At 38.7% G+C, this 1,153,433-nt stretch overlaps 5 protein-coding genes, 4 long non-coding RNA genes, 1 other non-coding gene and 1 pseudogene across 31 annotated transcripts; 5 read left to right on the forward strand and 6 right to left on the reverse strand.

Moving 5' to 3' along the window:
• The first annotated feature begins 33,810 nt into the window (after positions 1 to 33,810).
• Socs16D (Suppressor of Cytokine Signaling at 16D) lies at positions 33,811 to 721,365 on the forward strand. 10 transcript variants are annotated; one of them, XR_010952689.1, is made up of 11 exons: positions 33,812 to 34,017; positions 67,164 to 67,457; positions 67,526 to 68,276; positions 207,343 to 208,392; positions 292,598 to 292,680; positions 292,744 to 292,912; positions 302,486 to 302,576; positions 302,731 to 302,838; positions 302,894 to 303,026; positions 425,439 to 425,595; positions 425,766 to 425,891. XR_010952689.1 is itself a non-coding variant. In XM_067782188.1 (10 exons), exons 2-10 carry the CDS (start codon positions 67,182 to 67,184, stop codon positions 371,902 to 371,904), a joined length of 2,841 nt encoding a protein of 946 aa, XP_067638289.1. In that variant the 5' UTR covers positions 33,811 to 34,017; positions 67,164 to 67,181; the 3' UTR covers positions 371,905 to 371,907. The 10 variants fall into 10 exon arrangements, 8 of the variants coding, with proteins under 8 accessions (XP_067638289.1, XP_067638291.1, XP_067638294.1 ...); XM_067782188.1 differs by lacking the exons at positions 425,439 to 425,595; positions 425,766 to 425,891 and adding an exon at positions 371,725 to 371,907 and having other exon boundaries at positions 33,811 to 34,017; XM_067782190.1 differs by lacking the exons at positions 425,439 to 425,595; positions 425,766 to 425,891 and adding an exon at positions 721,147 to 721,365.
• On the forward strand, positions 50,712 to 51,493 carry LOC137248032 (uncharacterized). Of its 2 annotated transcripts, none has more exons than XR_010952014.1 (2): positions 50,712 to 50,991; positions 51,035 to 51,493. It is a non-coding gene; the product is annotated as an uncharacterized lncRNA (long non-coding RNA). The 2 variants fall into 2 exon arrangements; XR_010952013.1 differs by having other exon boundaries at positions 51,046 to 51,493.
• Positions 490,100 to 493,908, reverse strand: LOC137248033 (gastrula zinc finger protein XlCGF49.1-like). Its single transcript, XM_067778926.1, has 4 exons — positions 493,555 to 493,908; positions 493,394 to 493,493; positions 490,762 to 491,124; positions 490,100 to 490,702 (listed from the first exon to the last, which is right to left on the reverse strand). Exons 1-3 carry the CDS (start codon positions 493,661 to 493,663, stop codon positions 491,067 to 491,069), a joined length of 267 nt encoding a protein of 88 aa, XP_067635027.1. The 5' UTR covers positions 493,664 to 493,908; the 3' UTR covers positions 490,100 to 490,702; positions 490,762 to 491,066.
• LOC137248034 (uncharacterized) lies at positions 496,296 to 497,234 on the reverse strand. Its single transcript, XR_010952015.1, has 3 exons — positions 497,125 to 497,234; positions 496,628 to 497,068; positions 496,296 to 496,559 (listed from the first exon to the last, which is right to left on the reverse strand). It is a non-coding gene; the product is annotated as an uncharacterized lncRNA (long non-coding RNA).
• On the reverse strand, positions 637,625 to 642,932 carry LOC137248035 (mediator of RNA polymerase II transcription subunit 29-like; annotated as a pseudogene).
• Positions 660,776 to 660,883, reverse strand: LOC137251538 (U6 spliceosomal RNA). The gene has a single exon (XR_010953283.1). It is a non-coding gene; the product is annotated as a U6 spliceosomal RNA (small nuclear RNA).
• LOC137249953 (uncharacterized) lies at positions 683,682 to 684,208 on the forward strand. The gene is made up of 3 exons (XR_010952644.1): positions 683,682 to 683,791; positions 683,852 to 684,008; positions 684,068 to 684,208. It is a non-coding gene; the product is annotated as an uncharacterized lncRNA (long non-coding RNA).
• Positions 721,366 to 749,468: 28,103 nt separating the features above from the next.
• Positions 749,469 to 756,199, reverse strand: LOC137250014 (uncharacterized). Of its 6 annotated transcripts, none has more exons than XM_067782197.1 (5): positions 754,498 to 754,551; positions 753,630 to 754,274; positions 753,026 to 753,579; positions 752,702 to 752,957; positions 749,469 to 752,647 (listed from the first exon to the last, which is right to left on the reverse strand). In XM_067782197.1, exon 5 carries the CDS (start codon positions 751,518 to 751,520, stop codon positions 750,552 to 750,554), a length of 969 nt encoding a protein of 322 aa, XP_067638298.1. In that variant the 5' UTR covers positions 751,521 to 752,647; positions 752,702 to 752,957; positions 753,026 to 753,579; positions 753,630 to 754,274; positions 754,498 to 754,551; the 3' UTR covers positions 749,469 to 750,551. The 6 variants fall into 6 exon arrangements, with proteins under 6 accessions (XP_067638298.1, XP_067638299.1, XP_067638301.1 ...); XM_067782198.1 differs by lacking the exon at positions 754,498 to 754,551 and having other exon boundaries at positions 753,026 to 753,207; positions 753,332 to 753,579; positions 753,630 to 754,326; XM_067782200.1 differs by lacking the exon at positions 753,630 to 754,274 and having other exon boundaries at positions 753,026 to 753,431; positions 754,498 to 754,542.
• LOC137250015 (uncharacterized) lies at positions 756,197 to 794,232 on the forward strand. Of its 3 annotated transcripts, XM_067782205.1 has the most exons (10): positions 756,197 to 756,371; positions 756,444 to 757,126; positions 757,188 to 757,280; positions 757,364 to 757,480; positions 767,911 to 769,067; positions 769,128 to 769,532; positions 769,590 to 770,059; positions 792,869 to 793,016; positions 793,080 to 793,314; positions 793,385 to 794,232. In XM_067782205.1, the coding sequence occupies exons 8-10, from the start codon at positions 792,903 to 792,905 to the stop codon at positions 793,558 to 793,560; spliced, it is 525 nt and encodes a 174-aa protein (XP_067638306.1). In that variant the 5' UTR covers positions 756,197 to 756,371; positions 756,444 to 757,126; positions 757,188 to 757,280; positions 757,364 to 757,480; positions 767,911 to 769,067; positions 769,128 to 769,532; positions 769,590 to 770,059; positions 792,869 to 792,902; the 3' UTR covers positions 793,561 to 794,232. The 3 variants fall into 3 exon arrangements, with proteins under 3 accessions (XP_067638306.1, XP_067638307.1, XP_067638305.1); XM_067782206.1 differs by lacking the exons at positions 756,197 to 756,371; positions 756,444 to 757,126; positions 757,188 to 757,280; positions 757,364 to 757,480 and adding an exon at positions 767,377 to 767,812; XM_067782204.1 differs by lacking the exons at positions 756,197 to 756,371; positions 756,444 to 757,126; positions 757,188 to 757,280; ... (2 more) ...; positions 769,128 to 769,532; positions 769,590 to 770,059 and adding an exon at positions 792,775 to 792,803.
• Positions 794,233 to 794,977: 745 nt separating this feature from the next.
• LOC137250017 (uncharacterized) lies at positions 794,978 to 798,809 on the reverse strand. Of its 2 annotated transcripts, none has more exons than XR_010952692.1 (3): positions 798,414 to 798,809; positions 798,108 to 798,326; positions 794,978 to 795,249 (listed from the first exon to the last, which is right to left on the reverse strand). It is a non-coding gene; the product is annotated as an uncharacterized lncRNA (long non-coding RNA). The 2 variants fall into 2 exon arrangements; XR_010952691.1 differs by lacking the exon at positions 794,978 to 795,249 and adding an exon at positions 797,835 to 798,040.
• An 18,343-nt stretch (positions 798,810 to 817,152) lies between these two features.
• On the forward strand, positions 817,153 to 1,024,066 carry ND-13B (NADH dehydrogenase (ubiquinone) subunit ND-13B). 4 transcript variants are annotated; one of them, XM_067782210.1, is made up of 4 exons: positions 817,153 to 817,312; positions 993,329 to 993,490; positions 1,019,419 to 1,019,610; positions 1,023,001 to 1,024,066. In XM_067782210.1, the coding sequence occupies exons 1-3, from the start codon at positions 817,298 to 817,300 to the stop codon at positions 1,019,608 to 1,019,610; spliced, it is 369 nt and encodes a 122-aa protein (XP_067638311.1). In that variant the 5' UTR covers positions 817,153 to 817,297; the 3' UTR covers positions 1,023,001 to 1,024,066. The 4 variants fall into 4 exon arrangements, with proteins under 4 accessions (XP_067638311.1, XP_067638309.1, XP_067638310.1 ...); XM_067782208.1 differs by lacking the exon at positions 1,023,001 to 1,024,066 and adding an exon at positions 1,015,995 to 1,016,186 and having other exon boundaries at positions 1,019,419 to 1,019,557; XM_067782209.1 differs by lacking the exon at positions 1,023,001 to 1,024,066 and having other exon boundaries at positions 1,019,419 to 1,019,718.
• The last annotated feature ends 129,367 nt before the right edge of the window (positions 1,024,067 to 1,153,433 follow it).

A 1,153,433-nucleotide genomic window follows, 5' to 3' on the forward strand; every position in this document is an offset into this window, starting at 1 on the left:
GGAAAATATTGTTGATAAATCGTTGAAATACCGCGGGGCATTTTTCGGCCCATACGGCATTTTCAAATATGCGAACTGTCCGTGAGGGGTTAGGTTAGGTTAAAGGGGTTGGGGTTAAAATCGATATTTCGTACCTTAATGGTTCACTTTTCATATTAGGGTTAAATAAGTTGCATTTACAATTTTCTTCAGTTTAGTATTTTGCTTATTCATAAGTATGCCATTTATATCCAGTTCAAGTTCATTAACAGGGTTTGGCTGCACCATGATAGAGTGTGCTTTAGAGCCAGCCACGGATTGGGGAACTTCGGAAATATTTAATTTGCTTTTGTGTCTTAGATTCAACAATTCCATACATTTTTTCTTTACACTCGTCAACCTAATATTAGCTGTGTTTTTTTTTAACTATATACATATACGCTTAAACTTTATATGGACTGCTAAGCGTTTAACTTTGTCTACTCTTCTGAAATTGCTGCGCAGAAAGTTAGTAATCCTAAATTTCAATACGCATTATATTCAGATGCAACTGAAATATGTGTCTATGTTTCACCTCTATGTATTACCTCTACATATGGTGTGTGTCTTCTATTCACCGCAACCGATTCAGCTATAGAATATATGTATACTATCGCCAACAGAGGTGTGTGTCTCCGCTTTTTGGTACAACATTTTATATAGCTAGTTGCCGCTAGATGGGTCTCCTAAACATTATCTAAGTGAGGATAAGCGTTTTTTTATACTCGCAAACGTAGACGTATAGACGTGTAAAAAAACATGGCTATTAAATGTACTGAGAAAATCACGTCCCAAAATAATGGTATACTATTCAATTAAATTTTATTTATTTGTTTATTAAAGTTTACATAACAAAATGTTTTCTTTATGATATTAATATTTTTTCCTCCGATGCCTTTAAATTTTTAGGGATATTTTGTTACTAGATTCTTCATCAATTATTTTGGAACGTATGTTTCTCGAATAAAACTGACTAACTACCGGTATCAAACAAAGAGAAAAATTTGTCAGATATGGACTTACTATCTAACATGAAGGTAATACTTACGAAAATGAATGCGTTTACTACTTCACTAAATGAATAGTTATTATCAACCTCACCAACTTCTGCAATCTCGTTGCGAGGTTTAAGAATTTTCGCCGGATCCATGTGGTTTGATATGTCCGTATTTGGAGCAGTTGAAGCACTTTGGCTTATTGTCGCTCACTGTTTTCGCCGCAGTAGCTTGCTTCGTCAAGCCTGCCGATTCCATTGGGAAATATTTTCGTTGGAAGCGGTTCACCTACGTCTTCAGTTCATTCAACGTCCTAGCCGGCAAAAGTATGTAGGCATTTGGCACAGCGTTGCCTATGCCGTCAATGATAAAACCGACGACCTCTGTCTCCCCTATGTTTGCCTGTTTGGTTATGGCCTTCATTGAAAGGATATGGCAGTGCAGTGACTCTTTCTTCTTGTCCCACTTACGCTTTGGTAACATTTTATATATTTCGTGCCTCTGCACCGGCACGTCGAATTCGGTTAACGGAGCTTTTTTCTAATTCGTTGTAACTCAATGCCCTTGTTGTTAATAGAAAAGCCCTTGCTGTTCCCGAAAGGCAGCAGCGAAGGATCAGCAATTTAAATCGCTCGTCTACACCTAACGACTCCATTACTTCCTCGAAATCTTGTATAAAATGGTCTACCATAACCGACACGTCATCTCCACTTAATTTCGGAATGGCCTGCTCAATGTCAGCCAAATCTATTCTACGCTGTTGTTGTATGACGCCACTAACTTTAATATCGTCTATCTCCAAAGATTATCGAAAATAAAGATGTTGCAGGCGCAAACTTCCGTGGAAAGCAGCGGAGCGTAACAAAATTCTAGTAGGTCACTTTCACCACACCAATAACTTAACACAATTTTTAACATAATTTAAGCACAGAAATACACTGATTGGAGTTTTAGAGAGTAAAAGCTGAATAAAAAGTGTACAAATAATTGTTAAATAACAAATACAGACAGTGGTAGTTTAACAAATTCTGCTAAGGTGTGGTGAATTTGACCTACTAGAATTTTGTGAATCTTGCTTCACACGATTTTTCGTCCCTGCAACATCTTTATTTTCGATAATCTTTGCTATCTCCTTCATCAGCTATAGCATTTTAACTCTTTTCTGTAAAGCCGCCAATTTAGATGCATATACTCATATGTACATATTTGTATGTACTCAGCTCTTCGGTCAATGCAACTATTTGACAAACGTAAACAAATATGAATCATATATGCAAGTATGCATAAATACATATTGAACTGGAGTGGATCACACTCTTTATTTTGGACAATGGTATTCGCTTACATGTATGTATAAGGCAATTGAATATTGTGTAAGCATAATAGGGGGACTCATGAGAGCATATAAACTTATAGGGTGTAAAATTATATTCATTTACACACACTGTTATATAAACGGACCTAGTAATACTCTTAATAAACTTGATTGTTTATCAGCTGTATTATTGCCAAACAAAATGTTTGTGTTTGTTATACAAATTAAAAAATGCCAAGATTAAGTGAAAATCAAAACTAATGCTACGTTTCCACCAAACCCAAACTCCGTGTTTGCCAACTCTTTTATGCAAAATATCTCTTGGCAGAAATTCGACTTTTGATTTTTGCTTTCGCATTATTGATACCGAAGTTAAAACGCGTTTTTCGATAGCTTTCGCGATATTTTTAGGCATGTTTTACCGGTCTTACGTAACTGGCAAACACGGAGTTTGGGTTTAGTGGAAACGTAGTATAAAACGCCTTTACTTGCTGATGTTGGAGATTTCTGATAAAAATGCCTGCTGTAATGTCTGCAAGGTTGCATTCCGTTGAGTTTACCGCGTTTACACAATGAAATGTGCGCGTAAATTTATACAAATTGTGTAAATGATTTTTCATACAAAATTTGACAGATCGTTTACGCACGAGATAAATTTATACGTTTACACACTTTATAAGGCATTTATACAGTTACATGAGCCCCACTAATGAATTTCAAGTCATACTACACCATCCGCCTTTGAAATAATAGCCATATATATTGGTAATTATGTGTGGCTATACAAGTGACATAATTAAATTTTAAGTGTTTCTATTTTGTGTTATTTTACTTTATGACCCACTTAAATTTGCTTATGTTTACAAAATTTCAATGGTTCATTCACATTCAATTGTTGTGTGGTCGTAATTTATGATATAACTAGCTTTACCCGGCGTGCGTTGTTACGCCCGAGATCGAATGCATGTTGCGTTATTTTTTCTGTTTTGTTTCTTGATAATTTTATTTATTGTTCTGTAAATTGAATTTTGTACGCATATTTGGTGAAATGTTTGTTAAAACATTTTATTCTTGTATCTTATTGTAATGCATGTGGGTACACAATCGTTTTGGTTTATTCGTTCTGTGCAAAGATAAACAAATTTTGTGGTGTTCCAACTCTAGAGCAAGCAACATATAGCTGGCCATGGGAAAAGCACGGACTCTCTAAATTTAAGCCTGCAACAGTAAGCGATTGTCCTTGTGCTCTGTTAATTGCAAAATCAAGGCGTACAGGAAACTGTAAACGCTTAAAATTGAATTGCAAATCTGTAGGAATCATTGGGATCCGTGGTATGAGCATATCTTCACCTTTGCTTTTACCGCTGATGATTGTTGTTTCTATTACATTCGGCATTCTAAACGCAAAGTCTGGTTCCATTGCACAATTTTGGTGGGATTAAATTCCGAAGAAGCATGATTGGTGATCCAATTTTCATAGTTGATATACGCCAGTTTAAAAATTCAATTGGGTAATTCACAATTTTATCTTCATCTGTAACTGTGTCGATTGATTTATATTTCGTCACTTCACCAGGAAATTGGGTTTGAATGCGATCATTGATTTTGTTAACATGATCATTTTTAGGAGCTAAGATAGTTCGTTCGCATAGCCAAAAAGCAAAAACATTTAAATTTCAAATTCTTAATTCTGAAATGAAAAACTTTCGTCTTGATCGGCCAAAATTTGGTGATGATTGAAGTATGGGAAACACATTTTCATAGGGAACACACCCATAGAATTTGATTTTTGTAGCAGACTAGCATATTCCCGTGGGTTCCACCCCACGTTTTTATAAAAATATGCAAAATAATTAACACAAATTTTAAAGTTATTTTAAGATGTGTATTTGCGAATTTAGGTACTGCTGAAACCATAGGATATACAATATTTTTTGTAAATTATTTGGAGTATAAATAAAAAGATTTTTTGATGAGCCAACTCTGGAGTAGGCTACCTATAATTGGCCATGGGTGAAACATGAGTTGGTAAGATTGACTCCTACTACAGTTAACGACTGTCCTTGAGCTTTATTGATAGAGATTGCGAAAGCCAACCTAATAGGAAATTTGAGGCGTTTGAAGTTTAAAGGCATATCTGTCGGTATTGATTGCATCCTTGGTATGAAAGCTTTGTTGTTTTTGAAATTTCCCGATCAAATCATTGCTTCAATGACATTGGAAGTTTTGTGATGATAAGCGCGGAGGATCCAAATTACGAAGCATAATATTATGGACCCTTTTTTTAAGGATCAATCGATGAGGAGGAATTCCTGGTGGCTCCAAGGAGTTAAGAAACTCAACCGGACAATGCACAGCTGTGTCAATGGATTGATAAGTAGTATCGTTTGTTTGAATTTTATATAGATATAGAAGATGTAGACAGACTGAAATTAACAAAAAAATTTAACGGCGGCAGATCACTAAACGTCCAAACGGAATAACAGCCAAACTCACATCCGTAGTTAAACTTTAGCTGTTAAAATAACCTAAGTTTATACGGCAGCCATAGTTCTCAAAATCCCATTTTTAGGGAAGGTGCCACGCTTGCTTTTCCCCAATTCCATGTTTTATTGGAGGTGTTAGGACTTAACGTCATATAGCTCCTTATCAATTTTTATTATTTTATTATCCTACAATTCCATTTGTATTGGAGGTGCCACGGCCCTTCTCCCTCACCCCACATTTTATTTGTGGTGTTATATAACTCCTTACTGAATTCCAATGTTCTAGCATGAATACCTTCAGAGTTATGCAGTATCGAAGATTCCATTTGTATGGCAGGTGCCACGCCCTTTTATATATCGAAATTATTATTTCAGCCTATGACCATCCCTGGAAGGTTTCAAGTGGGTTGTGCAAATTTGGTTGTGATCGGTTGATCCGTTTAGGACGCAACCCGATCTATACCTTCATACATACATACATATATAATCTGAGTTTTACATATATAGATGTAGACAGACTGAAACACAAATTTTTTTTTTTAACTGCGGCAGATTACTAACGTGTAAAAAGCATAACAGCCAAACTCAAGAATGCAGTCAACTTTAGGTGTTAAAATAGCTTAAGTTTGTACGACAGCCATAGTTCTGAAAAATCCCATTTGTAGGGAAGGTGCCACGCCCCTTTTGATAGTTCGTTTGCATAGCCAAAAAACAAAAACATTTAAATTTGAAATTCTTAATTCTGAAATATGAAAAACTTTCGTTTTGATCGAAAGAACCTACAGCCAAAATTTGGTGATGATTGAAGTATGGGAAACACGTTTTCATAGAGAACACACACACAGAATTTGATTTTTATAGAAGACTTAATCCTTTTATTCACTCCTTCCTCCATATTTTTCGCTTCATCTATCTCTATCTTCGTCACACTCTATCTCAGTCTCCTTCCCTTTCCATCTTTTCTCTTCTCTCAAGTTCTTTTCATTCTTCTTCATCCCTTATTGCCAGTCCCAGAGGGTGGTATGTATTTTGTTCCAGTCCCATTCCGAGTCCCAGTCCCACTCTGAGCCTCAGTCCCAGTCCGTCTCTGGTCTACTTCCCGGAAAAAAGGATCGTAAATACTAATATAGCAAATTTATGTACAAAATTTCAGGCAAATCGAATAGGACGTATGTAAATAGGTATGTGGGTATTATTAATTCATGTCTTTATTTCGGCTTCGCATGCAGGTTGATTCGACTAAATTGAATATCACAATGAAAATTACTTTAAAGCTCAGCAACAGCTTTTATTTGATATTCATATTACACACACATTCTAGGGGTATCAGGGTCCACGTTTTGGCCTATATCTCGAGACCTTAGTCACCCAGCGATATAAAAATACTCTGTACTAAATCACACATAAACAGCTTTAGTTTATAAAAACTAATCCTAGTGTTACCCTGATCCACGTTTTGGCCTATGTCTCGAGACCCTAGTCACAAATAGGTATTAAAATTACCCTGTACTGAAGCACTCATCAACAGCTTCATTTGTTATCCATATTTTATAAACACATTCTAGGAGTACACGAGTCCCCAGCGGGTTAGGGGGTTAGAATATACTCGCGGTAGGTATGCCTGTCGTAAGAGGCGACTAAAATACCGGATTCAAGGGGTCTGTGTAGCGCAGCCATTTCAGGTTGCCAGCGCAATACATAACTTCTCCAGACCCAATTGTCAACCTCACCTATCCGTGGGGAATCCTGTTTCATTAACAGCCGAGGCTCTGGCGACCCCGAACTCCTTGTGGATCTAGAGGTGGGAGGGCGGGCTGGCCTATAAGGTCGCATGTGGTCATAACAAATCGTTCCTGAGATGGTCGGGCTTGGTACAGGAACGTACCAGATCTTCATCCGGCAAAGGACCATCAACTCGATAACACTCCCCAAGGCATTCGGGGAGTGCCCTTATCGCTATAACAACAACAACAACAACAGAGGTACCCGGGTCCACGTTTTGGACTATCTCTCGAGACCCTAGTCAACCAGCGGTATAAAAAATACTCTGTACTAAATCACACATCAACAGCTTCAATTTGATACCCATAATGTAAAAACGCATCCTAGTATTACCCAGATCCACGTTTTGGCCTATATCTCGAGACCCTAGTCACCCAGGGAGATGAAAATTACCCTCTAATAAAGCACTCATCAACAGCTTTCTTTTGTTATTCATGTTCTATAAACACATTCTAAGGGTACCCGGGTCCACATTTTGGCCTATATCTCGAGACCCTAGTCACCCAGGGATACGAAAATTACCCTCTAATAAAGCACTATTCAACAGCTTTCATTTGTTATCCATATTCTATAAACACATTCTAAGGGTACCCGGGTCCACGTTTTGGCCTATATCTCGAGACCCTAGTTACCCAGGGGTATCAAAGTACTCATAAACAGCTTCCATTTGATAGCCATATGGTACAAACACATCCCAGGATTACCCAGATCCACGTTTTTATCTTAAGACCGTGGCCAGAACGGGATAAAAGTATCCTATGTCCGTCTCCTGGTTCTAAGCTACCTCCCCACCAATCTTCAGCCAAATAGTTTCAGCCGTTCTTGAGTTATAAATAGTGTAACTAACACCACTTTCTTTTATATATATAGATAAAATATTAAGCATACGCAGTGGTGCACCTCTCTTCAGTTGGTATAGATATGTTTATGAACGTGCTTATTCAACTTTAAATACATATATAAAATATAACCTATCCTATATTTCAAGTTGGACCAAACTACACACAGCGTGCAAAACAAATTCAAAATCAGTTTAGTAGTTTAGGAGTCCATAGCGGACAAACATAGTGACACGTGATTTTTATATATAAAGACTAGCTGTACCCGGCGTACGTTGTAACGCCCGAGATCGAATGAATGTTGCGTTATATTTTCTGTTTTGTTTGTTGATAATTTAATTTATTGTTCTGTATATTGAATTGAATTTTGTACGCATATTTGGTGAAATTTTCTGTTAAAATATTTTATTCTTGGATCTTATTGTAATGCATGTGGGTACACAATAGTTTTGGTTTATTCGTTCGGTGCAAAGATAAACAAATTTTTTGGTGTTCCAACTCTAGAGCAAGCAACGTACATATAGCTGGCCATGGGAACAGCACGGACTCTCTAAATTTAAGCCTGCAACAGTAAGCGATTGTCCTTGTGCTTTGTTGATTGTAATTGCAAAAGCAAGGCGAACAGGAAACTGTAAGCGCTAAAAATTGAATGGCAAATCTGTAGGAATCATTGGGATCCGTGGTATGAGCACGTCTTCACCTTTGCTTTTACCGCTGATGATTGTTGCTTCGATTACATTCGGCATTAATTTCTAAACGCAAAGTCTGGTTCCATTGCACAATTTTGTGGGTTTAAATTCCGAAGAAGCATGATTGGTGAGCCAATTTTCAAATTTGATATATGCCCAGGCATTCCTTTCGGTTTTAAGGAGTTTAAAAATTCAATTGGATAATTCACAATTTTATCTTCATCTGTAACTGTGTCGATCGATTTATATTTCGTCACTTCACCACGAAATTGGTTTTGTATGCGATCATTGATTTTGTTAACATGATCATTTTTAGGAGCTAAGATAGTTCGTTCGCATAGCCAAAAAGCAAAAACATTTAAACTTAACATTCTTAATTCTGAAATGTGAAAAACTTTCGTCTTTATCGAAGGAACCTACAGCCAAAATTTGGTGATGATTGAAGTATGGGAAACACATTTTCATAGGGAACACACACAGAATTTGATTTTTATAGAAGATGTAGATAGACTGAAACAAAAATTTTTTTTTTGTATACCTTCAAAGTTATGCAGTACCAAAGATTCTATTTGTGTGGGAGGTGCCACGCCCCTTTTATATATCGAAATTATTTTTAGCTTAAAACCTTCCCGTTGATCGAAGGAACCTATAACCAAGATTGGGAAATACTCTAACGATTTTAGTGGAATTCCACTTATTTCAAATATTCTGCTAACGTTCGAATCACTAAACTGTTGAATAAATAACTTCACTATTCAACAATGCAAAATGGCCTTTATTAAAGCACTTCGCAATAACACTTATACTTCGCAACTGATAGCTTGCTTAATCAAACTGATTGATTGTGCCTCAACTGTTGCTGCTTTTATATTGTCTCGTTTCCTCGTTGCGTATTTCTAGGCTGTTCTATTCTAGAATTTACTAATTAGTTATCAGCTATAAAATTACCAGCTATAACTACGTTTATAGCTTCTCATATGCGCGTGTATATGTTTTATTTTATTATATTTAAATTATTGCCTTCTTTTGTGAGCATCTCAGATAAGATATATGCATGTGTTTGTGCGTTTTCTCTCCGCTGCGTGTACGTACATATGTGTAGACATAATAATTGATTCGTTTGTGTAGATACAAGTGACTGCTTGCTTTATTGTTGTTGTGCCTATCACTGTGAGTATCACTTAGTGTCACTAATATTCGTCACACTGCCCTCCACCTAAGCCTGATCGTCCCGATCAGACAAATTTCCCGATCTAAACGCCGCCAGCCTTTTCATATGAACCACTTTCATTTTGGTTCGTGGTTTACCAATGGTTTGTATGCGGTAAACTACATCGTTGATCCGTTTTACAACTTTGTATGGGCCTTCCCAGTTACACTGCAATTTCGGGGTCAAACCTTTTTCCGTTGAGGGTTGTATAACAGCACCAAATCTCCTCCATTTTCATTCCATTGGTACACCATACCTTGCAACCCAATTGTTTATAAACACTTCTGCTACTGTTTCCGCTTCTTGATTTGGGATTGGGTATACCTCTGGCCATTTGCTGAAATAATCCATAACTACCAGTATATATTTGTTTCCGCAGTTGCTAGTAGGAAATGGACCTGCGATATCCATAGCGATTCTTTCAAATGGTGCACCTGAGTTATATTGCTTCATCTGGCTATGACTTCGGGTTTTGGGCCCTTTCGCTCTGCTGCAAACCTCGCAGTTCGCAATCCACTCAGTGACCGACTGACGGCAACCAACCCAATAGAATCTCTGTTTAATCTTCTCGAGCGTCTTCGTGATTCCAAGATGACCTACGCTTTGACCGTTTTGTAGCTCGATGAGCACGTCAGGAATCCTCTTTCTGGGAACAACTATCAGTTTCTTCTTGCATTGACCATCCTCACTCTCCCATACTCAATGCAAGCAACCGGATTTGCCCAATATGACTTAGCAATGGGACTCTCTGCTGACATCTCCTCTCTGTTTGGTCTTTCGTTTCGTTCGAGCTCTTGCAAAACATGTGACAGATATGTATCTTCTAGCTGACACTTTCTTAGTTGCTCCTTGTCCCATTCATCCGTACACGTTAGAACCATTAGCCGGACATCTATAATGTCTTCTTTAGCCTCGGCCTTTGAACAGTGCTTGCATTCCAAACTACATGGTCTTCGTGACATTGCATCGGCATTCCCATGGGTACTACCTTTCCGATGCTCAATGGAAAAGTCATAGCTTCGTAGCAGCTCGATCCATCGTGCCAATTGTCCTTCTGGATTACGGAACTGCAGAAGCCATTTCAACGCTGCGTGATCTGTCCTGACGCGGAATCGCTGCCCATAGAGGTATTTGTGAAAATGTTTAATACACTCTACCAATGCCAACAGCTCCCTCCGTGTAACGCAGTAGTTCATCTCTGGTTTCCCAATTGAACGGCTGTAATATGCAACTACCATCTCCTGTCCATCAACCAGTTGTGACGAAACGCCTCCTATAGCATATCCACTGGCATCTGTATCTAGAATAAATGTAGCTCCTGGAATCGGATATGCCAACATTGGGGCAGTGCACAAACGCTCCTTCAATATTTGGAACGCCAAATCTTGTTCCTTTTTCCATTCAAAAGCTTAATTTTTTCTTGTAAGCTCATGGAGGCTATGGGCTACGCTGGAAAAGTTTGGTACAAATCGGCGGTAATATGTGCACAGCCCAAGGAAACTTCTCAATTCATGCAGGTTCAGTGGTATTGGCCAATCCTTTACTGCCTCTATCTTTTCATTCGCAGTACAGATGTCTTCTGTCGTTACCTTGTGACCCAAATAATTTACTTCCTTTTTAAACAGCGAACACTTTTTGGGACTTAGTTTCAGACTAGCGCCAGCTATTCTCTAGAAAACTTCCTCTAAGTTTTTAAGATGTTCATCAAAGTTCTTGCCCAATACGATGATGTCGTTCAGGTACACCAAGCATGTTTTCCAATGTAGTCTTTTCAATACCTGATCCATGAGTCTCTCGAAAGTAGCTGGTGCATTACATATTCCAAAGGGCATTACTGTAAATTGCCAAAGACCATCTCCGACGCTGAAGGCTGTTTTCTCTTTGTCTTCCTCTTTCACATGCACCAATAGCCACCTTTCAAGTCCAGTGTGGAAAACCATTTCGTACCAGAGAGTGAGTCCAGAGTGTCGCCAATTCTTGGCAATGGGTAGCTATCCTTTTTCGTGACGTCATTCAACTTGCGGTAGTCCACGCAAAACCTCATTTTCCCATCCTTCTTATTCACAAGTACCACAGGTGAGCTCCATGGACTAGCTGATGGTTCGATTACGCCGCTTTCGCTCATTTCTTGTACGATTTGACTCACAACTTCCCGTTTCGCCAGTGGAACACTACAAGGAGCTTGATGTATCGGCCTCGCATCTCCAGTGTCAATTTTATGTTTCACAACATTGGTGCTGCCTGGTTTGGAACCATCCTGGTCAAATATGTTTGCGTACTTTAGGAGCAGTTGCTTTGCCTTACTCTAATAATCTTCCTCTAGCCCCTCCGTCCATTCCGTGGTGTCATTTGAAAGATCAGTATTACTATATGAAACGTGTTCCTGGAGCTGTTCACAGTTAATAACTAATTCAGCCTCTTGGCATCTTCCCAAAATTGCTCCTTTGGTCAGTTTGAGTGGTGACTTGAACTCATTGAGTACTCTTACCGGAATACGTCCATCTTGTTTTGTCATAGCCAGGGTTTTTCCTACAAGTATGTTCGATGCTGATTTGTTTGCTGCTTCGAAAACCCACAATTTGTTTGTCCCACAACCTCCATCAACCTGTGGCAAGAGTGCAGCAACTTTATCTTCAGCATTCCAGTGGTTCACTGTTGCGGTCTTCTCAAATTGTAGCTTAAAGACCTGGAAAGGAGCAGAACCGTCAAAGGATGGATTTTACCTTTGGATTACTCGTTGAAACTTCTGGGCGATTTAGTTGCAACTTCTCGCTACGGCCTCTCAAAGCATCCACTTCGGCCTCGATTTTTTCCTCAAACTGTAAAATTTGTGTATCCTGGGCCTCCAGCTTCGATGATGCCCTTATCTCCTGTGCCTCCAGCTGCGAGGATATGCGGACCTCCTGTGCTTTCAACTGCTCAGCCAACTGAGATGTCAAATATGTCTTCTGTTCTTCCAGTTGGGATGATATATATGTCTTCTGTTCTTCCAGTTGAGATGACGTTTGTCTTTCCTGGGCTTCAATTTTGGATGTTATACGTGTTTCCTGCGATTCCAGTTGCGATGTTATCTTTGTCTTTTGTTCTACCAGTTGAGATGTTATATATTTCATTTGTACTACGAGTTGTGCTGACATATTTGTGGATATTTGTGATGACATATCTGACATTTGTGCCGATATTGCAGCGAATATCATGTTCAAGTCTGTACTGGTAACTGTCTGCGGTGTTTCGTTTTTTTCTCTTAAATTTTTGTTGTTGATTCTTCCACATCAGGATAAAAGACATTCCTTCCAACTCCAATACCTCTCGTAGCCGTGCTTGAAGTTCGATTTTATTGCCGGTTGTATTCAATCCACGGCTCTCTAACTCCTTCTTCAGTTGCTGGATCCTCAATTCACTCAACTTTGCCATGTGCAAGTTGTATTCGGAATCTTCGGAATTTATTCAACAATTCCTCTTCTGACACCAATTGTAACGATTTTAGTTCAATTTCGCTTATTCCAAATCTTCTACTGACGTTCGAATCACTAAACTGTTGAATAAATAACTCAACTATTCAATAATGCAAAATGGCCTTTATTAAAGTACATCACAATAACACTTATACTTCGCAACTGATAGCTTGCTTAATCAAACTGATTGTTTGTGCCTCAACTGTTGCTGCTTTTATACTGTCTGGTTTCCTCGTTGCATATTTCTAGGCTGTCCTATTCTAGAATTTACTAGTTAGTTATCAGCTATAAAATTGCCAGCTATAACTACATTTATAGCTTCTCATATGCGCGTGTATATGTGAGCGATACTTGCACAAATTATTGCCTTCTTTTGTAAGCATCTCAGATAGGATATATGCATGTGTTCGTGCGTTTTCTCTCCGCTGCGTGTACGTACATATGTGTAGACATAATGATTGATTCGTTTATGTAGATATAAGTGACTGCTTGCTTGGTTGTGGCTTTATTTACTTAGTATCAGTTTAGTGATGTGAGTATCTTTTAGTGTTACTAATATTCGTCACAATACGTTTCCATAGCGAACATACACATTTTATTTATATATATATATATATATATATATATATAGATGTAGATAGACTGAACTAAAAAATTTGTTTAACTGCGGCAGATTATTAAACGTCCAAAAAGCATAACAGCTAAACTCAACAATGCAGTCAAACTTTAGGTGTTAAAATAACTTAAGTTTGTACGGCAGCCACAGTTCTGAAAAATCCCATTTGTAGGGAAGGTGCCACGTCCCTTTTTTCCCCATTCCACATTTTACGGGAGGTGTTAGGACTTAACATCATATAACTCCTTACCAATTTTCATTATCCTACCATTACTACATCCAGAGATATGCAGTATAATATATTCCATTTGCATGGGAGGTGCCACGCCAGCTTTTTCCCAATTCCACATTTTCTTGGTGGTGTTAGGGATTGACCTCATGTAACTCCTTACTTAATTTCAATGTTCTGGCATGTATACCTTCAAAATTATGCAGTACCAAAGATTCCATTTGTATGGGAGTTGCCACGCCCCTTTTATATATCGAAATTATTTTTAGCTTAAAACCTTCCCGATGATCGAAGGAACCTATAACCAAACTTTGGTGATGATTGAAGTGTGGGAAATACGTTTCCATAGCGAACATACACACAGAATTTGATTTATATATATATATATCTATATATAGTTGGAGATAGACTGAACTAAAAAATTTTTTTCACTGCGGCAGATTACTAAACGTCCAAAAAGCATAACAGCCAAACTCAACAATGCAGTCAAACTTTAGGTGTTAAAATAACTAACAGCCATAGTTCTGAAAAATCCCATTTCTAGGGAAGTTGCCACGCCCCTTTTTCCCCATTCCACATTTTACTGTGGGTGTAGGACTTAACGTCATTTAGCTTCTTACCAATTTTCATTATTCTACCATTACTACATACAGAGATATGCAGTATAATATATTCCATTTGTATAGGAGATGCCACGCTTCCTTTTTCACAATTTCACATTTTCTTGGTGGTGTTAGGAATTGACCTCATATAACTCCTTACTGAATTTCAATGTTCTGGCATGTATACCTTTAAAGTTATACAGTACCAAAGATTCCATTTGTATGGGAGGTGCCACGCCCCTTACATATATCGAAATTATTTTTAGCCTAAACCTTCCCGTTGATCGAAGGAACCTATAAACAAAAATTTGGTGATGATTGAAGTGTGGGAAATACGTCTCCATAGCAAACATACACACAGAATTTGATTTATATATATATAGAGATAGATGGTAATTTCATGCCAAAAAAAATAAATTTATTTGTTTATGTAGTTTTTATGTTATTTCACTTTGATTTGTTTACATTTGTTTTTTACATGTGTACATATTATGTTACGAGCACTTAACGAATATTATGGGTAAAGTGGAATGCTTTTATTTATTTAAGTGTAGAGTTGTGCTTTTTCGTTCATTTCAGAGATTCGGTTCTTTCGTTCTTTTTCTGATGAACGTACAAGTTTTTCTTTTTGTGCACCTGTTCCTTTTTTTCAAGCAAATTTGTTCACTGCTGCTCACACCCACGAAAAAAGTCAACAAGTATAGATGGGGGTGTGTATGCAGCAATGCTTTGTGTAGGTATATTTAAATGTGTTATGCATAAATAAGTTAATATATATACAAATGTATAATTCACTTCAAAAAAAGTTACAAATTTCGGAAGATCCAGGAAGTTGAAAGAGTACAGACACAAATTGTAAATATTAACTTTTCAAGTTTCTTACAAAAGATGTTTTTCACTAATAGTCCACACTTATCTTTTTGTAGCAGTGCCATACATACATACATATCTTTAGTGTAAGTGGCATCATCGACATTGGTGTTCACTGTGAAATTCTACGTACATATATATATAAAATGTTCGCGAACGAGAAGAGAGAAAGAACTGAAAGAACAAATAGAACCGAAATCGAAGATCTAACAACGTAAAATTGTTATTTTTTATCAATATTTTTCACTCAAAGGGAAATTAAAGTGTAATTATTTTTCTTATCGATACTTTCTACTCTATAGGGCCCTTTACAACTACAAGCATACATAGTGAGCAAAATTAAATTATAAAACATGTACATATATTTCTAAACCAGTTTTCGGGATGGACTGTGATGCCGAACAACGGAGTTGATTAAGAGTTCTGTCGGAATGGACGTCATTTCGAGCAGCTGATGTATATTTCACACCCAATAAATAGGTCTGCGATGTGTGGGAGGTAGGAGAGGACGTGAATCCAAGCTACCCGCCCAAAGTAACTATTGATTATTAGTGTTGTAGGATTGGGCGTGATTTCGAGCAGCTGATGAACATTTAGCACACAATTAGTAGGGCTGCGATGTGTGCGAGGTTGGAAAGGACGTAATTTAAAGCCACCGGCCAAAGTAACTGGAGCTGATGATATGATTGGGAGGTTGGAAAGGACCTGATTCCAAGCCACCCACCGGAATCAATTCGTATTTATTTATTTATTCATTAATCTAAAGATTGACAAATCTTATGCTTATCAATCTAAGTACAAAAGAATTTGCAAAACAAAGGAAATAACAGACTTAGTTTAACATGCAAATTTTGAAACAGTTATGAGTTCAAGGCAGTGAGTGTATGTTTCTTTATACTGTAAAGTGTGTCACAAGTATCAATATTAATGAAATCTTGACACAGACAACGATTAGGTTCATGCAGCAAATTAAATGGGGTTACATCGAAACATAATAACCAAGAAGAATTAAACAAGGGGTGCCACAGGGTGGTGTCCTATCCCCACTTGTGTTTAACTTCTACATATCAAAGCTAAATTCGCCACCAGAAGGAGTTACTATCGTTACCTACGCCGATGACTGCACAATAATGGCCACTGGCCCACAGATCGATGAGCTTTGCAACATAACAAACGGCTACCTTCCTGATTTCTCAAGTTTTTTCGCCTAGCGAAACCTGGTATTATGACCGACTAAATCTTCCGCGACCTTATTTACAACATGGACGTCCCAAATGTCGACCATTTTGAACATCCACGTGGATGGCACTACGCTGCCGACTGCCCTACACCCCAAAATCTTGGGTGTGACATTTGATCAGGATTTACATTTTAGTGAGCATGCAGCCGCAATTGTACCGAAAATCCAGAACCGTAAAAAAGTCCTCAAATTTCTTATTGGCAGTACTTGGGGAAAAGAAAACGAAACGCCCATTATGGTCGTCAAGCCTAAAAACTCCTCATTGGAAGAAACTACAGGTCTGCCAAAATACTGCTCTCAGAACCGCCACGGGCTGTCCCCTTATGTCTCCAGAACACCATCTACATAATGAGGCGAAAATACTCCCCATCAGGGAGAGAACTGAAATGCTAACCAAACAGTTCCCGTTAAATACTCAGAAACCTGGGCATCCCAACAGACATCTGATTAATGAGCTAACAGCGCCCAGGGACTTAAGGAGTAATCTCCGTAAGCATTATGAGGAAATACGGCACCTGAGAACTCAGCCGTATGAAGCAAAAAAACACCAGCAGGTACTCAGTGAACTCCACAAACAGGCGTCGGACCTTTATGCCAGGAATTGCCCGGTGAACCCAGTACTCAAAGAACAGTACCCAAAAACTTGCAGAGGAGGAACGCACGATCCTCAGGGAAACGCGAGTCACTCTAGCTCGACTTCGACCTGGATACTGTAATGGGGTTAAACTATTACCTATCCAGAATCAACCCCGACATACGAAATGTATGTCCTGCTTGCAATGTGTCCCCACATGTCACCAACCATCTCTTAAATTGTAATGTGGAACCAACGCCTCTAACACCCTTCACATGTATCTACATGTAATTAAATATAGCGGTTGGAAGCGAGAGAGCCTAAAAGGGACATTAAACATAACCTCGCCAAGCAAAAATTGACTGTTTGTCATTCCTCTTAATAGTTTTACCATGAATAAATCACCAAGCATCTCCCTACGGCTCTGTAGCGAAGGCAGCTGTAAAACTTTTAACCGGCTGCAGTAGGGCGGTAGATTCCTTGATGGATCCCAGCGCAAATGATTTAAAGCAAAAATTTCTTTTGCACCGATTCCAATTTTTCGCTGTGAATCTGATAACGCGAGTTCCAGATAATGGAAGCATATTCCAATATAGGTCTTACTAACGATACAAAAAGAGTTTTAGTGACATAGGGGTCATTCAATTCGTTTGATCATCTTTTTACGAAAGCCAAAGTCCCGCTAGCCCTATTCACACAGGATTCGATATGTAATTTGAAGTCGAGTTTAGGGTCCATTATATCTCCAAGATCAGTAAAGTTTGTGACTTGCTTAATGATATAATCGCCTATCAAGTACTGATGGGATTTAAAAGATTTCCTCGTAAAACACATAAACTTGCACTTCGGTAAGTTTAGTGACGTGACGTTCACATTACACCACTCAACTAGGTTATTCACATCCCATTGGAGAAGTGCCCTATCTTCAGGTGAGCGAATGGGCATAACCAGTTTGACATCATCAGCGTGCATCAGCGGCATGCAGCGCTTCGAAACATTTGGGAGGTCATTAATGAAGGGCAGGAACAACACTGAACCAAGGTGACTTCCCTGGGGAACTCCAGAAGATACATTGATGAATTCAGACAAGCAATTGTTAAACACAACGGTTGCTTTCTTCCTTCCAAATACGAAGAAACTCAAGAGAGAAGAAGTGATGGAAAACCCAATCGATTGAGTTTTAGCAGGAGTATGGAATGGGAAACTTTATCAAACGCCTCACTGAAATCAGTGTAAATGACATCAACTTCGCAGTTCGTCCTGAAGGTATTGGATAGGGTTGTGAACTCCTGCAAGTTAGACACAGTAGACTTACCCTTGCAAAAGCCATGTTGTGAAAGGTCCACTGCTGAAGATACTGTAAAAGCGAGTTGCTTTGTGAGAATTGATTAAAATAATTTTGGAATTTTTAATACAAGTTAATAGCCTTGAATATTGTAAATTGTTAGATTTATTGAGCTAAAAGGCTTCAAGATGAATAAAACTTATTTTTTTGTTTATATTCATTTATAATTTATTTGGTCGATATTTCAACTTCAATCTGAAGTCATCATCAGGACTGGGGACAAAACAAAACAATAATAATAATTAATTTAATACATACTTAAGTACATATTCAAAACAAAGTCACCACTTACACATATGGATATGTATGATCGACTGATTGGAGGAATCACAGAAAAATAACAAATAAGGTAAAAATGCAAAGAGATTAAAAAATAAACAATTTGGAAAAATCCCGTAAGTATAAACAATTTTCATGAACCGCAAGTATAAAAAGAAATACAATAACAACATATATAACAACATGACTTAGTTTAACAATTATGTGTGTGTGCATGTTTGGATTGCTGTGCTGCTATCAAATTACCACCTTATGATGTTGTTGTTTTAAAACCAAATCCCTGTAGGCTTGTGCACAATTTTCTGTGTCGATTTTAAAGTTCATTCTTTGTTCATTAGGGGTGTTCAAAATATGTAGCATTTCTAAAGTGAATCGTTTATTATAATGTTTTTCATTCTCTAGAATGGCTACGTTTTCAAAGTCAGGGTAGTGTCCTGTGGCCTTGCAATGGGAAGTTAAAGCCGTCTTGTTGTCCGAAGCATTATTCCTTAATTTTATATTGAACTTATGAGTGGAAATCCTTGTCTTGAGTTTGAGTTTTGTTGTCCCTACATATACTTTGTCGCATACGTAGGACCCGTCACCATTGCACGGGATTCTGTAAACAACGTCAGATTTCTCCTGACTTGGAATTTTGTCCTTCGTTTTGCTGAAAATGATTTTCAACGTGTTATTGTACGTGAAAGCCAACTGATACTTTTCTTTGTCGAACATATCGGATATCCTAATCCTTTCCGATAATCCTGGAATATAAGCCATACATTTGTATATTTTAGAGTATTTATCCTTTTTCAAAATTGGAAATATATTTTTTCCGGATGGCAGAACGTATTTAGGACCGAGGGATAAAAGCCACTGAACTTCTTCAGGAATATCTAAAGATGTGGTGTTGTGAAACAATTTCGGTACCACCCTAATGTTGAGGTTCTTTTTTTGTTTCTATTTTAAGCTTTGGAACTTGTTAATTTGTTTTCTTCTAATATTTTTGGCAAGATTGTTTCTGAGAAAATTCTCACTATCGAAGAATGCCGAAGAGTGTTGAGAGTCGAGGCTTTGTAAAATATCTATTTTCAAGTTGCTTTTCTCTTTTTCTTTTTGTCTTTTAAGTTCATGCTTGATACATATAATGTGCTCTAGGGACAATCAAGAAAACTTTGGAAAATAATGATTTTCCTAAGAACTTGATCAACAAGTTAATCCTAAATCATCAATTAACGAGCGCCAAAGAACCGGTGAAAAAGGATAAAGACTCTAAAATATACAAATCTATGGCTTATATTCCAGGAGTATCGGAAAGGATTAGGAGATCCGATATGTTCGACAAAGAAAAGTATCAGTTGGCATTCACGTACAATAACACGTTGAAAACCATTTTCAGCAAAACGAAGGACAAAATTCCAAGTCAGGAGAAATCTGATGTAGTTTACAGAATCCCGTGCAATGGTGACGGGTCCTACGTATGCGACAAAGTATATGTTGGGACAACATAACAAAAAACTCAAGACAAGGATTTCCGCTCATAGGTCCATGTCATGGAACTTGGGGGTGGGGAGGGACGGAATGGCCTGAAGGTTTAATGTGGCCACATAAATCGTTCCCGAGATGGTTGGGCTAGCACCTTAATGGTGCTATGGTACCGGAGCGTACCGGATCTGTATCCGGCCAAGGACCATCACATCGATAACACTCCCCAAAGCCTTCGGGGAGCAAACTTATCGCTACAACAACAAGAACAACATAGGGCCAGGAAGGCCGCGGTTGCCTTGTACTGCTGCAGGGGGGCTATCGGAAAGAGATGGGGGCTCTTTCCAGGAGTAGTACACTGGCTTTATGAGATGGTGGTCAAACCGATTCTGCTCTATGGGGTGCTGGTCTGGTGGAAAGCACTGGACACGGCGAGCACCTCCAAAATGTTAGTGTCAGTGCAACGGACGGCGCTGATTGGTATCAGTGGCGCTCTGAGAACAACACCTACCTTGGCACTGAATGTCATGCTGAATATACAGCCAGTAGATATTGCGGGAAAGGCAGCCGCGGCCCGGTTGCTGGTCAGGCTTCGTGATGTGGGTTATATGCTTTCTTATTTCGGACACTCTAGCCTTCTTACTAGTTTCGACTTTATCCCGGACAGGACGGACCTATGCAACCTTCACTCCAGTCATTCCCTATGCAACCTTCACCCCAGTCAGAGGAATTATCTGGGCATGGGACCGGTTAACTCGTTCACAGATGGGTCGAAGATGGACGGGAAGGTTGGCGGGGAGATCTTTTGTCAAGAGCTAAATGTAAGCCGCAAGTTTAAGTTGGCTGATCGCTACAGTGTATTCCAAGCGGAAGTTGCTGCGGTTAAGGTTGCGATGGATGAATGCTATTCAGTGCTACTACGGTTGGGGAATGTAACATCTACTCTGATAGCCAAGCGGGGTGTCTTTGATGGGGATGTCTCGCCTTGCACACACCGGCGTTATCCCAAAACGTCGACTCGTAGGTGCTTGCACCCTCCCCCCACATTGACACCTGGTAACGCTTCGGCAGCGAATGCGAGCGGCGACGCGTTTCTCCTCCCTTCAACCAGATTTCCCTTCTTCTCCCATCTCCCATCCGCACTCCGTTTCCCCTGGGCCAAGTTTTCCTATAAACAGGTGCTATTTTTAGCTCAAGACCAGCCATACGTGGCGAAGAGTCACACCCTGAATAAGGTACCCAAGCTTTGCTAACAAATATGGCGGATCTAGAGAGGAAAACTCGATAAAACCCGAAATTCCGTTAGTGTGTCTTATAACGGTGGCCTTCAGATACCTGACGCCCTCTGGTTGTAATTAGTCTTGCTGGGATACTGGGGGCTATATCGCAGCTGACCTACCTTCCCCCATACTCGTGGGTATTTTTATGGATAAAAATAATATAAAAAAAACAACCACAATGGAGCTAAATAGCTCCCAATGGATCAGGTCTATTGAGACCTTTCGGTGCAAGCCGAATCAGCTGTCGCCACAGACTGGCCGGGCCGAATAGTCCCTGCACGACGAGGAGATTGCAGTCACGATCCACAGTCTCGCTGGAGGATGAAGAGAGGCTGCTTGCCTCTCCGGCGAAAAGCGATAAGCCTGGCGATTATTGGCCAGGGGGATTAGCTACAATGAAGCCAGGGGACTTGCCAAAGAACCCTTGTGATCGGTCCGAGGTGAGGGGTCAGCCAAGAGAGGCCGCTAAGATAGCTCGACTCCGCCAGAGAGAGAGCCCAAAAAGATGTCGCTGCCCACAGCTGGCAATACAAAAATATTGTCAAAACCTGTGGAAAGCTGTGCATCAAATGTCGAGGCGACCATGCCTCCCCATCGTGATGCAACAGCCAAGCAGTCGCCAACTAACCGTGCTGTTCGAATAACCAGAAGGTATCTAGTAGGCATTTACCGACTGAACAGCAGGATTTGTCGAGTCAATCGTACACCCCCCAAAAACCTTCTCAAGAAGATACCAGGCCTTCTGGGTCTAGTGTTGGCCCACAGAGGCCAAAAGAGGCAGCGACAGTCCGCTAGCCTGTCCCCCAAAACCCGGCAACAAGGCAACCACCTTGTGGGAGCCCCAATGTCAGGAAAGGGAACAAAAAAGGACGCGGACGAACGGTTGAAGTAGCCGTAATGTGGCTTAACAATAGGGCAAGGAAGGTGGCTACACGTGGCCGCAAAGACCATAAATAGTGTCTCCCTCCCTATCAAAGCCCAAAAGCAAAGACGTCTGAAATGCCTTCAGGTGAATCTTCACCATGCCAAGGCAGCTTCAGACGTCCTAATTAAAAAATTTGCAGAAGAAGGTCTGGGAATAGCCTTCATCCAGGAACCCTGGATTCCACACGGTACCGTAAAAGGCCTGAGCAGTACTGATGGTAAGTTAATTTATGCCACCAGTTCTCGCCCAAGAGCGGCGATGCTTTTAAGCAACAAACTAATGTGTCTACAGTTTATGATGGCTGATCTCGTAGCAGTTTGGGCTAAAATTCCAACCCCAGGAAGCGAACAAGGGGCAATCCTGGCCTCTGCCTACTTTCCGGGGGAGGAAGAAACGGCCCCAACAACCGAAACAATAGCCCTCATCAAATACTGTCAGCAGAGTGGCACGCCATGGATCCTCTGCTGTGACGCAGGTAGTACGAACATCAACAACAGGGGTGAGTACCTCCTTGAGTTTATCAGTACTAATAATATAAGCATTATCAATCGGGGCAATGAACCCACCTTTGTAAATGCTATTAGAGGGGAAGTTTTAGATCTTACTATGTGCAGCCATAATATGGCCAGCACCGTCACTAATTGGCATGTTTCAGGAGACGAATCAATGTCGGACCACAAACACATTGTATTCGACATTGATCACTTTCCGGAACACATGCCAGCTTTTAGAAATCCCAGGAAAACGAACTGGGAGCTTTTCCGTTTTATTATTGAGAAAGCTGGTAACAGCTTACAGCGACCTATAACCACCTTGCAGGAGCTTGAGAAGGAAGCTGAACAACTCCACTCAGACATTAAAACAGCTTTCAATGAGAGTTGCCCCCAAGGAAAGATACGTACACAACGTGATGTGCCTTGGTGGAAGAAAAAGCTTGGGCAGCTAAGATGCCAGGCTAGGAAGCTGTTCAATAAAGCAAGAGCTACGGGCGACTGGGATTCATACAAAGTCGCTCTAACAACTTACAATAAATAACTTAGGAAATCTAAAAGGGCTACCTGGAGAGAACACTGTGAAAAGATTAATGATTCTGATGAGCAGCGGTTCGATTAAAAAAGCCCTTTCTAGAGATCACAGAAATGTAATTGGCACGTTGAAAAAAACAGATGGAAGCTACACAACACGGCCGGAAGAGACGAGCAAACTATTACTCGAAACACACTTTCCTGACTGCACAGAATATCAGGGAATTCAATCTAAATAAACTCCCTCTGTGTAGGAATCAGTTCGCTTACCAGACAGGGAAATCCACGGAGACGGCTATTCATAGTCTCACGGTAAAAATCGAAAAGGCTCTAGAGTTAAAAAATATAGCCCTCTGCGCTTTTATTGATATATCAGGGTCTTTCGATAACACAACACATCAAGCTATCGAACAAGCTATGATTGACAAGGGCATAAGCCCTATAATAATACGATGGGTGCTGTCTATGTTAAAGAGTAGAAAAATCCATTTGGAACTGGGAGGGACATCTGAATCAATTGCGGCCACAAGAGGCTGCCCACAAGGAGGTGTGCTCTCCCCTCTCCTGTGGACCCTGGTCATTGATGACCTTCTTCAGTTAATGAAAACCAAGGCATTTGACACACAAGGATATGTAGATAACCTAGTTATTTGCATCACAGGGATGCACGAAGATACAATATCAGATCGCATGCAACAAGCCCTTTGCATCAGAGAGACGTGGTGCGATACCAAAGGATTATCTATAAATCCTAACAAAACTGTTATAGTGCCTTTCACCCGGAGAAGCAAAGTATCTATCCCAGAACCATCCCTGGGTGGTACAAAGATACAATTCTCAATGGAGGCTAAATATCTAGGGGTCACACTGGATAGAACCCTCACGTGGAATGCTCATTTGGTTGCTATCCTAAACAAGGCAACAAGAGCTTTCTTCGCCTGTACTCGTCTCTACGGCAAAACATGGGGGATTTGTCCAAAAATGGTATATTGGACATTTAATACTGTCGTAAGGCCAATAGTCACCTATGCTTCTCTAGTTTGGTGGCAGAAGGCCACGCAAAGAAAGGAAACGGCTAAACTAAGCAAACTGCATCGATTAGTTTGCGTTGGAATAACGGGTGCGATGATAACCGCCCCTGCTGACGCACTTAGTGCTTTAGTGGGAATACCTCCCTTCCCTATCCTGATAGAGAAATAAGCAACACTATGTGCACTAAGACTTCCAAATATTTCTGAGTTGAAGGAAGGAAATATGATAGGGCATATGAAAGTAATAAGAAAATTCATTGTAAATCCCTCATTACAACTGCGTGACGTAATGTCCCCTAAGCTCAGAATCTCACGGAACTTTGTAGTGTCCATTGTGGACAGGACCCATTGGGAAATAGGGAATCCTTTTAACGACCCTGACTCAGAGGTCTGGTACACGAATGGATCGAAATTCGATGAAGGAAGAACGGGAGCTGGCATCTATGGGCCAAACATCAAAAAATCGATACCAATGGGATGTTACCCCACCGTATTTCAGGCAGAAATTCATGCAATAGAGGTCTGTAGTAGAGAATGTCTGCGGAGAGGCTCAACATCGAAGAACATCTACATTATCACGGACATCCAGGCGGTACTTCGTGCCTTGCAATCCTACATAGTTACATCTAAGCTGGTGGATGAATGCACTGAAATCCTTAATGCCCTGGGAGCCAAAAACAAGGTTTTGTTGGGATGGGTTCCCGGACATCAGGGACATGAAGGTAATGAACATGCAGATTACCTAGCAAAGCAGGGTGCTACATCAGCATTTTATGGTCCAGAGCCCTTTTGTGGACTCACAAAAGCACACACGAGGGAAACTATAAGTAACTTGGAAACTATACAATTCAGACGTCACTGGATTGATTGCCCAGGGCAAAGGCAGGCCAAACTGTTTATACTTCCGGCAACGAAAGTATCAGCCAAACTCATTAACCTAAGCAGGGAGGACCTAAGAACTCTTACTGGGTACTACACGGGACACTGCGGTCTACGATATTACCTAAGTAAATTAAATCTATCTGATACTCAAATTTGTCGTTTATGTGAGCTGGGTGATGAAACGCCGGTTCACATTCTCAGCGAATGCGTCGCTCTAGCTAGGCAGAGACTATCCCATCTAGGTGGTGGGATTCTTAATCCCTATATGATATGGAGTAAAAAGCCTGAAGAGGTACTTAGATACATCAAGAGCTTCCAGATGCAAAATTAGGCTGAAAGGTCTTGCACAATAGAACTGCACAAAGGTCGCAGTGCTTCCAGACCAATTAATAATAATAATAATAATAATAATAATAATAATAATGATTATAATAATAATAATAATAGCCAAGCGGCTATAAAGGCCTTGATCTCAACTACAGTGCGATCGAGGGTGGTCTGGGAGTGCCTGACCTCACTTGCGATTGCATCGCCTTATTTTACAATTAAGATTATCTGGGTCCCGGGCCATAGTGATATTCCGGGTAACTGTCAAGCGGATCTCTTAGTCCGAATCGGTACAACTGAACCGGATGAAGATGGCTGTAGGGATTTCGGGATTCCGCAAGCCACCTGTGGATTGCTCTTCCATAGCTGGGCCTCGAGTCAGCTCAGCAAACGTTGGGCGGACACTACGTCTTGCAGGGTAGCAAGATCTTTCTGGCCGAAAATGGATGGCAGGAAATCTGCTGAAATAATTGGGTTCACTAAGGCTCACCTATCAATGGTCATTGGGGTTTTGACAGGGCACTGTCCCATGGGTATCCATGCGGTACGTTTCAATATATTGGAAACTACATCCTGCTGCAGCTGTATGGAGGATGATGAGGTGGAATCACCAAATCACTTTATGCTTGATTGCCCAGCTTTTTCCAGAACTAGGCGAAAGTATTTCGGTCGCGACTCACTTGGATCTCCCGAGGAGCTATCCAAGGTTGATATCGGGATAATTCGGAACTTTATCGTTGCTACCCAACGATTCTCTAAGTAGTTATATCTACGTCACCGTTATTTCAGTTTATTATATGTAGTATCACAACGGACCTTCATGTTGTCCAAGTGATCTTCCCCTATCAGGGAAGCTACCACGAAACCTAACCTAATCATCTGTTTGTCGACCCATTTAGTAGAACCAACTCGATGAATGAGCCCATTAAAGGATATGTTCGTCTTTGTAACAAATATTCCGAAGTGATAGATTTAAATGTGAGTTTTTATATGTTCAACCTATTTACAATATTTAATTGAGAATGTTAGACACATAAATTCATAAGAAGCTAAAATATTATTAGACAAATAGTTATCCTAGTCTGTAAGATGTGTAGTCAGTAGACTGAATAAATAAATAAATAAATATAAAATTTAGCATCTGGTATGGTGCCCGAGAACATTCTGCGTACAGTTTTTCTGGAGCGAATGCCATAGAACGTTCGTGGGATTTTGGCCGTCAGCGCCACTAACGATCTTGACAGCCTCGCCTTACAATCAAACAAAATTTATGAGGTGCAAAATAGAATAATGTCAGTGACTACCAAAGTGGGGCCCCCAATAGCTGACGGGGCAGTAGCATACAACGAAGCAAAAAAATCCTTTGCACATCAAATCGAAGAATTAACTGCTCAGGTACAAGCGCTCACGACAGCGGTAAAAAAGGGATTCAAGGGGTTGTGTAGCGCAACATATAGCTTCTCCAACCCAATTGTCAACCTCACCTTCGAGCGGTGAATCCCGTTTCACTAACAGACGAGGCTCTTGCGGCCCCAAGCTCCTCATGGAACTTGGGGGTGGGGAGGGAGGGATGGCCTGAAGGTTCAATGTGGCCATATAAATCGTTCCCGAGATGGTCGGACCAGCACCTTAATGGTGCTGTGTTACCGGAACGTATCGGATCTGTATCCGACAAAGGACCATCACATCGAAAACACTCCCCAAAGCCTTCGGGGAGTAACCTAATCGCTACAACAACAACAACAACAACGGCGGTAAAAACAACAAAAGATGAAAAGGCGAATGAGATGGGAAAGGCCATGTGCTATTATGACACATGTTTCGGTGCTCAAGCAAAGAAGTGTCGACAACCCTGTAATTTCCGCACAAGCAATTTAAACTAACAAGGCCGTCGGTCCTCCTCGTAAGCACAGGTGTCGGCCCGTTCAATACGCGTCTACAAATAACCAATTTAAAAAGTCGTCTCAAATTCTTGATCGACACCGGCGCCGACATTTCGGTGCTACCCAGGGGAGTTCTCAATAATATTCCAACGAATTTAAAGAAAACTGATTTCACTCTCTTTACAGCAAACAAACTTTCAAGTGGCTATTCACAGTCACAGACGTTGCGCATCCCTTAAAAGATGCCGACTTCATCAAACATAACAACCTGCTCGTCGATCTATGCCATCGGAGGCTGGTGCACTCTAACTCAAGCGTTACTAGGTCACAGTCTCCACGACCTCAAGCATTAATATAAGAAATGACGGCCGCACAAGTTACAACCGCCACTTATAACAGTTATGTGGAACGCCTCCTCCAGGAGTTAGAGGGAAATACCAAACCGACTACGCCCCTCACGCCTAAGCATAGCGTAAGGCGCCACATAACTACGCAGGTTACACCCGCCGCAGAGAGGGCGCTTCGGCTCGCTGGAGAAAAATTAGCAGCAGCAAAAAAGAATTCGGCAGTATGTTTAAACAAGATATTTCCGTTCCGTGGAAGAGCGAATGGGCCAGCCCACTACATCTCGTTCGAAAAAAAGATGGAAATTGGCTCACTTGTGGTGACTACCGACGACTAAACAGAGTCACATTGCCCGACAGGTATTCCATTCCGCATCTCCGAGACTTCACATACTTAATACATGGCGAAAAAGACCGACAAACGTCCGGTTTGATGGAATGAAACAACATCAAAAGCCTTTGATGACTGTAAAATGGCATTGATAGATGCCGTTCAGCTGGTATACCCAGCAATGGAGGGTGCTTTAACTCTTCGCTGCGATGCATCTTACCAGGCAATAGGGGCGGCACTGGACCAAGCTATCAACGGTATGATACAAACTTTAGGGTTCTATACGGGTAAACTCAGTAACACTGAACGAAACTACAGCGCCTACGATCGCGAACTATTAGCTATCTTCAAAGGCATACGATTCGTTAAATCTGTTAGAGGGCCGAAACGTCACAGTTATTACCGACCATCGCCCACTCTCATTTGCTTTAGATCAAAACTCTAATAAGGCTTCGCCCCGGCAACAGCGGCAACTTCAGTATATAAGTCAGTTTACCAGCACGATAGTACATACACCGGGACATAAAAACACGGCAGCTGATGCGCTGTCTCGAATTAATATCATAAACCTCCCTGTGAGCATATCAGCTGGAGAGATCGAAGACGAACAACATTACGATCAGGAACTACACCATCTTCTACGTTCAAGTTCAACATCTCTGAAACTACGCAAACTCAAAATTGGCGATTCAAATGCCGAGTTTTACTGTAACGTATCGACGGGCACGGTAAGGACATACATACCCTCGTCACTACGACGAAAGGTGTTCGACCTAATTCACAACATCTCGCCCCCAATGGGCGAGCCACACAAAAGCTCGTAAGTCAACAATGCGCGTGGCCGCATATGAATCGTGACAGTATCCGGTGGGTCCGTACATGTTTGTCATGCCAACGTAGTAAGGTACGCCGTCAGCAAAGGAACATTCCGCAACACATCGAGGTACCGAGTGAGCGTTTCAAACACGTTCACGTCAACATCATAATCATGCAATTTTGCGACGGATACAGATACTGCCTGACGATAACCGACCGCTTCACCCGTTGGCCCGAAGCAATACCGCTAAAAGACATCTATACCGATACAGTAGCAAAAGCATTTTTCGCCGGGTGGTTAATCCGCTTCGGAGCACTAGCTACTGTTACCAGTGATCGAGGATCTCAATTCAAGTCAAAATTCTTCGAAGCATTCACGCAACTCATAGGATGCAACCTAACTCGAACGACAGCTTTTCACCCAGCATCGAATGGTATGGTCGAGCGTTGGCATAGGTCCCTCAAAGCGGCAATACGGCGACACGCCTCATCAAACTGGGTAAATATACTGTCAGTGTTGTTGCTCGGTTTTCGCACCAGTTTCAAAGACGACATTAAAACCAGCACAGCAGAAATGCTTTACGGAACAACACCCCCGTTACGAGGGGCATTCTTCATCGACGTTGAAATGGGGCCTGAGCCACAATATTTTGTCTAAGAATTACGAAACTTCATGCTACAGTCCGCTCGTTACCTACCGCGCATCACAATAGATCTCGAACATTCGAACATTCTAGTCTTCATAGTTGTACTCATGTGTTCGTACGAGTAGACGAAGTAAAAAATCCACTTGAACAACCGTATCGAGGTCCATATGAAGTGTTCGAGCGCATATCGGACTATATATTCAAGATTGACGTCGATGGTAATGCAACCACAATATCAACAGAAAGGCTTAAGCCTGCACTTATTGAAGCAGAAAATTAGAATACGAATGGCACAAGTAACTCAACCGTAGTGCCATCAACGAGCAACTCCAGGAGTCCAAATATACCGCGCACATACTCCAGAAGTCGGCAGTGCAACGATCCGTGACTTCTAAGGTGCATCGAAATCACTCCTGGGGAGCTACTGTGGCAACATGCTCACTTTTCTGCATGAGGCAACCCGTTCTGGGCTAATGACAGATTCTTAAACGCAACGAACGACGCGCAACACGTTTCAGCAAGAACATCTCAATTTGCACTAAATTTCTTTTATTTGTTGTAAGGGTATTATTTATGTAATAAATTTTCGTTGGATCTATAAACGCATAATCTAACGTGACTGCAGTAGAATCAATACAATCAAGTACACTACATACTTATGCCCCTATTACCGTTTACAACTCAAATCTGGTTCGGTAGAAATTTCGCAATTTCGTATTACAGACTACAACTCAACCTGACAAAAAAAATGTTGGTTGAGTTGTCTAGTCTAACAAATTTTTGTGGCATTACTGTTTACAGCCTGGTGTTGGTTTAGTTGTCAAAGCAGTCAAAATCTTACAACTGCTTACTAGCAGTTGTCTCATACAATTTTGCAGTTGTTTTGACAAAATGTAACGTTTTACAAGACGGTTCACCACCTAATTTTTAACAAAAATTTTCAAAGTTGGTATCAAAAGACACGTTTCGACCTCCAATTTAAGAATCCGAAAACAAAAATTAAAATTTTAATTTCTGTCATATCACTTCGGTTCAAATTTGTATGTGGTTGTTGTATTTTGCAAGATTTTTTGTACACACTAATGCAGAAAGGCGTTGGAACCACCCAGGGTTATTTTTACAAATTGCGGCCAAAGGCCGCCAACGCAGAAAGATATTCTGTGGAAAAAAAAACTGTGGATTGGGCCTCATATATCGGACCCTCTCTGGGCCATTTTGTGGGTTTCTGTAAATACCTTTCGACAGAAATAAAATTTGTATTTTCCGCTTTCGAATCCTAAAAACAGAAATCGAAACGCGTCTTTTGATACCACCTTTAATAAGAGTTAGATGGTGCACGGTCTCATAAATCGTTGCAAAATAAAAACTAAAAATTGAAATCCGGTAGTTAAAACTTTTTTAATCAAATAATAATCAACAATTTTGTACACATTTATAGAAAAAACGTTTAAACGAAGGATGACATTGAATAACGTTTTGACTTTATGGAGCGACATTCGGACGAGGCTGGCCGTAGTTCGGATGCAGCGAAAATAGGCGAAATTATGCGAACGTGAGTCCCATTGATACTAATCTCTACTCCTGCGAATCCTGTTTTGGAGTAAAATAAAATTTTTGCTGTTTGGGTTCTAATCCACTTCGCACAAATATGCTCTTCAATAATATCCAAAAGTCCAAAACTAAAATCATTTCCACAGCATATTTGATAGCTGCCGTCAACAAGGAATCGGAGTGCGGCGCATAATTTTAAAATACGAACACGTATGCGGAAATGGTCGTTAATTTTCTTTAGTCATGAGCAAAATGCTTCCTTTCAAATCTGCAAAATAACTTCATTTGAAGCTCATCATTTGTCACTTAAACATTTTCTTACTTGGTGCTAGGTAGTTCCAAGCGATTGGAATGATCACGGGTAATAGTCTAGTTGAGGGGTCCACTACTAATACGCTACCAAAAATATCGAGAGAGGTGTCAAAAGACGCGAATTAATCTCGAGAACACTAATCCGATGGCGGAAAAGAAAAATTTTATTTATGTCCGGAGATATTTGCATTTGAAGTTGGCGATTTTCATGTGGTTGTTGTTGTGTTGTACCCACAAAAAAAATTGCGCATCACCGTGGCGGTAGCCACGGTTATACCACACACCCGGACTTGGCATGGCGTAGCCCAGGGTTATTTTTTATAAGCGATGCCAAGGGCCGCCAACTCAGAAAGGTGTTCTGCGCAAAAATACTATGGATCCCACCCCCGGTTTCGGAGGTACCCGCGGGTCTTTTTTCGGTTTTTCGTTAATATCTTTTGAACGAGTTAAAACTTTTCTTTTCCGCCTTCGGATTATTGTTCTCAGATTAATACGCGTCTTTTGACACCTCTCTCGATATTTTTGACGCGTATTAGCAGTCGACCCCTCAACTAGACTATTACCTGATCACGCGAATGTTTTCCGTATTGACGACTTGTACCAACATTTCGCCATTATGAAATAGATTTCCTATAATAAAATCACTTTTGTAAATGCTTAAATTTGCGTCACAAATTAATCAGCTCTTCATTTATCTGCGAAATCATCACCCTCTAAAGTTGGCAACTCAATTCAACTTCAACTGAATTAAGTTGTAATTCGTAATACCAAACAGGAGTTGAGTTGTCTTAAAGTTGAGTTGTTTTAATTACAACCCAACCATGGCGGAACGACACAAGGTGGCAGCATGGAACAGCTCATTATAAACTTTTTTTATTTGATTTGATACATCAACTTCCGGCGCAGTTTGATTTTGACATTTGTCCATCGAATTTACAAAAACAGGTAACAGTGCAGTTTACGGTACCCACCGAATTTGGGCCAAAGTGTAGGAGTGAGGTATCAAAAGACGCGTATTCACGCCTAGATCTAGAATCCGAAAGCGGAAGTTAACGTTTTTTACCCGTTCAAAAGATATTAACGAAAAACCGAAAAAGACCCGCGGTCCCTTCGAAACCGGGGGTGAGATCCATAGAATTTTTGCGCAGAACGCCTTTCTGTGTTGGCGGCCTTCGGCCGCGCTTATAAAAAATAACCCTGGGCTACACCATGCCAAGTCCGGGTGTGTGGTATAACCGTGGCTACCGCCACGGTGATGCACAATTTTTTTTGTGGGTACAACACAACAACAACCACATTAAAATCGCCAATTTCCACTGCAAATATCTCCGGACAGAGATAAAATTTTTCTTTTCCGCCTTCGGATTATTGTTCTCGAGATTAATACGCGTCTTTTGATACCTCACTCGAAAATCTTGGCCCAACTTTAGGGTGGGTACCGTAAACTGCACTACTACTATGGGTTGAAAAGACTTGACCACGTCTCTCAACATGCTTACAGGTTGCTAAACATTTCTTTCGATAACCTTATTAAACTTAAAACGCTCACCACGCTACATAAATTAATATATATGAAGAAACCTGACTATCTGTATCGGAGGCTAAATTTTCTCCAGTCGTCTAGATCTGTTCTCCTTACCCACTTCAGACATCGTATGCTAATATCTGATCGCCAGTTCTTCATTAATTCCATACGTCTTTGGAACTCGCTCCCTTCTAGACTTAGGCTTATAAGCAATGCTCTGCTCTTCAATAAAGAATTAACAAGTTTCTATAATAACCTAGACAATTAAAATACTGATTCCTTCTAAGCAAATGTACTCTATCATTCCTTTATTTATTTATTTATCTATTTACTATTTATTAAATATATTATTTGTTGTAACCTTTTCTTAGCCATAGTCATTAGCTTTAAGTTTCAAGATTAGATTGTTCCTATTTTATGCCTTTTACCGACTAGCACTGTAAAATAATTTTTGTCAAATTGTTGTGCTGGGATGAATTGCCTAATAAATACAAATACAAATACAAATACCCAAAAACAAAGTAGATGGGATTTTTTTTATGTTTGCAGGTATGTCACCATGCTGCCTCCTTGTATCATTCTGCCATGAACCCAACCATTGTGAATGATGACTAAGTGTGTTATCTTATCTGTCAACTGCCTGACTACTTTTCAGCGTTTTGACAGGCTGTTCAATATGGCGGCGCCTATCTTCAGCGGGTGATAGAAAGAGATACAGAATGAGAGAGCGATAGTCATTTACAAATCAGGTGATCTAATCACTTTGGAATTTTGACGTTTATGCAGAAGATATCACACTTAGTCATCATTCACAATGAACCCAACTAAGGTGAGTTGTTAACCGTAATTGGGGCATTAATTGAAATACGCATCTAATGATTTCTCTCGCAGGGCGTACAGAAAACTATCAGGTGCTTGAAACATTGATTGTTTTGTACCATCTCCTTTACTTGTTTACTGATGTTAATAGTTTGACAAAGGACAAATATTGCTGTCATTAGTAATTTACTGCTGCATTGGACTCCCTGGCAATTTCATTGCCGATGCTCCTGAGCTAAGGACCAGTATCGTAGAAAAACTTATAAAGAGATGAAACTTAGTACCGGCACGAAAATTTCATCTTAGTGCATGTATGTATATACATGGGATATATAAAATTTCATAGAATAAATGTGTCGGTAAATGTTATGTCGAATGAAAGGGTTAAACGTTCCAGTAAGATCCGTGATTTTCGTGGTAACGTTTGATAATTTTCGATAAAAATTAGGGGGTGCACCGTCTTGTAAACCGTTAGCATTTCCGTTAATGGTAACGGTTTGCAAGACGATGCACCACCTAATTTTAATCAAAAATTGTCAAAGGTAGTATCAAAAGTGCAGTTTAGAGGCCCCACCCTAAAGTTGGGCCAAGATTTTCGAGTGAGGTATCAAAAGACGCTTCTTGGCATCAGTATTAATAATCCGAAAGCGGAAAATAAAAATATTAACACGTTCAAAAGATATTAACGAAAAACAGAAAAAAGACCCGTTGGTACCTCCGAACCGGGGGTGGGATGTTGTTGTTGTTGTTGTAGCAATGCTCGCCCCACCTAATAGCCGCGACCGATCACAAATTGTCATCAATATCCTCTAACGGGAGTCCAAGGAAACTTGCCGATTCAACAGGGGGGGACCATAAGGAAAGGGGTGTTAGAGGCGTTGGTTCCACATTACAATTAAAGAGATGGTTGGTGTCATGTTGGGACACATTGCAAGCGGGGCATAGATTTTGTATGTCGGGGTTGATTCTGGATAGGTAAGAGTTTAACCTGTTACAGTATCCAGAACGAAGTTGAGCAAGAGTGAAACGCGTTTCCGCGGGTTTGGATAATTTTCGATAAGTACTGCATTCACCGGGCAATTCCCGGCATAAAGGTCCGACACCTGTTTATAGAGTTTACCAAGGACCTCCTTGTGTTTTTTCACTTCATACGGCTGGGTTCTCAGGTGCCGTATTTCCTCAAAATGCTTACGGAGATGACTCCTTAAGCGCCTAGGCGGTGCTAGTTCATCAATCAGATGTCTGTTGGGATGCTCAGGTTTCTGGGTATTCAACAGGAACTGTTTGGTCAGCATCTCATTTCTCTCCCTGAAGGGGAGTATTCTCGCCTCATTATGCAGATGGTGTTTTGGGGACATAAGAAGACAGCCCGTGGCGATTCTGAGAGCAGTATTTTGGCAGGCCTGTAGTTTCTTCCAGTGGGTGATTTTTAGGCTTGGCGACCATATGGGTGACGCGTAGCATGTAATCGGCTGGCTAATTGCTTTGTATGTAGTCATGAGCGTTTCTTTATCTTTTCCCCAAGTACTGCCAGCGAGGGATTTGAGGATTTTGTTACGGCTCTGAATTCTCGGAACAATTGCGGCTGCGTGCTCACCAAAATGTAGATCCTGATCAAACGTCACACCCAAGTTTTTGGGTTGTAGGACAGTCGGTAGCGTAGTGCCATCGACGTGGATATTCAAAATGGTCGACATTTGGGACGTCCATATTGTAAATAAATTCGCGGAAGATTTAGTCGGTGATAATGCCAGGTTTCGCGAGGTGAAAATCTGGAGAGATCTGGGAGGTAGCCTTTTATTTTATTGCATAGCGCATCGATCTTTGGGCCTTGGCCTGTGGCCATTATTGTGCAGTCATCGGCGTAGGAAACGATTGTGACTCCTTCCGGTGGTGAAGGTAGATTAGATATGTAGAAATTAAACAAAAGTGGGGATAGGACACCACCCTGTGGCACCCCTTGTTTAATTCTCCTTGGTTTTGATGTTTCGTTTCTAAATTGCACCGATGCCTGCCGACCACCCAGGTAATTTGCGGTCCACCTTTTAAGACATGGGGGAAGGGTAGACCCTTCCAGGTCTTGCAGTAACGAGCCACGGTTGACCGTATTAAGAGCTTTTGATAGGTCTAGCGCTACGAGTACTGTTCTATGGTGGGGGTATTGATTTAAACCGCAATTTATCTGGGTGCTAATGGCATTTAGCGCGGTGGTAGTGCTATGGAGTTTTCTGAAGCCATGCTGATGAGGGGCTAGCTGCAAATTTGCTTGGAAATAAGGGAGCAAAATGGCTTCAAGCGTCTTTGCCACTGGCGATAGGAGAGATATCGGACGATACAACTCACCTATGTTAGCTGGTTTCCCAGGCTTTAGTAGCGGGACCACCTTGGCCATTTTCCATTTCTCAGGTATGACAAAGGTGGAAAGAGACAGGTTGAAGACATGCGCTAAATATTTGAAACCCTCTTTCCCTAGGCTTTTAGGCATCGGCATGGCTATGCCGTCTGGGCCCACTGCTTTGGATGGTTTAGCACGACCAATGGCGTCCCCAACCTCTTTAGCGGTGATGGTGATTGGTGACGCGCTGAATTTGTGGTTATGTCCGTGTCTATTGGCTCTCCGTCTATCTCTGTCGACCGTAGGATGCATTATATATTGTCGGCAGAAAGCGCTCGCGCATTTTTTCGAGTCCGACAGCACTTTGTCGCCAAAGGGGATGGAAACTTTGCCTTTGCGCTTAGTCGGATTCGATAGGGACTTTACGGTGGACCAAAGTTTACCCACACCGGTAGAGAGGTTACAACCTCTTAGGTGCTCCTTCCATTTCGCCCGCTTGTGTTCATCTACAAGCAATCTGATGCGTTGGTTTATATCCCTTATTTGGGGGTCGCCTGGATCAAGCTGTCTTATAAGGTCACGTTCTCTCGCTAAGTTTGCGGCCTCCGCCGGGAAGTGGGGCCGGATTTCGGGAATTCTCCCGGCGGGAATGAAATGTGCCGCGGCGGATTTAATGACCTTACGGAAGGCACGCTCCCCTTGGCGGGCATCAGTCGGGATAGGGAGGGCAGCAAAGCGGCTGTCTGTAAAGGATTTATATTCTTCCCACTTTCCTTTTTTGAAGTTTATGAAAGTGCGTTTTTCAGTGACGATGAAGTCGGCGGTACACTCAAGCGAAATAAGTATGGGCAGGTGGTCGGATGCCAATGTTACCATCGGCTCCAGTTGACGCAGTTTACGAGTTCTGCGCTCACGATTGAGATATCTGGCGAGTTGTGACAGCTTCCTACCATACGTGTGGGGGCGTCTCCGTTTATTGTGCAGAACGTCGTTTCTTCTATTTGATCCGCCAACATCTCACCCCTACTGTCCGCCCGCAAGTTTGAATGCCATAGATCATGATGGGCATTGAAATCGCCTAAGATAATGCGATAGTTGCAAGTGAGTAAGGCCCTGATATTAGGGCGGTATCCACTGGGGCAACAGGTGGCAGGAGGGATGTAGATGTTGATGATTTCTAGGTTTGCATCGCCTGACCGGACAGATATGCCTTGACGTTCTAAGACATTGTCCCTGCGGTCGATGCCAGGATCAAATATATAATATTGCACAGAGTGGTGTAAGTTGAGGGGTCGACTGCTAATACGCTACCAAAAATATCGAGTGAGGTGTCAAAAGACGCGTATTAATCTCGAGAACAATAATCCGAAGGCGGAAAAGAAAAATTTTATTTCTGTCCGGAGATATTTGCAGTTGAAGTTGGCGATTTCCATGTGGTGTTGTTGTGTTCGTACCCACAAAAAAAATTGTGCATCACCGTGGCGGTAGCCACGGTTATACCACACACCCGGACTTGGCATGGCGTAGCCCAGGGTTATTTTTTATAAGCGCGGCCGAAGGTCGCCAACGCAGAAAGGTGTTCTGCGCAAAAATACTATGGATCCGACCCCCGGTTTCGGAGTTACCCGCGGGTGTTTTTTCGGTTTTTCGTTAATATCTTTTGAACGCTTTAAAATTTTTATTTTCCGACTTCTTAATACTGACTTATTAATACTGATGTCAAGACGCGTCGTTTGACACCTCTTTCGATATTTTTGGTAGCGTATTAGCAGTCGACCCCTCAACTAGACTATTACCATAATTTTGGTAGTAGTGCAGTTTAAGGGCCCCACCCTAAAGTTCGGCCAATATTTTCGGGTGAGGTATCAAAAGAGGCGTATTAATCTCGAGAACAATAATCCGAAGGCGGAAAAAAAAATTATATTTCTGTCCGGAGATATTTGCAGTTGAAGTTGGCGATTTTCATGTGTTGGTACCCACAAAAAAAATTGTCCAACACCGTGGCTATAGCCGATATTTTTAGTAGCGTATTAGCAGTCGACCCCTCAACTAGACTATTACCATTACTTCTTTTTAGGTTGGCAACGCGGCCTTTAATAAACCTACTTTTTCAAAAATAGATGTCGCTGCTTAGCCTTTCCTCGTATGAGTTAAATGAGAAACAGCGGCGACATCTGCCTATCACAATTCACGTGTGCGAAAATTTCACGGCATCTGCTTTTCAAGTCTCTCAATGATCCAGAGCATTCCCGTGAAAATTGAGCGTGAGCCGGAGCTGTAAAACTAACTGGAAGACGGCAATTGTTCCCGCATGTTTGAAGTCTTTTAAGCGCACACATCACTTTACTTTTTATACTTGGTATATTAACATAATCTAACTTGCACGAATGAAAGGAAAAAGTTATGTTAAACTTCACTAATTTACTTATAAAATACTAGCAGACCCGTCAGACGTTGTTCTGCCCTAAATTTGGTCTATCTCCATACATTTTAATAAGCTTTTTCCGTCTAACTCTCTAGTCACCCAGCGGCATAAAACTTACTCTGTACTAAAGCACACATCAACAGCTTCAATTTGATATCCATAATTTAAAAACACATCCTAGTGTTTCCCTTATCCACGTTTCTGCCTATATCTCGAGACCCTAATCACCAATATGTATGAAAACTACCCTGTACTAAAGCACTCATCAAGAGCTTTTATTTATTTTATTTATTTATTTATTTATTTATTTAAAGTCGACGCAAACACAAAGCGGTCGACTAATTATTGTAATAGACAGATATATATGTAAAATACAGAGCCATTCTTAAAATTAAAAAATTCAAAAAAGGTACATAGAAAATTTGTATGTTATAAACATTTGACATCGCATTGTATAAGAAAAAATAAAATTAAAATATCAGGCTAAACATAAGAGTATAGCAGTATGTAAAGCAGCAAACGAACATTCAAAGCCAATGCAGTTATACAAATCATTGTACCGCGAGCACCAATGGCGCAGGGGACTGTTTCTAGCAAAATTTTGCCGGCATAGAGGTAAATGAAAAGGCACAAAATGCCTGGACGCCCTAGCAGGAACCGCAAAATTTAGTTGACTGATTAGGTCAGGGGAGTCAATCACACCAATGATGAGCTTGTGAATGAACATAACGCCAAGTAATACTCTACGATTCTCTAGAGATGGCAAATTAATTAGAAGAAGTCTATTCCTGTATGGTGGAAGATGAGTACTTGATTCCCAGTTGAGACCTCGTAATGCAAAAATTAAAAACCGTCTCTGGACCGACTCAATCCGATCAACATGGATTTGATAGATCGGAGACCAGACACATGAACAGTACTCGAGAATAGGACGTACCAGCGAGGTATAAAGGATCTTTGTGAAATAAGGGTCATCAAACTCTTTAGCCCAACGTTTGATAAAACCTAATACACCAGTTGCTTTGTTTATAGCGGTTGAAATATGTGTGGTAAAACTTAATTTCGGATCAAAAATAACTCCTAGATCAGTAACAATAGATATCCGCTCCAAGGGGTCGCCGTTAAGTGTATAAGATGATAGGACCGGCTTCACACGGTGAAAAGTCATTTGCTTACATTTAGAGTAATTCAAAAAAAGTAAATTTGCAGTACACCAGCTTTGAAATGAGTCCAGATCGGCCTGAAGCTGATTAAAACAAAACAAGTTCGAAGGCAGATATGTGTAACAAAGTTTTACATCATCTGCATACATAAAAACTCTAGAATGTAATATAACCTTTGGTAAGTCGTTTATGAACAGGTTAAAGAGTAATGGACCCAAATGGCTACCCTGGGGCACGCCAGAAGTTACATCAAACGACTTTGAAAGATTGTTGTTAAAGAAAACTCGCTGAGTCCTATTTTCAAGATAACTTGAAATCCAACTTAATAAAGGCGCTGGAAAACCCAGAAGATCAAGTTTGGTAACTAAGAGCTCGTGATTAACAGAGTCAAATGCTTTACTAAAGTCGGTGTAAATTACATCTGTTTGTTTGCAAACTAAAAAACCATTCATAACAAAAGACGTAAATTCAAGCAAGTTGGTAGTAGTTGATCTCCGATGAACAAAACCATGTTGACAAGGTGATATTAAAGAGCTACACAAGTATTGAAGCTGGTATGTAATTATCTGCTCAAAAGTTTTAGGGATAGCTGAGAGCTTAGCTATGCCTCTGTAGTTCTCAATATTAGACCTACTACCTTTTTTATGCAAAGGTATAATAAACGATTGTTTCCAAATAGATGGGAATGATGCGGATTCCAGAGACAGTTTAAATAATTTAAAGATAGGCTCTGATAAGCTGACAGCACAGTACTTAAGTACACAACTAGGAACACCATCCGGACCCGGCGAAGATATCGGTTTCAATGCAAGAAGTTTATTAAGAACAGTATCTTTATCAATAAATGGGTTTAAAATATTATTAGAACTTTCCAAGCAATATGGGTAAAGATTAGACTGGACACATTGGGATGAATAGGTTGATTTAAAGAATTCAGCAAATAAATCAGCGATTTCGTGATCAGAATTTGCGTTTTTGCACCCATAAATAAAAGTAGATGGGAAACCAGAAATTTTCCTTTTGGAATTAACAAATCTGTAGAAACGTTTCGGATTATTAGTAAATTGGAATTTGCAACATGATAAGTAATCTTTATAACACTGCTGGTTAAGACGATGAAAATTGGACCGCGCCACTAAATATTTAGATAAATCAATAGCTTTACCAGATCTTTTGAAACGCTTATAGAGTCTAGATTTAATATTATCAAGTCTTAATAGTTGCTTTGAGAACCAAGGTGGTTTACCCGTGGTGGTACTGGAATAACGAAGGGGGACACAGCTTTCAAACAAAGCATCAAGAGAACTATAAAACAAGGAAGTCGCTGTTTCAACGTCTGTACACGCATAAAGACTCGACCAGTCATGGGCAGAGATCAAATTATTGAGCTCACTAAAATTCGTCTTTGAAAAACATCTCAACCGGGGTCGGGAATTGGGCTTAGAAACATCGAGCATCACAGGTTGAACAACATCCAGTACTATCTCAAGCGTAGGATGAAGAGGGTCTTCAGGAAGGGATAATGGGGGAGTTCGGGTTAGAGTAATACCCGCAGAGTCATCTGTAAAAACTAAGTCTAAGATTTTCCTTTTGGAATTTAAAACATTATTAATTTGGAGAAGAGATGTATCTAGCAGGCTGTTTAAAAACTCGTGCTGAGTAGTGGGAGTCATGAAATTTGAGTCGATGGTATTGATCCAATTTACTGATGATAAATTGAAATCACCAAGAACTACTAGGCGGTCTTTGTCTCGCAATTGCGAGTACAAACTGCAAATAACAGTGCTATGACATGTATAAACGTGTATATCCGATCGTGGCGGTATATACGAGCAGCAGATAAACAAACTAAAATTGTGCAAGGCAAGCTTTACTGCTATAAATTCAATGTCATTTGTGGTGTCCAATAGCAGCAACTCAGATGGAAGCGTCGAGTCAACAGCAATAAGGACACCACCTGCTCTAGATTCACGATCACGCCGATAAACTACATATTTACGTGAAAAGAGTTCAGAGTTAAAATTGTCAGCTTTTAACCAGGTTTCAGTAAAAGCTATAACTTGAGAAGTAAAAATAAAACTATTCAGATAAAAGGTACTTAATTTCGATCTTAGGCCACGAACATTTTGGTACGTGATGGTTATTTTTTCACTGTTTCCGCAGGGATTTTTGAGTTTTTTGAAGCTCCTGCGGCGTTAGGTTTTTTTGTAAACAAATGCACAACTGAATGTTCCGGCCAGAATGTATGTTCAAGAACTCTATCAAAATAAGCGTCTGGCACTGATATTTTAAATGATGAAATATCCCTATCATATCTAAAATTAAATTTATAAACGCCTATTTTAATAGGTTGTGAAAGGTCTAGCTTATCTTCTATATACTTAATAATATCATTTTCCATAAGCGAAGAATGAAGACGAGATACAAAAATTGTCCTGCGAGGTGGCACGGCAGTCACCTGCCTCGGTTGCGCATTGTCAACATTTGGCAAACGCACAGCGGCGGAGGTAGAATCACCACCAGTGTAGGTGGAGCTGGAAGCAGCATTGTCATTATTAATGGTTGTTATATCATTAACAGCAGTAATTTGAACTTGAGCCAAGGGTGTAGGTTTAGCATTCGTGTTTACCTTATCAGCGGCTATGTGTTCAGCAGCAGCGTGGGCATGTGCAGTTTTTGCAGTTTTATTGGTAACGTTATTAGCATTAAGGTTAACAGAAATGTTATTGGCAGTCGAAGGCTTAACATTGGTATTTACAGCATAAGAGGTACTTGAGGTGTCGACGGCATCATTATTAGTCTGTGGGACGACAGTATGTACTTTATCGGCGGCGGTGAAATTGTTTGAATTAGCGGCGCCAGAATTTTCAACAGTAGACAGCTTGGCGTCACTGCAGACAGCGGACGGTGACAAAACAATTGACGAAAACGAAGGTGGGATAGGCACAGAGAGGGGTGTAGGTGTGAGCATAGCCGATGCATTATCAGCTATATGTAGCTGTGAACCTTCTAGAGGAGTGTTTCGAGGGGGACCCGTACACTGCGAATGCGAGCCAGAAGGCACCGGCGAGAAAGTGCATAGATCCATTGCATATGCAACCATAGCATCGTTGTTGTGTTTTTGGGGCAAAGTACACGAACTCACTGCAGCTTTGAGCGCACCGATTTCGGCAGCCAACACACCAATGCTATCACGATTGTTCTTATTGTTTTTATTCTTATTTTTAGCACTGCGCTTATTTGAACGTGCTTTTTCCTTCGCTTTGTCTTTGTTGCTGCTTTTTTCATCCTCCATGTTAACAGCTTGGTTACAACAAATTAAGTTTTTTATGCCATCTATTTGGGTAGACAAATCCCTGAATTTTACTTCAAAAGCAGTCATTATGGCTTCTAGCCCCAGTTTTTGAGAGGCTAGGACGGAGTCAAATGCCTTCGAAACTTTAATAGGCGCATTTACACACTCCGCACACATGTAGCGTATATGATAATTTGATTTTATTAGTCTAACGTCATATTCAGTGATGGCGCCCTCACAGCACGCGCGATGGAAGCGCTTTTTACAAAAGCCATTACACGGCACACATGTATTGTCAGTACGACCAAAACCCTTATCACATTTTCCGCAAAAGTCATCCATAATTAAGTTGAGATCAAAAACTCATTCGTTATCCATATATATAAACACATTCTAGGGGTACCCGCGTCCACGTTTTCGCTTATATCTCGAGACCCTAGTTACCCGCGGGTACGAAAAATACCCCGTATCAAAGTACTCATAAACAGCTTACATTCGATACCCATATTGTACAAACATATCCCAGGATTACCCAGGTCCATGTTTTGATCTCAAGACCCTATCCAGAACGGGATAAAAATTAACCTATGTCTGTCTCCTGGTTCTAAGCTACCCCTCCACCAATTTTCAGCCAAATATGTTCATCCGTTACTTCCTCTTCAATTACTCTTTATCTATTAAAAAAAGCGCATCAAAATCCGTTGCGTATTTTTAAAGGTTTAAGCATTCAAAGGGACATAGGGACAGAAAAAGCGACTTTGTTTTATACTATGTAGTGATGTATATACATCCATGCATACCTATAAACCTACGCCCGAAGTTAAATAACGCAGCGAATGATATATGTACGTATGTATGTGTCGCATCAAGCCTCACTCAAAAGCAATTAGCGCGGACAGTTCACAGCGAACAAACACACATACGCATTTTTTGATAAAAATGTTACTTTTGTTTAAACAATTTGGCTGATATAAGAAAGGAATCAAGTATTTTTTTTGATGCAGATCGAAGGTAAATATTTCAAAGTTTTACTGAAAAGTAGAATTTTTTAAATCCATCCATCCCTTTATGAGTTATCGCTGTGTAAACAAAAATGTTATGATTTGTTTACTACATTTTGGCAATTTGCCACGCCCCTATAATATATACCTTCAAATTATATTAACTGTACCATCTCACTTAGCTAAGCTTTCAAATGCAAAAAACCGTTTTAATCGGAGCATTCTGTGTGAAGTTATGTGCATACATGGCATTTAGCGACTTTATTTTATAAGATTTATAGATTAACACAAAAAAAAATGTCTGTCCAAATGAAAACATATGAAAGTGAACAGTGTTGCCAGCTCAGCAGGTAATAAATCAAGGTTTTTTTTGATGTATAAAACATCTATATTTAGAAGAAATTTCTATAATAAAATTATGTTTTTATGGGAAAATGATTGCTATCTTATCATAAATCGAATAATCAGTGGAAAAAATGTGTTATTGTCAAAATACTTTAATTTTATTTTTTTCAAAAAAGGCTTAATTAAACATGCACAGTAATTCTGCGTAGAACACCCTTAGCCGATCCAACACCGGCTGCGCCATGCACAGTAATTCTGCGTAGAACACCTTTCTGCATAGGCGGCCTTCGGCCGCGCTTATAAAAAATAACCCTGGGCCCGCCATGCCAGGCCCGGGTGTGGTGTAACCGTGGCTACCGCCACGATAATGTCCTTCTGCGTATAAGGACAGCACCGTGGCGGTAGCCACCGTTATACCACACACCCGGACCTGGCATGGCGTAGCCCAGGGTTATTTTTGATAAGCGCGGCGGGTTGGATTTTATATAAGGTGCCACGATTTTCAAACTTTTGTTGATTAGTAGGGGTAGAGGGGGTCCTAAAAATCACAAAACTGGAATCCGCAGGTCTAGGAAACTCTTAGTTTAAGAAATATAAGCTTTTTAATTTCCAAATTTAGTAAAATTTCAACTTAAGTCCTGCATTTAAAATTCGGGTCGCACATGTCGATAGCGGTATCAAAAGACGCGTATTTCGCTTGAGACTAACATAAAAGCCAACCCGAAGTCTTTTTGGGTTTTTGTTAACTCAAAACGAAAATATAACGGTATGCCGAAATCAATGGAGTTTGGAGGCAAAGTTGCTTGCTCAACTCAGGAAGCATGTGAGCTCTTTGCCGACTTCTTCGGGTCGGTATTTAACAGGTTCCGGACAGTTAGTACGTCATGTGATACATCTGCCATAGTGGAGTCTGTAAATATTGGTCAGTTCACGGTTACAGAGGAAGAAGTCCTGGAGTCCCTTATGAACCTTGATGTATCTAAGGGAGCTGGATACGATCTTCTGCCACCCTTGTTCTTAAAGAATTGTGCGGTTTCACTCTATCCGCCTCTTACTAAAATCTTTAACAAGTCCCTTGAATGTGGTAATTTCCTTGACGAATGGAAAGTGGCATTCTTATCGCCAATTTATAAGTCTGGCCCTCGAAACAAGGTAGAAACAAGGCTTCCCAAGGCAGTCGGTTCCATGTACCGGAGCGACTCGGGATTTTTCCCGACCAAGGACTGTCATTTCAGTGTGACCCCATTTAATTTGTTGCGTCCCTCCCACAAATTGTCATTCTCCCAGCAGCTCCTTGCGGCAGGACTGCTCCATATTCTCTTACTCCGGGAAGGCATCGAATCCAATCCGGGTCCGTCTCCTGACCCCGGTCCTGAGAAATGATTTTACTGCATCTGCCGGAAAAGAATCTTTTTAGGACGGTCATACTCTGTTCAGTGTGTCTCGTGTAAGGTATGGTTGCATCAGACAGGTTGTTCTGGGCTTGATCCCAAAACCCGACGTCCACGTAACTTTTATAAATCTTTTGTGGCTCCTTGCTGTTCACGCCCAAGGGCGTCCCGTAGTCTATGCCTAAGCGCCCCTCCACTACCTTCCAGCAGCCCCGCTGCTCAGCAAGCCACAACAAGTACCCGCTGCTGCTCGCGCCCCACGGCGCCAACAACTCAAACAGCTGCTACCACTCATAACTACTACCTTCGTAGTAGAGTCGGTAGCAATGCTGAGCATCAGCCCCTGCCCCCGTCTTCTCTCCCCCCGGGTTTCATCGCGCCATGTTGCCAGGTCGCAAACCCAAATCATCCGGGTACCCCAATGCTTGCCCAAGGACGCCCAGTCCCAGGGCCACAACAGCAATTGCGTCCTGGCCTTCCACAACCCAGGCGTAGTCACCCGTCACTTACCCCCAGAGTGGCGGCGTCTCCCCTTATGCACTTCAGAATTCTGCAGTTAAACTCTAATGGACTAACTGGGAAGATTACGGAGATAGTCGATTTCATGAAGCGGCACAACATCCACATTGCTGCGATTCAAGAGACTAAACTCACAGCAAGATCTGCATTGCAGACCTGCTCTGGGTATAATGTCAACAGGAAACACCGCGAGAGCGGAGATGGAGGCGGCCTCGCGTTTATCATACACCACTCTGTGCAATATTATATATTTGATTCTGGTATCGACCGCAGGGACAATGTCTTAGAACGTCAAGGCCTATCTGTCCGGTCAGGCGATGCAAACCTAGAAATCATCAACATATACATCCCTCCTGCCACCTGTTGCCCCAGTGGATACCGCCCTAATATCAGAGCCTTACGCTATGGCAACAATCGCATTATCTGAGGCGATTTCAATGCCCATCACGATCTATGGCACTCAAACTCGCGGGCGGACAGTAGGGGTGAGATGTTGGCGGATCAAATAGAAGAAACGACGTTCTACACAATAAACGGAGACGCCCCCACACGTATGGTAGGAAGCTGTCACAGTTCGCCAGATATCTCAATCGTGAGCGCAGAACTCGTAAACTGGCAGCCGATGGTAACATTGGCATCCGACCACCTGCCCATACTTATTTCGCTCGAGCGTACCGCCGACTTCATCGCCACCGAAAAACGCACTTTCATAAACTTCAAAAAAAGGAAAGTGGGAAGAATATAAATCTTTTACAGAAACCGCTTTGCTGCCCTCCCTATCCCGACTGGACCCGCCAATGGGAGGAGCGTGCCTTCCGTAAGGTCATTGAATCCGCCTCGGCACGTTTCATTCCCGCCGGGAGAGTTCCCGAAATCCGGCCCACTTCCCGGCGGAGGCCGCAAACCTAGCGAGAGAACGTGACCTTATAAGACAGCTTGATCCAGGCGACCCCCAAATAAGGGATATAAACCAACGCATCAGATTGCTTGTTTACGAACACAAGCGGGCGAAATGGGAGGAGCACCTAAGAGGTTGTAACCTCTCTACCGGTGTGGGTAAACTTTGGTCCACCGTAAAGTCCCTATCGAATCCGACTAAGACAAAGTTTCCATCGCCTTTGGCGACAAAGTGCTGTCGGATGCGAAAAAATGCGCGAGCGCTTTCTGCCGACAATATATAATGCATCCTACGGTCGACAAAGATAGACGGAAAGCCAATAGACGCAGAGCGTCACCAATCACCATCACCGCTAAAGATGTTGAGGACGACATTGGTCGCGCTAAACCATCCAAAGCAGTGGGCCCAGACGGCATAGCCATGCCGATGCTTAAAAGCCTAGGGATAGAGGGTTTCAAATATTTTGCGCATGTCTTCAACCTGTCTCTTTCCATCTTTTTCATACCCGAGAAATGGAAAATGGCCAAGGTGGTCCCGCTACTAAAGCCTGGGAAACCAGCTAACATAGGAGAGTCGTATCGCCCGATATCTCTCCTATCGCCAGTAGCAAAGACGCTTGAATCCATTTTGTTCCCTTATTTCCAAGCAAATTTGCAGCTAGCCTCTCATCAGCATGGCTTCAGAAAACTCTATAGCACCACCACCGCGCTAAATGCCATTAGCACCCAGATAAATTTCGGTTTAAATCAATACCCCCACCATAGAACAGTACTCGTAGCGCTACACCTATCAAAAGCTTTTGATACGGTCAACCATGGCTCGTTACTGCAAGACCTGGAAGGGTCTACCCTTCCCCCATGTCTTAAAAGGTGGACCGCAAATTACCTGGGTGGTCGGCAGGCATCGGTGCAATTTAGAAACGAAACATCAAAACCAAGGAGAATTAAACAAGGGGTGCCACAGGGTGGTGTCCTATCCCCAATTTTGTTTAATTTCTACATATCTAAGCTACCTTCACCACCGGAAGGAGTCACAATCGTTTCCTACGCCGATGACTGCACAATAATGGCCACAGGCCCAGGCCCAAAGATCGATGAGCTATGCAATAAAATAAACGGCTACCTCCCTGATATCTCCAGTTTTTTCGCCTCGCGAAACCTGGCATTATCACCGACTAAATCTTCCGCGACTTTATTTACAACATGGACGTCCCAAATGTCGACCATTTTGAACATCCACGTCGATGGCACTACGCTACCGACTGTCCTACACCCCAAAATCTTGGGTGTGACGTTTGATCAGGATCTACATTTTGGTGAGCACGCAGCCGCAATTGTTCCGAGAATTCAGAGCCGTAACAAAATCCTCAAATCCCTCGCTGGCAGTACCTGGGGAAAAGATAAAGAAACGCTCATGACTACATACAAAGCAATTAGCCAGCCGATTACGTGCTACGCGTCACCCATTTGGTCGCCAAGCCTAAAAATTACACACTGGAAGAAGCTGTAGGTCTGCCAAAATACTGCTCTCAGAATTTCCACGTGCTGTCTTCTTATGTCCCCAGAACACCATCTACATAATGAGGCGAGAATACTCCCCATCAGGGAGAGAAATGAGATGCTGACCAAACAGTTCCTGTTGAATACCCAGAAACCTGAGCATCCCAACAGACATCTGATTGAAGAACCAGCACCGCCTAGGGGCTTAAGGAGTCATCTCCGTAAGCATTTTGAGGAAATACGGCACCTGAGAACCCAGCCGTATGAAGCGAAAAAACACAAGCAGGTCCTTGGTGAACTCCATAAACAGGCGTCGGACCTTTATGCCGGGATTTGCCCGGTGAATCCAGTACTTGAAGAAAAGTATCCAAAACTCGCGGAAGAGGAACGCATACTCCCCAGGGAAACGCGTGTCACTCTAGCTCAACTTCGTTCTGGATACTGTTACAGGTTAAACTCTTACCTATCCAGAATCAACCCCGACATACAAAATGTATGCCCCGCTTGCAATGTGTCCCCACATGACACCAACCATCTCTTAAATTGTAATGTGGAACCAACATCTCTAACACCCCTCTCATTATGGTCCACCCCTGTTAAAACAGCAAGTTTCCTTGGACTCCCGTTAGAGGATATTGATGACAATTTGTGATCGGTCGCGGCTGTTAGGTGGGGCGAAGCATTGCTACAACAACAACAACAAACAAGGTACACAACTATCGACCCATTGCTAAGCTATCCATCATCCCAAAGCTGCTGGACAAAATTTTAAATGACCAGCTATTTGCAGTTTTTAAAAACTATATTGTCCCTCAACAGGTTTTTATCCAGGGATATCCATCAGCACAACTCTCACAATATTTGTTACTTTTGTGGTTAATGCGATTGAGGACGGCGAACAAGTGGACACTCTGTACACTGATTTCGTAAAAGCTTTCGACAGTCTCAATCATAATCTTTTACTTAATAAACTCGAGAAACTCGGAATCCACTCCAACGCTCTAAGTTGGCTTGAGTCGTATCTCCAAAACAGGAAATTAATAGTAAAGATTGGCAGCAATCTCTCCAAGCCTATAATCGTTACATCAGGAGTACCACAAGGTATTCATCTGGGCCCTTTACTTTTTTCTTTATTTATAAATGACATTTGCCAATGTTATAAATTTTGTAGTTGCTTGATGTACGCTGATGATCTAAAACTAAGACTAAAACTAAGACTAAGACTAAGACTAAGACATCTTGGAATTGATAAAATGGTGTAATAGTAACGGTCTTTTCTTGAACTTCTCCAAGTGTAATATTATCACAGTCACTCGGAGAAACGCATGCATAATGAACAGCTATTACTTTAACGCTAGCGACTCATTCAATCGTACAACTACTGTTAAGGATTTGGGAGTATACTTAGACTCGAAGCTTAGATTCGACTTTCATAGGGAGTACATAATCAGTGCTGCCAATTCAAAACGGCTTTCTCAAACGTAATTCCAAAGACTTTTTTGATCCGCTAACGCTGAAAAGTCTTTACATTAGCCTTGTAAGATCCATTTTGGAATATGCCTGCATCATTTGGGACTCAGACTTTGTCACACATTCCAGCCGGTTAGAAAGAGTTCAAAGGATATTCACTAAATTCGCCCTTCGACGAATGTTCACTTTTGAATCAATGCCATCTTATGAACTAAGATGTAGAATTTTAAATATTCAGTGCCTTAATATTCGAAGGAAAATATGTGGTATTTTCTTTATCAAAGACATTTACGACAACAAAATCGATTCTCCGGAACTACTTTTTCTTCTCCCCTTCTATGCACCTGAAAGGTGTCTAAAGCGGCATTTATGCGGCAGTTACCCACCGACGTGTGCCGTACGTAAGGACGTTTGTCGTACGAAGCACGTTTGACCGAACTCTCAAGCCCGTAGTAATCAATGTGTGCGTCTGTGTACATGTACATAAGATATTTGTGTGTGTATTGTTTACAGATAAGCACTGTTGCCATTGACCATTTTGCATGTATGCTTATGGAAACATCAACTTTTTCCAATTTAATTTTTGATATTGTAAAAGACCGGAATACTATTAAGGGCCTATTACGGTACACAACTCAACTTGGTTGGATTGTAATTAAAACAACTCAACTTTCAGACAACTCAACTCCTGTTTGGTATTACGAATTACAACTTATTTCAGTTGAAGTTGAATTGGTGCTGCCAAGCTAAGAAAGTGATGATTTGACAGATAAATGAACAGCTGATCAATTTGTGGCAGAAATTTAAGCATTTTCAAATGTGATTTTTTTATTAATGTTATATGAAATCTATTTTATAATGGCGAAAATGTTGGTGATTGACATGTCGCGATTACGGAAACATTCGCGTGATCATTCCAATCCCTTGGAACTACCAAGCACCAAGTAAGAAAATGTTTAAGTGACAAATAATGAGCTTCATATGAAGTTATTTTGCAGATTGGAAAGGAAGCATTTTACTCAGTACTAAACAAAATTAAGAACCATTTCCGCATACGCGTTCGTATTTTAAAATTATGCGTCACACTCCGATTCCTTGCTGACGGCAGCTATCAAATATGCTATGGAAATGATTTTGGTGTTGGACTGGTATTAGATATAATTGAGGAGCGTATTTGTGCGAAGTAGATTAAAACCCTAACATAAAAAACTGTATTTTACTCAAATAGGATTCCCAGGAGTAGTGATTAGTATCAATGGGACTCGCATAATTTCACCTATTTTGGCTGCATCCAAACTGCGACCAGCCTCGTCCAACTATGGAATGTCACTACATAAAGTCAAAAAGTTATTCAATGTAATTCGTTTAAACGTTGGTTTTTCTAGAAATGTGTACAAAATTGTTGATTATTGTTTGATTAAAAAAGGTTTAACTACCGGCTTTAAATTTTTTGTTTTTTTTTGGTAACGTTTTATAAGCCCGTGCACCATCTAACTCTTATCAAAGGTGGTATCAAAAGACGGGTTTCCATCTCTGTTTTTAGGATTCGAAAGCGAAAATTAAAAATTTTATTTCTTTCGAAAGATATTTACAAAGACCCACAAAATGGCCCGAGAGGGTCCGAAATATGAGGCCCGGTCCACAGTTTTTTTGCACAGAACATCTTTCTGCGTTGGCGGCCTTTGGCCGCGATTCGTAAAAATAATCCTGGTTGGGTCCAACACCTTTCTGCATTGCTGTATACAAAAAATCTGGCAAAATACAACAACCACATGAAATTAGATTTTATTAGAATTAATTTTTGTGGTAATTCTTTACAACAGCATGATACTGCTAATACGTGTCCAAAAATATCGAGAGAGGTATTAAACGACGCGTCTTGACATCAGTATTAATAATCCGAAGGCGGAAAATACAAATTTTAACTCGTTCAAAAGATATTAAACACAAACCGAAAAAAGACAACAACATTGCAACAACCACATGAAAATCGCCAACTTCAACTGAAAATATCTCCGGACAGAGATAAAATGTTTATTTTCCGCTTTCGGATTATTGTTCTCGAGATTAATAGCGTCTTTTGGCACCTCTCTCGATATTTTTGGACGCGTTTTAGCAGTGTCATGCTGTCGTAAAGAATTACAATTTTAATTTTCGGATTCTTAAATCGGAGGTCGAAACGTGTCTTTTGATACCAACTTTGAACATTTTTGTTAAAAATTAGGTGGTGAACCGTCTTCTAAAACGTAACATTTTTTCAAAACAACTACAAAATTGTATGAGACAACTGCTAGTAAGCAGTTGTAAGATTTTGACGTCTTTGACAACTACACCAACACAAGGTTGTAAACGGCAATGCCACAAAAAGTTGTAAGGCTAGACAACTCAACCGAAATTTTTTTTGACAGGTTGAGTTGTAATCTGTAATACCAAATTGCGAAACTTCAACCCAACCAGAGTTGAGTTGTAAACGGTAATAGGGGCATTAAATAAGTATAAATAGATTAAATATTTATAATCAGCACTTTTACATAATTATTTCGAATTATTTTCACAATTTTTCAAACTTTAATTAGGCGTTTTTGCATAAAATTGCAAACGGTCAAAAATTAGCGCACAAAAGTTTACTAGGCAACTCTGTCTAGTGAGAGAGCGATCAGCTGACACGTTCTTACGGAAAAAATCAAACTTGTTTTGATTTCTACGTTCCGGGCTACGTACGTACGGGCGTTGCACGTCGGTGAGTTTTCGTTTACATTGCACACTCATAAGATAGGTCGTGTCAGCTGACACGTTTTTTCTACGTACGTTCGTGAGTAACCACGGTTTACGTTTGCGCGTGAAAAAAAACGCCTATCCTCGCTTAGATAATGCTTAGGAGACCCATCTAGCGGCAGTGGTTAAATAACTAGCTACAGCCACAGGGTGTACCGAAAAGCGGAGACACAACTCTCTGATGGCCATAGGGTATAACATATAGCTAAATCAGTTGCGATGAATTGTAGACACACATAGAATACATAGAATTAGTGTAGAGGGTGAAACCAAAACCACATATTTCAGTTACATCTGAGTATAATGCGTATTGAAATTTAGTAGTACACATTTTATGCGCAGCAATTTCAGAGGTGTATTTAAAGTTTGACGCTTAGATAATGCTTAGGAGACCAATCTAGCGGCAGTGGTTAAATAACTAGCTACAGCCACAGGGTGTACCGAAAAGCGGAGGCACAACCCTCTGATGGCCATAGGGTATAACATATAGCTAAATCAGTTGCGATGAATTGTGGACACACATAGAATACATAGAATTAGTGTAGAGGGTGAAACAAAAACACATATTTCAGTTACATCTGAGTATAATGCGTATTGAAATTTAGTAGTACACATTTTATGCGCAGCAATTTCAGAGGTGTATGTAAAGTTTGACGCTTATCAGTCCATATAAAGCTTAAGCGTATAGACGTTTACGTGTGAAAAAAAAAACACGGCTAGTGTATGTTTGTTTGCATTTATGTCGACGTGCCACCACCTTATAATGTTCGACCAAGATAAAAAGATATTGTTGCGGAGCTGGCAACACTATTCACCACCTTCATATGTTTTCGTTTGTTTAATTGTAACAACAAAAAAGCGACAATAGTATCGACGGGTTTTCCGCGAAAAACTTTTAAACGAGATAAAAAATATAGTTTCTGCTTTCGGATTCTGAATTTGGACGCAAATACGCGGCTTTTGATACCGCTATCGACATGTGCGACCCGAATTTTAAGTGCAGGACTTAAGTTGAAATTTTACTAAATTTTGAAATTAAAAAGCTTATATTTCATAAACTAAGAGTTTCCAAGAGTTGCGGATGATAATTTTGTGATTTTTAGGACCACCTCCACCCCTCGAAAAAAAAAGTTGGAAAATCGTGGCACCTTATTCAAAATATTCCCCAGCGCGGCCGAAGGCCGCCTATGCAGTAAGGTTTTCTACGCAGAATTACTGTGCATGGCGCAGCCGGTGTTGGATCGGCTAAGGGTGTTCTACGCAGATGACTTGGGAAAAGCAAGAGTAATTTCTTGCTCAGTTAATTTCTATTATTGCTCATATGGCAACACTCTTCACCATCAGGTGTTTTTCTTCAACAACGAATCAAGTGATTAGAGTGTATTTTCTGTATTTTTATTACCTAATTGCATATTAATTAGAGAAATTAGACAAATCTTTTCACTAATTAGGTGATATAAAATTGTATTAATCCATCGAAAAACAAAACAGGATGTGATTTGTGCGCTTAAAAAATTGTAAATACGCGGGAACAATATGTACAAGACGAACCAGTTAAAACTTTTAAACGGGAAAAAAAGTTAACTTCCGCTTTCGGATTCTTGATCTAGACGTGAATACGCGTCTTTTGATACCTCACTAAAAAAGAAAGGCCCAATTTTAGGGTGGGCCCCTGAACTGCACAATTACCAAAATTAAATTTCAGTCGAAGTAATTCTTTACGACAGCATGACACTGCTAATACGCGTCTAAAAATATCGAAAGAGGTGTTAAAAGACGTGTATTGACATCAGTATTAATAATCCGAGGTAAAACTCTAGTTGAGGGGTCGACTGCTAATACGTTACCACAAATACCGAGAGATATATCAAACGACGCGTCTTGACATCAGTATTAATAATCCGAAGGCGGAAAATAAAAATTTTAACTCGTTCAAAAGATATTAACGAAAAACCGAAATATTACCCGCGGGTACCTCCGAAAACGGGGGGTGGAATCCATAGTATTTTTGCGCAGAACACCTTCCTGCGTTGGCGGCCTTCGACCGCGCTTATAGAAAATTACCCTGGGTGGGTCCAACGCCGGTTCGGAGACCAAACTATATCCGCGCAAAACACTTATGTTCACAATTTTTTTTGTGGGTAAACAACATTACAACAACCACATGAAAATCGCCAACTTCAACTGCAAATATCTCCGGACAGAGATAAAATTTTTATTTTCCGCCTTCGGAAAATTGTTCTCGAGATTAATACGCGTCTTTTGACACCTCTCTCGATTTTTGACGCGTATTAGCATGTGGTTGTGTTGTGTTGTGTACCCACAAAAAAAAAATAGTGAACATAAGTGTTTTGTGCGGATATAGTTTTGGTCTCCAAACCGGTGTTGGACCCACCCAGGGTAATTTTTTATAAGCACGGCCGAAGGCCGCCAACGCAGAAAGCAGTGCTTCGCCCCATCCATTAGGTGCGACCGATCACAAATTGTCATCAATATCCTCTAACGGGAGACCAAGGAAACTTGCTGTTTCAACAGGGGTGGACCATAATGTGACGGGTTTTAGAGGCGTTGGTTCCACATTACAATTGAAGAGATGGTTAATGTCATGTGGGGACACATTGCAAACAGGGCATACATTTTGTATGTCGGGGTTGATTCTGGATAGGTAAGAGTTTAACCTGTTACAGTATCCAGATCGAAGTTGAGCTAGGGTGACACGCGTTTCCCTAGGGAGTGTGCGTTCCCCTTCTGCAAGTTTAGGGTATTGTTCTTTGAGTACAGGATTCACCGGGCAATTCCCGACATAGAGGTACGACGCCTGTTTGTGGAGTTCACTGAGGACCTGCTTGTGTTTTTTGGCTTCATACGGCTGTGTTCTCAGGTGCCGTATTTCCTCATAATGCTTACGGAGATGACTCCTTAAACCCCTTGGCGGTGTTGGCTCATCAATCAGATGTCTGTCAAGAATTCAGGTCATTTTTATACTCAGTTGAGCAGAGCTCACAGAGTATATTAAGTTTGATTGGATAACGGTTGGTTGTACATATATAAAGGAATCGAGATAGATATAGACTTCCATATATCAAAATAATCAGGATCGAAAAAAAATTTGATTGAGCCATGTCCGTCCGTCCGTCCGTCCGTCCGTCCGTCCGTCCGTCCGTTAACACGATAACTTGAGTAAATTTTGAGGTATCTTGATGAAATTTGGTATGCAGGTTCCTGAGCACTCATCTCAGATCGCTATTTAAAATGAACGATATCGAACTATAACCACGCCCACTTTTTCGATATCGAAAATTTCGAAAAACCGAAAAAGTGCGATAACTCATTACAAAAGACAGATAAAGCGACGAAACTTGGTAGATGGGTTGACGTTATGACGCAGAATAGAAAATTAGTAAGATTTTGGACAATGGGCGTGGCACCGCCCACTTTTACAAGAAGGTAATTTAAAAGTTTTGCAAGCTGTAATTTGGCAGTCGTTGAAGATATCATGATGAAATTTGGCAGGAACGTTACCACTATTACTCTATATGTGCTAAATAAAAATTAGCAAAATTGGATGAAGAACACGCCCACTTTTTAAAAAAAAAATTTTTTAAATTCAAATTTTAACAAAAAATTTAATATCTTTACTGTATATAAGTAAATTAAGTCAAAATTCAACTCCAGTAATGATATGATGCAACAAAATACAAAAATAAAAGAAAATTTCAAAATGGGCGTGGCTCCGCCCATTTTCATTTAGTTTGTCTAGAATACTTTTATTGCCATAAGTCGAACAAAAATTTACCAATCCTTCTCAAATTTGGTAGGAGCCTAGACTCTATGACGGTAACTGTTCTCTGTGAAAATGGGCGAAATCGGTGGAAGCCACGCCCAGTTTTTATACACAGTCCACCGTCTGTCCTTCCGCTCGGCCATTAACACAATAACTTGAGCAAAATCCGATATATCTTCACTAAACTTAGCCCACGTACTTACCTGAGCTCACTTTTTCTTGGTATAAAAAATGGGCGAAATCTGACCATAACCACGCCCACTTTATCGATATCGAAAATTACGAAAAATGAAAAAAATGCCATAATTCTATACCAAATACGAAAAAAGTGATGAAACATGGTAACTGGATTGGTTTATTGACGCAAAATATAACTTTGGAAAAAACTTTGTAAAATGGGTGTGACACCTACCATATTAAGTAGAAGAAAATGAAAAAGTTCTACAAGGCGAAATCAACAGCCCTTGGAATCTTGGCAGGAATACTGTTAGTGGTATTGCATGTATAAATAAATTAGCAGTACCCGACAGATGATTTTCTGGATCACCTGGTCCACATTTTGGTCGATATCGCGAGAACGCCTTCACATATACATCTAAGGGCCACTCGCTTTTAAAACCCTCATTAATACCTTTAATTTGATATCCATATCGTACAAAAACATACCAGAGTCACCCCTGTCCCACCCTAGTGGCGATATCTCGAAAAGGCGTCCACCTATAGACCTAGTGTCCACTCCCTCTTAAAATGCTCAGTAACACCTTTCGTTTGATACCCATATCGTACAAACATTCTAGAGTCACCCCTGGCCCACCCTAATGGCGATATCTCGAAAAGGCGTCCACCTATAGACCTAATGCCCACTCCCTCTTAAAATGCTCAGTAACAGCTTTCGTTTGATACCCATATCGTACAAACATTCTAGAGTCACCCCTGGCCCACCCTAATGGCGATATCTCGAAAAGGCGTCCACCTATAGACCTAGTGTCCACTCCCTCTTAAAATGCTCAGTAACACCTTTCGTTTGATACCCATATCGTACAAACACATTCTAGAGTCACCCTGGCCCACCCTAATGGCGATATCTCGAAAAGGCGTCCACCTATAGACCTAATGTCCACTCCCTCTTAAAATGCTCAGTAACACCTTTAGTTTGATACCCATATCGTACAAACATTCTAGAGTCACCCCTGGCCCACTCTAATGGCGATATCTCGAAAAGGCGTCCACCTATAGACCTAATGTCCACTCCCTCTTAAAATGCTCAGTAACACTTTTCGTTTGATACCCATATCGTACAAACATTCTAGAGTCACCCCTGTCCCACCCTAATGGCGATATCTCGAAAAGGCGTCCACCTATAGACCTAATGCCCACTCCCTCTTAAAATGCTCAATAACACCTTTCGTTTGATACCCATATCGTACAAACATTCTAGAGTCACACCTGGCCCACCCTAATGGCGATATCTCGAAAAGGCGTCCACCTATAGAACTAAGGATTACTTCCTTTTAAAATACTCATTACCACCTTTCATTTGATACCCATATCGTACAAACACATTCTAGAGTCACCCTGGCCCACCCTAATGGTGATATCTCAAAAAGGCGTCCACCTATAGACCTAATTCCCACTCCCTCTTAAAATGCTCAGTAACACCTTTCGTTTGATACCCATACCGTACAAACATTCTAGAGTCACCCTTGGTCCAGCTTTATGGCGATATCTCGAAAAGGCGTCCACCTATAGAACTAAGGATTACTCCCTTTTAAAATACTCTTTACCACCTTTCATTTGATACCCATATCGTACAAACACATTCTAGAGTCACCCTGGCCCACCCTAATGGCGATATCTCGAAAAGGCGTCCACCTATAGACCTAATGCCCACTCCCTCTTAAAATGCTCAGTAACACCTTTCGTTTGATACCCATATCGTACAAACATTCTAGAGTCACCCCTGGCCCACCCTAATGGCGATATCTCGAAAGGGCGTCCACCTATAGACCTAATGCCCACTCCCTCTTAAAATGCTCAGTAACACCTTTCGTTTGATGCACATATCGTACAAACACATTCTAGAGTCACCCCTGGCCCACCCTAATGACGATATCTCGAAAAGGCGTCCACCTATAGACCTCATGCCCACTCCCTCTTAAAATGCTCAGTAACACCTTTCGTTTGATACCCATACCGTACAAACATTCTAGAGTCACCCCTGGCCCACCCTAATGGCGATATCTCGAAAAGGCGTCCACCTATAGACCTAATGCCCACTCCCTCTTAAAATGCTCAGTAATACCTTTCATTTGATTCCCATATCGTACAAACACATTCTAGAGACACCCCTGGTCCACCTTTATGGCGATATCTCGAAACGGCGTCCACCTATGGAACTAAGGATCACTCCTTTTCAAAATACTCATTAACAGCTTTCATTTGATACCCATATCGTACAAACACATTATAGAATCACCCCTGGTCCACCTTAATGGGGACATCTCGAAAAGGCGTCTACCGATAGACCTAAGGCCCACTCCCTCTTAAAATGCTCAGTAACACCTTTCATTTGATACCCATAACGTACAAACAAATTCTAGAGTCAGCCCTGGTCTACCTTTATGGCGATATCCATAAATGGCGTTCATCCATAGAACTATGGCCTACTCTCTCTTAAAATACTCTTTAATACCTTTCATTTGATACACATGTTATACAACCACATTCCAAGGTTACCCCAGATTGATTTTCCTTATTTTGTCTCCATAGCTCTCAACTGAGTATGTTATGTTCGGTTACACCCGAACTTAGCCTTCCTTACTTGTTTTTTTGTATTTTTAATGTATTTTGTGCTCTTAGTTAAAGTATTTTTTTTTTGTTTATAACGTTTAAAGTATTTTAACTTAAAATATACACCCCTATTATGAACTCATACGATACACGATAAACGCTTGCAATCTGTTATACCATATTATGAAATAAATTCTAGCGTGTGAAACCCGATCGTTAGCGTTTATCGTTTATCGTGGTATTGCCATACGCTAACTATCGCATCAACTGTTCAATTTTCTACGCTAGCTATCTTGATAAATTTTTCCACGATACGCTGGGAGCTTTTTAAATAAAAGTAAATATAAAATTATTACAAAATCCAAAGGACCCAACTAAAGCCTCATTCCCAACACTCTGTTGCAACACCCTGGGCAAGAAGCCTTAAAGTGGCACAAACCTTCAAAATATTTGGAATGGATGACCTATTTTTATGGGCGCGCAAACTGCCTTCTACCTCTGTTAAGACATACACTGAAATCTATTTTGTTTATTAAACTTTTTTTACAAGTACTTACAGTGTAGAGTTCATTTCAAGAAGATTGGAAGCATCTCTCAATTTTCTTTTTTCTATGGCTCTATGCAAGTTTCGTCAATTTGTTCATTTGAGTTTATATAAAAGGCAACATACATAGGTAGCAGAAAATATTTTATTATTACAACTTTTAAAAATTTTTGCCACTTTTACGTACAAGACAATTGAATTGTTAGTATTTACGTTTTGTTTTGCTATCTGTTTCGTATAGATTCACAAAAATTTGTAAACAAAACTCTGCCGTCATTCACAATAGTACATCTATCGGGCGTGTGGAAATCGCAATATGAAAGCTGATTTTTTACGATACGATAGGAAGCGTTTATCGTCTATCGTATGAAAATTCATAATAGAGGTGATAGTCTTTTTTTCGTTTGGTTACAATTTCATTTATCTTAAATGTATAGTTTAACATATTTATCTTATGTTTTTGAAACTAGGGGGTTTTTGTTATGCCAATTGGCATATTTTAAAATAAGTATATAAGTGTAAGAATTTTTTTTGTGTTTAAATTTAAAGTTGTATGATTTTTGTTCTGCCTTCTTGGCTGTTTGTAAAGGAACAATTTTTTTGTATATAAGAGTATATTATAAAGAAGTAGTTATTGATTTACTTTATTAATTCTATTTTTGTGTACAATCTTTTCTTTTCTTTTAACTTCATCACAAATAGTTACATTAGGTTCGTTAATTTTAGTTATAGTAAACGGACTTCGATAAATATTCTCACGTTTGTGATGGGGTTCTTTCCGTAAAAGTACTTTATCTCCGATTTTGACAATTAACGGCGAGCCGTTTTATCTTAAAGATTTTTGCTTTGTAACTTATTTTTATTTATTAGGTTTTGTGCCATTTTGTGTGCTTTCTGCATTCTAAACCTAACTTCTTTGGCATAGTTTTCGACATTATAGATTGGGTAAATTTTTTCTTTACTTAAATTATTAGGCAAAGTTGCCTTTTTTCCAAAAACTAACTCGAAAGGCGAAAATTGATTGTCGAAAACTGTGTTGCTCGTAGTATTGTGTAGGAAAGTAAAGTATTTTAAATAAACATCCCAATCAGAAAAGTATCTTTCAAATATGCACGTAAGTATTCATTAAAAACTCTATGATTACGTTCAATTGTGCCAACAGTTTCGTGATGGTATGCAGTTGAAAAATTATGTTTAATATGTAAATGTGTAGTTAATTCTTCGAATAATTCATTTTTAAATTCTGTACCTAAATCTGATTTTATGGCATTCATTGTGCCGTATGTTAAAATTAATCCTTCAAAAATTGCTGAAGCAATTGTTTTTGCTGATTTGTCTGGCACAACGACTGTTACCAGGTATTTAGTCATGTCGCAAATCATGGTAAGTGCGAACTTGTTACCATATTTGGACTCAGGTAGGGGTCCTATTGTATCAATTACTAGTATATCGAATGGTTTACAAGAAGTTGGTGTTAAAACAAGTTTTCTTTTGTTTTAGGTTTAACCTTGTTTAAAAGACAACCATTACAATTTTTGATATATTTCGATATATCACGATTCATATCTTTCCAATAAAATTTGCTTCGTTATTTTGCGCAAAGTTTTTTCATTCCGCAATGTCCACCAGAAATGAGATCATTGTGGTAAATTTTCATTAGCTTAAATTTTGTATCCTCATCTATTACTGTCTCCACTGGATCTGTTAGTATAATTTCTAATGATTTTAAAATCTTATTTCCAATATCTTTGAAATTTGTAATAGTATAATGTTCGAATAAAATATCGTTTTTAGGTCATTCAATCTGCTTAATTTTGCGTTTGCCGGCTTCTGATTCAAGCCTCGAAAGTAATTTCTCTAAAGTCATTATTTCGTTAGCAATCTCAAAACTAAGTAACTCGAGTTTTTTGTGTATAATATGCGCAAAAATTCTTAAACTTGTTTTATTATTTTTATTGTACGTAATTTCAGATCTTATCCGTGGAACTTTTTTCGAAAAATTAAATGAGAATTTGCGTTGACGTGTAAAGTAAGTTGTTTTCGTCGTTTTGTCAGTTTTCCTATGTAAATTTTTGTCGTTTGCCTGTTTTGTCATTGCCCTTGTCTGTACTGCCAAATTGTTTGTTAGCTTCTTTAATCTCATCCATTGTAATGCGCGATAGTGCATCAGCGCCAACGTTTGGTTTACCCTTTATATAAACTATAGTAAAGTTGTATTCTGCTAATTCTAGCTTAATTCTCGAAAGTTTTGAAGAGGGGTCTTTCATGTTGAATAGGTATACTACCACTGAGTGGTCTGACCTTACGATGAAATTTGTGCCATATACGTATGGCCGAAACTGCTTTATTGCGAAATAGATAGCTAAGAGCTCCAATTATATAATTGGTTTTTTCTGCTCTGCTTTATTAAATGCTTTAGAAGCGAAACAAATTGTAAATCACTACCTTGCTGTTCTTGACTCAAAATAGCGCTACATCCAGTTGTGGAAGCATCAACCGTAATAGTGAATTGTTTTGTAAAATCTAGACATTGAAGTAGTTTTGGTGAAATTAATGCTGCTTTCAAAGATAAAAATGCCCTTTCGCACTCAACATCCCATACAAATTCAACTCTTTTTCTGCTTAATCGATTTGGAGGCGCTGCCAGAGACGCAAAATTAGGTATAAACCGTCTGTAATAGTTTACAAACGCGACGAATCGTCGTACCGCGTCTTTATCAGTCGGTATTGTATACTTTTTATTTGCGTTTATTGTGGAGTCGTCTGGCAACAAACCTTTGGCTGAACATTTGAGACCTAAAATGTAACTCCTGGTCGTAAAAAGTTGCATTTATTTGGCTTGAGATTGAAAGACCTACAAGTATCGAAGACTTTTGAAAGATTTTTAATATGGTGTGCTTCGCTACAACCTATGACGACAATATCGTCGACGTACAAAAATGCGACATTGGGTGGTATACGCGAAAAAGCTATTGTCATCATTCGTGAGAATGAATTTGGTGCTATATTTAAGCCGAATGGAAGCACTTTCCATCTAAATGCACCTCTGTCAGTGCTGAAAGAAGTAATGTTCCGTGAGTCAGGATGCAAGGGGATTTGATGAAATCCCGAAAAAAGATCTAATGTGGAAAAATATTTTGCTCTACCGAGATTATCTAAAATATCGTCAACTCTAGCTAGTGGAAATTTATCAGCACTGAGTTTTTTGTTTACCGCGCGGAAATCTACGCACATACGATAAGCTTTTTGACCATTAGTATCCTTCTTTGGGACTACAATCAAAGGACTATTGTAATTGGAGTAACTGGGTTCAATTAAATCGTTGTCTAACAGTTTATTTACTTGGCGATTTATTTCTTCGAGTTGAGAGTATGGCAATCGATAGTTTTTAACATATACCGGCTCGTTGTCTGTCAATCTTAATTTTTGCTCCTAGAAGTTGTTTGAAGTCATTTTGTCCGTGTCAAGAGCGAAAATGTCGGCATAATCTATGAAAAGGTCAATTAATTTACTTGGAGCATGTTGAGGTATTTGATTTTTTAAAATTGAAATCAGTTTTTTCGTACGTTTGTCTTCTGTTTCTTAATTGTATAAACATTATAATTAGAAAGTTTTTCTGTCCGAATACTGTTTCTTTTCACATACTTGACATCATCCGTGGTGTTTATGACTTTAATTATTGGGTTACCGGAATTAATAATGCACCTAGCTGTGAAAACACCTTTTTCAATTTACTGCGAGTCCACGAAAAGTGGCTCGGGTGAATTTCCTAAATCAAAAAGTCTAAAAATTTCACATCTTGCAGGAATGATACAACTGTCGCTTTCTGTTCCATGTAGGATTGGTACCGCGACTTTTTCATTACCTACCCAAAAGGAAATTCTGTTTTTTCATAATTAATAATGCATTTTTTAATTTTTAGAAAATCTTTACCCAATATGCCATCGGATGGAATATTAAAATCTTCATTTACTACATGTAAAGTATGTTTAAGAGAAAAGTTTGAAAAATTTAAATTTACGGTAATTGTACCTAAAGTCGAAACTGAATTTGAAGTGACACCGGTAATGTTAATAATGTCGTTGTTCATTTTTAATGAAATATTACTGTCTAGACATGATATGTTTATTAAAGAAATGTCTGCTTGAGTGTCTACTAGGAAAGAATAAAATTTTTGTGACCCGTTAAGTTGTAATTCTATGAAATCTGAATAATTAAAATTTAAACAGTAGATGCCTACTGGTGGAGGAAATTCGCTTACTCGCTTAGTTCGTCCTCCAAAAGGAATATAAAACAAAAAGGAAACTCTTAGAGACCAATTGTACAGCGAACAACGGGACATTCATATGGCTTAGCAGCTAAAGGCTTGCACTGATATGAATGTTGGAGATTCGAGTTCAACGCTCAGCTCCCGAAAAGCTAGCTGATGAAGAAGTGAAATTCAGAAACATGTCCTAGTAACCATCGCCGTTTGTAAACTTACAATTTTTCTCTAATATCAATTACAAAACCCATTGTATAAAGCAATATGAGCAAAGCTCGCTAATTAAATACATATGATCACTTTAACTTTAACTTTCGCTTTAACTTTAACATTCATTTAACTTTAACTTTAATTTTAACTTTAACTTTAACCTTAACTTTAACTTTATTTTTAACTTTAACTTTTGCTTTAACTTTAACATTCACTTTAACTTTAACATTAACTGTAACTTTAACTTTAAATTTAACTTTAACTTTAACCTTAACCTTAACTTTGACTTTAACTTTAACTTTAACTTTAACCTTAACTTTAACTTTGACTTTAACTTTAACTTTAACTTAACTTTATTTTTAACTTTAACTTTAGCTTTCTCTTTAACTTTAACATTCACTTTAACTTTAACTTTAGCTTTAACCTTAACTTCCACTTTAACTTTAACTTTATTTTTAACTTTAACTTTAACTTTAAATTTCGCTTTAACTTTAACATTCACTTTAACTTTAACTTTAGCTTTAACTTTAACTTTAACTTCAACTTTAACTTTAACTTTAACTTTAATTTTAACTTTAACTTTAACCTTAACTTTAACTTTAACTTTGGCATTAACTTTAACTTTAACTTCAACTTTAAGTTTAACTTTAACCTTAACTTTAACTTTGACTTTAACTTTAACCTTAACTTCCACTTTAACTTTAACTTTATTTTTAACTTTAACTTTAAAATTCGCTTTAACTTTAACATTCACTTTAACTTCAACTTTATCTTTAAATTTAACTTTAACTTTAACATTAACATTAACTTTAACCTTAACTTTAACTTTACCTTTAACTTTAACCTTAACTTTAACTTTAACCTTATTTTTAACTTTAACTTTCGCTTTACCTTTAACATTCACTTTAACTTTAGCTTTAACTTTAATTTTAACTTTAACTTTAACTTAGACTTTAACTTTAACTTCAATTTTAACTTTAACTTTCGCTTTAACTTTAACTTTAACTTCAACTTTAACTTTAACTTTCACTTTAACTTTAACTTTATTTTTAACTTTAACTTTCGCTTTAACTTTAACATTCACTATAACTTTAACTTTGACTTTAACTTTAACTTTCACTTTAACTTTAACTTTATTTTTAACTTTAACTTTCGCTTTAACTTGAACAATCACTTTAACGTTACCTTTAACTTTAACTTTAACTTTGACATTAACTTTAACTTTAACTTTAACTTTCACTTTAACTTTATTTTTAACTTTAACTTTCGCTTTAACTTGAACATTCACTTTAACTTTACCTTTAACTTTAACTTTAAATTTTACTTTAACTTTAACTTTAACCTTAACTTTAACTTTAATTTTAACTTTAAATTTAACTTTCACTTTAACTTTAACTTTATTTTTAAGTTTAACTTTAACTTTAACTTTCGCTTTAACTTTAACATTCACTTTAACTTTAACTTTAACTTTAACTTTAGCTTTAACTTTCACTTTAACTTTAACTTTAACTTTCGCTTTAACTTGAACATTCACTTTAACTTTACCTTTAACTTTAACTTTAACTTTAACTTTAACTTTAACCTTATTTTTAACTTTAACTTTCGCTTTAACTTGAACATTCACTTTAACTTTACCTTTAAATTTAACTTTAACTTTAAATTTAGCCTTAACTTTAACTTTCACTTTAACTTTAACTTTATTTTTAACTTTAACTTTAACTTTCGCTTTAACTTTAACATTCACTTTAACTTTAACTTTATTTTTAACTTTAACTTTAACTTTCGCTTTAACTTTAACATTCACTTTAACTTTAACTTTAACTTCAACCTTAACTTTAACTTTCACTTTAACTTTATTTTTAACTTTAACTTTTGCTTTAACTTGAACATTCACTTTAACTTTACCTTTAACTTTAACTTTAACTTTAGGATCCGGGGTGGGCGTGAGCTTAGCACCTGCTAATAAGCCAATCTAATATAAACGCACGCAAGTCATTTTCTGTCAAAAATGTCTCATGCACATACAACTTGTATGAGAGCAACTCAAATTGAATTTGCTGCGTGAAAACCTAACTCGATTTCCAATTTTTGTTCTGCGTGACATTAAATTTGACATTTGCACACATGCTTTACATTGTCGCAACGCATGCTTATTTGGGGTAGGGCAAAAAACGCCGGTTGTTTGCGTGCGCTAAAAAAACGCAGTGCGGTTTTATTAGGTTGGCTTTTAAGCGACCATATATGTATACGATAAGCCATAGCACAATGGCTACTTCGTGAAAATCAACGACAGCTCTTAGTTTGATTTCGATGGTCGTACGGTGAGGAAGTGTCGCACGCGCGCTTAAAACAGTACCAAACAGTGCGTGTGACACATGTTCACCGTTCAAGCATTGAAATCAAACTAAATAAATAATTGATTTTGCTTTCGTGCTCGCTACGCGTTCGTGTTTACTAACACATTCTCAATTTGGTAACCTGCCCACCGCTGATTATGATAGAGATCCAATATTATGTATTTGGCCTGTTGCTAACACCGAACCTTTACGAATGTTTTCGAATCTTTTCGAACCTTTTCGATCCTTTTCGGATCTTTTTTGACAAATATCCGTTACGGTTTTTTTTGATTTAGTCGCCAAGCCCGCGATAAAATCTATACAATAACTTAATAAATAAAAAGTTCTATCTCTACATGTTATTATTATATGATAAGTCATTATCATCATCATTTTTCTGATGTATTTTTTAGTTCTACAACTTCTCGGAAATGGAAACACCAATAAAAGCTGAGGATTCAATTTCGAGTATTCCGGCATCATTTACATTCAGTAATAGCTCTACTGTTTTTACTATTTTGCAAATGTGCCAATCCAGTAGCAATGAATACGTTGGAGTCCCGCCTCCACCGCATCATGATATGACAAGCGTGGCGAGTGTAGAAATAAATGCAGTAACGTCGTTAAGTGATGATTCTGGTGTCCCACTTACCACTAACAGTTCAATATCAAGTGGGGATTCATATCGCATTGGTCTATGCAAACAGGTAAACAAATCCGATTTTACAAAACTAAAATTAAGATAACAACATTTTTCAATTTTTTTCTATTTCAGATTGTTGAAAGTGATGGCGAAGTATCCCAGTTTGATTCTCTAGATAATTGCTCCGAAGGTGGTATGAGTGCGGAAAATTTCAACACATTAAAAAAAGGGCCTTTAGCTCCAATTGAACCCCCACTTGAATTCCAGGACTCACCCAGTATAAAAATTGGACGTTGTAATATGCCAAGGCTTAAACGCTTATCTTCTTCTCATTCCTCCCTAGAAAATATAAAGGACACTGGACGTTGTGATATTCATATGAAGGAAACTTTAAGTAAAAACGTAGATATCAACGCCGTGTCACAGTATTTTGAAAAAGGAAATAAGGATTTTTACCTGACAAAGAAGCCAATACACTCAAGTGATTCTATTCTCAGTAATAATACAGAAAATGTATACGACGAGCCCAATAATGTGATAAGCAGTTATGTTTTCTACAATAATCATATATCTGAATCGAAAACGTCTATGATTTCAGCATCTTTGCCACCAACATCAAGCCCCTCTGTGGGAATTAAAAGAAGCATTTGCCCTTATTATCGTGATCATACTAAATACTTTAAAGCTATACCGTCAGAACAAGACAGTGTAATGAATGCTACACAGAAATTCAATACATTTGGACTTTCAGAAATCCGTGATTATGATCTATACTACAGTATGAAGCGAAACACGCTTCAATGCGAAAATAGTATGCAAGAAAAAGTGTTATATAGTCCTCGAAATATAAATAATTATTGCCACAGTCATCACACCTACCAAGGTAAATTGAATGAATGTTGAAAATTTAAATATGGTTTTTTTTTTTTTGCAATAACCGCTTAAGTTTTATACTCAGCCCAATTCTAAGCAAAACTTCCTTGCGAGTTATTTCCCTTCTCCCATTCCTCGTATTCTAAATAAATAATGCTTGTGAGTTTTTCACTTCTCTTAAAAGCCGGTTAAGGAAGAAAAGTAGGTATTATGAATGATTTTGAAATGGAAATTTCTCTGCCATTTTTAAGGAATTTCTTCACTTTTTAAATTAAAGGGGACTCACAAAATAGTAAAGTAAACTGTTCCTTTTACAAAAAAACCCTTAGTTGTACAAACTTGTGGTGAAATACATTCATATTCTACCATAATACTCTTTACTTTAAGTCGAAAAGTATATAAATAAGCAACGGAAGAGCTCTTAGTAAATTTGATGATTTTTTAAGAAGGTTTAAAACAATTTGGCGTATGACGGCAGAGCAGTTGAACTCGACATGGCCGCCAGAAAATTGCTTTGCTGAAGGTAAGAAGGCAACTCCGGCAATAGCATATGAAATGCAATACTGTGCTTTGTTTATATTTCATTCACAGTTTTAAACAATTTGGCCACAATCATTAAACTTTTTAGTGCCTTTAACCAAAATAAAAATTTGTAACAAAATGTCATTTGGCTTCGAAAATTTTAAATTCCTATTCCCCAATTATTGTCTCTAGGAGAAAAGGATTTGAGGAATTTTTCCGCGGGAATAAAAAAAACCGCGAGAACAAAATTCCGAGGGAATATTTAGAATTTGGTATTATATTCCGCCGCAAATTTAAATTTAACATTAAAATTCATATCTGTACAAAGATAAACCTGCTTTAATGGACGCTTTCAGCGAATAACATTTTTATAAGTTTCCGTCACTTGGCTGAATGAAGAGTACTTCTTAAATTTTTTTATACTTTACTATAATGTAAAGAAAAAATGCCAAGCAAAAAATTTTAACCTTATATAGCGTATTTTATGGTTCATCAGGTTTTAATTCTGTAAAGCTTGTATTCAATACCCTCCATCAGAAATTTTTACGAAAATGAGTTTTAAATGGTAAAATTATCCCTAACTCACTTTTCATGACATATAATCTATGACATTAATGCCAAATTTAAAACTTAGCTCAAATGGTATTAATTCTCATTTTGAAAATTTCTCTATCAGAAGAATTTTTTTTTTCAAAAGCAAACCCTCTATCGGCTACTTTTTTCATACCCAGTTACACTTAAGCATAGAAAGTTATAGCTTTATGCGAATTTCACACAGATGCTTAATGAAATAATTAGTCATGGTTTCTACATTAAAGCCCTAATTGAACTCAATTTTCCATACGAAATACAAATTATTAATTATCTCATTATTGCTTTATTGAATGCCTAATCGAGTGAAAAATCCAGTCGGTTTTGCGTGTTGCTTCGAATTTTCTTGTCAATGTAACTAATGACAATCAAAAATAAATTATTTTCAATAATTTATGAAAAATAGAAAATAGGCACATATTTGGTTAGGTGCAACATCTATGGGTAGTTGCGCATACAGTTTATTTTGATTGTATTTATAGTTAAGAAGGAAACGGCTGCTTTCCACTTTAACTACTTTTTTAAAAACGAAATATTTTTTTGGGGCTGCTCACAAATGTTCGCTTAATGAAGCAAAAGGCGCTGTATGATAAGGGAAACTTAATTATTTCATTAAATAGAATTGTGATTCGATTAAGTTTCTGTGTGAAAACGGTGTTATCTCATAGCGTTGGGGCGCAACTGTATAATAGGGTTGAGATAGGCATACATTTCCGTATATCAATATCATCAGTGTCGAATAATGTTTTGATTGCGCCAGGTTCGTCGGTCCGTCCGTCCGAGGTTCACGTTTTTGATAATACCTACCTTGAGAACCAACACCATGCTCTTCGATATGAAACTCTAGTTCCATACCCACAATTACAAGGCATAATTCGGTTCGATATAAACCTTACATCCAAAAAACTAATATTTACTATGCACTGCAATAACCTCTATCAACAATATTTTTTAATGAAACAAATTCAAATCGAAATTTCCAAACCCCCATCTGACTTTTAAACTAAGCTGAGCTTAGAATAAAAAAACTGAGTTGAATACAAAACGGGATGGTACTTCATATGCTGCCACAACGGTTTTTTTTTTGCTCTACTGAAAAACTGTATTTTTGCTGATAGATGCTACGATTCCCAAGGCAGCTGGTTCTATGTACCGGAGCGACTCGGGATTTTTCCCGTTGTTGTTGTTGTTGTAGCAATGCTCGCCCACCTAATAGCCGCGACCGATCACAAATTGTCATCAATATCCTCTAACGGGAGTCCAAGGAAACTTGCCGTTTCAACAGGGGGGACCATTAGGAAAGGGGTGTTAGAGGCGTTGGTTCCACAATACAATTAAAGAGATGGTTGGTGTCATGTGGGGACACATTGCAAGCGGGGCATACATTTTGTATGTCGGGGTTGATTCTGGATAGGTAAGAGTTTAACCTGTTACAGTATCCAGAACGAAGTTGAGCAAGAGTGACACGCATTTCCCTGGGGAGTATGCGTTCCTCTTCCGCGAGTTTTGGATACTTTTCTTTAAGTACTGGATTCACCGGACAATTCCCGGCATAAAGGTCCGACGCCTGTTTATGGAGTTCACCAAGGACCTGCTTGTGTTTTTTCACTTCATACGGCTGAGTTCTCAGGTGCCGTATTTCCTCAAAATGCTTACGGAGATGACTCCTTCAGCCCCTAGGCGGCGCTGGTTCATCAATCAGATGTCTGTTGGGATGCCCAGGTTTCTGGGTATTCAACAGGAACTGTTTGGTCAGCATCTCATTTCTCTCCCTGATGGGGAGTATTCTCGCCTCATTATGCAGATGGTGTTCTGGGAAATAAGAAGAGAGCCCGTGGCGATTCTAAGAGCAGTACTTTGGCAGGCCTGTAGATTCTTCCAGTGGGTAATTTTTAGGCTTGGCGACCATATGGGTGACGCGTAGCACGTAATCGGCTGGCTAATTGCTTTGTATGTAGTCATGAGCGTTTCTTTATCTTTTCCCCAGGTACTGGCAGCGAGGGATTTGAGGATTTTTGTTACGGCTCTGAATTCTCGGAACAATTGCGGTTACGTGCTCACTAAAATGTAGATCCTGATCAAACGTCACACCCAAGATTTTGGGGTGTAAGACAGTCGGTAGCGTGGTGCCATCGACGTGGATGTTCAAAATTGTCGACATTTGGGACGTCCATGTTGTAAATAAGGTCGCGGAAGATTTAGGTCGGTGATAATGCCAGGTTTCGCGGGGTGAAAAAACTGGAGAGATCAGGGAGGTAGCCGTTTATTTTATTGCATAGCGCATTGATCTTTGGGCCTGGACCTGTGGCCATTATTGTGCAGTCATCGGCGTAGGAAACGATTGTGACTCCTTCCGGTTATGAAGGTAGGTTAGATATGTTGAAATTAAACAAAAGTGGGGATAGGACACCACCCTGTGGCACCCCTTGTTTAATTCTCCTTGGTTTTGATGTTTCGTTTCTAAATTGCACCGATGCCTGCCGACCACCCAGATAATTTGCGGTCCACCTTTTAAGACATGAGGGAAGGGTAGACCCTTCCAGGTCTTGCAGTAGCGAGCCATGGTCGACCGTATCAAAAGCTTTTGATAGGTCTAGCGCTACGAGTACTGTTTTATGGTGGGGGTATTGATTTAAACCGCAATTTATCTGGGTGCTAATGGCATTTAGCGCGGTGGTAGTGCTATGGAGTTTTCTGAGGCCATGCTGATGAGGGGCTAGCTGCAAATTTGCTTGGAAATAAGGGAGCAAAATGGCTTCAAGCGTCTTTGCCACTGGCGATAGGAGAGATATCGGACGATACGACTCACCTATGTTAGCTGGTTTCCCAGGCTTTAGTAGCGGGACCACCTTGGCCATTTTCCATTTCTCAGGTATGACAAAGGTGGAAAGAGACAGGTTGAAGACATGCGCTAAATATTTGAAACCCTCTTTCCCTAGGCTTTTAAGCATCGGCATGGCTATGCCGTCTGGGCCCACTGCTTTGGATGGTTTAGCACGACCAATGGCGTCCTCAACCTCTTTAGCGGTTATGGTGATTGGTGACGCGCTGAATTTGCGTTTATGTGCGTGTCTATTGGCTCTCCGTCTATCTTTGTCGACCGTAGGATGCATTATATATTGTCGGCAGAAAGCGCTCGCGCATTTTTTCGCATCCGACAGCACTTTGCCGCCAAAGGCGATGGAAACTTTGTCTTTGTGCTTAGTCGGATTCGATAGGGACTTTACGGTGGACCAAAGTTTACCCACACCGGTAGAGAGGTTACAACCTCTTAGGTGCTCCTCTCATTTCGCCCGCTTGTGTTCATCCACAAGCAATCTGATGCGTTGGTTTATATCCCTTATTTTGGGGTCGCCTGGATCAGGCTGTCTTATAAGGTCACGTTCTCTCGCTAAGTTTGCGGCCTCCGCCGGGAAGTGGGGCCGGATTTCGGGAATTCTCCCGGCGGGAATGAAACCTGCCGAGGCGGATTCAATGACCTTACGGAAGGGACGCTCTCCTTGGCGGGCATGAGTCGGGAGGGAGGGCAGCAAAGCGGTTGTCTGTAAAGGATTTATATTTTTCCCACTTTCCTTTTTTGAAGTTTATGAAAGTGCGTTTTTCAGTGACGATGAAGTCGGCGGTACGCTCGAGTGAAATAAGTATGGGCAGGTGGTCGGATGCCAATGTTACCATCGGCTGCCAGTTGACGCAGTTTACGAGTTCTGCGCTCACGATTGAGATATCTGGCGAGCTGTGACAGCTTCATACCATACGTGTGGGGGCGTCTCCGTTTATCGTGCAGAACGTCGTTTCTTCTATTTGATCCGCCAACATCTCACCCCTACTGTCCGCCCGCAAGTTTGAATGCCATAGATCATGATGGGCATTGAAATCGCCTAAGATAATGGGATTGTTGCCAGTGAGTAAGGCCCTGATATTAGGGCGGTATCCACTGGGGCAACAGGTGGCAGGAGGGATGTAGATGTTGATGATTTCTAGGTTTGCATCGCCTGACCGGACAGATAGGCCTTGACGTTCTAAGACATTGTCCCTGCGGTCGATGCCAGGATCAAATATATAATATTGCACAGAGTCGTGTATGATAAACGCGAGGCCGCCTCCATTTCCGCTCATGCGGTCTTTCCTGTGGACATTATACCCAGAGCAGGTCTGCAATGCAGATCTTGCTGTGAGTTTAGTCTCTTGAATCGCAGCAATGCGGATGTGCCGCTTCATGAAATCGACTATCTCCGTAATCTTCCCAGTTAGTCCATTACAGTTTAACTGCAGAATTCTGAAGTGCATAAGGGGAGACGCTGCCACTCTGGGGGTAAGTGACGGCTGACTACGCCTGGGTTGTGGAAGGCCAGGACGCAATTGATGTTGTGGTCCTGGGACTGGGCGTCCTTGGGCAAGCATTGGGGTACCCGGATGATTTGGGTTTGTGACCTGAAAACATGGCGCGATGAAACCCGTCAGGGGTTGCCGTCGCGGAGACCAGAACATCTAGGAAAGTGGCACCACCCAAGGCAGGAGCTGCATTGGGCGGATGTCGCAAACCTATATATTCTGTGCTGGCAGACGGTGCCAACGGAGGTAGGGACTAAGAGTCTGTTTCCCTGACCTGCACGATTGCTGCCGGAAAATAGGGGGGAGAAGACGGGGGCAGGGGCTGATGCTCAGCATTGCTACCAACTCTACTACGAAGGTAGTAGTTATGAGTGGTATCAGCTGTTTGAGTTGTTGGCGCCGTGGGGCGCGAGCAGCAGGGGGTACTTGTTGTGGCTTGCTGAGCAGCGGGGCTGCTGGAAGGTAGTGGGGGCGCTTAGGCGTAGACTACGGGACGCTCTTGGGCGTGAACAGCAAGGAGCCACAAAAGATTTATAAAAGTTACGTGGACGTCGGGTTTTGGGATCAAGCCCAGAACAACCTGTCCGATGCAACCATCCCTTGCACGAGACACACTGAACAGAGTATGACCGTCCGAAAAAGATTCTTTTCCGGCAGACGCAGCAAAACCATTTCTCAGGACCGGGGTCAGGAGACGGACCCGATTGGATTCGATGCCTTCCCGGAGTAAGAGAGTATGGAACAGTCCTGCTGCAAGGAGCTGCTGGGAGGATGACAATTTGTGGGAGGGACGAAAAAAAATAAATGGGGTCACACTGAAATGACAGTCCTTGGTCGAGAAAAATCCCGAGTCGCTCCGGTACATAGAACCGACTGCCTTGGGAAGCGTCAAAGGGCTATCATTTCAGTGTCACCCCATTTAATTTGCAGTTCCTTGCAGCGGGACTGCGCCATATTCTCCTGCTCCGGGACGGTATCGAACCCAATCCGGGACCTGTACCTGATCCCGGTCAAGAGAAATGGTTTTGCTGCGTTTGCCGAAAAAGAATCTTTTTAGGATGGTCAAACTCTTGTCGGTGTGTCACGTGCAATGGAAGGTTGGACCGAATGGGAGGTTCTGGGTTAGACCCCAAAACCCGACGACCTCGTAACTTTTATAAACCTTGAAATCAACAACATCTACATCCCTCCTGACACCTGTTGCCCCAGTGGATAACTACCGCCCTAATATCAGCGCCTTACTCACTGGCAATAATGGCATTATCTTAGGCGATTTCAATGCCCATCACGATCTATGGCATTCAAACTTGCAGGAAGACAGTAGGGGTGAGATGTTGGCGGATCAAATAGAAGAAACGACGTTCTGCACAATAAACGGAGACGCCCCAACACGTATGGTAGGAAGCTGTCACAGTTCGCCGGATATATCAATCGTGAGCGCAGGACTCGTAAACTGCGTCAATTGGCAGCCGATGGTAACATTGGCATCCGACCACCTGCCTATACTTATTTCGCTCGAGCGTACCGCCGACTTGATCGTCACAGAAAAACGCATTTTCATAAACTTTAAAAAAGGAAAGTGGGATGAATAGAAATCCTTTACAGACAACCGCTTTGCTGCCCTCCTTATCCCGACTGATGCTCGCCAAGGGGAGCTTGCTTTCCGCAATGTCATTGAATCCGCCTCGGCTCGCTTCATTCCCGCCGGTAGAACTCCCGAACTTCGGCCTAACTTTCCGGCGGAGGCCGGAAATTTAGAGAGAGAACGTGACCTCATAAGACAGCTCGATCCCGGCGACCCCCAAATAAGAGATATAAACCAACGCATCAGGTTGCTTGTGGATGAACACAAGCGGGCGAAATGGGAGGAGCACCTAAGCGGTTGTAACCTCTCTGCCGGTGTAGGTAAGCTTTGGCCCACCGTAAAGTCCCTATCTAATCCGTCTAAGAACAATGACAAAACTTCGATCGCCTTTGGCGACAAAGTGCTGTCGGATGCGAAAAAAATGCGCGAGCGCTTTTTGCCGATGATATATAATGCATTCTACGGTCGAAAAAGTTAGACGGAGAGCCAACAGACGCCCATAAACATAAATTCAACGCGCCTCCAATTACCATCACCGCCAAAGAGGTTGAGGATGCCATCGGCCATGCTAAACCATCCAAAGCAGTGGGCCCAGACGGCATAGCTATGCCGATGCTTAAAAGCCTAGTGTTTGAGCGACTGTCGTAGTCGCCAACAGCCAACCCTTCTATTTAATAGAACTTAGGCTTAAGAAAACCTAAACATGAATTTAAATGAATTTAGCTGAATTTTATATTGAAGTTTTTACATATGTACCTTTTACGTATAAGTATGCATCGTGAATTATTTGCATGTACAAATACGTATATTCTATATTACGTACATATTCCTTATTAACGTTAAGTATTTGAGACGTTTGTGTTGTACGCTAACACGCCAGCGTATTTCACCTCTCTGGCAACCCCAACAATGGGTTGACAGATGTGACTATGTACGTACATACATACATTTATTATTGCTTTGACATTTCCTTTTATATTTTTATCATTCGGAATTCTTTAACCATCGCGGTGTGATACCAAATTTTAAGAAATTGTAATTAAGATTGAAAATCCCTCTCTAAATTAAAGAAATTAGCTTTTTTAAAAAATTTATAAAGTGCCACTCTTTATTTATTTCGGTTCGGAGTCGTTATAAAGGAATATCGTGAATTACCAGTATCGTTTCCGCAGTCAATAGTGCCAGATTAAGTGCGATTATCGGCTTACCTTTTCGCTGTTCATTTACAACTTTAACGCAATTCTTGCCCAACCCGCTGCGGAAAAACTGACCTCTATATTATACATCAGAGGAGCCATTCGCCACCAGCAAATCACCGTCACCATCGTGTCCAGCAGCTACCGTACAACCAACTGCAAGGAGTCATCCATCCCTCAAACAGTGCACAGCGCCACCGTAACCAACCTTGCCACCACAACAGCTATATCCCGCCAGGAGAGGAAGGTAAATTTTATACTACCACCCCCTTAACCAGTGGTCCTTCGACGCCACTAAGGAACCAGCGACAATAAATACCCATTTGCCAAAAAACCGTGAGTATTAAATGACATTTTAATACACCCTAAACACGGAAAAATATACATAAAAGAGAAAAATCAAGGCAATTTTCATTTTCGAGGATTAGAATTTCCCGCCAATAATCCTCATTTCCCGCCAAATTTTCTCAAGTTCCCACTAAAATTGCACATACCATTTCGTATATATATATATATATATACATATAGCAATAACCCCATATTGCAAAACTCAGTACGGTATATGTGCAAAGCAAAATAAGAAAAACTCAGTAGTTAGCTACAGTGGGCACACTTGCTAAAAGCACCCCTTATATTTTAATGCGACAAATCTCTTAATAATTTAAAATTTCCTCATTTTAAATTAAAATATCTCTTGTCGTTAATTAAATATATTGCACAACCTCTGCTAACTTCTGATTTTTCCCAATTTAAATTAATACGAAACGCAAAAAATATTTTCAAATCTCCATACTTGCGTATACATACATACGGATATACAAAAGAAAGAAAACGACATAAGCGGTGAAATAAAATATCGTGCACAGTGGTACAAGAGTGGTGCAGTGCGTATTATAGCACTTTTCTCGCATTAAATTTGCACGCTACAAATTCTCAATCCCCATTAAGAATTTCGATAAGCTACTAATTTCTCTCTCCTCAAAGCCCCTACAGTCCAACAAATCGAAGCTAAATAAAACTCCTCTAAGTCACACAAAAAAAAAAATAAATAAAAATACACATTTTTAGATAATCTCATACGTATCAAAATTATAATAATTTACCCCCGAGATACTTTTAATACGTATATATACATATATCTCACATAATTTTTCCCACGTATATTTAAACCACCCTCATATACATATATTAAATATAGTGCAAACGCAGCACAGTGGTAAAATTTTCTCAGTCTCACCCTCAAATAAATTTAACTTAAAAACTTTTTTTGGTTTTGAAAAGTATTCTCTCTTGCTATTTAACGTGAATATTTTAACGTAACTCCCTCACATAGTTAAAAGCAAATACTCTCTCTTCAAAAAAAAAAAAAAAGTTTTCTCTCTGAAGTTAAATTTTTTGTTGATTCTCAACTCTAAGCGACATAAAACAAAGCTCAAAAATGAGTGACGATGAAACCAAAAAAGGTGGCTCCAAAACTCAAGGAGTTAAAAAATTTAAAATCTCGTCTGCCCCCAAAAAATTTACATCCGAAACGGACAATTTTTTGGAATATTGTGCTCGGTTTAGGTCGACGTCGCTCCAAGACAACACGGAGTCCTCACTCAAAATAAAAAACGCCAATATAGACAAATTTTGGAATAGAGTCCAAGCAGTCTTCGATAAGATTGTCGAAACCCCAGATCAGGACCTGCCCGAAGATTTTCCAACATCTGCTAATAGCATATACAGGTCCTGTCTCATAGCATACGAAGACACAAAAGCCCAGATCGAAGACCAGCTTCAGTTGCTTAAACAAGCAAATGCCCCCGCTCCCCCTACCGTCACAACAGGTCCACCCGATAACTCCGGTATTTCGCTAAAAATCCCTCCCTGCGATACCGAAATATTTTATGGTGGTTATGAAAAATGGCCCTCATTTCGTGACATGTTCACAGCCGTTTATATTAACCACCCGAAACTCTCCCAAGCGCAAAAATTGTATCACCTCAGATACAAAACCCAAGGAAAGGCAGCTCAAATAGTCAACCAATTTCCCTTGACTGACGACAACTTTGCCTTAGCGTGGGAAGCCCTAAAGGCCCGATACGAGAACAGACGAGTTCTCGTAGATAACCAAATACGGGCCCTGATGAACTTAAAAACTATCACTACCGAAAACAGTGAAGACATTCAAAGGTTGCAATCGTCGGTAAAAAATTGCCTTCAAATTCTCGCCACGCAACAAGTCTCCACAGATAACTGGGACCCCATACTTATTTATCTGGTTACCTCTAAACTCCCAAAAAATACAGTCACGTTGTGGGAGCAATCTCTAACCTCAAGAAGAGAACTTCCCAACTGGTCCCAAATGGACCAGTTCCTCACAACGCGATACGAAGTGGTAGAAAGAGTTGATCAATGGCGCCCAAGTAAAAGTAAATTCACTCCTCCTCAAACTAGGCCGCCATTTAAACCCCAACAGTTGCATCCCTTTCAAAATAGATCGACCTCCCACACCCAATCTCATATGACAGAGCAGCGAACAATGTACAAGTGCGCTATGTGTAAAACCTCATCTCACCCCCTTATAAGTTGCTTCAAATTTAAGAAGCTGTCGACCTCTAATCGCAGAAGGTTTGTGAGAGAAAACAATATGTGTTTCAATTGCCTCTCTCAGTCACACATATTGAAAGACTGTTCCAGTACTCAAACTTGCAATCAATGTCAAGATCGGCACAACTCAGTTCTTCACGAAGACACATCTCAAGTGCCGAAAAGACAACCCTCACGATTGCAAAGGACAGCCTCACAAGCCACCACCACGAATTCCACAGTCTCACCCGGTAATACTCCCGATCAAGCCAATGCTCTGGATGAAAGCCCTTCAGGCTCGCAGAAAAGCCAAGTGCAATCGTTTTATTCCGAAAACGATTGTGAAATAATTTTACCCACGGCTATCGTTCCCGTAGAGCATAAAGGAGAAATTTTTAAACTACGAGCTCTTGTGGATCAGGGATCTGAACGAACCTTTATCTCTACCAGAGCCCAAGATAGACTCAAACTCCCATTCAAACCCTCTAGATTTGAAATATCAGGGATGGGCGGCAAGGTAGTTCAGACCTCAAACAAATTGTGCTCTCTGACTTTGGTATCCCCTGATTTCAAAACCAGAATAAGTGCAGAGGCAATAGTATTACCCCGGCTAACTAAAATGCTCCCCTCGCTTAAGCTCACTAGCGAGCTTCAAGCAAAATGGGCACACCTCAACCTCGCAGACTCGAACTGTCACTCCCCCTCGCAAATAGATCTCGTCCTAGGCAGTGATGTAATACCGCAAATCATCCAAAATGGCGTTGAGAAACTTTCCCCCCATCTTCTAGCGCAGAAAACCATTTTTGGATGGATTCTGAGCGGTAGAGCTCCTGTGATGGTAAACGCTTTCTGCATACAAGTGTCAGAAGTGTCCAACGAAGATCTTAACTCTTTATTGCGTAAATTCTGGGAATTGGAGGAAGTTCCCACCAAACCCCAAATAATCCCAGAAGACGAGTTTTGCGAAAATTTCTATGCAGCCACAACCTCACGCGATGATAACGGTCGTTATATCGTAAGGCTACCGTTTAAACCCAGCTTCCCAGAGTCAATCTCATTATCCCACTCTCGGTCTTCAGCTCTAAGCCAGTTTCTTGGAATGGAGAGAAGTCTGCAGAAGAAAGGGGATTTAAAGACTCAATATGATAGTGTTCTAGAAGAATACCTCACCCTCGATCATATGGAGGAAACCGGCTCCTATGAAAAATTTGACGGAGGAAAATGCCTCTCATTTTATCTTCCTCATCACGCAGTTGTCAAACCCGAGAAAAAGACATCAAAGGTGCGGGTCGTGTTTAACGCCTCAAAGAAGTCGGCATCTGGACATGCGCTCAACGACGTTCTTTATACCGGCCCTACCCTCCAGCCCGATCTGATGCTTCTGATTCTCAAGTGGCGTACCTACCAATTTGTTTTTAACGGAGACGTAGAAAAAATGTATCGTCAAATCATAATACATGAAGACGACAGAGACTATCAGAGGATCGTCTTTCGCTCATCTCCGAGCGACCCCATAAAAGACTATCGTCTGAAAACAGTCACATTTGGTGTGAACTGTGCCCCCTACCTCGCCATACGTACTCTTCACCAACTGGCCAAAGATGTAGAGGAAACTTTCCCCAAAGCCGTCCCTGTTTTGACGAAAGAAACATATGTAGATGACATTCTCTCTGGCAGCCATGAAATTCTCTCTGCTGAAACATCTCTCTCCCAAGTCATCCAAGTGTTAGCGTCAGCAGGATTTCCATTACGGAAAATAACGGCCAATCACCCCAGTATAATAAAAAACATCAAAGAAGAGGACTTGCTAGATACCAATCTTTTGGAATTCGAGAAAGCAAGCAACACCAAAACTCTCGGCATACAGTGGAACGCTCTGACCGACACGTTTTCGTATACAGTGGACTCAATACCCCTCTCGTCCGCTAGTACAAAACGACAAATTCTCTCCTCGGTCGCAAAACTTTTTGACCCCGCAGGGTGGCTTACGCCGATTATGATTCAGGCCAAGATTTTACTCCAAGAGCTATGGATAGACGGAACTGGCTGGGACGAACCAGTGAAGCCCCTCCGCTTCATTAAATGGACGCAGTTCGCAAAAAATTTACCCAACATCTCAGAGATAAAGATACCTCGATGGGTTGACTACATGCCGAACCAGCAGGTTGAACTGCATGGTTTCTGCGATGCGTCAGAAAAGGCATATTGCGCCACTATATATCTGCGAACAACCCACGGTGCCACCACTTCGTCCCACCTTCTGGTCGCTAAAGGCAAGGTTGCCCCTCTTCGCACTACCAGTCTTCCAAGACTAGAACTATGTGCAGCTCTACTCCTTGCCCGACTAATCGCCGTCGTACAATCCCATCCATGAGACTGTGGAATTCGTTGTGGCGGCGTCATTTTCTTAAATATAGCACAATTTCGGAGGGCGTGCTGACGTGTGCAAATCCGGCATCGTCTATAGTCCACTAGCAGTGGCGAGATTCGGGACTCGCCGGCGTGGTTCGGAACGATGATCTCCGATCTCAATGACCTCCGGGATGCCGGTTGAGCGCGATCCATAGCGATCTGGAAGTACAGTTATAAATGCCTTTTAGGTGAGAGAAATGCTAAGGCAGGGAGTTTCGGTTTGCAAGAGCGAAAATACGCATGGAATTTTTCCGCGATCATGATAATTAATAAAAAACGTTTAATAAAGTACAAAAATGAAAATAATTGCGAGTGACTGTTAAATAAGAAAATGTAGATTATAGAAACAGAAATGTGTTAGATTATAGAAACAGAAAAAAAACAAGTGAAAAAGGAAGGTGTCACAAAAATGGTTGAAGTTTAAAATGAACATTGTGTTATGAGTATTGGATCTGTGGATTTTATCCATCACAACAGTTAATATAAATATTTTAAACACTGGAGAGGTTGCCAAATTTATCGCCTATTTTTTCCATCGCTGTTTTTTGAAATATATCTGAGGATTTTATCCATCACAACAGTTAATATAAATATTATAAACACTGGAGACGTTGCCAAATTTGTCGGCTATTTTTTCCATCGCTATTTTTTGAAAGGGGGGGGGGGGGGGGGGGGAAAGGGGGTTTCAAATATTTAGCGCATGTCTTCAAACTGTCTCTTTGCACCTTTGTCATACCCGAAAAATGGAAAATGGCCAAGGTGGTCTCGCTACTAAAGCCTGGGAAACCAGCTAACATAAGAGAGTCATATCTCTCCTATCGCCAGTAACCAAGACGCTTGAAGCCATTTTGCTCCCCTACTTCAAAGCAAATTTGCAGCTAGCCTGTCATCAGCATGGCTTAAGAAAACTTCATAGCACCACCACAACGCGAAATGCCATTAGCATCCAGATAAATTGCGGTTTAAATCAAAACCCTCACCGTAGAACAGTACTGAAAAGCATTTGATATGGTCCACCATGGCACGTTACTGCAAGACCTGGAAGGGTCTACCCTTCCCCCATGTCTTAAAAGGTGGACTGTAAATTATCTGGGTGGTGCAATTTAGAAACGAAACATCAAAACCAAGAGGAATTGAGGGGTGCCACAGGGTGGTGTCCTATCCCCACTTTTGTTTATCTTCTACATATCAAAGCTACCTTCGCCACCAGAAGGAGTTACTATCGTTTCCTACGCCGATGACTGCACAATAATGGCCACAGGCCCAGGCCCACAGATCGATGAGCTTTGCAACAGAATAAACGGCTACCTCCCTGATCTCTCCAATTTTTTCGCCCCGCGAAACCTGGCATCACTGACTAAATCCTCCGCGACCTTATTTACAACATGGACGTCCGAAATGTCGACCATTTTGAACATCCATGTCGATGGCACTACGCTACCGACTGTCCTACACCCCAAAATCTTGGGCGTGACAGGATCAGGATCTACATTTTGTGGAGCAGGCAGCCGCAATTGTACCGAAAATCCAGAGCCGTAATAAAATCCTCTAATCTCTTGCTGGCAGTACTTGGGGAAAAGACAAAGAAACGCTCATTTCCACTTACAAAGCAATTGGGCAGCCGATTGCATGCTACGCGTCCCCTATATGGTCGCTTTTTGAGCGACGCACTATGCCGGCTCTGCCCGAAAAGCCTGGCAAAAACCAAAATTTCATGAAAGCGTTCGATAAACCTAATACATGTATTTAATAGAGAATTTTCCAGGTATTACAAATATACATATAACTCTTATTAAACAGAAAATGATATTTTAGGAGGCAGCGCCGCTCAAAGTTGATTAATTTTTAACACTTAGACAAATTTGTGTTTTTTGTTCTTTTTTGTTGTATGAAAAATTGTTTTGTCTCTAAACAAAACGGCCTGCTACTGCTTTCTTGTATTATAACGAAAGGATATTTAATTCTAGGTTGAAGCAAAACATAAAATTTGTTTTTTTTTTTTTAAAGTTGTCAGATCTACCTATTTTTCTAAAAGCCTATTTTTAGGACCTTTTTCGAACTATGATGGAAAATAAAAAAAAGGACAAAAAGGGTCTACGTGAAATTTACAGTAGGTATTTGCTAAATATTCAGTTACCTGAATTCATAAGGTCTACCTGCGTCCAGCTGCGATTTCATTTTTTAAATCAAATAAAGTGAAGCAATCTTGGGTATAAATACGCGCCTGAGCAGGTATAGGTAAGAAGGAGGCGAATTTAGTACGCTCACTTTTGTTGTTGGAATTTGTTAATAAAACCAAATTTGTCTGTTACAAGCTGCATAATATACCTGGAAATCATCTCCATAATTTGAGTATATAAAATAATAGTTAATACAACGCCCAAAATCAGTCGTTTTTTGGAGTCTATAGAATAAAGTATTCTGTTTATTTAAATAAACATAAATATAGCTCTCATATTTTTTTATTAAGATATATTCGATGGCAAATTCTAATATGTCTTTAGAAAACTCCAAACTATTTGAGGTGTTCAAACCTTCAAAGACAAAAGCGGAGTTCGCTGAGGCTATTATGACAGAAATACCAAATGAAGCATACAATAAAGAAGACGAAGACTTGAAAGAAAAAATTGGCTTCCTCTACATTCCAATACAAAGAAAATGGCAAGCAGTCGGTCGTTCTACTTCAAGGTTTATAAGTAAGCATGAAAGCTGGCTAGCTGGTAAAAGTTTTTTGGACGAATAAATGCCTAGCACATCAACGAATCGAAATAGAGGAAGACCAACAAAACCCATAGAAGAATGTTCGACCTACACAAGGAAAATGAACTGCCCGATTATACTAGAACTATCGCCACGACTCGTCTTTCAGAAGCATTGGCTATTAAATGTACAAAGGACAAAGAAAACACCAAGTCTCATATCACAGGAGCAGTTGCGTTAGCAAGTCCAGTGCGACTGGGAAGGATCAAAAACAGCATTCCCACACCCCCAAAGGCGCTACCTAGGAGATACACTCCTGAAGAGCCTTTGGCGCTGTTTATCGATCTCGGGATATCGAAGGATAAATATAATATATTGCGTGAGTCATTATGCAACATAATACCGATCTTTTCCCTGAACACAAACAAATCACTCAAGCCAAGAAAGAAGCAGTTCCTCCAAGAGCCAAAATAACCGAAGTATCAGCTGAAGTTGAGCTCCAAATCTTAATGGATCATATGTCTATGCGACTCTTGAAAAGTTTTTCTGAAGAAAAGTTGAAATCACTGCCAAAAAGGCTAACATTGATAAATAAATGGGGCTGGATCATCAGGACAAAGCGCATATAAACAAAGAATAAATGTAGACGATGGAACAATTATAGATGGTAATATGTTATGGCTTCTATTGTTCCCCTCCGTTTAAAAGATGAAGCTTCAGAATATTGGAAAAATCCGCGGCCGTCATCAGTTAAATTGTGCCGGCCGATATTATTTAAATATGAGAAGGAGCCTTCGGAACTCATAAAAGCTACAGAGAGTGATATAAAAAATCAAATCGCAAAATTAGAACCAACAATAATTGAAATAAATCGAAAACGGGATGTTATTACCATAAAGCATGATTTTTTTCTAACAATGAAAAGTTTTAAACTTACTAACAAAAACATCATCTACATTGAAATGTCCAATATGTAAGAAGAGTCAAAAAGACTTTGAAACACAAATGATGGAAACTCCTCAAGAAGATTTTTTGAACACGATGAAATGACTGCTCGCATTACTGGAGTCGATAGAGAAATTTTTAAACGAATGGGAGTAATTTTAAATATTTTAAATTGCCATGAAAAAGTTAATGGACCTTAATTTGGAGAATATGCATCGAAAACTGCAGAGCTGCTGCTTCAAAAGTATCCTAAGAAAAAGCTCACACCAACGGTACATAACATTTTAACCCATGGGAAAGATTTAATAGAATACCAGTGTTTACCATTAGGAGAATTGTCTGAAGAAGCTCGAGAATCTAAAAACACGGACTACAAAAGATATAGAAGTACTAACGCTTACAAAATCTTACGAGTTAGGCAAAAAGAAGACCTTTTCAACATGTTGGCCATCTCTTCTGATCCAGTCATATCATCCATGAGGCATGTAAGATCACCAAAAGATCTTACAGACTCCTATAGCTCAGAAATAGTTTCCTTGTTAGATATGTTTAAGATTAAATAAATGATACACCTTTTTCTATCACAAAAAATTATTTAGTACTTAGTTTTGTTATTTTATTGAAAAAAAAGAAATCAAGATATACAAGTTTATTATTTATTATAAATAAAAATAATAATTCAAGATAATTTATTATAAGTAATAAATAATAAACTTGTATTTATTGATTTCTTTTTTTTCAATAAAATAACAAAACTAAGGACTAAATAATTTTTTGTTATAAATAACCAGAATATCACGGAACTTTGAAATGTCCATTGTGGACAGGACCAACTGGGAAATAGGGAATCCTTATAACGACCCTGACTCAGAGGTCTGGTGCACGGATGGATCGAAATTCGATGACGGAAGAACGGGAGCTGGCATCTATGGGCCAAACTTAAAAAAATCGATACCAATGGGATGTTACCCCACCATATTTCAGACAGAAATTCATGCAATAGAAGTCTGTGGTAGAGAATGTCTGCGGAGAGGCTCAACATCGAAGAGCATCTACATTATGTCGGACAGCCAGGCGGCACTGCGTGCCTTGCAATCCTACACAGTTACATCTAAGCTAGTGGATGAATGCACTGAAATCCTTAATGCCCTGGGAGCCAAAAACAAGGTTTTGTTGGGATGGGTTCCCGGACATCAGGGACATGAAGGTAATGAACATGCAGACTACCTAGCAAAGCAGGATGCTACATCAGCATTCTATGGTCCAGAGCCCTTTTGTGGACTCACAAAAGCACACACCAGGGAAACTATAAGTAACTGGGAAACTAAACAATTCAGAAATTTCGTCTTATTTATACTAAAATATTCTTATGTATTAAAGTTCCTATATACTAATCATACGTACATACATATTGCATGAGCGATGTAAACGTTTGTGCATAGTAACCGTTCGCATGGTCGCAGTTGCCTAAGCGTGGCTCATATATCGCACTCGCTTCGCGTGCTTGCTGCCTGTGGGAACGTAATTATGTTGACGTTGCTTATTATAAACCAGGCATGGTTAAGCATGCCTGTTTTAAACTTATTCATACTTACGACATAAGCAGAGTGTCGAAAGCAATGCAGCGTGAGAAACGTTTAGAACGCATGCAAGATATATGTATGTAAAACCACCAATTTTTAGAGCATGACTTTACATTGAGTGTTTTTTATTATTTTATTTTTATTACAGTGAACGCATTTTTTGATATATTTTCTGGTATCGTTTTTCATTCCTTTCCAGTAGAATTTTTGTTTTATTTTATTTGTCATGCGATTTATTCCTGGGTGGCCACCAAAAACAGGATCGTCATGAAATTTGTGAAGAATTTCTTTAATTTTTTCGTTATTTGTCACATGCATAACTTCTGGAGTTAATGCTGTAATTAAGTTTTTGAGAACTTTTGTACCAATTTCTTTAAATGTGTCTACCCGGGTATAATTATCTTTAAACAATTTGTATCCTAAGGACAACTGTATTTTTCTAATTCCTAAATTGCCGGCTTCTTTCATAAGCATTGACCTAAGTCAATCTTCGCCTCAACAATTAGGTTTTTTATATTAATTTCGCTACAAATTTTCTTTCCTTTTTTGAAACATAATTTCGGAGGATTTAAAACAAGCTGGACTCTTTACTTCATATTTATTTAGCGCTTCAAATATTATTTGGTTCTCTTTGTGACTTTTTATTTCTTCATTTTTACTACTGGAATATTTATTGTTATAATTTTTGTTAGTTTCCAATCTAGTCGTAACTTTTAATATTTTACACGCTTCTACCGATATTTGTTTTAGGTCTTTAATATCTATGCGTGATAATGCGTCGGCTACATACAGTGGCTCACAGCTTATTCCGTGCAGCTACAGAAAAAAACTGTAGAGCTATATAGAAAGGAAACTAGTGACGGTGTCAAATAAATTCAAATGCATAGTTTTAATAAAAATATGCTTCTATTTGAACAAATACTTAATTTTCATGTGTTTACACGTTTGTACTAATTATTTAATAAAAACTAAAATTATCTCAAAAACTAAGGTCACAGCTTATTTCGTGCACTGCGCCCTGCCTTAGAAAAAACTACTTTTTATTTAGTTTAGTACCTCGTATGACCGCCTTTTTGTTAAATAACATCTTCAAGATGATTTTTCATAGATGCAATAGGTTTTTGAGCCGTTTCGTGTGGTACCTTATGCCTTTCTTCGACAAGAGTAGTTTTTAAATCGCTAATCATACTAATCTGTCTTTGCCGTGTAGCCGATTCCAAAACTGGCCACAAATTTTCAATGGCATTTAAGGCGAGAGATTGTGGAAGTGGATTCATGAGGTGTGGACAGTTCCATGTTACCCATGCCTGCACAATCCCGGATTTGTGTTAAAGGTGTTTGTCTTGGTTATTGCGAAATCGATCACGTACACCTAAATTAGGGGCAATTTGCAACAAATTGCCTTTCGTAAGGTTAAATAAAAATTTTTGTGCATTGTACCATCAAAGAAAGTTATTTTGCCAACTCCAGAGGCAGCCTAGTAGGCCCAAACCCATCACACTTCCACCGCCATACCATACAGTTGTCCTCAAAATTTTATTTTTGAGGTCTAAATTTGCACGTATCATCTCTTAATCGATATTTTTATATATTTGGCTTATATGGCATGATTAAAGTGAGGTGTAATAAAGCAAATACAGAGCTCAAAAATAAAAAAAGGCACAAAAATTTTTATTTAACCTTACGAGAAGACAACTTGTTGCAAATTGTCCCTAATTTAGTTGTACGTGATCGATTTTGCAATAACAAAGACAAATACTCTTAACACAAATCTGGAGTTGTGCCAGGAATGTGCAGGCATGGGTAACATGGAACTGTCCACATGATTCCATTTCCACAATGTCCCGCCTTAAATGTCATTGAAAATTTGTGGTCAATTTTGGAATCGGCTACACGACAAAGGCAGATTAGTAAGATTAGCGATTTAAAAACTACTCTTGTCGAAGAAAGGCATAAGGTACCACACGAAGCCGCTCAGAAACTAATTGCATCTAGGAAAAATCATCTTGAAGACTTTATTTAACAAAAGGGTGGTCATACGAGGTACTAAACTAAATAATAAGTAGTTTTTTCTAAGGCAGAGCGCAGTGCTCGAAATAAGCTGTGATCCTAGTTTTTGAGATAATTTTGGTTTTTATTAAATAATTAGCACAAACGTGTAAACAAATGAAAATTAAGTATTTGTTCAAAAAAAGCGTATTTTTATTAAAACTGTGCATTTGAATTTTTTTGACACCAGCACTAGTTTCCTTTCTATATAGCTCAACAGTTTTGTTCTATAGCTGCACGAAATAAGCTGTGAGCCACTGTAGTTTTCTTCACCTGCCATATTCTCCACCTCGAAATCATATTCTTCCAAATCTAATCTGATTCTAGTTAATTTTGATGACTGATTTTTCATCGAAGATAGGAATGTTAAGGGTCTGTGGTCTGTTTTGACCAAAAAATTTCTACTGTAAATGTATGGTCTAAAGTATGTTATAGCCCAATGAATGACCGCTAATTGTTTCTCAATTGTTGTTGCTTTATTAATTTTTCTTTTAGTAAATGATCTTGATGCATAGGCAATTGGCAATTGTTTTCCTTCATACTCTTGGCTTAATACTGCTCCGCAAGCATATCCACTGCGTCAGTTGTTATACAAAATTGTTTATTGAAATCGGGATATTGTAGGATATTAGGGCTTATTAACGCAGCTTTCAAATGGTCAAAGGATTTTTTACAATCCTCTGTCCAGTCGAAAACTACATTTTTCTTGCAAAGTCTTGTTATTATTGTAGAATATTCTGCAAAATTTGGGATAATTCTTCTGTAATAATTGTAAAATGCGACGAATCTTTTCGCCTCATCCGCATTTTTAGGGGTTGGGAAATTTTTAACAATTTCGAATTTATTGGGGTTTGGCAAAATTCCTTTGCTTGTGCATTTATGACCAAGGTAAGTTACTTCTTGGTTGAAAAATAAACATCCGGATATAATTTTAAATTATATTTTCTACAAGTTGCGGAAACATCTCGTAAATTTTTAATCATATGATTTTCGGAGCATCCCAATACGACTAAATCGTCCATGTATAGGAATGCTTGTGAAGGTTTTAAGCCTGCAAATGCTAATGTCATCATTCTTTGGAATGAGTTCGGTGCTACTTTTAGGCCATACGGTTATCTTTTAAAACGATAAGTACCATTATGTGCTGTAAAAGATGTGATATCTCTCGATTCCTCGCTGAGTTCAATCTGGTGAAATCCATACATTAAATCTAAGCATGAAAAATATTTAGCTCTTCCTAATTGATCTAGTGTGTCATCAATTCTTGGTAAAGGGAATTTATATGCGGTTAATTTTTTATTTACCTGTCTGTAATCTACAACCATTCTCCATCTTTTTTCTTGGTTATTCGGTAGTGATTTTTTCGGTACTAATAAAATTGGACTATTAAATTCTGAGATTGAAGGTTCTATTATGTCATCCTTAATTAATTTATTTACTTGTTTGTTAATTTCACTCTTATGAGCTTCTGGTATTCTATAATTTTTTACGTAGACTGGGTTATTGTCTTTCATATGAAGTTTTTGTTTTTAAAAAATTTTAGTGGTAATTGGTTCTGTTTCCAATGAAAAAATATCAATGAATTCTGCACATAATGCATTAAGTAATTTATTTGCAAATTTTGGAAAATTTTTATTTAATCTTTGTAATTTTTCGTTATTGTTGGCCTCATTTTCGAGTTTATTATTTTTAACTATTGTATAATCATTCAAATTTTATGTACGTATATTAAAATCTTGCAGTGTTGCATTTTTATTTGTGGTATTTATAATTTTAACAAATGTTTGTTGTGAATTTGCTAGTGTGTTTGCAATAAAAATACCTTCAGACAATTCTTGTTGTGGAATTAGTAAATCTGAATTGTTATTTTTAATTTGAATTTGTCTAAGTACTTCTGATCGTGCGGGAATTGAAAAACTATTGATTGTTGGTTTGTTAGTCATCTGGATTATTATGTTTTCTGGGTTGTCATATTGTCCCAATATCAGAGTGTCTCCTTCTGTTTGGTAATCCAAAATGCAATTATATTTTTTAATGAAATCTAATCCTAATATTCCATCGCATGGGATTGGGAAATTGTCTTCTACTACGTCATATTTGTGTCTAATTAATAGATAATCATATTTTAAGTCCGCTTTAACCGTGCCAACACACACACACAATAATAATCAATATTTTTATATATTTGGCTTATATGGCATGATTAAAGTGAGGTGTAAAGCAAATACAGAGCTCAAAAATAACAAGTAAGAACGGGACTGTCTTCGGCTGTGCCGAAGACTTCATACCTTTCATGAATGGGGCTGAACAATAATCTTATCCCGTTCGTAATCTCCGAATAATCGGATGTATAAGATAAGAAATATATAGTGAACAGATCTACATACCTAAACGATTTTTAAGATAAATATAAAATAAAAAACAGGTAGGTTCTTTGTGTGAGGATGCAAAGTTTCAGGTTTTTTGTGGTCTGCGTGTAAAAACTATGACTACGAATCACGTATTTCAACAATATATGACGTAAACGTAACTATTTGATGAAATTTGATGAATTTTTAAGCTTCTAGCCGTAAAAAAGGGGCAAAAATGACAGTTTATATGGGGTATACAATATATATACCACCGATCTCTATGATTTTTTCAGACAACAATATATGCTATATACGTAAGCATTTGGTGAAATTTGAAGCTTCTAGCTGTTAAAATGGGGCAGAAACTGCGCAAAGTTTCTTATCTGAACAATCGGTTGTATGAGATGTATACTATATATACTACCGATCTCAATGATTTTTTTCAGACAACAATATACGCTATACACGTAAGCATTTGGCGAAATTTTAAGCTTCTAGCTGTTAAAATGGGGAAGAAATTGCGCAAAATGTCTTATCTGAACAATCGGTTGTATGAGATATATACTATATATACCACCGGTCTCTATGATTTTTTCAGACAACAATATATGCTATACACGTAAGCATTTGGTGAAATTTGAACATATCTAAACGATTTTTAAGATAAATATAAAATAAAAAATAGGTAGGTACTTTGTGTGAGGATGCAAAACTTCACGTTTTTTGTGGTCTGCATGTAAAAACTATGACTACGAATCACGCATTTCAAAAATATATGACGTAAAAGTAACTATTTGATGACATTTGATGAATTTTGAAGCTTCAAGCCGTAAAAAAGAGGCAAAAATGACAGTTTATATGGGGTATATAATATATATACCACCGATCTCTATGAATTTTTCAGACAACAATATATGCTATATACGTAAGCATTTGATGAAATTTGAAGCTTATAGCTGTTAAAATGGGGTAGAAATTGCGAAAGGTTTCTTATCTGAACAATCGGTTGTATGAGATATATACTATATATACAACCGATCTCTATGATTTTTTCAGACAACAATATATGCTATATACGTAAGCATTCGGTGAAATTTGAAGCTTCTAACTGTTAAAATGGGGCTAAAATTGCGAAAATATATATATATACTATATATATACTATATATACCATCATATATATATTATATAAATCATCTATCTCTATGATTTTTTGACACAACAATATATACTATATACGTAAGCAATCGGTGAAATTTGAAGTTTATAGCTGTTAAAATGTGGTAGAAATTGCGAAAAGTTTCTTATCTGAACAATCGCTTGTATGAGATATATACTGTATATACAACCGATCTCTATGATTTTTTCAGACAACAATGTATGCTATATACGTAAGCATTCGGTGAAATTTGGAGCTTCTAGCTGTTAAAATGGGGCTAAAATTGCGAAAATATATATATATACTATATATATATACTATATATACCACCATATATATACTATATATACCACCGATCTTTATGATTTTTTCAGACAACAATATATGCTATATACGTAGGCATTCGTTGAAATTTGAAGCCTCTAGCTCTTAAAATAGGGCAGTAATTACGAAAAGTTTCTTATCTGAACAATCGGTTGTCTGGGATATATACTATATACACGACCGATCTCATCAATTTTTTCAGAAAACAATATGTGCAATATACGAAAGTATATGGTGAAGTTTGAAGCTTCAATCTGTTAAATTGAGGAAGATATGACAAAAATCCTCTTTTTCTGAAAAATCGGTTGTATGAAGGATATATGCTATAGTGGTCCGATCCGGCCGGTTCCGACAAATGTCTAATCGGACACCCAAATACACCCGCTCACAAAATTTTATCAAGATATCTCAAAAATTGAGGGACTAGTTTGCATACAGACGGACAAACGGACATGGCTAAATCAACTTAGCTCTTCATCCTGATTATTTATTTATTTATTTATTTATTTGAACATATTTGTACAAGTAAGACTATGTCTTTTAGATAGTACATCAATCCGATCTTACAACTACAAATTACATATAAAGAGGAGTTTTCTTGAAGAATAAAAGGTAAAGTAGATAATAACATTTAAAAAAGAAAATCTATTAATTTTTATAAGTACATTGTGTGAAAGGAGCATCCTTGGCCCATTAGTTGAATAATCAATGATAGAATTATATAATTTAAAGTAAGTTGATAGAATTATATAATTAAGATAAGTTATGGATTAAGAAAGGATATTACTGCTAGTTTGAAACATCTGGCTTTTCTGATTGCTTTCGTCTTGGAGGGTAGTGAGTTCCAAAGACGGATTGTACTGACAAAGAACATTCTGGAGGATGTCACGTACTTAAAGTTAGTGATCAATAGATTCAGAGTCCGAGTAGACTGACACAAAGTTAGTTTATTAAATAAGTAAGGCGGATATTGAAAATTTAGTAGTTTGTGTAAGAAACATAAATTTCTAATTTTTAGGAAAGTACAAACGTCGCTTCCGAGAATTTGGGCAGCGTACGAAGATATATGGTCAAATTTCCTCTTAGAAAATACGAAACGAGCAGTATTGTTTATGGCTAGCTGCAATTTATTAAGCGACAGCGAATCAAGGCTACCATAAATAAGTTCTCCATAAGAAATGTGAGGTTTGACTAGCTTCATTTTAGCGTCTCGCGGTAATAAATAGGCAGTTCTGTATAAGTTACGAAGGATATTATAGATTTTACCAACCACAAAGTTGATATGGTCAGTGCAGATCAGATTTGAATTGATTTTGAATCCTAAATTGGTGACAGCATCGTGAAAAAATATTTTATCGCCATTAAGCATAATTTCAGGAAGGCTGCTTAAATCATATGTTATGTTCGATATTTCCATCGCCTTAGATTTTGTAGCATTCAGAGAGAAGTTATTTAAAAGAGCCCAGTTCCCTATGCGTCTTAAATCATCATTCAGCCTAATAAATAAATCTTCCGAAAGCCCGATCGGACGAGATATGTAAATTTGGGTATCGTCAGCATAAAGATGAATAGACACATTATGGCAGCAAGTGACTATATCGTTAATAAACAGAGTAAACAATATTGGGCCTAGGATAGATCCTTGCGGAACACCAGACATTATGGGCTTCAAATCAGATAACTTATCATCACACTGAACTTGCTGAAAGCGGCCAGTGAGATAGCTTTGCATTAACTTAATTGCGAAAGGGCTGAAGTTATATGCTGTTTCAAGCTTGCGAAGTAATATTTTATAATCAACCATGTCAAAAGCTCTTGAGAAATCTAGAAGAACTAGAACTGTGAGTTCATTATGGTCGTAGGCTGGACGTATGTCCTCAAGAATTTTTAACATAGATGTAGCACAACTATGCCCTCTTCTAAATCCAGATTGAGCCTCAGATAGTAAACGGTTATTATAAACATATTCAGTTATCTGCTTTGATAGTAATTTCTCGTATACTTTGGATAGCGCAGGTAGCAAGCTTATTGATCTAAAGTCTTTGCATGAAACCGGAGTCTTTGATTTAGGAACCGGAATGACATTAGCCCTTTTCCACTGAGTAGGAAACCCACAGAATGTGATGGAAAAATTAAATATATGCGTTATCGAGGAGATTACATAAGGAAGAAGAAGCTTGATAAAACGTACGCTAATGCCATCGATTCCTACTGCATTGGACCTAATAGCCAAGATAGCATCCACCACATCATCCTCTGTTACTACTGTGAAATCAAAAATATTGGTATTCGGTCTATTCTTTACCGCAATCATATCTTCGTTATCCTTATTGACATTAGCATTAGGTGTACTATGATTTGTATGATCACGTAAGAAATGTGCATTCAAAACATTGGGGTCTACGTTGCATTGCAGATGATTATTTTTAGATATGCCGAAACAGCGAAGATTTTTCCAGAGAATTTTGGAAGGAAGTTTGGAATCAAATCTAATGCTGAAGTAAGCTACCTTAGCATTTCGGATGCAGAGGTTGGTTTGGTTCCGTAAGAGACGGTAGGCTTCCCAGTGATAATCATTCTGGCATCGCTTCCACACCCTGTAAGCTCTCTCACGTTTTTTTATTAATTTCAAGATCTCTGATGTAAACCACGGTTTTTTATGGCTCTGGATTTTTACGGTCTTTAGCGGGACGTATGTATTAAACAGGTAATTAACGTGGTTATTAAAATATTGTAATTTTTCGTCTAACTTAGAAAATGACAAACATCCACTCCAGTCAAGACGAGAAGCCTCTTCACTAAGGGCTCCTAAGTCTACACCATTGTAATTCCTATACGTTATTTCAAAGCCGGGTTCTTTTACATTGAATTGCAAATCATATGATAAGAACAGCATTTCATGGTCAGATATACCTTCCATAGGGAGTTGGTCAAAATGATTTACGTAATTGGCATTGTTAACACAAATTAGGTCAAGCAAGGTAGGCTTACTGTTATTAGCAAAGCGAGTTGCTAATGGATTTATAATATTTAAATCACACGCTATAAAGTTATTTATAAGGGACTTACTACGGGAGTCATTATTAAGAATATCTATATTAAAATCCCCGCATATAATCACATGCTCATAATATATAGAAAATTCCGACAATTTCTGAAATAGGACTGTCAGGTCATTGGACCTATTAGGGTTGTAGACACAAGCAACAAAACATTTTACCCGAGCGTCACCTATCTCAATAAAGATGCTCTCAACTTCACTTTCATGCTCTGATCGATACAATATTTTTGGATGTAAGGAAGCTTTACAGTATATAGCAACACCTCCACCTCGAACGTTGTGTTTCCTGTCGTTTCTCAATAACACATAATTACCCATTTTGTATGCGTGATCATCAACATTGGATCTAAACCAAGTCTCCGTAATACAAATCAAGTCAATGTTGTGGCCATCAAATAAATACGAAAGGTAGTCCAGTTTATGTGCCGTAAGACTACGAGTATTCAAATGGCACATATTAAATGTTTTATGACTTTTGCAAATTTGTCCCAAAATACACCTCACATGCCCACTGTCAGCACAATCATTATTCAAATTACCTATAAACATAACAAATAAGCGAGATGTTGTCAACAAAGCAGTATGAGATAATAAAGAGTTTTGGAGAGAGGAAGAATACGGTAAGAAGAATAAATAAAGAAAAATTACCAATAACATAAATTGAAAATAATCTATTTACTACAGAGAAAACCATTATATTAGAATGCATGTACAAGTGAAAATATTGCATCAAATATCATCGCTGATGTTACTGCAATTCGGTCAGCCCTCTCCTGTCACTAATTTTTATTGCTTCGCCTTGCTGTTGACTACGCACATACACATCTCCGCGCAAAGAGAAGACAGAAAAAAGCCGCTTCTGTTTTTTTAGTTGCAGTGCATGCTGTAATATCTCGCGGTTGTGCTTGGTAAGGCATTCATGCACAAAGATTTTACCACTTTCAGCGTGCCCAATATCATTAAGAGCAATTTGTCTCTTGCTTGATTTACAAAACCTTGCAATTGATCTTAAAAGCAAAGAGCGGTCAGTGGGAGAATTTAATTTTATTATTATGGGCGAGTAACCAGTTTTGCTCTTACGAATGCGAAAGGCAGAGCGTATTGGCGGTGTATTTAATTGGACAGTGCGACATATTCTATCAAACACTTCACTTAAATTTTCATTAGGGATTTGGGGAACTCCACTTATTAATACGTTTGAAAGCAAAGCATTATTTTGGCATTCATTTATTTGAATTTTTAGAGTGTTTATCTCCGCTCTAAGCTGCCTGCACTCGCTTTCCGCTGACTCAACCCTAGTTTCCATACATGAGTAATTATTTTTAAATTCGCGATCTCTGCCGCTAACTCACCAACTCTCTGAAGAACTCGCTGCTCTGATTCTCTTAAGTTTTCCTTTATACGCTCCGTCAATTCCTCTAATATGCTCTACTTCCATATAATCATTTTTGCTTCAAGGCGGGAAATTTCACTTGAGACTGGCGGTGGGCTCTCAAGTTTAGAAGGTTTTGCGAATGTTGGAGTGCGATGAGGGGAAGAGGAAGCCGTTTGCCGTGTAACTTTTGGTTTTGCTGGAGCCATATTAATTAAAATTTTTAAATATGATTACTAATTTGTGATAAATATTACAGCGAAACTTCACAGAAGAATTCCAATTACTAGTTGCAAGCCACTTTACAAAAGAATTGTCCGCGTATTTACAAAATTAAAGTGACAGATTATTTAAATAAATGCTATTTTATTGCAGCGAAACGAATCACACGTCTACTCTCTTTGCATATTTTATTATGCAGTCAGTTATTTCGGTATACTTAATGGTGGGTCTATCTATTTTCCTTTAAGGACTTACAATTTCTGGTTTCGTGACGAAATTATTATACCATTTCATTTTCATGAAAGGTATAAAAACAGGTAGGTACTTTGTGTGAGGATGCAAAGTTTCAGGCTTTTTGTGGTCTGCGTGTAAAAACTATGACTACGAATCACGTATTTCAACAATATATGACGTAAACGTAACTATTTGATGAAATTTGATGAATTTTTAAGCTTCTAGCCGTAAAAAAGGGGCAAAAATAACAGTTTATATGGGGTATATAATATATATACCACCGATCTCTATGATTTTTTCAGACAACAATATATGCTATATACGTAAGCACTCGGTGAAATTTGAAGCTTCTAGCTGTTAAAATGGGGCTAAAATTGCGAAAATATATATATATATACTATATATAAGTTAAAGGACTATAGTCCCTGTTTTATAAAAAAATTAATTTGTTGGGCCAACTCGCCCAACCAACAACACTAAACAACACAAGTTCAAATAGTTTTTACAAGTATATTTTAATTCAATTAATTCACAATTACAACTAAGATTAATTTACTGTTAACACTAATCCGTCCCGAACTCGACTGCCGGGTCTGCCGCAACTGCTCCCATATATAGCCAATCAACAAGCCGCGACGCGCCTCTTGCGTAACTTGTTGACAGCCCGCTGTGTGAGAATGTTGAAGTCGGTTTCTTCCCACAGGTGCTGTATGTGTGCATTTCACAATCATGTGTAATAGAATTAGCTGACTGTGCGTCTGGAGTAGTTCCGTAGCATGAGTGTTAATTGCCGTCACTAACCATGGCCTTGAATTAAGGTGTTAGGTTGCCATGCGCAGCCGTATGTAGTGAGAACCATAATTTGCAGGTGTTAGTTGCCGTCACTAACCATGACCTTGAATTAAGGTGTTAGGTTGCCATTCGCAGCCGTATGTTGTGTGAAATATAATTTGCTGGCTCGGCGCGCGTGTACTGGCCATACGTGGGAATGTTGCGATAATGGCAACTGGCGCGTGTTAACTCTTCCCCCTTTAAAGATCTGCGTCCCGAAGATTAGGATTTGGACAAGTGTCCTCTTTATGTTGTCTTCTAATGGGTAGTCGCAATTACGGGAATTTTGGCCCCGTTGTTTATTTCCTCCAAATTATCCAAATCATGAGTAGGAGCAGAAGTAGCCCCAAAGTTTCCGACGCCGTGAACCAATTTGTTTTGTCCCTCAGGTGCCTCAAGAGCTTAACATTGCCGATTGTCATCTCGTGTACAAGATTGAGATTAACTGCAAGGCTTTTATTTGCAATAGTAGATAGCAGAGGGGGGAGTATTTGAACTCCTGAACTACTCATACTCCAGTAGGTTCTGTCACCAATGCGGATCGTTTCATTGTCCAGTTGAAGGATGTAAGAGCCGCTCTTGTGAAAGCTTTATGAGATGATTCTGGCCAATGATGTCATTTGTGTTGGTTACGATGCCGTTGACAACGTGCAATAACTCATGAGTTTTCTTAAATATTTCAGAGTTTACCTTGTATTGTTGGTTATTGTTAGATACTAGCGTGTCTTGGGCTCGTAGGAGCTCATCCCAATCGGAAGCGTCGGGGGAACCGGCTATCCATTCCAGTTGATTGATCGCTTGATTCTCTTGTTCTTTGGGTCTTATAACTCGTCGAGCTGCGTTTGGATTTTTCTCAAGTGGAAAGAAATGACGTCTGTGAGGTCGTTCGTTTCATCCAGTTTCTTGACTTCAATTTCCAGGCGGTTTGCTATTTCCTCATAACGGGCTAGGTTGATTACATGAATTAATTTGAAGTAGCCATTGATTATCCAGCCGTACCCATCACGTACGGTTACCACGGGCGAGTCGAGATCGAATACCACATATGCTTGTGCGGATGCACAGAGGCAGATTCTAGGAGTCGGAGTACACATAATTCTAATAACTAGTGAAATACATAGTCAACTATTGCTATTAAAAAATTTACATTTCAAAGTTTAAGTACTAGTCTAAGTAAATTTCAAATTTCATTTTAATTTAGGTAGATTTTAGATTTTAAATTGTAATTAACATTTCAAGTATAAAGTAGACTATTTTTAAATCCTACTGCTATACCTAATGAGTGGAGTTCGGGTCGGCAAGGGTTTGACAGGATTTTACGAGGACCCAGGAGTGATGTTAAAAGTGGAATTTTTCTGAGAGTTAGTTTTCAGTAATTAATTTAGTAAGTTAGTTGTTAGTTTTTGTTAGATTTATTTTTTTTCTTTTTTTGTAAGTTAGTTAGTTAGCTTTAGTTTTTTGTTAGTATTAGTATTTTTCGAGGAATGTTTCCCCTTTTTTTCTTTTTTTTTCTTTTGTGGCTTTTAGCGCCTTTTATTTGTGAGATCATGTTTCTCTCTCAAATAATTCTTTAACTTTTGTTCTTTTGTTTTTCTGTTTTTTTTTTTGTTTTCTTTTGCGGCTTTTAGCGCCTTTTATTTGTGAGATCATGTTTCTCTCTCAAATAATTATTTAACTTTTGTTTTTCTTTTTTTTGTTTTGTATTGGAATGCAGGCATAAACTCAGATGACATGACGAAGGCTCGTGAGTACCCCATTTGAAAGTGAACAACATAAGTTTTTGTAAGTGAAAATTTTCCCGCCCATCGAACGAGTGACTTCTCATGTCAATTAAAGCCAATATTCCCATGGAGGAATTGAACCACTTCGATTGATATCGCTCGGACCACCGAGTTAACTGGAATTGAACCAATACGACAGATCGAATACAAAAGTGAATTTGTACCCGGACCACCGGGGCTTAGGGATCTATGCATGAGTTTTCTACCTCTTGACCAACATTGTTAATTCTTCGGCCTTGCCGAGCTTTTGAGGGCTTGAATTTCGACCAGAGGAGCCAACATTTCTCGAACCAGCTATGGGGGATCGTGTGTATCCGTTTTGGAGGTCGCATTGCCATTTGTCATGTTCGCTGGCGCCACCTCCTACTAAGGCACGATTTGTCCTACTTAAAAGCCCGCTCTTGTTTTGAAGTTCCCTTTTAGTGCCGAATCTCGCCTCTTATGTTTTTTGTAAGTTTTTAATGTGTCCTTGGACATTTTGTCTGTTTATAGACATTTTTGTTTTCGTTAGATATTTTTAATATCCGATTTGTGGAATTTTTTCCCACCTTGCGTGGTTATAGTGGAATTTCTATTTTCCGCTACAGCTTCTTTCTTATAAAGCGGCTTTTGCTTGCTTTTTATTTGTTTATTAGCTATGAATAATTCATCGCCACTGTCAAAATTGCGGGGGGGCGAACGAGTTTTATTATTTCTTAAGTTCCTACTTTCCTGTTCGTGTAGAAGAGCCTTTATGTCCTCGTTAGTGCGCTCCCTGAAGTTTGCTAAATCCTGGTAATTTATCCTAGCTGTCCTATTCAGAAACACATCAGCCGGTTTGAGCTTTATTACGGAATGTATCGAGTTATTATACCTATCCACAGTTATTGCGACGCGTTCTTCAGGTGTTAATCTAGGAAATTCAACGGAAAGGCAGCGGTATATTTCGATCAAAGTAGAGTGTAGCCTCTCTACCTGACCATTGGCCTCGCTTCGCTGCGTTGGTGTTTGGTATATTTCTATCCCTAAGGACTTGATATAATTTAATACAAGTGGTGACAAGAATCCGTGTTCGTTGTCCACGACCAAGGCTCGTGGCACTGTGAAATAATGCAGCGCGATCGTTAGATTCATTCGCAAATGAGGAGATGACTTATTTTTGATTGGGAAGAGCTTAGCAAATTTGGTAAATTTGTCGATACAACTCAAATATTTTTGTCGTTCAATTTCGAAAATGTCGATGTGCACGATTTACGGATAACTAGGAATGGGAGTTGGTTGCTCATATGGTATAGAAGGGTGCCTATCGTATTTGTTCAATTTACATGTTTCGCATTGGCTAACGTATTCCCTAATCTGTTTGGACATTGCGGGAAAATAAAATTTTTCCAGTACCTGTTCCCTATTCTCACGAGCATTTCTACCACGCGCTGCGTGATCCTAATTTTATATCTGCTGAAATTGTTAACGTATACAGCCTGCAAACTATGGAGGTCATCTTCCGGAATTTTAATGCCATTTATAACATTTGGGTTGAGGTAATTTTTGAGGACTGGTGACAAAGCTTCGACGCTTAATACAGGCATTGTGACAAAGTACCTCTTGTACCCCCTATGAGGCTCTTCTGTACACTCGCAACTCGCCCCCCGCCTAAAAATTATTTGATTTCTAAACACATTTATGGGTGCCTCTACGTGAGGTATGAGGTCAGAGCTGTCCTGCTCTGCGGAGTGCATAGTACCCTCTGAAGCAGTGTCAGTTTCAGACACCGCGTCAGCTATAGTGCTCGATGGTTGTACAGCTATGGAGTCAGTGAGTGCGTTCACTCCCGTCTTGAGACGGGAGAGTGCATCAGCGACTACATTTGTCTTCGGCTTTGTTTAGGGACCGCGATATGTAAGCTATCGGTTTATCGTCGCCTATTGATCCTCGTGATAGTACCGCGCCTATGGCGTAGTTTGATGCGTCCGTTGTCAAATTAAATGGTTTGGAAAAATCTGGAAATGCTAATACGTCCGCTGACATCAATAGTTGTTTCAGCTCGCAGAAGGCCTCTAAGGCATCCTTGTTAAGCATAATCGCTACATTTTTGGACGCGTTCGCTTTTACCTGTGCATTTTTCCCCCGAGTGAGGTTGGTGAGTGGCTTTGCGACCTTGGCGTAATCCTTAATGAATTTCCTATAGTATGAGGTCATACCAAGGAAACTTTTTAAATTCTTCAAATTTTCCGGGGGTGAAATCGTTTTAATAGCTTCTACCTTTTTTGGGTCAGCGCGTACTCTATCGGGAGTAATAACTTAGCCTAGAAATTCGACTTCTTTTTCAAAGAAGCATGTCTTTTCCAAATTAACCTTAAGATTCGCCTCCCAAAGCGTTGCAAAAACCTTCTCAACATTAACGAGGTGTTCCTCTGCATCCTTGCCAAATACGATGATGTCGTCGATATAGACGTAACAAATTTTCCCGATGTACTGCTTGAGGACATCGTCTATCATCCTTTGGAAAATCGCAGGCGCATTTTTCAACCCGAATGGCAACCGAAGAAATTCGTATTTGCCATTCATTGTGGAGAAGGCTGTCTTTGGGATGTCCGAATCCTTCATGGGAATTTGGTGAAATCCGGAAGTCAAATCAATTGTAGTATAGAAGTTGGCTTGGCCAAGGCTGCAAAGAGTAGCGTTTATATCGGGAATTGGGTAAGTATCGGCGATAGTTACAGCGTTCAACCGTTTATAGTCTATAAGCATACGATACTGTTTGTCCCCATTCGCCTTAGGCTTTTTAGGGACTACCCAAATTGGAGAATTGTATGGGCTTTTCGACGGCCGGATGACACCTTCGTCTAGGAACTCATTTACCTGTTTTTCGACTTCATCTCTCATACATGCTGGGTAGGGGTAGGATTTACTATACACCGGTTCGTCAGTTGATGTTTTTATTTCTGCACGGACATTCGTGTTTGCCAGCTCATAACCGTTAAGTGGTTTGGAAAGACCAGAGTATTTTTCCAATAGTGAATTGACCTTTCCATGGATATCAAGAGGTAGGTCCTTTCCTAATGTGAAGTTTACATCGAGAGATCTTCTGGCTTTCAAGGGGATTTTGTAATTGTCTATACTAAAGAGGTTATTCTTCCTATCTATTATCGCGCCTAATTTCCTCAGGGTATCGTCCCCAATGATTCCGCAGAATTTACTAAGAGTCGGTAAAACGAAGAAATCAAATTCGGTGGAGTTACCCACACTTTCGTAAAATTTTAGTTTTACTTTATCCTTTATTGGCACGCTACCCCCCACCGAAGCTACATTGAATAATTTCTTTACAGGAGTTGTTTTCGTTGCAATATTATTTTTTATGAAATTCTTATTTGCGCCGGTATCCACTAGGAAATCCAGCACACGACCGTCAGGCAAGGTATATTCTAAGTATGGTACGCTAGATGACCGGAAGACAGAAAATCCTCCGAGTTGTTTTCACTTGGCGATTCCTTCAGGTCCACATCTCTCTCTTCGCTCTCCTCGGGTGTAGTATGGAACACCCTTTGCTGCTTCCGTGGTAGATTTTCTGAACTTGCGCTTCTTTTAAACGGATTTGGGCGATTCATGTAATTAAAATTGCGTGTCTGTACCGAGGGGTCTACGTCCATTTTCTCTACCGGCGAATGTAGTGTGGTGCTGGCATTTCCAAATCGACCTGACGGGCGGTCACTCCTTACATATGAGAGCTTTTCCTGGTTGCGCCAAGTAGGTTTAGTGGGTAACTGGGGAGGCTTGATCATATTCCTAAATGAGGAGGTACCTGGCAAATTGTTAACAGGGACAGTCACACGGTTATTGGAATTGTTCGTATGAACGGAAAAATTGCGGAAATCCACATTTTGGATTTCCAAACAGGCTGAATATGCCTCTGGCAATGTTTTAGGGCGTCGTATAAGGAGCATTCGCGACATTTCGCCGTTAAGCCCACGTATAAAAACGTCCAGGGCACGATTTCGGTAGGTTTCTACCAGAACTTTAACGGCATCTTCCGTGTAGGATTCGGCTTTTATTTTATTAATAATACAGGAGAATTGATGATTCACCCTGACGTAGAATTCATCAATTCTCATTCCCTTTTGCTGTAGCTGGTGCAGTTGGTGTTCGAGTGTACCAACATCCCTCTTATCTGCGTAGTGCAGGGAGAGGCATTCCTTAATTTTTCCCCAATTGCTATCGAATATATTGTAGGAAATTAGTGCAGAATCAGCTGTTCCCCGCACTTTCTGCCTAATATGTTGGAGAATCGCTCGGTAAAGGGGCTTTCCCTTCATTACCGCAAAGTCTGAAAGGATCACTTCCACAGAGTGAATCCATGAGATGTACTGGACAGGGTTACCGTCAAACACTTGTAGCTCCTTAACACAATCAGGGAGCCTACAGATATCTCTGATCTCAGCCTCAGAGGTGAGTGGCTGAGCCACCACTTCTTCAACCATTGGAGTAGTGGTCGCTGTAGATGAAGAGCTAGCTGAATCAACGCGAGCCACCCGCCTTTCTAGCAAATTTATTTTTTCAAGAAGGGCGTTGACGGCCCCAGTCAAATTTGTCATTGTGGCTCTTATATCGTCCATTTTTTGTGCGTACAGGAGCTCTCAGGAATTTTCACTAGTGACCACTATTACGTTGCAATGCGTCCAGGCAATTCAGGAACTTCCACTAGTAGGTAATGCCGGCAGTATGTAATGCTGATGATCTTGCCAGAAATTCTCCTTTAGTTTTTTCCACGGTTTCCTTCTTTCAACAAATTCTTTAGGTAGCTCTTTCTTTTTTGCAAGGACAGTTTTTCCTTTTTAGCACTTTTTTTTCCACAGTTCCTTCTTTCTTTTTTTTTGAACAAATTCTTTTTTGAATTTTTTTTCACAGTTCCCTTCACTTCCTGGGGCTCTGCTCGGGCGCCAGTTAAAGGACTATAGTCCTTGTTTTATAAAAAAATTAATTTGTTGGGCCAACTCGCCCAACCAACAACACTAAACAACACAAGTTCAAATAGTCTTTTACAAGTATAATTCACAATTACAACTAAGATTAATTTACTGTTAACACTAATCCGTCCCGAACTCGACTGCCGGGTCAGCCGCAACTGCTCCCATATATAGCCAATCAACAAGCCGCGACGAGCCTCTTGCGTAACTTGTTGACAGCCCGCTGTGTGAGAATGTTGAAGTCGGTTTCTTCCCACAGGTGCTGTATGTGTGCATTTCACAATCATGTGTAATAGAATTAGCTGACTGTGCGTCTGGAGTAGTTCCGTAGCATGAGTGTTAATTGCCGTCACTAACCATGGCCTTGAATTAAGGTGTTAGGTTGCCATGCGCGGCCGTATGTAGTGAGAACCATAATTTGCAGGTGTTAGTTGCCGTCACTAACCATGGCCTTGAATTAAGGTGTTAGGTTGCCATGCGCAGCCGTATGTTGTGTGAAATATAATTTGCTGACTCGGCGCGCGTGTACTGGCCATACGTGGGAATGTTGCGATAAGGCCAACTGGCGCGTGTTAACTTATATATACTATATATACCATCATATATATATTATATATATCATCGATCTCTATGCTTTTTTGACACAACAATATATACTATATGCGTAAGCAATCGGTGAAATTTGAAGCTCTTAAGCTGTTAAAATGGGGCTAAAATTGCGAAAATATATATATATATACTATATATACATATATACTATATATACCACCATATATATACCATATATACCACCGATCTTTATGATTTTTTCAGACAACAATATATGCTATATACGTAAGTATTCGTTGAAATTTGAAGCCTCTAGCTCTTAAAATAGGGCAGTAATTACGAAAAGTTTCTTATCTGAACAATCGGTTGTGGGGGATATAGTATACTATATACACGACCGATCTCATCAATTTTTTCAGACCACAATATGTGCAATATACGAAAGTATATGGTGAAGTTTGAAGCTTCAATCTGTTAAAATGAGGAAGATATGACAAAAATCCTCTTCGGAAAAATCGGTTGTATGGAGGATATATGCTATAGTGGTCCGATCCGGCCGGTTCAGACAAATGTCTAATCGGACACCCAAATACACCCGCTCACCAAATTTTATCAAGATATCTCAAAAATTGAGGGACTAGTTTGCATACAAATAGACAGACGGACATGGCTAAATCAACTCAGCTCTTCATCCTGATTATTTCGGTATACATAATGGTGGGTCTATCTATTTTCCTTTAAGGACTTACAATTTTGGGTTTCGTGACGAAATTAATATACCATTTCATTTTCATGAAAGGTATAAAAAATTGAAGGCACCTGTATGGTATGGCGGTGGAAGTGTAATGGGTTTGGGCCTACTTGGCTGCCTCTGGAGTTGGAAAAATAACTTTCTTTGATGGTACAATGCACAAAAATTTTTATTTAACCTTACGAGAAGACAACTTGTTGCAAATTGTCCCTAATTTAGTTGTACGTGATCGATTTCGCAATAACAGAGACAAATACTCTTAACACAAATTGTGCCAGGAATGTGCAGGCATGGGTAACATGGAATTGTCCACACCTCATGAATCCATTTCCACAATGTCCTGCCTTAAATGTCATTGAAAGTTTGTGGTCAATTTTCGAATCGGCTACCCGGCAAAGACAGATTAGTAAGATTAGCGATTTAAAAACTACTATTGTCAAAGAAAGGCATAAGGTACCACACGAAGTCGCTCAAAAACTAATTGCATCTAGGAAAAATCATCTTGAGGTTATTTAACAAAAGGGTGGTCATACGAGGTACTAAACTAAAAAGTAGTTTTTTCTAAGGCAGGACGCAGTGCACGAAATAAGCTGTGATCCTAGTTTTTGAGATAATTTTAGTTTTAATTAAATAATTAGCGCAAACGTGTAAACAAATGAAAATTAAGTATTTGTTCAAAAAAACGTATTTTTATTAAAACTGTGCATTTGAATTTTTTTTAAACCATCACTAGTTTGCTTTCTATATAGCTCAACAGTTTTGTTCTATAGCTGCACGAAATAAGCTGTGAGCCACTGTAGTTTTCTTTACCTGCGATATACTCCACCTCGAAATCATATTCTTCCAAATCTAATCTGATTCTAGTTAACTTTGATGACGGATTTTTCATCGAAGATAGGAATGTTAAGGGTCTGTGGTCTGTTTTGACCAATAATTTTCTACCGTAAATGTATGGTCTAAAGTATGTTATGGCCCAATGAATGGCCTTCTGGCAATTCTTGTTGCTTTATTAATTTTTCCTTTAGTAAATGATCTTGATGCATAGGCAATTCGCAATTGTTTTCCTTCATACTCTTGGCTTAATACTGCTCCGCAAGCATATCCACTGCGTCAGTTGTTATACAAAATTGTTTATTGAAATCGGGATATTGTAGGATATTAGGGCTTATTAACGCAGCTTTCAAATAGTCAAAGGATTTTTTACAATCCTCTGTCCAGTCGAAAACTACATTTTTCTTGCAAAGTCTTGTTATTATTGTAGAATAATTGCAAAATGCGACGAATCTTTTCGCCTCATCCGCATTTTTAGGTGTTGGGAAATTTTTAACAATTTCGAATTTATTGGGGTCTGGCAAAATTCGTTTGCTTGTGCATTTATGACCAAGGTAAGTTACTTCTTGGTTGAAAAATAAACATTTATCCGGATTTAATTTTAAATTATATTTTCTACAATTTGCGAAAACATCTCGTAAATTTTTAATCATATGATTTTCGGAGCATCCCAATACGACTAAATCGTCCATGTATAGGAATGCTTGTGAAGGTTTTAAGCCTGCAAATGCTAATGTCATCATTCTTTGGAATGAGTTCGGTGCTACTTTAAGGCCATACGGTAATCTTTTAAAACGATAAGCACCATTATCTGCTGTAAAGGATGTGATATCTCTCGATTCCTCGCTGAGTTCAATCTGGTGAAATCCAGACATTAAATCTAAGCATGAAAAATATTTAGCTGTTCCTATTTGATCTAGTATGTCATCAATTCTTGGTAAAGGGAATTTATCTGCGGTTAATTTTTTACTTACCTGTCTGTAATCTACAACCATTCTCCATCTTTTTTCTTGGTTATTCGGTACTGATTTTTTCGGTACTAATAACATTGGACTATTAAATTCTGAGATTGAAGGTTCTATTATGTCATCCTTAATTAATTTATTTACTTGTTTATTAATTTCACTCTTATGAGCTTCTGGTATTCTATAATTTTTTACGTAGACTGGGATATTGTCTTTCATATGAAGTTTTTGTTTTTAAAAAATTTTAGTGGTAATTGGTTCTGTTTCCAATGAAAAAATGTCAATGAATTCTGCACACAATGCATTAAGTAATTTATTTGCAAAGTTTGGAAAATTTTTATTTAATCTTTGTAATTTTTCCTTATTGTTGGCATCATTTTCGAGTTTATTATTTTTAACTATTGTATAATCATTCAAATTTTCTGTACGTATATTAAAATCTTGCAGTGTTGCATTTTTATTTGTGGTATTTATAATTCTAACAAATGTTTGTTGTGAATTTGCTAGTGTGTTTGCAATAAAAACACCTTCAGACAATTCTTGTTGTGGAATTAGTAAATCTGAATTGTTATTTTTAATTTGAATTTGTCTAAGTACTTCTGATCGTGCGGGAATTGAAATACTATTGATTGTTGTTTTGTTAGTCATATGGATTATTATGTTTTCTGGTCCCAGTATTAGAGTGTCTCCTTCTGTTTGATAATCTAAAATGCAATTATATTTTTTAATGAAATCTAATCCTAATACTCCATCATCTTCTAAGTCCGCTTTAACCATGCCAATAGTGCTGGTTATACCTTGACCAATTCCTCTTACATTTTTTTATTATTGAAATATCCGCTCCCGTATCGATTAGGAGGGTTGATATGGAATCATTCGAAGTTGTTCTGGAAGATATGTGGCTATTAAGGTGTAAATTGAAAATATATAATTTTTTATTTATTGAGGTGGAGTTTGTTGGTTTTCCTGTTGTGTAACATTTCGAGCATTTCTGGTGTTATTGCGGGTATTTCCCCGCGATCCGAAATTTCGACCAGATGTTTAGTTATTTTGTCTGTTATTATTATTATTGTTATAGGTATTGAAAGAACGTGTATAATTTCCTCTATAATTATTGTTTTGGTAACTCCTGCGGAAGTTACCTCGGAACTGATTTTGTTGGCGAATATGTACTATTGAATTTGGATTTCCAGTTACTTCTGTGCAACTGTTAATAAATTTTGATATGGCTTCGTTCATTTTTGTGAACGTTCCAGCTTGCATAATTGTTTTTACTTTGTCGTTGGAGCAGGTTTTACACATAGGTTTCACAGCTGTTTGCTACACAAACTTGGTTGCCAATTCTGGTGTTAGTCCGTCAGATATGTAAGCGCCTTCCAACGATTTTGTGAGCCTTTCAATTTCAGCAGTGTATTGGTTTGCTGTTTTACTGCGTTGTTGGATGTTCAGCAGCTTTGCTGATAAAACTTCAACTGATTCACATTTAATTGCTGTTTTTAAATTTTGTTTTATTGCTTCAATTGAGCTTTCAGTGCTTAACAGGTTTCTGGCTGTTCCTTTCAGCTTGGTTTTTATCATCGAAACCGCTACAGCTTCAAGGGTATCCTTAATTTGTTCTAGTATATCCAAAGCATACAAGAAGCTATTCAAGTTCTTAGCTTTACCACCGAATTCTGGCAGAGCTGACGAAGCAGTCTTTAAAAATTCGACTGTTTGTATCTTTGGTGATACACTTATAAGATTTTTCCGCCAAGGTCTTCTCTTCCACAAGCTTGTTCAGAATGGTCTCCCATTTGTCCATTGGGGTATATATTTGTCCCTTAGACTTTGTCTAGACCATCTGCTCGGTTCATGTATTTTTTCTTAAAAAATTTATTGTGAGTTGAGTATAATTTGAGAAACAAATTGAGGCAAGTGGAAACTGTTAATATTATTAACAAGATTTTGATAAATTCTAATGCCTCACTATGGTCAACGACCTGAATGGAATTAATTACATTTGCATTAAACATTTTCTTATATTTATTTATATTGATATGAGTCGGTACGTCCCATAAATTTAACTTCGTACCTCCACCTTTCTTCGCCTGTGGTTAGTATTGGTACTAGTACATTTTCTAAGGTGGGTTCCCTAGGCATGTCAATCAGTTTCCACCATTTTTAAGCGATACTAATGACTTCTCTGCTTCTTGTAATTTCCTTAATGATACAATACCTTTCTTAAAACTCCTACTCTCGGATTCTAAATTATCAACAGTGGGGTTGATAGCCTCGTAATCAAGGTCATTAGGCAATGCACTCTCCATCGAAAAAACTTACTTTATATGCTTTTGATTTTTCTTATTTCGGTTTTCAAACGAATTTTTCCTCCGTCTTTTTAGATAAATTAATTTTCTGATACAAAATTGCTACTGCTTTTCTAAGGTTGAATTTTTTACCTCCTCTCTTTCTTTTGATTTTGGTTGGTTTTGAAATCTTTGTTTCCTCTATTTTTTTGTTGCTGATTTCTACGCCTATATTCTCCTATGGTGGTTTTTTCTAATGTTTTTACATCTACTGCTTTTTCTAATACTTTTTCTAGTTTGTTTTCTTCTTCCTCAATTAATTTGCTACAATGCAAGAATACTGCATCAAATTCTTCCTGACTAATATCATTCATTTAAAAAATTAAGAGGGGGAAAAAAAATTCTTAAATTTATTGGCAAAAATCTACTTTTTGCCCGTATACTGGCAGCCGTTAGGTGGCCAAATGCTGCTAAAAAGTATTAAAAATTCTTAAATAAAAAATAACTTAACTAATGCCAAATTTTTTCTTAGCTGGTCCTCGTTATCCTTGTTTCTTATGCCACAATCTTATTTTATTCCACTCCGTTTTTTGCGGTTTCTCGGTTGTCCGCGATGTCTTTAGCTCTGTTCACAGTTTTCAATTCTTATTCATTCGTTTTGGCTTCCTCCGTGTTCTCCTTGTTTGCAGGATCCTGTTTTTATTCCACTTCGCTATGCGTCGGTGGTGGTCGTTTTGGTGGCGGTCTTGCAGTATCCGAAAAAAAATATTTTTCCTTCTTTCCTTTGTGGTATTCAGGAATTTTTAAAATTTGTCCTGCACCCTTGTCGCTGTCGCTGTGATCCGTCCCTTTGCATTGACTATACCATTCGCCGTTGCAAAGTTGATGCCTTGAACTCCTTTGCAGAAAGTATCCTGCTTGGTATAAAAATGAAATCAGTCCTGCTAAATTAAGGAGAGCTGGCAGGATCGCTGGTAGGATTCCAATTTAATTCAGGTAGCAGGATGCCAATTTAATTCAGGCAGTGGGATGCCAATTTAGTTCAGGCAGTAGGATGCCAATTTAATTCAGGCAGTAGGATGCCAATTTAGTTCAGGCAGTAGGATGCCAATTTAGGCAGGATCGCCATGATGTAATATGGTAATTGAAAGAACTGAATTCTGAGTAGTGCCATTTAAGCGGCACCAAGATTGAATTGACTTTATTCAGTAAATTTCGGCTTATTTGTACTAAAATATTCTAAACAAATACTTATGTATTAAAGTTCCTATATACTAATCATACGTACATACATATTGCATGAGCGATGTAAACGTTTGTACATAGCAACCGTTCGCATGGTCGTTGTTGCATAAGCGTGGCTCATATATCGCACACGCTTCGCTTGCTTGCCTGCCTGTGGGAACGTAATTATGTTGACGTTGCTTATTATAAACACATTCATACTTACGACATAAGCAGAGTGCCGAATGCAATGCAGCGTGAGAAACGTTTAGAACGCATGCAAGATATATGTTTGTAACACTATTAATAATAATATTATAAATAATACAGTTATTTCTTTAAGTAATTATAATCATATGATTTTCGTTTTTACACCTTTTTAAAATTTATCAAATTTTATGATTGGTTTTGAAGCACCCTTTATGTATATTTATTTTAAAGCTTAGGCTTTGACTATCAGAAGAGTAATCCATTTTTACAGAAATCAATAAAATTGGTAAAGCGGTTATTAAGATAAAACTGTTTATCATAAGTGGGAAAGGCTCAAAAATTTATTAGTTGTCCATCTTTGGCTCAAATACAATAATATTGAACAACTTTTAATAATTTTTCCTAGTTAAGTATTAATAAAATCTTTGGTTTTTGAATTTTTCTAAATAATGAAGTAAATTTATTCAATGAATTTTCAAGTAATGTTTATATACGATATCCCCTAGCGTACACATTTCACTTTTATAAGAATATAGCATCTTAAAAGAAGTAATGCGTCCATCAAGTTTGATGGAGATTGATAACCTTGCTACTAAGACACAACTTTTAATCATAAGTGGGTAGAGCCACACTCCTTCATACAAATCATAAGTTTATCTGATTTCATGTTCAAATACATCCTCATAAAAAAAATTTCAAAGTTTGTCCTTCAGTTTTTAACAATTTTTTTTTTTTTTGTATTTTTCTACAATTTTTCAACTTTGACGAAGTATTGTAAAGCACCCTGTTGCTCTGGCACCATGTATTTTGAACTGTCTAAAGTTTAAATAATTAGCTTTCAGGTGCACTATAAATCTTTAAAACATTTTCATTATCACTCCGGGATTAGTGGGGATGATTGCAGAATTGATTGAAGTTTTTTATGAATAAAAAAAAAAAATGGCGAAATTCGAAAAATCTCGAAAAACTGAAAAATTAAAAAAAAACTTTAAAAATTTTTTTGTATTTTTTCCGAAAAGTACATTTAAAAACAAATTTAAAAAAAAAAGATCCCAAACGGTAAATTTTTGAAAAAGTTATAGCATTTTGAAAACAAAAACGGCGTTTTTTAAAAATTCATAACTTTTTTTGAGTTGGATGAAAAAATTTGAAAAAATTCTGAAAAACGTCTTTCGTAAGCTAGAAAAAGAAGAAAAACTTTCAGCCAATTCTAAAGGGGTCGGGTTCAAAATTGGTCGAAATGGGATGGAATACCCCTTATATATAAATATATATATACATATATATACAGCAATAACCCCATATTGCCAAACTCAGTACGGTATATACATATGTGCAAAGCATAATAAGAAAAAACTATATTAGTTAGCTACAGTGGGCACGCTTGCTAAAATTACCCCTCAAATTTTATTGTGTCAAAACTCAACATATTTTAAAATTTTCTCAAGTTCTAAAATATCTGTTGTCAATTGAATATATTGAAAAACCTCTGCAAGTTTCTGATTTGTCCCCATCTGAACAACTATTGAACACAAATTTTGTCTTACTTGCGTTCGCACATTTATGCACACGCATACACAAAATTAATTACACAAATAAGCGTTAATATAAAATCTCGTGCACAGTGGTACAAGAATGGTTCGGTGCCTACACTAGCGTTTTTAAAAAATATAGGTTTCTCTCTTTAAAAGCTAAACTTTCCCCGAGTTAGTTAGTATTTCACTCTGTATCCCTATTTATACAGTCCATAAAAATATCGATAGTGAAATTAGGAAATAATTACTCATTATATTTACATATATACATATTGTATTTTTTCCACGTATTTTCAACCCTCCCGCATATATACGCATTGAATACAGTGCAAACGCGGCACAGTGGTCAAACTCGATCCGTCACCCCCTCAAATAAAATTTAAATCAAAAACTTGCTTTTGAAAATTATTCTCGCTTTCTATTTAACGTGAAGCTAAACGTAACTCGTCCAAACAGTTCAAAACAAACACTCTCTCTTCAAAAAAGGAAGAGTTTTCTCTCTATAAGTTAAATTTCGTTTAATTCTCAACCGTAAGAGGAAACAAAAGTAAAAATGAGTGATGATGAAAACAGACAAAGTGACTCCAATAGTAAGGGAGTTAAAAGATTGAAATTCTCGTCTGCCCCTAAAAAGTTTATTACCGACACGGATATTTTCATGGACTTTTGTGATCGGTTTAAGTTAACGTCCCTCCAAAACAATACTGAGTCGTCCCTTAACGTCAAAAACTGGAATATCGACAAGTTTTGGAATAGGGTCCAAAAAACATTCGATAAAGTGAGTGAACCGACGATCAGGACATGCCCGACGAATTTGCAAAATCTGCCCATAGCAAATATATTACTTGCCTCGTAACTTGTGAGGAAACGAAGGCTCAGATTGAGGACCAACTTCAGTTGATAAACCAAGTGAAAACCCCAGCGCCCTCTACCGTCATAACAGTTCCATCTGACAACTCCGCTATTTCGTTAAAAGTCCCCCCTTGCGATACCGAAATATTTTATGGTGGTTATGAAAAATGGCTCTCGTTTCGTGACATGTTCACAGCGCTCTACATTTACCACCCCAAACTCTCCCAAGCGCAAAAATTGTATCACCTCAGATACAAAACCCAAGGAAAGGCCGCTCAAATAATCAACCAATTTCCCTTAACTGATGACAACTTTGCCTTAGCGTGGGAAGCCTTAAAAGCTCGATATGAAAACAGACGTGTTTTCGTAGATAATCAAATACGGACACCGATTAACTTAAAGCTCGTTATATCTGAGAACAGTGAGACATACAAAGGATGCAATCGTTTGTAAAAAATTGCTTACAAATTCTCGACACGCAACAAGTCTCCACAGATAACTGAGACCCTTACTTATTTATCTGGTTACCTCTAAACTCCCTGAAAATACAGTCACGTTGTGGGAGCTATAGCTTAGACTCAGTCTCACGTAACAGAGCATCGAACAATGTACAAATGCTCAATGTGCAAAACCTCCTCACATCCCTTAATAAATTGTTTCAAATTTAAGAAATTGTCTACCTCTGACCGCAGGAAGTTTGTCAAAGAAAACAATACGTGTTTCAATTGCCTCTCCCAGTCACACATGTTGAAAGATTTTCCTAGTACTCAAACCAGCAACCAATGTCGAGATTGGCACAACTCAGTGCTTCATGAAGACACTTCACCCACGCCGAAGAGACAAAACTCCCGAGCGCAAAGGACAACCTCCCAAACCCCAACGACAAACCCCATTGACTCATCCGATAAAACCCCGGATCAAGCAGATCTTATGGATGAAGAGCGTTCCTTCGCAGAAAAGCCAAGTTCAATCGTTCTGCGCACAAACCGATTGTAAAATAATTTTACCCACGACTATCGTCTCGGTAGAACATAGAGGGGAGATTTTCAAACTTAGAGCTCTCGTAGATCAGGGATCTGAAAGAAGCTTTATCTCCACAAGAGCCCAAGGCAGGATCAGGCTCCCTTATAAACCCTCTAAGTTTGAAATCTCTGGCATGGCAGGGAAACTAGTTCAAGCCTCAAACAAACTGTGTTCCCTGACCCTAGTTTCCGCCAAAATGCAGACAAAAATAAATGCGGAAGCAATAGTATTACCTTAGCTGACGAAAATGCCCCAACTTTCAACTTACCAACGAACTCCAAACGAAATGGGCGAACCTTAACCTCGCGGTTTCGAATTGTCACTCTCCATACTTTATGATAGTGTATTAGAAGAATACATCACCCTAGATCATATGGAAGAAACTGGCTCCTATGAAAAATTCAACGGAGGCAAATGCGCTTCGTTTTATCTCCCCCATCAGGTAAGGGTCGTATTTAAAAATCGGCATCAGGATATTCTCTTAATGATATTCTCTATACCGGACCTACCCTCCAACCGGATCTGGTGCTCCTTATTCTCAAATGTTTTGTGTTCAACGGAGATGTGGAAAAAATGTATCGTCAAATCGCAATGCACGAAGACGACAGAGACTATCAGAGGATCGTCTTTCGCTCGTCTCCGAGCGACGCCATAAAGATTATCATCTGAAAACAGTTAAATTTGGTGTGTACTGTGCCCCCCAACTTGCCATAGGTACCCTTCACCAACTGGCGAAAGATGTAGAAGAAACTTTCCCCACAGCCGTCCCTTGACCAAAGAAACGTATGTAGATGACATTCTCTCTGGTAGCCAAGATATTCTCCCGGCTGAAAAGTCTCTCTCTCAAGTCATCCAAGCGCTGGGTTCAGCAGGATTTCCATTACGAAAAATAACGGCAAACAATCCTAATATTCCGAAGGATATCGACAAAGAGGACTTGCTCGACACAAATCTCTTAGAATTCGAAGAAACGAGTAACGCCAAATCTCTCGGGATTCAATGGAACGCTCTCACCGACACCTCTTATACAGTCGACTCTATACCCCTTTCGTCTGCTAGGACAAAGCATCAGATCCTCTCCTCTGTCGCTAAACTTTTTGATCCCGCAGGGTGGACTAAGCCGATAATAATTCAGGCAAAGAGTCCCCTCCAAGAGTTGTGGATAGACGGAACCGACTGGGGCGGAGAAGTTAAACCCCTCCGTCTCATAAAGTGGTCTCAATTCACGAAAAATTTGTACGGTATCTCGAACATTAAGATATCCCGATTGGTCAACTATAACCCCCACCAGCAAGTAAAACTTCATGGATTCTGTGACGCATCGGAAAAGGCATACTGCGCTAGTATATATGTTAGGACGACTCACGATACCAGTACCTCCTCTCATCTCTTGGTTTCCAAGGGTAAAGTTGCACCCCTTCGCACTTCCAGCCTGCCAAGGCTAGAACTATGCGCGGCGCTTCTTTTGGCACGTCTAGTCGCTGTCGTCCAGTCAAATCTCAACCTCTCTATTACAAAAGTAATACTGTGGTCGGACTCGGAAATAATTCTAGCATGGCTGGAAAAAATCCCCCATACTTCGAAGACATTTGTCTCTAACCGCACCGCTGAAATAATGGATCTCGTCGGAAATGCGTCATGGAAACATGTCGGCAATCGCGACAACCCAGCGGACATGGGCACTAGAGGATGTAAATCCATTGACTTAGCTAGTTCTCCGTTATGGTGGAATGGCCCTGAGTGGCTGACTTTGCCCCTGGAAGCCTGGCCAAAACGCATTATACGAAACACCAACCGAGTCGAAGCTTTACTCACTACGGAAGATGAACCTGATTTTCTGTACCGATTCTCCTCTTTTTCACGGGCCTTTAGGGTAATGGCATATGTCCTAAAATTTATCCGCAACCTGAGTTATCGAACGGAGGCACACGTTCCGTGTGCTCCACTATCTCTTACGATAATCTCCATAAAGCAAAATGTAAAATTATAGCTTTGACGCAAACCCACTCCTTTGCCCACCTCTTTGGCAACAATGGGTTGACAGATGTATTTATATATGTATCTTTGTTTACATTTTTCATTCGAATTATATTCTCTATCCCGGTGTGACAATAAAATTGTGAATTCATGCGTAAATTGAAAACAAGTTAAAATTTTATAATTATATTGAAAAATTCAAGCTTTATTTGGTAGAGTTAAAGTCGAAAGAAATACCAGCTGACAAGAACTCTTCGGAAAACGAAACAGGGTTATAAGATCGTCCTGCCACTATCCCATTACCACCAGCTCCATTCGCAACCGCCACCACATCATCGCCATCACCGCCTCAGCAGCCGTATACAGGGAAAAGAAGGTGAATCGTGTCCCAGCACAGCCAGGTAAAGGAAATACTCCCCTTCACAGTCGCCAAGCCTAAAAACTACTCACTGGAAGAAGCTACAGGCCTGCCAAAATACTGCTCAGAACCGTCATGGGCTGTCTTCCTATGTCCCCAGAACACCATCTACATAATGAGGCGAGAATACTCCCCATCAGGAAGAGAAATGAGATGCTAACTAAACAGTTCCTGTTGAGCACCCAGAAACCTGGGCATCCCAACAGACATCTGATTGATGAGCCAACACCGCCCAGGGGCTTAAGGAGTCATCTCCGTAAGCGTTATGGGGAAATACGGCACCTGAGAACTCAGCCGTATGAAGCCGAAAAACACAAGCAGGTCCTCAGTGAACTCCACAAACAGGCGTCGGACCTTTATGCCAGGAATTTCCCGGTGAATCCAGTACTCGAAGAACAATACCCAAAACTTGCGGAACAGGAACGCACACTCCCCAGGGAAACGCGAGTCACTCTAGCTCAACTTCGATCTGGATACTGTAACAGGTTCAACTCTTACCTATCCAGAATCAACCCCCAATTTCCAAAATGTATGCCCTGCTTGCAATGTGTCCCCACATGACACCAACCATCTCTTAAATTGTAATGTGGAACCAACATCTCTAACACCCCTCTCATTATGGTCCACCCCTGTTAAAACAGCAAGTTTCCTTGGACTCCCGTTAGAGGATATTGATGACAATTTGTGATCGGTCGCATTTATTGGATGGGGCGAAGCACTGCTACGACAACAACTCCATTAAGGGGAGAAATGAAATGCTGAACAAACAGTTTCTGTTGAATATCCCGAAAACAGGGCATCCCAACAGACATCTGATTGAAGAAACCACACCTCCTAAGGGCTTAATAAGTCATCTCCGTAAGCATTGTGAGGAAATATGACAACTGAGAACACAGCCGTATGAAGTAAAAACACAAACAAGGCCTTAGTTTGTAACGAAAACCTGTCTCCATACTGGCTTGAATGAATGGCAGCGTGTATATGTGTCTATGTGTGTTGTGTCCAGGTCCGTGCCTTAGCCGCAATGTTGCCACTATACTAACAACATCGCGTAATGACAACATCGCGTGATGACAACATCGTACCCATAGCGAACACAATGATGCAGCGGAAGTAAAAAGTCGCTTGGACATCACTTAATGTATTAGCAACAATGTAAAAAGTGCGAAGTAAATTAAACCAAAATGGATTCGAAGAGCGCTTAAGTCCAGCGCAGAAATTAGATTGATTGTTTTATTGATGAAATTCATTCCTATTTATACAAAAGTTCTTAACCTATACATATGTACATACTTACATACTAGAGGTGCATGACTCAATAGTGAGAAATGGTTTGTCAGCAAATTATTATATTGACCTACATATTTGTCAATATGATTCCCGCTTGAGTAGTTTGGTATGACGCATCAATATATTGGGCGATTTGGCAAATGCGAATGAACTCATTGTGGTTATCTGGGTCAATTAGATATGAACGTTTGTTTGTAAGTATATTTGTAACGTTAAGCGTGCTTGAAGTGAGGTGAATTACATGCAATACTACAACAACCATGTTGCCAAAGGCATATAATCATTGCGGCCAAGACACGAACTAAGTGTATCTCTGTGTTGGTTTGCGTAAGCATTTAATTGTGCGAATGTATGAGTGTGTGGATGGGTAAATGAAAATACGGGAATTGTTGAATAAATTCCAGAGGAAAACAAGGACATGGCAAATTTAAGTGAATTGAAGATCCAGCAACTGAAGAAGGAGTTGGAGACCCGTGGATTGAATACAACCGGCACTAAACTCGAACTTCAGGCACGACTACGAGAGGTAATGGAATTAGAAGGAATTGACGTGGAAGAGTATGTCTTTCATCTTGATGGCGATGAGACAACAAAATTGGAGGAGAAAGATGAAACACCGCAGACAATGGCGAACACGGAACCGAAAATGATATTGGCTGCAATATCGGCACAAATGTCAGAAATGTCATCACAAATATCCACCAACATGTCATCGCAACTGGAAGAACAGAAGACATATATGACATCCCAACTGGAAGAACAGAAGACATATATGACATCTCAGTTGGCTGAGCAGTTGAAAGCACAAGAAACGCGTATTTCAGGAATGTCGACACAGATTACATCCAAGATGGAAGCACAAGAGGAGCGCTTATTATTGCAGCTGGCAAAAATGTCTTCGCAGTTAGAAGCACAGAATACAAAAATTGTACAGTTCGAGGACAAAATGGATGCCGCGATAGAAGCTTTGAGAGGTCGTATACAGGAGTTGCAAATAAATCGCCCGTTTCAGCGAGTAATCCAAAGGTAAAGAGACCATCCTTTGACGGTTCTTTTCCTTTCCAGGTCTTTAAGCTACAGTTTGAGAAGACCGCAGCAGTGAACAACTGGAATGCTGAAGATAAAGTTGCTGCACTGTTCATGGCATTGAAAGGGCCTGCAGCTGAGGATATACAAACCATTCCAGAGGGCGAACGGAACCATTATGAAGCATTGATGGGCGCTCTAGAGAGATGATACGATATATGAGACAGATATACCAAATGGAGTTACTGAACCGCTTACAGGGGCCTCGTGAAACATTGCAAGATTTTGCGTCGGATGTTGAAAGGCTGGCACATTTAGCGAACGCGGACGCACCCGTGGAATACACTGAAAGGGCAAAGATTTAGAGCTTTATAAATGGCATACGGGACGTTGATACAAAGCGAGGTACATACGCAAACCCAAAGCCAACATTCGCAGAAACGGTATCACATGCTCTGATTCAGGAAACAGCGTCGCTTCTGTGTAAGCCAGTTTTCAAAGCACGCCGTGTGGAAGTAGAAAGGACAGAGTGGGCAGACGCAATTTTAGAAGCTTTAAAAGGAACGCAACAGAAGAATAATGGTGCAATCAAATGTTTTGTACTATCGTACCTGCATTAATAGGAATATGCACTAAATTTCTCATATAATTTAATGTCTTGCTTTCGGGTATATTTTTCCTTCAATCATACTGAAAAGCAACTCACCCTACCTCTGTCCGAACACTTCCTTTTACACCACTTAGGAAACAGCTGATTAATCGACTGTCAAAAAAAAAAAAAGGAGGAGAGAAAACCTCAGCTAAGTTTCCGGAAAAATCCTCCTTTTCTTTCTTTTTGGAACGAGCTTCGAACGTGGTAAGACCAGCAGAGATTTTTTTTTGGCTTTACGTGAAAATTCGTCCACCAATTTTTTTAAACGTGCGAATATTTCAGCATATATACGTGGTTATTTCCGTAAATTTAAGAGTAATTAAAAGTAATGTGCAACAAAGTAGTGTACAGGAAAACACAACAACTTTATATACCTATTTCTTGTTCGCGCTTATAATCTCTGCTGGCTCACAAATAAAAGTACCTTAAACATCAATCAAGTCCACATCGAAACGAGACGCATGCATCCTGACCAGCGGAATACTCAGCGCATCGGATATGGTGGTTATTTCCTCCCATCCAGGCGGCAATCAGTTTGGTGAAGTTTTCTTTTTACAAAATTTTTATATTTGTCTGTTTTTATAAAAAGTTTTGTTAAGCTAAGCGGAAAATATAACCTCACATTTACCCTTTTATTGAGACCACCAAAAGAAGTTAAAACCCAATACATGCAGCATTGCATAATTTTAACACAGAAAACCATTTTGCTTCCACTAATAAATTCTTTTTCATTAGTATGCACAAAAATAATAATTCGTGCATTTCAATTTTTAAGAGAAAAATATCTTAAATAGGCATAATACTTAATGCAAGTATATATGTACATACTTATATGTGCAAACCAACATATAAGAAATAACATTCAAATACTTTCCCTAAATAAAATGTAAAGGGAATAATTCAATTCGAATTCGTATCGAAGTACCCTTTAGTCACATATTGATAATGTATCTTTTTAAAGAAAACCTAAGTAGGTTGATTATCAAAAAAAATGAAAATGAAAACAAATTCTAATTAGAATAATGTTATTGTGTTTCATAATAAGAGTACATGTTAACTAGCCTCCCTCAACATGCGGTCTCTTCATTTTGTTTTCTCTTAAGTTAATTTCAAGTTTTATTTTTTTTTGGATCGACTGCATTTCCAATATGCATGTCTCCATATAGTTATTTACATACATACATATATGCCTAAATTGCGGGAGCTTGCGAGATCAAAGCTTTTACCTTTTTCATTTAACAAACTTGTTTTTTTTTGTTGCTTTGGTTTCTCGCATAAGTTTAATTTTATTTTCTTTTCGCGCTCACTTAAATAAGTGCATACAGTGCCGGACACCAGTATAGCCTGCCAAAATCAATGCTTATAAAGCGATAAACTTGATTTTTTCTTACTTTCGAAATCGTATAAAAACTAAAGGGAAGGTGGAAAATATCGGAAATATAAATGTTAATAGGAAAATGGGCGTTATTAACAAATTCTTTACAGCATAACTACACGGCGAGGAGGCCTCAACGCTACGTGGGATTATGGTATGAAACTGTAAGTGAAGATGTTTTATTTTGCTTTATTTGTATTATCATAATTTAAATATTTTTTTTTGGGTCTGTCATCCATATGCACATATCTATACGCGGTTGTGCACCTGAGATATGTGTGCTTAGATTTTCTTTTTGGCCACCTGATCCTTTCGTTGGGATGACCAGCGTTTGCATATGCCTATATATGTACATATGAATGTGCTGGACACCTTCTATCTTGTTTGAAGATATTTTCTTTGCCTCTTTAAATTCGATTGAGACGTGGTTCTCTCACTCCCTTTCCTTACCTTTGTTTTCTTCTGGTGCCTGTCATTATAATGTATATATGAATGTATGAACTTGCATATGGAACAATTTATGTACATACATTAAAATATATGCCAATGACCCTTTTTCAAATCAGCTGTTGAGGTAGGGCAGGAATTTAATATTTAAATACCTACCAGAAAATATTGTTAGCACTTAGATACATGAGACTTGAATTTGAATTGTTATACATAAGTATTATTATCAATCATTACACTTATACTAGGATCATGCTTTGAATTATATAAATATACCTTTCGTAATGTTCTCCTAAATTAAATTTGTTTGGTCTGATCGAAGGTAGTGAGGGTGGTTTATTGGGGCCTTTTTACCATCTTAAGGCCATGGTAGGGTGGGTGAAGAGCAGCCAAAATACATGCGTGCGCTGCCAGGTGATCAGGGTTGGATTCCGGAACAGTAAGTACCTTAGTACCTTCATCTTTGGGTAAGTTGCTAGGTGTTTGGTGTAGTGTGCAAGTGTAAAGATTTCTTGTTAGGACTATGGATTAGGGAGAGGGAATCTTGGTCCTGCAGTTGCTTAATTACCCCGCCCCAGGCTGAAGCTCCGGGAACAAGCCAGTGCACACGCAGCAGCTGTAGGACATCTCTCACAAGACCTTCTGAACGACTCTCAATCGTTTCATACGACCCCTTTCCATAGGGCCCATAACAGAAAATGGCGTCCAAGTGTGGGGCCCGAGAGGAGAATGTCTATAACAAACTTTGGCCTCTGCTCGTTATTCCGTCTTGGAATGTTTTAATGTCCATCCGTTTTGCTAAATTCTGATAGATCTTATAGTTTTTTTTCGTAAGTGAAGAAATTCTCTGGAATTCAAGCCTAGTAGCTACATGCTTACGACTCTGACCAGTTTTATTCACGATAAGATATTTAAATTTTATACTTTTGTTGAAAAGTTATTTTAGTACTTTTGTTAATATACATCTATAGTCGCTGGAATTGCTATTCCTTTAGGTTGAATACCTTGCGAATTGACCGCGATTGTTAGAGAATTTATACAAAAGTGCAACGCCAATTTTTTTTCCTTATAGCATTTTGTGCATTTTCATATTGTATAGTTGTTAGGACTTGAGCTGCAGTATAGCTAAATGCTAGCTGGCTTACCAACAATTGTTGAACGATGTGAATATGTGGAAATAAGCTCAATAATCCATAATTCTATATACTTTGATATTGATTCGAATTTTAAAATATCTGTTCTTTCCTTTTAATTTTTTTGTTGAGGTTTCTACAACCTAGTAACCAATGCCCAGGGACACGTACCAACACTACCCCGAAGCCATCCGACACCAATTCTGACACTCTCACGACCGGAGTATCAGACCAAAACTTTTGAAGAAGACCTTTTTATATTTTGATTTTGCTTTCTGTTTTTTTTATTTGATGTTATGCTGTGAATCTCGCGTACATGCATCGTAATATATGCTTAAATTTATTTCAATTTGATAGATTTTTCATCCTTTTTGATGTATTTTTGAATAACCATATACATTCTTTTTGGAAATCGATTTTGAGCAAGTTTTGATACTAGTTTTAATGCTGGTTTTAACTGCTGGAAGCTAGTTGAACCATATCAGACGCTTGATGAAGGAAGCCCCACTTTGGTGGGAAAGATATATTTTTTTGTGCGACTGAACGAAGTTGGTCTAATTTTTTTTTGATAATTTTTTTTGTCTTGGTTTACGAAAATGGCTATGCGTTATAGCAACGAAAATATGCCTGCACAAGGACAAGGTAATGGATGTACGATTTGTAGATCGATTTTCCGTGAGCATGATGAACTCTTAACGACAGCTTGTTCCCATACTTTCCATCGAACATGCTTGTTGACGTGGCTTAAAAAGAAGAGTTCGTGTCCTCAATGCAATGCGAATTGCAGCAGTAAAGAATTTAACAAGAAACCAGGTACGAGAAGTCAAACAACATATCAGACAGGAAATCATCCCAATGGCAGACAACAAGGTCAGAATGCTAGTCTCCAACGTCAGGAATCGCAAGAGGAGGGCGCAGTAAGTGTACCAGCAGCCCCATCACAAGGAGCAACTAACAACAATATTGAGGTGGATAACCGAGTCCAAAACATTGTTTCGGCTGTTATATCTGCAAGGCATGCAGCTCTTTTTGGCGATCTGGAAACACGCGTTTCACAAATTTTAGACCAAAGGCTTGACAACATCGTTTCGAATTTAATAGAGAGGTTGAATATCAATGCACAGCCACCACAACCTGTTACGCATACCAGTCCTGCAAATGCAAGCCAAACTCGCAATACGCAACCAAACATGTCCACTCCTTCTTGGCCCAGGGCAATTCCCCAGCTAGGATATGACTCTAATCAGAACTTTCACAGAAATATTGATCAATTAAGATTTAGTGACATTTCTAATATCCCTAATGCAGGAAGAATAGCCCAACTTATTTCCAACTGGGATATTAAATTTGATGGTTCATCTCGTCTTTCGGTTGATAGTTTTATATACCGAATTGAATGCCAAGTAGTCGACACTCTCGGCAGTAATTATAGTTTGTTGTGTGAGCATGTCCAAAGCCTTTTTATCAATGAAGCGAAGGATTGGTATTGGCGATACCGCCGGTCGGTTGATAGGGTTACTTGGCCTTCTCTTTGTCAGGCACTGCGAACCAATTTCCAACAGCACAAAAGTGATTTTGAAATCAAGGAATCGATACGTAGTAGAAAACAGGGACAAAACGAAACGTTCGACGATTATCGTAACGCAGTTCTGAAAATTGCAGAATCGCTACAAACACCATTGCCTGAACCTGAATTAGTGGAAATACTGCAGCACAACTTAAGACCGCGCGTGCGGCAACAACTGCTGTACTTGCCAATCGGTTCATTAGCGGAGTTGAGAAGACTTTGCCTAAAAGGTGAAAGTCTTCTGAACGAAATTGCCAAATTCAGCACTGCGGTACCTGTTACCAACCAACGACCACCTCATCGACGTTTTGTTAACGAACTAATCCCCGAAGAGGATTCAGTAGGAATTACGGAGTATGAAATAGATGGAATCTCCACGCATCCGGACAAACCAAAACTGATTTGCTGGAACTGCAAAGCTGAGGGGCATCGTTACTTCGATTGCCTGGAAGAAAGAAGCGTGTTCTGTTACGGCTGTGGTGCCAGTAACGTTTATCGACCTACATGCAAAAATTGCAATCAGGGAAACGCGAAAATGAGCGAGGTTTCGAAACCGACTCCTCGCAACGACCCAAAGAAAACCTAACGCATTCACCCCTAATCCCTGATCAGTCGAACAGCGAAGACTGCATAAAATTACTAAAACGACAGAACCATTTTAATAATATCAGTGATGATTCGTTGCCATCCAACACCAATACTCGAAATCCACCACTCGGTCATACAATTATACCCTATGATATACGCATGCAAAACTACAAAAAGATAAGAGAAAATATATTTAATTCTAGTCGGAAAGCAAATCCCCTCTTTAGTCGTTCATCAGCACGCGCTGTAGAGTTCTGGAAGAAAGTTAGGCAAACCCGTAAACAGCTAAACAATATCGTCTGTTCGATCGAACAAAAGAGATTCGACTTGAGACCTTATGCGAAAATCCGTATACTTGACGTAGAATATTTAGCGCTACTAGATAGTGGAGCCCAAGTCTCTTGTCTAGGTTCAGAATTAGCAGAAGAGATTTGCACGAAAACTAAGTTGCGTAAACATACAACGTCAGTTTGTACCGCAGATGGCAAGGTGCAAGTTGTTTTTGGTACAGTAGATTTAGATGTCCAATTTGAAAACAAAAATGAAAGAATACAGTTTTTTGTGATACCTAGTCTTTCGCAAAAAGTAATTTTAGGAATAGATTTTTGGATTAAGTTCCAAATAGCACCCCACATAGTATCCGAGATATCAAATTCTTCACTGAAAGAAGAGGAAAATAGTCTCCCCTTAAGTATTGAGGAACACCAACGTCTGGAAGTAACCAAAAATCGTTTCCCAAGTTTCGAGAAGGAAGGCTTGGGAAAAACTTCGTTAATGGAGTACGTTATTGAACTCCAACCGAATGTCCGTCCGATTAAGCAAAGATATTTCCCTATATCTCCTGCAGTGGAAAAGCTTGTCCATGCAGAGATTGATGAGATGCTTAAGTTAGGTGTAATTGAGGAGTCTCCAAATAGTCCATGGTCCAGTCCGGTTGTCCTAGTGAAAAAGCCTAACAAAGTCCGTCTGTGTCTAGATTCTAGGAAAGTAAATAGTGTTACCGTTAAGGACGCTTACCCCCTTCCTCATATAGATGGTATATTGAGTAGAATACCTAAGGCTAAATTCATTAGTTCTCTTGATCTGCGACGTGCCTTTTGGCAAATTCCCTTAGCAGAAAACTCCAGAGATTACACCTGTTTTACAGTCCCTAATCGTCCGCTCTACCGATACCGTGTAATGCCTTTCGGTCTATGCAACGCCCCACAAGCACTCTGTCGCTTGATGGATCGCGTAATCCCTCCCCAACTAAAGAACCAAGTGTTTGTCTACTTAGATGACCTTTTGATCGTGTCGGAAGATTTCGACACGCACATGTCCGTTTTGGCCGATGTTGCTCATAGTTTAAGGAAAGCCGGTTTGACAATTAATGTCGAAAAAAGTAAATTTTGTATAAAGGAGGTAAGATATCTCGGTTACATTGTTGGTGATGGCACACTCAGAACCGATCCCGATAAAATATCTGCTGTTACTAACTATCCTGCACCCACTAACGTAAAACAGTTAAGGCGTTTTCTAGGTATGGCTGGATGGTACAGACGTTTTGTTGATAACTTTGCCACAATTACCACCCCTCTTACAAATTTGTTAAAGAAAAATAAAAGCTTTGAGTGGAATGATGAAGCCCAAACAGCGTTTGAAACCCTTAAGGGAAAACTATGTAGTGCTCCAGTTTTGACAAGCCCTGATTACGAAAAACCTTTTATTATTCAATGTGATGCCTGTAAGCTTGGTGTTGGTGCGGTTCTATCGCAGAAGAACTACGATGGCGTCGAAGTCCCAATCGCTTACTTCTCACAAAAGCTCAATAAGGCTCAAAGTAATTACAGTGTTACCGAACTAGAGTGCCTTGCGGCAATGCTTAGCCTAAAGAAGTTTCGAGCTTATGTGGAGGGCCAAGACTTCACCATCGTCACAGACCATGCAAGCTTGCAATGGCTCATGCGCCAGTCAGATCTGTCTAGCCGATTAGCTCGATGGTCTCTTAAGCTCCAGAGATACAGATTTAATATCGAACATCGGAAAGGTTCGCAAAATGTGGTACCCGATAGTTTGTCACGACAGAATTTTGAAGATATTAATGAATTGCAAGTCCGTCCGTTGGTTGATCTTAATTCGTCCGAGTTTTCGTCCAAGGAATATAAAAAGCTATTAAGTCAAGTCCGTGATAATGAAAGCCGTTTTCCGGACCTTCAGATAGTAGATGATCGTGTATACAAACGTACTGAACATCCTGATGGAAACCCTTCACGGGAAGCCTTTAATTGGAAACTATGGATTCCAAAAACGTTAGTAGATAAAGTTACGCAAGATGCTCATTCTCCACCTAATAAATGTCATGGAGGCATAGCAAAAACGTTAGAGCGACTTAGATTGAATCTTTATTGGCCGAACATGGTTTCAAACGTAAAAGATCACGTCAACAAGTGCGATATTTGTCGCCAAAGTAAATCACCTAATGTTACGCTACGACCTCCAATGACCACTCAATACACCGTCCAACGTCCATTTCAAAAGTTGTATATAGATTTACTTGGCCCATATCCTCGCTCTAGGCAAGGCAATATCGGCATCTTGATTGTCCTTGACCATTTAACGAAATTCCCTTTATTGAAACCTGTAAGAAATTTTAATTCGTCCGCTATTTGTAATTTTATGAGAGAAAATGTCTTCAGTGTTTTCGGAACTCCCGAAATAATTTTGAGTGATAACGGAAAACAGTTTAAGTCGTCGCAATTCAATGGCTTACTTGACGAAAGGGGAATAAAACACAGATATACTGCGTTGTACAGCCCTCAAGCTAACGCTAGTGAACGTGTAAATCGATCGATAATACAAGGTATTCGTGCTTATCTGAAAGAGGATCAAACGCATTGGGATAAGCATCTCCCTGATATAAGTGAAGCTTTAAGGAGTGCTTATCACCAATCAATAGGATGCTCACCATATTATGCTCTTTTCGGCCAGCAAATGCTTTCGCATGGTGAAGAGTACCCTCTTTTGCGAACACTTGAGGCGCTAGATGACCAGAACTTAGATCGAACGGACAACCTAAAGCTCATTCGAGAATCGGTAATGAATAAAATCAAACAGGCATTTGAAAACTCGGCTAAGCGTTATAATTTGCGTAGCTCGACTAAAAGATTTCAAGTCGGAGACATAGTTTACAGAAGAAACTTTATACAAAGCGATGCAACGAAGAAAGTTTGTGCGAAGTTCGCACCAAAGTTTCTTAAAGCGAAGGTAGTGTCGATCAATGGAAATTGCATGTACGAGCTGGAAGACTACGCGAGTGGAAAAAGAGGGATGTACCATCGAAAAGATATTATAGAAGACAAAAACCACGAACCAACACTCTAGGTGGGGGGGTGTGTACTATCGTACCTGCATTAATAGGAATATGCACTAAATTTCTCATATAATTTAATGTCTTGCTTTCGGGTATATTTTTCCTTCAATCATATTGAAAAGCAACTCACCCTACCTCTGTCCGAACACTTCCTTTTACACCACTTAGGAAACAGCTGATTAATCGACTGTCAAAAAAAAAAAAGGAGGAGAGAAAACCTCAGCTAAGTTTCCGGAAAAATCCTCCTTTTCTTTCTTTTTGGAACGAGCTTCGAACGTGGTAAGACCAGCAGAGATTTTTTTTTGGCTTTACGTGAAAATTCGTCCACCAATTTTTTTAAACGTGCGAATATTTCAGCATATATACGTGGTTATTTCCGTAAATTTAAGAGTAATTAAAAGTAATGTGCAACAAAGTAGTGTACAGGAAAACACAACAACTTTATATACCTATTTCTTGTTCGCGCTTATAATCTCTGCTGGCTCACAAATAAAAGTACCTTAAACATCAATCAAGTCCACATCGAAACGAGACGCATGCATCCTGACCAGCGGAATACTCAGCGCATCGGATATGGTGGTTATTTCCTCCCATCCAGGCGGCAATCAGTTTGGTGAAGTTTTCTTTTTACAAAATTTTTATATTTGTCTGTTTTTATAAAAAGTTTTGTTAAGCTAAGCGGAAAATATAACCTCACATTTACCCTTTTATTGAGACCACCAAAAGAAGTTAAAACCCAATACATGCAGCATTGCATAATTTTAACACAGAAAACCATTTTGCTTCCACTAATAAATTCTTTTTCATTAGTATGCACAAAAATAATAATTCGTGCATTTCAATTTTTAAGAGAAAAATATCTTAAATAGGCATAATACTTAATGCAAGTATATATGTACATACTTATATGTGCAAACCAACATATAAGAAATAACATTCAAATACTTTCCCTAAATAAAATGTAAAGGGAATAATTCAATTCGAATTCGTATCGAAGTACCCTTTAGTCACATATTGATAATGTATCTTTTTAAAGAAAACCTAAGTAGGTTGATTATCAAAAAAAAATGAAAATGAAAACAAATTCTAATTAGAATAATGTTATTGTGTTTCATAATAAGAGTACATGTTAACTAGCCTCCCTCAACATGCGGTCTCTTCATTTTGTTTTCTCTTAAGTTAATTTCAAGTTTTATTTTTTTTTGGATCGACTGCATTTCCAATATGCATGTCTCCATATAGTTATTTACATACATACATATATGCCTAAATTGCGGGAGCTTGCGAGATCAAAGCTTTTACCTTTTTCATTTAACAAACTTGTTTTTTTTTGTTGCTTTGGTTTCTCGCATAAGTTTAATTTTATTTTCTTTTCGCGCTCACTTAAATAAGTGCATACAGTGCCGGACACCAGTATAGCCTGCCAAAATCAATGCTTATAAAGCGATAAACTTGATTTTTTCTTACTTTCGAAATCGTATAAAAACTAAAGGGAAGGTGGAAAATATCGGAAATATAAATGTTAATAGGAAAATGGGCGTTATTAACAAATTCTTTACAGCATAACTACACGGCGAGGAGGCCTCAACGCTACGTGGGATTATGGTATGAAACTGTAAGTGAAGATGTTTTATTTTGCTTTATTTGTATTATCATAATTTAAATATTTTTTTTTGGGTCTGTCATCCATATGCACATATCTATACGCGGTTGTGCACCTGAGATATGTGTGCTTAGATTTTCTTTTTGGCCACCTGATCCTTTCGTTGGGATGACCAGCGTTTGCATATGCCTATATATGTACATATGAATGTGCTGGACACCTTCTATCTTGTTTGAAGATATTTTCTTTGCCTCTTTAAATTCGATTGAGACGTGGTTCTCTCACTCCCTTTCCTTACCTTTGTTTTCTTCTGGTGCCTGTCATTATAATGTATATATGAATGTATGAACTTGCATATGGAATAATTTATGTACATACATTAAAATATATGCCAATGACCCTTTTTCAAATCAGCTGTTGAGGTAGGGCAGGAATTTAATATTTAAATACCTACCAGAAAATATTGTTAGCACTTAGATACATGAGACTTGAATTTGAATTGTTATACATAAGTATTATTATCAATCATTACACTTATACTAGGATCATGCTTTGAATTATATAAATATACCTTTCGTAATGTTCTCCTAAATTAAATTTGTTTGGTCTGATCGAAGGTAGTGAGGGTGGTTTATTGGGGCCTTTTTACCATCTTAAGGCCATGGTAGGGTGGGTGAAGAGCAGCCAAAATACATGCGTGCGCTGCCAGGTGATCAGGGTTGGATTCCGGAACAGTAAGTACCTTAGTACCTTCATCTTTGGGTAAGTTGCTAGGTGTTTGGTGTAGTGTGCAAGTGTAAAGATTTCTTGTTAGGACTATGGATTAGGGAGAGGGAATCTTGGTCCTGCAGTTGCTTAATTACCCCGCCCCAGGCTGAAGCTCCGGGAACAAGCCAGTGCACACGCAGCAGCTGTAGGACATCTCTCACAAGACCTTCTGAACGACTCTCAATCGTTTCATACGACCCCTTTCCATAGGGCCCATAACAGTTTCAAGTGCGGTAACCCAGGTCACATTGCTCGTCATTGCAGCACCGGTCCTGGTAGTTCCAACTTGGGTGGCCATAAACGCAAAGCTGGAGGAGATAAGCAAGAGCGAGTCAGATGTAAAGATCGAAACCTTGTCCCAGCTATTGAATGTCCTGTGATATCTGTGTCGCAAATTGGAAGGAAATCAAGCAATCTTACCGTCAGAGGGAATGTGGATGGCAAAGAACGTGTACTGACTGTATATATGGCCGCATCTCATTCCTTGATTCGATCTGATTTGGTCTACAGGAGACTAAATCCATTACCTCGAGCAAGGTTGCGAACGGTCACTGGCGAGTATAACCAAGTGCTGGGAGAAGGGATCTGTGAAGTCTTAATTGGGAAGGTGATGGTTCTACACAAATTCGTTGTGGCGGAGATCGTTGATGAAGTCATATTGGGAGTGGACTTCTTAGTTAGTTGACCATGACATCAGGATCGATATGCGAAGAAAGATTATGCGCTATAAAACAAGGATATGCCACTTAACTTCAGTTTGGAGAAAGGGTTCAGCAGTAAGCGAGTGCTGGTGGAGGAGATTCGACAGAGACCACAAAAGTCAAGGAAAGTAGATCGGGCAAAGGTTGATGGAACGAATGGGTCAAACAAATCAAAACCGAAGGTACCTGCGAGAGAAGCACTAGCATTGAAAAACCCTAATGGACGCACTAAAACGAACGAAAGAATTTCCCAGAAAGAATGCGAGTGTGGTTTCAAGCCAGGGCGCACCACTGTTGGGAAACGCCGGAACGATACTGATTATGTGAAGCCAATCCGTCAAGAGCAAGCTCAACAAAGTAGTTCACTGGCCAAACAACAGAGCGTGAGGGAACGGCCCAGGGTAATGAGTAGTAAGATGAAACACAGGTACTACAAAAAAATAATTCGGAAGGTTTCCGGGAGGGAGATTTGGTACTGCTATACAACCCTCACCGGAAGAAAGGTGTTCCATCCGAATTTTGGTGCAGTTGGGAAGGCCCGTACAGAGTTGTGAAGAGGATCAGTGATGTCATATACCGCATACAGACAATTGGGAAACCATGAAACAGAAGGGTGGTTCATTTGGAGAGGCTAGCAGCGGTTAGATCGAGAGATTTGTCTGATCGGGACGATCAGACTTAGGTGGAGGGCAGTGTGACAAATATTAGTGATACTCACATCACGAGGCTGATGCTAAGTAAATGAAGTCACAACAACAATAAAGCAGTCACTTGTATCTACATAAACGAATCAATCATTATATCTACACATATGTACGTACACGCTGCGGAGAAGAGACGCACAAACGCATGCATATATCTTATCTGAGATGCTCCCAAAAGTAGGCAATTATCTGTGGAAGTGTCACTCACATATACACGCGCATATGAGAAGCTATACACGTGTATCTGTAGTTATAATATTATAGCAGTAACTAAGTTAATTCTGGAAACGCCTGGAATGAGGCAATCGAAGAGTATAAAAGCGGCAACAGTTGAGGCACGACAATCAGTTTGATTTAACCACGCTATTGGTTGCGAAGTATAAGTGTTATTGTGAAATACTTTAATAAAGACCACTTCGCATTATTGAATATTGGAGTTATTTATTCAACAGTTTAGAGATACGAACGCTAGCATAAGGTTGCAAATAAGAGGATATGCAGTAAATTCGTTACAATATACTGTATACTGTAAAGATATTAAATTTTTTGTTAAAATTTTACTTAAAAAAATTGTCTTTAAAGTGGGCGTGTTCGTCATCCGATCTTGCTAATTTTATTTAGAACACATATACTAATAGGAGTAAAGTTCCTGTCAAATTTCATCATGATATCTTCAACGACTGCCCAATTACAGCAAAACCCTTAAATTACCTTCTCTTAAAAGTGAGCGGTGCCACGCCCATTGTCCAAAATTTTACTAATTTTCTATTCTGCGTCATAAGGTCAACCCACCTACCAAGTTTCATGGCTTTATCCGTCTTTGGTAATGAATTATCGCACTTTTTCGGTTTTTCGATATCGAAAAAGTGGGCGTGGTTATAGCCCGATTTCGTTCAATTTCATTAAGATACCTCAAAATTTACTCAAGTTATCGTGTTTACGGACAGACGGACGGACGGGCATGGCTAAATGAATATCTTATTCTTGCCCAGATCATTTTGATATAATATATGTGAACAAAATTAATATACTCTGTGAGCTCTGCTCAGCTGAGTATAATAAAATTATGTCTACAATTGTAACTGTGAAAGGAGATAATAGGCCAAAACTACGATAGGAGGTTATGAGGTCCTGGCTCTCTTGGATTCAGGGGCGAGTGCCAGCTGCTTGTGTAGGGACTCAGCGGCACTCCTGTGCGGTAAAGAGGACCTGATCATGCCAATCAAGGGCCAAACTATCCGGACCCTGAACGGGGGGGGGGGGGGGGGGGGGGGGGGGGGTGATAAAGTTACCCGTGGTGTTGGACAACACCACTAGGGAGTTGGAATTTCTCATTGTACCCGACCTTCAGCAAGAAGTATACTTGGGAATAGACTTGGTAGGCCTTTGGTATGAATGTTGTAAGTAGAGGTGTAAATGGGAGTGTGATTGCTGCCAGTGAGCAGGCAGAGCTCGTACCCGCCAAGGGTGATCTTTCGTTTGATGCCGTGCAACAGGTTCTGACAACGGAACAACGCATCATTTTGGAGCGTGCAAAGGCCCAATTCCCCTCCTTCGCGGTGTTGGGGTTAGGCCAGACCGACAAGGAAGCATGTCATCGAGGTTGTGGAGGAGAATCTGCCAGTGAAGCCGCGCCATAACCCCATTTCACCTGCTGTTCAAAAACTTATTTATGCCGAGTTGGATCGTATGTTAAGCTTGAAAGTGATCGAGGAGTCCAACAGCAGCTGGAATTCGCCGGTATCACTGGTAATTAAAGGAACAAAAAACCGCCTGTTCCTCGACGCTCGCAAAGTCAACGAACGCTGCCTACCCCTTACCCCGATACTTAGCCGATTGCAGAATACAAGATTTATCTCCGTCATCGATTTAAAGGACGCGTTGTGGCAGATTCCTCTGGAGAAGAAGTCAAGGGAAAACACTGCTTTCACTGTCCCTGGCCGACCCCTATACCAGTTTACTGTAATGCCTTTCGGGTTCTGCAATGCAGCGCAACGAATGTGTTGTCTTATGGACAAGGTCATTCCGGCCGCTTTACGTGAATGTGTTTTTGTTTACCTTGACGATTTGTTATTGTGTTCAGAAGAATTTCTGTCTCATATGTCTTTATTGGAAAAGGTCGCTCGGTGTCTTCGCGAGGCTAAGCTAACCATAAAAGCAAGTTTTGCTTAAAGAGGTTCGTTATTTAGGAGACTGTCCTGTACCAAAACCCCGAAGCAACTACAACGGTTCCTGGGTATTTCGGGCTGGTACCGCCGTTTCATCCAGGACTATGCGACGATTGCAGCTCCGCTTCTCGACTGCCTCAAGAAAGACGAAATTAAAAAATTTACCCTGAAGGACGAAGCGATGAAGTCTTTTTTGAAATTTTAAAGCAAAGTTTGATTTCTGCACCGGTGCTTAGTTGAAGCACGAAGGTCAAAAAAGCAAAAATTATTAAGCCAACCAAACGTGAGAAGTAGCCTACAGCTGCGCCGAGATATCGCGATTCTATCTATTCAAGGAAATTAAAAGACGAGCGAGAGCAGATAAGAGAGCATATTATGAAAGATTAGCTCGTGAGGCTAAGGTTGCTGCATCTAAAGGAAACTTTAAAGAAGAAGTTTTTGATATCATTCGGAAACTTTGCAACGATAAATCTAATCGAAGCATGCCCGTGAGGGATCGCGACGGGAACATGGTTACTATGGATGAAGAGCAACTCAAAATATGGCAAGACCACTTCGATAAAACATTTAATGTAATAGCTCACAATCCCGATATGCCCAGCATTAGTCGACAAACGAGACCCCTGCGTAATATATGCACACAACCACCAAGTAAGGAAGAAATCGCCGCTGCTATTCGTCCGTTGAAAAATACCAAATCAGCTGGAATTGACGATATCCCAGCGGAATTCCTGAAAGCTGGTGTTGACAGTACAAACGATATGCTTTATCCCCTATTTAGAGTCATCTGGAACTCAGAACATACAAAAATACCAAAGAAAGGCGATTTAACTGATAGCAAAATTGGAGAGGCATTGTGCTTGACCCTGTGGCGAACAAAGTCTTCAACAAGACTATATTGGAGCGCATTGTTCAGCCTCTAAACGAACGCCTACGAAAGCAACAGTCTGGTTTTTGTCCTAATCACTCCTGTACTGACAACATTAACGCTATGCGAGCTATCATAGAACAATGCATTTAGTACAACAGCACGTTGTATGCAATTTTCGTAGACTATGAGAAGGATTTCGATTCTATTAAAAGGGACTGCATCTGGCTGGCCTTGCAGAGAATTGGAGTTCCTCAAAAAATTATTAACATTATAAGGAAAAGCTATGAAAACTCAAAATGCGGAGTGTTGCATAATGGGAAACTAAGCAATGCATTTGAATCGACTACAGGTGTCAAGCAGGGGTGTATATTATCACCACTGTTGTTTATTGTGGTCTTGGACTAGGTGCTTGAAATATTTGACTCGCAAAATAGGGACATAAAATGTAGACTTAACTCCAGTCTTGAGGATTTGGATTACGCAGATGACATTGTCCTACTATCACACACACACCAGCACATGCAGGCAAAACTTGACCACCTGCAGCACCAGTCGTCAAAGTTTGGGTTGAAAATAAATATAAGAAAAACCGAATCTATGCGCATTAAAGGTAAGAACTCCGCAAATTTCACAATTGATGGCCTAAATGTTGTAGATACCGAAAGCTTTACATACTTGGGAAGTATTCTCGCCATAGATGGTGGTGCAAAAAGAGATATAAACGCTCGAATCCAAAAATCCCGGGGAGCTTTTGCCAGACTTCGTGGTGTATGGTACGCTAACAACCTTCGAACTGAAACAAAAATAAAATTTTTAACGCATGTGTGAAGTCTGTTTTGTTGTACGGCTGGGAAACTTGGCTCGTACCTGCTGAAACTAAAGCCAAGCTACAGTCCTTCATTAACCGCTGCTAGAGAAATATAATGCAGATGGTGGCCTAGAACGATATCGAACGAAGAGTTATGGAGGCTGATCACCCAAACCAGTGTACATATTGAAATACGGAAGCGTAAATATGGCTGGATAGGCCACACATTACGAAAGCCATACGATGACGATGCGCATGCTGCCTTAACCTGGAATCCTCAAGGGACACGATGCAGGGGCCGACCAAAGATGACTTGGAGGAGAACGGTTCTTCAGGAAACTGGCAAATCGTTTAACGAATTAAGACAAATAGCATGAAATAGAGATAATTGGAAAACTTTTGTTGAATCCTTAAGCTTCTAATGGAGTATGGAATAAATAATATAATAATGTCTATCGGACGGATACGTTTACAAACCGACGCAATTGGACGGGGTGATCTTCTGGTGGACCAGATCTGGAAGCTCTGTGTTCCGTCGGAATTGGGCCCGGGGCTGGTAGAGTCGTCTCACAGCTGACCGTCGGCTGGACATGGCTGTATCATCAAAACACTATCTCGATTACGTCAGAAATATTACTGGCCAGACATGGTTTCAGATGTTTGCACATATATTAAAGAGTGTGAAACTTGTCAAATTAACAAAACTCAAAACGTTTTCCAACAACCCATGATGGGAAAACAAAAGCTCACGGAGGGACCTTTCCAACGCCTGTTCATAGATTTTATGGGCCCGTATCCTCGTTCTAGTGATGGTAACGTGTATGTCTTTGTTTGTTTAGATTACTTTACTAAGTTTGTGTTTTTAAAATCGATGAGAAGGGCCACTTCATAAAATTAGAGAAAGAAGTCTTTCACGTGTTCGGCGTGCCCGAGTATGTCCATTCGGAAAACGGCAAACAATTCGTCTCTGAAATGTTCAAAGAGTTTTTTGAGAAGTACGGCACGACACACGCGAAAACTGCATTTTATTCACCTCAGGTAACGCTGCGGAGAGAGCCAACCGAACTGTGTTGCAGATAATTAGGTCCTTCATAAAGGGTAATCAAAAGAAATGGGACAAATGCGTCAGCGATACCGCATTTGCACTACGCAGCGTTACTCATTCAGCCATCAACATGTCAACATACTATGCCACTTTCGGTATGCCTATGATACAGCATGCTGCATCATATGAGATATAACGAAAGTTTGCTGCATTGAAGGATTTTGACGTTGAGATGGATACGGCTGGTGATAGAATGCAGATCATAAGAAACAAAATTGTGAGGGAGCTGAAGTTGGCCCATGATAGAAGTCAAAAGGTATACGACACCAGGAGTAAAGATATAAAGTTTCAGATTGGACAAGTGGTATATCGCCGAAACTTTAAACAAAGTTCCCAAGCTGATAATTACAACGCCAAGTTAGCTCTCAAACAAATTAAGCATATAGTTTTAAAGGTTATCGGGAACTCGATGTATGAGCTTGGCGACACCAATGGGAAAAGGATCGTCGTATATCACGCTATAGAAATTTTCGCAAATAGTTATATGTTTTTTTTTTTTTTGTAATATTAGTACCGTTGATCAATGTTCTGCATGTGTTCTATGTTATTTATTTATTAATTGTCGTAGTTTATTTATTTATTTGTTGACATATTTTATTTATTAACTTATTGACGTATATAATATTTTATTAAATTTATTTTCTTTATAATTGCCGTATGTAATTATTTTATTAAATTAATTTTTATTTTTACTTTTTTATTTATTTGATTATTTTTGCATTTATTAAATTTTTTTTACTTATATTTAAGAATTCATGAGCTTAACACCGGCTTATAATAATTGAATTTCAATTATTATGTTTTCTAAGAGAAACTGAAAAGAAAGAAACATTTACTGGCATATTGCGATGGACCCATTTCGAAAACCGCCAACGTAATCATCATCAGGCAATTTTGTAATGTTATCAAAGGTTTCACCGGGATTCGAACCGTGAATCACATGGTGAAACTGCAGTAGTCTTTAACCACTAGGCCATCTTGCTGGTATTTGTTTTCATGCTTAATTCAGTTTTTCTCATTTCTACACTAACAACACAATTGAGACATTTTGTCTATGTTGATTTGTGTGCCATGTAGATTTGTTTTTGTAAAGTTCTTCTTCGTTGCGAATGAGAAGCTTTGTAAACTCGGGCTCAGTTGTACATATTTATGTATGTTTGTTTAATGGTGTGTTCAGTTTATACTTATATAAATTGGTTTTATGTGTACCGGCTCGAGGTCAATATATTTAGTAATATAAACACCAGTTTTTATTTTTTATTCCGATATATTTCGGTTACACATCGGTAACCGTCTTCAAGGGACTATACAAAACAATGTAAAAACAAATTTTCATACATGTAATATGTCATATTTTATAAACATACATACATTTTTGAGTTAAACGTCCGTTCGCGTTGGCGTGGAGTTTTGTACTGTCGATTTTGTTGTGAGTAAGTGTCTGTACAAGTGAGCAACGTTGATCGTGTCTGTTTTGAAGTTTAGTCGTATGTCTGGTGGTGTATGTATTATGTGTAACATTTCCAGTGTTAATCTCTTTCTATAGTGATTTTGTTGTTGTAATACCGACGCTTTCTCAAAGTTCGGGCCGTGGCCACTAGATGCACAGTGGGCATGGAAAAAAGCAACGTCATTTACAAAATTCCGTGCAATGGCAATAACTACGAAGCATGCAGAAGTATTTACGTAGGCACCACCAAATCGAAGTTAAAAACGAGAATAGCACAGCACAAATCGGACATGAAACATTGTCATAATTTAAATAACCAAAAAACTGCACTAACAGCCCACTGTGCATCTAGTGGCCACGGCCCGAACTTTGAGAAAGCGTCGGTATTACAACAACAAAACCACTATAGAAAGAGATTAACACTGGAAATGTTACACATAATACATACACCACCAGACATACGACTAAACTTCAAAACAGACACGATCAACGTCGCTCACTTGTACAGACACTTACTCACAACAAAATCGACAGTACAAAACTCCACGCCAACGCGAACGGACGTTTAACTCAAAAATGTATGTATGTTTATAAAATATGACATATTACATGTATGAAAATTTGTTTTTACATTGTTTTTTATAGTCCCTTGAAGACGGTTACCGATGTGTAACCGAAATATATCGGAATAAAAAATAAAAACTGGTGTTTTATTACTAAATATATTGACCTCGAGCCGGTACACATAAAACCAATTTCTATAAGTATAAACTGAACACACCATTAAACAAACATACATAAATATGTACAACTGAGCCCGAGTTTACAAAGCTTCTCATTCGCAACGAAGAAGAATTTTACAAAAACAAATCTACATGGCACACAAATCAATATAGAGACAAAATGTCTCAATTGTGTTCGAATCCCGGTTCGAATCCCGGTGAAACCTTTGATAACATTACAAAATTGCAACATCGCAATATGCCAGTAAATGTTTCTTTCTTTTCAGTTTCTCTTAGAAAACATAATAATTGAAATTCAATTATTATAAGCCGGTGTTAAGCTCATGAATTCTTAAATATAAGTATAAACTGAACACACACCATTAAACAAACATACATAAATATGTACAACTGAGCCCGAGTTTACAAAGCTTCTCATTCGCAACGAAGAAGAACTTTACAAAAAGAAATCTACATGGCACACAAATCAATATAGAGACAAAATGTCTCAATTGTGTTGTTAGTGTAGAAATGAGAAAAACTGAATTAAGCATGAAAACAAATACCAGCAGGATGGCCTAGTGGTTAAAGGCTACTGCAGTTTAACCATGTGATTCACGGTTCGAATCCCGGTGAAACCTTTGATAACATTACAAAATTGCCTGATGATGATTACGTTCGCGGTTTTCGAAATGGGTCCATCGCAATATGCCAGTAAATGTTTCTTTCTTTTCAGTTTCTCTTAGAAAACATTATAATTGAAATTCAATTATTATAAGCCAGTGTTAAGCTCATGAATTCTTAAATATAAGTATAAACTAAACACACCATTAAACAAACATACTTAAATTTTTTTATTTATTTACAATTTTTGTACCTACTTGACTATATGACCTGTGATATTTTATTTAATATTTTTATTTCATCAGTGTATTGTGTTACCTGTGATATTTAATTTAATTTTATTTTTATTAGTTTTATTATCTGTGATATTTTCTTTACTATTAGATACGTCGGTATAGGTTTAAGTAGTTTAAGCAGTAGCATTAGCCAAGTGATTCAGTTTGTAGGTAAACAGTAGTTCAGAAGCGTCAAGAAAATTAGGCCAGCATTGAGTCGGGGGTCGAGGCCACACGTTGGACGCGGGAAAATAATACTCAACAGGCTGCGTTGAAAACTTTTTCTACGCACACGCTCCATAGTGCAGGCACCATCGGCGGTTGCGGGCCTGTAACGACAACCTGTCTCCATACTGGCTTGAATGAACGGCAGCGTGTATATGTGTCTATGTGTGTTGTGTTCAGGTCCGTGCCTTAGCCGCAATGTTGCCACTATACTAACAACATCGCGTAATGACAACATTGTACCCATAGTGAACAGAGAAGAGCGGTTGGTATATTCATCGTTTTCGGCGGCACCGCTTTGTTGAAAATACGAACAGTTACGGCAGACGATTCGAAAAATTTAATTTTGTATTTTTGCAGGTTCTTTTTTGTTTTTTTAATTATTCATTTTTTTACAACCGTGCTAGAAAAAATTTTAATTCAAAAGTGTTGTTTATTTTATGATAATAAATACTTATTTGCCAAAGTGTTCACAGCTTTGACAATAGCGGTGGGGAAAATGCGATGAACAAGTTTCTACCGTCATGACGGCCGCAATATTTTATACCCTGCCGTTATATTACGTTACGGTGTACTTCACCGTCTTCTTAGTTTCCACATAATTACTTTTATATTGCAGCATTTTACGGTATAAAACGGCACCGCTTTCGAGGAAACCAAACCTTTAGTGTATTAGCAACAACCATGTTGCCAAAGGCGTAGCAGCATTGCGGTCAAGACATGAACTAAATGTATCTGTGTAAGCGTTGGTTTGCGTAAGCATTTAAGTGTGTGAATGTATGAATGTGTGGATGGGTAAATGAAAATACGGGAAAGCCGAAAGATAGTTTTGCACGTATAGGTAAAAATTTTCCGTTCTAAGTAACATTCTCTGCCACGGCGGTAGCTATAAAAGGGCACAACTTTAGGCAACGGATAAAGTTTTATTCTGTTGTTGTTGTTGTTGTTGTAGCAATGCTCGCCCCACCTAATAGCCGCGACCGATCACAAATTGTCATCAATATCCTCTAACGGGAGTCCAAGGAAACTTGCCGTTTCAACAGGGGTGGACCATAAGGAAAGGGGTATTAGAGGCGTTGGTTCCACATTACAATTAAAGAGATGGTTGGTGTCATGTGGGGACACATTGCAAGCGGGGCATACATTTTGTATGTCGGGGTGATTCTGGATAGGTAAGAGTTTAACCTGTTACAGTATCCAGAACGAAGTTGAGCAAGAGTGACAAGCGTTTCCCTGGGGAGTATGCGTTCCTCTTCCGCGAGTTCTGGATATTTTTCTTCAAGTAATGGATTCACCGGGCAATTCCCGACATAAAGGTCCGACGCCTGTCTATGGAGTTCACCAAGGACCTGCTTGTGTTTTTTCGCTTCATACGGCTGGGTTCTCAGGTGCCGTATTTCCTCAAAATGCTTACGGAGATGACTCCTTAGGCCCCTAGGCGGTGCTGGTTCGTCAATCAGATGTCTGTTGGGATGCCCAGGTTTCTGGGTATTCAACAGAAACTGGTCAGCATCTTATTTCTCTCCCTGATGGGGAGTATTCTCGCCTCATTATGCAGATGGTGTTCTGGGGACATAAGAAGACAGCCCGTGGCGATTCTGAGAGCAGTATTTTGGCAGGCCTGTAGTTTCTTCAAGTGGGTAGTTTTTAGGCTTGGCGACCATATGGGTGACGCGTAGCACGTAATCGGCTGGCTAATTGCTTTGTATGTGGTCAAGAGCGTTTCTTTATCTTTTCCCCAGGTACTGCCAGCAAGGGATTTGAGGATTTTATTACGGCTCTGAATTCTTGGAACAATTGCGGTTGCGTGCGCACCAAAATGTAGATCCTGATCAAACGTCACACCCAAGATTTTGGGGTGTAGGACAGTCGGTAGCGTAGTGCCATCGACGTGGATGTTCAATATGGTCGACATTTGGGGCGTCCATGTTGTAAATAAGGTCGCGGAAGATTTAGTCGGTGACAATGCCAGGTTTCGCGAGGCGAAAAAACTGGAGAGATCAGGGAGATAGCCGTTTATTTTATTGCATAGCTCATCGATCTCTGGGCCTGGGCCTGTGGCCATTATTGTGCAGTCATCGGCGTAGGAAACGATTGTGACTCCTTCCGGTGGTGAAGGTAGCTTAGATATGTAGAAATTAAACAAAAGCGGGGATAGGACACCACCCTGTGGCACCCCTTGTTTAATTCTCCATTGTTTTGATGTTTCGTTTCTGAATTGCACAGATGCCTGCCGACCACCCAGATAATTTGCGGTCCACCTTTTAAGACATGGGGGAAGGGTAGACCCTTCCAGGTCTTGCAGTAACGAGCCATGGTTGACCGTATCAAAAGCTTTTGATAGGTCTAGCGCTACGAGTACTGTTCTATGGTGGGGGTATTGATTCAAATCGCAATTTATCTGGGTGCTAATGACATTTAGCGCGGAGGTAGAGCTATGGAGTTTTCTGAAGCCATGCTGATGAGGGGCTAGCTGCAAATGTGCTTGGAAATAAGGGAGCAAAATGGCTTCAAGCGTCTTTGCCACTGGCGATAGGAGAGATATCGGACGATATGACTCACCTACGTTAGCTGGTTTCCCAGGCTTTAGTAGCGGGACCACCTTGGCCATTTTCCATTTCTCGGGTATGACAAAGGTGGAAAGAGACAGGTTGAAGACATACGCTAAATATTTGAAACCCTCTTTCCCTAGGTTTTTAAGCATCGGCATGGCTATGCCGTCTGGGCCCACTGCTTTGGATGGTTTGCGCGACCAATGGCGTCCTCAACCTCTCTAGCGTTGATGGTAATTGGTGACGCGCTGAATTTGTGTTTATATGCGTGTCTATTGGCTCTCCGTCTATCTTTGTCGACCGTAGGATGCATTATATATTGTCGGCAGAAAGCGCCGACGCATTTTTTCGCATCCGACAACACCTTATCGCCAAAGGCGATGGAAACTTTGTCTTTGTGCTTAGTCGGATTCGATAGGGATTTTACGGTGGACCAAAGTTTACCTACACCGGTAGAGAGGTTACAACCTCTTAGGTGCTCTTCCCATTTCGCCCGCTTGTGTTCGTCCACAAGAAATCTGATGCGTTGGTTTATATCCCTTATTTGGGGGTCGCCTGGATCAAGCTGTCTTATAAGGTCGCGTTCCCTCGCTAAGCTCGCGGCCTCCGCCGGGAAGTGGGGCCGGATTTCGGGAATTCTCCCGGCGGGAATGAAATGTGCCGAGGCGGATTCAATGACCTTACGGAAGGCACGCTCCCCTTGGCGGGCATCAGTCGGGATAGGGAGGGCAGCAAAGCTGCTGTCTGTTGAAGATTTATATTCTTCCCACTTTCCTTTTTTGAAGTTTATGAAAGTGCGTTTTTCGGTGACGATGAATTCGGCGGTACGCTCGAACGAAATAAGTATGGGCAGGTGGTCGGATGCCAATGTTACCATCGGCTGCCAGTTGACGCAGTTTACGAGTTCTGCGCTCACGATTGAGATATCTGGCGAGCTATGACAGCTTCCTACCATACGTGTGGGGGCGTCTCCGTTTATTGTGCAGAACGTCGTTTCGTCTATTTGATCCGCCAACATCTCACCCATACTGTCCGCCCGCAAGTTTGAATGCCATAGGTCGTGATGGGCATTGAAATCGCCTAAGATAATGCGATTGTTGCCAGTGAGTAAGGCCTCGATATTAGGGCGGTATCCACTGGGGCAACAGGTGACAGGAGGGATGTAGATGTTAATGATTTCTAGATTTGCATCGCCTGACCGGACAGATAGGCCTTGACGTTCTAAGACATTGTCCCTGCGGTCGATGCCAGGATCAAATATATAATATTGCACAGAGTGGTGTATAATAAACGCGAGGCCGCCTCCATTTCCGCTCTCGCGGTCTTTCCTGTGGACATTATAACCAGAGCAGGTCTGCAATGCAGATCTTGCTGTGAGTTTAGTCTCTTGAATCGCAGCAATGCGGATGTTGTGCCGCTTCATGAAATCGACTATCTCCGTAATCTTCCCAGTTAGTCCATTACAGTTTAACTGCAGAATTCTGAAGTGTATGAGGGGTGACGCCGCCACTCTAGGGGTAAGTGACGGGTGACTACGCCTAGGTTGTGGAAGGCCAGGACGCAATTGCTGTTGTGGCCTTGGGACTGGGCGCCCTTGGGCAAGCATTGGGGTACCCGGATGATTTGGGTTTGCGACCTGGCAACATGGCGAGATGAAACCCGTCGAGGGGTTGCCGTCTTTAAACAAAGTTCCCAAGCTGATAATTACAACGCCAAGTTAGCTCTCAAACAAATTAAGCATATAGTTTTAAAGGTTATCGGGAACTCGATGTATGAGCTTGGCGACACCAATGGGAAAAGGATCGGCGTATATCACGCTATAGAAATTTTCGCAAATAGTTATGTTTTTTTTTTTTGTGTAATATTAGTACCTTTGATCAATGTTCTGCATGTGTTCTATGTTATTTATTTATTAATTGACGTAGTTTATTTATTTATTTGTTGACATATTTTATTTATTAACTTATTGACGTATATAATATTTTATTAAATTTATTTTCTTTCTAATTGCCGTATGTAATTATTTTATTAAATTAATTTTTATTTTTACTTTTTTATTTATTTGATTATTTTTGCATTTATTAAATTTTTTTACTTATATTTAAGAATTCATGAGCTTAACACCGGCTTATAATAATTGAATTTCAATTATTATGTTTTCTAAGAGAAACTGAAAAGAAAGAAACATTTACTGGCATATTGCGATGGACCCATTTCGAAAACCGCCAACGTAATCATCATCAGGCAATTTTTAATGTTATCAAAGGTTTCACCGGGATTCGAACCGTGAATCACATGGTGAAACTGCAGTAGTCTTTAACCACTAGGCCATCTTGCTGGTATTTGTTTTCATGCTTAATTCAGTTTTTCTCATTTCTACACTAACAACACAAATGAGACATTTTGTCTATATTGATTTGTGTGCCATGTAGATTTGTTTTTGTAAAGTTCTTCTTCGTTGCGAATGAGAAGCTTTGTAAACTCGGGCTCAGTTGTACATATTTATGTATGTTTGTTTAATGGTGTGTTCAGTTTATACTTATAGAAATTGGTTTTATGTGTACCGGCTCGAGGTCAATATATTTAGTAATAAAAACACCAGTTTTTATTTTTTATTCCGATATATTTCGGTTACACATCGGTAACCGTCTTCAAGGGACTATACAAAACAATGTAAAAACAAATTTTCATACATGTAATATGTCATATTTTATAAACATACATACATTTTTGAGTTAAACGACCGTTCGCGTTGGCGTGGAGTTTTGTACTGTCGATTTTGGTGTGAGTAAGTGTCTGTACAAGTGAGCGACGTTGATCGTGTCTGTTTTGAAGAGTAGTCGTATGTCTGGTGGTGTATGTATTATGTGTAACATTTCCAGTGTTAATCTCTTTCTATAGTGATTTTGTTGTTGTAATACCGACGCTTTCTCAAAGTTCGGGCCGTGGCCACTAGATGCACAGTGGGCATGGAAAAAAGCAACGTCATTTACAAAATTCCGTGCCATGGCAATAACTACGAAGCATGCAGAAGTATTTACGTAGGCACCACCAAATCGAAGTTAAAAACGAGAATAGCACAGCACAAATCGGACATGAAACATTGGCATAATTTAAATAACCAAAAAACTACACTAACAGCCCACTGTGCATCTAGTGGTCACGGCCCGAACTTTGAGAAAGCGTCGGTATTACAACAACAAAATCACTATAGAAAGAGATTAACACTGGAAATGTTACACATAATACATACACCACCAGACATACGACTAAACTTCAAAACAGACACGATCAACGTCGCTCACTTGTACAGACACTTACTCACAACAAAATCGACAGTACAAAACTCCACGCCAACGCGAACGGACGTTTAACTCAAAAATGTATGTATGTTTATAAAATATGACATATTACATGTATGAAAATTTGTTTTTACATTGTTTTGTATAGTCCCTTGAAGACGGTTACCGATGTGTAACCGAAATATATCGGAATAAAAAATAAAAACTGGTGTTTTATTACTAAATATATTGACCTCGAGCCGGTACACATAAAACCAATTTCTATAAGTATAAACTGAACACACCATTAAACAAACATACATAAATATGTACAACTGAGCCCGAGTTTACAAAGCTTCTCATTCGCAACGAAGAAGAATTTTACAAAAACAAATCTACATGGCACACAAATCAATATAGAGACAAAATGTCTCAATTGTGTTGTTAGTGTAGAAATGAGAAAAACTGAATTAAGCATGAAAACAAATACCAGCAGGATGGCCTAGTGGTTAAAGGCTACTGCAGTTTAACCATGTGATTCACGGTTCGAATCTTGGTGAAACCTTTGATAACATTACAAAATTGCCTGATGATGATTACGTTCGCGGTTTTCGAAATGGGTCCATCGCAATATGCCAGTAAATGTTTCTTTCTTTTCAGTTTCTCTTAGAAAACATTATAATTGAAATTCAATTATTATAAGCCAGTGTTAAGCTCATGAATTCTTAAATATAAGTATAAACTGAACACACCATTAAACAAACATACTTAAATTTTTTTATTTATTTACAATTTTTGTACCTACTTGACTATATGACCTGTGATATTTTATTTAATATTTTTATTTCATCAGTGTATTGTGTTACCTGTGATATTTAATTTAATTTTATTTTTATTAGTTTTATTATCTGTGATATTTTCTTTACTATTAGATACGTCGGTATAGGTTTAAGTAGTTTAAGCAGTAGCATTAGCCAAGTGATTCAGTTTGTAGGTAAACAGTAGTTCAGAAGCGTCAAGAAAATTAGGCCAGCATTGAGTCGGGGGTCGAGGCCACACGTTGGACGCGGGAAAATAATACTCAACAGGCTGCGTTGAAAACTTTTTCTACGCACACGCTCCATAGTGCAGGCACCATCGGCGGTTGCGGGCCTGTAACGACAACCTGTCTCCATACTGGCTTGAATGAACGGCAGCGTGTATATGTGTCTATGTGTGTTGTGTTCAGGTCCGTGCCTTAGCCGCAATGTTGCCACTATACTAACAACATCGCGTAATGACAACATTGTACCCATAGTGAACAGAGAAGAGCGGTTGGTATATTCATCGTTTTCGGCGGCACCGCTTTGTTGAAAATACGAACAGTTACGGCAGACGATTCGAAAAATTTAATTTTGTATTTTTGCAGGTTCTTTTTTGTTTTTTTAATTATTCATTTTTTTACAACCGTGCTAGAAAAAATTTTAATTCAAAAGTGTTGTTTATTTTATAATAATAAATACTTATTTGCCAAAGTGTTCACAGCTTTGACAATAGCGGTGGGGAAAATGCGATGAACAAGTTTCTACCGTCATGACGGCCGCAATATTTTATACCCTGCCGTTATATTACGTTACGGTGTACTTCACCGTCTTCTTAGTTTCCACATAATTACTTTTATATTGCAGCATTTTACGGTATAAAACGGCACCGCTTTCGAGGAAACCAAACCTTTAGTGTAGTAGCAACAACCATGTTGCCAAAGGCGTAGCAGCATTGCGGTCAAGACATGAACTAAATGTATCTGTGTAAGCGTTGGTTTGCGTAAGCATTTAAGTGTGTGAATGTATGAATGTGTGGATGGGTAAATGAAAATACGGGAAAACCGAAAGATAGTTTTGCACGTATAGGTAAAAATTTTCCGTTCTAAGTAACATTCTCTGCCACGGCGGTAGCTATAAAAGGGCACAACTTTAGGCAACGGATAAAGTTTTATTCTGTTGTTGTTGTTGTTGTTGTAGCAATGCTCGCCCCACCTAATAGCCGCGACCGATCACAAATTGTCATCAATATCCTCTAACGGGAGTCCAAGGAAACTTGCCGTTTCAACAGGGGTGGACCATAAGGAAAGGGGTATTAGAGGCGTTGGTTCCACATTACAATTAAAGAGATGGTTGGTGTCATATGGGGACACATTGCAAGCGGGGCATACATTTTGTATGTCGGGTTGATTCTGGATAGGTAAGAGTTTAACCTGTTACAGTATCCAGAACGAAGTTGAGCAAAAGTGACAAGCGTTTCCCTGGGGAGTATGCATTCCTCTTCCGCGAGTTCTGGATATTTTTCTTCAAGTACTGGATTCACCAGGCAATTCCCGACATAAAGGTCCGACGCCTGTCTATGGAGTTCACCAAGGACCTGCTTGTGTTTTTTCGCTTCATACGGCTGGGTTCTCAGGTGCCGTATTTCCTCAAAATGCTTACGGAGATGACTCCTTAGGCCCCTAGGCGGTGCTGGTTCGTCAATCAGATGTCTGTTGGGATGCCCAGGTTTCTGGGTATTCAACAGAAACTGGTCAGCATCTCATTTCTCTCCCTGATGGGGAGTATTCTCGCCTCATTATGCAGATGGTGTTCTGGGGACATAAGAAGACAGCCCGTGGCGATTCTGAGAGCAGTATTTTGGCAGGCCTGTAGTTTCTTCAAGTGGGTAGTTTTTAGGCTTGGCGACCATATGGGTGACGCGTAGCACGTAATCGGCTGGCTAATTGCTTTGTATGTGGTCAAGAGCGTTTCTTTATCTTTTCCCCAGGTACTGCCAGCAAGGGATTTGAGGATTTTTTTACGGCTCTGAATTCTTGGAACAATTGCGGTTGCGTGCGCACCAAAATGTAGATCCTGATCAAACGTCACACCCAAGATTTTGGGGTGTAGGACAGTCGGTAGCGTAGTGCAATCGACGTGGATGTTCAATATGGTCGACATTTGGGGCGTCCATGTTGTAAATAAGGTCGCGGAAGATTTAGTCGGTGACAATGCCAGGTTTCGCGAGGCGAAAAAACTGGAGAGATCAGGGAGATAGCCGTTTATTTTATTGCATAGCTCATCGATCTCTGGGCCTGGGCCTGTGGCCATTATTGTGCAGTCATCGGCGTAGGAAACGATTGTGACTCCTTCCGGTGGTGAAGGTAGCTTAGATATGTAGAAATTAAACAAAAGCGGGGATAGGACACCACCCTGTGGCACCCCTTGTTTAATTCTCCTTTGTTTTGATGTTTCGTTTCTGAATTGCACAGATGCCTGCCGACCACCCAGATAATTTGCGGTCCACCTTTTAAGACATGGGGGAAGGGTAGACCCTTACAGGTCTTGCAGTAACGAGCCATGGTTGACCGTATCAAAAGCTTTTGATAGGTCTAGCGCTACGAGTACTGTTCTATGGTGCGGGTATTGATTCAAACCGCAATTTATCTGGGTGCTAATGACATTTAGCGCGGAGGTAGAGCTATGGAGTTTTCTGAAGCCATGCTGATGAGGGGCTAGCTGCAAATGTGCTTGGAAATAAGGGAGCAAAATGGCTTCAAGCGTCTTTGCCACTGGCGATAGGAGAGATATCGGACGATATGACTCACCTACGTTAACTGGTTTCCCAGGCTTTAGTAACGGGACCACCTTGGCCATTTTCCATTTCTCGGGTATGACAAAGGTGGAAAGAGACAGGTTGAAGACATACGCTAAATATTTGAAACCCTCTTTCCCTAGGTTTTTAAGCATCGGCATGGCTATGCCGTCTGGGCCCACTGCTTTGGATGGTTTAGCGCGACCAATGGCGTCCTCAACCTCTCTAGCGTTGATGGTAATTGGTGACGCGCTGAATTTGTGTTTATATGCGTGTCTATTGGCTCTCCGTCTATCTTTGTCGACCGTAGGATGCATTATATATTGTCGGCAGAAAGCGCTCGCGCATTTTTTTCGCATCCGACAGCACCTTATCGCCAAAGGCGATGGAAACTTTGTCTTTGTGCTTAGTCGGATTCGATAGGGATTTTACGGTGGACCAAAGTTTACCTACATCGGTAGAGAGGTTACAACCTCTTAGGTGCTCTTCCCATTTCGCCCGCTTGTGTTCGTCCACAAGAAATCTGATGCGTTGGTTTATATCACTTATTTGGGGGTCGCCTGGATCAAGCTGTCTTATAAGGTCGCGTTCCCTCGCTAAGCTCGCGGCCTCCGCCGGGAAGTGGGGCCGGATTTCGGGAATTCTCCGGGCGGGAATGAAATGTGCCGAGGCGGATTCAATGACCTTACGGAAGGCACGCTCCCCTTGGCGGGCATCAGTCGGGATAGGGAGGGCAGCAAAGCTGCTGTCTGTTGAAGATTTATATTCTTCCCACTTTCCTTTTTTGAAGTTTATGAAAGTGCGTTTTTCGGTGACGATGAATATGGCGGTACGCTCGAACGAAATAAGTATGGGCAGGTGGTCGGATGCCAATGTTACCATCGGCTGCCAGTTGACGCAGTTTACGAGTTCTGCGCTCACGATTGAGATATCTGGCGAGCTATGACAGCTTCCTACCATACGTGTGGGGGCGTCTCCGTTTATTGTGCAGAACGTCGTTTCGTCTATTTGATCCGCCAACATCTCACCCATACTGTCCGCCCGCAAGTTTGAATGCCATAGGTCGTGATGGGCATTGAAATCGCCTAAGATGATGCGATTGTTGCCAGTGAGTAAGGCCTCGATATTAGGGCGGTATCCACTGGGGCAACAGGTGACAGGAGGGATGTAGATGTTGATGATTTCTAGATTTGCATCGCCTGACCGGACAGATAGGCCTTGACGTTCTAAGACATTGTCCCTGCGGTCGATGCCAGGATCAAATATATAATATTGCACAGAGTGGTGTATAATAAACGCGAGGCCGCCTCCATTTCCGCTCTCGCGGTCTTTCCTGTGGACATTATAACCAGAGCAGGTCTGCAATGCAGATCTTGCTGTGAGTTTAGTCTCTTGAATCGCAGCAATGCGGATGTTGTGCCGCTTCATGAAATCGACTATCTCCGTAATCTTCCCAGTTAGTCCATTACAGTTTAACTGCAGAATTCTGAAGTGTATGAGGGGTGACGCCGCCACTCTAGGGGTAAGTGACGGGTGACTACGCCTAGGTTGTGGAAGGCCAGGACGCAATTGCTGTTGTGGCCTTGGGGCTGGGCGCCCTTGGGCAAGCATTGGGGTACCCGGATGATTTGGGTTTGCGACCTGGCAACATGGCGAGATGAAACCCGTCGAGGGGTTGCCGTCGCGGAGACCAGAACATCTAGGAAAGTGGCATCACCCAAGGCAGGAGCTGCATTGAGCGGATGTCGCAAACCTATATATTCTGTGCTGGCAGACGGTGCAAACGGAGGCAGGGACTAAGAGTCTGTTTCCCTGACCTACACGATTGCTGCCAGAAAAGAGGGGGGGAGAAGAAGACGGGGGCAGGGGCTGATGCTCAGCATTGCTGCCAGCTCTACTACGAAGGTAGTAGTTATGAGTGGTATCAGCTGTTTGAGTTGTTGGCGCCGTGGGGCGCGAGCAGCAGCGGGTACTTGTTGTGGCTTGCTGAGCAGCGAAGCTGCTGGAAGGTAGTGGGGATACGCTTAGGCGTAGACTACGGGACGCCCTTGGGCGTGAGCAGCAAGGTGCCACAAAATATTTATAAAAGTTACGTGGACGTCGGGTTTTGGGATCAAGCCCAGAACAACCTGTCCGATGCAACCATCCCTTGCACGAGACACACTGAACAGAGTATGACCGTCCTTAAAAGATTCTTTTCTGGCAAATGCAGCAAAACCATTTCTCAGGACCGGGGTCAGGAGACGGACCCGGATTGGGTTCGATACCTTCCCGGAGTAAGAGAATATGTAGCAGTCCTGCTGCAAGGAGCTGCTGGGAGGATGACAATTTGTGGGAGGGACGAAACAAATTAAATGGGGTCACACTGAAATGACAGTCTTTGGTCGGGAAAAATCCCGAGTCGCTCCGGTACATAGAACCGACTGCCTTGGGAAGCGAAAAAAAAGTTTTATTCTATCAGTGTCCAGTGCAAGTCCCAAAAATGCCAAAGTAAAGTGAAGTGCACGACTTTAACACCGAACAGAAAGGAAAAAAAGTTCCAAAGTAAAGTGAGTGCGCGGCTCCAAATCCGAACAAAAAAAAGTTTTCGTGTACCACTTTACCACTGTCAGCCGAGGACCACGAAACCAGGAAACCTGCCCATAAAATATAGAGTCGAAGTAAGTCAAAATAATCTGCTACCTGGCGTACATACAGGTAAGCAAGCCAAATAGAAAAACTGCATTAATGTAGATGCATATATACGTAGATGTGTGTATATGCGTCTGCAGCCATGCAAACACAAAAGCCCCATGTACATTTTCACTAAGTGTTTTGAGCTAAATTCAGTAGTTTTAACTAATCCCCACCATTTTTATTCCAGGCCACCTCGACAGCGCAAGGACCCACTGGGCACAACATTTCGACGGCACACGACGCCTACAACAACACCACATATTTTTTCATCGGCGGTGCAACGCTAACAACAATTACGACACATTTCTATTGCTGGCAGTTACAACTACCACCTGCGACGCAACGGCAACAACAAGACTTTTTTTATTGGCGGCCACCCTTTTTGGCATTGGCGGCACATCGCCACAACAACAACAATCACAACATCATCTTCATCCACCGACCAGCTCCACATAATTTGTTTGTACCAGCTATTCAGCCTCCAAAAGCCAACAACAACATCACCCAGAATAAGGCAAGATTATAAGAATCTATGCTATACACACATGAGGATTTGGCAAAAACAACACGGCCAACAAGAAAAGCAGCCTAAAGGCGGTATTGGTGGAGGTCTCTCTCAACGACTAAAACACACCACAACGGCAGCAAAAAAAAACATCACCGAACTTCAACTTCAGAATTTTTGTTGTTGCCGACGATTGTACCTTTTTGTTTTTTTTTTCCTATTTTTATATATTTACTCATATTGTATATTTTTTTTAAACATAAGTTTTTGGTAGGAAAAGGTGGGGAAAAAGATAAGGGCTTTGACCTTTATTTGCATGGTTTTTCTAGGTAGAAAATTTTTCTAAGTAATTTTTTTTTTGCAAAGTAATTTCACTTCGCTTTTTAAATTTTTGTTGGTAATTTTAAATTTTTTTTTTGAGTAATTTCATTTCGCTTTTTAAGTCTTTGTTGGTAATTTTTCATTTGCACATTTCCCTATTTTTGACACTTATTTGATTTTCTTTGTGCGGTTAGTTACTATATTCAGAGTACACCGATCTTTATCAGTGTGCTCTGCCCATTTGAACATTCAAGATTTTTTTTTGTTGCCCAGATTGCACATACATATATTTGCCAGAAGGTCCCGGCAAACTTACCCTTGTCCTTCGGCATTTAGCATTAAGCGCTTGCTTTTAAGCACCAGCATTAAATCATTTTTTCATCTTTTTCATATTTTTAAGTTTTTTTAACACACGTTTTTTTTTTAGTATATTGTCACCACGGCTATAAAATTATTACTACCTATCCACTCATTATCCAAGATCGTAAGCGATCGATCTGGATCAGCGATTGAGTGTGGTCATATGTACATTTGTATGTTTGAGTTTTTCTGTTTCAGCTACTCAACTGCAGCGGCGCCGTTGGAGAAGACGAGTAATTTGGTGAGTGCTTCGAGAGAGCCATCATAAATACACCTGTTTACATATATGTATGTATGTACATTCAAATTAAGAAAAAGACTAATAGACTGCAACGAACATATCACGCACTAACTACAAAAGAGTCACAGCTTGAAAAATGTAATTGTTCAGGAGAGAAGAAAAACGGTTTATGTGAAAACGTCTGTAATCTTATACTGAAATCCAGTTATACAAAGAAGGAGACCGTCATTATAAAATGAATTGACGAAATTTTGTTGTAGTTATTTGTTTACGGACAAAATATATAGCAATTGTGAATTATGACTATTTATGACAATTATATATGACAATTATTTCATCAAAAAAGGCACATTTCACAATAATACAAGAAAATTTACTTACACTTTTTTCAACAAGATAGTCAGAATTTAAAATAATACGCTTTATGCGTAAAAAAACAGTTCACTTGTTGTTAAGCACATTGACACAACTAAAAATAGTACTCATTAGTTGATACAGCGCAAAAACAGCGAAAAGCGTGCAATTACTGGCATATGCTGATGACATTGATATCATCGGCCTAAATACCCGCGATGTTAGTTCTGCTTACTCCAAACTGGAAAAAGAAGCGATAAAGATGGGTTTGATGGTGAATGAGGACAAAACGAAGCAAAGAGTAAGCGCATACGCGTCTTGGCAACCACGCTACTGTTGGCAGCCATAATTTCGAAGTAGTAAAAGACTTCGTTTATTTGGGAACCAGCATCAACACTAGCAACAACTTCAGCACTGAAATCCAGCGAAGAATCAATCTTGCCAATAATCGCTACTTTGGACTAGGTAGGCAATTGAAAAGTAAAGTCCTCTCTCGACGAACGACAATCATACTCTACAAGTCACTTATCGTACCCGTCCTGCTATATGGGGCAGAAGCATGGACCATGACAACAGCAGATGAAGTGGCTTTGGGAGTGTTCGAGAGAAAAGTTCTTCGAAAAATTTATGGACCTCTACGCGTTGGCGATGGCGAGTACCGAAGAAGATTTAATGATGAGCTGTACGAGCTATACGCTGACATCAAAATAGTCCAGCGAATTAAAACGCAGCGGCTGCGCTGGCTCGGCCATGTTATGCGAATGAAAGATGATGCTCCGGCCAAGAAAGTGTTTCTATCGGATCCCGCATATGGAAGCAGAGGTAGAGGGCGGCCCCCACTCCGTTGGAAGGACCAGGTGGAAACCGATTTAAACTCCCTTGGTGTGACCAATTGGCGCCGGTTGGCGGAGCGAAGGAGCGACTGGCGCGCCTTGTTGGACGGCCATAACCGTCCAGACGGTTAAGCGCCAATTAAGTAAGTAAGTAAGTTGATACAGCGCAAGCGATGCAATCAACACCAAAACTGGCATAACGGTAATTTTCCGATTTTGAAAAATTCTAAGTTATGACTCTTTTGTAGTTAGTGTGTGATATGTACATACATAAAAATTTTACAAACATACCTTTGTAGTTACATGCTTTTTTTTATATACATATAAATTTCTTTTTCTTTGGTGACCTACTTTTGCCATATACAAAATTGATTTTGGATTTACTTGTGCATTTGCGGTAGGTCAGGGATTAGGGTTTCGAATTTTTTGTTTGCCTTTTTATTGTATTTTGCTACCCCAAGGAGATTTGCTTGAATTTTGTGTCTGTTTATTTTAAGATAGGTGTTGGTAGGATAATACATTAGGGTGGCTTTTTTATTGTTATAAGGAACCTCACCCCTTTTTTTTTTTACTTTTTTGTTTACAAAGAATTGAATTGAAATCGTATGTTATTATTTTCCTTGCTTTTTGAAATTTAATTTTAATCGATTTTCTTACTGTTACAACAATCTCTGTTTTGCATTAGATAGGATGGATAACTTTAGGGTATAGATTTAAGAAAGATTAAATTGTTAATAAAATTGTATAATATATGGATGAAAACACATATTTTCAATAATGCAGGGCTAGTTTTTTAACTTTTGGTGGTGTGGGTGCTGCACTTGTGCGCACCAAGAAAGTGAAGGTGAGTGTTTAGGGAAAATGACTGAGTGACAGGACCAATGTCAGGTAAATAGGAGTCAGCACAGTGACGGTGCAGTTCAAGTTGCACTGCAGAGGGTGGGAAGGCTCCACCTGACAGGACAGTCCTTCACCTTTTTCTCTACTTATGCTTTCCCCGTTCTAACTTTGCCCCTCACGTGTGTTTCCATCTTATTCAACCTTTTCCTTGTTTTTCTTCTCTAGACATGCAGGTGTGAACCCTTTTTGTTCATGTGGCTGCGGGTGAGGACGGTGGTGTAATGCCCCGCCCAAGACGACGACCTAGCCTGGGATGCAATCATATCTGCTTTCCGCCGCTCCCCACCAACCCAAACAGTCAGCCACGTAACAATGGCGCCCAACGATAATAGCCCGATCAATTTTTCATTTCCCAAGACGACGACCTAGCCTGGGATGCAAGCATACCTGCTTTCCGCCGCTCCCCACCACCCCAAACAGCCAGCCACGTAACAATGGCGCCCAACGATAATAGCCCGACCAATTTTTCATTTCCCAGTTAATTAATTATTTCTTATTTTAAGTTTCCCATTTTTCTTTTGATTAATTATTTCTTATTGGTTACTTGTAAATTTCTTAAATTTTTTTCCTACCTTTCCTTCCTTAGGTTTATTTTCTTAATTTCGATCCCAATACTTATTTCCATCTTCAGACTGGCCAGGGACCGTCATGATGCCAACGCCGATTGTGTTCGCCTGGTCGACAAGTGTCATCATGACAATATAATAGGGAGAGCTGAGTGTGCATGCCAGGGTTCCTTCTTCGGGTTCCTGCAGTTTGGTTAAGTGGTACCTGGTATGACACTTAGCTAGAAGACTGACGTTAACAAGACGTCGTGCCGAGTTGTTTAAGCTACCTTACCGGGAGTCCAGCACTGCTGGTAGGTGAGGTTTGCAGTCGTCGCCACGATAGTTACGAGAGGAGGTGTGGCATCCACTCTTAGGGACTAGCTCATAAGCGTGATGTGACACTTCCACCAAGCAACGTCAATTTTTATTTTTTTTTTTTTTTATATCTTGTATTTATACATTGGATCATTTAGTTTTGTTTATTAATAGAGCACGTTCTTCTTTTTTTTTTTTTTTTGTATTTAATATTTTTTTGGGTTTTGAACATTCTTATTATTAAACACACAAACAAGGAGCCTGAATTCAAGTGAATTAATATTTAATTGTAATATTTTAATTGGTGCGGGTTTATAGTTGGCGTAGTACCCTTGTGTTTTTTTTTTTTTGATTCTGGAGCTTTTTCCCTGTCGAATATTTTTTACAACTTTTTTTTGATACATTTACATTTTATCACTAACTTCAATTTCAATATTTTTTTGTTTCAATTACGTATACCCTCTACGATATTTTTTGGATTTCGGGTTAATTTTTATAAGTTCTTTTACTAGACGTTTAAGGCATAAATTTAATGCTTTTATACATATACACTACTCCAATTTCCACATACACACAAACATATTTCTTTTATACAGATATACTGTGTTTTTTTATTGGTTTCTTTATATTACTTATTATTTTTATATTTTTTATTGGGTTTTGCGTGAATTTGGATCATATTACCTCTTGTTGTTTTATATTTCCATTTTGCCTATTCCGATCTGCAAATACATACAGATTGTTTTTATTGAAATTCTTTCTTTGGATCTTATTTTATTTATAATTTCCATTTTTACCATTTGGGGTGTACTTCGGTGAATGCTCGCGGTTGCGATATCGTGTCCTTGGATACATTAGAGTGTCTGCCTAAATAGATTTTTTTTCCCTCTTCATTTTGACATAAATTTGTTGTTCAGACTGTGCGGGGTTGGGTATCCTTAACCCTAATAGGCGCTTAACTAGGAGCCGCGTGCGGGCCCTAGAAAACCAAATTGCTGGTTCGGTGCTCAACCAGATTGACACAGGTATAACGAGCCCGTTGACTTTGTCCCTACGGACTATTTTAATAGGTACGCCTCGCGGATCTTCGGATATCTTGGCCCTGAACGTCCGCTGCGTGCCTCGGACGCAAACGGGCTGTCCTTTAACGAGTCCGAAAATAGTTTGTTTTTTCCCAGAAAATAAATTTGGTGTGCCAGATGCCTGACATCGAGGACGTGGGTGCCCAGGGGGCAATGTTCAGGCGGTGCACGCACCAAGTTTCCAGCGGTCTTAATGCCCTTCCCATTGAAGCCACAACCCGTCGAACAGGTGAGCCGAATGATGGCGTAACAACAAGACTTAGTAGTGCAAATGGCAGGTGAGGAGAGGAGTATTATGACCCATGTTGGAAACCTTGGAGTACGAGTGGCGAAGATGGAGGAGTCTGGGCAAACGCAGGGACACCGAACTGCCCTGTTGTCATCCACGCCCGAGTTGCAAAACCGTAGGGGGAAACTGCCGGACGCGACAGTTTGCCGATGGACAATCGGACTACTGTGATAGATGGAGGTGACCCTCCCAAGTGGAGGGATCCCTCAGAGGAAGTTTGTTGGCATCATCAGGGGAAACCTCAAGCCGTGCCTAGCCAACGGACTGTATAATGTAGATCGGGAGAACATTTTGGAGAAGTGTGACAAAAGATCGACCTGCCATTCATTATTCACAACATGGACACGGCAAATGTCGACCATATTAGACATCCATGTCGATGGCATTACGCTACCGACTTTTTTACACCCAAAAATACTGGGTGTGACGTTCGATCAGGATCTATATTTTGGCGATCAAGCAACCGCAATTGTACCGAAAATCCAGAGCCGTAATAAAATCCTCAAATCTCTTGCCGGCAGCACTTGGAGTAAAGACAAAGAAACGCTCATTACCACTTACAAAAGAAATTGGCCGGCCGATTACATGCTACGCGTCCCCGATATGGTCACTAAGCCTAAAGGTTGGGTTAGGGTGGCCACCGGTGCGAGCACCAGTGCACTTGGCCGGAAAGGTCCCATTGTGATACCACGTGGATCTCTCCCCTACTCGAACCAACAGGTCGATTCAGCAAATGTCAGGGATTTCTTAGGTTCCTACTTAGCCAGATCACAAAGATCGTCAAAGAAGGGAGATACCAGAGATTCCTTCCTTTTGCGCCAAAGCGCAGGACAGTCGCACAGAAAATGCTTGACTGTTTCTATCTCCTCTTCGTCTTTGCGGCTCCTGCAGTAGTCATTATAAGGAGCACCCAGCCGTTGTGCATGCTTCCCGATTGCTATGTGGCCGGTTACAAGCCCAACAACCAGAGATATGTGAGACATGTAAATACAAATTTTATTATAGCCGTGCACAGCATTCCTCAGGTGATCAACGGCCTCATTTATAGCAGCCACCTCCGCCTGGAAGACGCTGCAATGATCGGGTGGGCGAAAGGATATGTTCCACCCTAGTTGGGGTGCAAAGACCCCGCTGCCCAACTTATTCTCCATTTTTGAGCCGTCAGTATAAATCTGCAGCCTATCGCTCAGGTCCGGCGGCTCCTTCGACCAATAATCCCTATCCGGGATAACAACCTCGTACTTCATATCGAAAAATGCAGTCGGAGCGCAATAGTCCGACGAAGGCGAATCCAAATTCTTAAGGATGGCTGCATGGCCAACCACATTATCTCTCCAGCCGGATAACTCCCGCAGCCGTAGAGCAGAAAAGGCTGCACATTGCTTGGCAATTAAATCTATTGGCAATACATTAAAAAGAGTATCCAGTGCCTCCGCAGGGGTGATGCGTCCCGTCACGCAGACTAGAGGACTTCTTTGTACCTTCTGGAATACTCGTAGGTTCGATTTTGTATCTAAGCTCGTCCACCAGACCAAAGCCCCGTATAGAAGGATTGGTCTAACCACAGCAGTGTAGAGCCACAGGGTAATATACGGCGATAGTCCCCGTCTTCGTGCAACAGCTTTCCCCTCAGCTATACAGTGCCACCGTTGCTTTCCTCACACGCTCCTGAGCGTTTTCCCTCCAGTATAGTTTCCTATCCAAAATTACTCCTAGATATTTGGCATAGTCCTTAAGCGTCAGGGTCGTACCCGCTAGCACTGGCAGCTGCAACACAGGAATCTTATATTTCCTAGTAAACAAAACCAGTTCAGTTTTGGCTGAATTGACCGATAGACCTTTACTCCTGGTCCAGTCCTCCACCAGTCTCGGCTTAGTTTGCATTAGAGTGCATAGTGTCTGCGGAAACTTCCAGCTAACTAACAGCGCGAGGTTATCTGCATATGCGATTAGCTTGCTGCATCCGTCCTCAAGAAGAACCAAGAGCTCTTAAGCCGCGAAAAGATCCTTTCCGTGGTATACCCCGATTGCTTTGCCGCTAGTATCTCCTAACTCGTACATCGAGTTGCCAATGACCCTAAGTACAGTGCACTTAACTTGCTTTGATGCAAGTTTTGCGTTGAAATTATCTACTTTTGAACTTTGTTTAAAAATGCGGCGGTATACTGTTTGCCCTACTTTAAAAGCTACTTCTCTGCTTCTGAGGTCGTACGTCTTCTTACTCTTCTCATGTGCCAATTTAAGTTCCTTGATGATCTTTTCCCTGAGTATGTGCATCTTATATTCTGTTGTCTCTACTTCGACGTCAGTATCTTTCAGGGCACTCAATTCCTGCATAATTCGTATGACGCGCCGTGTTGCATCATCGGGATTCCATACACAGCTGCATATGGCGACGTACTTATTGCCGTATGTACGACACTGCGAAGGGCAAATGCTGCGTCGCTTACAGCTCTATCCCAATTCTTTTGGTTTCCTTTAATGTATGACCGGATGATTTGCAACACGGAGCGGTTAACCCTCTCTGCGGCATTCCCTTGTGGCGAGTAAAATGCGGTCTTTGTGTGCGTCGTACCATACTTCTTCAAGAAGGAGGTAAATATATCTGACGTAAATTGCTTTCCGTTGTCTGAATGCACATACTCAGGTACTCCGAAAATATGGAACACGTCTCTCTCTAGATATTTCACGACTTCGGCAGAGGTGGCTTTTCGCATTGGCTTGAGAAAGACAAATTTTGAAAAATGATCTAAACATACAAATATATAAACGTTACCATCACAAGTACGTGGGTATGGACCCATGAAATCGACGAACAGACGTTGAAAAGGGCGTTCGGTGAGGTGCTGATTTCCCATTGTTGGTTTGTGGAAGGCGTTTTGAGTTTTGTTTCCTTTGCATATTTCACATGCTTTTACATGTGCATGCACATCTGCAACCATACCGGGCCAATAATATCTTTCTCGGACACGTGATAGGGTCTTATGGATTCCACCGTGTCCAGCTGAAGGCGATCCATGTGCTGTTTCTACCAAACTCCTTCGCAGCTCAGTTGGAACCCAGAGTTTCCAGGTATGGTCTTCCTGTAGTTCGTCTCCCCTGTTAAATTGTGTTCGTCTGTACACGTAGCCGTCTGAAACGCAAAGCTCTGGTAGTCTGTCTTTATTCTCCGTTATTGTCTTCTGTAGCTCGACGTTTCAATCGACTTAAAGGCTTCCGAGTTAATGTCTATGTCCAGTCTTCTGTCATTGACGTCGATTTCATCCATGTCCATTCGTGAAAGAGCATCAGGCACTACGTTTTGGGTCCCCTTACGGTGTTCTATCTTGAAATCATATGACTGTAGTTTTAGGCTCCATCTAGCCAATCGACCTGAAAGATCCTTTTGCCCCATGAGCCACTTCAAGCTAGCGTGATCTGTTATCACCGTAAAAGGTAGATCCTCCACGTATGGCCTGAACCTCTTTATGCTGATTACTGCAGCGTAACATTCCAGTTCCGTAATACTGTAGTTGCGTTGCGCTTTATTTAGTTTAGCTGACACATACGCTATCGGTCGTTCGTTGTTTTCGTCGTCCAGTTGGAATAGTACTCCACCCACCCCGTCTGTCGATGCGTCACACTGTATGTAAAAATGTCTGTTGAAGTCCGGGTGAGTCAGCACTGGTGCCGATATCAGGCTCTGTTTTAGGCTGTTAAACGCCGCCTTTGCATCCTCCGTCATTGAAAACTTTTTTATGTTTTCTTTCGTCAGTCTATCGTGTAGTGGTGCAGCAATCGTGGCATAGTCCTGTATAAATCGTCTATACCATCCCGTCATTCCCAGGAACCTTCTAAGCTGTTTCGGAGTTCGTGGCTCCGGAAAGTCTCGCATCGCCGCTATTTTACTATCGTCTGTACGGATGCATCCGTCCCCGACCACGTATCCGAGATAGCGCACTTCTTTGTAACAAAATTTGCTCTTCTCAACGTTGATCGTCAATTTCGCATCACGAAGACACTTAGCTACAACAGATAACAAATATAAATGAGACGAAAAATCTTCTGAACAAACAAGTAAATCGTCTAGATACACAAACACTGATTCACGAAGGGAAGCGGGTATCACCTTGTCCATTAGTCGGCACATGCGCTGTGCAGCGTTGCACAGTCCAAACGGCATTACCGTGAAATGGTACAAAGGTCTACCAGGCACTGTGAAAGCCGTCTTTTCTCTTGATTTCTTCTCTAATGGTATCTGCCAAAACGCGTCTTTTAGGTCGATGGCAGATATATAGCGGGTATTTTGTAGTCGGCTTAAAATACCATCAATATGTGGGAGTGGATAGGCATCTTTAATGGTGCGTGCATTAACTTTTCGGGCATCGAGGCACAGTCTGTTTTTGGTTCCTTTGATTACGAGGGACACAGGTGAGTTCCAGCAGCTGTTGCTCTCTTCTATTACTCCCATCCCTAGCATGCGATCGAGCTCGTTGTATATTAATTTCTGTATTGCGGGTGAAATAGGATAATGCCTTTGCTTCACGGGTAGGTGTTCATCAGTGACTTCAATAATGTGTTCCTCCATGTCGGTTTTTCCCAGTCCCAGAACAGCAAGCGACGGAAACTGCGCCTTGATGCCCTCTAACGCTTTGTTTTCTTCCGGGCTTAACACGTGTTGCACCGCATCAAAACACAGATCACCCTCGGCGGGCGCAAGTTCTGATACGACAGCACTTTTAGACGTGTCACTTCGTCCCCTACTAACAACACTAAGTTCAAAAGCCTGCCAAAAATCAACACCCAGGTAGACCTCCTGCTGTAGGCCAGGGACAATCAAGAATTCCAGATCCCGGGTCATACCATCCCACACAACTGGCAATGTAATAACCCCTTGCACGGGTGTTTCGCCCCCATTAGCCGTTCTTATGTTTTGACCCTTGACTGGCAATATCAAATGCTCCTTACCATTTAAGATTATATCTGCGTTTTTGCCTAAGCAACAAGCTCCTGCACCTGAGTCTAACAAAGCTAATGCCTCTTGACCTCCTATCACAGTCCTTGCAAAAAATCGATTATCTCCTTTAACTGTCACTATGGTTGCTATTATCTTATTCCTGATCCTCTTAAATTGTTTTTCTTTTCTCTCATCTTCTGTATTCTGGTGAAATTCCTATTCGTTATTCTATTATTCCGCTTTGATAACTCCTCGCAAAATATGCGCCTACGGGCTTCTTCATACCTTAATTTCCTGATGTGCAAACTATCTTTTTCTATCCATGGTTTCTTTTCTTTTCCTACTTTATCCTGTTCTCCTACTATTTCTTCACGTTTCAAAATCTTGATTGCTTCTTTATCTAATTTATCTCTCGGCCTTCCGGGTGATCTCTCTTCTGGACAGAGTGCCCGGACATCTCTTCCAGACCCCGGTTTCCCGCCTCTGGTTTGAACACACAGAAGGACGAGTCACTACCACAGGCAAAACACTTCATCAGGTGGAAAGAGGACTTACATTTACTGTCCTTTGCTGCTTCAGCCGGGTTTCTAATATAGTAGTCCACCGGCATTCCACAAGCAAAGCACAACATAAGGTGAAATGGTGACGAACAAAAAGTTTGGTTCTGGACACTACTAACACTTTTACTATTATTATCGGACGATCCACACACATTTAGATTGTGGTTGTACGACGAAGGATTGCAGGAAGGAGGGTTGGGTTTCGACAGATCACGCGAAGAGGCGGGACCGGGCTTCATTTTATTTGACCCTGTCATGTCCCTAGTGTTCCTATTGAAAGCTTCTACTTCTGCCCCTGTTTCCCCATAATCGACCCCCACTTCGCTTACTGCTTTAAACCTGGCCCTATTTTCTTTCATGAGCTTCTCTGCTCGCTTGCACTCATGTTTCAATTCAGCTAGAGTCGTCAACTTGGAGCCAAACGTTAAATTGTCCAAAAATGGTTTAAGGTTTCCTTTTATTATATTCACCAGCTCGGGCTCTGGGATTCTTGTTCTCAGGCGGAAGGTGAGATCGTGGATATCGGCGTAAAACTCGTCGAAACTCTCTAGCGGGAGTTGCTTCCTCTCCATGATCTCGCGGATCACCTCATAATCGGAGTCTGCCTATTTGAATTGGGCCAAAAGTTCCGTTTTCAGGCGAGAGTAGTCGAAGTGTGGATCATCTGCATTATCTTCTAAGATCTGCCAGTACCATTTGAGGGCCGAGCCAGTCACTAAACAGTGAAAATCTGCAAGTATCTGCTCGTAACTCAACCGGTACTGCAATCTCATCCTCTCTACCCTAAAAACAAAACTTTCGACCGTCATCCCCTTCGGCGACCCATCGAACTTAAGGTTCCACTTATGAAGATCGATCCGCTTTCCGCCGTAATTGTCCCTAATTCTATCTTCCCTTAGCCGTGCGTTGCCGCTAGTTTCCCTACTTGCCCTTTCGTTGTTGTGCCCTGGTGTTGAGGTAGACGCTGGAGGAGGTGCTGCTGCTGGCGCTTGCATCGATGACTCCACGTCTGCTACTCGATTACTTAGACGTGACACGTCGGCTCTCATCTTACGGAACTCGTCCATTGCCTCTAGTACGATTTGGTTTTACTGTGAGATAGTTTCCATAATCGCATTCAAATTGTCCATGCGATCTGCAGGCGGTGCAGTATTTCGTTGTCCCTCCTGCTCTTCATTTCCAGGTGGTCTCCGTGGTCTAGCTCCCCCGAATGCTCCTCCCGCCAGCTGATCCTCTCCCTGTTCGGACATCTCCAGCATAGACAACTTTCGCGAAAAACTAAGAGACCTTTCGGTGTCTTCTACTACTAGAGTGTTGGTCACAGCGAACTCTTTCCTCCCCCTGTCAATCTGCTCAAAATTTCCAAAAACTCTGGCAGAGCAACGGTTAAGGAAATCGGTTGGCAGGAAGTCTACCGGAATCTCAATACCCGTGTCTATCTGTGTGAATACAGACCCAACTACCTGGTTCTCGAGTGCTCTAGAGATGCTTCGAGTGACCGGCCTTCGTCTGTTGCTATTAAAAATCCCTAATCCTGGCCTTCGTATTTCTTCTTCCTCTTGTTGCCTATCCATGTACCACTGAGATGAGGTACACAAAAAGATATCTAAAGAAAATTTTTGCCGAGGATGGTCTAAAGCTATTATTCAAACTTTTGCTTTCAACGAGAAAAAAGGTTATTAATAGGATTGAAAATTCCCGAAAAAAAAATATAATTCTTTATATCAAACAACGAAATTCGTGATGTAAAAAATCCAAAAATTTGAAAATTAACGCCGAAAAAACAAGCTGTAAATTAAAACTTCTAAGGATTTATATTTGACAGTTGTTATTTATAGAAATGTACGTGTGTGTAAAAAAAATATGTGTAAATAAAAAAATTCAAAAATTTACATATAGGAATCAGTTCAGTATCAAAATATAAAATGAATTACTATATGTATGTGTGTTCCGATAGAATTCGAATATAAATATGTATGCGCAAGTGTATGTGTCGATTTCTTAAACGTATGGACTATTAAAATTTAGCGAGGGTGAAAATTCAGTATCCTCTACAGAATTCAAAACGTGGTAGGAAAAATAAAACAAAAAACTAGATTTATACAAGAAAGAAAAAAAAATAATAATAACAATTAAAATTCAGTACTGGCTCTAAAACTCTATATTTGTTTCGCTTAGTTCTATTGGTATTAGACTCGATTATTATGATTAAGAAATTTTATAAAAAAGTAGTAAAGAGAATTAATGAGGAAATCAACACTAAATATCCACCTTTAACTCCAATTCGGTGGCTTATAGTTTCCTAGAAACTAACTTATTGGAATAATGTAAAAAAAAACTGGAAAAGCAATGCTATAAAAATTCAAATTGTGTTTTTTTTTTTTTCAAATGTTGATCTTAGCCTAAATGTATTTTGACATTTAACTCAAAAACTTATATTTCCTTTTTCCACAAAAAATTTATAAGTAGACTTTCCACAATTTTGGATTTGTTTTCCCCTTTTTTTCTGTTATTTTTAGTAGATTAAAATTTAAATAAAAAGCTACAATGCAAAAAGAAACTGGTGTTTTCTTCTTCTTAAAACTTAATCAAATTCAGATTTAAATCTAAATTTAAGCTGCTCTCTGAATCTTTAAATTAATGCAAAGAAATATATAAATTGAATATGTATGTGTTAGTGGTTAGTGTGTTTTGGTGTTGACCTTGCGAAGGAATCGAAATTTAGGTCGGTGTTGCTAACGTCCGTCTGTTCCCTGTCCGAGGTCATGTCAGCTAATTCCCCTTTAATGATCCTGTTTGGCACATCTACGGTCAGAGCACCTGCTCCAGCCGTGGTTGCAAAACATCATTCTTTCTTAAAACCCTATGCTACCCCCAGTGGTCAAAAGCTGCAAACCTCACATGTAGGTGTTGCTGGAACATCTACATGGCAGCTTGAGCAGCTTTGCCACAAACAAAAAACGTCTTGGACTGTGCTAGTCTCGACTTCGAATACCACCTTATCAAGACGTTGAAATCGAAGAAAGGGAACTTCGAAGTCGGACTAACACTACCCCCCGTCTATCTAAATGTCACTTAGGCACAAATCACTTCACCGACTTTGAAAGTGATGCTACCTTCGTAACCCTAACCTGTACGAAAGAAGGAAAATTCATTAGAAAGAAAACCACCTGGAAAATTAACAAAATAGCCATAGAAACAAATTAATTAAGATTAAGGTAGTAGATTGTAAACGGAGATTGAAATTAATGTGGAATTTGATGAATTAAGAGAGACAAAAAGTAGGACGAAAGCAACTGGTAAGCAAGAAGTAAAGTTACTTACAATAGCTATTTCGTTGGATATTTGAAGGATAGTCAGAAGAATTTAAAAAAATTTCGGAAAATGAGAGGCATAGTAGAAATGAAAGGATATGGGAAATAAAAGGTGATCGGGCTATTTCCGTTGGGCGCCATTGTAATGTAACTGCTTGGTCCGGGGCGAGAAGGGTGGCGGTTAGGCATGGTGGTAGCCCGGCTGAGGCTCGTCGGCGTTGAGGCGAGGTTCTTGCCACCTAACTCGACCCACAGTCACAAAAAAAAAAATTAGGAGTTCATGCCTAGGTTAGGAAAATACAGAGACTAGAAAAAGTTAGCGACACAAGAGAAAAGAAAAGGAAAGCGGGAGAAGACTGTCCGTGTCAGGTGGAGTCATCCCACCCCTCTTGTTCATGAGGCATGAACAACCTTGAACTCCACTTTGACTCCGATAACCGAGTGGAGTTCCCTTATCCTGACATAGTCCGTCCGTGAAAGTCACAGGTCGGGCCTAATCCATAGTCTGTCAGTCTAGTCGCAACACCTCACTCATTCCTCGTGTGCCGCAAGGGCAACACCCACACTAACACCAAAGGGACTTAAAGGGCCGACATTTTTCCTACAGTCACTTCAACTAAAAATTCCAAAAGATACCATTACCTTTTCTTACAATGTTTTATTTCAAAATTTCAGTATTAACTTACGTACTAGGGACCCCAATTCTGTAAAGCGATATGACTTATATCAGCTTATTAAAATCTACCCTTATCAAAAAAGGAATATTGAAATTCAAATAACAAAATCAAAGAAAAAAAGGAATGGCGAAACTAAAATACACTTAACCTAGACTTATTTCAAGAACTCTCTTCACCAAAAAAGGAAACAAGAAATCAAGTCAAAAAGCAATTCAAATCAATAAAAACAATTAAAATTCTAAATATATATAGAAATATAATAAAACTTCCTAAGGGAACACCCTTTTACCCAAAACCTATCAATTCATTATATATCTGCTAATGTTCTGAACAATGAAAGAAAAACAGGAGTAGAGAGCTTAAGACAGTATGTATATTACCATTCATTGGATTCGCCGCGCTCATCTGCAGACTAGGTACCAAGGCTGGAGTGATGCGAGCTGAAAATAAAGAGAAAAAGAAAAAAAACAAAAAAAAAAGATCCCACTAATTTTCTATGTGCTTTCATACCATTATGTATTGCCACCGCGTGGAACCTTTTAGTTCCGGTTTATACAAATGAAAGTACACAAGTATATATTTTCGCGGTCGTGGCAATTCACAAAAAGAATATTTAATAACACAAAAAAATTTAGTAGAAATTATCGCGAGTTGTGCGCGAACATGATAAGTTGAACAAAAGGAAAGTGATGAAATTAAAGCACACCAAAAATAGAAAAAAACCAAAATGGTCAAATATTGGTGAATGAATGGAATGGGTGCACTGTAAAAAAATGTGTTTTAATTTTTCTTTTATTGTAGCGACGTTATTGTGAAAAAAAAGAAGAAAATAAAGAATTAAGCAAACAAAAGGAAAATTCCGAGAAGTAAGAGCAAGTAGTAATGTGAAAAACAAAATGATGCGAAAAGGAACTTAGAAATTAGAAAATGCGATTTTGCTGCAACATAGAATTCAAAAGTTCAAAGAAAGAAATATAAAAATTTTTCCATCAAAAAAAAAGGAAATCATAATTAACAATTCTTTCAAACTAAGATGTTTACCGAAAAAAAACGTTGATAGAAGTGGGGTGAATTATTGCAGTAAGTATTGGGTAAGTGGGGTACAAAAAAAAAAAAAAAATACAATATGTCGGATAATATCGGCACTTAAAAATAGTATACATTCGAACAGGAATCCATGCGTAGGGTTTACAGGAAAACTAACGAAAGCATAATAGAATGATCATAAATAGAAAAGGTTTTGTAAAAAAAAGTGTAAACGTATTGATCGGTCGCCGCCGTGCTGTATCACATTCGGGTTGGTGGTCCGGTACCGGCGTTATTATGGCGAATTCGGAGCCGTGATGCGCACGCTCTCTGCCTGGGCGATCTTCTCACCACTTCGCCCGCTGTTTCTTGCCGTTTGAAGCAACAATCCGCCCCAGTGACCGACTAATTTTACTCACCCTCACAACTTATTTGATGTTGTTTGCAGAGATTTAGTGTAATGCGATAAAATGTGATATGTTCTGGTATATGCTTGTGATTAGACGTGATGCGGTTTGGTGTGATGTGTCGTGATGTGGTATCAAGTGATGTTCGCGATGTGATATGTTGCTGTGATTTGATGTGATGTGATATGATGCCCTCTCTTTGTATGCGTTTAGAGTTGAGTCTCTTTCACCTGTTAATAGCGTTGGTTATGTTTGCGCTTACCGTGTATTGATTTTTTGGACGTTGCTTTTACTGTTTCTGTGTTTGAATGTTTCGTATCAGGAAGTATGTAGAAATGTGGTCGTGGTATTTTTGAGTGTTGCGTGGTTATTGTTGGTGTGGTTGTGTGGTGGTCGCCGGTGTGTTTGTGATCGGCAGGTGTGGTTGCTGGTTGGATGTTTCGTGGTTAAGGTTATGCGTGTATTTCTGAGGTTGTGGTTTTGAATGTGGATCTGCGGTGTAGTAGCTTATCTATGTTTCGGTGGTTGGTTGCAAATGCGTGTGGTTGTGAATATGGATGTATGCAATCTTTTGGTGTGGATGCGATTTTTCTTACTTTTTCCTTTTTTTTTTTTTTGTGGTTTGGACGAGTGAGCGTGTTTTATGTTGTACTGGTGGCTTACGTGTTCGGTGTGGGTTGTTGTAGCTATTGGTGTTTGTGACTCGGTGTGGTGTCTGTTGGTGGCTGTGACGCGGTGTGGTTTGTAGTTGGTGGTTCGGGTGCCTCGCACCGTTGCTTTAAGCGAGTCTCCTTGTGGTAATTCTAAGAAAAGGAAAACCAAACAACAAAAATATGAAGCTGGGCATAACAATGTCATGTATAGCATTTATAGGCCATTTCTCCGGCGAACTTTAATGTTTATCTGCCCAAACATAAATCAATTTTCTTTCAAAATCATTTTCTTTGCGGAGCAGACAAACTATGAAGTTCACTTGAGAAAATGGCACTAAATTCAATATCACTTTTGGGCTAGTCACTAAGGTAGATGTGTTTACTTACCGTTGGTGGATTTTGGTGCCTAGCACCGACGGTGGTGATTGCTTTCCTTTGGGGATTCCTTCAACGTAAACTATGGATGACAAGAGGGGAATGAGATAAATTATGCGGGCGTTAATGGAGGGTTATAGGCATGGGACTACTGTACTACTGTAGGGGATTTGGATACACGGGAATGGTGGTGGTACTTACCGTTGCTGGTGGTGCTGGATCTGGTGTTGGCAGGAATACTATTTCTCTCTTGGATGCAGCACTTTTCACCGAACCGGTAGCTTACGGTTTCGCACTTTGAAACTTTATCACTTTATACACTTTTAATTAAATTTTTTTTTTTTTTTCACTTTCACTGCAATCGCGTTGTGGGCACCGTATTCAAGACTTTGTGATAGAGAAGAACGGGATGTTGGCCCTTTTATAGACAAATTTTTCCTGTTGCCACTACCGTTTTCGGTTTACTGTCAACCCACTTTATCCCAAAGTCACTCAAAGTTCCTGGAAGGCTTCCAGCATGTTAGCTACAACGATTGGTTCTATATTCACACACATACACACATAATACGGAGTTGCTCTGCAGACAATTGGCATTGTTATTTGCAGAGACAGTGGTGCGCGTGCGTGTAGGCGCACAGGGGCGTAGGTTGTTAAAAGGCTGTCGTTACAGCTGTCTCCGTGGACTTCCCTTTCATATACGCACGCTGGGATGTAGACAACTTTCCCTCCAAGGATTCCCTTAATGTGGAGTCCATTAACCTCGAGTGTCTTCAGCTGGAAGGATGTCAGCAATATCGGTCTGAAGTCTTTAGGGGTCGCGTGATCAGTCCTTCCAGCTTTTCGTATAAAGGTGACCCTTGAATCGTTCCTACCCCGTGGAATATGGTTAAGAGCACAAACTCCTTTGAAGATGTTATACAACCACAAAGAGCTCAGCTCAATTGCTCATCTACGGTCAGAGCACCTGCTCCAGCCGTGGTTGCAAAACATCATTCTTTCTTAAAACCCTATGCTACCCCCAGTGGTCAAAAGCTGCAAACCTCACATGTAGGTGTTGCTGGAACATCTACATGGCAGCTTGAGCAGCTTTGCCACAAACAAAAAACGTCTTGTGCTAGTCTCGACTTCGAATACCACCTTATCAAGACGTTGAAATCGAAGAAAGGGAACTTCGAAGTCGGACTAACACTACCCCCCGTCTATCTAAATGTCACTTAGGCACAAATCACTTCACCGACTTTGAAAGTGATGCTACCTTCGTAACCCTAACCTGTACGAAAGAAGGAAAATTCATTAGAAAGAAAACCACCCGGAAAATTAACAAAATAGCCATAGAAACAAATTAATTAAGATTAAGGTAGTAGACTGTAAACGGAGATTGAAATTAATGTGGAATTTGATGAATTAAGAGAGACAAAAAGTAGGACGAAAGCAACTGGTAAGCAAGAAGTAAAGTTACTTACAATAGCTATTTCGTTGGATATTTGAAGGATAGTCAGAAGAATTTAAAAAAATTTCGGAAAATGAGAGGCATAGTGGAAATGAAAGGATATGGGAAATAAAAGGTGATCGGGCTATTTCCGTTGGGCGCAATTGTAATGTAACTGCTTGGTCCGGGGCGAGAAGGGTGGCGGTTAGGCATGGTGGTAGCCCGGCTGAGGCTCGTCGGCGTTGAGGCGAGGTTCTTGCCACCTAACTCGACCCACAGTCACAAAAACAAAATTAGGAGTTCATGCCTAGGTTAGGAAAATACAGAGACTAGAAAAAGTTAGCGACACAAGAGAAAAGAAAAGGAAAGCGGGAGAAGACTGTCCGTGTCAGGTGGAGTCATCCCACCCCTCTTGTTCATGAGGCATGAACAACCTTGAACTCCACTTTGACTCCGATAACCGAGTGGAGTTCCCTTATCCTGACAGTCCGTCCGTGAAAGTCACAGGTCGGGCCTAATCCATAGTCTGTCAGTCTAGTCGCAACACCTCACTCATTCCTCGTGTGCCGCAAGGGCAACACCCACACTAACACCAAAGGGACTTAAAGGGCCGACATTTTTCCTACAGTCACTTCAAATAAAAATTCCAAAAGATACCATTACCTTTTCTTACAATGTTTTATTTCAAAATTTCAGTATTAACTTACGTACTAGGGACCCCAATTCTGTAAAGCGATATAACTTATATCAGCTTATTAAAATCTACCCTTATCAAAAAAGGAATATTGAAATTCAAATAACAAAATCAAAGAAAAAAAGGAATGGCGAAACTAAAATACACTTAACCTAGACTTATTTCAAGAACTCTCTTCACCAAAAAAGGAAACAAGAAATCAAGTCAAAAAGCAATTCAAATCAATAAAAACAATTAAAATTCTAAATATATATAGAAATATAATAAAACTTCCTAAGGGAACACCCTTTTACCCAAAACCTATCAATTCATTATATATCTACTAATGTTCTGAACAATGAAAGAAAAACAGGAGTAGAGAGCTTAAGACAGTATGTATATTACCATTCATTGGATTCGCCGCGCTCATCTGCAGACTAGGTACCAAGGCTGGAGTGATGCGAGCTGAAAATAAAGAGAAAAAGAGAAAAAAAAAAAGATCCCACTAATTTTCTATGTGCTTTCATACCATTATGTATTGCCACCGCGTGGAACCTTTTAGTTCCGGTTTATACAAATGAAAGTACACAAGTATATATTTTCGCGGTCGTGGCAATTCACAAAAAGAATATTTAATAACACAAAAAAATTTTGTAAAAATTATCGCGAGCTGTGCGCGAACATGATAAGTTGAACAAAAGGAAAGTGATGAAATTAAAGCACACCAAAAATAGAAAAAAACCAAAATGGTCAAATATTGGTGAATGAATGTAATGGGTGCACTGTAAAAAAATGTGTTTTAATTTTTCTTTTATTGTAGCGACGTTATTGTGAAAAAAAAGAAGAAAATAAAGAATTAAGCAAACAAAAGGAAAATTCCGAGGAGTAAGAGCAAGTAGTAATGTGAAAAACAAAATGATGCGAAAAGGAACTTAGAAATTAGAAAATGCGATTTTGCTGCAACATAGAATTCAAAAGTTCAAAGAAAGAAATATAAAAATTTTTCCATCAAAAAAAAAGGAAATCATAATTAACAATTCTTTCAAACTAAGATGTTTACCAAAAAAAACGTTGATAGAAGTGGGGTGAATTATTGCAGTAAGTATTGGGTAAGTGGGGTACAAAAAAAAAAAAAAATACAATATGTCGGATAATATCGGCACTTAAAAATAGTATACATTCGAACAGGAATCCATGCGTAGGGTTTACAGGAAAACTAACGAAAGCATAATAGAATGATCATAAATAGAAAAGGTTTTGTAAAAAAAAGTGTAAACGTATTGATCGGTCGCCGCCGTGCTGTATCACATTCGGGTTGGTGGTCCGGTACCGGCGTTATTATGGCGAATTCGGAGCCGTGATGCGCACGCTCTCTGCCTGGGCGATCTTCTCACCACTTCGCCCGCTGTTTCTTGCCGTTTGAAGCAACAATCCGCCCCAGTGACCGACTAATTTTACTCACCCTCACAACTTATTTGATGTTGTTTGCAGAGATTTAGTGTAATGCGATAAAATGTGATATGTTCTGGTATATGCTTGTGATTAGACGTGATGCGGTTTGGTGTGATGTGGCGTGATGTGGTATCAAGTGATGTTCGCGATGTGATATGTTGCTGTGATTTGATGTGATGTGATATGATGCCCTCTCTTTGTATGCGTTTAGAGTTGAGTCTCTTTCACCTGTTAATAGCGTTGGTTATGTTTGCGCTTACCGTGTATTGATTTTTTGGACGTTGCTTTTACTGTTTCTGTGTTTGAATGTTTCGTATCAGGAAGTATGTAGAAATGTGGTCGTGGTATTTTTGAGTGTTGCGTGGTTATTGTTGGTGTGGTTGTGTGGTGGTCGCCGGTGTGTTTGTGATCGGCAGGTGTGGTTGCTGGTTGGATGTTTCGTGGTTAAGGTTATGCGTGTATTTCTGAGGTTGTGGTTTTGAATGTGGATCTGCGGTGTAGTAGCTTATCTATGTTTCGGTGGTTGGTTGCAAATGCGTGTGGTTGTGAATATGGATGTATGCAATCTTTTGGTGTGGATGCGATTTTTCTTACTTTTTCCTTTTTTTTTTTTTGTGGTTTGGACGAGTGAGCGTGTTTTATGTTGTACTGGTGGCTTACGTGTTCGGTGTGGGTTGTTGTAGCTATTGGTGTTTGTGACTCGGTGTGGTGTCTGTTGGTGGCTGTGACGCGGTGTGGTTTGTAGTTGGTGGTTCGGGTGCCTCGCACCGTTGCTTTAAGCGAGTCTCCTTGTGGTGATTCTAAGAAAAGGAAAACCAAACAACAAAAATATGAAGCTGGGCATAACAATGTCATGTATAGCATTTATAGGCCATTTCTCCGGCGAACTTTAATGTTTATCTGCCCAAACATAAATCAATTTTCTTTCAAAATCATTTTCTTTGCGGAGCAGACAAACTATGAAGTTCACTTGAGAAAATGGCACTAAATTCAATATCACTTTTGGGCTAGTCACTAAGGTAGATGTGTTTACTTACCGTTGGTGGATTTTGGTGCCTAGCACCGACGGTGGTGATTGCTTTCCTTTGGGGATTCCTTCAACGTAAACTATGGATGACAAGAGGGGAATGAGATAAATTATGCGGGCGTTAATGGAGGGTTATAGGCATGGGACTACTGTACTACTGTAGGGGATTTGGATACACGGGAATGGTGGTGGTACTTACCGTTGCTGGTGGTGCTGGATCTGGTGTTGGCAGGAATACTATTTCTCTCTTGGATGCGGCACTTTTCACCGAACCGGTAGCTTACGGTTTCGCACTTTGAAACTTTATCACTTTATACACTTTTAATTAAATTTTTTTTTTTCACTTTCACTGCACTCGCGTTGTGGGCACCGTATTCAAGACTTTGTGATAGAGAAGAACGGGATGTTGGCCCTTTTATAGACAAATTTTTCCTGTTGCCACTACCGTTTTTGGTTTACTGTCAACCCACTTTATCCCAAAGTCACTCAAAGTTCCTGGAAGGCTTCCAGCATGTTAGCTACAACGATTGGTTCTATATTCACACACATACACACATAATACGGAGTTGCTCTGCAGACAATTGGCATTGTTATTTGCAGAGACAGTGGTGCGCGTGCGTGCAGGCGCACAGGGGCGTAGGTTGTTAAAAGGCTGTCGTTACAGCTGTCTCCGTGGACTTCCCTTTCATATACGCACGCTGGGATGTAGACAACTTTCCCTCCAAGGATTCCCTTAATGCGGAGTCCATTAACCTCGAGTGTCTTCAGCTGGAAGGATGTCAGCAATATCGGTCTGAAGTCTTTAGGGGTCGCGTGACCAGTCCTTCCAGCTTTTCGTATAAAGGTGACCCTTGAATCGTTCCTACCCCGTGGAATATGGTTAAGAGCACAAACTCCTTTGAAGATGTTATACAACCACAAAGAGCTCAGCTCAATTGTTTGCTGGAGTTGTACCAGGGCCAATCCATCCGGCCCTGGTGCTTTGAAGGGCTTGAACGACATTATAGCCCATTTAACTTTACCCATAGTAATGAACTTCCCCTCAAACGGTTCGCCAGTATGAGTTTCCCTCCAGTTCATTTCTTCATCACTAGCGCCCGGAAAGTGCGTACTCAGGAGCAGGCGTAGGGTGCTCTCTGCCGAATCCGTCCATGTCCCATGATCCTTGCAGGCATCCAGGGACACTTTGGAGCACCTTTCTGAGCCTGGATCCCTCAGACACCGTCTCCATTTCGCTACAAAACTTCCGCCAGGAGGTCCTCTTCGAGCAGTTTCTTATAAACCCAGAGCATCATTTTGTATGCATCCTATTTTTCAACCTCCTTGGAGGCTTTAGCAAGATTGAATGCTTTCCGACAAGCCTTGCGTAAATTGTCTAGGTCCGCGTTCCACCATGTTAGTTTGGTTTTACCCCTAGATTTCTTATTTAGAGCCTCCCCGCAAGCCTTCGTATACAAGTGAACCATATTATCCAGCTCTTTAGAGTGCTGGGGAATATGAACACTAGAACTCGAGAGCCTCTTTTGAAGCTCCTCACTATAGATACGCCAATTGGCGTTTTTTAGGTTTCTGTGCCAGCCAGTTCTGAGCGCCAGACCGCCAAGGTCGAAGCGAACAAATCTATGATCCGAAAAGGAGTGGTGTTCAAGCACCATCCAGTTTTTTATCAAGGATTCCCCGCTGCCCGAGATCAGGGTGACGTCCAGAACCTCCTGTCTGCTCCTAGTAACAAACATGGGTACCGAACACATATTGCAAATCTTAAAGTTATGATAAATAACAAAATCAAAGAGTGACTCACCCCTCTCGTTCGTGCCTCCGCTGCCCCACGCTTCGTGGTGCGCGTTGGCATCTCCCGCTAGTAATAGTGGGTCCTTCGCCTTCCGAGCTATCCTGCAGACTAGCTCCGTCGGAGCCGACACCTCATGGGGGAGGTAGAAAGACGTCAGTGTAACATCCGTACCACCGACCGTCAACATCAAAGTTGTAGCATCCTCGTCGCTAAACTGGGGAAGAAAAAGAAAATTTATATTAGATCTTACCAAGATGCAAGCTGTCGGTTTCCCACGGGTGGCACCACTTACCAACCTCAATCCTGCTGCTTTCAGCCCGCATATCTTGTGCCCTACTACCCAAGGCTCCTGGATAAGGGCTATGTCAGCCGCCCCACTGGAAAACTGGAGCAGCAGCGCAGCAGATGCTGCTTTACAGTGGTGGAGGTTTATTTGTAGGACTCGCACTAAGCCGAGCACCGACCACCTCCACCACTGTCGAATCACCGTCTTCATCAGACATTGGCTTCCAGTGTAACCCATTTAATGTTTTGCGTCCCTCTCACAAATTGTCATCCTCATAGCAGATAATTGCAGCGGGACTGCGCGATATTCTCCTGCTCCGCGAAGGTATCAAACCCAATCTGGGACCTGTACCTAACACCGGTTCAGAGAAATGGTTTTGTTCCGTTTGCCGGAAAATAATCTTTTTAGGACGGTCACATTCTTGTCAGTGTGTCACGTGCAAAGGATGGTTGCATCGGACAGGATGTTCTGGGCTAGACCCCAAAACCCTTGTATCTTTTATATATCTTTTGTGTCTCTTTGCTGTTCCCGCCTAAAGGCGTCCTGTAGTCTGCGCCTTAGCGCCTCCCACTACCTTCAAGCAGCGCCGCTGCTCAGCAAGCCAAAACAATTATCCGCTGCTGCTCGTGCCCCCACCGCCGTTCCTACTCATAACTGCAATCTCCGTATTAGGGTCGGTAGCAATGCAGCCCCCGCCCCTCTTCTTCTCCCACTCTTTCCAGCACTAGCATTCGAATAGGTCAGGGAAACGGACTTTTGTTGTTGTTGTAGCAATGCTTCGCCCCATCTAATAGCTGCGACCGATCACAAATTGTTATCAACATCCTCTAACGGGAGTCCAAGGAAACTTGCTGTTTCAACAGGGGCGGACCATAATGAAAGGGGTGTTAGAGGCGTTGGTTCCACATTACAATTAAAGAGATGGTTGGTGTCATGTGGGGACACACTGCAAGCGGGGCATACATTTTGTATGGCGGGGTTGATTCTGGATATGTAAGAGTTTAACCTGTTACAGTATCCAGAACGAAGTTGAGCCAGAGTGACTCGCGTTTCCCTGGGGAGTATGTGTTCCTCTTCCGCAAGTTTTGGGTACTGTTCCCCGAGTAATGGATTCACCGGGCAATTCCCGGCATAAAGGTCCGACGCCTGTTTGTGGAGTTTACCAAGGACTTGCTTGTGTTTTTTTCCTTCATACGGCTGAGTTCTCAGGTGCCGTATTTCCTCAAAATGCTTACGGAGATGAATCCTTAAGTCCCTAGGCGGTGCTGGCTCATCAATCAGATGTCTGTTGGGATGCCCAGGTTTCTGGGTATTCAACAGGAACTGTTTGGTTAGCATCTCATTTCTTTCCCTGATGGGGACATAAGAAGACAGCCCGTGGCGGTTCTAAGCGCAGTATTTTGGCAGGCCTGTAGCTTCTTCCAGTGGGTAGTTTTTAGGCTTGGCGACCATATAGGGGACGCGTAACACGCAAAGGGCTGGCCAATTGCTTTGTATGTGGTAATGAGCGTTTTTTTGTCTTTTCCCCAAGTACTGCCAGCAAGGGATTTGAGGATTTTATTACGGCTCTGGATTTTCGGAACAATTGCGGCTGCGTGCTCACCAAAATGTAGATCCTGATCAAACATCACACCCAAGATTTTGGGGTGTAGGACAGTCGGTAGCGTAGTGCCATCGACATGGATGTTCAAAATGGTCGACATTTGGGACGTCCAAGTTGTAAATAGGGTCGCGGATGATTTAGTCGGTGATAATGCCAGGTTTCGCGAGGCGAAAAAACTGGAGAGTTCAGGGAGGTAGCCGTTTATTCTGTTGCAAAGCTCGTCGATCTTTGGACCCGAGCCTGTGGTCATTATTGTGCAGTCATCGGCGTAAGAAATGATAGTAACTCCTTCTGGTGGCGAAGGTAGTTTTGATATGTAAAAATTAAACAAAAGTGGGGATAGGACACCACCCTGAAGCACCCCTTGTTTAATTCTTCTTGGCTTTGATATTTCGTTTCTGAATTGCACCGATGCCTGCTTTGAAGTGAGGGAGCAAAATGGCTTCAAGCGTCTTGGCTACTGGCGATAGGAGAGATATCGGGCGATATGACTCTCCTATGTTAGCTGGTTTCCCAGGCTTTAGCAGCAGGACCACCTTGGCCATTTTCCATTTGGAAAGAGACAGGTTGAAGACATGCGCTAAATATTTGAAACCCTCCTTCCGTAGGCTTTTAAGCAACGGCATGGCTATGCCGTCTGGGCCCACTGCCTTGGATGGTTTGGCATTACCGATGGCATCCTCAACCTCTTTGGCGGTGATGGTAATTGGTGACGCGCTGAATTTATGTTTATGTGCGTGTCTGTTGGCCCTCCGTCTATCTTTGTCGACCGTAGAATGCATTATATATTGTCGGCAGAAAGCGCTCGCGCATTTGTTCGCATCCGACAGCACTTTATCGCCAAAGGCGATGGAAACTTTGTCATTGTGCCTGGACGGATTCGATAGGGACTTTACGGTGGACCAAAGTTTACCTACAAGAGCAGAAAGGCTACAACCGCTAAGGTGCTTCTCCCATTTCGGCCGCTTGTGTTCATCAACAAGCAATCTGATGCGTTGGTTTATATCCCTTATTTGGGGGTCGCCATGATCGTGCTGTCTTATAAGGTCACGTACTCTCGCTAATCTTGCGGCCTCCGCCGGGAAGTGGGCCGAATTTCGGGAATTCTACCGGTGGGAATCAAACGAGCCGAGGCGGATTCAATGACCTCGCGGAAAGCACGCTCCCCTTGAGGGGCATCAGTTGGGATAGGGAGGGCAGCAAAGCGGTTGTCTGTAAAGGATTTGTATTCGTCCCACTTTCCTTTTTTAAAGTTAATGAAAGTGCGCTTTTCTGCGACGATGAAGTCGGCGGAACGCTCGAGCGAAATAAGTATAGGCAGGTGGTCGGATGCCAATGTTACCATCGGCTGCAAGTTGACGCAGTTTACGAGGTCTGCGCTCACGATTGAAATATCCGGCGAACTGTGATAGCTTCCTATCACACATGTGGGGGCGTTTCCGTTTATTGTGCAGAACGTCGTTTCTTCTATTTGATCCGCCAACATCTCACCCCTACTGTCCACCCGAAAGTTTGAATGCCATAGATCGTGATGGGCATTGAAGTCGCCTAAGATAATGCGACCTCAAAGCCAACATTTGCTGAAATGATATCCCATGCACTAACTCAGGAAACTGCCTCACTTTTGTTTAAGCCAGCGTGCAAAGCTCATCGTGTGGAAGTGGAAAGACCAGATTGGGTAGACACAATTTTGGAAGCACTGAAGGGATCACAACCGAAAAATGCCGGAGTTATGAAATGTGTCAAGCAGACCTGTTAAATTTCCATTAACATTAATAATCATTAATTTCGTTTCCCTTTTTAATTTTAATGATTAATTAATTTTTTCTACAGCACCTAGCAATTAATAATTAATTAATTAAAAAAATAATTAAAAATAATCCTGATTATTGGCCATTAAAAAAATAATCAAAAATAATTAAAAAATGTACCCATTGTTTTAAATTAAAGACAATCTTCTGATTAAGAACAATTAAGTAATTAAAAATAATCAAATAATTAAAATAAATCAAAAAATTAACATTAATCAAACAACTAATTAAATTTAACTATTTGATTAATTTCAATTACTTAATTATTTTTAATTATCTAATTGTTTCCAATTATATGATTATATTGAATTATTAGCATGAAAGAAAAAATGTTTAAAGTAAGTAATAAGTGGCTGAAACCAAATGTACTATGGTATGTATATACTTGTGTTAACTCAAGAAATGTAAGATACATATGAATTTTTACTGACATTGTCAAGTGTCGCTGCTTTTTGTGAAAAATTTTAAAAAGCAAATTGGAGAGCGTACATTTTGGCTTATTACACTACAGACGTAAGTATATATGGGGTATTCCATCCCATTTCGACCAATTTTGAACCCGACCCCTTTAGAATTGGCTGAAATTTTTTCTTCTTTTTGTAGCTTACGAGAGACGTTTTTCAGAAGTTTTTCAAATTTTTTCATCCAACTCAAAAAAGTTATGAATTCTTAAAAAAATACCGTTTTTGTTTTCAAAATGCTATAACTTTTTCAAAAATTTACCGTTTGGGATCTTTTTTTAAATTTTTTTTAAATGTACTTTTCGGAAAAAATTCAAAAAAATTTTTAAAGTTTTTTTTTGTAATTTTTCAGTTTTTCGAGATTTTTCGAATTTCGCCCTTTTTTTCTCATAAAAAACTTGAATCAATTCTGAAATCATCCCCACTAATCCCGGTTGGGCCGAGAATTTTTTTTTTTTATTTAATTGAAAAAAACTTAAAAATTTTTTTTGTATTTTTTCCGAAAAGTACATTTAAAAACATATAAAAAAAAAAAATTATCCCAAACGGTCAATTTTTGAAAAAGATAGCATTTTGAAAACAAAAACGGTGTTTTTTTAAAAATTCATAGCTTTTTTTGAGTTGGACGAAAAAATTTGAAAAACTTCTGAAAAACGTCTTTCGTAAGCTAGAAAAAGAAGAAAACTTTCAAAAACACCGTTTTTTTTTCAAAATATTTAAAACTTATTTTGAGTTGGAAAACGGTTTTTTTTTCAAAATGCTATAACTTTTTCAAAAATTGACCATTTGGGATCATTTTTTTTTTTTTTGATATGTTTTTAAATGTACTTTTCGGAAAAAATACAAAAAAAAATTTTAAGTTTTTTTTCAATTAAATAAAAAAAAAAATTCTCGGCCCACTCCGGGATTAGTGGGGATGATTGCAGAATTGATTGAAGTTTTTTATGAGAAAAAAGGGCGAAATTCGAAAAATCTCGAAAAACTGAAAAATTACAAAAAAAAAACTTTAAAAATTTTTTTGAATTTTTTCCGAAAAGTACATTTGAAAACAAATTTAAAAAAAAGATCCCAAACGGTCAATTTTTGAAAGAATTATAGCATTTTGAAAACAAAAACGGTGTTTTTTTTAAATTCATAACTTTTTTTGAGTTGGATGAAAAAATTTGAAAAACGTCTGTCGTAAGCTAGAAAAAGAAGAACAACTTTCAGCCAATTCTAAAGGGGTCGGGTTCAAAATTGGTCGAAATGGGATGGAATACCCCATATGTATCTGTATAAATTTGATAACCATTCAATAAGCTTACACATTATGAACTATTTGCAGAATTTTTGTCGATAACATGCTTGGGGAAGAAAATATGGCGGATATCTCTGCGGATGACGATGTTCGTGATCCAACTTATGTATATACCAAAATGGATCAAAAGAAAAGCAAGCTCGAAAGCTCCACATCAACTTCAAACAAATCTTCCTCTAATTTGATATTCCGCTCAGAATTTTAAACGGATGTTAAAAAATTGAGTGCCATTACTATGATCAGGGCCATAGTTCGATGCTCAAGTTGGTGAATAAGTTTTGTATGGTGATTAACGTGCGATTTCAATCCTATTCCAATATTGGTATGTATATAGCGATTGTATCGTAACAGCCATACAAATTATTGTTTGTATGCAAATATCTCGTTTATCGCTCGTTTTATTGTATAGAACGCGAAATTTAAGTTTTTCGAGATATTATTTATATTTTAATAACTGACTAAAGATATAGTCTAAAATATATGCGCAATAACATAAAATTGGCAGAAATAGAAAACGCTTAATACAATATGGTCTGTGAGCAGCCAAAGTGTCAAAATTCTTTTCAAGTAAAATCGGAATTTAAAATTTTTTCTATGACATTTTGGTTTACCTATAACTTCCTTTAGGAGGAGCCTGACTTGCATGGACTTACATAGATGGCCCCGTTTTTCAGAAATTTCTGTATTCCAATCAATAAATAATGAATTTTTTTAACAATTAAAGGACTATATTGATAACAAGTCAGTTACAAGGGCTAGGTGCACAAGTTGTGATCGCATAATAAAGGGTGATGTCAATATATCATCTAATTTTATAACACATCTCAAAATAAAACATAGTGAAGCTTTCGAAAGATACAAGATGCGCAAAGAATCGTCTTTTCAGCATCCTACTTCTCAAGAGGATTTCAACCAAAAGTTGTTGCGCGCTATTGTGGATTGTGCATTACCACTTGCGATTGTGGACAAAAAGTCATTTATTGATTTATTTGAAGGGACTGGGTTTAAAGTTTTAAGTAGGCAAACAGCGTCAAAGCAGTTGGAGGTCATGTATAATGAAATGTTGGCTAAATTAAGTCATCAATTTCTGAATCGAAATTCTTTTGTACGACGACTGACATTTGGTCTGGAAACCACTGAACCTTCTTGGGTTATATGTGCTATTGGATTTCGGACCATTTTGAACGCAAATCAGTAGCTTTAGCTTGCAGAAGGATTATGGAAGTTCATTCGGAAGACAAAATTTATCAAATGATTAAAGAAATTAACATGTTTGGTCTCAACGCAAATATTATCATGACAGTAACTATTTGTTGAGAAATATTAAGGTTTATCTGCAGCTCCAATCAAATACAAATTTTCCATTTTTTATTTATGTAAGTTTTCGAAAAATGTAACGATATTTGGAAAAAATGCAAATGTCCAAAATCCTTTGAAATAGAAGAGGTTTTGAATTCGTCTTTGGTTGTACCAGTGCCAACACGTTGGAATTCTTTGTATGATGCAGTGTCAAAGCTCATTTTGTTCAAAGACAAGTTACAAGAGCTTAACGAAAGACTAAGTCTCCCACTATTTTCTTCCGAAGATATCGAGTATGTACAATTATATGTCTGTATAATGCAGCCCATAGCAGAAGCTCTTAATTTTTTGCAAAGGGAAGAGAACTTTGTGTATGGATATTTGCTTCCAGTGCTCATGACACTAAGCAACAAACTAAAGAAACTTAGTAGAAGAAGCGACAAATTTTTAAGCTTTATTTCGGAAAAATTAGAAGCGCAGTTGAGGCAAAGATTCAATATTTTCTTTTCTTTAGCTCCCGAAGCAAATATTGCAATATCTGCTTCAGTTTTAACACCAGATGTTAAAGTCAACTGGCTCAAGGTGTTGCAGAAGACAAACAGTGATTTGGTGGAAGATGTTATATACGAAAGAGTTGTATCAACCATATGCTTGTATCATCAACAAGGCAAACTTTCATTTGAAGTCGACGTTACGCAGAGTAACCAAACGTCATCGCGATCTAAATTCTTCAATTTCTAGGATGATGGTAAGTAACTGTGTTTACATACATTATTCAAAAAATAATGAAATTTTACTGTAGATAATGAAGATGGCCCAAGTGTTGTGCAAATATCGCCTTCTAAAGAAACTTTGAGGAGCCTTGTTCAGAGTCAACTTTACAGATACATACACCATAGTTCCACAGATGCGGTAATTTGGAAAAACCACCAAATACTGAAGGAAGCGTCAATATTATTTAACACTCCACTGACGTCGTCTGTCGCAGTTGAGAGGCTGTTCTCCTTCGCAGGCATTATAAATTCTCCAAGGCGTCAATCTTTGATGGATTTTTCATTTGAAAAACTCGTTTTATTAAAAGCAAATGTAAACAGCACTTAATTTTTTTCACACATGTTTGTATATATGTAATTCCCTTCCTTGTACATACCTAATAGTTAAAAAAAAGTGGTACGGATAAGTCGTGTAATTAGTTGGTATTTAATGCAACAATGTGCTTTTTTCGTTGTTTGTTATTCTTATGTATCCATGTATTTCTTTTACGTTACTATACTGCCCGGTTTAGAGATAAATATCTTTGTAGTTTCTTCTTTGTATTAATTATGTAATTAAAATAATCAAAACTAATTGATATTAATCAAAAAATTATATTAATTATTTAATTAAAAATAATCACAATTAATTAAAACAATCAAATAAATATATTAATCATGCCATAATTCAAACGAAAAAATAATTAAAAATAGTCAACATTTTTTCGTATCAATTATGCAATTAAAATTAATTAATTAATTTTCTTTTTGGAAATAATTAATTAATAATCATTAAAAGACCATACCTACTGGCACTTAATCATTAAACAATTGGCTGAAGAAAACTTATTATAATTAACAATCATTAAAATTTTTAATCATTATTTAACGGGTCTGGTTTCAAGTGCGGCAACCCAGGTCACATTGCACGACATTGCAGCACCGGTGCCAATAGTTACAACAATGTGGGTGGCCGTAAACGCAGAGCTGAAGGAGATGAGCAAATCTCGTATCTCGCAAATTGGAAGAAGGTCAAGCAATCTTACTGTCGGAGGACATGTCGATGGAAAGGAACGTTTACTGATTGTAGATACGGGTGCATCTCATTCCATCATTAGATCAGATTTAGTCAACAAGAAGATAAGACCATTGCTGGGAGCAAGATTACGTACAGCCACGGGAGAAGACACCCAAGTAATTGGAGATGTAGCATGTGCAGTAGCAAGTTTATAGTGGCAGAGATTGTGGAGGAAATCATAATTGGAGTGGACTTCTTAATCGACCAAGGCATCAAGATCGATATGCAGAGCAAGACGATGCGATATAAGAACATGGATGTGCCACTTAATTTCGGCTACGAGAGAGACTACAGCTGTAAACGAGTGCTGGTGGAAGAAAGTCAGCAAATACCAGCAAAATCAGAAGCAGTAATCTGGGCAAAGGTTGATGGAGATTGTGGGACAAGCAAATTGTGGGTTGTCGAAGCAGCAAACAAATCAGCACCGAACGTACTTGTAGGAAAAACCCTGGCTATGACAAAACAAGATGGACATATTCCGGTAAGAGTACTCAATGAGTTCAAGTCACCAAGCAAATTTGCAGCTAGCCCCTCATCAGCATGGCTTCAGAAAACTCCATAGCACTACCACCGCGCTAAATGTCATTAGCACCCAGATAAATTGCGGTTTAAATCAATACCCCCACCATAGAACAGTACTCGTAGCGCTAGACCTATCAAAAGCTTTTGATACGGTCAACAATGGCTCGTTACTGCAAGACCTGGAAGGGTTTACCCTTCCCCCATGTCCTAAAAGGTGGACCGCAAATTATCTGGGTGGTCGGCAGGCATCGGTGCAATTTAGAAACGAAACATCCAAACCAAGGAGAATTAAACAAGGGGTGCCACAGGGTGGTGTCCTATCCCCACTTTTGTTTAATTTCCACATATCTAAGCTACCTTCACCACCGGAAGGAGTCACAATCGTTTCCTACGCCGATGACTGCACAATAATGGCCACAGGCCCAGGCCCAAAGATCGATGCGCTATGCAATAAAATAAACGGCTACCTCCCTGATCTCTCCAGTTTTTTCGCCTCGCGAAACCTGGCACTATCACCGACTAAATCTTCCGCGATCTTATTTACAACATGGACGTCCCAAATGTCGACCATTTTGAACATCCACGTCGATGGCACTACGCTACCGACTGTCCTACACCCCAAAATCTTGGGTGTGGCGTTTGATCAGGATCTACATTTTGGTGAGCACGCAGCTGCAATTGTTCCGAGAATTCAGAGCCGTAACAAAATCCTCAAATCCCTCGCTGGCAGTACCTGGGGAAAAGATAAAGAAACGCTCATGACTACATACAAAGCAATTAGCCAGCCGATTACGTGCTACGCGTCACCCATATGGTCGCCAAGCCTAAAAATTACCCACTGGAAGAAACTACAGGCCTGCCAAAATACTGCTCTCAGAATCGCCACGGGCTGTCTTCTTATGTCCCCAGAACACCATCTGCATAATGAGGCGAGAATACTCCCCATCAGGGAGAGAAATGAGTTGCTGACCAAACAGTTCCTGTTGAATACCCAGAAACCTGGGCATCCCAACAGACATGAACCAGCACCGCCTAGGGGCTTAAGGAGTCATCTCCGTAAGCATGTTGAGGAAATACGGCACCTGAGAACCCAGCCGTATGAAGCGAAAAAACACAAGCAGGTCCTTGGTGAACTCCATAAACAGGCGTCGGACCTTTATGCCGGGAATTGCCCGGTGAATCCAGTACTTAAAGAAAAGTATCCAAAACTCGCGGAAGAGGAACGCATACTCCCCAGGGAAACGCGTGTCACTCTTGCTCAAATTCGTTCTGGATACTGTAACAGGTTAAACTCTTATCTATCCAGAATCAACCCCGAAAATGTATGCCCCGCTTGCAATGTGTCCCCACATGACACCAACCATCTCTTTAATTGTAATGTGGAACCAACGCCTCTAACACCCCTTTCCTTATGGTCCACCCCTGCTGAAACGGCAAGTTTCCTTGGACTCCCGTTAGAGGATATTGATGACAATATGTGATCGGTCGCGGCTATTAGGTGGGGCGAGCATTGCTACAACAACAACAACAGTTCAAGTCACCACTCAAACTGACCAAAGGAGTTATATTGGGAAGATGCCAAGAGGCTGAAGTAGTTATTAACTGTGAACAGCTCCAGGAACACTTTTCAACTATCAAGACTGATCTTTCAAATGACATCACGGCATGGACGGAGAGGCTAGAAGAAGATTATCAGAGTAAGGCAAAACAACTGCTCCTAAAGTACGTAAACATCTTTGACCAGGATGGCTCCAAACAGGCCGCACCAATGTTGTGAAACATAAAATTGACACTGGAGATGCGAGGCCGATACGGCAAGCTCCTCGTAGTGTTCCACTGGTGAAGCGGGAAGATGTGAGTTAAATCGTACAAGAAATGAGCGACAGCGGCGTCATCGAACCATCAGCTAGTCCATGGAGCTCACCGGTGGTACTTGTGAAGAATTACCACATTTATTAATGGGCATGTTCTCCTTGCAGTTTTCTACCCCATGTTCTCCCAGACATTTACTACATTTCTGTTTCAAAGTGCAATTGGCAGCTATGTGGTTAAACCCTAAACATTTGTAGCACCTTTTTACAGTTTCACCGTCATAAACTGGGCAGCGATCCCATCCAACATTAATTTTCTTATGTCTCAGGATGGCCTCATAATATCTATATTCTATTTCTATAACTGCATTAATATGTTGTCCTCTATTTTCTTTCTTAGCGCGTTTAATTGTAATACATTTCATTTTAGCTTCCCTCAGTGTATCATTCTGCGCAACGATCCGGCTAACTATTTCGCTCTCGGTATGCTCTGCACTAATATTAGCTACTCTAGGAAAATACACTTTTGGCTCAGCTATATTATACACATTTTTATCCAAATTTTCTGTTAGCGTATTTCTGATTTTGTCCTTATCGCCTGCTCTATTAGCGCTTATAATTATCGTGCCATTATTTTTGTTTTGTACCTTTCCTATATTTAAATGGGATGGATCTATTTTGTTTAACTCCGTTTTTGTTTTCTCAATGGCTTGTTTCACTTTGGGCTTAATAACAATTGGAGGGATGCCTTTTGTGACAGTGGCATATGTGGAAACATTTCCACCGTCAAAACCTTTATTATGATTAGCAGCCTTCTTAACCTCTTTTATAATTTCCTCTTTCTGTTTATTAAACGCCTTATTAGGGATGTTAGCAACCTTTTTAACTTCTTTAATAATTTCATCCTTTTGCTTAGTGAACGCGTCATTCGGTATACTAACTTTACTTAGTTCATCCATATTTTCCAAGCGCAAGAAAATTTTTTTTTTCATTAACTCTAGTTTTTCTGAGTTCACCTTATAGATTTTTTTTTACTATTATTTTCATCTCTCTTTCGTTGTGAGTTATGGAAGCGCTTATTTCCAAGCGCAAGAAAATTTTTTTTTTCATTAACTCTAGTTTTTCTGAGTTCACCTTATAGATTTTTTTTTTACTATTATTTTCATCTCTCTTTCGTTGTGAGTTATGGAAGCGCTTATTTCCCTTTTATGCTCACTCAACGTTTTTTCAATTTCGCTTTTTTGCTCTTTCGAATTTACTATGTTTACCTCTGAAATAGCCAAGATTTGCCTCATCAACATTGGAAACATAAGTCAGGCAATAATCACAAATAAATCATAAAAGTTTACAACCTTGCAAACAATTAAGGCCATAATCATCGATAGATGCAGCAATGTCTTTATGGTAAACCTTACCACACACACCCTCACATCTTACACCTGTTTCCCCTCTTATTTTTTTGCGACATTTTCCGCACTCTTCCATTTTCTGCTTAAAAGTTACACAAAACTGCACAAGCAAAATATATTTTCACAACCTTTTTATTTAAATTAAATATAATTAAAGTTCAAAAGAAAGGCACTTTATTAATGCTGGTACATCACCTCTCACTACTTTGCTAAGTTTCACCAATTTTAGTGCTTATCAAATCACACAGACTTAATAATGTTTATTCTATTTACTCCAAATTTAAGTATATTGGTAATCTATCATCCAAAATTCATTCTCGGTTCCTGCGTTCAAGTTACATAAAAAATACTTTATGGAAGTTTTTCTAAACGTGATTACTCATCGGCAGTGGTTTTATCAGCCTAGAAAGTGTATATCAGCCATGAAAATAATCTCTTCAGAAATTCATTTCCCAGATGTCGTTTTTAATTGGTATAAAACACTAACTATTAATACGTAGATTTACTTAATGAACCTAGTTTTATCGGCGTTCTAATTCCTCAAAAATATTACGAAAATTTATCCACTATAGTTAGGTTTTATTTACCAAGTATCCCAATTAAGTGTAGGCAACGCTTATTTTTATTTTTTATAGTTTTATTATTATATAAAGTCAACACAATGGAGCAACATTAATGGCCTCGTCGGAATCTATTTTCTGATGTACATGAGATGTTGCATTTGTACATATGAACAGAACTTCAGACTTAGCAGTTGAAACTTATTTTTACTTGCCCATTCACATAAAAAAATTCGCGAAGCACTGTTATGCATATTTTCACTATACAAGAAAATACTAACTAATATATTTTGTTTCCTATTCATTTGTTAAAATGCAGTTTTTAATTCAAAAACGTTGGTACCGACGAATGGGAAAAATAGTTCCACTTGCAAAGTCTGAAATCACTAATATTAAAAACAGTGTCAAATTCTACTTCTTATGCTTTACATATAGCAAAAGTTGAAGATTGCCAACTTTTGTATGTCAGGTGGCACCAGTGTCGCTCGATTTGCCGTTCCCCATAAAAATACATGCAATCTACTCATCTGTCAGCGCCCGATGCTACATCAAATATCTTATATGTCGGGCCTATTAGATGGTAAACATGTATGGTTAAACAAATTTCCATTCAATGATAAGCGGCTGGCCAATTGATTTATAGATAAGTATCTATGATCGTTTCTTTGTCTTTGCCCCAATTGCTACCAGCGAGCGAATTGAGGATTTTGTTACGTCTCTGAACTTAAGCTCAAACAATTCTGACTCCTTTGATGTTACGTTTCTAAACTGAAACGATGGCAGCCGACCACACAAGTTTCGACTGTCGTCAAGAGTAGACGTGTTTTCAGTGTGTGTGGGGTGCGCGCATTTGAAATTTCTTTTTTACACTATTACAATCAAGTTTTATTAAAATTTACGCTACGTCTTCATTTCAAATAATGAATTGTAAAATATGCAATCAAAAAGTCGACCGCGCGGCCGGTGGTAAAGTCACCTATGCCGACTGCAAACATATTTTTCATTGTGTGTGCGTTAATTTAAACAATTCCGACGTCGATTTTATGAGAAGCAACAACACCACGCAACAAATCCGGTACTTTCCGGTAACAAGCATCATTAAGGTACAAGCCCGCAAACATCGATAACACTGCCCAAAACCTATGAGTAGTGTTTTTATCGCTATTGTCTGATGCGTAAGTTTATATCCCCGCTTTGAGAGTCACCAGGGTCTTGCTGTCTCACAAGGTCACGCTCTCTCGCCAAGGTTGCGGCCTCCGTTGGGAATGTAAATGTTTATGATGCCCATGGGAAAGTGCCGTAGCGCCCTGTATTGTTGGGTGCTCGGTTTGACAGCACGGTGAGACAAAAACACCCGTCAAGAGACTATCGTTGCTTAATTTAGAATATATAGGAAAGTTGCATCGATCGAGACCGGAGCTGCATTGGGCAGATGTCGCAAGCGTATATATTCTATATTGGAAAACGGTACACAAGGTGACAGAGGCTAGGAGTCTGTTTTCCTGACCAACGCACGTTCTGGTGCCGGAAAGGTAATGAGAAGACGAGGCTGGTGCTCGGCATTACTCCCAGATAAGCTACGTAGATATTAGCTAAGGGGGCGGCCGTAAGAGCTGTAGCCGCAGTTGGGCGCAGCAGCGAATATTTGTTGTGGCTGGATGTTGCTGTTGCAGTGATAAGGACACTCCCCGAAGGTTTTGGGGAGATTTTTCGATGTTGATGGTCCTTTGCCAGTTATAGATCAGGCAAGTTCCGGCAACAAGCACCCATAAGGAACTAGCCCAACTATCTCGGGAACAATTTAATATGACCACATTTAACTATACATAGTATGGCCAGAAGGTTCAAATCAGTTCGCTCTTGGCAAATACCGATGGCATTGCTTTGTTTTTGTAATATGAAACGCAAACAGTTAATTGCTTACAAAGCAACACGTATGCATGTACGTAGCTTAAGAAAATAATAAACGCGCTCTTTCTGTCTCTTCTCCCTTTACCTTATTTTCAATTTTAATATTTATTAGTGAAGTGACGCTTTTTGGAACAAAGGGTAGAGTTGAACAAGTGCATTTGCACTAAGCCGCGTACTTTTTTGCTACACAGCGAGCTGATGTATGTAAGTACATTAGACTGGGTCGATTTATTAACCGATATCGCGCCATCGATTTTTCGATAGGATTTGTGATCAGGAAAAAAAGTTCCACTACGCATACTCAAAAAAATAATTTTCGAGCCTGCGCAATTTCATCGATTTTTTATGCATTTCTTTTTTCATTTTCAAGGCTCCAAATCATTTTTTATGTATTTTTATCGTGTCAATTGGCAAATGCAAAATTGGTAAATGCAGTTTTTAAAAAAAAAAAAAAAAATCTTTTATGGATATTTAGAAGAATGTTGGTCGAAAAATCGACTTGTTTTTCGCAGGCTCGAAAATTATTTTTTTGGGTATGCGTAGTGGAACTTTTTTTCCTCAGCCCAAATCCTATCGAAAAATCGATGGCGCGATATCGGTTAAGTTTCGTCCATACAAATCGACCCAACCGAATATGAATGTTAGCGCGCGCAAATCAAAGAACGTATAAATCTCTTTTTCAAACTTCATTGTATTTATGACTGTATGCAGCAAAATATTGTATAGAAGTTACTGAATATTGTTCTTAAATTTAATTAAATTAAAAGGTAAAGTTTTAAATTATCATTTTGTAAAATAATCCTTTAGACATGCCAAAAGCAAAATCCCAGCTAAAAATGTCTTCTGTAAATAGGCGGACCATTAGGTTTCGCAGAAATGAAACAGCCAATGAGCGTGCAAGGCCTGTTGAAAAAGAAAGGTATTGAACAACAGACAAAGAGCGATTGGTCCGAAGTCGGCATTTAACTACAGACCACATCTGAATTATAGGAAAATTCTCTACTTTTCATCCGCATGAGTGAAATTTGTATTTTTTGGAAGACTAGGAAGTGGCCAAATGAAACACCAGGTATGTGCTGTAGTAAGGGTCATGTCAAATTAAGTGATATCGACGAGCCTCCGCCAGCAATCAAAGCGCTGCTTACAGGAGAGCATACGTCGTCCAGTCATTTTAAACAAAATATAAGAAAATACAATGGTTGTTTCGCTATGACTTCGTTTGGCGGTAATGAAATTAATGGTAATTTCATGCCAACTTTCAAAATACATGGACAAGTGAACCATATTCTTGGAGGTGTATTACCACCGCAGAACATGATTCCAAAATTTTTACAAATATATTTTTCTTCCCAAGAAGAGCAGCTGTCGTTGCGCCAAAATGCTGCACCAACTCTTCAAAGATATATTTTGAAATTAATTCAAGAAATTCTGCTTGAAAATAATGTGTATGTTCGAAGTTTTATGACTTCTATGGAGCGTATGCCATCTAATTCTAATAACTATAAGGTTGTAATCCATGCCGACAAACACCCTGTTAATGATCACCGTCGTCGCTATAATGCCCCGACTACAGGCGGGGTCGCAGTATTGATAGTTGGCAAAGAATGTTATATTCCCGGAAGTTTTTAATTAATGAAAAAAATTTACCTTATTTTATGTATTAATTTTTTACGTTCTACAATCCAATTTCGACTGCTGAGTGGAATAGCACCCTATTCAAAATTCTTTTCAAAAACGCACTACCTCAAAGTTCTTTTCAAAAACGTCCTACCTGACAATTTTACTCAAAAATGCCCTACCGCAAAATTTGATTGAAGAACGCCCTATTTCAAAATTTGCTTCATCTCGGTATAAATTCAATACATTTTGAGCTGAGATAAATTCTGAAATGGGGCGGTCTTCAGTCAAATTGTGAGATAGAGCGTTTTCGAAAAAAAATTCTGATGTAGGGTGTTTTTGAAAAGCGTTTTGAAATAGAGTGATATTAGACTCAGCGGTCGATTTAATTAAGTACCTAATGTTATTTGAATTGTTATCTTTTTGAGTTTTGTTTTCTTTCAAAGTTGTTCATTAATAAATCGTTTATAAAGTTATCAAATTTCAAAGAGTTTGCATTTCATACAACAGAGGGTATTACACGATTACCTTCGTATCAGAAAAGTACATGACATATGTATGCGTATCTCTTCTTTTAAACTATACCCAAATAGCAAAAACTCAAAAGATTTACTTTTTGCGGCGTAACGAAGTAAGCCGGGTATTTGCTACACTCAAAAAAAAAAAAAAAAGTATCACTATCATTTTAATACACGATGTGCAAGAATGAAACTATAAACGGTATCATTTTCGTGGTATAAATGCAACGATAAATATTATAAAAAGTATAATTAAAAGTATCAATTTTGTATCTCGACTATTGATTTGCCCATGGAAAATATTTGTTTTGCCTTTAAAATGTTTCAAAATGATAACTGTATAAATTTCCTAGTTTCATTATGATAACATTTAATACTAGATTGATTATAAAATGATGCCTAGATGGCATCGCCTTGATGATAACTTTTTTTTTTGAGTGTAGTTGCTTTATGCAATTGTTTTTGTTATTGATATTAGATAAAAATTACAAAGTTTACAAACTGCGATGGTGACTAGGAGATGTTTCGGAATTTCACTTCTTCATCAGCTAGCAAGAGCAAGTACATAGTAAATTTTACCAAGTAGCGCAACTAACAGCTGATCGGTGAAATTCGCACATTCACACGCACATTTCTCGACTCAGTTTCAAAAAAAAAAAAAACTTTAGATTATTTAGCTTAAATTTTAAAGTGAGATAATCCTTACCAATTGATATATATATATAATATATAAGGCGTTTTTGTTATTAAAGGAATCTTTTTATTTATATTAAATTTTTTATCATTTATTTTTGAACTTTATTTTAACAATTTTATGCGTTTTTAAAGCATTTTCGTGCATATAAATACAACCATGTGCATATACGTTTTGACATTACATTTCATACACGTTCGTATTTGCCATTCTCATTGTTTCTAAATTCGTAAACAATGACTGCGGATATTCTGTGTGATTTTTCGAAAATTTTATGTTTTTGTGAAATTTTATACTTAATCTGTGGTGGTCAAAAAGCTTTTATGCAAAAATACTTAGCCTCACAACGCGACAATGTATTTCGTAATGTCGAAGTACTTATATGGATTTGCATTTGATGTGGAAGCTTGAATTTGAGAACATGGTTGCCACTTCAGTCCATTTGGACCAAAAAAGGTCCCTTCCACCCCTATATGGTCCGCTGGTCCCTTTTTGTCAATTTTGGTTCTTTTTCGGCACGGTTTGGTACTTTTATTTCTTTTTCAGTGAAACAAAAATTCAAAACACTGCTAAAAAAATTGCCGCAAATCTATTACCCACATATAATTTTCAATTTACTCCAATGGAATTCTTACCACGAAAATTGCTCTATCAATAAAATGTAGCAGAACAATGACATTCACTTGGGAGATAATTTAGGCGAGGCATTAAAATTGAAGTGTTGAATGTTCGGACAAACACATTGTCATTAATTTTTGACGAAACAACGCACTTATCAGAAAAAGACTTGTTTTAGTGTTTAGATATTTCGATCGGTATTCAATTATGATATAGTTGAAACTTTTAAGACGCTTAATTTTTAGTCTGAGTTCAAAACTCACACTTACTGAATCTAGGCTCTGGTATGAAGTTTAAACTGTGAGTGAAAATGAAAGCATCTATAAAAATAGCATTAACACAATTGCTTAGTTTCATTTACGATTTATTGAGTTTGCCACAACGCAAATTTTTTAACCGTTCCTTACTAAAACCTAACTGCGCTATACATTTTATTTCATTGCAATCAAGCAAAACTAGGTTCACAACGTTAGATTGGTGAAAGACATAGTCTTATCCTAAAAATTTTAAAATGTGTTCCCTAAGGTTTGTGCAGTTTAAACTAAAGCCAAGTATCTCCTTTATTAAAATTTTATATAGGACACACCTGAAACATCCTGAAATTTTCGCTTTTTTCAACAAATACGATACTATAGTAACTTGCCGAATTGTTTGTATACCAATAAAATAAAACTAAAATTTGGTCCTTTTTTCTTGAGGTCTGGTCCTTTTTTCGATAAATTTTGGTCCCAAATGACAACATTGTGTGGCAATCGTGTTTGGGAATGCACGTGATAAGGTTGCATTTTTCCGAACTTAATTTTTTTTAAATAATGAAATAGTAGTATGCAAGCGACTGCCATAGTAGTAGACATGTACATGAATATTATGAACAAAGTTTAAAGCTAAAAAAAATGTCTTTGAAATATAATCTAAGAGAAGATGGACACGAGGCGTAGCTTCATAGACGCGTATTAGGCACAGCATAAGCAATCTTGAGGTGTAGAGAGATCTTAGCTGCATGCAATATTTTGAAGGCGTCTACGAAACTACGCCTCTTGTGTATCTTGCCTAAGTTCAACCGTTTAGGAGATCTAATATTTTTAATTAATATTGATAAATAACACCTAAAGCAAATACGCTTAAGGTGGCTTTTGCATCGTTTTGGCACTTGTGTTGCGTCTACATCTGACTTTGAACACACGTGCTTTAATTGCTTCAATCCATAAGCAACGCAACGCCAACGTCAAAGCAACACACAAATAATTAAAAACTTAGGGTTCTTCTTGAAGTTTCTTGCATTTTAGAAAAAAAAAACGATTTTCAATCGCCGTTCAACTAAATAAAAAACATAATATTGTATTCATGTCGATTTCGTGATCGATCAGGAGAGACGGTGGAACATATCCTCCTGGAACGAGACGCAATCTGATGAGGGCACAATAGATCAACTGTCGCAGTGCAATCCCCAATAAATTTTCTATCTATCTTCATGTTATAAAAATAGTTGTATTTAATTTTTCCTCATGTGACAGGGGAACTTTTAACGTCCGTTAGTTTAAAGTAACCCTTATTTGACGAATCACTGAACGATTTCTTTCAAATAAAGTGTGAACGCTAACACCGAAGATGGTGAAAACGGCCCTGGAATTGTTATCTTATATAGCCAAAGAAAATTATACATAAGCAAAATTTAGTCAGCACAAAACGAATAGTTAGAGAAAATTTAAAATATAATGCATATGTATAAAATGCATGCAATTTATGAAATCATTTTTATTATATACAATTTGTTTGACATATCAGATTTGTCAATGTTATTTTAGTCCTGCTATTGTTAACACATTTATAATATTTAAGAAGAACATTTAAGAAGTAAGAAACATGATTAATGCTTACATTAATACGTGTTTCATTTATTTTCATTGAGGAATAAGTTCGTAAAAATAAAAAGCACGTTTTTATAAAGTGCATGTGAAGCTCCATAGATAAAATGAGTAATAGAAGGAACATTGGTTTATATATTACATTTTTAAAATGAAAACCTCCTGCTAAAAAAGTAATAGAATGAACATTGGTTTGTACATTACATTTTTAAAATGAAAATCTCCTGCTAAATAAGGAGCAAAACCTAACTACATTTTTTCATTTTCGTACTTAACTACACTCCCTTTTGTGATTCAGGATTTCGGGAAAATTTTGAAAAAACTCTGAACATCAATTCCTTCATTATATGACATTCGACTGCCTAGTCCACTGCCTTTCACTCTTTTCGCAACATAAGCTCTATTTAAGCTGCCAAACTATATAGTAAACAATGAGCAAGTATTTTGCCTTAATTTTGATGTAATATAAAAGCTTAATCAACTCCAGATCATATATGTAACTTCATGCAATCAACAAATCGGTTCAAAATGTCAAAGTTATAGCAATTTTGGTGAGATGATATACATAGCTGCATTAATCTTATTGATCAGTGCTGCTCAAAATTTTTTATATTGAAGTGCAAATCACAATACATGTACAAAATTGTATATACACTGACATATTTCTCTTTATATTTAAAAAATAAAATTTTTAAATGTTCGAACGCTAAAAATGTTTGACATATCGATATCCTCAAAACATTCCGTAAATCGCTATATCATCACAATACTCAAAAGCAATTAAACTTAATTCTCAAAATCCAGCACAAGGGCGGAGCTCTGCCAATTTCTTAAAATTTTGAATCAATGTTGCTGGCAACCCAAATGTTAGTCCAAATACAATATTTGAACGAGTTCGCCTCATTAATATCTAATCTGGGTGGATGAAAAGTTTCAGCAACTGCTCGATCCTAAACTCAGCAATGGTTGAGACCATGAAAAAGTACTTCTGTGGCGAGTTTCATGATGTTCAACTTCGAACTGAGCACGAAACTCTAGCAAGACATAGGAAGCGAAATATTTGCGAAGTACTCAATTTTGCGAAACCGGATCTCGAATGTCTCAAGGCGCTCACATGCGACTTATCATGACTTAATACCATTAACTTAATGCCAAAATAAAGCCGTATGCAAGTTTCCAAGTCTAATCTCAAGTTGCGAGGTCAAACCCTTTAATAGCTGGGGTAATTTTAATTTTCTTAAGATTTGACTACCAAGGTTTTTCAGTACCATAATATTTTTGAATAATTTTTTGTTGTAAATTTGCTTTTTATACCGAAATGCTCGTTCAATATATGAAAGTACCTTTGCTTTGCACTCACATATGAAAATCATAAACTGCCATAAGAATTTTACTGTTCCTTTGGTTGATGGCAAAGCAAAAACAAAAGTGCTATAAGTGTATAGGGGTTAAGCACCTCCGTCTCCATATTCAACGGAAACTGATTGTTCAGCATTTCGGTCTCTTAGCGTGTACAGACCTGCAGTTTCTTCTAGTGAGTTATCGAAGACGCGTAGCATTCAAGCGGCTGGGCACAAGTGATTCGATCGAGGGACTTGAGGATTTTGTTACGGCTCTAAGCTTTAGGTATAATTGCTGCTGCGTCCTTGCCAAAATGCAGATCATGATCCAACGATACTCCCAGTATTTTTGGGTGTAGGGCAGTCGGTAGCGTAATGGCATTGATGTTGATGCCCAATCATTCATCAATCAAACAAATAGTCAACTTCGCGTGGTGAATAAACTAGAAGAACTAGGGAGATAGTTGTTGATTTTACAGCAAACCATACCAATGGGAGCGCTAGAACCTTTTGGTATTATCGCGCAGTCATCGGAGTAGGAAACACTGGTAACTCCTTCTGTCGGGGAAGGGAGCTTTGATATGTAAAAGATAAACAAAAGTGGTTGTCACGTTCCTGAACTTGGCCGAAGACTGCCAAACACATAGATAAATTGCAGTCCTCTTTTTGAGAGTATTCGGGTGAGGAGACCCTTCTATGCCCTGCTGTGATTGAACATGCCAAAAGTTTTGACAAGTCTGGCGCTACGAGTGTTGTTCTTTAGTGGTATTCTTGGTTCAAATCGCAAGTGTTGATAGCGTTTAGCGTAGAAGAGTTGCTAGGGTGTCGCAGGTTCGCGGTGAAATAGGAGAGGAGGATGGCTTGAAGTGTCTTGGCTGCTGGCGGTAGAAGAGCAACGAACGATACGAGTCCCCTACATTAGCTGGTTTCGTAGGCTTTAGTAGCGGTATCACCTTCGCAATTTTCCATTTTTCAGGGATGACAAAACTGGACAGAGACAGGTTGAAAATAAGCGCCAGGTACTTAAATCTCTCATTGCCAAGGTTTTTTAGCATCGGCATGGCAATCTCGTCGGGGTCTTGAGCAGGTTTAGCAAGTGTGGTAGCTTCTTAAACCTCTGTAGGGAAGTATCGATACCGGTACTCGTATAAAATACTCGGATCAAAGTATCGGTTCTAGTACTCATACTTAGTAAAAGGTATCGAGTATACTCGATCCAAGTGAGTACTTCGGAATTTTTACCAAAAGTGAAGAAACTTTTTTTAAAATGAGATCGTATGTTTTTAATTTAATAGAAACCAATTAAGGGAGTTTAATTTTGGACGAAACCAAACATTATTTACCCATTTGTGTGCTCTTACAAATATTTTAAGGATACATTTAAAGGGAACATTAAATGATTTAAAAGATTTTTGATCCAATTATTATTGTTACGTAGCAAATGTATATATATTGAAAATTTTTTAAGATTAAAACTGTAAGCCCCTTGTTTTCAAAGTAGGCGTGGTCCTTATCCGCTTTTGATCGGATCTATATATAATACCAAGGACAACATTTCCGCCAAATTGCAAAAAGATATCAATAGATTTGGATTTACGGCTTTCAAGACTTTTAAATTTTAAATAAATGATCAAACGAAATCTACTTAAAGCTAATTTGAATAAATTTGGAGCACTCAAAAATGACGCCATTTAGCAATTTTTATGATAATTTACGGGCTTTATAATCGAACTGATGCAGGAGTAGTGGATATGACCAATTTGGAGCACTCAAAAATGACACCATTTAGCAATTTTTAAGATAATTTACGGGCTTTATAATCGAAATGATGCAGGAGCAGTGGATATAACCAGTAAAACTATTGATATTACCTTGGAAGGAACAAAAGAACCACTTTCGGAATAAACAACAAGTCTGGCAGCATAATAAGTATAAATATAATAAATATAATTACCTTAATTTTGAAATAATTTTAACATTTTAGACATAATTTCTAAGCAGGAAAAATATTCGGGCAACCTAACGGCTGCCTATTGACAAGCAAAAATTAAAATTTCTGCTGTAAAAACCTTTTTGCTAAATTTTGAGATATGTTACAAGAAGAGGACATACAAAGTCAAAGCCAATTTGATAAAATTTTTGAAAGATTAGTTAAACTAAATCTGAAGTTCCAAGAAGGTGAAAACAAAACACCTGAAATACCCAAGCAAGGCCCCAAGCCAATAACAATCGAGGAATATAGACAGACAAATAAGATAAAAAAAAAAAAATAAATTGAGGAACCTAAAGTTCCAAAACCGGTAAAATTGAAAAGAAAAAGAGGAGGAAAGCAAATTGCCATTCGAAAAACAATAGCCAAGATTTATGAAAAAATTTATTTAAGCACAAATCAGGCAGAAAAAATTAAACTAAAACAAGAAATCAAGGAATTAAGGAAAAATAATTATCAAAATAAAAACCAAACCCAGCAATGTAAAGATTAGGGTGTTGAAAAAATAAAATAAAAATAAAATACAATTATGTAAAACTAGTGATTTTAAAATTATGGAAAGATCAAGAAAAATTAAAAGTTATGTAAAAGGCCCACTTGAGGACCTTAAAAATGAAATTAAAATTGTAGATGAGGAAAAAACTCTAGTATGCTTGAAAAAATGGTGGAAACTTATTGATATGCCTGGGGAACCAACGATATAGAATGTAAGAAACCCACCAGCAACAACACCCGAAGAATTATATAGGTACGAAGTCAAATTTATGGGAAGAACAGATTAATATATTGAAAAAAAAGAAAAATTTTTTTAATAAAAGAAAAAAAAAAACAAAAAAAAATTTTTTTGTCTTCATATTTTTTTACGATGGGAAGCCAAGAATCAAAAATAGAAAAACCAACGGCAAACGTTGTAAACTCAGTCCAAGTAGTAGATCATACTGAGGCACTAGATACTATTAAAATCATGCTTCTAATAATCTGCGTAGTCAGTTGCATCAGTTTGTTTCTGAAACTCTACTCATAATAAATTCCTAAAAACGCGATATACCAGCCGCGCAGACGGTTTAGATAAGGTTTAACTAAATTTTAACTACCATCCGCAATGGGCAAATGGGAAGATATCGTTAAACTACTTATAGAAGAAAAACGATAGGAGAAAAATCTTACAAATGTATTAATAAAAATACAAAAGTAAAGGCAGAAACAGTAGTAAAGCATCTTAAAATAATAGTTGAAGTATTTAACAAAATAGGAAAAACACTTCAACAGTTGAATGGTAAACTAGACGGCAATCGAAAGGACCAATCATATCAAATTTTTTCTAGCGTTAGAGACAAATTGCTGTCCTCACTGGCAAGATATGATATAGAATTCAAAGTACCAACGAGTTTCAAGAAGGAAATAGAAATAGACTTTAGCACATTCCTTCTGGAGTCAGCCTCCGATTTAGAAGAGGAACCAGAAATAGAACCAAAAGAAGAAAAACAGGAAATTAAAGGTGAATCAGTTAAAGTTTTGACAGCAAAACTCCTGAATATCCAACAGCGCAGTAAAACTGCAAATCAATACACTGCTGACATTGAAAAGCTCACAAAATCGGTGGAAGGAGCATACATATCCGACGGACTAACACCAGAGTTAACAACCAAGTATGCTACACAATCAGCTGTGAAAGCTATATGTAAAAACTGCTCCAGCGATAAAGTAAAAACAATTATGCAAGCTGGAACGTTCACAACAATGAACAAAGCCATATCAAAATTTACTAACAGTTGAACAGAAGTAACTGGAAATACAAATTCACTACTACATATTCACCAACAAAATTCCAATTTCCGAGGAAACTTCCGCAGGAGTTACCAAAAAAATAATTATAGAGGAAATTATAGACGTTCTTTCAATACGTATAATAATAATAATAATAATAATAATAATAACAGACAAAATAACCAAAGACCTGGTCGAAATTTCGGATCGCGAGGAAATACCCGCAATAACACCAGAAATGTCCGAAATGTTACACAACAGGAAAACCAACAAACTCCACCTCAATAAATAACAAATTATATATTTTCAATTTACATCTTAATAGCTACATATCTTCCAGAACAACTCTGAATGATTCCACATCAACCCTCCTAATCGATACGGGAGCGGATATTACAATAATAAAAAAGGGGCAGATTGACAGTAATGTCACGATAAATAATTCTCAAAAAACAGATCTAAGAGGAATTGGTCAAGGAATAACAAGCACTATTGGCACGGTTAAAGCAGATTTAAAAGATGATTACCTATTACTTAGACACAAATTTCACGAAGTAGAAGACAATTTCCCAATCCCATGTGATGGAATATTAGGATTAGATTTCATTAAAAAATATAATTGCATTTTGGATTATCAAACAGAAGGTGACACTCTAATACCGAGACCATATGACTACCCAGAAAACATAATAATTCAGATGACTAACAAACCAACAATCAATAGTATTTCAATTCCCGCACGATCAGAATGATTCCATATCAACCCTCCTAATCGATACGGGAGCGGATATTTCAATAATAAAAAAGGGTCAGATTGACAGTAATGTCACGATAAATAATTCTCAAAAAACAGATCTAAGAGGAATTGGTCAAGGAATAACAAGCACTATTGGCACGGTTAAAGCAGATTTAAAAGATGATTACCTATTACTTAGACACAAATTTCACGTAGTAGAAGACAATTTCCCAATCCCATGTGATGGAATATTAGGATTAGATTTCATTAAAAAATATAATTGCATTTTGGATTATCAAACAGAAGGTGACACTCTAATACCGAGACCATATGACTACCCAGAAAACATAATAATTCAGATGACTAACAAACCAACAATCAATAGTATTTCAATTCCCGCACGACAGTAGTTCGACAAATTTACATAGAAAATAAAAATTCAGATTTACTAATCCCACAACAAGAATTGTCTGAAGGTATTTTTATTGCAAACACACTAGCAAAATCACAACAAACATTTGTTAGAATTATAAATACAACAAATAAAAATGCAACACTGCAGGATTTTAATATACGTACAGAAAACTTGAATGATTATACAATAATTGAAAATAAAAAACTCGAAAATGAGGCCAACAATAAGGAAAAATTAGAAAGATTAAATAAAAATTTTCCAAAATTTGCAAAAAAATCACTTAATACATTATGTGCAGAATTCATTGACATTTTTATTGGAAACAGAACCAATTACTACTAATAATTTTTACAAACAAAAACTTCATATCAAAGAAAACAAACCAGTCTACGTAAAAAAATATAGAATACCAGAAGCTCACAAGAGTGAAATTAATAAACAAGTAAACAAATTAGTTAAAGATGACATAATAGAACTTTCAATTTCAGAATTCAATAGTCCAATTTTATTAGTACCGAAAAAATCACTACCGAATAACTAAGGAAAAAGATGGAGAATGGTTGTAGATTACAGACAGGTAAATAAAAAATTAACCGCGGATAAATTCCCTTTACCAAGAATTGATGACATACTAGATCAATTAGGAAGAGCTAAATATTTTTCATGCTTAGATTTAATGTCTGGATTTCACCAGATTGAACTCAGCGAAGAGTCAAGAGATATAACATCCTTTACAGCGGATAATGGTACTTATCGTTTTAAAAGACTACCGTATGCCTTAAAGTAGCACCGAACTCATTCCAAAGAATGATGACATTGGCATTTGCAGGCTTAAAACCTTCACAAGCATTCCTATACATTTAATCGTATTAGAATGCAACGAAAATCATATGATTAAAAATTTACGAGATGTTTTCGCAACTTGTAGAAAATATAATTTAAAATTATATCGGGATAAATGCTTATTTTTCAACCAAGAAGTAACTTACCTTGGTCATAAATGCACAGGCAAAGGAATTTTGCCAGACCCCAATAAATTCGAAATTGTTAAAAATTTCCCAACACCTAAAAATGCAGAATTAGCAGCCATTCATTGGGCCATAACATATTTTAGACCATACGTTTACGGTAGAAAATTTTTGGTCAAAACAGATCACAGACCCCTAACATTCCTATTTTCGATGAAAAATCCGTCATCAAAATTAACTCGAATCAGATTAGATCTGGAAGAATATGATTTCGAGGTGGAGTATATCGCAGGCAAAGAAAATTATGCAGCCGACGCATTATCACGCATAGATATTAAAGACCTAAAACAAATATCGGTAGAAGCGTGTAAAATATTAAAAGTTACGACTAGATCGGAAACTAAGAAAAATTATTATAATAAAGATTCCAGTAGTAAAACTGAAGAAATAAAAAGTCACAAAGAGAACCCAATAATATTTGAAGAGCTAAATAAATGTGAAGTAAAGAGACTAGTCCAGCTCGTTTTCGATCCTCCGAAATTACGTTTTAAAAAAAAAAGAAAGTTTGTAGCGAAATTAATATACAAAATCTAATTGTTGAGGCGAAGATTGATTTAGGTAAATTCTTTGCCAGGTTTATAAAAGAAGCCGGCAATTTAGGAATTAGAAAAATACAGTTGTCCTTAGGAGACAAATTGTTTAAAGATAATTATGCCCGGGTAGACACATTTAAAAAATTTGGTACCAAAGTTCTCAAAAATATAATTATAGCATTAACTCCAGAAGTTATGCACGTGACAAATAATGAAAGAATTAAAGAAATTCTTCACAGATTTCATGACGATCCTGTTTTTGGTGGCCACCCAGGAATAAATCGCATGACAAATAAAAAAAAAACAAAAATTTTGTTAGAAAGGAATGAAAAACGACATCTCAAAAAATGCACTCATTGCAATAAAAATAAAATAATAAAAAACTTGAAAGAACCTATGATTATAACCGAAACGCACACAAAAGCGTTCGACACAGTACAAATAGATACGATAGGCATTCTTCCCAGGTCGGAAAATGAAAATGAATATGCAGTTACTATAGTATGTGACTTAACTAAGTATTTAGATGCAATACCAATACCCAGCGAACACGCAAAAACAAAAGCCAAAGCGATATTCGAAAATTTTATCCTAGTTTATGGTTGCATGAAGACAATTATAACAGATATGGGAAGCGAATATAAAAATGGCTTATTTGAAGAATTATGCAAACTTCTAAAAATAAACCATAAAACGTCACACCTTACCACATTCAAACTTTAGGCACAGTTGAACGTAGCCATAGAACATTCAATGAATACGTACGTTCCTACATATCCATTGACAAAAATGATTGGGATGAATATCTTAAATATTTTGCGTATTGTTACAATACTACCCCATCTACGGTTCATAATTATTGTCCATACGAATTAATATTTGCCAAAAAACCCCAGACTTACGATTTTTTAAGAGAAAACACAGTAAGCCCATTATACAATTATGAGGCTTACGACAAAGAAATTAAGTATAGGTTACAAATAGCGCAAGATAGAGCATATAAATTAGTAAAACAGGCTAAAGAAAAGATTATGATAAAAATATTCACTATAAGGAAATAAATATAGGAGATGTAGTGTTAGTAAAAAATGAATCAGGACATAAGTTAGATAATAGATATAAAGGCCCCTTTAGAGTAGAAAAGATCGACAGAAACAATAATTTTACTCTAATTCCATGTAAAGTAGAAAATATCGATAGTAAAAATAATAACACTTTAATCCCATCTAGAATAGGAAATGAGGATAAGCAAAAATTTCTCAGTAACATAGAGAATAGCAATATCATAAATAATAAGAAAATAATAATTCACAAAAATAGACTTAAATTAATAGAATAAGTAAATTTTCAACCTACAAACATAAAATACAAAATATAGTATTAAAGTTATACTAGAATGCCCATGCATTCTCCAAATGCATAAGCAAAAAAGGGGAGATGTAGTGTAAACAGCCAACAATTTAAGGTAAAATATTTAAATCAGCTACCCTGTAACAAAAATAGTCTAAATGTTCATCAACACATAAACAACATTTTCAATTCTTGCTGACATTCACACGATTTAATACAGGTGTGTACAACACACAACCAAACAAATTTGCATTCAAGCAAATTTGCGAACGTTGCATTTCCCACAGAAGTTACAACTCAACACAGGTGTGTAGGTACATATTTTGTATCAAGTTGTATGTAGGTATGTAAGTATGTATGGTTAAGGTAAATATGTATGTAAGTATGTATGCTTAAACGTAAATATGTATGTAAGAATATGTTAGAATAATTTTGTATAAATAAGCTGACAACATTTGAATAAAAGAGCAATTAAGCATTGAGCTTTGATCACTCACAACGCAGTCTATTTTATTTCAAACCTTTTACAGTAGGCCAAACGCTAGACAGATCCCTCATCTAACCGACTGGGCAGTTGATTGATGACCAGCGCCTACAGCAGTGGTCATAACACCCCGCCCAACGTCTTGCCCTTGTCCACTGATTCGTGGCCTCATACAACCCCCATTGGGAAGTAATTTTCCTGCTATTTAGCATGCAGCTGATCAGTCTGGTCATGGCTGGATGTACTTCAAAGTAGTTAAGGTCATATATAAGATATCTACGTATATATATATATTTTCTTAATTTTATGTTATAGGGCCAAATGGATGCGTTAATAGACCGAACTCCCGGAATTCTTTAAATAGTCGTCTGTCAAGCTCCCATAATTCTCTAAGCACATCATCTACTAATAAGCCGGACGATTCAATTTTCATTACTCAGGCAATGTCTCATGACGCATTACTAACTCGGGAGATATCTGATTTTTATAATGTACCGATAGATTCAGATATATATGCTTTACCTATTGACATGGTAAAATCTGACAAATGCAGCAGAGTGGAGCACAAAGAGGACACACAGAAGGATTTAAATAAAATAAAAAATGTAACTCTTTCGGACTGGGATAGTTCTAGGCATTCTAAATTTAGTCATAAAACTAATCGAAACAAAAGAAATAAACGTAGCAGTGACATTTTCGAAAATGGTACAAAGTGTAGTAGTTACAAGTTAGATTCTACCGTAATTAAAGTAAAGGGTAGAAGATCTGATATTTTGAATACGGCGGAGGACCACATTGCTGAAAGTCAAGACCATTCGAACACACCTCAAGAAGGACTTCATAAGACTTTACGCGAGGTAAAAAAGTATTACCAAACACTTTACTTTAATACCGGCAACGAATCAATGGAAAATGACGAAGCCGTTAAGGATGCTGTACTAAAAATCTCGAATGAAACACTATGGTGCGAGAAGACGCCACATCTACGAAACAATATTTTTTCTAATGAGCGTAGTATTACCTCGAATTGCAACCCCAGAAAAAAGACTTCCAAAACCTGCAATGAAAATAATGACAAAATTAACAATAACATAAACAATTTGACTTTGGTTCATAACTATAGCAGTTCTCAAAGCAAAATTATCAGGGCGGATGATACATGCTGTCAAGTTATACGTAGCGAAAAGAAACAATTCTCACTTAATTTAAAACAAAAATTTTGTAGTATATTTCGTATTCGTCGATCGCAACATCAATATCAAAGGAGTCCGTCAATTATTGAGGCAAATACAAAAGATCGTAGAAGCACTGCCGAAAAACAAAAAAAATTTCAATCAAGAGCTTTGCCTCCATTACCTAACAAGAGTAAGTATATATAATTAGATTAAGTGAAATATGTAGTTGAATAATACGATAAATATCTTTGTCCACTTACTTATATGAGGAGTTCCTAACTAAAACGAAAGCACATTTTTAAATTATACTTATTGTATTAAGGTGGCTGTGGCTATAAGAGAGCACACAATCAGCCAAAAAATCACATTTACCGGACAACTTGATTCGAAGTTAAGACAGAAAGTTGTTTGTAGTTATTACGTTTTGGTCTGAAAAAGTTTATATTGCGTTTTGGTTTGGAAGTTATTGGAATTTCAGAGTTTTGGTGTGAATAAAAATTGCTTTTTATAGAATATAAAGTTTCGTGACATTACTTCAACTACCCTGGAAAAAATAGTTGGCTCATGTCCATAATTTTTGTCATTTTAGTACTTCAATATGAAGTTATGACCCAGATATAGATTTGCTTGTGATAATTCCATTAAGTTATTATTTGGAATTTGTTGGAAAGTTCTCGTCCATAAGTGTTTTATGGAGTACTCTGAAGGAGTATTCCGAGCTGAAGTAGGTGATCCTAGTCACTGACCTCGCAACTCGAATTGGGTCACAATTTTTATTCGTATAAGGCTCAGTTATGGCGCACTCGTACACTCCTTAATACTCGTATATTACTTCTTAAATCGTCCTTAAGCAGTATACCAGTACTCCACAACTTATCCTCATTCATATAAACATAACAAAATTTTTAACTCGAGAAGTGTTGAAATTGTATGAAATTATTGCGATTTACTATGGCACGTATTTGTTTTTGTATTGTATTGTCAACCTCACCTAACCGTGGTGAATCCTGTTACTTTAACAACCGAGGCTCTGGCGACCCCAAGTTCCTCTTGGATGTACGGGGTGGAGCGTTGCGGCCTAGAAGGTTTTATGTAGTGTGACTCGTTACCGAGATGGTCGGGCTGGGGCCTTACTGGAGCTTTGTTACCGGAACGTACCGGATCTGCATCCGGCAAAAGGCCATCAACATCGATTGGCCTTCGGGGAGTGTCCTTATCATTACAACAACAACAACCTAGTTGACCATCAGGCCATAAGGCTAACTTTTTTATATGCAGCCTGATACCGAATTTATCCGGATACATACATATATCGCACACCTAGATGAAAAATCTGAAATTTTAAAGTTATGGCTACCGCCAGGCATACAATTCCTACCAAACTGTATTCGTTTTACATCCACTAATCAGCTAGAAATTACTTTGAAAAAATTAAAAATTGCTTTGGCGCATACGGGAGAGGCTGTAAGTTTTTCGCGTTTTCTGAAAAAATTTTTTGAGTTGATCGCTGTTTTGATATGTGTAAAAGCATTAGGTATACCTAATTAAAGTTTCAAAGTGATTATCTTTATAAGCACGTAACCTTATATGTAAATAACTAGCATACCCGATAGATGTTGCCCTGCTAGAAAATAGGCTTTCCTATATTTGAAAAGTGTCCCTTCCTCCCATACATATAACTTTCTTATAATTCAATCACTAAGTTCAATCACTCGCAAATTGTCATCGATATCCTCTAGCGGGAGTCCTGGAAACTTGCAGTAAAAACAAGGTTGGGAGGCGATGGTAACTTAGAGGCGTTGTTCCACATTGCAACTGAAAAGATGGTTGGTGTCATGTTGGGACACAAATTGTGTATGTCAGTTTTTGTTCTGGACAAGTAAGGGTTTACCTATTGCCGTAACCAGGTCAAAGTGATGCCAGAGTTAACCGCGTCTCCTTGTGAAGCCTGCTTTTCTCTACTGCTAGTTTCCCTCTCCATATAGCCCATCCACACTTACGCCGACTTCAATTCCCATTCCCAGTCCCAACCCCCATTTTTCGTCCAGTTCCACTCCCTCTACCTATCCCACCATCATTTCCTCGTGGATAGACTGTAATGAACCATCTGCATCATGCCTCCTTCTGCCACCACATGGTGCGACATTGGGATCTTGCTCCTGCATTGACTTTTAACTTGGATTCTCATAAAAAACTCAGAGATTTACAAAAAAAATTAAATTTTGAGGCTCATCGAAATCAAACAATAAAAAAACAGTATATCATATCTACTACCGCGTAAAGAAAGAAGAAAAAGGTTAACTACTTAACGCGTTGCATTGTTTGGGTTCTTCCGGCAGTTACAGAGGTGGAAGGCTAAGCTGTCGGTGCACTTCCGTCTACACCAACCCAACCTACTAAAAGAATAGTAAAATTTGTTCTCTTAGCCCAAACATACTTACCATTGCCCCTACCACCAAAAGAATTTAAACCTTCATTTTATTTTTTTTTACAAATCCTTAAACTTTAATCAATATCAAATATAACTATTTCTATCCTAAACTTCAGTTTTTTATTATGTATATGTATATTTTTTTTCAAACGTATTTCCAAATGATTTTTAATTTTTTCGTTCGTACGTACATGTGCATTATGTATTTATGTATGGTTATGAGTAAACATACCTAAACTGTTCTTTACATTATGTATTATTCTACATTCGAACATGTTTGTCGAAATCAAATTCTCAATATTTCATTTTATTTCGAAGTCTCTTAATTCAAATTAAATTCACAAAGTCAATTTACAAAAGTTTCGCATATTGAAGTTAATTCTCTTAAACAAAAGACATTTCTCAGTTTTCTTTGATTTATTACACCTCGTAATTCTTATCTCTTTATAACTAGTCGAAAATGTTAATTTGAGATTTTCTCATTAAGCACAATTGAAAAGTTCCCTCATTAAATGTATTCTCTTACTACACTAATAAGAAATACAGACATTCTCTCCATTATTTGAAACTCAAAATTTATAGTAGTTAATTCAGACATTCTCATTATGTACAAACGTTTGAGTAGATTTCTCATTAAGCTATTTTTGCTATAGATACTGCCATAATAAAAATATTACCAGGTAAAACCGGTGAGAGGCAAACCACCTTTAAAAAAAATTTTAAAATTATCACTGTTCTCACATTTTTATTTTTTATTTTGTATTTTTTTTTTTTTCATAACAAAAACAAAAAAAAATTTATGATATTTTTTGTTACATAAACATTTTGCAATTTTATGCAGACCAGAATTTTCAGTCGTTAGAGGAAAGTTTTTTCGGTGGGCAAGGAATGAAACAGCCAGCCTCATTCGAGACTTTCAAGCTCACACATAATATTCTAATTTCCGGCATCATAGGACGATCATCTCCTGATGGTTTTTCTTCAACACATTCTTTAGAAATTTATATCTCTGAAGAGATCAAGGCCAAGCTTTCCTTCCAATATGGAGTATTCGTTTATCTACAAATTGGCGGACCTAAATACATGTTTTATGCCCACGCAAAACTTAATCTGCTAAGGCGGACGACTCTCACTAGGGTAGGCACCTTGCCGTTGGTGTGAGGGCTTAGCCGAACTCCATAGCGCCGGACTATGAGGCGGACCTGTTTAGGACTGGCATCTACGCCGTTTTGCCTCATAGAGGGGCGGCGGGATATCGGTGACCAAGAACTGCCAACCCCCTATTCCAGGGTGTTATGCGGAACGTGCCTATTGGACAATTTGCAGCCAGTGGATAAATTAGGCTGTATTCGAACGGAGCCTTTCTGATACCGGGCCACCTCGGGAAGTATTGATGCCCTTACCACAGTAAGGGGTGCTGCTGTGGCGGAGGGTTCTTTCCCCGTATATAATACTGTACCGCTGAGTCCGCCTTGTTGGGCAGGTGGTCGTACGACGAAGATGAACGACTCATTACCTAGTTGTAATAAGGACGATGATAAGAGGAGGACTAAGTCACAAGCCAAGGACGACAAATACGCATTAAGCGATGCGTGGGACTCGGGGAGCGAGAGTAGTGCTGATTGAACTCTGTGTTGGAAAAGCATACAAATGAAAACGGAGTAGCAGAGTGGAGAAGGGTACGGAGCAGAGGAAGTAAGAGAGCTCTCTCTCAGTACTGTGCAGCACTATGAATTGTCCAACACCTGGGAGAAGTGGTCGATCCAACAGAAGTGGAGATCGAGTGCTTGGAATAGGCTCATGACACAGGATTGGAAGGTACTTACTGTATCTCGGCCTACGGAGGAAGGTCAAACAATAAACAAGCAGGTGGAGGATATATTGTACACGCAGCTTGGCAAAATGTCCTTTGGTACAGGCAAAATTTACATGCGGCTCAGGAAAAGAAGTCCCGAGGATAAAAATCCTAACACGCTAGAAGTAGGTGAAGTCGAAAAGGACCTCAAAAGCCTAAGAGAAAAAGGACATGTGGAGGTAGCCGACGTCCCCACGAAGGTGTTAGAAGAGGGCCTACAGCCAAATGGTGCTGCGAGTCGCACAGAGGAACACCCGGCACCGCATTTACGAGAGGATGAAGGGGGCCTCGAATACTCTAAACCAAAAGTTCAAGGGGAGGAGGACGACGTCACGACGAAGGTGCTGGAGGGGGACAAACAGCCTGCGAGTCTGACAGATAAACCTCCAACACAGTAAAGTGGCGTCGAGCGAACTCCTCCTAACCCTTGAGGATGGTTCGTTTGACGTGGCGCTGATCCAGGAGCCGTGGCTCTCATCGGGAGGAAAGGTTTCTGGACTTAGCGCGCGCGGATTTGGCGTTTACTACGCGCAAATGGAAGGACGGGTGCGAGCTGTAGTAATGGTAAGGAAACAGCTGCATTCATATATGCTGCTCAATTACACTACTGACCTCTTAGTCATAGCCGTTGAGCAAAAGAATAAGCAGGCATTTATCCTGGCATCCTGCTACATTGCCCATGCTGCCGAGGTTTCACCTATGGAGTGCAAGAGGCTAGTACAGGACGAAGGGCGCATCCTGCAAACCAATTTGCAGATAGCCAACAGGGGAAATGTCCCTACATACATTGGTCCAACATCCAGCAATGTTCTGGATATTACATTGAGCTCCGAACGATATATCAAGGTATGATTGTACGGTTCTTGATAGACCATCCTTCTCAGACTATGCGTATATCAGCTTCAGCATCCCCCCAAAAGAGGGACGTTAGAAACCCTAGGTCAAGGAACTGGACTAAATTCCAGAAACAGGTAGAAACAAAACTGGGACAACCAAAAGAGGTTGCCAATGTGGAGGAACTGGAGGAGCCTAATGAATTCCTAACAAGGAAGCTTATGACTGCGTATACCAAAGCTTGCCCTCTAAGAAGATTCAGAGGAAAAGCGAAGCCGCCATGGTGGAGTAATGAGCTGAGTCTTCTAAGAAGACAGGTAAAAGAGATGTTTAAGCTAGCAAGGACCGCGGAAAGGGAAGCGTGTCGAGACGAGTACAGGGATCTACTGAGGATCTACAAGCGTGAAATTTCCGAGGCGAGGAGAATCGCATGGAAAAGTTTCTGTACGGACATAGAGTGCTACAGCAAAACAGCACGGCTGAAAAAAAGTCCTAGATAGTGGAAACATAGTCCAGGGACTAATAAAGAAAGAGAACGGGAAATGGTTACGTAATAGTGAGGAGTCCCTTGAGGTGCTTTTCGATACACCTTTCCTATCGGGAGTTGGTTTATAAGAGCCAGCAGACAGCACTTACACTTTGATCAAGGAGCTGGTAGTGCCGGGATTGGTGACCGATGTACCGCACTCTTGGAGAGCTGCTAGCTTTCCTACCAAAGGCGGGGAAGATCGGTCACGTGATCCCAAAGACTATAGACCCCTTAGCTTAACATCATTTCTGCTCAAAACCTTTGAGAGGCTGATAGATGTGTACATAAAGTTCAATGTGGATGAATAGCTGCTCTCCACAACACGGCATGTGTACACTAAAGGCAAGTCGGTAGACACCGCATTGCATAGGGTGGTAAAAAGCATAGAGAAAGCCCTGGATTATGAGCAATATGCTCTAGGAGTCTTCTTAGACATTGCCGGGGCTTTCAACAATGTTTCTAAATGGGCGATTATGGATGGTTTTAATTACATTAAAGTACATCCAGCCTTAACCAGAGGATCGGCTGCATGTTAAATTGCAGGAAGATTACATCACAATGGGGATTGTACGAGGCCACGAAATCAGTGGACAGGGAGAGGTGCTATCACCTCTGCTGTATACGCTGGTCATCAACCAACTGCTCAGGCGAACCAATGAGGGACCCGTAAAACTTACGGCTTACGCAGATGACGTTGTCATAATTGGAAACTGCCTTCCATCGATTAGGTCTTTGATGGATGGGGCGCTTCGGGATATTCATACCTGGGCATCTAATGTCGGGTTGACAATCAACGCAGAGAAAACGGATTCGGTTTTGTTTACTAAGAGGCACAAGGTCACCAATTTGACAAGGCCCAAGTTAGGAAGGGTGATCCTACAGGAGAAACCTTGCACAAAATATATAGGAATCATCCTAGACAGTAAGCTGTCGTGGAAGCTCAACGTGGAGGAGAGAGTGAAGAACCCCTCAACGCCACTTGATACATGTAAAAGAATGCTGGGGTGTACGTGGGGCTTATCGCCCTCTCTTTCTCATTGGGTTTTTACAGCGATTGTAAGCCCTATTCTATACTATGGAGTTCTTGTTTGGTGGAAAGCCACACAAAAAATAACCTACCTCAAAAAATTGGAGGGGGTATGCAGACTATCAATGCTTAGCATTGCGGGAGCCCTGAAAACAACACCGAGAGTCTGCATTGTATTCCATTCTGCACCTTCCACTTGTAGACGGTTGGCGCAAGGGTGCTCAAATGGAGGACGAGGCGATACATGTGTACACAGATGGTTCCAAAGTAGTGGAAGGAGAAGGGCTGCGGTATACTGTGCTTATCCGGAAATACAACAGATCCCACTAGCCGTAACCAAAGCAGTAGAAACACTAAAAGAGAATAGCTTAAGATGCAACCGTGTTAACTTTTATATTGAGAGTCAAGCAGCAATTAAGGCAATAATCTCGCAGAGCACAGCATCTAAATGCGTGTTAGATGTGTAAGCTGTCTGGAGAGAATCGGGACAGAGAGAAGCATACATCTGTATAGGGTCCGAGGGCATATGGGAATGAAAAAGCAGATGAACTAGCTAAATAGGGCGCATCCCTTGAAGCTTGCTCCGTAGACGTCCCAATTAGACTGGGCGAGATTAGTCGAAGGCGAGCACATGGTCGAACAAGCGGGAAAGGCGTGGGTTCAAGCGCGGGGCTGTAAAGTGTAGAAGATTATGTGTAGGTCTTACAACCTTAGACTAAGAAAGTTGCTTCTATCATTAAAAAGAGAGGACTGTAGACTCATGACGGGTATTCTGACTGGACACTGCCTTCTGGCGTCACATACCTTTAAATTAGGCTTGGTCAGTGGTAGCAGATGTAGGAAGTGTGGGTTGGAGGAGGAAACGATCGAGCACGTTCTGTGATCGTGCCCTGCGCTTGGCAGGCAAAGATTCCAGCTATTAGGAATGATACAGCTGTCAAATCTAGAAGCAGCAAGTGACTTAAATCCTAGGAAGCTTCTAGTATTTGCCAAGAGGACGGAGTTATTTTATAACATAGGTCCTGATTTTTGATGGGGTTTTTCAGTTTGGTCGTTAAAACAAACTTCTGGTAACACTACGGACTCATTCAGTCTATGTGAGGTCCTCATGGACCGGCCAGTTGAACCTCACCTAACCTAAGGCGGACGAACTTTTGGTGCCAAGGCAATGCGGACGGACAATCGATCCAATTTTTTGAGGGATGGGCCAGCACACTACTTCTATACCATGACGACGGGATTTGGCCCTACATCTGGTGATCTCAGCCTCCACAAATTAACATAGTTCAATTGGACGATGATGTTCAGCTAAGCTGCAAGGAGCTACAGCGTCTTTGCTGACGTGGGCAAGTTATGGGAGATTATCTCTGAGTTGAGGTTAGCAGGTGGAGGAAGACTTGATCTTCTTTTTGCTCCAAAAGTGCGCCAGTTATCGCGAAACACAAAAATCGATTTTAAAACAATTCCTTACAATTTTCCATTAATAGCTTACATTTTAGTTTATTTGGCGTTTAAAAAAAGTGAAAAGTTACAAACCAACACATATTCACCCTTTTCGCGAGTTTTATTTTCACTCGAAAATCTTCACAGTTTTTGTTCACCCTATCGCAGAGGGTGGCGAAAAAATGTTTCGTGTTCGAAAAAGATTTCACCTTATCGGCAACTCTTTGTTCGGGCGAAATGAACACCCAAATTTGTTCACTTATATTTTACAGGCGAACGAGAGGAAAACAAAATTTAAGTAATTTTTTGTTTTGAAATTTCATACTCTTATAATTATATGTTATTTTATTATTAGAAATAAATCAATAAATAATGCGGAAGCTGAGGGAAGAAGTGAAATTCCTGTATTGCTGTAAATTCTATTTTTTATGACAACGTATCAGTTGGCCAAGTTATCCATTGTGGACAAAGCAACGGTTCCAAAATGTTGAGCACCTCACTAAAACAAGATTGGCTAAGACCCACTTCATGGTCCTTTCCGACGCCTTTTCCCTATGCGAAAAAACGAAGACATGTACACAATTTTACTCCAAATTTTTGCTTCAATGGTGGCAAGGAGTGGTAAGAATAACTAGCAAATATTAGAATGCCGACTTGTTTAGCCTGTAATATTGGCGAAAACTAGTTGAAAAAAATTAACTTGTTATTCAAAAATAGTAATTTTTAGCTTACAGTGAATCATTTAGCTCCAAAGGGTTAGAACTTTCCCTTAATTGCCTCCGAACCGCTTTCACATTTATGTATATTCTCTTCACGCTCAATCAATACCAACATTATTGAAAAAAATTAACTTGTTATTCAAAAATAGTAATTTTTAGCTTACAGTGAATCATTTAGCTCCAAAGGGTTAGAACTTTCCCTTAATTGCCTGCGAACCGCTTTCACATTTATGTATATTATCCTCACGCTCAATCAATACTAAACATTATTTTATACATTTTTTATTTCTATTTTTGTTGTATTTTAAGGAAATATATGCTTGGTTACAAAATTTACACAATTGTAAGTAAATTATTTCTTCACTGCCAATTCGCAAGAGAACATCAGCTGTTTCGAAGTGAACTTTTGTTCGCCCGAAATTGCCGATAGGCGGAAAAAGTTCACCCGAACGAAAGAAGTGAAGGCGAACACTTTTCCGCGTGAACTTCGCGATAAGGGTGATTTTGATTGTGTTTCCTTTGGTTTGGCATTTCCACAAAGTTCAAGAGAGTGATTTAAATTTTTTTTTAAAAATCAAAAAACCATTATGACCGCCGAGAAGAGAGAATGGTTTTATCTTCTTATAGTTTTCATAGATGAATGGATTTGCGACTATTTGTTTCGAGAGAGCGCCGTCATGCGCACATTTTTTATAACAGGTGTCAATGATGCCACTCCAAACCAAAATAAATAGATCTGAATATGGGGATCTTTGACAAACATTTCGGTGATTTTATAGTTTCAATCATTTAATAAAGTGATTGTCGAAAAATATTAATTTCTTTAAACTTTTTTTACAATAATACGACTAGTTAGAGTTAAACATAAAAAATCTAAGTGAAATTTACATTTTATTAAACTAATTAGTCAAACATTGTAATGCATTTAACTTACAGAGAAAACCAAATCTTCGGACCTTCTGTCTGACATTCCAGGTTCTGTGATCAAAATCGACTAGTTGCATCGGGACTTCATATTTACAAAACCTGTTTTTAGTGATAACTTTTGGATGGGAAATAATATTTACCCTCCGCCTTCGAACTAAATATATTTACACTAAAACAAGAATTTGTATCTATTTCCCCATAATTTTTGAACGCATTTCTACAGTTATAGGTCAAACTAAAGTTTACCCAGATTTTTGGTCCGTTTTTCGTTTTAGCATTTTAACATTTTTTGTCCTGGCACCCGCTTCAGCTGGCGCAAGGGATTTATCTGTGATTCTTGCCAGAACACATTTGAGATAAATCCCTAATGAGAGCGAAAAAAATTAGATCGTAAACAAATGTTTCGTATCAAGTCATCTTTGCATACTACAAAAGAAAGTTATCTCTCAGTTCTATTTCTGTCGCATTTAACATAATTCATATCTCTGGAGGTCTCCCTAAGGTGGTATTTTAAGTTAACATAGCTTTAAACATATTTATACATCGCTCTCAGTTCTCACCGCTTGCACTTAATATATAGAACGTTCACTCTATATGTTGCGCTCTCATATACTTACTGCACATAGAACCCATTGGCATTGGTGCATGGAGAATGAGCCGACAACGAAAAGAAAATTTAAATTAATGAGCAGCTGAGCATAAGAAGTTAGGCAAACATATTTACGTTAAGTGGTCTAGTTCGAATTCTCTTGCAAATTAATATAATAATAATAATTTATTTATTTACGGTCTTTAAGACCTAGTTCAAGGTAAAAAAAAAAAAAAAAATATATATATATATATATATATAAATAAATTGTATACATTACATGCTTAATGACTTACAGTATAAAAATAATTTTGCTTTAAACTTATTAATATTTTCACAGTCTTTTATCGCATTTGGTAATTCATTGTACATTTTATAACCTATATATTCTAAAGTCTTCTTCGCGAACTCCGTTCTTACTCTAGGCAGTCTTATATTTCCGCTGCTTCTAGTTCCATAGTTATGTATTTCATGATTAAAATGTATTCTCCCGTTCAGATAATTCGGTGTTATTCCTAATTTCATATGATGTATAAATTTCAATGTGAAATAATATATCGACTGTTTTACACTGAGCCAGTTTAACATATTTAGCATTGTAGTTTTTGGTGTTCTAAGCGAACATTTTAAAATTAATCGCATTGCCTTGTTTTGTTGTATCTGCAGTTTTTTTATTTGTGTGTCATTTGCTAATAGCAGGATTGTTGGACAATAGATAAAGTGCGGTTCAATAATTGATCGATACACTAATAATTTGTGTCGTTGACTAATATATTTACAAGTTCTGTACATAAAACCAATTTTTTTTGCAATTTTGTTTTCTAAATAATTTATGTGTTCTCCAAATCTAAGGTTTTTGTCGATCCAGACTCCTAGGTATTTGATCTTGTCTACTTGCTGAATTTCAACATTTCTTATCTTCAGAGTAATATTGCTAAGGGTATTGGCACCCATAATGCTTTGATTTTTGCAAAATATCATACTTTTGGTTTTATCCACGTTCACTTTCAACTTTCTATGGCATAGCCATTTGTAAAGGGAGTCTAAGTCTTCTTGCATTTTCGATACCGCAAAGCCCTCACTTCTTTCACTAATGGTTATCAATGCATCATCCGCAAATAGTCGAATATTGCAATATTTCAAGCATTCTTTAATATCGTTAATATATATTGTAAACAATAGCGGTGCCAATACTGAACCTTGCGGTAGCCCAATATGTACAAGAAACCCAATACGTAAGAAACAAATCTTTAGCCGAAAATCGAAATTACGTGAGTACGGTAACAGAGCCTTCTTGCAACATGTTCAGTGTTAATGTTGCTACATGCCCCAATTCCACAGAGCGCGAACAAAGATAAAAGAAATGTAAAAGCTCATGTCGCAAAGGGTTATTAATGTTTAAAAAAAAAAATTTTTTTGTTCCTATTTTTAACGCAAATTTTTAGCAGAATTTATGATGACACAACCTCCAAATTGGTGCACATAAAATATGAGTTGAAATGTATAGATATGAATAAAAACATACTGTTCATGCATGAACATAAGTAAAAAAAAAATAACACTCAAATATTTATGATAAAGGTTCCTTATCTAGCAGCCTGAACATTAAATTACAAATATACAGTCCACATATGCATACATATTGTGACGAATATTAGTGACACTAAGTGATACTCCCATCACTAATCTGATACTAAGTAAATAAAGCCACAATAATAATAAACCAAGCTGTTACACTTGTATGTACGTAAAAAAAACTAATCATTGTCTGCAGCCATACGTGCGGGATAACAGAGAGAGATACTCACAAGCGCATGTCATCATCAGCCGCTCACACATACACACGCATATGGATACAAATTGCAAAAATACATGTATATAGCTAGTAAACAAGCATCAGGTTCACGAAATTACTAGACCTTAGGAGAAATGGGTGAACGAGGAAACCGAAGAATATAAAAAAGCGGCACAGGCTGAGGCATCACAATTCAGTTTCATTTAAGCAATCAGTGTTATTGTGAAGTACTTTAATAAAGGCCCTTTTGCATTATTAAATATTGGAGTTATTTATTCAACAGTTTAGCGATACGAACGTCAGTAGAAGGTTGCGAATAAGAGGATTTGCAGTAAATTCGTTACAATTGGTGTCAGAAGAGAAATTGTTGAATAAATTCCAGAGTTGCAGAGCACAACAAGGACATGGCGAAGTTAAGTGAATTAAGGATCCAGCAACTGAAAAAGGAGTTGGAAGCCCGTGGATTGAATACAACCGGCAATAAGATCGAACTTCAAGCACGTCTATGGAGTTGGAAGGAATTAATGTGGACGATAATGTCTTCCATCCTGTTGGGGACGAGACAACAACAAAAATTTAAGAGAAAAACGAAACATCGCAGGCAGTTACCAGCACAGACTTCAACGTGATATTAGCTGCAATATCTGCACAAACGTCGACAGTAACATCCAAGATGGAAACTCAACTGGAAGAACATAAGACATATATGACATCTAAGATGGAAACTCAACTGGAAGAACAGAAAACATATATGGCATCCCAACTGGAAGAGCAAAAGACATATATGACATCTCAGTTGGCTGAGCAGTTGAAAGCACAGGAGGCCCGCATATCCTCGCAGTTGGAGGCACAGGAGATAAGGGTAACATCAAAGCAGCTCGAGGACAAGATTTATGCCGAGATAGAAGCTTTGAGAGGTCGTATACAGGAGTTGGAAATGAATCGCCCAGCAGTTTCGGCGAGTATTACGAAGGTAAAAACTCCATCGTTTGACGGTTCTGTTCCTTTCCAGCTCTTTAAGCTACAGTTCGAGAAGACCGCAGCAGTGAACAACTGGAATGCTGAAGATAAAGTTGATGCACTGTTCGTGGCATTGAAAGGGCCTGCAGCTGAAATATTGCAGACAATTCCAGAGTACGAACGGAACAACTATGAAACATTGATGAGCGCTATAGAGGGGCGATAAGGCAGCGAGCATAGAAAACAGATATACCAAATTGAGTTGCAAAACCATTACCAAAAAGCAAATGAGACATTGCAGGAGTTTGCTTCGGATGTTGAAAGGTTGGCTCATCTTGCAAATGCGGATGCATGCACCCGTGGAATATACTGAAAGGGTAAAAATCCAGAGCTTTATTAATGGAATACGGGATATCGAAACGAAGCGAGCAACATACGCAATTCCAAAACCTACATTCGCAGAAACGGTATCACATGCTCTGATTCAAGAAACGGCGTCGGTTCTGTGTAAGCCAGTTTTCAAAGCACGCCGTGTGGAAGTAGAAAGGCCAGAGTGGGTAGACGCAATTTTAGAAGCTTTAAAAGGAACGCAACAGAAGAATAATGGTGCAATCAAATGTGCGGGAAGCCCGGTCAAATTGCACGTCATTGCTATCTTGATCCTAGTGGTTTCAACAGCATGGGTGGTCTTAATAACAAAGCTGGAAGTGATGAGCAAGAGCGAATAAGATTTAGAGATCGAGAGCTATTGAATGTCCTGTGCTATCTGTATCGCAAATTGGTAGAAAATCGAGCAGTCTTACCGTCAAAAGAAATGTGGATGGCAAGGAGCGTGTACTGACTGTAGATACGGACGCATGTCATTCCTTAATCCTATCTGACTCTGTCCACAGGAGAGTAAAGCCATTACCTGGAGAAATGTTGCGTACGGTCACTGGCGATTATAACCAAGTCCAGGGAGAAGTGATCTGTGAAGTCTTAATTGGGAATGTCATGGTTCTACACAAATTCGTTGTGGCGGAGATCGTTGATGAAGTCATATTGGGAGTGGACTTCTTGGTTTACCATGACATCAAGATCGATATGCAGAGAAGGGTGATGCGTTATGAGAACCAGGATGTGTCATTTAACTTCATTTTGGAAAAATGGCTTAGCAGTAATCAGTACTGGTGGAGAAGAGTCGACAAAGACCACGAAAGTCAAAGATAAAGGCTGATGGAACGAATGGGCCAAACAAAGCAAAATCGAAGGTACCTGCGAGAAATACATTGGCATTGACAAAACCTAATGGACGCACTAAAACGACTGAAGGAATTTTCCAGAAAGAATGCAAGGGTGGTTTCATGCCAGCGCGCACTACTGTTGTGAAACGTCAAGACGATACTGATGATGCAAAGTCAATCCGTCAAGATCAAGCTCTGCGAAGTAGTTCTTCATTGGCCAAAAAACAGAGTGCGAGGGAACGACCCAGGGTAATGAGTGGTAAGATGAAACGCAGGTACGATGAGAACAATAATTCGGAAGGTTTCTTGGAGGGAGATTTGGTACTGCTATACAACCCCCACCGGCGGAAAGGTGTGCCATCCAAATTTTGGTGCAGTTGGGAAGGCCCGTGCAGAGTTGTGAAGAGGATCAGTGATGTCATCTACCGCATAAAAACAATTGGGAAACCACGAAATATAAGGGTGGTTCATTTGGAGAGGCTAACAACGGTTAGATCGAGAGATTTGTCTGATCGGGACGATCAGACTTAGGTGTAGGGCTGTGTGACGAATATTAGTGACACTACGTGATACTCCAATCACTAATCTGATACTAAGTAAATAAAGCCACAATAACAATAAACCAAGCTGCTACACTTGTATGTACGTAAACAAATTAATCATTGTCTGCACACATACGTGCGGGGCAACAGAGAGAGATACTAACAAGCGCATGTCAACATCAGCCGCTCACACATACATACGCATATGGATACAAATTGCAAAAATACGTGTATATAGCTAGTAAACAAGCATCAGGTTCACGAAATTACTAGACCTTAGGAGAAACGGGTGAACGAGGAAACCGAAAAGTATAAAAGCGGCATCACAATTCAGTTTCATTTAAGCAAGCTACTTGTTTGAAGTATCAGTGTTATTGTGAAGTACTTTAATAAAGGCCCTTTTGCATTATTAAATATTTGAGTTATTTATTCAACAGTTTAGCGATACGAACGTTAGTAGAAGGTTGCGAATAAGAGGATGTGCAGTAAATTCGTTACAATATGTACATACATTTGACAGATATGGGCTTCGAAAGTTCGATCAGTAAAAGCCAAATGAAATATTTGGAAAATTTATATAGTAACATCCCTAATGCATATACAAATGGGTTCGCACAGTATTATAATAATGTCGTTGAAGAATCATATGAAAATGTATCTGCTGAATACATTGAGTATTTAGAAAGATGTTCAGTGAAAGATGAACCCAAAATAGCTTACCGTCCTAATCTGGAATTGGAAAAATTAAAAATTTCAGCATTTTATGGCGAAATAAAAGAATGGGCTAATTTTTACAATGTGTTCCAAGATATGGTTCACAAAAATGAGCAATTATCAAGCTCAGAAAAAATGTTACGCCTTCGCCTTTGTTTAAAAGGCGAGGCTGCGCGGTTGATACAACATCTGCAAATATCAACTGAAAACTATCAGGCGGCATGGGGTATGCTTAAACAAAGATACGACAATAAACGTATTCTATTCAACACAGTGGGATAGAAAAATGGATCAACCGGTTATAAATAGTGAGAATGCTGAAAGCGTAAGGCAATTACTTGATGCCACAAATGGGTGTCTTAATGCCATTTTTTCATTAGGAATAACAGCTGCATATGCTGATCCATTCATTGCTCGAGTCATAGTTCGCAAATTGCATAAGGAAGGACTCAAATTGTATGAGCCAACTGTTAAGAAGACCAGAGAAGTTCAAAAATTATCTGACATCGCACTTCCAGACGTTAAAAGCCGTAGCCGAAAAGGAGCAAGGTTATAAAACCCGAAAGCAGCAAGTGTTCAAGTCAAATCACACGTTGACTAACTCTCGGCAGCCTTTTGAGCAGTGCACTCACCAGGTCATATAATTAATGACTGCAGAAACTTCAAAAGCATATCAATTGATGAAAGATATAAATATGCCAAAGACAGTAAAATCTGCTACAGGTGCCTAAGTCACAAATTCAGCGAAACCAGTAACAGCAATGCCAGATGTAAAATATGCAACAAAACTATCATCATGAGCTTTTGCATTTCGAAAATACACCAAAAAAATCGGCAATGTCCACAAAAGCAGGATCAACTACAGTGATTCTGGCCACAGCTCAAGTAAGAGCACAAGCTGCAAATGGTGGTGATGTACTACTAAGGGCTCTGATTGATCAAGGGTCACAAATAACTTCAATTTCCGAAGAAGCAGCACAGATACCAGGCGTGCCAAGAACAAAAGTCGAGACAAAACTTCCTGGACTTGGGGATGTTGTAGTTGGTGAATCGAAATCTAGGATTCAAATACAAATCCGACCGCGGTTCTTAAGCCAGCACGTTGAAAAAGTAGATGCCATAGTTCTACCAACTCTTACAACTGCCCAACCTGATCAATCTTTTAAATTCAATTTTAAAAAATGGGAAAATCACACTCTTGCCGATCCACTTTTTAATAAAGCAGATAGGATTGCCATGGTGATTGGTGGTGATATATTCGGCAGAATCATCGAGAAAGGCATTAAAAAGTGTAATGGAATTCTTGCACAAGCTACTAAGTTTGGTTGGATTGTATCTGGTATAATCAAACAAAAACAACCAGGCAAAGTAACATCAGCAATAAGGGTCTGGTACGATATGTCGAAACTAAAAACGCCGAAAAAAATGTCGAAAAAGAAAATGTCGAAAACCAAAAATGGCCGAAAATTCAAATATCGAAAAATAAAATGCCGAAGAAAAAAATGTCGAAACAATGTAATGAATGATGTGTCGAATTCGCGCGAATTTTACACATCATTCATTACATCGTTTCGAAATGTTTTGTATACATTTACTCTTTCGTAGGAAGTATTTTTCTTTCTGCTTGGCACAGGGTTATTCCTGTAAATGCGCCAACTTAATATATGCGGGCTAACGGTCAAATCATCATGTTTTCTCAATAAAAGTAAATAGTAATATACTCTTCCAGCTGGTGAGAGAATGTATGATTTACAACTCCAAGAAAACCATCGATCAATACATAGGCGGTTTTTCTCGATGAATAAATGTTCCATATATCGATCGAAATCGCTACTTATCAATGTGCAAAAACGAGTAGTAAATTTGACAAACATGCTTTAATTTCACAAAAAACGCAGTTAAGCGTTGGCTTACTCATAGTTATTGTTTAAAAGGATTTTAGAACTTTGTGTTAAAGTGTGTCTTGTGAAAATTGGTATGCAAGTTGATGTATCGAATCGAGTTATTTTGGCAAGTGATGTCTCTGCCGTGGTTTAGCTCTCCGAGACAACTGTAAATTTCTTGAAATCAACAAAGCTGAGTGGTTAATTCTATGGTTTTATTAAATCTAAATTATTAGTTGGTCTTTCTTTATCGTTGAGCGTTCCATTTATAATCGTGTAATAACGTCTATAAATATTGTTTCTGTTACCTCTAATAAAGGAAAAAATAAGCTAGTTTTAAATGGATTCGTTTTGGAAAAACAAAATAACGATGTGTTTTATTGGAGGTGCGAAAAAAAAAAAATAAATTGAATTGCAAGGCACGAGCAATTACGGAGTTATACAATAGCAACCACCAAATAAAAAGTCATCTTTTCAACACTCTCATGATCCGCTTGCATTTGCGCATTAAATTTATAAAACAAATGCAAATCTGAAAGCGCGCGCAAAACACACTAATGATACACCATCACAAATAATTAATTCCGCAATAGTCCAGTGTCACCCTGAGTGTAGAATATATTTGCCAAAACATAGGAATTGCTTGCAAAAGATTAAAAGAGTGAGAAATAATATGTTAAAGAACCTAAAAGCTTACATGAAATAACTATACCAGAAATGCTTCAAAATGTTGAATGTGAAAGATTTTTGTTATCTGATAAAAGTTTTGAAAATAAACAGATTTTAATCTTTGGAAGTGTATCAAACTTAAAACTACTAGAAAAATCACGCGTTTGGCTTATGGACGGTACATTTAAAGTGGTACCGACAATAATGCGGCAGCTTTTCACCATTCATGCATTTATAAATGAACAAGTCGTACCTGTCATTTTTTGTATAATGAGCAGGAAGACAAAAAAGTGCTACAATGAGGTGTTTTACGAAATTCATCGACTGGCCTGTGACCAAAATGTAAACCTCAATCCGGATATTATTATTAGCGATTTAGAAAAGGCTATAATATCGGTTACCAAATCATATTTTCCTAGTACAGCCAATAAAGGATGTTTCTTCCATTTCGGGCAGATCTTGTGGCGTAAGACTCAAAATCAGAAACTTGCCTCGAAATATGGCACAGACGAAAACTTTTCCTTACAACTGCGTATATTAAAAAGTTTAGCATATTTGAATCGAGATGAAATATCAGACTATTACAATGAACTCAAGCCACACATGGATAAGGACTGCTCGGAAAGTTTAAAATGGTTCGAAAAGAACTATATTATAGGAACTTCAAGAAACCGAAAATCATCTGGAGTAAACGCAACAAGTAACCGAAGCTATCCACCTACGTTTTGGTCAATATCTTATCAAATAAATACTAATATTCCAACGACTCAGAATTCAGTGGAAGCATGACATAGAAGGCTACAAATATTAATTGATAAGTCTCATGTGGGAGTATATAAATTAATAACTTATTTCAGAGATGAATATATAGTTGCCAAAAATAAAATCAGCTTAATTAGTACTGAAGATGGAACGAACAAAACCTAGAAAAGTATATCAAAAGAGAAAACAACGTATCCGAAATATTCTTAATAAAAAGACAGAGTGTACAAAAATTGAAGTTTTGAGAAATTTAGCATATTCTACTTCGCTATGCTAAAGCGTCCGTAATTTATTTGTAACTCTAGATACGTCCATATATTTATGGTTGTTAAAATGGAACTTTGAAATAAATTTAGTTTGTTTAGAAAATCCGAAATTATGTTAATTTATAATAAAATAATAAATTTGTGTCTTTAATTTGAAATTAATTAAAGCAATTTTCTGTTGTAACCGAAAATTCAACGTGCCAGTAATGTGCATGTATGTATGAATATGCAACCATAATAATAAAACACTGCCGAAAATTTTATTTTTGGAGTTTTGCTTTAAGTATACCAATTTCGACATTTTTCGGCCATTTTCGGTCATTTTCCTTTTTTCGGCATTTTTTAATTCGATAAAAAAGTTTTCCGTATAATGAGGTTTTTAACAATTCGGCATTTTGTGATTCGACATTTTATTTTTCGACATATCGTATGGATCCCCAGCAATAACCAACCTTGAAAGGTTTTGGGAGCTTGAGGAAGAAAAAGTGGATGATCAAATATGTTTCAAAAAATTTGAAGAAACCACTAAACAGGATGCAGAGGGGCGATTCATTGTGGAAGTTCCATTTAAAGATGATATGGAGCTGGGTGACTCACGAAAACAGGTAGTGGCGCGGCTATTATCATTGGAAGCTAAATTTAGTAAGAATGAAACGATTAGAAATGACTACATATAAGGAATTTATTCACGAATACATAAAGCTTGAATACATACATAAAGCTATGAAAAAGGCAAACGAAGAAGTAAATGGAAAATACTATTTACCACATCAGGCTGTTATAATCGAAAATAAGATAACTACCAAACTTCGGGTCGTTTTCGATGCATCGGCCAAAACATCAAATGGCAAATGTCTAAACGACATCATATACGCAGGGCCCAAGCTTCAAAAGGACGTCTTTGATATTATTCTCAAGTGGAGACTTTGGAAGGTAGTGATAACAGCTGACGTTGAGAAAATGTTCCGACAAATTAAAATTTCGGAAATAGATCAACCATATTATAGAATTTTATGGTGAGATCATCCTTTAAATAAAATAGAGGAATATGAGTTGACGACAGTAACATATGGTACAGCTTCAGCACCATATTTGGCAGTGCGCACATTATTTGAAATTGCAAACAAGTGCTCAAATGAAACAAATCATAAAGGAAGATTTTTATATGGGTGATCTCATGTCTGGTGGAGATTCCATTAATCAGTGTATTGTGATTCAAAAAGAAATCAGCTAACATCTTCGGACATTCGGGTTCCATTTAAGGAAATGGCTATCAAATTGCGACAGCATTACTGATAATATCACCACGCTTGAAGAAAATGAAATAATACAAATCAAGGAGAATGAAGCAGTCAAAAATTTAGGGCTATATTGGAATCCAAAAGAAGATCAGTTCCAGTACAGGATTAATTTGGAAGACTCGAAGAAAATTACAAAAAGAAGAGTTCTGTCACAAATTGCTCAAATATTTGATCCATTGGGCTGACTATCGCCGATTACTGTGGTTGCTAAATTGTACATGTAAACCTTGGGTTGAAAAGATTGGATGGGACGAACAACTTCCAGATGAACTACAAAAGGAATGGAACCAGTTTATTTCAACTATAGGTATGCTAGAAGAAGTGCGTATCCCACGCTGGATAGAAACTGTTAAGCAATCAGAAGTAGAAATTCACGGTATCGGTGATGCTTCCGAAACGGCGTATGCTGCAGTAATATATACCAAAGTTGGCGATTTTGTAAAGCAATTAACTGCCAAACCAAAAGTTAATCCTCTTAAAAATCGGAAAACTTTACCTAGGTTGGAGCTCTGTGCTGCTCATTTACTCGCAAAATTAATGAACAAAGTTTGCACAATCATTTCAATAAATCATAAAGCTTATGCATGGAGCGACACAACTATTACATTGGGCTGGACTAACAACTACAAAACAAAGATAAATTCATACGGAGTCGCGTAGAAGAAATTCAAAAGCTTGTGCCACATGTAAAATGGGGATACGTGAATACGAAAGATAATCCAGCAGATGTGGCCTCAAGAGGTATTCCATCTCCTAAATTATTAAATATGGATATTTGGTGGAACGGATCAAGATGGTTTTCAGCTTCAAAAGAACAAAAGCTATCAACAACAGACGAGATTTACACGGCAGCGGTATTATTTACATCGAAAAGTCAAGACAGATTTATAGATAATTTGTTGAACCGATATTCAAGTTGGCTAAAACTGCGAAGGTTAGTAGCATATATTTTACGTTTCAGTACAAAGAAGAATAATCGTCATTCTTCACACATAACAGCTGAAGAACTTCAAACAGCAACACTGACGATCATTCCACAAGCACAAAGGCAAAACTATAAAGAAGAGATTAACAAGCTTTTGAATGGAAAGCCACTTAATAACTTCAGCAATATATCAAACCTCAATACACTCTTAGATAAAAATGGTATAATTAGAGTGGAAGGAAAGATTACCAATTCGGAGCTACCGTATAATGCCAAGCACACGGTAATTTTACCAAAATCTAATTTAACGGCATTAATTATTAATTATTAAAGATGCTCACCATGCGACAATACACGGTGGTAATCGATTGACAGAAGCAGTATCAGGCGACAATACTGGATAATTGGACTAAGAAATGAAGTGAAATATTTTATACGTAACTGTGGCAAATGCATACGATATAAACAAGTTACTGCGACACAAGTAATGGGTGATCTTCCGTTAGCCAGGGTATCAACATCAAGTCCATTTACTTTCACTGGAGTGGACTATTCTGGACCTTTTTCAATGAAGTGCTCTAAAGGTCGAGGACAAAAATCCTTCAAAGGATATGTCGCTGTGTTTGTTTGTCTTTCAACCAAAGCCATTCACCTAGAAGCAGTCAGTGACTTATCAACAGACGCATTTTTGGCAGCACTAAGAAGATTTTTCGGTAGGCGAGGAAAATCACAACACATTTATTCCGACAATGGAACTAATTTTGTGGGTGCAAGCAGATGGCTCGACAGTGACTTCAAAAAGGCGATAAAACAAAATTCGGAAATTGCACAAATTTTAGCCAATGAACAAATTACCTGGCACTTTATCCCCCCGGCAGGGCCACATTTTGGCGGAATGTGGGAGGCTGGTGTGAAAGGCGTGAAATTTCATTTAAAGAGGGCAATCGGTGATACGAAGTTAACGTTTAAGGAAATGTCAACAGTTCTGACACAAATTGAGGCATTACTAAACTCTCGTTCATTATATGCCATAAATGACGAAAACGGAGTGAACGCTTTAACTCCAGGGCATTTTCTTATCGGTAGACCACTGATATCAATACCAACTACAGAATCAGATATCAGTATAACAACGCTAAACAAATGGAAAATCGTTCAGAAAATTCTACGGGATTTTTGGAATCGGTGGAAAAATGAATATCTTCATACTCTTCAACAGAGAAACAAGTGGAAAGCACCTCAAGAAAATTTAAAAGGAGACTTAGTAATTTTAAAAGACGAAAATACTCAACCAGCTAAATGGCAACTTGCAAGAATAATGGAGTGTCATTCAGGAGTTAATGGCAGAGTTCGTGTAGTCACGCTCAAATTACAAAATAGTGTACTTAAACGACCGATCCATAAATTATGTCCACTGCATATTTCAACAAGCAATAATGAAGAGAAACAAACAGATGAAGCAAAATCACGAGTATTGACTACATTTCGGACAACTAAACCTCCAAAATTTAGATCAAATACAAACATATCCGCGCTTATATTCATGCTTCTGATATTCGTTTCATCAAAAAATGTAGTCAAAGCAGCCGATGATCAAAAATTAAATAATGGATCAGTTAGACAACTTCCAGTGAATACAGAAATATATATTGAGATTCACTGGGAAAAATGGACGTCATAACTTCTAATTGGAATCTAGTGATATCCTATGATCTTCATTCTTACTTTGAGCAGATGAACATGATGCCAAGCTGTCTACATCGAATAAAAAACCATTGCAACTTATTATCGGAGTTCAAAGAAGCGTGTGCAGTTATATCTATGTCACTAGGAAGGCGTTATGAAAAGGTAAAAAATAATCATGACTTGATTGTGCATAGTAAAAGACAGCGACGAGCACCTTTCGAATGGATTGGCTCTATTTATAACATGCTACTTGGATTAATGGATGCTGACAGTAAGAAGAAATGGAGTTTAATCTTAAATATTGCTGAAAACCCGGGGTAACATCAAAGAAAGACTGAAAATGCAAGTTTCATTAATCAATTTTACTGAAAATATAATTAATAAAAAAATTCATGAAAATAAATACCCAAATTAATAGATTTCAGTCAGAAATAATAAAAAATATCAACAGGGATAAAATGGTCATCCAGTTTCAAATTTTATTAAACGAATGCGAGAATATTCAAAAATCCATAATTGAGCTGTTAATAGATCTGAATCATGGACGAATTAATCCAGCACTTATAACTCCCACACAATGAAGCAAGGAGTTAATACTCATAAGGGAGAAGCTACCATCAAAACTACAAATACCTGGCCAACAATACAAGACTCAACTGCGTGATGTGTACAACTTAATGACAGTACATGGACTTGTAATCGACAAAAATTTGGTATTTAAAGCAGAAATACCACTTATGCAAAGTGAAGCATCACATATATACAAGGTGATACCCATTCCATTTGAGCATAAAGAAAAGTCATAAAAATTAAACTTAAAAGCAATTTTTTGGTCTGCAATTTTTTGTTGCACTCATACTTTTTAATATCACAATCTCAACTAAATAAATGCTCCAGAAGTATAAACAATCATCTAATATGCAAAGGAAAAACACCATGGCAACCATGCAAACTGACACCACTCTTTAAAAATAGTCAGGCGGATTGCAATTATGAAGAAGCAAAGAAAGTTCCATTATGGGTAGAACTATTCCAAGACAATAAATGGATTTACAAAATATTCCATAATTCTTCTATTCATTTGGATTGTGGAAATGGTAAAACAGAAATAATGGATTTTAATAATTTTTGGGCCAATTGTTGAAATTTAAATATTTTGATTTTCAGAGCTTTAAGGCCATCAATGTAAGACAAAAACTAAGTTTTTCCTTGTTCTCCTACGCGTTTCGATGTTTTTACATCTTCTTCAGGGAGGCTGGTTTATATAACATAAAACAAAAATGACAATTATTAATATTTTCACAACAAACAACATTCATCAATATTTCACTTACATTAATTTGTATAATTACACACATTAAAATATAATTTAATTGTGACTACAACAGTAACAATAATAATAAATAACACCACATTCTGCACATTTAAAAAGAGCCACTGCGTCCATTGCCGGCGCAGTTTATGTTATCCACATCTTCTTTGAAATTCATCGTTTTGTTTACTTTTTGTTGTATGCGCAGCCCTTCTAATGTTAATCTCGTTTTCTCTCTTCTCTCAATATCTATAATTTTCGTGTTTTCAAAATCTGCTGTATGGCCTGTGCTAGTCAGGTGCTCAGCAAGCGCTGTAGTGGTTTTTTTGTTTTTCGCGTCGGTTTTATGCTCATTTATTCTTACGTTTAACGATCTCTTCGTGGTTCCAATATATATTTTATCACATTCTTCTCCTATTGCTCCATTGCACTTTATTTCATACACTACGTCGTGTTGTTGATATTTGCTTATCTTGTCCTTTGTTTGTGTAAATATTGTGCTAAGTGTTTGGTTTGGTTTGTGTGCAATTTTTATGTTGTTGTTCTTTGTAAAGCTTTGCATTGATTTGTTGTCTGTTAGGCCTGGTATGTATTTGATGCCTGTGTATATTTTCTTTTCGTTTTCAGTTCTTAAGCTTACATTATTTCCCGCATTGTTAGGTATGTTTGCCTTGGTTGTTGTAATCCATGCGTCTATGAGTTTATTAGGGTAGGCATTTTTGTATAAAATGTTTTTAATTCGTCGTTCGTTTTCTTTCATGAACTCCTGTTCGCTTAAGTTTAGAACTTTCTTAATAAAGTTAATTGCCGTCTGCACCCATGGGTGGTTGGAGTGATAATTTATCATGCTTGATGATGCTACGGCCTTGGAGTACCAATTAATTTTAAGTTTATTGTTTGATTTTATTATTTCAACGTCTAGGAAGGCTATTGTGTTTTATTTCTCTTTTTCTATTGTAAATTGGATTTTATTATGTTGTCTGTTTAGAGTTTTTAGTATTTCCTCCGCGTCCTTGGTTTTTATTATTGCGAATATCTCATCTACATACTTATTGATGTATTTGATATATATGTCCTTAGTTTTTAATTCGGCAATGCTGTCGTCAAGAATCTTATCCAGCACTATATCAGCTACAGTTGGTGACAGTGTGTTGCCCATTGGCATTCCGTAAACCTGTTGGTAGAATTTTCCATCGTATGTAAAGTAATTATTATCCCTCAAACAAAATTCCAAGCAGGTTTGAAATTTTTTGTTTGTTAACGTCGTATGATCCTTTAACGTTGCCCATTGTCTCATAATTGTGCAAATAGCAACCTACAGTTGGTGACAGTGGGTTGCCCATTGGCATTCCGTAAACCTGTTGGTAGAATTTTCCATCGTATGTAAAGTAATTATTATCCCTCAATCAAAATTCCAAGCAGGTTTTAAATTGTTTGTTTGTTAACGTCGTATGATCTTTTAACGTTGCCTATTGTCTCATAATTGTGCAAGTAGCCAATTACCGGAATGTTGGTAAAGAGGGATGTTACATCGAACGATATTAGCATTTCGTCATCTTCCACCGTCACATCTGTAAGGTTGTTCTTTAGTTGTAGAGAATTACTTATGTTTAGGGTATCACTAATTATATTTTTCATTATTAGTCCTATGTGTCTAGAGAGTTTAGAGCATGGCACACCTACGGAAGATGATATTGTTCTCAGAGGGCTGTTCTCTTTATGGATCTTTGGAAGTCCATATAGCCTTGGTGCAGTGGCCGCTGTGCAAGTGAGCTGTTTTTTAATTTTAAGATTTATATTTTTCTGTTTATAGATGTTGTTTATTATATTATTGTTTTTCCTTAACAACTGTTGCGTGGAATCATTTCTTATTGTTTTGTATGTGTTTTTGTCATTGAGTAATTGTTCCATTTTTTGTTCATGATCCATTTTGTACATCATTACGTTTTTGTTTCCTTTGTCTGCGTTTGTAACGATTATTGTATCTTTATGTTTTTTAACAAAGTTTCTGGTGTTTTCAAATATTTTTAAAATAAATTTCTCTTTTGGATTGTTGGGTATTTTGTTTTTATATGTGTTTATTTTCGTTGCTAGATTACATCTCAGTATATCTTTTTGTCTCTCATCTTCTATTGTTTGAATGCCTTGTTCTAAGTATGCAATCAAATGAATGGGTGAAAAGGTTTTCTTCGAAACTAGTAACGCAAATTTTGTCCCCATTGATAGTAGCCAACGGTTCTCTGGTGATACTGGTATATTGGTTTCGTTTATAAACCACTCTCGTTCGTCCTTAGACCAAACATTTCAAAATTTTTTCTGACATGCACTTGTAGTTTTGAGTTTAAGTGTTCCTCTGTGGCAGTGTGTATTTTGTTTATAAATTGTTTTTCACTTACCAACACCGAAGTAAAATCATCCTCATATAGTCGCTTTTTTAGGTCATCCCTAATGTGTCTTATATTGGTACTGATGATTTTAATTTGAATATTGGCTTCCTTTATTTCTAGGTTTAAAATTTTCAATAGAAATTGTTTTTGTATTTTCTCCATCTTTTTCTTTGTTTTCTCCAATTTAAACCCGTTTTTGATTTTGATTCAATGGGGAACAGCGTTGCCAGTTTCGAAGAAAACCTTTTCACCCATTCATTTGATTGCAGACTTAGAACAAGGCATTCAAACAATAGAAGATGAGAGACAAAAAGATATACTGAGATGTAATTTAGCAACGAAAATAAACACATATAAAAACAAAATACCCAACAATCCAAAAGAGAAATTTATTTTGAAAATATTTGAAAACATCAGAAACTTTGTTAAAAAACATAAAGATAAAATAATCGATACAAACGCAGACAAAGGAAATAAAACCGTAATGATGTACAAAAGGGATTATGAACAAAAAATGGAACAATTACTCAATGACAAAAACACATACAAAACAATAAGAAATGATCCCACGCAACAGTTGTTAAGGAAAAACGATAATATAATAAACAATATCTATAAACAGAAAAATATTAATCTTAAAATTAAAAAACTTCCAAAGGACTTCCAAAGATCCATAAAAAAAACAGCCATCTGCGACCAATATCATCTTCCGTAGGTGTGCCCTGCTATAAACTCTCTAGACACATAGGACTAATAATGAAAAATATAATTAGTGATACCCTAAACATAAGTAATTCTCTACAACTAAATAACAACCTTAGAGATGTGACGGTGGAAGAGACGAAATGCTAATATCGTTCGATGTAACATCCCTCTTTACCAACATTCAGGTAATTGGCTATTTGCACAATTAAGAGACAATGGGCAACGTTAAAAGATCATACGACGTTAACAAACAAACAATTTAAAACCTGCTTGGAATTTTTTTGAGGGATAGTAATTACTTTACATACGATGGAAAATTCTACCAACAGGTTTACGGAATGCCAATGGGCAACCCACTGTCACCAACTATAGCTGATATAAACCTTAGAGTCTCAAACTGTAACTTCTGAAATTGTAACTTCTGAAACTGTAACTTCTCAATCTGTGACTTCTTATTCAGAAGCACCGGCTAAGAAGGTGGTTGTAGTCCCGCTCAAAAAATCGATCGATCGTTGAGGATAACAAGTCTTATGTGACTTCGAAAATTAAGGCTGACGGCATGACGTTAAAAAAATTTAAATTTAATTACGAAAGAAACATTTCATCATTTAGAATTGATGTCTACTCAAAAGATTTTGATAAACTTTTGGACAGCGCATTTTGGCCCCCAGGGGCTTTTGTTCGCGAATTTGTGCATAAGACTATTGAGATTACTCAAAATGTAGCAAAAATTCCTCCTCAAAGTTCCGATCCAAAAAACTTAATTTAACATCTTGCTTAAGCATTTACTATCAAAACGTTAGAGGCTTAAATACTAAATTAACTGACTTATATTTGAAAACCATTCACTGTAACTATAATATTATTGCTTCTACCGAAACATGGATGAAACCCAATGTTTTAAATTCCGAAATTTTTTGCGGTGAGTATCAGACCTATAGAAATGATCGCTTAAATAGGACCGGAGGTGGTGTCTTGCTAGCTGTACATTCTTCAATTCCATCTGAAGATGTTAATTTAGCCGAAGTTGATTCCATCGAGTTTAAATGCATCCGAATCTTACTAGGCCGGGGTCATATTTACTTAGCCGTTTGCTATATTCCACCGTCTTCTGATCTATCAGTGTATATGCACCATATTTCACTGTTACAATCAGTCAATTCGATGATAAAGCCCACGGACTCAATGATTGTTTTAGGCGACTTTAACCTGCCACATATATCTTGGAATACCGTTGATCACAATATTGTCCCCGTATCATCCAAGATACATAACAATGACTTTTTGGATGGAATTACTGATCTTTGCCTTAATCAGATCAACTTCTTTCCGAATAAGTATGGAAAATTCTTAGACTTAGCATTTGTTGACGACATATCTAAATTCTTTATAAGTCGGTGTGAACCTCTTGTTTTGCCAGAAGACGTTTACCATCCTTCTCTTGAAATAACTTACGAAATCATAAGCAACGAAGTCGGCTGCACTAACAAAACACGTGTCTCTACCAGATGCTTTGATTTTTCCAAACAACAACAACAATTTAAATAAAGAGCTTTCTGAGATAACGTGGCCGCGAAATAAAGAGGATGTAGAGGAAAACGTTTTAATTTTAATAAAACCATTTATACTTTATTTGAAAAACATGTGCCCAAACGCACATGCTCGTACATTGAACCAGTGCAAGCCTGGTTTACTAAAGATTTAAAAGCTTTAAAAAATAAGAAATCACGTTTATTCAAATTATATAAGAGAACCGGTTTACATTCTCATTATGCACAGTACGCTATTTTCCGTCATAAATATTTTGAACTTAATAAAAAGTGTTATAAAGCTTACATATGTAAAATTAAAAGAAACATTATTTGCCACCCGAAGTCTTTTTATGATTTCGTAAATTCTAAACGCAGAACTAACGGGTTTCCTTCTGCCATGATGTTTAGAAATAGCATTTCCAGCGACGATCAAGAGATTGCAAACTTCTTCGCTCAATTCTTTCACTTTAATTACTCTGCTGTGGTTGATTCATCACCTACAAATTATCCGTATGAGCTCCATTCTAGTAACTCAATATATGCCCCACATTTGCTGCCTGAAGATGTTCTACTACATCTAAAGACCCTAAAAGAATCCTTCAAATACGGTCCCGATTTGATCCCAACATGTTTTCTTAAAAAATGTGCGGAATACATTTACCAGCCCCTTACTGATCTGTTTAACCTCTCTTTAAAAAATGGCATTTTCCCGACGGCTTGGAAGAAATCTTTTCTTATCCCACTCCATAAAAAAGGAAGCAAGTCGTCTATTGAAAACTATCGTGGAATAGCAAAGCTCTCCGCTATCCCTAAGCTTTTCGAAGCAATCGTTACTAATCACCTTACATTTTCGATTTCTACATTGATAGATAGTTCTCAGCATGGCTTTTGTAGAGCCAAATCAACCACAACCAATTTGCTTGAATTTACAACTCACATCTTTAATGGGTTTAGAAGCAATCATCATACCGACGTTATATACACTGATTTCAGCAAAGCATTCGACAAAGTACGCCACTCATTACGTCTTTATAAACTCGAATTGCTTGGTTTTCAACCTGGCCTAACTCGCTGCATCTCCTCCTATCTTTGCGGTAGAACTCAAAGAGTCATTTTTAAAAACATTTGTTCGAATGTCATCGATGTTCCCTCCGGTGTGCCTCAGGGCAGCCATCTCGGCCCTATTCTGTTTTTGAACTTTATAAACGATGTTTCCACAACTATAAAATATTCTAAAATTTTAATGTATGCCGACGACGTATAACTTTTTAAGTCATACGCGTCGGTTGAAGAACGTTCTGTACTCCAGGCGGATTTAAATCGTTTAGTTACTTGGTGTAATGCGAATTGTATGCCTCTCAACATAGAAAAATGTAAATCCATGTGTTTTTCATGTGGGAACATACATCCAGCTTCCTACACAATTAATGGCCAAACTCTGGAAAGCGTTGATGTTTTGGTCGACTTGGGAGTTACAATGAATTGCAAACTTAGTTTCAACCCTCATATTAATGCCACAGTAAATAAAGCGAGAGGAGTTTTAGCATTTGTGAAAAGATGGGCAAAGGAGTTTAGTGATCCTTACGTTACAAAAACCCTTTTTACATCATTGGCGAGGCCGATATTAGAATATGGATCGATAATTTGGAATCCACGTTATCAAATTCATGTGGATAGACTAGAATCAATTCAAAAACAGTTTTTACTTTTCCCCTTGAGAAATCTTCAATGGGACTCTCCGTACAATCTTCATCCTTACACTAATCGATTAAAACTAATAAATCTTCTTACACCTGCAAGTCGTAGAGAAATGCTAAGTGTACTATTTATGGCTAGACTTTTAAATGGATCGATTTCAAGCCCATTTCTTTTGAACGAAGTAAACTTGAATGTTCCATGCCGAGTTTCAAGGCATTATAAACCTATAATTCTTAAACAATGCAGAAGCAATTTCCAACTACACGAACCTTTTCTATGTTTGTGTGAGAGTTATACTCACTCGAGAATAATTGATGTTTCGGACTCGCTCTTTGCCATAAAAAAGACGGTTCTATCTTCTCTTAATAATTAAAAAAATATATTTATACTTTTAGTCTATTGTATTTTGTGAATCTATATTTCTCAGCTGATGAGTTTCTCTGTAGCTGAGCGGTTTTAGATCTCGGCGCTTAAGAAGCCACTGCCTCTCAAAGACTCGGTAACAAAAAAATATAAATAACACATAAATAAAAATTAGGATACAAAAAAAAAACAAAAAAAAAAGTATGTATGAATTAAAAATAAAAAAACAAACCGGATTAGCCTGGTTTCATCGGGCCACTTGAGGACAGTGCGCTGCCACAACGTTCGAGAAAAAAATAGTGCTGGATAAGATTCTTGACGACAGCATTGCCGAATTAAAAACTAAGGAAATATATATCAAATACATCAATAAGTATGTAGATGAGATATTCGCAATAATAAAAACCAAGGACGCGGAAGAAATACTAAAAACTCTAAACAGACAACATAATAAAATCCAATTTACAATAGAAAAAGAGAAAGAAAACATAATAGCCTTCCTAGACGTTGAAATAATAAAATCAAACAATAAACTTAAAATTAATTGGTACTCCAAGGCCGTAGCATCATCAAGGATGATAAACTATCACTCCAACCACCCATGGGTGCAGAAGAAAAATACGGCAAATAACTTTATTAAGAAAGTTCTAAACTTAAGCGAACAGGAGTTCATGAAAGAAAACGAACGACGAATTAAAAACATTTTATACAAAAATGCCTACCCTAATAAACTCATAGACGCATGGATTACAACAACCAAGGCAAACATACCTAACAATGCGCGAAATAATGTAAGCTTAAGAACTGAAAACGAAAAGAAAATATACACAGGCGTCAAATACATACCAGGCCTAACAGACAACAAATCAATGCAAAGCTTTACAAAGAACAACGACATAAAAATTGCACACAAACCAAACCAAACACTTAGCACAATATTTACGCAAACAAAGGACAAGATAAGCAAATACCAACAATACGACGTAGTGTATGAAATAAAGTGCAATGGAACAATAGGAGAAGAATGTGATAAAATATATATTGGAACCACGAAGAGATCGTTAAACATAAGAATAAATGAGCATAAAACCGACGGGAAAAACAAAAAAAACCACTACAGCGCTTGCTGAGCACCTGACTAGCACAGGCCATACAGCAGATTTTGAAAACACGAAAATTATAGATATTGAGAGAAGAGAGAAAACGAGATTAACATTAGAAGGGCTGCGCATACAACAAAAAGTAAACAAAACGATGAATTTCAAAGAAGATGTGGATAACATAAACTGCGCCTACGCGACTGCAATCAATTACAGTGTACGAGGCAATGGACGCAGTGGCTCTTTTTAAATGTGCAGAATGTGGTGTTATTTATTATTATTGTTATTGTTGTAGTCACAATTAAATTATATTTTAATGTGTGTAATTATACAAATTAATGTAAGTGAAATATTGATGAATGTTGTTTGTTGTGAAAATATTAATAATTGTCATTTTCGTTTTATGTTTTATGTTAAATAAACCAGGCTCCCTGAAGAAGATGTAAAAACATCGAAACGCGTAGGAGAACAAGGAAAAACTTAGTTTTTGTCTTACGTTAATGGCCTTAAAGCTCTGAAAATCAAAATAAGAAATAATGGATATTCCAGCTCAAGGTATTCTTTCCATCAAATTCGGTTGCACAGCCAGGCATGAAGGTATCACGTTATCAGGTCTTCAAATATTCAAGATGCAACATACAATTAGCTTAGCACAAGATCCAGTAGCCACAGCCATTCACGAAATTTCTGAGGACAAGATCATTCCCCTACAAACCAGCAATATAAGTAACAGCAAGGAATTGGAGAAACTTAGAAGGGATGTTGAAAAAATAACAAATAACGAGTTAGAGATAAGTAATTTAAATTTAAAAAATCATAGCGGGCACTTGTCCTTAATATAATCGTTTTACTAGCAATATGCATTTTAATATTCTATGTCATACACAAATGTAAATCAAAAGATAAAATTACTATAAAACTTTCTGGCCGCCCTTATGTTCATGCATGAAAATAAGTAAATAAAATTACACCCAAATATTTATGTTAAAGGTTCGTTATCTAGCAGCGTGAACATTAAATTACAAATATTCAGTCCACATATGCATACATATGTACATACATACATTTGTACGCACATATGTATGTACCTATTATTGGACTGTGAAGACACAGCAAACATTTAAAGATAAAGCGCATTTAATTATCACAAATATGTATATGCACACACTCATGCATGAATATAAATATAAACAATAAAGATCAATACGGCTGGTCTTCTCTCCCTGATTAGGATTCAACGATAGATCAAGTGCCTAAAAATGCATTGCTATCTAATGTATACAATAGAAATGGGAATATTTAAACATGTGTACAAACACACCCAAACATACATACATAATTAGAATAGGAACATAGTTGTAAGAAATTGTTTATAAACCCTTTTTATTTTTAAATAAAATTAGAATTAAACGAATTCTCAAGAGGAAAAATCATCCACTTCTTTTTCAATATTTTTCTTGCTTCCCCCACCAGTGGTAAGGGGCAAGAATAAATAATTGTACACATACAGATCGGTTAACTTTCTATTAACAATTACTTCTTTTAAATTTACATAATTATTTTAATTAACTTTCAAAAAAAAAAAAAAAAAACTATATGCCAAATACTAATCAAACTAACAAAACTTCAATTGTTAGCAATCAGAATTCTTCGACAATTATGGAATAATTTATAATTAGTGAAGACAATCAAAGGATTGGAATGAAAGGATAAATGAAACGAATTTAATTATTATATTCATCGGACAAAAAAATGTAAAGATTTAGAAATCATAAGAAAGATTTAACAAAAAAAGAAATTAAACCAACTAAAAGGATTAGTAAATTTTTCAATTTTAATTTCCATTAATAAATAATCCAAATTAAAACAAATGAATCAGGAGTCATTATTTTTGGTGAATCAATATTTTTACATATTGTGACGAATATTAGCATCACTAACCTGGGCCCGTATTACGTGTTACGATCAGTGACTGAAAACCATTTTCACTCAAGCCATAACTATGCAACTGTCAAACTTTTTTTTAAAAATTATAATAAACAATGGATCTGACGAGAACTATTTGTCGCTAGTTCAAATATGCCATTAATCCGATCCACCTTTCAAGAGCTATTGTGATTTAAAAAATGAGTTTCGATCACGGATCGTAACACGTAATACGGGCCCAGATACTAGTATCACTAAGCTGATACTAACCAGCCACTCGTATGTACGTACACAAATCAATCATCATTTACACACATATGTACATAATAGATAACGAAGGAATACTCGCAAACACGTAACACTGGTCGACGGGCAAATTTTACCAGAGATGCCGTTATGAAATTCCTATGTAAAACCACCCCCTGATTTCGAAAATCGAGTTCATTTTTGATTCTATGGTACCGTTTTTGAGATATTTGCAATTTACCGTTATTCGAAAAAACCAAAAAGATGGCTCCCTTTAATTACGTATATCTCACGAACGGGTCAAGCAATTGCAAAAAAGTCGGAAAGACGATAAAATTTGCTATAAATGCATCATACATTGTTTTTTTTTGCTCAACCAGATAGTTTTCGAGATATTAGCTTATCATTTCAGATTTTTTTTTTTATGAAAAAATATGAAAAAAATTACTCTTTGCGAGGGCAGCATTCCAAAACCACAGCTTTTTTTCCAGATATTTTTTCTTTACGTAAAGCTCTGTTTAATTAGAAAAAAGATAAGCTATCATCGAAGAAAATCGATGCAAAACTACGCAAGTTTTAAGCGATCAAATGAAAATACCCAGGTTGCGCAATTTCAACGTATACCCCAAAACGTATGTATGGTATAAAGAAGAGTGAAATATCTAGCTATGCTCTGTTTCTATTTAGTTAAAAGTTCAATTTATGAATGAAATTACCCATATTTTTAACTTTTTTTAATTTATTTATGTTTATACTATATTCTAACAATCTTTATCTTAATTTGATTTTACTATATAGTCGAAATAATTATGTGTTCTACTTTGACGTTTATTCAGTTTAGGATCGGTTTCTCTTATGAGAAACCAGCAGTAATCACCCATCATTGCGACGTCCCAGAATCCTTGATATCGATTCTCAATTAATTTCATTTGCTGATGAAACCTTTCGCCATGTTCGTCACTTTCGTCGCCAAGATTTGCCGGAAAAAAGCTCAAATATGAGTGCAGAAAGTGAATTTTTAAAGACATATTTATGCCTGGAAAGAAAATATTAGTTAGGTAAACAAGTTATAAAATTTTGGGAAATTAATTTTAATAAGCCTTTAATATTTACCTATTTTCGCATAATTATTGATTAAGTCGTTCACTATCTGCTCGTAGTTAGGGCTTTTGTGTCTACCGAGAAAAGAAGCAACGACCTTTTCAAACGATTCCCACGCTGCTGCCTCAACTGATGAGAGTAGTTCTTTGAATTGATTATTGTTCATCAACTTTTTTATTTGTGATCCAACAAAAATACCTTCCTTTATCTTGGCTTGAGGAATATCTGAAAAAATTGTTTTCAAATAGTCGAATGCTTCGCCTTCTTTGTCCAAAGCCTTAACAAAGTTTTTAATGAGACCGAGCTTGATGTGTAAGGGTGGAAGTATGATTTTCTCTTTCTTGACGAGAGGGGTGTATTTGATGTTATCCACACCAACGGGAAACTCGACTCTTTCCGGCCAATCCTTTCTGACGTAGTGGTCCTTACGAGCTAGGCTATCCCACTTGCAGAGGAAGCAGCAGTGCTTGGTGTAGCCACTTTGTAGACCGCATATCATTGCAACGACTTTGAGATCAGAACATATTTTCCAATCATGCTCTTCATATTTGATAAATTTGAGTAGTTTTTGCATTTCCTCGTAGGTTTCCTTTGAATTTACTGCATGTGCGATCGGGATAGAAGGCTTTTTGTTACCAATATGCAATAATACAGCCTTCAAACTAAGTTTGTTGCTGTCTATGAACAATCGCCACTCTTTTGAATCATATGTTTGACCAAACTCTTTGAATAAACCAGGCATGTTGTTGCAATAGCATATACTGTCTTTCTTGGTATAGTGTTTGGAAAATGGTTCGTGACAAGTTCTACAATATATCACCTTAACATCGGATGACACAAATTTAAATTGTTGCATACGAGAAGTGTGTATCTCGGCCTTTTCCTTGGATAGTTGCAAATCTCTTATCCAATCATTTAGTTGTGCTTGTGACAGAACGTTTCTCTCGTTTCCCATGCGAAATTCAGTACAACTTGATTCCCCGCTCTCAGATATTACTGTTGACAATTGAACTGGATCCGCAACTGCCGTTGAATGTAGTACTGGTAATGTCACTGTAGGTACGCTGGCATAGGTTACTCTTCTTGATCTTCCAACGCCAAGTACTTTTGTTTGACAAATATAACACTCTATTGAATGGCAAGTAGGTTCTCTCCACATCATTGGTTTGTTGTCCTGATTCCGACTGAATCAATTCTACTCGACACGATGTACACAAAGTGTTCGGCGTCCATGGTTTTTCAATGCCAAAATACTTGGAGTATAAAGTTTTTATATGATCTGAGAACACTCGTCGTCGCCTCATGAAACAGAACATATCTGGATTGTTATTACACTCAAATTCTCGCGTCCTTTTACTCATTTTATTTTTTTTAATAAATCACGGTTTTGAAATTTGTCTTATGAACTGCACTATCTCCGGCGAGCCTTGCAGATGTTATGAAGTTTCAAGGCGCATTAACTCATATTTATACTCGGACCAAGAATAAAATTGAAAAAATCAAATCTTAACTAGACAGAAAGGTTCCCTTTTATACGAAGCCGAGAAAAGAAAATACTACCTTCTTTAGATGTAGGCTTTAAAAATTTTCTGTGTCTTATAATTTTGAAAATCTACCTGCATACTTACCCATAAGTGACGGAAATACATGTTTATAACTACATGCCTACAGCAGGTTTCGAACCCAACCACTCTTCCTTTCGATGCAACGACTCTACCTACTATAAAACAATTCGAGTATTAAAAGTACTATTTGATTTATTTAAAGAAAAAGTTTATCATTGTTATGGTGTTATTCGTTTATCCGGATAATATCCCATTTGCACTTTATACCTTCAATATACATATGTATGTATACATACATTGAAGTTGCGCAACCTGGGTATTTTTATTTGATCGCTTATAACTTACGTAGTTTTGCAGAGATTTTCTTCGATGATATCTTATCTTTTTTCTAATTAAACAGAGCTTTACGCAAAGAAAAAATATCTGGAAAAAAGTTGTGGTTTCGGAATGCTGCCCTCGCAAAGAGTAATTTTTTTCATAATTTTTCATAAAAAAAAACAAAAATCTGAAATGATAAGCTAATATCTCGAAAACTATCTGTTTGAGCAAAAAACAATGTATGATGAATTTATAGCAAATTTTATCGCCTTTCCGGTTCTGTAAACTGGAATTGCTTGACCCGTTTGTGAGATATACGTAATTGGTTTTTTCGAATAACGGTAAATTGCAAATATCTCAAAAACGGTACCATAGAATCAAAAATGAACTCAATTTTCGAAATCAGGGGGTGATTTTACATACGAATTTCATAACGGCGTTTCTGGTAAAGAGAAAAAGCTGAAGTTCGTGGTCCAGTGTAATCATCAGCCGAAGTAGTACTCACGCATACACCCGCATATGGCTATAAGAGAAACATGAAACTGCAAATAGGTATACGTGTATATAGCTAATAACTAAGTAAGAGATACAGTTGTTCTGGAATACAGTTTCGAGAAATGACTAGACCTTAGGAGAAAGGGATGAAAGAGAAAACTGAGAGTATAAAAGCAACGCAAGCTGAGGAATAAGTAATCAGTTTGATTTAAACACGCTATCAGTTGCGAAGTGAAGTATAATTGTACTACTCCCCAGCATTCTAATAAAGACCATTTTGCAATACAGAATATTGGAGTGATTTATTCAACAGTTTATCGATTCGAACGTTAGCAGAAGGTTTCAAATAAGCAGAATTTGCCGAAATTCGTTACTGTATGTATGTATAAATATATCAAAAAAAATTGGCACTCTTTTCAAGTGGTATAATATTCTGGGGCTTTTTGAATCGCTCACTGCGACCTTACATCAATTTATGTTTCTTTTTTTCTTTTTTTTCTTTTTGTTAATGATATCTATATATCTCTGCTTTCTTTTGTTGTGGTGATTTTTCTTCGACTTTATAAATTTTAAATTTTTTTATAAGGTTTCACTCACTAAGTCTTTAAACTTATTTTTTGTTTGTGTTTTATATCTATATCTATCTATACTTAATATATATTTTGAAAGCCTTTTTTTCTGGAACGCAAAGCTCGAAAACGGCTGAACCGATTGAGATGAAATTTTGAGCATAGATTTGGTGGTGGCTCGACATGATTATAGCCTAAAAAAACTCAGAGATTTAGGAACGTTTTTGAGATATCGGCCAAAATGTGGACCAGGGTAACCCTAAAATGTGGTCATGCGATATGGGTATCAAACGGTAGGTATCAACGACGGTTTTAATGTAGAGTTGATTTCATTTCAATATCCAACTTAGTTTGCGAGATACCGCCCAAAATGTGGACCAAGATAACTGTATAATGTGTTCATACGATATGGGTATCAAACGATAGGCATTGACGAGGATATTAATGCAAGGTAGTTTTAATTTTGTTACTTTAGTTGGTTTGGGAGATATCGAAAATGTGGACCAGGGTAACCTCAGAAGGTTTATATACATATACTAGCAGACCCGGCAGACTTTTCTCTGCCCAAATTTGGTCTATCTGAATAACTTTTAAGCAGTTTTTACCTCTTACTCCCCCTTTCGTTATCCTTCTCCTGCCTTTCTCTTTTTCTGCGTCTCTTTCTCCCTCTCCGTCTTTTCCCTCACTTCTTTTCCGCTTCATATATCCATATCTCTCTATGCTCGTCTAACTATCTATTTCTCCTTCCTTCTCTTCTCTTCTCTTCTCTTCTCTTCTCGGGTCTTCTATTATCTTCTCTCTAGTTCTTCTCCATCCCTTTTTCCCAGTCCGAGTCCAACCCCAAGTCCATGTCCCAGTCTCAGTCTCATTCTCAGTGCTACTCCCAAACTCCGTCGGAGTCACAGTCCCAGTCCCAGTCCTAATCCCAGCCTCATTCCCAGTCCTAGTCTCAGTGCCGCTCCCAATCTCAGTCGCAATCACAGTCTTTGTCCCAAGTCCCAGTCTCAGTGCCGCTCCCAGTCTCAGTCGCAGTCCCAGCCCTAGTCTAACTCTCAGTCCCAGTAGGTCCCTGCTCCGTTTCCCGAAAAAGAGTGTCATAAATACTCATCTAGGCAAAGGGCTACCTATATACCAAATTTCAGGCAAATCGAACCGTGAATAGAATTTGTTCGAATAGATCGGTCCCTGGTCCAGTTGCCGGAAAGATACTTCACAATAACTTCAAAATAACTTAAAATGATTAAATTAAGTGAAAGTTAGTTTTTACGAATAGAAAAATGCCGAAAGTGCGAACGATACCGCACAATACGTTAACGGCTTCTTCATATCGTGTAAAAGAACGGGTGCGGGCTTATTTGTTTTACAATAGATGCCCGTTTGATTACCATGCAAATATAGATTATCCTAATTCAAAAGGCCTTGAAACAGGAAAAATGAATGTAGTTTGTATACATTGCGGTGCGAAAAAATTTAGTAGTAATCTTCAGGAGCCACCGGATCCGCTAAAGTCGCTAATTCATGGTAATCATCCATTATCAAAGCATTTTCTAAATAATGCAAGAAAGTACAATAGCTAGAGAAGGCAATTTTATGCGGACATACAGATATACCACCTCATTGGATCATTATTGCCAGAACCGGATGTACTTGCTAACTACTTACAAATTTATTTTATTTCTGAAGCTGACCAAACATCTATTCGCTCGAACATGAATCCTTCGTTAAATGTGGAAGTTATTGAAATGCTTCAAAATTTATTGGACATGCATAATTCATTAATTTCAAGCTTTAAGTGCAATATAGAACGTATGTCCACGCCCAAGTCTGCGAATGATTTTCGGTTAGTTATACACGCGGACAAATTACCGGCTAATGATCACAGAGGACGATATAATGCACCTTTAGTAAATGAAGTAGCCGTCCTTTTAATAGACAAAGACAAGGGGCCTAGAGATATTGTATTGCACTGTCGCACAGGGCAACTCCAACAAGTCTATGAGCTACATCGAGCGTATTGTAACGAATTTTCTGCAAATCCTCTTATTTGCAATCCTCTGCTAAGTTCGAATCACTAAACTGTTGAATAAATAACTCCAATATTTAATAATGCAAAATGGCCTTTATTAAAGTACTTCACAATAACACTCAAACTGTGCAACGAATAGCTTGCTTAATAACCACACTGATTGATAGCTCAATGAAACTCTACTATTCAAAATAATACTGCTATTGCTCGCTAGATATCGTCTTAATCGAAACTGCTTGACAACTCAAATCAAACTGAATTCCAGCGCCTCTACATCTGCGGCCTTTTAAACTCTCTGGTTTCCTCGTTCGCATCTTCTAGAATCTACTAGTATTGTCCATGAGCTCTCAAACTTCTCAGCTATAACTAAAATTGCACGATTTTATAGCTTCTCTCATACCCCATGCTTGTATGTGTGAGCGACACTTCCACAATTATAATTGCCTACATTTAGGAGCATCTCAAATAAGATGTCTGCATATGGTTGTGCTTTGCTTCTCATCTGCGTGTACTTACATATGTGTAGACATAATGATTGATTCGTTTATGTAGATACAAGTGACTTTTTGCTTTATTGTTGTTGTGACTTTATTTCCTTAGCATCAGACTAGGGATGTGAGTATCACTTAGTGTCACTCATAGTCGTCACACTGCCCTCCACCTAAGTCTGATCGTCCCGATCAGACAAATCTCCCGATCTAAACGCTGCTAGCATCTCCAATCGAACCACTCTTATACATCGAGGTTTCCCAATGGTTTGTATGCGGTAGATGGTATCACTGATCTTATCTTGTTTGGTTGATTTAATTTATCACTGATCCTTTTTACAACTTTGTACGGGCCTTCCCAACTGCACCAAAATTTGGAAGGAACACATTTCCGCCGGCGAGGGTTGTACAACAGTACCAAATCTCCCTCCAAGAAACCCTCCGAATTATTCTTATTGTCGTACCTGTATTTCATCTTGCTACTCATTATCCTGGATCGTTCCCTCGCACTCTGTTGCTTGGCCAATAAAGAACTACTTCGCAGAGCTTGATCTTAACGGATTGCCTTTGCATCATCAGTATCGTCTTGACGTTTCACAACAGTAGTACGCACTGGCTTGAAACCACCCTTGCATTCTTTCTGGAAAATTCTTTCAGTCGTTTTAGTGCGTCCATTAGGGTTTGTCAGTGCCAGTGTTTTTCTCGCAGGTACTTTTGATTTCGCATTATTTAGCCCATTCGATCCGTCAACCTTTGCTCGATCTACTTTCCTTGACTTTCGTGGTCTCTGTCGAATCTCCTCCACCAGCACTCGCTTACTGCTGAACCCTTTTTCCAAACTGAAGTTAAGTGGCACATCTTGGTTCTCATAATGCATCAACCTTCTCTGCATATCGATCTTGATGTCATGGCCAACCAAGAAATCCACTCCCAATATAACTTCATCAACAATCTCCGCCATAAAGAATTTGTGTAAAACCATGACCTTCCCAATTAAGACTTCACAGATCACTTCTCCCCGGACTTGGTTATACTCGCCAGTGACCGTACGCAACCTCACTCCAGGTAACGGTTTTACTCTCCTGTTGACCAAGTCAGATCGGATCAAGGAATGAGATGCGCCCGTATCTACAGTCAGTACACACTCCTTGCCATCCACATTCCCTCTGACGGTAATACTGCTTGATTTCCTTCCAATTTGCGACACAGATATCACAGGACATTCAATAGCCGGGGCAAGTTTTCGTTTTTTACATCGGACACGCTCTTGCTCATTTCCTCCAGCTTTGCGTTTACGGCCACCCCCATTGTTGGAACTATTAGGACCAAGATCGCAATGACGTGCAATGTGACCTGGGTTGCCACACTTGAAACATTTAATAACTCTGGCATTCTTCTCTTGAGATCCCTTCAGTGCTTCCAAAATTGTGTCTACCCACTCTGGCCTTTCTACTTCCACACGGCGTGCTTTGAAAACTGGCTTACACGGAAGCGACGCTGTTTCCTGAATCAGAGCTTGTGACACCGTTTCTGCGAATGTTGGCTTTGGGTTTGCGTATGTAGCTCGCTTTGTTTCGACGTCCCGTATGCCATTTATAAAGCTCTGAATCTTTACCCTTTCAGTGTATTCCACGGGTGCGTCCGCATTCGCTAAATGTACTAGCCTTTCAATATCCGACACAAACTCTTGCAATGTTTCACCAGGCCTCTGGAAGCGGTTCAGCAACTCCATTTGGTATATCTGTCTCCTATGCTCAGCTCCGTATCGTCTCTCTAGAGCGCCCATCAATGCTTCATAACAGTTCCTTTCGCCCTCTGGAATGGTTTGTAAAATCTCAGCTGCAGGCCCTTTCAACGCCATGAACAGTGCAGCAACTTTATCTTCAGTATTCCAGTTGTTCACTGTTGCGGTCTTCTCAAACTGTAGCTTAAAGACCTGGAAAGGAACAGTGCCGTCAAAGGATGATGTCTTTACCTTTGGATTACTCGCTGAAACTGTTGGCGGATTTAATTGCAACTCCTGTATACGCCCTCTCAAAGCATCCACCTCGGCTTCGCTTTTTTCCTCAAACTGCGTTATTTTTCCGTCCATACGCGCTTCGAGTTTTGATGATATACGCGCCTCTTGCGCTTCGAGTTGTACTGTTATGCGTGCCTCTTGTTCTTTCAGTTGTGTCTCCATCTTTTATGTAATCTGTGTCGACATTTCTGCCATACGCGTTTCTTGTGCTTCAATCTTCGATGTAAACTGTGTCGACATTTCTGACATACGCGTTTCTTGTGCTTCAATCTTCGATGTTATGCGTGTCTCCTGCGATTCCAATTGTGATGACATATACGTTTTCTGTTCTTCCATCTTGGATGTTAAACGTGTCTCCTGCGATTCCAGCTGAGATGCCACTGTCGATGTTTGAGCAGTTATTTCAGCCAATATCATGTTCAAGTCTGTGCTCGTAACTGTCTGCGATGTTTCGGTTTTCTCTTCAATTTTTGTTGTTGTTTCGTCCCCATCAGGATAAAAGACAAACTCGTCCACATCAATTCCTTGCGACTCCATTACCTCTCGTAGCCGTGCTTGAAGTTCGATCTTATTGCCGGATCTTCAATTCACTGAACTTTGCCATGTCCAAGTTGTATTCCCAATCTTCGGAATTTACTCAACAATTCCTCTTCTGACACCAATTGTAACGAATTTTCTGCAAATCCTCTTATTTGCAATCCCCTGCTAAGTTCGAATCACTAAACTGTTAAACTGAAGTTATTTACCAATATTTGGAGTTATTTACCAATATTTAATAATACAAAATGGCCTTTATTAAAGTACTTCACAATAACACTCAAACTGTGCAACGAATAGCTTGCTTAATAACCACACTGATTGATAGCTCAATGAAAATCTACTATTCAAAATAATACTGCTATTGATCGCTAGATATCGTCTTAATCGAAACTGCTTGACAACTCAAATCAAACTGAATTCCAGCGCCTCTACATCTGCGGCCTTTTATACTCTGTGGTTTCCTCGTTCGCATCTTCTGGAATCTGCTAGCATTGTCCATGAGCTCTCAAACTTCTCAGCTATAACTAAAATTGCACGATTTTATAGCTTCTCTCATACCCCATGCTTGTACGTGTGAGCAACACTTCCACAATTATAACTGCCTACATTTAGGAGCATCTCAAATTAGATGTCTGCATATGGTTGTGCTTAGTTTCTCAGCTGCGTGTACCTACATATGTGTAGACATAACGATTGATTCGTTTATGTAGATACAAGTGACTGTCTGCTTTATTGTTGTTGTGACTTTATTTACTTAGCATCAGACTAGGGATGTGAGTATCACTTAGTGTCACTCATAGTCGTCACAGTATGATTCTCTTCAACATCCGACCATGTCTGTAAGAGGAGAAGACGTATACTGTTTGAACATACCAAATCCTGATCAAACAAAATATATATGTTGCATGTAGTTCTATGTTCACCGGTTCATGATCAGAGATAACTGTTTAAATCACATTCATTATTTTAAATATTTATTGAATCAATACTCCGTGGACATGATGGCAAAGATGATTTCCGAAATATTGAATTTCGTGCGCAGAAATCAGCAAAAACTACGTGCTGAAGAATAATACACTTACGTGATGCTATCAATGAAGAATCTAATATTAATATTTCTACTATAGGCCAAAATGTTATATGTACTTCCATCGGCATTTACGGGCTCAGCGCGTTATATGCAGGAAAAAACACAAGACGCGATGACATATGTACGTCATTATGAGCGCCCTGATTTATTTATAACATTCACATGTAATCCTGAATGGCCAGAAATAACTCAAGAGCTTTTTGATTCACAGAGGTCATATGATCGACATGATATTGTAGCTAGAGTTTTTCATTAAAAAATGAGAAAGCTGAGGTTTATTTGTTTTTTTTTTTTATGTGCCAAATGGTTTCAGTAGAATGGCAAAAACGTGGGTTACCGCATTGTCATTTATTACTTTGGCTGCAGACGAAAATTCAACCACACGAAATAGATAGCATTATTTGTGCTGAAATACCCAGCCACCGCGATGATACATGGACCATGTGGATAACATAATATATTTTCCCCATGCATGGCAGATGGTAAGTGTGTGAAGAATTTCCCCGCAACGCTGAGACGCAGTCTGGCGAAGATGACTACCCAGCATACCGTAGACGGTGTCCTGAAAACGGACGTAATACTGCCTACCTTGATGTAAGTGGAACTATGACCAGGATAGCTAATAGATGGGTTGTTCCTTATTGCCCTGTACTCCGGCGATGTTTTTCGCCACATATTAAGTAGCGTTGAATACTATCATTCCGTTAAAGCTATTAAATACATTTTCAAATATGTTAATGAGGGCACAGATCAAGCTACATATTCTTTTCAAAATACTTCGGATGAGATTCAAAAATATCAAACACTAATCAAACTAACAAAACTTCAATTTTTAGCAATCAGAATTCTTCGAAAATTATGGAATAATTTATAATTAGTGAAGACAATCAAAGGATTGGAATTAAATGAAACGAATTTAATTATATTCATCACACCAAAAAATGCAAAAATTTAGAAATTATAAGAAAGATTTAACAAAAAAAAAAAGCAATTAATCCAACTAATAGCATTAGTAAATTTTTCAATTTTAATTTCAATTAATTAATATTCCAAATTAAAACAAATGAATCAATAATCATTATTTTTGGTGATTCAATATTTTTACGTATTGTGACGAATATTAACATCACTAACCTGATACTAGTATCATCATTTACACACCCACATATGTACATACAAGGTAACGAAGAGATACTCGGAAACACATTTAATGATCAGCCGAAGTAGTACTCACGCATACACCCGCATATGGATATAAGAGACACAGAAACTACAAATAGGTATACGTGTATGATATTGCACAGTGTAGTGTATGATAAACGCGAGGCCGCCTCCATATCCGCTCTCGCGATCTTTTCTGTGGACAGTATACCCAGAACAGGTCTGCAATGCAGATCTTGCTGTGAGTTTAGTCTCTTGAATCGCAGCAATACGGATGTTGTGCCGCTTCATGAAGTCGACTATCTCCGTGATCTTCCCAGTTAATCCATTACAGTTTAACTGCAGAATTATGAAGTGCATAGGGGGAGACGTCGTCACTCTGGGAGTAAGTGACGGGTGACTTCGCCTGGGTTGTGGAAGGCCAGAACGCGATTGCTGTTGAGGCCCTGGGACTAGACGCCATTGGGTAGGAATTGGGGTACCCGGTGTATTTGGGTATACGGCCTGGCAGCATGGCGCAATGAAACCCGTCGGGGGGTCGCCGTGGCGGAGACCAGAACATCTAGGAAAGTGGCACCGTCCATGGCAGGAGCTGCATTGGGCGGATGTCGCAAACGTATATATTCTGTGCTGGCAAACGGTGCAAAGGGAGGTAGGGAATAAAAGTCTGCCTATACTTATTTCGTTCGAGCGTCCCGCCGACTTCATCGTCGCAGAAAAACGCACTTTCATTAACTTTAAAAAAGGAAATTGGGACGAATACAAATCCTATACAGACAACCGCTTTGCTGCCCTCCGTATCCCAACTGATGCCCGCCAAGGGGAGCGTGCTTTCCGCAAGGTCATTGAATCCGCCTCGGCTCGTTTCATTCCCGCCGGTAGAATTCCCGAAATTGGGCCCACTTCCCGGCAGAGGCCGCAAGTTTAGCGAGAGAACGTGACCTTATAAGACAGCTCGATCCCGGCGACCCCCAAATAAGGGACATAAACCATCGCATCAGATTGCTTGTGGATGAACACAAGCGGGCGAAATGGGAGGAGCACCTAAGCGGTTGTAACCTCTCTGCCGGTGTAGGTAAACTTTGGTCCACTGTAAAGTCCCTATCGAATCCGTCTAGGCACAATGACAAAGTTTCCTTCGCCTTTGGCGACAAAGTGCTGTCGGATGCGAAAAATGCGCGAGCGCTTTCTGCCGACATAATGCATTCTACGGTCGGCAAAAATAGACGGCCAACAGACGCACACGTAAACATAAGTTCAGCGCGTCACCAATTACCATCACCGCCAAAGAGGTTGAGGATGCCATCGGTCATGCTAAACCACCCAAAGCAGTGGGCCCAGACGGCATAGGCATGCCGATGTTTAAAAGCCTAGGGAAAGAGGGTTTCAAATATTTAGCACATGTCTTCAACCTCTCTCTTTCCACCTTTGTCATATCCGAAAAATGGAAAATGGCCAAGGTGGTCCCGCTACTAAAGCCTGGGAAGCCAGCTAACTTAAGCGAGTCATATCGCCCGATATCTCTCCTATCGCCAGTAGCCAAGACGATTGAAGCCATTTTGCTCCCTCACTTCAAAGCAAATTTGCAGCTAGCCTGTCATCAGCATGGCTTTAGAAAACTCCATATCACCACCATGGCGCTAAATGCCATTAGCACCCAGATAAATTGTAGTCTAAATCAGAAGCCCCACCATAGAACAGTACTCGTAGCGCTAGACCTATCAAAAGCTTTTGATACGGTCAACCATGGCACGTTACTGCAAGACCTGGAAGGGTCTACCCTTCCCCCATGTCTTAAAAGGTGGACCGCAAATTATCTGGGTGGTCGGCAGGCATCGGTGCAATTCAGAAACGAAATATCAAAGCCAAGAAGAATTAAACGTAAATATCGGTTTGTCTTATATATCTATTCATTATCAGAATGTTCGTGGCTTACGATCCAAATTGAGTTCGTTATTTCTAAACAGTTTTTCGTTTACAGCGCTAGTGATAGTCTTTGCTGAGACCTGGCTTAAGGAAGATAATTATAACTCAGAGATCTTCTCGTGTAACTATGTCGTGTATAGGCGCGATCGTGTATCTAGAGCGGGTGGTGTCCTTATAGCCGTAGACTCTAGCCTACCGTCAGAATTACTTTCGTTGGTCTATGACTCTGATATTGAGTTTATAGCAGTAAAGATCTTATTACGTAGTGCTAGTCTATTTATTTGCTGCTGCTATATACCGCCACGTTCGGATATGCATGTTTATACTCAACATAGCTTATCTATACGTAGTGTTTACTCTCAGTTGCGAGATAGGGACCGCCTGGTGCTGCTTGGTGACTTCAATTTGCCTACAGTAAGTTGGATTGGCAACAGTGAACTAAACTTTTTGACGTCCACCACTCAGCATGATTTTTGTAAGAGTCTGCTTGATATACATTTACTACAATTATACAATATATTAAATTGCAAAAATAAAATGCTGGATTTGGTATTTGCGGATGACTCTGTGGGTATTGCCCTCAAGCGAATTCCCCCATTATCACTTCCAGAGGATCCACTTCATCCTACACTTGAGGTAATGCTTGATTATGCTCTGTTGTTTGATGCAGCAAAAGTAAAATCTAGCTTTCGATCAATATGTTTTTGTAAGGCAGATTTAATAAGCTGAATTATCTTATTTCCACCCATGACTGGTCGGATATATATGCTTGTAAAGATGTCGAGTCAGCAACTTCTATTTTTTACAGTTCTCTCAATGGCTTCTTTGCATGCTGTGTGCCTCTTCGTCATGGCAATGCTGGAACGGGCAAACCCCCGTGGTTCTCTAGACATCTTGTAAGGCTATATAATATTAACTCTAGGCTATACAAACGATTTAAAATATCAGGATCATGCTCCGATTTTTCTAAATATTTAGTTGCTAGATCAAACTTTCATCGTCTTAATCAGCAGTGCTATAAACGTTACTTAAATCGGTGTAAGCTTCAATTTTTTAACAACGCGAAACAATTCTTTAGTTTTGTCAATTCTAAGAGAAAAACCTCAGGATTTCCGTCTGCTTTGGCCTATGGATGTAAGAACGCAAGCTCGGATGATGATGTTGCCAACTTATTTGCTGAATACTTTAAGTCGACCTATTCATCTCAACTTTTTCAATCGGATCTCTATCCTTACACCTTAGAAAGTTCTAATTGTATTCTGGTTCCTGTCATAGATATAGATACTGTTCTGAAGAGTCTTCTGGAGTTGAAACCAATTACCTCTCCGGGTCCAGATGGTGTTCCTAGTTGTGTTCTAAAGTTTTGCGCTGTCAACTTATCTAAGCCGATCCTTAAATTATTTACACTATCTCTTGAATCTTCTGTATTCCCTTCAATTTTGAAGCAATCATTTGTTATTCCCTTACATAAGAAAGGTAGTAGGTCCAATATCGAGAACTACAGAGGCATAGCTAAACTTTCGGCTATTCCTAAAATGTTTCAAAAGGTCATCACCTGCCAAATTCAATAAACATGTACTTCTTTATTATCACCCAGCCAACATGGTTTTGTGTGTAGAAGATCAACCACAACCAACTTGTTTGAGTTCACCTCTCTAGTCATGGATGGATTTTTATCCAATAAGCAAACCGATGTTATTTATACCGACTTCAGCAAAGCATTTGATTCTGTTAATCATGAGCTTTTAACTCATAAACTTGACTTACTGGGTTTTTCGAAGAATTTATTACGTTGGCTTCGCAGCTATCTCTTAAATAGAACTCAGCGAGTTATGTTCAAAAACAGTCTCTCAGAGTCGATAGAAGTAACTTCTGGTGTGCCTCAGGGTAGCCATCTGGGTCCATTACTTTTTACCCTCTTTATAAATGACTTACCAATGGTTATCTCGTATTCCCGTGTTCTAATGTATGCGGATGATGTTAAACTATGCTATTCATACTTGCCTTCTGACTCTTCCCGTTTGGATTTACTTCAGGCCGATTTGGACTCATTTCAATTATGGTGTACAGTAAATCTACTAGTTTGGAACTGCTGCAAATGTAAACTAATGACTTTTCACAGAGTCAACCCAGTTTTAAAATCCTATATGCTAGATGGTGCTCCCTTGGAGCGTATATCTGAAGTATGTGACCTAGGTGTTCTTTTTGATGCGAAATTGAGCTTTAACATGCATATTTCATCTATTGTAAACAAGGCATCGGGTGTACTCGGATTTATTAAAAGATGGGCTAAAAAATTTGATGATGCTTATTTAACCAAGACCCTTTACACATCTTTGGTTCGCCCAATACTTGAGTATTGTTCCTGTATTTGGTCCCCGGGGTATAAAAATCATATAGATCGGATTGAATCGGTACAGAAGCAGTTTCTATACCTCGCTTTACGCGGTCTTTACTGGGAATCAAATCAACATCTTCCACCTTATAGAAATAGACTTCTTCTCATTAGTTTGCCAACTTTAGAGAATAGAAGAACATTACTCGGGGTAATGTTCCTTCATAAACTGATTATCGGTGAGATAGACTCCTCTGACCTTGTAAGCAGACTGAATTTTTCCGTTCCTGCGAGAACTACAAGACACTATGTACTCTTTTATTTACCCATTCTACGGCGTAATTTTGCCAAATATATCCCTCTTCGCAATTGGTGCTCGCGCTATAACGAACTGTACAACTGCATTAGTTTTGAGTATTCGATTGCTGCTATCCGTAAGGAAATACTCTCACGTCTGGCATGATATTTTTAAAGATTTTTAAATAAGATGTCAATTTTATTTCAATATGATTTTATTTTTTTTATTAATTTTTTTTTTAATTAAAATTTAACTTAATTAATTTGATTGTTTATTATTTAAGTTTTTACTTTAAATTTTGTTTTTTACGCTTATGTTTTCTTTCCCTGTTATATGTATTGTATCTTATATCCAGTAGTCAGACCTGTTAAATAATGATTAAAAATTTTAATTATTATTAATTATAATGCGTTTTCCTCAGCCAATTGTTTAATGATTAAGTGCCAGTAGGTATGCCCTTTTAATGATTATTAATTAATTATTTTCATTAAAAATTTTTATTTAATTAATTAATTATTTTTAATTGCATAATTAATACAAACAATGTTGATTATTTTGAATTATTTTTTCGTTTGTCTAATGGAATGATAAACATAATTATTTGATTGTTTTAATTAATTTTGATTATTTTTAATTACATAATTAATATAATTATTTGATTAATGTCAATTAATTTGGATTATTTAAATTACTTAATTAATACCATTAAATTATTATTTTTGATTAATTTTAATTATTTCTGTGATTTCCAGCATCATAAAAATTTCAACAAAGTAAAGAAAATATTACAAGCATATTTATCTCTGAACGGGCAGCATAGTAAAGTAAAAGAAATACATAGATACATAAGAATAACAAACAAGGGAAAAAGTACATTGTTTTATTAAATACCAACTAACTACACGATATTACAAGACATACGGGTACTATTTTTTTTTTTTTTTTATTATTAGGTACAAGGAAAGGGATTACATATACACAAACAAGTAAAGCTTATATAAGCGTGTTGAAAAAGACGAAGTGCTGTTTGCATTTGCTTTAAATAAAACGAGTTTTTCAAATGAAAAATCCATCAAAGATTAAAGCCTTGGAGAATTTATAATGCCTGCGAAAGGAAAAACCCTCTCAACTGGGGCAGACGACGTCAGTAGTGTTAAATAATATTGGCGCTTCTTTCAGTATTTGGTGCTTTTTTAAAATTTCCGCATCTATGGAACTCTCGCGTAGGTAGCTGTAAAGTTGACTTTGAACAAGGATCCTCAAAGTTTCTTTAGAAGGTAAAACTGGCGCAATAAACTCTCATTATTTTTTGAATAATTTATGAATGTAAACAAAGTTATTTACCATCATCCTCGAAATGGAAGTATTTCGATCGCGATGACGTTTGCTTAGTGTTCGTACCGTCGCGACGCGTTGACTTCAAATGAAAGTTTGCCTAGTTGATGATACAAGCATAGGGTTGATACAACTCTTTCGTATATAACATCTTCCAGCAAATCACTGTTTGTCTTCTGCAACACCTTTAGCCAGCTGACTTTAACATCTGGTGTTAAAACAGAAGCAGATATTGCAATATTTGCTTCGGGAGCTAAAGAAAAGAAAATATTGAAACATTGCCTTAACTGCGCTTCTAATTCTAATTCTTCTGAAATCAAGCTTTAAAATTTATTGTTTCTTCTACTAAGTTTCTTTAGTTTGTTGCTTAGTGACATGCGCAGTGGAAGCAAATATCCGTACACAACGCTTCCTTCCCTTGCAAAAAATTAAGAGTTTCTGCTATGAACTGCATTATACAGATATATAATTGTGAATACCCGAATATCAAATTACAGGAAGATTTGTTTGAAGTTGATGCGGAGCTTTCGAGCTTGCTTTTTCTTTTGATCCGTTTTGGTAAATAAGTTGGATCACGAACAACGTCGTCCGCAGAGAAATCCGCCATATTTTCTTCTCCAAACATGTTTTCGACATACATTTTTTCTGCAAATAATTCACAATTTGTAGCCTTATTGAATGGTCAACAAATTTATACAGATATATACTTATGTCTGTGGGGTAATAAGCCAAAATTGACGCTCTCCAATTTGGTTTTTAAAAGTTTTCACAAAAAGCAGCGACACTTGACAATATCAGTAAGAATAAATATGTATCTTATATTTCTTGAGTTAGCACAAGTATTTACATACAATAGTACATTTGGTTTCAGCCACTTATTTCTTACTTCAAACATTTTCTCTTTCATGTTAATAATTCAAAATAATCATATAATTGGAAATAATTAGATAATTAAAAATAATTAAGTAATTGAAATTAATCAAATAATTAAACTTAATTATTAATTGTTTGATTAATTTAAATTTTTTGTTTATTTTAATTGTTTGATTATCTTTAATTACTTAATTGTTCTTAATCATATGATTGTCTTAATTTAAAACAATGGGTACATTTTTTAATTATTTTTGATTATTTTTTTAATGGCCAATAATCGTGATTATTTTTAATTATTTTTTTAATTAATTAATTATCAATTGCCAGGTGCTGTGCAAAAAATTAATTAATCATTAAAATCAAAAAGGGAAACGAAATTAATGATTATTAATGTTAATGGGAATTTAACAGGTCTGCCAGTAGTCGACCGCTTTGTGTCTGTGTTGACTTTAACAAACAAATAAATAAATAAATAAACAAGGGGTGCCTCAGGATGGTGTCCTATCCCCACTTTTGTTTAGTTTTTACATATCAAAACTACCTTCGCCACCAGAAGGAGTTACTATCGTTTCTTACGCCGATGACTGCAAAATAATGGCCACAGGCCCGGGCCCAAAGATCGATGAGCTTTGCAACAGAAAAAAGCCTACCTCCCTGATCTCTCCAGTTTTTTCGCCTCGCGAAACCTAACATTATCACCGACTAAATCATCGGCGACCCTATTTACAACTTGGACGTCCCAAATGTCGACCATTTTGAACATCCATGTCGATGGCACTACGCTACCGACTGTCCTACACCCCAAAATCTTGGGTGTGATGTTTGATCAGGATCTACATTTTGGTGAGCACGCAGCGGCAATTGTTCCGAAAATCCAGAGCCGTAATAAAATCCTCAAATCCCTTGCTGGCAGTACTTGGGGAAAAGACAAAGAAACGCTCATTACCACATACAAAGCAATTGGCCAGCCATTTGCGTGTTACGCGTCCCCTATATGGTCGCCAAGCCTAAAAACTACCCACTGGAAGAAGCTACAGGCCTGCCAAAATATTGCGCTCGGAACCGCCACGGGCTGTCTTCTTATGTCCCCAGAACACCATCTACATAATGAGGCGAGAATACTCCCCATCAGGGAGAGAAATGAGATGCTAACGAAACAGTTCCTGTTGAATACCCAGAAACCTGGGCATCCCAACAGACATCTGATTGATGAGCCAGCACCGCCTAGGGACTTAAGGAGTCATCTCCGTAAGCATTTTGAGGAAATACGGCACCTGAGAACTCAGCCGTATGAAGCAAAAAAACACAAGCAGGTCCTTGGTAAACTCCACAAACAGGCGTCGGACCTTTATGCCGGGAATTGCCCGGTGAATCCAGTACTCGGGAACAGTACCCAAAACTTGCGGAAGAGGAACGCATACTCCCCAGGGAAACGCAAGTCTCTCTGGCGCAACTTCGTTCTGGATACTGTAACAGATTAAACTCATATATCCAGTATCAACCCCGACATACAAAATGTATGCCCCGCTTGCAATGTGTCCCCACATGACACCAACCATCTCTTTAATTGTAATGTGGAACCAACGCCTCTAACACCCCTTTCATTATGGTCCACTCCTGTCGAAACAGCAAGTTTCCTTGGACTCCCGTTAGAGGATATTGATGACAATTTGTGACCGGTTGCAGCTGTTAGGTGGGGCGAAACATTGCTACAACAACAAGTATACGTGTACATAGCTAATAACCAAGTAAGGGATACAGTTGTTCTGGAATACAGTTTCGCGAAATGACTAGACCTTAGGAGAAATGGATGAACGAGAAAACTGAGAGTATAAAAGCAGCGCAAGCTGACGAATAAGTAATCAGTTTGATTTAAACACGCTATCAGTTGCGAAGTGAAGTATAGTTGTGAAGTATAATTGTACTACTCCCAAAGCAGTCTAATAAAGATCATTTTGCAATACAGAATATTGGAGTGAGTTATTCAACAGTTTAGCGATTCGAACGTTAGCAGAAGGTTTCAAATAAGCAGAATTTCCCGAAATTCGTTACAGTATGTATGTATAAATAAATCAAAAAAATTAGGCACTTACCGATTTATCCTCCTTTCGCTAGCCAGTTGATGGAGTGTTGACGGTTGAAGTAAGAATTTTTTTTTTTTTTTTTGAAAACACAATCACTTTATTTAGCACCTTTTTTCCTATAAGCCCCCGTTTCTTTTCAAGTGGTATAATCTTCTGGCGCTTTTTGAATCGCTCACTGCGACCTTACATCAATCTTTTCACAATTATTTGTTCACAATTTGTGTTTCTGTTTTCTTTTTTTTTTTTCTTTTTGTTAGTGATACCTATATATCTTTGCTTTCTTTTTCTAAAAGCCTACAAACTACAAAAAAAAACAAAATGTTTTGTCGCTGCGCCTCCTGAAACTGTACGAAACTTCTGCTGTTGTTATGAACTCCGACTTGACATTCCGCCGCATTTCTTTGACGATTTCTTCATCACAATCTTTGTTGAATTTTATATATATTTCATATATATATATTTTTTCTTTGTTTCTTCAGAACTCTACTTTTCACTTGTGTTCATTTTTCCTTCGATTTTATACATTTTTTAATACTTTTTTTCTTATAAAATTTCGCTCATTAAGTCTTACATTTTTTTTTTTTGTGTTCAAATTTACAAATAAATATGTTTTTGTTCTTCAACTAATTCCTTTTTTTTATAACTTTCTTTTTCACTTGTGTTGATATTTCTTCGACTTTATAAATTTTTAATTTTTTTATAAGGTTTCACTCAGTAAGTCCTTAAACTTATTTTTTGTTTGTTTTTTACCATAGTCCCAGTCCCAGTCCCAATCCCAGCCTCATTCCCAGTCCCAGTCTCAGTGCCACTCTCAATCTCAGTCGCAGTCACAGTCCTAGTCCCAAGACCCAGTCCCAGTCTCAGTGTCGGTCCCAGTCTCAGTCGCAGTCCCAGTCCTAGTCTAATTCTCAGTCCCAGTAGGTCCCTGCTCCATCATAAATAATCATCTAGGCAAAGGGCTCCCTATATACCAAATTTCAGGCAAATCGAACCGTGAATAGATTTGTTCGAATAGATCGGTCCTGGTCCACTTGCCGAAAAGATACTTCACAGGAACGGTATCCTATCTTTTAAGTTGGATCAAACTGCACACAGTGTGTGAATTTGATTGAAATCGGCTCAATAGTTTAGGAGTCCATCGCGGACAAACAAAGTGACACGTGATTATTATATATTAAGATTATGGGTATCAAAGAAAAGGTATTGACGGTTACATCTGTACAAAACCGTGTTTATTTGAATATTTCTTATTTTTGGGGATATTAATCCAAATATGAGGGTAAAGGTGAAGGTGAGGGTGAGGGTGAGGGTGGAGTAGAATGCGAATGGGAGTTAGGGGAAGCATCAGAGGGGAGAGGAATCAAAAGCGCCGAGAAAGGAGATGATAAATCGCACACCTGCATTTATTTACTTGCGATGGGGTTGCAATTTGTTTTGGCTATCTAATTGTTATGTCATTGACTATAATGTCACTTTATCAGCTGTTATTTAAAAAATATGAATTTAGTTTTAGACAATTCGTTACGATTTTCGGTTTGTTTGAAAGTTAATATTTGCGTATAAGTATTTTTTTTTACTTTTGTGAAAGTTTATGTAGCGAATGTGTGTGCATTTGAAAAATAACTTAAAATAATTCAAATCAGTGAAAATTAGTTTTTACGAATAGAAAAATGCCGAAAGTGCGAACGAGACTATCCCGGAAATACCGCACGATACGTTAACGGCTGCTTCATATCGTGTAAAAGAACGGGTACGGGCTTATTTGTTTTACAATAGATGCGCGTTTGATTACCATGCAAATATAGATTATCCTAATTCAAAAGACCTTCAAATAGGAAAAATGAATGTAGTTTGTGTACATTGCGGTGCGAAAAAATTGAGTACCGAGGCGCCAGGTCTTTGTTGTGCGGGAGGTAAAGTTATTATTTCTAATCTTCAGGAGCCACCGGATCCGCTAAAATCCCTAATTCTTGTTAACCATCCATTATCAAAGCATTTTCTAAATAATGCAAGAAAGTACAATAGCTAGAGAAGGCAATTTCATGCTGGCATACAAAATTCAAGGGCAGTTATACCACCTCATTGGATCATTATTGCCAGAACCGGATTTACTTGCTAAATACTTTCAAATTTATTTTATTTCTGAAGCTGACCAAACATTTATTCGCTCGAACATGAATCCTTCGTTAAATGTGGAAGTTATTGAAATGCTTCAAAATTTATTGCACATGTATAATGCATTAATTTCAAGCTTTAAGTGCAATATGGAACGTATGTCCACGCCCGAGTCTGCGGTTTTCGGTTAGTTATACACGCGGACAAATTACCGGCTAATGATCACATGGAACGATATAACACCTTTAGTAAATGAAGGAGCCGTCCTTTTAATAGAAGAAGACAAGGGGCGTAGAGATAGTGTACTGCATTGTCGCACAGGGCAACTCCAACGAGTCTCTGAGCTACATCTAGCGTATGATCCTCTTCAATATCCGGCCATGTTTGTAAGAGGAGAAGATGGATACTGTTTGAACATACCAAATTGTGATCAAACAAAATATATATCTTGCATGCAGTTCTATGCTCACCGGTTCATGATCAGAGATAACTGTTTAAATCACCTTCATTATTTTAAATATTTGTTGAATCAATACTCCGTGAACATGATGGCAAAGATGATTTCCGAAAGATTGAATTTCGTGCGCAGAAATCAGCAAAAACTACGTGCTGAAGAATAATACACTTACGTGATGCTGTCAATGAAGAATCTAATATTAACGTTTCTACTATAGGCCAAAAAGTTATATGTACTTCCATCGGCATTTACGGGCTCAGCGCATTATATGCAGGAAAAACACAAGACGCGATGACATATGTACGTCATTATGGACGCCCTGATTTATTTATAACATTCACATGTAATCCTGAATGGCCAGAAATAACTCAAGAGCTTTTTGATTCACAGAAGTCATATGATCGGCATGATATTGTAGCTAGAGTTTTTCATTTAAAAATGAGAATGCTGATGTTTATTTTAACCAAAAAAATGCATATTTGGAGAAGTTAGGTGCCAAATGGTTCCAGTAGAATGGCAAAAACGTGGGTTACCGCATTGTCATATATTGCTTTGGCTGCAGACGAAAATTCAACCACACGAAATAGATAGCATTATTTGTGCTGAAATACCCAGCCACCGCGATGATACATGGACCATGTGGATAACATAATATATTTTCCCCATGCATGGCAGATGGTAAGTGTGTGAAGAATTTCCCCGCAATTATAGCGCTGAGACGCAGTCTGGCGAAGATGGCTACCCAACATACCGTAGACGGTGTCCTGAAAACGGACGTAATACTGCCGACCTTGATGTACGTGGAACTATGACCAGGATAGATAATAGATGGGTTGTTCCTTATTGCCCTGTACTCCTGCGATGTTTTTCGGCACATATTAAGTAACGTTGAATACTGTTATTCCGCTAAAGCTATTAAATACATTTTCAAATATATTAATGAGGGCACAGATCAAGCTACATTTTCTTTTCAAAATACTTGGGATGAGATTCAAAAATATCAAACACTAATCAAACTAACAAAACTTCAATTGTTATCAATCAGAATTCTTCGACAATTATGGAATAATTTATAATTAGTGAAGACAATCAAAGGATTGGAATTAAATGAAACGAATTTAATTATTATATTCATCGCACAAAAAAATGCAAAAAGATTTAGAAATTATAAGAAAGATTTAATAAAAAAAGTAATTAAACCAACTAACAGAATTAGGAAATTTTTCAATTTTAATTTCAATTAATAAATAATCCAAATTAAAACAAATGAATCAATAATCATTATTTTTGGTGAATCAATATTTTTACGTATTGTGACGAATATTAGCATCACTAACCTGATACTAGTATCATCATTTACACACATATGTACATACAAGGTAACGAAGAGATACTCGCAAGCAAATGTAATCATCAGCCGAAGTAGTACTCACGCATACACCCGCATATGGCTATAAGAGACACATAAACTACAAATAGGGATACAGTTGTTCTGGAATACAGTTTCGCGAAATGACTAGACCTTAGGAGAAATGGATGAAAGAGAAAACTGAGAGTATAAAAGCAGCGCAAGCTGAGGAATAAGTAATCAGTTTGATTTAAACACGCTATCAGTTGCGAAGTGAAGTATAATATTGAAGTATAATTGTACTACTCCCAAAGCAGTCTAATAAAGACCATTTTGCAATACAGAATATTGGAGCGATTTATTCAACAGTTTAGCGATTCGAACGTTAGCAGAATGTTTCAAATAAGCAGAATTTCCTGAATTCACAGAAGTCATATGATCGACATGATATTGTAGCTAGAGTTTTTCATTTAAAAATGAGAAAGCTGATGTTTATTTTAACCAATAAATGCATATTTGGAGAAGTTAGGTGACAAATTAATTTATTTATTTATTTAAAATACACATATAAGACATATTTTTTTACGGTGCCAGATTTGTTATTATTCTTATTACTAGTACAAAGTAAGTTTAAAAGCTAGAAACAAAAATATAAGTAACATTCAAACCATACAGAATCAGACCAATTCTAAATATTTCGCGCAATTTTGTTCTCGCGGATTTTTTTATTCCCGCGGAAAAATTCCTCCAATTCTTTTCTCCTAGGGAGAAGAATAATTGGGGAATGGGAATTTCGAATTTTCGAAGTCAGCTGTTTTGTCAATTCAAATTTCGTTGCGCATTTCTTATTTTGTTTAAATAATTTAAAAGTTTGATTATTGTTGCGAATTTGTTTGAAATTAAGAAATCAGGTATAAACAATGCACATTATTGCATTTCATTTGGTATTCACTGAAATGAGTAATGTATTGGTGCCACAGCAACATCAACCGAGAAGCATAAGAAGAAGAAGGCGGCGGGATAACACAAATCCGCCGGAGTTGCCTGCTTTCATTCTGCAAAGCAATTTTCTGGCGGCCAAGTCGAGTTGATTTCGCCTTTCGCCATATGCCAAAATCTATTTAAGCCTTCTTAAAAAATCTTTGCGCAATTTCTGGATGGCTGCGTCAAATATACGAAGAGATCTTGCGTTGCTTATGATATAATTTTCGATTTAAAATAAAGAATATTGTGGTTGTTGTTGTTGTATTAACAGTGAGAATATTGTGGTAGAATGTAAATACATATTTTAGCACAAATTTGTACAAATAAGTGTTCTTTCTTAAAAGAACCAATGTACTTTAACTATTTTGATGCATTCCCTTTAATTTAACTAGTGAAAAAACTCCTATGAAATGGCAGAGAAATCTTCTTCTCCCTTACATTCATAATACCTGTTTTTCTCCCATAACCGGTTCAGGAACAAAGGGTGCGATGTACTGCTAATTTGAAGCGCTTAGGATTTGATTCTAACTGTACTTTATTAGGCAAAGCATTCCACAACTGCGCAGCCGTAACGAAAAACATTCTCGATGTTACTGAATGCTTAAAATGCGGTACAATTAGATTGCAAGTACGGGATGATTGTGCGAAAGTAAGTTTTACAAAAAGGCATTCCGGCGTACGAGAAAAGATAATCTTATGTATAAATATTAGTAAACGACGGTCAAAGAACGCTGATAAATTGCATTCAAGAATAGTTTTTGAGAAGTTCGAAATATGATCATATTTCCGTTTAAGATAGATATATGTGGCACAATTATTATTGATATTTGTTCATAGAAGCTAGGTAACTGTATATCAATTCATGGTAAGATATTATTGGTATTAATAGACTTTTGACAAGTTTAAGTTTTATATCTTCTCGAATAAAATAAGCCGTTTTCCATAAATGCCTTAACATATAATATAACCTACTAATTGAGGAATTCACATGGTCAACACAAGTAAGATGCTTATTTAAGATAAATCCAAGAGTTTTGACATTCTTCTCATATTTCACAACACTTCTATTTATAACTATCGGAGAAATGCCATTCAGATTGTAGGAAAAATGTGAAATAGCGATCGCCTGTGTTTTGGATGCATTAAGGCCTAGCTTGTTCTTTTTAGACCATTGAAATATAGCTTCTAAATCTTCATTTAATCGGCAAACTAAATCCTCCATTAAGCCAAGAGGGGCAGAAAGGTATATCTGAGCATCATCCGCGTAGAGATGAATGGACAGCATTTTTCTATGTCATTAATGTACAAACTAAATAAAATTGGACCAGGAATAGAACCCTGTGGTACCCCAGATTTTACTGGTAATAACCTGGATCCACTATCCCCACATATTACCCGTTGGTACCTGTTTGTCAAATAGCTCTCAGCTAGCTGTAAAACTAGCATCGCTACTGAATCCAAAATATTTTTTTAGCTTATGCAGGAGAATTCTGTGGCAGACCGTGTTGAATGCCTTAGAGAAGTCCAACAGCGTAAGAATTGTGAGTTCGCCATTGTCAAAGTTTGGTCGTATGTCTTCTAAAACCTTGAGCATAGCGGTTGAGCAACTATGTCCTATGCGATAACCTGATTGATTTTCCGAAAGCAGACTTTCTTCAGTCAGATATTTCCTAATCTGGTTCGATAAGAGCTTTTCCAAAACTTTTGATAAACAGGGAAGAATACTTATTGGCCGAAAATCACATGGTTGGGAAGCATTACCCTTTTTTGGAATAGGTATAATATTAGCCACCTTCCAAGCATCAGGAAAATTTAAAATATGCGTCAATGGCGCAATCACATATGGTAATATAAGTTTAATAAATCTTAGACTTATTTTATCTTCCCCTGCTGCATTTGATTTTATTGAAAATATGGATTGTATTCTTTCAGATTCAGTAATATTAGAAAAGTTAAGTTTACTGCACCAATCAAACAAAGAATCGTCGCTGGAAATATTTGAGTCACTCTCATTCGGTAACTTGGTAGCAAAGAAATCATTCATTACATCAGCCTCAATCGAGCATTCCAATTTTAAATCATTCTTAATACCAAGTTGTTTTTGATTATTCCAGAGAATCTTTGGTGGTAGGCATACATCAAGTTTGCTTTGGAAATAACCCCTTTTGGTATCCCTAGTAATTTTCGTAGCTCTGTTTCGCAATATCTTATAAGCCTGCTAGTTTTCTTCACAAGAGGATTTCCTCCAAAGTGAATAGCTTTTATTTCTTTCTTTTATTGCCTGAAGTACATCTCGATTGAACCATGGTTGCTTATTTTTGTTCACTCTAATTTTCTTAAGTGGGACATATTTATTAAATAGGTAGTTAACCAAATTGGAAAAATTTTCAACTTTTTTATTTATGTCTGCTTCAAACCAAGTGTCATTCCAAGGAAGTGAAGATGCTTCAGCAGCTAAAGCTCTGACATTGATTCTATTGAAATCACGAACGTACAGGTTGCCAATGGAGATAGTATTCGTAGATTGCAAAACTACATTATAACTCAAAAAAATTAAGTCATGGTCGCTAACACCTCCCAGAGAAAGCTGATCAAAATGTATAAGACATTGCCCATGTCAGCCACACAAAATACATCTAGTAAACTAGGTTTGCAATGGGGTCCGAAACGAGTAGCAAGTTTATTTACAACTTCCAATCCTACGCCTGATATGCTATCAATAAAATGTTGGGACCGATCGTTTTCCACAAGCAGATCAATATTTAAGTCTCCACACAAGAGTATGTGTCCATAAATTGCACTATATTTATCGAAACTCTTAAAAAATTTACCCAAATCTTATGACTTTTTCGGATTATATACACATACAACAAAGGCAACGCTCAGAATTTGTACTGGTGTACCTCGCAAAGTCACAATTCCTCCATTTAATATAATTTTATATCTAAAATCATATCGGGTACGTGTTTGAGTACTTTTCACTTCCGGTGTATAAATTCCGGTGTAAGAAAGTTACTCACCACACCACGATCAGAACACTTCCTTTATATCATTTGATACCACTTCAAAAACGACTGACTGCTAGCTGTCAGAAAAGAGCATAGCTAGACTTCCGGAAGGAAACATGTTTTTGAGTCCTTCTTTCTGAACGAGATATCGAGGAGGTAAGATCAGTGGAGATTAGGCGAATTTGTTTTTTTATATATACATATGCAAACACAAGTGTGCTTTCTAATTAATTCTATCTGCCCGCGTGCGCAAAGTTTATTTAAGATCGCAAGTAAAGGGTAAAAAGAATACCTACGCGTAATCTACAATCGGTTTCGCTACCTAAAATCATCTCCACTGATCCCACGCTGAAGCCGACTTGCCAATATCAAGAGACCCATCCAAGGTGCATGGCACGAGGCCACCTATCGCCGCTGGACCACCAGGAGCCGTATCCCAGCTGTGTAGTTTCGCTGACGTCAAATTAATTTCTAATCAAAGGATGGTGCTAAATAATCGAGTTTGGGCATGAACACTTTTGTTTCTTTTAATAGAATCTTCCGAGCTACATTGATGTTCTCGTTGCATACCTAAAATCCCAATGCATTGTCTGTGGATGGGATAACCTCAACTTTGGTTCATAGATAAGGACCCGTGTAATGAAAATTCAAAAGCCAGCCGCATTCTCAAGTCGCATCTTTTGCTATAGCCATTTGAACTTTGCAATGTCTTGCTTGAGCGTCCCGAGAATACGTGAACAAAGTGGCGAACTTAAAAATTGCTGTGCCTAGTTTTGTGAGGGTATATGTATGCTTGTAAGCAAATAAATAGCAGCGTAAATGACGAGATTTTATAAATTTTAGTTGCAATTCAAAAAACGTTGCCTTAAATTTAGAACCCGATTTCGAAAACAAATTCCAAGCTTACATTTCGAATTTTCAAAGACTTTAATACGGCGTTGTTTAAGTCTTACCCATTTGAGTTTAATAAAATACATTTTAAGTTTAAGTTTGCTCGAAAAGGTTTCATACAAATATCAAAGTCTATATTTAGAATTTTCAAAGACTTTCATCACGGAACATTGTAATTCATTGTAGCATATAAAAATACGCATGTAAGTTCGCATGGATAATGGACCATTTTTCTTTCCGAGCGATGCTTCAGATTTTGTCCATCAAGAACAAGTGTAATCACTAGCCTCCCTCACACAATATCTTTATTGTTTTTTTCTTATAGGTTACATACCCATGTACATACATATTTAATATTAAATGAGAAATCGAAGTTTTTTTTGCTTCTTTCTCATACAAATATTTTTGTTTTAAACTTTGTTTTGTTTAGCGCTTCGAGTTTTTCACTCACTGGGCGCTCACTCAAATAAGTAGTTACAGTGGCGTAAATAAAAATGGCCAGAAACTACTCGAATTTTCCCTAGGATAAATATTGTTTCTTTTTAGTATCTTCGTTATGTTGCGAAATTTCGTCATATAAGGAAGAACTACATAAAAAGAACTACTATTTGATTTAAAAGAGGGTAATAACTAGTTGCTCGAAGCAGTAATTATTAGGGAGTTAGGCGAGATAACGCATTCATTTTCAGCACTACGTCACAGCGAGGAGGCCTCAACGCTACGTCGAAATGCTCCACATGTAAGTAACATGGTTATTATGTTTTCTTTTGTAAACAAATAAAATATTAAGTCGCTTTGATTTATGTACATATTTATGCATACATTTACGTGTGGTTACACACCTGACCATAGTGTGCCTAGCTTTGGTTATTTTAGCTAATACTCTCATTTGACCGGAACGATTTGAGTGAGAACCTGTATATGCATATATATATACATACATATGTACATATGGATGAGTTTCTTTCTCTAGTTGCGATTGCCAAAGTTAGTGATCAACAAGTGGTTTTTTTTTCTCTTTTTCCACATATTTTCTTTTGATGACAAAGTCATCAATCCCAGCTAGATACATATCAGTTTTTTTTTATTTTTTCGCCCTCCGCAAGCATATGTATGTGAATGAATATGTAACCTGTACATATGATTTTCCATTCTCTTGAAAAAGATAGTTAGGTTAGGGATTTGCATTTAAGTACCCCAAACAAAAATTGTTAGAAGTTAAGTAATGTAATTTTTTTTTTCTAACTTTGGAATTGGTAGTTTGTACAACTTATAAGATAGCTTTGACTCCTTATCTTTACTTCTAATGTTAAGATGAATCATGCTTTGAATTGTAATAAAAATATTGTTAACATGAGTACATAAATCTATTAGTTTGGTCTGATTAAGGATAGTGAGAGTGGGTTTATTGGGGCCTTTTTAACCACCTTAAAGGCCATGGTTGGGTGGGTCTAGAGCAGCCAAACCATCTACATGTGCTGCAAGGTGATGGGCGTCGAAGCTCTGAAGGAGTAAGTATGGATGTCAATGGGTAAGTCGATGGGTGTTTTTTTTTTGAGTCGTGTGCAATATTATATTTTGTCTTGTTAGGGCTAGGGATTAGGGAGAAGGTGTCTGGGTCCTGCAGCTGTTTAATACCCTGCCCCAGCCTGAAGCTCCGATAACGAGCCAGTGCACACGCGGCAGTCGTAGGACAAGACTTAACCGGCCCTTCTAGACGACCCTCAATCGTTTCCTTTTTCCACCCTGTCCACTAGTTCATAACAGAAATGGCGCCCGAGCAGGGACTTGAAGAGACGATGAATAACAGCCTCTTGTCCCTATATTTTTATTCCCGTATCGGAATTCATTTTCGTTTGTCCGACGTTAAAATATTTTTATTAGTCCATAAATTTTGGTTAGTGGAACTTCCAAAAAGTTTCGGACCTCAAGACTGATAGCTATATGTATTCGGTTTTGACCAGCTTTTGTAAAGTTTTTCTGGCATCATAACCTACTTTCAAGAAGTAATTCATACGCCAACGTCCGCCAGCTGGAAATTAACTCTGACAAAGTTGAATATCTGGAGAGTTTACCGCTTTTGGATGTTGTGTATTTAGATACAATTCAAGTTGAAATTATTTTTCTAGTTAATGTTTTTTTTTCGCTTTTATGATTTTCTTTTTTTGCCGTTGTTAGGAGTTTAGCTGCAGTATGGCTAAATGCCCGCTGGCTTACCAACACCAGTAAAATTGACATATTTTAAAAGTTTATGTGATTTTTTTTTCTTCATTTTACCTAATCATTTCTTTTGATACATAGAAGTATTTTGCTTCAAAAAAATTCCTTTCCATGGCTAAAGCCTGTTGGCAGTAAGACCATGCACTCTCCAGTCCTCAGACTACCCCTCACCACTTCTGCCTCTCTCACTTCCGGAATATCAGACCATAGTAACCTTTTGCTGATTTTTCTATATACCCTTTTTGCTATTAATTAAACAAAAACAAAAAAAAACAAAAAAAAAACCCTTAATTGAATAATCCTTTTTTTTCAAGATACGGCCTAAAATGCATAAATTCATAGACACTAAAATCAAAGATTTGCAAATTTGATTTTAGGAGGAGATTTTAGTTACGAGATTTCATATTGTTCGGAAATTTTTCTATCGTGCCAGTGAATATTGTTTTTATAATATATACCTATCGGAGACAACAAGTCGACCTTTTCTTTAAAGACTTTTTTTACACCCTTTTAATTTTATTTGGTTGGATTTTGGTTACGTTCGGGTTAAACTGCGAAAATGGCCCTGCACCACAGTAATGAGCATGTGCCACAGCAGGTCAATATATGTACGATATGTCGAGACGCGTTCTCTGAGGCAGACGATGTACTAATAACCGGGTATTCACATCAGTTCCACCGCGCTTGCCTTTTGAATTGGCTGAAAAGGAACTCGACCTGTCCACAATGCCACAGCAAATGTCACAGTCGAGATTTTAGCCAAAACGCCGGCGCACGGATGAAGACGCGTTCACACCAACCTCCTCAGCACAATCAACACAACCAGCAAAACAGAAGTAAGGAAGTAGGTCTCACCATGGGAGCCCAAAATGAGCAACAGCAGTCCGAAGGCCGGCCAGTTTGCCTGTCTTGAATGCCCCAGTTGGAAATAATGAGGGAAATGATGACGAAAATCGTATCCGCAACATCGTATTTGCGGTGGTATCGGCAAGGCAAGCTACCATTTTTAATAATCTCGAAGATCGCGTATCACATTTGATCGAACAAAAACTTGAGGGTGTAGTTTCTCAATTACTGAATAGGCTGAACCTCAATGCTCCACCCGCTCAACAATCAAATATCCCTAGTCCCGAAAGAGTGGCTCCGCAACCTAGTATGCACCGGAACCATTCAACTCCACGTTGGCCTAGAGATATACCGAATTTACCATACCATTCGAACCCCAACTTTCACCAGCAACTTGACCAGCTTCGCTTTAGTGATATTTCAAGTGTTGCCCAGCTGATATCAAGTTGGGATATAAAGTTTGATGGTTCAGCAAAATTATCTGTAGATAGTTTTATTTATAGGCTTGAATGTCAGGTTTCAGATACTTTAGGGGGTAACTTTAATTTACTCTGCGAGCACATTCAATGCTTGTTTCTTAATGAAGCCAAGGATTGGTATTGGCGATACCGTCGTACTGTGGAACGAGTTACGTGGCCATCCCTTTGTGAAGCCTTACGTACTAATTTTCAGCAGCATCGTACGGATTTTGAAATTAAAGAGATGCTACGTAGCAGAAAACAAGGACCAACCGAAACTTTTGACGAATTCCATAATGCCGTTCTGAAGATAGCAGAACCTTTGCAGTCACCACTACCTGAAGCCGAATTGGTGGAAATCCTCCAACACAACTTGCGACCTCGGATAAGACAGCAGCTTCTATATGTTCAAATAAGCTCGCTAGCGGATCTGCGTAGACTCTGTCTCAAGGGAGAAAGTCTTGCTGGAGAAATCAGTAGGGTTGCTAATCCGATGCCAGTAGGGAATATCCGACAACCTACTCGCCGTTATGTTAGTGAAATACCATGTGAGGACACCGAAATCGAAGCTGAACCGGAAATCGACGAAATATCAAAGCAAGCATCCAAGACGAAACAAGTTTGCTGGAATTGCCAAGGCGAAGGCCATAGGTACTTTGACTGCCTCGAACATCGGACAGTGTTTTGCTACGGATGTGGAGCACCAAACGTTTACCGGCCGAAATGTAGTAAGTGTGATCCGGAAAACCCGAAACCGAGCGAGGGTCTCAGGAAGATTCCTCGCGACGACCGGAAGTAGCCCCAAATAGGATGGCCGTCCGTCCTAATAAAATTTCCGAGAGCGATTTCAGTGAACCCAATTCACCCATCCGGGAAATTATCCCATACGAAGAGCGTCTCAAAAACTATAATAAAGTTAGGAATAGGATATTTGCAGAGGATATTAAACCAACCAACTCCAAGCGATCGTCCGTACGTTGCAAGAACTTTTGGGAAAAAGTCAAACGTGACCACAAACTTTTAAATAGCGTGGTTAGCTCCATCTACCAGAAGTCTTCCGACTTACGACCATACGCTAAGATAGAGGTTCTAGGTTGTGATTATTTGGGTCTGTTAGACAGCGGAGGCCAGGTATATTGTTTAGGCTCCTCGTTAGCGAATACCGTGAAAGCCAAAAACCAACTACGCGAACATGCCACTTCAATCTGCACCGCAGATGGGAAGAGACAAGTCGTGTATGGTTGCATCGACCTAGATGTTCAATTTCAAGGAAAACGCAAGACTATTCACTTTTTTGTTATCCCGTATATGTCCCAACAAGTCATTCTAGGCGTCGACTTTTGGGCAAAATTTCAAATTGCTCCAAATATTATTTCGGAAATTTCGACTTGCCAAACCCCTGATGCAAATGATGCAAATCGTATTTCCTTAAGTGTGGACCAACAGCGCCAGTTAGATCAAATTACGAATAGGTTTCCCAGCTTTGAAAAAGAAGGTCTGGGAAAAACTTCCTTAATGGAATATGTTATCGATGAAATGATTAGATTAGGTGTAATCGAGGAAGCTCCAAATAATCCATGGTCCAGTCCGGTCGTGCTAGTGAAAAAGCCTAATAAAGTCCGTCTGTGTCTCGACTCGCGAAAAGTTAACAGTGTCACCGTGAAGGACGCTTATCCCCTCCCACATATTGATGGTATATTAAGCAGATTACCAAAGGCTGAATTTATTAGTTCCCTCGACTTACGTCGTGCCTTCTGGCAAATTCCCTTAGCGGAAAGCTCCCGAGATTACACCTGTTTTACTGTCCCTAATCGTCCGCTTTACCGATACCGCGTTATGCCTTTCGGTTTATGTAATGCTCCACAGGCGCTTTGTCGACTAATGGATCGCGTAATCCCTCCTCAATTGAAAAATCAAGTTTTTGTTTATTTGGATGATCTCTTGATTCTATCAGAGACTTTCGAAAACCACATGTCCGTTCTCGCAGAGGTTGCTCAACACTTAAGGAAAGCGGGCCTAACTATAAACGTGGGAAAAAGCTCATTTTGCATACCTCGGCTACATAGTAGGGAATGGTACGCTTCGCACTGACCCCGACAAAATTTCTGCCGTAACGAACTATCCCGTTCCAAACACTGTAAAGCAATTGCGAAGGTTCCTCGGAATGGCCGGCTGGTACCGACGTTTTGTGGATAATTTCGCAGCCATTACCACACCTTTACCAAATTTGCTAAAAAAGAGCAAAAATTTCACATGGAACGAGGAGGCCCAGAAATCGTTCGACAAACTCAAAAATATGTTGTGCACCGCTCCTGTCTAGCAAGCCCGGACTACGAAAAGCCGTTTATCATCCAGTGTGATGCTAGTAAGCTTGGTGTTGGTGCTGTTTTGGCACAAAGAAATGATGAAGGAACCGAAGTTCCTATTGCCTACTTTTCTCAGAAGCTGAACCAGGCTCAAACGAATTATAGTGTGACGGAACTGGAGTGTCTCGCTGCAATTCTCAGCCTCAAGAAATTTAGAGCCTATGTAGAGGGTCAGGACTTTACCATCATAACCGACCACGCCAGCTTGCAATGGCTCATGCGACAGACGGATTTGTCAAGTAGACTGGCTCTATGGGCATTAAAACTACAGGGCTTTAGGTTTAAAATAGAGCATCGCAAAGGTTCGCTTAATGTTGTCCCAGATAGTTTATCGCGCCAGAACTTCGACGAAATAACTGAACTAGAAGTCCGTCCACTGGTGGATCTTAGCTCACCCGAGTTTTTGTCGGAAGAGTACAATAAGCTTGTACAACACGTTCAAACCCACAAAACTCGGCTTCCGGACTTACAGGTACTGGACAACAAGGTGTATAAACGCACAGAGCATCCTAATGGTAAGGTCGATCGAGAATCTTTCAACTGGAAGCTGTGGATTCCAAAAACTCTTACCCGTTCGGTGATTGACAATGCCCACTGCCCCCCAAACAAATGCCATGGAGGTGTGGCTAAGACATTGGAACGATTGCGGCTTAACTTTTACTGGCCCAACATGGCAGCGGACGTAAAATTATATGTCGAGCAATGTGATACATGTCGGCAGTGTAAATCACCAAATACTACTCTACGTCCCCCTATGTCTACGCAGTACATCGTTCAGCGACCCTTCCAGAAACTTTACATTGACCTGATAGGACCTTATCCACGATCGAAACAGGGTAATATTGGCGTACTGATTATCCTCGACGCCGTAACAAAATATCCCTTATTAAAGCTTGTTAGAAATTTTAACACCACACCAATTCGAGAGTATCTGCGGGAAGTATTTAGCCTCTTTGGAACTCCTGAAATTGTCCTAACAGATAATGGCCAACAGTTTAGATCGAAACAGTTCAACACATTTTTAGCAGACCGTGGAGTGAAACATATATGCACTGCTTTATATAGCCCACATGCTAACGCGAGAGAAAGAGTAAATCGGTCCATCATAACTGGCATTAGGTCGTACCTCAAACATGACCAGGGACTTTGGGATGAGCATTTAGGAGACATTGCCGAAGCTCTCAGGAGCTCTTACCACCAGACTATTAGATGTTCACCGTATTTTGTACTTTTCGACCAGCAAATGATCTCACACGGAAATGATTATAAACTGCTACGGGAACTGGGAACGCTTGACGAGAATGTGCCAAGTAGAGCAGATCGCTTAAACTGTATACGTGATACGATTATGAAAAATATTAGCCTAGCGTTCGAATATACAGCCAAACGGTACAACCTCCGGAGCACTACGAAAGCCTTTAAAGTTGGCGAAACTGTTTTTCGTCAGAATTTTACCTTAAGCGATGCCACGAAGAAATACTGCGCCAAACTTGCACCAAAATTCATAAAAGCAAAAGTAAATGTAAAAGGAAATTGTATATATGAGCTTGAGGATGTAGCTAGTGGAAGGCGGGGAATGTATCATCGCAAAGATATTCAAGAAGATAAAAACAACGCACCAACACTCTAGGTGGGGGGGGGGGGGGGGGGGGGGTGTGTACTGGTGTACCTGGCAAAGTCACAATTCCTCCATTTAATATAATTTTATATCTAAAATCATATCGGGTACGTGTTTGAGTACTTTTCACTTCCGGTGTATACATTCCGGTGCAAGAAAGTTACTCACCACACCACGATCAGAACACTTCCTTTATATCATTTGATACCACTTCAAAAACGACTGACTGCTAGCTGTCCGAAAAGAGCATAGCTAGACTTCCGGAAGGAAACATGTTTTTTGAGTCCTTCTTTCTGAACGAGATATCGAGGAGGTAAGATCAGTGGAGATTAGGCGAATTTGTTTTTTTATATATACATATGCAAACACAAGTGTGCTTTCTAGTTAATTCTATCTTCCCGCGTGCGCAAAGTTTATTTAAGACCGCAAGTAAAGGGTAAAAAGTATACCTACGCGTAATCTACAATCGGTTTCGCTACCTAAAATCATCTCCACTGATCCCACGCTGAAGCCGACTTGCAAATATCAAGAGACCCATCCAAGGTGCATGCCACGAGGCCACCTATCGCCGCTGGAGCACCAGGAGCCGTATCCCAGCTGTGTAGTTTCGCTTACGTCAAATTAATTTCTAATCAAAGGATGATGCTAAATAATCGAGTTTGGGCATGAAAGCTTTTGTTTCTTTTAATAGAATCTTCCGAGCTACATTGATGTTCTCGTTGCATACCTAAAATCCCAATGCATTGTCTGTGGATGGGATAACCTCAACTTTGGTTCATAGATAAGGACCCGTGTAATGAAAATTCAAAAGCCAGCCGCATTCTCAAGTCGCATCTTTTGCTATAGCCATTTGAACTTTGCAATGTCTTGCTTGAGCTTCCCGAGAATACGTGAACAAAGTGGCGAACTTAAAAATTGCTGTGCCTAGTTTTGTGAGGGTATATGTATGCTTGTAAGCAAATAAATAGCAGCGTAAATGATGAGATTTTATAAATTTTAGTTGCAATTCCAAAAACGTTGCCTTAAATTTAGAACCCGATTTCGAAAACAAATTCCAAGCTTACATTTCGAATTTTCAAAGACTTTAATACGGCGTTGTTTAAGTCTTACCCATTTGAGTTTAATAAAATACATTTTAAGTTTGCTCGAAAAGGTTTCATACAAATATCAAAGTCTATATTTAGAATTTTCAAAGACTTTTTCATCACGGAACATTGTAATTCATTGTAACATATAAAAGTACGCATGTAAGTTCGCATGGATAATGGACCATTTTTCTTTCCGAGCGATGCTTCAGATTTTATCCATCAAGAACAAGTGTAATCACTAGCCTCCCTCACACAATATTTTTATTGTTTTTGTTGTTTTTTTTTTCTTATATGTTACATACCCATGTACATACATATTTAATATTAAATGAGAAATCAAAGTTTTTTTTGCTTCTTTCTCATACAAATATTTTTGTTTTAAACTTTGTTTTGTTTAGCGCTTCGAGTTTTTCACTCACTCGGCGCTCACTCAAATAAGTAGCTACAGTGGCGTAAATAAAAATGGCCACGAAACTACTCGAATTTTCCCTAGGATAAATATTGTTTCTTTTTAGTCTCTTCGTTATGTTGCGAAATTTCGTCATATAAGGAAGAAATACATAAAAAGAACTACTATTTGATTTAAAAGAGGGCAATAACTATATTCCAAGTTTCAAGCTTGTAGCTTATCGGGAAGTTACTCAAATTTCAATTACAAGATTCGTTCACAACGGCCGTGCGGCCGTGCATGCGGCCTGCCTGTCAACTGAAGCTAAATAAAACCGTTTAAAAAGGAATAGAAGTAGCAAATTTGCCAGTCAAACAAACCACCGCTATTATCTTTCCAGTATGGGATAAGCTAATATATTCATAGTAAAATTGTTTTGGTATGATATTCTTTTCGCAAAGAGCTTTTAGGTCGTTATATTTTGAAGATGAAATGTGTAAGAAGTGATCATACAAAGTAACAGGACCCTTACTAAGTATGAGAGAATTTCGTCTTGACCGCACAATTGTACTGAGATCGTATACCTTTTTTTCGCTATCGTCAAAATAGCCATAGTGTAGTTTAACCAATGGATAATTTTTTTCGAAGATAGCGCAACGCAAAGACTTAAATGATATTTTAACTGAAGCTGGAAGAAAAGCTTGAGAAAAGGTTTTCCAATCTGTAAAATCCGAATTATGAATTGAAATGCATGTATAATTTTCTGGTATAGTTCTTGCGTTCGAAATAATTGTATACCATTCATTTGGAGCCCAAACATTTCTATCGCGAATAAAAGACTCAATAGTGCTATGTATGGAGTCCACGGGCATCATGGTATACCCAGGCAACAGGTAAGTTAATTTATTGTATTTTATCTTAGCAGCCTTCTCTAAGAAATATATTATCATTGCTTGCATAGCTCTGTTCCTGTTCTGCCCAACACAACTATCACAATATAGACTTATATCAGAATGAGTCCCCCTTTCATCCACGATATTTAAGTATTTGAAAATTGCACTGGAAATTTCGTTACATCCACGTTTTCCATCCGATTCGCCCCATAAAAAGCAATAACCGTTTCTTGTGCCGTTTTCGTAAACGCTTTCATTATTAAAAGCATATTTTCTTGAATAGAAAAGGTTTACGCTTTTCCGTGTGGTGTATTCAATACTTTCTGAAGGTCGAAGCTGGCGAAGATATACGTCCATTCTCTTTGCTTTTTCTTTTGTCCTCTAAGAAAATTTCTTTTGATTTATCTCTGTCCTGTATGTGCATTTTATCTTCCTCAGTTTGTTGTAAAAGGTTTTGTGCTTCTCCGTCCGAATTCTTATACTTTTCACAAATATTGCATTTGTCCTTTTTTGGCAAATGGAAGCCTATATGGTATTCATTTCTGAAAATGGTACGAAAAACTTTTAGGGATAACTTAGCTTGCTCCTAATTTTTATTTATCAAGTGCTGCGTGTAACACCTATACAAAGTTGGCACGTTTCGAAATTACTGTGGAAGATATAACTTAGTACTTTTGTTCCTACAATAGTGGGAAGGAACTGCTGGTAGGTGTTCAATGAATGTTTTCGAAAGAGCCACATTTATTTCGTCAGACTTATTATGGGGAGGAGGTCTTTTTTTGGTCAGGCAAGAGGCATTTGAAGAGTTATGTTTTTTCTAACACATAGTAACGTGTTTTGGGAAATATTAAGTGTTTTCAGTAAAAACTGTTGACCAACTTTAAAACGCTTTTCGTTATAAGTAATAAAATATGCATAGCTCCACTGTTTTTTAAGGCTATCTGATGTTCTCCTTTGAACGCATTTCCGGGTCATGCACGATAGGAGCCAATCTCTTTGTCGTATCTTGTTGCCTAAGCCCCAAAAGTGTTCATTTAGCACCAACCGATCTTGCTCACTAAGCTTTTCGCCACACTTGCTTCCACACTTTTTACCTACGCAGGGATTTGGTTTAACTTCATACAGCTTTCGTTTTTTACCCCGAAGTCTTTTAGGAAGTTTTCGTTTCTTCTTGTACCCTCTTGTTCCAACGCATATCTCGTTTTCTAATTCCCAAGAATATGTCTTTTCAGACTCAGTATCGCCATATGGCACCAGTGAGTTATTCTTGATCGTTCATTGGTATAAAAACACAGTTTTGTTATTTTATTTTAAAGATAATATAAAATAATTAATCACCTTATTTTGTAAAAGCTCCATATTAAAATAATAAAACAATTTTATTGGATTTCACGAACTTGAGCAGAAATGATTTGTATCAAACTAAAATATATATTTTCGTTTTTTGCAAAATGGTTGCTTAAATCATACATATACAGTAGGGTGGAGTGATACCCTATGTATTTTTGTTTTGTTTTTTGTAATGGCCTAGCAATGAAAAGTTGTCTTTATAAGAGTTAGCCAAAACCACCAAATATTATTTTCGTAGGATGGCGTTTTGAGGTGCCCCCAGCCCCTAGAAATTGAGCAAAATAATCGCGATTTTACAAAGCTCATTGTTTAAATATTTATTTTGTTTCTTTTTTAATATACATAACTTTAGTAAAATTACATATTATAACTAAAAACCACAAATTTTAAATGGTGTTTTACAGTTTTTTTTTGTTGATAATAGTATGCTTGTAATCAAGTGTATAATATAAGTTTTACTGGGACATAATAGGCCATGAAAATAAGTGGGCTTTGAAATCAATGAGCACAATAACAACAAGTGAAAGTAAATCAATGACAAAAAAAAAATATTTGTACCTACCGTCTTTTTCAAAGTTTAGTTGCGTTGGGGCACCTCTAAACATACGATGAAGGAAATAAAAATTTTCAACCTTATTTCTGGTCTAGAAAGGCAACTTTCTGGAGGTCAGCCAAAAGCGATTTCGAAAAAAATAAATTCACTCCACCCTAATATACAGTATAATTGCAACAAGTGCTTTTGCGAACAATATAAATATAAACGATAAAAGTGAAAATAAACATTACTCGTAAGATACCACAGAGGAGCACTTTTGAGGTAAGTAGCAATTTGCGGTCACAAAAAAAGTAAAATTAACCTCAAAATTCACTTACACTAAAATTTCTTTTTGATTTAGCTTGATAACGGTACTATTCTCTATTATAAAAATTTGTGAGTTCATTCAAATCATGCAAAACTATCGGTTTTGAGCAAAAAACTAATATCTGTATTTTTGTTGGTTACACTTAAATTGCGGGAAGGGCTCTATATATTGCTTTGGCTGCAGACGAAAATTCAATCACACGAAATAGATAGCATTATTTGTGCTGAAATACCCAGCCAACGCGATGACCCACTCTTGTACGAAATTGTGTGCAAAAATATGATACATGGGCCATGTGGATAATATAATATATTTTCCCCATGCATGGCATATGGTGTGTAAAGAATTTCCCCGCAATTATAGCGCTGAGACGCAGTCTGGCAAAGATGGATACCCAACATACCGTAGACGGTGTCCTGAAAACGGAGGTAATACTGCCGACCTTGATGTACGTGGAACTATGACCAGGATAGATAATAGATGGGTTGTTCCTTATTGCCCTGTACTCCTGCAATGTTTTTCGGCACATATTAAGTAACGTTGAATACTGTCATTCCGTTAAAGATATTAAATACATTTGCAAATATGTTAATGAGGGCACAGATCAAGCTACATTTTCTTTTCAAAATACTTCGGATGAGATTCAAAAATATCTCAAGGGTCGGTCTATATGCACTTCAGAGTCTTTCTGGCGTGTTTTTGATGTTCCCATATATGAGCGATATCCAACTGTTGTACACTTAGCAGTGCATTTAGAGAATTGGTAACGAGTGTACTTTTCGGAAGATAATGTACACCGAGGAAGCGCGGAATATCTATTGAAGGTAACCCAGGGATTAAAAAGAATTCGGCGCTTGGTAGAGCTTACATTGTACACCCCAATCAAACGGAATGTTTTTATATACGTTTTTATATACGTATACTGCCTCACAATATTCGAGGTCCTACCTCTTTTGAAAGCTTGAGGACTGTAAATGGTGTAGTTTTCCCAACTTTTCAAGCCGCTTGCAGAGAACTACAACTTTTGCAAAACGACGACCATTGGAAAAATGCCATAGCTGAGGCAGCTCTTTTGCATTCGCCGCCAAGGCTAAGAGGGTTATTTTCCATTTTAATAGTTTTTTCTCAGCCGTCAAATGCTGAATTATTATGGAACAAGTCAAGGATGACTTGTGTGAAGACTTCCTTTTCAATGAACGCAGAAGGCGTAACGATCCCGATCTACAAATTTCTGAAGATTTTATAAATCAAGGTTTAAAAAAAATTTTACGACCATTATGATAGTGATTGAATATGTAGTTAACATTTCTTTTAAGGTTTGATGGACATCGAGGACAAAGTATAGCCCTTTGCGAAACATATTTATCCAGTTTTAGGTTGCCTTCCCCAAATCGTGATATTCAATGACCAGAATGTTCTTTTGAGACAATCCTTAGGCGCCCATGTGACTTAAATTATTTAAATGACTACACTCAAAAAAAAAGTATCACTATTAATTTAATACACGATGTGCAAAAATGAAACTATAAACGGTATCATTTTTGTGGTATCAATGCAACGATAAATATTATAAAAAGTATAATTAAAAGTATCAATTTTGTATCTTGACTATTGATTTGCCCATGGAAAATATTTGTTTCGCCCTTAAAATGTATCAAAATGATACCTGTATAAATTTCCTAGTTTCATTATCATAACATTTAATATTAGATTGATTATAAAACGCATTACATTTGTATGTAGTCTATTAACTTGACAAATACAAGTATCAAACTAATATTTCGAAAATGTCAATAACATAAGATCATTGATGACGAAAAAAAGATAAGCAAAAATTGCACATTGATTCCTAGATGGCATCGCCTTGATGATAACTTTTTTTTGAGTGTACCTTAAAGCTAATATATCGAAAATGGTTTCGGATCAGCAGCTGACATATGATAAACTCGTTGACAGCATTGAAAACAAGAGAGGTCAAGCATTTTTCTTAGATGCTCCTGGTGGTTGCGGAAAACCTTTTTACTTAATCTTCTTCTCGCATATGCCAGATGTAAAGGTCACGTGGCGCTGGCTGTAGCATCATCGGGAATTGCAGCGACTCTTTTATCTGGTGGTCGAACAGCCCACTCCACTTTTGAATTACCCTTAAACGTGTCCCTCCAAGAAGAAAAGGTTTACTCCATTCGAAAGAACGGGTCACTGGCTAAAATAATACAAGAGGCAATTCTTATAGTGTGGGATGAGTGTACAATGACTAACCGAGCACATATTGAAGCAGAAGATCGTACATTAAAAGACCTAAGATCAAACAACAAACCCTTTGGTGGGATAACAATTCTCTTTGCAAGGAGTCGTCAGACTTTGCCAGTTTGTAGTCCCATTGGTGGCCGTAGTGGCTTTCATGGTGTTTTCGACGTTTGACAGCTCTCGCAGTTCAGTACATAGTCGCCTATCTGTGTGACCATGCCGGGCCAATAGAACCGCCGTCTAACTCGTTCTACAGTTTTTGCTATTCCGCCATGCGCTGCTGATGGTTGCTTGTAAGCAGCAGAATCAAATTATAACGTAATTTTGTAGGCACATATAATTTCCAAGCATTGTCATCAGTATCGCTGTTACCAGTTGCGAAATCGGTACGATGGTAAATGTACACATCAATAACGGCGGCCACCGTGGTGTGATGGTAGCGTGCTCCACCTACCACACCGTATGCCCTGGGTTCGCACCCCGGGAAAAGCAACATCAAAATTTTAGAAATAAAATTTTTAAATTAGAAGAAAATTTTTCTAAGCGGGGTCGCCCCTCGGCAGTGTTTGGCAAGCGCTCTGGGTGTATTTCTGCCATGAAAAGCTCTCAGTGAAAACTCATCTGCCTTGCAGATGCCGTTCGGAGTCGGCATAAAACATGTAGGTCCCGTCCGGCCAATTTGTAGGGAAAATCAAGAGGAGCACGACGCAAATTGGAAGAGAAGCTCGGCCTTAGATCTCTTCGGAGGTTATCGCGCCTTACATTTATTTTTATAATAACATGGAAGTCAGGCAAATTTGAGGTCTGAAATCGAAGTATTAACTCCTCATATTCAGGCGAGTTAAAAGCATCGGAGCCTAAATCTGGAAGTTCTATTACATTAATTTCGGACTCTGGCATGTCCTCTTACATTCGAGACAGAGCATCAGCCATAAGTTTTCACTTCCTTTTTTGTGCTCAATTGAAAAGTTGAAATCTTTGCAGTTTTATGGCCAACCTCGCTAGTCACAACCTTGGATTCCATCTCTTCAATATACATTCTAAACTTTTTTATTGCAAGAACGACGGCTAGACACTCAATCTCTTTCACTGAGCAATTTCGCTGCGCTTTGTTCAGCTTCTGTAACATGTATGCTATAGGTCGTTCTTCACCGTTCTCATCTTCTTGCAGCAAATATGCTCCTACTCCTACCTGACTAGCATCACATTGTAATATAAAAGGTTTGTTAGGGTGTATTAATATAGGAGCTGAAGTCAATTTTTGTTTGAGGTCAGCAAATGCTTGCTGGGCCGCTGGATTCCACACAAACTGTCTTTTCTTGGAGATTAACTCGGTTAATGAAATGTAGTTGAATCATAATCACCGATAAATCTTCGATACCATCCGGTCATTCCAAGCAATTTTCGAAGTTGGCGTACAGTGTAGTGTTCATATTTTCTTCATAACTTGGTCAATTTAAAACTCGTTAAAAATATATAAAATAATTTAGAAGTTATCTGTTAAAAATCAAATTGTTAAAAAAGAAAATTTGTATAAATAAAATAAAATTTGGCTTGAAAAGATATATTGAATTGAAGCTTATTGAGCTTCATTTGGCAATCCAGCCTTGCAGCTTTTTGCCGTGTGGAGTGTTGTATGTACGAAAATTTTCGACAAAGCGCGTTTGCAAAACGAATTGATTCAGTAAAAAGGTGAACGTTTATATGTGTATGCGATCACCAGCAACAACAATAACAGCAGTCAAAGAATAAGAGGGGTAAACTAAATCAAACCACCAAAAGTTTGTCATTGCGCAGGCGTAGCAAACGTGTCTTCAAGGTAAATTGTGTAGTTCGTCATTATTGTAGAGCAGAAGGGCGGCGTTTTTTTTAGGTGCAGCGCACGTCAGCAGTTAAAGCCATTTAAATACGAAGAACGCAAAAAAACAGAAAATCTACAAAATTGGAAAATTCCTTTTGGCATTATAAGGAAATCTTTAGTGAAGTTAAACAACGCCGCATAAACTTTATGCGACAAAAGTGTATCAAAAAATTTTCGTTTTGGCATAATTAATTTGGATTGGATTAATTTTGAAACAAAGTCAGCTTAAGAAAGAAATAAACAATAAACATCAGAATATAAACAATAATATCCTTTACGCAATTTCGAATTTTGGATTGTTTGTATTTGAAAAGTGTTAAGTCAAAATAACGCAAATAAATTTAACACCGAAGAAAATACACAAACATTGAATGTAGATTGCGTAAAGGATTTGTAGTAGTGTGTATATGGCATAACAAATAAAATACTTAGAGATTTTATAAATAATCCATTGATTTAAATCATTCATTGTTATTGTCGTCGTGTTCGAAACCGATGTGAAATGTTGGCAGTCGTATTTGAATCGACAACGTGAAGAGATTCTGTGCAGCCTCAGGCACAGCCATTACTACAGCACAAACAGCTGATGCTAAAGTAAAAACAATAACAATACCAAGAACAATAACAAGTATACTGAAACTAATTATAAAATAATATTTGTTCTTTTTTTAATATATTTATATACATACTGTAACGAATTTACTTGCAATTCCGCTTATTTAAAATCTTCTACTAAGGTTCGAATCACTAAACTGTTGAATAAATATTGAATAATGGAAAAATGGCCTTTTTTAAAGTACTTCACAATAAATAATACTGCTATTGCCCGCCAGATAGCGTCTTAATCAAAACTGCTTGATCGCTTCAATAAAACTGATCTCTCACCTCTACTGTTGTCGCCTTTTTATACTGTCTGATTTACTCGTTGCATATTTCTAGGCTTTTCTAGAATTTACTTAGTTACTGCCATATAATTGTAACTACAGATGCACGTGTGTAGCTTCTCATATGCGCGCGTATTTGTGAGCGACACTTCCACAATTACAATTGCATACTTTCGGGAGCATCTCAGATAAGATATATGCATGTGTTTGTGCACTGTTTCTCCCTGCGTGTACGGGGGGACATAATTTATGGATTCGTTTGTGAAGATACATAATGATTGATTTATGGATGTGTATGCAAGTCACTGTTTTAGCATCGGCTTAGAGATGGCAGTTCCCCTTAGTGTTGCTAATATTCGTAACAATACGCTTTGTTGTTTTTGTAATTGAATTTGTGTAAACTCCCTTTTCGTTAATTCTCACGATGGTTACGCGTACTCACACCCGAGATCCTTTTTCATTAATCGATTTGACACATTCAAATAATACCAACAATATACAACATTTACCACAAACATCAGACGATTTTGATACACATCAACACTCTGAAATAGCAGCGACTTCGGTAAAATTACCAACCTTTTGTTTTATGGCGTAACCTTAAACGCCTGTGTGTATGTGGTAGTGACAATGATGAAGCTTACGCACGAGATCCCGACCTGCTTAATGAAGCCTTTGTTATCTGCCCTACACCCGGCGCTCACCGTGCGTTTATCCCCCGCGATAACGCCTGATATTCCAGTAATACGTTTGAATTTGAAGCTGTATCGGACTTGGACGTCATAAAGTGTACATCAAAAATTAAATCAAATGCTACTGGTGTGGATGGGATTTCCATAAGATTTATAAAAATGGAAATGATGAATGGGGGCCGTAACTCATATTGTGAATCACTGCATTACTTCGTCTTGCTTCCCTAATCAATGGAAGATTGCATCAGTTCGACCCATTGCAAAGAAGAAGTATGCCGACACTCCTTCTGATTTCCGTCCTATTAGCATACTACCGGCCCTGTCCAAAGCATTTGAGGCATTAATAGCCGAACAAATCTCAAACCACTTGCAGAGATATCAACTTCTGCCACCTTTGCAGTCTTGACTTAGGGCTAAGCATGGTTGTGCAACAGCTATGCTTAAGATCCTCGACGATATTCGTAGTCACTTCGATGAATACTTACTAACGTTGCTGTGTCTGCTGGACTTTTCTAAGGCATTTGACTCAGTTGACCACCATTTGCTCTGCACTAAGCTGAAGTCCTACTTTGGTTTTAGTGACAATTCGTTGGCGTTAATTAAAGGCTATTTAGCCAACCGATACCAATGGGTAATTATTAGGTCCCAAATGTCACGACTTAGTGCAATAGTCTGCGGTGCGCCTCAGGGGTCAATTCTTGGGCCGTTACTGTTTAGCTTATTTATCAATGACATTTTTACAGTCTGTAAATTTGTTACTATGCACGCTTATACAGACGACGTTCAGCTTTACTTTTATAGCCGTATTGATGACGTCGATGCTCTCTGTTCTAAACTTAATGCTGACATCTCAGAAATTTTCCATTGGACTAATAACAACGGGCTTCGTCTTAACGCAAATAAAACTTACGTCTTACCTATATCAAAGAGAAAGTTGGCTGAGACGGGTATTCCACCGATTTGTATTGGAACCGACCAAATTAAACTGGTGAGTAAAATTACAAACCTCAGCTTTGTAGTCAACTCCAGTTTGACTTGTGTTGACCACGTTAACCAGGCTATAGGAAGGGCGTATGGCGCACTGCGAAATCTGAGGCTATCGGCGATGTTTACTCCTCGTAACATCCGCCATAAATTGGCTGTCCAACTAATTTTACTTTATCTGACATACTCCAAGTTGATATATAATAAGCTAGATTACTTTTAAATTTTTGAATATTTTTTGATTTTGTTTCAATCCAATTTGAGATTTTAAAGTTATTGTTCAAATAAGTTTGAAATTAAAACCGAATAAAATGAAAAAACACGGTAGTAAAATGAGAGATTTCCAACTTAGTCGAAAAAGTTTAAAAAGCGCTTTAGCCGATGAATAATTAGCATGTAAATATGTATTTTATCTCCTGTAATATTTGTAGGTATTTTTTCCAAAAGGCCTGCTTATAACCGTTAAAGATTGTCTAAATTATTTTCAGACAAAAAATCGTGGAAAGTAAATAGAAAAGGTAAAATAGTAAATAGTACTGTAAAAGGACCATGCGCCACATGGCAATGACTAATCAAAATTCAATCCTCGGTAGCGACCTAAATATTCTTCAAAAAAATTGAGAAAAATACTGAAATACAACTTTAAAGCGCTGATAATGGAAGTGTTGAGTTCTTCAGTGCATTGGTGCGTATTGTTTTTTACATTGCGAGGTATATTATTCTGCGAACCTTTTTTGGACTTGCGGCAGTTTACGTATTTATAGAATAGTTTTCCGCTCGGATTTTTTTTCCAACTCGAGAAATATAGTAATAATCCTGAAAATTTTAATTAAAAAATTTGTTTCATCAAGAAGTAAAGAACTTTATTTTGTTTACAACATTAATTTATTTCAAATTCTTATAAAACATAAAATCACCTTTGTGTCTACTTCACTAGGGAAAACAGAGCAAATTTCGTTCACTAACGAATAAAAATCATTCGGTATAAGAGAAATGTTTCCGTAGCATATTTCTTCGACTAAAATAGCAATTACTTCGTCCCTGTTGATATTGTCAATTCTAAGTACTGTTCTCTTTGTGGAAGTTTAAAATTTTCTTTCCACGTGTGGTACTCGACAACAACGTAAATAAATCCTGAAGAAAATAAAATAAGTAAAGTAAAATAAAAAAATGAAATAATAAATAAATAACCAAATGAAGTAATACAAATAAAATAAAAGCAAAGTAAACAAAAATAAAACGATGCTAGCCAAAAATCCGAATACGTTTGGCTCAAACTATTGCTATTTGAGTATATGTACTTTATATATTAATCTGTATAAAATTTTGAAAAAGTGGGCGTGTGCCACGCTCTCTATTAGGAAAAATTTAAGTTCGCTTTATCTCAGCATTTATTTGAAGCAGGTATTTAATATTTGGTATAGAGATTCCAAATATGATGTAATTGATGTGTGTTATTGTTTTGTCATTATTAAATGTTAAATCAAATATTTTTTTTTGAACTTTGCACAATTGTATAAATGACCATGATAAAAGTTATTTTAACAATTTAGTTTTTCTCTCAGTGTACGTCATGGAAAATGTGCAACATCAAACCGTAGCTTATTTTTTCAACATTGAATAGCAAATCACAACTGTCAAAACAAAACAAAGTTTGCAAAGAAAAAATTTAAAACGAAAACGTTGTTCACGATCCGTAGCTTTCATTTGCTGTAGCAAATACACAAAATTCTGAGCTCCCTTATTGTTAAGAGCACGAAACAATGGTGCAAAAAGGGAAAATAAAAAGAAGATAAACAATGTGTCCTTAAACACAGACATAGTGTTGATGTATTTTGATTTTGAAATTCTAACAATAGATATTGTAAACAGCTTATTGCTTCTTCTTGATTATTTTCCATACAACACCTCCTACAGCAATATGTCAGTTAATCGAAATCAATAAAAATTTTCTTCTGACTGGACATTCTTCTGCGCGGCGAAGAGCCTGAATTCGCTTTGCCATCACCTTTTATTGATTCGCCTTTAATAATAACATATTGTTAAAATTTCAAAATCAAAATTTATCAACATTATGTCCGTGTATTGATTCGTTGTTGTAAAGGAAGTTTTTGAAAAATTGTTATCTTCTTTTTATTTTTTTAAATTAATTGTTAAGTTATTGTGTAAATTTTAAAATACATATATAACCAGCTAATAATAACACAAAATTTCTGTTAATTTTGTTTTCATAAATATATTTATACTGTTCTTTTTACAAGCTGAGTCGATTATGGCACACCCGAAAAAGAAAGATGAAGCAAGGTCCCTACAATTTACTTCTAGCATTGAAAAAGTCAAAGATGTAAGATATAATACTTGCACATTTCATGCAAAAATATACATAAACGTTTAATTTTTATTTAAGTATGGATGGTATTGGGGCCCGCTTTCAAGTGAAGCAGCAGAAAAAGTTCTCTCAACTGAACCAGATGGAAGTTTCATTGTACGAGACAGTTCCGACGACCACTACATTTTCTCACTTAGCTTTAAATTAAATAATTGTGTTCGTCACGTTCGAATAGAACAGGATCAAGGTAACTATTTGCTTTGAATAACACATTTTTTGTAAATTCTCGCAAAAATATAAGCTAAGAATAGAAGATATTCGTGAGTTTCAAAATAAAATGTGATATGAAAAACATGTAACGCGGCAAATAAGCGGTGTAAATCAACTCGCAAAAAAAGAACACAAAATCAAACTTATTCCATAATAAAGATTTATAAATTGCATTTCTGAAAATATTTGATTGGCGCTTATAACGTTTTTCGCATTAACTCTTCATTTGTCATTTAAAATAAGCAAAACGAGTGATAATCACGCAAAGTAGTGCACAAAGAAGAGCTTTAGTATAATTAGAAATTCAATATCTCGAAAAACTCGTTCACCTACTCCCAACTGAGACTCCTTTACTCGACTAACATCAGACAAAGCCCTAAGCAGAGATGAAAAGTATTTTGCCATGAAAAGCTTTCCAGCAGGTGACGTTCGGAGTCGGCATAAAACATTTAGCTCAGCCAGTTCGTAGAAATAATTAAAAAAGTACCACACCACAAACTGGAAGAGTAGCTCCGGTTAAATCTCCACGGAGGTATATCGCTTTAAACAATTATTACTAATAAGAACCGCTCAGCACATATTCACTTGCAGCACTTGTGTTTTATTTTGCCTTGAGGCATAGGCTAAACTTCAAATATAAAAAAATGTTATCGGTTTATACCGATCGTTGAAAGCCTCCTGTGAAAGTACTCTGGTATTAAATTTTGGAAAATCGAAGCTCCATTTTCCATCGGAAGGAATCGCCCCTGCGCCGACGGCTCCAAAATAACAACGGGCACCAACATTGATAACTTTTACTCAAGAATATATCATTACCATTCCAATCTAGTATACTTTTTGGCCTCGCAGAACAAAAAGACCCTCTCGATGGGAGCCCCTCTTCACGATGAATTCAGCCGTATCACAAAGCCCGATAGACTTCATCCCTTGCGCGATCAAAACATTTCTCGCCACCAGCCTGGTGATGGCATTTTTCCACGCTATAACTTAAAAAAATATATGGAAAATAGTTTTGGATTTTTAATGCATTTTCGTACATTTAATGCAATATTTTTTTCATCTTAATAAATGGAAATTCAAGGACTGGTACAGAAACTTCTGCAAATCTCGCCGGTCAATAAAGACCTCTTATAGACCGAATTTGTCCGGTCCCCCCCCATAAATTCAGAAAACAAAAATTTAGAAACACATTTTTTCAGAAAACATTAGTCAGAACCCTTTATTGAGAAAGCCAGAATTCATAAGTCAATTCACAAAGTAATCAGACAGCAAAAAAAACCCCCAGCGGGTTAGGGGATCAGAGTTACCCGCGGTAGGTATGGCTGTCGTAAGAGGCGACTAAAATAGCAGATTCAAGGGGCTGTGTAGGGCAACCCTTCATGTTGCCAGCGCAATATATAGCTTCTCCAAACCCAATTGTCACCTATCCGCGGCGAATCCTGTTTCACTAACAGACGAGGCTCTGGCGACCCCAAGCTCCTCATGGAACTTGGGGGTGGGGAGGGAGGGAATGGCCTGAAGGTTTAATGTGGCCACATAAATCGTTCCCGAGATGGTGGGGCTAGCGCCTTAATGGTGCTATGGTACCGGAGCGTACCGGATCTGTATCCGGCAAAGGACCATTACATCGATAACACTCCCCAAAGCCTTCGGGGAGCAACCTTATCGCTACAACAACAACAACACAGCAAAAAAACATTAAATTTTGCGCGAGCAACGTCGAAAGAAGGCGTTATATTCAATCTAATTATGGAATATGTATAATATCACCAAATTGGGTGAAGTCCATACAAATAATACAATCGAAAGGTGGCACAACGTCATTCGAAGTGCGTTTGGACACACCGTAACATATTTAATTGCATAAATAACATAAAAAACGACCAGGCAATAATAGAAACAAAACTGTAGCAATTTTCAACTGGAGGCGAGGCATATCGCAAGAAAAAATATAAAGACTTCGTTTTTTTAATACTGTAGATTCAAAAGATCGCGGGTTCGAATCGGGCTCAAGGCCTAACAATAATTATTTTATAATTATTATTGTTATGATACATTTTTTCTTAATTGAAACAACAAAAATTGTTAATACGTCCCAGAGCACGGGGAAAAAGTGTTAATAAATATGACGCTATGGCATCATTGCCATGAAACAAGTCCAGTTTTACCATCCATTCTTCAACAGATGTCGCAGTGCTGTGAATATCAATTGGCAAGAAACAGCGTAGAAGTAGAAATAATGAAGACAAACAAACAACCGCTGTGACAGCTGAAGGTTATAGCAGCAGCGCCTAAACGTTGCCGATGAAAGAATTTAGCAGTTCCCGAAATGGATATGTACAACGAGCTTTGGCAGTTGTCTAAATTTTTTTCTTTCTTCTGTTCTAATTAAAAGTTTGTTCAATTAAGAAAAATGTATCATAACAGTAATAATGATAAAATAATTATTGTTAGGCCTTGAGCTCGATTCAAACCCGCCATCTTACAAATCTCTAGGCCGATATAACAACAAAAATTGTAAATTCATTTTGTTATTGTACCGAAAAAGATAAACATGAAAAAAATTAATTAATTACATGCTTGCTATTGCACACAATTAAAAATTTTATATTATACTACTTTTTCTAATAATTCCTTCCAAATAAATAAACGTTTTTGAATTTTGACTTCTGAATTTTGCCTTCTGAAATTTGACTTCTGAATTATCACTTCTGAAATTTTACTTCTGAAATTAGACTTCTGAGATTTGACTTCTGAGTTTTGACCTCTGATTTTTGTCTTTCTAAAAAAGGGTTCTGACTAATGTTTTCTGAAAGAATGTGTTTCTGAATTTTTGCTTTCTGAATTTATGGGGGGCATCAATTTGTTCATAGTGGTACCAGAATTTGAATGACGACCAAATGGAAGAACCCCAATCAGGTACCAGGACTTATGTTACTGGCAAATACTAGAAGTTTTCTAGGACCTAGCTTAATTGCTGCCTCGAAATCTTGCAGCTCAGCCGCCCCTAATAATTGGAGCCTTGACCTGGCGAGCGCAGGACACGAACACAGAACGTGCTCAACCGTTTCTTACTGCAGCTCGCACTTCCTACACCTGCTGTTACTGACGAGGCCTACTTAAAAGCATGTGACGCCAGAGGGCACGCGGCAGGTATGCCTGTCGTAAAGAGGCGACTAAAATACCAAATTGATTGAAGGTGTTGTGTGGCGCAACCCTTTCAAGGGGTTTCCAGCGCAATATATAGCTTCTCCAACCCAATTGTCAACTTCACCTACCCATGCCCGTGATGGTCGGGCTAGTACCTTAATGGTGCTTGTTACCGGAACGTACCGGATCTGCATTCGGCAAAATACCGTCAACATCGATAATACTCCCCAAGGCCTTCGGGGAGTGTCCTTATCACTACACCAACAACAACGCCAGATCACAGTCTCCAGTTAGTATGCTCATCGTGAGCCTTAAGTCTTCTCTCTTCAGAGATATGAGCCACTTTGTGAGTGTAATATCGTAGGCTTTGCACATGATCTTAGAAATTTTGCAGCCCCACGCTTTTGTCCACGCCTTTCCTGCTTGATGGATCATATGTAACTCCTGTCTCCTTTTAATTTCTCCCAAACGGATTGGGACGTCTATCGTCGGTTTAGCGAGTGTTTGCCAACTCTTCGGCCTTTCCGATATCTTTTATCTCTTTATGACCGGTAACTCAGTATAGATGTATGGTCCCGCCGAGCGAAGTTTTTCCAGAACACTTCTTGATGAAGTACTGTGTAAGATTATTATTTTTTATTTATTTTTAATCGCCGCATGCCTATCTATATATACATTGAAGTGACTGCAGCTTAAGCACGCTTCCTCCGAAATTTCTTAGTCCAATTATGGACCTTATAGTGAATAATTCTAGATCGATTTTTTCCGCGTTGGCGGCTAATCCGACTACAGATGCCCAGGCATTTACATTTCGAAGTGCCTGATCCATCAGAGAAACCAGCACGTTGGCAACATTTTCTTACACATACAAAAACTGCTAAGTTTTATAATGTATTTCCGACCAGTTCTTGTTGAATCTGAAGGTATTTTATTAACTTTTTCCGGTCTAAGTTTTTTTTTTAAGTGCGAAATAAAATTACATTATTCCACTTTTCTAACCCAAAGTTTCGCTAATAACTTTTTAGCAGCATCAGGGGTACGTGTTTATTTGTTAAAACTGTTACAAACAACAAAATACGAAAAATGTTAAATTACATACAAAATATATTGAGTTTGATAAATCCGTGTGAAAAATCAACTAAAAACAGATAATAATACATAAAAAACCAACTTACAATATTGCACTCGGCCGAGGGTTTTTCCTCTTTTGAAATTATTTAAAACTATTGTTTTTGAACATACAACACTTTTGAAAAACATAAAAACATTGAACATTTATGGACAGTAAATCAATACCATCTTAACGCTATGGTAATCTCGTCAATACTAAAAGCTATTTTCCTAAACACGTAATGTAAGCAGATGCTATATTGTCTGTATCTTCTTTCTTGTTAATCGTCTTTTCTCTTTTTTCCATGATTATCAGGCTTTCTAAAGGGTATCTTGTTGTTTCTTTCCTTTCCCTGTCAATAATCTTCGCATTAGTAAAGTAAGCAGACTTTCCACTTGATACTATGTGTAGTGATAACGCTGTACTGTTTTTTTGTTTTCTTATATCCGCTTCATGTTCGCCCAGTCTAACACCTAAGGGACGCTTTGTTGTGCCAATATATATTTTGCCGCATTCGTCGTTTGATTTTCCTTTGCAAGTAATTTCGTAAATGACGTTGTTTTGTTGATGGAGATCTACAGGACGCTTTGTTCTTGTAAATATTGTTGACAAAGTGCGGTTTGACTTATAGGCAACTATTGTGTTTGTTGTTTTTATTATGCTGTGATCAATATTTTCGGTAAGTTTGGGTATGTATGTGACGCTGTAAAACTTTTTCGCTGCTTTCGTTTTTAAATTTCTTCTTTTGTTAGGTTGGTTGCTGGATTTCATGATTTCTTGGTTCATTAGCTCTCGTATTAGTGTCCTTTGATGCTGTTTCATTGTTCACCAACATACCAACAATGTTAGCCTCGAAAATAATTCTAGGAAAATGGAACCAAATAAAATAAAAAACCAATATTCCAAAGCCGAAATTCCAGGAGATATTAGATTTCTGCCTTAAAGATATTAATTATTTTATGTTTGATAATAAGCTTTATACGCAAACGTTTGGAATGCCTATGGGCAATCCAATTTCAACTACAATCGCTGACATTATTATGGATGACTTACTTGACAATGCTATTTTGGTACTTAAGCAACGATTTGATATAGACATAAAATTCATATGTAAATATGTGGACGATCTCTTGGCTATAATTAAACGTAACGACGCGAACATTATTCTAGATATTCTGAATAAATATCACAAAAACTGCAATTTACAATGGAAATGGAAGCCAACTCCAAAATACCTTTTCTTGATGTCTGCATCCATAGGGAGAAACACAACCTTTTTCTTGACTGGTATTCAAAACCTACCTCTTCTGGACGCTTAATAAACTACCTTTCCTCGCAGCCGACCAAATATAAGATTAATACAGCAAAAAATTTCATACATAAAATTTTGACCTTAAGCCACAAAACTTTTCATAGTGCCAATATACAAAAAATTTATAATATTTTACGCAGCAACAATTATCCTAATAATTTAATACTAGAGCTAATAAACCAAGAAATCATGAAATCCAGCAACCAACCTAACAAAAGAACAAATTTAGAAACGAAAGCAGCGAAAAAGTTTTACAGCGTCACATACATACCCAAACTTACCGAAAATATTGATCACAGCATAATAAAAACAACAAACAAAACACTTGCCTATAAGTGAAACCGCACTTTGTCAACGATATTTACAAGAACAAAGTGTCCTGTACATCTCCATCAACAAAACAACGTCATTTACGAAATTACTTGCAAAGGAAAACCAAAAGACGAATGCGGCAAAATATATATTGCCACAACAAAGCGTCCCTTAGGTGTTAGACTGGGCGAACATGAAGCGGGTATAAGAAAACAAAAGAACAGTACAGCGTTATCACAACACATAATATCAAGTGGACACTCAGCTGACTTTACTAATGTGAAGATTATTGACAGGGAACGGAAAGAAACAACAAGATACACTTTAGAAAGCCTGAGAATCATGGAAAGAAGAGAAAAGACGATTAACAAGAAAGAAGATACAGACAATATAGCATCTGCTTACATTACGTGTTTAGGAAAATAGCTTTTAGTATTGACGAGATTACCATAGCGTTAAGATGGTATTGATTTACTGTCCATAAATGTTCAATTTTTTTATGTTTTTCAAAAGTGTTGTATGTTCAAAAATAATAAATAAAGAGGAAAAACCCTCGGCAGAGTGCAATATTGTAAGTTGTTTTTTTATGTATTATTATCTGTTTTTAGTTGATTTTTCACACGTATTTATCGAACTCAATATATTTTGTATGTAATTTAACATTTTTTGTATTTTGTTGTTTGTTACAGTTTTAACAAATAAACACATACCCCTGATGATGCTAAAAAGTTATTAGCGAAACGTTGGGTTAGCTAAGTTTTATATTTCCATTCCATACCATTCGCACCAACACCAATACACAGATTTTGACAATTTGAAAAGACATGTTTTGTTATTGTACAGATGAGCCAACTATATAGTTGAACCATGCATAGACCCCATTACGATGTGATTATACTGCAGCTTAACCTTTGTTTTTTTGGAGCTGGATGAACTTCAATCGAGTTGAGACTGATTGCTTTTTTCGAGACATTGTTGAAAAACACCTAGGGCATATTCCTGGTGTTCCAGGGCTTTCTCTATCAGTATCGACCGGCCTGCCTTTGGCGTCAGCATGTTGCGCTCAAGAGAATAGCTCCTCGTTCATATTGTATTTTATACACACATCTATTGCTTAATATCTCTAGGGTTTTGAGCAAAAACGATATCAAACTAATAGGCCTGTAGTCTTTCGGGTGCAGATGACTGGCTTTTCCCGATTTCGGTATGAAGACTACTCGAACGTTTCTCTAAGATTGCGGGACTTGGTTCAGTTTTATGCAACCTTCAAAGATCATTCTTAGCCATTCTATAATCGCTCCACCGGCCGTCTGCATCATAGCAGGGAATATCCCATCTCAACCCGGCGATTTGAACTTGGCAAACGTTTTTATTGCCCATTCAATTTTGGTATTTGTTACCAATCCCTGGTTACTTAACTCTTCTGCATCATCTCCTGATGGAAAGTGTGTGTTAAGTAGTGCTTCAAGGGACTTTTCACTACTGTGAATTCGGCACAGTATTTCTTCGCCAAAACCCGCTTTGATCGGTTGATTTCATGTTTATAGATGCTCAACAGATCTCTGTATTCGTCCCAGCACTCCTCGCTTTCCGCAACTTATGCCAGCTTAAAAAACTTTTTCACCTGCCCTCTAAGAAGACTCACCTCCTTACTCCAATATAGTGGTTTTGCTTTCCCCTTGAGTCTTCTCAGTGGACAAGCTCTTTTGTACGCAGTTGGCAGCGCCTTTGATAAGAAGGTGTTGCACTCCTCTACGGTGGTATCCTCTTTAGGTTGCCCCAGTCTGCCTGATACAAATTTCTGAAATTTGTACCAGTCCGTTGCCCTAGGATTTCTAAAAGTTGTTTCCCTTCTCTACCCTCTTTAGGGGGACTCTGAAGCTGATATATGCATGGTCTGAGAAGGATGGCCTGTCAAGGACCCTCCATTCATACCCCGATATATCCTGCTCAGAACTCAATGTGATATCAAGCACACTGCTTGACGTAGGAGCAACATATGTAGGCACCCTACCCCTGTTGGCAACCTGTAGACTACTCTGTAGTATATAACAAAAAAGGGACTCACCACTATCATTAATATCGTACCCTCCCATACGCTGTGATGCGCACTCGCATCCGCGCCTATGACAAGTCGTCCTCTGCACACTTATTGATTCATCAGCCTTTTGACATGACACAGTATGCTTTGAACAAATTAGATTTGAACTGGCGTTTCATGACATATTTTAGCATCTGAAGTCAAGCCTTCAACAATGTCAAAAATAAATAATCCCAAGCTTATCGAAGGACAAGCCAAGAAGTGGCCGCCAATAGGGATCAGCCGACGCCAAGTTGGAGAAAAATATCGTATCCCTAATTAGGAAAAACCGGCCCATGTTAACGAGAGATGTTGCCGAAAAAGTCAAAACCACGCATGTGTAAGTCACAGCAATCAAGCAGAGAAATGCTACTAAAACGTACATAAAGAAAAAATGAAGTGAAAAACAGACGTCAAAAAGCATTTCCCGTGCACATAGACTCTATGAGACCAAATTGGCAATTAAAAATTTTTGTCTGACTATGGACAACGAACGTACTTGAAAAATGGACCTAAGAACATTGCGAGGTCCTCAGATGTAGTGCTTGCAGTCAGTAGGGAACATTCTTGATTCGGAAAAAACCATCCAAATAGAAAAGTTACGTCGTCTAATGGTCCAACTATATTTTGATCGCACTCGGCTCCAGCACATTAACTTGTCATCCAAAAGACTTGAATCCACCGAACGTGCCTGAGTTGCGACCAATTGAGCGATATTGGGCTCTGATGAAAGCAAAATTTTTAAAAATAGGGAAACTAACAAAAACAGATACGGAGGAGTTCCTCATGGAAGTAGAGGGTGGGGGCGAAACGGCTTAGAGGGTTTAATGTGATCTTCAATGATGCTTGTTACCAGAACGTACCGCATATCCGGCAAAGGACCATCAACATCGATAACACTCCCCAAAACCTTCGGGAGTGTTTTTATCGCTACAACAACAACTGTGTCGAACGGTGTCGCTAAAAGTTAATAAAACCGTTGTACAAAACTTCCAGAAAAATTCGGTCATATGGACAGCAACGAATAATTACATAAAATTTCTTTACTTGACATTGATATAACTATGTACTTCCGTGCAAAATAAAAACAAAAGTAAAAAAAGTGAATGTTAGTACTTAATGAACATTTTTTAATTTGCAGAAATTTTGCTACCACTCCTTAATTTAGTTAAATGCAAAAAAAAAACCTATTTGCATTATTTTTGGAAGGTTAATGCATTGAAATTTTACATTATCATTAAATTTTCTTATCTAGTTCATTGAATCTTTTCACTAAATATTGGAATAGAATGTGATATATGACCTGTTTAAAACTTAAATCGAACGAAAAATCAGTAGATATTTGGAAGGACTTAATTTCAGGAGACAAAAAAACTGGAATGGTTTCTTATATTACATTCACATTGCGCCATTAACTCTAGTTTATAGCCCATTTTGGAGTATAACAATACTGGCAAGCCCCAATATGGCGCAATGTGGATGCATTAATGAACTAACGAATGGTTTCAAATTCAGACTCAAATTTTGAACTTAATTCAGAAAAATCAAGATCAATAAATTTTAATATTTACCTCTTGAATCGCAGGAACATTTTCTTTTGGATCGTATGCTAAGTTTAAATCGCAGACTATTACAGAATTTATTGAAAAAGCTGTTGAACATTCGAGGAGTGGAAGGTGAGAAATATTTCTGCTGCATTTTCCGAATATTTTTGTTGTAATTTTTTTTCTGATTTCACTGTTTTATTTTATTACGGCAAAAATTATGTATATGGACGAGTAGTCACATCGATCAATAATCCACAAAAAAAAATATGTTGTCTTGTTTTAGGTACCTCTTTTTTTTGCACAGACGACCGGAACATGGACCGATGAGAGTACAGCTAACAAATCCAGTTTCTAGATTCAAGCACGTCCAAAGTTTGCAACATATGTGCAGGTAAATAAACTTGTTTATTTATGTTTTTCAGACATTACATAACAATAATATACAGATTTGTCATCTTGAAAACTGTTATACGCAAGGACTTGATAGAATCTTTACCATTGCCAAGAAGACTTCTAGATTATCTTAATTATAGACAATACTTCTCGGAACAAATTGAAACTGATGGATCACAAACTCAGGTAAGATCCCGATAACCCAGAGACCTTAAACTTTGAACAGAAATTTGGGCTCTATTAGGCTGTTATATTTAGGATAAAAGAGTTTTTTAGATGGGACGGGGATCGAGATATTTAGAAAGCCTATTTACAAAATGGGAATCTTGCGACAGCTATTTTCGAAATTTCCCGTAGAGCTAGATTCTCGAAAGTCCATTTACACCTAGTGGAATCTTGCGACAGCTGTTTGAGTAACCTCCCGTTGGACCGTATTTTTGAAACTAAGAACATAATTCAGAAGCATATCACAATGTGAAAAAAGGAAATAAAAAATTTCTAGGTGGTCCAGGGATCGTGAAAATTCAAAATATCGTCCGAACTTGGAAATGTTGCTATTAAGTTTCAAGAATCTTCCTGATAACCCAGAGATCTGAAGCTTTAAATAGAGCTTAAGTCTTTAATAGGTGCTAATATTTAATATAAACGTGTTTTCTGAATAAGATTGACATATTTAGAAAGTCCATTTACAGCATGTGGAATCGTGCGTCAGCTATTTGGGTAACTTCCCGTAGAGCTAGATTCTTGAAACTTATAACATACTTCAGAATTCCATGATGATGCAACCGAAAAAACATTTGATTTCGAGTTTTAAGGAACTTCCCTATAACGCAGAGACCTGAAGCTTTGGATGAAGCTTCGCGCTTTAATAGGTTGTAATTAAACAACCGCCGTGTTGTGATGGTAGCGTGCTCCGCCTACCACACTGAAGATCCTGGGTTCACTCCCGGGCAATGCAACATCAAAATTTTAGAAAAAAGTTTGTTCAAATTGTTTTCAAAATTTTTTCTAATGGGGTCGCCCCTCGGCAGTGTTTGGCAAGCACTCCGAGTGTAGTTCTGCCATGAAAAGCTCTCAGTGAAAACTTATCTGCATTGCAGATGCCGTTCGGAGACGGCATAAAACAAGCAGGTAGCGTCGCGCCAATTGGAAGAAAAATTAAAAGAAGCACGACGAAAATTGGAAGAGAAGCTCGGCCTAAAGTCTCTTCAGAGGTTGTCGCGCCTTACATTTATTTATTTATTTATAAGTAAACGGCTTTATTTAGCTTGACTCTGTGTAGCGAGCGTTGTTTACGAATTTTGTAATTGAAATTTAAGTAACTTCCCGATAAGCTACAAACTTGGAGTACAGTTCAGAACCCGTTGAAAATGCAATAAAAAGAAGAGAAAATTCCGCTAGGTGGTGCTCGATATCTTTAAAAAATGTTTATCTTTGGTTCAATTTGGCTCATATATGGAATACATATTACATACAGAAATAGAAATCGCTTTATGCACAACAATTCCCGCTAGTTGACACAAGGATCGAGATATTCCAAAAAATCGTATTTGTGGCCCCATTAGGCTCATATTTGGAACAAATATTAGAAATGACCTCAAAATACTTTGGAGTACGAGGAGGGGTATACGTGGCGCTTGGTCGAGTAAAGTCTTTGGAAGGATAATGTATTAAGGAGTTAGATTGCAACAAATTATCAGGAAAGAGTCCTTGTAATAATGAGGCTCTAAATGAACTAAGTAGAATGAGAAATAAAGGCAATTAAATAAAAACTAAAAACTTGAAAATAAAATAATTGAAAAAAAATTTTAAGTTAATCGGTTTTACTGAAAAGCATACTTACATTAAGTAATACTACTGAAAACTAGAAAATAATTAGGTAGGTCCTAGGTACTAGTTATCACACTCCTCATCAATCTAGGGCGTTGATCAGACAAATAAATAAAAGCGTTGGGCGCGTGAAATTTCTAAAAACGTGAGGCGTAGCATAACCTGATTACGGTTCAGTTGGTCTTACTTTACATATATGAAAATATCATTTGTAAAGATATGAACGGTTGACTATCAATAGAAATTTTACGCGACCCACGCTTTTATTAATTTGTATGATCAACGCTCTAATAGGTTGTAATATTTAAGATAAAGGAATTTTCGGGTTGGGGCATTGCTCGAGATATTTAGAAAGTCCATTTAGAATATGTGGAATTTTGCGACCACTATTTGAGTAACTTCCCGTAGAGCTATACATTTGAATCCAAGGAAGTACTTCAGAACCCCGTGACAATGCAACACGAGAGAAACAAATTTTCGCTAGGTTGTCCACGGATCGTGCAAATTCGAATTCTAATGTATTTTTTCAAAAGGTTAGAGGACGATTTCCGAAACTGTCGAGAATTATAGCATTCTCGACAAAAAGGGGCCTTTGTTCTCGATATCGAAAAAAGTGTTAGAATTTTATCGTCAATATCTAATGGGTTTCTAATGTGAATTTTAAGATGAAGCGCGATTAAATTCAATTATTTATAATCAGGGCTGCTCAACCCCTATACACTTGTAGCACTTTTGTTTTGCCCTGAATCATCGGCACAGATGCAAATTCACACTTTGAATATATGTAAAAAAAATGTTTTCGAAGCACTCCCGTATGCCCTCGCATATAAATAAAATGCATATGGTATTTTTGATTTTCATATGTAACGGCGAAGCAAAAACAATTTCATATGAGTAAAAATTTACAAAAACAAATTTACTATGAAAAAATATAAAAAATGTGACAGCACTGAAAAAAATTGTATAACAAAAAGTTTTCATATATTTGGTGTGTGCGAATTTTGGAATTAATAGTGTGACGGACTTATTTTTGCTGAGGTATGCCCAGTCCGTCCAGGGTTCCTATAGTTGGTGGGAGAACCTATTCCGATTGTAAGAAAAAAACAAACAAAGGAGTTCTGAAAATACGTTATAAAATTAACTTAAAATTAAAATACCCTTAATAGCTACTCCTATTCTCTGCCCCTGTCTCGATAAGAGTAGCTGAGGTAGAACCCCTCTGCCAATCTCTCCGTCAGTTGGAGTGGAAACCTCCTACTGAATATAAAAACTAAGCACGAAATGAAGTAGAAATCTGCAGGTCGTGTTCTGATCAGTGGTAGAAGCCCACTGACTGGTATGTCTATCTCCAATCTTCTGATCTTACAAGCTAAATTGTCGCCCTTATATACGATTTCGTACGTCGGCGGACGGTTATTTTCTAAAAAAAAATTCCTTAGTAACGATCCATCCGTAATAAAATTATGTAGAGCTACGCGCAGGCAGTCCGTAATTTTGCAATAACAATTATAAGAAAGAAGAATGATGATTAACAGCCCTATTCTGTGCACTTGACAAATTCACCATCTTGCTTATTTGTCAAGTTTGATAATTTATCAAGTAATTGCTATTCTATGTAAAAAATAAAAAGCCTTTTCGCTGACAAATTGTCAATAAGTCAAACGCTCTTGATAATTTAATTTATATGGATAAACTTAAATTAGAATTCTGTTATTGTGCGATCGAGAGAAAATGGAAGATTTATTACTTTTGCTATTATTGTGGGAAGATCCTCTGGGGATTTTGGGGGTAATTTCAGGACGGTTTTGGGGTCTCCCTCGGGGTCATTTGGGGGACATTCCGGGATGGTTTTGGGGTTTCCATTGGGTGCTCCCGGGGTCATTTGGGGGTCGTTCCTGTATCATTTTGGGGACTCCCTCGGGGTCATTTGGGGATCATTCCGGTACAGTTTTGGGGACTCCCTCGGGGTATTTGGGGGTCGTTCCGGGATGTTTATGGGGACTCTCTCGGGGTCGTTTAGGGGTAATTTTGGCATGGCTTAGGGACTACCGCGGGGTCATTTGGGGATCATTACGGGGAGGTTTTGGGGAGTCCCTCGGGGTCATTTGGGGATCATTCCGGTACAGTTTTGGGGACTCCCTCGGGGTGTTTGAGGGTCGTTCCGGGATGTTTATGTGGACTCTCTCGGGGTCGTTTAGGGGTAATTTTGGCATGGCTTTGGGGACTCCCGCGGGGTCATTTGGGGATCATTACGGGGAGGTTTTGGGAGTCCCTCGGTGTCATTTGGGGATCATTCCGGTACAGTTTTGGGGACTCCCTCGGGGTATTTGGGGGTCGTTTAGGGGTAATTTTGGCATGGCTTTGGGGACTCCCGCGGGGCATTTGGGGATCATTACGGGGAGGTTTTGGGAGTCCCTCGGTGTCATTTGGGGATCATTCCGGTACAGTTTTGGGGACTCCCTCGGGGTATTTGGGGGTCGTTCCGGGATGGTTTTGGGGACTCCATCTGGTCCTCCCGCCGTCATTTAGGGGTCGTTCCGGTATCTTTTTTGGGACTCTCCCGAGATAATTCCGGAATGGTTTTGGGGACTCCCTCGAGGTTATTTGGGGGTTATGTCCCCCAAATTACCCCCAGAGAGTCTCCAAAAAGATCTCGGAACGACCCCTAAATGACCCCGGGAGGACCCGATGGAGTCCCAAAAACCATCCCAGAATTCTCCCAAATGACTCCGAGGGAGTCCCTAAATCATCCCGGCACGACCCCAATTCACCCTGGGAAGACCCCGAGGGAGTCGCCGAAACCACCCCGGAAAGACCCTGAGGGAGTCTTAGAAGCATAAAACGAGACATATCGCTCCAATTGCTCATGCGTAGCACGTTCCACTTTTGATTTCTTTGAAAAAACTATGATTTTAAAATATTTGTTACAAAAAATTAAGAACAATATTTAACTCTTACGTTTTTTCCATTTCGCGATTGTTGCACTAAACCGTTGATTTAAATGAAAATAAAATACAGTCCATTAAAATAATAATTTATAAAATAAAAAAATAATAATAAATTAAAAAAATGCTTGCTTGCAGTGGGCTTTGAACCCGCAATCCCAGACGTGTAACTCGGGTACGTCATCCACTGTGCCACGACTCATACATCTACAAGCACATCAAATCACTCCCTTATAACTCACATTAAACTGCTCGCCCTCAACTGCCCCACGCTTAGCTAATTTAGTTCACCCCAATATGGTGAAAAGCACAGGTCGTAGAGCTTTTTAGAGTTGTCAAGCTATGCACAGAATAGAAATATTTGTCAACTTGATAAAAATCTTGATTACATGTCAACTTATTGACAATTTGTCAAGTACACAGAATAACCCCGTAAGAGTATCTACATACGCTTACATGCTAACATACATTTCCCTTTTCCTTTGTCATGCCTCTGGTTTGTGTGTATGTACATATGCATGCCTTCAGTCACGTAGGATAATCCGTTGTCCCGGAACTCAGCTTCACCCTAATATACATAGAAATCAGTGTACCTAATCTCGTACATACGTTTGTTGTATGCCTGCCGTGTTTTCCAACCTTCGCTTTACCTATTGAATTCAACCATTTGTGTTTATGCGTGTGTTCGCTGCCGATTGGTTCTGATGGTGCGTTGGCCTCGCTTGATGCTTTCGACTTCTGCTTACGGCGTGCGTGGGTGTGTTGTATGCTCGTACGTAAGTATGTATATCAAAATTCCAATTAGTAGCGGCGCTTATTTTGGCGGCTTACTGCTGATCTCCGTTCACTAAAATTATCATGTATGTTGTATTTGTAGTTGGGTGCATTGGAAGCGCAAAGAGTTGGTTGACCGATGCATTTTTATGTTTTGTGCGAATCCACTTCTCTTCCAAACGTTCAGTACATGTTAGGGTGATCCTATATTTACAATTTATGTGGGCGAAAATGTAAATATTTTGCTTGCGTGCAAAAGTGCGCAAGTTTAAATTGCACTTCGGTCCAGTAATTATTAATTCAATATACAACATAAAATATATATATATTTTGGCGCATAATTCTTAAGGGTAAATGTACATTTCGGGTACTTCATAAAAAATTTATAAATGGTAAATTCAAGATTATAAGTTCAATTATTGTATTGCAAAAATGTATGTTAAAAATATATATGTAATTATATGTTGTGAGGGTACAAAACCCTCGGTTTTGGGGTCCTCACACTCCCCCCTCACCTAACGCGGCGAGGCTTGCGGTCACCACGTGATCCGTACGTGGAAGTGTTGTTCGCCCATGCTGTTTTGGTCGTTGTTGTTGTTGTCGTTGTAGCGATAAGGTTGCTCCCCGAAGGCTTTGGGGAGTGTTATCGATGTGATGGTCTTTGCCGGATACAGATCCGGTACGCTCCGGTACCATAGCACCATTAAGGTGCTAGCACGACCATCTCGGGAACGATTTGTGTGGCCACATTAAACCTTCACGCCATTCCCTCCCTCCTCACCCCCAAGCTATATAGCTAAGAAGCTATATATTGCGCTGGTAACCTGAAGGGTTGCGCTACATAGCCCCTTCAATCTGGTATTTTAGTCGCCTCTTACGACAGGCATACCTACCGCGGGTATATTCTGATCCCCTAACCCGCTGGGGGGCTGTTTTGGTCGTCACTGCCGTCGCTGGCCATCAGGCTCAGTATGTCACTGTTGTTGTCGTTGAGGCTGCCGTTGGCCTCGCTGGCCATACAGCTTAATATTTCGCTGTCGTCGTTGTGTTCGTTGCTATTGTTGAGGCTGCCGTTGACCTCGCTGGCCATGCGGCGTAATATTTCGCTGTCGTCGTTCGTTGTTGTCGTTTCGCTGCCCCTCCTGATCCGACGTCCGGGTACTTCTTGAAATGAAATTTCTTCTTGTATGATTTGACATTGGTCCGGTTGGGCGTGTACGTTATTACCGGTTTGATTCGGGTTGAAGTAGAATCTTACAAAATAGTAGTGCTGGGTAAATTCAATTCCATGACATTACCCATTACATTTCTCAGTAATTGGAAAAAGAAATCAATTCCTTTCCTCCACAGCAAAGGAATTGATTACATTTCAATTCCTCAAAAAAAATACCAAAAGTAATTTCGTTTTTTGAGGCTCAATTATGAAAAATTTTTTGTTTGTAATTGAAAAAAAATAAAATACTTTGATCAAGTGTAATTTAGGAACTCACTCCGGTTGATGTGGGTGACTTTTCGGGTCACATTTTTCATTATTTCATCAATTTTTCTTGTGAGTGGTAACTGAAAGCATTTGGAAACAACAATTAATATAAAATCATTATCCTCTTAAAGTTCACAGCTTAAAGTTCCCCCGCTATCAAAGGGTGGTGGCTATAGGAAAGCAGCATACTTTTCGATTTTATTTTATACATTCAGCTGGTATAACGTAAACACCATTAATTATTTAAAATGCGTTTTCTTTTGTGGTTACACATTTCACAAATGCAATATAGAAAACAGGATCCCACATGTAAAATGTATTCCAATAAGAAACAATTTGTGTTGAAGAAATTGTAAATTTTGCGCATGAATTAGCTGGCTTTATATGGGAAAAGGGTTTGGAAGTATGCTTCTAATATACTTCACTAAGGTAGGCACCTTGTCGTTTGTGTGAGGGCTTAGCCGAACACCATAGCGCCCGACTATGAGGCGCAGCGGTTTAGGACTGGCATCTACGCCGTTTCGCCTCATAGAAGGGCGGCGGTGTCGGTGACCAAGAACTGCCAACCCCCTAATTCACGGCGTTATTCGGACCGTGCCTATTGGACCATTTGCAACCAGGGGATAATTTCGAACGAAGCCTTCCCGATACCGGATCACTCGGGAAGTATTGATGGCACTACCACAGTAAAGGACGCTGATGTGGAGGACGGTTCTTTCCCCGTACATAATACTGAACCGCTGAGCCCGCCCTGTCGGGCAGGTGGTCATATAACGAAAATGAACGACTCATTATCTAATTCTAATAAGGACGGTGATAATGGGAGGACTGACTCATAAGTCAAAAACCACAAAAAAGCATTAAGCGATGCGTCGGACCCGGGGAGCGGGAGTAGTACTGCTTCAAAGAACTCCGTGTTGGAAAAGCATACAACTGAAAACGGAGTAGAAGAGTGGAAAAGGGTACTGGGCAGAGGAAGTAAGAGAGCCCTGTTGCATTACCGACCACCACTAAGAATTGTCCAGCGCCTGGGAGCAGTGGTCGGCCCAACAGAAGCGGAGGCCGAGCGCTTGGAATGGGCTCATGAGGCGACAGAAGTAGGTCGAAGGCAGTTCAAAAGGTTTGCTACGATAAACTCTCGGCACTGCAACCGGTACGAGTAGGAAGAAGTGTCGAATGGCAGAATGAAGAGGCAACTTCGGAGGAAGGCGAAAAGTGTGTTTTCAAGAGTCTGAAAGGACCCAGACCCAGAGCCGCGAGGCAGGGCAGCCACATAGACAAGATAAGTAGGCCTAAAGCTGTAGGACAGGTGGCCCCATCGCGATAGCAACTACCTCGAAAGCTGTAAGTCAGAGGAAGGACATCAAAAGTGGCGAAGTGCCAACTAGGGAAGTAGGAGATAAGCAAAAGGGAAAAAAGCTAAGACTCCGGCCTTTCCCGAGAAGATGAATAATGTGGCACGGTAGTCATTGACTTTGGCGCTGGTTTATCGTAGGAATCCTTTCGGACAGATGACTACTGAAAGGTGGAGATCTTTAGAAAGGGAGCTTATTTACTTAAGCTTAAGATGATACGGGAATAACCACGTAAGGCCCTGGTGTGAAAATGATAGAGTAAGCGAGCTTGCTGTGGCTGGATGAAGTGGTTCCAACCTCCAAAGCCAAGGCACGAACGCGAAGTTTGAGGTGGCGCAAATTCCCACGGTACCAAAAGTTAAAGTATGGATACCATGCGTGATGAAGTCGAAGGATACACTGCGACGTTTGCAGAATCAGAATCCGAATATACCGACACAGGATTGGATGTGGGGATCTATACATTGATTTTCATTGTGTTGCAATATCACCAGGCTCAGCGCTATGATTCGAGCTCACCTTATATATGTTTAAAAATTAATTAAAAGATTCTGTAAAGTCCTTATCTAACCAAAAAAAAAAAAAACAATGATAACACAGGCCGACATCATCTCAGACCCAGAAACCGGACTATATATTTTCGAAGAATTTTGATGCTATGAATCGAAATCTGGCCTCAAAATTTCTCTATCAGCTCTGGTTTTCGATATATCCTAACCTAAAAGTGTCTAACCCATAGAAAACATCCCTACCACACCACAAAATTTCAAAATGCGATATCTCAGCGAAAAAATATTTGAGCAAACTTAACTCCATTTGAAAGAAGAAGACTTGTATTTAAAGATGCCATCCTTTAATTTTGGTGAAAGAAAACATCTGCAAGGCTAAATAACCTCAAATATGGACAAAAACGGTGTTTTTTGCACTTTTAGGTTAGGATATATCGAAATCTCTCGGGTCTGAATGTTGGTTAAATTTTATCGGCTTGCGTAATTTATCCATCGCCTTTGGCGATACAACTCAGGTGACTCGAAGAATGCGTGAGCGGTTTTTGCCGGCAATTTTTAATGCTCGGAATTTTTAATTCCCCGGATGAGGGGAACATAGACACAAACACGACGTGTGAGCCGTTACCATCACCCCACAGAAGTTCAAGAAGCCATGAAAAAAGCCAAACCTTCTAAATCAATAGGTCCAAATATAGTAGTCATGCCAATGCTAAAATATCTTGGCACTGAGGGAGAAAGCTACCTGACGCACCTTTTCGAGCCTGGGAAACCGGCTAACGAAGGTGAGTTATAATGACCGGTAACACTCCGTTTGCGAGTAGCGAAGACATTGGAAACCTTTTCTGCTCCGTCGGTTTAATGCGAATCTTCGCCTAGCCACTCATCAGCATGGTTTCCGCAAAATACATATCACTACCATCACTGTCAAAAGCTTTTGACACAGTCAACCACGGTACTATACTTCGCCCTTTCCCCTTTGTATAAAAAGATAAACTGCAATTTTTCTGCACCCAGCTGGCCAAATCCACGGTCACTGTTTTGCGACGTGGAATATTGAACGTTCACGTCGATGGTGTTGCGCTACCGATTGTCAGACATTAAAATATCTTAGGAGTAACATTCGATCACACTCTCACCTTCAAGACGTATGCCATCGAAGTTGTATCTAAAGTACAAATCCGCAACAAAATCCTCAAGTCGCTTGCCAGTAGCACTTGGGGAAAAACAAGAAACGTTGCTAGCCACGTACAAAGCAATTGCCCGACCACTCAACAGCAAATCTAAACTACGATGATACACACTTACCATAACCTTCCTCATATATGGCGAGAAGAAATGAATTGCAAGTCATTGAAGCAGTGCTTGTGTTCTAAAAACATTTTCATATGGTCCAAAAAGTTAATATGGCCTCATAAAATCACCGCATGAATCGCAAAAATATTTTTTACACTAAGAATTTTTCAATTACTTTTGCAATTCCTTTGAGGAATGGGAAATTCGAAAGTACTTTTTCCATTCCTTGTAATGTAATTGGAAAGTTTTCAATTACATTTGCAATTCCTTTCGAAAGTACTGGGGCAGAAATTACATTTGAACAAAGTATTTCTTTTCTCAATTACAAAAAAAAATTTTTTGTACTTGAGCCTCAAAAAACGAAATTACTTTTGGTATTTTTTTTTTTTTTTTGAGGAATTGAAATGTAATCAAATCCTTTGCTGTGGAGAAAAGGAATTGATTACTTTCCTCAAGTACATGTAATGGGCAATCGACGGGTATTGATTACCTAAAGTAATCATTACTACCTAGCTCTGCAAAATAGTCCGTTATTCCGCAGTTGTCTCGGCGTGTGAGTTCGTTTAAGGCCGCTATAGTGAACTGCCTCCCTAGGTGTAACCTTGTTCCATGTATCGGCCCGCTGGTGATCTGAACCTGGGTGTCTCAACCGATCTGTACCCAATTTTTTTGAAATGTTCGTACCTGTTTCTCCGTAATGCTTTGCACTTGACCGTCTGTGTATGCTACCAGCTGTATGCTTGTACCTTGGTCCTCTTCGTGTTGACTCTTGGTTTCTTCGCTGACTCGTGTGAGCGGACCACAGATGGCTACCTCGCTGTTCTCTCTCTGTTGTTGTACCTCGGAAATATTGTTTGCTGTTCGATTGGACGCTGTTGACGGGATTTGATCTTCACTAGCGTTCTTATTGTTGCTCTGTCCATGCCTTTGCTTCCTGGATTCGTTGTTGTCGGTTGCGTGGTATGCTGTCAGCTCACTTAAGTGGGCTGTCCTCCTTCCTCTGAAAATTTTGTCTAGCTCCACGATCACTGGTGATACAAAGTTCGTTACCAGGTGAGGTTCACTGTACCTGGGCGCTAGTTTGGCTGCAAAATTATCCACCGCTTTTGACAGCTGATGCTCCTCCAGCACTAATTATAATGCTTTGTCTGCTCTGTTGATGCTCGCTCTTGCTTCCGTCGCACCATCTCGAATATCTCCTTCATCTTCATCGATTTCTCCCCTGGATTAGCTACTCTTTCACCTGTACCGAATGTATGCTCGTCATACAGGCTATTGGGGATCCTTCGTTCTCTGCCTTGTACAACATATGCTGGACTGTACCCGCTCGATTCGATGCGTCTCTGTGGGGTCGGTACACATAACTTCCACGGTACTGCGTCTTCACCATCAACTTGACTCTTTATTCTCCTGTATAGCTTTCCGTCCTCGATCACATAGTCTGGGAATTTCTCCGGAGCCTTTCTTATCTCTGCCATCTTCGTCTTCAGCCACTTGCACTCGTCTTTACCTTGCTCTACCGTCAACGTGCCTAGCTGCTCGTCCATCGGCTGTCTCGAAAGTGCGTTTGTCACCGCGTTTAACTATCCCTTTGGATTCTTCGGGTGATATCTTTGTTTTATGGAGCGGTCGTCTCTCATCACTATCTTGCGCGTGGCCACGTTGGATACCCCTGCCATATCCTCGAACATCTGTAATTATTTGTTGAAAAATTTACTCACCGACTCGTCTGTATTCGCAACTTTTGGGCCGTTATCTTTGTGACTACTTTCGACAATAGTTATACATGCTACCGCTTCCTCATCCTGATCGCCTGTCCTCAGTGTTAGTGTTTGCTCTCCGCATCTCAACTCCATGTTCACCTTCGCCAGGTAATCCGTTCCAATCACCACTTCGTCGACTAGTCCTGGTAGGACTAGCATTTCATTTCGCTTCACTTGATTACCCATTCTCACTTCTACATCTACCGCTTCTACGATCGTTTTAAATCTGCCATCTCCCAGTATCACTCGCGTCTCTATTGTCTTGAATATACCTGTCTTCAGCCTCCTTGCTATTGTTCGTCCCTGTGTCGACTGCGGCCACCACTTCCTGGCCATTCACCGGCATGTTTGCCAAGATCCGGCCCTTTGTATGTCGTAACGTGTTTAGTTTTCCCCGTGGTTGCGTTTGGGAAGACCCCACTCCTTGGTGCCAATGAGGTCTCTGGCCATTTCCCTGCGTTCGTCTACCTTCCCGCACGACAACCGTATGCGACATGGCCGCCTCCTCCGCATCGTCTGCACGCCGTACTTGTATCGATGTATCTTGGTGCCGGGTCTGACCTCTGGGGTGGTTGTTCCTCTGCTCGCTGTTCTCGCTCCTCAGCCTGTATGTATTGGTAACGTTCTTCTGGACGCCGTGGTATAAATGGTCTTGCCGTTGGTCGCATCGGATCTCTGTCAGGGTTGATATTTTCGTAATCTTCTACTAAACTTACCAGTTCTTCCAGGCTGCTGATCTCGCCTCTTTTAACATACAGCTGGATTTCTCCGCGGGAGTTCCTGTATATGCGGTTTAGCTTTTGGTCCTCGGTGTAGGCGGAATGTCGCATCAGTCCCTGTAGTGCTAGTACGTAATCTTTGAACTTCTCTCCTGGTCTTTGCATGCGTGCCCGTATCTCGTCATCCAATTGTTCGAAGTATCTGGAGCTGAGGAAAAATTTTAGGAAATCCTTCTTAAACGAGTCCCACTCTTTCCAGTTCCGGTTGTTATTTCGGTACCAAACCAACGCCTTGTCTTTGAGTAGCTCCGGCAATGCTCTTGGTATTGAGTTGACGTTGATATCGTATCCTTCTGCTAGTTCCTCAACCCGTTCAATGAAACCTAGAGGGTCCTTACCCCCGTCGTATTTTAGGCCCCATTTTCTTACCCGGTCAATAGTTGTTGCGTATGTGCCTGGCGGTTGCATCGTATACAGGTGTAGTTGTGTGACCTCGTGTTGCTTGGATGCCCCGCGTGTATTCTCGTCATACGTTTTCGTAGCACTTGGAGATGTTGACCGACTACTTGCTTGTGGTATGTTTAGTGTCCGTGCGTGTCGCAGAGCTAGGTCTGTAAGCCGCTCCAGCCATTTCTCGTTGTCTTTTTCCGCTTGTATAAACGCCGTCAGTCACTTCCTTTGTTCGTCTACCGTTCCAGCCCGAACTCCGAGTTATAACTTACCAGCTCCTCTCGGGTGAGGTGATACATCCACGACACTTACCATTGTCTTATTTGTGCATCCTTTCCTTGTTAGTTTCTGTGCTTAGCCTTCGATGTTTTGCTCTCCGTATATCCTTGTTACCTTTTTTTGAATATCCTTTATTTAAAGCCTTGAAGATTTCCTTGATTCTTCTTAAGCCTGCTCGGCGCCATATGTGTGGTTGTTTGTCGTCCCTGCTCGGGCGCCATATGTGACGGACTTATTTTTGCTGAGGTATGCCCAGTCCGTTCAGTGTTCCTATAGTTGGTGGGAGAACCTATTCCGATTGTAAGAAATAAAGAAAGGAGTTCTGAGAATACGTTATACAATTTATTTAAAACTAAAATACCCTTAAGAGTACCCGAGGTAGAACCCCTCTGCCATGATCTCCGTCAGTTGGAGTGGAAACCTCCTACTGAATATAAAAACTAAGCACGAAATGAAGTAGAAATCTGCAGATCGTGTTCTGATCAGTGGGCTTCTACTGACTCGTATGCCTATCTCATTTTCAGAATACTGGTGAAATTTCAAGTTAGAATTGTAAGTTTGACAGCCTTTAATTAAAAAATAAGTCCATAACAGGCTTTTTGCTGAAAAGTACCTTTTGTCGCCGAATATAAAAAGTCGCAAATCGATTAAAAAATAAAGCGATTTTGGCAAAACTGAAAAATACGTGTTGTTATATTTGTCCATAGATGCTGTAAAAAAATTTTCATGCAAATCTGAGGAGGTGGGGTGTAAAAATTTGCTTTCGCTGGTTGATTTCATTTGGACTGACCCAGGAGATATTTGGTATCATGCCACTTTTAGAAAATACCAGAGGAATATTTATATCCAGCTAATCAAAAGGTGAATAGAAGTACCTGCATATCACTGCATAATCCACCAAGAAAACTTATGCGCTCAATGGAAGCATGTCACTAAAACTATGGATGTAGTAGTACACATTTTAAAAAATATAAGGGGTCATAACGCACTTACACATAGAAAATTTAAGAAATTTCTAGACCAATGCGAATGTCATTCTAGACGAATGTAATGTTTACAGAAGTAAGGTGGCTGAGCAGAGGAAAATACTTAAAACGATTTTTTGAAATAAGAAATGAAATACTAGATTTCCCTATATTAAATTCAAAAGACACGGACTTAATAGAAGCTATATCTTCAGAAAATTTTAAGTTTGATTTAGCATTTTTAGCAGATACTACCAACCACTTAAACATTTTAAACTTATAGCTACAAGGAAAAAATAAAACTATATTTGAGATGGCCGATTTTATAAGTGGCTTTATATATAAAATTGACATATTGACCTACAAAAATAAAAGTTGTTCCACTTCCCTTGTTTAAGGAAAACTTTGAATGAGAATGAAAATATAGACTGTTATGTATGAAACGAGATGGCAGCGCCACAACAATAAATTATTTATATATACATCTGACAACTGTGTTGCCAGAACATTCTTTATCTTCTTCTTACTTTTTTATCTTTCAATTGATATACTTTTACACATTAACTTTAAAATGTAACAATTAACTTATTTCATTAATTAAATAAACACTCATATAAAAAAGTGGTGTCAGAAGTGTATTTAAAAATGAGCCTTACACCGGAGGATTTAAAAACAGTGTTGGATGCGCTAGCAGGAGCAATCCGAGGAGCTGTGGAGGAGGCTGCACAGAATGCTGCGGCAAATACAAATGTAAATCGTTCATTGTCACCCAAACCGCCACCGTTTAGTATTACGGAATACAAATCGGAAGATAAATCCTCAGTACAGGATTATTTCACACGTGTAGATTGGGCATTACAGTTGAGCAAGGTTCTAGAAGCGGAACAGCACAAGTTCGTACGTGTACACATGGGGACAGAACTTAATACAGCGCTAAAAATTCTTGTTAGCCCAAAAACACCAGACTCACGCAACTACAGCGAAATAAAAAATATCTTGATTCGCCATTTTGATGGCTGTAGGATTAAGTATGCAGAAAGTATTAAGTTCCGGCAAAACAAACAAGAAAAGGGAGGGCCGATTTGCAAGTTCGCACTTCGGTTAAGAGAAGCGGCTGTACACTGTGAGTATGGAGAATTCTTAGATAGAATGCTACTAGAGCAATTTTTGTATGGCGTAGAATCACGAGTTATTTGTATTGAAGTTATTGCAAAGAAACCAAAAAATTTTGCTGAATCATACGAAATTGCGCATACAATCGAATTAACACAAAACGCCACAACAGACCTAAAGTGCACAGAAGTGACCCAAACAATCGAGCCAACGTATAAACTGGGATACGCACCAGTTAAAACAAAAAGAAATACAAATTCGAAAAACCCGAGTGGCGAAGAACCGATGCAGAGGGCAAAAGAGAAAGGGTCAATTGTTACGGATGTGGGGGGCAGCACCTTAGAAAAGACTGCAAATTTAACAATTCCAAATGCTTTGCATGTGGAAGAGTGAGCCACATCGCCAAAGTATGTAAGACCCAATTAGATCAGATTTCAGAGGATGAATGTGAATCAGTTCAAAAACTAAACAGTGTTAATGCATGCAATGCAGTATATAGAAAAGTGGTTCATATATATATAGATGGGAAACAAATTCAGATGGAATTAGATACGGGTGCACCATGTGTAGTAATGAATTGCAAAACTTTGCGTTCGATTAAACCAAACAATGCGACTGCAACATCTCATTACACGTTTTGAGGACATCTTCAGTACGACAGCTGGGAAGTTGAGTGGGCCACCTGCAAAAGTAAAGCTCAAAGCTGGAGCAACACCAGTTTTTGCGCGAGCCCGCGATGTACCGATGGCGCTGAGAGAGGAGTATGCCCAGGAAATAGATCGTAAAATTCAGTCAGGTTTTTACAAGAAAGTGGAGCATTCAGAATGGGCCTCAAAAACACACGTAGTAGCAAAAAAGAATGGGGGTATTCGCATTGCCGGTAATTATAAGCCCACTGTCAATCCAAAAATGATCATCGACGAACACCCGATTCCAAAAGCAGAAGATTTGTATAATAAAATGAAAAACGCTACAATATGTTGTCACTTAGATATAACAGATGCATATACGCATTTAACAATTGACGATGAGTTTGCGCATGTATTGACATTAAACACAGTGACGCATAGGTTAATACGACCTACTCGTGCGGTATATGGAGCAGCAAATATTCCAGCTATCTGGCAAAGAAAAATGGAGACTGTGTTACAGGGAGTCCCAAATGTTTTAAATTTTTTTGATGATATCTTGGTGTTTGCTGAGAACTTCGAGCAGCTACTGATAGTTTTGGAAATGACACTAAATCGCATTAAATCACATGGTTTGCATTTGAACAAGTCAAAGTGTGTCTTTGCGACACCATCGGTGGAGTTCCTTGGCCACCGCATCGACGAACAGGGCATACATAAATCCGAAAAACACATTGAAGCGGTACTAAACGTTCCCAAGCCAACGACTTTCGAAGAGCTACAGCTGTTTTTAGGAAAAACCACGTATTATAGCGCATTTATTCCAGATTTGGCCACAAGTGCACGACCATTGCGGGATATGCTGAAAAGAGAGAAATTTTACTGGACTAAGGAGGCAAACGCAGCGTTTGCCCTATTGAAAGAGACTTTGGTTTCACCTCAAGTGTTGATGCCATACGACCCAACACTACCTGTACTACTGGCAACAGACGCGAGTCCAACAGGTCTAGGAGCCGTGCTTTCACACCGTTTAGAGAACGGGACCGAACGACCAATTGCATACGCAAGTCGAACATTGAATGCTACAGAACAACGCTATCCACAGATTGACAAAGAGGCATTGGCAATTGTGTGGGCGGTTCAGGAATTTTTCAAATATTTATACGCACCTCATTGGACACTAATCACGGATAATAAGCCATTGTCACAAATATTACAACCTGAAAAATCGCTTCCAGTATTAGGCATAAGTAGAATGGCGAACTACGCAGACATTTTAAGCAGATTTGATTTCGAGGTAGTGTACAAGAGCTCAAAGGCGAACGCGAATGCCGACTATCTTTCACGCGCCCACTTTCAGCCACCGAAATCATTACAAATTAAGCAGTTGCAACAGACAGCCATGACGAATCTAGACGAATATGATGAGTTCGACCACTTCATGATTCGCGAAATCAACCAATTACCATTAAGTTCAGAACACATAGCAAGAGAGTCCAGAAAAGATGAACGAATGGGTAAAATAATTAAACAACTGGAAAGTGGTCAGTGCTTGAAAGGGGCAGGGTACAAATCCCCAGAAGTCAATTATAAGTTGTCCTCCGGATGTTTGACGTTGGAACATCGTGTTGTTATTCCACCAAAATATCGAAACAAACTGCTTGACAATTTACACGGGGCATTTATGAATTTTTAAGATGAAAGGGATTGCTCGCTCATTCATATACTGGCCGGGCATAGACAATGATATCGAGAATATTGCGAACCAATGTGATGCATGTGCAAGACAAGCAAACAAACCGGCAAAAAGTGAGGATCATCATTGGGAATACCCAAGCGACAATGGGAACGTATTCATATCTACTATGCGGGACCTTTCGAGGGAGCGATGTTGCTGGTAATCTCGGACGCATGCAGTAAGTGGTTAGAAGTGAGAGTTACTAAATCTATAACAGCAACGGCGACAATTGCGTTGTTGGACGAAGTGTTTGCGCTTAGGGCTTGCCGCTAACTGTCGTTTCTGATAATGGCAAATTTCACTTCTGCAGAATTTAACAACTTTCTGACAGCAGTTGGTGTTAAATATCACAAATATTCAGCGCCGTATCACCCAGCAACTAACGGACAAGCAGAGCGTAGCGTACAAATAGTCAAGAAAGCATTGAAAGCGATGGGTACTATGAGTAGTTCATTAAAGACAAATTTGAATGAATTTTTGAGGCAATACAAAAACGCACCGCATGCAACCACAGGGTCATCATCAGCATTACTATTTATGGGGCGACAGTTGCGCACAAGGTTGAATCTGATTAGACCAGAGGAAATTTCAAAGAAGGTAGAAGAGAAGCAATACGTAAAGTCCAAGAAAACTATTAGAGAGTTTGAACCAAATCAAAATGTTTACTTTTTGTCTGCAAATCCACGAATTTGTAAGTGGCTCAGGGGAACCATAAACGCACGTCTAGGTGATCTGCACTATGAAATACTCTTCAAAGGGAAAAGTGTAAAACAGCATGTGGACCAAATACGCAAAGCCCCGGTTGGACCTGATAAAACAGCTCGGGAAGTTGATTATTACAAGGCGAGGCTGTCAACCGAAGACAACACTACTGAAACCGAGGCATCAGCTGAAGTAGATAGCACTGACGCAATAACGCAACCGGTGGTTACTGAAACGGCGCAAAACGAATCGTGGGGATCGGAAAGTTTGAAGACTTTGCTTCGGCCAATAGTACAATAGGGCAAAATCCTACATCGACACCGCATACAACACCCGAAACAAGTAGGATACCTCAAATTCCACGGAGATCAACCAGACAGAGAAGGGCACCTGTCGGATACTCACCTTAGCCCTTGCAGAGGAGGGAAAAATGTTATGTATGAAACGAGATGGCAGCGCCACGACAATAAATTATTTATATATACATCTGGCAACTGTGTTTTGCGGGGCAGTGGACCCGGGGAAATCGGGCATGTGCGTTGCAAATAAAAAGAAATAAAACACCGAATTAGTATCAAAACAATAACAATTTATTCACTATGTAAAGAAGATGTGGTTATTAATTATCAAAGGTTCGCTAAGGTGAAGGTTCAAAACACCAAAGGTGTGCAAGAGTACACTCGCGGTAAGTAATGAAGGGGCCTAATTAATTCCAACTCAAAGTATTGGGTAAAGAAAGAATTAATTAAACGCACGCTTCACTATGCACAAATAATTCCTTGCAATATTAATTCCCGGAATTTAAAGATGGGAATTAATTTAAGGCACAAGGATGAAAATAATTATTTGCACACACTTCAAAATACAACTTATTACCGCGTACAATATGCACTTGGCGCATTCAAATTCATGCGAGTGAATTGCAAAAAAAAGGCAAATTGAAAATTAATAGTTATGTGACAATGGCTAGGAGCCAAAATTATACAAAATAAATTCACTAGGCAATTCAGATGTATAACATTAATTATTTGCAAATCTTAACTCACTGAGACTCGCACTGTATAAAATGGTTGGTTTTTTATCTTACTCACCTGGGGCTAGCTGCTGGCTCTTTGATGTTCCAAATAGAAAAGAAAAATTTATAAACGAAAAAGGTCCGCACCACTTGCCGATAGCTAACTTTCGTCGAGTTTTTCCCCTTTGAAGTTAGCGCTCGGCAGGGGTGGGCCGTTACCGGTAGATAATAATATTGCAAAAAAATGCTCATTAGGGTGGTAGCGAATATTTAGGCTGGTGGCCTAAACATGCCGGCCCCCTTGCGGCGAGCAACTCGAAAGAGCAAACAACAAAAAACTGGTGAATACGCCAGCAACCTTCCCAAGGCAGGATGAACTAAATAAATTAAAAAAATATGGTATTTATGTATAGGTGGATCGTAAGTACGATCTCCGGCGGATATCCGTACTCGCAGTAATGCAGCCTCGCTGAACTTTGGATGAAAAAAGGAGAAAAACGTTAGTGGTCATTTACGTGGAGTTGCTTGGTTTAAAAATGCACCTTGTGGTATAATTAAATTTTTTATAGTGGGTGGGCTCCAGACACGACGAGCCCGAAAATTGTGGCTTGGGTGAGGAGCCCGCCGACAGTCGACGTGGGTGTACCGCCGACCATAATACTGGCGTAGACGTCGGCGCCCAAAGTGAGCAATACTGGCGATGATCGGTAAAATGTCGGATCGGCCAGCTTCATGAACTGGAATGGGGCCGCTACCGACGGGTCCAGATTTGCCGTGGGGTTTAACCTGGCATAGTTTGCTATTACGGTGGCTTGGCTCGTGATCTTTCCCGCTACTCCATACTTCCCTCGAAGAACGACGGTGCACCTCGAAAGACGTGCGGTATTGTTACGCTCCAGGCGTAGATCCTTGCACAGATTGGCATCGATGATGCTGGTGGGAGCGCAGGCATCTAACAGGGTGCGGACCAGGTGTAAACGGCCTCCTGCTTCAATTCGAACTACGGCTGTCGGCGCGATGGCGATCAAGGCTGGCGTTATAGTCGGTGCCGCTAAATTGTCCCGGAGTCTTCCACTCCGGAAGCCAGTGGGGGTTTGTTATTGCCTCACGACAGCTCGATGGTTGTTGCGCATCTTATTCGGGGCCGCCCTCCCAGTGAACTGTCGTGACGAGCGGGACGGACGCGGTTCCGCGTCGTCACGCTGTTTACCAGTAGGGCGGTGCGATGGGCGGAAAGGACGTGTCTCCGCGCCATCCCCGATTTGTAAGCGCGCGAAAGCGCCGTGCATAGGCGAGCGGTTCTCGGGCCTCTCGTGACGTAGTGGTGGCCGGAATCGCGGCGTTTCTAAACTGCCCGATTGGGCTACCTCTGCTGCATTGGCCAGCCTCTCTTCTTCCTCGACTTGCTGGGCCCATGATTTCGTTTGCTCCGTGACATGGATGGAGAGGACCCCATCCGAGCTCGCATCGTCGTCGTCGTGCTTGCTTTGAGGTGGCGACGGCTGATCCTCGTCCATATGGAGCGTCGTGTGATGTGGTTCACTGCAACGTCGGCATCGGTCTTGGCTGGGGCATATTTCCAGGCGGTGGAACGGGGATAGGCCGTTGGGACAATAGCGGTGAATAAGTATTGCACGTAGTCGCTCCTCAGTCGACATACCACGGTAGATTGGGCACAATCGCACTCCGTGCGGTTTGGTGCACAGACGGCAAGCGATGGTGAACGCATTGGGGCGTGCCTCGGTTTTGGAGCGTTTGAATGCAAATCCAGGCATGTCTGGAAATGGTAGCGTTTAGTAATATCGCTGCATAGGTTGGTTGGGTGGCTGATGGACGGAGACCAGTGGTCGATTCTGGCTGACATATTGGTTGGCGTACTCGGGATAAAGGATTCACGTGGAATGCATAATCTTATTAGGTTATTCTGCAGTGATTATGATATGCTTGTGGTGGTTGAATCCACTATTAGACTTTGTAAAAGCTTTATTTAGATAGTACGCCTAAAAATATCGTTAGTTTTGGAAATAGTTTCATCAGAATGAAAATTCTGATATTGAAAGCCACCAATAGTAAGATTAAGAATGATTAAATATAGACTTAGAGCAAACTATGTTTTTTGGTGTTTGCCTAAGGCAGGCAATACGCGACAATATACGGTATATCACGGTAAACCCGTGTGTTGTCACGGCTCCTTGTAATTGCCCTACAAACATTTGGTCACAAAACTTACCCACGCCCATGCAAATGTGACTATGAATATAACCTATGAATGACTGTAGAATGACCAGTCAAATGACGTCGTGCAGATAAAATGTGCGACAGATGTAAAATGGCCTTTATTCGCTGTCTGGGAACACTCTTTGTGTTGATTTGGGCCATGTTGGGTGAGAATCACAAATTGTGGTGTGTTTGTTGATTTCAACGCAACCCTGGCGGGGATAGCCTACACTATCGAGTGTGGTAACTTGTAGAGCTGTCAGCTGCTAACTCTTCCACTCATTGGAATGAGACAGCTGTGCGGTGCTGCCCATTGCAGGGTATTGATACATAATGGTCATGTCATGAAAGTATTTAGGGGCAGCTTGCGTCTGAGTCCTGACGCGACATTAAATTTATAGTCTGTTCTAAAAAGTTTAATTTCTCCCTTGTTTGTAGCATCGAAAGCATAGATTACACTACTTTATTCCTGCTGGGATTTCAAGCTTAAAAGGGACTGACGAAAGTCTGTCGAATCTTCAATACACAAAAAAAGCAATTTCTGTCATGAAAGCGAGACCACCATTGAGTGTGCCATGTTTTTGTTTATGTTTTACATTTTAATTTTGCACTACCCTTTTTAACAATGAAAACAATGCGAATAGAGCGCGAGAATTATTTCGGTCTCGAGTGGTTTCACCTTTTGTTTTCACAAGAAAGTTGGTTTTAATTGTGTTTCTGTGCACCAAATTGTCAAACTACAAACTTTTCTCAAAAAAAAATAAAGAAGAAAAAGACGGCCGAATGTCAAAAAAACTATCGAAATACAACCCTGTATCTTCAGGGTTTTCGTTAGTTGATTTTTTGTTCGGTTACTAACACTCGAGTTTGTTGGATCCCGCGGATCCGAGTTGTGATACTCTTTGGATCGCGCGTAAAGTGCTTACTGCGTGAGAACCGAGTGGCAACTTTGTTTCGTTCATTCAAAATGTCATTCATTAATGGAAATGAGTATAGAGGCATTTTGAATGAATTTTCACTACGAAGAAAACTGGTGATGGGTAAGTATGAATATCGTTCCCTTTTTTGATAATTTTATAAATTTTCTAATTTCTTATTCTTTTTTTTTCTCATTTCAGATGGAAAACTATTTATGTGATATCAAATGCAATTTCTGATTTCATGGACGGCAAAGTATCCATCCCAATTTCGTGCTCTGACACATAAATTTGCTCATGAAAAAAATTCAAAAGCTAGACCGAAGCTTTTGGAAATGTATGGAAATAATTTAATAAGTGTCAAAACGCTCTATACTGCTTAATCGTAAGCGATGGTTGGTTAGCAAAATTTCATATGCAAAAATCGACTTTTGATTGGCTTTGCGGCCAGTTGAAAGGAAAGGGGCAGTTTTTTTTTTTTTTTGGGAAAAATTCATTGATGGGCACTTGTAGGGCAAGCAATTTTTTTTGTAGGGCAAGGAACCTCCATATGAAAAGCAAGTTGCGTTGGGGACTGTATGCCTTTGCTACTGGAATAAAATATTTGGAAATCGCTCGTGTATTTAAAATTACATTGCGGACAACAATATGCAGAATTGTGAAAAGCGTTGCCGAATCAATTATAAAAACATTCGGTCATCAATATTTATATGCCAACTAGTGAGGAGGAGTTAGATGAGATTGGGGAAGCCTTTTACAGTGCGTCTAAAAAATGCCACCCGTAGCCATTGGGGTGCTCGGAGTATGTGAAGTGCCGGCTAAGCACCAAGTCAATAGCAATTCTAGCGAATCCGAAAATTCCGCAATCATATTGCAGGTGCTGGTTGATAGTAGTATGTTATTCCGTAAAGTAAAATTGGACACAAACCAACCGTCACTATTTTTGGGGGAAACAAACGAAATTACAAACCTCTCCCCAAAATTAATTAAGAATCAACCAGTTTCGCGCTTTATTGTTACACCAGACACATATTATCCATTAAGAATGTCGCTTATGCACAAATATCATGATCCTGTTGAGCCGCACGAATACGACCTTAATGAAGCCGTCGACCATCTATCATACTAAAATGTAATGGTGATATTGATCTAAGAACGATGGAAAAAGTTGCTCTTGCTTGTTGCGTTTTACACAACGTTATAGAAAGGAACGAAAAAACATTTAACGAACAATGGTCTAAAGGGCCACATTCAGATACACTAAATATACAATGAGCAGTCGCTTCAAACCAGTTTTGAATGAACTTCATGGAAAACCCAATTCTTGGAAAGCAGACGGTGCATCCAAAACACGCAAGTTGCTTGGACAGGCCATATATTCTACAGACATGTAGACTTTACCTATAATGTGGTTGTTTTTAACTGAATCACTTTCAGACGAAATCTTCGTACTATTCGAATTGCTGCTAAAAGTTGTTGATTTAATAAGAAAATAATAAGACAATGCGAAAAATGGATGCTTTGGCGATTATATAGATGTTAACCGACATCATCCAACGACCTTTTAAAACACTCGTCGAATATTTCAAGTACCAAGGTCACTATTCTCCTGAAAATCGTTTATGGACCATATTATGCCGCGCATACTGCTACAATGTTCCTTAAAGGTTTCTTTTCTTTTGTATTATAGGTCTTTCTATATATCGTGCGTGCATTAGTCGAAGCCTACATTTATGTCCACCTCTTCGTTATTTGGCATACATGCCACTTTTATGGTTACATTTCCATTGTGTTCTTTTATAGTGCCTCGCAATAGGCATTATCTTCGGTCAGGGCCTTTTTTGTAGGTACGTTTTCAAGTTCCCAGAAAGCGGCTAGCAGCTTGTCTAGGCTAATTTCTTTGAAAAAGGACACCCGCGTATTGGTTGGGTGAGTTACTTCTGCACGACCAGTTAGAATCCAACCGAAGACGGTTTCTTGGGCGAGAAGCGTATTTAGAACGTTCTTCCTTATACCGTTCAGTATTATCTGGGGATAAATGTCGCCTCCAAGTATGAGGTCGACTGGTTCATTAATGAAGAACCTCTTATCCGCCAGAATCAGATCAGGAAACGCTTGTCGAGTCGTTCCGCTAACTTGGCAAGTCGGAAGGTCCCCTGTTAATTGGGGCAGGACTAGGACCACTGTATCGATGCTCACTAAGGGGTCTATGAGCGAACCTAACGTAATCGCACATGATTCCTTTACCTGTGCAGATGGTGTATTATTTATTCCTGGCACTTGCACATGCAGACGTTTGGATGGAAGGTTTATTCGCTTTTTTAGTCTTTCTGTTATGAAAGAGCATTCGGACCCAGAGTCTATCAGCGCTCTGGCGGAAAATTTCACTCCATTATAGTGTATATTAACACGTGCTGTTCCTAATAACACCCCTTTAGTGGTGTTAGCATGACACGAAGAGACGTTATTAGCGTTATCTTGTCTTTTTTCAGACGCCATCCTTGCCCTAGCCTGCTGTGAGGTTGAAGGTGTGTTGTCGGTGGCGTTTTGAGTCCACCTTTGAGGAGTTGTCTTTGGTTGTGCTGTCGGAAGATGGAGTAAGGTGTTGTGCCTCGCGTGGCACGTGCTGCAATTGAATTGGCTAGTGCATCGTGTCACGGTGTGTCCACCCGACAGACAATTCAGACAGTAACTATTGTTTTTGATAAATTCGATTTTTCCTGACGTGGACAACCTACGGAATTTTTGGCAATTTCGTAATTTGTGCTCCGTACTGTTGCACATCTTACATGCCGACTTTGGTACGCTTGCTTGGTAAACCCCAAGTTTCGTAGAATTTTCCCTAGAATTCGAACTCTGACTTTTGGGTGTTTTTGTTGTTTTATTACCCCTAAGATCGGAAACCGTCTCTAATGTCTGGAAGCGATTGGAGAGGAATTTGTCCATATCCTCCCATTTCGGAATATCTGTTTTTCGTTCTACGGTCTGTTAAAGAGCCAGTGTAGATTCAGGGAGTTTTGTGGAGCATAAGTAAGTTATAATTGCATCCCAATTTGTGATGTCAATATTATGACATTGTAGCGCAGAAATGCAATTGTTTATCTCCCGTTGCAATTTTTTGATTGAGGTTCCACACTCCTGTTCGACTGCCGTCAGATTAAATAAGAGTTTAAGTTGGGTGTTGACGAGGATACGTTTATTTTCGGACCTGTCGCTTAAGTTTTTCCAGGCGGTTGCAAAACCCTCGTTTGCTAACGAGCACCTGCCCACTATTTCTTTTGCCTCCCCTTGCGTTTTTTGTTTTAAATAGTATAATTTTTCGACATCTTTCAGATCGGTATTGTGGATGTATATCGCCGTGAACATATCTCTAAAGGCTGGCCAGGAGAGGTAGTCGCCTTTAAATACATCGGTGTCACAAGGCGGCAGCCGCATTTTATGTCCACGGCGCGAGGAGTCTTCATCCTTTGCTTCATCCTTTGCCGGCTGTGGGGTGATAGCTTCGGCTTCAGCCGCCACAGCAGACATACATTGCAGGTAGCATGCGAAGCAACTTTTATTCTTCTTTCTTAGTGAGCTGAGCTCGTCTTTGGACAGCTCAGGATTGCTGAGAAGACTTTCATATGTGGACTTGATCTTCTTCCATAGTGCTTTTAGCTCCTCTTGCAGTAGTGCAAGGGTGTGCTTGTTCCGGGATTCGGCCGGGGCAGAGTTGAAATCTTTCTCGAACTCAACTATGGAATCAGCCAATCTAATATAAGTCTCCATTGATTTTATTAATTTGAATATTTTGTTTCTTTGAAGGTGTCGAGCTTGAAGGCAAAAGACTTAGTGGCGTTGGTGTATATTCAACCGCAGCAAAATTATAACAGTGTTTTGTTTTTTTTTTTGTCCGTAGCCCAGCTATCAATCCTGTTGTGATTGTGCTGTGTGAGTAAAATCTAAAAAATACACGGATTTGAACTCCGATCGGATTGTATGTGTTAACACAGAAAGCAATCTTATGTGAATTTAGTGATAAGAAAAAATTTGAATCAGATGAAAATCTTGACGTGGTGTACTGTGTGGCCAGTGATATGAACCACTTATAGAGATCCTCACGAGGATTATGTAAACCACAGATAGAAATCCTGACGAGGATTTAATATGTATACAGTGTTATAGATAGAAATCCTGATGAGGATTTAATGTGTATATAGTGATATGCAGCACAGATAGAAATCCTGAAAGGTTCTAGTGTGTACAAAGTGATATCAAACACAGATAGAAATTCTGACGAGGATTTAATGTGTCTACAGTGATGTGCAATGCAGAGAAGAGAATTCGTCTGCAAATATTTAATGTGTCTAAAGGGTGTGTTGGACACAGATAGAAATATTTTCTGAAAACTTAGTGTGTCAAAAAAAAGTTTAAAAAACGCAGATGTAATCCCGATGTGGATATGATGTGTAATCCTCGAGATTTGAAACACAAATAGAAATCCTTATATGGATTTAATGTGCTTAAAGGGTGAAATTTGACCCACAGATAGAAATCCCGACGAGGATTTAATCAGCCCAATTCTAAACGAAAATTCCGTGCGAGTTTTCTCCCTTCTCCCATTCCTCGTATTCTAAATAAAAATTCCTTGTAAGTTTTTTCACTTCTCCCTTTCCTCCTATTCTGAACAATGTTCGAAAAAGCGGAAACCGGTTATGGGTGAAAAGTAGGTATTATGAATGTAAGGGGGAGGGAGATTTCTCTGCCATTTCAGAGTTTTTTCACTAGTTAAATTAAAGGGAATGCATCAAAATAGTTAAAGGAAATTGTTTATTTTAAGAAAGAACACTTATTTGTACAAATTTGTGCTAAAAGATGTATTTATATTCTACCACAATATTCTCACTTCTAATACAACAACAACTACAACCACAATATTCTTTATTTTAAGTTGAAAAGTATATCATAAGCAACGGTAGAGCTCTTGGTATACAAATTTGATGCAGCCATCCAGAAATTGCGCAAGGATTTTTTAATAAGGCTTAAATAGATTTTGGCATATGATGAAGGACGAATTCAACTCAACTTGGCCGCCAGAAAATTGCTTTGCTGAATGAAAGCAGGCAACTCCGGCAGATTTGTGTTATGCGGCCGTCTTCTTCTTATGTTCCGCTGTTGATGTTGCTGTGGCACCAATTCATTACTCATTTCAGTGAATACCACATGAAATGCAATAAATACTGTGCAATGTTTATATTTTATTTCTTAATTTCCAACAAGTTTGCAACAATAATTAAACTTTTCAATTTTTAAACAAAATAAGAAATGTGCAACGAAATTTCAATTGACAAAACAGCTGACTTCGAAAATTCGAAATTCCTATTCCCCAATTATTGTTCTCCCTAGGAGAACAGAATTCGAGGAATTTTTCCGCGGGAATAAAAAAATCCGCGAGAACAAAATTCCGCGAGAATATTTAGAATTGGTCTGAATGTGTACACAAGTGAAAGTGAAACACAAATAGAAATCCCGACGAGGATTTAATGTGTACACAAAAAGGTGTTATGTGAACGTTGCTGAGTATCGCCGAGTAGCCAACCAGGGTATCTTTCCCAATATAAATAAGAAAATAAATGTGTTTATCCAACTTAATGTGGACAACTGCACTTTTAATTATTTATTATAAAAACGCTGAAAACATACAGCTGTATAATACAAAAACGATCAGTATAAAATTGTGTTTGTGACCAATTGTAATGAGCCACTAGCCACCCAACGTAGTGATACTTTTTGGCTTTTGGTAATATTTCAGCTCGCAAACTGATTACTAAAGTGACTTCTGTGATAGACAAGCTAAGGCTATCAACCAAGTGAAAATATGGTTCCTGACTAGGGAGTTTTGTCAACGACTGTGACGACGAGGGGTACAATACAGTGCAGTGATGAATGTGAAAAAAAACTAAACAAAATTCACTGCCTGTCTGCCTTGAGCGGTGTCGAGTAACCCCAGGCATGCTTAACCAACGAAACGATATCATTTCGTTACGATAATCAACGTTAATAAACGAAACGAAGTCATTTCGGTTCGTTTATTAACGTTAAGATCGTCAAATTAACGAAATGATTTCGTTTCGTTTTCTGCCATATCAAAACGAAATCAAATCGTTTATGTTGATTATTAATTTCAAACTATGCTGGCAAAGCTGATTGATGGCGGAGTCATTAAAGGTGAAAGCATTATCCAAGCTGATTGCAACTTTTCTCATGAATTTTGACAGTACGAACATTTCTCAGAGTATTTTTGACATTACCACCAACGAATTACACAAACAAATTACATAGAGTTTGTGTGTGTATGTGCGCTCGTTGTTGCCACCTTACGGCTTCACCATGGCTATAGCATTGCCAGCACAATTCAAACATAAAGTATCACGTTTTCGTTAACGTTTTTAACGTTAACGAAAGCTTTTCGTTTCGGTTAAAAACGAGATACAATTTATCTTGATAATTTCTTTATCGATAATATTTCGAAGTGTTTCAACGGAAACGGTGGAAATTTTTTGATAAACGATTAGCTTAACGTTAAGGTGCATCCCTGAGTAACCCTTACCACTGGTGGGGGGAATTACCCGATCGTCAAAAGGCGTTGTGTGCTTAAAAAACACGAAATTTAGCAATTTCACTTGCTTTGCCTTGCATCAATCACAGAGTGCACTTTTTTACGTGAATCACGTACATAAAAAAAAAGTTTGTGAAACCAAGCAACCACGTACCTTAAAATCTTTAATTGAGTCGTTGATCGGCGCTGTGTTGATGTGATAAATGAATGTGATGATTAATGGATTGCCTGATTATGTGATCTCGATGCTAATGGACTGTATGTGATGTTGATTAGTGGATGCGATATATTATAATGATTCGATTGTGATGTTGTGTGATTTAACGAGTTGCTTGCTTGTCTCGTTTTTTTTGCTCCCTCGCTGGTTTGTGGATTATACTTTTGTTCACAGTAAATTATAATTTCCAATTCTCAACTTTTCCAAATTTTTTGATTTTATGGGTTTTTGCCACAAAAAATATGCTCAAATTTTTTACTTTCCTCGGCGCGTAAGGACCAATGTTTTGCGGGGCAGTGGACCCGGGGAAATCGGGCGTGTGCGTTGCAAATAAAAAGAAATAAAACACCGAATTAGTATCAAAACAATAACAATTTATTCACTATGTAAAGAAGATGTGGTTATTAATTATCAAAGGTTCGCTAAGGTGAAAGTTCAAAACACCAAAGGTGTGCACCACCTGCCGATAGCTAACTTTCGTCGAGTTTTTCCCCTTTGAAGTCAGCGCTCGGCAGGGGTGGGCCGTTACCGGTAGATAATAATATTGCCAAAAAATGCGCATTAGGATGGTAGCAAATATTTAGGCTGGTGGCCTAAACAAACTGTGTTGCCCGAACATTCTTTATCTTCTTCTTTATTACTTTTTTATCTTTCAATTGATATACTTTTACGCATTAACTTTAAAATGTAACAATTAACTTATGTCATTAATTAAATAAACACTCATATATAAAATAGACTTTGATTTTAGTTACTTGAAAAGCAGCTTAGAAAGCTTGAAAATAAGTTTTCAGAGCGGATTCAAAGATTTCGACGGAATTAAATAAATTTTACCAATTTTTAACAGTCCCATGACTTGTCCCATGCAAAGTCCACAGTTTCAGATGGAATTGTGCAATTTACAAACTGATTCATTCCTTAAGGAAACAAAATTACAAGGCATTAATTTTTGGAAAAGTACGAGCAAAGACAAGTATCGGATTTTAAGAAATGCAATATTAAAATACTTGTCTATGTTTAGTAGTACATATATATGTGAGAAAGCATGGTAAAAATCTAGTTGAGGCGTCACTGCTAATACGTTACCAAAAATATCGAGGGAGGTGTCAAACGACGCGTCTTGACATCAGTATTAATAATCCGAAGGCGGAAAATACAAATTTTAACTCGTTCAAAAGATATTGTAACGAATTTGCTTGCAAATCCTCTTATTTGCCTTTTCTTCTAACGTTCGAGTCACTAAACTGTTGGATAAATAACTCCAATATTGAATAATGGAAGAATGGCCTTTATTAAAGTACTTCACAATAACACTTATACTTTGCAACTAACTGGCTTAATAACCAAACTGATAGCTTAAATGAAACTGACTTTCAAAATAATACTGCTATTGCTCGCTAGATATCGTCTTAATCGAAACTGATTATAGCCCTCTACCGCTGGTGCTTTTATACTCTTTGATTTCCTCGTGGCATCTTCTAGGCGCTTCCAGAATTTGCTTAGTTGCCGCCATATAATTATAACTACAGATGCACGTATATAGCTTCTCATATGCGTGTATTTGTGAGCGACACTTCAACAATTACAATTGCATACTTTTGGGAGCATCTCTTCTCTGCTGCGTGTACGTACATATGTGTAGACATAATGTTTTATTCGTTTATGTAGATACAAGTGACTGTCTGCTTTATTGTTGTTGTGACTTCATTTACTTAGCATCAGACTAGGGATGTGATTATCACCTAGTGTCACTCATATCCGTCACACTGTCCTCCACCTAAGTCTGATCGGGACGATCTAAACGCTGCCAGCCTTTCCAAATGGACCACTTTCATTTTGGTTCGTGGTTTGCCAATGGTTTGTTTGCGGTACACTACATCGTTGATCCGTTTTACAACTTTGTATGGGCCTTCCCAATTACACTGGAATTTCGGGGACAAACCTTTTTTCGTTATGGGTTGTATAACAGCACCAACTCTCCTTCCTGAAACCCTTCCGAATTAATTGCTTTATCGTACCTTGCTTTCATCTTGTCACTCATAATTTTTGATCGTTGCCTTACAAGATCGTGTATCTCTCTCAGCTCTTCTTCCAAATCACTAGTGGATTTCTTAACATTTCTCTCCGCATTGGCATCTATCCCAAACTTCAAATCAGCTGGCAGTCTAAGGTCATTGCCAAAAATTACTTTTGCAGGGGTTTGGCCCGTTGTCTCATGCACTGCTGATCGGTAAGCCATCAAGAATAATGGTATGCGGGTATCCCACTCTTTATGGTACTTGTCTACTACTTTCCTTAAGTGCTCCTCCAATGTTCTATTGAATCGTTCTACCATACCATCGGATTGAGGATGCAATGCAGTTGTCCGTGTTTTTCGAATGCCCAATGATTTACACATTTCCTGGAATACAGCTGATTCGAAATTCCTGCATTGATCAGAATGTAACTCCATTGTTACACCATACCTTGCAACCCAATTGTTTATAAACACTTCTGCTACCGTTTCCGCTTCTTGATTTGGGATTGGGTATACCTCTGGCCATTTGCTTAAATAATCCATAACTACCAGTACATATTTGTTTCCGCCGTTGCTAGTAGGAAATGGACCGACGACATCCATAGCGATCCCTTCAAATGGCGCACCTGAGTTATATTGCTTCATCTGGCCATGACTTCGGGTTCTGGACCCTTTTGCTCTGCTGCAAACCTCGCAGTTCGCAATCCACTCAGTGACCGACTGACGGCAACCAACCCAATAGAATCTCTGTTTAATCTTCTCGAGCGTCTTCGTGATTCCAAGATGACCTCCGCTTGGACCATTATGCAGCTCGCTGAGCACGTTAGGAATCCTATTTCTGGGAACAACTATCAGTTTCTTCTTGCATTTACCATCCTCACTCTCCCATACTCGATGAAGGCAACCGGATATAAATTCTAAACTGTTCCACTGTGCCCAATATGACTTCGCAATGGGACTCTCTGCTGACATCTCTTCTCTGTTTGGTCTTTCGTTTCGTTCGAGCCCTTGCATAACACGTGGTATTGGCCAATCCTTTACTGCCTCTATCTTTTCATTCGCTGTACCGATACCTTCTGCCGTTACCTTGTGACCTAAATAATTTACATCCTTTTTAAACAGCGTACACTTTTTGGGACTTAACTTCAGACCAACGCCAGCCATTCTCTGGAAAACTTCATCTAAGTTTTTAAGATGTTCATCAAAGTTCTTGCCCAATACGATGATGTCGTCCAGGTACACCAAGCATGTTTTCCAATGTAGTCGTTTCAATACCTGATCCACGAGTCTCTCGAAAGTAGCTGGTGCAATACATAGTCCAGAGGGAATTTCTGTAAATTGCCAAAGACCATCTCCGACGCTGAAGGCTGTTTTCTCTTTGTCTTCCTCCTTCACCTCCACTTGCCAGTAGCCGCTTTTCAAGTCCAGTGTGGAAAACCATTTCGTACCAGAGAGCGAGTCCAGAGTGTCGTCAATTCTTGGCAATGGGTAGCTATCCTTTTTCGTAACGTCATTCAACTTCCGGTAGTCCACGCAAAACCTCATTTTTCCTTCCTTCTTCTTTACAAGTACTACCGGTGAGCTCCAGGGACTAGCTGATGGTTCGATGACGCCGCTGTCGCTCATTTCTTGTATAATTTGATTCACCACTTCCCACTTCGCCAGTGGAACACTACGTGGAGCTTGACGTATCGGCCTCGCGTCTCCAGTGTCAATTTGATGTTTCACAACATTGGTGCGGCCTGGTTTCGAACCATCCTGGTCAAATATGTTTGCGTACTTTAGGAGCAGTTGCTTCGCCTTATCTGATAATCTTCCTCTAGCCCCTCCGTCCATTCCGTGGCTGTACGTAATCTTGCTCATAGCAATGGTCTTATATTTTTGTTGACTAAATCCGCTCGAATGATGGAATGAGATGCACCCGTATCTACAGTCAGTAAACGTTCCTTTCTGTCCACATGTCCTCCAACAGTAAGATTGCTCGATCTTCTTCCAATCTGCGAGATAGAGATTATGGGGCATTCAATTGCGGGAGCCAGCTGTCGCCCCTTGCGGCTGACTCGATTTATTTTAACGATTGAGTGGTCTTGGAGATTTGCTCATCACTTTCTGCTCTGCGTTTACGACCACCCACATTGTTGGAACTGTTAGGATTGGTGTTGCAATAACGCGCAATATGCCCTGGCTTCCCACACTTAAAGCATTTGCCTGCATCATTATTCTTCTGCTGCGTACCCTTCAGTGCTTCCAAAATTGCGTCTACCCAGTCTGGCCTTTCCACATCCACGCGATGAGCTCTGTACGCTGGCTTACACAAAAGTCATATACGTTTTCTGTTCTTCTAGTTGAAATGACATTGTCGATGTTTGAACAGATATTGCAGCCAAAATCATGTTGAAGTCTGTGCTCGTAACTGTCTGCGATGTTTCGTTTTTCTCTTCAATTTTTGTTGTTGTCTCGTCCCCATCAAGATAAAAGACATACACGTCCACATCAATTCCTTCTGCTTCCATTGCCTCTCGTAGCCGTGCCTGAAGTTCGAGTTTAACGCCGCTTGTATTCAATCCACGGCTCTCCAACTCCTTCTTCAGTTGCTGGATCTTTAATTCACTGAACTTTGCCATGTCCTTGTTGTCCTCTGGAATTTATTCAACAATTCGTCTTCTGACACCAATTGTAACGAATTTGCTTGCAAATCCTCTTATTTGCCTTTTCTTCTAACGTTAGAATCACTAAACTGTTGAATAGATAACTCCAATATTGAATAATGGAAAAATGGCCTTTATTAAAGTACTTCACAATAACACTTATACTTTGCAACTAACTGGCTTAATAACCAAACTGATAGCTTAAATGAAACCGACTTTCAAAATAATACTGCTATTGCTCGCTAGATATCGTCTTAATCGAAACTGATTATAGCGCCTCTACCGCTGGTGCTTTTATACTCTTTGATTTCCTCGTGGCATCTTCTAGGCGCTTCCAGAATTTGCTTAGTTGCCGCCATATAATTATAACTACAGATGCACGTATATAGCTTCTCATATGCGTGTATTTGTGAGCGACACTTCAACAATTACAATTGCATACTTTTGGGAGCATCTCTTCTCTGCTGCGTGTACGTACATATGTGTAGACATAATGTTTTATTCGTTTATGTAGATACAAGTGACTGTCTGCTTGTTGTTGTGACTTCATTTACTTAGCATCAGACTAGGGATGTGAGTATCACCTAGTGTCACTCATATCCGTCACAATATAAACGAAAAACCGAAAAAATGACTCACGGGTCCCTCCGAAACCGGGGGTGGAATCCATAGTATTTTTGCGCAGAATACCTTTCTGCATTGGCGGCCTTTCTGCCGCGCTTATAAAAAATTACCCTGGGTGGGTCCAACACCGGTTTGGAAACCAAAACTATATCCACGCAAAACACTTATGTTTACATTTTTTTTTGTGGGTACACCAACATTACAAGAAACACATGAAAATCGCCAACTTCAACTACAAATATCTGCGGACAGAGATACAATTTTTCTTTTCCCCCTTCGGATTATTGTTGTCGAGGTCAATACGCGTCTTTTGACACCCCTCTCGATATTTTTGGTAGCGTATTAGCAGTCCACCCCTTTAACTAGACTTTTACCGAAAGCATTTTCCAGCCTTAAATTAATCAAAACGAGTCGAAGAAACTCCTTGACCCAAGACCATTTAGAAGCCGTTATACAATTATCCACATATAGTGCAACAACAGACATTGAAGATGTTATCAAAACATTCAAATAAAGTTGTGACAGACAACATAATTATAGTAAGTATATACTTTAGGTAATCAATACCCGTCGATTCCCCATTACATGTACTTGAGGAAAGTAATCAATTCCTTTCCTCCATAGCAAATGAATTGATTACTGATTACATTTCAATTCCTCATAAAAAAAATACCAAAATAATTTCGTTTTTTTGAAGCTCAAGTACAAAAAATGGTTTGCTTTTAATTGAAAAAAAAAAAAAAAAATACTTTGCTCAAATGTAATTTCTACCCCAGTACTTTCGTAAGGAATTGCAATTGTAATTGAAAATTTTCCAATTACATTACAAGGAATGCCAAAAGTAATTGATAATTTCCCATTCCTCAAAGGAATTGCAAAATTAAAAAATTCTTAGTGTTAAAAAATATTTTTGCTATTCAAGCGGTGATTTTATGAGGCCATATTAACTCCTTGGACCATAAGAATATGTTTGTAAAACACAAGCACAGTCTTCAATGACTGGCAATTGATTGAGGAAGGGTATGGTAAGATTGTATCATCGTAGTTTAGATTTGTTGTTGAGTGGCCGGCCAATTGCTTTGTACGTGGCTAGCAACGTTTCTTCATCTTTTCTCCAAGTGCTACTGGTTAGCGTCTTGAGGATTTTGTTGCGGCTTTGTACGTTAAATACAACTTCGATGGCATACGTCTTGAAGATGAGATTGTGACCGAATGTTGCTCCTAAGATATTTTAACGGTTGACAATCGGTAGCGTAACACCATCGACGTGAGCGTCCAATGTTCCACGTCGCAAAACAGTGACCGTAGATTTGGTCGGCTAGGTTCAGATAATTTGCAGTTTATCTTTTTATACAAAGGGGAAAGGGTAAACTATGTCAAAAGCTTTTGACAGTGCTCGTAGCGCTATGTATTTTGCGGAAGCCATGCTGGTGAGTGGCTAAACGAAGATTCGCACTAAACTGACGGAGCAGGAAGTTTTCCAATGTCTTCGCTACTGGCGAACGGAGTAATACCGGTCGTTATAACTCCCCTTCGTTAGCTGGTTTCCCAGGCTTGAAAACGTGCGTCAGGTAGCTTTCTCCCTCAGCGCCAAGATGTTTTAGCATTGGCATGACTACTCCATTTGGACCTATTGATTTAGAAGGTTTGGCTTTTTTTATGGCTTCTTCAACCTCTGTGGAGTGATGGTAACGGGTCACACGTCCTGTTTATGTATATTTTCCCCTCATCCGGGGAATTAAAAATTCCAGGCAAAAACCGCTCACGAATTCTTCGAGTCACTAGAGTTGTATCGCCGAAGGCGATGGATACATTATCATTGTCTTTTTTCGGGTTAGATAAGGGCTTTACAGAATCTTTTAATTAATTTTGAAACACATATCAGGGGAGCTGGAATCATAGCGCTGAGCCTGATGATATTGCAGCACAATGGAAATCAATGTATGGATCCAATGTCCAATCCGGTATATTCAGATTCTGATTCTGCAGAAGTCGCAGTGTTTCCTTCGACTTGTTGTTGCAGCAGTGCTTCGCCCCATCCAATAGGTGCGACCAATCACAAATTGTCATCAATATCCTCTAACGGGAGTCCAAGGAAGCGTGCAGTTTCAACAGGGGTGGACCATAATGAGAGGGGTGTTAGAGGCGTTGGTTCCATATTACAATTAAAGAGATGGTTGGTGTCATGTGGCACACATTGCAAGCGGGGCATACATTTTGTGTGTCTGTGCTGATTCTGGATAGGTAAGAGTTTAACATGTTACAGTATCCAGAACGAAGTTGAGCTAGAGTGACTCGCGTTTCCCTGGGGAGTATGCGTTCCTCTTCCGCAAGTTTTGCGTACTGTTCGTTGAGTACTGGATTCACCGGGCGATTCCTGGCATAAAGGTCAGACGCCTGTTTGTGGAGTTCGCTGAGGACCTGCTTGTGTTTTTTGGCTTCATACGGCTGAGTTCTCAGGTGCCGTCTTTCCTCATAATGCTTACGGTATTCAACAGGAACTGTTTGGTTAGCATCTCCTTTCTCTCCCTGATGGGGAGTATTCTCGCCTCATTATGTAGATGGTGTTCTCGGGACATAAGAAGACAACCCGTGGCGGTTCTGCTGGCAGTATTTTGGCAGGCCTGTAGCTTCTTCCCGTGAGTGGTCTTTAGGCTTGGCTACCATATCGGTACGCGTAGCATGCAATCGGCTGGTCAATTGTTTTGTAAGTGGTAATGAGCGTTTCTTTGTCTTTTCCCCAAGTACTGCCAGAAAGAGATTTGAGGATTTTATTACGGCTCTGGATTTTCGGTACAATTGCGGCTGCATGCTTACCAAAATGTAGATCTTGATCAAACGTCACACCCAAGATTTTGGGGTGTAGGACAGTCGGTAGCGTAGTGCCATCGACGTGGATGTTCAAAATGGTCGACATTTGGGACTTCCATGTTGTAAGTAGGGTCGCGGAGGATTTAGTCGGTGATAATGCCAGGTTTCGCGAGGCGATGATTCGTTTCTAAATTGCACCGATGCCTGCCGACCACCCACTTAATTTGCGGTCCACCTTTTAAGACATGGGGGAAGGGTAAACCCTTCCAGGCCTTGCAGTAACGTGCCATGGTTGACCGTATCAAAAGCTTTTGATAGGTCTAGCGTAACGAGTACTGTTCTATGGTGGTGTTGATTTAAACCGCAATTTATCTGGGTGCTAATGGCATTTAGCGCGATGGTGGTGCTATGGAGTTTTCTAAAGCCATACTGATGGCAGGTTAGCTGCAAATTTGCTTTGAAGTAGGGGAGCAAAAGGGCTTCAAGCGTCGTGGCACGCTTCCGAAGGCAGTCGGTTCTATGTATTTTCCCGACCAAGGACTGTTATTTCAGTGTAACCCCATATAATTTAAATTGTTTATCCTTCGACTTCATCACGCATGGTATCCATACTTTACTTTTGGTACCGTGGGGATTTGCGCTTTATCCACCACCTCGAACTTCGCGTTCGTGCCTTGGCATTGGAGGTTTGGAACCACTTCCTCCAGCCACAGCAAGGTCGCGGACGCTATCATCTTCACACCAGGGCCTTACGTGGTTGTTCCCGTATCATCTTAAGCATTAACTTAATAAGCTCTCTTTCTACAGATCTCCACCTTTTAGTAGTCATCTGTCCGGAAGGATTCCTACGATCAACCAGCGCCAAAGTCAGTGACTACCTTGCCATGTCATTCTTCTTCTGGGGAAAAGCCGGAGTCTTAGCTTTATCTCCCTTTGTCTTATCTCCTACTTCCCTAGTTGATGAAATAATGAAAAGTGTGACCGGAAAACTACACAGCACTACCACCGCGCTAAATACCATTAGCATCCAGATAAATTTCGGTTTAAATCAAAACCCCCATCATAGAACGGTACTCGTTGCGCTAGACCTATCAAAGGCTTTTGATACGGTCAACCATGGCACGTTACTGCAAGACCTGGAAGGGTATACCCTTCCCCCAAGTCTTAAAAGGTGGACCGAAAATTATCTGGGCGGACGGCGGGCATCGGTGTAATTTCGAAACGAAACATCTAAACCGAAAAGAGTTAAATAAGGGGTGCCACAGGGTGGTGTCCTATCCCCACTTGTTTAACTTCTACATATCAAAGCTACCTTCGCCACCAGAAGGAGTTACTATCGTTTACTACGCCGATGACTGCACAATAATGGCCACAGGTCCAGGCCCACAGATCGATGAGCTATGTAACAAAATAAACGGCTACCTCCCTGATCTCTCCAGTTTTTTCACCTCGCGAAACCTGACATCACCGACTTAATCTTCGGCGACCTTATATACAGCATGGACATCCCAAATGTCGACCATTTTGAACATCTACGTCAATGGCACTACGCTACCGACTGTCTTACAACCCAAAATCTTGGGTGTGACATTCGATCAGGATCTACATTTTGGTGAGCATGCAGCCGCAATTGTACCGAAAATCCAGAGCCGTAATAAAATCGTCAAGTCTCTTGCTGGCAGTACTTGGGGAAAAGATAAAGAAACGCTCATTACGACTTACAAAGCAATTGGCCAGCCGATTGCATGCTACGCGTCCCCGATATGGTCGCCAAGCCTAAAGATTACCCACTGGAAGAAGCTACAGGCCTACCAAAATACTACCCTCAGAACCACCACGGGTTGTCTCCTTATGTCCCCAGAACACCATCTACTTAATGAGGCGAGAATACTCCCAATAAGGGAAAGATATGAAATGCAAACCAAACAGTCGCTGTTGAAAACCCAGAAACCTGGGCATCCCAACAGACATCTGATTGATCAGCCAACACCGCCAACACAAAATGTATGCCCTACTTGCAATGTGTCCCCAGATGACACCAACCATCTCTTCAATTGTAATGTGGAACCAACGCCTCTAACACCTCTCTCATTATAGTCCACCCCTGTTGAAACAGCAAGTTTCCTCGGATTCCCGTTAGAGGATATTGGTCAGACCTATTGGATGGGGCGAAGCACTGCTACAACAACAACATCAACAACAATAACCCGAAAAGTCACCCACATCAACCGGAGTAAGTTCCTATACACCAACTAACTTGTACTTTTTCAATTACTTTCGCAATTCCTTTGAGGAATGGAGTGGGAAACTCGAAAGTACTTTTTCCATTCCTTGTAATGTATTTGGAAAATTTTCAATTACATTTGAAATTCCTTTTGAAAGTACTGGGAATGAAATTACAATTGCGCAAAGTATTTTTTTTTTTCAATTACAAACAAAAAATTTTTTGTACTGGAGCCTCAAAAAAACGAAATTACTTTTGGCATTTTTTTTAGGAATTTAAATTTTTCCAATTACTGAGGAATGTAATGGGTAATGTAATGGAATTAAATTTACCCAGCTCTGCCCATTATGAACTTGTTACTGCGTTTATTCCATTTAACTTAATACCTATTCTGTTTGTCGTCTTATTATATGTAGATCTTTACATACATAAAATTACTTGAACTGTATTAATATATTATTTATAAAAAAATAATTCCATTAAAAAAATATTTTAGTTTTTCTCAGTGCACTTATGATTTTTGTAGTTGTGTTAGTATTTGCAATTCAATACAAAATTTTTGAGCAGCCCTGTTTATAATCAATGCAATTTTCATTGTTTTATTATATCAAATACTTTTAATAGGTTATAAGTTTATAAACTTAATATGAATATAATTCTAAGATTTCTTATAATAATTCAAAACCTAAGTTAAACGAAATTTTCGCTGCCACTTATTCCTTCGGTATTCGGTAGTTCTGCGTTGATTTGAGGAATGGATGGTTAGGTTAGGTTGAACTGGCCTCACATAGACTGAATGAGTCCGTAGTGTTAACAGAAGTTTATTTAACGACCAAACTGAAAACCCGTATAAAAAACCAGGACATATTGTAGGGTTCCTTTTAATACATTATAAATTTTACTTTAACTTTGTATACTTTGTAATTTCATTAGTTTATTCAATAATTTTATTTTCATTATTTTGATTTTTCTATAAAAAAATTTTTCATTACTTCCTTACTTAATTGGCGCTTAACCGTCTAAATTTTCGTTCGGGTTGGAAATTTTTAAATAATGTGCACGCATATATTTAAGCGTATTTTTAATTAATAAAAAATTTCTATACAAATATAAAAACGTTTTTTAAATCTCTACATTGAACGTGGTTTCAATCTCCACATTGGCGATGCTGCCTATAAAAAAAAAAACAAATTGAAACTTGTGCCATCAGCTGAAAATTTCTCATCAACTGAAATTTTAAATAATTTACGTGAACATTTTCGGAATACTAGATCAAATTTAAGTCATCATAAAGATTCTGATACTGGAATTTATGTTCCAAAAGATCTTCAACCTTATAAATTTGCATTTGTTCGGGTCATTACTCAACATGCATTACAACAACCATATGAAGGACCTTAGAAAATTTTGGTAAAAGGGTAAAGGGTGGTAAAAGGCGAAAAATGTTTTAAAATTGAAATAAATAATATTATTAAAACTATTCTAATTGACAGATTAAAACCGGCAATAATCGAAACAACAGACACAAGAATTCAGATAAAAAGAGAGTTGCGTTCAATTTGTTTAATGTTTAATTTTCTTGAAGGGGGCGTAATGTAGGGTTCCTTTTAATACATTATAAATTTTACTTTAAATTTATATAGGTACTTTGTAATTTCATTAGTTTATTCAATAATTTTATTTTAATTATTTTGATTTTTCGATAATCAAAAAGTTTCATTCGGGTTGGAAATTTTTAAATAATGTACACGCATACATTTAGGCGTATTTTTAATCAACAACAAGTTTCTATACTGTCTAAGCTGTGGCGATTCGACGGGCGAATAGGTTTTTTTATATTATTTTGTTATTTTTAGTGCACTGTATATTATTTTATTGTTTAAATAGAGTTCGCTATGCGCCTGTTACACCTTGTATGTATTCATTGGGGGCGAGGACTGGGGGCTCCAAGGTATTGGGTGCGGGTTGAGCCACCTTGTTTTGCTTTGAAAACCCCCCTTTGGGATAAAAAATTTTAACTATGTCTTAAGAATATTTCACCAACCAGTTGAGAATTACAAGCACACTTTATGGCTAATGAAACAAACGAACGAAAAATGTTCATAGTTTAAGTCACTTAAACATATGGCATTCAGATCCCACATTGGATAAATTACCTCCCTGATCAGTCTGTCGAACTACATGGCTTCTGCGACGCCTCCGAAAAGGCTTATTGTGCGACCCTTTATGTAAGAACCACCGTAGGCACACAAGTCTTCACTCACCTGCTAGTCTCTAAAGGGAAAGTGGCCCCCCTTAAAACAATAAGTTTGCCACGCCTGGAGCTGTGCGGTCTATATCAACCACCCAAAACTCTCGAGCGCGCAAAAACTGTACCACCTCATGTACAAGACAAAAGGGAAAGCCGGCTATATAGTAAAGCAATTCCCACTTAGTGATGACGGTAGCGATTTAGTTTAGCACCCCCCCCCCCCCCCCCCCCCCAGTTCGGGGTTTAACTTGGTATCAAAGGAAAGAGGGAGTTCTCCCGATCACAAGTATATATATTTTAAAGTGCGCAAACTTATAATTTTAAAGTTACTTGTTGTTAAGGTTTGCAAATTTCTATACAACTTTTATATGTGTATACGTATATATATTTTATGACATTACAAATCTGTGCTGCCACATCTAAAAACGGAACAAGAGCAGAATCGAAAAATAACTTATAAAAATACCTTTCATCTGATGTATATATATCTTTAACTTTTCTAGTCTTTATATGCCAAAAATTTGAAAAAGCTCTTTTTTTACATTCGTGAACGAGCTGATATTACCTTATAACTCTTATGTTTATTCTTATGCTAGCCGATCCAACACCGGCTGCGCCACGCACAGTAATTATGCGTAGAACACCTTTCTGAAAGGTGGTAAGGTAATATTTATATTTAATTTTTTTTTGTTTATATGGCAGCACAGCTCATCAATAAAATATATATATATAAATGTGCATGTTGCTACAAAAGCGCGATTGATTTAATAAAAACATTTATAATAAGTAAAAACAATGCAAAAATGAAATGTGAAATATACAAAAAAGCAGATTAAGTTTATCGTTGCCAATTTATATAGATATGTATGTGGATTAAGGTTTTGAAAGATGTGTAAATTTTAATTTAAAGTGCTATAGAAATTTGCTAAATTTGCAAACTTTAACAACAAATAACTTTTAAATATAAGTTGCGCAAAATATATATATTTGTGATCGGGACAACTCCCTCTTTCATTTGATATCAAGTTTTACCCCGAACTCGGCGGTGCTATTCTAAAATTTTCCCGTGATGACAACTGAAATATGAAAATAAAAGAGTCCTGATCTAATGAACCTCAAGGCCATTCAGATTGAAAACAGCGAAGATATTCAGCGATTGCAATCTTCTGTCAACAATTGCCTCCAGATTCCCACCCAACAAGTCTCGACAGAGATTTGGGATCCCATATTAATATATCTGGTGACCTCAAAACTCCCAGAAAATACTGTTGCGCTTTGGGAACAATCGCTAAGCTCGCGAAGAGACCTCCCGAACTGGCCCCAAATGGATCAATTTCTGACTACTCGCTACGAGATAGGGGAAAGGGTGGATCAATGGCGACCAGCCAAACCCCGATATAATCCACCCTCCACAAATTTCTCAAGGCAGGGTTCCCAGTTCAGGTAGGGTCAAACCCAAAACCAAAGCCGCAACCCTCCGCACAATAGCAACTACTCCCAAAATCGCACAAATGCTCATGTGGCCGAGCATCAAAAAATCTACGCCTGCAGAATGTGCAAGCAGTCCTCCCACACGCTACAAAGCTGCTTGCGTTACAAGAAGCTGACAATCCCTGAGCGAAAAAAATTCGTGAAATGCAACAACCTGTGCGAAACTTGCCTATCTCAAACCCACATCTTAAAAGATTGCCCCAGCACAAGAACATGCCTCTACTACCAAGGTCGACACAACTTCACCCTTCATGACACCGCAGCCCCTCATCATACCACTGGACCGCGAAGATCGACATCCCAGTTAACAACCATAGGATCTAGCAGTACCAGCCAACAAAGTATCCATGAAGCAGCAGCTACGAAAGAACTTCCCTCTACCTCAAACGCAGCCCATATCCAGTAATTCCACTCCGACAATGATAGCCAAATCATTCTCCCCACAGCGATAGTATCCATAGAACACCGGGGTAACTGCTTCCGGCTCAGAACCTTAGTGGATCAAGGGTCAGAACGTAGCTTCATCTCTTCAAAAGCTTAGATCAAGCTAGGCCTTCCATATACCCACCCCTATTTGAAATATCGGGCATGGGAGGCGGAGTAGTACAAACCTCCAACAAGTTGTGCTCACTGACCCTAGTCTCAAATGACCACAAGGTGAAAATAAAGGCCCAGGCAATAGTGCTACCTCGTCTCACTAGGCAACTTCCAACACTCAGGCTAAACAACGACCAAATGCGTCAATGGTCCCACCTCAAGCTAGCAGACCAGAATGCCCAGAACCCCTCCCAAATTGATCTGGTATTAGGTAGTGATCTTATCCCACAAATAATGCTAAACGGCATCGAAAAGATCTCCCCCTCACTGCTAGCCCAAAACACAATATTGGGCTGGATAATAAGTGGTCGAACCCCCGAAAAGGTGGGAGCACACTCCTCTCAAGCGTGGGAAGTGACGAATGTCCAGCTGAATGAACAGCTACGGTAATTCTGGGAAATTGAAAAAATACCCAGAATACGAGTGTAAACCCCAGAAGATAAAATGTGCGAAGACTTTTATCAAAGCACCACCACTCGCATGGGTGACGGTCGATATATGGTTCGGCTGCCATTTAAACCAACATTCCCGAACGACATCGACCCAGGTCAATCCCGTACTGCAGCCCTACGACAGTTCCATGGCATGGAACGTACCCTCTCAAAAAAGGTCGATCTCAAGCAGCAATACGACCAGGTACTCGAAGAATATCTGTCCCTAGGCCACATGGAAGAATGCAGTCCCAATGAAATAGAATCCCTGGGTAAATACTGTTCGTTCTATCTGCCTCACCATGCGGTCGTAAGGCCAGACAAGAAGACAACAAAAGTCAGAGTTGTGTTCAACGCCTCTAAAAAGTCGGCTTCCGGTCACTCCCTCAACGATGTCGTATGTACCGGACCAACCCTCCAACCCGATCTCCGACTTATGCTGTTGAAATTGCGAACGAATAAATATCAGCCCAATTCTAAATGAAAATTCCGTGCGAGTTTTTTTCCTTTCTCCCATTCCTCGTATTCTAAATAAAAATTCCTTGAGAGTTTTTTCACTTCTCCCTTTCCTCCTATTCTGAACAATGTTCGAAAAAGAGGAAACCGGTTATGGGAGAAAAGTAGGTATTATGAATGTGAGGGAGAGGGAGATTTCTTTGCCATTTCATAGGAGTTTTTTCACTAGTTAAATTGAAGGGAATGCATCAAAATAGTTAAAGGAATTTGGTTCTTTTAAGAAAGAACACTTATTTGTACAAATTTGCGCTAAAATATGTATTTACAATCTACCACAATATTCTCACTATTAATACAACAACAACAGCAACAATATTCTTTATTTTAAGTCGAAAAGTATATCATAAGCAACGGAAGAGCTCTTTGTATATTTGATGCATCCATCCAGAAATTGCGCAAGGATTTTTAAAGAATGCTTAATTAGATTTTGGCATATGGCGAAAGGCGAACTCAACTCGACGTGGCCGCCAGAAAATTGCTTTGCAGAATGAAAGCAGGTAACTCCGGCGGATTTGTGTTAACCCGCAGTCTTCTTCTTATGCTCCTCTGTTGATGTTGCTGTGGCACCAATGCATTACTCAATTCAGTGTATACCACATGAAATGCAATAATGTGCATTGTTTATACCTTATTTCTTAATTTCAAACAAATTCGCAACAATAATTAAGCTTTTCAATTTTTTAAACAAAATAAGAAATGCGCAATGAAATTTCAATTGACAAAAGAGCTGACTTCGAAAATTCGAAATTCCTATTCCCAAATTTTTCTTCTCCCTAGGAGAAAAGAATTGGAGGAATTTTTCCTCGGGAATAAAAAATTCCGCGAGAACAAAATTCCGCGAGAATATTTAGAATTGGTCTGTATGTGTTTAATGGCGATGTAGAGAAAATATACCACTAAATTCTCTTACACCCTGATGACCGAGACTACCAACGGATAATATTCCGAACCCCCGAACACAGTCCAATAAAGGATTACAAGCTAAAAGCGGTCACCTTCGGGGTTAACTGCGCGCCTTTCCTGGTAATTCGCACTCTACACGAGCTGTCGAAAGATATAGCCGATTTCGATCCACGCGCAGCCCCAATACTAAAATCCGAGACGTATGTTGACGATATTTTATCTGGCTGTCATGATCTCCAATCAGCCGAGCAATCACTAGCAGACACTATAGACGCTCTCAATTCAGCCGGCTTCGCCCTAAAAAAGAATACTGCAAACTATCCCGATATCCTCCAAAAAATACCGAAAACGGATTTGCTTGAAACCAACTTTCTCGAGTTCGACAAGACTAGCACCGCCAAGACCCTGGGCATACAGTGGAACGCCCTAAGGGATACATTCTCTTATACCGTCGACTCAAACCCGGCATCCACTGCAGCAACGAAGCGGCAAATACTCTCCTCCATTGCGAAACTTTTCGATCCCGCAGAGTGGCTGACGTCCATATTGATCCAAGCGAAGATGCACATGCAAGAACTATGGCTAGACGGGACGGACTGGGATGAACAAGTAAAACCTCTTCGTCTCATCAAATGGGCGCAGTTCGCCGAAAATCTCACGGATATCTCAGGCATTCAGATCCCACGTTGGATTAATTACCTCCCCAATCAGTCTGTCGAACTCCATGGCTTTTGCGACGCCTCCGAAAAGGCTTATTGTGCGACCCTTTATGTAAGAACCACCGAGGCACACAAGCCTTCACTTACCTGCTAGTCTCTAAAGGGAAATTGGCCCCCCTCAAAACAATAAGTTTGCCACACCTGGAGCTGTGCGGTGCTGTCTTACTAGTCAAGCTAATCACAGTAGTCCAACCCCATATCGGCCTAAGTCAAAAAAAATTAACCATGTGGTCCGATTCTGAAATCGTGCTAGCCTGGCTGGAAAAGCCACCCCACTCTTGGAAAACATACGTCTCTAACCTAACAGCGCAGATTATAGACCTCGTAGGAAATATCTCTTGGCGACATGTGCGAAGCAAAGACAACCCCGCGGATCTCGGAACCAAAGGATGTAGCCCCGCCGGTCTCGCTAACTCATCGCTATGGTGTAATGGTCCAGAGTGGCTTTCCCGACCCCCCGAGGACTGGCCAACACCACCGGACAGAAACATTGTACCCCCCGAACTTCGGCGAGTCAAATCACTGCATGCCGCTGAGGAGACTGACGATATCCTAGATCGGTTTTCCTCTTACTCTCGAGCTCTACGCGACATTGCATACGTTCTGAGGTTCATACGTAGGGCGAAAGATGCAGTAAACGGCATCCATGATTCTGTCACCTTCTCCCTATCTCATGCTGAAAACAAACGAACGAAAAATGTTCATAGTTTAAGTCACTTAAACATATTCGCCCGCCTAGACGGCTTAGTCGTCTAGTGAAACTTCCATACGAGCCAGTTATCCGGCTCGAAGGACCATGTCTAAGCTGTGGTGATTCGACGGGCGAATAGGTTTTTTATATTATTTTGTTATTTTTAGTGGACTGTATATTATTTTATTGTTTAGATAGAGGTCGCTATGCGCCTGTTACACCTTGTATGTATTCATAGGGGGCGAGCACTGGGGGCTCCAAGGTATTGGCTGCGGGTTGAGCCACCTTGTTTTGCTTTGAAAAACCCCCCTTTGGGATAAAAAATTTAAACTATGTCTTTAGAATATTTCACTAACCAGTTGAGAATTACAAGCACACTCAATGGCTAATGAAATAAACGAACGAAAAATGTTCATAGTTTAAGTCACTTAAACATATACAAATATAAAAACGTTGTTTCAGTCTACATTGAACGGGGTTTCAATCTCCACATCTACTATGTTATAAAATAACTCCGTCCTCTTGGCAAATATTAGAAGCTTTCTAGGACTTATGCCACTTGCTGCTTCTAGATATGACGGCAGTATCACTCCTAATAGCTGGAATCTTAGCCTGGCAAGCGCAGGGCACGAGCACAAAACCTGCTCGATCGTCTCCTCCTCCAACCCGCACTTTCTACATCTGCTCCCACTGACCAAACCTAATTTAAAGTCATGTGACTACATTCCTCTATTTTGTAGGTCCACATAATCTTCTACACTTAACAGCCCCGCGCTTGGACCCACGCCTTTCCCCCTTGGTCGATCATGTGCACCTCTCGCCTTCTTTTAATCTCGCCCATTCTAATTGGGACTTCTACGGAGCAAGCTTCTACGGATGCGCCCTTTTTAGCTAGTTCATCCGCTTTGGCATTCCCATCTATTCCCATATGCCCATGCTGTGCTATGCGAGACTATGGCCTTAATTGCTGGTTGGCTGTCAATATAAAAGTTAACACGGCTGCAGTTTAAGCTTTTCATTTCCAGTGTTTATATTGCTTTGGTTACGGCTAATACTTCTTCTTGGAAAACGTTAGAGTGATCTGCAGCTTGTAGGATCTGTTTATTTCCAGATCAGCACAGTATACCGTAGACCCTACTCCTTCCACTGCTATGGAACCATCTGTGTACACATGGATCGCCTCGTCCGCCCTTTGAGCACCCCTGCGCCAACCATCCACCTCTATTGCGGTTTTGAGAGCCCCTCGAACGGCAGATAAGGAATCAGGTAGTCTGTTCGTCCTGCAATTGATGACGCTTACTACTATGACCGTATGGACAGCGCTCAAGCCGCCCGAGGCTATGTTATTTGCTTCCAGGTCTACAGGTGGAATGTGCAGAATGGCATAGAGCACAGCCGTCGGGGTTGTCTTCTGGGCGCCCGTAAGGCTAAGCATTGCATACCCCCTCTAATTTTTTGAGGTATGTTCTCCATAGTATAGCATAGGGTTTACAATCGCTGTAACTACCCAATGAAAAATAGAGGGCGATAAACCCCAGCATTCTTCTACATCCAAAATTGCCGCCGAGGCCTTCTTCACTCTCCTCCACATTGAGCTTCCAAACCAACTTACTGTCTAGGATGATTGCTAGGTATTTTGTGCAAAGTTTCTCTTGTAGGGTCACCCTTCCTAACTTGGGCCTTGACCAATTTGTGACCTTGTACCTCTTAGTAAATAAACCCGAATCCGTTTTCTCTGTGTTGACTGTCAACCCGACATTAGATGCCCAGGTATGAATATCCCGAAGCGCCCGATCCATCAAAGAGCTAATCGGTGCAAGGCACTTTCCACTTATGACAATTGCAACGTCATCTGCGTAAGCTGTAAGTCTTACGGGTCCCTCATCGAACCGACTGAGCAGTTTGTTGATGACCAGTGTCCACAGGAGAGGTGATAGCAACCCACTCTGCGGCGTGCCCCTGTCCACTGATTTCGTGGCCTCATGCAATCCCCATTATGAGATAATCTTCCTGCAATTTAACATGCAGCCGATCCATTTGGTTATGGTTGGATGTACTTTAATGTTGTTAAGACCATCCATGATGGCCCATTTAGAAACATTGTTGAAAGCCCCTGCAATGTCTAAGAAGACTCCTAGAGTATACACTCCGGTATAGTGTCTATCGCCTTGCCTTTGGTGTACGCATGATGTGTTATGGAGAGCAGTTTTTCATCCACGTTGGCCTTTATGTACACATCTTCAGCCTCTCAAAGGGTTTGAGTAGAAACGATGTTAAGCTAATAGGTCTGTAATCTTTGGGATACACGTGACTGATCTTACCTGCCTTTGGTAGCAAAGCTACACGAACAGTTCTCCAAGAGAGGATGATTCAGTATTATGCACCCATCTAATATTATTTTAAGCCATTCCACGACCGCTCTACTTGAAACTTGTAGCATGGCCGGGAATATACCATCCGGGCCCGGCGATTTAAACTTAGAAAAGAGATTCGCCTTTCTCATTCGTGTCTCCTCCACACCACCCACGCATTGTGGTGTGCATTTGCACCCGCGCATATGACCACCCGCCCTTCGTCCTGTACTAGCCTCTTGCACTCCACCGGTGGAAGAGCTCCCGATATATGTTGTTATTGCGTCCATCAAAGAGCTAATTATTGGAAGGCATTTTCCATTTCCGCCATATGACTATGAAACCACCTGAACAGTTGGTTGAAAACCAGCGTTCACCGCAGAGGTGATAATACCCTGCCCTGCGGCGTCCTCTACTCATGAATTTCGGGGCTTCATACAGCCCCTACTGCGAAACTTGGTCTTTGCTATGGCTTTGCTATTTTTATAAATGAAATTTATATCTTGCTCATGTAATTATATGAGCTCTACACGGTTAAAAGTTTCAACCTAAATGTAAAATTTTGTGGAACTACAAATGTATGTGACCAAACCAATTTTAGTTTAAAACTCAAAACCTTCCGGTTTCCATGAAATTGAGGGCTCTAATTTGGGTTTTAACTTTAATGTTCTATACAAAAAGTTAACACTAAACAGTATTTGTAAACCTTGTAGTTTTATTTTAAAACTCTTTTTGAAATTTAGACCAATTTTTTCAGGTTTTCGTCTGAAACTGAAAAGTTATGTGGTAAATGGAAAGGTTTAAATTTGAGCGAAAAAATATTCGAAATATTGCTTAAACCAGTGAAGGGTTTGAATTTTAGGAACAAATTTCTAATCGTGTATTGTATGTATGGTATAAACTGTCGCCCTTTTGTAAGAAGAATAAATGTGTAAAAATTAAAATTATGGGAAATCAAGTTTAATTTAAATGTTCTACTTATTTTGGAAAAATCTATACAATTTTTCACATTTATAATACATAAATTTTAAAAAGGAATGATTTCCCTTAGGGAAAAATCTTAAGGGGGCCATCTAAAAGAAATATTATTTGTATTACTAAAATAGTAGATAGAAGATCAAACAATAGCATTTCCCCTTCATTTGTTTTTAAACGAAAATCATACTTTGCAAAAAATTGCGAATTTAAAGTGAAACTACCATTCCTTCTATTCGTCATTTGTAACTTCTGAACAGGTAACGATATTTTGACCGTTTTTGTTGAAAAAAAATCATAAAGCTCTATAATTAAACATACGCCTTAAAATTTTTCGTAGATCTAATATTTCTAGTACTTAATAGTTTTTTTTTTTTGCAAATTAGTGAAAAAATAATTATGACATCAAACTTTCTCAAAAATGAAATATTCCTAATTTTATGCAAAAATCTCTTTTACATCGATTTAATAAATTAGGCAATTTACAAGAGTGTCGTACTCATGTAAAATTTTAATATTTGAATTGTTTCCATGGTTTCCAAAATACAATTTGATTAAAACATAGCACATAAAACAATTTCTCAATACTTCTGTAAAAATGTCTTCACCTTGATGTTTATTGTAACGATTTTCCGTCATCCCTTGCCAAATTTGGGTTTGTGACAAACCGGTTTCGGCGTTGTGCCATCATCAGTGTCGATTTTCGTTCTTCACGTGTCTTCACTTTATTTTTTCAGAAGTTTAACACATAAAACGTAGTATAATCAGGCAATCGCCGCATACAGACTTTACTTAATTAGCTCTGATGTGACTAAAACTATCGTTTCTTTTTAACAAAAACAAACAAACAAAACAAGTAAAAATCAGTGCCGCGCGATGCTGAATGGGGCTGACCCCCTCTTCAAACAGGGTTCGGTTACTTGACCCGATAATGACCAACCTGGAAAACGAATCACACCCGACGACTTCAGCCCCCGCCCCCGTCTTCTTCCCCCTCTTTTCCGTCAGCGACTCTTAGTCACTACCACCTTTTGCACCGTTTGCCAGCACAGAATATACATATATGTTTGCGACATCCACCCAATGCAGCTCTTGCCTTGGACGGTGCCGCTTTCCTAGATGTTCTGGTCTCCGCGACGGAAACCCGCCGACGGGCTTCATTGCGCCATGTGGCCAGGCCGCAAACCCAAATGGAACGACCCCAATGAGGAACGTCCGGTCCCAGGGCCACAACAGCAATTGCGTCCTAGCCTTTCACAACCCAGGCGTAGTCACCCGTCACTTACTCCTAGAGTGACGACGTCTTCCCCGTTGCACTTCAGAATTCTGCAGTTAAACTGTAATTGAATAACTGGCAACATCACGGAGATAGTCGATTTCACGAAGCGGCACAACACCCGGCATTGCTGCGATTCAGGAGACTAAACTCACAGCACTGTTCTGGGTATAATGTCCACAGAAAAGATCGCGAGAGTGGAAATGGAGGCGGTCTCGCGTTTATCATACACCACTCAGTGCAATATCATATATTTGATCCCGGCATCGGCCGCAGGGACAATGTCCTAGAACGTCGCGGCTTATCTGTCCGGTCAGGCGATGTAAACCTAGAAATCGTCAACATCTACATCCCTCCTGCATCAGATTGCTTGCTGCATACCGCCCCAATATTAGCGCCTTACTCACTGGCCATAATAGCATTATCTTAGGCGATTTCAATGCCCATCACGATCTATGGCATTCAAATTTGCAAGCGGGCAGCAGGGGTGAGAGGTTGGCGGGTCAAATAAAAGAAACGACGTTCTGCATAATAAATGGAGACGCCCCACTCGTATGGTAGGAAGCTGTCACAGCTCGCCAGATATATCAATCGTGAGCGGAGGACTCGTAAACTGCGTCAGCTGGCAGCCGATGGTAACATTGGCATCCGACTACCTGCCAATACTTATTTCGCTCGAGCGTTCCGCCTCGGCTCGCTTTATTCCCGCCGGAAGAATTCCCGAAATTCGGCCTCATTTTCCGGCGGAGGCCACAAATTTAGCAAGAGAACGTGACCTTATAAGATAGCTCGATCCCGGCGACCCCCAAATAAGGGATATAAACCAAAGCATCAGATTTCTTGTGGATGAACACCAGCGCACAGTGTTTCGTGTAGAACAAGCTAGCTGGACAAAATTATTTTATGAGATTTTCCGTTTCATATGCAGTCATTTCTTACAACTACGTCATTTTTTTCAGCCATATGCTCTTTTTTTTATTTTTTTCCAAAATTTTACTCCGGTGGATTATCAATACATGTTACCTTCGCTTAACTCAGTAGGTATCCCATATATTCATACAGATGGGGTACTAAGGCATCTGGAAAGTCTGAAAATTTCCTACTCCAGTGGACCTGATGAAATACCATCTGTTGTGCTCAGAATTTGCGCTCAATTTCATTGTCAACCCCTTACCTGCTTATTTAATGCCTCTTTGTGGCAAGGGATATTCCCTAAGAAGTGGAAGGAGTGGTTTATAATACCACTTTATAAAAGTGGGAGTAGATCTTGTGTCACAAACTATAGAGGAATAGCCAAACTTTGTACTATTCCAGAACTATTTGAATCAGTTGTCACAAATCAACTGGCTTTTGCAGTATCTTCGGCAGTGGACCTGTCACAACATGGCTTTTGCAGGGGTGAGTCCATTGTGTCTCACTTGCTGGAGTTCACAACCCACGTATCCAATAACTTAAGGACGAACTGCGAAGTTGATGTCATTTACACTGATTTCAGTAAGGCGTTTGATAAAGTTTCCCATTCCTTACTCCTACTAAAAGTCGATCGATTGGGTTTTCCCTCACGGCTTCTCTCTTGGGTCTCTTCGTACTTGGTAGGTAGAAAGCAAACCGTTGTGTTTAACAATTGTTTGTCTGAAGTCATCAATGTATCTTATGGAGTTCCACAGGGCAGTCACCTTGGTCCAGTGTTGTTTCTGCTCTTCATTAATGACCTCCCAAATGTTTTGAAGCGCTGCATACCCCTGATGTACGCTGACGATGTCAAACTGGTTATGCCCATTCGCTCACCTGAAGATAGGGCACTTCTTCAATTGGATCTGAATAATCTGGTTGAGTGGTGTGACGTGAACGTCATGTTACTAAATTTACCGAAGTGCAAGTTTATGTGTTTTACGAGGAAATCTTTTAAAACCTATCAGTACATGATAGGCGATTATATCATTAAGCAAGTCACAAACTTTACTGATCTTTGCGTTATAATGGACCCTAAACTGGACTTCAAATTACATATCGAATCGTGTGTGAATAGAGCTAGAGGCACTTTGGCTTTCGTAAAAAGGTGGTCAAAGGAATTCAATGACCCCTATGTCACTAAAACTCTTTTTTTACCGTTAGTAAGACCTATATTGGAATATGCTTCCATTATCTGGAACCCGCGTTATCAGGTTCATAGCGAAAAATTGGAATCGGTCCAGAAGCAATTTTTGCTCTTTGCTTTAAATCATTTGCCCTGGGATCCATCAAGGAACCTACCGCCCTATTGCAGCCGGTTAAAACTTTTACAGCTGCCTTCACTACAGAGCCGTAGGGAGATGCTTGGCGTTTTATTTATGGTAAAACTATTAAGGGGGATGATAAACAGTCCATTTCTGCTTGGCGAGGTGATGTTTAATGTCCCTTTTAGGCCCTCTCGGTATTTCCAACCGCTATATTTAAATACATGTATATCGAATTTTCAAATGCATGAACCTCTTCGTTGTATGTGTCAAGATTTCAATAATCACTGCAATAGTATTGATACTTGCGACACACTTTACAGTATAAAAAAATATATACTCACTGCCTTGAACTCATAACTGTTTCAAAATCATATGTTAAACTAAATCTGTTACCTGCTCCAGTTACTTTGGACAGGTGGCTTGGAATCACGTCCTTTCCAACCTCCCACACATCGCAGCCCTACTATTGTGTGTTAAATATACATCAGCTGCTCGAAATCTGTCCATTCCGACAGCACTGATAATCAATTCCGTTGCTCGGCATCACAGTCCATTCAGACAACTGATTCAATAATATATGTATATTTTATAATATAATTTTGCTCACTATGTATGCTTGTTAATTTTACACTGTAATCCGCATTTATATTCATTCATTCATTCATATTTAGTCTGATTGATTGTAAAATTTGTAGACTAACAAATAAATAAATAAATATGCATACATTTGCTTATTTCATATACAGTAACTCATGTGAATAAGTGACATAGATCCAAAAAAAATTTAAAGGACTTAAGAATATTACTTTATTGTACTTAAATTGAATGGAATACAAATCTCAATACTCTAAAAAATTCTAAAAATTCGGAAAAAAAATTAAAATTTTTTATGAAAATTCGTCGAATTTTTTAAATATAATTTAGTTTTTGTTATAGATCGTGACAAATTTTCTTATGGGAAATTAGCTAAAATAAAGAAAGCGAAAATTGTAAGAATTATCCAAAAAGGGGTGTCTACTTATTTATGTGAGTGACTGTACATATGTACATACATATTTTGTATTTATTTGAGTATTTATCCTGGCACTACAATTTTTACAGAATTATTTTATAGTACCAGTCAGGAATGTAAAAGTGAATTACAATAATAATAATAACAATGTAAATAATTAAATTAATTATGTGAAAATTACTTATTACAAAAACTTAAAAGTAAAGTATCATACAAAGTAGAAAAGACAATAGATTTAAATTGAATAAAACCTGATCCAACAAAAAGTTATAGGGTAGGTTATCTTTTATAATTATGTTATTATTCGCTATCATCACTTTCATTGGATGAGTCACTTGTGGAATAGTTGTTGTTGTTGTTGTTGTAGCAATGCTCGCCCCACCTAATAGTCGCGACCGATCACAAATTGTCATCAATATCCTCTAACGGGAGTCCAAGGAAACTTGCCGTTTCAACAGGGGTGGACTATAAGGAAAGGGGTGTTAGAGGCGTTGGTTCCACATTACAATTAAAGATATGGTTGGTGTCATGTGGGGACACATTGCAAGCAGGGCATACATTTTGTATGTCGGGGTTGATTCTGGATAGGTAAGAGTTTAACCTGTTACAGTATCCAGAACGAAGTTGAGCAAGAGTGACACGCGTTTCCCTGGGGAGTATGCGTTCCTCTTCTGCGAGTTCTGGATATTTTTCTTCAAGTACTGGATTCACCGGGCAATTCCCGACATAAAGGTCCGACGCCTGTCTATGGAGTTCACCAAGGACCTGCTTGTGTTTTTCCGCTTCATACGGCTGGGCTTACGGAGATGACTCCTTAGGCCCCTAGGCGGTGCTGGTTCGTCAATCAGATGTCTGTTGGAATGCCCAGGTTTCTGGGTATTCAACAGAAACTGTTTGGTCAGCATCTCATTTCTCTCCCTGATGGGGAGTATTCTCGCCTCATTATACAGATGGTGTTCTGGGGACATAAGAAGACAGCCCGTGGCGATTCTGAGAGCAGTATTTTGGCAGGCCTGTAGTTTCTTCCAGTGGGTGGTTTTTAGGCTTGGCGACCATATGGGTGACGCGTAGCACGTAATCGGCTGGCTAATTGCTTTGTATGTGGTCAAGAGCGTTTCTTTACCTTTTCCCCAGGTACTGCCAGCAAGGGATTTGAGGATTTCATTACGGCTCTGAATTCTTGGAACAATTGCGGTTGCGTGCGCACCAAAATGTAGATCCTGATCAAACGTCACACCCAAGATTTTGGGGTGTAGGACAGTCGGTAGCGTAGTGCCATCGACGTGGATGTTCAATATGGTCGACATTTGGGGCGTCCATGTTGTAAATAAGGTCGCGGAAGATTTAGTCGGTGACAATGCCAGGTTTCGCGAGGCGAAAAAACTGGAGAGATCAGGGAGATAGCCGTTTATTTTATTGCATAGCTCATCGATCTTTGGGCCTGGGCCTGTGGCCATTATTGTGCAGTCATCGGCATAGGAAACGATTGTGACTCCTTCCGGTGGTGAAGGTAGCTTAGATATGTAGAAATTAAACAAAACCGGGGATAGGACACCACCCTGTGGCACCCCTTGTTTAATTCTCCTTTGTTTTAATGTTTCGTTTCTGAATTGCACCGATGCCTGCCGACCACCCAGATAATTTGCGGTCCACCTTTTAAGACATGGGGGAAGGGTGGACGCTTCCAGGTCTTGCAGTAACGAGCCATGGTTGACCGTATCAAAAGCTTTTGATAGGTCTAGCGCTACGAGTACTGTTCTATGGTGGGGGTATTGATTCAAATCGCAATTTATCTGGGTGCTAATGACATTTAGCGCGGAGGTAGAGCTATGGAGTTTTCTGAAGCCATGCTGATGAGGGGCTAGCTGCAAATGTGCTTGGAAATAAGGGAGCTGGTTTCCCAGGCTTTAGTAGCGGGACCACCTTGGCCATTTTCCATTTCTCGGGTATGACAAAGGTGGAAAGAGACAGGTTGAAGACATACGCTAAATATTTGAAACCCTCTTTCCCTAGGTTTTTAAGCATCGGCATGGCTATGCCGTCTGGGCCCACTGCTTTGGATGGTTTAGCGCGACCAATGGCGTCCTCAACCTCTCTAGCGTTGATGGTAATTGGTGACGCGCTGAATTTGTGTTTATATGCGTGTCTATTGGCTCTCCGTCTATCTTTGTCGACCGTAGGATGCATTATATATTGTCGGCAGAAAGCGCCGACGCATTTTTTCGCATCCGACAACACCTTATCGCCAAAGGCGATGGAAACTTTGTCTTTGTGCTTAGTCGGATTCGATAGGGATTTTACGGTGGACCAAAGTTTACCTACACCGGTAGAGAGGTTACAACCTCTTAGGTGCTCTTCCCATTTCGCCCGCTTGTGTTCGTCCACAAGAAATCTGATGCGTTGGTTTATATCCCTTATTTGGGGGTCGCCTGGATCAAGCTGTCTTATAAGGTCGCGTTCCCTCGCTAAGCTCGCGGCCTCCGCCGGGAAGTGGGGCCGGATTTCGGGAATTCTCCCGGCGGGAATGAAATGTGCCGAGGCGGATTCAATGACCTTACGGAAGGCACGCTCCCCTTGGCGGGCATCAGTCGGGATAGGGAGGGCAGCAAAGCTGCTGTCTGTTGAAGATTTATATTCTTCCCACTTTCCTTTTTTGAAGTTTATGAAAGTGCGTTTTTCGGTGACGATGAATTCGGCGGTACGCTCGAACGAAATAAGTATGGGCAGGTGGTCGGATGCCAATGTTACCATCGGCTGCCAGTTGACGCAGTTTACGAGTTCTGCGCTCACGATTGAGATATCTGGCGAGCTATGACAGCTTCCTACCATACGTGTGGGGGCGTCTCCGTTTATTGTGCAGAACGTCGTTTCGTCTATTTGATCCGCCAACATCTCACCCATACTGTCCGCCCGCAAGTTTGAATGCCATAGGTCGTGATGGGCATTGAAATCGCCTAAGATAATGCGATTGTTGCCAGTGAGTAAGGCCTCGATATTAGGGCGGTATCCACTGGGGCAACAGGTGACAGGAGGGATGTAGATGTTAATGATTTCTAGATTTGCATCGCCTGACCGGACAGATAGGCCTTGACGTTCTAAGACATTGTCCCTGCGGTCGATGCCAGGATCAAATATATAATATTGCACAGAGTGGTGTATAATAAACGCGAGGCCGCCTCCATTTCCGCTCTCGCGGTCTTTCCTGTGGACATTATAACCAGAGCAGGTCTGCAATGCAGATCTTGCTGTGAGTTTAGTCTCTTGAATCGCAGCAATGCGGATGTTGTGCCGCTTCATGAAATCGACTATCTCCGTAATCTTCCCAGTTAGTCCATTACAGTTGAACTGCAGAATTCTGAAGTGCATGAGGGGTGACGCCGCCACTCTAGGGGTAAGTGAGGGGTGACTACGCCTAGGTTGTGGAAGGCCAGGACGCAATTGCTGTTGTGGCCTTGGGACTGGGCGCCCTTGGGCAAGCATTGGGGTACCCGGATGATTTGGGTTTGCGACCTGGCAACATGGCGCGATGAAACCCGTCGGGGGGTTGCCGTCGCGGAGACCAGAACATCTAGGAAAGTGGCACCACCCAAGGCAGGAGCTGCATTGAGCGGATGTCGCAAACCTATATATTCTGTGCTGGCAGACGGTGCAAACGGAGGCAGGGACTAAGAGTCTGTTTCCCTGACCTGCACGATTGCTGCCAGAAAAGAGGGGGGGAGAAGAAGACGGGGGCAGGGGCTGATGCTCAGCATTGCAACCAGCTCTACTACGAAGGTAGTAGTTATGAGTGGTATCAGCTGTTTGAGTTGTTGGCGCCGTGGGGCGCGAGCAGCAGCGGGTACTTGTTGTGGCTTGCTGAGCAGCGAAGCTGCTGGAAGGTAGTGGGGATACGCTTAGGCGTAGACTACGGGACGCCCTTGGGCGTGAGCAGCAAGGAGCCACAAAAGATTTATAAAAGTTACGTGGACGTCGGGTTTTGGGATCAAGCCCAGAACAACCTGTCCGATGCAACCATCCCTTGCACGAGATACACTGAACAGAGTATGACCGTCCTAAAAAGATTCTTTTCTGGCAAATGCAGCAAAACCATTTCTCATGACCGGGGTCAGGAGACGGACCCGGATTGGGTTAGATACCTTCCCGGAGTAAGAGAATATGTAGCAGTCCTGCTGCAAGGAGCTGCTGGGAGGATGACAATTTGTGGGAGGGACGAAACAAATTAAATGGGGTCACACTGAAATGACAGTCCTTGATCGGGAAAAATCCCGAGTCGCTCCGGTACATAGAACCGACTGCCTTGGGAAGCGCTTGTGGAATAGTCATGAACATCAGCAACACTACTGTGAAAGCTTGAAACAACTGGGGTATTTATTGACTCCTCAACATTATCGGGGGACAGTAAATTTAAGACTTCTGAAGTCCCGGAGTAAGAGAATATGTAGCAGTCCTGCTGCAAGGACCTGCTGGGAGGATGACAATTTGTGGGAGGGACGAAACAAATTAAATGGGGTCACACTGAAATGACAGTCCTTGGTCGGGAAAAATCCCGAGTCGCTCCGGTACATAGAACCGACTGCCTTGGGAAGCGCTTGTGGAATAGTCATGAACATCAGCAACACTACTGTGAAAGCTTGAAACAACTGGGGTATTTATTGACTCCTCAACATTATCGGGGGACAGTAAATTTAAGACTTCTGAAGTCAGACTTTTAAATTTTTTCTTAGGTATCTCCCTAAAACTGTTAACTAAAGGATCTGATGTTATAAGCAACATATTCATAAGATTTCTATTCGTGGCTTCACGCGATTGCTTTTGTGTGTTATCAGCCCTGAATCGTCTCAAATATTTGTTACGGGCTTCCTGTGCTTCCTCGGAAAGTTGACCAATAGGTAAAATTGCTGATTTTATAATATCAGTACTATGCACTCAGAATTTATGAACTGTAACAGACATATTAAACCATGGATAGAGATCTATGTATAGTTTTTTAGTCTCTACCGCAAATTTTTCAAATTTTTGGATATTTATATTGTACCCAGATGCTAATGCGAGAAGGAGAGTGTCGAATCTTTTGATGAGCGTTACATCCAATCCCGTAATCTCAGCACTAGCCTCAGAATTTTCGAAAAACCTACGAGCAGTGTTGCCGTCATTGGTATTGCCGAAACCTGGTTTTGGTTTATCTTCATCAATCCATTGTATGTACCTGTTTTTATGCCTTGGTGACTAGTGCGGTAGGTTGTGGCAGGTTAAAGTCAATGATCTTCGCCTTTTTGCTTTTGGTGTGATCTTGTTGACCTTGCGCGTTTATTTTTGTATGTTTTATGGCTACGTGTTTGTTCCCTGTACCAGGGAATTGGGTTTGCCGTTTGTAGATCAGCTTTAAAGGTTCAAATATCTCGTCGGAGCTGGTAGGTACATACATCCTATTTGATATGTAGAGATAACTAAATCTACAAAAAAAAAAAAATTAAAAATAGATGTGCAAAGAATTCGCAATGGTTCTTTCGACTATTAGAGAATACTTGCGACTATAACATATGTAAAATTAAGCCCGGATGTCCGCGGATGTATGTAACGTTTTTGTCCCTAAAGTTAAAAATATAGGAGAAAAATACCTTTTCTTCTTAATAACGGAATGTTAAATATATTGAAAATACTCTAATTGTGAAAGAATTACTATTAAAAAATTTTGCTTACCTTCGAGCTTACAATCCATCAAAAAAATTATGTAAAAGTGTTCACTTAAAAGAAATATGAATCTTAATATTCAACAAGAATTTTGAAAATCAATCAATGCATTTTACGGCCACTCCTGCCTTCTTACTTCAATTACTCAATATATATGAGCAAAAATATCAAAAAAAAAAGCAATAGTCCCGTTATTTTGTTTGTTTTCTTTCATTTCTCATTACACTTTTCTTGGAATAAGAACTTTGTTTTTGTCCAGCTAGCTTGTTCTACACGAAACACTGTGCAGGGGGCGAAATGGGAGGAAAATCTAAGTAGTTGTAACCTCTCTGTCCGTGTGGGTAAGCTTTGGTCCACCGTAAAATCCCTATCGAATCCGTCCAAGCACAACCACAACATTTCCATCGCCTTTGGCGATAAAGTGCTGTCGGATGCGAAAAAATGCGTGAGCGCTTTTTACCGACAATATATAATGCATTCTACGGTTGACAAAGTTATACGGAGGGCCAACAGACACGTACATAAATATAAATTCAGCACGTCCCCTTTTACCATCACCGCCAAAGAGGTTGAGGATGCCATCGGTCAAGCTAAACCATCTGAAGCAGTGGGCCCAGACGGCATAGCCATGCCGATGCTTAAAAGCCTAGGAAAAGAGGGTTTCAAATATTTAGCACATGTTTTCAACCTGTCCCTTTCCACCTTTATCATTCCCGAAAAATGGAAAATGGCCAAGGTGGTCCCGCTACTAAAGCCTGGGAAACCAGCTAACATAGAAGAGTCCTATCGCCCGATATATCTCCTATCGCCAGTAGCCTAGTCGCTTGAAGCCATTTTGCTGCCCTACTTCAAATCAAATTTGCAGCTAGCCTGTCATCAGCATGGCTTTAGAAAACTTCATAGCACCACCACCGCGCTAAATGCCATTGCGGTAGATGAATTGCGGTTTAAATCAAAACCACCACCAGAGAACAGTACTCGTTGCGCTAGACCTATCAAAAGCTTTTGATACGGTCAACCATGGCACGTTACTGCAAGACGTGTTCTACCCTTCCCCCATGTCTTAAAAGGTGGACCGCAATTATCTGGCGGGCGGCAGGCATCGGTGCAATTTAGAAACGAAACATCAAAACCAAGAAGATTAAACAAGGGGTGCCACAGGGTGGTGTCCTATCCCCACTTTTGTTTAACTTCTACATATCAAAGCTACCTTCGCCACCAGAGGGAGTTCCTATCGTTTCCTACGCCGATGACTGGGCAATAATGGCCACAGGCCCAGGCCAACAGATCGATAAGGTTTACAGCAAAATAAACGGCTACCTCCCTGATCTCTCCAGTTTTTTCACCTCACGAAACTTGACATCACCGACTGAATCATCGGCGATCTTATTTACATCATGGACGTCCCAAATATCGACCATTTTGAACATCCACGTCAATGGCACTACGCTACCGAATGTCTTATACCCCAAAATCTTGGGTGTGACGTTCGATCAGGATCTACATTTGGGTTACCATGCAGACGCAATTGTACCGAAAATCCAGAGCCGTAATAAAATCCTCAAATCTCTTGCTGGCAGTACTTGGGGAAAAGATAAAGAAACGCTCATCACCACTTACAAACCAATCGGCCAGCCGATTGCATGCTACGCATCCCCCATATGGTCGCCACGCCTAATGACTACCCACTGGAAGAAGCTACAGGCCTGCCAAAATACTGCCCACGGAACCGCCACGGGTTGTCTTCTTATGTCCCCAGAACACCATCTACATAATGAGGCGAGAATATTCCCCATCAGGGAGAGAAATGAAATGCTAACCAAATAGTTCCTGTTGAATACCCAGAAACCTTGTCATCCCAACAGAAATCTGATTGATGAGCCAACACCGCCCAGGGGCTTAAGCAGTCATCTCCGTAAGCATTATGAGGAAATACGGCACCTGAGAACTCATCCGTATGAAGCCAAAAAACTCAAGCAGGTCCTCAGTGAACTCCACAAACAGGCGTTGGAGCTCTATGTCAGGAATTGCTCGGTGAATCCTGTACTCAAAAAACAATACCCTGAAGTTGCAGAAGAGGAACGCACACTCCCTAGGGAAACGCGATTCACTCTAGCTCAACTTCGATCTGGATACTCTATCAGGTCAAACTCTTACCTATCCAGAATATCAACCCCGACATACAAAATGTATGCCCTGCTTGCAATGTGTCCCCACATGACACCAACCATCTCTTCAATTGTAATGTGGAACCAACGCCTCTAACACCCCTCTAGTTATGGTCCACCCCTGTTGAAACAGAAAGTTTCCTTGGACTGGCGTTGGAGGATATCGATTACAATTTGTGATCGGTCACACCTATTGGATGGGGCGAAGCACTATTTGTAATGTAACTGCTTGGTCCGGGGTGAGAAGGGTGGCGGGTAGGAATGGTGATAGCCCGGCTGAAGCTCGTCGGCGTTGGGGCGCGGTTCTTGCCACCTAACTCGACCCACAGTCACAAAAACAAAATTATGGGTTCATGCCTAGGTGAGGAAAATACAGAGACTAGAAGAAGTTAGCGACAAATGAGAGAAAAAAAGGAAAGCGGGAGAAGGCTGTCCGTGTCAGGTGGAGTCATCCCACCCCTCTTGTTCATGAGGCATGAACAACCTTGAACTCCACTTTGACTCCGATAACCGAGTGGAGTTCCCTTTTCCTGACTTTCGCCCGTCATTGCAAACTTCTTTATGTTTTCTTTCGTCAGTCGGTCATGTAGTAGTGCAGCAATCGTGGAATAGTCCTGTATAAATCGTTTATACCATCCCGTCTTCCCCAGGATCCTTCTAAGCTTTTTCGGAGTTCGTGGCTCCGGAAAGTCTGGCATCGCCGCTATTTTACTATCGGCTGTACGGATGCATCCGTCCCCGACCACGTATCCGAGATAGCGCACTTCCTTGTAACAAAATTTGCTCTTCTCAACGTTGATCGTCAATTTCGCAGCACGAAGACATTTAGCTACAACAGATAACAAATATAAATGAGAGGAAAAATCTTCTGAACAAACAAGTAAATCGTCTAGATACACAGATACAAATTCACGAAGGGAAGCAGGTATGACTTTGTCCATTAAACGACACATACGCTGTGCCACTTTGCACAGTCCAAAAGGCATTACCGTGAAATGGTACAAAGGTCTACCACTACTGTGAAAGCCATCTTTTCTCTTGATTTCTTCTCTAATGGTATCTGCCAAAACGCGTCCTTTAAGTCGATGGCGGATATTTAGCGGGTATTTTGTAATCTACTTAAAATGCCGTCTATGTGTGGGAGTGGGTAGGCGTCTTTAATGGTGAGTTCATTAACTTTTCGGGCATCTAGGCACAGTCTGTTCTTGGTTCCCTTGATCACCAAGGACACTGGTGAGTTCCAGCAGCTGTTGCTTTCTTCTATGACACCCATCTCTAGCATGCGATTGAGCTCGTTGTATATCAATTTTTGTATTGTGGGCGAAATAAAGTAATGTCTTTGCTTCACGGGTAGATGTTCGTCAGTTACTTCAATAATGTGTTCCTCCATGTCGGTTTTTCCTAGTCCCAGAACAGCAAACGACGGAAACTGTGCTTTGATACCCTCTAACACTTTGCTCTCCTCGGGGCTCAGTGTATGTTGCACCGCATCAAAACACAGGTCCCCTTCGGCGGGTGCGAGTTCTGATACCACAGCCTTGCTGGCCGCAGCACTCCGTCCCCTACTAATAACACTCAGCTCGAAATCCTGCCAAAAATCAACCCCTAAGTAGACTTCCTGCTGTAGGCCAGGGACAATCAAGAACTCCAGATCCCGAGTCATACCATCCCACAAAACCGGCAATGTTATAACACCTTTGACTGGTGTTTCCCCCCATTTGCAGTTCTGATGTTCTGACCCCTAACTGGTAATATCAAATGCTCTTTACCCTTTAAAATTTTCTCGGAGTTTTTGCCTAAGCAACAAGCTCCCACACCTGAGTCTAACAACGCTAATACTTCACAACCCCCTATCTCGGCTCTTGCAAAAAAAATCTATTATCGGCATTCCACAATCGTAACGATTGTTGCTTTTATTTTGTCTCTTATCCTCTTAAAATTCTTTTTCTTTTCCCTCATTTTTTGTATCTTTTTGAAATTTCTATTACTAATTCTATTTTTTTGTTTATTTATCTCTTCGCAAAGTATGCGTCTACGGGCTTCCTCATACATAATTTTCTTAATATGCAAACTATCTTTTTCAATTGATGGTTTCTTCTCCTTTCCATCTTTATCCAGCACTTCTACTATCACCTCACGTTTCAAAATCTTAACAACTTCTTGTTTACTTCCTAGTTTTCCGGGTGATTTTTCTTCTGGACAGAGTGCCCGGACATCTCCGCCAGACCCCGGTTTCCCGCGTCTGGTTTGAACACACAAAAGGACGAATCTTTGCCACACGCAAAACACTTCATAAGGTGGAAAGATGACTTACATTTACTGTCCTTTGCTGCTTCGGCCGGGTTTCTAATATAATAGTCCACCGGCATTCCACAAGCAAAGCACAACATAAGGTGAAATGGTGACGAACAAAACGTTTGATTTGGGACACTACTAACATGTTTACTATTATAAATGGACGATTCACACACATTTATGTTAGAGTTGTAGGACGAAGGATTAAAGGAAGGAGGATTGGGTTTCGACGTATCAGACGAAGAGGCGGGACCGGGCTTCATTTTGTTTGGCCGTCATGTTACTAGTGTTGCTTTCGAACGCCTCGACCTCTACTTCACACTTTGATCCAGTAGGCCAAATCATATCACTAACTTCTAGCTCACCAACTCCTTTAAATCGTACCCTATTTTCTTTCATGAGCTTCTCTGCTCGCTTGCACTCATGCTTTAATTCAGCCAGGGTCGCCAATTTGGTGGCAAAAGTTAAATTGGCTAAGAACGGCTTAAGATTCCCTTTAGTGATATTTACCAGTTCTGGCTCCGGAATCCTTGCTCTCAAGCGGAAAGTGAGATCATGGATGTCAGCGTAGAATTCGTCAAAACTCTCTTGTGGGAGTTGCTTCCTCTCCATGATCTCGCGGATCACCTCATAGGCCGAGTCCGCCGATTTGAACTGATCCAAAAGTTCCGATTTCAGGCAAGGGTAGTCGAAGTTTGGGTCATCCGCATTATCTTCTAAGACCTGCCAGTACCTTTTGAGTGCCGAGCCAGTGACTAAACGGTGAAAATCTGTGAGGATCTCCTCGTAACTCAACTGGTACTGCATTCTCATCCTCTCTACCCTGAAAACAAAACTTTCGACCGTCATTCCCTTCGCCGACTCATCGAGCCTAAGGTTCCACTTATGCATATCGATCCGCTTTCTGCCATAATTGTCCCCAAACCTATCTTTCCGTTGCTGATTATTACTGCTGTTTTCCCTACGTGTCCTCTCGTTGTTGTATCCTGGAGTTGAGGTAGATGCTGGTGGATGTGGTGCTGCTGCTGGTGCTTGCATCGATGTTTCTACTTCGGCTACCTGGTTATTTAAACGCGACACGTCGGCTCTCATTTTACGGAACTCGTCCATTGCCTGTAGTTCGATTTGATTTCGAAGTTCCCTTTCTTGTGGTATTCGACGTCGAGACTAGCACATTTAATGACGATTGTTGTGGCAAAGCTGCTCAAGCTGCCATGCAGATGTTCCAGTAACACCTGCATGTGAGGTTTGCATCTTTTGTCCAATGGGGGTAGATTTGGGTTTTAATTCAAAGATATTAGGCAACCACGGCTGGAGCAAGTGCTCTGACCGTTGAAGTGTCGAATAGGGTAATTAAATGGGGGATGAGCTGACATGACTTCGGACTGACTGACGTAAGCAGCACCGACCTAAGTTTCAATTCCTTCGCGAGGTCAACACCGAAACACACTAACCACTTAACGAATATTTTACCTTTGCAAGGTAAAATTACTATAAGACCATAAAATCAGCGTTTACTTAGTTTCCAAATAAATTTGAGTTTAATTTAAATAGAGCTTAAGTTTTTAATATTTTTACCGTTTTCCTTACTTTATTGTTTTCTACCTTTTTACTTTATTTTACTTTTTGCTTTTTTTACAAAAATTTCATCGTTCTAAGCGCGTATAAAGCAAGTATAGTTTATCAACCACAAACTGAATTTTAAAGTGGATTCTGAATTGTTAGTCCTTTTGTTTCTATAATATTTGTTTTTTTATACATTCCTTTTTTCAATTTTTGATAACTATAAGGAAGTTCAATCGGCCATATTGTGAATGTTGTGCTTCATATTGAATTTCTCTTAACCTCTCTAGATTAAGAAAGTTTACAAACATATTACACCCATATATTTACCCATACACATTTATGAGTATTATTTCATATTTTTTTTATTTTAGAATTTAAAAATTTTTAAAGTTTTATAAATCTTACTACCCGTTTTTTTAATACACGTACGCATACCTTTCATTGAATTTACAACCTGTTATTTACGGTATTTTCGAATTTTTTTTCTTAGCAATTTTTATAATTTTTGTTTAAAGAAAACCATCGTTCGTTTTAATTATAGTTTTTTTTTGACAATTTTGCGGATTTGTGTTGTTTCTGTTGTTTCCTTGTTGTACCTCGTCTCGGTGGTACATGGATAGGCGTCGATAAGAAGAAGAAGCATCAAGACCAGGGTTAGGACTTTTCAGTTGTAGCAGACGTAGGCCAGTCACTCGAAGCATTACTAGGGCACTCCAGAACCAGGTGGTAGGGTCTGTATTCACACAGATAGACACGGGTATAGAGATTCCGGTGGACTTCCTGCCGACCAACTTCCTGAATCGCTGTGCTGCCAGAGTTTTTGGGAACTTTGAGCATCCTTACAAGGGGAGGAAAGAGTTCGCTGTTACAAACACGTTGGTGGTAGAGGACGCAGAAAAGTCCCTTAGTTTTTCGCGAAAGTTGTCGATGCTAGAGATGTCCGATCCATTGGATGCTCTGGCAACAGGAGGAGCATTCGGGGGAGCTATACCACGGAGGCCACCCAGCAACACCGGACAGGAAAGAAGACAAGAAAACATAGCGCAGCCATCGGATCAAATGGATAACTTGAACGCAATCATGGAAGCGATATCCCAACAGAACCAAATCATACTAGAGGCAATGGACGAGTTCCGTAAAATGAGAGCCGACGTGTCGCGTTTAAATAACCGGGTAGCCGAAGCAGAAACATCGCCTGGCTAGCTCAGTCGGAGTAGTATGTAAATACCAGTTCCAGCCCAAATGGTGCAAGGAAAAGTATATACACACCGACACACATATATGTATATACAGCAAACCAATTTCGTTGCCCACTTTTAGGCGCGCACGTTCTTAAGCTTAGAGCTTTTTGTTTCTGTTCTGGCCGACGTATAAGATAAAGCTTAGAGCTTTTAGCAGAGCTTTGCCGTTCAGGAGAGGATCGTTAAATGGGGGGCCCTACATTTTTAAAGGGCCGCAAATTTTTAAATGTCTCTTCATATTTCTAATGAGTCCTAGACTTCACCCGAGCCGTTTTAAATAGTCCCATAGATTTCTAATCTAAGCGACTGCTCCCCAATCCCCCCCCCCCCTCTTTTTTCTCGTCTATAAAAAGTAGCAGCTGGACACCTGTAGTACCGCCCAATCCCAACCCCCTTTTTTCTCGCGACACTTGTAGTACCGCCCTCCTTTTTATTCTCGTCTGCAAAACGGGCCTGTCGGGCATCCGATCAGGGGCAGATTAAACATTTTGTTTAGCATTTTATTTGATTGTAAGTTTGTGTGTGTGTGTGTGTGTACATGCTGATGCTGGTACATACATATATATATGCATGTGAGAATTTCATAATTAACTAAAGGTTATCTTAATATTGAACTCATGATTTTCCATTATTGAACATTTTATTTGTTTTTTTCTTAGGGTATAAGTTTGCATGTACATCCTTACACATATCTTTGTACATGGGAATATCAACAAACTACAAAATCATGCCGATGGCCACATCCATCCATGGGAAACTTGTTCCAATGTAAATACTTACTTTTTTGTCAAATAAACCTTTTTCAAATAAATAAAAACAATGTTTATTTAAAATTTTAAAAATTTTTATTTATATTTTTCTCCATACTTTGGCGTGGTTAGCAATGCGTAATATACTTGTGTGTGTGTGTGTGTAGTTCCATAAAATTACTACTATTTTTCTAAATAATCTTTTTGAGAACATTTGTAAATGGAATATATTCATACATTTTATCATGGATGAGTATACAATAAGCAGCGGTGTTGGCAGATACGGCCTTGTGAAATTTTAGCTCAATCCGAATATCGATGGGACCGCTTTTTATTGATTCATTCTGATATGTAACATCTAAAACAATTATTGGAGCATGTTGAACAAATTGATCAGGTGATAAAAGTGGTTGGGGAGTGCGTCAATAGTAACTTTGCTGAAATTTCAAATACATGTCATATAATAGAGCATACCGATTTCGATCAAATTTAATATTAAGATCATCATATGGATATGTAGTGGAGTTGATGTGAACTTTAACATCCAATAAGTCACAATGTGTAAATTTATTTTCATTTTGAAATCCTAAAATAATATAGCGAGGTCTTTCATTTTCACCAACCAATTTCACATTCCATAAGATATTAGTGCTTTCCTGTAGAGACGGGTTATGATAAACATCCCAACTTCTAAACGAAATGTTTAGTGGTTGTTTGCTATTAATTGTTCTCAACATAGTTAACCGATACGAGTCTGAAAGTTCAAAATGTGGCACTTTCCATGTAATATTTAAAAGTTTTAATAAAAGCTTTTCTGATGGTGTAGTCGACGTCATAACAGCATCATCTTCTTTGGCTCGTATTAAGATCAATTCATGTTTACAATTAACAATAATTTTATCAAAATCTTCAGCGAATCCAAGCAGTTTTTTCAACGGTATACAAATATTAAAATGTCCAGTCTTTAGGCTAATATTTCAAATGGTCACCACCCTGCATTTTTTAGATTTTTACTCTCAAATTCGTTAAGTGATACATAATTTTTCATTGCTGTTGCAATACCCAACTTTCTAGTGCGATCAATTTCTATTCCATTAATTTCATATCGAATCTCCTCGAATAAATACGTCATACAATTATTAAGCAGCTGCACAGTTTTTGAAACTTGCGAATTACTATATGATATGAATCCCTCAATGTATAAAATACTCTCACTAGGTAACACATATAGGTCTTGATTTTGTATAGGGATCCGAATTTCATCATTGTTTTGAAACGATTGCAGATATGGTATGTAGCTATGGTAATCCTTTATTTATTATACTATTATCAAATATGGGTTTGGACAAAACGTTTATTATATCACTAATTTTTTAAACTAAATCCTAGACTTGTTAGGAACTCCTTATTCGCGGGGGTTAAATCAGTTTTATGTTGAACAGGAGATTTTACTTCTTTAGAGTGTAGATTTTTTGTTTTTGTAGCCAATACTTTTGAGGCTAATTGAAAACTATTCAAAAAATCTCTATGTGGTGACTTTTAATTAAAAATTATCATTTTCTAGATATGTTTTAAATGCAGTCTTATTGATATGTTCTCTCCACGAAAATTAACCAAGCTACCAGATTGATCAACAACTCTAAGAACTAGAGTGCTTTTTTGACGTGTATTAACCGGTTAATATATAACATTAGCAGGTGTTTCTGAGATTTTATATCCTGGACTAACTCTAAGCGAAAACTGATTAATTGTATGCACAGATAGTTAATTTATATATGATCCGTTGATGATATTACATTCAACAGATATCGTATTTATTTTTGTTATATCCACTAGATTGTCGGAGTAATGAACAATCCCCGTCTTCAGTACTCTTCTACTGAAACCTAGTAATGGACCAATTGAGCATTCTTTATCAAAATTTACTTCTTCCTTAAAGCTCATAATTTCAGTTCGAAATGTATTAGGGTTAGCGCTTATATCAATATACCCTTGATTTGAAGGGTCATATATTTTAGTAATTGTCTCAACTATATCATCCATTTCATATGTTCCAACAGGTATCTCAATAACATTCGATCCAATGTGAAAGAAATTGTTTTCTTTGTCCACATTTGGAATTGTATGATATGAGTCAAAACTGATTAACCCACAGACATAATATTGTTTGAGTTCTATGGGAGGGAAATAATTTGCAATCAGTATAGATGAATTACCACTTATTGTTAATGTAATCGACATGTTGATAGGCTATCATTAAATACTTAACTGAAATAATTATTAAAACACTTTTCTATTTATTTTTTATTTATTTACTTTAATAATTTAAATCATTGACATCCACCCAGGAATTGTGTTCAGAAGAGAATCCTAACAATTTAACATAAACTCTATTGTTTCGACGTCTCAAAACTTTTTCAATTAGATATACATGAGGGAGTTTAGTTTTCAAAAGTTCATATTCATAAAATCCTCCCTTAATAGCATTACCTTGATAGTCTTCAAGTATATATGTTGTAGGGTTTGTGTTTTTAATTGACTTTATTTTAAAAACTTCTGTTGTCCAATTTGATGTATACCCTTTTTCAAATACATGTTTATATTTACTTATTCTAAACTCATCATTAATTTTAAATTTTGGTCTATGAAAAACTTTTAAATTGTTGTATGCTGTGTTTAATAAATGTTGTTCATTCGAGGAATTTACCTCATTTGGAGTCATTTTGATGGTCCTGTGAATAGTATTATTATAATCATGGACTAAATTTTTATAGATATTAATCCATTTATAAGTTCCCCGAAAACTAAATTCTTTCCACATCATTCCTTTTAATGTTCTATTGAATCGCTCTATTATAGATGCTTTTAATGATGAAAATGTTGAATAATGATTTATATTTTTTGTTTGTAATAATCTCTTAAAGTTAGTATTATAAAATTCCTTTCCATCATCTGTTTGCAGGTTTTTCGGTATTCGGTTACTTGAATTTAAAATCTTAACCATTGCATTTGTGACATTTTCTTTAGTTTTATGTTTAACTGCTTCAGCCCATGCTTTTTTGGAAAATATATCGATTACATCATTACCACCAAGTCAGCCTGCCATAAATCATCGATTCCTTTAATAATAACACGTCTTCGTTTAAAATTTTTTCTAGCTTGTTTTATAGTAGGGAACTTTATTTTTAGCACTTCTACTTCTTTTTCCGTAGGATGTTGTTTCAACACAACGAAACGCATCAAATAATCCTCAATAATAGATAAATTGTTGTTTATATTACTTAATTCCTCCCCACATTCACTTTTTATTCGCCGATCTATCAATTCCTCAAGAATCGATACATCGTTTTCAATACTATTATTCAGGATTGTATTTATTTCTCTGATTTGATGTTCTAATTTAGTTTTTATCTTATTTAACTCTTATTTAACTCTTCCAAAGAATACTTTCGAAATGGCATCATCGTCTTCTATAGGAGCAGCTAGGTTAATTATTCTTTTCTTGTTTATATTAAGGTTTTTATTTCGGTCTAGCATTGTTTTCGTTTTCGCCGACTATTACCAAATGAGGAATGCCCAAATTTTTTTATACTCATATTACTTAATAATCTTTGCTTCTCGCCACTCTTCAATAATTGATATAATCTCGTTTTGATGGTTGTTATGACCAGCACTTGTTGAAGATATAAGCAACCTCAATCTGTCCACTAACTCATTAGGATTATCCCAATATTGATAAATATTTTCACGGCAATCGATTGATTTCAATAAATCTCTACCTCTTATGAACGAGTGTGGATCATAATTGAATAATTTCCTGATAATATGTAGATATTTATACGATTTTGTCCCCTTAATTTGACTATCTGGGTTAAAGTTACGCTTGTGAGCATTTGTATCTAATAAAATCTGTCGATAGGTGTGCAAATCACCCTTTTTATAATGTTGTGGTTTTCTATGAAATATTAGCTCGAACAGACCTGGTGTCATTTTCCATTTATCTCTACCAATCTGTAAAACATTTTTAGAACTAAATTTTAATGGTTTGAGTCCAAATCACCATTGTCCATTTGAATCTCTATTCAGACCATACAATGTATCAAGCATAATAATATCTTTAAGCAATTTTATATTGTGTAATAGTAAATTAGTAAATTGGGAGGTTGAGTAAGCTTAACCCGTTTATAATCTTCATTTAGTTAATTTTTGCTCTGACGTTTTACAGGTTTATGTCTTTCCCGCATATCAGGATCTTCTTCGATTCTTCTCAAAATGTCATGTTCAGTTAGAGTAGTATTATCATTTAAAGTGTCAGCTTGATTTTGACTTTCTACAGCCTTGTTTAGTAATTGTTCATCATTTGGTTTACTTTGTATATTGTGTAATAGTAAATTGGGGGGTGGGGTGTGAGTAAGCTTATTTTTCGTCTAACGCTAACAAAATTATCTGGTTTTTGTTTTTTATTAAAACATTGCTCATTAATAATATCAATAGGCTTTCGCCTCTTTTTTGTAGGTTTCTTCATCGCTTGCCTCTCAACATTTTCTTTCCGAGAACTGTCTGTAGAATATTCTAAATCTGCATCGTTCGAATAAATGTTGGTTTTACTATCAAGATCATTATCATTCACATAATTTTCAACGGTTGGCAATGTATCAACTTCCATGTCTTTACTTTCTTTTGCACTGTCCGCCTGCAAAATTTCATCATCATCATCATCACCATTATAATTAGTCACATTGTTTTTATTACTAGAGTTTTTCAAATTATCAACTAATTCATTTAATGGTTTCGAAATGGATCCTCCAACAAGTTGATTCTATCCAATTCTCCCAATTTCATTCTATTAAGTTTTTCTTTTAATACTTTCTTGATCTTAACAAGATTTGCTAATACAGTCATATGGTTATTTGACATGATTTTGGTAAATTTGTTACCTATCAGCTGTGCATCTGATAAGAATCTGGCAAATCTGTTACCTATAAGCTGTGCATCTGATAAGAATCTGATGTGGTATATGTCTTTTATAGATCTTTTATAGTTGTATAAAATTATCGAAACCCTTTCGATATCGACTTTATTTATAGGATCATCTTTACTTATAACAACAAAACCGTATTCATTTTTCCAAGACTCTATACAAATTTTTAAAACAGTTTGGAATGACATATCTCCGATAATATGATCATTATAGATATGCTTAAGATTCATTTCATCTTGTTTGAACACAATAATCATGTTTGCATTTTCACGAATTAAGTGTTTAGGAAATTTTGTATAAGTTTGACATAAATAGAAAGAATCAATGTTCTTATGACGACCCATACAAAAATGATCTCGTATTGTACTTTGTTTTTCACATATTACATCATCGAATATAAAAATTGAGTCTGGTATAGCTTCAGCGGGTTTGATGACATCAACATTTTCACTAAATGTATAAAGATTTATTCCTTTTATCGGCTCAATAAGCCTTTTTAGATAGATATATTTTGGTTGATATAATGATTTTGAATAAATGTATATATTTCGGAAATTAAGCCTGTTTGGGCTTTCAATTAAACTGAGCATAACATTAGTTTTTCCACAATTTGACGGTCTCACAATCAGCGCTCGTATGGAGTAAAAGGGGACTATGTCTTAACCTTAAGTTGGAGACGTTGTTTAACAACTTTCATTTTGTTTACTAGATTTATAGCAATATAAACAATCACAATTTAATTATAACTCACCCACACTCACTCTCATTATTATTAAGAAGAAGAAGAAGAAAACAAAAACTTAATGGGACGAATACGTAAAAAGGCTGGCCAGGGTTTTTTAAATAGTTTGATTAATTCTTTACCTATTGAGCTTCATTTACCTGGATATGAATTTTGCTGTTCTGGAACGAAACTCCGGCAACGGATAGAAAGAGGAGATAAGGGTATAAATCCTTTAGATGAAGCCTGTAGAGAACATGATATTGCATATTCCCAATCGAAAGATATAAATACCAGACACCAAGCTGATAAAGTTTTATATGAGAAAGCCTGGCAACGTGTAACATCTAAGGATAGTGATTTCAAAGAACGAGCAAACGCTTGGTTCGTTACAAATGCAATGAAAGCAAAACTCAACTTGGGAATGGGTTTAAAAAATAAGAAAAGAAATACATCTAAATGTAAAAAACGGAAAAAGATGAAAACCCGTAAAGTATCATCTAATAAAAAATGTTTGATGGCAGTTAAAAAAGGTATCAACATACTTAACAAAAAGAAGCCGCAGTCATTTAATGAGGCCTATAACATTTCTAAGAATGCTATAGAGTCTAGCTTTAGAAATAAAGAAAATAATATACCGAGAATAATTCCAGTCCCAAAAATTGGTGGAATTTTACCACTACTTCCAATTTTAACAGCGTTGGGTGCACTTGGTGGTATAGCATTTGGTGGATTAGCTATAGCAAAAGTTTTGAATGATATCAGGAATGGAAAGGAGCAATTGGCTGAGGCTAGCCGTCATAATAGATATATGGAATCAATCGCTATGGGGAAGGGACTATTCCTCAAACCGTATAGAAGGGGATATGGTTTAGTTTTACGACCCTATCCAAAAAACGAATAAAAAGCCTACCCAAAAGACGGTTAACAGACATTGATTTAATGAAATATTGCAAACATCTTAAACATTTCGGAGGAATTTTTATGCGAAATTCCCTACCGAATAAACCGAATGCTCAAGAATGTGGAATTCTTAATTTAGACAATGCTGATGGTCCTGGCACTCATTGGATAGCATACTATAAAAACAAAAATTATAAAGAATATTTTGATAGTTTTGGAAATTTGCAGCCACCGATTGAGCTGATTAATTATCTGACGCCACCAATACATTTCAATTATGATCAGAAACAAAAATACAACACAGTAATATGTGGGCAATTATGTTTAAAATTTTTATTTAATAAAAATAAATTATATGAGATATAAAATATAAATTGTTTATTTTATTCTTAAATATAATAATTCGAAATTTTTTTATTCTGTATGAAATTCAAATAATGGTGAATTAAGTTTTTCACCAGGTTCAATCAGTTCTATATAAAATGTATTTTTATTTATTGTTTCAATAGTTGAATCTTCTAAGGAGCTGTAGGAATCCGGAAGAAAGAGAACATTATCATCCAGTTCTATCATTAGCTTCTCCCCAAACTTTGTCCTCACTCTTATGGCTTTTACTATTTTTAATTTTTTATTAATTAGTACATCAATCGCCTCCAGTATTGGTTTTTGAAGTTTTTTCTTTGAAATTGATTTTAAATCCTTAAGAGCTTGATTCATAATGTGGAATATGTCTATAATCAGCAGCGGCGTTAGAGATGTGTCGATGTATAAGTGTTATAGTTTATTACTGTTTATTAGAAGTGAGCCTGGTTTAACACAGTTGAAAATCCTTATAAAATGATTATCCTTGAAATATAGATGAGTACTGAGCAGCTTTAAACAATTTACTACATTTTTTACCGAAAAGATGCCCAATTTATATACATTGAGACAAGTATCTCTTATCGTACTAAATGTATGTATATGGATGGATGTGTCTGATGTCAAGTTTCCCATGGATAGATGTATCCATCGGTATGTATTTTGTGGTTTGTTCATATATATCGCACAGTTTCACATTACTAGTAGAGCGACATAATTTGTAATTCAGTATCAAACAGGTGGCACAACAAAAAAGAAGAAAATGTCTTTCCCGCAATATTTAGAAACGTTTTTATCAAAATATGGTGGCTTAATTGATGATGATCATCGAATATTTTTTTATTCTATGTTAAATGAATTGAAATCATGTCTATCAGAACCGTTTATATATTCCTTCAATGGATTACATAAGAAAGATTGTAATTTTGCTGATAATTCATATAAGGAAACAGAAGATATATGGAATTGTATTTCGTATTATTCCCGATATAAAACATTTAAAAAAAATTTATAATTTATATGATGTCATATTTAAGGAGCCCAGATGGTTGTAATCAGTGTGAGAGTACGTTTTATTAAAATACAAAGCAAAAAACTGCAAAACTGTGTGATAAAGTTCACCTCAACTCCACTATATATCCATATGATGATCTTAATATTAAATTTGATCGAAATCGGAATGCTCTATTATATGACATGTATTTGAAATTTCAACAAAGTTACTACGGATGCACTCCCCAACCACTTTTTTCGCCTGATCAATTTGTTCAGCACGCTCCAATAATTGTTTTAGATGTTACACATCAGAATGAATCTATAAAAATCGTTCCCATCGATATTCGGATTGAGCTAAAATTACGATCCTATCCAAAAAACGAATTAAAAGCCTACCAAAAGACCGTTAACAGACATAGATTTAGTGAAATATTTCAAACATCTTAAACATTTCAGAGGAATTTTTATGTGAAATTCCCTACCGAATAAACCGAATGCTCAAGAATGTGGAATTCTTAATTTAGACGGTGCTGATGGTCCTGGCACTCATTGGGTAGCATACTATAAAAACTATAATTATAAAGAATATTTTGATAGTTTTGGAAATTTGCAGCCACCGATTGAACTGATTAATTATCTGAAACCACCAATACATTACAATTATGATCAGAAACAAAAATACAACACAGTAATATGTGGTCAATTATGTTTAAAATTTTTATTTAATAAAAATAAATTATATAAAATATAAATTTTGCTTTTTCTTAAATGTATTACAGTAAAGTACTAAGGGGGCATTTAAAAATTTGGGACCCTTTAAAAATTTGGGGCCCCTCATTCAAAATCTGAGCCCGATACTCTCCTATATTGATAAACGTCTAAGCTTTTTTTTCTTGCAGGCAGAATACAAAACAAATAGCTCTAAGCTTTTTCTTATAGATCAGCCAGAACGTATGCGCCTAAATGTAAGCATACAAACTTACAATCTAATGAAATACGACATGTGGTTTTATTTACTTATATATGTATATATATGTATGTAAATATGCTTCAATGTTGAACAGTTAAGGTTTGATTTTTTTCTCTTGTACATACATATATTTTACTATTTACATATAAACTTATAACCTAATAAAAAGACAAACAAAATGTTAAGCCTTCATATTTATTTACCGTTTCATGAAATTCTCACGTACATGAATATGTGTAAGTATGTACATACAAACTTATACCCTAATAAAAAGACAAATAAAATGTTCAATAACGGAAAATCATGAGTTCAATATTAAGATAACCTTTAGTTAATTATGAAATTCTCACGTGCATATTTATTTATGTATATATATATATATATATATATATGCACGTGAGAATTTCATAATTAGCTAAAGGTTATCTTAATATTGAACTCATGATTTTCCGTTATTGATATATATGGACCAGCATCAGCATGTGCACACAAACTTACAACCAAACAAAATGCTAAACAAAATGTTTAATCTGCCCCTGATCAGGTGCCCGACAGGCCCGTTTTGCAGACGAGAAAAAATGGGGGTGGGGGTTGGTGGGTGGGGGGTTTGGGGGTTGGGATTGGGCGGTACTACAGGTGTCCAACGGCTACTTTTTGTAGACGAGAAAAAAGAGGGGGTGGGGGATTGGGGAGCAGTCGCTCGATTAGAAATCTATGGGACTCTTTAAAACGGCTCGGGTGAAGTCTAGGACTCATTAGAAATTTGACGGACATTTAAAAATTTGCGGCCCTTTAAAAATGTAGGGCCCCCCATTTAACGATCCTCTCCTGAACGGCAAAGCTCTGCTAAAAGCTCTAAGCTTTTTTTTTATACATAGGCCAGAACAGAAACAAAAAGCACTAAGCTTAAGAACGTGCGCGCCTAAAAGTAGGCAACGAAATTGTTTTGCTGTATATATATGTGTGCCGGTGTGTATATACTTTTCCTTGCACCATTTGGAACTGGTATTTACATACTACTAGTCGGTAGCGCATGATACTCTTAATATCAGGGTCGTGGGTTCGAGCCCCACGTTGGGCGCCATTGTAATGTAACTGCTTGGTCCGGGGCGAGAAGGGTGGCGGGTAGACATGGTGATAGCCCGGCTGAGGCTCGTCGAGTTAGGTGGCAAGAACCGCGCCCCAACGCCGACGAGCCTCAGCCGGGCTATCACCATGCCTACCCGCCGCCCTTCTCGACCCGGACCAAGCAGTTACATTATATTACTTACTTACTTAATTGGCTCTTAACCGTCTAAACCGTTATGGCCGTCCAACAAGGCGCGCCAGTCGCTCCTTCGCTCCGCCAACCGGCGCCAATTGGTCACACCAAGGGAATTTAAATCGTTTTCCACCTGGTCCTTCCAACGGAGTGGGGGCCGCCATCTACCTCTGCTTCCATAGGCGGGTTCCGATAGAAACATATTCTTGGCCGGAGCATCATCTTTCATTCGCATAACATGGCCTAGCCAGCGCAGCCGCTGTGTTTTAATTCGCTGGACTATGTTGATGTCTGCGTATAGCTCGTACAGCTCATCATTAAATCTTCTTCGGTACTCGCCATCGCCAACGCGTAGAGGTCTATAAATCTTTCGAAGAACTTTTCTCTCGAACACTCCCAAAGCCGCTTCATCTGCTGTTGTCATGGTCCATGCTTCTGCCCCATATAGCAGGACGGGTACGATAAGTGACTTGTAGGGTATGATTTTCGTTCGCCTAGAGAGGACTTTACTTTTCAATTGCCTACCTAGTCCAAAGTAGCATTTATTGGCAAGGTTGATTCTTCGCTGGATTTCAGTGCTGATGTTGTTGCTAGTGTTGATGCTGGTTCCCAAATAAACGAAGTCTTTTACTATTCCGAAATTATGGCTGCCAACAGTAGCGTGATTGCCAAGGCGCATATGTACTGACTCTTTGCTCGATGACAGCAGGTACTTCGTTTTGTCCTCATTCACCATCAAACCCATCTTTACCGCTTCTTTTTCCAGTTTGAAGTAAGCAGAACTAACAGCGCGGGAGTTTAGGCCGATGATATCAATGTCATCAGCATATGCCAGTAATTGCACGCTTTTATAGTATATTGTTCCAGTGCGGTTAAGTTCTGCTGCTAGTATAATTTTCTCCAGCATCATATTAAAGAAATCGCACGATAGGGGGTCACCCTGTCTGAAACCTCGTTTAGTTTCGAACGGCTCGGAGAGGTCCTTCCCAATTCTGACTGAGCTGATGGTGTTGCTCAACGTCATTTTGCACAGCCGTATAAGTTTTGCGGGGAAACCAAATTCAGACATAGCGGCATGTAGGCAGCTCCTTTTCGTGCTGTCGAAGGCGGCTTTAAAGTCGACGAAGAGGTGATGTGTGTCGATTCTCTTTTCACGGGGTTTTTCCAAGATTTGGGTTTTTCCAAGATTGTGAAAATCTGGTCGATGGTAGATTTACCAGGTCTGAAGCCGCACTGATAAGGTCCAATCAGCCGGTTAACGGTGGGCTTCAATCTTTCGCACAATACACTTGAAAGGACCTTATATGCGATATTAAGAAGGCTGATTCCACGATAGTTGGTGCATTTTGCAGTATCCCCCTCCTTGTGGACTGGGCAAAGAACACTTAGATTCCAACCGTCGGGCATGCTTTCGTCCGCCCATATTTTGCTAAGAAGCTGCTGCATGCGCCTTACCAACTCCTCGCCGCCGAACTTGAATAGCTTCGCAGGCAATCCATCAGCGCCCACGGCCTTGTTGTTTTTCACTCTGGTTATTGCTATTCTAACTTCGTCATAATCGGGCGGGGGGACATATATTCCATCATCATCGATTGCGGGATCGGGTTCTTCACCTCTGCGCGGTGAATTGCTGCCTCCATTTAGGAGAGCAGAGAAGTATTCCTTCCATAATCTAAACACTCCCTGGACATCAGTTACAAGGTCGCCGTTTTCATTCCTACAGGAGTTTGCCCCGCTCTTAAAACCTTCCGTCTGTCGCCGTATTTTTTGGTAGAATTTTCGGGCGTTATTCCTGGTGGCTAGCAGCTCAAGCTCCTCACATTCACGCCTTTCTGCTTCTGCTCCGCTTCCGCTCATCATAGCGTTCACACACTCCTCTTGTCGCGCTCGCTTTTAACGTAGCCCTGCAGGCAGCGTCTTTTCTTTCGGTTGCAACGCGGCATTCTTCATCGTACCAGTTATTTTTCCGTGGCCGCCGGTAACCAATTTTTTCCTCGGCGGGAGTACGAAGTGCTTTGGAGATATGCTCCCACTGCTCCTGTATTCCTTCAGGATGAGTTGTGCTCTCAGAGAGCAGGTGTGAGAGTCAAGTTGCGAAATCATTGGCAGTCTGTTGTGATTGAAGCTTTTCGACGTCTAGCTTTCCTTGTGTTTTTTGTTCCTTGGTTTTAGCCGCGTTGAGGCGGGTGCGTATTTTGGCTGCGACGAGATAATGGACCGAGTCGATGTTAGGTCCTCGGATCGTGCGCACATCTAAAACACTGGAGGCATGCCGTCCGTCTATCACAACGTGATCGATCTGATTGCGAGTATTTCGATCAGGAGACAGCCATGTAGTTTGATGTATCTTTTTATGCATGAACCTCGTGCTGGATATGACCATGTTTCGAGCACCGGCAAAGTCAATCAGCATCAGTCCGTTAGGAGAAGTTTCATTGTGTAGGCTGAACTTTCCGAATGTAGGGCCAAAAACACCTTCTTTCCCCACCCTGGCGTTAAAGTTGCCAAGCACGACTTTTATATCATAACGGGGGCAGCGCTCGTATGTGCGTTGTAATTGTTCATAAAAAGTGTCTTTCACCTCATCGTCTTTCTCCTCTGTCGGCGCATGGGCGCAGATGAATGATATATTAAAAAATTTTGCTTTTATTCGGATAGCGGCGAGACGTTCGTCCACAGGCGTGAACGCCAGCACTTGGCGACAAAGTCTCTCTCCCACCACGAATCCGACGCCGAAACTGCGCTTATTCGTATGGCCACTCCAATATATGTCACAATTTTTGATCTTCTTTCTTCCTTGCTTCGTCCAACGCATTTCTTGGATGGCGGTGATGTCAGATTTTGCTTTAACAAGGACATCAACCAGCCGGGCATCTGCACCAATCCCATTCAGGGAGCGGACGTTCCAGGTGCATGCCTTCAATTCATTGTCCTTCAAACGTTTGCCATGGTCGTCATCAATAGAGAGTGTATTTATCCGAGGCTTGTTGTTATATTTCATTGGAGTATGGTTTTACGTGGCGGATCCCAAGCGCAGCACGATTCGAACCCTCTCGACGTATAATTTGTTCCAAATCGACAAGGGACTCTAAAACACAACCTCTGAATATTCTGGAGTGTTTGCATTAAGATCTGGCGATTTACTTATCAAAACTCTTAATGTTAAAGGAGCTGAAAAGTTCCAAAAAGCAACCTTCGTTGGTATTATTCCAGTCAAAATTAGCTCACATAAAGCGCTTAACACTTCACAAGGAAGAATCTACTCAAGGAACATATCAACCTCTTAGAGGAGGAAGAATTCTAGCTAGCCAAAAAGCAGTCGATGTCAAAAAAGTTACGAAAAAAACCTCGCCGAAAGCGATGGATATTTTGTCGTTGTGCTCAGTCGGGTTCGATAAGTACTTTACGGTAGACCACAGCTTACCCACAACAGAGGAGAGGTAGCAATTCTTAAAATGCTCCTCCCATTTCGCCCACTTTTGTTTTTCTACAAGCTGTCTTATGCGGCGATTTATGTCCCTTAGTTGGGGTCACCAGGGTCGTGCTGTTTATAAGATCACGTTGTCTCCCTAGAATTGCGGCCTCCGCTGGAAAATGTGGCCAAATTTCCGGGACTTCCGGCGAGAATAAAACGAGCCGATGTGTATTCGATGACCTTGCGGAAAGCAAGCTCCCCTTGACGAGTATCAGTCGAGATGGGGAGGGCGATTGCCTGTATAAGTTTTGTAATCTTCCCACAAGTTGATGAGAGTTCGCTTGAGCGAAAGTAGTATGAGTAGGTGGTCGGGTGCCAAGGTGGTGGGGGCGCTGAGGTTCAGACGACGGGACACCTTGTAAAGTGAACAGCATTGTGTCATAAATAAAATATTTGTAAAAGTTACGGGGACGACAGATTTTGGGGTATATTCCAGAATATCCCGTGCGGTGTAACCTTACACGAGACATACAAGCAAGATTGTGGCCGTCCTAAAAAGATTATTTTCCAGCACACGCAGGTACTGGCCCCGGATTGAGTTCGATACCTTCACGGAGCAGGAAAATATGCCGCAGTCCCGCTGGAAGGATCTGCTGGGAGGATGAAAATTTTTGGAAGGAACCAAACAAGTTGAATGGAGTGACACTGAAATGGTAGCCCTTGGTCGGGATAAATCCCGAGTCGCTCCGGTACATAGAACCGGCTGCGCACGCAACTCGTCAACCTGATCAGTTTATTTTCTTTTTATTTTGGTACTCATAGGCAATGTATCAAATATAATAATCCACTTCATGTCCACAAAGGTGATATTAAAACAAAGGAAATTTTTTATGAAAAATACATACCTTATTATTAATTCGTTTTAGAGTGAGTCTCCTATGCACTTTTTGAATTTTAAGCATATATTTAAATATCACTAAAATTTTTTCTCTTACAGGTGTGGAAACTGTTTGGCGATATCGAAATTTCGCATATGACATAATAAGGAAAAACTATCGGTTTGATTCCAGTATAATATCAACATATACATACGTATGTTTCTATATTGCCGGGAATGTGGTTTGAATCCGAAAACAAATTTGAACAACCTATTTCACTTTGGCTTGAAATAGTATACGTGTATTGTATACCTAGTAGTAGAAACTAGGACTTAGGACTTAGACCTGGGCCAGTGTCGTGTTATACTATCCGAGACCGAAATCATTTTTTTAATCAAAGAAACTGTGAATCGGATTAAGGATATATGTAAAATAGTGTCTAGGATATTATCATTTTTACGAATAGTTTGATAGTTTCATATCTATCCTTTGAGTGAAACGGCTTTTCCATACGTGATGATATAACAATATACGGCCCTGAACATTTGATTTAATTGTTGAACATACGGCTATTTAAAAACTAACTGGGGTAATTTTAAACTACAATATATTAAATTACTATCCCAGTGTTTAAAGAAAAACGATGACGGCATCTCTTAGAAAGGAACCCGTGAAAGACCTTTCTTTTGTTGCAAATGACATTTACGTCCCATATATAGTGTGGTAACAACATTCTTCACCACGGTAACGAAATCATGTGGTAACTTTTACACCCTTTGGTAGTCTACCCACGAAAGTAACCGGATAATTCTTTACCCACAAAAGTAGGTGGTCACACAAACCCACAAAAGTAGGTGGTCGAAATAACCACACAACCGCTGTTGTTTAGAAAAAGGCAAAACTGTAAAATAAATAATTGTAGGCGCAAATAAGTAAACATAATAGTAAAAAAGTGTTGTCTCTTGCTATATATATTTGTTTACATTATGTCCTTTCACAGAATAAATTACCTATGTAAAAACTTAGCCGTTAGCCTCGTGTGTAAAAGTGACACATTTTTGTTGAAGCGAAGAAAACTACCTTTTAAATTTCCCCACAGACATTGGTGCGTTTTACGTTGAGCATAGTACAGGTTTACAAGTATGATATGTATGAGAAGGAAACAATTCCTTTCTGTTTCTAACACACTGCCGTTTGACACTTCGGTGACTGTCAAACTATTGCGGAACTCAGTGGAATCTGCGTGGAAGATGCGTTTGACACTGAAAGAAGTGTCAAAATTACCGGGGTTGCTGTCGTGGAAAGCGACACAGGGGAAAAAAAAGAAGGGAATATCAGACATGGGTTGCTGTGATGGTACATTTTTTTAACGAATTTAGTATGAAAATGTAGTGCACCTATATGGGTCCTACAGAAAATTATTCAAAAGTCTTGAATTGTAGTATCTGAGGACGCGTAGTTATTCCAGTATTAAGAATACAAACACGGGTGCTAAGTTTTTCTATCCGCTGAAAAGTTCTCCAGGAAAAACAGTTTGAAGCCGAGCGTTACCACTTTGGCCAGAATCGCGGATAAAAGAACTGGTAATGATATTCGGTCACATAACGTTCTCGGTACTATTTTTTTCGGTAACGCTCAGAATCGGGGCGCTAAAGTGGTAACATTTTAATGTGCGTCGACGGATCCTCCAAGGCATACAATCACTATCAATGTTAATGCGTGAATGCTGCCACTACATTAAGGTGATATATTAAAAAGCCTACCGAGAATTCGTTGGCCAGTATATCCATTTTCATAGGCAGTCCTTAAATATTCGCGCTCACCGGACAATTTCATTTTAAGATCACATATCTAAAGTAGAACAAAACATTTAGGTACAATAAAAGTATTCTTATTTAGTCGAAATACACTATTACCACCATTGCATTTATGATGTGCTTAAGCTTTCGGTTAAAAAATAAATGTTCGTTCCACAGCTCCTATCACACCCGAAATCCCTCATGTTGGCATCCTGTTTTTCTCGATTGCTCAAGGAAAAAGTTATATATAAAAGCAACATTGTTACTGATGCGATAGCGCTACAGAGTGCCAGTTACTTTTCGAATCGCAATTTATTTTCGCTTCGCACTGCTTTCGAATCGCGCAGCGCCCAGATCACACGGCCACTCCCATAGCTGCTGTCTACGTAGCCTATCTGGGACCAATGTTGGGCACCAGCCTTTTCTCCCGTCTTTCCTTCTTATTTCCGGCACGACGAGTAGGTCAGGGAAATATGCTCCTTATCCCTTTTACTACCCAATGCAGCTCTTGGTCGATGTCATTTTTCCAGATGTTCTGGCGTCGGCAATGGTAATCCCCCGACGGGTGCTTTTGTCGCACCGTCGCACAGGGCACTCTGACACTCTCCCAAGGTCCCAGGGCCAAAAAACACACGCGACCTACCCACATTCAACCAACACGCCCTCACCCCCCGAGTGACGACGTCGTCCTCGTCAGAATATTACAGTTGAACTGTAATTGGAAAGATGACGGAGATAGTTGCCTTCATAAAGCGACACGACGTCCGCATAGCTGCGATACAAGAGAAGAAACATACAGCAAAATCTACTTTGCGGGCTTGATGCGGCTATAACGCCCATATAAAATATTGCGCGAGATAGGCCTTAATGATAGTCGAGGCTTAAAAAATGGTTTAGCGTTAAACGCTTCTTTATTTAATAAAGATTAACAATCAAATGTCTCTTAACATTTTCTTACAGCTAATATTTATCATGATTAAAATATTACCTGGCAAAACCGGTGAGAGGAAAATTACGTTTAAAAAATTTTTAAACTCTTACTGTTCATTTTTCATGATAAAAGAAGGTAAAACCATTCTCTCTCAAAGAAAACACAAAACAAAAAAAACCTTTGATTTCTTTTACTTTTTTTAAATGCCAAATAAATAAAATTAAATTATGTTCAATTGTTTTAAAATCGGTTTTTGTGAATCGAATGTTGGATTAGGAGACCACGCTTATTCTCATGTGCCCTACTGCTCAAAAGAATGATCTAGGTTGGAGTTACTCATTCATTCGTTAATTGGCGCTTAATCGCCTAGGCAATTTTGGGAGCACCAAAGGTGATTGGTGGAGATCTCATCAGCTAGGGAAAACCATTCACTATCTCTTGTTTGTATCCGTCAGCAAAACGCCAGAAGTTGTATGTTCTAATAATCTTAGATCTGCTGCTAGAATTTACTTCCGTATAAGGTGAAAGAAGTAGCATGATAGGGAATCGCTTTGTCTGGAGCCTCTTTTGGTTTCAACTGGCTCAGAGAGGTCCTTCCCAGTCCAAAAATGAACTGCTTAGATAGAGATAATGGTAATGGGCGCAGCAGTTTATAATATTCAAAGGTAATATTTACGTTATCGTTGTTTTATTCGAGTTACATAGGACCTTCACAGCTTCTCGCAGATTAGCTAAACTTCATCATCTAGCTGAAGTTTGCTAGTTCGTGGAGGCTAAGTTTGCCAGCTTTACTGTGCTGGCCTATCATACCGAAAGTCCCACGTGATGGGTCAATTCAAAAACTCTAAATTTAAAAGAAAACTTTGCCTTAATCTCCTCGGGGCTATATTACATCAAATTATAATTATTTTTATTTATTTATTTATTTAAGCCAATCAGCATACAAATCTTATAGGCTATTTAGAATATATATATATATATAGTAAACAATAAACAACATTTCAATACGTTATTTATAAAGAGTAGTTAAAGAACTTAAAAGGCTATCTTCCGAAACTGAAAAATCTATCTCGATAAATCTAGCAGTTCTATTAAACTCATTTAAGACTCTAGTAATTGGAGCATTTTTCACATAAAGAGCTTTAGAAATACCAACATGGAAGAACTCGGAGCTACGCAGAGCTCTAGCTGGAATGTTTATTAGAATCCTTTCAAGGAGCACGGGGCAATCAGCAACACCCCGAAACAAATCAAAAATGAAAGGCAGCGGCAAAATTATTCTCATGCTCTGCAATGATTTTAAACTAATCAATAGGCATCGCGCTTCTTAAGTCGGAATAGGGTCCGATAACGTAAGTTGCGAAATGAAAATTTTAAAAATACCTTTTGGATCCGTTCAATTCTTACAATATGACAACTGTAGTATTGCGACCAAATGAAACAGGCATACTCAAGCTTGGAACATGGCATACGATTTTGAAATCAAAGGTTAATATGGCTTGCAAAAGTAAATTTCGAATCGAAAATTACTCCTAAGTCTTTAATTTCACTTACCCGCGACAAGGGCGTATTAGATATATGATATGAGGTATCAATGATATTCATACGTTTCGAAAAAGTAATATGAAAACACTTACTTATGTTGTGTTAGCCGATTATTTTTACACCAGTTACTTAATTATCCAAATCTAATTGCATCAATTCAGAATCATGAATGCTATTGATTATAGAATATATTTTAAGGTCATCCGCGTACAGCAGAAATCTTGCTGTAGAAAAGCAAGAGCAAATGTCATTGATAAACAAGACAAAGAAAATTGGGCCCACAATGTTTCCTTGTGGAACACCAGGTCAGGCGACGAACGGAAGAGACCTAACATTGTCAACCACCACCATACAGTGACGATTATATAAGTAGGATACAATCCATCTCAGGAATACAGAATGGAATCCCATCAGGGCTAGTTTTTTAGTCAAGAGTTGAATGTGAAATCCGATCAAATGCTTTAGATAAGTCAGTATACACTGTATCAAATTGACATCCTGACTGAAAGGCTGCGATGCAGTCATCAGAAAAATAGCCGAGTTAGACACAGTTGAGCGTGCCGGAAAAAGGCCATGCCGGAAAAAGGCCATGCTGTTCTGGACATACGATATTCTTGACAAAGAAAAGTAGTTTCTCTTGAATAATGCATTCGAAGAGCTTTGCTGTGGCGGAACGTTTTGAAATAGTTCTATAATTGCTAACGTCATTTTTAGTGCCACTCTTGAAAATAGGTGAGATCAGAGGTAATTTCCAAGCGTCAATAAAGGTACCCGAAGACAAGGAATTGTTAAAAATTAACAAGAGTGGATAAACTAGGGTATCGCACTGTTTGAACACAATTACAGACAAACCATCAACATCGGTATTTGACGAGGGTTTAAGTCGGGAAATGCCTCTAACGACATCGTCATTAGACAACACAAGGTTCCCAAAATCCTAAGCAGGATGTGTGTTAAAACAAATGTCGTCACAATTGCCAGAATCGGATACAAAATTTGCCATAAAATATTCGGAAAAAAGATTTGCCGCATCCACAGGAGTATCAACCACTTTGTCGCCGAGGAAAATATATGATGGAATATTAGATACAGCCTTCTTCGAGTTAACGAAATTTAAAAATTAATGTCTGCTTCCTGAGTCGGTGGGCGCACCGAGGTCGATCTCAGTGGGAATAAGTGGGTTGGAAATAAAAAAAAAGAGAAGACGTTATAATAGGTGAACTTTATTGGGTTAATTCATAAAATAGCTAGGTTACAATATTACTTGACTGTATTGTGGATTTGATTTTAAGTTTTCTTCACAATTTAAAATGTAATGTCTGTGTAAAAATTTATCAAGGCACGCAAATTTCTTTTCACACTCTTTATACTTATCGTAAAAAGCCCTATTTTGACTATTTTTAAATTTACGGAAGAATTTATCTTTCAAATTGCGAAGTTTCATCAGGGCAGCATTGTGCCAAGGAACTTTGTATTTTTTCTTCGAAAGCACAGGTAAAATTACCCAACACACAGAGGTGGTCACCACCTACTTTGTTCAGAGACAATGATATAATATTGTCAACGTGAGCGGTATATAGCTCATGCATGCTATTCGGTGGAATATAAGATGCACAAATAAACGCGGAGTCCGAGATACCTTGAATGTGAACACAAATTTGGTCAAGCAACAAATTATTATTATCCAATATTATCTCAGAAGGATGATGTTTGCAATGAAAATCGATAAGAACTCCACCACCCCTTGTACATCCTGTAAGGTCAGAGTTTCTATCTTTCCGAAAAACATTGTATATGTTGGAGTCAAAATATTCTTCGTCGAAAAAGCTTTTATTCAACCACGTCTCTATGATGACGAAAACATCATACTCTTGATTTGAACTAAATAACCGCACAAGATGATATTTTGTTCTAATTCCAGCCATGTTTTGCATATAAATGCTTAAATGATTGCTTTTTACATCTGAACCAACCGATTGCTGTCGGACATCGGTTGGAGAACGGCGTTTTTTTATGTAAACTTAAACGGTCGCACAACTATATTTTTTGGCCATACCTCAGGCAATAGCATTTTCGGATACAAATTGGCAACGCCAATCTTGTCTCAGAGATTTAAGATCAACATCTTTTTTAATAAGGCTACTGCAAACTATGGAAGCTTCCTCTAACCCTGTATGTTCAGCAAAATACTTTTTCAGCTGATCAGCCGTCACAGAAGTCGAAAACGGCGATAGGTGCAACCACTTCCTTTTTGAAACAGCGCGTAATTCCCTGTTGTTGCTCGAACCAATAACTAAAGGTTGAGCTAATTTACGAGAATTATTTTTGTTTGAAGTTTTTCCATTGTCATTAAAAGCACCATCGGCTTTGTTTTGATTCATCTGATCGATGGGAATCCGAATAGCTGCATTTTCGGTGGCAGCATTAGAAGCGACTTCAGCATTATTTTCATTTTTTTGCTTAGTCCTTTTTTTATTACGGACAGTGTGCCACTCACTGGAGTTAGCAGTAGCTGCAGTTTTATTAGCAAGCGTTGCATTAACTGCGCTAGTGGTAGAAGCAGCATCATGAGAGGACGGCGTCATTTGAGTCGGAGCGACAGAAGCAGTATCAGCAGATATATACACAACATTATCAGCCCCGTTTGCATTGCTAATATCACCAACAGTAGCAGTAGACAATGATATTGTTTGTTTATCTGATTTGTTAGCCATATTCTGCATTTGTGTTTGGTAGCCACCAACAACACTACACCTGTCATCAAGCTTTGAGTGTAAATCGAGCATCTCAGCTTGAAGAGTGTCAACATCTTCTCTCAAACACTTATTGTTTTCTTGCAAAACACTAACAGCTGACAATAGTTCGGCGTTAAGTAGTTTAATTTCGGCAAGTTCATCTAACGCCAAAACAAGCGATTGTTTACTTTTGCCTTGCAGGTTAGCACTCGAGACTGTAGCGGTAAGAGGGGAATGAAGGGATTTACGGCGGATGGCTTTACACTCATTGCAGAAAAACGGGGTATTTGTGCTCAACAGATAGTCAAGATCTGCCTGCTGAATACCAACACAATGAAGGTGAAAGAACTCGTTGCATTTAGAGCACTCAACTTTTGGCTTTTCGCGATCCACTCTCTGCCCACAACAACAAGTCATTTTAAATTAAATTAAAATAGGAAAAAATTGAAATTTATTTATTATTTCCTGATACACAATGATTGATTATTATCCACTGCAGCGAAATACAAACAGAATATAAACAATGCGCATTAAATATAATGCAGAAAGGCGGTGCAATTAAAAAACACGACCGTACAACTGATTATACTGCCATCTTGGCAGTAAGTCTCCAAGCATAATTTTGATCTCAGGGCGAGAGCCACGTCGCCCCTTTTTTGTCGCTTGTCACCCAAAACTATCTGCTAAGGCGTACGAAATTTTGGTGCCAAGGCAATGCCATTTTTGGGGGATGGGCCAGCACACTACCAATATACCATGGCGACGGGATTTGGCGGTACAGCTGGTGATTTCAGCCTCCACCAAATACCATACTCCAACTGGACGATGATGTTCAGCTAAGTTTCAAGGAGCTACAGCGAAAAACGATTTTAAAACAATTCGTTACAATTTTCAACTAATACGTTTCTCACGGCAGCCGGTTCTATGCCACTCTGGATTTTTTTCCCCGACCAAGGGCTGCCATTTTAGTCTAACCGCATTTAATTTGTTGCGTCCCTCGGAGCAGCTCCTTGCAGCTGGACTGTTCCATACCCTCCTGCTCCGGGAAGGTATTGAACCTAACCCCGGTCGCAGGCCGTAGTTCTGCTGCATATGTCGGAAAAGGATTTGTAAAAGATGGCTACATCGTTCGGGCTGTTCTGGATTGGAACCCAACGTTCATAGCCCCGAAATGTCCACGAAACTTTTGTGGCTCCCTGCTGTTCACGTCCAAGAACGACCCGCGGTTCACTCTCAAGCGTACCTTCGCCACCTTCAACAGCGACACTGTCCAGCAGGCCACATCAACTGTCCGCTGGTGCTCGTACCAAACGGCACCTCCACGTTACGCGGCCGCTGTAACTCATCACTAAAATCTACGTAGCAAGAACAGTAGTAATGCCGAGAAACACCTTTTACCCCGCATCTCCCTTCCTTTTCCGACACACGTACTCGCGTAAGAAGGAGTCATCAACTCCTCCACGCCGTTTGTTCCGTATGCCAGCTTAGAATATTTACGATCACGACATTGGTCCAATGCATTTCATGCCTTGGCCGATGCCACCATCATAGATGCGCTGGGCTTAGAAACGGCAACCGTCCGACCGGTACATGCGTTGCACCGTGCTGCCAAAGCACAAGTACCAACTCATCGACACCAGGTACTCCAGCAGCAATCAAACAGCACACTCGACAAAGCCTATACCCTTCAAGGCATCTTCATCCATCTCTCACCCCAGAGTGACGACTGCCCCACCCCGCCCCCCCCCCCCCTCCCCTTCTGTTAAGTATTTGAAGTCACACGGCAACTCTATCAGCCCTTGCCATTCTTGCTTGTTTTCATTTGTGCTACTATTTGCTACTTCTCAAACTGCACTTATGTACTTATGTATAAAACAATAACCTTAGCTGTATCATATGTGAAACTATGTATATACGCACATACATATGTATATATGTAGGTGGACAACTATGTACTGGAGAGTTGCAAATAAAATTATTATACGGAAAGGCGTGAATCAGAGACGTTCCTTTTTCTTTACTCGTTAACATTTGGCATCCCTTGCGGGGAAACAAGCCCGCGACCTTTAAAAAGTCATAGGAAAAATCACGGCCGTATAATTAACTTACAAAATAAAGGCCTTTCGAACGATTCTGGTGTAGATTATATGCAGATTATTCGCAGGTATCTACATTTTGCTCTACGCAAGCTACGTACATTCCAACAATGCGATAATTGCTGCTCTACACATAACGGATCCATACTGTGGAAATATCACGTGATTCTAACTGGATATTTTTATACTTCAAGCTTGAAGCAATATTTCAGCTCTACGCCGGTATTCTGGAAATTTTTTGCACGTCCACAAAGCGGTACATAGCACCATGAAGACTTTAATAAAGCAACAAACATGTGTTGCAAATTTAATCATGAATTTGAAATTTGCAAAACAGCCAAAACCAAGCAAACCAAAGGATTCTTAATCGGTCGTCGTTCGCTGCTTTGCCAATACTGGGAAAAATATGTAAAGAGGTACGATGACGTATCAAGTGCTGCTGAAGACGCCACAACCAGTGAACTGGCTCAACCGATTTTGGATGCTTACACTGAAATCGAGCGTATTTACATGGAAACATTAGGAGAGTTGAACGACATGATTGGGCAGCTACTAATTCTTCTACCATTTCAGAGTCACAGAATGCGACAACAACCACGCCACTTGACGTGCAGTTAAGTCAAAGACTACCACCAATCAAAATCCCACCGTTTGACGGCTCGTTTCTACGTTGGTATCCTTTCAAGGATTTGTTTACATCAATTGTTATCCAAAGTCGAAACCTATCCAACACGCAGCGCTTACAGTACCTAAAGGACAGTCTCACCGGTGAAGCTATAACCTCATTGGATAATATCGCAACAACAGACGCTAACTTTGGTGTAGCTTGGGAGCTCCTAGAACGCAAGTTTCATTTCATTTATTTGCAGTCAATGGAATAAATCCTTACAGACTAAATATATTAAATAGTTCTTAAATTCAATGTAGAGCTAAAAGAATGAAACTTATATACATATGTATATGGATCAGAGAACTTAAAATGCAGAGTTTTAAATAATTAAAAATTTAAACCTTGGTAGTGAAAAATCCAATGAAACCGTAACGCTCAGTGAGTTAAACTCACGTATAGCACGGGCAATAGGAGAATTACAGGCATAATTAGTTCTAAGATTATCACCATAAAAGGGATAGAAATTTCGGAGATAACGTTGAGGGACATTAAATCGAAACCGCTCCAGCAAGTACAGGCAGTCAATAAACCCATTAATAATGTTATAAGCGAAACTTAAGCAGATAATAGATCTACGATCCAACAAGGTCTTAAGGTTTAATAGCAAGATACGAGAACAATAAGGAGGCATAGGTTCAGAGAAGTTTAAAGGTCGAAGAGCATATTTAAGAAAGATCTTCTGTATACGCTCTATTCTATTTACAGCTGTCTGCTGGCTTGGCCTCCAAATAAAAACTGCATATTCCAAACGCGACCTAACAAAGGCCGTGAATAATAACTTGATCGTATACGGATCTGAGAATTTTATAGTATTACGCCTAACGAAACCAAGCATAGAATATGATTTAGCAGTTATATAGTTTACGTGATTGTTAAACGAGAACTTACTATCAAAGATAATACCAAGATCTTTAATCTCATTAACACAGTGAAGCTCACAATTTGAAATTCTGTAAATCGTATGTAGTGTACTAGTTGTTTTCGCATAAGTTATGTGGAAACATTTGGCGGGGTTCAAGGAAAGATGAGATTCCTCGCACCAGTGGTAAAGTTTGTTAATGTCATTTTGTAATCTTGAGGCATCATCTGGCCCCTTAAATGCTGAGAATAGCTTCAGGTCATCAGCGTAAAGCAAACACTTGGCGAACGAGAAGCAACTACTTATGTCGTTGATAAAACGAATAAAAAATAACGGTCCCAATATACTACCCTGAGGTATACCAGACGTGGCAACAAAAGGCTTGGAGGATACACCATCAATATTAACAACACATTGCCTGTTAAATAAATAAGAGGCAATCCATAGCAGAAACGAGGAATGAAATCCAAGAGAAGCTAATTTTCCTAGTAAAACTCTATGAGAAACTCTATCAAAAGCTTTAGAGAAATCTGTGTAGATGCAATCCACTTGAAACCCAGCAGAAAATCACTCTATACAATATTCACTAAAGACGGCAAGATTAGAAACAGTTGACCTGCCAGCGACAAATCCATGTTGATAGGGAGAAATGAGAGATTTAACAGCAAAACTTAGCTTTGCATTGACGGCATGCTCAAAAATCTTGGAAATAGTAGACAGCTTGGATATGGGCCTGTAGTTGCGGACATCGTTCTTGTTACCACTTTTAAAGGCTGGGGTAATGGAAGTTATTTTCCAATCATTAATGAACGTCCCAGAAGACAAGGATTTATTGAAGATCAGTCTTAACGGATATACTAAAGCTGGACAGCACTTTAGCACTATAGGATACAAGCCATCAGCATCAGACCGATAGGAGGATTTTAATTTATTAATGGCTTTACTAATATCCTCAGAAGAGAGACATAGCGATCCAAAGTTAACAGCACAGTCCTGACTCTCCGGAAATTCAAATATTTGATTATTATCTTCTGGGCCAAAATTCGATTTGAAAAACTCTGCAAATAAATTGGCTGTTTCAGTTGGAGAATTCGCAGAATTGTCATCTAGAAAAACACCAGTTGGGACACTGGCGCAGCATTTTTTTGACTTTATGTAGTTCCAGAAGGATTTCGGATTCGATTTAATGCTCGACTCAATGTTACGAATGTAATTGGTGTATAGATACTTATCCAAATTGTGGAAACTCCTAAGATAAAACTTGTATTTAGTAAAAAACAAATGATTCTTCGCGATTTTGAATTTTTTAAAGTATTTGTTCCTAAGATTCTTCAATTTCTTTAAGTCCCTCGAATACCATGGCAATTTATAGGATCTTTTTCTTTTAACCGGGATCCATTCCAAGCAGTGGTTGTATAAAATAGTTTTGAAAGTGCGGAAGCTATTAGCGGTATCAAGTCTCCCAAGTAGCTCCTCCCAGTTTATTTGAAATAAGCAATCATTAAAACCGGAGAAATCAAATCAATTAAAATTGAAAGAAACACAATTAATATTATCACTAATAAATACAAGATCTAAAAGTCTGTTTAGAGAATTAACATTATTGTTAATTTGAAATAAATTTAGGCTCAATAAATTATCAATGAGGTACAATTCATGATTTCCAGAAAGATTAGAAGGCCTAAGGCCGTTATTAGGTTAAAATCACCTAGCACACAGAGATGATTATCACTTAAATCACTTAAAGCTAAAGAAACAATATTGTCTGTGTGAGCCTTGTATAACTCAAGTGCACTCGAAGGTGGTACATATGATGCCATAACGTACAGAGAACCTTGCGAGGTGGTGCCAGTTAAGCAAACGCAGATCTGGTCCAACAAAGTATCATTAATTTTTAGTTGCACTAAAGAAGCTCGAAGTTCACATTTGACGGCAATTAAAACACCACCGCCTCGATTGAGGCCAGTTTTTTCTGCATCACGATCCTTGCGAAATACATTAAAAAGGTTGGAGTCAAAAAACTCAGAATCAAAAAATTTTTCATTAAGCCATGTTTCCACGAATACGAAGATGTCATAATCTAACTGCGCGCTAAACTTGTACACCAGGTCAGCTTTGGTCCTCATGCCAGACAGATTTTGATAATAAATTTTCAGTCCACTGATATTTTTAATAGGGGGGAAGTCACGCCTTACTAACTCCGTAGCGGCTTCCGATGAGCCCTTTGAAAAAACTGAAAAGGCTTTACCACGACGTTCACCGGCCAAAGATCTGAGCATAACACGTTCTCTTACGACGACCCAGGAACACCCAACTTGAAACTCACTCGAGTCAGAGTAGACAGCGAAACATCTTTTTTAACCAGTTTGGCACATGATAGAAATTTCGCCTCTATCTTTGTTTGCTTAGCCACATAATCAATAATATTAACCTCTGACACAGATGGTGAAAAAGAGGAAATATGAAGCCATTTATAGCGATCGGCAACATCAAGGTCAGTGCAAACACTAGTACCAATAATGCGAGCCTGTTTGTTATTATTATTATTCCTGCGCCCCCTACTCATCATCTCAGTCAACTGCCGATTTTCATTATCAACAATTTCGACAGCATCAACAATAGGCTCGTGGGGTTAAGTATTGTTATTGGATGGCTGGATGGGTCTAATGTTGTCATTCACCGTGACTGCATTATTACTACTATTAACACCTTCAGGCATTGAAATTGTACCAGCGTCAGCATCATCATTGTCATTTTGAATTTTATGTTCATTTTTGTCTTTATTTACATTTTTATTTCTTCGATTCTTTTTATTTCACACTATTTTCCATTCGTTTGAGTTACCGGATTTGTCAACAGTAACCGGAGTTGGCGAAGTTAGTTGCGTAGCAGCCGCACTAACAATAGGCACCACACTTGAAGAGGTAGCAACAGCAGCAGCATCATGAGGCAGAATATTCGACGGTGGATGTGCATAGGAAGCAGCATCAGTCTGGTTGTATAGTCTCTCAACGGCTTTAGCAACGCCGTCAGCAGATCCAAACGCAGTTGAAGTATTAGCAACAGCATCATTATTAGGCATCAGTGTCGACGGTGGATGAACAGCACCGTCGACGGAGCCACTAGCGACTGTTGACACGCACGAAGAAGCTGGCTGCTTTGATGTAGACAAGTTGCTGTTTACACAGCACAATTACTCAAATTTCGTGAGCAAATGAGACAAAATAGAATTGAAGAGAAACTGTTTTTTCTCGTAAGCCCTCATTATCTTTATGCAAAACAGTCATAGCAGAAAGCAACTGAGAGTTAAAAATTTTCAACTCAACAAAATTTTCATTAGCAGTTAGCGGATTAGGCATTTGCACTAGAGTAGCTTGTTGTTGTTGTAACGAAGAGTTATGTGAAGCAAAATTGTCATTAGCTGATAGCGGATTAGGCATTTGCACTAGAGTAGCTTGTTGTTGTTGTAAAGAAGAGTTATGTGATGTAATAGACTCGTCTTGTTGAGATGGAGCACACAAACCACAAATGTAAATATTGTCAGCATTGTTTAGATGGTTTAGGTCGGCAGACAAGCTACCAACAACACAACTCATATGGTAAATTTCTCTGCAATTTTCACATTGCACCGAAGTTTGGGCGCGATCCACTCTATGGCCACAGAAACAAGGCATAATATTGCAATTAATAAAATATGATAAAGATAGAAAAACCAAGAGAGTCAATGTCTCTATCACAATTTTAGATTGTAATTTTTATTGTTAAGCGACACTTAACAAAAGCACAAATTTAAAGAAAACATTAGAGCGCAGCAAAAACACGTCTGTTCGCGTCAATCACTCAGCATAGACATTTGACAACAAGCGGATCATTATCAATGCACATCTCACCGAAATAATGACACTGACACCAATTCGAAAGGAGTCAGCTGCGAGCTTGCGATCATTAATTGACAAGGTCACTGCATCGTTGCGTGCATTGGAACAACTTGGGCGTCCAATTGCACATTGGGACGATTGGTTGATCTATACGGTTGTACACAGAAAACACTTCCAACCTTTGAGGAGTTTCGCCAATTTATCGAAAACCAAACCAAATCATTAGAAGTTGTGCAAAGTTTTTCGGACTCTAAGCCAAACAGTCTACCGTCTAAGGACGATCCAAAATCGAAACAGCCGGGTGTGAAGACGTATCACACCACCACATTAAACTGTCCTTGCTGTGCGGGCAAGCATTACATCCTTTTCTGTACAAGTTTTCGAAACCAAACGCCACAACAGCGCTACAAGGTAGTACAACAGTCGAAACTATGCTCAAACTGCTTACGACCGAATCATAAGTGCCAACAATGCCCTTCAACCGGCCGTTGCCAAAAGTGTAATTTGACTCATCACACAATGCTACATGAGTATTACACGAATACCTCTTCAAATCAGTTCAGCTCTATGCCAGCTGACTCAAACCAACGGCCGATATCTACACACAACGCATCAATCGCCCAGGCGACTTCATATGATATTCCTTCAGTGCTACTCGGCACAGCATTAATTGAAGTAAGTTCTGACAGCGGTCACACACACAATGGTGCTCCGTGCCTTGCTAGATAGCGGAGCCGAAGCAACGTTTATCAGCGAGTACGCTGTAACCCAATTGAGGTTACTAAAGTCGCCGCTGCGCATACCATTAAATGGTGCAAATGGCGAAAGATTGACCACAACGACTGGCTCGGTTGAGTTCACGCTACACTCGACTACATCTACATTTGAAAAGTGTGGCCATGCGCTTGTATTACCACGCGTGGGAAACCCATGTCCATCCGTCAGCAGACCTCCCGAGCAATTCACAACCTTTTGCCAACTTGAGCTTGCTGATCCTAACTTCCATAAGTCTGGAGCTATAGACGTAATTCTAAGTGCAGGTGACTATGCTGCTATCATACTTAACGATATAAAGCACTGTCCCAAATCAAACATAATCGCGCAAAAAACACAATTAGGATGGGTCATCTTTGGTAGATTGCCAACACAAGACAGTCCTTTCCTCAAACCCGCTTATGATTGTTACTCCACTAGTTTAGAGCTTGACGAGCTTATTCGTCTGTTCTGGGAGCAAGAAGAGGTAACGGTTCAACAAACCCTGACCATCTCATCTCACTGAACTCGCGTCAACTCAAGGAGCTGCACTATCCCTTTTGAACACGATGGAACGTCGTTTGCATCGTGATGCTACAGTGCGAAAGTTGTATCATGATTTTATATCCGAATATTCTTCACTTGGTCATATGGAACTCGCTAAGGATGCTACGACAACCGGGCGCGTCAATTATCTCCCCCATCATAGTGTGCTAAAAGACTACAGCACAACAACTAAGCTACGCGTAGTGTTTAACGCATCCAAGCGCAGTGAGTCAGGACTGTCATTGAACGATTGTCTGTACACCGGTCCAAAATTACAAGGTGATCTCGCCTCTATTGTTTTGAACTGGCGAAGGTACCGTATCGCATGCACAGTGGATATTGAAAAAATGTACAGGCAAATACAGGTTAATGCCGACGACGTTGACCTGCAACGCATTTTATGAAGATATGACGACCGGGAGCCAGCTTCAACCTTTCGCTTGTTAACGGTTACTTATGGCACCAATTGTGCGCCGTTCCTTGCGATGAAAGTACTGCAGACGCTCGCTAAAGACGAAGAACATAGGTTCCCTCTCGCTTGCAACACTCTACGACAAGAATTCTATGTCGACGACGTTCTGTCTGGTGGTGAAACCATAGCTGGCGTCAACCAACTCAGGAACGAATTACAACAACTTCTGCTAGCTGGAGGATTCAAGCTTCGTAAGTTTAACTCAAATTGTCCTGGCGTTCTTTATGAAATTGACCCTACCGATCGTGAGAAGAAGGGCTCCCATGAGCTTGGTACGGAAACTGAATCCAAGGCACTAGGAATTGTTTGGATGACACACGCTGATAGCTTCACTTACAGCATAAAACTCAACCCTGTCGATCGGCGGGTCACCAAACGAGAATTCCTCTCGGATGTCGCTAAGTTATTTGATCCGCTGGAGTTTCTGTATCCAGTGCTTATCAAAGGGAAAATATTATTTCAACATCTTTGGACCCTTGGAATCGAATGGGATGAGGAATTGCCTATTTCAATCCAAAGCGAATGGGAGTCGCTTCGGAAAGAACTAGCGAACTTACGCACTCTAAGAATTCCACACATCTGGCAATGCCACTTCGCTGTAATACCATGCATTTGCAGATGCATCGACACAAGCCTTTGCCGCGGTGGTGTACTTAAAGGTGGTTTCGGAACTTGGCATACATATAACACTGCTTATAGCTAAAACTAAAGTAGCATCACTTAAAATGATGACCATACCAAGGCTTGAATCTGCGCTGCCCTTTTGGCATCCAAGCTTATCGCGAAGGTTCAGGAAGTACTTAAACTTCAAAAAGTCGCCACATATCTTTGGTCCGACTCAACCACGGGACTTGGCTGGATCAGATCCGATCCCGGCAACCTGAAAGAGTTTGTGTGCAACAGGGTAACTCAAATCCATGAAATCACGTCTAATGAACAGTGGAGATATGTACGCACAGATGACAATCCAGCTGACTGCGCATCGAGGGGAATATCGCCGAATCAGCTAATAAACTATACACTCTGGTGGACTGGTCCACCATGGCTACGCTTACCTGAAGACGGATGGCCACAACTGCACCCAGGAACTCCTAATACACTACCAGAAACTAAATCTGTTAAAGTGCTAAACACGCAACCGGCTGATGTTTCCATTCTCGAAAGGTATTCGGATCTTGATAAGGTGCTTTTTATAACGGCCTGGTGTCAGCATTTCATTGCTATTACTCTTGGGTGGCCACACTCCACAACACCATACTGCCTATGGACTGAACGCTATGCCGCGCTGAAATCATGGATCAAACGAGTACAGCAAGAAGAGTATACCATTGAAGTGGGACAGCTACGTGCAAGCAAGAGCATAGAGAAAAAGAGCAAACTGGTTAGCCTAGATCCCTTTCTGGACTCAGAAGGTATATTACGTGTTGGTGGGCGGCTCAAAAACGCTGATTTATCATTAAACGAGCGACACCCAATGATTTTACCAAAAAACAGCAGCTTAACTGTTTTACTCATTAAACATGCACACAAACAATTACTCCACGCTGGAACGCAAGCGACACTGAGCCACATCAGACGACGATTCTGGGTGATACGCGGTCGCGATGCAGTCAAAGGTATAATCAGGAATTGCCTGCCTTGTTTCCGACAGTCCTGTAAACCACAGATGCAGCTGATGGGCCAATTACCCGCTCCTAGATGCAATATTTCCGTACCATTTGGGCACACCGGTGTGGACTACGCAGGTCCATTTCATATCCGTACTACCAAGGGGAGAGGGCATCGTGCATACAAAGGATATGTAGTCGTACTGGTCTGTCTAGCAACAAAGGCCTGCCATCTAGAGCTTGTCAGCGACATGACAACCGAAGCATTTATCGCTGCGCTGAACCGATTCATTGCTACGAGGAGACTCTGCACCGACATGTACAGCGATAATGGTACCACCTTCATAGGCGCAAACACCCTTTTGGTCAGCGAACGAAAAGCTCTGCAAGCACAACTTAGAGCAGCTGCATCATACACGTCGCGTCGCGAAATTAACTGGCACTTTATACCACCTGCTGCTCCAAACTTTAAGGGGCTTTGGGAGGCGGCGGTGAAAAGCATGAAGGTGCATCTGAAGCGAGTAGTTGGGACCACTACATTGACATTTGAGGAGTTTTACACAGTCTTAAAACAAATCGAGGCCTGTTTGAATTCGCGGCCATTAACTGCCATAACCGACGATCCCGGGCCCGGACACCGGGCCACTTTTTAATCGGCAGAGCCTTAACCAGCAATCCAGAGGCGTGTTCGCTCAACGCCAAGATAACTCACGTAAGCAGGTGGAAACAATTAACACAAATGTACCACGATTTCTGGGCACGGTGGTCGAGCGAATATTTACAAGGGCTTCAAGCGAGAAACAAATGGCAGCACCAACAAAGTGAAATAGCCATCGGACAACTCGTGTTGATACGAAATGAACGGTTGCAACCTACGCAATGGCCCTTGGGTAGAATAGTGTATATCCATCCGGGGTCAGACGGCATCGCTCGAGTCGCTACTGTCAAAACAAAATCAACCACCCTTAAACGACCAATCACCAAACTCTCGATCTTACCTATTGCAAATAGTATAGCAGACGGTGGGCGATCTGTGTTAACATGATTTCGCCCCAGTTTCGGACGAGGTGGGCGGAATGTTAAGTATTTGAAGTCACACGGCAACTCTATCAGCCCTTGCCATTCTTGCTTGTTTTCCTTTATTATTTGCTACTTCTCAAACTGCACTTATGTACTTATGTATAAAACAATAACCTTAGCTGTATCATATGTGAAACTATGTATATACGCACATACATATGTATATATGTAGGTGGACAACTATGTACTGGAGATTTGCAAATAAAATTATTATACGGAGAGGCGTGAATCAGAGAAGACGTTCCTTTTTCTTTACTCGTTAACACCTTCACTTCAGAATTCTGCAACGTAACAGTAACGGGTTAACAGGAAAGATCGCAGAGATAGTTGACTACATGAATAAAAATAATATACGTGTAGCCGCAATTCAAGAAACAAAGCTAACTGTCAGATCGGACCTCGGAACTTGCGATGGCTACAACATTCATAATCAAGATCGTGGTCTTGGATTTATCACTCGTAACACCGTACAATATTGTCAGTCTATTTCAACCTCCTAACATCAGTCGCAGGGATAATACCTTAGGAGTCAGGCGATGTTGACCTAGAAATATTTAACATCAATATTCCCCCTGCCACCTGTTGCCAAGTGGCTACCGCCCTGATATCCTTGGCGACTTCGACGCTCACCATGACCGCTGGTATTCCAGCTTGCCAGTAGACAGCAGAGGCAGGCAGCTAGCAGAGCAAATAGTCAATACAACTTTCTGGCCGATAAATGGCTATTAATTTTAAAAATTTTAAAAAGTTTAATCAATAGGATTAAATAGCCATACCAATGCTAAAACAAAAATACTAGTTTCAAGCGAACTTCTATGACTGACCAGACATTTAGATTTTTCAGGATTTATATATAATCTTCCCATGGAATCCCACTCACACACGTATATGTGTCAACTCTGATTTGGAGTCTGCTATTCATTTACTAATACCATCAAGCTGACAACCAATATACAGTTGGGCATTATCAGCATAGATATGGACATTTTTAAGGTTCTAGGTAAGTCGTTTATATACAACACAAAGAGAAGAGGACCAAGGATTGAGCCCTACGGTACACCTCGGTCTATAGGAAAGATATCGAACACATTACTATAGGTGATAACAGCTTGAAATCTATTAATCGTGTAGGATCTTACTAATCTAACAGCTTGAGTTGAAACCCCAAATAGGTTTTGAAGTTTACAGCAGTACAGCTTCGGCTTAGGCCTAAATCCTGACTGTCGATCAGTTATTAAATTGTTTATGTAAACATACTTATTTGATCATTCACAATCCTTTGAAATACTTTTGACATATAAGGTAATATGGCTATGGGTCTGAAATCATTGTTTGCTTTAAGGACAGGAACTACTAGGAAAGAAATGAGCTACGCGTCACCAGTTTAGTCGCCTCGTCTTAAAAACACATACTGGAAGATACTACAGGCCTGTCAAAATGCTGCAATCACAGCTTTCTCCTTATGACTCCCGAACACCACCTACATATTGAGGGCAAAGAGCACAACGAAATGCTGAACAGGCAGTTTTTGCCAAACTGTCACAAACCAGGACATCCTATCAAACAACTGCTTGATTTCGATTTCAATTTCGGTTTTGATTTCAACCCGTTTTTATGTTAACTTATATTTTTCAAAAACTTTTGACTGTTTTTTTTTTTTTTTGCACAGTCAGAACTCAGGATACTTGTTGCCTCTCCCATTTTTGGGATTTATTTAGCGCGTGGTGCCCCACGTTGGGCGCCAGTTGACAATATTAATGCTGGAAAGAATTGAAAATTATTTCGGAGTTGTGATCTCTTTATAAGTTTGTATGTGTTTACTTAAGAACTAATTCTAGCGCGGCCCTGAATTTCGTTCGATGGAAGACTCCCACGAGAAGAGGCAAAGGTATTTTAATTGAATTGAGCAGTTTTTGTTTGCAAAAGCAATTCAGTTGATGGGCAATCTGTGCCGCTAACTTGCATACTTGTGTACAGACTTGCTAAAGTAACCTGTATTGCTTCAGTCTTCTTTTCGTCCATTTTAATAACGTTATGCGCCACCTGATATCCTATTCCACGCTTAGCCACTAACACTCCGATTTATCAAGCGACATTCTCATATGCGTTTTTTGCAATATCTATTATTTTAATCAAATGTTCATAGTGCTCACCAGCGTTGCTAGAGTAAACTGTGATGCCGTCTATATAGACGGGGCAAAACCTTCCAACGCATGGGCGAAGGATATTACCAATAGCCCTCTGAAATATTTAAGAAGCATTCCGCAATCCAAAAGCAACTGAATAAACTCGTATTGTCTACGCAAAATGCCGTTTTTTTAATATATTTGGCTTCATCAATATCTGGTGAGAACCAGATTTTAAGCCAATTGTAGGAAAAACTTTTGCCTTTCCAAGGTTAGAAAATATCACATTGCAATCGGGTATTGGGTACATATTCGGTATTGTATTTTCGTTTAATTCTTTGAGATCGATAACCATTCTCATTTTTGGCTCATCATCTCCATTTGTATCTTTCTTCCATTTGTGACTTTAACTTTTTCTTATAATGTTTTCTTTTAACATTTTATTTATCACCTTATTAACAAATTCATTCGAACTTTTTGAATATGTTCCGTGATGCATAACAGCTAGGATTTCATTTTAAATGGGTAATGGGTATCGAGTCTCTGCAACTAGCCTCATGTACTGGACTTAGCACCCGCTTGAATATCGCAAGGGGTACAGATAGCGTTGATAGATCTGATTTTATGGGAACTTTTTTTTAGAGTGTTACCTAAAATTTTAGACGGAATAGCGATTAATATGGTTCCTGCCGCTCCTTGCTACTTTGTTGCTCAGTTTAAAACCAATCAAATAAGCCTGGGCTTTCAATTTCAATCAGTATTATTCCTACGACCATTGTGGATAAGACAAGTGTGATAAATTCTGCATAGACGTCAAAATTACAAAGTGAATGGATCACCTGATTTTTTATTGACTATCGCTGTCTCATTCTGTATCTCTTTCTATCACCCGCTGAAGATAGTCGGCCCTTGCGCCGCCATATTGAACACCCTGTGAAAACGCTTAAAAGTAGCCATATTGAACATCCTGTCAGGCAGTTACGGATAAGATATCACACTTGTTTTATCCACAATGCCCATGACTCTTAAAATACCACATACTCAAATTTGTGCTAGTCGTATTATAGTTATTGTCTAGTTAGAGCGCAGGCTGATTTTCACCGCATTTTGCAAGTTAGACGACTTTTAGCTTGAATTTGTGATGTAAAAGCTCAGGAGTTATCAAATAAAAATATTGGAAATTTACTTAAAATATGGGACCAAATACCGATGGATACTCTTCGTGTTGCTTGATGCTTTTTTGAAAAGCGAAAACGCTTATCAAGTTATCCAAAGGAGCCCTGATTAATAAAAACCTACTATAAAGAATAAAAAATGGTACACAAAATTGTTGTAAATAAAAATTGATAAGCGTTTACCAAGTCTTTTCTTTTAACAGGACTTACTTTTTTATTAAAACTTTTTGGACGCCGTGTAAACGAAAATAAGTTGAACATAAATACCTTTCCGTCTGATGGTAAAAGAGCTTTGAAATTTTAAAAATTTACCTAAATTTTAGTTTTTAGAGACCACAAAAACACACCCTTAACATTTAGAGTGCATACAGAAATTTTATAATGCAAAACTCATGTGCAATATTTCAGTAATATTTGTTTGAGTGGTATTAGTCCATTAAATTGTCTCATGCATAATTTAGAATATATGCCACTTACTAAAATGAGTACGCAGGAAATTAAACATAAACTGGGCTTACGTACTTTAAACAAATGGTTTATTTTCTGAAAGAGCCTTTGTATTTATTGAAAATATGATTTAACCTTTGGCTTACTTTTCTTAAATTATTTGTAGTGAATTACCTAATTTAAGTACATTATAAACCTAAATTGATTACCTTTTAGTGTTACTAGTTTGTAGATTTACTAGCATAGTTTCTTTACACATGTGTAAACTTCAAAGAAGTTAATTAAATAAATGTAGTAACTCATGCTAAACTTTTGTTTATGATTTCAAACGTAATCGTTATAGAGTTTACAATAGTCTCTGACCGAACCCCAAATTGTTTCACCGAACCCGAAGGGGATATAGGGCTTTTACTTGGTGTTCGACCGTATCCAATCCGAGCAGCAGTTACAGCAGTATTGCAGCCATGCTACTTAATTGATACAATTTTCGAGATGTAGCATCTACAAATTCGAGATGTAGCATCTACCGCTTTTCCCATGTATTTGGCGATAAAAAATGTACATATATTGTTCTTGAAAATACATATACACAACAATTTCAGATATTAATTAATGGTGTGAGAGCGATTGACTTAGCTGTTTCCCGAAATGTTTTTATATCCAGCTCAAAGGCTAAACATTAGAAGATCCATAAAGCCGGAGTCATTGGTGCCGTATGTCGTATAGCTGTATCCGTATCCCTAACGTAATCAGCTGTTTATCGTTAGGACGGTAAACCAAAACCCAATTGGTTGGCTACGATACGGTTACGACCTTAGCGGCACCAATAATCGATTGCATTGATTCTCATAAGGTTGGTCGAATCAGCTGTTAAAAGGTTACCGATACGGTTACCGATAAAGCACCAATGTCTCCAGCTTAAAGCTACGTGGCTGTCACCCGATCGAAAAACACGGCACAGAGTATAGGAAAAATTTCAAATGGTACCAAAAATTCGGTTTTAAGCCGTAGTCAAATATCTGTCAGAACGAAACCCGTTCACCCGTTCTTCACAATAATTGCTACTGGAGCATTCCACGGTTGGTGAAACTTCAAGGAAAATATTAATATTAAAAAAAAAAATACTAAATTTGTTAGTTGTATCAAGGTTTGTTAAAATAATAAAAAAATTAAATACGTTTATTCGGAAAAAATTTTTTTTTTAAAAAATTGTTTTTTCGGGACACGTGAAATTCAGTAATACATACTTTATACTATATAGCGTAGGGTGCTCCGCCTACGCCACCGGCAGGCAACATCAAAAATTTAGAAACCAGTTTCTCAGTGAAAACTCACCTGCTTTGCAAACATCGTTGGGATTCGGCGTAAAATATACAGGTTCTGCCCTGATAGTTTGTAGGAAAAGTTATTTATTTGAAAAGAAATTATCGTTTTGAGAAGAAATTCTTATGGTGAAAAATCATTCCTTTTTTCTAAAAAACATTTATTTGAGTGTAGAATTGGTATCTGGGTCACAGATTAACAGGACAATAGCAATGCCGAGCACCAGACTTTACCACCGTTCCAACCCTTCTTTTCCGACACACACTCGCGTAAGAAGGAGTCATCAACTCCTAGTCCGCCACACCATGTGCTCCGTATGCCAGCTAAGAATATTTATGATCGCGATGCCCTGCGTTCAGAAAGAAAAAGTACGAACACACTGACACCAAGTACTCCAGCAGCAATCGGACAGCACACTCGACAAAGCCTATATCCTTCAAGGCGCCTTCACCCATCTCTGACTCCCAGAGTGACGGCTGCCCCCCTTCATCCCAGAATTCTGCAACTTAAATGGAACGGGTTAACCGGAGAGATCGCAGAGATAGTTGACTACATAAATAAAAACAATATAGGTGTAGCCGTAATTCAAGAAACAAAGCTAACTGCCAGATCGGACCTCTGAACTTGCATTCAACAACATTCATAATCAAGATCGCACAAGGGGTAATGGTGGTGGCCTTGCCTATATCACCCATCACACCGTGCAATATAGTCCATTTCAACCTAACATCAGCCGCAGGGATAATACCTTAGAAAGTCCAGGCATAACCACCGGATCAAGCGTGTTGACCTAGAAATGATTAACATCTATATTCCCCCTGCCACCTGTTGTCCAAGTGGCTATCGCCCTGGTATTCTTGGCGATTTGAACGCTCACCATGACCTCTGGCATTCCAGCTTGCCAGTCGACAGCAGAGGCAGGCAGCTAGCAGAGCAAATAGACAATACGACTTCCTGCACGATAAACGGAGATGCCCTCACCAGAATTGTAGGTAATTTTCACAGTTCACCTGACATCTCACTCGTCAGCGCATGGCTCATAAACTGCGTTCAATGGCAGCCGATGCTTACTTTATCATCTGATCACCTGCACATACTCCTTTCAATACAGCGACCTGCCCATTTCATTACCTCTGAAAAGCGGCCTTTTATTCATTTCAAAATAGATAACTGGGATGGCTACACAACCTACACAAATCAATCTTTTGCTGCTCTCCCCATCCCGACTGATGTCCGGCAAGGAGAGCGTGCGTTCCGCAAGGTCATCGCTTCAGCTTCTGCACGCTTTATTCCAGCCGATAGAATACCTGAAATCATACCGCATTTCCCGGCTGAAGCCGCAAACTTAGCAAGAGAACGTGACTTGGCAAGACATCTCGACCCTAGAGACCCCCCTATTAGGGGTCGCAACTTGGATATTATGCGGCTGGTAAATGAACACAAACGTACCAAATGGAAGAATCATCTAAAGAACTGCAACCTCTGCGGGAATTGGCAAATTGTTGTCAACCGTCAAATCCCTGTCCAATCCAACTAAACACAACGATAAAGTCTCCATAGTCTTCGGCGACAAAACTTTATCTGATTCCAAGAAATGCGGGAGCGTCTTTTGCCGGCAATTTATAATTCATTCTTCTGTGGACAAAGTCAGACGTCGTGCTAACAGACGGGCACATAAACACAAACACGACCTGCCACCCATTACAATCACCCCACAGAGTATAAAGCAGTCATCAACAAGGCCAAGTCCTCCGAACCAATAGGCCCAGAAGGAATATTCATGCCAATGCTAAAACGGCTTGGCGCTGAGGGAATGATCTAACTAACGCACGTTTTCAACCTGTCGCTGAAGTCATTGTCATTCCTGAATAATGGAAAATGGCAAGGATAATTCCACTACTAAAGCCTGGCAGACCAGCTAACGAAGGCGAGTCATATCGACCGATATCACTCCTTTCGTCAGTAGCGAAGACATTGGAAACCGTTTGCTCCCTCATTTCAATCCTCGCCTAGCCACAGCCACGCACAAACATGGCCTCCGCAAAATGCACAGCACCACCACCGCACTAAATGCCATTATCACCCAGATTAATTACAGACTAAATCGAGAAAAACTCCATCATAGGACCGTGCTCGTGGCACTTGACATGTCAAAAGCTTTTGACACAGTCAACCACGGCACGCTACTCCAAGACATAGAAAGCTCACACTTCTAAAAAGATGGGACGCAAGTTATCTGAATGGTCGGCAAGCGCCGGTTCAATTTATGAACGAAATCTCAAAACCTAGGTGGTGTCCTATCCCCGCTTCTGTTTAATTTCTACATATCAAAACTCCCTCCCCCACCAGAAGGAGTTACAATCATTTCCGACGCTGGCGATTGCACGATAATGGCAACAGGACCTGGCCCTGGTCCATTAATTTATGAATTAGTTTCTTCTTTTTTTTTTTTTTAGTTTATAAAATACACAGCTATCTCCCCGATGTTTCTAATTTCTTCGCCTCGCGCAACCTAGCATTATCACCGACAAACCCACGGCCACTCTTTTTTCGACGTGGAAGGAGCAGATATCGCAAATATTGGACGTTCACGTCGATGGTGTCACACTACTGACTGTTAGTCACCAAACGCTCTTAAGGGTAAGGTTCGATAATACTCTGACCTTCAAGGCGCATGCCAAAAGTACAAAGCCGCAAGCAAATCCTCAAGTCGCTCGCCGGCAGCCCTTGGGGAAAAGATAAAGGAACGTTGATAACCACGTACAAAGCAATTGGCCGGCCGGTCATGAGCTTCGCGTCACCAGTTTGGTCGCCTGGACTTAAAGACACATACTGGAAAAAACTGCAGGCCTGCCAAAATCCTGCTATCAGACCGGCCACCTGATGTCTCCTCATGACCCCCGAACACCACCTACATAATGAGGCCAAAGAGTTCAATATTAAAGAGCACAACGAAATGCTGAACAGGCAGTTTTTACTAAATTGTCATAAACCAGGATATCTAGCCCCGCCTGCACGGGCGTTAAGGGAACATCTCCAGAAGCACTATGAAGAAATGCGGCACCTGCCAACACGTCCGTTTGGTCCAGACAAGCATAAGTAGACCCTAAGCCAAATCCACACAGAATCGGTAAACGCTTTTTCCAGCACGCTCGGCGAACCCCGGCAGTCGGTTCTATGTACCGGAGCGACTCGTGATTTTTCCCGACCAAGGACTGTCATTTCAGTGTAACCCCATTTAATTTGTTGTATCCCTCCACAAATTCTCATCCTTCCAGCAGCTCTTCGCAGCGGGACTGCGCCATACTCCTGCTCCGGAAAGGTATCGAACCCAATCCGAGTCCGTCTCCTGAGCCCGCTCCGGAGAAATTGTTTTGCTGCGTTTGCCGGAAAAGAATCTTTTTAGGACGGTCATACTCTTGTCAGTGTTTCACGTACAAGGGATGGTTGCATCGGACAGGTTCTGGGCTAGATCCCAAACCCAGACGTCCTCGTAACTTTTAAAAATCCTTTCTTGCTCCTTGCTGTTCACGCCCAAGGGCGTCCCGTAGTCTGCGCCTTAGCGCCCCCACTACCTTCCAGTAGATCTGCTGCTCAGCAAGCCACAGCTCATACGGCCGCTCCCACTCACAACTACAATCTCCGTAATAGAGTGGGTAGCAATGCCCAGCATTAGCCCCCGCCCCAGTCTTCCCCCTCTTTTCCGGCAGCAATCGTCTCGGTCAGGGAAAAAGACTTAGTCCCTACCACCGTTTGCCAGCAGAGAATGTATATGTTTGCGACATCCGCCCAATGCAGCTCCTGCCTTGGACGGTGCCACGTTCCTAGATATTCCACTCTCCGCGACAACGGGTACCCCAATGCTTGCCCAGGGAGTCCAGTCCCAAGGCCACAACAGCAATTGCGTCCTAGCCTTTAACAACCCAGTCGTAGTTACCCGTCACTTACTCCTAGAGTGACGACGTCTACCCCGCTGCACTTTAGAATTCTGCAGTTAAACTGTAATGGATTAACTGGCAAGATCACGGAGATAGTCGATTTCATGAAGCGGCACAACATCCGCATTACTGCGATTCAAGAGACTAAACTCCCAGCAAGATCTGCTCTGCAGACCTGTTCTGGATATAATGTCCATTGGTGCTCTCGCGTATGGAGGCGGTCTCGCGTTTATCGCATACCACTCAGTGCAATATTATATATTTGATCCCGACATCGGCCGAAGGGACAATGTCCTAGAACGTCACGGCTTATCTGTCCAGTCAGGCGATGTAAACCTAGAAATTATCAACATCTACATCCCTCCTGGCACCTCCTGCCCCAGTGGATACCGCCCTATTATTAGCGCCTTACTCACTGGCGATAATCCCATTCTCTTGGGCGATTTCAATGCCCATCACGACCTATGGCATTCAAACATGCAGGCGGACAGCAGGGGTGAGATGTTGGCGGATCAAATAGAAGAAACGACGTTCTGCACAATAAACGGAGACGCCTCCACACATATGGTAGGAAGCTGTCACAGTTCGCCGAATATATCAATCGTGAGCGCAGGGCTCGATCCGCGCCAAGGTAAGCGTGCTTTCCGCAAGGTCATTGAATCCGCCTCCGCTCGCTTTATTCCCGCCGGAAGAATTTCCGAAATTCGGCCTCATTTTCCGGTGGAGGCCGCAAATTTAGGGGGGGAACGTGACCTTATAAAACACCTCGATCCCGGCGACCTCCAAATAACGGATATAAACCAACACATCAGATTGTTCGTGGCTGAACACAAGCGGGTGAAATGGAAGGAGCATCTAAGTCGTTATAACCTCTCTGCCGGTGTGGGTAAGCTTTGGTCCACCGTAAAGTCCCTATCGAATCCGTCCAAGCACAATGACAAAATTTCCATCTTTGGCGATAAAGTGCTGTCGGATGCGAAAAAATGCGCGACCGCTTTCTGCTGACAATATATAATGCATTCGGACGGCCAACAGACACGCACATAAACATAAATTCAGCGCGTCCCAAATTACCATTACCATCAAAGAGGTTGAGGAGGCCATCGGTCAAGCAAAACCATCTAAAGCAGTGGGCGCAGACGGCATAGCCATGCCGATGCTTAAAAGCCTAGGAAAAGAGGGCTTCAAATATTTAGCACATGTCTTCAACCTGTCTCTGTCCACTTTTGTCATCCCCGAAAAATGGGAAAAGGCCAAGGTGGTCCCGCTACTAAATCCTGGGAAACCAGCTAACATAGGAGAGCCATGCCCGATATCTCTCCTATCGCCAGTAGCCAATACGCTTGAAGCCATTTGTCTTCCCTATTTCAAAGCAAATTTGCAACTAGCCTGTCATCAGCATGGCTTCAGAAAGCTCCACAGCACAACCACCGCGCTAGACGCCATCAGCACCAGATAAATCTCGCTTTAAATCAAAACCCCCACCACAGCACCGTACTCGTTGCGCTAGACCTATCAAAAGCTTTTGATACGGTCAACCATGGCACGTTACTGCAAGGCCTGGGGGGGTCTACCCTTCCCCCATATCTTAAAAGGTGGACCGCAAGTTATCTGGGTGTCCGGCAGGCATCGGTGCAATTTAGAAACGCAACATCAAAACCAAGAAGAATTAAACAAGGGGTCCCACAGGGTGGTGTGCTATACCTACTTTTGTTTAACTTCTACATATCAAAGCTACCTTCGCAACCAGAAGGAGTTACTATCGTTTCCTACGTACAGATCGAAGAGCTTTGTAACAAAATAAACGGCTACCTCCCTGATCTCTCCAATTTTTTCACCTCGCGAAACCTGACATTATTACCGACTAAAACATCGGCGACCTTATTCATACCATGGACGTCCCAAATGTCGACCATTTTGAACATCCACGTCAATGGCACTACGCTACCGACTGTCTTACACCCCAAAATCTTGGGTGTGGCGGTCGATCAGGATCTACATTTTTGTGAGCATGCAGCTGCAATTGTAACGAAAATCCAGAGCCGCAATAAAATCCTTAAATCTCTTGCTAGCAGTACTTGGGGAAAAGATAAAGAAATGCTCATTACCACTTACGGAAATGGAGGCGGCCTCGCATTTATCATACACTACTCTGTGCAATATCATATATTTGATCCCGACATCGGCCGCAGGGACAGTGTCTTATAACGTCAAGGCTTATCTGTCCGGTGAGGCGATGCAAACCTAGAAATCATCAACATCTACATCCCTCCTGCCACCTGTTGCCCCAGTGGATACCACCCTAATATAAGCGCCTTACTCATTGGCAACAATCGCATTATCTTAGGCGATTTCAATGCCCATCACGATCTATGGCATTCAAACTTTCGGGATGTAGGGGTGAGATGTTGGCGGATCAAATAGAAGAATCGACGTTCTGCACAATAAACGGAGACGCCCCCACACGTATGGTAGGAAGCTTTTACAGTTCGCCGGATATTTCAATCGTGAGCGCAGAACTCGTAAACTGCGTCAACTGGCAGCCGATGGTAACATAGGCATCCGCCCACCTGCCTATACTTATTTTGCTCGAGCGTACCGCTGACTTCATCGTCACAGAAAAACGCACTTTCATTAACTTTAAAAAAGGAAAGTGGGACGAATACAAATCCTTTACAGACAACCGCTTTGCTGCCCTCCCTATCCCGACTGATGCCCGCCAAGGGGAGCGTGCTTTCCGCAAGCTGATTGAATCCGCCTCGGCTCGTTTCATTCCCGCCGGTAGAATTTCCGAAATGCGATCCCACTTCCCGGTGGAGGCCGCAAGTTTAGCGAGAGAACGTGACCTCATAAGACAGCTCGATCCCCCCGACCCCCAAATAAGGGATATAAACCTACGCATCAGATTGCTTGTGGATGAACACAAGCGGGCGAAATGGGAGGAGCACCTAAGCGGTTGTAACCGCTCTGCCAGTGTAGGTAAACTTTGGTCCACCGTAAAGTCCCTATCGAATCCGTCTAGGCACAATGATAAAGTTTCCATCGCCTTTGGCGATAAAGTGCTATCGGATGCGAAAAAATGCGCGAGCGCTTCCGCCGACAATAAATAATGCATTCTACGGTCGACAAAGATAGACGGAGGGCCAACAGACACGCACATAAACATAAATTCAGAGTGTCACCAATTACCATCACCGCCAAAGGGGTTGAGGATGCCATGGTCCTGCTAAACCATCCAAAGCAGTGGGCCCAGACGGCATAGCTATGCCGATGCTTAAAAGCCTAGGGAAAGAGGGTTTCAAATATTTAGCACATGTCTTCAACCTGTCTCTTTCCACCTTTGTCATACCCGAAAAATGGAAAATGGCCAAGGTGGTCCCGCTACTAAAGCCTGGGAAACCAGCTAATATAGGAGGGTCATATCGCCCGATATCTCTCGTATCGCCAGTAGCCAAGACGCTTGAAGCCATTTTGCCCCCCTACTTCAAAGTAAATTTCCAGCTATACTGTCATCAGCATGGCTTCAGAAAACTCCATAGCACCACCACCGCGCTAAATGCCATCAGCACCAAGATAAATTGCGGTTTAAATCAAAACCCCCACCATAGGACAGTACTCGTTGCGCTAGATCTACCAAAAGCTTTTGATACGGTCAACCATGGCACGTTACTGCAAGACCTGGAAGGATCTACCCTTGTCCCATGTCTTAAAAGATGGACCGCAAATTATCTGGGTGGTCGGCAGGCATCGGTGTAATTTAGAAATGAAACATCAAAACCAAGAAGAATTAAACAAGGGGTGCCACAGGGTGGTGTAATATCCCCACTTTTGTTTAATTTCTACATATCTAAGCTACCTTCGCCACCAAAAGGAGTTACTATCGTTTAATACGACGATGACTGCACAATAATGGCCACAGGCCCAGGCCCACAGATCGATGAGCTTTGCAACAGAATAAACAGCTCCCTTCCTGATCTCCGGTTTTTCCCCACGGGCTGTCTTCTTATGACCCCAGAACACCATCTACATAATGAGGCGAGAATACTCCCCGTTAGGGAGAGAAATGAGATGCTAACCTAACAGTTCCTGTTGAATACCCAGAAACCTAGGCATACCAACAGACATCAGATTGATGAGCCAACACCGCCCAGGGACTTAAGGAGTCATCTCCGTAAGCATTTTGAGGAAATACGGCACCTGTGAACTCAGCCGTATGAAGCAAATAAACACAACCAGGTCCTTGGTGAACTCCACAAACAGGCGTCGGACCTTTGTGCCAGGTATTGCCCGGTGAATCCAGTACTCAAAGAACAGTACCCAAAACTTGTGGAAGAGGAACGCATGCTCCCCAGGGAAACGCGAGTCACTCTAGCTCAACCTCGTTCTGGATACTGTAACAGGTTAAACTCTTACCTATCCAGAATCAAACCCGACATAAAAAATGTATGCCCCGCTTGCAATGTGTCCCCACATGACAGGTTGGTCTCTTCAATTGTAAGGTAGAGCCAACGCCTCTAACACCCCTTTCATTATGGTCCACCCCTTGGACTCCCGTTAGAGGATAATAAGGACAATTTGTGATCAGTCGCAGCTATTAGGTGCGGCGAAGCACTGCTACAACAACCACTTACAAAGCAATTGGCCAGCCGATTGCATGCTACGCGTCCCAGATATGGTCGCCAAGCCTAAAGACTACTGACTGGAAAAAGCTACAGGCCTGCCAAAATACTGCTCACAGTACCGCCTCGGGTTGTCTTCTTATGTCCCCAGAGCACTATCTACATAATGAGACGAGAAACCTGGGCATCCCAACAGACATCTGATTGATGAGCCAACACCGCCCAGGGGCTTAAGGAGTCATCTCCGTAAGCGTTATGAGGAAATACGGCATATGAGAACACAGCCGTATGAAGCCAAAAGACACAAGCAGGTCTTTAGTAAACTCCAAAAACAGGCGTCGGACCTCCATGTCAGGAATTTCCCGGTGAATCCTGTACTCAAAGAACAATACCCTAAACTTGCAGAAGAGGAACGCACACTCCCTAAGGAAACGCGAGTCACTCTAGCTCAACTTCGATCTGGATACTGTAACAGGTTAAACTCTTCCCTATCCAGAATCAACCCCGACATACAAAATATATGCCCTGCATGCAATGTATCCCCACATGACACCAACCATCTCTTCCATTTTAATGTGGAACCAACGCCTCTAACACCCCTCTTATTATGGTCCAACCCTGCTGAAACAGCAAGTCTCCTTGGATTCCCGTTAGAGGATATTGATGAAAATTTGTGATCGGTCACTCCTATTGGATGGGGCGAAGCACTGCTACAACAACAACAACAACCCCGTTATTAATCAGGGCTGTCATGGAATCCAAGTCGGTTTTGCATTTTGTCGGAATTACAAACCAATATTGAATTAAATTGGTGTCATAAAACCGTATTGGTTTCGCTCTTTTCGAATGTAAATAAAAGCGATCTTCGAATCAGCTGTTTTGCAGTGTTATCGGTACACCGGCAATTTTGATGTTAATCTTTTTGGCAAAATTTTATAAAATAATGGTTTTGTGCATCTAAACACAAATAAATTTATTGAAATCAAAATAGCGTCAGCAGTTATAGCATTTATGCTGTTGAAAGAAGAAAGTTGCTAGAAGGTCAAAAGGAAAATTTTGAGAGATCGCAGCAATACATTTGAGTTGCCAGAGATAGCGTAATTAAAAATATTTCTTAATGTGGGTCTCTAAATATTTATAGTGTATTTGCAGTTACATTGCATACTATCGCATAAACAAAGAGGCTTTCCGAATGGTATTAGAGACCATTGAAGGACGCTTAACTCGCTCGAAAGTTCTGCCAGTGCTGCAACTAGCAGTTACGTTACGATTTTTAGCTGAAGGATCCTATCAAAGATAAGTTGGCAAGGATTCTAGCATGAGTGTAGGTAAAAGCACGGTGTCAACGATTTTAGATGATGTGTTTTGCAATATCTGGATGTTTCTCCATAAATTCAATCAAAATACTGTTTTGCATTGAATTTTTATGCTTTCCCCTACTAAGAATGAAAATATATGTAAATTTACAATTTTTATAAAATAAACTTTTATTTACTTAAATTTTTAGAAAATATTCAACTGCAAGAGAAAAACAACTATGAAAAAATGAAATCCAACAGCAATTAACTGATTGGATTGTTTCCGATAGCAAAATCGATATTATCGGATTCTGTGACAGCTAAAATCGACACTAATTCCAGTTCGAACATCAAATCGATAACATTGCATTTCATGACACCAAAGTAATTTGTTTGTCGTTTTTAAATCCGATTCCGACCATTGTGTACAGTACCAGTGTGTCATCTAAGCGATAAATGTCAAAATTACAAACAGCCTTGCTCACCTGATGCAAATCTCAGGTCTAGAGTACTTTAAGCTGAGTTGCATTTGATAGTTTAATAAAACTTTGTAGTTTTAACAGATGAAATAGTTGCATATATTTCCGCGGAAATATAAATAATAGAAGATTTGTAGCCTCCAACAATGCGGAAACATATGGAAAGCAAAATTTATTTAAATTAGAGTCAAAAAAGGTCTAGAGAAACTTAACAAAATATAATGCGTGTAACATGTTTCCCTGAGGAACACTTTCTCTTCTATGGCTGTTTACACAAATGCATAAAGTAAAATTATATAACCGCTTTGGTCGCTTCAAAGCAAAGATAACGCAAGGCGTTTGATGGTTTTCCGTATGGCGTTGTCAAAGCGTAGGCACACAACCAAATCGGTTATGTAAATCTTTTGATGCTTCGCCGTCAGATGAGTTAAATTTATGGCAGCTCCTATATTTTTCCAAGCAAAGTTAAAGGACTCAAAAAGTTGAGAAATTCTAAAAGGAGGATTTACAACTCTCATTGCTTCAAAGCGAAGAAAATGGCAGGAGTCGCATTTTTATATTATGGGTCTGCCAAGGTTTCAGATCGATGCAACACAACCAAAGTGTCTATGTAAATCCGCCTTAATTTCTGTCGCTGTGAAAGTCTCCCGCAAATAAAATGGTGCTGTGAATGGAAGCAAACCAAAGAAGCGGGAAAAAATATGAATGAATGAAATTAACTATTACCCTGCAAAAACGCTCCACGTCATTTGACTAGCCATTTGACCGTCATTGTGCGGTCACGGCCCTTGTTAAATTTTAGTCACGTTTGCACTAGCGAGAGTAGATTTTTTACATTTTTTTCCCATTTCGTACCTGTTTATGTGATTGTGCATTCCGCTCACACACGTCACAATGCTCGTCAAATGGCGGTCATATTCTCCGTCATTTCACTCTACATTTTCGAGTCATTTGATAGTAAATTTTACTGCGGTTTTACCATTTATATAACCGCCATATAACATGAATTTTACCTGCAGATTTACTTTACCTGGAGCAGCCATATGAATAAAATATGAACCAAAAAAAATTAAATTTTCAATATTTATTATTTTCATTATTATTATATATGTACATGAAATTGGAACTTATATTAATACAGTTTATATAAAAAAGAAGTAAGTACTTTAATAATAAATAAACTCGCTTAATTGGTTTTTGTTTTCCAATTGAAATCTTTTCTAAGCGAGCAGAAAATAATTTTAAGCTTTAGAAAAAACTCCAATTACACTGGTCGATGGCCAAAATTTACCAGAGACGCCGTTATGAAATTCGTATGTAAAACCACCCCCTGATTTCGAAAATCGAGTTCATTTTTGATTCTATGGTACCGTTTTTGAGATATTTGCAATTTACCGTTATTCGAAAAAACCAAAAAGATGGCTCCCTTTAATTACGTATATCTCACGAACGGGTCAAGCAATTGCAAATGAATTTACAGAATCGGAAAGACGATAAAATTTTCTATAATTGCATCATACATTGTTTTTTGTTCAACCATATAGTTTTCGAGATATTAGCTCATCATTTCAGATTTTTGTTTTTTTTTTTTGAAAAAATATGAAAAAAATTACTTTTTGCGAGGGCAGCATTCCAAAACCACAAATTTTTTCCAAATATTTTTTATTTACGTAAAGCTCTGTTTAATTAGAAAGAAGATAAGCTATCATAGAAGAAAATCGATGCAAAACTACGTAAGTTATAAGCGATCAAATAAAAATACCCAGGTTGCGCAATTTCAACGTATACCTCAAAACGTATGTATGGTATAAAGAAGAGTGAAATATCTAGCTATGCTCTGTTTCTATTTAGTTAAAAGTTCAATTTATGAATGAAATTGCCCATATTTTTAACTTTTTTTTTTTTAATTTATTTATGTTTGTACTATATTCTAACAATCTTTATCTTACTTTTATTTTACTATGTAGTCGAAATAATTATGTGTTCGACTTTGACGCTTATTCAGTTTAGGATCGGTTTCTCTTATGAGAAACCAGCAGTAATCACCCATCATTGCGACGTCCCAGAATCCTTGATATCGATTTTCAATTAATTTCATTTGCTGATGAAACCTTTCACCATGTTCGTCACTTTCGTCGCCAAGATTTGCCGGAAAAAAGCTCAAATGTGAGTGCAGAAAGTGAATTTTTAACGACATATTTATGCCTGGAAAGAAAATATTAGTTAGGTAAACAAGTTATAGAATTTTGGGAAATTAATTTTAATAAGCCTTTAATATTTACCCATTTTCGCATAATTATTGATGAAGTCGTTCACTATCTGCTCGTAGTTAGGGCTTTTGTGTCTACCGAGAAAAGAAGCAACGACGTTTTCAAAGGATTCCCACGATGCTGCCTCAACTGATGAGAGTAGTCCTTTGAATTGATTATTGTTGATCAACTTTTTTATTTGTGGTCCGACAAAAATACCTTCCTTTATCTTGGCTTGAGAAATATCTGGAAAAATTGTTTTCAAATAGTCGAATGCTTCGCCTTCTTTGTCCAAAGCCTTAACAAAGTTTTTAATGAGACCGAGCTTGATGTGTAAGGGTGGAAGTATGATTTTCTCTTTCTTGACAAGAGGGGTGTATTTGATGTTATCCACACCAACGGTAAACTCGACTCTTTCCGGCCAATGCTTTCTGACGTAGTGGTCCTTACGAGCTCGGCTATCCCACTTGCAGAGGAAGCAGCAGTGCTTGGTGTAGCCACTTTGTAGACCGCATAGCATTGCAACGACTTTGAGATTAGAACATATTTTCCAATCATGCTCTTCATATTTGATAAATTTGAGTAGTTTTTGCATTTCCTCGTAGGTTTCCTTTGTATTTGCTGCATTTGCTAGCGGGATAGAAGGCTTTTTGTTACCAATATGCAATAATACAGCCTTTAAACTCAGTTTATTGCTGTCTATGAACAATCGCCACTCTTTTGAATAATATGTTTGACCAAACTCTTTGAATAAACCAGGAATGTCGTTGCAGTAGCATATGCTGTCTTTCTTGGTATAGTGTTTGGAAAATGGTTCGTGACGAGTTCTACAATATATCACCTTAACATCGGATGATACAAATTTAAATTGTTGCATACGAGAAGTGTGGATCTCGGCCTTTTCCTTGGATAGTTCCAAATCTCTTATCCAATCATTAAGTTGTGCTTGTGATAGAACGTTTCTCTCCTTTCCCATGCGAAATTCAGTACAACTTGATTCCCCGCACTCAAATGTTACTGTTGACAATGGAACTGGATCCGCAACTGCCGTTGAATGTAGTACTGGTAATGTCACTGTAGGTACGCTGGCATAGGTTACTCTTCTTGATCTTCCAACGCCAAGTAATTTTGTTTGACAAATATAACACTCTATTGAATGGCAAGTAGGTTCTCTCCATATCATTGGTGTATCAAATTTTATTTGTTGTCCGGATTCCGACTGAATCAATTCTACTCGACACGATGTACACAAAGTGTTCGGTGTCCATGGTTTTTCAGCATTTTTAGGCTCAATGCCAAAATACTTGGAGTATAAAGTTTTGATATGATCTGAGAACACTCGTCGTCGCCTTATAATAGTATATTGGCCACACATGAAACAGAACATATCTGGATCGTTATTACACTCAAATTCTCGCGTCCTTTTACTCATTTTATTTTTTTTACTAAATCACGGTTTTGAAATTTGACTTATGAACTGAACTATCTCCGGCGAGCCTTGCAGATGTTATGAAGTTTCAAGGCGCATTAACTCATATTTATACTCGGAACAAGAATAAAATTTAAAAATCAAATCCTACCTAGACAGAAAGGTTCCTTTTTATACGAAGCCGGGAAAAGAAAATACTACCTGCTTTAGATGTAGGCTTTAAAAATTTTCTGTGTCTTATAATTTTGAAAATCTGCCTGCATACTTACCCATAAGTGACGGAAATACATGTTTATAACTACATGCCTACAGCAGCTTTCGAACCCAACCACTCTTCCTTTCGATAACACCACTCTACCTACTATAAAACAATTCGAGTATTAAAAGTACTATTTGATTTATTTAAAGAAAAATTACTATCATTGTTATGGTGTTATTCGTTTATCCTGATAATATCCCATTTGCACTTTATACCTTTAATATATGTATGTATACATACATTGAAGTTGCGCAACCTGGGTATTTTTATTTGATCGCTTATAACTTACGTAGTTTTGCATCGATTTTCTTCGATGATAGCTTATCTTTTTTCTAATTAAACAGAGCTTTACGTAAATAAAAAATATTTGGAAAAAAAGTTGTGGTTGTGGAATGCTGCCCTCGCAAAAAGTAATTTTTTTCATATTTTTTCATAAAAAAAACAAAAATCTGAAATGATGAGCTAATATCTCGAAAACTATATGGTTGAGCAAAAAACAATTTATGATGCATTTATGAAAAGTTTTATCGTCTTTCCGATTCTGTAAACTTATTTGCAATTGTTTGACCCATTCGTGAGATATACGTAATTAAAGGGAGCCATCTTTTTGGTTTTTTCGAATAACGGTAAATTGCAAATATCTCAAAAACGGTGCCATAGAATCAAAAATGAACTCAATTTTCGAAATCAGGGGTGATTTTACATACGACTTTCATAACGGCGTTTCTGGTAAAGAAAAAAGTTGAAATTCGTGGTCCAGTGTTATTTGAATAATCTACAACTTAAAGCTTAGTAGAAATTCAGATTATGTTTACTACTTTTTCAGATCAAGAATATTCAATTCAAGCAATAATTCTGCAACTCTTAGAAAGGAGTATTGATTGGTTTCAAGTCTAATTCCGACAGCAATAGGATCACGTCATACCTTATTATGTATGTACATGATTTTGCAACTTAAATTGATACAGTTGATATAAAGAAAAGTAAGTATTTTAATAATAAATAAACTCGCTTAATTGGTTTTTGTTTTCCAATTGAAATCTTTTTAAAGCGAGCAGAAAATAATTTTAAGCTTTAAAAAAACTCCAATTATTTGAATAATCTACAACTTAAAGCTTAGTAGAAATTCAGATTAGGTTTACTCTTTTTTCAGATCAAGAATATTCAAAGGTGTCGTGGAATCCAATTGATGAACTTAAAAATGTACGACTAGTAATTGAGTCAGACTTATTATTGTTCTAAATCTAATCATTCAAGCAATAATTCTCCAACCCTTAGCAGGAGTATTGATTGGTTTCAAATCTAATTCCGATAGCAAACGTATCACGACATCCCTTATTATATATGCACATGAAATTGTAACTTAAATTAATACAGTTGATAAAAAAGAAAAGTAAGAATTTTAATAATAAATAAACTCGCCTTATTGGTTTTTATTTTCCAATTGAAATCTTTTCCAAGCGAACAGAAAATAATTTTAAGCTTCAGAAAAAACTCTAATTATTTAAATAATCTACAACTTAAAGCTTAGTAGAAATTCAGATTAGGTTTACTCTTTTTTCAGATCAAGAATATTCAAAGGTGTCGTGGAATCCGATTGCTGTCGTAATTGATGAACTTAAAAATGTACGAATTGTAATTGAGTCAGACTTATTATTGTTTTAAATGTAATCATTCAAGCAATAATTCTGCAACCCTTAGCAGGAGTATTGATTGGTTTCAAATCTAATTCCGATAGCAATCGTATCACATCCCTTATTATATACGTACGTGATATTGCAACTTAAATTAATACAATTGATATAAAGAAAAGTAAGTACTTTAATAATAACATAAACACTCTTAATTGGTTTTTGTTTTCCAATTGACATCTTTTCTAAGCGATCAGAAAATAATTTTAAGCTTTAGAAAAAACTCCAATTATTTGAATAATCTACAACTTAAAGCTTAGTAGAAATTCAGATTAGGTTTACTCTTTTTTCAGATCAAGAATATTCAAAGGTGTCGTGGAATCCGATTGCTGTCGTAATTGATGCACTTAAAAATGTACGACTTGTAATTAAGTCCGACTTATTATTGTTCTAAATCTAATTATTCAAGCAATAATTCTGCAACCCTTAGCAGGAGTATTGATTGGTTTCAAATCTAATTCCGACAGCAATCGTATCACATCCCTTATTATATATGTACCTGATATTGCAACTTAAATTAATACTGTTGATATAAAGAAAAGTAAATACTTTAATAATAAATAAACTATCTTAATTGGTTTTTGTTTTCCAATTGAAATCTTTTCCTGTGCAAGCACATGTTGTTGTTGTTGTTGTAGCAATGCTCGCCCCACCTAATAGCCGCGACCGATCACAAATTGTTATCAATATCCTCTAACGGGAGTCCAAGGAAACTTGCCGTTTCAACAGGGGTGGACCATAAGGAAAGGGGTGTTAGAGGCGTTGGTTCCACATTACAATTAAAGAGATGGTTGGTGTCATGTGGGGACACATTGCAAGCAGGGCATACATTTTGTATGTCGGGGTTGATTCTGGATAGGTAAGAGTTTAACCTGTTACAGTATCCAGAACGAAGTTGAGCAAGAGTGACACGCGTTTCCCTGGGGAGTATGCGTTCCTCTTCTGCGAGTTCTGGATATTTTTATTCAAGTACTGGATTCACCGGGCAATTCCCGACATAAAGGTCCGACGCCTGTCTATGGAGTTCACCAAGGACCTGCTTGTGTTTTTCCGCTTCATACGGCTGGGTTCTCAGGTGCCGTATTTCCTCAAAATGCTTACGGAGATGACTCCTTAGGCCCCTAGGCGGTGCTGGTTCGTCAATCAGATGTCTGTTGGGATGCCCAGGTTTCTGGGTATTCAACAGAAACTGTTTGGTCAGCATCTCATTTCTCTCCCTGATGGGGAGTATTCTCGCCTCATTATGCAGATGGTGTTCTGGGGACATAAGAAGACAGCCCGTGGCGATTCGGAGAGCAGTATTTTGGCAGGCCTGTAGTTTCTTCCAGTGGGTGGTTTTTAGGCTTGGCGACCATATGGGTGACGCGTAGCACGTAATCGGCTGGCTAATTGCTTTGTATGTGGTCAAGAGCGTTTCTTTATCTTTTCCCCAGGTACTGCCAGCAAGGGATTTGAGGATTTTATTACGGCTCTGAATTCTTGGAACAATTGCGGTTGCGTGCGCACCAAAATGTAGATCCTGATCAAACGTCACACCCAAGATTTTGGGGTGTAGGACAGTCGGTAGCGTAGTGCCATCGACGTGGATGTTCAATATGGTCGACATTTGGGGCGTCCATGTTGTAAATAAGGTCGCGGAAGATTTAGTCGGTGACAATGACAGGTTTCGCGAGGCGAAAAAACTGGAGAGATCAGGGAGATAGCCGTTTATTTTATTGCATAGCTCATCGATCTTTGGGCCTGGGCCTGTGGCCATTATTGTGCAGTCATCGGCGTAGGAAACGATTGTGACTCCTTCCGGTGGTGCAGGTAGCTTAGATATGTAGAAATTAAACAAAAGCGGGGATAGGACACCACCCTGTGGCACCCCTTGTTTAATTCTCCTTTGTTTTGATGTTTCGTTTCTGAATTGCACCGATGCCTGCCGACCACCCAGATAATTTGCGGTCCACCTTTTAAGACATGGGGGAAGGGTAGACCCTTCCAGGTCTTCCAGTAACGAGCCATGGTTGACCGTATCAAAAGCTTTTGATAGGTCTAACGCTACGAGTACTGTTCTATGGTGGGGATATTGATTCAAACCGCAATTTATCTGGGTGCTAATGACATTTAGCGCGGAGGTAGTGCTATGGAGTTTTCTGAAGCCATGCTGATGAGGGGCTAGCTGCAAATGTGCTTGGAAATGAGGGAGCAAAATGGCTTCAAGCGTCTTTGCCACTGGCGATAGGAGAGATATCGGACGATATGACTCACCTACGTTAGCTGGTTTCCCAGGCTTTAGTAGCGGGACCACCTTGGCCATTTTCCATTTCTCGGGTATGACAAAGGTGGAAAGAGACAGGTTGAAGACATGCGCTAAATATTTGAAACCCTCTTTCCCTAGGTTTTTAAGCATCGGCATGGCTATGCCGTCTGGGCCCACTGCTTTGGATGGTTTAGCGCGACCAATGGCGTCCTCAACCTCTCTAGCGGTGATGGTAATTGGTGACGCGCTGCGTTTGTGTTTATGTGCACGTCTATTGGCTCTCCGTCTATCTTTGTCGACCGTAGGATGCATTATATATTGTCGGCAGAAAGCGCTCGCGCATTTTTTCGCATCCGACAGCACCTTATCGCCAAAGGCGATGGAAACTTTGTCTTTGTGCTTAGTCGGATTCGATAGGGACTTTACGGTGGACCAAAGTTTACCTACACCGGTAGAGAGGTTACAACCTCTTAGGTGCTCTTCCCATTTCGCCCGCTTGTGTTCGTCCACAAACAATCTGATGCGTTGGTTTATATCCCTTATTTGGGGGTCGCCTGGATCAAGCTGTCTTATAAGGTCGCGTTCCCTCGCTAAGCTCGCGGCCTCCGCCGGGAAGTGGGGCCGGATTTCGGGAATTCTCCCGGCGGGAATGAAATGTGCCGAGGCGGATTCAATGACCTTACGGAAGGCACGCTCCCCTTGGCGGGCATCAGTCGGGATAGGGAGGGCAGCAAAGCTGCTGTCTGTTGCAGATTTATATTCTTCCCACTTTCCTTTTTTGAAGTTTATGAAAGTGCGTTTTTCGGTGACGATGAAGTCGGCGGTACGCTCGAACGAAATAAGTATGGGCAGGTGGTCGGATGCCAATGTTACCATCGGCTGCCAGTTGACGCAGTTTACGAGTTCTGCGCTCACGATTGAGATATCTGGCGAGCTATGACAGCTTCCTACCATACGTGTGGGGGCGTCTCCGTTAATTGTGCAGAACGTCGTTTCGTCTATTTGATCCGCCAACATCTCACCCCTACTGTCCGCCCGCAAGTTTGAATGCCATAGGTCGTGATGGGCATTGAAATCGCCTAAGATAATGCGATTGTTGCCAGTGAGTAAGGCCTCGATATTAGGGCGGTATCCACTGGGGCAACAGGTGACAGGAGGGATGTAGATGTTGATGATTTCTAGATTTGCATCGCCTGACCGGACAGATAGGCCTTGACGTTCTAAGACATTGTCACTGCGGTCGATGCCAGGATCAAATATATGATATTGCACAGAGTGGTGTATAATAAACGCGAGGCCGCCTCCATTTCCGCTCTCGCGGTCTTTTCTGTGGACATTATAACCAGAGCAGGTCTGCAATGCAGATCTTGCTGTGAGTTTAGTCTCTTGAATCGCAGCAATGCGGATGTTGTGTCGCTTCATGAAATCGACTATCTCCGTAATCTTCCCAGTTAGTCCATTACAGTTGAACTGCAGAATTCTGAAGTGCATGAGGGGTGACGCCGCCACTCTAGGGGTAAGTGAGGGGTGACTACGCCTAGGTTGTGGAAGGCCAGGACGCAATTGCTGTTGTGGCCTTGGGACTGGGCGCCCTTGGGCAAGCATTGGGGTACCCGGATGATTTGGGTTTGCGACCTGGCAACATGGCGCGATGAAACCCGTCGAGGGGTTGCCGTCGCGGAGACCAGAACATCTAGGAAAGTGGCACCACCCAAGGCAGGAGCTGCATTGAGCGGATGTCGCAAACCTATATATTCTGTGCTGGCAGACGGTGCAAACGGAGACAGGGACTAAGAGTCTGTTTCCCTGACCTGCACGATTGCTGCCAGAAAAGAGGGGAGGAGAAGAAGACGGGGGCAGGGGCTGATGCTCAGCATTGCTACCACCTCTACTACGAAGGTAGTAGTTATGAGTGGTATCAGCTGTTTGAGTTGTTGGCGCCGTGGGGCGCGAGCAGCAGCGGGTACTTGTTGTGGCTTGCTGAGCAGCGAAGCTACTGGAAGGTAGTGGGGATACGCTTAGGCGTAGACTACGGGACGCCCTTGGGCGTGAGCAGCAAGGAGCCACAAAAGATTTATAAAAGTTACGTGGACGTCGGGTTTTGGGATCAAGCCCAGAACAACCTGTCCGATGCAACCATCCCTTGCACGAGACACACTGAACAGAGTATGACCGTCCTAAAAAGATTCTTTTCTGGCAAATGCAGCAAAACCATTTCTCGGGACCGGGGTAAGGAGACGGACCCGGATTGGGTTCGATACCTTCCCGGAGTAAGAGTATATGTAGCAGTCCTGCTGCAAGGAGCTGCTGGGAGGATGACAATTTGTGGGAGGGACGAAACAAATTAAATGGGGTCACACTGAAATGACAGTCCTTGGTCGGGAAAAATCCCGAGTCGCTCCGGTACATAGAACCGACTGCCTTGCAAGCACATCGCTAACCTGTGTTGGCAAAATATATGATTATACTGTCTTCGATAGATAGTCGGACGAGCCGCTACTCGGCGAAGTAGAGATGACCGTTGTGTCGGTGGCAGCTGTTACAACAGCAGTTTCTAACTTTACACCATCCGTACTGTGTGATGAACGCTTCACTGCCTTTTCCAATTGCTTGGCGCCAGCAATTTTTACTGTTTGTAAAGCTTTAGCTGTAATGCAAATATATAGATGGGTTAAAGTGGTTTTCGTATGTTATTCAACAACTCACCCTATACCATCATCACAGCCTCCTCATCGGTTTTGAATATGTGTACTGTTTCAGTATTCAGACCCAGTTCGTTTGGTGCAATATTTTCGATTTGATGAATATGTATACTATCCGTTAGGCAGACAATTAGGTGCAATCGATTCATTCATATACTGTGGGTATTTCAGCCGTAGACGCAATGGCAGATATTTTGATTCTTTTTGAAGTGTAACATTTGTAAACAGTTGGGTTTCTCTGCTGTCACCATCACCACTAGAGAGCTATTGAAGAAACGCCCGACCAAGATAATATGTGAGATTTACACGCATAGATTTCTTCCACCTTTTCACAGTTATTGATGGAGAAAATGCGAAAGCCATATTTACCATCCAATACCGAAATAGAACTGTAGAGGAAGAAACATTTTATACAATTTAATAAAATCAAAAAATGATAGTTGTGCTAAAATGGGGTAACGTATTGTATGTTAAAGTATAGCGAAGTCTCAACGGCTTTGTCCTGGTGAACATTGAGTTTGAATAGGTTTTATTCTTCATTCTTAGAAACATGTACGAAGGTACCTGGTAAGATATTAAAAATCCTGAACGCTTTTTTTGCTATAACTTAAAAAAACTCATATTCAAACTTCTACTTAACTTCTACATATCAATAGCTAGCTTTACCACCAGTCACTATTGCTTCTACGCCTATGCTATTGTTTCCTACATCGATGAGCTCTGTAATAAAATAAACAGCTATCTCCCCAATCTCTCCAGTTTTGTCGCCTCGCGAAACCTGATATTGTCACCAACCAAATCATCGGTAACCTTATTTAAAACATGACCGCGCCAAATGTCGACCATATGGCATTACCCTACCGACTGTCTTACACCCTAAAACACCCGAACATACCGACACAGGATTGGAAGGTACTTACTGTATCTCGGCCTACGGAGGAAGGTCAGTTATACATCTTCCAAATAAACAAGCAGGCGGAGTATATATTGTACGAGCAGCTTGGAAAAATGTCCTTAGGTACAGGCAAAATTTATATGCGACTCAGGAACAGAAGTCGCTTGTATTAAAGTCCTAACACGCTGGACGTGGGCGAAGTCGAAAAGGACCTCAAAAGCCTAAGGGAAAAAAGACAGGTGGATGTAGCCCACGTCACCCCGAATGTGTTAGAAGGGGACCAACAGCCAGATGGTGCTGTGAGTCGCACAGAGGAACACCCGGCACAACAGGTATAAGAGGCTGAAGGGGGCTTCGAACTCTCTAAACGAAAAGGGCTAGGGGAGGACGACGACGTCACGATGAAGGTGCTGGAGGGGGACAAGCAGCCCATTGGTGCTGCCAGTCCTACAGATAAACCTCCAACACAGTAAAGTGGCATCGAGCGAACTCCTCCTAATGCGCTGATCCACGAGCCGTGGCTTCCATCGGGAGGAAAGGTTTCTGGACTTAGCGCGCGCGGACAGGCATTTACTACGCGCAAATGGAAGGATGGTTGCGAGCTGTAGTAATGGTAAGGAAACAGCTGCATTCATATATGCTGCCTAATTACACTACTGAGGACCTCGTAGTGGTGGTGAAATCGCCGGGCTCAGATGGTACATGTCCGGCCATGCTATAAGCTTCAAGTAGGGCGGTCGTGGGATGGCTTAAAATAATATTCGATGGGTGCATAATCTGAATTATGTACCGCACTCTTGGAGAACTGCTCGTGTAGCTTTCCTACCAAAGGCGGGGAAGATCGGTCACGTGTATCCCAAAGATTATACACCCAATAGCTTAACATCATTTCTGCTCAAAACCTTTGAGAGGCTGATAGATGTGTACATAAAGTCCAACGTGGATGAAAAGCTGCTCTCCACAACACAACAGGCGTACACCAAAGGCAAGTCAGTAGACACCGCATTGCATAGGGTGGTAATAAGCATAGAAAAAAGCCCTGGAATATAAGGAATATGCTCTAGAAGTCTTCTTAAGCCTTGCCGGGGCTTTCTAAATGGGCGATTATTGATAGTCTTAATTACGTTAAAGTACATCCAGCCTTACCCAGATGGATCGAGTGCATATTAAACTGCAGTAAGATTACATCGCAATGGGGATTGTACAGGGGCACTCCGCAGGGAGGGGTGCTATCACCTCTGCTGTGGACGCTGGTCATTAACCAACTGCTTAGGGGATTCTACGAGGGACCAGAAAAACTTACGGTTTACGCAGATGACGTTGCATATGGTCTTGTTTACAAAGAGGTACAAGGTCCCTAATTGGACCAGGCCTAAGTTTGGAGGGGCGACCCTACGGGAGAAACCTTGCACAAAATATCTAGGAATGATCCTAGACAGTAAGCTGTCATGGAAGCTCAACGTGGAGGAGAGGGTGAGGAAGGCTTCAACGGCACTTTATGCATGTAAAAGAATGCAAAAGAACCGGCATATACGATCAGAAGGAACTCGATGACGATGCCTCAAAACTAACAACCAAAAGCAATAATTATCATTTCACTGACACAAATTTTATAGTTTTTTTTCGGGATTTGGACACAATGTTGTTGTTGTTTTTGTAGCGATAAGGCTGCTCCCCGAAGGCTTTGGGGAGTGTTATCGATGTGATGGTCCTTTAGCCGGAAACAGATCCGGTACGCTCCGGTAACACAGCACCATTAAAGTGCTAGCCCGACCATCTCGGGAACGATTTATGTGGCCACATTAAACCTTCAGGCCATCCCTCCCTAACCACCCACCCACCCCCCTTCCCCCAGTCTGTTAGTGAAACAGGATTCGCCGCGGATAGGTGAGGTTGACAATAGGGTTTGGAGAAGCTATATATTGAGCTGGCAACCTGAAGGGTTGCGCTACACAGCCCCTTGAATCTGGTATTTTAGTCGCCTCTTACGACAGGCATACCTACCGCGGGTAAATTCTGACCCCCTAACCCGCTGGGGGGTATTTGGACACAATCTTTTCATTATATTACTTAACAATTTAAAGGATTCATTCTGTATTGCGAACGATAGCTCAGACGACCGATTCGCCTCCAAACGATTTCGTCTAGCAATGGTATTCTCTATCATTTTCGTTCGGTCTTTACCTTTCTAACAGGAAGGCAAAGTAATTGTCAAGAGATAAGTTGCCATTGTTTAACATAGTGTAAATACACTAGCGATTCGTCTCTGATCCGCATCGAAAGTTCGTTTCGTAATAGAGAATGAGGCCCTGAGATTAGACATTTTTTTCAATTTGTATTTTGACTTACCAGCAACAACAGAATCATGTTTAATTGTACGCTGCACAAGCATTATAGCATCATGTAACGAAGCTCAGTTTCCTCCAAAAATTGTTCAACGCTGCCACGTAAAATCAATGTACTTGTTCTAGCATTAACGCAACCTTTAAATAATTATAAACTATAAAAACAAATTAGTGTCAAACCTTGGAAAATGTTGAATCGTTCACCACCAACCTGACGTTCTTCAAAGTAATTACATTGACCCAAAACACTTGAATTAATATCATTAGCTGTAGTCATAACAGCACCACCGCAAGCTTTCATTCTACGTTTCCAATCTTCTTCAGGTACATGAACAGCACAGAACATATCACGATCTGCAAAATACTGTGTAGCAACATCACCAATTGGTAATTTAGAAAACACACCATTGGCGCCTTACTTAGCTAGTTTATTCTACAGAATACGCCATTCAGCATCAACAATTTTCTGATACTCTTGGATATTGGAGGACATTGCTGTGGCAGATCATTTTTCCAATAAAGTACTTTGTTGCTCCTTTGATTGGCGCTTCGACATGTACAGCCATGTCATATTTTAGCATGCATAATTGTAATGCTTTACGTATAGCTTTAATGATGATACATGCATGCACGCCTTCCTCAACATCTGGCTTAACTTGTTTTAAGATTTCACATGCTTAAAATACTACTGAAGTGGTGCCATCGCCGACCTGATAAGAGAAACATTTTTATTCTACACATTCTAATATAACAAAAAACTTACAGCATTTTGAAATTTGGCGATGTCTACTAGAGTTTTTCGGCTGGATTCACAATATCCAATAGTTTCATAATGGTTGCCCCATCATTTGAAATTGTGGCCTTACCACTGGAGTCAACAATATACTTGTCCATACTACGTGAACCCAATGTAGTGCGTACAGTGCCACAATTGAATACGAGGCATTGATGTTGGATATGAGTTGAGGTTTACCATGAGAGCTATCGGTACCCAAGCATTTTTTGCACAAATACTCATGTACCCAATACAAGTTCAGGACGTTCATATTTATCGACACGCTGTCCGGTATGGCCCAAATGTTGGAAATATGCAGTTGGCACTGTTGAGAAAAGTGAAAGATTTTTTTTTACCATCTCTTGTTACTGTACACATTAGACATTGGAAACGACGACCAGCATCTACAAGTTCCTATTGAGCCTTGCAACGATTGCATCTAATTGCACCCAGTTCACCAAAATTTACAATGGGTGGCTCATATTCACCCTCAACCGTACGTGCCATTGGTGAGACGGTAAGTGTAATGGACAAAGCTGTTGTTTTTAATAAATCAGCTGTTGCAGGTATGTAATACAAAGACGACCTGCAAAGAAGAAAGATCAATGTAATTGCCAAACAAAACATTAATTTCGATTATCGATACCTAACGTAACGTGGCGAGGAGTTACCCTGATCTTCTACCACATATTTTGTGGTCACCAATGGTGGTAATAAACCATGTTCATTAGTAATAAAAGCACCACCAGCGATATTTTGATTTTCAATGATGACCCTCTGAAATAATCGGCGCAATTGTACGCCATTGTGTTGGAATTAATTTGGCAAAATGCAAAAACTTTTCATCCTCCTCCCGTGACCATTCTGTCTTCTTTATGCTAGGATCAAGCCATTCGTACAAGCGTGCCTTACATTGCTTGGCAGATTTGCATTGCAGCAGTGATGCAATACGTGACCACTAGTTTTTGCCATATTTCATTACAGCTGCTTTGAGGATTTCATCCTGAAAGTTATCAATTTAGTTAATAAACGGCCAAGAGTAACCAGTCGCGTCAAATGCTTACCTCAGTGTTTCTCCACACACCACCTTTTATCATAATTCGCGGCATGGTGCTATATAATTGTGAATTCTATCGATGAGCACAAAAATCAAATCAAAAATTTTTGTAAAAATAAACAGCAAAAATCATTGTACATATATTAAAGACTTTGGGAAAATTTTAGAATAGCACCCCCCGAGTTCGGGGTAAAACTTGGTATCAAATGAAAGAGGGAGTTCCCCCGATCACAAATATATATATTTTAAAGTGCGCAAACTTATAATTTAAAAGTTATTTGTTGTTAAAGTTTGCAAATTTAGCAAATTTCTATAGCACTTTAAATTACAATTTACACATCTTTCAAAACCTTAATCCACATACATATCTATATAAATTGGCAACGATAAACTTAAATTGCATTTTTGTATATTTCACATTTCATTTTTGCATTGTTTTCACTTATTATAAATGTTTTTATTAAATCAATCGCGCTTTTGGAGCAACATGCACATGTATATATATATATATTATTGATGACATTACAAAGCTGTGCTGCCACATATATATACGTATACACATATAAAAATTGTATAGAAATTTGCAAACTTTAACACCAAATAACTTTTAAATTATAAGTTTACGCACTTTAAAATATATATATTTGTGATCTGGAGGACTCCCTCTTAATTTTAAATCTTTCCGGAGATCTTCCATTTAAAACTCTCAAAATTGAAAAAATTTTCCACCACCAAAATGTTTTGTTGTCTCTGCTGAATTAGAAATGGCGGATTTTTTGCACGCAAAAATGACGTATTTTGCTATCCCTATAAAAATAATAGGTGCGAGGGAGCACGATACATTGTGGGAAAGCTAAATTTGTCAACATGCTATTTCATTTGGAGAATTTTTCATTCCAAATCGTCACCCCTGTCAAAAATTCGTGTAGCTGTGTGCGTTTTTGGTCACACGATTTTTGCAGGGTAGATACGTTTTTATACAATAACATTGTTGTTTTTTCGTTTAAAAATGCTGTTACCAGATTCTTTTATTACACAAATATAATGAACATGGGTACAGAAATCCTAGAAAATATTTTACCGATATACTTTGTTGTTGAGTTTAAAAAGTTTTTCATAATAATTTGAAAAAATCTACGTTTTCTATGCTTTTCACACTTACAGAGGTAAGCTTGTATAACAAATTAAATTTTTAATGAAAGTGAATAACTCTGAACTGAAAAATTTTCACCATGAAAAAATTAAAATGCTGTGGAATAGCAGCAACACTTGCGTGACTACATAAACCCTGTTTCAATCTTTTACGTCCCTGCACGGAACCCTAATTGACCGTTTTCAACCGAAACAACAATGGCAACCCAGATTTTCCCGTTATGCTCACTTAAGCGAGTGCCTGTCAGAAAGAAGTCAACACACTTGTACTTGTACACTATGATTCCGACAACAATTGTATTCCATGACAGCCCTGAATATTGCAACGAATTTAGGGAAATTCCGCTTATTTCAACCCTTCTGCTAACATTCGAATCGCTAAACTCTTGAATATATAACTCCAATATTCAATAATGCAAAATGGTCTTTATTAGACTGCGTTGAGAGTACTTCACAATAACACTTCCACTTCAAACTGATTGATTTATTTACGTACACAAGAGTGGTAGCTTGTTTTATTGTTGTGCCGCTATTTAATAACAACTTAGTGATGTTAAAATTTGCCACACTGCACTCCCCCTAAGTCGGATTGTTTCGATCAGACAAATTTCCTGATCTAAACGCTGCCTTTCGAAATGAACCACTTTCATTTTGGTTCGTGGTTTGCCAATGGTTTGTATGCGGTAAATAGTTTTACAACTTTGTATGGCCCTTCCCAATTACACTGAAATTTCGGGAACAAACCTTTTTTTCGTTGTGGGTTGTAAAACAGCACCAAATCTCCTTCCTAAAAACCTTCCGAATTAATTGCTTAATCGTATATGGCTTTCATCCTGTCACTCATAATCTTTGTTCTTTGCTTTACAAGATCGTGTATTTCTCTCATTTCTTCTTCCAAGACACCAGTGGATTTCCTGCATTTCCCTCCGCATCGGCATCTATCCCAAACCTCAAATCAGCTGGCAGTCGAAGGTCATTGCCAAAAATTACCTTTGCGGGAGTTTGGCCCGTTGTCTTATGCACTGCCGATCGGTAAGTCATCAAGAATAATGATATGTGTGTATCCCACTCTTTATGGAACTTGGGGACTACTTTCCTTAAGTGCTCCTCCAAGGTTCTATTGAAACGTTCCACTATACCATCGCACTGAGGATGCAATGCAGTTGTCCGTGTTTTTTCAATGCCCAACTTCTAACACATTTCTTGGAACACAGCTGATTCAAAATTCCTGCCTTGGTCAGAATGTAACTCCATTGGTACACCATACCTTGCAACCCAATAGTTCGTAACCATTTCTGCTACTGTTTCCGCTTCTTGATTTGGGATTGGGTATACCTCTGGCCATTTACTGAAATAATCCATATCCACCAGTACGTATTTGTTTCCGCGGTTGCTAGTAGGAAATGGACCTGCGACATCCATGGCGAGCCTTTCAAATGGCGCACCTGAAATATACTGCTTTATCTTGCCGTGACTTCGTGTTTTGGGCCCTTTCGCTCTGCTGCAAACCTCCCACTTGGCAATCCACTCGGTGACCAACTGACGGCAACCAACCCAATAGAATCTCTGCTTAACTTTCTGGAGTGTCTTCGTGATTCCAAGATGACCACCGCTTGGACCATTATGCAGCTCGCTGAGCACGTCAGGAATCCTTTTCCTGTGAACAACTATCAGTTTCTTCTTGCATTGTCCATCCTCACTCTCCCATACTCGATGCAGCAGCCGGATATCAATTCTTAACTGTTCCACTGTGCCCAATATAACTTCGCAATGGGACTCTCTGCTGACATCTCTCTATTTGGTCTTTCGTTTCGTTCGAGCCCTTGCATACCATGTGACAGATCTGTATTTTCTAGCTGACACTTCCTTAGTTGTTCCTTGTCCCATTCATCCGTACACGTTATAGTCATTAGCCGGACATCTATAATGTATTCTTTACCCTCAGCTTTTGAACAGTGTTTGCATTCCAAACTACATGGTCTTCATGACATTGCATCAGCATTTTCATGGGTACTTCCCTTTCGATGCTCAATGGAAAAATCATAGCTTTGGAGTCGCTCGATCCACCGTACCAGTTGACCTTCCCGATTACCGAATTGCAGGAGCCATTTCAACGCTGCGTGATCTCTCCTGACGCGGAATTGCTGCCCTGAGAGGTACTTGTGAAAATGTTTAATGCACTCTACCAATGCCAACAGCTCTCTCCGTGTAACGCAATAGTTCCTGCCTGGCTTTCCAATTGAACGGCTGTAATATGCAACTAACTTCTCCTGTCCACCAACCAGTTGTGACAAAACGCCTCCTATTACATATCCGCTCGCATCTGTATCTAGAATAAACGTTACTCCTGGAATCGGATATGCCAACATTGGGACAGAGAACAAACGCTCTTTCAATGTTTGGAAAGCCACTTCTTTGTGACGCTCGATCAGGATCTACATTTTGGTGAGCATGCAGCCGCAATTGTACCGAAAATCCAGAGCCGTAATAAAATCCCCAAATCTCTTGCTGGCAGTACTTGGGGAAAAGATAAATAAACACTCATTACCACTTACAAAGCAATTGGCCAGCCGATTGCATGATACGCGTCCCCGATATGGTCGCCAAGCCTAAAGACTACTCACTGGAAAAAGCTACAGGCCTGCCAAAATACTGTCCTCAGAACCGCCACGGGTTGTCTGCTTATGTCCCCAGAACACCATCTACATAATGAGGCGAGAATAGCTAACTTGCATACTTGTGTACAGACTCGCTAAAGTGACCTGTATTGCTTCAGTCTTCTTTTCGTCCATTTTAATAACGCTATTTTAATATCCTATTCACGCTTAGCCAAAACAGTCCGATTTATCAAGCAACATTTTCATATGAGGTTTTTGCAATATCTTTATTATTTCAATCAAATGTTCATAGTGCTCACCGGCGTTGCTAGAGTAAACTATGATGTCGTCTATATAGACGGGGCAAAACTTTCAAACGCATGGGCGAAGGATATTACCAATAGCCCTCTGAAATATTTAAGAAGCATTCCGCGATCCAAAAGGGAACTGAATAAACACGTATTGTCTACGCAAAATGCCGTTTTTTTAATATCTTTTGGCTTTATCAATATCTGGTGAGAACCAGATTCTAAGTCAATTGTAGGAAAAGCTTTTGCCTTTCCAAGGTTAGAAAATATCACGTTGCAATCGGGTATTGGGTACATATTCGGTTTTTATTTTCGTTTAATTTTTTGTGATCGATAACCATTCTCATTTTCGGCTCACCATCTTCATTTGTACCTTTTTCTTGGGCAACACCTAAATGCGACTTTTACTTTTTCTTATAAGTTTTCTTTTAACATTTTATTTATCACCTTATTAACAAATTCACTCAAACTTTTTTAATATGTTCCGTGATGCATAACAGCTATGATTTCATTTTAAATGGGTAATGGGTATCAAGTCTCTGCAACATGGAATACCGCAAGAGGTACAGATAGCGTTGATAGATCTGCTTTTATGGAAACTTTTTGTAGGGTATTACCCAAAATTTTAGACGGAATAGCGATTAATATGGTTCCTGCCGTGCTTAGTTTAAAACCAATCAAGTAAGACTGGGCTTTCAATTTCAATCAGTATCATTCCTACGACCATTGTGGATAAGACAAGAGTGATAAATTCTGCATAGATGTCAAAATTACAAAGTGAATAGATCACCTGATTTTTTATTGACTATCGCTGTCGCATTCTGTATCTCTTTCTACGGCCTTATACGCCGCCATATTGAACACCCTGGGAAAACGCTTAGAAGCAGCCATATTGAACATCCTGTCAGACAGTTGCCGGATAAGATATCAAACTTGTTTTATCCACAATGCCTATGACTCTTAAAATACCACAGACTCAAATGTGTGCTAGTCGCATTATAGTTATTGTCTAGGTAGAGCGCACGCTGATTTTCACCGCATTTTGCAAGTTAAACGACTTTTAGCTTGGATTTGTGATGTAAAAGCTCAGGATTTATCAAACAAAAATATTGGAAATTTACTTAAAATATGGGACCAAATACCGATGAATACTCTTCATGTTGCTTGATGCTTTTTTGAAAAGCGAAAACGCTTATAAGTTATGTAAAGGAGCCATGATTAATAAAAACCTACTATAAACAATAAAAGATGGTACACAAAATTGTCTTAAATAAAAATTGATAAGCGTTTACCAAGTATTTTCTTTTAACAGGATTTACTTTTTATTAGAACTTTTTGGACGGCGTGTAAACGAAAATAAGTTGAACATAAATACCTATATCCTGGTGGTAAAAGAGCTTTGAAATTTTCAAAATTTACCTAAATTTTAGTTTTTAAAAACCACAAACACACACCTCTAACAGTTAAAGTGCATACAGAAATTTTATAATGCAAAACTCATGTGCCATATTTGAGTAATATTTTTTTGAGTGGTATTAATCCATTAAAAAAATTGTCTCATTCTTAATTTAGAATATATGCCACTTACTAAACTGACTACGCAGAAAATTAAACACAAACTGGGCTTACGTACTTTAAACAAATGGTTAATTTTCTGAAAGAATCTTTGTATTTATTGAAAATATGATTTAACCTTTGGCTTACCTTTCTTTTATTTGTATTTATTTGTAGTGAATTACCTAATTTAAGTACATTATAAACCTAAATTGATTACCTTTTAGTGTTACTAGTTTGTAGATTTGGTAGCATAGCTTCTTTACACATGTGTAAACTTCAAATAAGTTAATTTAATAAATGTATTAACCATTGTAAATTTTACCAAGTAGCGCAACTAACAGCTGATCGGTGAAATTCGCACATTCACACGCACAGTTCTCGACTCAGTTTCAAAAAAAAAAAAAAACTAGATTATTTAGCTTAAATTTTAAAGTGAGATAATCCTTACCAATTGATATATATATATAGAATATATAAGGCGTTTTTGTTGTTATTAAAAAAATCTTTTTATTTATATTAAAGTTTTTATCATTTATTTTTGAACTTTATTTCAACAATTTCATGCGATTTTAAAGGATTTTCGTGCATATAAATACAACCATGTGCATATACGTTTACATTTCATACACGTTCGTATTTGCCATTCTCATTGTTTCTAAATTCGTAAACAAAGACTGCGGACATTCTGTGTGATTTTTCGAAAAAATTTATTATTTTTGTGAAATTGTATACTTAATATATGGTATTGTGGTGGTCAAAAAGCTTTTATGCAAAAATACTTAGCCTCACAACGCTATAATGTATTTCGTAATGTCGAAGTACTTATATATATATATATTTGATGTGGCAGCTTGCATTTGAGAACACGGTTGCCACTTCAGTCCATTCCCTTCCACCCCTATATGGTCCACTGGTCCCTTTTTCTCAATTTTGGTTCTTTTTCGGCACGGTTTTGGTACTTTTATTTCTTTTTCACTGAAACAAAAATTCAAAACACTGCTAAAAAAATTGCCGCAAATCTATTACCCACATATAATTTTCAATTTACTCCAATGGAATTTTTACCACAAAAATTGCTCTATCAATAAAATGTAGCAGAACAATGACTTTTCACTTGGGAGATAATTTAGGCGAGGCATTAAAAATGAAGTGTTGAATGTTCGGACAAACACATTAGGGGGACTCATGTAACCTTATAAATGCCTTATAAAGTGTGTAAACGTATAAATTTATCTAGTGCTTAAACGAGCTGTCAAATTTTGTATGAAAAATCATTTACACATTTTGTATAAATTTACGCGCACATTTCATCGTGTAAACGCGGTAAACTCAAAGGAATGCAACCTTGCAGACATTACAGCAGGCATTTTCATCAGAAATCTCTAACATCAGCAAGTAAAGACGTTTTAGGTTTGATTTTTTACTTAATCTTGGCATTTTTTAATTGGTATAACAATCAACAAAATTTTGTTTGGCAATAATACAGCTGATAAACAATCAAGTTTATCAAGAATATTACTAGGTGTGTTCATATAAGAGTGTGTGTAAATGGATATAATTTTAGACGAGTCCTCCTATTGTCACTAATTTTTGATGAAACAATGCACTTATTAGAAAAATACTTGTTTTAGTGTTTAGATATTTCGATCGGTATTCAATTATTATACAGTTGAAACTTTTAAGACGCTTCATTTTTAGTCTGAGTTCAAAACTCACACTTACTGAATCTAGGCTGTGGTATGAATTTAAACTGTGAATGAAAATGAAAGCATCTATAAAAATAGCATTAACACAATTGCTTAGTTTCATTTACGATTTATTGAGTTTGCCACAACGCAAATTTTTTAACCGTTCCTTACTAAAACCTAACTGCGCTATACATTTTATTTCATTGAAATCAAGCAAAACTAGGTTCACAACGTTAGATTGGTGGAAGATATAGTCTTATCCTAAACAAGTGAAAATGTGATACCTAGAGGTACGCTTTATTTTTGTTTGTGCAGTTTGAACTAAAGCCAAGTGTCTCTTTTATTAAAATTTTAAATAGGACGCCCCTGAAACATCCTACAAATTTCGCTTTTTACAACAAATAGTAACTTGCCGAATTGTTTGTATACCAATAAAATAAAACTAAAATTTGGTCCTTTTTTTTGAGGTCTTGTCCTTTTTTCGATACATTTTGGTCCCAAATGACAACATGGTGTGGCAACCGTGTTTGAGAATGCACGTAATAAAAAAAATAAATGTAAGGCGCGATAACCTCCGAAGAGATATAAGGCCGAGCTTCTCTTCCAATTTGCGTCGTGCTCCTATTGATTTTCCCTACAAATCGGCCGGACGGGACCTACATGTTTTATGCCGACTCCGAACGGCATCTGCAAGGCAGATGAGTTTTCACTGAGAGATTTTCATGGCAGAAATACACCCGGAGCGCTTGCCAAACACTGCCGAGGGGCGACCCCGCTTAGAAAAATTTTCTTCTAGTTGAAAAACCTTATTTCTAAAATTTTGATGTTGCTTTGCCCGAGGTGTGAACCCAGGGCATACGGTGTGGTAGGCGGAGCACGCTACCATCACACCACGGTGGCCACCATATGCACGTAATAAGTTTGCATTTTTCCGAACTAATTTTTTTTTTTAAATAATGAAATAGTAGTATGCAAGCGACTGCCATAGTAGTAGACATGTACATAACAGAGAACTGCAAAAATCACAATTTTCTTGATTTAATCAAACACTAAAACTTGCATTCACATTCAATCATGCGAATAAACTCATAATTGAATAAACTCGTAATTGAGTAAACTCAGCATCTGTCTATACAAGACTCTGTTAGCATGATTACGATCGAATGACCGAACAGGTTTTGCGTACGATTGTATTGATCGCACGAAGGCAAGCGGAGAATAAAATCAAAGCACGAGAATTAAAAACCCATTAGTGATACTTAGTATAGACTTGACTTGACTTGGCGTAAACTTGGCAACATAGCCACGATTATACTCCACTTAGCGCATACAATCTGGCCTCATAATCAATAAATGTCAATTTGTATGACAAAATGTCAAAATGAAATGGAAAGAAACAAATGGCAACTCAAAATGTAAACGTCACTTAGAACTTACATAGAAAATCAAAATTCAACAGACTTCTAAGCCAAGTTAAGTGTTGCTAAAGCCGGAGTCATTGGTACCGTATGTCGTATCGCTGTATCCGTATCCCTAACGTAATCAGATGTTTATCGTTACGACGGTAAACCAAAACCCAATTGGTTGGCTACGATACGGTTACGACCTTAGCGGCACCAATAATCGATTGCATTGATTCTCATAAGGTTGGTCGAATCAGCTGTTATAAGGTTACCGATACGGTTACCGATAAAGCACCAATGTCTCCAGCTACAATGCCGATTATGTTCGTTTAAGCAAGTTGGATCATTGAACACGATCATGTTGCCGAATGTAATCGAACGTTGTTGTGTTCGATTTTTGCAGTTCATTGGTACATGAATATTATGAACAAAGTTTAAAGCTAAAAAAAATGTCTTTGAAATATAATCTAAGAGAAGATGGACACGAGGCGTAGCTTCATAGACGCGTATTAGGCACAGCATAACGCTTCCCAAGGCAGTCGGTTCTATGTACCGGAGCGACTGGGGATTTTTCCCGACCAAGGACTATCATTTCAGTGTGACCGCATTTAATTTGTTGCGTCCCTCCCACAAATTGTCATCCTCCCAGCAGCTCCTTGCAGCAGGACTGCTCCATATTCTCTTACTCCGGGAAGGCATCGAATCCAATCCGGGTCCGTCTCCTGACTCCGGTCCTGAGAAATGGTTTTGCTGCATCTGCCGGAAAAGAATCTTTTTAGGACGGTTATACTCTGTTCAGTGTGTCTGGTGTAAGGGATGGTTGCATCGGACAGGTTGTTCTGGGCTTGATCCCAAAACCCGACGTCCACGTAACTTTTATAAATCTTTTGTGGCTCCTTGCTGTTCACGGCCAAGGGCGTTCCGTAGTCTACGCCTAAGCGCCCCCACTACCTTCCAGCAGCCCCGCTGCTCAGCAAGCCACAACAAGTACCCGCTGCTGCTCGCGCCCCACGGCGCCAACAACTCAAACAGCTGCTACCACTCATAACTACTACCTTCCTAGTAGAGTCGGTAGCAATGCTGAGCATCAGCCCCGTCTTCTCCCCCCTCTTTTCCGGCAGCAATCGTGTAGGTCAAGGAAACAGACTCTTAGTCCCTACCTCCGTTTGCACCGTTTGCCAGCACAGAATATATATGTTTGCGACATCCGCCCAATGCAGCTCCTGCCTTGGGTGGTGCCACTCTCCTAGATGTTCTGGTTTCCGCGACGGCAGCAGTATTGCAGCCATGCTACTTAGTTGATAAAATTTTCGAGATGTAGCATCTACCGCTTTTTTCCATGTATTTGGCGATAAAAAAAATGTACGTATATTGTTCTTGAAAATATATATACACAGCACGTATATTGTTCTTGAAAATATATATACACAGCAATTTTAGATATTAATTAATGGAGTGAGAACGATTGACTTAGCTGTTTCCCGAAATGTTTTCATATCCAGCTCAAAGTTTAAACATTAGAAGATCCATAAAGCTACGTGGCTGTCACCCGATCGAAAAACACGGCACAGAGTATAGGAAAAATTTCAAATTGTACCAAAAATTCGTTGTTAAGCCGGGGGAGACCTGGTAACACATTTTCAGAAGTGCTCAGATTCTAGAGCGAAGTCGTCTACGTTCTCTTAAACAGAAGCAACATTGAAACACCCAGCGAAGATGGTAATGTTTCACCCGCTCTTCACAATAATTGCTACTGTATTAGTAATAAAAAAAGCTAAATGGTTAGCGCAGCGTGCCTAAAGCGTACTGATGATGAAGGCTTAGCACCCTTCGAAAGGGATCTATCTGCGCAGCTATGGCAGGTGTCTGAAAAATTTTCTACTTACTATTCCAAAAACAAAATACAATTTTTCAAATTTAGAAAAATTAAAAAATAACAATAATTATCATTAGAAAAAATTATTGTTCTGGCCTTGATCTCGAATCGAACGTTGAATATTAAAAAAAATACTAAATTTGTTAGTAGATGTATCAATGTTTGTTAAAATAATAAAAAAATTAAATACGTTTATTCGGAAAAAAATTTTTTTGAATAAATTGTTTTTTTCGGGACACGTGAAATTCAGTAATACACTATATAGCGTAGAGTGCTCCGCCTACGCCAACGACAGGAAACATCAAAAATTTAGAAACCAGTTTCTCAGTGAAAAGTTACCTGCTTTGCAAACATCGTTGCGAGTCCGCGTAAAACATACAGCTTCTGCCCTGATAGTTTGTAGGAAAAGTTATTTATTTGAAAAGAAATTATCGTTTTGAGAAGAAATTCCTATGGCGAAAAATCATTCCTAGTTTCTAAAAAACATTTATTTGGGTGTAGAATTGGTATCTGGGTCACAGATTAACACGACAGTAGCAATGCCGAGCACCAGACTTTAGCACCGTTCCAACCCTTCTTTTCCGACACACACTCGCGTAAGAAGTAGTCATCAACTCCTAGTCCCCCACACCATGTGCTCCGTATGCCAGCTAAGAATATTTATGATCGCGATCATAGATGCCCTGCGTTCAGAAAGTAAAAGTACGAACCCATTGACGCTTCCCAAGGCAGTCGGTTCTATGTACCTGAGCGACTCGGGATTTTTCCCGACCAAGGACTGTCATTTCAGTGTAACCCGATTTAATTTGTTGCGCCCCTCCTATAAATTGTCATCCTCTCAGCAGCTCCTTGCAGCGGGATTGCTCCATATTCTCTTACTCTGGGAAGTTATCGAACCCAATCCGGGTCCGTCTCCGGACCCCGGTCCTGATAAATGGTTTTGCTGCATCTGCCGGAAAGGAATCTTTTTAGGACGGTCATATTCTGTTCAGTGTGTCTCGTATAAGGGATGGTTGCATCGGACAGGTTGTTCTGGGCCTGATCCCAAAACCCGACGTCCACGTAACTTTTATAAATCTTTTGTGGCTCCTTGCTGTCCACGCCCAATCAGCTTCTGCTTTGGGCGGTGCCACTTTCCTAGATGTTCTTGTCTCCGCGACGGCAACCCCCGACGGGTTTCATTGCGCCATGTTGCCAGGTCGCTAAACTAATTAGACCGGGTAACCCAATGCTTACCCAAGGACGTTCAGTCCTAGGGCCACAACAGCAGTTGCGTCCTAGCCTTTCACAACCCAGGCGTAGTCACCCATCTCTTACTCCTAGAGTGACGACGTCTCCCCCGTTGCACTTCAGAATTCTGCAGGTAAATGGAGGCGGCCTCGTGTTTATCTTACACCACTCAGTGCAATATCATTTATTTGATCCCGACATCGGCCGCAGCGACAGTGTCTTAGAACGTCAAGGCTTATCTGTCCGGTCAGGCGATGCAAACCTAGAAATCATCAACATCTACATCCCTCCTGCCACCTGTTGCCCCAATGGATACCGCCCTAACATCAGCGCCTTACTCACTGGCAATAATCGCATTATTTTAGGCGACTTCAATGCCCATCACGTTCTATGGCATTCAAACTTGCAGTCAGGTGAGATGTTGGCGGATCGAATAGAAGAAACGACGTTCTGCACAATAAACAGAGATGCCCCACACGTATGGTAGGAAGCTGTCACATTTCGCCGGATATATCTATAGTGAGCGGAGGACTCGTAAACTGCGTCAACTGGCAGCCGATGGTTACATTGGCATCCAACCACCTGCCTATACTTATTTCGTTCGATCGTACCGCCGACTTCATTGTCACAGAAAAACGCACTTTCACAAACTTTAAAAAAGGAAAGTGGGACAAATACAAATCCTTTACAGACAACCGCTTTGCTGCCCTCCCAATCCCGACTGATGGTCGCCAAGGGGAGCGCCCTTCGAATCCATCTCAGCACAATGACAAAATTTCCATCGCCTTTGGCGATAAAGTGCTTTCGGATGCGAAAAAATGCGCGAGCGCCTTCTGCCGACAATATATAATGCATTCTACGGTCAACAAAGATAAACGGAGGGCCAACAGACACGCACATAAGCATAAATTCAGCGCGTCTCCAGTCTGCTAAATCATCCAAAGCAGTGGGCCCAGACGTCATAGCCATGTCGATGCTTAAAAGCCTAGGGAAAGAGTGTTTCAAATATTTAGCGCATGTCTTCATCTTGTCGCTTTCCACCTTTGTCATTCCCGAAAAATGGAAAATGGCAAGGTGGCCCCGCTACTAAAGCCTGGGAAATCAGCTAACATAAGAGAGTCATATCGCCCGATAACTCTCCTATCGCCAGTAGCCAAGAGGCTTGAAGCCATTTTGTTCCACTACTTCAAAGCAAATTTGCAGCTAGCCTGTCATCAGCATGGCTTTAGGAAACTCTATAGCACCACCACCGCGCTAAATGCCATTAGCACCCAGATAAATTGTGGTTTAAATTAGAAGCCACACCATAGAACAATACTCGTTGCGCTATACCTATAAAAAGCTTTTGATACGGTCAACCATGGCACGTTACTGCAAGAACTGGTCTACCTTTCACCCATGTCTTAAAAAGTGGACCGGAAATTATCTTGGCGGCCGGCAGGCATCGGTCCAATTTAGAAACCTGACATTATCACCGACTGAATCATCGGCGACCTTATTTACAACATGGACGTCCCAAATGTCGACCATTTTGAAAATCCACATCGATCGCACTACGCTACCGACTGTCTTACAACCCAAAATCTTGGGTGTGACGTTCGATCAGGATCTACATTTTGCTGAGCATGCAGCCGCAATTGTAAGGAAAATCCAGAGCCGTAATAAAATCCTCAAGTCTCTTGCTAGCAGTACTTGCGGAAAAGATAAAGAAACGCTCATTGCCACTTACAAAGCAATTAGCCAGCCGATTGCATGCTCCCCGATATGGTCGCCAAGCCTAAAGACTACTCACTGGAAAAAGCTACAGGCCTGCCAAAATACTGCCCTCAGAACCGCCACGGGTTGTCTTCTTATGTCCCCAGAACATCATCTACATAATGAGGCCAGACACCTGGGCATCCAAACAGACATCCGCCCAGGGGCTTAAGGAGCCATCTCCGTAGGCATTATGAGGAAATACGGCACCTGAGAACACAGCCGTATGAAGCCAAAAAAAAACAAGCAGGTCCTCAGTGAACTCCACAAACAGGCGTTGGACCTCCATGTCAGGAATGGTCCGGTGAATCATGCACTCAAAGAAAAATACCCTAAACTTGCAGAAGAGGAACGCACACTTCCTAGAGAAACGTGAGTCACTCTAGCTCAACTTCGATCTGGATACTGTAACAGGTTAAACTCTTACCTATCCAGAATCATCCTCGATATAGAAAATGTATGCCCTGCTTGCATGCGTATTGTTTCCGCGGTTGCTAGTAGGAAATGAATCTGCGGCATCCATGGCGATCCTTTCAAATGGTGCACCTGAAATATACTGCTTCATCTGGCCATGACTTCGTGTTTTGGGCCCTTTTGCTCTGCTGCAAACCTTGCAGTTGGCAATCCATTCGGTGACCGACTGACGGCATCCAACCCAATATAATCTCTGCTTAATTTTCTCGAGCGTCTTCGCGAATCCTTTTCCTGGGAACAACTATCAGTTTCTTCTTGCATTGACCATCCTCCGTCTCCCATACTCGATGCAGCAACCGGACATCAATTCTAAACTGTTTCGCTGTGCCGAATATGACTTCGCAATGGGACTCTCTGCTGACATCTCTCTATTTGGTCTTTCGTTTCATTCGCGCCCTTGCATAACATGTGAAAGATCTGCATCTTCTAGCTGACACTTCCTTAGTTGTTCCTTGTCCCATTCATCCGTACACGTTATAGTCATTAGCCGGACATCTATAATGTCTTTTTTAGCCTCAGCTTTTGAACAGTGTTTGCATTCCAAACTACATGGTCTTCGTGACATTGCATCAGCATTTCCATGGGTACTACCTTTTCGATGCTCAATGAAAAAATCATAGCTTTGGAATCGGTCGATCCCCCGTACCAGTTGACCTTCCGGATTACGGAACTGCAGGAGCCATTTCAACGCTGCGTGATCTGTCCTGACGCGGATTCGCTGCCCGTAGAGGTACTTGTGAAAATGTTGAATGCACTCTACCGATGCTAACAGCTCCCTCCGTATAACGCAATAGTTCCTCTCTGGTTTTCCAATTGAACGGCTGCAATATGCAACTACCTTCTCCTGTACATCAGCTAGTTGTGACAAAACGCCTCCTATAGCATATCCGCTCGCATCTGTATCTAGAATAAACGTTGCTCCTGGAATCGGATACGCAAATATTGGGACAGTGTACAAAAGTTCTTTCAATGTTTGGAAAGCCACTTTTTGCTCCTTCTTCAATTCAAAAGCTTTATTTTTTCTTGTTAGCTCGTGGAGGCAATGGGCTACGCTGGCAAAATTTGGTACAAATCGTCGGTAATATGTGCACAGCCCAAGGAAACTTCTTAACTTATGAAGATTCTGTGGTCTTGGCCAATCCTTCACTGCTTTTATGTTTTCATTCGCGGTGCGGATGCCCTCCGTCGTTACTTTATGACCCAAGCAAGTAAATTGCTTCTTGAACGTAGAAGACTTTTTGGGACTAAGTTTCAGACCAGCACCAGCTATTCTTTGGAAAGCCTCCTCCAAGTTCTTCAGATGTTCTTCGAAGTTCTTTCCCAATACGAGGATGTCGTGTAGGTACAATAAGCATGTTTTCCAATGTCTTTCAGTACCTGATCCATGAGTCTTTAAAAGTAGCTGGTGCATTACATATTCCAATGGGCATTACTGTAAACTGCCAATGGCCATCTCCGACACTGTTTTCTCCTTGCCTTCCTCCTTCACCTCCACCTTCCAGTAACCACTTTTTAAGTGGAAAACCATTTTGTACCAGATAGCTAGTCCAGAGTGTACACCACCACTTCCCACTTTGCCAGTGGAACAGTACGAGAAGCTTGACGGATCGGCATCGCAACTCCAGTGTCAATTTGATGTTTCACAACGTTGGTGCGGAATGGTTTGGAGCCATCTTGGTCAAATATGTTTGCGTAATTTACGATCAGCTGTTTTGCCTTGCTCTGATATTCTTCCTCTAGCCCCTCCGTCCATGCCGTGATGTCATTTGAAAGATTAATCTTGCTAGCTGCAACCTTTTGCTGGAACTGTTCACAGTTAATAACTATTTCAGCCTCTTGGCATCTTCCCAATATAGCTCCTTTGGTCAATTTGAGTGGTGACTTGAACTCATTTAGTACTCTTACCGGAATATTTTCATACGAGTACATTCGGCGTTGATTTGTTGGCTGCTTCTACAACCCACAATCTCCTGCTTTGCCCAGATGATTGCTTCTGATTTTGGTGGTATTTTCTGACTCTCTTCCACCAGCACTCGTTTACTGCTGGCACATCCATGTTCTTATATCGCATCGTCTTGCTTCGCATATCGATCTTGATGCCTTGGTCGATTAAGAAGTCCATTCCAATTATGATTTCATCAATAATCTCCGCCACTATAAAATTGTGTAGAACCATGACGTACCCAATTGCTACTTCTCAAATTACCTGGGTGTCCTCTCCGTGGCTGTACGTAATCTTGCTCCAAGCAATCGCCTTATCTACTTGTTGACTATATCTGATCGAACGATGGAATAAGATGCACCCGTATCTATATTCACTAAATGTTCCTTTCCATCCACATGTCCCTCGACAGTAAGATTGCTTGACCTTCTTCCAATTTGCGAGATAGAGATTATGGGGCATTCAATTGCGGGAGCCAGCTGTCGCGCCTTGCGGCTGACTCGCTTTAGTTTAACGATTGAGTAGATTTGGAGATTTGCTCATCTCCTTCAGCTCTGCGTTTACGGCCACCCACATTGTTGGAACTATTACGACCGGTGGTGCAATGACGTGCCATATGACCTGGGTTGCCGCACTTAAAACATTTCATAACTCCGGCATTTTTCTGTTGTGATCCCTTCAGTGCTTCCAAAATTGTGTCTACCCAATCTGGCCTGTCGGCTTCCACACGATGGGCTTTGTACGCTGAGTCAGTGCATGGGATACTGTTGCAGCAAATGTTAGCTTAAGTTTGCGTATGTAGCTCGCATCGTTTCCACGTCCCGTATGCCATTTATAAAGCTCTGGATTTTTACACTCTCGGTTTATTCCACGGGTGCGTCCGCATTTGCTAGATGAGCCAATCTTTCAACATCCGAGGCAAACTCCTGCAAAGTCTCGTTAGCTTTTTGGTAGCGGTTTTGCAATTTTATTTAGTAGATCTGTTTCCTGTGTTGGCTTCTGTACCGTCGTTCTACGACAGTCATTAATGCTTCGTAACTGTTACGTTGGTAATCTGGGATGGTCTGTAAGATCTCAGCAGCTGGTCATTTTAAAGCTACGAACAATGCAGCCACTTTATCTTCGACATTCCACTTGTTCGCTATTGCCGTCTTCTCAAATTGGAGCTTCAATACCTGGAAAGGAATAGAACCATCAAACGTTGAGGATTTTACCTTCAAGGTAGACGTTCAAGTGATTGGACGGTTCAATTGTAACTCCTGAATACGATCTTTTAAAGCATTTATCTCGGCCTCCATTTTATCTTGTCGACCACTGAAACCTTCCTGAAACTGCGTTAGTTTCTCTTCCATACGCGCTTGCAGTTGTGCAGAGTTCTGCGATGATACCTGTGCTGAAATTTGTGCCGACATATCTGATATACGTGCCTCTTGCGTTTCAATTTTAGAGGTTATTTCTGACGACATCTCTGAGATACGTGTCTCCTGTGATTCCAGTTGGGATGATATTTGGGACGACACTTCTGAAATACGCGCTCTCTTGTGCTTCCATCTTTGATGTTACTGTCGATGTTTGTACAGGTATTGTAGCCAATATCATGTTCAAGTCTGTGCTTTCCATTTTTGATGTTACTGTCGATGTTTGTGCAGATATTGCAGCCAATATCATGTTCAAGTCTGTGCTCGTAACGGTCTACGATGTTTCCTTTTTCTCTTCCATTTTTGTTATTGTCTCGTCCCCATCAAGATGAAAGACATACTCGTCCACATTAATTCCTTCCGACTCCATAACATCTCGTAGCCGTGCTTGAAGATCGATCTTATTGCCGGTTGTATTCAATGCAGGGTTCTCCAACTCCTTTTTCAGTTGCTGGATCCTTAATTCACTTAACTTTGCCATGTCCCAGTTGTACTCGCAATCTTCGGAATTTATTCAACAATTCTTTTTGACACCAATTGTACCGAATTAAGGGAAATTCCGTTTATTTCAATCCTCCTGCTAACGTTCGAATCGCTAAACCGTTGAATAAATAACTGCAATATTCAATAATGCAAAATATGTACCAGTAGGGTACTTAAGTATTAAATGGGAATATTTACATGAATGCTTATAACTTTTGTAGTAGTCCATCGATTTTGTAGAGTGAAAGCTTATTTTTTTGTAATAAAACGGAGCTAAGAGAGAAAACAAATCTGCAAAAAAATAAAAAGTTTTCGAGATCCATCCTCGCAAAGTACAAATTTTTTTATATTAAAAAAAAATGGAAAAAGCCTCTAATGATTGTTCGGTATCTTTTAATCCGCAGGGCCTAGCAAAAAGTGTTGTATACACAGTTTATAGAAAATTGTATTACCTTTTAAAAGCTTCAAACCGTTTTGGACTTGCTCAATTCGTTCTTGAGATACATATGATTAAGTGGACCCAATTTTTTTTTTGGAAAAAAACCGTTATTCGTAGATATCTCAAAAACGTTACCATAGAATTAAAAATAACCTTGATTTTCGAAATCAGGGGTGATTTTGCATAGGAATTTCATAATGGCATCTGTGGTGCATTTTGGCTGTAAACCAGTGTAGTCAAGTATTCTTGCGTTGTGGTAAATTAATTGAAGAAGAGGAAAAAAAATTAGAAATAGTAGTAGCAAAATCAGTAGAAATAAAAACAGTAGAACAAATTAAACAGGGCCCTAAGGCAATTACAACAGAAGAATATAGGCGTAGGATAAAATAACAAAAGATAGAGGAACAAAGGATTCCAAAGCCTACTAAAAGCAAAGGAAAGAGAGGAGGAAAACGGTTTAATTTAAGAAGGACAGTAGCGATTTTGTACCAAAAAATTTATTTGACAACAAGCACGAAAGAAAGAATCCTTTTGAAGAATGAAATACGAAATTTAAAGGGCATAAACAAAAAAAAAATATAATAAATATATAAATATTAAAGTGCTAAAAATTTGCAATTTTTACATGGAAAAAGGTAAAAAGTTTGGGGCCATGTCCCAGCTGACCTATCTTCCCCCCTGCTCGTGGGTATTTTTATGGATAAAAATAATATAAAAAAACAACCAAAATTGAGCTGAACAGCTCCCAATAGATCAGGTCGATTGCGACCTTTCGGTGCAAGCCGAATCAGCGGTCCCTACAGACTTGCCGGGGCCGAATAGTCCCCTGCATGACGTGGAGATGGCAGATGTGGGGACTCTGCAGGATTCAAATCGGGTAGAGTCACAATCCACAGCCTCGGCGCAGGATGCAGAGCGAGATCGGCTAAGTGGTGCCGCTCGAAAACGTCTCAAGCGATTATTAGCCGGGGGATTAGCCAGGGGACTTGCCAGAGAGCCCTTGGGATCGGCCCGTGGTGAGGGGTCAGCGAAGAGAGGCCACTCAGATAGCTCGACTCCACCAGAGAGAGAGCCCAAAAAGATGTCGCTGCCCACGGCTGGCAATACAAAAATATTGTCAAAACCTGTGGACAGCTGTGCATCAAATGTCGAGACAACCATGCCTCCCCATCGTGATGCAACAGCCAAGCAGTCAGCAATTTTCAGGGATGTCCTGAGTGGGGTATGGCTGGGCATTATACCTCCTGACTATCCAGCCACGGTCTGGTCTTCAGGGGAACTGAAGGCCATCCTGGGAGAGGTGATGAGCGAAAAAGATGGTGCTAGAAAGCCCACCTTTAGTGGTTGCACACCTCGCCCAGGCTCGCTTTCTATCACCTGGAGGGATGCAACCACCGCGAAGTGGCTAAAGGCTATCCCCCCAAAGCTCATTCCATGGCAAGGTGCCAAGCTGAAGGTGTTATCTGATGCGGATATACCACGTCGCATCATTCTCGTGGGGTACTTTAAGGAAGAGGAATGCCCCTCAAACGACGACATCTTGAGGTTAACTTAGGCCCAAAATGTCGGCTTGAATACCAGGAACGGGAGAATCCTCAACCGGAAGTTACTATAGCCATCGATCCGTTGTCTGCGGAGCTATTAAAGCAACCCAACTACTTGATGTTCTGTGGGTTTGATAGGGTCAAGTTAAGGCCCAAAAACAAGCCGTCCCTGCCCCTGGTAAATATAAATATCAGCGGCAGTGACAATAAGGGTGAGGGGGATGATACGGTTGACGATGACAAACCGTGCTATTCGAAGAACCAGAAGGTATCTAGTAGGCATTTACCTACTGAACAGCAGGATTTGCCGAGTCAATCGGACACCCCCCAAAAACCGTTTCAAGAAGAGCCCAAACCTTCTGGGTCTAGTGTTGGCCCATAGAGGCCAAACGAGGCAGCGACAGTCCGCCAGCCTGTCCCCCGCAACCCGGCAAAAAGGCAACCACCTGGTGGGAGCCCCAATGTCAGGAAAGGGAACAAAAAAGGACGAGGACGACCGGCCGAAGAAGCCGTAATGTCGCCTAACAATAGGGCAAGGATGGTGGTTAGGCGTGGCGGCAAAAACCATAAATAGTGTCTCCCCTCCCTATCAAAGCTCAAAAGAAACGACGTCTGAAATGCCTTCAGGTGAATCTTCACCATACCAAGGCAGCCTTACACGTCCTAATTAAAAAATTTGCAGAAGAAGATCTGGGAATAGCCTTCATCCAGGAGCCCTGGATTCAACACGGTGCCGTAAAAGGCCTGAACAGTACTGATGGTAAGTTAATTGATGCCACCAGTTCTCGGCCAAGAGCGGCGATGCTTTTAAGCAACAAACTAATGTTTTTTCCACTTTTACAGTTTATGACGGCTGATCTCGTAGCAGTATGGGCTAAAATTCCAACCCCAAGAGGCGAACAAAAGGCAATATTGGCCTCTGCCTACTTTCTTGGGAGGAAGAAACGGCCCCAACAACCGAAACAATAGCCCTCATCAAATACTGTCAGCAGAGTGACACACCATGGATCCTCTGCTGTGACGCAAATTCCCATCATACAACATGGGGTAGTACGAACATCAATAACAGGGTGAGTACCTCCTTGATTTTATCAGTGGTAATAATATAAGCATTATCAATCGGGGCAATGACCCACCTTTGTAAATGCTATTAGAGGGGAAGTTTTATATCTTACTCTGTGCAGCCATAATATGGCCAGCACCGTCACAAACTGGCAAGTTTCAGGAGAGGAATCAACGTCGGACCACAAACACATTGTATTCGACATTGGTAACTTTCCGGAACACATGCCAGCTTTTAGAAATCCCCGGAAAACGAACTGGGAGCTTTGCCGTTTTATTATTGAGGAAGCTGGTATCAGCTTGCAGCGACCTATAACCACCGTGCAGGAGCTTGAGAAGGAAGCTGAACTGCTCCACTCAGACATTAAAACATCTTTCAATGAGAGTTGCCCCAAGGAAAGATACGTACACAACGTGATGTGCCTTGATGGAAGAAAAAGCTTTGACAGCTAAGATGCCAGCCTAGGAATCTGTTCAATAAAGCGAGAGCTACGGGCGACCGGGATTCATACAAAGTCGCTCTAACATCTTACAATAAAGAACTTAGGAAATCTAAAAGGGCTACCTGGAGAGAACACTGTGAAAAGATTAATGATCTTCCAGCAGCGGTTCGACTACAAAAAGAGGTCACAGAAATGTAATTGGCACGTTGAAAAAAACAGATGGGAGCTACACCACGCGGCCGGAAGAGACGAGCAAACTATTCCTCGAAACACACTTTCCTGACTGCACAGCACGCTATAAATCACCACCTATAATGGCAGATTTGCCAACCATCAATGGTAATGAAAAAAGCATAGCAACAAAGCTCACCACTGTGAAACGAGTGCAATGGGCTCTATCTAATTTCAGCCCATTCAAGTCGCCAGGACCGGATGGGGTCTACCATTCGAAAAGGCTCTAGAGTCAAAAAATATAGCCCTCTGCGCTTTTATTGATATATCAGGGGCTTTCGATAACACAACACATCAAGCTATCGAACAAGCTATGATTGACAAGGACATAAGCCCTATAATAATACGATGGGTGCTGTCTATGTTAAAGAGTAGAAAAATCCATTTGGAACTAGGAGGGACAACTGAATTAATTGCGGCCACAAGAGGCTGCCCACAAGGAGGTGTGCTCTCCCCTCTCCTGTGGAGCCTGGGCACTGACAACTTCCTTCAGTTAATGAAAACCAAGGGATTTGACACACAAGGATATGCAGATGACCTAGTTATTTGCATCACAGGGATGCACGAAGATACAATATCAGATCGTATGCAAAAAGCCATTTGCATTATAGAGACGTGGTGCGATACCAAAGGATTGTCTATAAATCCTAACAAAACTGTTATAGTGCATTTCACCCGGAAAAGGAAAGTATCCATCCCAGAACCATCCCTGGGTGGTACAAAAATACAATGCTCAATGGAGGCTAAATATCTAGGGGTCACACTGGATAGAACCCTCACGTGGAATGCTCATTTGGATGCTATCCTAAGCAAGGCAACAAGAGCTTTTTTCGCCTGTACTCGTCTCTACGGCAAAACATGGGGGATTTGTCCATTTTGATGGCGGCATTGCGTGCCTTGCAATCCTACATAGTTACATCTAAGCTGGTGGATGAATGCACTGAAATCCTTAATGCGCTGTGGGCCAAACACAAGGTTTTGTTGAAATGGGTTCCCGGATATCAGGGACATGAAGGTAATGAACATGCAGATTACCTAGAAAGCAGGGTGCTACATCAGCATACTATGGTCCAGAGCCCTTTTGTGGACTCACAAAAGCACACACCAGGGAGACTATAAGTAAGGGAAACTAAACAATTCAAACGTCACTGGATTCATTGCCCAGGGTAAAGGCAGGCCAAACTGTTTATACTTCCGGCAACGAAAGTATCAGCCAAAATCATTAACCTAAGCAGGGATGACCTAAGAACTCTTACTGGGTACTACACGGGACACTGCAGTCTACGATATCACCTAAGTAAATTAAATCTATCTGATACCAAAATTTGTCGTTTCTGTGAGCTGGATGATGAAACGCCGATTCACATTCTCTGCTAATGCGTCGCTGTAGCTAGGCAGAGACTATCCCATCTAGGTGGTGGGCCTTTAATCCCTATGTGATATGGAGTAAAAAGCCTGAAGAGGTACAAAATTAGGCTGAAAGGTCTTGCACAATAGATCTGCACAAGGGTCGTAGTGCTTCCAGACCTATTAATAATAATAATGGGGGATGTTGTTAATCCTACTACTAGAAATCAGACGCATGTTGATAATATATAACCTTACAGATCATAAATAAATATAAATTAAAAAAAAAATAACAAAAGCGTTATATATATCTTTTTGAAAATGAGAGGCCAAGAATTAAAATTAGAAGAGCCTAATGCTAATGTAATCAATTCCATTCAGGTGATTGACCATAGCGAGGCACTAAACATTATCAAAATCTTGTTGATAATTTTGACAGTCTGCACTTGCCCCAACTTATTCTTAAAATTATACTCAGCTCATAATAAATTTTTAAAGAAAAAATACATGAGCCGAGCAGATGGTTTAGGCAAGGTCTAAACCCAAGGGAAAAATATAGAAAAAAAAACATTTTTTTTTCACCTCAATGGGCAAATGGGAAACTATTCCCAACACACTTGTGGAAGAAAAGATTTTGGCAGTAAAATCTTATAAATGTATTAATAAAAATACAAACATACAAAGAGTAACTGTTTTAAAACATCTCACGACAATATTACAGTCGTTGGATAATATAGGCAAGGCTATACAAGAAGTGTATAGCAAATTGACTGCCAGTCATCAACTAGAAGCACAACAAATTTTTTCCGGTGTTAGAGATAAATTGGTGTCCTCATTGGGTAAATATAACATTGAGTTGAAGGGGAGAAATAAATTTTGCTATCTTATTAACAGAATCTCAACCCAATTTAGGGGAACCCCCAAAAATTGAAATTCTTGATAAAAACTCACAAACTGAAAACGACAAAATGCCACAAACAATAGTCGAATTTTTAAAGACTGCTTCATCAGTCCTGCCAGAATCCGATGGTAAAGCCGAGAGCTTGAATAGCTTCTTGGATGCTCTGGATATCCTAGAATTGAGGATACCCATTAAGCTATAGCAGTTTTGGTCATAAAAACCAAGCTGAGAGGAACAGCCAGAAACCTATTAAGCACTGAAAGTTCAATTGAAGCAATAAAATAAAAATTAAAAACAGTAATTAAGGGTGAATCAGTTAAAGTTTTGACATCAAAACTCCTGAACATCCAGCAACGTAGTAAAACGGCAAACCAATACACTGCTGAAATTGAAAGACTCACAAAATCGTTGGAAGGCGCTAACATATCTGACGGACTAACACCAGAGTATCAAACAACATATCAAAATTTACTAACAGTTGCACAGAGGTAACTGGAAATCCAAATTCAACATTAAATATTCGCCAACAAAATCAGTTCCGAGGTAACTTCCGCAGGAGTTGCCAAAACAATAATTATAGAGGAAATTATAGACGTTCTTTCAATACCTATAATAATAATAATAATGGACAAAATAACGAAAGATCTGGTCGAAATTTCGGATCGCGAGGAAATACCCGCAACACCACCAGAAATGTCCGAAATGTTACACAACAGAAAAACCAACAAACTCCACCTCAATAAATGTAAAATTATATATTTTCAATTTACACCTTAATAGCTACATATCTTCCAGAACAACTCTGAATGGTTCCATATCAACCCTCCTAATCGATACGGGAGCGGATATTTCAATAATAAAAAAGGTCAAATTGACAGTAATGTCACGATAAATAATTCTCAAAAAACGGATGTAACAGGAATTGGTCAAGGAATAACAAGCACTATTGGCACGGTCAAAGCGGACTTAAAAGATGATTATCTATTAATTAGACACAAATTTCACGTAGTAAAAGACAATTTCCCAATCCCATGCGATGGAATATTAGGATTAGATTTCATTAAAAAATATAATTGCATCTTGGATACTAAGACCATATGACTACCCAGAAAACATAATAATTCAGATGACTAACAAACCAACAATCAATAGTATTTCAATTCCCGCAAGATCAGAAGTAGTTCGACAAATTCAAATTAAAAATAACAATTCAGATTTACTAATTTCACAACAAGAATTGTCTGAAGGCATTTTTATTGCAAACACCTTAGCAGATTCACACCAAACATTTGTCAGAATTATAAATACAGCAGATAAAAATGCAATACTCCATGATTTCAATATACAAACAGAAAATTTGAATGATTATACAATAGTTAAAAATAATAAACTCGAAAATGAGGCCAACAGTAAAGAAAAATTAGAAAGATTAAATAAACATTTTCCAAACTTTGCAAATAAATCACTTAATGCATTATGCGCAGAATTCATTGACATTTTTCATTGGAAACAGAACCTATTACCACTAATAATTTTTACAAACAAAAACTTCATACGAAAGACAATAAACCGGTCTACGTAAAAAATTATAGAATACCAGAAGCTCATAAGAGTGAAATTAATAAACAAGTAAATAAATAAATTAAAGATGACATAATATAACCGCAGATAAATTCCCGTTGCCAAGAATTGACGACATACTAGATCAATTAGGAAGAGCTAAATATTTTTCATGCTTAGATTTAATGTCGGGATTTCACCAAATTGAACTCAGCTCAGAGTCAAGGGATATCACATCCTTTACAGCAGCTAACGGTACTTTTCGGTTTAAACGATTACCGTATGGCGTTAAAGTAGCCCCGAACTCATTCCAAAGAATGATGACGTTAGCATTTGCAGGATTACAACCTTCACAAGCAAACATATGATGAAAAATTTACGAGATGTTTTTGCAACTTGTAGAAAATATAATAGAGGGACTCATTTAACCGTATAAATTTATAAGGTGTAAAATTATATCCGTTTACACACATTGTTATATGAATGCACCTAGTAATATTCTTTATAAAATGAATTGTCGATCAGCTGTATTACTGTCAAAAAAAAATTGTCATTATTATTATTAATTAAAAAATGCAAAGATTAAGTGAAAAATTAAAACTAAAACGCCTTTATTAAGAAATTCTTGTAAATGACTTGCTGATGTTGGAGATTTCTGATGAAAATGACGGCTGCTATGTTTGCAAGGTTGCATTCCTTTGAGTTTACCGCGTTTACACCATGAAATGTGCGCGTAAATTTATAAAAATTGTGTAAATGATTTTTCATACAAAATTTGACAGTTCGTTTACGCGCTAGATAAATTTATACGTTTACACACTTTATAAGGCATTTATACCATTAAATGAGTCCCCTTAATTTAAAATTACATCCAGATAAATGTATATTTTTCAACGAAGAAGTAACTTACCTTGGCCATAAATGCACAAGCAAAGGAATTTTGCCGGACCCCAGTAAATTCTAAACTGTTAAAAACTATCCGAAACCTAAAAATGCGATTGAAGCAAAAAGATTCGTCGCATTTTGCAATTATTACAGAAGATTCATACCAATTTTGCAGGATATTTTAGAATAATAACACGACTTTGCAAGAAAAATGTAGTTTTCGACTGGACAGAGGACTGTAAAAAATCGTTTGACTATTTGAAACCTCCATTAATAAGCCCTAATATTCTACAATATCCAGATTTCAGTAAACAATTTTGTATAACAACAGATGGTAGCGACTATGCTTATGGTGCAATTTTGAGTCAAGATTAAGAAGGAAGGCAATTACCAAGATCAGGAGAAATTAATAAAGCAACAATTGAAAAAGAATTAGCGGCCATTCATTGGGCCAAAACATATTTTAGACCATACGTTAACGGTAGAAAATTTTTGGCCAAAACAGACCACAGACCCTTATCATTCCTATTTTCGATGAAAAATCCGTCATCAAAATTAACTAGAATCAGATTAGATATGGAAGAATATGATTTCGAGTTGGAGTATATCGCAGGAAGAGAAGAATATGTAGCAGGCGCATTATCACGCATAGATATCAAAGACCTAAAAGAAATATCGGTAGAAGCGTGTAAAATCTTAAAAGTAACAACCAGATCGAATACTAATTCCAGTAATAACCGTAGTAAAATTATAAATAAATAATATTTGAAGCGCTTAATAAATGTGAAGTAAGAAGACTAGTCCAGCTCGTTTTCGATCCACCGTAATTATATTTCAAAAAAGGAAAGAAAATTTGTAGCGAAATTAATATAAAAAACCTAATTGTTGAGACGAAGATTGACCTAGGACAATTCTTTACCAGGCTTATGAAAGAAGCCGGCAATTTAGGAATTGGAAAAATACAGTTGTCCTTAGGAGACAAATTGTTTAAAAATAATTATACCCGGGGAGACACATTTAAAGGAATTGGTACCAAAGTTCTCAAAAATTTAATTATAGCATTAACTCCAGAAGTTATGCACGTAACAAATAACGAAGAAATTAAAGAAATTCTTCACAAATTTCATGAAGATCCTGTTTTTGGTGGCCACCCAGGAATAAATCGCATGACAAATAAAATAAAACAAAAAAACTACTGGAAAGGAATGAAAAACGATATCAGAAAATATATCAAAAAATGCGTTCATTGTATTAAAAATAAAAACAAACAAGCGTTCGACATAGTGTAGCGTCTATGCCCACCTATGCAATACATTTTGCGGCATTACGCATAATGAACTCCTATGCAATATGAATATGAAACTCTTTTCTGTTCACAAATAATAAATTCTGCTTATTATCAATTTTAGTTTCTCACCAAAATATTTACATACTACCAATAATGAGAATTAACCAGACATTTCATATGAATATCGATTTGCTGACGAATGCATACATATTTACATATATGCATAGCATGCATACAAATCTACATGTATGCAGACTATGCATACAAATCTACAGGTAGGCATACCATGCTTACAAATCTACATGTATGCACACCTTGCATACAAATTTACATATATGCATAGCATGCATACAAATCTACATGTATGCAGACTATGCATACAAATCTACATGTATGCATACCTCTACTACAAATGGACATATTTTTAGTATTAAGATAATTATGAATGACAATTATTTCTTCAAACTGGCTCTAGGTCAATAAATTAAACAAGTTGTTGTTGTTTTTGTTCCAATATATTTCGATCTCCAACGGAGATCGTCATCGGGGACTACAATAATAAATAAATAAACACTTTATTTTACACAATTTATCACAGGCAAATTTATATATATATGTATGTATAAACATATTAGCATTACTGCAAACATACATACATGAGTTCAGATGTTAGGTGGGCAGCGTCTGTTCGAGATGCTGTTGTTGAACTGATTTTCGCGAGTCAAGTAAGTGGCGGTAGATGTGTGCACACATTTCAGAGTCTTTCTTGTAGTTAAATCTTTTGTTCTCGTCCGTGTCTATTATGTGGAGCATCTCCAAAGTAAAGCGTTTGTTGTAATGCTGTTCTTGCTGTAGTATGCTCACAGCGTCAAAGTCTGGTTTATGTCCGCTCTCCGCACAGTGGGCCGCAAGTGCTGTTTTATGTGTATTGCTTGATTGTAAACATTTGATGTCAGATCGGTGCCCTGCTATTCTTGTTTTTAACTTATTTTTCGTTGTGCCAACATATTCTTTCGCACAAATGTTATCTCCGTCTCCTGCACATGGTATCTTGTATACAATATTGTTTTTCTCCATCGTTTCTAATTTACTTTTCATATTCTTGAAAAATATTTGGTTTGTGTACGCCGCTTTGTGTGCAATTCCGATTCTTTCTTTATCATAAATATTTGAGCATTGTACAAAGGAGAAACTAGGCCAATATATAGAAAAGGATCACGTCACAGCTTTATTTGAAAGCGAACAGCGGCTTACATGCAAAAAAGCTACAAAATGTAAAAACACACAAAAATTAAAGTTTGAAAAACTGCGAGACGAGAGAAATGCACAAATATTAGGAACCAACAAAAACAAGCATTGGTTGGTAAACAAAACAAATACGGAATTCCCACCTGATGTGGAGGCGCTGCTAGCAAAAGGGCCAAAGTTTGGTTTACCAATAACAAAAGAAGAATTCCCGCTCTTTAAATGCATTGCGGATGGTGAGGAATTGGTACAGAGCTTAGAGAACAAAGAAGAACAGGAATCCGCGAGAACGAAAATATCATTGCTTATAAAAGAGTCAATGACAAAGCGAAGAGGTGACAAAACAGAAATGGCCATCAAAGATACAGTGGAGCGAACGCGAAGATTTCTGAACAAAAATAAAGAAATTGTAATTTTAAATGCAGACAAGGGAAACGTGACCGTCGCTATGAAGAAAACAGATTATAGGTTAAGAATGGACAACATATTGAATAATATGTCAATATATCGAATTTTACGCCAAGATCCGACACTAAGATTACAGACCAAAAACAACCAATTAGCAGAAAAATTACATAAATTAGGTCTTATAACAAAAACGGAAAAATATAAAATGACCACGCACACAGCTATTCCACCCCGAATGTATGGTTTACCAAAAGTTCACAAGGAAAATATGCCATTAAGACCCATTTGTTCCATGATAAATGCTCCGTCCTATAATTTATGTAAGTACTTGACTAATATTTTAAAAAACTTGACGATGAAATCGGTGTTCAATGTTAAAAGTGCAATAGAATTTAAGGACAAAGTCAATGACAACTATATATGTGATGATGAGCGTTTTGTATCGTTTGATGTTATATCACTATTTCCAAGTATACCAACAGACTTTGCTATACAGACGATTCGGGCGAAATGGGAGGAGATTAAACAATATACGGATATGCCTAAAAATCTTTTTATGGAAATAGTGACGTTTTGTATTTCTGAAAATAGATATTTTAAGTACGAGGAACGAATATATACGCAATTAAAGGGTCTTCCAATGGGATCTCCGGCATCACCAATTGTCGCCGACATTGTAATGGAAGAAATTTTAGGAAAAGTAGTAAAGAACACGAGACTACTTAGTAAATACGTAGACGATGTGTTTGCATTAGTAAAGGAGGATAAACTGGACAAAACCTTAGATTTGCTAAATTCGTACCACAAAGATATACAATTCAAGATGGAGTTGGAAAAAGATGGCAAATTACCATTTTTAGACTCCTTGGTATGTAAAATAAGCAATAAAATTAAAGTAGATTGGTACCAAAAGCCTACATCTTCAGGACGTATTATAAATTATTTATCTAAACATCCGAAAAGTATGATTTTTAATACAGCGAAAAATTTTATCCGGCGAGTTTTAGATACTAGTGATTCAATTTTTCACCCTGAGAATAAAAAACGTATCGAGCACATTCTCAAGATGAACGATTTCCCGTCCGGGGTAATACGTAGGTTGATAAACACGCATCATAAGGGTACCAAATCAAAAATCGAAGGTAAAAAACCGATCACATATAAATCTATTATATATACCTGGCTTTTCCGAAAGATTACAATGCTCAAATATTTATGATAAAGAAAGAATCGGAATTGCACACAAAGCGGCGTACACAAACCAAATATTTTTAAAGAATATGAAAAGTAAATTAGAAACGATGGAGAAAAACAATATTGTATACAAGATACCATGTGCAGGAGACGGAGATAACATTTGTGCGAAAGAATATGTTGGCACAACGAAAAATAAGTTAAAAACAAGAATAGCAGGGCACCGATCTGACATCAAATGTTTACAATCAAGCAATACACATAAAACAGCACTTGCGGCCCACTGTGCGGAGAGCGGACATAAACCAGACTTTGACGCTGTGAGCATACTACAGCAAGAACAGCATTACAACAAACGCTTTACTTTGGAGATGCTCCACATAATAGACACGGACGAGAACAAAAGATTGAACTACAAGAAAGACTCTGAAATGTGTGCACACATCTACCGCCACTTACTTGACTCGCGAAAATCAGTTCAACAACAGCATCTCGAACAGACGCTGCCCACCTAACATCTGAACTCATGTATGTATGTTTGCAGTAATGCTAATATGTTTATACATACATATATATATAAATTTGCCTGTGATAAATTGTGTAAAATAAAGTGTTTATTTATTTATTATTGTAGTCCCCGATGACGATCTCCGTTGGAGATCGAAATATATTGGAACAAAAACAACAACAACTTGTTTAATTTATTGACCTAGAGCCAGTTTGAAGAAATAATTGTTAAATTTAAAGGTCGCCAAAAATCAAAATTTGTTATAATTATGAATGTGTATGTTAAGAAATTACCTATAAAAGAGAAAGAATAATTTAATAAAGAGTTCTTTTTATTTAAACATAATATTTCATGGCGATCCTGCCAGCCTGATCTTCAATTAGCTCAAAAATTTGCTCATAAGCAAAATTCGCTAGATCTTGCTGAACAGAGATCCTGCCATCTCGTTAACTACCAAGAATTAAAAAAAACAGGACTAAATATCCTGCCAAACTAAAGATAAAAATTAAGTAGTCCTGAACGAAACAAAATACAAAGGAAGGAGATATTTTGCACTACAAAGAGGATTCCAAGAAAATTGCTAACATCATCAATTAAGAGGAGCTGACCAAATTAAAATTGAAAATATTACAATCATCAGTTATGAAGATTGGAGCAAATCAAAATCGAAGTTAAACAACATACTTATTGGCAATAAGGATGATTGACCAAATAAACGCATAAGCGAAGTGGAATAAACAACATTCTGACCGGCAATAAGGAATGACGGACCAAATAAAAGCAAACACGGTGGAATAAAGAAATCTTCAGCAACAGCAAAAATCAGCAGCAAACAATATCCAGACTGACAAGGAGTTATAAATGTTTAAGTATAATAAAAATTATTAGAATCAATTGAGCGGCCTTTACGGGCGCTAAACCATTAGCAAAAACGAAAGTTTTTGCTTAGGAATTTTTTTTCTAAAATAGGAATTGAAAAATAAATAAAATGTAAAACGCTCCTTTTCAAAGAAAATTTCATGGAATTAGCAAGAAAATCAAAATGTATTAAATTTTAAAGAATTTTTTAGCTTGAGAAAAAAAATATATAACATAAAAACCTACTTTGTTAAAATTTAAAGTAAAATTTTTATGAAAAAAAAAGCAGTAGCAGGAAAATTAAAATTTCTTATTTGAAAAAAAAAAATGCTAAAATGCTAAAAATCTTAAATTAAACAAATTTTTCCAACAAAATTTTGCTTAAACTTTTATATCAAATAAATAAGGAAAAATATTCAAGTAAATTGGAATGTTTAGGAAACTTCTGTAAAATAGTCAATTAACTTAAGACAGTTCACCTATCCTTTGGAGAAAGCCCATAAGGTTTAAGAATTAAAATTACTCTGTTCATAATTATTAAAATGCAAAGAGATTCCTCAGACTTGCCTCTCTATTGGTGGGACGAAAATACCCGACATACTAGGGACATACGCGACAAAAAGAATTAGAAGGCTTAAAGAAATTGTAGAAGATAATAGGAATGGAAAGGGAACCCACAATAGAGGACATTATAAACACCACTACCAGGGAGGAGGAAATAATGAGAATGATGAGGAGAGTGTTCCCTGAAAATTCTTAATGTTAAGCTATAGTAGCGCCTAATAATTTTTTTCCTCTGAAAATTAAAATTAATTTTAAAATTTTTTTTATAAACTATATTACGCTAATAAACCTAATAAAAAACATAGGATAAAATAATTAAACCAAATTTTATTAAAAATTAAAGTTAGTTCATTTCTCAGAAAGATAATTATAGAAAATTTTCAGCATGGCTTGGTGGACAAAAATAGCCCAAGGCATAATGATAGCGATAGCTGGCTATGAATTCGGTAAAGAAACCTCTGAAGAGGAAAAAATAAAATAAATAAATAAATGTAAGGCGCGATAACCTCCGAAGAGATCTAAGGCCGAGCTTCTCTTCCAATTTGCGTCGTGCTCCTCTTGATTTTTCCCTACAAATTGGCCGGACGGGACCTACATGTTTTATGCCGACTCCGAACGGCATCTGCAAGGCAGATGAGTTTTCACTGAGAGCTTTTCATGGCAGAAATACAATCGGAGCGCTTGCCAGACACTGCCGAGGGGCGACCCCGCTTAGAAAAATTTTCTTCTAATTGAAAATTCTTATTTCTAAAATTTTGATGTTGCTTTGCCCGGGAGTTGAACCCAGGGCATACGGTGTGATAGGCGGAGCACGCTACCATCACACCACGGTGGCCGCCAGGAAGAGGAAAAAGTTGACAACAAATTGATAAAATATGAGCCACAAGCACAAGAGGACACAAAACCGACAGACATATGGCTAGGTGCTTTAATATGCACGATAGGGCTATTAATAATAGCGATAGCCGCTATACTTAAAACCTATATGAAATTTAAATATAGGCAACTGAATAACGTGCAACAGCGCGTCTAAAATTTTTTTTCCCTTCTACCTAAGTTTCCGAATCAAAGCTGAGGAAGAGCAATAAACAATTGAAGTAAAATATCAAATAATAAGTCTCAAAATGTCACTATCGACAGTAAAAGCAGCCCTGCCTAAAGCGAACAACAAATCAAAAATTTGCATAACACCGCTGAATGATCCTGACAAATAGAAAACTCTAATACAGTGGAAATAAGCAAACCCTAAGAAACAAAATATACAAAAATTAAAAAAAAAAAAAAAAAACCAGCTCATAACAACAAGCATGAAGAAAATGTCACAACGAGAACCTATATACATATATATATATTAAAGCGCTATAGCGCTACATAAATTTGCAGCAATAAGACATGTCGCGCTCGTTTTCATCTTAGGATAGCAAAATGGTAGCGTAGGAAATACAAGAATCCTGATTGTAGATGATAAAACTGACTTAGGACAATTACTTATCAGGCTGTACACACGTTGTACAAATGCCACCAATACAGGACTTGGTATTTATAAGAAAAACACAGTTGTCCTGAGGGACAAATTGGTGGAAAATGATTGATTATTTACTCGAGTAGGCAAATGTAAAATAATAATTGATAGTTCTCTAAGATCAAATAGACGCATTAACCAAAGAGGTTGTGCATGTGACAAATCCCGGAATAAAAATAAAAATAATTCTTCATAAAAGTCATGACGATTCTGTCCTGGTGGCCGCCGCAGAAATCGCATGACAAATAAGATCAAAGAAATTGCTGGAAAATATGAAATTATCGAAAATATAAAAAGAACATTTAAAGATACGACAATTTTTTTGCATCCACTGTACCTTCCACTTCCCCATTAATAAAACCACTACCAATACATAACTACCCGCTCTTCCATCAGCAACCCATCTATTTTCTTTACAATTATTACAGATCTACCTTATTATAAATGAAAAAATGTCAAATGAAAAAAAAAAATGTTTTTTGAATAATATGCGGAATTAGTTTAATAAAACAAAATAAATACAATCATTTATTACCTAGGTCTCATAAGGTCATATTTTTACATATTAGGAAAGTACTCCCCTTTAACCCCAATAGATTAGAAAATATTAATAGGAACATATTTTTTACTCTAACCCTCGGTAGATAAACAATAAAAATTATTACAGTAACTTATATACATAGGAAAATTTCGATAGGAAAATAGTTTGCATAAGTTACTAAATAATGATAGGAACAATAAAGATAAGGAAATAATAGTCCATACATTCATAACTTAAAGCAAACAAGTAAGGAAGGTTAAGTTCGGGTGTAACCGAACATTACATACTCAGTTGAGAGCTATGGTGACAACATAAGGGAAAATAATCATGTAGGAAAATGAACCGAGGGAAACCCTGGAATGTTTTTGTATGACATGTGTATCAAATGAAAGGCATTAAAGAGTATTTTATGAGGGAGTGGGCCATAGTTCTATAGGTGGACGCCATTTAGGGATATAGCCATAAAGGTGGATCAGGGTTGACTCTAGAATGCGTTTGTAAGATATGGGTATCAAATGAAAGGTGTTAATGGGTATTTTAAAAGGGAGTAATCCTTAGTTCCATAGGTGGACGCCGTTTCGAGATATCGCCACAAAGGTGGGCCAGGCGTGACCCAGAATTTGTTTGTACAATATGGGCATCAAACGAATGGTGTTATTGGGTATTTTAAAAGGGAGTGGGCCTTAGTTCTATAGGTGAATGCCGTTTCGAAATATCGTCATAAAGGTGGACCAGGGGTGACTCTAGAATGTGTTTGTACGATATGGGTATCAAATCAAAGGTATTAATGAGGGTTTTAAAAGGCAGTGGTGGTTGTTGTATAGGTGGTCGCATTTTCGAGATATCGCCATAAAGGTGGACCAGGGGTGACCCTAGAATTTGTTTGTACAATATGGGTATCAAAAGAAAGGCGTTAATGGGTATTTTAAAACGGAGTAATCCTTAGTTCCATAGGTGGACGCCGTTTCGAGATATCGCCATAAAGGTGGAGCAGGGGTGACCCTAGAATTTTTTTGTACAATATGGGTATCAAAAGAAAGGTGTTAATGAGTATTTTAAAAGAGAGTTCCATAGGTGGACGCCGTTTGGAGATATCGCCATAAAGGTGGACCAGGGGTGACCCTAGAATTTGTTTGTACAATTTGGGCATCAAACGAAAGGTGTTAATGAGTATTTTAAAAGGGAGTGGGCCTTAGTTCTAGAGAGGTGGACGCCGTTTCGAAATATCTCCATAAAGGTGGACCAGGGGTGACTCTAGAATGTGTTTGTACGATATGGGTATCAAATTAAAGGTATTAATGAGGGTTTTAAAAGGGAGTGGTGGTTGTTGTATAGGTGGTCGCATTTTCGAGATATCGCCATAAAGGTGGACCAGGGGTGACCCTAGAATTTGTTTGTGCAATATGGGTATCAAAAGAAAAGTGTTAATGACTATTTTAAAAGGGAGTAATCCTTAGTTCCATAAGTGGACGCCGTTTCGAGATATCGCCATAAAGGTGGAGCAGGGGTGACCCTAGAATTTGTTTGTACAATATGGGTATCAAAAGAAAGGTGTTAATGAGTATTTTAAAAGGGAGAAATCCTTAGTTCCATAGATGGACGCCGTTTCGAGATATCGCCATAAAGGTGGGCCAGGGGTGACTCTAGAATTCGTTTGTGCAATATGGGTATCAAACGAAAGGGAGTGGGCCTAAGTTCTATAGGTGGACGCCTTTTCGAGGTATCGCAATAAAGGTGGACCAGGGGTGATTCTAGACTTTGTTTGTACGATATGGGTATCAAATGAAAGGTGTTAATGAGTATTTTTAAAAGGGAGTGGGCCTTCGTTCTATAGGTGTTCGCCTTTTCGAGATATCGCCATAAAGGTGGACCAGGGGTAACTTTAGAATATGTTTGTACGATATGGGTATCAAATGAAAGGTGTTAATGAGTATTTTAAAAGGGCGTGGGCCTTAGTTCTATAGGTGGACGCCTTTTCGAGATATCTCCATATAGGAGGACCAGGGTTGACTCTAGAATGAGTTTGTACGATATGGGTATCAAATTAAAGGTATTAACGAGAGTTTTAAAAGGGAGTGGTGGTAGTTGTATATGTGAAGGAGTTTTCCAGATATCGACCAAAATGTGGACCAGGGTGACCCAGAACATCATCTGTTGGATACCGCTAATTTATTTATATATGTAATACCTGCCAAGATTTTAAGGGTTTTTTATTTCGCCCTGCAGAACTTTTTCATTTTCTTCTACTTAATATGGTAGGTGTCACAACCATTTTATAAAGTTTTTTCTAAAGTTGTATTTCGCGTCGTATTTGGTATAGAATTATGGCATTTTTTTCATTTTTCGTAATTTTCGATATCGAAAAAGTGGGCGTGGTCATAGTCGGATTTCGTTCATTTTTCCTACCAAGATAAAGTGAGTTCAAGTAAGCACGTGAACTAAGTTCATTAAATATATGTCGAGTTTTGCTGAAGTTATCGTGTTAACGGCCATGCGGAAGGATAGACGGACGACTGTGTATAAAAACTGGGCGGGGCATCAACCGATTTCGGCCATTTTCACAGAAAATAGTTAAAGTCATAAAATCTATGCCCGTACCAAATTTCAAAAGGATTGGTTAATTTTTGTTCGACTTATGGCGTTAAAAGTATCCTAGACAATTAAATGATTTTCTTTTATTTTTGTATTTTGTTGCACCATATCATTACTGGAGTTGAATGTTGACATAATTTACTTATATACTGTAAAGATATTAAATTTTTTGTTAAAATTTTACTTAAAAAAATTTTTTTTTTAAAGTGGGCGTGGTCCTTCTCCGATTTTGCTAATTTTCATTAAGCGTACATATAGTAATAGGTGTAACGTCCCTGCCAAATTTCATCATGATATCTTCAACGACTGCCAAATTACAGCTTGCAAAAGTTTTAAATTACCTTCTTTTAAAAGTGGGCGGTGCCACGCCCATTGTCCAAAATTTTACTAATTTTCTATTCTGCGTTATAAGTTCAACTCATCTACCAAGTTTCGTCGCTTTATCTGTCTTTTGTAATGAATTATCGCACTTTTTCGGTTTTTCGAAATTTTCGATATCGAAAAAGTGGGCGTGGTTATAGTCCGATATCGTTCATTTTAAATAGCGATCTGAGATGAGTTCTCAGGAACCTACATACCAAATTTCATCAAGATATCTCAAAATTTACTCAAGTTATCGTGTTAACGGACGGACGGACGGAGGACGGACATGGCTCAATCAAATTTTTTTTCGATCCTGATTATTTTGATATATGGAAGTCTATATCTATCTCCATTCCTTTATATATGTACAACCAACCGTTATCCAATCAAACTTAATATACTCTGTGAGCTCTGCTCAACTGAGTATAAAAATCTTTCCAATTTACTCAATTTGTAAAAACATGCCGATTTTTAAGTGAGTCGACGCTCTTAAAGACCGGCTGAGCAAAACAAATTTAAAAATTCTTTATATGTAAAATAATCGTTAAATTTAAAATTAAAAAAAAAAAACAAAAAAAGGATTTGTACAAGATATGAAGAAAAAAAATATATATATAAAATATAAATAATAAAAGTATCAAGGTCAGCAAATTAGAAACTAAATTCAAAAATTCTTTCAATACAATATCAAGTTCCAGTAAAATACCAAAATCATCTAAATGCAAACAAAGAGTCTTATACAATTGTTCACAAAGCAATTATATAATCCTCTCTTTCTAAGGCGGATGGTGTAGCGTCTATGCCCACCTATGCAATACATTTTGCGGCATTACGCATAATGAACTCCTATGCAATACATTTTTAACAATCAATGGAATGCCGAATATGAAACTCTTGTCTGTTCACAAATAATAAATTCTGCTTATTACCAATTTTAGTTTCTCACAAAAATATTTACATACTACCAATAATGAGAATTAACGAGACATTTCATATGAATATCGATTTGCTGACGAATGCATACATATTTACATATATGCATAGCATGCATACAAATCTACATGTATGCATACCATGTATATAAATCTACATGTATGCATACCTCTAATGATAGGGATAGCTGGCTATGAATTCGGTAAAGAAACCTCTGAAGAGGAAATAGTTGACAACAAATTGATAAAATATGAGCCACAAGCCCAAGAGGACACAAAAACGACAGACATTTGGCTAGGTGCTTTAATATGCACGATAGGGCTATTAATAATAGCGATAGCCGATATACTTAAAACCTATATGAAATTTAAATAGAGGCAACTGAATAACGTGCATCAGCGCGTCTAAAATTGTTTTCCCTTCTACCCAAGTTTCCGAATCAAAGCTGAGGAAGAGCAATAAACAATTGAAGTAAAATCTCAAATAATAAGTCTCAAAATGTCACTATCGACAGTAAAAGCAGCCCTGCCTAAAGCGAACAGCAAATCAAAAATTTGCATAACACCGCTGAATGATCCTGACAAATAGAAAACTCTAATACAGTGGAAATAAGCAAACCCTAAGAAACAAAATATACAGAAATTAAAAAAAAAAAAACCAGCTCATAACAACAAGCATGAAGAAAATTTCACAACGAGAACCTATATACATATATATATATTAAAGCGCTATATAAATTTGCAGCAATAAGACATGTCGCGCTCGTTTTCATCTTAGGATAGAAAGATGGTAGCGTAGGAAATACAAGAAACCTGATTGTAGATGATAAAACTGACTTAGGACAATTACTTATCAGGCTGTACACACGTTGTACAAATGCCACCAATACAGGACTTGGTATTTATAAGAAAAACACAGTTGTCCTGAGGGACAAATTGGTGGAAAATGATTGATTATTTACTCGAGTAGGCAAATGTAAAATAATAATTGATAGTTCTCAAAGATCAAATAGACGCAAGAGGTTGTGCATGTGACAAATCCCGGAATAAAAATAAAAATAATTCTTCATAAAAGTCATGACGATTCTGTCCTGGTGGCCGCCGCAGAAATCGCATAACAAATAAGATCAAAGAAATTGCTGGAAAATATGAAATTATCGAAAATATAAAAAGAACATTTAAAGATACGACAATTTTTTTGCATCCACTGTACCTTCCACTTACCCATTAATAAAACCACTACCAATACATAACTACCCGCTCTTCCATCAGCAACCCATCTATTTTCTTTACAATTATTACAGATCTACCTTATTATAAATGAAAAAATGTCAAATGAAAAAAAAAATGTTTTTGAATAATATGCGGAATTAGTTTAATAAAACAAAATAAATACAATCATTTATTACCTAGGTCTCATAAGGTCATATTTTTACATATTAGGAAAGTACTCCCCTTTAACCCCAATAGATTAGAAAATATTAATAGGAAAATATTTTTTACTCTAACCCTCGGTAGATAAACAATAAAAATTGTTACAGTAACTTATATACATAGGAAAATTTCGATAGGAAAATAGTTTGCATAAGTTACTAAATAATGATAGGAATAATAAAGATAAGGAAATAATAGTCCATACATTCATAACTTAAAGCAAAAAATCATTCCAATTTACTCAATTTGTAAAAACATGCCGATTTTTAAGTGAGTCGACGCTCTTAAAGACCGGCTGTGCAAAACAAATTTAAAAATTCTTTATATGTAAAATAATCGCTAAATTTAAAATAAAAAAAAAAAAACAAAAAAAGATTTGAACAAGATATGAAGAAAAAAATATATATATAAAATATAAATAATAAAAGTATCAAGGTCAGCAAATTATAAACTAAATTCAAAAATTCTTTCAATACAATATCAAGTTCCAGTAAAATACCAAAGCCACCTAAATGCAAACAAAGAGTCTTATACAATTGTTCACAAAGCAATTATATAATCCTCTCTTTCTAAGGCGGATGGTGTAGCGTCTATGCCCACCTATGCAATACATTTTGCGGCATTACGCATAATGAACTCCTATGCAATACATTTTTAACAGCACAATCATATTACTATATTGACCTAACACAGCGGTTACCTAACATCAATGGAATGCCGAATATGAAACTCTTGTCTGTTCACAAATAATAAATTCTGCTTATTATCAATTTTAGTTTCTCACCAAAATATTTACATACTACCAATAATGAGAATTAACCAGACATTTCATATGAATATCGATTTGCTGACGAATGATACATATTTACATATATGCATAGCATGCATACAAATCTACATGTATGCAGACTATGTATACAAATCTACAGGTAGACATACCATGCTTACAAATCTACATGTATGCACACCCTGCATACAAATTTACATATATGCATATCATGCATACAAATCTACATGTATGCATACCATGTATACAAATCTACATGTATGCATACCTCTACTACAAATGTACATATTTTTTAGTATTAAGATAATTATGAATGTGTAGGTTAAGAAATTACCTATAAAAGAGAAAGAATACTTTAATAAAGAAGAATCATTTTCAGACTTCCAAAGTCATAAGTTCTTTTTATTTAAACATAATATTTCAATAGTACAAATAGATACGATTGGCCGTCTTCCCAGGTCGGAAAATGGAAATGAATATGCAGTCACTATAGTATGTGACCTGACTAAGTATTTAGTTGCAATACCAATACCCAGCAAACATGCAAAAACAATAGCCAAAGCGATATTTGAAAATTTTATCCTAGTTTATGGTTGCATAAAGACAATTATAACAGATATGGGAAGCGAATATAAAAATAGCTTATTTGAGGAATTGTGCAAGCTTCTAAAAATACACAATAAAACTTCAACACCTTACCACCATCAAACTTTAGTCACAGTTGAACGTAGTAGGTAGGTAGGTAGGTGAAATATATGCAACCCTGGTCGCCCAAGTAGTTATTTAAAGCCGTTTTGATGCCATATAACTCGTCTAAATCTACGTTCCTACATATCCATTGACAAAAACGATTGGGATGAATACCTTAAATATTTTTCGTATTATTATAAGACAACACCATTTACAGTTCATAACTATTGTCCATACGAATGAGTCTTTGGTAGACTTAGGAATTTTACAAGAAAATACAGTAATTATACAATAATAAGGCTTACGACAAAGAAATTAAATATAGGTTACAAATAGCGCAATATAGAGCTTATAAATTAGTAAAAGAGGCTAAGAGAAAACAAAAAAATAGTTATAATAGGAAAACACAATATAAAGAAATAAATTTTGGAGATTTAGTATTAGTCAGAGATAAAGCATGTCATAAGTTAGATAGGAAGTACAAGGGGCCTATAAGGTAGAAAATATCGATAAGAAAAATAACTTCACATTAATTCCCTATAATGTAGAAAATAGAAACGTAAAAAACATAAATTATCCTCTAGACAATAAAAATAAGAAAATCATAGTACATAAAAATAGGCTTAAACTCGTGGAATAAGAACACTTCAATTTTGTAAATACAAAGAATATTTTTGTTGCATGCAAAAGAAAAATACAATAATAAAAACAAAAAAAATTCTGAATGACATAAATTATCTAATAGCCCAATTGAAAATCTAGTAAACAAAACATTTTGTAACATAAGTAATTACCTAACACCAAAGAAAAAAAATGTAAAGTCATAGACTCAAGTACTTCACACTGACACTACCGCACTTACTTGAAATGAAAAAAAAAATATTTTTATTTTCAAAATCAAAACCACTTATTAATAAGCAAACCACTTGAGACTCTGTCATAAATTTAATTGAAATAGAATGCCTCTACACTCAATGTAAAGTCATCCTCTAAAAATTGGTGGTGTAACATACATATATCTTGCATGCATTCTAAACGTTTCTCACGCTGCAGTGCATTCGACACTCTGCTTGTGTCGTAAGTGTGAATGTGTTTATTTTAAGCAACGCCAACATAATTACGTTCCCACGGGCAAGCAAGCAAGCAAAACGCGTGCGATATATGAGCCACCCTTATGCACCAGCGACCGTGCGAACGGTTGCTATGTACAAACGGTTACATCGCTCATGCAATATGTATGTAAGTATGTTTAGTATATACGAACTTTAGTACATACGAATTTGTTTAGAATATTTTAGTATAAATAAGCCGAAATGTTATGAATAAAAAGAACTTACTCTTGGTGCCGCATGAATGGCACATCCTAAATTACTAGCATTCTTATTTTAAATTCTACAAGAGTCACCCTGACCGAACTTCATTCTGGATACTGTAACCGGAAGAGAGAATGGTTTTACATTCTTATAGTTTTATCATGACATTTATAATAATTTTTCTCTAATATCAATAACAAAGCCAATTGTATAAAGCAATATAAGCATGTCTTGCCAATCAAATACAGAAGATAATAATGTTATAATAGTTAACAGCGGAAGTTCTGCTAGTAAAATGTTACAGTCTTTTAACTAAGCTTTTATGCGCGCCTAAAACATTCCACACAATTAGGATTAAATAGCATACAGAATTTGTATGTCCTAAAGGGTGAATAAAGGGAATAGCAACAAAAAGGCAAGACTTAGAGACCAATTGCAAAGCGAGCAGCGGGGCATTCATATGGCTGAGTGGTTAAAGGCATCTGCCTTAACACCAGCATGAATGAGATTCGAGTTCAATACTCAGCTCCCGAGATGTTAGCTGATGAAGAAGTGAAATTCAGAAACATGTCCTTGTAACTATCGCCGTTTGTAAACTTTGCAATTTTATTTATTTTTATTTATCTACCGGACATAGTCCTCACAGATATGTAACAACTTAGATAAAAATTAACGAAATAGAAAAATATATGGTAACAATGTGTAATTACAATGACGTATGACATAATAACAAAAATTTTTGTAAATAATTCGCTACGGCTTAAATATGTATGTACAAACATTTATATATTAATAAGAATACCGGAACATATTAATTGAAAAGAAAGTAATCAACAACATTTTTCTCTAATGTCAATAACAAAAATAATTGTATAAAGCAATATGAGCATGTCTCGCTAATCAAATACACATAATAATTTTATATTTACCCACTGAAATGAACTTCTTGGCAATAGTTGATTCACTTATACAATACCACTATGCGACAAAATCAACTTTTTTCTGGGTATTGGACCAACCCAACTTTTTTGAGGAGATTGAGGCTATAAAAAGTACTATCTCCGTTTTCCTAAGTTAGCCTCCAAAATATAGAGATCGGCTTTCGAAGTTCTCTTTGTTAACGCGTTCAACAAATTGAAAAAGTAAAAATGTGGTCGTGGTCCGCTCTTTTCCTTTATTGAAGGGCTGAATTCTTTTTTTTTTGAGAAATTTAGTATAACAGCTGTTTTACGAGGTGAAATGTCAGAAATTCGAAAATATGAAAAACCTGAAATCCAAATTTTCGCTACACATATCACAAATCTTAGTATTGCTGTGAAGGTGGTTAAATGTCTTTTATTTGGATATGCATATCTTTAAAGAAAAATTTTGGCAAAAACCCAATTTAAGCGAAAAATGCGTTTTTTTAAAAATTTATTTTGTCCAGAACAATTTCTAGCTGGTAAAACTATTGAATATTAAATAAATCATAAAATTGCATTAAATGTGCTATTTTCAAATCAAAGCACTGCGTTTTTATACATTTGAGCTCTTAGCAGTACTTATGTCAACTGTGCTCCCCAACAAATTATGACGATAATCTATTCCATGACTTAAATGTGTGTAAAAACGACAAACTAAACCAATCCCTACATAAAATTGTGTACAATTAAATCAATCATGTGGTAGCTTTAACTGAAGTATGGATCTATGAAAATGAAAATAATTATTATAATCTCCCCAATTACAATGCATATTTTGCCAATCGAGAACTAAATAGAGCTGGTGGTTGCATACTTTTTGTACACAAATCTATTAGCTCTTCACAAGTGTCTTGTAAGGAATTTGACAAAAGTAGTTTTTTAATAGTTGAAACGCTAGCCTTGCCGTTCCTCAGATTATAGCTCATAGGATTGGCAGAGCCAACAATTCCTTATTTTTGTTGTAGCGACCGCGTCTACTCTTCCAAATGGACCTGTCCAATGATTAGGACGAGAGTCGCACACAGAATTGTAGACAATCGAATAAAAACGCGTGTACTAATATTTCGTTGGTATGTATGCTTTGACCGCGTCTACTCTTCCAAATGGACCTGTCCAATAATTAGGACGAGAGTCGCACACAGAATTGTAGACAATCGAATAAAACACGTGTACTAATATTTCGTTTGTATGTATGCTTTATTGATGCTAGTTGACCAAAGCAATATTGGACGAACTAACAGGTAAGGCAGTCAAACGAGAATGGCTGTCAATTACATTGCTTACACAGTATTTATAGGCGATCATGACGATGCTGATCGTCAGTGATGCATTTTTAAGGCATTACTGTGCGCAGCACAGAGTGGTATTTTCACAAAACATTACAACGAGTCTACATGTAAAACATTGAACATAGCATTTATCGTATACTACAAGTAAAATGAAACAAATATCATTGATGACATTAATCGTGGTTGTTACAGTCTCCCCCTAGGATACAGAAATCGACCCGATGATGTATCCTATTTATTGGTCTTTCGAGGACGTCCTCGGCGTCTTATCATGTTTACCGGAGCTTCGGGAACGTTGACAGAACTACGATATGGTGTCAGTGATGATGCATGGTATGTACCCAGTGGATACTGGAGATTGTCCTCATGAGCAATTACGTAGGAGGTAGAACCTTGTTTGTCAATAATTACGTAAGGCCCATCTCGTCGTGGAATAAATTTTGATGTTATACCCTTTGCAGCATTACCCAAAATATGAGTGGTCACAAACACCTTAGCTCCAATTTCTAAACCTTCTTGGTCCCGTCTTTGGTTATTCGTGACGGCTTTGTTAGTGTCTTGTTGCTTTCGTTCGCATTCTTGCGTGGCTCTGAACATCTCAGCGAGTGTACTTAGGTACGGCGTGATTTCAGCAATGAAGTTTTCCGAATGGACGATAGCTCTTAAGTCATGGTTGACGTCGTCGATTGTACGCAATTCACGCGCAAACGTAAGATAAGCGGCGGTATGACCAGTACTTTGGCAGCGTGTTGTGTTCATTGCGAACCGTATGGCGGGCAGCCTCTCCACCCAATCGCGATGATTTGTTCCCACCAAAATGGACAGCTGCGTCTTGAGGTCTCGATTCTTCCGCTCTACCGGATTCGCTTGTGGATGGTAGAATGGCGTAAATACTTGGCGTATGCCCAGGCAGAAGGCAACTTTCTGCATCACACCGGATACGAATTGCACACCGTTGTCGCTGATTATTCGTCTAGGGACTCCATAGCGTAGGAATACCTCGTCTATAAGCGTTTTTGCGCAGCTCTCAGCAGAAGCTTCTTTTAGTGGAAAGAGCTCCACCCAACGGCTAGCGACATCTTCCACAATATAAATCCACTGCATTCCGTTCGCATCCGGTGGTAATGGTCCAAACAGATCAATGGCTACGGCTTCAAAACGTTGTTTACTGGAGTTTGTTTGGTATAGGCCCATTGGCTTCAGGTTCGTTATCTTATAGCGCTGGCATTCAACGCATTTTTTGACATGATTCTCAATATCCTTCCGCATACCTGGCCAATAATAACGCGATGATACCTTTGACATAGTCCGGTCGATTCCATAATGTCCAGCAGTGTCTTTGTTGTGATACGTATTTAAAATATCTGGAACTTCGGACTTCGGAACGACCAGCTGTGCATCCTCGTTCTCTTCGTCACTGTAACAATAGAGAATGCCATCGTTCATCGTATATCCTCTCTTGGCCCAATGTACCGCATCATCAGTCTCACCCTCGAAACAATCAATAATACCTTTTAGTGTGGGATCACTGAGTTGGCTGTCGCGGATTTCCTTCGCTCCACGGCGTGGAAGATCAATAGCAAATGAGCATATATGACACGGTTCTTTGGTTTCGTGTCTATCTTCACAAGGTGGCCTTGACAACATGTCTGCCACAACATTTATTTTTCCAGGCTTATAGTCAATATTTAAATTATATGGTTGGAGGAGTAATGCCCATCGGGCTAGGCGTCCGGTTGGTGACTTTAGCGTCATTAACCATTTAAGCGGCCGATGGTCCGTGATGAGTTTTACCTCGGATCCTTCAATGTAGCCACGATACTTTTGGACAGCCCACACTATGGCAAGAGCTTCCCTCTCAATGGTAGAGTAATTTTGCTCTGCTTTTGTTAAGAGTCTACTCGCGTATTCTACGGGGTGTTCATCCGGACCCTCCCCCTGGATCAAAACTGCTCCTAATGCGTAACCGCTAGCGTCGGTTTTTATGATGTATGGCATGTTTTCGTCGATTTGTTTTAGGATAGGCGATGTTATCAACAGCTGCTTTAGCTTGTCAAACGCCGCTTGTTGTTCATCTGTCCATACCCAAGATGCATTCTTTTTAATCAGCTGTGAAAGTGGTTTTGCAACATCCGTGAATTGGGGTACGAAACGCCTGTACCACGAACACGCTTGGAGGAACGATAGTAGCCCTTTTACATTTTTAGGAGGATTACACAGAGATATTGCGGCGACCTTTTCTGGATCTACTCGTATGCCATCTGACGTTAAGATGTGCCCTAGGTACTTAACTTCGCGGCAGGCAAACCGGCACTTCCTTTTATTGACCTTAAGACCAAATTGCTTAATTCGATCGAAAAGCATATTGAGCTCTCGAAGATGCTCTTCGAAACTGACCGAGCATAGAATTATATCGTCCAAGTATGCAAATAAAGTTACGTTGTTTAGAGACGTTTTGAGTCGATCAATCAACCGCTGAAACGTTGCTGGCGCATTTCGTAGACCAAAAGGCATGCGTGTGAACTTATACATACCAAACGAAGTAAAGAACGCGGTCTTGTCCTGGTCTTCTTTCTTCACACCGATTTGCCAATAGCCAGCCTGTAGATCCAACGTTGACATAAAATTGGTAGCTTTTGCTTCATGCAGCAAGTCGTCAACCCGTGGAAGAGGATACCGATCCGGCTTGGTAATGGCGTTTAACTCTCGGTAATCGATGCAAATACGTATGTCGCCTGATTTCTTGGGCACGATAACCACAGGTGCTGCCCATGGTGATTCGCACTCTATGATAACACCAACCCTCAGCATTTCGGTTATTTCTTTCTTTAATAGAGCCTTTCGGTGCGGTGCCAATCGATATGGTGGCAAAGCGATTGGCAGATGTTCGCCTGTATCGATGCTGTGCACGGCAAATGGTGTTGCGCATGTTGATTCTTCGAATACTTCATTATGCTGAGATAGTACCTTTTCCAGCTCAACGCTCTGTTGCATAGTTAGATCGCAAACATCTGTCTTACTTTTAACACTCAATTAAGGGAGTTCAACGAGAAGAAGTTCTCTTCGCAAAACTTTTCATAGCCGCTAATCTCTACCTTTATTGGAGGTGCAAATAGACGAGATGTATTCTCGGGCGTCGATTCGCCAACTGGGAGTGAATTCTGAAATATTCGCTGTACTAAACGTGGAGAGTAGTCGTTGGAATTTGAACGTTTCTCTTTTACTGATGGCCCATAGTTTACTTCGGGACATATTTCTGGAGAATCGGCATCGTCGATGTTAGTATCACGCCTTATGACGTAGCTTACGAAATTTGAATATTCGTTTAGAGCCTTAGTTCGAGGCGATTGCCGATTGCTCGTTACCACATGCGCACCAGCTATGTCTATAGCAAACGGTAGACTACTCCCGCTTGGAGCGGCGAAATCATATTTTGTTCTGGGTTCATCTTCGAAATACCAGTATCGTTGTGCCATATTCAGCACAATGTGTGCTTGTTCCAAAAAGTCCGATCCGATTAAGGTACGATTCTTTGTAGCATTTGGAAGCGATATCATTCGAATTTTCCGAACCCTATTGCCGATAGTAATGTCGCAAATGGTTGATAACACTTTTTGCGTGGTCGTGCTTCCATCTGCCAATATGACGTCAGCCAAGACATCTTGGAAAACACACCCCTTGCTCGATAATACTTTCTTTAAATTAGCGCTGGCAACAGAAGTTTTCGCTCCAGTGTCGAAGAGAGCTTCACCTGTCATACCAAACATCTCTATGTGAACTAGCGGACTGGATCTTCCAACAATGGTAGTGTTCACCGCATTAAACGCTAGATATTGAGGACTGTCTTTACTGTGCCCGCTACATTTTGTGCAATTCGCGCGGTACACTCCCGGTGCTCCACAGCCGTAGCATGCAAACGCAGGTGTACGTTTGATTTGCGGCGCTGTTCCGCTTGAACTTGCCACTGTTGATTGTTGCTGAGCCTGCTGCTCCTTTTTCTTTTTTAGACACACGTCCACTGTATGCCCTCGTAATCGGCAGAAAGAGCACCTCTTGGGCCCATCCGCGCGTTCCGCCTTCTCACCTGGTGCCGTCGGAAGTTGATTGGATTCGGCCAGAAACAATTCCGCATCACAGCAACGCGATATAAGTTGGTCAAATGTCGAGAATGCATCACGATCTCTAATTTTCATGGATAAGAGGCCGTAGATCATATTCAACTGCACCACTTCGCTGATGCTATCTTTGAGTTGAGAGAACAACAGCCCCTTTTTGCAGATAAAACTGTCGGTAGCTTCGCGTACTTGCTGCTTATGCTCAAAAATATTTAAGTAAATCTTCCAGTCGGGTGTTGGAGGAGAAAATGTTGCTCGTATCAATTGCATGGCGTCGTCGAATGCTGAAACGGATTCTTTTATTCCCATCCACCAAGTTGCTGCATAGTCTTCGAGCAATAGCGGCATCCCACGTAATGCATCGGCGTCAGAAATTTTTTCTATATCTTTGTATACTGTTACAGCAGCAACAAATTCCTCTACCGTTGCTGGATCCCGTTACCCTTTAAAGCGTGATGTACACTTTGTAAAAGAACCGCTTTTACCGCCGCTTGAAATCGCCTCCAGTATTTGGGAAAATTGTTCGGGTGAAAATGTCGCCATTTTGTGCACGCTAGTCGGTTCGTTGTCGAGATTCGAGGCCACTAAGTTGGGCGCCAATGAAACGCTGGCCTTGCCGTTCCTCAGATTATAGCTCATAGGATTGGCAGAGCCAACAATTCCTTATTTTTGTTGTAGCGACCGCGTCTACTCTTCCAAATGGACCTGTCCAATGATTAGGACGAGAGTCGCACACAGAATTGTAGACAATCGAATAAAAATGCGTGTACTAATATTTCGTTGGTATGTATGCTTTGACCGCGTCTACTCTTCCAAATGGACCTGTCCAATAATTAGGACGAGAGTCGCACACAGAATTGTAGACAATCGAATAAAACACGTGTACTAATATTTCGTTTGTATGTATGCTTTATTGATGCTAGTTGACCAAAGCAATATTGGACGAACTAACAGGTAAGGTAGTCAAACGAGAATGGCTGTCAATTACATTGCTTACACAGTATTTATAGGCGATCATGACGATGCTGATCGTCAGTGATGCATTTTTAAGGCATTACTGTGCGCAGCACAGAGTGGTATTTTCACAAAACATTACAACGAGTCTACATGTAAAACATTGAACATGGCATTTATCGTATACTACAAGTAAAATGAAACAAATATCATTGATGACATTAATCATGGTTGTTACATAGTCAAATTAATCAAACTTGATATTCATCTTGCTTGCGTATATAGAAATTGCTCTTCTGATATTCCGTCGTTTGTAAATGCCTTTGAAGGTCATGTATTGCAAATAAAAAGTTGTATTATTATGGGTGACTTTAACATAAACCTTCTTAATGCTAACAACGATACGATAAATTATCTAAACAGTTTATATAGCAACGGGTTCTGTTGTCTAAATGAGCTGAGTCAGGAAATGCATACAAGGAAGGACAATAGTTCAAGTACTATAATTGATCATATTATAACTGACAAAGTAAACTACAAATATGTTTTTGCGTTGGAAGATCACCCTATATCTGATCATAGAATTATACATATATCTGTAAATTTAAATAAAAATATAAATCAGCCTAGGAGAAGCAATACATGGATGTATTGGATTATAATGCTTTTGAGAGAAACGGTTATATCAATGACATTATACGCAGTAAGACCTTCTCTGATTTTCATGCGTCTTTGTGCTCTAGCATATGTAAATCAACAAAATCTATTAAAAAGTCCAGTGAAAAGTATAATAGTCCGTGGACGAGTAGTGAACTTTTAAATCTAATTGGGAAAAGAAACAGGCTATACAAATTAAAAACTAAGTATAGAAATAATATTTACTTTGAAACGGAATTTAAAAGAGTCAAAACTCAGGTCAGAAACTTAACACATTTCCAAAAGAAAAACTACTTTGGGCAAAAAATTCAGCAAAACCTTTACTCTGCAAACAGAACTGTTATCGTACAAAGGAGAAATTGTAACAGGCCCTATAAGAATGGCAGACTGCTTTAACGAATATTTCACGACTGTTTTAGATCCTCCCTCAAATATTCAGTACGTAGACGAGCCAGCAACGAATATCAATACACCTTTTACCCTAAGTGAATGTGATCCATTAGAAATCGAGTTAGTCATAAGAAACTTAAACGTAAAATCTGCGAACGGGCCTGATGGCATTTCAGCGCGTCTTATGAATAAATATAGAGAGTATTTTAGCCACACCTTATGCCAAATTATTAATGAGTGCTTCCGAAAAGGTGAGTATCCTAAAGAATTCAAAATAGGCGCAGTTGTGCCAGTGCACAAATCTCGAAGTAAAGAAATGTGTGCAAACTACAGACCCATCACAAAATTAAGCACGATCGAAAAGATTTTTGAAAGTGTTTTGCTCAATAGGTTGAAATCCTTTCTCCTTGAAAATAAAACCATTGACAAAAATCAGTTTGGTTTCATGGAAAACTCGAACACGCTGTCTGCTTGCATATCGTGTACTGAATATATTTATGAAAACTTCGACAGGAAGAAATATATAGCATTACTGGCAATCGATCTTTCAAAAGCATTTGACTCGGTAAACTTATATATAATGATTAGAAAACTGGCTGAGTTAGGTTTAAACGATAAGGAACTCAAAATCTTTGAAAGTTTTTTATTAGATAGAGAGCAATATGTTGAGGTAAACAACGTTAAAAGTGCGAAAAGGCAGGTAAAGACGGGAGTTCCCCAAGGTTCTAAATTAGCAGCCACCTTGTTTCTCATATATATAAACAACGCGCTAAAACTCAATCTTCACGGAACTCCGCAGTTCTATGCGGTTGACGGTAGCTTTATGTATGCAGAAGAATCATTCGAAAATTTAATTACAAACATAAAACTAGACTTGGAAAAAATTAGTCAGTGGTTTGACAAAAACATGGTGAAAATTAACCTTTCGAAGACCAATTTTATTGTTTTCAAAAATTACAAACCTCTTCCGGACATTAATGAGTTTTCTGGAATAATGTTTAATAATGTAAAGATTTCTAGAGTAGAAAAGCTAAAGTACTTAGGTATCTGGTTCGACTCCAATTTAAATTGCAGCGAACAAATAAATAACATTAAACTGAAATTGATTCCTTTTAACTTTGCTCTATACAGAAATAGGGGCAGCATTCCACGTAAGCAATTGTGGCTCTTATATAATGCAAATTTTATGTCCAAGATCAGTTATTTAAATCCAATTTGGAGTCGGTGTGCAGAACATAAAATAAATGAACTTCAGCGTTTGCATAATAAAGTAATAAAGAATATTCAACAAGTCTGTATGAAAATAGGCTTGATATTAAACAAATATGTATTCTGCAAACACTATTAGTGGTTTCCAAGATCAAAAATAATCTTATAAAGCATAACCTTAAGCTCAATATAATAGATCGTTCAGTATATAGTCTGCGTCAGGTAACGAGTATCAGAACCACTTTCTTTCAAACAGGAAAAAGTGCAAATAAAAAAAAAAAACGCTCCACGTCATTTTACTAGTCATTTTGCGGTCATTGTGACTTTCTGCAGCGGTTATATTCATAGTCACGTTTGCATGGGCGTGATGAACTTTTGTGACCAAATTTTCCGTTTCGTTCCTATTAATGTGATCGTGCATTCCGCTCCCACTTATAGGATGTGAGCATAGCACTGTGCTGCTCACACACGTCACAATGCTCGTCAAATGGCGGTCATTTTTCCGTCATTTCACTCTACATTTTCGAGCCATTTGACAATCAATTTTACTGCGGTTTTACCATTTATATAACCGCCATATAACGTGAATTTTACCTGCAGATTTACTTTACCTGGAGCAGCCATATGAATAAAATATGAACCGAAAAAATTGAATTTTTAATATTTATTATTTTCAATATTATTATATATGTACATGAAATTGGAACTTATATTAATCCAGTTCATATAAAACAGAAGAACTTTAATAATAAAGAAACTCGCTTAATTGGTTTTTGTTTTCCAATCTCTTCTAAGCGAGCAAAAAAATAATATTAAGCTTTAGACAAAACTCCAATTATTTGAATAATCTACAACTTAAAGCTTAGTAGAAATTCAGATCAAGAATATTCAAAGGTGTCGTGGATCCCATTGCTGTCGTAATTGAAGAACTTAAAAATGTACGACTATTAATTGAGTCAGACTTATTATTGTAACACTTAGCAGGAGTATTGATTGGTTTCAAATCTAATTCCGACAGCAATCATATCACGACATCCCTTATTATATATGCACATGAAATTGTAGCTTAAATTAATACAGTTCATATAAAGAAAAGTAAGTATTTTAATAATAAATAAACTCGCTTGATTGGTTTTCGTTTTCCAATTGAAATCTTTTCCAAGCGAACAGAAAATAATTTTAAGCTTTAGAAAAAACTCCAATAATTTGAATCAATTTAAATCTACAACTAAAAGCTAATTAGAAATTCAGATTAGATTTACTCTTTTTTTCAGATCAAGAATATTCAAAGGTGTCGTGGAATCCGATTGCTGTCGTAATTGAATTTGAAAGTAATAAAGTAAAATATGAATTTAAAAATGTAGGACTAGTAATTGAGTCAGACTTATTATTGTTCTATATCTAATCATTCCAGCAATAATTCTGCAACCCTTAGCAGAAGTATTGATTGGTTTCAAATCTAATTCCAACAGCAATCGTATCACGACATCCCTTATTTTATATGAACATGAAATTTTAACTTAAATTAATACAGTTCATATAAAGAAAAGTAAGTATTTTAATAATAAATAAACTCGTTTAATTGGTTTTCGTTTTCCAATTGAAATATTTTCCAAGCGAACAGAAAATAATTTTAAGCTTTAGAAAAAACTCCAATTATTTGAATCAATTTAAATCTACAACTTAAAGCTAATTATAAATTCAGATTAGATTTACTCTTTTTTTTTCAGATCAAGAATATTCAAAGGTGTCGTGGAATCCGATTGCTGTCGTAATTGATGAACTTAAAAATGTACGACTAGTAATTGAGTCAGACTTATTATTGTTCTAAATCTAATCATTCAAGCAATAATTCTGCAACCCATAGCAGGAGTATTGATTGGTTTCAAATCTAATTCCGACAGCAATCGTATCACATCCCTTATTATATATGTACGTGATATTGCAACTTAAATTAAAACAATTGATATAAAGAAAAGTAAGTACTTTAATAAAAACATAAACTCTCTTAATTGGTTTTTGTTTTCCAATTGAAATCTTTTCCTGTGCAAGCACATCGCTAACCTGTGTTGGCAAAATATATGATTATACTGTCTTCGATAGATAGTCGGACGAGCCGTTACTCGGCGAAGTAGAGATGACCGTTGTGTCGGTGGCAGTTGTTACAACAGCAGTTTCTAACTTTACACCATCCGTACAGTGTGATGAATGCTTCACTGCCTTTTCCAATTGCTTGGCGCCAGCAATTTTTGCTGTTTGTAAAGCTTTAGCTGTAATGCAAATATATAAATGGGTTAAAGTGGTTTTCGTATGTTATTCAACAACTCACCCTATACCATCATCACAGCCTCTTCATCGATTTTGAATATGTGTACTGTTTCAGTATTCAGACCCAGTTCGTTTGATGCAATATTTTCGATTTGATGAATATGTATACTATCCGTTAGGCAGACAATTAGGTGCGTTCGATTCATTCATATACTGTGGGTATTTGAGCCGTAGACGCAATTGATATATTGTAACATTTGTAAACAGTTGGGTTTCTCTGCTGTCACCATCACCACTAGAGAGCTATTGAAGAAACGCTCGACCAAGATATGTTGCGATTTACACGCATAGATTTTTTCCACCTTGTCAGTTATTGATGGAGAAAATGCGAAAGCCATATTTACCATCCAATACGGAAATAGAACTGTGGAGGAAGAAACATTTTATAAAATTTAATAAAATCAATAAATGATAGTTGTGTTAAAATGGGGTAAAGTATCGTATGTTAAAGTATAGCGAAGTTTGAATAGGTCTCATTCTTCATTCTTAGAAACATGTACGAAGGTACCTGGTAAGATATTAAAAATCCTGAACGCTTTTTTTGCTATAACTTAAAAAAACTCATATTCAAACTTCTACTTAACTTCTACATATCAATAGCTACCTTTACCACCAGTCACTATTGCTTCTACGCCTATGCTTTTGTTTCCTACACCGACGAGCTGTGTAATAAAATAAACAGCTATCTCCCCAATCTCTCCAGTTTTGTCGCCTCGCGAAACCTGATATTGTAACCAACCAAATCATCGGTGATCTTATTTAAAACATGGCCGCGCAATTATCCAGCCGATTATGTGCTATGCGTCACCCATATGGTCGCCAAGCCTAAAAATTACCCACTGGAAGAAGCTACAGGCCTGCCAAAATACTGCTCTCAGAATTGCCACGGGCTGTCTTCTTATGTCCCCAGAACACCATCTGCATAATGAGGCGAGAATACTCCCCATCAGGGAGAGAAATGAGATGCTGACCAAACAGTTCCTGTTGAATACCCAGAAACCTGAGCATCCCAACAGACATCTGATTGGTCAACCAGCACCGCCTAGGAGCCTAAGGAGTCATCTCCGTAAGCATTTTGAGGAAATACGGCTCCTGAGAACCCAGCCGTATGAAGCGAAAAAACACAAGCAGGTCCTTGGTGAACTCCATAAACAAGCGTCGGACCTTTATGCTAGGAATTGCCCGGTGAATCCAGTACTCAAAGAAAAGTATCCAAACCTCGCGGAAGAGGAACGCATACTCCCCAGAGAAAAGCGAGTCACTCTAGCTCAACTTCGTTCTGGATACTGTAACAGGTTAAACTCTTACCTATCCAGAATCAACCCCGACATACAAAATGTATGCCCCGCTTGCAATGTGTCCCCACATCACACCAACCATCTCTTTAATTGTAATGTGGAGCCAACGCCTCTAACACCCCTTTCATTATGGTCCCCCCTGTCGAAACAGCAAGTTTCCTTGGACTCCCGTTAGAGGATATTGATGATAATTTCTGATCGGTCGCACCTATTGGATGGGGCGAAGCACAGCTACAATAACAACGTGTGAAAGATGGTTGCATCATTCGTTTGTTGCTCCCTGTTGCTTTGCTTATATTTTTTTTCCAATTTTAAACAAATTCGCAACAATAACTAAACTTTTAATTTGTTAACAAAAATAGAAATGCGAAACAAAATTTCAATTGGCAAATCAGCTGATTTCGAAGATTCGAAATTCCTATTCCCCAATTATTGTTCTCTCTAGGAGAAAAGAATTGGAGGAATTTTTCTGCGGTGCTATTAAGGCAATGACCTTTGACCTCGAGTAATTTTTTTTTAGCTCGAATAGGATAGATGGGGACTTTTAATTTTATTATTTTTATGGTAAACTAGAGGTCCTCACTAAAATTTGGCTTTGTAGTAATTTTTGTTATTTTAATTGTCTAAATTAGCCGTTCTAATATTAAAATCGCCACTCTCAATACAAATCAAAAAAAAAAAGTATGAAAAATTTGTTAACGTTACAGTGCTTATGGATTCATTTTAAGAGTGCATTACAAGAAAAAAGTTTTGTTAAGCACATTTTTAAAAAGGAAAGGAAAGGTCGGTAAAAATGAGACTTACCATATATTCATATCGGCTGCTGAGTGGAATATCACCAAATCTCGGCTGCCGTTCCAAAAACTTCCTTTCTCAGAATTCGTTTGAAGAACGCCCTATCTTAGAATTTGTTTCATAAACACTACAGCTATTGTCAAAATGTGTTGTATTTGAGCTCAGATCGGTCATTTTTGAAGCCAAATCTGAGTTAGGGCATTCTTCAACCGAATTCTGTGATAGGCTTTTCTAATATACGGGGTTATTCAAATGTTTTCTGAGAAAGGTGCTTTTCGAAACGGCACCCGAGACCGGGTGATATTGTTGTAGCAGTGCTTCGCCCCACCTAACTGCTACAACAACAACCGGGTGATATTCCAATCAGCAGGCGATATGGATATAAGGTTTCATTTAGTTGTCCCATTTTTACTGAGCTTTTGTTTTTGTGCCTTTCGTTTTACGGATATGTTTAGATATAAGTTTTTTTATTAACTTTTAAAATAAATCCATTTTTAACTGCCGGCCGTTCAAACTCTGAACCCTATTGTATATTCTTACGATTTCAATGAGAATGATTTCCCACACTCTGAGCACGAGTATGGTCGCTCGCCGGTATGCATACGTATATGGCGCTTTAGCTTAGATGAAGTTGTAAAATCTGTGAATTAACGATCAGTAAAATGAATATCATTTACAATCACAGTCTTATAAACCTTTACCCTTGTTGCAGAAATTGCACGTATATTTTCGTTTGGGTTTTGGCGGCTGCTGAATTTTAGTGGCCACATTTTGCTTTAATTTAGCCTCCTCCTCCTTTAAGGCTGTCATATTTCGCTCCCGCGTTTCTGGATCTTCGTCTTTGTGCGTAGTTAAATGCGTACGTAACTCCGTAAAGTGAGGAAAAGTTGATGGGCAAAACTCACATCTATGAATATTTTTGCCCAGATGTGTACGTAAATGCGACAGCACTGGACCGCTTACAGCAAAGGTGCATTCGCAGTATTCGCATTTGTATGGTTTTCCACCGGTATGAGTACGTATATGACGGCGTAGATTTAGAGCGTAGGTAAAGCTTTTTTTTTAAAGGAGTTTCATTATCCAATTGATGCTGCTCCTGTACGCATAAGTCATGCAATAGACGTTGCAGTGATTGTGCTTCTTCATCTATTTCTTGTAGTTCTAAGATTATATTATTAAATTTATACCACGCAATCTTATCAACTTCCAATATGTTGCATATTCACTTACCTTGTTTACAAGGGATTTTAAAATAGTTTCCATCGACGCTGCGCTTTTTAGCATCTTCTTTAACCATATCCTTGTTCTCGCTATGTATGTACTTAAATAGTGTGCTGTCAGGATCGGATGCTGTTTTATCACACATTTTTTCCAAAGCCATAAAACTTTCATTAGACGTACGTTGCTGTTGGCATACGAATATAGTTTCGTCACAAGATGCCTTAGTTGAAAAATTATAAGGAATCCTCTATATAGTGTTTGCATTGTTTGATTTATTTTCATCCTCCATTTCAAATAGTTTGTTCATTGCATTTCCGCTAACAGCAACGTTACTTTCATGTTGATCCACATTAGCTACATGAGGAGCTGCGCGTGCTTCTAGCAAAGTTTGTAGATCCTCCTCTAAATCCAAGCTAATGCGTTGGCAAGATACCGGCTCTTTAGCAGGCGTTGTAGCCTTTCTAAATGTGTTTGTGAATCGAGAAAAAAATGTTGAAGATATTGTTTGTATTAATTTTTAATAATAGGTATATATTACCATGCTAAAGTGATTTATCTTTTTAAAAGTAAAGTAATAAAGTTCTACAAGCTAGTAGCTACTTTTTAGTCAAAGATTTGGAAAAATTTCAAATTCTTATATAGTAAGCCAATTTACTCTACAGTATTTAAAACATCCATCTCCATGCTCACTCGAATGGCTCATCATAAACAAGCATGCAATTTTAATGATATATTTATAAGCATTTACCGTTGCATGACAAGTAATTTCTTGACTTTTGCACGCCAAGCTTTATTTGCTTGAAATTTTTCCAATCCAGACATTTGTATTCAGGAAAATTGAAAAAGAGCAACAAACATCCAAGTTATATTTTGTTGAACCACAGCAGACAAGGCGCGGTAATCTTCCAGGGTTTTCGTTACGAAATATATTTTCCAGATAAGCTTATACCACTTGAGCACGCTACGTTGTGTTATTATTTTATCCAATAGTTTCTTAATGGTTGCCCCATCATTTGAAATTGTGGCCTTACCACTGGAATCAACAATATGCTTGTCCATATTACGTGAACCCAATGTAGTGCGTACAGCGTCCACAATTGAATGCGAGGTATTGATGTTGGATATGATGAATATTTTTTACATAAAAACTCATGTACCCAATACAAGTTCAGGCATACCGCCGATAACACACCTTTTAAACGACGTTGTGTCCAAATCACTTAGCGGTTTTTCTTCTATGATTTGTAACAATTCTTCAACAAACGTTGGATCATGTATGGGATGCGACCAAAGTGGACCGCCCATCTATATTTGGGAATATAAGAAACAATTTGGTGTGAACAATTGGTGCCAGTTAACCCTCTGAAAAAGCGACTGACGCGCCTTTTTGAACGGACATAACCGTTTAAACGTTTAAGCACAAATTAAGTAAGAAGGAAAAAATTTGATTTATTCGAGTTTAAATACTTAAGTGGGATAGTTGAAACTTACATGATGTTTATCACCGCAATGCGCACAATTTGTATTAACATTTGGTCCAGTTGGTATACCGAATTTTTCTTCCGCATTGCCTTTATCTGAGATCTTGCTTTTTACAATACCCATAGGCTGTAGCGTATAGGTATCACAACCAGTGCATTGAAATACCATTCGTTGTTTGTTGTGTTCATAATATAAAGATATGGTAAGTAATTGGATTGTGGTAAAAGGCCAAAATGCTGTATACCAACCTCATGCTATATTTACACTTCGCTTGACTACTATGTATACGCACAAATACGCGTATATAAAAATTGCCAGAAATGCTCAAAAGTGGCTCAATATATTTTCCATAACGATTAGAGTGCGTTTCAATGCTATGCAATAGTATACGCAATCCCATCTCATGGCAGCATTTCATACGCAAAGGCACAGAACTATATTTGGCATTGCAGGTTTCAGGCGTATTGCCTGCCAGCACAGCCATATCATTCGCAGTTACAAGTAATGAACCCCAACTGTTGTTGTTGTTGTTGTAGCGATAAGGTTGCTCCCCGAAGGTTTTGGGGAGTGTTATCGATGTGATGGTCCTTTGCCGGATACAAATCCGGTACACTCCGGTGCCATAGCACCATTAAGGTGCTAGCCCGGCCATCTCGGGAACGATTTATGTGGCCACATTAAACCTTCAGGCCATTCCCTCCCTCCCTACCCCCAAGTTCCATGAGGAGCTTGGGGTCGCCAGAGCCTCGTCTGTTAGTGAAACAGGATTCGCCGCGGATAGGTGAGGTTGACAATTGGGTTTGGAGAAGCTATATATTGCGCTGGCAACCTGAAAGGTTGCGCTACACAGCCCCTTGAATCTGGTATTTTAGTCGCCTCTTACGACAGGCAACTCGTCAGTGATTGTATAGCGCCATCCAGAAAGCGATTCGGACAATCATAAGGATCTAGGTCTATAACATCGAAACGCTTCTCATATGAAGTTGAAAGGTACATGAGAGTCCTATTGCGAATTTTATTATTGATTATTACAGTTAAATCACTAGCTATTGATTCGTATATCAAGCCTACATTGCATCCCCTTCGCTTGGCACAATTAAATGTTCCACTCCATTGTGTCGCATATTTACGCTAATGGAATCTACTGCCACCTTAGATAGATCATTTGCAACAATTTCACGCACGCCTGCTACTTCTTTTGCATAACTTATGCTACGTAAACCTGTTGCAGCAAGCGCTTCCAATATTCGCAGTCCATCGTCGTATTTTACACCACCAGCCGTGTATGGTTTCTTGTCATTAGCATTGCTTGCTTTCCTTTGTATTTTGTGGATTTTTATGCGCCGCCGCTTCCCGCTCTCTTATCAACCGCTTTGAGTATACATTAAGTACTGAAATACTTAAATCACGATTAAATTCTTGTACTGGATTATAGAATACGGCCCCGCCGGCAATAATTTCTGTAGTGCTTTCTTTGATCACACGTTCGGGTGCTTTGCCGTTCGTAGCGATCTGTTAATTCATAAAATTTAGGGCGATTTTGTTAATAACGCGAAACATATATTTACCTTATTTTCAGATATTTCCTCAACTTCCATTTTGGCTTTAAACTGCTGTGCATCCAAGTTTTTGTTATCAGCTGTTCGGTGGTGGCATACGCTGGCTGCTGCTTTCGTTGTACAGTGAATCGTGGAAACTGTTTCAACAGAGGAAATATTTAAGCATTAAAGATGCACAACACTGTTTTTTTATAAATGAACGATGATAGCCAGCCTTGGGAGGTTGTTGCTGCTGCTATCGTGCCTTGCATTACCCGGTTGCTGTTGTGGTATATACCTTGGTATAACTGGATGTGGCGTCATTGCCCCACCTGGTCCAGTTGATGCGGACCACGAACAACAACCACCACGACCTACACTGTTTGGGTTCACTTTGCTGCTGCAAACACACCTGCGTCACAATAATTAATGCAGACCATAGAGGGGTATCTCAACAAAAGAGGCTATTTTATTGCACACATAGCCGTTTTTTTACACCGAATTGTCTAATCTTTTTTTTTCAATTTTGGATAATAAATCTTAATGGTAACAAGAATTTTTTTCTTGTATGTATGTGGAAATCAAAATTTACTATTCTGCATTAGAATGCTGACGATTATTTATACTATGCAATTACATATTTCACTTTCTTTCTTTATAAACATGCACACATTGATATGAGTTTTTTTTGCTAAAACACACTTTAGTAGACCAAAAAATATTAAAGAATGCGTATATTAATTTCTGCAAAATGTAAATCACACAAATTGAAAAAATTTTCCACTTTTCTGCAGAATTAGAAATGGCGATTTTTTTTGCACGCAAAAATTACGTATTTTGCTATCCCTATGAAAATAATAGGTGCGAGAGAGCACGATACATTGTGGGAAAGCAAAATTTGTCAGCATGCTATTTCATTTGCACAATTTTTCATTCTATATCGTCACCCCTGTCAAAAATTCGTGTGGCTGTGTGCGTTTTTGGTCACACGATTTTTGCAGGGTCATTACGCAATTATGGTGTGAAACTGTTCAACAAACTACCAGAGTATGTTAAAACATCTCACAACATTATCACTTTTAAACGTGAAGTGATTCTGTTGTTACTTCAAAGACACGAGTTCAGTATCGACCAATATTCATGATACAATGCATTTAATTAACTGTGCTGAAAAATCCTTTCTTTCTCTTTTATCTTTTAATCAAACTTTAAAAGAAACCAAAACCTTATATTTTATACTAACACTACTGTATTTATCAATTTGTGTTGCATTTTTATATACCATTAAATATCTTTTATTTTTATTTTTATTTTTTTCTCTACATATAATTGAATAGCAACTCCATGACGGTATGCGTAGAAATTGTTAATTATCTGAGCTAAATTCTCACACAAAAATTTAATTTTTTTGAGAATGCATATGTATTATTGTATACGTATATCCAATGAATAAAGAAAAAAAAAATAAAGCTTGGCTACACAGTAGAACTGCAGTTAAACTTGTGTTTTGTTAAGCTAATTTTATTAAAAGATATACATATTACAAATGTTTTTACATATTGTTTGAAACAAGATTAGTTTCTTAATCTACACCGTTAAGGTCTTGGTCACCGTCAATTTCGTTCTTGTCCTCGTCCAATTCCTCAGCGATGTTTAGCCACCAACATATGTATATCAGTTATCATGGCGTTTAGCTTTTTGCGTTTGTATCGAGACCCCATTGATAAAGCTGTTTGGTGGAAGCGTTCTCCCTGTTCATCGGATTCGGTAGAAAGTTTTCCCTCTAACCAGTCGAGATGAGAATGCATCAAATGCGCTTTTAAAGACATATGAACGTGTGCTTTTGAAAACGCTTCACTAGGTTGTTGACACACTCTCGAAAATTGCCATCACGCAAATTTCCAAGAACCTTAGTAATAACAACCTTTAACGCACCCCAAGCAATCGCAGCACTATATCTAAGGTTTAGTGATATCCTCGCTTTTTATCATCTTTATAATGTACGGACCGTTAATCTATAATGTATACCTAAACATGTATTAAAATATATAAAAACCTACAAATCAAAGGCATGTGAATATGTAATTTAAATACCAATCAATTTTGGCACAAGAAACTTTAGGAAACATTTGTCTCAGACACGCTTTTGAGGCATCATTGGTTTTAATGAATGATCTGATAAAGTTTGTTACTAGTCCCAATTTTATATGTAGTGGCGGAATCAACATTTTCTCACGACTTACTAGGCAGCCACCGTAGTGCGATGATAGCGTGCTTCGCCTACCACACCGTATGCCCTAGGTTCACACCCCGGGCAAAGCAACATGAAAATTTTATAAATAAGTTTTTTCAATTAGAAGAAAATTTAGCGGGTTCGCCCCTAGGCAGTGTTTTGCAAGCGTTCCGAGTGTATTTGTGCCATGAAAAGCTCTCAGTTAAAACTCATCTGCCTTGCAGATGCCGTTCGGAGTCAGCATAAAACATGTAGGTCCCGTCCGGCCAATTTGTAGGGAAAATCAAGAGGAGCACGACGCAAATTGGAAGAGAAGCTCGGCCTAAAATCCCTTCGGAGTATATCGCGCCTTACATTTATTTTTTTTTACTAGAGGACTGTTTATGACGTTTGCTTTCCCAACAGTATATTCCCCACTTCGATGGCCAATCTTTTTCGTTGTATTGGTCTCCGGTATAACGCGTATCTCACAAACAAATAAAGCACATATTCCTTGGCCATCCAGACGGTGGCAGTCCCATGATAGTTGCTACTACTTTCATGCCTGCATATACCCTCCACTGGAATTGCTCGTACTGTATATAATTGAGAAGAACTTCGATTCGGTTTCAATTATTTGGCCCTCTTCAGTCAATTCGGTTATTTGGCCCTCTTCAATTAAATATGCCATTGTGTCATCGATTACGGAAGACACGCAAATCCAAAAATGTCATCCAGCTAATAAAAATATATGCTAATTTTTAGCAAAGTTCGTTGGAAAAAAATGTTGGCTATTAAAATTAATCGGCGAAGAAATATTTTAAGAACCTATATACCTTTATTGGTATCGCCGGTCATGCTCCCTGCTCCCGTCGATCCCTCCCATGCTTTGACTTTATTGTAGCCTGACCTCATGTTCCGCACTTTTGCACGCACCTGCTTCCACTGCATTGTGATATTCTTCTCCTCGCAAAATCGCTTATGGTATACTTGAGCGGACGGCTTCTGCAAAATAAACATATGCACGTATGTATTTATGTATATTTTCACATAATTTTATTTTACTTCTGTGCAAACGAAAACAAACTTCAAGTAGGCGATTTTCCAGTAAAAATTCAATAAGACTCTTCTCATCTGCCACCGTCCATCTCCGGTTTGGGTTGCAGCGAATGCGCTTGGTTTTGACCTGGAATCAAACAAGTTTTTAAAAGCCAAATGAGTTTGCATTTAAAAAATATTACTTAATTTATTATTTTGCTCTAATTCCATTTGTTGTGGGGGGAATGTGGCACACGTGTCGCGGGGCGCGATCGCACGCAAATAAAAGAAATAAAAAAGAAGAGTTAGTACCGAGTAGATAACAATATTTATTCACTTTATCAACAATGGAAAATGCAATATTAGATATATGAGATAGAATAATTTATTCACATTACAAATGACAAAACTCCAATTTATGAACGTGATTTACTTGCCGAAAGTAAGGAAATGAAAAAGTTATGAAATTAATTCACTGCACAATTCGCAATGCACTTTGCAAGTTAACACGTACGAAAATTACTAATGCGAATATTAACTGAAATGACAATCTCAAATTCGCACCATTAATTAAAATGACACTTTCAAATTACTCAGGCAAAATTATTAAAAGGATAATGTGGAAATGATGGCCTAAACATGCCGGCCCCTTGCGGTGAGCAACCTGAAACACGGTGAGTGCGCCAGCAACCTTCCCAAGGCAGGATAAACTACATAAATTAAAAATATGATATGTATGTATGGTTGTATCGTAAGTACGATCCCCGCGGACAATCCGTGCTCGCAGTAATGCAGCCTCGCTGAACTGTGGATGAAAGAGAAAAACGTTAGTGGTCATGTACGTGGGGTTGCTTGGTTTTTAATGCACCTGGTTAATTGGATGTAATTTTTTTTCTCTCTCTAGGTGTAATGGTTATGTATTATAATAAGGCTGGATGTAGCTGTAGAAGCGTAAGAACGCTGCCAGACCGTTATGGCTGGAACGCTTCTGAAACAACCAGTCCGAAGATCGTCGGCTGCGTGAGGAGCCCATTGGCCGTTGCTGGGACTGTGCCACTAACCATAATGGTGGCGTACACGTCGGCCCCGAGTGTTAAGAGAATCGGCGCAGATCGATAGAACGTCGGGTCTGCGAGTCTCATAAACTGGAATGGTGCGGCGACCGAGGAGTCAATCGTCGCGGTTGGGTTGAGACGCGTATGCCGTGCTACCATCGTTGCCTGAGTCGTGATTCGATTCGTTACCCCATATTTGCCGCGCAACACTAGTGTGCACTTCGTAGTTCTGGCCGTATTAAGCCGTTCGAGTTGGAGGTCGTTGGCCAGATGCGCATCTATCACGGACGTCGGCGCGCAGGGATCAATGAGTGCGCTCACCAGATGGAGGCGCCCCTTGCCCCTATTCCTATGATCGCTGTAAGAGCAATAGCAATAAATGCTCGGGTGATCGTCATCGCGTCGTGGGTTTCCCGTAAGCGCCCTGTCCTGAAGCCGGTGGGGTGCGCCTGATGTGGAACGATAGTGGTGGTGGTACCCTCTTTGCATGGTTGATACGGGGCCGCTCTGCCATTGGTGCGTCGGGTCGAGCGGAACGGACGCGGCTCCGCGCCGCCCCGGCGCCCACTGGCATTGTGGTGCGATGGGCGGAAAGGACGTGTCTCCGCGCCATCCCCGTGTTCCATGTGTCTCTGATTGCTTTTCTGGTCCTGGATTGCCTTCTGCTTCTCATGCTGAAGCAGTGGTCGGAAGGATCGTGCTTCTCCACTCGCCGTTGGGGCGATGGCTAAGGCGGCTGCACTTCTCGTGAACTCTTCTATCTCCTTCTCCTCCTCTTCAACCTGTTGGGCCCACGATCGTGTGTCCTCGGTGAAGTTGATCGATAGCACCTCGTCGGCGCTTTCGTCGTCGTCGCGCTCTTCGCAAGGGATCGGACGTGGTCGTGCTTGCTCATCCTCCATGTGAAGCGTAGTGTGGTGTGGTTCACGGCAGCGGTGGCAACGGTCGCTGCTAGGGAATATCTCTAACCGATGGAACGGCGATAGGCAATTGGGGCAGTGCCGGTGTATAAGGACGGCCCGGAGGTGTTCTTCTGCCGACATTTCCCTGTACAGCGGGTCTAGTCTTATGCCGTGATTCTTCTGGCACAACCGGCAGGAGACGGTGAAGGAGTCAACGCGTTGCTCCGTCTTGTTGCGTTTGACCGAGAAACCCGTCATTCTGGAACGGGAACTTGTTATTATTTGTTTTGCATTCTAAGGGGTTTGGGTGTCGTATGGGCGGAGAGTAGAAGCTTAATTGGTCGAGCTTGTGGTTGGCGTACTCGGGTTAAGGGATTCATGTGGAGTGCATAATCTTATTAGGTTATTCTGCATATATTTTATATGCTTGTGGTGGTTGAAAACACTATTAGACCCTTATTAAATCCTTTATTTAGATAGTACGCCTAAATGTATATTCTATTTTGTGAATATTTTCAACAGGGCGAAAATTGTTATATTGAAAATAATCAAAAACAGTGAAAATGAGGTTACCGAACATAAACTAAGGCAATTGTATTTTTTCCCATTTGTTTCGTTTCCTGATGCAGGCAATCAGCGTTTATATGCGCGATGATTTGTGTAAAAGATGGTATCACGTGTTACCCATGTATTTTCAATGCTCTTTGTGATTCAGAGCTGGTTAATAAGATTGTCGTTTAAGCGACTTCGTACAAATAAATGTGCGGCAGATGTAAAGTGGCCTTTATTCGCTGCCCTGGAATACGCGATAATGTAGGGTATCACGGCAGGCAATACGCGATAATATACGGTATCACGGTAAACCCGTGTGTTGTCACGGCTCCTTGTAATTGCCCTACAAAAATTTGGTCACAAAACTTACCCACGCCCATGCAAATGTGACTATGAATATAACCTATGACCGTAAAATGACTAGTCAAATGACGTGGAATGACGAGAGCGTTTTTGCAGGGTGATAGCTGGTGAATGCGATTGTTCCTTAAGCGACGTTGTGCAGATAAAATGTGCGACAGATGTAAAGAGGTCTTTATTCGCTGTCTGGGAACACCCTTTGTGTTGATTTGGGCCATGTTGTGTGAGAATCACAAATTGTGGTGTGTTTGTTGATTTCAACACAACCCTGGCGGGAATAGCCTACACTATCGAGTGTGGCAATTTGTAGTGCTGTCAGCTGATAACTCCTCCACTCATTGGAGTCAGACAGCTGTGCGGTGCTGCCCATTGGGCAGCGTAATGGTACATAATGGTCATGTCATGCAATTATTTAGGGAAGACTCGCGTCTGAGTTCTGACGTGACATAAAATTTATAGTCTTTTCTAAAAAGTTTAATTTCTCCCTTGTTTGTAGTATCCAAAGCATATATAGGAAAATAAGAATAAATATTTCCTATTGAAATTTAAATATAAATGTATTTTATTATTTCACAATGAAAAATATTTAATGACTGACTCAACTATGAAAACTTGTTGAACAATATAAAATTTAAATGTTAGTTGCTAAGCAACACTTTTGTTCTGAAAACTTGAACTGCACCGCCACACTACCCCCCTTGGTATAGAATTTCGCTACAAATCCAAAATTTCTCGAAATCGAATTTTCCTGCCAGACCGGGTCGTGCATTCTGGAACTGGTGCATTTATAAGAACAGGAGCAGGTTGTACATACGTTGAAACAGGATCTGATGTAGAAGTAGGAATAGGTGTTGAAACAATGTCATCTTGAATAACAAAAGCTGGTTTTACACGATCAATAGAGACTTTAGTTGGTTCATTTCGAATTTTTAGTGTGACTATTTTTTTATCACGATTAATTATTTCATACGGCCCGGTGTATGGAGGCTGGAGTCCTTTAAGAAATGGTCCAACTTTGAGAAATGCGTGACTGCATTTCGAAAGTTCCTTGAAAACAAAAACTCCAGGTTGACAGTGTCTTGATGCTGGAAGTGGACGTAAGCGCAACATAAATTCACGTAAACTTGAAAGAAAACTGCTTGTATCATCGGAAATTTTATCTCCAAAACTCGAAGAAAGAAACTCAAATGGCAAACGAATCGTCTCACCATAAACCATTTCAGAGGAAGTAGCCTTGATATCATCTTTAAAAGCTGAGCGAATTCCAAGTAGAACTAGAGGCAAAGCCCGAACCCAGTCAATGTCGGAATGAGCCATGATTACGGCTTTCAAGTGACGATGTAATCGTTCGACTAAACAATTTGCAGCAGGATGCCAACTTGTAGTGAAATTATGTCGAATTCCGAATTGTTTAACAAAAATTTCGAAAAGATGAGAAGAAAATTGAGCTCCTCGTTCTGAGGTTATAATTTCAGGAACGCCAAAACGAGATATCCAACAATCCAAAAGTGGATGAGTCACATTAACTGCAGTTATGTTCTGCAAAGGATATATCTCAGGCCATCGAGTAAAACGATCGATGACAGTCAAGCAATATCGAAAAGAACATGCAAGTGGAAGTGGACCAATCAGATCAATGTGAATATGGGAAAATCTCTTTGTTGTAGTTTCAAAATTTTGAATTGAAGCGTGAACATGGCGTGAAATTTTTGATCGTTGACAATCATTACAAGCACGAGCCCAATTTCGACAGTCTTTATTCATTGATGGCCACACAAAACGAACGCTGATTAGCTTGAGCGAAGCATTGGCACCTGGATGGCTCAGGTTATGTAGCTGATCAAAAACAGAACGACGAAACGGTGATGTGATGAAAGGCCGAGCTTTTCCTGTTGATGTATCACAAAACACAGTAAGTGAGGAACCAGGAATTGGCACACGCTCGATGCAGAGAGAAGAATTTTCTTGGGTAATTCTCTTAAGTTCATCGTCTTCTTCTTGAGATTCAACCAGTAACTTGTAATCCAACGGTGCAGAAACAGCTTCAACTCGTGAGAGTGTATCAGCAACGACAATATCGGCTCCTTTGATGTGCTGGATATCAGTTGAAAATTCCGCAATGAATGAGAGTTGTCTGAGTTGAACCGGTGGAAGTTTTTCACGTTTTTGTTGACATGCGTAAATCAATGGTTTATGATCGGTGTAAATCGTGAATGAATGTTCTTCCAAAAAATGACGAAATTGCTGGATTGCAGCGTAGATCGCAAGAAGTTCACAATAGAAAGCAGGCCAAGAGCATTCTTTTGAGGAGAAGAAGGCAAGAGGTTGCCACACGCCATCGCCAAGTTGTTGTAAACATGCTCCGACTGAATGATTCGAAGCATCTGTAAACAAACCAAGGGACGCACCAATGCGAGGATGAACTAGAAGTGAAGCAGAAGAGATACAGTTTTTACAGGTTTTGAAAGCTTCTTCCAGTTCAAACATCCAGTTGATTGGTTGAGATCCTTTCAGGAGTGGGTTGCTGATTGCGTTATTCAATGGAGCTTCGTATTCAGAAACATGCGGAATGAATCTGCGATAGAAGTTCAACATTCCAAGAAAACGTTGAAGACCTTGTGCTGTTTTTGGCAATGGAAAGTCCTTGATTACCCGGACGCGCTCTTCTGGAGCTTGTATTCCAGCAGCAGAGATAATATAACCAATAAAAGGTATTTCATTAACTCCAAAAGTACACTTTTTGACGTTGATCACCAATCCGTATTTTGCTAGACGTTCAAAAATGATCTTAAGATGGCGTTCGTACTCTTCTTTGGAACGAGAGAAAACGAGAATGTCATCCATATGAACGAAACAAAAATCTAAACTTCATCCATGAACCTTTGAAAGGTCTGGCCAGCGTTTCGAAGTCCAAACGTCATGAATGGAAATTCAAAAAGGCCAAATGGAGTAATAATAGCAGTTTTGGAAATGTCATCTTCGGCTACAGGAATTTGTTGATAAGCTTTAACAAGATCAATTTTCGAAAATACTGTACAATCATCGATAAAGTGAGTGACGTCATGAATGTGACGGACAGGATACCGATCTGGGATAGTTCAAGCATTTAATGCACGAAAATCTCCACAAGGGCGCCAAGTTGAATCACTTTTTAGTGCCAAGTGTAAAGGCGATGACCAAGAACTCTCTGATGGACGAGTTGTACCAGCCTGTAACATAGCGTCGAATTCTTGTTTAGCTATTTTTAATTTCTCAGGATTTAAGCGTCGTACTTTGCTTGTCACCGGTGGTCCAGGAGTTGTACGAATGTGATGAACAGTCTCGTGTTTTATATTACGAGGTAAACCAGGTGGACGAGTAATTTCAGGAAATTGAGAAATGAGAGCACCGAAAGGCGACGAGTCTTGAACTGCTTTAACACTGCTTTGCGATGAAGGCTGAGAAAAACCGTGTACTTGAAGACCAGTTGTGACGTCGACGATGCGTTTTGTACGACAATCCGGTAAAATGTGATAATATGCGAGAAAATCCGATCCAATTATTGGTAGATCGACGACGTCAGCGACGATAAATCTCCATGGAAAATCACGACGAAGTCCTAAGTTGAGGTTCAAGGTTAGAAAACTATATGTTTTGATTTTGCTTCCATTTGCAGCACACAAGTCGTAATTGACAGGAGAACGATGATCACGTAATAGACGTCGAGGAAAGCAACATAAGTCAGAACCAGTATCGACGAGAAAGCGATGTTTTGATATCTTATCAGTGACAATAAGGCGGCGACTGGTTGACAATCAGTCTGGTGCCGCATACACAGACTGCTTTTTCCGTTTTCCAAATAATTACAAGGGCTTACACATTTTTTCGCTTTGTCCTGGAATTTTTTATGGTACCAACAAATTTGTTGGTTAGAGTTGCTTCGATTTTGAGATTTGCTACGACGTCGAGAGCTGTTGGAAGAACTATGGGAATGATGGGGGCACGAACGAAAAGCAGACAATTCGGGCACTTGCTTTTGTAGATCAGCAATCGTATTTAATAGGTTGCTTTCGATACTTTTATCGCTGAGCGCTGAATTTACAGCGAAGGTCGGTGTGCTCGGTGAGACTTCGACAATCTTGTCAGCAAGCTCCGCAATGTTGTCGAGCTGCAATTCTGATTGTGTCGCCAGAATGGCCTGGACGTTGGACGGAAGACGTTTAAGCCAGAGTTGACGAAGAAGGTTATCCTGCACGATAGTTGAACCAGCGAGAGAGCGTAAGTGACGGAGAAACTGCGATGGTTTGCGATCGCCGAGCTCTTTCTCACTGATAAGTTGGCGGACTCGTTGTTCCTCAGACGCAGACAAACGATCAATCAATTTTGTGCGCTAAAATGTATATGGCTTCTGCAGAGGAGGATTTTCTATAACGTCTTCGATTTCCAATGCGATACGTGCGTCCAGCTGCGAAACAACATAATGGAACTTTGTTACCTCATTTGTGATATCCGACAACGTAAACTGCGAATCAGCCTGTGAAAACCATAATTTTGGTTTGTCAGACCAAAAAGGCGGCAGTTTTACTGCAACACGATGGACTGCAGGGCGATGATCGGCGAAGATAGCGGCAAAAACATAATCCCACTGCTGCTGCTGATGCTCCAATTGACGGTTATGTTGATGTTGCGCTTTCGGGCGTAATTCGTCGATTTGTCGTTGAAGATCCTCATTTTCTACGCGAAGAGTAACGAGCTGATCTTCATCTCGAAGCATTTTATGAGATACGCTTTAAACTTTTATCGAGGTCACCAATATAGGAAAATAAGAATAAATATTTCCTATTGAAATTTAAATATAAATGTATTTTATTATTTCACAATGAAAAATATTTAATGACTGACTCAACTATGAAAACTTGTTGAACAAAATAAAATTTAAATCTTAGTTGCTAAGCAACACTTTTGTTCTGAAAACTTGAACTGCACCGCCACACATATATGCCACTACTTTATTCTTGCTTGGATTTCAAGCTGAAAGGACTGACGAAACTTTATGGGAACTTCAATACCCAAAAACAATTTATAATATGAAAGCGAGACCACTATTGAGTGTGACATGTTTCTGTTTATCTTTTACATTTTAATTTTGCACTAACCTTTTTAACAAGGAAAACAATGCAAATAAACCGCGAAAATTATTTCGGTCTCGAGTGGCTCCCCCCTTTTTTCCAGAAAGTTGGTTTTGATTGTGTTTTTATGCACCAAATTGTCATACTAAAACAAAATTTTCATTTGTCGGAAAAAAGTAAAGTTGTTCGGGTCCTAACACCCGAGTTCGTTGGATCCCGCGGATCCGACTTGTGATCCCATGGGGTCGCGCGCGATGTATTTACGGCGTAAGAAAAGACAAAAGCAAATGTCATCGAGTGGAAACCTTGATTCGTTCATTCAAAATGTCATTCATTCATGGAAATGAGTATAGAGACATTTTGAATGAATTTTCACTATGAAGAAAACTTGTGATGGGTAAGTATACTGGTATCGTTCCCTTTTGATACTTTTGTAAAATTTCCTAATTTTTTATTCTTTTGTTTCGTTTCAGCTCATTACTTCTTTAAAAAATATAGCGAGATGCTAATTGATTTTACTAGCCAACCTTTAGATTGATGAATTGCGGAATTAGCGCAATTTCGACGAATTTTCAGAGATTTTGACGTTCCCAATTTTTTGATTGATTTGTTGAAATTAAAACAACAAATAATTCGTGCAAAACGACATAAAGATGAATCACTTGAAGTGGATGTGCCATTCGCAAAACAATTGTCGATATACAAAGAAATCTGCGAAATGATCAGCAAAGTTGCGAGGTGACACTAGTGGCTAAAGGTCACTCGATGCGTGCCCATCGATTTGTTCTTTCATTACGATGGTTTGCTGCGCAATCTATCAGTGAACATTCCGAATGGATACATTTTTATGGCTCTCTTTGTCTCTCTTCTTTATGTGCAAATATATATAAATGGTACTATCTACGATCTATTTCCAAATGGTATGCACAGCAACAAACAAATAATTTGTCGACAAAGTGAAAGTTTTGCAGCCGAAGAAAGTGTTAAGTCGTTTGCAAAAATGGTTTGAAGCCGGCTGCGAAACGAATGTTTGTAGATTTGTTCAGCCCACCAGAAATTACTTTCAATTAAACAACAAAGCGGCTGGAGGCTAGATACATAAATATTTTATTCTATTTTGTAATTGACTTATGACGTAGCACAACAAAAAAACACCGATAAAAATTAGGTTTGCAAACGTTCTTCACAAAAGTTGCTGATAAATTTGTGGTGCCAGATATTAAAGGGTCGCTGCTGGAGAGTGTCTTAGCATTCATTTATCTTGGCGAAACGAGTTTGGCATCAACTAATTTATCAGAATTTTGAGAGGCTATAAATACACTGGGTATTAAGTCTGCTATAAGTTTCGAATGCAGCAATGCTACATCATCTGATGCAGTACCGACAAGTTCATCGTCAATTCGTATTGAACCAAACCACTGCTAGCTTGCATAAATTCTGTAGCAGACAAATCATTACGTAGCGCTATGTCCGCTTCTGTATAACCTTCAGATTTTACACGCGGATCGATGCGTGTTGGCGCCAAATAGCATTGACAAACAAAGAATATTTCAGCACCTTCTTAAAAAGTTGTTTCAGTACTCACAACAATGCATTGTAATCTTTGGAACGAAATACTCTGGTAACAAACCAACCGCCAGAACGTAAGAAGTTCGTGCTAAGTGTTGAAGCATTCAGAGTAAGACGAATTTGTTGATAAGCATCGAATAACCAATTACGTCCAACATTTGGTGCACCATCATGCAGTATAACCTCAACCTTCCACGCCTGAAAGTCTTTTCGTTAACGATTGTTTGCACTTGTCTGTCGTTATATCTTCAACTAAACTGATGCAACCAGCTATTGGCCGTATAGGATATAAGTCTACGCCAATCACTATACTTGATACGGGCATATTTTGGTTGGCCACTTGCATCCAGCCCCCAGGGGCAGCGCACAGGTCTATGCGTACTTGTGATTGTTGTAGGAAGCCAAATTTACGATTAAGCTGTATCAACTTGAAAGCAGCACGCGATCAAAAGCCGGTTTCCTTCGCCAACTGACAGAACTTATCCTTACGCGCTTTTCCTACCTTAGTTTTTTTTTTGCCCATTGACATGACCGAAATTCGTTCAGTACTTCATCATGCTTTACGTAGTCGTGGAAACCGATAACCGAGTTCGAGTCACCGAACTGCGATTGCTTCAATGGTGGCTACCAGCAAATTGATTCAGCCACTCGACAAGGTAGGTTTTGCGAAAATCCATTGGCTAAAACCAAAATAAATGCAAAAAAAAAAATTGTTTCCTTACCACTTGGGCTGACGCTTTGGCATACGGTTTCTGTCTACGTAAAGAGCGACAGCGACACTTTTGAGCACTTAATCACGTTTTGCTATATCGGCAAAACGCTCATAACCGTTAACAATGTTGGTGGGATGTTGAGAGCGGCTTTAATACGTCAATAGAAAAAGCGATGTTGTAGGTTGTGCGGCCTTTGTCATGGAGAACAGAACCGATTTCTCCCAAGCATATAGCCTGGACAGGGGGACTCAGGGTGAGTATTAAATGAAAAATTTCTGGCTCCCAAACCTCGAACTTTATGCAATGATTTTATTGGATTTTGGCCCACAAAAATTTTCAAAGCTGAAAGAGGCAATTTGTAGGTACGGTGCGAGAAACGTTGGCTAACGGCTAACTCAATGTGCATACATTACCGGGCTGAAACTTGGCATTAAATTCTTTAGCTCGGCATAGCTACACATCGTCTCGCCGCTGCTATTCCAGCTAGTGCAACGCTTTGTAACTATATCCGATGTGACACCGTTTTGCTTCCCCAATGAATCAGCCTTATATTTGGCGCCTTTGCGTTCTTGCCCTTGTTATATGAGTAGATACGATTGCTCACTAAAGAGACGGTGAATGTCCACCCTTTTGATATATATAGTGATTATATCGCTCACCACAACTTACCAGGTGACATGTTCGGTATATTATTTAATTTGTATTTAATTGTCTCCTGGCAGGCTGATAGCTCACCATTTAGGGTAGTTACAGTGGATGAGAGGGGAGAGTATGTTGGTCATGGTAGTGCTGAGACCTTTTAGATTTGGGATTTCTGCACCCGTGAGACTGTTGTATAGATCCCTATTTGCATTAGGGGTTTTAGGTAGTTGCTATTGTTGTTGGCCAAGGCCTCGATGAACACTGGCCCTTGCGTCAACAATGTGGTCTGAGACTGTAGAAAGGGTATCCTATCCCCCGTTTAATTGTAACACATTCCTCCCAATGTACTTAGTATTTGTACGTAAAACCGTTAACATTGTGAGTTCAAGAACTGAAAATAATGTTTCAGAATGCCAAACGACTCAGCATTTAGATCATTGAACTTTGAATTTCCCTACATAGGAATGCAGTTAGATTACTCTTTCGGACTAAATACTGAGTTGTCATACAATTGACCAGACGAACTAGTCAAATATGTGTACCTTTGATGGTAAAAACCGAGAAGCAGTTTTCGATCACTATTTGGAATAATTTGGAAGCCCTTTGGTGATTAAATTTTAATCTTTCATAAAAATCCGCAAAGTGCTTTTTAAATTTGAATGATTTTTAATCATTTTGGGATATGATAATTGGTGTTGCTTTTGGTATAGCCGATTTCATTGGTTTGAGTGGGTACAAGGCATTTCAAAGAAATACAGATACGATAATATTTAAAAAACATTAGGAATTATCACCACATCTAGCACATTAAGCGGTAACTGAATCGCATGATTACGTATGATGCATCAGCGGAACTGTGTACATCCCGTATACCATTTACGCAATCCTCTGTGGGTAGTGATGGAGATTTATTTTATTATTTTTATTTATTTATTTATTAAACATTTCTTAATGCATATTTTAAATAAATTACAATATTGAAAGAGCACATTCTATTACTCTATAGCATAAGAAAGGTACATGGCATTTTTTATATTAAATTTTTAAAATAGTATTAAATGCCAGTTCACATATTAAAATTCTTTTTCAGTGTGGGGTGTATAGTTTTTAATAATATTATAGAATAAACTCATAATAATTCAGATAATTAGTTAAGATTACGATAGAGAAACAATTGATAACTCACTGGCGTTTGATCGAGAGACTGAACCCAGCTACTGTTTCCTCTGGACTTGACTCAGCATAAGGCACTATTCGTAACTGGTATATAAGAATTTTTTTTTTTTTTGTGTTTCGTGGAAGGAGGAAATGCTTTATGCACTGACCGGGATATTTAAGCCTCACTGCGAGACTCTTCGAGTGTAGGACTCCCTTCTTCCATGAAGGCCTACCCACTAAAACCTAACCTCCCACGGCCCGCGCTAATCCCCGTACCTGGGACCGCGTTTAGCATTACTTCGGGTACGGGTGCGCGCTACGTGAGCTCTATGGCTACTCTCACGCTAATGGGCTAGGCATCCGTCTTCTCGTTTACTGTTAAGTATATGCCTCACATATGTGCTGACCGTATCCCATCTGTCTCTTCGACAGGTCATGTTATTAAAGACACTGCCCGGGGATAGGTCGCCAAGTACATCTTCTACCCTCCTTCGCTGATGGGAGAAGTGCCTGCATTCGAAGAAGGTGTGGCGTACATCGTCTATTTCCCCACAGTACAGGCAGCTCGGGCTATCAACATTTCCCATTCTGTGTAGGTATTTGCGGAAGTAACCATGTCCCGTTAGAAACTGGGTCAGGTAAAAGTCTACCTCTCCGTGCGGTCGCTTCAACCATGGATTCAGTTCAGGGATTAGTTCCCTAGTCCACTTTCCTACGATGCTGTTGCTCCACTGATCTTGCCAACGTCGGATCGATTCTTCTCGCGCCTGCATGGCAACAGCAGCTCTACTTGCTTGCGATCCGTTGTCATATATTGTTTTTCTTTCCTCAACGAGAAGATATATCGGTATGGTTCCCGCAACGACCAGGACAGCTTCAGCTGATACCGTGCGGTAAGCCGAAGATATTCGCAGCGCCCCTCTGCGTTGGACCGAGGTAAGGGCGACTCGGTTCTTCCGGTATTTCATTGCGTTCGCCCAGATTTCTGCACCATATAAGAGTATAGAATCCGAGGCTGATGCAAGCAACTTCCTTGTGCATAAGAATTAAGATTCGGAATATAGATAAACTATGGCTTGGTGTGTGGTTGTAATTGATGATTCAATGGTATTCTGTGGCAGATAGTGGATCTGCGGTAGTGTTCTGTTGGCCTCGTTCGGGGTGAACGTGAGCGGGGTTAAGTGGTTTGTTGGCATCCATCTGGGTGAACGAGAGCTGGGTTACGCGGTTCGTTATAACGGGTGGGAGTTACAAGTCTCCCTCACCCTCACTGGAGGATGGTAGTAGGACCAATTTCGTGATTGGTCTGGTGGTTTGTCCCGTATCCGTGTTGCCGTATTCAGTTCGACGACTCGAACTCGATTATCGGGCCATAGTGGAGGTTGGCTATCCGACCTAGTCTCCATTCGTTGGGAGGCAGATTGTCCTCTTTAATGACGACTAAGTCCCCCTGTTTGAGATTCGATTGTGGATGCTTCCACTTAACGCGCTTCTGCAATTCGGTGAGATAGTCAATTTTCCACCGTTTGCAGAAGGTTTGATGCAGCGCCTTAAGTTTTTCCCATCGATTGACGAGTGAAGCGCGCTTCTCGCTGACGTCAATCTCGGGTGGCGCTAGTAGATGGCCCCCGACTAGGAAGTGCCCGGAGGTAAGTGGCTCCAGGTTGGACGGGTCATTTGAAGATGGGCTCAGGGGTCGGGAGTTGAGACAAGATTCAATCCTACACAGGAGGGTGCTAAACTCCTCGAGAGTGAATATGTGATTCGATGCGACCTTTTTGAAATGGGTTTTGAAACTCTTGACTCCCGCTTCCCACAGCCCGCTTATATGAGGAGCAGCTGTTGTAATGAAATGCCATGTGAGGGTTTGGTGGGAATATTTAGAGAGGCTTTTGTCGCGCGCATCAACGAGGAACGCCTTGAAATCTGAGCGGAGAGCCCTCGACGCACCGACAAAGTTCGTCCCGTTGTCGGAATAGAGGTTTTTCGGGCATCCTCGTCTGGCGACAAACCGACTAAAACTGCTAGAAACGCGGCGGTGCTGAGGTCGCTAGTTGCCTCTAAGTGGATAGCCTTAGTCGCAAAGCAGACGAATAGGCAGACGTAACCCTTAGACATGCGGCATCCTCGTCCGCTGTAAGACTTGATGTCAAACGGTCCGGCAAAATCCACCCCGGTGTTGGTAAATGCCCTACTAAAGGTAGTGCGTTCCGCAGGGAGGATTCCCATGAGTTGCGTCGGGGAGCGTTTGCGGAATAAGGTACAGGCCTTGCAGTTGTGAATGATGGATCGGACCATGTTTTTGACCCGAGGTATCCAATACTGCGTGCGTAGGAGCCGCAGCATCAGTTGGTTTCCGCCATGTATGGAAATGGTGTCGACAAACTGGACTAGCAGACGGGTGAATCGGCAGGCGTAAGAAAGGATTATCGGGTGACGCTCGTCGACGGGAACGTCCCTGGATGCGTTGAGACGACCCCCCACCCGAAGGACATTGTCTTCGTCGACAAAGGGGTCTAGAGAGAGAATCTCGCTTTTGGTCGCTATGGGTTTCCTAGTTCTCAGAGAGTTTATTTCTTCGGCATAGTGGTTGGTTTGCGATATCCTGATGAGGCGGATAGTCGTAGCCTTGATTTCGTCAGGCGAAATCTGGTGCGACTCTGCTTGAAAGGACGTTTTAGTTTTTGGATGAGTTCTATTCGAGAATCTTATAATGTAGGAGATTACCCGCAACGCCCTTGATAGATCGGAAAACCGATCAAGAATATCCTCGATATTGTTGATGTTTGTTGCTGCATGCACTTGTACTCGTTTTTCTTCGATGTTTGTGTGGTACTGCTGTTCGCCTTGAGATGGCCATTTCGCTTTGCCTTCTTGCAGCCAAGAAGGTCCCTGCCACCACAAAGAGTTATCGACTAGGTCCGTGGCTGGAAGTCCTCTGTTGGCTAATTCCGCTGGATTTGATGCGGACTCGACATGATGCCATGCTTTCGTTCCTACCTTCTCCACGATTTTTGTCACCCTGTGAGCTACAAATATTGACCAGGAGCACGGGGGTTTTCGAATCCATGCTAGGACGATGGTCGAATCTGTCCATAGGTGAATGTTAAATGTGCCTAAGTTCAGGTTCTCCACCACAGTTTCCAAAGTCTCAGCCAGCAAGGCGGCACCGCATAACTCCAATCTTGGTAGTGAAATTGGTTTTACTGGTGCCACCCTCGTTTTTGCTATGAGTAGACTAACGTAGATCCTATCGTTGATCTTAGCTCGCACGTAAACCGTAGCCGCGTAGGCTTTCTCGGACGCGTCACAGAAGCCGTGAATTTCTATGTCGTTGGTTGGGGTGAAGTGCACCCACCGATGTATACGAATCCGATCAATGGCGGGGTACTCCTGCATAAAATTATGCCATCGGTCTAGGGTTCCTGCCGACACTGGTCCGTCCCAGTCAGTCCCTTCTAGCCAAATGTTTTGCATAATGATTTTGGCAACAATGACGACTGGGCGAGGCAACCTAGAGGATCGAAAAGTTTAGCGATTGCGGAAAGGATTGCCCTTTTCGTTAACATGTCCCGATTTTCAATTGGTTTTGCGTTGAAGTAAAAATAATCCGCGTGTGCGTTCCATCGAATGCCTAGGGTCTTGACTGTACTCGCGTCCTCGAATTCCAAGAAGTCTTCCGTCAGCCTGTGAGGTTTGGGTATTCCCTGTAGCATCCTACTGCAATTAGAGGTCCATTTTTGCAGAGGGAATCCTGCTTACTGTAATGCAGCTGTGATTTCATCGCGAGCAGTGATTGCTGCTCCGATGCTATGCCCCCCTGCCAGGACGTCGTCGACGTACATGCTATTGCGCAAGATGTGCGATGCGATCGGCAGTGAAGGTTCGACGTCATCTGCAAGTTGATGTAGGGTTCTGATCGCTAGATAGGGGGCACAGTTGACCCCAAAGTTACCGTGTTGAGCTCATACACGCTGACAGGGCCCTCTGCTTTGAGTCGAAAAACTATTCGTTGGTATTGAGTTTGATTTTCCTTTACCCAGATTTGCCTGTACATCTTCTCAATATCGCTGTTAAAAACGTACTTAAAAAATCTCCATCGGAGGAGTAGTATCGTTAAGTCGGCTTGAAGTACAGCGCCTGTGTGTAGAACATCGTTCAGGCTGGTGCCATTGGATGTCGGGCACGACGCGTTGAATACGACCCTTACTTTAGTCGTTGTGCTTTCTTCTTTGATCACCGCATGATGCGGTAAGAAATAGAAATCAGTTGATTGTGGTGGTACTACGGTGTGCACCTTAGACATGTGCCCTAACGTGACGTATTCTGTCAGTACCCTATTGTATTCCGTCTGTAGGGCCGGTGTCTTGGCTAGGCGTGTCTCGTTCCGATAGAACTGAGAGCAGACGCTCTTAAGAGATGGGCCCAAACAGACGGTTTTTGGGAAGCTTTGATTGAATGGAAGGGCGACGGTATATCTTCCATCTGAATTCCTTTCCATTGTGTTCTTATATAGTGCCTCGCAATAGGCATTATCTTCGGTCAGGGCCTTTTTTGTAGGTACGTTTTCAAGTTCCCAGAAAGCGGCTAGCAGCTTGTCTAGGCTAATTTCATTGAAAAAGGACACCCGCGTATTGGTTGGGTGAGGTGCATCTGCACGATCGGTTAAAATCCAACCGAAGATGGTTTCTTGGGCGAGAAGCGTATTTAGAACGTTCTTCCGTATACCGTTTAGTATGATCTGGGGATAAACGTCGCCTCCAAGTATGAGGTCGACTGGTTCATTAACGAAGAACCTCTTATCCGCCAGAATCAGATCAGGGAACGCTTGCCGAGTCGTTGCGCTCACTTGGCAAGTAGGAAGGTCCCCTGTTAATTGAGGCAGGACTAGGGCCACTGTATTGATGCTTACTAAGGGGTCTGTAAGCGAACCTAACGTAATCACACATGATTCCTTTACCTGTGCAGATGGTGTATTATTTATTCCTGACACTTGCACATGTAAACGTTTGCATGGAAGGTTTATTCGCTTTTTTAGTCTTTCTGTTATGAAAGAGCATTCGGACCCAGAGTCTATCAGCGCTCTGGCGGAAAATTTTACTCCATTATAGTGTATATTAACACGTGCTGTTCCTAATAGCACTTTAGTGGTGTTAGCATGACACGAAGAGACGTTATTAGCATTATCTTGTCTTTTTTCAGACTCCATACTTGCCCTAGCCTGCTGTGAGGTTGAAGGTGTATTGTCGGTGGCGTTTTGAGTCCACCTTTGGGGAGTTGTCTTTCGTTGTGCTGTCGGAAGACGGAGCAAGGTGTTGTGCCTTGCGTGGCATGTGCTGCAATTGAATTGGCTAGTGCATCGTGTCACGGTGTGTCCACCCGACAGACAATTCAGACAGTAACTATTGTTTTTTACAAATTCGATTTTTCCTGACGCGGACAACCTACGGAATTGTTGGCAATTTCGTAATTTGTGCTCCGTACTGTTGCACATCTTACATGCTGATTTTGGTACGCTGGCTCGGTAAGCCCCAAGTTTTGTAGAATTTTCCCTAGAATTCGAATTTTGACTTTTGGGTGCTTTTGTAGTTTTGTTACCCCTAAGATCAGAAACCGACTCTAATGTCTGGAAGCGATTGGACAGGAATGTGTCCATATCCTCCCATTTCGGGATATCTGTCTTTCGTTCTACGGTCTGTTCCCAACGAGCCAATGTAGATTCAGGGAGTTTTGTGGAGCATAAGTAGGTTATGATTGCATCCCAATTTGTGATGTCAATATTATGACATTTTAGCGCAGAGATGCAATTGTTTATCTCCCGTTGCTATTTTTTGATTGAAGTTCCACACTCCTGTTCGACTGCCGTCAGGTTAAATAAGAGTTTATGTTGGGTGTTTACTAGGATACGTTTATTTTCATATCTGTCGCTTAAGTTTTTCCAGGCGGTTGCAAAACCCTCGTTTGTTAACGAGCACCTGCCCACTATTTCTTTTGTCTCCCCTTGCGTTTTTTGTTTTAAATAGTATAATTTCTCGACATCTTTCAGATCGGTATTGTGGATGTAAATGCCCGTGAACATATCTCTAAAGGCTGGCCAGGAAAGGTAGTCGCCTTTAAATACATCAGTGTCGCAAGGCGGCAGCCGCATTTTATGTCCACGGCGCGAAGAGTCTTCATCCTTTGCTTCATCTTTTTCCGGCTGTGGGGTGATAGCTTCGGCTTCAGCCGCCACAGCAGACATGCATTGCAGGTAGCATGCGAAGCAACTTTTATTCTTCCTTCTTAACGAGTTGAGTTCCTCTTTGGACAGCTCAGGATTGCTGAGAAGACTTTCATACGTAGGCTTGGTTTTCTTCCATAGTGCCCTTAGCTCCTCCTGCAGTAGTGGAAGGGTGTGATTGTTCCGTGATTCGGCCGGGGTCGAGTTGAAATCTTGTTCAAACTCGACTATGGAATCAGCCAATCTAATATAAGTATCCATTGCTTTAATTAATCTGAATATTTTGTTTCTTTGAAGGTGTCGAGCTTGGAGGTAAACGACTTAGTGGCGTTGGTGTAAATGCAACCACAGCAAAAATTATAAGAGTGTTTTGTTTTTTGAACGTAGTCCAGCTATCAATCCTGCTGTGATTGTGCTGTATAAGTAAAATCTTTAAAAACACACGGATTGAAATTCTGATCTGATTGTATGTGTTAACACAGCTAGCAATCTTATGTGAATTTAGTGATAAGCAAAAATTTGAATCAGATGTAAATCTTGACGTGAATGTATTGTGTGGCTAGTGATATGAACCACTTATAGAGATCCTCACGAGGATTATGTAAGCCACAGATAGAAATCCTGACGAGGATTTAATGTGTATACAGTGATATAGATAGAAATTCTGACGAGGATTTAATGTGTATGTAGTGATATGCAGCACAGATAGAAATCCTGAAAGGTTCTAGTGTGTACAAAGTGATATCAAACACAGATAGAAATCCTGACGAGGGTTTAATGTGTCTACAGTGATGTGCAATGCAGAGAAGAGAAATCGTCTGCAAATATTTATTGTGTCTAAAGGGTGTATTGCACACAGATAGAAATATTTTCTGAAAACTTAGCGTGTCTAAAAAAATTTAAAAAAACGCAGATGTAATCCCGATGTGGATATAGTGTGTCAACCTCGAGATTTGAAACACAAATCGAAATCCTGTGGATTTAATGTGTGTAATTCTAGAAATTTGAACCACAGATAGAAATCCCGATGAGGATTTAATGTGTATACCTAGTGATGTGAAACACATATAGAAATCCTGACGAGGATTTAATGTGTATACAAAGTGAAAGTGAACGCTGAGTATTCCCGAGTAGCCAACCAGGGTATCTTTCCCAACCAAAAGAAATAAATTTTGTATATTCAACTTGACGTGGAATACGTACAATTTAAAATATTTATTAAGAAAAAAAGTGAGAAAAATACAGCTATATAATATGAAGTGATATAGTTTAATTGTGTGATCAAGCCACTAGCCACCCAACGTAGTGATACTTTTTTGGCTTTTGGTATTATCTCAGCTCGCAGACTAATTACTAAAGTGAATTCTGTGATAGATAAGCTAAGGCTATCAACCAAGTGAAAATATGGTTCCTGCAGCAAGTTTTGTCAACGTATGTGACGACGAGGGGGTACAACACAGTGCAGTGATGAGTGTGAAAAAAAAAACTAAAAAAAAATTCACTAACTGTCTGCCTTGAGAGGTGTCGAGTAACCCTTACCACTGGTGGGGGGAATTACCCGATCGTCAAAAGGCGTTGTGTGCTTAAAAAACACGAAATTTAGTCATTTCACTTGCTTTGCCTTGCTTCAATCACAGAGTGCACTTTTTTACGTGAATCACGTACATAAAAAAAAGTTTGTGCAACCAAGCAACCACGTACCTTAAAATCTTTAAGTGAGTCGTTGATCGGCGCTGTGTTGATGTGATAAATGAATGTGATGATTAATGGATTGTCTGAGTAATAATGGACTGTATGATTATGTGATCTCGATGCTAATGGACTGTATGTGATGTGGATTAGTGGACTGTTTGATGTTGTGATGTCGATGTATGCTACTGTTGATGTGATGCTAATGGACTGTGTTTGATGATGTGATTTCGATGTGATGAATCGACTGTATGTGTGTGTGTGTGATAGCGAGTTGCCAAAAATGTTGTGGGTTTCTCGTCGGCTTTTGATGATTTTATTATAATAGACTCCTTTAAAAAGATTTATCAAATCTCCAAATTTGCCGGTTTCTTTGGTTTTACGGGTGTTTTCTTTCACAATCTTAATTTCCTCGGCGCGTAAGGACCAATGTTGCGGGGGGAATGTGGCACCCGTGTCGCGGGGCGCGATCGCACGCAAATAAAAGAAATAAAAAAGAAGAGTTAGTACCGAGTAGATAACAATATTTATTCACTTTATCAACAATGGAAAATGCAATATTAGATATACGAGATAGAATAATTTATTCACATTACAAATGACAAAACTCCAATTTATGAACGTGATTTACTTGCCGAGAGTAAGGAAATGAAAAAGTTATGAAATTAATTCACTGCACAATTCGCAATGCACTTGGCCAGTTAACACGTACGAAAATTACTAATGCGAATACTAATTGAAATGACAATCTCAAATTCGCACTATTAATTAAAATGACACTTTCAAATTACTCAGGCAAAATTATTAAAAGGAAAATGTGGAAATGATTTGGCTCTATACTACTCACCTGGGGCTATCTGCTGGCTCGTGAGCGTTCCAAAAAAGAAGAAGGAACCAAGCCCGCGAACCAGTCCGCGGCACCTGCCGATAGCCAACTTTCGTTGAGTTTTTCCCCTTCAAAGTTAGCTCTCGGCTGGTGTTAGCCGTTACCGGTATTAATAATAAATTACCTAATGCGCGCGTTAGGGTGGTCCGGAATATTTAGGCTGGTGGCCTAAACACCATTCTTCTGTATTATCAATTCATATTAAGAATTACTTCCGATTTCTTTTTTGCACAAATTGTAAAAATGATGGTAAACAAAATCAACTTATCGTATAGCATACACAAATAGCAGACTAAACATACCTTTTAAGGTTGTATGGAAATAGCAATATTGCGCAAACAAAAACAACAGCTTTACAACTGTGCTAATAAAATAGGATGATTAAAGGAGTACGATAAATAGTACATATGTATTGTGAGCTCGCTAAATGTGTTTTTATTATGTTGGATTGTAAGGTGTTATATATGTGACGTAAAACAGAGTAAGCAGCATAGGCAGTTCCATGGTATAAGAATTTAAAGGTAAATTCATTTGGACATTTTTGGGAGAAACAAAAAGTTTTTGAAGCCTTATTGTTTGTAAACATTACGACTATCCTTGTTAAACTGAAAACTGAGAATTTTTATGGCTGTAATACTTTCTTATTGCGAAGACTTGAAAGAAAAGCAATGAAACAAAGGTGTTGTGCTCCCTAATTTCACCCATCGCTGCTGCTCTAAATGCAAGAATACCCTAATAAGCTGTCGATTCCACCAAGAATTCGACTATAGAGTAGTACTCGTGGCGCTAGACATGTCGAAGATATTGATACGGTCAACCACGTCGCGTTGCTGCAAGACTTCGTAGAAAATATTAGACAACCTTGATGATGGCCTAAATGCTAAGCAATATTTTATAAAGCAGAATTTTTTGTTCCGAATTTTGGTCGAACAGAATTTTGACACCAACCCTTTTAACTTGAAAGATGTTAATGGTTGTATGTTCAGTTCAAAATGTTTTTCCCGCCCTTATGATATAAGGGTCCATTATGGAAGACCGCGTAGCTTCACTGGCGCTCTACGCCTATAGGTCGGCAATTGAGAAAAGGTGGGGTCTTCAGCCCCACATTGTACATTGGATCTACGCGGCAGTGGTGCTACCCATACTCTTCTACGCAGTCACCATATGGTAGATGACTCTTGATATCGAAGCTAACAAGAGCAAAGCAACAAAGGTGCTGCATACGGCGGCTATGCTTACTTGCGCAACAGAACAATAGAGTTGGCAGTGGAATATTCTCAAGGAAGCTCAGCATAAATAAAGGCTTATGCGTACCAGACCACCGTATTTCTTTCAGAAGTAAGGTTGTAGCTATTGGGAAGCTGCTCTCTATCTAATTAACCTGCCGATAACTAGCTGTATTTCCTTCTTTTCCGGCAGCCAGTGTCACAAGTGGCGGTAAAGTCCAGGGAAGCCTAAACAAGCTAGCTGATAAGTGGAACCTGAGCATAATATGGGGCACAGGCCACAGTTACATCTCGGAAAACTGCGCTGCTGATGAACTACTACGAGAAGGCACCAGCTTGCAAACAATCACCTCTGCTGGCTGGAATCCCCCTCTGAATACTTGCAAGCACTTGCTGCGATCTCAGTTCAGGGAAAAAGCTGAAGCGAGATAGGCCATGGAACCAACATATAGGGTGTCCAGGCAAATCTGGCCCAAGCTGGGCGAAAAGAAATGGCAATCGGTCATAGTTGTGAATCGCCTTTCTATTAGCCCATTAGTGGGTGTTCTAAAAGGTCACTGTGTTATGGACGCCCATGGCGATCATATCGGTTTTTCAAACAAATGGTTTATGCCGCAGCTGCAGGGACGAGGAAGAGATAGAGAGAAAAAAGCATTGTCTATGCATTGCCCCGCCCTGTCGAAGACGAGGTACCGATGTCTCCACAGACACTTTTGGGTGCATTACGGAGCTCGAAACCGCAAAATAAACGAAATTCTGCGCTAGATTAGGCAAACGCGCTGGTTTAGGTTCATGGGTGTATGAAACACGTTCTGTAGAAGGGAAACAAGGGCTCCTTCGTGGTATCACAAAAGGTCAAATCGCCTACGTCAGTCTCCGCTTGGGCAGCGGAGGCAGCCTCTTTAACCTAACCTTAAATAAAACGTTATAATAAGATAATACATCGAGTACCATAAATAAAAAATATGTTATATGGAATAATATGCCATATTTTCCCCTGATTATAGACCTTATTGCACATATAAAATCAGGCTTGCATAGGACTTACAATAAGACACCATTTGACTTTAAATTCCTTTTTTCATCTTATAATCAGCTATTTTTTAAGTATACATAGATTGGAAATCTATGATCCAAAATGCATTTTCATCTCCTGCGTTCAAGTTGCAGATCAATTAAAAATACTTATCGAAAATTTTTTCACATGGGGTCACTCCTTGACAGTGGTTCGGACAGCCCAAAAAGTTTTTATCATATTCTTCAAATATTTATTTACCAGATGTCATTTGCATTCGGCGTGAAACACCTCTCGCCAATATATAGGAAAGGTAATAAAGCAGTATATCCAGGGCCCATTAAAAATGTGAAGGCCCGGGCCGAGATACTTGTGGGGCCCTTTTTAAACGGTTTTATTTTGCTTGAGTTGACAGGCAGGCCGCACGCACGGCCCCACGGCCGTTGTGAACGAATCTTATAATGAAATTTAAGTAACTTTTCGATAAGCTACAAGCGTGAAACTTGGAAGATAGTTCAGAACCCGATGACAATGCAATAATAAGAAAAAAATCGCCGCTAGGTGGTGCAAGGCTCGAGATATTCGCAAAATTCGAATTTGTCTATCCGATTTGGCTTATATTTGGAACACATAATACATGCAAGAATAGAAATCGACCTGTGAAAAAAAATCGCCGCTAGGTGGCGCAGGGGTCGAGATATTCGCAAAATTCGCATTTGTGGTCCGATTTGGCTCATATTTGGAACACATAATACATGCAAAAACAGAAATCGACCTGTTAAAAAAATCGCCGCTAGGTGGCGCATGGATGGAAATATTCACAAAAATCGTATTTGTTGTCCAATTTGATTTGGTCCATATTTGGAACACATAATACATACATGAATATAAAGCGACCTATGATGCCCGATTTGGCTCATGTTTGGAACAAATATTGCATACAGTCCAGTAGAAGTGACATCAAAATATTTTGGAGTTGGAGGAGGGACAAGCATACGTGGCGCAGAGTCGAGTAAAGTCTTTGGAAGGATTACGTATTGAGGAGTTAGGTTGTAACAAATTGTCAGGAAAGAGTCCTTGTAATAATGAGTCACTAAATGAACTAAATAGAATGAGAAATAATAGGCAATTAAATAAAGACCAAAAACTTGAAAATAAAATAATTAAAAAAAAATTTTTAAGTTAAACGGTTTTATTGAAAACAATACTTACATGAAATAATAATAATACGAAAAACTAGAAAAAAATTAGATAGGTCCTATGTACTAGTCATCACACTCCTTATCAATCTAGGGCGTCGATCAGACAATTAAATAAAAGCGTTGGACGCGTCATATTTCTATTGATAGCCATAAGTAAAACCAACTGAACCTTAATCAGGTTATGCTACGCCTCACATTTTTAGAAATTTCACGCGCCCAACGCTTTTATTTAATTGTCTGATCAACGCCCTAGATTGATAAGGAGTGTGATGACTAGTACCTAGGACCTACCTAATTATTTTGTAGCTTTTCGTATTATTATTATTTCATGTAAGTATTGTTTTTAATAAAACCGTTTAACTTAAAAAATTTTTTTTTATTATTTTATTTGAGGATATGATCAATTAAAATAAAGTTCTTTGCAAAGGACATCATACTTTTTATATCATGCTTTGGATTTCACACATTTCCATAATACAAAACTTCAAATGGTACCATGCATACACAAACTACTGACAAAATCCTTTTCGAGATTTTTTGGCTGGAAATATTCCGAAAATATCTTCAAAATCTAGTTCACGCCGTCTTCTGAGCTTTGAAGGACTAAATTAATGAGTCACTCTTCCCCCATACATGTACGAAGTCGATTTTTGGTTAACTTCATTATGGACAACGATCTTTCACTTGTGCAATTTGTTGCAATCATTGTAAACGTAAACGTAAAAAAATCTCTGAGTTGACAAATGTAGAATGAAGATTGCTTTCTTTGATGCTGTACAGAAACCACTCAGTTGATTTCTCTTCCACTTTTGTATGGAAATTTGCAAAATGTTTTAGTTGGGTCAATTTGTTTCCCAAAGCGTCTTCCAAATCTATCGGATATGTTTCCAGAAGCTTCTAAGCCTTCAATTCGATTTCTTCTAATTCCATGAGCATCAGTTCATTAATGAAATTTAATGTCTCAAAAACTAGCTTGTAAGGGGTAATTTTTGTAAGTGCACTATTAGCTCATCAATAAGAGGAAGAAAAGCTTCCATGCGCAATTCGTTTCTAGCTTAAAGTTGTACAGGCGACGCTTGTGAGCCAAGGGGTTGCAACTGAACATTTACTAATCGAACTCGTAGAGACCCATAGTCGCTGGTCTCTGCAAACTTTAAAGCAGCCTCTTCGTATGTATCGAACGCATCTTTTGATTTTACAAATGACAGCATACAAGTCAGAGTGTTAGCATCAGTTTGTAGGGTGATCGCAGTGTTTCAATTTCAATGTACTTGTTTGAGTTTATACTTTGTATTTTATTGATCTACAAAAGAAGCTTATACATTTGATGCAATACCTTTCAAATAGAGAAAAATTATTTAGTCTGTCTGTTATTAAATCTCATACAATAAAGATTGTTCTTGTTATATTTTTAAATCCACTGCACAATATCTTTGCAATAGGTTGTGGGCCGTTGCATGGTGGATTTCGTTAAAGGATCCTTTGCTAAATTGAATAATGATAATTACCACTTCTGGAAGTATAGCTGGAGCTAATTTTAAAGAAAGAGGGTACATGGAAATACATTGCAGGAGAAACGCCAAAGGAGCCAGATGCAGCTTGGACTCAGTTAGATGACGAGGCCACTGTTACCATAGGCTTAAGTGTAGAAGACAGTCAGCTTTTGCTAATCAAGAAAGCTAAAAATGCACGTGAAGCATGGGAGATTTTGGGGAGTCATCACGAAAAGGATACACTCGGTAGTAGTGGCAGGCTAATGAGAAGGATATGCGGTATGACATTTTTGGAAGGTAGCAGTATCAATGAGCATATAACGATAATGAAGGTGTTGTTTGAAAAGCTAGAGGCGTTAGGAGAAAGTTTGTCAGAGCGCTGGTTGGAGACTATGCTTCTGAGTAGTTTACCATCTGCATTCAATACCTTAGTGACCGCATTGGAAACAAAGAAAGTGGATGATCTCACATTGAAAGTTGTAGAGGCAAGTATGTTGGAGGAATGTGAGAGAAAAGTGAGTTTTAATGATAATATAGCATTGAGGACTACGGAAGATGAGAAGCGCGACAGAAAGTTCGAAAAGCGTTTCCATTTTTGTAAGGCTAAAGGGCATCTTAAACGGAATTGTTGGAAATTAAAGAAATTAAACAGCAACAATAGCGTTAACGATGTTAAAGGTGGCAGTCAGGCAGGAGGTAATTACTGTTTTGGAGTTTCGTACGATCTGAAATCTTGGGTCATCGATTCCGGTGCTACGTGTCATATCAACTCAGAGAGACATGTATTTAAAACGCTTGATGAGTCTATTAATGAGAAGTTACTGTTGCAAATGGTCAAACGGTTATATCTGAAGGTAAAGGTATGTGTGAAATTACCTCTTTATAATAGAAATGAGAAAATCATTTGGTAAAGATTGAAGTACTGCAATAGGTGTACTTTTCATTCCATCGTTTGATGGTGAAATCATGTCTGTGAGTAGAATTTAAAAAAGGGGTTAGTGGTACAATTTCAGCATACATCGTGCAGCGTTCAAACGACTGATGGTAAAGAAATCGGATCAACACATCTTCATGATGGTCTATTCTTGTTAAGGCAAAATAACATAGAATCGGTTATGCAAGTTAAAAATTGTGAGCTGAAAAATTGTCAACATTACTGGCACCATGTATTTGGCCATCGGCACATAAACGCAATAAAGATGATGCAAAACAAAGATAAGTTAAGCTGATTTAAAATTGTAAGTTGCGGTATAAAGAAGAATTGCGATATTTGTATTCAAAATAAAATGACTAGGAAACCTTTTAGTGATTCTTCTATAAAGTCTCACTCGGTAATGGATATTGTGCACACGGAGACCTATGCAAACTATAACTCCAGGTGGAAAGGGTTATTTCATAACTTTTATTGACGACTATAGTAGAGACACCGTACTGTACTTACTTCGTAGTAAATCAGAGGTATTTGATAAATTGAAAATGTATAGGGAGTATGTTAGGCACAAGTTTTCCACTTATCCCAAAGTAATAAGATCTGATAACGGTAGTGAATTTTGTTCGAAAGCCTTGGTAAGTTTTCTCGATTCCAAGGGGGTGCAGTGACAATATACTGTACCTTATACTCCATAGCAAAATGGTGTTGCTGAGAGAAACAATTTTAGTTGAAATGTCGAAATGTTTATTGGCAGAAGCAATGTATCAAATTTATTTTGGCGTGAGGCAGTTTCAACGGCAAACTACTTGCAAAATTGTATAGTAACGGGCTCAATTAATTGTACGGCTTATGAGAGATGGGAAGGTAAAATCCCTGATGTGAAATATTTAAGAATATTTGGTTCTTATGTTATGATTCCTAAAGAAAAAAGGAAGAAATGGGATAGAAAGTCTGAATTACGTACATTTGTAGGATACGATGAACATGCAAAAGGACATAGATTGTTAGCAGCAGTGCGGGCTCTACCTTAACGCGAACTACGCGACCCGCCTACGGCACCAAGTTCTAGGGGACACCAAATTCGATAAACACTTTTGCACTAAAAATCCTTTTTGCAAACAAAAAGACATTTTGTAGGGGCCCTATATTTAGTTTAATAAAAAAATTAAATTTTCACCATAACGACCATATCAATTCCATCGATGAACGATTTCTGCAAGAGAAAAATATGAACTCTGTTTCTGGATTTTTGAACGATGTCCACAGCTTGTTGAATGAGAGTACAGAAACAATTTTGAAAAGTTGCCAGTATCTAGAAAAAACTTTAACATTAATTGAAAGATATAGATGCTGCAGATTTATGTGATGAATTACAAGCTATCGCACGAAGAGTCCCACAGTCATTCAACCCTCTTGAGGTTCTTAATTATATTTTACAGCGCAACTTGTCTGGTCTCATGCCCAAATTAGTTGTAGATATACGTATTTGGTTGACGATATCAATGTCGGTTGCGAGTGGCGAGCGTAGCTTTGCGAAACTGAAATTAATCAAAAGGTACTTGCGTTCGACCATGACTCAAGAAAGGCTTGTAGGTTTAGCATTGCTATCAATAAAGAAGGAAATTGCGCAAAAATTAGATTTAAGTAAAATTATATCAACTTTCTCTGAGTTGAAGGGAAAAAGAAGTTTTAGTAAACTTTAAGATAATTAAAAATACTTTTGTGTGTTATATTTTCGTTCTTTTGTTGAAAAAAAATATATATTTAATATGCAAATAAATATTTTTTTGTTTTATTGACACTAAGTTTGAATTTAATATTTCTGACCTCTAATTTTCTGATCTCCAATTTCTTTCTATAAATACGGGAGGAATGGGCCGCAAATTATAACTCGCCTAGGGCCCCAAATTCTCGTGAGCCGGCCCTGATTGTTAGATGTAAAGACAAAGAAAATTATTATCAGCAGAGATGTTATCTTCGTGGATACTCAAGAATCAGAAGATAAATTGACTGATACCAGGGAATTTTCAGAAATATCCGTACGTAGTTTTCAGAATCGTGCAATTGAAGAAGGTAGGAAAGAAGTAACAACAAGTATTCAGTGTGAAGATAATAATTAATTTAAAAGCTTAGATGATGAAATTGATTCTGTAAATAGTCATGAAGACGATGAAAGGGGGATTAATATTGAACACGTTTGTTGAAATGATAGTGACGAAGAATCAGAAGCACGAAATTTTATTGAGCAATTACCTGATGTTCAAGAATCAGAACCCTTACCACGACGGTCTTCAAGAGTAAATAAAGGTAGACCTCCTCTACGTTTAAATTACAATGTTAGTAATGAAATTATAGAACCAAATACCTATAACGAAGCGATTAAATCCGACCAACGTGATGGATGGATTGCTGCAATGAAGGAAGAATATTCATCACTTGTATCGTCAAAAACTTGGGATTTGGTAGTACCACCTAAAGATTCAAATATAGTTAGTTGTAAATGGACATATAAAATTAAGCGTGATGAAAAAGGAAAAATAAGCCGTTATAAAGCCCGTATTGTAGCAAGAGGTTTTAGCCAAAAATATGGTGATGATTACGACGAAGATTTTGCACCAGTTGTGCGACAGACAACTTTTAGAATTTTACTAAGCATTGCTGGATCTAAGAAAATGACGGTAGTGCATATTGATGTAAAATATGCATTTTTAAATAGTAATTTCAACGAAATTAATTACATTACAGGGTTCGAGGATGGGAGTAATACACTTGTTTGCAAACTTAACAAAAGCCTGTACGGCCTTAAACCAAATATACCAACAAGGAAGGGATTACATATGTGTTGGTATATGTCGATGATATTTTAAGTGCAAGTTGCAAAAGGAATAATATTTTAGAAGTAGAAAAGCTACTCAACGGAAACTTTGAAATTAATAATTTAGGAAATATTAAACATTATCTCGGCATGGAAGTTTTTACTGATAAAAAAAATAATTTCTGTATTCGACAGAGAAAGTATATTGAAGAATTAATAAATAAATTTGGATTGGAGGATGTTAAAGTTTCAAGTTATCCCTTGAATCCAGAGTATGGAAAATCAACATCAGAACTTTTGCTATCCAACACAAAATATCAACAACTCACTGGATCATTGCTGTATATAAGTGTTAATACAAATCCTGATGTTGCAGCTAGAGTTTCAATTTTGGCAAGAAAAGTTAGTACTCCAACTCAGGAGGACTGGAATTAGGCTAAACGAGTACTGAAATATTTATAGGACACTATTGATTTTTCATTGAAATTAAGTAACTTGCAAAATAATAACATTTTAATTGGCTATGCTGATGCAAACTGGGCTGAAGATAGATGTGATCGCAAATCTAATTCTGGTTATATTTTTCAGTAAAACGTGTGTTTCACTTGCAGATTTTTATGTGGAACAAGCATCACCTACTGTGATATATGAAGATAACCTAAGCTGTTTAAATTTAATTAAGGAGGAGAAACTCAGCTGCCGAACAAAACACATTGATACGAAAATTTATTTTGTCAAGGATCATATTCAGAAGAGCAATATCAAATACTTATTTTGTCCCAGCGAGAAAATGGTAGCAGATATGTTGACGAAGCCTTTACCTCCCGTAAAGTTAAACTATCAGCGAACAGTTGCTAAATTACTTCTCAATTGAGGAAGGGTGTTAGAAATATCAATTTCAATGTACTTGTTTGAGTTTATACTTTGTATTTTATTGATACATTTGATTCAATACCTTTCAAATAGAGAAAAATTCTTTTGTCTGTCTGTTATTAAATCTCGTACAATAAAGATTTTTCTTGTTATATTTTTAAATCCACTGCACCAGCGAGTATCACAATGTAAGATACTTTGAGTGATGATAAGTTGCTCATTAATATCTCATATCTCATCGTTGAACTCGTAAAAAATACAAAAAACTCTTCTAGAAAATTTAAAAAAAGTACTGCATGGGAGAGCACGCGAAATAAATTTATATATATATATTTTTTTATATATTTATTTATTAAAACTATTCTTTTCAAGAATATTTCTTTGAATGAAAATTTTTGATACATAAAATTAAAATCTTGTCAGACAACCGATTGGATTTATGCGTGTTTGTTTATTGGTAGTTCAAATGCAACTGACTTGAGTTGTACAGAGTAATATGAATGCGTATATGGAACAGTAATAATGTGAACAATATATATATGTATAAGTGGAATGAAATGAACAATAAACTAGTGATAACAGCTCGGCCTCTCCTGACATCCAAAATCGTCCCGATTTGGCTGCTCTTCGTCATCAATCTCTGGGAATAGGTTGCACCATGGTTTCATACTCAGGTGTGGAAATTGTTGAATACTTGCGTTGTGAGCACTGGTGCCCATCTATGTCTTCGACGACGTATCGATTGTAGCGGAGGACCTTTTCGACGATATGCGGTCCCTTGTAAGGTGATTGGAGTTTACGTGATTCGCCAGATCTAGGAGGAGGAGCTGCGGGTAGAACTAGATCATTTTCGGTGTAGGTGGTTACTTTCGAGTATTTAGCGTCAAACCGCTTTTTCCACTTTGCTCGGGCTTCTTCGATATTGCTGATTGCTTCGCTGCGACGACCATACATGAAGAGTTGTGTACTGTCGTCTTCTACTGCTGCCAAAACTTTATTTCCGCTGATATCCCGAAGTGGGAAGTCGTATATTAAATCTATTGCTGCATACTTTGTTGTTGCGTTAACTTTTGTATTGAGAGACCATTGGAATGATCGCAGATGGATGTCCCAGTCTCTTGGCTCGTTGATCGATGGCTTCAAATAGTTTAATACTGCTTGGTTTACCCGCTCGGCCAACCCATTTGACCGTGGTGTGCGTACGGCGACTTTAATATGTTGAATGTCATTTGCCCTGCAGAATGATGTAAAAGCTGAAGACGTAAATGCGGTGCCGCGGTCTGTGACCATTTTCTGTGGCAAACCGAAGTATAAGGTAAGTTGGTTCAATGCGTCGGTAACTGGCTTTGTTTTCGTTGACCTGGTAGGAACTATAACTACATATCTGGTGAGTGCGTCGACGATTACCAAAACATGTTCGTATCCACGTTTGCTTTTGATGAATGGACCCAAATGGTCTAAGTGTAGAACTTGGAACGGGAGTTTAGGAATATCCATTCCATACAATTCACCCTCTTTACGATGTGAAAGGCGATGGTAACTACAGTCGATGCATGACTTTATGTATGCTTTTACGAAGTTTCGCATTCGAGGAAACCAAAAATATTTTAACACTCTATTGATGGTCCCGTCGACACCTGGGTTACCACAGTCATCGTGGTTAATTTTATTATTCGCCACCTCATACCCTTTGGTACTACTAGCTGTGGTTGTTCATTGCCGTTTAATTTTAAAAGTCTATGATTTTTAAAGATGTATTCTGAATTAAACTTAGATTTTTGCGGAGACGCTATCGCCCCTCGTAGAACATAGATTATTGATTTTAATTTCGCATCTTGTTGTTGCATAACTGATACCCAGTCATCAATAGTCAGCGCTTGTACATTACTCGTAGTCGCATGTGTCGATTCAGCTGGTTCGATTGGTGCACGACTCATTGCATCAACGTGACACATTGATGTTCCAGCCCGGTGCACAATATCGTAATCATGTTCAAGAAGTTTGAGTAGCCAACGTGCTACTCGCGGAATCATTGGTTTGGTTACCCTTGCACTTGATATGGCTTGGCAATCAGTCACTATAGTAAAGTGCTTACCCAGCAGGAACGTTCGAAAACGTTGGCACGCCTCCACAACAGCTAGCACCTCTAGCTCATTGGTATGATACTTTTTCTCCGGCCCTACCCACGCTTTACTAAAATGCGCTACTGGTTTGAGATTACCATCTTTATCGCGTTGCAACAAAATACCAGCGATACCCTTACTTGAAGCATCTGTATGCAATTCATGCTCTTTTGTAACATCATAGATAGTGAGAACTGGTGCGCTCGCTATTGCGTCAATTAATTTTCTAAACGCATCCTCGCATGTTGAGCTCCACTCAAATTCTATGTTCTTTCTTATCAACTCTGTTAACGGCTTGGCTATCAGTGCATAACCATGTACAAACTTACGAAAGAATCCCGTCAGCCCAAGAAAACGGCGAACTTCTAATGGGTTACGAGGTACAGGAAATTCTCTTATTGCTAGCGTCTTTGTCGCACCTGGCCTAACACCATTTGCGTCTACTTCATGCCCAAGGAATGATACAGTGCGCTTCATAAATGCACATTTCGACAGTCTAAGAGTCAACCCTTCTTGTTCAATAATTTTAGATATTCCTCCAAATATTCTAAGTTTTCGTCTTCAGTGCGACTAGCGATGATCAGTTCATCGACATAACTAATCACCTTTTTTCCCAAAGGCGCCACTAAATTAGCCATCATGCGTTGAAAGACACACGGAGCGTTCCGCAACCCGAATGGCATTCTAGTACACTCGTAGTGACCATTGTGCGTTACAAATGCGGTAAAAGGTTTCGATGTCTCTACCAATTCTATCTGGTAGTATCCCGACATCATATCAGGAGTAGTGAAAAACTTTTTCTCAGCTAACGTGGCTAGCACCCCATCGACAGTTGGCATCAGCCATGGTTGCTTTTCAGTAATAGCATTAATTTCACGGAAATCGACGCAAAGCCTATCCTCGCCGTTTGACTTCCGCACCAAGACGATGGAAGATGCATACAGCGATTTAGATTCACGAATAATGCCTAATCCCAACAATTCTTCTATCATTTTCTCTACAACCTGCTGTTTAGGTATCGGAATGCTATAAGGTTTCTTGGAAATTGGCGTGGACGTTGTTAACCTGATGTCCATTTTAAAACGTTTTGATTTCCCTAACTCATACAATTTTTCCCCAAAACAGTGATTATACGTGTTTAATAGCTCAATTAATTTATCATCAGCACCTGGCTGTAAATTATTTCCTACATCAACTGTGTTTCTATCGATAGCCATTATGCTACACGTACCACCCTCTATAACTACCTTTCCTTTTGATAATATATCGATTCCTATTAATGCTTCGTACTTCATTATCGAGTCATCGATTACTAATAACTCAGCTGCATACTGCTGAACTTAATTCGTATAACCATTTTATCTTTGCAGACCAACTCACCGCCGGCAAAGCCAATTAACTTATCTTCGCATGGTGTGAAACATTCGCAGCACCTATTAGCAATCGATCCCTTAATCAACGATTTTGCACTTTCCGAATCAATCAAAACATTGCATTTAACTTCTTGCGTACCCAAAATGGTAACACTCTTGAGTAACTCTCTTTGTTTTTCTTTAATTTGAATTTTGTTAACTGTCACTTCTTCCTCTTCTTCACCTTCTTCTGCCCTCGTATCTACACTTGCTTCTACATTCGTGTCAACACTTGCTTCTACACTATTTACTGACATGCTTTAACTTTTCGTGTCACTCTTTTGTTTTTTTTTGTGCAATTCTTTGCTATGTGACCCTTCTCTTTACATTTGAAACATGTCACACTCACTTCGCTTTTATTTGTTGCTTTTAGCTCACTCATACGAATGGAACGTTGTGGCATGCTTTTCTGCTCTACACCACTCACTCTCTTTCTATTCATGTCCCCTGCTGTTAAACTATGTAATGATTGCAATAAATCTGAACACATTTTAAAATTCATTGCGTTCAACGTACGTTTGATGTTTTCGTCCCAAAGACCATTTATTATATACCGGTTAATTGACGCGTCGTCAATTCCTTCACGGCGACCTATTGCAACCATTTTATAATAAAACTCTATGACTTTTCCATCTTTCCCTATCTTTGAATTCATTAAACGTATGTGTGCGTCAGCAACATTATGCACATATGGAAAATCTAATAAGAATACACGAACAAACTCACCCCATTGTCTAAATACTGGCTGCGCATCTGCCCAACGCTTGGCAACACCTTTGAGCTTGCTCAATACGGCAAAAATAAGCAAAGAGTCTTCCCATTTGTAAACTTCTCTTAGCTGCTCCATTCGTTGCACAAACTGAATCGATGAGTACTCATTGTCACACGGATCAAACGATGGTAAAATCGAAGCTATCTCATGTAGCGTGTGTCGGTCTCTTACTGCTACAGTTGGCTATTCTGTACATGCATGTGTTTGTGGCAATATATTTATATACTCACGATTTGTGTAAAACGATGCTGGTGCCATTACTTGTGCTGGTGAATATGTATATTGTGATGAAATACCTTGTCTGTTACTCTGCGCTGGCGTTGGCTGCCATGCTATTGACGTATGTATTTGTGCTGCTGTGCTGTATGGCGAATTATCCAAACATGAAGCTATGCCTCCGTTTTGCGTTGCTATGTGCGTTGACTGCGACGTAGGTAACCGTGCGTTGTTTGCGACTTGTGCAAGTACAGGCATGCTTGGCGACGTGCGTGTATAAAGAGCTTTCAACTCCGCACTAAGGGCTTCCACTACGTTTTGTAGCTCCCTTACCTGTGCCCCGAGTCCACTCTCCTCACCGTCCACCATTCCTGCTGCCTCCTCCGTACCATTAACCGCTAAGATTGCTCCAACCACCTCTGCCACCTTTTCTGCGTCGGCTTCCTGCAAGCGTCGTATTAGCTCCACCTTGTTACCGGATACCTTCAACTCCATCTCAACCAGAGCTGCCTTGAGTTGCACTACACTCAATTTTGTTAAATCCATTTTCGATTTTAAAACGCGATTTTCAATATATTTAAATATTTAATTCTGTATGTATGTACAATACAGTAGTTCACCTCACTTCTGAATTCTGTCAGACAACCGATTGGATTTATACGTGTTTGTTTATTGGTAGTTCAAATGCAACTGACTTGAGTTGTACAGAGTAATATGAATGTGTATATGGAACAGTAATAATGAGAACAATATATATATGTATAAGTGGAATGAAATGAATAATAAACTAGTGATGACAATCTAAAATAATTTTTTCTATGAATATAAAAAAACATTTCTCATACAAAGTTATTTAAAGTTTATAGTAGCAATCAACTAAACATTTACAATTAAAATATAGGGCTGTATTTGTGTCCCGATTACACGCCTCGCTTACCGAAAATGACATTGCTCATTACGTTTGCTCTAAACTTGGTGTTGCACCCACTGGTGCTAAATAAAAGTGCTGCCGGTTCAAGAAAATACTGAATTAAAATTTTTTTTCAAAAGTACGTGTGCCTCTCAGTAATTTTATAGGGCTCGCCAATACGATTTGGGGAGATTCAGCTATATTTTCTGTGCTCATGCCTGTAGTTAGTGGCAATATTCATACCATAGTTCCAATCAGAAAAAGTTCGTCTGCCTTTTTCATACCAATTAAGGAACATTTCAAGCCCATTTTAAATAATACATGCAAAGTATGTGCCAGAATAGTCAAAATAAAATAGGTTTTAAATTTAGTTGCAGTTTTTGACATAATTTTCTATAAACTACCTGTCAAATAGCTGAAACTAAATATCAAAACCTATTTTATTTTGACTATAACTATATTTAAAATGTTGAATCAATATTTTAGGACCATTGAACTTGTTCAAGCCTGATAGGAAGTATCATACTACTAACATTTAGAAATAGTAAGCTGCTAGAGAAAGAAAGAAAAGAAATAATCGCTTTATTTCACTTATAATTAAAAGTCCGCTACATAGTCCGACGTTAGCATAGCACAAATGGTTTCAACCGCGTCTTGTTAAAACGATTCTCCGATATAAATTGGAGTTTATTTCAATCAACAAAGCAACAAAGGTCCTCAACCTTTTAATCGACGAAAGTTTTAAAAATGTAATAACTTGAACAATGTAAAACTGGTTTTACATATAATTATTGTTTTCGATACAGTCCTTTCTGTTTTTTACATATGTATATTACTGTTGATTACCAGCCCAATTCTAAACAAAAATTCCTTGCGAGTTTTTCCCTTCTCCCATTCCTCGTATTCTAAATAAAAAATCCTTGTGAGTTTTTTCACTTCTCCCTTTCCTCTTATACTAAAAAATGTTCGAAAAAGGGAAACCGGTTAAGGGAGAAATGAATGTGAAAGAAAACAAATACAACACAATAAAGGTTAGGCGATTATGATTTCAGCAGTTTGTCCGCGGTTCGATCCACGGTGAAACCTGTTGAAATAAATAAAAACATTACGAAATTGCCTTCCTTCTTTTCAGTCTTTCCCAATAAAACCAAAATAAAGAAGCAGTACTGTTGACGTGTAAAGACGTGTTTTGCTCGCTCCGTGTTTTTAATACTTTTACTTTTTATATTTTTGCCTGTTTCTGAAAATTAAAAAACAAATGCATACTGTAGCGAATATTAACATCACTATGTTATAAATAATCACAACAACAAAAACGTTAAAGCAAGCCACACTTGTGTACATGAACACATCAATCATCATTTACACACATACATACATGGAAGGCGACGAAGAATATCTCAAATACACATATGTAGAAAAAAGTTAAGAGAAGAAGTTACACTCACACATATACACGCATATGGCTAGAAGAAAGGCACAAACTACAAATATACATGTATATAGCTGGTAACCAAGCATGAGATGCAAATGTTCTCGAACACATTTTCGTGATATGACTAGACCTTAGGAGAAATGGGCGAAAGAGAAAACCTGAAGAATCAGTAATCAGTTTGATTTAAATACGCTTTTAGTTGTGAAGTGAATTATAATTGTGAAATACTCCCAAAGTAATCTAAATAAAGATCAGTTTGAAATACTGGATATTGAAGTTATTTATTCGACAGTTCAGCGATTCCAGCATTAGCAGAAGGGTTCAAATAAGCTGAATTTCGCAAATTTCGTTGCAATCATTGTCATAAGAGGAGTTGTTGAATAAATTCCAGAGGACAACAACCGCATAGCCAAGTTAATGGCGGAGTCGGAAGGAATTAATTTTGAAGAGTATGTCTTTCATCTTGATAGCGACGAAACAACAACAAAAATGGAGGAGAAAAAGGAAACACCGCAGACAAAGGCGAACACAGACTTGAGTATGATATTAGCTGCAATATCTGCACAAAGGTCCACAGTGTCTTTGCAGTTGGAAGAACAGAAGACATATACGGCATCTCAACTGGAATCCCATGAGACACGCATAACATTCAAGATGGAAACACAACTAGAATCCAAGGAGAACCGTATAACAACCCAGATGGAAACACAACTGGAAGAACAGAAGACATACATATATGGCATCCCAACTGGAATCACAGGAAACACGTATCTCAGAGGTGTCGTGAGATATAAAATCTAAAATTGTAGCACAAGAGGCACGTATATCCGAAATGTCGGGACAAATTTCAGCACAGATATCATCGCAGATATCTGCACAACTGCGGGCTCCTCAGGAACCCCGGGGCCGGCGTTATCCCCCATCAACTCCCCCCCCCCCCCCCCCACCTTTTCGACGGGCCTGGCGTTGTGCTATACTTGATATCATAATCTATAATATTTTTTAATGATAAGCACGTTGTTTAATTAAACACCAACCAATTACACGGAAGTACCTGAAAATATGAGTGCCGGTGCGTACACGTAACATTTTATTAATACATTTAAAAATTAAAAAAAAAATTGCAATAAAATAATATTGGGACCATAAACTGAGATATTACCTCTCCTATATTTCAAGATAGATCAAACTAGACACGGGGTGCAAAACAAATTCAAAATCGGTTCAGTAGTTTAGGAGTCCATCACGGACAAACAATGTGACACGTGATTTTTATATATAAAGATTAGCTTCACCTTATTTGTTATAATTTCTGGATGCTTTTCGGGATCCCGTCGGGGTTATTTCGGGATCATTTGTGGGCTCTTCCGGTATAATTTCTTAATGATTTTGGGATCCGTCCAGGTACCCGTCGGGGTTATCTCGGCACCATTTTCGGACCCTTACGGAATCATTTCTGGATAGTTTTCGGGACCCGTCCGGGTTATTTCGTGACTTTCTGGATTATTTCGACATCATTTGGATAGTTTGCCGGCATCAGTTCTGCATGGGTTTCGCGATCAATTTGGGATCCCGTCAGGGTCATTTCGAGATCATTTGTGGACTCTTTAAGGATCATATCTGGATAATTTCGGGGATCCTTTCGGGATCATTTCGTGACTTTTTCTGGACTATTTCAAGATCATTTGTGAACCCTTCTGAGATCTGTCCGGGATCCCGTCAGGGTCATTTCGGAACATTTTTGCCACTGTTCCGGCATCATTTGGGGATGCTTCCTTTGTCATTTCTGGATGGCTTTCGGGATCCCATCATGGCCCTGGTCTGGTAAGGAATGGCTCGCCGCCCGAACGACCGCACGACCCCCTCTTCGCAGCTCTAGTTTCGGCCGTGAACCGATGCGTGCGCACAAGGGGCTACCACTGTGCCGTTAACGTGAACTTTCCCTCCGCCCACGGATCGATCCACGGTGTATCGGCTGGTGCAGTTCCGCCCCCTTGCGCACCTTCTATCTAGCGTGCAAGTAAGGAGGCGGGGGTGCCCAGCGGTGGAGCCAGCACTAACCCAGTCCTCGTAGTCTCTTGCAGGTATCCCGCCGGTCCGATACCGCCGACGACTACCCCTATCGGAACAACCCGCCGCTGTACAACCCGTTACCAGCATACCTCCCCTTCTGCCTTCACCCTGATACGCGCTTCGTAGCCCACCGCTGCTGCTGTCGCCCATCTGATTCGTCCGCTGCTTCCATCCCGCTGCTGCGACGCCCGTGACCGTCCGCTATCCTACCGCCGTTCAGCCGCCTTGCTGATCCCGCCGCTGCTTCCATCCCGCTGCTGCTACGACACCCGTTGACCGTCCGCTATTCTTCCGCCGTGCTGATCCCGCCGCTACTTCCATCCCGCAGCTGCTACAACGCCTATTGGCCATCCGCTATTCTACCGCCGTTCAGCCGCCGTGCTGATCCCGTCGCTGTTTCCATCCGTCCGTTGCTACGCCGACCGTTGGCCGTCCGCTATCCTATCTCCGTTCAACTGCTGATCCCGCCGCTGCTATGCCGACCGTTGGCCGTCCACTATCCTAACGCCGTTCAGCCGCCGTACTGATCCCACCGCTGCTTCGTTTCGGCAGCTGTTACGACGCCCATTGGCCGTCCGCTATTCTACCCCCGTGCTGATCCCGCCGCTTCTTCCATCCCGCAGCTACTACACCGCCGTTCAGCCACCGTGCTGATCCCCCCGCTGCTTCCAGACCGCCGTATCAATCCGTGCGCTACTACATCGCCGTTCAGCCGCCGTGCTGATCCGTCCGCTGCTTCTATACCGCCATACCAATCCGTCCGTTACCCTACCACCGTTCGACCGCTCTGCCGATTCCCCTACTCTGCTACGATGACCGTTAGCCGCCGCTCACCATCTTGGAACGGAAAGCTGCTGCCCCTCCTCCACCCCTGATGTAAGACTAGGCCACACGCGCGGGCTATTATTGTAGACCACAGATAAATTTGCAACTTTAACATTTAACTTGACAACTTTTTATGTTAGATGCGTTTACTTTCAGGAAAGCTTTCTGAACTAAATATAACGTCAAGTAAGTACTTCTCGTAATTTCTACACGTATACGCGCTTCTGTGGTATTGGTGTACTAATTTTGTTGCTTTGCAGATTTTTGTGCATTGCATTATGAATACTGCACAGGGTGAGAGGTGGATCATTGAACTATATGACGAAGGCCACGATGATGTTTTAATTGAAAGTAAATAAGAAGAACTGGCAGTGTTACCGGGTTTTACAGCCCTGCCTTTGAATCTCATTTTTAAAATTGAACTCTATGAGAAAATAAAACTTTTGCATTTTTAAGTTCTGGATTATATATGTTTACAATAAGATGTGCGATATATATATCGAAAAAATTAATGGCGGTCCTTAGAAAGTTGGTAGGCGTAACTTTTTACATGAGTTGTTGTTTGATTTAATTAGAACGCTTTTATATCGTCGTGCATCAATTGAAATCCTTTTCTGACAACTTAAATTCAGAAGTGGAATACTCTTAGGCACAACTTAAAAAATAAAACATGATTTAACAACAAATACGGGAAGAATTAGCCGCCTATTGTACCACTGCTAGAGATCGCTCAACAAAAAAATTTCGCAAGACCTGCAAATAACGGATTTCTCCTGATCACCAGGTTGTCTATGTCAAACAGTATTATTGTTACGAATATTAACAAAACTAAAGAGTGCTGCCATCTCTAAGCCGATGCTAAGCAGTGACGTGAATTCACATCCATAGATCAATCATTATGTATCTACATAAACGAAACAATAATTGCGTCTACACATATGTACCATGTACGTATACGAGCAGCGGAGAGTCAATGCACAAATACATGCTTATATCTGAGATACTCCTATAAGTATGCAATGAGAAAAACTATAAAATTGTGCAATTGTAGTTAGAGCTGAGAAGTTTGAGAGCTGCTGGACTAGTAGATTGTGGAAGCGCCTAGAAGATGCGAAGGTTGAAATCAAAGAGTATAAAAGGCGGCAATTGTAGAGGCGCTGGAATTCAGTTTGATTTGAGCTGTCAAGCAGTTTCGATTAAGACGATATCTAGCGAGCAATAGCAGTATTATTTTGAAAGTCAGTTTCATTTAAGCTATCAGTTTGGTTATTAAGCAAGCTATTCGTTGCACAGTTTGAGTGTTATTGTGAAGTACTTTAATAAAGGCGATTTTGCATTATTAAATATTGGAGTCATTTATTCAACAGTTTAGTGATTCGAACTTAGCAGAGGGTTGCAAATAAGAGGATTTGCAAGTAAATTCGTTACAATTGGTGTCAGAAGAGGAATTGTTGAATAAATTCCGGAGGACAACAAGGACATGGCAAAGTTCAGTGAATTGAAGATCCAGCAACTGAAGAAGGAGTTGGAGAGCCGTGGATTGAATACAAGCGGCGTTAAGCTCGAACTTCAAGCACAGCTACGAGAGGCAATGGAAGCAGAAGGAATTGATGTGGACGAGTATGTCTTTTATCCTGATGGGGACGAGACAACAACAAAAATTGAAGAGAAAAACGAAACATCGCAGACAGTTACGAGCACAGACTTGAACATGATATTGGCTGCAATAGCTGCTCAAACATCGACAGTAAAATCAATGTCGTCGCAAATATCATCCCAACTAAAATCACAGGAGGTACGCATTTCAGAAATGGCGTCGCAAGTAACATCACAATTGGAATCCCAAGAGACACGAATAACATCGAAGATTGAGGCACAAGAGACACGTATCTCAGAGATATCGTCAGAAATAACATCCAAGATGGAAACACAATTGGAAGAACAGAAAACACACATGGCGTCACAAATTGCAGAACAATTAAAACAACAAGAGGCACGCATAAAATTACAGCTCGAAGCACAAGAAGAGCGTATCTCGACAAAGCTGGAGGCACAAGAAACGAAATTCTCATCGCAGCTGGAGGCTGTTAGTGAACGACAAGATAAAGTGGAGGCCGAGATGGATGCTTTGAAAGATCGGATTCAGGAGTTACAATTGAACGGTCCAATCACTTCAACGTCTACTCTGAAGGCAAAATCCCCAACGTGTGATGGTTCTGTTCCATTCCAAGTATTTAAGCTCCAATTTGAGAAGACGTCGGCAGCGAACAACTGGAATGCTGAAGATAAAGTTGCAGCTCTGTTCGTGGCATTGAAAGGGCCAGCAGCCGAAATCCTACAGACGATTCCCGAACGAAAGCGGAACAACTATGAAGCATTGATGGCCACTGTCGAGAGACGTTATGGAAGCGAGCATAGGAAACAGATATTCTAAATTGAGTTGCAAAACCGTCACCAAAGAGCGAATGAGGAGTTTGCCTAGGATGTTGAAAGGTTGGCCCATCTTGCAAATGCGGACGCACCCGTGGAATACATCGAGAGGGTAAAAATCCAGAGTTTTATAAATGGCATACGGGACGTGGAAACGAAGCGAGCTACATACGCAAACCCAAAGCTGACATTTGCTGAAACGGTATCACATGCATTGACTCAGGAAACGGCCTCACTATTGAGTAAACCAGCATACAAAGCTCATCGTGTGGAAGTGGAAAGACCAGATTGGGTAGACACAATTTTGGAAGCACTGAAGGGATCTCAAGAGAAGAATGCCGGAGTTATTAAATGTTTCAAGTGCGACAACCCAGGTCACATTGCACGTCATTGCGATCTTGGCCCTAATAGTTCCAACAATGTGGGTGGCCGTAAACGTAAAGCTGGAGGAGATGAGCAAGAGCGAGTACGATGTAGAGATCGAGAGCTAGATCCAGCTATTGATTGCCCTGTGATATCTGTGTTGCAAATTGGTAGAAAATCGAGCAGTCTTACCGTCAGAGGGAATGTGGATGGTAAAGAACGTGTACTGACTGTAGATACGGGCGCATCTCATTCCTTGATCCGATCTGACTTGGTCAACAGGAGAATAAAGCCTTTACCTGGATCAAGGTTGCGTACGGTCACTGGTGAGTATAACCAAGTTCAGGGAGAAGTGATATGTGAAGTCTTGATTGGATAGGTCATGGTTCTACACAAATTCGTTGTGGCGAAGATCGTTGAAGAAGTCATTTCTGTCAACTGTTCTATAACGGCCGCACCTTCCCAGCTCTCTGGTGCGCTATCCGCTACTCCTTTGCAGGTGACTGCCGTGACACCTCGTAGGGCTGTATTTGTGTCCGGATTACACGCCTCGCTTACCGAAAATGACATTGCTCATTACATTTGCTCTAAACTTGGTGTTGCACCCACTAGTAACATCAATGTGTATAAATTTAACTTTAAATATGAGAGAGACATCTCCTCATTTAAAATATCCCTTTCAGATGAATATTTCGATAAGGTACTTGATTCCTCTTTTTGGCCTAAGCATACTGTGGTTCACTTGTTCACAAGAAAGGCGAGGGCCGAACCTGTTTTATTACAGCCAAAAAACGGTATGACGAACATAGTAATAACAACACAAAGGTAATTGCTGATATGTCCCGTCTTCTCATTAATTACCAAAATGTTCGTGGTTTACGATCAAAACTTGTTCCATTCTTCCATAATTCTTTCAAATTTTCTGCACAAGTTGTAGCTTTTACGGAGACCTGGCTAAAACCTGATAATTACAATTCTGAGGTTTTTTCAAATAAATATGCTGTTTATCGGCGTGATCGCATCTCAAGAGCGGGAGGTGTCCTTATTGCTGTTGAATCTAACCTATCATCTGAGTTGATTTCGCTGGGCAATATCTCTCATATCGAATTCATAGCAGTTAGGCTTTCATTCGGTAGCTATAGCGTAATTGTTTGCTGTTCGTATATACCACCTCGTTCGGATATGGATGTTTATGCTATTCATAGCTCGGCCATCTGCGATTTGCATTCGCAGTTGTGAGATAACGATATATCAACATTCAAGTTGATATTTTAAAAATCTTTTATTTTGATTTTAAGTATAAAAATTTATCGCGGGTTCGAATCGAGCTCAAGGCCTAACAATAATTTTTTATCATTATTATTGTTATGATAAATTTTTTCTTAATTGAAAAAATTTTTAAATTAGAATAGAAGAAAGAAAAAATTTAGACAACTGCCAAAGCTCGTTGTATAGATCCATTTCGGGAACTGCTAAATTCCTTCATCGGCAACGTTTAGGCGCCGCTGCTATAACCATTCAGCCAACACAGCGGTTTTTTGTTTGTCTTCATTAATCCTACTTCTATTCTGGTTCGTGCCAATTGATATTCACAACACTGCGACATCTGTTGCAGAATGGATGTGAAAATTGGACTTGTTTGATGGCAATGCTACCATAGTGTCATATTTTATTGACACTTTTTTTCCCCGTGCTCTGGGATGTATTAACAATTTTTGTTGTTATATCGGCCTACTGATTTTAAGATCGCGGGTTCGAATCGAGCTCAAGGCCTAACAATAATTTTTTATCATTATTATTGTTATGATAAATTTTTTCTTAATTGAAAAAATTTTTAAATTAGAATAGAAGAAAGAAAAAATTTAGACAACTGCCAAAGCTCGTTGTATAGATCCATTTCGGGAACTGCTAAATTCCTTCATCGGCAACGTTTAGGCGCCGCTGCTATAATGATAAAAAATTATTGTTAGGCCTTGAGCTGGATTCGAACCCGCGATCTTAAAATCAGTAGGCCGATATAACAACAAAAAAATTATAAAAATTTATTTTTGTTTATTTTTGAGTTTAGATATTTTCCAATAAATTAGAATTTTCTTTTTTTGAAGTTATTCAAAAATTTTAAGTTAACACGAAAACTCAATAAAAATTATTTTTAAAAATTAAAGTAAAGAATACAAAGTAGTTAACACTATATTTACTCCCCCTCCAAGAAAATTTGAAACAAACAAATTATTAATTAATATTAAATGTAACCTTTTTTTGTTTTTTGTTGTTTAATGTATTTGTATTTAAATTAGTGTTAATAAGTATGTTTGCTGGTTTAAGTAAATCAATTGAAATATTTTTAATAGTATTTTTGTGTTGAATTGTAAATGTTTTATGTTTCTTAGAGATAACTTTAAAAGGTCCTTCATAAGGTGATTCTAAATTAGATTTACGAAGAACTTTAACAAAAACTACTCACAATTTTCTAATTGTTTAGGAACGAAAAAATGTTCTTTATTATGATGAAACACTTTAGAACGAACAAGTGAAAAATATTCTCTTATTTTATGGAGAGCGTCATTAGAAAAATCATGTTCTTTATTACTATTTGAAATAATTAATTCACCAGGTATTCTAAGTGTTTGGCCATAAACAAGTTCAGCAGATGAACATTTTAAATCTTCTTTAATAGAAGTTCGTAAACCAAGTAGAATGAATAGTAAAATGTCAGACCAATGAACCGAGTCGTTTGATGCTATAATTGCTGCTTTTAAATTTCGATGAAATCTCTCTATCATGCCATTTGCTTGGCGATGGTAAGGAGATGTATGAATTTTATGAGAACCTAAAAGTTTAGTTAATTCCGTAAAAAATTTTGAGGTGGATTGTGAACCTTGATCTACTGTAATATTCAATGGTATACCAAATCGTGGTATATAATTTTGAATAAAAGTTTTTACTATAGTATTTGTTGAAATATCTTTAAGTGGATAAGCTTCAGGCCAACGTGAAAATCTATCAATAATTGTTGAAATATAACAATTTTCATTTGAAACTGGAAGAGGTCCAACAATATCCATATGAATATGTTCAAAACGACCTGATGGTATTTGAATTTTTTGAATAGGAGATTTAGTATGTCTTGAAATTTTGGATTTTTGACAATTGATGCAAGATGAAGTCCAATCGTTAATTTCTTTACGCATGTTAAGCCAATAATATTTATTTTGAATTAATTTTCTAGTTGTTCTTATACTTGGATGAGATAATGAGTGAATTTTGTCAAATATAATTCTTCTCATAGAATGTGGAACATAAGGTCGAAAAGGTTGTAGAGAAAAACCACACCATATGTTTAAATTAATTACTGGAATATGAATTTCTTTCAAATTATTTTTAGAATTTTGATCAGAAATGGTTTTTTGTAAAAATGTATCAGTTTGTTGTTCTTTATATAAAGTTTCTAAATTTATATCTTGAGTTGAAATTGCATTTATTTCTGGAATACGGGAAAGTGTGTCGGCAACTATGTTGTCTTTTCCACGTATATATTGAATATCATTTGTTAATTGGGCAATATATTCAAGATGACGTAGTTGACGAGGAGATCTATCTACTTTAGAATTTAGAACATGAATTAAAGGTTTATGATCAGTATAAATTGTAAAAGTTCTACCTTCAAGAAAATGTTTAAAATGTTTAATTGAATTATAAATTGCCATAAGTTCACGATCAAATGTGGAATATTTAGTTTCTGTTGTAGTTAATTTTCTTGAAAAATAAGCTAAGGGTTCTAGTATATTATTGCTAGTTTGTTGAAGAACTGCTCCAATAGCAACATTTGATGCATCTACTGCTAATGATAAAGTACCATTTTTGTCGAAATGTGTAAGTAAAGTATTTTTAGCAAAAAGTTTTTTAACACTTTCGAAAGCTGTTGTGGTTTCATTTGTCCAATTTAATTGTTTGAGTTTGTTTTTAATTGCATGTGTTAACATGTCATGAAGAGGACTAAGTTCTTTTTTTGTAATTTATTTATAGAAATTGGTTTTTCAAAATTTGTTATGATTTCAATTCTATCTAAAGATGGTTTAATACCTTCGCCTGAAATTTCCTAACTTAAGAAATTTAATTTATTTACACCGAGAGTACATTTTGAAGGTTTAATATTTAAATTATATTCTTCAAGTCTTTTGAAAACTGATTTTAAATGATTTATATGTTGATCTTCATTATCACTGGCAATAAGAATGTCATCAATGTATGTAAATACAAAATCGAAATCAGAAAATACTTCATTAATAAAGCGTTGGAAAGTTTCGTAAACCGAAAGGCATTCTTACGAATTCAAACATTCCAAAAGGGGTAGTTATTGCAGTTTTATGAATGTCTTCTTCTGCCATTGGAATTTGGTGGTAAGCACGCACAAGATCAATTTTGGAAAAAAATTGTTTGTTTTTTAAATCAATTGTTAAATCGTGAATATGTGGTAAAGGATACCGATCTGGTGTAGTAATAAAATTAAATCTTCGATAGTCTCCGCAAGGTCTCCAATCATTTGGTTCTTTTTTAGGAACGAGATGAAGTGGAGATGCAATAGGAGAATTTGAGGGTCTGCATATACCAGTTTTAACTAAAAATTCAAATTCAGTTTTAGCAATTTTAAGTTTGATTGGATCAAGACGTCTGGGTTTCGAAAATGGTAAAATAGCTTTTGTTTCTATCCTGTGAACCGTATGGTGTTTAACTATTTTAGTATAATCTGGTTCACAGGTAATAGATGGAAATTCATTAAGTAATTTTGAAAACTTATTTTCGACAATAGGAATTTTGAGTGAGAAAATATCAGAAAATCCAGAAGACCCAGCAACTTTAATTTTTGTAGTAGAATCCAATATTTCTTTATTTTTAATATTGACAATATCCGAATTTTTCTAAAAAGTTTGCTCCTAAAATTGGTGTATCAATATTCGCAATAATGAATGGAAATTCAAAATCTCTTCTTAAACCTAAATCAATTTTAAGTACATAGTTTTGTACCGAAAATTTCAATTGAATAACCGTTTGCTGCGGTGAAAGTAAGATCCGAATTTCTTTTATAAATTTTAAATTTAGAAAAAGGAATAACTGATACAACTGCGCCGGTGTCGATAAGAAAATTAAGTTTATTGAATTTATCAAATATGAATAGGCGACGAGTAGGTTTAATAATAGTTCCATTATCCGTCACCGTCATAATGGATCGTTTCAGTTTAAATTTTGTTCGGAATTTGAATTGTGATTTTGATTAAAATTGCATGGGTGTATACATTTAAGAGAGTTATTCTTAAATTTTTTGTGATACTAACAAATATTTGTTTGTGAAGTAAAATTACGAGTGTTTGAAAAATTTCTTGATCTTGAAAAATTTCGAGATTTAGATCTATTTCTATCTTTATATCTTGAACGGATTTGTAATTGATTAATATCATTAGACATTTTATTTAAATTTTGATAAATAGCCGTAGTTAATTCAGTTAAATTTTTAACGCATTGTTCTAAAATATTATTATTTATACTTGAGACTACAGGAGATTTGGAAGAATGAGGTTTATTGATTAAATCAAAAAGTTTGTCAGCTAAAATAATAATTTCATCTCTGTTTTGATTATTATTGGAAGTCAAATGAATTTGTATTTCTTGTGGTAATTTACGAATCCACAATTTAAAGAGTAATTCTTGGCTAACTATGGAGTCAGAACCTATAAGTGATTTCATAAATCTGAATAATTCAGATGGTGAACGATCACCAAGTTCAGTTTTTGAAAATAATTGTTCTAATCATTTTTCTTCGCTAAGAGAAAATCTTTCACATAGAATTTTTTTGATTGTATCATATTTATTAAAAAGAGGAGGAGGGTTAATAACATCTACAATTTTAGATATAGTATCTCGTTGAAGAGTAATTAGAACATTTTGAAATTTTAAATTATCATCATTGATATTGTTAATTTCAAATTGTCCTTCAACAAGCAAAAACCAGGCATCGGGAGATTCTTGCCAAAATTGTGGTAATTTAATAGATTTAGTAGAAGAAATATTTGTAAAGTTATCTTGTGTTGAAGTATCTTGTGTTATATTAGAGATGTTGTTTTGTGTTGTATTAATGTTAGAATTTTGAGTTGTATTGTGAGTCATTGTGTTATTTGAATAGTTGTTGTTTTGATTTTCCGAATTTGTAAACTTACGGGTTCGTATTTGTGAACGTAGAACCATATGGAAAAAAAAAATTTAATGAAAAATTTGAAAATTAGAAAATATTTACGATTTTTTTTGGAAAGGGATTTAACAATTTAAATAAAATATTTAATTTTATATAAAAAATAAGTAAATTTAAATAATTTATATAGAATTTTAAAATATAAAAATAATCTTAAAATAAATTTGAAAATTTGAAAGGTTTAAAATTTTAATTTTAATTATAATTGAAAAATCTTTAATTTAATATTAAAATAAAAATTATACTTACATAAAATTAATTTTAATAAAAAATGTTAAAAATAATAAGTAGTTGATTGATGATTGTAGAGATTTTAAGGGAATCAATTGCGATTTTTGGACGTGATAAAAATTAAATACATCACTGTTGTTGTTTTCTTTATAAATCTTATCATTTTCATCATTGTGTGTATTGTGCATAAAATTGTTGTAATAGCTCTTGTTGTAGTGAAGCGGATAACTCAACCATTGTTTTTAAGCGTAGTATGTTGTTTTTTAAGAGTTTTTATTAATTAGCAAATCGTAGAAAAATTTAATTTTTATTTATGTTGCATAAAATTCATAGCATGTCTACTAGTAAATTTCTGTTATAAGTACTTTGTTTTTATTTAATTGTTGTTATTTGTTATTGTTGCTCTTTTCTTTAATGGACATTGATGTTATGGTAAAAAGGTCGAAAAAAAAAATCTGTTGTTGATGCTATAAAGTTGTTATAATTGATGGTTGATATTCTGTTGAATTGTCGCTACATTATGTTGATATGCTTTAAATTTCTTGTAGTTGAATATTTGTTGTTGCATTTCAAAATCTTCGAATAAGGCGTAAATATCAATGATAATATAGTTTGTTTAATTCACTCGAAAAATTTAGCACAATGTATAATGTATGTGCACGATATATAATGTATATATATATTAAATTTTTTTACAATAATAAGTACTTACAAGGCTATCAAAAATCAGCAATAATGTATATTCATTTAAAGTAATTTGCACGATGCAGTTTATTTTAATTCAAAATGTTTATTTTAAAATTGAGTCGCTAAAATATGTCGTGGTACACAAATTATCGTAGTACAGGAATATTAATTTAAAATATAATGTTGCAGTTTAAAAGTCAATCAAATAACCACACATAAAAAAAAAAAAATTGCAATTGTAGGATCGCAGGATAAAATTACATTAGTCTCGCCACTTTTCTAGTTTGCTACAATACTGTTAAAGCAATTCATCTGTTCGCAGATTTTAATTTCTTCGTATTTATTTTTCTTTTGCTTTAAATATGCAAACTACCATTTAGGTTCGTAGGATCGCCAATATATCAACATTCAAGTTGATATTTTAAAAATCTTTTATTTTAATTTTAAGTATAAAAATTTATTTTTGTTTATTTTTGAGTTTAGATATTTTCCAACAAATTAGAATTTTCTTTTTTTGAAGTTATTCAAAAATTTTAAGTTAACACGAAAACTCAATAAAAATTATTTTTAAAAATTAAAGTAAAGAATACAAAGTAGTTAACGCTATAAACGATCGACTTGCTGTTGTTGGTGACTTTAACTTGCCAACAGTTAGTTGGGTTAATATAAGTGATTCAAACTTTTTAACTCCCACTGCTCAACATGAGTTTCTGAATTGCTTGTTAGACTCATCTCTTTTACAGATTAACAATGTCCCAAATAGTGAAAATAAAATGCTGGATTTAGTATTTGTGGATGGCTCGGTGGGTACTGCCCTTATGCAAATCCCACCTTTATCCCTTCCAGAAGACCCTCTTCACCCTACGCTAGAGATATCACTTGATATCAGCCTACCCCGTAGGATTCAAGTACGGTCTCGTCCCCGATCTAGATGCTTCTACACAGCGAATTTCATTATGCTCAATGATCTGTTGGCTTCCCATGATTGGTCGGATCTCTATGCTTGCACTGATGTCTATTCGACTATCTCTATAATTTACAGTACGCTTGATGGCTTCTTTGATACCTGCATTCCTACTCGCTATACCCTATGTTCGAATAAGCCTCCTTGGTTTTCAAGGCAACTTATCAGACTTAATAACATTAAATCTAGGCTTTATAAGAGATTCAAGAAATCTGGAGCATCTGCAGACCTCTCTAAATATCTAATAGCTCGTTCTAAATTTCACCGTCTTATTGAGCTTTGTTATAAAAATTACTTGAGTTGTTGTAAAGCCCACTTTTTTAGAAATCCGAAAAAGTTTTACAGTTTCGTAAATTCAAAGCGGAAAACTTCTGGGTATCCTTCCTCATTAACCTTTGGAGGTAAAAAAGCTTGCACTGATGATGACGTTGATATACTATTTTCTGAGTTCTTTAAGTCCACGTATTCATCCAGTGGTTTTCATTCCGGTCAATATCCCTATCGCTTAGATAGCTCGAATTACATTAGGAATCCTGCTATTGATGGTAATATTGTACTTCTCCGGGACCGGACGGTGTATGAGCCTATTTTAAAATTATTTGAGCTATCTCTGGGATCTGCGTCATTCCCGGCACTTTGGAAACAGTCTTTTATTATACCCCTGCATAAAAAAGGTAGTAGGTCAAAAGTTGAAAACTACAAGGGTATTGCTAAACTTTCAGTCATTCCTAAAGTCTTTGAACAGATTGTTACCAGTCAACTCCAATATCAGTGTTCTAGTCTTTTATCTCCATGCCAACACGGTTTGATTCGTCAAAGGTCAACCACTACAAATTTGCTTGTATTCACCTCTATTGTTATGGAAGGATTTTTAGCGAACAAGTAAACGGATGTCATCTACACGGACTTCAGCAAAGCATTTGATACCGTCAACCATGAGTTGCTTATTCATAAGCTTGATTTACTGGGCTTTCCGTTTCACCTATTAATGTGGCTGAAAAGCTATATTTCTAACCGGACCCAAAAAGTCCTGTTCAAGTGCAATCTGACGGAATCGTTCGGAGTTTCCTCCGGCGTACCCCAGGGAAGTCATCTAGGCCCTTTGCTCCTTACCCTTTTCATTAATGACTTGCCACAGACAATATTATATTCCCATACTATAATGTATGCGGATGATGTAAAACTTTGCTACACTTACTGTCCTACCGATTTGAGTTCCTTGGATCTTCTTCAAGTCGACTTGGACTCGTTCCAATGTTGGTGCACAACAAATTTACTAGCTTTAAATTGCTCTAAATGTAAGCATATGAGATTTCACCGAGTGAAGCCAGCATTGAATCCTTATGTTATAGATGGTACGCCTTTGGAGCGTATATCTATTGCAAATGATCTAAGTGTCCTTTTTGATCCGAAATTGAATTTTAACATGCATATTTCATCTATTGCCAACAAAGCGTTGGGTTTACTTGGATTTTTTAAAAGATGGGCTAAAGAGTTCGATGATCCGTACCTCACTAAGGTTCTTTACACATCGCTGGTTCGTCCAATACTCGAGTATTGCTCATGCGTTTGGTCCCCTGTTTCTCAAAAGCATATAAAGCGTCTTGAGTCAGTTCAAAAGCAATTTTTGATATTTGCATTGCGGGGCCTTAAGTGGGACTCAAGTCTCCACCTTCCTCCATACAGAAGTAGACTTCTTCTTATTAACTTACCCACTCTGGAAAATCGGAGAATATTACTGGGGGTATTGTTCATCCATAAGCTCATTATTGGAGAAATTGATTCTGCGGACCTCCTCAGCCGCTTGTTTTTTGCGGTTCCCCCTAGAGTATCCAGACACTACGTTCCTTTCTATTTACCCCTTTGTCGAAGAAACTTTGCTAAAAATAATCCTCTTCTTATCTGGTGCACGCACTACAATGACTTGTATAGCTGTATCAGTATTGAATGTACTTTTGCCACTATACGTAATGCAATACTTGCCTATCTAATTTAAGAGATACAAGCTAATTTAATTTGCCGGCATTTTATTCCTTCCATAAAAAACAGGAACTATCTCGCTTAAGGATGGAGGAACATTTATCAACATGTATCATTAAGAATGAACAAGACAGTACTGTGTTGACTGGAATCTGGTGCATTCCAACAACGTAAAAAACATGCTTTTTTATAAGTCACTGACCGGAAACGTATGCATTCCGGCAGTATAATCTTATGGGTCAGGCATCGAGCTGATTGGAATCCGGTGCATTCCAAAAACACAGGTCATGCTACTTTTTTATGCCTTGTGATGGCGTATCCTCATTACACTACTCTTAGCACTGCCGGATTCCCATGACATGCTGATTGGAATCTTGTTGCATTCCAACAGGAAGATTGGAATCCACTGCATTCCGAAATCATGGTGAGCGGATTCTGATGCATTCCGCCAGTAAAAGATTTCGGCATAAGATCTTATTTCTGCTCATATTTCTTATTATTATTATATTCTGAAATTAAAGAGTAATGTTCATTAATATTTCTTTGTTTGTAATACAACATTGTTGAAATCTCGATATATCTTAAATTTTATCTTTTGAGTTGTATATTTATATATATTTTATATTGTGCAGTCGACCATAGTTTTTCGTCGACTTTAAATAATAACTAAATAAATAAATAAATATTGTGAGTGGACTTCTTGATTGACCATGACATCAAGATCGATATGCAGAGAAGGGTGATGCGTTATGAGAACCAGGATATACCACTTAACTTCAAGTTGGAGAAAGGGTTCAGTAGTAATCGAGTAATGGTGGAGAAGGCTCGGAAAAGGCCACGAAAGTCAAAAGAAAAGGTTGATGGATCGAATGGGCCAAATAAAGCGAAATTAAAAGTACCTGCGAGAAAAAGACCGGCATTGACAAACCCTAATGGACGCACTAAAACGACTGAAAGAATTTTTCAGAAAGAATGCAAGGATGGTTTCAAGCCAGCGCACACTACTGTTGTGAAACGTCCAGACGATAATGATGATGCACAGTCAATCCGTCAAGTGGAAGCTCTGCGAAGAAGTTCATTGGCCAAACAACAGAGTGCGAGGGAACGACGTTTAGATCGGGAGATTTTTCTAATCGGGACGATCAGACTTAGGTGGAGGGCAGTGCTACGAATATTAGCAAAACTAAGGAGTGCTGCCATCTCTAAGCCGATGCTAAGCAGTGACGTGAATTCACATCCATAGATCAATCATTATGTATCTACATAAACGAAACAATAATTGCGTCTACACATATGTACCATGTACGTATATGAGCAGCGGAGAGTCAATGCACAAATACATACATATATCTGAGATACTCCTATAAGTATGCAATGAGAAAAACTATAAAATTGTGCAATTGTAGCTACAGCTGAGAATTTTGAGAGCTGCTGGACTAGTAGATTCTGGAAGCGCCTAGAAGATGCGAAGGTTGAAATCAAAGAATAGGCAATTGGCAATTGTTTTCCTTCATACTCTTGGCTTAATACTGCTCCACAAGCATATCCACTTGCGTCAGTTGTTAAACAAAATTGTTTATTGAAATCGGGATATTGTAGGATATTAGGGCTTATTAACGCAGCTTTCAAATAATCAAAGGATTTTTTGCAATCCTCTGTCCATTCGGAAACTACATTTTTCTTGCAAAGTCTTGTTATTATTCTAGAATATTCTGCAAAACTTGGGATAAATCTTCTGTAATAATTGCAAAATGCGACGAATCTTTTCGCCTCATCCGCATTTTTAGGCGTTGGGAAATTTTTAACAATTTCGAATTTATTGTGGTCTGGCGAAATTCCTTTGCTTGTGCATTTATGACCAATGTAAGTTACTTCTTGGTTGAAAAATAAACATTTATCCGGATGTAATTTTAAATTATATTTTCTACAAGTTGCGAAAACATCTCGTAAATTTTTAATCATATGATTTTCGGAGCATCCCAATACGACTAACACGTCCATGTATAGGAATGCTTGTGAAGGTTTTAAGCCTGCAAATGCTAATGTCATCATTCTTTGGAATGAGCTATGTGCTACTTTAAGGCCATACGGTAATATTTTAAAACGATAAGTACCATTATCTGCTGTAAAGGATGTGATATCTCTTGATTCTTCGCTGAGTTCAATCTGGTGAAATGCAGACATTAAATCTAAGCATGAAAAATATTTAGCTCTTCCTAATTGATCTAGTATGTCATCAATTCTTGGTAAAGGGAATTTATTTGCGGTTAATTTTTTATTTACCTGTCTTTAATCTACAACCATTCTCCATCTTTTTTCTTGGTTATTCGGGAGTGATTTTTTCGGTACTAATAAAATTGGACTATTAAATTCTGAGATTGAGGGTTTTATTATGTCATCATTAATTAATTAATTTACTTGTTTATTAATTTCACTCTTATGAGCTTCTGGAATTCTATAATTTTTTACGTAGTCTGGGTTATTGTCTTTCATATGAAGTTTTTGTTTGTAAAAATTATTAGTAGTAATTGGTTCTGTTTCCAATGAAAAAATTTCAATGAATTCTGCACATAATGCATTAAGTGATTTATATGCAAAGTTTGGAAAATTTTTATTTAATCTTTCTAATTTTTCCTTATTGTTGGCCTCATTTTCGGGTTTTTTATTTTTAACTATTGTATAATCATTCAAATTTTCTGTACGTATGTTAAAATCTTGAAGTGTTGCATTTTTATTTTTTGTATTTATAATTCTAACAAATGTTTGTTGTGAATTTGCTAGTGTGTTTGCAATAAAAATACCTTCAGACAATTCTTGTTGTGGGATTAGTAAATCTGAATTGTTATTTTCTATATGAATTTGGCGAGCTACTTCTGATCGTGCGGGAATTGAAATACTATTGATTGTTGGTTTGTTAGTCATCTGAATTATGATGTTTTCTGGGTAGTCGTATGGTCTCAATATTAGAGTGTCTCCTTCTGTTTGATAATCCAAAATGCAGTTATATTTTTTAATGAAATCTAATCCTAATATTCCATGGCATGGGATTGGGAAATTGTCTTCTACTACGTGAAATTTGCGTCTAATTAATAGATAATCATCTTTTAAGTCCGCTTTAACCGTGCCAATAGTGCTTGTTATTCCTTGACCAATTCCTGTTACATCCGTTTTTTGAGAATTATTTACCGTGACATTACTGTCAATTTGACCCTGTTTTATTATTGAAATATCCGCTCCCGTATCGATTAGAAGGATTGATATGGAATCATTCATCATGTAGCTATTAAGGTGTCAATTAAAAATATATAATTTTTTATTTATTAAGGTGGAGTTTGTTGGTTTTCCTGTTGTGTAATATTTCGGACATTTCTGGTGGTATTGCGGGTATTTCCTTGCGATCCGAAATTTCGACCAGATCTTTCGTTATTTTGTCCGTTATTATTATTATAGGTATTGAAGGAAAGTCTATAATTTCCCCTATAATTATTGTTTTGGTAACTCCTGCGGAAGTTACCTCGGAACTGATTTTGTTGGCGAATATGTAATATTGAATTTGGATTTCCAGTTACCTCTGTGCAACTGTTAGTAAATTTTGATATGGCTTCGTTCATTGTTGTGAACTTTCCAGCATGCATAATTGTTTCAACTTTTCGTTGGAGCTGTTATTACACATAGCTTTCACAGCTGATTGTGTAGCATACTTGGTTTCTAACTCTTGTGTTAGTCCGTCAGATATGTAAGCGCCTTCCAACGATTTTGTGGGTCTTTCAATTTCAGCAGTGTATTGGTTTGCCGTTTTACTACGTTACTGGATGTTCAGGGGTTTTGCTGTCAAAACTTCAACTGATTCATCCTTAATTACTGTTTTTAATTTTTGTTTTATTGCTTCAATTGAACTTTCAGTGCTTAATAGGTTTCTGGCTGTTTCTCTCAGCTTGGTTTTTAACATCGAAACTGCTATAGCTTCATGGGTATCCTTAATTTGTTCTAGGATATCCAAAGCATCTAAGAAGCTATTCAAGTTCTCAGCTTTATCATCGAATTCTGGTAGAACTGACGAAGCAGTCTTTAAAAATTCGACTATTGTTTGTGGCATTTTGTCGCTTTCTGTTTGCGAATTTTTATCAGTAATTTCAATTTTTAGGGCTTCCCCTAAATTGGGTTGAGTCTCTGGCTATAAGGCAGAAAAATCTATTTCTAAGGCAGCAAAATCTATTTCTATTTCCTTTTCAAATGACGTTGGAACCAATGCCTCAACGTTATATCTACTCAGTGAGGATACCAATTTATCCCTGACTCTTGAAAAAATTTGTTGTGCTTCTATCTGATGTTTAGCTGTTAAATTGCTATATACCCTTTGTATGATTTTTCCTATATTGTTTAACGACTGCAGTATTGTCGTGAGGTGTTTCAACACAGTAATTCTTAGTATGGTTGTATTTTTGTTGATACACTTATAAGATTTTTCCACAAGCTTATTCAGAATGGTTTCCCATTTCTCCATTGGGGTATATATTTGTCCTTTAGAATTAGACTTTGTCTAGACCATCTGCTCGGCTCATGTATCTTTTCTTTAAGAGTTTATTGTGATCTGAGTATAATTTGAGAAACAAATTGAGGCGAGTGCTAATTGTTAATATTTTAATATTATAAATTTGGATAAATTCGAATGCTTCACTATGGTCAACGACCTGAATGGAATTAATTACGTTTGCATTGGGTTCTTCAATTTTGGATTCTTTGCCTCCCATTTTGAAATAATAATTGCTAAAATTTTCTTATATTTGTTTATTTATTTATTCATTAATATTAGTTGGTACGTCCCATATATTTAACTTCGAACCTCCACCTTTCTTCCGCTGTGGTTAGTCCAGGTTAATACCCGGGGTTCCCTAGGCATGACTATCAGTTTCCACCATTTTTTAAGTGAGACTAATGACTTTTCTGTTTCTTTTAATTTCTTTAATGATATTATATCTTTCTCAAAATTCCTATTTTCCAATTCTAAATTATCAATAATGCGTTTGATAGCCTCGTCATCAGGCAATGCATTCTCCATTGAAAATGCTTAATTTATATGCCCCTGATTTTTCTTATTTCTGTCTTTAATCGAATTCTTTACTCTATGTTTGTGGATAAGTTAAATTTTTGGTACAAAATTGCTATCGTTTTTCTGAGGTTGAATCTTTTACTTCCCCTCTTTCTTTTGATTTTATCTGCTTTTGGAATCTTTGGTTCCTCTATGTTATGTTGCCGATTTCTACGCCTATATTCTTCTATGGTAATTGCCTTAGGGACCTGTTTAGTTATTTCTACTGCTTTTACTTCTACTGCTTTTGATACTACTTTTTCAAATTTTTTTCTTCTTCCTCAATTAGTTTGCTACAACGCAAGAATATAGCTTATTTAATAATTTGGGAAAAATTTAAACAACGTGACATCAGGACGGACAAGGCGACAACTGTTTCGAGTATACCTTGTAAATCTCTTCAAAGCCTTTTCTCCCGGGAGTGGGAGTCGAACGCGCACTCCTACCATAGTTGAAATGGTTATAAACGCATTCAGCTACGTCATGCCTTAGTTGTTGTAAAGTTTTTCCCAATTGCCTTCTTCGCATATATTATCTTCTACACATTACATAATTCGTATGTAATTATGTGTTGAAGTTATGCCTCTTTGTAAGGCGGTTTTCAGAGAAACTTGGTATTTGTTGTTGTTTTTGTACTATTTATAGAACTACAACGAATTAACCAAATGTTGTCTACTTATATGAGTTAACCGGGGATTGCCCGTATCACTTTAAATGTATGAAAACATTTATTTAAAGCAATTTTTAATTTTATAATTTATTTAATAATTTGGGAAAAATTTAAACACCGTGACATCAGGACGGACAAGGCGGCAGCTGTTTCGAGTATACCTTGTGTTCGGCCTGGGTGCGTCTGAAACCGGCAGTGGGGAGGCGCACACGGGTCGATCTCGGAATGGATGGGTCACTCGGAATAAATAAAGAAGAACGCAAAAGAGGAATTCCTCGTTATAAAATAATGTTTAATTCCAAAGTGAAAAGAAAAAAAATACAATAGGTATAATGTTACCTTAACGTACAAAATGCTGGCGGTGATGATCCTGGGCGATGTGAACTGCTTGGCGGTTAATCGAGAAAGAGGCCGGTTATCCCGTTGAGGACAACCGCTAAGCCGCGAAAAAGTCCTCTGGTATTAAGGAGGGGAAAAAAAGCCACACACACAACAACCCCCACATATACGTGCATGGGTGCTGACAACCTGCACACACACGTGCATGTGTATGAAACGCATGCATGTGCATGCATGCACACAAATGCGGCGTGAGTGTGGGTGGCTGGAAATATTATTAAAACGTTAGGGAGGGGCGCCGTCAATCAGGTAAAAGTTAGGCATTTGGCCTAAACATGCCGCCCCCCTTGCGGTACGCAACGTCACAGTCCGCCAAGGATCACCGACCGTGAAGAAGAGAAGAAAAAAAGTAAAAACTTATAACTAATTATATCTAACTTAACATAAACGCCGGTCAGTCCGCCGGCTTGGCGACACGCAAGATGGTTTGCGCAATGGGTGAGCTTGGTTGCGGATGCCTCTGTCATTCGGCACTTTTCCCGTTATGATTCAAGGCCTAAGCCAGGCTTGCCTAGAGCTAGGGATAGCGAAAAGAAGTAAGAAGATATACGTGTTCATATTTCTTGCCGTTTATTACAAATTCATTGGAAATTCTATGCTTGTGAATTTTGCATGAAGAAAATTCAATAAAAAATAACTTATTGTAATGATACAAGCTTTTAAAACGCACACCTCCATTGTGAATTCATACGAGTGGCGAATTTTCGATAAAACGTTCACAATAGTGAACAGCGAGTGAGTATTAATATGTTTTCTGTAAACAAATTTAAAGGAAAAGCTGATTTGAAACAAATGTGCAATTCATGGCACTTCAATTTAATAACGGCGAACACAAGAAAAAGAAACCTTCCATTCTCTGGCCCTTCGCGACAGCCGTTCTCCCTGTCAGCTATGATTTGACACGTAGGCATGGCAATGGAGGGATAGAAAGATTTTTCACTTGTACGAACTCACAATGCACACCTCTTGCGACTGTGTACAACAGAAATTCAATAAAATAAAAAGGATAAAAAGTGTAAAAATTCATGTATTTCGGTCGTTACCGAACATTTTGCTGTTAGGCCTTCGCTGTGCCCGAGAGTACCCAACCGAAGATGGTACTCTGAGCTAACAAAGGGCCAAACGTGGTGGGCAGAATCCCTGGGAGTATTATCTCGGCATATACATCTGTGCCTAGGACGAGGCGGATCGGGGCGGATGAGTAGAACTGCGGATCCGCCAGACGAAGATGTGCGTACGGGGCTGCGATGGCACTGTCGATGCTGGTTGTGGGTGTCGTGCGCCGAAAATTGGCTACGACCGCAGCATGGGTCGCAATCTTCTGTTCTGTCCTTGTCTTCCTCGGATACGCAGCAGACATCCTGCTTGCCCGCCAATGTTGCTGGTAGGAAGTTGGAGCTCCTGGGCGAGCTCATCCGCAATCACTGTGGTGGGGGAGCATCCGCCGATTAAGGCGCGAACGAGGTGTAGCCGCCCCCCTGCTTCTATTTTCACGACCGCGGTGGGGGTGATCGCTACCGTCGGTATCATGGTGGCGGTGGCAGCTGAATGCGGGGCTAGGAGCCCTGCCCGGAAGGCGGACACGGTAGTGAGCTGCAGCGTGTTGGATCCATGACTGCGATCTCGTGGTTGATGATGGGTGTGATATCTTTGTTGCAGGCGAAGAGGCCTTGTCTCCGCTCTGCGATCGCGCGGTGGTTGTCTTCGTTGAGGGTACTTAGTTTGCCGGCGAAGAGACCGAGTCTCCGCTCGGCCGTCACGAACATGGCGCTGGACTGTAGATGTGTTGTGCTGGAGCCGCTTCCTTTCATGCTGCAAAAGCGGTCTAAACGGTTTGGCTGCTGGTGTTGTGTTCGGGCGAAGAGACCGAGTCTCCGCTCCGGTTCGGTGGATTCGAGCTGGACGAAGAGGCCCAGTCTCCGTTCCAGCATCTGACGCATATAACGATATGGAGTCGTCAATCCGCTCACGGGGTGATTCCAGCTCCTCCTCAACTTGTACACTCCATGGCTTGGAGCGAGGAGATGTGAAGCATCGTGTGATGTTTTTCGCCGCATTTTTTACATCGGCCTTGGCTTGGGCACGCGTTCGAGCGGTGGTCTAGAGCCAAGCAATTTCCACAGCAGCTCCCGCGGATCGCTAAGTAAAGACGCTCCTCGGGTTTTTTGGCCCGAAAGATGGGGCACAGGCGTATGGGATGTTGCTTAAAACAAGCGCGGCATTCCGACGTATAACGCATGACGTTCTTGGCAGCGCTTCGTTGCATAGCGGCAAAGCGACCCATTTTTCTGAAAGAAATGCAATATGTTTGACTGGGTCGAGTCATTCTCGAAAATGCGGGGGCGAGTGGTCCCTAGTTGTATTATTGGGGATTTGGGAAATTTTATTAGCGCGCGCATAAGGGGAAGCATCTGTCGCTGCATAAAAAAAAATATTCATATGTGGCGTGCATTATATGCATGGCCTCTTTCCCCGCACGTTATGTGCCTGGGTCTTTAGTGCCTTATTTTGTTTATTTTGTGTCACCCGGTAGCGTTTTAGTTGGCCACGGGCACACTAGTGCTGCAGAAAATGAGCATTTACGATTTTTCGGTTCGCACATTCTGGTACCGAACCGGGTAGAAAGTGTGTAGCGTGGGTTCTTTTGAGTCGCTGTTATTTGTGTTGTTGATGCTAAAAATCAACAACTTCCCTACCCGCCACAAAAAAATATGTTTGGACAGCAAATTGTATGCTATGTAAAGAAAAAATAAAAAAATAAAAAAAAAATCTTCGTTTTGGACGAAGAGAAGAATTTGTAGAATGAATAATTTTTTTGTTTTGTATTGCCCTTCACTTGTCTCTTCAACTTTTCCCCAAGTAAGCTTGTAGTCCTGTTTTATTGATGGCCTTTAGCAAAAGGCACGGTTCTTGGCTCCGATACCGATTTGCCAGAAACGGGTTTTTGGGTACCCGTTTGCATCTTTTATGCATCCCTAATACAATGTACATTTAAAACTCGGCATATATATGTACATACGTTGGTACAAGTATATGGGCAGTCAGTGCACGGACTTTACCGCATTGGTAGATTGACCTACCTTTTTTACCCATTTTCATTTTCTACTACTTTTACGACTTCTGCTACCAAAACTTAGATTCTGCCAATATTTCGGTATTTTTGCACTGAAAACGTATACTGCGATCATTTTGAATGTGTATAAAGGCCGAGTATACCCAACTAACCTTAAGAGGTGATGCTGACCGCACCAAGCAATTTTTGAAAAACTTGTGAGGAAATTCAAACAAGAAATAAATTTGTTTAGAAATAAATGTTCTAGATGAGCACGCAAATATTCTTTCCTGCTTAATTTCATTACCATTTTTTGTGCAATGGCTTTTGTGAAATGGTTTCAAGTAAACGATAACATGCCCAAATCGGTTATTTTGTGGAAGGATTTTGATACTTGGGAAAACTATTGGTGCAATTAGACGTTTCGTTAAATTTTGTTTGTGTATTTCAGGAAATAATGAGTATCCTAGGGTCTAAGATGTGTATCTACAAATACATGGAGTTTTGGTTTTATTTACCTGTTTTTGTCGAAAGAGTTATTTCCGTGAGATGTGCTTTATTTAGTTTACACTAAATTATGAATTGTGGTGTACCAATATAGCTGTAGCTATGGGACCACTTGGAAAACAAAATCTCCCACTACTACTACTCTTTTCATTCGTCGTCCACCAACATTCCCTTTACAAAAGTCCGCGCACTGGCACAATATACCAGACAAAAAAATTCTGAACATTCCTACGCACAAATGTACATTTCTCTGAATTGAAGCAAACGGTAAACGGATCGTTCGACTCATGGCGCCGTTTGCTTCATTCTTTTCGTTTTACGCGTAGTGGAGTACGGTGCTTGGCAAATAGTAAGTAAAATTTATTAAATGATAATCTAATATATTCTTTTTACTAATTAATTAATTTTCTTTCTTTTCAGGTTACTGGCGTGGATGGTGGTGACGACATATTGATCGAATCGGGTTTTATTGGTGTTTTTTTTTTTTTCTCTTTTTTTTTTTTAGGTTACCGGCATTGCAAAAGGGGTGCTCCAACTGCGGCGTCGGCCGCGCCGTTGGTTGGCATACCTTTGCGTTGCCCATGGAAGCTTTTGGTAATGGCCTCTTCTCTTCTACTTTCAGATTGTTCCCATATGGATGATGAAGAGAAGCCAGAATTTCCGTGGTGGAAAGTAAAAAAGTGGGATATACGCATAATAGCATTCGTACTATTGGACGCTATGGTAGTCCACGAAATGTTGTTAGTGAGAAGTATCAAAAATTTTGCAGAATGGTATCTTCCTACCGTTACGTCATGTATTTTGGAAGTTCTACTTAAAATACTAGACCAGTTTCGAAATCATATTTACGTATCACCTCGCGTTTTAACTGCATATTTTGCATACATAATGTTTACATGTTTTGAGTAAACCTTTAACAATTCAAAGGTTGCTATGTGTCAAAGGAATAGAAATGATGATAATTGGTCATGGTGAATATATGGACCGTAGTTATAAAGTGATTTCTCAAGACTATGTAAATTGGATATCTGTGTATTCATTAGAATATTTTCTACATACAAAGAGACTAATTAGCACTCTTAGATTCGTACCGTTTGTTACTTTCATATAAACTCACGGACCATTTAGATGATTGATAATAAAATGGTTGTATTCTAGAATGGTTTCATATGGTCTCCGAATGTTACTACATATGTATATTGTTAACGAATATTCTGAAGCTGAGAGTGGCACGTTACGATGCAAATTTTCAATAGGCCAATGCCAAATCGGTTGGATCGTCAGCCTATTCCATGTCGCCATTTGATTTGCTTTACACTTACAACTTTCCGTGTATGTAGTTCTGCCAATGGAGAGTCCCGATCAATTCGTAGCACGTTGACATTATCTGTGGCTGTTGTTGTTGTTGCATTTTGAGCGGACTTTTCCTCGTACACCAAATCGTGCGTATTACCTAATGGTTTTTTTTTTTGTAATTGTGTGACCAATGTAATGCTAATATACGCCTTTCCAGAGAAGTCATCTTAGCCACGCTTGGAGTATGAGCCTCGACAGAAAGGCGCAGCTTGCGAGGTTACATTCGATTTGCGGTCGCCACATGAAACTTATATTCTGGAGTGCTGCCGAATGTCTGTAGGATTCAGTTGCTATCGCAGTGAGTAATTGTTGTTTATATGTGCTTAGACATCGTGTAGATTTACTCTCATATGTCTGAATAGTCGTTTCAATAGAGCAGTTCTGCTCGCAGAAATATAAATTCATAACGAGACGCGCGCATGTCTCATGCTGCAGCGGTTGCAACAGAAAATCCTTTGCTAGATATGGTTTGGGAGATAGTAGTAGTCTCGCCTAAGTGAGGTGTTTGCTTCTGATAGCCAGGATATATGACATATGTACACTTCGGAATCAGCAAGTGGTGGATCAGTAAACGCACGGGCTAATAAGCTTGCCATCAACTCCTGACGCACCCACAACGGCTTACTTTGCCTCACAGCCAATATGGCTTCTGGTTCTGTACCCAGTACACACATACAACTTTTGTTATTCGATGTACAGGCGAACGTTTTCAAAGTTGGAGTGCTATGGTAAGCTGGGTAATCTCTATGGATGCTCATCTCTGGCACTGGCTCACAACTATCTAAATAATACCCCTGAATTTGTAACTAATTATTTATGACATCGGCATGTGCTATAAATACCATTGATTTGATTTTCCCAATAGGAACCTACTATTTTTGTAGTGACTATATACCGATTCGTGAATGCTGATTACAGTTTTACCAATCAAATAGGCGCCGCGTATGCCCTCAACAGCCAGAAGTTTATCTTGGTATATTTCCTTAAGATTTTTGAAATACTTGTGGTTGATCTGCTGTCGACGCGATACCTATCAATTTGTTGCCGTCCACCCGAGTAGAATGCACTCCGCTTAGTGCACAATTATCAGCATTCATTCATGCAGCCGATAGTCTACTGGTTGTTTCAGTTACCTGCCCCGTGGTGGCAGAAATAGGGTGTAACTTCAATGTGATTGGTGAAATCCCGAGACATTGTTATCATGTTGTGGAATAATTCTTTAATTATTCATGAGTAATTGTCTACGAAGTGATTCTTTTTTTGTTTGTTCTGGAGTTGAGAATAAGCCCTTTTCAGAGTGGAAGATGTTTGGATAGCCACAAAAATCGAAATGTGAAAACTGAAATGCTCATACCAAATACGGGGACCAAGAACGATATCGTTGCGCATTCGAAGTCGAGTTTGGATATCAGAGCGTGACGAGTCTCATCAGTGAGGGAAAATGCTATGACATATGATGGTCTGGTTCTGCTATGAGCTACGTCGGGATTCGAAATAAACAACGATAGCGATTGCTATTTACTTCGTTTTGCGTTGCGGTCCACGGGGTGATATTGGGGGGTATTGAGGGTTATATGGAAAACATGCCTGTGGTTTGCCGATTTGGGGACTTTAAATGGACTCAACCACTGCTTTCTCTGATATATCTTTCTGATGTAAATAAATAGTTTCCGACATTTTTAACTCGCGTTGATTGGTTATTGAGTCAATTCAATCCTATGTGGCGAGACGAATTGAGCCAAAAACTATAAAAGGTTAATATTTATGTATATAGAACACACACAGAACCCGACAGCGCACACCTAGGCCAAAAACAACGTTCAAGTCAGAAAATTACATTTGCTTTTATCAAGCCATCTCTGGTAGAGTAGTGGAACAGGTATTTAAGATAGTCAATATATGGTTGGTATTGAATTGTTGAGGGTGGAAAGTTTCAAATCAAAATTTCAGATTTTTAACCTAGCTCTCTATTGATCTAGGTGGGTCGTGGTATTTCTACACCTGACATTGTTTGTATCATTGAAAATCAACCATATTCTATTTATACACTTTCAACGGTTATTACATTGTCTCTAACTTATGTTTAATGTAAAACGCGGCTCTCTTGACGTCAAGAAATAAAGGAAGTAAAAATTGATTATTTGATGGAACGCTTGTATGGGGTTTGGAATTTGTGCGACGTTAGCTTTATGCAAAATAAATTATCGTCTACTAGGATTACTTGTATCTCCACGGATCATTTTATTTCAATTTGTCTATTAATTTGAAGTTAATTTATTTGAATTTAATGAGTCTTTCATATCTCCAGTAATCACTGAGTAAAGACTTGGTGAAATAGTGGAGATTACTTTAATGGATAAGATAAAGACAGTTTTCAACGTCTTCTGAGTAAAATATTGTTTCGAGTTGCTCGGCTTCTTGTTGTGCGCCTCGAAGGACCAATGTTCGGCCTGGATGTCCAGATAACGAGTCGTCATCGACCTACATACAACACTACATATACTATGAAATGCATATGTCAGCCTTAGTGTATGTCAGCTTGGAAATGAGGTAGATGAGTTACATACATATTTTAATGGCATGGTAGCGGTAGCCCCTATTTACCATATTCCCTTACTCCGATTCACCATTTAGGAGTGATTGCGGTTGACGAAATGGACTTCGGGCCCAGCTACCAAAAATTGATTTTAAGGAGGTTACTATTCTTGAGACGAAAATTCCAAGTTCCCACCCTTGCTTTTAGACTGCATGTGATATGAGAGATTATATATAAATATGTAGGTGAATATATAAATGTATATGCATGTCGGGACCGAACGTCTGTTACTTATTATGTGGCAGATCATGGATATGCGTTAGGGTTCTGGTGTCCTCGCTCGGGGTGAGTGAGTGAAGTGGGGTTTAGTTTTGAAAATTAAAAATAAGTGTTTGGTAGCAGATGGAGATCTGCACTGAGGGTGGTTGATTGGCCTTGTTTCGGTGAACGAGCGCTGGGTTTTGAAATTTTGAAAAGATTATGGGCCGAGTGCCTTTGTTTTCTGTGGCAGACCGAGGGTCTGCGTAAAGGCTTTTCTGGTATACTCGTTATGGAATAACGAGTGAGTGGGTTGGTTTTTTTTTGAAAATGAAAAAATAGAATTTTGTGGCAGATGGGGGATCTGCGTGAGGGCTTTTCTGGTATCCTCGTTATGGGAGAACGAGTGAGTGGGATATTTTATTTTATTTTTTTTGAACGGAGGGATGTGGAGGAACGGGGGGATTGTTAAGCGAAGCTTTTGGTCCTCGCACAATCTATCTCCGTGGGAAGAAGGATCAGTTTGACCAAAGGTCGTCTGACTTGACCCTTCTCGGTTATGAGGTCGACTACACGTACTCGGTTATCTTCGCCGGGGTGTACGTTGACGACTCTGCCTAACCTCCATTCGTTGGGAGATAAGTTGTCCTCTTTGATGACAACTAGATCTCCCACGTGTATATTTTGTTTTGACTGTTTCCACTTCACTCGTTTTTGAAGTTCGGAAAGGTATTCCACCTTCCATCGTTTGCAGAAAGTGTGATGGAGGGCTTTGAGTTTCTGCCATCGATTGATCATCGAGGCAGAGCTCTCACTGGCGTCTGGTTCTGGTGGAGCCAGCAGGTGGCTGCCGGTTAGGAAATGTCCTGGGGTTAGTGGCTCCAGGTCCGTTGGGTCATTGGACGCCGGGCTGAGAGGCCGTGAATTTAGGCATGCCTCGATCCGGCACAGAAGGGTTTGGAACTCCTCCAGGGTATATTTATGGAGGGAAGCGACCTTTTTGAAGTGGCTTTTGAAGCTCTTCACTCCCGCTTCCCACAGGCCGCCCATATGTGGAGCGCCGGCGGGAATAAACTGCCAAGTTAATGCTTGATGGCTATACTTGGAGACGGTTTTGTCTCGGCTTTCTGCCAGGAAGGCTTTGAATTCCGATCGTAGAGATCTGGAAGCTCCGAAAAAGTTCGTACCATTGTCGGAGTAGATGTTTTTTGGACATCCTCTTCTCGCGATAAAACGCGAAAAGGCTGCAAGGAAGCATGGGGTGCTGAGGTCACTAGTGGCCTCTAAGTGAATGGCCTTAGTGGAGAAGCAGACAAAAAGGCATACGTAGCCTTTGGACAGTCGACATCCGGTAGCTTTTGATGTCGAAAGGCCCCGCAAAGTCTACCCCGGTATTGGTGAACGCGCGGGTAAAAGTAGTCCGTTCGCAGGGAAGGGTGCCCATAAGTTGGGACTGTGCCTGCTTTCGATGAATAATGCAGGTTTTGCAATTGTGGATGACGGCTCTGATCATGGTCTTGACATTCGGTATCCAGTATTGGGTTCGGATGAGACGGAGCATGAGCTGGTTCTCGCCATGAAGGGAGTCATGATGAGCCATCATAACTGTAAGGCGAGACAGCCTACAATTGTAAGGCAAGATGATCGGATGACGCTCGTTGTATGACATGTCTTTTGACGCCCCTAGACGCCCCCCTGTTCTAATAATATCATCTTTGTCGATATATGGGTTGAGTGAGAGTATTTCACTCTTTCGATCGATAGGTTCCCTATTTTTCAATTTTAAATATTCTGTCCCGTAAAACTGTTTTTGGCAGACTCGTATTAATGCTTGAGTCGTTGCCTTAATCTCATCGGCTGAGATTATACACGCTTTTTCGTGGAACGAGGCTTTTGTTCTTGGTTGAGTTCTTTTATAAAACCTCCTAACATAGGATAGAACCTTCAAAGCCCTGGGTAAATTTGAAAAACGGTCGAGAATATCTACATGATCTACCCTTGTCGTGGCATATGTTTGTGCCCTCTTCTCCTCAACGGACGTTTTATAGTCGGGCTCTTGTGCAGGCCAGTAGGAATTGTCTTCTTGCAGCCAAGAAGGTCCCTGCCACCACAACGAATTGTTTACCAACTCTGATGCAAGTAGTCCTCTGCTTCCTAGATCCGCTGGATTAGATTCCGAGTCCACGTGAAGCCAGTCCTTGCTACCGACCATATCGATGATCTTAGTGATTCGGTGTGCGACGAAGGTTGACCAGGAACAGGGCGGCTTTCTTATCCATGCGAGTACGATGGTTGAATCCGTCCAGAGGTGAACTTTTGCTGGTCCCAGATGAATGTTTCGGAATATTGATTCCATGATTTCTGCAAGCAGCACGGCGCCGCATAGTTCTAAACGTGGTAGCGAGATGGTTTTCACTGGGGCTACTCGGGTTTTGGCTAGCAAGAGATTTGTGAAAATTTTATCGGCCCTTTTTACGCGCATGTATATAGCTGCTGCATATGCCTTTTCCGATGCATCGCAAAAACCATGTATTTCGATGTCGTCCTCGGGCGTAAAATTTACCCATCGCGGTATCCTAATGTTATCTATTTCGTTATAGTGTTGGGTGAAATTTTCCCACCGTTCTAAGGTAGTTGGGGAGACAGGTTCGTCCCACCCGGTGCCCTCTAATCGGATATGCTGCATTAGTATTTTTGCCACTATGACCACTGGTGCAAGCCAGCCTAAAGGGTCGAAAAGTTTGGCTATAGCGGATAGGATTACGCGTTTGGTGATGTTCTCGCCACTCTCTAAAGCTCCTGCGGTGAAGTGAAACATGTCTGAATGCGCGTTCCATCGTATTCCGAGTGCCTTCACCGAGCTAGCCTCTTCAAACGCTAGGAAGTCCTCGCTGAGCAGATCCGTTTTGGGGATGTCCTGAAGGATTTCCTCACAATTTGATGTCCACTTGCGCAATGGAAAACCAGCTGAGTGTAATGCTTCGCGAATCTCGTTTCGTGCTCTGATGGTTGACGCTATTGTATGTCCTCCAGATAAAACGTCGTCGACATACATACTTTCTCGTAATATACCCGATGCTATTGGGTGCGTATTTTCTACATCATCAGCCAATTGTAGAAGTGACCGTATCGCGAGGTAGGGGGCGCAGTTTACACCAAATGTGACAGTCTTTAGTTCGTAAAGACTGATGGGTTCGTTGGGGGATGTTCGATGGACAATTCTTTGAAATTTGGCGTGATTATCGGTCACCCAGATCTGCCTATACATCTTTTCTATGTCGCTATTAAAGACAAAGCGGTAAAGTCTCCAACGTAGAATTAAAATTGGCAAGTCTGCTTGGAGTACTGGACCTGGGTGGAGTATGTCGTTTAGACTAATGCCATTTGCCGTCGGACTTGACGCGTTGAAGACGACGCGCACCTTGGTAGTGGTACTTTCCGCCTTTACAACGGCGTGGTGGGGCAGGAAATAATTATCCGAATCGTCGGATGGTATATTATTCTTAATTTTTCTCATATGTCCAAGTGTTTCGTATTCTGACAACACCCGAACATACTCCTTTCCTAAATCTTGGTTTTTCAGTAATCGCCCCTCATTTCTGAAGAATTGTGAACATGCGCGCTTTAGGGACGGTCCTAATTTAATATTCTCAGGGTAATCCTGCCTGAATGGTAGCGAGACTGTATATCTTCCACTTTCATCACGTTTTGTTGTGTCCTTGAATAATTGTTCACAATACCTTTCTTCTTCATTAAGCATTTTATTTTTGGGAACATTTTCTATCTCCCAGAAAGCTTTTAATTGGTTGTCCAATGCAACCTCGTTATAAAATGACATGATGCTCTTCGTTGGACTCGGTGCTTCGATGCGACCGGTTAGTATCCAACCGAACACTGTCTCTTGGGCCAAAAGTGTATTTAGTACATTCTTTTTCAGACCGCTCAGTATAATTTGGGGATATATGTCTCCTCCAAGTATGAGGTCTACGTCTTCGTTGATGTAGAACCTCTTGTCTGCCAACACCAAGTCTGGGAATGCCTGCATAGTCATGGCGTTGATATGGCAGGATGGAAGATTCCCAGTGAGTTTGGCTAGGACTAGAACGGGTGTAGTCAGGCTGAAGCAAGCATCCACTGGTGAACGTAATTCAATTTTGGATGCCTCTTTCACCTGAGCTGACACCGCATTTTTGATGCCTGAAACTTGGGCATGCATTTTCCTCGCTGGCAAATTGATTCTGCGTTTCAGTCTTTCAGTTATAAAGGAACATTCAGACCCTGAATCAATTAATGCCCGCGCGGAGAAGTCGGTACCATTATGGTGAATGTGTACGCGAGCAGTTCCTAATAGCACACCTGTGCTGGAATTCGTATGACAGGATGTCACATTTTTGTTCCCGTTTGAACCTGGTTTTTCTGTTTCCTGTCTCGCTAATGCCTGTCTAGAAGTAGAGGGCCTATTATCGTAGGAGTTTGGGGCGGGTTGTAGGTGGTGTTTTTCTGCAGGGTATCCGCATGCAGGAGCGTATGGTGACGAGAGTGGCACGTATTGCAGTTGTAGGAACTGGTGCATCTGGTCACTGTGTGTCCTGGGGATAGACAATTCAGACAACCACTTGTAGATTTTATGAATTTAATCCTTTCTGGAGGGGTTAACTCGCAAAAGCGTGAACAGTTTCGTAATCTGTGCTCTGCGGACTTGCACATTTTACACATTGCCTTTGACGTCGGTCTGGATACCTTTGTTTGAAAGGCACCAAGTCTTTTCGTAGGGGGTTCTGTTGATTGTCGCGACGCGTTTGGTTTTTGCACTTTCGAAGTGGCATGCCCTGTAAAACCAGACACTGTTTCAAGTGTCAGAAACCGATTAGACAGGAATTTATCCATATCCTCCCACTTGGATATGTCCATTTTATGGTCTATACTTTGCTCCCATAGAGCCAACGTGCTCTCTGGTAGCTTGGTTGAGCAGAGATAAGTCAGGATTGCATCCTAATTGGAAGTGTCAATTTTGTGGCATTTGAGGGAGGAAGTACAATTATTTATATCATTTTTCAGTTTTTTTATTGAACTGCCACACTCACTTTCTACCTTTTTTAAGTTAAATAAAATTTGTAGTTGTGTGTTAACTAAGATACGTTTGTTTTCGTATCTTTCACACAAGTTTTTCCAGGCCATCTCGAAACCTTCATTTGTGAGGGGGCATTTTTTAACGATATCTTTTGCTTCGCCCTGCGTTTTGTTGTTGAGATGGAATAACTTTTCCACCCCTTTCAAGCTGGAATTGTTTATATAAATTGCCGTGAAAAGGTCGCGAAAAGTTGGCCAAGACAGATAATCCCCTTTAAAAACTTCCGTGTCGCAAGCAGGGAGGCGAATTTTATGCGCATGAGGTTCTTGCTCAGGGTTGACGTTCTTTTCATCCTTCTTGTATTTTTCTGCCTCAGCAGATATAGACGCTGAATATCGCACGTAGATTGCGTATGCTGCCTTTTGCTTCTTTCTGATCGCCATAACGTCATCCGCTGACACCTCATCAGATCCCAATAGCGAATCAAACGCAGACTTTACCTTCTTCCACAAGAGCCGCAACTCTTCCTGCTGTATTGCAAGGGTGTGTTTGCTATGGTCGCTCTCCGGAATAAGGCTGTAATCTTTATCAAACTCTGCGATTAATTCTGCTAAACGGATGTAGGTTTCCATTGTTTTATTTACGTATATTAACGAGAAAATTTCCGATTAGAAAAATAGAACTCTTCTGATTTAATATGCCTGCCCAGCCCTAAATAAAAACTATTGAACTTCGAGTTTATTATTTATTTTGTTTATTGCAGACTTTTTGTCTTGGTAGCGACAACGAAAAGGGTTTATTTTATGGACTTTTTGTCACAGCAGCGACAACAGAAAAAAGGTTTAATTTACAGACTTTTTGTCTCAGCGGCAACAACAAAAAAGGGGACCACTCGCCACCTCCACAAATAATGGGTGTATTTTGGTGAAAGTGAAAAAATGCGTGCGATATTGCAAAACAAGCGCCAAAAAAGTGTAAAAAGTGTTTAAAAAGTGAAGTGAGCACCGGATTAATTAATTAAAGTGAACTTAATTTCGTGTTTGTGAAGTACAAAAAAAACAACAAAAACCTATTTAGTATGGTGCGGAAAGTGAGGTTAGGTTGCCCTCTTCCTTGTGTTGTGTCTGGAAAACCTTACCACTGGTGGGGGGATAGACCAGATAATCACAAGGACTGAAAATAAAGGCTAACAAACCGAGTGATTTAACCTTTGAAATTAGAAAAATAAAGTGGTGCTCACTAAATCACTTCACTGTTTTCACTTTTACTTTCAATTTTTCGCGCACTGCACGGGGTTTTTTTCTTTATTTTGCAAAAAAAAAAAAAACAACACTCAAAAAAAAGAAATATAAACTTACTTCTCTTTGTGCTGTGGCTCCGGTGGCTCTGCTAATATGTGTTGTGGCAAACAAATTTTTTGTAGGCAAAATGTGCTGTGGCTCTGGTATTTGTCTAATATAAAAGCTCCAACTTTTTCCTTGTCAACAATTGGTGGCAAATAAATTTTTATTAGGCAAAATCCTGCGGCAAATTGTCTAGTAGGCAAAATTGTGCTGCGTTGTGGACTGTAATTTGTAGGTGCTTTTAGTTCCTTTTTCGGGGAGTAAGGACCAATGTTCGGCCTGGGTGCGTCTGAAACCGGCAGTGGGGAGGCGCACACGGGTCGATCTCGGAATGGATGGGTCACTCGGAATAAATAAAGAAGAACGCAAAAGAGGAATTCCTCGTTATAAAATAATGTTTAATTCCAAAGTGAAAAGAAAAAAAATACAATAGGTATAATGTTACCTTAACGAAGGACCAATGTTCGGCCTGGGTGCGTCTGAAACCGGCAGTGGGGAGGCGCACACGGGTCGATCTCGGAATGGATGGGTCACTCGGAATAAATAAAGAAGAACGCAAAAGAGGAATTCCTCGTTATAAAATAATGTTTAATTCCAAAGTGAAAAGAAAAAAATACAATAGGTATAATGTTACCTTAACGTACAAAATGCTGGCGGTGATGATCCTGGGCGATGTGAACTGCTTGGCGATTAATCGAGAAAGAGGCCGGTTATCCCGTTGAGGACAACCGCTAAGCCGCGAAAAAGTCCTCTGGTATTAAGGAGGGGAAAAAAGCGACACACACAACAACCCCCACATATACGTGCATGGGTGCTGACAACCTGCACACACACGTGCATGTGTATGAAACGCATGCATGTGCATGCATGCACACAAATGCGGCGTGAGTGTGGGTGGCTGGAAATATTATTAAAACGTTAGGGAGGGGCGCCGCCAATCAGGTAAAAGTTAGGCATTTGGCCTAAACACCTTGTAAATCTCTTCAAAGCATTTTATCCCGGGAGTGGGAGTCGAACCCGCACTCCTACGATAGTTGAAATGGTTATAAACACATTCAGCTACGTCATGCCTTAGTTGTTGTAAAGTTTTTCCCAATTGCCTTCTTCGCATATATTATTTTCCACACATTACATAATTCGTATGTAGTTATGTGTTGAAGTTATGCCTGTTTGTAAGGCGGTTTTCAGAGAAACTTGGTATTTGTTGTTGTTTTTGTTCTATTTATAGAACTACAACGAATTAACCAAATGTTGTCTACTTATATGAGTTAACCGGGGATTGCCCGTACCGCTTTAAATGTATGAAAACATTTATATCAAGCAATTTTTAATTTTATAATTTATTTATTTAATAATTTAAACAACGTGACATCAGGACGGACAAGGCGACAGCTGCTTCGATTATACCTTGTAAATCTCTTCAAAGCCTTTTCTCCCGGGAGTGGGAGTCGAACCCGCACTCCTACGATAGTTGAAATGGTTATAAACGCATTCAGCTACGTCATGCCTTAGTTGTTGTAAAGATTTTCACAATTGCCTTCTTCGCATTCAACACATAACTAGATACGAATTATGTAATGTGTGGAAGATAATATATGCGAAGAAGGCAATTGGGAAAAACTTTACAACAACTAAGGCATGACGTAGCTGAATGGGTCTATAACCATTTCAACTATCGTAGGAGTGCGGGTTCGACTCCCACTCCCGGGAGAAACGGCTTTGAAGAGATTTACAAGGTATAACATAAATTGCTTAAATTTTTCCCAAATTATTAAATAAATTTAAAAGTTGCTTGAAATAGATGTTTTCATACATTTAAAGCGATACGGGCAATCCCCGGTTAACTCATATAAGTAGACAACATTTGGTTAAATCGTTGTAGTTCTATAAATAGAACAAAAACAACAACAAATACCAAGTTTCTCTGAAAACCGCCTTACAAACAGGCATAACTTCAACACATAACTACATACGAATTATGTAATGTGTGGAAGATAATATATGCGAAGAAGGCAATTTGGAAAAACTTTACAACAACTAAGGCATGACGTAGCTGAATGCGTTTATAACCATTTCAACTATCGTAGGAGTGCGGGTTCGACTCCCACTCCCGGGAGAAACGGCTTTGAAGAGATTTACAAGGTATAACATAAATTGCTTAAATTTTTCCCAAATTATTAAATAAATTTAAAAGTTGCTTGAAATAGATGTTTTCATACATTTAAAGCGATACGGGCAATCCCCGGTTAACTCATATAAGTAGACAACATTTGGTTAAATCGGGAGAAAAGGCTTTGAAGAGATTTACAAGGTATAATCGAAACAGCTGTCGCCTTGTCCGTCCTGATGTCACGGTGTTTAAATTTTTCCCAAATTATTAAATAAATTATAAAATTAAAAATTGCTTGAAATAAATGTTTTCATACATTTAAAGCGATACGGGCAATCCCCGGTTAGCTCATATAAGTAGACAACATTTGGTTAATTCGTTGTAGTTCTATAAATAGAACAAAAACAACAACAAATACCAAGTTTCTCTGAAAACCGACTTACAAACAGGCATAACTGCAACACATAACTACATACGAATTATGTAATGTGTGGAAGATAATATATGCGAAGAAGGCAATTAGGAAAAACTTTACAACAACTAAGGCATGACGTAGCTGAATGCGTTTATAACCATTTCAACTATCGTAGGAGTGCGGGTTCGACTCCCACTCCCGGAAGAAAAGGCTTTGAAGATATTTACAAGGTATAATCGAAACAGCTGTCGCCTTGTCCGTCCTGATGTCACGGTGTTTAAATTTTTCCCAAATTATTAAATAAATTATAAAATTAAAAATTGCTTGAAATAAATGTTTTCATACATTTGAAGCGATAAGGGCAATCCCCGGTTAACTCATATAATAATATAGCGTCAAATTCTTCCTGACTATTTATATCATTCATTTAAAAAAATTAGAGGTGGAAAGGGGAAAAAAATTCTTAAATTTATTGGCAAAAATCTACTTGTTGCCAGTAAACTGGCAGCCGTTAAGTTGCCAAATGCTTCTATTATAATCTTACAATTACCTAGATAATAAATACATAATAAGATAAATAATACACAATCCTGGTCATCGCACGTAGAACCTCCAACAAGCTGATAGTGTAGGTGTATATGGTTTTACTCCATCTTTATTCCACTTCGCTATGCGGTTTTGGTTGTGGTAGTTAATGAAAATGCCATACGTATCAAAGACCAAAAATATTTTACTCTAGTTTATTCCACTTCGCTATGCGGTTTTGGTTGTTGTAGTTAATGAAAAGTCCATCCGTATCAAAGACCAAAAATATTTTTATTAGTATATATGGTCGTACTCTAGTTTATTCCACTTCGCTATGCGGTTTTGGTTGTTGTAGTTGATGAAAATGCCATCCGTATCAAAGACCAAAAATATTTTTGTTAGTGTATATTTTCATACTCTAGTTTATTCCACTTCGCTATGCGGTTTTGGTTGTTGTAGTTAATGAAAAAGCCATCCGTATCAATCCCAAATCAAGACCAAAAAAGGTTTTTCCTTCATTCGCCGTTGCAGGGCTGATGCCTTGAACTCCTTTGCAGAAAGTAAACTTTTTCAAGAATATTCTAAAATGAAATCAGTCTTGCTAATTTAAGCAGAGCTGGCAGGATTGTTGGTAGAATGCCAATTTAGGCAGTAGGATGCCGATTTAGGCAGTATGGCAGGATCGCCATGTAATGATTGGGGAATGAAAATAAATTAAGTTCGGTTGTAGGTTCCATTTAGCGGCACCAGATAGAATTGATTTCTTTATTAAAAACCCGTTTCTTTTATACAAAATTTCTATAAGCTAAAATACCTACTTACACTAATACTTACAAACTAAGTGTATTACATACATATACATTCAGCTCAGTTCCCTGGGAACTGCATTCTAAGCATAAATAAAATTAGCTGTGGAATCTGCAACGCAAGCATAAGTAAATAATGTTAATAATTTGTATACAGGTAAAGGCTTGTGGCGAGCAAGCTTTGAACAGTAGTATACCAAGGTTCAAGTTACCAGATGATGCACGGTGTACAAAATATATGTTTGTACAAATGAATGAATGTGTCAATTGAATCTCAGGCCGTACCAAAGCGAGCCAAAATATATGTATGTACCAATGTATTAATATGTATGTAAGAGGCAATGTATTTTAAGACATTCCAAAACGGGTTGAAATATATGTTTCTACAAATGAATGAATGACTTAATGAGTGAATGCTACAAGATCTCTGCACAACCGGAAGCGCCTATGGAAGAGAAACTAACGAGTGCTGATGTAGGAGAATCAGCAAATAACCCCAAAATATGAGGCAGTCATCTGGTCGAAATTTGATGGAGATTGTGGGACAAAGAAATTGGGGGTTGCTGAGGCAGCAAACAAATCAACACCAAACGTACTTGTAGGAAAAATCCTGGATATGACAAAACAGGACGGACGTATTCCGGTAAGAGTACTCAATGAGTCAAAGTCACCACTTAAACTTACCAAAGGGGCTATATTGGGAAGATGCCAAGAGGCTGAAGTAATTATTAACTGTGAACAGCTTCAGAAAAACCTTTCAACTAGCAAGATTAATCTTCCAAACGACATCACGGCATGGACGGAAGGGTTAGAGAAAGACTATCAGAGTAAGGCAAAACAACCGCTCCTAAAGCACGCAAACATATTTAACCAAGATGGCTCCAAACCAGGCCGCACCAACGACGTGAAACATAAAATTGACACCGGAGATGCGAGGTCGATCCGCCAAGCTCCTTGAAGTGTTCCACTGGCGAAGCGGGAAGTTGTGAGTCAAATCATACAAGAAATGAGCGACAGCGGGGTCATCGAATCATCAGCTAATCCATGGAGCTCACCGGTGGTGCTTGTGAAGAAGAAGGATGGAAAAATGAGGTTTTGCGTGGACTGCTGCAAGCTGAACGACGTCACGAAAAAGGATAGCTACCCATTGCCAAGAATTGACGACACTCTGGACTCTCTATCTGGTACGAAATGGGTTTTCACACTGGACTTGAAAAGCGGCTAATGGCAAGTGGAGGTGAAGGAGGAAGACAAATAGAAAACAGCCTTCGGTGTCGGAGATTGTCTTTGGCAATTTACAGCGAAGCCTGTTGGACTTTGTAATGTACCAGCTACTTTTGAAAGACTCGTGGATCAAGTATTGAAAGGACTAGATTGGAAAACATGCTTGGTGTAACTGGATGATATCATTGTATTGGGAAAGAACTTTGATGAACAGCTAGCGCTGTTCTGATACTAAGTCCCAAAAAGTGTTCGCTGTATTAAAAGGAAGTAAGTTAATTAGGTCACAGGTTAACGACAGTGGGCATCTGCACTGCGAATGAAAAGATAGAAGCTGTAAAGGATTGGCCAAGACTAAAGAACTTGCATGAATTAAGAAGTTTCCTTGGGCTGTGCACATATTACCGCCGATTTGTACCAAACTTTTCCAGCGTAGCCCATAGCCTCCACGAGCTTACAAAAAAAATAAAGCTTTTGAATGGAAGAAGGAGCAAGAAGTGGCTTTCCAAACATTGAAAAAGCGTTTGTGCCCTGCCCCAATGTTGGCATATCCGATTCCAGAAGCAACGTTTATTCTAGATACTGATGCGAGTGGATATGCTATAGGAGGCGTTTTGTCACAACTGGAGATGGACAGGAGAAGGTAGTTGCATATTACAGCCGATCAATTGGGAAAACGGAGAGGAACTACTGCGTTACACGGAGAGAGCTGTTGCTATTGGTAGAGTGCATTAAACATTTTCACAAGTACTTCTACTGGCAGCGATTCCGCGTCAAGACAGATCACGCAGCGTTGAAACGGCTCCTGCAGTTCCGTAATCCAGAAGGTCAACTTGCACGCTGGATCGAGCGACTACAAAGCTATAACTTTTCGATTGAGCATCGAAAAAATAGTACCCATGGGAATGCTGATGCAATGTCGCGAAAACCATGTAGTTTTGCATGCAAATACTGTTCAAAAGCTGAGGCTAAAGAAGACGTTATAGATGTCCGGCTAATGACTATAACGTGTACGGATGAATGGGACAAGGAACAACTAAAGAAGTATCAGCTAGAAGATACAGATCTGTCACATGCTATGCAATGGCTCGAACGAAACGAAATACCAAAAAGAGAAGAGATGTCAGCAGAGAGTCCCATTGCGAAGTCATATTGGGCACAGTGGAACAGTTTAGAATTGATATCCGGTTTCCTTCATCGAGTATGGGAGAGTAAGGATGGTAAATGCAAGAAGAAACTTATAGTTGTTCCCAGAAAGAGGATTCCTGACGTGCTCAGCGAGCTGCATAATGGTCCAAGCGGAGGTCATCTTGGAATCACGAAGACGCTCGAAAAGATTAAACAGAGATTCTATTGGGTTGGTTGCCGTCAGTCGGTCACTGACTGGATTGCGAACTGCGAGGTTTGCAGCAGAGCAAAAGGGCCCAGAACCCGAAGTCATGGCCAGATGAAGCAATATATTTCAGGTGCACCATTTGAAAGGATCGCCATGGATGTTGCAGGTCCTTTTCCTACTAGCAACCCCGGAAACAAATATGTAGTAGTGGTTATGGATTACTTCAGCAAATGGCCAGAGGTATACCCAGTCCCAAATCAAGAAGCGGAAACAGTAGCAGAAATGTTACAAACAATTGGGTTGCAAGGTATGGTGTACCAATATAGTTACATTCTGACCAAGGCAGGAATTTTGAATCAGCTGTGATCCAAGAAATGTGTAAGACATTGGGCATTCGAAAAACACGGACAACTGCATTACATCCTCAGTCCGATGGTATGGCGGAGTAGTAGACAAGTTCCATAAAGAGTGGGATACACACATATCATTATTCTTCATGGCTTACCGATCGGCAGTGCGTGAGCCACACCCAAGGTAATTTTTGGCAATGACCTTCGAGTGCCAGCTGATTTGAAGTTTGGAATAAATTCCGATGCGGAGAGAAATACCAAGAAATCCACTGGTGTCTTGGAGGAGCAGATGAGGGACATACACTATCTTGTTAGACAACGAACCAAGATTATGAGTGACAAGATGAAAGCCAGATACGATAAAGCAATTAATTCGGATGGTTTTCGGGAAAGAGATTTTGTGCTGTTATACAACCCAAAACGAAAGAAAGGTTTGTCCCCGAAGTTTCAGTGTAACTGGGAAGGCCCATACAAAGTTGTAAAACGGATCAACGATGTAGTTTACCGCATACAAACCACTGGCAAACCACTTAACTAAATGAAACTGGTTCACTTGGAAAGGCTGGCAGCGTTTAGATAGAAAATTTATCTGATCGGGACGATCAGACTTAGGTGGAGGGCAGTGACGAATATTAGCATCACTATGCTATGCACTATGTTAGTAAACAAACACAACAACAAAAAAAAAAATTAAGCAAGCCACACTTGTGTACATCAATCATAATTTACGCACACAAAGAAGCCGACGAAGAATATCTCACAAACACATATATAGTCATCAGCTAAGAGAAGAAGTTGACCTCACACATACACACGCATATGGTTGGAAGGAAAGCATAAACTACGAATATACATGTATATAGCTGGTAACCAAGCATAAGATACAACTGTTCTCGAACACATATTCGCGAAATGACTAGACCTTAGTAGAAATGGGCGAACCAGAAAACCGAGAGTATAAAAGCAGCGGAAGCTGAGGAATCAGTTTGATTTAAAAACGCTATTAGTTGTGTAGTGAAGTATAATTATGAAGTACTCCCAAAGTAATCTAAATAAAGATCAGTTTGCAATGCTGGATATTGGGGTTATTTATTCGACAGTTCAGCGATTCGACGTTAGCAGAAGGTTTCCAAAAAGCGGAATTTCCTAAAATCCGTTACAATGCTTTCTGCCGTAAATGCGACAAGCTGTTAACAAAAAAAGATAACTTAATTGTGGCATGCAGTGGATTTTTTAGAATAATTTTTCATTGCGCCTGCTGCGATTTCATAGCGGGATTTGACGTGGATCGGTTTATAAAGAACCACAATATTATTTATATATGACGATTGGAATCTAAGGGTTCTTTTCCCAGTCCACAAGAAAGGGGATACTGCAAACTGCATCAGCCTTCTTAATATCGCATATGTAAAGTCATATTCAAATCTGGCATCACAGTGGTAATTCTACATAAATGCATCCCTGAATAGAATGGATTTGTTGCCGATGTATTACTGATTGCTCTCTTTTATCTTTTTAATGTACTAATGTGTTTAAAATGAATTTCTAACTGATATGTTAATTTGAATGAGAATGAATAAATAGTCTTGACCTAACAGCCATCCTTACAGGTCAGAAGTGAGACCGAGACCTTTACGCGAAGTAATTGTTTAATTGGAAAATGAAAAATTAAAATCGGTTGAGCAATAGAAAACTTATTAAAATATCGGTGTGCAAAAAGCGTCGCGAAGTGAAATTGCGGTATAGAAATGATTTTCTTCTATAAAATTGAGACAATTTAAATAAATGCTATAATTTTGTGATCAAATGCGAATGGACGAGCATCGTATACATATGTACAAGTGTTAAAAGCTAAGTGTTAAGAGCGATAGTGTTGTTGTTGTTGTTGAAGGCGCGTATGAATATCCGACCATTGCATATACTGATATACATACAATCGAAATCGGTTGATTGCCTTATAATATTTGTTGTGTTTTATGCCACATGCATACATACAAACGTTTATTAAGGGTGTTTAGAAAATAACATTGATGTGTGAAGCATTTGAAGGTACATATAATCTATATATGCCAAATAAGCGTGTGCGTAGAAATTCGCGAAATTTCTAGAACAATCTGGAAAATACAGTGACAGTGAGTTCGTAGAATAATTCATAATTATTCTACGATTCACGAATTCAGTAAAGATAAGTTCACTGAGAGTGGATGAACTCAAAGAGCAATTGCGTGCCCGTGAGCTCTCAACAGTAGGTGCGAAAGCTGAGTTGGTACTTCGGTTATCGGAATATGTGAATGCCGATGAAATCGAAGTTCAAAATAACGAATGTGGGTTGCAAGAACAAGTGAACGATCTGCGTAGCATGGTGGAAAATATGGTGACATCTGTTTGAAGCTTAACTGACCACATGCAAGGAAAAAATAATAATGGTACAAGTGTAGAGAGACAAAGTGATAGTGTTGGCAGAGAGAGAATAAATAACTCATCACACAGTTCGAATGTTACAGTGGGACAAAATGTAAGTGTGAAGGAAATTGCCGAAACAATTCCTGAATATAACCCCACTAGTGAGAATTTTTTGACGGTGTATCAATTTGTTGATCGTGTAAACAGTGCGACTGATGCATATCAATGGGACGAAAAGTGTTTACTTTTAGCTGTGAATAGTAAGTTAAAAGGTGCTGCAAGAATGTGGCTTGATGCATCACCTCAATTTCACTCAAGTTGGGTTGAGTTTGCAGAAGTTCATTGTAAAATGGCAAGTGCAACACGTAAACAAAACGAAAACATTATGGACTATTCTTTTAGAATGAGTGGACATGGTCGCCGATACGGGTTGAGCGAAAATGCAAAAATTTAATATTTTCGTGACGGGCTTAAGCATCGCGAGCTACAGTTGGCAATATCGGCGGTTCGGTTTAAATCGGTAAAAGAAATTCGTGAAACAATCAAGGACTATCTACAAAATTCGGCGTTGACGAAGAATATTATAAGTTATACTCTTAGCAACCCGCGTGGTAACAAACCGTATACGAGTGGAATTAAAAGCGAATATGAGAAAAGTGATATACAGAAGGAAAAAGTAAAATGCTTTAATTGCCAGGAACTAGGACATTACGCGCAGGAGTGTAAAAAGGCAAAACAGCCCCGTCGTTGTAAAGATTGTACCAAATTCCACGGTAGCGGTGAAACAGAAAATTGTGGTAAAAAGAGTAGCGTTAAACTAACTCAAGTTATTGAGCAAACGAAACGATACTTTCCCGATACCACATCGAGAGTGGTCGATGGTAATTTACGGAATATGCGGCGGTAGAAAATATTTAAGTGAGAAACTGAATGCATGAATTGATTTAGACAATGAGGTAGTCAACATAGATTTGTTTGTTGTTGACGATGGTGTTATATCGAATGATATTCTTCTGGGCAGGATGTATTTACAAATAAAGACGTAGTAGCAAGAATATCGAATAAAGATTTCGAGTTTTCATCAAAAGTAGCAAAAGAAAACGTAGAAAAACAGACAGAAAAGGCGGATGATATTGTGAGCAGGGGCGATGAGCAAATTAAAAATGAATTTCAAAGACTTTTAAATGATAATAGCGATATATTTTCTGAAGGTTTACAAAACATTGGGTTAACTGATGCGATCGAAATGAAGATCGAGTTGACGACGATTGAAGCTATAGCACAAAAACCTTTTAGGGTTCCAGAGCCGAAGAAAGAAATTATAAGAAAAATTATTAATGAACTTTTAGAGTGCGACATTATAACGAAAACTTAGTCGGAGTATGCTAGTCCAGTAATCTTAGAAACCAAGAAGAATGGAGGTGAACGTCTCTGAGTAGACTTTAGGCGAATCAACAAATATACGGCGAAGGAGGTTTATCCAACTCCAAACATTGAGGAGCGCTTGAGTGAAGCGATGAAGTTTAAATATTTTTCAATACTTGATTTAAACAGCGGTTATTATCAAGTACAAATAAAAGAAGAATTTAGGAAATTCACAGCGTTTATAACTACTGAGGGCTTGTACGAATTTAAGCGAATGCCTTTTGGGCTTAAGAATGCGCCGGCGGTATTTCAATGGTTAACGCAGAACATTGCTGAGAAAACGAAACCCGGGGATACGATCAATTATATGGATGACATCTTAGTAGGGAGCAACAATATTCAAGAAATGAACGAGAAGTTAGCGCTAGTTTTCAACGCATTGATACAGCTAAACGTAACATTAATTAAAAACAAATGCCAAGCAGACTATCGAGTTTCTAAGGCACGAACTTCACCCTGATGGAGTAAGTCCAGTGATTATGAACACAGCAGCGATTGAATATTTCCCTTCTCCAAAGTCAGTTGCAGATGTTAGAAAGTTTTTAGGGTTGAGCGGATACTTCCGAAGATTTGTGGCGGGGTATTCAATTGTGAGCGAACCATTGCGGAAATTGTTGCGGAAAGATCAGTCATTTGAGTGGGCTAAAAAACAAGAACAGCTTTTTGTAAGTTAAAACAAGCTTTGACATCAAAACCAGTTATGACAGCGTATAGAGTTGAGGCAGAACATCAGATTCATACGGAAGCTAGTTCAGTAGGAATCGCAGGCGTTTTAATGCAGAACGAAGATGGTGACTGGAAGCCAGTCGCCTACTATAGTAAATCCACTACCTAGTGTGAGCGAAAGTTTCGTAGCTACGAGCTTAAGGTTTTAGCTGTGGTTAGCAGCTTAGAACGGTTCAGGTTTTACGTGCAATACAAGCATGTTGTCATAGTTACTGATTGCAGTGCGGTGACATCGGCTATGAACAAAAGAGAACTAATACCAAGAATAGCGCGTTGGCGGTTACGCATACAAGATTTTGAACGTAACATTTGAGCATCGTGTAGCATTATACGTCATGCCCACCTATGCAATACATTTGCGGCATTATGCATTATGAACTTCTATGCCAATGCATTTTTTATGAACCTGCCACACGCAGTCATAGCGCAGTCATATTACGATATTGTACTACATAAATTACATTGACCCGACACAGCGGGTCAGTGCTAGTTTGTTAATGTGAATCACCAAAATATTCACACACAACTATTTTACATTGTTTACTTTGTTAATGTGAATCACCCAAATATTCACACACACAACCATTTTACATGGTTTACATAAATACCAATGAAGCAATCTGCTGGCTTTGCATACTATTATTACAAATGTACATATTTTTAGTTTGTTAGGGTTAGAATAATTATGAATGTATAGGTTAAGAAATTATGTATAAAAATCAATCACTATTCGACTTCCAAAGTCAGAGTTTCTTTTATTTACAATTAAACATTTCTTGGCGATCCTGCCAGACTAGATCAGGAATTAGCAAAACTGCTAAAGATCTAGCTGGAGGAAGATCCTGCCAGTTCAGATCAAAAATAAGCACAACTGCTAAAACAATCTGACTGGAAGAAATCCTGCCAAGTTGAAAAAAAAGTAAAATTTAATAGTCCTGCCAAACCAGCCTTCGCAGACAGAAAAAGCCAGGACATTCGAACAACAAGAAAAATTTAATAATCCTGCCAAACCAGCCTTCGCAGAAAGAAAAATCCAGGACAGTCGGACAACAAAAAGGTGATATTATTAAACAGCCCTGGCACAGACAGAACAATAATAAACGGCTAATGACTGGAGTTCCAGCCGCATAATAGAGTGGAATATTAATATACATATGCTGGACGAGCAGAAGAAGAAAGTAAAATAAAAGCAGGATCTCAACTTTAAACAAAAATGGAGAATAAACGAAGTGGAATATAACATAGCTATAATAGCAAACAAGGAAATATCTAGCAGCACGGCGGATCACTATTGACTGGCAACAATCTTGATGGGTGACAAGCTGGAAATAATTTTTTTTTGTAAATTAAAATGCCCTATTGAAAAAAAATTTTTTTTTGTTAAAATCTAAAAGAATTTTTGAAAAAAAGGATATTAACGCTATCGACGAAAATGGCATACAAATTAAAAATATATTGTAAATCAAAAAAAAAAAAAATTAATTATATTAAAATGCCCAAAATTTTTTCTAAAAACAAATTTTTCCGTTAAGAACAAAAATTTTCTTAGACTTTAATAATGTTAACTAAACAAACAAGTAAAATGAGAAAAAAATGCAATTAATTTGAAAACATAAAATTAGAAATTTTTTTTTAAGAAAAAATTTTAAATATCTAAATTGAAAAAATTCTAAAGTAACACAAAAACTACAATTTCAGAAATAAATTGTGAAAATAGCTATTAATTAAAGAAGGTAAATTTATTAAAAATTAATGAAGGTCAAGAGTAAAATGGAATGCATAGAATAAAAGAATAAAATCGAAAAAAATTTATTAAAAATTAAATTTAGTTCATTACTCATAGATGCAGGAAAATGTCTTGGTGGACAAAAATAGCCCAAGGCATAATGATAGCGATAGCTGGCAACGAATTCGGCAAAGAAACCTCTGAAGAGGAGAAAATTGACAACAAATTGATAAAATATGAGCCACAAGCCCAAGTGGACACAAAAATCACCCAAAACATCACAGTCATTTGGCTAGGTGCTTTAATATGCACGATAGGGCTATTAATCATAGCGATAGCCACTATACTCAAAAATTATATGAAGCAAAAATATAGGCAAGTAAAACCTGCCACAGATCGTATCTAAGAAACACCAATTTTTGCAACCCATTCCCTAAACCAAACCCAAAACTGAGGAAGAGCAATCTACAATTCCAATAGTAAAACTCAATATGTCACAATCGACAGTAAAGGCAGCCCTGCCTAAAGTGAACAGCAAATCAAAAATTTTCATAAACCCTCTGAATGCTCCTGACAAAAATAGTCATGAAGCAATAGAAAATTCTAGGACAGTGGAAATAGGTAAAAACTAAGAACAAGAAAAAATACAAAAAATTTTTAAACCAATGAAGCGCTGTATAAATTTGCAGCAATAAAACATGTCGCGCTCCTAAAATGGTAGCGTAAGAAATGCAAGCAACCTGATTGTTAACTTGAAACTGAAAAATTAACTTAGGACAATTACTTATCAGGCTGTACACACGTTGTTCAAATGCCGCCAATTCAGGACTTGAAATTTGTAAGAAAAACACAGTTGTCCTGAGGGACAAATTGGTGAAAAATAATTGAATATTTACTCGAGTAGGCAAATTCAAAATAATAAAAGTTGTTACCCAAGTTCTCTAAGATCAAACAATTGCACAAACCCAAAAAGGTTGTGAAAGTGACAAATCCCGGTATAAAAATTCTTCATAAAAGTCATGACGATTCTGTCTTGGTGGCCGCCGCAGGAATCGCATGACAAAAAAGACCAAAAATATATTGCTGGAAAATACGAATAAAACATAAAAAGAACACTTAAAGATATGAAAAATGTTTGCATCCGCTGTACCTTCCGTTTACCCGTTAATTAAAACTACTATGCTCTTCCATCAATCCCAACTCCAAAAAATTTTTTTTTCGCACAATGAGTGATTGACTTCTTACTTTATGTGTCCAAATAATGAAAGTCGTTGTTAATACAAAAACCAATCATCTATAGTTATTAGAAATAAATATAAATATTTAGGCACCTGAGTCCCCTTTAAGAAAACCTTACATTTCAAGAGGTCATAAGCACTACATAATGGAAAAAATACTTTTACTTTAGCCACAGGTGGAAGAGGAAATATCAACAAGAAAATATTTTTACTATAACCTGCAGTCAATAGGAGACTTAAATAATTAAGGAAAAGGCCCCTCGTAAGATAAACAATAAGAATTTTTACCTTAACTTATATACATAGGAAAATTTCGATAGGAAAATAGTTTTGTATAATTTACTAAAAAATTATAGGAACAATAAGGGTAAGGAATTAATAATCAATAAGAATAGGCTACACATTTGAAACGGCTTTTCATAACCTAAAGCAAATAATCTCAAAAAACAAAAGAAGCATTCCACTTTACTCATCGCACATTAGATATCTAAGCAATTGAAAATTTTTTTTCTCAGCTTCATATTTGTATAAATTATTATAAATGCATACAGATTAGAGAATAATTTCGAGAGACAAGTGGATTTTAAGTAGGTGCACACATTTAAAATCCGGCTGTAAAATAATTAAAATAAGTAAAATAATTGAAATAAAAGAACTTATACAAAATATCAGTCAAAACAAAATGTAAAAATACCAAAAGTATCAAGGTCAGCATATTAAAAACAAAGTACGCAAACTCTAAAACATTTAAAATTCAAACAAAGAGTCTAATATAATTTCCCACAATTATATAAGCCTTCCTTTCTAAGGCGGATGGTGTAGCATTATGCGTCATGCCCACCTATGCAATACATTTGCGGCATTATGTATTATGAACTTCTATGCCAATGCATTTTTTATGAACCTGCCACACGCAGTCATAGCGCAGTCATATACAATATTGTACTACATAAATTACATTGACCCGACACAGCGGGAAGTCAACATCAATTGAATGCCGAATAAGAAACCCTTGTCACTTCACACCTTCATATTTTTGCTCAGCTAGCTACGCCGGTCGATGCACGTGCCGATCGGAATGTCAAATTGTCAGTGCTAGTTTGTTAATGTGAATCACCAAAATATTCACACACAACTATTTTAGATTTTTTACTTTGTTAATGTGAATCACCCAAATATTCACACACACAACCATTTTACATGGTTTACATAGATAGACCAATGAAGCAATCTGCTGGCTTTGCATACTATTATTACAAATGTACATATTTTTAGTTTGTTAGTGCTAGAATAATTATGAACGTATAGGTTAAGAAATTATGTATAAAAGAGAAAGAATTTCTTTAATAAAATCAATCATTATCCTGTGGTCAAGATTGGCCGAATGTAAGGTCATAGTCAAAATTGGCATCACAGTGGTAAATCTACATAAATGCATCCCTGCATAGAATGTATTTGTTGTCTATGTATTACTGATTGCTCTCTTTTATCTTTTTAATGTACTAATGTGTTTAAAATGAATGTCTAACTTATATGTTAATTTGAATGAGAATGAATAAATAGTCTACATCTAACAGCCATCCTTACACATATAAAAAAAAAACAGATTGAAGCCCACCACGAATCGGCTGATTGGACCTTATCAGTGCGGCTTCAGACCTGGTAAATCTACCATCGACCAGATTTTCATAATGCGTCAAATCTTGGAAAAAAACCGCGAGAAAAGAATCGACAGAACGAAAAGGAGCTGCCTATATGCCGGTATGTCTGAATTTGGTTTCCCCGCAAAAGTTATACGGCTGTGCAAAATGACGTTGAGCAACACCATCAGCTCAGTCAGAATTTGGAAGGACCTCTCCGAGCCGTTCGAAACTAAACGAGGTTTCAGACATGGTGACCCCATATCGTGTGATTTCTTTAATTTGATGCTGGAGAAAATTATAATAGCTGCAGTACTTAACCGCTCTGGAACAATATTCTAAAAAAGCGTGCAATTACTGGTATATGCTGATGACATTGATTCATCGGTCTATACACCCGCGCCGTTAGTTCTGCTTACTCCGAACTGGAAAAAAAAGCGGTAAAGATGGGTTTGATGGTGAATGAGGACCAAATGAAGTACCTGCTGTCATCGAGCAAAGAGTCAGCGCATATGCGCCTTGGCAACCACGCTACTGTTGGCAGCAATAATTTCGAAATAGTAAAAGACTTCGTTTATTTGGGAACCAGCATCAACACTAGGAACAATATCAGCTCTGAAATCCAGCGAAGAGTCAATCTTGCCAATAAATGTTACTTTGGACTAGGTATGCAATTGAAAATCCTCTCTCGGCAAACGAAGATCATACTCCATAAGTCTCTTATCGTACCCGTCCTGCTATATGGTGCAGAAGCATGGACCTTTACAAGATCAGACTAAGCGGCTCTGGGAGTGTTCGAGAGAAAAGTCCGTCGAAAGATTTATGGATCTCTACGCGTTGGTGATTGCGAGTTCCGAAGAAGATTTAACAATGAGCTGTACGAGCTCTACGCAGACATCAAAATAGTCCATCGAATTATAACGCAGCGCTAGGCCATGTCATGCGAATGAAAGATGACGCTCCGGCCTCCGGTACAATCAGAGAAAAAATCGTTCTAAAGGAAACAAGTTCAAAATTAAGAACATTCGTTGACAAAAGTCTGTTAAGTACGTTTTTTCGTAACTCGTGATCAATGGGCTTGTTTTAAGAACGGTATTACCAAGCACACCGTATTTTATGACCATTTTGGTATTGATGTGTGATTGTGATTGTCATTTCAAGCACTACTTGGGCTTGATTTAAGATCTTTCATTCTCACGCTTTGAGAACGATTTGTGGTTGATTAAACATTTTTCGGTCTCAATTCAAGAACGGTTTGTGCTTTATCTTTGTGGGTGGCGAGGGGGGAGGCAAATTTTTCACACTAGTACCCATTTATTTATTTTTTTTTATTAATAATTTTTTGTTATTAATAAAAATAGTAATAACAAAAAAATATTAGTAAAGTGCAAAAATAAAAAAAAAACGCATAATATGCATTTTTTATGGCTTTCTCTTTTTGAGAAATTCTTCTTTTTATTGCTGTAATCTGAATATATACTTAAAACATTTCATAACAAGTTTGAGAATTACCCGTGCATATGTGAATGGAACTGAACGAAAAATATGAGTTAAAAAAATATGAGTTAAAAAAATATAACATAAAAAAATCGTTTTAAAAAACTTCACGTGTTCGAACTCGCGCCACACAATCGCAATCGCAACATTATAGCCGCTGGGCCACTGCGAATGTTTGGTGGCTTGTGCCAAATTTTGTATTTAACATTGTAGTACGCACGAATTGTACCGTTTCTTTTTTCTTGCGCTTAATTTAAGAACATCGTTCTCATTAATAGAACATTTGTTCATATTTTAAGACCAGCCGTTCTCTTTTCAAGAAAAAGGTGTCAGTTCTAGAACAAGGTTGTTGTTTTAAGAACAGGTCGTTCGTTTTTCAAGAACAAAAAAAGTAAGAACATGAAAAGTTTGTATTGAGTCCGGGGGTGCTGGATTTTAGAACGGCGTTTTTCTCTGAGTGTAGAGGGCGGCCTCACTCCTTTGGAAGGAGCAGGTGGAAAACGATTTAAACTCCCTTGGTGTGACCAATTGGCGCCGGTTGGTAGAGAGAAGGAGCGACTGGCGCGCCTTGCTGGATGGCCATAACCGTTTAAACGGTTAAGCGCCAATTAAATAAGTAAGTATTATTATGGTTTTCTTTTTTATTATTTCTTTGATATTATATTTATAAGTATCATGTTTCATTTGTAATCTTTAAGACTGATTGATGTACAACCTAAAAGACATGAGTCTTACTTTTAAAAATTGTTTATACAAATAAATAAATAAAATGATGCTCACCTGATATTTAAGTTGAAGATATATGCACATATGAGAAGGGTTTGAAAAATCACTTTATTTGCTTAACTACAAAATAGCGTCTGAAATGTTAATTTTGATTTTCACACTTCATCATTCAACACCCAAGTCTCCCGGTTTGACATTTCCTAAAGTTGGAGGCCTATCCACAACTAGTCCCCTGGAGTGAATCGCATTCGACATAGCCTATCAACCATGTTTAAATATGGCCTACATTTTACGGCCCCTGTTACGAAATATGTGAATACGTAGGCACATACTTTAACCAGGTTAGGCTTTGTCCTTCGCAAGAACACTCAACGTGGTGAAGCAAAAGCTTTCGCAAGACAGTCAAGTGACCGGGTGTGCTACTGTTCTAACGTAGGGGATAGTCGAACTAGTCTAGAAACTGAAGGCGGGCATCCATAATGAGCTCTTGTATCATAAGGCCGGAAACAAAGACTATTGAAGGCAATGTTTCTAACACAAAAATCTGAAAAGTTTGGTCTACATTTTAAAAATTGCATCTATGACGTCAATTCCCTTAAATACATATAAACAAAACCATTCCAAATATTAGTTTTTTCTAATTTTCGTATTATAAGCCTCTCAGATACTCATCCGAAACTTTATGATGTTGTTCTAGATCGTCAAACATACCATTTACGTCAGCATTATGTTTCCATATGCATTAGTTGTGGATAATGTGATACTGTGAAGTCTAGCCATTCAGTTCAGGGGTTTGCGCCGACCCCGCCGCCACCGCAGTTATATAATAGGGCCTGCGCCGCCGCCGCTGATAAAGTGATCGGCGTAAACCTCTAATCTGAACAGCCTTGTTGTATGGTGTAATGTAAACCTCATGTGAGTAAACCTTCCGAAGTATAAGTTCATATGTTTTCACGGAAAACCTACAAATCCCATGAGTATGTGATTGGAGATTATGTTATTAAGCAAGTCACCAACTTCACGGACCTAGGTGTGACAATGGACCCTAAGCTTAATTTTAAATTACATATAGCAACTTGCGTTAAAAGGCTAAAGGTCCTTTGGCGTTCGTGAAAAGGTGGTCTAAGGAATTCAATGATACGTACGTTAATAAAACTCTGTTTACATCATTGGTGAGGCCAATATTGAAATATGCTTCGATAATCTGGAGCACACGTTACCAGATTCACTGCGATAAACTGGAATCGGTCTAGAGCCAGTTTTTGCTTTTTGCTTTAAAACACTGGGATACATCAAGGAATCTTCCGCAACCGGTTAAAACTATTAAAGTTGCCCATATTACAGAGCCGTAAGGAGATGCTTAATGTCTTTTTTATAGTAAAACTCTTAAGAGGGATGTGAGCCATCCCATTTTTGCTTGGCGAAATTAATTTCAATACGCCAGACAGCAACTGCATATAATTACATGCAGATCGCTCTTCGAAATGCATGACCCACTTCGTGGCATTTGTCATGATTTCAATAATCACTGCAAAACTTTAGATGCTTGCGACCCGATTTTCAGAATTAAAAAGGATATGCTTACTACGTTAAATAGGTATACCTCTGTGCATCTTTTAGACTTAATTTGATTGATTTAATAAGTACATATACAGTATATTTTTGTAATTAGTATTTAAATTTAGTTAAGTCGCCAAGACTTTGTTTTTTTTTTTTATATATTTATTTGCTACCGCTTTATGTTATTTTTAGTTGTTTAATAAGCTGATACGGTCTAATGTGCGCTAGTGCAAAAAACCGGTTAAGATTTTTCTCCACTTAACTCCCTACGTTTAGCCCAATCTCCTATGGCATCCTCAGGGGCAGGATCTTTATTTTATAAGAAACAAACAAAGATAATACGTAAGATACAATATCATAAAAAACTTTTAGAAACTGAAAAAGTTCAAAAAATATAAAAACATTAAACAATAACAAACAATTTTAAATTTTAGTTCCTTATAAGATTATTTATCTGTACCATCAATGTCAGGTACATTTGTGAGACTGATTTGTTATCATAAACATAACAAGTATGCTGCCGCGATTTCGTCGCTTTCTTCCTTGTTGTTCATTGTTTTTTCTCTGTTTTTCAATTTATGTAGGCTCTCCAGTGTGTATCGTGTTTTCTCTGTTTTCTCTGTGTCTAAAATTCCCGCGTTTTGTATATCAGCTGTATGCGCCTGTGTCAGTATACATATGTTGCGCAAGAGCGGTACCGCTTTCGTTTCTTTCGATGTCCGATTCGTGTTATTGTAATCGCACTCTTAGTGGTATTTTTGTCGTTCCAATGTATATTTTGTTGCAGTCGTTGTTCTCTCCTCCATTGTATTTAATTTCGTATATGACGTTGTTTCTATGTTGTGATTCTATTTTGCTATTTGCATGTGTATACAATTGAGAGTGTGCAATTTGATCTGTATACCAGAGATATGTGTTGTTTGTGTTCTTTTAAGCTTTTGTTTAGCTCTTCTGAGAATTTTGGGATGTATGTGATGCTGTGGTATCGTTTTGTCTCATTTGTTGTTTGTGTTGAGGTTATTTGTTTGGACTTATTATTCATTTGTTTTGTTTTTTGTTCAATGAGGGTATTTACTAAATGTCACACATACATGTTTTTTATGATATTGTCTCTTACGTATTATCTTTGTTTGTTTCTTATAAAATAAAAATCCTGCCTCTGAGGATGCCAAGGAGATTGGTGAAACGTAGGGAGTTAAGTGGAGAAAAATCTTATCTGTTTTTCTTGCACTAGCGCAAATTAGACCGTATCAGCTTATTAAATAACTAAAAATAAGATAAAGGGTCAGCAAATAAATATCATAATAAATTCATATCGGAAAGCCTGCCGACAAACTGTTCATCACCTTTATTTTATTTGACTATCAACACAAACAAAGTAATAAGAGAGGTAACGATTCGGAATTTCTACAAACACATGAAATATAAATACGGAGAGGATGCACACGCATATCTAAAACACCACAGCAAACAAAAACAAAAACTAACAAAACAGACAGCTCAACTAAAATTCCTATAGGAATGGAGGAAGTTTGATATACTACCACAGTACTTGACGGACTTAGCAAAAAGAACACAGATACAAACCACATCACTAAATATATAGCAACAAATAGAGAGAGCGACAAACAGTTCCAGAAGAAAATACTGAACATAGAAATCACACGAACGAATATTAATATAAAATCTATACGGGATCAAATTCTACATGTTGAACAACAACTTGAGCGAAACTTCAGTGGAAATGATTTCAACTCCGTCATGCAAACTCAGAATATGTTAAGACAGAGATTGGCGAACGATTTAAAAAAGATACAAACATCAAAGCTCGAGAAACTGAAACAAATACAATTGCAATCTCTAGGTATATGTAGGAACAACAGTTGGTTTATCAACAAAACCGACATTCAATTTCCGGAGGACGTTAAATGGTTGCTCTCTCTCTTGGTAAGAACTTTACACTACCAACTAATAATGCCACCTTTAAGCCACTAAGGGTCATAGCTGAGATTGAGCAAGTCCTAAAACAATTTGAGGATGAGAGAACGAAAGAAATGGGGAGAGGTCACCTATGCAGCAGAATAAATCAATACATACGTAGACAAACTTATAATCGCAACGTTCAATAAAACAAAAAACTTTTTAGAGCAATACAAAAATGATATTATCATAACGGAGTCCGACAAAGGAAACAAAACAGTGGTCATATACAAAGCTGGTTACAGGGAGAAAATGAACAAGTTGCTTGGAGACAAAAGCACTTATAAAGTACCCCGAAATAACCCAACTAACAAGCTACAGAAACAGAACAACAACCTCGTCGACGAACTCTACAAAAGCAAACTAATTAACTTTAAAGACAAACAGCAATTTACATGCACAGCACCTAATGCACCACGACGTTACGGTTTACCGAAAACTCATGAGCCGGATCTACCTCTATGTCCAATAGCATCCTCGGTCGATGTTCCCTGCTTTGGTTTGCCCAAATTTGTTGGAAAATTGCTGATAGACTTAATATCGGACGAGTACAATATAAAAAACTCTTTTAGGCTCAAAGATAGGTTGGAGAAGGTTCAAATATGCGGAAATGACTTATTGGTATCCTTCGATGTGTTGTCAAAGTCATAACGAGTAAGTTTCATCAGATCCAAACAAACATACCGAGAAATAAGTTTCTGGAAATACTGAACTTCTGTCTGAAGGACAATAGCTATTTCATGTACGATGACAACACTTATACGCAAAGTTTTGCAATGCCCATGGGCAACCCCCTATCTCCGACAAGAGCGGACATAATCATGGACGATTCACTCGATGCCACCGTTTTGCAATTAAAGAAATTTCACAACATAAATATAAAGGGTATAGTAAAATATGTAGACGACATTTTCGCTATTGTAAAACAAAGCGACGTTGAGGTTATTCTGATCACTTTCAACCAGTATCATAACAAATAACAGTTTACCAAGGAAAGAGAAGTAAGCCAAAAGATCCCGTTTTTGGATGTCCTTGTACACAGAAACAACAATGAAATTTACTTCAATTGGTACTCGAAAACTACAGCGTCAGGAAGAATAATCAATTTTCTCTCAGCCAAGCCGAAACAATATAAAATAAATACAGCTATATAAAGTGTTAACCCTTAGCCATGAACAATTTACGGAATCGAACAAGGAAAACATTTGCAAGGGCTTATAAATAATAACAATCCACGTCATTTAGTAAATACCCTCATTTAACAAAAAAACAAAAGAAATTAATAGTAAGTCCAAACAAATAAGCCCTACACAAACAGCAAATGAGACAAAACGATACCACAGCATCACATACATCCCAAAATTCTTAGAAGAGTTAAAAAAAACTTATAAGAACACAAACAACACATATCTCTGGCGTACAAATCAAATTGCACACTCTCAACTGTATACACCACAAACAAAAGCAACATAGAATCACAACATAGAAACAACGTCATATACGAAATTAAATGCAACGGAGGAGAGAGCAACGACTGCAACAAAATATACATTGGAACGTCAAAAAGACTACTAGGAGTGCGATTACAAGAAGACGAATCGGACATCAGAAGAAACAAAACGCGAGAATTTTAGACACAGAGAAAAGAGAGAGAACAAGGTGCAAAAAGGAAGATAGCGACGAAATCGCGGCAGCATACAAACGGCCCGATTCTGTGCACTTGACAAATTGTCAATAAGTTGACAAGTAATCAATATTTTTATCAAATTGGCAAATATTTCTATTCTTGACAACTCTAAAAAGCTCTACGACCTGTGCTTTTCACCATACTGTGGTGACCTAAATCAAGTAAACCGAAATCAACTGTTTAGTGCAACAATCGCGAAATGGAATAAACGTAAGAATTAAATATTGTTCATTATTTTTTGTAACAAATATTTTAAAATCATGCTTTTTTCTAGGAAAAGTGTTAACCCTTAGCCATGAACAATTTACGGAATCGAACAAGGAAAAAATTTGCAAAGGGCTTATGGATAATAACTAACCGCGTCATTTAGTAAATACCCTCATTGAACAAACAACAAAAGAAAGTAATAGTAAGTCCAAACAAATAACCCCTACACAAACAACAAATGAGACACAACGATACCACAGCATCACATACATCCCAAAATTCTCAGAAGAGCTAAACAAAAACTTAAAAGAACACAAACAACACATATCTCTGGCGTAGAAATCAAATTGCACACTCTCAACTGTATACACCAAAACCAAAATCAAAATAGAATCACAACATAGAAACAACGTCATATACGAAATTAAATGCAACGGAGGAGAGAACAACAACTGCAACAAAATATACATTGGAACGACAAAAAGACCACTAGGATTGCGATTACAAGGGCACGAATCGGACATCAGAAGAAACAAAAGCGGTACAGCCCTTGCGCAACATATACTGACACATGCGCATACAGCTGATATACTGTAGTGACCTAAATAAAGTAAACCGAAATCAGCTGTTTAGTTCAGCAATCGTGAAATGGAATAAATGTAAGAGTTAAATATTGTTCATTATTTTTTGTAACAAATATTTTAAGATCATGGTTTTTTCAAGGAAATCAAAAGTGGAACGTGCTACGCATGAGCAATTGGAGCGATGTGTCTCCTTTTATGCTACTAACCCCGAAATTGGAATAGGAAAAAATAATCCGCGGGTTTTTTTTTGGGGTCATTTCGGCCTGGCTTTGGTGACTTCCTCGGGGTCATTTGGGGGTCATTTTGGGGACATTCTGGGATGGTTTTGGGGACTCCATCGGGTCGTCCCGGCGTCATTTAGTGGGCGTTCCCGGATATTTTGGGGACTCTCTCGGGTCATTTGGGGGTCATTCCGGAATTTTTTGGGGACTCCCAAGGGGTAATTAGGGGGACATTCTTGGATGGTTATGGGGACTCCATCGGGTCGTCCCGGCGTCATTTAGTGGGCGTTTCCGGATGTTTTTGGGGCCTCCCTCGGAGTCATTTGGGGGACATTCCGGGATCTTTTTGGGGACAACCTCGGGGTCATTTCGGGAACATTCTGGGATGGTTTTGGGGACTCCCTCGGTGTCATTGGCGGGACATTCTGCGATGATTTTGGGGGCTCCTTCGGGGTCATTTGGGGGACATTCTAGGATGGTTTGGGGACTCTCTCGGGGTCATTTGGGGGTAATTCCGGGATCTTTTTGGGGAGAACCTCGGGGTCATTTAGGGTACATTCTGGGATGGTTTTGGGGACTCCCTCGGTGTCATTGGGTGGACATTCTGGGATGGTTTTGGGTACTCCCTCGGGGTCATTTGGGGGACATTCTGGGATGGTTTTGGGGACTCTCTCGGGGTCATTTGGGGGTCATTCCGGGATGTCTTTGGGGACTCCCTCGGGTCCTCACGGGGTCATTTGGCGGACATTCTGGGATGGTTTTGGCGACTCCATCGGGTCGTCTCGGCGTCATTTAGTGGGCGTTCCCGAATGTTTTTGGAGACTCCCTCGGGGTCATTCGAGGGACATTCTGGGATGGCTTTTGGGACTCCATCGGGTCGTCCCTGCGTCATTTAGAGGGCGCTCCCGGATGTTTTTGGGGACTCCCTCGGGGTCATTTGGGGTTCATTCCGGGATCTTTTTGGGGACAACATCGGGGTCATTTGGGGTACATTCTGAGATGTTTTTGGGGATTCCTTCATTGTCATTGGGGGGAAATTCTGGGATGGTTTTGGGGGCTCCCTCCGGGTCATTTGGGGGACATTCTGGGATGGCTTTGGGGACTCTCTCGGGGTCATTTGGGGGTCATTCCGGGATGTCTTTGGGGACTCCCTCGGGTCCTCACGGGGTCATTTGGCGGACATTCCCGTCGCGGAAACCAGAATATCTAAGAAAGTGGCACCGTCCAAGGCAGGAGTTGCATTGGGCGGATGTCGCAAATATATATATTATGTGCTGGCAAACGGTGCAAAAGGTGGTAGGGACTAGGAGTCTGTTTCCCTGATCTACACGATTGCTGCCGGAAAAGAGGGGGAAGAAGACGTTGGCGGGGGGTGATGCTCGGCATTGCTACCCACTCTGCTACGGAGATAGTAGTTATGAGTGGGAGCGGCCGTATGCTCTGGTGGCGCCGTAGGACGTCTGGTTTTGGGATTAAGCCCAGAACAACCTGTCCGATGCAACCATCCCTTGCACTTGACACAATGACAAGAGTATGGCCGTCCTAAAAAGATTATTTTCCGGTAAACGCAGCAAAACCATTTCTCAGGACCGGGGTCAGGAGACGGACCCGGATTGGGTTCAATACCTTCTCGGAGCAGGAGAGTATGGAGCAGTCCCGCTGCGAGGAGCTGCTGGGAGGATGACAATTTGTGGGAGGGACACAACAAATTAAATTGGGTTACACTGAAATGACAGTCCTTGATCGGAAAAAATCCCGAGTCGCTCCGTTACATAGAACCGACTGCCTTGGGAAGCGGGTGTTGTGGTAGTCAGCGAGCTTCTTGTGCAGCTGGAAGCCAACGGTTGTCGGGTGGCTGCCTATGCAGATAACCTCGCTATCCTAGTCAGAGGCAAATTTCTGGTCACCCTGCGCGGTTTTCTGCAGAACTACCTGGATACTGTGGCTAGGTGGGCTGAATCATGTGGATTGGCGGTCAACCCGGGAAGAACGGAATTGGTTCTTTTTACAAGGAGATATAAGATGCCTGATTTCAGAACTCCATCGATCCTTGAAAAAATTTCAGGAGTAAATCCTTGCGGAGAAATTGCTCTCGTTCAATTACTCCAGAGAGGCTTCGAACCTAACCATGGTCTTTGGAATTGGTACTGCTCCGTCTGCTGTGCAAAAATAGATATACTTAAAATGGTCACACTTTTGTCTGTATATTTCGTGCGAAGCGTAGTTTCACCTGGGGTTAGCTCCTAATAATCGTCGCGAACACAATTTCTTTAAATCATTTGTGGCTCCTTAGCGATCACACAAAGGCGACTTACGGTTGCTATTAATTGTCTATTAATACTAATGACTCTCGAGGCACAGGGTGCCTCCAGTTTTTTTCAGCTGTTTTTAAGAGCTACAATTCCCGATGTGTGAACAGTAGAATCCGGACCAACAGTCGCTACCACACCTTCTGACCTTCACACGATGTGCCAGCACATAAGCTATAGAAGTGCGACTTCAAACTCATACGATCGTCCACGTCACTTTCCTAGAAGCTCTAGATGTAGTTCCGAAGACTTTCTAACGGAAGTTATTGTCCCGCTATGCTGGCGAGCTACACCAGAGAAACACCTTGAAACGTAAAGAAGTGACTATTGTATCCAAGGATGGCGCCCTCGAAATCATAAGCAGTTTAAGTGGAGGTCGTTGCGTAACTCAAGGATAAAAATCGTATAATCCTCGGCGCATCTGCATAATTAAAATTCTACAAAGACGATGGATAAAATTTTTAAAATGTAGAACAAAATTTGCAGACGTTTGTGTTCACAACATTTATTTCAATGGTCTTCGTTGAGTCAAAATGATATTTTAGAATGAAAGTCGACCGATTTTAAGTTGAAAGATGTTAACTGCTGTTTTCCGGCCTTATGATAAGAGGTCATAATGGATGACCGCGTAGGTTCAGTTTTCAGACTAGTTCGACTGTCCATTACGTTGGGGCAGTCGCACACACGGTCATTAGTTCGACCGTCTTTGGAAAACGTTTGCTTCACCACTTTGAGTGTTCTTGCGAAGGACCAATCCTCACATGGTAAATATATGTGCCTGCGTATTCACATTTTGAAAAGGAGCCGTAACGTGTAGGTGATATTTAAACTTGGTTGATAGGCTATAATCAATGTGATTCACTCCAAGGGACTTGTGTTGGATAGGGCAGCCAACTTAAGGAAATGTCAAACCGGGAGGCTTGGGTGTTGAAGGATGAAGTGTGAAAATCAAAATTAAAATTTCAGACGCTATTGTATAGTTTCGCAAATAAACAGCAGATGGTTGAATATAAGACCAAAACTTTCAAACCCCCCTGTTGTTGTATTAACAACAAAGACACTCCGAAGGTTTTGAGGAGTGTTATCGATGTTGGTGGTCCTTTTCCTGATATAGATCCGGTACGTTCCGGTGAAAGCACCATTAAGGTACTAACTCGATCATCTCAAGAACGATTAATATGACCACACTAATCCTTCTGGGCCATCCCGCCCCACTCCCTAGTTCCATGAGGAACTTGGGGTCGCCAGAGCCTTGCCTACTAAATATGAGTATGATACATTCATATTTGTTACAGGATTCCCCTCGCGTAGGTGAGGTTGACAATTGGGTTGCAAAAGCGTTGAAACTATAAAGCTTTGTATTGCACTGATCAACCCCTTGAATCACAAACCCTCCTCATACGACTTAAGTATGAGGTGATAATCATTTCAATAGAGTATTTAAACCCCTGGAACCCAATAAAGGATTTTTCATCACTGATGTCGCTTATTTTTTAGCCTATCGGGATATACAATTTTTTTTAAATCCGCACTTTTTTCGGTTAATTTGCTTTTTTGACAACTTGAAGACAATTTAAATGTTTAAATTTGGTGGATTGGGTGATCCAAAAGCCGTGTTAAGCCGACATCGAAAGTGCATGTCTTTTTAAATAACTTCTGAACAGTTACAAAGAGTTAAATTTCGCAATTGGATTGTTATAACTGGCAGTGATGCGCATCCGTTGTTGCCACTTTCGACCAATTTTCGATATGAACAATAAATGGCCTAAACAGTCTTAAACTATTAGAATATATGGTAACACGCCGGACGCCGCCGCCGAATGTAAATAATAATGACAAAAATCAGGGCCGGCGACTACTCTACTCTAAAGCGTACCCCTGACATCGGATTCCGTTTTCTGAGAGCCTCTGTAGAAGTTCATCTACTACCAGGGTCCACATCAGGGGTGACAGGACGCCCTCTTATGGACATCCCTTCGTTGTCTTGACCTCTACTGTACCGTCGCCACTCGAGGTTTCGTTAATCCGCGTACACAGTAGGGCGTTTATCCATATACGGATTGGACTTTGTATCTCTCTTCCCTGGAGTGCCCTATTCACACTCTCGTAGGCCGTGTTGTCGAACTCCTCCTCTATGTCCAAAAATGCGCATAGCGCAGCCTACCTGCATTCGAACGCACTTTGGATTTCTGTGGACAGCTGTTACAGTGCAGTTTCTGTCGACCTGACTGTCGTATATGCATGCTGATCTCGATGTAGTGGTATTCTCTCGAGAGCCTTTGATCTAATCTCGTGATCTACAATCTTCTCGATTGCTTTCAGAGCAAAGAATGTCAGATGCTGCAGTGACCAGCCAACTTAAATTTTCGGCTTACATTTAGCTCTTGACAAAAGACCCCCCATCAAACTTTCCGTCCATACTCGACCCATCCGTGAACAAGTAAACCGGTCCCCTTCCCCGGATGAGTCCTCTTCCCAATTCCTCTCCCGGGGAATGACTGAATGGAGGTTGCACAGGGAGCAGTTATCGGCATACAATAGTCCGTCCTGTTAGGGATAAAGTCGAAGGCTTGAGTGGCCGAAGCCAGAAAGCCCATAGCTCATATCAGTGGATCCCCTAGTAAATAATAAACTATGGCAATTAGTGCCTCTAATTTATTATTGGTTTTTTTGGGCATTTAGCATTTGGGACAGAATTTTTCAAATCAGCATAAAAAATTTTTTGTCATATATTTTGATGACTTGCATCTCTATCGTTAGGTCTACGTGAAATAAATTTGTTCCGAAAATATCTTTGAAAAATTTTAATTTTTGCAAAAGTTACTCGCAAATTAAATTTGTAATAATTACTAAAACTTCGTTTTTTTTAAAATCGTTATAATTCAACGGTTTAGCTAAATTGAATGCAATGGATGGCATATGAAAAGCAATTGTGTATTATTTTGATATACTTTTGAAAAATTGTAATAAAAGCGATTTTTAAATTTTTTTGGTGTATCCTTTTTAAGTATAATTGGTTTTTATCAATGTTCACAGCCTAGGAAAAATTGGAGAAAAACATTGTAGGTTCACTGGAACCTTGCAAACTGAATTCCGGCGAAAAAAAGGTGGTGACTCTTTACTTTGAGCCATAAAAGCAAATAATGTTACACTCCCAACGTCACTATAATACATATATCCACCTTATAAAGTACTTTTATTCGATAATTGTTTTTATTTATATTTCTTTGGAAACAGGAAGTAAACAGACAATTTTCAGTAAGTCAACAAGCTATTTTTATTAACACTAAATATATTATAATTGAAAATTTCCGTAATCATGCCAGCACTAAATTGCTTTTGTAATCCTTTGTTAAAAAAAGCACATCCATGTTCGGCATGGATTAAGTGTAGTGAGTGATAATTGGGGGATTAATTATAAAACGATAATGGGGAAGTATTTGTGTACTACGTATCGGTTAGAAATAAGTGAAAGAAAAGCAGAACTTCCAAAAACAGGCGAAACGAGCCAATCCGAAGATGACGTACCTAACTTATATAGTGATGACTCAGAGGGTATGATTGATTATACTATCAAACAGTTCATGGCCATTATACACACCTATTTACACACATGTATAATTCTCATATAATAGAGGAATACTTCTTCGTATCTCGTATGGAAAGCAAGGAGTCAGGACCAGAAGATTCTCTTTCAGAAGCAAAAGTAACCGCTGAAATGAAAGTCGCCTATTAGTAAGCTTAGGCAAGAAAAATGCGTCTACTTAGATGTGCTCCGGTTGAGTGGTCAGCAGCACAATTAAGTAGTAAGCTGAGAGTAATGGCGTACATGGCAGAGACTGCTTTAAAATCACGAAACTTAGTTGAATTTTGCTCCATTCTAAGGGCAAATCAGGGTCATTGTTTAGCCAGGAGTGTGGTGGACAAAGCAACGCAGTTTTATTTGTTGGACGAGTGTAGCAGGGTAATGCCTGGTAAAAAAGACTGCATTACCATAAAACAAAATGGATTGAAGCAGCGGGTACAAAAACGTCTTTTATTGGGTGATATAAAAGAGCTACACACTAAATTTCTAACAAAAAAACACAAGTTTAAAAATAAGTCTCTCACCTTTCAATAAGCTGCGGCCCCAATATTGCATTGTTGTGGGATGTAGTGGGAGCCATAATGTATGCGTGTGCAAAATCTACCAGAATACGAAACTTAAAATTCAAGGTTTAAACGACGCAATTAAAGTTGCAGGATGCGGTGAAAGGTCTTCTCTCGGTGATATGGTGAAGAAGATAGTTTGCTCTACAGAAAGTGAACTATGTCACCTGCAAAGCTGCAGACGTTGTCCAGGACTAGACGATTATATTTTAAAAGGGTTAGAAAATGAACTTGAAACACAAATGTACGGTAGAAACAATGAACTTGCACGGACAGGTAAGCAACATTTATAACCTCTCAGAGCTTTGAAATCAAATGTGCATATAAAAATCTTCCTTTATTCAGATGTGAACTAATTGAAAAAGAACAATCGATCACGACATTTTTAGATGACCTTAAAAAGGGTATGTGTCCATATATAAGCATGATTTCGTTGCCAAAATACAGAGCGAGTTCTTTTCGAAGACAAAGGAAAATTTTCCTTGTCACGTTAGATTTCGCGGAGAATTATAGTTTTGTAGTTCAGGATGCGGTTCAGCCATTCCACTGGTCAAATGATCAGGCAACTTTGCACCCTTACGTTATCTACTATAAGCTTGGAGATGAAATTATGAATGAATGCTATGTCATCATATCAGAGTGCAACAAACACGACACAACTTCAGAGCATCTTTTCAACAAAAAATGATCGCATACTTAAAGCAACAATTCGGCTGCGAAAATATCAAAAACCTTGTATTTTTTTCCGATGGGTGTGCGGCGCAGTACAAAAACAAGAACAATTTTATGAACTTACTTTATCACAGGACTGACTTCCGCGTAGTGAGCGAGTGGCATTTTTTCGCAACGCCACATGGCAAAGGTGCATGTGATGGCGTGGGAGAACGGTGAAACGTTTAGCATCACGAGCCAGTTTACAACGCCCATATTATGACCAGATAACAACTCCTCGCATGTTATATGAATGGGCACGCATATATTTTGATATCACATTTGAATTTTGCTCAGTTGAAGAGCATACAGCTGAAGAGGGCATCTTAATGAATCTTTTTAAGCAAGCCACTACAATAACTGGTACTCGATTGTACCATTCATTTGTACCAATCGATGCATCCACTTTACAATGTAGAGAAATCTCTGTATCTTCTGTATACGATGTCCATAAAATGATCGAAAGAAATTAGGGAATTATGAGTTCGGATAAAGCCGAACATTATATACTCATCTGCACACTTTACACATTATATCGTGTACATAAGTAACATTCTCTAAAATATAGATTTTTCGCGAGGTGTATTTAAATGTATTTTTTTCAAATTCTGTCAAAAATACCTAATTTTATGTATGTATATAAATCCCAATTTTTACTGTATATATTACTTTTTGCCGTTACCAACCTCCTGTATACTAGTGCAGCTGGGTATAAAACATTATGTTAGCATATGAATTAAAAATTAGTACAATGATTAAAAAAACTCGTTTACATACATACATGTAAGTCGCATTTTTCGTGGTATCACCATTGGAGCCTTTGAGAAATATAAATCAAAAACAATTATCGAATAAAACTACTTTAAAAGGTGGAAATATGTATTATAGTGACGTTGGGAGTGGAGCAATTATTTTATTTAATGGCTCAACGTAAAGAGTCACCATTTTTTTCGCCGGAATTCAGTTGCAAGGTTCCAGTGAACCTACTGTTTTTTTTTCAATTTTTCCTAGGCTGAGAACATTGATAAAACCAAATTATCCTTAAAAAGGATACACAAAAAATTGCTTTTATTAAAATTTTTCAAACTTATCTCAAAATATACACAATTGCTTTTCATATGCCATCCATTGCATTCAATTTGGCTAAACCGTTGAATTATAACGATTTAAAAAAAACGAAGATTTTGTAATTATTACAAATTTATTTTGCGAATAACTTTTGCAAAAATTAAAATTTTGCAAAACTATTTTCGGGACTAATTTATTTCCCGTAGACCTAACGATAGAGATGCAAGTCATCAAAATATAAGACAAAAAAATATTTTATGCTGATTTGAAAAATTCTGACTCATCTCTTTAGCCTCATTCTTATGGCTCTTCTTCTTCTCGATCTTTTTATCTCCCTCCACCTCATTCTCCTTACGCTCGGCCTCCCCCTCTCCCTCCGCCTTTTCTCTCCTCCCTTTCTTTTCCCTCTTCCCTCCGCTTCTTTTCGTTTCCTTTTTCCTTCCCCTTCTCCTTTTCCTTCCCCTTCTTCTCCATTCCCTTTTCCGTTTCGTTTTTTCTCCTTTCTTTCCCCTTTTCCTTCTCCCTTTCCTTCCCCTCTTTCTTCCCCCTCTCCTTTTAATTATCTTCTCCATTACCTCTCCACCCCCCTCTCCTTCTCTTCCATTTTTTATCCTTCTCCTCAGCCTCTCTCTCGTTCGCCCTCCCGATCTCTTACTCTTCTCCATTTGCTTTTCCCTATACTTTTTAGTTTTCGTTTCCGTGCCCTTTTCCTTCTCCTATATCTTCCTCCTCTCCCTATTCCCATGCTTTTTCTACCCTTATCTGTATTCTTGTATCTATTCTTATTCGTAGGATAGGGACCATTCTGCGTTTACGTCGAGTGGTATACATCACTCTTTATTACTACTATATAATGATCGAAATTATCCAGAAAAAGTCACGAAATGACCCCGACGCTATTGCGGACGGATCCCGGAAACCATCCAGAAATGCTCCCGGAAGGGTCTCCAAACAGTCCCAGAATAGTCCCAAAAAAGTCCCGAAATGACAACGGTGCGATTCTAGATTGACCCAGAGAACCACACAGAAATGATCCCTGAAGGGTACCCAAATGATACCGAAATAGTCTAGAGAAAGTTCCGAAATGACCCTGACGGATCCTGAAATGATCTGAAAAGGGTCTTGAAATAGTCCAGAAAAAGTCACGAAAAGACGCCGACGGGATCCCGAAAACCATCCAGAAATGATCCCGGAATACTCACGAAAAAGTCCCGAAAACTATCTAGAAATTATACCGGAAGGGTCCCCAAATGAACCCGAAAGAGTCTCGAAATGACCTCGACGGGATCCAGAAATGATCCCGGAACAATACCGAAAATGTCCGAAAATAACCCGACTTGATCCCAGATGGGTCCCGAAAACCATCCAGAAATTATTCTGGAGGGATCCCTAAATGACCCTAACATAGTCCCGAAAAAGTCCCAAAATAACCCCGACGGGATCCCGGATAGATACCGAAGACTATACAGAAGTGATCCCGGATGAGCCCCAAAATGATCCCGAAATGACCCCGCCGGGATCACGGACGGATCCCGAAAACAATCCAGACGGGATAAAAGTATCCTATGTTCGTCTCTGGTTCTAAGCTACCTCTCGCACCAATTTTCAGCCAAATCAGTTCTTCCGTTCTTCTGTTATAAATTGTGTAACTAACAACACTTTCTTTTATATATGTTACCCGGCGTATGAAAAGGTGGCTTATGACTCAAGAAAAATGAAAACTTCTAAGAAAATGAAGAAACTCATTGTTTATCTTTAACAGCTGTTTCTCGCAATTTCTTTTTTGAGTCATAAGCCACCTTTTCATAGGCCGGGTCACATATATAGATTTTACACGGGCAAATTCAACGGTGAAAAAATATTCGTTAAATAAAAAAAAAATTTACAGTAAATATCACTTGTTTTTTCAAACTGAATCACATATCAGCTAAGTGGTGAAAAATGCTTTCACTTCAGCACTTCATAGAACGTGAATTGACCCCGTGATTATGTCAAGTGACATAATTAAATTTTGAGCGTGTCTGTTTTGTATCATTTTACTGTTCTGACCCACTTAAAATGTGCTTGTGTTTACGAAATTTCAATGGTTCTTTCACATTCAATTGTTTTTTTCATATCTTTCCAGCAATTTTTTCTGATCTTGTTTGTCATGCGATTTATTCCTGGGCGGCCACCAAAAACGGGATCGTCATAACATTTATGAAGAATTTCTGTAATTTTACCGGCATTAGTCACATTCTTAACCTTCGGGGTTAGTGCTATTGTTAAGTTTTTGAGAACTTTGGTACCTATTTCTTTAAATTTACCTACTCGATTATTTATTATTCTTGAACAATTTATCTCCTAAGCGACAACTGTATTTTTATTTTTTTACATGTCCTAGATTTCCGGCATTGTTCAGCCTAGTAAAGTATTGTCCTATCAGGTTGCTTGATTTTATTATGCTACAAATTTTCTATCCTTTGGGGAATTGAAAACGAGCTCGACATGTCTTTTGCAAATTTATTACGCGCTTCATATATTACTGGTTCTCATTGTGACTTTCAGTTTCTTCATTCCTGTTGTTATTATTATTATTGACTGGTTTTCTGGTTTCTGATCTTCTTATAGTTTTCATTATTTTGCATTCTTCCACTGACATTTCTTTAAGACTTTTGATATAATTTATTATATATTTTAATTTCCAGCTATGTACTCCATGGGGTATTAAGTGTGATATTACTATCAATACGGTTTTAATAATGGACATGTAATTGTTTAGAAGAAAATCAAGTAAATGCACTTTAATGTTGAAGTGGAAATTGCTGGTTTTCCTGTTGAGTATCTGAGAGATGATGGTGGGGCTGGCCGATGAGCAGCGAGGGGTTCCTAAAGCTTTTACTGGACAATCATTTTCCCGAAGTCCCAGTTGCGCAGGGATCTTCGCCTGCATGGTCGGCGGTTGTTGGCCATGCAGAAGTGCCTGCCATTCCACTACGGGAAATTCAAATAACCTGGGCTATAGGGTCGTTCAAGCCTCCGGGCCCGGGTGGAATCATTCATGCGCAACTTCAAAACGCTTTAGGGATTTCCCACCGCTGGTTGGCCATCATCTACACTAACTGCCTCAGTCTTAACTATATCCCGAAGTCTTGGCACACGGTTAGGGTCATCTTCATTTCGAAGGCCGGCAGAAACCGGATTTCAGGCCAATCAGTCTCTCGTCGTTTCTTATTAAGACGTTTGAGCGGTTGATTGACCTGTACCTACGGGAAAGGATACCTCGGGGGTTACTGTCGGCTTCACAGCATGTGTGCTGCAAGGCAGAACGACGGAAACGACTCTCTAATCGATTGTAAAGCAAAGAGAGGGGTCCCTATAACACAAAGAGTTTGCTCTGGGTGCCTTTCTAGACATCGAGGAGGCTTTTAACAATGTCTTAACCGGGGGCAATCGAAAGAGCTCTGGTGGGTTTAGGAGTCGAGGCGGCTCTGGTTGAATTTATTAGCAAAGTTCTATGCGGCAGAATTGTCGCAGCGGAGTGGGGAGGGGCCATAATTGAGAGAAGATGTGCAGGGGGGTGTCCTACCTCCTCTGCTCTGGGTTGTGGTAGTTGTTATTGTTGCTTTAGCAGTGCTTCGCCCCATCCAATAGGTGTGGCCGATAACAAATTGTCATCAGTATCCTCTAAAGGGAGTCCAAGGAAACTTGCTGTTTCAACAGGGGTGGACCATAATGGAACGGGTGTTAGAGGCGTTGGTTCCACATTACAATTGAAGAGATGGTTGGTGTCATGTGGGGACACATTGCAAGCAGGGCATACATTTTGTATGTCGGGGTTGATTCTGGATAGGCAAGAGTCTATAACCTGTTACAGTATCCAGATCGAAATTCATTTCACCCCCTGATGGGGAGTATTCTCGCCTCATTATGTAGATGGTGTTCTGGGGACATAAGAAGACAACCCGTGGCGGTTATGAGGGCAGTATTTTGGCAGGCCTGTAGCTTCTTCCAGTGAGTAGTCTTTAGGCTTGGCTACCATATCGGGGACGCGTAGCATGCAATCGGCTGGCCAATTGTTTTGTAAGTGGTAATGAGCGTTTCTTTATAGTCTCCCCAAGTATTGCCAGCAGGAGATTTGAGGATTTTGTTACGACTCTAGATTTTCGGTACAATTGCGGCTGCATGCTCAGCAAAATTTAGATCCTGATCGAACGTCACACCCAAGATTTTGGGGTGTAAAACATTCGGTAGCGTAGTGCCATTGACGTGGATGTTCGAAATGGTCGACATTTGGGCGTCCATGTTGTAAATAAGGTCGCCGATTATTTAGTCGGTGATAATGTCAGGTCTCGCGAGGTGAAAAAATAGAGAGATCAGGAAGGTAGCCGTTTATTTTGTTACAAAGCTCATCGATCTGTGGGCCTGGGCCTGTGGCCGTTATTGTGCAGTAATCGGCGTAGGAAAGGATAGTAACTCCTTCTGGTGGCGAAGGTAGCTTTGATATGTATAAGTTAATCAAACTTAGGGATAGGACACCACCCTGTGGGACCCCTTGTTTAATTCTTCTTGGTATCGATGTTGCGTTTGTAAATTGCACCGATGCCTGCCGGCCACCCAGATAATTTGCGGTCCACCTTTTAAGACACGGGGGAAGGGCAGACCCTTGCAGGTCTTGCAGTAACGTGCCATGGTTAACCGTATCAAAAGCTTTTGATAGGCCTAGCGCAACGACTACTGTTCTCCGGTGGGAATTTTGATTTAAACCGCAATTTATCTGGGTGCTAATGGCATTTAGCGCGGTGGTTGTGCTGTGGAGCTTTCTGAAGCCATGTTGATGACAGGCTAGTTGCCAATTTGCTTTGAAGTAGGGGAGCAGAATGGCTTCAAGCGTCTTGGCTACTGGCGATAGGAGAGATATCGGGCGATATGACTCTCCTATGTTAGCTGGTTTCCCAGGCTTTAGTAGCGGGACCACCTTGGCCACCACAGAGACAGGTTAAAGACATGTGCTAAATATTTGAAACCCTCTTTTCCTAGGTTTTCATGGTAAAAAGGGACGCGCTGAATTTGTGTTTATGTGCGTGTCTGTTGGCCCTCCTTCTGAATTTGTCAGCCGTAGAATGCATTATATATTGTCTGCAAAAGGCGCTCGCGCATTTTTTCGCATCGGATAGCACTTTATCGTCAAGGGCGATGGAAATTTTGTCTTTGCGCTTGGACGGATTCCATACGGACTTTACGGTGGACCAAAGCTTACCCACACCGGCAGAGAGGTTACAACGACTTAGGCTAAGTTTATGATCGAGCGTAATCGCATCGCGCGCTGCGACGAGAAATGCTCCATCGCTTGTTACATTTTCGCTAGCGTTATCGCTGGCGATTGAGTGTTTATAGTAGAACGAAATCGCAAGCGATGGAATGCTCAACAATATAACTCAACATCTTTTTATTCACGTTGTGGCAGTATAGAGAAAGCAACATGCGTACATTAACTCGTAAAATTTTATTATTAGGAGATAGCTATATGTTATGAAAAAAATATTTAAAAAGTATACATAAGAAAAAAAATATCAAGTTCATCCAATCGCGATTGTGGTAAACTGTATGACGCAAATTCCACAAACACTGTTTGTTGCGTACCTTTTCAATAAAAACATCCATATTGTTTGGCTAATTTCGCTCAACTAAATCAAAATCTTTTTGGTTGCAAATTTTCGTCGCTTCTAAATCGCTTTGTCATAAATATCTTCATATGCACTAATATAATTGATCGCTAACAACGATTCTCGTCGCATCGCGCGATGCAATTACGCTCGATCATAAACTTAGCCTTAGATGCTCCAACCATTACGCTCGCTTATGTTCATCCACAAGTAATCCGATGCGTTGGGTTATATCCCTTATTTGGGGGTCGCCGGGATCGAGCTTATAAGACGGTAACGTTTTCTCGCTAAATTTGCAGCCTCCGCCGGAATATGACGCCGAATTTCGGGAATTCTTCCGGCGGGAATAAAGCGAGCCGAGGCAGATTGAATGACCTTGCGGAAAGCGCGCTCCCCTTGGCGAGCATCAGTCGGGATAGGGAGGGCAGCAAAGCGGCTGTCTGTAAAGGATTTGTATTCATACCACTTTCCTTTTTTAAAATTTATGAATGTTCGTTTTTCGGTGACGATGAAGTCGACGGTACGCTCGAGCGAAATAAGTATTGGCAGGTGGTCGGATGCCAATGTTACCATCGGCTGCCAGTTGACGCAGTTTACCAGCCCTGCGCTCACGATTAATATATCTGGCGAACTGTGACAGCTTCCTACCATACGAGTCGGGCGCCTCCGTTTATTGTGCAGAACGTCGTTTCTTCTATTTGATCCGCCAACATCTCACCCCTGCTCGTATTGCACTTAGTGGCGTATGATAAACGCGAGACCGCCTCAATTTCCGCTCTCGCGACCTTTCCTGTAGACATTATACCCCGAACAGGTCTGCGGAGCAGATCTTGCAGTGAGTTTAGTCTCTTGAATCGCACCAATGCGGATATTGTGCTGCTTCATGAAATCGACTATCTCCGTGATCTTGCCAGTTAATCCATTACAGTTTAACTGCAGAATTCTGAAGTGCAGCGGGGGAGACGTTGTCACTCTAGGAGTAAGTGACAGGTGACTACGCCTGAGTTGTGAAAGGCTTGGACGCAATTGCTGTTGTGTCCCCGGAACTGGACGTCCCTGTGTAAGCATTAGGGTACCCGCTGTATTTGGGTTTGCGGCCTGGTGACATGGCGCAACGAAACCCGTCGGGGGATTCCGCTGCGGAGACCACAATATCTACGAAAGTGGCACCGTCCAACGCAGAAGTTGCATTGGGCGGATGTCGCAAACATATATACTCTGTGATGGCAAACGGTGCAAAAGGTGGTAGAGACTAAGAATCTGTTTCCCTGACCTACGCGATTGCTGCCGGAAAAGAATGGGGGGGGGGGGGGGGGGGGGAGAAGACGGGGCTGGGGGCTGATGCTCGGCATTGCTACCCACTCTGCTACGGAGATAGTAGTTATGAGTGGGAGCGGCCGTATGAGCTGGTGACGCCGTAGGGCGCGAGCAACAGCGGGTACATGTTGTGGCTTGCTGAGCAGCCGAACTCCTGGAAGGTAGTGGGCGTGCGCTAAGACGCAGACCACGGGACGCCCTTGGGCGTGAACAGCAAGGAGCCACAAAAGGTTTATAAAAGTTACGAGGACGTCTGGTTTTGGGATCAATCCCAGAACAACCTGTCCGATGAAACCATCCCTTGCACGTGACACAATGACAAGAGTATGACCATCCTAAAAAGATACTTTTCCGGCAAACGCAGCAAAACCATTTCTCAGGACTAGGGTCAGGAGACGGACCCGGATTGGGTTCGATACCTTCCCGGAGCAGGAGAGTATGGAGCAGTCCCGCTGCGAAGAGCTGCTGGGAGGATGACAACTTGTGGGAGGGATACAACAAATTAAATGGGGTTACACTGAAATAACAGTCCTTGTTCGGGATTAATCCCGAGTCGCTCCGGTACATAGAACCGACTGTCTTGGGAAGCTGGGTTGTGGTAGTCAGCGAGCTTCTTGTGCAGCTGGAAGCCAATGGTTGTCGGGTGGTTGCCTATGCAGATGACCTCGCTATCCTAGTCAGAGGCAAATTTCTGGGCACCCTGCGCGATGTTCTGCAGGGCTACCTGGATACTGTGGCTAGGTGGGCTGAATCATATGCATTGGCGATCAACCCGGGAAAAAGGGAATTGGTTCTTTTTACAAGGAGATATAAGATGCCCGATTTCAGAACTCCCTCGATCGTTCAAAAAATTTCAGGAATAGATCCTTGCGGAGGGATTGCCCTCGTTCACTAACTCCAGAGAGGCTTCGAACCTAACCCCGGTCTTTAGAATTGGTACTGCTACGTCTGATGAGCAAAAATAGATATACTTAAAATGGTCACACATGTCTGCCGCGAACACAATTTCTTTAAATCATGTGTGGCTCCTTGGCGATCACACACAAAGGCGACTTACGGTCGCTATTAATTGTTTATTAATACTCATGACTCTCGTTGCACAGGACGCCTCCAATTTTTTCAGCTGGTTTTAAGAGCTACAATTCCCGATGTGCGAACCGTAGAATCCGAACCACCAATCGCTACCACACCTTCTGACCTAGCACAGAAGCTATAGGACTGCGACTTCAACTCATACCTTCGGCCACGTCACTTTCCTAGAAGCTCTGGGTGTAGATCCGCAGACTTTCTAACGAAAGTTATTGTCCCGCTATGCTGGCGAGCTACACCAGAGAAACACCTTGAAACGTAAGGGGGTGACTATTGTATCTAAGTATGCCGCCTCGAAATCATAAGCAGCCTAAGTGGAGGTCATTGCGTAACTTATGGATAAAAATCGTTAATTCCTCGGCGCATCTACATAATTAAAATTTTACAAGGACTCTGGATAAAATTTTTAAAATGTAGACCTAAATTTGCAGACGTTTCTGTTCACAGCAGTTATTTCAATAGTCTTCGTTGAATCAAACCGATAGTTTAGAATGAAATTCGACCGATTTTAAGTTGAAAGGTTGTACAATGTATACTTTTAGATTTTAAAAGAAAATGGTTTTTGTTGGCACTAATGTTCAGCGCTGACATCAGATTCATAAATCTTCTTTATTGAATAAATTCTTTCCTATTTATACAAAAGTTCTTAACCTATACAGATATACATTCTTACATTAATAATTACATACTAGAGGTGCATGACTCAATAGTGAGGAATGCTTTGTTAGCGAATTATATATTGTCAATATGATTCCTACTTGAGCAATTTGGGTATGACGCATTAATGCATTAGGTGGCTTGGTAAACGCGAATGGACTTATGGTAGTTACCTGGGTCAATGAACGTATGTTTGTAATGTTAAGCGTGTTTGAAGTGAGGTGAATTCCACGCGATACTACACCATCGGCCTTTTAAGTGAGCATATATAATTTTATGCTTAATTATAGACGGTAACTCCAATGTCACTGTGATAAGCGTGCCGTGTTGTTTCATTTTTCGATGAATGACCCAGTCAACTTGCTTGGTGTTACCAAATAATTTTTTACATTCAGTTGTAATTTATTTCATAGTGGTAACTTGATATTATAAGTTTATGTGTTTTCTTTTTCCTTTTATTCGTTTGCATTTGCTTTACATACTATGCCCGTTATGCTCATTCTCGCTTTTTCACAATAAGCTGACTTTTTATATATTTTTTTTTGTGTATTTACTATGATGAAATTTATTATTTTTTTTTTTTGGTTTTTTTTTTGCACAGCCGACCCTTAAGAGCTTCGACTCCCTTAAAAATCGGCATGTGAATTAATGGTAACTGGATACCAATATGAATTGTTTGTTTTTGTTTATTGACGAGTAAATTGGAATACTATTGTTGAAACTGCTTTTTTTTTTTGTTGTTAAATTATTGTGAGTCATTGCCATATTTTATATTGGGTAAGCCTATTCTTATGGACTATTATTTCCTTATTTTGTAGGTAGGTTAAAAGTAGAAATGTTTCCTATTTCTATTTTATAATCTATTTAGAATGAAAGTTATTTTCCTATTAGTAAAAATATGTTTCCTAAAATTATGACCTCTCTAAAACTAGGTTTCCTAACTGAAGAATCTCATACTTATATCTATTTCTTTAATTATTTCTATTACATAACATCTTTTCATTGTTATTTGATTTCATTAGGTTTCATTAAACTTAGTAAAAAAAAATCTGTAGCTAATTTATAGAAATTTATAATATGAAATATGTAACTAATTATGTAGAAATTTAGGAGCTGTTATTGACGGAAGAGCAATGTAGTTTATATTAGTGGTAGCAGTTTAGCTGTACCCTCCAGTGGATGAAAAATTTATTCGATCGTTTAATTTATTTTTCATATTTTTGCAGCAATTTATTTGATCTTATTTGTCATGCGATTTCTGCGGCGGCCACCAAGACAGAATCGTCATGACTTTTATGAAGAATTATTTTTATTTTTATACCGGGATTGCCATATGCACAACCTCTTTGATTAGTGCAATTATTTGATCTTGGAGAACTTGCGTACCTTTTTATTATTTTATTAAATTTGCCTACTGCAGTAAATATTCAATTCTTAATCACCAATTTGTCCCTCAGGACAACTGTGTTTTTCCTTATAACTTTCAAGTCCTGGATTGCCGGCATTTCTTGTATGCCTGGTCGAATATTGTCCTAAGTCAATAACTTCCTCAACAATGTGGTTGCTTGATAATTTTTCTACGCCAGCATTATTCTATCCTAAGATGAAAATTAGCGCGACTAATCTTTTATTGCAAATTTATATTGGCTGGTTGTGAGAAAACTTTTTTCATATGTCCACTGACGCAAATTTTACCAGGGCTGTTTTATAAATCTTCTCCTTTGACAGCCTTCAAGGATGTTATTTTGATAACTTCCATGGAAAATATTACTTTGAAGTATGCAAATTATTGATTTGTCATTAATTTGGGTAAGTCTAATGAAATTATTGATTTGTCATTAAATTTTGGCAAGTCTAATGAAGCTGCCTTTAAGGTCGTTTGCGACATTTTGAAGGTTAATAATTTGGTTTTGGTACTTAAAATAGAGTTCTTTACATACGAGTTTGAACGGATTTTTGTTGCCTATATTTGAATTTCATATAACTTTTGAGCGTCATAGCTATTGTGACGATCAATAGCATGAATGCGCAAATTGTAACTGCTAACCAAACATCTGGAACGTCTGGCGAGTTTTTTGTGTCTATTTCTGTTTGTTGTTCATATTTTACGACTATATTTTCCGTTGATTCCGGGTTTTCCTTCCCTAACTCGTATCCGTCTATCGCTATCATGATGCCTTGGGCTATTTTTGCCCACCAACACATTTTAAAACTTCTCTAATTGTAACAAAATGTTAAATATTTTATTTACAATTTTTTATTGTAAAAATTGCTATTCTAAAATATTTCTTAAAATATTTTTATTTAGGTAAAAAAAATTTATTATTTAAAAAAAAATTTTATAATTTACTACCTTATTATAGTTTATAAGATATTTAAAAATATTTTCATCTATTCAAAACAAAAATTTTCAGATGCTATTTTAATTTAACATTTGGCGTTTTCGGGGAACACACTTCTCATCATCCGCATTATTTCCTCCACCCTGGTTGTGGGGTTTATTATGTATTCTATTGTGGGTTCCCTTTCCATTCCTATTATTTTCCACAATTTCTTTAATCCTTCTAATTCCTTTTGTAACTCCCTAGTGTGTAGGGTATTTTCGTCCCACCCTTGGAGGGGAAAGTCTGTGGAGTCCCTTTGCATTTTAACAGAGCGAAAAAAAAAAAAAAAATAGAATTTCCTATGGGATTTCTCCTCCGTGGTTATTTTATTCCTAACAAAGGGATAATTGAAACTGTCGGAAGTTAACTGACTATTTTAAAGAAACGTCCTAAGCATTCCAATTTACGAACTTAAATTATTTTACTAATTGTTTTTGTTTTTTTTTTTTTAGCTGAGCAAATTAATTTTTAATATTTTAACATTATAAATTTCAAGTATTCTCTTAATTTTTAATTAACATTCCTGATTTAAAAAAAAAATTTGCCTAAGCAAAAATAAAATTTTTGCTAATGGGTAAGCGTCCCTAAGGCCCCTCAATTTATTCTAAAAATTTATATACTTAACATACGTAAAGCTCATTGCATGACTCAATAGTGAGGAATGCTTTGTTAGCGAATCATTATATTGACTTACATATTGTCAATATGATTCCTACTTGAGCAATTTGGGTATGACGCATTAATGCATTAGGTGACTTGGTGAACGCGAATGAACTAATGTTAGTTACCTGGGTCAATGAACGTATGTGTGTAATGTTAAGCGTGTTTGAAGTGAGGTGAATTCCAGCGATACTACAAGGTGTTAACTGCTGTTTTCCGGCCTTATGATATAAGAGGTCATAATGGATGACCGCGTAGGTTCAGTTTTCAGACTAGTTCGACTGTCCATTACGTTGGGGCAGTCGCACACACGGTCATTAGTTCGACCGTCTTGGGAAAACGTTTGCTTCACCACTTTGAGTGTTCTTGCGAAGGACCAATCCTCACATGGTTAATATATGTGCCTACGAGTTCACATTTGCAAAAGGAGCCGTAGCGTGTAGGTGATATATAAACTTGGTTGATAGGCTATAATCAATGTGATTCACTCCAAGGGAATTGTTTTGGATAGGGCAGCCAACTTTAGGAAATGTCAAACCGGTAGGCTTGGGTGTTGAAGGATGAAGTGTGAAAATCAAAATTAACATTTCAGACGCTATTGTGTAGTTTCGCAAATAAACAGCAGATGTGAATATAAGGCCAAAACCTTCAAACCCTCCTGTTGTTTTATTAACGACAAAGACACTCCCCGAAGGTTTTGTGGAGTGTTATCGATGTTGATGTTTCTTTGCCTGATATAGATCCGGTACGTTCCGGTAACAAAGCACCATTAAGGTACCAGCCCGACCATCACGGAAACGATTAATATGACCACATTAAACCTTCTAGGCCATCCCGCCTCCACTTCCTAGTTCCATGAGGAACCTGGGGTTGCCAGAGCCTTGAACGCTAAATATGAGTATGGTATATTCATATTTGTAAAAGGATTCCCCTCGCGTAGGTGAGGTTGAAAATTTGGTTGAAAAAGCTTTGTATTCCGCTTATCAACCCCTTGAATCCCAAACCCTCTTCATATGTACATATATATTCAACTTAAGTATGAGGTGAGAATCATTTCAATAGAGTGTTTAAACCCCTGGAACCAAATAAAGGATTTTTATCACTGATTTCGCTTATTTCTTTTAAATCGGCAGTTTTTTCGGGTAATTTGCTTTTTTAACAACTTGAGGATAATTTAAGTGTTTAAATTTGGTGAATTGGGTGATGCAAAATCCGTGTTAAGCTGACATCGAAAGTGTCTGTTTTTTAAATAACTTTTGAACAGTTATAAAGAGTTAACTTTCGCAATTGGATTCTTATAACTGGCAGTGATGCGCATCCGTTGTTACCACTTTCGACCCATTTTCGACATGAACAATAAATGGCCTAAACAGTCTTAAAGGAGTAGAATATATGGTAATGCGCCGGACGCCGCCGCGCCGATATTGTTGACATTCGGCGGCGGCGTGCAAAAAACGACAAAAATCGGCGCCAGTGGCGTATATCTCTACCGCGTACCCCTGACATCGCATTCCCCTGTAGAAGTTCATCTACTACCACGCTCCACAGCAGGGGTGACAGGTCGCCCCCTTGTGGACATCCCTTCGTTGTCTTGATCTCTATTGTACCGTTCACACTCGAGGTTTCGATAATCCTCGTATGCAGTAGGCCGTTTATCCACATACGGGTCGGACGTTGTACCTCTCTTCCCTCGAGTGCCCCATTCACACTCTCGCGGGCCGTGTTGTCGAACTCCCCCTCTATGCCCAAAAATGCGCATTAGCGCAACCTCCCCGCATTCGAACGCACTTCGGATATCTGTGGACATCCAAACTTTCCGTCCATACTCGACCCATCCGTGGACAAGTAAACCGGTCCCCTTCCCCATTCCTCTCCCGGGGAATGACTGTGGTGAAGGTTGCACAGGGAGCAGTTATCGGTATACAATAGTCCGTCCTGTCAGGGATAAAGTCGAAGGCTAGAGTGGCCGAAATCAGAAAGCCCATAGCCCATATCAGTGGATCCATTAGTAAATAATAAGCAACTTTTTAAAGAATTTTGGCAATTAGTGCGTCTAATTTATTATTGGTTTCTTTTAGGGAATTTAGCATATCTTTAGCCACATTCTTATGGCTCTTCCTCTTCTCCATCTTTTTATATCCCTGCATCTCATTCACCTTCCGCTCCGTCTCCCCCCTCCCTTTCTTTTCCCTCTTCCTTCCCTTCCTTTCGTTTCCTTTCTCCTTCCCCTTCTCCTTTTCCTTCCCCTTCTTTTCCTTTCCCTTTTCCGTTCGGTTTTTCTCCTTTCCTTCCCCTTCTTTCCGTTCCGTATTTCTCATTTCTTTCCCATTTTCCTTAATTTCTCCATTACCTTTCCATCCCCCTCTCCTTCTCTTCCATCTTTTTATCCCTCTCCTTCTCAGCCTCTCTCTCGTTCGCCCTCCCGATCTCTTACTCTTCTCCATTTCCTTTCCCTATCGTTTTTAGTTTCCGTTCCCTTTTCCTTCTCCTATACCTTCTTCCTCTCCCTATTCCTATGCATTTTCTACCCTTATCTGTATTCCTGTATCTATTCTTATTCGTAGGATAGGGACCATTCCCAAGAAGTGGGTTTACCTGAAGTGGTATGCATCACTCTTTATCACTACTAAATATTTATTATACTAGCCTTTACCCGCGGCCTCGTCCGCAAGGAGAAAATAAAATATATGGGCTATTCACGTTAACCCGAAAATCATCTTGGATGAATTCCGAAAATCATTAAGAAATGATGCCAGAAGAGTCCCAAAATGATCCCGAAATTACCCTAACCGGATCCCTGGGCTATTCACGTTAACCTGCTTATCAAGTTATTTGTTTAAAAAAATTGTCTGTGTAATATATTTCATTTTTGTAACCATATAGGATCCCCAAATGATCGAAATTATCCAGAAAAAGCCAAGAAATGACCCCGACGGTATCGCGGACGGATCCCGAAAACCATCCAGAAATGATGCCAGAAGGGTCCCCCAAGGAACCCGAAATATTCTCGAAATGACCCAGAAATGATCCCGGAACAATACCGAAAATGTCCGAAAATAACCCGATGTGATCCCAGATGGGTCCCGAAAACCATCCAGAAATTATCCCGGAGGGATCCATAAATGACCCTGACATAGTCCCGAAAAATTCCCAAAATAACCCCGACGGGATCCCGGATGGATACCGAAGACTATACAGAAGTGATCCCGGATGAGCCCCAAAATGATCCCGAAAGGACCCCGCCGGGATCACAGACGGATCCCGAAAACAATCCAGACGGGATAAAGGTATCCTGTGTTCGTCTCTGGTTCTAAGCTACCTCTCGCACCAATTTTCAGCAAAATCGGTTCTTCCGTTCTTCAGTTATAAATAGTGTAACTAACACCACTTTCTTTTATATATGTGACCCGACGTATGAAAAGGTGGCTTATGACTCAAGAAAAAAGAAAACTTCTAAGAAAATGAAGAAACTCATTGTTTATCTTTAACAGCTGTTTCTCGCAATTTCTTTTTTGAGTCATAAGCCACCTTTTCTTAGGCCGGGTCACATATATAGATTTTCCACGGGCAAATTCAACGGTGAAAAAATATTCGTTAAATGAAAAAAAATTTTACAGTAAATATCAGTTTTTTTCAAACTGAATCACATAACAGCTAAGTGGTGAAAAATGCTTTCACTTCAGCACTTCATAGAACGTGAATTGACCCCTTGATTATGTATGGCTATTCAAGTGAAATAATTAAATGTTGAGTGTGTCTGTTTTGTATCATTTTACTGTTCTGACCCACTTAAAATGTGCTTGTGTTTACAAAATTTAAATGGTTCTTTCACATTCAATTTTTTTTTTTATATACTTTTCATATCACTTTTCATATCTTTCCAGCAATTTTTTCTGATCTTGTTTGTCATGCGATTTATTCTTTGGCGGCCACCAAAAACGGGATCGTCATGACATTTTTGAAGAATTTCTTTAATTTTACCGGCATTAGTCACATTCTTAACCTTCGGGGTTAGTGCTATTGTTAAGTTTTTGAGAACTTTGGTACCTATTTCTTTAAACTTACCTACTCGAGTATTTATTATTCTTGAACAATTTATCTCCTAAGCGACAACTGTATTTTTATTTTTTTGCATGTCCTAGATTTCCGGCATTGTTCAGCCTAGTAAAGTACTGTCCTATCAGGTTGCTTGATTTTATTATGCTACAAATTTTCTATCCTTTGGGGAATTGAAAACGAGCTCGACATGTCTTGCAAATTTATTACGCGCTTCATATATTATTGGGTTCTCATTGTGACTTTCAGTTTCTTCATTCCTGTTGTTATTATTATTATTGACTGGTTTTATGGTTTCGGATCTTCTTATAATTTTCATTATTTTGCATTCTTCCACTGACATTTCTTTAAGACTTTTGATATAATTTATTATATATTTTAATTTCCAGCTATGTACTCCATGGGGTATTAAGTGTCATATTACTATGAATACGGTTTTAATAGTGGATATGTAATTGTTTAGAAGAAAATTAAGTATATGTACTTTAATGTTGAAGTGGAATTTGCTGGTTTTCCTGTTGAGTATCTGAGAGATGATGGTGGGGCTGGTCGATGACTAGCGAGGAGTTCCTAAAGCTTTTACTGGACAATCATTTTCCCGAAGTCCCAGTTGCGCAGGGATCTTCGCCTGCATGGTCGGCGGTTGTTGCCCATGCAGAAGTGCCTGCCATTCCACTACGGGAAATTCAAATAACCTGGGCTATAGGGTCGTTCAAGCCTCCGGGCCCGGGTGGAATAATTCCTGCGCAACTTCAAAAGTCTTTAGGGATTTCCCACCGCTGGTTGGCCACCATCTACACTAACTGCCTCAGGCTTAGCTATATCCCGAAGTCTTGGCACACGGTTAGGGTCATCTTCATTTCGAAGGCCGGCAGAAACCGGATTTCAGGCCAATCAGTCTCTCGTCGTTTCTTATTAAGACGTTTGAGCGGTTGATTGACCTGTACCTACGGGAAAGGATACCTCGGAGGTTATTGTCGGCTTCACAGCATGTGTACTGCAAGGCAGAACGACGGAAACGGCTCTCCATTCGATTGTAAAGCAAATAGAGGGGTCCCTATAACACAAAGAGATGGTTGGTGTCATGCGGGGACACATTGCAAGCAGGGCATACATTCTGTATGTCGGGGTTGATTCTGGATAGGCAAGAGTCTATAACCTGTTACAGTATCCAGATCGAAATTCATTTCTCTCCCTGATGAGGAGTATTCTCGCCTCATTATGTAGATGGTGTTCTGGGGACATAAGAAGACAACCCGTGGCGGTTATAAGGACAGTATTTTGGCAGGCCTGTATCTTCTTCCAGTGAGTAGTCTTTAGGCTTGGCTACCATATTGGGTACGCGTGGCATGCAATCGGCTTACCGTCTAGGATGATTCCTAGATGTTTTGTGCAAAGTTTCTCCTGTAGGGTCGCCCCTCCTAACTCAGGCCTGGTCCAATTTGGGACTTTGTACCTGTCAACCCGATATTAGATGCCCAGGTATGAGTATCCCGAATCCACCTGATCCACCAAAAAGCTAATCGTTGGAAGGCACTTTCCACCTATGACAATTTCAATGTTATCTGCGTAAGCCGAAAGTTTTACGGGTCCCACATCGAATCGCCTGAGCAGCTGGATGATGAGCAGCGTCCACAGTAGAGGTGATAGCACCCCTCCCTGCGGCGTTCCCCTGTCCACTGATTTCGTGGCCGCGTACAATCCCCATTGTGATGTCATCTTCCTGCAATTTAACATGCAGCCGATCCATCTCGTTAAGGCTGGATGTACTTCAATATAATTAAGACCATCCATAACCGCCCATTTTGAAACATTATTGAAAGCCCCGGCAATGTCTAAGAAGAGCATATTCCTTATATTCCAGGGCTTTCTCTATGCTTATTACCACCCTATGAAATGCGGTGTCTACCGATTTGCCTTTGGTGTGAGCATGTTGTGTTGTGGAGACAGCTTTTCATCCACGTTGGACTTTATGTACACATCTATCAGCCTCTCAAAGGTTTTGAGCAGAAATGATGTTAAGCTAATGGGTCTATAGTCTTTGGGATACACGTGGCCCATCTTCTCCGCCTTTGGTAGGAAAGCTACGCGAGCAGTTCTCCAAGAGTGCGGTACATGATTCATTCTTATGCACCCATCGAATATTATTTTAAGCCATTCCACGACCGCTCTTCTTGAAACTTGTAGCATGGCCGGGAATATACCATCTGGGCCCAGCGATTTAACCTTAGAAAACGTCTTCACTGCCCATTCGATCTTGGTATCGGTCACCAGCACTACCAGCTCCGTGATCGATGTGTGAGTGCTGTCTGCTGGCTCTTCTCAACGATCTCCCGATGGGAAATGTGTATCGAGAAGCACCTCAAGGGATTCCACACTATTACGTGACCATTCCCCGTTATCTTTCTTAATTAGTCCCTGAACTATGTTTCACCTTTAACTGTGCTGTTTCACTGGAGCACTCAATGTCCGTACAGAAACTTTTCCCTGAGGTTCTCTTCGCCCTGGAAATTTCATGCTTGTAGATCCTCAGTAGATCCCTTTACTTGCCCCGAAACGCTTCGCTTTCCGCGGTCTTTGCTAACTTAAACATTTCTTTTACCTGTCTTCTTAGCAGACTCAGCTCATTGCTCCACCATGGCGGCTTTGCTTTTCCTCTGAATCTTCTTAGAGGGCTAGTTTTGTTATACGCATTCATAAGAGTCCTTGTTAGGAATTCATTATACTCCTCCAGTTCCTCCACATTGGCAACTTCTTTGGGTTGTCGCAGTTTTGTTTCTACCTGTTTTTGGAATGTAGTCCAGTTCGTTGACCTAGGGTTTCTAAAGGTTCCTCCCATCTCTACCGTCTCTAGGGGGATGTTGAAGCTGATATATGCATGGTCGGAGAAGGATGGTCTATTAAGAACCATCCAATCACACCTTGATATATCACGTTCGGAGTTCAATGTAATATCCAAAACATTGCTGGATGTTGGACCAATGTATGTAGGGACATTTCCCGTGTTTGCTATCTGCAAATTGGTTTGCGGGATGTAACAAAATAGAGATTCGCCTCTCTCGTTCGTATCTGCTCCTCCCCACGCATTGTGGTGCGTATTTGCATCCGCGCCTATGACCAACCGCCCTCTGCGCCCTTCGTCCTCTATTAGCCTCTTGCACTCCATCCGTGGAATCTCTGCAGCATGGGCCATGTAGCAAAATGCCAGGGTAAAAGCCTGCTTATTTCTTTACTCAACGGCCACCACTACGAGGTCCTAAGTAGTGTTATTAAGCAGCATATATGAATTCAGCTGTTTCCTTACCATTACTACAGCTCCCACCCGTCCTTCCGTTTGCGCGAAGTAAATTCCAAATCCGCGCGCGCTAAGTCCAGAAGCCTTTCTTCCCGATGAGAGCCACGGCTCCTGGATCAATGCCACGTCAAACGAACCCTCCTCAATGTTGGGAGGAGTTCACTCGACGCCACTTTACTGTGTTGGATGTTTATCTGTAGGACTCGCCACACCATTGGGCTCTTTGTCCCCCTCCATCACCTTCGTCGTGATGTCGTAGTCCTCCCCTTGCCCTTTTGGTTTGGAGTATTCGAGGTCTCATTCAGCCTCTCGTAACTATTGTGCCGGGTGTACCTCTGTGCGACTCGCAGCACCATTTGGCTGTTCATCCTCTTCTAGCACCTTCGTGGTGACATCGCCTACTTCATCCTGTCTTTTTTCCCTTAGGATTTTGAGGTCCTTTTCAGCTTCGCCTACTTCTAGCGTGTTAGGATTTTTATCCTCGGAACTTTTTTCTTTCTGTCTTTTTCTTACAAGCTGCGTGTACAATATATCCTCCGACTGCTTGTTTATTTGGAAGATGTAGAACTGGCCTTCCTCCGTAGGTCGAGATACAGTAAATACCTTCCAATCCTGTGTCGGTATGTTCGGATTCTGGTTATGCAGAAGTCGCAGTGTATTCTCCGATTTCATCACGCATGGTATCCATACCTTAAATTTTGGTACCGTGGGGATTTGGGCTTTATCCACCACCTCAAACCTTGCGCTCGTGCCTTGCCTTTGGAGGTTTGGAACGAATTCCTCCCGCCACCGCAAGTTCGCGATTCCGTCGCACGCTATCATCTTCCCACCATTATACCACCCCCCCTCCCCCGGAATCAAAGGTTGGAAGGGGCTTACTTGGTTGTTCCCGCATAATCTTAAGCATTAAGCTAATAAGCTCCACCTTTCAGTAGTCATCTGTCCGAAAGGACTGCTACGACCAACCAGCGCCCCAGTCAGTGACTGCTTTGCCACATCACTCATCTTCTCGGGGGAAAACTGGAGTCTTAGTGTTATCTCCCTACGGCATCTCCGAGAAAGCCGGAGTCTTAGCTTTAACTCCCTTTAGCACCTCCGAGAAAGCCGGAGGCTTAGCGTTATCTCCCTTTGGCTTATCTTTGGCCCCTGCCTCGCGGCTCTGGGGCTGGGTCCTTTCTGCCTCTTGAAAGCAGGCTTGTCGTCTTCCGCCCAACGTTGCCTCTTCATTCTGCCATTCGACGCTTCTTCCTCATCGTACCGGTTGCAGAACCGAGGGTTTATCGCAGCAAACCTTTTGAACTGCCTTCGACCTATTTCTACCGCCTCATGGGCCCTTGCCGAGCGCTCGATCTCCACTTCTATTGGGTCGACCACTGCTACCAGGCGTTGGACACGGTAATGCGAGAGAGCTCTTTTACTTCCTCTGCTCCGTACCCTTCTCCACTCTTCTACTCCGCTTTCACTTGTGCGCTTTTCCAACACGGAGTTCATTGAATCAGCACTACTCTCGCTCCCCGAGTCCGACGTATCGCTTAATGCGTATTTGTCGTCCTTGGCTTGCGACTCAGTCCTCCTCTTATCATCGTCCTTATTACAATTAGGTAATGAGTCGTTCATCTTGGTCGTACGACCACCTGCCCAACGAGGCGGGCCAAGCGGTCCAGTATTATATACGGGGAAAGAACCGTCCGCCACAGCAACGCCCCTTACTGTGGTAAGGCCATCAATACTTCCCGAGGTGGCCCGGTATCGGGAAGGCTCCATTCGAATACAGCCGAATTTATCCCCTGGCTGCAAATCGTTCAATAGGCACGGTCCGCATAACACCTTGGATTAGGGGGTTGGCAATTCTTTGTCACCGACATCCCGCCGCCATCCTATGAGGCGAAACGGCGTAGATGTCAGTCCTAAACAGCTCCGCCTCATAGTCGGGCGCTATGGAGTTCGGCTAAACCCTCACACCAACGACAAGATGCCTACCCTACTGAGGGAACTTGAGTGGTAAATTCCAGTAAATTAGTGATAGTTGATTTGCCCTTACAGAATCCATGTTGCGAGCTTGCAATTATGGGGGAAATAGAGAACGTTAGGTGGTGGGTAACAATAGCTTCAAATAACTTTGGGATGGCGGATAACTTTGCTATGCGCCGATAGTTTTCTATTGCAGACCTGCTTCCATTTTATGGAGCGGGATAAGAAAATATTCCTTCCACATTGTCGGGAAAACACCATATATTAAATATAAATTAAATAAATCTGTTAGCGGCTGATAGATGTACGCAGCACATTTTTTAAGAAAGTGTGTCGGGATCCTGTCAGGGCCGTATGTATATGATACTTTTAAAGTTTTAAATATGATAATAAATCTTCTGAAGACATAAATGGTGCTCTGATCGAATAACATGTATCAAGATGGTATGGGTATTCATTAGGTGAAACGTTGGTCTCAATAGAGTAATTTGATTTGAAAAATTCCGCAAAGAAGCCGGCAATCACTTCATCATCGCTGGATATATTATCTTTGAATTTCATGGATGATGGAAACCCTTTAACCCTGCGTTTAGAGTTTACGAATCTGTAAAATGCTTCGGGATTGGAAATTATATTTCTTTTCCTTTTGCAAAGATAAGCTTTGTAACACTTTTTGTTGAATTGAAAAGACTTATGGCGTAGAATTGAGTACTGTAAGTAATGGTTATGTCTTCTTAAACAACTTGAAAGACCTAGACTTTTTATTTTTTTAAATTTTCAGCTCTTTAATGAACCATATTTGGCTTGTATCGGAATGTACACAAATCCGCTTAGGTACGTATTTTTCCAAAAGATAGTAAATGGTGTTGTAAGAGTGAGGAACGCTTTACTCCACGTCAGCATTAAATATTGGCCACACTATTCGAAATAGATCACGATTTAATTTTTTAAAATTTGTCTCCGCAAAGTCAAAGCGATAACTGGAGTTGAACCTTTATTATCGCGGTTACAAAGATTACTTAACACTTCGTAAACTATTTTAAGGGAAGGGTGGTAAACATCTTCAGATTTAATAATGGCCTCGCATCGCCTAATGGAATAATTAGAGTACTCATCCACAAAGGCTATATCTAATATTTTTCCGAATTTATTCGATTGGATGTTGATTTGTTGAAGGCAAAGTTCGGTCATTCCGTCTAGAAACTCATTATTCGAAGACTTTGACGAAACTGGTATGATATTACAGTCACAGATGCACCATGAAATGAGCGGCATATTGAAGCCACCCAAGACAATAATGGAATCGGAAGGCTTTAGCATTGAATTTACAGTTTTTAGCTAGGAAATCTGATGCATATAAACGGACATTTCAGAAAATGGCGGGATATAGCAAATGGCTAAGTAAATGTGGCTATTTGCTAGCTGGGCGCTTATGCATAAGAACTCAATTGTATCGATGGCGGGTACGCTAATCTCTTCAGATGGTATTGAAGAGTGTACAGCAGGCAGAACTCCACCTCAGATTCTGTTCAGGCGGTCATTTCTATATATTTGGTAGTCATTGCAGAGGATCTCTGAATTAAAGACATGAGGTTTCAGCCAAGTTTCAGTAAAAGCAATTATATCATAACATAAGTTAAATGATTTTGAAAACAGTTCAGATAATCTGGTGTTTAAGCCTGTAACATTTTGATAAAATATATCTAAAGCAGGTTTTACGTTCAGTTTTTTGACTCAGTGCTATTAAGAGGGATGTTTGCTAAGTGTGAAGCACTCTTGTTCCGCCTGTATTCAAATTCCCGCACAAATGCCCCAAAGGGCTAAAAATCGTTACTACAGATAGTATCAAAATGTTCACTAGGTACATCTAATCTAAAGGAAGATACATTTCTTTCATAGCTAAAATTAAATTTCCGAATTGTTACTTGGCCGCTTTTCGATTTTGAGCAGATATAGGTATTCAGATCCTCTTCTAGTCTCCCTCTGGAATCTTGACAAAAAAATGGATTTTTTAGGAGGGATTACAACAAACTTCCTAGTTCCTAGTTCAGTCGCCTGAGAACGGTTTACAGGCTCAATATTTTTTTAGCTGCTGGTTTTGTTGGGGGTGCATTTGATGTTAAAGGCACTACTGTAAGCGAACTAATCGATGCTAAGTTTATTAATTCTACGTCCTAGGTACGGGAACGATTGGGTTCGCGATGCTTTGAACGGGGTCGAGGGTCAGTACGCCAGCCGAGACATTAGTCCGTTTTCGTTCATTATCGGGGCTGTCACTATTAGCATTAGAAGATAAATCAAAATACATTTAAAAGTTTTAAACAAGTATTCATAATACTTGAATTTATCCCCCAATGCAGAAAGTTCTTTACCGATTTCGGAGAATTTGTTTCGAGTATGTTTGAAAAACTTAAAAAGATCCACTTCCGTGGATCTGCATTTCAAGCACGACCAACGCACGCCCTTGTTATCGTTGGGCGCGTCACATACCCTTGCCATCAAACTAGCGCACTTCATGTGAGCAAGCTCATCACAAAGCCAGCACGCTACGAAACGCTCGGTATCACCCTGCACTTGGCAGTTCGCAAAATTGCAAGACATTATAAAGCAACGTTTATTTAGTTTATGTGGTTAAAAAGTAAGAAATGGTTGATCAGAAGGAGGCAATAAAATAGATTGGAGATCACAGTTTGAAAATCACTCTATGATCAGTTTGAATATCACTGTATGAGCAGTTTGATGTCACTACTAAATAATGCTTTACAACACACAATGAAAACAGCCGTGCCAATGAGAAGAAAATGAAACAAATGTACACGAACAAAATACAACAATTTAAAATTGAAAATAAGTAAATGCCAATCAAATGCAACAACAAAAATGCAAAGTGACTCAGCAAATATGTATGTATATACACTTTATCAATAATTTTTTTTTTAAGATAAAATTTATTTTAGTAAAGAAAACCAGAACTTTAAATTGCTGAATTCAGTACCCAACGTTTTTACACAAATTTTTAGCACAATAATTATTTAAACAAATAAATTTATTGATTTTAGACAAAATAAGGCACAGTAAAAATCAAAACACAATATCACAGCCTGACGTTACCACGAACATATACGTGCGTTAATAATTTTGCATTTCCAATGTACTTACAAGTTTTCTTAAAAAAATTATGAAAATCTTTTTTTGTAATTTTTTTTTTTTTTTTGTCAGATGATGGACAGTTAAGTATAGTTTTTTTTCTTACTCAATTAACTTTACAAAATATTGTCTAAATATAATTTCTATGCTATTTTTATTTCTATTTCAATTTCCTTTCTATGCCAATTTTTATATTTTTCTTTTTATGGCATTTTGGGCTGCAAACTTTTTTTCTATATTTAGGCTGCATCTGTGCGATAGTCTGGGGAATACGCAAGATGAGGCCATACTTGGAAGGATACCGATTCAAGGTAATCACGGACCATATGTCTCTAAAGTGGTTGTGACGGACTAATTCCTGCTGAGGTATGCCCAGTCCGTCCAGGGTTCCTATATTTGGTGGGGGAACCTATTCCGATGAAAATAAATAGACAAAGGAGTTCTGAAAACGTTATAAAGTTTATTTAAAAAGGGATCGATATCCTTAAGAGCTACTCCTATTCTTTGTCCCTGTCTAAATAAGAGTAGCTGAGGTAGAACCCCTCTGCTAGCTCTCCGTCAGTTGGAGTAGAAACCTCCTACTGAATATAAAATAATTCACGAAATGAAGTAGAAACCTTCAGGTCGTGTTGGTCAGTGGTAGAAGCCCACTGACTCGTATGCCTATCTCCTAGCTTCTGATCTTACAAGCTAATTTGCCGCCCTTATATACGATTTTGTACGCCGGTGGACAGTTATTTCCTAAAAACAATTCATTGTAATAATTCATCAGTTATAAAATTATGTAGGGCTGCACGCAGGCAGTCAGTAATTTTACAATAACAATTATAAAAGTTGGAAATGCAAAAATCGAATTCTAGTTTAACGCTACTTTCGCTGTATTCTATTGATACATACATACGCTTACATGCTCACATGCGTTTTCCTTCTTTCCATTATTATACATATGGTGGTACATCGGTATATATACATATATGCATATTTTCGATCATGTATGACGATCCGCTATCCCGGCATTTCATATCCCAATTTTAGGGAGCCCTAATATACATAGCGAACAATGTGCCAAATCTCGTACGTACGCTTGTTGTATGCCTGCCGTGTTTTCCAGTCTTTGCTTTACCTATCGAATTCGATCATTTGTGTTTATGCGTATGTTTGCTGTCACTTGGTTTTGATGGTGCGTTGGCCTCGTTTGATGCTTTCGGCTTCTGCTTAGCGCGTGCGTTGGTGTGTCGTATGCTTGTACGTAAGTATGTAGAGAAAAGTCCCAATTAGTAGCAGCGCTTAGTTTGGCGACTTTTACTGCTGATCTTTGTTTATCCAAATTATTATGTATGTTGTATTTGTGGCTGAGTGCATTGGATGCGCAAAGGGTTGGTTGACCGGCATAATTTTATGTTTTTGTGCATTTCCATTTTCCTTCCAAATGTTTTAGTGTATGTTAGGGTGACCTATATTTGAAACTTATGTGGGCGAAAAATGTAAATATTGTGCTTGCGTGCAAAAGTGCGCAAGTCTGGTTTATCCTTCAATTTAGTAAATAATAATTCAATATGCGACCGCATGTATTTGTTTTGACGTGTAATTCATAAAGGTATAATTCATGTCATAAAAATGTATAAATGTTAAATTCAGAGTTAAATTCAATTCTTGTATAACATGTATGTAAGAAAAATTAAAATAGGTATATGTTGTGAGGGTACAAAACCCTCGGTTTTGGGGTCCTCACACTCCCCCCTCACCTACCGCAGCGAAGCTTACGGTCACCGTGCCGGTGCGTGTGATCCGTACTCGGAAGAAGTGTTCGCTCACACTGCCTTCGTCGTCGCTGTCGTCATGGTTGTTGTTGTCGTTGAGGCTGCCGTTGACCTTACTGTCCATACGGCTTAATATTTCGCTGTCGTCGTTGTGTTTGTTGAGGCTGTCGTTGACCTCGCTGGCCATACGGCTTAATACTTCGCTATCGTTGTTCGTTGTTGGCGTTTTGCTTCCCTTCCCATCGGCGGTGTGTGACTCCAGTCTATACTGTAAGTAAAAAACTGGTATATCATGAGCTTAGTTACAGGGTATATTTATGTGATTATGTAATTGTGGTTAGAGTTTACCGCGCTTCAGTGGTTGATCCGAAGTTCGGGTACTTCTTGAAATTAAATTTCTTCGTTCATGATTTGATACTGTTGCGGTTGGGCGTGTACGCTACTACCGATTTGATTCGAGTTGCAGTAGAATCTCACGTAATAATCCGTTATTCCGGAGTTGTCTCTGGGTGTGTGTTAATTTAGGGCTGCTATAGCAAACTGTCTTCCTAGGTGTAATCTTGCTCCAGGTATCGGTCCTCTGGCGATCTGTACTTGGGTTCCTCGAGCGACCTGTACTTGATTTTCTGGAAATGTTCGTGCCTGATTCTCCGTATTGTTTTGCACTTGAGCGTCTTTATATACTATCAGTTTTTGGCTCGGACTTTGGTCCTCTTCGTGTTGCCTCTCGGTCTCCTCGCTGACTCGTGTGAGCGTACCACAGATGGCTACCTCGCTATTCTCTCTCTGTTGTTGTACCTCGGGGATATTGTTTGTTGTTCGATTGGACGATGTTGACGGGATTTGATCTTCACTAGCGTTCTTCTTGTTACCCTGTTCATTCCTTTGCTTTATGGATTCATTATTGTCGGCGGCGTCTGTTGCGTGGTATGCTTTCAGCTCACTTAAGTGGGCTGTCCTCCTCCTTCCTCTGAAAACTTTGTCTAGCTCTACGATCACTGGTGATACAAAGTTCGTTACCCGGTGGGGTCCACTGTACCTGGGCGCTAGTTTGGCTGCAAAGTTATCCACCGCTTTTGACAGCTGATGATCCTTTACCAGCACTAGGTCGCCTATAGCCATGCTGTTGCTGCCAAAGTATTGGTTGATTGTTGCTCTTTAAAATGGTATTCCACCCTTTTTATACCTTATGCTGCCAGTCATTAGTTATTTATTACAATGCGCCAAAAATTCCTTATAATTAACATTGCCTTGTGTATCCTCTTGATTTACCACCAAGTGTAACAAATAAATGCTGCAATTCTGATCGTGCTTTTTAAAAATTTCTTAATGAGTATGTAGAAATACTTTGAAACTAATACGTTTATTAGGTTTAAGTTGTTGTGTGCATTTCTTTAAATCCGATTCAGTATGATTTTAGGCGATTGCCCGCAAACATTCACTAATTTTCGAATTTACTATGACTACGGTTGTAGAATTCCGTTCTCCATAAAAATACGTGCAATCTACTCATAATGCATAAGATTGAGTAAAACGCATCTATATGAAAATCTGCTAATGTGTCGGGGCTTTTACGATCGAGGCAGGATCGTCATGAAATAACGAAAGACGCTTGTTGCGTGTTGTTGCGAATTGATTTTCTTTATTGAAAATTGGTTCTTTTATACAATAATTTCTTATATACTAAAATACCTATTTCCATTAATACTTACAAACTAAATATGCAAGTCAGCATATAGTATATACAACAATAACCTATTTAGGTACATATACTCATATGTACATATATGTATGTACTCAGTTTTTCGGTCAACACAAATATTTGATAAACGTAAACAAATATGAATCTTAAGTACATGTGCGCTTAAATACATACTAAACTCAAGTGCATTGCACTCTTTTTGGGCAATGATATTCGACTACATGTAAGTATGTATGTATAAGACAATTGAATGTATTGTAAGTAGAATGTATTTCTAGTCATACTACAACATGCGACACCCAGATTTGTCGGGTAATCTTTGTAATGTCCCAAACGAGTACATACTAGAATTTGCAAAAGCGCAGTGAAACGCCAAATAAGTATCGCTGAATAGGTGGACCCACTAATAACTGATCGTTGAGAGGTTTGCCTTCAATATCTTTGTGAGATCCATCGAACACCACACGCAACCCAATTGTAGAGCTATCAGGCTTAAACACTGCATGGTGTGGCAAGTAATACTGAGGCGACTTGTTTATGTTTTCTGTGCATAAATTTCGTATACCCTTGCAATAGTTGCTTATTGGCGTGATGGCGCCGTTCCATGCTGCTCAACCTCTGAACAGCTCCTTGTAATGTATGAAATAAATAATAAATTTAAAAAAAATTGCTTCAAATAAATGAATGTTTTCAAACATTTAAAAGCAATAAGGGCAACCCCACTTAATCCATACAAATAGACAATATTAGTATATGTTTGAGACGTCATTTTACCTAAATCAGGTTTTGATTCCTGTTTTTCAACACTTTCATGAAGAAGTGTATGATGTTTCGCATAACAAGTGAAGCTTGATTTACAATCATAAACTCGATGACCTAGTTTGAGGCAGTTGAAGCAAATACCCTTCGATCTTACTTTACGGTCTGATATAGACGCTGCAACAGATTCTGTGCACTTTGAAATGTTGGGTTGCCCATTACAAAAGGTGAATGATGAACATGATGTTGTTGTGCTGTGACATGCGAACGTACTGATGTGTTACGCTCTGCAGCACCTAGTGTGTAACTCATTTGATTCCAAATGTATAAAACGAGCATCGAGAAGTTTTAAAAATTCATCAATCGTAATACTGGTTTTTGATCCAATATGCTCAAACCAGTTGTGACGTGTTCCTGCATCCAATTTGTTCAGAAGAATAAATATTAACCATGGGTCACGATCCTTAATGTTTATAGCTGATAACCCTCGCAAACACTCGTCTGCGCCGTCAATAGTTTTACGCAAAACTTTAGGGTTTGTTGTAGTTGCTGTTGGCAGTTTCATAAATCTTTTAATGAAAGATCTTGCTACCAAATGTGGCCTATCGTAGCGTTGTTCAAGTTTGCTCCATGCCTCGGCATAAGTGTCGTTCGTAACCGGTATGGTTCACCAGCTAAAAATGATAATAAGTAGTAAAACTTTTGGGTATTCGATAGATTTGCATTCTACTGGTTTTTTGAATATATCGCCGAATGTTTTCCACGTACTGTATTCACCCGAAAATACTGTCAATTTCGATAGTACGACGTTATTATCCCAGCAAAAATCAAGCTACGGAAAATGGCGACCAACAACAAAAAATCCCACATTGTTCCACAAAAAAGTTGATTGTTAGATGAAAAAATGAGATGGACTACTGAAATGTCCGATTCATATCTAGCTTGACTTTTCTTACATTGAATGTGTATGAACATATGACAGAAGTGAAAATTATTCCATATTCATAAAATTGTGCCCGTGCCTTTAATCAAAATTGAAATTTGCAAACAAAAAATCAACTACAATTGCAAATTTATTGCAAAATGTTTAGTAAAGTTGTTTTAACAACGAAAAACCAAAATTCAGTTACATTAACAGTGAAAGTTTTGTTATATTACGTGCGTACGTACATGCACGGGTATAGGTGTTTCCTTACCATGACTGCAACGCTGAATCCGCGAGCGTTGAGTCCAGAAACCTTTCATTCAGATGAAACCTATGAACACTGAACGAAGATATCAACGAGGAGTAAACCCAGTGTATAGCGTAGTACCCGCTTGTTTGTTTCTTTACCAATGATGCCACCAAAACAACCTGGACAGGCGCCAATGCCCAGTCAGCCACCCATGCCGGGTCAATCCCCAATACCCGGACTTCCTGGTTATAATATATGCTAATATATTTCAAATATTGCTGATGATTATTTTTGTATTATTTTCTTAAGCAAGTGATTTTACATAGGAATTTCATAATGGCGTCTCTGGTGCATTTTGGCTGTAAACCGTGTTATCACCATTAGTGGCCACAAAATATGTGGTACAAGATCAGGGTAATTCCTCGTCACGTTACGTTAGGTACTCATATTCGAAACTAATGATTTATTTGTCAATTAAATTTATTTTTTCGTGTGCAGGTCCTCTTTGTATTGCATATCTGATTACTTTGAAGAACGTCAAGTTGGTGGTCAACGTTTCAACATTTTCCAAGGTTTGATAGTGGGTTTGACATTGATTTTATTTTCATAGTTTATAATTATTTAAAGGTTGCGTTAATGCTACATGTACATTGATTTAAGTGGCGGTGCCGAACAATTTTTGGAAGAAACTGAGCTTCGTTACATGATGCTATAATGATTGTGCGGCGTACAATTAACATGATTCTGTTGTTGCTGGTAGGTCAAAACACAAAGTGAAAAAAATGTCTAATCTTAAATTGTTAAGTAATATCACGAGAAGATTGTTTCCAACTCCGGAAGAAAAAAATATAAAATTTGTGTCAGTGAAATGATAATTATTGCTTTTGGTTGTTAGTTTTGAGGCATCGTCTTCGAATGCCTTCTGATCGTATATGCCGTTTCTTTTGCCAACTACCTGTAAGGCTTTAAACTGATCAGTAACGTCGCCGTGGACTTGTTGCTGTTGTTGTTGTAGCGATAAGGTTACTCCCCGAATGCTTTGGGGAGTGTTATCGATGTGATGGTCCTTTGCCGGATACAGATCCGGTACGCTCCGGTACCACAGCACCATTAAGGTGCTAGCCCGACCATCTCGGGAACGATTTATGTGGCCACATTAAACCTTCAGGCCATCCCCTCCCTCCCCACCCCCAAGTTCCATGAGGAGCCTCGTCTGCTAGTGAAACAGGATTCGCGTGGATAGGTGAGGTTGCAATTGGGTTTGGAGAAGCTATATATTCCGTTGGCAACCTGAAGGGTTGCGCTACACACCCCTTGAATCTGGTATTTTAGTCCCTCTTACGACAGGCATACCTACCGCGGGTATATTCTGACCCCCTTACCCGCCGTGGACTCGTTCAGTGTAATGAAGTTCAGCCCTATCACAAAACAATCAAAACATGTTTGTACCCCAAAGTAAACGAGGTACTCAAGGGGTTGATAAGCGACAAAGCTTTATAGCTTCAGAGCTTCCGCAACCCAATTGTCAACCTCGTCTATGCGAGAGGAATCCTGTTACAAATATGAATGTATCACACACATATTTATCAGGCGGGGCTCAGGCGACCCCCAGTTCCTTGCGGAACTGGGAGGGATTGCTTAGATGGTTTAATGTGATCATATTAATCGTTATCGAAGCGGTCGTTATGGTGCACGGTCGGGCTAGTACCCTAATGGACCATCACCATCGATAACACTCCCCAAAACCTTCGGGGAGATTGTTGTTGTTGTTCAAGTGAAGTAAAAGATGGTCGGATATTCTCTCCACGGACTGTAATCAAATTATCTTTGCGCAGAAGAGCCACATGTAAAAAGAAAGAAATAAAAATACAGCGATCATCTCTTATAATTAAATGTTAGCAGTGAAATCTGTTGTTTCAAGCGCTCTACGATTATATTTTTCGATAATACAGCTTATTGATCTTAAGTATTTATCAGTCAGCCTGTGAAATATTCTGTGTAGCACTAATTAGAGTCTCATGTATATCTTTGCCGATTTCACATGTACACGTGCAACATTAAGGTATGTAGAATATGTCATAGGTCAACCAGGGGTGTCTTGTAGTGGTGGGATTATTTTCGAATTATATTCGAATAAACGTTATTCGAATAAACGAATAAATTTATTCGTTCCAAATAATCCGAATAATATTTATTCGAATTTTTTATTCGTTCATTCGCTTTCATTTATTAGAATTCCTTTCCTTATTTTTCGGATAGTACTGTGCATAGTGCGCACTATCCGGATACCTCGAATAGTAAAATAAAAGACATTGCGTTTATGTTACGCTAATCGCTTGTGCAGATGAGCATGCACATATATGTATACGTACATATATTTATGTGTGTATATATGCATATGTGCATATATTTTTGTTTGTTTGGGGTTGCTTTGTTAAAATTAATTTATTTAGTTACATATATTTACGTAACCAAAGTTGTGCTTGAGGCTTAAGCTAGAAATAGTTATCGGGGTCGTTTACCACTGTACTGATCATAGAACTTTGTTTACTAGTAAACAGGTGTGGAAATGTTCATACAAAATGGTACATGTAAAATATGTACCTAATTTTAATAAGATTAATATGGTAGGTATGTTTGTTTGTAAGTTGTATGGAAAATTTCTGTTTTCATTTCTTTTGGTTTGTATAAACATCTAATTGGTCACCATTAAAAAAAATATGTTTACATGTCATTGTCAACATTCTTTGCGAAGTCTCATGAATCAAAAGTTATTTAAGGTCCATGTTAACTTAATGGAAACTTTGGGAAAAAATTTCCTAAAATAAAGTTTGAAGCAATCCATTTTTAAACGTAACAATTCTAGTGGAATTAGTGACTAGTTTCAAAAACGGCTGTCTGTCTGTTTTTTCCGCTCCTTAAAATTTTGATTGTCCTTGAACGCGTTAAATGCTGTAATATAAATACCCAAAGGTGCATATAAGCATATTCTCACCTTTGAAATTAGATTCATATACAAGTGCATGTGGGTATCTCTATGTGTATGTATATGTATTCAAGAAAATGCGCAAAGGGTGATATGAAATAAGAATCCCACCTACTTTTACGGTTAGTGTGGGTATTGTAAATTTTTTGTTTATTTCATTTTATTGATGCTTGGACTAGCTAAGTATTCTTGCTTGCGGATGAAATTCTTTTCTTTTAAATCTTTTGGTTTTTGCAATAATTTTATGTATGCATACTCGTGTATTCTACCTGCTACTGACTGACCTAACTACTGCTACTGACTGATCACAGTCCTACCACCATAAATACATACGTAAATTTGCATATACTGCATATAACTTTTCCTTCGGTTTTTAGTTGTGGGTTTTTAATCGATTATGTATATGTTCTTTGCCTTTCTTTAAATGCTGCGCTTGAAATTTCGTTAACAATAAATATTAACCAGCATTGTCCTTCTATATCCTGCATTGCGTAACTTATTCATAATTAAAAAACGACACAATGGAAAGTATAAAATGAGAATACCACCTTATTTTTGTTGATGGTGTATGTACCTATACTCCGTATTGAACAGAAGACAAATCACTTATCACAAATGGTCAGTAGTATTTTGAGGTTTATTTCGAGTTATAAGACATTCAAAAAGCAAAAAACCTTAACCTTCGCCCCTCAAAGTGAACAATTTTTTTTATTTCATGATAAAATTTCTTTTATTTATTTCTTTTATATACATACATACATTAAAAACAATCTTAGCTGAATTACTCATTTCAGTGTCATATAAGGCTGATTTTCTTATTTATATATATGTAAACGATGACTTAGTTCTAAAATCTGTGTAAATATTTAATTTTTTTTATTTTGGTGTACAAATATTAAAGCTGCTACAAGATATGGGTTAAGTTTACTTCTTGAAGGCTTAACAATATTACCAGCACTTGAGAAAACTCGCTCGGAACATGTAAAAATAGAGGAAGAGGAACGCATACTCCCCAGGGAAACGCGTGTCACTCTTGCTCAACTTGTTTCTGGATACTGTAACAGGTTAAACTCTTACCTATCCAGAATCAACCCCGACATACAAAATGTATTCCCCGCTTGCAATGTGTCCCCACATGACACCAACCATCTCTTTAATTGTAATGTGGAACCAACGCCTCTAACACCCCTTTCCTTATGGTCCACCCCTGTTGAAACAGCAAGTTTCCTTGGACTCCCGTTAGAGGATATTGATGACAATTTGTGATCGGTCGCGGCTGTTAGGTGGGGCGAAGCATTGCTACAACAACAACAACAACTACGAATTTCTCATGCACAGAATTAACAGTTACAAAATATGCGTAGGCGCAACAAATGGCATAAATTGAAAACAAATCTAGTTAGCGGTCGTAAGATTTTCAGCTGTTATAAGTAAAATTTACAAAATTGATATTATTTCAACACCAATAGCAGCTAGCCCAGTACTCATATTTTGTTTACTTTATCAAAAATTTATTTCATTAAAAAACTCAAAATAAGTAAAATTTTTAAAACGTATATATATCGTTTATTCAAGCAAATTCATTTTAAATTATCTTTTAAAGCGTTTAGAGAAATGCTTGTCGGGATGTATGTATATGTATATTTTCATACATGTATATTTTAATTTTTTTCATTTCAAAAATATGAATTCTTCGCTTGTTTTGTTTTTTTTTTTTTTTGTACTATTTATGTAAATAATGTACTTTGTATGGCTGCAGCCCATTCTTAAATAATAAAGACATCAAGCCTTGTATTGTATTTGTTGGCGTTTTCATTATTTAATCGACTAAACTGAGATCTTATAACAATTAAAATGCAAAAGTTGGGTAAAGGGGATAGTGACCCGTTGGTACCATTTAATACTTTTTTTACACACGCTACTACAATTCACTAACACTAACAAAGCCCGCACATGCGCAGAACATACATTTGCACAGGTTCAGCAAATAACGATTGACATAGAAGTATTATATTGATATAGAAGTATTATATATATGTTATCAGTACAGTGGTAAACGACCCCGATAACTATTTCTAAGACTCAAGCACAACTTTGGTTACGTAAATATATGTAACTAAATAAATGAATATTAACAAAGCAACCCCAAACAAACAAAAATATATGCACATATGCATGTATACACACATAAATATATGTACGTATACATATATGTGCATGCTCATCTGCACAAGCGATGAGTATACCATAAACGCAATGTCTTTTATTTTACTATTCGAAGTATCCGGATAGTACTATCCGAATAATAAGGAAAGGAATTCGAATAAATGTAAGCGAATAAACGAATAAAAAATTCGAATAAATATTATTCGGATTACGAATACCTGGCGAATAAAAGAGTTTAATATTCGAATAATTTTTATTCGAATAGTCCCATCCCTAGTGTCTTGCATATTGGGTTCCATACGTGCTGCTACAGTGCTAGGTAAATAACTTTGTGCCGATGATAATGGTTGCAAGCATTGTATGGCTGTTTTTAAATGTAATTGAGTTTGACCGCAATAGGAATAAAAATCTTCCAAATGTCCTGCATGTGCCGCATCACGTTTAAGATTATCTGCTAAATTATGTTCTTGTAACGCCAATGCGCCCGTATTTAGTGTAAAGAATAGTGATTCCCGAAGTGGCGAAAGAAGACTTTTGACTTTTAGAATATTGTCCATTTTTTTCAGCTTGCTGTTGCTATTGTTTTTGAGCAGCATTTGAAACTTGAGATTGTATTTGTTGTTGTGGTGATGGTCGCATCATTCACACAGACGAAACTCCAGGTTGTATCATTGGATTTGGCCCACCAATTCCGGAAATTTTATTTGTTGCATGCCATGCATTTTCATATTGGGATTCATTGTTCAATGCGAATTTTCTTCTTTATTGAGCTAATTACCACGATTGTTGGTTAATAGCAATAAAAGTTATTTTAATTGAACAGTTGCTTTGGCCTGTTTAGGGATGGAACGATAGCTTTTTGGGTTGTACGATTTCTTGATCATCTGCTTTGGCTTAGACCACGTTTGCATCTTGGCGGAACCATATAAGTGAAGAACAGACTGTGAGTAGCTTAATTCACTTTGAGCAGAGGTATAAAGTCGAAGGGCTAAATTAATAGAGGTATGAAAATTAGGGGAAGCGTAGCATGCAATCGGCTGGTGATAATGAGCGTTTCTTTGTCTTTTCCCCAAGTACTGTCAGCAAGGGATTAGATGATTTTATTACGGCTCTGGATTTTCGGTACAATTACGGCTGCATGCTCACCAAAATGTAGATCCTGATCGAACGTCACACCCTAGGTTTTAGGGTGCAAGACAGTCGGTAGCGAAATTCCATATGGTCGACATTTGGCGCGTCCATGTTGTAAATAAGCTCGCCGATGATTTGGTCGGTGACAATGTCCGGTTCCGCGAGGCGACAAAACCGGAGAAATCAGGGAGATAGCTGTTTATTTTATTACAAAGCTCATCGATGTAGGAAACAATAGTATAGGCATAGGAAATAATAGTGACTCCTTCTGGTGGTGAATATAGCTATTGATATGTAGAAGTTAAACAGAAGTAGGGACGGACACCGGTTTGAATATGAGTCTTTTTGAAGTTATTGCAAAAAACCGTTTAGAATTTTTAATATCTTTCGAGGTACCTTCGTACATGTTTCTGAGATTGATGAATGAAACCTATTCAAACTCAATTTTCACCAGGACAAGGCCGCTGAGACTTTTCTATACTTTAACATATAATACTTTACCCCTTTTTAGCACAATTATCATTTTTGATTTTATTCAATTTTATAAAATGTTTCTTCCTCTTCAGTTCAGCACATCACAGGTTGGCGATGTGTTTGCGCAGGACTGTGCCTTCGCTACTTTATAATGAATGTCAATTCCCACCAATGGCTATTGCGGCCCGAGTTATTCTATTTGAATAGAATAGAGTAAAGAAATATATTATATGCTGCACAGTCACGTGCTTTCTTTATTAATAGGAATTAAATACTGATCTACATTTTGTATACTTAGGGCTATTTATAATACTGGGATGCGGCGGCAGATTTGCAGTGGAAAATCTTCTCTTATCTTATCCATTGCTTAGATTATTTACTAATACTTATCTATTGTTAAGGTTGTTTATCAGTCCTTATCCATTGCTTAGGTTATTTTCTTATACTCATCTGTTGTTAAGGTTGCTTATCAGTCCTTATGCATTGCTTATGTTATTTACTTATACTTATCTATTGTTTAGGTTGTTTACTATTAACAATCTGTTGTTTGTTTGTGCAAAATTCCGTTTCGGTTGCTGCCTGATACGTATTGTATCGATAATGATTCGCTGCATGTTATAGCGTGTTATGTGGCGACGTCAGCGGTGGCATTGTAAACACTCCTTAACTCTCCCCCTTGTTAAGAAAAAGTGTCCTCACTTTTTACTGTTGTTGTGTTCTAAGGCGGATCAATTCCGCTTCGTATATTTCGTTAGTGAGTTTTCTCCTTTTTTCTTCCTGCTTTATTTTGTAGCATTGACATATTTTGGCCGAAGAGTACACAAGGAGTGCTAGAGTTGCTAGGCTGAGAATGCTATACAATGTGAACTTTACGGGATGTTCTTCTATAGGTATAGTGTATTTGTAGATTTTTTGGATGTTCGTTAATTTGTAATCTGACTCGGAAGTTAGAATTTTTAGGATTTCTAATTGTTCATTAGAGTGAGAATGGATTGCATTTTTTGTTTCTTCTTGATGTTTGAGGTATGTTTTTTCGTCGATGTTTGTGGATATTTTAAATTGGGTAAGTTTCGGTCCTTTAATTGTATATCCATTCCATGTATGTTCTCCATCTGTGATGATATTACCGTGATCTAATACTAATATAGGTTTATTGTTTTCTTGAGTGATGTTACATTTAGCTTCCTTATTTTCTAAAAGTGGTATAGTACAATTATAATCTGCCAATTGTTGACATATATTCATTCCTACATAGTGTCTACATTTAGCTACTCTAGTATATTTGTTGTTACATTCAGCAATATGTTTATCAGTAATTATTTGTCCATGTCTATACATCAGTGGTGTTATATTATACAATTTACATTTGTTTGTTATAAGTGGATATTTATAAAAAGTTATTACGCAGTTTTGGTATAGGCAAATATGTGTATCTGCATATTCTAGTACATTTATTATGGGTGTATCAAATTGTTCATTTGTAATTATTTCTTCAATATTATTTAAATTTAAAGTGCCTGAATAAATATTTCCATTTTTTGCAAAATTGATTGTATTTGTGATGGCTACAAGTTCTTGATAGATTTCGTTTACTACTATTTTTTCTTTTACTGATTTAAGACCTAAGGTTTCTAAGATTTTTTTAAATTGAGAATTTATCTTTTGTTTTTGGTTGTTGTTTTTAATAAGTTCATTGAGCCCTGTCTTAATTTCTATTAGGTCGTCGTGGTCTGGTGCTGCTGTTATAAATTTTAAGATTGAACCTAAGAACTTTAACGATCTCTTAGTTCTATGCGAAGTTGATATAAGTTGCGATTTTAAGGTTTCTAATTTTTTCGTATGGTGCTAGAATTGTACTCAGGTTAGCTATGTGGTACAAAGAGTTTGAATTCTCAAATAAAAGGGATGGATCTGTATCTGTTAACAAATATTTTTTGTTATTCAAATCAGTTACTTTGTCACTGTTAGCAATTTTCAAAAGTAAGAAAAATATTATTGCGATTCTGCACATTTTGCTTGTTTTCTAATATTGTCTTTGTGTATCCCCTTGCTGTTAAAATTGTGTTGCCACGATCTCCTTCTACTTTGTGTTTATTATATTTAGTTGCTAATTTATTTCTTCTATCGGGTTTTACGCTTATGAAGTCTCCTTTTTGTTTGTAATTGTGTGTCTGTTTTTGTTATGATATTGCAGGAGTTTATCCTGTTTGTCGATTAAAATGTCCTTTATCTCGGGGTATTTCTCTCTGTTAAAAAACACTTCCTCAGGTTTGAACCCTGTGGTGGAATGAATCGTCCTGTTTTACTGCTTCACGGCGTTCAATAGTTCTTCTCCCGGTGCCGTATGATTTTCCTGTGCTAGAGCTGTTGATAGTTCAATTAGTGTACTGTAAATGCGTTCAACTTGAGCGTTCGTCATTGAGTGGTGTACTGTTGTGACTGAGTGTTGTATATGTAGTCTGTCGTATACTGATTTAGCTGTATGTCCATTAAACACATTCTCATTGTCTGTCATTAAATATTTCGTGTTAGGGTATATTTGTGTGAGTATTCCTTCAATGTATTCGTGGCAGTTTACTTTATTTGAAAGTTTGCGTAGATAACAATATTTGGAATATTTACATGTTGTTATTCATGTGGAATATGTCCATTTGTATATATTCGCCTACGTGTGTTGGTATTGGGGTTTACCTATTGGTTGTTTGTTAGGGTCCCTCTCGTATTTATTTTGTAAATATACTTCGCAGTTTATTGCTTCCTTTTTACATATTTCTCGAATAGAAGGCCAAAAATACTGAGTAAGTATTTCCTGTATGTTGTTTTTATAATTCCTATGTGCTCTTTTGTGAGTTTGTATGATAATCTGTCTTTGTTCGTTCAGATTAGTTACGTCTTGAAATTGTGTTTGTGCTACAACAATTTTACATGTGGTGATATCGTTTTTGAAATGAAATAAAATTTCTTCATCTAATTTTAGAGCATTTGTTACTCCTGGTCGCATAATTGATTGAAATTGGGGTCTCTTTATTTTTATAATAGATTATATGTCGTGTCTTATTTGTAAAGATAGTCTGTGACACAATTTCGTCTTTATTTGCGTCGTGAATTGGTATAATTTGGTTGCGGAAAGAGTTTTAAGGTTGTTTGACCCTCTTAAACTGATCCACAGGTGAGCTTTCTCTTGAGTGTTCTGAGCAATCAGTTGTCGTATTTATTTGTTGCCTTGAGAGAGCATCAGCGACTACATTCTGATGCCCTGGTTTGTATACTAATTTCGCACCATACTCTTCTATTAAATTCTTCCATCTTTTTAGTTTGTTATTTGGATTCTTTTCGGAAATAGAGTAAATTAAAGATTGGTGATCTGTATATATTGTTTAATTAGAAATTCCATATAAGTAATTTTTTAATTTCTGTAGGGCCCATACAATGGCTAGAAGTTCCTTTTCGTTGGTACTTAATTTTGTTCAGTTTCATTGACTGTTCGTGATACAAAAGCGATAGGTTGTCTGTTTCGGGACAGCACTGCGCCTTTAGCGAAATTGCTGGCATCTGTAGTCAGGTCAAAAGGTTTCGTAAAGTTAGTTTGATAAAGTTCTACTTGAGCTTGAAGCACATTCTTGATTTTCTCGATAGCTTCTAGAGCTGCCTCATCTAATTTATCTTCTACTTTCGCACTTTTGTTTCTACTTACTATACCATTGCCGCCGCGTAAGTGTATAGTCAATGTTTTAGTGATTGCTGCAAAATTTTGAATAAACTTCCAGTAGTAGCTAGCTAGCCTAAGGATTGATCTCAGTTCTTTTAATGTCTTTGGGATAGAATATTCTTTTATTGTTTGGATTTTCTTGGGATCCACAGTTACTTTATTGTGTTTTATTATATGTCCTAAGTATTCGACAAAGTTCTGAAAGAAGATTGATTTTTCGTTAGAGATTTTCATATTGGCGTGATGCAAAGCGTTTACAATAGTTCTTATATGCTCTATATGTACTTCGGGTGAGGAAGAATATATTAACACGTCAGCTATGTATACGTATGCAAATTTTCTGGCGGAGAATATCGTCTACGCAACGTTGAAATATTGAGGGTGCATTCTTAAGCCCAAATGGCATCCTGATAAATTCATACTGAGCGGCGTTTACCGAAAACGCTGTTTTCTCTCTGTCTGATTCTTTTATAAGTATTTGGTGCAATCCTGATTCCAAATCTATAGTAGAAATTATTTTTGCTTTCCCTAAATTTTGAATAGTCATATTTACGTCTGGGATAGGGTATCTGTCTGTTATTGTTTGTGCGTTAATCTTCTGATAATCTACAACCATCCTTCTTTTTGGTTTTCCGATTTCATCGGTGCCCTTTTTTGGGACTGTCCAAATCGGAGAGTTGTATGGACTTTTACTTGGTTGAATTAGTTGATTATAGAGAAGTTTCTGGATTTCTGTATTCACAAAATCATTATCTGACATGGGATAAGGGTACTGTTTAGTCCAAATAGGATCTTCATTATTCGTTCTAATAGTTGCTTGGATAGTTGTGGTAAACGGTAAGTTTTCACTAATTTCGTAATTTTTTCTCATTATTTCCCTAATATCATCCTCATATTCTGTATTATTTATTGTGTAATTTATTTTTTGTTCATTTTCTACCTTCACAACTTTCTTTTGGTACTTTAAATTGTAGTCGAATAAATTTATTTCTGCTTTTATAGTTCTAAGTCCTTGTTCACCTAGTATAATATCAAATTCTTGTAGCTCATCAATCTCAAAAAATGGCAAGTGATAACTATAAAAAGCTATAATTTTTTTAGATTTTAATAATGAATAGTTTTTGTTTTTATAGGTTTAATAGGCACTGACTTACCAATATTACAGTTGATACTTATATAATTATTTGTTTATCCTGTGTATACTAAGATTGTAACGGGTGTGCCCGTAACACCGCACTTTGTTTGAATGCAGGGCAGCCCGTTTATTCGCCTAAAAAAGTACTTCCGCTTTCGTACTCTTCTTCGAGGTGAGATATAATAGATTCTGCCTGTGTTTGATGCGTTTGATTGATCCTGTGCTGCTTATGTTGATTGAAGTTTTGTGAGGATGGATTTCTTTCCCTTTTGAAAGGATTCTGGTATCCCTGTTGGTGTTGAGTAGGATGTATAAACTGCCTAGAGTTGTCTATTTGGATAGATATCGGTTTATTTATACGGTCGTGTTGTGGAGTAAAATTGTTGCGTTGCCCTTGTATCCCTGGATTATATCTGGGGCGTTCATTTCGTTGAGGAAAGCGTTCTTCTCCCGAGTGACTTCTTGATTGTTGGACATACCTTGACTGAGTATCAAATTGCTGGTTATGGTTGTCGTGGTAGATTGCGCTGGCCTTAGCATATGCATGCTCTAAGTCCTTTGGGTTGTGGCTGTACAAGTTTCCACTTGTGTACCTGCTATTCAATCCCATAATGAATGTTCGAACGCCTTCTTTGTTAGCATATGTCATCATGGCTTCACTGTTTTGTTCATGCGACATTTCAATTTTTGAAAGCGCAAGATTAAGTGCTTTATTAATTTCGCTGTGATATTCGGATAAATTCTTTCTTCCTTGATTAACCTTTTTCATCTCATTTAATAACACATACAAAGGTCTTTGGTCCGCAAATGTATAGTCCAATCGATTTATAATCGAATATAAGTTTAATTTTGTGTTATGATTGCTTAGTATGTCGGCTCCTGTTCCTATAACTTTCGTACGGATGATGCCTACTGCGCTATAATACCTAGGATGTCCTGTGAACGCTTCCAGACTTGCCATTTCATGAGCGATATAAGTTTTTATCCCCATCAAACTTGAGTAAAGCTTTGAACAGCTCCAAATCGATATCTTTGGCGTCTGTTATTGTAAGAAGTATTTCTTGTGTTGTGTAATGGTGGTGATATTGTGGACGGCTGTTTGGTTTTCCTTTACAGTATTAAGCTCCTGTTGTAGGGTAGTTACTTGTAAGGTTTGTTGTTGGAACTGTTGTGTTAGTGCATCAATTTGTGCTCTTAGCTGTGCTGATCCGGCCATATTTCTTCTGTTGTCGCTTCTTTGACGTCTTAGAAATGAGGATTCGGATTTTTTGGCACGTCGTTTGGAAGAACAGCCAGATAGGAATGCTTTTATTCCGCGCTGATCTAGTTTGTTCTGTTTCTGTCACAACAACTTCTTCGGAAGTCGTTAATATTGTTCCCCTTTTTCGGGAACCGTTTTTTATTTTTTATTTAGTGTTTTGCTTTTTCAGAAACTGGTTTTTTGTCTTTCTCCAATACCGTGGATTTTTTATTTTCCTATATTTCGAGGATTTTGGCATTTATGTGACAAAACGTATTGTCATACCGGTTGAGCCCCCAGTTATTCTATTTGAATAGAATAGAATAAAGAAATTTATTATATGCTGCACAGTCACATGCTTTCTTTATTAATAGGAATTCAATACTTATCTACATTTTGTATACTTAGGGCTATTTATAATACTAGGATGCGGCGGCAGATTTGCAGTGGAAAATTGTTTATCAGTCCTTATCCATTGCTTAGGTTATTTACTAATACTTATCTATTGTTAAGGTTGTTTATCAGTTCTTATCCATTGTTTAGGTTATTTACTAATACTTATCTATTTTTAACGTTGTTTACTATTACTTATCTGTTGTTTGTTTGTGGAAAATTCCGTTTCTGTTGCTGCCTGATACGGTTTGTATCGATAATGCATTCGCTGCATGTTATAACATGTTATGTGGCGACGTCAGCGCTGGCTTTTAAACATTACTTAACTCGCGCGATTGACCAAAAAGACGACGGCGCAGTATGGAGAAAGAACGTTTGACTGCAGCTGTGTAAGCTTGAACAATTTTTGTTTGAACATGAAAAACGATTATGCATTTTTTGTTTACTGGTTTAGTGTAGGCTGTTGCGGCGGCGTTTGAAGTGTGAAATTTATTAAAATTTAAATTTGATAGTATAGCAGCATTATAGACCAAAACAATTAATTTAATAGTAGTTACTTTTGTCTATATCAACTGTATGATTTTAATTTGCAATTTCATGTACATATATAATAAGGTATGTCGTGATCCGATTGCTGTCGGAATTAGATTTGAAACCAATCAATATTCCTGCTAAGGGTTGCAGAATTATTGCTGGAATGATTAGTTTTAGAACAATAATAAGTCTGACTCAATTACCAGTCCTATATTTTTAAGTTCATGGAGGAATATTCCTTTCAAATTCAATTACAACAGTAATCGGATTCCACGACATCTTTGAGTATTCTTGATTTGAAAATTAATATGCAACGAATTTGTACAACAAACGAACAACACACACTGAAATAATCTTGATTAAAAAGTATCTAAGAATCTAATAATTCTAAGCTTTTTCCACGTTCCTATTCTAAACTTTTTATGCTCTAATTAAAAAAATATCCAACAATCGCATACGGTTTGCAAAGATTTTGAAAGCAATTCAATTGCAACGAATTTATCAATAATTTTTAACCAAACCTTATAAAACTAGATGTATAAGAAAAAAATATTTTGAATAAAAATATTTGCTGATGAATTTAACTGACAGTACCAGTACCATTAACTATGTCCTTATAAATATTGTAATCACATAATTCAAAATCAGAGATTACTATGAGTACCTACGTTTATTATTGCAAAATCACGATAAAAACAAAATTACATAAAGTAGTTTTTATTTAAAATCTTAGTGTGTAAGGTATCATGCACTGTAAATATAACCATTTGTTGTTGTGTGTGATTAAAGAATAAATATAAAGATAAAGAAATATAAAATTATTTCACTGAATGTACATATTGCATTTAAACTAAAAAATGTCAAAACTTAAAAACATTTTACATCGGTATTTAAATGTAAATCGATGCATGAAAACATCTTGAAATAACTTATGTTTTTTTGGTAGTCAACGTTATCGTTTAGCCTGGTTTTGTTAAGAATTTTGTAATTTTTTGGTATAAATCAACATTCAAGACAAAGCTACTATGATTATGAGTTGCAACACCTTTTGGTCTAGGTCGCGATATGTAAAATTACACATTTTTGTACACAGTTCTAAATTGTAAAGAAAAAAATTTATATTTTTCTATTAATTAAATTATTAAAATTAAATTATATTAATGAGAGAAGCGCCAACACGAATGCAAGTGGTTTCAACCCACTGGTAGGCAATTCACCACTTTATCTGCCAGACAAAATGTTAAGTTGTTCATTTTATGTAAAAAAAAAAATGTGTTACCACACCTTTTTCAGGTTTAGATCAGAAAGTTGCAACTAAAGTCCTGAAAGTTACAATTCAAGCTCAGAAAATTACGCTTGAAGTTCTGAATTTCCAATAGAAGTTTAGTAAATTACAGTTGAATCTCGGGAATTTCAACTGAAGTTCAGAGAATTACAATTTAAGTTCAATTGTAATTTTTTGAACTACAAACAGAAATTCTGAACTTCAGTTTTAATTTTCTGAACTTGAATTGAAAATTTTCAACTTCAATTGTAACTTTCGAACCTCAATTGGAGCTTTCTGAACTAAAATAAAAAAGGTATAGCATTAAAATTGGCGAACTACAATTCAATTTACTCAAATTGTGAATTGCTTACTAACGATTTGATGGTTTACTGCTTACAACCAATAGTTCTGTTAGTTCTTCTCTTTTGTTTTCTATATCATTAATTAATTAATTTAAGTTTCCCTTAACTTTTTATGTATACAATCGCATACAATAAAATTAGTATTTATGGCTCACCAACCAGACTGAAAAACCATTCCTTCCTTATGACTTATAGTTAATAATTTACAACTATTACTATTCTAATATATTATAAAAATGTTGAATGAAAGAAATGTTAATGGATTTGAATTAAAGAAATGTATTATTAATATAGCAGTTTCAAATATAATCCAAGTAAAAAACCGGTCGTAATACTAGTCAAAAGGCCGTGATATTAACGTAAAAATACTGTAAAAATACACGTAAAGTTATAGGTATATAACTTAAAAAATGACGGCCATTTGACAGTTAACGTGAATGTAAGAACAGTACAGCACTATAATTTGTTTACATTTGGATAACCTAATACCGTATATGTATGAGCAGTATGGGCAATCACATAAATAGGTACGACGGAATGGACTGGTCACAAAAGTTCCCGATGCCCTGTACAAATGTTACTGAAGGTTTTACGTTTTCCATCGTCACAGATTTTAGTGGTTTTACTAGTCAATTTACGGGTACACTTTTGCTGTGATGTTGCAACACTAATGACCCTATTACGGTTTACAACTCAACTTAGTTGGGTTTTATTAAAACAACTCAACTCCTGTTTGGTATTACGAACTACAACTTATTTCAGTTGAAGTTGAATTGATGTTGCTAACCAAGGAAGAGATGATTTGACAGATAAATGAACAGCTGATCAATTTGTGGCGTAAATTTAAGCATTTGCAAAAGTGATTTTGTTATTAAAAGCAAAACGGATATTATATGAAATCTATTTTATAATTGCGAAAATGTTGGTGATTGACATGTCACGAATACGGAAAGCATTCGCGTAATCATTCCAATCCCTTGGAACTACCAAGCACCAAGTAAGAAAATTTTTAAGTGACAAATGATGAGCTTCTAATGAAGTTATTTTAGGGATTTGAAAGGAAGGATTTTGATAATTACTAAACAAAATTAGGCACCATTTCCGCAAACGCGTTTTAAAATTATTCGCCACACTCCGATTCCTTGCTGATGACAGCTATCAAAAATGCTGTGGAAATTATTTTGGGTTTGGACTCGTTTTAGATATTATTGAGGAACATATTTGGGGTAAGTGGATTAAAACCCAAACAGGAAAAATTGTATTGTACTCTAAAACAGGATTCCCAGGAGTAGTGAGTAGTATCGATGGGACTCACGTTCGCATAATTTCACTTTTTTGGCTGCATCCGAACTGCGGTCAGTCTCGTCCAACTTCGGGATGTCGCTCCAAAAATTCAAAAAGTTATTCAATGTAATCCTTCTTTGAAACGTTGTGTTTTCTATGAATGTGTACACAATTGCTGATTATTGTTTGAATAAAAAAGGTTTAACTACTGGTTTAAATTTTTTGTTTTTGTTTTTTCGGTATCGTTTTATGAGACCGTTCATCATCTAACTTGTATTAAAGTTGGTATCAAAAGACGCGTTTCGACCTCCCTTTTTTGATCCGAAAGCCGAAATTAAAAATTTTATTTCTGCTTTAAAAACCCCCACAAAATGGCCCCGAGAGGGTCCTAAATATGGGGCCCGATCCATAGTTTTTTTGCACAGAGCAGCTTTCTGCGTGGGCGACCTTCGGCCGCAATTTCTGAAAATAACCTTGGGTGGACCCAGCACCTTTCTGCATTAGGGTATGTGTGCGTACAACAAATTTGGCAAAATACAACCGCATGAAAATTTGAACCAAATTTTTTTTCTTATATCTTTTGACAGAATTAAAGTTTATTATTTTCGCTTTCGGATTCTAAAAATGGAGGTCGAAACGCGTCCTTTGATACCACCTTTGATAATTTATGATAAAAATTGTGTGGTGAACTGTCTTGTATAACGTTACATTTTTTCAAAACAACTTCAAAATTTTCTGAGACAATTGCTAGTAACCAGTTGTCAAATTTTGATATCTTTGACAACTACACCAACACAAGTTGTTAAACTAGGCAACTTCAGCCGACATTTTTTTTACAGGTTGAGTTGTAATCTGTAATACCAGTTTGCAAAATTTCAACTGATAGAGAGTTGAGTTGTAAACGGTAATAGGGGCATATATTTTGCAGCCCTAAATGCGAATCGTTAACTGATGGTTGCGGCGTTTGTCGCCTACTCGCTATTTCTTGTTTCCCCGTAATTGTGTGGTTATGCGAGAGAGTGTCTGTATGTATTTTTCCTCGTACTGCAAGAACGATGACAAGGAAACTTCTGTACTCTCTTCCAACTCATTAATGTGATTTTCGACGATATTCAGTTGTTTCCATGCTTCATTGAGATTGGAAATCCTTACTTCCAATTCTGCCACAGGTGTTTCGTGGATGATTTCACTTGAAATATTAAATGCGCTTGTTATTGAGGCTCTGTATCTGCTTCGCTGACCTTTCAATGATGCTGCAGACATTGCAACGATGACGATGACCAAAATGGCCCATTACGCTTTTATAATACAAATCTAACTTACGATTTAACCCATTGTTTATATATTAATGAAATTAAGCTAAGTACTGTATGCAATTGAAAATATTGCCAAATACTTGTTTGTGAGAAGTGGGCCTGGTGAAAAAAATAAAACAGAATGTAGAGTTTGTTTCGTGATTTCAAGAAATAAAGATTATTCTTTAAAAATTTTATTAAAAATTAATACATTATTTTAAAACTTATTTTCAAATAAAATGGAGTTCTTTTATATAAAATGGAGTTCTTTTATGGCGACCGTGGGCCGGAGCCCTACAATAATGGCTTGAAAAAAAAATATGAAGAAAAAAATTCTTCAGTTTGCAAAAATTAATCAATTTAAATTTAATAAATGTAAATGTGTTGTGGTGGTACAATGATATAAATTCAAGTATTTAAAAAAATATGAAATGAAAATATGAATATGAAAAAAATATTTTAAAAATTAAATAAAAAAGTTAAAAACTAACAGGAAAAAACGCAGAAAAACAAAAAAAGTTGTCTACTATCGAAATAAAAAATGAACTTTAAAACTTACAACAATTTTATGGAAATAAAGATTCTACAAAAAAATAAGTTAATAAAATCTGGTGTATGATCTAATATCTACGTTTTAGAATATTTTTAAATATATATACATGCATATATTAAAAAAAAAATTATCATTGAACTTTAACAATAATCTGCAATACTGTTCACAGCAGAACAAAACGAAAAAGAAATACTAAGCTTTTAGTATTGACGAAATTAACATAGCGTGAAGATGGTATTAATAAAACGTCCATAAATGTTCAATGTTTTATGTTTTCAAAAAATGTTTTATGTTTAAAAAATAGTTTTAAATAGTGTTAAATGGGAAACAACACGACAAATACCCCTGATGATGCTAAAAAGTTATTAGCGAAATGTTGTGTTAGAAAAGTGGAATAATGTAATTCTATTTCGCACTTTAAAAACTTAGACCGCAAAAGCCAAATACTATACCTTCAGATTCAAAAAGAACTGGTCGGAATTACATAATATGAGAAATACTGATATTAACCATGGTATAAAAAAGAAGCGGAAGTAAACGAAAACGGAAAGGTCAATGAACATAAAAATATTCAGTAAACAGTTGTGAGCGGAACAAATATGAATATGAATATTAACGTATTCAGTGAACAAGTGTGGAACGAAATGAAAGTGGGAATTAGTTGAAGAATTTTGTAAAAAGGAAAACAGCTACTGAAATCAATAACGTCCGTCAACTGAATTGCAACAGAAATAATAACGATTGCAGCGTAAAATAAATTTTTTCTTGCATTAAAATTTTCTTAATTAATACTATTTACATTTTATACATTTATTAAAGTACCACCACACACATGTACTCATTACATATTAGCTACTACTAATAAAATTTATTTAAATATTTAACAATAAAGGATCGAAATAAAAAATGAAATAAAAATAATAATAATAATTAAAATTTTACTAAAATTTTATTGAAAATATATCAAAATATATTAACATATTTATGTATAAATGTACGTGTTAATGACAGTGGGCTGGTGTTGATCAAAAATTTAAAATATTTCATTTTGTTTTTATTTGTTTTTGGTGAAAAATTGAAAAAAATAATTGAAATAAATAACTAAATTAAAAATATTTTATTTTTCTTTTTGAAAATTTACTCTTGCCTACATATGTGGTAAAATATGTTATTTTTGAAATAAAGCTGTGCGTCCGCAATACTATTTTAAAAAATGTGACTTGAAAGCGATGCGTAAGTAATACAACCACAATTTAAAAATTTTATTTGAAGCGGTGCGTCCGTGATATACAGTATTAAAATTTTAATGTCTCCGAAAGAATTTTTTTAAATTTTGTAAGCTCAGTGGAAATTTCATTTTATTACAATAAATTATACGGAAATTCTTTTACTATTACAGTTTCAATATTCAATTTAGATATTACAGTTTGCTTTTGTTTTTCTATTACATGTGCGATTTTAATAGTCTACATACATCTTCAAATGCCACAGTAGAATTTAGTTCTGCTAGAGATTCTCTATTTGAAGACTTGTTAGGGTTTGATAACACAAATCATTCTCCGCAAACTTCACCTTCTAGTTCAATTTCAAATTTTGACTTAACTTCAAATTCTAATTCTTACTTTACTTCTAATACTACTTCAAATCTTAACGATTTAAATACGGCAACACTTGAGCAAAAGATCTCATTCAGTAGTACTTGTGCCCCGATTATTCGAGAAAACTATAGCGGTGATCCCTTACCATTTGCCTCGTTTAAAGATAAAATTGATTTAATAGAAGATTTAACTGATGCACCTTTAACTCTTACATTTATAGCATTTTAAAGTCGAAACTCGAAAGCAAAGCTCGCGAAGCCCTACCAACGAAAATAGATTCGATTAGCCAGATTAAAGATTGTTGTACATATTAATAAAAGTGAAAAGGGTGTTTATTGGAGTTCAAATACAATTGTTCTTTATTTGACTATACTTTTCTATTTATATCCCAAACTACTTCCAATAATTTCTTATGTATTATTCTACATATGTATTTACTTTAATACTTACGAGCTAGGTAAAAGTATGGTATGTACATAAGTATATTGTGTAGTGAATGTATGTACATACATACTTACATATGAATGTCATCATTCATTCAACAACCGGGGTTCAATGCTTCGTATGTATAAAAGTGCATTGAAATGAAATATAATTTTTCACTTTGCTGTCAGTTGAGTGACCTCTGGATTGTGCTAAAGCGTGCTTGTTCATATGTTTCACCCGTTTTTAAAAGAATGACCACATTTTGGTCATTCACGTTATGACCTAATTAAATTTTAAGTGTGTCGTTTTGTACCATTTTACATGTGTGACCCATTGAAAATTTACTTGTTGTTTCAAAATTTCAAGTGTTTTTTTTTCACATTCAATTCTTTTGTGGTCGCAATATATGACATAATGTTAATTTGATGCCAACAGTAATATTTACTTGTTTATGTTGTTTTTTTGCGTTATTTTATTTTTATTTGTTTACATTTGTGCTTATAATAATAATAATACTATAAAAGATTAAAAATGAAATAATCGGTTTTGAGAGGTTTCAACATCAATGGCGAATGCTTGAATGCAGGGATGCACCTTAACGTTAAGCTAATCGTTTATCAAAAAATTTCCACCGTTTCCGTTGAAACACTTCGAAATATTATCGATAAAGAAATTATCAAGATAAATTGTATCTCGTTTTTAACTGAAACCAAAAGCTTTCGTTAACGTTAAAAACGTTAACGAAAACGTGATACTTTATGTTTGAATTGTGCTGGCAATGCTATAGCCATGGTGAAGCCGTAAGGTGGCAACAACGAGCGCACATACACACACAAACTCTATGTAATTTGTTTGTGTAATTCGTTGGTGGTAATGTCAAAAATACTCTGAGAAATGTTCGTACTGTCAAAATTCATGAGAAAAGTTGCAATCAGCTTGGATAATGCTTTCACCTTTAATGACTCCGCCATCAATCAGCTTTGCCAGCATAGTTTGAAATTAATAATCAACATAAACGATTTGATTTCGTTTTGATATGGCAGAAAACGAAACGAAATCATTTCGTTAATTTGACGATCTTAACGTTAATAAACGAAACGAAATGACTTCGTTTCGTTTATTAACGTTGATTATCGTAACGAAATGATATCGTTTCGTTGGTTAAGCATGCCTGCTTGAATGCTTCTTTATTCAAATATTGTCAGCTTATTTATACTAAATTATTCTAAACATATTCTTACATACATATTTACTTTAAGCATACATACTTACATACATATTTACCTTAATCATACATACTTACATACCTACATACAACTCGACACAAAATATGTACCTACACACCTTTGAGAAATGCAACGTCCGCAAATTTGCCGGAATGAAAATTTGGTTTGGTTGTGCGTTGTACACACACCTGTATTAAATCGTGAGAATGGCTATGTCAGCAACAATTATCAGATGCCCTTTTTTGTGTTGATGAAAATTTAGACTCTTTTTGTTACTGGGTAGCATATTAACTGATTTAAATATTTGGCATTGAAATTGTTGGCTGTGTCCACTACATCTCCCTTTTTTTCAGAATGCTTATGCATTTGAAGACGGCACGAGCATTATATTTTTATTTAGTTAAGTATAAATTAGTTATATATTTTTTATTTTATGTTTGTAGGCTGAAAATTTACTTATTCTATTAATTTAAGTCTATTTTTGTGTATTATTACTTTCTTATTATTTATGATATTGCTATTCTCTATGTTACTGGGAAATTTTTGCTTATCCTCATTTCCTATTCCAGATGGGATTAAAGTGTCATTATTTTTATTATCGATATTTTCTCCTTTATAGGGTATTAGAGTAAAATTATTATTTTCATCGATTTCTTCTACCTTATAGGGTAAAATTATTTTTCCTATTGATAATTTCTGTTCCGAAGGTCATTAATAAAATTATTTTTCCTATTCTACAGGGTTATTAATATAATTATTTTTCCTATTGATAATTTCTATTCCGCATGTCATCAATAAAATTATTTTTCTTATTGATACACTCTATTCCGCAGGTCATTAATAAAATTCCTTTTCCTATTCTACAGGGTTATTAATAGAATTATATTTCCTATTGATAATTTCTATTCCGCAGGTCATCAATGAAATTATTTTTCTTATTGATATTATCTATTCCGCAGGTCATTAATAAAATTACTTTTCCTATTCTACAGGGCCCTATATATCCACTATCTATTTATCTAGATCCAAAAATCCTATTATCTAAATTTATGACCTCTCTAAAAGGCGAGGTTTTCCTAGATGAAAACGGTTAAACAAAGATTTTGTATTGGTAGTCGATTTCAAATTAAAATTGAAACGTATAGAATAACTTAATGGTGTAACTCATTGGTTGAAAATTGACATTGATCTAAAAGCGCGATCTTTGAGCGTATGATATACAGTAGATTGGGTAGATTCAGTTGCTGCTAGAGCAAGAAGTAGTTATATAGTGATAAGTGGTAAAACCAATGGGTACAGGGGATGCAAACATTTTTCGTATCTTTTCTTATACCATTTTTCATATTTTCCAGCAATATTTTTATTAGATCTTCTGTGTCATGCGATCTTCTGGGTGGCCTTCCCAGATTGGATCGTCATGTTATTTATGAAGAATTTCTTTAATTTCTGTCGAAATTTGTCATATGCATAACTTCTGGGGTTAATGCAAATATTAGATCTTTCAGAACTTGTGTACCTATTTTATATTTTTAAATATGTTTACTCGAGTATTCATTATTCTTGACCAATTTGTTTCCTAAGGGACAACTGTCTTTTTCTCTTACAAGTCCTAGATTGCCGGCATTTTTAAGCCTGGTTGAATATTGTCCTAAGTCGATAACTTCCTCAACAATCTGGTTACTTGTATTACGCTACAATTTTTCTATCCTTTTGGATGAAAACGAGCTTGACATGTCTAATTGCGAATTTATTTATTAAGCGCTTTATTTATAATAAGGTTCTTTTTGTGACTTTTTATTTTCTTCATTCTTGCTGGTTTTTAAGTTTCCGATCTTGTGGTAACTTTAGGTATTTTGCATATTTCCACATACGTGAGGTTTTTAGTCAAGCATTATGTTGCGAAAGGTTTGTGGTATAAATCTTTTACCTTGACAGCCTTCATAGATGGTATTTTGATTAACTTCTATGGAAACTACTACTGTGAATTAGCAAATTCTTGAACTTAGACAGTGCTAATGAAGCTGTCTTAATAAATTCTTCTATTGATTGAGGCATTTTGCAGTGATTCATTTGTAATTGTTTACTGTTCTTATCGAAATTGGGTTGAGTTTAGAGGGTTTAGGGTGCTAAATTTGAATATTATATCAATAGAACGGTTCCGCAGGTTAAAACTGCTAGCCAAACATCTGAAATGTTTGAGTTAATTTTTGGCTCACGTTCAGCTGGTGGTTCATATTTTAATATTCTATTCTCTGATGTTTCAAAGTTTTTTTTTCCAACCTCGTAACCAGCTATGGGGTTAATTTTTGTCCACGAAGACATTTTAAATAGATGATATGATTGAAAGAGAAAATTAAAGAGAAATTAAAAATGTATTCCTGTTTCTTTGGAGGTGGGGGAAAAATGCTAATTTATGCTTATTTCTTTGTTTTTTATGTTTATTATATTAAGCATTCCGTTTTACTTTTATTTTTTCCTTATTTAGTTAGCATTATAAAAGTTATTATTTAAATGGCTTATTTCTAAAAATGTTTGTTCTTAAGGAAAAATGTGTTTAATTTAAAGTTTTTGACATTTCTAATTTTTCTTACAAAATCTTCTGAAAAATGTTTTTTTCAAATGATGAATAGTTAAATACAGTTTATTTTTTCTTGTTTAATTATTAAAAATTAATTCCTATGCTATATTCTTTTTTTCATTTTGTTTTTTATGCAATTTTGGGATTAAAAAAATTTTCTATTTTAGTAAAACATCAGTAAACATTTCAAAAATTTTTTTTTTTCACATTTAAGGAGTTTTATGAAAACGACCTAAGCACTTTACTTTGATTTTGTATGTCCTCTTCTGGGAACATACCTCAATAATTAGTAACAACAAGTTTTTACAGCAGAAATTTAAATTGTTGCTTGTCAATAGGCAGCCGTTAGGTTGCCCGAATATTTTCCTGCTTAAAAATAATGTCTAAATTGTCAAAATGACGTCATAATTAAGCTAATATACTTAATATACTTATAATTATTATGCTGCCACTCCTGTTGTTTATATCATCTTATCACCATTAAAAATGTGGAACGCTTCACGATTTCGGTGCCATCCTTGCGCAGGGGTCATGCTAATCTTCTCTGTATCGTTCCAATTTTAATGTATGTTCTGTCGAAGTTTTTCAATTGCCGCAATTTTTATTGTTGGTGCTCGAATATTCTCTGTAATCAGCCAGTAAAATCCTTACCAATGAATTAGGCTGAGTAATCAGCCAGTATAATCAAGGCAGGATCGCCATATAAAAGGCGTGTACTTGCCAGCAATGAACTTAGGCTGAAAAATCAGCCACCAGAATCATTGGCAGGATCGCCATATAAAAGATTAAAAATGAAATAATCGGTTTTGAGAGGTTTCAACATCAATGGGCGAATGCTTGAATGCTTCTTTATTCAAATATTGTCAACTTATTCATACTAAATTATTCTAAACATATTCTTACATACATACATATTATATATTTACCTTAAGCATACATACTTACATACCTACATACAACTCGACACAGAATATGTACCTACACACCTGTGTTGAGCTGTAACTTCTGTGGGAAATGCAACGTCCGCAAATTTGCCGGAATGCAAATTTGGTTTGGTTGTGCGTTGTACACACACCTGTATTAAATCGTGTGAATGGCTATGTCAGCAACTATTATCAGATGCCTTTTTTGTGTTGATGAAAATTTAGACTCTTTTTGTTACAGGGTAGCATATTAACTGATTTAAATATTTGGCATTGAAATTGTTGGCTGTGTACACTACAATACCCAATGGATTAATATCCTCCAAAACCCGCCCAACCGACGTGAGGGGCGCATCCGCATGACGCGCGGATTTGTTTTTGCCAAGTTGTTGATAGGCGGAGGCTTGGTAAGCGTTGAGATCTAAAACTTCTCAGCTACAACAGAATAAAAATCATCAGCTGAGTATTATATATAACAGTTACAAATTATGCATATATTACATTGTTACGTAAGTGAATTACTTAGTACGTAAGATTTTTATTTTATTTTTTTATTTTTACTCATATTTAAGAATTCATGAGCTTAACACCGGCTTTTAATAATTGAATTTCAATTATTATGTTTTCTAAGAGAAACTGAAAAGAAATAAACATTTACTGGCATACTGCGAATTAACCATTTCTAAAACCGCCAACGTAATCATCACCAGGCAATTTTGTAATATTATCAAAGGTTTCACCGGGATCCGAACCGTGAATCACATGGTGAAACTGCAGTTGCCTTTAAGCACTAGGCTATCCTGCTGGTATTTGTTTTCATGCTTAATTCAGTTTTTCTCATTTCTACACTAACAACACAATTGAGACATTCTGTCTCTATATTAATTTGTGTGCCATGTAGATTTGTTTTTGTAAAGTTCTTCTTCGTTGCGAATGAGAAGCTTTGAAAAACTCGGGCTCAGTTTTTACATATTTATGTATGTTTGTTTAATGGTGTGTTCACTTTATACTTATATTTAAGAATTCATGAGATTAACACCGGCTTATAATAATTGAATTTCAATTATTATGTTTTCTAAGAGAAACTGAAAAGAAAGAAATATTTACTGGCATATTGCGATGGAACCATTTCGAAACCCGCCAACGTAATCATCATCAGGCAATTTTGTAATGTTATCAAAGGTTTCATCGGGATTCGAACCGTGAATCACATGGTGAAACCACTAGGCTATCCTGCTGGTATTTGTTTTCATGCTTAATTCAGTTTTTCTCATTTCTACACTAACAACACAATTGAGACATTTTGTCTCTATATTAATTTGTGTGCCATGTAGATTTGTTTTTGTAAATTTCTGCTTCGTTGCGAATGAGAAGCTTTGTAAACTCGGGCTCAGTTTTTACATATTTATGTATGTTTGTTTAATGGTGTGTTCAGTTTATACTTATATTTAAGAATTCATGAGCTTAACACCGGCTTATTATAATTGAATTTCAATTATTATGTTTTCTAAGAGAAACTGAAAAGAAAGAAACATTTACTGGCATATTGCGATGGAACCATTTCGAAAACCGCCAACGAAATCATCATCAGGCAATTTTGTAAAGTTATCACAGGTTTCACCGTGATTCGAACCGTGAATCACATGGTGAAACTGTAGTTGCCTTTAACCACTAGGCTATCCTGCTGGTATTTGTTTTCATGCTTAATTCAGTTTTTCTCATTTATTTTTTATTTTTTTTTTTTTTTTTTTTGTTACGAGTTAAGATAGGATAGGAGAGTTTTCTTTACGGTAAAACGTAAATCCGTTATATCAAATAAACTAGAATGCGTATTGAAATCATGACACAAACAACGAAAAGGTTCATTTAATTGGAAATTAGTTCTACGCTGCCTCAAAAGAAGAGGTTTGTAATGTCTTGACACTCGTGGTGGGACGTTAAAGTTTACCTCGTTTAAGAGAATTGGGCTAGAAATCAATCCATTCAGTAGTTTAGACATAAATATTATGCCTAGCATTTCTCTACGACTTGCAAGAGTTGGAATATTGATAAGCTTCGACCGACTGGTATAAGGGGGAGGATTATACGCAGAGTCCCACTGAGAATTTCTTAAAGAGAAAAGAAGAAATTGCTTTTGTACTGATTCAATTCTATCTGCATGAACTCGATATTTAGGATTCCAGACAATTGATCCGTATTCTAGTATCGGTCTAGCTGAAGTGGTGAAAAGTGCTTTAGTTACATAACGGTCACTAAATTCTTTAGACCATTGTTTCACGAATGATAGAACAGCTCTAGTCTTATTGACAGTAGCATTAATATGAAGGTTGAAACTAAGTTTAGCACCTATCGTGACTCCCAAGTTCTCAAAATAGTTTACTGATAGAAGACAAAAATTATTAATTACGTAAGAGGCTACTGGAAAAGATCTTCGAGAGATGGACATGAATTTGCATTTATTGAGGTTCAGCGGCATTGAATTTACGTTGCGCCAATTAACTAGGCAGTTTCAATCCGCTTGAAGCAAGGGACGTTCTTCGATAGACGCATAAGACCTAAAAAGTTTTACATCATCAGCATACATTAAGATTTTGGAATATTTTATTGTGGTACAAATATCATTAATAAATATCAAGAACAGAATTGGACCGAGATGACTGCCCTGTGGGACGCCAGAGGGAACATCAATGACATTAGAAAGAGTATTTTTAAAAATAACTTTTTGCGTTCTACCGCAGAGATACGACGAGATCCATTGGGTGAGACCAAGTTAAGCTTATAGATAAGCTTAAGCTTGTAGATATGTAAGGAGTGGGATACTTTGTCAAATGCTTTACTGAAATCGGTATAAATAACATCGGTGTAAAAATTTTCTCTAAATCCATTAGAGACATGAGTTGTGAATTCAAGTAGATTAGTAATGGCAGATTTTCCTTTAGAGAATACATGTTGCTGTTCTGCAATCAAAGTAGAAATGGAAAAAGTTAGCTGGTTGGTAACTATAGCTACAAACAACTTTGGGATGGCCGACAACTTTGCAATTCCTCGATATGTTTCTACACACGACCTCTGCCACTTTTGTGGAGGGGTATGAGAAAACATTCCTTCCAAGCAGAAGGAAAAATTCTACGTTTTAGGGACATATTGAGTGAATCAGTTAGGGGCTGATAAATGTGTTCCGCGCATTTTTTTGAGAAAGCAAGTGGGAATTAAATCAGGACCATACTTGCAAGATTCCTTCAAAGGCGTTAAATATGAAAAAACTTCATGAGGAGATATTGCTGGAATACTAACTGTGTTAAGCGAGTTAAGTTCAAATGGATATTCATTTGAGAAAGAGTTAAGTTCAGCGGAATAGTTGGACTTTGAAAAATTGTGCAAAGAAATTAACAATGTCTTGGTCGTCGCTAGACAAATTTTCCTGGTATTTTAAAGCGGACGGAAACCCTTTAATCCTTCGTTTAGAGTTCACGAAACCATAGAAGGCTTTCGGATTGCAAGTTATTTTCCTTTTCATCTTGCAGATGTATGTACTATAGCGCTTTTTGTTTAATTCAAAATATTTATGACGCAAAATAGAGTACTGCAAGTTATCAGAGTAAGAGCCCGACCTTTTGAATAATTTGAAGAAGCGCGATTTTCTGTTTTTTAAGGACCTCAGCTCTTTAGTGCACCATATTTGGACTGGTTCGGTAGACACAGATTTTCGCTTAGGTACGTGGTTTTCCAAAATACCGTAAATGATGATATAAAAGTCAGAAACATTTTGGCCAATATCTCCACCGTATTTGGGCCAAGCCACTGTAGATAAATTTTGATTAAATTTGCTAAAATTAGCCTTCGCAAAGTCAAATCTGAAACTAGAGTCGTATTTAGATACAGTGCTACTCAGAGAATTTGTTTCGAATTCGTATGCTATTTCCAGGGAAGGATGGTAAGGGTTGTTGTTGTTGTTGTTGTAGCAATGCTCGCCCCACCTAATAGCCGCGACCGATCACAAATTGTCATCAATATCCTCTAACGGGAGTCCAAGGAAACTTGCCGTTTCAACAGGGGTGGACCATAAGGAAAGGGGTGTTAGAGGCGTTTGTTCCACATTACAATTAAAGAGATGGTTGGTGTCATGTGGGTACACATTGCAAGCGGGGCATACATTTTGTATGTCGGGGTTGATTCTGGATAGGTAAGAGTTTAACCTGTTACATTATCCAGAACGAAGTTGAGCAAGAGTGACGCGCGTTTCCCTGGGGAGTATGCGTTCCTCTTCCGCGAGTTCTGGATATTTTTCTTCAAGTACTGGGTTCACCGGGCAATTCCCGACATAAAGGTCCGACGCCTGTCTATGGAGTTAACCAAGGACCTTGTGTTTTTTCGCTTCATACGGCTGGGTTCTCAGGTGCCGTATTTCCTCAAAATGCTTACGGAGATGACTCCTTAGTCCCCTAGGCGGTGCTGGTTCGTCAATCAGATGTCTGTTGGGATGCCCAGGTTTCTGGGTATTCAACAGAAACTGTTTGGTCAGCATCTCATTTCTCTCCCTGATGGGGAGTATTCTCGTCTCATTATGCAGATCGTGTTCTGGGGACATAAGAAGACAGCCCGTGGCGATTCTGAGAGCAGTATTTTGGCAGGCCTGTAGTTTCTTCCAGTGGGTGGTTTTTAGGCTTGGCGACCATATGGGTGACGCGTAGCACGTAATCGGCTGGCTAATTGCTTTGTATGTGGTCAAGAGCGTTTCTTTATCTTTTCCCCAGGTACTGCCAGCAAGGGATTTGAGGATTTTATTACGGCTCTGAATTCTTGGAACAATTGCGGTTGCGTGCGCACCAAAATGTAGATCCTGATCAAACGTCACACCCAAGATTTTGGGGTGTAGGACAGTCGGTAGCGTAGTGCCATCGACGTGGATGTTCAATATGGTCGACATTTGGGGCGTCCATGTTGTAAATAAGGTCGCGGAAGATTTAGTCGGTGACAATGCCAGGTTTCGCGAGGCGAAAAAACTGGAGAGATCAGGGAGATAGCCGTTTATTTTATTGCTTAGCTCATCGATCTCTGGGCCTGGGCCTGTGGCCATTATTGTGCAGTCATCGGCGTAGGAAACGATTGTGACTCCTTCCGGTGGTGAAGGTAGCTTAGATATGTAGAAATTAAACAAAAGCGGGGATAGGACACCACCCTGTGGCACCCCTTGTTTAATTCTCCTTTGTTTTGATGTTTCGTTTCTGAATTGCACCGATGCCTGCCGACCACCCAGATAATTTGCGGTCCACCTTTTAAGACATGGGGGAAGGGTAGACCCTTCCAGGTCTTGCAGTAACGAGCCATGGTTGACCGTATCAAAAGCTTTTGATAGGTCTAACGCTACGAGTACTGTTCTATGGTGGGGATATTGATTCAAACCGCAATTTATCTGGGTGCTAATGACATTTAACGCGGAGGTAGTGCTATGGAGTTTTCTAAAGCCATGCTGATGAGGGGCTAGCTGCAAATGTGCTTGGAAATAAGGGAGCAAAATGGCTTCAAGCGTCTTTGCCACTGGCGATAGGAGAGATATCGGACGATATGACTCACCTACGTTAGCTGGTTTCGCAGGCTTTAGTAGCGGGACCACCTTGACCATTTTCCATTTCTCGGGTATGACAAAGGTGGAAAGAGACAGGTTGAAGACATGCGCTAAATATTTGAAACCCTCTTTCCCTAGGTTTTTAAGCATCGGCATGGCTATGCCGTCTGGGCCCACTGCTTTGGATGGTTTAGCGCGACCAATGGCGTCCTCAACCTCTCTAGCGGTGATGGTAATTGGTGACGCGCTGAGTTTGTGTTTATGTGCGTGTCTATTGGCTCTCCGTCTATCTTTGTCGACCGTAGGATGCATTATATATTGTCGGCAGAAAGCGCTCGCGCATTTTTTCGCATCCGACAGCACCTTATCGCCAAAGGCGATGGAAACTTTGTCTTTGTGCTTAGTCGGATTCGATAGGGACTTTATGGTGGACCAAAGTTTACCTACACCGGTAGAGAGGTTACAGCCTCTTAGGTGCTATTCCCATTTCGCCCGCTTGTGTTCGTCCACAAGCAATCTGATGCGTTGGTTTATATCCCTTATTTGGGGGTCGCCTGGATCAAGCTGTCTTATAAGGTCGCGTTCCCTCGCTAAGCTCGCGGCCTCCGCCGGGAAGTGGGGTCGGATTTCGGGAATTCTCCCGGCGGGAATGAAATGTGCCGAGGCGGATTCAATGACCTTGCGGAAGGCACGCTCCCCTTGGCGGGCATCAGTCGGGATAGGGAGGGCAGCAAAGCTGCTGTCTGTTGCAGATTTATATTCTTCCCACTTTCCTTTTTTGAAGTTTATGAAAGTGCGTTTTTCGGTGACGATGAAGTCGGCGGTACGTTCGAGCGAAATAAGTATGGACAGGTGGTCGCATGCCAATGCTACCATCGGCTGCCAGTTGACGCAGTTTACGAGTTCTGCGCTCACGATTGAGATATCTGGCGAGCTGTGACAGTTTCCTACCATACGTGTGGAGGCGTCTCCGTTTATTGTGCAGAACGTCGTTTCTTCTATTTGATCCGCCAACATCCCACCCCTACTGTCCGCCCGCAAGTTTGAATGCCATAGATCGTGATGGGCATTGAAATCGCCTAAGATAATGCGAATGTTGCCAGTGAGTAAGGCTCTGATATTAGGGTGGTATCCACTGGGGCAACAGGTGACAGGAGGGATGTAGATGTTGATGATTTCTAGATTTGCATCGCCTGACCGGACAGATAGGCCTTGACGTTCTAAGACATTGTCCCTGCGGTCGATGCCAGGATCAAATATATAATATTGCACAGAGTGGTGTATAATAAACCCGAGGCCGCCTCCATTTCCGCTCTCGCGGTCTTTCCTGTGGACATTATAACCAGAGCATGTCTGCAATGCAGATCTTGCTGTGAGTTTAGTCTCTTAAATCGCAGCAATGTGGATGTTGTGCCGCTTCATGAAATCGACTATCTCCGTAATCTTCCCAGTTAGTCCATTACAGTTGAACTGCAGAATTCTGAAGTGCATGAGGGGTGACGCCGCCACTCTAGGGGTAAGTGACGGGTGACTACGCCTAGGTTGTGGAAGGCCAGGACGCAATTGCTGTTGTGGCCTTGGGACTGGGCGCCCTTGGGCAAGCATTGGGGTACCCGGATGATTTGGGTTTGCGACCTGGCAACATGGCCCGATGAAGCCCGTCGAGGGGTTGCCGTCGCGGAGACCAGAACATCTAGGAAAGTGGCACCACCCAAGGCAGGAGCTGCATTGAGCGGATGTCGCAAACCTATATATTCTGTGCTGGCAGACGGTGCAAACGGAGGCAGGGACTAAGAGTCTGTTTCCCTGACCTGCACGATTGCTGCCAGAAAAGAGGAGGGGGGGGGGGGGGGAGAAGAAGACGGGGGCAGGGGCTGATGCTCAGCATTGCTACCAGCTCTACTACGAAGGTAGTAGTTAGGAGTGGTATCAGCTGTTTGAGTTGTTGGCGCCGTGGGGCGCGAGCAGCAGCGGGTACTTGTTGTGGCTTGCTGAGCAGCGAAGCTGCTGGAAGGTAGTGGGGATACGCTTGGGCGTAGACTACGGGACACCCTTGGGCGTGAGCAGCAAGGAGCCACAAAAGATTTATAAAAGTTACGTGGACGTCGGGTTTTGGGATCAAGCCCAGAACAACCTGTCCGATGCAACCATCCCTTGCACGAGACACACTGAACAGAGTATGACCGTCCTAAAAAGATTCTTTTCTGGCAAATGCAGCAAAACCATTTCTCAGGACCGGGGTCAGGAGACGGACCCGGATTGGGTTCGATACCTTCCCGGAGTAAGAGAATATGTAGCAGTCCTGCTGCAAGGAGCTGCTGGGAGGATGACAATTTGTGGGAGGGACGAAACAAATTAAATGGGGTCACACTGAAATGACAGTCCTTGGTCGGGAAAAATCCCGAGTCGCTCCGGTACATAGAACCTACTGCCTCGGGAAGCGGAGATGGTAAGGGTCTTCAGGTACAGTTAGAGGTTCACCTCGGCTAAGAGTACATTTTGATGTATCGTCAACAAATACCAAATCAAGGATCGTCCCGAACTGCTTAAGGCAAAGTTCAGTCATTTCGGATAAAAATTCGTTGTTGGACAGCTTTGAAGGAATAGGTACAATATCATCGTCAGATATGGTCCATAATACATGCGGGAGAAAAAACTCCCCCAGGACTCTCATCGAATCAATGGGCTTCAACATTGAATTAACAATTTCCAGCAGGGAGATATGATCCATGTACACCGAAGGATCAGAAGAAGGTGGGATAAAGCAGACTGCAATATAGACACAACCCATTGCGAGCTTGATTCTAATGCATTTGAATTCGGCAACGGGTAAATCAACCTCAGTTGAAGGTACAGAAGAATGTACCGCAAGCAAAACTTCACCTCCAATTCTGTTCAAGCGGTCATTTCTGTATATTTGGTAATCATGGCAAAGAATCTCTGAGTTAAATACATGAGCTTTTAGCCAAGTTTCAGTTAAAGCTATAATGTTGTAATTGCAGTTAAATGGGTTCAAATACAATTCTGTTATTTTAGTGTTTAATACTAATTTCACACAGACGGCTTATTGAATAATAAAGGCAATTTTCTACATTAAGACGCTTATTGAGCTCAATCTTCCCTACAAAATTCGAATCTATTATTATTTCATTAGTAGCTAATCGAATGCCTAATGAAGTCAAAAGCACAATGCAACTCTGTTGGCAGCGTTCCGCTTCCGTTTCCGTTTCTTAGTTTTCAAAGCAAATGTCATTGTCTGCATGGCGGAACGATACAAGGTGGCCGCATCGAACAGCTGATTATAACCTTTTTTATTTGATTTGATACATCAACTACCGGCGCAGTACGATTTTGACATTTGTCCATCGAATTTACAAGTACATGGAATTTTTTTTGTTTGTAGGTATGTCAACATGCTCCCACCTTGTATCGTTCCGCCATGATTGTCTGTCTCATCCTTCATACTAATCGAGCAGTTACTTCTGTGTGAAAGCAAAAAATTTACGATTTCATTAGCAGGTAAAATGAGATCATTAAGTTTCTGTGTGAAAACAGTATAAGCCTCTAACATTTTGATAAAATAAATTTAGGGCCGATTTAGCATTCAGTTGTTTGATCCAATATTGTTATGAGGAAGTGTAGCGATATTTAGGGTACTATTCATGGTTCAATTATGTACAGGTTGGCTCATCTCATCAGCTGACTTTATTTATGTGATTGCATGGTCGAAGGGATTGTCAAAAGGAGATGGCAAACTCAATATGAAACCAACACATTGGCAACATTTTACTTACACATACAAAAACTGCTAAGTTTTATGTTTCCATTCCATACCATTCGCACCAACACCAATACACAGATTTTGACAATTTGAACAGACATATTTTGTTGCTTTACAGATGAGCCAACCTGTATATAGTTGAACCATGGTACTATTGTTACGCCTACGTTCGAGTTCCCTCACAAAATCACCAGGCGGCCAAAAAGAATTACTTAATATAGTTTCAAAATGTTGTGTGGATACATCAATCCTAAAAGACGAAAAGTCGCACTGTCACGTTATCAAATTTAAGTTTATCGATGATGTACGACTTTAGACCCTCTTCTGTAGTGTCTTTATCAAATCTTGACACAAAAATAGATTTTTTAATAGGGACAACAATAAGATTACTAGTCGGTGGTTCGGATTCCGTAGAGGGGTTTGGGGGTCCTGATTACTTTTTATAGAAGATTTGTTAGGTTTTGTTAAAGAAACTTTTGATGAAGATGGCTGGGCCGTTAAGGGACTTGGGGATGCCAGATTTATTAATTCGATAGTTGGCGGTGAACTAACTACGGGTGCAGGAACTTCTGCAACGGCATCAAGTGTCGGGGCACTAGAGGAAGCACTGGTAGGTTGACGGTTTCCATGTGGAATGTTTGCGTTTGTTATGTCATTCGGATATTTGAAAGACCTAACTTGTTTATTGTTGTCGTATTGTGTGAATTTCTTGGACAGTGCGGCTAACTCTCTACCTATTTCAGAGAAACCATCGCGAGCCTGTTTGAAAACTTTGAAAAGATCAATCTTAGTTGGTCTAGATTTCAAACACGCTCAACGAACTCCCTTATCACTATCGTTGAGTGCGTCAACCACTCTTGCTGCCAAACCGGCACACTTCATATGGGCGAGCCCATCGCAAAGCCAGCATGCCACGAAGGGATGGAAATCACTATTTATCAAACAGTTAGAATATATGCAAGCCATTTTAATTTAAATAAAGAGGTGAAAAAAAGAAATTGTAATAGCGAGAGTAAATTGATTAATTGAAAATAAATTAATAAATAGCAACACGGGTTATAACAAGGAGAAAATAAAAACAGTTTGAAAATAGCTGTTAAATTGGGATACGCTTTGAGCAGTTTGAGATACACTGAGATAACACTGAACAAACCGCGCAAACAGCTGTGAAAATGAAAAAGATAAATGAATTGTGCACGCAAAATCAAAAATAAAAACAATTACACTATGAAATTTGAAGCCTATCAACAGCAACAACACAACGCAAACAACTCGGCAATTCAACTGTATGTAAACATATTAATAGCAAAATTTATGAAAATATTTAATTTTATATTAAAAATTCAACTAAACAACTGAAATTTAATTAAATTTCTTGATGTAGCCCACTCAATGATTACACTTCACTACTTATGTCAACAACAAAAACCAATTTTACTAATATTAAGCAATTAATTTATTAAAAAAAACAAGAGCACAGATATAAATTAACTTTACAGCTTGACGTTTACACATTATGTTGATATTTGTTTGTACATATCTACATGTGTGCATGTTGAGTTGCTATTACTTATTGGAAATTATAAATAAAGTGGAATGCTTTCAATTGTAATTATATTGTCGGTAAAGTTTATTTATAATAGTTTAAGCCTATTTTTATGAACTATTATTTTCTTATTTTAATTTATATTTGCTATATTAGGGAAATTAAGGTAAAATTATTCTTCCTATCGATATTTTCTATTCTACAGGGATTAAATGTAAAAATATTTTTCCTATTGATATTTTCTATTCTACAGGGATTAAATGTAAAAATATTTTTTCTATTGATATTTTCTATTCTACAAGAAATTAAAGTGTAATTAAAGTAAAATTATTTTTCCTATAAATGTTTTCTATTCCAAAGGGTCCTATATATCTACTGGCGGCCACCGTGGTGTGATGGTAGCGTGCTCCGCCTATCACACCGTATGCCCTGGGTTCAACTCCCGGGCAAAGCAACATCAAAATTTTAGAAATAAGATTTTTCAATTAGAAGAAAATTTTTCTAAGCGGGGTCGCCCCTCGGCAGTGTCTGGCAAGCGCTCCGATTGTATTTCTGCCATGAAAATCTCTCAGTGAAAACTTCTCTGCCTTGCAGATGCCGTTCGGAGTCGGCATAAAACATGTAGGTCCCGTCCGGCCAATTTGTAGGGAAAAATCAAGAGGAGCACGACGCAAATTGGAAGAGAAGCTCGGCCTTAGATCTCTTCGGAGGTTATCGCGCCTTACATTTATTTTTTTTTTTTTTTTATATATCTACTATCTAGCTTAACTAGTTATAAAGAATCCTATTATCTGAAAGTATGACCTCTATGAAGGGCGAGGCTTTCCTAGGTGAAACAGGACAATCTAATATATATAATGTGATATTTCTTAAAATAATAAAGATAGATGCTTTAGATATCCTTACTTTAACTGTTTTTATTAAAGAAAATTTTGTTATTGTTATTTCTTTTCATTTAAGTTCTATTAAACTTAGAACATATAAAATAATAAATCTGTAACTAAATTGAAAAGTTGTAGTTGGTGGAAGAGCAAGGTAATTTAGGGTAGTAGTAGTTGAACCAATGAATCGAAGGAGGTACAGTGGATGCAAATTTTTATTTTTATTAATTGTACTTTTTATATTTTTCATATTTTCCAGCAATATTTTTACCTGACCTTCTGTGGCATGCGTTTTATAGGCGGCCAAACAGAATCGTCATGATATTTATAAAGAATTATTTTAATTTTCTATCTATAATTTTTTATCTATTTTCTTTTTTTTTTTTTTTTAATTTGACTGTAGTATAGATTATTCCTGTAGAGTATAAATATATACACATTATTTATATAGTATGGCAACGCCAAATCTATCACTCTCTATGTATCTATGCATTGACATTCGTTGTTATGTTTAAGCAGAAAAAGACTTGTATAATAAAGGACTCGGTCTTCTTTGCCGAACCACCGACTATTAAACATTAGAGGTTAGATAACCACGTGCAAGCAATCAACAAATTTTTATTAAATATTAAAAAAAAAAACACACAGCAAAACATTTTGCAACAATTTTATTGTAATTTACAATACGGATTTCGACAAATAACGTAAGTTGAAAATGGCGAAAGAAATGAGAATTTTTCAAGCAGCATCTATGCCAGAATTTGTAATCACCGAAAATTGGGAATTATGGCACGAGCGACTAGAACTGCATTTTTTGGAGATAAAGTGCAGTGAAGACACTGACAAAGTCTCTACATTGCTGAAAACAATTGGATCAGAAGCATACGCCGTTTTGCGAGGAATTTGTAGTCCAGCGCTGCCAAGTACAAAGTCATACAAAGAATTGTGCGACGTTCTAAAACAACAATTTACACCTCCGGTCATTGTTTTTAATGAAATCAAACGATTTTACGCAGCAAAACGTGCTGAAAGTGAAAGTTTGTCCGCGTGGTTCGCTAGAGTCAAAAGACTAGCGGTAAATTGTAATTTTGGTACAGCCTTGGATACCATTATTTTGCACAAATTTGTAGCCGAACTACCTGGAAAAATTTTCGAGAAAATTACAGAAGAAGATGAAAAGTTGCCACTTTCAAAGGCATTACAAAAAGCGTAAATACGTGAAACGAAGCTCGCTCAGTCAAGCAACGACATTGAGGTTAACTACATTAAACAACGTGGTAAAACCACCAACAAAAATTACAAAAACAATACAGTGAAGTCGGGGGACAACAGCAAAGGAAGCAAAGGGTCGAAATGTACGCATTGCGGCTGGAAGAACCACCACTCCAATAGCTGCAAATTTAAGAACAGCACATGCCATTCGAGTGGCGCAGTTGGGCATCTGGCAAACATTTGCAATCGTAAAGTTAAGTGTGATAAAAATGTTCAATTTGTTCATTCGCCAAATGAGAAATTTTCTAACAATTTTTTTGATTCCATATACAGCATTGATATGAATGAAAATAGCGATTTCAATTTTTCCGGGCATGCCATCGAAGGAAACGTGGCTCTGAATCATTATACACTGGAAGTTGTGGTTAACGGAGCAAGACTCTCTACACTTTGCGATACCGGCGCCCCTTGTTCTCTGATGTCAGCTAATACATTTGACTCATGTTTCGATGGAGGTGTTCTTCAACAATGTTCGGTACTACATACCGGATACACAGGTAATCTGATCAATATTATTGGTGAGTTCAAAATTTGTGTGAATTTCAATGGGCAAAAAGTATATGGTAAATTTGTAGTTACAAATTCGAATAGGCCAACTTTATTAGGGCGAGACTTTCTTCGTTCTTTGAGTTTTGATTTGATTCAACTTAAGCCAACCTCAAACAATCAAGTGAATTTTTTAAATCCGAAGTGATCTTCCATTGAGTTAGATTCTAATGTTTCTCAGACATATTCTGTTTCCAATAGTGTTTCTCATACTTCAAATTCAGTGAATTATTTAAATGCGTACAGTGAAATAATTGAACAAATTAAAGTAGAATTTGCTGAAGTATTTGAAAATGGCTAAGGTAAATACAGTGTCTCAACCATATCCTTACCTATTGCGAATGATGCAGTACCTGTGTTTTTCAAAACAAGACCCATACCCATAGCATGGCGTGCAACAATTGAAAAAAAATTAGATGATTTAGTTGAAAAAGGCATGCTGGTTCCCGTCGACAATTCAGATTGGGGAACGCCACTTGTTCCGATTCTCAAACCGTCAGGAGAAATTCGAATTTGCGGTGATTATAAGGTCACAGTAAATAAATTTTTGATTGACTTTAGATACCCCTTGCCACGAATTGATCAAATATTTGCATCAATAGAAGGAGGTAAAGTGTTTACGAAATTAGATATGTCAAATGCATATAACCAATTAGTTCTCGATGAAGAGGCACAAAAATTGTGTACGTGGAGTACACACAAAGGAATTTTTAAAATGACTAAATTGCCATTTGGTGTAAAACCTGCGGCAGCAATCTTCCAAAAGGTAATGGAAAACTTGTTGTGCTCCATCAAGAACGTGCTTGTCTATCAAGATGACATAACGATCACGGATCCAAATCTTACTCAGCACTTGAAAACAGGACGACTAGTCTTGAACAAGTTAAAAGCAGCTGGCTTGAAACTTAATATCGATAAATGCGAGTTCTCTAAAACAAAAATCTCTTATTTGGGATTTGACTTCACAAAAGATGGTTTAACCAGAAACCAAGAACGAACTACGAACGTACTCAATGCACCAACACACAAAAATATTTCAGAGCTTCGAGCGTTTATTGGAACCATCATTCAAGGTTTATACAAAATTTTGCGCAGAAAATGTCCCCCTTGTACAAATTACTTAAAAAAGATATTGAATTCAAATGGAATTCTGACTGTCAAGAAGCATTTGATCTGATGAAATCAGAGATCTGCTCTGATAAAGTTTTAGTACATTTTAATCAGGTACTACCAATAGTTCTGTCCACCGACGCATGCAACACAGCCATTGCGGGAGTCTTGTCGCACAAGTATGAAGACGGTACAATGAGACCAATAGCTTACGTCTCTAGAGCATTAAATAATGCGGAATTGAATTATAGCACCATTGAGAAGGAAGCCTTAGCTATAATCTTCAGCGTATGTATTTTACACTCCAAACTGATCACAGACCATTGCTCACTATTTTTGTGATCGCAAAGGTATACCAATAATGGCAGCAGCGATGGGCATTCATACTATCAGGCTTCAACTATAAAATCGAGTATATCAAAGGTTCTCTAAATAGTGCGGATAGTTTATCACACATAGGTCAAACTGACATGCCGGGCACAAAGCTTGAAAGTACATACATTAATTATGTGGAATTTGTAAGTCCGCTTCAACTAGATTTTCTAACAATAGCAAAATCACGACGTGATGCTACTCTGTCAAAGGTGTCAGATTCGATTTTAAATGGTACAGTTTTTAATTTAACTGGCAATGAATTTCATGCATTTAAAATGAAAGCATCCGAGCTGACGATTGAGTCAGGATGTATTGTATGGGGTTATCGCACGGTGATTCCGAGTAAATTACAAAAATTTGTATTGCAAGAACTACACAAATAACATTTAGGTATAGGCAAAACCAAATCACTAGCTAGATCGTACGTGTATTGGCCAAATATTGATAAAGACATTGAAAACATGATAAAGACTTGCGAGCCATGTCAAAAATACCAAGCTAGTCCTGAAAAGAGTTCCTTAACTCCATGGCAACCAACTTATTCCGCTCTGAAATGTATTCACGTGGATTTTGCTGGCCCCGTTCATGGATATCACTTATTTTTAATCATACATTCTTTTTCGAAGTGACCTGCAGTTTTCAAAACTAAGGTCATAACCACTTCCTTTACCATAACTAAATTACGAGAAGTCTTCAGTCGATTTGGTTTGTGTGATGTGTTGGTAAGCGACAACGGAAGACATTTTACTTCTGTGGAATTCCAAACTTTTGCTAAAACAAATGGCATTAAACTAAGTCTGACTGCACCAGGTCAACCGTCCACTAACGGACAAGTAGAAAATTTTGTAAAAACAGTAAAAAAATCTCTTATAGCTACTTTAGAGCAAAATGATGTAAGTAATTTTGATGTAATTTTACAACGGTTTTTATTCGATTATCGTATCACAAAGCATTGTACAAACAATGAATCTCCATCAAAACTTTTACTTAATCGCGAATTGAAATCTCGATTTAGTCTCATGAGACCACCAACCACGAAATACATTATTCAGTCTAAGCAAATAAATCAACTAAAAAATTTCAAAGGTAAACGCAACCAAAGTTTTTCTGTAGGTCAGAACGTTTATGTTCGAGACTACAAAAACCCAAACAAAGCATTATGGTCCCCTGCTGTAATAAAAAACAGGTTAGGCCCAAGAAATTACACATGCTATTTAACACGCGATAAACGTGATATTAAAGACATTTAGATCAAATTGTCATCGGTTCCGAACAAACTTCAGAAACATTGTCTGAGGAACCTTTCGAAGAAACAAATGGGCCGCCGGAACCCAGTGCTGTTGTACAATCAGAAGAGCCTCTTGTTGTAATTGATGACTCTTCAGTGGAGGATGATATATGTGAAGATTCAAACGATTCCATTCCGAACGTTATTCAAAGACCTGAAACAAGGCAAACAGCCGCAAGAGCTAAAGAGAAAATCGCAGAATGGATAGCTCCTCGAGGATATAACAAAAATGGCAACCGGAACAATTGAAGTCACTACTTTTCGATTAAAATCATAATTGAAAATTAGTCATAAGGAAAATTTCACATATATAAATCAGGATATAAAATATATTTGTACATATGTATATATATATATAAAAATTTAAGTTTTGAATTACAAAAATAATATACTCGATACATGTATATACGTATGTATGTAGGTATACAAATATCTTTAGGAGAGAGTTATAGAGTATAAATATATACACATTATTTATATAGTATGGCAACGCCAAATCTATCACTCTCTATATATCTATGCATTGACATTCGTTGTTACGTTTAAGAAGAAAAAGACTTGTATAATAGAGAACTCGGTCCTCTTTGCTGAACCACCGACTATTAAACATTACAATTCCTGACCAATTTGTCTCCTAAGGGACAACTGTCTTTTTATTTTCTTACAAGTCCTAGATTGCCGGCATTTGTACAGCACGTGTACAGCCTGGTCAAGTATTGTTCTAAGTCAATCTCTTCCTCAACAATCAGGTTGCTTGTATCTATATTGCTACGCATTTTCTTTTGCAAAGTTATATGGCGCTTCATATATATATTAAGGTTCTTTTTGTGACTCTTTCTTCATTCCTGTTGTTATTATTGGCTGGTTTTCTGATTTACGGTCTTGTAGTAACTTATAGTATTTGCATATTTCCACCGACACAAGATTTTTAATCAATCATTATTTTGTAAAAATGTATTATTTTATCAGGGCTGTGATATCATATATGTAATACTCCTATATTGCTAATAGAAAATGCTCGCAATGTGTTTTTAATTCGAAATCAAAACAAGACAGCCTATACAATTTTTGTGATTGCAGCAGCATAAGTGTGATAAGAAAAAATTTAAATTTATGTACATTCGATTATTGAATACAAAAACAAAAACTTTTAAACAGCGATATATCGGCACTCTGATGTTTGGGAATGTACCTAGCCTTTTGTAGCAATATAAGAGTATTACATATATGTGTGGTATAAATCTTTTACCTTGACAGCCTTCATAGTTGTTATTTCGATAACTTTAATAGGAACTACTACTGTGAATTTTGATATTGCTTCATGACTATCCTTGATTTCTTTAAAGATATCAAGAGCTTTCAAAGAAATTATGCAAATTCTTGGTTTGCCATCTACCTTGGACAGCGCTGATAAAGCTGTCTTAGTAAATTCTACCGTTGATTGAAGCATTTCGAGGGTTATTGCATAAAGTTTTATTTTCAAATGTTTGCTGCTCTATTTGTATTTGTATCTTGTTCAATTGGAAATTTTTTAGATACAGTCTTGAACATTTTTCTACTGCCTATATTTAACTTTCATATAATTTTTGAGTATCGTGCTGTTGCAATGGTCAATAGCACGACTGATGTTTCAGAGTTTCCTTTTCCTACTTCATATTCGGCTATCGCTATCATAATGCCGTGTGCTATCTTTGTTCAACAAGACATTTTGTAGAGGAGATACAAATTTTCTTTCCTGTTTCTTAGAAAAATAACTAATTTAAGCTTTAATAAAATTTTCTTTGTTTTTATCTAAACATTCCATTTTACTTACAACTTTTGTAAATTTTCCTTATTTAATTAACATTAGAAAATTTATTATTTAAAAAATGTATTCCTAAAAATTTTTAATTTTCTTAAAAATGTTGATCTACGTTGATATTTTGCATTTCTAATTTAGATACTTAAAATTTTTCTTAAAAAATGTTGTAGTTTATTTATTTTTATTTCTAATTATTAAATGTTAAGTACAGTATATTTTTTCTTATTTAATGAATTTTACAAAATATTTTTTAAAAGTAAAGCCATTTCTTTTCTGTGCCACTTTGGGCTTCAAACTTTTTCTATTTTTAGGCTCAGTTTGTGCCATTTTTTTTTTTAAAGCTGGCATCGAACCCTTCTTTCGTTATTTGTGTCATCATGTAAATCCGAAAAAATTTTCTTACTTTATCCTGAGCATTTTAATTTTTCTTTAAATTTAAATTTTATTTACTATTCTTCAAAAAAATTTCCTAAGCATATAAAATTTTCTGCTGCTGGTTGAGCAGCCGTGAGAACGCCAGAATTTTCTAAGTATTCTTAGGTTTTTTTTTTTTTTTTTTTGTTTTGTTACGTGGAAGGAGGAAATGCTTTATGCACTAACCGGGTTTTTAAGCCTCGGTGCTACTCTCTGTAGCAGCGAGCCTCTCCGAGTGTAGGACTCCCTTTCTTTTTCTTCATGGTCTACCCACTAAAACCTAACCTCCCACGGCCCGCGCATTTTCCGCACCTGGGACCGCGTTTAGCATAACTTCGGGCACGGAAGCGCGCTACGTGAGCTCTTTGGCTACTCTCACGTTATTGGGCTAAGCAACCATCTTGCCGTTTACCGAGGAGAATATTCCTTGCATATCTGCTGACCATGTCCCATCTGTCATTTCCGCAGGTCATTTTATGGATGACACTGCCCGGGGATAGGTCGCCTAGTGTTACTTCCACTCTTCTTCGTTGCTGTGCAAAGTGATCGCATTCGAAAAAGGTGTGGCGTACGTCGTCTATGAACCCACAGTATAAGCAATTCGGATTTTCAACCTTGCCCATCCTGTGGAGGTATTCCCGGAAGTAGCCGTGGCCACTTAAAAACTGTGTCAGGTAGAAGTCGACCTCTCCATGTGGCCGTTCTAACCATGGCTCCAGCTCGGGAATCAGTTCCCTGGACCACTTGCCTGCAGTGCTGCAGCTCCATTGCTGTTGCCAGCGACGGATAGAATCTTTTCGCGCCTGCGCGGCAGCAACATCTCTACGTACTTCTCCTCAGAGGTGGTAAATTGATTTCCTCTCCTCAGCGAGAAGATGTATCGGTATGGTTCCCGCAATAACAAGAACTGCGTCTGCGGATACCGTGCGGTAAGCTGAGGCAATTCGTAGCGCCCCTCTGCGTTGGACAGAAGTAATAGCTGCTCGATACTTTTGGAATTTCATTGCATCCGCCCAAATTTCTGCCCCGTACAAGAGTAAAGAATCCGAAGCGGAAGCAAGCAGCTTTCTTATACATGGCCTTGGCCCGCCTGTGTTTGCCATTAATCGGCTTAAGTATCCTATGGTCCGTGCAGTTTTCTCACAGGCTCCTTGAAAGTGTTCCGAGAAGGTTAGTTTGCTATCTAGCCTCACCCCAAGGTATTTCGTGGAGCTGCGTGTTTGTACTTGTTGTTCTCCAACCATCATATTCGTAATGGTGGGAATTCGTCTCTTCGTGAGGATTACGATCTCAGTTTTCGCTGTCGCGAGCTGAAGTCCACGGTCACTCATCCATCTATTTACACCGCGCATTACTTGGTTTAATTTAAGCTGCGCCAGCTCGCAGTTCCGTGCTGTAATTACGTCAGTCACGTCGTCTGCGAAAGCGACAAGAAAAGCACTCTCTGGCATGTGCAAACGAAGGAGGCTGTCATACGAAGCATTCCAGAGGTCGGGACCTAACACCGATCCCTGGGCTGCTCCGCCTGTTATCCTCACCTTTCTCTGACCTTGGTTTGTTTCGTACGTGAGCCAGCGATCTTTTAGGTAGTCCCCTAATATGGCTTGTAGATAAGGAGGTACCTTGAAAGAGTGTTTCAGCGCCTCGAGCATATCGTCCCACCTGACGGAATTGAAGGCATTTTTCACGTCCAGCGTGACCAGTAAGACAACCGGCCTAACTTGGTGGCACGCGGTTTCGGCTTTCCTTACCGCATTTATAACCTCGGCTATGGCATCTATTGTGGAGTGACCTTTCCGGAACCCATGCTGCCGATGGGACAGACCACCTCCATCGTCAATGGCTGCTATCAGCCGTTGTTTAAGGAGGCTTTCCATCATTTTCCCGGCCATGTCGAGCATGCATAATGGTCGAAAAGACGACGGGGAGTTCGGGTCTCCCTTGCCTTTCGGGATTAGCACGAGGTGCGCTGTCTTCCACCTTGTAGGAAAGATCCTGGCTTCCAGGCATTTGTTATACATGTGCAACAGCAATTCGGGACTGCTCTTAGCAGCCAGTCTTATTGCTTCAGCTGGTATCCCATCCGGTCCTGGTGCTTTACCGGGCTTCATTCTGTGTAGGGCCGCTTTTAGCTCACCTTCACTGAACGGCTGCACGTCGTGGCCTTCGTTGGTGACGTGGTCACCCTCTCTGCTTGTGCGAGTGAGGAACAGAGCATCTACTATACTTCGCATCTTTCCCTCATCCATCGTTTGGTTCGGTGGGCCGAATTTCCCCATTACTATTTTATACCCTTGTCCCCAAGGATCACGATCAACTTCTTTGCAAAGCTTTTTCCAGCTATCAAGTTTACTTTGCTTTATGGCGGCACAGAGAACCTTTTTTGCTCTTTTGTATGTCTCCGCATGCTCTAGCGCGTCAGGCCTGCTGCGTGCGCGGGTTGCCAGCCTTCGCTTTCTGTGGCATACCCTGCGTAGTTCGGCGATTTCGCTACCCCACCAGTGCACTTGTTTTTTACCTCTCCTAGGCCCTTTTCGTGGCATTGAGGTCTTGCATGCGTTGTTCAGCGTCAACCTTAGAGGCGTCCCCCTTTGTTTTCATACGGGGCGGTCTCTCTGTCCGACTTTGCCCTGAGTCATTAAGATGGAAGGTGATGTAGTTATGGTCACTACCCGTGAGATCCTCCATCACCCTCCATCCAGCCGCCTTTGCAGCAGGTTTTCCGATACTAATGTAATATCAGGGATAGAGTGTCCAAAGCCTGGTCGCCGATATGTCGGGGTCGCGCCGGTATTCAGAATGACCAATCCGAGCCGTATTCTTAGTATTAATTAATGTTGTATTATTGATAAAAATATGTAGTAGCCGCCAGACATGCTGCCTGTCTAAATTGTTGTTGTTCGAATTAGTATGCCGTAGTATGCCGTAGTAGCAGGTTGGGCAGGATCTTTTAAGATCTTCAGCAAATCTCCTCCAGCAATAAATGTGCAAAATTGTATCAAATCTTGTTTTTACTGCAGCTTGCTAATTTTCAGAATTTTTTAAATTAGTCCTGTTTTTCAATTACAAAATACTATTGTTATTTGTCAGGATCTTTACCAGGCAGGATCTCCAGGCTCTTTGCTAGATCTTTAGCAGTTTGCTTGAGTAATAGCAAATTGCTTGTTGTGATCTGGCAGGATCGCCATGTTGTATTTATAAAAGTGAAAAGCGTGTTGATTGGAGTTCAAATACAAATGTTCTTTATTTGATAATACTTTTCTATTTATATCCAGAACTACTTCCAATAATTTCTTATGTATTATTCTACATATTTACTTTAATACTAACGAGCTAAGTAAAAGTATGGTATGTACATAAGTACATATATTGTGCAGTGAATGTATGTACATACATACTTACATATGAATGTCGTATGCATAAGAAGTGCATTCAAAAGAAATATGATTTTTAATTGGGCTGTCAGTTGACTGACCTCTGGATTGTGCTAAAGCGTGTTTGTTCATATGTTTGTAAGTATGTCAGAATGAGTGAATCGTTAAAGGGCCGATTAATGGTGACATATAACCAAAAAGCCATAACCAGATAAAACAGCTGATCGACCCTACCTTATGGAAATCAATTTAATCGATTAATGGTGCCATACCATAACGCTAACGCCATAACCATACCATAGCCAACCAATTGTATTTTGGTTTTCTGCCATATCCACAAACAGCTGATTGTTCATTCGCCTATTTTTTTGCCATTTTGTGTATATGTATATAAATTTTTGTGTTTCCGGTTTTTTGTTTTGGTAATTAAAAATTCTATTGTTTCGTTTATTTGAAAGATTAATTTCGATTATTGTTTATGCAAATCATAATGGATGACTGCAAATTAATTGAATTTGTACGCGATTTCCCATGCCTTTATGACAAGGCAAACCAAGATTTTAAGGACGAAAATAAAAAAGTGCCTCTGGGAAGGACATAGCAGAAAATTAAGTGTGGATGGTAAGTAATAATGAATAATCTTATAATATGTGCGTACATAGGTATGATTATTTCCAATAGTGGCAGTAGCAGTAAGGCGATGGGGAAATTTACGAGAGCGTTTTAGTAAAAAGATAAGAAGCAGTAAAAACACTTCAGGAAGTGGCGCGTCTGATGGAAGGCAGTGGGTTTTCTTAGAGAGCCTTCAGTTCTTAAGTGCCCACATTATACCCCGACCGTAAGTATAATGGAATTACTTAACACGTTTGATTATGAATAAATTTTCTATTACAACAGAATGCGGCAGAGCTCTCAAAATATAAACAGAAGTGCTGAAGGTGGCAAAATTACACCCACCGTTTGCGATTCACGCTCTGCAACTCCCACTTTACCTGAACTGCTATCTATAAATACACAGTTCCCTCCTATTCCTCCAGCCCAGCCGTCACCTGCTTTATCTCAGTTGTCTCCGATGCCACAACCGCAGTCTGAACCATCAACGTCTCGCGGACGAAAACGAACGGCAGTTTTGCGTGATGAATTGTACGCTGCCATAATGGAGACCGTCCAAACTTTTGGGGATGTATGTACGCGTAGAGCTCGACGCGAGAATTACAGTGCTGATATAAGTGCATTTGGGTCCATGATGTGCTCCGTCATATTGAGTTTGAAGAAAAAAAATCAGGCGGTGTTCAGAAAAATCAAATAAGCCCCGGTTGAGCCAAAATCGACAGCCTGATCCAACACCGGGTACGCGATCTAAATTATTTCTCCATAATTGTGTGTGTGTGTAGAATCAAAAATACAGCCACATAAAAATTTGAAACCTGTTTTTTAAAATATCTATTGCCATAAATAAACTTTTTTAGTTTTCGCCTTCGGATTATTGATACCGAGGTCACCCGACACCTCTCTCAACATTTCTGGACGTGTCTAATCAGTTTCGAGCTAAAGTAAACAATTACCAAAAAAGGCAGGCATACAAATATATGTAAGTAAGAAGTTTTTGTATTTGCACTTTTTATACATATTTGTATGTCTGCCTCTTTACACTTTTTAACGCCAGCCTTTCAATAGCAAACCCTATTTTTTTAGTTTATAAAGAAATTGACTGATTTTTCTATTTAATTTCCTTTTATGTTTTAATAAAATCTGAATATATCCTGTGAAATACATTAACATGTCAATATGAATGCGACTGCAAATATGCCACGGGATGTTTAGTTGAGATCACTTTGGAGATGGCTATGGATGTGGGTATGGTTACGACTATTGCGTTAGTGTTAAGGAAGTTTAATTTGGCTTTAAGACATACAACAAGATTCGTTACGTAGCAAAATTGGGCCAGATAACTCTAAGGTTGTTGCGGGTAAAATTGAGGCCTTACGGGTAAACAATAATAATTTTGCTGATTTTTCAAAACAAGTAGAAGATCTTTCTGATTCGCTAGAACGCTCTTTGATCATTGAAGGTATGACAAAGGCAAACTGTAACTGTGTGTAAGTTGAACAACCGTTCAAATATGGTAAAGTCCATTCTTGCATCAACAACTTTCAAGAATTCAAAGGATGTTGTTGCTAAAATGATTACTGAGCGTGAACAGGAGGTAAAAGAGCGGCAGATGTTAGCGTATCGGTCACGTCCTGTAAGATCTAATAGTTTTCGAGGGAATTTTAGAAGTAACAGTAATTTCGGATACAATAACAATTTTAGATTCAACGGTAATGCAAATACGCCTAACAATAATTTAAATTTTCGAAATACTAGTTATAATAGGGGCAACAATAAGTCTAATAATTACAACAACAATTATAATAGAAATAACAATGGGTCTGCAAATAACAGTAATTCAAATAATCAGCGTTTAAATAACAGAAATTCAGCCAATGTTCTTTCTTTAAATGCCGAAGCCCCTCAAGAGCGAAGACTGAGATAGCAGGTGCATTCGATTAAATACCTTTAAATCAATATATTATCTAAATTTACATTATTCTGACTTCATCGATGTGATTCTTATAAAATATGGTTTTCCTTGTGGATTCCCAGGCAGATATTTCACTTATAAAAATTTCTAGTTTAGCAAGTGACGCAATAGTAGATAACAGTAATGTAAAAAATATAACAGGTGCAACAACAGACACAGTGACAACTTTAGGCACAGTTAGTACGAACATAGAAGTTTCAAATATATTTTGTCCTCTGACTATTCATGTTGTTAATGACAACTTTAATATTCCTTCAGACGGTATAATAGGCAAATACTTTTAACAGCAAACAAATGCATAATCAATTATGCGAATGGCATAATAACGATAGAACTAGGGACAGAAAGAGTTAATATTTTTTATTTTGCATAGCACTTCAACAGATACTCTTGTAATTCTACCAAGATGTGAAGTTTTTAATTTGAATAAATCGGAAAATCCAGTTTTTGTCGATTCTCATGAGCTTGGTATTTTTATTTTAAAATTTGTCGTTGATACGAAAAATCCTATTTTAAAAACTATTAATACTACTGACGAAGTAAAATATGTTACAAACTTCAATATTCAAAGAGAGGACATAGAAAATTTTTATATCTATCGCATAAATGAAACAGCTTCTCATTCGCAACGAAAAAGAAACTTTACAAAAACAAATCTACATACACACAAATTAATAGAGGCAGAATGTCTGAGTTGTGTTGTTCGTGTAGAAATAAGATAAAATGTATTTAGCAAGGAGACAAATACAAGCAGGATAGCCTATTGGTTAAAGCAACTGCAGTTTCATCGTGTGATTCGCGGTTCGAATCTCGGTGAAGCCTTTGATAACTTTACGAAATTACCTGACGATGAATTCGTGGCGGTTTTCGAAATAGTACTATCGCAATATGCCTATAAATGTTTCTTTCTTTCTTTTCAGTTTCTCTTAGAAAAAAAACATAATAATTGAAGATTCTATTATAATAAGCCGGTGTTAAGCTCATGAATTCTTAATAAGTATAAATTGAACACACCATTAAAACAAACAAACATATATATGTAAAACTGAGCCCGAGTTTACAAAGCTTCTCATTCGCAACGAAAAAGAAACTTTACAAAAACAAGTCTACATACACACAAATTAATAGAGGCAGAATGTCTCAGTTATGTTGTTAGTGTAGAAATGAAATAAACTGAATTAAGCAAGGGGACAAATACAGGCAGGATAGCCTAGTGGTTAAGGCAACTGCAGAGTCATCGTGTGATTCGCTGTTCGAATCTCGGTGAAACCTTTGATAACTTTACGAAATTGCCTGACGATGAATTCGTGGCGGTTTTCGAAATAGTACTATCGCAATATGCCAGTAAAGGTTTCTTTCTTTTTTTTCAGTTTCTCATAGAAAAAAACATAATAATTGAATATTCAATTATTATAAGCCATAAGCCAGTGTTAAGCTCATGAATTCTTAATAATAATGTAACGAATTTACTGCAATTCCCCTTATTTGCAATCTTATGCCAACGTTCGTATCGCTAAAACCCTTAGTTTTGCTAATATTCGTAACAATAAGTATAAATTGAACACACCATTAAAACAAACAAACATAAATATGTAAAACTGAGCCCGAGTTTACAAAGCTTCTCATTCGCAACGAAAAAGAAACTTTAAAAAAACAAATCTACATACACACAAATTAATAGATCTCTCAATTTTGTTGTTAGTGTAGAAATAAGATACACTGAATTAAGCAAGGAGACAAATACAAGCAGGATAGCCTAGTGGTTAAGGCAACAGTAGTTTCATCGTGTGATTCGCGGTTCGCATCTCAGTGAAACCTTTGATAACTTTACGAAATTGCCTGACGATGAATTCGTGGCGGTTTTCGAAATAGTACTATTGCAATATGCCAGTAAATGTTTCTTTCTTTCTTTTCAGTTTCTCTTAGAAAAAAACATAATAATTGAATATTCAATTATTATAAGCCGGTGTTAAGCTCATGAATTCTTAATAATAAGTATAAATTGAACACACCATTAAAACAAAAAGAAACATCTGTTGATTAAAACGTATAGAAGAGCTTAAGTCAGTTTTAGTTAAACCAATAACTTCGTATGCAAAAGATATACAGTGGACCCTCGGTTAACGTACACAATTGGTTCTAGCATCTTGCTCGTTATGCAAAACGTTCGTTAAGCAAAACCATTATTCCTATAAGAATCAATGTAAACTAAAATAATGCGTTCCAGGTCGAAAAAAAATACAGTCTTATATGTTTCAATTTGAATTTTTATTGAAAGAAACCTAGTACCTAGCATTATTAATCTACATTAAGCAAAAAACTGTCTAGAGTCGTTTGTTTCTGACGTCCCTTCAAAATTTGTTCAAAATGGGACACAGCATTATCGTTGAATAATTCTGTTGCACGTACTGCCGCTGTCTGACTGGGGTGATGCTTTTTAACGTATGATGCCACAAACTCCCATGCTTTGAGCATTTCTCTGATTGCACTAGACGGTTGCTGTTCTTCGGCTATCTCCTCGTCTGATAAAGTTTGCTTCTTAACATCTTGTTGTAAATCACATTGCAATTCTATAAGCTCGTCGGTAGTCAGTTCTTCACTGTGCTCTGCCACAAGTTCAGCGATGTCATTTCCATCCACCTCTAGCCCAATACGGTCAGCCAAAAATATTATTTCGTTGGTTATTGGATCCGTAGATACTGCGTCGAGTCCTTCAAATGTGCATTCGGCAAAGCGGTCGGGCCAAAGATTTTTCCAGGAAGATTCGAGTGTTCTCTTAGTAACGCCTTTCCATGCCTTATCAATAATTTTGAGACAGGCACCAATGTGGAAGTGATCTTTCCAAAACTCTTTTAGAGTAAGATTTGTTTTTTCAGTCACGTCAAAGCAATGCTGGAAAAGTTCTTTTGTGTAAAGCTTCTTGAAGTTAGAAATCACTTGCTGATCCATGGGCTGAAGCAATGGGGTTGTATTAGGTGGCAAAAAGTGAATTTTGATGAATTTAAACTCTTCAATCAGTTCATCTTGTAAACTTGGTGGATGTGAAGGAGCGTTATCCATAATAAGCAGGACACGAAGAGGCAAATCCATCTCAATCAAATATTTCAGCACAGAGGGGCCAAAAACATTATTGATCCACTCAGTAAAAAGAACACGTGTCACCCAAGCTTTACTGTTCGACTTTCACATGACATTTAGCTTACTCTTGTCAACATTATGCTTTTTGAAGGCACGTGGATTCTCTGAATGATAGACAAGTAGCGGTTTTATTTTCAAGTCGCCACTTGCATTGGAACAAAAAAGCAGAGTAAGGCGGTCTTTCATTGGCTTATGGCCGGGCATTGCTTTCTCCTCTACTGTTATGTAAGTTCGCTTGGGCATCTTTTTCCAAAAAAGACCCGTTTCGTCGCAATTAAACACCTGCTGGGGCAAGTAACCCTCAGTATCCACAAGCTTCTTGAATTCGCCTACATAACTCTCGGCAGCCTTAGCGTCTGAGCTTGCTGCTTCACCATGCCTTATAACGCTATGAATACCAGTACGTTTTTTGAAATTCTCGAACCACCCCTTACTTGCTTTGAAGTCTTCCCTTCTTGCTGTTGATGTTCCTGGCGACTTTTCAATCAGAGTAGTGAATATCGTTTTAGCCTTCTCACAAATTATATTCTGCGAAATTGTGTCAGCTTGCATTTGCTTTTCGTTAATCCATATCAAAAGCAATCTTTCAACATCATCGAGAATTTGTGGTCGTTGCGAAGAAACTCTTGATACTCCCTTTGAAGCGTTTAGCACCTCAAGCTTGTCCTGATTCTTGAGGATAGTAGAAATCGTTGATTTCGACAAGTTGAACGCACGTCCTAAATCAGCCACACCCAAACCTCCTTTATGTTTTTGAATGATTTTGAGTTTCATTTCAATAGTTATTTTGGTCCTTGTATTTTTCTCCTTTTCCGAATTTTTTTTTGAGGGCATTTTATGTTAGTTATTTTGCAATTTTTATAAAAGCAAAATTAAAAATAAAAAATTTGTATGTTTCAACACGTCTTGTTAATTTTACGAACAATTCTGCACTAAAATAAAACAAAATTCTGAACTATGAAGCAAAAGCTAAACGCAGACAGCCCAATAATGTGAATTCGGGGTTTCCCCTGTTTAGGTTGTTATGCGAGACTTCGTTCGTAAAGCGAAACTTTTTTCCCAAAAAAATGTATTCGTTATGCGAAATGTTCGTTATGCGGGGCGTTCATTAACCGAGGGTCCACTGTATTACTTAATTTACGTTTGAAATATTCAGATATTTTTGCTCTAAAAACAGACTTTAACCCGATTAATAATTTTTACGAACAAAAATTAAGCTTGACGGACAAGACACCAGTGTACATAAAAAATTATAGATTGTCATATTCACAGCGTTCTGAAATAAATAAACAGATTCATAATTTGTTAAAAATTCATTTAGTTGAAAGAAGTTGTTCAAATTATTACAGCCCATTGATTTTAGTACCGAAAAACGACCCAACTGGACAAAAATCATATCGAATGTGTCTAGACTTATTTCAGATAAATTTTCTTTAGCACGTGTAGACGATATTTTGGATAACCTTGGTTCAGCTAAATCTTTTTCGACTTTGGATCTTTTTTCGGGCTTCCATTAAATTCCATTACATATAGGTTCGAGAGATATAACATCATTTAGTACAGATCGTTGATCTTTCCGTAGGAAAGTAATACCATTTGGACTAAATGTTGGATCTAACTCGTTTTCAAGAATGATTCAATAGCATTTGCCTGCAATGCACCTAATGAAGTCTTTATGTATATAGACGATATTATAGTCATTGGATGGAGTGAGGCCCATCATTTAAAAAATTTAGAGAAAGTTTTTGAAACATGTAGAAAGTAAACTTTGCGGCTTAATCCTACTAAATGTAATTTTCTTAGATCTGAGGTAACATTTTTGGGGCATAAATGTTCAACCAAGGATTTGTTACCTGACGATTCAAAAATAGAGACAATTAAAAAGTATCCTAAGCCGCGTGACAAAGACGCAGTTAGAAGATTTGTTGCATTTGCCAACTACTATAGGAGATTTATACCAAATTTTGCTTGTTTAGCGGCACCTTTAAACCGTTTGAGTCGGAAAAATGTTGAATTTAATTGGGATAGCTCGTGCGAGCTGGCATTTGAGAAACTAAGACAAAGTTAAATGTCTCCAAAACTTTTGCAATATCCAGATTTCACTAACGATTTTCTAATAGCAGTTGATGCTTGGAAAATTGGGTGCGGTGTGATATTAAGTCAAGACAATAATAGTAACGGCGGCCACCGTGGTGTGATGGTAGCGTGCTCCGCCAACCACACCGCATGCCCCGGGTTCAACCCCCGGGCAAAGCAACATCAAAATTTTAGAAATAAGGTTTTTCAATTAGAAAAAAAATTTTCTATTCTAAGCGGGGTCGCCCCTCGGCAGTGTCTGGCAAGCGCTCCGAGTGTATTTCTGCCATGAAAAGCTCTCAGTGAAAACTCATCTGCCTTGCAGATGCCGTTCGGAGTCGGCATAAAACATGTATATCCCGTCCGGCCAATTTATAGGGAAAATCAAGAGGAGCACGACGCAAATTGGAAGAGAAGCTCGGCCTTAGATCTCTTCGGAGGTTATCGCGCCTTACATTTATTTAATAATGGTAACGATTTACCAATTTGTTTCGCTTTAAAAGCATTTAGCAAGTCTGAACAAAATAAAGCAATAATCGAATTAGAACTTTTGGCAATATATTTTGCAGTTCAGCAGTTTCGATCATACGTTTATGGTACACATTTTAAAGTTAGATCAGATCGTCGGCCGTTGGTTTATTTATTTAATATGAAAGATCCTACGTCAGAACTCTGTAGATTATATATATATATATATAGAGTATATAAAAGGCAAAACAAGGGTAGGTGCAGATGCTCTTTCTCGTATAACTATTGATGAGTTAAAAATTTCGTCGAAACATATATTGGCAGCACAAGCAAGGCCAATGACAAAGCAAAAAGAGAAAATGCAGATACAAAACGATATCCGACAAATACAGACAGAAACATTACAAGTTTACGACTAATTTGCTTATAATTTTTCAAATAAAATACCTAGAATATTGTAAATTATGTTAAGAATGGTGATATTAGTAATATATAATTATGTGCGCACTTAAAACATAAAAAGCTTGAGCTGAATTTAGATGAGCTACTTTTGAAGCTGGAACGTAATGTCGGCAATCACAATATTAAAAATATTGAATGGCAAAAATATGATAATATTTTTCATCATTTTACTCTGGAAAGTTTCAAAGAAACCGAAAATTAAATTTTAAAACATTTAATAATTATATTGACAGTGCCAGTAGAGACGGTAACTGACAAAGACACGAAATTAAAACTAATTACAATATATCATAACGATCAAATATCAGGTGGTCATTGCGGAAATAAGAAGTTATACGCGAAAATAAGTACAAAATACTTTTGGAAAAATATGACACGCGATATTGCTAAATTTGTGAAAAATTGCGGAAAATGTGTGTTAAACAAAGTTAAGCCCAAAACAAAAGAAAATATGGTGCTTACACCAACACCTTGTAAGCCTTTTGATATTGTAGTTATAGACGCGATAGGACCTTTGCCTTAGTCGAATAATGGGAATAAGTTCGTTGTTACAATTATGTGCGATTTAAGCAACTATTTAGTTACAGTAGCTATTCCTGTGCAAACACAGTTGCTTCTGCAATTTTTGAAAGTTTTATTCTAACTTATGAAATAATGAAATCTATTAAATCAGATTTAGACACAGAATTTAAAAATGAAATTTTTGCGGAATTGACTAAACTTTTGAAAATTGAGCATAGTTTTTCAACACCTTATCATCATGAAACCGTTGGTACTATTGAAAGGAGTCATCGTGTATTTAACGAATATTTAAGAGCTTACCTTGACGATTCTTTTACCGAATGGGACGTTTATTTAAAATATTTTACATTTTTGCATAATACAACAACAAGTACTGTTTTTGATAATCAATTTACACCTTTTGAATTAGTATTTGGTAGAAAAGTTACTTTGCCAAATGAATTAAAGAAGGAAAATATGGATCCAATTAATAATGTTGAAAATTATGCAAAAGTCAAATGCACTCGCAAAAGAATTAATCAATAAACATGAAACTAGAAATAAAAAATGTTTACGATAAAACAGCAAAAATCCTAACTATTAATATAAATGATAAAGTTCTAATACAAAAAGAACATCGAGATAAACACACAAACATATATCAGGGACCCTACACCATAACACAAATCGATGGTGCAAATGCATAGACTAAACTATAATTTTAGAATAATATTAAATACGATTATAACGACCTTTTTATAGATGAATCTACAATTTTCTTTTTGCCGGCTCAAGGTCAATAAAACAATAATTACAAAAGTTTTCTTTTATATAAAACAAAACCTAAGCAACTAAAAACATTTTCGCATACATACATTAATTATTTTCATCCGATACACAGCCTCCGTTTAGTTCACCGTGCAGTTTAGGACTAATTTTACATGTGTCCAGTAAGTGTCTGTATATATGCAAACAGTTTTCTGTGTCTGTTTTGTGGTTAGGTATCTTGTTTGTCGGTATGTTTGCTATGTGAAGCATTTCCAAATTAAATTTCTCCAGTGTGCTCACCGATTCTAAGTCAGGTTGGTGGCCGCTCTCTCTTCACAGTGGGCCGCAAGTGCTGTTTTTTGTGTGCCGCCAGATGATCTGCATTTTATGTCAGATCGGTGCACAGCTATTTTGGTCTTTAATTTGTTTTTTGTTGCGCCCACATATTCTTTCGCACAATTATCTTTTTCGTCTCCCACACATGTAATTTTGTTGGTATATTGTGTTGTCTTTGTCCATCGTGTCTACCTTTCGCTGATACAATTTTCACCAGTTTCGGTAGCCGTTTGAGGGTAATTATTCGGTTTTTTGTGAATATCTATTAATAAAAGAACAGTTTCTTATTCCCGACTTCTAATTATTGAATTACATTACAGAATTCTTGAATTCAATTCTGCTGGCATTTCCTTTTGTGTCTTCTATTCCCCTTTACATTTGCCAATTCCTCTTAAAAGAAAGCGTGAAATAAAACGCGGAATACAACAAGAATTAGCGACAAAAATTTTAATAACTTCTTGGTACGGTCGATATTGTACTACTTCCCTCGTTTATTACCCCCTTAGTCTATGTCATGATCGACTTGAGTTCAATGATTTTCTTTTTGTAAAAGGGACTTACACTTTGCAGGTCCATGTACAATGGCTCAACATTGTAGGTCACTCCTTTCCTATGCAAAACTATATCAAACTCCCTTTATTTATGCTGATTTTGCGAAGACAAACCTAAATTTGATTTAACCTGATTATCATTGAACGTCGTGCATACTTATTTGTATCGAAGTTAGACATATCCCTATTCGGTTTCAGGTCTATTAAATTAAACGGCTTTAACGTTTCGGACCACCTAACATTTAAGATTTGCATCATTTTGGCCGTCGCATCTGTCTTAATGCAAACAACTTTTATTTACAACATTCTTACAAACTATATAAACTATTCAACATGAATACGAGTGTATGAATGAATAACCTTGTTGCTTCCTTTGCTTTAAATAAGTATGTTCATGTTCGATTAATAGATTGTGCGCTCTATTTTAAATTGGCGGCTGATAAAAAAAGCCAATTTTTACAAAACGTTAGCTAATAACTTTTAAATGGAATTGAATGATAATTATCTGCCACCGGATTATGATCAAAACGCGTTTTCAGGTACTCCTTTGACAATTTTTGTGGTATTGTAAGAGTTTTTGTCATGTAAAAAATTACCATTTTTTTATACGTGGAGTCAAGTAACCACGGTTGTAAGGAACAGGGTGAACTTTTAAAACTTCTAAAAAATTTCTTCATAGCGCCAATCAATGCCTTTTTTCATGCAGATACCCTGTCCATGCTTATTTTAGCTGAAAACTGTGTTTAATATGTCTATGACAGACCACAATTATAAATCCCATTTTTAATTTAGGCAAGATTTTAACTAAGTCTTAGTCAGCGACTATGATTACAGACAATTGAATTTAATATTTCAATTATTAACATAATGTTTAGTTAGTAATTAGTAGTACAGTACTTAATATAATATTAACCTAATATAATATTAATAAGAATAATTAACAAATAAGTTAGTCCAGTTTTTTTAGTTTAATACAAATTGTTCTGAATGATCGAATTTTAGAAAGGGAACACCTTAATGCATGCATATTCGTTCATTCAAAACAATTTATCTTTCAGCTGAATAAGCAAGAAGGGCGTGACAAAATTGATCACTTTGTCACATCCTTATTTTTCAGAGGAGGATGATATAATGAAAATCTACCTTGCGATTCAACCACTTGTTTATATATTAATGAAATTAAGCTAATTACTGTATTCAATTGAAAATATTTTCATGTACTTGCTTGTGAATAGTAGGCCTGGTGAAAAAAATAAAATACAATGTAGAGTTTGTTGCGTGATTTCAAGAAATAAAGATCATTCTTTAAAAATTTAATTAAAAATTAATACTTTATTCTAAATCTTATTTTAACATAAAATGGACTTCTTTTATATAAAATGGAGTTCTTTTATATAAAATGGAGTTCGTTTACCTTACAAGCGCTACAAAATACGAAACACACTTTTTTCTTTACAAGCGCTAAAAAATAAGAAACAATACCAACCGATGAAACACACCGCTTCCCAAGGCAGTCGGTTTTATGTACCGGAGCGACTCGTGATTTTTCCTGACCAAGGACTGTCATTTCAGTGTAACTCCATTTAATTTGTTATATCCCTCCCACAAATTGTCATCCTCCCAGCAGTTCCTCGCAGCGGGACTGCTCCATATTCTCCTGCTACGAGAAGTTATTGAACCCAATCCGGACCCCGGTCCTGAGAAATGGTTTTGCTGCGTTTACCGGAAAATAATCTTTTTAGGACGGCCATACTCTTGTCATTGTGCCAAGTGCAAGGGATGGTTGCATCGGACAGGTTGTTCTGGGCTTAATCCCAAAACCAGACGTCCTCGTAGCTTTTATAAATCTTTTGTGACTCCTTGCTGTTCACGCTCGCGCCCTACGGCGCCACCAGAGCATACGGCCGCTCACACTCATAACTACTATCTCTGTAGCAGAGAGGTTAGTTATGCCGAGCATCACCCCCCCCCCCCCCCCCCCCCCCACTCACCGTCTTCTTCCCCGCTTTTCCGGCAGCAATCGTGTAGGTCAGGAAACAGATTCCTAGTCCCTACCACCTTTTGCACCGTTTGCCAGCACATAATATATATGTTTGCGACATCCGCCCAATGCAGCTCCTGCCTGGGACGATGCCACTTTCCTATATGTTCTGGTCTCCGCGACGGAAACCCCCCAACGGCCTTCATTGCGCCATGTTGCTAAGGCGCAAGCCCAAATACACCGGGTACCCCAATGCTTACCCAGGGACGTCCAGTCCCAGGGCCACAACAGCAATTGCGTCCGAGCCTTTCACAACCCAGGCGTAGTCACCTGTCACTTACTCCTAGAGTGACAACGTCTCCCCCGCTGCACTTCAGAATTCTGCAGTTAAACTGTAATGGATTAACTGGCAAGATCACGGAGATAGTCGATTTTATGAAGCGGCACAACATCCGCATTGCCGCGATTCAAGAGACTAAACTCACAGCAAAATCTGCTCTGCAGACCTGTTCTGGGTATAATGTCCACAGAAAAGCTCGCGATCTTGCGTTTATCATACACCACTCAATGCAATATCATATATTTGATCTCGACATCGGCCGCAGGGATAATTTCCTAGAACGTCACGGCCTATCTGTCCGGCGAGGCGATGCAAACCTATAAATCATCAACATCTACATCCCTCCTGCCACCTGCTGCCCCAGTGGATACCGCCCTAATATTAGCGCCTTACTCACTGGCGATAATCGCATTATCTTAGGCGATTTCAATGCCCATCACGACCTATGGTATTCAAACTTGCGGGCAGACAGCAAGGGTGAGCTGTTGACAGATCAAATAGGAGAAACGACGTTCTGCACAATAAACGGAGACGCCCCCACTCGTATGGTAGGAAGCTGTCACAGCTCACCAGATATATCAATCTTGAGCGCAGGACTCGTAAACTCCGCCAAATGACAGCCGATGGTAACATTTGCATCCGACCACCTGCCAATACTTATTTCGCTCGAGCGTACCGCCGAATTCATCGTAACCAAAAAACGAACTTTCAGAAACTTTAAAAAAGGAAAGTGGGATAAATACATATTACATATTAATATTTGCTGCCCTCCCTATCCCGACTGCTGCTCGCTAATGGGAGCGTGCTTTCCGCAAGGCCATTGAATCCGCCTCGGCTCGCTTTTTTCCCGCCGGAAGCATTCCCGAAATTCGGCCTCATTTTCCGGCGGAGGCCGCCGATTTAGCGATAGAACGTGACCTTATAAGACAGCTCGATCCCGGCGATCCCCAAATGAGGGATATAAACGCATCAAATTGCTTGTGGATGAACACAAGCGGGCGAAATGGGAGGAGCATCTAAGTCGCTGTAACCTCTCTGCCGGTGTGAGTAAGCTTTGGTCCACCGTAAAGCCCCTATCGAATCCGTCCAAGCACAACGACCAAATTTCCATCGCCTTTGGCGATAAAGTGCTGTCGGATGCGAAAAAAATGCGCGAGCGCTTTTTGCCGACAATAGCTAATGTATTATACGGTTTACAAGGTTAGACGGAGGGCCAACAGATACGCACATAAACATAAATTCAGCGCGTCCCCAATTACCATCACCGCCAAAGATGTTGAGAATGCCATCGGTCAAGCTAAACCATCTAAATCAGTGGGCCCAGATGGCATATCCATGCCGATGCTTAAAAGCCTAGGAAATAAGGGTTTCAAATATTTAGCACACGTCTTCAACATGTCTCTGCCCACCTTTGTCATCCCCGAAAAATGGAAAATGGCCCAGGTGGCCCCGCTAATAAAGCCAGGGAAAGCAGCTAACATAGGAGAGTCATATCGCATGATATCTCTGCTATCGCCAGTAGCCAAGACGCTTGAAGACATTTTGCTCCCCTATTTCAAAGCAAATTTGCAACTGGCCTGTCATCAGCATGGCTTTAGAAAACTTCATAGCACAATCACCGTACTAAATACCATTAGCATCCAGATAAATTGCGGTTTAAATCAAAACCCCCACCATAGAACAGTACTCGTTGCGCTAGACCTATAAAAAGCTTTTGATACGGTCAATCATGTTACGTTACTGCAAGACCTGGAAGGGTCTAACCTTCCCCCACGACATAAACGGTGGATCAGAAATTATCTGGGTTGCCGGCAGGCATCGATGCAATTTAGAAACGCAACATCAAAACCAAGAAGAATTAAACAAGGGTTGCCACAGGGTGGTGTCCTATCCCCACTTTTGTTTAACTCCTACATACCCCCAGAAGGAGTTACTATCGTTTCCTACGCCGGTGACTGCACAATAATGGCCACAGGCCCAGGCCCACAGATCAATGAGCTTTGCAACAAAACAAACGGCTACCTCCCTGATCTCTCCACTTTTTCACCTCGCGAAACCAGACATTATCGCCGACCTTATTTACAACATGGACGTCCCAAATATCGAACATTTTGAACATCCACGCAATGGCACTACGCTACCGACTGACTTACACGCCAAAATCTTAGGTGTGACGTTCGATCCTCAAATCTCTTGCTAGCAGCACTTTGGGAAGAGATAAAGAAACGCTCATTACCACTTACAAAGCAATGGCCAGTCGATTGTTTGCTACGCGTCCCCGATATGGTCACCAAGCTTGAAGACTACTCACTGGAAGAAGCTACATACCTGCCAAAATACTGCCAACAGAACCGCCACGGGTTGTCTTCTTATGTCCACAGAACACCATCTACATAATGAGGCGAGAATACTCCCCATCAGGGAGAGAAATGAAATGCTAACCAAACAGTTCCTGTTGAATACCCAGAAACCTGGGCATCACAACAGACATCTGATTGATGAGCCAACACCGCCCAGGGGCTTAAGGAGTCATATCCGTAAGCATTATGAGGATATACGTCACCTGAGAACACAGCCTTATGAAGCTAAAAAACACAAGTAGGTCCTCAATGAACTCCACAAACAGGCGTCGGACTTCTATGTCGGGAATTTCCCGGTGAATTCTGTACTCAAATTATAATACCCTAAACTTGCAGAAAAGGAACGCACACTCCCTAGGCAAACGCGAGTCACTCTAGCTCAACTTCGATCTGGATACTTTAAGAGGTTAAACTCTTACCTATCTAAAATCAACCCCAATATACAAAATGTATGCCCTGCTTGCAATGTGTCCCCACATACCACCAACCATATCTTCAATTGTAATGTGGCACCAACGCCACATGTAAGGCGCGATAATCTCCGAAGAGATTTTAGGCCGAGCTTCTCTACCAATTTGCGTCGTGCTCCTTTTAATTTATCCTAGAAGTTGGCGGGACGGGACCTACTTGTTTTATGCCGACTCCGAACGGCATCTGAACCCAGGATCCTCGGTGTGGTAAACGGAGCACGCTACCTCTTTTGAAACAGGGGTGGACCATTATGAGAGGGGTATTAGAAGCAGCCGCCGTGGTGTGATGGTAGCGTGCTCCATCTACCGCACCGAGGATCCTGGGTTCAGATGCCGTTCGGAGTCGGCAGTGTTTGGCAAGCACTCCGAGTGTATTTCTGCCATGAAAAGCTCTCAGGGAAAACTCGTCTGTTTGCAGATGCCGTTCGGAGTCGGCATAAAACAAGTAGGTCCCGTCCCGCAAGTTTCTCTATCCTCCCTTTAGAGGATATTGATGACAATTTGTGATCGGTCACCCCTACTGGCGGGGGCGAAGCACTGCTACAACAACAAAAAGAACATGAAACACACCGTGCGTACGATACAATGTAAATATATGTAAATCCACATATTCGGCTCGAATTGACCAAACAATGATGAATAATATTGTAATGATTTTGTTCTAAATTAATGGACTGTATTTATCAAGTTCAAATGATATAAAAATTACAATAAAATTGGTATTGATGCGCAATGAAAATTTAGCTGTTAGCGAAATTTCTGGTATGTATCCATTTAAGTCTTACAGAGGTAGATATCCAAGGTTGCATTTTTATGTTGTGAAGAAAATACTTCAGGGATGATTTAATTCAGCATCAAGTTTAGAACAGGGATGACTGCTAATACGCGTCCAAAAATTTTAACTCGTCAAAAGAGAGAAATGACCCCGGATCCCTCCTAAACCGTGGGTCGGATCCAAGTATTTTTGCGCAGAACACTTTTCTGCGTTGGCGGCCTTTTGCCGCCCTTATAAAAAATGAGCCTGGCCGATCCACCAGGTGGGATCAAAATTAAATGCGTGCAAAATCCCTTTGTGTACAACATTTTGTTTAGTGCACAACAAAATTACAACAACCACATGAAAATTGCAAGCTTCAACTGCAAATATCTCCGCACAGAGATACAATTTTTCTTTTCCGCCTTCGGATTATTGTTGTCGAGATTAGTACGCGTCCCTCGATATGTTTGGACGCGAATTAGCAGTCGACCACTGTTCTAGAGTTTTACCCAATATTTAAATGCGATTTTTATTTCATTGCGGAAAAACATGTATAAGTTCAGAAACGGTTATACCTTGTAGATGTGTTTATCATGGATATTGCCATGAGAGAATGATAGAAGGTGGCGGATGTAAAGGTACGCTTACACAGCCACCTATAAAACCAAAAATTGCAATTAGCTAATGAAATCAGCTGGGCTGGTGTTAAAATTGCAACCGGTTATCGGCCGGCACCTTTTTTGCTTTTTTGTTACATTTTACTTTTTCGCAAAAATATGATTGTGTTTATGCTTTTATGTGCTTATCCCATACAGGGCGCCTGTTTTGCACCCAATTAATAAATTTTCCAGTCCATCGCACAAATAATTAATTTTTCACAGTAAATGCACGCAATAGATGAGCGTGTGTACATTTCCACCGAACACCGAATTGTTGTCGGCCGTTATCGTTTTTCACTGCCGATAAATTCACGCGTGTTAAATTTTATCGTCCCGTAATAAAATTTAACACGCGTGAATTTATCGGCAGTGAAAAACGACAACGGCCGACAACAATTCGGTGTTCGGTGGAAATGTACACACGCTCATCTAAATAAATGTGTTTATTTTTATCGGACGATTACGACCGGCATCGGGCGATCAAAATCGGTGGCTGTGTAAGTGCATAATGGAATTATAGAAGGTGGCGCATTGCGCATGTAAACATTATTTTATGGGCAATTTTTATGTAATTTTCCTTTAGCTCTTGTTTTTTCTCTCTTTCTTTCTTTCGCTGAAGCAGTCAAGTGTGACGTAGATGCGCAGAACGAAGCAATTTTGAACTCGTGACTGCACAATCTTCTGTGTGTGATTTGTGATGTAAGCGTACTCTAAGCAGTTTCTCGCTCTAACGCCCTAAGAAATATGCATGTTTTCGCTCCTTTTTTATTCGTGTATGAACTTCGACATACGACCCTAATCTCGTTGGATATGTGGGTCGACAGAAATACCCCCTCCCCCCCCCCCCCCCCCCCCCCACTGCTTCGCTACTTAGTAGTGATTATAAGATGGAGCTATAAGACTTGCGTTTGACGGACACTTTCAGTTCGCCCAGGCCAAGAGATCAACCTAACGTGGACGACGCTGCGGTGATCGGGCATTCCATTTTTCGGACTAACACCGAGATCATGGTAGAATACTCAACCCCCAACCCTCCCGTCCAATCTGGATCCATCCGTGATCAGGTCCACCAGCCTCTCGTCCATATTAATTTTCAACTTCATTCATCCCTTAATGAAACATGACTCGTGAATATAGCGACGGATATTGATACGGCACGCCCCGGATCCTCTCGATAACGATTTTATATAACCGCGTTGCACCCTAGATTTAGTGATTTTAGTTTTGTTCTGATTGGAGGACAGATACATTCAAGAATCAGTCTTAATGCATTACTGGAGGCTTCGTTTTGCATATTAATTCCATCTCGGATCGTTCATGCCGCCAAGAACGTCTAATATCCGGTGTGGGTATATCACCCGCTTTTCTTTGCTTCATCTATCACATACATATTGTAACGAATTTAGGGAAATTCTGCTTTTTCCACCTTCTGCTAGCGTTCGAATTGCTAAACTGTTGAAGAAATAACTCAATATTCAATAATGCAAAATGGTCTTTATTATACTACTTTGAGGGTACTTCAAATAACACTTATACTTCACAACCAATAGCGTGCTTAAATCAAACTGATTACTGACTACTCAGCTTGCTCTGCTGTTATACTCTCTGTTGCCTTATCCGCATATTTCTCCAAATGTCTAGACGTTCCTCCTTCTAGAATCTTCAACTTGGTCACCAGCTATATGCATGTGTATTTGTAGTTTATAGCCTCTCATATAGGCATATGCGTGTGTATTTGTAGTTTATAGTATCTCGTATAGACATATGCGTGTGTATATGTGAGTACTTCTTCGGCTGATGATTACATGTGTTTATGTGTATCTCTCCGTCGCCTTGTATGTATGTGTGTAGATAATGATTGATATGTTTACGTACATGCTGCTTAGTTTCGGCTTAGTGATGGTAGTATCGCTTAGTAATACTGAAATTCCGCACACTGCCCTCCACTTAAGTCGGATCCTCCCGACAAGACAGATTTCCTGATCTAAACGCTGCCAGCCTTTCCAAATGAACCACTTTCATTTTTGTTCGTGGTTTGCCAATGGTTTGTATGCGGTAAACTACTTCATTGGTCCTTTATACAAATTTGTATGGGCCTTCCCAATTGCAGAGAGGGGGGAGAATTTTTTTTCCGTTGTGGGTTGTATAACAGCACCAAATCTCCTTCCCGAAAACCTTTCGAATTAATTGATTTATCGTATCTGGCTTTCATCTTGTCACTCATAATCTTCGTTCGTTGCCTTACAAGATTGTGTATTTCTCTCGTCTCTTCTTCCAAGACACCAGTGGATTTCTTGGTATTTCTCTCCGCATCGGCATCTATCCCAAACTTCAAACTTCAGCTGGCAACCAAAGGTTATTGCCAAAAATTACCTTTGCGGGAGTTTGGCCCGTTGTCCCATGCACTGCCGATCGGTAAGCCATCACGAATAACGATATGTGTGTATCCCAATCTTTATGGAACTTGTCGACAACTTTCCTTATGTGCTTCCCCAAGGTTCTATTGAATCGTTCCACCATGTCATCGGATTGAGAATGCAATGCAGTTGTCCATGTTTTTCGAATGCCCAATTTCCTACACATTTCTTGAAACACCCCTGATTCGAAATCCCTGCCTTGGTCACAATGTAGCTCCATTGGTACACGATACCTTGCAACCCAATCTTTTGTAACCACTTCTGCTACTGTTTTCGCTTCTTGATTTGGGATTGGGTATACCTCTGGCCATTTACTGAAATAATCCATAACCACCAGTACGTATTTGTTTCCGCGGTTGCTAGTATGAAATGGACATGTGACATCCATGGCGATCCTTTCAAATGGTGCACCTGAAATATACTACTTCATCTGGCCTTGACTTCGTGTGTTGGGCCCTTTGTATCTGCTGCAAACTCGTAGTTGGCAATCCACCCGGTGACCGATTGACGGCAACCAACCCAATAGAATATCTGCTTAATTTTCTCGAGCGTCTTCGTGATTCCAAGATGACGTCCGCTTGGACCATTATGCAGCTCGCTGAGCACGTCAAGAATCCTTTTCCTGGGAACAACTATAAGTTTCTTCTTTCATTGACCGTCCTCACTCTCCCATACTCGATGGAAGCAAACGGATATTAATTTTAAACTGTTCCACTGTGCCCGATATGACTTCGCAAAGGGACTCTCTGCTGACATCTTCACTCTTTTTGGTCTTTCGTTTCGTTCGAGCCTACTAACATGCATAACATGTGGCAGATCTGTATCTTCTAGCTAACACTTCCTTAGTTGTTCCTTATCCCATTCATCCGTACACGTTATAGTCATTATCCGGACACTATAATGTCCTCTTTAGCTTCAGCTTTTGAACACTGTTTGCATTCCAAACTACATGGTCTTCGTGACATTGCATCAGCATTCCAACGGGTCCTAACTTTTCGATGCTCAATGGAAAAGTAACAGCTTTAGAGTCGATCGATCCACCGTGCCAATTGACCGTCAGCGCTATTTCAACGCTGCGTGATCTGTCTTGACGCGGAATCGCTGCCCATAGAAGTACTTGTGAAAATGTTTAATGCACTCTACCAATGCCAACAGCTCTCTCCGCGTAACACAATAGTTCCTCTCTGCTTTTCCGATTGATCGGTTGTAATAGGCAACTACCTTCTCCTTTCCATCGACCAGTTGTGACAAAACGCCTCCTATAGCATATCCACTCGCATCTGTATCTAGAATATATGTTGCTCCTGGAATCGGATATGCCAACATTGGGAGAGTGCACAAACGCTCTTTCAATGTTTGGAAAGCCACTTTTTGCTCCTTCTTCCATTCAAAAGCTTTATTTTTTCTTGTTAGTTCGTGGAGACTACGGGCTACGCTGGCAAAATTTGATACAAATCGGCGGTAATATGTGCACAGCCCAAGGAAATTTCTCAACTCATGTAGGTTCTGTGGTCTTGGCCAATCCTTTACAGCCTCTATCTTGTCATTCGCAGTGCAGATGCCCTCTGTACTTAGCTTGTGACCCAAATAACTTACTTTCTTTTTAAACAGCGAACACTTTTTGGGATTTAGTTTCAGACCAGCGCCAGCTATTCTCTGGAAAACTTCCTCTAAGTTCTTAAGATGTTTTTCAAAGTTTTTCCCAATACGATGATGTCGTCTAGGTACACTAAGCATGTTTTCCAAAGTATTCCTTTCAGTACCTCATCCGTGAGTATCTCAAAAGTAGCTGGTGCATTACATGGTCCAAAGAGCATTACCGTAAACTGCCAAAGACCATCTCCGACACTGAAGGCTGTTTTCTCCTTGTCTTCCTCCTTCACCTCCACTTGCCAGTAGCCACTTTTAAGTCCATTGTGGAAAACCATTTGGTACCAGATAACGAGTCCAGAGTGTCATCAACTCTTGGCAATGGGTAGCTATCCTTTTTCGTAACGTCATTCAACTTCCGGTAGTCCACGCAAGAGCTCATTTTTCCATCCTTTTTCTTCAGAAGTACCACCGGTGAGCTCCATGGACTAGCTGATGGTTCGATTATGCCGCCGTCGCCCCTTTCTTGTATGATTTGACTCACCACTTCCCGCTCCGCCAGTGGAACACTACGCGGAGCTTGACGGATCGGCCTCGCATCTCCAGTGTCAATTTGATGTTTCAAAACGTTGGTGCGGCCTGGTTTGGAGCCATCTTGGTCAAATATGTTTGCGTACTTTACGATCAGCTGTTTTGCCTTACTCTGATAGTCTACCTCTAGCGCTCCGTCCATGCCGTGAGTTCTTTTGAAAGATTAATCTTGCTAGCGGAAACGTTTTCCTGGAGCTGTTCACACTTAATTACTATTTCAGCTTCTTGACATATTCCCAATATAGCTCCTTTTATCAGCTTGAGTGGTGACTTGAACTCATTGAGTACTCTTACCGGAATACTTCCATCTTGTTTTGTCAAAGCCAGGGTTTTTCCTACAAGTACATTCGGTGGTGATTTGTTTGCTGCTTCGACAACCCACAATTTGTTTGTCCCACAATCTCCATCAAACTTTGCCCAGATTACTGCTTCTGATTTTGGTGGTATTTGCTGACTCTTTTCTATCATCATTCGTTTACTGCTGTAGCCTCTCTCGTAGCCGAAATTAAGTGGCATATCCATGTTCTTATATCGCATTTTCTTGCTTTGCATATCGATCTTGATACTTTGGTCGATTAAGAAGTCCACTCCAATTATGATTTCATCAACAATCTCTGCCAATATAAAATTGTGTACCACCGTGACGTTCCCATTTGCGACTTCACATGTTACTTCCCCTAGAACCGTGGTGTCTTCTCCAGTGGCTGTACGCAATCTTGCTCCATGCAATGGTCTTATCTTCTTGTTGGCTAAATCCGCTCAAATGATGTAATGAGATGCAGCCGTATCTACAGTCATTAAATGTTCCTTTCCATCCACATGTCCTCCGACAGTAAGATTGTTTGACCAAAGATTATAAATATAATAAGAGACGTTGTTTTGCGTAATGTTATTCGTTAGGTTTGCATAATGTCTTCTATACATTTCGTGGGGTATTTTTGTTTATTTTTCCAACTTTGTTTAATTAATTAATTAATCCTCTTTCCAAAAATAACATTTGCATAAGGTACCTACACGGCATGGATAAATGCGAGGCAATTAAATATGTCCCTCACATAAAACATTAGACATCAATTTTTATGATTTCCAGCGAGTTATTCCCCACTCTGGCGCCGTTGCGGCTGACTCGCTTTAGTTTAACCATTAAGTGGACTTGGAGATGAGCTCAAATTGCAGGGGTTAAAAGTTTTGCCGTTGTCAGCACCAATAGTGGCAGCATCATGGTACAATAACCACGCAAAAGCACCAGAGTTGCATTTTACATGTTTTTTCATTCGAAGCTGGTTATAAAATGTCAAACTTTGTTTATAAAAATAACATTTGCATAAGGTACCTACACGGCATGGATAAATGCGAGACAATTAAATATGTCCCTCACAGAAAACATTAGACATCAATTTTTATGATTTCCAGCGAGTTATTCCCCACTCGTAGCAGACTGGTAGCTCTTATTTATTTAGCGTCTTTGGTTTGACCTTCTTCCAAATTGCGAGATAGAGATTATGGGGCATTCAATTGAGGGAGCCAGCTGGCGCCGTTGCGGCTGACTCGCTTTAGTTTAACCATTAAGTGGACTTGGAGATTTGCTCATTTCCTTCAGCTCTCCGTTTACGGCAACCCACATTGTTGGAACTATTGGAACCGGTGCAGCAATGACGTGCAATGTAACCTGGGTTGCCGCACTTGAAACATTTCATAACTCCGGCATTTTTCTGTTCGGATCCCTTCAGTGCTTCCAAAATTGTGTCTACCCAATCTGGCTTTTCCATGTCCACACGATGAGCTTTGTATGCTGGTTTACTCAATAGTGATGCAGATTCCTGAGTCAATGCATGTGACACCGTTTCTGCGAATGTTGGCTTGGGTTTGCGTATGTAGCTCGCTCCGTGTCGACGTCCCGTATGCCATTTATAAAGCTCTGCATTTTTACCCTATCGGTCTATTGCACGGGTGCGTAGGCATTCGCCAAATGTGCAAGCCCTTCGGCATCTGACGCAAACTCCTGGAATGTCTCATTAGCTTTTTGGTAGCGGTTTTGCAACTCTATTTGGTATAACTGCTTCCTGTGTTCGCTTCCGTATCGCCTCTCTAGAGCACCCATCAAAGTTTCGTAGTTGTTCCGCTCTCCCTCGGGAATCGTATGTAGTATTTCAGCAGCAGGTCCTTTCAATGCCACGAATAGTCCAGCAACTTTATCTTCAGCATTCCACTTCTTCACTGTTGCGGTCTTATCAAACTGGAGCTTAAATACCTGGAAAGGAACAGAGCCGTCAAAAGATAGAGTTTTTACCTTCGGATTGCTCGCTGAAGCAGCCGTGCGATTAAGATGCATCAACTGGATACGTCCTCTTAAAGCATCCACCTCGGCCTCGATTTTTCGTCAAACTTCATTATTTTCTCGTCCATTCGCGTTTCGAGTTTTAATGATATACGCGCCTCTTGTGCCTCGAGTTGTACTGTTAGGCGTATCTCCTGTTCTTTCAGTTGTATTTCCATCTTGCTTGTTATACGAGTCTCCGGCGATTCCAGTTGAGTTACCATATATGTCTTCTGTTCCTCCAGTTGAGATGTTATATTTGTCTTTTGTTCTTCCGTCTTGGATGTTAAACGTGTCTCCTGTACTTCGAGCTGTGTTGACATATCGGTTGATATTTGTGACATTTGCTTCAGCTCTGCTAGTATCGCGTTAGTATCCACACTTGCCAATAGATTCGGAGTCTCCATGTTTTCCTCCATTTTAGTCGCCGACTCTTCCAAATCAGGGTTAAAAGTGTGTTCATCCACGTCGATTCCTTCAGATTCCATAGCTTCCCGTAGTCGTGATTGTAGCTCGGATTTGTTGCCAGTTGTATTCAATCAAATTTTGAGCTGCTGCATCCTTAGTTCACTTAAGTTCGCCATGCCCTTGTTGTACTCTGTAACTCTGGAATTTATTCAACAATTCCTCTTCTGACAATTGTAACGAATTTAGGGAAATTCCGCTTTTACCACCTTCTTCTAACGTTGGAATCGCTAAACTGTTGAATAAATAACTGAAATATTCAATAATACAAAACGGTATTTATTATACTACTTTGAGGGTACTTCACAATAACACTTATACTTCACAACCAATAGCGTGCTTAAATCAAACTGATTATTGACTATTCAGCTTTCTCTGCTTTTATACTCTCTGTTACCTTGTCCGCATATTTCTATAAATGTCTAGACGTTTCTTCTTCTAGAATCTTCTACTTGGTTACCAGCTATATGCGTGTGTATTCGTATTTTAGAGCCTCTCGCATAGGCATATGCGTGCGTATTTGTAGTTTATAGTCTCTTGTATAGGCATATGCGTGTGTATATGTGAGTACTACTTCGGCTTATAATTACATGTGTTTATGAGTATCTCTCCGTTGCCTTGTATGCATGTGTGTAGATGATGATTGATTTGTTTACGTACATACTGCTTAGTATCGGCTTAGTGATGGTAGTATCGCTTAATGATACTAATATTCGTCACAATATGTATGTATATTGAATGGCGATGCTTTCATCGTTTTCTTGCTGAACACGTTGGCAACTATTATGAGCATTTTTCGATCTTCGATCTTCGCTGGCTATCGAAGATTGAAAATCGAATTTGAAATTCGTATTATGACATCTAATATCTCTCGAAATTTTCGTTGGGTACCTAATTTTGAAGCGAATAGAAATTTGTTGTCGACGCTGTATCGAATTAGAAGAAACTTTTTTGCTACCTAATAGTAATTCAAGCTATTTGTATTAATCTTATATAATACTTTATTTTTATTAAATTTAATATCCATACAAAAATTATTTAAAAGAAAATGTAATATTTTCATGATGCAACACTGAATAATGAAAATTTTTGAAAATAGAAAATTCAATATTGAAAATTAAAATATTGTAAAACATATTAAAATTACAATGTTCAAAGTAACATAATAACAAAATTAAATAAAAATAATTGATTCAATATAATTTAAGAACGCTACATATAGGTCCAAGGTCGTGAATACAAAACAACTGTTTGGAAGACTGGTTTCAAAAATTGCACAAAATCCGTTTATAACAAAACGAACTTGCACATAGGATCAGTTGAGAGAATCCCTAGCGCAAAATCTGAGAATTATTGCCAATTTCAAATTGGTTGGAATAGACTTGGCTATTGTGCATTGTTGCAGGCATTCATCTTTACTGGATAGTAAGTCCATGAACGCTTCTATGGTCATTATGAAGTTCAGTTTTAACACCTGTAACAACATGTTTAGAAAGTTACAATGTTTAGAAAGCTACAATTATGCATAAAAATTCATTTCAAGGTTTTATACTTCTGGCTAGTTCCAGTACTTAAGCTCCTTTCTTCATAATAAATAATTTTGCTTTCATTTTATTTGGCAAATCATGGGAATGTGCTTTTCTGAACGGCTGAATTTATCGAATTATCGAACAATGGCACTAGTCTTGATCGAATGCGTGTCATAATACCGAAAGAAAATTCTTTCGATCAGCTCTTTCGACCACAGTCGAAGATCGAATTTGTCTCATAATAGGGGCCATTAACCAACAGAGCAGAGCTCAAATTGCAGGGGTTAAAAGTTTTGCCGTTGTCAGCACCAATAGTGGCAGCATCATGGTACAATAACGAGGCAAAAGCACCAGAGTTGCATTTTACATGTTTTTTCATTCGAAGCTGGTTATAAAATGTCAAACTTTGTTTATGTTTACGTTTTTTGTTTATTTACTTCTGTTGTGAAAATTTAATATTTCGCGGTTGTTTTCAGACATTTTACTAATTAATACAAAAGAATTTCTTTTTACACGGAAATAAGAAAACTTTCCCGCACTAGGCGGCAATGACGGAGGTAAGTAATTATTGAATAAAAGCTTGCAAAATAAATTATTTTCCTTTTCATTTAGAAGTTGGTATTAATCGCGCACAAAACGAACAGTCAGCACCGCCTATATCACCGCGGTGTTGCGTAAAGCTCCAGCTGTTTCAACAGGCGCTATCATTCGCACAACGCGCAACGGGAATAGCACAGGGCAAACGCTGCCTCACCCGGTATGGTACTTCATGTATCTAAGCAACCAACATCAAGTAATGCATATCAAAATAGGGGAGCGGCTGCTCAAGAGCGGCTGCAAAAAAGAGTGCAACACCACGTACACCAGTAGATGAAGATATGCTGCCATCTGGTGTACATATTCCCTTGACAAATATAGCTGCTAAACACGCACGCTTGTGTCGGTAGCAAATCAAAGCAGTTTACAAAAGTTGCAAACCGTACAAAAAGAATAACTTGAAGCCAAAAATAGAAAAGCTGCAGATCAAGCAAATGCGCCAAAATTAACAGCGCAAGATTTTCCTTCATTGGGCGGTGGAGCGCCGGTAAAAGCAAACCACCACTATGAATTTTCCCAGAATTGGCCAAATGGACAAAATCACTCAGAGAAAGTGTGTGCTGGTACTACCAGGGTCGACAAGCATTTGTACCGATTCCATTCACTTTAATTCGTTTTGTTATACCTTTTGCGTAGACAGATTCGTTTTCGAGATTTTTATCGATCGCACGTATATCTTGTTTGGTTTTATTCGGACAGTTTTCGGTTTTGTGATTTGTATGCGAACAATTTTCACATCGTTGCTTCTGCTGAGGTTCGGGACACTTTATTGAGTAGTGACCGAATTTTAAGCAATTAAAGCACTTTACATTTTCTAGCGTTTTCGTTTCACGGATTTCCGTATTGCTTTGCGGATAAATTTTTGGTTTATACTGAGTAACGGGTTTTATTTCATTAAACACACTATAGTTGGAAACGTTGCGTAGTAAGTCGTTACAGCGCACATAACTATTCGAAATTCTTCTGCGTAAGTCAATATCGTTAATACCGTTTATGATATGTAAGGCGATAGCATCTTCCGTCAGCCCACCTTTCATACCAAGCGAATACATTTTATAGTAGTACTCCGGAATTTCATTTTGCGAACGTTTTAGTCGAGATAGCTTAATATGCACTTCAGCGGTATTTTCAGAATGCGGAAAATCGTTTCTGAAACGCGAAACGAATTGCGACCACGACACGAAAATTTTCGGAAGGAAATCAACACATAACTTTGCTGGTCCTTGCATTTTCTGCTGTACCGCGCACAATAGCATACTTTCTTCCCAATGGTAAGCGCTTTTGAGCATTTCGACTCTTTTCACAAATTGCGTTGCGTTAAGCGATGATTCGGATATCGGATTAAACGAGGGTAACAAATCTATAATGTCACGTATTTTATATACCGGATTGTAATTATTCACAGGCGAAATTATTTGCTGCGACAGTTGTAAGTGCGCGAATGGCACATTATAATAATTAACATTCGAGTTTGGAATTCTCTGATTCCGCGGATTGTGCACATCACCGATTACATTGTCCACATCAGCTGGACGCGTATCCGACCATGCTTGCACTGGTTGTGTTTGCACTGGTGGAATATAGTTATTTGTTGTACACATTATCGGAAAGTACGAATGCGTTGTTCTTGTTGTTACAGGCGACGAAATACAACACGACGTAAAATCATTTCGAGTACTTGTAGCATTATTATTTTGCATTGCTAAGTGTCGAATTGTGCTTTCTAACTCAGATATGCGTTCGAGTAAATGATTATTATCACTTGCACTTTCAAATTGGTTTTCTATTAGATTTTCTTCTAATCTTTCTACTAAATCGAATTTTTTTCCAATACTCGGAAGACCTACTTGTTTAAATTTTTTCTTAAGTTCCGCGAATGTCAATTTCTGTAGCTCTGACATTTTGTTTTGATTCTTCTGTTTCGCTTGATCAAATTAGATATGCCACATCTGACGGTATGGAGCGAAAACTACTTTGTTTCGTTCGATCTAATTAGATATGCGACACCTGACGGTATGTATCGAAATCTACTGTTGGCAAATTTAAAACTCACGAAAGCTTATTAACGAAAGCGATATGTTTTCAAAGTTCAACCGACAATTTGCAAGCGTATACATACATTTACCGATTCGACTTGAACGAAGTTTCTCTGCTGACTGCGACGCGTCGTTAGCAGCAAACGATAGCAGAGGTGTCTCAAATTTTCGCGAATGCAGCGGAGTCTCAAATTTATGCACTTGTAGTTGTTGAACGATTTTTACAAATTGTATGTTGCTTTTTCACATTTGCTTAATATGTGACGAACTAAAATGCACTTTTCACTATTTATTGCGTTGTATTTTAGTTATATATCGTTTTTTCACAATTTTTACCGGCAACTTTTCACTGTGCACGTTTTTCTTGTTCACTTCTCACTTCTGACCTATCAAGGGATGGCGATACTTACGACAGGGTCTTCCGAGATATGTAAAATGAATACATAGACACGGTTTATACTAATTAATATGTTTAATTATATGTATTGAATGTTAAAAAGTTTAATAAAAAATATTAAGTTTTATTGTTAATTGATTTGGCTGATTTTTCACGTTGCCTCGTTGAATCTCCGAATAACACTCACTGAAGAGTAAAGCCGAAGTCATTGGTGCCGTATATGGTATCGCTGTATCCGTATCCCTAACGTAATCAGCTGTTTATCGTTACGACGGTAAACCAAAACCCAATGGTTAGCTACGATACGGTTACGACCTTAGCGGCACCAATTATCGATTGCATTGATTCTCATAAGGTTGGTCGAATCAGCTGTTATCAGGTTACCGATACGGTTACCGATAAAGCACCAATGTCTCCAGCTTAAGGATTGCGAAGTGTCAATTGTATTTTAGGGTTGCCAAGTGACACTATGAGCATTGCCAAGCAGCGCTTAAAGATCATTTTGATTACATTTTTCCTAAATTATTAGCGCTTTTGCCAGCATTAATTAACAGTAAGTAAGGATAATTGGCTTATTTTTTTAAGTACTCAAATAATATACTTACGTTTTGTATCATTCACTAGGAATTATATTTGGTGCACTCACAACAACTGAACAAACTTCCACCAAATGAACGAAAACAAGCACATAAATTAGAAGTATGTACTGTATGTAAACAGGTATTGATAAGCGGCAATTTCTTAAGGAAAACTTCCCTGAACTTGGCGACGCTATTGTTAGTGGCCGTAACAAAACACATGTTAGTACAATGCAACGTAAATAGTTGAATCAGCCATCTTGAAAATAAACCAAAATCAAGATGTTATAACTACAAATGTAAACTAAAAATGTGAACTACAAACATACACCAATGTGTGCATTTTAAATTTTCAGATTGAATTGGTGTAATCCATTAAGATTTCATTTTATAATAACATGATGGAGAAAACTAAACAAATTTGCGGAATAGTAGACATTTTTTTTATTCTCTGCACACAAGATTAAAGAATTTAATTAGTCCAAATGAAATTACTAAAATGTAACTTTAAATAAACGTATGTACTGAAATAATAATATAATCAAAATCAGAAAAAAAAAATGGTGCCATACCATAACGCCCTAGCCATAACCATACCATAGCCAACCAATTGGTTATTGGGTTTTTCACCATATCCATAACCTAAAAATATGTCAGTTGGAGAATTTACTAACTTTTCGTATATTTTATTTATTGTTTTGGATACGTTTTGACTAAGAGACTTATTTTTTGTGGTATATGTTTGTAATTTTTTGCGTTTTCTTCATTTTTATGAAAATTTCATTTTCATTTTTTGGTTAAGGCATCAATAACGGATGCCAATTGATATGGATAAGTAAAAATATGGTTATGACTATGGCGTTATAACTATGTCAACTTTGCCAGACCCCTTATATACCAGTCATGATTCAACTATTCAACTATATGGTTGGATTATCTCTACAGTAGGGGGACTCATAAACTCATATAAACTTATAAGGTGTAAAATTATATCCATTTACACACGCTGTTATATGAACGCACCTAGTAATACTCTTGATAAACTTGATTGTTTATCAGCTGTATTATTGCCGAACAAAATTTTTTTGATTGTTATACAAATTAAAAAATGCCAAGATTAAGTGAAAAATCAAAACTAAAACGCATTTACTTGCTGATGTTGGAGATTTCTGATGAAAATGCCTGCTTTAATGTCTGCAAGGTTGCATTCCTTTGAGTTTACCGCGTTTACACAATGAAATGTGCGCGTAAGTTTATACAAATTGTGTAAATGATTTTTCATACAAAATTTGACAGCTCGTTTACGCACTAGATAAATTTATACGTTTACACGGTTTATAAGGTATTTGTACGGTTACATGAGTCCCCCTAGTAACAATCATGGTACAATCAACTTATTAAGACGGGATGTTGTGTTGCTGAAAGCATCACAAGCAGTTGTTGTTCCTGATAATCTATTATACTTTGCATTTATTTTCAAAACTGTCAATATTTTCTCCGTTAACGCTGATAATTAAATTACGAATACAAATCTTCATACTAAATTCATATTAAATACATGTTCTTATTATTAGCCGTGTTTTTTAACACGCGTATATACGTTTACGGGTAAAAAAAACGGCCATCGACAGTTGCGCATAGCCATATAAAACATTTGGCAGCACTGCCCCGCAATTGTCAAAATGCCACAAAAACTTGGCAGAACTGTATTTATGACAGTTCATTAATTATTCCGGAAAACATTAAAACGCAGAAAAAATATAATTACTGAGATGTTAATAAAATTCTTACAAGCTCTCGCTTAACCTGGTGTGTAAAAAGGAAACAATTCTTCTGCTTTGTTTAGGCACTTCTAAATGACAGAACACCTTTCTGCGTTAGCGGCTTTCGCCCAAAATAATATTAAGTTATATAGAATCAACGGGATGGCCTAGAAGGTTTCATGTGGTCATACTAAATCGCTCCCGAGATGGTCGGGCTAGTACTTTAATGGTGCTTGTTCCCGGAACGTACCCGATCTGCATCCGGCAAAGGACCAACAAAGTCCATAACGGGGAGTGTCATCGGTACAACAACAACAACATTTTTATTTCCTGCTTTTCATTCATACGTATATGCATTTTTAAATAATAAAAAAAGTGTTATATTAATTTAATAGATAACATCTCTGCCGGGGTGCGATTCAGCTCTAAATATGCCAAAATAAGAGGAATCCTACAATTAAGTGCAGATTTACGTTTCATTTGCCAAGGATTTACTTGTAAACAAGGTACTTTCTACAACCAAATTGCTTTGGAATACGGTACCAAACTGGTTGGATGTATTTCCCCAAAAAAGGGTGCAACTACATCTTGGTTTGCCAATATTTGCTTCAGTAATTTATATTTGTATTGATTAAAATTGAATTGTAGATAATGTAATGTGAATTAAAATTGAATAGGTAGCCGAAGCAAAAAAGGCAACTGATTCGCATGCAACTGTTATTTATGTGCCGCCACCGGGAGCGGCTGCTGCTATCCTAGAAGCATTAGAAGCAGACATTTCTTTGATTGTTTGCCTCACCAAAGGTGTGCCCTAACATTATATGGTTCGCGTTAAACACGCTGTCTTAAGGCAAAATAAATCGCGTCTAGTCAGACCCGATTGTCCAGGAATCATCACACCAGAAAGGGTAAGTAAATTGCCTACTATTTTAAATATATAAACAACATGTATGAATTTGTTAGTGATAATTTGTCATGCTTTGGATGATAATCAACTGAAGAAAGCAAATACCAAAGAGTTCGAAGTTCATGTAAATACCAATTCATTTCTTTAATTAGCGTTTGGAGATTAAAATACATATGTATGCATGCATAGAACTGCATAGAAAGGGCGGAATTAATTAATTATGATCAGTAGATTTACAAGATTTTTGTCATTTTCCCTGCGTCGCCATTGTCATTACATTGCGTTAAGAGAGGACATCATCACCTTATTACCCACAGCCAGTTAAAATTTTAGTAAATTTTGGTTTTTTCGTTACTGATTCACAACGTGGAAAGTTATATATCGTGCATTCCATGGAGAATGGTAAATTTTAGCAGACTTTCGCATTGCGGTCATTATTAATATTCAAACCCTAGAAGATTTATTGTAGTCATATCAAAGTTACCGAGATGATCGGGCTAGTACCTCAATGGTTCTTGTTACCGGAACGTAGATAGATAGATAATTTATTGAGGATTGCAAAGTGACTTGCACATCTCCTTCACAGCACCTGATCCTTGTCGACTTCCTTGATGGACCCTTGCAGTGTTCTTGGCGTGATGGATTAAATGTGGGAATGCTCTGGCCATGGTGAGCCCATTAACTTACCCCTACGTCTTGAGATTGCATCGCATTCTTGGAGGATATGGCCGTTTGCTGATTGATCACAAAATCGGCATGTGCTATTCGACAGTATGCCCAGATTCTGCATACGGCTGTTCAGTCTATAATGCCCTGTAAGGACAGCTCTTGGGATTCTTAGGTTATCTTGCGACAGGTCTATTATTGCCCTGTAGCGACTTGTGCTATAACCTCCAAACAGGGTCTTAGATTTTCTGAAACCTGGCGTATTGCTCCAGTGTTCTTCTCTCTTCTCCCTCCCTTCTACTAATAAATGCCCCTGTAAGCCAACTGGCAGGAACGGCTTGGGATCGATGGGTGATGCAGTTGCTGCCTCTGTTGCTGTTGTTGTAGCAGTGCTTCGCCCTATCCAATAGATAGATAGATAGATAGATTGATATTTATTATTAATATGTTTACATATTTTTTGATTTCACAATAAATTTTAAATATCACAAATTCATTTTCAATTCACAGACGTGTATGATATACATATATATATATTAAGTAATAAAAAGTAAAAAGTAATAAAAAGTATTAGTTGTGACCGATCACAAATTGTCATCAATATCCTTTAACGGAAGTCCAAGGAAACTTGCTGTTTCAACAGGGGTGGACCATAATGAGAGGGGTGTTAGAGGCGTTGGTTCCACATTACAATTAAAGAGATGGTTGGTGTGATGTGGGGTCTCATTGCAAGCGGGGCATACATTTTGTATGTCTGGGTTGATTCTGGATAGGGAGAGTTTAGCCTGTTACAGTTTCCAGAATGAAGTTCAACCGGAGTGACTCGAGTTTCCCTGGGGAGTATGCGTTCCTCTTCCGCAAGTTTTGGGTACTGTTCTTTGATTATTGGATTCACCGGGAAATTCCTGGCATAAAGGTCCGACGCCTGTTTGTGGAGCTCACCAAGGACCTGCTTGTGTTTTTTTGTTTCATACGGCTGAGTTTTCAGGTGCCGTATTTCCCCAAAGTCCTTACGGAGATTACTCCTTAAGTCTCTAGGCGGTGTTGGCTAATCAATCAGATGTCTGTTGGGATGCCCAGGTTTCGCGAGGCGAAAAACTGGAGAGATCAGGGAGGTAGCCGTTTATTGTGTTGCAAAGCTCATCGATCTGTTGCCCTGGGCCGGTGGCCATTATTGTACAGTCATCGGCGTAGGAAACGATAGTAACTCCTTCTGGTGGCGAAGGTAGCTTAGAAATGTAGAAATTAAACAAAAGTAGGGACAGGACACCACCCTGAGGCACCCCCTGTTTAATTCTTCTTGGTTTAGATGTTTAATTTTTAAATTGCACCGATGCCTGCCGAACACCCAGATAATTTACGGTCCACCTTTTAAGTCATAGGGGAATAGTAGACCCTTCCAGGTCTTGCAGTAACGTGCCATGGTTGACCTTATCAAAAGCTTTTGATAGGTCTAGCGCAACGAGTACTGCTCTATGGTGGGGGTTTTGATTTAAACCGCAACATTTAGCGCGGTGGTGGTGCTATGGAGTTTTATGAAGCTATGCTGATGGCAGGCTAGCTGCAAATTTGCTTTGAAGTAGGGGAGCAAAATGGCTTCAAGCGTCTTGGCTACTGGCGATAGGAGAGATATCGGGCGATTTGACTCTCCTATGTTAGCTGGTTTCCCAGGATTTAGTAGCGGGACCACCTTGGCCATTTTCCATTTTTCGGGTATGACAAAGGTGGAAAGACAGGCTGAAGACATGTGCTAAATATTTGAAACCCTCTTTCCCTAGGCTTTTAAGCACCGGCATGGCCATGCCGTCCTTGCCGACTGCTTTGGATGGTTTAGCCTGACCGATGGCATCCTCAACCTCTTTGGCGGTGATGGTAATTGGTGACGCGCTGAGATTATGTTTATGTGCGTGTCTTTTGACCCTCCGTCTATCTTTGTCGACCGTGGAATGCATTATATATTGTCGGCAGAAAGCGCTCGCGCATTTTTTCGCATCCGACAGCACTTTATCGCCAAAGGCGATGGAAACTTTGTCATTGTGCCTAGACGGATTCGATAGGGACTTAAGGTGAACCAAAGTTTACCTACACCGGCAGAGAGGTTACAACCGCTTAGGTGCTCCTCCCATTTCGCCCGCTTGTGTTCATCCATAAACAATCCCTTATTTGGGGGTCGCCGGGATCGACTGTCTTATAAGGCCACGTTTTCTCGCTAAACTTGCGGCCTCCGCCGGGAAGTGGGGCCGAATTTCGGGAATTCTACCGGCGGGAATGAAATGACCTTGCGGAAAGCACGCTCCCTTGGCGGGCAGCAAAGCGGTTGTCTGTAAAGGATTTCTATTCGTCCCACTTTCCTTTTTTAAAGTTAATGAAAGTGCGTTTTTCTGTGACGATCAAGTCGGCAGAACGTCGAGCGAAATAAGTATAGGCAGGTAGTCGGATGCCAATGTTACCATCGGCTGCCAGTTGACGCAGTTTACGAGTTCTGCGCTCACGATTGAAATATCCGGCGAACTGTGACAGCTTCCTACCATACGTGTGGGGGCGTCTCCGTTTATTGTGCAAAACGTCGTTTCTTCTATTTGATCCGCCAAGATCTCACCCCTACTGTCCGCCCAGTTGCTGCTTCTCTTTCCGGGTTGTCCGCCTGCTGTTGATGTTATAGCTGTGCTTCGCCCCATCCATCAATCATCATCAATGTCCAAGGAAACTGTTTCAACAGGGGTGGACTATAATAAGAGGGGTGTTATAGGCGTTGGTTCCGCAATACATTTGAAGAGATGGTCGGTGTCATGTGGGGACACGTTACAAGCAGGACATATGTTTTGTATGTCGGGGTTGATTCTGGATAGGTAAGAGTTTAACCTGTTACAGTACCCAGATCGAAGCTGAGCTAGAGTAACGCGCGTCTCCTCTGCTAGTTTTGGGTATTGTTTTTTGAGTACATGATTCAATGGACAATTCCTGTCATAGGGGTCCGACGCCTGTTTGTGGATTTCACTGAGGACCTGCTTGTGTTTTTTAGCTTCATACGACTGCGTTCTCAGATGCCGTATTTCCTCATAATGCTTACGGAGATGCCTCCTTAAGCCCCTTGGCGGTGTAGGCTCATCAATCAGATGTCTGTTGTGATTCCCAGGTTTCTGGGTTTGCTTGGTTAGCATTTCATTTCTCTCTCTAATGGGGAGTATTCTCGCCTCATTATGTAGATGGTGTTCTGGGGACATAAGAAGACAGCCCGTTGCGGTTCTGAGAGCAGTATTTTAGCAGGCCTGTAGCTTCTTCCAGTGAGTAGTTTTTAGGCTTGTTGACCATATAGGGGACGCATAGCATGCAATCGACTGGCCAATTGCTTTGTATGTGGTAATGAGCGTTTCTTTGTATTTTCCCCAAGTACTACCAGCAAGGGATTTGACGTTTTATTACGGCTCTGGATTTTCGGTACAATTGCGGCTGCATGCTCACCAAAATGTAGATCCTGATCGAAACTAGAAATATCGAGGAGATAGCTATTTACCTCAGAAACTAATTCATCCTTTGAAGGGACAGGTCCCATTGCCATAATCGTGCAGGCGCCGGCATAGGAAATGATTGTAACTCCTTCTGGTGCGAAGGGAACCTTGATATGTAGAAATGAAATTAGGCGGGGATTGGACACCATACTGGGGGACTCCCCAGCGGGACCCCCAGGGGGTCAGAATATACCCGCGGTAGGTATGCCTGTCGTAAGAGGCGACTAAAATACCACATTTAAGGGGCTGTACAGCGCAACCCTTCAGGTTGCCAGCGCAATATGTAGCTTCTCCAAACCCAATTGTCAACCTCACCTATCCGCGGCGAATCCTGTTTCACTAACAAACGAGGCTCTGGCGACCCCAAGCTCCTCAATGAACTTAGGGGTGGGGAGGGAGGGATGGCCTGATGGTTTAACGTGGCCACATAAATCGTTCCCGAGATGATCGGGCTAGCCACCTTAATGGTGCTGTGTTACCGGAGCTTACCGAATCTGTATCCGGCAATGGACCATCACATCGATAACACTCCACAAAGCCTTTGGGGAGCAACCTTATCTCTACAACAACAACAACCCTCTTTTTAATTTTCCTTAGCTTTGAGATTTCGTTCCTAAATTGAACCGACGCTTGCTAACCATTCAGATAATTAGCAGTCCATCTGTTTAGAAAGGGGACATGTGTGAGCCTAATATATATGTATGTCTTGGAGTAGCGTGCTGTGTTTGACTGTGTCAAAAGCTTTTGACAAGTCAAGTGCCGCGAGCACCGTCCTGTGATGGTTATATAGTCTATGCCCCATACAAACCGATGGTTCAGATAAGAAGCTTTTCGTCATTTCTTCCCCATTTTAAAAGCTACAAGTTTAAAATTTCATCATATACTTACGTATACGTCATATGTTGTTCAGATAAGTGATTCATAGCTATGTCATGCAGACCACAATAAACGTGAAACTTTGTATTCTCACACAAATTACCTACTTTTTAATTTAATTTTTATCTAAAAATTCGCTTCCTTAGTTCAGCTCCGTCCATGAAAGGTATGTCCCGTCCTTCCTTGTTTTAATTGATGTTTAAAACGACAAAGTTAATAGTGCCCTAAAGTCAAAGCTACCAGTCATTACCATATTGTTATTTTAATAAGTTTTTTTTCTATTACAGCATCACCGTAACAATAATTATAATTCAATACGTGTATCCCCTACCAGTTCGTTGAAGCGACAAAGATATGATGAAAGCAATAAATATCCCTTGTAGGGGGTCTCGAAGAAAAGTTCATCCGGGAATCGAATATAAGCTAATCGCTAAGGACACAATGATTCCACTGCCTGGAGTTTTAGAGAACAAAAGTCCCAACATGAGACTTCCTTACTACACTAAAAACTTTTGAATGCCATAAATAATATAAACTACTGGATTAATGTATGATTGAAAATCAGAATTAAAATGTATTTATTATATATAATAATCTTGTGTCATGGTTTTACTGGAACAACTCCTTCAGAAATTACTGAACCGAATTTTGTATGTATATATGGTAGGTATGCGAGAACGTAGCTAAATATATTTCATACTTTTGGGTAACCAGGGCCTGGCGATATCTACCTAAATATGGACCCCGGAGACCATACAGCGAGGGTTTATATACCCTTGCTCTGTTCAGAGGTTCCACCAAGGATTTTTGTTTTGTTTTAACGATATGGGTTTCAAACGAAAGATATGAACAAATGATGGTTTTATTTCAATATCTTATTCTGCTCCGGAGGTATTGGCCTAAACTGGGGTCGAGATTAAAGGTAGACGTAGATGGTAAGGGCAAGAGTAGAAACAGAGGCAAACTTAGAATGGAAAAGGGTAAGAAGACATTAGTGTGATGGAGGGAGACAGAAAATGTTAACGTCAGGGTAGGATATCCCCTATTACGGATTCAAAAGCAGGCCTGGCGAATTTCCGATGCGGTCGCCATCTAGAAACAAAAGCTGTAATATTGAACAAACACATCTACCACTATCCACAATTGTCTTTAACTTCATTCGAAAATACCATTCCTAATGTAGTAATTTTTAGCTGATGGATTTTGGTATTAAGGTCCAAAAACGACCTATCGCAAAATATAATGGTTTCCCAATGGCCCCGGTAACATTGTTACAACGCTGAATACTATAACAGAAATAAAATTAAACTTGTATACTTTATTAGATTAACTATTTTGTATGCTGTCTTAAAACAGGTACTGTGTTACACGATTGACAAAAATTTAAATTAATTTATATAATTCATTTAAATTTGCTGACTTCATGTATATGCATTTGTTTATTAGTATATCGACTGCTGAGTGGAATACATCGGCTGCCAGTTCGAAAGCGCCCTATTTCAGAAGCATGGCATCTTCCAAAGAAATTCGTTTTCGAACTAGTAGTCGAGGTATTCCACTCAGTAGTCTATATATAGTCTTGTTTTTTGTAACAAAAGTAAATTATCAAATTCAAAATATATTTGTCTAAGTAGCACAAAATTAAATTCCTCAATTCAATCATTTTAAATTTACATACATCTTTACACACATTCATCACATAATTCAGTTTATATATTCGCTTACTTGCCTAAAATACTAACGATTATTTTTTTTAATACTTAATTTACCCTTAGCCCTTCGAAATAAATAGACCACCACTAAGTTTTTAAATTCATTGCTTATCACATTTTAAATTCATTGTTTTTTTTTTAACTTTTTTAATTTTTCAAGGTTCGAATCGAGCTCAAGGCCAGAACAATAATTTTTTTCTAATGATAATTATTGTTATTTTTTAATTTTTCTAAATTTGAAAAATTGTATTTTGTTTTTGGAATAGTAAGTAGAAAATTTGTCAGACAACCTGCCACAGCTGCGCAGGTAGATCCATTTCGAAGGGTGCTAAGCCTTCATCATCAGTACGCTTTAGGCATGCTGCGCTAACCATTTAGCTATACAGCGGTGGTTTGTTTGACTGGCAAATTTGCTACTTCTATTCCTTTTTACCAACTATGTTTATTCAGTGTTGCGCCATCTGGTGCAAATCACTGATAATGCTGGATTTTTGTTTATTGTCAATTACTTTGCTCGACATTCCCAAGTGCTCATGGTTTATTAACAATTGCTTTTTTAATTTTAAAATTCTAAAATACTAACGATTATTTTTTTTTTAAATACTTAATTTACCCTTAGCCATGTATTTGGAAATAAATAAACTATCACTAAGTTTTTAAATTCATTGCTTATCACATTTTAAATTCATTGTTTTTTTTTTTAATTTTTAATTTTAAAATTCATTTCCATCTTAATAAAAATTGATCAATTGCTTCAGCTTAAGACCTGTAAGTGTAAGTGTTACATACGTACATGTTGTTTACTAATACATTTAAGCAAATGAATTTGATTCAATGTATTTCAGCATTTCACAACACGTTAGGCTCACGCTCTCCCAAGTTTATACAACAGATGCTCTGAGTACACAAAAGCGTGAGATCCTTGGCTTAATGAGCGTTTAATTTCTCCGAAATCATACTTTTTATATCTTCGTAAAATTGTCATTTCAACTCCAACTTTTTTTCATAATAATTCTCCTCTGCACTCTTTCTTTTTCGGGGATTGCTTGTTCCAATAGTCAAAGGTACTCGGTTGGAGGCTACATAGCACAATGATTCTGGGCTGGAAAATGAGTTTCCACTGGATGATGGTACATCTCCTAAAGGATCACGAGTGCAATTCGACAAACCCTTTGACGTGGAAGCCATATTGCACCGAGACTCTGTGTTCGATGATGAGTTTTGACTGAACAACAGGGTATCAGGAAGTAAACATGACTCTATCAATAAATATAAACAAATATTGTATTTAAGAGAAATTAATAGGTGACCAATTAGTGAAATATTTGCCAACAGCAGCCAACGAACACCTTTCAGATAGCGGCCTTTGCATTCTTGCGCCTAAATTGAGGGTGTGCGAATTTGAGATTTATTGCCTCACGGCCAAAAATCTCATCCATTTCTTCCATAAATGGAGCTTGGCAATATGTTGCACCGGTCTGCCTGTTGTTGTCTTTGGCGCTTTTATAAGCGGTCAAAAGCGTGCGCATTTTCGCCTCCAACGCCTTTATTGTTACAGTAGTATCCTACAAAATCGGTATAAAACATAATCAACCTTTTGAATACAAAATTTAGTAAAATAAACATACCAAAAAGCCTCCTGCAAACATATCTTCCAACACGTTCGCGTAAGCATACTTCTTTTTCCTGCTATGCTTAAACTCATCTTTTCGGGCACTATAGCACTGCAGCAAAAGAAGCGTCTCCTCCCTCCTCTCCTTGATTCTTTTCTGAAAAAATTTAGTAAATATGAATTATTTAGAATTTTTTATAATATTTACACAAAAATACTTACATTTCTCCTGATGACATTTTGTTTTTTAATTAGGGATGGTAAAACAGACTACAGGCTAAACAGGCCAAAAACAAGGAACAAAAAACACAAGGAAAGATAGACGTCGAAAAGCTTCAATCACAATAGACTGCCAATGATTTCGCAACTCGACTCTCACACCTGCTCTCGGGGGGCACAACTCATCCTGAAGGAATACAGGAGCAGTGGGAGCATATCTCCAAAGCACTTCGTACTGCCGCCGAGGAAAAAATTGGTTACCGGCGGCCACGAAAACACAACTGGTATGATGAAGAATGCCGCGTTGCAACCGAAAGAAAAGATGCTGCCTACAGGGCTACGTTAAAAGCGAGCGCGACAAGAGGAGTGTGTGAACGCTATCGTGAGTTGAAAAGGGAAGCGAGACGCCTTTTCAGGAAGAAAAAAGCAGAAGCAGAAAGGCGTGAGTGCGAGGAGCTTGAGCTGCTAGCCACCAGGAATAACGCCCGAAAATTCTACCAAAAAATACGGCGACAGACGGAAGGTTTTAAGACCGGGGCAAACTCCTGTAGCAATGAAAACGGCGACCTTGTAACTGATGTCCAGAAAGTGCTTAGATTATGGAGGGAGCACTTCTCTGCTCTCCTAAATGGAGGCAGCAATTCACCGCGCAGAGATGAAGAACCCGATCCCGCAATCGATGATGATGGAATATATGTCCCCCCGCCCGATTATGACGAAGTTAGAATAGCAATAACCAGATTGAAAAACAACAAGGCCGTGGGCGCTGATGGATTGCCTGCGGAGCTATTCAAGTTCGGCGGCGAGGAGTTGGTAAGGCGCATGCAGCAGCTTCTTAGCAAAATATGGGCGGACGAAAGCATGCCCGACGGTTGGAATCTAAGTGTTCTTTGCTCAGTCCACAAGAAGGGGGATACTGCAAAATGCACCAACTATCGTGGAATCAGCCTTCTTAATATCGCATATAAGGTCCTTTCAAGTGTATTGTGCGAAAGATTGAAGCCCATCGTGAACCGGCTGATTGGACCTTATCAGTGCGGCTTCAGACCTGGTAAATCTACCATCACCCAGATTTTCGCAATGCGCCAAATCTTGGAAAAACCCGTGAAAAGAGAATCGACACACATCACCTCTTCGTCGACTTTAAAGCCGCCTTCGACAGCACGAAAAGGAGCTGCCTATATGCCGCTATGTCTGAATTTGGTTTCCCCGCAAAACTTATACGGCTGTGCAAAATGACGTTGAGCAACACCATCAGCTCAGTCAGAATTGGGAAGGACCTCTCCGAGCCGTTCGAAACTAAACGAGGTTTCAGACAGGGTGACCCCTATCGTGCGATTTCTTTAATTTGATGCTGGAGAAAATTATACTAGCTGCAGAACTTAACCGCACTGGAACAATATACTATAAAAGCGTGCAATTACTGGCATATGCTGATGACATTGATATCATCGGTCTAAACACCCGCGCTGTTAGTTCTGCTTACTCCAAGCTGGAAAAAGAAGCGGTAAAGATGGGTTTGATGGTGAATGAGGACAAAACGAAGTACCTGCTGTCATCGAGCAAAGAGTCAGCGCATATGCGCCTTGGCAACCACGCTACTGTTGGCAGCCATAATTTCGAAATAGTAAAAGACTTCGTTTATTTGGGAACCAGCATCAACACTAGCAACAACATCAGCACTGAAATCCAGCGAAGAATCAATCTTGCCAATAAATGCTACTTTGGACTAGGTAGGCAATTGAAAAGTAAAGTCCTCTCTCGGGGAACGAAAATCATACTCTACAAGTCACTTATCGTACCCGTCCTGCTATATGGGGCAGAAGCATGCACCATGACAACAGCAGATGAAGCGGCTTTGGGAGTGTTCGAGAGAAAAGTTCTTCGAAAGATTTATGGACCTCTACGCGTTGGCGATGGCGAGTACCGAAGAAGATTTAATGATGAGCTGTACGAGCTATACGCAGACATCAACATAGTCCAGCGAATTAAAACGCAGCGGCTGCGCTGGCTAGGCCATATTATGCGAATGAAAGATGATGCTCCGGCCAAGAAAGTGTTTCTATCGGAACCCGCCTATGGAAGCAGAGGTAGAGGGCGGCCCCCACTCCGTTGGAAGGACCAGGTGGAAAACGATTTAAACTCCCTTGGTGTGACCAATTGGCGCCGGTTGGCGGAGCGAAGGAGCGACTGGCGCGCCTTGTTGGACGGCCATAACCGTTTAGACGGTTAAGCGCCAATTAAGTAAGTAAGTAAGTAAAACAGACTAAAAAAGTCGATAAAAACTACTTATTGAAACTTGGAAGTACTGATTTTATATTCTACTTTTCATAAACGACAAAAAAACTTGTCTCTTAGCAGTCTTAAGCGTGAACGGATATACGCGTGTTACAAAACACGGCTATTGTTACATTAAAATATATACATCAGACTTTTTGTAAAAGTCTTTGATTTACTGTATATAAATATGTACTTAAATATATAAATGATAAATTTTAAGAAGGGTAGAATAGCTATTTCTTCTGTTGTAGATCCACAGATTATTGGATTTCATTTTTTTTTTACTATCTTGGCTATACATCTTTATTTCTTTATTTCACTTAGTCAATGGACTTAAATCCTTACAGACTATGATACAAACTAAAGTTAAGAGATAGTTATTTGAAAAATAATACATAGTACTTAGAAAGAAGATTTTAACATATTTAGCAGTTTCGCTTTTGGAGAAGAAAAGTCTAGATTTACAACAGTACTGATAGAGTTAAACTCACAGAGAGCACGAGCAATTGGAGCATTACTGGAATAGTGGGTTTTAAAATTGTCACAATAAAATGTATAAAAACTGCGAAGACACCTCCGAGAAATATTAAATCGAATCCTATCCAATAAATATGGACAGTCAACGAACCCATTAATAATATCATATGTAAATGACAAGCAGAGTATTGATCTGCGATTATCTAAAGACTTAAGGCTTAAAAGCATAAGTCGCGCAGAGTAGGCGGGTATAGGATCAGAGAAGTTTAATGGACGAAGGGCACATTTAAGAAAAATTTTTTGTATTCTTTCAATTCTGGTAATAGCAGTTTCACTACTTGGTCTCCAAATAAATACGCCATATTCCAGATTAGATCTAACAAAAGACGCGTAAAGTAGCTTAAACGTGTAGGGATCAGAGAATTTGGTAGCATTGCGCCTTACAAAGCCAAGCATAGAATATGATTTAGAGGTTATGAAATTTATGTGCTTACTAAAAGAAAACTTATTGTCAAAGACAACACCAAGGTCCTTAATCTCATTAACACATTGAAGCTCATAATTAGAGATACTATAATTTGTAGTTAGAAGATTAATTGACTTCGAGTAGGTCATTTGAAAGCATTTGGACGGATTCAAAGAGATACCGGAATTCAGGCACCATTGGTGCAATTTATTAATATCATTCTGCAACATTAAGGCATCATCTGGCGTCTTAATGGCAGAAAATAGCTTTAAGTCATCGGCGTATAGCAAACACTTCGCGAATGAAAAACAACTACTTACGTCATTAATAAATAAGATAAATAAAAGTGGACCTAATATACTCCCTTGGGGAACCCCAGAAGTGGCTACAAACGGACTAGACGATTGTCCATCAATGGAAACAACAAACTGTCTGTTACTTAAATAAGACTTTACCCATAAAAGAAACGAAGAGTGGAAACCAAGGCAACCTAATTTTTTAATTAAAACACTATGATGGATTTTGTCAAAAGCTTTTGAAAAGTCCGTATAAATGCAATCAACCTGATAACCTGCAGAAAAATATTCAATACAATATTCACTAAAAACAGCAAGATTTGAAACTGTTGATCTACCAGCGACAAAACCATGCTGGAAGGGAGATATTAAAGACTTAACCGCCACGAAGACAACCAGTAGCGTTAGCATCTCGATCTTTGCGGAATACATTAAAAAGATTAGAGTCGAAGAACTCACTGTCGAAAAAACTTCCATTCAGCCATGTTTCGATGAAAACAAAGACGTCATAATCCAATTGGGAACTGAAGGTGTGAACAAGATCGGCATTGGCCTCATCCCAGAAAGGTTTTGGAAATATACCTTTATCTCACTATGACCATTAATTGGAGGCAGAGCACTCACCACATTGTTCAGTGATTGCTAATCGTCGCTTGACACTGGGTCCGAGCTACTTGCTTGCTTGCGAACATTTTTAAACGGTTTAACTTTCACATTTGCTGGCCATAGCAAGGGATCCATAATTGCGTCCAGGAAGGTAGCTGACACGCCAAGCTAAAAATTTACTCTAGAGAGTTTAGTAAAATCTGTATCTTTTTTAACCAGAGGGAAGCAGGCAAGTTCATTGCCATCGATTTTCGTATTTTTAACCACATAGGAGATTATATTATCAGCAGTGACATTAGATTTGAATGACGATAGATGGATCCATTTTTTTGCGGAAACTACATCAAGTTCAGTGTTAGTACTGACCGATCACTAGACTACGCGAACTGGTTTGGACTTGGGGGGTTTTCTTTTGATGGACTTGACTTCCCGCGTTATTAGAATCACTGATTTTATCATTGCCTACCACGTCAACGTTAGTACCAGAAGACAGAGATTTAGTGCGTTTTTTGTTTTTACGCGTTTTTCTCTGAACCTGAGTCCACTGTGAGGGAGATTCAATATTATTTGCAGTAGAAGAGCTGTGAGAGAGATGTGTTGAGCATGCTTGAACCAAAGTAGTAACATTCTGCTTAGTGGCACATAGTTGAATTTCACTCACATTGTTATCATTAGAAATTGGGCAACAATCGGTGATAGCAGTAACAATTGGACTCTTGTTGTTGACATCAACATCAGCAGAAGTCATAGCAGCAGCAGAGATCGCAGTCTCATTGCAGGTGGCGTCGACAATTGCACAGGCAAGAGATGCGTCATCTGTACTCGACGATGTTGTCTCTGACGTTTTAACTGCAGTAGCGGCGCAAGCAGAACGAATATCTATAGAAAATGTGCATTTGTTTGTATTTAAATCTGAAACCAGCGAAGCAATGGCCGAGAACAACTCATCTAAACGAAGTTTGTTGTGTAGAGAGCGAATTTCACTTAATATTTCCAATTGGTCAATAAGAAATTTGTTATAATTTTTGAGAGAATTGATCTCAATTAGAGCCAAATCTAAAGCACTTGTTTGCTGAGATGAGTGAGGATGACTTACGTCAACATTGCCAACATAAGAAAGCATAGGTTGACTATTGAAGTTATTTGTTTTATCAGGAATGCATGTTGTTGTAGCATCACTGAGATTAATAGACTTATTGAAATCTATGATAGGTGGCGGTGAGCGCAGAGAGTTACGACGCAAGGCAATACACCCATTACATATGAATTGTTTACCCGTTTCAGTCAAGCAATCCAGATCAGCTGGGCGAATCTTGACGCACTCCATATGAAAAAGTTCAATGCACTTTGCGCACTGCACTTTTGGTTGCGTTCGCTCTACTCTACAGCCACATATGCACGGCATTTTGAGAGTAACGAAGAATAGTCATAAAGAATTAAAATATGCAGAAGCACTTATGCAAAATTTTTTTATATGAAAGTCAATAAACTTTATAATTTTCGAATATTAAAATATTTATTCAATTATAGTTTTTAAAGGCACTATTAGACATTTTGTTTGGAGATCGCGATATAAATCACAAGTATAGAAATATTTATTTGTTTACATTGATTTCACGAGATAAATGAAATTTACTTAGAGAGCAGTGTAAACACGTCTGCACAGCACGACGTTTTCGCAGCTATTGGTGTCAACCTAGCTACTAAAACTTGCAGAGGCCAAAGCATTTTGATGTTGAAAAATCCCGAAACAGTCCAGAAACGATCCAAAAATATTCAGAAAATGATAGCGCAAACAATGGGGCAAAAATAAAAAACCTTGGTACGATATATCTCCAAGCAGATTAACTGCCTCATTTTGTTTGACGATATCGTCTCTAAAACGATCATCGTTCGTGTGTTCGTATTATGAATTGCAATAGGATAGACAAAACGATAACAGCTGACTGTTACGTAACGAAAGTGCTCAATTGGTATTCTGTATCACGAAAAGGAGCTACCAATAAGAAAACAAAGTGTCAAAAACAAACAACACGTATTCACCTATCGTTTTGGTTGAAAATGACCGGCAGAAGCAAAAAAGTGAGTATTATTAATTAATTAGTTATTATTGTATAAGAAAAAACTTATATTTTATATTAGAAGATTCAAAAAAGACCACAAGCGCCCAATTCCTCGTGCTTGTTCATGAGCTGGAAGCAAATGTGAATCTGGCGCAAATAATAGAGCAATAGCTTGAAACATTTTTATTATATTTATATCACCATATTTATTTCACTAACAATGTTATTTTTATTTCACTTATTTTGTAAACTTTATGGACGTGCGCAAAAACAAAACATAGGTGCACAGACTTGCAAGTTTGACACTTGATATCGTGTAGTTGACGAACGACGTAAAGCTACACGATAAACGGCAACGTAAGATTCAGAATACCATGTGCACATGATACCGTCCAAGCAGGTATCGTTCGTAGAGCGTATCGTTCGCCAAACAGAATGAGGCTGTAAGATCCAGTTTGTGGTATTCTGCTTTTCACTTTTTTAAGGCAGAAATACATTCGCACGGCTTGCAAACCACTGCCGTGAGCCAACTCAATTTTAGAACATAAAGTCCACTAAAAAAAAACATTTAACAATAGCGATAGCATTTCCAATCTCATTTTAATAATTCAATATAACGACCTTAGGCAGATAAAGTAAGAACTACATACTTCCTAAAAAGTTGTACGTACCTATCTTGCTTTACATTAAACTGGAACTTACATTCAATACATAAATATATACATAAAAAGATGCATACAATACAAAATAGTCCCTTATTTATATATCATAAACAAAATTAATGTTACGACCATTGGGTATTTTTCAAATCAATTGGTACTTACACCATCTCCCATAATGGAGACATTTCACGTAAACGTTCCACATATTTGATGCATTTATCGGCAATATAATCAACCTCTTCAAACGACCAATACCAAACCTATAAAGAATAAATTTCTTTCAAATTATCTACACAATTCAGTTAGGTAAGCTCTTTTGCCTCATTGAACTATGTGCCAAATTCCCATCAGTTCCAGTCGCACGTACCAAGGTTCCAGTGATGCTGAAATACATGCTAAGTCACTAGATAATCTTTTAAGACCATCAGTAACCAAGTAAACAGTACCAATACGTATACCACGCTCTTGTCCACCACTCTGAATATAAAGTTCGCCAATACCCTTTGGACCATATAATTTATGGCCAGATATTGACATTAAATCAATGTTCATGGCATTAATTGGAATTTTGCCAACTGCTTGTGCTGCGTCGGTGTCAAAGAATATATTTCGTGAACGGCAAAGAGCTCCTATATCAGTAAACCAACTTTTACTAGTTATTTTCTGTTTTCGGTTTGTTGACAAAAATTACAAATGACATTTTTCTTCTTCTATCACTTTCGACAGAAGAAATTGAAAGAACGATTGACAGTCTATGTACGAGCGGCAACAACAAAATACACAGGAGGGTTGCATTTTCATTTATACATCTACCTGGTAATTTTACCATGGCCAGTACCCAGGCTTTTCTGGTTGTTTGGTTGGTGGCTATGCTGCCCGGTCGGAGAGACCTTGTCCAAGGTACGCTCTAAGCGCCATTTTACATGCAGAAATAAAAATACCCCTTTTTCTAATTTCTAATCATAAAATATTTTAATGTTTACTTAAAAATCTCGCGTTTCGGTAAATTAAATACATTGATACCAAATTATTCAGAGAATTACAAAAACAAAATACATTAATAGTGTATGTTTGTTTGCATTTATGTCGACCTGCCACCACCTGATATCTTCGGAGGTTATCGCGCCTTACATTTTTTTTTATTTATTTATATTTGATAAAGTAAGAGTTTTCTAGAGCTTCGGATTCCATTTTGGTGGTTTTTAGGACCCCTTCTCCCCCTACAAATCAACAAAAGTTCAAAAATCGTGGTACATTATTGTTACGGGCCCCTTCAGCCTCTTCCTTAAGATGGGCTTGCCTAGCGTGTTGGCAAAAGTGGTGTGGGCACTGGCATTAATGCGGCAGCTTCAGCCTGGGGAGGGTTCGAAACACTTTTACCGAAATAAGCCATCATCTGTTAGCTCGGGGGCTGTACAAAAACATAAACATTGCACACTAACGAAAAGCTACCGGAAAGCCTGAGTACCACCAATTATGCCTGGAAAACCCCATACCTAGCAGCGCGTATCTTATTTTGGCAGCTGCTCTTAACCCACCCTACCATGGCTTTAAAGCTGTTAATAAAGCCCAAAAGACCAACCACACTACTATGGTATTAGACAAACACAATTAAATTTACAATTTCATATTTACAAATTTTTATTACGGTTCAGCGCATTCTCCTTATAGGTTAAAGAAATTTAAACGTATGAAAGACTTAGTGTATGTGGCAATCTAATTGTAAAACTAGTTACAAAGTTCTTAATTATAACCGTAACAACCTTTTTTTTCTTGGGTATTGATCAGAAAGAAAAAACTAACCTACCTCAACAATATGTACATTATATATTGTAACGAATTTACTTGCAAATCCTCTTATTTTCAACCCTCTGCTAAGTTCGAATCACTAAACTGTTGAATAAATAACTCCAATATTTAATAATGCAAAATGGCCTTTATTAAATTACTTCACAATAACACTCAAACTTTGCAACGAATAGCTTGCTTAGTAACCAAACTGATTGATAGCTCAAATAGAACTCACTTTCAAAATAATACTGCTATTGCTCGCTAGATATCGTCTTAATCGAAACTCAAATCAAACTGAATTCCAGCGCCTCTACAATTGCCGCCTTTTATACTCTTTGACTTCAACCTTCGCATCTTCTAGGCGCTTCCAGAATCTACTAGTCCAGCAGCTCTCAAACTTCTCAGCTGTAACTACAATTGCACAATTTTATAGTTTTTCTCATTGCATACTTATAGGAGTATCTCAGATATATGCACGTGTTTGTGCATTGACTCTCCGCTGCTCGTATACGTACATGGTACATATGTGTAGACGCAATTATCGTTTCGTTTATGTAGATACATAATGATTGAATTATTGATGTGAATTCGCGTCACTGCTTAGCATCGGATTAGAGATAGCAGCACCCCTTAGTTTTGCTAATATTCGTAACACTGCCCTCCACCTAAGTCTGATCGCCCCGATCAGACAAATCTCTCGATCTAAACGCTGCTAGCATCGCCAAATGTACCACTCTTCTATTTCGTTATTTCCCAATTGCTTGTATGCGGTAGACGACATCACTGATCGTCTTCGCAACTCTGTACGGGCCTTCCCAACTGCACCGATATTTGCATAGAACACCTTTCCGCCGGTGAGGGTTGTATAGCAGTACCAAATCTCCCTCCCGGAAACCTTCCAAATTATTTTCCTTGTCGTACCTGTGTTTCATCTTACTACTCATTATCCTGGATCGTTCCCTCGCACTCTGTTGCTTGGCCAATGAACTACTTCGTAGAGCTTGCACTTGACGGATTGGCTTCGCATAATCAGTATCGTTCCCATATTTCACAACAGTAGTGCGCTCCGGCTTGAAACTACCCTCGCATTCTTTCTCGGAAATTCTTTGCTTCGTTTTCCTGCGTCTTTTAGGTTTTTTCAATGCCAGTGTTTCTCTCGCAGGTACTTTTGGTTTTGCTTTATTTGGCCCATTCGACCTATTAACCTTTGCCTTTGACTTCCGTGGTTTTTGTCGAGTCTTCTCCACCAGTACTCGATTACTACTGAATCCTTTCCGCAAACTGAAGTTAAAAGGTATATCCTGGTTCTCATAATGCATCACCCTTCTCTGCATATCGATCTTGATGTCATGGTCAACCAAGAAGTCCACTCCCAATATGACTTCTTCAACGATCTTCGCCACAACGAATTTGTGTAGAACCGTGACCTTTCCAATCAAGACTTCACATATCACTTCTCTCTGAACTTGGTTATACTCGCCAGTGACCGTACGAAACTTTGCTCCAGGTAACGGTTTTATTCTCCTGTTGACCAAGTCAGATCGGATCAAGGAATGAGATGCGCCCGTATCTACAGTCAGTACACGTTCTTTACCATCCACATTCCCTCTGACGGTAAGACTGCTTGATTTCCTTCCAATTTGCAACACAGATATCACAGGGCATTCAATAGCTGGATCTAGCTCTCGATCTCTACCTCTTACTCGCTCTTGCTCATCTCCTCCAGCTTTCCGTTTACGGCCACCCACATCGTTGGAACTTCTAGGATCAAGATCGCAATGACGGGCAATGTGACCGGACTTCCCGCATTTGAAACATTTGATAATTTTTTCACTCCGCATTTGCGATCCTTTCAGCGCCTCCAATATTGCGTCTACCCACTCTGGCCTTTCTACCTCCACACGGCGTGCTTTGTGAACTGGCTTACACAGAAGCAATGCTGTTTCTTGAAAATGTTTCTTGCGAATGTAGGTTTTGGGTTTGCATATGTCGCTCGCTTCGTTTCTACGTCCCGTATGCCATTTATAAAACTCTGGATTTTTACCCTCTCGGTGTACTCCACGGGTGCGTCCGCATTTGCCAAATGTGCCAACCTTTCAACATCCGAGGCAAACTCCTGCAAAGTCTCATTCGCTCTTTGGTGACGGTTTTGCAACTCAATTTGGAATATCTGTTTTCTATGCTCGCTTCCATAACGTCTCTCGACAGCGGCCATCAATGCTTCATAGCTGTTCCGCTCTCCTTCGGGAATCGTCTGTAGGATTTCGGCTGCTGGCCCTTTCAATGCCACGAACAGAGCTGCAACTTTATCTTCAGCATTCCAGTTGTTCGCTGCCGAAGTCTTCTCAAATGGGAGCTTAAATACCTGGAATTGAACAGAACCATCAAACGTTGGGGATTTTATCTTCAGAGTAGACGTTGAAGTGATTGGACGGTTCAATTGTAACTCCTGAATCCGATCTTTCAAAGAATCCATCTCAGCCTCCACTTTATTTTGTCGTTCACTAATAGCCTCCAGCTGCGATGAGAATTTTGTTTCCTGTGCCTCCAGCTTTGTTGAGATACGCTCTTCTTGTGCTTCGAGCTGTAATGTTATGCCTGCCTCTTGTTCTTTTAATTGTTCTGCAACTTGTGACGCCATGTATGTTTTCTGTTCTTCCATCTTCGATGTTATTCGTGTCTCTTGGGATTCCATCTGTGATGACATATACGTTTTCTGTTCTTCCAGTTGTGATGACATGTTGGTGGATATTTGTGATGACATTTCGGACATTTGTGCCGATATTGCAACCAATATCATGTTCAAGTCTGTGTTCGCCATTGTCTGCGGTGTTTAATTTTTCTCCTCCAATTTTGTTGTCTCATCGTCATCAAGATGAAAGACATACTCGTCCACATCAATTCCTTCTGCTTCCATTGCCTCCCGTAGCCGTGCCTGAAGTTCAAGTTCAACGCTGCTTGTATTCAATCCACGGCTCTCCAACTCTTTCTTCAGTTGCTGGATCTTCAATTCACTGAACTTTGCCATGTCCTTGTTGTCTTCTGGAATTTATTCAACAATTCCTCTTCTGAGACCAATTGTAACGAATTTACTGCTCGTATACGTACATGGTACATATGTGAAGACGCAATTATTGTTTTGTTTATCTAGATACATAATGATTGAATTATTGATGTGAATTCGCGTCACTGCTTAGCATCGGCTTAGAGATAGCAGCACCCCTTAGTTTTGCTAATATGCCGATCACGAGAACTTGGAGTTTAAGTAGAAAGATTAGGAAACCAAAACAAAAATTATTCCTCTAATTCTCTTGGTTTTACAATGAGATGATACTCCACACGGGAGATGTGTATCCATATGTATGTACGAAAGTACGTAAAGAAAAATGATGCGATCAACAAAAAAAGAAAGCTTGCATCCATTTGCATATATGTACGTACATACATAATTTGGTTAGGTATGTAAGTACATGTCAATTATGCTCTCTATCGTAGCATTTATGTATACTAAGTAGGTTTGTGGATAAAATGGAATAAGTGAACTTACTTACATGTGTTCCAGTGGTAATGGCTTGATTACTGCAACGCTGTCCCACGAAGCGAAGAAGGCCCTCCTTGCTTGGTACGTAGCTGCTGGTATACGTTCATATGCTTCAAATATTATAATCAATTTTAACAAACCAAATTTACATTAGCAGTTATGTGTGGTTATTTCTATGGCCAATATTTTATATATGGTTTGCGAAGGTCGCATAAAAGGGGTCAAAGAATAACCGCCGCCGGCAGGAGCGCCAGCAAAAAAGATGAACTTAAGAGAATGGTGAGCAATTGGAGCTAAGAGAGTCGCCCAAACATTGGCAAATTCAAAGTTTTGGTTTTTGATTTCTTCGATTTTTTCTCAAAAGAGCGATCAGGAAATTAATAAATGGCGATTTTTACAACATCTTGTGGAACTAGGTCAGTTTAACAGCTGATCATATGTTTTTCTTGTATGTTAATGTATATCGATTAGTTATGTTGTTAAAATACAATAACTTAGTTACAATTAAATGATCCTAATATTCATTGTTCAAAAGTAAGTATAACAATTTAATAGAAGGTTTATATTGAGTAACTAATTAGAAGTTATTACTAATTCAATTAACATTGTTTAAATATGTAGGAACCTAGGAAGATGGTTCTATTGTACTTTCTTCAAAAAAATTCTTTTCCTTAGGATCTTCTTCTTCTTCCCTTCCTTGCAATGGTATAATTATTTGAAGTGAAGTTAACTATTAATAAATATTTTCTTACTCTATTCAAAAGGTTACATAGGGGTAAGAATTAAGCCAAAATAATGAGAGTGGGTATTATGGCCAATTCATTCCTTTGTGCTTAGGTATGCTTTCTATAATTATTTAGACTAACAGGTAAATCTAAAGGTAAGTATAATTCATGTTTTCAGGAGACGAATATTCAGGAACAAAAGATAAGTTTAGTAGTAAGTATAATTGAAGATGTTCATTGTAGGTTATGACAAAGTAAGTATGCGCATGTACATCTACATGCAGCTGGAATCCAAATCCCTTGGTTTTGTTTTTACTTTATAATGTGGGTCTTGTAACTCTGGTCTCTAGTTATTTTGGATCTGAAATGGAAAACCGCCTTTTCCATTATCGGGTAAAACCGCGCTGATTATAATCTTACTTTCACATGTTTAGGGTTTACAATTATAAAAGTTAAAACCCTCTTAAAAATTCATTATCTAAATGTTTGTATGTAAATTTTTCCAGATCTGTGTAGGTCGAGAGGTTATGGTTTTGCTGGCTTCAGGAGTACCACCGCACCACACCAGCTTCACCTTTATGTTTGCAGGCCACTGTTTGATAGGTGCACGATGGCCAAATCACTGTAGGAATCTTTATCTTTATTCCGGTAACTGGATGCGGTGCCTATGAGGCTAGGACTTTTCGAAGTCAGGCGGATTAAAAAAAAACTTAGACTTTTTACTGGAGTTGATTGATGTGTTCGTCCAGGGAGTTCTTCAGGAAAAGAACGATCTTAAGCCCAGATATGAGCTCGAAGCCCATATGGTGCTTATGCCAAATAGATTGTCGATACGTTTTGTTATCAACAATCATATGTTAGCAGTGACAGACTGACGGAAGTTGCATTTAGACTAGTGTTAGATAGTATAGGGTGTAGCAACACCATCCAAAATTGCATATAAGCGGAAATGTACGAAATTAGAAAAAAAGTATATGAAAACTATATTTATGGCTGATCTATGCCTGTACCCACGGTACATATATCCCCCATATATCCCAGATGCTTCACCTCACTGATGCAAAACTTACTCTTCTCGACATTAGTGGTTAAGGCAGCTTTTCATAAATGGTGCGCAACTTCAGAAAGAACGGACATATGACTATCAAAGTCTTCGGACAATATAAGCAGGTCGTCTAAATAGACAAAAACTTGATTTTTCAATTTAGGTGGAATGTCACGATCCCTCAAGCGGCAAAGTGCCTGAGGGGCGTTGCATAAGCCAAAGGGCATTACACAGTAACGATACTATGGACGGTTGGGGACAGTAAAACAGGTATAATCTTGGTAGTTCTCCGACAGGGGGATTTTCCAAAAGGATCGACGCAAATCTAGTGAAGATATATATTTTGCCTTTGGTATCCTGCTTAATATACCATCAATATGCGGAAGTGGGTAAGCGTCCTTAACCTTTACGCTATTTAATTTTCGGGAATCAAGACACAGACGGACCTTAATTGGCTTTTTCACTAGAACAACCGGACTGGACGAAGGACTATTAGGGGACTCTTCGATCACGCCTATTTTAATCATTTCGTCAATTTCTGCGTGAACGAGCTTTTCTACCGCGGGGGAAGTGGGAAAATAACTTTGTTTAATCGGACGGACAATGGGCTGTAATTCTATCACGTACTCCATAAGAGACATTTTTCCTAGACCTTCTTTTTCGCAGTTCGGAAATCTATTTTTAATATATTTTAACTTGACTTTTTGCTCGCCCGTCAAGAAAAGGGCATTATCATCAGGTTTCACATCAAAGGTCACTTCAGATATTATATGTGGCGGTATTCGGAATTTAATCCAAAAATCGACCCCTAAAATAACTTTTTGCGACATACTTGGAATAACGAAAAACGTGATCGATTGGCCCCTATCTTCGAATTTTACTTCCAAATCTATGACACCGAAAACCACTTGCGTTTTTCCATCTGCGGTACAAACAGCTGTTTTATGTTCTCGCAACTTATTCTGCTTGCGAATCTCGTCAGCAAGTGAGAATCCGATGCATGAGACTTGGGCTCCACTGTCCAGCAGTCCTAAATATTCTACACCACCAATCAATATCTTCGCATACGGCCTTAGGTCAGATGACTTCTTAGTCAAAGAACAAACAAAGGTTTTAAGGGACTTTAGTTTTTCCTTAATACCTCGCCAAAACTCCTTAATACGAACCGACGAACGACTTAAACAAGATGATATAGTAGTTACTTCGGAAAATATCCGGTCACGGGCTTCATTATACTTTCTGAGACGGACTTCGTACGGAACAATTTTATGGACATTTGGACTAGTAACTAAAAGTGTACATTCTTTTTCTGGGTATAAAATCGAGGATTTCATTATTTGCTTTTGGGGTCTTTGCGAGGGTTCAACCGGGAAGCCTCGGTCGTTTTCGAGTTTCCCGAACACGTTTCGCTTTTTGGCTTATAAACGTTTGCCTTGCCACAGCCGTAACAAAATACCGTGCGATCTTCCAAACAATCCATATACCTGTGACCCTCGGGTCTGCAGTTCCAGCAAACCAATTTCGACGCATCAAACGTTCGCCTTGTCACCTCGTCCACTTCGCACTCTATGTCGACGGGTGTATCCTCCTCCTACTGAAGCTCGTTTGCATATCGACGTGGGATTGCTCGAGTATTTCCTGTTAATGGCAAATTTTTCGGCTTGCTAATTTCATTCGCGAGGCTCTCGCCCTTCAAGCAAAGCCTACGCAGTTCGGCAAGCGAATTAATGGGCACGTACAATAACTGCGGGCGAATTCGAGGTCGCAAATTGTGCTGCAGGATCTCTATGAGCTCCGCCCCTGTCAATGGTACTTGTAGGGGTTCAGCTAATTTGAGCACTGAGTTCTTGAACTCATCAAAACACTCGGTCATACCCTGCTTTCTGCTCCTAATCTGCTCCTTCAACTCAAAATCGCTTTTGTGCCGTTGGAAATTAGTCCTGAGGGCTTGACATAGGGAAGTCCAAATGACTCGTTCGACAGAACGTCGTATCTCCAGTACCAATCTTTCGCATCGTGAGTGAACAGACTTTGGACATGCTCGCATAGCAAATTATAATTACCGCCGAGTGTATCGATTACCTGGCATTCGATGCGGTAAATAAAGCTATCGACAGACAGTCGTGGGGAACCATCGAAAGTGATACCCCAGCTTGATATGAGGTGTGCAATCCTACCGGAATTCGGTACACTCGACATATCGCTGAATCGAAACTGATCAATCGCACGGTTGAAAGTTTGGTTGAAGTTGTTGGGCAAATTAGGTATGTCCCTAGGCCAGAATCCAGTAGAATGGTTATCTAGGGGGACGTCGTTAACTACTGGGCTACGATTATTGACAGGTGGAACTGCCTGCACGTTTGGATTTTCCCCATTTAAGTTTAGTCTAGCTAGGACATTGGCAAGGGTACCCTCGAGTCTTTGTTCTATCAGATGTGCTACTCGGTTTTCGAGGTCGTCAACCAAAGTTACCTGCCTAGCCGCTATCACGGCCGATACTATATTCCTAATCCGACTTTCGTCATCTTTGTTGCCTGGGTCTGGTGCAGGATTACATAGACTCTGAGAGCCACCTTCAACCCGACCTTGCTCATTGCGACGCAGCTCTAAATTTTTCTGAAGGGTATTTGCGCCTGCACCTTTAAATTCTTTACTAGTGCACTTGGCTCGGCATTGTGGACAAGAGTTGTTCTTTTTCAACCAGTTCAATAGGCATGCTCTGTGAAAGGAATGGGAGCAAGCCGTGCTTAAGATATCGTCGGTATCTTCAAGGGCTTCCTGGCAGATTGTGCAGCTATTAGCCTGTGGTGGCATCCCTCCAGCACCCTGATTATGTGCCATGATATCAAAAGGGATTATGAAGCAAAAATCGAAAACGAAATAAATGCAAACAAAAATTCCAGGAAAGGAACAATTCTCCAATTCCCGCTACACAAAATTCAAAAATGAGGAACGACAATAAGTAAATTTTCAAAAAAAATTTTGATTTCGATCCATTCATTATATCAGTCTTACTAGTTAGATCGCTAAATTAGGTATTGGTTAATACTTTTGAAACAAACAAAAAATCGTTACAAAATACTATCAACTCTCAAATCTGCAGCAAAAAAAATTATACAAAGTATCACAAAAATCGAAACGAAACAAAAAAAATCATCAAAAAGATGGTTGGTCTAACTTCCGCGTGGTGCGGCAGTCAGTTTGGTAGGAGCATTCCAGGTAAAATCAGAAATGAATACTCGAAGCTTTCGGCATAGAAACAGCAATAATAATTACGGGGAAAAATGAGAAACGCTCGAAAATGGAATTTGAGATAAATATGTTTGCCAGAACTTCACAAAGGTGTTAGATAATTACACTATCGGTTGGTTAGCTGACATACAGACGAGCTAAAACCAAAGTTCCAGATAGCTAACATCCAAACGCTCATGAAACCTGCAAAATCTTAACTCCTCCAAGGTATCTTCGAATAGGTATATTAGCTTCAGCAGTCAGATCCGTGAACATCGAGCCTTTAGGGTTCTGCAATTCCAGCGTCAGCTCTGAACTACTCTGACTACCTAGACATGGCTTCAAGAAACTATCAATTAAATTGGTCAAAACAAAAAGCATTTAGCTAAAGTTTCGCGATTCCAATCAATCGACTTTGATTTACAAAAAAATTAAAAAGGTCATATAAAAATTTTCAAAAAAACGAACAGACAAAAAACGAATAATCCAAGAGGGAATAATTGGTAGGGACCACAAGTCTTCGGCGACAACTTAGTACGCCACCGGTCGTCGGTCAGTCGGTCCCTGCTCCGGCGCCATTTTCTGTTAAGGGCCCCTTCAGCCTCTTCCTTAAGATGGGCTTGCCTAGCGTGTTGGCAAAATTGGTGTGTGCACTGGCATTAATGCGGGAGCTTCAGCCTGGGGAGGGTTCGAAACACTTTTACCGAACCAAGCATTCATTTGTCAGCTCGGGGACCGAACAAGAACATAAATTTTGCACACTAACGAAAAGCTTCCGGAAAGCCTGAGTACCACCAATTATGCCTGGAAAACCCCATGCCTAGTAGCGCGTATCTTATTTTGGCGGCTGCTCTTAACCCACCCTACCATGGCTTTAAAGCTATTAATAAAGCCCCAAAAGACCAACCACACTACTATGGAATTAGACCAACACAATTAAGCTTACAATTTCATATTTACAAATTTTTATTTCGGTTCAGCTCATTCTCCTTATAGGTTAAAGAAATTTAAACGTATGAAAGACTTAGTGTATGTGGCAATCTAATTGTAAAACTAGTTACAAAGATCTTAATTATATCCGTAACAACTAACCTTTTTTTTCTTGGGTATTGATCAGAAAGAAAAAACTAACCTACTTCAACAATATGTACATTATATATTTTATGAATTCGACGACCTTGCCGCTCACGAGAACTTGGAGTTTAAGTAGAAAGATTGAGAAAACCAAACAAAAATTATTTCTAATTCTCTTGGTTTTACAATGCGATGATACTCCACACGGGAGATGTGTATCCAAATTTATGTACGAAAGTACGTAAAGAAAAATGATGCGATCAACAAAAAAAGAAAGCTTGCATCCATTTGCATATATGTACGTACATACATAATTTGGTTAGGTATGTAAGTACATGTCAATTATGTTCTCTATCGTAGCATTTATGTATACTAAGTAGGTTGGTGGACAAAATGAAATAAGTGAACTTACTTACATGTGTTCCAGTGGTAATGGTTTGCTTACTCCAACGCTGTCCCACGAAGCGAAGAAGGCCTTCCTTGCTTGGTACGTAGCTGCTGGTATACGTTCATATGCTTCAAATATTATAATCAATTTTATCCAACCAAATTTACATTAGCAGTTATGTGTAGTTATCTCTATGGCCAATATTGTATTATATGGTTTGCGAAGGTCGCGTAAAAGGGGTCAAAGAATAACCGGCGCCGACAGGAGCGCCAGCAATTTAGAATTCAAGGGGCTGTGTACCACAACCCCTCAGGTTGCCAGCGCAATATATAGCTTCTCCAAACCCAATTGTCAACCTCACCTATCCGCGGCGAATCCTGTTTCACTAACAGACGAGGCTCTGGCGACCCCAAGCTCCTCATGGATTTTGGGGGTAGGGAGGGAGGGAATGGCCTGAAGGTTTAATGAGGCCACATAAATCGTTCCCGAGATGGTCGGGCTAGCACCTTAATGGTGCTATGGTACCGGAGCGTACCGGATTTGTATCCGGCAAAGGACCATCACATCGATGACACTCCCCAAAGCCTTCGGGGAGCAACCTTATCGCTACAACAACAACAACAGGAGCGCCAGCAAAAAAAATGAATTTAAGAGAATGGTGAGCAATTGGAGCTAAGAGAGTCTCCCAAACATTGGCAAATTCAAAGTTTTGGTTTTTGATTTCTTCGATCTTTTTCTCAAAAGAGCGATCAAGAAATTAATAAAATGGATGACGATTTACAACATCTTGTGGAACTAGGTCAGTTTAACACCTGATCATATCGTTTTCTTGTATGTTAATTAACATCGATTAGCTATGTTGTTAAAATGCAGTAACATAGCTACAATTAAATGATCCTTATATTCATTGGTCAAAAGTAAGTATAACAATTTAATAAAAAAGTTTATATTGAGTAACTAATTAGAAGTTATTACCAATTCAATTAACATTGTTTAAATATGTAGGAACCTAGGAAGATGGTTCTATTGTAGTTTCTTCAAAAAAAATTTTTCCTTAGGATGTTTTTCTTCTTCCCTTCCTTGCAATGGTATAATTATTTGAAGAGAAGTTAATTATTAACAAATATTTTCTTACTCTATTCAAAAGGTTACATAGAGGTAAGAATTAAGCCAAAATAGTGAGAGTAGGTATTATGGCAAATTCATTCCTTTGTGCTTAGGTAGGCTTTCTATAATTATTTAGACTAACAGGTAAATCTAAAGGTAAGTATAATTCATGTTTTCAGGAGACGAATATTCAGGAACTAAAGATAAGTTTAGTAGTAAGTATAATTGAAGATGTTCATTGTAGGTTATGACAAAGTAAGTATGCGCATGTATATCTACATGCAGCTGGAATCCAAATCCCTTGTTTTTATTTTTACTTTATAATGTGGGTCTTTCAAATCTGGTCTCTAGTGATTTCGGATCTGAAATGGAAAACCGCCTATTCCATTATCGGGTAAAACCGCGCTGATTATAAACTTAACTTTCACATGTTTAGGGTTTACAATTATAAAAGTTAGAACTCTCTTAAAAATTCATTATCTAAATGGTTGTATGTAAATTTTACCGGATCTGTGTAGGTCGAGAGGTTATGGTTTTGCTGGCTTCAGGAGTACCACCGCAGCAACACCAGCTTCACCTTTATGTTTGCAGGCCACTGTTTGATAAGTGCACGATGGCCAAATCACTGTAGGCATCTTTATCTTTATGCCGGTAACTGGATGCGGTGCCTATGAGACTAGGACTTTTCGAAGTCAGGCATATTATTTCGATTAGTTTAGACACTATTACTTTATATAACCGCACTAAAAAAACTTGGACTTTTTACTGGAGTTGATTGAAAAGAACACTCTTAAGCCCGGATATGAGCTCGAAGCCCATATGGTGCTTATGCCAAATAGATTGTCGATACATTTTGTTATCAAAAATCATATGTTAGCAGTGACAGACTGACGGAAGTTGGATTTAGACTAGTGTTAGATAGTACAGGTTGTAGCAACACCACCAAAAATTGCATATAAGCCGAAATGTACGAAATTATAAAAAAAAGTATATGAAAACTATATGCATGGCTGATCTATGCCTGTACCCACGGTACATTATATAAAATCCAACCCAAAATTGTTATTAAAATCCAAGGGGTGGCCCATGGGGGTAACGTTTTACAAGACGTTGCGCCACCTAATTTTTATCAAAAATTAGTAGAGGTGGTATCAAAAGACGCGTCTCGACCTCCGTTTTTAGAATCCAAAACCGTATATTTAAATTTTTATTTCTAATGCATAAATGTGTTCTGCGCGCATATAATTTTGATCCCCAAATCGATGTTGGACCCATCCAGGGTTATTTTTTTAAATCGCGGCCGAAGGCCGCCAACACAAAAAATTGTTCTGTGCAAAAAAACTATGGATCGGGCCCCATATTTCGGACCCTCCCGCTTTCATTTTACGGCTTTTTGTAAATAACCTTAGACAGAAATAAATTTTTTGATTTCCGCTTTCGGATTTTTAAATAGGAGATCAAGATGCGTCTTTTGATACCACCTTTGATACTTTTTGATAAAAAGTTGGTGGTGCATCGTCTTGTAAAATGTTACAGCTTGGCGGACATACATCAGGGGGTAGATTCAGTAAGTGTGAGTTTTAAAATGTACACTAATTCTTAATATAATTTTTATGAAATAAAAATATTTATTTAATTTATTTATTATTGCGGCTCTTTAGGCCTAAAACTTAAACTACTAAGCACAATGCATTATTAAAAAATAAATGTAAGGCGCGATAAGCTCCGAAGAGATCTAAGGCCGAGCTTCTCTTCCAATTTGCCTACATGTTTTATGCCGACTCCGAACTGCATCTGCAAGGCAGATGAGTTTTCACTGAGAGCTTTTCATGGCAGAAATACACTCGGAGTGCTTGCCAAACACTGCCGAGGGGCGACCCCTCTTAGAAAAATTTCCTTCGAATTGAAAGACCTTATTTCTAAAATTTTGATGTTGCTTTGCCCGGGGTGTGAACCCAGGGCATACGGTGGGGCAGGCGGAGCACGCTACCATCACACCACGGTGGCCGCCATTATTACAATCACTTATTTCTATTGAATATGCTGTTGCATTGCCATGTGATTCCGATCAGCATATTAACTAGCGTGACAAACGGACGAGTCTGGGAGCCACTCATTTAAGGGAGGTTGGAAAGGTCGCATTTCCAATCCTCCAGTGGTCCATGCTCAAGACAACAAAATTTGGAACTTATATTTTTCAATTATATTTATATTGTAACGAATTTGCTTGCAAATCCTCTTATTTGCCTTTTCTTCTAACGTTCGAATCACTAAACTGTTGAATAAATAACTCCAATATTGAATAATGGAAAAATGGCCTTTATTAAAGTACATCACAATAACACTTATACTTTGCAACTAGCTGGCTTAATAACCAAACTGATAGCTTAAATGAAACTGACTTTCAAAATAATACTGCTATTGCTCGCTAGATATCGTCTTAATCGAAACTGCTTGACAGCTCTAATCAAACTGAATTCCAGCGCCTCTACAATTGCCGCCTTTTATACTTTCGGATTTCAACGTTCGCTTATTCTAGGCGCTTCCAGAATCTACTAGTCCATTAGCTCTCAAACTTCGCAGCGGTAACTACAATTGCACGATTCATAGCTTTTCTCATTGCATACTTTCAGGAGTATCTCAGATATATGCATGTGTTTGTGCATTGAGTCTCCGCTGCTCGTATACGTACATGGCACATATGTGTAGACGCAATTATTGTTTCGTTTATGTAGACACATAATGATTGAATTATTGATGTGAATTCACGTCACTGCTTAGCATCGGCTTAGAGATGGCAGCACTCCTTAGTGTTGCTAATATTCGTAACACTGCCCTCCACCTAAGTCTGATCGTCCCGATTAGACAAATCTCCTGATCTAAACGTTGCCAGCCTTTCCAAATGTACCACTTTCATTTTGGTTCGTGGTTTACCGATGGTTTGTATGCGGTACACTACATCGTTGATCCGTTTTACAACTTTGTATGGGCCTTCCCAATTACGCTGCAATTTCGGGGACAAACCTTTTTTTCGTTATGGGTTGTATAACAGCACCAAATCTCCTTCCTGAAACCCTTCCGAATTAATTGCTTTATCATACCTTGCTTTCATCTTGTGACTCATAATTTTTGATCGTTGCCTTACAAGATCGTGTATCTCTCTCAGCTCTTCTTCCAAATCACTAGTGGATTTCTTAACATTTCTCTCCGCATTGGCATCTATCCCAAACTTCAAATCAGCTGGCAGTCTAAGGTCATTGCCAAAAATTACTTTTGCAGGGGTTTGGCCCGTTGTCTCATGCACTGCTGATCGGTAAGCCATCAAGAATAATGGTATGCGGTTATCCCACTCTTTATGGTACTTGTCTACTACTTTCCTTAAGCGCTCCTCCAATGTTCTATTGAATCGTTCTACCATACCATCGGATTGAGGGTGCAATGCAGTTGTCCGTGTTTTTCGAATGTCCAATGATTTACACATTTCCTGGAACACAGCTGATTCGAAATTCCTGCCTTGGTCAGAATGTAACTCCATTGGTACACCATGCCTTGCAACCCAATTGTTTATAAACACTTCTGCTACCGTTTCCGCTTCTTGATTTGGGATTGGGTATACCTCTGGCCATTTGCTGAAATAATCCATAACTACCAGTACATATTTGTTTCCGCCGTTGCTAGTAGGAAATGGACCGACGACATCCATAGAGATCCTTTCAAATGGCGCACCTGAGTAATATTGCTTCATCTGGCCATGACTTCGGGTTCTGGGCCCTTTCGCTCTGCTGCAAACCTCGCAGTTCGCAATCCACTCAGTGACCGACTGACGACAACCAACCCAATAGAATCTCTGTTTAATCTTCTCGAGCGTCTTCTTGATTCCAAGATGACCTCCGCTGGGACCATTATACAGCTCGCTGAGCACGTCAGGAATCCTCTTTATGGGAACCACTATCAGTTTCTTCTTGCATTTACCATCCTCACTCTCCCATACTCGATGAAGGCAACCGGATATCAACTCTAAACTGTTGCACTGTGCCCAATATGACTTCGCAATGGGACTTTCTGCTGACATCTCTTCTCTGTTTGGTCTTTCGTTTCATTCGAGCCCTTGCATAACACGTGACAGATCTGTATCTTCTAGCTGACACTTTCTTAGTTGTTCGTTGTCCCATTCATCTGTACATGTTATAGTCATTAGCCGGACATCTATAATATCTTCTTTAGCCTCGGCCTTTGAACAGTGCTTGCATTCCAAACTACATGGTCTTCGTGACATTGCATCGGCATTTCCATGGGTACTACCTTTTCGATGCTCAATGGAAAAGTCATAGCTTTTTAGTCGCTCGATCCACCGCGCCAATTGTCCTTCCGGATTACGGAACTGCAGAAGCCATTTTAAAGCTGCGTGATCTGTCCTGACACGGAATCGCTGGCCGTAATGCACTCTACTAATGCCAACAGCTCTCTCCGCGTAACGCAGTAGTTCCTCTCTGGTTTTCCAATCGAACGGCTGTAATATGCAACTAACTTCTCCTGTCCATCGACCAGTTGTGATAAAACGCCTCCTATAGCATATCCACTCGCATCTGTATCTAGAATAAATGTTGCTCCTGGAATCGGATATGCTAACATTGGGGCAGTGCACAAACGCTCCTTCAATGTTTGGAAAGCCACTTCTTGCTCCTTCTTCCATTCAAAAGCTTTATTTTTCCTTGTAAGCTCATGGAGGCTATGGGCTACGCTGGAAAAATTTGGTACAAATCGGCGGTAATATGTGCACAGCCCAAGGAAACTTCTTAATTCATGTAGGTTCTGTGGTCTTGGCCAATCCTTTACAGCCTCTCTCCTTTCGTTCGCAGTGCAGATGTCCTCTGTCGTTACCTTGTGACCCAAATAATTTACTTCCTTTTTAAACAGCGCACACTTTTTGGGACTTAACTTCAGACCAGCGCCAGCTATTCTTTGGAAAACTTCCTCCAAGTTCCTAAGATGTTCATCAAAATTCTTGCCCAATACGATGATGTCGTCCAGGTACACCAAGCATGTTTTCCAATGTAGTCCTTTCAGTACCTGGTCCATGAGTCTCTCGAAAGTAGCTGGTGCATTACAAAGTCCAAAAGGCATCGCTGTAAATTGCCAAAGACCATCACCGACACTGAAGGCTCTTTCACCTCCACTTGCCAGCAGCCGCTTTTCAAGTCCAGCGTGGAAAACCATTTCGTACCTGATAGCGAGTCCAGAGTGTCGTCAATTCTTGGCAATGGGTAGCTATCCTTTTTCGTTACGTCATTCAACTTCCGGTAGTCCACGCAAGACCTCATTTTTCCATCCTTCTTCTTTACAAATACTACCGGTGAGCTCCATGGACTAGCTGATGGTTCGATGACGCCGCTGTCGCTCATTTCTTGTATGATTTGACTCACAACTTCCCACTTCGCCAGTGGAACACTACGTGGAGCTTGAAGGATCGGCCTCGCATCTCCAGTGTCAATTTGATGTTTCACAACATTGGTTTGGCCTGGTTTAGAACCATCCTGGTCAAATATGTTCGCGTACTTTAGGAGCAATGGTTTTGACTTACTCTGATATACTTCCTCTAGCCCCTGCGTCCATGCCGTGATGTCATTTGAAAGATCAGTATTACTAGCTGAAACGTGTTCCTGGAGCTGTTCACAGTTAATAACTACTTCAGCCTCTTGGCATCTTCCCAAAATAGCTCCTTTAGTCAGTTTGAGTGGTGACTTGAACTCATTGAGTACTCTTACCGGAATACGTCCATCTTGTTTTGTCATAGCCAGGGTTTTTCCTACAAGTATGTTTAGTGCTGATTTGTTTGCTGCTTCGACAACCCACAATTTGTTTTTCCCACAATCTCCATCAACCTTTGCCCAGATGACTGCTTCGGATTTTGGTGGTATTTGCTGACTCTCTTCCACCAGCACTCGTTTACTGCTGTAGCCTCTCTCGTAGCCGAAATTAAGTGGTACATCCATGTTTTTTTATCGCATCGTCTTGCTTTTCATGCCGATCTTGATGTCCTGGTCGATTAAGAAGTCCACTTCAATTATGATTTCATCAACAATTTCTGCCACTATAAAATTGTGTACTACCGTGAAGTTCCCAATTGAGACTTCACATGATACTTCTCCTAGAACCGTGCTGTCTTCTCCAGTGGCTGTACGCAATATTGCTCCATGCAATGGTCTTATCTTCTTGTTGACTAAATCCGCTCGAATGATGGAATGAGATGCACCCGTATCTAGAGTCAGTAAACGTTCCTTTCCATCCACATGTCCTCCGACAGTAAGATTGCTCGACCTTCTTCCAATTTGTGAGATAGAGATTATGGGGCATTCAATTGAGGGAGTCAGCTGTCGCCCCTTGCTGCTGACTCGCTTTAGTTTAACGATTGATTTGTCTTGGAGATTTGCTCATCTCCTTCTGCTCTGCGTTTACGACCACCCACATTGTTGGAACTGTTAGGGTTGGTGTTGCAATAACGCGCAATATGCCCTGGCTTTCCATACTTAAAGTATTTGACTGCATCATTATTCTTCTGCTGCGTACCCTTCAATGCTTCCAAAATTGCGTCTACCCAGTCTGGCTTTTCCACTTCCACGCGATGAGCTCTGTACGCTGGCTTACTCAAAAGTGCCGCTGTTTCCTGAGTCAGTGCAAGCGATACCGTTTCAGCAAATGTTAGTTTTGGATTCGCATATGTAGCCCGCTTCGTTTCCATTCGTATGCCATTTATGAAGCTCTGGATTTTTACCCTTTCAGTGTATTCCTCGGGTGCGTCCGCATTTGAAAGATGAGCCAATCTTTCAATATCTGAAGCAAACTCCTGCAATGTCTCATTTGCTTTTTGGTAGCGGTTTTGCAACTCAATTTGGAATATATGTTTCCTATGCTCGCTTCCGTAACGTCTCTCTAAAGCGCTCATCAATGTTTCGCAGTTGTTCCGCTCGTACTCTGGGATGGTCTGTAAGATTTCCGCAGCTGGTCCTTTTAACGCTAGAGCTGCGACTTTATCTTCAGCATTCCAGTTGTTCACTGCTGCGCTCTTCTCAAACTGTAGCTTAAAGACCTGAAAATGAACAGAACCGTCAAAGGATGGTGTTTTTACCTTTGGATTGCTTGCTGAAACAGCTGGGCGATTTAATTGCAACTCTTGTATACGACCTCTCAAAGCATCCACCTCGGCTTCAATTTTTTCCTCAAACTGCGTTATTTTCTCGTCCATACGCGCTTCGAGTTTTGATGATATACCCGCCTCTTGTGCTTCGAGTTGTACTGTTATGCGTGCCTCTTGTTCTTTCAGTTGTGTCTCCATCTTTGATATAATCTGTGTCGACATTTCTGACATACGTGTTTATTGTGCTTCAACCTTCGATGTTATTTCTGACGACATTTCTGCAATATGTGCCTCCTGTGCTTCCATCTTGGATGTTAAACGTGTCTCCTGCGATTCCAGCTGAGATACCACTGTCGATGTTTGAGCAGTTATTGCAGCCAATATTATGTTCAAGACTGTGCTCGTAGCTCTCTGCGATGTTTCGTTTTTCTCTTCAATTTTTGTTGTTGTCTCGTCCCCATCAGGATAAAAGACATACTCGTCCACATCAATTCCTTCTACTTCCATTGCCTCTCGTAGCTGTGCCTGAAGTTCCAGTTTAACGAGGCTTGTATTCAATCCACGGCTCTCCTACTCCTTCTTTAATAATCGACGATCTATGAATGTGATAAGAATGAGTAACCTCAGTACAAATAAAAGATAGTTATTTAACATTATCTGTACAAAATTTAAAGGCTAATATAGCAGCGTAAATAAATACTTATAATAAATGAGAATGTGTGTGTTTGTTTCTAAATTGAGGAAACCGTTTATTGGCTGGGTACATAACAAGGCTAAATATTATTTCGGAAAAAGCACCAACTGCCACGTTATGTGGAAAAATGTAGTTTTGGATAGTCACTCGAATAGTTAATAAAGGATTTTCCGTACAAATTCCCAATTATGCGTTTGCGGATTTCACACAGATCGCATTGGCCTTTCTAGTAAGTATTCCCCTAGTTCCTCTCTCAAACTAAATGCTTCATTTGTTGATCGATTGGAATGAGCAATTCGAATAGATGTCATTCTTGTTGAAAGTTGTCCACAATCGAAATTCCCATTTTCATCACTGCTGGCTCTGTTCGGATCGAAGTATCCACTACTTCTGTCAAGCATTAAATAATTGTGCAAGACTATAGTTGCTAAAACAATTTTGTCCACATTTTCTGGAGCAGCGTGAATCGTTGTATGAAGAACTCTCCATCTATTTGCTAATATACCAAAGGTGTCTTCAATGTGCACTCGTACGGAGGATAATCTTTTGTTATACTTTCGTTTGGAGGGTGACAAAGTTCGATCAGGGTAAGGGCGCATGAGATTAGGCTTTAGAAGAAATGCACTGTCACCGACGAAAAAATATTGAAATATTTGGTCCGTACCTATTTAAAATATGGCACCAATTAACTGAAACCTTATCTGTTATAACATTTTACCTGGAAGGTTATTTGGGGGAGGAATTTCCATTTTCCATTTCTTAGAATCATATTACCAAATAAGCTTCGTGCCAAAATCCCCCGATAGCTTTGAAATGAAAACGTATAACTATCATCGCATATTGTCATCAGAACTACACTGAATGTCTTTTTGTAATTAAAAAAGAGTGAACCACTACGTTTGGGGCAAACTACTTTCACATGTTTGCCGTCCACCGCGCCGATACAATGTGGCATTCCAGTTTTTGCATAGAACCTATCCAAAATATAAATAATATATGAGTATATATAGTTACTAAATACCATAATTCTATTGGAGCAAACCTGTCTGCAATGTTTCTCAGTTCGGTTTGATTTGGTTGGGAAAGGAAAAATTCGCGTAGTCTATGCCAAATTGCATCGCATATCTCGTATATTAGCCGTGTTTTTTTTACACGTAAATGTCTATACGCTTAAACTTTATATGGACTGCTAATCGTCAAGCTTTAAATACACCTCTGAAATTGCTGCGCATAAAATGTGTACTACTAAATTTCAATACACATTATACTCAGATGTAACTCTACACTAATTCTATGTATTCTATGTGTGTCCACAATTCATCGCAACTGATTTAGCTATATGTTATACCCTATGGCCATCAGAGGGTTGTGTCTCCGCTTTTCGGTACACCCTGTGGCTGCAGCTAGTTATTTAACCACTGCCGCTAGGTGGGTCTCCTAAGCATTATCTAAGCGAGGATAGGCGATTTTTTTCACGCGCAAACGCAAACGTATACGCGTGTATAAAAAAACACGGCTGTTATTTTCCTAACTGTAGAAACTCCCAATTTATATGACCAAGCTAAATACATTGGGTTACAGCGCTGTGCCAAGAACCTGTTGAAACTCCATTTTTACACAGATATATAGTTTATATAATTACTTACATCAAAGTGATACCCAAACGGATTTCTTCACTTATTGGTTCTCTTATGGAAAAACGTTGAAGTCGCTCTCGTAACAAATTCAGTTTCACATTAAACTTTGCAACATTCATACGTGTTGCCTTGAAGAAATGTTCTTCATCTGAGAGTTTCAACTGTTCGAAGGAAGTTTCGTGGAAACTCGGAGTCTTCCTTGTACGATTAACTGGCCGCACCCACAATCGCCGTTTCAACTGCTGGCACACCTCGCGATATATATTCACCATTACAAAAATGATGTTTATAATAACATATTTTCAACGAACGCCCTCTGTTATTCATTTTTTGTATATACTGCTAATGCTGACTTTAAATTGAATTCATTTCCCACAAGAACTGGTCACTAATATAAGAAATTATTTTCCATTGAAGAAATGTCAGAAAATATCGCCGCCGCTGCCTATTGTGTTTAACTGGACGAAACATCTGAGCGTAAATTTGAAATGTCATCGCCCGACGCGGCGTAAATCGTCGTCGCTCTGCATTGTGTTTCAAACTTAAAGAAGAGCGATTCACTAATCGATCAAAACATATAGATCTACGCTTTTTTTTCCACGTCATAGATCATCCTAGAAATCACCAAAATGGAATCCGCAGCTCTAGGAAACTCTTAGTTTATGAAATATAAGCTTTTTAATTTCCAAATTTAGTAAAATTTCAACTTCAGTCCTGCACTTAATTATATATATTATATTATATTTTTTATATCGTTTAAAAGTTATTCGCGGAAAACCCGTCGGTACTATTGTCGCTTTTTTCGTTTTTGCAATTAGACAAACGAAAACATATCAATAGCCGTGTTTTTAACACGCGTATATACGTTTCCGTTTACGGGTAAAAAAACGGCCATCGACAGTGGCGCATAGCCATATAAAACATTTTCCAGCACTGCCCCGCAAATGTTAAAATGCCACACAAACTTGGCAGAACTGTATACGTATACTTATTTTTTTGGTTTATTTATGATTTTTAATTGAAAATGGAGGCGGCAAGAAAAGTTCTTGAGTAATACAACAATTTCATACATTCGGTCATTAATTATATAAATCGTTTTCAGAATTCCGAAAGTATGTTCCTCGTTATCAATGAAGTTCTAGACATAGCTGAGTTAGCCGACGAGGTAACTTCATCCAGTTCAGATGAAGACTCTGGTAGCGAGGGCGACGCGCCTGGAAGATGTCAAAACTTTGTTGGAACTATTGATGCAATGAGCGAAAAAGATTTTAAGTCCCACAGGAGAATCAAGCTAGGCACTGCAAAAATGCATTTCGCTTCGCGAAGTCTAATGAAAACCTTAAATTACAGAAAGATGTTCTCAGAGCTTAGTTGCACATATGTTGGAAGGTCAAAAATAAGTTCCAAATGTTGTGTTTATATTTACGTGTGTATATTAGCAACACAGTTACCTTTCGTCAACTTGGTAGCTTATTTGGAGTGACGAAATCAACGGCATGGCAAGTTGTTCGACGCGTTACTTCATGGCTTGTTACCATAAGTCAGGAGTGCATCAAATGGCCAGGAGGGCCGGAAATATGAAGGAACTGCTACAAGTTTTACGAAAAACGACAAATACCCAACGTAATTGGAGCAATAGACTGCACACATATAGCCATAAAAGCGGCTAAGGTTGGAAAGGAAAACTATTTTGATAGAAAGCAAAATTACCGTTTAGTTTTGCAAGCAGATGTAGATGCAGACAAAAAGTTTATAGATATTTACTGTGGTGGACCAGGCTCTTTACATGACAGTCGTGTTCTTAGAAGATCCTCGCTTTTCGCACATGCTGAACAAAGCTATGAGGAAATGTTTCCGAATTCAACTTTTTTACTTGGAGATTCGGCATATTTTAATACAAAGTGGTTAGTGCCTCCATATAAAGACAATGGACACCTCACGGAACTTCAGAGAAGTTTTAATCAGCGGCATTCACAAACGCGTGTGACAGTAGAAAACAGTTTCGGTTTGTTCAAAACACGGTTCCGACGATTGCTAAAGTTTACAGAGCATACTGATATAAATGCAGTCACGAATTTAATTTGCAGTATTTGTGTTATGCATAATAAAAGATGATATTGGTGAAGAAGAAAATGTAGAGCAAGTGGGCTTAAGTTTTGGGTTTAGTTGATTTTGGTAGTTCACACCTAAGTCGCCGAGAAGAATTATTTAACTATCTTTACCAAAATAACTAGTGCTTTCAATCAGCGGCGGATAAAGTACATGTTATTAAAAAATGTACTGATCATTACTTCTAATTATCACAGAACAAATAAAAACTTTTATCATAATGAATCACATTGAATGCATTTGAAGATTTGTTGCTCATCGACTTTTCTTTTGGAGTAGCGCATCTTTTACACACGGCAACTCTATCAATTCAATTATTTGACGTGTGGATTTGGCACAACTTACCCATTGTTTACTATTTATAGATTTGCAATCTACTAAACAGAAATGCTGGCTGTCTTTAAAAAATTTACCAGCTGGATTATATAAGAGTAATTTTTGGATTTAGTACTTGTAAGGTTGAGTCAAACAAATTGCATTTAACAAAAATTGATGGATCCTGCCACTCTCTGGTGGAATTCAATGGCAAAGTGGTGGCTGGTATAAACAGGTTTGTACCCCTTTACGAATTGACTAATGAAAAGGAGTTGCGAATGGAATGTAATATACAAAATAAAACTGATTTGTATCTAAAAGCCAAAGGTATGCTATAATGTAGTGAAGTTCACGAAGTATGTATAAATATGTATATATAACACTTCTTATTCTATTCAGGTGACTGGTGGGATATTTAATGCGTTCAATGACTTTATTGCAACACAAGCAAGTTGAGATATCTCGTGGTTGAGATCCAAAATGGATGCATGCCGTCGAAATTTTGGATGATACATTGGCAATTCTATACGACAGCATGACACTGCTAATACGCGTCGAAAGAGGTGTCAAAAGACGCGTATTAATCTCGACAACAATAATCCGAAAGCGGAAAATAAAAATTTTCCGGACAGAGCGGAGATATTTGCAGTTGAAGTTGGCGATTTTCATGTGGTTTTTGTAATCGTACCCACAAAAAAAATTGTGAACGCAGAAGCACATCACCGTGGCGGTAGCTACGGTTATTCCACACACCCGGACTTGGAATGGCGTAGCCCAGGGTTTATTTTTTATAAGCGCGGCCAAAGGCCGCCAACGCAGAAAGGTGTTCTGCGCAAAAATACTATGGATTTCATCCCCGGTTTCGGAGGGACCCGCGGGTCTATTTGCGGTTTTTGTTAATATCTTTTAAAATTTTTATTTTCCGGTTTCGGATTATTAATACTGATGACAAGGCGCGTCGTTTGACACCTCTCTCGATATTTTTAGACGCGTATTAGCAGTATCATGCTGTCGTATAGAATTACCGATACATTCTTAGGCTCGGAGACTTCTGGAAATCTTTTTGTTTTTCAAAAGCATAGGTAAAAAATTATCAAATTATTTCGATCCAACATCATATCTATCATTCTTTCTCCACTCCAGTGCGGCCACCACAGATGAAGAGCGACAGCTGTTGCCTGAGGTAGCTGGCTTCCATTTGGGCGATGTTGTGAATATATTTCGTCACGATTCATGGTAATACAAAGTGTTGGCGAACGCACTACACCTATTTAAGGTTGTGTGTTGTATTGTTGTTGATGTTGTTTTTGTACTGACAGTGTTTCGCCATTCAATGGGCACGATCACTTACAAATTGTCATCAAAGTCCTATACCGGGAGTCCAAGCTAACTGGCAGTTGGAACAGCAGCAGACCATAAGGAGATTGGTGTTAGAGGTAGGTTCCACATTACAATTAAAAAGATCGTTGGTGTCATGTGGGGACACATCGCATGCAGGACATACACTATGTATTACGTTAAGTTGGGTCAGGGTGACTCGTGTCTCCCTTGGTATTGTGCTTTGTTCTTCTGCGAGAGTGGGATATTGTATATTGATAACAGGGTTCACCAGGCGTGTCCAGTCAAAGGCGTTTACCGATTCTGTGTGGATTTTGCTTAGGGCCTCCTTATACTTTTCTGGATTAAACGGCTGCGTTGGCAGGTGCCGGATCTCGTTAAAGAGCTTATGGAGATGTTCTCTTCAGCCTTTCGGAGACGGCGCTACATCAAGCAGCTGTTTCCTAGGGTGTCCTGGTTTGTGACAAGAAAAAACTGTCTGTTCAGCATTTCGTTGTGCTCTTTGGCCCCGCTATGTAGGTGGTGTTCGGCGGTCATAAGGAGACATCAAGTGGCAGGTCTGATTGCAGCATTTTGACAGGCCTGTAGTCTTTTTTGTTTTTTTTTTAAGATCAGGCGTCCAAACTGGTGACGCGTTACTCATAAGCAGCCGCCCAATTTCTTTGTACATGGTTATCAATGTTTCTTTATGTTTTCCCCAGCAAGATACTTGCGGATTTTGTTGCGGTTTTGTGCTTTGGATACAGTTTTGGTGGCATGCGCCTTGAAGGCCAGAGTATTATCGAACGTTACCCCTGAGATATTTGGCTGATTGACAGTTGGTAGTGTGGTACCATCAACGTGAACGTCCAATATTTGCGGCATCTGTACCTTTGTCGGTGATAATGCCAGGTTCCGCGAGGTGAAGAAACTAGAAAGATGTTGTTGTTTTTGTAGCAGTGCTTCGCCCCATCAAATAGGTGCGAGCAATCATAAATTGTCATCAATGTCCTCTAACGGGGCTCCAAGGAAACTTGCTGTTTCAACAGGGGTGGAACATAATGAGAGGGGTGTTAGAGGCGATGGTTCCACAATACAGTTAAAGAGATGGTTGGTGTCATGTGGGGACACATTACAAGCAGGACATATGTTTTGTATGTCGGTGTTGATTCTGGATAGGTAAGAGTTTAACCTGTTACAGTTCCCAGATTGCAGCTGAGCTAGAGTGACGCGCGTTTCCTCTGCCAGTTTTAGGTATTGTTTTTTGAGTACATGATTCACCGGAGAATTCCTGTCATAGGCGTCCGACGCCTGTTTGTGGATTTAACTGAGGACCAGCTTGTGTTTTTTAGCTTCATACGGCGGCAATCTCAAGTGTCGTATTTCCTCATAATGCTTACGGAGATGACTCCTTAAGCCCCTGGGCGGTGTAGGCTCATCAATCAGATGTCTGTTGGGATGGCCAGGTTTCTGGGTATTCAACAGGAACTGCTTGGTTAGCATTTTATTTCTTTCTCTAATGTGGAGTATTATAGCCTCATTATGTAGATGGTGTTCTGGAGACATAAGAAGACAGGCCGTTTCGGTTCTGAGGGCGGTATTTTGGCAGGCTTGTAGCTTCTTCCAGGGAGTAGTCTTTAGGAAAGGCGACCATATCGGTGACGCGTAGCATGCAATCGGCCGGCCAATTGCCAATTTGGAGGTGGTGATGAGCGTTTCTTTATCTTTACCCCAAGCAAGAGATGTTAGGGTTTTATTGCGGCTCTGGATTTTCGGTACAATTGCGGCTGCGTTCTCACCAAAATGTTGATCCTGATCGAAACTAGAGAGATCGAAAAAACTAGAAAGATCGGAGAGATAGCTGTTTACCTTAGAACCTAATTCATCTATTAAAGGGCCAGATCCCATTGCCATAATCGTGCAGTCGCCGGCATAGGAAATGATTGTAACTCTTTCTGGTGGGGAAGGGAACTTTGATATATAGAAATGAGATTAGGCGGGGATTGGACACCATCCTGTGGGACCCCCTTTTTAATTTTCCTTAGCTTTGAGATTTTGTTCCTAAATTGAACCGACGCTTTCCGACCATTCAGATAATTAGCGGTCCGTCTTTTTAGAAAACGGGACAGGCGCGAGCTTACTATGTATGTACGTCTTGGAGTAGCTTGTTGTTTGACTGTGTCAAAAGCTTTTGACAAGTCAAGTGCAACGAGCACCGTCCTGTGATGGCGATATAGTCTATACCCCATTGTTCGGCCGGGGTGCGTCTGATCCTTGCGAGAGTTGGGCGCACCGGGTCGATCTCAGTGGGAATATGCGTACGGAAATAAAAATAAGAGAATACGAGATTTTTCGTTATAATGATATGTTTTATTGGGTAAATAAGAAATATACAGGAAAATATATTACCTTGTGAATATATGACTACGGCAGAGATCGCTGGCGGCATATGCGTATGGTACGGCTGTTGAAATCCAAGAGGCCGGTTGTATAGCAAGCTTCAACCGTTGACCCGCAAAATCCTCCCTTTTGGAGAGGAAAGGCATATGCATGTCGGGGTTGATGTGTGGGTGCCTTTCCCCTCCAAAAGGGAGGATTTTGCGGGTCAACGATTGAAGCTTGCTATACAACCGGCCTCTTGGATTTCAACAGCCGTACCATACGCATATGCCGCCAGCGATCTCTGCCGTAGTCATATATTCACAAGGTAATATATTTTCCTGTATATTTCTTATTTACCCAATAAAACATATCATTATAACGAAAAATCTCGTATTCTCTTATTTTTATTTCCATACGCATATTCCCACTGAGATCGACCCGGTGCGCCCAACTCTCGCAAGGATCAGACGCACCCCGGCCGAACAATGGGGTATAGACTATATCGCCATCACAGGACGGTGCTCGTTGCACTTGACTTGTCAAAAGCTTTTGACACAGTCAAACAACAAGCTACTCCAAGACGTACATACATATTAAGCTCGCGCCTGTCCCGTTTTCTAAAAAGACGGACCGCTAATTATCTGAATGGTCGGCAAGCGTCGGTTCAATTTAGGAACAAAATCTCAAAGCTAAGGAAAATTAAAAAGGGGGTCCCACAGGATGGTGTCCAATCCCCTCCTAATCTCATTTCTATATATCAAAGTTCCCTTCCCCACCAGAAAGAGTTACAATCATTTCCTATGCCGGCGACTGCACGATTGTGGCAATGGGATCTGGCCCTTCAATAGATGAATTAGGTTCTAAGGTAAACAGCTATCTCTCCGATCTTTCTAGTTTTTTCGATCTCTCTAGTTTCGATCAGGATCAACATTTTGGTGAGAACGCAGCCGCAATTTTTTTTCGGTACATCCAGAGCCGCAATAAAACCCTCACATCTCTTGCTTGGGGTAAAGATAAAGAAACGCTCATCACCACCTCCAAATTGGCAATTGGCCGGCCGATTGCATGCCACGCGTCACCGATATGGTCGCCTTTCCTAAAGACTACTCCCTGGAAGAAGCTACAAGCCTGCCAAAATACCGCCCTCAGAACCGAAACGGCCTGTCTTCTTATGTCTCCAGAACACCATCTACATAATGAGGCTATAATACTCCACATTAGAGAAAGAAATAAAATGCTAACCAAGCAGTTCCTGTTGAATACCCAGAAACCTGGCCATCCCAGCAGACATCTGATTGATGAGCCTACACCGCCCAGGGGCTTAAGGAGTCATTTCCGTAAGCATTATGAGGAAATACGACACCTGAGATCGCCGCCGTATGAAGCTAAAAACACAAGCTGGTCCTCAGTTAAATCCACAAACAGGCGTCGGACGCCTATGACAGGAATTCTCCGGTGAATCATGTACTCAAAAAACAATACCTAAAACTGGCAGAGGAAACGCGCGTCACTCTAGCTCAGCTGCAATCTGGGAACTGTAACAGGTTAAACTCTTACCTATCCAGAATCAACACCGACATACAAAACATATGTCCTGCTTGTAATGTGTCCCCACATGACACCAACCATCTCTTTAACTGTATTGTGGAACCATCGCCTCTAACACCCCTCTCATTATGTTCCACCCCTGTTGAAACAGCAAGTTTCCTTGGAGCCCCGTTAGAGGACATTGATGACAATTTATGATTGCTCGCACCTATTTGATGGGGCGAAGCACTGCTACAAAAACAACAACATCTTTCTAGTTTCTTCACCTCGCGGAACCTGGCATTATCACCGACAAAGGTACAGATGCCGCAAATATTGGACGTTCACGTTGATGGTACCACACTACCAACTGTCAATCAGCCAAATATCTCAGGGGTAACGTTCGATAATACTCTGGCCTTCAAGGCGCATGCCACCAAAACTGTATCCAAAGCACAAAACCGCAACAAAATCCGCAAGTATCTTGCTGGGGAAAACATAAAGAAACATTGATAACCATGTACAAAGAAATTGGGCGGCTGCTTATGAGTAACGCGTCACCAGTTTGGACGCCTGATCTTAAAAAAAAACAAAAAAGACTACAGGCCTGTCAAAATGCTGCAATCAGACCTGCCACTTGATGTCTCCTTATGACCGCCGAACACCACCTACATAGCGGGGCCAAAGAGCACAACGAAATGCTGAACAGACAGTTTTTTCTTGTCACAAACCAGGACACCCTAGGAAACAGCTGCTTGATGTAGCGCCGTCTCCGAAAGGCTGAAGAGAACATCTCCATAAGCTCTTTAACGAGATCCGGCACCTGCCAACGCAGCCGTTTAATCCAGAAAAGTATAAGGAGGCCCTAAGCAAAATCCACACAGAATCGGTAAACGCCTTTGACTGGACACGCCTGGTGAACCCTGTTATCAATATACAATATCCCACTCTCGCAGAAGAACAAAGCACAATACCAAGGGAGACACGAGTCACCCTGACCCAACTTAACGTACTACATAGTGTATGTCCTGCATGCGATGTGTCCCCACATGACACCAACGATCTTTTTAATTGTAATGTGGAACCTACCTCTAACACCAATCTCCTTATGGTCTGCTGCTGTTCCAACTGCCAGTTAGCTTGGACTCCCGGTATAGGACTTTGATGACAATTTGTAAGTGATCGTGCCCATTGAATGGCGAAACACTGTCAGTACAAAAACAACATCAACAACAATACAACACACAACCTTAAATAGGTGTAGTGCGTTCACCAACACTTTGTATTACCATGAATCGTGACGAAATATATTCACAACATCGCCCAAATGGAAACCAGCTACCTCAGGCAACAGCTGTCGCTCGTCATCTGTGGTGGCCGCACTGGAGTGGAGAAAGAATGATAGATATGATGTTGGATCGAAATAATTTGATAATTTTTTACCTATGCTTTTGAAAAACAAAAAGATTTCCAGAAGTCTCCGAGCCTAAGAATGTATCGGTAATTCTATACGACAGCATGATACTGCTAATACGAGTCTAAAAATATCGAGAGAGGTGTCAAACGACGCGCCTTGTCATCAGTATTAATAATCCGAAACCGGAAAATAAAAATTTTAAAAGATATTAACAAAAACCGCAAATAGACCCGCGGGTCCCTCCGAAACCGGGGATGAAATCCATAGTATTTTTGCGCAGAACACCTTTCTGCGTTGGCGGCCTTCGGCCGCGCTTATAAAAGATAACCCTGGGCTACGCCATTCCAAGTCCGGGTGTGTGGAATAACCGTAGCTACCGCCACGGTGATGTGCTTCTGCGTTCACAATTTTTTTTGTGGGTACAATTACAAAAACCACATGAAAATCGCCAACTTCAACTGCAAATATCTCCACTCTGTCCGGAAAATTTTTATTTTCCGCTTTCGGATTATTGTTGTCGAGATTAATACGCGTCTTTTGACACCTCTTTCGACGCGTATTAGCAGTGTCATGCTGTCGTATAGAATTGCCAATGTATCATCCAAAATTTCGACGGCATGCATCCATTTTGGATCGCAACCACGAAATATCTCAACTTGCTTGTGTTGCAATAAAGTCATTGAACGCATTAAATCGCCCACCAGTCACCTGAGTAGAATAAGAAGTGTTATATATACATATTTATACATACTTCGTGAACTTCACTGCATTATAGCATACCTTTGGCTTTTAGATACAAATCAGTTTTATTTTGTATATTACATTCCATTCGCAACTCCTTTTCATTAGTCAATTCGTAAAGGGGTACAAACCTGTTTATACCAGCCACCACTTTGCCACTGAATTCCACCAGAGAGTGGCAGGATCCATAAATTTTTGTTAAATGCAATTTGTTTGACTCAACCTTACAAGTACTAAATCCAAAAATTACTCTTATATAATCCAGCTGGTTAATTTTTTAAAGACAGCCAGCATTTCTGTTTAGTAGATTGCAAATCTATAAATAGTAAACAATGGGTAAGTTGTGCCAAATCCACACGTCAAATAATTGAATTGATAGAGTTGCCGTGTGTAAAAGATGCGCTACTCCAAAAGAAAAGTCGATGAGCAACAAATCCTCAAATGCATTCAATGTGATTCATTATGATAAAAGTTTTTATTTGTTCTGTGATAATTAGAACTAATGATCAGTACATTTTTTAATAACATGTACTTTATCCGCCGCTGATTGAAAGCACTAGTTATTTTGGTAAAGATAGTTAAATAATTCATCTCGGCGACTTAGGTGTGAACTACCAAAATCAACTATTTCAAACCCAAAATTTAAGCCCACTTGCTCTACATTTTCTTCTTCACCAATATCATCTTTTATTATGCATAACACAAATACTGCAAATTAAATTCGTGACTGCATTTATATCAGTATGCTCTGTAAACTTTAGCAATCGTCGGAACCGTGTTTTGAACAAACCGAAACTGTTTTCTACTGTCACACGCGTTTGTGAATGCCGCTGATTAAAACTTCTCTGAAGTTCCGTGAGGTGTCCATTGTCTTTATATGGAGGCACTAACCACTTTGTACTAAAATATGCCGAATCTCCAAGTAAAAAAGTTGAATTCGGAAACATTTCCTCATAGCTTTGTTCAGCATGTGCGAAAAGCGAGGATCTTCTAAGAACACGACTGTCATGTAAAGAGCCTGGTTCACCACAATAAATATCTATACACTTTTTGTCTGCATCTACATCTGCTTGCAAAACTAAACGGTAATTTTGCTTTCTATCAAAATAGTTTTCCTTTCCAACCTTAGCCGCTTTTATGGCTATATGTGTGCAGTCTATTGCTCCAATTACGTTGGGTATTTGTCGTTTTTCGTAAAAATTGTAGCAGTTCCTTCATATTTCCGGCCCTTCTGGCCATTTGATGCACTCCTGACTTATGGTAACAAGCCATGAAGTAACGCGTCGAACAACTTGCCATGCCGTTGATTTCGTCACTCCAAATAAGCTACCAAGTTGACGAAAGGTAACTGTGTTGCTAATATACACACGTAAATATAAACACAACATTTGGAACTTATTTTTGACCTTCCAACATATGTGCAACTAAGCTCTGAGAACATCTTTCTGTAATTTAAGGTTTTCATTAGACTTCGCGAAGCGAAATGCATTTTTGCAGTGCCTAGCTTGATTCTCCTGTGGGACTTAAAATCTTTTTCGCTCATTGCATCAATAGTTCCAACAAAGTTTTGACATCTTCCAGGCGCGTCGCCCTCGCTACCAGAGTCTTCATCTGAACTGGATGAAGTTACCTCGTCGGCTAACTCAGCTATGTCTAGAACTTCATTGATAACGGGGAACATACTTTCGGAATTCTGAAAACGATTTATATAATTAATGACCGAATGTATGAAATTGTTGTATTACTCAAGAACTTTTCTTGCCGCCTCCATTTTCAATTAAAAATCATAAATAAACCAAAAAAATAAGTATACGTATACAGTTCTGCCAAGTTTGTGTGGCATTTTGACATTTGCGGGGCAGTGCTGGAAAATGTTTTATATAGCTATGCGCAACTGTCGATGGCCGTTTTTTTTTACCCGTAAACGGAAACGTATATACGCGTGTTAAAAACACGGCTATTGATATGTTTTCGTTTGTCTAATTGCAACAACGAAAAAAGCGACAATAGTACCGACGGGTTTTCCGCGAATAACTTTTAAACGATATAAAAAATATAATATAATATATATAATTAAGTGCAGGACTGAAGTTGAAATTTTGCTAAATTTGGAAATTAAAAAGCTTATATTTCTTAACTAAGAGTTTCCTAGAGCTGCGGATTCCATTTTGGTGATTTCTAGGATGATCTATGACATGGAAAAAAAGCGTAGATCTATATGTTTTGATCGATTAGTGAATCGCTCTTCTTTAAGTTTGAAACACAATGCAGAGCGACGACGATATACGCCGCGTCGGGCGATGACATTTCAAATTTACGCTCAGATGTTTCGTCCAGTTAAACACAATAGGCAGCGGCGGCGATATTTTCTGACATTTCTTCAATGGAAAATAATTTCTTATATTAGTGACCAGTTCTTGTGGGAAATGAATTCAATTTAAAGTCAGCATTAGCAGTATATACAAAAAATGAATAACAGACCGTTGACCCGCAAAATCCTCCCTTTTGGAGGGGAAAGGCACCCACACATCAACCCCGACATGCATATGCATGAGTGCTGACAAAAAGCACACATACACGTGCATGTACATGCATGCACATGCGTGAGGGTGATGGTGTGGGTGGTTATAAATTAAGTCGAGTATCGAGTATCGATTTGCAGAGTTGCATCGTGGGGGATCGCAATCAGATGCGGAAAAGTTAGGCATCCTGCCTAAACATGCCGGCCCCCTTGCGATACGCAACATCGTTTTCCGCCAATGATCTCCGCTGAAACGAGAAAAATGAATATAAGACTTACACACTAAACTTAATCTAAATGAGGAGTTCGTCTGCGACTCAAAATGGCCGGGAATCCTTCCCGATTTGCTTAGCATGCCACCTGAGCTAAGATGAAAAAGTTAGCGGTAATGAACAGTTAGAAGTGAATATTTCTTTCCATTGGTTTATACGTAACTCTAATATATAGAAATTCAGAACGTGATATATGTAGAATCAATGGCCAGTAAGGCTGGACGAAGAGGCCGAGGTTTCCGTCCCAGAATGGCACCATTTTTTATTTATTCTTTGTTTTTTTTTTGTTCCGGATGGAGAGGCCGACGTCTCCGTTCCAGATTTTTATTTTTTTGTTGGACGAAGTGGCAGAGGTCTCCGTTCCAGACTCGAGGGTTTGAGGTTTTTTCTGGGCTGGACGAAGAGGCCGAGGTCTCCGTTTCAGCGTCTAACTTGTCGTATCGCTCTCAAGGCAAATGTGGCATTTTATGGATGTACCGGGGCGAGCGGCCGTGAGGTTGGTTGGGTGAAGCGGAGGTGTTTTATTACAAAACGTATGTTAGAATAGATAAATTAAGTTCATATGCGAAGCATAGTACTAAATACAATTTTTACTAAGCAGACATGCTTTTTTTACGTTCACCTGACATAAATTTGCAGATTGGCGATGCGTTCTCTGCGACGCGTTCCATTTGCACGTACCCTTATGCTAAATGTAACATGTAACCCTGTCGTGTATTTATTGGTCAGCTGATAGCTGGTATGGTGAGTTTGTGGCGTGCGAAAATACGTTCACCGGACATAAATTTGCAGATTGGCGATGCGTTCTCCGCGACGCGTTCTATCTGCACGTACCCTTATGCTAAATGTAACATGCAACCCTGTCGTGTATTTATTGGTCAGCTGATAGCTGGTATGGTGAGTTTGTGGCGTGCAAATATATATATACATATATATATATATGTATTTGCTTGCCCTTGAAAAAAAACTAGGTCACTGGGGCAGTAGCACACTAGGCCAGTAGAAACAGTTGACTTTTTCCAATTTCGGGACTTTCTCGTGTAGGGATTATTTAATTTCGGGACTCGGATTGTTTTTGTACCGAGCCCTTATAATGACTGTTTGTGATGTTTGTTGTTGAAAAACAAGTCCTGCCCCCCAGCCAGAGAAGCAAGCAGGTACTGCAAAAAAATCAAAAAAAAATTTGTTTGTTATTTTGTTTGTAAATGAGAGCAATTAATTTTTAAGGAGGTGTTTGCCTTTATTTTTGTGCGTAAGCATGTTTTGGGACTGCCCGGGTCAAAAAAGCCGATCCCGATTTTGTTCCTTTTGCGGGTTTTCGGTACGAGTGTGCGTCAATTTGATGCAGCACTATTATGATATGCCGAACCAAGTAGGCATACATACATACATATGTACATACGTTGTTTACAAATATGCCAACGGCAAAAGACAAAGCAAATGAACATTCATACACACCCGTGTATAGAATGTGGAATTCCATTGAATTGAAAGAAGCGATAAATAAATCTAATGCATTTTTTCTCGCTCTTTCAATTCTTTTTACTACGGCGATTGAAGTACGACGCATGGATAATTGTGGAAGAAAATGGTAAATTAGTTTTAAGATTTGTTCATTTGATATATTTTATTTTAAATTATTAATTCATTTTTGTTTCATATTAATAATTAATATTCTTTTATTTTCAGGTGGCTGGTGGTGGAGATCCAAGAGATGGAGCAGATGGGTTTTTATGTGTCGCTTTCTACGATATGTACCGGCATCGCAATGGGGTGCTCCAACTGCGGCGTCGGCCGCGCCGGCAGTTGTCACACTTTTGCGATGCCTATTGCAGCATATAATAACGATTTTTTTTCTCTTTGCAGGTTTTTACATATTTTGCGGCTACACAGTGGGCGCTAATATCATCTGGTTATATGAGCCGCTCATCCTGGGGACTAGAACTTAGATACACAAGTGGGCGAAACATTTAAGGTGCCATCGGCTAAGGCAAAGGTTATCATAGATGTTTGGGCGGGAATAGATTTGCCCAAGATGGCGGAGATGGTGGGAGTATGCTTGTCATATTGCAGGGGGCACGATGAGCGCTTGTGCAGCGTTGGGCAAATAGAGTTCGGCAAATAAAGGCCCTCAAACTGTGATTATAAATTTGATAGTTGGCTGTCATGCGAAACGTGATCGTGCCGCTGGCTATTGTATAAATGATATTGTGCTGGGTATGCTTATAATGCGCAGGCATTTAATGCGTGTGCTCTATATTGATTTGGATGTGCATAATGGTGATGATTCGCAGCAAGCATTCTCGGCTACAAAACGAGTATTCATATTTTCCATGTATCGTTATGAATGTGGCTTTTACCCGGGGACTATCGCATTCGAAATCCCTTCGCTTAGCGTTGTTCAATAAGAACAGCGAAACTAGGTACTGCGTGTGGGTGATGAAGTGATAGAATGTGCAAAAAGGGCACGGCCCCAGAAACCACGGTTGCTTTGTCAGCATTTGCTGCAACTTACAATTCAAAAAAGGGGGGACAAAGAAATTATTCCGTCAGCCATTGGCTCAAAATCGCAGTATTCCGAATTATATCCAAAAAACTAAGACAATTTGTGAATAAAAGCTGATCGCAAATAAATGATGCTTGATGCAAATAAATCGATGGTTCCTTGTGGCGATTCACATAAAGTTTATACAAAGATTAAAAAGGGCGAATATGCGATTAAATTGCAAATACGTCATTAAAAAAGTGATACGTTAGAAAAAATATCAGAAGTGAATATGCTTGCACTCTTTAACCTGGCCAATACCTTGGGCATGGATTTATATGGTCATGATAATAAATGCTTGGTAGGTCGCCGTAAATTCACTAATTGTCTTGGAAATGATTGTTCTGTTAAAATTCTATAGGTTGCACCATTCCGGGACGAAAAATTGACAAAAGTCAATTTGCCAACGAATTCTGCATGGCTTGGTGGTACAATTACATTATCGTAGGATAAGGCTGTGCGTCGCATTGATACACATGAATTCACTTATATTTTAAATCCGCTAAAAAAAGAAAAATGGCAATGGTGGTAGTTCTGGTACTGGATCTAATGCGAATGGTGCAGCATGTGCTTCTAGGCCAATCTGGCTGCTAATACAAACAATATTAATTCTACAGTGAGCTCCGCTGTTTCGGGCGCGGGCGTTACTATTAATGCGGCTAATACGTCAAATGGCACGAATGGCCTAGGCTCACCGAAAAAGGCAGTAATGAGGGGTATGCTGAAGGCTTGCGTGACTGCCAGTGCAGGGTGATTTCCAAATGTGGTGAGTAATAGTAGCATAGCACAAGTGACTTGAAAATAAATTCTGATCACCTTTCAGACATTAACAAGGCGGATGATATTTATGATGAGGTTATCGCTGCGAATCCCCAACATTCTCTAGCTCACGTTTTATACATGCAAAATATTGATGCTAATGACTACAACCAATTATTCATTAGCTTTTTCAAAAAAGATCAAGAGGAGTTAGCACGAATTCGAACTGTACTCGAGCGTATAGTACAATTAGGTGGTTATGTCATAAAATGACACGGCTGATGAATATGGAGCCATATTTTAACAATGTACTCGCACTTGACACCATACATAATATGTGTTTCGCGCATCGTGATGTTAAACCAGAGAAGGTGCTACTCGATCGTCGTGGCCATTTAAAACTGGCCGGCATTGGTACATGTATGCGTATGGAACCGAATCGAGCAGCGCTGCTGGCATACCCGACTATATTAGCCTGGAAATACGACAATCACAGGGCGTGGACAATGAATATGGACGTGAATGTAATTGGTGGTAAGAATCAATTGAATAAATAATTAATACATAAACAATCTTTGGTTTTCCCAATATTTTTAACCAACTAAAACTTTTCGGTTCATAAAGTTACTTGTTATTTTTTCATGGCTTCTGCCAATTTACCGGCTTATGGGTCCTTTTGTAAGGTTTTGAAAGCATGCATTTTTGTTGTTGTGAATAGCTGCAGTGCCTTGATAGGCATCAAGTGCGCCGGTAGGATAATAGCCTCGTGGTATATTTATACGAGTACGTATTTAGTATTTAGCGCGGCTTACTCTAACTTACATACACACCTATGTTCATGAGCATAGAAATACGGGTTATTCATTCGACCGATAGATACCTACTTACTAGTTTGACCATATGCCGGGGTAAGGCGTTTAATTGGGGTGCGACACAGGGCGCTGTCAGTTGGACAGCTTGCTCACCACTACACATGTCTGGCATTTGTTGGACTATTGTTTATGATACCTTTTATACACCTCAGGATAAGCTTGGTGATATACAAAATTGTGTTAAGTCGACGGCATTACGCTTTGGTTAGAATCCGAAAATATGGTTATCAGGCCTTGCAACATTTATGCTAACTGGTTGGACTTGGCAACTAATGAAACAGTGCTGCAGTTGGTGGGGTAGGCCGGCATTTGACGCAAAAAAAAAACAGACCTCTATAACTGAATACAGAAGCGGATATTAACAATAACTGTCTGCCATATCAATTTTATTTACAAATATCGCTTACTCTCTGTTGAATGCAATGTACGATGTGTCAAGCTTTACCACAATTCTGAAATTCTCTACCTATCCATACAATCTGGTTCCTCTTTCTGACTGAATAAAGAGTTGTCATACAATTGAACCAAAGAGATAATCAAATATGAATACTTCGATGATCAAAAAATTGAATATAGTTTTTCAATCATACTTTGGGATCATTCGAATTAAATGTGGTTACTTTGGGGGATCAACAATTTTTAATAATTTTTCATTCAGCTTTCTGAATCTTTTCTGATTATCTCTGTTGAGTGAATAATGAATATTATACTTGTTAGAATTTAACTGTCCATTGAAGATCTTATTTTTTATGAGATATGAAGAATAAATACATGATAATCGTATCCGAAAATCATTCATACATCTCTACCAAAACGATTAAAATATGTTCATGACCATGATCTGAAAATGCCTGTGAAGAACAGTCAGATGTAACTCCCAAACAATTAAAGCTCACTTTGACAATGATATCAATTGTGAATAAAGCGTTTCGTAAAGTGAATCCTAAATGATTATTTAAGAATAATCACATTTAAGGTACATTTTTCTCCCGACGATAAATTACTTTTTTAATCGAAAAATACTTTTAGATTTGGACGTAATTCTTATGGGGTGATGAGGTGATGATATTGCTAAATTTATTGCTGATTTTGTGGCAGAGAATGAATCTACGTTAGGGTATGTTGGCCTGGTTCAGGGGAACGAGAACTGGGTTATCGTTCCGGTGTCCTCGCTAGGGGTGAGCGAGTCAGTTGGCGTTGTTTCTTGTGTCCTCGCTCGGGATGAGCGAGTGAATTTGGGTTGGTTTTGTAAAAAATTTAAAAAAAAATAAGTGTTTGGTGGCAGATGGGCTATCTGCATTAGGGGTTTTGGTTGGCCTCGTTCCGGGTGAACGAGAGCTGGGTTTGATTTGGTAAAATTTAAGGAATAAGTGTTCTGTGGCAGATATCGGATCTGCGTTGAGGCTTTTCGGGTATCCTCGTTATGGGATAACGAGTGGATGGGATGGTTTCGGGTGTCCTCGCTCGGGGTAAGCGAGTGAATTGTGGGGTTTTCTGTTCAGGGGGCCCCCGATTAGTATTATTGAAAAACCTAGAAAAAAAATGTTTTTTTGTTTGCGAGCTTTTGGTAAGCTCTCCCGTGTCTTCGTGCATCTCGCTCCCTTTCCTCATTGCCCACCAGTAATCAGGTGTAGGATTCCCTCCGGTAGACTCGACACGAGACCGGGGGTAGAGAACAAAAAAAAGAAGATGTAGGATCGCCCTCCGGTAGACTCGCACCATCACGAGACCGGGGGGTTGATTATAATTAGGGCCTGGGAGAGACACAAACTTAGGGATAGGGGGGCATCACGGCGCGTGGTTGAACGAGCCTTTATGTCCCGCGCTCCTTTTCCCCATTGCCATCGCGTAGTACGTTTCAGGATTCCCCTCCGGTAAACTCGCACCATCACGAGACCGGGGGCTTGATTATAATATATGGCTCGGGAGAAACGCAGGCTTAGGGATAGAGAGACACGAAGACGCGGGTTCCTTAATATGCTTTCCATGCTATCACCAACCGTGGGCCTCTGATTTTAGGTAGTCGGGGGAAATAGAATTTTGGTTTTTGGGGTTTTGTAAGGCGGGTTTTGGCCCTTACATATAATCCTCCTTGTCGTGGGACGGAAGGAGTACCAATTTCGTAATTGGTCTAGTTATTTGTCCCTTGGTTGTATGAACGTCAACAACACGCACACGGTTATCAGAGCCTGGGTGTGTGTTGACGATTCTCCCCATTCTCCACTCGTTGGGTTGGAGGTTGTCCTCTTTGATAACAACTAGGTCTCCGGGTTTTAGATTAGGTTGTGCATGTTTCCACTTGTATCGTTTCTGGATCTCGGTGAGATATTCGGTTTTCCATCGCTTGCAGAATGTGTGATGGAGGGTTTTGAGTTTCTGCCACCGATTGATCATAGAGGCAGGGCTCTCACTCGCATCCGGCTCTGGCGGAGCCAGTAGATGGCTGCCAGTGAGGAAATGACCTGGGGTAAGTGGCTCTAGGTCCGTTGGGTCATTGAATGGCGGGCTGAGCGGCCGCGAGTTAAGGCATACCTCGATGCGGCACAAGAGGGTATGGAATTCCTCGAAGGTGAATTTGTGTGGTGAGGCTATATTTTTGAAATGGCTTTTGAAGCTTTTCACTCCCGCCTCCTACAGCCCTCCCATATGGGGAGCGCCCGCGGGATGAAATGCCACGTGAGTGACTGGTGGCTGTACTTCGAGACAGCGTTCTCTCGCGCTTGTGAGATGAAGGTCTTGAATTCTGATCGTAAGGATCGTAACGCTCCGACAAAGTTCGTACCATTGTCGGGGTACATATTTTTCGGGCATCCGCGCCTAGATATGAAACAGGCAAATGTCGCTAGAAATGATGGTGTGCTCAGGTCAGTAGAGGCCTCCAGATGAATTGCTCGTGTGGAAAAACACACGAAAAGGCAGACAAAGCCTTTGGATAGTCGACACCCTCTGCCGCGGTAACTTTTAATGTCGAAAGGTCCGGTGAAGTCGACTCCAGTATTCGTGAATGCACGGCTGAATGTCGTGCGTTCGCGAGGGAGAATACCCATCAGCTGGGTCTGAGCCCGTTTTCGTTGTATGACGCAAACTTTGCAATTATGAATTGTTGCCCCAATCATGGTTTTTACATTAGGTATCCAGTATTGGGTGCGTATCAGACGTAACATGACTTGGTTTTCCCCATGCAGACTTTGTTGATGAAATATTAGGACTGTCAGACGGGATAACCTGCAGTTGTTTGGGAGAAAGACTGGGTGGCGTTCATAAAAATCTAAGTCCTGTGACGCGCCGATTCGCCCTCCTACCCGAATGATTCCATCTTGGTCTAAATAGGGATTAAGTCAGAGTATTGCACTTTTCCCTGCAATTGGTTTTCCGGCCTTTAGATCATTATATTCTGAACTATAATGTTGTTTCTGATAGATTTTAATGACAAGTTGAGTTACTGATTTGATCTCATCGGGGGAGATTAAAGGTGGCATGACATGGAATGATTTTTTTGTTTCGGGGTGAGTTCTTTGGTAGAATCTCATAACGTATGAGAGCACCCGTAAAGCCCTCTTTTCCTCTACGGAGGTGATGTAATCACTTTCTTGTGCTGGCCATTGGGAAGTGTCTTCTTGCAGCCAAGAAGGTCCCTGCCACCACAACGAATTGTTGACCAATTCAAACGCAGGTAATCCTCTGCTACCTAAATATGCTGGGTTGGACTCTGAGTTCACGTGCAACCAGTTCTTATTTCCGACCATGTCGATGATCTTGGTGATCCGATGTGCGACGAAGGTTGACCAGGAACAAGGCGGTTTCCTTATCCATGCGAGGACGATAGTGGAATCCGTCCAAAGATGAAATATATACCCTTGCACTGTAGCACTGCAACAAAAGAAGCGTCTCCTCCCTCGTCCAACGTTTCCTTGATTCTTTTCTGAAAAAATTGAGTAAATATGCATTATTTAAATTTTTTTATAATATTTACACAAAAGTACTTACATTTCTCCTGCTGATATTTTGGTTTTTAATTAGGGATGGTAAAAAAAACTAAAAAAGTCGATAAAAACTACTTATTGAAACTTGGAAGTACTGATTTTATATTCTACTATTTCATAAGCGACAAAAAAACTTTTCTCTTAGCAGTCTTAAGCGTGAACGGATATACGCGTGTTAAAAAACACGGATAATATCTTTTTATCATGGTAGAACATTATAAGGTGGTGGCACGTCTACATAAATGCAAACAAACATACACTTAATGTATTTTGGGCCTAAGTGCAGAATACAAACATTTGTCAAATAAAAAAAATGTATATGAGTATCGGTAGTGGTGTAGGACATCACCGTGGCGGTAGCCACGGTTATACCACACACGCGAACTTGGCATGGCGTAGCCCAGGGTTATTTTTTATAAGCGCGGCCGAAGGCCGCCTATGCCGAAAGGTGTTCTACGCAGAATTAAAATTAAAATTTAAAAAATTTCCACCAAAAAAGAGCTTTTTCAAATTTTTGGTAAATGAAGACTAGAAAAGTTAAAGATATATATACATCAGATGAATTTAAAAATTTATAAGTTATTTATTTTTAAAATCTGAGATCCATGCACTTATGCTGACGATATACAGCTATATCTATTCGGGAATCATGAGGACACAGGTGATATATGCTCGAGGTTGAATAGGGACCTAACATCCATTTCTGACTGGGCGACGAAAAATGAACTATGTCTAAATAGTGATAAATCGTATGTGCTGCCCATAGCTAAAAATCGAATAGATTTTCAAAATATACCACCTTTTTACATTGCCGACAAAAGCCTAAAACTAGTACCCAAAGTAACCAATCCTGGTTTCATTATGTTATGGATGCGCATTTTCAATGAAAGCAGTAACGAAAGCTGTCGGCATGATGTGGTGGTGCACAGTGGCTAGTCATTGTCGGCTGGGGCAGGTCCTTGCCAACCTTACTGTTCCTGCGCCATATACAGAAAAAGTTCCTATCATGCCTATCAAAACGAGCAGCTGTCAAATTCAAAAGAAACTGACAGAAGCGCAGAGACCGACTCAAAACGCTTATATTTCAAATTAAAACGACATCCGGTCGAACCGGATGCCACGGACAAACCGTTAACATTCCAACATTTAAAAATTCAAATTCAAAAAAAAGACTGACGCAAGAAAATTTACCGAACCGGACATGGCCGGTTACTACTCTGAAATCAAAATAACCGCTGAAAATTAAAAGAAAACAAAAAGGAAAATAAACGGGCCGAATATACATAGGGGCGCCGCGGGTGGTGTTGCGACGCCCGGTGCTATGTCCCACCCTCAAAAAAAACCACGGCCACCGACGCACCTAAATTTCGGTGGCCCCTTACCTGGTAACCCTACGTGCCTTCTAAATAAATGGCGACGCCAGCATACCCATATTGTTAACAAATTTATTCAAGTTTCATTATTACTAATATAGAATTTCTTTCTATAAACTTCTTTTGATCTTACTGCAAGGTTTTTTTTTTTTTTGTATATATATTTATGCTTATAAATATTTTTACTTAAAAAAAGAAGGAATCAAAAATGCGTGCCTAATTGGAGAGGAACTCAATTTTTTTTTTTTTGTAAGTTTTTAGACGGTTCATTGAATGTAATAATAATTGGTTTGTTTTTATAATCTAATATATTATATATATAATAAAATATTTTTTTTTTTTGGTAGAAATTTGGTTAAATGCCCTTTTCTTTTTTCATTCACAAAGCTATCTTAGGGCTGTACAGTTTGGATACAACTTCCGATAATTGGGGCCCCCTTACAAAATTAATATGTTGTTGTATTAGACTTACTTTGAGGTTAACAAAACATCAATTTGGTATAACACATAGTATAATGACACTAATATGTACTATGTACTAAGAAATTTGTTATAAACGCAACTAAGACTAAATTTGGGGTAAATCATACTCCTCAAAAAAATTGTTTCACACGTTCAAGTAAAACGTAAGCTTTTAAATTCATAGAAAAATTACCGGAGTCACTTACCTGTTCAGGTAGAACGTGAACTTTTAAATTTATGGTAAAATTAACGAAATCGTTTTACAGGTTCAGGTAAAACGTGAACTTTTTAAACTTATAGTAAAATTAATGAAATCGTTTTACTTGTTCAGGTGAAACGTAAACTGTTTTGTATGTATCAGTCAGTGCTGGTATTGTTTTGGGTTTAGTTCAACTCAGTCAAAAAAAATTTATACAAATTTTGTTTTTTGATGATAATGTAAGCTAATCCGCATTACTCGTTATTTGCGTCCCTTAATATAAATTTAATGCGTTTTAACTGATAATGCAATTGAACTTGAATTACCGAAAAACTTTATTCCTTATCGAAACAATATCAATACTTTTTGCTCATTCCAAAATCATATCCGCAACAATTGCATTAATTAAAAAAGTAATAGTAAAATTTTACCGTAACGCAAAGCAAATTTTAATACCTGAAACACTTCTTTTTTTGTTTCACAGGCAGTACAAATTGCCTACCTATGACCATTAATGCTTTGTTTTTTTTTTGTTAATTTTTCAGTATGCAACAACTTCGAACGTATAACAAGAATTGCTTTCTTAACTTTTCATTTTCTTCGCTCATTATGCATATTGCATTCGTATTCATATTCGTTTTAATTCTATACTAGGGTGATAGCCTTAAATTTGAATATGTTTGTATATTAACATTATATAATGTTGCAGAGTCAAAAAAAAATTTAAAAGACAAGGTTGAGGCTACAGATACGTATATTTGGTTCAATAATGGAACGAACTCACCGCTTTACCCGCTGATATTCGTTGTCGCCATTGGCCTGGCCGCAGGCCTATGTTTGCTGCCCTGTGGTTGTCATTGCAGCTGGTTTATTGTAGCCCGTATGGTCGTAGCTGATAAAGATGTGGTAGTATTGTTATCGCCGGTATGGACGCAGCTAATAAAGATGCGCTAGTATTATTATCGCCGGTATGGACGCAGCTGATAAAGATGCGGCTAGTATTGGTGTCGGTGGTACCGCCTGTTGTAGGTGTTAACATTAGTGGCCTCGGACCTATGTTCGCAGCCCCGTTGTGTGCGTTGCAACTGGTGGTGGCGGTACGTCTGGTGGTTGTTGCGCTCGTGGTTGGCGCTAATAAAAGGGTTGGGGAAGGTACTACCGATGGTGATGCTCGTGATAATAGTGGGCGCCGTTGGTGATGGTTGGCGCTTTATCATATGCTACTGCGTATGGAGTTTGTGGTGGTTTTGGGGCACCATGCAGTCAGCGCAGACCACGTCACAATAATAGGTGGACGTTGTATGTTGCCATACGAAAAAGTGAAATTGCGGCTAGTAGTAAAACAGTCGGAATGGCAAATGTAGGTAAATTAACCACTTTGAAATGCAGGTAAGATTTGGTGTACGATGAACAAATGTTGGTTATTAGTGGAGGATTATTTACACTGCCTTTTATAAGTCTTTTGATTCCATGGTGCTTTTAACTCGTTTCCTTTCTAGCTGCGGAGCTGACTGTCGCTGCATTTCTTCCAGACGCGTCACGATTGCGATTTTAATAATATCAAATGTTGCTTGCAGAAAATTAATTCAGTTTTAAGTTCGAAAAGTAGTATAGGATTGTTTTCATATGTACAATGCTTATCGGCTTAAAAACAATTCAATTTAAAGTACGCTTAGCCCTTAATTGGAAAATTTAAGAGCACAAAATCACCACGTTTAACCAACTCAGCTCGAAAAAGGAAAAGGCATTTTTTCTTCCTCCGGAACTCGTGGTTTCTTTTTTTTTTTAGCGATCGCCCGTCTGTCTTTTTCCTTGTTTTTCGATACTTTTTATCGCAACTTTCGCCACATCACTAGGTGTGTTTGCGTGAACACGCTCCCAAGTGGATCGTAGCCGTAGACCGTAGCAGCAGACCGTAACAAACCTGCTTCGCTTTGAATACCTGACGATGAAGCGAACAGGAAACCGGATCATCTGTGGCAAGCCACTGCCAGGGATCTCCGACGACAAGCAACGTGGGGCACGACTCACCCCTGAGATAAGGGTCTCAAAGTCCTACTACGAAGCTAGCCGGGCAACATAGGTCTATCAAAAAAAGTTAAGTCAAGTTGGGAATAATTTCTGTTTCCTAGTTAAAAGGGCTTTGCGGCAATTAGACATTTGTTATGGAGAACTCGTCAAAATTCCGAAAGGCTAGTCCGACCTAAGCGTGGACTGCCAGGGTGTTCACAGTCCTCGGTGAGTACGCGTGTGAACATCCTATGAGGTCAGTGCTCGGGGAGAATACTGGGCGAGATGTCCCCGACCGAAAGATGATTACTAGTGGGTATCGCTCCCACAGGAAGTCAAAATAAAAAAAAAAGGTGTAGCCATTTTGATCTGGGGAACTCGTCCAAACTCAGAAAGGCTAGTCCGACCTAAGCGTGGACTGCCAGGGTGTTCACAGTCCTCGGTGAGTACGCGTGTGAACATCCTATGAGGTCAGTGCTCGGGGAGAATACTGGACGAGATGTCCCCGACCGAAAGATGATTACTAGTGGGTATCGCTCCCACAGGAAGGCAAAATAAAAAAAAAAGGTGTAGCCATTTTGATCTGGGGAACTCGTCCAAACTCAGAAAGGCTAGTCCGACCTAAGCGTGGACTGCCAGGGTGTTCACGGTCCTCGGTGATTACGCGTGTGAACATCCTATGAGGTCAGTGCTCGGGGAGAATACTGGGCGAGATGTCCCCGACCGCCAAAACGCCCAGACAAAAAAAAGTCCAATTGGTAGGTATATAAAAAATTCAAATTGTAATTTGGCAAGGAAACGTTTTCTGCTTCATTGCGGACGAATGTCCGAAGCGTGAAAGCGACCTATCAATTTCCCGTTTAGGTATTCGAGATCGTACAGTGCATTACCTATTTTTCGAAGCACACGACACTTTAGGTATTTTGGTAGGAATTTGGCGTTAATGCCCTGTTTGAAGTTACTAAAGGCAAAGTTTTTCCGAAAAACTTCCTGACCTTCCTTATAGTTGACTTGCCTGGAGCGCTTGTTGTATGTGGTTACTCCCTATCCTTGGTCTGATCTAAATTTCTACGGATCTGCTCACGGATATTAGTCAACTTGTCAGCTCTGCTTACTACCGTAACCTGGTCTTCCCGAAGGCTGCCAAGTTTCTCTAAAATGTTGTACGTTGAGGCATGTTGGACCACATTTTGACCATATAATGCAAAGTATGGAGAACACTGAATCGCCGTATGAAAATCACTTCCCAAAACTGATAAAATCTCGGGTATATGCTTATCCCAATCGGTATGGTCAGGTTTATCTTTCAGGAAAATCCTAATCTTCGAAACAATCTCTCTATTAACGCGCTCGGATGCGTTTGCTTGGGGAGAATATAACCCCGTCCTCACGTGCGTCACCCCGTAATTTGCAAAAAATTGGTTCATTTCCTTCGAGATAAACTGTTTACCGTTGTCACTGTGAATAAACTCAGGGACCCCTACAGCCGGCAAAATTTCTGAAGCGAAGTAATTTATAACGTTTACAGTGGTGGCTCTCTGAATGGGCTTTAGCCAAACGTATTTTGAAAAATGGTCTAGTACTATGAAAAGAAATTGATTTCGCCGCTTAGATCTCGGATACGGCCCTAGGAAATCGCAATATAATCGCTGAAATGGCCTCTCGGATGCAAAGGTATTCTCTATAGGCGGTCTTGACTGCTGATTAGTGGGTTTTACAGCTTTGCAGGTGTCACAACGCTGGACGTAGTCCCTGACGTCCTTAGCCTACTGCGGCCAGAAGTACTTCTGCCTAACACGTTCTAAGGTTTTCTGCCATCCGCCATAGTAACTCCGGTTAGCGTCGTGTGCTAATCTCACTGCTTCCTCAGTCAGCCCTTTCGGCAACCATAATCGCCACAGCGTGTCTTCTTCCCCTTCCACTCCCTTACGAAATTTAACTCGTTTGAAAATTACTCCGTCCACCACTCGCAAATCCGGAAGCGATTCCTCATTTTCGGTGACGGTCCGAATTAAGTCTAAATATTCGTTGCTGCTAAATTTGGGAGAGACTAAGTCTATTTCCCCGGGTGTGGTAGTGAAAGACAACTCATCGGCATCAAACAGCGACAGCGCATCTGGTACTACATTCAGGGTGCCCTTACTATGTTCCATTTTGAAGTCGTATCTTTGTAGTAAGAGCGACCACCTCGCCAACCTCCCGCTCAAGTCCTTTTGTGTCATTAACCACTTGAGACTGGAGTGGTCCGTGATAATACGAAACGTTAATCCCTCCACATAGGGTTGGAAACATTTCACGCTAATTATGGCGGCGAGACATTCCAGCTCGGTTACCGTGTAATTGCGTTGAGCATTATTCAGTTTTTTCGACACAAACGCGATCGGATGCTCAGCGCCCTCGTCATCGACCTGGAACTACACTCAGCCAACACCTATTTTGGAAGCGTCGCATTGTATTACGAATTCCCTTGAAAAGTCTGGTTGGGCCAAGACAGGGGCGGAACTCAAAGCTACTTTTAGCTTTTCGAAGGCCTCTATAGCTTCAGAGGTAAGCTTGAACGGGCCTGCTGACTTACGGAGACATTCGGTCAAGGGACCTGCCAAGTCAGCAGAATTGGTAATAAACGCCCTGTACCAATTCGCCATGCCCACAAACCTACGCACTTGCCGAGGGGATTTAGGGATCGGGAAGTATTTCCTTCTGACAAAATTTACTTTTTTCCACGTTTATTGTCAGCCCTGCGTCTCTCAAACATTGAGCCACTTCCGTTAGCAATCTTAGGTGATCCTCAAAATTAGTACTACATACCATCAGATCGTCCAGATAGAAAAAGACGTTCTCTCGCAAACGCGAAGGTATTGCCTTGTCCATTAGCCTACTCATAGTCTGCGGTCCATTGCACAGACCAAATGGCATTACTTTGAAGTGGTATAGAGGCCTCCCCGGAACTGCGAATGCTGTTTTTTCCTTAGAGGACTCTGTCAATTTGATCTGGAAGAACGCGTCCTTCAGATCAACGCCACTAATAAAATACGTATCTTTCAGTCTGCTCAATAAGCCGTTGATATGAGGCAGGGTATACGAGTCTTTCTTAGTCACTGCGTTGGCCTTCCTGGAATCTATGCACAGCCTAACTTTACCTGATTTCCGGACCAGTACTACAGGACTACACCGCGGGGAGTTTGATTCTTCTATAACTCCTAATTCGAGTAACCACTCTAGTTCGCTAAAAGCTTCGGCTTGCCTCGGTGACGAAAGAGGGAAATGTTTGCTTTTTATGGGAACGGCATCACCGGTGTCGATGTGATGCTCCACTAATTTAGTTTGCCCTAGGCCTAACTTCCCGTACGAAGGAAACGTCTCGATGACCTTTTGCAATTCTAATTTCCGGTCTGGTGACAATTCATGGAGGTTAAATTCCTCTTCCTTTTCAAGTCTAATCTCTATGCACTCTACGCTTGGAAATATTTTGGGAGCTAACGCAAATGCTCTCCAAAAATCTACCCCGAAATACGCTTCTTGGAGCAATGAGGGAACAAGGTAAAAACGAATAACCTTTGTGATATTTTTGAAGGTGACTGGTAGGGATACTGAGCCTAAAATTTTTTGCTTGTTACCGCCCGCGGTATATACGAACGCGTGTAAGGGCTGATATTCGAAGCCGTTATCCTCTAGGAATTATAATCCATTTTTCCCTAAGATGGAGACGTTGGCTCCCGAGTCCAACAGCCCTACAAGAAAGCTATCTCTAATTTTAGCCTTTACTAGAAGCCTTTCATCCTCTGTAAGCGTTAACGTGGTGGCTTGCAGCAGTCTACGCTCCTGTACTCTCCTGTGGTATCTCTTCCTACACTTCAGAATATTGTCCGACACCGGTTATTGTTCAAAAATGGAATGTCTTATTTGTTCATACCTATGTTCCCTTTCTTCAGGGTTTGGTGAAAAATGCGTTTGGCACGCGACATCCATATGCTGGCGTCGCAGAATCTTGATACGCTCGCCCATCGCGGATAAGGACGTTTGACTCTCGGATTCGGAACTATTCGAATTGTCCGTACTGTCAGGGTAAGTTATTATGACGTTTGAGGGCTCTTCTGCCAGGGTACTACTGCACCTCGGAAGCGTATCACCTCCATGCAGAGATTTACCCTCTGGTTCAGTGCACGGGACGACGCCTCAAGCACTGGCTGGTGTGGGAGCTATGAAGCCGAACGAGGTTCCCCCGCCTTCTCGCTCGGGTACTGGTTTCCCTGCATGCGATGTTCCCTAGGGCATTTAGGAGTAAATACACCCTTATACCCACATTTAAAACAAAAAGGATTTTTTATGGGTTCCTCACAATATATATAGGAGTGCCCCATTGCCTGGAAATTCCAGCATTGGATTCCCGAATAGTCCGGTCTTCTGTTGCGTCGATATTCCAGCGCCTCTATTTGTGGATCCATTTCGCCGTCCTCGCTTTCCCTCCTCATGTCTGGGGTTGTCGCGCGTGCTTCGTTTACATGCCGTCCTGGGTAAGTGGCTCCCAACAGCTTGCTTTCTTTCAGCACTTGTTCACCTCTGCGTGCTACATCGCGTAGATCATGAAGGGTCCTTACATCTGCGTTAAAAAGCATCAGCTTAAGGCTACTGTTGACGTTTCTTTTTATTATGTCAATCAGTAGAAGCTCCGACATGAGTTCTCTTAAGCGCGCATTCAAGGAAATTATGTCCGTGTGGAACGCGTCATAGCACTCACTTGCTTTTTGCTTTCGCATGGAGATCTCCATCATGATCTCGTGGTCAGTTTTCAAAGTGCCAAACTCTCTTTTCAATGAGTAGCATAAAAAGGCATATGTCGCATTAGGGTTTTGTTTTGTGAACAGCCAGAACCATTCTTCGGCCCGCCCGGAAAGAAACAGGTGGAAACTAGCCATGATTTGTTCGTCCGTGCATTGTGTGCGCTCACACAAGGTGTTCAGTTTAAAAAGGAAATCGGCTACGCTCCCAGTGCCGTCGAACGAGATTTTCCACTCCTGCGGCTTCACTACTATGCTGCTCGGAGCAGGGTATGTTGGCGGTATTACTGTTGGAAGTGGGTTACGGTCCATCCTATTTGCGTTCCGGTTCTGACGGATTGATTGCTGCGCAGATTCGAGAGCGGCGTTGAGCTGGTCCATATTGTTTCTGATTGACCCCATCTCCCTCCGCATTTCCTCCTGCGAAGCCTGGAACAGCTGGTGTAGCACGTCTACCCACGAGTCTCCACGAGTAGCTTCGTCCTACATTCCTGGGGTATTCGTCCGATCACCGGCAGCTTCTCCAGAGTTTCCAACTCCTTGGTGTAATGGTAAGGCACCAGCTCCATCCGGTGCATAGGTCGACACATTGGTCAATAGCCCCGAGATATCATGCGTGTTTAATAGGGGCGCATTAAGGTTACTGGTGCTTACAGGTCTGTCCATTTTATCGCGAGGGTCATTCAGGTCCGAGCCCATGTTCATTACCGCGGGATCTCCGTATTGTCCCCCTACTGGGGTGTGCACCACCAAGGGACGCCTGGCCTTGGAGAAAGCCCCCTTATTATTACCGCCCCGGTTCTGGTTTCCCCGGAAATTCCCCGCACTCCCGAACGGAGTATTCCGGCCCGGTCGCCCGAAAGACTGATCGCGCGACATATCAAAAAAAATGGTCCAAGTCGTAGATCAAGAAAACTTTTGCCACGTAAGGCAGTTAGGGATTGGAGGGGAAGAAAAAAAAAGTTAAAGTCCACCCCCTTCACCTAGTATACTGAACGATGATTGATTAGAAAAAAAATATTTATATATATAAAAAATACAAAAAAAAACTAGCAAATAATTATTACCCAATAGATAGCCGTACAACAAAAAAAAATCAGCTGCAAAAAAAAAAAGATTAGTTATATATATGTTTTATATAATCAATGGGAATGCTAGCATCGCCTTCCCGAAGGCACTCGGGCTACAGGCAAAAAAAAAAATTTAACTCAAAAAAAAACAACACAAATCCATTCATACTTGTCCCTAGTGCTCTCAACCGCAATGAGAGGGGGTCTTAAGACCCCCCTTCGAGACTGGTTAGGGCCACTAGGGTCACTCCAGGTACACACGGGTTGGTCTCAACACGCCCAGCCGCAACGCAGGGGCAGTCTCCAGGGGCTCGCCCCTGGGACTGGTTGGGGGTGTTGAGGCTAATGTCCATTCTTGCTGGACACCCCTCCTGCCTCCGCCGCAATGGGTGGAGCGGTTTCGGAACCGCTCCCCCAGTCTGGTGGGACAGGAAGGAGTGCCACTTTGAATCCCAGCTCAACCCGTCACAGTCCGGGTGGTATTCTACTTTACCACCTGGGACGTGGGATGAGCTGGGGTTCTTTCACCACATACACACACACACTCACTCTAACAACACAAATTCGGCTAAAGAAAACTATAACAATTTAAACATTACAAAAAAAAATATAAGAATCCCAATTTAGCGGACAAAGTTATTCCTAGCCGACTACGGACAACATTCCGGCAACATAAAGACCCAATTACAAAAAAACCAAGTGCGTGCATCACTGCCTCATCGGGTGAATACAAATGTACGGAGGACACGACGTTCAGTCCCGTGGCTCCTTCGGCCACTGCCCCCGATGACCAGCCCGGACAACCTGATCCGTCCAACTATCCCACCGCAACGTAGGTGGCAGCTCCTGTGGCTGCTCACTCGGACTGGTGGGATGGTCAACTTCACAGGTTGACCCGACTGACCCCCGCGACCAGCGCCTCAAGAACCACGTTGGGCGCCATCTGTTATGGCGCCCTCAGCAACTGTCAACGATGATCACTCCGGACAACTTGATCCGTCCAACCATCCCACCGCAACGCAGGTGGCTGCTCACCTCGGACTGGCGGGATGGTCAACTTCTCAAGTTGACCTGGAATGATCAGCGCGACAGCGCCTCAGGCACCAAATCCCGTTGGGCGCCATCTGTTATGGTAACGCATTTTTGATGGAAGCAGTAAGGAAGGCTGTCGGCATGATGTGGTGGTGCACAGTGGCTAGTCATTGTCGGCTGGGGCGGGTCCTTGCCAACCTTACTGTTCCTGCGCCATATACAGAAAAAAGTTCTTATCATGCCTATCAAAACGAGCAGCTGTCAAATTCAAAACAAACTGACAGAAGCGCAGAGACCGACTCAAAACGCTTATAATTCAAATTAAAACGACATCCGGTCGAACCGGATGCCACGGACAAACCGTTAACATTCCAACATTTAAAAATTCAAATTCAAAAAAAAAACTGACGCAAGAAAATTTACCGAACCGGACATGGCCGGTTACTACTCTGAAATCAAAATAACCGCTGAAAATTAAAAGAAAACAAAAAGGAAAATAAACGGGCCGAATATACATAGGGGCGCCGCGGGTGGTGTTGCGACGCCCGGTGCTATGTCCCACCCTCAAAAAAAACCATGGCCACCGACGCACCTAAATTTCGGTGGCCCCTTACTGGTAACCCTACGTGCCTTCTAAATAAATGGCGACGCCAGCATTCCCATATTGTTAACAAATTTATTCAAGTTTCCTTATTACTAATATAGCATTTCTTTCTATAAACTTCTTTTGATCTTACTGCAAGGTTTTTTTTTTTTTTATATATTTATGCTTATAAATATTTTTACTTAAAAAAAAGTAGCAATCAAAAATGCGTGCCTAATTGGAGAGGAACTCTATTTTTTTTTTTGAAAGTTTTTAGAAAAATTATTGTGAGCTGCGTTTTGTGACCGTTCATTGAATGTAATAATAATTGTTTTGTTTTTATAATCTAATATATTATATATATAATAATTGGGGCCCCCTTACAAAATTAATATGTTGTTGTATTAGACTTACTTTGAGTTTAACAAAACATCAATTTGATATAACACATAGTATAATGACACTAATATGTACTATGTACTAAGAAATTTGTTATAAACGTAACTAAGACTAAATTTGGGGTAAATCATACTCCTCAAAAAAATTGTTTCACACGTTCAAGTAAAACGCAAGCTTTTAAATTCATAGAAAAATTACCGGAGTCACTTACCTGTTCAGGTAGAACGTGAACTTTTAAATTTATGGTAAAATTTACGAAATCGTTTTACAGGTTCAGGTAAAACGTGAACTTTTTAAACTTATAGTAAAATTAATGAAATCGTTTACTTGTTCAGGTGAAACGTAAACTGTTTTGAATGTATCAGTCAGTGCTGGTATTGTTTTGGGTTTAGTTTAACTCAGTCAAAAAAAATGTATACAAATTTTGTTTTTTGATGATAATGTAAGCTAATCCGCATTACTCGTTATTTGCGTCCCTTAATATAAATTTAATGCGTTTTAACTGATTATGCAATTGAACTTGAATTACCGATAAAACTTTATTCCTTACCGAAACAATATCAATACTTTTTGCTCATTCCAAAATCATATCCGCAACAATTGCATTAATTAAAAAAGTAATAGTAAAATTTTACCGTAACGCAAAGCAAATTTTAATACCTGAAACACTTTTTTTTTGCTTCACAGGCAGTACAAATTGCCTACCTATGACCATTAAGATATGCTGTTTTTTTTTTTTTTTGTTAATTTTTCAGTATGCAACAATTTCGAACGTATAACAAGAATTGCTTTCTTAACTTTTCATTTTCTTCGCTCATTATGCATATTGCATTCGTATTCATATTCGTTTTAGTTCTATACTAGGGTGATAGCCTTAAATTTGAATATGTTTGTATATTAACATTATATAATGTTGCAGTCAAAAAAAAATTTTAAAAGACAAGGTTGAGGCTACAAATACGTATATTTGGTTCAGTAATGGAACAAACTCACCGCTTTACCCGCTGATATTCGTTGTCGCCATTGGCCTGGCCGCAGGCCTATGTTCGCTGCCCTGTGGTTGTCATTGTAGCTGGTTTATTGTAGCCCGTATGGTCGTAGCTGATAAAGATGTGGTAGTATTGTTATCGCCGGTATGGACGCAGCTAATAAAGATGCGCTAGTATTATTATCGCCGGTATGGATGCAGCTGATAAAGATGCGGCTAGTATTGGTGTCGGTGGTACCGCCTGTTGTAGGTGTTAACATTAGTGGCCTCGGACCTATGTTCGCAGCCCCGTTGTGTGCGTTGCAACTGGTGGTGGCGGTACGTCTGGTGGTTGTTGCGCTCGTGGTTGGCGCTAATAAAAGGGTTGGGGAAGGTACTACCGATGGTGATGCTCGTGATAATAGTGGGCGCCGTTGGTGATGGTTGGCGCTTTATCATATGCTACTGCGTTTGGAGTTTGTGGTGGTTTTGGGGTACCATGCAGTCAGCGCAGACCACGTCACAATAATGGGTGGCCGTTATATGTTGCCATACGAAAAAGTGAAATTGCGGCTAGTAGTAAAACAGTCGGAATGGCAAATGTAGGTAAATGAACCACTTTGAAATGCAGGTAAGATTTGGTGTACGATGAAAAAATGTTGGTTATTAGTGGAGGATTATTTACACTGCCTTTGATAAGTCTTTTGATTCCATGGTGCCTTTAACTCGTTTCCTTTGTAGCTGCGGAGCTGACTTTGGCTGCATTTCTTCCAGACGCGTCACGATTGCGATTTTAATAATATCAAATGTTGCTTGCAGAAAATTAATTCAGTTTTATGTTCGAAAAGTAGTATAGGATTGTTTTCATATGTACAATGCTTATCGGCTTAAAAACAATTCAATTTAAAGTACGCTTAGCCCTTAATTGGAAAATTTAAGAGCACAAAATCACCACATTTAACCAACTCAGCTCGAAAAAGGAAAAGGCCTTTTTTCTTCCTCCGGAACTCGTGGTTTCTTTTTTTTTTAGGGATCGCCCGTCTGTCTTTTTCCTTGTTTTTCGATACTTTTTATCGCAACTTTCGTCACATCACTAGGTGTGTTCGCGTGAACACACTCCCAAGTGGATCATAGCCGTAGACCGTAGCAGCAGACCGTAACAATTATCAATACTACTTTGACTTGCAACGACCATGTGAACTCTGTTGTTAGTAAGGTGTATTATGTTCTGAGGAACCTGAAAATGTCTGCAACCTTTACCCCCGCTAACATTAGGAGAAAGCTTGCCATACAATTAATTATGCCGATAATTTGCTACTCTGAGCTAGTGTACAGCAAGTTAAGTTCCCATTCTGCACACAAAATTGATGTAGCATTCAACAATGCCACCCGTTATGTGTTCGGATTAAGTAAGTTCGACCACATATCTGGTTGGAGATCGCGTTTGTTGGGCTGTGAAATTTCTAGTTACCTGAAAGCCAGAAACTGTATTTTTCTCTATCGACTTATTAGTTATAAAGAGCCAAGCTACTTATATGATAAGTTAGTTTTCCCCAGATCTGCCCGAATCAACGATTTAATAACTATTTAACTTCGGCCCGGCTATTCTTTGTCAATGCTATTCGTACATGGAACTCTATTTCAGCACCTATTCGAAGTAGTCTTAATAAAAGAAACTTTATAAATATTTTTTATACTTATTTCAGTTAACGTAAATATGTATATCTGAGTTTTCGCTATCTACAATTACTAGTCAATGTGAATAAGCTTTCCCACTTTGTTATTCTCAAAGTGTAATAATTTATTTATATATTAACTATAGCTGCTAGTTTTAAATACAATTTTCCTATTCAATTTTTTATTTATAAATTTGAGTTTCTTATTAAGTTTGACATAGTTCGACTTATTTTATTATTTTTATTATTATACGAGTTATTCATATTGGTTGTACTATAAAAGATCCTAGATCTTATTGTACTAATAGTATGTAAATAAATACATACATACATACATACATACTAGTTTCGGAGATATTTTTAATTGAAAAATTCATAATTTCGCTTTTGACATGGAATTATCCCCAACCCTTTCATTTGCACCAAAAAAGAAATCAGCATAAAAATCTCTACAAAGTCCGATTTTTTATTTTTTTTTTTTTACAAATGTATGTATTCTGAACTTAAGCCCAAAATACCATTGTTAATGATGACTAAGTGTGATATCTTATCTGTCAACTGCCTGACAGGATGTTCAATATGGTTACTTTTTAGCGTTTTGACAGGGTGTTCAATATGGCGGCGCCTATCTTCAGCGGGTGATAGAAAGAGATACAGAATGAGACAGCGATAGTCAATTACAAATCAGGTGATCCAATCACTTTGGAATTTTGACGTCTATGCAGAAGATATCACACTTAGTTATCATTCACAATGCAAAATACATTGATAGTGTAGGTTTGTTTGCATTTATGTCGACGTGCCAACCTTATAATGTTCTACCAAGATAAAAAGATATTGTTGCGGAGCTGGCAACACTATTCACCACCTTCATATGTTTTCGTTTGTTTAATTGCAACAACGAAAAAAGCGACAATAGTACCGACGGGTTTTCCGCGAATAACTTTTAAACGAGATAAAAAATATAGTTTCTGCTTTCGGATTCTGAATCTTGACGCAAATACGCGTTGATACTGCTGTCGACATGTGCGACCCGAATTTTAAGTGCAGGACTTAAGTTGAAATTTTTCTAAATTTGGAAATTAAAAAGCTTATATTTCATAAACTAAGAGTTTCCTAGAGTTGCGGATGATAATTTTGTGTTATTAAGACCCCCGCCCCCCTCGAAAAAAAATAAAGTTGGAAAATCGTGGCACCTTATTCAAAATATTCCCCTAAAATCTTCATTGAAGTCCCAGGAAAGTAGTGGTTTCAACAGGGGTGGACAATAGGGAAGCGGTGTTTGCGGCGTAGGCGCCACATTAAAAGTAAAAAATGGTTTCACGTGGGAACACATCGTTTGCAGGACGTACATTACGTATATAGGGGTTGATTCTTTAAAAGTAAGAGTTTAAACTGTTGCAGTATCTAGAGGGGGATAGATTCAGTAAGTGTGTGTTTTAAAATGTACACTAATTCTTCATATAATTTTTGGGGAGGGTTATCGGTGTTGAAGGTCCTTTGAATGTTGTAAATCCGGGGTAATTTTTCACTTTAGTTCACAACTGCTAAAACTCGTCCAAAAATATCGGGAGATATGTCAAAAGACGCGCTGGGGCCCAGGATCACGAATCCGAAAGCGGAAATTCAAAATTTTATTTCGTTTCGGAGATATTTGCGGTAAAATTCTAGTTGAAGGGTCAACTGCTAATACATCGAGAGAGGTGTCAAAAGACGCGTATTAATCTCGAGAACAATAATCCGAAGGCGGAAAAGAAAAATTGTATCTCTGTCCGGAGATATGGTAATAGTCTAGTTGAGGGGTCGATTGCTAATACGCTACCAAAAATATCGAGAGAGGTGTCAGATGACGCGTCTTGACATCAGTATTAATAATCCGAAGGCGGAAAATAAAAATTTTAACTCGTTAAAAAGATATTAACGAAAAACCGCAAAAGACCCGCGGGTACCACCGAAACCGGGGGTGGGATCCATAGTATTTTTGCGCAGAACACCTTTCTGCGTTGGCGGCCTTTGGCCGCGCTTATAAAAAATAACCCTGGGCTACGCCATGCCAAGTCCGGGTGTGTGGTATAACCGTGCCTACCGCCACGGTGATGCACAATTTTTTTTGTAGGTACCAACACAACAACAACTGAAAATCGCCAACTTCAACTGCAAATATCTCCGGACAGAGATAATTTTTTTCTTTTCCGCCTTCAAGTTACTGTTCTCGAGATTAGTACGCGTCTTTCGACACCTCTCTCGAAATTTTTGGTAGCGTATTAGCAGTCGACCCCTCAACTAGACTTTTACGGGAGATATTTGTAGTTGAAGTTGGCGATTTTCATGTGGTTGTTGTTGTGTTTGTAGCCACAAAAAAAATTGTGCATCACCGTGGCGGTAGGCGCGGTTATACCACACACCCGGACTTGGCATGGCGTAGCCCAGGGTTATTTTTTATAAGCGCGGCCAAAGGCCGCCAACGCAGAAAGGTGTTCTGCGCAAAAATACTATGGATCCCACCCCCGGTTTCGGAGGTGCCCGCGGGTGTTTTTTCGGTTTTTCGTTAATATCTTCTGAACTAGTTAAAATTTTTATTTTCCGCCTCCGGATTATTATTTTATTGCGAACGGACGTGTATTTGGAGTTCGTAAATAGAATAAACATTATTAAGTCTGTGTGCTTTGATAAAAACTAAAAATTGGTGAAACTAGCAAAGTACTTAGTGACAGGTGATGTACCAGCATTAATAAAGCGCTTGTGAGATTCAATTATATTTAATTTAAATAAAAAGGTGAAAATATATTTTGCTTGTGCAGTTTTGTGTAACTGTTAAGCACAAAAATGGAAGAGTACGGGAAATGTCGCAAAAAAATAAGAGGGGAAACAGGTGTAAGATGTGAGGGTATGTGTGGTAAGGTTTACCATAAAAACATTGCGTGTGCATCTATCGATGGTTTTGGCCTTAATTGTTTGCAAGGTTGTAAACTTTTAAGATATATTTGTGATGGTTGCATGGCTTACGTTTCCAATGTTGATGAGGCTTTAAGGGAAATCTTGGCTATTTCAGAGGTAAACAAAGTAAATTTTAAAGAGCGAAAAAGCGAAATTTAAAAAATGTTGTATGAGCATAAAGGGAAATAAGCGCTTCTATAACTCACAACGAAAGAGAGATGAAAATAATAGTAGAAACAATCTATAAGGTGAACTCAGAAAAACTAGAGTTAATGAAAAAAATAGAATGCTTGTGCTTAGAAAAAGCAAAGTTAGTATAGCGAATGAGGCGTTCACTAAGCAAAAGGATGAAATTATTAATGAAGTTAAAAAGGTTGCTAATATCCCTCATGAGTCACTTAATAAACAGAAAGGGGAAATTATAAAAGAGGTTAAGAAGGCTGCAAATCAGAATAAAGTTTTTGTCGGTGGAAATGTTTCTACATATGCCACTGTTACAAAAGGCATCCCTCCATTTGTTATTAAGCCCAAAGTGAAACAAGCCATTGAGAAAACGGATTTAAACAAAATAGATCCATCCCATTTAAATATAGGAAGGGTACAAAACAAAAATAATGGCACAATAATTATAAGCGCTAATACAGCAGGCGACAAGGACAAAATTAGAGATACGCTAACAGAAAAGTTGGATAAAAATGTGTATAATATAGCTGAGCCAAAAGTGTATTTTCCTAGAGTTGGGGTAGCTAATAGCCGTGTTTTTTAACACGCGTATATCCGTTTAAGCTTAAGACCGCTAAGAGACAATTTTTTTTTCTCTCATGAAATAATAGAATATAAAATCAGTACTTCCAAGTTTCAATAAGTAGTTTTTATCGACTTTTTTTAGTCTGTTTTACCATCCCTAATTAAAAAACAAAATGTCATCAGGAGAAATGTAATAATTTTTGTGTAAATATTATAAAAAATTCTAAATAATTCATATTTACTAAATTTTTTCAGAAAAGAATCAAGGAAACGTTGGACGAGGGAGGAGATGCTTCTTTTGTTGCAGTACTATAGTGCCCGAAAGGACGAGTTTAAGCATAGCAGGAAAAATAAGTATGCTTACGTGAACGTGTTGGAAGATATCTTTGAACGAGGCTTTTTAGTATGTTTATTTTTCTAAATTTTGTATTCAAAAGGTTGATTATGTTTTATATTGATTTTGCAGGATACCACTGTAACAATAAAGGCGTTGGAGGCGAAGATGCGCACGCTTTTGATCGCTTATAAAAGCGCCAAAGACAACAACAGGCAGACCGGTGCAACATATTGCCAAGCTCCATTTATGGAAGAAATGGATGAGATTTTTGGCCGTAAGCCAATAATCTCAAATGCTCACACCCTCAATTTAGGCTCAAGAATGCAAAGGCCATTATCTGAGAGGTATTCGTTGGCTGCTGTTGGTAAATATTTCACTAATTGGTCACCTATTAGTTTCTCTTAAATACAATATTTGTTTATATTTATTGATAGAGTCATGTTTACTTCCTGATACCCTGTTGTTCAGTCAAAACTCATCATCGAACACAGAGTCTCTGTGCAATATGGCTTCCACGTCAAGTGGTTTGTCGAATTGCAATCGCGATCCTTTAGAAGATGTACCATCATCCAGTGGAAACTCATTTTCCAGCCCAGAGTCATTGTGCTAGGTAGCCTCCAACCGAGTACCTTTGACTATTGGAACAAGCAATCCCCGAAAAAGAAAGAGTGCAAAGGGGAATTATTATGAAAAAAAGTTGGAGTTGAAAATACAATTTTACGAAGATATAAAAAGTTTGATTTCGCAGAAATTAAATGCTCATTAAGCCAAGGATTTCACGCTTTTGTGTACTCAGTGCATCTGTTGTATAAACTTGGGAGAGCGTGAGCCTAACGTGTTGTGAAGCACCTGAAAAATGCTGAAATACATTGAATCAAATTCATTTGCTTAAATGTATTAGTAAACAACTTGTACGTATGTTACACTTACACTTCTATACTTCTACAATCACCTTCAGGTGTTGTATGACTGTGATATGTATCACATGTATTGAAGTTTAAGTGTGACATACGTACAAGTTGTTTACTAATATATTTAAGCAAATTTGGAAGATGCCATGCTTCTGAAATAGGGCGCTTTCGAACTGGCAGCCTATGTATTCCACTCAGCAGTCGATATACTAAGAAATAAATGTATATACATGAAGTCAGCAAATTTAAATGAATTATATGAATTAATTTTAATTTTTGTCAATTGTGTAACACAGTACCTGTTTTAAGACAGCATACAAAACAGTTAATTTAATAAAGTATACAAGTTTAATTTTATTTCTGTTATAGTACTCAGCGTTGTATCAAATTTACCGGGGCCATTGGGATACAATTCTATTTTGCGATAGGTCGTTTTTGGGCCTTAATACCAAGATCCATCAGCTAAAAATGACTACATTAGGAATGGTATTTTCGAATGAAGTTGAAGACAATTGTGGATTGGGTAGATGTGGTTGTTCAATATTACAGCTTTTGTTTCTAGATGGCGACCGCATCGGACATCCGCCAGGCCTGCTTTTGAATCCGTAATAGGCAATATCCTACCCTGACGTTAATATTTTCTGTCTCCCTCCATCACACTAATGTCTTCTTACCCATTCCTTTCTAAGTTTGCCTCTATTTCTACTGTTGCCCTTACCATCTATGTCTACCTTTAATCCCGACCCCAGTTTAGGCCAATACCTCCGGAGCAGAATAAGATATTGAAATAAAAACCATCATTTGTTCATATCTTTCGTTTAAAACCCATATCGTTAAAACAAAACAAAAATCCTTGTGGAACCTCTGGTTTATATATAGCTTTCTATCTCCAGAGCAGAGCAAGGGTATATAAACCCTCGCTGTATGGTCTCCGGGGTCCATATTTAGGTAGATATCGCCAGGCCCTGGTTACCCAAAGTATGAAATATATTTAGCTACGTTCTCGCATACCTACCATATATACATACAAAATTCGGTTCAGTAATTTCTGAAGGAGTTCCAGTAAAACCATGACACGAGATTATTATATATAATAAATACATTTTAATTCTGATTTTCAATCATACATTAAGCCAGCAATTTATATTATTTATGGAATTCAAAGGTTTTTTGTGTAGTAAGGAAGTCTCATGTTGGGACTTTTGTTCTCTAAAACTCCAGGCAGTGGAATCATTGTGTCCTTAGCGATTAGCTTATATTCGATTCCTGGATGAAATTTCCTTCGAGACTCCCTACAAGGGATATTTATTGCTTTCATTATATCCTTGTCGCTTCAACGTACTGGTAGGGGATACACGTATTGAATTATAACTATTGTTACGGTGATGCTGTAATAGAAAAAAATACTTATTAAAATAACAATATTATAATGAGTGGTAGTTTTGAATTTAGGGCACTATTAACTTTGTCGTTTTCAACATCAATTAAAACAAGGAAGGACGGGACATACCTTTCATGAACGGAGCTGAACTAAGGAAGCGAATTTTTAGATAAAAATTAAATTAAAAAGTACGTAATTTGTGTGAGAATACAAAGTTTCACGTTTCTTGTGGTCTGCATGACATAGCTCTATGAATCACTTATCTGAACAACATATGACGTATACGTAAGTATTTAATGAAATTTTAAACTTGTAGCTTTTAAAATGGGGCAGAAATGACCAAAAAAAATGTGTATGGGGCATAGACTCTATCACCATCACAGGACGGTGCTCGCGGCACTTGACTTGTCAAAAGCTTTTGACACAGTCAAACACAGCACGCTACTCCAAGACATACATATATATATTAGGCTCACACATGTCCCCCTTTCTAAACAGATGGACTGCTAATTATCTGAATGGTTAGCAAGCGTCGATTCAATTTAGGAACGAAATCTCAAAGCTAAGGAAAATTAAAAAGAGGGTTGTTGTTGTTGTAGGGATAAGGTTGCTCCCCGAAGGCTTTGTGGAGTGTTATCGATGTGATGGTCCATTGCCGGATACAGATTCGGTACGCTCCGGTAACACAGCACCATTAAGGTACTAGCCCGATCATCTCGGGAACGATTTATGTGGCCACGTTAAACCATCAGGTCCTTGCTGGTAGTACTTGGGGGAAAATACAAAGAAACGCTCATTACCACATACAAAGCAATTGGCCAGTCGATTGCATGCTACGCGTCCCCTATATGGTCGCCAAGCCTAAAAACTACTCACTGGAAGAAGATACAGGCCTGCCAAAATACTGCTCTCAGAACCGCAACGGGCTGTCTTCTTATGTCCCCAGAACCCCATCTACACAATGGGGCGAGAATACTCCCCATTAGAAAGAGAAATGAAATGCTAACCAAGCAAACCCAGAAACCTGGGAATCCCAATAGACATCTGATTGATGAGCCTACACCGCCAAGGGGCTTAAGGAGGCATATCCGTAAGCACTTTGAGGAAATACGACACCTGAGAACTCAGCCGTATGAAACAAAAAAACGCAAGCAGGTCCTTGGTGAACTCCACAAACAGGCGTCGGACCTTTATGCCAGGAATTGCCCGGTGAATCCAGTACTCAAAGAACAGTACCCAAAACTTGCGGAAGAGGAATGCATACTCTCCAGGGAATCGCGGGTCACTCCGGCTGAACTTCGTTCTGGATACTCTAACAGGTTAAACTTTCACCTATCCAGAATCAACCCCGACATACAAAATTTATGCCCCGCTTGCAATGTGTCCCCACATGACACCAACCACCTCTTTAATTGTAATGTGGAACCAACGCCTCTAACACCCCTTTCATTATGGTCCACCCCTGTTGAAACAGCAAGTTTCCTTGGACTTCCGTTAGAGGATATTGATGTCAATTTGTGATCGGTCACATCTATTGGATGCCGTGAAGCACTGCTACAATAACAACAACAGAGGCAGCAACTGCAACACCCATCGATCCCGAGACGTTCCTGCCAGTTGGCTTACAGGGGCATGTATTAGTAGAAGGGAGGGAGAAGAGAGAAGAACACTGGAGCAATACGCCAGGTTTCAGAAAATCTAAGATACTGTTTGGAGGTTATAGCACAAGTCGCTACAGGGCAATAATAGACCTGTCGCAAGATAACCTAAGAATCCTAAGAGCTGTTCTTACAGGGCATTATAGACTGAACAGCCGTATGCAGAACCTGGGCATACTATCGAATAACACATACCGATTTTGTAATCGATCAGCAAACAGCCATATCCTCCAAGAATGCGACGCAATCTCAAGACGTAGGGGTAAGTTCATGGGTTCACCATGGCCAGAGTATTCCCACATTTAATCCCTCAAGCCAAGAACACTTCTAGGGTCCATCAAGGAAGTCGAGGTGCGAGGATGAGGTGCTGTGAAGGAGATGTGCAAGTCACTGTGCAATCCTCAATAAATTATCTATCTATCTACGTTCCGGTAACAAGCACCATTGGGAACTTTTATATGACTACAATAAACCTTCTAGGGTTTGAATATTAATAATGACCGCAATGGGAAAGTCTGCTAAAATTTACCATTCTCCATGGAATGCTCGATATATAACTTTCCACGTTGTGAATCAGTAATGAAAAAAGCAAAATTTACTAAAATTTTAACTGGCTGTGGGTAATAAGGTGATGATGTCCTCTCTTAGCGCAATGTAATGACAATGGTGACGCAGGGAAAATGACAAAAATCTTGTAAATCTACTGATCATAATTAATTACTTCCGCCCTTTCTATGCAGTTCTATGCATACATACATATGTATTTTACTCTCCAAACGCTAATTAAAGAAATCAATTGGTATTTACATGAATTTCGAAATCTTTGATATTTGCTTTCTTCAGATGATTATCAACCAAAGCATGACAAATTATCACTAACAAATTCATACATGTTGTTTATATATTTAAAATAGTAGGCAATTTAGGTGTGATGATTCCTGGACAATCGGGTCTGACTAGACGCGATTTATTTTGCCTTAAGACAGCGTGTTTAACGCGAACCATATAATGTTAGGGCACACCTTTGGTGAGGCAAACAATCAAAGAAATGTCTGCTTCTAGGATAGCAGCAGCCGCTCCCGGTGGCGGCACATAAATAACAGTTGCATGCGAATCAGTTGCCTTTTTTGCTTCGGCTACCTATTCAATTTTAATTCACATTACATTATCTACAATTCAATTTTTAATAAATACAAATATAAATTACCGAAGCAAATACTGGCAAATCAAGATGCGTAGTTCCACCCTTTTTTTGGGGAAATACATCCAACCAGTTTGGCACCGTATTCCAAAGAATGTTGGTTGTAGAAAGTACCTTGTTTACAGGTAAATCCTTGGCAAATGAAACGTGAATCTGCACTTAATTGTAGGTTTCCTCTTATTTTGGCATATTCAGAGCTGAATCGCACCCCGGCATAGATGTTATCTATTAAATTAATATAACACTTTTTTTATTATTTCAAAATGCACATACGTATGAATGAAAAGCAGAAAATAAAAAATGTTGTTGTACCGATGACGCTCCCCGTTATGGACTTTGTTGGTCCTTTGCCGGATGCAGATCGGGTACGTTCCGGGAACAAGCCCCATTAAAGTACTAGCCCGACCATCTCGGGAGCGATTTAGTATGACCACATGAAACCTGCTAGGCCATCCCGTTGATTCTATATAACTTAATATTATTTTGGGCGAAAGCCGCCAACGCATAAAGGTGTTCTGTTATTTAGAAGTGCCTAAACAAAGCAGAAGAATTTTTCCTTTTTACACACCAGGTTAAGCGAGAGCTTGTAAGAATTTTATTAAAATCTCAGTAATTATATTTTTTCTGCGTTTTAAAGTTTTCCGGAATAATTAATGAACTGTCATAAATAAACCAAAAAAATATGTATACGTATACAATTCTGCCAAGTTTTTGTGGCATTTTGACATTTGCGGGGCAGTGCTGTCAAATGTTTTATATGGCTATGCGCAACTGTCTATGGCCGTTTTTTTTACCCGTAAACGTAAACATATATACGCGTGTTAAAAAACACGGCTAATATTAGTGCAGAGCATACCGAGAGCGAAATAGTTAGCCGGATCCTTGCGCAGAATGATACACTGAGGGAAGCTAAAATGAAATATATTACAATTAAACGCGCTAAAAAAGAAAATAGAGGACAACATATTAATGCAGTTATAGAAATAGAGCATAAATATTATGAGGTCATCCTGAGACATAAGAAAATTAATGTTGGATGGGATCGCTGCCCAGTTTATGACGGTCAAACTGTAAAAAGGTGCTACAAATGTTTAGGGTTTAACCACATAGCTGCCAATTGAACTCTCTGAAACAGAGATGTAGTAAATGTCTGGGAGAACATGGGGCAGAAAACTGCAAGGAGAGCATGCCCATTAATAAATGTGGTAATTGCGTAGATGCCAATAATCAGTTAGGTTTTAAGCTCAATAAAGACCATAACATAATGAGCCATGACTGCCCAGTTTATCAAAGGAAGCTTAAACTCGAAAAACGACGAGTTGGCTTTTAGCAACCAAGACGTGCAAGCCCAGTAATAAATGTTTGAAATGTATCTACTTCAATATTTGTAGATTGTTATCAAATAAAGCAGAGCTCAAAAAAATTATAGAAGAAGTGGATCCGGACATTGTTTTATGCTCAGAAACACGTATAACTTCAGATATTCTTGATTCTGAAACTAATATTGCACCGTATATATTAATTCGCTGCGACTCTCATAGTAGACATACGGGAGGGGTCGTTTTATTACTGAAAAAGGAAATCAAGTACAAAGTCAGGTTTAATCGATCAATTGATAGAAATGTATGGTGTGCTATAGTAAAATTAAAGCAAGTGGACATTAAGTGGCAAATAGGTGTGTTGTACCATTCCCCAAGTTCTAGTGACAGTGAAATTTAAAATCACGTAGAGAGTATTTTATCAGAAATATTAGAATCAGGTACGAATTCCCTTCTAGTTGGAGATTTCAATATAAACTTGAATATTAACTCTTCGAGTAGCTACAAACTGAATGAAATTTGTGCACGTAGCGCAATGAAACAAAAAATAAATTTCAATACAAGAGTCGCGGAAACTTCTCAAACAAAAATAGATTTATTATATGCAAACGCTGATATACTGTCTTGTGTAAATCTTGAAGACCACAGAATATCCGATCACGAAACTATTTCATTTGCTATAAAAGTAAGTAATTCAAACCAGTTACGAAGAGTCATTTCATCAACATCCTGGGAGAATTATTCGGCCGATAACTTGACGACTCTACTGAGGAATTGCGATCTCAGTTTAATAAGAAGCATGAATGTCAACAACATGGTCAACTATATAAATACTTGTTTACTAGATTGTATGGGAGTACTAACGTTTGAAAAAAACAGTACGGTAAAGCTAAGAAATAAATGGTATGACCAAGAATTGACAGAATTGAATAAACTAAAATACCGGTTGCACTCACAAGCTAGAGCAACGGGTGACTATACCGAATATAACATGGTCGCGAAGTACTACAAAATACTAATCAAATTTAAAAAGATTAAATACATGGAGAATAATATTGATATCAATTGTTCAGATAGCAAGCTAATGTGGAAGCATCTTAAGCATGCTGTAAACTTAACGGGCCACAAGAAAAGATCTTGACGGTGATCGTAAAAGGTGTGACATATGATACACCTCGCGATATTGCTGAAGCATTGAACTCCTTCTTTATAGATAGCATTGTTGATATAAACAGGGAAATTGAAGTTGTTCAGAGTCAGAACGACGTCCAATTTACAACTAGGTCATGTTTAAAATTCGAAGAAATTACGATTGAGGATGTTATACGTATAGAAAAAAGGTTCAAAAATAAAACTGGGGGGAAAAATTTACTTTCAGAAGGCGTAATTAAAGATTCGGTATCGTACATGGGTTTCTTCTATGCAACCTGTTGGAGCGACAGGCAACCCTGCTCACAACAAAACATATTAAATGGCGACAAGGACTAAGGCATTATAAATACATACATCGTCACACTAAGAAAATAAAGCTGAAATCATGGATGAATCAATGAAGGTATTTTTCCACCAAATGCAACAGCAGCGGGAAAAAGACAGCGCCGACATGCGAGAGCTGGTAAAACAACTCCTCCAGGTCAAACAGCAATCAGGTAACACAAAGCACTCTGAAAATTCTCAAGAATTTCTCATAGAGTCATTGGCAACCAATATCCGAGAGTTTTCGTACAGCGTCGAAGATAACCTCATTTTCGACCTGTGGTATGCACGATACGAAGATTTGTTTGATGTTGACGCAGCAAATCTCGACGATGCGGCCAAAGTCCGTTTACTCTTGCGTAAACTCAGTATCACAGAACATACAAAGTATGTAAACTTCATTTTGCCAAAACATCCACGAGACCACAGTTTCAAAGAAACGGTGGAGAAGCTTACAAAATTGTTCGGGTCACAAAAGGCTATTTTTAACACGCGCTGTCACTGCCTGCAGATAAGCAAAGACACAACCGCAGATTTTATAACATACGCGGGCACGGTAAATAAAGAATGTGAGAAATTTCAACTTAATAAGCTAACACTGGATCAATTCAAGTGTTTGATTTTCATCATGGGGTTGAAGTCTCCAACCGATTTTGAGGTTAGAACCAAATTGCTTGCAAAACTAGACAGTGGCGAAGAAACAATTACACTTGACAAATTAACAGCAGAGTATAAGCGTCTAGTGAATCTTAAAACAGATACAGCCTTAATTGAAAACAAAAATGAGGCACGCTCTGTCAATAAGATACATGCTAAAAACGATAACAACAAAATTCCAAAAACACCGTGTTGGTACTGTGGCGGGATGCATCACGCGTCAGATTGTCAATTTAGGACGCACAAATGCAAAAAATGCAAACTCGAAGGGCACAAAGAAGGCTATTGCAGCGCGGGCAAAATTCACAAAAATCAAAAACAAAAACCCGCGAACGCAAAACGCACGGACAAGACAACGAAAAGGAACAACAGAAGCCAAGGTGAAGGAAAGTCAATTAATAGTATATTTGTCACTAACAAAATCAGCGTAGCAAACCGCAAATACATTCGCGTGCAAATCAATGGGATTCCAACGGATCTTCAATTCGACACAGCTTCAGATATAACGATCATATCGGAAGACACTTTCCGTCGACTTAAAGTGAGCAATACAATGGCAGTCAACAACACAGCCCGCAGTGCAACAGGTAAACTTCCACTATCAGCACAATTCGAGTGCACGGCTAAATTCAAGGATAAGCAAGCATCAACAACCTGCTATGTTTCACCTATCGAAAATCTCAATGTCATGGGATTAGATTAGATCGCAGCATTAGAACTCGATGACGAGCCAATCAACGCGATATGCAACAAAGGAACACGCGATAATCAGGGAAGTACAAACATCTCAATCAATAAAAGCATTTTACTCCTGAAACAGTCATTTCCAGGTGTTTTTAGTGAAGAGCTCGGTCTTTGCACCAAAGCAAAAGCCTATCTCACGGTCAAGCCAAATCAGCAGCCAATATTTCGCCAAAAGCGGCCCGTTGCCTATGCCATTCAAGGACTTGTAGAAGCAGAGCTACAACGCCTTCAAGAGATAAACGTAATTACACCAGTCAATATTTCAGACTGGGCAGCTCCAATCGTGGTGATAAAAAAAAGCAACTAGTGGCGTGCGAATATGCGGCGACTTCTCAACCGGCTTGAACAATGCTTTGGAAATGCACCAGTACCCGTTGCCTATACCCGAAGACCTATTCGCACGGATGGATATGGCTAAGTTTTTCAGCCACATCGACCTCTCAGACGCGTTTCTGCAAGTTGAGATAGATGACGAGTCGAAGCACCTTCTTACCATAAACACACACCTGGGTCTTTTCCGGTACAACCGAATGGTTTTCGGCGTCAAATCATTCCCAACCATATTCCAGCAGATTATGGATAAAATGTTGTGTTGGCTTACGGGAGTAGCGGCATACATAGACGACATATTCATAACAGGCAAAAGCCGAGAAGAGCATGACGATAATTTACAATCGGTATTAAAGCGCATTCACGAGTTCGGTTTCAAATTAAAGTTTGAAAAATGTACGTTTTATTCGAAAACAATTAAATATTTGGGCTTTATCGTAAACGAAGAAGGGATTAAGCCAGATCAAGCACGCATAGCCGCATTAACACAAATGCCCGAACCAAAAGATATTGCCGAACTACGCTCATTTCTGGGAGCAATCAATTTTTATGGTAAGTTCATAGCCAATTTACGCACCTACAGAGGACCACTGGATGAATTACTAAAAGCGAACGTCAAATGGCACTGGTCTCAAAAGTAAAGCCACAGTTTTAAGCAACTTAAGAACATTTTCACTTCAGATTAAGGCTGACGCATTTTGATCCAAAGCTCGATATTGTGGTCGCGGCAGACGCGTCAAACTACGGCCTCGGGGCATACATCCTGCACGAGTACCCGGACGGCTCTATGAAAGCGTCGCGGTCGCTCACAGCGGCTGAAAAAGGTTACAGCCAAATCGAGAAATAGGGACTGGCCATCGTTTTCGCGCTCACAAAATTTCACAAAATGATTTTTGGCCGTAAATTCAAGCTGAAAACGGACCACAAACCATCACTTGCGATTTTCGGTAACAAGAAAGGCATCGCAGTACACCAAGCAAACCGATTACAGCGTTGGGCTATAAAATTATTAGCTTATGATTTCGACATAAGCTATGTATCAACCAACAATTTTGGTCACGCAAACGTTGTATCACGCCTAATAGACAAAAACGTAAATCCGGCAGAAGATTGCGTCATAGCCTCTATTAAATTCGAAGCTGAAGTTTTACAAATACTTACAGATTCAATCGCCAGATTACCCGTCACACACAAAATGGTTAAACATGAGTCTCAAAAGGATATATCGCTACGAACCATTATGCAGTATGTAAACGACGGGTGGCCAAATAACATAGAATACTCCATGGAAGCAAGAAAATTTTTAAATCGTAAAAATGACCTCCACATAGTTGACGGATGTCTCATGTTTGGACATCGCATCGTGATACCGGCAATGCTGCGCAAGAGGGTTTTAAAGCAATTATACTAGGTTCAAACACACACCAAATTGGCAATTTATACTATTTGGGCAATTTATTACGCAATTTGTCATATAATAAATTGTAATAATAAATTGCCAATTTAAAAAAAATTGCGTAATAAATTGCTTCAAACTGCAAATGCAACATTGTAAAGTGTGTTTATTGAGTATACTAAAAGTCAGTTTCGCATGGTTGAACTATATGGTTGGCTCATCTCATCAGCTGATTTTATGTCTTTCATTTCACTGGAGTAGGGACTGTCAAAAGAAGATGGCAAAATCAAAATGAAGCCAAAACATTGAACACATTTTCTTACAACACACATACATTTCAAAGTTTTATGTTTTCATTTCATTCCATGCACCTAATACCAACACGCACCTTTTGACAGTCTCAACAAAGATATGTTCTTACTGTAGAGATGAGCCAATCAGCTATCAAATTACTATTGTGTAAGCTAAATAGAGTTGTATGAACACCACTCAAATTAAATCGAAATAGCCTCAATTTATTTTTCTGTTTGAACATAGTATTACACAGAGGACACCCCGGCGTCTAACGAACAAAATCAATAGCACGGAGTTTTGTTTACTGGCCTAATATCGATTCTGATATCGAATCTCTTGTACGAAATTGCCAGGGATGTGCATCAGCAGCAAAACTACCCACTAAGACAAATCTTCAACCATGGCCTACTCCAGCGGAACCGTGGGCAAGACTACACATTGATTACGCTGGCCCATTGGACAATACATATTACCTTATTATTGTTGACGCGTATTCAAAGTTTTTATTTTTATTTACTAAATTTAATATTACCAAGCACACCCAAACCAACCCAAGCGGATGACTGGCCAAAACAAAACATGCAAAAAGAATTTAACAAAAAACATGGTGCAAAGTACTCAACGTTTGAACCACAGCAAACAGTTTACGTATATGTACACTCTTAAAACAAATTCGTCTGGAAACCGGCTGAAATCATTGAACGAGTAGGAGCGGTTATGTGCAATTTAAAACTGGAAAACGGCAAAGTAATTCGTGCACATACCAGCCAAATCCGTAAACGCTATACTGAAGAAACGCATACAACGGAGCCGAAACACAGGTCACTCCTAGCAGAAGCGTTTGGACTAAACGACATAAACGAGCCACACGAGAATCATTCTGTAGTAGAGCAGCCTTCGAACGTAACCGACTCTACAGCGACTCCAAGTAACACCATCGTAGTTCCACCGCAACCTCGGGTTACTACGGCTGAAAACGTCAGTACAAGTGAAACACCTAGACGGTCTACACGGAAGGTTAAACCAGTGATGAGATACTCCCCAGGCTAAAACGCAGTTCTCCGAGACTTTAAAATTCAACAGGAGAGGTGTTGGAGCGACAGGCAACCCTGCTCACCAGTTCACCTATACATACATAAATGATACCTTAATATATGAACTGTCAAATAGAACTTGTTGGCAGATGTTTTAGTGACTTTTGCGGCGCACGTGTTTGAGCAGATCTCTACTTTTCTATTATTTTCTTACTTGTATTATATTTTCTATTAATAAAGATGTTATATGAATTCAACAAAACATATTACAACCGCTATAAAGAAATCCATGACTACTGGAATAGTGCCAGACATGTGGAAAATTTCGACAATAGTACCAATTAGGCAAGTAAAAGGTTTAATAATGACAGAAGAACTAAGGCCGATAAATACATTGCCGAACATAGAAAATATTCCGGAAATTGTAATAAAAAACCAACTGCTTAATTACTTAGAAAATAATAAAATCCTTATAAAGGAACAACCCGGTTTCCGAGAAAGGCACTCTTGCGAGACGGCGTTAAATTACGTCATATCTAGCTGGAAGGAAGAGCTGAGTCTACAAAAACATATAGTTTATAAAATATACGTAAATTATTTAGAAAAATAAAAAGTGCCGCAGGCGAAAATTTGGTTTGGAGACCAAAACTATATCCGCGCAAAACACTTTTGCCCACAGTTTTTCTTGTGGGTACTACAAAATCAGGGTCGGCCATACATTAAGGGACCAATTGGTTTTATTCGTAAACCAAAGGGGTTTTAACTTTGAAATTTTGCACATAGGTTCTCAGGGAGTTCCCTAACGAGAATCAATAAGCGTTCGATTCTTTGCTTTCAAAGTATAAGAAAGCAAAGAATCGAACGCATACTCATATGAGCAAACGCAATTGCAAACACAAACCAAGGAATTATTTCCAAGCAACAACCAACGAGAATCAGTAAGTAATTTTTAATTGTTATTAACAATTTACTAGTAATTAGTTCTTAAAGTTACCGAACACTTTCAGAAGAATTTTATGCAAAAGTAATACGCAAATTTGAACAAATGAAAATAGTTGATTGTGGTTTTATAAACGGTAATAGTCTAGTTGAGGGATCGACTGCTAATACGCTACCAAAAATATTGAGAGGGGTGTCAAAAGACGCGTATTAATCTCGAGAACAATAATCCGAAGGCAGAAAAGAAAAATTTTATATCTGTCCGGAGATATTTGCAGTTGAAGTTGGCGATTTTCATGTGGTTGTTGTTGTGTTGTACCCTCAAAAAAAATTGTGCATCACCGTGGCAGTAGCCACGTAGGTGTTCTGCGCAAAAATACTATGGATCCCATCTCCGGTTTCGGAGGTACCCGCGGGTCTTTTTTCGGTTTTTCGTTAATATCTTTTGAACGAGTTAAAATTTTTATTTTCCGCCATCGGGTTATTAATACTGATGTCAAGACGCGTCGTTTGACACCTCTCTCTATATTTTTGGACGCGTATTAGCAGTCGACCCCTCAACTAGACTATTACCGTGGTTTCAACAGGGGTGGAGCATAGGGAAGTGGTGTTTGCGGTGTAGGCGCCACATTAAAAGTAAAAAATGGTTTCACGTGGGAACACATCGTTTGCAGGACGTACATTACGTATATCGGGGTTGATTCTTTAAAAGTAAGTGTTTAAACTGTTGCAGTATCCAGAGGGGGATAGATTCAGTAAGTGTGTGTTTTAAAATGTACACTAATTCTTCATATAATTTTTGGGGAGTGTTATCGGTGTTGAAGGTCCTTTGAATGTTGTAGATCCGGAACGTTCCGGGGTAATTTTTTACTTTAGCTCACAACTGCTAAAACTCGTCCACATTTTATTTTCGCGTTCACAAAACGCAGTATGGCATTTCAAAAGTGGCTATGGTTCTAACCCTTTAAACTTTTTGTCAGGGCGTATTTTAATATATACCAAAGTCTGCGAAAAACGCAGTATCAAAAAGTCTGTTGGTTAGGACCTTTGTTAATTAAGCTAACGATATTTATGTATACCAGTTATTTCCAACGGCATTGTATGCCATTTTGGGTCATATGTTGCCTTTATACAGAGAATAAGGCCAAATTCGAGCATTGAAGTATGCAATTTAATAACCTATCGGTATTGAATAATGAACATTCTATAGTTCAAATTTGTGCAAAACATCGAAATTTTATTTAAAACGTGATAGCAACTAAATATACATCTTTCTCTCTTCCTAGATGCACAATTTTCAAGTAATTCAACTCAGAGACTAGACTAGTTAAGCCTTTAAACAAACCTATAAACTTTTTATTAATACACATACTTTTGCTCACGCAGTTAACCCATCAAGTATAGTAAAATTGTATTATTCGTAGTTCAAGTTTTATTTCGTTTCATAAAGCAATTACGTAACTTATCAAAAAATACAACAAAACTTCTAATTTGTACATGGGTCCTTTTATGATAAAAATGTATTTTGTGTTTGTGTGTAATGCCGATCTAGGACTTTGGGGCGTTTTATCAGGGAAATCCTGAAACGTTTGTAACTTTCGCTATTGTTTTGATAGTTTGGAAATATGCCATAATTTTTCTGAGGGATAACAGCTCCTGTACAAAAATTATGAATAGTTGCATAGATTAAAATATAAGTTTGGAAATTAACTAGACATATTTTGCTAAACTTGCATGGAGCGAATTTACTGCGCTAAAGTAAGATGGATGAATTATGAAAGCAGCTACAATAGACCTGTTTGAGAAAAAAATTCATTTTGGCCATAAAAGTAGATGCAAATCAAAACTGAACGTATTAATTGACAATTTTACGTTACTTCGAGTAATGTAATCTTACTACTTGATGGTTAATTGTGTGTATTGTAAAGACAAACAGCAGCGAACAGAAAAATAGCAGTGGCAATAAAATTAAATTCTTTTTTTTTCGATATTTGAAGAAAAAGCTTCAATGAATTTTGTTGCTAAAACTATGCAAATCATTCGCAAAAAAGTTTACGAAAAATTCGAGAGAATTTTACAAAAATTTCAAAGCTTTTATTAGAGTTATCTCAATTTCTTTAAGTATGCAACCTTGTAGTGCAATCAATTTTAGTCTAACTAAACCCCCAGCGGGTTAGGGGGTCAGAATATACCCACCGTAGGTATGCCTGTTGTAAGAGGTGCCTAAAATACCAGATTCAAGGGGCTGTGTAGCGCAACCCTTCACGTTGCCAGCGCAATATATAGCTTCTCCAAACCCAATTGTCAATCTCACCTATCCGCGGCGAATCCTGTTTCACTTACAGACGAGGATCTGGCGACCCCAAGCTCCTCTTGGAACGTGGGGTGGGGAGGCAGGGGATGGCCTGAAGGTTTAATGTAGCCACATAAAGTGTTCCCGAGATGATCGGGCTAGCACCTTAATGGTGCTGTGGTACCGGAGCGTACCGGATCTGTATCCGGAAAAGGACTATCACATCGATAACACTCCCCAAAGCCTTCGGGGAGCAACCTTATCGCTACAACAACAACAACATTGAAGCTTTTCCTTCAAATATCGAAAAAAGGGTATTTAATTGGCGAATTTAATTTGATTGCCACTGCTATTTTTCTGTTTGCTGCTGTTAATACAGAATTCTTATTTAAATTAACATGTTACATACTAAAAATATTACACTTTGAATGATTGAATGATAAAATGAATTATACTGCATACTAAATTTTCAATATATATTTGGAAAATTTTATTCAGATTTTTAAAAACATTTAAATTAACATATTTCATACTAAATATTACATTTTGAATGATTGAATGATAAAATGAATTATATGGCATACTAAATTTTCCCAAAATTTTCAAAACCATTTGGAAATTTTCATTAAGAATTTTAAAGACATATCGAATTTTCAAGCATATTTGAAAGTTTTCGAAATTGATAGACATAGTTTTCGTTATATAATTCATAAAATTTCTTTTTAATCAATGGATATAAAATACAAAAATATGTTTTAAAATCTGCAAACTATTCTTGCTGTTATTACTAGCGGATGTATCTCGTCGATGCCTTTGCAAAATCACAAATATAATTTTGAATAGTCACTCGATTAGTTAATAAAGGATTTTCCGTACAAATTTCCAATTATACGTTTGCGGATTTCACACAGATCGCATTGGCCTTTCTAGTAAGTATTCCGCTAGTTCCTCTCTCAAACTAAATGCTTCATTTGTTGATCGATTGGAATGAGCTATTCGAATAGATGTCATTCTTGTTGAAAGTTGTCCACAATCGAAATTCCAATTTTCATCACTGCTGGCGCTGTTCGGATCGAAGTATCCACTACTGCTGTGAAGCATTAAATAATTGTGCAAGACTATAGTTGCTAAAACAATTTTGCACATTTTCTGGAGAAGCGTGAATCGTTGTATGAAGAACTCTCCATCTATTTGCTAATATACCAAAGGTGTTTTCAATGTGCATCCGTACGGAGGATAAACTTTTGTTATAATTTCGTTTGGCGGGTGACAAAGTTCGACCAGGGTAAGGGCGCATGAGATTAGGCTTCAGGGGAAATGCGCTGTCACCGATGAAAAAATATTGAAATATTTGGTCCGTACCTATTTGAAATATGGCATCAATTAACTGAAATCTTATCTGTTATAAACATTTTACCTGGAAGGTTATTTGGGGGAGGAATTTCCAGGTCATTTCCTAGAATCATGTTACCAAATACGCTTCGTGCCAAAATTTATCCATCGCTTTGAAATGAAAACGTATAGCTATCATCGCATATTGCCATCAGAACTACACTGAATGTCTTTTTGTAATTAAAAAAGAGTGAACCACTACGTTTGGGGCAAACTACTTTCACATGTTTGCCGTCCACCGCGCCGAGACAATGTGGCATTCCAGTTTTTGCATAGAACCTATCCAAAATATAAATAATACCATACTTCAATTGGAGCAAACCTGTCTGCAGTGTTTCTCAATTCGGTTTGATTTGGTTGGGCAAGGTAAACTTCGCGTAGTCCATGGCAAATTGCATCGCATGTCTCGTATATTATTTTCCTAACTGTAGAAACACCCAATTTATATGACCAAGCTAAATACTGTGGGTTACAGCCTTGTGCCAAGAATATGATGAAACTCCATTTTAACACAGATATGTAGTTTATAAAATTACTTACATCAAAGTGATACCCAAACGGATTTCTTCACTTATTCGCTCTCTTATGGAAAAACTTTGAAGCCGCTCTCGTAACAAATTCAGTTGCACATTAAACTTTGCAACATTCATACGTGTTGCCTTGAAGAAATGTTCTTCATCTGAGAGTTTCAACTGTGCGAAGGAAATTTCGTTGAAACTCAGAGTCTTCCTTGTACGATTAACTGGCCGCACCCACAATCGCCGCTTCAACTGCTGGCACACCTCGCGATATATATTCACCATTACAAAAATGATGTTTATAATTTTAAAAATTTTCAACAAACGCCTCTGTTATTCATTTCTTGTATATACTGCTAATGCTGACTTTAAATTGAGTTTATTTCCCACAAGAAATGGTCACTAATATAAGAAATTATTTTCCATTGAAGAATGTCAGTAAATATCGCCGCCGATGCCTATTGTGTTTAACTGGACGAAACATCTGAGCGTAAATTTGAAAAATGTCATCGCCCGACGCGGCGAATATCGTCGTCGCTCGGCATTGTGTTTCAACAGAGAATTTAAACACAATGAGAAGGCGTTTTTGCTAGATTCCAACTTTTTTGCATGTGAACACGTCTTGCACTTCACCACACACAATCCAATTTCAATGTTAACCAGTTAACAGCAGAAAATTCTCTGTCAACAGTTTCAGCTTGTGTATAAATTCTCTGGATTTTCTCTTAATATGATTTCTTTGTGGGAATATAGGTATTTAGTAGGATTAATTAAATTTAAATTTTATTACTTGTAGCAATATATTTGCTTGTTTTATGATTTAATATGAATTTGAACTTAATTAATATAATAATAGCAATATATTTGCTTGTTTTATGTTGATGCAAATTGCAGAAATTTTGCTTATTTCTTTACAAACAAAAACCTATTCATATACCCAAAATATGCCCTTTCATGAAATGTATGTAAATTAATCATACATTTATGAATTATCCCATCCCTTTTTGTTAATAAATTAAAATGTTAGGAAAATGTATGCAAATTGAAATATGCATGCAAATAGTGTTTTGCCGACGGCATTTGCACACTTGGAATTTCTGTGCACACGAAATCCATTGCATATTTATAAAACGTTAATTTGCATAAAATGTATGCATATTAACCATGAAGTATGAATTATTAATAGATTGAAAAATTGAAATAAATAAAATATTTGATAACAATTGAATAAATAAAAAAATATTTAGTTATTAATTGGACTATGGGTGGGAGGGGAGGTACCTATAAAGAAATTTCCTAAAGCATTTTATATGTGTTATTCAGTACAATGATGTAAGTACCTATGTACTTGAATATTTTCAAAGGCAGGTTTGATAAGCCAAGTCAAACTTAAATACATTTGACCTGCCTCAAATCAACCCTTAAATATGTAAATAAGACCAACAATACACAAAAGACATTTGCCTGTTGATCAGATGTTGAGCATTGTATCATTGAATATATATGTATGAAAATACAAACCAAAGCAAAAAAGTACAAATGTACATACATATATACATATTCAATAATACTCCAATTAAAGGCAGACATGTATAAAAAGCTTGGTCGCTTTGATGCTGTGGCAGTGTCTTAAGTTATTAATAAAACAACTTGTCGCTTTCCGCGTTATGAAGCGACCAAATCAATTATGGCAATCCGCGTATACGGCCATGTATATGTAAATATCAATGCTCGTAGCAATTAGCCGACGAAATACAATAGGCACGAGCCAAATTATGTGTCGTCGGTGGTTAAAAGTGTTGCCGTTTATACCTTTAATAACTCACAGTTAAAAGGGGAATTTATTATAAAATTAAAATAAACGAATTTATTGCTCTTTTGCGAAATAATGTTATATTTCTTCGCAAAATTACTTTAATTTATTTCGCCGCTCTCATATATTAATTTTTATCTATGAAAAAAATGTAAAATTCTTACTTTGTACTGACATGTGATAAACAAGTCAGCATATACAGTATGACGTCACAGTGCGAATTCGGGCCAGAAACGGGTAAAACACCACTCTTATGTAGCAACTGCAACACAGTTGCTGCAAATTTGGCAGCGTGACTGCGCGAAAAATTTTTCTGCAGAATATGATAGGGGTTTCAAATAGCAAATAAAAATGTCCATAAGCTGTGACAACTCGGCAATTCAGGATATGGGAAAATTATTTGCAATAATTTATATGAACAATGGATGGAAAGTTTTAGATTATATAGTTAATATGTTAGTGGACAATTACTAGGCAATATCTGTACATGTTTATTTGCATTTTTTACTACCATATTAGTACTTTCATACAGGCTTATAAATAGTTTGGTATTATTTCATAGGAAAAGTGCGGGGTTATGAAAGTAGTTATGCTCGTCATAATGAATACCCCCAATATGCATCGAAGTTCGAATTTATAAAATCGCAAAAATTTGTCTTTTGACGATTTTATCAAATGCCATGTTGCCGAATTGCAAATTGCCATGTTGCCGAATTCTATCACCAATTCGGACAACTTAAGAAGAAGCATTTATGAATGAAAAATCAAGAGGAAGTGGGTGGGAAATGGGGGTGTAGGCTGATCTTTAGTTTAGGAATATATGTGTGTACATATATACCAATCTAGGTTTGTTTATACCCACTCACCATTTAGGTGATTAAATTTTCAATTTCCCTACATATCAATATAATTTGATTACTCTTTCTGACAAAATAATGAGTTACCATACAATTGAACAAAAGAAATAATCAAATATGAATACTTTAGATGATAAAACACTGAATATATTTTTTCAACCACATTTTGGAATCATATTTGAATCAAATGTGTTTACTTTAGGAGATCATAAATTTATAATAATTTTTAATTCAGCTTTCTGAATCTTTTTTGACTATATTTGTTGACTGAATAATGTATTTTATACTTGTCAAAATATTTCTTTACATCGGAGCTGCTCAATCCCTATACACTTGTAGCACTTTTGTTTTTGTTTTGCCCTGAATCATAGGCACAGATTCAAATTCACACTTTGAATATAAAAAAAAACTAGTAAGGACAGGACTGTCTTCGGCTGTGCCGAAGACTTCAACCTTCCAACCATCATAATTTATTTACAAAAAATCAGAGAATTAAATTTGCAATATACTTGCTCTGATCAGAGAATTTTTTGGTAACAGACGAAGAGAGAAAATCGTTAAGAGAATTTTCTGTTACGTCTTGCACCCTGTTAAGTTAACATGAATTTGGGGAATAGTGGTGAAGTGCAAGACGTGTCACATGCAAATGGATCGTAAGCAGTGGATGCCAAAAAAACGCCTTCTCATTGTGTTTAAATTCTCTGGTTTCAAGCTTAAAGAAGAGCGATTCACTAATCGATCAAAACATATAGATCTACGCTTTTTTTCCACGTCATAGATCACGTCGACAAAGGAACCGTCAAATGCACATATTGTCCTACGGAGGAGATGGTGGCGGATATGTTGATTAAACCATTGACATCTAATCGAACCAAAACATTAAGGATAAAGTGCAACTTGGTTTCATTTTAGAATAGCACCCCCCGAGTTCGGGGTAAAACTTGGTATCAAATGAAAGAGGGAGTTGTCCTGATCACAAATATATATATTTTAAACTTATAATTTAAAAGTTATTTGTTGTTAAAGTTTGCAAATTTAACAAATTTCTATAGCACTTTAAATTACAATTTACACATCTTTCAAAACCTTAATCCACATTCATATCTATATAAATTGGCAACGATAAACTTAAATTCCATTTTTGTATATTTCAAATTTCATTTTTGTGCATGGCGCAGCCGGTGTTGGATCGGATAACATAAGAATAAACATAAGAGTTATAAGGTAATATCAGCTCGTTCACGAATGCAAAAAAGAGCTTTTTCAACTTTTTGGCATAAAAAAGATTAGAAAAATTAAAGACATATATATACATCAGATGAAAGGTATTTTTCGATTCTGCACTTGTTCCGTTTTTTAGATGTGGCAGCACAGATTTGTAATGTCATAAAATATATATACGTATACACATATAAAAGTTGTACAGAAATGTGCAAACTTTAACAACAAATAAGTTTTAAATTATAAGTTTGCGTACTTTAAAATATATATATTTGTGATCTGGAGAACTCCCTCTTTCATTTGATACCAAGTTAAACCCCGAACTCGGGGGGTGCTAAACTAAATCGTTGCCTTCATTTGATCGAGGAGAGTGTTGGAACGAATACAATCGGAAGTTACGTTCCACAACGCATGCAAATTACAGTAATGTTTCGATTTTACATTCATTCCTTTGCTATGTACTACTACTATTGTAATTCTTTTTATTCAGTTACTTTTTCTTTCCTTTTTGAATAAAGCTACAAGCTACAACACATACATTTTTTCTGCTCAATATAAAGTATAATTTATCTAATTAAATCGTGTTTAATTCCGAATTATTGTTGTCAATTCCACTCAAGAGAACAAACAAAAGATCAGCTGTTTTTTACGGGCAATTTCAACGTCATTTTCCTTTAGCTCTTGTTGTTTGCTCTCTTTCTTTCATTTGCTCAAGAAGTCAAGTGTGAAGTAGATACACAGAACGAAGCAATTTTGAACTCATGAATGCGTAATCTTTTGCCTTTAATTTGTGATAATACCGTATGGACCAGGGTTGCCAGATTTTTATTTCGGTTTCCCAGGACAAACCTCCAATTTGAGCAAATTCCCGGGATTTTTAAAAATTTCCCGGGCCATTTGAAAAATAAGAAACGCCTATATATTTGTATGGGTTGCTCATTTGGCGAAATAATTTTTACATAGAATTCAACTTTTTAAACTCTTTTATTTATAACAAATATTTTTATGAAACAGGCTAACAATTAATACGTTTACTGCGTTTAATGTGAATTCAATATTCTTTGGATTCATTTTCCAAACGTTATTTTAAAACACAACACTTGCCTTGCAATATAAATATTTAGATGTGCGAAATGTCAAACATTGACAATACTCAGAACCACAGTAGGGATGAATTTTTCTTCTTCACAGAGTTGCATGCAACATGCTAATGAGCTGAATACAATCGCAGCCGCAAATATGCGGTTTCGGAGCAGATTTTAATTTATTAATTATTTATTAACTGTGTTTTTTTTACATCTATAGGCGTTTACGCTTAAACTTTATATGGACTGCTAAGCGTCAAACTTTAAATACACCTCTGAAATTAATAATTTAAAAAAAATTTAAATACGCATTATGCTCGGATGTAACTGAAATATTTGTCTATGTTTCACCTCTACACCAATTCTATGTATAACCTCTTAAAATGGTGCGTGTCCACAATTCATCCCAACTGATTCAGCTATATGTTTTACATTATGGCCGTCAGAGGTTTGTGTCTCCGATTTTAGGTACACCCTGTTCTGTAGCTAGTTATTTAATCACTTGATGGAATTATAGAAAAAGTGGCGCATTGCGATGTAAACATTATTTTAAAGGCAATTTTTACGTCATTTTCCTTTAGTTTTTGTTTTTTTTCTCTCTTTCTTTCATTCGCTGAAGAAGTCAAGTGTGACGTAGATGCGCAGAACGAAGCAATTTTGAACTCGTGAATGCAGAATCTTATGTGTGTGAATTGTGTTATCTAAGCAAGGATAAAGCTGCAGACATTGGTGCTTTATCGGTAACCGTATCGGTAACCTTATAAAGCGCCAAATACACGCCACGAACATTTCCGCGAACATTCCCGTTATGTCATGTTTCTGCGACCTTTTTTTCGTGTATGGTGGTGTTTCCCAGTTCGCGGAAATGTTCGCCAAAAATCAAAATATTTTAATTTTTGGCGAACATTTGCGCGAACTGTTCATGCGTGTATAGCGAAATAGCTCGTAATCGTAGTAATTTCTGAACGGAACAGAAGTGCGCGGAAAAGTAAAATTGACAATAAAAATTTCTGAGTGAATTTATTGAAATGTATAAATCTTTGCCATCACAGCGAGCAATATTGATGCAGCATAATTGTTGTCCGTATTCATCGCTGTCTGGTTCGGCCAAAAGTTCGTATGGTGTATGGCCAAAGCTGCGAACAAGATTGCGGAATGTTCGCGGAAATGTTCGTGTCGTGTATTTGGCGCTTAACAGCTGATTCGACCAACCTTATGTGAATCAATGCTATCGATTATTGGTGCCGCCAAGGTCGTAACCGTATCGTAGCCAACCAATAAGTTTTTGGTTCACCGTCGTAACGATAAACAGCTGATTACGTTAGGGATACGACTACAGTGATACGACAAATGGCACCTATGACACCAGCTTAAGCGTTTTTACGCGCAAGCGTAAACGTATATTCTTCTAAAAAAAACACGGCTATTGTGAAAATGCCGGGACATAGTATTTCCCGGCGGGACATTTTAAAATTCGTGAAAATTACGGGATATCCGGGCCAATACGGGACATTTAACAACGCTAGTATGAACATTCATTCGATCAGCTCTTTCGCCCACAGTCGAAGATCGAATTTTCCCATAATAGGGGCCATAGTGATGACAACTTCTAAAAGAATCGAACGATTAAAAAAATCGATTCTACATTTCTAAAAAAAGATCGATTAAATCGATTAAAAATCGAATTGAAATCCAGCTCTAGTGTCTGTGCATAGACCTCGTAACAGAACGGCACTTTTCAACTAATTTGGTAGTAAAGAGAGGCTCCAATCGATTGCGTCAACACAAATAAAGATTTCAATAATTTCATTGCTGCTGGTTCTAAACTATGGCGTCTAAAGTGGTGTGTATTTCAGTTTGTGGTAACTTAGATTTGTTTTGTGCCAGGCTGTAGTATTATGTCATCCACATGCCCTTCGAAGAAACTATGGTAATAAGGTAATAGTCTAGTTGAGGGGTCGACTGCTAATACGCTACCAAAAATATCGAGAGAGGTGTCAAAAGACGCGTATTAATCTCGAGAACAATAAACCGAAGGCAGATATTTGCAGTTGAAGTTGGCGATTTTCATGTGGTTGTTGTTGTGTTTGTACCTCCAAAAAAAATTGTGCATCACCGTGGCGGTAGCCACGGTTATACCACACACCCGGACTTGGCATGGCGTAGCCCAGGGTTATTCTTTATAAGGGCGGCCGAAGGCCGCCAACGTAGAAAGGTGTTCTGCGCAAAAATACTATGGATCCGACCCCGGTTTCCTAGGTACCCGCGGGTCTTTTTTCGGTTTTTCGTTAATATCTTTTGAACGCGTTAAAATTTTTTTTCCGCCTTCGGATTATTAATACTGATGTCAAGACGCGTCGTTTGACACCTCTCTCAATATTTTTGGTAGCGTATTAGCAGTCGATCCCTCAACTAGACTATTACCAAAATGGTTTCACGTGGGAACACATCGTTTGCAGGACGTACATTACGAATATCGGGGTTGATTCTTTAAAAGTAAGAATTTAACCTGTTGCAGTATCCAGAGGGGGATAGATTCAGTAAGTGTGTGTTTTAAAATGTACACTAATTGTTCATATAATATTTGGGGAGTGTTATCGGTGTTGAAGGTCCTTTGAATGTTGTTGATCCGGAACGTTCCGGGGTAATTTTTTACTTTAGCTCACAACTGCTAAAACTCGTCCACAGTTTATTTTCGCGTTCACAAAACGCAGTATGGCATTTCAAAAGTGGCTATGGTTCTAACCCTTTAAACTTTTTGTCAGGGCGTATTTTAATATACACCAAAGTCTGCGAAAAACGCAGTATCAAAAAGTCTGTTGGTTAGGGCCTTTGTTAATTAAGCTAACGATATTTATGTATACCAGTTATTTCCAACGGCATTGTATGTCATTTTGGGTCATATGTTGCCTTTATACAGAGAATAAGGCCAAATTCGAGCATTGATGTATGCAATTTAATAACCTATCGGTATTGAATAACGATTCTATAGTTCAAATTTGTGCAAAACATTGAAATTTTTTTTAAAACGTGATAGCAACTAAATATACATCTTTATCTTTTGCTAGATGCACAATTTTCAAGTAATTCAACTCAGAGACTAGACTAGTTAACCTTTAAACAAACCTATAAACTTTTTATTAATACACATACACTTTTGCTCACGCAGTTAACCCATCAAGTATAGTAAAATTTTATTATTCGTAGTTCAAGTTTTATTTCGTTTCATAAAGCAATTACGCAACTTATCAAAAAATACAACAAAACTTCTAATTTGTACATGGGTCCTTTTATGATAAAAATGTATTTTGTGTTTGTGTGTAATGCCGATCTAGGACTTTGGGGCGTTTTATCAGGGAAATCCTGAAACGTTTGTAGCTTGCTAGTTTGGAAGTATGCCATAATTTTTCTGAGGGATAACAGCTCCTGTACAAAAATTATGAATAGTTGCATAGATTAAAGTATAAGTTTGGAAATTAACTAGACATATTTTGCTAAACTTGCATGGAGCAAATTTCCTGCGCTAAAGTAAGATGGCTGAATTATGAAAGCAGCTACAATAGACCTTTTTGAGAAAAAAATTCATTTTTGCCATAAAAGTAGATGCAAATCAAAACTGAACGTATTAATTGACAGTTTTATGTTACTTCGAGTAATGTAATTTTACTACTTGATGGTTAATGTGTGTATTGTAAAAACATACAGCAGCGAACAGAAAAACAGCAGTGGCAATCAAATTAAATTCGCCAATTAAATTCTTTTTTTTCGATATTTGAAGAAAAAGCTTCAATGAATTTTGTTGCTAAAACTATGTAAACCATTCGAAAAGAAGTATACGAAAAATTCGAAAATTCGAGAGAATTTTACAAAAATTTCAAAGCTTTTATTAGAGTTATCTGAATTTCTTTAAGTATGCAGCCTTGAAGTGCAATCAATTTTAGTCTAACTAAGTTATAGGTCTCTCGAAGGGTGTTTTAGATTTTCCTCCATACAAAGCGTGAAACAATTACTTTTTATATCCAAATACGTGTCGGGGAAAAAAGTTTCGAAAACCAATCCGAATTCTGGGAGACTTTTAATTTTGTTAGACTAAAATTGATAGGACTAGAAGGCTGCATACTTAAAGAGATTCAGAGAACTCTAATAAAAGCTTTGAAATTTTTGTAAAATTCTCTCGAATTTTCGAATTTTTCGTAAACTTTTTTGCGAATGGTTTGCATAGTTTTAGCAACAAAATTCATTGAAGCTTTTTTTACCCCAGCGGGTTAGGGGGTCGGAATATACCCGCGGTAGGTATGCCTGTCGTAAGAGGCCACTAAAATACCAGATTCAAGGGTCTGTGTAGCGCAACCCTTCAGGTTGCCAGCGTAATATATAGCTTCTCCAAACCCAATAGTAAACCTCACCTATCCGCGGTGAATCCTGTTTCACTAACAGACGAGGCTCCATGAGGAGCTTGGGGTAGGGAAGGAGGGGAGGGCCTGAAGGTTTAATGTGGCCACATAAATTGTTCCCGAGATGGTCGGGCCAGCACCTTAATGGTGCTGTGGTACCGGAGCTTACCGGATCTGTATCCGGAAAAGGACTATCACATCGATAACACTCCCCAAAGCCTTCGGGGAGCAACCTTATCGCTACAACAACAACAACATTGAAGCTTTTCCTTCAAATATCGAAAAGAAGGTATTTAATTGGCGAATTTAATTTGATTGCCACTGCTATTTTTCTGTTTGCTGCTGTTAATACAGAATTCTTATTTAAATTAACATGTTACATACTAAAAATATTACACTTTGAATGATTGAATGATAAAATGAATTATACTGCATACTAAATTTTCAATATATATTTGGAAAATTTTATTCAGATTTTTAAAAACATTTAAATTAACATATTTCTTACTAAATATTACATTTTGAACGATTGAATGATAAAATGAATTATACTGCACACTAAATTTTCCCAAAATTTTCAAAACCATTTGGAAATTTTCATTAAGAATTTTAAAGACATATCGAATTTTCAAGCATATTTGAAAGTTTTCGAAATTGATAGACATAGTTTTCGTTATATAATTCATAAAATTTCTTTTTAATCAATGGATATAAAATACAAAAATATATGTTAAAATTTGCAAACTATTCTTGCTGTTATTACTAGCGGATGTATCTCGTCGATGCCTTTGCAAAATCACAAATATAGTTTTGAATAGTCACTCGATTAGTTAATAAAGGATTTTCCGTACAAATTTCCAATTATACGTTTGCGGATTTCACACAGATCGCATTAGCCTTTCTAGTAAGTATTCCGCTAGTTCCTCTCTCAAACTAAATGCTTCATTTGTTGATCGATTGGAATGAGCAATTCGAATAGATGTCATTCTTGTTGAAAGTTGTCCACAATCGATATTCCAATTTTCATCACTGCTGGCTCTGAGATTAGGCTTCATAGGAAATGCGCTGTCACCGACGAAAAAATATTGAAATATTTGGTCCGTTCCTATTTGAAGTATGGCATCAATTAACTGAAATCTTATCTGTTATAAACATTTTACCTGGAAGGTTATTTGGGAGAGGAATTTCCAGGTCATTTCTTAGAATCATGTTACCAAATACGCTTCGTGCCAAAATTCACCCATCGCTTTGAAATGAAAACGTATAGCTATCTTCGCATATTGCCATCAGAACTACACTGAATGTCTTTTTGTAATTAAAAAAGAGTGAACCACTACGTTTGGGGCAAACTACTTTCACCTGTTTGCCGTCCACCGCGCCGAGACAATGTGGCATTCCAGTTTTTGCATAGAACCTATCCAAAATATAAATAATATATGAGTATATATAGTTACTAAATACCATACTTCAATTGGAGCAAACCTGTCTGCAGTGTTTCTAAATTCGGTTTGATTTGGTTGGGCAAGGTAAATTTCGCGTAGTCCATGGCAAATTGCATCGCATGTCTCGTATATTATTTTCCTAACTGTAGAAACACCCAATTTATATGACCAAGCTAAATACTGTGGGTTACAGCCTTGTGCCAAGAACATGATGAAACTCCATTTTAACACAGATATGTAGTTTATAAAATTACTTACATCAAAGTGATACCCAAACGGATTTCTTCACTTATTGGCTCTCTTATGGAAAAACTTTGAAGTCGCTCTCGTAACAAATTCAGTTGCACATTAAACTTTGCAACATTAATACGTGTTGCCTTGAAGAAATCTTCTTCATCTGAGAGTTTCAACTGTGCGAAGGAAATTTCGTTGAAACTCAGAGTCTTCCTTGTACGATTAACTGGCCGCACCCAAAATCGCCGCTTGAACTGCTGGCACACCTCGCTATATATATTCACCATTACAAAAATGATGTTTATAATTTTAAAAATTTTCAACAAACGCCCTCTGTTATTCATTTTTTGTATATACTGCTAATGCTGACTTTAAATTGAATTCATTTCCCACAAGAAATGGTCACTAATATAAGAAATTATTTTCCATTGAAGAAATGTCAGTAAATATCGCCGCCGATGCCTATTGTGTTTAACTGGACGAAACATCTGAGCGTAAATTTGAAAAATGTCATCGCCCGACGCGGCGCATATCGTCGTCGCTCGGCATTGTGTTTCAAGCTTAAAGAAGAGCGATTCACTAATCGATCAAAACATATAGATCTACGCTTTTTTTTCCACGTCATAGATCACGTCGACAAAGGAACCGTTAAATGCACATATTGTCCTACGGAGGAGAACATTCAGAAGAAAATGCAACTTGGTTTCATTTTAGAATAGCACCCCCCGAGTTCGGGGTAAAACTTGGTATCAAATGAAAGAGGGAGTTATCCTGATCACAAATACATATATTTTAAACTTATAATTTAAAAGTTATTTGATGTTAAAGTTTGCAAATTTAGCAAATTTCTATAGCACTTTAAATTATATATAATAGTCTAGTTGAGGGGGCGACTGCTAATACGCTACCAAAAATATCGAGAGAGGTGTCAAACGACGCGTCTTGACATCAGTATTAATAATCCGAATGAGGAAAATAAAAATATTAACTCGTTCAAAAGATGTTAACGAAAAACCGAAAAAAGACCCGTGGGTACCTCCGAAACCGGGGGTGGGATCCATATTATTTTTGCGCAGAACACCTTTCTGAGTTGGCGGCCTTCGGCCGCGATTATAAAAAATAACCCTGGCCTACGCCGTGCCAAGTCCGGGTGTGTGGTATAACCGTGGCTACCGCCACGGTGATGCACAAATTTGTTTGTGGGTACAACACAACAACAACCACATGCAAATCGCCAACTTCAACTGCAAATATCTCCGGACATAGATAAAATTTCCGCCATCGGATAATTGTTCTCGAGATTAATACGCGTCTTTTGACACCTCTCTCGATATTTTTGGTAGCGTATTAAGTGCCAAATACACGACACGAACATTTCCGCCAACATTCCGCATTCTTGTTCGCAGCTTTGGCCATACACCATACGAACTTTTGGCCGAACATTAGTTCTCTTTCAGACAGCGATGAATACGGACAACAATTGTGCTGCAGCAATATTGCTCGCTGTGGCAATTAAGCGTAAAAAAAGAGAGAACATCGCAAAAAAAGAATTTGGTGCAAAGAATGGTTTAAAAAACGAGCAGTTCTTGGACAAAGTGAGCTTATTAAAGAACTGGAATTCACGTCACAAAATGATTTTAAAAATTATTTCGTATGAGCAAAGCAACATTTGACCAACTTTTACAAAAAACTACTTATTTTTTTTATAACTGTATCCTTTGTGGCATCAGGATCTACTTCTTTTAATTTTTCGATTAAAGTCGCATAATCATTATTCTTTTTAATTCTATTACAATAATCTTTGCTTTTTACTTGCCACAATGATCGCAAAGATTTATACATTTCAATAAATTCACTCAGAAATTTTTTATTGTCCATTTTACTTTTCCGCGCACGTCTGTTCCGTTCAGAAATTACTACGATTATGAGCTATTTCGCCATACACGCACGAACAGTTCGCGCAAATGTTCGCCAAAAATTAAAATATTTTGATTTTTGGCGAACATTTGCGCGAACTGGCAAACACCACCATACACGACAGAAAAGGTCGCAGAAACATGGCATAATGGGAATGTTCGCGGAAATGTTCGTGTCGTGTATTTGGCGCTTTAGCAGTCGACCCCTCAACTAGACTATTACCTTATTTTTTTTTTTATAAGCGCGGCCAAAGGCCGCCAACGCAGAAATACTATGGATCCCACCCCCGGTTTCGGAGGTACCCGCGGGTCTTTTTCGGTTTTTCGTTAATATCTTTTGAACTAGTTAAAATTTTTATTTTCCGCCTTTGGATTATTAATACTGATGTCAAGACGCGTCGTTTGACACTTCTCGACATTTTTGGTAGCGTATTAGCAGTCGAACCCTGACTAGACTATTACCATATTTGCAAACAAAATTGAAAATTTTCATGTGGTGTTGTTTTGATGATTTTGGGGTAGACTATACTTTATGGTACCAGGGGAGGGGGTTGAGGGTGGTGCGGGGCGACTCCCCTTTCTAAAAACACCACCCCACCTGCCGGAGCCTTATAGTTTGATTACAATTTAATATTAAAATTATCAAAAAAAGCAAGAAAACAGGGGATTGAGCAAAAGTGATGCTACCAGACTTCAAAATATGTACATATTAATAAAAAACGACTCAATCTATTTTTATCACGCCTTTTTTTATTCCAGATTTTCTATTTTTTTTTTATGAAGGAAACGTAATTTAATTAAAAAAATCGCGTTTTTATCGTAAATTATTTTAAAAAATAAAAAGCTTACTTACTTACTTAATTGGCGCTTAACCGTCTAAACGGTTATGGCCCTCCAACAAGGCGCGCCAGTCGCTCCTTCGCTCCGCCAACCGGCGCCAATTGGTCACACCAAGGGAGTTTAAATTGTTTTCCACCTGGTCCTTCCAACGGAGTGGGGGCCGCCCTCTACCTCTGCTTCCATAGGCGGGTTCCGATAGAAACACTTTCTTGGCCGGAGCATCATCTTTCATTCGCATAACATGGCCTAGCCAGCGCAGCCGCTGCGTTTTAATTCGCTGGACTATGTTGATGTCTGCGTATAGCTCGTACAGCTCATCATTAAATCTTCTTCGGTACTCGCCATCGCCAACGCGTAGAGGTCCATAAATCTTTCGAAGAACTTTTCTCTCGAACACTCCCAAAGCCGCTTCATCTGCTGTTGTCATGGTCCATGCTTCTGCCCCATATAGCAGGACGGGTACGATAAGTGACTTGTAGAGTATGATTTTCGTTCGCCGAGAGAGGACTTTACTTTTCAATTGCCTACCTAGTCCAAAGTAGCATTTATTGGCAAGATTGATTCTTCGCTGGATTTCAGTGCTGATGTTGTTGCTAGTGTTGATGCTGGTTCCCAAATAAACGAAGTCTTTTACTATTTCGAAATTATGGCTGCCAACAGTAGCGTGGTGGCCAAGGCGCATATGCGCTGACTCTTTGCTCGATGACAGCAGGTACTTCGTTTTGTCCTCATTCACCATCAAACCCATCTTTACCGCTTCTTTTTCCAGCTTGGAGTAAGCAGAACTAACAGCGCGGGTGTTTAGGCCGATGATATCAATGTCATCAGCATATGCCAGTAATTGCACGCTTTTATAGTATATTGTTCCAGTGCGGTTAAGTTCTGCAGCTAGTATAATTTTCTCCAGCATCAAATTAAAGAAATCGCACGATAGGGGGTCACCCTGTCTGAAACCTCGTTTAGTTTCGAACGGCTCGGAGAGGTCCTTCCCAATTCTGACTGAGCTGATGGTGTTGCTCAACGTCATTTTGCACAGCCGTATAAGTTTTGCGGGGAAACCAAATTCAGACATAGCGGCATATAGGCAGCTCCTTTTCGTGCTGTTGTTGCTGTTGTTGTAGCAATGCTCGCCCCACCTAATAGCCGCGACCGATCACAAATTGTCATCAATATCCTCTAACGGGAGTCCAAGGAAACTTGCCGTTTCAACAGGGGTGGACCATAAGGAAAGGGGTGTTAGAGGCGTTGGTTCCACATTACAATTAAAGAGATGGTTGGTGTCATGTGGGGACACATTGCAAGCAGGGCATACATTTTGTATGTCGGGGTTGATTCTGGATAGGTAAGAGTTTAACCTGTTACAGTATCCAGAACGAAGTTGAGCAAGAGTGACACGCGTTTCCCTGGGGAGTATGCGTTCCTCTTCTGCGAGTTCTGGATATTTTTCTTCAAGTACTGGATTCACCGGGCAATTCCCGACATAAAGGTCCGACGCCTGTCTATGGAGTTCACCAAGGACCTGCTTGTGTTTTTCCGCTTCATACGGCTGGGTTCTCAGGTGCCGTATTTCCTCAAAATGCTTACGGAGATGACTCCTTAGGCCCCTAGGCGGTGCTGGTTCGTCAATCAGATGTCTGTTGGGATGCCCAGGTTTCTGGGTATTCAACAGAAACTGTTTGGTCAGCATCTCATTTCTCTCTCTGATGGGGAGTATTCTCGCCTCATTATGCAGATGGTGTTCTGGGGACATAAGAAGACAGCCCGTGGCGATTCTGAGAGCAGTATTTTGGCAGGCCTGTAGTTTCTTCCAGTGGGTGGTTTTTAGGCTTGGCGACCATATGGGTGACGCGTAGCATGTAATCGGCTGGCTAATTGCTTTGTATGTGGTCAAGAGCGTTTCTTTATCTTTTCCCCAGGTACTGCCAGCAAGGGATTTGAGGATTTTATTACGGCTCTGAATTCTTGGAACAATTGCGGTTGCGTGCGCACCAAAATGTAGATCCTGATCAAACGTCACACCCAAGATTTTGGGGTGTAGGACAGTCGGTAGCGTAGTGCCATCGACGTGGATGTTCAATATGGTCGACATTTGGGGCGTCCATGTTGTAAATAAGGTCGCGGAAGATTTAGTCGGTGACAATGACAGGTTTCGCGAGGCGAAAAAACTGGAGAGATCAGGGAGATAGCCGTTTATTTTATTGCATAGCTCATCGATCTTTGGGCCTGGGCCTGTGGCCATTATTGTGCAGTCATCGGCGTAGGAAACGATTGTGACTCCTTCCGGTGGTGAAGGTAGCTTAGGTATGTAGAAATTAAACAAAAGCGGGGATAGGACACCACCCTGTGGCACCCCTTGTTTAATTCTCCTTTGTTTTGATGTTTCGTTTCTGAATTGCACCGATGCCTGCCGACCACCCAGATAATTTGCGGTCCACCTTTTAAGACATGGGGGAAGGGTAGACCCTTCCAGGTCTTCCAGTAACGAGCCATGGTTGACCGTATCAAAAGCTTTTGATAGGTCTAACGCTACGAGTACTGTTCTATGGTGGGGATATTGATTCAAACCGCAATTTATCTGGGTGCTAATGACATTTAGCGCGGAGGTAGGGCTATGGAGTTTTCTGAAGCCATGCTGATGAGGGGCTAGCTGCAAATGTGCTTGGAAATGAGGGAGCAAAATGGCTTCAAGCGTCTTTGCCACTGGCGATAGGAGAGATATCGGACGATATGACTCACCTACGTTAGCTGGTTTCCCAGCGGCACCACCTTGGCCATTTTCCATTTCTCGGGTATGACAAAGGTGGAAAGAGACAGGTTGAAGACATGCGCTAAATATTTGAAACCCTCTTTCCCTAGGTTTTTAAGCATCGGCATGGCTATGCCGTCTGGGCCCACTGCTTTGGATGGTTTAGCGCGACCAATGGCGTCCTCAACCTCTCTAGCGGTGATGGTAATTGGTGACGCGTTGAGTTTGTGTTTATGTGCACGTCTATTGGCTCTCCGTCTATCTTTGTCGACCGTAGGATGCATTATATATTGTCGGCAGAAAGCGCTCGCGCATTTTTTCGCATCCGACAGCACCTTATCGCCAAAGGCGATGGAAACTTTGTCTTTGTGCTTAGTCGGATTCGATAGGGACTTTACGGTGGACCAAAGTTTACCTACACCGGTAGAGAGGTTACAACCTCTTAGGTGCTCTTCCCATTTCGCCCGCTTGTGTTCGTCCACAAGCAATCTGATGCGTTGGTTTATATCCCTTATTTGGGGGTCGCCTGGATCAAGCTGTCTTATAAGGTCGCGTTCCCTCGCTAAGCTCGCGGCCTCCGCCGGGAAGTGGGGCCGGATTTCGGGAATTCTCCCGGCGGGAATGAAATGTGCCGAGGCGGATTCAATGACCTTACGGAAGGCACGCTCCCCTTGGCGGGCATCAGTCGGGATAGGGAGGGCAGCAAAGCTGCTGTCTGTTGCATATTTATATTCTTCCCACTTTCCTTTTTTGAAGTTTATGAAAGTGCGTTTTTCGGTGACGATGAAGTCGGCGGTACGCTCGAACGAAATAAGTATGGGCAGGTGGTCGGATGCCAATGTTACCATCGGCTGCCAGTTGACGCAGTTTACGAGTTCTGCGCTCACGATTGAGATATCTGGCGAGCTATGACAGCTTCCTACCATACGTGTGGGCGCGTATCCGTTAATTGTGCAGAACGTCGTTTCGTCTATTTGATCCGCCAACATCTCACCCCTACTGTCCGCCCGCAAGTTTAAATGCCATAGATCGTGATGGGCATTGAAATCGCCTAAGATAATGCGATTGTTGCCAGTGAGTAAGGCCTCGATATTAGGGCGGTATCCACTGGGGCAACAGGTGACAGGAGGGATGTAGATGTTGATGATTTCTAGATTTGCATCGCCTGACCGGACAGATAGGCCTTGACGTTCTAAGACATTGTCACTGCGGTCGATGCCAGGATCAAATATATGATATTGCACAGAGTGGTGTATAATAAACGCGAGGCCGCCTCCATTTCCGCTCTCGCGGTCTCTCCTGTGGACATTATAACCAGAGCAGGTCTGCAATGCAGATCTTGCTGTGAGTTTAGTCTCTTGAATCGCAGCAATGCGGATGTTGTGCCGCTTCATGAAATCGACTATCTCCGTAATCTTCCCAGTTAGTCCATTACAGTTGAACTGCAGAATTCTGAAGTGCATGAGGGGTGACGCCGCCACTCTAGGGGTAAGTGAGGGGTGACTACGCCTAGGTTGTGGAAGGCCAGGACGCAATTGCTGTTGTGGCCTTGGGACTGGGCGCCCTTGGGCAAGCATTGGGGTACCCGGATGATTTGGGTTTGCGACCTGGCAACATGGCGCGATGAAACCCGTCGAGGGGTTGCCGTCGCGGAGACCAGAACATCTAGGAAAGTGGCACCACCCAAGGCAGGAGCTGCATTGAGCGGATGTCGCAAACCTATATATTCTGTGCTGGCAGACGGTGCAAACGGAGGCAGGGACTAAGAGTCTGTTTCCCTGACCTGCACGATTGCTGCCAGAAAAGAGGGGAGGAGAAGAAGACGGGGGCAGGGGCTGATGCTCAGCATTGCTACCAGCTCTACTACGAAGGTAGTAGTTATGAGTGGTATCAGCTGTTTGAGTTGTTGGCGCCGTGGGGCGCGAGCAGCAGCGGGTACTTGTTGTGGCTTGCTGAGCAGCGAAGCTGCTGGAAGGTAGTGGGGATACGCTTAGGCGTAGACTACGGGACGCCCTTGGGCGTGAGCAGCAAGGAGCCACAAAAGATTTATAAAAGTTACGTGTACGTCGGGTTTTGGGATCAAGCCCAGAACAACCTGTCCGATGCAACCATCCCTTGCACGAGACACACTGAACAGAGTATGGCCGTCCTAAAAAGATTCTTTTCTGGCAAATGCAGCAAAACCATTTCTCAGGACCGGGGTGAGGAGACGGACCCGGATTGGGTTCGATACCTTCCGGGGTAAGAGAATATGTAGCAGTCCTGCTGCAAGGAGCTGCTGGGAGGATGACAATTTGTGGGAGGGACGAAACAAATTAAATGGGGTCACACTGAAATGACAGTCCTTGGTCGGGAAAAATCCCGAGTCGCTCCGGTACATAGAACCGACTGCCTTGGGAAGCAGGTGATGTGTGTCGATTCTCTTTTCACGGGTTTTTCCAAGATTTGGCGCATTGTGAAAATCTGGTCGATGGTAGATTTACCAGGTCTGAAGCCGCACTGATAAGGTCCAATCAGCCGGTTCACGGTGGGCTTCAATCTTTCGCACAATACACTTGAAAGGACCTTATATGCGATATTAAGAAGGCTGATTCCACGATAGTTGGTGCATTTTGCAGTATCCCCCTTCTTGTGGACTGGGCAAAGAACACTTAGATTCCAACCGTCGGGCATGCTTTCGTCCGCCCATATTTTGCTAAGAAGCTGCTGCATGCGCCTTACCAACTCCTTGCCGCCGAACTTGAATAGCTCTGCAGGCAATCCATCAGCGCCCACGGCCTTGATGTTTTTCAATCTGGTTATTGCTATTCTAACTTCGTCATAATCGGGCGGGGGGACATATATTCCATCATCATCGATTGCGGGATCGGGTTCTTCATCTCTGCGCGGTGAATTGCTGCCTCCATTTAGGAGAGCAGAGAAGTGTTCCCTCCATAATCTAAGCACTCTCTGGACATCAGTTACAAGGTCGCCGTTTTCATTCCTACAGGAGTTTTCCCCGGTCTTAAAACCTTCCGTCTGTCGCCGTATTTTTTGGTAGAATTTTCGGGAGTTATTCCTGGTGGCTAGCAGCTCAAGCTCCTCGCACTCACGCCTTTCTGCTTCTGCTTTTTTCTTCCTGAAAAGGCGTCCCGCTTCCCTTTTCAACTCACGATAGCGTTCACACACTCCTCTTGTCGCGCTCGCTTTTAACGTAGCCCTGTAGGCAGCGTCTTTTCTTTCGGTTGCAACGCGGCATTCTTCATCATACCAGTTGTTTTTTCGTGGCCGCCGGTAACCAATTTTTTCCTCGGCGGCAGTATGAAGTGCTTTGGAGATATGCTCCCACTGCTCCTGTATTCCTTCAGGATGAGTTGTGCCCTCAGAGAGCAGGTGTGAGAGTCGAGTTGCGAAATCATTGGCAGTCTGTTGTGATTGAAGCTTTTCGACGTCTAGCTTTCCTTGTGTTTTTTGTTCCTTGTTTTTAGCCGCGTTGAGGCGGGTGCGTATTTTGGCTGCAACGAGATAATGGTCCGAATCGATGTTAGGTCCTCGGATCGTTCGCACATCTAAAACACTGGAGGCATGCCGTCCGTCTATCACAACGTGATCGATCTGATTGCGAGTATTTCGATCAGGAGACAGCCATGTAGCTTGATGTATCTTTTTATGCATGAACCTCGTGCTTGATATGACCATGTTTCGAGCACCGGCAAAGTCAATCAGCCTCAGTCCGTTAGGAGAAGTTTCATTGTGTAGGCTGAACTTTCCGACTGTAGGGTCAAAAACACCTTCTTTGCCCACCCTGGCGTTAAAGTCGCCAAGCACGACTTTTATATCATGACGGGGGCAGCGCTCGTATGTGCGTTCTAATTGTTCATAAAAAGTGTCTTTCACCTCATCGTCTTTCTCCTCTGTCGGCGCATGGGCGCAGATGAATGATATATTAAATTTTGCTTTTATTCGAATAGCGGCGAGACGCTCGTCCACAGGCGTGAACGCCAGCACTTGGCGACAAAGTCTCTCTCCCACCACGAATCCGACGCCGAAACTGCGCTTATTCGCATGGCCACTCCAATATATGTCACAATTTTTGATCTTCTTTCTTCCTTGCTTCGTCCAACGCATTTCTTGGATAGCGGTGATGTCAGATTTTGCTTTGACGAGGACATCAACCAGCCGAGCATCTGCACCAATCCCATTCAGGGAGCGGACGTTCCAGGTGCATGCCCTCAATTCATTGTCCTTCAAACGTTTGCCATGGTCGTCATCAATAGAGGGTGTATTTATCCGAGGCTTGTTGTTATATTTCATTGGAGTATGGTTTTACGTGGCGGGTCCCAAGCCCAGCGCACAACCCGCTCAGCGGGGGTGAAAATATTACTTGGCACGTTTATATAGCGAGCCGCTTGCTCCAAGACAGACGCCCGCTTGCAGCCGCACCTAGAGGTGTACCGACGCTGCCGATGAAATCTCCCCCGGCTAGCCCTTAAACCGATTATGTCAGAGTGGCCTAGCCAGGTTGTCGCCTTCTCACATTAGCTCACCGCTAAACGGGTGTTTAGCGGCTACCCAGAGGATACTTGGCCGCAAGCTACCGGCAGTAGTGAGCTGCTTGAACCGCATGCAAAATAATCGCTCTGGCCATTCCCAGGTGAATGGCGGTCAGAAGCTTTCCCCACTTTCGTGGACTTCTACACACGGCCCCACCCTCCAACCTATATGCGCCCAGGCGAATATACGTAAATTATTTAAAAAAATAAAAATATATACGTAAATTATTTAAAAAAAAATAAAAAGCGCCGTAGGCGAAAATTTGGTTTGGAGACCAAAACTATATCTGCGCAAAACACTATAACCCACAGGTTTTCTTGTGGGTACTACAAAATCAGTGTCGGCTATACATTAAGGGCCAATTGGTTTTATTCGTAAACCAAAGGGGTTTGAACTTTTGAAATTTTGCACATAGGTTCTCAGGGAGTTCCCCAACGAGATTCAGTAAGTAATTTTTAATTGTTATTAACAATTTACTAGTAATTAGTTGTTAAACTTACCATGGTATAATTATAACTTTTTATATATGTACATACGAACACTTTCACAAGAATTTTATACATAAGTACACTTTATAATGTTTATAAAACCACAATCAACTATTTTCATTTCTTTAAATTTGCGTATTATTGTAAAATTTATTGATTTATTTGTTTACTTTCCGCGAACACATGCATGCATACATCCATTTTATCTTATTCTCAGCCTGCTTGGTGCTACCAGATGATTTAAATTGTTCCAAGGAATGAAAAATTTTTAAATAGTGCCAACGAGGAAAATGAACCTTTTTCATTCATCTCCATTTATTTATTTTACGAAAAATGGGAATAATAGTTAGTTTTAAATTTAGATATTGAGAATCAGATACAAGTTGATTTAAGTCATCATCTTATTGTTGTTCAGTTTGTCAAATTTTAAAATTCAGTTCTGTATTATATATTGCATTAACTTGAAAAGCTCTAGATAGCGTATCTGCTACAACATTGGATTCTCCTTTAATTTATTGTATGTCATCAGTATGTTGTGCAATAAATTCCAAGTGTTTCGTTTGTCTAGGACTTCGTTCTGTTTTTTGAATTTAAAGCAGTAGTCACAGGTTTGTGGTCCGTATAAACTGTAAATTGTCGTCCTTCCAAAAGATATCTAAAATGTTTTATGTTTAAGTAAATCGCCAATAACTCTCTATCAAAATCACTATATTTAATTTCAGTTGGAGAAATTTTTTAGAAAAAAATGCAATGGGCTCAATTTTATTATTGTAATTTTGTTGTATAACGCCCCCAATCGCTGTGTTAGATGCATCTACTGTTAAAGATAATTTAGCATCTTTGTTAAAATGATTTAACAATATCGTAGATGCAAATTTATCTTTAATGCATTAAAAAGCTTCATTTGAATTCTCGTCCCATACCAAAGTTTTGTCACGTTTCTTACTTTGTTAATTAGATCATAAATTTTGTTTGTAAATTCTGCTAGTTTTGGAATGTATCTATGATAATAATTTACCATACCAATACAAACAGTTCCTGTTGAATACCCAGAAACCTGAGCATCCCAACAGACATCTGATTGATGAACCAGCACCGCCTAGGGGCTTAAGGAGTCATCTCCGTAAGCATTTTGAGGAAATACGGCACCTGAGAACCCAGCCGTATGAAGCGAAAAAACACAAGCAGGTCCTTGGTGAACTCCATAAACAGGCGTCGGACCTTTATGCCGGGAATTGCCTGGTGAATCACGTACTTAAAGAAAATTATCCAAAACTCGCGGAAGAGGAATGCATACTCCCCAGGAAAACGCGTGTCACTCTTGCTCAACTTCGTTCTGGATACTGTAACAGGTTAAACTCTTACCTATCCAGAATCAACCTAGACATACAAAATGTATGCCCCGCTTGCACTGTGTCCCCACATGACACCATCCATTTCTTTAATTGTAATGTGGAACCAACGCCTCTAACACCCCTTTCCTTATGGTCCACCCCTGCTGAAACGGCAAGTTTCCTTGGACTCCCGTTAGAGGATATTGATGACAATTTGTGATCGGTCGCGGCTATTAGGTGGGGCGAAGCATTGCTACAACAACAACAACAACAACCATACCAATAAATTTCTGTGCCTGCTTAACTGATTTTGGACGTTCGAAATTGCGAACAGCTGATACCTTTTCATCAGAAGATCGAATACCTGTTTCAGAAATGTTATGTCCTAAAAACTCAATACTTGGTACACCAAAAGTACATTTCGTTTCGTTTATTAACGTTGATTATCGTAACGAAATGATATCGGTTCGTTGGTTAAGCATGCCTGCTTTAAACCGTACTCTGTAAGGCGTTGAAAAAAGATACGTAAATCTTTTAAATGTTGTTGTTCGTCTTTACTTGCAATAAGTAAGTCGTCGATGTAAGCATATACAAAATCTCATGGTATCAAAAAGCTTCATAAATTTTGTTTTATTTTTATAAAAGCGGTATTCATGTATAAATTGACATGCATCGTGAAATGCCAAAATTTTGTGCCTACTGCTATTTTCATGCTCAAGAAAAATGCAAAATGTTTCTTGTATGTTTGCTTTTGATCTGCGTACAGCGCTTAATAATACAAAAATTTAAGCTTTCGATTTCAAAGTATTTTCCAAAGTATGTATGTATTCGGTTTTTAAATACTTTTTGTATTTTTTATTTGGTTCTTTTTTCATCATTGGGTGTGTACATTTCATACTTATATAATTTTAATAAAACAATGTAATAATAACAATGTAAATAAATGTAATGTTTAAAAACACAGAGTGAAAATTTCTGAAAGTGATCACCGAAAAACGTCATAATTTATTTTTGAGCAACAAAGATATTATTTGATAGCTACCCTTCAAAAAACGCGACTACTCTATAAATAATGTAAGGAATACTCCTTTGGGAGTATAGGACTGCTCCAAATCGAATCTGTATTCATACAAAAAATGTGCTCCAATTAACATTGCGATGTCCTAGGAGAGGAGTAGGTGATCCCACTCTCGCTTTGTTTGTGAGCATTCCATAGAGTACATACGTGAGAGTACTTTCCAAGGTACTTTCACTGTAGTACTCCATGGAGCACCCACAGAGGATCATATGCCAAAGTACTAAAGAGGAATTGTGTCGGAAAGAATTATCGAAGTGAATTTAATTTAAAATGAAAGTAAATGAAGAGGGGCAATACAACTTTTATATTTTATACTACGAATATTCTTATGTTATTTAGCATTTGTGTGAATAAAGAAACTAATATAATACGCATACGCATACGTGTATAAAGAAACTAATATAATATGTATACATAAAACCATTGCGCTGTTGCATTTTATCAGAGTTGCCAAAGTAAAATTTTATTATTAGTTATTTGCATGCAATATTTTACTTTTGGCAACTCTGTTCGATCGTCATCGTGTCGTGATCACTGTCGTTAAAAAAAGAGCAATGATCGGCTGATGGTGGTCCGCAAACGCATTGCAAAGGAGTATTGTTAGAGTACTCCAACATAAAGAAAATGGAACACGTAATCCAACAATTTTTGCAGGGTATCGATAATACAAGCAAATGCTCGTCTTCGATTTTTCCAAAAAATACTGTATCCTTTATTATCGCCATTTGAATTTTCTTTGTCCTTTTTCTTTATTTTGGTTTTGTTGTGAAAAACTGAAAAGAAGGAAACATTTACTGGCAATAAAACCAAAATAATAATTGAATAACAATTATCATTTATCGGTGTTAAGCTCATTAATTCTTAAAAAATCTTAAGTAAAATTGAACACACCATTAAACATACAAACATTGTCCTTTTGCTTTTAAAGTTGAATAGCAGCCGATAGGCTCCACCGATTTTGACAGTTCGGTAAAAGTTTACACCTTTTTCAGTTAAAGTTCAGAAAATTACAATTCAAGTTCAGAAATGCCAATTTAAATTCAGAAATTTCCAATTCAAGTTCAGAAAATGTTCATATCTACGCTGATGATGTGCAGTTGTTTACGTGTTGTCCTCGTGATCAAACTAGCTTGTGCATAAGTAACCTAAACCACGATTTGAATCAAATATTTTCATGGGCTAATATGAATGGATTATGTATAAACCCGAATAAGTCAAAATGTATTGTTATTCATAGAAGGTCTTTTCCCCACTAATGATTTAGAGAATGTAGTGTTCGACAATTCCGTTATAGAATACGTAGATACGGCGAAAAACTTAGGTGTAATTTTTAACAAAACATTGACATGGAAAGACCATATTTTTAGAACGGTTGGAAAAGTGTATGGAATGCTTCGTACACTATGGTTAACACAGTATTTCACGCCTTTGCACATAAGACTACTTCTGGCTAAAGCGTACTTAATACCTACGCTACTCCATAGTTGTGTGATTTACTCAAACTGTGACTATCTGTGCAAGAACAAACTAAATGTTGTTTACAACAACATCGCTAGATATGTTTATGGGTTGAAAAGACTTGATCACGTACCACAACATGCTGAAAGGTTGCTAAACATTTCTTTCGAAAATCTTTTAAAAGTCAAAACACTGTCCTTCCTCCATAAATTGATACACACGAAGGAACCTGACTATCTATATCGTAAGCTTATTTTTCTGCAATCATCAAGATCAGTGCTTCTTCTTAAGCACATTAGATACCGCACGCTAACCTCTGAGCGCCAATTCCTTGTTACTGCAATACGTCTTTGGAACTCCCTACCTACAAGTCTTCGACTCTTAAGTAATGCTCTGCACTTCAAAAAAGAGCTAACATCAGAAATACTATGGATCCCACCCCCGGTTTCGGAGGTACCCGCGGCTCTTTTTCGGGTTTTCGTTAATATCTTTTGAACTAGTTAAAATTTTTATTTTCCGCCTTTGGATTATTAATACTGATGTCAAGACGCGTCGTTTGACACTTCTCGATATTTTTGGTAGCGTATTAGCAGTCGACCCCTCACTAGACTATTACCATATTTGTAAACAAAATTGAAAATTTCCATGTGTTGTTGTTTTGATGATTTTGGGGTAGACTATACTTTATGGGACCAGGGGAGGGGGTTGAGGGTGGTGCGGGGCAACTCCCCTTTCTAAAAACACCACCCCACCTGCCGGAGCCTTATAGTTTGATTACAATTTAATATTAAAATTATCAAAAAAAGCAAGAAAACAGTGGATTGAGCAAAAGTGATGCTACCAGACTTCAAAATATGTACATATTAATAAAAAACGACTCAATCTATTTTTATCACGCCTTTTTTTCCAGATTTTCTATTTTTTTTTTTATGAAGTAAACGTAATTTAATTAAAAAAATCGCGTTTTTATCGTAAATTATTTTAAAAAATAAAAAGCGCCCGGGCGAATATACGTAAATTATTTAAAAAAATAAAAATATATACGTAAATTATTTAAAAAAAAAAAAAAGCGCCGTAGGCGAAAATTTGGTTTGGAGACCAAAACTATATCTGCGCAAAACACTTTAACCCACAGGTTTTCTTGTGGGTACTACAAAATCAGTGTCGTTTATACATTAAGGGACCAATTGGTTTTATTCGTAAACCAAAGGGGTTTGAACTTTTGAAATTTTGCACATAGGTTCTCAGGGAGTTCCCCAACGAGAATCAGTAAGTAATTTTAGATTGTTATTAACAATTTACTAGTAATTAGTTGTTAAACTTACCATGGTATAACTATAACTTTTTATATATGTACATACGAACACTTTCACAAGAATTTTATACATAAGTACACTTTATAATGTTTATAAAACCACAATCAACTATTTTCATTTCTTCAAATTTGCGTATTATTGTAAAATTTAATGATTTATTTTTTTACTTTCCGCGAACACATGCATGCATACAGCCATTTTATCTAATTCTCAGCTTGCTTGGTGCTACCAGATGATTTCAATTGTTCCAACGAATGAAAAATTTTTAAATAGTGCCAACGAGGAAAATGAACCTTTTTCATTCATCTCCATTTATTTATTTTACGAAAAATGGGAATAATAGTTAGTTTTAAATTTAGATATTGAGAATCAGATACAAGTTGATTTAAGTCATCATCTTATTGTTGTTCAGTTTGTCAAATTTTAAAATTCAGTTCTGTATTATATATTGCATTAACTTGAAAAGCTCTAGATAGCGTATCTGCTACAATATTGGATTCTCCTTTAATTTATTGTATGTCATCAGTAAATTGTGCAATAAATTCCAAGTGTTTCGTTTGTCTAGGACTTCGTTCTGTTTTTTGAATTTAAAGCAGTAGTCAAAGGTTTGTGGTCCGTATAAACTGTAAATTGTCGTCCTTCCAAAAGATATCTAAAATGTTTTATGTTTAAGTAAATCGCCAATAACTCCCTATCAAAATCACTATATTTAATTTCAGTTGGAGAAAGTTCTTTAGAAAAGAATGCAATGGACTCAATTTTATTATTGTAATTTTGTTGTATAACGCCCCCAATCGCTGTGTTAGATGCATCTACTGTTAAAGATAATTAAAAATCTTTGTTAAAATGATTTAACAATATCGTAGATGCAAATTTATCTTTAATGCATTAAAAAGCTTCATTTCAATTCTCGTCCCATACCAAAGTTTTGTCACGTTTCTTACTTTGTTAATTAGATCATAAATTTTGTTTGTAAATTCTGCTAGTTTTGGAATGTATCTATGATAATAATTTACCATACCAATACAAACAGTTCCTGTTGAATACCCAGAAACCTGAGCATCCCAACAGACATCTGATTGATGAACCAGCACCGCCTAGGGGCTTAAGGAGTCATCTCCGTAAGCATTTTGAGGAAATACGGCACCTGAGAACCCAGCCGTATGAAGCGAAAAAACACAAGCAGGTCCTTGGTGAACTCCATAAAGAGGCGTCGGACCTTTATGCCGGGAATTGCCCGGTGAATCCAGTACTTAAAGAAAAGTATCCAAAACTCGCGGAAGAGGAATGCATACTCCCCAGGAAAACGCGTGTCACTCTTGCTCAACTTCGTTCTGGATACTGTAACAGGTTAAAGTCTTACCTATCCAGAATCAACCTAGACATACAAAATGTATGCCCCGCTTGCAATGTGTCCCTACATGACACCATCCATTTCTGTAATTGTAATGTGGAACCAACGCCTCTAACACCCCTTTCCTTATGGTCCACCCCTGTTGAAACGGCAAGTTTCCTTGGACTCCCGTTAGAGGATATTGATGACAATTTGTGATCGGTCGCGGCTATTAGGTGGGGCGAAGCATTGCTACAACAACAACAACAACAACCATACCAATAAATTTCTGTGCCTGCTTAACTGATTTTGGACGTTCGAAATTGCGAATAGCTGATACCTTTTCATCAGAAGATCGAATACCTGTTTCAGAAATGTTATGTCCTAAAAACTCAATACTTGGTACACCAAAAGTACATTTCGTTTCGTTTATTAACGTTGATTATCGTAACGAAATGATATCGGTTCGTTGGTTAAGCATGCCTGCTTTAAACCGTACTCTGTAAGGCGTTGACAAAAGATACGTAAATCTTTTAAATATTGTTGTTCGTCTTTACTTGCAATAAGTAAGTCGTCGATGTAAGCATATACAAAATCTCATGGTATCAAAAAGCTTCATAAATTTTGTTTTATTTTTATAAAAGCGGTATTCATGTATAAATTGACATGCATCGTGAAATGCTAAAATTTTGTGCCTACTGCTATTTTCATGCTCAAGAAAAATGCAAAATATTTCTTGTATGTTTGCTTTTGATCTGCGTACAACGCTTAATAATACCAAAATTTAAGCTTTCGATTTCAAAGTATTTCCAAAGTATGTATGTATTCGGTTTTTAAATCCTTTTTGTATTTTTTATTTGGTTCTTTTTTCATCATTGGGTGTGTACATTTCATACTTACATATATAATTTTAATAAAACAATGTAATAATAACAATGTAAATAAATGTTATGTTTAAAAACACAGAGTGAAAATTTCTGAAAGTGATCACCGAAAAACGTCATAATTTATTTTTGAGCAACAAAGATATTATTTGATAGCTATCCTTCAAAAAACGCGACTACTCTATAAATAATGCTCTCTCTCGCTTTGTTTGTGAGCATTCCATAGAGTACATACGTGAGAGTACTTTCACTGTAGTACTCCATGGAGCACCCACAGAGGATCATATGCCAAAGTACTAAAGAGGAATTGTGTCGGAAAGAATTATCGAAGTGAATTTAATTTAAAATGAAAGTAAATGAAGAGGGGCAATACAACTTTTATATTTTATACTACGAATATTCTTATGTTATTTAGCATTTGCGTGAATAAAGAAACTAATATAATACGCATACGCATACGTGTATAAAGAAACTAATATAATATGTATACATAAAACCATTGCGCTGTTGCATTTTATCAGAGTTGCCAAAGTAAAATTTTATTATTAGTTATTTGCATGCAATATTTTACTTTTGGCAACTCTGTTCGATCGTCATCATGACGTGATCACTGTCGTTAAAAAAGAGCAATGATCGGCTGATGGTGGTCCGCAAACGCATTGCAAAGGAGTATTGTTAGAGTACTCCAACATGAAGAAAATGGAACACGTAATCCAACAATTTTTGCAGGGTATCGATAATACAAGCAAATGCTCGTCTTCGATTTTTCCAAAAAATACTGTATCCTTTATTATCGGCATTTGAATTTTCTTTGTCCTTTTTCTTTATTTTGGTTTTGTTGTGAAAAACTGAAAAGAAGGAAACATTTACTGGCAATAAAACCAAAATAATAATTGAATAACAATTATCATTTATCGGTGTTAAGCTCATTAATTCTTAAAAAATCTTAAGTAAAATTGAACACACCATTAAACATACAAACATTGTCCTTTTGCTTTTAAAGTTGAATAGCAGCCGATAGGCTCCACCGATTTTGACAGTTCGGTAAAAGTTTACACCTTTTCCAGTTAAAGTTCAGAAAATTACAATTCAAGTTCAGAAATGCCAATTTAAATTCAGAAATTTCCAATTCAAGTTCAGAAAATGTTCATATCTACGCTGATGATGTGCAGTTGTTTACGTGTTGTCCTCGTGATCAAACTAGCTTGTGCATAAGTAACTTAAACCACGATTTGAATCAAATATTTTCATGGGCTAATATGAATGGATTATGTATAAACCCGAATAAGTCAAAATGTATTGTTATTCATAGAAGGTCTTTTCCCACTAATGATTTAGAGAATGTAGTGTTCGACAATTCCGTTATAGAATACGTAGATACGGCGAAAAACTTAGGTGTAATTTTTAACAAAACATTGACATGGAAAGACCATATTTTTAGAACGGTTGGAAAAGTGTATGGAATGCTTCGTACACTATGGTTAACACAGTATTTCACGCCTTTGCACATAAGACTACTTCTGGCTAAAGCGTACTTAATACCTACGCTACTCCATAGTTGTGTGATTTACTCAAACTGTGACTATCTGTGCAAGAACAAACTAAATGTTGTTTACAACAACATCGCTAGATATGTTTATGGGTTGAAAAGACTTGACCACGTACCACAACATGCTGAAAGGTTGCTAAACATTTCTTTCGAAAATCTTTTAAAAGTCAAAACACTGTCCTTCCTCCATAAATTGATACACACGAAGGAACCTGACTATCTATATCGTAAGCTTATTTTTCTGCAATCATCAAGATCAGTGCTTCTTCTTAAGCACATTAGATACCGCACGCTAACCTCTGAGCGCCAATTCCTTGTTACTGCAATACGTCTTTGGAACTCCCTACCTACAAGTCTTCGACTCTTAAGTAATGCTCTGCACTTCAAAAAAGAGCTAACATGAGAAATACTATGGATCCCACCCCCGGTTTCGGAGGTACCCGCGGGTCTTTTTCGGGTTTTCGTTAATATCTTTTGAACTAGTTAAAATTTTTATTTTCCGCCTTTGGATTATTAATACTGATGTCAAGACGCGTCGTTTGACACTTCTCGATATTTTTGGTAGCGTATTAGCAGTCGACCCCTCACTAGACTATTACCATATTTGGAAACAAAATTGAAAATTTCCATGTGGTGTTGTTTTGATGATTTTGGGGTAGACTATACTTTATGGGACCAGGGGAGGGGGTTGAGGGTGGTGCGGGGCGACTCCGCTTTCTAAAAACACCACCCCACCTGCCGGAGCCTTATAGTTTGATTACAATTTAATATTAAAATTATCAAAAAAAAGCAAGAAAACAGTGGATTGAGCAAAAGTGATGCTACCAGACTTCAAAATATGTACATATTAATAAAAAACGACTCAATCTATTTTTATCACGCCTTTTTTTATTCCAGATTTTCTATTTTTTTTTTATGAAGTAAACGTAATTTAATTAAAAAAATCGCGTTTTTAGCGTAAATTATTTTAAAAAATAAAAAGCGCCCAGGCGAGTATACGTAAATTATTTAAAAAATAAAAATATATACGTAAATTATTTAAAAAAAATAAAAAGCGCCGTAGCGAGCTAACATCAGAAATACTATGGATCCCACCCCCGGTTTCGGAGGTACCCGCGGGTCTTTTTCGGTTTTTCGTTAATATCTTTTGAACTAGTTAAAATTTTTATTTTCCGCCTTTGGATTATTAATACTGATGTCAAGACGCGTCGTTTGACACTTCTCGATATTTTTGGTAGCGTATTAGCAGTCGACCCCTCACTAGACTATTACCATATTTGCAAACAAAATTGAAAATTTTCATGTGGTGTTGTTTTGATGATTTTGGGGTAGACTATACTTTATGGTACCAGGGGAGGGGGTTGAGGGTGGTGCGGGGCGACTCCCGTTTCTAAAAACACCACCCCACCTGCCGGAGCCTTATAGTTTGATTACAATTTAATATTAAAATTATCAAAAAAAGCAAGAAAACAGTGGATTGAGCAAAAGTGATGCTACCAGACTTCAAAATATGTACATATTAATAAAAAACGACTCAATCTATTTTTATCACGCCTTTTTTTATTCCAGATTTTCTATTTTTTTTTATGAAGTAAACGTAATTTAATTAAAAAATCGCGTTTTTATCGTAAATTATTTTAAAAAATAAAAAGATAATAATTTTAATAAAACAATGTAATAATACCAATGTAAATAAATGTTATGTTTAAAAACACAGAGTGAAAATTTCTGAAAGTGATCACCGAAAAACGTCATAATTTATTTTTGAGCAACAAAGATATTATTTGATAGCTACCCTTCAAAAAACGCGACTACTCTATAAATAATGCTCTCTCTGGCTTTGTTTGTGAGCATTCCATAGAGTACATACGTGAGAGTACTTTCACTGTAGTACTCCATGGAGCACCCACAGAGGATCATATGCCAAAGTACTAAAGAGGAATTGTGTCGGAAAGAATTATCGAAGTGAATTTAATTTAAAATGAAAGTAAATGAAGAGGGGCAATACAACTTTTATATTTTATACTACGAATATTTTTATGTTATTTAGCATTTGCGTGAATAAAGAAACTAATATAATACGCATACGCATACGTGTATAAAGAAACTAATATAATATGTATACATAAAACCATTGCGCTGTTGCATTTTATCAGAGTTGCCAAAGTAAAATTTTATTATTAGTTATTTGCATGCAATATTTTACTTTTGGCAACTCTGTTCGATCGTCATCGTGTCGTGATCACTGTCGTTAAAAAACGAGCAATGATCGGCTGATGGTGGTCCGCAAACGCATTGCAAAGGAGTATTGTTAGAGTACTCCAACATGAAGAAAATGGAACACGTAATCCAACAATTTTTGCAGGGTATCGATAATACAAGCAAATGCTCGTCTTCGATTTTTCCAAAAAATACTGTATCCTTTATTATCGCCATTTGAATTTTCTTTGTCCTTTTTCTTTATTTTGGTTTTGTTGTGAAAAACTGAAAAGAAGGAAACATTTACTGGCAATAAAACGAAAATAATAATTGAATAACAATTATCATTTATCGGTGTTAAGCTCATTAATTTTTAAAAAATCTTAAGTAAAATTGAACACACCATTAAACATACAAACATTGTCCTTTTGCTTTTAAAGTTGAATAGCAGCCGATAGGCTCCACCGATTTTGACAGTTCGGTAAAAGTTTACACCTTTTTCAGTTAAAGTTCAGAAAATTACAATTCAAGTTTAGAAATGCCAATTTAAATTCAGAAATTTCCAATTCAAGTTCAGAAAATGTTCATATCTACGCTGATGATGTGCAGTTGTTTACGTGTTGTCCTCGTGATCAAACTAGCTTGTGCATAAGTAACTTAAACCACGATTTGAATCAAATATTTTCATGGGCTAATATGAATGGATTATGTATAAACCCGAATAAGTCAAAATGTATTGTTATTCATAGAAGGTCTTTTCCCACTAATGATTTAGAGAATGTAGTGTTCGACAATTCCGTTATAGAATACGTAGATACGGCGAAAAACTTAGGTGTAATTTTTAACAAAACATTGACATGGAAAGACCATATTTTTAGAACGGTTGGAAAAGTGTATGGAATGCTTCGTACACTATGGTTAACACAGTATTTCACGCCTTTGCACATAAGACTACTTCTGGCTAAAGCGTACTTAATACCTACGCTACTCCATAGTTGTGTGATTTACTCAAACTGTGACTATCTGTGCAAGGACAAACTAAATGTTGTTTACAACATTGCTAGATATGTTTATGGGTTGAAAAGACTTGACCACGTATCACAACATGCTGAAAGGTTGCTAAACATTTCTTTCGAAAATCTTTTAAAAGTCAAAACACTGTCCTTCCTCGATAAATTGATACACACGAAGGAACCTGACTATCTATATCGTAGGCTTATTTTTCTGCAATCATCAAGATCAGTGCTTCTTCTTAAGCACATTAGATACCGCACGCTAACCTCTCAGCGCCAATTCCTTGTTACTGCAATACGTCTTTGGAACTCCCTACCTACAAGTCTTCGACTCTTATGTAATGCTCTGCACTTCAAAAAAGAGCTAACATCAGAAATACTATGGATCCCACCCCCGGTTTCGGAGGTACCCGCGGGTCTTTTTCGGTTTTTCGTTAATATCTTTTGAACTAGTTAAAATTTTTATTTTCCGCCTTTGGAATATTAATACTGATGTCAAGACGCGTCGTTTGACACTTCTCGATATTTTTGGTAGCGTATTAGCAGTCGACCCCTCACTAGACTATTACCATATTTGCAAACAAAATTGAAAATTTCCATGTGGTGTTGTTTTGATGATTTTGGGGTAGACTATACTTTATGGGACCAGGGGAGGGGGTTGAGGGTGGTGCGGGGCGACTCCCCTTTCTAAAAACACCACCCCACCTGCCGGAGCCTTATAGTTTGATTACAATTTAATATTAAAATTATCAAAAAAAGCAAGAAAACAGTGGGTTGAGCAAAAGTGATGCTACCAGACTTCAAAATATGTACATATTAATAAAAAACGACTCAATCTATTTTTATCACGCCTTTTTTATTCCAGATTTTCTATTTTTTTTTATGAAGTAAACGTAATTTAATTAAAAAAATCGCGTTTTTATCGTAAATTATTTTAAAAAATAAAAACCGCCCAGGCGAATATACGTAAATTATTTAAAAAATAAAAATACATACTTAAATTATTTAAAAAATAAAAATATATACTTAAATTATTTAAAAAAAATAAAAAGCGCCGTAGGCGAAAATTTGGTTTGGAGACCAAAACTATATCTGCGCAAAACACTATAACCCACAGGTTTTCTTGTGGGTACTACAAAATCAGTGTCGGCTATACATTAAGGGACCAATTGGTTTTATTCGTAAACCAAAGGGGTTTGAACTTTTGAAATTTTGCATATAGGTTCTCAGGGAGTTCCCCAACGAGAATCAGTAAGTAATTTTTAATTGTTATTAACAATTTACTAGTAATTAGTTGTTAAACTTACCATGGTATAACTATAACTTTTTATATATGTACATACGAACACTTTCACAAGAATTTTATACATAAGTACACTTTATAATGTTTATAAAACCACAATCAACTATTTTCATTTCTTTAAATTTGCGTATTATTGTAAAATTTAATGATTTATTTGTTTACTTTCCGCGAACACATGCATGCATACAGCCATTTTATCTAATTCTCAGCTTGCTTGGTGCTACCAGATGATTTAAATTGTTCCAACGAATGAAACATTTTTAAATAGTGCCAACGAGGAAAATGAACCTTTTTCATTCATCTCCATTTATTTATTTTACGAATAATGGAAATAATAGTTAGTTTTAAATTTAGATATTGAGAATCAGATACAAGTTGATTTAAGTCATCATCTTATTGTTGTTCAGTTTGTCAAATTTTAAAATTCAGTTCTGTATTATATATTGCATTAACTTGAAAAGCTCTAGATAGCGTATCTGCTACAACATTGGATTCTCCTTTCATTTATTGTATGTCATCAGTAAATTGTGCAATAAATTCCAAGTGTTTCGTTTGTCTAGGACTTCGTTCTGTTTTTTGAATTTAAAGCAGTAGTCAAAGGTTTGTGGTCCGTATAAACTGTAAATTGTCGTCCTTCCAAAAGATATCTAAAATGTTTTATGTTTAAGTAAATCGCCAATAACTCCCTATCAAAATCACTATATTTAATTTCAGTTGGAGAAAGTTTTTTAGAAAAGAATGCAATGGGCTCAATTTTATTATTGTAATTTTGTTGTATAACGCCCACAATCGCTGTGTTAGATGCATCTACTGTTAAAGATAATTTAGCATCTTTGTTAAAATGATTTAACAATATCGTAGATGCAAATTTATCTTTAATGCATTAAAAATCTTCATTTGAATTCTCGTCCCATACCAAAGTTTTGTCACGTTTCTTACTTTGTTAATTAGATCATAAATTTTGTTTGTAAATTCTGCTAGTTTTGGAATGTATCTATGATAATAATTTACCATACCAATACAAACAGTTCCTGTTGAATACCCAGAAACCTGAGCATCCCAACAGACATCTGATTGATGAACCAGCACCGCCTAGGGGCTTAAGGAGTCATCTCCGTAAGCATTTTGAGGAAATACGGCACCTGAGAACCCAGCCGTATGAAGCGAAAAAACACAAGCAGGTCCTTGGTGAACTCCGTAAACAGGCGTCGGACCTTTATGCCGGGAATTGCCCGGTGAATTCAGTGCTTAACGAAAATTATCCAAAACTTGCGGAAGAGGAACGCATACTCCCCAGGGAAACGCGTGTCACTCTTGCTCAACTTCGTTCTGGATACTGTAACAGGTTAAACTCTTACCTATCCAGAATCAACCTAGACATACAAAATGTATGCCTCGCTTGCAATGTGTCCCCACATGACACCATCCATTTCTTTAATTGTAATGTGGAACCAACGCCTCTAACACCCCTTTCCTTATGGTCCACCCCTGTTGAAACGCGTGTCACTCTTGCTCAACTTCGTTCTGGATACTGTAACAGGTTAAACTCTTACCTATCCAGAATCAACCTAGACATACAAAATGTATGCCTCGCTTGCAATGTGTCCCCACATGACACCATCCATTTCTTTAATTGTAATGTGGAACCAACGCCTCTAACACCCCTTTCCTTATGGTCCACCCCTGTTGAAACGGCAAGTTTCCTTGGACTCCCGTTAGAGGATATTGATGACAATTTGTGATCGGTCGCGGCTATTAGGTGGGGCGAAGCATTGCTACAACAACAACAACAACAACCATACCAATAAATTTCTGTGCCTGCTTAACTGATTTTGGACGTTCGAAATTGCGAATAGCTGATACCTTTTCATCAGAAGATCGAATACCTGTTTCAGAAATGTTATGTCCTAAAAACTCAATACTTGGTACACCAAAAGTACATTTCGTTTCGTTTATTAACGTTGATTATCGTAACGAAATGATATCGGTTCGTTGGTTAAGCATGCCTGCTTTAAACCGTACTCTGTGAGGCGTTGACAAAAGATACGTAAATCTTTTAAATGTTGTTGTTCGTCTTTACTTCCAATAAGTAAGTCGTCGATGTAAGCATATACAAAATCTCATGGTATCAAAAAGCTTCATAAATTTTGTTTTATTTTTATAAAAGCGGTATTCATGTATAAATTGACATGCATCGTGAAATGCCAAAATTTTGTGCCTACTGTTATTTTCATGCTCAAGAAAAATGCAAAATATTTCTTGTATGTTTGCTTTTGATCTGCGTACAGCGCTTAATAATACCAAAATTTAAGCTTTCGATTTCAAAGTATTTTCCAAAGTATGTATGTATTCGGTTTTTAAATACTTTTTGTATTTTTTATTTGGTTCTTTTTTCATCATTGGGTGTGTACATTTCATACTTATATAATTTTAATAAAAAAATGTAATAATAACAATGTAAATAAATGTTATGTTTAAAAACACAGAGTGAAAATTTCTGAAAGTGATCACCGAAAAACGTCATAATTTATTTTTGAGCAACAAAGATATTATTTGATAGCTACCCTTCAAAAAACGCGACTACTCTATAAATAATGTAAGGAATACTCCTTTGGGAGTATTGGACTGCTCCAAATCGAATCTGTATTCATACAAAAAATGTGCTCCAATTAACATTGCGATGTCCTAGGAGAGGAGTAGGTGATCCCACTCTCGCTTTGTTTGTGAGCATTCCATAGAGTACATACGTGAGAGTACTTTCACTGTAGTACTCCATGGAGCACCCACAGAGGATCATATGCCAAAGTACTAAAGAGGAATTGTGTCGGAAAGAATTATCGAAGTGAATTTAATTTAAAATGAAAGTAAATGAAGAGGGGCAATACAACTTTTATATTTTATACTACGAATATTCTAATGTTATTTAGCATTTGCTTGAATAAAGAAACTAATATAATACGCATACGCATACGTGTATAAAGAAACTAATATAATATGTATACATAAAACCATTGCGCTGTTGCATTTTATCAGAGTTGCCAAAGTAGAATTTTATTATTAGTTATTTGCATGCAATATTTTACTTTTGGCAACTCTGTTCGATCGTCATCGTGTCGTGATCACTGTCGTTAAAAAACGAGCAATGATCGGCTGATGATGGTCCGCAAACGCATTGCAAAGGAGTATTGTTAGAGTACTCCAACATGAAGAAAATGGAACACGTAATCCAACAATTTTTGCAGGGTATCGATAGTACAAGCAAATGCTCGTCTTCGATTTTTCCAAAAAATACTGTATCCTTTATTATCGCTATTTGAATTTTCTTTGTCCTTTTTCTTTATTTTGGTTTTGTTGTGAAAAACTGAAAAGAAGGAAACACTTACTGGCAATAAAACCAAAATAATAATTGAATAACAATTATCATTTATCGGTGTTAAGCTCATTAATTCTTAAAAAATCTTAAGTAAAATTGAACACACCATTAAACATACAAACATTGTCCTTTTGCTTTTAAAGTTGAATAGCAGCCGATAGGCTCCACCGATTTTGACAGTTCGGTAAAAGTTTACACCTTTTTCAGTTAAAGTTCAGAAAATTACAATTCAAGTTCAGAAATGCCAATTTAAATTCAGAAATTTCCAATTCAAGTTCAGAAAATGTTCATATCTACGCTGATGATGTGCAGTTGTTTACGTGTTGTCCTCGTGATCAAACTAGCTTGTGCATAAGTAACTTAAACCACGATTTGAATCAAATATTTTCATGAGCTAATATGAATGGATTATGTATAAACCCGAATAAGTCAAAATGTATTGTTATTCATAGAAGGTCTTTTCCCACTAATTTATTTATTTTTTTTTTATTTATTTATTTATTTATTTATTTATTTAAAGTCGACGCAAACACAAAGCGGTCGACTAATTATTGTAATAGACAGATATATATGTAAAATACAGAGCCATTCTTAAAATTAAAAAATTCAAAAAAGGTACATAGAAAATTTGTATGTTATAAACATTTGACATCGCATTGTATAAGAAAAAATAAAAAACTTAGGTGTAATTTTTAACAAAACATTGACATGGAAAGACCATATTTTTAGAACGGTTGGAAAAGTGTATGGAATGCTTCGTACACTATGGTTAACACAGTATTTCACGCCTTTGCACATAAGACTACTTCTGGCTAAAGCGTACTTAATACCTACGTTACTCCATAGTTGTGTGATTTACTCAAACTGTGACTATCTGTGCAAGAACAAACTAAATGTTGTTTACAACAACATTGCTAGATATGTTTATGGGTTGAAAAGACTTGACCACGTATCACAACATGCTGAAAGGTTGCTAAACATTTCTTTCGAAAATCTTTTAAATGTCAAAACACTGTCCTTCCTCCATAAATTGATACACACGAAGGAACCTGACTATCTATATCGTAGGCTTATTTTTCTGCAATCATCAAGATCAGTGCTTCTTCTTAAGCACATTAGATACCGCACGCTAACCTCTGAGCGCCAATTCCTTGTTGCTGCAAAACGTCTTTGGAACTCCCTACCTACAAGTCTTCCACTCTTAAGTAATGCCCTGCACTTCAAAAAAGAGCTAACATCATTTTTAACGACTCTTAAACTGGATCTCAAATTGTTGTTGTTAAAATGTTCATTTCTAAGTCGTTTTCCTTTCTCTGTGTCTTCTTCCTTTATTTGTTAATTACTATTCGATCAGCCAAAGGTTATCATCACTACTGCTGTCTTTTAATATTTATTAATTACTTTTCTTTAGTTTTAAGATTTACATTTACATACATAAATATTTCACTATTATCCGTTATATTTAATTTAATTTGATTAATCTAATTTACTATTATTATAAATGTTCAATTTTTATAGCTCATGATATTCATAACTAGCACTGTTAAATAATTTGTCAAAATTGTTGTGCTAGGAACAAATTTTCAAATAAATACATACATACATACATACATACAAAATTTGTCGGGTATTTTTTTTCATCCAATGGAAATAAAGGTATGCAAGTTGGTATCTATGTGTTAAGGAAGCATTGGACATCTTAACTCGTTTAAATCAATTTTGCAAGATAGCGAAGAAAAAAACTCTCGCTCATAAGAAGCAATTGCAATGCCATCCAGCTATATTATTTGCGTCACAACCATTGATCTGCACTGAGTATGACATCAGTGATGACGAGGATATGACGACTTAAACAGTCAACGGAGCGTCCACACTCCCGGAAGTAACGTATAGGTACTGTCTGCATAGATCTTGGCGCCATATGTCAAAATATCTCAACTTATCCACCATCATCATCATTCACCATGAATTGCACTTAATCGCGATTTTAGCAGTTTCGTAACAAATCATGCCAGCTTTCCCTGTTTCACGGTAACTGACGGCGATTGGTAGCACAATAAGAGGTCAAGTCTTCCTCCACCTTCGCAACTCTGTGGAGCTCTCTCCCTTCCACTGCTTCCAAACTGTTGTTTCGACTGAAGTACTTTTTTGGCCTTAGCGTCATCTTGCACTTGTTGGAAAGAATTATCCTCCATTTGATTTCAAAGTTCGGTCTGTATACACCTTGAAGAAAACTTGGGGTACACTATACCCCAGTCACCATTTTGGCAACATGGTCAACGAAGCATCAACACTTCCGCAAGTAACATATAAGTATAAATCTAATTAATTAAAATAACTTTTGAAAATTAACACCCTACTTATAAATTTCTGAATTCGATCTGTAATTTTCTAAACTTGAAATGTAATTTTCTGAACTTGAATTGTAATTTTCTGAACTTGAAGTATTTTTCTGAACTTGAAATTAAAATTCTGAACTTAAATTGTAATTTTCTGAATTTAAATTGGAATTTCTGAACTTGAATTGTAATTTTCTGAACTTGAATTGGAACATCTGAACTTGAATTGTAAATTTCTGAACTTGAATTGGAACATCTGAACTTGAATTGTAAATTTCTGAACTTAAATTTTTTCGCCTTCGGATTATTAATACTGAGGTCAATACGCGTCGTTTGGCACCTCTCTGGATATTTTTGGTAGCGTATTAGCAATCGACCCCTCAACTAAACCTTTTCCAATTTAACTCGTTCAAAAGATATTAAACAAAAACCAAAAACGACCCGCGGGTCCCTCCGAAACCGGGGGTGGTATCCATAGTATTTTTGCGCAGAACACCTTTCTGCATTGGCGGCCTTCGGCCGCGCTTATAAGAAATTACCCTGGGTGGGTCCAACACCGGTTTGGAGATCAAAACTATATCCGCGCAAAACACTTATGTTTAAAATTTTTTTTGTGGGTACAACAACATTAAAACATCCTCATGAAAATAGCCAACTTCTACTGCAAATATCTCCCGGCAGAGATACAATTTTTCTTTTCCGCCTTCGGATTATTGTTGTCGAGGTCAATACGCGTCTTTTGACAGCTCTATCGATATTAGTGGCAGCGTATTAGCAGTCGACCCCTCATCTAGACTTTTACCGACAATTCAAACACCAATTTGCTTCTAATTAAAAACTCTTTAAGAGCACATTTTTTATAAAAAATAAATAAGTAAATGTATGGCGCGATAACCTCCGAAGAGATTTTAGGCCGAGCTTCTCTTCCAATTTGCGTCGTACTCCTTTTTTAATTTTTCCTACAAATTGGCGGGACGGGACCTACTTGTTTTATGCCGTCTCCGAACAGAATCTGCGAGGCAGATGAGTTTTCACTGAGACCTTTTCATGGCAGAAATACACTCGGAGTGCTTGCCAAACACTGCCGAGGGGCGACCCCGCTTAGAAAAATTTTCTTCTAATTGAAAAACCTTATTTCTAAAATTTTGATGTTGCTTTGCCCGGGGTGTGAACTCAGGGCATTCGGTGTGATAGGCGGGGCAGGCTACCATCACACCACGGTGGCCGCCATTTTTTATTTCTGTGAAATAAATTTCTATTTTTAAAATTGTTGCAAAAACCGTGCAAACAAAATTGTTCTGGAGCACATTTTTGCACGCAAGGGGGGAATGTCCCCTAAAATTCTAAATTTGTCTAATGTCTAAATTTCCGTTCGTCGCTGCAACAACGGAAGAATTTAGTTTATTGAATCTTTGTTTTTGTTATAAGAAGAAGGTTGTTCACAACTTCTAGCATTATTTCCAAATTTGTAGTGAAATCTACACAACCAATTTGGATTATTACGCAAGTTAGAACGACGCATAAAAGAATTTCTAAAATTGTTCCTAGAATTAGAACGCGACCTAGATTGATTCCGATACATTTCTGTTTAAATTTCAGCTAACTCCAAGAAAAGTTTCTGAAAATTCTCACACATCAAAGAGGTGGTTTTAACTAGTTTTTCAATAACAGAATTTTGAACTTTTGTATTTGAAATTGTATTAACCGAAAATACTTCATTTTTGTTTATCACTTCCCAAATATTATCTGCTAATTTTGTTAATTCGTTAATATTATTAGAACTCGAACTAGCCAAAATCATACTAAAATTTTTAGAAAGTTTACGCATCCAAATTTTCTTTAAAATATTTTCGCTAAAATTTGACCCGGCTAATATAATTAATGAACGATAAAATTCTGAGGGCTTACGATCACCCATCTCAGAATCGTTAAAAATTTTATCAAGTTTCGAATTTTCGCTAAGGGAGTGTCTTTCTATCAACACTTTTTTAAGTTCAGTAAATTTGTTGTTAATAGGTGGATTTTGGATAAAATCTAAAATAGTTATTATCACCTCCTGCGGAAGTGCTGTAATGATGTGTTCGTATTTGGTTTTTTCTTGTGTAATGTTTTTAGTACTAAATTGTGTTTCGGCATGAATAAACCATGCTTCCGGACAATTAGTCCAAAATTGTGGAAAGTTTACAGAAACTGACAAAATTTAATTTTGAGGAACATTTGCATATGGATTTGTAATTTCATTTTGAGTAACATTTGCATATGGATTTGTAATTTGTTGTTCAGAAGTGTCGTTTGGTAAATCTATCAAAGCGTCGTTTAAATTGTTAGTAAATGTAGATGTTTGTGTATTATGTTGTGGTGAACGAATCATATTGAATTAAATGAAAAGAGAGTTCACTAACAAAACAGTAAAATAAATTAGTAATTCTGTAAAGAGAGAGTTTACAATAATAATAATATTAATATATCTATATATTAGTATACATACATAAACACATATAATTCACCAAAATACTTGCTGTGAATATTCAGTTTGTTGCTGTTAGTGCAATGGCTTTTGATGTTTTAGCTGCTCAATCAGGGAACTCAAAAATAACAGCTGTGTTTATGCAATTGGTTTGTTGAGATTGCGTGTCCTCAATATAGTTGGATGATACAATATTGATGAGTAACGTTGTTAATTTTTGTTGTTGTTGTTGTTACTTAACATCGCATTTAATGATAAATGGTACAATTATACACATCTAAGAGAAACAGAAGTAGTGATTCGGATCAGCTTGATAAAATTATTCTACAAATTCTTTTTGACACACGTTCAATCCGGATATACATACGTCTTGAAGGGAGTTCGTACGATGTAATAAATCTTTGTACTGAGTTGAAATTAATGAAACTTCTTGACGAATCTGACTTTCTGCATTATATATTGGTTCTATATGAGGTAAAAGTTCGGGTAACGATATACGAAATTCGTTTAATATTGATTGCAATATTTTCTTGGATGCTGTGGCTATATCGCGTATTTTTTGTATATATCTTGTATTTTTATTTTTATAAATTATATATAATTTATTGCTTACACTGATAAGTCTTCAGGTGTTTGGGATATTACTATTATAAATATATTTTTTTTTGCTTTATAACACTGATTTCGCAAATAAACTCGTCGATTTCCTCAACATCGTCGCACATTTTGTTAGGAATTTGCTTTTTGAAGTTTTTTGTTTTAATTTTTGAATTGCATTTTTAATAGCTTGTATTTTGTAAATATATTTTCAATAGTTTGGCCAGCTGCGGCGAGCAAAACTGTGATGCAATAGCAGATAATGACGTATTTGTTCAGTTGTACGTGTCCGAGTGTTTCACCAAAATGTTCATATTTTGTTGATTAAATATTTGCTGTTGGTTTTGCTTTTGTTTAAACTATTTCCAATTCGGCGTGTATACTTTTTGACCGATGTAAACTGGAATGAATGCCTGTTGTTACGATTAGCTGCACCTCGATCAAAATTGTGGGCATCTTCTGTGTTATGTGTTTTTTTTAACGTGTTCGCTGTGCAACACAATCACTATAATTAATATCAGACGATACAAAAACTTCTTCTGTTTGTTTGTATTAGTCAAAGATACTAATATACTGGTAGACGCACTGCTATGATAACAGTTCTTCTTAATTAGCGCACTTGAATCTTTATATTCCTTTTTGTTGCGTAGCGTATTTTATAAGTGAATGTGATAAATTTGTAACTGTTTAAGTTCTTAGCACTGATGTTACTGTTGACTTTGTGGTATTTGAGTGATCTTGATTGTAATGACGTTTACGCTCACTGCGACAACGACAACGATAAAGAACCGAATTAGTTGCACTTTTATAACACGTTTTAGAAACTTTTTGGAGCAATTTCCAATTTGCTAACACTCTCACTGGTTGAAATTTGTATATTTCTATTGATTTTATGTTATTTTTTTTTTGCATAAACATGTAAAATTTCACCAGATAGCCGGTATTTTCGCGTAGGTAACGAACATGAGGCGTCGATAGGAAAGTTCGTATTAACTAAGGCTGGATCGCCAGAACCACTTTTGATTTTATATATAAAGAAACTTTTATTCAATAACGAATACGCCAGAAATGTCATACCCGAGAAATGGAAAATGGCCAAGGTGGTCCCGCTACTAAAGCCTGGGAAACCAGCTAAAATAGGAGTCATATCGCCCGATATCTCTCCTATCGCCAGTGGCAAAGACGCTTGAAGCCATTTTGCTCCCTTATTTCCAAGCAAATTTGCAGCTAGCCCCTCATCAGCATGGCTTCAGAAAACTCCATAGCACTACCACCGCGCTAAATGCCATTAGCACCCAGATAAATTGCGGTTTAAATCAATACCCCCACCATAGAACGGTACTCGTAGCGCTAGACCTATCAAAAGCTTTTGATACGGTCAACCATGGCTCGTTACTGCAAGACCTGGAAGGGTCTACCCTTCCCTCATGTCTTAAAAGGTGGACCGCAAATTATCTGGGTGGTCGGCAGGCATCGGTGCAATTTAGAAACGAAACATCAAAACCAAGGAGAATTAAACAAGGGGTGCCACAGGGTGGTGTCCTATCCCCACATTTGTTTAATTTCTACATATCTAAGCTACCTTCACCACCGGAAGGAGTCACAATCGTTTCCTACGCCGATGACTGCACAATAATGGCCACAGGCCTAGGCCGAAAGATCGATGCGCTATGCAATAAAATAAACGGCTACCGCCCTGATCTCCAGTTTTTTCGCCTCGCGAAACCTGGCATTATCACCGCCTAAATCTTCCGCGACCTTATTTACAACATGGACGTCCCAGATGTCGACCATTTTGAACATCCACGTCGATGGCACTACGCTACCGACTTGTCTTACACCCCAAAATCTTGGGTGTGACGTTTGATCAGGATCTACATTTTGGTGAGCACACAGCCGCAATTGTTCCGAGAAGTCAGAGCCGTAACAAAATCCTCAAATCCCTCGCTGGCAGTACCTGGGGAAAAGATAAAGAAACGCTCCTGACTACATACAAAGCAATTAGCCAGCCTATTACGTGCTACGCGTCACCCATATGGTCGCCAAGCCTAAAAATTACCCACTGGAAGAAGCTACAGGCCTGCCAAAATACTGCTCTCAGAATCGCCACGGGCTGTTTTTTATGTCCCCAGAACACCATCTGCATAATGAGGCGAGAATACTTCCCATCAGGGAGGGAAATGAGATGCTAACCAAACAGTTCCTGTTGAATACCCAGAAACCTGGGCATCCCAACAGACATCTGATTGATAAACCAGCACCGCCTAGGGGCTTAAGGAGTCATCTCCGTAAGCATTTTGAGGAAATACGGCACCTGAGAACCCAGCCGTATGAAGTGAAAAAACACAAGCAGGTCCTTGGTAAACTCCATAAACAGGCGTCGGACCTTTATGCCGGGAATTGCCCGGTGAACCCAGTACTTAAAGAAAAGTATCCAAAACTCGCGGAAGAGGAACGCATACTCCCCAGGGAAACGCGTGTCACTCTTGCTCAACTTCGTTCTGGATACTGTAACAGGTTAAACTCTTACCTATCCAGAATCAACCCCGACATACAAAATTTATGCCCCGCTTGCAATGTGTCCCCACATGACACCAACCATCTCTTTAATTGTAATGTGGAACCAACGCCTCTAACACGCCTTTCCTAATGGTCCACCCCTGTTGAAACGGCAAGTTTCCTTGGACTCCCGTTAGAGGATATTGATGACAATTTGTGATCGATCGCGGCTATTAGGTGGGGCGAGCATTGCTACAACAACAACAACATCAACTTCGCAGTTCGTCCTAAAGTTATTGGATACAAGGGTTGTGAACTCCAGCAAGTTAGACACGGTGGACTTACCCTTGCAAAAGCCATGTTGTGACAGGTCTACTGCTGAAGATACTGTAAAAGCCAGTTGCTTTGTCACAATTGATTCAAATAGTTTTGGAATAGCACAAAGTTTGGCTATTCCTCTATAGTTTGTGACACAGGATCTACTCCAACTTTTATAATGTGGTATTATAAATGACTCCTTCCACTTCTTAGGGAATATTCCTTGCCTCAAAGAGGCATTAAATAAGCAGGTAAGGGGTTGAAAAAGAAATTGAGCGCAAGTTCTTAGCACAACAGGTGGTATTTCATCAGGTCCACTGGAGTAGGAAATTTTCAGGCTTTCCAGATGCCTTAGTACCTCATCTGTATGAATATATGGGATACCTACTGAGTTAAGCGAAGGTAACATATATTGATAATTCACCAGAGGGGAGCCAGGGATAGTCGAATAATTAGATTTAAAAAGTCAGCAAACATATTTGCAATCTCGGACTCATTACTAGAAATCTGATCGTTATACTTCATTACAGAAGGAAACCTTTTAATTTTTCTTTTGGAGTTGACGAAGGAATAAAATGATTTTGCATTGGAAGAGATCCTATGCTTAATCTTCATCAGATACTTCTTATAGCATCTCATCTGTAGCCTGTTGTACTTAAGGCGCAAGATGGAATATGCAGCATAATCACTATTAGAACCAGATAATTTGAAACGCTTGAAGAAGTGTGTTTTTTTGTTTTTTAGATAGCTAAGTTCTCTAGCGCTCCAAGCAGTAGCTGGAGGTGCTGAAGAGGTTTTGGAAAAAGGCACACATTTGAGAAATATTGGATGTAAAACGTTGGTGAAATGAATGCAGCTCGCTTCAATATCTCCGTCGTACTCAGGCCACGTGATTTTAGAGACTTCATCGATGTAAAGACCAATTGGCCTTCCTAAACAGAAACCGGCGAGAAGACGCATTCGGATCAGTAGTATTCCGCACCGGTAATCTGAGACAATCCAGGCATATTGAAAGTGCTGGATGATAAACATCCTCAGGCAACACCACTGGATCACATCGAGTTACATAACAATTCGATGTGTCGTCTGAAAATATTAAATCAAGATATTTGCCAAATTTATTGTGAATTCTGCTAAGTTGATAAAGACCAACGTCTGCAAGGTCATTTAAAAGCTCGTAGAATACAACATTAGAAGCAGTGGGAACTAGCATTTCGTCAACAAAATTCCACTGCACAAAGGGCAGATTGAAGTCGCCTGCCACTAAGACAGAATCAACAGACCTAGACATAGCAAATATAAATTTTAATGGGGAAGTGTTTTAAGTACATAAAAATATCTGACTGAGGCGGAATATAAGACGCTACAAAATATTTATAAGTAGATAAGAGTTTAACCCGCACGCTGAGGAGTTCAACATCAACAGAATCATCGAAATACACTTCCTCAGCAGAGAACCTGGTATGTACGGCGATTAACACGCCTCCACCAACTCTGTTTTGTCGGTCTTTTCTAAAGATCTCATATGAGTCTGCTAATATCTCAGAGTTAAACACCGTTGGTTTCAACCATGCCTCAGTAAAACCAAAACGTCATAACAGAAGTCATAACTTCGGAGAAAAAGATCCACTAGTTTAGTATTTAGACCCCTAACATTCTGATAATAGACAATGAGGTCATTACGAAAGGTATCAGACAAATCTACGACTCCGTGGAATTTTTACGTCTTTTGGGAAAAAACGGAAGGGTTTAATGTATACATTAGTGGGCCAAAGAGAAGCATTGAAAAGTTTGCTTTATTCATTTTCAAACCACTCGAACTTTAAAAGAGACTCTCACTAAAGAGTTGATGTCAACATCTCTCTTTACTAATTTAAAACAAGCAATATTAGAAGCAGCAATGCCAAAGTGATCAGAAATGTAATTAAAAATACTCTCCTCAGTAGCAGACGACTTAAACGAGGACAAATGAATTCATTTATACCGCACAAATACATCTTCGGCATTGACATCGCTACCACTAACAACAACACGCGATTTTTGTGTTATTTCTGTTGCTGCACTCTTTCCTTGTCTGTCAAAAACCTCAACAGATGGCTTATATGCATTATTAACTGCGCTAGCGGCAGCATCAGCATACGATAAATTGACTTATTAGTATTATCAGTGGGCATATTTGAATTTGTTTTGTGATTGTTAGCGTCTGCTTTAGTTGATTTAGATGAGGATGCAGTAGATTTAGTTTCTGATGTAGAAGTAGTTCCTGATGTAGATGTAGTTTTAGATGAATCTGAGATTTTAGAAGATGAGGTGTGTTTAGATGAAGATGTAGGTGTAGATGAAGGAGTTTTCTTTGTAGTAGAACTAGTAGAGAGAATTTTTGATGTGTGTGTCTGAGTAATAGCAACAGGTTTAGATGTAAGAGTAGTAGTAGGTGCAGTTGACGAAGCATTAACTGTGAGATTACAGAGAGGGCAATTAGGGAACACTGTGCCAAGCGGGGTAGCGGGAAATTCCATAAGATTCCTTTGCAATAAGTTGTTGTTGTTGGGTGCTATGAGGAGAATTAGCGCACTATATCTGGCACTCAGACAACTATATGTATCAGCAACATTTAAGTTGTTGAATGGCTTCAAAGAGTCCATTATATGATTTTTTAGATCATCGAAATTTTTTGTCACAGCACTTGCAATTAGGTCTAAACCTTGTTGCTGAGCCACGAGAATTACTTACTTACCTACTTAATTGGCGCTTAACCGTCTAAACGGTTATGACCGTCCAACAAGGCGCGCCAGTCGCTCCTTCGCTCCGCCAACCGGCGCCAATTGGTCACACCAAGGGAGTTTAAATCGTTTTCCACCTGGTCCTTCCAACGGAGGGGGGGCCGCCCTCTACCTCTGCTTCCATAGGCGGGTTCCGATAGAAACACTTTCTTGGCCGGAGCCTCATCTTTCATTCGCATAACATGGCCTAGCCAGCGCAGCCGCTGCGTTTTAATTCGCTGGACTATGTTAATGTCTGCGTATAGCTCGTACAGCTCATCATCAAATCTTCTTCGGTACTCGCCATCGCCAACGCGTAGAGGTCCATAAATCTTTCGAAGAACTTTTCTCTCGAACACTCCCAAAGCCTCTTCATCTGCTGTTGTCATGGTCCATGCTTCTGCCCCATATAGCAGGACGGGTACGATAAGTGACTTGTAGAGTATGATTTTCGTTCGCCGAGAGAGGACTTTACTTTTCAATTGCCTACCTAGTCCAAAGTAGCATTTATTGACAAGATTGATTCTTCGCTGGATTTCAGTGCTGATGTTGTTGCTAGTGTTGATGCTGCGTGGTTGCCAAGGCGCGTATGCGCTGACTCTTTGCTGGATGACAGTAGGTATTTCGTTTTGTCCTCATTCACCATCAAACCCATCTTTACCGCTTCTTTTTCCAGTTTGGAGTAAGCAGAACTAACAGCGCGGATGTTTAGGCCGATGATATCAATGTCATCAGCATATGCCAGTAATTGCACGCTTTTATAGTATTTTGTTACAGTGCGGTTAAGTTATGCAGCTAGTATAATTTTCTCCAGCATCAAATTAACGAAATCGCACGATAGGGGGTCACCCTGTCTGAAACCTCGTTTAGTTTCGAACGGCTTGGAGAGGTCCTTCCCAATTCTGACTGAGCTGATGGTGTTGCTCAATGTCATTTTGCACAGGGAAACCAAATTCAGACAGCGGCATATAGACAGCTCCTTTTCGTGCTGTCGAAGGCGGCTTTAAAGTCGACGAAGAGGTGATGTGTGTCGATTCTCTTTTCACGGGTTTTTTCCAAGATTTGGCGCATTGTGAAAATCTGGTTGATGGTAGTGATAGTAATTTACCATACCTAAAAATTTTTGTAACTTATTTATAGAAATTCGTTTTTCAAAATTTGTTATGATTTCAATTCGATTTAAAGATGGTTTAATGCCTTCGCCTGAAATTTCGTAACTTAGAAATTTTTGAGAAGAATTAATAGCCTTATATTAAATAATATATTGTTAAATTTTTGAGCTGAAGGTCAACTCCCCTACCTCGTTCAAGTACAAAAATAGCGTTCAAGTACAAAAATACACTAAGGCAAGTTTTTAATAACATAAAGGATAAGATCCCCAAGTTCGAGAAATCTGACGTAGTTTATCGAATCCCATGCAACGGCGACGGGTCCCGCGTATGCGAGAAGGTATATGTGGGGACAACAAAACTCAAGCTCATGACAAGGATTTCCGGTCACAGGTCAAACATAAAATTAAGGAACAGCTTTTCAGGAAATAAGACGGCCCTATCTGCCCACTGCAAAGATACAGGACATCACCCTGATTTTGAGAACGTAAATATATTGGAGAAGGAAAAACATTACCAAAACGCTATACCTTAGAAATGCTACATATATTGAACACTCCTAGTGATAAGCGAATTAATTTTAAAATGGACACTGCCCACTGTGCGAGTGTTTATCTCAATTTGATTTTAAAACAACAACAACATACACCGCGCTCATTTAAATAAGAATATTCAGCATCCAGCATACTTCAAGACAACAACTAAGCAAAAGGGGGTTGATATAGATACTAAGTTATGTCTTATTGTTACATGTATTTTATTATTGTAAAATTTTTGTTTATACTTACTGTTCTTGAAAATTTGTTTACATTTGCGGTATTTTGTACATTTGTTTATTTTTCATGCTTTCGCTTTTTGTACCTTCAGCACAGATTTTTGTCCATTGCTAATTTAGTCGATCGAACATATTTCTATGAGTAAGTCGCTTATTATATGTATATACATAAACATTGTGATGAATACGTTCTAATGGTTTGTTTTTTTTTATACCCCTAGTCCCGAAGATGGCTTTAGAATAAAGCCGAAATATCGACAAAAATAAATTATACAACTATAATACAAAAAGTTGTGTTTTTATTTAAATTGACCTTCAGCTCAAAAATTTAACAATATATTAAGAAATTTAATTTGTTTACACCGAGAGTACATTTTGAAGAATGATATTTAAATTATATTCCTCAAGTCTTTTGAAAACTGATTTTAAATGATTTATAACTGGGAATAAGAATGTCATCAATGTATGTAAATACAAAATCTAAATCAGAAAATACTTCAATTTGTTGTTGGCATACATCGCGTTGTGAAACACACTCTTCAATATGTTTATCCATTGAGGACCACCAGCAGTATTGGCGCGCCATCCGTTTCATTCGCGACATGCCCCAGTGTCCTTCATGTAACAGTTCAAGGACGGCGTCTCGTGCTGCCGCTGGTAGCGTATACTCTATCGCTAGTATTATGACCCCCATTTCAAAACTGAGTGCATGTCTGCGCGAAAAATATGGCTGAAGGTCGCGGTGTTTTGCCGGAATCCTTGCAGGCCATCCATTTGATATAAAATGACACACTTGGATAAGAACGGGGTCCTTCGCTGTCAACCTGGCTATATGTTTTACGTTAAACGGAGATGCAGCGAGCTCGGCTTGTACTTCCACTTGCTTGCATGCATCGCTCCGATCAAACTCTTCGTAGGGTCCCATGGGAAGGCGTGAGAGCGTATCTGCGTTACCATGCTGATCTGTTGGTCTGTATCGTATTTCGTGATTATAAGACATCAATAACGAATGCTCTGATGCCGCTGCTTATCCTGAAGCTTCTACTGCCCCGAATTGTGTTACCTCTGAAACGGCATCTCCAAAACCTGGTGCTCCTAGGGAGGTGACTGCCGTTCCACCTCGTCGGAGCATTTTTGTATCAAGGCTGCATGCATCGCTGACGGAAGATGATATTGCTAACTACATCTGCTCCAAGCTTGGTGTTACACTTAGTAAAATTAATATCTTTAAGTTTAATTTTAAGACTGGGAAATTGCATCTTTTAAAATCTCAGTTCCTGATTAATTTTTTGATAGAGTACTCGATGCTTCTTTCTGGCCCAAACATTCTGTGGTGCATTTGTACAATAGAAAGTCGAACCGTACTCTAAATAATTCAAAAAACTTGTCAGGAAACACTCCAGAGGGAAAAAACAATGTTTCATCAAACAAAAACTTGACATTTAATATTTATTATCAGAACGTTAGGGGGTTGAACACTAAACTAACGAAAATTTTTCTTCAGAACCATCACATTTGTTATGATGTATTGGTATTTACCGAAACTTGGTTGAAACCAACAGTGTTTAATGCCGGACTTTTATCAGACTCGTTTGAGGTTTTCCGAAAAGATCGACTAGCCAGAGTTGGTGGGGGTGTGTTCATAGCCGTTCACACTAGGTTTTCGGCGGAGGAGTTGCATTTTGCAGACTCCGAGGATGCTGAGTTTCTTTGTGTGAGGGTAAAATTGTCCTCAACTTACAAATATTTTATTGCCAGTTATATTCCCAAACATTCTGACATTTCTTTATATTTAAAGCATTCCTCAATAGTGAAATCTGTGTTCAGTACTGCCAGGGCCTGCGATTCTGTCATTGTACTTGGCGATTTTAATCTGCCATATGTGACGTGGAGTCTTATAGAAGGAATACTAGTCCCTACTTCTTCTCGCGCTATCTTCTGCGATTTCCTGAACGACTTATCTGATGCTGGACTTTTTCAAGTGAACAACATTCAGAATAAATTTGGTAAATGCTTGGATTTAATTTTTGCAGATGATTCATCAAATTGTTTTGTAAATCGATGCGATCCCATTGCCCTGCCTGAGGATGTTTATCATCCAGCTCTTGCGATTTTTATGGAATCTCACAATCTATCTGAGCTTACCTCCAATGTAGTGCGAAAGACACCTCACCGATTTCTGTTTTAGAAAGGCTAACTGGTCTAAATTAATATTCCAAGAGTCGAAAATAAATTGGCCTGAATACGATGGAGATATTGATGAGAGTATATCTAATTTTTATAATATTTTATACGAAATATTCCAAAAATGCATACCTATGTCCGAAACCACTCCAATAGCATCGTCGGCTTGGAGCACTAAAGAACTGAAGCGCCTGAAAAATCAAAAGACGCGTTCATTCAAACGATACAAACAATCTGGTTCAATGACTCCTATGCCGCATACTCAATTTTACGTTACAAGTATAACATGTTAAATAGCAGTTGTTACAAGAACTATATCAGTAGGATTAAGAGCCAAATTTTTGACAATCCTGAGTCGTTTTTCAGCTTCGTTAATTCGAAAAAGAAGATAAAAGGGTTTCCTTCTACAATGAAGCTGAATGATCTCATTTCCAACGATAGCTTCGAAATTGCAAATATATTCGCGGATTTCTTCGAATCTAATTATTCAAATACCTCTGATTACCCGCCATTGAATTATCCTTTCAAATTGTCTCCCCTGAATTCCCAGGTAGTCCCATTTATATGTACTAAAAGTCTAAAAATTTCTTACTCTGGTGGTCCGGATCAAATTCCGTCAGTTGTGGTGAAATCTTGTACTCGATACTTATATCGACCTCTAGCCTGTTTGTTCAATGCCTCCCTGAAGCAAGGGATATTTCCCAAGAAGTGGAAAGAATCATTCATAATACCACTGCATAAAAATGGAAGTGAACGTGTGTTATAAATTATAGAGGAATAGCTAAGCTCAACACTATTCATAAGCTATTGAATCGCTTATCACAAAACAACTTGCTTTTAGAGTATCTTCACTAGTTTACTTTTCACATCATGGCTTTTGCAAGGATAAGTCTACGGTGTCCAACTTGCTTGAGCGTACAACCTTTGTATCCAGTGTTTAAAAAACTGCAGTCGGAATAGTAAAAGTCACCAAAATTTCGATTTTCATAGAATTTACTGTTCGTCGACTTTTTAATACCAACACTTGCTTGTGCTTGCGCTTTTGAGAAAAAACAACAGTCTCAGTTCTAGCACAAGCAAAAAACAAAAAGCGAAAGAAATGAAACAGTCGCGCCTTCATATATTTAATTATTGATATTACTGCGGCTTTCCTCAGTGCCCACAGTCGCTGTAAAATCAATGGTGTTGATTTTAACAGTCGCAAAAAGCAGCAGTCGTGAAATATGAAAATCAACGCTTTTTGCAAACTGCAAGCGACTGATATTTTGCGTTTGGTTATGATTTGTGTTTACTAAGACGAGGCGATACAGCATTGTACGTAATACGCTGTACATACATGCATTTCCATTTCAATAATATTAAAAAAAATAGGATATTTATATATATAAAATTCAAATTATGTATGTATGTAGGTATAGTGTTAACTACTTTGTACTATTTACTTTAATTTTTAAAATAATTTTTAAGAATAACTTTAAAAAAAGAAAATTCTAATTAGTTGGAAAATATCTAAACTCAAAAATAAACAAAAATAAATTTTTATACTTAAAATCAAAATAAAAGATTTTTAAAATATCAACTTGAATGTTGATATATTGGCGATTCTTAATCGAACCAATTAAATCGCAATAAATTCAAGAACAATATATTTTATCTTTTTTGACAAAAGTGGTGTAGTTCTTCCGCGCAACCAATTTCTCCCATCTAGCTGAATATATCTTCAACAGTCGCCTTGTCAATATTAAATGCAAAACTAAAACACAAAAGACATATTTGGTTCAAGTCATCATGAATTGCTAAACAGAATTTAAAAAGATATGAAGAAAAATGAAGACAACCCAGTGTAGTTCGTGAACTCGAACATTTAATACATGAGCGAAATGAATAATTAAACCTAACTTTCGCGCCTTATTATATATGTATATATATACGAAAGCTCATAACAAAAATTAAAAAAACCTGTTAAATTAATTGTGATAAAACGTTAGAAGACAACCAATAAAGGATGTACCATTGTCGCAAAGTGTTTAACAGTACACCTGATTTTGTTAAAAGTGTTATAACCAGACAAACATTTATATACTCATCCAAACGTGTGCTAAACTTAATTTTTTATAACGTGACATAGCCAATAACAAAATGAAATTGCACAAACAAAGAAATATAATTTATAACAAAATTATTCCTTAAATTTACCTAAAATTCCGACATAAAAAAATGTCCACATAAACAAATGAACTAAAATAAAAGTTTATCATCTAAACAAAATTAATCTTAAGAGATAACAATACAAAGGTAAATAAAAATCAACAAAGAAAAACATTTTTAAAAAATTGAACAGAAACCAAAAATCATAGTGCAGATTTAAAATATAAACTAGAAACGTCATCCACAAACAAAATAATTTCCTCATCTCCAGATATCTGCGTTTTTCACTGCTGTATTTTTAAATCAATTTTCACATTCTCTTTCACTTATTGAGCAACAAAATCATAAATGCCATTGCAAAACAACAAAACCAATGCATAGACAGCAACAACGATGTACTTAATTGTCATCATGTCAAAAAAACGCAATTGATTCGCTTAAAATCTTTACTATAATCAATCAATTACTTATTAATTTTAATATTTTTTTATTAAATTTAATTTTATGTAAGTATAATTTTTATTTTAATATTAAATTTAAAATTTTCAATTTATAATTCAAATTAAAATTTTAAACTTTAAATTTTCAAATTTATTTTAAGATTATTTTTATATTTTAACAATTTTATATAAATTATTTAAATTTACTTTTTTTATATAAAAATAAATATTTTATTTAAATTGTTAACTCCCTTTCCAATAAAGTTCTTAAATATTTTCTAATTTTCAAATTTTTTAATTAAATTTTTATTTTTTTTTTTGCATATGGTTCTACGTTCACCAATACGAACCCGTAATTTTACAAATTCGGAAAATCAAAACAACAACTATACAAATAACACAATGACACAATACAACTCAAAATTCTAACATTAATACAACACAAAACCACATCTCTAATATAACACAAGATAACTTTACAAATTTTCTTTCTACTAAATCTATTAAATTACCACAATTTTGGCAAGATTGTCCTGATGCCTGGTTTTTACTTATTGAAGGACAATTTGAAATTAACAATATCAATGATGATAATTTAAAATTTCAAAATGTTCTAACTACTCTTCAATGAGATACTATATCTAACATTTTATATGTTATTAACCCTCCTCCTCTTTTTAATAAATATGATAAAATCAAAAAAATTGTATGTGAAATATTTTCTCTTAGCGAAGGAAAACGATCAGAACAATTATTTTCAAAAACTGAACTTGGTAATCGTCCACCATCTGAATTATTCAGATTTATGAAATCACTTATAGGTACTGACTCCATTGTAAGTCAAGAATTACTTTTGAAATTATGGATTCGTAAATTGCCACAAGAAATACAAATCCATTTAACTTCTAGTAACAATCAAAATAAAGATGAAGTAATTATTTTAGCTGACAAACTTTTTGATTTAATCAACAAACCTCATTCTTCCAAATCTCCTATAGTTTCGAGTATAATATTTTAGAACAATGCGTTAAAAATTTAACTGAATTAACTACGGCTATTTATCAAAATTTAAATAAAATTTCTAATGATAATAATCAATTACAAATCCGTTCAAGATATAAAGATAGAAATAGATCTAAATCTCGAAATTTTTCAAGATCCAGAAATTTTTCAAACAATCGTAATTTTAATTCAAAAACAAATATTTGTTGGTATCACAAAAAATTTAAGAATAACGCTCTTAAATGTATACCCCCATGCAACTTTAATCAAAATCATAATTCAAATTCCGAACAAAATTTAAACTAAGAAAATCCATTATTACGGTGACGGATAATGGAAATATTATTAAACCTACTCGTCGCCTATTCATATTTGATAAATGCAATAAACTTAATTTTCTTATCGATACCGGCGCATTTGTATCAGTTATTCCATTTCCTAAATTTAAAATTTATAGAAGAAATTCGGATCTTACTTTGACTGCAGCAAACGGTTCTTCAATTGAAACTTTCGGGACAAAACTACTTAAAATTTTTTTAGGTTTAAGAAGAAATTTTGAATTTCCATTAATTATTGCGAACATTGATACACCAATTTTAGGAGCAAACTTTTTAGAAAAATTTGGAATTATTGTCAATATTAAAAGTAAAGAAATAATGGATTCTACTACAAAAATTAAAGTTGCTGAATCGTCTGGATTTTCTAATATTTTCTCACTCAAAATTCCTATTGTCGAAAATAAGTTTTCAAAATTACTTAATGAATTTCCATCTATTACCTGTGAACCAGATTATACTAAAAAAGTTAAACACCATACAGGATAGAAACAAAAGGTATTTTACCATTTCCGAAACCCAGACGTCTTGATCCAATCAAACTTAAAATTGCTAAAGCTGAATTTGATTTCTTAGTTAAAACGGGTATATGCAGACCCTCAAATTCTCCTATTGCATCTCCACTTCATCTTGTTCCTAAAAAAGAACCAAATGATTGGAGACCTTGCGGAGACTATCGAAGACTTCATTTTATTACTAAACGAGATCGGTATCCTTTACCACATATCCACGATTTAACAATTGATTTAAAAAACAAAAAATTTTTCTCCAAAATTGATCTTGTGCGTGCTTACCACCAAATTCCAATGGCAGAAGAAGGCATTCATAAAACTGCAATAACTACCCGTTTTGGAATGTTTGAATTCGTAAGAATGCGGTTTACGAAACAGTGCTCAAACTTTCCAACGCTTTATTAATGAAGTATTTTCTGATTTCGATTTTGTGTTTACATACATTGATGACATTCGTATTGCCAGTGAAAACGAAGATCAACATATAAATCATTTAAAATCAGTTTTCAAAAGACTTGAAGAATATAATTTAAATATTAAACCTTCAAAATGTACTCTCGGTGTAAATAAATTAAATTTCTTAAGTTACGAAATTTCAGGCGAAGGCATTAAACCATCTTTAGATCGAATTGAAATCATAACAAATTTTGAAAAACCAATTTCTATAAATAAGTTACAAAAATTTTTAGGTATGATAAATTACTATCACAGATTTATTAAAATGTTAGCAACAGAACTTAGTCCTCTGCATGAAATGTTAACACATGCAATTAAAAACAAACTCAAACAATTAAATTGGACAAATGAAACCACAGCAGCTTTCAAAAATGTTAAAAAACTTTTTGCTAAAAATACTTTACTTACACATTTCGAAAAAAATGGTTGTTTATCATTAGCAGTAGATGCATCAAATGTTGCTATTGGAGCAGTTCTTCAACAAACTAGCAATAATATACTAGAACCCTTAGCTTATTTTTCAAGAAAATTAACTACACAGAAACTAAATATTCAACATTTGATCGTGAACTTTTTGCAATTTATAATTCAATTAAACATTTTAATCATTTTCTTTAAGGTAGAACTTTTACAATTTATACTGATCATAAACCTTTAATTCATGTTCTAAATTCTAAAGTAGATAGATCTCCTCGTCAACTACGTCGTCTTGAATATATTGCTCAATTTACAAATGATATTCAATATATACGTGGAAAAGACAACATAGTTGCCGACACACTTTCCCGTATTCCAGAAATAAATGCAATTTCAACTCAAGATATAAATTTAGAAACTTTATATAAAGAACAACAACTGATACATTTTTACAAAAAACCATTTCTGATCAAAATTCTAAAAATAATTTAAAAGAAATTCATATTCCAGCTATTAATTTAAATATATGGTGTGATGATTCTCTACAACCTTTTCGACCTTATGTTCCACATTCTATGAGAAGAATTATATTTGACAAAATTCACTCATTATCTCATCCAAGTATAAGAACAGCAATTAATTCAAAATAAATATTATTGCCCTAACATGCGTAAAGAAATTAACGATTGGACTTCGCCTTGCGTTAATTGTCAAAAATCCAAAATTTCAAGACATACTAAATCTCCTATTCAAAAAATTCAAATACCATCAGGTCGTTTTGAACATATTCATATGAATACTGTTGAACCTCTTCCAGTTTCAAATGAAAATTCTTATATTTTAACAATTATTGATCGATTTTCACGTTGGCCTGAAGCTTATCCACTTAAAGACATTTCAACAAATACTATAGTAAAAACTTTTATTCAAAATTATATACCACGATTTGGTATACCATTGAATATTACAGTAGATCAAGGTTCACAATTCACCTCAAAATTTTTTACGGAATTAACTAAACTTTTAGGTTCTCATAAAATTCATACATCTCCTTACCATCCCCAAGCAAATGGCATGATAGAGAGATTTCATCGAACTTTAAAAGCAGCAATTATAGCATCAAACGACTCGGTTCCATGGTCTGACATTTTACCATTCATTCTACTTGGTTTACGAAATTCTATTAAAGAAGATTTAAAATGTTCATCTGCTGAACTTGTTTATAGCCAAACACTTAGAATACCTGGTGAATTAATTATTTCAAATAGTAATAAAGAACATGATTTTTCTAATGAAGCTCTTCATAAAATAAGAGAATATTTTTCGCTTGTTCGTTTTAAAGTTTTTCATCATAACAAAGAAAACTTTTTCGTTCCTAAAAAATTAAAAAATTGTGAGTATGTTTTTGTTAAAGTTGTTCGTAAATCTAATTTAGAATCATCTTATGAAGGACCTTTTAAAGTTATATCTAAGAAACATAAAACATTTACAATTCAATACAAAAATACTATTAAAAATATTTCAATTGATTTACTTAAACCAGCAAACTTACTTATTAACACTAATTTAAATACAAATACAAATACATTAAACAACAAAAAACAAAACAAGGTTACATTTAATATTAATTAATAATTTGTTTGTTTTAAATTTTCTTGGAGGGGGAGTAAATATAGTGTTAACTACTTTGTACTCTTTACTTTAATTTTTAAAATAATTTTTAATTGAGTTTTCGTGTTAACTTAAAATTTTTGAATAACTTCAAAAAAAAAGAAAGTTCTAATTAGTTGGAAAATATCTAAACTCAAAAATAAACAAAAATTATTTTTGTGTTATGATAGCCTTTTCTTGACCATAATGTTGCTTTTAGGCCTGCCGATAGAATACAGCATAAATTTAAACGTTTTTCAAGAACCAACAACAACAAAAAGATGAAGAACTACTACCCTACACATGAAGTATAAATACGGGGACACCACTTGCATTACCTTAAAACATCATAGCAAGCAAAAACAAAAGTTAGCCAGCTTAAAATGTCAACTCAAGTTTTTGTTAGAACGCAAGCGGTATAGCATAACGCCAACGCATCTCAACAATGCCATCAAAAATATCACAATCAACCAAGTAAAAGAGCAACTAGAAAAAACCAAGAAACTATTTCTTAACAAAGTATTGAACATCGAAATTACACAAACAAATATAGACATTACAATTTCCAACAACAACATACACCATGCGGAAAATAGGTTAAAACGACAATTAAATAATACAGATTTTTCCAATTTTATTGAAAAACAAAACTTCTTAAGCCAAAGAATAACAAAAGAAAGAGAAGAAACACACAAATCAAAATTAAATAGACTAAAATACCAACAAATATGCGCTATTGGTATCCACATAAACGACTTTTTTGTAAACAAACCAACATTGAATTTCCGGACGAAGTTAGATGGCTACTTTCCCTAGGTAGGAAATTCTCAATACCTACTACAAAAACAAACTTCACATCGATAAATATCATAGCCGAAATGGAACAGGTAATACAAAATATAAAAGACGACAAAGCCAAGGATGTTGCCCGTAACAAATTAAGTAATAGGGCATTGCAGTTTAAACGAAATGCCTGACACAATGAAAAAGAAAAATTCATCCTTCATGCCTTTAATAAAGCAAAAACCTTTTTAAATCAACACAAAAATATCGTGATAACCGACGCAGACAAAGGCAATAAAACAGTGACACTATATAAAGATGATTACATGACAAAGATGAACACAATACTAGACGACAAAAGTACGTATAAAACGATGAGGAGTGACCCCACGAATGAGCTCCAAAAAAAGAATAGAATAACAAAATAGTAGAAGAGCTTCACAAAAACAAACAAATCAATTCAAAAGAAAAACAACTATTAGTATGTTCCACTGCAATTGCCACAAGAATTTATGGGCTTCCTAAAATACACAAACGTGATATTCCACTTCGTCCAATTGTATCATCAATTAACGCTCCATGCTACAACATGTCTAGGTATGTAGGAAATATACTTAAAAGTTTAGTATCTAATCAGCACAACATTAAAAATTCCTTCGAGTTTAAAGAACGGCTGAATGCCATAAAGGTCAATGACGAAGACATATTAGTTTCCTTTGATGTAGTATCACTATTTACGAACATTCCAACTATTCTTGCTACAAAAATAATTTTAAAAAAGTGGGGGGAAATAGAAAAAACAAACATACAAAAGAGAAATTTCCAACAAATGCTAGAATTCTGTCTTAAAGAAAACAACTACTTCGTTTGGGGTGAAAAACTGTATGCCCAAACATTTGGGATGCCCATGGGGAACCCTCTATCACCAACCATCGCAGATATAGTCATGAACGACTTACTCAACGACTCCATATCTAAACTAAAAACACTACACAACATCGAGATAAAATTATTGGTTAAATATGTAGACGATATCTTCGCGATAGTGAAAAGAGATGATGTGGATACTATCCTAGATACACTAAACAAGTACCACAATAAATTAAAGTTCACTCTTGAAACCGAAACGAATTTTAGCATACCCTTTTTAGATACACGGGTTCATAGATATAATAACATTCTGACATTAGATTGGCACACAAAACCTACCTCGTCTGGCCGCCTGATAAACTTCTTATCAGCCCAACCCTTCAAATACAAAATAAATACCGCAGAAAATCTTATCAACAAAGTCTTAACTATTAGCCATCAAAACTTCTGGGAAGCAAACATAAGAAAAATTAAACAAATTCTTACAATCAATAATTTTCCAAAAACACTTATAGACAGCCTAATTCGAGAGAAAATGTCAAATGTTGAAAATAATATCAATACAAATACAACAAGAACCACAACTGATCAACCCAAACAGTATTACAGTGTTAAGTACATACATAGATTAACCGAATACTTCTACAAACACATTACGTCTAACAACAATAACATATGTTTAGCATACACATGGAATAATACATTATCTAGTATCTTCACAAAAACCAAAACCCCTCTCAAAACTTCACAACAAAATAACATTGTCTATGAAATACCATGCAAAGGTAAAGAAAACGAAAGCTGCCGCCCAAATGAGCATGAAGCAGACATAAGGAAAAAGAAAATCAACACAGCGCTATTGCAACACACCACATCAAGCGGTCACTCAGCTGATATGAAAAATGTCAAAATATTAGACAAAGAGAAACGAACAAAAATCAGATACACTATAGAGAGCTTACGAATAATGGAGAAAAGGAACAAAACAGTAAACATAAAAGAAGACACGGATTGCATTTCCGCGGCTTATTTGTTATGCCTTTAAATTCTGTTGTTTAGTTTGACAATTGTACCACATATAGATGGTATCAGAGATATGTTTTTATAATAGAAAATTTAACATATATGTATATGTATGTAAGTCCATTTTCGTTTATTGTTTTTTGTTTGATTTTAATTTTTTGGACATTGTTGAAATTTTAAACAACTATTTTCATAATTTTATGTCAAATTACGTTGGTAAATTGAAAAAATATTTAAATAAATGCAGTTTCCCCCCTGAGGAAGCTAAGGTGCTTAGCGAAACGTTGGGACGTAATAGTGCAGTTTTACTTGCACTAAAAGCAACATTATGGTCAAGAAAAGCCTATCATAACACAAAAATATTTACAATAATTTATTGACCGGCTACAGCTAATATCAAACAAAAATTAATTTTTATACTTAAAATCAAAATAAAAGATTTTTAAAATATCAACTTGAATGTTGATATAGTAGGTATGATCGAGTTGCGTCCTAAACGGATATACCGTTCACAACCAAATTTGCACAACCCAGTAGAATCCTTCCAAAGATGGTCATAGGCTAAAAATAATATCGATATATAAAAGGGGCGTGGAACCTCCAATGCAAAATGAATATTTGGTAATACATAACACTGGAGGTATTCATGCTAGAACATTGAAATTCAGTAAGGAGTTATATGAGGTCAATCCCTAGCACCTCCCATATAAATGGAATTTGTCATACTGCATATCTCTGAATGTAGTCATGGTAGGACAATGAAAATTGGTAAGGAACTAAATGAGGTTAAGTCCTAACACCTCCAGTAAAATGTAGGATTGGGGAAAAAGGAGCATGGCACCTTCCCTACAAATGTGATTTTTCAGAACTATGGCTGCCGTACAAACTTAGGTTATTATAACAGCTAAAGTTTGACTACAGAGTGGTTTAGCTGTTATTCCTTTTGGATATTTAGTAATCTTCCGCCGTTAAAATTGTTTGTTACCTTCAGTCTATCCACATCTATCTATATATATAAAATTCAAATTATGTATGTATGTAGGTATAGATCGAACTGCGTCCTAAACGACGATCATTAGCTGCAAAGGGATTGCTGAGCGCAATACAAACCTTTATAGCTTCAGAGCTTCTGCAACTCAATTGTCAACTCACCTACGCGAGGGGAATCCTCTTACAAATATGAATATATCATACAACAAGTCATTAGCTGTATCGGAAGTCAATCTTACCAACTCATGTTTTATCCATGGCCAGTTGCGCGTAGCCTGAATATTTTTATAGAAACGTGGGGTAAAACCCTAGCTAGTAAAACTAAGCTAGTATGAGATATTTCTGCATATATATGTACATCCGAACACTGGTAGGAGTTAGTTGTTGCGTTAGTTCTCAGTATTTAAAACGGTGTCTTTTTTTGTTTGGTGGTCAATATTGCTACTAAAAGAACATATTTAAAAGATTTATTATGCTTTGGTGCGGTAAGCTATTAATTTCGCGATAACAACTAGAATTAATGTTTGGATGTATTTCGAAAATAATACAGACACGGGTTTAGCTACGTGTACAACATGCCAAAAGAAGCTTAAAAATAATATAGAGTCTAATTTAAACGCGCACTTCATAAATTTGCACAACATTTATTTAAACGAAAGTGAAGTGGAGTCGTCAAAAAGTTTAGTTAAAAGCATTCGCAAAAGGAAAATTAAAATTGAAGTCAATAAAAAACAGTTAATGAAGTCATATATAAGATTGGTAACTGAGCACGGGGGGTCAATTCCCTAACTTTAAATTTAAAATGTTTCAAAATAAAATATACACACATATATTCTATTGTTTTAATATACTTGAAATGGAAATGCATGTATGTACAGCGTATTACGTACAACGCTGTAGCGCATCGTCTAAGTAAACACAAATCATAACCAAACGCAAAATATCAGTCGCTTGTAGTTTGCAAAAAGCGTTGATTTTCATATTTCACGACTGCTGCTTTTTGCGACTGTTAATTTTTGCGGCTGGTAAAATCAACACCATTGATTTTACAGCGATTGTGGGCACTGAGGAAAGCCGCAGTAATATCAATAATTAAATATACGAAGGGGCGACTGTTTACGGCATTTCATTTCTTTCACTTTTCGTTTTTTGTTTGTCCTAGAACTGAGACTGTTGTTTTTCTCAAAAGCGCAAGCACAAGCAAAATCAAATAACATGACAGCTCACACAGTTTTTTGAACACTGTTTGTATCCAACAGTTTTAAGACTAATTGTGATGTTGATGTTATTTATACTGATTTTAGTAAGGCCTTCGATAAAGTTTCTTATTCCATTCTTGTATTCAAACTTGATTGGTTAGTATTTCCTCCATTGTTCCTCTCTTGGGCTTCTTCTTATTTAAAGGAAAGAAAACAAACAGTTATATTCAATAATTGCTGGTCTCGGTTGATAAACGTATCTTCTGGGGTTCCACAAGGCAGCCACCTTGGCCCTGTTTTGTCCCTGCTGCTCATTAGCGACCTTCCAAGTTTTTGAAGCACGGCAAGCCGTTGATGTACGCTGATGATGTCAAACTTATAATGCCTATCCGCTTACCCGTGGATAGGGCATTTCTTCAGGCTGATCTGAATGATCTGTTGATTGGTATAATGTAAACGCCTTGTCACTAAACCTGCCGAAGTGTAAGTTCATGTGTTTTACAAGTAAGTCCTTCCAATCCCATGAGTATGCTGTTGGCGATTATTTAATCAAGCAAGCACCAACTTTATTGATTTAAGCTTATAAACTGGATTTTAAATTTCATAAAGGCTAAACGTACTTTGGCTTTCGTTAAACGTTGGTCTAATGAATTCAATGACCCATACGTTACAAAAACTCTCTTTATATCGTTGGTCAGGCCTATTTTGGAATACGCTTCAATAATTTGGAATCCGCGTTATCAGGTTCATTCTGACAAGCTGGAATCGGTCCAGAAACAATTTTTGCTTTTTGCTTTAAAACACTTACTTTGGATCCCTCAAAAAATCTTCCCCCTACTGCAACCGGTTAAAACTATTACAGTTACCCACGTTACAGAGCCGCAGGGAGATGCTTGGCGTCTTATCTATTGTAAAACTAATAAGAGGGCCAATAAATAGTCCATTTTTGCTTGGTGAAATCAAGTTTAATGCTCCAATTAAGCCATCTAGACATTTGATTTAAATTTTTGTAGCTACATGCATAACGAATTATGAAATGCACGAACCACTTCGCTGTTTATGCCATGATTTTAATAAACACTGTAAAAATGTTGACGCCTGTGACTCGTTTTTTAGTATTAAAAAAAAGAACGCTAAACCGCGAAAATACTGTCAACCCTCTAATTGAAATATAAAATACCAGTTATTGAAACTTGATCATTATTTTTATATGTATATACTCAAATTTATTCTGTTTAAAATTTGTCTACTATCAATTTGCTCTATTGTTGTCAATTTGATAAATTATCGTTTGCCCCTTCTGGGAAACAGCTTCATCATGAGTACTCTGCCTGAGGTTTTTTGAGATACTTACAAGAATTCATTTACTACGTTTTAACTTCTGCTTACTTTCAAATTTTTTATTTGAAATTGTCAAGCGTTTAATTAAATACTGTTTATATATTATTTTAAAATATTGCATATATTATTTATATCGTAAATTATATCATTAAATTAAGTGTCTGTATATTTGGTCTGTATTATTGTTTAATTTGTAGACGATAAATAAATTAAATTAAACAAATTAAAAATGCCCAGCGCTGTAGGCGTTGTACCATCATCGCCGGTAGTTCCTTATCCGGACTGAATATCGACACTAGGGGCTTGTGGTCAGTGATTAGAGTGAACTTGCAACCAAATAAGAACTGGTGGAACTTCTTTACACGAAATATAATGGAAAGCGCTTCCTTTTCTATTTGGCTGTAACGTTTTTGGTGCCGATCAAGCGTTTTCGATGTGAAGGCAATATACTTCTCTGAGCCGTCAGGCATGTGGTGCGATATAACGAGCCCTATTCCGTATGCAGAGGCAGCTGTTGCCAGAATAATAGGCAACTGGTCGAAGTCCGTTAGCAACGGTGCTGTACTCAGCTGGCGCTTAAGAGCTACAAAAGCCTTTTCCTGCTCCTCCCCCACTGAAATGGTACAATATGCCGGCGAAGTCTATTAAGCGACTCTGCTTTATCTGCAGATCTTTCAAATTGTTGGGCCGTGGCATCTCATTTATTGCCACAACCTTAGTCGGGGAAGGAGTACATCCTGCTGCATCCAAAACAAAGCCTAGGTACTCCACCCGGCGCTGTATAAAAGAACACTTGGATCGGCGGCATTTAAATCCTGATTTTTGTAGTCTTTCGAAAGCAGCTTGTAAATTGTTCAATAAATCTTGATCTGACTTTCCCGATACTAATATACCATCTAGGTAATTAATACACATTGGGATGCCTGGTATAATCTGTTCCAAAGAGCGGGAACGCTTGCTACGCCCATCGGTAGTCGTTGATAATGGAAGAACTCTAATGGTGTATTGACAACTATTAATTGTTTAGCCTCTTCGGTCAGCCCAATTTGCAAGTATGCATCTGAAAATCAGTTTTTGCGAATGCTGTGCTCCTTCGTAATTTGTGGCACATTTCTTCAATGCGCGGTATAGGGTATTGACCCACCTCAAGTTGTGCATTAACAGTTTTAAAACCACCACATATGCTTAGCCGGCCGTCCTTTTTGGGGAATACCACTATAGGCGCAGCCCAGTTGCTGAATGTAATTGGCTTCCATATGCCCTGGTCCGTCAGACGCTGTGCTTCTAATTTAAACTCCCTCATTTGTGCGAAGGGTTAGGCCTTGATTTAAAATATTTTGGTGATGCATTTGGTTTTAAATGTAGCGCAGCTTTTGTAGTAGTGCAGTAGCCCAATGTGTTTTCAAACACTGGTGCGAATTTCTGCAACATAATTTCAATGTTTTCATTATTACTTGGAGATACCGTATGCACAAGACCCGGTTGGCATGTACATAAGCTTAATTGTTCCAAGAATTTCACTATTGTTTTGCAATCAGCTACAACAAGTTTACATAATCGTTTGATGCGCTCGTGACTAATAGTGACGTCGACAGTTCCTAATGTCCTTACAGAGCTGCCTCCATAAGCGATTAGCTTGCCAGTTGGATATGGAGTCAGACCCAGCTTCCCGATATTTTTGTATACATCTGCGCCAATTACAGAGCAAGTGGCACCCGTATCCATTTGCAATTTTACTGGCACATCATTTACCGAAATATCAACCACATACTTATTTCCTACCTTATTTGGCCCGGTGCTGGTAATAGAAGCTATAAACTGCACAGTTGAAACTTTTTGCTGGTTATTATTGTTGCTGTTTGCTTGTGACTGACTTTTTTTTCTTTCTCCTGTCATTATTAGACGCCGCTTGTGTTTTACAGACTGGCGCAATATGACCAAAACGATTGCATTTTCGGCACTTTGCATTAAGAAATTTACATTGGCTTCTTGGATGATGTTTTCCACAATCCGAACACGACAGTAGAAGGTTATCACTGTATGTGTTTTGCTTTTTTGTATCGATTTTGTTGAATTTTTTTCAGTCTATCGTGACTTAATCAAAACCACTTCGCTACGATCTGCTTTATCGTTTGACAGGCGCTTTTTCATAGATTGAGTTGTCTCACAGTTTCAGCAATAGCTAAAACATCTGCAAGTGACGGATTAGGCTTTTGCAGTGCAGCAATGTGTACAGGTTCATGTGGCGAATTCAAGACTAGAATATCTCGAAGAAGGTCGTCTACAAAGACTGTTTTGCAATTATCATTGCTACACACGAATCTACAGTTCCGCCCTACTCCTCGTAGTTCTGCAACCCATTCTGCATATTTTTGGTTTGGCATCATTTTCGACGACAAAAATTTGAATCTTGCAGCCAGTACGTCAACATTTTCTTTATAATGCGTACACAACTTTGTTACGATGCATTCAAAAGTCTGCTTTTGAATGTCTTCTGTCCCAAACGACTTGGTTAGAAGTTCGTAGCATTTTGCTCCGATCCACGAGAGTAAAAAAGCTCGCTTTTGCTCTGGCTTTATAACCGCATAGGCTTCAAAATGCTGCGATAATTGCGCTATATATGACTCAAAACTTTGCTTTGTATGTACGAAAGGTGGAAATGCTGGTACTACTATGTTAGGTGTTGAGGTTATGGTCGGCGCACGTGCATTTTCTTGCAACTTCGCTAGATTCGTTTTTTATTCTTCCAATTGTGCGACCATCCACGACCTATTTGCATTCAACACATCCACTAAGAAGTCCTGCTCTTGCTTTAGCAGCTTCTCAATTGCTACTTTCATTACGATGTCGCGTTTTTTAATAAGTTAACTTTAACTGCTCGAAAGTTTTTTTTCTCGTCGCCAGAAAATTGTTATAATTTCGAATTCATTTATTATTAGAAACATACAATACAAATTTAATTACTATTTATTTTTATGTAATTTATGCATCAAAAGTAACTTATAGCGCGCAGGCGAAATATCGGCCACCGACAGACAAAAACATATGCATCTAGCGACGTCAAATTCAGTGCTGCATTTACATATATTTCTATCAGTGTTGTATTCAAATGTATCAGGTACCGATCTGGGTAGTAATACAAATTTAGTCTTCGATAGTCTCCGCAAGGTCTCCAGTCATTTGGTTCTTTTTTAGGAAGGAGATGAAGTGGAGATGCAATAGGAGAATTTGACGGTCTACATATACCCCAGCGGGTCAGGGGTTAGAATATACCCGCGGTAGGTATGCCTGTCGTAAGAGGCGACTAAAATACCAGATTCAAGGGGTTGTGTAGCGCAACCTTTTCAGGTTGCCAACGCAATATATAGCTTCTCCAAACCCAATTGTCAACCTCACCTATCCGTTGCGAATCCTGTTTCATCAACAGCCGAGGCTCTGGCGACCCCAACCTCCTCATGGAACTGGGGGGTGGGGAGGAAGGGATGACCTGAAGGTTTAATGTGGCCATATACATCGTTCCCGAGATGGTCGGCTAGTACTTTAATGGTGCTGTGTTACCGGAGCGTACCGGATCTGTATCCGGCAATGGACTATCACATCGGTAACACTCCCCAAAGCCATCGGGGACTAACCGTATCGCTACAACAACAGGTTCACAGGTAATGGAAGGAAATTCATTAAGTAGATTTGTACATTTATTTTCATTAATTGGAATTTTAAGTGAAAAGATATCAGAAAATCCAGAAGAATCCATTATTTCTTTATTTTTAATATTGACAATAAACATTTAAGAGCAGAAAATTACATGCCAGCTTCAATATCTGTGTAGCTCGTTAATATCACCTTGCCAACATGGCTTTGTGGGTCGAAGATCAACAACTACCAACTTGCTTGAATTTACGTCTTTTGTTATAAATGGTTTTTTAGATTGCAAACAAACAGATGTCATTTACACTGACTTTAGTAAAGCGTTTTACTCTGTTAATCACGAGCTCTTAGTTCACAAACTTGATCTACTGGGCTTTCCAAAGCCTTTGTTAAATTGGATTTCAAGTTATCTTGAAAATAGGACACAACGAGTTTTCTTCAAAAATAATCTTTCATGGTCGATTGATGCAATTCTGGCGTTCCCCAGGGTAGCAATTTGGCTACATTACTTTTTACCCTGTTCATCAGTGACTTACCACAGGTTATCTGGCATTCTAGAGTTTTCATGTACTGAAATGTTTGGTTTGGAATAAAAGATGTGAAAGGTTTGGTAGTCAAACATTAATTCTTTTTATTAAATAAATTCTTTCCCTTTTATAGTTTTTTTTTTTTATTTTTTTATTTATTTACTTAACCTATACACTCATAATTATCTTAATACTAATAAACTAAAAATATGTACATTGGTAATGGGGTATGCATGCATGTAGGTTTGTATACATGCTTGCGTACATGTAGATTTGTATGCATGCTTGCATACATGTAGTTTTGTATGCATGCTTACATACATGTAGATTTGTATGCCTGCTTGCATACATATAGATTTGTATGCCTGCTTGCAACGTCAGCAGATCAATGCGAGTAATTTGGTTAATGCTATGCATACATGTAGAGTTGTATGCATGCTTGCAAAGTCAGCAGATCAATGTGAGTATTTGGTTAATTCACATTATTGGTTGTATGTAAATAATAAGCAGAATTTATTAGCTGTGAACGGACAAGGGTTTCATATTCGGCATTCCATTGATGTTAGCTAACCGCTGGGTTAGTTCAATAATTTATGTTGTATAATATTGTAATATGATTATTACTAAAATGTATTTGGCATAGAAGTTCATGATGCGTAATGCCGCAAGTGTATTACATAGGTGGGTATGACGCATAATGCTACACCATCCGCCTTAGAAAAAGAGGGTTATATAATTGTTTTGTGAACAATTGTATAAGACTCTCTGTCGTATTTTCAATGATTTTGATATTTTACTGTAACTTGATATTGTAGTGAAAGATGTTGTTTTCTTTGCGTTTGATTTGCTGACCTTGATATTTTTATTGTTTACATTTTATGCATATCCCTTTTTTTCAAAATTTTAAGTTTAATGATTATTTAACTTATTTTACTTATTGTATTTATTGTATATATTTTATAGCCGGATTTTAAATGTGTCGACCCATCTAAAATCCGTTTTTTTTTTTGAAATTATTTTCTAATATTTATATGGAAATATGAAGCGGAAAAAAAAAGATTTGTTTTCAATTGCTTTTATTAATTAATCGGGTAAATTGGAATGATTATTTGTTTTAAAAAGATATTTTAAATGGGTTTAAGTCTATCCTTATGGACTATTATTTCTTTTATTTTGTTTGTACTATCTCTATTTCCTATGCTATTAGGTATTAACGTATAATTATTATTTTTGTCTATACTTTTTACTTTATAGCTTCCTTTGTACTTATTATCTAGCTTATGGCTAGCTTCTTCTCTTACTAATACTAAATCTCCTAATTTTATTTCCTTACTGGTGCTACTTTTGTCGTAAGTGACTTTTTGTTTTTCCTTAGCTTCTTTCACTAATTTTCTAGCTCTCTGTTGTGCTATTTGAAGTCTATATTTAATTTCCTTATCATATGCCTCGTGATTATATACTGGGCTTATTTTATTTTCGGCGGCCACCGTGGTATGATGGTAGCGTGCTCCGCCTATCACGCCGTATGCCCTGGGTTCAACTCCCGGGCAAAGCAACATCAAAATTTTAGAAATAAGATTTTTCAATTAGAAGAAAATTTTTCTAAGCGGGGTCGCCCCTCGGCAGTGTCTGGCAAGCGCTCCGATTGTATTTCTGCCATGAAAAGCTCTCAGTGAAAACTCATCTGCCTTGCAGATGCCGTTCGGAGTCGGCATAAAACATGTAGGTCCCGTCCGGCCAATTTGTAGGGAAAAATCAAGAGGAGCACGACGCAAATTGGAAGAGAAGCTCGGCCTTAGATCTCTTCGGAGGTTATCGCGCCTTACATTTATTTTTTTTTTATTTTATTTTCGTTTAGGAATTCGTACATTGGGGGATTTTTCGCAAATATACGCTCGGAAGGGCAATAGTTGTGTACGGTCGATGGGGTCGTGTTGTAGCAGTACGCGAAATATTTTAGGTATTCATCCCAATCATCTTTGTCACTGGATATGTATGAACGTACATATTCATTAAACGTTCTATGGCTACGCTCTACAGTGCCCAAAGTTTGATGATGGTATGGTGTTGAGTTTTTGTGCTCAACTTTTAGCAATTTGCACAGCTCTTCGAATAATTTATTTTTGTATTCGGATCCCACATCTGTTAGGATTGTTTTCATGGGACCATAAATCAAAATGAAATGCTCGAATATAGCTTTAGCAACTGTTAACGCATGTTTGCTCGGGACTGGGATTGTAACCAAGTATTTTGTGAGATCGCATATAATGGTAACTGCGTATTCGTTTCCGTTTATTGACCTTGGCAATGGTCCGACCGTATCGATCTGTACTATATCGAAAGCTCTCGGAGGTGTCTCCGTTATTGTCATTGGCTCTTTTATATGCTTATTTGTTTTATTCTTCTGGCAGTGGATGCAGTTATTTACGTATTTCTTTATGTCACCTCGCATATTTTTCCAGCAATAGCTTTGTTTGATTTTCTTTATCATGCGATTTATTCCTGGGTGGCCACCACTAATAGGATCGTCATGATATTTCTGCAGAATTTCTCTAATTTTCCCGGGACTAGTCACGTACACAACCTCTGGGGTTAGTGCAATTGTTAATTTTTTGAGAACTCTATTTCCTAATTCAATAAATTTGCCCACTCGAGTATAATTACTTTTAAACAATTTTTCCCCTAAGGACAACTATATCTTTCCAAGTCCTAAATTGGCGGCTTCTTTTTCGAGCCTGATAAAGAATTGTCCTAAGTCAATTTTATCATCTACAATTAGGTTGCTTGCTAGTGCTACAAATTTTCTTTACCTTTTTGAAATATAATTTCGGGGGACTGAAAACGAGCCTGACATGTCTTTTTACTTCAAATTTATTTAGCGCTTCATATATTTTGGGGTTCTCAGTGTGACTTTCTTGAATTTTAGCATTATTTTTTATATTTTTAGCTATTGATCTAGTTGTGACTTTCATTATTTTGCATGCTTCCACTGACATTTCTTTTAAATTTTTATGATAATGCGAGATAATGCGTCCGCGACGTGATTTTCTAGTCCAGCAATGTACTCCACTTCGAAATCGTACTCTTCTAAATCGAGTCTTACTCGTGTTAACTTAGATGAAGTACTCTTCATCGAAAAAAGGTATGTTAAAGGGCGATGGTCGGTTTTAATTTTGAATTTTCTACCATAAACGTAAGGTCTGAAGAAGGTTATGGCCCAATGGATTGCTGCTAATTCTTTTTCTATTGTAGCTTTGTTTGTTTCACCTTTTGTAAAAGATCTAGAAGCGTAAGCAATTGGTAACTGTTTGCCATCATGTTCTTGGCTAAGGACTGCTCCGCAAGCATACCCACTAGCATCTGTTGTTATGCAGAATTCTTTATTGAAGTCGGGGTACTACAAAAGTTTTGGGCTAATTAATGCTTCCTTTAAATAGACAAAAGCTTTTTAACATTCTTCTGTCCAATCGAAGGAAACATTCTTTTTGCAAAGCCTAGTTAATTTTCTTGAGTATTCTGCGAAACTCGGTACGAATCTTCTGTAATAATTGCAGAACGCTACGAATCTTTTAACTTCATCTGCTGTTTTTGGTGTTGGGTAATTTTGAACTGTCTCAAATTTGCTTGGGTCGGGTAGTATTCCCTCGCTTGTGTATTTATGTCCTAAATAAGTTACCTCTTCGCTAAAGGATAGGCATTTGTCTGGATGTAATTTTAAGTTGTATTTCCTACAAGTAGCAAAAATATCTCTTAAGTTTTTCAGCATGTGTTTTTCTGAACACCCTAGTACAACTAAATCATCCATATATAGGAAGGCTTGGGATGGTTTGAGGCCTGCAAATGCCAGTGTCATCATTCTTTGGAATGAGTTTGGTGTGGAGCAGCTCCTAGCAGCTGGACTGCTCCATACCCTCCTGCCGCGGGAAGGTATTGAACCTAACCCCGGTCCCAGACTGTGGTTCTGCTGCATATGTCGGAAAAGGATTTACCTTAGACAAGTATACTGTTGTCAGGGTGTCTCGTGTAAAAGATGGTTGCATCGTTCGGGCTGTTCTGGGTTGTTGTTGTTGTTGTTTTAGCGATAAGGTTGCTCCCCGAAGGCTTTGGGGAGTGTAATAATGTATCTATGTAATGGTCCTTTGCCGGATACAGATCCGGTACGCTCCGGTTCCACAGCACCATTAAGGTGCTAGCCCGACCATCTCGGGAACGATTTATGTGGCCACATTAAACCTTCAGGCCATCCCCTCCTTCCCCACCCCCAAGTTCCATGAGGAGGCGCCAAGGCGTATTGCCGCAATTCAAGAAACAAAGCTAACTGCCAGATCGGACCTCCGAACTTGCGATGGCTACAACATTCAAAGGCAAGATCGCACAAGGGGAAATGGTGGTGGCCTTGCCTTTATCACTCATCACTCCGTGCAATATAGTCTATTTCAACCCAACATCAGCCGCAGGGATAATACCTCAGAAAGTCAAGGCATAACTATCCGGTCAGACGATGTTGACCTAGAAATAATTAACATTTTTTCATCTGGTAACCTTTCCGTGCGCGGACGTGTTTTTGATCGCTCTTCGAATTGTATTCTTTTTACTTTGTAAACAAGTTTTATCTTTTATAAATATTCATTAATATAAAAAAGAAAACAGTTTATAAGTTTAATTTCGTATTACATCTTTACATATTGCAATATACATAGTGGCTTTTTGTGCAATTTAAACATTCAGTCTGTGTGTTCATAGACCATAGATTTTCACAAAAAATTGTGATAACTGCATACCTTTTTGTTGGTAGCTGCTATTAGCAAGTCATTGTGTGCCCTCTTTGCTTTCTGTTGTGTTCGCTGCTAGCTATACGCTGTCTTGCGATTTGCATCCAGTGCATCAAAATAACTCTCGCCCATATTTTTGAACAGCTGTTCAATTTATCCTATACTTATAGTTTCCTTTGCCTATTTTTATTTTGGGTTTGTTTAACTTTGCAATTATGTTGGATTGCTGTGCCAAGAAGTGCACCAATCAAAAGAAAATTTTCCGTGGTGATACTTATGTTTGTTGTTGGCTCTGTGATAATATGGCTCATGTTATCTGTGCCGGTTTCTCTCACATAGGTGGTCGGGTGGTTGACGTAATATCCAGCAAAATTGAACTGAACTGGACATGTCATGATTGTCGTTCCGTAGAAAATGACATGCGAGCTTTCATGAGGCAAACTCAGAAAGAGTTCAACAACATTTTTATTGGGTTTCGTGACCTTAACGAAAGATTCAAAACGATGGAGGCTCACTTTAAAAAATTGAAAGTGATATCTGAATCCCCAAAACGTAAGAAATGTATGCCCAACAATGATTCCAACTTGTCTTCGAGTCGGGGACAAAGCTGTCCTCCTACGAATGTCCCTTCAACCGCGTTGACTGATACGAGCAGCTCAGGAACCTCCACAAGAATCTCTACAAGGCTGTGTCGAGACTTCCAGTGAGACGATCTCTGGCAAATTAAACGATGCGCGAACTAATAGTGGTACCTTTGCGGCTGTTTGTTCTACGTCACCAATGTTGATTTCTCTGGACTCCCCAATTCATCCTACACCTCCACCGGTATCTTTAGCTCCAACAATAACAGTTACCGATACTGGGGTTGTTGCTAGCGATACAAGCGATAATAGCGACCTCTACCCTCTTTAGGGGGATGTTGAAGCTGATATACGCATGGTCGGAGAAGGATGGTCTATCAAGAACCATCCAATCATACCTTGATATATCACGCTCGGAGCTCAATGTAATATCCAGAACATTGCTGGATGTTGGACCAATGTATGTAGGGACATTTCCCCTGTTGGCTATCTGCAAATTGGTTTGCAGGATGTAACAAAACAGAGATTCGCCTCTCTCGTTCGTATCTGCTCTTCCCCACGCATTGTGGTGCGCATTTGCATCTGCGCCTATGACCAACCGCCCTTTGCGCCCTTCCTCCTGTACTAGCCTTTTGCACTCCATCGGTGGGACCTCCGCAGCATGGCCCATGTAACAGGACGCCAGGATAAATGCCTGCTTATTCTTTTGCTCAACGGCCACCGTTACGAGATCCTCAGTGGTGTAATTAGGCAGCATATATGAATGCAGCTGTTTCCTTACCATTACTACAGCTCGCACTCGTCCTTCCGTTTGCGCGTAGTAAACGCCAAACCCGCGCGCGCTAAGTCCAGAAACCTTTCCTCCCGATGAGAGCCACGGCTCCTGGATCAGCGCCACGTCAAACGAACCCTCCTCAAGGGTTAGGAGTTCGCTCGACGCCACTTTACTGTGTTGGAGGTTTATCTGTAGGACTCGCAGCACCATTGGGCTGTTTGTCCCCCTCCAGCACCTTCGTCTTGACGTCGTCGTCCTCCCCTTGCCCTTTTGGTTTAGAGTATTCGAGGCCCCCTTCAGCCTCTCGTGACTGTTGTGCAGGGTGTTCCTCTGTGCGAGTCACAGCACCATTTAGCGGTTGGTCCTCTTCTAGCACGTTCGTGGTGACGTCGGGGACCTCCACCTGTCTTTTTTCCCTTAGGCTTTTGAGGTCCTTTTCGACTTCGCCCACCTCTAGCGTGTTAGGGTTTTTATCCTCGGGACTTCTTTTCCTGAGTCGCATGTAAATTTTGCCAGTGCCAAAGGACATTTTACCAAGCTGCGTGTACAAAATATCCTCCGCCTGCTTGTTTATTTGGAAGATGTAGAACTGACCATCCTCGGTAGGCCGAGATACAGTAAGTATCTTCCAATCCTGTGTCGGTATGTTCGGATTCTGATTCTGCAGAAGTCGCAGTGTATCCTCCGACTTCATCACGCATGGTATCCATACCTTAACTTTTGGTACCGTGGGGATTTGCGCTTTATCCACCACCTCAAACCGCGCGTTCGTGCCTTGCCTGCCACTTCCTCCAGCCACTGCAAGCTCGCGATGTTGTCGCACGCTATCATCTTCACACCGTTATACCATCCCCCCGAATCAAAGGTTGGAAGGGGCTTACTTGGTTGTTCCCGCATCATCTTAAGCATTAAGCTAGTAAGCTCCCTTTCCACAGATCTCCACCTTTCAGTAGTCATTTGTCCGAAAGGACTGCTACGATCAACCAGCGCCACAGTCAGTGACTGCTTTGCCACATCACTCATCTTCTCGGGAAAAGCAGGAGTCTTAGTGTTATCTCCCTTTGGCACCTCCGAGAAAGCCGGAGTCTTAGCGTTAACTCCCTTTAGCGCCTCCGAGAAAGCCGGAGTCTTAGCGTTATCTCCCTTTGGCTTATCTCCTACTTCCTTAATTGCAACTTCCCTCTGACTCGCAGCTTTCGAGGTAGTTGCTACCTCGCTATTGGAGCCCATCTGTCTTACAGCTTTGGGCCTACTTGTCTTGTCTATGCGACTGCCCTGCCTCGCGGCTCTGGGACTGGGTCCTTTCTGCCTCTTGAAAGCAGGCTTATCGCCTTCCGCCGAACGCTGCCTCTTCATTCTGCCATTCGACGCTTCTTCCTCCTCGTACCGGTTGCAGAACCGAGGGTTTCTCGCAGCAAACCTTTTGAACTGCCTTCGACCTACTTCTACCGCTTCATGGGCCCATTCCAAGCGCTCGATCTCCACTTCTGTTGGGTCGACCACTGCTCCCAAGCGTTGAACAATTCTTAGTGCTGCACGGTACTGCGAGAGAGCTCTTTTACTTCCTCTGCTCCGTACCCTTCTCCACTCTTCTACTCCGTTTTCATTTGTGTGCTTCTCCAACACCGAGCTCATTGAATCAGCACTACTCTCGCTCCCCGAGTCCGACGCATCGCTTAATTCGTATTTGTCGTCCTTGGATTGCGACTCAGTCCTCCTCTTTACATCGTCCTTATTACAGTCAGTTAATGAGTCGTTCATCTTGGTCGTACGACCACCTGCCCGACAAGGCGGGCTCAGCGGTCCAGTATTATATACGGGGAAAGAACAGTCCGCCACAGCAGCGCCCCTTGCTGTGGTAAGGCCATTAATACTTCCCGAGGTGGCCCGGTACATCAATGTGTATAAATTTAACTTTAAATATGAGAGAGACATCTCCTCATTTAAAATATCCCTTTCAGATGAATATTTCGATAAGGTACTTGATTCCTCTTTTTGGCCTAAGCATACTGTGGTTCACTTGTTCACAAGAAAGGCGAGGGCCGAACCTGTTTTATTACAGCCAAAAAACGGTATGACGAACACAGTAATAACAACACAAAGGTAATTGCTGATCTGTCCCGTCTTCCCATTAATTACCAAAATGTTCGTGGTTTACGATCAAAACTTGTTCCATTCTTCCTTAATTCTTTCAACTTTTCTGCACAAGTTGTAGCTTTTGCGGAGACCTGGCTAAAGCCTGATAATTACAATTATGAGGTTTTTTCAAATAAATATGCTGTTTATCGGCGTGATCGCATCTCTAGAGCGGGAGGTGTCCTTATTGCTGTTGAATCTAACCTATCATCTGAGTTGATTTCGCTGGACAATATCTCTCATATCGAATTCATAGCAGTTAGGCTTTCATTCGGTAGCTATAGCGTAATTATTTGCTCTTCGTATATACCACCTCGTTCGGATATGGATGTTTATGCTAGTCATAGCTCGGCCATCTGCGATTTGCATTCGCAGTTGGGAGATAACGATCGACTTGTTGTTGTTGGTGACTTTAACTTGCCAACAGTTAGTTGGGTTAATATAAGTGATTCAAACTTTTTAACTCCCACTGCTCAACATGAGTTTCTGAATTGCATGTTAGACTCATCTCTTTTACAGATTAACAATGTTCCAAATAGTGGAAATAAAATGCTGGATTTAGTATTTGTGGATGGTTCGGTGGGTACTGCCCTTATGCAAATCCCACCTTTATCCCTTCCAGAAGACCCTCTTCACCCTACGCTAGAGATATCACTTGATATCAGCCTAGCCGTAGGATTCAAGTACGGTCTCGTCCCCGATCTAGATGCTTCTACACAGCGAATTTCATTATGCTCGTCCCCGATCTAGATGCTTCTACAAAGCGAATTTCATTATGCTCAATGATCTGTTGGCTTCCCATGATTGGTCGGATCTCTATGCTTGCACTGATGTCGATTCGGCTATCTCTATATTTTACAGTACGCTTGATGGCTTCTTTGATACCTGCATTCCTACTCGCTATACCCTATGTTCGAATAAGCCCCCTTGGTTTTCAAGGCAACTTATCAGACTTAATAACATTAAACCTAGGCTTTATAAGAGATTCAAGAAATCTGGAGCATCTGCAGACCTCCCTAAATATCTAATAGCTCGTTCTAAATTTCACCGTCTTAATCAGCTTTGTTATAAAAATTACTTGAGTTGTTGTAAAGACCAATTTTTTAAGGATCCAAAAAAGTTTTACAGTTTCGTAAATTCAAAACGGAAAACTTCTGGGTATCCTTCCTCATTAACCTTTGGAGGTAAAAAAGCTTGCACTGATGACGACGTTGCTGAACTATTTTCTGAGTTCTTTAAGTCCACGTATTCATCCAGTGGTATTCATTCCGGTCAATATCCCTATCGCTTAGATAGCTCGAATTCCATTAGGAATCCTGCTATTGATGGTAATATTGTTCTTCAGAGTCTTCAATCTTTGAAGCCCTCCTTTTCTCCGGGACCGGACGGTGTTCCTAGTTGCGTGCTTAGGTACTGCGCCGAAAACATGTATGAGCCTAGTTTAAAATTATTTGAGCTATCTCTGGGATCTGCGTCATTCCCGGCACTTTGGAAACAGTCTTTTATTATACCCCTCCATAAAAAAGGTAGTAGGTCAAAAGTTGAAAACTACAGGGGTATTGCTAAACTTTCAGTCATTCCTAAAGTCTTTGAACAGATTGTTACCAGTCAACTCCAATATCAGTGTTCTAGTCTTTTATCTCCATGCCAACACGGTTTCATTCGTCAAAGGTCAACCACTACAAATTTGCTTGTATTCACCTCTATAGTTATGGAAGGATTTTTAGCGAACAAGCAAACGGATGTCATCTACACGGACTTCAGCAAAGCATTTGATACCGTCAACCATGAGTTACTTATTCATAAGCTTGATTTACTGGGCTTTCCGTTTCACTTATTAATGTGGCTCAAAAGCTATCTTTCTAACCGGACCCAAAAAGTTCTGTTCAAGTGCAACCTGTCGGAGGCGTTCGGAGTTTCCTCCGGAGTACCCCAGGGAAGTCATCTAGGCCCTTTGCTCTTTGTCCTTTTCATTAATGACTTGCCACAGACAATATTATATGCCCATACTATAATGTATGCGGATGATGTAAAACTTTGCTACACCTACTGTCCTACCGACTTGAGTTCCTTGGATCTTCTTCAGGCCGACTTGGACTCGTTCCAATGTTGGTGCACAACAAATTTACTAGCTTTAAATTGCTCTAAATGTAAGCATATGACATTTCACCGAGTGAAGCCAGCATTGAAACCTTATGTAATAGATGGTACGCCTTTGGAGCGTATATCTATTGCAAATGATCTAGGTGTTCTTTTTGATCCGAAATTGAATTTTAACATGCATATTTCATCTATTGCCAACAAAGCGTTGGGTTTTCTTGGATTTGTTAAAAGATGGGCTAAAGAGTTCGATGATCCGTACCTCACTAAGGTTCTTTACACATCGCTGGTTCGTCCAATACTCGAGTATTGCTCACGCGTTTGGTCCCCTGTTTCTCAAAAGCATATAAAGCGTCTTGAGTCCAAAAACAATTTTTTATATTTGCATTGCGCGGCCTTAATTGGGACTCAAGTCTACACCTTCTTCCATACAGAAGTAGACTTCTTCTTATTAACTTGCCCACTCTGGAAAATCGGAGAATATTACTGGGGGTATTGTGCATCCATAAGCTCATTATTGGAGAAATTGATTCTGCGGACCTTCTCAGCCGCTTGTTTTTTGCGGTTCCCCCTAGAGTATCCAGACACTACGTTCCTTTCTATTTACCCCTTTGTCGACGAAACTTTGCTAAAAATAATCCTCTTCTTATCTGGTGCGCGCACTACAATAACTTGTATAGCTGTATCAGTGTTGAATGTACTTTTGCCACTATACGTAATTCAATACTTGCCTATCTAATTTAAGAGATACAAGCTAATTTAATTTTCCTGCATTTTATTTCTTCCATAAAAAACAGGAACTATCTCGGTTAAGGATGGAGGAACATTTATCAACATGTATCATTAAGAAGGAACAAGACAGTACTGTGTTGATTGGAATCTGGTGCATTCCAGCAACGTAAAAATATGCTTTTTCATGAGTCACTGACCGGAATCGTATGCATTCCGGCAGTATAATCTTATGGGTCAGGCATCGAGCTGATTGGAATCCGGTGCATTCCAACAACACAGGTCATGTTACTTTTTTATGCCGTGTGATGGCGTATCCTCATTACACTACTCTTAGCACTGCCGGATTCCCATAACATGCTGATTGGAATCTTGTTGCATTCCAACAGGAAGATTGGAATCCACTGCATTCCGAAATCATGCTGAGCGGAATCTGATGCATTCCGCCAGTATAAGATCTCGGTATAAGATCTTATTTCTGCTCATATTTCTTATTATTATTATATTCCGAAATTAAAGAGTAATGTTCATTAATATATATTTGTTTGTAATATAACATTGTTGAAATCTCGATATATCTTAAATTTTATCTTTGGAGTTGTATATTTATATATCTTTTATATTATGCAGTCGGCCATAGTTTGTCGTCGACTTTAATTAATAAATAAATAAATAAATTTATATTCCCCCTGCCACCTGCTGTCCAAGTGGCTATCGCCCTGATATCAGTACGATACTCTGTGGCGAAAACCGTCTTATCCTCGGAGATTTCAACGCTCACCACGATCTCTGGAATTCCAGTCTGCCACTCGACAGCAGAGACAGGCAGCTAGCAGAGCAAATAGACAATACAACTTTCTGCACGATAAACTGCCCCCACCAGAATTGCAGGTAATTGCCACAGCTCACCTGACATCTCAATCGTCAGCTCAGGGCTCATAAATTGCGTTGAATGGCAACCGATCCTTACTCTAGCTTCTGATCACCTGCCCATACTCCTTTCAATTGAGCGACCTGACAATTTTATCACCTCTGAAAAGCGGACTTTCATTAATTTTAAAAAAGCCAATTGGGAAGATCACACAACCTTTACAAACCAATCTTTTGCTGCTCTTCCCGTTCCGACCGATGCCCGGCACGGCGAGCGTGCGTTCCGCAAGGTCATCGCTTCAGCTTCTGCACGCTTTATCCCGGCCGGTAAAATACCTGAAATCATATCGCATTTCCTGTCCGAAGCCGCAAATTTAGCAAGAGAACGTGACCTTGCGAGACACCTCAACCCTAGAAACCCCCTTAGTAGGAGTCTTAATTTGGATATCATGCGGCTGGTAAATGAACATAAACGTACCAAATGGGAGGAGCATCTAAAGAACTGCAATATCTCTGCGGGTGTTGGTAAATTGTGGTCAACCGATATCATGCGGCTGGTAAATGAACATAAACGTACCAAATGGGAGGAGCATCTAAAGAACTGAACATCTCTGCGGGTGTTGGTAAATTGTGGTCAACCTTCAAGTCCTTGTCTAATCCTACCAAACACAACGACAAAGTTTCGATCCCCCAGCGGGTTTGGTTAACCTTCTGTGACAAAACTTTATCCGATTCGAAGAAATGCGCGAGCGGCTTTTGCGACAATTTATAATGCATTCTTCTGTAGACAAAGCCAGACGTCGTGCTAACAGACGAGTCCATAACCACAAACACGACGTCCCACCCATTACCATCACCCCCACAAAGGTTGAAGCAGCAATCCGTAAGGGCAGGCCCTCCAAGTTGATTGGCCCCGACGGAACAGCCATGCCAATGCTTAAACACCTTGGCGATGAGGGTTAGGGGGTGGAATATACCCGCGGTAGGTATGCCTGTCCTAAGAGGCGACTAAAATACCAGATTCAAGGGGCTGTGTAGCGCAACGCTTCAGATTGCCAGCACGATATATAGCTTCTCCAAACCCAATTGTCAACCTCACCTATCCGCGGCGAATCCTGTTTCACTAACAGACGTGGCTCTGGTGACCCCAAGCTCCTCATGGAACTTGGGGGCGGGGAGGGAGGGATTGCCTGAAGGTTTAATGTGGCCATTATAAATCATTCCCGAGATGGTCGGGCTAGCACCTTAATGGTGCTGTGTTACCGGAGCGTACCGGATCTGTATCCGGCAAAGTACCATCACATCAACAACACTCCCCAAAGCCTTCGGGGAGTAACATCGCTACAACAACAACAACAACATGAGGGAATAAGATATCTAACATATGTTTTCAACCTGTCACTGGAATCCTTTGTCATTAACGAAAATGGAAAATGGCAAGGATAACCCCGCTACTAAAGCCTGGCAAACCTGCCAACGAAGGCGAGTCTTATCGACCGATATCACTCCTTTCGCCTCGCAAAGCACCACCACCGCGCTCAATGCCATTAACACTCAGATTAATTACGGGTTAAATCAGCAAAACCCCCATCATGGGACGGTGCTCGTGGCACTCGACCTGTCAAAAGCTTTTGATACAGTCAACCACAGCACGCTACTCCAAGACTTAGAAACTCACACCTTCCTGCTTGTCTAAAAAGATGGACCGCAGGCGTCAGTTGAATTTAGGAACGAAATTTCTAAACCTAGGAAAATTAAACAGGGGTTCCCACTAGGTGGTATCCTGTCCCGCTTCTGTTTAATTTTTACATATCGAAACTCCCTTTCCCACCAGAAGGAGTCACAATCATTTCCTATGCTGACGACTGCACGATTATGGCTACAGGACCTGGCCCTTCAGTTGATGACTAAAATAAACAAATATCTTATTCTTATTCCATTTATTGAGTTGGGTAGTTTTAGTGTTATTGGTGTATTTAAGTCATGGGAGGATGCATAGCATCAGTACACCTTTATTTATTTAATTTGGGGGCGAGCACTGGGGGGCTCTGAGGCTTCGCTCTACTGAGCCACCTCATCCTCTATTTGAAGAACCCTTTAAAATGTCATATGGAGGCGAGCACGGGACGGCTCTGAGGTATTGGCACCCCATTTTCTACAAGAAAAACCTCTATTTATTTAATTTGGGGCGAGAGTTGGGCACTCTGAGGTTTCGCTCTAATGAGCCACCTCATCTTCTATTTGAAGAACCCCTTCAAAGTGTGATATGGAGGCGAGCACTGGGCTCTGATGTATTAACACACCATCCGAAGAACCTCCATTTTAATTAAAAAACTCAAACTATGTCTTTAGAATATTTCACTAACCAGTTGAGAATTACAAGCACACTCAATGGCTACTGAAACAAACGAACGAAAAATGTTCATAGTTTAAGTCGCTTAAACATACTCCCCCCTTAGACGGCTTAGTCGTCTAATGAAACTTCCATACGAGCCAGTGATCCGGCTCGAAGGACCATGTCTAAGCTTTGGGCAATTGAGGGCGAGCAGTTTAATAAGAGTTATAAATGAGTAATTTTAGGTGCTTGTAAGCGTATGAGTCGTGGCACAGTGGCTGACGTACCCGACCAAACGCCCGGGGTTGCGGGTTCAACTCCCACCAAGCGTTCTCTTTTTTTTTAAATTTATAAATTATTATTATTAATGGACTGTATTGAGTTTATGGGGTTTTTGATTTAATTTATTCCATTTATTGAGTTGGGTAGTTTTAGTGTTATTGGTGTATTTAAGTCATGGGAGGATGCATAGCATCAGTACACCTTTATTTATTTAATTTGGGGGCGAGCACTGGGGGGCTCTGAGGCTTCGCTCTACTGAGCCACCTCATCCTCTATTTGAAGAACCCTTTAAAATGTGATATGGAGGCGAGCACGGGACGGCTCTGAGGTATTGGCACCCCATTTTCTACAAGAAAAACCTCTATTTATTTAATTTGGGGCGAGAGTTGGGCACTCTGAGGTTTCGCTCTAATGAGCCACCTCATCTTCTATTTGAAGAACCCCTTCAAAGTGTGATATGGAGGCGAGCACTGGGCTCTGATGTATTAACACACCATCCGAAGAACCTCCATTTTAATTAAAAAACTCAAACTATGTCTTTAGAATATTTCACTAACCAGTTGAGAATTACAAGCACACTCAATGGCTACTGAAACAAACGAACGAAAAATGTTCATAGTTTAAGTCGCTTAAACACCGACAAAATCCACGGCCACCCTGTTCACGACGTGGAAGGAACAGATGTCGGAAATATTGGACGTACGCGTCGATGGTGTCACACTACAGACTGTCAGTCACCCCAAGATCTTGGGGAAACTATTGGAATTATCCATTGTCGAAACAAAGATGGCAACCCTTTTTTCTGTATTCTTTTTTCTATTTTTACCTTCGTTAGCTACAGATGAAATGTAACGTTTATAGAAGAAGCACTTCAATAAAATTTTCTTTCCATAAAAGCGAATTGTTCAACTGTTAATTAAACGTGTTTTCTTTTGTGCGCTTATCTTTTTTATTCATTTAATTGGTTCGGTCAAAAGGACTTCTAAAACATTTAAAAGACTATGTGCCCAGAGAGCTTCAGTGAATAAATTAAAAGAGATTAATGGCGTTATTATGTATAACGCAAAGCGACGCGAGGAGTCACTTTCACCCAAGTGAAACCAAATTCGTATCATATAACAGCATTCATTCACTTTGGTGATATCGGTGACTACAGGTGATTGTCTTACGTTTTTTCCTATTATATAGCGACGCAAAGTGTCACGAACACTCATTTTTGCTGTCAAAATATTCACTTGCTTCTGGGTCGCGTTTGCTTCATTCACTTCGCTTTTTAATTGTCGTTTTTTATAATTTTTGAGTAAAAATTGAGAATCTTAACATTTCGTGAAAAAAGGGTTGAAATTTTTCATAGACAGCCGATAAAGGTTATATTTAGAGCTTCGTTCAATGTGTATGCTTATTTCGTCAAATTTAACGGGAATAAAAAAAAGCAAAACCTATAAAAATTATAACCAGGGACCCAAACTGTTATTCCTTTTGTAATAAAAGTCCTTCAGAAAAAATTATTGGTGGTATGGCCTAGAAGGTTCAATGTGGTCATAATAAATCGTTCCCGAGATGGTCGAGCTTGTACCTTAAAGGTGTTTGTTACCGGAACATACCGGATATATATCCGGTAAAGGACCATCAACATCGATAACATTCCCCGAACCTTCGGGGAGTTTCTTTATCGCTACAACAACACCAACAATTGGTTATGGTTTTTCAATAACAAATTTCTAGTGTTAGTGGAAAAAATTGTAGTGTCCCTACAGGTTTCAAATCCAGATATTTACGAGAATGGATTGGTAAAAAATTCATTTCATTTCGACGAACCGTATCTTAGTTATGGGGCCGCACTTTTATTATATTCTTAAAAAATAGAAGTCTGAATTTAACTTTTATTTTCGGCCTTATAAAATAAATGTCCGGATTTTAGTTTTTTTGTGTTTTTTTTTTTAAATGGGATGCATGATTTGTCATGAAAATGCTATGGGTATCCCCGGAATCCCATACACTTTCACCAAGGAAAAGTTTTTAAAAGAACTTTTACGAGTAAAAAAAAAAAATACCATTTAAAATCAGAATGATTATAACCAATAGTTATACCATAGTTTTGTCATTGTCTTTCGTCACGATCCTTATTTTCTTAGTTTTATGTCAAAAACTAATTCTGAGTAATAGGAAAATAAAATTAATAATTTTATCGTAAATTTTTTAATAACTATAATAATTATTACTCCGTGCTACTTTTTTTTAAATTTACTTATAAACAGGGACCGAAACTGTTATTCCTTTTATAATATAATTCCTTGCAAAACTATTAATTTTGGACTTTTAATATATAGAACTAGTTAAACTCGGACTTTTAAAAATAAAAGTCCGGAAATAAAAGTTAAATCCGGACTTTTATTTTTTAAGGCCAAAATAAAAGTCCCACTTTTTTAATTCGGATAAGCCGTTTCTTAAAAAATAAAAGTCCGGATTTAACTTTTATTTCGAGACTTTTATTTTTAAAAGTCCGAGTTTAACTAGTTCTATCGGACTAAAAAAATAAAAATACATATTTTACTTTTTTATGTGTACTTTTATGGAAAAAGTTCGAAAAATAAAAAGGATGCATGATTCGACATGATATTGCTATAGGGATACCTGGGAACTCAAACATTTTTCCCTAGGAAAATTTTTTGACCAGGACTTTTTCGACTCCGAAAAAAATAAATATTATTTTCCGTCCCTGCTTATAAATCAGTGATTCTCCAACAACGTAGTAAATTAAAAGGTGTATCGCAAATTATATGTCGGCACACATTGGTACAATTCAGGAACGCAACATCTAAGCCCATTAAACAAGTGGTACCACAGGCTTCTGTTTAACTTCTACATATCGAAGCTAGCTTCACCACCAGACGGAGTCACTATCGTTTCCCACGCCGATGACTGCACAATAAGGGCCACAGGGCCATGCCCACCCATCGATGAGCTAGCTAATAAAATAAACAACAATCCCCTTATTTATAACATGGACGCGCCAAATGTCGACCATATTGAACATCCACGTTGATGGAATCACGCTACCGACTGTCTTACACCCAAAAATCCTAGGTGAAACGTTCGATCAGGATCTACATTTTGGAGAGCATGCAACTGCAATTATCCCTACGATCCAGAGCCGTAATAAAATCCTCAATCCTCTTGCCGGCAGCATTTGGGGTAAAGACAAAAAAACACTCATTGTCACTTACAAAGCAATTGACCGGTCGATTGCATGCTACGCGTCACCGATATGATCGCCAAGCCTAAAGGATACTCATTGGAAGAAAACAGAGGCCCAAAATACTGCCCTCAGAACCGCTACGGGCTGTTTTCTTATGTCCCCAGAACACCATCTACATAATGAGGCGAGAGTACTCCCCATTAAGAGAAATGTGATGCTAACAAACAGTTTGTGTTGAAAACCCAGAAACCTGGCCATCCCAAGCCCAGTGGCTTAAGGGGTCATCTCCGTAAGCATTATGACGAAATACGTCATCTGACAACACACCCGTATGAAGCAAAAAAGCACAAACAGGTCCTCAGTGATATCCTCAAACAGGCGTCGGACCTCTATGCCAGGACTTGTCCGGCAAATCCGGTACTCAAAGAAAAATTCCCAGAACTAGCAGAGGAGGAAATCACTCTCCCTAGGGAAATACGCGTCACTCTAGCTAAACTTCGATCTGGGTACTGTATCAGGTTAAACTCTACCTATCTAGAATCAACTCCGACATACCACTTGAAAGAACATTGAGGGAATTTAATAAAATTCGAACACAAAATATTGAAAAAATAAATGAGAAATTTGGTAATACTCTAGAACAGTCGACTCCTAATACGCGTCCAAAAATATCGTGAGAGGTGTCAAACGAAAATAAAAATATCAACTCGTTCAAAATTTATAAACGAAAAGCCGAAAAATTACCCCGGATCCCTCCGAAACCGGGGGTGGCATCCATATTATTTTTGCGCAGAACTCCTTTTCGCATTGGCAGTCTTCAGCCGCGCGTGGGATCAAAATTAAATGCGTGCAAAATCCCTTTGCCCACAAAATTTTTTTTAGTGCACGACATTACAACAATCACGTGAAAATTGCCGACTAACACATTTTTATTTTCCGCCTTCGGATTATTGTTGTCGAGGTCAATACGCGTCTTTTGACACCTCCCTCTATATTTTTGGACGCATATTAGCAGTAGACCCCTGTTCTGGACTTTTACCAGAAATTTTGTTTGTCATAAAAAATTTCAAGTTTTATATTATGAGAAAGAACAGGTTAACGTTACAAGGAGTGTAGCGTTAAAAACTGCAACGAGGCTATGCCTATGGAAGCTTGGGCGTAGCCCAAGCGGCCATAGTGGTATGAGCTTCAAGGCGCATGGTACCAAAATTGCAGCTGTAGTGCAAAGCCGCAACAAAATCCTCAAATCGATTGCCGGCAGTACTTGGAATAAAGAGGAAACATACAAAATTCAACCGCAACTCGTAGCCAGTTTGACTAATACACACACTCGAAAAGGCTGCAAGCCTGCACAACACTACCCTCGGAATTTCCACGGAATTTTCCATGTTAAACATATTTATATACTATATATTTATATACTACACAGCTCAATATAAAAGAGCATATTGGAAAATAAACAAGCAACTGATAAAATGACATTCAAACAATATTGTAATGTTATCTTTTGTTTACCATTGTCAGCAATGTTTACAATGATTGTCAGGTGTTTCGCTGCAATATTGCCAGCTCTTTGAAACGATGTTATTCCGAAAAAATTGCACTGCAAAGTTTTCCGAAATAACAAAAGTAATAAGTGGCTATACTGGCTACGTATTTGGTTTGACAGTCTCAGTGAATACGTAGTGACTACGTAAGGGAACGAACGCGAATACGTAAGAAGTTATAAAATACGAATTCTGGGTGAATGTGAATGTGAGTGAATGCGACGCAAACATTCACGGTGACATACATAATAAGGGCCTAATACAACTGAGTCTACTCGTCGTACTGTATAAAGTTGCGCGCACATTTAGAAAAAAGTCATCTCGTCGTAGCGTATATAAAATAGAGCATGTGGAAATAATTGCTGTGTTACAGAGCAATGAAAGCATCGTCGCATGAAGTAAAATCTAATTTCACTACCTTAAAAAAATTGCATCAACATTATAGGATTCCCGTTATCACGTTTGTGCACAATATTGTACATATATTCGTTCGCAGACTAGTAGGCACAACAACAACAAGTTTTATGTAAAGTTTCTTTGTCGTCACACAACAACTTAAGTTCGGTTAAAATGGATGGAAATAAAAATGAAAACCATTTTATTAATTTCACGTATTAAATGGGTCAAACTATCGCTTATGGAAATTCCAGATAATGGCTTTCTTAAAAGCACGTAATTTGACCAAGAATATAGAAGGGATAGTACCGGCAGAAAATGCACCAGAGGATGAAAGGAATATTTTTGAAAGAAATGAAGGTAAAGCCATGAATGATATATTTCAATCGCTGGATATAGGACGCGCAAATCTTGTTCTAACATGCAAAACCGCCAAAGAAATGATGGACAAATTGGAAAGTGTGTACGAAAAAAATTCGGAAATTCGTGCCATGACTTTGTATGAAGAATATTTTTCACTCAAGATGAAGGATGATGAAACTGTCGCTTCGTACGTAGCCAAAGCAAATCAAATAGCATCAGAGATTGAGCAACAGGGTGAAAAACTGTCTGACAAATTGAAGATGGTGCGTATTATTAGTAGTTTGCCTGTAAAGTTCAACAACTATAAAACTGTTTGGTATAATACAAAAGAAACTCGTACAATTGATACGCTTATGGCATCTTTGCAATTAGAGGAGGATAATTTGAATCGAATGAACAATGAACAGAATGATTCATCAGATGCGGCATTTGTTGCTAGGTTTAAACACAATAAACACAAAAGCTACAAAAAAGATTTCAAGCCAAAGTCAAATGTTGATGAATTGAAGAAGAGAACGAAATGCAATGCTTGTGGTCAAATGGGCCATTGGCCAAAAGATAAAAAAATTCGCAATAAAACTGCAAATAAAAACGAACTGGCATGGTGTACAGTAGTATATTCGGACAAATCAAACGAATTAAATCCAGATTACTGGTGTGCTAACTCAGGTGCACCCAGTCACATGACTTTTCGTCGTGAGTGGTTCTCAGAGCTAAGAGAACATAGTGGTCAAGTAAAATTAGCCGATCGTCATCATGTCCAGATTCATGGAATTGGTACCATTCTTATAGATGCGAAGGTAAACAATCAGTGGGAGCAGCGTCGTAAACGTGATGTATGTTCCAGAACTTGGTGAAAATTTGTTTTCGACAATAGTTATGACATATAAAGGTTTTCAAGTTTTATTTGAAAGTGGTGGTTGCAAAATACTTGATCAACAGCGTAAAATCGTTGCACTAGGTAAACGTGATAAAATGAAACAAATACCTATGGAATTTCGTGTACGTACGAATGAAGTTGCAAATGTTGCAGCTGTTTCGCTTGAGCAGTGGCATTGTCGATTGGGCCACGTCAACATCAATTCAATAAGAAAAATGGTTAAAGATGGTCTCATTACAGGTGTCGACTTGTCCAGCAGTGAAAGATTTTTTTGTGAGGATTGTCAATACGGAAAAATGACGGGATCAACTCATAAGGAATCGATCAAGCGACCATCAGTTGCTGGAGAATACATGCATGCAGATTTATGCGGTCCCATGGAAGAAATTGGTGGCGCTCGTTACTTCTTGTTGATTAAAGACGAAGCAACAACGTCGAAAAGTGAAGTACATGGATGCTTGAGCTCTTTCATTCCAATGGTACTGAAGGCTTTGGTTTTCAAATTAAATTTTTTCGTTTCAAAATATTTGCAACAGAATGTTTTGTTCAAGTTCCAAAACAAGCGGGTCGACAAAAGTGGGATCCAAAAGCGAAGAAAGTATTTTTGATTGGATTTGAGCCCACAACCAAAAACTTTCGACTATTTTATCCGAACAACAGAAAGATATTTCTCAGCTGTAATGTCCGTTTTAATGAGCAAGTATCAAAAAAATTTGTACTTCGGGATGACATTGGTACTGATGATGAAGAAGTGTCTGAAAATGCTTCAGGTGAAATCGTCGTTGAATCAGCTGATAATAATGTTTTTCTTGACGCTGAAGGAGAATCAACTGCGGAAACTCATGAACGGGTTCGACCCCAGAGAAGTAATCAACGCTACGATCTCCGAGAAAGTGTAAAGATTCCAGATCGGTTAATTCAAAGTGGATTTTCAGCAACAGTTGTTGAACCAAAAACATTTGAAGAGGCAATGAATTCACCCGATGCACAACAATGGAAGAGTGCAATGGACGAGGAGTTTAATTCATTGATCAATAATCACACATGGGATTTGGTAGAGCCACTTGATGATCAGAAAATTATTGATAATCGTTGGGTGTTTAAAATCAAAGAAAATACTGATGGCTCAATTGAGAGATATAAAGCGCGTCTAGTGATTCGTGGGTTCACTCAGCAATACGGTGTCGATTACGAAGAGACTTTTAGTCCTTTCGTCAAATATACATCGATTCGTGCAATTTTGTCTCTAGCGGTAATGAATAAAATGCGGCTGAAGCGGTTCGACATTAAAACTGCATTTTTGTACGGTGAGCTGAAAGAAAACGTTTTTATGAAGCAGCCAGTCGGCTATAATGGCAACAGTGGACGCGTATGCAAGCTGATCAAAAGTGTATATGGTCTGAAACAGGCATCACGATGTTGGAATGAAAAATTTACGTAATTTCTTTGCAAATTTGATTTCACACAAAGTGATTCAGACTCATGCGTTTTCATTCGGCGAAAAGATAAAACAATAACGATCATCGCGATTTATGTAGATGATGGGTTGATGGTAACAAATAACATTACTTAAATTAATTCGATAATTTCACACTTGCAAGACAGTTTTGAAGTAAAAGTTATCGAGGCAAAGCGATTTTTGGGTCTCGAAATTGATCAACGTCAATACGCATACATCAGCAGGCTTGTGCTAAAAGGTTATTGAATCGGTTTGGTATGATTGAAAGCAAAACCATATCAACTCCAATGGATAACAATCAGAACCTTGGTGATTTCGCAAGAGATGAGCATGATGCTGTATCTCCATATCGTGAAGCGGTCGGTAGCTTAATTTACCTGGCTATTGGGACACGACCAGACATAAGCTACGCAATTGGTGTGGTAAGTCGATATTTGGAACAGCCTAGCTCAGCACACGTAACTGCGGTGAAACGCATATTCAAGTACATTAAAGGCACGATCGATATGGGTTGTAACCCAAACCGAACAGACAGGGATGTGTTGTGAGTGTATGCCACAAATGTAGGAATATACCTACAGGTAGAAATATGAGGCGACTATCCCATGGGAGGAAGTATGCGGACATAATAACAAGTCTTCCTTTTTTTGTTCACTCGGTGCAGTTGAGAGGTCATGACGCGGGAGTCCTCTAGACCGTAGCTCTTTCGGGATGGGGTGGGTTTTTGCCATCTCTCAACCGACATAACATAAACTTTAATTTTAGGACTCCTAAACTGAAACTAAAATCGGGAGTTTCACTCCTTAACTCCAAACTGGATAACTAAAACGTGATCGTGCAAAATAACAAACTAAATCCAAAATCGCCTGTAGCTGTCGGTATGTCTATGTGCTCATTGGGGCGAGGTCAGAGGTGGTGGTCGACACTCGCGTTCTTTACCCTACCCTACCATGATCTTCCTGCGAATATGATTGAAAGATCTCAAAGCAGATAACCTACCTTTTAGTCTACCAACACATTTGCCTCCAGGAACATACTAAAAATTTACTTATTAATTTTTTTGGTATATATGTATATGAGTTCAACTTTTATTTATAAACATTCTTATTACTAACAAAAAGTTTTAGAAACTAACAAAAATTCATGGGTTTCCTAAAAGTGATCAATATCAATATTATCCCCATAAACTATAGATTACCGATATATTTAATTTTAATGCCAGGGCATTATAGATCAGTAACAACTAACCTACTCCTAAACTTTTCCTTATTATAGAATATAGGTTTGTTTTTGTTTTTCGAATTATTTTCAATTATTTAGGATTTACTCAAACCGATATGCATGTGTACTTATGCACGTATGTATATAAGTTGATACTAGAGTGGGGCATTCTCAAAATAATTAATTTTAAATATTAAAAAAAACGGAATATTTTATTTACAAGATGATTGTGCTGACTACTCTGGAAACTAGTTCAATTTGACCTAGTGGCAATAAAATAATTTAAATATAATTTTAGGACAAATATAATTTAAATTGTTAACTTTTCAGTTTGGTTATATGTTTTGTTTATTTTTATTTTTTTTCTTTTCTAATTTTCATTATGCAAAGGATTTTATCCTTCATTGAGTAAGGTTTCTTTGCATAAACGAAATGTTTAATGCTATTAGGTTATAAGAAAATTTAGTTGGTTTTTATTTAAAAGAAGCAAAAATTCAATTTGCCCAACTCCGACTTAAATACCTAGTTATGTAGACCTTTTTATCTACACCTATATGTTACAACCGTACATACATATTTATGTTTAAAATATGTACATTAGTAGCTACAAGCGTTTGTACATTTAATATGTATGCTAATTTGACTTTTGCGAAAATCAAAGCGTAAAAGAATTTATGAAAAGGAATTTATAACAACAACAATTTACTTACATATGTTCGTTTGTGTTAGCGTATGTAGGTTTGCTGATGCACTCCAGCGATGAAAGGCCTTCCAACGTTGTTGATACTGCTAGGTTAGGTTAGGTTAGAGTGGCTGCCTCCGCTGTCCGAGCGGAGACTCACGTAGGCCGTTGTGGCCCGTTGTGCTACCACGCGGGGGGCCCCTATTTCCTATTACCCTACTTTCGAAGAAGAGGAGAGTTTAGACCCCAGTGAGGCTAAACCAGCGCGTTTGCCTAATGAAACGCAAGATATCGTTTGGGTTTATAGATTCAAGCTCCGCAAGGCACCCAAAAGAGTGTCTGTGGAGGCATTGGTACCTGGTTTTTGACAGTGCGGGACAGTGGCACAGATAGTGCTCAACGCTTTCTATCTCCTCCTCGTCCCTACAGCTGCGGCAGAAGTCATTTGTCTGCAGGCCCATATAGGCACCGTGAGTGCCCATGAGACAGTGACCTGTAAGAAGGCCCACTAGTGGGCTTATAGAGATACGGTTTAATAATAGCACCGATCGCGATCTCTTTTCATCCAGCTTAGGCCAGATTTGCTTACTACATGTAGGTTCCCTCGCCCATCTGGCGTTTGCCTGATCCGTGAAAAGAGATCGCAGGTGGTATTTGCAAGTGTTTAGAGGAGGGCTGGCCCAATCAGCGGAGGTTTTGTTGGTGCCTTCCCTAGCTAGCTCATCCGCAGCGCAGTTTCCTGAGATGTCACAGTGGCCAGGAACCCATATTATGCTTAGGTTGCAATTTTCAGCTAGTTTGTTGAGGGTTTCTCTGCACTTTAATGCCACTAGTGACGAGGTGTTACTGCATTGCAGGGATTTTATTGCAGCTTGGCTGTCAGAGAAAATTGAAATAGAATTGGTTACCTGCAGGTTAGCCAGATAGCGGGCTGCTTCCCAGATAGCTATGAGTTCAGCCTGAAAAACACTGCAGTGATCAGGTAGGCGAAAGCTCTCGCTTAGATTGAGCTTCTCGGAGAATATCCCGCTGCCGACTCTGTTGTTTAGTTTAGAGCCATCTGTAAGAACAGAGATTTCGTGTGATCCCGGCTCTACGCCGTTTGCCCACTCGTTCCTCTCTGGGATTCTTGTGGAAAATTTGTTGTCCCAGCAAGGGGGCGATGTTGTATGATCCAATTTCAAGAAGGTTTCAGGGACTTGCTACAGGATCCGGGTGTGACCAAACCTGCAATCCCTCCAGGGTTCGATAGCGTTGAGCCTCGCCGCGTTGCAGGAGGCACGGTATCTGCCATATAGATCAGTTGGGAGAAGGAATAATATGGTTTCAAGAGCTTTGGTGGGAGTGGAGGGAAAGGCACCGCTGGTGAGCATTGCCGCCATCCTCTGCACTCTCGTTACTTTACTCCTGTTAGATTCGATATCGAGTGCCGTCCACCATACGGTGACGGCGTAGAAGAGTATGGGTCTCACCACTGCCGTATAGATCCAATGGACTATGCGTGGCTGGAGACCCCACCTTTTCCGATTGCCGACTTACAAGCGTAGAGAGCCATTGTGGCTTTCCTGGATCCTTCCTCCACATTTCGCTTCCAGTCAAGCTTCCTGTCTAGAATAACTCCGAGATATTTAACCTCGGTAGAGAGTTTGATTTCCTTCCCGTTTTGGGATGGGAGGGTAAATGCCGGTATACTGCGTTTGCGGGTAAAAAGCACCATCTCAGTTTTTTCACTGCTGATGCTGAGTCCGCATTTCATAGACCATGTGTTTGTTAGATTAAGAGCATTTTGCAGGAGTTCGCCAAGCACCGGAAGGTGTTTGCCGGTAACTGTCAAGGCTATGTCGTCGGCATATGCAATGACTTGGCATCCGGTGGGCCGTAGTATAGATAACAGAGCGTTCACCGTCAGGTTCCATAGTAGAGGAGAAAGAACGCCCCCTGGGGGGTTCCTCTGTTGGTATACCTTATTAACGATGAGCTGCCCAGCTCAGAGATAATGATTCTCTTGTTTAGAAGGAACTCGACGAACTTCATAAGAGGCTCTTCCACCCCTAAAGAACGTAGAGATTTTGTGACCGCTGCTGGGAGAACGTTGTTGAAGGCTCCTTCTATGTCGAGAAAGATACCCAGCGTAAATTCTTTAAAGGCAAGACCCTTCTCTATCTTAGTAGTGATAGCATGTAGAGCTGTCTCTACGGATTTGCCCTTAGAGTAGGCGTGTTGGTTGTTGGAGATGAGTGCCGATCGTCTAATGTAGGCGTCCAGCAATCGTTCTAGAACTTTTAGGAGGAAGGAGGTCAGACTTATTGGTCTGAAATCCTTTGGACTGTTGCCCGATATCCTGCCTCCTTTGGGTATGAAGACTACCTTTGCCTTGGTCCATTCCGTGGGGATATAGACCAGGTTGAGGCAAGCCTTGTAGATTTTAGCTAGCAGCGGGCTTATAACATCGCTTGCAGCTTGCAATTCAGCGGGAAATATTCCATCCGTTCCCGGAGATTTGAAGGGTTTAAAGGACTTGATTGCCCAGATAATTCCTTTTTCACTTACAATGTGGTCCAGGGGTTGAAGTGGCCCTGGGTTAGATTGCGTGTTTAAGATGTATGGTTGAGATCTGCAGCCCGGAAAGTGAGTGCTGATCAGGGTTTCGAGAATTTCCGTACTAGAAGTGGCCCATTCTCCGCTCGTTGTGCGAATGCAGCTTGGAGGTATGGGGTTTTTGGAGAGGACCTTTCGTAGGCGATTGGCCTCTGAGACTTCTTCGATGTCATTAGTGAAGTTCTTCCAGGAGTCCCTTTTGGCCTTCTGGATTAACTTCTTAAAAGATTTTAAGGCGTCCCTATAATGGGACCAGATTCCCGTGCGCTTAGCCTCGTTAAAGAGTTTTCTGCTGTTTTTCCTCTGCTCGGAGATTTCTTGGTTCCACCAATAGGGTTTCTTCTTTCCCCTCACCTTAATCTCCGGGCAGGCTACTGTGAAGGCAGCGTTACAAGATTTGGTGATAAGATCTACTGCTTCTTCTATTTTTGACGATGAGTCTAGCTCACCGAGAGAAGCAAATGTTGTGTCTAAAGGAAGCGCTTCATCAGTTGTTAGCGGTAGGCTCGGCCTACCGTGAGAAGCGTTCTTTAGGAGAGTAGAGGATAGGACTTTTTTATAAAGGTTCCAGTCCGTACGTCTCCTATTCCTGTAAGCCACCCTAGGCGGTGTACGCAAGAGCAGAGTGAAAATAATATACATATGATCAGAGTAGGAGTTTTCGTTGGAAACTCTCCAATTTTTGACAAGGTCAGAGAATGCCCCAGAAACTAGAGTAACGTCTAGAACCTCCTTCCTATTTGAGGTGATGAAAGTTGGTTTGTCTCCAGAGTTGCATGTACTTAGATTGTTACTTATAATAGAATCAAAAAGAGACTCACCCCTGCTGTTAGTGTCGGTAGAGCCCCAAGCAGTGTGATGTGCATTGGCATCGGCCCCAATTATTATCGGGAACCCTTTACTGTGGGCCTCCCGTACCGCTTTGCAGAGCCGGTCCTGCACAGAAGTTGTGCGATCGTGCGATAGATATGCGGACATCAGCCAGATTGTTTGCCCCTGTAGCTCGAGGCTAATACAGGTAAAGTCCTCGTCGCTAAAAAGAGATAGTAAAATAAATACTAGATTTTTCTTTACTAGAATACAAGATCTGATTCTACCTGTCACGGGCGGTGTCACCAGCCGGTAGTCCTTAGAAAAGAGTCCACAGACCTTGCCGCCAACGACCCAAGGTTCCTGGACTAGAACGACGTCCTCATACGTAGTGCTGAGGCGTAATATTAGGGCAGCCGAGGCTGCCTTAGAATGGTGCAGGTTTATCTGTAGTACCTGCGCGCCCGTTACGATTCGTTTGTGGCATCGACGTCCATCCTCTGCTGATCCGCATCGTCGGATGCCTCCTCTACGATAGTATCGTCGAATTCGGCATCCGACGGGTCGGATTCCAGCAAAAGCTGCTCGTCCATGCCCGTAAAGAACTGGCCCGCAAACTCAGATACCGAGATTGTATCGCTCTCGGCATCCGGAGTGCTGCGTGCCAGTTCGATATCGGCCCCATGTCCACTCAAGGTGTTGCATGGGTCCGTGAGATTCAATGTGGCGATTGCGGGTTCGCTCGAGGCGGTATCCCCGATCACCAGATCCTCCGGAGCGGTGGCGGTCCCTTCCGCAGTGCCATGGGCAGCAGATCCACTCGGGGTGTTTCTGTCTGACCCCTCGCCTTGCGGTACAGGCTCACCCTCGTCCGGTGTTTCCTCCTTCGCACCATCCCGTCGAATTTTCAACGTGATGGAGTAGAAGCCGTAGCTTAATACTCCACCACATTCGTCAAGCCAAGGGAGAGAAGCCTCGTTTATGATGAAACCAACATAACGCTGCTTCGCCCTTGTCTCGCCGACCCGGACTATCCTCCAATCGCTCGAAGGTAGCCCCGGATTCGACTCCGCGATGGTATCAAGGATCTCGCCAGGATCCGCTATGCCGTCTGGGACCCAGGCCCAGGCTCTCGGTCTGTTCGGAATTTCTTCCACACCGACCGCATCCAACCTGGCCCCAGGCCACAGCTGTCCCAGCGAAGCTATGGCGAGTTTGTAGAGCTTGCACGAGCGCTCATCGGCGCAGGAAACAAGCTTGACCCTACCCTGGTACCAGCCGGCATCACGGATAGTGGGAGCCGGCCCCGGATGCTTGGTCATGATGTCCTTAAAGATCTTGAGAAGGCCGTTAAGGACATCCTTCCAGTTATCCGGGGTCATGTTCCCGTCCGGGTGACCGCGGTTCAAAACCGCCAGCGTAAAGTTGGCCTTAGCCGCCTCGCTGAAGGTTTTGGTCAGGGCAGGGCGAGTAGAGGCCGAAGGCCGGTGCCTTTTGGGATCGCTCGAGGCATTTCCCATAGACCTTTGCCTCTTAAGGGCCGGCATCTTCGGGTCAGAAGTTTGTTTGGAGGCAGAAGAGGAAGGGGTGGGGTTGTTGTTGCTGCTCTTCTTGGCAGCAATAATCTTCCTGGCCCAGGCCATAGAACTTTTTTGCTCTGCCGTCAACTTGTCGCTGGGAGAGTTGCCAAGTTTCTCAACGATTTTGACGGCATTGCGAATGTTCCGCTGGTTGCGGACCGAAGTCGGGATTCGCTTATTTACCTTGGAACCCTCAAGGGGTTCAGCCGGCTTGCGAGGTAACTTTGCAGCGGTGGAGGCAATACTTTTGTCCGTGGAGGATTTAGAGCTGTTACCAGCCACCTGCTGACAAGAGGTGCCCGGTACGGGCGTGGGACGGGCCTCCTGTGCTTGCTCAGTCGGACGTTGCTTTCCCTCTTTGGGGCTAGCTTTGCCGGCTGCTGCGGAATTGGACTTGCCCTCAAGGGGTTTAGTTCTTCCGCTAGCTTGCACAGTTGGCTGAAGATTTTTTTTGTTGCCGTGAAGGCCTGGTCGGCGCCGTCGGTGCGGTTCCCGACGAATTGTGGACTTTTTTTAATGCCTAGTCCAAGGGCGGCATCTTTACCCGTGCAGGGATCCGAGGCCAGGTTTTTGTTATTCATTAATATATCTTGTTCTTTAGCTGCCTACTAAGGTGAGACCGTTCGGCAGCCTGAAGTTAAAGGGATAGGGGAAACAATGCGGTCGACTGCGGTAGAGCCGCATACCGCAGCAGGTCGCCGTTACTCCCGGAGGTGGACCGGTATCCGGGAGGCTCCGTAAGAATACAGTCGGATGCCCCTGACTGCAAACCATCCAATGGGCACGGAATCGCATAACACCCTGGATTAGGGGTGGACCACCTTTTCAACTGGGCGTGGTCCAGTTCCCACCTTGAGGCCACGTTTAAAAACCATTTCCATATGTCTAAGCTATTAAGGAGCTGGGGCACAAATGGAGATGATTCCTAAACTTAGCTAGCACTCCCCTGGAAGGGGAAACTGTTGTGCATATTACCAGCCGGCACCCTCTGGGAGGGTTCAGCCCAAGGATTTGCGCCAGCCGTTGATACTGCTAGCTGTGGAAATTAGTTGTTGGCAAGTAAAATCGCTTACAGTGGGACCTGAGCGTTTCTCAACCCGTAAAATTTTATGATTCTTTAAACACTTACATTTTCAAAGTTTCTTTTCAACTGAAACGTAATATTTTTATGCCGCAAATTCAAAACTGATTTTCTTTTAAGAATAATTTAATTAATTACGTAAAATTTAAATTAGGTCAAAGATATATATATATTTATACATTATATATTACTGTTTTTTTCTTTTAATATTTCTCAACCGCGAGCACTAGCTTAATTGTTTTTCGTTGGTATTTCCTCAGTATTCAAAATTTGTTCTTTTTTTCATGTTTTAGGTATATCTGTATATAATTTTTTTCTTTACACAAAATATGGCTTTATGAATGATTTGTTTTTAATAACCCTCTTTTCTTAGGGTTTCTTAACCATAACCTTATAGGTTTTCTTCACAATCTTTTTTTTTCTTACGCATACTATTGTTTAAGTATGAATTTTTGGACAATTCCTATTTATCCTAACTACAGATATGTCTTGTTTAACACATTTTTCTTTCCTAAGCTTTCTAACTATGACACAATCCTATCACTGCTTTTACACTATTTCAAATCACTGTACACTATTTTTGATGGTGGTGGCTGTATTTGTTGAGTGGCAGGAATATTGTTTCGGGCGAGAGCTATGCGGCTTATGTGCGCCTGGTTGCCAAGGAAGAGGTGACTCGGTATATATTGCCGGAAATAACCCCGGATTGATGCTATGATATGATGATGATCACTCTTTGAAGGGTGATATCTATTCGGTCTCCGGAAAAAGTGGAGTTTTATAATGAAGGGCATGTGCCCTTTTGATGTCCAAAATAAATTGATTCCACACCCACCCTTACGCTCAAAGGAGTGCCAATTGACCAAGTGGCGTAAAAGCACGTGCTGTGGTGATGGGTGTGATTGAAGATTTCGATTTGTTACATTATGCTCCAAGAGGAGGCTTGTACTCTATGGGACAGAAAAACCTACTTTTAGAACCTTGAAATTAAACACTTTAAATTCACTAACTTACCTTATTTAAGCAAGAAAACTTGTAGCTTTTAAGGGAGCTGGTTCACTATACGTGTGGACTGTCCATCCGCTCCAATGGTTTAATAAAAATTACCGCAAAGAAGGTAACTGTAGCCGTGCAGGCTCTTTTATACCCTCGGCTCTCTGCCTTTACGCTTCTGTTTTTGACATTTTTATCTACTCAAGAATGGCTGTTTTTCAGTGTCAAATAAGTGCGAAATTGTATTTTGTTCAATATACTGATTGAATAAAGGACAGAGTTGCCAAAGAGGTTTTGGTACTGAAAAAGTCTTAAGGCCATTTTATCGCATGCGACAAATTTTGTCGCAAAAGGAATGCGATACAATGCTAATATAGATTTAGATTTAAGGTGACCATTACAAAACCCAATAATACGACACCATCAGACGGAGTATTAGGGGGAATTAACTACGAATATGTTTCGCATGATAAGTGCCATTTTCCTGCCTTGTAGATCTTCAAGTTGGTAGTAGCAGTTTCCAAGTTTTTTCCGAACGCGGCATTTCAAAAACTGGGGGCCTAGTTTGGCATTGAAATTTTGGGTAAATTTACTTAGGGAAAAGTTTCGACGAAAGACTTATTGACCTTCTCGGAACGACACGGGCTTCGGCCGCAAGTTGTATTATTTTTCATTGCATTCGTGAGCTTTCCGTATTTTTGCTTGAATGTCTTTCCGAAGTAAGGCTAAGTTGTCGGATCGTGAAATGGGCACTACGGGCTCTTCTAACAGACATAGCTCCTTCAATAATTTATAATCTGATCCATGTGTTATCATGTCTAATCCGAATAAAGCTCTATAGGGAGAATATCCTAAGGACTGATGCAATGAAGATCGTAAAGAACATGAAATACTGGTAATGTGTACATCCCACTCAGTTTGATCATGCTTCAGATATGAACGGATGGCGGACAATAGGGGGCGATTCACTCGCTCTGCAGCGTTGCTTTGCGGGAAGTACAATGCTGTATATACGTGCTTAATACCTAGCTCGGTCAAGAAGGCATTGAAATCGTTGGACTTAAATTGTGTACCATTATCACTAACAATTGTTTCGTGTACACCGACGCTGTGAAATATATTTTTCAAAAGGAATTCTTGCACTGCAATAGACGTAAACTTTTTTAAGGGTTGTATCCATGATACTTGCTAAAGTGGTCTAGTACCATTAGTAATCCTATATAACCGGTTTTGCTACGAGGATACGGTCCAAGCAAGTCAATGTATAGTCTTTGGAACGGTCTACAAGTCGGGTTATGTGTTCCCATGGGTGGACGAAGAGTCACATTCGGAGCTTTGCTCTCTACAAATTTCGCACTGACCTATATAATTGCGTACATCTTTTGCTAAACCGGGCCAGAAGAGGTATCTACGTAACTTTTCAATTGTCTTGGCTTTGTATAGGTATCATCATCAAAGGCATTTGACTCGAGATTTATTAATGGTCCCATATCCAGCTCAGCTATTTCGTTCTCCTCTAACCGTGACAAGACATCCCGAACAACATGTTCTTTGCCTTTTCTATGTGAAATATAAAATTTAAACTATTGCAACCTAAATATCCACCGCGCAAGTCTGCCAGAGACGTTCTGTTGTCGCATTAGCCATAAAAGACTGGAATGGTCCGTCACTACCTCGAATTCCTGAAGTTCTACATAGCACCTAAACTTTTCAATGGCAAATATTACCGCCAAACATTCGCGTTCCGTAACGCTATAGTTACGTTGGGCGCGACTCAGTTTCTTAGACATAAAAGCTATAGGTTTTTCCTCATTTGTCTCCGACAACTGCACTAGAACAGCGCCGATACCCACGTCGCTGGCGTCACAGTGTAAATAAAATTTTTTTTCGAAATCAGGATTTGTCAAGACCGGAGCTGAGGTTAGAATTTGCTTAAGCTGATCCATGGCGCATTGAGCTTGGGATGTCCATTCAAACTTCTTCGTCGTAAGCACTTCCTTTATCGGATACGTAAGTTCGGTGAAGTTATGAATGAATCGACGATACCATACGCAGACTCCGAGGAATCCTCGCACCTGCTTGAGATTTTTAGGCGCAGGCCAGTTCGAAATGCAAGCTATTTTGTCCGGATCTGTACATATACCTCCACTTCCTATATCCTAGATAATTAATGCTAGTAACGCAAAACTGACTTTTGGCAAGGTTAAGCGTTAAATTGGCTTTACGAAACTGTTCAGCGAGACGAACTAAAGCTGCAAGATGTGAAGAAAAATCTTCAGACACAATACATAAGTCGTCAAAATATCCAAACACACAATGTCGAAGATCAGGTGGGATAATATTGTCCATCAAACGGCACATGGTAGATGGAGCATTACAAAGGCCGAATGGAATTACTTTAAACTGGTATAATGGACGACCAGGGACCGTAAAAGCTGTCAGTTGTTTGGACTCTGAAGTGAGCTCAATTTGCCAATACGCATCATTTAAATCAAGTTTACTAATAATGTTTGCTTTAGGTAATCTCGAAAAGATATCATCGATACTAGGTAATGGATAAGCATCCTTTTTTGTAGCATCGTTAAGCTTACGCGCATCTAAGCATAGGCGAACTTTGTTGGGCTTAATAACAAGTCGCATTGGTGAACTCCAAGCGCTTTCGGAGGGTGCAATCACGTCAAGTTCTAGCATGCGGTCAATTTCCTTATACAGGAGTTTTTCCACAGCAGGGCTTACCGGGTAAAACCTCTGTTTAATGGGTCTCGCACTTCCTACATCAATATGGTGCTGTATCCAAGTAGTGCGACCTAAACCTTCCGCAGCACTGGGAAACAACTGCTTGACCACTTCTAGTTGCTGTTTTTGTTGTTGACTTAGCGGGTAATAGTTAACTTCTTCAGTTGTTGGGGGATTAGGGGTTTGCTCTAAAGAGTATATGACATTTGGAGCAAGTTCGAAGGTTCTCCAAAAGTCAAGCCCTAAAATGAGTTTTTTTTTGATAGAAGGTATAACATATAATTGTATTGGCTTTTGCAGGGATTTATATGTCATAATGACGTCCAATACGCCTATGATAGGCTGTTTTTCCCCATCCGCGGTTGTGGCATGTGACTTCAACCGTTTGAATTCAGGGAAGCCTGTAAAATCTTCCAAGGCGGGCGATGAGCCAATACAACTAATGTTCGCTCCCGTATCTAGCAAACCTAGTTCTGTTAATGTAAGAAACGAAACTTCAGCATAGCTTCGCATGTCGCTTTGGTTACTGAAAATCGTTGACACTAAAAGCTGTTTATTTCGTTTGACGTTTTCGTAAAAAGCTCTCAGTCTTAAACTACGCTTCTTTAACTTAGGAATGACATTATTAAAAATTTTATTCCTGACTAGAAAATAATTTTGTAGGCGTTCCTCGTAAGGACGAAACCGAAGAGGTATATTTTTAGTATTATTTCCCACCTCTGGGGGTGAGTATTTTGTTGAAAGCTCACTCTGTACCGTAGGCAACAGTGAAGGCTTTATGCTTTCGGGGGCATCCGGGTGGAGCTGGATGCACCCGTGCGACGGTTTTCCGACAACTTCTGATTACACGCTGGACATTGTGGTTTATACACATTAAGAGCGCCACATCCATAGCAGAAAATACGACGTTGTGCTAGACAATTTTCATAGGTATGACCAATCTCATCACAGTTCCAACACTTAATTTTTGCTTGGTTACTGTGAATAGCTGCTAGCTCGACTTCAGCCGTTTCATTCTCGGGAGAAACTAAACCTACTTCGTCAATAGCGTATACTTGGCGTCGGTTTACAGTGGCTTTTATTAGGCTGTCAGCCTGATCACCAAGTTCCTGCGTCAAATTTTCGCCCATTTTGACCAAACGGCGCAGATGACCAATTGAGTGTACCGGCTGATACAGCAGTTTTTGTCGGGTTGCAGGGAGTAGATTATGCTTTAAAATTTCGAGAAGTTCATCTTCCTCGATTCTCACCGAATATTTGTCAATTAGAGAAGCCACGGCATCGTAATATGCTGAGAACGATTCACCGGGCTTTTGTTTCCTAGATCTAACCATTTCCCTACTCATAAAATCGGAACGATAATCTTTATAATGTTGTCGTAGGGACGCACAAATATTAGACCAAATGATGTGATCTACTTGCTTATGGTATCTCCAATACCATTCTCGAGCTTTTCCTACAAACAGTATGTGTATGTGCTTGCACATAGCAGTAAAGTCGCTATCCAAAGTCTCATCCGTCAGGTATTTTACTCGATATATAAATTCTTCGACTCCTAGGCCATCAGCAAATCCATCGAACTGAAGATTCCACTTTTGCATAGTGTCGGCAACCTTTCGCGGCAACACCGTTGGCGAGGATACCTCGCGAATCGCTGGTAGTATTCCCTGGGCATTGCTTGGACTAGAGCTTGGCTGGGAGTTAGGGTCATTGCTAACATTTAACGTTGACATGATACGGGTTATGGATTGTTCAATCATTCCTTGGACTACGGTGTAGTCTACCTCATTATTTCGGCGGGTATTTGCAGAACGATTGGGTCTACCTCGTCTTCTATTTGGTTGTCTGGGTGGAGGAACGTGAGTATTATCAAGGCTATGACTATTATCTAATGCAGACGACTGCATTGCGCCGGCCTCGTCGTTACGTTGTTCTTGTAAATCCAGGGGCTGTGGAGTCTGTGCTTGGTTCAAAGCAGTGGTCAAACTTCGGGTCATTATTTGATTTTCACCTACCGACACGATTCCCCACAACTACTTTTAAGTCTTTTTGACTTATTTCCTTGTTACAGATGTAACAAACATTATGGTCTGCTAACCAACTTTCTAAACAAATTTTATGAAAAATATGTTTGCAAAGTAACAGAAAACAAGGATGAGTATTATTTATTTCTTGGCTACAAATAGCACATTGATTTTCTATAGAAGTTCCTAACACTTGCGTTTGCTGGGGACTTCTTTCTATCGGCATTGTTTCAAATAACTAACTTGTTCCTGGGTTGGACATATGTTGATAACAACAAAAAAAAGTTAGTATTAATAACCAATAAGACACAATAAACATAGACAGTAGTATTTTTAATTGGTTTATTGAAACTAAAACAGAAAGGATACGAGGTGGATGGATTTCGCCAAAATGTACAATTCTCCTTGTTCGGCAAGTGGACGCAGTGCTGCATGCTCACAAGTTCCAGACAACAGTTCGAACGGTACAAAATGATTATCAAAACCACATGTAAACCTATCCGACGTTATGACAATTGGAAGCTACTAACTCTCTCCTCCCAAAGCAAGGAAAAATATATTTAAGTGACAATCAGTACTGGTATCCGGTAATTCCCATATACGCAATATTCTGCAATTGTATAAAACAGTATTTCCAAGCATTGACTTAAAAGAAAGATAATGCTTCCAAAGCATAAGAAGACAAACGAGCAAAAGATTGTGTGAGATTAACTGAAGTTTATAGCGGGTGTTGGTTGCTATATTCTGAATCGATGAAATGCTAGAAAGGCCTAATAAGTTTCTCGGCATGGTATCCAGTACGAATCACCAGCATCGTAGTCTTATCAAACCACTCTATCTATTCAAACATATCCACCAGCGGAAGTTAGACGAAGCACATCTAAACAACGTCAGCAGGTGTGATGTGTTATCATAAGACATTTACATATTTTTAACTCAACACTATCTAAGGGTGTGTGACCACTAATGACGTGCTAAATTGTTGATTCTACCAGTGTGTGCCTATGTGCACATACTACGAAATGAACCGAGATATTGGTGGTTGCATCTACTATTTCTGCGAAAGTTCTTTAAGACGTTAGTGGCCCCCGTTTTGGGCGCCAAAAATTTCCTCTAGACCGTAGCTCTTTCGGGATGGGGTGGGTTCTTGCCATCTCTCAACCGACATAACATAACTTTTAATTTAAACTGAAACTAAAATCGGAAGTTTCACTCCTTATCGTCTATGTACTCATTGGGTATGTCTATGTGCTCATTGGGGCGAGGTCAGAGGTGGTGGTCGACACTCGCGTTCTTTACCCTACCCTACCATGATCTTCCTGCGAATATGATTGAAAGATCCCAAAGCACCCTACCTTTTAGTCTACCAACACATTTGCCTCCAGGAACATACTAAAAATTTACTTATTCATTTTTTTGGTATATATGTATATGAGTTCAACTTTTATTTATAAACAGTCTTATTACTAACAAAAAGTTTTAGAAACTAACAAAAATTCATGGGTTTCCTAAAAGTGATCAAAGATCATGACACCTGCTGATTATCTTCTACTAAATACAATTCAATAAACTCTGATTACCATGAGTCTTTAATTCAATTTATTATCCCCATAAACTATAGATTACCGATATATGAAGATACGAGGTTTTAATTTTAATGCCAGGGCATCATAAGTCAGTAACAACTAACCTACTCCCAAACTTTTCCTTATTATAGAATATAGGTTGGTTTTTGTTTTTCGAATTATTTTCAATTATTTAGGATTTACTCAAACCGATATGCATGTGTACTTATGCACGTATGTATGTAAGTTGGTACTAGAGTGGGGCATTCTCAAAATAATTAATTTTAAATATTAAAAAAAAAAACGGAATATTTTATTTACAAGATGATTGTGCTGACTACTCTGCAAACTAGTTCAATTTAACCTAGTGGCAATAAAATAATTTAAATATAATTTTAGGACTAATATAATTTAAATTGTTAACTTTTCAGTTTGGTTATATGTTTTGTTTATTTTTATTTTTTTTCTTTTCTAATTTTCATTATCCTTCATTGAGTAAGGTTCCTTTGCATAAACGAAATTTTTAGTGCTATTAGGTTATAAGAAAAGTTAGTTGGTTTTTACTTAAAAGAAGCAAAAATTCAATTTGCCCAACTCCGACTTACATACCTAGTTATGTAGACCTTTTTATCTACACCTATATGTTACAACCGTACATACATATTTATGTTTAAAATATGTACATTAGTGTACATACATATTTATGTTTAAAATATGTACATTAGTAGCTACAAGCGTTTGTACATTTAATATGTATACTAATTTGACTTTTGCGAAAATCAAAGCGTAAAAGAATTTATGAAGAGGAATTTATAGCAACAACAATATTACTTACATATGTTCGTTTGTGTTATCGTATGTAGGTTTGCTGATGCACTCCAGCGATGAAAGGCCTTCCAACGTTGTTGATGCTGCTAGCTGTGGAAATTAGTTGTTGGCAAGTAAAATCGCTTACAGTGGGACCTGAGCGTTTCTCAACCCGTCAAATTTTATGATTCTTTAAACACTTAGATTTTCAAAGTTTCTTTTCAACTGAAACGTACTATTTTTATGCCGCAAATTCAAAACTGATTTTCTTTTAAGAATAATTTAACTAATTACGTAAAATTTAAATTAGGTCAAAGATATATATATATTTATACATTATATATTACTTTTTTTCTTTTAATATTTCTCAACCGCGAGCACTAACTTAATTGTTTTTCGTTGGTATTTCCTCAGTATTCAAAATTTGTTTTTTTTTTCATGTTTTAGGTATATCTGTATATAATTTTTTTCTTTACACAAAATATGGCTTTATGAATGATTTGTTTTTAATAACCCTCTTTTTTTCGGGTTTCTCAACCATAACCTTATAAGTTTTCTTCACAATCTTTTTTTTTTCTTATGCATCCTATTGTTTAAGTAGAAATTTTTGGACAAATCCTATTTATCCTAACTACAGATATGTCTTGTTTAACACATTTTTCTTTCCTAAGCTTTCTAACTATGACACAATCCTATCACTGCTTTTACATTATTTCAAATCACTGTACACTATTTTTGATGGTGGTGGCTGTATTTGTTGAGTGGCAGGAATATTGTTTCGGGCGAGAGCTATGCGGCTTATGTGCGCCTGGTTGCCAAGGAAGAGGTGACTCGGTATATATTGCCGGAAATAACCCCGGATTGATGCTATGATATGATGATGATCACTCTTTGAAGGGTGATATCTATTCGGTCTCCGGAAAAAGAGGAGTTTTATAATGAAGGGCATGTGCCCTTTTGATGTCCAAAAGAAATTGATTGCACACCCACCCTTACGCTCAAAGGGGTGCCAATTGACCAAGTGGCGTAAAAGCACGTGCTGTGGTGATGGGTGTGGTTGAAGATTTCGATTTGTTACATTATGCTCTAAGAGGAGGCTTGTACTCTATGGGACAGAAACACCTACTTTTAGAACCTTGAAATTAAACACTTTAAATTCACTAACTTACCTTATTTAAGCAGGAAAACTTGTAGCTTTTAAGGGAGCTGGTTCACTATATGTGTGGACTGTCCATCCACTCCAATGGTTTAATAAAAATTACCGCAAAGAAGGTAACTGTAGCCGTGCAGGCTCTTTTATACCCTCGGCTTTCTGCCTTTACGCTTCTGTTTTTGACATTTTTATCTACTTAAGAATGGCTGTCTCTCAGTGTCAAATAAGTGCGCAATTGTATTTTGTTCAATATACTGATTGAATAAAGGACAGACTTGCCAAAGAGGTTTTGGTACTGAAAAAGTCTTAAGGCCATTTTATCGCATGCGACAAATTTTGTCGCAAAAGGAATGCGATACAATGCTAATATCGATTTAGATTTAAGGTGACCATTACAGGGTATTGTTTATAAAAATGATTGTGTTCTTGATTTGGTCGGCTACATTGATGCCGATTATGCTGGCGATAGCGAAACAAGACGATCGACGAGTGGGTATGTTTTTCATATTGGGTCCGGTGTCGTAAGCTGGGCATCAGTAAGGCAAAAATCGGTCTGAACATCGACAACGGAATCTGAATATGTGGCGGCTTGTCAGGCAATCAAGGAACTAATCTGGCTTAAAAGTTGTTTAATTAGTTTGTTGTATAAACCAAAACTAAAAACAACACTATATATGGACAATCAAAGCGCAATTCGTTTAATTAAGAATCCCGTCTTTCATAAAAGAGCCAAGCACATCGATGTCCAGTACTATTTTATCCGAGAAAAATTTCAAGATGTTCAATTCAACTTAGAATATATAAATACTGATGAGCAGATCGCGGATATATTTACGAAAGCACTGAATAAGAATCGTCATAAATACTTGTGCAATTTGATGGAGATGACATCATAAGAGAACGTCGCCTATTTTGTTTACAACAATGAGTGGGAGTATTGGAATTATCCATTGTCGAAACAAAGATGGAAACCCTTTTTTCTGTATTCTTTTTTCTATTTTAACCTTCGTTAACTACAGTTGAAATGTGACGTTTATAGAAGAAGCACTTCAATAAAATCTTCTTTCCATAAAAGCGAATTGTTCAACTGTTAATTAAACGTGTTTCCTTTTGTGCGCTTATCTTTTTTATTCACTTAATTGGTTCGGTCCAAAGGACTTCTAAAACATTTAAAAATAACCTTCGATAGTACTCTAACGTTCAAGGCTCATGCCACCGAGATTGTTTCTAAAGTGCAAAGTCGCAACAAAATCCTCAAGTCGCTTGCCGGCAGCACATAGGGAGAATATAAAGAAAAGTTGCTAACCACGTACAAAGCAATTGGCCGACCGCTCGTGATCTACGCGTCACAGAATCGGTAAACGCCCTTGCCCGGACGCGCCCGGTGAACCCCGTTATTAATATGCAATATCCCACCCTTGCAGAAGAAGAAAGAACACTACCAAGGGAAACACGAGTCACCCTGGCCCAACTTCGTTCTGGATACTGTAACAAGTTAAACTCTTACTTATCCAGAATCAACCCAGACATACATAATGTATGTCCTGCATGTGATGTGTCCCCACATGACACCAACCATCTTTTCAATTGTAATGTGGAACCTACGCCTCTAACACCCATCTCCCTATGGTCCGCCCCTGATGAAAAGGACCACTTTCCTAGGGCTCCCGTTAGAGGATTTTGATGACAGTTTGTGAGCGGTCGTGCTGTTAATACAACAACAATAGCATCAGTCGGGATAGGAAGGGCAGCAACGCGGCTGTCTGTAAAGGATTTGTATTCATCCCACTTTCCTTTTTTTTAAGTTTATAAAAGTGCGTTTTTCGTTGACGATGAAGTCGGCGGTACGCTTGAGCGAAGTAAGTATTGGCAGGTGTTCGGATGCCAATGTCACCATCGGCTGCCAGTTGACGCAGTTTACGAGTTCTGCGCTCACGATTGAGATATCTGGCGAGCTATGACAGCTTCCTACCATACGTGTGGGGGCGTCTCCGTTAATTGTGCAGAACGTCGTTTCGTCTATTTGATCCGCCAACATCTCAGACCCTGCTGTCCGCCTGCAAGTTTGAATGCCATAGATCGTGATGGGCATCGAAATCGCCTAAGATAATGCGATTAGCGCCAGTGAGTAAGGCACTAATATTAGGGCGGTATCCAATGCGGCAGCAGGTGGCAGGAGGGATATAGATGTTGATGATTTCTAGGTTTACATCGCCTTACCGAACAGATAAGCCGTGACGTTCTAGGGCATTGTCCCTGCGGCCAATGTCGGGATCAAATATATAATATTGCACTGAATGGCATGTGATAAATGCGAGACCGCCTCCATTTCCCCTCTCGCGATCTTTCCTGTGGACATTATATCCAGAACAGGTCTGCAGAGCAGATCTTGCTGTGAGTTTAGTCTCTTGAATCGCAGCAATGCGGATGTTGTGCCGCTTCATGAAATCGACTACCTCCGTGATCTTGCCAGTTAATCCATTACAGTTTAACTGCAGAATTCTGAAGTGCAGCGGGGGAGATGTCGTCACTCTAGGAGTAAGTGACGGGTGACTACGCCTGGGTTGTGAAAGGCTAGGACGCAATTTCTGTTGTGGCCCTGGGACTGGACGTCCTTGGGTAAGCATTGGGGTACTCGGGAGGTTTCCGTCGCGGAGACCAGAAAATCTAGGAAAGTGGCACCGTCCAAGGCAGGAGCTGCATTGGGCGGATGTCGCAAACTTATATATTCTGCGTTGGCAAACGGTGCAAAAGGTAGTAGGGACTAAGAGTCTGTTTCCCTGATCTACACGATTGCTGCCGGAAAAGAAGACGGGGCTGATGCTCGGCATTTCTACCCACTCTTCTACGGAGATTGTAGTTATGAGTATGAGCTGGTGGCGCCGAAGGACGCGAGCAGCAACGGGTACTTGTTGTGGCTTGCTGAGCAGCAGGGCTGCTGGAATGTAGTGGGGAGCGCTTAGGTGTAGGAGACTACGGGACGCCCTTGGGCGTGTACAGCAAGGAGCCACAAAAGATTTATAAACGTTACGAGGACGTCTGGTTTTGGGATCTAGCCCAGAACAACCTGTCCGATGCAACCATCCCTTGCACGTGACAGACTGACAAGAGTATGGCCGTCCTAAAAAGATTATTTTCCGGCAAACGGAGCAAAACCATTTCTCACGGCCGGGCTCAGGAGACGGACCCGGATTGGGTTCGATATCTTCCCGGAGCAGGAGAGTATGGCGCAGTCCCGCTGCAAGGAGATGCTGGGAGGATGACAATTTGTGAGAGGGACACAACACATTAAATGGGGTCACACTGAAATGACAGTCCTTGGTCGGAAAAAATACCGAGTCGCTGCGGTACATAGAACCGACTGCCTTGCACAAGCAATCTGATCCTCTCCAAGGGGACCGTGCTTTTCGCTAGGTCATTGAATCCCTCTCGGCTGGCTTTATTGGAAGAATTCCCGAATTTCGGCCTCATTTTCCAGCGGATTTAGTGAGAGAACGTGACCTTACAATACAGCTCGATCCCGGCGACCACCAAATAAGGGATATAAACCAACGCATCAGATTGGTTGTGGATGAATACAAGCGGGCGAAATTGGAGGAACTTCTAAGTGGTTGTAACCTCTCTGCCGGTGTGGGTAAGCTGTGGTCCACCGTGAAGTCCTTATCGAATCCATCTAAGCACAATGACAAAATTTCCATCGCCTTTGGCGATAAAGTGCTGTCGGATGCGAACAAAATGCGCGAGCACTTTTTGCCGACAATATATAATGCATTCTACGGTTGACAAAGTTAGACGGCGGGCCAAAAGACGCGCACATAAACATAAATTCAGCGCGTCCCTAATTACCACCACTGCCAAAGAGGTTGAGGATGGCATCGGTCATGCTAAACCATCTAAAGCAGTAAATGTCATTAGCACACAGATAAATTGCGGTTTAAATCAAAACACCCACCATAGAACAAAACAGATGGTTGGTGTATTTCCCAAGGCCGTCGGTTCTATGTACCGGAGCGACTCGGAATTTGTCCCGACCAAGGACTGCCATTTCAGTGTAACCCCATTTAATTTGTTGCGTCCCTCCCACAAATTGTCATCCTCCCAGCAGCTCCTTGCAGCGGGACTGCTCCATATTCTCTCGCGGGAAGGTATCGAACCCAATCCGGGTCCGTCTCCTGACCCCGGTCCTGAGAAATGGTTTTGCTGCATCTGCCGGAAAAGAATCTTTTTAGGACGGTCATACTCTTGTCAGTGGGTCTCGTGTAAGGGGTGGTTGCATCGGACAGGTTGTTCTGGGCTAGATCCGAAAACCAGACGTCCACGTAACTTCTATAAATATTTTATGGCTCCTTGCTGTTCACGCCCTAGGACGTCCCGTAGTCGGCGCCTTAGCGCCCCCGCTACCTTCCAGCAGCCCTGCTGCTCAGCAAGCTACAACAAGTACCCACTGCTCGCGCCCCACGGCGCCACTAACTCACACGGCTGCTCCCACTCATACCTACAATCTCCGTAGTAGAGTTGGGAGCAATGCCGAGCATCAGACCCTGCCCCCGATTTCATGAAGCGGCACAACATCATCATTGCTACGATTCAAGAGACTAAACTCACATCAAGATCTGCATTGCAGACCTGTTATGGGTGTAATGTTCACAGAAAAGATCGCGAAAGTGGAAATGGAGGCGGCCTCGCGTTTATCATACACCACTCTGTGTAATATCTTATATTTGATCCCGAGATCGACCGCAGGGACAGTGTCTTAGAACGTCAAGGCTTATCTGTCCGGTCAGACGATGCAAACCTAGAAATCATAAACATCTACATCCATCCTGCCACCTGTTGCCCCAGTGGATACCGCCCCAATATCAGCGCCTTACTCACTGGCAACAATCGCATTATCTTAGGCGATTTCAATGCCCATCACGATCTAAGGCATTCATACTTGCGGGTGGACAGTAGGGGTGAGATGTTGGCGGATCAAATAGAAGAAACGAAGTTCTGCACAATAAACGGCATTATTTCTGCCGACAATATATAATGCATTCTACGGTCGACAAAGAGAGACGGAGGGCCAGCAGACACGCACATAAACATAAATTCAGCGCGTCACCAATTACCATCACCACCAAAGAGGTTGAGGATGCCATCGGTCATGCTAAACCATCAAAGCAGTGGGCCCAGACGGCATAGCCATGCCGATGCTTAAAAGCCTAGGGAAAGAGTGTTTCAAATATTTAGCGCATGCCTTCCACTTGTCTCTTTCCACCTTTGTCATATCCGGAAAATGGAAAATGGCCGAGGTGGTCCCGCTACTAAAGCCTGGAAATCAGCTAAAATAGGAGTCATATCGCCCGATATCTCTCCTATCGCCAGTAGCCAAGACGCTTGAAGCCATTTTGCTCCCCTACTTCAAAGCAAATTGCAGCTATCCTGTCATCAGCGCGGCTTCAGAAAACTCTATAGCACCACCACCGCGCTAAATGCCATCAGCACCCAGACTCAGGATCAGGATCTACATTTTGGTGAGCACGCAGCCGCAATTGTTCCGAAAATCCAGAGCCGTAATAAAATCCTGAAATCCCTTGCTGGCAGTACTTGGGGAAAAGACAAAGAAACGCTCATTGCCACATACAAAGCAATTGGCCAGCCGATTGCATGCTACGCGTCCCCCATATGGTCGCCAAGCCTAAAAATTACCCACTGCAAGAAGCTACAGGCCTGCCAAAATACTGCTATCAGAACCGCTACGGGCTGTCTTCTTATGTCCCCAGAACACCATCTACATAATGAGGCGAGAATATTCCCCATCAGGGAGAGAAATGAGATGCTTACCAAACAGTTCCTGTTGAATACCCAGAAACCTGGGCATCCCAACGGACGTCTGATTGACGAGCCAACACCGCCTAGAGGCTTAAGGAGTCATCCCCGTACACATTTTGAGGAAATACGGCACCTGAGAACTCAGCCGTATGAAGCAAAAAAACACAAGCAGGTCCTTGGTGAACTCCACAAACAGGCGTCGCACCTTTATGCCAATAATTGCCCGGTGAATCCAGTACTCAAAGAATAGTACCCAAACTTGCGGAAGAGGAACGCGTGCTCCCCAGGGAAACGCGAGTCACTCTGGCCCAACTTCGTTCTGGATACTGTAACAGGTTAAACTCTTACATATCCAGAATCAACCCCGACATACAAAATGTATGCCCCGCTTGCAATGTGTCCCCACATGACACCAACCATCTCTTTAATTGTAATGTGGAACTAACGCCTCTAACACCCCTTTCATTATGGTCCACGCCTGTTGAAACAGCAAGTTTCCTTGGCTCCCGTTAGAGGATATTGATGACAATTTGTGATCGATCGCGGCTGTTAGGTGGGGCGAAGCACTGCTACAACAACAACATCTGCTAGTAAGTCAATTAATTCAAAAAAAAAAAAAAACAAACAAAAATACCCCGATTATTAAAAATCATACAAACAGACAAAATTGGTTAATTCGTTGTAGTTCTATAAATAGAACGAAAGCAGCAACAAAACCAAAGTTTCTTTGAAAACCGCCGTACCAAGCATAGCTTTAACACATAATTGCATACGAAGTATGCAATGTGTAAAAGATTAAAATATGCAAAAAGAAGGCAATTGGGAAAGACTTCACAACAGGCATGACGTAGCTGAATGCGTTTACAACCATTTCAACTATCGTAGGGGTGCGAGTTCGACTCCCACTCCCGGGAGAAAAGGCTTTGAAGAGATTTACAAGGTATAATCGAAACAGCTGTCGCCTTGTCCGTCCTGATGTCACGTTGTTTAAATTTTTCCCAAATTATTAAATAAATTATAAAATTAAAAAATTGCTTCAAATAAATGTTTTCATACATTTAAAAAAAAAGCAATATGGGCAATCCCCGATTATTAAAAATCATACAAACAGACAAAATTGGTTAATTCGTTGTAGTTCTATAAATAGAACGAAAGCAGCAACAAAACCAAAGTTTCTTTGAAAACCGCCGTACCAAGCATAGCTTTAACACATAATTGCATACGAAGTATGCAATGTGTAAAAGATTAAAATATGCAAAAAGAAGGCAATTGGGAAAGACTTCACAACAGGCATGACGTAGCTGAATGCGTTTACAACCATTTCAACTATCGTAGGGGTGCGAGTTCGACTCCCACTCCCGGGAGAAAAGGCTTTGAAGAGATTTACAAGGTATAATCGAAACAGCTGTCGCCTTGTCCGTCCTGATGTCACGTTGTTTAAATTTTTCCCAAATTATTAAATAAATTATAAAATTAAAAAATTGCTTCAAATAAATGTTTCCATCCATTTAAAAAAAAAAAGCAATATGGGCAATCCCCGATTAATAAAAATCATACAAACAGACAAAATTGGTTAATTCGTTGTAGTTCTATAAATAGAACGAAAGCAGCAACAAAACCAAAGTTTCTTTGAAAACCGCCGTACCAAGCATAGCTTTAACACATAATTGCATACGAAGTATGCAATGTGTAAAAGATTAAAATATGCAAAAAGAAGGCAATTGGGAAAGACTTCACAACAGGCATGACGTAGCTGAATGCGTTTACAACCATTTCAACTATCGTAGGGGTGCGAGTTCGACTCCCACTCCCGGGAGAAAAGGCTTTGAAGAGATTTACAAGGTATAATCGAAACAGCTGTCGCCTTGTCCGTCCTGATGTCACGTTGTTTAAATTTTTCCCAAATTATTAAATAAATTATAAAATTAAAAAATTGCTTCAAATAAATGTTTTCATACATTTAAAAAAAAAGCAATATGGGCAATCCCCGATTATTAAAAATCATACAAACAGACAAAATTGGTTAATTCGTTGTAGTTCTATAAATAGAACGAAAGCAGCAACAAAACCAAAGTTTCTTTGAAAACCGCCGTACCAAGCATAGCTTTAACACATAATTGCATACGAAGTATGCAATGTGTAAAAGATTAAAATATGCAAAAAGAAGGCAATTGGGAAAGACTTCACAACAGGCATGACGTAGCTGAATGCGTTTACAACCATTTCAACTATCGTAGGGGTGCGAGTTCGACTCCCACTCCCGGGAGAAAAGGCTTTGAAGAGATTTACAAGGTATAATCGAAACAGCTGTCGCCTTGTCCGTCCTGATGTCACGTTGTTTAAATTTTTCCCAAATTATTAAATAAATTATAAAATTAAAAAATTGCTTCAAATAAATGTTTCCATCCATTTAAAAAAAAAAAGCAATATGGGCAATCCCCGATTAATAAAAATCATACAAACAGACAAAATTGGTTAATTCGTTGTAGTTCTATAAATAGAACGAAAGCAGCAACAAAACCAAAGTTTCTTTGAAAACCGCCGTACCAAGCATAGCTTTAACACATAATTGCATACGAAGTATGCAATGTGTAAAAGATTAAAATATGCAAAAAGAAGGCAATTGGGAAAGACTTCACAACAGGCATGACGTAGCTGAATGCGTTTACAACCATTTCAACTATCGTAGGGGTGCGAGTTCGACTCCCACTCCCGGGAGAAAAGGCTTTGAAGAGATTTACAAGGTATAATCGAAACAGCTGTCGCCTTGTCCGTCCTGATGTCACGTTGTTTAAATTTTTCCCAAATTATTAAATAAATTATAAAATTAAAAAATTGCTTCAAATAAATGTTTTCATACATTTAAAAAAAAAGCAATATGGGCAATCCCCGATTATTAAAAATCATACAAACAGACAAAATTGGTTAATTCGTTGTAGTTCTATAAATAGAACGAAAGCAGCAACAAAACCAAAGTTTCTTTGAAAACCGCCGTACCAAGCATAGCTTTAACACATAATTGCATACGAAGTATGCAATGTGTAAAAGATTAAAATATGCAAAAAGAAGGCAATTGGGAAAGACTTCACAACAGGCATGACGTAGCTGAATGCGTTTACAACCATTTCAACTATCGTAGGGGTGCGAGTTCGACTCCCACTCCCGGGAGAAAAGGCTTTGAAGAGATTTACAAGGTATAATCGAAACAGCTGTCGCCTTGTCCGTCCTGATGTCACGTTGTTTAAATTTTTCCCAAATTATTAAATAATAAAATTAAAAAATTGCTTCAAATAAATGTTTTCATACATTTAAAAAAAAAGCAATATGGGCAATCCCCGATTATTAAAAATCATACAAACAGACAAAATTGGTTAATTCGTTGTAGTTCTATAAATAGAACGAAAGCAGCAACAAAACCAAAGTTTCTTTGAAAACCGCCGTACCAAGCATAGCTTTAACACATAATTGCATACGAAGTATGCAATGTGTAAAAGATTAAAATATGCAAAAAGAAGGCAATTGGGAAAGACTTCACAACAGGCATGACGTAGCTGAATGCGTTTACAACCATTTCAACTATCGTAGGGGTGCGAGTTCGACTCCCACTCCCGGAAGAAAAGGCTTTGAAGAGATTTACAAGGTATAATCGAAACAGCTGTCGCCTTGTCCGTCCTGATGTCACGTTGTTTAAATTTTTCCCAAATTATTAAATAAATTATAAAATTAAAAAATTGCTTCAAATAAATGTTTTCATACATTTAAAAAAAAAGCAATATGGGCAATCCCCGATTATTAAAAATCATACAAACAAAAATACCTTTTTCTTCACAAAGCATTCCAGTTTACCAATAAAACAAAAATCAGCACAATAGATAAGTAAGAAAGAAATTGTAACCAAACAAAAAAAAAATAATAATAATAATACAAATTCATGTTGGTGGCATCAAGTTACCGTTACTTCATAATAAATTTGTAAACATAAACAGATTTTAAATGGGTCGACACACTTAAAATTCTGATATGTAAAAACAAATGTCAATAACACTTGATGCAAAACATTACTCATAATCATAAACATACAACCATACAAAAAATATATACAAAAAAATTTATGAAAATACGAAAGTCAGCATATTAGAAACAAATGCAAACAGAATTGTTTCCCATATCAAGTAACTGCTATGCAATAAATTATAGTATAACCCAAAAACAATTAAAATCCTTTTCTAATTCAAGCAAAACTCAAGTGGGCCATTAAGACTCTGAAAAAGTCGTATACTCCTTTTTCTTCTTAAGGTGGATGGAGTGGTATTATGCATGATACCAATTTATGTCAATATGTTTGCACTATTATTCATCATATTCTAATACCCTAATACTGTCTATGCAGACCACCCATATAGTATGCACATTACAATGTTGAACCAAATACATTTCATTTACCCCACACAGCAAGAGTTCAACATCACTCACTAATGCCGACGGCAAGACCCGTATCTAGTTACAATACACTGGCATATTGGCGTGACTAAGTGTCAATGACAACTCGTCAATACGCCTGCCAAAATATTCACAGTTACAATTGGTAAAAATAAATCGAACTAATATGCTGACTCAATATGTAAATATTAAGAATGCAATTTATTAGTGTTAGTGTAATTACGTATGTGTAGACTAGACAAATTTGTATAACAGGGAAGACAATTTTAAATAAAAGACAATTGCTTTGTAACGCTAACCATCAGCGTATCAACAACACTTTCTTTTTCTAAACCAATCATTACAATTGCCGGTTGTATTCAATCCACGGTTCTCCAATTCCATTTTTAGTCGCTGGATCTTCAATTCACTTAACTTCGCCATGTCCAAGTTGTATTCCAAATCTTCGGAATTTATTCAACAATTCCTCTTCTGACGTCAATTGTAACAAATTTTGGGAAATTCCGCTTATTTGAAACCTTCTGCTAAGGTTCGAATCGCTAAATTGTCGAATAAATAACTTCAATATTCAGTAATACAAAATAGTCTTTATTAGACTACTTTGAGAGTACTTCACAATAACACTTATTGCGTGTTTAAATCAACTGATTAGTCATTCCTCAGCTTGCGCTGCTTTTATACTCTCTGTTGCCTCTTCAGCATATTTCTCCAAAGGTCTAGACGTTTCACCTTCTAGAATCACCCGCTTGGTTAACAGCGATATACATGTATATTTGTAGTTTATGCGTTTCTCATAGTCATATGCGTGTGTATGTGCGAGTAACCCCTTCGGCTGATGACTACATATTTGTGTGTATGAGATATCTCGTCGTCGCCTATTACATCAGAGTGGCTGCTTAATTGTTGTTGTGCGTTTATTAGTAGCAGCTTAGTGATGCTAATATTCGTCACAATATATAGCAAAATTTCAAAAATCGATTTTGATTTTGCATATAAAATATTTAGTGTTTAAATTCATAGTGTGATATCAAACGATTGATCCAGACTTGTTCGAAGTCGTCACAAAAAATATGATACATAGACCTTGCGGTGCATTGAATGTGAACTCTCCGTGCATGATTGGTGGAAAATGTTCGAAGCGATACCCACGAGCATTAATTTCGGATACGCTCACAGGTAACGAAGGATATCCGGCATATCGTCGTCGATCCACTGATGACAATGGTAAATCAACGATATTTAATATGGGAAATCAAAATGTTGAAGTTGACAATCGTTGGATTGTTCCATATTACCCATAGTTGTCCAAAACATTCAAAGCGCAAATTAACGTGGAATACTGTAATTCCGTTAAATCAATTAAATACATTTGCAAATATGTAAATAAAGGAAGCGATATGGCTGTATTCGGTGCAGTCCAAAATGACAACGACGAGATCAAAAAATATCAAATGGGGCGTTATATAAGCAGTAACGAAGCGATATGGCGAATTTTTTCATTCCCAATACACGAAGACATCCAACAGTCGTTCATTTAGCGGTTCACCTTGAAAATGGCCAACGCGTTTATTTTACTCCTGAAAATGTAGCGCTTAGAGCAACAAGTGCACCGTCTACAACTTTGACTGCCTTTTTTCATTTATGTCAATCGGACGATTTTGCAAGAACATTGCTCAGTTCGAAGTCATCTTCAGGACTGGAAATTAAGATAAATATTACACTATAAACATTAAATGCACATAAAAATTAACAACTTACACATATGATTGTTGCTTATCGACTAATTTTAAACATGAAGTAAAACACATAAGACAAGATGTAAACAATTAAAGAACCGTAATGGTAAATAAAATTTAACAATAACAACCATATATGAACTAATAAACTGTAAGCGACGCTCAAAACATATTTATCACCAACGGCCCTACCAACCATGACAACCCACTTTTAGCCACTTTCCCCTGAAATTCGAACACCGTCAAACATTTCGGTGTCAAAAAATTCAAATTGTTGGGATATTTTTCAGGGTGCAAAAATTGTCCCATAAATAGAATGAGTGCGAATGTAACAACATGTGTGTCTTGCTTATGAAAATCCCAAAAAAGGGAAATAAAAAAGAAAATATATTTGACGGTGGAAATTTTCAAAAATTTAAGCATGATTTATGCAATTTTGCGTAAAAGTTTCAATTATATGCAATTACATTGTAAAAAAACGAACAAATAAGTGAAAAAGGTGCTTTGGAAAACACAAAAGTGGAACGAAAGTTGGAAACGACCCTTTTTTCATAACAACTGCCGTTTTCATCGCTACAAGATTTAGTAAGTATTCCAAAAAAGTGTATATTATTATCTAAAATTAATATATTATGCTTTCAACATAATACAGAGAGACAACTGCGCTGATGCATCTATATATTATGACGAATACCAAAACAAGTAAAGTGTTATGTCTCTGACAAATTTCAGGAAGATTTTATGGTGTCATCATAAAATATATATGTACATGCGCTGGGGCATATATGCATAATGGTGTACACCAAAACAAGTGAAGTGCTAAGTCCCTGACAAAGTAAAGGAAGATTTTATGGTGTCATCAAGCCCGGCGAGTGGGGAGAGGGAATGGGGGGATTCCCACTGGCCCGGGGTTTCTCAAGGGCTCCGCGATTTAGAGGTACTAAGACATTTTTTTTTTTAATTCAGGAGAGCCTTTAGTTGTTCCATGTGCAAATTTTAAGCCGAATTTTAAAATCAACGAATATTGATAATAATTTTTTGCCTGAGCCTTCGAACAGTGAGGAGACAATAAAAACATCAAACAAAAATGTATGTTTACATGAATCCGAAATCGTAAAGTATTCGTGGTGACACTGATGAAGGTTCATCGTCAAAAAGTCTTCCAACAATACCACCAACTCTGTATCAAAGTCCAGATTATTTAAACGACTTCGATAACGGTACCGTGAATATTCAGTTTTTGCGATCTGAAGAAGTCAACGAAATAATTGGTCGCGGTCATCAAAAGTGTCCTGTTAATTTTCCACGTGATTGTCAAGACGATGCATTTCCTACCTCGTTGTTAAACACAATCTTGCCAAATGGAGAGAGAGTGGAGCGTGACTGGTTAGTGTGGAGTACCAGTAGCAATGCTTTTTATTGCCTACCATGTCGTCTGTTAAGCACCAATACTTTAAATCGACCTAAAATTTGTTGTCCTGGCGGATATTCGAAATTCCAGGTTTGGAAGGAGCTATACGACAAAATGCCATCACACGAAAATACTCAAGATCACATTAAATGTTATATTCAATGGCGATCTTTACAAAATCTAATTCAAACGGAGGCTACAATTGATACACTTGTCAATGAACAGCTAATCACTGAAACTCAAAAGTGTAAAGAAATTTTATATACTCGTGGAACTTTGGACACTATTTTATTTTTGGGTGAAAGAGTCCTAGCTTTCAAAGGCGAAAGTATATATCTTGGTGAACGAAACGATGGACATTTTTTGGGCATCTAAGATCTCATAAGCCATTATGATCCGATATTTAGAGATCATTTGGAGAAAGTTGGGATTTCACAACAGCAGCACAAACGTTTACTATCTTTCCCCAGACATTCAGAACGAGTTTATAGAAATTTGTGCAAAGCACGTGAGGGAAACTATATTAGATCAAGGCAAGAAAGCCAAGTATTTTGCTATTATCGTTGATGCTATGCCTGATGCTAGTCACGTTGACTACGTTCATTTTGCGCTAACTCCATTTCAATTCGAAAGCAACAAATTTTGCAATTCAAGAACGGTTTTTGGCTTTCGTGAATTGTAACCAAAAAAACTGGTCAGAAAATCGCTTATCTAATTTGCCATACTCTAGGTAAATAATCCCATAAAAAGATTGTCGTGCACAAGGGTACGATGATGGCGCCAATATGAAAGGAGCTTACAACGGAGCACTACGTCCTATTCTCGACAAAAATTCGAATGCTGATTACTCGCCTTGTGCAACCCACAGTCTCAAATTGTGTGGTGTTGATGCTGCAGAATGTTGTACGGCTGCAATTACATTCTTCGGAGTTGTACAAAACTGTTTTAATATATTCAGCAGCACTCCACAACGATGGTACATCCTCAAAAAAAATGTACCGAGCTCTCTTCATAGTCATTCAGCCAAAAGCCAAATTTGACTGCGCAAGCATACGGAGATGTTACTGGCATTCTCAAGTACATCAACAAGTTCAAATGTATCTTGCTGTCCTCAATTTGGTAGAAAATACTGACTACCATTAATGAAAGAAACGTGGTCCTCCAAGCTAGAGACGCCACCATGGATGTTGAGGTCCGACATCTAGATGTCTTATTAGCTGATTTGAAGTTGATCAGGAACCAATGAAAAACAATTTGAAGGAATGCAAAACAGTCGCTATTCAATTGAACATCTCGCCAAAGTTTCCGGACATTCGAAAGAGAAAACCCAAAAGATGTTCTGAAGATAATTTAAATGAGATGATTACGGATGATTCAGAGTCTGAATTTAAAAACAATACATTCCTGGTGATCGTTGATTCGGTAATCACTGGCATTACTGAACGATTTCCAGCTATGAGAAATTTGAGCGAGACGTTTTCCTTTTTGTGGCAACTTGAAGACATGGATGAAACTACGGTTCGGGCGAACGCAGGAAAATTTGTCGAAAAATACAAGTCGGACATTTCTCAAAGCTTAGAATGCGAAATAATTCACTTGAAACACATTTACGAAGCAAATTTTGATAAAGGTATGTCACCATTGGAATTGCTAAATGCCGTCTATGTTTAAAATCTGTATAAAATTTTCCCCAACATTTGTGTTGCTTTACGTATCTTTTGCACTATACCTGTCACCGTAGCTAATGCAGAACGTTCCCCTTCAGCGTCCTTTCAAGAATCAAAAGCTTTCATAGATCGTGTTCATCTAAAGAGCGAGTTTTAGGACTTGCCATTCTTTGTGTTGAAACCGTTTTGGCAAGACAGTTAAATTTTGATATTATAAAAAATGTTGCAGCGAAAAAACCAAGAAAAGCCACACTTTGATATCCGAACCTTCTATATTGAATAATTAAAATTTATAATCATCATTGAATTTATCAGAAATGTATTAAAATGTTACCAGATAACTAGAAGAGATTATTTGAAACAATATGTGGCTGTTAAAAGAGAATTTAATTTCTACGTTACATTAAAATAGTACAAATAGTAAATATTTCAGTATTTTCAGCTCTTAGTCCAAAAATCATTTAGGTGATGTGGCAAAAATTTTTTTTGATGTAATCCATCAATAATGATTCATGAATGAGACGTCATTAATTAAAATTAATCAAATGTATTAGTGTTTTTTTTTTTTTATAGAGGACCCATAAATTGTTTAGTACCGGGCCCGGATTTTCTCTCCACGGCCCTGTATATATTAAATTTTTAATTATATATGAGTAACTCTTATTTCTATGTTACGTATAGATACGCACTGTTAGCGTCACTGTATCAGACCTTCCCGATATGACACCCATTTCATTTGATACCGATATCGTGAAGACCCATCCACTGGTAGCCATAGTCAATATTAAGGTCTATATTCCGGAAACGGATTGAGATGTCATCCCAATAAAGTTCAATGAACTTACCGGGCAGGTAAACTATTCCTCACTTTAAAGTCAACTTTAACTATTTTCGTTTTCTCATGTGTCCTGTAAAATGAAGCTTGCATTTGATTTAGATTTGGCAGCGTCACATTAAAAGTGTACTACTTTTTTCTGCTGCATACTTGTAAGCTTGACATGATATGCTTTAATTTAAACCTAAGTAAAGAATATATTGTTGCGGCTGATAAGTCGCCGCTACTTTATGCTGCTATGAAAAACGCAAAGTCCGGCGGTTCGAATCTCACTGGTACCTGTTTTTTTTTACATTTTTTTATTTACGATTAAACCCAAAAATTAATTTTAAAGGGCAGATGAGCTGCAGTCAAATTTTACCGCCCGATAATTTAAAAAGAACTTGACCAAACTAAAATTCATTTATAGGCAGGATAAAGTGAGCGCTAAAATCAAAGGCTAGATGAGAAAATGGCCCTCAAAGTACCATCAACAGCTTCCATTTGATACCCATATTTTACAAACACAACCAAAAGTTACTCAGGTCCACGTTTTGGTCTATATCTCGATACCCTTCTCACCCAGCTGTAAAAAAATACTCTGTACTAAAGCACACATCAACAGCTTCAATTTGATACACATAATGTAAAAACACATCCTATTATTACCTTGATTCACATTTTGGCCTATATTTCGAAACCCTAGTCACCAATAGGTATGAAAAGTACCCCAGGGCCGTAGAGAGAAAATCCGGTCCCGGGACTAAACAATTTACGGGCCCCTATAAAAAATCCACTAATACATTTGATTAACTTGAATTAATGATGTATCATTCATGAATCATTATTGATGGATTACATGAAAAAAAAATTTTGCCACATCAACTCAATGATTTTTGGACTAAGAGCTGACAATAAAATTAACACAGAATATTTACTATTTATACTACTTTATTGTAACGTAGAAATAAAATTCTCTTTTAGTAGCTATATATTCTTTCAAATAATCTGTTCTAGTTATTTGGTAACATTTTAATATATTTCTGATAAATTTAATGATGATTATACATTTTAATTATTCAATATAGAAAGTTCGGATATCAGAGAATGGCTTTACTTGCTTTTTTCGCTGCTAAATTTTTATAATAATATCAAAATTTAACTGTCTTGCCAAAACGGATTCAACACAAAACGTGGCAAGTCCTGAAACTCGCTCTTGAGATGAACACGATCTATGAAAGTTTTTGATTCTTGAAAGGACGCTGAAGGAACGTTCTGCACTAGCTACAGTGACAGGTATGGTGCAAGAGATACGTAAAGCAACACAATTGTTGGGAAAATCGTATACAGATTTTGAACATATGTATGTAGATGGCATTTATCAATTCCAATGGTGACAGACCTTTATCAAAATTTGCTTCGTAAATGTGTTTCAAGCGAATTATTTCGCATTCTAAGCTTTGAGAAATGTCCGAATTGTATTTTTCGACAAATTTTGCTGCCATCGCCCGAATCGTAGTTTCATCCATGTCTTCAAACTGTCACAAAAAGGATAACGTCTCGTTTAAATTTCTCATAGCTGCAAATCGTTCAGTAATGCCAGTGATTACCGAATCGACGATCACCGAGAATGTATTCTTTTTAAAATCAGACTCTGGATTATCCGTAATCATCTCATTTCCATTATCTTCAGAACGTCTTTTGGGTTTTCTCTTTCGAAAGTCCGAAAACTTTGGCGGGATATTCAATTTAATAGCAACTGTTTTGCATTCGTTTAAAATTGTTTCCCATTGGTTCCTGATCAACTTCAAATCAGCTAATAAGGCATCTAGATGTCGGACCTCAACATCTACGGTGGCGTCTCTAGCTTCGAGGACCACGTTTCTTTAATTAATAGTAGTCAGTATTTTGAACCAAATTGAGGACAACAAGATACATTCTAGCTTGTTGATATACTTTAGAATGCCGGTAACATCGCCGTATGCTTGCGCAGTCAAATTTGGCTTTTGGCTGAAATACTATGAAGAGAGCTCGGTACATTTTTTTTTGAGGATGTACCATCGTTGTGGAGTGCTGCTGAATATATTAAAACAGTTTTGTACAACTCCGAAGAAAGTAATTGCAGCAGTACAGCATTCTGCAGCATCAACATCACATAAATTGAGACTGTGGGTTGCACAAGGCGAGTAATCATCATTCGAGTTTTTGTCGAGAATGTGACGTAGTGCTCCGTTGTAAGCTCCTTTCATATCATCGTACCCTTGTGCACGATAATCTTCAATCAAGTGCGGCAAATTAGATCAGCGATTTTCTGACCAGTTTTTTGGTAACATTTCACGAAAGCCAAAAACCGTTCTTGAATTGCAAAATTTGTTGCTTTCGAATTGAAATGGAGTTAGCGCAAAATGAACGTAGTCAACGTGACTAGCATCAGGCATAGCATCGGCGATAATAGCAAAATACTTGGCTTTCTTGCCTTGGCTAATATAGTTTCCCTCACGTGCTTTGCACAAATTTCTATAAACTCGTTCTGAATGTCTGGGGAAAGATAGTGAACTTGTAAACGTTTGTGCTGCTGTTGTGAAATCCCAACTTTCTCCAAATGATCTCTAAATATCGGATCATAATGGCTTATGAGATCTTAGATGCCCAAAAAATGTCCATTGTTTTGTTCACCAAGATATATGCTTTCGCCTTTGAAAGCTAGGCCTCTTTCCCCCAAAAATAAAATAGTGTCTAAAATTATATACAAAATGTCTTTCCACTTTTGAGTTTCAGTGATTAGCTGTTCATTGATAAGTGTATCAATTGTAGCCTCCGTTTGATTTTGTAAAGATCACCATTGAATATAACATTTAATGTGATCTTGAGTATTTTCGTGTGATGGCAGTTTATCGTATAGCTTCTTCCACACCTGCAATTTCGAATATCCGCTAGGACAACAAATTTTGGGTCGATTTTAAGTATTGGTGCTTAACAGACGACATGGTAGGCAATAAAAAGTATTACTACTTGCACTCCACACCAACTAGTCACGCTCCACTTTCTCTCCATTTGGCAAGATTCTGTCTAACAACGAGGTAGGAAATGCCTCGTCTTGACAATCACGTGGAAAAATAACAGGACACTTTTGATGACCTCGACGAATTATTTCGTTGACTTCTTCAGATCACAAAAACTCATTATTCACGGTACCGATATCGAAGTCGTTTAAATAATCTGTACTTCAATTCTGAGTTGGTGGTATTGTTGGAAGATTTTTTGAAGATGAACATTCATCAGTGTCACCACGAAAATCTTACGATTTCGGATTCATATAAACATACATTTTTGTTTGATGTTTTTATTGTTTCCTCAGGCCCATGCAAAAAATTATTGTCAATATTCGTTGCTTTTGATATTCGGCTTAAAATTTACACATGGGACAACTAAAGACTCTCCTGAATTAAAAAAAAAATTCTTATTACCTATCAATCGCGGACCCCCTGAGAAACACGTTTTTGTTTGATGTTTTTATTGTCTCCTCCGGCCCAGGCAACAAAATCATTATAATATTCGTTGCTTTTGAAATTCGGCTTAAAATTTGCACATGGAACAACTAAAGACTCTCCTGAATTATAAAAAAAAAACATCTTATTACCTCTCAATCGTGGGCCCCTGAGAAACTCGTTTTTGTTCGATGTTTTTATTGTCTCCTCAGGCCCAGGCAAAAAATTATTATCAATATTCGTTGCTTTTGAAATTCGGCTTAAAATTTGCACATGGAACAACTAAAGACTCTCCTGAATTAAAAAAAGTTTTATTACCTCACAATCGCGAGCCCCCTTTTTATACTCAGTTGAGCAGAGCTCACAGAGTATATTAAGTTTGATTGGATAACGGTTGGTTGTACATATATAAAGGAATCGAGATAGATATAGACTGCCATATATCAAAATAATCAGGATCGAAAAAAAATTTGATTGAGCCATGTCCGTCCGTCCGTTAACACGATAACTTGAGTAAATTTTGAGGTATCTTGATGAAATTTGGTATGTAGGTTCCTGAGCACTCATCTCAGATCGCTATTTAAAATGAACGATATCGGACTATAACCACGCCCACTTTTTCGATATCGAAAATTTCGAAAAACCGAAAAATTGCGATAATTCATTACAAAAGAGAGATAAAGCGACGAAACTTGGTAGATGAGTTGAACTTATGACGCAGAATAGAAAATTAGTAAAATTTTGGACAATGGGCGTGGCACCGCCTACTTTTAAAAGAAGGTAATTTAAAACTTTTGCAAGCTGTAATTTGGCAGTCGTTGAAGATATCATGATGAAATTTGGCAGTAACGTTACTCCTATTACTATATGTACGCTTAATAAAAATTAGCAAAATCGGAGAAGGACCACGCCCACTTTTAAACAAAAATTTTTTAAAGTAAAATTTTAACAAAAAATTTAATATATTTACAGTATATAAGTAAATTATGTCAACATTCAACTCCAGTAATGATATAGTGCAACAAAATACAAAAATAAAAGAAAATTTCAAAATGGGCGTGGTTCCGCCCTTTTTCATTTAATTTGTCTAGGATACTTTTAACGCCATAAGTCGAACAAAAATTAACCAATCCTTTTGAAATTTGGTAGGGGCATAGATTTTATGACGTTAACTCTTTTCTGTGAAAATGGGCGAAATCGGTTGATGCCACGCCCAGTTTTTATACACAGTCGTCCGTTTGTCCTTCCGCATGGCCGTTAACACGATAACTTGAGCAAAAATCGACATATCTGTAATGAACTTAGTTCACGTGCTTACTTGAACTCACTTTATCTTGGTATGAAAAATGAACGAAATCCGACTATGACCACGCCCACTTTTTCGATATCAAAAATTACGAAAAATGAAAAAAATGCCATAATTCTATACCAAATACGAAAAAAGGGATGAAACATGGTAAGGTAATTGGATTGTTTTATTGAAGCGAAATATAACTTTAGAAAAAACTTTATAAAATGGTTGTGACACCTACCATATTAAGTAGAAGAAAATGAAAAAGTTCTGCAGAGCGAAATAAAAAACCCTTAAAATCATGGCAGGTATTACATATATAAATAAATTAGCGGAATCCAACAGATGATGTTCTGGGTCACCCTGGTCCACATTTTGGTCGATATCTGGAAAACGCCTTCACATATACAACTACCACCACTTCTTTTTAAAAGTCTCATTAATACGTTTAATTTGATACCCATATCGTACAAACTCATTCTAGAGTCACCCCTGGTCCACCTTTATGGCGATATCTCGAAAAGGCGTCCACCTATAGAACTAAGGCCCACTCCCTTTTAAAATACTTATTAACTCCTTTCGTTTGATACCCATATTGCACAAACGAATCCTAGAGTCACCCCTGGCCCACCTTTATGGCGATATCTCGAAACGGCGTCCCCCTATGGAACTAAGGATTACTCCCTTTTAAAATACTCATTAACACCTTTCTTTTGATACCCATATTGTACAAACAAATTCTAGAGTCACCCCTGGTCCACCTTTATGGCGATATTTCGAAAATGCGACCACCTATACAACAACCACCACTCCCTTTTAAAACCCTCATTATTACCTTTAATTTGATACCCATATCGTACAAACACATTCTAGAGTCACCCCTGGTCCACCTTTATGGCGATATTTCGAAACGGCGTCCACCTATAGAACTAAGGCCCACTCCCTTTTAAAATACTCATTAACACCTTTCATTTGATACCCATATCGTACAAACATATTCTAAAGTCACCCCTGGTCCACCTTTATGGCGATATCTCGAAAAGGCGAACACCTATAGAACGAAGGCCCACTACCTTTTAAAAATACTCATTAACACCTTTCATTTGATACCCATATCGTACTAACAAAGTCTAGAGTCACCCCTGGTCCACCTTTATTGCGATACCTCGAAAAGGCGTCCACCTATAGAACTAAGGCCCACTCCCTTTTAAAATACTCATTAACTCCTTTCGTTTGATACCCATATTGCACAAACGAATTCTAGAGTCACCCCTGGCCCACCTTTATGGCGATATCTCGAAACGGCGTCCACCTGTGGAACTAAGGATTACTCCCTTTTAAAATACTCATTAACACCTTTCTTTTGATACCCATATTGTACAAACAAATTCTAGAGTCACCCCTGGTCCACCTTTATGGCGATATTTCGAAAATTCGACCACCTATACAACAACCACCACTCCCTTTCAAAACCCTCATTAATACCTTTAATTTGATACCCATATCGTACAAACACATTCTAGAGTCAACCCTGGTCCACCTTTATGGCGATATTTCGAAACGGCATCCACCTATAGAACTAAGGCCCACTCCCTTTTAAAATACTCATTAACATCATTCGTTTGATGCCCATAATGTACAAACAATTTCTAGGGTCACCCCTATTCCACCTTTGTGGCGATATCTGGAAACGGCGTCCACCTATGGAACTAAGGATTACTCCCTTTTAAAATACTCATTAAAACCTTTAATTTGATACCCACATCGTACAAACGCATTCTAGAGTCAACCCTGATCCACCTTTATGGCTATATCCCTAAATGGTGTCCACCTATAAAACTATGGCCAACTCCCTCATAAAATACTCTTTAATGCCTTTCATTTGATATACATGTCATACAAACACATTCCAGGGTTTCCCTCGGTTCATTTTCCTACATGCTTATTTTCCCTTATGTTGTCACCATAGCTCTCAACTGAGTATGTAATGTTCGGTTACACCCGAACTTAACCTTCCTTACTTGTTGTTTGATGTTACAAAAAATTATTATCAATATTCGTTGCTTTGAAATTCGGCTTAAAATTTGCACATGCAACAACTAAAGACTCTCCTGAATTAAAAAAATTCTTATTACCTCTCAATCGCGGGCCCCCTGAGAAACACTTTTTTGTTTGATGTTTTTATTGTCTCCTCAGGCCTAGGCAAAAAATCATTATCAATATTAGTTGCTTTTGAAATTCGGTTTAAAATTTGCGCATGGAACAACTAAAGACTCTCCTGAATTAAAAAAAATTCTTATTACCTCTCAATCGGGGGCCCCCTGAGAAACACGTTTTTGTTTGATGTTTTTATTGTCTCCTCAGGCCCAGGCAAAAAATCATTATCAATATTCGTTGCTTTTAAAATTCGGCTTAAAATTTGCATATGGAATAACTAAAGACTCTGCTGAATTAAAAAAAATTTCTTAGTACCTCTAAATCGTTGGCCCCTGAGAAAACCAGGCCCGGGGGAATCCCCCCGTTCCCGCCTCCCCCTCTCGACGGGCCTGAACTACCCTGTACTAAATCACTCATCAGCAGCTTCATAGGCGACTGAAGAACCATTGCTGAAGGCATGTAGCTCAACTGATCGTACATGTTGCCGGGAATATTGCACCCATCGTGCTATTGTGATCGACTTAACTAGTGGTAATTCTGTAATGAACTTCAGCCATATCGTTTTTAGTGATGAAGGTGACAAATACACAATGAAATAATCTAGGCCATACCAACTTCAACAGCAACATCAAACAGCAAGACACCCAAGTCATACGACAACAACTACAGCTTCTACCGACACACGACCGATCGTAACAACACGGTCGCAACATGTCGAACAAATCAAAATCATCAACACATCGTCAATAACAGGACGAACACAGCAGGAAAGCAGTCAGTCAGCACGGAGCTGTGGCAGCAAACGGATCTAAGCTGAAGAGTGATAGCTCGCAAATAGGTTTTAACCAATGTGAGACATTATCATCAGCTTGGACGTAGACCGAGCCGTACTTGAATGTTGCCGCTCTCCCCGCTCATTATACGCTTGGGGCTGCGCACCGCCGTTCCGCCACAGTCAACCATGAGCCTTCATATCAACGCGAGTGAATGGAAGGGAACGAAGGTTATTACGCCGACGCAGCTAACCCCGCCAGCAACAGAGTCATCTACGCCCATCAAACGATTTAGCCTGGCGCTGTGGATAATAATCGGATCTACGAGCGGATGGTGATAGCCGGTAAATATGTTTTAACCAATGAGGGACATCACCACCCGACGTAGACGCAGGATGAGCGGTACTTCAGTGTTGTGGCTTTCCGCTTGAGGCTGCGCTCCGCCACAGTCGACCGCGAGGCAACCCGTAATAGCAAGAGAGCCATCGCCGCCCATCAAACGATCCATCCCGGCGCTGTGGTAAATAATCGGATCTACGATCGGATGGTGATAGCCGGTAAATAGGTTTTAACCAATGCGGGACATCACCACCCGACGTAGACGCAGCTGCGCCGTACTAGAGTGTTGCGGTTTTTCCCACTCATTATACACTTGAAATTGCGCTCAGCTGACCCACCACAGCCGACCGCGAGGCGACGCGTAATAGCAACAGAGGAATCGCCGCCCATCAAATGATCCAGCCCGGCGCTGTGGTAAATAATCGGATCTACGAGCGGATGGTGATAGCCAGTAAATAGGTTTTAACCAATGCGGGACATCACAACACGACGTAGACGCAGACTGAGCCATACTTAAGTTTTGTGGTTTTCTCTGCTCATTATACGTTTAAGGCTGCGCTCCGCCGACCCACCACAGACGACCCCGAGGCGACCCGCAACAGCGGCGGCTCTCACCCCGACAGATCACCAACAACAACAGAGCGTCGACAACGGCAGCATCGAATCACAATAGAGCGTCCTCAGCGACAAAATACCCATCACAAGAGAGCGTCCTCGGCGACAGAATACTAACCACAATGGCCAGCGCCAACGGCAATAAAGCGTCATCAGCAACATAATACTAACCACGACAGCCAGCGCAGCGATAGCGCCAATGGCAATAGAGCGCCATCAGCAACACAATACTAACCACGACAGCCAGCGCAGCGACAGCGCAAACGGCAATAGAGCGTCCTCAGTGACAGGATACTAACCACGACAGCAAGCGCAGCGCCAACGGCAACAGAGCGTCCTCAGCGACAGAATACCAACCACGACACCCACCGCAACGACTGCACCAAGGGCAATAGAGCGTCCTCAGTGACAGAATATTAACCACGACAGCCAGCGCAACGACGAACGCCAGCGTAGGCACGCCACCAACGCATCCCGTAACCACGCGCTAACGGGACTGGATGGACCGCTAGCCAACATAAGTAATCTAGAAAAAATCAACGCAAGCAAGCACTCGAGGAGGCACGCCAACGGGACTCGGGTCGACCGTTACCAGGCAGGCCACGCCGTCGCCCAGTACAAATAAAAGGGAACAAATGAAATACATGAAATATTTATTATAATACATTTAAAGTAAGTTTAAATAAAGTGAATGGTACGACTTGGAAAAGGGTCCCAAAGTATAAATTTATTGTACGGAACCCTGAACACGGCGAGTATACCCCAGCAGTTATTGAAGAAGCATCGGGGCAGGGGAAAGCTTCGTTACAACTTGTATGTAATAGCTAACGGGATCAGCTTTGTTTTTTTCACAAAAAATCATGGCTTGCTAAGCATACGTTCAAATTAACAGAAATGCGGTTGGGGCAACATGATTCATTTTTAAATCAGCTGTAAATTCTGCTAGTTGTTACCAGAAAAAATCTCAGATGAACGATTTATTTAACAGTGGCAATTGGTAATTTAGTGGAGGGGCTTGTGTATCTAACACTGGTAATTTTGAAAGCAACTGCGATTTCTGTTAGCAATCAACAGATTTATTTGTTGAATTACCAGTCACACCCAACAGCTTAAATTAACAATTTTGTGGTTCAAGTCTACAGGGAGACAGTTAATTCAACAGTGTCAGTTGTTATGCCAAACATAATTTCTGGCAATAATTTATTGTAACAAGCTGAACAGGTTTATTTGGTATAGAAACAGTTTTTTATAGTTCCTTTACGCCATAACTCCGTTAATTTAACAAAAAAATTGTTGTTTTAGCGGTTTTTAAAAACAACAGCACAGAACTGTTAATATTACAGTATTTTTTCTCTGAGTGTGAATCCTCCTTGTAGAAGCCGATGGCGAATTCTGCTAAATTCTTGTAAGAATTTTATTAAATCCATATTTGTGTTGCCGCCGACCACAGCTGGATTTATTATCCACTATCCGTGGATGGCGGCTCTGAACGCCAAAGTGTTTGCATAACTTCTTCCAACTGGGCATTCAATTCTCTTTTATTTATCTCATTTTGTGGTGTCAAAATCTCGATTAGTTACACTCATTTTGGTAAATTTTTTACTTTTTTTTGGAAACTAAAGACTGCTTACTAGATTTGCAGACATTAAACACGGAAAAAGTTAAAACAAATTATTACATGTTTCCCTCAGTACCCTCGGAAAATATTTATTTTCTTTACTTGCACTGGATCACACATCAAAAACAGAAAACTTATTTAAAGTATTAGTATAGTGCAGTATAGCATTGTGACAAGTTAAATGGTTCTTTGCCAGTTGTCCTTGTGTTGATGAATTTCAGAGTTTTTTGCCAGTTCTCTTTGTGTTGATGAATTAAAAGGTTCTTTGCCAGCTCTTTGCGTAGAGTAATTGAAGGGTTCTTTTCCAGATCTTCTTGTGTTGATGAATTAAAGGGTTCTTTGCCAGTTGGGTGCCACTTTACAATCCTCCTTTATTGATGTCAAATTTCAACTAAATTTCTTACAATCATATATGTAATACTCCTATATCGCTACAAAGGCCATCAGAGTAAAAAAAAAATAAATGTAAGGCGCGATAACCTCCGAAGAGATCTAAGGCCGAGCTTCTCTTCCAATTTGCGTCGTGCTCCTCTTGATTTTCCCTACAAATTGGCCGGACGGGACCTACATGTTTTATGCCGACTCCGAACGGCATCTGCAAGGCAGATGAGTTTTCACTGAGAGCTTTTCATGGCAGAAATACACTTGGAGCGCTTGCCAGACACTGCCGAGGGGCGACCCCGCTTAGAAAAATGTTCTTCTAATTGAAAAACCTTATTTATAAAATTTTGATGTTGCTTTGCCCGGGGTGTGAACTCAGGGCATACGGTGTGGCAGGAGGAGCACGCTACCATCACACCACGGTGGCCGCCTCATAAAGGCCATCAGAGTGCCGATATATTGCTGTTTAAACGTTTTGGTTTTTGTATTCCACAATCGAATGTACCAAAATTAAATTTTTTTCTTTTCACACTTATGCTGCTACAATCAAAAAAATTGTATAGGCTGTTTTGATTTCGAATTCAAAACACATTGCGAGCATTTTCTATTAGCAATATAGGAGTATTACCTATATGCTTAAAATCTACCCCAGTGCCCTACTTGCGGTTTGTAGCTTACCTGTGCCGGTAGCCTTGTTTGTATATTTTTATATTGGCTGCATCGCCTCAAGCTGCCCAACGTCATGTATGTTATCAGGTGTCCGTCTGGGAATATGTGTAACTGAACGGCACGACAAGCGTGGGAGTTATTCTGATGAATTGCAGTTCAGCTTGACAGCTGTGAAGTTTATTTACAAAATCCAAAAGCCAAGCAGGCGTGGAAGTAAGCTGAGCGATCTAATTACAAACAGCCAGTAACGTGGGAGTGATTCCAAACAATCGCCAAACCTCTATTTTATACAACGCAGACCGGACCGGTTTTGTAAAGGGGATTAGCAAACTAAGTTTTGTAAGACATCTCCCTGAATTTTAGAATTTTTGAACCAAATTTGATCCTCTCATGAGTAATAAATAAATAAATAAATGTAAGGCGCGATAACCTCCGAAGAGATTTTAGGCCGAGCTTCTCTTCCAAATTGCGTCGTGCTCCTTTTTTAATTTTTCCTACAAATTGGCCGGACGGGACCTACTTGTTTTATGTCGACTCCGAACGGCATCTGCGAGGCAGATGAGTTTTCACTGAGAGCTTTTCATGGCAGAAATACACTCGGAGTGCTTGCCAAACACTGGCGAGGGCCGACCCCGCTTAGAAAAATGTTCTTCTAATTGAAAAATCTTATTTCTAAAATTTTTGATGTTGCTTTGCCCGGGGTGTGAACACAGAGCATTTGGTGTGGTAGGCGGAGCACGCTACCATCACACCACGGTGGCCGCCATGAGTAATATTTTTCTTTATATTAGGTGCATGCATGTGCTTTGAATGCATGGAAGCTTTTCGCAGTCTTATAATAAAAATAAAAAAGCTCTGTTGAGTGAATGAAAAAATTATTAAAAAATAATTTTCATGCGTTCCAATGCTATGCTTGAGTTTGAAAACGTCTTTCGTATATGTGATTATTTTAGGCTTTAATTATCTAGGTGAATCCACGTAGCTACAGTCGCAGAAGCAATTTTCATATTAAATTCTCACACATTAAAAGCGTAAAGCCACACGCGCACAAACCGTCCGTCCGTGTGTGACTTTTTAATTTTTAAAGCCTTGTCAAAGCCAATAAGTGGAAATGAGATTACATCTTTCCGGGGCATTTAATTATTTGAGGCGCTATAAAATATGCAATGTTGCCATGAATTAGAATATGCGCACCACGAGGTATGGAATAGCAACGACCACGGTGCCACACCATGTTTTAATTTGGGCCCAAAATTCATCGAAAAAAGGGACCAAATCTCAAAAAAATGGACCAAGTTTTGATATTCTTTAATTGCTTTACGAACAGTTCGGCAATTCACAAATGTGTCGAATTCGTTGTAAAATATTAAATTTCAGGAACCGTGTTGAAATTCCCACAAAAAATTTTGATTAAAGAAGTATAAGACTGGGAGTTGCCTAAATTTGCATATGTTAGAAATAACAAAAGGTTGCACAAACAAAAATAAAGTGTACTTTTAGATATTACGTTTCTACATTTCTAGGATTAGTTTGTATTGGTAAAGTAAATCACACACATTCGTTTTTATAAAAACTAGCTAGTTTCGTTTTGTTTATATAAAAATTTTATTTTTAAACTGCTCCAGAGCTCGGTTGTATTAATTTGATCATAAAATCAGTTCTAAAAGTTAATAAAATCGTGTTTGGAAAGTTTAAATTTTTTCCATATAATTTGTTTTAGAGAAAAATGTACATTTTAAAACTCACATTTATTGAATCTAGCCACAGTTCTCAGATTAACCATTGAAAAGTCTTAAACGTATCAACTGTGTAGCAATGGTATTTTGATCACACTTAACTTGTACGAGAAATTAGTTATCATTGTTATTATTAAAGTTTCTGTGGTTCTGCTCTCCCTACCTTACTTCCAATAAAAATATTTTTTGGTATTGTAAATTATGCACACTGAAAATATTTAAATATCCAATAATTTGATGTAATCATTGTACCTAGAATTACTCAAAATGTACTTCACATTGACAGTGACAACTTTTTCTGATTGAACTCTTTAGTGCAGGCCGGAAATTTATATAAGCTTTTAATTCTGTAACTGATATTAACTTTAACAGTTGTATAACAAAAACTCGACAAACTTCCAGACACAAAGATAAAAAATTTAGCTGCATCGCAGTGTGAGACGTACACAAGAAAAGACTTTCCAGAGTGAGCCAACAAGTGAAATAAATGCCTAGTATCTTACGAGCCTTAACACCAAAATAGTCTTGGAATTCCTTAAACTCATTAATTTGCTTTGGGCTGTGTGAGACAGTGTTGTACATTTATACCTCAGTGAAAATAAAAAAATGTACCAAATACATTGGATACTGCCTAAAAAGTACCAAAATTGAAAAAAATGGACCAGCGGACCAAATTAGGCTGGAAAGGACCATTTTTGGTCCAAATGGTCCAAAGTGGTAACCGTGGCAGCGACACAAATTCGAGGGGTGAGTGCGTTATTGAATTTATTACTAGTAATGTCATGAGTATATACAACTCGGTCTAGAGAAGAAGTCCTAAATATAACCCTGTGTAACGATCTCGGGATGGGAGGTTTTCCCGGAATCCTCCATATCAGACCATCTTATCCATTTTGTAACGTATTGTGGCGAGTATTAGCATCAGTTAGTAAATAATCGGAACACAAAAACATTAATGCAAGCCACATTTGTGTACATGAACACATCAATCATCCTTTACACACATTCATGGAAGGCGAAGAGAAGTACATACACACGCATAACCAGCAGCTCGAAGTGAAGAGATATCTCACACACACATGTAGTCAACAGCCAAAGTTCTTACTCACATATACACACGCATATAACTAAATTACCAAGCAGGAGATACAACAGTTCTAGAAGGTGAAATGTCTAGACCTTTGGAGAAATATGCGGACGAGGTATCAGAAAGTATAAAAGCAGCGCAAGCTGAGTAATAACTAGTCAGCTTTGATTTAAACATGCTATTGGTTGTGAAGTATAATTGTGAAGTACTACTTCGAAAGTAAGCTAATGTCCCTATTACGGTTTACAACTCAACTTAGTTGGGTTGTAATTAAAACAACTCAACTTTAAGACAACTCAACTCCTGTTTGGTATTACGAATTACAACTTATTTCAGTTAAAGTTGAATTGAGGGTGCCAACCTAAAAAAGTGATGATTTGACAGATAGTTAAATGAACAGCTGATCAATTTGTGGCGGAAATTCCAGCATTTGCAAAAGTGATTTTTTTATTAAGAGCAAAATGGATATTAATTAAATAATATTAAATTTATTTTTTAACGACGAAAATTTTGGTGACAAAATTGACATGTCGCCGAAACGGGAAAAATTCGCATGATCACTCCAATCCCTTGGATCTACCAAGCACCAAGTAAGAACACCTTTAAGTGACAAAGGATGAGCACCTAATGAAGTTATTTTGCAGAGTTGTAAGTTATTTTTGGTTAAGTAAGGAAGAATATTGCTCGAAGCACGGTTGTACCCCTATTTTAAAATTACACTCCTTGCTGACGGCAGCTATCAAAAATGCTGTGGAATTGATTTTACTGTTGGACTGGACAACATCTACAGTTAATAAAGAGGTTTTAGATATTGAGGAGCCTATTTGTGCGCAGTGGATTAAAACCCAAATGACTCCAGAGCAAAGCGCTACAAAAACCGTATTTTACAGTATTCCCAGGAGTAGTGGGAGTATCGATGGGACTCACGTTCGCATAATTTCACCTATTTTGGCTGCATCCGAACTGAGCCTTGCCTCCTCCAACTTCGGGATGCCGCTCCAGAAGGTCAAAAAGTTGTTCAATGTAACCCTTGGTTGAAAACTTGTTTTTTCTATAAATGTGTACAAAATTGCTGATAATAAAGTTTGTTTAAATTAATTTAAAAAAGGTTTAATTACTCGCTTTCCTTTTTTTAAATTTTTTTCCGGCAACGTTTTACAAGAAGGTGCTCCATCTAATTTTTTTCAAGAAGTATCAAAGGTGGTATCAAAAGACTCGTTTCGACATCCGTTTCTAGAGTCGGAAAGCGGAAATTAAAAATTTTATTTTTATCGAAAGATATATACAAAAATCCATAAAATGGCCCCAAGAGGGTCCGAGATATGAGGCCAGATTCATAGTTTTTTTTTTTGCACAGAACAACTTTCTGCTTTGGCGGCTCTCGGCCGCGATTTGTAAAAATAACCCTGGGTGGGCCCAAAAATTCAAATTGTTGGGATATTTTTCAGGGTGCAAAAATTGTCCCATAAATAGAATGAGTGCGAATGTAACAACATGTGTGTCTTGCTTATGAAAATCCCAAAAAAGGGAAATAAAAAAGAAAATATATTTGACGGTGGAAATTTTCAAAAATTTAAGCATGATTTATGCAATTTTGCGTAAAAGTTTCAATTATATGCAATTACATTGTAAAAAAACGAACAAATAAGTGAAAAAGGTGCTTTGGAAAACACAAAAGTGGAACGAAAGTTGGAAACGACCCTTTTTTCATAACAACTGCCGTTTTCATCGCTACAAGATTTAGTAAGTATTCCAAAAAAGTGTATATTATTATCTAAAATTAATATATTATGCTTTCAACATAATACAGAGAGACAACTGCGCTGATGCATCTATATATTATGACGAATACCAAAACAAGTAAAGTGTTATGTCTCTGACAAATTTCAGGAAGATTTTATGGTGTCATCATAAAATATATATGTACATGCGCTGGGGCATATATGCATAATGGTGTACACCAAAACAAGTGAAGTGCTAAGTCCCTGACAAAGTAAAGGAAGATTTTATGGTGTCATCAAGCCCGGCGAGTGGGGAGAGGGAATGGGGGGATTCCCACTGGCCCGGGGTTTCTCAAGGGCTCCGCGATTTAGAGGTACTAAGACATTTTTTTTTTTAATTCAGGAGAGCCTTTAGTTGTTCCATGTGCAAATTTTAAGCCGAATTTTAAAATCAACGAATATTGATAATAATTTTTTGCCTGAGCCTTCGAACAGTGAGGAGACAATAAAAACATCAAACAAAAATGTATGTTTACATGAATCCGAAATCGTAAAGTATTCGTGGTGACACTGATGAAGGTTCATCGTCAAAAAGTCTTCCAACAATACCACCAACTCTGTATCAAAGTCCAGATTATTTAAACGACTTCGATAACGGTACCGTGAATATTCAGTTTTTGCGATCTGAAGAAGTCAACGAAATAATTGGTCGCGGTCATCAAAAGTGTCCTGTTAATTTTCCACGTGATTGTCAAGACGATGCATTTCCTACCTCGTTGTTAAACACAATCTTGCCAAATGGAGAGAGAGTGGAGCGTGACTGGTTAGTGTGGAGTACCAGTAGCAATGCTTTTTATTGCCTACCATGTCGTCTGTTAAGCACCAATACTTTAAATCGACCTAAAATTTGTTGTCCTGGCGGATATTCGAAATTCCAGGTTTGGAAGGAGCTATACGACAAAATGCCATCACACGAAAATACTCAAGATCACATTAAATGTTATATTCAATGGCGATCTTTACAAAATCTAATTCAAACGGAGGCTACAATTGATACACTTGTCAATGAACAGCTAATCACTGAAACTCAAAAGTGTAAAGAAATTTTATATACTCGTGGAACTTTGGACACTATTTTATTTTTGGGTGAAAGAGTCCTAGCTTTCAAAGGCGAAAGTATATATCTTGGTGAACGAAACGATGGACATTTTTTGGGCATCTAAGATCTCATAAGCCATTATGATCCGATATTTAGAGATCATTTGGAGAAAGTTGGGATTTCACAACAGCAGCACAAACGTTTACTATCTTTCCCCAGACATTCAGAACGAGTTTATAGAAATTTGTGCAAAGCACGTGAGGGAAACTATATTAGATCAAGGCAAGAAAGCCAAGTATTTTGCTATTATCGTTGATGCTATGCCTGATGCTAGTCACGTTGACTACGTTCATTTTGCGCTAACTCCATTTCAATTCGAAAGCAACAAATTTTGCAATTCAAGAACGGTTTTTGGCTTTCGTGAATTGTAACCAAAAAAACTGGTCAGAAAATCGCTTATCTAATTTGCCATACTCTAGGTAAATAATCCCATAAAAAGATTGTCGTGCACAAGGGTACGATGATGGCGCCAATATGAAAGGAGCTTACAACGGAGCACTACGTCCTATTCTCGACAAAAATTCGAATGCTGATTACTCGCCTTGTGCAACCCACAGTCTCAAATTGTGTGGTGTTGATGCTGCAGAATGTTGTACGGCTGCAATTACATTCTTCGGAGTTGTACAAAACTGTTTTAATATATTCAGCAGCACTCCACAACGATGGTACATCCTCAAAAAAAATGTACCGAGCTCTCTTCATAGTCATTCAGCCAAAAGCCAAATTTGACTGCGCAAGCATACGGAGATGTTACTGGCATTCTCAAGTACATCAACAAGTTCAAATGTATCTTGCTGTCCTCAATTTGGTAGAAAATACTGACTACCATTAATGAAAGAAACGTGGTCCTCCAAGCTAGAGACGCCACCATGGATGTTGAGGTCCGACATCTAGATGTCTTATTAGCTGATTTGAAGTTGATCAGGAACCAATGAAAAACAATTTGAAGGAATGCAAAACAGTCGCTATTCAATTGAACATCTCGCCAAAGTTTCCGGACATTCGAAAGAGAAAACCCAAAAGATGTTCTGAAGATAATTTAAATGAGATGATTACGGATGATTCAGAGTCTGAATTTAAAAACAATACATTCCTGGTGATCGTTGATTCGGTAATCACTGGCATTACTGAACGATTTCCAGCTATGAGAAATTTGAGCGAGACGTTTTCCTTTTTGTGGCAACTTGAAGACATGGATGAAACTACGGTTCGGGCGAACGCAGGAAAATTTGTCGAAAAATACAAGTCGGACATTTCTCAAAGCTTAGAATGCGAAATAATTCACTTGAAACACATTTACGAAGCAAATTTTGATAAAGGTATGTCACCATTGGAATTGCTAAATGCCGTCTATGTTTAAAATCTGTATAAAATTTTCCCCAACATTTGTGTTGCTTTACGTATCTTTTGCACTATACCTGTCACCGTAGCTAATGCAGAACGTTCCCCTTCAGCGTCCTTTCAAGAATCAAAAGCTTTCATAGATCGTGTTCATCTAAAGAGCGAGTTTTAGGACTTGCCATTCTTTGTGTTGAAACCGTTTTGGCAAGACAGTTAAATTTTGATATTATAAAAAATGTTGCAGCGAAAAAACCAAGAAAAGCCACACTTTGATATCCGAACCTTCTATATTGAATAATTAAAATTTATAATCATCATTGAATTTATCAGAAATGTATTAAAATGTTACCAGATAACTAGAAGAGATTATTTGAAACAATATGTGGCTGTTAAAAGAGAATTTAATTTCTACGTTACATTAAAATAGTACAAATAGTAAATATTTCAGTATTTTCAGCTCTTAGTCCAAAAATCATTTAGGTGATGTGGCAAAAATTTTTTTTGATGTAATCCATCAATAATGATTCATGAATGAGACGTCATTAATTAAAATTAATCAAATGTATTAGTGTTTTTTTTTTTTTATAGAGGACCCATAAATTGTTTAGTACCGGGCCCGGATTTTCTCTCCACGGCCCTGTATATATTAAATTTTTAATTATATATGAGTAACTCTTATTTCTATGTTACGTATAGATACGCACTGTTAGCGTCACTGTATCAGACCTTCCCGATATGACACCCATTTCATTTGATACCGATATCGTGAAGACCCATCCACTGGTAGCCATAGTCAATATTAAGGTCTATATTCCGGAAACGGATTGAGATGTCATCCCAATAAAGTTCAATGAACTTACCGGGCAGGTAAACTATTCCTCACTTTAAAGTCAACTTTAACTATTTTCGTTTTCTCATGTGTCCTGTAAAATGAAGCTTGCATTTGATTTAGATTTGGCAGCGTCACATTAAAAGTGTACTACTTTTTTCTGCTGCATACTTGTAAGCTTGACATGATATGCTTTAATTTAAACCTAAGTAAAGAATATATTGTTGCGGCTGATAAGTCGCCGCTACTTTATGCTGCTATGAAAAACGCAAAGTCCGGCGGTTCGAATCTCACTGGTACCTGTTTTTTTTTACATTTTTTTATTTACGATTAAACCCAAAAATTAATTTTAAAGGGCAGATGAGCTGCAGTCAAATTTTACCGCCCGATAATTTAAAAAGAACTTGACCAAACTAAAATTCATATATAGGCAGGATAAAGTGAGCGCTAAAATCAAAGGCTAGATGAGAAAATGGCCCTCAAAGTACCATCAACAGCTTCCATTTGATACCCATATTTTACAAACACAACCAAAAGTTACTCAGGTCCACGTTTTGGTCTATATCTCGATACCCTTCTCACCCAGCTGTAAAAAAATACTCTGTACTAAAGCACACATCAACAGCTTCAATTTGATACACATAATGTAAAAACACATCCTATTATTACCTTGATTCACATTTTGGCCTATATTTCGAAACCCTAGTCACCAATAGGTATGAAAAGTACCCCAGGGCCGTAGAGAGAAAATCCGGTCCCGGGACTAAACAATTTACGGGCCCCTATAAAAAATCCACTAATACATTTGATTAACTTGAATTAATGATGTATCATTCATGAATCATTATTGATGGATTACATGAAAAAAAAATTTTGCCACATCAACTCAATGATTTTTGGACTAAGAGCTGACAATAAAATTAACACAGAATATTTACTATTTATACTACTTTATTGTAACGTAGAAATAAAATTCTCTTTTAGTAGCTATATATTCTTTCAAATAATCTGTTCTAGTTATTTGGTAACATTTTAATATATTTCTGATAAATTTAATGATGATTATACATTTTAATTATTCAATATAGAAAGTTCGGATATCAGAGAATGGCTTTACTTGCTTTTTTCGCTGCTAAATTTTTATAATAATATCAAAATTTAACTGTCTTGCCAAAACGGATTCAACACAAAACGTGGCAAGTCCTGAAACTCGCTCTTGAGATGAACACGATCTATGAAAGTTTTTGATTCTTGAAAGGACGCTGAAGGAACGTTCTGCACTAGCTACAGTGACAGGTATGGTGCAAGAGATACGTAAAGCAACACAATTGTTGGGAAAATCGTATACAGATTTTGAACATATGTATGTAGATGGCATTTATCAATTCCAATGGTGACAGACCTTTATCAAAATTTGCTTCGTAAATGTGTTTCAAGCGAATTATTTCGCATTCTAAGCTTTGAGAAATGTCCGAATTGTATTTTTCGACAAATTTTGCTGCCATCGCCCGAATCGTAGTTTCATCCATGTCTTCAAACTGTCACAAAAAGGATAACGTCTCGTTTAAATTTCTCATAGCTGCAAATCGTTCAGTAATGCCAGTGATTACCGAATCGACGATCACCGAGAATGTATTCTTTTTAAAATCAGACTCTGGATTATCCGTAATCATCTCATTTCCATTATCTTCAGAACGTCTTTTGGGTTTTCTCTTTCGAAAGTCCGAAAACTTTGGCGGGATATTCAATTTAATAGCAACTGTTTTGCATTCGTTTAAAATTGTTTCCCATTGGTTCCTGATCAACTTCAAATCAGCTAATAAGGCATCTAGATGTCGGACCTCAACATCTACGGTGGCGTCTCTAGCTTCGAGGACCACGTTTCTTTAATTAATAGTAGTCAGTATTTTGAACCAAATTGAGGACAACAAGATACATTCTAGCTTGTTGATATACTTTAGAATGCCGGTAACATCGCCGTATGCTTGCGCAGTCAAATTTGGCTTTTGGCTGAAATACTATGAAGAGAGCTCGGTACATTTTTTTTTGAGGATGTACCATCGTTGTGGAGTGCTGCTGAATATATTAAAACAGTTTTGTACAACTCCGAAGAAAGTAATTGCAGCAGTACAGCATTCTGCAGCATCAACATCACATAAATTGAGACTGTGGGTTGCACAAGGCGAGTAATCATCATTCGAGTTTTTGTCGAGAATGTGACGTAGTGCTCCGTTGTAAGCTCCTTTCATATCATCGTACCCTTGTGCACGATAATCTTCAATCAAGTGCGGCAAATTAGATCAGCGATTTTCTGACCAGTTTTTTGGTAACATTTCACGAAAGCCAAAAACCGTTCTTGAATTGCAAAATTTGTTGCTTTCGAATTGAAATGGAGTTAGCGCAAAATGAACGTAGTCAACGTGACTAGCATCAGGCATAGCATCGGCGATAATAGCAAAATACTTGGCTTTCTTGCCTTGGCTAATATAGTTTCCCTCACGTGCTTTGCACAAATTTCTATAAACTCGTTCTGAATGTCTGGGGAAAGATAGTGAACTTGTAAACGTTTGTGCTGCTGTTGTGAAATCCCAACTTTCTCCAAATGATCTCTAAATATCGGATCATAATGGCTTATGAGATCTTAGATGCCCAAAAAATGTCCATTGTTTTGTTCACCAAGATATATGCTTTCGCCTTTGAAAGCTAGGCCTCTTTCCCCCAAAAATAAAATAGTGTCTAAAATTATATACAAAATGTCTTTCCACTTTTGAGTTTCAGTGATTAGCTGTTCATTGATAAGTGTATCAATTGTAGCCTCCGTTTGATTTTGTAAAGATCACCATTGAATATAACATTTAATGTGATCTTGAGTATTTTCGTGTGATGGCAGTTTATCGTATAGCTTCTTCCACACCTGCAATTTCGAATATCCGCTAGGACAACAAATTTTGGGTCGATTTTAAGTATTGGTGCTTAACAGACGACATGGTAGGCAATAAAAAGTATTACTACTTGCACTCCACACCAACTAGTCACGCTCCACTTTCTCTCCATTTGGCAAGATTCTGTCTAACAACGAGGTAGGAAATGCCTCGTCTTGACAATCACGTGGAAAAATAACAGGACACTTTTGATGACCTCGACGAATTATTTCGTTGACTTCTTCAGATCACAAAAACTCATTATTCACGGTACCGATATCGAAGTCGTTTAAATAATCTGTACTTCAATTCTGAGTTGGTGGTATTGTTGGAAGATTTTTTGAAGATGAACATTCATCAGTGTCACCACGAAAATCTTACGATTTCGGATTCATATAAACATACATTTTTGTTTGATGTTTTTATTGTTTCCTCAGGCCCATGCAAAAAATTATTGTCAATATTCGTTGCTTTTGATATTCGGCTTAAAATTTACACATGGGACAACTAAAGACTCTCCTGAATTAAAAAAAAAATTCTTATTACCTATCAATCGCGGACCCCCTGAGAAACACGTTTTTGTTTGATGTTTTTATTGTCTCCTCCGGCCCAGGCAACAAAATCATTATAATATTCGTTGCTTTTGAAATTCGGCTTAAAATTTGCACATGGAACAACTAAAGACTCTCCTGAATTATAAAAAAAAAACATCTTATTACCTCTCAATCGTGGGCCCCTGAGAAACTCGTTTTTGTTCGATGTTTTTATTGTCTCCTCAGGCCCAGGCAAAAAATTATTATCAATATTCGTTGCTTTTGAAATTCGGCTTAAAATTTGCACATGGAACAACTAAAGACTCTCCTGAATTAAAAAAAGTTTTATTACCTCACAATCGCGAGCCCCCTTTTTATACTCAGTTGAGCAGAGCTCACAGAGTATATTAAGTTTGATTGGATAACGGTTGGTTGTACATATATAAAGGAATCGAGATAGATATAGACTTCCATATATCAAAATAATCAGGATCGAAAAAAAATTTGATTGAGCCATGTCCGTCCGTCCGTTAACACGATAACTTGAGTAAATTTTGAGGTATCTTGATGAAATTTGGTATGTAGGTTCCTGAGCACTCATCTCAGATCGCTATTTAAAATGAACGATATCGGACTATAACCACGCCCACTTTTTCGATATCGAAAATTTCGAAAAACCGAAAAATTGCGATAATTCATTACAAAAGAGAGATAAAGCGACGAAACTTGGTAGATGAGTTGAACTTATGACGCAGAATAGAAAATTAGTAAAATTTTGGACAATGGGCGTGGCACCGCCTACTTTTAAAAGAAGGTAATTTAAAACTTTTGCAAGCTGTAATTTGGCAGTCGTTGAAGATATCATGATGAAATTTGGCAGTAACGTTACTCCTATTACTATATGTACGCTTAATAAAAATTAGCAAAATCGGAGAAGGACCACGCCCACTTTTAAACAAAAATTTTTTAAAGTAAAATTTTAACAAAAAATTTAATATATTTACAGTATATAAGTAAATTATGTCAACATTCAACTCCAGTAATGATATAGTGCAACAAAATACAAAAATAAAAGAAAATTTCAAAATGGGCGTGGTTCCGCCCTTTTTCATTTAATTTGTCTAGGATACTTTTAACGCCATAAGTCGAACAAAAATTAACCAATCCTTTTGAAATTTGGTAGGGGCATAGATTTTATGACGTTAACTCTTTTCTGTGAAAATGGGCGAAATCGGTTGATGCCACGCCCAGTTTTTATACACAGTCGTCCGTTTGTCCTTCCGCATGGCCGTTAACACGATAACTTGAGCAAAAATCGACATATCTGTAATGAACTTAGTTCACGTGCTTACTTGAACTCACTTTATCTTGGTATGAAAAATGAACGAAATCCGACTATGACCACGCCCACTTTTTCGATATCGAAAATTACGAAAAATGAAAAAAATGCCATAATTCTATACCAAATACGAAAAAAGGGATGAAACATGGTAAGGTAATTGGATTGTTTTATTGAAGCGAAATATAACTTTAGAAAAAACTTTATAAAATGGTTGTGACACCTACCATATTAAGTAGAAGAAAATGAAAAAGTTCTGCAGAGCGAAATAAAAAACCCTTAAAATCATGGCAGGTATTACATATATAAATAAATTAGCGGAATCCAACAGATGATGTTCTGGGTCACCCTGGTCCACATTTTGGTCGATATCTGGAAAACGCCTTCACATATACAACTACCACCACTTCTTTTTAAAAGTCTCATTAATACGTTTAATTTGATACCCATATCGTACAAACTCATTCTAGAGTCACCCCTGGTCCACCTTTATGGCGATATCTCGAAAAGGCGTCCACCTATAGAACTAAGGCCCACTCCCTTTTAAAATACTTATTAACTCCTTTCGTTTGATACCCATATTGCACAAACGAATCCTAGAGTCACCCCTGGCCCACCTTTATGGCGATATCTCGAAACGGCGTCCCCCTATGGAACTAAGGATTACTCCCTTTTAAAATACTCATTAACACCTTTCTTTTGATACCCATATTGTACAAACAAATTCTAGAGTCACCCCTGGTCCACCTTTATGGCGATATTTCGAAAATGCGACCACCTATACAACAACCACCACTCCCTTTTAAAACCCTCATTATTACCTTTAATTTGATACCCATATCGTACAAACACATTCTAGAGTCACCCCTGGTCCACCTTTATGGCGATATTTCGAAACGGCGTCCACCTATAGAACTAAGGCCCACTCCCTTTTAAAATACTCATTAACACCTTTCATTTGATACCCATATCGTACAAACATATTCTAAAGTCACCCCTGGTCCACCTTTATGGCGATATCTCGAAAAGGCGAACACCTATAGAACGAAGGCCCACTACCTTTTAAAAATACTCATTAACACCTTTCATTTGATACCCATATCGTACTAACAAAGTCTAGAGTCACCCCTGGTCCACCTTTATTGCGATACCTCGAAAAGGCGTCCACCTATAGAACTAAGGCCCACTCCCTTTTAAAATACTCATTAACTCCTTTCGTTTGATACCCATATTGCACAAACGAATTCTAGAGTCACCCCTGGCCCACCTTTATGGCGATATCTCGAAACGGCGTCCACCTGTGGAACTAAGGATTACTCCCTTTTAAAATACTCATTAACACCTTTCTTTTGATACCCATATTGTACAAACAAATTCTAGAGTCACCCCTGGTCCACCTTTATGGCGATATTTCGAAAATTCGACCACCTATACAACAACCACCACTCCCTTTCAAAACCCTCATTAATACCTTTAATTTGATACCCATATCGTACAAACACATTCTAGAGTCAACCCTGGTCCACCTTTATGGCGATATTTCGAAACGGCGTCCACCTATAGAACTAAGGTCCACTCCCTTTTAAAATACTCATTAACACCTTTCGTTTGATGCCTATATTGTACAAACAAATTCTAGGGTCACCCCTGGTCCACCTTTATGGCGATATCTCGAAACGGCGTCCACCTTTGGGAATAAGGATTACTCCCTTTTAAAATACTTATTAACACCTTTCTTTTGATAGCCATATTGAACAAACAAATTCTAGGGTCACCACTGGTCCACCTTTATGGCGATATCTCGAAACGGCGTCCACCTATGGAACTAAGGATTATTCCCTTTTAAAATACTCATTAGCACCTTTTATTTGATACCCATATCGTACAAACGCATTCTAGAGTCACCCCTGGTCCACCTTTATGGCGATATTTCGAAACGGCGTCCACCTATAGAACTAAGGCCCACTCCCTTTTAAAATACTCATTAACACCTTTCGTTTGATGCCCATATTGTACAAACAAATTCTATGGTCACCCCTGGTCCACCTTTATGGCGATATCTCGAAACGGCGTCCACCTATGGAACTAAGGATTATTCCCTTTTAAAATACTCATTAGCACCTTTTATTTGATACCCATATCGTACAAACGCATTCTAGAGTCACCCCTGGTCCACCTTTATGGCGATATCTCGAAAAGGCGACCACCTATACAACAACCACCACTCCCTTTTAAAACCCTCATTAATACCTTTAATTTGATACCCATATCGTACAAACACATTCTAGAGTCAACCCTGGTCCACCTTTATGGCGATATTTCGAAACGGCATCCACCTATAGAACTAAGGCCCACTCCCTTTTAAAATACTCATTAACATCATTCGTTTGATGCCCATAATGTACAAACAATTTCTAGGGTCACCCCTATTCCACCTTTGTGGCGATATCTGGAAACGGCGTCCACCTATGGAACTAAGGATTACTCCCTTTTAAAATACTCATTAAAACCTTTAATTTGATACCCATATCGTACAAACGCATTCTAGAGTCAACCCTGATCCACCTTTATGGCTATATCCCTAAATGGTGTCCACCTATAAAACTATGGCCAACTCCCTCATAAAATACTCTTTAATGCCTTTCATTTGATATACATGTCATACAAACACATTCCAGGGTTTCCCTCGGTTCATTTTCCTACATGCTTATTTTCCCTTATGTTGTCACCATAGCTCTCAACTGAGTATGTAATGTTCGGTTACACCCGAACTTAACCTTCCTTACTTGTTGTTTGATGTTACAAAAAATTATTATCAATATTCGTTGCTTTGAAATTCGGCTTAAAATTTGCACATGCAACAACTAAAGACTCTCCTGAATTAAAAAAATTCTTATTACCTCTCAATCGCGGGCCCCCTGAGAAACACTTTTTTGTTTGATGTTTTTATTGTCTCCTCAGGCCTAGGCAAAAAATCATTATCAATATTAGTTTCTTTTGAAATTCGGTTTAAAATTTGCGCATGGAACAACTAAAGACTCTCCTGAATTAAAAAAAATTCTTATTACCTCTCAATCGGGGGCCCCCTGAGAAACACGTTTTTGTTTGATGTTTTTATTGTCTCCTCAGGCCCAGGCAAAAAATCATTATCAATATTCGTTGCTTTTAAAATTCGGCTTAAAATTTGCATATGGAATAACTAAAGACTCTGCTGAATTAAAAAAAATTTCTTAGTACCTCTAAATCGTTGGCCCCTGAGAAAACCAGGCCCGGGGGAATCCCCCCGTTCCCGCCTCCCCCTCTCGACGGGCCTGAACTACCCTGTACTAAATCACTCATCAGCAGCTTCATAGGCGACTGAAGAACCATCGCTGAAGGCATGTAGCTCAACTGATCGTACATGTTGCCGGGAATATTGCACCCATCGTGCTATTGTGATCGACTTAACTAGTGGTAATTCTGTAATGAACTTCAGCCATATCGTTTTTAGTGATGAAGGTGACAAATACACAATGAAATAATCTAGGCCATACCAACTTCAACAGCAACATCAAACAGCAAGACACCCAAGTCATACGACAACAACTACAGCTTCTACCGACACACGACCGATCGTAACAACACGGTCGCAACATGTCGAACAAATCAAAATCATCAACACATCGTCAATAACAGGACGAACACAGCAGGAAAGCAGTCAGTCAGCACGGAGCTGTGGCAGCAAACGGATCTAAGCTGAAGAGTGATAGCTCGCAAATAGGTTTTAACCAATGTGAGACATTATCATCAGCTTGGACGTAGACCGAGCCGTACTTGAATGTTGCCGCTCTCCCCGCTCATTATACGCTTGGGGCTGCGCACCGCCGTTCCGCCACAGTCAACCATGAGCCTTCATATCAACGCGAGTGAATGGAAGGGAACGAAGGTTATTACGCCGACGCAGCTAACCCCGCCAGCAACAGAGTCATCTACGCCCATCAAACGATTTAGCCTGGCGCTGTGGATAATAATCGGATCTACGAGCGGATGGTGATAGCCGGTAAATATGTTTTAACCAATGAGGGACATCACCACCCGACGTAGACGCAGGATGAGCGGTACTTCAGTGTTGTGGCTTTCCGCTTGAGGCTGCGCTCCGCCACAGTCGACCGCGAGGCAACCCGTAATAGCAAGAGAGCCATCGCCGCCCATCAAACGATCCATCCCGGCGCTGTGGTAAATAATCGGATCTACGATCGGATGGTGATAGCCGGTAAATAGGTTTTAACCAATGCGGGACATCACCACCCGACGTAGACGCAGCTGCGCCGTACTAGAGTGTTGCGGTTTTTCCCACTCATTATACACTTGAAATTGCGCTCAGCTGACCCACCACAGCCGACCGCGAGGCGACGCGTAATAGCAACAGAGGAATCGCCGCCCATCAAATGATCCAGCCCGGCGCTGTGGTAAATAATCGGATCTACGAGCGGATGGTGATAGCCAGTAAATAGGTTTTAACCAATGCGGGACATCACAACACGACGTAGACGCAGACTGAGCCATACTTAAGTTTTGTGGTTTTCTCTGCTCATTATACGTTTAAGGCTGCGCTCCGCCGACCCACCACAGACGACCCCGAGGCGACCCGCAACAGCGGCGGCTCTCACCCCGACAGATCACCAACAACAACAGAGCGTCGACAACGGCAGCATCGAATCACAATAGAGCGTCCTCAGCGACAAAATACCCATCACAAGAGAGCGTCCTCGGCGACAGAATACTAACCACAATGGCCAGCGCCAACGGCAATAAAGCGTCATCAGCAACATAATACTAACCACGACAGCCAGCGCAGCGATAGCGCCAATGGCAATAGAGCGCCATCAGCAACACAATACTAACCACGACAGCCAGCGCAGCGACAGCGCAAACGGCAATAGAGCGTCCTCAGTGACAGGATACTAACCACGACAGCAAGCGCAGCGCCAACGGCAACAGAGCGTCCTCAGCGACAGAATACCAACCACGACACCCACCGCAACGACTGCACCAAGGGCAATAGAGCGTCCTCAGTGACAGAATATTAACCACGACAGCCAGCGCAACGACGAACGCCAGCGTAGGCACGCCACCAACGCATCCCGTAACCACGCGCTAACGGGACTGGATGGACCGCTAGCCAACATAAGTAATCTAGAAAAAATCAACGCAAGCAAGCACTCGAGGAGGCACGCCAACGGGACTCGGGTCGACCGTTACCAGGCAGGCCACGCCGTCGCCCAGTACAAATAAAAGGGAACAAATGAAATACATGAAATATTTATTATAATACATTTAAAGTAAGTTTAAATAAAGTGAATGGTACGACTTGGAAAAGGGTCCCAAAGTATAAATTTATTGTACGGAACCCTGAACACGGCGAGTATACCCCAGCAGTTATTGAAGAAGCATCGGGGCAGGGGAAAGCTTCGTTACAACTTGTATGTAATAGCTAACGGGATCAGCTTTGTTTTTTTCACAAAAAATCATGGCTTGCTAAGCATACGTTCAAATTAACAGAAATGCGGTTGGGGCAACATGATTCATTTTTAAATCAGCTGTAAATTCTGCTAGTTGTTACCAGAAAAAATCTCAGATGAACGATTTATTTAACAGTGGCAATTGGTAATTTAGTGGAGGGGCTTGTGTATCTAACACTGGTAATTTTGAAAGCAACTGCGATTTCTGTTAGCAATCAACAGATTTATTTGTTGAATTACCAGTCACACCCAACAGCTTAAATTAACAATTTTGTGGTTCAAGTCTACAGGGAGACAGTTAATTCAACAGTGTCAGTTGTTATGCCAAACATAATTTCTGGCAATAATTTATTGTAACAAGCTGAACAGGTTTATTTGGTATAGAAACAGTTTTTTATAGTTCCTTTACGCCATAACTCCGTTAATTTAACAAAAAAATTGTTGTTTTAGCGGTTTTTAAAAACAACAGCACAGAACTGTTAATATTACAGTATTTTTTCTCTGAGTGTGAATCCTCCTTGTAGAAGCCGATGGCGAATTCTGCTAAATTCTTGTAAGAATTTTATTAAATCCATATTTGTGTTGCCGCCGACCACAGCTGGATTTATTATCCACTATCCGTGGATGGCGGCTCTGAACGCCAAAGTGTTTGCATAACTTCTTCCAACTGGGCATTCAATTCTCTTTTATTTATCTCATTTTGTGGTGTCAAAATCTCGATTAGTTACACTCATTTTGGTAAATTTTTTACTTTTTTTTGGAAACTAAAGACTGCTTACTAGATTTGCAGACATTAAACACGGAAAAAGTTAAAACAAATTATTACATGTTTCCCTCAGTACCCTCGGAAAATATTTATTTTCTTTACTTGCACTGGATCACACATCAAAAACAGAAAACTTATTTAAAGTATTAGTATAGTGCAGTATAGCATTGTGACAAGTTAAATGGTTCTTTGCCAGTTGTCCTTGTGTTGATGAATTTCAGAGTTTTTTGCCAGTTCTCTTTGTGTTGATGAATTAAAAGGTTCTTTGCCAGCTCTTTGCGTAGAGTAATTGAAGGGTTCTTTTCCAGATCTTCTTGTGTTGATGAATTAAAGGGTTCTTTGCCAGTTGGGTGCCACTTTACAATCCTCCTTTATTGATGTCAAATTTCAACTAAATTTCTTACAATCATATATGTAATACTCCTATATCGCTACAAAGGCCATCAGAGTAAAAAAAAAATAAATGTAAGGCGCGATAACCTCCGAAGAGATCTAAGGCCGAGCTTCTCTTCCAATTTGCGTCGTGCTCCTCTTGATTTTCCCTACAAATTGGCCGGACGGGACCTACATGTTTTATGCCGACTCCGAACGGCATCTGCAAGGCAGATGAGTTTTCACTGAGAGCTTTTCATGGCAGAAATACACTTGGAGCGCTTGCCAGACACTGCCGAGGGGCGACCCCGCTTAGAAAAATGTTCTTCTAATTGAAAAACCTTATTTATAAAATTTTGATGTTGCTTTGCCCGGGGTGTGAACTCAGGGCATACGGTGTGGCAGGAGGAGCACGCTACCATCACACCACGGTGGCCGCCTCATAAAGGCCATCAGAGTGCCGATATATTGCTGTTTAAACGTTTTGGTTTTTGTATTCCACAATCGAATGTACCAAAATTAAATTTTTTTCTTTTCACACTTATGCTGCTACAATCAAAAAAATTGTATAGGCTGTTTTGATTTCGAATTCAAAACACATTGCGAGCATTTTCTATTAGCAATATAGGAGTATTACCTATATGCTTAAAATCTACCCCAGTGCCCTACTTGCGGTTTGTAGCTTACCTGTGCCGGTAGCCTTGTTTGTATATTTTTATATTGGCTGCATCGCCTCAAGCTGCCCAACGTCATGTATGTTATCAGGTGTCCGTCTGGGAATATGTGTAACTGAACGGCACGACAAGCGTGGGAGTTATTCTGATGAATTGCAGTTCAGCTTGACAGCTGTGAAGTTTATTTACAAAATCCAAAAGCCAAGCAGGCGTGGAAGTAAGCTGAGCGATCTAATTACAAACAGCCAGTAACGTGGGAGTGATTCCAAACAATCGCCAAACCTCTATTTTATACAACGCAGACCGGACCGGTTTTGTAAAGGGGATTAGCAAACTAAGTTTTGTAAGACATCTCCCTGAATTTTAGAATTTTTGAACCAAATTTGATCCTCTCATGAGTAATAAATAAATAAATAAATGTAAGGCGCGATAACCTCCGAAGAGATTTTAGGCCGAGCTTCTCTTCCAAATTGCGTCGTGCTCCTTTTTTAATTTTTCCTACAAATTGGCCGGACGGGACCTACTTGTTTTATGTCGACTCCGAACGGCATCTGCGAGGCAGATGAGTTTTCACTGAGAGCTTTTCATGGCAGAAATACACTCGGAGTGCTTGCCAAACACTGGCGAGGGCCGACCCCGCTTAGAAAAATGTTCTTCTAATTGAAAAATCTTATTTCTAAAATTTTTGATGTTGCTTTGCCCGGGGTGTGAACACAGAGCATTTGGTGTGGTAGGCGGAGCACGCTACCATCACACCACGGTGGCCGCCATGAGTAATATTTTTCTTTATATTAGGTGCATGCATGTGCTTTGAATGCATGGAAGCTTTTCGCAGTCTTATAATAAAAATAAAAAAGCTCTGTTGAGTGAATGAAAAAATTATTAAAAAATAATTTTCATGCGTTCCAATGCTATGCTTGAGTTTGAAAACGTCTTTCGTATATGTGATTATTTTAGGCTTTAATTATCTAGGTGAATCCACGTAGCTACAGTCGCAGAAGCAATTTTCATATTAAATTCTCACACATTAAAAGCGTAAAGCCACACGCGCACAAACCGTCCGTCCGTGTGTGACTTTTTAATTTTTAAAGCCTTGTCAAAGCCAATAAGTGGAAATGAGATTACATCTTTCCGGGGCATTTAATTATTTGAGGCGCTATAAAATATGCAATGTTGCCATGAATTAGAATATGCGCACCACGAGGTATGGAATAGCAACGACCACGGTGCCACACCATGTTTTAATTTGGGCCCAAAATTCATCGAAAAAAGGGACCAAATCTCAAAAAAATGGACCAAGTTTTGATATTCTTTAATTGCTTTACGAACAGTTCGGCAATTCACAAATGTGTCGAATTCGTTGTAAAATATTAAATTTCAGGAACCGTGTTGAAATTCCCACAAAAAATTTTGATTAAAGAAGTATAAGACTGGGAGTTGCCTAAATTTGCATATGTTAGAAATAACAAAAGGTTGCACAAACAAAAATAAAGTGTACTTTTAGATATTACGTTTCTACATTTCTAGGATTAGTTTGTATTGGTAAAGTAAATCACACACATTCGTTTTTATAAAAACTAGCTAGTTTCGTTTTGTTTATATAAAAATTTTATTTTTAAACTGCTCCAGAGCTCGGTTGTATTAATTTGATCATAAAATCAGTTCTAAAAGTTAATAAAATCGTGTTTGGAAAGTTTAAATTTTTTCCATATAATTTGTTTTAGAGAAAAATGTACATTTTAAAACTCACATTTATTGAATCTAGCCACAGTTCTCAGATTAACCATTGAAAAGTCTTAAACGTATCAACTGTGTAGCAATGGTATTTTGATCACACTTAACTTGTACGAGAAATTAGTTATCATTGTTATTATTAAAGTTTCTGTGGTTCTGCTCTCCCTACCTTACTTCCAATAAAAATATTTTTTGGTATTGTAAATTATGCACACTGAAAATATTTAAATATCCAATAATTTGATGTAATCATTGTACCTAGAATTACTCAAAATGTACTTCACATTGACAGTGACAACTTTTTCTGATTGAACTCTTTAGTGCAGGCCGGAAATTTATATAAGCTTTTAATTCTGTAACTGATATTAACTTTAACAGTTGTATAACAAAAACTCGACAAACTTCCAGACACAAAGATAAAAAATTTAGCTGCATCGCAGTGTGAGACGTACACAAGAAAAGACTTTCCAGAGTGAGCCAACAAGTGAAATAAATGCCTAGTATCTTACGAGCCTTAACACCAAAATAGTCTTGGAATTCCTTAAACTCATTAATTTGCTTTGGGCTGTGTGAGACAGTGTTGTACATTTATACCTCAGTGAAAATAAAAAAATGTACCAAATACATTGGATACTGCCTAAAAAGTACCAAAATTGAAAAAAATGGACCAGCGGACCAAATTAGGCTGGAAAGGACCATTTTTGGTCCAAATGGTCCAAAGTGGTAACCGTGGCAGCGACACAAATTCGAGGGGTGAGTGCGTTATTGAATTTATTACTAGTAATGTCATGAGTATATACAACTCGGTCTAGAGAAGAAGTCCTAAATATAACCCTGTGTAACGATCTCGGGATGGGAGGTTTTCCCGGAATCCTCCATATCAGACCATCTTATCCATTTTGTAACGTATTGTGGCGAGTATTAGCATCAGTTAGTAAATAATCGGAACACAAAAACATTAATGCAAGCCACATTTGTGTACATGAACACATCAATCATCCTTTACACACATTCATGGAAGGCGAAGAGAAGTACATACACACGCATAACCAGCAGCTCGAAGTGAAGAGATATCTCACACACACATGTAGTCAACAGCCAAAGTTCTTACTCACATATACACACGCATATAACTAAATTACCAAGCAGGAGATACAACAGTTCTAGAAGGTGAAATGTCTAGACCTTTGGAGAAATATGCGGACGAGGTATCAGAAAGTATAAAAGCAGCGCAAGCTGAGTAATAACTAGTCAGCTTTGATTTAAACATGCTATTGGTTGTGAAGTATAATTGTGAAGTACTACTTCGAAAGTAAGCTAATGTCCCTATTACGGTTTACAACTCAACTTAGTTGGGTTGTAATTAAAACAACTCAACTTTAAGACAACTCAACTCCTGTTTGGTATTACGAATTACAACTTATTTCAGTTAAAGTTGAATTGAGGGTGCCAACCTAAAAAAGTGATGATTTGACAGATAGTTAAATGAACAGCTGATCAATTTGTGGCGGAAATTCCAGCATTTGCAAAAGTGATTTTTTTATTAAGAGCAAAATGGATATTAATTAAATAATATTAAATTTATTTTTTAACGACGAAAATTTTGGTGACAAAATTGACATGTCGCCGAAACGGGAAAAATTCGCATGATCACTCCAATCCCTTGGATCTACCAAGCACCAAGTAAGAACACCTTTAAGTGACAAAGGATGAGCACCTAATGAAGTTATTTTGCAGAGTTGTAAGTTATTTTTGGTTAAGTAAGGAAGAATATTGCTCGAAGCACGGTTGTACCCCTATTTTAAAATTACACTCCTTGCTGACGGCAGCTATCAAAAATGCTGTGGAATTGATTTTACTGTTGGACTGGACAACATCTACAGTTAATAAAGAGGTTTTAGATATTGAGGAGCCTATTTGTGCGCAGTGGATTAAAACCCAAATGACTCCAGAGCAAAGCGCTACAAAAACCGTATTTTACAGTATTCCCAGGAGTAGTGGGAGTATCGATGGGACTCACGTTCGCATAATTTCACCTATTTTGGCTGCATCCGAACTGAGCCTTGCCTCCTCCAACTTCGGGATGCCGCTCCAGAAGGTCAAAAAGTTGTTCAATGTAACCCTTGGTTGAAAACTTGTTTTTTCTATAAATGTGTACAAAATTGCTGATAATAAAGTTTGTTTAAATTAATTTAAAAAAGGTTTAATTACTCGCTTTCCTTTTTTTAAATTTTTTTCCGGCAACGTTTTACAAGAAGGTGCTCCATCTAATTTTTTTCAAGAAGTATCAAAGGTGGTATCAAAAGACTCGTTTCGACATCCGTTTCTAGAGTCCGAAAGCGGAAATTAAAAATTTTATTTTTATCGAAAGATATATACAAAAATCCATAAAATGGCCCCAAGAGGGTCCGAGATATGAGGCCAGATTCATAGTTTTTTTTTTTGCACAGAACAACTTTCTGCTTTGGCGGCTCTCGGCCGCGATTTGTAAAAATAACCCTGGGTGGGCCCAACATCTTTCTGCATTAGTGTGTACAAAAAATCTGGAAAAATACAACATTCACATGAAATTTTGAACCGAAATGATATGACAGAAATTAAATTTTTAATTTTTGCTTTTGGATTCTAAAAACGGAGGGCTAAACGTGTCTTTTGATACCAACTTTGATATTTTTTTTAAAAATGAGATGGTGAACCGTCTTGTAAAACGTTACCTTTTTTCCAAACAACTGCAACATTGTATGAGACAACTGCTAGTAATCATTTGTCAGATTTTGATGTCTTTGACAACTACACCAACACAAGGTTGTAAACGGTAATGCCGCAAAAAGTTGTTAGTCTAGACAACTCAACCGACACTGTTTTTGACAGGTTCAGTTGTAATCTGTAATACCAAATTGCAAAATTTTAACTGAAACAGTGTTGAGTTGTAAACGGTAATAGGGGCATAAATTTTATTTATTTGTTTTATTTATTAGAAGAAAAGAAGCGCAACATGCCTTCTTTACTGGAAAAAGGAGCACTAGTAAGAACACCTTCGGCTCGCTTGTTTTTTCAAGTTACAGTTTTTGCTTAGATTAACTAAAGGCTTATAGATAATTAACTCTAGATTAATGCCCCTATTACCGTTTACAACTCAACTCTGGTTGGGTTGAAATATCGCAATTTGGTATTACAGATTACAACTCAACCTGTAAAAAAAAATGTTAGTTGAGTTGTCTCGTCTAACAACTTTTTGTGGCATTACCGTTTACAACGTTGTGTTAGTGTAGTTGTCAAACGCGTCAAAATCTTACAACTGATTACTAGCAGTTGTCTCATACAATTTTGCAGTTGTTTTGAAAAAATGCAACGTTTTAGAAGACGGTTCACCACCTAATTTTTAACAAAAATTTTCAAAGTTGGTATCAAAAGACGCGTTTCGACCTCCGATTTAAGAATCCGAAAACAAAAATTAAAAATTTATTTTCTATCATATCATTTCGGTTCAAATTTTCATGTGGATGTATTGTGCCAGATTTTTTGTACACACTAATGCAGAAAGGCGTTGGACCTACCCAGGGTTATTTTTACAAATCGCGGCCAAAGGCCGCCAACACAGGAAGATCTTCTGTGTAAAAAAACCGTGGATCGGGCCTCATATTTCGGACCCTCGGGCCATTTTGTGGGTTTTTGTAAATATTTTGCGACAGAAATAAAATTTTTAATTTCCGCTTTCGAATCCTAAAAACGGAGGCAAAAGTCTAGTTGAGGGGTCGACTGCTAATACGCTATCAAAAATTACGAGTGAGGTGTCCAAAGACGCGTATTGACCTCGAGAAGAATAATCCGAAGGCGGAAAAGAAACATATTAGCAGTATTAGTAGTCAACCCCTCAACTAGACTTACCAAAACGGAGATCGAAACGCGTCTTTTGATCCACCTTTGATGAGAGTTAGATGGTGCACGGGCTCATAACACGTTACAAAAAAAAAAAAAAAAAAACAAAAAATTTAAAGCCGGCAGTTAAACATTTTTTAATCAAACAATAATCAACAATTTTGTGCACATTTATAGAAAAAAACAACGTTTAAACGAAGGATTACATTGAATATATTCCAAAGTTGGACGAGGCTGGCCGCAATTGGGATGCAGCCAAAATAGGTGAAATTATGCGAACGTGAGTTCCATTGTTACTAATCACTACTCCTGGGCATCCTGTTTTAGAGTAAAATACAATTTTTGCTGTTTGGGTTTTAATCCACTTCGCTGAAATATGCTTCTCAATAATATCTAAAACCATTCCAACACCAAAATCATTTCCACAGCATTTTTGATAGCAGCCATCAGCAAGGAATCTCAATGTGACGCATAATTTTATAATAGGGGCTCAGCCTTCCCTCGAAAGCGTTTGTGGAATTGGTCCTTAATTTTGTTTAGTAATGAGTAAAATGCTTCCTTTCAAATCTGCAAAATAACTTCATGTGAAGCTCATCATTTGTCACTTAAACATTTTCTTACTTGGTGCTTGATCGTTCCAAGGGATTGGAATGATCACGCGAATGTTTTCTGCATTCGCGAAATGTTAGTCACCAACATTTTCGCCATTATAAAATAGATTTCATATCATATAATATCTCGTAATAACAAAATTACTTTTGCAAATGCTTAAATTTTCGCCACAAATTGATCAGCTGTTCATTTATCTGTCAAATCAACACTTTCTTAGGTTGGCAGCACCAATTCAAGTTCAACTGAAATAAGTTGTAATTCGTAATACCAAACAGGAGTTGAGTTGTCTGAAGGTTGAGTTGTTTTAATTACAACCCAACTAAGTTGAGTTGTATACCGTAATAGGGGCATAATTTCCTAAGATCTGTTAACCTAAGGAATTCATTTATTTTGTCTATAGATACAGCGTTATGATTTCTTAATAAACTAGAAGGGTTTGTATTTCCAAATAAGCTTGCTCTGGTTATTGCGAAATGGTGACATCTGTCGAGGAGATGAATCACAGAGTTGGTTTCTGCATTACAGTAGGGGCACTGTGACACGCTCGATCCTTTAAGAACCGTCTCGTGTGTAATAATCGTGTGCCCTATGCGTAGTCGGATAAACGCTTTCAAATTGTTGCAGGTGACTTTAATCGGGAATATAGGACTTTTTCCGCTGGTGTTTATATTCGAGTAGTGGTGGATATAATTCTTCCAATCTTCGAGTTTTGCTTTAAGTATGTGTATTTGAGCCAGTTTGGAGATATCCTTTTTAGAGATAAAGTTTTAAACTATAAGTGGTTCTTGGGATGCTTAGCTCTTTCATCAGCAGCTTAATTTCCCGCTATTGAAACATGGCCTGGGACCCACATGATTTTTATTCGACTGTTACTTTGTAAAAGTGTTTTGCGTATTGCTACTGTCAGGCTATCTGTACTGGACAAATTTGTGATGGATTGTATGGTCGATAAGCTATCTGAGCATACTATGTATCTTTCTTTGGTGCCGAGAGCAAATTGAGTTGCGCGTAGTACCGCGCTAGCTTCTGCAGTGTATACAGAACAGAATGGTAGTAGGTGGCCGACCGTGATTGTATTGTGATTGGAATCTACCACCGCGAAAGCTGTTGTGGAATGAATTTTTGTACCGTCGGTATATGCGAATTTCCAATCTTGCTGTTCAAATTTTGTTGTGATATCTTTAAACATTTGTCTATAAACTGCTGCCGGTGTGGTACTCTTGTTGCTTCTGCTCATATATCGGTTATAACAAGCGATTGCATGTTAGTCCAGGGCGGCGGAGTGTTATAGTTCACTTTTACTGGCTTAATAGGAATGCCTGCTTCCTTCGCTGTGTTGATGCACCTTGTAATGGCTGAAATAGCGTAATACTTTGCTATTTCGTGCAACTGAATTCACTGCCTCACATAGAATCGCGTTTTTGCAGTGTTGGAGCTTATGGGTCAACTTCAAGCTGTTTTGATTAGTTCTTTCTTCCACAGTCGGAAGACCTGCTTCTGTCAGTATGCACCGTGTTGGAGATGTCCGGAATGCTCGCAAGCTTCTAGCTGCAGCGTGGTATGGTGGTGATAAGCATTTCATGATGCTGCGCGCACAGTGCCCGTATATCGTTAAGCCGTAGTCGATTTTTGACAAAATCAGCGCTTTTGTTATGCGTATTAAAGTTGTTTGATGCAGCAGACAATGTTTCGATGATAAATACTTTATTACATTTAATCGTTTATCTAAGCTTGTTCTTAAATGTTCGACATGGAGTTTATATGTAAGCTTTTTGTCAAATACAATACCCAGAAACTTAGACTACTGCTATTGACAAAGTCGACATTATTAAAATTTAGACTTATTTATGGACATAGCTTTTTATTACAAATGTGGAAAGTTGTACATTTGTTGTATGATAGCTTAGCTCCCGAGATGTTTGATCAACTGGTTATTTTTGAAATAATTTGAGAAAAATCGCTTTGGACCACCGATAAGTCCTTACATAATCCTATGGACCCTCTTGTATTGAGACAGGATTTTATTAATTTCATCGAAAGCTACCATAAATAATACTACCGACAACGGTGAACCCTGAGGTATACCATTAAATAGTTTATAATTTTTAGAATATTTATTACATATTTTAACACTAAAAGAGCGATTGGATAGAAAATCTTTTACGTAGTTATATATGTTATTTCCTATCTTCCATTCGGCTAGTTGCCGAAGAACGATGTGAGCACCGATTCTATCGTAAGCCTTCTCAAAGTCAAGGCTTAGGATGGAAACATGGTTTTTTGAAGCTAGAGCTGTTGTGGCAAATTGTTCAAATATCAGGAGTGCGTCTATTGTCCCTTGACCTTCTCTGAAGGCAACCTGGTGTGGATCGATGAGCCGTTTGACGAGGCAAACCACATGATGCGCTTTGCTATGATTTTTTCCATAACTTTACTTGAACAAGGAATTAGGGATATTGGTCTATAGCCGGAAGCACGTGATGTGCATTGTTTCGACTTTGGAAGCGGAAGGACGGTGGAGATTTTCCAAGTGTGTGGTAATGAACCTTGTTCTATAATATTGTTGCAGAGCGCAAATAATCTTTGTTTTACTTTCTGCGGTAGATTTTTAAGCATCGGGTACGAAATGCGATCCCTGCCTGGAGTTTTTCCAGTCATGTTTTTTACCGTCAAATCGTATTCGAATTCTGTTATGGGGAAGTCAATTAGCTTCGCTTGCGTTGATGGAGTATCGTTATGGTAACCGTTTTCTAAAGTCATATTTTTATGTGAAACAAAAGCTTCATCAACATTAGAGTCTTTAGAGTAGTTAGACCAAAACTCGCCCAGATGGTTTGCTATTTCTGTCGCGGAGTATATTGTTCCTTCATCTGTGACTAAAGCTTTGATTGAGTTAGGGGTATATGTGCCCGTCAGCATTTTAATATTTGTCCAAATTTTCTTTGGATCTGAGGAAGGTGTTATTCCCTCCGTTAGCTTTTTTAAACTCTCTCTTTTAGCTACATTTACCTCCCTTTTAAAAATTGCGTCCGTTTTCGGAGATCTATATTTCTTATATATATGCCAAAGCTTCTGTTTCTTTTCTCTTAACGCTTGAAGGATTGATGGCCAATATGGTACTACAGTCTTGCGTTTTCTCTTGTGGGTCTGAGGTACCGATAAATGTAAGTACTATTTTTTTCAATGCATTGGCTTCTTTGTTTACATTAGAGGACAATGGGTATTTGCTCATGGTTTCATTGGCCGAGAGTTGAAAGTTCTCCCAATTTGCCTTTTCTATAATGAATTTTGGTTTTGGTGTCCCCGGGTTTGACCGAGCTAACAGAATTTTGGTGAGCACGGGGAAATAATCAATGCGTTGGTGCCATGTCATTTAGCACCATCAAGTTATTTGGGAGCAAGTAATCTTCGATTATTTTTCCCCTTTGATTGGTGGATTCTGAGCCCCACAAGGGACTCCATGCGTTGAGGTCTCCTACTAATAAAAGATCTGTGTTAACCCCAGATGACAAGTCGAAGAGGTCTTTTGCGCTAAACGATTGCTGGGGGGAATATACGTAGATATGATGGTAAATTTAATATTCATGTTAACCTCTATAGCAATAGTCGCTAATCGAGATTGGACGTCTAATCGTTTGTGGGTATGTCATTTCTAACCATAACGGACATCCCTTGTTTGCTCGCCAGATTTTCTGACAAGTTGTAAAAGTATGTTGTGTACGAATTAGAAATTGGCGCTGTTCTATTGAATGGTAGGTGTGTTTCTTGAAGCGATATAATGGAAGGTGAGTGCTCTTTTATAAGAAGGTGTAATTTATTCATGTTGTTGAATATTCCTTTTATGTTCCATTGAAGAACATTAAAGGCCATAATCTTAGCAAAACCGACGTTCAGGATGTCTCCTGAATCTGCGTTGGAAAATTCTATGTTAGAATTTGGCAATAAGTAATAATGGCTATTTTGAATCAATTGCTGACTCAGTCGAGTTATAGGCGAATCGATTGTTGTTTGTTTATTTTCGGTAGTAATTGTGGTTTCTTGGTAAAATTTCTGAGGTTATCATTGCTACACTTGCGGCTTCATCGAAATCACAAGTGTTGTTATCTGCTTCTTTGTCAAAAGAAGTTTTATTTTTTTTATTTTCAGGTAATTCATTAGTTACTTTGTTTTTAGTAATGTGTTGTTTTGATGTAGTGGTATCATTGTTGCTGGGGTTGGTTACTCCAGCGAAAGAGAATGGAGCTGAAGCTCTATGAAACTGTGCCTGGTAGGCATCATTTGCTTCTTTCATGGTGCATCTACGCTGAGTTTTAATTTTTAAAATTTCTTTCTGTTCAAGGAATTTTGTACATTTGTTAAAGTTCGATGGGTGTTTTTCTTTGCAGTTGACGCACTGAACACGCGCGCAATTGTCATCGTGGGGTGGGAGGCTGCATGTTTGGCACAGAGCAGGTTTATGGCAGTGCTTTTTGGTGTGACCTAGCTCTTGACATTGTTTGCATCGCATAGGGTTCGGGAAATATTCCCTTACTCGCGCTTTGTGCCATGAAATGTCGATTTTTCCTGGTAGCTGGTATCGGTCGAAAGTGAGCAGTATTGCTTGAAAACATTTACCACTCCTTCGGAGGCTAGCTCCTTTGTGATTTCTTCATCGGAAAGGATAGTAATGTTTTTGCTTATGAGCTCTAGAGATCTCTTCACAGCAAAACAGGAGTAAAGAGATAGAGGTTTTTTTTTCGTCAGTAGCAGAGACTACAACGTACTTGGGATTAGGAAGGCTGGTAGGGGGTGTTAGGTCAGGGAAACTATCAATTGGTTTGGATATTCTTTTTTTTTAGCTTTAGGGCTGTTTTCTAAAATAGAAAACCTATTGCCCCCATGGCTTGTTGCCCCGGGGGGCATAGTTAAAGATAACCAAGATTACACTATATTTAAAGCACGTGGGCACTCTAAAACAAAATGTGCTAAAGGAATTTTAGTTAGCGATATTTGTTGTTTACAAGAAACTGCACTAAGTGCGAAGGTAATGTCAAAGAGAAAACGCAACTGAAATACAACCGTACGCGGCGAATGCTAGTCGATGACTGAGGGGCATAAATAAATACCAGTTTGAAATACTGAATATTGGCGTGATTTATTCAACAGTTTAGCGATTCGAACGGTAGCAGAGGGTGCATAAATATCATAAATCACCACAATTCGTTACAATTGGTGTCAGAAGAGGAATTGTTGAATAAATTCCAGAGGACAACAAGGACATAGCCGAGTTGAGTGAAATGAAGACTCAGCAACTAAAAACGGATTTGAAAGCCCGTGAATTGAATACTACTGGCAATAAATCTGAACTTCAGGCGCTACTACAAGATTTTATGGAGTCGGAAAGAATTAATGTGGAGGAGTATGTCTTTCAATCTGACGAGGAAGAGGCAACAACAAAAATGGGAGAGAAAAACGAAACATCGCAGAGAGTTACCAGCGTAGACTGGAACATGATATTGGCTGCAATATCTGCACAAACATCGACAGTGGCATCTCAACTGGAATCCCAGAAGACTTATACGGCATCCCAACTGAAATCACAGGAGACTCGCATAAAATCCAAGATGGAAGCGCAGGAGGCACGCATTTCAGGAATGTCGAAAATGTCATCTCAACTGGAAGAACAGAAGACATATATGACATCTCAGTTGGCTGAGCAGTTGAAAGCACAAGAGGCTCGTATATCCTAGCAAATGGAGGCACAGGAGATAAGGGTATCATCGAAGCTGGAGGCACAGGGTACAAAAATTTTACAACTCGAGGACAAAAATGATGCCGAGATTGAAATATTAAGAGGTCGTATACATGAGTTGCAACTAAATCGCCCAGCTATTCCAGCGAGCAATCAGAAGGTAAAAACTCAATCTTTTGACGGCTCTGTCCCTTGCCAGGTATTTAAACTTTAATTTGAGAAGACGTCAACAGCGAACCCCTGGAAAAGCTGAAGATAAAGTTGCTACACTGTTCGTGGCATTGAAAGGATCTGCTGCTGAAATCCTAAAGACGATTCCCGAGGGAGAGCGGAACAACTACGAAACATTGATGGGCGCTTTCGAGAGGCGATACGTAAGCGGACACAGGAAGCAGATATACCAAATAGAGTTGCAATTCCGCTACCAGAAAGCCAATGAGACTTTGCAGGAGTTTGCATCAGATGTCGAAAGGTTTGCACATTTGGCGAATGCCGACATAGCCGTGGAATACACTGAAAGGGTAAAAATTCAGAGCTTTATAAATGGCATATGGGACGTCGAAACGAAGCGAGCCAACATTTGCAGAAACGGTATCCCATGCATTGACTCAGGAAACGGCCTCAATATTGAGTAAACCAGCATACAAAGCACATCGTGTGGAAGTAGAAAGGCCAGATTGAGAAGACACAATTTTGGAAGCCCTGAAGGGATCACAATAGAAAAATGCCGGAGTTATGAAATGTTTCAAGTGCGGCAACCCAGGTAACATTGTACGTCATTGCAGCACGGGTCCGAATAGTTCCAACTATGTGGGTGGCCGTAAACGCAGAGCTGAAGGAGATGAGCAAATTCCCAAGTCCACTCAATCGTTAAACTAAAGCGAGTCAGCCGCAAGGGGCGACAGCTGGCTCCCGCAAATGAATGCCCCATAATCTCTATCTCGCAAATTGGAAGAAGGTCAAGCAATCTTACTATCGGAGGACATGTGGATGGAAAGGAACGTTTACTGACTATAGATACGGGTGCATCTCATTCCATCATTCGATCGCATTTAGTCAATAAGAAGATAAGAATATTTCTTGGAGCAAGATTACGTACAGCCACTGGAGAGGACACCCAGGTAATTGGAGTAGTAGCATGTGAAGTCACGGTGCTACACAATTTTATAGTGGCAGAGAATATTGATGAAATCATAAATGTAGTGGACTTCTTAATCGACCAAGGCATCAAGATCGACATGCAAAGCAAGACGATGCGATATAAGAACCCATAGCAGGTTAGGGGGTTAGAATATACATACGGTAGGTATGCCTGTCGGAAGAAGTGACTAAAATACTAAATATATTCAAGGAGTTGTGTAGCGCAACCGTTTCAGGTTGCCAGCTCAATATATATCTTCTCCAAACCCAATTGTCAACCTCACCTATCCGTGGAGAATCCTGTTTCATTAAAAGCCGAAGCTCTGGCGACCCGAACTCCTCATGGACCTAGGGGGTGGGAGGGCGGTATGGTCAAGGAAGGTTGTTGTTGTTGCTGTTGTTGTTGTAGCAGTGCTTCGCCCCACCTAATAGGTGCGACCTATCACAAATTGTCATCAATATCCTCTAACGGGAGTCCAAGGAAACTTGCTGTTTCAACAGGAGTGGACCATAATGAAGGGGTGTTAGAGGCGTTTGTTCCACATTACAATTAAAGAGATGGTTGGTGTCATGTGGGAACACATTGCAAGCGGGGCATACATTTTGTATGTCGGGGTTAATTCTGGATATGTAAGAGTTTAACCTGTTACAGTATCAAGAACGAAGTTCAGCCAGAGTGACTCGCGTTTCCCTGGGGAGTATGCGTTCCTCTTCCGCAATTACGGAAATGACTCCTTAAGCCCCTAGGCGGTGTTGGCTCATCAATCAGATGTCTGTTGGGGAGCCCAGGTTTCTGGGTATTCAACAGGAACTGTTTGGTTAGCATCTCATTTCTCTCCCTGATGGGGAGTATTCTCGCCTCATTATGTAGATGGTGTTCTGGGGACTTAAGAAGACAGCCCGTGGTTCTGAGAGCAGTATTTTAGCAGACCTTTAGCTTCTTCCAGTGGGTAATTTTTAGGCCTGGCGACCATATAGGTGACGCGTAGCATGCAACCGGCTGGCCAATTTCTTTGTATGTGGTAATGAGCGTTTCTTTGTCTTTTCCCCAAGTACTGCCAGCAAGGGATTTGAGGATTTTATTACGGCTCTGGATTTTCCGTACAATTGCGGCTGCGTGCTCACCAAAATGTAGATCCTGATCAAACGTCACACCCAAGATTTTGGGGTGTAGGACAGTCGGTAGCGTAGTGCCATCGGCGTGGATGTTCAAAATGGTCGACATTTGGGACAGGGGTAGCCGCAAATTTGCTTTGAAGTAGGGGAGCAAAATGGCTTCAAGCGTCTTGGCTACTGGATAGGAGAGATATCGGGCGATATGGCTCTCCTATGTTAGCTGGTTTCCCAGGCTTTAGTAGCGGTACCACCTTGGCCATTTTCCATTTTTCGGGTATAACAAAGGTGGAAAGAGACGGGTTGAAGACGTGTGCTAAATATTTGAAACCCTCTTTCCCTAGGCTTTTAAGCATCGGCATGGATATGCCGTCTGGGCCCACTGCTTTGGATGGTTTAGCATGACCCATGGTATCCTCAACCTCTTTGGCGGTGATGGTAATTGGTGACGCGCTGAATTTATGTTTATGTGCGTGTCTGTTGGCCCTCCGTCTATCTTTGTCGACCGTAGAATGTATTATATATTGTCGGCAGAAAGCGCTCGCGCATTTTTTCGCATCCGACAGCACTTTATCGCCAAAGGCGATGGAAACTTTGTCATTGTGCCTAGACGGATTCGATAGGGACTTTACGGTGGACCAAAGTTTACCCACACCGGCAAAGAGGTTACAACCGCTTAGGTGCTCTTCCCATTTCGCCCGCTTGTGTTGATCCACAAGCAATCTGATGCGTTGGTTTATATCCCTTATTTGGAGGTCGCCGGGATCGAGCTGTCTTATAAGGTCACGTTCTCTCGCTAAACTTGCGGCCTCCGCCGGGAAGTGGGACCGAATTTTGGGAATTCTACCGTCGGGAATGAAACGAGCCGAGGCGGATTTAATGACCTTGCGGAAAGCACACTCCCCTTGGCGGGCATCAGTCGGGATAGGGAGGGCAGCAAAGCGGTTGTCTGTAAAGGATTTGTATTCTTCCCACTTTCCTTTTTTAAAGTTAATGAAAGTGCGTTTTTCTGTGACGATGAAGTCGGCGGAACGCTCGAGCGAAATAAATATAGGCAGGTGGTCGGCTGCCAGTTGACGCAGTTTATGAGTTCTGCGCTCACGATTGAAATATCCGGCGAACTGTGACAGCTTCCTACTATACGTGTGGGGGCGTCTCCGTTTATTGTGCAGAACGTCGTTTCTTCCATTGGATCCGCCAACATCCCCCCCCCCCCCCCCCTACTGTCCACCCACAAGTTTGAATGCCATAGATCGTGATGGGCATTGAAATCGTCTAAGATAATGCGATTGTTGCCAGTGAGTAAGGTGCTGATATTAGGGCGGTATATATGATATTGCACAGAGTGGTGTATAATAAACGCGAGGCCGCCTCCATTTCCGCCCTCGCGATCTTTTCTGTGGACATTATACCCAGAACAGGACTGCAATGCAGATCTTGCTGTGTGTTTAGTCTCTTGAATCGCAGCAATGAGGACGTTGTGCCGCTTCATGAAATCGACTATCTCCGCGATCTTCCCAGTTAATCCATTACAGTTTAACTGCAGAATTCTGAAGTGCCTAGGGGGAGACGTCGTCACTCTGGGAGTAAGTGACGGGTGACTACGCCTGGGTTGTGGAAAGCCAGGACGCGACCGCTGTTGTGGCCTTGGGACTGGACGTCCTTGGGTAAGCATTGGGGTACCCGGTGTATTTGGGTATGCGGCCTGGCAACATGAACAGAACATCTAGGAAAGTGGCACCGTCCATGGCAGGAGCTGCATTGGGCGGATGTCGCAAACATATATATTCTGTGCTAGCAGACGGTGCAAAGGGAGGTAGGGACTAAGAGTCTGTTTCCCTGACCTACACAATTGCTTCCGGAAAAGAATTGGGTGGGGGGGGGGGGGGAAGACGGGGGCAGGGGCTGATGCCGGCTTTGCTCCCGACTACTACGTAGATTGTAGGCATGAGTGGGAGCAGCCGTGTGAGTTAGTGGCGCCGTGGGGCGCGAGCAGCAGCGGGTACTTGTTTTGGCTTGTTGAGCAGCGGGGCTGCTGGAAGGTAGCGGGGGGGGGGGGGGGGGGGCGCTAAGGCGCAGACTACGGGACGTCCTAGGGCGTGAACAGCAAGGAACCACAAAAGATTTATGGAAGTTACGTGGACGTCTGGTTTTGAGATCTAGCCCAGAACAACCTGTCCGATGCAACCATCCCGGATCCGGATTGGGTTCGATACCTTCCCAGAGCAAGAGAATATGGAGCAGTCCCGCTCCAGGAGCTGCTGGGAGGATGAAAGTTTGTGGGAGGGACGCAACAAATTAAACGGTGTTACACTGAAATGGTAGTCCTTGGTCGGGAAAAATCCCGAGTCGCTCCGGTACATAGAACCGACGGCCTTGAGAAGCGGGTCAAGAAGGTCGCAAGTGGTCATAACAAATCGTTCCCGGGATGGTCAGGCTTGGTCCCGGAACGTACCGGATTTGAATCCCGCAAAGGACCATCAACATCGATAACACTCCCCGAGGCCTTCGGGGAGTGCCATTATCGCTACAACAACGAAACGAAAGACCAAATAAAGAGATGTCAGAGAGAGTCATATTGGGCCCAGTGGAACAGTTTACAATTGATATCTGGTTGCCTGCATCGAATATGGGAGAGTGATGATGGCCAGTGCAAGAAGAAACTGATAGTTGTTTCCAGGAAAAGGATTCCTGACGTTCTCATCGGGCTACGTAATGGTCCAAGTGGAGGTCGTCTTGGAATCACGAAGACGCCCAAGAAAAATAAGCAGATATTCTATTGGGTTGGTTGCCGTCAGTCGATCACTGAGTGGATTGCCAACTGCGAGGTTTGCAGCAGAGCGAAAGGGCCCAAACCCCGAATTCATGGCCAGGTGAAGCAATATAACTCAGGTGCGCCATTTGAAAGGATCGCTATGGATATCACAGGTCCATTTGCTACTAGCAACCGCGGAAATAAATATGTACTGGTGGTTATGGATTATTTCAGCAAATGGCCAGAGGTATACCCAATCCCAGATCAAGAAGCGGAAACAGTAGCAGAAGTGTTTACAAACGATTGGGTTGAAAGGTATGGTTTACCAATGGAGTTACATTCTGACCAAGGCAGGAATTTTGAATCAGCTGTGTTCCCAGAAATGTGTAAAACATTGGGCATTCGAAAAACACGGACAACTGCATTGCATCCTCAGTCCGATGGTATGGTGGAACCTTGGTAGGAGCACTTTAGGAAAGTAGTAGACAAGTTCCATAAAGAGTGGGATACACACATATCATTATTCTTGATGGCTTACCGATCGGTAGTGCATGAGACAACAGGCCAAACTCCCGCTAAGGTAATTTTTGGCAATGACCTTCGACTGCCAGCTGATTTGAAGTTTGGGATAAATGCCGATGCGGAGAGAAATGTCAAGAAATCCACTTGTGTATTTTTTTTTTCTCGGACGTTGTAGCAGCGCACTGCCCTCAAGTGGCCGATGAAACCAGGCTAATCCTGTTTTTTTTTTTATTATATTTTTTTTTATTCTTTCTTGGAGGAAGAGATGAGGGAAATACACAATCTTGTTAGACGACGAACCAAGATTATGAGTGACAAGATGAAAGCCAGATACGATAAAGAAATTCGGAAGGTTTTCGGGAAGGAGATTTGGTGCTGTTGTACAACCCCCAGCGAAAGAAAGGTTTGTCCACGAAGTCTCAGTGTAACTGGGAAGGCCCATACAAAGTTGTAAAACGGATCAACGATGTAGTTTACCGCATATAAACCGTTGGCAAACCACGAAACAAAATGAAATTTGTTCATTTGGAAATGCTGGCAGCGTTTAGATCGGAAAATTTGTCTGATCGGGACGATCCGACTTGGGGGGAGGGCAGTGTGGCGAATATTAGCTGTTAGTAAATAATCACAATGCAAAAGCATTAAAGCAAGCCACACTTGCGTACATGAACACATCAATCATCATTTACGAGTATAATAGCAGCGCAAGCTGAGTAATAACTAATCAGTCTTGATTTAAACACGCTATTGGTTGTGAAGTATAATTGTGAAGTACTACTCCCAAAGTAATCTAAATAAATACCAGTTTGCAATGCTGAATATTGGGGTGATTTATTAACAGTTTAGCGATTCGAACGTTAGCAGAAGGTGCATAAATATCAGAAATCCCCAGAATTCGTTACAATATAAAGGGTCGATGACAATGCAATAATTTGATGGTGAGGTGACATAAGGTCAATTGACTTCTTTTTAGAATGGTTATAACCATATTACCATTGAGTTGCACTTTTCTACGAAAATTACTCTAAAATTTTAAATAAATAAATGCATTTGTTTACAGTAACTTAGCACATACACAGGCTGCTGAATTGTATTTTGTTATTCACATTTTAATGAGAAACAAAATGAATGCATATATGATATGAGGGTTTTAAAATTATGAATTCAGAAACATTTAATTGGTTTTCCAAGTTCGAAAACAGACAAAAGGGCTATGCAATTATATATGCTGCCATTACAGACGAACTGGAACCTTTCCGAATTGCATCTACATGAAAGAGATAACATTCCAAAAGTCCAAAATTTGAAAAATTTTCAAAATAAAAGAAAGTTGGTGTTGCGTAGCTTTTCAATAGCTCTGAAGACCGCGAAATTGATAAAAAGAGCTTTATCCTTTGCAGGAACTCCATAACTATTAAAATCTACTCAGGACACCAATTTTTTTTAATTTCCTCTTTTTCAGTAACTAAAGAACTATTGAAATGTCTGCTTTCGGAAAAATTTTAATGTTGGCCAAAATTTTCCACACTTTTTTACAAAACACAAATTGCATCTGTAAATTATTTTATATAAAATTTGAGTACAGATAAATTATAGTGCTTTACTACAGTTATGAAATGTTTACACTGATGAATAAAATTTCAAAACGCTTGAAAAGTTGCCTTAAACTTTAAGCTTTTTTTTAGCCTTAAACACTTGTATTTAGCATATTTTTTTGTTCATCTAGCCTTTTTTCTTCATAGACGCCCGACTATGAGGCGGAGCTCTTAGGGACTGACATCTACGCCGTTTCGCCTCATAGGAGGGCGGCGGGATGTCGGTGACAAAGAACTGCCAACCCCCCTAATCCAGAGTGTTATGCGGACCGTGCCTATTGGACGATTTGCAGCCAGGGGATAAATTCGGCTGTATTCGAACGGGGCCTTCCCGATACCGGGCCACCTCGGAAGTATTTATGGCTTTACCACAGTAAAGGGCGCTGCTGCGGCGGACGGTTCTTTCCCCGTATATAATACTGGACCGCCGAGCCCGCCTTATCGGGCAGGTGGTCGTACGACCAATATGAACGACTCATTACCTAATTGTAATAAGGACGATGTAAAGAGGAGAACTGATACCAAGGACAAGAATTGTACAACGTTTGGGAGCAGTGGTCGACCCAACAAGTGGAGATCGAGCGCTTGGAATGGCCCCATGAGGCGGTAGAAGTAGGTCGAAGGCAGTTCAAAAGGTTTTCTGCGAGAAACCCTCGGTTCTGCAACCGGTACAAGGAGGAAGAAGCGTCGAATGGCAGAATGAAGAGGCAACGTTCGGCGGAAGACGACAAGCCTGCTTTCAAGAGGCAGAAAGGACCCAGTCCCAGAGCCGCGAGGCAGGACAGTCGCATAGACAAGACAAGTAGGCCCAAAGCTGTAAGACAGATGGGCCCCAATAGCGAGGTAGCAACTACCTCGAAAGCTGCGAGTCAGCGGGAAGTGCCAACTACGGAGGTAGGAGATAAGCCAAAGGGAGATAACGCTAAGACTCCGGGTTTCTCGGAGGTGCCATAGGGAGATAACACTAAGACTCCGGCTGTCCCCGAGAAGATGAGTGATGTGGCAAAGCAGTCACTGACTGTGGCGCTGGTTGATCGTAGCAGTCCTTTCGGACAAATGACTACTGAAAGGTGGAGATCTGTGGAAAGGGAGCTTATTAGCTTAATGCTTAAGATGATGCGGGAACAACCAAGTAAGCCCCTGCCAACCTTTGATTCGTGCGACAACTTCGCGAGCTTGCAGTGGCTGGAGGAAGTACTTCCAAACCTCCAAAGGCAAGGCACGAACGCGCGGTTTGAGGTGGTGGATAAAGCGCAAATCCCCACGGTACCAAAAGTTAAGGTATGGATACCATGCGTGATGAAGTCGGAGGATACACTGCGACTTCTGCAGAATCAGAATCCGAACATACCGACACAGGAGTGGAAGGTACTTACTGTATCTCGGCCTACCGAGGATGGTCAGTTCTATATCTTCCAAATAAACATGCAGGCGGAGGATATTTTGTACACGCAATTTGGCAAAATGTCCTTTGGCACTGGCAAAATTTACATGCGACTCAGGAAAAGAAGTCCCGAGGATAAAAACCCTAACACGCTAGAGGTGGTCGAAGTCGAAAAGGACTTCAAAAGCCTAAAGGAAAAAAGACAGGGGAGGTTCTCGACGTCACCACGAATGTGCTAGAAGAGGACCAACCGCTAAATGGTGCTGTGACTCCCACAGAGGAACACCCGTCACAACAGTCCCGAGAGGCTGAAGGGGGCCTCGAATACTCTAAACCAAAAGGGCAAGGGGAGGACGACGACGTCAAGACGAAGGTGCTGGAGGGGGACAAACAGTCCAATGGTGCTGCGAGTCCTACAGATAAACCTCCAACACAGTAGAGTGGCGTCGAGCGAACTTCTCCTAAACCTTGAGGAGGGTTCGTTTGACGTGGCGCTGATCCAGGAGCCGTGGCTCTCATCGGGAGGAAAGGTTTTTGGACTTAGCGCGCGCGGGTTTGGCGTTTACTACGCGCAAACGGAAGGACGGGAGCGAGCTGTAGTAATGGTAAGGAAACAGCTGCATTCATATATACTGCCTAATTACACCACTGAGGAACTCGTAGCGGTGGCCGTTGAGCAAAAGAATAAGCAGGCATTTATCCTGGCGTCCTGCTACATGGCCCATGATGCGGAGGTTCCACCGGTGGAGTGCAAAAGGCTAGTACAGGAGGAAGGGCGGTTTGTCATATGCGCAGATGCAAATGCGTGGGGAGGAGCAGATACGAACGGGGGATGCGAACCTCTATTTTATTACATCCTGCAGACCAATTTGCAGATAGCCAACAGGGGAAATGTCCCTACATACATTGGTACAACATCCAGCAATGTTAGGGATGTTACATTGAGCTCCGAGCGTGATATATCAAGGTATGATTGGATGGTTCTTGATAGACCACCCTTCTCCGACCATGCGTATATCAGCTTCAGCATCCCCCTAAAGAGGGTAGAGAAGGGAGGAACCTTTAGAAACCCTAGGTCAACGAACTGGACTAAATTCCAAAAACATGTAGAAACAAAACTGGCACAACCCAAAGAGGTCGCTAATGTACAGGTACTGGAGGAGTCGAATGAATTCCTAATAAGGACGCTTATGACTGCGTATAACAAAGCTTGCCCTCTAAGAAGATTCAGAGGAAAAGCAAAGCCGCCATGCTGGAGAAATAAGCTGAGTCTTCTAAGAAGACAGGTAAAATAAATGTTTAAGCTCGCAAAGACCGCGGAAAGCGAAGCGTGTCGGGACGAGTACAGGGATCTACTGAGGATATACAAGCGTGAAATTACCAGGGCGAAGAGAAACTCATGGAAAAGTTTCTGTACGGACATAGAGTGCTCCAGCGAAATAGCATGGTTGAAAAAAGTCCTAGCAATGGGAAACATAGTCCAGGAACTAATAAAGAAAGAGAACGGGGAATGGTCACGTAATAGTGAGGAATCCCTTGAGGTGCTTCTCGATACACATTTCCCATCGGTAGACGGTTTAGAAGAGCCAGCAGACATCACTCACACTTCGATCACGGAGCTAGTAGTGCCGGGATTGGTGACCGATGCCAAGATCGAGTGGGCAGTGAAGACGTTTTCTAAGTTTAAATCGCCGGGCCCAGATGGTATATTCCCGGCCATGCTACAAGTCCCAAGTAGGGCGGTCGTGGAATGGCTTAAAATAATATTCGAATGGTGCATATCACTTAATCATGTACCGCACTCTTGGAGAACTGCTCGTGTAGCTTTTCTACCAAAGGCGGGGAAGATCGGTCACGTGTATCCCAAAGACTATAGACCCATTAGCTTAACATCATTTCTGCTCAAAACCTTTGAGAAGTTGATAGATGTGTGCATAAAGTCCAACGTGGATGAAAAGCTGCTCTCCACAACACAGCATGCGTACGCCAAAGGCAAGTCGGTAGACACCGCATTGCCTAGGGTGGTAATAAGCATAGAGAAATCCCTGGAATATAAAGAGTATGCTCTAGGAGTCTTCTTGGACATTGCCGGGGCTTTCAATAATGTTGCAAAATGGGCGATTATGGATGGTCTTAATTACATTAAAGTACATCCTGCCTTAATCAGATGGAACGGCTGCATGTTAAATTGCAGAAAGATTACATCACAATAGGGATTGTACGAGGCCACGAAATCAGTGGACAGGGGCACGCCGCAGGGAGGGGTGCTATCACCTCTGCTGTGGACGCTGGTCATCAACCAACTGCTCAGGTAATTCGATGAGGGACCCGTAAAACTTACGGCTTACGCATATGACGTTGCAATTGTCATAAGTGGAAAGTGCCTTCCAACGATTAGTTCTTTGATGGATCGGGCGCTTCGGGATATTCATACTGGGCATCTAATGTCGGGTTTAAAGTCAATGCGGAGAAGACGGATATGGTCTTGTTTACAAAGAGGTACAAGGTCCCAAATTGGACCAGGCCTAAGTTAGGAGGGGTGATCTTACAGGAGAAACCTTGCACAAAATATCTAGGTATCATCCTAGACAGTAAGCTGTCATGGAAGTTCAACGTGGAGGAGAGGGTCTAGAAGGCCTCAACGGCACTCTATGCATGTAAAAGAATGCTGGGGTGTACGTGGGGCTTATCACCCTCTGTTGTTGTTGTTGTTGTTGTAGCGATTAGGTTACCCCCCGAAGGCTTTGGGGAGTGTTATCGATGTGATGGTCCTTTGTCGGATACAGATCCGATACGCTCCGGTAACACAGCACCATTAAGGTGCTGGCCCGACCATCTCGGGAACGATTTATATGGCCACATTGAACCTTCAGGGCATCCCTCCCTCCATGAAGAGCTTGGGGTCGCCAGAGCCTCGTCTGTTAGTGAAACGGGATTCGCCGCTCGAAGGTGAGGTTGACAATTGGGTTGGAGAAGCTATATATTGCGCTACACAACCCCTTGAATCCCGCTTATCACCCTCTCTTTCTCATTGGGTTTTTACAGCGATTGTAAGCCCTATTCTATACTATGGAGTTCTTGTTTGGTGGAAAGCCACACAAAAAACAACATACCACAAAAAATTAGAGGGGGTATGGAGACTATCGATGATTAGCATTACGGGAGCCCTGAAAACAACCCCGACGGCTGCACTGTATGCCATTCTGCACATTCCACCTGTAGACCTGGTAGCAAAGAAGAAAGCATTACCGACCGCAACCAGGCTCGGTGCTTCGGGGCAGCTTGAGCGCCGACCATATGGCCGTATTAGTATAGCGTAACAAGACGAACAGACTACCTGATTCCCTATCTGCGCTTCGAGGGAGATCTTAAGGCCACAATAGAGGTGGACGGTTGGCGCAAGGGTGGCAAATGGCGGACGAGGCGATACATGTGTACACCGATGGTTCCAAAGTAGTGGAAGGAGTAGGGTCTGCGGTATACTGCGCTGATCCGGAAATAAGCAGATCCTACAGGCTGCCGGATTAATGTAGCGTATTCCAAGCGGAAATATTAGCCGTAACCAAAGCAGTAGAAACCCTGGAAGAGAATAGCTTAAGCTGCAACTTTGTTGAATTTATATTGACAGTCAAGCAGCAATTAAGGCAGTCTCGCATAGCACAGCATCTAAATGCGTCTTAGAGAGTAAGCAGTCTCTGGAGAGAATCGGGACAGGGAGAAGCATACATCTATATTGGGTCCCAGGGCATATGGGAATGAAAAAGCGGACGAACTAGCTAAAAAGGGCGCATCCCTTGAAGCTTGCTCCGTAGACGTCCCAATTAGATTGGGCAAGATTAAGCGAATGCGAGAGGTGCACATGATCAACCAAGCGGGAAAGGCGTGGGTTCAAGCGCGGAGCTGTAAAGTGTCCAAGATTATGTGTAGGTCTTACAACCTTAGACTAACAAATTTGCTTCTATCATTAAAAGAGAGGACTGTAGACTCATGACGGGTATTCTGACTGGACACTGCCTTCTGGTGTCACATGCCTTTAAATTAGGCTTGGTCAGTGATAGCAGATGTAGGAAGTGTGGGTTGGAGGAGGAAACGATCGAGCACGTTCTGTGCTCGTGCCCTGCACTTGCCAGGCTAAGACTCCAGCTATTAGGAGTGATACAGCTGTCAGATCTAGAAGCAGCAAGTGGCTTAAGTCCTAGGAAGCTTCTAGTAGTTGCCAAGAGGACGGAGTTATAACATAGGTCCTGGTTTTTGATACGGTTTAGCAGTTTGGTCGTTAAAACAAACTTCTGGTAACACTACGGACTCAATCAGTGTATGTGAGGTCCTCATGGACCGGCCAGTTCAACCTAACATAGCCTTTTTTCTGAAAAAGTTCTCGCAACACTGGTGGTAAGTATTGCCTAAAAATGTGCTCTCAATCCTAGAAAATAGGCAAAAGGCCACGTGCAGACTGTGCACAGGGAGTTAGGGCTTATATTGATTTAAGAACAAGAGATTGATTTTGTCGTAAATGCCATAAGAAATTCCTATATATGTATATATACCTAATATGTTAGATAAAAATGATTTGTTATATTTCGAAATGCAAAAATAGAAATCAGGTTCAATGCGGTATATGTAAATTATGAGCCATACAAATCTCCTCGGTCTAAGCTACATAATAATAATACTTACCATGTTAACAAATATTTACTTTTTCAGACCACTGGCCTTACAGGTTTGGCGGTATCCAGTCATCCTCATCACACCTTAGGAGCTCTATACGGCAAAATTTTAAGAGCTCTTGCCAAAATGCCACAAGAGGCATCCTACCGGAAATACACTGAAAAAGTGGTCCAAAACAGGCTTAAAGCAGTTGAGGTGGTAAGTCGGCCTTTTTATCTTTGTCCTCTCTACAAAACTAGCCGTCTTAACAATGTTGTTAATCAAAATACATAAGTAAAACTCTTCTAGCTCTGACCTAAATCAGAAAATGTTTTCCATAGTTTTTAAGAGTTCATAAGCTAAACATCGGTTAATAATAAGTGTTATTGTATTATTAAGCGGGGAATGACTTTATTGCTTTTCAATGTATGAATCATTTTTTAGAGCATTTTTTTAATTTTAATTTATTTAATAGTTTGTGAAAAATTTAAACAACGTGAAATCAGGATGGACAAGGCAGCAGCTGTAAATACCATGCAAATCTCTTTAACGCGTTCTCTACCGGAAGTGGGAAACCGCACTCCTGTGAGGATTGAACGTTGACAAACGCATTCAGCAAAAAGCCATACGTTCGTTGTTGTGCATATTTTCGCAAATGACTTCTTTGCATCATGAACTGGTTTTGAAACACAAAGAATTACCCATTGAATGATATTTTGTATTATTACGCTTTTCAATGCATGTAAATAATTTTTAAAGCAATTTTTTAGACCCAGAAAGATATAACAAAAAAGCAACCGCTTCCCAAGGCAGCGGGTTCTATGTACCGGAGGGACTCTGGATTTTTCCCGACCAAGGGCGTGTCATTTCAGTGTAACACCATTTAATTTACTGCGTCCCTCCCACAAATTGTCATCCTCCCAGCAGATCCTTGCTGTGTGACTGCGCCATATTTCATCTCCGGGAAGTTATCGAACCCAATCCGGGACCTGTACCTGACCCCGGTGCTGAGAAATGGTTTCGCTGCGTTTGCCGGAAAAGAAACTTTATTACGGTCACACTCGCGTCAGTGTGTCACGTGCAAGGGATGGTTCCATCGGAAAGGTTGTTCTGGGCTTGATCCCAAAACCCGACGTCCACGTAACTTTTATAAATCTTTTGTGGCTCCTTGCTGTTCACGCCCAAGGGCATCCCGTAGTCTACGCCTTAGCGCCCCCCACTACCCTCCAGCAGCCCCGCTGCTCAGCAAGCCACAACAAGTACCCGCTGCTGCTCGCGCCCCACGGCGCCAACAACTCAAACAGCTGATACCACTCATAACCACTACCTTCGTAGTAGAGTTGGTAGCAATGCTGAGCATCAGCCCCTGCCCCCGTATTCTCCCCCCCTCTTTTCCGGCATCAATCGTGCAGGTCAGGGAAACAGACTCTTAGTCCCTACCTCCGTTTGCACCGTCTGCCAGCACAGAATATATAGGTTTGCGACATCCGCCCAATGCAGCTCCTGCCTTGGGTGGTGCCACTTTCCCAGATGTTCTGGTCTATGCGACGGCAACCCATCGCGCCATGTTGCCAGGTCGCAAACCCAAATCATCCGGGTACCCCAATGCTTGCCCAAGGACGCCCAGTCCCAGGGCCACAACAGCAATTGCGTCCTGGCCTTCCACAACCCAGGCGTAGTCACCCGTCACTTACCCCCAGAGTGGCGACGTCTCCCCTTATGCACTTCAGAATCCTGCAGTTAAACTGTAATGGACTAACTGGGAAGATTACGGAGATAGTCGATTTCATGAAGCGGCACAACATCCGCATTGCTGCGATTCAAGAGACTAAACTCACAGCAAGATCTGCATTGCAGACCTGCTCTGGGTATAACGTCCACAGGAAAGACCGCGAGAGCGGAAATGGAGGCGGTCTCGTGTTTATCATACACCACTCTGTGCAATATTATATATTTGATCCTGGCATCGACCGCAGGGACAATGTCTTAGAACGTCAAGGCCTATCTGTCCGGTCAGGCGATGCAAACCTAGAAATCATTAACATCTACATCCCTCCTGCCACCTGTTGCCCCAGTGGATACCGCCCTAATATCAGGCCCTTGCTCACTGGCAACAATCGCATTATCTTAGGTGATTTCAATGCCCATCATGATCTATGGCATTCAAACTTGCGGGCGGACAGTAGGGGTGAGATGTTGGCGGAATCAAACAGAAGAAACGACGTTCTGCACAATAAACGGAGACGCCCCCACACGTATGGTAGGAAGCTGCCACGGCTCGCCAGATATCTCAATCGTGATCGCAGAACTCGTAAACTGCGTCAACTGGCAGCCGATGGTGACATTGGTATCCGACCACCTGCCCATACTTATTTCGCTTAAGCGTACCGCCGACTTCATCGTCACTGAAAAACGCACTTTCATAAACTTCAAAAAAGGAAAGTGGGAAGAATATAAATCCTTTACAGACAGCCGCTTTGCTGCCCTCCCTATCCCGACTGATGCCCGCCAAGGAGAGCGTGCCTTCCGTAAGGTCATTAAATCCGCCTCGGCACATTTCATTCCCGCCGAGAGAATTCCCGAAATACGGCGCACTTCCCGGCGGAGGCCGCAAACTTAGCGAGAGAACGTGACCTTATAAGACAGCTTGATCCAGGCGACCCCCAAATAAGGGATATAAGCCAACGCATCAGATTGCTTGTGGATGAACACAAGCGGGCGAAATGGGAGGAGCACCTAAGAGGTTGTAACCTCTCTACCTGTGTGGGTAAACTTTGGTCCACCGTAAAGTCCCTATCGAATCCGACTAAGCACAAAGACAAAGTTTCCATCGCCTTTGGCGACAAAGTGCTGTCGGATGCGAAAAAATGCGCGAGCGCTTTCTGCCGACAATATATAATGCATCCTACGGTCGACAAAGACGTAGACGGAAAGCCAATAGACACGCACATAAACACAAATTCAGCGCGTCACCAATCACCATCACCGCTAAAGAGGTTGAGGACGCCATTGGTCGCGCTAAACCATCCAAAGCAGTGGGCCCAGACGGCATAGCCATGCCGATGCTTAAAAGCCTAGGGAAAGAGTGTTTCATATATTTGGCGCATGTCTTCAATCTGTCTCTTTCCACCTTTGTCATACCTGAGAAATGGAAAATGGCCAAGGTGGTCCCGCTACTAAAGCCTGGGAAACCAGCTAACATAGGTGAGTCGTATCGTCCGATATCTCTCCTATCGCCAGTGGCAAAGACGCTTGAAGCCATTTTGCTCCATTATTTCCAAGCAAATTTGCAGCTAGCCCCTCATCAGCATGGCTTCAGAAAACTCCATAGCACTACCACCGCGCTAAATGCCATTAGAACCCAGATAAATTGCGGTTTAAATCAATACCCCCACCATAGAACAGTACTCGTAGCGCTAGACCTATCAAAAGCTTTCGATACGGTCAACCATGGCTCGTTACTGCAGGACCTGGAAGGGTCTACCCTTCCCCCATGTCTTAAAAGGTGGACCGCAAATTATCTGGGTGGTCGGCAGGCATCGGTGCAATTTAGAAACGAAGCATCAAAACCAAGGAGAATTAAACAAGGGGTGCCACAGGGTGGTGTCCTATCCTCACTTTTGTTTAATTTCTACATATCTAAGCCACCACCGGAAGGAGTCACAATCGTTTCCTACGCCGTTGACTGCACAATAATGCCACAGGCCCAGGCCCAAAGATCGATGCGCTATGCAATAAAATAAACGGCTACCTCCCTGATCTCTCCAGTTTTTTCGCCTCGCGAAACCTGGCATTATCACCGACTAAATCTTCCGCGACCTTATTTACAACATGGACGCCCCAAATGTCGACCATTTTGAACATCCACGTCGATGGCACTACGCTACCGACTGTCCTACACCCCAAAATCTTGGGTGTGACGTTTGATCAGGGTCTAAATTTTGGTGAGTACGCAGCCGCAATTATTCCGAGAATTCAGAGCCGTAACAAAATGCTCAAATCCCTCGCTGGCAGTACTTGGGGAAAAGATAAAGAAACGCTCATGACTACATACAAAGCAATTAGCCAGCCGATTACGCGCTACGCGTCACCCATATGGTCGCCAAGCCTAAAAATCACCCACTGGAAGAAACTACAGGCCTGCCAAAATACTGCTCTCAGAATCGCCACGGGCTGTCTTCTTATGTCCCCAGAAAACCATCTGCATAATGAGGCGAGAATACTCCCCATCAGGGAGAGAAATGAGATGCTGACCAAACAGTTCCTGTTGAATACCCAGAAACCTGGGCATCCCAACAGACATCTGATTGATGAACCAGCACCGCCTAGGGGCTTAAGGAGTCATCTCCGTAAGCGTTTTGAGGAAATACGGCACCTGAGAACCCAGCCGTATGAAGTGAAAAAACACAAGCAGGTCCTTGGTGAACTCCATAAACAGGCGTCGGACCTTTATGCCGGGAATTGCCCGGTGAATCCAGTGCTTAACGAAAATTATCCAAAACTTGCGGAAGAGGAACGCATACTCCCCAGGGAAACGCGTGTCACTCTTGCTCAACTTCGTTCTGGATACTGTAACAGGTTAAACTCTTACCTATCCAGAATCAACCCCGACATACAAAATGTATGCCCCGCTTGCAACGTGTCCCCACATGACACCAACCATCTCTTCAATTGTAATGTGGAACCAACGCCTCTAACACCCCTTTCCTTATGGTCCACCCCTGTTGAAACGGCAAGTTTCCTAGGACTCCCGTTAGAGGATATTGATGACAATTTGTGATCGGTCGCGGCTATTAGGTGGGGCGATCATTGCTACAACAACAACAACAACCAAACTCACAATAAACGGAGACGCTCCCGTATCTCGTATGGTAGGAAGATGTTGTTGTTGTTGTAGCTATAAGGAAACTCTTCAAAGGTCTTAGGGAGTTTTATCAATGTCCATGGTCCTTTGCCGGATGCAGATCCGGTATGTTCCAGTACCAAGCCCGACCATATTGGGAACGATTTGTTATGACCACATGCGACTTTCTAGGCCATGCCGTTCTCCCACCTCCCAGATCCATGAGGAGTTCGGGGTCGCCAGAGCCTCGGCTGTTAATGAAACAGGATTCGCCACGGATAGGTGAGGTTGACAATTGGGTTTGGAGAAGCTATATATTGCGCTGGCAACCTGAAAGGGTTGCGCTATACATCCCCTTGAATCTGTTTGGTATTTTAGTCACCTCTTACGACAGGCATACTTACCGCGGGCATATTCTAACCCCCTAACGCGCTGGGGTATGGTAGAAAGCTGTCACAGTTCGCAGGAGTAGTAAACTGGCCTCTGACCACCTGCCCATACTCCTTTCGCTCGAACGATCTGCCGATTTTATCACCACTGAAAACCACAATCATCAATTTTAAGAAAGGAAGGTGGGATGATTACAAATCTTATACTGACAATTGCTTTACTGCCCGCCCTATCCCGACTGATGCCCACCAAGACAGCACCCCGTCGACCCCCAAATAAGGGATATAAACCAACGCATCAGATTGCTTGTGAATGAACACAAGCGGGCGAAATGGCAGGAGCACTTAAATAATTGTAACCTCTCTGCCGGTGTGGGTAAGCTTTGGGCCACCGTAAACCCCCTATAGAATCCGACGACAATGACAAAATCTCCATCGCCTTTGGCGATAAAGTGCTGCCGGATGCGAAAAAATGCGCGAGCGCTTTCTGCCGACAATATATAATGCATTCTACGGTCGACAAAGAGAGACGGAGGGCCAACAGACGCACACACAAGCATAAATACAGCGCGTCCCCTATTACCATCACCGCCAAAGAGGTTGAAAATGCCATAGTTCATGCTAAACCATCTGAAGCAGTAGGCCCATGCCGATGCATAAAAACCTAGACAAAGGGGGCTTTATTATCTACCGCATGTCTTCAACTTGTTCCTATCCCCGAAAAATGGAAAATGGCTAGGATGGTTCCGCAATTAAAGCCTGAGAAACCAGCTAACATAGGATATTCTTATCATCTCTCCTATAGTCAGTAGCCAAGACACTTGCAGCCATTCTGCTTCCCTATTTTAATGCAAATTTACATCTTGCCAATCCTCAACATGGCTTCCAAAAATTCCATAGCACTACCACTGCGCTAAATGCCATTAGCACACAGATGAATTGCGAATTAAATCAAAACCCCCACCAGGGTACAGTACTCGTTGCGTTATACCTGTCAAAAGCTTTTGATACGGTCAGCCACGTCACGTTACTGCAAGACCTGGAAGGGTCTTCCCTTCCTCCAAGTTTCAAAAGGTGGACCGCAAATTATTTGTCTGGTCGGCAAGCATCGGTGCAGTTCAGGAATGTAACATACAAACCAAGAAGAATTAACAGGGTGGTGTCCTATCCCCACTTCTGTTTAACTTCTACATATCAAAGTTTCCTTCACCACCAGAAGGAGTCACCGACCAAATCATCGGAGACGTTATTTACAACATGGACGCGCTATATGTCGACCATATTGAACATCCACGTCGATGGCACCACGCTACCGACTTTCTTACACTCTAAAATCTTGGGTGTGACGTTCGATCAGGATCTAAATTTTGGAGAACATGCAATTGCAATTGTACCGAAAATCCAGAACCGTAATAAAATCCTCAAATCTCTTGCCGGCAGCACTTTAAAAATAAATAAGCGCTCATTACCACTTACAAAGCAATTGGCCGGCCGATTGCATGCTACGCGTCCCCGATATGGCCGCCAAGCCTAAAGGTTACTCACTGGAAGGAAATACAGGCCTGCCAAAATTCTGCCCTCAGAACCGCTACGGGCTGTATTGTTATGTCACCAGAACACCACCTACACAATTAGGGAAAGAAATGAAATGCTAAACAAACAGTGTTTCTGTTAAATATCCAGAAACCTGGTTATCCTAACAGACATCTTATTGATGAGGCTACACCTCCCAAGGGCTTAAAGGGTAATCTCCGTAAGCATTATGAGGAAATACAGCCGTATGAAGCAAAAAACAAGCAGGTCCTCAGTGATATCCACAAACAGGCCTCGGACCTCTATGTCAGCAATTGCGCGGCGAATCCGGTACTTAAAACAAAATACCAAGAACTAGCAGAGGAGGTAAGCACTCCCTACTCTCTCTAAACTCTTACATATCCAGAATCAACAACAACAACATATCCAGCAAACATATATGTATGTAATACTCCTATATTGCTACTACAAGCTAGGCACACTCACAAACATCAGAATGCCGATATATTGCTGTTTAAATGTTTTTGTTTTTGTATTCAATAATCGGATGTACCTAAATTTGCATTTTTTCTTGTCACACTTATGCTGCTACAATCACAAAAGTTTTGTAGGCTTGTTTTTCGATGTCTTCGACAGATTTATTAATCGCCGTGGTATTTGCAGCGTCATGTATAGCGACAACGGCACGCAGTTTGTTGGTGCCGACCGTCTGATGAAGCACGATTTAGAGCAATGCAAACGACACATAGGCGTTGGGAATTTAATCCCCCATCAGCACCTCATCATGGTGGGCTGTGGGAAGCCGGCGTTCATTCACCGAAAAAACATCTCTATCGGGTTCTAGGTAAACAAACCTTACGATTCAACGAATTGAGCACGCTTTTGGTACGAATCGAGGCATGCCTAAACACCCGTCCGCTAGTTGCGCTGCATGACGACCCAGGAGGAGGGCTAGCGCTTACACCTGGTGATTTCCTGGTTGGCAGGCCCCTTATATCCGGACCAGAACCTAATCTACGTGACATAGCAGACAACCGTCTTCAGTATTGGGAGCGTATACAACGTATGTATGAGCATTTTTGGAAACGCTGGCAAAACGAGTATTTGATCTCGTTTCAGTCACGTAACAAATTCACACGCCTAGAACCTAATCTCCGGTGTGATGATGTTGTGCTCATCCTTAGTGAAAATTTGCCGCCTGCTCGTTGGCGCATTGGACGGATAGTTGCAGTTCACCCGGGCAGAGATGGCATTGTAAGAGTGGTTACTGTGGAATACAACAGCGGACAAAGGACTTCAGAAGGGCGTCTCATAAAAAATACTTGTCAAACACCAGTCCAGAAAATATGCCGCCTCACTGGGCCAGACCATGATTTACTGAACCGCGAAGGTTCAGCCGGGCAGGATGTATAAGATTCTATTAAGCTTCTTTGAACAACCCGCGGTGCTTTGCTCATTTCGAGACTCCCTTTCGCATAAGTATGTATGACCATATACTTAAATAAATGCATCCAACTCTCGCGTCAGATGTTGGTGACCGAAACCAAGCAATAAATAACTAAAGGTACATACATTTAGTACATACCTACAAACATACATATTTAAAGGCAGTTATTTGTACTTTGATACCAATCCATCGGATGATCTCTTTGTACCGCTATATCTTTATTATTTTTCAATAACAATGTACGTACGTACCTACTTATGTATATGCATCCAGACATACATTCTTTTACATTGTATTGATACCCATGTTAAATCTGAAACCTAAATAAAATTAGATATGAAATAGAATTCAACGCGGCCATACGGCTTTTGAGCTCACGCTTATTATTTACCAAAGACCATGTAATTTGGAACCCAAACGCTGTTCAGGAAGATATCATAGATGTCCGGCTTATGACTATAATGTGTTCGGATGAATGGGACATGGAAAAACTAAGGAAGCGTCAGCTAGAAGATACATATCTGTCACATGTTATGCAAGGGATCGAATGAAACGAAATACCAAAAAGAGAGGAGATTTCAGCAGAGAGTCCCATTGTGAAGTCATATTGGGCGCAGTGGAACAGTTTAGAATTGATATCCGTTTGCCTGCATCGAATACATTAGAGTGGGGATGGTCAATGCAAGAAGAAACTGATAGTTGTTCCCAGGAAAAGAATTCCTGACGTTCGCTGTGATCTTGGAATTACAAAGACGCTCGAGAAAATTAAGCAAAGATTCTATTGGATTGGTTGCCGACAGCCGGTGACCGAGTGGATTGCCAACTGCGAGGTTTGCAGCAGAGCGAAGGGTTCAAAACACGAAGTCATAGCCAGATGAAGCAGTATATTTCAGGTGCACCATTTGAAAGGATCACCATGGATGACGCAGGTCCATTTCCTACAAGCAACCGCGGAAACAAATACGTACTGGTGGTTATGGATTATTTCAGCGGATGGCCAGATGTATACCCAATCCCAAATCAAGAAGCGGAAATAGTAGCAGAAGTGTTTACAAACAATTGGATTGCAAGGTATGGTGTCCCAATCGAGTTACATTCTGACCAAGGGAGAAATTATTCTTGATAGCTTACCGATCGGCAGTGCATGAGACAACGGACCAAATCCCCGCAAAGGTCATTTTTGGCAATGACATTCGACTGCCACCGGATTTGAAGTTTGGGATAAATGCCGATGCGGAGAGAAATGCCAAGAAATCCACTGGTGTCTTGGAGGAAGAGATGAGGGAAATATACGATCTTGTAAGACAACGAACCAAGATTATGAGTGACAAGATGAAAGCCAGATACGATAAAGCAATTAATTCGGAAGGTTTTGGGGAAGGAGATTTGGTGCTGCTATACAACCCACAACGAAAAAAGGTTTGTCCCCGAAATTGCAGTGTAATTGGGAAGGCCCATACAAAGTTGTAAAACGGATCAACGATGTAGTTTACCGCATATAAACCATTGGCAAACCACGAAACCAAACGAAAGTGGTTCATTTGGAAAGGCTGGCAGCGTTTAGATCAGAAAATTTGTCTGATCGGGACGTTCCGACTTAGGTGGAGGGCAATGTGGGGAATTTTAGCATCACTAGGCTGGTAGTAAATAATCACTGTTACAATTTTTAAGCCGTGTAACAATTTATGTAACAATTTATTCACGTACAGTAATTTAAGTTTAATTTTAACTAATTACACGTCGCGCTTTGAAAAAATATTTGTGGACCTCTCGTCTCTTCGACTATTTCTGTACCAATTAAAAAGAATTTAGTAAGGACCGTTATGGTCTTATATACGGCAGAGCTAAAATTTACATAAGCCAACTGTAATAATATTACATACATGCAAATATGTATACAGGCTATATACAATATATGTGTGTATATCAATGTTAAAGATAAATTACAGCGAAGTACTAATGCGTACTAACTGAAAACATATTTGTATTTAGCGGCAACATTCTCCCCCTAGCAAACGAATTGACCTTGATGAGGCTTGCTCACAGTGTTGACGTCTAATATGACCACCTTAGTTATAGGCCGGTGTAGCGTAGTTTTTTGCGATTTAATAACCGCAAGGCGTGCTTTACCATCCTTCGCTTTTATGACTTCGGTGATTATACCTTTCGGCCAGGAGTTCCGTGGCAGGAGTTCCGCGGCAGGAGTTTCGCTTTTCGTCGTAAGATCGGAATATATTCCTTCATCCACCGCTGCCATAACTTATTAGCGAACTCTTGAGTTTTATGACCATCTTTTGATCAATAACAAGTGATTTGGGGTAAGTCCATCGTCATCCGCACTATGAAGTAACACGAACGTGAGTGGACGAGAGTTTATAATAAGCTCGACTTCACATAATGCGCTCCTAAGCGTTGCATCGTTGAATTTGAGAGACGGGCAGATGGCATTAAGTACTACTTTTACTGAGTGCACTAATCTCTCCTAAGCACCCCCATATGTGGCGCTGCAGGTTGGTGGAATCGCCACTTTATGTCGTCGTACTTCGCTTGCGTATTTTCAATTACTGTTGTCTCTAACCCTAAGGCTTTCTCTTCCGCCTTAAAATTAGTACCATTATCTGTATACATTTTGCGGGGGTTTCCTCGTCTGGCGATAAAATTTTTGAATAGACAATATGCATGAGGCTACATCCAAACTGTGTGCGACCTCTAAGTGGACAGCCCGGACCGTCAAACACGTAAATATGACACCCCATCTTTTTTCTCGATGCCTTCCAACTGATACGTACATTGGACCGAAAAGATCTATACCGACGAAGTTTGGCTTAGCACCATCGTTCTTACAGAGCTGACACGGTTGTCTTACTCTTCGGTAGAGTACGCTCAGCTGAGGAATGTAGTAGTTTTCTCGAATCGTGGTTTCGTGAAACAAGTGTTGGTTTTTCTGATGATAGTGATTAACTATTAAGACGGTGAATAGAATGACAACGTTACCCGACCCGACTTTCGGCTCTGCCTCGTGTTCTGAGTATGTTGTCCTTATCTATGTAAATATTTAAAGATATTAGTTTACTGTATTTTCCGATCATCTTACCGGACTTGATTGTTTGTATTTTAGGGAAGTATTCACTCAGTTGCGCTTCGCTCATAAGCATCCTTTTGGCGTTCTGAATTGTCTCATAGTAGGAGGGTACGACAACTTTATTTATAGTCACTTTCGGCTTCCTTACGAACGTGAGCACTGTCGCCATTACGCGATAAAAACGTCGGCAACTTGATATTTTTTCTACGTCTAGGACGGGACTAACTTGGTCGAGCATACTTGGTGGTATGTAAAACGCAATGACGCAGCTCGGTGCGTTCAGCCGTACCCAGAGGTCTTTACATACTGGCGACTATGATTGATCAAGGGCTAGAAACTTTGGTCCATATAGCCAAAACTCGGAGCTCTGCTGCACAGTGAACTTTGTAGCGAGATCAGTTGGGCTCAATTTTGTAGGAACCCAGCGTCATTCAGTGGCGTTCGTTGTTTCGAGAACTTCGCCATGCGATGCATGACGTATTGTTTGAAATTTCTAGGGTCCATGCGTAACCACTGTAGAACTGTTTTCGAATCTAACCACCAGAACCGAGCGTGTATTGCAACTCTCATCGCGTCAGTGGCATAAGTTGCCTACATCACGCCAATTACTGCCGCTTGCAATTCTAGCCTCGGTATCGACACTGCCCAACAAACATTTAGGTTAGAAAACGATTAGAAGACGAATCGAATTCTAATGTATTTCTCTAAGGTAGAAGGTTAGAGGACGATTTGCGAAACTGTCGCGAATTATAACATTCTCGACAAAAAGGGGACTTCGTTCTCGATATCGAAAAAAGGGTTAAAATTGTAATCGAATTCTAACGTCAAATTCTAATGAGTTTCTAATGAGAATTTTGGAGTGATGCGCAATTAAATTATTTAAAATCAGCGAAATTTTCATTGTTTCATTATATCAAATACGTTTATTTGGTTATAATCCTATGTATTAAGAATGACCATATTTCAAAGGCTTTTCCTATTATAATAAATTAAAAAAACACTTAAAGATTGAGCTCAGCGTTGGTTTGAGGTACGGATGAGGAAGCGTTTTCTTCATGCCATTCAAGTAGCCCTTCAATAATCTGCTCGCTTTCCTTTTTTAACCTTTTTTGATTAATTTTCACTTACTAGTATTTATTATTATAAATAAAAAAACTAATTTCGCAATTTTTAATATTTCCACTATTTTCATTTTGTTTGTATGACACTAAGAATGAGTGATCATGTCGTGCAAATAATCGATAACTGTGACAATAATCATAACATCGCATTTCTGGTGTTATTCGAATCGTTTCACAGTCGAATTCTAACCTAGTTCTCCAACCTAGTTTTTGATTCGAATTGCATTAGAGAACTACATTAGAATTCTAATGTAAAATTACAACATTTCTCTAACGTTAGAAACTGTGTTTGCTGGGTGGTTTCAATGGAGCCACCTTTGATTTGGCGGCAACGATAATGGTTTCGATTTTGTTATCGAGCTGAGTTCGTATATGACAGACGGCTGAGTACGCGTATTCGCCGGCGTCCACGAATTTATGTAGTTGATTAAACGTAGATTTCGTTAGTAGGGGTGAGTAGCATCGAGGAATCGTCGTGTTTTGTATTGCTGGCAACAACGTCTTTCAAAGACACCATTGGCTATTGATCTAAGGTGAAAGGAGATCATCCCAGCCAACGAAGGACCGCCATACTTCTTGCCGCAATATCTTTAGTCCAATTGTGAGTTCGCTAGGAAACCGAGGGGATCGAGAATTGACATCAAAGTTTGGAGCACTTCCCTCTTTGTCGGTACTATCTCGTTTTGCAAGATGTCGCGCGTTAGAGCGCGTTAGAAAATCTGCATATGAATTTGAAAACATCGTTGTTTGGATTCCAAAAAATCCCTAATACTTTTTCTGTGTGACCAGGGGATGGGTCTTGGATTCTGAGCGTCAGCAACTTCTTCCCGAGTTCTCTAAGCACAAGGGGTGCGTTCGACGTCCAATTAAGAATATGAAATCCGGCGTTAGTGTGAATACTTTTCACTTGTGTAGCGAGTTGCACAGCTTCTTCTTCCGTATCTACGCTGTCAATGAAATCATCCACATAGTGGTACTTCTGTATAGACTCGACCGCCAGTGGACCTATCTCCTCATGCGATGCATGGCGCGCAACTAATACCGAATGTTAACGCTTTCATTACGTATACGTCCGGATTCCTCAACTCCTCTGAATAGTCGCTCCATAGAAAGCGTTGGTGCATGTCGGCATCTCTGACTTTTATCTGATGGAACATTTCAGTTATGTCCCCGCAAATCGCCACTTCTCCGGTTCTAAATGCAATTAGAACATCAGTAAGGGAGTTCAACAGATCCGAACCACTGGCAATCAAATCATTGAGAGCGATTCCCTTGGACTTTGCAGGCTCGTCCAAACAAGGCGTACTTTTCCAGGCTTGTTTGGATTGAGAGCAATAAAAATAGACAAATACCACACACGATCCATTGGGCTGTGTATTATTTCTGGCGATAGCTTTTTTGCGTACCCCTTTGCCAGCAAATTGCTTATTATTTCTTGCATACTTTGTCGCAAGCTCGCATCTTTGGCGAATTTCCTTTGCATACATGAAAAACGTTTAAGTGCGTTGTCGTAGCTATCAGGTAGCTTTCCAACGTCTTGCTTCCATAATAAACGTACTTCATAATGCGCGCCATCTTGTCGACAGGTGGAATTCAATAATTGAAGCGCCCTCCGATCTTCGGGTGACATAAAGTTTTTTTTTTGTGAGTTTTCGAGGTTAAAATACTCTTTCACCTCTTCATGCAGGCTTTCATCATCTTTTTTACAATCGTACAGATATATATTTAAATGGAGCGTACCGGGAGGAAGCGTTGGTTCCTTGTATGGCCCACCCTAAGCGACACTTAGTGCCAATCGGTTCGAGCCAATTTCGTTGGCTCGGCCAGCTTCCAACAGTTAGTTCCAATTAGGATAGAATTAGAATAGTTGGTTTTACGTTTTTGTAGGATTTGATAGGAAGCCCGCGTAAATACGGGTACATTTGCACAATTTTTTCCATATTTAGTGACTGGCTAGGCAAACCAAGTTGTTGGACAGTATGCACTTCGTCTATACTGTATTTAGCCCCGTCATACGCATTCGATATTTCTATCGGCGTTCTCATCGAGTCGTTTTCGACCTGCGTATTTTCACCCGCCCTGCGAAGACATAGCTTTTCTGGTTCCCCGCACAGATTGAGCGAATCATAAATGTTTTGTTCCATTAAAGTAACGGAGGATCCTTCGTCTAAAAAGGCATAAGCTGTATGCATTAGAGTTGTGCTTTTTCGTTCATTTCAGAGATTCGGTTCTTTCGTTCTTTTTCTGATGAACGAACAACTTGTTCTTTTTGTTCATCTGTTCTTTTTTTTTTCAAGCAAATTTGTTCACTGCTGCTCGCACCCACGAAAAAAGCCAACAAGTATAGATGGGGGTGTGTATGCAGCAATGCTTTGTGTAGGTATATTTAAATGTGGTATGAATAAATAAGTCAATATATATATGTATAATTAACTTCAAAAAAGACGAACTAAAAGAAAAAATGAACTAAAAGAACAAATAGAACCGAAATCGAAGATCTAGTTCACTTGTTCAGTTGAGAGACCCGTTCAATTGAACAAGTTTAGAACGAAACGACCCAGCTCTAGTATGCATTTGTTTTTGGAATATACGCGCACAGGAATAATGCGGAAACAACATGAAACCTCTTCATCGATGTCTATATGTGTATTCACCAACTGCTTGTTTGTTGTTGGCGACGATGACGACGGAACGGCTGGTGAAACAATAGGTGCTGGAGGCATATTTTTATGTAGCAGCGCATGATGCTTTGATTTGCAATTGTCAATGCCACACTCTCTATCAAAGGTGCACTTGCGACGGTGCCCATTAGGACATTCACAGCATAATATTTTGCTTTACCACGTCCCACTTGCGTTCTATGGTCAACTTTTCAAAATTGTCGAAATTCTGAATTTTGTGGTTGTCACTCTTGCATGCGAAACATAATGTCTTGCCATGAACAGGCTTTTGCACTGATTGTGTATGCATATTAATCGAGGCACTTTTTTTTAAGTACATGGTGCAACTACTTTGCTTGCTGCTTCCGCGATTTTGAAAATCCAGTCATTGAACGCCTTTATTTCGGGCACCCGATCATCACGACACTGCATAGGCCAATTCAGTTTATGTTGGTTAGGGAGTTCATCCACAAGTTCTTGCACCAACATAGGATTATTCAGATGTGCTTGCATATAACAAGCTTCCATTGTAGAGCAAATGTTCCGTAAACACACGGCAAATTCTATAAGGCACTTTAGTTTTTCCCTTGGTGGTGGCATACGCCTGGCTTCTTCGATCAGTGATTGCAGTATATACTCTGGTCGACCGAAGCACATTCTTAGTGTTTGAATATTCTCCGGCAGCATTGACGGTAATAAAAATTTGCAGCGCACCATCTCTAATGCTTTGCCCTTGAGGCTCTTCTGCAAGCGCATTAGATTCTCTGCATTTGTATACCCGGCAACTTCGGTGCTATTCTCATAGTTGCTTATAAATAGCGGCCAGTCTTCTGGATTCCCATTAAAACTTGGCAAACCTTTCGGGATTACCTGCCTTGCCGCAAGTTGCGACGGGGTTGGAGCCGTTGTATTAAAAGAATTTCCGCCTAATGAAACACCGCTTTGACTTAAAAGCTCGTAATTTCTTTGCAAGAATGTTTGCTCAATTTTCTTTTCTTCCTCTAAAAGTTGGTTCCTTGTATGTCCCACCATAAGCGAGACTTGGTGGCAATCGGTTCGATCTAATTCCTTTCTCTGATTTTCGTTGGCACGGCCTGCTTCCAACAGTTAAGCTGCAGTTACTCACCGACATGTGTAACGTACGTGTACGTATGCCGTACGCACACACATTTGAGCGAAATTTATGCCCGTAATGGCAACGACAAAAATGTTGCCATCGACCTGTTTGAATGCATACATATTGAAACATCAACTTTTTCTATTTTAATTTCTGATGTTGTAAAAGGCTGGAATTAACATTAAATAAGTATAAATAGATTACATATTTATAATCTGCACTTTTGCATAATTATTTCGATTTATTTTCACAATATTTCAAACTGTAATTAGGTGTTTTTGCATAAAACTGCAAACGGTCAAAAATTAGCGCACAAAAGTTTACTATGCAACTCTGTCTAGTGAGAGAGCAATCCGCTGACACGTTTTTACGGAAAAAATCAAAATTGTTTTGATTTCTACGTTCCGGGCTATGTACGGCTATGTGCGTTGAACGTCGGTGAGTTTTCGTTTACATTGCACATTCATAAGATAGGTCGTGTCAGCTGACACGTTTTTTGTACGTCCGTTCGTGGGTAACTGCGGTTTAGTTCCAATAAGGATAGTTGGTTTTACGTTTTTGTAGAATTTGATTGGAAGCCCGCGTAAATACGGCTACTTTTGCACGATTTTTTCCATATTTAGTGAATGGCTTGTCAAACCAAGTTGTTGGACAGTATGCACTTCGTCTATACTGTATTTAGCACCGTCATACGCATTCGATATATCTATCGACGTTCTCATCGAGTCGTTTTCGACCCGCGTATTTTCACCCGTCCAGCGAAGACATAGCGTTTCTGGTTCCCCGTACATATTGAGCGAATCATAAATGTTTTCTTCCATTAAAGTAACGCAGGATCCTTCGTCTAAGAAGGCATAAGTCTGTGTGCATTTGTTTTTGGAATATACGAGCACAGGAATAATGCGGAAACAACATGAAACCTCTTCATCGATGTCTGTATGTGTATTTACCAACTGCTTGTTTGTTGTTGGCGACGATGATGACGGAACGGCTCGTGAAACAAAAGGTGCTGGAGGCGTATTTTTATGCAGCAGCGCATGATGCTTTGATTTGCAATTGTCAATGCCAGACTCTCGATAAAGGTGCACTTGCGGCGGTGGCCATTAAGACATTCACAGCATAATATTTTGCTTTACCACGTCCCACTTGCGTTCTATGGTCAACTTCTTAAAATTGTCGAAATTCTGAATTTTGTGGTTGTCACTCTTGCATGCGAAACATAATGTCTTGCCATGAACAGGCTTTTGCACTGATTGTGTATGCATATTAATCGAGGCACTTTTTTTAAGTACATGGTGCAACTACTTTGCTTGCTGCTTCCGCGATTTTGAAAATCCAGTCACTGAACGCCTTTATTTCGGGCACCCGATCATCGCGAGACTGCATAGCCCAATTCAGTTTGTGTTGGTTAGGGAGTTTATCCACAAGTTCTTGCACAAACATAGGATTATTCAGATGGGCTTGCATATAACAAGCTTCCATTGTAGAGAAAATGTTCCGAACAAGGCAAATTCTATAAGGCACTCTAGTTTTTCCCTTGGTGGTGGCATACGCCTAGCTTTTTCGATCAGTGATTGCAGTATATACTCTCGTCGACCGAAGCACATTCTTAGCGTTTGAATAATCTCCGGCACCATTGACGGTAATAAAAGTTTGCAGCGCACCATCTCTAATGCTTTGCCCTTGAGGCTCTCCTGCAAGCGCATTAGACTCCCTGCATTTGTATACCCGGAAACGTCGGTGCTATTCTCATATTTGCTTATAAATAGCGGCCAGTCTTCTGGATTCCCATTAAAAATTGGCAAATCTTTCGGGATTACCTGTCTTGTCGCAAGTTGCGACGGGGTTGGAGCCGTTGTATTAAAAGCATTTCCCCCTAATGAAACACCGCTTTGACTTAAAAGCTCGTATTTTCTTTGCAAGAATTTTAGCTCAATTTTCGTTTCTTCCTCTTAAAGTTGGTTCCTTGTATGATGCGCCCTAAGCTACACTTGGTGTAATCGGTTCGAGCCATTTACCTTCTCTGTATTTCGTTGGCACGGCCAGCTTCCAACAGTTAGTTCCAATAAGGATAGTTGGTTTTACGTTTTTGTAGGATTTGATTGGAAGCCCGCGTAAATACGGGTACATTTGCACGATTTTTTTCATATTTAGTGACTCGCTAGGCAAACCAAGTTGTTGGACAGTATGCACGTCATCTATACTGTATTTTGCACCGTCATACGCATTCGATATATCTGTCGACGTTCTCATCGAGTCCTTTTCAACCCGCGTATTTTCACCCGTCCAGCGAAGACATAGCGTTTCTGGTTCCCCGCGCAGATTGAGCGAATCATAAATGTTTTGTTCCATTAAAGTAACGGAGGCTCCTGCGTGTAAGAAGGCATAAGTCTGTATGTATTTGTTTTTGGAAAATACGCGCACAGGAATAATGCGGAAACAACATGAAATCTCTTCATCGATGTCTGTATGTGTATTCACCAACTGCTTGTTTGTTGTTGGCGACGTTGATGATGGAATGGCTCGTGAAACAATAGGTGCTGGAGGCGTATTTTTATGTAGCAGCGCATGATGCTTTGATTTGCAATTGTCAATGCTACACTCTCTATTAAAGGCACACTTGCGGCAGTGGCCATTAAGACTTTGACGACATAATTAATTTTGCTTTACCACGTCCCACTTGCGTTCTATGTTCAACTTTTTAAAATTGTCGCAATTCTGAATTTCGTGGTTGTCACCCTTGCATGCGAAACATAATGCCTTGCCATTAGTAGGCTTTTGCACTGATTGTGTATGCATATTAATTGAGGCACTTTTTTTGAAGTACATGGTGGAACTAATTTGCTTGCTGTTTTCGCAATTTTGAAAATCTACTCACTGAACGCCTTTATTTAGGGCACTCGATCATCGCGGTACTGCATAGCCCAATTCGGTTTGTGTTGGTTAGGGAGTTTATCCACAAGTTCTTGCACCAACATAGGATTATTCAGATGTGCTTACATATAACAAGATTCCATTGTAGAGCAAATGTTCCGTGCACACAAGGCAAATTCTATAAGGCACTCTAGTTTTTCCCTTGGTGGTGTCATACGCCTGGCTTTTTCAATCAGTGATTGCAGTATATACTCTGGTCGACCGAAGCACATTCTTAGCGTTTGAATAATCTCCGGCACCATTGACGGTAATAAAAGTTTGCAGCGCACCATCTCTAATGCTTTGCCCCTGAGGCTCTTCTGCAAGCGCATTAGATTCTCTGCATTTGTATACCCGGCAACTTCGGTGCTATTCTCATAGTTGCTTATAAATAGCGGCCAGTTTTCTGGATTCCCATTAAAACTTGGCAAACCTTTCGGGATTACCTGTCTTGCCGCAAGTTGCGACGGGGTTGGAGCCGTTGTATTAAAAGAATTTCCGCCTAATGAAACACCGCTTTGACTTAAAAGCTCGTAATTTCTTTGCAAGAATTTTTGCTCAATTTTCTTTTCTTCCTCTAAAAGTTGGTTCCTTGTATGTCCCACCATAAGCGACACTTGGTGGCAATCGGTTCGATCTAATTCCCTTCTCTGATTTTCGTTGGCACGGCCAGCTTCCAACAGTTAAGCTGCAGTTACTCACCGACATGTGTAACGTACGTATACGTATGCCGTACGCACACACATTTGAGCGAAATTTATGCCCGTAATGGCAACGACAAAATTTTTGCCATCGAGCTGTTTGAATGCATGCATATGGAACCACCAACTTTTTCTATTTTAATTTCTGATGTTGTAAAAGGCTGGAATTAACATTAAATAAGTATAAATAGATTACATATTTATAATCTGCACTTTTGCATAATTATTTCGAATTATTTTCACAATATTTCAAACTGTAATCAGGTGTTCTTGCATAAAACTGCAAACGGTCAAAAATTAGCGCACAAAAGTTTACTATGCAACTCTGTCTAGTGAGAGAGCAATCCGCTGACACGTTTTTACGGAAAAAATCAAAATTGTTTTGATTTCTACGTTCCGGGCTATGTACGGCTATGTGCGTTGAACGTCGGTGAGTTTTCGTTTACATTGCACATTCATAAGATAGGTCGTGTCAGCTGACACGTTTTTTGTACGTACGTTCGTGAGTAATTGCGGTTTAGTTCCAATAAGGATAGTTGGTTTTACGTTTTTGTAGGATTTGATTGGAAGCCCGCGTAAATACGGCTACTTTTGCACGATTTTTTCCATATTTAGTGAATGGCTTGTCAAACCAAGTTGTTGGACAGTATGCACTTCGTCTATACTGTATTTAGCACTGTCATACGCATTCGATATATCTATCGACGTTCTCATCGAGTCGTTTTCGACCCGCGTATTTTCACCCGTCCAGCGAAGATATAGCGTTTCTGGTTCCCTGTACATATTGAGCGAATCATAAACGTTTTCTTCCAATAAAGTAACGCAGGATCATTCGTCTAAGAAGGCATAAGTCTGTGTGCATTTGTTTTTGGAATATACGAGCACAGGAATAATGCGGAAACAACATGAAACCTCTTCATCGATGTCTGTATGTGTATTTACGGAACGGCTCGTGAAACAAAAGGTGCTGGAGGCGTATTTTTATGTAGCAGCGCATGATGCTTTGATTTGCAATTGTCAATGCCAGACTCTCTATAAAGGTGCACTTGCGGCGGTGGCCATTAAGACATTCACAGCATAATATTTTTCTTTTATCACGTCCCACTTGCGTTCTATGGTCAACTTCTTAAAATTGTCGAAATTCTGAATTTTGTGGTTGTCACTCTTGCATGCGAAACATAATGTCTTGCCATGAACAGTCTTTTGCACTGATTGTGTATGCATATTAATCGCGGCACTTAAGTACATGGTGCAACTACTTTGCTTGCTGCTTCCGCGATTTTGAAAATCCAGTCACTGAACGCCTTTATTTCGGGCACCCGATCATCGCGAGACTGCATAGTCCAATTCAGTTTGTGTTGGTTAGGGAGTTTATCCACAAGTTCTTGCACCAACATAGGATTATTCAGATGGGCTTGCATATAACAAGCTTCCATTGTAGAGAAAATGTTCCGAACAAGGCAAATTCTATAAGGCACTCTAGTTTTTCCCTTGGTGGTGGCATACGCCTGGCTTTTTCGATCAGTGATTGCAGTATATACTCTCGTCGACCGAAGCACATTCTTAGCGTTTGAATAATCTCCGGCACACGCATATGACTATGAGAAACGCATAAACTACAAATATGCATGTATATAGCTGGTAACCAAGCAGAAGATTCTAGAAGGTGAAACTTCTAGACCTTTGGATAAATATGCGGACAAGTCAACAGAGATTATAAAAGCAGCGCAAGCTGAGGAATGACTATTCAGTTTGATTTAAATTGATTTGATTTAATTTGATATTGAAGTATAATTGTAATAAGTAGACTAAATAAAGACATATTGCAATACTGAATATTGGAGTGTTTTATTCAACAGTTTAGCGATTCCAACGTTAACAGAAGGTTTGGAATAAGCTGAATTTTCCCCAGAATTCGTTACAATATATTATGTAAAAAACTCAGAGAATTAGGTCACGAAGGTAAAAATAAGAAAAATTGTTTTGGGTTTGAGATTTCGCGACGTTATCGACTTTCAAAAAATAAGAAAACGTCATTTTTTGTACTATTCAAAAATCTCTAATTTTTATATAGAGCTTTGGAAATGATTTTCATCGCATTACAGATGGGATTCAAGGTGTTGATAAGCGCAATACAAAACTTTATAACTTCAGAGCTTCCGCAACCCAAGTGTCAACCTCACCTACGAGAGGGAAATCCTGTTACAAATATGAATGTATCATATACATATTAAGCAGGCGAGGCTCTGGCGACCCAAATTTCCTCATGGAACCAGGGGGTGGGGGCCATAAGGCCTAGAAGGTTTAATGTGGTGATATTAATCGTTCCCGAGATGGTCGGACTAGTACCTTATTTGGGCATGATACCGGATATATATCCGGAAAGGACCACCAACATCGACAACACTCCCCAAAACCTTCGAAGAGTTTCTCTATCTTTAATATCGTTAATACAACAACAACAACCGCATTAAAGATGTTATTTCAGAGTATGAGGTATTTCTAGACGTATGCGAGAAGAAGAGCACAATTCAGAATCGTGATATGTTGCAAAATATGTACATCAATAAAGAACAATTATTTGATATTTATTTTGACATCAAATTGATTTGAACCATTTTCAAATAGGGCCAGATATAACAAAGTTACAAAAATTTTAGCTAAGTTACATAAGGGTTCAACGTGGATAAAAACCTGCTCTCACAACACAACATATTGAAAAAGAGTTCACTGGCTTTATACTTATGGGCCATTTACACCCAAAAATTAAATTAAGCTTAATTACTAAAGTATAGTGCTTTATGAATTTCTAATAATAAGAGCTTAATAAACTTATTTTAGTTTTTATAAATTGGGGAATTAAAATCAGTACAAATGTTAATAGAACAGATAATTGGCATTTCGTTTTTGTTTTTAGCACAAGGATGTAACTGCTCTGGAAAAAGAGATTGCGTGCGGCCAAGTCGAGGAACTCATCGTCCAAGCGGAAAACGAACTTATATTGGCTCGAAAAGTGCTAGGATGGAAACCATGGGAAGTTTTAGTTAAACCTCCACCACCCAAACAATGGAACTGGCCGCCTGCGAAAATTGTCGATCCAAAGATTTAAGTAAAACGTTATGTGCATATACAATTTATCATTTATATATTAAATAAATATGTATGCATACGATGGTATTGTTAACATCTCTTAACACAAAGAGAGGTGCTGATATTAACGTGGATCTTTTTTTTTTTTTCAAAATTGACGTTCTAGCAGCTTTTAATTCTGCATTGTGGCCCCCTAGTAGCGTTGCCAAATGTCCTTTTTTGGCGGGACTATCCATATGCTATATTAAAAATATTTATGCTCTGTTTGCCATAAATGACGTAATCTTCAATTACCTTTCTTTCTGCAAATAATTTGTATACTCGTTGATAGCCACTACGACAGTGAAGCGAGACACACAAGTTGTAGGTCTAGTCAATATACCAAAACTCGAAATTCGTTGAAGCATATAGTAGCGAGCAAAAATAACAGTGACAATTTTTTTATCAAATTTCGTCAGTTATATGATTTTTCCTTTCTTTTTTAATATTTTATGAAAAAGCTTCTGTGAATTTTGTAATTAAAACCATGCAAACCGAAATTGTTTTCGAGCCAAAATTTTTCACACTTTGCTTAAAAGAAAATCTAAAATACCCCTTAAACTAAAATTGATTGACAATTGCAGCATTTTTGATGGATAGAGCTTTCATAGTTTTTTGGCGCAATGGCAATTTCAACTGGTTGTGCTGCGATTGAATGTTGCGCAACATGATTTTCTCTAACCGTATACTGTTTTGCAAGCCCGCCTGTTGACGGTGGCATTGCATGCTGCTCTAAGTGTTGTTCGTTGGCCGTAAACAATGTTGCTGCCGCTTTTAGCATATACCACCTTGCTCAACCGTATTAGACGTTGTTGTTGGTCGTAAAATTGCAGGGATCGCATGATGTGCCGTGGAAGTTACGGCAGTTGAAGCCATTGAAACTATAATATTACTTACCAACGCTGAGGTGGGTACATATGATGGTTGGTGAAAGCCCGTGCTTATCGCAGGCGGAGAAGTACACTCTGTTGTGCGAACACTCTGTGGTGATGAGGCTTGCGGTTTTACCGAAATTGCTGTGGATGTTTCGCTACGTTCGTTGCAGTAAAAGCTGGCTGTGCGGGTCCGCATGTGTTACAATTCCAGCTAATATTTGCGATCTCATTATTCACTCCGACACAATCGTAGTGAAACCACTGGTCACACGAGTCGCACTGCACCATGTGTTTGTTGTCTTTCCTGCTACAACTTTTGCAGCTGTACCCTTTTGTCTTTTCGATTTACGGATCGATTATTCACGTGTATAAAATATTTTTTAAAATATTTGTTACGTTTTTTTCACGTATAGTAATTTACGTATTTTAACTAAATTTTAGTTTTTTAAAAATATTTGTGGACTTCTCGTCGACTATTTTTGTACCAGTTAAAAAGAATTTACTAAGGATCGTTATGGTCTTATATAGAGCTGAGCTAAAATTTACATAAGCGAACTGTAATAATATTACATACATGCAAACATATGTATACAAGTAGCTGAATTACTATATACAATATATGTAACTTACAGTTCCCAGGATAGGAACCTTTCAAAAATTAAAGTTGTGGCGAACTGGCGGTTCGCCAATGGTTAAATCAAACACAAGAATTCAATTGAAATTCACAAAACGAATTTATTGTGCCCTGGTGGCACTCACTATCATAACTAATTCTAAACGTAATTACTTTTTCCGATCAAACCTTTTACTCTACCCTACTTATGCTAACGTTGCAGATCCCACCACCATCAAGTATTTCGCAATCGATGAGTTGCGCGTGCAGGTCAATATTACCTATGCTGCATTTCTCACGGGTTGTTGATCGTGTTGTGTGTGATAACTTGTATGTATATCAATGTTAAAGATAAATTACAGGGAAGTAATAATGCGTACTAACTGAAAACATATTTGTATTTAGCGGCAACAACCACGCAACAACAAAAACATTAAAGCGAGCCACACATGTGTACATGAATACTTCAATCATCATTTACACACATATATAGAAGGCAACGAAGAGATATTTCACGCACACACTTGTGGCCATCAGCCGAAGTAGTTGCACACACATACACACGCATATGACTATGAGAAACGCATAAACTACAAATATACATGTATATAGCTGGTAACCAAGCAGAAGATTCTAGAAGGTGTAACTTCTAGACCTTTGGATAAATATGCGGACAAGTCAACAGAGAGTATAAAAGCAGCGCAAGCTGAGGAATGGCTATTTAGTCTACTTAGTACAATTATACTTCAATATCACGTAGCAGCGTGTTTAAATCAAACTGAATAAAGACTATATTGCAATACTGAATATTGGAGTAATTTATTCAACAGTTTAGCGATTCCAACGTTAACAGAAGGTTTGGAATAAGCTGAATTTTCTTCAGAATTCGTTACAATATATTATGTAAAAAAACTCAGAGAATTAGGTCACGAAGGTAAAAATAAGAAAAAATGTTTTGGGTTTGAGATTTCGCGACGTTATCGACTTTCAAAAAATAAGAAAACGCCATTTTTTGTACTATTCAAAAATCTCTAATTTTTATATAGAGCTTTGGAAATGATTTTCATCGCATTACAGATGGGATTCAAGGTGTTGATAAGCGCAATACAAAACTTTATAACTTCAGAGCTTCCGCAACCCAAGTGTCAACCTCACCTACGAGAGGGAAATCCTGTTACAAATATGAATGTATCATATACATATTAAGCAGGCGAGGCTCTGGCGACCCAAATTTCCTCATGGAACCAGGGGGTGAGGGCCATAAGGCCTAGAAGGTTTATTGTGGTGATATTAATCGTTCCCGAGATGGTCGGACTAGTACCTTATTTGGGCATGATACCGGATATATATCCGGAAAGGACCACCAACATCGATCAATAAAGAACAATTATTTGATATTTATTTTGACATCAAATTGATTTGAACCATTTTCAAATAGGGCCAGATATAGAAAAGTTACAAAAATTTTAGCTAAACATATGGCTTCAACGTGGATGAAAAACTGCTCCCACAACACAACATGTTGAAACAGAGTTCACTGGCTTTATACATATGGTCCATTTACACCCAAAAATTAAATTATGCCTAATTATTAAAGTTTAGTGATTTATGAATATCTAATAATACGAGCTTAATAAACTTATTTTAGTTTTTATAAATTGGGGAATTAGAATCAGTACAAATGTTAATAGAACAGATAATTGTCATTTCGTTTTTGTTTTTAGCACAAGGATGTAACTGCTCTGGAAAAAGATATTGCGTGCGGCCAAGTCGAGGAACTCATCGTCCAAGCGGAGAATGAACTTATTTTGGCTCGAAAAGTGCTAGGATGGAAACCATGGGAAGCCTTAGTTAAACCTCCACCACCCAAACAATGGAACTGGCCGCCTGCGAAAATTGTCGATCCAAAAATTTAAGTAAAACGTTATGTGTATATACAATTTATCATTTATAAATTGAATAAATATGTATGCACACGATTGTATTGTTAACATCTCTAAACACAAGAGGGGTGCTGATATTAACCTGGAATATTTTTTTCAAAACTGACGTTCTAGCTTTTAATACTGCATTGCGGCCCCCTAGTAGCGTTGCCAAATGTCCTATATAAATATGCTATATTAAATCTCATTATGCCCAGAAGGAAAATATTTATGCTCTGTTTGCGATTTGAATAAAAAATGAAGTAATATTCAATTACCTTTGTTTACTGCAAATAATTTGTATACTCGTTGATAGCCACTACGGCATGGAAGCGAGACACACAAATTGTAGGTCTAGTCAATATGCCAAAACTCGAAATTCGTTGAATCATATAGTAGCGAGCAAAAATAACTGGCAATTTTTTATCAACTACATGATTTTATGTTAACATTCAATAAACGTAATTGAAAATGAAAAATGAGGCGGAAAGTTAAATTTTCGATGTATTTATTTTGAAAAATTATAAGTTTGTATACCGGTTAAAGGAAAAGAAGAAAACAAAAATAATCCTAGGTTCGAACCGTAGAAAGTCAAGATATGAAAACCGATTAAAATAACGTTCCAGTTATGGCTTCGGTTTATTAAAACTGCTTCCGTTCTTCAATATTTATTTAGTTTCGGTTTCAGAATAAAAACATAAACAAAATTTTGGAAACCAAAAAACTTTTATTTAATAATATATGTATGTACATTAGGGCGGGTCAAATTGTATGGGGAAAAAAAATTCAGGTGCACATCCAGTTTCTGAATCTATGGGGCATACTGAGCAATATTGTCCATGGGACCATAGGTCGGAAATGAATTTCGAGCCTCCCTAATCAAGTGAGAAAATTTTGATATACAATTTTCTAACAAACCACCCATAGATTCAGAAACTGGATGTGCATAAATATATGAGCAAACTTTAGAAAAACTAACAGAAACCTAAATATAAAGTATTCTTAGACACATACCTATACATTAGGGCGGGTTAAATTGTATAGGAAAAAACTTCAGGTGCACATCTAGGTTCTGAATCTATGGGTTATACTGAGTAATATTGTCCATGGGACCATAGGTCTGAAATGAATTTCGAGCATCCTTAATCAAGTGAGGAAATTTTGATATACAATTTTCTAACAAAATTAGGGAGGCTCGAAATTCATTTCAGACCTATTTTCAACAATAAATTTGACCCACCCTAATGTATAATAAGAAAAATAAATCTGAAGTGTTGCGCAGGTTATATTGGGCTCAGGCTGAAATAATTAACTAAATTTTTAATTCGGCAATTTTCCATCTTATATATCCATATAAACTACATATACATGTAAATCAAAAGAGTTTGATTTGTGAATAAAAATGTTTATATAATGAAAATTATATATTGTACAGTAAAGTAATTCAATTCAATTTTAAGTAGAATAATATTTAAGACAAATTCAGAGTCGGGTATAATACATAGTTTTATAGGAGAACCTTTTGGATTACTCACCGGCTTATAATTGTTTATCAACTTCATAACAGCTGCATTGTATTTTTGATCTACATTTATTTCTACTTCATTGTAAGCTACGTTAAAAATATTGTAACCAGCTTCGCATTCCTCTGGTTTTTCGTCTAACCGTGAAAACTTGAAGTTTCCACCATTCATAGTGACCACAAACTTTTGTAAAAAATCATATCCAACTATCATATCAACGCTTAGTTTGCTATCTTCTACGACTAAAAATGTATGTGTGGTAATTAGCTCATCAACCTGGACCTGTGTTACTATTTCACCCAATGCTGACGTAGCAACGTTACCTAATCCAAATAGATTTACAACGCACTTTTGTAGTTGCTGATTTTTAAAAATTTCCACGTATTTCTTGCGCATAAGAGAGACATCCGCGCCTGTGTCTATCAGGCAAGGTACAGAAATACCATTAACTTTAATTATTTTGGTACGTGTCTGATTTACCACCATATTGACAGTAGGCTTGGCATTTGTACACTGCTTCGCCATATGCCCTACGTCATTACATTTGAAACACGTTTCTTCTTTGCACTCTGCCCTTTTATGTTGAGCAGACCCACAATTATAGCAGTGCGATTGTTTGCGCTCCACCTTAATGTCTTTCTCCGATTGTTCGCGCATACTCATTTGTGTATTTTGTCGGTGTCTGTTTGATGAAGCATTTTTTATCATCGTTTCTACTAATTCATACCTTTTCCGTAATTCTTTAAATGTCGTTGCACTATATAGAGGAAATTTCAAATCGTCTCGTACATCTATGCCATCAACTATGTAACCTATGACAGCCTCATCTTCTATTTCTCCAAGCGCCGCAATTTTTCGCGTTTGCAAAACATAATCGTGAAATTTCTCAGAAGTACTTTTTTTTCGACAGCGCAGCTGCTTATGTATTTCAGCGCTACTCAACTTCTGCTCGAATTCTTCTCGCAATACTGGGCACAACGATTCTTAATCATAAACAGTGGTGGTTTCTAAGAACAATTTTGCCATACCTACCATTTTATTACGAGCATTTACATATTTTTGTCTTGCATTTAATTCGTATGCTTCTGCGTTATCATGGAAATTGCGTATCCATTGATTAACTGGTATCGAAATGCCATCGAATTCCGGTATAATTTTAGAAAAACTTTCCACGGTAACATTGTTTTTGCTTTTGTTTTTATCGTCTTTTTCTAAGTTTTCAGCGAGTACTTTGATTAGTTCTGCCAACTCACTAGAATGTACATATGTATTTTCTTCGTCTGATTCAAAGCTGTTGTTTCGTTTTTCTTGTTCGTTGTCCATTGCTGCTTCACCTGCGCTGCTGCCTGCGCTGTTGCCTGCTCTGCTTGCTACACACGGAGTAGATTCAAGTACGCTACTGTTGCCCTGCGCATTCAGCTGTTCCTCGTTTTCGTCTTTCTCACCTACTTTACGCCGTTGTATTTTGAAAGTGTCGTTCGCTTCGCTTTGGATACACACTTGTTCACTTTTTGTGATCGAACTTGGTTTCTTGTTCTTCCCACGCTGCTTTTTATTTGAATGTAACATGCTGCTTCACCAGAAATTTGTCTGCTTGGTTGAGCGGTTGAGCCCCCATGTAAATCAAAAGAGTTTGATTTGTGAATAAAAATGTTTATATAATGAAAATTATATATTGTACAGTAAAGTAATTCAATTCAATTTTAAGTATAATTATATTTAAGACAAATTCAGAGTCAAATTAAAGATTTAAGAAGTTTTGTAAAATACGGCTAATACTGATGTTCGGCTGACCACTTATCTCTTATGACTAACTGTTTCGTTTTTCGTTCTCTCTCTCTTCTCATGTTTTACGACGTAGGGTGGCCTTCTCACAGTGCATGAATTGGGATGCCGGATTACATACATATATCGCCCGTTTACTTCAATAGTGTCATAATTCAAAAAACACGAACTTTTAGTAAAAAACGAATAGGAGGAAAGGAGTTTAACCTATTTCTCACCACCCGTTAAGTATGCAATTGGCGCTTTACCGAGTTTAATTTTGTATAAATACATATACTACATAAGTGTGACACAAAACGAAAATTTCGAAAATAGTTAAGGATACCTTCATAAAAAATAAAATAAAAATATAAAAATTATGTAATGGGAATGAAGGCAGAGTTTACTAAAAAATGTAAAATGAAAGAAAAAAAATAAAGTACTTAAAGTGCGAAAAAAATAAGTGAAGTGAATAATAAAAACGCATTAAGTGTACTTAGACTTTTTTCCGGGTTTTAATGTTATCATTATGGAAATATGAAGATTCTTATGTTCGGATATTTCATGTTGGGATTCCCATTGAGATCTATGTACGTATTTAATTTATATTAAATTTGTAAATACTGCATTTCATGAATATATATGACCATATCTACCATAAAATATCGTCTGTGAACGATATAATACTAAGATATAACAGTGCAGAATAAATTATAAAGAAAAGAAAAACAAAAGCATTGATATTATTCATGCAAACATATTTACTAAAATGAAATTAATTTCATAACTTTAAGCAACATAAACAAAGTAGGGTTATGGGATCTAAGTATCCGATTAATGGGTATATAAACCAGCAAAGTTTTTTTTAATATATGGCCTATGCAATACGGCCGCTATGATGCCGGTTGCCGTTTTGACCTAAAATCAAAAACGTTTTTGGGGCTTTTTTGCGTTTAATATACAACGTGAAATTTTCCGATTCAGTCAAGTTGCATTTAAATAATAAACACAGTTGAAATAAAATAAGAAATAAAATAAATTAGCATAAAAAACAATATAAAGAATTGAATGTTATATTTTTGTAGCAAATTTATTTCTTTTTTGTTCAGTATAAGACGTACTTTATCTAAAATGAGGATTAAATCTGCAAATGCAAAAACATTTTCGGGCAAATTTGCCATTAATTGACTTATTTTGTTTTGTTGATTTTCCGACAGGGTGGATTAATGATGTATATGATGTATTGCCAATATACATCATTTACCGTTAATTGTTATAAATAAATTAGTTAGTTTCAACAAAAGTTAACTCATTATTTGTGATTTCATGTTTTTTTTGAAAGCAACTAAAATAGAAAACAAAGAATCTGTTAAATAAAGACCTATGTATGTATTTACGTCTTAGTGAAATTTGCCACAAAAAATGGGTAGGTCAAAAATTAATTCTATTTAAGATACAAATTTATCTTGGAACAATTTTTTAGGATTTTGGTAGAGGCCACTATAGGTAAGTGGCAAAAATGGGAAACCATGTTTTATTCTTTCACCGTCTGGGGCGTACGCATATGTATGTAGGTGAAACATTTGAGCAACACGACTACGCAGCTTTTCGAATTTCGAATTCAGCGGAGTTACATAATATGTAGGTTTGTGTCTTAGACCACTTACATAATTGGTCCTACAGATGGTGCGCTTTTGTGCACGAAAGTAAATTTCGATATTTGGAGAGATTGTTCGAATTTACAAAAAACTTTTTATATTAATTATTGCCTGAGCGACTATTGCAGTCATCCGCAGCCAACTTCAGTCAACATTATATTTTTATACCTAATTTATACGAAAAGAAAGACTTGAATTTTACCTGAATTTTGTATACTGAATTTGAACATGTACCTTATTTATAACCACTGTAACTAAGTTGCATATATATAAATATGTACATTGAACCTTTTTATACATTAATATTTGATGTATGGCTATTATATTTAAGACCATGAATTATATCTATATTTATATCTATTATAGTATAACAGTCCACACTTCGCCGCTCTGGCAACCCCATCCGTGAGTTGACAGATCGGGTTGGTGTGTACATACACATACACATATGATGTATTTTGACATTTCTTTTTTTATTCATTCGAATTCTTTTACTCATCCCGGTGTGACTGAAAATTTATACAAACTCTTCTATTTAAAAATAAAATAGTTTGTGCATTAAAATTGATAAATGACCTTTCATTAACGTAAAGTTATAGTTTTCGGCTCAATTCCTTTAACAAGCAACAAGTGCATCGGTTATTTAATTATACACCACCACTCCGCAGAAGTAGATAAACTTTCTAGTATCCACCAAAGTGTCTACTACTGCCGCTACCATCATCTACGACAACACCGCCGCCGTAATCATCAAAGCACCACCATCACCAGCATAACATCACCAATGCAGCTGTACCCACAGTCACACAGCCACATCCCAAAAGAGGTAAGGTAAATTTATCCTGCCGCCACCTAAACAATTATAAACAAATAGAGTAATATTTGTTAAAAAAAATAGGCCTATGCACTGCGGCTGATCCATACGAATCGATTCATGTAACCTTCTCTGAATAACTTTGGCCTCTCTTCGCTACACTGCACTACCTTTTACACAAATAAAAAGATGTTTGGTTTTCTTTAAAACGATATAATGCTTTGCTATTTATTTTTTCTTTCACAATATAGAAATTAAGTTAATTTAATTCAATAAGTACATCCTAATTTTGTTAAAACTTCAACTTTTGATTTTAACTGTTCACTCTTTACAAACTCAAAGTATTTCAAATAAATATTGTTACGAATATTAGCAAAACTAAGAGGTGCTGCCATCTCTAGGCCGATGCTAAGCAGTGACGTGAATTCACATCAATAATTCAATAATTATGTATCTACATAAACGAATCAATAATTGCGTTTACACATATGTACGTATACGAGCAGCGGAGAAGCAATGCACAAACACATGCATATATCTTATCTGAGTTGTCACAAGAGAGGGCAATAATTTGTGCAAGTATTACTCAAATGAGTAATTATACATCTGTAGTTGTAGCTGAGAAATTTATAACTAACTAAGTAAAATTCTGGAAGCGCCTAGAAGATGCCACGAGGAAATCACAGAGTATAAAAGCATCAGCGGTAGAGGCGCTATGGGCAGTTTTCGATTAAGACGGTATCTAGCGAGCAATAGCAGTATTATTTTGAAAGAGTTTCATTTGAGCTATCAATCAGTTTGGTTATTAAGCAAGCTATTCGTTACAAAGTATAAGTGTTATTGTGAAGTACTTTATTAAAGGCCATTTTTCCATTATTCAATATTGGAGTTATTTATTCAACAGTTTAGTGATTCGAACCTTAGTAGAAGATTGCAAATAAGGGAAATTGCAGTAAAATCGTTACAATTGGTGTCAGAAGAGGAATTGTTGAATAAATTCCCGAGGACAACAAGGACATGGCAAAGTTCAGTGAATTGAAGATCCAGCAACTGAAGAAGGAGTTGGAGAGCCGTGGATTGAATACAAGCGGCGTTAAACTTGAACTTCAGGCACGGCTACGAGAGGCAATGGAAGCAGAAGGAATTGTTGTGGACGAGTATGTCTTTTATCCTGATGGGGACGAGACAACAACAAAAATTGAAGAGAAAAATGAAACAACGCAGACAGTTACGAGCACAGACTTGAATATGATTTTGGCTGCAATATCTGCACAAACATCGACAGTAAAAGAAATGTCGTCAGAAGTAACATGGAAGATTGAAGCACAAGAAACGCGTATGTCAGAAATGTCGACACAGATAACATCCAAGATGGAAGCACAGGAGGCACATATTGCAGAAATGTCGGCAGAAATAACATCGAAGATTGAAGCATAAGAAACGCGTATTACAGAAATGTCGACACAGATTACATCCAATATGGCATACCAACTGGAATCGCAGGAGACACGCATAACATCCAAGATGGAAGAAAAAGAGGAGCCCTTATCATTGCAGGTGGCTCAAATGTCTTCACAGTTAGAAGCACAGGAAGCAAGGGTAACATCAGAGCTGGAAGCGCAGGATGCAAAAATTGCTCAATTTCAGGCAGAAGTCGATGATTTGAAGGGTCGTATGGAGCAGTTACAATTAAATCGCCCAGCTGTTTTAGCGAGTAATCCAAAGGCAAAAACACCATCCTTTGACGGGTCTGTTCCTTTCCAGGTCTTTAAGCTACAGTTTGAGAAGACCGCAACAGTGAACAGCTGGAATGCTGAAGATAAAGTTGCTGCACTCTTCGTAGCATTGAAAGGACCAGCTGCCGAAATCTTACAGACTATTCCAGAGTACGAACGGAACAGCTATGAAGCATTGATGGCCGCTGTCGAGAGACGTTATGGAAGCGAGCATAGAAAACAGACATTCCAAATTGAGTTGCAAAACCGCCACCAAAGAGCGAATGAGACTTTGCAGGAGTTTGCTTCGGATGTTGAAAGGTTGGCTCATTTGGCAAATGCGGACGCACCCGTGGAGTACACCGAGAGGGTAAAAATACAGAGTTTTATAAACGGCATACGGAACGTAGAAACGAAGAGAGCGACATATGCAAACCCAAAACCCACATTCGCAGAACCGGTATCCCATGCGCTGACTCAAGAAACAGCGTCACTTCTGTGTAAGCCAGTTTTCAAAGCACGCCTTGTGGAAGTAGAAAGGCCGGAGTGGTTAGGCGCAATATTGGAGGTGCTGAAAGGATCGCAAGAGCGGAGTGGAAGAGTTATCAAATGCTTCAAATGCGGGAAGCCCGGCCACATTGCACGTCATTGCGATCTTGGTCCTAATAGTTCCAACAATGTGGGTGGCACTAAACGCAAAGCTGGAGGAGATGAGCAAGAGTGTATCAGATGTAAAGAACGAAAACTTGGCCCAACTATTTAATGTCCTGTGATATCTGTGTCGCAAATTGGAAGAAAATCAAGCAGTCTTACCGTCAGAGGGAATGCCGATGGCAAGGAGCGTGTACTGACTGTAGACACGGGCGCATCTCATTCCTTAATTCGATCTGATTTGGTCTACAGGAGGGTAAATTCATTACCTGGAGCGAGGTTGCGTACGGTCACTGGCGAGTATAGCCAAGTCCGGAGAGAAGTGATCTGTGAAGTCTTAATTGGGAAGGTCATGGTTTTACACAAATTCGTTGTGGCGGAGATTGTTGATGAAGTTATATTGGGAGTGGACTTCTTGGTTGACCATAACATCAAGATCGATATGCAGAGAAGGGTGATACGTTATGAGAACCAAGATGAGCCACTTAACTTCAGTTTGGAAAAAGGGTTCAGCAGTAAGCGAGTGCTGGTGGAGGAGATTCGACAGAGACCACGAAAGTCAAGGAAAGTAGATCGAGCAAAGGTTGATGGATCGAATGGGCCAAATAAAGCGAAATCAAAGGCACCTGTGAGAAAAACACTGGTATTGACAAACCCTAATGCACGCACTAAAACGACTGAAAGAATTTTCCAGAAAGAATGCAAGGGTGGTTTCAAGCCAGCGCGCACTACTGTTATGAAACTGCAAGACGATACTGATGATGCAAAGTCAATCCGTCAAGATCAAGCTCTGCGAAGTAGTTCTTCATTGGCCAAGCAACAGCGTGCGAGGGAACGATCCAGGATAATGAGTAGTAAGATGAATCACAGGTACGACAAGGAAAATAATTCGGAAGGTTTCCGGGAGGGAGATTTGGTACTGCTATACAACCCTCACCGGCGGAAAGGTGTTCCATCCAAATATCGTTGCAGTTGGGAAGGGCCGTACAGAGTTGTGAAGACGATCAGTGATGTCATCTACCGCATACGAGCAATTGGGAAATCACGAAATAGAAGAGTGGTACATTTGGCGATGCTAGCAGCGTTTAGATCGAGAGATTTGTCTGATCGGGACGATCAACTAAGGGGCGCATAATAAGCCCATTTTGGGTGCGAACCTCTACAACCCGAATGTGGTTGTCAGGGCGGAGGCGAACGTTCTCGATTCGTCCCAGACGCCACTCGGTGGGTGGGAGCGAATCTTCTTTATTACGATGAGGTCGCCTGTTTGAGGATTTCGATGTGGCGTTTGCCATTTATAGCGCTTCTGAAGGTCCTTCAGATAATCCTCTTTCTATCGTCGACTGAATTGGTGATGAAGCGATTTGAGTTTTTCCCATCGATTTATTAAGGAGAGGTCTTCCGCGTTTGTCTCAGTATAATAGCGGTGCACCTCGGATGAAGTGACCCGGAGTGAGCGCTGTGAAGTCAGCTGGGTCCTGGGAAAGCGTCGTGAATTCTTCGAATGTTAACTTGTGGGATGCAGCGGCTTTTTTGAAGTTGGTTTTAAAATGTTTACTGCGGATTCGCACAAGCCGCCCATATGAGGGAAACTGGGTGGAATATACTGCCAGTGGGGCATATTTCTGCAAAATGTCCGCGAAGCATTCGTTAATAAATTTAACGAAGTCGCGTTCAGATGCGCGTTGAGCGCCAATGAACGTTTTACCATTGTCGCTCATCATTTTTAAGGGATAACCTCGTCTGCCAACGAATCGGACGAATGCTGCTCGAAAGCCTTCGGTGGTGAGATCCGAGCATAGCTCGAGGTGTACTGCCTTTGTGGAACAAACTAATACAGCCACGTACCCTTTTATGATAGTGGTCAAACTCAACACCGATGCTTTTATTTGGAATGGACATGCAAAGTCTACTCATGCTGTGGAAAAGGGGAGTGAGAAATTGCAGCGCTTTGGGGGTAGCGCTGCCATTATTTGCGTGCGCGTTTTCTGTTTGAAAAGCGTGTACGATTTGCATTGGAAAATACATGTCTTGATAAGAGGCTTTAGTTTTGGTACGTAGTACTCTTGCATCACCATTTGGAGCATTAACCGTATTTGTGCATGAAGAAGCAGGCGGTGTAAAAACTCTAGATACAACTGGCATAGCGTCGAATCCGGACTAAGGATTACTGGATGTTTCTCGTTGTATGGTAATGTAGAATGTTCCAATCTGCCACCGATACGTAGGAGGCCGTCTCCATCGATAAGGGGGATAAGAGCTAGAAGGGAACTATTTTTACTAATAGGCATTTTGTTTTGTAGGGCGGTCTTTTCCGCCCCGAAATGGCGAGATTGTGCCATTGCCACAAGTCGCGTTTTTGCATGTTGCAACTCTTTGTGGGTCAGATGGGGATTATGTGATGTTGCCACCGATTTGGATTTGTTTGCAGGCATTGTTCGCAAAGCGGAAAAGGTATGCAATCACACGGAGAGCTCGAGAGTATGAGGAGAAACGTTGAAGAACATCGTCCTCTTCCTCGAGTGCGTGATATGCTTCGAACTTGCGTTTCTCGGGTGGAGAAGCGCTACCTGCTTTCGGCTTTGGCCATGCCGAAATGTGGCAAGAAGGACATTGTGGTCCGTGCCACCAAAGTGAGGAACCTATCAAATCTTGCTTCTTGCAACCACGTTTGCCAAGATCAGAAAAGTTTTCTTGGCTGGATACATGGCGCCAGGTGCCGCTAGGAAGATATTCTCGGATTTGAGAGGTACGGTTGGCCACATAAATCTTCCAGGTCGATGGAGATTTTTCTAGCCAGGGTAGCACAATATCAGAATCTGACCATAAGAAAGTGTTGCATGCTTGTAGGTCGAGCTGTTTTCGAACAGTTGAAGCCAGTTTGACGAGTAGGACTGCACCACATAGCTCTAACCGGGGTAAGCTTACAGTTTTTATGGGGGCAATTTTGCCTTTCGCAACCAAAAGAGAAGATTTTATTTGGTTGTCTACATGTGTGGGGATGTAAATCGCTGCGCAATATGCCTTTTCCGAGGCATCACAGAACCCTTGGATTTGGGTATCTTGCCCTGGAACGACATTAACCCATCGAGAGATTTCGATGTGGCAAATGGCTGGCATATTTTCTGCGAAATGTTGCGGAAATAAGAGTGACATCTGAAAATATACTTGCGGTCATACTTAGCCGTTCAGTGCCATCCATACTTGCCTGTTTCATTTGTGTTAAGGGTTACCTTGCGGTTGTAAAGCCAACATCCGAGCACGCATCGAGTGCCTCATCCACATCAAATCTACGTTGGCATCGTATCATCCGAAGGAACGATACACAGAATATTCAAGGACAGTGGGGATTGGAAGCGATGCTTGCGCCAGCAGAAGCTGCTCAGTCAGCAAGCGATTGGTACCTTTACGACCGGAACATACCGTAGATCTCTGCAAAAGTTACTATAGTTTTTTGGTTTCTCGTCACCAGCTAGCAGTAAAAAATATAAATCTCCCGTATTTGAACTCGACCACCGTTAAATCTTGTTTATTGCTACAATTGCATCTAATTTATCGTTTTGCACATGTATATTTAGTAGTTAGATTGCTTTATATAACCACTATATAAACTTCTGACGAGCTACGTCATTCTGTAGTGTAAACAGCCGACAATTTCAATGCCAAATGAGTAAACCACCCTGTAAAAAAAAGAGTCTAAATTTTAACCAACACAAAAGGGGCATTTGCTAATTGTTGCTGACAGAGCAATTCACACGATTTAATACAGGTGTGTGTACAACGCACAACCAAACCAGATTTGCATTTAGGCAAATTTGCTGACATTGCATTTCCCACAGAAGTCACAGCTCAACACAGATGTGTAGGTACATATTTTGTGTCGAGTGGTATGTAAGTATGTATGCTTAAAGTAAATAAGTATGTAAGTATGTATTCTTAAAGTAAATATGTATGTAAATAAGCCGACAATATTTGAATAAAGAAGCATTCGCTCATTCGTCACTCATAAAACCGACTATTCTCTTTTAATCTTTTATATGGCGATCCTGCCTATGATTCTGGTGGCTGATTTTTCAGCCTAAAAGAAACGGTAAAGATGGGTTTGATGGTGAATGAGGACAAAACGAGGTACGTGCTGTCATCGAGCAAAGAGTCAGCGCATACGCGTCTTGGCAACTATGCTACTGTTAGCAGCCATAATTTCGAAATAGTAAAAGACTTCGTTTATTTGGGAACCAGCATCAACACTAGCAACAAAATCAGCACTGAAATCCAGCGAAGAATCAATCTTGCCAATAAATGCTACTTTGGACTAGGTAGGCAATTGAAAAGTAAAGTCCTCTCTCGACGAACGAAAATCATACTCTACAAGTCACTTATCGTACCCGTCCTGCTATATGGGGCAGAAGCATGGACCATGACAACAGCAGATGAAGTGTCTTTGGGAGTGTTCGAGAGAAAAGTTCTTCGAAAGATTTATGGACCTCTGCGCGTTGGCGAGTACCGAAGAAGATTTAATGATGAGCTGTACGGGTTAACGCAGACATCAACATAGTCCAGCGAATTAAAACGCAACGGCTGCGCTGGCTAGGCCATGTTATGCGAATGAAAGATGATGCTCCGTCCAAGAAAGTGTTTCTATCGGAACCCGCCTGTGGAAGCAGAGGTAGAGGGCAGCCCCACTCCGTTGAAAGGACCAGGTGGAAAACGATTTAAACTCCCTTGGTGTAACCAATTGGCGCCGGTTGGCGGAGCGAAGGAGCGACTGGCGCGCCTTGTTGGACGGCCATAACCGTTTAGACGGTTAAGCGCATATTAAGTAGGTAAGTAAGTAAGTAATTTCGATATGAACAGTAAACAATTACAAATGAATCACTGCAAAATGCCGCACTCAATAGATGAATTTATTAAGACAGCTTCATTAGCACTGTCTAAGTTCAAGAATTTGCCAGGTGGAAAACGATTTAAACTCCCTTGGTGTGACCAATTGGCGCCAGTTGGCGGAGCGAAGGAGCGACTGGCGCACCTTGTTGGACGGCCATAACCGTTTAGACGGTTAAGCGGAAATTAAGTAGGTCGGCAAGTAAGTAATTTCGATATAAACAGTAAACAATTACAAATGAATCACTGCAAAATGCCTCACTCAATAGATGAATTAATTAAGACAGCTTCATTAGCACTGTCTAAGTTCAATAATTTGCTAATTCACAGTAGTAGTTTCCATAGAAGTTAATCAAAATAACATCTATGAAAGCTGTCAAGTTAGAAGATCTATACCACAAACCTTATAAAATAATAACTTTTCGCAACATAATGCTTAACTAAAAACCTTACGTAAGTGGAAATATGCAATATACCTAAAGTTACCACAAGATCGGAAACTAAAAAATCAGCCAGAATGTAGAAAATAAAAAGTCACAAAAAGAACCTTATTATAAATAAAGCGCTTAATAAATAAATAAATTTGCAATTAGACATTTCGCGCTCGTTTTCATCCAAAAGGATAGAAATGTAGCATAATAAATACAAGCAACCGGATTCTTGAGGAAGTTATTGACTTAGGACAATACTCAATCAGGTTAAAAAGTGCCGGCATCCACTATACCCATTGGTTTAACCACTTCTCACTATATAACTACTTCTTGCGCTAGCAGCAACTGAATCTACCCAATCTACTGTATATAATACGCTCAGAGATCCCGCTTTTCGAACAATGTCAAATTTCAACCAATGATGACGGTAACCATTATCTTATTCTATACGTTTCAATTTTAATTAGAAATGGACTACCAATACAAAAGCTTTGTTTAACCGTTTCCATCTAGGAAAACCTCGCCTTTTAGAAAGTTCATAATTTTGGATAATAGGATTTTTGCATCTAAATAAATAGATAGTAGATATATAAGGCCCTGTAGAATAGAAAATATCAATAAGAAAAATAATTTTATTAATAACCTGCGGAATAGAAAATATCAATAGGAAAAATTATTTTACCAATAACCTACAAGGTAGAAAAAATCGATAAAAACAATAAGTTTAAAGGTGCGTACACACTAAGCGGTGCGACATGTAGCGGCAGCGGCGCTTCACTTTTTTGCCTATTTGATCAACATTGCCGCTCATAGCCGCGCAGCGCAGTACTGCTGCCGCTAGGTGTGAATTGTTCCATAAGAATACATGCGAAGAATATTTTGCAGCGCAGTGTAGTGCAGCTCAGTGTGGCCTTAGCTTAATACCCCATAAAGTAGAAAATATCGATAATAAAAATAATGGCACTTTAATCCCATCTAGAATAGGAAATGAGGATAAGCAAAAATGTCCCAGTAACATAGAAAATAGCAATAACATAAATAATAAGAAAATAATAATACACAAAAATATACTTAAATTAATAGAATAAGTAAATTTTCAACCTACAAACATAAAATACAAAAGATAGAATTAATTTATACTTTACTAAATAAAAATAGAATGCTCATGCATTCTCCAAATGCATAAGCATTCTGCAAAAAAGGGAAATGTAGTGTAAAGAGCCAACAATTTCAATGCCAAATGAGTAAACCAATTATTTATGCTACCCTGTTACAAAAAGAGTCTAAATTTTAACCAACACAAAAGGGGCATTTGCTAATTGTTGCTGACAGAGCAATTCACACGATTTAATACAGGTGTGTGCAGGCCCTGCAGAACACTTTCAATCCGGGTGGGTAGTTGTCATTAGATGACGAACCAATGTTACTTCTACAAAAACAAAAAAAAAAAAAGGTCGTCAGAAAAAAAGTCAACAGTTTGTCACCCTGGCAATTGCAACTCGTTGGGAAAGATCCAGAGTAGCCAAAATAGTTGGTTTTTTCAATTTATCGTGGAAAATATGGAAAAACTGTATTGAAACAATTATTTTGCTTATTATGACTATACTCATTTAAATGAATTTGATCACATAAACAAAATTGAGCAACGCTAAAGTGAAAGCAAAGTAGAAATATGTGCAACTCTCATCTTTTTGAGTGCGTTGTTAATCAGATGATGTAAATAAACGTATCTAATTGAAAATACTTACGTGTTATAGATTTAATAACTTCGTCAGACAACATAATAATATAGTTTTCAATAATTCTCAACAAAAACAAATGATTTCCGCGCTCATTGTACACTTTTCATTTGCGATTTGTCGAAACTCACTTAACGACAAAGCAAACGCGAAGTTGTATGTAAATGGGCTATTAAAAATACTACAGTAGCAATTATTTTAGTCGGAACATTTTATTATTTTTTCGATGCAGAAAATACACTCTTGAAAAAGCATTCAATTATACTTGTATATCAGGAAGATTCAGTACTTTCAAAAAATGTTACTTAAGCAATGCAAATACAATGCAAAATAAGATCGTTTGGGATTTTGCGAAATAAACTTATCCAAAAATGTTTCAAAATTAAGTTCATCAGTCCTTTCGTGGTAAACATGTAGTATAGCAATATGATTAAGTCTATTCTGCAACATTGTTGATCGCAAATAAGTTTTGGGTCGACGAAGAATAGAAAAGCTCCGTTCATTTGAGCAGGGTCGTATTGTCAGGAGCAAACGAACGAAACGCACACACTCCGGAATAAGCCCTCTAGTCCCATGAACCAATAAACAGATCCCGCATTAAAAAATGAAAGAGCAAAAAATCATAGTTAGCCGTGAAATAAATTTTCTCGGCGTGACGGCACGCTTTTGACAACATGTTTCATTACTGACGCAGTGTTCAGACTTTATTCCAATCGGAGTATTTTGCTCCTTTCTTACCTCCTACTACATTTTTTTTATCTCAAAGGTTTATTTGGGTCGAATTGAAAACTAAATAGTATTACTACCTAATATCTTTTGGTTGAAGTTTTTATTGTATACGTATGAAAAGCTGATAGTGTACAAGTGACGATTGGATGAAATGACGTGAATTCTATGTTTATGTCGTCAAACATGTTTGTTCACATTTTACTCACATTTTTTGTACTTCGTACGGAATGAGAAAAGAAGAAGTAAGATGTAAGCCAAAAATGTGTTCGGGTGTGATCTGTAAATCCTGGCAAAATTTAACATACAGCACTTCTTGAAGTACGTTGAGTCAGTGACGTCAGCTAACCCTGTTTTGCTATAACAGTCGCCAATTGGGGGATCAACCGATGTAAAATCTTCCTCCAACTGTCTCTCCCAACTCAGTGCAAGTTTTCTCTTTCCTCTGTTTACAAGCTGCCGGAGCGTATTCGTTCATCCGCATAACATGCCTTAGCTACCGAAGCCTTTGGATTTTCAATCGCTGCACTATCGTCATGTCTGCGTAAGGCTCATATAACTCATCATTATACCTCCTTCGACACTCGCCGTCGACATCACGGATAGAACTATAAACTTTCAGGAGAACTTTTCTCTCGAATACTCCAAAAGCCATTTCATCTTCTCTCGATACCTTCCATGATTCCGAGCCAATCATCAGGACAGATATTATGAGTGACTTATAGAGCGAGAATTTTGTTTGTCGAGCGAGGACTTTACTTTTAAATTGCATAAAGAAACACTAGTTGGCAAGTAATTCTCCGTTTGATTTCTAAGCCAACATTATTTTTGCTTTTAATACTGCTTCCCCAATGAACGAAATCCTTCACAGTCTCGAATTTATATCCGTCAACAGTGACGTAGCTACAGAGGCCACCATGACAGCAAGTACTTCGTCTTTTCCAAATTTACTGCAAGACCCACTTTTTTTTTGCTTCTTTATCTTCGCCTCCATGTTTGAACAGCCCGGCGGGTATCCCGTCATTACTTGGCACCTTGTGATTTTTTAAACGTGATATTGGATGCCGGCGAGTGTTTTTCATCATCGGCGATCGGGGTACGGGTTCGTCTTCTCCCACACTCTGTACGTCAGTTAACAGGTCGTCATTATCGTTCCTACAGGAATCTGCCCGGTCTTGAAACCTTCTGTCATTAAAAGAGCATGAAATGTGTATGGTGACCGAAAATAATAATATTTTTTCGCTATAAATATCCGGGGATATAGAATGTGGTGTGTTAGTGGGAGCATTACTTGGTCATCCTACACGTTTTGGGCCGACTCCATGTGCATCTGATAAAGCAGATAACTTTTTTTGCTAAGAAACATTTTATGGCAAAAACACAATCAAAAGGTTTGCCAAGCCACCAAATCAATTTGATGTTAGTTGTTCGCCCGCTTTCAAAAAGGAAGAAAAAATATACTCCAAAAATTTTATTTTTACTCTGGCGTAGTCGTTTGCTCAGGTAACAGTTTTAAATACTCCGAACACTGGTAGCGAAATATGAGAGAAATGTAATAAATTGAAAAACTTCAAAAGCGCTACGTCATCAAACTTTTTTTTTTCAAATTTGATTACAAATACAACAGTTCCGGAATGCGGGATCTTGGCTCATTCGATTATGCTCTAGTCCATTCGAATTTTTGCAAGAAATTTACAACTTCTCTCAAATTATTCGCCTTTTCATTTTGCCTTTTCAGAAGTTGTAAAAACATGTGTCTGTCGCTCAGTAAACTTTCTGTGTCAAAGTCGTCTTTATAAAATTTTACAATACTATCAATATCTGCAGACTGCCCTACTGCGAATTGTTCCAGCACATGCGGGGTTCCAGGGAGGGGGGCATACTTTTTTTTTGTATTGACTCTAATAAAGTATATAATACTAATCTACATCGTAATTTCTTATCACGCAACGGAATTTTACTAATTTTTAATTTTTCTTACTCTTTTACGTTGTTATTACATATATTTAAAAAAAGCACTCCCCCTCAAGAACGTAAAAAAAGCAAGAAAAATTAAAAACTAGTAAAAATCCGTTTTCTGATAAGAAATTACTATGTAGATTAGTATTATATACTTCACTACAGTCAATACAAAAAAAGGCCCCCCCCCCTCCCCCCTCCCCCCTGGAAACGCGCATGTTCCAGCTTCGAATCTACTTTTGAGCGACGCAATCAATTGATCGAAAACTTCAAAGTATGATTTTTTAAAAAAAATCTTCTGGTGTTTTGAATTGCGAGACTTCAGCAGTACCTTGCTCAAGACGCTTTGGAATTTTTCGTTGCAGTGGAATTTGAGGTTCGTTCAGTTCGAGGTCAGCAACTATTTGAACGCTTTTTTCCCAAATATCTTCAAATTTAGAATCACGAGAAGCATCAACAAATATGACACTGCTTCAATCTTTTCGTATGATTCAATGACGCAGAGATTCGACTTTTGCAATTCCTTGTTCAAAATTTCCACGCGATCGAAAATTTCAATCATCATAATTAAATAAAATGCACACTCAAATGAATCCATGTAGTCGTAAAACCCTGACGCTTTCGCTGATAGGGCGCTGTGGATTTCCTTATCTACAGATCGGTCGTAGAAAAATTGCACCAACTCTGCATAGTTTGCCTTTACGACCGTCAGAGAGTTTATTCTTACCACCCATCTGTAAAATTAAAAAAAAATATATATATATACCACAATCATGATAATATAAAATTTTTAATTTCTTTTCTATACCTAGTCGGACAATAGGCTGCAGGCGCGGGTAAATCTTTGTGGCTCCTTTCCTCCGCGCCAATCTGCAACTCCTGGAACTGTGCAACGCGTTTTGGAGATTCTGTGACAAAATTTATCAGTTCTTTTATTATCACAATAAATTTTCTTGCGAGTAGAATTTTCTCGAATGCGTCTTGAACAACTAGATTCTAGCTATGTCTATTGCAATGCATGAATAAGGCTCGTGGTTCTGCTTCACGAATCTGTTTTTGCAACCCTGAAATCCTGGCTGAAACATTCGACCCCTGAGTTTCGAAAGCGATAGTTGGTATTTGCCGAAAATTTCACTTACGAGGTTAAATAAAGTTGTTGCCTTAGTGTCAGGAGTTAAAAAAAATCCAATAAAATTTTCACTTGCTGTTAAATTTTCTGAAACGGTTCTAAGGCAAATGGACACTTGTTTAATTCGAGATACATCGGAAGTTTCACCTAAGGAAATCGAAAAATATTCGGTGTGTTTCGTTTCGTCCATGATTTCCGATAATACAATAGTGGCTATAAGTTGGAGAATTTAATTTTGACTTTCATGTTGAAGCCATTTGTGACCATCCCTCTGCAGCCAGGATTTAAATTCCACTACGTCTTCTGCGCGAGACTTTAAAAACGTCATGAAATTGGAGTTTTCGTCATTATTGTCTCCTCTCATAGGCAAGCCCCGTTTCGCTGGTGATTTTAACGTGCTGAATACTTTTAATAATGCTGTCCGGTACTCCGGCATTTGTTTTGAGCGCGTTGTTGATATTTGTTGCACCACGTTAACTTTTGCAACATTTCTTAATGCACCAGCGCAATTAAGATGTAGGGGACTAGAAGCGCAAGCACTAGCAAAATCAAATAAAGTGACAAAAATTGCAGTTTTTGAACACTGGTTACATGTAGTAGAATACATGTGTGCTTAGCAGAGAAAATAAACAAACTTCGAAGTTTGCTCATGCGGAGCGCATACGCAGAGCGCTCTTTCACGTGGAAACATTTGAAAAATTTTGTCAAATCCCGGGTGATTAAAATACCCACCCGAAAATTTCCGAGTGGGTAGTACTACCCACCATACCCACATTATATGCCGGGCCTGGGTGTGTGTACAACGCACTACCAAACCAAATTTGCATTCAGGCAAATTTGCTGACATTGCATTTCCCACAGAAGTCACAGCTCAACACAGATGTGTAGGTACATATTTTGTGTCGAGTGGTATGTAGGTATGTAAGTATGTATGCTTAAAGTAAATAAGTATGTAAGAATATGTTTAGAATAATTTAGTATAAATAAGCCGACAATATTTGAATAAAGAAGAATTCCCTCATTCGTCACTCATAAAACAGACTATTCTCTTTTAATCCTGCCTATGATTCTGGTGGCTGATTTTTCAGCCTATGTTCATTGCTGGCAAGATACGCCTTTTATATGGCGATCCTGCCTTGATTATACTGGCTGATTATTCAGCCTAATTCATTGGCTTCTCCGCAAAACTTATACGGCTGTGCAAAATAACGTTGAGCAACACCATCAGCGCAGTCAGAATTGGGAAGGACCTCTCCGAGCCGTTCGAAACTAAACGAGGTTTCAGACAGGGTGACCCCCTATCGTGCGATTTTTTTAATTTGATGCTGGAGACAATTATACTAGCTGCAGTACTTAACCGCACTGGAACAATATACTATAAAAGCGTGGAATTACTGGCATATGCTGATGACATTGATATCATCGGTCTAAACACCCGAGCTGTTAGTTCTGCTTACTCCAAACTGGAAAAAGAAGCGGTAAAGATCAACACTAGCAACAAAATCAGCACTGAAATCCAGCGAAGAATCAATCTTGCCAATAAATGCTAATTTGGACTAGGTAGGCAATTGAAAAGTAAAGTCCTCTCTCGGCGAACAAAAATCATACTCTACAAGTCACTGATCGTACCCGTCCTGCTATATGGGGCAGAAACATGGACCATGACAACAGCAGATGAAGCGTATTTGGGAGTGTTCGAGAGAAAAGTTCTTCGAAAGATTTATGGACCACTACGCGTTGGCAATGGCGAGTACCGAAGAAGATTTAATGATGAGCTGTACGAGCTATACGCAGGCATCAACATAGTCCAGCGAATTAAAACGCAGCGGCTGCGCTGGCTAGGCCATTTTATGCGAATGAAAAATGATGCTCCGGCCAAGAAAGCGTTTCTATCGGAACCCGCCTACGGAAGCAGAGGTAGAGGGCGGCCCCCACTCCGTTGGAAGGACCAGGTGGAAAACGATTTAAACTCCCTTGCTGTGACCAATTGGCGCCGGTTGGCGGAGCGAAGGAGCGACTGGCGCGCCTTGTTGGACGGCCATAACCGTTTAGACGGTTAAGCGCACATTAAGTAAGATATTAAAAGTTTTTGAAGTGTTTCAAACGTTGTTTCTCGTTTTATATCCTTTAATATTAGAGTTAAATATGATGAAAACTGCGTACGAATTTTTTTAACCCATTCGTTTTGGTTACTCGACCGCTCCGCCCTCGTGTAGCCAACATATTGCGTTTTTCTAAATAAACTTACCGGCCTAAAGGTTATGCATGGTTAAAATATCTAAGTCGTTTTTTCAACAAATTTGAGTAGATGACTCAGCAGTTGTTTGCTTCAGAGCGACAATTTTTGAGATAGTTATAAAACTTTTAAAAGTTGTTAAACATTGTTTCTCGTATTATATCCTTTGATTCTAGAGTTAAATGTGATAAAAACCGCGTACGAATTTTTTAACCCATTTGTTTTGGTTACTCGACAGCTCCGTCCTCGTTAGCTTACATATTGCGTTTTTCTAAATAAACTTTCCGGCCTAAGGGTTAAGCATCTTTAAAGTACGTAAGTCGTTTTTTTCAACAAATTTGAGTAGATCACTCAGCAGCTGTTTGCTTCAGAGCGACATTTTTTGAGATAGTTATTAAAACTTTTTAAAGGTTGTCAAACGTTTTTTCTCGTTTTATATCCTTTAATTCTAGAGTTAAATATGATAAAAACCGCGTACGAATTTGTTTAACCCATTCGTTTTGGTTACTCGACTGCTCCGTCCCCGTGGAGCCTACACATTGCGTTTTTTTAAATAAACTTACCGGCCTAAAGGTTAGGCATGCTTAAAATACGTAAGTCGTTTTGTTCAACAAATTTGAGTAGATCACTCAGCAGTTGTTTGCTTCAGAGCTTCAATTTTTGATATATTTAATACAACTTTTTAAAGGTTGTCAAACGTTGTTTCTCGTTTTATATCCTTTAATTCTAGTGTTAAGTATGATAAAAACCGCGTGCGAATTTGTTTAACCCATTCCTTTTGGCTACTCGACCGCTCCGTCTTTGTGTAGCCTACATATTGTCACGGATATTAGCATCAATAAGCTATACCATCACATGCTAACAGTCGCCAATTGGGGGACCAACCGATGTAAAATCTTCCTCCAACTGTCTCTCCCAACTCAGTGCAAGTTTTCTCTTTCCTCTGTTTACAAGCTGCCGGAGCGTATTCGTTCATCCGCATAACATGCCTTAGCTACCGAAGCCTTTGGATTTTCAATCGCTGCACTATCGTCATGTCTGCGTAAGGCTCATATAACTCATCATTATACCTCCTTCGACACTCGCCGTCGACATCACGGATAGAACTATAAACTTTCAGGAGAACTTTTCTCTCGAATACTCCAAAAGCCATTTCATCTTCTCTCGACACCTTCCATGATTCCGAGCCAATCATCAGGACAGATATTATGAGTGACTTATAGAGCGAGAATTTTGTTTGTCGAGCGAGGACTTTACTTTTAAATTGCATAAAGAAACACTAGTTGGCAAGTAATTCTCCGTTTGATTTCTAAGCCAACATTATTTTTGCTTTTAATACTGCTTCCCCAATGAACGAAATCCTTCACAGTCTCGAATTTATATCCGTCAACAGTGACGTAGCTACAGAGGCCACCATGACAGCAAGTACTTCGTCTTTTCCAAATTTACTGCAAGACCCACTTTTTTTTTGCTTCTTTATCTTCGCCTCCATGTTTGAACAGCCCGGCGGGTATCCCGTCATTACTTGGCACCTTGTGATTTTTTAAACGTGATATTGGATGCCGGCGAGTGTTTTTCATCACCGGCGATCGGGGTACGGGTTCGTCTTCTCCCACACTCTGTACGTCAGTTAACAGGTCGTCATTATCGTTCCTACAGGAATCTGCCCGGTCTTGAAACCTTCTGTCATTAAAAGAGCATGAAATGTGTATGGTGACCGAAAATAATAATATTTTTTCGCTATAAATATCCGGGGATATAGAATGTGGTGTGTTAGTGGGAGTATTACTTGGTCATCCTACACGTTTTGGGCCGACTCCATGTGCATCTGATAAAGCAGATAACTTTTTTTGCTAAGAAACATTTTATGGCAAAAACACAATCAAAAGGTTTGCCAAGCCACCAAATCAATTTGATGTTAGATGTTCGCCCGCTTTCAAAAAGGAAGAAAAAATATACTCCAAAAATTTTATTTTTACTCTGGCGTAGTGGTTTGCTCAGGTAACAGTTTTAAATACTCCGAACACTGGTAGCGAAATATGAGAGAAATGTAATAAATTGAAAAACTTCAAAAGCGCTACGTCATCAAACTTTTTTTTTTTCAAATTCGTTTACAAATACAACAATTCCGGAATGCGGGATCTTGGCTCATTCGATTATGCTCTAGTCCATTCGAATTTTTGCAAGAAATTTACAACTTCTCTCAAATTATTCGCCTTTTCATTTTGCCTTTTCAGAAGTTGTAAAAACATGTGTCTGTCGCTCAGTAAACTTTCTGTGTCAAAGTCGTCTTTATAAAATTTTACAATACTATCAATATCTGCAAACTGCCCTACTGCGAATTGTTCCAGCACATGCGGGGTTCCAGGGAGGGGGGCATACTTTTTTTTTGTATTGACTCTAATAAAGTATATAATACTAATCTACATCGTAATTTCTTATCACGCAACGGAATTTTACTAATTTTTAATTTTTCTTACTTTTTTACGTTGTTATTACATATATTTAAAAAAAGCACTCCCCCTCAAGAACGTAAAAAAAGCAAGAAAAATTAAAAACTAGTAAAAATCCGTTTTCTGATAAGAAATTACTATGTAGATTAGTATTATATACTTCACTACAGTCAATACAAAAAAAGCTCCCCCCCCCCTCCCCCCTCCCCCCTGGAACCGCGCGTGTTCCAGCTTCGAATCTACTTTTGAGCGACGCAATCAATTGATCGAAAACTTCAAAGTATGATTTTCTAAAAAAAATCTTCTGGTGTTTTGAATTGCGAGACTTCAGCAGTACCTTGCTCAAGACGCTTTGGAATTTTTCGTTGCAGTGGAATTTGAGGTTCGTTCAGTTCGAGGTCAGCAACTATTTGAACGCTTTTTTCCCAAATATCTTCAAATTTAGAATCACGAGAAGCATCAACAAATATGACACTGCTTCAATCTTTTCGTATGATTCAATGACGCAGAGATTCGACTTTTGCAATTCCTTGTTCAAAATTTCCACGCGATCGAAAATTTCAATCATCATAATTAAATAAAATGCACACTCAAATGAATCCATGTAGTCGTAAAACCCTGACGCTTTCGCTGATACGGCGCTGTGGATTTCCTTATCTACAGATCGGTCGTAGAAAAATTGCATCAACTCTGCATAGTTTGCCTTTACGACCGTCAGAGAGTTTATTCTTACCACCCATCTGTAAAATTAAAAAAAAAAAATATATATATACCATAATCATGATAATATAAAATTTTTAATTTCTTTTCTATACCTAGTCGGACAATAGGCTGCAGGCGCGGGTAAATCTTTGTGGCTCCTTTCCTCCGCGCCAATCTGCAACTCCTGGAACTGTGCAACGCGTTTTGGAGATTCTCTGACAAAATTTATCAGTTCTTTTATTATCACAATAAATTTTCTTGCGAGTAGAATTTTCTCGAATGCGTCTTGAACAACTAGATTCTAGCTATGTCTATTGCAATGCATGAATAAGGCGCGTGGTTCTGCTTCACGAATCTGTTTTTGCAACCCTGAAATCCTGCCTGAAACATTCGACCCCTGAGTTTGGAAAGCGATAGTTGGTATTTGCCGAAAATTTCACTTACGAGGTTAAATAAAGTTGTTGCCTTAGTGTCAGGAGTTGAAAAAAATCCAATAAAATTTTCACTTGCTGTTAAATTTTCTGAAACGGTTCTAAGGCAAATGGACACTTGTTTAATTCGAGATACATCAGAAGTTTCACCTAAGGTAATCGAAAAATATTCGGTGTGTTTCGTTTCGTCCATGATTTCCGATAATACAATAGTGGCTATAAGTTGGAGAATTTAATTTTGACTTTCATGTTGAAGCCATTTGTGACCATCCCTCTGCAGCCAGGATTTAAATTCCACTACGTCTTCTGCGCGAGACTTTAAAAACGTCATGAAATTGGAGTTTTCGTCATTATTGTCTCCTCTCATAGGCAAGCCCCGTTTCGCTGGTGATTTTAACGTGCTGAATACTTTTAATAATGCTGTCCGGTACTCCGGCATTTGTTTTGAGCGCGTTGTTGATATTTGTTGCACCACGTTAACTTTTGCAACATTTCTTAATGCACCAGCGCAATTAAGATGTAGGGGACTAGAAGCGCAAGCACTAGCAAAATCAAATAAAGTGACAAAAATTGCAGTTTTTGAACATTGGTTACATGTAGTAGAATACATGTGTGCTTAGCAGAGAAAATAAACAAACTTCGAAGTTTGCTCATGCGGAGCGCATACGCAGAGCGCTCTTTCACGTGGAAACATTTGAAAAATTTTGTCAAATCCCGGGTGATTAAAATACCCACCCGAAAATTTCCGAGTGGGTAGTACTACCCACCATACCCACATTATCTGCCGGGCCTGGGTGTGTGTACAACGCACGACCAAACCAAATTTGCATTCAGGCAAATTTGCTGACATTGCATTTCCCACAGAAGTAACAGCTCAACACAGATGTGTAGGTACATATTTTGTGTCGAGTGGTATGTAGGTATGTAAGTATGTATGCTTAAAGTAAATAAGTATGTAAGAATATGTTTAGAATAATTTAGTATAAATAAGCCGACAATATTTGAATAAAGAAGAATTCCCTCATTCGTCACTCATAAAACAGACTATTCTCTTTTAATCCTGCCTATGATTCTGGTGGCTGATTTTTCAGCCTATGTTCATTGCTGGCAAGATACGCCTTTTATATGGCGATCCTGCCTTGATTATACTGGCTGATTATTCAGCCTAATTCATTGGCTTCTCCGCAAAACTTATACGGCTGTGCAAAATGACGTTGAGCAACACCATCAGCGCAGTCAGAATTGGGATGGACCTCTCCGAGCCGTTCGAAACTAAACGAGGTTTCAGACAGGGTGACCCCCTATCGTGCGATTTTTTTAATTTGATGCTGGAGACAATTATACTAGCTGCAGAACTTAACCGCACTGGAACAATATACTATAAAAGCGTGGAATTACTGGCATATGCTGATGACATTGATATCATCGGCCTAAACACCCGCGCTGTTAGTTCTGCTTACCCCAAACTGGAAAAAGAAGCGGTAAAGATCAACACTAGCAACAAAATCAGCACTGAAATCCAGCGAAGAATCAATCTTGCCAATAAATGCTAATTTGGACTAGGTAGGCAATTGAAAAGTAAAGTCCTCTCTCGGCGAACAAAAATCATACTCTACAAGTCACTGATCGTACCCGTCCTGCTATATGGGGCAGAAACATGGACCATGACAACAGCAGATGAAGCGTATTTGGGAGTGTTCGAGAGAAAAGTTCTTCGAAAGATTTATGGACCACTACGCGTTGGCAATGGCGAGTACCGAAGAAGATTTAATGATGAGCTGTACGAGCTATACGCAGACATCAACATAGTCCAGCGAATTAAAACGCAGCGGCTGCGCTGGCTAGGCCATTTTATGCGAATGAAAGATGATGCTCCGGCCAAGAAAGCGTTTCTATCGGAACCCGCCTACGGAAGCAGAGGTAGAGGGCGGCCCCCACTCCGTTGGAAGGACCAGGTGGAAAACGATTTAAACTCCCTTGCTGTGACCAATTGGCGCCGGTTGGCGGAGCGAAGGAGCGACTGGCGCGCCTTGTTGGACGGCCATAACCGTTTAGACGGTTAAGCGCACATTAAGTAAGTATATTAAAAGTTTTTAAAGTGTTTCAAACGTTGTTTCTCGTTTTATATCCTTTAATATTAGAGTTAAATATGATGAAAACTGCGTACGAATTTTTTTAACCCATTCGTTTTGGTTACTCGACCGCTCCGTCCTCGTGTAGCCAACATATTGCGTTTTTCTAAATAAACTTACCGGCCTAAAGGTTATGCATGGTTAAAATATCTAAGTCGTTTTTTCAACAAATTTGAGTAGATGACTCAGCAGTTGTTTGCTTCAGAGCGACAATTTTTGGGATAGTTATAAAACTTTTAAAGGTTGTCAAACATTGTTTCTCGTATTATATCCTTTGATTCTAGAGTTAAATGTGATAAAAACCGCGTACGAATTTTTTAACCCATTTGTTTTGGTTACTCGACAGCTCCGACCTCGTTAGCTTACATATTGCGTTTTTCTAAATAAACTTTCCGGCCTAAGGGTTAAGCATGTTTAAAGTACGTAAGTCGTTTTTTTCAACAAATTTGAGTAGATCACTCAGCAGCTGTTTGCTTCAGAGCGACAGTTTTTGAGATAGTTATTAAAACTTTTTAAAGGTTGTCAAACGTTTTTTCTCGTTTTATATCCTTTAATTCTAGAGTTAAATATGATAAAAACCGCGTACGAATTTGTTTAACCTATTCGTTTTGGTTACTCGACTGCTCCGTCCCCGTGGAGCCTACACATTGCGTTTTTTTAAATAAACTTACCGGCCTAAAGGTTAGGCATGCTTAAAATACGTAAGTCGTTTTGTTCAACAAATTTGAGTAGATTACTCAGCAGTTGTTTGCTTCAGAGCTTCAATTTTTGATATATTTAATACAACTTTTTAAAGGTTGTCAAACGTTGTTTCTCGTTTTATATCCTTTAATTCTAGTGTTAAGTATGATAAAAACCGCGTGCGAATTTGTTTAACCCATTCCTTTTGGCTACTCGACCGCTCCGTCTTTGTGTAGCCTACATATTGTCACGGATATTAGCATCACTAAGCTATACCATCACATGCTAAGGCCATGCTAAGCGGTGTTTACGTCAATAATCAAATCATGTATACACATATATAAGGCAGCCGAGAGATGTCACACACAGATGCAATTACTTGTACGCCTATGTGTGTGCGAGAGACTGTAAACTACAAACTCACATACATCTGAGAGACGCTGAAAAGTAGAAAATTGTAAACAAGTAGAAACTATATGAGAACTATAAACACTCGAAATAGTTGTAAGTTCTGGAAATAGAAGAGCCTAGATGTATGCAGCGTAAACTATAAAAGCGGCACAAGCGAGTAAAAAGTAATTCAGTTTGAGTTGAGCTATCAATCAGTTAGTGATTAAGCACGCGATCTGGCGGCCAATAGTAGAGTTGCATTTGAGTTATGAATCAGTTTGGTTATTAAGCCAGCGAGTAGCAAAGTATAAGTGTTATTGTGAAGTACATTAATAAAGGCAATTTTTCCATTATTTAATATTGGAGTTATTTATTCAACAGTTTAGCGATACGATCCTAGCAAAAGGGCAAATAAGAAGATTTGCAGCAAATTCGTTACAATTGGTGTCAGAAGAGGAATTGTTGAATAAATTCCGAAGACTTCGAATAAACTTGGGCATGCCAAAGTTGAGTGAATTGACGATCCAGCAATTGAAGGAGGAGTTGGAAGCCCGTGGAGTGGCTACTTTTGGCGATAAATCCCAGCTACAAAAACGACTAAGTGTAGCTATGGTATTTGAAGGAATCTACAATGCTGAGGAGTATGACTTTCATTATGATAGCGACAAAACAACAACAAAAATGAAAAAAAAACGAAACACCGCAGACAGTGACGAACACAGTATCTGTACAAACATCGACAATGGCACCTCAGCTGGAGTCACAGGAGGCACGCATTTCCGAAATGGCGTCGCAAGTGTCATCTCAATTGGAAGAACAGAAGACATACATGTCATCTCAATTGGAAGCGCAAGAGGCACGTATATCTGGAATGTCGACCAACATTTCGGAACAGGTATCATCGCAGCTCTTTGCGAAACTGGACGAGCAGGATGCAAAAATTTTACAACTCGAGGACAAAATTGATGCCGAGATAGAAGCGTTGAAAGGTCTTATGCAACAGTTACAACTAAATCGCTCAGCTGGTCCAGCGAGCAATCCGAAGATAAAAACTCCATCTTTTGACGGCTCTGTTCCTTTCGAGGTATTCAAGCTTCAATTTGAGAAGACCGCAGCAGTGAACAACTGGAGTGCGGAAGATAAAGTTGCTGCACTATTCGTGGCATTGAAAGGATCTGCTGCTGAAATCCTACAAACTATTCCCGAGGGAGAGCGGAACAACTACGAAACATTGATGAGTGCTCTAGAGAGGCGATACGGAAGCGAACACAGGAAGCAGATACACCAAATAGACTTGCAAAACCGCTACCAAAAAGCTAATGAGACTTTGCAGGAGTTTGCGTCAGATGTCGAAAGGCTTGCACATTTAGCGAATGCCGACGCACCCGTGGAATACACCGAAAGAGTAAAAATTCAGAGCTTTATAAATGGCATACGGGACGTCGAAACGAAGCGAGCCACATACGCAAATCCAAAGCCAACATTTGCAGAGACGGTATCACATGCATTGACTCAGGAAACCGCCTCACTATTGAGTAAACCAGCATACAAAGCTCATCGTGTGGAAGTGGAAAGACCAGATAGGGTAGACACAATTTTGGAAGCACTGAAGGGATTACAACAAAATAATGCCGGAGTTATGAAGTGTTTCAAGTGCGGTAACCCAAGTCACATTGCACGTCATTGCAGAACCGGTCATGGTAGTTCCAACTTTGCTGGTCGTAAACGCAAAGCTGGAGGAGATACACAAGAGCGAGTCAAATGTAAAAATCGAGGACGTGCCCCAGCTATGGAATGTCGTGTGATACCTATCTCGCAAACTGGAAGGAAATCGAGCAGTGGATGGCAAGGAGCGTGTACTGAATGTAGATACGGGCGCATCTCATTCATTGATCCGATCTGATTTGGTCAACAGGAAAGTAAAGCCATTACCTGGAGCAAGATTGCGTACGATTACTGGCGAGTATAACCAAGTCCAGGGAGAAGTGGTATGTGAAGTCTTAATTGGGGAGGTCATGGTTCTACATAAATTCGTTGTGGCAGAAATCGTTGATGAAGTCATATTGTGAGTGGATTTCCTAGTTGACTATGACATCAGGATCGACATGCAGAAAAGGATTATGCATTATAAGAACCAGGATGTGCCAATTAACTTCAGTTTGGAAAAAGGTTTCAGCAGTAATCGAGTACTGGTGGAGAAAAGCCGACAAAGGCCACGAAAGTCAAAGGTAAAGGTTGATGAAACGAATGGGCCAAACAAAGCGAAATCAAAAGTACCGGCGAGAAAAACACCGGCATTGACAAACCCTAATGGGCGCACTAAAACGACTGCAAGAATTTTGCAGGAAGCATGCAAGGGTGGTTTCAAGCCATCGCGCACTTCTGTTGGGAAACGGCGGAATGATACTGTCAAGCCAATCCGTCAAGCGCAAGCTCTGCGAAGTAGTTCATTGGTCAAACAACAGAGTGCGAGGGATCAACTAAGGATAATGGGTAGTAAGATCAAACGCAGGTACAATGAGAACAATAATTCGGAAGGGTTCTTGGAGGGAGATTTGGTACTGTTAAACAACCCTCACCGGCGGAAAGGTGTTCCAGCCAAATTTCGGTGCATTTGGGAAGGCCCGTACAAAGTTGTAAAAAGGATCAGTGATGCCATCTACCGCATACAAACAATTGGGAAACCACGAAATAGAAGGGTGGTTCATTTGTAGAGATTAGCAGCGTTTAGATCGAGAGATTTATCTGATCGGGACGATCAGACTTAGGTGGAGGGCAATGTCACGGATACTAGCATCACTAAGCTATACCATCACTAAGGCTATGCTAAGGCCATGCTAAGCGGTGTTTACGTCAATAATCAAATCATGTATATACATATATAAGGAAGCCGAGAGATGTCACACACAGATGCAATTACTTATACGCCTATGTGTGTGCGAGAGACTGTAAACTACAACATACATCTGAGAGACGCTGACAAGTAGAAAATTGTAAACAAGTAGAAACTATATGAGAACTATAAACACTCGAAATAGTTGGTAAGTTCTGGAAATAGAAGAGCCTAGATGTATGCAGCGTAAACTATAAAAGCGGCACAAGCGAGTAAAAAGTAATTCAGTTTGAGTTGAGCTATCAATCAGTTAGTGATTAAGCACGCGATCTGGCGGCCAATAGTAGAGTTTCATTTGAGTTATGAATCAGTTTGGTTATTAAGCCAGCGAGTAGCAAAGTATAAGTGTTATTGTGAAGTACTTTAATAAAGGCCATTTTTCCATTATTCAATATTGGAGTTATTTATTCAACAGTTTAGCAATACAAATAAGAGGATTTGCAGCAAATTCGTTACAATATTGCGTTTTTCTGAATAAACTTACCGGCCTAAATGTTAAGCATGGTTAAAATACTTAAGTCGTTTTCTTCAACAAATTTGAGTAGATCACTCAGCAGTTGTTGGCTTCAGAACAATAATTTTTGATATAGTTATTAAAAGTTTTTAAAGTGTTTCAAACGTTGTTTCTCGTTTTATATCATTTAAATATAGAGTTAGATCTGATAAATACCGTGTAGGAATTTTTTAACCAATTTGTTTTGGTTACTCGACTTCTCCGTCCTCGTTAGGTTACATATTGCGTTTTTTTAATTTGCTTATCGATCTAAAGGTTAAGCATGCTTAAAATACGTCAGTCGTTTTGTTCAACAAATTTGAGTAGATCACTCAGCAGTTGGTTGTTTCACAGCAAAAATTTTTTAGATAGTTATTACAACTTTTTAAAGGTTGTCAAACGTTGTTTCTCGTTTTATATCCTTTAATTCTGGAGTTACGTATTGTTTAACCCATTTGTTTTGGTTACTCGACCGCTCCGTCCTCGTTCCTCCTACATATTGCGTTTTTCTAAATAAACTTACCAGCCTAAAGGGTAAGCATGGTTAAAATACTTAAGTCGTTTCGTTCAACAAATTTGAGTAGATCGCTCAGCAGTTGTTGGCTTCAGAACAATAATTTTTGATATAGTTATTAAAAGTTTTTATAGGGTGTCAAACGTTGTTTCTCGGTTTATATCCTTTAAATATAGAGTTAGATCTGATAAATACCGTGTAGGAATTTTTTAACCAATTTGTTTTGGTTACTCGACGGCTCCGTCCTCGTTAGGTTACATATTGCGTTTTTTTTTAATTTGCTTATCGATCTAAAGGTTAAGCATGGTTAAAATACTTAAGTCATTTTCTTCAACAAATTTGAGTAGATCACTCAGCAGTTGTTGGCTTCAGAACAATAATTTTAATATAGTTATTAAAAGTTGTTAAAGTGTTTCAAACGTTGTTTCTCGTTTTATATCATGCGTACGAATTTTTTTAACCCATTCGTTTTGGTTACTCGACCGCTAGGTCCTCGTGTAGCCTACATATTGCGTTTTTCTGAATAAACTTACCGGCCTAAAGGTTAGGCATGGTTAAAATACTTAAATTGTTTCGTTCAACAAATTTGAGTAGATCACTCAGCATTGTTGGCTTCAGAATAATAATTTTGATATAGTTATTTTTTTTTCCTGGTCCTCATGGACCGGCCAGTTCAACCTACCTATTAAAAGTTTTTAAATGGTGTCAAACGTTGTTTCTCGTTTATATCCTTTAATTCTAGAGTTAAATCTGATAAATAAGGCGTACGAATTTTTTTAACCAATTCGTTTTGGTTACACAACAACAAATTTGAGTAGATCACTCAGCAGTTGTTGGCTTCAGAACAATAATTTTTGATATAGTTATTAAATGTTTTTAAAGGGTGTCAAACGTTGTTTCTCGGTTTATATCCTTCAATTATAGATCTGATCATATTGCGTTTTTTTAATTTGCTTATCGATCTAACGGTTAAGCATGCTTAAAATACGTAAGTCGTTTTGTTCAACAAATTTGAGAAGATCACTCAGCAGTTGGTTGCTTCAGAGCAACAATTTTTGAGATAGTTATTAAAACTTTTTAAAGGTTGTCAAACGTTGTTTCTCGTTTTATATCCTTTAATTCTGGAGTTACGTATCGTTTAACCCATTCGTTTTGGTTACTCGACCGCTCCGTCCTCGCGTAGCCTACATATTGCGTTTTCTAAATAAACTTGCCGGCCTAAAGACACCACCCTGTGGCACCCCTTGTTTAATTCTCCTTGGTTTTGATGTTTCGTTTCAAAATTGCACCGATGCCTGCCGAACACCCAGATAATTTGCGGTCCACCTTTTAAGACATGGGGGAAGGGTAGACCCTTCCAGGTCCTGCAGTAACGAGCCATGGTTGACCGTATCAAAAGCTTTTGATAGGTCTAGCGCTACGAGTACTGTTCTATGGTGGGGGTATTGATTTAACCCGCAATTTATCTGGGTGCTAATGGTATTCAGCGCGGTGGTAGTGCTATGGAGTTTTCTGAAGCCATACTGATGAGGCGCTAGCTGCAAATTTGCTTGGAAATAAGGGAGCAGAATGGCTTCAAGCGTCTTTGCCACTGGCGATAGGAGAGATATCGGACGATACGACTCACCTATGTTAGCTGGTTTCCCAGGCTTTAGTAGCGGGACAACCTTGGCCATTTTCCATTTCTCAGGTATGACAAAGGTAGAAAGAGACAGATTGAAGACATGTGCTAAATATTTGAACCCCTCTTTCCCTAGGTTTTTAAGCATCGGCATGGCTATGCCGTCTGGGCCCACTGCCTTGGATGGCTTAGCACGACCAATGGCGTCCTCAACCTCTTTAGCGGTGATGGTGATTGGTGACGCGCTGATGTGCGCGTCTATTAGCTCTCCGTCTATCTTTGTTGACCGTAGGATGCATTATATATTGTCGGCAGAAAGCGCTTGCGCATTTTTTCGCGTCCGACAGCACTTTGTCGCCAAAGGCGATGGAAACTTTGTCTTTGTGCTTAGTCGGATTCGATAGGGACTTTACGGTGGACCAAAGTTTACCCACACCGGTAGAGAGGTTACAACCTCTTAGGTGCTCCTCCCATTTCGCCCGCTTGTGTTCATCTACAAGCAATCTGATGCGTTGGTTTATATCCGTTATTTGGGGGTCGCCTGGGTCAAGCTGTCTTATAAGGTCACGTTCTCTCGCTAAGTTTGCGGACTCCGCCGGGAAGTGGGACCGGATTTCGGGAATTCTCCCGGCGGGAATGAAATGTGCAGAGGCGGATTTAATGACCTTACGGAAGGCACGCTCCCCTTGGCGGGCACCAGTCGGGATAGGGAGGGCAGCTAGACGGCTGTCTGTAAAGGATTTATATTCTTCCCACTTTCCTTTTTTGAAGTTTATGAAAGTGCGTTTTTCAGTGAAATAAGTATGGGCAGGTGGTCGGATGCCAATGTTACCATCGGCTGCAGTTTACGAGTTCTGCGCTCACGATTGAGATATCTGGCGAGCTGTGACAGCTTCCTACCATACGTGTGGGGGCGTCTCCGTTTATTGTGCAGAACGTCGTTTCTTCTATTTGATCCGCCAACATCTCACCCCTACTGTCCGCCCGCAAGTTTGAATGCCATAGATCATGATGGGCATTGAAATGGCCTAAGATAATGCGAATGTTGCCAGTGAGTAAGGCCCTGATATTAGGGCGGTATCCACTGGGGCAACAGGTGGCAGGAGGGATGTAGATGTTGATGATTCCTAGGTTTGCATCGCCTGACCGGACAGATAGGCCTTGACGCTCTAAGACATTGTCCCTGCGGTCGATGCCAGGATCAAATATACAATATTGCACAGAGTGGTGTATGATATACGCGAGACCGCCTCCATTTCCGCTTTCGCGGTCTTTCCTGTGGACGTTATATCCAGAGCAGGTCTGCAATGCAGATCTTGCTGTGAGTTTAGTCTCATGAATCGCAGCTATGCGGATCTTGTGCCGCTTCATGAAATCGACTATCTCCGTAATCTTCCCAGTTAGTCCATTACAGTTTAACTGCAGAATTCTGAAGTGCATAAGGGGAGACGTCGCCACTCTGGGGGTAAGTGACGGGTGACTACGCCTGGGTTGGGGGAGGCCAGGACGCAATTGCTGTTGTGGCCCTAGGACTGGGCGTCCTTGGGCAAGCATTGGGGTACCCGGATGATTTGGGTTTGCGGCCTGGCAACATGGCGCGATGAAACCCGTCGGGGGGTTGCCGTAGCGGAGACCAGAACATCTAGGGAAGTGGCACCACCCAAGGCAGGAGCTGCATTGGGCGGATGTCGCAAACATATATATTCTGTGCTGGCAAACGGTGCAAACGGAGGTAGGGACTAAGAGTCTTTTTCCCTGACCTACACGATTGCTGCCGGAAAAGAGGGGGGGGGGGGGGGAGAAGACGGGGGCAGGGGCTGCTGCTCATCATTGCTTCCGACTCTACAACGAAGATTGTAGTTATGAGTGGTAGCAGCTGTTTGAGTTGTTGGCGCCGTGGGGCGCGAGCAGCAGCGGGTACTTGTTGTGGCTTGCTGAGCAGCGGGGCTGCTGGAAGGTAGTGGGGGGGGGGGGCGCTTAGACGTAGACTACGGGACGCCCTTGGGCGTGAACAGCAAGGAGCCACAAAAGATTTATAAAAGTTACGTCGACGTCGGGTTTTGGTATCAAGCCCAGAACAACCTGTCCGATGCAACCATCCCTTGCACGAGACACACTGAACAGAGTATGACCGTCCTAAAAAGATTCTTTTCCGGCAGATGCAGCAAAACCATTTCTCAGGACCGGGGTCAGGAGACGGACCCGGATTGGATTCGATGCCTTCCCGGAGTAAGAGAATATGGAGCAGTCCTGCTGCAAGGAGCTGCTGGGAGGATGACAATTTGTGGGAGGGACGAAACAAATTAGATGGAGTCACACTGAAATGACAGTCCTTGGTCGGGAAAAATCCCGAGTCGCTCCGGTACATAGAACCGACTGCCTTGGGAAGCGGTTAAACATGCTTAAAATACGTAAGTCGTTTTGTTCAACAAATTTGAGAAGATCACTCAGCAGTTGGTTGCTTCAGAGCAACAATTTTTGAGATAGTTATTAAAACTTTTTAAAGGTTGTCAAAGGTTGTTTCTCGTTTTATATCCTTTAATTCTGGAGTTACGTACCGTTTAACCCATTCGTTTTGGTTGCTCGACCGCTCCGTCCTCGCGTAGCCTACATATTGCGTTTTTCTAAATAAACTTACCGGCCTAAAGGTTAAGCATGGTTAAAATATGAAAGCGTTTTTTTCAACAAATTTTAGTAGATCACTCAGCAGTTGTTTGCTTCAGAGCGACAATTTTTAGATAGTTATAAAACTTTTAAAGGTTGTCAAACGTTGTTTCTCGGTTGATATCCTTTAATTATAGAGTTAGATCTGTGAAATACCGTGTAGGAATTTTTTAACCAATTTGTTTTCGTTACTCGACGGCTCCGTCCTCGTTAGCTTACATGTTGCGTTTTTCTAAATAAACTTTCCGGCCTAAAGGTTAAGCATGGTTAAAGTACGTAAGTCGTTTTGTTCAACAAATTTGAGTAGATCACTCATCAACTGTTTGCTTCAGAGCGACAATTTTTGAGATAGTCATTAAAACTTTTTAAAGGTTGTCAAACGTTTTTTCTCATTTAATATCCTTTAATTCTAGAGTTAAATATGATAAAAATCGCGTACGAATTTGTTTAACCCATTCGTTTTGGTTACTTGACTGGTCCGTCCTCGTGTAGCCTACATATTTCGTTTTCTAAATAAACTTACCGGCCTAAAGGTTAAGCATGCTTAAAATACGTAAGTCGTTTTGTTCAACAAATTTGAGTAGATCACTCAGCAGTTGTTTGCTTCAGAGCTACAGTTTTTGATATAGTTAATAAAACTTTTTAAACGTTGTCAAACGTTGTTTCTCGTTTTATATCCTTTAATTCTAGAGTTAGATATGATAAAGCCGCGTACAAATTTGTTTAACCCATTCGTTTTGGTTACTCGACCGCTCCGTCCTCGTTCCTCCTACATATTGCGTTTTTCTAAATAAACTTACCGGCCTAAAGGTTAAGCATGGTTAAAATACTTAAGTCGTTTCGTTCAACATATTTGAGTAGATCACTCAGCAGTTGTTGGCTTCAGAATAATAATTTTTGACATAGTTATTAAAACTTTTAAAGGTTGTCAAACGTTGTTTGTCGTTTTATATCCTTTAATTGTAGAGTTAAATATGATAAAACCGCGTACGAATTTGTTTAACCCATTCGTTTTGGTTACTCGACCGCTCCGTCCTCGTGTAGCTTACATATTGCGTTTTTCTAAATAAACGTACCGGCCTAAAGGTTAAACATGGTTAAAATACTTAAGTTGTTTTCTTCAACAAATTTGAGTAGATCACTCAGCAGTTGTTGTCTTCAGAACAATAATTTTTATATAGTTATTAAAAGTTTTTAAAGTGTTTCAAACATTGTTTCTCGTTTTATATCCTTTAATTGTAGAGTTAAATATGATAAAACTGTGTACGAATTTGTTTAACCCATTCGTTTTGTTACTCGACCGCTCCGTCCTCGTGTAGCGTACATATTTCGTTTTCTAAATAAACTTACCGGCCTAAAGGTTAAACATGCTTAAAATACGTAAGTCGTTTCGTTCAACAAATTTGAGTAGATCACTCAGCAGTTGTTGGCTTCAGAACAATAATTTTTGATATAGTTATTAAAAGTTTTTAAAGGGTGTCAAACGTTGTTTCTCGTTTTATATCCTTTAATTCTAAAGTTTATATGCCTTAATTCGTGTTGTTCAACAAATTTGAGTAGATCACTCAACAGTTGTTTGCTTCAGAGCGGCAATTTTTGAGATAGTTATTAAAACTTTTTAAAGGCTGTCAAATGTTGTTTCTCGTTTTATATCCTTTAATATTACAGTTAAATATGATAAAAACTGCATACGAATTTTTTTAACCCATTCGTTTTGGTTATTCGACCGCTCCGTCCTCGTGTAGCCTACATATTGCGTTATTCTAAATAAACTTACCGGCCTAAAGGTTAAGCATGGTTAAAATATGTAAGTCGTTTTTTTCAACAAATTTTAGTAGATCACTCAGCAGTTGTTTGCTTCAGAACAATAATTTTTGATATAGTTATTAAAAGTTTTTAAAGGGTGCCAAACGTTGTTTCTCGTTTTATATCCTTTAATTGTAGAGTTAAATATGATAAAACTGCGTACGAATTTGTTTAACCCATTCGTTTTGGTTACTCGACCGCTCCGTCCTCGTTCCTCCTACATATTGCGTTTTTCTAAATAAACTTACCGGCCTAAAGGTTAAGCATGGTTAAAATACTTAAGTCGTTTCGTTCAACAAATTTGAGTAGATCACTCAGCAGTTGTTGGCTTCAGAACAATAATTTTTGATATAGTTATTAAAAGTTTTTAAAGGGTGCCAAACGTTGTTTCTCGGTTTATATCCTTTAATTATAGAGTTAGATCTGATAAATACCGTGTAAGAATTTTTTAACCAATTTGTTTTGATTACTCGACGGCTCCGTCCTCGTTAGGTTACATATTGCGTTTTTTTTAATTTGCTTACCGATCTAAAGGTTAAGCATGCTTAAAATACGTAAGTCATTTTGTTCAACAAATTTGAGTAGATCACTCAGCAGTTGGTTGCTTCGGAGCAACAATTTTTGAGATAGTTATTAAAACTTTTTAAAGGTTGTCAAATGTTGTTTCTCGTTTTATATCCTTTAATTGTAGAGTTAAATATGATAAAACCGCGTACGAATTTGTTTAGCCCATTCATTTTGGTTACTCGACGGCTCCGTCCTCGTTAGGTTACATATTGCGTTTTTTTTAATTTTCTTACCGATCTAAAGGTTAAGCATGCTTAAAATACGTAAGTCGTTTTGTTCAACAAATTTGAGTAGATCACTCAGCAGTTGGTTGCTTCAGAGCACCAATTTTTGAGATAGTTATTAAAACTTTTTAAAGGTTGTCAAACGTTGTTTCTCGTTTTATATCCTTTAATATTACAGTTAAATATGATAAAAACTGCATACGAATTTTTTTAACCCATTCGTTTTGGTTACTCGACCGCTCCGTCCTCGTTCCTCCTACATATTGCGTTTTTCTAAATAAACTTACCGGCCTAAAGGTTAAGCATGGTTAAAATATGTAAGTCGTTTTTTTCAACAAATTTGAGTAGATCACTCAGCAGTTGTTTTCTTCAGAGCGACAATTTTTAGATAGTTATAAAACTTTTAAAGGTTGTCAAACGTTGTTTCTCTGTTTATATCAGTTAATAAAACTTTTTAAAGGTTGTCAAACATTGTTTCTCGTTTTATATCCTTTAATTCTAGAGTTAAATATGGTAAAACCGCGTACGAATTAGTTTAACCAATTCGTTTTGATTACTCGACCGCTCCGTCCTCGTTCCTCCTACATATTGCGTTTTTCTAAATAAACTTACCGGCCTAAAGGTTAAGCATGGTTCAAATACTTAAGTCGTTTCGGTTAAGCATGCTTAAAATACGTAAGTCGTTTTGTTCAACAAATTTGAGTAGATCACTCAGCAGTTGTTGGCTTCAGAACAATAATTTTTGATATAGTTATTAAAACTTTTTAAAGGTTGTCAAACGTTGTTTCTCGTTTTATATCCTTTAATATTACAGTTAAATATGATAAAAACTGCATACGAATTTTTTTAACCCATTCGTTTTGGTTATTCGACCGCTCCGTCCTCGTGTAGCCTACATATTGCGTTATTCTAAATAAACTTACCGGCCTAAAGGTTAAGCATGGTTAAAATATGTAAGTCGTTTTTTTCAACAAATTTTAGTAGATCACTCAGCAGTTGTTTGCTTCAGAGCGACAATTTTTAGATAGTTATAAAACTTTTAAAGGTTGTCAAACGTTGTTTCTCGGTTGATATCCTTTAATTATAGAGTTAGATCTGTGAAATACCGTGTAGGAATTTTTAACCAATTTGTTTTGGTTACTCGACGGCTCCGTCCTCGTTAGCTTACATGTTGCGTTTTTCTAAATAAACTTTCCGGCCTAAAGGTTAAGCATGGTTAAAATATGTAAGTCGTTTTTTTCAACAAATTTTAGTAGATCACTCAGCAGTTGTTTGCTTCAGAGCGACAATTTTTGAGATAGTCTTTAAAACTTTTTAAAGGTTGTCAAACGTTTTTTCTCATTTTATATCCTTTAATTCTGGAGTTACGTATTGTTTAACCCATTCGTTTTGGTTACTCGACCGCTCCGTCCTCGCGTAGCCTACATATTTCGTTTTCTAAATAAACTTACCGGCCTAAAGGTTAAGCATGCTTAAAATACGTAAGTCGTTTTGTTCAACAAATTTGAGTAGATCACTCAGCAGTTGTTTGCTTCAGAGCTACAATTTTTGATATAGTTAATAAAACTTTTAAAGGTTGTCAAACGTTGTTTCTCGTTTTATATCCTTTATTTCTAGAGTTAAATATGATAAAACCGAGTACAGATTTGTTTAACCCATTCGTTTTGGTTACTCGACCGCTCCGTCCTCGTTCCTCCTACATATTGCGTTTTTCTAAATAAACTTACCGGCCTAAAGGTTAAGCATGGTTAAAATACTTAAGTCGTTTCGTTCAACAAATTTGAGTAGATCACTCAGCAGTTGTTGGCTTCAGAACAATAATTTTTGATATAGTTATTAAAATTTTTTAAAGGGTGTCAAACGTTGTTTCTCGTTTTATATCCTTTAATTCTAAAGTTTATATCCTTTAATTCGTATTGTTCAACAAATTTGAGTAGATCACTCAGCAGTTGTTTGCTTCAGAGCGACAATTTTTAGATAGTTCTAAAACTTTTAGAGGTTGTCAAACGTTGTTTCTCGGTTGGTATCCTTTAATTATAGAGTTAGATCTGTGAAATACCGTGTAGGAATTTTTTAACCAATTTGTTTTGGTTACTCGACGGCTCAGTCCTCGTGTAGCTTACATGTTGCGTTTTTCTAAATAAACTTTCCGGCCTAAAGGTTAAGCATGGTTAAAATATGTAAGTCGTTTTTTTTGAACAAATTTGAGTAGATCACTCAGCAATTGTTTGCTTCAGAGCGACAATTTTTAGATAGTAATAAAACTTTTAAAGGTTGTCAAACGTTGTTTCTCGGTTGATATCCTTTAATTATAGAGTTAGATCTGTGAAATACCGTGTAGGAATTTTTTAACCAATTTGTTTTGGTTACTCGACGGCTCCGTCCTCGTTAGCTTACATGTTGCGTTTTTCTAAATAAACTTTCCGGCCTAAAGGTTAAGCATGCTTAAAATACGTAAGTCGTTTTGTTCAACAAATTTGAGTAGATCACTCAGCAGTTGTTTGCTTCAGAGCTACAATTTTTGATATAGTTAATAAAACTTTTAAAGGTTGTCAAACGTTGTTTCTCGTTTTATGTCCTTTAATTCTAGAGTTAAATATGATAAAACCGCGTACAAATTTGTTTAACCCATTCGTTTAGGTTACTCGACCGCTCCGTCCTCGTTCCTCCTACATATTGCGTTTTTCTAAATAAACTTACCGGCCTAAAGGTTAAGCATGGTTAAAATATGTAAGTCGTTTTTTTCAACAAATTTGAGTAGATCACTCAGCAGTTGTTTTCTTCAGAGCGACAATTTTTAGATAGTTATAAAACTTTTAAAGGTTGTCAAACGTTGTTTCTCTGTTTATATCAGTTAATAAAACTTTTTAAAGGTTGTCAAACATTGTTTCTCGTTTTATATCCTTTAATTCTAGAGTTAAATATGGTAAAACCGCGTACGAATTAGTTTAACCAATTCGTTTTGATTACTCGACCGCTCCGTCCTCGTTCCTCCTACATATTGCGTTTTTCTAAATAAACTTACCGGCCTAAAGGTTAAGCATGGTTCAAATACTTAAGTCGTTTCGGTTAAGCATGCTTAAAATACGTAAGTCGTTTTGTTCAACAAATTTGAGTAGATCACTCAGCAGTTATTTGCTTCAGAGCGACAATTTTTGAGATAGTTATAAAATTTTAAAGGTTGTCAAACGTTGTTTCTCGATTTATATCCTTTAATTCTAGAGTTAAATATGATAAAAACTACGTACACATTTTTTAACCCATTTGTTTTGGTTACTCGACGGCTCCGTCCTCGTTAGCTTACATGCTGCGTTTTTCTAAATATACTTTCCGGCCTAAATGTTAAGCACGGTTAAAGTACGTAAGTCGTTTTGTTCAACAAATTTGAGTAGATCACTCATCAGCTGTTTGCTTCATAGCCACAATTTTTGAGATAATTATTAAAACTTTTTAAAGGTTGTCAAACGTTTTTTCTCGTTTTATATCCTTTAATTCTAGAGTTAAATATGATAAAACCGCGAAGGAATTAGTTTAACCCATTCGTTTTCGTAACTCGACTGCTCCGTCCTCGTGTAGCCTACATATTGCGTTTTCTAAACAAACTTACCGGCCTAAAGGTTAAGCATGCTTGAAATACGTATGTCGTTTTGTTCAAAAAATTTGAGTAGATCACTCTGCAGTTGTTTGCTTTAGAGCGACAATTTTTCAGATAGGTATAAAATTTTTAAAGGTTGTCAAACGTTGTTTCTCTATTTATATCCTTTAATTCTAGAGTTAAATATGATAAAAACCGCGTACGAATTTTTTAAGCAATTTGTTTTATTTACTCGACGGCTCCGTCCTCGTTAGCTTACATATTTCGTTTTCTAAATAAACTTACGGGCCTAAAGGTTAAGCATGGTAAAAATATGTAAGTCGTTTTTTTGAACAAATTTGAGTAGATCACTCAGCAATTGTTTGCTTCAGAGCGCCAATTTTTAGATAGTAATAAAACTTTTAAAGGTTGTCAAACGTTGTTTCTCGGTTGATATCCTTTAATTATAGAGTTAGATCTGTGAAATACCGTGTAGGAATTTTTTAACCAATTTGTTTTGGTTACTCGACGGCTCCGTCCTCGTTAGCTTACATGTTGCGTTTTTCTAAATAAACTTTCCGGCCTAAAGGTTAAGCATGGTAAAAATATGTAAGTCGTTTTTTTTGAACAAATTTGAGTAGATCACTCAGCAGTTGTTTGCGAAAATTTTTGAGATAGTTATAAAACTTTTAAAGGTTGTCAAACGTTGTTTCTCTATTTATATCCTTTAATTCTAGAGTTAAATATGATAAAAACCGCGTACGAATTTTTTAACCAATCTGTTTTGGTTACTCGACGGCTCCATCCTCGTTAGCTTACATGTTGCGTTTTTCTAAATAAACATTCCGGCCTAAAGGTTAAGCATGGTTAAAGTACGTAAGTCGTTTTGTTCAACAAATTTAAGTAGATCACTCATCAACTGTTTGCTTCAGAGCGACAATTTTTGAGATAGTCATTAAAACTTTTTAAAGGTTGTCAAACGTTTTTTCTCATTTAATATCCTTTAATTCTAGAGTTAAATATGATAAAAAGCGCGTACGAATTTGTTTAACCCATTGGTTTTGGTTACTTGACTGCTCCGTCCTCGTTTAGCCTACATATTTCGTTTTCTAAATACGGGCCTAAAGGTTAAGCATGCTTAAAATACGTAAGTCGTTTTGTTCAACAAATTTGAGTAGATCACTCATGCAGTTGTTTGCTTCAGAGCTACAGTTTTTGATATAGTTAATAAAACTTTTTAAACGTTGTCAAACGTTGTTTCTCGTTTTATATCCTTTAATTCTAGAGTTAAATATGATAAAACCGCGTACAAATTTGTTTAACCCATTCGTTTTGGTTACTCGATCGCTCCGTCCTCGTTCCTCCTACATATTGCGTTTTTCTAAATAAACTTACCGGCCTAAAGGTTAAGCATGGTTAAAATACTTAAGTCGTTTCGTCCAACATATTTGAGTAGATCACTCAGCAGTTGTTGGCTACAGAATAATAATTTTTGACATAGTTATTAAAACTTTTAAAGGTTGTCAAACGTTGTTTGTCGTTTTATATCCTTTAATTGTAGAGTTAAATATGATAAAACCGCGTACGAATTTGTTTAACCCATTCGTTTTGGTTACTCGACCGCTCCGTCCTCGTGTAGCTTACATATTGAGTTTTTCTAAATACACTTACCGGCCTAAAGGTTAAACATGGTTAAAATACTTAAGTTGCTTTCTTCAACAAATTTGAGTAGATCACTCAGCAGTTGTTGGCTTCAGAACAATAATTTTTGATATAGTTATTAAAAGTTTTTAAAGTGTTTCAAACATTGTTTCTCGTTTTATATCTTTTAATTGTAGAGTTAAATATGATAAAACCGCGTACGAATTTGGTTAACCCATTCGTTTTGTTACTCGACCGCTCCGTCCTCGTGTAGCGTACATATTTCTTTTTCTAAATAAACTTACCGGCCTAAAGGTTAAACATGCTTAAAATACGTAAGTCGTTTCGTTCAACAAATTTGAGTAGATCACGCAGCAGTTGTTGGCTTCAGAACAATAATTTTTGATATAGTTATTAAAAGTTTTTAAAGGGTGTCAAACGTTGTTTCTTGTTTTATATCCTTTAATTCTAAAGTTTATATGCTTTAATTCGTATTTTTAACAAATTTGAGTAAAACACTCAGCAGTTGTTTGCTTCAGAGCGGCAATTTTTGAGATAGTTATTAAAACTTTTTAAAGGCTGTCAAATATTGTTTCTCGTTTTATATCCTTTAATATTACAGTTAAATATGATAAAAACTGCATACGATTTTTTTAACCCATTCGTTTTGGTTATTCGACCGCTCCGTCCTCGTGTAGCCTACATATTACGTTTTTCTAAATATACTTACCGGCCTAAAGGTTAAGCATGGTTAAAATACTTAAGTCGTTTCTTTCAACAAATTTGAGTAGATCACTCAGCAGTTGTTGGCTTCAGAACAATAATTTTTGATATAGTTATTAAAAGTTTTTAAAGGGTGTCAAACGTTGTTTCTCGGTTTATATCCTTTAATTATAGAGTTAGATCTGATAAATACCGTGTAAGAATTTTTTAACCAATTTGTTTTGATTACTCGACGGCTCCGTCCTCGTTAGGTTACATATTGCGTTTTTTTTTAATTTGCTTACCGATCTAAATGTTAAGCATGCTTAAAATACGTAAGTCGTTTTGTTCAACAAATTTGAGTAGATCACTCAGCAGTTGGTTGCTTCAGAGCAACAATTTTTGAGATAGTTATTAACACTTTTTAAAGGTTGTCAAATGTTGTTTCTCGTTTTATATCCTTTAATGGTAGAGTTAAATATGATAAAACCGCGTACGAATTTGTTTAGCCCATTCGTTTTGGTTACTCGACGGCTCCGTCCTCGTTAGGTTACATATTGTGTTTTTTTTAATTTGCTTACCGATCTAAAGGTTAAGCATGCTTAAAATACGTAAGTCGTTTTGTTCAACAAATTTGAGTAGATCACTCAGCAGTTGGTTGCTTCAGAGCAACAATTTTTGAGATAGTTATTAAAACTTTTTAAAGGTTGTCAAACGTTGTTTCTCGTTTTATATCCTTTAATTGTAGAGTTAAATATGATAAAAACTGCATACGAATTTTTTTAACCCATTCGTTTTGGTTATTTGACCGCTCCGTCCTCGTGTAGCCTACATATTGCGTTATTCTAAATAAATTTACCGGCCTAAAGGTTAAGCATGGTTAAAATATGTAAGTCGTTTTTTTCAACAAATTTTAGTAGATCACTCAGCAGTTGTTTGCTTCAGAGCGACAATTTTTGAGATAGTCTTTAAAACTTTGTAAAGGTTGTCAAACGTTTTTTCTCATTTTATTTCCTTTAATTCTAGAGTTAAATATGATAAAAACCGCGTACGAGTTTGTTTAACCCATTCGTTTTGTTTACTCGACTGCTCCGTCCTCGTTAGCTTACATTTTGCGTTTTTCTAAATAAACTTTCCGGCCTAAAGGTTAAGCATGGTTAAAATATGTAAGTCATTTTTTTGAACAAATTTGAGTAGATCACTCAGCAGTTGTTTGCTTCAGAGCGACAATTTTTGAGATAGTTATTAAAACTTTTTAAAGGTTGTCAAACGTTGTTTCTCTTTTTATATCCTTTAATTCTGGAGTTACGTATTGTTTAACCCATTCGTTTTGGTTACTCGACCGCTCCGTCCTCGCGTAGCCTACATATTTCGTTTTCTAAATAAACTTACCGGCCTAAAGGTTAAGCATGCTTAAAATACGTAAGTCGTTTTGTTCAACAAATTTGAGTAGATCACTCAGCAGTTGTTTGCTTCAGAGCTACAATTTTTGATATAGTTAATAAAACTTTTAAAGGTTGTCAAACGTTGTTTCTCGTTTTATATCCTTTAATTCTAGAGTTAAATATGATAAAACCGCGAAGGAATTAGTTTAACCCATTCGTTTTGGTAACTCGACTGCTCCGTCCTCGTGTAGCCTACATATTGCGTTTTCTAAACAAACTTACCGGCCTAAAGGTTAAGCATGCTTGAAATACGTAAGTCGTTTTGTTCAACAAATTTGAGTAGATCACTCTGCAGTTGTTTGCTTCAGAGCGACAATTTTTGAGATAGTTATAAAATTTTTAAAGGTTGTCAAACGTTGTTTCTCTATTTATATCCTTAAATTCTAGAGTTAAATATGATAAAAATCGCGTACGAATTTTTTAAGCAATTTGTTTTATTTACTCGACGGCTCCGTCCTCGTTAGCTTACATGTTGAGTTTTTCTAAATAAACTTTCCGGCCTAAAGGTTAAGCAAGGTTAAAGTACGTAAGTCGTTTCGTTCAACATATTTGAGTAGATCACTCAGCAGTTGTTGGCTTCAGAATAATAATTTTTGACATAGTTATTAAAACTTTTAAGGTTGTCAAACGCTGTTTGTCGTTTTATATCGTTTAATTGTTGAGTTAAATATGATAAAACCGCGTACGAATTTGTTTAACCCATTCGTTTTGGTTACTGGACCGCTCCGTCCTCGTGTAGCTTACATATTGAGTTTTTCTAAATAAACTTACCGGCCTAAAGGTTAAACATGGTTAAAATACTTAAGTTGCTTTCTTCAACAAATTTGAGTAGATCACTCAGCAGTTGTTGGCTTCAGAACAATAATTTTTGATATAGTTATTAAAAGTTTTTAAAGTGTTTCAAACATTGTTTCTCGTTTGATATCCTTTAATTTAGAGTTAAATATGATAAAACCGCGTACGAATTTGTTTAACCCATTCGTTTTGTTACTCGACCGCTCCGTCCTCGTGTAGCGTACATATTTCGTTTTCTAAATAAACTTAAAGGTTAAACGTGCTTAAAATACGTAAGTCGTTTCGTTCAACAAATTTGAGTAGAGAAAATTATACTAGCTGCAGAACTTAACCGCACTGGAACAATATACTATAAAAGCGTGCAATTACTGGCATATGCTGATGACATTGATATCATCGGCTTAAACACACGCGCTGTTAGTTCTGCTTATTCCAAGCTAGAAAAAGAAGCGGTAAAGATGGGTTTGATGGTGAATGAGGGCAAAACGAAGTACCTGCTGTCATCGAGCAAAGAGTCAGCGCATATGCGCCTTGGCAACCACGCTACTGTTGGCAGCCATAATTTCGAAATAGTAAAAGACTTCGTTTATTTGGGAACCAGCATCAACACTAGCAACAACATCAGCACTGAAATCCAGCGAAGAATCAATATTGCCAATAAATGCTACTTTGGACTAGGTAGGCAATTGAAAAGTAAAGTCCTCTCTCGGCGAACGAAAATCATACTCTACAAGTCACTTATCGTGCCCGTCCCGCTATATGGGGCAGAAGCATGGACCATGACAACAGCAGATGAAGCGGCTTTGGGAGTGTTCGAGAGAAAAGTTCTTCGAAAGATTTATGGACCTCTACGCGTTGGCGATGGCGACTACCGAAGAAGATTTAATGATGAGCTGTACGAGCTATACGCAGACATCAACATAGTCCAGCGAATTAAAACGCAGCGGCTGCGCTGGATAGGCCATGTTATGCGAATGAAAGATTATGCTCCGGCCAAGTGTTTCTATCGGAACCCGCCTATGGAAGCAGAGGTAGAGGGCGGCCCCCACTCCGTTGGAAGGACCAGGTGGAAAACGATTTAAACTCCCTTGGTGTGACCAATTGGCGCCGGTTGGCGGAGCGAAGGAGCGACTGGCGCGCCTTGTTGGACGGCCATAACCGTTTAGATGGTTAAGCGCCAATTAAGTAAGTAAGTAAGTATTAAAACTTTTTAAAGGCTGTCAAATGTTGTTCCTCGTTTTATATCCTTTAATATTACAGTTAAATATGATAAAAACTGCATACGAATTTTTTTAACCCATTCGTTTTGGTTATTCGACCGCTCCGTCCTCGCGTAGCCTACATATTGCGTTTTTCTAAATAAACTTACCGGCCTAAAGGTTAAGCATGGTTAAAATACTTAAGTCGTTTCGTTCAACAAATTTGAGTAGATCACTCAGCAGTTGTTGGCTTCAGAACAATAATTTTTGATATAGTTATTAAAAGTTTTTAAAGGGTGTCAAACGTTGTTTCTCGGTTTATATCCTTTAATTATAGAGTTAGATCTGATAAATACCGTGTAAGAATTTTTTAACCAATTTGTTTTGATTACTCGACGGCTCCGTCCTCGTTAGGTTACATATTGCGTTTTTTTAATTTGCTTACCGAACTAAATGTTAAGCATGCTTAAAATACGTAAGTCGTTTTGTTCAACAAATTTGAGTAGATCACTCAGCAGTTGGTTGCTTCAGAGCAACAATTTTTGAGATAGTTATTAAAACTTTTTAAAGGTTGTCAAATGCTGTTTCTCGTTTTATATCCTTTAATGGTAGAGTTAAATATAATAAAAGCGCGTACGAATTTGTTTAGCCCATTCGTTTTGGTTACTCGACGGCTCCGCCCTCGTTAGGTTACATATTGCGTTTTTTTTAATTTGCTTACCGATCTAAAGGTTAAGCATGCTTAAAATACGTAAGTCGTTTTGTTCAACAAATTTGAGTAGATCACTCAGCAGTTGGTTGCTTCAGAGCAACAATTTTTGAGATAGTTATTAAAACTTTTTAAAGGTAGTCAAACGTTGTTTCTCGTTTTATATCCTTTAATTGTAGAGTTAAATATGATAAAAACTGCATACGAATTTTTTTAACCCATTCGTTTTGGTTATTCGACCGCTCCGTCCTCGTGTAGCCTACATATTGCGTTATTCTAAATAAACTTACCGGCCTAAAGGTTAAGCATGGTTAAAATATGTAAGTCGTTTTTTTCAACAAATTTTAGTAGATCACTCAGTTGTTTGCTTCAGAGCGACAATTTTTAGATAGTTATAAAACTTTCAAAGGTTGTCAAACGTTGTTTCTCGGTTGATATCCTTTAATTATAGAGTTAGATATGTGAAATACCGTGTAGGAATTTTTAACCAATTTGTTTTGGTTACTCGGCGTTTTGGTTACGGCTCCGTCCTCGTTAGCTTACATGTTGCGTTTTTCTAAATAAACTTTCCGGCCTAAAGGTTAAGGTTGGTTAAAATATGTAAGTCGTTTTTTTCAACAAATTTTAGTAGATCACTCAGCAGTTGTTTGCTTCAGAGCCTCAATTTTTGAGATAGTCTTTAAAACTTTTTAAAGCTTGTCAAACGTTTTTTCTCATTTTATTTCCTTTAATTCTAGAGTTAAATATGATAAAAACCGCGTACGAGTTTGTTTAACCCATTCGCTTTGGTTACTCGACTGCTCCGTCCTCGTTAGCTTACATTTTGCGTTTTTCTAAATAAACTTTCCGGCCTAAAGGTTAAGCATGGTTAAAATATGTAAGTCGTTTTTTTGAACAAATTTGAGTAGATCACTCAGCAGTTGTTTGCTTCAGAGCGACAATTTTTGAGATAGTTATTAAAACTTTTTAAAGGTTGTCAAACGTTGTTTCTCGTTTTATATCCTTTAATTCTGGAGTTACATATTGTTTAACCCATTCGTTTTGGTTACTCGACCGCTCCGTCCTCGCGTAGCCTACATATTTCGTTTTCTAAATAAACTTACCGGCCTAAAGGTTAAGCATGCTTAAAATACGTAAGTCGTTTTGTTCAACAAATTTGAGTAGATCACTCAGCAGTTGTTTGCTTCAGAGCTACAATTTTTGATATAGTTAATAAAACTTTTAAAGGTTGTCAAACGTTGTTTCTCGTTTTATATCCTTTAATTCTAGAGTTAAATATGATAAAACCGCGTACAAATTTGTTTAACCCATTCGTTTAGGTTACTCGACCGCTCCGTCCTCGTTCCTCCTACATATTGCGTTTTTCTAAATAAACCTACCGGCCTAAAGTTAAGCATGGTTAAAATATGTAAGTCGTTTTTTTCAACAAATTTGAGTAGATCACTCAGCAGTTGTTTTCTTCAGAGCGACAATTTTTAGATAGTTATAAAACTTTTTAAAGGTTGTCAAACATTGTTTCTCGTTTTATATCCTTTAATTCTAGAGTTAAATATGATAAAACCGCGTACGAATTTGTTTAACCAATTCGTTTTGGTTACTCGACCGCTCCGTCCTCGTTCCTCCTACATATTGCGTTTTTCTAAATAAACTTACCGGCCTAAAGGTTAAGCATGGTTAAAATACTTAAGTCGTTTCGGTTAAGTATGCTTAAAATACGTAAGTCGTTTTGTTCAACAAATTTGAGTAGATCACTCAGCAGTTGTTTGCTTCAGAGCGACAATTTTTGAGATAGTTATAAAATTTTAAAGGTTGTCACACGTTGTTTCTCGATTTATATCCTTTAATTCTAGAGTTAAATATGATAAAAACCACGTACGAATTTTTTAACCCATTTGTTTTGGTTACTCGACGGCTCCGTCCTCGTTAGCTTACATGTTGCGTTTTTCTAAATATACTTTCCGGCCTAAATGTTAAGCATGGTTAAAGTACGTAAGTCGTTTTGTTCAACAAATTTGAGTAGATCACTCTGCAATTGTTTGCTTCAGAGCGACAATTTTTGAGATAGTTATAAAATTTTTAAAGGTTGTCAAACGTTGTTTCTCTATTTATATCCTTTAATTCTAGAGTTAAATATGATAAAAACCGCGTACGAATTTTTTAAGCAATTTGTTTTATTTACTCGACGGCTCCGTCCTCGTTAGCTTACATGTTGCGTTTTTCTAAATAAACTTTCCGGCCTAAAGGTTAAGCATGGTTAAAGTACGTAAGTCGTTTTGTTCAACAAATTTGAGTAGATCACTCATCAACTGTTTGCTTCAGAGCGACAGTTTTTGAGATAGTCATTAAAACTTTTTAAAGGTTGTCAAACATTTTTTCTCATTTTATATCCTTTAATTCTTGAGTTAAATATGATAAAAAGCGCGTACGAATTTGTTTAACCCATTCGTTTTGGTTACTTGACTGCTCCGTCCTCGTGTAGCCTACATATTTCGTTTTCTAAATAAACTTACCGGCCTAAAGGTTAAGCATGCTTTAAATACGTAAGTCGTTTTGTTCAGCAAATTTGAGTAGATCACTCAGCAGTTGTTTGCTTCAGAGCTACAGTTTTTGATATAGTTAATAAAACTTTTTAAACGTTGTCAAACGTTGTTTCTCGTTTTATATCCTTTAATTCTAGAGTTAAATATGATAAAACCGCGTACAAATTTGTTTAACCCATTCGTTTTGGTTACTCGACCGCTCCGTCCTCGTTCCTCCTACATATTGCGTGTTTCTAAATAAACTTACCGGCCTAAAGGTTAAGCATGGTTAAAATACTTAAGTCGTTTCGCTCAACATATTTGAGTAGATCACTCAGCAGTTGTTGGCTTCAGAATAATAATTTTTGACATAGTTATTAAAACTTTTAAAGGTTGTCAAACGTTGTTTCTCGTTTTATATCCTTTAATTGTAGAGTTAAATATGATAAAACCGCGTACGAATTTGTTTAACCCATTCGCTTTGGTTACTCGACCGCTCCGTCCTCGTGTAGCTTACATATTGCGTTTTTCTAAAAAAACTTACCGGCCTAAAGGTTAAACATGGTTAAAATACTTAAGTCGTTTCGCTCAACATATTTGAGTAGATCACTCAGCAGTTGTTGGCTTCAGAATAATAATTTTTGACATAGTTATTAAAACTTTTAAAGGTTGTCAAACGTTGTTTCTCGTTTTATATCCTTTAATTGTAGAGTTAAATATGATAAAACCGCGTACGAATTTGTTTAACCCATTCGTTTTGGTTACTCGACCGCTCCGTCCTCGTGTAGCTTACATATTGAGTTTTTCTAAATAAACTTACCGGCCTAAAGGTTAAACATGGTTAAAATACTTAAGTTGCTTTCTTCAACATATTTGAGTAGATCACTTAGCAGTTGTTGGCTTCAGAACAATAATTTTTGATATAGTTATTAAAAGTTTTTAAAGTGTTTCAAACATTGTTTCTCGTTTTATATCTTTTAATTGTAGAGTTAAATATGATAAAACCGCGTACGAATTTGGTTAACCCATTCGTTTTGTTACTCGACCGCTCCGTCCTCGTGTAGCGTACATATTTCTTTTTCTAAATAAACTTACCGGCATAAAGGTTAAACATGCTTAAAATACGTAAGTCGTTTCGTTCAACAAATTTGAGTAGATCACGCAGCAGTTGTTGGCTTCAGAACAATAATTTTTGATATAGTTATTAAAAGTTTTTAAAGAGTGTCAAACGTTGTTTCTCGTTTTATATCCTTTAATTCTAAAGTTTATATCCTTTAATTCGTATTGTTCAACAAATTTGAGTAGAACACTCAGCAGTTGTTTGCTTCAGAGCGGCAATTTTTGAGATAGTATTAAAACTTTTTAAAGGCTGTCAAATATTGTTTCTCGTTTTATATCCTTTAATATTACAGTTAAATATGATAAAAACTGCACACGATTTTTTTTAACCCATTCGTTTTGGTTATTCGACCGCTCCGTCCTCGTGTAGCCTACATATTGCGTTTTTCTAAATAAACTTACCGGCCTAAAGGTTAAGCATGGTTAAAATACTTAAGTCGTTTCGTTCAACAAATTTGAGTAGATCACTCAGCAGTTGTTGGCTTCAGAACAATAATTTTTGATATAGTTATTAAAAGTTTTTAAAGGGTGTCAAACGTTGTTTCTCGGTTTATATCCTTTAATTATAGAGTTAGATCTGATAAATACCGTGTAAGAATTTTTTAACCAATTTGTTTTGATCACTCGACGGCTCCGTCCTCGTTAGGTTACATATTGCGTTTTTTTTAATTTGCTTACCGATCTAAATGTTAAGCATGCTTAAAATACGTAAGTCGTTTTGTTCAACAAATTTGAGTAGATCACTCAGCAGTTGGTTGCTTCAGAGCAACAATTTTTGAGATAGTTATTAAAACTTTTTAAAGGTTGTCAAATGTTGTTTCTCGTTTTATATCCTTTAATGGTAGAGTTAAATATGATAAAACCGCGTACGAATTTGTTTAGCCCATTCGTTTTGGTTACTCGACGGCTCCGTCCTCGTTAGGTTACATATTGCGTTTTTTTTAATTTGCTCACCGATCTAAAGGTTAAGCATGCTTAAAATACGTAAGTCGTTTTGTTCAACAAATTTGAGTAGATCACTCAGCAGTTGGTTGCTTCAGAGCAACAATTTTTGAGATAGTTATTAAAACTTTTTAAAGGTTGTCAAACGTTGTTTCTCGTTTTATATCCTTTAATTGTAGAGTTAAATATGATAAAAACTGCATACGAATTTTTTTAACCCGTTCGTTTTGGTTATTCGACCGCTCCGTCCTCGTGTAGCCTACATCTTGCGTTATTATAAATAAACTTACCGGCCTAAAGGTTAAGCATGGTTAAAATATGTAAGTCGTTTTTTTCAACAAATTTTAGTAGATCACTCAGCAGTTGTTTGCTTCAGAGCGACAATTTTTAGATAGTTATAAAACTTTTAAAGGTTGTCAAACGTTGTTTCTCGGTTGATATCCTTTAATTATAGAGTTTGATCTGTGAAATACCGTACAGGAATTTTTAACCAATTTGTGTTGGTTACACGACGGCTCCGTCCTCGTTAGCTTACATGTTGCGTTTTTCTAAATAAACTTTCCGGCCTAAAGGTTAAGCATGGTTAAAATATGTAAGTCGTTTTTTCAACAAATTTTAGTAGATCACTCAGCAGTTGTTTGCTTCAGAGCGACAATTTTTGAGATAGTCTTTAAAACTTTGTAAAGGTTGTCAAACGTTTTTTCTCATTTTATTTCCTTTAATTCTGGAGTTAAATATGATAAAAACCGCGTACGAGTTTGTTTAACCCATTCGTTTTGGTTACTCGACTGCTCCGTCCTCGTTAGCTTACATTTTGCGTTTTTCTAAATAAACTTTCCGGCCTAAAGGTTAAGCATGGTTAAAATATGTAAGTCATTTTTTTGAACAAATTTGAGTAGATCACTCAGCAGTTGTTTGCTTCAGAGCGACAATTTTTGAGATAGTTATTAAAACTTTTTAAAGGTTGTCAAACGTTGTTTCTCTTTTTATATCCTTTAATTCTGGAGTTACGTATTGTTTAACCCATTCGTTTTGGTTACTCGACCGCTCCGTCCTCGCGTAGCCTACATATTTCGTTTTCTAAATAAACTTACCGGCCTAAAGGTTAAGCATGCTTAAAATACGTAAGTCGTTTTGTTCAACAAATTTGAGTAGATCACTCAGCAGTTGTTTGCTTCAGAGCTACAATTTTTGATATAGTTAATAAAACTTTTAAAGGTTGTCAAACGTTGTTTCTCGTTTTATATCCTTTAATTCTAGAGTTAAATATGATAAAACCGCGAAGGAATTAGTTTAACCCATTCGTTTTGGTAACTCGACTGCTCCGTCTTCGTGTAGCCTACATATTGCGTTTTCTAAACAAACTTACCGGCCTAAAGGTTAAGCATGCTTGAAATACGTAAGTCGTTTTGTTCAACAAATTTGAGTAGATCACTCTGCAGTTGTTTGCTTCAGAGCGACAATTTTTGAGATAGTTATAAAATTTTTAAAGGTTGTCAAACGTTGTTTCTCTATTTATATCCTTAAATTCTAGAGTTAAATATGATAAAAATCGTGTACGAATTTTTTAAGCAATTTGTTTTATTTACTCGACAGCTCCGTCCTCGTTAGCTTACATGTTGAGTTTTTCTAAATAAACTTTCCGGCCTAAAGGTTAAGCATGGTTAAAGTACGTAAGTCGTTTCGTTCAACATTTTTGAGTAGATCACTCAGCAGTTGTTGGCTTCAGAATAATAATTTTTGACATAGTTATTAAAACTTTTAAGGTTGTCAAACGTTGTTTGTCGTTTTATATCCTTTAATTGTTGAGTTAAATATGATAAAACCGCGTACGAATTTGTTTAACCCATTCGTTTTGGTTACTCGACCGCTCCGTCCTCGTGTAGCTTACATATTGAGTTTTTCTAAATAAACTTACCGGCCTAAAGGTTAAACATGGTTAAAATACTTAAGTTGCTTTCTTCAACAAATTTGAGTAGATCACTCAGCAGTTGTTGGCTTCAGAACAATAATTTTTGATATAGTTATTAAAAGTTTTTAAAGTGTTTCAAACATTGTTTCTCGTTTTATATCCTTTAATTTAGAGTTAAATATGATAAAACCGCGTACGAATTTGTTTAACCCATTCGTTTTGTTACTCGACCGCTCCGTCCTCGTGTAGCGTACATATTTCGTTTTCTAAATAAACTTACCGGCCTAAAGGTTAAACATGCTTAAAATACGTAAGTCGTTTCGTTCAACAAATTTGAGTAGAGGAAATTATACTAGCTGCAGAACTTAACCGCACTGGAACAATATACTATAAAAGCGTGCAATTACTGGCATATGCTGATGACATTGATATCATCGGCTTAAACACCCGCGCTGTTAGTTCTGCTTACTCCAAGCTGGAAAAAGAAGCGGTAAAGATGGGTTTGATGGTGAATGAGGGCAAAACGAAGTACCTGCTGTCATCGAGCAAAGAGTCAGCGCATATGCGCCTTGGCAACCACGCTACTGTTGGCAGCCATAATTTCGAAATAGTAAAAGACTTCGTTTATTTGGGAACCAGCATCAACACTAGCAACAACATCAGCACTGAAATCCAGCGAAGAATCAATCTTGCCAATAAATGCTACTTTGGACTAGGTAGGCAATTGAAAAGTAAAGTCCTCTCTCGGCGAACGAAAATCATACTCTACAAGTCACTTATCGTGCCCGTCCTGCTATATGGGGCAGAAGCATGGACCATGACAATAGCAGATGAAGCGGCTTTGGGAGTGTTCGAGAGAAAAGTTCTTCGAAAGATTTATGGACCTCTACGCGTTGGCGATGGCGACTACCGAAGAAGATTTAATGATGAGCTGTACGAGCTATACGCAGACATCAACATAGTCCAGCGAATTAAAACGCAGCGGCTGCGCTGGATAGGCCATGTTATGCGAATGAAAGATGATGCTCCGGCCAAGTGTTTCTATCGGAACCCGCCTATGGAAGCAGAGGTAGAGGGCGGCCCCCACTCCGTTGGAAGGACCAGGTGGAAAACGATTTAAACTCCCTTGGTGGGACCAATTGGCGCCGGTTGGCGGAGCGAAGGAGCGACTGGCGCGCCTTGTTGGACGGCCATAACCGTTTAGACGGTTAAGCGCCAATTAAGTAAGTAAGTAAGTATCAAAACTTTTTAAAGGATGTCAAATGTTGTTTCTCGTTTTATATCCTTTAATATTACAGTTAAATATGATAAAAACTGCATACGAATTTTTTAACCCATTCGTTTTGGTTATTCGACCGCTCCGTCCTCGCGTAGCCTACATATTGCGTTTTTCTAAATAAACTTACCGGCCTAAAGGTTAAGCATGGTTAAAATACTTAAGTCGTTTCGTTCAACAAATTTGAGTAGATCACTCAGCAGTTGTTGGCTTCAGAACAATAATTTTTGATATAGTTATTAAAAGTTTTTAAAGGGTGTCAAACGTTGTTAGATCTGATAAATACCGTGTAAGAATTTTTAACCAATTTGTTTTGATTACTCGACGGCTCCGTCCTCGTTAAGGTACATATTGCGTTTTTTTAATTTGTTTACCGATCTAAATGTTAAGCATGCTTAAAATACGTAAGTCGTTTTGTTCAACAAATTTGAGTAGATCACTCAGCAGTTGGTTGCTTCAGAGCAACAATTTTTGAGATAATTATTAAAACTTTTTAAAGGTTGTCAAATGTTGTTTCTCGTTTTATATCCTTTAATGGTAGAGTTAAATATAATAAAAGCGCGTACGAATTTGTTTAGCCCATTCGTTTTGGTTACTCGACGGCTCCGTCCTCGTTAGGTTACATATTGCGTTTTTTTTGATTTGCTTACCGATCTAAAGGTTAAGCATGCTTAAAATACGTATGTCGTTTTGTTCAACAAATTTGAGTAGATCACTCAGCAGTTGGTTGCTTCAGAGCAACAATTTTTGAGATAGTTATTAAAACTTTTTAAAGGTAGTCAAACGTTGTTTCTCGTTTTATATCCTTTAATTGTAGAGTTAAATATGATAAAAACTGCATACGAATTTTTTTAACCCATTCGTTTTGGTTATTCGACCGCTCCGTCCTCGTGTAGCCTACATATTGCGTTATTCTAAATAAACTTACCGGCCTAAAGGTTAAGCATGGTTAAAATATGTAAGTCGTTTTTTTCAACAAATTTTAGTAGATCACTCAGTTGTTTGCTTCAGAGCAACAATTTTTAGATAGTTATAAAACTTTCAAAGGTTGTCAAACGTTGTTTCTCGGTTGATATCCTTTAATTATAGAGTTAGATATGTGAAATACCGTGTAGGAATTTTTAACCAATTTGTTTTGGTTACTCGACGGCTCCGTCCTCGTTAGCTTACATGTTGCGTTTTTCTAAATAAACTTTCCGGCCTAAAGGTTAAGGTTGGTTAAAATATGTAAGTCGTTTTTTTCAACATATTTTAGTAGATCACTCAGCAGTTGTTTGCTTCAGAGCCTCAATTTTTGAGATAGTCTTTAAAACTTTTTAAAGCTTGTCAAACGTTTTTTCTCATTTTATTTCCTTTAATTCTAAAGTTAAATATGATAAAAACCGCGTACGAGTTTGTTTAACCCATTCGCTTTGGTTACTCGACTGCTCCGTCCTCGTTAGCTTACATTTTGCGTTTTTCTAAATAAACTTTCCGGCCTAAAGGTTAAGCATGGTTAAAATATGTAAGTCGTTTTTTTGAACAAATTTGAGTAGATCACTCAGCAGTTGTTTGCTTCAGAGTGACAATTTTTGAGATAGTTATTAAAACTTTTTAAAGGTTGTCAAACGTTGTTTCTCGTTTTATATCCTTTAATTCTGGAGTTACATATTGTTTAACCCATTCGTTTTGGTTACTCGACCGCTCCGTCCTCGCGTAGCCTACATATTTCGTTTTCTAAATAAACTTACCGGCCTAAAGGTTAAGCATGTTTAAAATACGTAAGTCGTTTTGTTCAACAAATTTGATAAGATCACTCAGCAGTTGTTTGCTTCAGAGCTACAATTTTTGATATAGTTAATAAAACTTTTAAAGGTTGTCAAACGTTGTTTCTCGTTTTATATCCTTTAATTCTAGAGTTAAATATGATAAAACCGCGTACAAATTTGTTTAACCCATTGGTTTAGGTTACTCGACCGCTCCGTCCTCGTTCCTCCTACATATTGCGTTTTTCTAAATAAACTTACCGGCCTAAAGGTTAAGCATGGTTAAAATATGTAAGTCGTTTTTTTCAACAAATTTGAGTAGATCACTCAGCAGTTGTTTTCTTCAGAGCGACAATTTTTAGATAGTTATAAAACTTTTTAAAGGTTGTCAAACATTGTTTCTCGTTTTATATCCTTTAATTCTAGAGTTAAATATGATAAAACCGCGTACGAATTTGTTTAACCAATTCGTTTTGGTTACTCGACCGCTCCGTCCTCGTTCCTCCTACATATTGCGTTTTTCTAAATAAACTTACCGGCCTAAAGGTTAAGCATGGTTAAAATACTTAAGTCGTTTCGGTTAAGTATGCTTAAAATACGTAAGTCGTTTTGTTCAACAAATTTGAGTAGATCACTCAGCAGTTGTTTGCTTCAGAGCGACAATTTTTGAGATAGTTATAAAATTTTAAAGGTTGTCAAACGTTGTTTCTCGATTTAAATCCTTTAATTCTAGAGTTAAATATGATAAAAACCACGTACGAATTTTTTAACCCATTTGTTTTGGTTACTCGACGGCTCCGTCCTCGTTAGCTTACATGTTGCGTTTTTCTAAATATACTTTCCGGCCTAAATGTTAAGCATGGTTAAAGTACGTAAGTCGTTTTGTTCAACAAATTTGAGTAGATCACTCTGCAGTTGTTTGCTTCAGAGCGACAATTTTTGAGATAGTTATAAAATTTTTAAAGGTTGTCAAACGTTGTTTCTCTATTTATATCCTTTAGTTCTAGAGTTAAATATGATAAAAACCGCGTACGAATTTTTTAAGCAATTTGTTTTATTTACTCGACGGCTCCGTCCTCGTTAGCGTACATGTTGCGTTTTTCTAAATAAACTTTCCGGCCTAAAGGTTAAGCATGGTTAAAGTACGTAAGTCGTTTTGTTCAACAAATTTGAGTAGATCACTCATCAACTGTTTGCTTCAGAGCGACAATTTTTGAGATAGTCATTAAAACTTTTTAAAGGTTGTCAAACATTTTTTCTCATTTTATATCCTTTAATTCTAGAGTTAAATATGATAAAAAGCGCGTACGAATTTGTTTAACCCATTCGTTTTGGTTACTTGACTGCTCCGTCCTCGTGTAGCCTACATATTACGTTTTCTAAATAAACTTACCGGCCTAAAGGTTAAGCATGCTTAAAATATGTAAGTCGTTTTGTTCAACAAACTTGAGTAGATCACTCAGCAGTTGTTTGCTTCAGAGCTACAGTTTTTGATATAGTTAATAAAACTTTTTAAACGTTGTCAAACGTTGTTTCTCGTTTTATATCCTTTAATTCTAGAGTTAAATATGATAAAACCGCGTACAAATTTGGTTAGCCCATTCGTTTTGGTTACTCTACCGCTCCGTCCTCGTTCCTCCTACATATTGCGTGTTTCTAAATAAACTTACCGGCCTAAAGTTAAGCATGGTTAAAATACTTAAGTCGTTTCGCTCAACATATTTTAGTAGATCACTCAGCAGTTGTTGGCTTCAGAATAATAATTTTTGACATAGTTATTAAAACTTTTAAAGGTTGTCAAACGTTGTTTCTCGTTTTATATCCTTTAATTGTAGAGTTAAATATGATAAAACCGCGTACGAATTTGTTTAACCCATTCGTTTTGGTTACTCTACCGCTCCGTCCTCGTGTAGCTTACATATTACGTTTTTCTAAATAAACTTACCGGCCTAAAGGTTAAACATGGTTAAAATACTTAAGTCGTTTTCTTCAACAAATTTGAGTAGATCACTCAGCAGTTGTTGGCTTCAGAACAACAATTTTTGATATAGTTATTAAAAGTTTTTAAAGTGTTTCAAACATTGTTTCTCGTTTTATATCCTTTAATTGTAGAGTTATATATGATAAAACCGCGTACGAATTTGTTTAACCCATTCGTTTTGGTTACTCGACCGCTCCGTCCTCGTGTAGCTTTCATATTGCGTTTTTCTAAATAAACTTACCGGTCTAAAGGTTAAACATGGTTAAAAAACTTAAGTCGTTTTCTTCAACAAATTTGTGTAGATCACTCAGCAGTTGTTGGCTTCAGAACAATAATTTTTGATATAGTTATTAAAAGTTTTTAAAGTGTTTCAAACATTGTTTCTCGTTTTATATCCTTTAATTGTAGAGTTAAATATGATAAAACCGCGTACGAATTTGTTTAACCCATTCGTTTTGGTTACTCGACCGCTCCGTCCTCGTGTAGCTTACATATTGCGTTTTTCTAAATAAACTTACCGGCCTAAAGGTTAAGCATGCTTAAAATACGTAAGTCGTTTCGTTCAACAAATTTGAGTAGATCACTCAGCAGTTGTTGGCTTCAGAACAATAATTTTTGATATAGTTATTAAAAGTTTTTAAAGGGTGTCAAACGTTGTTTCTCGTTTTATATCCTTTAATTCTAAAGTTTATATCCTTTAATTCGTATTGTTCAACAAATTTGAGTAGATCACTCAGCAGTTGTTAGCTTCAGAGCGACACTTTTTGAGATAGTTATTAAAACTTTTTAAAGGCTGTCAAATGTTGTTTCTCGTTTTATATCCTCTAATATTACAGTTAAATATGATAAAAACTGCATACGAATTTTTTTAACCCATTCGTTTTGGTTATTCGACCGCTCCGTCCTCGTGTAGCCTACATATTGCGTTTTTCTAAATAAACTTACCGGCCTAAAGGCATGGTTAAAATATGTAAGTCGTTTTTTTCAACAAATTTTAGTAGATCACTCAGCAGTTGTTTGCTTCAGAACGACAATTTTTAGATAGTTATAAAACTTTTAAGGGTTGTCAAACGTTGTTTCTCGGTTGATATCCTTTAATTATAGAGTTAGATCTGTGAAATACCGTGTAGGAATTTTTTAACCAATTTGTTTTGGTTACTCGACGGCTCCGTCCTCGTTAGCTTACATGTTGCGTTTTTCTAAATAAACTTTCCGGCCTAAAGGTTAAGCATGCTTAAAATACGTAAGTCGTTTTGTTCAACAAATTTGAGTAGATCACTCAGCAGTTGTTTGCTTCAGAGCTACAATTTTTGATATAGTTAATAAAACTTTTAAAGGTTGTCAAACGTTGTTTCTCGTTTTATATCCTTTAATTCTAGAGTTAAATATGATAAAACCGCGTACAAATTTGTTTAACCCATTCGTTTAGGTTACTCGACCGCTCCGTCCTCGTTCCTCCTACATATTGCGTTTTTCTAAATAAACTTACCGGCCTAAAGGTTAAGCATGGTTAAAATATGTAAGTCGTTTTTTCAACAAATTTTAGTAGATCACTCAGCAGTTGTTTTCTTCAGAGCGACAATTTTTAGATAGTTATAAAACTTTTAAAGGTTGTCAAACGTTGTTTCTCTGTTTATATCAGTTAATAAAACTTTTTAAAGGTTGTCAAACATTGTTTCTCGTTTTATATCCTTTAATTCTAGAGTTAAATATGGTAAAACCGCGTACGAATTAGTTTAACCAATTCGTTTTGATTACTCGACCGCTCCGTCCTCGTTCCTCCTACATATTGCGTTTTTCTAAATAAACTTACCGGCCTAAAGGTTAAGCATGGTTAAAATACTTAAGTCGTTTCGTTCAACAAATTTGAGTAGATCACTCAGCAGTTGTTGGCTTCAGAACAATAATTTTTGATATAGTTATTAAAAGTTTTTAAAGGGTGTCAAACGTTGTTTCTCGTTTTATATCCTTTAATTCTGGATTTACGTATTGTTTAACCCATTCGTTTTGGTTACTCGACCGCTCCGTCCTCGCGTAGCCCACATATTTCGTAACTTACCGGCCTAAAGGTTAAGCATGCTTAAAATACGTAAGTCGTTTTGTTCAAGAAATTTGAGTAGATCACTCAGCAGTTGTTTGCTTCAGAGCTACAATTTTTGATATAGTTAATAAAACTTTAAAGGTTGTCAAACGTTGTTTCTCGTTTTATATCCTTTAATTCTAGAGTTAAATATGATAAAACCGCGTACAAATTTGTTTAACCCATTCGTTTTGGTTACTCGACCGCTCCGCCCTCATTCCTCCTACATATTGCGTTTTTCTAAATAAACTTACCGGCCTAAAGGTTAAGCATGGTTAAAATACTTAAGTCGTTTCGTTCAACAAATTTGAGTAGATCACTCAGCAGTTGTTGGCTTCAGAACAATAATTTTTGATATAGTTATTAAAAGTTTTTAAAGGGTGTCAAACGTTGTTTCTCGTTTTATATCCTTTAATTCTAAAGTTTATATCCTTTAATTCGTATTGTTCAACAAATTTGAGTAGATCACTCAGCAGTTGTTTACTTCAGAGCGACAGTTTTTAGATAGTTATAAAACTTTTAAAGGTTGTCAAATGTTGTTTCTCGGTTGATATCCTTTAATTATAGAGTTAGATCTGTGAAATACCGTGTAGGAATTTTTTAACCAATTTGTTTTGGTTACTCGACGGCTCCGTCCTCGTTAGCTTACATGTTGCGTTTTTCTAAATAAACTTTCCGGCCTAAAGGTTAAGCATGGTTAAAATATGTAATTCGTTTTTTTGAACAAATTTGAGTAGATCACTCAGCAGTTGTTTGCTTCAGAGCGACAATTTTTGAGATAGTTATAAAACTTTTAAAGGTTGTCAAATGTTGTTTCTCTATTTATATCCTTTAATTCTAGAGTTAAATATGATAAAAACCGCCTACGAATTTTTTAACCAATTTGTTTTGGTTACTCGACGGCTCCGTCCTCGTTAGCTTACATGTTGCGTTTTTCTAAATAAACTTTCCGGCCTAAAGGTTAAGCATGGTTAAAGTACGTAAGTCGTTTTGTTCAACAAATTTGAGTAGATCACTTATTAACTGTTTGCTTCAGAGCGACAATTTTTGAGATAGTGTTTAAAACTTTTTAAAGGTTGTCAAACGTTTTTTCTCATTTTATATCCTTTAATTTTAGAGTTAAATATGATAAAAACCGCGTACGAGTTTGTTTAATCCATTCGTTTTGGTTACTCGACTGCTCCGTCCGCGTTAGCTTACATTTTGCGTTTTTCTAAATAAACTTACCGGCCTAAAGGTTAAGCATGCTTAAAATACGTAAGTCGTTTTGTTCAACAAATTTGAGTAGATCACTCAGCAGTTGTTTGCTTCAGAGCTACAATTTTTGATATAGTTAATAAAACTTTTAAAGGTTGTCAAACGTTGTTTCTCGTTTTATATCCTTTAATTCTAGAGTTAAATATGATAAAACCGCGTACAAATTTGTTTAACCCATTCGTTTTGGTTACTCGACCGCTCCGTCCTCGTTCCTCCTACATATTGCGTTTTTCTAAATAAACTTACCGGCCTAAAGGTTAAGCATGGTTAAAATATGTAAGTCGTTTTTTTCAACAAATTTGAGTAGATCACTCAGCAGTTGTTTTCTTCAGAGCGACAATTTTTAGATAGTTATAAAACTTTTAAAGGTTGTCAAACGTTGTTTCTCTGTTTATATCAGTTAATAAAACTTTCTAAAGGTTGTCAAACATTGTTTCTCGTTTTATATCCTTTAATTCTAGAGTTAAATATGATAAAACCGCGTACGAATTTGTTTAACCAATTCGTTTTGGTTACTCGACCGCGCCGTCCTCGTTCCTCCTACATATTGCGTTTTTCTAAATAAACTTAACGGCCTAAAGGTTAAGCATGGTTAAAATACTTAAGTCGTTTCGGTTAAGCATGCTTAAAATACGTAAGTCGTTTTGTTCAACAAATTTGAGTAGATCAATCAGCAGTTGTTTGCTTCAGAGCGACAATTTTTGAGATATCTATAAAATTTTAAAGGTTGTCAAACGTTGTTTCTCGATTTATATCCTTTAATTCTAGAGTTAAATATGATAAAAACCACGTACGAATTTTTTAACCCATTTGTTTTGATTACTCGACGGCTCCGTCCTCGTTAGCTTACATGTTGCGTTTTTCTAAATATACTTTCCGGCCTAAATGTTAAGCATGGTTAAAGTACGTAAGTCGTTTTGTTCAACAAATTTGAGTAGATCACTCTGCAGTTGTTTGCTTCAGAGCTACAATTTTTGATATAGTTAATAAAACTTTTTAAAGGTTGTCAAACGTTGTTTCTCGTTTTATATCCTTTAATTCTAGAGTTAAATATGATAAAACCGCGTACGAATTTGTTTAACCCATTCGTTTTGGTTACTCGACCGCTCCGTCCTCGTTCCTCCTACATATTGCGTTTTTCTAAATAAACTTACCGGCCTAAAGGTTAAGCATGGTTAAAATACTTAAGTCGTTTTGTTCAACATATTTGAGTGGATCACTCAGCAGTTGTTGGCTTCAGAACAATAATTTTTTATGATAAAAACTGCGTACGAATTTTTTTAACCCATTCGTTTTGGTTATTCGACCGCTCCGTCCTCGTGTAGCCTAGATATTGCGTTTTTATAAATAAACTTACCGGCCTAAAGGTTAAGCATGGTTAAAATACTTAAGTCGATTCGTTCAACAAATTTGAGTAGATCACTCAGCAGTTGTTGGCTTCAGAACAATAATTGTTGATATAGTTATTAAAAGTTTTTAAGGGGTGTCAAACGTTGTTTCTCGGTTTATATCATTTAATTATAGAGTTAGATCTGATAAATACCGTGTAGGAATTTTTTAACCAATTTATTTTGGTTACTCGACGGCTCCGTCCTCGTTAGGTTACATATTGCGTTTTTTTAATTTGCTTACCGATATAAACGCTAAGCATGCTTAAAACACGTAAGTCATATTGTTCAACAAATTTGAGTAGATCACTCAGCAGTTTTTTGCTTCAGAGCGACAATTTTTGAGATAGTTATTAAAACTTTTTAAAGGTTATCAAACGTTGTTTCTCGTTTTATATCCTTTAATATTAGAGTTAAATATGATAAAAACTGCGTACGAATTTTTTTTAACCCATTCGTTTTGGTTATTCGACCGCTCCGTCCTCGTGTAGCCTACATATTGCGTTTTTCTAAATAAACTTACCGGCCTAAAGGTTAAGCATGGTTAAAATACTTAAGTCGTTTCGTTCAACAAATTTGAGTAGATCACTCAGCAGTTGTTGGCTTCAGAACAATAATTTTTGATATAGTTATTAAAAGATTTTAAAGGGTGTCAAACGTTGTTTCTCGGTTTATGTCCTTTAAATATAGAGTTAGATCTGATAAATACCGTGTAGAAATTTTTTAACCAATTTTTTTTGGTTACTCGACGGCTCCGTCCTCGTTAGGTTACATATTGCGTTTTTTAATTTGCTTATCGATCTAAAGGTTAAGCATGCTTAAAATACGTAAGTCGTTTTGTTCAAAAAATTTTAGAAGATCACTCAGCAGTTGGTTTCTTCAGAGCAACAATTTTTGAGATAGTTATTAAAACTTTTTAAAGGTTGTCAAACGTTGTTTCTCGTTTTATATCCTTTAATTCTGGAGTTACGTATTGTTTAACCCATTCGTTTTGGTTACTCGACCGCTCCGTCCTCGCGTAGCCTACATATTGCGTTTTTCTAAATAAACTTACCGGCCTAAAGGTTAAGCATGGTTAAAGTACGTAAGTCGTTTTTTTCAACAAATTTTTGTAGATCACTCAGCAGTTGTTTGCTTCAGAGCGACATATAAAACTTTTAAAGGTTGTCAAACGTTGTTTCTCGGTTGATATCCTTTAATTATAGAGTTAGATCTGATAAATACCGCGTAGGAATTTTTTAACCAATTTGTTTTGTGTTACTCGACGTTTCCGTCCTCGTTAACTAACATGTTGCGTTTTTCTAAATAAACTTTCCGGCCTAAAGGTTAAGCATGGTTAAAGTAGGTAAGTCGTTTTGTTCAACAAATTTGAGTAGATCACTCATCAACTGTTTGTATATCCTTTAATTATAGAGTTAGATCTGATAAATACCGTGTAAGAATTTTTTAACCAATTTATTTTGATTACTCGACGGCTCCGTCCTCGTTAGGTTACATATTGCGTTTTTTTTTAATTTGCTTACCGATCTAAAGGTTAAGCATGCCTAAAATATGTAAGTCGTTTTGTTCAACAAATTTGAGTAGATTACTCAGCAGTTGGTTGCTTCAGAGCAACAATTTTTGAGATAGATATTAAAACTTTTTAAAGGTTGTCAAACGTTGTTTCTCGTTTTATATCCTTTAATTCTGGAGTTAAATATTGTTTAACCCATTCGTTCAGAACAATAATTTTTGATATAGTTATTAAAAATTTTTAAAGGGTGTCAAACGTTGTTTCTCGTTTTATGTCCTTTAATTCTAAAGTTTATAACCTTTAATTCGTATTGTTCAACAAATTTGAGTAGATCACTTAGCAGTTGTTTGCTTCAGAGCGACAATTTTTGAGATAGTTATAAAACTTTTAAAGGTTGTCAAACGTTGTTTCTCTATTTATATCCTATAATTCTAGAGTTAAATATGATAAAAACCGCGTATGAATTTTTTAACCCATTTGTTTTGGTTACTCGACGGCTCCGTCCTCGTTAGCTTAAATGAGTAGATGACTCAGCAGTTGTTTGCTTCAGAGCGACAATTTTTGAGATAGTTATTAAAACTTTTTTTCTCGTTTTATATCCTTTAATTCTTGAGTTAAATATGATAAAAACCGCGTACGAATTTGTTTAAGCCATTCGTTTTGGTAACTCGACTGTTCCGTCCTCGTGTAGCCTACACATTGCGTTTTTCTGAATAAATTTACCGGCCTAAAGGTTAGGCATGCTCAAAATACGTAAGTCGTTTTGTTCAACAAATTTGAGTAGATCACTCAGCAGTTGTTTGCTTCAGAGCTACAATTTTTGATATAGTTAATAAAACTTTTTAAAAGTTGTCAAACGTTGTTTCTCGTTTTATATCCTTTAATTCTAGTGTTAAGTACGATAAAAACTGCGTACGAATTGTTTTAACCCATTCGTTTTGGTTATTCGACCGCTCCGTCTTCGTGTAGCCTAGATATTGCGTTTTTCTAAATAAACTTACCGGCCTAAAGGTTAAGCATGGTTAAAATACTTAAGTCGATTCGTTCAACAAATTTGAGTAGATCACTCAGCAGTTGTTGGCTTCAGAACAATAATTGTTGATATAGTTATTAAAAGTTTTTAAGGGGTGTCAAATGTTGTTTCTCGGTTTATATCATTTAATTATAGAGTTAGATCTGATAAATACCGTGTGGGAATTTTTTAACCAATTTGGTTTGGTTACTCGACGGCTCCGTCCTCGTTAGGTTACATATTGCGTTTTTTTAATTTGCTTACCGATATAAACGCTAAGCATGCTTAAAACACGTAAGTCATATTGTTCAACAAATTTGAGTAGATCACTCAGCAGTTGTTTGCTTCAGAGCGACAATTTTTGAGATAGTTATTAAAACTTTTTAAAGGTTATCAAACGTTGTTTCTCGTTTTATATCCTTTAATATTAGAGTTAAATATGATTAAAACTGCGTACGAATTTTTTTTTAACCCATTCGTTTTGGTTATTCGACCGCTCCGTCCTCGTGTAGCCTACATATTGCGTTTTCTAAATAAACTCACCGGCCTAAAGGTTAAACATGGTTAAAATACTTAAGTCGTTTTCTTCAACAAATTTGAGTAGATCACTCAGCAGTTGTTGGCTTCAGTGCGACAATTTTTGAGATAATTATAAAATTTTAAAGGTTGTCAAACGTTGTTTCTCGATTTATATCCTTTAATTCTAGAGTTAAATATGATAAAAACCGCGTACGAGTTAGTTTAATCCATTCGTTGTTGTAACTCGACTGCTCCGTCCTAGTGTAGTCTACATATTGCGTTTTCTAAATAAACTCACCGGCCTAAAGGTTAAACATGGTTAAAATACTTAAGTCGTTTTCTTCAACAAATTTGAGTAGATCACTCAGCAGTTGTTGGCTTCAGAACAATAATTTTTGATATAGTTAATAAAATTTTTTAAAGTGTTTCAAACGTTGTTTCTCGTTTTATATCCTTTAATATTAGAGTTAAATATGATAAAAACTGCGTACGAATTTTTGTAACCCATTCGTTTTGGTTGCTTGACCGCTCCGTCCTCGTGCAGCCTACATATTGCGTTTTTCTGAATAAACTTACCGGCCTAAAGTTTATGCATGGTTAAAATATGTAAGTCGTTTTTCACTAAATTTGAGTAGATGACTCAGCAGTTGTTGGCTTCAGTGCGACAATTTTTGAGATAATTATAAAATTTTAAAGGTTGTCAAACGTTGTTTCTCGATTTATATCCTTTAATTCTAGAGTTAGATCTGATAAATACCGTGTAGGAATTTTTTAACCAATTTGTTTTGGTTACTCGACGGCTCCGTCCTCGTTAGGTTACATATTGCGTTTTTTTAATTTGCTTACCGATATAAACGCTAAGCATGCTTAAAACACGTAAGTCATTTTGTTCAACAAATTTGAGTAGATCACTCAGCAGTTGTTTGCTTCAGAGCTACAATTTTTGATATAGTTAATAAAACTTTTTAAAGGTTGTCAAACGTTGTTTCTCGTTTTATATCCTTTAATTCTAGAGTTAAATATGATAAAACCGCGTACGAATTTGTTTAACCCATTCGTTTTGGTTACTCGACCGCTCCGTCCTCGTTCCTTCTACATATTGCGTTTTTCTAAATAAACTTACCGGCCTAAAGGTTAAGCATGGTTAAAATACTTAAGTCGTTTCGTTCAACATATTTGAGTAGAACACTCAGCAGTTGTTGGCTTCAGAATAATAATTTTTGTCATAGTTGTTAAAACTTTTAAAGGTTGTCAAACGTTGTTTCTCGTTTTATATACTTTAATTGTAGAGATAAATATGATAAAACCGCGTACGAATTTGTTTAACCCATTCGTTTTGGTTACTCGACCGCTCCGTCCTCGTGTAGCCTACATATTGCGTTTTTCTAAATAAACTTACCGGCCTAAAGGTTAAGCATGGTTAAAATATGTAAGTCGTTTTTTTCAACAAATTTTAGTAGATCACTCAGCAGCTGTTTGCTTCAGAGCGACACATAAAACTTTTAAAGGTTGTCAAACGTTGTTTCTCGGTTGATATCCTTTAATTATAGAGTTAGATCTGATAAATACCGCGTAGGAATTTTTTAACCAATTTGTTTTGGTTACTCGACGGCTCCGTCCTCGTTAGGTTACATATTGCGTTTTTTTAATTTGCTTACCGATATAAACGCTAAGCATGCTTAAAACACGTAAGTCATATTGTTCAACAAATTTGAGTAGATCACTCAGCAGTTTTTTCCTTCAGAGCGACAATTTTTGAGATAGTTAATAAAACTTTTTAAAGGTTATCAAACGTTGCTTCTCGTTTTATATCCTTTAATATTAGAGTTAAATATGATAAAAACTGCGTACGAATTTTTTTTTAACCCATTCGTTTTGGTTATTCGACCGCTCCGTCCTCGTGTAGCCTACATATTGCGTTTTTCTAAATGAACTTACCGGCCTAAAGGTTAAGCATGGTTAAAATACTTAAGTCGTTTCGTTCAACAAATTTGAGTAGATCACTCAGCAGTTGTTGGCTTCAGAACAATAATTTTTGATATAGTTATTAAAAGTTTTTAAAGGGCGTCAAACGTTGTTTCTCGGTTTATGTCCTTTAAATATAGAATTAGATCTGATAAATACCGTGTAGAAATTTTTTAACCAATTTTTTTTGGTTACTCGACGGCTTCGTCCTCGTTAGGTTACATATTGCGTTTTTTTTAATTTGCTTATCGATCTAAAGGTTAAGCATGCTTAAAATACGTAAGCCGTTTTGTTCATTAAATTTGAGAAGATCAGTCAGCAGTTGGTTGCTTCAGAGCAACAATTTTTGAGATAGTTATTAAAACTTTTTAAAGGTTGTCAAACGTTGTTTCTCGGTTGATATCCTTTAATTATAGAGTTAGATCTGATAAATACCGCGTAGGAATTTTTTAACCAATTTGTTTTGTGTTACTCGACCGCTCCGTCCTCGTTCCTCCTACATATTGCGTTTTTCTAAATAAACTTACCGGCCTAAAGGTTAAGCATGGTTAAAATACTTAAGTCGTTTCGTTCAACATATTTGAGTAGATCACTCAGCAGTTGTTGGCTTCAGAATAATAATTTTTGTCATAGTTGTTAAAACTTTTAAAGGTTGTCAAACGTTGTTTCTCGTTTTATATACTTTAATTGTAGAGATAAATATGATAAAACCGCGTACGAATTTGTTTAACCCATTCGTTTTGGTTACTCGACCGCTCCGTCCTCGTGTAGCCTACATATTGCGTTTTTCTAAATAAACTTACCGGCCTAAAGGTTAAACATGGTTCAAATACTTAAGTCGTTTTCTTCAACAAATTTGAGTATTGAGTAGATCACTCAGCAGTTGTTGGCTTCAGAACAATAATTTTTGATATAGTTATTAAAAGTTTTTAAAGTGTTTCAAACATTGTTTCTCGTTTTATATCCTTTAATAGTAGAGTTAAATATGATAAAACCGCGTACGAATTTGTTTAACCCATTCGTTTTGTTACTCGACCGCTCCGTCCTCGTGTAGCGTACATATTTCGTTTTCTAAATAAACTTACCGGCCTAAAGGTTAAACATGCTTAAAATACGTAAGTCGTTTCGTTCACCAAATTTGAGTAGATCACTCAGCAGTTATTGGCTTCAGAACAATAATTTTTGATATAGTTATTAAAAGTTTTTAAAGGGTGTCAAACGTTGTTTCTCGTTTTATATCCTTTAATTATAGAGTTAGATCTGATAAATACCGTGTAAGAATTTTTTAACCAATTTATTTTGATTACTCGACGGCTCCGTCCTCGTTAGGTTACATATTGCGTTTTTTTTAATTTGCTTACCGATCTAAAGGTTAAGCATGCCTAAAATACGTAAGTCGTTTTGTTCAACAAATTTGAGTTGGTTGCTGCAGAGCAACAATTTTTGAGATAGATATTAAAACGTTTTAAAGGTTGTCAAACGTTGTTTCTCGTTTTATATCCTTTAATTCTGGAGTTACGTATTGTTTAACCCATTCGTTCAGAACAATAATTTTTGATATAGTTATTAAAAGTTTTTAAAGGGTGTCAAACGTTGTTTCTCGTTTTATATCCTTTAATTCTAAAGTTTGTATCCTTTAATTCGTATTGTTCAAAAAATTTGAGTAGATCACTCAGCAGTTGTTTGCTTCAGAGCGACAATTTTTGAGATAGTTTTTAAAACTTTTTAAAGGCTGTCAAACGTTGCTTCTCGTTTTATATCCTTTAGTATTAGAGTTAAATATGATAAAAACTGCATACGAATTTTTTTAACCCATTCGTTTTGTTTATTCGAACGCTCCGTCCTCGTGTAGCCTACATATTGCGTTTTTCTAAATAAAATTACCGGCCTAAAGGTTAACCATCGTTAAAATATGTAAGTCGTTTTTTTCAACAAATTTGAGTAGATCACTCAGCAGTTGTTTTCTTTAGAGCGACAATGTTTAGATAGTTATAAAACTTTTAAAAGTCGTCAAACGTTGTTTCTCGATTTATATCCTTTAATTCTAGGGTTAAATATGATAAAAACCACGTACGAATTTTTTAACCCATTAGTTTTGGTTACTCGACGGCTTCGTCCTCGTTAGCTTACATGTTGCGTTTTTCTAAATAAACTTTCCGGCCTAAAGGTTAAGCATGGTTAAAGTACGTAAGTCGTTTTGTTCAACAAATTTGAGTAGATCACTCATCAGCTGTTTGCTTCAGAGCCACAATTTTTGAGATATTTATTTAAACTTTTTAAAGGTTGTCAAACGTTTTTTATCGTTTGATATCCTTTAATTCTAGAGTTAAATATGATAAAAACCGCGTACGAATTAGTTTAATCCATTCGTTTTTGTAACTCGACTGCTCCGTCCTAGTGTAGCCTACATATTGCGTTTTCTAAATAAACTCACCGGCCTAAAGGTTAAGCATGCTTGAAATACGTAAGTCGTTTTGTTCAACAAATTTGAGTAGATCACTCTGCAGTTGTTTGCTTCAGAGCTACAATTTTTGATATAGTTAGGTTAAGCATGGTTAAAACACTTTAGTCGTTTCGTTCAACATATTTGAGTAGATCACTCAGCAGTTGTTGGCTTCAGAATGATAATTTTTGACATAGTTATTAAAACTTTTAAAGGTTGTCAAACGTTGTTTCTCGTTTTATATCCTTTTATTCTAGAGTTAAATACGATAAAAATCACGTACGACATTGTTTAACCCATTCGTTTTGGTTACTCGACCGCTCCGGCCTCGTGTAGCCTACATATTGGGTTTTTCTAAATAAACTTACCGGTCTAAAGGTTAAACATGGTTAAAATACTTAAGTCGTTTTCTTCAACAAATTTGAGTAGATCACTCAGCAGTTGTTGGCTTCAGAACAATAATTTTTGATATAGTTATTAAAAGTTTTTAAAGTGTTTCCAACGTTGTTTCTCGTTTTATATCATTTAGTATTAGAGTTAAATATGATAAAAACTGCGTACGATTTTTTTTAACCCATTCGTTTTGGTTACTCGACCGCTCCGTCCTCGTGTAGCCTACATATTGCGTTTTTCTGAATAAACTTACCGGCCTAACGGTTAAGCATGGTTAAAATACTTAAGTCGTTTTCTTCAACAAATTTGAGTAGATCACTCAGCAGTTGTTGGCTTCAGAACAATAATATTTTATGATAAAAACTGCGTACGAATTTTTTAACCCATTTGTTTTGGTTACTCGACGGCTAAGTCCTCGTTAGCTTACATGTTGCGTTTTTCTAAATATACTTTCCGGCCTAAATGTTAAGCATGGTTAAAGTACGTAAGTCGTTTTGTTCAACAAATTTGAGTAGATCACTCTGCAGTTGTTTGCTTCAGAGCTACAATTTTTGATATAGTTAATAAAACTTTTTAAAGGTTGTCAAACGTTGTTTCTCATTTTATATCCTTTAATTCTAGAGTTAAATATGATAAAACCGCGTACGAATTTGTTTAACCCATTCGTTTTGGTTACTCGACCGCTCCGTCCTCATTCCTCCTACATATTGCGTTTTTCTAAGTAAACTTACCGGCCTAAAGGTTAAGCATGGTTAAAATACTTAAGTCGTTTCGTTCAACATATTTGAGTGGATCACTCAGCAGTTGTTGGCTTAAGAATAATAATTTTTGACATAGTTATTAAAACTTTTAAAGGTTGTCAAACGTTGTTTCTCGTTTTATATCCTTTTATTCTAGAGTTAAATACGATAAAAATCGCGTACGAATTTGTTTAACCCATTCGTTTTGGTTACTATATCCTTTAATTATAGAGTTAGATCTGATAAATACCGTGTAGGAATTTTTTAACCAATTTGTTTTGGTTACTCGACGGCTCCGTCCTCGTTAGGTTACATATTGCGTTTTTTTAATTTGCTTACCGATATAAACGCTAAGCATGCTTAAAACACGTAAGTCATATTGTTCAACAAATTTGAGTAGATCACTCAGCAGTTTTTTGCTTCAGAGCGACAATTTTTGAGATAGTTATTAAAACTTTTTAAAGGTTATCAAACGTTGTTTCTCTATTTATATCCTTTAATTCTAGAGTTAAATATGAAAAAACCACGTACGAATTTTTTAACCCATTTGTTTTGGTTACTCGACGGCTTCGTCCTTGTTAGCTTACATGTTGCGTTTTTCTAAATAAACTTTCCGGCCTAAAGGTTAAGCATGGTTAAAATACGTAAGTCGTTTTTTTTGAACAAATTTGAGTAGATCACTCAACAGTTGTTTGCTTCAGAGCGACAATTTTTGAGATAGTTATAAAACTTTTAAAGGTTGTCAAACGTTGTTTCTCTATTTATATCCTTTAATTCTAGAGTTAAATATGATAAAAACCGCGTACGAATTTTTTAACCCATTTGTTTTGGTTACTTGACGGCTCCGTCCTCGTTAGCTTAAATGAGTAGATGACTCAGCAGTTGTTTGCTCCAGAGCGACAATTTTTGAGATAGTTATTAAAACCTTTTAAAGGTTGTCAAACGTTTTTTCTCGTTTTATATCCTTTAATTCTAGAGTTAAATATGATAAAAACCGCGTACGAATTTTTTAACCCATTTGTTTTGGTTACTCGACGGCTCCATCCTCGTTAGCTTAAATGAGTAGATGACTCAGCAGTTGTTTGCTCCAGAGCGACAATTTTTGATATAGTTAATAAAACTTTTTAAAAGTTGTCAAACGTTGTTTCTCGTTTTATATCCTTTTATTCTAGTGTTAAGTACGATAAAAAGCGTGTACGAATTTGCTCAACCAATTCGTTTTGGTTACTCGACCGCTCCGTCTTCGTGTAGCCTACATATTGCGTTTTTCTGAATAAACTTACCGGTCTAAAGGTTAAGCATGGTTAAAATACTTAAGTCGTTTTCTTCAACAAATATGAGTAGATCACTCAGCAGTTGTTGGCTTCAGAACAATAATTTTTGATATAGTTATTAAAAGTTTTTAAAGTGTTTCCAACGTTGTTTCTCGTTTTATATCATTTAGTATTAGAGTTAAATATGATAAAAACTGCGTACGATTTTTTTTAACCCATTCGTTTTGGTTACTCGACCGCTCCGTCCTCGTGTAGCCTACATATTGCGTTTTTCTGAATAAACTTACCGGCCTAACGGTTAAGCATGGTTAAAATACTTAAGTCGTTTTCTTCAACAAATTTGAGTAGATCACTCAGCAGTTGTTGGCTTCAGAACAATAATATTTTATGATAAAAACTGCGTACGAATTTTTTTAACCCATTCGTTTTGGTTATTCGACCGCTCCGTCCTCGTGTAGCCTAGATATTGCGTTTTTCTAAATAAACTTACCGGTCTAAAGGTTAAGCATGGTTAAAATACTTAAGTCGTTTCGTTCAACAAATTTGAGTAAATCACTCAGCAGTTGTTGGCTTCAGAACAATAATTGTTGATATAGTTATTAAAAGTTTTAAGGGGTGTCAAACGTTGTTTCTCGGTTTATATCATTTAATTATAGAGTTAGATCTGATAAATCCCGTGTAGGAATTTTTTAACCAATTTGTTTTGGTTACTCGACGGCTCCATCCTCGTTAGCTTAAATGAGTAGATGACTCAGCAGTTGTTTGCTTCAGAGCGACAATTTTTGAGATAGCTATAAAACTTTTAAAGGTTGTCAAACGTTGTTTCTCGATTTATATCCTTTAATTCTAGAGTTAAATATGATAAAAACCAGGTACGAATTTTTTAACCCATTTGTTTTGGTTACTCGACGGCTTCGTCCTCGTTAGCTTACATGTTGCGTTTTTCTAAATAAACTTTCCGGCCTAAAGGTTAAGCATGGTTAAAATATGTAAGTCGTTTTTTTTGAACAAATTTGAGTAGATCACTCAACAGTTGTTTGCTTCAGAGCGACAATTTTTGAGATAGTTATAAAACTTTTAAAGGTTGTCAAACGTTGTTTCTCTATTTATATCCTTTAATTCTAGAGTTAAATATGATAAAAACCGCGTACGAATTTTTTAACCCATTTGTTTTGGTTACTCGACGGCTCCGTCCTCGTTAGCTTAAATGAGTAGATGACTCAGCAGTTGTTTGCTCCAGAGCGACAATTGTTGAGAGAGTTATTAAAACTTTTTAAAGGTTATCAAACGTTGTTTCTCGTTTTATATCCTTTAATATTAGAGTTAAATATGATAAAAACTGCGTACGAATTTTTTTTTAACCCATTCGTTTTGGTTATTCGACCGCTCCGTCCTCGTGTAGCCTACATATTGCGTTTTTCTAAATAAACTTACCGGCCTAAAGGTTAAGCATGGTTAAAATACTTAAGTCGTTTCGTTCAACAAATTTGAGTAGATCACTCAGAAGTTGTTGGCTTCAGAACAATAATTTTTGATATAGTTATTAAAAGTTTTTAAAGGGTGTCAAACGTTGTTTCTCGGTTTATGTCCTTTAAATATAGAGTTAGATCTGATAAATACCGTGTAAACATTTTTTAACCAATTTTTTTGGTTACTCGACGGCTCTGTCCTCGTTAGGTTACATATTGCGTTTTTTTTAATTTGCTTATCGATCTAAAGGTTAAGCATGCTTAAAATACGTAAGTCGTTTTGTTCAACAAATTTGAGAAGATCACTCAGCAGTTGGTTGCTTCAGAGCAACAATTTTTGAGATAGTTATTAAAACTTTTTAAATGTTGTCAAACGTTGTTTCTCGTTTTATATCCTTTAATTCTGGAGTTACGTATTGTTTAACCCATTCGTTTTGGTTACTCGACCGCTCCGTCCTCGCGTAGCCTACATATTGCGTTTTTCTAAATAAACTTACCGGCCTAAAGGTTAAGCATGATTAAAATATGTAAGTCGTTTTTTTCAACAAATTTTAGTAGATCACTCAGCAGTTGTTTGCTTCAGAGCGACATATAAAACTTTTAAAGGTTGTCAAACGTTGTTTCTCGGTTGATATCCTTTAATTATTAGATCTGATAAATACCGCGTAGAAATTTTTTTAACCAATTTTTTTTGTGTTACTCGACCGCTCCGTCCTCGTTCCTCCTACATATTGCGTTTTTCTAAATAAACTTACCGGCCTAAAGGTTAAGCATGGTTAAAATACTTAAGTCGTTTCGTTCAACATATTTGAGTAGATCACTCAGCAGTTGTTGGCTTCAGAATAATAATTTTTGTCATAGTTGTTAAAACTTTTAAAGGTTGTCAAACGTTGTTTCTCGTTTTATATACTTTAATTGTAGAGATAAATATGATAAAACCGCGTACGAATTTGTTTAACCCATTCGTTTTGGTTACTCGACCGCTCCGTCCTCGTGTAGCCTACATATTGCGTTTTTCTAAATAAACTTACCGGCCTAAAGGTTAAACATGGTTCAAATACTTAAGTCGTTTTCTTCAACAAATTTGAGTAGATCACTCAGCAGTTGTTGGCTTCAGAACAATAATTTTTGATATAGTTATTAAAAGTTTTTAAAGTGTTTCAAACATTGTTTCTCGTTTTATATCCTTTAATAGTAGAGTTAAATATGATAAAACCGCGTACGAATTTGTTTAACCCATTCGTTTTGTTACTCGACCGCTCCGTCCTCGTGTAGCGTACATATTTTGTTTTCTAAATAAACTTACCGGCCTAAAGGTTAAGCATGCTTAAAATACGTAAGTCGTTTCGTTCAACAAATTTGAGTAGATAACTTAGCAGTTATTGGCTTCAGAACAATAATATTTGATATAGTTATTAAAAGTTTTTAAAGGTTGTCAAACGTTGTTCCTCGTTTTATATCCTTTAATTCTGGAGTTACGTATTGTTTAACCCATTCGTTCAGAACAATAATTTTTGATATAGTTATTAAAAGTTTTTAAAGGGTGTCAAACGTTGTTTCTCGTTTTATATCCTTTAATTCTAAAGTTTATATCCTTTAATTCGTATTGTTCAAAAAATTGCGTACGAATTTTTGTAACCCATTCGTTTTGGTTGCTTGACCGCTCCGTCCTCGTGTAGCTTACATATTGCGTTTTTCTGAATAAACTTACCGGCCTAAAGTTTATGCATGGTTAAAATATGTAAGTCGTTTTTTCAACAAATTTGAGTAGATGACTCAGCAGTTGTTGGCTTCAGAGCGACAATTTTTGAGATAGTTATATAATTTTAAAGGTTGTCAAACGTTGTTTCTCGATTTATATCCTTTAATTCTTGAGTTAAATATGATAAAATCACGTACGAATTTTTTAACTCATTTGTTTTGGTTACTCGACGGCTAAGTCCTCGTTAGCTTACATGTTGCGTTTTTCTAAATATACTTTCCGGCCTAAATGTTAAGCATGGTTAAAGTACGTAAGTCGTTTTGTTCAACAAATTTGAGTAGATCACTCAGCAGTTGTTTGCTTCAGAGCTACAATTTTTGATATTGTTAATAAAACTTTTTAAAGGTTGTCAAACGTTGTTTCTCGTTTTATATCCTTTAATTCTAGAGTTAAATATGATAAAACCGCGTACGAATTTGTTTAACCCATTCGTTTTGGTTACTAGACCGCTCCGTCCTCGTTCCTCCTACATATTGCGTTTTTCTAAATAAACTTACCGGTTGTCAAACGTTGTTTCTCGTTTTATATCCTTTAATTCTGGAGTTACGTATTGTTTAACCCATTCGTTCAGAACAATAATTTTTGATATAGTTATTAAAAGTTTTTAAAGGGTGTCAAACGTTGTTTCTCGTTTTATATCCTTTAATTCTAAAGTTTATATCCTTTAATTCGTATTGTTCAAAAAATTTGAGTAGATCACTCAGCAGTTGTTTGCTTCAGAGCGTTCAAAAAATTTGAGTAGATCACTCAGCAGTTGTTTGCTTCAGAGCGACAATTTTTGAGATAGTTATTAAAACTTTTTAAAGGCTGTCAAACGTTGCTTCTTGTTTTATATCCTTTAGTATTAGAGTTAAATATGATAAAAACTGCATACGAATTTTTTTAACCCATTCGTTTTGGTTATTCGAACGCTCCGTCCTCGTGTAGCCTACATATTGCGTTTTTCTAAATAAACTTACCGGCCTAAAGGTTAAGCATGGTTAAAATACTTAAGTCGTTTCGTTCAACAAATTTGAGTAGATCACTCAGCAGTTATTGGCTTCAGAACAATAATTTTTGATATAGTTATTAAAAGTTTCTAAAGGGCATCAAACGTTGTTTCTCGGTTTATATCCTTTAATTATAGAGTTAGATCTGATAAATACCGTGTAAGAATTTTTAAACCAATTTATTTTGATTACTCGACGGCTCCGTCCTCGTTAGGTTACATATTGCGTTTTTTTTAATTTGCTTACCGATCTAAAGGTTAAGCATGCCTAAAATACGTAAGTCGTTTTGTTCAACAAATTTGAGTAGATCACTCAGCAGTTGGTTGCTTCAGAGCCACAATTTTTGAGATATTTATTAAAACTTTTTAAAGGTTGTCAAACGTTTTTTGTCGTTTTATATCCTTTAATTCTAGAGTTAAATATGATAAAAACCGCGTACGAATTAGTTTAATCCATTCGTTTTTGTAACTCGACTGCTCCGTCCTCGTGTAGCCTACATATTGCGTTTTTCTGAATAAACTTACCGGCCTAACGGTTAAGCATGGTTAAAATACTTAAGTCGTTTTCTTCAACAAATTTGAGTAAATCACTCAGCAGTTGTTGGCTTCAGAACAGTAATTGTTGATATAGTTATTAAAAGTTTTAAGGGGTGTCAAACGTTGTTTCTCGGTTTATATCATTTAATTATAGAGTTAGATCTGATAAATCCCGTGTAGGAATTTTTTAACCAATTTGTTTTGGTTACTCGACGGCTCCGTCCTCGTTAGGTTACATATTGCGTTTTTTTAATATGCTTACCGATATAAACGCTAAGCATGCTTAAAACACGTAAGTCATATTGTTCAACAAATTTGAGTAGATCACTCAGCAGTTTTTTGCTTCAGAGCGACAATTTTTGAGATAGTTATTAAAACTTTTTAAAGGTTATCAAACGTTGTTTCTCGTTTTATATCCTTTAATATTAGAGTTAAATATGATAAAAACTGCGTACGAATTTTTTTTTAACCCATTCGTTTTGGTTATTCGACCGCTCCGTCCTCGCTTAGCCTACTTATTGCGTTTTTCTAAATAAACTTACCGGCCTAAAGGTTAAGCATGGTTAAAATACTTAAGTCGTTTCGTTCAACAAATTTGAGTAAATCACTCAGCAGTTGTTGGCTTCAGAACAATAATTGTTGATATAGTTATTAAAAGTTTTAAGGGGTGTCAAACGTTGTTTCTCGGTTTATGTCCTTTAAATATAGAGTTAGATCTGATAAATACCGTGTAGAAATTTTTTAACCAATTTTTTTTGGTTACTCGACGGCTCCGTCCTCGTTAGGTTACATATTGCGTTTTTTTTAATTTGCTTATCGATCTAAAGGTTAAGCATGCTTAAAATACGTAGGTCGTTTTGTTCAACAAATTTGAGAAGATCACTCAGCAGTTGGTTGCTTCAGAGCAACAATTTTTGAGATAGTTATTAAAACTTTTTAAAGGTTGTCAAACGTTGTTTCTCGTTTTATATCCTTTAATTCTGGAGTTACGTATTGTTTAACCCATTCGTTTTGGTTACTCGACCGCTCCGTCCTCGCGTAGCCTACATATTGCGTTTTTCTAAATAAACTTACCGGCCTAAAGGTTAAGCATGGTTAAAATATGTAAGTCGTTTTTTTCAAGAAATTTTAGTAGATCACTCAGCAGTTGTTTGCTTCAGAGCGACATATAAAACTTTTAAAGGTTGTCAAACGTTGTTTCTCGGTTGATATCCTTTAATTATTAGATCTGATAAATACCGCGTAGGAATTTTTTAACCAATTTTTTTTGTGTTACTCGACCGCTCCGTCCTCGTTCCTCCTACATATTGCGTTTTTCTAAATAAACTTACCGGCCTAAAGGTTAAGTATGGTTAAAATACTTAAGTCGTTTCGTTCAACATATTTGAGTAGATCACTCAGAAGTTGTTGGCTTCAGAACAATAATTTTTGATATAGTTATTAAAAGTTTTTAAAGGGTGTCAAACGTTGTTTCTCGGTTTATGTCCTTTAAATATAGAGTTAGAGCTGATAAATACCGTGTAAGAATTTTTTAAACAATTTATTTTGATTACTCGACGGCTCCGTCCTCGTTAGGTTACATATTGCGTTTTTTTTAATTTGCTTACCGATCTAAAGGTTAAGCATGCCTAAAATACGTAAGTCGTTTTGTTCAACAAATTTGAGTAGATCACTCAGCAGTTGGTTGCTTCAGAGCAACAATTTTTGAGATAGATATTAAAACTTTTTAAAGGTTGTCAAACGTTGTTTCTCGTTTTATATCCTTTAATTCTGGAGTTACGTATAGTTTAACCCATTCGTTCAGAACAATAATTTTTGATATAGTTATTAAAAGTTTTTAAAGGGTGTCAAACGTTGTTTCTCGTTTTATATCCTTTAATTCTAAAGTTTATATCCTTTAATTCGTATTGTTCAAAAAATTTGAGTAGATCACTCAGCAGTTGTTTGCTTCAGAGCGACAATTTTTGAGATAGTTGTTAAAACTTTTTAAAGGCTGTAAAACGTTACTTCTCGTTTTATATCCTTTAGTATTAGAGTTAAATATGATAAAAACTGCATACGAATTTTTTTAACCCATTCGTTTTGGTTATTCGAACGCTCCGTCCTCGTGTAGCCTACATATTGCGTTTTTCTAAATAAACTTACCGGCATAAAGGTTAAGCATGGTTAAAATACTTAAGTCGTTTCGTTCAACAAATTTGAGTAGATCACTCAGCAGTTATTGGCTTCAGAACAATAATTTTTGATATAGTTATTAAAAGTTTTTAAAGGGTGTCAAACGTTGTTTCTCGGTTTATATCCTTTAATTATAGAGTTAGATCTGATAAATACCGTGTAAGAATTTTTTAACCAATTTATTTTGATTACTCGACGGCTCCGTCCTCGGTAGGTTACATATTGCGTTTTTTTTAATTTGCTTACAGATCTAAAGGTTAAGCATGCCTAAAATACGTAAGTCGTTTTGTTCAAAAAATTTGAGTAGATCACTCAGCAGTTGTTTGCTTCAGAGCGACAATTTTTGAGATAGTTATTAAAACTTTTTAAAGGCTGTCAAACGTTGCTTCTCGTTTTATATCCTTTAGTATTAGAGTTAAATATGATAAAAACTGCATACGAATTTTTTTAACCCATTCGTTTTGGTTATTCGAACGCTCCGTCCTCGTGTAGCCTACATATTGCGTTTTTCTAAATAAACTTACGGGCCTAAAGGTTAAGCATGGTTAAAATACTTAAGTCGTTTCGTTCAACAAATTTGAGTAGATCACTCAGCAGTTATTGGCTTCAGAACAATAATTTTTGATATAGTTATTAAAAGTTTTTAAAGGGCCTCAAACGTTGTTTCTCGGTTTATATCCTTTAATTATAGAGTTAGATCTGATAAATACCGTGTAAGAATTTTTAAACCAATTTATTTTGATTACTCGACGGCTCCGTCCTCGTTAGGTTACATATTGCGTTTTTTTTAATTTGCTTACCGATCTAAAGGTTAAGCATGCCTAAAATACGTAAGTCGTTTTGTTCAACAAATTTGAGTAGATCACTCAGCAGTTGGTTGCTTCAGAGCAACAATTTTTGAGATAGTTATAAAACTTTTAAAGGTCGTCAAACGTTGTTTCTCGATTTATATCCTTTAATTCTAGAGTTAAATATGATAAAAACCACGTACGAATTTTCTAACCCATTTGTTTTGGTTACTCGACGGCTTCGTCCTCGTTAGCTTACATGTTGCGTTTTTCTAAATAAACTTTCCGGCCTAAAGGTTAAGCATGGTTAAAGTACGTAAGTCGTTTTGTTCAACAAATTTGAGTAGATCACTCATCAGCTGTTTGCTTCAGAGCCACAATTTTTGAGATATTTACTAAAACTTTTTAAAGGTTGTCAAACGTTTTTTCTCGTTTTATATCCTTTAATTCTATAGTTAAATATGATAAGAACCGCGTACGAATTAGTTTAATCCATTCGTTTTTGTAACTCGACTGCTCCGTCCTAGTGTAGCCTACATATTGCGTTTTCTAAATAAACTCACCGGCCTAAAGGTTAAGCATGCTTGAAATACGTAAGTCGTTTTGTTCAACAAATTTGAGTAGATCATTCTGCAGTTGTTTGCTTCAGAGCTACAATTTTTGATATAGTTAGGCTAAGCATGGTTAAAACACTTTAGTCGTTTCCTTCAACATATTTGAGTAGATCACTCAGCAGTTGTTGGCTTCAGAATGATAATTTTTGACATAGTTATTAAAACTTTTAAAGGTTGTCAAACGTTGTTTCTCGTTTTATATCCTTTTATTCTAGAGTTAAATACGATAAAAATCACGTACGCCATTGTTTAACCCATTCGTTTTGGTTACTCGACCGCTCCGGCCTCGTGTAGCCTACATATTGCGTTTTTCTAAATAAACTTACCGGCCTAAAGGTTAAACATGGTTAAAATACTTAAGTCGTTTTCTTCAACAAATTTGAGTAGCTCACTCAGCAGTTGTTGGCTTCAGAACAATAATTTTTGATATAGTTAATACAAATTTTTAAAGTGTTTCAAACGTTGTTTCTCGTTTTATATCCTTTAATATTAGAGTTAAATATGATAAAAACTGCGTGCGAATTTTTGTAACCCATTCGTTTTGGTTGCTTGACCGCTCCGTCCTCGTGTAGCTTACATATTGCGTTTTTCTGAATAAACTTACCGGCCTAAAGTTTATGCATGGTTAAAATATGTAAGTCGTTTTTTCAACAAATTTGAGTAGATGACTCAGCAGTTGTTGGCTTCAGAGCGACAATTTTTGAGATAGTTATAAAATTTTAAAGGTTGTCAAACGTTGTTTCTCGATTTATATCCTTTAATTCTAGAGTTAAATATGATAAAATCACGTACGAATTTTTTAACCCATTTGTTTTGGTTACTCGACGGCTAAGTCCTCGTTAGCTTACATGTTGCGTTTTTCTAAATATACTTTCCGGCCTAAATGTTAAGCATGGTTAAAGTACGTAAGTCGTTTTGTTCAACAAATTTGAGTAGATCACTCTGCAGTTGTTTGCTTCAGAGCTACAATTTTTGATATAGTTAATAAAACTTTTTAAAGGTTGTCAAACGTTGTTTCTCGTTTTATATCCTTTAATTCTAGAGTTAAATATGATAAAACCGCGTACGAATTTGTTTAACCCATTCGTTTTGGTTACTCGACCGCTCCGTCCTCGTTCCTCCTACATATTGCGTTTTTCTAAATAAACTTACCGGCCTAAAGGTTAAGCATGGTTAAAATACTTAAGTCGTTTCGTTCAACATATTTGAGTGAATCACTCAGCAGTTGTTGGCTTCAGAATAATAATTTTTGACATAGTTATTAAAACTTTTAAAGGTTGTCAAACGTTGTTTCTCGTTTTATATCCTTTTATTCTAGAGTTAAATACTATAAAAATCGCGTACGAATTTGTTTTATCCATTCGTTTTGGTTACTATATCCTTTCATTATAGAGTTAGATCTAATAAATACCGTGTAGGAATTTTTTAACCAATTTGTTTTGGTTACTCGACGGCTCCGTCCTCGTTAGCTTACATGTTGCGTTTTTCTAAATAAACTTTCCGGCCTAAAGGTTAAGCATGGTTAAAATATGGAAGTCGTTTTTTTTGAACAAATTTGAGTAGATCACTCAACAGTTGTTTGCTTCAGAGCGACAATTTTTGAGATAGTTATAAAACTTTTAAAGGTTGTCAAACGTTGTTTCTCTATTTATATCCTTTAATTCTAGAGTTAAATATGATAAAAACCGCGTACGAATTTTTTAACCCATTTGTTTTGGTTACTCGACGGCTCCGTCCTCGTTAGCTTAAATGAGTAGATGACTCAGCATTTGTTTGCTCCAGAGCGACAATTTTTGAGATAGTTATTAAAACTTTTTAAAGGTTGTCAAACGTTTTTTCTCGTTTTATATCCTTTAATTCTTGAGTTAAATATGATAAAAACCGCGTACGAATTTGTTTAACCCATTCGTTTTGGTTACTCGACTGCTCCGTCCTCGTGTAGCCTACACATTGGGTTTTTCTGAATAAACTTACCGGCGTAAAGGTTAGGCATGCTCAAAATACGTAAGTCGTGTTGTTCAACAAATTTGAGTAGATCACTCAGCAGTTGTTTGCTTCAGAGCTACAATTTTTGATATAGTTAATAAAACTTTTTAAAAGTTGTCAAACGTTGTTTCTCGTTTTATATCCTTTTATTCAAGTGTTAAGTACGATAAAAAGCGTGTACGAATTTGTTCAACCAATTCGTTTTGGTTACTCGACCGCTCCGTCTTCGTGTAGCCTACATATTGCGTTTTTCTGAATAAACTTACCGGTCTAAAGGTTAAGCATGGTTAAAATACTTAAGTAGTTTTCTTCAACAAATATGAGTAGATCACTCAGCAGTTGTTGGCTTCAGAACAATAATTTTTGATATAGTTATTAAAAGTTTTTAAAGTGTTTCAAACGTTGTTTCTCGTTTTATATCATTTAGTATTAGAGTTAAATATGATAAAAACTGCGTACGATTTTTTTAACCCATTCGTTTTGGTTACTCGACCGCTCCGTCCTCGTGTAGCCTACATATTGCGTTTTTCTGAATAAACTTACCGGCCTAACGGTTAAGCATGGTTAAAATACTTAAGTCGTTTTCTTCAATAAATTTGAGTAGATCACTCAGCAGTTGTTGGCTTCAGAACAATAATTTTTTATGATAAAAACTGCGTACGAATTTTTTTAACCCATTCGTTTTGATTATTCGACCGCTCCGTCCTCGTGTAGCCTAGATATTGCGTTTTTCTAAATAAACTTACCGGCCTAAAGGTTAAGCATGGTTAAAATACTTAAGTCGTTTCGTTCAACAAATTTGAGTAAATCACTCAGCAGTTGTTGGCTTCAGAACAATAATTATTGATATAGTTATTAAAAGTATATCGTATTTGTCTTGCTTTTTGTTAGATATACCTGCTGATGGGAGAACCGACACATCCCCAATATATCGTATTTGATAAATACGATAAAGCGTTCTTTATTTTTCAATAATTCTTTAGCAACTAAAACTTATTTAGAGTGAAAATATTTTTTTCATTTTGATGTTTTACAAAAAGTTATATAAAAAATTGTTTGATAAAATTTAAATAAACAAGTTGTTTTTTAACAAGTGAATGTCCTACATATTTCCCCCTTGTTTATTTTAATTTTATCAAACAATTTTTTATATAACTTTTTGTAAAACATCAAAATGAAAAAAATATTTATGTAGGACATTCACTTGTTAAAAAACAACTTGTTTATTTTAATTTTATCAAACAATTTTTTATATAACTTTTTGTAAAACATCAAAATGAAAAAAATATTTTCACTCTAAATAAATTTTAGTTGCTAAAGAATTATTGAAAAATAAAGAACGCTTTATCGTATTTATCAAATACGATATAAAAGTTTTAAGGGGTGTCAAACGTTGTTTCTCGGTTTATATCATTTAATTATAGAGTTAGATCTGATAAATCCCGTGTAGGAATTTTTTAACCAATTTGTTTTGGTTATTCGACGGCTCCGTCCTCGTTAGGTTACATATTGCGTTTTTTTAATTTGTTTACCGATATAAACGCTAAGCATGCTTAAAACACGTAAGTCATATTGTTCAACAAATTTGAGTAGATCACTCAGCAGTTTTTTGCTTCAGAGCGACAATTTTTGAGATAGTTATTAAAACTTTTTAAAGGTTATCAAACGTTGTTTCTGGTTTTATATCCTTTAATATTAGAGTTAAATATGATAAAAACTGCGTAGGAATTTTTTTTTAACCCATTCGTTTTGGTTATTCGACCGCTCCGTCCTCGTGTAGCCTACATATTGCGTTTTTCTAAATAAACTTACCGGCCTAAAGGTTAAGCATGGTTAAAATACTTAAGTCGCTTCGTTGAACAAATTTGAGTAGATCACTCAGCAGTTGTTGGCTTCAGAACAATAATTTTTGATATAGTTATTAAAAGTTTTTAAAGGGTGTCAAACGTTGTTTCTCGGTTTATGTCCTTTAAATATAGAGTTAGATCTGATAAATACCGTGTAGAAATTTTTTAACCAATTTTTTTGGTTACTCGACGGCTCCGTCCTCGTTAGGTTACATATTGCGTTTTTTTAATTTGCTTATCGATCTAAAGGTTAAGCATGCTTAAAATACGTAAGTCGTTTTGTTCAACAAATTTGAGAAGATCACTCAGCAGTTGGTTGCTTCAGAGCAACAATTTTTAGATAGTTATTAAAACTTTTTAAAGGTTGTCAAACGTTGTTTCTCGTTTTATATCCTTTAATTCTGGAGTTACGTATTGTTTAACCCATTCGTTTTGGTTACTCGACCGCTCCGTCCTCGCGTAGCCTACATATTGCGTTTTTCTAAATAAACTTACCGGCCTAAAGGTTAAGCATGGTTAAAATATGTAAGTCGTTTTTTTCAACAAATTTTAGTAGATCACTCAGCAGTTATTTGCTTCAGAGCGACATATAAAACTTTTAAAGGTTGTCAAACGTTGTTTCTCGGTTGATATCCTTTATTTATAGAGTTAGATCTGATAAATACCACGTAGGAATTTTTTAACCAATTTGTTTTGTGTTACTCGACGTTTCCGTCCTCGTTAGCTAACATGTTGCGTTTTTCTAAATAAACTTTCCGGCCTAAAGGTTAAGCATGGTTCAAATACTTAAGTCGTTTTCTTCAACAAATTTAAGTAGATCACTCAGCAGTTGTTGGCTTCAGAACAATAATTTTTGATATAGTTATTAAACGTTTTTAAAGTGTTTCAAACATTGTTTCTCGTTTTATATCCTTTAATAGTAGAGTTAAATATAATAAAACCGCGTACGAATTTGTTTAACCCATTCGTTTTGTTACTCGACCGCTCCGTCCTCGTGTAGCGTACATATTTCGTTTTCTAAATAAACTTACCGGCCTAAAGGTTAAGCATGCTTAAAATACGTAATTCGTTTCGTTCAACAAATTTGAGTAGATCACTCAGCAGTTGTGGGCTTCAGAACAATAATTTTTGATATAGTTATTAAAAGTTTTTAAAGGGTGTCAAACGTTGTTTCTCTGTTTATATCCTTTAATTATAGAGTTAGATCTGATAAATACCGTGTAAGAATTTTTTAACCAATTTATTTTGATTACTCGACGGCTCCGTCCTCGTTAGTTTACATATTGCGTTTTTTTTTAATTTGCTTACCGATCTAAAGGTTAAGCATGCCTAAAATATGTAAGTCGTTTTGTTCAACAAATTTGAGTAGATCGCTCAGCAGTTGGTTGCTTCAGAGCAACAATTTTTGATATAGTTAATAAAACTTTTTAAAGGTTGTCAAACGTTGTTTCTCGTTTTATATCCTTTAATTCTAGAGTTAAATATGATAAAACTGCGTACGAATTTGTTTAACCCATTCGTTTTGGTTACTCGACCGCTCCGTCCTCGTGTAGCCTACATATTGCGTTTTTCTAAATAAACTTACCGGCCTAAAGGTTAAACATGGTTCAAATACTTAAGTCGTTTTCTTCAACAAATTTAAGTAGATCACTCAGCAGTTGTTGGCTTCAGAACAACAATTTTTAGATAGTTATTAAAACTTTTTAAAGGTTGTCAAACGTTGTTTCTCGTTTTATATCCTTTAATTCTGGAGTTACGTATTGTTTAACCCATTCGTTTTGGTTACTCGACCGCTCCGTCCTCGTTCCTCCTACATATTGCGTTTTCTAAATAAACTTACCGGCCTAAAGGTTAAGCATGGTTAAAATACTTAAGTCGTTTCGTTCAACATATTTGAGTAGATCACTCAGCAGTTGTTGGCTTCAGAATAATAATTTTTGTCATAGTTGTTAAAACTTTTAAAGGTTGTCAAACGTTGTTTCTCGTTTTATATACTTTAATTGTAGAGATAAATATGATAAAACCGCGTACGAATTTGTTTAACCCATTCGTTTTGGTTACTCGACCGCTCCGTCCTCGTGTAGCCTACATATTGCGTTTTTCTAAATAAACTTACCGGCCTAAAGGTTAAACATGGTTCAAATACTTAAGTCGTTTTCTTCAACAAATTTAAGTAGATCACTCAGCAGTTGTTGGCTTCAGAACAACAATTTTTAGATAGTTATTAAAACTTTTTAAAGGTTGTCAAACGTTGTTTCTCGTTTTATATCCTTTAATTCTGGAGTTACGTATTGTTTAACCCATTCGTTTTGGTTACTCGACCGCTCCGTCCTCGTTCCTCCTACATATTGCGTTTTCTAAATAAACTTACCGGCCTAAAGGTTAAACATGGTTCAAATACTTAAGTCGTTTTCTTCAACAAATTTAAGTAGATCACTCAGCAGTTGTTGGCTTCAGAACAACAATTTTTAGATAGTTATTAAAACTTTTTAAAGGTTGTCAAACGTTGTTTCTCGTTTTATATCCTTTAATTCTGGAGTTACGTATTGTTTAACCCATTCGTTTTGGTTACTCGACCGCTCCGTCCTCGTTCCTCCTACATATTGCGTTTTCTAAATAAACTTACCGGCCTAAAGGTTAAGCATGGTTAAAATACTTAAGTCGTTTCGTTCAACATATTTGAGTAGATCACTCAGCAGTTATTGGCTTCAGAACAATAATTTTTGATATAGTTATTAAAAGTTTTTAAAGGGTGTCAAACGTTGTTTCTCGGTTTATATCCTTTAATTATAGAGTTAGATCTGATAAATACCGTGTAAGAATTTTTTAACCAATTTATTTTGATTACTCGACGGCTCCGTCCTCGTTAGGTTACATATTGCGTTTTTTTAGTTTGCTTACCGATCTAAAGGTTAAGCATGCCTAAAATACGTAAGTCGTTTTGTTCAACAAATTTGAGTAGATCACTCAGCAGTTGGGTGCTTCAGAGCAACAATTTTTGAGATATTTATTAAAACTTTTTAAAGGTTGTCAAACGTTGTTTCTCGTTTTATATCCTTTAATTCTGGAGTTACGTATTGTTTAACCCATTCGTTTTGGTTACTCGCCCGCTCCGTACTCGCGTAGCCTACATATTGCGTTTTTCTAAATAAACTTACCGGTCTAAAGGTTAACCATCGTTAAAATATGTAAGTCGTTTTTTTCAACAAATTTGAGTAGATCACTCAGCAGTTGTTTTCTTTAGAGCGACAATGTTTAGATAGTTATAAAACTTTTAAAGGTTGTCAAACGTTTTTTCTCGGTTTATATCCTTTAATTATAGAGTTAGATCTGATAAATACCGTGTAAGAATTTTTTAACCAATTTATTTTGATTACTCGACGGCTCCGTCCTCGTTAGGTTACATATTGCGTTTTTTTTAATTTGCTTACCGATCTAAAGGTTAAGCATGCTTAAATTACGTAAGTCGTTTTGTTCAACAAATTTGAGTAGATCACTCAGCAGTTGTTTGCTTCAGAGCGACAATTTTTGAGATAGTTATTAAAACTTTTTAGAGGCTGTCAAACGTTGCTTCTCGTTTTATATCCTTTAGTATTAGAGTTAAATATGATAAAAACTGCATACGAATTTTTTTAACCCATTCGTTTTGGTTATTCGAACGCTCCGTCCTCGTGCAGCCTAGATATTGCGTTTATCTAAATAAACTTACCGGCCTAAAGGTTAAGCATGGTTAAAATACTTAAGTCGTTTCGTTCAACAAATTTGAGTAGATCACTCAGCAGTTATTGGCTTCAGAACAATAATTTTTGATATAGTTATTAAAAGTTTTTAAAGGGTGTCAAACGTTGTTTCTCGGTTTATATCCTTTAATTATAGAGTTAGATCTGATAAATACCGTGTAAGAATTTTTTAACCAATTTATTTTGATTACTCGACGGCTCCGTCCTCGTTAGGTTACATATTGCGTTTTTTTTAATTTGCTTACCGATCTAAAGGTTAAGCATGCTTAAATTACGTAAGTCGTTTTGTTCAACAAATTTGAGTAGATCACTCAGCAGTTGGTTGCTTCAGAGCAACAATTTTTGAGATAGATATTAAAACTTTTTAAAGGTTGTCAAACATTGTTTCTCGTTTTATATCCTTTAATTCTGGAATTACGTATTGTTTAACCCATTCGTTTTGGTTACTCGCCCGCTCCGTACTCGCGTAGCCTACATATTGCGTTTTTCTAAATAAACTTACCAGTCTAAAGGTTAACCATCGTTAAAATATGTAAGTCGTTTTTTTCAACAAATTTGAGTAGATCACTCAGCAGTTGTTTTCTTTAGAGCGACAATGTTTAGATAGTTATAAAACTTTTAAAGGTTGTCAAACGTTGTTTCTCGGTTTATATCAGTTAATAAAACTTTTTGAAGGTTGTCAAACGTTGCTTCTCGTTTTATATCCTTTAATTCTAGAGTTAAATATGATAAAACCGCGTACGAATTTGTTTAACCAATTCGTTTTGGTTACTCGACCGCTCCGTCCTCGTTCCTCCTACATATTGCGTTTTTCTAAATAAACTTACCGGCCTATAGGTTAAGCAAGGTTAAAATACTTAAGTCGTTTCAGTTAAGTATGCTTAAAATACGTAAGTCGTTTTGTACAACAAATTTTAGTGGATCACTCAGCAGTTGTTTGCTTCAGAGCGACAATTTTTGAGATAGTTATAAAACTTTTAAAGGTTGTCAAACGTTGTTTCTCGATTTATATCCTTTAATTCTAGAGTTAAATATGATAAAAACCACGTACGAATTTTTTAACCCATTTGTTTGGTTACTCGACGGCTTCGTCCTCGTTAGCTTACATGTTGCATTTTTCTAAATAAACTTTCCGGCCTAAAGGTTAAGCATGGTTAAAGTACGTAAGTCATTTTGTTCAACAAATTTGAGTAGATCACTCATCAGCTGTTTGCTTCAGATCCACAATTTTTGAGATAATTATTAAAACATTTTAAAGGTTGTCAATCGTTTTTTCTCGTTTTATATCCTTTAATTCTAGAGTTAAATATGATAAAAACCGCGTACGAATTAGTTTAATCCATTCGTTTTTGTAACTCGACTGCTCCGTCCTAGTGTAGCCTACATATTGCGTTTTCTAAATAAACTCACCGGCCTAAAGGTTAAGCATGCTTGAAATACGTAAGTCGTTTTGTTCAACAAATTTGAGTAGATCACTCTGCAGTTGTTTGCTTCAGAGCTACAATTTTTGATATAGTTAGGTTAAGCATGGTTAAAACACTTAAGTCGTTTCGGTCAACATATTTGAGTAGATCACTCAGCTGTTGTTGGCTTCAGAATGATAATTTTTGACATAGTTATTAAAACTTTTAAAGGTTGTCAAACGTTGTTTCTCATTTTATATCCTTTTATTCTAGAGTTAAATACGATAAAAATCTCGTACGACATTGTTTAACCAATTCGTTTTGATTACTCGACCGCTCCGGCCTCGTGTAGCCTACATATTGCGTTTTTCTAAATAAACTTACCGGCCTAAAGGTTAAACATGGTTAAAATACTTATGTCGCTTCGTTCAACAAATTTGAGTAGATCACTCAGCAGTTGTTGGCTTCAGAACAATAATTTTTGATATAGTTATTAAAAGGTTTTAAAGTGTTTCAAACGTTGTGTCTCGTTTTATATCCTTTAGTTCTAGAGTTAAATCTGATAAAAACCGCTTACGAATTTTTTTAACCAATTTGTTTTGGTTACTCAACGGCTCCGTCCTCGTTAGATTACATATTGCGTTTTTTTTAATTTGCTTTCCGATCTAAACGTTAAGCATGCTTAAAATACGTAAGTCGTATTGTTCAACAAATTTGAGTAGATCAATCAGCAGTTGTTTGCTTCAGAGCGACAATTTTTGAGATAGTTATTAAAACGTTTTAAAGGTTGTCAAACATTGTTTCTCGTTTTATATCCTTGCTCTAGAGTTAAATACGATAAAAACCGCGTACGAATTTGTTTAACCCTTTCGTTTTGGTTACTCGACCGCTCCGTCCTCGTGTAGCCTACATACTAACTTACCGGCCTAAAGGTTAAGCATGCTTAAAATACGTATGTCGTTTTATTCAACAAATTTGAGTAGATCACTCAGCAGTTGGTTGCTTCAGAGCAACAATTTTTGAGATAATTATTAAAACTTTTTAAAGGTTGTCAAACGTTGTTTCTCGTTTTATATCCTTTAATTCTGGAGTTGCGTATTGTTTAACCCATTCGGTTTGGTTACTCGACCGCTCCGTCCTCGCGTAGCCTACATATTGCGTTTTTTTAAATAAACTTACCGACCTAAAGGTTAAGCATGGTTAAAATATGTAAGTCGTTTTTTTCAACAAATTTGAGTAGATCACTCAGCAGTTGTTTGCTTCAGAGCGACAATTTTTAGATAGTTATAAAACTTTTAAAGGTTTCCAACGTTGTTTCTCGTTTTATATCCTTTAATTCTAGAGTTAAATATGATAAAACCGCGTACGAATTTGTTTAACCCATTCGTTTTGGTTACTCGACCGCTCCGTCCTCGTGTAGCCTACATACATATTGCGTTTTTCTAAATAAACTTACCGGCCTAAAGGTTGAGCATGGTTAAAATACGTAAGCCGTTTCGTTCTACATATTTGAGTAGATCTCTCACCAATGGTTGGCTTCAGAATAATAATTGCTGACATAGTTATTAAAACGCTTAAAGGTTGTCAACCGTTGTTTCTCGTTTCATATCCTTTAATTCTAGAGTTAAGTACGATAAAAACCGCGTACGAATTTTTTAACCCATTCGTTTTGGTTACTCGAATGTTGTCAGCTAACGAGGACGGAGCCGTCGAGTAACCAAAACAAATTGGTTAAAAAAGTTCGTAAGCGGTTTTTATAAGATTTAACTCTAGAATTAAAGGATATAAAACGAGACACAACGTTTGAAACACTTTAAAAACTTTTAATAACTATATCAAAAATTATTGTTCTGAAGCCAACAACTGCTGAGTGATCTACTCAAATTTGTTGAACGAAGCGACATAAGTATTTTAACCATGCTTAACCTTTAGGCCGGTAAGTTTATTTAGAAAAACGCAATATGTAGGTTACACGAGGCCGGATCGGTCGAGTAACCAAAACGAATGGGTTAAACAATGTCGTCCGTGATTTTTATCGTATTTAACTCTAGAATAAAAGGATATAAAACGAAAAACAACGTTTGACAACATTTAAAAGTTTTAATAACTATGTCAAAAATTATCATTCTGAAGCCAACATCTGCTGAGTGATCTACTCAAATATGTTGAACGAAACGACTTAAGTGTTTTAACCATGCTTAACCTAACTAACTATTTTAAGCATGTTTAACCTTTAGGCCGGTAAGTTTATTTAGAAAACGAAATATGTAGGCTACACGTGGACGGAGCAGTCGAGTAACCAAAACGAATGGGTTAAACAAATTCGTACGCGGTTTTTATCATATTTAACTCTAGAATTAAAGGATATAAATAGAGAAACAACGTTTGACAACCTTAAAAGTTTTATAACTATCTGAAAAGTTGTCGCTCTAAAGCAAACAACTGCTGAGTGATCTACTCAAATTTGGTGAAAAAACGACATACTTATTTTAAGCATGCTTAACCTTTAGGCCGGTAAGTTTATTTAGAAAAACGCAATATGTAGGCTACACGAGGACGGAGCGGTCGAGTAACCAAAAGGAATGGGTTAAACAAATTCGTACGCGGTTTTTATCGTATTTAACTCTAGAACAAGGATATAAAACGAGAAACAACGTTTGACAACCTTTAAAAAGTTTTAATAAATATCTCAAAAATTGTCGCTCTGAAGCAAACAACTGCTGATTGATCTACTCAAATTTGTTGAAAAAAACGACTTACATATTTTAACCATGCTTAACCTTTAGGCCGGTAAGTTTATTTAGAAAAACGCAATATGTAAACTACGCGAGGACGGAGCGGTCGAGTAACCAAAACGAATGGGTTAAAAAAATTCGTAAGCAGTTTTTATCATATTTAACTCTAGAATTAAAGGATATAAAACGAGAAAAAACGTTTGACAACCTTTAAAAGTTTTAATAACTATCTCAAAAATTGTCGCTCTGAAGCAAACAACTTATGAGTGATCTACTCAAATTTGTTGAACAAAACGACTTACGTACTTTAACCATGCTTAACCTTTAGGCCGGTAAGTTTACTTAGAAAAACGCAATATGTAGGCTACGCGAGGACGGATCGGTATAGTAACTAAAACGAATGGGTTAAAAAATACGTAACTCCAGAATTAAAGGATATAAAACGAGAAACAACGTTTGACAACCTTTAAAAAGTTTTAATAAGTTGTTGCGGTCACCCTGTGCGACGGATCTGGACCTAAATTCTGGCAACCTCATGTCCGTGCCATGTCAGCAAATGACAAACGTCAGTTGCACGCTTATCGGTGCAATTTCCGCGGCCAACTTCCTTTTAATCGACAGCAGCGGAGGCGAACACACGCGCCAAATAAAGAAAAAAAAAAAAACAGGAAAAGTTCTTCCCACAAATTTATCGGGTCACTACTTACGGTTTGGAAGCTATCCAGTGATCGCAAAATAAGCGTATCACACCGCCCGACTGGCCACTGAGTTTGGAAATTGTTTGGGGGCAGAATCCGCCATCTTCAGCACGGCCTATACGTGTCGGCACTGTAATTTTTTGGCCATCCTGCATCAACACTTACATTTTTGTAAAGTTTGCGACATTCGTCAGCGGCGTCGGAAAGAGGTAAGGTAGTATAACTAATACGGGGGTACTGAATTAATATCTCGTCCCCATAGCTGCAGTCTGGTCCAGCCGGGCGAAACAGCTGCCGTGTCGCCTGGACGATCGGGGCCACGCGGTTGGTAAATCAACCACGGCACCTTCGAGTACATTGATCGGCCGGCGCCAAAAGGCGGGAGGCAAATGGTCGCTTATCCGCGAACGATATAAGAGCGTAACACCACCGGGTATCCAGGGCCATACCCAAAAGCGGCATAACCACTTCCAAGGAGCGCTTAAGGAAGCCTCAGTAGCATTCATCTGAGCGCAATATCGATACAGGACTACATCCAACTAATGAAGCAGCACTCTGGTCGGACGGTTTACAGATTTTTCTAGTTTAAGCATATATGTATTTAGTAACGGGTAGAAACACATATACGCTTTTGTACACAGCCATATATTTGGTGATGAATCTCGGGGAGTGTTCGGTAGCACCGCGAATAACGTAGGTTCGTCCCTCGAAATACCCATCCAAAATTAAAGTTTGAATAAGAATTATAGGGAGCGGTCCGAGGAGAGAGTAATAATTCGCCACCGCAGGGTTATCCAACTACCCTGAGAGTATTCCCTGACACAAGACGTCTAGCAGGGCTGGGTGGGAATTTGATCTATTCGTCGGATGTTCTCCTAGAGGAACCTAACCCATTCGTTTTTCTTTTGCGTTGTGTTTTCTTTTCTTTGGGAGGGCGAACCGACGTTCGCATGTATTCCTGACATTGCGTTTGTATAGCAGTGACTGTACTCAGCAGAGGATCCCGATAACGCCAAATGTTGGCATCACATATATACGTTTGTTAGTTTGTGGATAACCCATATAACCATGAATAAAAATTGAATTGAATCAAATATTGTTGATATACACTCGAGAATAAGTACAGGAGCTAGGAATCAAATGTTTATATACTCCTAGGTCAAAGTAGTTGATATGTTAAGCATTTATGTGCACCTAAGCTAAACCCGGTTGAACCGGTCGAATATTTATGTAAGCCGAGTAGCTCACAGAATATAGTCAATATCGGTCACTGAATTAGACCTCAAATTAAATTTATATTGTAGAGCGTAAGATTCCGACGAAATAGAGGTAGTGCCCGATGCTAAGGCACCCAAGTGCATGAGTGCATATGTATAAGGTGGAGGGCGCGGGAAATAGGTGGCGCTCGCACCAGTTAAGGTGTGTCTAAGGACTCATATAAAGAGCGGCTAGCATTGCCATAGATCCCACACCATACATACCCAAAGTATATATATATGCACGCATGGTAATGGGCAAAGGGAGGGATGTTCAGGTACACAATTTTTAACGTTAATTAATTGTGAATTTTTGTTTCGAAATCATAGCTACATATGATAGCATACGTATTTATATGACATTGTAATACAATAAACATGAATTGTTAATTTTGCAGATTTGGTGACGATATTCTTTTAGATATGGGGGAGACGGACGGGCATGCGGACAGTAAGGGGGCAGATACGGGCATTCATATAGGGGTCGGCCATTAGCCATTGTCGACCATGGAAGGGTGGGTGAGGAATGGCTGGCCAATCGTCATCTTTGGCCAAGGGGGGGTTTTTCCCGGGCAGCGTGGTATCCCTAGAGTGAACATGGAGAGTACCAGGTATGTATTTTTTTTCTTGTATGGTGCGGTTGGTATGACTCAGAGCCGGAAGAACCACACCGTATTCCGGCGAGCTAGCTCGTGCCAAAAACAAGCATACATGCGCGACGACTGGGGCATACAACATGATGGTGAGACAATCGGGAGAGCATGCGTCCGCCTGGCAAAAACACCGCAAGTAACAGAAAATGGCGCGCAACGTGGGGCCCACAGCCTTGTGGGCTTTGAATAGAGTTTTTTTGTCTGACACAATCTGGGGGTATACAGGTTTCGCCCCAGGATTTCAAGTATATTTTGGGTGAATTAATAACTACAATTGGTTCAATTTAGATTTTTTTTTATATAATGCGGTACATTGGTATCTTGATCTGGCTTAGGTATAGCCGGTCAATAGTGTCAATGTCGGGGGGTAGGATGAATGGTGTTCTGTTATCTGGCAGCTTGTCTTGGGCGTTGTAGGTACTGGGCAATAGTGTCAGAGGACAAAATCCACTCACCAGGAGTCCCATTCCGGGCAGCTCGTTTTGCCAATCGAGAAGTAGTAGACGAAAGTGTTCGGGGAAGGGATTTTAATTGGGTTGGGGTGAGCTGATTGGGTATCTCATTTGGTCATTTAGAAGCCATCTGATTGTGCCAGCAGCCGAGAAAGGGGTTGACAGAGTCACTTTAGGGGGGGACAGGCATCGACGGACGACATTAGGGTGGACAGACCCCACATCTACTAGATGAGTCACGATGTTTTTAGTCAGTCGCGTTTGATTTATCTAATCGTATGTTGGTGTTACATTTAACCACTTATATAAACCACGTCTATTTCAATTTTTTCATATTTTCGACAAAGGCCTAACGTCTCGGAAGTAGGAAATTAGGTTGAGATTTTGGATTGTTTTTTATTGAGATTATCTGATTTGACGTCGCGCTAGGCTGAATACCATTGGGTATAAATTTTTGTTATCACTCCGAATGAAGCGTGGTGAATCGTAGACAAACAACGCAATGCGATCCTCAATTAACTATCTACCTTTTTATAATACACATTTGGACTTTCCCGACTGCGAGTCGGTTTGATTAGCATTCGCGTACTCATCGTCGGTATTATCCCTCAACTATCCGAGGGTAAGACAGCTAGGAACATAACACCAGTTCACATATTTCATCCAGCGCTCACGCAGCTTACGGGGTATAGCGCCACCTTGGAACGCGCTCGAACCGCGCGTTAATAGAAGCGGGTGCTGACGCTCGGCGATTTGAGGGTCAAGGATCTTCGAGGGTCAAAGGTTGCGGTCGCAGTTGGACCAATTACAGTCTTCGGCGTCGCTCGGACTTAAACTTAAGCGGCAATTTCCATCACAGCGCTTGATAGCTATGCGCGTGCGCACACCTTCGGGAACAAGTTGTAACCAATTTTTTTTGTTTTTGTCCGGGAATCTGTGTAACGCGGTAGATGTCTGAACCACCCAAAAGGCACGGACTTAGAAGCGGAAAGAAGACCGCGGACGGCGAAGACAACGATTCCAATATTCCACCAGGAGAAAGCCATGTTAGCCAGCATAACGCGGAGCAACACGGCGACGACAGTGACGACAGACACAGTCGCGATGGAGAGCGCAACGAAGACGGAAACGTGAGCTTACACGAACCGCGCAACCAGGACCGCGGGAACCATAGCGACGAGAACGGCGATAGCGATGACAAAGAAGCGAATGCGCCCCAATCAGGATCGCAGTCACCAGAGGCCGGAACAATTAACGCGCACGTTCCTAAAGTAGCGCCAACCAGCGGTCTAAGCGACGATTTCATGGAAAAGTTCGAATTGATGTTTGTGCAACATCAATTAGAGGTAAGCCGCTCTACCACGGAGGCGGTCAAAGGTTTGGTGCGTACGCTGAAAACGGAAATGAGCAGCCTCGCGGGAAGACTCTCGGTGTTGGAAGACACAGACGCGCACGTGCGCTCTGGGATGCAGAGCGGGGACTGGTTGCTGGACGCGACCCCTGGCGAGAGGAGGCCGAATACGAGCGCAAACGAAATGGACCAGACAAGGAGCGAGCGCAGAGGAAGCGTGAATCACAAATTAGTGTTAGGAGCAACAGAGCGACGGGGGAAATCGGGCGGTGCGCGGAATGAAAGGGGCGCGACAAAAGCGATACGCGACTGGCACATAAAGTTCGACGGTGGGTCCAAGGCGATTCCAATCGAGCGCTTCTTATTCCGCGTTGACACCCTGCGGAGAAAGCACAGTATATCGTCGCAAGATTTGTATGCAAATTTCCACTTACTGCTCGAGGGTCAAGCGCAGGAGTGGTATTGGTTGTATACCGAGGAGCACCCAGACGACTGCGTGGTCGATTTTCAAGCGTTTCGAGTAGCCACTTCCGCCGGGCGGCCTGCGACGAATGAGGATGCGGCTTCCGGAGTTGAGTCTAGTGAACCTCATGCACAGGAATTTAAGACCCCGAATCAAAAATCTAATATTTGGCTGCCAAATTACGTCAGAATTTCGCAGAGCGGAAAAACATCTAGCCGAATTCGAAGTCAAGCCTCAGCGCAGGAAGGTGGTGGATGAACTGGAGGGCGATAAAAGTGAAGATCCGCTGGAAACATTAGAGGCTTTCCACCGCCCAGCGAGGGATAGGCCGGCGCGAAGGGAATCCATGGGAGACGGGGGCACGAAACGGGAAGGTCCGACGGTAAGGAAGGGCGACGCGATTAACTGTGATGGGAGATTACACAGCATGATATGCTATAAATGTAATCAACCCAGTAGGCAACTATGCGCAGAATGCCAACCTAAAAACTTAGAGAGTGGCGGGAAAACCGGGGAGCCCTGCCAACGTCAACAGACCCCGGAGAACTAACCACCAATTTTGACATACCAGATCTAACCAACCAATACGATCGAAATTCTGGCAATCAGTCAAACCAAGGTTTGACAAAGAGACAAACGGAGCCAGTACGCGGACCGATACCACACCTAACGCTGCAGGAGCGGCAAGCCCGATATGACGCTGCACGGAAAAGAATTTTTGGAGACTCCGCGGACACGGAAGCCAAGAATATGGAGCTAAGCGTGGCAAAGGCGAATACGGAACGAGGGCCAAGTAGGAAGTGGCGGAAGATTGCGGAGTTACGTAGGCGTGCCCTGGAGCGGCGAAGTGAAACGCGGTCAATAGAGGAATCGGTTATTCGCGACTCTGTTGATAATCGGCCATACACACAAGTGGACATCGAGGGAATCCGAATGCAAGGGTTGCTGGATAGTGGCGCGTCGATAAGCTGTCTGGGGTCAGTGGCGCGCGTTTGGGAGAAAAAAATGGGAAATAAGATGCACAAGTTGAATGAGCGATTAAAAACAGCGGATGGAAAAGCACAAGCAGTCGTGGGCAAGATTGACGTGGCCGTAACGTGGAGGGGCAAAACTAAGGCCATTACGCTATATTTGGTCCCAAGCCTGAAACAAGAACTGTATCTGGGTATCGACTTCTGGGACGCCTTCGGAGTGGCACCGATGGTGATCTCAGAACTGGATACCCAGGGCCAACTTGAGTTGTCAGTCGATCAATGTCGAGAATTGGAGCGCATCAAAAAGCTTTTGCCATCGTTCGCTGAATTAGGACTCGGGAGAACGCATCTCATTGAGCACACGATCGAAGTGTCAGATGAAACGATACCGATTAAACAACGCCACTACCCCATGTCGCCAGTTTAACAAAAGTACACATACGAAGAAATCGGCCGTATGCTGGAACTAGATGTAATTGAAGAGAGTAACAGTGCTTGGAGTTCGCCGATTGTCCTAGTGGAAAAGCCCGGGAAAAAGCGTCCGTGCGTCGATATGAGGAAGCTTAATGAACGCACCAAGAAAGACGCCTACCCAACTCCACATGTGGAAGGGATTCTAGCACGGCTGCGAGAAACGCATTTTATATCGGGGGTCGCTTAAGCCCGGTAGAAAAGTTGTTCCATCTTAACCAAAAAACCCAAGGTGAGGCAAAGGACATTGTCAAGAAATGTCCTTTGACAAATGAAGGCTTCTAAACAGCCTGGAAAAACCTATGTGAGAGATACGAGAATAAACGGATTCTCGTAAACTCACAACTACAAATTTTGTTTAATCTAAAAAAGATAGATAGCGAGTGCGGCAGCTCAATCAAAACCTTACAGCGCGACATAAATAATTGTTTAGCATCCTTAAAAACACATCAGATTGATGTTTCAAATTGGGATGCGATTATTACTTATTTATGTTCGACAAAATTACCTGAAAATACGTTGGCTCTATGGCAGCAGAGCATTGACCACAAAACGGACATACCCAAGTGGGAGGATATGGACAAATTCTTATGAAATCGTTTTCAGACACTTGAAACCGTGTCTGGTTTTACCGTGAATGCCACTTCTAAAGTGCAAAAATCAGGCGCGTCGCGACAATCGACGGAAACCCCTACGAAAAAATTTGGTGCTTTTCAAACCAAAGTATCCAAGCGAACAACAAAATTAATGTGTAAAATGTGCAAATCTACGGAGCACAGATTACGCAACTGTTCACGTTTTTGCGATTTAACACCGGGAGAAAGGATTAAATTCGTTAAATCCACAAATGGCTGCCTGAACTGTTTATCCCCAGGACACACAGTGACGAGGTGCACCAGTTCTTACAACTGTTCCAAATGCCACTCTCTTCACCACACGCTCCTGCATGTGGACACACTTCAGCGACCGGCGGTGCGCAATCCTTTCAAATATGCGGATAATACCCCAACTTCGGCACAGGCACGGAAAAGACAGGAGTCGGGACAAATACCTTCCTCTATGAACCAGAATGTCAAATCCTGCCATGCCAATTCCAGCACAGGTGTGCTATTAGGAACTGCTCGTGTACACATTCACCATAATGGTACCGACTTCTCCGCGCGGGCATTAATTGATTCTGGGTCTGAATGTTCCTTTATAACTGAAAGACTGAAACGCAGAATCCATCTGCCAGCGAGGAAAATGCATGCCCAAGTTTCAGGCATCACAAATGCGGTGTCAGCTCAGGTGAAAGAAGCATCCAACATCGAATTACGTTCACCAGTGGATCCCTGCTTCAGCCTGACTACACCCGTTCTAGTTCTAGCGAAACTCACTGGGAATCTTCCATCCTGCCATATCAACGCAATGACTATGCAGGCATTCCCAGACTTGGTTTTGGCAGACAAGAGGTTCTACGTCAACGAAGATGTAGACCTCATACTTGGCGGAGACATATATCCCCAAATCATATTAAGTGGCCTTAAGAAAAACATGCTTAACACACTCCTAGCCCAAGAGACAGTGTTCGGTTGGATACTAACCGGTCGTATCGAATCACCGAAGCCAACGAAGAGCATTATGTCTTACTACAACGAGGTTGCATTAGACAACCAGGTCAAAGCTTTCTGGGAGCTAGAAAATGTACCCAAAAATAAAATCTTAAATGAAGATGAAAGGTACTGCGAACAACTATTTAAAGAAACAACGCAACGAAGTGAGAATGGAAGGTACACCGTGTCACTACCATTCAGGTAGGATTACCCTAATAACATTAGTTTAGGACCGTCCCTGAAACGCGCATGCTCTCAATTCTTCCGGAATGAAAACCCAGATTTAGGTAAAGAATATGTTCGAGTGTTGTCAGAATATGAAACGATCGGACATATGAGAAAATTGAAAAAGAATATCCCATACGACGATTCGGATCATTACTTCCTGCCCCACCACGCCGTTGTAAAAGCAGAAAGTACAACCACCAAGGTACGCGTAGTATTTAACGCCTCGAGCCCTACGGCCAACGGTAATAGTTTAAACGATATTCTCCTCCCCGGCCCAGATTTGCAAGCCGATTTACCCATACTAATCCTACGATGGAGACTATACCGCTTCGTCTTCAATAGCGATATCGAAAAGATGTATCGACAAATTTGGGTGAACGAAAATCACACAAAATTTCAACGTATTATGCATCGCACTTCCCCGAATGATCTTGTTAGTCTTTACGAATTAAAGACGGTTACCTTCGGAGTGAATTGCGCTCCATATCTCGCGATAAGAACGCTCCTACAACTGGCTGACGACGTAGCAAATTCACACCCTACAGCGGCTAGCATAATAAGAGAGAGTATGTACGTAGATGATGTTTTATCTGGAGGATACACAATAGCGTCAACCATCAAAGCAAGAAACGAGACTCGCGAAGCCTTACACTCAGCTGGCTTCCCATTACGCAAGTGGACTTCAAATTGTAAGGACATCCCCAAAACTGATTTGCTCAGCGAGGATTTCTTATCGTTCGGAGAAGCTAGTTCGGTAAAAGCCCTGGGAATACGATGGAACGCTCACTCAGACGTGTTTTATTTCAAAGCAGGAATCATAGAAAATGGCGAAAACATCACCAAACGAGCAGTCCTATCCGCTATAGCCAAACTTTTCGACCCTTTAGGCTGGCTTGCGCCAATTGTCATTGTGGCAAAAATACTCATGCATAGAACTTGGTTAGAAGGCACCGCTTGGGACGACCCACTATCGACCAGTACGCTGGAAAAATGGAAAACTTTCACCGACCAATACCATGAGATCGATAAAATAAGGATACCAAGATGGGTCAACTTTTCTCCAGGAACCGGCATCGAGATCCATGGATTTTTCGACGCATCCGAGAATGCTTATGCAGCAGCCGTTTACATGTGCGTGAAAACGGATAACGACATCTGGACAAACCTGCTGCTAGCAAAAATCCGAGTAACTCCAGTGAAAACCCTGTCTCTTCCACGATTGGAATTTTGCGGAGCCGTACTGCTAGCGGAAATCACCGAATCAATTTTCAGGAATCTTAAATTGGGACCAGTGAGAGTTCACCTTTGGTCGGATTCAACTATCGTCCTCGCGTAGATAAGGAAACCGCCTTGTTCCTGGTCCACTTTTGTCGCACATCGGGTCACCAAGACCATCGACATGGTCGGAAATAAGGACTGGTTGCACGTAAAATCAAACCCAGCAGATTTAGGTAGCGGGGGATTACCTGCGTCTGAATTGGTCAAAAATTCGTTGTGGGACCTTCGTGACCTTCGTGCAGGGACTTTCTTGGCTGCAAGAAGACACTTCCCAATGGCCACCACAAGAAAGTGACTACGTCACCTCCGTAGAGGAAACAACAACAACCGTAAATACTACTGATATTCTTCAACGCTTTTCCGACCTACCTAGGGCTTTAAGGGTGTTATCATTCGTTATAAGGTTCTACCGAAGAACTCACCCCAAAACAAAAAAATCATTTCAGGTCAAGTCACCTTTAATCTCCACTGATGAGGTCAAATCAGTAACTCAACTTGTCATTAAAATCTTTCAGAAACAACATTATAGTTCAGAATATAATGATCTAAAGGCCGGAAAACCAATTCTCCTCCCATACAACTGCAGGTTATCCCGTCTGACAGTCTTAGTGTTTCATCAACAAAGTCTGCATGGGGAAAACCAACTCATGTTACGTCCGATACGCACCCAATACTGGATACCTAACATCAAAACCATGATTAGGGCAACAATTCACAATTTCAAAGTTTGCACTATACACCGAAAGCGTGCTCAGACCTAACTTATGGATGGGTATTCTCCCTCGTGAACACACGACATTCACCCGTGCATTCACGAATACTGGAGTCGACTTCGCCGGACCCTTTGACATCAAAAGTTACCGCGGCAGGAGGTGTCGCCTATCCAAAGACTATGTTTGCCTTTTCGTGTGTTTTTCCACACGAGCAATTCATCTGGAGGCCACGAGTGACCTCAGTACCCCATCATTTTTAGCGGCCTTTGCCCGTTTTATATCTAGACGCGGATGTCCCAAAAACGTGTACTCCGACAACGGTACAAACTTTTTCGGAGCTTCACGATCCCTACGATCGGAATTCAAAACTTTCATTTCACAAGCTCGAGACAATGCTGTCTCGAAGTACAGCCACCAGTCACTCACGTCGCATTTCATCCCTGCGGGCGCGCCCCACATGGGAAGGCTGTGGGAGGCTGGAGTGAAAAGCTTCAAAAGCCACCTCAAAAAGATAGCCTCGCCACACAAATTCACCTTCGAGGAATTCCACACACTCTTGTGCCGGATCGAGGCATGCCTGAACTCGCGGCCGCTCAGCCCGGCGTCCAGTGACCCAATGGACCTAGAGCCACTTACCGCAGGTCATTTCCTCACTGGCAGCCATCTACTGGCTCCGCCAGAGCCGGATGCTAGTGAGAGCCCTGCCTCGATGATCAATCGGTGGCAGAAACTCAAAGCCCTCCATCACACTTTCTGCAAGCGATGGAAAACCGAATATCACAAACGTTTGAAGTGGAAACACCCAAAATCTAATCTAAAACCCGGAGACCTAGTCGTTATCAAGGAGGACTACCTCCAACCCAACGAGTGGAGAATGGGGAGAATCGTCAACACACACCAAGGCCCTGATAACCGTGTGCGTGTTGTTGACGTCCATACAACCAAGGGACAAATAACTAGACCAATTACGAAATTGGTACTCCTTCCGTCCCACGACAAGGAGGATGAGATGTAAGGGGTCAAATTCCGCCCTACAAAAACAAAATCCTATTTCCCCAGACTACCTAAAATCAGAGGCCCACGGTTAGTGACAGCACTCAACGCATATTCAGGAACCCGCGTCCTCTTGTCTCTCTATCCTTAAGCCTGTGTTTCTCGCGAGCCATATATTATAATCAACCCCCCGGTCTCGTGAGGGTGCGAGTCTACCGGAGGGGAACCCTAAAACGTACTACGCGATGGCAATGGGGAAAGGGAGCGCGGGACATAAAGACACGTTCAAGCACGCGCCGTGATGCCCCGATATCCCTAAGCTTGTGTCTCTCCCGAGGCCCTAATTATAATCAACCCCCCGGTCTCGTGATGGTGCAAGTCTACCGGAGGGCGATCCTACATCTAAACTACGCGATGGCAATGGGGAAGGGGAGCGCGGGACATGAAGACGCATTTCAAAAATGCGCCGTGATGCCCCGCTACTCCTGAATGTGTTTCCTCCCGAGCCATGTATATCGGGTGTTTTTTTGTTCTAGCCCCGGTCTCGTGTCGAGTCTACCGGGGGAATCCTAAACCTTACTACTGGTGGGCAATGGCGAAAGGGAGCGAGATGCACGAAGAAACGGGAGAGCTTACCAAAAGCTCGCAAACAAAAAAAAAAAGAAAATTTTCTAGGTTTTAATAATCCTAGCCGGGCCCCCTGAACCGAAAACCCACAATTCACTCGCTCACCCGAGCGAGGACACCAGAAACCATCCCATTCACTCGCCATCCCATAACGAGGATACCAGAAACGCCCTAACGCAGATTCGCTATCTGCCAAAAACCACAAAGCCTTCAGCCCATTATCTTTAGATTTTCAAAACCCAACCCACAATTCACTCGCTCCCCTGATCGAGGACAGCAGAACCCTAACGCAGTACCGATCTGCCACAGCATATACTATCACTCGGCCACAGGCACGAGACCAACTGAACCCAGCTACACACAGTAAAATAAAAAAAAATCAGTAATCACCAACTCGGCATACATCGATCAAGCTATCTTAGTAAAAGATCAAAGTCATACTCACCCTCGTTTCCTTATAGTCCTCGAAATTCCGGTAACCGTATCTACTGAACTTTAGCTGTGGCACCCCATTCTTCAATTGACGGCATCCAGTCGTACGCTATCCTGTCTATTGACTGGTGCTTTGTGAGGATATTGAGTCTCCGACTCACAACCACGGAGTTGCTCTAACCTAGCTCAAGTCATCCTCCTAATCTTATTGTAAAGCATGAACGAACCTGAAAAGGTGCGCTCAACCTATAGCGAGGACCCTTTTCATGTCCCATCTTGCTGGAAATAAAATAAAACCCCATCTCTCGGTTGACCAAGAGCAAGGAGGCTTTCGCTATCTCTTGGGCCGCTATTTTATCACCAAAACAAACTTACGTTCAATGAAGCCGCGTTCGGCAAAAAATGTGTTTATTTCAAATTAAAATAAATTTCAGATGCTGCTTGTCAGTAAGACAATTAATTAAACCTTAGATCTATTGCTGTGATCTTTCAAAATCCAAAATACATATCACATTCAACGTTTGTACTTAATCGGTCATCACAAAAAAAACGACTGGCGGAGTGACTGAGCGTTACTTACGCTCCATGCTTTTGTCGTAAACGAACCGCCAATACGCTCCCGATCGTGTACGTTCGGCTCGTGCAAGATTCCCAAATCCAATGTATCTACCTGTTTCGAAAAAAAAAACAAAGGCATTTATTCCACCACCTGCTCATCGCGCAAAGGGATTGTCAAGTACGTCTCAATGTTTCAAACAGGGCATGGATTCGGATTAACCAACAAAAAAACCTATGTCCAATAGCATTGAGGCTACTTTCCGATGCTGAGTTGCATTGACGCATATCTGGCAATGGGTACCAGGGGGTGCAACAGGTTCACCGTAAACAAAAAAAAATTGGAAAGGGGAAAAATTCCCTGACCTTGAGCAGTATCCGGTACCCTTTACCAGTGGTGGGGGGAAGTACCAGACTGACCAAAGGTTGTAGAAATCGGGAGTGCCTAGCCCTGGGAGGATATTGCCCTTACCTCGTGCAGTATCTGATACCCCTTACCACTGGTGGGGGAAGTGCCAGACTTGAATGAGGTTGTAAAAAAAAAAAAACCTACTAACTTTGTTTTATTACTCCACGCAGTATCTGCAACCCCTTACCACTGGTGGGGGGAAGAGGCAGACTGACGCAAAGGTTCCCAGTGTTTTTCATAACAAAGAATATCCTACCTATGCAATACATCGATGTAAACAGAGCAATCGGCAATCAAGAAGGGACTCGAAATTTAGCGGCCTGCTGTAGGTAGGGGACACGCTTACGCACACCGCTGTGCTTCTGAACAAAGACCCCCCCCCCCCCCCCCCCCCCCGTTTTTAATAACCATTTTTGACTCCGGGCAGTTGTTGACGGCAAGTCCTTATCCGAACATTTTTAAGCCACATATAACTGTGAAGCTTGTATTCAAAATAACATAAGATAAAGCAATGGAATGAGGAATCTTCCTTATTCATCCACATCGATTACAAGTAAGCCGATAGTCGCGAGAGTTTAAGTTAAGCTACCTGACGAAACTTAAATCGAGGGCCTGCTGTGGTCGGGCGTGCATATCACTAGCATATACCGCAGCGAACACGATAATAGTAGTTGCGATTGTTTATCAAGTAAATTAATTTCTTCTTTATAATTGAAGAAAAGCTTCTTTGAGTTATGTAACTGCAACTATGCAAACTTTTCAAAAAAAATTAGAGACATTTTAGAATTTTTTCCCTCAAAACTCCATTATCCTTCTAATTTTTCAGCTGTTAATCTAATCAAACACGGTGCAAGGCGTGGATCTCTCAGGATGCACTTTCGAAAACCCTACGCTTGTCGTCTAAAAGAAACCATTTATCACTCGTCTTAGAAAATTCTCATGAATTAATATGGTTCTGAGAGCCCTCAGCTGTTGTTGTTAGAGGTATCAAATGGGCTTAATCTCACTGGAGCCACCTTACGCGACTGTGATGGTGGTTATCATAGTCCTGGCACTTAGCAGTCAGAAACATCAACAATTCAGTCACAATGGTGACAATTCGCTGTCAACGGAAAATATTTTCGGGAAACCCGCGCTTACAATAAACCACCATACTAATTTATGGCCTTTACAAAGTTATCAACATTCTGAAATTGAACATGAATCACTCAGGCCCTTAGTTGCAACAGTTGCTAATGAAACCAAAGGCCACTTGTACAAGTCAATTGCATTGACTAGGGAAGACAAAGCCGAACAACGAACACGTTTCATTACTTACCATCAGAGTGGCCCAACTTCTGATAAATAAACTAACACTAACAGGTCCTTGATACATTGGAGAGGATCATTGGCAACCTCCGGCACGTTTCTAATGCCCATTATACAATAAGGGTATGCAATAATTCGTCACGTTCTGTAGAAATAATTGCGGCCACAACGGTCACTGATGGTTTTCAAAGTTTTATTTTAATTGCTCCCTTAGTTACGCCATCAAATACCATCAAATATGAAAACGCACTGCGGCAACCTACGGTGTTCTTCGACTGAGAGCACTTCAGGGGAATGCAAACATGCTTAAGCCGTTGGGTGACGTTTTCTGGGCTTACCGCCCAACCAATCCGAGTCTTCCATAGCACAAGTAATAAATCTCCCAAAATTCGCATTGACTTTTGGGTTTTATTCCTCGAACGATGCTCGGGACTTTGCGCCGAAAATGTACATATATTTTTGGCCACTATTCTTCTGTATATAAAATTTTAGTATGCCAAAGCGCTAGCGCAAGTTGCCCATATTAAGAACGTATGTATAAAACCAAACACAGAAACTCCAATTAATTAGGAAAAATAAAAAAAGGGGACGGCTTGTATGCCGGTTGCCGGCAGTATACACTCTATCAATAATATACGTTCAATATTTGAATATAAGCTGACACTTAGGTTTTTGATCATCAGCGGCATACAAGGTACTCACCCCTTATTGTAAATATCATTAACTGCGCAAAAATCACTAACAAGCGTTAAGAAAATTGTATTCTTGACCACTTTGTTAACGCCAGAGTTGGCACCTTCCAATACGGCAACCAGTTTTTTTTTAAGGCCAACAAAATTGCGGTACAACACCAAATTCCACCAACTTCAGAGTGTCTCTGTTCAGATCACAGCAGCCAGACAGATAACGGTACGATAGGCAACAACAGCTTGACTGGAATGTAAAATATAAGTATGTAGTCACATATCCATGTACTTTGTGCGAATATTGTACGAATATAAAAAAAAATTAAAGGTTGTAACTATGCTGGTGGTCAATTTCTTAAGTGTATATAGCCAGATTTTAAGATTCCTTATTTGACCAACTTATTTTTCCAATTTTCAATGAATCAAATCATCAATTCCATCCCAGCTTTTCGACACCTTTAATTTCTTTTCTTCATAATTTTATGCAAATTTTCAACCCCGCTTACCTGCGCAAAGTATTTGCTGTACCAGTAGCAGTGACCCAATCAGCATACTTTAAACGCTCCCAATATTAATAAATTTGCTCGCACTGACTTAAAACCTTGTTTCCCAATGTCTCTTTAGTACCTAAAAATAAGAAGAAAGACTATTTATATTACTCAATTTAAGGGAAGAAATGGTTTCATATTTTGCGCACCTTTTCCTCAATGACCATCCGATGTCGTCCACGCGCCACAAAGAAAGAAAAAAGCAAGGATCATGGTTTTTACATGTTGCGTATCGCAAGGGGGGCGGTATGTTTAGGCAGGATGCCAACGTTTCAGCATCTGATTGCGATCCCCCTAATGCAACTTTGCAAATCGATACTCGATACTCGACTTAATTTATAACCACCCACACCATCACCGCCACATGCATGTGCATGCATGTACATGCACGTGTATGTGTGCTTTTTGTCAGCACTCATGCATATGCATGTTGGGGTTGATGTGTGGGTGCCTTTCCCCTCCAAAACGGTGGATTTTGCGGGTCAACGGTTGTAGCTTTCTATACAAGCGGCCTCTTAGATTCTAACAGCCAACCAGCTAACATCTGCCGCCAGCGATCTCCACTGTTTTCAACAATATATTCAGGTAATATTGTAACCAGGTCCTTTATATATTCACATAATAAATTACATCCATTATAACGAGAAATCTCGTCTACTTTCTTATTTCTCTATTTCCATAAGCATATTCCCACTGAGATCGACCCGGTGCGCCCACCTCTCGCAAGGATCAGACGCACCCCGGCCGAACATTAATCATGCTAAAAACACGTAAGTCGTATTGTTCAACAAATTTGAGTAGATCACTCAGCAGTTGTTGGCTTCAGAGCGACAATTTTTGAGAAAGTTATTAAAACTTTTTAAAGGTTGTCAAACGTTGTTTCTCTTTTTATATTTTATATCCTTTAATATTAGAGTTAAATATGAAAAAAACTGCGCACGAATTTTTTTAACCCATTCGTTTTGGTTATTCGACCGCTCCGTCCTCGTGTAGCCTACATATTGCGTTTTTCTAAATAAACTTACCGGCCTAAAGCTTAAGCATGGTTAAAATACTTAAGTCGTTTCGTTCAACAAATTTGAGCAGATCACTCAGCAGTTGTTTGCTTCAGAGCGACAATTTTTAGATAGTTATAAAACTTTTAAAGGTTGTCAAACGTTGTTTCTCGGTTTGTATTCTTTAATTATAGAGTTAGATCTGATAAATACCGTATAGGAATTTTTTAACCAATTTGCTTTGGTTACTCGACAGCTCCGTTCTCGTTAGCTTACCACGTTGCGTTTTTCTAAATAAACTTTCCGGCCTAAAGGTTAAGCATGGTTAAAAAATTTAAGTCGTTTTTTTCGACAAATTTGAGTAGATCACTTAGCAGTTGTTTGCTTCAGAGCGACAATTTTTGAGATAGTTATAAAACTTTTAAAGGTTGTCAAACGTTGTTCTCTATTTATATTCTTTAATTCTAGAGTTAAATATGATAAAAACCGCGTACGAATTTTTTAGCCCATTTGTTTTGGCCACTCGACGGCTCCGTCCTCGTTAGCTTACATATTTCGTTTTCTAAATAAACTTACCGGCCTAAAGGTTCAGCATTCTTAAAATACGTAAGGCGTTTTGTTCAACAAATTTAAGTAGATCACTCAGCAGTTGTTTGCTTCAGAGCTACAATTGTTGATATAGTTAATAAAACTTTTTAAAGGTTGTCAACGTTGTTTCTCGTTTTATATCCTTTAATTCTAGAGTTAAATATGATAAAACCGCGTACGAATTTATTTAACCCATTCGTTTTGGTTACTCGACCGCTCCGTCCTCGTATTGCGTTTTTCTAAATAAACTTACCGGCCTAAAGGTTAAGCATGGTTAAAATACTTAAGTCGTTTCGTTCAACAAATTTGAGTAGATCACTCAGCAGTTGTTGGCTTCAGAACAATAATTGTTGATATAGTTATTAAAAGTTTTTCAAGGATGTCACCCGTTGTTTCTCGTTTTATATCCTTTAATTCTAGAGTTAAATCTGATAAAAACCGCGTACAAATTTTCGTTTTGGTTACTCGACCGCTCCTTCCTCGTTAGCTTACATATTGCGTTTTTTTTTAATTTGTTTACCGATCTACAGATTAAGCATGCTTAAAATACGTAAGTCGATATGTTCAACAAATTTGAGTAGATCACTCAGCAGTTGTTTGCTTCAGAGCGACAATTTTTGAGATAGTTATTAAAACTTTTTAAAGGTTGTCAAACGTTGTTTCTCGTTTTATATCCTTTAATTTTAGACTTACGTATTGTTTAACCAATTCGTTTTGGTTACTCGACCGCGCCGTCCTCCTGTAGCCTACATATTGCGTTTTTCTAAATAAACTTACCGGCCTAAAGGTTAAGCATGGTTAAAATATGGAAGTCGTTTTTTTCAACTAATTTGAGTAGATCACACAGCAGTTGTTTGCTTCAGAGCGACAATTTTTGAGATAGTTATAAAACATTTAAAGGTTGTCAAACGTTGTTTCTCGTATTATATCCTTTAATACTAGAGTTAGATATGATAAAAACCGCGTACGAATTTTTTAACCCATTTGGTTTGGTTACTCGAGGGCTCCGTCCTCGTTAGCTTACGTATTGCGTTTTTCTAAATAAACTTTCCGGCCTAAAGGTGGTTAAAGTACGTAAGTCGTTTTGTTCAACAAATTTGAGTAGATCACTCAGCAGCTGTTTGCTTCAGAGCAACAATTTTTGAGATAGTTATCAAAACTTTTTAAAGGTTGTCGAACGTTTTTTCTCTTTTTATATCCTTTAATTGTAGAGCTAAATATGATAAAAACCGCGTACGAATTTGTTTAACCCATTCGTTTTGGTTACTCGTCTTCTCCGTCCTCGTGCAGCCTACATATTGCGTTTTTCTAAATAAACTTGCCGGCCTAAAGGTTCAGCATGCTTAAAATACGTAAGTCGTTTTGTTCAACAAATTTCAGTAGATCACTCAGCAGTTGGTGGCTTCAGAACAATAATTTTTGATATAGTTATTAAAAGGTTTTAAAGTGTTTCAACCGTTGTTTCTCGTTTTATATCATTTAATATTAGAGCTAGATAATATAAAAACCGCGTACGAATTTGTTTAACCCATTCGTGTTGGTTACTCGACCGCTCTGTCCTCGTGTAGCCTACATATTGCGTTTTTATGAATAAACTTACTGGCCTAAAGGATAAGCATGGTTAAAATACTTAAGTCGTTTTCTTCAACAAATTTGAGTAGATCGCTCAGCATTTGTTGGCTTCAGAACAATAATTTTTGATATAGTTATTAAAAGTTTTTAAAGTGTTTCAAACGTTGTTGCTCGTTTTATATCCTTTAATATTAGAGTTGATAAAAACTGCGTACGAATTGTTTTAAACCATTCGTTTTAGTAACTCTACCGCTCCGTCCTCGTGTAGCCTACATATTGCATTTTTCTGAATAAACTAACCGGCCTAAAGGTTAAGCAGGGTTAAAATACTTAACTCGTTTTCTTCAACAAATTTGAGTAGATCATTCAGCAGTTGTTGGCTTCAGCACAATCATTTTTGATATAGTTATTAAAAGTTTTTAAAGTGTTCCAAACGTTGTTTCTCGTTTTATATCCTTTAATTCTAGAGTTAAATCTGATAAATACCGCGTACGAATGTTTTTAACCAATTTGTTTTGGTTACTCGACGGCTCCGTCTTCGTTAGCTTACATATTGCTGTTTTTTTTTTTAATTTGCTTACCGATCTAAACGGTAGGCATGCTTAAAATACGTAAATCGCATTGTTCAACAAATTTGAGTAGATCATTCAGCAGTTGTTTGCTTCAGAGCTACAATTTTCGATATAGTTAATAAAACTTTTAAAGGTTGTCAAACGTTGTTTCTCGTTTTATATCCTTAAATTCTAGAGTTAAATGCGAAAAAACCGCGTGCGAATTTTTTTAACCCATTCGTTTTGGTTACTCGACCGCTGCGTCCTCGTGTAGCCTACATATTGCGTTTTTCTAAATACACTTACCGGCCTAAAGGTTAAGCATGCTTAAAATACGTAAGTCGTTTTATTCAACAAATTTGAGTAGATCACTCAGCAGTTGTTTGCTTCAGAGCTACAATTTTCGATATAGTTAATAAAACCTTTTAAAGGTTTTCAAACTTTGTTTCTCGTTTTATATCCTTAAATTCTAGAGTTAAATACGATAAAAACCGCGTGCGAATTTTTTTAACCCATTCGTTTTGGTTACTCGACCGCTACGTCCTCGTGTAGCATGGTTAAAATACTTAAGTCATTTTCTTCAACAAATTTGAGTAGACTACTCAGCAGTTGATGGCTTCAGAACAATAATTTTTGATATTGTTATTAAAAGTTTTTAAAGTGTTTCAAACGTTGTTTCTCGTTTTATATCCTTTAATATTAGAGTTGATAAAAACTGCGTACGAATTGTTTTAACCCATTCGTTTTGGTTACTCGACCGCTCCGTCCTCGTGTAGCCTACATATTGCGTTTTTCTAAATAAACTTAGCGGCCTAAAGGTTAAGCATGGTTAAAATACTTAACTCGTTTTCTTCAAGAAATTTGAGTATATCACTCAGCAGTTGTTGGCTTCAGAACAATAATTTTTGATATAGCTATTAAAAGTCTTTAAAGTGTTTCAAACGTTGTTTCTCGTTTTATATCCTTTAATTCTAGAGTTAAATCTAATAAATACCGGGTACGAATTTTTTTAACCAATTTGTTTTGGTTACTCGACCGCTCCTTCCTCGTTAGCTTACATATTGCGTTTTTTTTAATTTGCATACCGATCTAAACGTTAAGCATGCTTAAAATACGTAAGTCGATTTGTTCAACAAATTTGAGCAGATCACTCAGCAGTTGTTTGCTTCAGAGCGACAATTTTCGAGATAGTTATTAAAAATTTTTAAAGGTTGTCAAACGTTGTTTCTCGTTTTATATCCTTTAATTCTAGAGTTACGTATTGTTTAACCCATTCGTTTTGGTTACTCGACCGCTCCGTCCTCGTGTAGCCTACATATTTCGTTTTCTAAATAAACTTACCGGCCTAAAGGTTAAGCATTCTTTAAATACGTAAGTCGTTTTGTTCAACAAATTTAAGTAGATCACTCAGCAGTTGTTTGCTTCAGAGCTACAATTTTTGATATAGTTAATAAAACTTTTTAAAGGTTGTCAACGTTGTTTCTCGTTTTATATCCTTTAATTCTACAGTTAAATATGATAAAACCGCGTACGAATTTATTTAACCCATTCGTTTTGGTTACTCGACCGCTCCGTCTTCGTTCCTCCTACATATTGCGTTTTTCTAAATAAACTTACCGGCCTAAAGGTTAAGCATGGTTAACAGTTGGTAAACAATTTGAGTAGATCACTCAGCAGTTGTTGGCTTCCGGACAATAATTTTTGATATAGTTAGTTTGGTAATAAGCCAAATATTTATTTTATTTTTAAAATTTATTTTTGTTTGTTTTTGAGTTTAAATATTTTCAAACTAATTAGAATTTTCTTTTTTTGAAGTTATTCAAAAATTTTAAGTTAACATGAAAACTCAATTAAAAATTATTTTAAAAATTAAAGTAAAAATACAATGTATTTAACACTATAGTTATTAAAAGTTTTTAAAGGATGTCACCCGTTGGTTTTCGTTTTATATCCTTTAATTCTAGAGTTAAATCTGATAAAAACCGCGTACAAATTTGTTTAACCCATTCGTTTTGGTTACTCGACCGCTCCTTCCTCGTTAGCTTACATATTGCGTTTTTTTTAATTTGCTCACCGATCTAAACGCATGCTTAAAATACGTAAGTCGTATTGTTCAACAAATTTGAGTAGATCAGTCAGCAGTTGTTTGCTTCAGAGCGACAATTTTTGAGATAGTTATTAAAACTTTTTAAAGGGTGTCAAACGTTGTTTCTCGTTTTATATCCTTTAATATTAGAGCTAAATATGACAAAAACTGCGTACGATTTTTTTTAACCCATTCGTTTTGGTTACTCGACCGCTCCGTCCTCGTGTAGCCTACATATTCCGTTTTTCTAAATAAACTTACCGGCTTAAAGGTTAAGCATAGTTAAAATACTTAAGTCGTTTCGGTCAACAAATTTGAGTAGATCACTCAGCCGATGCTGGCTTCAGAACAATAATTTTTGATATAGTTATTAAAAGTTTTTAAAGGGTGTCAAATGCTGTTTCTCGTTTTATATCCTTTAATTCTATAGTTAAATCTGATAAATACCGTTTAGGAATTTTTTAACCAATTTGTTTTGGTTACTCGACGGCTCCGTCCTCGTTAGGTTACATATTGGGCTTTTGTTAAATTTGCTTACCGATCTAAAGGTTAAGCATGCTTAAAATACGTAAGCCGTTTTGTTCAACAAATTTGAGTAGATCACTCATCAGTTGGTTGCTTCAGAGCAACAATTTTTGAGATAGTTATTAAAATTTTTAAAGGTTGTCAAACATTGTTTCTCGTTTTATATCCTTTAATTCTGGAGTTACGTATTGTTTAACCCATTCGTTTTGGTTACTCGACCGCTCCGTCCTCGTTCCTCCTACATATTGCGTTTTTCTAAATAAACTTACCGGCCTAAAGGTTAAGCTTTGTTAAAATACTTAAGTCGTTTCGTTCAGCATATTTGAGTAGATCACTTAGCAGTTTTTGGCTTCAGAATAATAAATTTTGACATAGTTATTAAAACTTTTAAAGGTTGTCAAACGTTGTTTCTCGTTTTATATCCTTTAATTCTAGAGTTAAATGCGATAAAAACCGCGTACGAATTTGCTTAACCCATTCGTTTTGGTTACTCGACCGCTCCCTCCTCGTGTAGCCTACATATTGAGTTTTTCTAAATAAACTTACCGGCCTAAAGGTTAAATATGTTTAAAATACTTAAGTCGTTTTCTTCAACAAATTTGAGTAGATCACTCAGCAGGTGTTTGCTTCAGAGCGACAATTTTTAGATAGTTATAAAACTTTTAAAAGTTGTCAAACGTTGTTTCTCGGCTTATTTCCTTTAATTATAGAGTTAGATCTGATAAATACCGTGTAGGAATTTTTTAACCAATTTTTTTTGGTTACTCGACTGCACCGTCCTCGTAAGTTTAAATGTTGCGTTTTTCTAAATAAATTTTTCGGCCTAAAGGTTAAGCATGGTTAAAATATGTAAGTCGTTTTTTCAACAATTTTGAGTAGATCACTCAGCAGTTGTTGGCTTCAGAATAATAATTTTTAACATAGTTATTAAAACTTTTAAAGGTTGTCAAACGTTGTTTCTCTTTTATATCCTTTAATTCTAGAGTTAAAAATGATAAAAACAGCGTACGAATTTGTTTGACCCATTCGTTTTGGTTACTCGACCGCTCCGTCCTCGTGTAGCCTACATATTGCGTTTTTCTGAATAAACTTACCGGCCTAAAGGTCAAGCATGGTTAAAATACTTAAGTCGTTTCGTTCAACAAATTTGAGGAGATCACTCAGCAGTTGTTTGCTTCAGAGCTACAATTTTCGATATACTTAATAAAACTTTTTAAAGGTTGTCAAACGTTGTTTCTCTTTTATATCCTTTAATTCTAGAGTTAAAAATGATAAAAACAGCGTACGAATTTGTTTGACCCATTCGTTTTGGTTACTCGACCGCTCCGTCCTCGTGTAGCCTACATATTACGTTTTTCTAAATAAACTTACCGGCTTAAAGGTTAAGCATAGTTAAAATACTTAAGTCGTTTCGGTCAACAAATTTGAGTAGATCACTCAGCAGATGCTGGCTTCAGAACAATAATTTTTGATATAGTTATTAAAAGTTTTTAAAGGGTGTCAAATGCTGTTTCTCGTTTTATATCCTTTAATTCTATAGTTAAATCTGATAAATACCGTTTAGGAATTTTTTAACCAATTTGTTTTGGTTACTCGACGGCTCCGTCCTCGTTAGGTTACATATTGGGCTTTTTTTAAATTTGCTTACCGATCTAAAGGTTAAGCATGCTTAAAATACGTAAGCCGTTTTGTTCAACAAATTTGAGTAGATCACTCAGCAGTTGGTTGCTTCAGAGCAACAATTTTTGAGATAGTTATTAAAACTTTTTAAAGGTTGTCAAACATTGTTTCTCGTTTTATATCCTTTAATTCTGGAGTTACGTATTGTTTAACCCATTCGTTTTGGTTACTCGACCGCTCCGTCCTCGTTCCTCCTACATATTGCGTTTTTCTAAATAAACTTACCGGCCTAAAGGTTAAGATTTGTTAAAATACTTAAGTCGTTTCGTTCAGCATATTTGAGTACATCACTTAGCAGTTTTTGGCTTCAGAATAATAAATTTTGACATAGTTATTAAAACTTTTAAAGGTTGTCAAACGTTGTTTCTCGTTTTATATCCTTTAATTCTAGAGTTAAATGCGATAAAAACCGCGTACGAATTTGCTTAACCCATTCGTTTTGGTTACTCGACCGCTCCCTCCTCGTGTAGCCTACATATTGCGTTTTTCTAAATAAACTTACCGGCCTAAAGGTTAAATATGTTTAAAATACTTAAGTCGTTTTCTTCAACAAATTTGAGTAGATCACTCAGCAGTTGTTGGCTTCAGAACAATAATTTTTGATATAGTTATTAAAAGTGTTTAAAGGGTGTCAAACGATGTTTCTCGGTTTATATCCTTTAATTATAGAGTTAGGTCTGATAAATACTGTGTAGGAATTTTTTAACCAATTTGTTTTAGTTACTCGATGGCTCCGTCCTCGTTAGGTTACATATTGGGCTTTTTTTAATTTGCTTACCGATCTAAAGGTTAAGCATGCTTAAAATACATAAGTAGTTTTGTTCAACAAATTTGAGTAGATCACTCAGCAGTTGGTTGCTTCAGAGCAACAATTTTTGAGATAGTTATTAAAACTTTTAAAGGTTGTCAAACATTGTTTCTCGTTTTATATCCTTTAATTCTGGAGTTACGTATTGTTTAACCCATTCGTTTTAGTTACTCTACCGCTCCCTCCTCGCGTAGCGTACATATTGCGTTTTTCTAAATAAACTTACCGGCCTAAAGGTTAAGCATGGTTAAAATATGTAAGTCGTTTTTTTTCAACAAATTTGAGTAGATCACTCAGCAGTTGTTTGCTTCAAATCGACAATTTTTAGATAGTTATAAAACTTTTAAAGGTTGTCAAAGGTTGTTTCTCGTGTAGGAATTTTTTAACCAATTTGTTTTGGTTACTCGACGGCTCCGTCCTCGTTAGCTTACATGTTGCGTTTTTCTAAATAAACTTTCCGGCCTAAAGGTTAAGCATGGTTAAAGTACGTAAGTCGTTTTGTTCAACAAATTTGAGTAGATCACTCAGCAGTTGTTTGCTTCAGAGCTACAATTTTTGATATAGTTAATAAAACTTTTTAAAGGTTGTCAAACTTTGGTTCTCGTTTTATATCCTTTAATTCTAGAGTTAAATATGATAAAACCGCGTACGAATATGTTTAACCCATTCGTTTTGGTTACTAGACCGCTCCGTCCTCGTTCCTCCTACATATTGCGTTTTTCTAAATAAACTTACCGGCCTAAAGGTTAAGCTTTGTTAAAATACTTAAGTCGTTTCGTTCAACATATTTGAGTAGATCACTCAGCAGTAGTTGGCTTCAGAATAATAAATTTTGACATAGTTATTAAAACTTTTAAAGGTTGTCAAACGTTGTTTCTCGCTTTATATACTTTAGTTCTAGAGTTAAATGCGATAAAAACCGCGTACGAATTTGTTTAACCCATTCGTTTTGGTTAACCGCTCCGTCTTCGTGTAGCCTACATATTGCGTTTTTCTAAATAAACTTACCGGCCTAAAGGTTAAACATGGTTAAAATACTTAAGTCGTTTTCTTCAACAAATTTGAGTAGATCACTCAGCAGTTGTTGGCTTCAGAACAATAATTTTTGATATAGTTATTAAAAGTTTTTAAAGGGTGTCAAACGTTGTTTCTCGGTTTATATCCTTTAATTATAGAGTTAGATGTGATATATACCGTGTAGGAGTTTTTTAACCAATTTGTTTTGGTTACTCGACTGCTCCGTCCTCGTTAGGTTACATATTGGGTTTTTTTTTTAATTTGCTTACCGATCTAAAGGTTAAGCATGCTTAAAATACGTAAGTCGTTTTGTTCAACAAATTTGAGTAGATCACTCAGCAGTTGGTTGCTTCAGAGCAACAATTTTTGAGATAGTTATTAAAATTTTTAAAGGTTGTCAAACGTTGTTTCTCGTTTTATATCCTTTAATTCTAGAGTTAAATGCGATAAAAACCGCGTACGAATTTGTTTAACCCATTCGTTTTGGTTACTCGACCGCTCCGTCCTCGTGTAGCCTACATATTGCGTTTTTCTAAATAAACTTACCGGCCTAAAGGTTAAGCATGGTTAAAATATGTAAGTCGTTTTTTTTTCAACAAATTTGAGTAAATCACTCAGCAGGTGTTTGCTTCAGAGCGACAATTTTTAGATAGTTATAAAACTTTTAAAAGTTGTCAAACGTTGTTTCTCTGCTTATTTCCTTTAATTATAGAGTTAGATCTGATAAATACCGTGTAGGAATTTTTTAACCAATTTTTTTTGGTTACTCGACTGCACCGTCCTCGTAAGTTTAAATGTTGCGTTTTTCTAAATAAACTTTTCGGCCTAAAGGTTAAGCATGGTTAAAATATGTAAGTCGTTTTTTCAACAAATTTGAGTAGATCACTCAGCAGTTGTTGGCTTCAGAATAATAATTTTTAACATAGTTATTAAAACTTTTAAAGGTTGTCAAACGTTGTTTCTCTTTTATGTCCTTTAATTCTAGAGTTAAAAATGATAAAAACAGCGTACGAATTTGTTTGACCCATTCGTTTTGGTTACTCGACCGCTCCGTCCTCGTGTAGCCCACATATTGCGTTTTTCTGAATAAACTTACCGGCCTAAAGGTCAAGCATGGTTAAAATACTTAAGTCGTTTCGTTCAACAAATTTGAGGAGATCACTCAGCAGTTGTTTGCTTCAGAGCTACAATTTTCGATATACTTAATAAAACTTTTTAAAGGTTGTCAAACGTTGTTTCTCGTTTTATATCCTTTAATTCTAGAGTTAAATACGATAAAAACCGCGTACGAATTTGTTTAACCCATTCGTTTTGGTTACTCGACCGCTCCGTCCTCGTGTAGCCTACATATTGCGTTTTTCTAAATAAACTTACCGGCCTAAAGGTTAAATATGTTTAAAATACTTAAGTCGATTTCTTCAACAAAATTGAGTAGATCACTCAGCAGTTGTTGGCTTCAGAACAATAATTTTTGATATAGTTATTAAAAGTTTTTAAAGTGTTTCAAACGTTGTTTCTCGTTTTATATTCTTTAATATTAGAGTTAAATATGATAAAAACTGCGTACGAATTTTTTTAACCCATTCGTTTTGGTTACTCAACCGCTCCGTCCTCGTGTAGACTACTTATTGCGTTTTTCTGAATAAACTTACCGGCCTAAAGGTTAAGCATGGTTAAAATACTTAAGTCGTTTCGTTCAACAAATTTGAGGAGATCACTCAGCAGTTGTTTGCTTCAGAGCTACAATTTTCGATATACTTAATAAAACTTTTTAAAGGTTGTCAAACGTTTTTTCTCGTTTTATATCCTTTAATTCTAGAGTTAAATGCGATAAAAACCGCGTACGAATTTGTTTAACCCATTCGTTTTGGTTACTCGACCGCTCCGTCCTCGTGTAGCCTACATATTGCGTTTTTCTGAATAAACTTACCGGCCTAAAGGTTAAGCATGGTTTAAATACTTAAGCCGTTTTCTTCAACAAATTAGAGTAGATCACTCAGCAGTTGTTGGCTTCAGAACAATAAATTTTGATATAGTTATAAAAAGTTTTTAAAGTGTTTCAAACGTTGTTTCTCGTTTTATATCCTTTAATTCTAGAGTTAAATCTGATAAAAACCGCTTGCGAATTTTTTTAACCAATTTGTTTTGGTTACTCGACGGCTCCGTCCTCGTTAGCTTACATATTGCGGTTTTTTTAATTTGCTTACCGATCTAAACGTTAAGCATGCTTAAAATACGTAATTGTTCAACAAATTTGAGTAGATCACTCAGCAGTTGTTTGCTTCAGAGCTACAATTTTCGATATAGTTAATAAAAATTTTTAAAGTTTGTCAAACGTTGTTTCTCGTTTTATATCCTTTAATTCTAGAGTTAAATACGATAAAAACCGCGAACGAGTTTGTTTAACCCATTCGTTTTGGTTACTCGACCGCTCCGTCCTCGTGTAGCCTAAATATTGCGTTTTTCTAAATAAACTTACCGGCCTAAAGGTTAAGCATGCTTAAAATACGTAAGTCGTTTTGTTCAACAAATTTGAGTAGATCACTCAGCAGTTGTTTGCTTCAGAGCTACAATTTTTGATATAGTTAATAAAACTTTTTAAAGGTTGTCAAACGTTGTTTCTCGTTTTATATCCTTTAATTTTAGAGTTAAATATAATAAAAACTGTGTGCGAATTTTTTTAACCCATTCGTTTTGGTTATTCGACCGCTCCGTCATCGTGTAGCCTACATATTGCGTTTTTCTAAATAAACTTACCGGCCTAAAGGTTAAGCATGGTTAAGATACTTAAGTCGTTTCGTTCAACAAATTTGAGTAGATCACTCAGCAGTTGTTGGCTTCAGAACAATAATTTTTGATATATTTATTTAAAGTTTTTAAAGGGTGACACACGTTGTTTCTCGGTTTATATCCTGTAATTATATAGTTAGATCTGATAAATACCGTGTAGGAATTTTTTAACCAATTTGTTTTGGTTACTCGACGGCTCCGTCCTCGTTAGGTTACATATTGCGTTTTTTTTTAATTTGCTTACCGATCTAAACGTTAAGCATGCTTAAAGCACGTAAGTCGTATTGTTCAACAAATTTGAGTAGAACACTCAGCAGTTGTTGGCTTCAGAACAATAATTTTTGATATAGTTATTAAAAGTTTTTAAAGTGTTTTAAACGTTGTTTCTCGTTTAATATCCTTTAATAATAGAGTTAAATATGATAAAACTGCGTACGAATTTTTTTAACCCTTTCGTTTTGGTTACTCGACCGCTCCGTCCTCGTGTAGCCTACATATTGCGTTTTTCTAAATAAACTTACCGGCCTAAAGGTTAAGCATGGTTAAAATACTTAACTCGTTTTCTTCAACAAATTTGAGTAGATCACTCAGCAGGGTTTGGCTTCAGAACAATAATTTTTGATATAGTTATTAAAAGTTTTTAAAGTGTTTCAAACGTTGTTTCTCGTTTTATATCCTTTAATTCTAGAGTTAAATCTGATAAATACCGGGTACGAATTTTTTAACCAATTTGTTTTGGTTACTCGACGGCTCCGTCTTCGTTAGCTTACATATTGCGTTTTTTTTTAATTTGCTTACCGATCTAAACGTTAAGCATGCTTAAAGCACGTAAGTCGTATTGTTCAACAAATTTGAGTAGAACACTCAGCAGTTGTTGGCTTCAGAACAATAATTTTTGATATAGTTATTAAAAGTTTTTAAAGTGCTTTAAACGTTGTTTCTCGTTTTATATCCTTTAATAATAGAGTTAAATATGATAAAACTGCGTACGAATTTTTTTAACCCTTTCGTTTTGGTTACTCGACCGCTCCGTCCTCGTGTAGCCTACATATTGCGTTTTTCTAAATAAACTTGCTCCGTCCTCGTGTAGCCTACATATTGCGTTTTTCTAAATAAACTTACCGGCCTAAAGGTTAAGCATGGTTAAAATACTTAACTCGTTTTCTTCAACAAATTTGAGTAGATCACTCAGCAGTTGTTGGCTTCAGAACAATAATTTTTGATATAGTTATTAAAAGTTTTTAAAGTGTTTTAAACATTGTTTCTCGTTTTATATCCTTTAATAATAGATTTAAATATGATAAAACTGCGTACGAATTTTCTTAACCCTTTCGTTTTGGTTACTCGACCGCTCCGTCCTCGTGTAGCCTACATATTGCGTTTTTCTAAATAAACTTACCGGCCTAAAGGTTAAGCATGCTTAAAATACGTAAGTCGTATTGTTCAACAAATTTGAGTATATCACTCAGCAGTTGTTGGCTTCAGAACAATAATTTTTGACATAGTTATTAAAAGTTTTTAAAGTGTTTCAAACGTTGTTTCTCGTTTTATATCCTTTAATATTAGAGTTAAATATGATAAAAACTGCGTACAAATTTTTTTAACCCTTTCGTTTTGCTTACTCGACCGCTACGTCCTCGCGTAGCCTACATATTGCGTTTTTCTGAATAAACTTACCGGCCTAAAGGTTAAGCATTGTTAAAATACTTAAATCGTTTCGTTCAACAAATTTGAGTAGATCACTCAGCAGTTGTTGGCTTCAGAATAAAAATTTTTGATATAGTTACTAAAAGTTTTTAAAGCGTGTCAAACGTTGTTTCTTGTTTTATATCCTTTAATTCTAGAGTTAAATCTGATAAATACCGCGTACGAATTTTTTTAACCAATTTGTTTTGGTTACTCGACGGCTGCGTCCTCGTTAGCTTACGTTTTTCTGAATAAACTTTCCGGCCTAAAGGTTAAGCATGGTTAAAATATGTAAGTCGTTTTTGTCAACAAATTTAAGTAGATCACTCAGCAGTTGTTTGCTTTAGAGCGACAATTTTTGAGATAGTTCTAAACTTTTAAAGGTTGTCAAACGTTGTTTCTCTATTTAGATCTTTTAATTCTAGAGTTAAATATGATAAAAACCGCGTACGAATTGTTTAACCCATTTGTTTTGGTTACTCGACGGCTCCGTCCTCGTTAGCTTACATGTTGCGTTTTTCTAAATAAACTTTCCGGCCTAAAGGTTAAGCATGGTTAAAGTACGTAAGTCGTTTTGTTCAACAAATTTGAGTAGATCACTCATCAGCTGTTTGCTTCAGAGCGACAATTTTTGATATAGTTAATAAAATTTTTTAAAGGTTGTCAACGTTGTTTCTCGTTTTATATCCTTTAATTCTAGAGTTAAATATGAAAAAAACCCCGTACAAATTTGTTTAACCCATTCGTTTTGGTTACTCGACCGCTCCTTCCTCGTTAGCTTACATATTGCGTTTTTTTTAATTTGCATACCGATCTAAACGTTAAGCATGCTTAAAACACGTAAGTCGTATTGTTCAACAAATCTGAGTAGATCCCTTAGCAGTTGGTTGCTTCAGAGAACAATTTTTGAGATAGTTATTAAAACTTTTTAAAGGTTGTCAAACGGTGTTTCTGGTTTTATATCCTTTAATTCCCCAATTAGGTATTGTTTAACCCATTCGTTTTGGTTACTCTTCCGCTCCATCCTCGCGTAGCCTACATATTGCGTTTTTGCTAAATAAACTTACCGGCCTAAAAGTTAGCTTACATGTTGAGTTTTTGCTAAATAAACTTACCGGCCTAAAAGTTAAGCATGGTTAAAATATGTAAGTCGTTTTTTTCAACAAATTTGAGTAGATCACTCAGCAGTTGTTTGCTTTAGAGCGACACTTTTTGAGATAGTTATAAAACTTTTAAAGGTTGTCAAACGTTGTTTCTCTATTTAGATCCTTTAATTCTAGAGTTAAATATGATAAAAACCGCGTACGAATTGTTTACCCATTTGTTTTGGTTACTCGACGGCTCCGTCCTCGTTAGCTTACATGTTGCGTTTTTCTAAATAAACTTTCCGGCCTAAAGGTTAAGCATGGTTAAAGTACGTAAGTCGTTTTGTTCAACAAATTTGGGTAGATCACTCATCAGCTGTTTGCTTCAGAGCGACAATTTTTGAGATAGTTATTAAAACTTTTTAAAGGTTGTCAAACGTTTTGTCTCGTTTTATATCCTTTAATTCTAGAGTTAAATATGATAAAACTGCGTACGAATTTTTTTAACCCTTTCGTTTTGGTTACTCGACCGCTCCGTCCTCGTGTAGCCTACATATTGCGTTTTTCTAAATAACTTACCGGCCTAAAGGTTAAGCATGGTTAAAATACTTAACTCGTTTTGTTCAACATATTTGAGTAGATCACTCAGCAGTTGTTGGCTTCAGAACAATAATTTTTGATATAGTTATTAAAAGTTTTTAAAGTGTTTTAAACGTTGTTTCTCGTTTTATATCCTTTAATAATAGATTTAAATATGATAAAACTGCGTACGAATTTTTTTAACCCTTTCGTTTTGGTTACTCGACCGCTCCGTCCTCGTGTAGCCTACATATTGCGTTTTTCTAAATAAACTTACCGGCCTAAAGGTTAAGCATGCTTAAAATACGTAAGTTGTATTGTTCAACAAATTTGAGTAGATCACTCTGCAGTTGGTTGCTTCAGAGCAACAATTTTTGAGATAGTTATTAAAACTTTTTAAAGGTTGTCAAACGTTGTTTCTCGTTTTATATCCTTTAATTCTGGAGTTACGTAGTGTTAAACCCATTCGTTTTGGTTACTTGACCGCTCCCTCATCGCGTAGCCTACATATTGCGTTTTTCTAAATAAACTTACCGGCCTAAAGGTTAAGCATGGTTAAAATATGTAAGTCGTTTTTTTTCAACAAATTTGAGTAGATCACTGAGCAGTTGTTTGCTTTAGAGCGACAGTTTTTGAGATAGTTATAAAACTTTTAAAGGTTGTCAAACGTTATTTCTCGTTTTATATCCTTTAATTCTGGAGTTACGTATTGTTTAACCCATTCGTTTTGGTTACTCGACCGCTCCCTCCTCGCGTAGCCTACATATTGCGTTTTTCTAAATAAACTTACCGGCTTAAAGGTTAAGCATGGTTAAAATATGTAAGTCGTTTTTTTTTTCAACAAATTTGAGTAGATCACTTAGCAGTTGTTTGCTTCAGAGCGACAATTTTTAGATAGTTATAAAACTTTTAAAGGTTGTCAAACGTTGTTTCTCGTGTAGGAATTTTTTAACCAATTTGTTTTGGTTACTCGACGGCTCCGTCCTCGTTAGCTTACCTGTTGCGTTTTTCTAAATAAACTTTTCGGCCTAAAGGTTAAGCATGGGTAAAATATGTAAATCGTTTTTTTCAACAAATTTGAGTAGATCACTCAGCAGTTGTTGGCTTCAGAATAATAATTTTCAACATAGTTATTAAAACTTTTAAAGGTTGCCAAAACTCATTCTATATCCTTTAATCCTAGAGTTAAATACGATAAAAACCGCGTACGAATTTGTTTAACCCATTCGTTTTGGTTACTTGACAGCTCCGTCCTCGTTCCTCCTACATATTGCGTTTTTCTGAATAAACTTACCGGCCTAAAGGTTAAGCTTTGTTAAAATACTTAAGTCGTTTCGTTCAACATATTTGAGTAGATCACTCAGCAGTTGTTGGCTTCAGAATAATAAATTTTGACATAGTTATTTAAACTTTTAAAGGTTGCCAAACGTTGTTTCTCGTTTTGTATCCTTTAGTTCTAGAGTTAAATACGATAAAAACCGCGTACGAATTTGTTTAACCAATTCGTTTTGGTTACTTGACCGCTCCGTCCTCGTGTAGCCTACATATTGCGTTTTTCTGAATAAACTTACCGGCCTAAAGGTTAAGCATGGTTAAAATACTTAAGTCGTTTCGTTCAACAAAATTGAGTAGATCACTCAGCAGTTGTTGGCTTCAGAACAATAATTTTTGATATAGTTATTAAAAGTTTTTAAAGTGTTTCAAACGTTGTTTCTCGTTTTATATCTTTTAATATTAGAGTTAAATATGACAAAAACTGCGTACGAATTTTTTTAACCCATTCGTTTTGGTTACTCGACAGCTCCGTCCTTGTGTAGACTACATATTGCGTTTTTCTGAATAAACTTACCGGCCTAAAGGTTAAGCATGGTTAAAATACTTAAGTCGTTTCGTTCAACAAATTTGAGGAGATCACTCAGCAGTTGTTGGCTTCAGAACAAAAAATTTTTGATATAGTTATAAAAAGTTTTTAAAGTGTTTCAAACGTTGTTTCTCGTTTTATATCCTTTAATTCTAGAGTTAAATCTGATAAAAACCGCTTACGAATTTTTTTAACCAATTTGTTTTGGTTACTCGACGGCTCCGTCCTCGTTAGCTTACATATTACGTTTTTTTTAATTTGCTTACCGATTTAAACGTTAAGCAAGCTTAAAATACGTATTTGTTCAACAATTTTCGATATAGTTAATACAACTTTTTAAGGGTTGTCAAACGTTGTTTCTCGTTTTATATCCTTTAATTCTAGAGTTAAATACGATAAAAACCGCGAACGAGTTTGTTTAACCCATTCGTTTTGGTTACTCGACCGCTCCGTCCTCGTGTAGCCTAAATATTGCGTTTTTCTAAATAAACTTACCGGCCTAAAGGTTAAGATTGCTTAAAATACGTAAGTCGTTTTGTTCAACAAATTTGAGTAGATCACTCAGCAGTTGTTTGCTTCAGAGCTACAATTTTTGATATAGTTAATAAAACTTTTTAAAGGTTGTCAAACATTGTTTCTCGTTTTATATCCTTTAATTCTAGAGTTAAATATGATAAAAACTGTGTGCGAATTTTTTTAACCCATTCGTTTTGGTTATTCGACTGCTCCGTCATCGCGTAGCCTACATATTGCGTTTTTCTAAATAAACTTACCGGCCTAAAGGTTAAGCTTTGTTAAAATACTTAAGTCGTTTCGTTCAACATATTTGAGAAGATCACTCAGCAGTTGTTGGCTTCAGAGTAATAAATTTTGACATAGTTATTAAAACTTTTAAAGGTTGTCAAACGTTGTTTCTCGTTCTATATCCTTTAATTCTAGAGTTAAATGCGATAAAAACCGCGTACGAATTTGTTTAACCCATTCGTTTTGGTTACTCGACCGCTCCGTCCTCGTGTAGCCTACATATTGCGTTTTTCTGAATAAACTTACCGGCCTAAAGGTTAAGCATGGTTAAAATACTTAAGTCGTTTCGTTCAACAAATTTGAGAAGATCTCTCAGCAGTTGTTGGCTTCAGAACAAAAAATTTTTGATATAGTTATACAAAGTTTTTAAAGTGTTTCAACCGTTGTTTCTCGTTTTATATCCTTTAATTCTAGAGTTAAATCTGATAAAAACCGCTTACGAATTTTTTTAACCAATTTGTTTTGGTTGCTCGACGGCTCCGTCCTCGTTAGCTTACATATTACGTTTTTTTTAATTTGCTTACCGATTTAAACGTTAAGCAAGCTTAAAATACGTATTTGTTCAACAATTTTCGATGTAGTTAATACAACTTTTTAAGGGTTGTCAAACGTTGTTTCTCGTTTTATATCCTTTAATTCTAGAGTTAAATACGATAAAAACCGCGAACGAGTTTGTTTAACCCATTCGTTTTGGTTACTCGACCGCTCCGTCCTCGTGTAGCCTAAATATTGCGTTTTTCTAAATAAACTTACCGGCCTAAAGGTTAAGATTGCTTAAAATACGTAAGTCGTTTTGTTCAACAAATTTGAGTAGATCACTCAGCAGTTGTTTGCTTCAGAGCTACAATTTTTGATATAGTTAATAAAACTTTTTAAAGGTTGTCAAACATTGTTTCTCGTTTTATATCCTTTAATTCTAGAGTTAAATATGATAAAAACTGTGTGCGAATTTTTTTAAGCCATTCGTTTTGGTTATTCGACTGCTCCGTCATCGCGTAGCCTACATATTGCGTTTTTCTAAATAAACTTACCGGCCTAAAGGTTAAGCTTTGTTAAAATACTTAAGTCGTTTCGTTCAACATATTTGAGAAGATCACTCAGCAGTTGTTGGCTTCAGAGTAATAAATTTTGACATAGTTATTAAAACTTTTAAAGGTTGTCAAACGTTGTTTCTCGTTCTATATCCTTTAATTCTAGAGTTAAATGCGATAAAAACCGCGTACGAATTTGTTTAACCCATTCGTTTTGGTTACTCGACCGCTCCGTCCTCGTGTAGCCTACATATTGCGTTTTTCTAAATAAACTTACCGGCCTAAAGGTTAAATATGGTTAAAATACTAAGTCGTTTTCTTCAACAAATTTGAGTAGATCACTCAGCAGTTGTTGGCTTCAGAACAATAATTTTTGATATAGTTATTAAAAGTGTTTAAAGGGTGTCAAACGTTGTTTATCGGTTTATATCCTTTAATTATAGAGTTAGATCTGATAAATACCGTGTAGCAATTTTTTAACCAATTTGTTTTGGTTACTCGACTGCTCCGTCCTCGTAAGTTTACATGTTGCGTTTTTCTAAATAAACTTTTCGGCCTAAAGGTTAAGAATGGTTAAAATATGTAAGTCGTTTTTTTCAACAAATTTGAGTAGATCACTCAGCAGTTGTTGGCTTCAGAATAATAATTTTTAACATAGTTATTAAAACTTTTAAAGGTTGCCAAAACTCATTTTATATCCTTTAATTCTAGAGTTAAATACGATAAAAACCGCGTACGAATTTGTTTAACCCATTCGTTTTGGTTACTTGACAGCTCCGTCCTCGTGTAGCCTACATATTGCGTTTTTCTGAATAAACTTACCGGCCTAAAGGTTAAGCATGGTTAAAATACTTAAGTCGTTTCGTTCAACAAAATTGAGTAGATCACTCAGCAGTTGTTGGCTTCAGAACAAACATTTTTGATATAGTTATTAAAAGTTTTTAAAGTGTTTCAAACGTTGTTTCTCGTTTTATATCCTTTAATATTAGAGTTAAATATGATAAAAAAGCATGCTTAACGTTTAGATCGGTAAGCATGTTAAAAAAAACGCAATATGTAAGCTAACGAGGACGGAGCCGTCGAGTAACCAAAATAAATTGGTTAAAAAAATTCATACGTGGTATTTATCAGATTTAACTCTAGAATTAAACGATATAAAACGAGAAACAACGTTTGACACCCTTTAAAAACTTTTAATAACTATATCAAAAATTATTATTCTGAAGCCAACAACTGCTAAGTGATCTACTAAAATTTGTTGAACGAAACGACTTAAGAATTTTAACCATGCTTAACCTTTAGGCCGGTAAGTTTATTCAGAAAAACGCAATATGTAGTCTACACGAGGACGGAGCGGTCGAGTAACCAAAACGAATGGGTTAAAAAAATTCGTACGCAGTTTTTATCATATTTAACTCTAATATTAAAGGATATAAAACGAGAAACAAAGTTTGAAACACTTTAAAAACTTTTAATAACTATATCAAAAATTATTGTTCTGAAGCCAACAACTGCTAAGTGATCTCCTCAAATTTGTTGAACGAAACGACTTAAGTATCTTAACATGCTTAACCTTTAGGCCGGAAGTTTATTTAGAAAAACGCAATATGTAGGCTACGCGATGGAGCAGTCGAATAACCAAAAAGAATGGGTTAAAAAAATTCGCACAGTTTGTTCAACAAATTTGAGTAGATCACTCAGCAGTTGTTTGCTTCAGAGCGAAAATTTTTGAGAAAGTTATTAAAACTTTTTAAGGGTTGTCAAACGTTGTTTCTCGTTTTATATCCTTTAATATTAGAGTTAAATATGAAAAAACTGCGTACGAATTTTTTTAACCCATTCGTTTTGGTTATTCGACCGCTCCGTCCTCGTGTAGCCTACATATTGCGTTTTTCTAAATAAACTTACCGGCCTAAAGGTTAAACATGGTTAAGATACTTAAGTCGTTGCGTTCAACAAATTTGAGTAGATCACTCAGCACTTTTTGGCTTCAGAACAATAATTTTTGATATAGTTATTAAAAGTTTTTAAAGGGTGTCAAACGTTGTTTCTCGGTTTATATCCTGTAATTATAGAGTTAGATCTGATAAATATCGTGTAGGAATTTTTTTACCAATTTGTTTTGGTTTCTCGACGGCTGCGTCCTCGTTAGGTTACATATTGCGTTTTGTTTAATTTGATTACCGATCTAAACGTTAAGCATGCTAAAACACGTAAGTCGTATTGTTCAACAAATTTTAGTAGATCACTCAGCAGTTGTTTGCTTCAGAGCGACAGTTTTTGAGATAGTTATTAAAACTTTTTAAAGGTTGTCAAACGTTGTTTCTCGTTTTATATCCTTTAATATAAGATTTAATATGATAAAAACTGCGTACAAATTTTTTTAACCCATTGTTTTGGTTATCCGTCCTCGTGTAGCCTACATATTGCGTGTTTCTAAATAAACTTACCGGCCTAAAGGTTAAGCATGGTTAAAATACTTAAGTCGTTTCGTTCACCAAATTTGAGTAGATACCTCAGCAGTTGTTGGCTTCAGAACAATAATTTTTGATATAGTTATTAAAAGTATTTAAAGGGTGTCAAACTTTGTTTCTCGGTTTATATCCATTAATTATAGAGTTAGATCTGATAAATACCGCGTAGGAATTTTTTAACCAATTTGTTTTGGTTACTCGTCTGCTCCGTCCTTGTTAGGTTACATATTGCGTTTTTTTTAAATTTGCTTACCGATCTAAAGGTTAAGCATGCTTAAAATACGTAAGTCGTTTTGTTCAACATATTTGAGTAGATCACTCAGCAGTTGGTTGCTTCAGAGCTATAATTTTTGAGATAGTTATTAAAACTTTTTAAAGGTTGTCAAACGTTGTTTCTCTATTTAGATCCTTTAATTCTAGAGTTAAATATGATAAAAACCGCGTACGAATTTTTTAACCCATTTGTTTTGGTTACTCGACGGCTCCGTCCTCGTTAGCTTACATGTTGCGTTTTTCTAAATAAACTTTCCGGCCTAAGGTTAAGCATGGTTAAAGTACGTAAGTCGTTTTGTTCAACAAATTTGAGTAGATCACTCATCAGCTGTTGGCTTCAGAGCGACAATTTTTGAGATAGTTATTAAAACTTTTTAAAGGTTGTCAAACGTTTTTTCTCGTTTTATATCCTTTAATTCTAGAGTTAAATATGATAAAAACCGCGCACGAATTTTTTTAACCCATTCGTTTTGGTTATTCGACGGCTCCGTTATCGTGTAGCCTACAGATTGCGTTTTGCTAAATAAACTTACCGGCCTAAAGGTTAAGCATGGTTAAGATACTTAAGTCGTTTCGTTCAACAAATTTGAGTAGATCACTCAGCAGTTGTTGGCTTCAGAACAATAATTTCTGATATAGTTATTAAAAGTTTTTAAAGGGTGTCGAACGTTGTTTCTCGGTTTATATCCTGTAATTATAGAGTTAGGTCTGATAAATGTAGGAATTTTTTAACCAATTTGT

The sequence above is a fragment of the Eurosta solidaginis genome, chromosome 4 (genome assembly GCF_040869045.1).
Source record: "Eurosta solidaginis isolate ZX-2024a chromosome 4, ASM4086904v1, whole genome shotgun sequence".
In the NCBI taxonomy this organism is placed as follows: domain Eukaryota; kingdom Metazoa; phylum Arthropoda; class Insecta; order Diptera; family Tephritidae; genus Eurosta; species Eurosta solidaginis.

What these genes read in the sequence shown, in the direction of transcription:
- Socs16D (XM_067782188.1), top strand. Translation starts at nt 67,182, where the DNA reads ATGGAAACACCAATAAAAGCTGAGGATTCAATTTCGAGTATTCCGGCA. An exon ending in TCGAATAGAACAGGATCAAG is followed by an intron (nt 292,913 to 302,485) that starts GTAACTATTTGC and finishes CTTGAATCGCAG; the next exon opens with GAACATTTTCTTTTGGATCG. An exon ending in CTGATGGATCACAAACTCAG is followed by an intron (nt 303,027 to 371,724) that starts GTAAGATCCCGA and finishes TTTTTTTCTTAG; the next exon opens with GGTATAAGTTTGCATGTACA.
- LOC137248033 (XM_067778926.1), bottom strand. Translation starts at nt 493,663, where the DNA reads ATGACAGCCTTAAAGGAGGAGGAGGCTAAATTAAAGCAAAATGTGGCC. An exon ending in GTGCAATTTCTGCAACAAGG is followed by an intron (nt 493,494 to 493,554) that starts GTAAAGGTTTAT and finishes GTTAATTCACAG; the next exon opens with ATTTTACAACTTCATCTAAG. An exon ending in AAATCATTCTCATTGAAATC is followed by an intron (nt 491,125 to 493,393) that starts GTAAGAATATAC and finishes CTTCCTCCACAG; the next exon opens with TTCTATTTCCGTATTGGATG.
- LOC137250014 (XM_067782202.1), bottom strand. Translation starts at nt 751,520, where the DNA reads ATGTCAGAAATGTCGACACAGATTATATCAAAGATGGAGACACAACTG.
- LOC137250015 (XM_067782204.1), top strand. An exon ending in TCTTTGAACGAGGCTTTTTA is followed by an intron (nt 793,017 to 793,079) that starts GTATGTTTATTT and finishes TTGATTTTGCAG; the next exon opens with GATACCACTGTAACAATAAA. An exon ending in GTATTCGTTGGCTGCTGTTG is followed by an intron (nt 793,315 to 793,384) that starts GTAAATATTTCA and finishes ATTTATTGATAG; the next exon opens with AGTCATGTTTACTTCCTGAT.
- ND-13B (XM_067782210.1), top strand. An exon ending in GGCTTAAAGCAGTTGAGGTG is followed by an intron (nt 993,491 to 1,019,418) that starts GTAAGTCGGCCT and finishes TTTTGTTTTTAG; the next exon opens with CACAAGGATGTAACTGCTCT.